At 44.6% G+C, this 896,413-nt stretch overlaps 5 protein-coding genes and 1 long non-coding RNA gene across 43 annotated transcripts; 3 read left to right on the plus strand and 3 right to left on the minus strand.

Annotated features, from left to right (window-relative positions):
* Nucleotides 1-44,540: 44,540 nt before the first annotated feature.
* LOC149857740 (uncharacterized) lies at nt 44,541-113,671 on the plus strand. The gene is made up of 5 exons (XR_016444348.1): nt 44,541-44,663; nt 61,867-62,062; nt 63,028-63,132; nt 111,812-112,009; nt 113,556-113,671. It is a non-coding gene; the product is annotated as an uncharacterized LOC149857740 (long non-coding RNA).
* A 94,881-nt stretch (nt 113,672-208,552) lies between these two features.
* Nucleotides 208,553-264,528, plus strand: TBX1 (T-box transcription factor 1). 7 transcript variants are annotated; one of them, XM_090063602.1, is made up of 11 exons: nt 208,553-208,879; nt 210,299-210,490; nt 239,380-239,460; nt 258,725-258,844; nt 259,416-259,842; nt 260,851-260,952; nt 261,829-262,000; nt 262,359-262,491; nt 262,800-262,867; nt 262,948-263,048; nt 263,140-264,528. In XM_090063602.1, the coding sequence occupies exons 3-11, from the start codon at nt 239,445-239,447 to the stop codon at nt 263,669-263,671; spliced, it is 1,671 nt and encodes a 556-aa protein (XP_089919728.1). In that variant the 5' UTR covers nt 208,553-208,879; nt 210,299-210,490; nt 239,380-239,444; the 3' UTR covers nt 263,672-264,528. The 7 variants fall into 7 exon arrangements, with proteins under 7 accessions (XP_089919728.1, XP_089919731.1, XP_089919732.1 ...); XM_090063605.1 differs by lacking the exons at nt 208,553-208,879; nt 210,299-210,490; nt 239,380-239,460 and adding an exon at nt 250,719-250,915; XM_090063606.1 differs by lacking the exons at nt 208,553-208,879; nt 210,299-210,490; nt 239,380-239,460 and adding an exon at nt 251,160-251,555.
* A 19,171-nt stretch (nt 264,529-283,699) lies between these two features.
* Nucleotides 283,700-342,703, minus strand: GNB1L (G protein subunit beta 1 like). 10 transcript variants are annotated; one of them, XM_090063612.1, is made up of 10 exons: nt 334,338-334,456; nt 326,449-326,562; nt 310,691-310,777; nt 309,641-309,745; nt 305,562-305,699; nt 305,176-305,301; nt 303,339-303,501; nt 296,425-296,523; nt 291,166-291,381; nt 283,700-285,035 (listed from the first exon to the last, which is right to left on the minus strand). In XM_090063612.1, the coding sequence occupies exons 5-10, from the start codon at nt 305,687-305,689 to the stop codon at nt 284,769-284,771; spliced, it is 999 nt and encodes a 332-aa protein (XP_089919738.1). In that variant the 5' UTR covers nt 305,690-305,699; nt 309,641-309,745; nt 310,691-310,777; nt 326,449-326,562; nt 334,338-334,456; the 3' UTR covers nt 283,700-284,768. The 10 variants fall into 10 exon arrangements, with proteins under 10 accessions (XP_089919738.1, XP_089919736.1, XP_089919741.1 ...); XM_090063610.1 differs by having other exon boundaries at nt 334,302-334,431; XM_090063615.1 differs by lacking the exon at nt 310,691-310,777.
* A 17,721-nt stretch (nt 342,704-360,424) lies between these two features.
* On the minus strand, nt 360,425-402,820 carry TXNRD2 (thioredoxin reductase 2). The gene is made up of 17 exons (XM_090062554.1): nt 402,674-402,820; nt 401,022-401,087; nt 400,395-400,451; nt 397,765-397,909; nt 397,353-397,427; nt 396,228-396,306; nt 395,054-395,116; nt 394,346-394,416; nt 389,267-389,286; nt 388,765-388,856; nt 386,000-386,174; nt 375,433-375,569; nt 369,833-369,928; nt 369,478-369,570; nt 367,811-367,882; nt 365,953-366,050; nt 360,425-363,831 (listed from the first exon to the last, which is right to left on the minus strand). Exons 1-17 carry the CDS (start codon nt 402,747-402,749, stop codon nt 363,702-363,704), a joined length of 1,545 nt encoding a protein of 514 aa, XP_089918680.1. The 5' UTR covers nt 402,750-402,820; the 3' UTR covers nt 360,425-363,701.
* Nucleotides 402,785-440,922, plus strand: COMT (catechol-O-methyltransferase). Of its 6 annotated transcripts, none has more exons than XM_090062557.1 (5): nt 402,785-402,913; nt 427,495-427,777; nt 434,350-434,543; nt 437,556-437,687; nt 440,615-440,922. In XM_090062557.1, exons 2-5 carry the CDS (start codon nt 427,495-427,497, stop codon nt 440,792-440,794), a joined length of 789 nt encoding a protein of 262 aa, XP_089918683.1. In that variant the 5' UTR covers nt 402,785-402,913; the 3' UTR covers nt 440,795-440,922. The 6 variants fall into 6 exon arrangements, with proteins under 6 accessions (XP_089918683.1, XP_089918681.1, XP_089918685.1 ...); XM_090062555.1 differs by having other exon boundaries at nt 402,884-402,903; XM_090062559.1 differs by lacking the exon at nt 402,785-402,913 and adding an exon at nt 406,877-406,963.
* A 3,780-nt stretch (nt 440,923-444,702) lies between these two features.
* Nucleotides 444,703-889,325, minus strand: ARVCF (ARVCF delta catenin family member). Of its 18 annotated transcripts, none has more exons than XM_090062534.1 (24): nt 889,005-889,325; nt 888,514-888,563; nt 887,486-887,751; nt 852,104-852,175; nt 808,965-809,021; nt 771,270-771,356; nt 708,649-708,738; nt 690,068-690,312; nt 582,882-583,040; nt 566,667-567,274; nt 552,885-553,384; nt 539,702-539,885; nt 514,447-514,564; nt 512,570-512,741; nt 505,483-505,554; nt 471,712-471,839; nt 470,093-470,243; nt 468,647-468,839; nt 467,309-467,420; nt 466,288-466,378; nt 465,009-465,062; nt 456,361-456,452; nt 453,145-453,258; nt 444,703-450,368 (listed from the first exon to the last, which is right to left on the minus strand). In XM_090062534.1, exons 5-23 carry the CDS (start codon nt 808,975-808,977, stop codon nt 453,157-453,159), a joined length of 3,171 nt encoding a protein of 1,056 aa, XP_089918660.1. In that variant the 5' UTR covers nt 808,978-809,021; nt 852,104-852,175; nt 887,486-887,751; nt 888,514-888,563; nt 889,005-889,325; the 3' UTR covers nt 444,703-450,368; nt 453,145-453,156. The 18 variants fall into 18 exon arrangements, with proteins under 18 accessions (XP_089918660.1, XP_089918661.1, XP_089918668.1 ...); XM_090062535.1 differs by having other exon boundaries at nt 889,194-889,315; XM_090062542.1 differs by lacking the exons at nt 808,965-809,021; nt 889,005-889,325 and adding exons at nt 694,554-694,653; nt 850,671-850,710 and having other exon boundaries at nt 888,514-888,908.
* Nucleotides 889,326-896,413: the final 7,088 nt, after the last annotated feature.

Consider the following 896,413-nt stretch of genomic DNA (forward strand, 5'->3'; position numbering starts at 1 on the left):
AGAACAGTCCAGGTTATGGGACACCTAGGAGGTGGCTACATTGCGCTGCTCTGCAAAGCCATGCCTGTCCTCAGAGCAGCCTTTGGCAGTGTCCAGGGATCACCATGGCCAACAAGCAGGCAGAGGAGCGGTGAGCACCTGATTACTATGAAGGGGAGGTGCAAACTGAATGGGCTCCCCTTCTCTCATCGCAGTGAGCAATAAGGGAAGGGTCCAGGAGTGGTGAGGGCACAGGATTTCTCCCTCAGGACTCTTGGATTTTAGTCCTGTCTGCCAATGACTCTGAAAGGAAATGTGTGTAAAGCCCACCCTGAATAAGAAGGGGTTAATGAGAGCCTGCAGGGCTCAGTCAGTGCTCCCTTGCTACACCTGCCCTAGGTGAATGGTAGAGCTGAAAGGAGAGACCCCGGCTCAACCTGGGGTTAACTGGGAAAGGGGGGAGTTTTCTTGTTTCCTACGTGACGCCTGGCTGGCAGGGGAGCTAGGGCAGCCTGTGGCCCGCGGGACCACTCCAGGAGCCAACTGGCAGCTGAGCTCCTTTGTGATGCCTGGCTTGTGCCGCCTGGCGAGAGCCTCCCTGAGGGGACAGCAGGCCTGAGACATGGGGCTCAGATTCGTTGCACAAGAGCCTGAGGAGAAAAGCTGGGCTCAGTCACGGACTCGGCTGTCCCTCCGTCCGTCCTTTGGTGTTTATTCCATTTGCTTTGGAGCTCTGACCCTGCAAAGCTGCCACTCGACTTGATGGCAAGGCCACCTCAGTCCTGCAGCCTGTTGGAGGTGGCTGCTGACCCCTGAAGACCTACAGGGAATCGGGGCCAGGTGCGTAGTGCCCCAGGGGCTGCGGTGGGGTGCTGCAGAGCCTGCCCCTGCCCCTGCCCCCAGGGATCTAATTTCTCCCTCCATTCTGCCTGGCCTGGGTCTGGGGGATGCTTTTCCCCTCCTTTTTAGGTAGCACCCCCAACAGCTTGGGCTGCCCACGCCCTGCGTGAATTCTGCCCTGAACAGAGCTCTCCGGAGGCTGAGAGCACGACAGCAGCTCCTGGTGCGTGACGGCTGGGGACAGAAGAGCCTCTGCACCCATGGGTCCATGGTGAAAGCCACCTGCTATGCAGGGAACTTGTGCTTTGGGGTGGGCAGGGGACAGGGGATGGCACAGCAAGGGGTTGATTGCATACAGTGCACTTCATCTTGAGCTCTTTAGACATACTCATGTAAAGGCTAAGGCAAGCCAGAGGGCAGCCTCAAGTGTTAAAAAAGCAGGAATCCTCTCAACACTATGAAGGCTTTATTTTTAAAGGGTGCATGTGTGTGTAGCACTCCCTCTGCCACCCCCAGGGTATGTGGGAACTGGTGTTGTCAACAGGTAAGTCTCTCTGGCTGCTACAGGTTCTTTCAAGCCCTCTGCCTGTCCCTGTATCCCCCTAATTCTACCCCTAATGCCCACATCTTCCCCAGCACACCCCTGCTACCCTCCCTGCCCCTTTCATCCTGCACCTCCTGAGACCTTCAGGCTCCCCATGCTACCCCTTGAGCTGGGGTGGGAGAGGGGAAGGACGCTTGGGGCAGAGAGGAGCCGTCCAGTTGCTCACAGGAAGAGTGAGGCTCGAAGGGAATAGGGCTGCTCTGGAGGCTTGTCTATGCACAGGAACAACCCAGAATAGCTATTGCTCAAGCTGCCTGTGCTGATGATCTCACTCTGTGCTGAGTGCTCCAGCGTGGTTTACTTTAATCTGTTTTGAAACCAGGTTAAGCTAAACCACAGGTAGGTATCTCAATGTGGAATATGTGTCTGCAGGGCAAGCTAGTATTTAGGGTATTTATTGCATATTGCTAGTATTTAGGGTATTTAGTGCATATTGCTCAGTTCACACCCCATTTTATTCTGCACTAATTTTGCACATAGCCCAGCCCTGAGCTGCTGCATTCTCTCTGCGTCCCTTCCCCACTCCCTCTATTTCCTCTGGGAGAAGAGAAGGAAGGGGGAAGACAGCACCACTTTCCTGTTGGAGTGGCTCCGATTGACTTCTCTAGAGGTTGGCTGCCTACTCTTTTGCTTATTGGAGGGTTTTTTTATTTCCCTACATGCCAGGGAGGGCTGCAATTGGAGCTTTTTGGCTTAACCCAGTAATGGCTTCAGCTCTGGTCAAAGACTTGAAAAGCAAGCAATGCTGGTAGTCTGAGAGACTAGTGAAGAACAGGTCTAAATTCTCTTCACTAGAAAATATGGGCTACTTGTTTGCTTATCCAGAGGGCTTGCAAATTTGTCTCTGTCTCTTATGTTATCACAGAAGTTTGTCTCAAATTCAAGTGAGAAGTTCATTATTTGTTATATTTTTAATAGCCATGTTCATGCAAAAAGCATACCATTGAAGTGTCCAATTTACAGGAGGCAGCTAGAGAAGCCCAGCAATTAAAACAGGGGTGAAAACTAAATGAGCACATCTGAGTGCTCACACTGAATATGCTCTCTGGAGCTGAGCTTAGGTAGCAAATGGCAGGTAGAAAGGGCAATATTCACAATGAAGAATAGTTTGGGCGAAGGAGAAGAAGGAATAATTTGGCTTGCTCAGAGTCTTCCAAAGCCTTGCTCCTGCTGTATCCAAAGCTCACGCTTGGAGGTGGGTAAGTGTTGGAGGTACCTCACTGGTGGAGAAGCTGAGGTATGGAGGTTGATGGTTTCTTGACCAGCTTTCATTTAGATTAAATTTATATCAAAATGTGTGGGTATTTCCACAGAAAGCTGTTGTAATAAACAATCTTCCTTTAGAAAGCATGCCTGCCTTCTACAAGAGACTTTGCCTTTTTGTAAAAAAACTCAATCAAACAAACCCCCAAAGCCCCCAAAATGCAAATGCCAGGCAAGTGAGATGGTTGAGTATTTTGCAGCACTGCCTCTGAGGAGTTCCAGTTAGGGATGCTTGCTTTTTGCTGTGTTTCCTTTTCCCCTGTGGGCTCAGCTCCCCAGCTGATCTATACTTCCTGTGATGCCCTATTGTGCCACTGTCTCCCCTTCTACCACAATCTTCTTTACTGATAACATGGGAGCTTAAGCTCAACTAAAACATGCAGTTGATACAGGAGAATGAGAGTATGAGGTGCCCCCCCCTCAGACTTGCAATGGGGTACAGGAGCAACATTTCCAAAGGGAAATAATTTGGATTTTGAGTCCTTTTGCTGACAAGATTACACTTTCCAGGGGTTGAGGAGGAGCCCAGTTTTTCTCAGGAGTCGTGTTCCCAGCCAGGAGCTGGGTACATGCCTTGCTGATGCCGCTTTCTGGAATGGGGATTCAGGGTCAGAATGGAAACGCTCTCTCCGCTGCCATCCCAGAGCGGTGAGCTTATACAGTGGTGAAATCCTTTGGGGAGATTCTCACACAAACATCTCCGACATCTGCAAGGTGCCAAAGCAGCTGCCTCGATGGGCCCAAGTCACGTCAGTGAAGTGCTCTTGTGTACAACAGCAGGGCAGCAGACTTGGAGTTTCTTCCTGAGAGAGGCTGGTTGGGAAGCACCCGTGTGACTTTGCAGGATTGTTCCCATAGCTTTGGTCTCCGCTCAGATGCCTTCCTATCAGTACTGGCCCAGGGTGCCAAAAAAGCTTTGGGACTTTGTGTGTCCAGACAGACTCGGAACAACTGCTGAGCTAGGTTTTGCTTTTCTGGGGAGGCAGGAGAGACCCAGTCCTGCTTTGCTGAGACTTGGCACCTCTTGCTCCTGTGGCAAATGCAGGCAGCCACAGGGACATGATAAGGAATCGCGCTGAGCTCAGGGTGATGTGTGCCATGACAGCATGCCTGCGCCATAAATCTGGAGCCTGTGCTGCTCGGCTCCGCCAGGCTGGTGAGTTCTCATGTCGCAGATGCTTCTCAGCTCAGCTGGCCTGTGTCAGGGGCTGCTGCTCTGGACAGGAGGACTGGCCTTCAGTCTGGTGGGAGAATTTATCCAGGGCTCTGTGGTGACCTGAGAGGAGGTGTGGGTGTTGAGGGCTCATGAAGATAGACGCGTAGCTCAGATGCAACAAAGGCACGCAATGGAGACTCCTCTCCAAACCAGTTCCCATTACCCAGGCTGTTGAAGAATAAGCATCTGCCAGCCTTATGAACCAAATAAAGGGCCTCATTGGGCCCCACACCCAATGCCAAATCCCTATATTGTGGCCCAAGCCTCTATCTCCTCTGGAAGAAAGATGGAAGGTATTTGGAGCAGGAAGTCAAACTCATGGCCTGGTGCCATCCTCCGCCATGTCCTCCTCCCTTTGTTGGAGCTGAGATTCCCAGACAGTAAGACTGGCTCAGGGAGAGCTCTGGACATAGACTCTATCCCGAGGGATCTGCAGATGAACAATCTCTGCTCCGCTTTTCGGCTCCTAAAGCTTGCAAAGTTTGTCTTGAGGTGGGACCAAGGAGCAGGTGAAGCCCATTATGGCCAACAAATTGTGTCCCGGTTCTTGCAAGGGGCACGTCTTTTATATTCACATGTAGGTCTTGTGTCACTTTCTGACCTGGGGAGGGCCCCTTGGGAACAAACGGCTAAGTAATGTGGAGCGTCTGAACCCAGGGGCTGCTGGTGGCTGGATACAACCTGCAACCCCTGCTTTTACTACTGTGCTGAATGTGGGATGCCTCGTGATCACTATCTTCTAAACTAATTTAATCTGTACAACTTCATCTCTGAATTAAGTTTACTGTGGTGATCAGGCTCAACCGAACACATTATATAAGCATAAGGGGAGGCTGGTTTTGTGCTCAGCCCTCAGGATAAGGAACTAGGAGTTTGGGATGCTATTTCTGTGCTGAGAATTTTCTGGCTGACCTGAGGGAGGTCCTTAACTGCTCCCTGCTTCTCTTTCCCTATCTGAAAAATGGCAACAACATTTTCCTTCCTGGCAGCAACCTTCTGTGGCTTAATCTCTGAACACTGCATAACATTTGGATCTGCGGAAGGAAAGTGGAATAGAAGCAGGATGCTTGGGACATATTGGTCGCTTGGTGATCATTCAAATAGGTTTTCAGGATCTACAGTTACATGCCACATTCATAACTGAATGAAGACATATGATAGGCTGCTGTCGTGTAAAGGCTTTGTCTGCTTTGAGTTTGTGCATGCTGCATGGCTCGCAAACTGCATAGCTGTGATTTAGCTTGCGCAGGGCATCCCACATGTGCCAGGAAAAATAAAGCCTTTATCTCATACCGTAAGGTGTTTTGTTTGTCCATTTTATAGAAAGGCTATTTTAAGAATATTTTACTGTGGTTTGAAACTGACTGCTTCAAATTTTGTGCCGGCACCGGCAAAACTATGACCCCATCGGTTTGTGAGGCCAGTTGTACAGGACTCAGAGAGAGCAGACTTTAACTTAATCACTTACAGAAACCTGTTAAATTACCTCCTGTGGCTCTTCATTGAATTGGCATGCGGTGATGGTTTGTGTGTATCCTAGATACTCTTGTGGGTGTGAATATGTACAGGTACAGATAGGCATTCCCTGCAAAAGCAGGATGCACGCCTGGCTAGAGGACATGAAAGTGTTACGCTGGTCTTAGCCAAAAGAAACAATATATACAAACATATGGAGCCTGATTTTGTTCACTGCTTCTTCCTTATCACTTGGTTTTGCTCAGATATATCCCTGGTTCAAGCCAGTACACTGAGAATGGAATATGCCAGGTATTTTATTAAAAAGGAGTGACAGGACACAGCAGTATTAAGAATGACATTGCAGAGAACTAATAATTTGAACTGTATATCATTTAAAACTCTGTTATAATTTGAACTGCATAGCAATTTGACCTCTCTTATTCAGTCACCTATCCAGAGTGTCTGGTCATTGCTTTTGCTGCACTTTTTGAAGAGCACCATACAGTTAGATGTGGAATATTATAATCTCTTCATTGCAATGATCGCTTGCTCAAGGATTGTATTTCAAAAGGTATTTTGTCCTTATTTGAAATGTAATCTGAGCTTGCCTAGAAGAGGGCATATGAGTGCCAGAGACCTTATCTTATTGGTAGTCCTCTTCCCTGGCAGATATGGAAACTTTCCATGCATAGTGCTGCTGAGAGTCTGGCCATTCTTTGCACGCAGTACCCCAGGAACGTGCGCTGGAGCACCTAGGGAATTCAGCTGCCTGCAGGGCTAGGCAGGAGTTGTGAAGATGTACATTTTGGGGCTTGGCTGTCCCACTCTGAAGCTGTCTCATGCTCTGGCAGGAGGGTGGGGGTTTCCAAACCTCTGTATTTGCATGTCTGCCCAATGGCCGAGAGATGGCGCAAGTGACCCGAGACCAGTAAGGCCTCTCCATTACCTGATCTTTCAACACCATGTTAGCAAACTAATTTTTTTCCCAGGATGAGACTTTAATTTCCTCCTATTGATCATGGCCAAAGAAGAAAGCTGAAATGGAGATTTTATTCCAAAGACAATGGCCCCCTTATGTTGCCCTGTCATGATCTCTTCGTATGAACCTGCCAGAGAAATGAAGGCGCTTCCCTAGGCTGTTTTGTACCTTTCTCATGATAATCTTTATATTTTATCAGCTGTCTGGATTCCTGCAGGGGGAGAGAGGGAGAGGAGACAAATCACAAAATCTTTACATTCCACCGAGGCATGAGACGAACTGACGGTTCTCGGGATCTGGGCATTAGGTGTGGTTTTAACCTCCCTTCCTTCCCCCCTTCTCCCAAATATCAGAGACACTGACAGCCTTGATTAAAACCTGGCATAAAGCAGGTAGCTTCCCAGTGCTACTCTGTATGCTTTTCCTGCTCTGCACCACCCCTGCTGTTCCAGTCCTGGCTTCTCTGTGCTGGTTTGCCAGCACATTTCACACCTCGCCCCCTGCTATGGTCATCTCCCTCTGGCTTTGCACCGCGTTCCAGCCATGCCCCCGCTTATTAAAATATAGCCTGCTATTCAGTCCCGGGCTCCTCCTGAGCTCAGGCCCTGGCCACGCCAACTAGACTGACTTCATTGCATTTTTGCCAGAGTCCACTTTGAAGGCAAGTCCTTGTCCCCTTGCAGTAATTTATCAAGCATGTCCTTCATGAGCTCTTCCTTTTTCCCTTCAGCATGAAGCTTTCAAAAATGGAAGAGGTGCCATTCTCCTCGCTGTATGCTGCACCTTTAAATGTAGAGGAATCTTCCTGTCAGCTGCAGGGTAGCTGCAATAACGTGGTGTAATTCGCAGGCAGAGGCGCTGTCCGACGGGGGCTTTACGGCAGTCTGTGCGCATGCTGGTACGCGTTCTAATTAGAACGTGTCCGAGAAGACTTGATTAATCAGGTCTGCTCCACGTTTTAATTACAGTGCTCCAGTGGGGCCTCCCTGTCATGTTTATAAGCCCCTGCACATTTTAAAATGGCTGCAGGGCACTTTATTTAAACCTTGTCAAATGAGGTTTAGATAAAACACCCTGCAGCCATTTTTAAACATGTAGGGGCTTGATAGACATGGCATTGAGGTGTTTTAATTAGTGAGTCTCCAGGAACTGGTCTAATTAAAACACTCCTCCCCGCACCCCTGAGCAGGTGTATAGGCAGCGTATGTATTTCCTCTTGGATCTGAACTAAAACCCAAAAACTAGATGGCCACTCACTGGTTTTCTGCCCTGAGTGTGGTGTAATGGTAATAGGATGGAAGATCTGGGGAGTAATAAGTAGAGGGCACGTGAGGATGGGACAGTGTATCTCCAAGAAAGGTCAAATTCAGCTCTGTATCCCAATATCATGGCCCCCACATGGGATTTGAAATGCCTGGTGACGTCTCCATCTGAGGATGCTCATCCTGGTGTTCCACGCTGGGACAGAGGGTTTGATGTTCCTAAATCCTATGGGCAAATGGTGCGGACCTGCCACCCATAAGACTGTGAGCAACCCGATGGCACTGGCAATAGAAGGACATGGATTTTGCTTCTGTGGAGTCCATGGGAGTTCTGCTGTTGACTTTTGTGGGGCCAGGATTTTGTTCACACTGATTTTATTTTGGAGATAGGCCCTTCAGATCAATCGCCTGCCTGAGTTTACACTAAACACAAGACAAGAGCCAAGGTGTGAGGGCAATGCTACAGGCTAGGAATACATCAACAAGAACATGCTTAAGTTGCTTAATGCTGTTTGCATACAATGAGTTCAGGGTTTCCGAAGGATCTGGATCCCTCTAGAACGTGTAGCTGTGCCTCCTTGGCAGCTTTGAGAAATCTGAGCCTGGGTTTTAAATAAAAGTTTCCTATAAGTTTTTTTCTTACTGACTCCAAAGAAACCCACTTCCTTGGAGACAAAGGAGAGACCATGAGTATCTGCCCAGCCTGTCTAATGCTTGTTTCAGTCTGTGGAGACTACCAATGGTGAGGATCAGCCTTTTTGGCCTGTCTATCAAGGCCTGCACTGAGACCACTGAATCTATTTCAGCCAGTTGCCTTTATACACCCATCTGGCCTGGGTTTTACGAGGTGTTCCAGAGACATCCAAGCCCACCTATGGACATCAAAATAAGCATTGAAACTACCCAATGTCATCACACTGGAAGTGAAGATTATATAATGTTAAATCTGAATGAAAGTTCATGGCCTGGACTTTGGATCTGGGTTCGAGTCTCCCAGAATCTTGAGGTTCTTGGACTTTTTTCAGTCGGATCTGATACAATGAAGTTTTATGCCATTTATTTGTGTTTGTTGGCATTTATTATTTGTACGGCAGTAACACCTGAAAAATGACAGGTGCTAAGCTTGAAAGAGGAGTCCTTATGATTGATGGCCTTGTAGTCCATGACTTGTGGCTGACCAGCACTCACATTTCAGTGTGATCCAGTCTAGATTTAAAGACTAAATTTGGGAGATTCCACCACATCCACATGACCTGGATTATCCAATTGTTAATTTCCCTCGCTGAAAAAAAATCCTAATTCTTGTAATGTTATGCTTCCATTTACTCCTGTCAGATGTCTTCAGGGCCCCAGTGTTTGAGGCACCACACACAGCTGCCACTCAAACTGGTTGAGACATGGTTTTCTCATCCCATAATGGTTTTCATGTTCTTGAACTTTTCCCACCTCAAACAGGGACAAAAAAAGTCCATTGCAAAAGTAATTCATCTGAAAAAAATCAGAGACAATATGGATAGCTGCAAAACATCTCAGTTTGACCTTTTAAATTATACATTGACTTGCATTTCAAAATCAAAACAAACTACCTACCCAAGAAGTGCCAACTAATGGCCATTCTTTGATTCTTACAGTATCAGTAGGACATGCTAAAAGTTTCTTTTTTTCAAAAATCATTTCTAAATGGCAAAATTACCTTAAACAAGCTTTCCCCCACAGTTTAATTTTGACACATGGGCATTTTTCATCAAAAATATTCTGTTGACAAATTCCTAACAGCTCAGCACACTGAAATGAAGAGGCTTTCTGCATGTAACGAGAGAGAAATGCACACTGAAATGATCCTTCTTTTGCACACAACCCAAATCATTGACACCATCCCTGCCTGGTGGTTTGTAGGCAATGTGGAAGAGGTGTGCAGTAGTCTCATCTGGAGCTGTCTCTGTGCAAGTCCCTCGAGGAAGCTCTCTGTTTGGCCTGAGTCAGGACTATTTATTTTGTTGTGCAAAGGTAGCCCCTTTTCCTCGGGAGAAAAAAGTGCACCTGGCCAGAGCTATGCAGCAGCAGGGATAACCTGGGCTGCTCCCCTAGAAGGCAAAGGCATCTTGTCACTCAGCTGCTGGGGGCTTGTTTACCGCAGGGACGTCCAGCAGCTCCCTTGGAAGAACTCCCGGCACTCCTGGAGGTGTTGAGTTGCACATGTCGACACATTGGGTGCCCGATGCCCAGCTGCATCTCTCTCATTTCAAAGGAAATGTCAGTTATGGAGGGAGCCTCTCCCCCGCCAGGAAACAGCTTGAGTGCACATCAAACAGGAGCATCCCTCTGGGATGGAGGTGGAGGCAGACACTCCCCCTCCCCCTGCGGTTTGAGTGGGTGGGCAAGGGTCTCTTCCTTTTCTCCACCCCAGGGTGGGGAGGACAGTCTGAGACAGAGGGACCAAACATTTCAGATAAAGGGGAGAGCCCCTGTGGGTGCAGGTTTGGGGCCCAGGTACTCCATGCCTTCATGAGAGTGGGGAGTGGGGTCGTGCCCAGTTGGATGAGGATGAATTGTTACTGAACGCAAGCTTTTGAGGCATGTTACCCAAATGTGATCTAGAGCTGAGGTCCTGAGTGGCTGATGGGTTTGCCTTTGCTGATAGGAAGACCCTTGGGACTTTTATTGGGGTGTTTGAATGGGAATCCACTCAGACAGGGCAAAGCACTGCTCACACCTACAGACCTCTGAAGCCGGGTGGTTGTCATGAATTGCCTTCATCCTTGTCACTAGCCAGCTCTTGGTTTTCAGGGGTTAAATTTACCAAGACATCTGTGAGCCTTCCCATTTTAAATGAGGGCTGTGAAACAGGGGGCTTTGGTGGTCACCATAGTCTTGACATCCCATTCTCCTGGCTGCACTTGTCCTGAGTCATTCATCAGAGTCTTCCTTAGTGGATGAGGCAACAGGGTATTCTCCAAATTACTGCATTTTACTGCTGCTGGGTTTGGGCAGTGACCACACTGTGTTTTAAGGTTTGCAATGGCCAGGAAACCATAGTGGTTAGTTATTTAAATATCTAGGCTAAAGCGGGAGCAAGTGTTTAGTTATTCTATCCAGGGAGTTTTTTTTCCCATGGTTGTGTGGTGGGAGAGGGCCTGCTATAGAAGAAAAGTCCACCACGACTAATATTGACCAAGTATTAGTCTGAATTCTGGACTATGGCTGGGCTTGATTGTGTTCTTGCTTGTTCACAAGTCAGTGGTGCTTGCAGGCTGACTGTACAATGACCCAAGGGGGCATCAACAAGAGTATTATCTGTATGCTGTTCATCAGTTATTAGTTGTGCCACTGTTTTTGGAAAATTTCTGCTTTCTAGCTGGGCAGATGGAACAATACCTTGGAACTCAGGGATTCAGTCCCAGACCACCAAATCAATCACAAGCATCCCGTAGGCTAAAGTCTGTGTCCATGAGTTATTGAACAAACCCTTATGGAAGATAGATGAATTTGCAGGTAGCAGTATCAGTGGCGAGCAGAAAAGCAAATGTATTTGATGGATAAATTATCCGGTGATGATGAATTTGTCTACGTTGATACTGATCCATTACTAATACAGAAGTAGTTTATATCAGTGTGGAAGTTTTTGCTATATAGTGAACAGCTCCTAGAGAAAGGAAAGGAACAGCAAGAATTACACTGTGGGAAAGGATTTAGATGCAGCCTGGAAGGAGGAATTCCAGGATAGTCTTGTCTCTACCTGTGCTGAGTCATCCTGAAGTCTGCCCCCTGTGTAGGACTGCAAGGCTTTTGTAAAGACTCACTTGCAAATTAATTGCTGCAATTATTCCAGGTGAGGGCACGGAGTCAGTTGTGGTCTCTTGCTTGCAGGTGGATGTTGCTAGCTCCCATCAGAGACAGAGTATAAAGCTGGGCTCCTTAGGGTTAGCAGCAAGAAAAGGGAACCTAATTTTGTAACCAGGTTCAGGAAGTTGGAAATATGCAGTATTTTTAATTTTAAACTCAAATACTGCTTTTCATTTCTAAGAAAAAGAAAATGAGCTCAGGAGCATCAGGGTGTTGATAATAACTTCCCTTTCTTTTACATTATATCCAGATTACTGGAGTTTTTTAATGGTACAAAACAACCTTGCCAGTGGTTAGCTGAAGGTTTACATAGCTTGGTTGAGGAGAGCTGGAAGGGAAGTCTGTTTAGGATCTAGATGAGTCCATTTGTTGGATGTTCCTGTTTATAGACAGAGGGATTTAGCTACATTAGTCTGAAGTCAGTCAGAAGGCAGGGTGGATTTGCAACTTTATATCTGCACCCGTTTATAGAAACAGTTGATGATGTTACATTTATGCTGTCTCTAGGTTTCGGTGTTGACAACCCAACAGAGATGAATGGAGGCAGTTCAGGCTTCTCAGGACTGCTCTCTCAGACTGTTTGCCAACTCAAGCAGGCACTGCTCTTCTGGTTTAAGTTGGGTTCACATTATTATGAAGCTTACCATCACAACCAAGCACTTGAAGCATAGCTCTTTAAATGAAAGCTTAGCTCCTGAAGCAGAGTTGCAGCAAGGCAGAGAGAGAAGTAAAAAATACTTAGGGACTTAGTATTCATACTTTGAGATGATGAGATGTCGGGGTTCTGGAGTCAGAGGAAGCCATGGACTAGGCCGGAGGAGGTCCTGTATGGAAGTCCTAAAGTTGTGAAGGAGAATTGAATAGCTGAGTTGGTTGGCTTTTTTGGTTGGGGAGCTCAAAACAGTGGTCTCTGGGGTACACTAAGTTTGGATAAAGCGGTTTGGGGGTGATGACCAGTGCATGATGATGATTGTAGGAGTGTTAAAAACAAGGTGGGGGATAGCAGCTGCTTACAGAGTTGCTTCTGAAGAGCAGTTTCTTGCCTTTCCTAAAGACAACTGATTGCACTAAATGGCCTGCTTTTTCAAATGTCACACTTGGACCAGCACCCTGGCCTTTCCACCCTCCCTGTTTTTTGCAGACTCCTCAGGTCAAACCCTGGCCATAGCATATTGACTTAGCTTCAGATACCTGGCACACTGAAAAATGTATCTTAATTGGTGAAATCTAATCCTTTACATTATTGTTTTGTCTTCTCATTACACAAAGGAGCCTTGTGTCGGATTCAGATCATCTGCCTGCTTTATTTATTGCTACCTAACAACCCCAGAGATGTATTTTTGTCTAATTTCTCTCTGGTATTTTTGAATACCTTTATAGGCTGTTTCTGGGCCTGAATATTAATCGCTGAGGAATGTGCCTTTAGCTGATCTGATGTGGTGTGTGGTCATGCACTGTTTATGTAGCTTGCAATGAATCTATTATTTTGGGGAGTCATGAGAATAGCCTATAACAGATATCTAGCTGAGAGAGAGTGCTCTTCATCTACAGATGCTCATGGAGGTCAGTGAAACGATTCCTGTTAGAGATGGGGAAACTGAGGCACAGAGCAGTAACATGAGGTGCTCAGGGTCACAACACACCAAGCTGGAAGTTGAGTGCTGGCATCCTGGACTCTAGTTCAGGACTTTCTCCATGAAAACCATGTGGCTTAAAGGGGAAAAGATCCTGGGAGACCCCTGTGCTCAGCTGTTTGGGTAAAATATTCCCTCTCTTCCCTGTCTTTTATAGAGCTTGCTGCTTGTCTATTCTGTAAGCTGTTGATGCCAGGCGCTGTGCTTCACCAGGACTCTTGGCTTCACTAGAAGCTGTGCCTTTGGTCCCTACCCCTCAGCATGTTTTCTTGCCCTTCATCAGCAGTATCTGTGCTCAGCCCCACATAATGTAGTAGACATGGGCACTCTGTTTCAGAGCTGCTTTGGATGCAGATGAGTTGCTGTCAGGGCAACATGGTGCCAGAGGAGTGGTCCGGCTGCAGACTTTTGGGCTGTCATCTTTGCAACACACATTACAGGTGGGTTGGTTCTTGCAGAAGCTTGTACGCTGAATGTTAATGTGGGTCACGTAACACAAGGCCACATACTCCTAGTGGCTGAAGTACTGGGCAGGGCACAGAGCTGAGCTGCCTATTGGGACAATCCCTCTCCAGTCTCAACTTTTGCATATGAAGGTTGAAATTTATTGTGGATTCTTTGCAGAATGTCTGAGAGTCTCCTCTGGCTGCTGCTTGCCAGAACTGGAGGCTTCAGCGCCGTGTGCTGCACGTGGGGAACAGGGCTCCAACCTTACGAGTGGAGCAGCATTACCCCAAGATACAGGATATAGGAGTCTCATGCTCCTCAAAGGGGTGCAAAACTAGAGGAAAGTTTCCAGGCCCTGAAATGCTTCATTCAGGTCGGTGGAGAGAGCAGAGGCCATCCCCCTGTCAAGGCGCAATAGGATGCTGGGTCCTGCTCTTTGATGCCTGGGTAACCCCTCTGCAGCGTCAGTGCCTTGCTGTCAGACACCCCACAGTACCCTGTTGACTCCTTTGTGCTGGACACTTGCTGTAGCTTTTTTATTCCTCCACTTGTTCCTTTCTGCTCTGCTTCCCTTTAGCCCTTCTCTGCTCATCTAGTGCCTCTTCTTTCTCTGCAGCCTCTGCTCTCCGCACAGGAGGCCAGGAGAGGAGGGCGCACCTAGTGCTGGGAGAAGGGAAGGGCAGAGGACAGGTGGTTTGGCTGCGGTAGCACCTCCTTGCTCGCTGTCCAGTGTGGGAAGAGTGGGTTCCCTTGCGCAGCTGCATTTTTCTAGCTGCTCTGCGGCTGTCGTTCCTTCCCAAGGGGCGCTGCCCCGGCTTGAACAATCCACTGAATCATTCTCGCGTTCCCCCCTCAGGACCCGGGCACAAGGCCAGCCGAGCCTTTCACATGTGTTTGCAGATGAACCTTGGCTCCTGTGGTCTGCCAGCCCCCCTCCTCACCCATGGACAGGGACTGCAATGCATGAAGCTGAGACCTTTCCAGCCCTCAGCTGCCAGAGTTAATTAACCTCCTGCTAGGGCTCAGCCGTTCTTTCTGGGAAACCAGATCCATTGGGCCATGCATTCCACAGGCCACTTTGTTCTTCTGGCGTCTCACATATCTGTACAGGAAAAATCCATCTCTTCCTCCATGTATTTGTATTATGGGATCAGAAGGGGCAGGGGGCCAGGGTCGGTGGCGGGCGGGGGGGGGAGGATAGGAAGGATTGAGTTCCACCAGTGCCCCCGCCTCTTCCCAACCACAGGCAGCTCACTGTGGGAGGACATACCCTCTTCTGCAGAGATCTGCTGGCTGTGTGCTCCCAGGGACCTGCATGAGCGAACCTGGAGGCACGTCGCTTCCCACTGTCATTGGATCAGCTTATCCTTGTTTGTGTGAACAAGATGCGTAACTAATTCTGCATGGTGACAGTGTTAGGGGCAATGCAGCGGAGGCCTCGCTGCCCTTTAGTAAAGGCAACTACCACCTGTGGCTGAAGTCTCTCTAGCTGCCATCTGACTTCCTTATGGTGTGGCTCATCTCTCTTCACAGGAGAGCTCTGTTTGGGAGGATAAAGATGCTATAGCAGCATGACTTCCTAGGAATCCAGGCTGTCAGTGTTTGGGGGGGTGAAAGTCTTTGAGAGGTCTCTGAATTGCCAACCACCTTTAGCTTTGTAGGGAGCTGTCTTGCAAGATGAGGCATGCACTAGGCCACCAGGTGAGTTTGCATGAGGTTTTTCTCTTGGCCCTGTTAAGTGTTTAGCAATGTCATTGCCTTTCTTTGACGGGATGCCCAATTCCCTTCCATTCCTTGAGGTGTTGGAGGTCCCCTTACAAATTGCTCCTCCCAGCCCATCTGGGCAATGACTAAGAGATTTGGGGCTCTGCCCTTGTACTCAGATAACCTAGGCAGAGCTTGTAGGCTTGAGATTTCAGGCTGTCCCGAAATGCCTCAGCCTAAAGGATGGACTGATTCCTCCTGTTCTTCCACCAGACATCATTCAAATGACAAATCTTTCATGTCGCATCAACACCTTCTTAGGTGAACAGAACAGGAGCTCCTGTGCTTGTCATGTCAGGGCACTTTTGCTGGCTCCTGGGGGTTGAAGCTCCTCCGTCTATGAGGGAACAAGTGCAGAATTGTTCTGTGGCAGACACGTGCATCCATGCCTCGTTTTTGGTGCCAGGTGGGTTTCTCTTCATCTGCATAGAACCACTTATCTCCTCTGGGGGCAAGCCTCTCCCCTCCTGAAAGGCTCTAATTGGGCAAAACATGGGCCATTACTGTTAACTGAGCTCATCTCTTGCAAAAGGAAAAAAAAAAAAAGAAAAAAAAGAAACCACTAGTCCCAAAAATAATAAATACAAAAAAATCTGCATTTATATGAAAATGGGGGGTGGAGTGTGGGAGAGCAGAGGGAGAGAGAGAGAAATGGACAGATAGACAGAGACAATTTTCTTTTTATTTTCTGACTTACAACCCTCCACCTCCCACCTCTCGTGTTTGTTTGACATGATAAAAGCCACAGTTTACCTTGATGGCCACAAGTTGGTTGGAAGGGGGAAGGGCGAGAGTTTGCAGCCTCAGTCATCCAGTGCCCATGACTGAGTTGCAGTAAATCAGGACAAGCTGAGCTGAAAAAAAATGGCTGTGGCTGTCCAGCCGTTTTTTCTCCCCTGGTGCCGCTTCACGCCACTTCTGACTTTGATTAATAGGCATCTGAATAAAATGTTAATCTAACTGAGGTTCTTTGGCCCCCCTCCTCTGCTGCCCTCCATGCCTTGCTCCAGGAATATCAGAGAAAACACACAGAGGTTTTGTCTCCCTGCAGAGCACTTGTAGCTTTTGATTAATGGGTGGAAGGGCCCAGCTCCAGCTTCGTGGCATCTCTCCCGACTGCAGAAAAATAAGCAAAAAGTCACCAAACATGACGCGGAGGAAAAAAAAAAACCATCCCAGGAGCTACGGGGAGAAGAAAGATGAGAGAGTAGCTTACCACTGGAGATCAGCTCCAGAAAAGCCACAGAGCCCGACCTCGCTGACTTCCTGGGAGCTCACCAAGCTGGATGTGAACTTCCATCTCCCTTCAGTGGCTGATTCCTGGCTTTATCATAAGCATGGGCTAGAAACCTCAGACCACAGTGGTTTGGGAAGGGCTTGGTATCTAAAACCCTGGTCCAGATCTAAATTCTTCCCCTCCAGCCCCTCTCTCAGTATCACCCAATGCCCACAGTGGTACTATGCACATGGCAGGAGGCCCAATAAATGAAGAACTGATCATGCAAACAGGACATGCTGCCAACTCACCTTTCATCCCCAAAGTTTTTATCCTCTGAATCAAACTTCACCGGGAGCTTCTGATATGAGACCCTACAGAGCTGATTGCTTCCGGCCAGTACTGGACTTAGAAATCCTGTTTCTGGAGAAGCCAGATCCACCAGAAGATCCATCCAGATGGACTGTAGTAGGACTACACTTGGTGTGTGTGGGGGAGGGGTAGGGGGAGCTACTGATATGTAGGCACGCCTTTACAGAGATGCTAACCTGGATTAAAGTTAAGGTACAAATTAAAGCAGAATAGCTGAGCTATTAAAGTGTTTTTATTCCAGAATAAGAGCATTCATCCAGGGAGTCAGTTGGACATAGTTATTTTGGAGTAACAGCCTGTGTAGACAAATCCTAAGAGATGGCTCGTAAGATGGTGGGGGAAGTGGGAGATTCTGCCTTGTGTGTCCGACCATATTTCCTTCTCCTCTTTGCATCATTTCTGTGCCATAACCAGGTCCCAGCCCCAAGCTCTGCTGTTGGGAAGGAATTAGTACCTGGGATGAATCGCAGCGATTGGGTAGTTTAATTTCTCCAGCTGCCTCATGGGGACTGAAGTTGCCTGGTGTGTGCGCCATGAAAGGTGGGGTTGCCTACAGCTGCCTGCTGTATAGACCCTCCCTGGCATGAGTGGTGAAAGCCTCACATCTTGTAAAACTAAGAGAAGTGAATACAACTTTGATCTTCCTCAAATATTTTGACCCTGGATTTTTAGTCATGCTCTGTAAAGCATTTTAATAGCAATTTGAGCAGTAGCAAACTCTTGGGCCAAGGTGAATTTCAGCATCTCTCCAAGGCAGAGGTGGCAAGTCATCATTTAACAACAAAACAATTGCCCTACCGACCCCCGACCCCCCGAAAAACCCCTCTTCTGATATAAAGAGACATTTCAGTTTCTTCTTCTTAGGGAATTTGAGAAGCAGGTCGGCCCTCCTTTGGGGTGGTTTTGGAAATGCAGGGCTCGGTCTGCCATAGCTTCTCCTTTCGTCTCGTCTTGAAAATGTATCTTCCTTGAGGCCTCCTCATCCCTTGACTGACTTGTCATCAAACTCACTCGGCAGCTGACATGCCTGGAGGATGCAGCCGTCCAGGCTGACAACTGCTTTGTTCCCACATGATGAATGGCTTTGTGGCCCAAACCCTGCCATTGTCCAATTGGCCTGTGGCCCTCACTTCAGCGATCCTTATCTCTGCCTTGGATCTTCAGTCTGTTTAGCAAAGGTGCTCATTGGCTAAGAGCCCATTACATCCAGTCCATTGTGCCTTCTCCATAGAAGATTCCCTGCACTGCGGTGGGGGAAGGACTGGCATCCACTCAAGAGGAGCGAGGCCGAGCTGCGCTGTTTACCCAGGACTGTGTGGCATTATGCTCTTATCTGCCAGGGGAAGGCAGATATGAAGGATTCCCTTCCTTAGTCAAACATTTGGCTGTATAGGCAGTGTGGAAGCACTCATGTAATTACTATTCTTTGGCTATTGCACAGCCTATCTTGTAAATCAACAATCCATCACAGTCAGCTGGGCCTCGTATTGTTCCATAATTAACTGTAACAATGCTTTTGTGGTTAGTTCAGATGCCTGTTGATAGTGGAAAAAGACTTTTTTTGGGGGGGAGGGTGTTATTTTAGACTCTCTAGTAATTCTAAGGATGTTTTGCTCGAACCTCAAAAATTATTGCTTACTCCCAAGCCTACAAGCAATGCCAGAAGGATAGTTTCAAAAGGATTCATGCTGAAAAGATGCCCCGCTGTCAACCTACCTACCTATGCTTGCTGTAGGAATAATCTTAAGATGTCCTCTCATTTTATTTCTATATATATATATGTATATATATAAATATAAAATTGGAAGTGTCAAGTCCCCTGAGAGTTAAGAGACGCAACTTCTCAGTGGGACTATGCTGCTCTACAGTGCCTGAGGGTCTGGTTCTAAGCAGGTTGGCTATCTATAGTTTTTTTCCTCCCCTAAAAAGAAAGCTGCGTGGATCTTTCTAAAAGCTGAACTATTACATGGACGTTGTTGGGAATAGTAAGGCTTTACTAATGTCTTGATGCAGTTGTTCCAGGAAGATGAGGGATATGTCAAGGTCTTTGGAGACCTGTGAGCTATGTGCTGATTTCTAGAAGTACAAGGGGCCCACAATGATTTTTGAGTATGAAGGTGGTGACACCATGGCTTTAGTCATTCTGGGCATGATCAGTTGATCTGACACCCCTCCCTGGACAGTTTGAAATATTGATTTAAGGATGATGGAGAGGAAAAAACTGGTTCCTTAATTATTGGCCATAGAGGCAAACCAATGCAGGGTGTGCAGACTCGCTTATCATCTTTATAATAGTGGCACTATAATTAATAAGTTCATAAATGTGGCAGAAATGTAAAGAAAAGGGGACCACAGAGGTATTTTTGGAGTCACTGAGAACAACAGGGGCTGGTGAGAGCAGAATAACTATTTTTCACCTGACAATAAAAAAAACGCCATTTAATTGTCGCAGCTGGAGGCTCTTTCATGGGGCTGGAGCTTTGTTTGCAGTTTTGAAGTTCAGAAGACCCTTTGTTCCTCATGACTTTTTCCTTACTTCATTTCCAAGGAAAGGCTGGAGAGATGGTGGGGCCAGGGGGAGATAAGGAGTGGCAAATCATCTGCAGTAAGGCAGGAGGGGAACAGGGCTGAAGCACTAGATATAGTTTGGAAGCAGGGCGTGTCTACACAAGACATTTACTGTGGAGTAGCTCCACAGCAATGTCTCAGCATCTACACATGATTCATGCTATTAGACAGCAGGGAATGAATACACTCTGCAGCAAGATAGTGCTTGTGAATACAAGGGTTACCCTACTGCGGAGTTTCTTCATTCACAGCAGCACATGTATAGATACCAGCCTGGCTGGCTGGGGCATGAGGGTGCCTTAGCATGGGGCTGCCTGCTGGCTAGCCCCACACTAAAGCTGCCCCAGCCAGCCCCTCTGCAGCATGTTCAGCTGGGTTGGACCCCATGGGTCCTCTGCCAGCAGGGGCTGCTCTGACCCGGCTCAGTGTGCTGTGGCCCTGGGTGCACGTTCAAACAGAGTGCCTGGGAGTAACAAACTCTGAGGCAATATGCGCCAGAGTCTATTGATTCAAATTAATTGCCCACATGAGACTTACAAAGGTTTCAGAAAAGGGTGGGGGTGCGGAGGGAAATGGGAATAATTAGATTCTCATGATGGGAGGTGGCAGAACTGGCACTGAAGAAAATGTTTTTTGGTAATGCTGTTGCAGACGGCAGTTGCTATGTTATGAAAGAAACAAGGAAATCCCTGGCGCTTGGATGCAAAGGTGAATGAGGTGATGGGGAAAGATGGAGCAGACAAATTGCAGTTTTACTGCAGTACTAACAACTGCCAGGTATTTTGGCATTTATGGGTGCCAGATTGTGGGCCATAAGCATTCTGGGATCTTAGATTCCAGCCTATTGGCATTTCTAGGTCTTGGGGATGCTCCAAACAGGCACAAGAGGCCGGAGACCATTTTAACTTGTTGGATGCTCCTCAGGGAATCTCGTTTTCCCGTTTGGAATGGGCTAAGGGAATATGCCCCTTCCTGGATAACTGCGCTCCTTCGTTTTCCGTCCTTTCCCCTTGATCCATGACCGAGGCAGTGGGGGATGTGCAGGAAGTTGCCTATAGCCACTTGCAACAGCTGAAGAGTAAAGGAGTCCATAGCTGATGCCTCGGCTCACTAGCTGGCTGCTGCTCGTGGTGGTCTTGCTGTGACGGCTTTGTCTATATCAGTGCAGTGTTTTGTATTTCCCATCAGGTGGGACCTGAAATAACCCCTGCCTGCCTTTGCAGTGGGCATTTTAACAGGATATATGATCTCTATCTGGAAGGGAACTAGCTGGTCATTGCTAAGTAAGAAAATATTTGACATAAGGACATTCCAGAGACATGGCAAACAGAGGAGAGCCTAAGAGAAAGCACTACAGGTGCCAAGTTTGAATTTGGAGAATACTTCTCTTAATCTTGGCTTAATCATGAGGCCAATGCAACCACAGCAACATTGATCATCTGTAGTGTGGTATCTAGGAGACAGAAGTCATTTATTTGTACTCAGTGGGTGCATCTACACATTGCCATATGGTGACATTGCTATGGTGCCATGCTTTAGTACTTCTTTTTGGATGGTGCAGTACGAGGTAGTTACCACACCATGTGCATGGTGCACAGGTAGATTTCACCACTATCACTGTAGCAGCACGCTATACCTAGGGACCGTGTTGCTACAGTGGCACAGCTGGTGATCACGTGTAGACACAGGCGATTGCTGTCGCCGTAGTGCGTTGCTACGTCGCCACAGGGCAATGTATAGACTCGGCCGGTTAGTCTCGTGGAGTCTGTTCCTTTTCCCAAGTTGGTGTGTAAATTAGAAGCCACTCAGAAGAATCACAGGCCATAAGACCAGTATGACCTGCAGATGAATCGGATCCTCGTGGTCTCCAGATTTGTTGAACACATCTTCCATTAAAGACCGCATAACAGCAGCTTTGTTCAGGGGCATCAGGTAGTTCTAAAGCCCCTTCTCTAATACCAGCCTTACTTTATATTGTGCACTGCTCTAGATGTATTGTGCAGCAAACAAGCCAACGCTTCCACTTAATAGGAAAATGATCTGCACTGCATCCCCAGAGCAGCTGCTTGGAGCAGAGGTGCTGGGTGGAGACACTGGCGTTTGGCACAGTTGTTTGCTGGGATGGACAACTGGGTCTGGAGCCAGGTCTTTATCACTACTCTCGGACAAACTGCTCCATCTCTCTCTGTGCCTCTGTTCTGCCAGTTGAGTTTCCTGTTTAGACTAAGGTTTGCATGGCAGGGTCTGTCTGTGGTTGTATGGGGCTTGGTATAATGGCTGCCTAATTTCGGCAAGTGTTTTGAGGTACTATTTTAAAATAAACAAGGGGTTTTTATAACCTCATTCTTCCTCCCAAGGTTATATATAAATGTGAAACTAAGCTTTCTAGTGTCACTGACACCTGGCTGGCCTGGAAGGCAGCCCTGAGAGCAAAATTTGGCTCTAACTAGAGAGCTGCTTTTCTCACTTAAGGTAAAATGCAATGTGAAGCTTGGGTTGCATTCATGCCTTTATATGCTGGAAGGCTGGGGTTAATAATAAAATAGTATTGCCTATTTAATACTCATCTCTAAAATCCTGTATGTGGCTTGATTTTTGGAGTTTTTTGCAGTCTCTTGTGAACTGTAGATCAGAGCTGCTTTCTCTATGCAGACGGCAGAGTGACCTTGGAATGACCTCTGGGCCATGGGGCACACTCCTCCAAGCCACCAGCACCCCAGTGACCTGGTCACTGGTATTCATATCTGAGCACCTTGAATTCCCTCTTGTGAGGCCAGTGAAGCACGGGGTCTCTAAACGGTGCCTAGAAAAAGGGGCTTTGCCACTTCGCTACATCTGAATGGAAAGGGGAAGTCCCGTTTGTGTTTATTTTACAGACTCTTTTATTGACTTGATTTATAGCCTGAGGCCATAAGTTAATTGAGGCCTCGTCAAGAAGGGGGCACCTGGGAAGGGGAGGTGCTGATAATGCCACCAGAGGGAAAACACATCTTCAAAATGCACTTGCATAAAGGTCAATTACTTACAATGCACAGCCCTGCTTAGCAGCATCCAGCAGACTGAAAGCTTAGGTGACTTGCCAGGGAGACCGTGGGGTGGCTACCCTACCTAGAGGAAAGGCTGTAGGTCCCCGTGTGTGGGAATGCCTAGGGGTCAGGGGTTAACCAAGAGAAGGTGCTTTTCCTTGGCATACCCAACATTAAAACGTCTTCTGTCCTTTTTCTTACAGGTGAAATTTAGTCACCTGTGTAACTTAGTGTCATCACCCTCTCTAATGTAGGCTTGACAGAATGGCTGCATAGACTGGAAACGACTCGCCTTTCAGCATGAGTATCAGCCAGGCAAAAGCCAACGTCTCCCCTCTTCCCCAGCAGCCAGGAGTCCTGGGAAGCACTGGACTAATGCTCATTTGCATCCGGGGATTAGTTCAGGGTAAGAGGCCTCTTTCACCAGCCATCATTGCAACCAGCTTTGAGAAAGGGTCTTTCAGCAGGAGGCTCTTCTCTCTAATGAACAGGGAGGAAATAACTTGGCCTTTGAATATCTAAGTGTTAGTGTTGCTCTTGCAAAATGCCTCCCTGATGGTTACAGAGCCAGGGAACCAGCTCCTTTGCTGGTGGAGAGGTAGGAAGCCTTCCCCTTTTTCCTTACCTCCATGAACATGGCTGTATTGGCAGCAGCCCAAATCCTGCACTTTGCCTTCCCTATACATGTCTGGGGGGTGAGATGAATATTTGCTCCTTGAGCCTTCCAAGCAAGCCAGTAAAAGTGGAGAGACCATGGCAGCACTGAGGGGAACATGCCCACCACAGACAACCTCCTCAGCCCCCTACCCCAGCACTCTGCTTGCCTCTGTTTCGGGTAGAGCTAGTGCCTCTGTGTCCTGCTGCAGAGGATCGGTAGCATATGATGCATGTTGAGTTGTAAGTTCTCTGTAGCTGGGACAAGTCTCTCTTGGCCATGTGAGCACTGAGTGGGGAGAATTGCTTTCTGGTTCAGAGCAGAATAGCATGAGGGATGAAGAAAAGACTTGACAGCAGGGCAACTTAGAGTGTGGAGGAGGCTGGCAAGGGGAGCTGAAGAATGCTTTTCCCTGAAGTATTTCAGCCTTGGCTAGATGAAGGGCTTGGCACTGTCTGTAGGAAGCAGTTCTCCATTGGCAGAGAGAGGGAGTGGAAGACCGAACCATTGTTTTGCCTGTCTCCATCCCATGTAGACAGAATACAGAGAGACCCTGGACAAGGAGCCACGAAAGTATAGGACACACAAGCAGTCTACCAGATAGGCACACCTAATGAGGATATACTCCGGCTTCTTCCAAAAGGCATCAGCAGGCATGGAAGAGCCTGACTTTGTGCACCATGGTCTATCCTTTATTCCTAATGAACACTGGAGGGCTTTGAGGATGTTTAGAGCCTGGTGGGGTTACGTGCAGTTCAGAAATGGCAGCAATACATCCCAGGCATGGAGGGTAGGAAGAGGTGAGCGAGTTGAATGGAGGCTTCCTTTCAGTGATGAAAGTCTTTGTACCTAGGCATTTTAGTCATGCGAGACCTGCCCTCACAATGGCTTATGTGAGCCCACGTCCTGTTGACCAGAACACAAATAGGAAGTTAGATAGTCCATAGGATGCACGATCACACTGCTGATCCACGTGAGGAGTAGCTGCTGGCTGATTTACCTCATCCTGCCTTGGTATCCATCTGCTTAGGTGGAATCCCTGTCTGCTGCATCTGCCATGCCGTGTTTGTGCTTTGTGCTTTTGGGGTCTTAGCTGCATTTATACTAAAGCCCCATTACACTGGGGTCATAAATTATTTTTCCAGCCACTCTCAGGCCTCTTTAAACTCCCAAAATTGTGTGCGGGGGACTTGCTGTAAGCAAGAATCGAGTCTTTGCTGGTCTCTGCTCCTCCTTGTAATAAAGGTCCATTTATTACAAGCTGAATTACCCCTTCAAAGAGTGCTTGCCTCTTCCTTCTCTTTTAGTTTGTCCTCCCTGATGGTGGTGGGGAACTTTCCCAACCCACCTGGCAGCTGATGGCCTGCACCCCTCTTGGCTTCCTCTGTAACTAAAAGTAAAAGGACCTGGGGGTTGCACTGAGCTCCTGCTAGGTAACACAGCCCGCTGGTCCTTGATGGAGCCAAACATCCAGCATACGGACTTGATGGAGAGATGCTTTCCAGCGATCAGCGTGCAGTTGGAATAAGGATTCCTAATTCATCATCGGCTGACATGAACAGGAAAGAAAAGAACAATTTACCCTTCATTTCTTTTCTGAAATGAGCCTCCCTTCCCTTTATCTTACCCCATCACTGCACCAGTAGCCCAGCTTGTTTTCACTTTGGGCCTGAACACGGCTTGAACTTATGGGACACTTGCTTTGTCCCCTAATCAGATAATCCCTTCTCTTCCACTCTGAACAAATAGAAAGGTCCGTGCTTGTGATGCTTCCCCCTCAGGCTCTAAGCCATCATAGATCAGTAATAAAGAGAGGCTGATACACTTCGGCATGTGCTGAAGGGGCCTGTTCTCTGCAAACAAATACACAGGGGCTGATTGTTGGTGAGGTGCCTCCGGCTGGGCCCTGTCTACCTCGTGTCCTTTGTTGTCACTAGATGGGTGTGTAGGAGCCAGGGATCTTCTGCCCGAAGACTCTTCCTCCCCGCTCCCCACCACCTTGGGTGTAGCATGTCGTTCAGTATTCATTTTCTCAGGACTGAAATTCAATGTTGCCCTGATAATCGGTGACTTAGGAGTGTTTGGACCACATTGTTGGCTTAGCTACTACTTAGAGATGTAGTTAGCCATGTTAGTTTGAAGTCAAGTAGAAATCAGTGTAGACGTGCACCTTACAGAGTAACAAGAGAGGGGGAGAGTATACACACACTTTGGTCCCTCTTCCCCTCACAAGCTTTTGTGAGCTGAAGCTCACTTCATCAGATGGTCACGAGATACTTCTTACCTATGTCTGGTCCAGAGTAGTAGGTACCTTGGAAATGCCTCAGACAGGGAGGATGAAAGAGGGATTTCATGAAATGGGGACAAGTCCCCATTCTCTACTGAACTGTCCATCTTAATGCCTGGGGAGTCCCTGTCACGGCAAAGTAGGCCAGAGGTTTATTGGATCCGCTGCTCCTGTCTCAAAAGATGTGCCATATGTTTGGATCCAAACACTGGACCCTACTTTGGATGAATCCAATCCAAATACACTCTGAGCCTGGAAAGAGGAGCTCGAGCTCACCCATCTCTGATTTTTGCTGCCTGGTCATTTTTCTCACCTCCAAGAATTTTGCTTGGCTCGTCCTGCTCCCACTGCCCAGGAGAGGGCACCGTTTGCTTAAAAAGAATGTGCTCTGAAAAATGTTTGATCTGCTTTGCTGTTTTAATTGTGGAGACAAAAAATAAAAGTCAGTGTCTCTGAGACACCTGATAATTAATCGTCTCCAGGCTGAATCTTTAATCTCCAGGTTACCCACTGAAATCCCATCAAGGTTATGATGACTGGATGTGATGAGCATTCACTGACTCCTGTGTGCGAGGAGTTTGGATCTTGGCTGTCCGTCCAGCATCTCTACTACAGCTGTAGCAGGCATCTGCATGGCAATGCAGTGAGCCTCTTATTCCTGTCACTGAGCCTCTGACTTGTAGCTGACTAGGGCTACTATTGAGAAGGCAATACTGTCCCTGACCTTGTCTCTTTGTCTGTAAAGAGTACAACAATTTATCCCGCATGAGCCCTTCTAAATTTTTCAGAATTGGACTAAGTAGCTAAATAATTTTTTCTACCTAACATTACTGGCACCTTCATGCCTCCTTTAAATTGCACAACGAATGTTAGCTCTAGCAGTTGATTTTCTCCCCACCACTCCTTTTTTTTTAGTGCTGCCTACTGCTATTTTGGCCGAAAATAGATAGCTAAACATATGACATGACGTACTTTCTCTGAAAGCTTGTGCCATCCAAAGAGGAGTCTTTCCTTTCCCTTGTTTTCGGTTTGTTGCACCTTCTCCCACGCCCTGACCTGTTCTCTCCACTTGTTGTGTAAGATCTTTAATTTATATTATAACCTCACTGGGGAGCGGATCTTGCCATCTTACTTTTCTGTGAAGCACCAGACACACCAGTGATAGTTTCATAGTTTCTAGGGTCGGAAGGGACCTGAGCAGATCATCGAGTCCAACCCCCTGCCATGGCAGGAAAGAGTACTGGGGTCAAACGACCCCAGCAAGGTCTACATCTAGCCTCCTCTTAAAGACCCCCAGGGTAGGAGCCAGCACCACTTCTCTTGGAAGTAGGTTCCAGAAGTTGGTGATGTGTTACTACTCAAAAAATACTTTATTTCTCATGCCAAAGCAGCCCTGAACTCCTGTGCCATGGCTGATGAGCCTAATTTTGATAAACTGGGATGGGACCTTGACAATACATCCCTAATCTCCACTTCATCAGCCTGATTCCAGAATAAATCCACTGATGTGTAGTAAAGTTATTCCAGATTCGCTCAGCATAACTGAAACTAGGGTCAAGCTTAATTGGCAGCTTGCTTATTTTTTAACTCCAACATTTTGTTTTATGTTTAGGGGGGTTATCCAGCAGGGCGTATCCAGGCTGATCCGTTCCCTGCCCCTTTCCCCCTATAGCTTCCAGCATCCCAGACCTTCTGCAAGGTGCCTGAAACCTCTTTGAATGCACCTCTCCATTTATCAGCTTTTTCCAGATAAGTATTGAGCCTTTATTGCTACTTTGATTTCTTTTGGCTTCCACAAAAAGTCCCCAAATGAATCCTCTTCATTGTGGAAAGCTTATTAATGACTTGGCTTATGTGCTCTGGGTATGGCTGACAGAAGAGCAGGGGAGCTCAGCACTGACTTTCCTTGCTGGCACCTGCTATTCATCAACATCAGGCCTCTTGCTGGGACTGTTACGGAGTATAGTCGTTTGTTTGCTGGGTGGGAGTCAGCGCTCAGATCCTGCTCTTTTCTTCTTCATGGAAAATCTTAGCCTATGGAGGGAAAAAGTTCCAAGAAACTGTTTCCTTAATTGTATCCCAGAAAGATTCAGTGACGTGAACATTAATGAGTCAGTCTGGTGATATGCTTGCTTTACTTTAATGATACTAACGTGGAGATCTGTTCTACAAGGGGCTTTATCCTTGAAGAGAAACTTCTTCAAGACATGGAGCTGTCAAAGACAGTCTGTTTGGAGCGCCTATAGTGGAATAGACCGAACATGTCAGCTGAAGGGTAGTTAAAGCTCGGAGTCTTCCCCTGCATCAGGTTCAAGCCGAATGATCCCTACTTTCTGTGTAATCTCACAGTGTGACTCAAGGTTATAGAGAGAGGTCAAAGGACATTTTGACTTGACCTCCGTCATTTGAGATGCCAAAGGTTATCTTGATCTCATTATAGTAGCAAAAGCACAGGGTGTTTTAGCATTTTAACTTGGCAAGCTTTGAGGAGTGCCCAGGGAATGCAGTTAGAAAGGTCTTTCTCGTGCCTAGTATTATACCACTTTTGCAGGTGACTCTAAAAGTCAGCAAACTCCCTAAAATGGAGTGATGGCAAGAATTAGGATGTTGTCCAGCTTGCAGAAACTAGAAATGAAGAATAGCAAATCCCAAGTTAGCGGGCACCATATGATGTTTCTTCCTTGTGTAAAATGTAGTGGAGAGTAGCACCTCTGAGTTGAAATCTGGTGTTCACTTTGGGGAGGCTCATAATCTTTATAAGGACTTCTCCTTTTCTTGTTTGGGAGTGAATCCTCTGCTCTAGTGCTGTCTTCTTCCTATTTCAACAGACCAAGGCAAAAGAGCAATTTTGGATGTAATAGTGTGATTGTTAATACAATTCTTACCGAGGACCTTTTTGATTTTCTCCTTCCTGTGGCTTTTTATTGTGTGGAAACAGAGCTATGTACATTCATGCCTGTTATATGCTCTTTCTTTCTGGAACTTGCATACGCATGCAGACACAAACTATGACATTTTTAAATAGTCCTGTCTTTTTAGATGTGTTGCTGTAGCTGTTAGTAATCTCCAGGTGTTTGCCTTGCCGGTCAGATAATTTTTTTTTTTTTTAAACAAAATTTAAGAATATACCTAAGTCTTTTTGGACAGATCAGCCTGAAGTGAAACCCGGGATTCAAATATCTGCAAACTGTTTGGGAGATTCAGAGCCTAGATCCTTGATCCAAATTGTATGAATTTCCCTTTCAGTATCATGGGTTTAGTTGCCTGAACATCCCTGAGCTTTGATGGAAAGAACCGTGATGGACAGACTTGGGGGGAAGCATAGGAAATGGAGAGTGTGGCAGGCGTGGTACTTGTCTCTTTGGTCCACACTGCTCTCGGGGACAGGTAAAGATCTTAGGCTTGGGATACTTTGTGGCTGGTGGCTGCTATCCCCTGCATCAGCTGGGACAGTTGCAAGCTGTTGTCCAGGGCGTACTCGCTGGGGTCCCACAGGTCTGCTTCTCCCGCTGGAATCCAATTACTGATGCTAAGGTAGAGAGAGGGTAAGGTTCATGCACCTGTTTCAAAGCTGCAACTGGGGCAGGAGCTGTGGGCAGAGGGGGGGTCTGGCTGCTGGAGAAGGTTGCAGTGTGGCAAGAGCATGTCAGCAGCACACATGGATCAATGGGAACAGGCAGAAAGGTGCGGCTTGTGGGGCCAAACAAAGGACTGGTGCAGGGAGCTGCCCTTAAAGTTTGGACGCCGCAGTTCTCCCTGCATGTTAAATCCCTGGTTGTTCTGGTAGAGGCTCAAAGGGTCTGGAGTTGTGGTTCACTTTGGGGGCTTTGTCTGCCCCTTGGCAGTGTCTCTGGAGGAGGGATTTTGGGTTCCTCTAGGGCAGTGGTCATCAGCCAGTGGATCTTGATCCACTGGTAGATCTCGGAGCCTCTTGGAGGCGATCCGAGGCTGGGGTGGGGGCTGAGTACCCGGGTGCATGCATGCACATGCTCCAGCCCAGAAGGTCAGTCCATGGGAGAGGGATGGGATGGGGGCTAGATCGAGGCCCCCGCGGTGAGGGACAATGCTGTAGCGGCAGGAACTGGGTTAAGTTGGGTGGGACTTACCTGCTGGGGAGGCGCACCCCCAAATAATTTTTTCTTCCTCTGCCATGATCTGCACCCCTCTCCCTCCCTCCCTACAGACTTACCTGCCGGGCAGGGGAAAAGTGGGGGGTGATGGTGGTGGTGTATGGTAGATCTTGGTTTGCTTTTAAATGCCAAGGGTATCCCTTACTTAAAAAGACTGGAGTCCACTGCTCTAGGGTGCTGCAGCAAGGAACGGGCTTGCTCAAATGCTTGGAAACTTCTGCTTCTGGTTGGCTCCAGGAGGCCCAAAGAGCAAGGTAAGAAGGAAGCGTGGCCTGAAGGCTGGGTGTGAAGGGAAGGCTGGTAAACATAATCGTCGCTTTAACTGGTGTGCTAGCTGGTGGCTCTGCCACAGCATCTGTAGGATAAGCTTGCTCCACAAAGCGTGTGTGGATGGGCCTGTCCTGGGGGAGCAGGGCCCTGGGTTCTAGCTTGCTCACCTCTCTACCAGAGGAAGGATGGGCAGCTTCACGGTGAGGCTCGGTAGGTACCAGGGGCTGAAATCCATGTAGAGCCTGGTGGAGCTTTTGCCTGTGGAAATGTCCTGGTCGCAGTGCTCCCAGAGGTGTGGTTTGGCACTTTGGGACTTGCTCTGGAAGGTGAGACCTGCCAAACTGTCTCCAGCGCCTTTCTCAGCTTCTGGCCTGGGTCCAGAAGCTGTTTGCCCAGCCTCACAGCACGAAAAAGCCTCACGCTGCCATAACAGATGGCGAATTGCTGCGGGGTCCTGGGATGCCAATGAGGCGCCCTGCATTCCTTGGACGAGAGTGCCGCCCTGCCATGCGCCACGACCGGTGGTTGAGTGGGGGGAGAGGGGAAGGAGAGAGAGCTGCAGCCAGAGGAACTCTTGGAAGCCGGGAGAGCTGTGTGGGCTCGGTCTCCCTGTGTCTCTAATGGGAAGAACATCCCTCCTCCTGCCAGTCACAGGTTCTGCCCATCCGTCATTCTGGCACCAACAGGATCTGGCATCAGTAGGGAATTAAATAAACTCCTCTCTCTTTAGGGACCTGCTGATAGAAACATGTCAGGGAGGAGGGCAGAGAGGAGCAGGAAAGGGGAAAAACAATCTTAGTGGCCCCCTGGGCTTGGCACAGCCTGCCTCCTTCCTCTATCTCAGCAGTGCCGAACAGCACTAGGATGCAGGGTTAAAGTGCTTCCTTTGTTATACGGGGACTTAATTAAGCGCCTAATTAAATGAGGTCGCTCAATGGGTTGTACCTTACACTGTCCACTCACATAAAGGGAGGTGGTTCTTGGTCCTGAGACAATTAGCTGGTAAACCAGGGAATATCTATCACTACCCTATTTACCAGGCAATTAGATGAAGTTAGGTTAACTACCGCACACACTCAATTAGCAATGAAACCAATAACACAGTTTCTTAACAAACAACAACAGCTAGCAACATTTAACAAGTAAAAACATCAGCAGGTAATCACAGGTTTACACTCTTAGATACTAACCACAACTAATCAACAAACATTAATCAATTAACTATAGCAGCGAGGACGGAGTGGAACATATTGCAGAGGGGCAAGAATAATTTTATTTATCTCCGCTGCCGTCTGATCGGTCACCAGCCATCCGTCCTCCAGTACAGCTTACCTCCCACCCCGCTGCCTTTCTAACAAGGGTGCTTAATGATGAAAAGGGCAGAAGAAAGAGGGAGGGATTGAGGCGATGCTTGCTAATAAAGTAAAAGGGCCACTCTATGTCAAAGACACACACACCCAGGGAGGAAAAGTCTGGGGAGTCGACTCTATTTACTCTGGTGTAGAAGTGGATCCGGAGGGGAACAACTGCAGGGAGACCTTCGAGCCTCTGGAGTATACACAGCACAGCCTCCACGGGGTGCCGATCTCCTCCTTCAGTCCGTCTCTCCCTATGCTCTCGCACCCCAGTCGATTTTCAACATGGGCCTCAATCAGTTTCACTCCCTTGACCACGCTACCCGCACACACATGCCCTCGGGCACGCACAGCCAAAACCTCACAGCCGCACATCCACCCACAGACACACCCTTAGACGCACGCTCTCGGTCCTGCACAACGACACACACACTGGGCTCTACCAACACACCCTTTATAGGCTATGTGCACACGGTACCTAGGTGGCTCTGCAGTAGGCCCCAAAATCTTCACATGACACCTCTTTTAGGGGTCTTACATCATCCTTATACCTAGACCCTGACCCAAATTTTGGCCACAACACCTTTGGCAGTTACAGCTCCCCAAAGTGTGAGACTGGGGCTTTCTCTGGCTCCTATAGGAGCCAGTTACAGATGGGCTGGGCTCACCCTTTATAAAAAGCAAACCACAACAGCAGCGTACTCTGGAAGCAGTCCCAAGTTGATACAATCTTGCTCCAGCCAGCTGATGTTTCCTCTTGCATTTTCCTCACTTCCCCACCACTGGGAAGTGCTCCCAGGAAGTCGGACTGATGTTAGATGAGAACCCACGAGTTCTGTCACTAAACTAAGTAAGGGTGCTCCCATACCAAAGACAGAGCCAGTCTGGACCAGGCAATCAGATGTATAATGCAGATCAAGAGATCCACGCATCTCCATGGCCATGTTAGTGTTGCTAGTGCTTGCACTGGGCGGGAGGGCAGGGGAAAGGGCAGCTGGCCAGCTGGGATCCATTCACAGCTCTGACAACTTCTCTAATGGACTTCCACTGAGACAGTGGCTTTGGTTTCAGGAAAGCCAAAGGGAACCCATCGCTAATTAGCTACACAGCTAATTAAGCAGAAGCAAACAAAGAGCAGCAGCTTGTGTTTTGGGAAAGCTCAGCTTTGGTAGCTGAGGATGCCTGCTCCTCCCTCTCTAACCATTTCAAAAACAAACAGAGGGGAGACTTACATTTCAAAGCAATCCAAACACCTCCAGCCCCTACAAAGCCTTGGAGGAAGAGCAGTCCAAGACTAGGATTTAGCAGAGGAAGGAAAGAGGGATGCCTATGTGTAAGGAGACCTTTCCCTAGCCCCATGCCAGGAGCTGTCTGAATCCCCAGTGTGCATCTCTTATCCATTAGCTTTTAATTTTTCTCCAAACAAATACTTTCGTTAAACTCTTCTCCAGGGGGCATCAGGTGTTGAAATATGAGCTGCCATCTTTGTACTGTAACTCACCAGGACCTGCAGAGAGCTGCAAGCTGTCGCCTTAAGGGATGTGGCCAGTAGGGCTGTACGAAATTTCACCGGCCATTTTGTTCTGATGCTGTTTCAACCAATTTTGAGGTTGAAACAGCAAAACAGTAATGAAACAAAGGCCGTTGAAATAGCCTTGAAACAAAACAAGGCTGATCGAAATGTTTTGAAAGTTGAAACATTTTGACTATAGGCTGGGGATGGGAAGTCAGGCCAGCTGGCCTGACTTCCCATCCCCAGCACAAGATCTGGCAGGGGGCAGGAGGCAGCCCAGCGGGGCTGCTTCCCCAACCCCTGTGCTTCATCTTGCCAGGGGTGGGAGGCAGCCTGGAGGGGCTGCTTCCCCGACCCCTGTGCTTCATCACGCTGGGGGTGGGAGGCAGCCCACCGGAGCTGCTTCCCTGACCCCTGCACTTGATTGTGCTGGGGGTAGGAGGCAGCCGTTGGGCTGCCTCCCACCCCGGGCACAATGAAGCACGGGAGTCGGGGAGGCAGCCCAGCTGGGTGATCTAGTGCTGGGGATGGGCAGTCAGCCCAGCTGGTCTGACTGCCCATCCCCAGTGAAACTCAAAACAGTGGCAAAATAGGCTTTCTGCTTCGACAGAATGAAACTGAATAGTGCCATTTTGCACAGCCCTAATGGCCAATGGAGTCTACGTCTTTTAAACCCCCTTCTGGCAAGAATAGAACTCGATGTATGATAATTGAAATTACCCTTCTTTTGGTTAGCCTAAGAAAGGTCTGGTTGGAGTACAGACCAGGCACCAGGAATCCCTGGATTTTACTCTCAGTTCTCATTCCCACTGTGGTCCTGAGTGAACTTGCTTAGCCCCAGATCCTGTATTGGGTTCTTGCCTACATTTAAAGTTCTGCCCTAGACAGTACTACTTTTTGCCTTGTTGGGAGAACTGGTTAGCTGAGGCTTGCAAAATTCTTTGAATACCAAGCAATATGGTGATGCCAAGTGTTGTGATCTTGTCTGGTGTTTCTCCTAAAAATCATGTTTGTAATTGAGAGAAACTCAGTTTTCCCAAAAAATAAATAAAAATAAAATAAAACAAAAGTTTGTAGCCCTCCCAGCTGCAGAAAAAGTGCTGGAAAACAAGACCCCTAAAGGCTGAAAAGCCCAAAGGAAGAGTCAATGCAACATTTATTTTATGCCTGTCTTGTGATTTTGGGGAGCCTCACTATGATACTGAATGTGTGGGGTTGACCTTAATGTACATGCATGAAATATTATAGCTTAATAATAATAATTATTATTATTCAGAGGATTTTTTGTTTTGTTTTTGTTTTTGTTTTTGCAAAAATGTTCTCTCTTGAGGCTTTTCTTTATGTACTTTCTGCCTGGCTTTCTGAGGAAGGATGGCCTTGTGGTAAAGGAGCTAAGGGGTTGGGTTCTAGTCTTGGCTCTGCCAGAGATTTCTGAATGATCTTCTTCCAGTCCTGCTCTGACTGGAGTCCATGGGAAGACTCCCACTGACACCACAGAAAGCAGGAATAAGCCTTGTGTCTTTATGTGCTGTACAAAACATGAGGCACAGACTTCTTCCCTGCTCCCTGGAATATGGTGCAGCTTCATTCATGCACATTTTTAAAGCCCTTTGAATCCCTAAGGCAGAAGGTCCTCTCCGGAGCACAAGGTGGTTACAATCCCACATGCACTTGGATTGAAACAGGGTCTTAATTTCTTAAGCGGTCACCTGGTTCTGCTGCTTTTTATCCCCTCTCAATGCTCTGCTATTGGCAGTATAACTTGTTGTGGGCAAAAAGCCTGTTCTGAAAACAGGTGAAGCCAGAGAGAACAAGAAACTTGTACTGAATTAATTGCCTTTGGGTCAGGCCTCATAGTTGCTAGTAACCAGTAGGTTAGAAAGGTGGGGAGGGGGTAGGGATGCAGGCTAAAATGACTTCAGCTGAGGCCGAGCAGCAAAAGTAAATTCTTTAAGAAGCAAAGACAGACTTTACATGGCAATTCTGTTAGCTCCTATGAAAGAAGTCTGTGATCCAGAGCAGTGGTCTCCAAACTTTTCTGATCGCGCACTCAATATATGTATATATATGTATATTTATATTCGTGCACCCCATCAGTAAAACTTTTTTGAGCATGCACTCCCAATATATGTATATTTATAGAAATATACATCTAAATAGAAGTTCTAATATTTTCTTTCCGCACCCCAATGGATCGTCTTGTGCTCCCCCTGCGGCGCGCACCCCACTTTGGAGACCACTGGTCTAGAGCATAATTGGATATGCTCCATGAAGCTCTGACTGGTCTCTTTTTGTGGCCCCTGGTAAGCATTTTGTTAACAAGTTATTGCAGAAACCCAGCAGTGCACAAAGTGGGTCTGAAGGATACTAGAATGCCAATTTTCTCTCCCATTGGCACACTCAGCCTGAAGGCCATTTCAGATGGCATCAGGTTTCCTTAACCTACTCACAGCTTGAAAATGTGTCCTTGATTTCAGCCGACAGGAACGTGGGCCTGTGCTGCTTTGCTGTCTAATGGATCTTTCACTTGATCTTCTCATCCAAACATGTTGGGCATGTGCTTGGGTCACTCAGAGAAAGCTGAACCCCACTCATGTTCTTACAGTGTAATCCCTTAATATTGATTACTGTGTTGCACAGGGGTAACAGGTAACAAAATCCATGCAGATTCAGATGGGCAGCTGATCGTCCCACACATACAGTTCAGCTGGTGAGGTCTTTATGCTGTTAGGAATCTTTTTTGCTTAATTGTTTACTGCTGATGTATGAAAGACATAAATATGTGAGAATATCAATACCGTATTGCAGCAGTTGTCAGTTGTTCATCTACAGGAAACAGATGCAATGGATATGTGGGGTATTTATCTATAGATTTAAGTTAGGAAATAAAATTTCTAGGGAAAACTTTGCTGGCTCAAGTCAGACGGTATTCAGAGTAATCTGGAAACTGGTCACTGAGTAACAGTAATTAGTAAAGGCAGGTAAGCAATTGCTAATCCAGATATGGGTTACAAAATGCTAAGATTAAACTCTTGCTGAAATCAACTTTCCACTGGATGCAACAGGACTGGAATTGGGCCCTAAACTTAGTGAAGTCCACTTCAGAGATTAACTACCTAAGATCTAATATTTTCCAAAGTTTTCTGGGGCAAGGAATGGAGGCCCAGTACCCTCTGAGGCAACTGGACTACATAATATAAAAATAATCTGTTGAAATAAATGGTGGTATAAACACAATAAATTTAGGGCAAGAGAGGAAGAAATCCAGAAAGAGTTTCAGAAATTGTTGCCGTTCTAGGTCAATCCCTAGAGGTAAGACATCCTGAAATAATCTTAAAATATTTGTGTTTCTTTCCTTAGTTTCCTGATCACTTGTGTCAACTGAATGGGAAATGAAGCGATGGACATGTTAACCCAGGAAAAATGGAGTTTCTTATTTAAATTCTACCAGCCCCTTCAATCAAGGTGAGTGGTTGGGAAGTACAAATGATGCTCTTTCTGTTGTCAATAAGTTCATTTTCTGGGAAAGATTTTTCAATTGGCTTTCTCAGCCATGCCCCAAAATAGAGCAAGTGCAGGTTCTTGCCCAGCCAAAATGGATATGGTTGCATGTACACTGTGTATACAAAGTAGACATGGAGGCAAATTATGAAGGTGCACCCAAGAGACCCATGTGTCCATTAAGATCACGGTATCATGTTACTCCCCTTCAGAAATTCAGACAGTGTCAGCTTCATCTTACGTGATGCCTATGTCAGGCAGTTCTAGAAATCTCCACCGTGTTTTGTCTAATCACAGGTTATCTCTGTGGTTAGAGTCTGTGTCAAGGGCTGATCTCTATAAAGACAGAATTCGCTGCTAAATATGCAGGGAGGAGTTTGCTTTCTCCACTGTTTACCACCAGTTCAGATACTACATGGGATTCAGGTCTAGGATTGCTTTGACTTGGATTGCAATCCTGAATGCATCAGTGTCCCCAGGATATCTTGGGGATCTGATCTCAGAGGCATCTTCACACCTCCCCTAAATGGCCTGAGAATGTTTATGCTGTTAGATCACTTAAAACATAAAGGTTTTGGGTATGCCTGCAGCTGGAAGTTGTAAAGGATCCCTTTACAGATAATGATCTCTGTGAAATATCAGATGCTGTTCAGAGCTATTATGTTCACTGCAATGTTTGATGGCTTTGACTTTCCAATTGTGGCTGCTTTTGGGCAAGATGGTCTGAGAGGTGGTTTTGAGTTGATCCAAAATGATGGTGTGTGAAGAAATCAAAATACTACTTGCTGAAAAAGCTTCCTACCAGTGGGTTTTATGCATTGGAAGACTGCTGTAAAACAATGTGTTGGTACTGAGGTATTGGTAGGTTAATTTACTGAACTGTTATTATTATAGTGTTGCAGGTGTTGTTTGCCAAATTTAGTTCCTGCTTTTGATTTTAAATTTCCTAAAAAACGTTTGAGGTGACAAGATCCGTGGTCTATCGTAGTTTGGCCATCTCTTATTACCAACTAGAAGTCTTTAAGAGCTGGCTTTTCAAACTCCCTAGGGAAAGGATTTATAGTTCTTAAGGCCAGAAGATCATCTCAGCTTACTTCCTGCATAACCCAGGGATTTCATCCAGTGATTGCTGCATCATTCTCATAATGTCAAGCTGACCTGTATCTATTAGAGAAACCCAGTCTTAATTTAAGAACTCAAGCGACAGAGAATCCATGATCTCCCTTGGCAAAAGAAGAGGATTAACATTTCCATTGTGCTGCTTCTCACAATTGGCTCCTCTAATACGATGCCAGAAATAGTAGAGCATTCCAGTTGTATTTTGTCTTGTCTGAGGTATGTTCAAGCCAGCACCTAAATTTGCATCAACCACTTTATGCAGGTGGCTTTTGCACAGAGTGTGTGGTTAGATATCTAATTTTAATAAGTGACCCAGCCTGCGACACAGTCAAGTCTTTGGACAGTCAGAGAGGCATAATAAGACTGAGCACGAGTTGCAGGCATAATTCAGAGACCAGTTTTAAACATTTTGTCTGGATTGTCCCCAAATATTTTTTCATAATATATTCTAATATCAATAGTTGGTGTTATGGATTATTGCGGTTTAAATTGCCACCTTTACAAAATGCTCTGAACGCCCCAGTGGGGTTCTTCTCACAGGAGTGAATTGGAGCCCACTGGAAACAAAATACAGTGGTTGGATTTTTCTCTCAGAGGGGTGTTAATAATTCCTAGTAAAGCTCAAAACCAAGTTCAGTTGGGTTGGTTTTGAATGGCGCGTTGCTTTGCACAAAGGAAATTTTGCTTTGGTACAGTTATAGCTTGAACTCCAAAGGCCTCCGCTTTGCATCAGGGGGCCTGTTTTCACATCTTGCTTGCATTCTCAAGAATTAATCACGGCAGGCGCATACGCTGTGTATGACATGCCACTGGGCCCAGAGAGAATTGAAACGTGCTGCCACCCAGACAATGTCTGCTGGAATTTCACACTTGGCTTTTTTACTCTTAAGGCAGGCACACCTCAAACTCCTGGGAAAAGCTGGGCTAGGTCTCGAGGGACAGTGGGAGCTTTGCAAGTGGATCTCAGAAGCATTAAAAGCTTTATCACATGGACTGGCTATAAGCCACCAGTGCTATGGTGTTAGCTGCTCTTTCAAAAAAAACAGTCACCACTTGCTAACTGGAGCAGTGTCACCCTTCCCACAGTGCCAGCAGGGCAATGATGAAGCAAGGTGCAGGTTACAAGGTTGATCTGGGTACAAAGACTTGCAAAGACTCCAGAAGTCTGTGTCGTACTGGGAGAGTGACAAAAGGCCAGGGAGAGCTGTCTTGAGGCTTTCTAAAGATGGTGAGAGGGAAGGTGGGTTGTGCGAGTTTGGCAATGGAGTATTATAGGCCGATCTGAACTCTAGGTGGGGAGCTCAGTAGGTTCATGGAGAATAAAAAAAAGAGACTGTCTTGTTGGATGCTGTATTTATGTGCCCAGTGGGGATTAAGACTGTCTCCTTAAGAAGGGCATGGACATGAACACAGACCTCCCACATGGCTGTCGTGTTGCTATGAAAGGGCACAGCCCTCTGTGAAACAGTTGTGGGACCGCTCAGACCAAGTTAATTGAACACCCTGCTTGGCAAGATGAAAGCTACATTGCCATCATATCTCTAGCAATTGAAAATTATCTAAAGAGCTGTTGTAACCACTAAGAGCAATTCACCCCACTCAGAAGGATGGGCTCTTTCAACGCTGCTGGCGCCGCTCCTGGAGTCAAAACCACCAGGTTACGTTGTGTTGATGCAGTGACTGATGACAAGTCAATGAAAAGGGAAATGAACTTTTAGGTGCCTTAAGCAATAGAAGGAACAAGTGACTGTATTCGTTCCAAGGAGTTAACATTTTCTTTCCTGCCAGTGGTGCTAACACACAGTTCATCACACACTGGCATAAATTAGCCATGTCGATCAAGATAATAAGCTTGCTGTGAATGCCAAGGATGATCAGGAACTCCTCACTGCAGGGTGCCCTCTATGAACCATGCCTGGGTGCAGGGAATAAGGTTTTGCTCATTGCCAAAGGGGCTGAGGAACCCATCTAAAGCCTAGTAGGGTTAATGGAAGTCTTGACCATAAGGTCCTGATGTTGGAGCCCATCCCTACTGAGCACAGCATGAGAGTATGTTCTTTTTGCTTTAACATTGACTTCAGTGGTAATTCACCACATGATTTTTTTAAATGGTGACCTGAACCAAGGCTCAAATGGGGACTGTATTATGACATTGCAAGTGGTTCTAAAAGTCAGAACATAAATCCACCTGCCTAATGCATGGCTACAAAGTGCATTATAATATGATAGGAATTTAGTAGTAAAGGGGAAAGTGAGCATTTGAAGTGTTATTGTTACTCGTTTAAAAGACTGTAAACCAATGTGAATTATGCAAAACCCTTGTAGTATAATAGCTGGGCTCACTGCTGCATCCCCAGCATCTGCCCAAACAGCTTCTGTGCCAGCACTGCCTCGACACAAGTGGTCAGGCTTAAGCAGGAACATACCCTACATAAATCGGACCTTGTTGCTGAGCATTTACTAAATAAATTGACTTTTACTAGTAGATGTTTTGGATGGAGAATCCAGAAAAAAGATGACAAAGCTGATATGGAAATACAACGCGCCCGAGCGAGGGAATAACAATAGAGGGATGGGGGAGAGGAGGGGAACGCGACTAGGTTACAGGCGATACAGTGTTAGCCAAGTAAGCCCTGGGGTGACCTGTGAATGAAGCCAAGTGTATGGAGAAGACGAAGGCACTCATGATTCTGCCTCCCTTGCAATGTTATGGTGACGATTCTGAACAGCACAAAAGAATGAGGATGTATGGTATCTTCTTGCTATCGAATTGCTTCCCACTGTGCATTAAACGTGAATAACTCCCCCAGTTGTAAATCATTTATCTTCCTGGCCGAGACAGAGCCTTTTCTCACGATGCAAGTAACCCAAGCTTGTGAGGGGGTGGGGTGGGGCATGGAGAACTGTGATATCCCTTTTTCTCTCCTACACACTATGTCCAGCTAGCTGCTCCTGTTCCCCTTTGCACTGGCAAACCGCACAGAGCAGTGCATGCCGGACATACTCATGCAGCTGCACTCTGTCTGCATGCATGGCAGCCCTAAGAGTCAGTGTGCTCCCTTTAAAGGCAGGGAGAGAGAATTTAGCATCCCTCAGATCTATAAAATTGTACTTGCTGTGTTATGCCACTGACTTCCTGGGTGACCCTAGGCAAGACACTTAATTTCTTGGTGCTTCTCTTTGCCATCCTTACACTTACAGCTTCCAGATGCTATTGTAAAACCAACAGTGATGCTGCTGCTGTGGTAGGGAATGACAGCAGAGTCCTTACTGTGGCAATATTAATGTGCTGTTTAAAGCACCACACTTTCCTCTTCATCAGCAGCAGGGATCCTGGTTTTCTCTGATAAAAAAAATTGCAAATTCTCTGATAAAACCCCCCAAATCCATTATTAAAATTAAAAGCCCCCTGTAGCCCCCTCTAGCCCTGTTGGTGCCCTTCACCGCTCCCAAAGACTCCCAGCTCTGCTGCTGTGCCCCCCGCCCTACTCGTGCCTCTTGTCCCCACCCACAGCCCCTGCCCCCTAGCACTGCTGGAGGGGGCCCCCAGCTGCCAGGGCTATGGGACCAGGGACCCAAGTCTGTAGCTCTCTGCCCCCAACAGCAGGCAGCTGCAGCAGAAGCAGCATGGAGCCGGCTCCCCCACTGCAACTGCCTGCTCGGGCAGGGCTGAGGCTGCCTCCTGGCTTCCCCTCAGCCATGACCCCCCAGCCCTACCAGAGGGGCCCCTAGCCCCTTGCAAGCCCCTTTGGGTAGGGCTGGGGGTTTCCTGCCCTGTTTGCAAACAGCTTTTGCAGGCTGGAGCTCAGCCAGCCTGCAGAGCTCTTTGGAAAAGCAGGGAATTCGTGGGTTTCTCTGCCAAAAGGAGAAATCCGTGTTTTCTCTGATAAAAGGTGAAATCCATGGTTTTCTCTGTTTTTCTGTGGGAAACGGAAAACCAGGATCCCTGGTCATCAGTTACAAGCTAGTTGTGGCAGAAATTTTACACCTCCCTGTCCTTTTGAAAAATTCAGTCTATTCTTCCCTGAATTGTTGCATCGTTGTCCTATATGTCGGTAAAAAGCTGCCACATTTTACCTGAGATGGGACCACTCCCACTGTGTGATGGGAGAAGTGCTAGCTTATGAGAAATGTTGTTTCTTTTGAAGCTCGATAAAATTTCATATTATGCCCAAAGATTCATCACAGAATGGCAGGGAACACTGAACACAAGAAACTTTCCCTTCTTTGCCTCCCACCCCACTTGGGTTATTTTGGGTTACAGACACTGGTCCGTAAAAGGCTTGGTAAGGGAACAAGTCTTTGCTCATAAAACTTAGATTTCCCTTTTTTTTTTGCTTCACATATTCATTGGAGGATCCCAAAGCTGTTTGCTAATGTGACTTAATGAAGCTTTGTGACAATACAGTCATGTAGCTAAGCATCATCATTGCCAGTCCTGAGTATTTATTTGACTGACATTAGCACACAGAACACCCAACTGCCCAGTTTGGAAAATGTAGGGCTAGGCAACTTCTGAGGTCTTTCCATCAGTCAGTGGCAGAGCCAAGAATAAAACTCTGTATCCCTTGCTCCCAGCTGGCTAGTTTTACTAGGAGATTACAGCTTCCCCTCTTCACCCTCCCCCTGTCCCCAAAGGTCTCCAGAAAATGACCTCCTGAAGAACTCCATCTGAAGTAAGGCCACTGTTTTTCAATCTTATCATTTGCAAATGTCCAGAAAAGTACTCTTCCAGTTTAAAAAGCAAATGAACATTATTGAAAATTCCTGATAGTTACTGGATGTTTGAGTATTTATCACTGATGTCTTCTTAACAATTAGCCGTTTTGGAAGTCTGATCATTTACATTGGGTTAGCACCCAGAAGCCCTGTCATGATCCAGACCCCTAGTATCCTGGGGACTGCACAAACTAAATTTGTTATTTCTAAAGACCTTGATATGTCTTTTGTAACTACTTGGGGAAACCTCTGATCTCTTGCTACTGAGAGGCACTCATTTTGTAACTGAAGTTAATTGTGTATTTGCCATTTCTTTTTCTTGAGAAAGAGATTAAGCCCTATGTGGTAAGTCTTTAAGCCACCACCCCCCCATCTTTAAATGTACTTCTCAAAGCAGCTTGGTATTGGAGGGAATGGAGGGATTTCATTTTCAGAAGCCAAGGCTTTTTGCCAATTCTTTAAAACCCTCTTTGCCAATTTTTAAAGCCCTTAAGAGACATCTTTGCAGGCAGATTGGTGAGAAAGTGTCCTTGTTGTTTTAACATGTCCTGGGACAAATAGTAACGGGTCCTGAGGCGAGATGGTATCAAGAATAAAATACATTCTGTTAATTATGTTCTTCCAAGATATTGTTGATATTGATGGTTCCCAGTGGATGCAGCAATGTGTTGGCTGGCTACATCTCTCTCTTTGTTATGGGCATTGCTTTATTCAGCTGAGAAAGAAACGGGATTAACTGAATCTTCCTTTAGCTGTATTCCCTTGAGGCAGAATATTGGACAGAGCGTATCGCCGAAGCTTGATCTTATTCTGTGGAGCATATTGTACAAGTCTGGAGTCAGGGTGGCTGAATTATGGCTTAAGTGCTCATCTTCCTTTCTCTGTCCCTCCACTCATGCCAGTAAATTACTCTGTGCATCACGTTACTAAATAGAGACCTAGACCAAGGCTGCTGGACTCTGCAAACATAGAAAAGAGACCACCCCTCCCCCAGCAAGTCAGAAAGGAGATTTTTTAGAAAGTATTCAGGCACTGTCCTTGTTCTGCTCCCATTGCAGCTAACAAGAGTGACTCCAGTAGGAAGTGAATTAGGACAGTACTGTGCTTTTGGAAACAAGCTATGCAGAAAGGAAGGACTATTCGAGAGGAGCTGAGGCTCAGGGAGATGCACTTGCCCAGCATCACACACCATTTCCTGAATCCTCAGCTAGAGCCTTTGCCACCAGACCATGCTGCTGCCTCAGAGCAGACTGCCTGCATAGATAAGAGGCAAGACAGGATGGAGAGAGAAAAAATGACATTCCCAAAATCACATGCCAACCCAGTGACAAAGCTAGGAACAGGATAGAGGTTTCCTGATGGCCTTCTAATGCGGGAGGCAGTGGTCTATGCACAATCTTTCCCCAAGTAGACTATGCATCAGTGTTCAATATTGGGCTGATAGCAATGCTGGTTTGCTATCTGGCAGTCTGTGCATGAAACTGGAATTGCCCCAGTGAATGGGGGAGCCAGGGCTCTTATGGCAGGGGAGAGAAGTGCACAAGCACTCCAGGGATGGGAAGGAATTACCTTAGAGGAGCAGGCCAGCTAGTGCTGAGTGCAGAAGCAGAGGAAATGGCTGGGAGCCTGCCAGGAGGCAGCTCTGGACTTGCTAACATATCAAGGCTTCCCCAAAGTGCCAAGTATCCATGTAGGATTGTGCACATTGAAGGGGCTGCTAACAGATATGGCTCATGGCTCTATTCACCTGTACTGCCTGAACGCAGAGCAAGACGACACTTCGCAAAAACTGAAAAAGCAGGAAGCTCTGCTCTTGCTCTGTTGCCAAGTTCCCAGCTTTTCCTTCCGCTGGCCTGGAGCAGGGAACCTGGTCTGTGGAGAAAGAACAAGCTGGAACTGAAGCTTAGCTTGGCACCTGCAATGCTGAACCCGGACCTAGCTGAGCACGATGACGGAAGGGAGATTCTGCTCTACGAGTCTGGTGTGGATGGATGTACTGGGTTTGTGGAAGAGCAGATTTAGGAAGACAGGTAAGATCCATGAAGATGAGTAACCATCCCACACAAGGTGAAGGGAAGGCTGTTTGGAAATGAGAGTCCTAGGGGTGGTGAAGACAGCATCTTTTGCAGCCCAGCAGGTACTTGGCAATAGTGTTGTGTTGATTAGTTGGCATTTTTGCTACAAATGCTGGCAACAAAGACAGTCTAGACTGAACTTTATGCTGGATTGCATTTTGGGCATGGAAGCTGGCCTGGACCCTGACCCAGTAAGGTCTGCCCAATTTTCCAAGGCCTCACTATTTTTATCCTCCTTCCTGACAAACTACTATGTCTGTGTTGGCAATGCTCTGTCTTGCTACAACTGAGCCCCCTGCACATGGTGATTCCCTTTTTCAGGATTATTGCTCTAATTTCCTCTTCAGACACTTCATGCATCTGCCTCTCCCAGCACGGCTTCGTTGTACCAGCCCTTCTATGAGATGGGAGACTATCGTTCCTTTCTCAAGCTGTGTTTGGAAATGAACGCCTGGTCCTGTTAATGCACCTGATGGAAATGTTGGCACCTGTTTATGATCAAGCAAATGGTCCTAAAATAGCAGAAACACTCAGACCAGCCTGGTCACACAACACATCAGTGCTAACAGTGAGTCACTTCATCCATAAGACCCTTTGTGCAGCGTTAAATTCTTTAGCAGCTGGAGGGTGGGATATGTTCTAGGCGCACATGTTAAACCCTTTCACAACCTGCGGGGTGAGATGCTCTCTCGCGGGGAGAGTTGGGAGCCTGAGAATGGAAATCAGAACAGACAGCAAGGCAAATGGGGGTTTGCCCAGGGCTAGTGGGCATACTGCAGACAGGGGTGCCTGTTCGAGCTTGCCCTCTCAAGCACGCATGAGATCTACAGCCCTGAGCCCTCTCATAAAGCAAGGCATGTACAACCCTTCCTTTAAAAAAATTGAGCAGGGCTTGCTTTTTTTCCCTGTAAAACATGGTGGTTATGGTGTGCATCTTTTTCTATGCAAGCCTCCTGGCTAGGGTGTGCCCCTGGGAGCTGGCATAGTCATGTTCAGTCTCCTTCTCTGCTGGAGGAGATTCAAACCAATTTCCTCCTCCTAGGAGCGTGCCCCAAATGCCAGGCTGCAGACACGTCCATGTGGGAGCACGCTTCACTTTCCTGTCGGAGCTCTGCCACTGCACTGGAAAGAGTTCCTGGTGGAAGAGGAGGCGTGATGCTGCAGCTTCCTAGTTAGGACACTTGGCTCTTCTTGTATTTTATATTAAACAGGCATTGGATAAATACTGAAACAAGCTCTTACACAAGGACCCAAGCCTGGGCTTTAAAAAGAAGTGGCAGCCTGACTGCATTTTGTGTAGAGCCCAGTCCAGGGAGCGAGAGCACGTGTAAAGCATCCTCAGAGCACATCTCCTGAATTGAATCACCTGAGCAATTTAGGTGGAGAAAATCCTAGTTTGCGGATGCTGACTACAATTAGACGTGAGCTTGGCATGAGACCGGGCAGGTCTGGGCACGTGGAGGCAAAACCCAAGGTAGCTGGGAACTTGAAAGTAAAAGAAGTAAGGTGTCCATGGAGTTGAAGAGCCTCCAAAGTTAGGTGGTGGCTGAATGGGGTTTTCAAGAGTATAATTCTGGATTTAAGCCTAAATTCTACTCAAATCCCACATCAGGCACCTCATCTCCTTTTTCGATCTGGTTTGAAGTCCTTATTAGAAGCTCTGCCAGTTTTTTTTCCAGGTAGACCTTCATTCCAGTGACATCCATTTAAAACCCACGGGCTGCTCCTGGGTTCGTGATAATCTGTTGATCTGACAGTGACAACAATTTCATAGAAACAATTCTCTCTGTCTTTCTTATCAAGTGTAGAGGGGTTTGATCAAGACGGCTGCGTTTTTGGAAGGTAAAAGTGTGTTCATAAAAAAAAAAAAAAAAAGCCCAAATAAACTTGGTAATGAATTATAGCCAGTGTCAGATTTCTGTGTGTAGCGTTTTGCATTCAGTCTGGAATACCTGTGGCTTTTTTAAAAAATTGCATTTGAACAAGAGTAAATACAAAAAGAAAGAAACCAGGAGAGCAAACGCCTACAGGAAATTCCTCTACTGTAAACAAAATCGCCTTATGATTGATGCGAATGTACAGCCCCTTGTAAACATGTCTGTTTACTTGCAGGAAACCAGAGAGAAACAACGCTGGGCCCTGTAGATTTTATCTAACTTTGCTTAAATGCATTTGGCTTCCAATAGTCACTCCTGAGAGAGCACAGGAGAGATGGCTGTGTGCCGGAAAACTTTAGTCTACTGTACTTTAATGTCTGTGCCAAATATGGCAGACGGGCAAGGCTGCACGGGAAAGATTGATACTGGTGTGGCGTGGCAATTCTGAGCCTTGGCAATGAAAGCTTATTAATGATGGCTGTGAAGCATTAATCCTCTGCAAAGGAGCTCTAGTTCTCAACACATCTAATGAGGGACTGTTATGCCTATAAAAAATGTAGTAATAACACTGATCCTACGCTGCTAAGTTCCAATAGGCGTCCACTGAGAATTCACCGCTGTACCAAAGGCGGCTGTTCCTGCTGATGTTGATGGATATTGTGTTGATGGAAAATTGTGTAATTTTGAGAGCTTGGTGGAGCTCTCAAAAAACTGATCCAAATCCTTTCGGCTCGAGATTGAGGGCGAAATCGTAGCCCCATTGAAGTCCATGGGAGTTTTTTCTGTTGACTTTGGTAGGGTGACGATTTCACCTGAATAACTCTGAAGTGTCTGGATGTTTATTAACTACAGGGAATTTTTCACATACCTACTAAAAAAGAAGAAGTTCATATATATGATATGGGAATGCCATATATCCGTGGACTGAATGTTTGCTAAGACTGAATGAGGTATTAACAGAGATGGGCAAAACTTGAGGCTGGTTTTGGTTTTAGTCTTACAAACCCTTTTTTCAGCTGGCTTTTTCTTTGTTGGCTGTATGCATTTTAGAGATGCAATCTATGGCCACGTCTCAAGGCCTTACTTTTACCTGAGTGAGAACAGAATATCATTGACACCAAGCAAGTTTGGCCTAAATAAGAATTGCAACACCCAAAGGTGCCTGATGCTGCAAACAAGTACTAGTGGTATAATACTTTGAAACCAAAATGGGTCTGCTTGGAAGAGGTCCCAGGACAGTTCTTAGGCTAGTCTATAAAATGTGTTGGCACAAAATGTGTTAAATAAAGTTTTACGTAGTAACAGAACCTCCTCCCTAACCCTCCCCCCGCAACACGTTGGGCAGACGCATACAGTATTTTAGAGGGATAGTGTCAGGTAGTTTACATCAACAATCAAGTTGTAAAATAAACGGTTTTTCAAAACCATTAGCAAGTAAATATTTTCATGGATCAGTTTTCACTGTGAAAATACCTACATGCTAACATTGTTGTAAAAGTGTTTATTTTACAACTTGATTGTTCTGATCCATAGAAACAACATGCTCAACCTGCGATGGCAACCCAGACGTTGCATCACTGAACTGCCAGTGCCTAAGAATCAGAACATGAAAACAATTCATTTATTTTCAGTGTCCAGTGCCAGGGACTCAGTCCAACAAGATGCTGAGGACTGTGGCCCTGATTGAGCAAAGCACACAAACACAAGAGGAGCCCCACTGACTTCACAGAGACTGCTCACCTGTAAAGTTAAGCGTGTGTATAAGTGTTTGCAAATTCAAGCCGAGGCAATCTATGCCCCATTGACAGCTCAGATGGTGGCGTAATTCTCGTATAATAATGACTTTTAGAGAGGGCAGTATTTAGCTTGATTTTTTTTTTGTCTGCCTTCTCAGTAGTGATCTATAAAGTGCTATGATGTTTTATACAAATAAGTGCTTGAGGATATTTGTTTGAGAGACCATTTCTCCCCATCTGTTGTTCTGGTAGCTGAGATGCAGTTATTATTACAGCTGGTCAAAGCCTTTCTAGTTAAAAAAAAAAAAAGAAAAGATGGGGGGATATTTCAGTCTTTTTTGCCCAGCTTAAAAAATGCAAAAGTTCAACAAACACATTTTTCAACTAGCTCCATTTATTATTAAGGTGTTACAAATTTGGGGAAAAAAAGTCAAAAATCACCTTGGAGCAAAACTTGGAGAAGCATCCAGAAACCTTGAACAGTTTTCATTCTGATACAACAAAAATGCTGGGTTTTGATAATGTCAAAACATTAAAATAGCTGAAATGAAATGCTTCAGTATTCCAGAAATGAAACGGACTTTGAAACAATTTTTATAGATGCAGAGTAATGGGATGGAATTAGAAGGGACAATTTGAGCTGAAGGAGGAAAAATGTTGGGTTGCGTTTACCGCAGCAATGGGCATGACTAAAAAAATCATTAGGCAAATTTAATTATGCAGAGGAAAAGGAGAGAAGTCTCATTTCCAAGATAGGTAAAGCAGGTTTAAATAAACTGCTTGTGATTCACGCTGTAGCAAAACACACTGTGCTGGCACAGGCAGGAACTACAGGCACTAATAACAGCACTTAGCTCTTTTATGTAGTACTTTACTTCTTCATCTCTTCTTATCTTCCAGATTAAATAATTTCAGTAATCGAGACTACTGAGGGGGATTTGATAAGTCTTCAAATACCTAAGCAGTGGTTCTAAAGAAGATGGTGTTAGACCACGTTTTATGACTGCAGGGGACAAGGAGAAAAAAAAATACAGCAGGAAAATGTAGGTTCAATATTAGAAAGAACTTTTTCTCACTATGAGGGTGGGATATATTACTACAGAGGCTGTAGAATTTCCATTGGTGGCAATTTCTAAGACTAGGTTTGACAAGTGCTTTTCTGGACTGGTTCAAACGGGAACGATTCTGCCTTGAGCAGGGGGCTGGACCAAATGATGACCTCCTGAGGTCCCTTCTAACCCTACTTTTCTATGCTTTCTATGCATTTTCCCAAACCTGCAGTCCTTTTATTAGCATCGCAATGCATCTTGTGTGATGCAAAATGCACTAGGTTGCAGCACTCGCACCAATCAATGTAATCCTCTTTCCTATTTAATTCTGTATCCTTTTTGTCTGGGAGGATCCAGGGATTGGCATGATAGCAGAGTTTGTACCAGACTGAGAACAAACATTGCCTCGTGTGGGTGGTTTTATGCCTTGGGGGCCAATACCTCAGCTTACTGACTGGCTTGCCACCGTCTTTGTTTCTGATGGGAAAACAAGCCAGCAGGATGTAAATCATGATATGAGTTTCCCCAGCCTTTCTAGGTTGGGCAAAAAGAGCTGATGCATGCAGGCAGAGAGAGAGCAAGCAGAATAAATTTCTCCTTAATAAATTTGACACGCAGACTGGGAGCATGTTTATAAAGCCCTAACAGAGAGTAGAGGAGGGTTTGTATCACTGTTTTCTTAAAGTGCAAAATCAGGACTGGCTTATTGGACCCAAGGGATTGGACACTGTGTAGAAGGCCACCCATCTGGAAACCAGCTGATCACTACTGAAGCTTTCTTCCCAGGCCCTGGTCTTTTTTTGACAGGGTGCTGGGGTTTTATAAGAGGCCAAAAACAAGCCTTTTACAGTCCATAACTCCTTGTCTCAACAAAAGTTGCTATAAATTAACAGGAGAAAGGACCTGGGGGGATTGTCCCAAACCAGCTTGTGGTCCCAAGGCCAAAATCTGCAATTTCAGCAGAATAATCCAAGGTTTCAAATCAATTTTGTCTCAAGAAAACCCTCATCGGGAGCATGGATGAATGGGAAGAGAAGAAAATAAAGGGGGTGACCTTTTCTAGATGGCAAAAATGTCGACCCTGGAAATCTCTTCTCCCCATGGAGTTTCAGGGCTTATGAAAGAAAGTAGCAACTCCATGGTTCTTCCGGTCTCTTCCTTTATTGTATGCACAAAATCTAGATGGACCTGCCTCTACAAACTTTGGTATGTCCAAAATCTCATGCTAGATCTGAATTTTGCTAAAGGCCTTCATACTTATTATGGGACAAACCCAAACCAGTGAGCCCTGGAGTGCTCCAGCCCAAACCGACATGTCTGGCTTAAGACTACCATTGTTCCAAATAACCAGTCTGATCTTGGCCTTGTACCTCAAAGGGGGTTCAGTAGACAAGCAAATGGAGAGGGTCTGGAGAAAGAGAGATCTTCCCTGTAGATTTAACCAGTAAGGAATGACTCTGTTGTCATTTAGACTTGCTAAATACAATGTGAGCAAGAAGAGACCTAGGCCTAAATGTTTTTAAGAAGAGCTGGTGGAAAGACGAGAGGAAAAATATTTGGCATTTCCACCCCCGCACGCTTTTTTTTTTGTTTCTCGGGAAAATACTGATACTGGGATTTTTGAAAAGTTCTGATTTTCAGAATAACAAGCTGAAGTAGAGAGGAAGGATGGGTTAGACATTAGGGCATTTGTCTTAACACAGAAGGCCTGGGTTCAGTTTTCGGCTCTGCCACAGACCTCCTGTGTGATCTTGTGCGAGTCTCTCCATCTTTCCGTGTCTCCTCTGTCCAACTGCCCTGTCTTTCAGAGCTGCTGTGAAGGGAAACAAATTAGCATGTGAGGTGCACAGATACTGAGTCCCTAAGACTGGGGGAGAGAAGTGGAGCATCACAAACTCCTCTGACTACTGAACAGGGTGGTAAAGTCTTTTTCCTGATACAAAACTTGGATGCTGGGGCTTGTCATAGCATCCGCAAGGAAGATTTTAATGCTGCCTTAGCTACAACAGGACAACCTCCAGTGTAGATGCTCTGTATCAGGATAAAGCAGGGCTTGCACCAGGGTTACCTACCCCCTTTTCAAACAATGATCTTTCTGCAAATCTTGCTTTACACCAGCGCACCATGCCTGCACTAGTAGAGACACCTGTACAGAAATCCCTGTTGTTGCATTACATAAACCTTGTACACAATAGCAACAGATAGCAATAGTCACTGTTTAAAAGCAGCAAAGCCTCTTAAGGGGTTGACAACCATTCCACACAAATGCATATATGTTGATAAATTTGTCAGACAATAAATCTGACCTGCTTTTTCACTTTCTAGCGTTGTAAAATATTTATATCATTGTTCCACAAAACAAACACTTCAGAGCATCCTTTTTATTTTTTGAGGAAGGGAACTTATGAGCTATGTTATTGAACATACTGCTCAATACTGTTCAAGTTATTGAACATACTAATAACATACCGTTATTAAACCAGTCTGTTTTTATATGCATGCAGGACAGTTGAGAAGGGAAGAAACAGGTGAAGTTTCAAACTTCTGAGGAAGTGTTGGGACTGGAGCAGCACCGTACCTAGACTTCTGGTGGCTCGGGGCGAACTTTTAGTGTTGTGCCCCACTTCACCAGAGACAACGATAATAATAATAATCAACAAATTACTATTCTGCCCGTGCCCTGGGAGGCTGCCCGGTTCACCCACGTTTGCGTCCATCATTTTAAAATGCCTTGACGTGGCTATTTCAAATTTCATTCTTTCACAACAGCAGTTGCATTGCAAATCCCTCAGTGTTCAAAACGAACAGATGGGCCTTCCCTTAAACAAACCTAGCATAGGTTCAGTTAAATAGTATAAACCTAGTTTAGGCAAAAGGGTATATATTTTTGTCTGTATTGTGTAGTACAGAGCAGCAGCCTCACCCAGAACTCAAATTCTGTTTCAGGAGAGAGGAGGCAACGATGATCATTTTTGTTAGTTTGTTTTAGGCCCACTTAAACAGCCATTTCTCAGCAAAATGGATTAAAACAGGTGAAAACTGGCCAGAGAAATGCTTGTGGGCAGGTGCCGGGGTTCTAGCACGTTGACAGGCGGGTGGTGCTCACCGGTCGCAGGGCGCTGGTTCTGCCCTTGGGGATGGCTGAGGTGCGTTCACAGCCTAGGGACAGAAGTTACACATGAACCGGTTTAAGTGACCAGAAACTGGTTTAAACCTGTAACAGAACAGAAGCTCAGTGCACATAAACCAGTTTCAAAATGGCTGAAAGTAGTTTACGATATATCTGGTTGAATGGAGAATCAGACTTAACTGATTTAGGTCAAACCAGTTTATGACACTTCTGTCCCAGACCCCTTCCTGGTTCAAGTTAAATCAGAGTCCTCCAGCATGCTTTGCAGCTCTGGGCTGCATGGGAATGGGTAGGGGGGTGCATGTGCACCCCCTGAGAGCACCAGTGCCCCCCTCAAGAGCAAGTACTCTCGGCTTAGGTCACGGGTGAGGGGGAGGGGATGGGGTAGGCAGAGTGCTGGTGTCCCCGCCCCCGAGAAGTGCTGCTGGCACTTCTGGGCTTGGTGTCTGGCCGTGGGGGCCGTCTCCCCTGGTTGGTGATTGGCTCTGGTGGGGCCCCCTCCCCCACTGCTGACACTGCCATGGCCATCTGCAGATGGGCCCTGCCTGGCCCACCTTCACTGCTGAGTTCTGCGTTGCCGCCTGCAGGCAGTCGCTGTGCCCCCCCCCGTGTCAGGAGGCACGTGTCGCCTACGCTGGGCTGGGCTGGGCTGGGCTGTCTGTTTCCACTCCTCTGCTCCCTAGCTGGAGCAGTGAGGGCTGGCTTACTGCCCCCCACCCCAGACAAATCCTGGCTGGATCCTGGGGCCTGGGAGGGGGTTAAACTCACCTTCCCCTGAGTATAGAGCTACTCTGTCCTGCTGGCTTATTTAGTGCTGGCTGTGACTGTGGATTACAAATCCCAGAGGTACCTGGAAGCAGGAAGAGGCAGTGATGAGCAACCCCTGCAGAGTCTTGCTGTTGTGATTGTGAACTGCAACTCCCAGAGATCTCAGAGGCAGCAGGAAGAAGAAATGAACACACAGCCCATGCTGGCTATGTGTCAGAGAGCCATGCTCTAGCGCCCCCCAACTTCTGGCTTCAGGCACGTGGCTGCATTTCCTGAGTCAAAAGTGAATGTCTGTTCATTTACTTACTGGTTCAACCTTTGCAGCTTAGACTAACCTGAGAAGACTGAATCAATTCAGCCTCAGGCTTTTTGACTGCCTGTACTTAGCCACAGAAGCCATTCTGAGGATCCCTCTTGGAGGAAGCGGTACAGCATGAGCCTGGCAGAAGCACTGGGTGTTGTAGCAGCAGGAAGTGGCTCTAAGGCAGGGCATGCAAGGGGGTCTTGCACCCTTGGTATTGAACACCACTGAGTGAGTAACAGGAGAGGACACTTCTTGGCAGCTCCACTGAGTCCCCCAGAGGGGAGATAGTACCACCTACCAAATAGGCATGATGTGAGCATGAGGCTACTGCTGCTTCTTAATAAGACAGCACCAGGTAGTCCTGAAAATGGGAGAGGTATCATGTCGGAATGGGAGAACCCATGGCTTGGCAGTACCCCGTCCAGTTGTAATTAGTATCACACTCCTGAACTTTTGAAGATGTCTCAGTCACCAGGCACAGGATTTGCTTATGCAGAAGCTGGTTTGCACAATGCTTTTCCCTGTGTCCTGGATACTCTGTGGCCAGGCCAGTGCATGTGTGTTTTTTACATGTAGCTTGAACATGGTAATGCTGGGGACTGCATGATTTAATTTGTTTCCCTTACAGCCAGACTGCATAGTTTGTGTGAACTGGGCATACTTCAAGCACAGCTTGAGATTCAGGTGGGAAACAGAATGGTTTAACTGTTGCCCGATGACCACTGCTACCACAGGCATTGTGCTCTTGGCCAAAACTTGCTTCTTTTGCCCTGAATACCCCAGATTCTGGTTTAATAGCAAAGCTTAGCTGTTGTCCAGGTTTAAAATTAGGGCTCTAATTTTAATTCTCTGCAAGTGGTGAGCACCCATGGCGGATCAACATGCTGGAACCCTGGGCAGCTGCCTACAAGCACCTTTGATTAGCTTAGGCAGGCCTGTGCTGCGTCTGAAACTGGAACTAGAGCAACTCTATCCCTGCCTAATGCTGATGTCCCCATGTCTCCTAAGCACATCTCTTGTGAGTCTTTCCTGTACTGAAATGCAGACAGTGTCCTGTAACTCACTCAAGCTACAACTGGCAGTAACCGAAAGTTAGTGCAAGGTGTAGAAATTGCAGCCCTTTGAATCTAATGAAGGCTTTTCAGGCTGTTTGTGGGAATACGCTGGGCCTTCCAAATGTCACACAAAGTGGAAATTTTGAGTATAGGAAATATCCTGGTGAAACACTTAATGTGAAATCCTAGGACGAAAAAAAGCTCACCAGCTTCCATCAGCCATAGCTTTGTCTGTAGTCCTCCTTGGAACAGAGCTCACCTCCTGCTAGCTGATCCATAGCACTGCTGCAGTTGAAAGGCAAAGTGAAAGGGAGCTGTTTTAAAATCCTCAAAACATATTATATGTGAAAACATTAAATATGTACATTCGTTTAGAAACAAAATAGTTAAGAATTATTTCCTCTGCCACTTAGCAGACATGCCAAGACTCAGCTTTTCTCCTGCAATAATTAATCATACATCTTAATAGGACTGGCACTGATCCAGCGCCTAGTAAAACCAAAGGAAAAAACTGAATATTAAAGTCAATGGAAAAACCTGCAATGGGCATTGGATTGGGTCCATGCAGAACCCCACTGTAGTCACTGCAGATCTATCTTTGCAGAAAAGCTAGAAGGCATCAGGGCCTTAGACTGGGATCTCTTTGGGGCACAGACTGCGTGTTTGGGTTCATTGTGTACCGCTGAATGCATTTGTCAACAGTTCACAAATAATGAATAACATGAAGGAGGAAATCTCTCCACTCAGCCATAGGTGTTTCTGCTGTCAAGTGTTGAAAGAGAAACACAGAGGCCTGGCAGGTGAGGAGAAGGAAAAAATCTTTTCACTTCCCCTTTAAATTCAAACTTAATCTGCATTTGTTGGGCCTGCTTGAAATATTTAAGCTTTTAATTTTACTTTATTATTTTTGGGAAACCTTCCTGAGATGCATGGCATGAAAACCTTTAGATACATGGTAAGGATTTGATTTAATTTCTGCTTTCATCTGTTTTCCATTACAAACCAGACTAATTGCAGGGTGATTCTCTGTGGCTTTTCTCTTTTTTTCTGGAGTGGAAGAATAATGCATTGGGAAGGGTGAGTTTGGAAGTTTTCTCACTTTACAGTAACTGTAAAAACAGGCGGTGAACAGTTTTTAAAGTGATATATTATGGGAACAAAGCCCAGATGTCTTCATAGAACAGGATTTAACTGGCACTATCAAATTTTCAAAGCCCTCTGGTTTTATAGGCCTGATGCTCATTCACATGGTGCAACTTTTGTACCCCTTAAGTACTATATTCACACACAATCAACAGCTCCTTTTAAGTGCCAGAGTGGTACAAAGTAGTTTTAAGGTTAGAAGAGCCTGAGTAACTCTGTTTGTCCTTTAAATGAGCAATCTAAACAAAATCTATTTCGTGCCCCCCCAACTTTAAAACATCTCTCTGACTAGCCAAGCACTCAGTAACAAAACACTGCACTGAGAGTTAACACACACCTCTAAAGCAATCAGCCTTGCTTATAGATTAATCAGAGGAAAACCACATGTTAACAAGACAGATTTCAGTTTGCGAACTTTTAGGGATAGACGTTACACATAAACCAGTTTAAGTGATCAGAAACTGGTTTAAACCTGTAACAGAACAGATGTTCAGTGCACATAAACAGGTTTGAAAATGGATGAAACTGGTTTGAGATAAACCTGGTTGAATGTAGTATCAGATTTAACTGATTTGGGTCAAACCGGTTTATGCAATGTTTGTCCCAGACCCCTTGCTGATTTAAGTTAAATCCAACCCCCCAGCATTGCGGCATGCTCTCTGGGCTGAACGGGGCTCTCTGCTCCACAGCAAGGCTGGACCCTCCCCTCTGCTCCTTGGCTGCAGCTCCGGCAGAGACTTGCAGGCACAGCAGCATCTCCCTGGCTTCGTCCTGCTCTCCTCCTCCCCTCCCTCCCCCCCCCTTCCCCTTCCCCTTCCCCTTCCCCTTCCCTCCCTGTTCCTTGCTAAGCAGGGATCCCCCATCCCCTCTGCCTTACACAGACACCTCAGCATTAGCTAGCAGACCGCTGGCTATGGTCCATGCTGTGGCAGACAGCAGCGTCCGCTTAGGGCTTTTGGGAGCTAATGAATAGCTCAGCTGGTTCTGTTCCTTCTTTGTTTAAGAAGAGCTTGAACTAATGAGAGAGGCTGTTTGTTTTCTGATGGGGTAATAAATGCTGATAACAGCTGATAAATGCTCTGTTATCAAGGAGTGGGGGAACCCCTCCCTAATCCTGCTGGGGCCTGGCCATGCGCCCTCAGCTCAGAGCTGAGGAAGGGAAGGGAAGGGAAGGGAAGGCAAGGCTGCTGTAGCACCCCCCTGGCTTCTAGCTTAAGCCACTGCATGTCTGGGATGTCTCTGCAGTTACAAAGTGATGTAGCCTAGCCAGGTTAGACTAACCTGCAAAGATTGAATTGATACAGGCTTAGGCTTTCTGAATGTCTGTCCCTAGCCTTAAGGAGTTTAAGCAGCTTTTGAGGAAAGGGTGGGGGATGGGCACTCATACATGCTTTTAACTAGAAGCAAGTGAGAAGTCCTGTCAAATTGCAGAGTTGGGGCCTAGGGGAAAAATCCCTTGGCAGAGTTCTTATGTGATATGTCCAATAGGGATTCCTTTGTTTGTCAGCCAACTTATCTTTACCCCGTGTGTGAAGGATGGGGCTGTAGTAGCATGTGTGCAGGCTTTTCATGATGTTCTCTTTTATTTAAGCTAGTTTATCTTGTTGTTATTCCCATGACTTTAAGTGCACAATCAACTAGCACATAACCTCCCTCTTTTACCCCTGCACCCCCTATACCCAAGTGAGTCTCTCCAGGCTATTGTCCAAAAGAACAGGGTGTTTTTAAATTGTATTTTTGCTTCAGTCTGAGGGGTTCTTTTTTTTTTTTTCTTGTCTCCACAAATGAAGATGGAGGAAGTAAAAGACAAGAGCTCCTTTAGGAACATGATATTTTGCTATGATTTGCCCCATGATTAATGAGTGGGGAAAATGCTTGTAACACTGAGATAAGCTATCATAATGTGCAGATTGTGTAGCATATGCATGTGTGAAACCCTGGCAGGGAATGTAAACAACACACAATGTGTGTGTTTGTACCGCTGACATGAAACAGGCCTTGATCCTGGTTCCATGGCTTGCTATTGCCTTTCTGCTACAGCCACTGGTAAAACTCCCGTTTACTTCTTCAAGGAGGAGGACTAGTATTTTTCTCTGAAAGGCTCTGCCTCTTCAGACTTTCTTTATTATAAGACTTACATTAACTATTTTAAAGCACCTCTCACAGGTTGTCTAAGAGCTGTGCAGTGAGTGAAAATAGCCCTGACCATGCCCTGAACAGCGACATTCTGTCTCCCTTACTCCCTTTGTAATTACATGCTCCCCCTTTTTTTTCTTCTTCATCGTTCTTTTCTTGGAAATGGCCTATGGATGCACGTTCCCTGGCATTTTCTGCTCATTTGTTACTGTTACGCTCTTCTCGCATATGTGTTGACATAAGTGGTGTAGCTGTTGAGCGAAGCAGGAAGGAAACCGAAATGACATGTTAATTTCAAAAGCCATTATCAGCATGTGGGAGGGGGACAGAGTTTGCCAAATGAAAAGTGACAGACGTAGCAAGGATGGATCTCTTCACTTTGAACTTCCAGGGATCCAAGAGAGAAGCAACCTTGCAGTTTAAAAAAGAAGCAGAACATAAAAGCCTTTCATACTGGCTCTTTAACTCAGATCTTGTCTGCCTGCTGGCTTTTTTTTATTGTCTGAGAAATGTAATTTCACAATTGCTCCCTTTAGACCAAGTTAGGACCCCCCACCATACTCACTGTTGGTGCATTTCTTATCTCCTTTGTATTGTATGCAAAAAATACGCTTCTCATCTCCGTAGTCTTTTTGAATGACTTTAAACCGGTGTGTTACAAGAGCGATCCCTGATGCATGGGTTTCAGAGAGAAAGATCTGGACGGGAACGTTCCTGATGTTTAGGGTGCTATGGATTTAAGGTTTGGGTTTGGGTCCGCCTCTAATTTTAACTGAATTTAAGAATTCCCACACTGTAGATTTCAGTTTCAAATTTCATCCAAAAAAAGCCACCACAACAAGCCCTAAACACTCCTTGTGACTTAAGGAAGCATTATCAGAAACTCACGGCTTTAGCGTACTATACTGTTTCCACTCAAGTGCTCTTTGCACAGAGGCCTTCCCAGTGCTAAGGGCCCTGTGCTTAGGGAGCTGATCTCTTGCTGGATGTTGCATCATTTCTTTGCTACCTGAACTAGTCATTGTACAATAGGTCATAATGCTTTGTTGGCAAGGAGCTGGAGTAAATGATCTAATTGGTCCTTTCTGCATGAATCTGTGAAATTACTGGATTGGAATTAATGGATGGAGCCCAGAACCAGTTCTGGGAGAATAAAATTGCTTTGTTTGTTCTGGAGTTATGCGGATGTAAGAAAAGTGTACAAAGAGAGCTGTGCTATATAGACTGCAAAGCGGAACAATTCTTAGAGGCATAACGCATTCAGTTACAGTCAAAATCCTGTCTGACTTTGTATTCCCTTTTTGTTTTGTCTTCAGGCTTGATTTCAAGGCAACTTCATTCAATTCATTTAACAATGCCTAATATGGTTTTATTAGAACTAACCTGAAAAGATAGTAAGTGACACATGCAGATTTTGCCTTCATAACAGAACTTTTCAACCAGTTGCTGACTGCTGATTCAGTCAAGCCTAGCTGTTTGGTGATGGTTTTATTTGTATGTCTGGTCATAGTCATTAGGATTTAAGTAGCATAATAGCATGCATTATAGTGCAAGGTAACTTTTGAGTTGACCCACCTTAACTTGAGCAATCATTAGGTCCCTGTGAATGGGAGTTACAATATGGTAAGGTTGGGAAGATTGGGCCTTAGGTTCCAAGAGCTCCATGCTGTCCTCCGTTTTTCTTCCTTTTCCCAAGCCTGCAAGAACTTCTTCAGTGATAGCGCACGGGCCTGCAACGGCAATGTGTCTGGCTGGGCTCCTGGACTCTTGTTTCTGGAGCCCTTTCGGCTGGAGCAGGGGGTTGGGCTAGGTGATCTCCAGTGGCAATCTGGAGCACGTGCAAATAAAACGCTCATCCCTGAGGATCTTGAGCAAACCATGACATGTGCTTTGGAAACACAGTGTTGCATTTTAAGAAACGTTAATTGTATGAGATCAGGCATTCTTCGAATAAAAGCAGGAACCGTCACATGGCACCAGACAGCAGCCTGAATAAACCTCTCCGAGTCAGACAACAGCTGACCGGGTCAGACTGAAGAGATGTGCAAATTGCCGGTTCCCCACTCTTTGATTCTCATGTGCCTTTCAGCTCAGCTGCTGAAAATACCACAGGGCCCTCTACCCAAGCCGGCTGTAATCAGGGGAACAACCAACATGAGAAGTGCTATTTCGCACAGGATGCACTGGAGGTTAATTAACCTGAATATGACGCTGAGGTCCTGTGCATGCTGGGATTTCTAGCTAGGGCAGCTGGGCCTGAGCAAGGCCCTTGTGCAGACCTGAATTACTCCTCTAAGTGGCTTGTACTGGTTCAACTTGCCTGGGTGTCAAGCAGGGGAAGTTGCAGTGGTGCAGACTGTGTGACCTGTCTCTGTACTTGCATCGCCACCCATTCCTGAGATCCCGGCGTATGCCAGGGCTGGCTTCTTAAAGGAACCTCCTTGCAAGGGGCTGAGCTGTGAGTTCTCCAATCCGCCTGCAATGAAAGGGAAAAGCCAGTCAGACTTAAAGGGCTCCTTGTTTATCTTAATGAGTGCCTGGTAGGTGAAGTGCAATTACAGAGGGCATTTCCATCCGCAAGGCTTGTCTCGTGGCTGAAAGGACATCAGTCTTCAGCAGCCTAGGCAGGACCCTTCCCATCCTGCTGGCAGATTGATAAGGAGGGACTTTCTTCCTTCACAGCTAAGTGCTGCTGTGATTTACTGCAGCTCCTTCTTAAGCACTTCCGGAGGTCAGAGGGCTGCAGACATTAGCCCATAATGGAAGACCCAAGGTCATTTATAACCAATATGAATAGGTGCAATGCTGTGCTGCAAAGCCATAAGTAAATAAACCTGTCCCTCCGCCTTGCTTTGTAAAACCTCTCCCAAACGTGAGGCAGAGTGGAGCAAAGGTGGAGGAATAACGGCTGGTTCCCATCAAAAGAAATACATCATCCAATTGCTTGCGAGGCAAGTGTGTTTATCTGTTATTCTTATTGTACATGGCCAAGTAATTCAAGGCCTGAATTCCCTGGGGAGGCTCTGGTGACAAGAGCAGAGCCTGAGTACTCTATCTTTGGAGTGCCCACATGGGATAGCCTTGCTTCACCTTGTTACAGAGCTGGTCTTTGCTATTTAGAAGGGAAGATGGGAATTTTTCTAAGTGCATACTTTGGCTTTAGTCCACATTTAAAAAAAAAAAGGCACGTTGGAAAAAGCAGCATGTGGCAATGATGCTAGCTTAATTTTATATTGCAATGTTAGTTATAATTCATTTAAATTTTTTTTAAATGTGGTTGCTTTCTCTGCTTGTGTTAAAGCACTGTGTGTTGTATCAGCTAGCAGCAACTGCAGGAATGGGTCCTGTCCTGCGGTCCGGCTACAGGAATACTCCCACTGGAGTCAACTGAAAGATTGCAGGAGTGACCCCATTGAGAAAGAAGCACACAGATGCCTCGTGCATGTGAACCGATAAACCTAGTCTGACTGAAGTAAATGACAGAACTCCCCAGCGAGACAGGTCGGGTTTTGGGCTCAGCAGCTGTATAGTGCCCGTATGCGTGTGTTCTGGGTTGCTGCAAGTTATGCTGGCTTTAGGTTTGTCCACCTGAACTGAGAGCAGGGGGTCTGTCTCTTCTGGGATGGCTCTAAGCAGCACTAAGGGGGAAGCTCTTTCATTCAAATGCAGAGGGGACAACAGCCCGACCTGTGACTTGATTAGGAAGAATAGCTTGGGTACAGAGAGAGGCTGGAATGGGGATTAGAGGCTGGCAGGGGGAAAGGGATGAGGAGGTGTGGCTTGAGCCTGGCAACTAGCCCTAGCTGGAGAAGTCTAGGCAGGAGACTGAGCTGGACAGGAGTGTAAAAAGCTTAGAAAGGAGGCTGGGATAGGGAGAAAATATAAGTGTAGGGAAACCAGGAGCTGGTGGGTGTTGGGAGGAGACAGGTGCCTCTCACTCCTGCTCTGCAGCCCTCTGGGCCTTGCTGCTGCCCCTCACTCCCCAGTCACAGCCCTGCCGGTAAGGACCCTCAGCTGCCCCCATCCCACCCTGGCCAGAGCGCAGTGGCTACGGCAGCTCTGGCTCGTGTGGGTGGCAGCGGGGCAAGTCCGACCCCAGCGTGGGCAGAAACATGGAGCAGAGGCTGTGATCCCGCTTGCGCTGGGTGGGGTCCCTGTGCTGCGCCAGGCTGGCTGCCTCCCCGAGCAGTGTCTCCCAGCCAGCCTGGCCATGCAGCTCCCTGCAGCCCCCAAAGGGCCCTTAGCCCCCTCCTTCCGCTGGAGGGGCAGGTGCCTCCCCCAGGCCCTCTTACCCTACCGCAGCCTCCCCCCAGCACCTGACCCCCCCCACAGTCTGGGGCTCTGGCCACACACACACACGCACACAGAGTCTGGGGCTCTGAACAGTCCGCAAGCCCCGGGCAGTCCAACCCCTGCTCCCCATAAACTTACCTGCATCCAGCTGCTCCCACTACCCCAGCCTGGCTGTATGCCATCCACTTGCATCCACGTACGTGCATGCGCGTGCAGAAGCACATGGTGCCCCGCTTCCATTTGTTGCAAGTGGTACCACAATTTCTGTGTTTTTCTGCAGGAAACAGAAAACTCAATTTCCCAACACGCTTGCCACCCGGTAAGCCGGGAAATGAACTTCTTCTACCTACCGGCATTCGTGTTGAAAAAGGACTAGCAGAAGAAATCCTGGACATTTGTTTGTATTTCAAAAAAACACCTGGATGGAGGTCAGAGGACCCAAAAGGAGGACATGTCTGGGGGAACCCAGACATATGGTAAACCTAACATAGAGAATGGGATACAGAGCCTGAGGAGAAAAAAGTGGGAATGGGTCAGGGAGCAAGGGTGGGGAATAGAGTGGATTGGAAAGAAGGGCTCATGCTTGCAGCGATGGGAGCAGAGTCTTTGTTCTTCCCTAACACATTCCCCTCTAGAGCCTGAAATGAAACCTGAGATTCCCGAGCCTTGCCATTCTTCTCTTGTCCTGTCTCTACCCCTCTTGTACCGCTCCACAGAGAGGCTAACAGCTTACTGTGCTAGTTCACATGACAGAGATCTGTGTCCTGGACTTGAAGGCCCCAACCTGGATATGTGACCCTGGTGTGGATGTCCATGTCCTTCCACCTGATGGAACTTGTGTTTTTTATAGGTTGCTTCTTTAAAAGCCTAGGAAATTACATTCAGCCTTACATGTGCAATTTAAAAAAAAAATTATTAAGGTTACAGAATCAAGCACTCAGGAATTAGGATGCGCCAGAATTGAGATTGCTTATGATTGCACTTTATTGGCTCATCTTTATGTATGCAGCCTCATGCTGGTAAGTGACAGGTCTCCCCCCAAATAACGTCTTTTGGCTCTACAGTGATGGAAAATGTGAGCACAACAAAAGAAACATTGGCAGAGAATTTAAAGCATGCATCTAATGCATTAAGTTCATATTATACCCAAAGCCTTCTCCTGGGTGCTTATGAATCCAGTAAACAATCCCTCGCCTCTTGTCCATGTCATATTTTCAGTTCTGCAAGATAAACCATCCCTGCATGAAAAATCTGGCATACCTGCATTGGTTTTATATAAATTACCCCAAACTCTAATGTTAGAGTGTTTTATTGAGTGATTGCCTTGCTACATAATGTTTAATTCATACTATAGAATTCTGTATCAAGAATATAATTTTTCATTAAATTCTGTCCAATGGTCCAAAAAACTTACAGAAAATGTATTATTCTACTCTTTTAGGTAGAACTTTTCCATCTGAAAATGGGGAGTCTGAGTGCTGGGAGCAAGTCTTACTACAGCCTGTGGTTGAAAACAGTGTTTGTGCCTGGAGTTCATCTTCACCTAGTAAGTTTGCAGCAGGAGCTGTCATCATATGATACACAAGGCCGAATTCATCTCTCTTCCAATATAATCATTAGAAATTAGGTCTATTTGTATTTCTTTGAATGCATAATGCAATGGAAGTCCTGAGAGAAAGGAAAGTTCAATAGTATGAAAACCAGTCTGTTTGCCTGGTTTTATAACTATTGCAAGTGGAAACAATTTCAACAAACAGTGGGGGAAATACAGCCCCATCCATTGCCAGGGCTGCTAGGATGGTGCCATGGCTGAAGCTGCAGCGCCCCATTGACTGGTTTGCACCTGAAGCCTGAGAGGCGCTGAGGTGATGACAACAGGCCTTTAAGATAAATAAAATAACTGAATAAAAAGTGCTGAAAGGTAGCAGCAGGTGAACTGTTAATAATAAAACCTGAGCCCCAGCCATCCCTGGCTATACAGCCAAGGTTGAATAATGACTGGGGTTAGCTTATCATTTAGTTGGATTAATACACACAGTCTCAGCCCTGTCATCCCAACACCTTCCCGCACCCTCCAGCTTTTCAACAATTATTTGATTAATCCTGTGATATTGCTGGAGAGGTAAAAAAAACATTCCTGCCTCCTCCTTTAAAAAAAAAACAAACCAGCAGATTGGCCAGCCCTTTATAAAGCTGCTGCCATAGACAGGTGCTGCTGGGGCAAGAGCCGCTGTTCATTTAAGGAAGGTAAATATTGTGCTAGAAATGATTGCAGTTTCTATGCAGAGTACCCTACACAGCACGCTGTCACCGGCAGTGTTTGTCAAAGAAACTCAGTGTTTCCACATGTGCGTGTCTGATCCAGCTCTCAAAGTTGGCAAAGACTCCCACTGCCTTTGGAAATTGGTTGTGGCCTGGGTTAAAGCATGTGTCTCTGGGTTAAAAAGATGGAGCATTGTGGAAGCTGTATGTTCTTCCTGGAAAGAACCAGTGTTTGTCTCTCTCTCTGTCCTGGCTGAAGGGTCCATGTGGGGAAGGAAGGATAAAATAATTAGCTGAGGTGGGAGGGTCTGCTTCAAAGCCCTTGGAGGTCAATGGGAGTCTTTTCATTGTCTTCTGCAAGGTTTGGATTAGTCCATTATTTGCCACAAACTGTCACTTAAAAAGTGTAGTTGCTGCAACACAGGACAAGGCTGAAACAGTTTCCCCCCTTCCTTGAAATGGAAGAAGTGATTCTTAGGGATCAAATAATATGGATTGGTAAGATCCGTCTGTATTACGGTCTCTGTATATGCATGGGGCTCTCTACCTATGCTCGCCAGCACGAGGCAGCAGGGCTGAGCAAATAAGCTATTAGTTATTTAATGTATGTCACTGTTTTTTTCCCCCTGGAGGAATAGCTGCAAGCAAGCACCTCCAGTTTAAATGTATTCAGGAAATATATTTTCATGTTTTAGAGGAACTGAAGTTCACCAAGGACAGATTCTAGATTCTTTCTTAGGGACTTATATTCTTCTCACAATCTTTAAAGCATGTTTCTTTCTGCAAGACCTCTCTGTAGGGTAGGGCAGTACTATTACCCCCATTTTCTAGATGGGAATCTGAGGCACAAACAGACCAGATCCCTTGCCTAACGTCACTCCGGAAATCTGTGGCAGTTGAGGGATCTACACCCAGGTCTCCCAGACCTGGGCCGCCTGGATCTTGGTTTAAACTGTATGAAGTGTCTTGGAATCCTTCTGCATGGAAATTGTTAAATAAAATCTTGCAAGACTAACAGATGCACAAAGTGGCTAGTCCTGCTTTCGTGCACAGCTGTCCAAATTGGGAGAAGCTCCTCTGATGCTTCCAGCTGTGTAGCTGAGCACAGAATGCCTCTCTGTCCCTCCACCTCCACAGTCCATAGTACTCCATCCGGGGACCTAAGGCAAGGCAGGCAATCCCTTGAACCTGAGTTCAGGGTAGTAGGGAGGAACCAGGGGTATCTCAAGAGATGAAGGACATTTTCTTAACTTTCAAAAGAGATAACAGGAAAATCCCCATGGAAAAGAAGAGAAACAGATATCGGTTAGCATTTCATCTACTCATATTTTACTAACACTAAGATTGGTACAACAAATTGCTGTCAGAAATATTAGCGTTACAGCGATGGCAAAAGGCCACATCAGACTCATTTGTGCTAGATTGGAGTAACAGACGGTTCCTGCCCTGGAGAGCTGACAGCATAGATGGGCAAGGCAGACAAAGTAGCAGGAGGGGAAACGGAGGCACAGAGAGGTGGTGGGATTTATTCTAGGTCATCCAGCAGGTCAGAGGTGGGAGCAGATTGCAGGTCTCCTGAGTCCCAGTCCAGTGCCCTGTCTACTGGACCAGGCAGCCTCTTGGAGAGCTGCTTTGCATCAAATGCTTACACCATCTGGGAAACATTTTTTTGTTGTTTGAACAGCTGCAGACTTTGCAGAGAATCGATTCGAATGCTAGATTGACCGCTTTTCTCCAGTCCCTTAATGGGGAAAATCACGGCTGCGCAGTGGAAACAGAATCTTTTGGAACAACTTGGAACAGTGTTAAAAGATCCTCTCCACTCCCAGGGACTCTGCTTACACAGCACAATTTCACAACCCCCCAAGCCTGGCCACCGCATCCTAAACCTTGCAGTCACTACAGCAAGAAGTGATTTAAGTCTAGGACCTATTGCTCCTGTCCCTTTAAATGCCTCTCAAAGCCTTTTTATACCCCAGTGCCAGCAGACACCTGGGTGGTATTACCCAGAAAGGGAGAGAACAGTGTGGGAGCTATTTATCATCTTCTCTGTTTTTTCTTTGTATTTATTTTTTTCTTTTAAAAAATTAATTTAGTGCTGGGGAAAGGTGACAGATTAACAGCCCGGGAGACCTCCATCCTCTGTTTATCCACTGAACAGGGAGCTGTAGTGCAAAATTCTCCATGCTGCCCTGTTCCTGTGCCCCAAAGCTGACCTAGAGGGATCACCTCCCGGGTAAGTCGCTATTCAATCTCTACAGCTCCTCCAGTCAGCGCTGCCTCTTTTGACACGTAGCAAGAAGTGTCGCTCACAGCCTTGGCTCTGCGACGGGGACACCTGATTGCAAGGAGCCGGATGAAAATCTGTCAGTTCATTTTGTGGATGCTGCTGAGCAGCCGTGGTAGTGACATTCGGTAACTGGTGAGATGGTCGAGATTTGAACCAGCAACAACAGCTGGGAGCTCCCTACAGCACAGTGCTCTGGGCTATCTATGCTCCACTGGCTTTTTATTTATTTTGATTAGTGTTACAGTCCTGGCCCACTTTTCTCTCCTTTTCTCCCAAACAGATGCAATGGGCAGTCTTGTGAGAACAGAATACAGGAAGCCTTTTGGGAGGCCCTAGCATCCAAGAGAGACTGTTTTTTATATTTACAGGTACAGGGCAACACAAGGACTAATGTTATTCTGCTCGGCAATTAAATCTACCCAGATGTGACCTGGTTTTGACAGAGGCTAAGCACCTGCAGCTTTCCTTGGTTGTCTGCAGGATTTGCGAGTGCTCAGAGCCTCTGAAAGCCAGTCACTTGGTGTTTGTTTAGTAGTTTATTCTGGGCGCTTGGGCAAGGCTTGGAGAGCTTCGCTGTAGGCACCCAGCTTTGAAAAAGCCAGTTTTGAATAGCCAGATTAAGTCTTTTTACCCTTCCAAATGGCATCCTGTTCAGCATAGGTTTTTCTGGTCTGCTCTTTCTTGTGGACCTTTCCAATCCAATGTAGGAAAGTGGCTGCAGTTTTGTCACCCTGCTGGATGTATTATTTGAAATAACCCTTGGTGTTTCAGGCCTCTCTTCCTGCCGCTCATCTGGCCCACAAGAGGGAGAGGGGTTCCCAGCAGCGCCTGTCATAGAGACGTGCAGGCAGGGACCGCTTGCGCAAAATATTTGGCCAAGGGGCAGGGAGGGGTAAGATTGCCAGAAGCAAGCTAATGAGACCTAATTTCAATTAGTAATGCTAGTGCTGGTTCTCTCTGCTCGCTCGGGACGTGACATTCCAGGGCCCGTAGTTGGGTTTTGAACTACTCGGTCTCTCGGGCCCAGGGGACGGAGGCTAGGACAGCTCCGTGGGAGGCCCTGGTGTTGAATCCATTTGGCTGGCGTGCCCAAGGGGCCTTCCATCATCACTTGCTTCCTCTGGAGCGAAGGTCCTCCATTCAGTGCATCAGGTGGCACTGAGGAATTTTACTCTGGCAAAAATAACCCTCCCCGTTCGGTTTTGTCCAAAACATTGTTGGGCCCCCTCCCCCTTTGCCTTTGGATGAAGGAGGGGCTCCAGGCTGGACATTCAAGAATGGCCATAATTAGGTCTAAGAGGTAACGAACACTAGAGAAACAGCACATCTGTATCCAACACACCCTTAATTACCAGTGATGGACATGTCTGCTTCAAAGGCCACCCAGTTATAGTTTGTGTTTATAGTAAACACAGCAGCTGTTATGGGTTGTGGGGATGGCCATTTTGCTAGGGACTGATGGACCCAACCCTGAAATCCTTACCTGAGACCAGACGACTCGCTCCAGAGGAAATGTCATGCAAGGGGGTTGGCAGGATGTTTTGTCCGGGGATTCCCTAGAGCAGGGGTGGCCAACCTGCGGCTCGGGAGCCACCTGCAGCTCTTCGCAAGTTAATATGCATCCCCTTGAATCTTTGCACAAGCACACGGTGACCAGCTTCCACGTGGGGGCTGGTCACTGCGCACTTGTGCAAAGATTTAAGGAGACGTGGAGGATGGGTGAATAGGTGATAAGGGTGCGTGTGGAACTAGTGGACTCTGATTCACAGTTAGACAGCTCCACAGCCCAACCGTGCAGAGACGGGCTGCGAGGCAGCAGTCATGGGGGCGGTGGCAGAGCTGGGACTGCTGTAGGAGTAACCAAAGGAGCAGCTTTGCAGCTGTTCTGCGGTCTGGAGACGGGGGCTTCTGTTTCGTGTTCCCTGGGCTCCACAGACCTCCTTAGAGAGGGGCCTATTTATCGTGCTGGGGGTTGGGGCCGGGAGCTGGGGCTGCGCCAAAGTTGTTAAAGGAAGAATTCCTTACACATGTGCACATGCGCGCACGTGGGAAGTGTGACACTATACTGTGAGCACAGGTGAGCAGACCGCAGTGCCTCCAAATGTAGGGTTGTGAAGAGAAATCTTGGCTTTGTGGATTTAGCAAGAGTTTTTCTTTCAGTGAAGCCAGGAATCTACTCCTGGGATTTTCTAAACCAGTTCAGTCTGCCAGTGCCGGCCTCCGGAGATTCATTTCACGACACGCAATGTAAATAAAATAAGAGCCCGCAGCTGAAGAGGAGATGCAGTATTAGATAAAATGGGGAACCAGCAGGAAACATGGGAAGATCTTTTAACCACATTAAATTTCAGATGGGTCAACTGATGAGCTGTTCCTAAATTGTGAAGGTGGGCGGGAAGATGTGGCTTAGAACAGTGTAGGTCTTGATTCCAAATCTCTGGGGTGGTTACCCCTTATATAGGTGGCTAGTCCATTGGGCTGGTAAAAGCCAGGGCTTGTAGGATCATGGTTAGCATTAGAAACTCACAGAAAGCATTTACTACCTTTTTCTGGTGAACCTAACAGAAAAAGAGATCATTCTTGCTAATGGATCAATAAGAACCAATCTGTCTCGTAGCCAGTGGGGTCTGTGTTGGTGTAAGGTTGGAGAGGATGGGTGATCTGTTTGTAATGGTGCTAGCCTGGGCCTCAGGGAACTGGAGTTTGATTCCCTATTCCACCACAGGATCCTATTGTCACCCTAGTCACTTAGCCTCACTCAGCTCCCCCTCTGTGCAATGTGGAAAACAGCACTGCCTGACCTCACAGGTGTCATGAAGGTGAATTCATTAAAGTCTGTGAAGGGTTCAAATGCTATGGTAAAAATGCTATGGTAAAGCCTAGGTCAATTGATGGCTGTATCAGGAATTACATTCCAGCCTGGAGGAGGTTTGGCTGTCTTTTTCCATTGGAGCACCAGTCTGAGTTCAGCTTAAACCTCCCCAAAGCAATTTTTGCTGTCACAGCAGCAATAATGTCTCTTTCCTTTCTGACATAGGCCTTTCTATATCTGACTCTATTTACAAAGCTCCCTCTGTGTGCAACTTTTAAAGTATAGCTTTGAAATACAGCATGCAAGGGGTGCTGCTTATACCTAAATTGCTAGAGCCAGTTTATTTCTTGGAGAAGAAACAAGTAATTCCCCTTCTCTGGGAATTATGGTATTTCTTCATAACTTGGTGAACATGAAGTCCAAGAGAAAAATGAGTGTTGTTAAAGCAATCTTAAGCAGAAGGTGGGGAATGGAAGCAGAATTAATAAAAGAGAAAAGGGGTGAGTTTGAATGATGCAAGGCTTCAGTGAGATGAAGATGCTAAGGAAAGCTACAGCCAGGAGAGAATTAAGGGCAAGCTGGCTTTCCCAATGGCATTGGCATCTACCAAATAAAATGATGAGTTGGTAAGTTGTGCCCGGTGGCAGCAGAATGTAATTTAGGAGCTGCTTTCAGCTAGTATATGGAGGAGACAGAATGCACAATTCACAATCATTCAACCAAAATAGGTCATGATAGATTTACAACTTTCTTTTTCTTAGTTTCAATGGAAGGTCTTTACTCTGGCATTTTTTCCAATAATATCACAGTAGGCTTTTTCTATGTTTTAAATAGGGGTATGTATTTTTTTCTGATTTTATTCTTGATTCCTCCTGCGGGAAAGGAGCAAAAGAAATGTGTTAATCCAGCAGTTAAGGGAGAGGGTTGGGAAAAGGGATTGGCAAAGGAGTGTTTGGCGGTGTAAGTTTATTTTATTCCACGTGGCCAGAAAGTGATGCTTTCTATACCAACAACAGACCAACAGCACAATGGCTGTTCATCAGGTATCAGGCTGAATTCAGGCTCCTCCTTTAGGGAATGGAAGACTCTTGACCTTCAGTGGATTGGTGTCCTACAGTATAACCAAACCAAACCAAACCCACCCAAAGACCTGTGATCCTTTGAAAGGGCTTGGAGATGACTTAGTAGAGAGAGTACATCTGCAAAAGTGACCTAGTAGTGATACATAACCTGTTCCATTTCAGCATCTCAAAAAGGATCTAGGACAAACTGGATTCAGAGAGGAACCTCCATCTCATCCCTCAAGGAAGGACACCAGAGGCTGGTGACTCCTGTCACTTGGGTCCTAAAGGGGAGAGAAACAACAAAATCTGATTGATCTTTTTTTATTATAAAGTCAGAGGGGGGACACTCATTTCATCCAGAGGCGAAGGAGTTCCCAGAATGGATGGCTCAAAATATTGGCCCTTTAATAATGTACAGCCAATTAACATGAGCCATTCCAGTGCTAAATGGAGATCTGAAGTGTCACCCAGCGTCAGACAATCACTGGGAAACACGAGAGCTACGCGCCCACTGTGCTGGCTTTGTGGCAGACAGCCTTTCTCAAAAACTTGCCCAACAATGATAAAAATATAGAGAAACAAACGCTTCAGGGGTACAGGAAACAGGGTGAGATAAATAAATGGGGAAAAAAGAGGAGCTCCTTAAGAGCGATAGAATGTATTTTGTGCAGAGATAATAGGAACAGTTATTCTGGAGGGAACGTTTACACTGTTTAGGAGGAAAAGATCAGAAGAGTAGGATGGATATGTCTGATGAGGAGTAGTCTCCCAAGGAGAGTAAAATTCACTCTAAAATTAGACTGAATGGGGTAATATACAATACAATACAATATTATACACCATTGGCCAGGAGATGCAATCTTTTTTTTCCTTTTTCTGCTCTTAGAGCAAAAAGTTTGGGTAAAAAACCCGAAATTCTGTTGCTCCCCTCCGAATCTAACCCAACTCCTATTTAGCCGAGTCCTTCAACCCTGTCACGCTGCAGTGGACCAGCTGGGGCAGGTGTCAGCAGAGATGTATCGGTGCAGATTTCTGCTCGGGTTTCTCAGAGCCAGCGGCAGGGCCTCTTTTATCACACTGAGCCTTCTCCTGTCAGCAAACTGGGCAGATGAAGTTTCCTTCTCTGGAGACCTCCTATCTGTTGCTGTGTCCAAAGGATTTTGTAGGCTACTTTACTGACTTCTTATCAGCTTTCAATTATTTTTTAGGCCTCCAAAAGCACAAAAGTGACTTTAACCCACACAAAAAACCCCTCCCAACTGGACACAGTCTTAGACCTCACTGAAGATCTCTTTCTGCGATGCGATTGAAGAACATTTGTGATATTAACTGTGTTGTGTCTGAGCATTTAGGAGAGGTCTGGTGTGCCGAGCTATTTTCTATTGATTTTTTTGGGTTTTTTCCCAAATGTGAAACATCTGGTCCTGCTGATGCCATCTCAAGTATTAATGCTGGGTCATTCTCAGCAGTGTGTGTTTGCTCACACTCCTGAGAGAAAAAGTGTTTTCCCTTCCTGAATAGTGACATGCTAACCTGAAAATTATTTTACCTCAATCTGGATTTTGAACACTGGATCTCATACTTCATAGGCATGTCCAGATGAGTGTGCACATGTGGTTTGCGGCACCGCAGACCCGTCTGCAGCACCACAAACCAAGTGTGCTGCATGTGCAGGTGTTTGCTGTGCTGCTAATTTGCAGTGCAGTGGCGGGGGTTTGCCACCGGGAGATCTCAGTGTTAAAAAAAAACTCTTGCCAAAGAAAAAGCAGGGCAGCGCATCAGTGAGGGCTGCCTGAAACCAAAGCCTGGCCGGCCAGAGTCACACTCCAGCTGCTGGGCAGACGCTGCGTGCCTAGGTTGCGACTGCTCGAGCCCCAGCAGGCCTCCAGGAGCCCAGATAAAGCTGCTGCAGCCTCTCCTACCCAATCCAGGGTAACTTGCTGTGTGTCAGGTGCGTGTGAATGGCCGTTCCTCTGGGGACATGTAGCAGCAGCACAACTATGTGCCACTTCTATTTGTCCCTGGAGAAATGCATGTGTGTGCTCTTCCGGACGTGCCCTGCTGGATTAATTTCCAACCTCCAGATTTTGGAGCAGATTTTGAAAGCCAGGATTTCAGTTTACTTCACTGTTGCCAAATTCTGGTCTAGATTTGGAATTGGATTTTGAGCAAGTTGTGGGGTTTTGAACCCAGTGTCTAGGTCTGGGCCTGTTTTGTTTTTTTCATTTCTTGCCGACAGTGATCAGATCTCGCCACTTATCAAAGATGTATTTAAGGCCAGAAGGAACCAGTATGGCCATCTAGTTAGACCTCCTTCGTAACAAAGGCCAGACAATCTCACACAAGGATTCCAGCACCAAGCCAAATACCTCTTACCCCTCCTTCCTTTTCTCTAGTCTAATTCCTCTTCATGTCATTTACCTGCTTGGTCTCTTCAGCACTAAACTCTGCACTGAAACACAGCATGAACTGGTTAAGGTAGGACAAGTCCAGAAGCTGGGACTGAAGTCTATTATGAGGGGCATCTCTCACCTCAACAACCATCCTTTTAAATGAGGATTGGGAAAAGAGAAACACATCTCACATCCTTTCCACCTGTTCCAAAACCTGCTAGTTTACATGGTGTGTGTCCTGGGTTTGTGGGATTGAAACATGGCTTCCCATACCACAGCATATGCACATTAAACACCTCACTGTGATGATGGTGTAATGTCCTCCAAAAGGAAAATAAGTGCAAAAGAGCTACCTTTTGCACAATGTGAGAGCTGACATTTTCCATGCATAAACATCAAGAAATCCAGTTATGATTCTCTCAGCAGTAGTAACCTGGCCATATTCCACATAATTCAGGAGGGAACAAAGCTCACCAGGCACCTGGGAAGAGGTGGGGGGCTCCCCAATGACGTACTTGCACGTTGTATAAAATCAGTGGTAAGCCGTCCCCACTCTTGTTGGCATTGGTGACTCCTGTTCTGAAATCAGTTCCTGCTGAAAGCATGACCTGCTGGTGTGTGTTTTTTGCCATGTGTCAAATCTGCACATACAACATTAAAATTAATACTGTATTCTACAGAGGAGTTCTGCACATCTTTATGTGCTGCGTATGCTACACGAGGGATGCTTGTGAGTGAGACGATTGTCACCTGAGTCCAAACTGAATTTGCCAATAGCAAGGTTTGGAAATCACCAAACATAGTGGAGCTCTAAGGCAGGGTAGATTCTCCACCCCCCCGCCTCCTTTTATTTTTAGTTTTAAGTAGTATATGCCATTAAAAAGCCATTTTATACCAGTAACAACTTATCACGGTAAAGTGAAGCTGATAGAAAGGACCAAACTGTAGAGTGCTTTTCCACATTGATTCCATGCAACAAAATTCATACTGTAAGTTCATAATGACTGACATCCAGCATAGTTTGTGTTCATTGCCCATTTCTCAGTGGCTCTGTCAGGGACCCTTTTGTGCCTGGTGTTTTATGCAGAGCCTGGTGTTGTGCCCGATGTATTATGCATAGCAAAAAAGATGGTTCAAGCCCCCTGAAGTCTGTAACATCAGTGTATCATAAGAGACAATGGAGGTGGGACTCAGGAAAGAGACAGGGCAGCTCCCCTAGTCCAAGGAGGAGGGCATGAGGCCATGATGAGGTGGTAATGATCAGCATGAGAAGCAGCTGTCATGGCAGGCCAGATGCCACTGACGTGCAGATAATAAATTCTGGTGGCTAGGAGCAAATGTGGACCTGGGTGGATGAGATGGAGCAAAAGCAAAACTTTTGGCTGCAAGGGCAGGTGGCCACCCTGGAGCACCCTGTCAGGCAGGAGAGGAGAGGAGAAGCATAGTACTGCCTATCTGCTAGTATGGGGCATGCTGCCGCACTCATAATCAACAGGCTTTGATGGCTGGTCCATCTGCAGCTGGGAGCCAGGCCCCCCCCCCCCCCCCCCCCCCCCCCCCCCCCCCCCCCATACCCTTTGGGTATGTACAGACATCCAGGAAAGTTGGGAGGTTAGATTGAGTTAAAAATGGCCACCCTGTCTAAGGTAAGTTGGGATGGAGGGGTTTGGGGAGGGGGGCAAGCAGGCTCCTAGGGTGTGATCAGGGGGGCTATCAGGGTGCACAGAGGGGATCAGAGCACTTGAGGGTCAGGAGAGGTCTGTGGGGGGACTGAGGGGGATAGTAGGAGGGACTGGGAAGGGCAACCAGGATTCATGGGGAGGTTCGTGGGATCTGGGAAGGATCAAGGGAACTAGTGGGGTCTGTGAGGGGGTTTGGCAGGATCCAGGGGCTAGTGGGGTCTGGTCCCCCAGGACCAGAATCGCTTGGGCTATTTTTAGCCCCCTGACCCCACTACCTGCAGAAGTAAACCAAATCCCTCCACCCCAACTTATTTCCATTGGCTCCCGGCACTAGTGAACACTAGTAACACCAGCACTGGGAGCAGCTTGTGGGACTGGGGGGTTTGGTGGGCTCGGGTTGGAGGGTGCTGGCTGGTTTGTGGGGGTGGAGGAGAGGCTGGGGGGCTAAAGATAGCCCAGTGCCAAGTGCGGGGTAGGAAAAGTACAGCCCCTGGACTGGGGTCAGCGGCTGGGCTTTCCCAGCCCTGGAGCTGTGCTGGGAACTGTGCGGAGGTTCAGTTGGATCAGTCTCATTGGATCCGATCAATGTTAGCCTACCTTGGAGATATACTTTACCTAGATTGGCTCAGCCACATTTTCAGGCTGATCTAACTGTCCTGAACTTCTATACAGTTCACACTTAGATCAACCTAATTAGGGGTCTAAGTGTAAGGTCCACACCTGGGTGACTAAGTTAGATTTGGTGGCCATTTTTAACTCTATCTAACCTCCCCCTTACTGCCCTGAATGTCTGCATGTACCCTTTGTGGAACATTACATACCCTACGGAGAGGAGGGAAGGAGTATATTTGCTCCTTCCATGCGCTGCATGGGGGTATCAAGAGGCTTCTGACCCTTTTCCTTTCCTCTGTGCGTTCACCGAAGTTCAGGCCGAATCTGTCTCTAAAACCATTGCTGTTTTGCACTTATTACTATGCCAACAGATGAAAAAGTTGTTCTTATAATGCTGTTGCATAAGGAGTAAGATTGAGAATAAGACGACCCTGAAGCAAAGATGGACATACAGTGAAGTGGCAGCATTGCTCATGGCAGAAGAGAACTGACTGGGTAAACCACTGAAGCACTTTAACGTGCATGAGAGAGAGTTGGAAATGTGTTTGTTATAGACATAGTTAAGTGAAAGTGTAGAGAGAGAGAAAGGTCACAGATCAGAAAGGAAAACATCCTTGAGGCTACATTGTAATTAGGTAGGGTACCCGCCTCTCCTTCAAGGATATAAAAATAACCCTGTACTACATACAGGACAGAGCTTGTCTTTAAGGGTTTCAGCTCTATGGCATTTTATTTAGGATATAGAATCGTGCACCATTATTTACCTGCGTCTAATCTTTGCTAAAATGTATGGCAAAATGCGTCTGCTACTAGCAGAGTATTAGGCATCAGCAAGGAAGGTCTCCAAAGAAGGTGTTTCCTCTTACAATAAGGGACAGGTGGTCAAGTCTGGTAAGTACTGAGAAATATAAATATTGCAAAGCCTCTGGAAACTGCTTGTAGCAGCCTACACAGCCTTCTGGCATGATCTGCTCTAATACCAGGGCTACAGTGCATGTGGGTTTGCAGGCTGCGACCATTGCTTGGTCAGGAAGCATTGGTGCATTAACATCTGAACCACATTCCTGGGTACACCCCTGAAATATCACTCAGTCCATGGAGGCCAGGTACATCTTATGAAAATGATAATGCTGGGGAACAGGCAGGGGCAGCAGGGAGACGCACGTCCTCCTACTGGCCTCTGGCATACACCTGCCTGTTCTGTGTACCAGGATTTCTCCCGTTTACTGTATTTAGTCATTTGTTTGCCATACATACATATTAAAAAAATAGTAAACTGTCTTAGAAAAATGTCTGCTTCTCTCACCCCACCTGCCAGTGAGCATGGGACATTCAGTGGGTGGTCCCACTTCAAGACACACATTTTCAAAGAAGAAATCAGAATGACCCCTCCATCAGCTGGGGGAGATTGGGCCAACCCAGCACTATGAAGTCTTTTCAAAGATTCACAGACTTTATGGGCTGCAGAGGCCAATAGATCATTTACGCTACCTTTGTCTGCCACAAGCCATTAAACTGCACCAAGTCTCCCTGAGCCCAGTAACTGATAGTTTAGCTTATGGTTGAGAAAAGCAGAGATCTTGATTTGAAGATATCCAGAGATGGAGAATCCACGATTGGCCTTAGTACAGGGGTGAGCAATTATTTGGGCCAGAGAACCACTTACCAAAACTCCCTAAGTGGTCCTCCAGCCCCAGGAATTGCCCATCCCCGATCTAAAGGCAGAGAGGATAAAGATTAGGGGAATCTAACCTTTGTTAACTCCTTCTCCCTGCACCCCCTCCCCTGTCCTGGGTCTCCGGCACTCCTTCTCCTGTCCTGGGTCAGTCAGGAGCTGTGCCACCTGCACCCATATGACCCAAAGTGGTGCACGAGAACACAGTGTGGCATCAGTCTGGTCCGACCTTCTGCCAGGAGCCTGGGACCCGTGGGTTATCCGGACCCAGCCAGGCCAGTGCCATGCTGCATTTTGTGACCCTCAGGTCCCATTCAGATGCTGTGCCAGCCAGTGGACTACTGCCTATCCTATAGTTGTGGTGAAGGTTTTTCCTGCCTAGATGAAGGACCCGGCACTTTTCCCTGTTGAACCTCATGTGATTCTGATCAGCCCGTAGGACCTGAGGTTGTCCTGGATCTTTACCCTGCTGAGGTTGTCCTGGATCTTTACCCTGTCCTCTGGTGTGCCCGCATTTCCCCACAGCTTGGTGTCATCCACAAATTTAATCATAGACCATTTCACCCTCTCATCCAAGTCATTAATAAATATGTTAAAAAGCATGGGTCCAAGCACTGATCCTTGTGGGACACCACTGGAGACAGTCCTCAGGGATGAGGACACCCCATTGATTACAACTCTCGGGGGATGGCCTCTAAGCCAGTTATCCACCCACCTCACTATAGGCTTGTCCAGGCCAGTACCTTCCAGTTTGACTGAGATAATTTCATGGGAGACAGAATCAAAGGCCTTACTGAAATCTAAGTAAATGATGTCTACCTCGTGACCCTTGTCCAGTTGGTTAGTTACCTGGTCATGAAAGGACACCAGGTTTGTCAGGCATGATCTATCCTCCACAAAGCTGTGCTGGTTGTTTCTTAATCCCCTGTCAAATACAAGCTTGTGTTTGATGGCCTCTTCAACAATTTTTTCAAAAGTTTTTCCAAGGGCTGAAGTCAAACTGACCAGTCTGTAGTTTGTCATCCCTCCTCCCTTTCTCAAAGATGGGCACCACATTGTCCCTCTTCCAGTCATCAGGGACCCCAAATTCCATGACTTTTCAAATATCATCACCAAGGGCCCTGCCATGAGTTCAGCCAGTTCTTTCAGGACTCTTGGATGTAGGTCATCTGGCCCAGCGGACTTGAAAATGTCCAGTTGTTCTAAGAGGGCTCTCTCCTGTTTGGGGCTGATTTCATGTTGTCTATAGGCTTCCCCGTGTCCCCGGGGGACATATTCAGAGCTGGCATATTCAGAGCTGTAGATATATGAAGGTGGAGATATGCAGAGCTGGAGATTTATAGACAGGAAGATATAGAAAGCTGGAGATATTCAGAGCTGAAGATATACAGAGGGGTAGATAAATAGAGCTGCAGATATACGAAGGTTTAGATATCCAGAGCTGAAGATATATAGAAAGGGAGACATCCGCTCTGGGCGGATGCACAGCTCCTATTAGCCTTTTGGATGTGAAGTATTTATTTAGGAGCTCAGCCTTTTCTTGGGGGTCAGCTGTGGGCTGTCCCTCCGTATTCAGTAGGGGTCTCACAGTGGAGCTTGATTTTTTTTTCTTGCTCCCCATGTACCTGTAGAAGGACTTCTGGTGGTCCTTTATTTTGGATGCCAGCTTGATCTCCATGCCTGCCTTGGCTTTCTGTATCTCATACCTGCAGATCCTAGTTATACAAGTGAACTCTTCTCTGGTTGCTGAACCTTTTTTCCATTGAGTATATGCGTCTTTTTTTCTTTTTCAGAAGTTCTCTAATGTCCCTGTTGAGCCAAGCAGGTTTATTGGCTCCTTTCCCACTCTTCGATCGTGTGGAAATGGCCTCTTTTTGGGCAGTGAGAATTGCTCCCTTGAAGAAGGACCATTGCTCCTGAACTCCCAAATTATCCAGTCACTAGTTGCAGAAGGCCTTTCTAACTAGCCTCCTGAGTTTGTTGAAGTCTGCCCTTCTGAAATCTAGGACTTCTGTTCTACTAATTGGGATCCTAGCCTTCCGGTGAATGCTGAACCTAATCAGATCATGATCACTATCACCCAAAGTACCTCCAATCTTCAGATCCCCTACCATGTCCTCCCCTTTGGTAAGCACTAAGTTTAGAATGGCCGTTCCCCATGTCAGTCCTTCAACAACCTGCGACAGAAAGAGGTCATTAATATTTGCCAAGAAATTAGCTGACTTGCTGGAGCTGACTGAATGGTCTTCCCGATAGATGTCAGGGTAGTTGACGTCACCCATAACAATGAGGTCTTTAGTTCTGGCTGCCTCAGTCAATGCCCTGGAGAAAGCCTGATTGTTCTCTTCTTCTTGGGCGGGAGGTCTGTAGTAGACTCCCACCATCAGGTCTCTCTCTCCTGAACCCGCTTGTATCTTGACCCAGAGGGTCTCAAGAAGAGGTGACCCCAGCAGGGTGTGGGGCGCAGGGCAAATCAGCCTGTGCAGGGCCCTGCCCCTGGATGCAAGGAAGCCAGCGGTGGATTTGGTGGCACTGAAGTGCAATGTGGCCTGAAGTGACCAACTTCCACCCACCATTGGTTGGGTCATCTTTCTCAAGCCCGTCCTTCTGCCTGGTTTCCATGGTGTCCTTCTTTGGGTGCAGGGCCCGGCAGTAAGTGTTGATCTTTGCATCCTGTTTCCTGATAACACACAACCTGTTCACCTCCTCTTGGAGCACCCTCACCTGGCTCTCCAGAACAGGGGAGACACATAGGGGGTACACATCAGTGCACATGCACCCCCTGAGCATGGCAGTGCACCCCCTGCAAAAAGGGGGACCCCTGCACCCCCTGAGTGTGGCACTGCACCCCCTGCAATCCCCACTGGCTGCCGTTGCCACTGCTGGCAGTGCCTGTGGTTGGTTGCCGACCCCTGGTTGGCGCTTGCCACCCCTTCCCTCCTGCTGCTGACAGCGCCGGTGGCATCTGAAGGAGCACTCTGCTCACCACTGCCAGGCTCCTGCTGCCGTGCTCCCGTCGCTGCCAGCACAGTCGTGCTCCCCCTGCCACCAGCCATGCACCATTCATACTCTAGAGCAGGGGTGGGCAAAATGCGACCTGGGGGCCACTCTATCTGGCCTGCGGGCCCCTAAAACTTTTAGAAAATTAATATTAATCTGCCCTAGGCTGCCTGTCATGCGGCCCTCGATGGCTTGCCAAAACTCAGTAAGTGGCCCTCTGCCCAAAACAATTGCCCGCCCCTGCTCCAGAGTCTCCACCAGCGAGCACATCCCACAAGTGGGGGTGCCAGTGCCCCAGCTCCCAGCCTCCAGCAGACAACGTGCCAGGCAGCCCTTGCAGCTTGGAGTCAAGGGCTCCATCTGTGTGGAGGCTGGGACCATAGGCTCTGTCTGGGTCAAGACCTCCGTGGTACCAAGGGTGGGTGGTCCATCCAGACCTGGAAGCCTTGGGTGTGGCATGTACCCATTGCCATGTCTGTGGAGCAGACCTGGGTCACACGGCTGTTAGGTGGTTGTTTAAGTAGTAGACCAGGTGGGTGTGTGGAATTACCCCCACATGGTAAGGTAATGCTGTTGCTGCGGCTTAGCAGACAGGCTCAAAACGCTGTCTGCAGTGGGATCCCTTGGTCTTCTGGGCTCCCGAGCAACCAGGGGTTTCCCTGGGTCCCTGGAACTCACCCTCGAGAGGGGAGGGTCAGTCCCTTGTCCCCTTTACCAGCGCTCTGGTGCCGGAGGAGTATCATATGGCATGTGGGGCTTCATCTGCCCGTGGGCTTCAGAGGCACAGAGTCTGCTGTATGTTGCTGCCAGGGGCATGTAGAGGTGAAAGTCCCCACCGATAGCTCCTCCCGTTTACCCTCCTGCTTGAACTCCACGTGCAAACTTGTGCACCGGGCCCAGAGCATGCAAGTTTGTGCAGCTCCCTAAGGCGCTGGGTAAATAGGAGCCATGGGGGGGTTGAGCAACCCTCCTCAGCTCCACTCAGCTGCCCCCACTGTCTAGTGCCCACCCATCGCGGGCCCCACTTACCTACAGGTCAGGTTCACTGGGGGTCAGGTCAGGGGTCTGCCAGAGGGTCTGCTGGGGTCTTAGCTCACAGGGGTGCGATGGTTTTACACCCATGCGTCTCTTGCCAGATCTGGGCCCAAACTGTTTTTTTTTTTCCAGTGGTGGGCCCTTTCAAAACCTGTGATTGCACAGATCTCCACCGGCACTGTACATATGGAGGTGCGAAAAGGGCAGCTGCAGGTCTGGGCGCCGCACTTCAGGAGGGATGTCGACAGCATGGAGAGGGTCCAGAGGAGGCCACTCGCATGATCAGGGGGCAGCAGGGCAGGCGCTACGAGGAGAGGCTACGGGACCTGAACCTGTTCAGCTTCCACAAGAGAAGGCTGAGGGGGATCTAGTGGCCTGTTATAAACTAGTCAGGGGGGATCAGCAGGCATTGGGGGAGTCACTGTTCCCCCGAGCACCGCCAGGAGTGACCAGGAATGACGGTCACAAGCTGGCAGAGGGTAGGTTTAGGTTAGATATCAGAAGGCGCTACTTCACAGTCAGGGCGGCTAGGGTCTGGAACCAGCTTCCAAGAGAAGTGGTGCAGGCTCCTACCCTGGGGGTTTTTAAGAGGAAGTTGGATGAACACCTTGCTGGGGTCATTTGACCCCAGTACTCTTTCCTGCCATGGCAGGGGGTCGGACTAGATGATATACTCAGGTCCCTTCCGACCCTAGAAACTATGAAACTATGGATACAATTTCCCTTTAGAGCAGCAGCCCCGGGATGAATAGAATCATTTGGCACGCTTTACACCAGATTGTCTCAATCCCTGCAGAACCATCCCCATTCAGTGCTGATTCCCTACTGGCAGCCTGTTTTTTGTGATCAGTCAGTTAGGAAGTTCTTAATCCATTTACCAGTAATCTTCTCTTTATTTGTATTGTATGGAGCTGATTTTTTAAATTGGAGTGTTCAATTGCATTAGGTTGCACATCTACTGAAAGTCTAAGTTTGCAATATCTTTATCAAACTTTTAATCCCCTCAAAGTATTAAGTCAGGTTTGTTTGATGAGATCTACTTTCCATGAAGTGCAGTTAACTGGCATGAATCATTCCTATCCGTTAATTCTTTATTAATGAAATCCCATATTGGTTTGACATCGGTGAGCTGATGTACAGTTACCCAAGTCAGATCAGTTGCCTTTTCTGAAGAGTGGAATGATATTAACTGTCTTCTATTAGTCTGGAGTGTTGCTGCTGCTAGATTGCTTAAAAAATTAACATCAGTAGGCTTGAGACTACCACAGCCAACTCTTTTAGTACTCTTAAGTGAAAGTTACCTGAATCTGTAGATTTATCCCTCACAGATGTTGTCTAAGATCCTCCTCAGTTACTAATGGACTGGAAAGTTACTTGTGTCATAGGAGGAGGATTCTTTCCAAGTACCAAACAGTGATTTAGTGAGCACTTTTGCCTCTTCTGCTTTGTTATTTACAATTTTAACCTTCTCACCTAATTTAAGCAGAAAGTGCCACTCTAAAATTAATGAACAATTGCATGAGATATTAACCCTACAGCCTGACTGGCAACAGCAATGGGAGCTAAATGCCTGTGCAGCCTCCTGCAAGTGCAAGGAATGTAATTTTCTCTTCTTTTTCACATTGCTTTTAAGAAATCTTATGTTACAGTTGAGACAACTGGAGCTGGGGCAGGGGAGACAAAATGCCACGTAAAAGAATAGTTAAAACGAAGCAGTGGTTTGAGGTATGTTTATTGGACTGTATGAGACCCGTCCAGCTGGGATCGGCATCAGCGATCACAGTGACGGGTGCTATTCAACTGATGTCTCTATTCATGTGGGATTAGACGGCTGTCTGGCTGCTGGCTGAAAAATCATTATTTGTAATACTCTGTCCCACTCGTTGGTTTGCAGTCTCTTTCTGACAATGTGCAGTTGGGATAAGGTTTGGTTTCCCCTTCCCCCACACCCGCTTTTGAACAAATAGACTTCTCTCTGGTTGTTAAGCAATGCTCTCTTGCCCTTTTTTTGTTCATTTGCTAACATAAAATGATGGATTTGGTCATTTCCAAGGATCTTCCCAGCTGTTTTGTACATGAAGACACAACAAGCTCAGAGCGAGATGCATTGATAATGTGGAAGATTAGCTTAGGAGATGGGGGGGGAAGTTGGGTCTTTCTTTCTTTCTTTCTTTCTTTTAAATGTTTGGCTGTTCAGGAGCAAGCATGACTAAAACAGCCCCGAACCAGGAGCCAGCGGCCTGCCTGTGACACAGAACCGAGGCTGTAAGTGAGCATCGCTCTGTTTACCTTGGTGAGAGCTGCCCCGATTGGCACCTGCTGAGAAGCTGGCCTTCCGTCTTAATACAGAAGTGTGCATGAAAAGAGCTTGTGGGCTTAGCACACTCAATACATGGAAGATCTGGCATTTTCAACTTGATTTCTTTAAGGACCTTAGATTCAGGATTCAGTACAAAAAAAGACAACCGTTCTTTTCCCTTTCGGAGGCAGGGGATCTAAGCTTGGTGGCTTATTAGTTACATTTGTTTCTCTTTCTTCTCTCCTTCCCTCCCCCTGGCTCCCCCCAGCAAAATCTCTCCCAGCAGCACCGGGACTATGGTTTGAGGGCATAGTTGTCATTCCATTAGGCTTGGCTGGGCCTGCGTTAAAGCGTGTCATACAAATTGAGGGGATCCAGCATATTGACAGACAGATATTTAGCATGTAATTGCACTGAAAGTGCAGCACAAAAGCTCTGGGAGGTAGAGGAGTGGAGGATTTTGCTTGCCTGAAATCTAGTTGGAGTGAGGTTTGGACTTTTTTTCCAAAGCTCATTTGAGCTCCATAACAACAGGTGTCATGGAAAGGCACAAATACATCATCTCGCAGCCATTGGACCAGTGCATTATTCCTCCCCCATACCGCCCTCATGCCCCCTTACGAAATACTGTGCGGTGCCGTATCTATTACAGAGCAAGCAAAGCCACTCCGTGGCGGGTGCACAGCACTCTTTCCCTCTCGCACACACACGCTCATTCTGCTTTACAGACATTTCTCAAAGGAAGCAAAGCTACAAGTATCCTGCCCTGTCAAAACATGGCCTCCTGCTCCTTTGCTTAGCCTCACCCATGCAGAGGCAAATCCCAACTTCTCCACTTGCGCTATGAGTTTTATACTGTAGTGCAGGGCACATAAATTTTAAAGTATATTTGACAGTATGGAAAATAATAGACCGTGTTAATCGCTGGTGTTACACACAAGTCACTGAGGAAGAATTCCATCTCTATGGTGAAACTCCAGCGTCTGGTTATAGGCTCATCCCAACCCTAATATATTTTGGAGACTTATGAGCTAATTAGCTCCCCAGGATCTCCCTGAAAAGGGAAAAACCCTGCTCTCCATGTACGGATAGGTAGACGGGTAAATAAAAGGTAAAAATCTGAACCTCTCAAATGGCTTTTGAATATGGCAGCTCTGTGGTTTAATGCTAGATTTGAGACTGATGTTCAGAAGGGCTGAGCATTAGTCTCAAATGCTCTTGAAAACCATGGGGGTTGTGCACAAGAGTGCCCATGTGCCTCACTAGGCACCTAGCCACCTTTTGAAAACCTGGTCCTTAGGAGCCAAAGGCAGAGCAGAGCGCACGTGGTAAACTTCCTGGCCTCAGCCATGGTGTGCTCGCACACCCTGCGCTGCTCTGGTTGGGCTGCCTCCTAAACCAGAAGCGGTGTAGCCACATCCCAGGGTGTCACCGCCAGGTATCACTGCCAAGCAGCCTGGCCCATGGTTGCTACCTTTCTGGTGGTACTGCATGGACACAGCAATGCTGCTTCTGCCTTGGGAGGTGGGCTTTCTGGAGCATCACTATGTGCTTGGAGACCTTGATGCTCCATGCGGACCGTTTTTCATGTGGACGTAATCTAAGTTTCTTGGCTGATGACTTAGATCCCCAAATGCCTAAGCCACGTATAGAAAGAGCTCCTAAATTACTTACTGCACAAACACTTTGCCCTGGGTAACTTGCTTATGGGACTACTGGGAAATGGGTCTGAAGTGCCCCGATGGTTTGTGTCCTGCTGTAGCCACTAGATGACACTCCCTTCCTGAAGGTATTCCAGAGGATTGAATATCTGCATCTGAAGATACTGGCAATTACCTCAGGCCACAGCAGAGTTAGTTATGTAAAACGGCACTGAGGGCTTGCAGGAAAACCATCTGTACTGGAACAAACCCAAGTAATCCCTTTAAACACATAACCCTTCAAGAATGAGAGAGCTGTTCAAAAGACGTTTGCTGAGCTTGGCCATGTGATGTGCCTTAAAGAAGAAGGCATTACTACAAGTAAAAACTTTTCAGGCTGTAGCATTTCAGATCAACCCTCCTGCTACATGCATTAATGGGAGGGGGTCACTTCCCAGATATAGGAAAGGGCAGAACAGGGGAGCCTCCAGAAGCCTTTGGAAGTGTGGGGTGCTTCTTTGAAGCATACCTGGGATAGATACTTTTGCCCACTTTCGACAGGTCTTCGTGGGCCTGCAGAATCTGCTTGGAAAGTTTATGAGAATAAGTTTTCTTGAAGGCGTTTGGGACATGATGCCTCTAGCCTGTGATAATTTACCTTTGGGCTTTTCTTTCTTTATGGGAGCTTAGCATCTGTGGTGGCCAGAAGGCTGCAGGGGAGCATTGGAAGGCATCAGCTGACCCAATATTTGTGATATGGGGCAATGGGCTGGGAGTGGGTGTTCTAGGTTCAATTTCTGGTCCTTCTCCATATTCCTTGTGTAATCTTAGGCAAATCTTCATTCCCTGCCCATAAAATGAAGATAAAATATCCCCAGTGCCCAAGCACTAATGCTTCAGATGGATGACGCAAATCCTGATATACACTTTAAAATGTGCGAAAGGCTGGAAAGGGGCCCAACTGTTCTACTCAACCTTGAGAAGCAGGACGATTTGTACCTGGAGTACAGACTGGGTGTCAAGAGCCCTGAATTTCATTTTTAGCTCCGACGGTTTCTTGCTCTGTGAACTCAGACGTGTCCTTTAACTTCTGTGCCTCCCTTTCCCAAACAGTAAAATGCGCTAGTAAGTCCTTTCCTACCTTGCTATTATTTGTACAGCACCAACACAGAGCAAGGTGTTAGACACAAAGAATGAAACGTGCTGGTCTTTTTATAAACTGAATAGATAATACATTAATTTAGGGAGGGTGCTGGGAGATGACAGAAAACAGTGTGCTTGACCATCCATGATAAGATTTTGTCATCTTCCTTTGATTTAAATTGTTCTGTGTTGACCTGTCTCCCCATCTCCGTGTATGTGGTAATAGGCTCCATGCCTTTTAAAGTGTCTCTGATTCTTGGGTGCCTGACTTAAGCATAAAAAGGACCAGATTTCCAGAAAATAAGGCAGCCAAAATCAATTAGGCACTTCTGAAAATCTTGGCCCATAGGCCTTCAGGAAGAAGGAAAACTGAAGAGGAAAGGGCAAAGATCCAGCAGACCAAGTCAGGGAGGGAGTGCCAGGTACCAGCGGTCAATCTGGCATCTTGCAAAGGATTGCTACGAATCTTAGTCATCTGGGACACATTCTGTTCTCTTTTTTTAAGCCATGTGAAAGTGTAGTAGCTCTCTTGGCTTGTTCGGTGTGAGTCTGCATTTTTGATAGTTTAACTGAGGTCAGAATCTGCCCTTGTAGGTTTTGAAAGTACTCTGAGGGGCTCCAAAAAGCGAAGGGCAAACACATGCAGATTTTATATTGCTAATCGTGAGACTGTGTCTCTGCACTGCACAGTCAGGCCTTAGGAGCGCTCCCCGCCCCCTTGCTGTACAATGCAGGATTAGATCTTTGTCAGTGAACATGATAAAGGAAGAAAGCTGCAGATGGGATCATGTTTCCCTCCACCCCAACTCTGTGCGTGTGTGTGCATGTGTGTGTGCATGGGGTTTTGTTTTCTCTGCACCGTAGCTCACAGGGGCTCGTAAATCTTGGAGCCGACAGCAGTTTTTTTTCTTTCTCCCCGGGTGACTGATGGTGTGAATTTATGTGTGGTATTTTTTCCTCCACTCAGTGAGGGAGAAGGCTGGCAAATTTCCACTGATAGCTGCATGGGCTGTGTGGATATTTGCTCCTCTTTACACAGCCCTAGTGAAGGCTGTTTCTACAGGATAATGATTTTGGGTTTTCAGCTGGCAGCAGGATGCCACTTGCTTAGTGTCATTAACAGGCATTTGGTGACTTAGCTTTGACCCTTCAGTACCAGTGACCCAGATACCAGTTTAACAAGCCAAAAAAAGAGATGCTGCCAGAGAAATGTCAGCTGGCATCCAACCTGGAGAAAGCATTTTTGAAGGAGGGGCAGACAATTCTGCACCAAAGTCTCTCTGATACAGCACTCCTTACCTGTGAATGTTTAGAGAGTTTTGCCTCTTAATGAGACACCCAGAGAGAGACAATGACAGACAGACAAACCCGTTGCTAAGATTTCATAGATTTCATAGACATTAGGGCTGGATGAGACCTCGGAAGATTATTGAGTCCAGCCCCCCACCCAAAGGGCAGGAAGTCAGCTGGGGTCATAGGATCCCAGCAAGATAAGCATCCAATTTGCTCTTGAAGGTGTTCAATGTAGGTGCTTGAACCACCTCCGCTGGCAGGCTGTTCCAGACCTTGGGGGCTCGGACAGTAAAGAAATTCTTCCTTATGTCCAGCCTGAAATGGTCTCACAGTAGTTTATGACCATTCGACCTTGTCATCCCTTGGGGCACTCTGGTGAACAAGATCCTGGTGGTCACCCCTGATAAACTTATAGGTGACCATCAGATCGCCCCTGAGCCTGTGCTTTTCCAGGCTAAAGAGCCCCTTGGCTCTCAGCCAGTCATCGTAAGGTCTGCTTTCCTGACCTCTGATCATGCGCGTGGCTCTTCTCTGGACTCTCTCAAGCTTCTCCACATCCTTTTTGAATTGTGGAGCCCAAAACTGGACGCAGTACTCCAGCTGCGGCCTCACCAAGGCCAAGTACAAGGGGAGAAGGACATCCTGGGATTTGCCTGAGAAGTATCTATGGATGCAAGCCAGTGTTTTAGTCACTTTACTAGCCGCAGCATCGCATTGCAGGCTTATGTTCATCTTGTGGTCAATGATGACCCCCAAGTCTCTTTCTTCTGTAGTGCTAGCCAGCGTAGCACTGCCGAGCCTATAATGATGCTGCAGGTTTTTCTTCCCAACATGGAGAACCTTGCATTTTTTTGGTGTTAAACACCATCAGGTTCTCGTCCGTCCATTTGCTGAGCCTGTCCAGGTCAGCCTGGATCACCCACCTGTCTTCTGGCGTGGCTGCTTTGCCCCAAAGTTTGGTGTCGTCGGCGAACTTGGCCAGTCTACTCCTGACTCCAATGTCTACATCATTAATGAAGACGTGAATAATGTGGGTCCAAGGACAGAGCCTTGGGGGACCCCACTGGTCACAGGGCACCATGATGAATGACTGCCATCTATTACTACCCTCTGGGTCTGACCATGGAGCCAATTTCCCAGCCAGTGGGTCATGGTGGACCCCAGGCCACAATTGTCCGGTTTCGCCAAGAGGTGATCATGGGATACCAGATCGAAGGCTTTTTTGAAGTCAAGATATATGACATCAGTCTCTTCTCCCTTGTTCAGGTGATAGGTCACCTGGTCGTAGAAGGAAATGAGATTGGTCAAGCAAGACCTACCTGCAACAAACCTGTGCTGGCTGTCCCTTAGGATGTTGGCGTTGGCCAGTCCATTAAGGATGGCCTCTTTAATAAACTTTTCTAAGATCTTCCCCAGGATAGAAGTCAGGCTGATGGGCCTATAGTAAGCCAGATCCACTTTCCTCCCTTTCTTGAAGATTGGCACCACATTGGCCTTCTTCCAGTCTTCGGGCACTACACCAGAGCGCCAGGAGTTTTCAAAGATCCATGCCAGAGGCTGGGCTATGATGCTCGCCAGCTCCTTGAGTACCCTGGGGTGTAGATTGTCAGGGCCGGCTGACCTGAAGGTATCCAGCTTCTCAAGGTGTTCCTTCATGAGATCAGCATTAATGGAGGGCAGGGGATCTCCCTGTCTCGTTGCGGGCATGGGCGTCCCATGGGACTGATGAAAGACCGACGCAAAGTACCCATTTAATAGGTTGGCTTTTTCTTGGGCGTCAGTGGTCAGTTGCCCCATCTGGTTCAGCAGGGGTCTAGTGTTGCCCTTGCTTTTCCTCCGGCTCCCCACATATCTGAAAAAGGACGTTTTATTGTCCTTGATGCTCAAAGCTGGTTGGAGTTCAGCTGCAGCCTTGGCTTTCCTGGTTTGCTTCCTGCAGGACTGGACCAGTGCAGAATAATCCTTCTTGGAGGTGAATCCCATCCTCCATCCTTTGTAGGCCTTTCTTTTTAGCCTTAGGAGGTCTGCTAGATCACTGGAGAGCCAGGGGGGCTGCTGTGCCCTCTTGCTGCCTTTCCTTCGAGATGGAATAGACTTAGCTTAGCTTGTGCATTGAGGATCGCTCCCTTGAGAAGCAACCACTCTTCCTGAACTCCCCTCTCCCTGGGGTCATGGTCCCTTAGGGCCTCACTGACAAGCCTCCTGAGCTTGTCAAAGTTGGCTTTCCTGAAGTCAAGGACTTCCGTGTTGCTGATTGACTTGCCAGCTTTATGGTGGATGGTGAAGTTGATCAGCTCATGGTCACTGTCACCCAGCTTCCCATCAATCACTAGGTCGCTGATTAGGTCATCACCAGTAGCCAGTACCAGGTCGAGCAGCACTTTGCCTCTTGTTGGCCCATAGACTTTTTGAGTCAGGTAGAGGTCATCCACGCATGAGAGGAAGCTTTGCAACCGCTCAGATTTTGCTGAGTGATCCTCCCACGAGATGTCCGGGTAATTGAAGTCACCAATGACCACCACAGTCCTGGAGCATGCAGCCTCAGCCAGTTCCCAGGTGACCTCCTGGTCAAGCTCAGGACTTTGGGTGGGAGGTCTGTAGTAGATTCCCACCATTGTGTCCCCTGTGCTGTGTTCCCCATGGATTTTAACCCAGAGGGTCTCCAATCATCCACCCTGGTCGCCAATATCAGCTTGCAGGGATGCGTAGCTTTCCTTAACATAGAGAGCTACACCCCTGCCCCTTTTATCTACTCAATCCCTCCTGTACAGGGTATAGCCCTCTATACCCGAGGTCCAGTCATGGGTGGAGTCCCACCAGGTCTCCGTTATCCCTATGACATCATAATTATTTGCATTAAGCAAAAGGACGAGCTCCTCCTGCTTATTCCCCAAGCTCCTGGCATTTGTGTATAGGCAGGCAAGTGTCCCCTTGGGGGCTCTTGCCTTGCCCACAGGAAGTACCGGGGCTGGGGCAGGGGTGGGCTCCCTTAAGTGCCTTGGCCTGCTCGCCTTGCAAGGGTTGCTCAGTGGGCCAGCAGTGGCGGTAGTTCCCCTGTCCCCCAACGGGCTTAGTTTAAAGCCCAGTGGAGCAGGTCAGCCCGTCTGGCTGAGAAGAGCCTCCTCCCCAGGGGAGAGAGGTGGAGGCCATCTCTTCCCAGCAGCTCACTGCCTCTCTTGCCAAAGAGTGGGCTGTGGTCATGGAAGCCAAAGCCTTCCCGATGACACCAGCGCTGCAGTCTTTGGTTGACTACGTGGATCCTCCTCTCCCTCCTCAGCCCATAGCCCGAGACTGTGAGGATTGACGAGAACACCACCTGTGCCCCCAGACCCTTTAGGCCTGCTCCCAAATCCCTGTAGCACCTCATGACCTGGCTGGGAGCGCTCTGAGCCGTGTTCGTTGGTGCCCACATGAATAAGGAGCATGGGGTAGTGGTCTGTGGGCTGGAGGAGCTTAGGGATCTTCTCTGCAATGTCCCGGATGTGGGCTCCCGGGAAGCAGCAGACTTCCCAGGCTAAGGGTTCGGGGCGGCAGATTGCCCCCTCAGTCCCCCTCAGGATGAAGTCTCCCACAACAAACACTTTACGTTTTGTCTTGGGGAGAGTGGGGCCAGTAGCTGTGGTTGAGCCTGTGTTGCCTGTGGGAGCTGGCAACTCAGCAGGCTCTGCTGGGGCTGCGAGAGGTGCGAACCTGTTGCTAAGCTCCAGCGGGGCAGGGACCTTGGTGCGGCAGGCCTTGGGGCCCTTGGCTACCTTGGTCCATGCCCCTGACTGGGCAGAGCGGGAGGTCCCGGGGTCCTCCTTTGTCCTGGAGGAAGACCATGGTCTACCCTCTGGCTCCTGGGGGAGAAGGGCCTGGGACTGGGACTCTATCTCCTGCTCACAGTCCCTGATGGCACGCAGTCTCTGGACTGTGGCCTGGAGCTCCTCCAGCTGGCGTGTCAGAGACCCCAAAAGGGAGCAGACCCCACATGGGGAGGTGGCCATGCTCCCGGGCCCCCGAGCCTGAAAAAGGGACAGGCAGCCCCCGCAGCCAAGAGCCAGGGGCTCCATCTGCGTGGAGCCCGGGACCATTGGCTCCGTCTGGGTGGCCGTCTCTGAGGTGCCGGGGGGGGCCGTGGAGCCTGAGGAGACCCTCGGGGTGAGGCGCGTGCCCATCTGTGTCATGCCTCTGGTAGGCTGGCTACGGCTGGGACTGTCTACCCTCCCGCGCACCCTCCTGCGCAAACTCCGCGCTAACTCCTGCACTGGCAGACAAGCGCACCTGCTTGTGCAGCCTGTTCACACGGCTCCGGTTGCATGGCTCCCTGGGGGGCTGGGCAAAGTAGGGGCCTGGGTGGGGGCTTGACCCAGCCCCGCTCCACTCAGCTGCCTCCTCCCACTCAGTGAGAGGTTAACCCCCTCCCACCATGGGCCCTGCTTGCCTCTGGCTGTGCTGGGGGTCGGCGGGGGGCTCCACAGATGTTGGGGGTCTCTGGGGGGCTTTGGGGGAGTGGGGGCGTGGCAGGCTTTCACCCACATGTCTCTCGCCACTCGGGAGCCTAACTGGGCTTTTTTCTGCTGTTGGCGGGCCCTTTGAAACTGCGCGTATGCGCAGTGGGCCCGCCATTGGGGAAAGCTGCTCTCTGTCTGGGATTTGGGGGCCCTGCCCTACTGGGAAGGTGAAGTTCATCAGCTTGTGTATCTGTAATAACTGGTCCAGTGAACAGAGTTTCAATGACGAGAGTGAAGAGAGGCTTTTAAAATGCTCCTGAAGTCCTCTTGGAAACTAAAGTGTATGTTTTATTTCTTAAATATGCAGGACCACATTTCCAAAGGGATCTCAGCCTGGGCGCGGGACACTGTTGAGCCACCTGTGTCGTCAGCTTTCTGTGGGTGGAAAGGTCCCCAGCACGGGGAGGATTCCTCACCTGCTTTCACCAGCTGGTTCAAGGTCACTTTGTTCTGTATAACCTCACAGGGCTGGAACAAGGAGCCCGGGCTCTGGAATTTGAACTGTCATAAGAATCTTTCTCTTGGATCATGGCATTTTGCACTGAAAGAGCTTTCTGATTCCTTCCAGTAAGGGACTAGCTAAGTAACGAGAGCAGGAGATGGAGCATTTTCATTGCTGGGGAGGGCCAGTTGGGAATGTTTTAACATGTATAATTATTTTCTGAATTTGGCTTCAGAAGGTTTCTTGGGTCCACTGTGAGCTACCCTGATGATCCAGGTGCATTGAGGACATCCCTTGGGAGGTGGAGACCCACCTTCAGGGATAGAGCAGGGATTTGAAGAAGGGTCTCCCACATGCCGGCTGACTGCCTTAAGCATTGGGCTGCTAGCTGTTCTGCCACTTCTCTGACTGCTTTTTTATGCAGTAGTTGAAAGGTGTCTGCTTTCTCCTTTTGCAGAATGGAAACCCCCCCTGCAAAACCTTAAAAAAATGTTGTGAGAAGGAAAATCCTTCCCTCACCCCAGCTTTAGTCCTTGGTCCTCTCCAGTCTCACATGATTCATTTGCAAAGTGCTCTGCCTTTTTCACAGAGGTTATGAGGCTTAATTGTAAGCATTTCAAGATCCTCTGATGAAAGCTGTCATACAAAGTCAGGGGCCTTGGAACGACTCTGTTCCACAGCCCAGGCCCTCGCAACTCTGCATTACTTCTGGTGATACAACTTCTGTTTTCTGCTGCTAAAGCAAAGGCCCAGCCTCTTGAGCCAAAGCTGTATCTACGGGGCCTATTAGAGGCCTTAGGATACACAGGGAAGCAGCTGTGATTCCATCTAGTAGACAGCAGTGGTGTACCCAGAGATTGGCGACTTTGTTCCAGTATTATTTTAAGGATATGGTCTAAATGTCAGTGGGGAAAAAATAAAACAGCCTGACGAATGTGGTGCATGGACATATGGAGGTGTCCACTTTGTGTGTGCAGATTGCTTTCAGATATTTTGGAAAGGGGCATGTGAGTGTCACACTATGCTTGGCCAAAGAAAAAAAGAGAGGGAAAAAAAGTCTGAGTGGGAATGTTGATTGAAATTAAACAAGTCAAGCGATCAGCAACCTTCTGGAGGCCTGTCAGATGATCACTTAGAGAACAGCACGTGTTTACCAGTAAAAAAAAAAAATCTTAAATGAAATGGGCATCAAAGAGAGTCAAGTTACAGTGTGGATTGGGGCTCACTTTACTCTCGCCCAACTATGGCGTTTGAGTGGCTAATCTCAGCCGCTCACTTCTTACATGATCCATTTGATACCAGTAACGCAAACACTTTTCCACATATGTTCTTGCCACCCGGCTGTTTCGCACCTCTCCAGCCACCCAGCAGTTACCATCCAAGCAGAGGACCTTCTCAGCCATCCAGATTTCTGCCCCAGCCTCAGAATTTTTCAGGAATCCTTTAAATTGAGATCCCCAAACATGCCTTTATTTAAACAACAAGAAAATTAAACACATTCCAGCAGATTATATACACCCTGTTTGGATTATAAGATTTTTGATGACTACAGAACTAATTTATGATTTTAATATAGCTTTGCCAATTGGGCAACCTAGGTGCTAAACCTGAAAATATGGTTTCAACGATCAATTTGTATTTTATTAATATGCAATAAATAGTTTATTAAAGCTAAATTGAAAGCATGTTGTGGAGCCTTAATTGACAGGGTTATTTAATGCCATTTTTGAATACCCTCCCTAATCCTTAGATGTATTGCTGAAGCCTGACTCAATCCAAAGTTAATACTAGTGTTATAATTTGCAGAGGACTATGTAAACATAGCTGTAGTTTGAATTTATTAGGCATGCAACAAAGGGTCTGTTCTTTTGCATGACAAAAAGGGCGGATAAAGAAAAAACCTATATAAGATAAAATATGAAGACTGTGGCAAATACTTCATCACTACAAGAAAATTAGGCACCAGCTCAGCCCCTTCTCATTGCATGGGCTGATTATCTGCATGTCAGGAACTCTGCAAAATACACCACAGTTTCCTTTGGAGGAGGAGCAGCCGCTGGAAGTGGGGAGAGCCATGTCCACCAGACAGTACCAGCCCTGGCCAACATGTATATCTTCCTGGTGGGGCTGCTCCTGGTGTGGCTGCAGCTGCCCAGGTACTGTTGGCCTCTCCCCACTTCCAGTGGCTGCTCCTCCTCCTGCCCCTGCTGTGCCACTCCAGAAAGCGGGGAAGCTGCAGTCAGACAGCTCCTGCTCCAGTGTGCAGGGCTCCAGCTCCAGCTGTAAGCCTCCTACCACCCACTCCACCTACCTAGTGCAGTGAGCATCCCCCTATGGCAGGGGTAGGGGGTGGGGAGGGGGGCGGGGGGGAGTGGTAGGCAGCTGGGAGCTAGAGCTGGAACCCCACACGCTAGGGCAAGAGCCGCCCAGCTGCAGATCCCCCCCACCCAGAGCAACACAGCAGGGGCAGGAAAAAGAAGAGCCACTGGAGGCAGGGGGAATTGAGCAGTACAGGGGTGGCTGCATCTACACTGGAAACAGCCCTGCCAGGAAGCTGTTCATGCTGGGTGGGATCAGGACTAACTGGTGGGCAGGGGTAGGAGTGCAACGCAAGCTGCCCCAGGCAGATGTGGGTGGGATTCAGCCCCATGCAGAGCGTGGTGGGTGCAGCTATGTGCCGGATCCAATCAGTTGGCAGGCGGGATCCAGCCCACAGGCCATAAATTGCCCACCCCTGGTTTAAATGGATGCAGGGCTGACGGGGAGAACAATGTTGTGATAAACCCTTGATTTTCCTTGCTGACTGCACTGGTTCCTTCCCCCCAGATTTGCTGCAAAGGGCTCTTCTACGTTCACTTCCTTCAGGATCTCAGTCTGGGCTGAGCGAAACCTCCAATTGTATGGCCAGTAGGGTGTCTTTCTCCAAAGCAGGGCCTGATTCTCCTCCTGAGAGTCACTTCATTGAAATGGAGCCAGTGGTATCTTTTGGAGCACAGATGAGGTTGTTTAAGATTGCCCTATGGGGGTGATTGGGTAAACTGTTCCGCACCCAACTAACTCATCTGTTTGTGAAAATGAGAGGATTTTTAATGTGTCTGAGTGTGGCAGGAGGTATGTAAATAGATTAAGCAGATTTAATGCAGAAACATTTAGAGCATTGTGGCATAATAAATAATAATTAAAACTGAATGGCCCCTGAAATGGTTGTCTGGGGAAGTTCTCTAAACAAGTATGGAGTGAAGTTAAAACCATAAAGTTTTTGGTCCTTACATTCCTAGAGAGGACTGGAGAGTGTTGTACAGAGAGTTAATAAAAGCCTGACCCAACAAAGTGCTTAAGCACATGTGTAAATTTAAGCATGTGGTATTTATGTGGATTATGTTGACTTGAGTGGGCTTTGGATGAGGCCCTTTGTGCTTAAATTCTTGGCTGGATTGGATCTCTTCTGGATAAGAGATTTGTCCTGCTCTCTCCTAACATCATGGCTTTTAGGCTTCATTGTTCTTGTTCCCATCACACAAGGACCCAGCGGACTCCCATCTTCTACTGCTACGTCACCTTTCTTTTCTTCTCCTTCTCTTAACTCTAACTCAACAAAGAGCCACCAACATGCCCACTGAGGGAAGCTGTCCCAGAATATTGTTTCCTTCCCCAGCGATACTGCCATGGGGACTATTATTCTTTCTAGTAATAAAATGCACAATGACCCCATTTGTCACTCATTCCTCTGGGTTAAATCCGTAACTCTCCCAAACAATGGAGAGCAAAAGTCTGCCCCAGCAAGGGCGCTTCACATACTGCTGAGAACCTGCGTGTGGCTGACAATGTCATATTCATCTGGTGTGGTCCCTTTGGCAGGTTTCCTAACATTTCTGATTGAGGTGGGTTCCTCTGATAGTCTGTGTTTAGACTGTATTGGGTGCATCTACATGTGCACTTCACTGTGGAGTTGACTAATTAGCTTTATCGCAGCTAGCTAATTAGTTTTGCAGTAAAGCGTCACTGTCGACAAGCGTGCTGGTAGTAGGGTGCAGTAAATTAATTAAGTCTGCTGTAGGATAGTACTCTTGGGGACAGTATTATCCTATGGTGGAGTAATTATGTGTGCTGAAATGCGTATGTATATGGTGACCAGGGCTGGCTAGGGCATAATGGTGCCAAAGTGTGGGGGCTGCCTGCCTCACAGCTCTACACTTTAGCACTCTTGTGCCCCAGCCAGCCCTTCTGATGCCGCTACCCAGAGTCCAGGGCTGACCCCCTGAGCCTGCTGCCAGCCCAGGGATGCTCTGCCCCAGCTCAGACTGCTGCAGTCCTGATTGCACATGCAGATGCTGCACCCCAGCAGCAGCTGACTCCAGTGAGGACTGTGCTGGAGTTCATTGCTCTGTGTTAATTGAACACATATGTGCACCCACTGTGTCCTGTTATTGCTCAGGTCAGTGGTTTTCACACTGTATTCCATGGACCCCTGCGGTTCTGGGATGGGTTATCAAAGGGTTCTGCAAAGAGACTGGGGGTAATAGCAAAGTGGGCCAGGCAGTGGTGCACTGCCATTACCAGGCCGGGTTTCCTTGGCTGAGCCTCAGCTCACAGGATAGGCATCGGGGTTCCACAGCAGAAGTGATATGGAAGGGTTCTGTGACTTCAGGAAGTCTGAAAACTACTGGCTCAGGCCATTAAATATTCAGCAAAGAACAGGAACCCTCTGTAGACAAATTTGGGGCAGCAAAAAGTTCTCAGTGCGGGATATTCTGATCAGAGACTTGGAAAATCCAGAGCATATTGGCCCTTGAGGCTCAAGCAGCCTGAATGATTTGCAGTATTATGCCAATTCCCCAGGCAGCTGCTCAGGCTTTTCTGAAAGGTGAGATTTCCTCCAAGTTCCAGAGACATGTCTCTTCCTCTGCCTTTTTGTATTACACCCCCACAGCCATCTTAAAGCATGCAAACCTTCAACAGGTCCTCTCGGGGCATAACTGCGTCACGTCCTGCAAGTAGTAAAAATGACAGAAACGTGGCATCTTACAGACCCACATGCGACTGTAATGCTACTCTCATATCCCCGCAATATCTTGATTTTTGACACAGAGTTGATGAAAGTATCCCTGAGACTGAACTACAACAACTCTGATTTAGGAAAACCTAACCTGCAGAGAGCTTTCAGTTTTGATATTTAGCTTCCTCCAAGACCATTTAAATTCTGCAGCAGCTTGGTATATGGTAGCTTCTGCCTTGAAAGTCTGAATACAGTGTGTTACTCTATTGTTAATGGAAATCATATTGCTCTGAACCCTTTATCCTTCCATCCAGCCATCATCTTGGAAGGCTGGATTCCTGATGAATGTCAAGCACTGTGGGAGGGGTACAGTAGGACCCAAGCAGCTGGCTTGGCTGATGGACAGCTGATTGTGAAGGCAAGATTACAGAGAACCAACATTGCCTTCAAACAATCCTTCCTAAGGGAAGGAGGGCTACTTGGCCTCTGTGCCGTGTTCATGACCATGCTGTTTTTGGCTATAAGGCTCCTGGATCCAATGGCCCATGTACCACCCGAGATCCCTCCAGTGCATTCCTATTAAGAAGCACGATGCCTGTCAGGCTTCATAAGATACTTTTGATCTAGCTGCAATTCATTAGGGATTTCATTACCACACATCACCTTTGATTAGTAATCTCTTGTGTCATCTAAGCAGTCTGAAAGCCTGTAACGCCTTATTGTCTTTTCCAGAGCATGTTCTCCAAACTTGGGCTTTGCAACTTTTAACAATTGTTAGGATATATATTGAACTTGACTTAAACAAACAATGCAGCTTATAATAATGCCCCAGCATGAAAGAGACCTGCAGGCTGACAGCATTAATAGATGTGCCCTCAGTGCCCTTGTGGTCAGCTCCCTGAGCTGGGCCTGGTTCTGCCCGGGGTTGTTATGTCCATTGGTGAAGTTATTTAACCCTCTAGCTGTCATTTTTAAGCCACTTCCAATTTTGAAAATTCCTATTGATTTGGAGGGCCAGTTCCCATTAAAAATGATGGGATCAGACACCCAGTTCTCAGCCTTGGTGCCTTGGTTTTCTCATCTGTAAAATGCAGATAAAGGGGGACCACTGGCAAAGTAGGTGGAAAGTGTGTGGACAGCTGTGGATGGGACATGCTGTTCTGTAACACACTGTTTATCTAATGAACCTTTTGGTCACCTGAAGTGCTATACATGCTCCTCATTCTTGACACAGATCTATTGTGTATGAGCTGTTCTGCTGAAAGAACGACCCCCTCCCATGGTATATCATACATCTAATTTGGGCCTCTGACCCCTCTCTCCCTGCTGCCTGGCTTTCACAACACATTGCTCTTCCTCTGAAGATCCTTCATCACAGGGTCTTACCAATCTTTCTGCCATGATTTTATCTCCAGATTCCCCATGAACTGGAGGCTTCCCAGTCAAGAAACATCCCAGACAGCCTCAGGAGAGAATACAGGATATTTAATTGGAGGGACCAATGGTAGCTGATTTAAACTGATACAAGCTTTACAGCCACTTTTCAGTGAAAAGCTACCAGTGAGAGCTAGAAGTATAATGGTGTGTGTGTATGAATATCTGTGTTTCTTTAAGTCACTTCCCTTGTGCAGTATGCCATGGCATATTTTTACCCTACTGTATAGCAGACCTGTCCCTCTCTATACTCTTGACTTTTGAGAGTTATGGGGTTTTTTTCCTTCGTTTTAAGAAAACTTCACTCTGGCAAAATTCCCATAGACAAACCTGCAGTTTGAAAACAACAGCCTCCCTTAGGGTTGGCTGTGTTCAGTTTTTCTACAAGCTTTAAATTTTGAAAAGATGGGGAGACTCAGAGAAAGAAAGTGCTGAGTCCCAGGCAGTCAGGCGGGCAATTCTAGGAATGAAAAAGTCAGCTGCATCTTAGTCAAGAAGTGTGAGAGGTTTAGAATAATACAGCTAGTGCTTAGTGGAATAGTTGCCTGACAGGCAGGTAGACTAATGTAATCCTCCATCATTATGTACAGCAGACACAAGGCGAGAGCACAGAAAATACAAAGGGGACTCTCTGCTTGACAGCCTAAATCCCTAGAATACAATAACCCTGTAGAATTGGAATCAAACATGTTGTAGTAGTTGCTAGAATACCCCGTGCCACGTGACAGAGGCATAATCTTTTATTTAACAATAGCCAATATTATGTGTATGGGGTCAGAACATAAAGGAACATCTTGCCAATATGCCTGTGTGTGTCACCGTCATAACTCAGTATTTTTGGCAAACATGAAGCAGATGAAACCACCAGAAAGGGTCACTGGCCCAAAACTAGAAGTCTTGTTTGCAGTAGCTCTTTTTTTTTTTGAAAGCAAGTGGCATTGCAGGGAAACCCTCCATGCTGATCCACACAGGCCTGTCACTGGGGGTGAATCTAGGTTCCTTCACATGAAACCAGATGCCAAGTGAAATCACTGACCATTATATGTTACAAAGTGGTGCAACAAAGCCACCTCACATGAAACTAAACCGTTAACAGAAAATTGACAGCCTGAATTATTTGGGGTATAACTGATAGCCAGGTCAGTGCAAGCTTATTGCGAAAAATGGATTTGACTTGGCAAAGAACAGCTCATACTTGTAGAGTTAGTGAAAACCTTGCTTCCCAAATGGATGTTTCATGGCCCTCATTAACTTACAGACTATCATGTAATTGTCTCAGATAGGATGACTTTCTGCAGCTGCCAGTCATCTTAAGCCTAACATATGGCTGGCTGCCTTTGTCTTCCAAGTGCCTGCTTGTACAATGGGAATTATCTGTTGTGTTATGACAGACAAGTGATTAACGTGAGAAAGACAAGTTTGATCTGGTACTGAGCTTCCTGAGTATCTTCCTTGCACTCCATTATAAACATATTTTGGAAGCAAGCAGTGCTGTTCTGTACAACCAGGTGCTTCCAGAAAAACATTTGAAGTGAGGCTCAGTCCTATCAAACTGCCAGATCATCAGGGCAGGCATTTTCTCTTACCATAAGTCTACCGTACATGGATACCAGGGTGATTGTGATTTCAGTTGGAGCCCTTCAATGGCACTCATACAAATGATAACACAGGCATATGAATTTGCCATGCATCCATGCTTACTTCATAGAAAACCTTTCATTTGAAAGAGGAATTTAAAGTCGTTCTTTTTTTATTCCCAGATGCTCTGCAATTGCCCCTTTAAGAGAGGGCTCACGTCTTCCTTAATTGTACTTGATTCCAATGGTGCCCTGACCTGGATGGTTAAATGAGTTTGTTAGTGGCTTAATCCCCAAAGACCATCAGGTCTGTACAGTCAAGGATGCAAACCTCTCTGACTGTCTGATGAATGGCAGTGATTTGAATGCTGTTAATCTGTGGCACGGGCAAAAACAGAGCAGCCAATAAATATGTGATTTTGGGGCTTCTCCAGCCTTTGCAGAAAAGCCAGCGTTTCCTTATCTAGCTTGAATGCAACTGCGGTCAACAATCGTGTTCTTGAGCACAGTGGTGACAGACATACCTGTTGCTGAGGATTAAGGGTACTGTTCTCGCTGAAACAATGGAGACTTCCCATAGCTAGTACTATTTAGCTGTGCTTTCATTTGACAAGTGAGCCCTTTTCTTTCCCTGGGCCCGGTGAATAAGACATTCATCTGTCTGCAGCACCACAATGAAAATGTAACCAACCAGGATTTTTTTCATGAATGAAAACAGTCTGTGATTCAGCAAAGCAAGTAAGTCCACACATTTAAAAAAAAATCATTTAAGCCACCTAGTTGAATAGGAGAACCTATCCTTTCCAGAGAGTTTCACCTTTCAGATTTTGATATAGAAGCATAAGTACAATTTTGAGAATAATTCGCAAACATTTGGAGGATCCTGGTCCTGGTCAGACCCCTCGGCATGGCTTCTCTTCTAGGCCTTGTTTGAAATTTTTTTAACGTTCTTTCTCTCGTAATGGGACTTTGCATGTCTTTCATCCAAGGCTTTCCAAGTGATTTTCAGACACTTAATTAAATAAGCCAAGTGTCAACCCTGAAGTGGATGATATTGTGCGTCTCTCTCTCTTTATTAAAGGAGATATGGGAATAGAGGCATAGCTGACTTGCCCAGGTCGGTAAGCAAGTCAGTGCCAGAAGCAGGAGAGAGATCCTGCGCCCCCTTGCCCTTGGTTTTCTGTACGCCGCCCCACCCGGTCACCCACAATGCCTTTCTGCAATGCGGTCAGGTGCATGTAATGATTTGATTGCCCTCCAGTGGTGGACCAGTTATAGTACTTTCTTCCATGCACAAAGCCTGACGAATTGCATTAGCCAGAGCCCCTAATACAAGGCTAAATGAATGTCACTCTTTTGACAGCTGAGGAAAAGAGCAAGTCGGGGAGTGGGAGGATGGTAATGGTACAGTACATGGTTTTTGGCTGTCCTTACTGGAGAGAGAGAGAGAGAGAATGAAGAAAAGAAACACAAACCATCTCCACAGTCCATTCCACACTTCTTTTGCCTGCTTCCTTGGCTTCTCTGGCTCTGATTGAGGCCTGATGTGACTCATGTGTTGAGGAGTTGCTTTGTGGTTTGGTATAGACCACAAAGCTTCATTGGTGGCCCTTGGATTTCAACCAAGTAGGAGATCCAAATTCTGGAAAATTGAAGCCTAGTATGTGCATGTGCTACCCAATGCAGTTCAGCACAGTCAGGAGAAATCCTGAAAGACACGGGCTTACTGTTGAGTCCTAGCAGCTTCTTGCTGCTGGTAGACTAATTGTATTAAATAGCTCTGAAAGGTTATCACCAAAGGTTAAAAACAGCAAGTCAACAAAGACTTAATAAAACAACTTTTAAACACTCTGGTCTCTTTAATTGGCTTTTTAAAAAAATAAGGTCAGCTTTGTCAAACTGTTTCTGATTCTAACATGTGCTCTCACAATTTTATCATCAGTTTTGCAATATTTGATGTTGTATTTAAAGACCTGGTTCTTCAAGACAAGTGATTACATGAAAATCGCAACCTTCATTTTTAAGCAGTCTCCTAACCCTCATAGTTGCAGAGAAGAGCATGCAAATTTGACAATTTGTACCTTAAGGGCTCAAAACCCAGGAGATATAGAACCGACACTATCATTTTTTGAGAGCTAATGTCTTCTAAGCCAGTTTTATCATTTTTGGAACCACACTCATAACTTTTTGCATGCTTGCACTTAGCCATTTGCTTTTAGTCATGCTGATTTGTTCTTCACTTGCTGTTTAATCTTTCTGTCATGGCTTTCCCTATAGCCGATAAAGGAACCCTACCCTCCTATAGCCTATAAAAGAACAAAGACTATTCCAATAATGTTTGGCCTGTGCTTTCTCTATAGGATAAATGCACCAGCCCTTCACCTCTGCAGACCTATTGCCTTTGTGAGATGGGTAATTTAATTTTAGCCCCTATTGCTGGCAGTGCTCTAGTATAAGCACACTGGGCTGTATCTGACGTGGGGCTGAAACAGTGCGCCGTATGTCGGGAGTTAGAGGGCATAGCAGGGAGCTAAGGAAAGCTTGTATAGCATCAGCCTTCACTGTGCCTGGCTTCACTGAACCCACTATCCTCTCATTTTCATTAGCATCTCTGTTCCTTGTAAAGTCAGAAGCTAAGCCAACAAGATGATAGGACTGCTCATGATTTTCTAGATATTCTGCTGCCATGTGCTGCCATGTGTTCCTGGTGAGATGTAGTTAGCCATGTTAGTGTAAAGTCAAGTAGAAGGCATGGTAGATTTGCACTTTATAGACTAACCTAAGTAGGTATACAGCACAAGTTTTCATGAGCTGAAGTTTACTTCATCAGATACTTTCAAAGGACACGCACAAAGGAGTGTATAAAAAGGAGAGAGGAATTAGTATATAAAAGGCAAGGGAGGGGAAGGAGGAGGGGGGGGAAGGGGGGGGTCTGGTGCGGGGAGAAGCAAACAAACAAGCAGAAACCCATAGGAATAAACGAGTCACAAACACTAATCCAGGTAATGGGATAAGAACCCACAGCCCCTGTTTAAACCATACTTAACACAATCTGTTTGTGGGTGTTTTCTTGTTCCCATTGAAAGAGAAATTACAGAACAAGAAATCAGCCACGCTGGCAATGGCAACGAGAAGGAGCTGCTGCTGAGGAGAAGCAGAGTCCAGTTGCCACGCTGCCCCAGCCCCACTGAGTGCCTGGGGACAGTAGGACGAGCCTCATGCTCCATGGCCCAGGTTGCCCCTGTGCCTGGGTTGAGTAGGGCCAAGGGACCTGCTGGGGGCCAGACAAACTCCCATGGAAGGCTAGATCCAGCCCATGGGCCATATTTTGCCCGCCCCTGTTGCAGAGCATCTGGTGAAGTGAGCTTCAGCTCACGAAAGCCACTTTGGCTAGCTTATAATAAGGTGCACCCACACCCAGCCTTCCTTCCATGTGAGCCTAGTCCCAAGGCTGCAGATTTTCTTCCCTGGGAGAGTGGTAGAAGCAGATTTGAAGCTAGCCCTGCAAGGAGCAATGGTGCCATGTGAGCAGGAAGCTTTAGGGAGTCTTCAGCTTGTCAGGAGACTCAGATCATGCTTCACGCAGAAATTGCTGACCAGCTCTGCCTTCCTCCAGGTGATCCTGAACCTCCCCAGGCCGTGGAAGAACAGAGGCTTGGAGACCCTGTGCCACCAAGCGCATTCTGCTTTAGGCTTTATTTATTTTTTCAGCAAGTGCCAACACACAAGAGACCACGTTTGCTTCCTTCTGAAGGGCAGTGTGGCACATGTGCTCTGGTATAATGAACCTGAAGTGCTGATTTTTTGTCTTAGCTTATATAAAGTGGCAGCAGCCATGGCACCTGTGCAGTGAGAAAGTCCTGAGCTTTCACCACTGTGCTGATTTCTCTGCCCTTCAGAGCACATGGGACATAGCAAGGGAGATTTCATTTGCGACTAAAAACAAACATGTGGCTGTGGGAATACTAGTAGCTTCCCTTTCCCTCCAGCCTTATGAAGCAAGTTCTGCCGCCACTGGATGTGCTGAGGGTTAGCACTGTGATCGGGCACGTCCTTCTCCAGCCACTCCCAGACACAGCATTTCCAGGCTGACAAGATCAGGAAATCGGGGCAGAAGCAACCTCACCCCTTGACCTTTGGTTCTGCAAAGAATGCAGCTTGCAGTCGGACGTTAGAGGAGACTTTTTTTTCCCCCTTTCTTCAGCTTCAGATCTACATTGTTTCTGATGGGAAGGAGTTTATGCAAGGTCTTTCAGTCTCTCACATATATTTGAAAAGGGTAAGAGCCAAGGCAGTGGTGTCATCGCCAGAGCACTGATCAGTGGGTGTGCAAGTGCAAAGCAGCATTCTGTCAACAAGCCCTGTGAGCCAGAGAGGGTCACTAACACCCTCTGTGTGCCAGGGCCACAGGCTTTTCACAAGAAAACACTTTTTAATGAAAAAACTTTATGTGACACTGTCAGCAGCATCTACATACAAAAAGCTGGATTTGCATCTTACACAATCAGACATCACTGGCATTTTGGTGCTCGTTTACATCAGAGCAAATAATGGGGGGCTGAGTCAGGCCCCAGAATGGCAAGGTTTTGCTTTAGCTGTAGTGTCCATGGCTAGTTTGCATCAGCTGATTGTTTCTTGTCCCTGGGTTCTGCCTCTGTGCCCAGAACAGGATGGATTTTAGAGGAGAGGCAGTTTCAGTGCCTTTTAATTACTACTTCTTGGGTGCAGCTACATGAGGTGCTACTGAGCAGTCTTTACTGTGCATTTATTTAGTACTTGTATTAATAGGTCCTAAATAAATGTGCAGTAACCAGTTACTGTGCAGTGGTGCCGGCAAATGTCTTTTAAGTGGCGCTACTGCACAGTAGCCTAATAATACTGCGCAGTAGTGTATTAGCACTGGCCATGCTGGGATGTGCTACTGTGCAGTACTATTCGGCTACTGCGCGGTCAGCATTTCATGTACACACGCCCTTGATCTCTTAATTCCTAGACGTCAAGAGATAAAGCAAAGCATTGTTATTCGCTTTTACATATGAGGAAACCGAGGCGCACAGAGGTTGTGAAATCACCATTACTGACAGTTTTCAGTGCAGATTAGATAGGAAGAGATCAGCAGAGTGTACGTTTCAATGAAGCTCTTAGGAGTGCTAAAGAAACAGTATATTTGCCTTTTTTCCAAGTTTGGATCTTCCTAACTTCTGCATTCAAAAGTATAGCTTCTGCATATTCCTCTTTCTACTTGATTAAAGGGCTATCCAGTAAACATCATGACTGACCACACCCCCAGTTTTTGTGTCATCTGTACATTTTGCCACTGATGATTTAATGTCCCCCCCCCAACCATTATCATTGATGCTGAGAAACATTGGCCAAAAGAGCACAGAAACAAATAAGCACCACCATTAGATGGTGACTCCCCATTTACAATTCCTTTTTGCATTCTGTCAATTTTAACCAGGTTTTGGCCATTTAATATGGATATTTGGAATTGTGTTATTTTTTCCAGCATGTTGTGAGAGACTAAGTCAAGAGGTACAGAAGTCTGGATAGTTACCTTTGCTAACAAAAGCTGAAAACCATGATAATGGCTACCAAACATGCTACCAACCTTTAAATGTTTACTGATTGCATCCAAGGATCTTTTATTGATGATGTAAAATAATAAATTTGCTGGGGACTTGCAATTAAGTGTGAGCAAATAAGTGGTAAAAAATGATTGATCGAGTTTGGCCACAAAAATTTGCAACAGAAAAGCCAGGCAAATTCAAGCCATGTCAAATAAGAAAGAAATCTACAGTAGAAAAACAGTTCCCATTCAAAAAAGGAATGCTAATATATTGGACATCACTTTCTTGACTGTTTCTGTGTTTTATAAACTATTTCATTTCTGAAATAATTGAATGTAGTACAAAATTCAGAATGTAGGATTAGGATAGTAGAGATGCTCTAGGAAAGGGCATTAGAGAAATTACTGCTCTGAAAAAAAATACAGTATTCTGCTATTTCTTTTGAGTGGAGTAACATTTGGAATATATAAAAAGTCAGGACATTTTGCTGAAATGAATCTACCTCTTGCATAAGTGATGAATGTTGTACCATAACTTTCTAATACAAGTAACTAATATAGAGCCATAAGTATTTATAAATCTAATCTAATTTTATTGTATTCAGGGTATTGTGCTTGCACTGATCACTGCAATACTGATGGACCAAGATAGCAAGGTTCCCTGTGGACTTTTAGAGTCTTTCTGACTCTTTTCCCTTTTTCAGGTTCTGGAAAACTGTGGTTGGTGAGTTGCTGGTTGTAGCAGTGGTGGTTGTACCTGTCAGCCTGGTTATGCTGGGAAAAACAGATTGATGGGCATCTGTTGGTTGGTATTTTTTGGAGGTGGATGAAGTTATGCTTCCCATAACAATGAGCATCTTTATCAATGTCTGGCTGCGTGAGTGTCTATTGAAACAGTAGTTTTACATCTCTGAGATGTCATTGTATTTATTGTACAGTTAAGGTTGTCTTAGGTATCTTAAGCTCAATATCTCAGAGGTACTTAGATGACTGTCTGCCTCCTTTGGTCAACTCTGAGTTGAGGTTCTTGAGGCCTTATACACCTAAGTCTGTAGGCACTAATTTATGCAGGACCTATATTTCTACCAATGGACATGCAAAAAGCCATTAAAGCATTGATGCAATGACTGGCTGCAAAGCTAGGCTAGTATTTTAGCCCATTTAGTTGTATTGAAAATGCTCGGTTACTTTTAATAACATTTTGTCCAAGCCAAAGCAGGACCCCCTCCACCCTGTACCCTTTGCCCTATTATAATAGCGTGGTAGTTTCTAGAGGCACCAGTAGGAATCAAGGCACTATGACACTGCACATACACACACTGAGAAGAGTCACTATGTTAAAGCATTTACTGTCTGGCTTTAAGATTAGAAACCATTATCTCTGCCCTGGGCTGAACTAGAAGCACAGACATGAATAGCACACAATTTTGGGAAGGGTTAGAGCTAAACTTTGCAACTTCACCTGATTTCTCTGGTCAAGGTATGCTGCAATAGAGTTTGTGTGGCACCCATGAAGCCTGGGTGGGGGTTGGGAGGTGGGAAGCTTTCTGAATAAAATAACAATGATCAATTATTATCACCTAAAGAGGGATTATAGCAAACTTTGTAGTTAAATAACATAGTGCTTAGCATTTCTATGCTGTACCATTTTTCATGTTCAAAGTGCTGTACAAACAGTAACTGAAATCACTGATATAAAGAGATTATAGCCCATGACCTTGTGTTTCTCAGGGCAGGGTGAAGAATGGGTAGAAGCTCAACTCTAAACACTGCAATTCAGGTATATTCCAAGATTGTGTTGCGTGCTACCAGGAATTTAGGATGTTTGTTTGGTTTTTTCTCTTTGGGAGACTTTAGGTGTTATGAAAATAAAATTAATAGCACTGGCTTAGTGTGGGCAGATGCTCTGCAAGCTTCCCCCATTCAGCTTCATGATGCATGAGCTTGATGCAGAAATTACTGGGTGAGGTTCTTTTGTCTGTGTTTCATGGGAGGTCAGCCTAGACGATCATAAAAGACTCTCTTGCTCATCCCAGCTCATGAGCCTCTCTGGCCTGTAGAAACACTTGGTGCAGCCAAATAATGTCAAATTATTTTCATGTTGAATGGGCTTCTTGCACTGTGCATTCTCTTGAGCAGGTCAAATCCTGATACATGGGTTACTTCAGGCTTCTTTACAAAATAGCAATCTCTGCAGTCAGTAGAGAAAAAAACCTGGACGCTGTCTGGTGCCTGTTTAAGGCTCAAATGCTAATGGAAACAAGCAATGAAAAGCTCTATATCCTTCAGAAAGTCCTTCTAGTGGTTTGCTTTAGTACTATACAAAAATGAAAAAGTTGACCCAGTGAGAATAAGGTCATTAGGCTGCACAAGGTATGAATGTTTTTCCCGAGTCCTGAAATATTCTGAAACATCTGTTTGGGGCATCCAGGTCATTTTGGATCCCAGTCCTACCTTCAAGAGTGTGTTCACTCAATCCCATCATCTAAATAATTAATGAAAATACTTATCAATATTGGACCATGGGGAACCCTACTTGATACTTCCTCCTAACTAGACATTAGGTCATTAATGACTACTCATTGAGCATGATGATCCAACCAGTTATGCATCCACCCAACAGTACTCTTGTCTAGTAAGTATTTCCTTAACTGGTTAGTGAGAAATGCCATGGGAGACAGTGTCAATAGCCTTTCTGAAGCCAAGGTATATCACATCCACTGCTCTTGCCCTATATACAGATCCTGTCACCTTATCAGAGAAGGAAATCAGGTGGGTCAGGCATGACTTGCTCTTGCTGAATCCATGCTGGTTGTTCCTGATCACCTTGTTTTCTTCTAGTTGCTTCACAGTAGAATCCTTGAGGGCCTGCTCTGTGATCTTTCCAGGTATGAAAATCAGACTAATTGATCTGAAATTCCCTGGATCCTCCTTCTTTCCTTTCTTAAAAATGGGCACTGTCTTTGCCCTTTTCATCTGGGGCATCACCCAATCTCCACAAGTTCTCAAACAGGGTAGCTAATGGCTCTGAAATTACTGCAGCCAATTCCTTCAGTATCGTAGGGTGCATTGCGTATGCCTCTACTGACTTGAAAACATCTAGCTTTTCTAAGTAATCCCTAACTGTGCTGCTGCTACTCTAGGCTGTTTGACTCCTTCTCTACCTTCACTGCCAGCTACACTCATCATCTGGTAACTGTCCCCATTTGTGAAGACAGAAGTAAAAGAGGCATTAAATACTTCAGCCTTTTCTACATCATCCATAACTGTTGCCTTCTGCATGCCTTAAGGGAGCTGTGGTTTCTTTGGTCTTCATCTTACTTTTGACATAATTTTATGATGTCAAATGGGAGACAATGCTGTTAATGCTACCACGTCCACCCCCATTCCCCCAGGTCCTCCCTCCTTTTCCCTACACTGTGCACAGACACTAATAGAAGTACAGTAGATTAATTCTGCTGCACATTAAGTTAGTACCTGGTATTACAGGTACTGAACTTAATGCACCGTTATTATGGTGCATTAATGCATGTAGACATGCCCACTGTAACTCTACCTCCAAATTCAAGTAAAGCTTAATTCATGGGCAGGGTTTCAAACAGCTGAATAGTGTGTTGGTTTCTTCATTCAACCCCTGCCTTCACACCAATCTGCTCCAGTTGGTTTCCTATATTTTTCCATACTCCATTAATATTTCAGACCTCATTAATATTTCAGGTGTAAACACGTGAATGCCTTACAATGGAATAAGGTGGGAGGAGGGCAGGGGTTTACAGTGCATCAACTATGCAAGGTAAGTGTGTGAATGCTCTTATCCCATGTCAAATGAAAGCTGACCCATAGTAACTTAGCTTTCAACAAAAGGGGTTGGCTTTCATTGTCTGTGGATGCATGTTGGCAGTCACCGCAGAGCAGCTGGCGCACTGTAGGTCACCACTTCCATTTACCTCATGGTAACTGCTCATGCCCTTTGAGAGGTCTTGTTCTGCTCCTCGCTCCTTCCTTCTCATCAGTGGGAATTTTGCCCGAGTAAGATCTTATGGACTCTAGGATCCTGGCCAGGGAATGTACTTGTCCCTTGTTCCTCTATATAACTTTCATGGCTTGAATTATCGTTTGCTAAAAATATTGCTACATGGTAGTTACGTTGGACTGCACCAAGTGTGAAATTCAGCCCTGTGCACAGAGCCAGCGTGAAACCTGCGTGTGTGCGGAAGGCGCTCATGCTACGCAGCACAAAGTCCTTTTGCTGGCCTTCACAGAGGGGTGAATTTCATCCTCAGCAAGACTCTCCCATCCTCCTAGAAACCTCACAAATAAATCACAGGACATGCAGGCATCTTTTCAATATTGCGCATGCCTGGATATTATACTTCTTGGCATCAAGGATCCTGAGCTGCAGAAATAAACACAAAATGATTGTTTAACTTTCCTAATAAATCCTGACATGTAAGAAACTCCAAGGATTCATCAAAAAATTACTGTTTGAATGCCCCTTTCCAGTGGGCTTTAATCACAATTACAAGTATTTTTCTCATGCAGTAAATGGTGCAGTTTAGTGCTTGTCAGGTTATACATCAGACTTCATATTGTCAGGTTCACGAGAATTGTTCTTTGGGTGCTTTTGGCAGCGAAAGCCAAGCAGAACAGCTAGTCGGATACTGCTGTCCCTGCTACCCCATTCACCTCCGCACCTGATGCATCAAGGGAGCTTTAGCCCATGAAAGCTCATGATGTGCATGCATGTGCATGTGTGTGTGAGAATAATACGCGTAACCTGCTTCGTCAATAGCCTAGCCTACTTTGTCCGTAAGGTGCAACTCTACCCCGTCTTCTACTTGTCTTCAACTGGACATGGCCGACTACTAGGTCTGTGTAAATAGGCAGTTATTCAATTCAGCTTTCGATCCAGCCAGTTCAGATGCCAGTGATTTGATTCGGAGCTCCAAATCGGTTTCCCGCTTTGATTCGGCCAAATCGGCTCCAAAGCTTAGGAGCCGCTTCAGAGACCTGGCCATAGGGTATAATGGGGAATCAATGAAATATCTATAACTTCGTTGTTTTTTGTATGATTTTGATGAAACTTGCAGGGATGGTAGCCTCTACTGAGGGCATAAAGCCTACCAGGTTTCAAGGAGATAGGTGCAGGGGGTTCTGGGAAACTGCACCCCAAATTCTTGAAAGCAAAACTCATGTCACGTGTGTGTGTTAAGCCACAGTGGAGTCAAGACTGCAGGGGTGGTGGCAAGTTTCAAGGAGGTCGGTGCAGGGGGAGTCAGCATCTGGGGCCCTGCACCTCTGGCTGCTCACAGGCACAACTTGTGACATAGATGACCTTGTGTGTGTTACGGTGCAGTGGGGTGAAAGCTGCAGGCCTGCTAGCCCCTGCTGAGGCCATGAAGCCTGCCAGCTGTCCAGGAGATAGGTGCAGGGTGGGGTCTGGGGCCCTGCACCTCTAGGCTTTGTGGCCTCAGCAGGGGCTACCATCCCTGCAGCTTTCACCCTGCTGCGCCTGAACACCCACAGTGTCACCCATGTCGTGAGTTTTGCTTTTCCACAGCTTGAGGTGCAGTTTCCCCCAAACCCTTGCACCTATCTCCTTGAAACTTGGTAGGTTTTGTGGCTTCACCAGAGGCTACCACCCCTGTAGTGTTCACCCCACTGTGGCTTAACACACATACGTGACATGAGTTTTGCTTTCAGGAATTTGAGGTGCAGTTTCCCAGAAACCACTGCACCTATCACCTTGAACCTTGGCATAGATCATGCTCTCATCAGTGGCTACCATCCCTGCAAGTTTCATCCTAATAATCTGAAAGACAACAAAGTTATAGATACTTCATTGATTCCCCATTATACTCTATGGCCAAATTGCCAAAAAGGCTCCAAATCTTTTCCAAAGTGATTCGGACGCTCTGAATCGATTTGGAAAGCCTAAAGCTTCCAGTGATTCAATTCAGATTTGTAGATTAGGCCTCCGAATCATCTCCAAATCCGAATCATGATCCAAAGCTTTGCACAGCCCTGCCGACTACACATCTCCTTCCATATGCAACCCTTCCACTTCCAGGAGTGTCGAGTCCTATCCGTTTTTCCCGTCTGCATATGCTTGATGCCCTTTGGTCACATGTGCTTTCCCTGTCGAGAAGAGTGGTGTTTCTTTCCCACAAATGTGTCCTGTCAACTTAGCTTGAGCAGGATAATGAGAAAATATGGTCCGTAAGTAGAGAGACTGGTTTATAAGCAGAAATAACTGAGCATGGTATTTCCAGAGAACCGCATGTGTACAGAGAGGACTGCCATTTTCCAGTATGTGGGAACTTTCACCCCGCTCTCCAAAAAAAGCTACTTTCCCCACTTATTTTTATGATTGCTACAGTACCTTACTGTTTCCATCACAAACCTTTCAACTTGTGGTGATAATCGTATTCAGGCTATGACAGAGTGCTCAGAGCAGCCTTGTGAGAAGCAACAGGGAAGTTTGCTGATGGACTTCTGTTTCTCCATTTTACAGGTCAGGACTGCAAACCCAGTCCTTCTCTGAAACATTGCTTTGGATAGGGATGATCCTGCCTCAGGCCGGGGGTTGGACTAGACGACTTCTGGAGGTCCCTTCCGGCCCTACTACTCTGTGACTCTACGGGGATATTTCTTCAAAAGTACCCAGAGGATCAACTGAACTGGGCTGAGAAGTAAAGGCATTAATTGCCCGGTAATGAACCTAGTTGTCTCCCACTCTTGTGTAGACTTGATAGACCAGGAAAAGCAAGAGAAAAATCTGAGAAGCATAAATATGGTGCTTTGTCTGGTGGTAATTAGTATTTTGTTCTGATTTATTGTTCACAGGAATTTTTTTTATGAGACCCTTGCAGGCATAATTCTCTTTCGTGCATATTTTATTTTTTTGCCAAAACTACAAGAGGAGAGGATACTTAGCAGAATAAATCTAATGGGTGGGTGGGGAAGAGAGAGGATTTGGACCTGAGCCAAAGGTAGGGCAGGCAAAAGGATAAAAAGAACCCAGTTTATTGCAATGCCATACAGCTGTACAGATCCATTTTGGAAAGAGGCATTTGCCTGAAGTTTCACTCACAAGTAATTCTATGTATACAGACTCCAGTTTATGCTCCCAAACTTTGCTTCTGTTTGCAAAATTGCAAGCAAGCCTTAAATGTGTTAAAAAAATCACGTCTCAGAATAAAAATCACAAGACTTAAAACGTGGAGTTAAAGAAGTAAAAAATACGAGACTTTTTCATTGGTCTTATGTTAGTAAACCTTTAGATGGCATTTGTTTCATTCTTGGCTTTTCCCAGCAGCCAAGGAGTACCAGCTTAGTCTTGTCAGGAAAGCCGAGGCTGTCATGCAGTTTGAGGAAACAACTGTGAGAGTTGAGAGCGTGGCACTTAGATACTACAACAAGTAGGCAGAACAACCAGAAAAGTTCAGCCCTTCTCTGTGTAGGTGTTATCTTCATTTGGAGATGCAGCTTTTCCACCAAGGCATTTTGGCTGCTGCTCATAGCTTGAAAAGGTTTGGATCCTGTGCATATGGCACACCAGGCAGGGATAGGAACTACGTACCTGGGAGATTTGGAAGGCAAGTCCCCACTTGCAAAGCCAGAAGATAAGCGAAGCAACCCACTCACCTGCTCTTTCCCGCTGCAGTCAGGTGTCAGGAATAGAACCTTAAATCACAGAAAAATGATCGGTTTGGTTACAACCAACAGACTCTGCGGGTCTTTTATTTTTTTTCTGAAAAAAGTGCCTGTTGGGTGTTGAGCACTTCTGAAACTGTGGGCCTGCATTATTAAAATACCCCACAAGAGTCTGTAACACCCTGAGCATTTTTATAAAGCCTTCTCACGTTGTCGGCAAATGTTCATCACACACCTGAAGACCTTACGGGGGCATTTTTTTCCCCTGGCATACGTATATATGCCAGCTAACACCCCACTCCAGGCAAGCTAGTTTTTGTTGTTGGCTTGTATAAAGAAGCTGCAAAAAACTTCCCTTCCCCTCAGCTGGCCAGAACAGCCCCTCTCTAGTTTATGAACATAGCTGCCCCCTCCAGATGCTCTGCTTCAGAGTCAGGGGGTGAATTAAGAGGGAGCTTTTGGGGGGTGGGGCTGAGCCCCCCATAAGAGACAAGAGGCCCCCTGTAAGATTTGAAAATCATAACTGGAGGGGTCTCCAATCAGATTGCCCCTTCCCTCAGGTGGACTTGTTAATCAATGAACCAATTTAATTTTTTTTGCAGACCCCTCCAAGAGTCAAAGTGAAATTCGAACCTGTTCAGAGTTTATTCCTACCAGGCACTTCTATCCTGACTGACAAATAAGGACCCAAGCCTACACAATGCCGACCACTTTCAACACCGTTTGTCTTCAAAGAGAGTTGGACATGCTTGGCACCCTGAAGGATTAGGCTGCAGGGACCAGTTTTACAAGGAGCTCAGCATGCTTGTAAAATGTTGAGCACTTGGAGAATCTCGCCCCATATGAATACTGATAAAATATCCTGCCACCGTCTACTGAATAAATAGGTTGTCAGCTAGCACTTAGCCACCTAATGTTTCCTTATCACCCCAGCCCCTCTTCTTCATATCAAGCAGCAGAGCTGCCACTGCTCCTAAGACCACTGTTTGGTTCTGCCGTCATGGCCATGAGCTTGTGGCCATCCTGTAGAGCTGTAGTGTCCATGAGCTGGGGGCCAGGTTCTCACAAAGGCTTATCACCCACAGTTTGGGCAGATTTCACAAAGCGTTCAGTTTCCACTTGGACACCTGAAACCAAATGCCTCTCAAAAGGTATCTACAGAATGGGGACGCGTATTCTGGAAAGCTGTAACTGAAAAGGACTTGGGTGTTATCGTGGACAAGCAATGCAGTATGCCCTCCGAGTCTGAAGCTGTGGGAAGAAGGAGAATGCTTGGATGTGCAGACAGGGAAGTATAAAGTCAAAGTAAGGAGGCGATTTTACTTCTGTTCACAGCATTCATAGTTTCATAGTTTCATAGTAGCTAGAGTCGGAAGGGACCTAGGTAGATCATCTAGTCCGACCCCCTGCCTTAGCAGGAAAGAGCACCGGGGTCAGATGACCCCGGCAAGGTGCTCATCTAACTTCCTTTTAAAAATCCCCAGGCTAGGAGCCTGCACCACTTCCCCTGGAAGCTGGTTCCAGGCCCTAGCCGCCCTGACTGTGAAGTAGCGCCTCCTAATATCTAATCTAAACTTACCCTCCGCCAGTTTGTGACCGTTATTCCTGGTCACTCCTGGCAGCGCACGGGGGAACAGGGACTCCCCCAATACCTGCTGATCCCCCCTGACCAGTTTGTAGCAGGCCACAAGGTCCCCCCTTAACCTTCTCTTGTGGAGGCTAAACAGGTTCAGGTCCCGTAGCCTCTCCTCATAAGGCCTGCCCTGCTGACCCCTGATCATACGAGTGGCCCTCCTCTGAACTCTTTCCATATTGTCCACGTCCCTCTTGAAGTGCGGCGCCCAGAACTGGACGCAGTACTCCAGCTGCGGCCTGACCAGTGCCGCATAGAGGGGGAGGATCACCTCCCTGGACCTGCTCGAGATGCATCTGTGGATGCATGACAGGGTACGGTTGGCCTTCTTGACTGCCTCCCCACACTGCCGGCCCATGTTCATCGTGGAGTCAATGACGACTCCAAGATCCTTTTCCGTCTCCGTGCTGGCAAGAGGGGAGTTCCCCAACCTGTAAGTGTGGTGCCGGTTCTTCCTCCCCATGTGCAACACCTTGCACTTATCAGTGTTAAACCCCATCCTATTCTCATCCGCCCACCGTTGCAACCTGTCAAGGTCAGCTTGTAGCCTATTGCACCCTTCTAGTGCACCCACATCCCCCCACATCTTAGTGTCATCAGCAAACTTGAACAGGGTGCTTTCTACCCCCTCATCCAAGTCACTGATGAAGATGTTGAACAGTGCGGGCCCGAGGACCGAGCCCTGGGGGACCCCACTGCCCACGTCCTTCCAGGTCGAGAAGAACCCATCCACTACCACCCTCTGGGTGCGGCCCTCCAACCAGTTGGCGACCCATTTGACCGTGTGGGCATCGACACCACAGTCTCCCAGCTTTTTGATGAGGACAGGGTGAGAGACAGTGTCGAAAGCCTTCCGGAAGTCCAAAAAGACTACATCCACAGCAACCCCTGCATCTAATGATTTGGTGACCTGATCGTAAAAGGCCACCAGGTTGGTCTGACAAGACCTGCCACTGATGAACCCATGTTGGTTGCCCCTGAGCATGCATTCCCCCGCAAGGCCCTCCTGGATGTGTGCCAGGATAATTTTTTCAAAGAGCTTACCCGAGATTGAGGTAAGACTAACTGGCCTGTAATTTCCCGGGTCCTCTTTTTTTCCCTTTTTGAAGATAGGGACCACATTGGCCCTCTTCCAGTCCTCCGGCACCTCGCCAGAGCACCACGAGTGCTCATAGAGCCGCGCCAGGGGTCCCGCAATGACCTCGGCCAGTTCCTGTAGAACCCTAGGGTGAAGATCGTCTGGACCAGCGGACTTGAACACGTCCAGCCTCTCCAGAAGTACCCTAACTAACTCCTCGCTAACCCCTGGCCCAGGCATGTCTCTCTCGGGGCCCGAGGGGGGCCCAGCAGGGAGGTGGCTGAACTGGTCCCTACTTAGGAAGACAGAGGCAAAGAAATCGTTAAATATGTTAGCTTTGTCATCTGGCGTGATGACTAAGTTGCCCATCGTGTCCTGCAGGGGCCCCACATTACCCGGGACCCTCTTTTTACCCCCTATGTATTTGAAGAAGGACTTCTTATTGTCCTTAATCCGGGAAGCTAGTCCTATCTCCAACTCTGCCTTGGCCCTCCTGACTGCCCCCCTACATCCTCGGGCAACTGTAACATAGTCCTTCTTGGTGATGACCCCATCTCTCCATTGGGTATATGCCTCCCTTTTAGCAAGGAGACATTCCCGGATGCTCTTAGTGAGCCATGGGGGTTTATGTGCCCTCCTGCTCCCTTTGACCCTTGTTGGGATTACCTCCCTTTGGGCATGGAGGATCGTCTCCTTAAGGAGCAACCACTCACCTTCGACATCTGATTCCCTTCCCCTCTGGGTCCTCAGCGCTTCCCCAACGATCCTCCTTAGCTTGTTGAAGTCAGCCCTCCTAAAGTCTAGGGCTGTTGCCTTGCTGCAGCCCTTTGCCACCTTACGCTGGATGGTGAATTCCAGCAAGCGATGATCACTGTCTCCCAGGTGGCCCATCACCCGCAGCCCCCTCACCAGGTCATCACCCGTGGCCAGCACCAGGTCCAACAAGGCGTCTCCCCTGGTGGGGCTGTGCACCTCCTGGGTTAGATGTCGGTCCTGCACTCTGGCTAAGAACCGACGTGAGCGATCAGACTTGGCTGACTGCTCCTCCCAGCAGATGTCTGGGAAGTTCAGGTCCCCCATGATGACCACATCCTTAGCCCTCACTGCCTCTGTGAGCTGACCTAAGAATTCCTGGTCGAGCTCTTCTCCCTGGTTGGGAGGTCTATAGTAGACTCCCACCGTTAAGTCTCTCTCCCCTGGACTGCCTTTTACTCTAACCCAGAGCACCTCAGAGTGCCCCCCCTCTACCCCCTTGCTAATTAACGAGGAAGTATATTCCTCCTTGATGTAGAGTGCTACTCCTCCACCTTTCCTTCCTATCCTGTCCCTCCTGTATAGCCTATAGCCCTTGACACTCACCGCCCAGTCATGCGATGAGTCCCACCACGTTGGTAGGATTGATACTGGAATACCATGTCCAATATGAAGGCCCACATTTTTAAAAGAATATTGGAGGGTGTGGGGAGAAGAAGAGCTATAAAAGCTATGGAAGGGCTGGCGATAGCTTAGTGAAAGGGATTGAAGGCTGAAGGGTGAGTTGATTACATCATGTAAGCAAAGCCAAAGGGGAAATATTAGTGGGTATAAAGTAGTTCTTGCATCTGGTGGGAAAAAGATGCAAAAAGGACCAAGAGCTAGAAGCTGAAGTCAAATAAATTCAAATTAGAAATCGGACACAAATTTGTAACAGATATGTGACTAACCATTGGAACACGCTACCAAGGGAAGTGGTGCGTTCTCCATGTGTTCAAGATTTCATGCTTTTTGGGAACACAAGCTATTGGGCTTGGCATAGAGGTAAATGGGGTGAAATGAAATGACCACGGGTCAGAGTAGATTGTGTGGTTGCCTCTTCTGGTTTTAAACTCTATGCATCTGTGCAGTAGCTCCATTCCAACATGGCTGCATCCCCAGCAGCTCCCTTTCAAACTAGAAACTTTCCTGTCAGATACAGTTAACTTCTCAGCAGGGCGTGCATGCTTGAGGAGCTGAAATAAAAGTGGGTACAGCTCCGCCTGGCTGAGATAGCGAGGCACTTGCACAGCTGCACAACTTCAGAAATTCCTGGTGATTCTGCAAAGGTCAGTCCTTCACTCAAAAATGTGTTTCTGATTACATTCTGCCCCCTTGCAGATAACAATGCAGTCAGTGACAAATCTAGGGAAAGATAGGCTTTCAGAGCAGCTACCATGCATTTGCCTTCCACTGGCTGACACAGCTCATCTGGTTTAACTTCTGCATGGCAACTGAATGTCAATCAAGCTTGTCACTGCCTTCCTCAGAGAGTACAGTTCCCTTTACAAACAATATGGCCACTCAGTTAGGGAAATGTTTGGCTCCCTTCTTAGAAATACAACAATTACTTATAATGACTGATGTCTAGGTAGACAGGTAGGAAAACTCCTCTACAAATAAGCAAGCCTTTTTTTTTATTTCTGGCCAGAGCATGTACTGTACTGAAAAGTGCAAAATGACATTGTTTATGTAAGATGACAAGCCATGAAGTTATCATGGCGATATCTGTCCAATTCCTTATAGAGAACGTATGAGATATCTTAAATAGGGTAGGTAGGCTTTGCAAGTCTCACAGGGTGCAGACAGATGTGACAATTTTTGCCCGATCTGGCCACCGCAAGCAGTCTATAGCGGTGACCAGGCACAAGTGCACAGCTGTAAACAGCTTAAAAAATGGCCGATGGGGTAAAAATCTGACCCTGGCATAAGGTGCAGCCAAGTCCTCCCGAGTCGCGCACCATCCCTGAAACCGAACAGATACAGTCCTGATTCTAAGTAGCCATAGCCAGGAGCACGGACGGTCCAATGGCTAGGAAACTTGCCTGCTATTTGAGAGACTTGGATTCAGTTCTGTTCTCTGCCGTGGATCCTGTGTTTGACTTTGGGCCAGACACTTTGATTCTATGTGCCTCAGTTACCCAGCCGCAAAGTAGGGAAAAAACAGCACTTCCATATCTGATAGTGATGTTGGGAGGAAAAATGATTACGCCGTGTTTTGATACTGGTGGGATGTCAGTAGCTAAGACAAGACAGGCTAAGGCACATCAGCCTGTACGAGTCCCTGAAGACACTTCAAAGGAGCACATCAAAGGAAGCTCTCATTTTAAAAGCAAAGCTGAGCTCTTTGCTCAGATGAACTGGCTAGGAAAATTCTGGTGAAACATTTTTCGCATCCAAACCTAAGCATTTCACAGTGGCTGTTCAACATTGGGAAAAGTGGGAAAGCCCCCCTGGGCAGGGCTTGGATGGCATCCAGGCAGCCAGCTTGTTTGGCAGCTCATGCCACAAGCCCCCGGGCAGTCTGCTTGGGAAGGTGATGGGGAGCTAACAGCCTGGTAGCCACAGCACCTCCGCTCACAGCTCCTCAGCAGCCTGGCCCATCTGCTCGAGAGCTTCGGCTCCCAGGGCACCCAGGGTCTGCCGCTCTGGGCTGGGCTTCCAGGATTACTGTCTCAGCGTCTGGGTCTCTACAGCTTTGAGGGGCTGTGGCTTCGGTGTATCTTGCCAGGTGGCCCGGCCTCTGAGCTGAGGCTCACTTCCCTTTCACAAGGAATTTTTAACATTGTTTGGTTTTATTCGAAATCCGAATGAAACCCAATGTGGCAATGTCTGAATCCTCCACAAATCAGTTTCCTGCCTCCACGTGGCTCCTGTGTTCCAGCCCCAGCGGGGAGGTCTTGTACACAGCATTTCCAAGTGGCTTTAGATTTATGACCATTAATTTTTTAATTTTTTTTTGGAGCTTAATTCCAGGAAGTTGTTAATTTTGTTTTAATTATGCATGGTCCTAAGCCAAAAGTCCAGGTGCAGGAGGGGTGGGAATATCAGCCTCTTGAACACTATGCATGCTTTGCTTCAGCTTGTTTCCAATGCACGAAGCAGTGGGCTGGGGAGTCAGGACATATGAGGACAGTCCTGGCTCTGCTTCTGACCTGCTGTGCACCTTTAAGTGAGAGACGTGGGAGTGGAATATTTTCTTATTTTCGGAGCCTTATTTTCATATTTCTCATCTCAACAGACTCAGGGTTTGCTCTGTATTGGTGCTGTGCAGGCCAATGGGAAGTGTGAGAGCAAAGCACTTAATGGGTAAAACAAAGCAGGTGGTGGGCGTTTTAAGTTGCATACCCAAGAATGGAGGTGTCCCAGTCCAGTGAGAAGTTTTGTACACTTTAGCGGTCTCTGGGCCTAAGTTTTTCCATCAGCAAAATGGGTATTGATGATATTTACTGGTGACTTGATGGGAATTGATGATATTTACTGGCAGGACTGTCCTGCCCTGCCTGACCCAGTTGACTTTTATGAAAGCAGTAATGGTGATATTTCCCAGTACATGAAGTGCGTCAAGTCCAGATTAGCCTGACCCAAAGCTTGTGGAGCCAAATCTCCTCTCACTTCAAGGGGAATCCATAGTGAAATCTGAAGCACTCTGGCTTGGGCCCATCTTTTCCTCTGGTGGGATCTTTTCCCCATCAGTCTTTTCCTCTTTTCCGATTAGCTGGGCAATATCTTTCATGAGGGATCAGCTAGCATAAGCCTCTGTACTGCGCAGTCATTGCAGAAATTCTCTTGCTTATTCCCCAGCTGTACAATTCCTTGGTTAATGCAACGGGAAGGCTGAGTTGTAGCTCAAGTCATTTTTCCTCTTGATGACCCCCCCCCCCCCCACCTTTTTTTTTTTGTCTTTCGGTTGAGGGTGCTGACCAAGCTCTTTGAGCCATGAAGTCCTGTCTCTCCTCCAGGCAGGATGACAAAAGAAGCTGGCTGAAAGCGCCAGGATGGCTGACACTGTTTTATTTTCAGCCCTTGTCGAAGGAAAAAAAAAGGAAAAGATCACGAAAATGCATGGAGCGTGTCTGTGGTGGTGACTAATGACGATTAGGCCCTTATTGCTGTCAGGTGAGCTGGTAGCCAAGCCTCAGACATGTGGTCATTGTCAAGAGGAATTTCTGACTCCCCTCCCAGGAGCGCCTCCTCCTCCCCTCTCCAGCCATTAATTACTTCCACCATCCTTCCAAACTGCCAAGGAGTGAGGAGCAGCAGAGCTAGAGATGAAAGGAAGCTGCGGCTGCCCTAGTTTCCAGGTCTTTCAAATAACCAGTCTGTAATAACTTCCACAGCCAAGGGAAATGGCCAAGCAGTGGGAGGAAGGTCAGCTCTGAGGGGAGGAAGGCTCTTGCGCAGCAGTGATGTAGTGGCTTCTAATGGAAGAAACCTGTGGAATTAATCAAGGGCCGTGCCTCATTTGTTAACGACAGCACGTCTGAAAAAAGCAGCCGCCTTTCTCCCCGGTTTGTGGATGGGACCCGAGACTGCAGTCAAGTGCTGGCAGGCTGGCAGGCATAGGTGCTGGATCCCCCCCCGCCTTCCCGAAGCAGACAGACAGGTTCAGGAGAGGTGGAGGGCAGGGGCTTAGTGAAGTGGCTCAAAACAGCCTGTGTGCCGCCGTCTCTCTGAGCTGGTTGCTGGGAAGCTCCAGGCTGGGCCAGTGCTGACCTCCCATGCGTGGCTTCCTGGCTGTCATGCATGAAGCCTGTCACGCTCGGTTTCACCCAGATTAGCCTGCGGTATTGAGATGACATTGTTTTGGCATGCTTGCTTCAGAAAGCAGCAGCTCTGTGGAACCAGTTAAGGCAGTCCTGGGCCCAGCTTCCATCCCTGAAGACTGGAGCGTCCTCCCTTCCAGTTTTCTCCTCCCACTCTAAAGCACGGCCTTGATTTCATGGGCCAGGGACAAGGGAGTATCAAAGTGGAATAATTATGGCTAATGCACAATGCAAACCCCCATCCCTTCTCCCGAGGCCACCTCTGCTGAGGCTAGCAAGCAGACACAATAATCGTTTGGGCATGACACGTGAATGGGTGGAAAGGACTTTCTCTGGCGTGGCTCTCTGATGTGCTGAGAAGTGCAGTTGGACAAAGGGAACCTGGACTTTCCAGATCAGGTGAGACATTCCCAATGCAAAGCAAATTCTGGTCGCACATGAGCCCCAAAGGTCCGTTCCCTGGCTGCGGCGTGGCTGCTTTGCATCATACTGCTAGTGTACAGACCAGTGTAGACTTCTGTGCCCCATTGCCTTCTCTAGCAAAGCTGGGGGCACTGATAGAAGAAAGGTGGTGCAGTTGACCCCTCCCTGTGTGCTACTGATCCCTGACTCTTGAAGCCATTAACAGTAACCCAAAAGAGCAGCAGCTAAAGCTGCTGTATTTGATGCCAGGAGAGTGCCTTGCCCATAGCATGAGTAGAGGAATACAAAGAAGAGCTTTAAGATGCCTTGATACACTGCTCCTCCCAACTTGCCTCATGTGCTTCTTGTATAGGGTCAATCTCATCTGCTTCCAAGCCTAATAAACATTGTATGTTAAGCCAATGCAAGTCTATGTAGGGTCATGGACATGAATGGAGAGAAAGAATCAAGCCTTTTCAAATATTACAGGCCACATGTATGTATAAAAAATAACATAGAGACTCATTATAGGAACCATATGTGTCCTTTCCACGTAGGCTGGACAGATTTTTGTTTGAAGGGATGACAGTCTAACCAAATTGCCAAGCTGTATACAGTATCATGTTACACCCAAGAGAATGACAGCATTTTCTAAGTGTCAGGCTCTTTCCAAGCTCCCATCCCTTCAGAGGAGTGCAGCTGTATGCTGCCTTATAGGGCAGGATCTTCAGAAATCGTGCACGGTCACTGATTGACCTTAAGCAAGTCCATAACTTTGCTGTGTCTCAGTTTCCCCAGGTGTGAAATGGAAATAACATCCACTTACCTGTATAAAGATCTTGGCAATCTTCAGGTAAACATTCTGCATGGTGTGAATGTAAAGGACTGTTATAACTGGTTGGAAAATGGTAAAGTATCTTGCAAGTTATTGGTTATTACAAGTCTTTTCGGCAAATAAAGCCTGGAGTACTGGATTAAGGGCTGACAAAATGCTAGCCATTGCCCCTTTAACAAATCAGGAAGCTATTTCTCTGAAAGATCCAATTTGAGGGCATATATTTCTTAAAAACATGGACAGAGATGAATTGCCCTAAGGTGTTTGTGACCCAAACATTACAGCATTCTGCTAGTACCAGATAACCAGAAAGTGTAATGGATCTGTCTGGTTTTTATAGTCCTCACGTGTGAGAAATGCAAAAGAGTAAGCAGACCTCCATTTGATAAGAGTAGGAAGTACCAGGTCCTAGGCTCTCTGGAAAACCCGGCCCTTAAATTGCTGAAACTATGTGTAATATTCTTACAGTCGCAACATAGTGGGGCATTACCAATAACGTTGGAGGGTTTTTTCCTAAAAGCTGAGTGGAGCGGAAGGCATCCAGGGAAGATGTGAGTTCACGCTCACACTGCTATTCTTTCTTGGAGCTTTAGGCAGGTGATGTGGAAACATGCAAACAACCACACGTTCCTCCTTGCACACAGTGTGGTTTGATTTTTAGAACCTGATACTTTCGGATTCTTTTATAATTGTTTCTGTGTGGATGTGTGTCAGAAAGGGAGAGAGCTCTCTCTATTTTTTTTTCTTGCAGTTCAATGATTAATTAAAGTCTTTAGTCCCATTAAAGTATTAAATTTTGGGTAAATCCTTAATTAAGCCCTCCCTGCTTTAATTAAGGCATTAAGCTTTAATTAAAGTCAACACACTGGCAAAGTCTCATTTCTGTCCTGCCTTAACTGGACCACGCCGGTTTGTGGCCCCAGCTATCAGCTGATGCTACAAAACCTGGCAGCACATTTTTGAAAGTGTCCCCCCCCACCCCATGTGAATGAGAACATGTCAGTGCTTGTTACCCGAGTACTGAGCCCTACCTGTGCATCTGAATCAGCTTTACAAAACATACCCAGAGCGATGTAGGCATAGACCTTACAGCCTGATACCCTGATTCCTTGCCTTTGCTACAGACAGAAAGACCCCCAGCATAAAAGGTCTCTTACCTAGCATTCTCAGCACAGGGGCCTGCTCATGGAGATGATTGTACATGGTCCCTCAGAAAGAGTTTTGTGGCTGAACGAGGAAACGTTGTTTGTGGATGTTCACCGATGATGCCTATGCTGGACCTGGTCTTTGACCTATTGCAGACCTTTGCTTCTAGGGCTCTCAACTGGGTATGTTTCATGGGCATTAAGAGCCAGAACTGAAATCTCATCCTCTCTTTTAAAGTTCACAGGAAGTTTGCAGTAGACTTGAATCCAGACAGATGCCATCTCAGACATCATAAAGAGCTCCGCTCCCAGCCAGGCCCTAAAATTAATAGCCAGATCTTTCAAAGAGGACAGTATATTTGGGGCCTGGCTCTCAGCTGTGAATTTCAGTCCAGTGGTCTAGGGCAGGGATGCTCAGCCCCTGGCCCGTGGAGTCATGCCATCCAACCCACAAGGGTCCCTATGGGTCTGAAAACTTGGCAGCAAGGGAATGGTGGCAGCAATTACTGCTCCTCTCCTGCCAAATTTCTGGACGTGTGGGGAACCTGGCAGGCTGGATAACACACTAGATCAGCACATGGAGGTGGCTTGGGGCCTGTTCTGTGTACACAGAGACCAGCTGGAGGCAGTGCGGGACACGAGTCCAGCAACACGGGTCCAAGGGAGGCAGTGTGCAGCTGAGGGAGGCAGTGAGGAGCCCCAAGCGGGGCTGAGGGACTTGGTGTGGGAGCCTGATCTGATGGCGTGGGCCAAGGAGGCATTGTGGGGGCCTGATCCAACAGCACAGATCCCTCATCCAGCTAGCAGCGGAGATCCAGCTGAGGGAGGGGTGCAGAGCCTGATCCTGGCATGCAGGACTTGCTCCGACCCACCGGCTGGCCCCATGCCACTCATCTGGCAACAAAAGGTTGAGCGCCTCTGCTCATCCCTGACAATGATGCCCTGTCTGCCAGTGCCTTTTGGAAATCTGGCTGTCCCCAAGCTGGGAAAATGGGAGCTGAGCATCGCTGAACCTTCTCCCCCTGAGTTTATCGTTTAAAAACAAAACAGCAGAAGGTTTAAAGCAAATGTAAAGAGCCTGGAATTTAGGGGCCAGATTTTCAACTGGTGGAAATACTTTGCCTTCAATAGAGCTACATCCATTTTCACCAGCTGAAAACCTTGCCCTGGCTCTTTCAGGTTTTGTGGGAGGTGCTGATCATTCCAGGCCGTGACTGTGCAGCCACTTGGGACTGCTGCGCCCCACCGAGAGTTTGTCGTCTGGGGAACAGTAGGCTCCGGAGAGCGCCCACTCGAAGTGCACCGGCTACATGTTACTGCAATTGTTCTAGGTCCAGCAGTAAACTGTGACTGAGGTTTTTGATGCTGTCTCACGAAGTTTGGCTTGGAAGGTACTGTTGGTTTCACTGGGAATTAAGGGTGCTCATTGGGCCTGAGTATGGAAAGGCAAAGGTCCCACGCCATACAATGGTTTTCCATACAATGATTTTCATTATCATTTTCTTCACATTTCACTGAAGTCTTCCATCAAAAGCTACATACCCTGACTTGTCAAAACTTGTCATTGCAACAGCGGCTTCTCTTTGGAGCAGAATAGAATTGACAAGGACAGACCTGAGTATTTAACAGTGCATTGCATTCCCAGAGCACCTCTCCTCCTGGCATCTCAAAGAGCTTTCAAATCCTACTTAATTGTTCCTCGCAGCACCCCTCTGAGTCCTGTAAAGGTCACTGCTCCATTTTCAAGATGAGGAAGCCGAGGCACACAAATTAAGCCATTTACATGGAGCAGAGTCTGCAGCAGATGTCTCTGCGCCCAGATCCCTTTTAACCATTGCGCTATGCTTACTTTGCTGGAGAGTTATGCAGCTAGTGGAAACACTCCATGCTCTGTTGTTTCTGAGCCCTGTGTGTTCAAAGGACAGGATACTTTCCACATGGATGGGATACGGAGGTCTAGTTCAGACAGAGGAGTCTGAGTGTGAAACCAGTTGCCTACACAGAGACCTTCAGGTCTAATGCAACATCCCTTGCTAGCTCTTTTCTCAGTGTTTGGAAAATAGAACAATTTTTGTACCACATCCTGACAAGCTGGAGGCAGAGTGGGAGATTGCTGGGGGGTCATCCCTCCCTGAGGCCCCCACAACCTCTTGACATCTTCTCAAAAAGCAGCCTTGTAGCCGCTCCCCTTTACCAGCAAAGCCGTGCATCAGCCTTCCTACCCCCAGCATGCCCTTTGGCCTTCTCCACAGCTTGCTCCCACAGCGGACAGGCCACGGGAGTGTTTGTATTCCTGAGATGAGCACATGTTGTGTTTACACCTGGGTTTTTTCATTAGCATCATGGAGACTGGGAATATTTAGTCTTTGAAACATTAAGGTCTCAGATCCAGTATCCCTGCGTCTGTGGTCTGACACTGACTCATGGGCTCCAAGGGATTTTGTCTGTGGGAAGACAGGCTGGCATGTTGTGTTTCTGTGACTGCCAAATCTCTGAGATGCTAGCTGTTCTCAGATGCCTGCTTTTAACATTGTCTTTCCATTTTAATTGCTTAAAATTCAGATAGAAATAATTAAAGATTGTGTGTGAACCAGAATAGGTGTTCAGTCCGGGGGGGGGGTTTACACCCCCCCCCCCGGAGGGTGGGGTGGGTGTTTTGGAGCTTCCCCCCAAAGTGTGGGGGCTTAAATTCATCCACTCCACCCTCCAGCACCAGCTGAACCAGAATAGGTGTGAAAGACCTGAAATGAGACATCTAATGGAGAAGTTCCCAGGACAATAGTTTAAGAAAATCACTGGCAGTAGCCCTACAACTAACTAGCACGTGCGTTCCAACAGACCCGGCACTCATGAGCCACCCCTGGGGGGGTTAGAAGGAATTAACCTCATTAAAAGCCCTGAAAGGCCATAGGGGTCTCTAAGCAAAATGAGGCTATCATGATTGGTGTGCATTACTTGCAGTTAACCACTTGATTAACCACTAGATATCTTTGTCTGCTTTAGAGTTCCTATACATGGCACCTGGTGAATAAGGGAGACAGAGCTGGAACTAGTACAGACAGAAGCAACAATTTTTGCCAGTTCTGGCAACAGAAAGCAGTTTATAACTGTGACCGAACACAAGTGCACAGCTGCAGACAGCTTCAGCAGTGGCCAATCTAGTGAAAATCTGATCTGTCATTGAATGAAGTTTCAGAAAAAGAGGTTTCAAAATGTAGCATCTTCTGTCACGTGTGTCTGCGGAGCCCCCAGCCTGTCACTGTTTTCAGAATTGGAGGGGGGAAAGGGAGCAGAGGGAGTTCAGTCCAGGGGTTTTTTACATGCCCCCCCCCGGGAGGGTGGGGTGGGTGTTTTGGAGCTTCCCCCCCCCCAAAGTGTGGGGGCTTAAATTCACCCACCCCACCCTCCAGCACCAGCTGGGGAGCCCCAAGAAAAAGCTCTGTCTGCTCTCTTTCCCTTCTCCCATTCTGCAAACAGGGAGCACTGGCAGAGAGCCCTGGCCGTTGCAACGGGAACCTGGCTGCAAGTGCAGCTAGATTCCCCTCCCCCTGGAGCCAATAGTGAACTGCTGTTTGGTCTGGGGTACGGCTGCAACTCAGAAGGCTTTGAGCAAAGGTTCTGCGTTACAGCTGGGAGCTGCATTTCTGTCTGCACCCTAAAGCTATGTAGCACTTGATAGTTTATATTGTTGTTTTCCTATTAATGACTGCCTTCTCTTAAGGACTGAGACTTCACATATAATAAGTGGCATAAGTTCTCTTCAGTGATCTGTGAGAACATGCTGGTTAGCAGATAGTCTGAGCAAGTCCTGCCCCTTCACCTTGCACACCAGCCCAAAATCTGACACAGAGAAAATGAAAACTTTATCTATTGCAGATCACAGGAGAGCAGGGCTGGCAGGGAACTCACAACGTCATCTAGTCCAGTCCCCTGCTCATGGCAGGATCATCCCTGACTGACACTGTTCACTGCACTTCTCTTTATGCCTTTTGGCCATCCTAACTATCTCTTCATCACTGCTGTGGTGCAACGGCTCCACAAATGCTTCCCTCTGGTGCTACTTGTAGGGACAAAGATACCATAGTATAGCCCAACATGTGCTAAGTTTGAAGTAAAAGATGTTCCAGACATAAAGGATCTGATGCTGTTACTGTATTTTATTGATATGTTTTTTTCATCTGAAGCCACTGATTAGCAGCATGAAGATCAATATTTAACATTTTAAATTGGACCAACTTCATCTTAGCTCTCCAGTGAGTTTTTCATGCTCCCTAGTCTGGATCTGGAAAGCAAATACTATGAGCCTGGAAAAATCACTGGGTGCAGTTACTTGGGACAGCAACTTGCCAAATTTGTCATGAACTTACCTCATCTTACTTTACTGGAATCTCTGTGCCCACTTATCACAGATAGACCACGGGGTCACTCCACAATAATCTCAGGCCACTTTTCTTTTGCTTGGGGAGAGAAACATTGGTCCTTTGATCAGAGTGAAATAGCTCCTTGAGCTCTTTATAGGGTGTGCAAGCAGTAATCTCCTCTCCTTTCAGCAGTGGAAAGCTAGTGTTGCATCTTCCTTCAACTGGAAACCATAAAGAAATGCCTTTAGGTGCTGACAGCTCCACTGTAACCTCGGAGGTGAGAGACAGCAATGGGAAATGTAAAAAGAATAAACAAATGGCAAGCACAGAGAGATTTTAATGAGCACAACACCTGCATGCAAAACACCTAGCAGCCAGCCAGGCAGCTTAGGTCTAAGCAGCATTTAGGATAGATTTGCACCTTATAGAGTAACAAAAATAGAGATTATATTTTATATATATATGTACACATATATATGTGATTGCTAAAATGTTATTATATATATATGTATGTATGTGTGTGTGTAAGGCAAGGTAGATTTGCACCTTATAGACTAGCCAAAGCAGATATAGATATAAAGCTATTTCTGCTTTAGCTAGTCTATAAGGTGTAAATCTACCTTGCCTTCTACTTGACTTCAGACTAACACGGTCAGCTTATGCTTAACTTACCCCTACCTCTGCAGTTTGATCACTGGAATATATGGCTTGGAAAAGGGCTGAAGGGGTCCACTCTTGTGTTTTTGCTTCCTGATCACATTGGCTCAGATCAGGGCCTTCCACGGGAAAGCCCCCGCAAGAACTGCTGAAGGAGGGAACTTTCCTTCCCATGTGTGAGGGGAAGAGGGAAAGGGGCTTGCGGGTCCCTTTTAGAAAAGGCCAGGCCAGTCCCTGCCCCGCTTCTGACTCAGGGAGGGCAGCTGCCCCCAGAGCGCTGCCGTGAGCGAGAGGAACGCTCTCTAGGAAAGACTGCACAGCTCAGGATTCTTCTCCGGGCTGGGGAGGTGATGACATGAAAAGCAGGTTTAAAATCTGTCGTGTCAGATTGGCTGAGCTTTACACCATGCTGGTGCAAGTGACAACACACAACACGAAGTGCAGGCAGTGACAAGCCAGGCCCAGGAATCAGAAGCAGTTATTCCTTAGCGCAGGCTTCCTATTTGCCGTGCTGTTACTTGTCAGTGTTGGGCCTGCCCTGGAGAAAGGTGCTGAACAGGCAAGACTCCTCCTGACACCAGCAGGGCTCGCGAGTGTTTTGCACCTCTCAGGATCAGGCCCTGTTTACATTTACCCGGTCAGTGCTGATCACTGTTGAAAATCCAGTATGTTAAATAAACAAGGGCTCTGCTAATAAAGGCGTTTTAAAACACTAAATCCTGCAAGGTACTGAGTCCCTCCTGAAAGGTGCTGACCCTTAAGTTTCTCATCGACTTTGCCAGGAGTTGCTCAGCACCCTTTCAGGGCTGTGCCATGTGTTTTGCTGTGCTTTCTATGAAGGTTGCTCCAGACAAGCCCTGCTACCATCCTATGATACACCTTAGGCTTTTCAAAGCACCTGGTCGTCATGCTGAGGTGCCTGGTAACTTTACAAGAACTGAAGTTTTCTAACAACCACTTGCTTGCCTGACCTGCCAGCATGGTTTGTGGGTGATGATAGCAAGTGGGACACTTGCCAGGATATGAGAAACTTCTCATCCTTGAGCAAATAAGTCCCTCCAGGGAGCCCATTCCTGAGGAGTGGGCAACTGGCAGCTTGGGAAGAAGCTCAGGAATGCAGTGCTGATGCTTGCCAAGGAAGCGCAGGGTCTAGGATGGCTCAAAAGGAAGAAATAGTTGGAATGTTTCTGGGAGATCCAGCCAGTGCAATGATGACAGTCACCAACTGGCTAAGGGAGGACCTCTGAATGAAGACAGATGAAAAAAAGAAAAAAGTACCACTTGTTGGACGATCATGTAAGGCACCAGATTAGCAGCCCCTGAGAAATAAGGGATGATACCCTGTCTTCAACCCTATATATAATTTAACCGTAAGTCTTCCCATTCAATTAGGCGGGGAAATCAGCTTTCCCCTCCTCAAATCTAATAATATTCTATGCTCGTATGTTATGTGTTTCTGGATAAGGTCAACTGAAAAGGAGTTTTAGATGCAATTTTCAGGGGCCTTATTATAGGTTTACCTGCATAAAAGCTGAGTGTGAGAAAACAAGGGTTGATATCATTAGAGCACTACAGTACCTTCAAGTGACTTGGGGCACGTTAACTGTTGGGTGCTCAAAAATCAAGCCCCCTTAAGACATCCAGCTCACTCTGGGGCTTTGTCTATAATAGAAAGTGTTTACTGGTATATCAGTATCAGCAAACCCTTTGAGTGGAGATGAGTTTATATTAAAAGGAGTTCTTTTTGCCATTGTCAATTATGTTTGTTCCCTGAATTAAACAAGTTATACCAGGAAAAGGGCGCTTCCTTAAGGGCTGTTGCAGACATGACTATTCATTTTGATTTCATACCCTTAATCCATACAGCTACACTGGTCAAATTTCTGAGCATAACCAGGTTTTAGGCAACCAAAATGATTAGCTGCTTTTGAAAATCTTGTCGAACCTTTCATCTCTTAGTTTAGATCAATTTTTAAAGGAAAAGTAAAAAAAAAATATTGTCCTCTGTCTGCTGCTTTGCATCGGTATACACAGTACCTGACAGGGTATAGGCCATTAGTCCTGACCCATATGGAATCTATTGCCATAATGTGATGTTGAGGCCAAGAGGATTCCATAAAGGATTGGAGATATTAATGGTTACAGTAACATTTAGAAGTATAAATTATTTTTTAAGAAGTGTTGAGTAGGATACGAACCCTCATCCTTCAGGGCATAAACCAGCCACAGATACAGGGCCTGGAACTTTTCTTAAGGGCAGTTTATCCCAGAGCTGTTTGCTGCAGGGCAGGTAGGTAAGTTGGTTGCCTGTAGCAGTGTATCATTATAACAATTTATTTATAGAATATCATTTTTTGGCTGCAATTCTTTGCAACTTCAAGCAGCGTAATGTAAAAGAAAGAGACCGAAGAGATTCACCCAAGAGGTGATGCAAAAGAGCCTATCATTGGTAAAACCATAATGTGTTAAACACCTTTCTTCTAACAATTTTCATGTTTGTAAAAGAAATTACTAGGAAAAGCGTTTTAATGCATCCACAGTAGCATTTCAGAGAAGCAGAGATGCAAGGCTAAATACGGCCGAAGTCAAGAAGACACTGAAAGTAATCAGCACAAAAATAATGTATTGGAAATCATGGGAATGAAAGAAGTCCCCCCAGTGGAGATAATATGAATAAAATGTAATAAAAGTGGGAGGCCTATTGCTCTCAATGTGGCTCTGTGTGTGAACTGTGTGCCTCTGACTGGTGTGTACATCTACACCTGGATGGTCAGAAATGCAAGGTTTTGTGCATGGAAATCCAGTCTATCTGCTTAGAAATGCAATTTGCACATGCCTGCTTTTATCCCTAAGAACAGCCCCTGCCAGACCTGGTAGTCTTAGTGATCTTTAGTGGGTATCTCTGAGAAGCGTTGGGTGCTGGTTCAAAGATGGAATGAACAGAAAGAGCAACGGTTAATGACATCTTTGACTTTGGTTAGAAACTTTTCCAAATTCTTTTTCAACAGCAGACAGTCTCTCTTTCGGAAAGGCTAGTACCCAGTGTGCCCATCAGCCACCCAAAGCAGTAGGATCAACACTGCCTCTACTTCCAAGGTGGATGACGAATCCAGTCAACAGTCCCTCCAGAGACAGAGGCTCCATCAAGGGGAACAAAGTTGTCAGTGAGAACAGGTCTTCTGACTGGAAAGCAGCTCCATTAAAGAGAACATGTACCCTGCCGAACAGGTCAATCTACTGGGGTGGAAACACACCAGATTTTTGACCCCACTTCAGGTATTTTTTGCATTGCTCAAGTGGCACAGAACAGCTGGGAGCCAGGGTTGGTGGCTATGCAGGGATTAGTTGGGGATATTTTTTAAACAAAAAGTGGTGTTTTGGGGACAGTTACATCCATTTTTGAATCTGAGTTAGATTCCAAATTGGTGTTTTGTCCAAAAAAAATTAGAAGAAAACTCAAAATATCAAAAACATTTCATCACAGTATGCTCCAAATGAAATATTTTGTTACAGAAATGTTGAAACACTTGCTCTGACAATTAAAAAAAGCCCACTGTTTTACTTCTCTTTTTAAAAAATAATGATCTGAAGTATAAAGAAGAAAAGTTAAACAAGAAGGTAAGAGAAACTGCAAACAAAACAAAACATTTAATTGTGGGTCAAATAAAATGCTTTGGAATCAAATAATAGCAAAACTATATTATTACAAATCCTGTTTATAACAGACAGACACCCGTTTTTAACAATCTCAACAGGAGGAATTGATTTTTTCATTATTATGATGCAGTAACGTGACTTACCGTATTACAGCAAATACCCTCTTTAATGTACTTTTCTCTTAGTCCCATGGGGGATCATTATAATGAGGCTGTGCTGTATTTATGTTTTGGTTTAACCAGAACCAGATTTTTTTCCTGATTATTTCGTTTCAACCGATGAACCGAAAAATCCATTATTCACCCAGCTGTACTGGGGAATTCACCTAGCGCGGAAGGAACCCCCGGGAGAAGAGTTCTGGCACCAGCAGGTCCCTGACACTCTCCTTATTTGATCCCCTGGCACCGGGCACATCGGTGGCAAGGCTGAAGGAAAGGAAGGTGGCCGCTGTGGTGGTCCTCAGCTGCCAGATCAGCTCTCCATGAACCCCTGTGGCTGGGCACCAATTAGAGCAACTATAGCTGCTCTGTGTGGCAGCATTGCCCAAACTGGTCCTAGGAGGTAGAAGGATGAAGTAAAGACACATTTACTAGGCTCCCCCCCACCCAGCTGTGTTGGGCACAGTGCCAGTGCAGCTGGAGATCTGCCTTTTGAAATGTGTATGGTTTTTGCACATGTATTAGGAGGGGCATTCAGAGGGGCCAAAAATATGGCTGGCAACACAGTACAGTGTTCTCAACAGAGCGATTACACAGCAGCCCTGTTTTATAAGTTAACTCTGGTATTTTTTCTTCAAAGGTGAAATCAGGCAGGAGAGAGTGGAGAGAAAAATGTGTGTGTGTGTGTGTGTGTGTGTAGAGAGAGAGAGAGAGAGAGCACAAGAAAGAAGACGAGATTTTTACACAAATATGAGTGAGAGTTTGCTGGACCAGAAGAATTGCATGTCAACTCCCAGGCAGTTTTGAGACAGAGTGAAATAGAGAAGGGGTAGCACCTGTTACAAGATTTGAGTGTGTTCAGTGAAGAAATATTTGTGCCTTCTCTCTTGTAGAGCTAGGTGAATTGTTCTAGCGTCCCCTCCTGTTGGAGCTGGTCACTGTCTGCTCAATTATCTCTCCCTGGCAAGATCAGTTTGGGAGAATGCTTGACTTAAAGGGCAGTTCTGCATCAGTTTAACTGCAGGGCTGGGTGCGTGAGGGGCTCTTAGATGATGAAAGTCGGAAGATGGCTGCAAAGAGATCAGTGAGGATACTCTGGAGATTTCCATTGTTATGAATTAATATATCTACCCCTAACTACTCCTGGTTGGGAGCCTTTGAAGCTGTAGTTTACTTTAAGAAGAAATTCCAGAGCTCCAGGAGGATTAGCATGATGCTAACAATTTAAAAACAATATTGGGATGAGGGTTTGGTCTCAAAGAGCTAGTCCCTTGTGTTTTGGAGTGTTAAATATCATACCTACATACAACGGCAGCTGGATCAAGAAGCCTTCTGTCTTTGGGATTTGTTCTTTGCAGCATTTTTATTTTCCAAACTGGTGGGGGTCTGGCTTAGGAACAACCTGCTGTACCGCTGGAATTTGAGTTGGCGAGCTTCAGGAGACATTGCATAGTATGGTGACAGGTGTTCATGAACCAGGGAGACATGTGCGCATGTGCGCGCGCACACGCACACAGAGAAATTTATGTTCTTCAGCTTTCAACTTATGTTTTCTTATTTCAGAGACTGTCCCATGCAATTATGAAGCCTGATGCATTGGGAGCATTAACAAAGAAAAGTTAAGAAAAACTCTGGGAACAGAAGCGAGAACGAGACAAAAAGAAGCTAACCCCCTGGGAAGTATGCATGAAAAAGAGGTGTTGGCCCAGAGTAAGAGCATGATAAAGGTAGACATGTTATGGATATGTAGGTTTTTGCAGGTTCTGTAAGCTCATCAGCACAGGGGGACTATCATTTTTGGATAGTGCCAAGCATAGCATAGACCCAGCTTGTCAAAGGCTGCTTGACAAGACCCCAAGACAAGATATAATCATTGGGCTTGGATTTACAAACCACATGGGGCAAACAGATTTAAAAAGCCATGCATAACTACATCCTGCCCAAGGACAAATAGCTAACTGAGCCCTGTTTGTGCAGAGCAGCGAGTCCTGGTTCTGTTCCACATTTTGTAGGCCAGCACCTTAGCTAGTGATTGTGGTGCCAGTTGCTTTATGTTGCCATAAATTTAAAAAAGCACCTTAAGATTACACATTACACAGCAATGGGTTAAGGACTGACAGTCCCACCAGCAAATCTGTCCAGCCATGATATTCAGGTCAGTTGTACGTGGAGAGGAAGGGCCATTTGAGTACTGTAGTAAGTTATTCATTTCTGCAGTGCTTCCCAAAGGAGCGAACATTATCCCTATTTCAGAGATGGAGAAGCTGATGAGTTGCCCAGAGTTACGCAGCAGACCAGTGGCAAAGCCAGGAATAGGACCCAAGTGTCCAACTCCAGGCTCTATCCACTTGACAACACTGCCTTCACTGGGGGTTTGGGTGGCATGGGCACGAAGGCACACAGTTGACAGCCCAGTCATCACAAGTTCAAGGTCAGAGCAGAAGTGGTTGTGGTGTGACCCTGTCAGATTCCAATGAATCTGCAAATTCTACTCAATAACTTGTTGCAAGGACATGAAAAAGGAAAGGACTGCCTCCATTGTATTTATACATGCTGTAAGATAAGGGAGTTAAGTTCTGGCTACTCTGGAAGCACTTACTTAACTACACTAATTGGTTTTGTCTCATTTGTGACTCATTGTCGGCTTTCATGCTTTACTTGATGAGCAGAGGATGTGGGCCATAGCACTTTTATTCAGTGTATCATAATGCGTTTACTCAAAGTATGTCCAAGCTGCTTGATGACTTTTGCTAGTAAGTCCCCAAGAAGATTCTCTAGCAATCCCAAAGTCTAACCAGAAGGATATGACCCCTGCTTAGGAAAGGTTCATTCAAAGACAGAAATTCTTTGAGTCATAGCTGCCTTTTATGCACATGGAAGTTGCCATCAAAATGTCCCTCACTTGTACAGAAGGCAATGGAGATTGAAAAGAAAAAGGCCATGTTTGTTAGTTTTATTTGGCTGGCATTTTAATGAAAATTCTCCCCTCTGTTCTTTCACAGAGCGATAAGAATCTCTTTTCTTCTTGATTTCTGGAGGGCACTGGAAGGCATCATGGGTCAACAAGGCTGCCCTTTATCCTCTCCCATCCATCATGGTCCTGGCTGGCGATGGGTTCAAGGTGTTGCAGCTCTGAGATCCTAAGCAGCTCCTAATGCCTCCTCTTCAAACTTGTTTTTTCAGTAACCCAACCTTTTCCCCTTCCTTCAAGAGAGGGTTTAAAGCATCTGCTGCTGCAGCTTTCTGAAGAAGGTGACAGGGGAAATGGTGGAGAGTTTTCATTGAACTTTATTTACTAGGAAAAAAATGTATCAGATAGTAACATAACTTAATATATATTTGTTAATTTTTTTCACCCATATTTTCCATTTTTATGTGGCTTGGCAATTACAGACATTGGTTGGGATCTGAAGCAAAACTAGGAGAGGAACGGGTATACTTGCAATATTTCTGGCTTGGGTGGTAGAAGGAAACACTGGAAATTCAAGAAAAATCTACTGTCACAGCTGACCTTTGTGGAGTGACACTGGTATAAAAGCCAGAAACATGCCCCCAAAGAGTTCACATCTCAGACAATATGGGCCTTGGGGCTAAATTCTACTGTATGCTTCCCTTGGCTTTAATGATTTCTATGCCTTGATATTCTTGGGCTTATGATATTGGATGAGGCAAAATTTAGCACCAGGTATTTCACATTTTAGGGCAACAGCATATTCGGTTTAGTTAAGTAGTGCTATAGGGGGGTGCGGAATTAACATATGGGCATCAAGGAAAGGGAGGGAAGGAGTTTGGCCTAATTTTGTCCTTCCTTTTGTATCACCCCTTTAAAGTTGTTTAACATTGCCTGATGTTTACCAAAGTTGCATTATATAAACCTTTGGGAACCATTGTGTACAACGTAAATCTTGACACAACCCAATGGTAGGTACGCTTTATGATCCCATAGCCACACTAGACATTTGGGATTATTGATTTTCTCCCTGGTCACAGGGCAAACATCATATATTCTGTTTGCAAGTGGTGAAACCTCCAAGAATTAGCACCTTAATCCAGGAGAAAAGAAATGCACAAGTAAGTTGGACAGTGATAAATCAGCTGAATAGATTCTTGCCAACTGTGCCAGCTTCTCCAAACCAGTGATTCCCAAAGGGTGTGCTATGGCACACTAGTGTATCATAAGAGCAGTGGAAGTGGAAGTGTGCTGCCAAAATGCTACTTATCAGTATCAGCTCTGATCTGCAGGGCTCCCCATGGGTCCATAAATTTGGCAGTGGGGAAGCACTGGCAATTAGCACATGGTAAGATTGGGCCCCAGTCACAGCAGCCCCTCATGGTGGGAATGGGTGTATGGACAGATCAGGTCTATGGATCAACCCATCCAGGCCATCAGGTTTGGCATAACAGTGTACGCTTACATATATAGTTATATACGCGCACACCATTTTGGGTGTAAGGATGAAGAATGATGCCAATTTTAATCCAGAAAAAAGTGTGCCCCAGATATCAGAAGTCTGGGAGCCAGCGTGCCAGATTAATTGCCCCAAGACCATAAATGCCAGGGATCAAATTGACCCTGGGGTAACTGCTTTTAATAATTAAAAAAATGACTTTAATATCAATTTGGCTAGAGGATTCTGTTGTTTGTTGGTAAAAGTAGGATTCAAGCTTTAAGTGTAAACCATCGCAGAGTTGGTAATGCTGAAACCCCTGCACTCCCCTTTCCCTGACAACAAAAAACCCTGGAAAGGGTCCATAAATCTCCTTTACACCTTGAGAGCAATCATCACGGTCCCAGACTGCAAAGGGAACTTTCTGTAAGATCCGCTTGTACAGAATGCCAGCTTGAGCCAGGACAGTGAAATTGTATCTTGGTTTTCATTTCATATTATTGCACCAGTTGTCCTGGCTAAGACCATAAACTTGTCCTCACTGGTAATGTGCTTTCAGAAGGCCTAGGGGGTGGTTAAAATTAATTCACCTTCTAGCATGAAATTATTCATGGCTCAATACTCACAATTACCAGGGCCAGTTTTAGGAAGCCCATAGTTATGAGGAATTTGATATTTTAAGACTTAAAACAAATGTTTCACAAGCTTTATCCTTTGCCTACTGCAGAATACATTATGCTCTGGCAAAACTGCAGCGTATGTGTATCATCTCCATCCATTCACATCAGCTGATTGCACCTGTAAGTCATTCATCACAGAGCCATCACCATTGGCCTGTTCGGTAATAAAATTCAACTGGGGAGAGGCTGCGTCAGGCCAGCCAGGATTACTTACCATTGTGCTAATTCTTTATGTAGAAAATGCAGCTCCCTCTGGCCCAAGGGATCCTGTATAAAGTTCAAAGCTTTTTGAGAAAAGTAATAAGATCAGACCAATTAGGGCCTGTCTACACTAGACTGACAACTGTGTCAGGAGACCCAGTTACTACATGCTTGTGCCATGACCACATTGCAATCCCAGGCTTCAGTCTCCTCTCACTAGTCCAAGCTTGTACTGATGCAACTGCATTTACTTTAGTGGAATTACTCCTCATTCACACTAATTTGAGAGAAGAACCTGGCTCCAGGTGCCATTTTATGGAACAGATGGGAAATGTCACAGGCTTGAGGCTGTGTAGGGGATATAGCTAAATCCAAGTTTTTAAACTATTTATCTACTTACCACCCTTCAGTTTGCTTTGTGGCTCCATGATATACCATGCTTCATGTGCCACTCGCACAAAGCTTCTAAATAAACTTGCAGCTGATTCAGAATCATTCACATGGGTCGGAGACACCAACACAACAGCCTTGCTCATGGTGCATCAGTATTCCCACACAACAGCAACACCTAGCATGTATAAGGCAGGGGCATGCCATCTTCAAAGCACTTAACCAAGGTGAGCTGCTCTGGTGGCTCTCCATTGGTTCCATTCTCCTGTCCACCTATTAAAAGGCATCCTTTCATGTAGCCACTTCCTTTCCCAACACCTAGTGCTATTCCTCTTAGCTCTCCAAATGCTTCATTCTGCAGGCCAGCAGGAAGGGCTTCCTAGTTCTCCCGGATGGGTAGATGTTTGATTTGGGTTAATTAACTTTGTGATATTCCACAGTGACCAAGGTAAATAAATACTACTGCCTCCTTTTTACCATAAAGGAACAAGAACCCCAGTGAAGCTGAACCTAAGGCAACAAAAGACAATGATACTGGAACCAGCAAGTCCTGGGTCAGTCTTCTGAGCTCACCTGCTCTTGTTGAAAACAGGAAGTGTGTAAGTGAGTCAGTTCTACTTTTAAAGGTTATTGAGCCATTTCTGAACCAAGATTTTCAGTTCACCTTGAGTTTTAGATGTAGGGTTGGCAGTAGCTCCTCATTTAATTAAGCTGGATCTCTTAGCTTTGTTTTAGGAAGGCATGTGGCACCTGGAGAAGACCTTGAGTTCGAGGCTTTTAACATTTTCACCTAGGGAGAATTCAGGAATATGTTGTTGGTATGTGTGAGGGACAGTGACCCATTGATTATCTTCTCATTTTTGTGTGAGTTAGAGTAATTTGCTTCATGGTTGTAGTTTGAATGGTAAGAGGGCTTGTTGCTTGTTCTTAAATTCTCTAGTGGTTTTAAGGAGACTCCAGGAAAGAAAGAATAGAATAGTAATGCACCAGACTTCATTAATATTGGAAATACATTTGTTACACTTTATGTTAAAGCTTTACTTAAAAATAGTCTATGAAGTGTTAATAAATTACTGATAGATATTTTAATAAATGCCCAGTCAGTCAATAACCACCTATAAAACTTTCTTCTGATGAGCTGTTATAGCCATTAATCAACATGCTACCCATGTATAGAGTTCATAACCATTTATAGCATACGCTGCTTACATACACAGCCTCCTCAGCATCTACCAATCATTTACATTCCTTTAGTAAATCACTTATAAATGAGACCTTCATATGAACTGTGGCCAAAAATTTCTAGTATTGCAGATTCATAAACCACTCAGTATTTCTGGAAAAGCCACATCAGTCAACAGCACAGGAATTTTGAGGTCATCATGGGCTTCCTGGAATAAAAAAAGGAAGCAGAACAAAATTTGGCAAGTGAGGCATAAGTGGCCGGCAAACTCTTCTGAACAATACATGGCCCCTAACCCCATGGCCCTCTTGGAAGTAACTGGAGCTTACCAAATTCATTTCCAGGCTAGAAACTTAAAAAAAAAATTCATACCTCAGAACAAAAATGATCTTTGTTGGTGTTTTTCTGGCCCTGAACAATAAATCATGTGAGTGAGACTCATCCTACGCACTATGTAATATCTGGATTGTTGTGGAAATAGCTCACCGAATCATGTACTATGGGAAACAGTGCTAGTAAGATATAACCTTAGACAGAACCAACCTTCACTGGCAAAGAGGTTTCTCTCTTTCAGTATCTGCTCTCCATCTCTGGTTTACACAGTTGTAGGAGTCTGTGCCAACCCATTATCACAGAGAGACTCAAAGTCACTAATACCTCCCATGGGAGTAATAGAAGAAAAAGATGAATTTCTACAACAGGCAGCCGAGGCAAGAGGAATAAGCTCATCCTCCCAGGCCAGCCAAACAGTATCACTATGGCTGTCATGTTATTCCTGGAAGGGCCACTCTTGGAAACAGTCCATCTGAGACTCGTGCAGGCAGACAGCACAGCTGCACCCAAATTTTTCAGTTATGTTGCAAAATATTGCTGCTCCCCATCGCTGGGTATTTGGATATTAAAATATCTCCCATAGCCGCAGACTGTCAGTTACCAGCTCCCATGTTTCTAGGAACAACGCTTGACCTTTTCGTACTGAGGGACCTAGTGTGATCTCTGCTTTTATCATCCCCAAACTGCCAGACAAGGTCAATCTATCAAACTGAGAGTAAACTTTTGAGATCACCCCTCAGTGAGGATTGCATGTAATCCCTGTGTAAAGGCCCTGTAAAGTGATCTCTTTCAAAATCATATGTATGAAATTAGGTATAATCTGCATGGTAACAACCCAGATTTTCAGCCTGACTTGCACCGCACGATAAGCGGCATATAGATGGCTCTGATGGGGTTTTCTTTTTCTTTATACCATTTAATTTGGCCATCTTGCTATCTGCGCTGCATCTGAAAAGGGCTGTCATGAACCACTACACAACAAAGCCAAGATGATTGTATGCATCCTTTGCTAGGGCCTTCTGAGAGCTCTGGTACTGAGAGGTGGCTTTTTTATCGTAATCTATTAAAAATCAGCTTCTAATTAATATCTGAAATTGTGTATAGAGTACATGTGGTATACATGATTGTTGTGTGCTTGTATGTCTGTGTGTAGGTGTCCATATTAGATAAGTTACCCTACCTTAGAGGGCCTGTATTCCAGTGCAACAGGTTGGAACAGCTTGGAACAAACAGCGCCACTCAAAAATGTAGGGGCAGATGGACACTGTTAAAGGAACGTGTCATGGAAATAGTGGACTTTAAAGGGACTGGGTGAACTCTGGGGAAGGCTGTTTGTTCCAAGCCCACAGAAAGAGTGATCTAGTGGACAGGGCAAAGACGCACATAACTCCTGGATTCCAGTTTGGCTTGGGAAGGAGATGTGTCAGCTACTCAGATTAGGGCAGTTCTGGGCAGGTCCAGAAGCAGATCTCTAAGGACCAGTGGTTCAGTTCCCTTCTAACTTTCAGGTTACTGGGTCATTTTGACTCCCTCTGGCCCAGTGAATCTTTAATTCTTTACTTCCCTGTGATGTAGCTTTGAAAGTGGAAGTGGGGAGTTCTCCCATCAGAACAGCCTGTAGCATGGTGCTCAGGCATTGTCAGAGGAGGTGACGGATGTGCTTTGAACCTTTTGAAGCAAAGGAAGGAAGTAAATCTGAGTCTTCCACTTTTTGGGTTAACACTGACCACTCTGTTGCGTTATATGCTATCATCCCCACCTTTTAAAAAGAAAGTGGCACTCACTGCTCCATGTTGTAGGGAGCTTAATCCCCTGGGAGTATGCTAGTTGTGTTCTGGAAACATCTACTTGGTCAAGCCACTGCTGGGATTTAGGCAGAAGAAGATCTAGTTAATGGATCCTAATTAGATTTAGGTATGCGTGAGATATCAACCTGCTCAGCCCTGTCCAGACTGGGGCATTTCTGAACATGGGCAAATGCAGATTTTTCAGGTATCCGAAGAACTTTTAAATCACAAAGGTGGGTGCAGCACAGTTCAGAAGGAGTCTAGAGAAGGGGTGGGGGAAGTAGGGGAAAGGCAAGGAAGACAACAGGGTACCATGGATTTAAAAAGCAAAATAAAACAAAACAACAAAAATAACGGGACAAATCCACTTTCTAGATGTGGGGGAAAACATCTGATCAAATAAAGGGTCGACAAAAAAAAGCTGAAACAAATAATCCACAGAAGATAAAATGTTATCTGTTCTGTTTATAATATTATCAGAATATTATACAGACACCGGGGGAGCCATTAGAAAAGGGCTGATAAGATAAGCAGCCTATCTCTCCTGCCATCGGCCTGGAGCACCAGGGCTATGTTACTGCTAATAACCTTATCTCTTGTGGTATAACATTTCTGATAAGAGGGAAAGCAAATGCTGAGTTTTCTCCTGTTATATTTGCAGCCAGTGAGTAGCTTGCTGAACTCTTTCCACTCTTTCTAAGAGCCACAAATGTGGGAGTCGCTAAAAGGGAGCCTGAAGCATGACTGGCAGTCAAGTGGGAGTTGGGACACGTGCGTTCTACTGCTGGTTCTGCCACTGACCTGCTAGGAAGCCTCGGGCAGCTCGGTTTCCCACTCTGGGTCTCTCTTTCCCTTCCTTTTGGTCTGTTTTGCTGAAGGGCAGGGGTGGTCTTTCATTATGTGTTCATACCGTGCCTGACATAATAGGTCCCTGTTCCAAGCTGGGGTCTCTAGATCCTTTACTGACAATAAATGACAATAAGAAGGGGACGAGGCATGCCTACACAAGATGCTTTGAGCACAGTCAACTAATTCTACTGCACGTTAGTACAGTGGGCAAAATCCATGCTAATGCAATAATGCAAAGTAGATTTAGTCTAGTGCACATTAATGTCACAAAAAGACCATTTGTGCTAATGTGCAGTAGTGCCAATTATGGTGCATTAAGTTACTACCTGTATTAAGTTAGTACCTGTAATTACAGGTACTAAACTTAACGTTCTGTAATTACTGTGCATTAATGACTGTGTAGATGTGCCCAGGGTGGATTTGCACCTTATAGACTAACTAAATCAGATATATATGGACATTTAAAAACCAGAAGAATAAATAGTGTATCTCATCTTTTCCTAAATGCTTGGATACATAAGGCCCGGTAGGCAGCAAACCCACTGCAGTTTTGTACTATAGACACAACGTAGCCTTCAGTGCATTGCCATCTCACAGCATGGAGTTCCCAGTTTAAAAGGGCCCTGAAGCACGTGGGCCAGTGTTGAAAGAAACTATGTGTGATAGGTGCCTCCACACAGGGCAAATAAAGGGAGAAACAAAGTGTGAGCATGCAGAAACACATCAACTTTCACACATGCAATTCTATGAAATGCTGAATTCCTCCACATGCCCAACTGCTTCATTTAGATAAGTTTTTGACTGCAAGGCAGCCTTCTTCAGGCCTGAGGAAGAAAGTAAGCACAGGGATTGTTAAGAACAGTGGGCAGACTTGTGAAATCCTTGCTTTCTTCCTCAGACCTGAAGAAGAATGTCTTGCATTCAAAGCTTGTCTAACTTCATCCCAACTATACAGCTGGTCCAATAAAAGATATCACCCCCCAAAACCCTTGCCCTTTGCTTAATTCCTGGACAATCACAGCTACAGCATCACTATAACACTGCCATCCACATGCCTACTCATACATGATCCTTCCGATAACCGAATGATTAAATTATTCAGTACATAGAGGCCCCCAGTCAGCACTGTACCCACAACCTACACAATCTTTAGGACTACCCTGCTCCAAATGTTCCCAGAAAGAGAACCATGGAGTTCAGGCCCCAAATTCCCAGCTCAAGCCAGTAGACATAGTTTACTTACAACCCTGTCTATGAAAACTTTGCTAGCAGACACTTGAAGTAACGAAAACTGATACGCACCTGCTAGCGCTAAACATTTTCTTCAGAGAAACTATTAGCTCAATGTATGCTAAAACCCGGCCTGCAAATGTTTTGGCCTGAGGGCTTTCCTCCTGCTACATTTGAAAAAAAATGCCAAGCTAAATCCTCCCTGTAACAGTTGGTAGTTATGGTTTATCTGATCGAAAGGACAGGACAAAGGGATTTTGCTAGGTTTATTTTTATTATCATTAAAGTAAATGGTTTTAATGGTTTTGTGTCTTTAAAAAAAAGTTATTGGGATTTTATCTTGTTATATGGAATAGCAATGACCCTTCCATGCAAATCTTGATTCAATATTATTATGCATTATTGTAAATAGCATGCTGTTGATTTAGAGAGAGATCAGTGGGAAGGGGTATTTCAGTTAGTCCATTTATTTGTTCCTGGTTCCTGCTGGGGCAGCTGAATTTCATCTGCTGGCTTTGTTGGTTGCATTATCATTTCACTAAGCCTGAAACTGTAAGGTCAAGTAGGGCTGCTGGGACATTCCAAGTTTTAGGACTGTTTTCTCCTGCCCCATGGTTTTGAATCCTATTTCCTCCCCCAGGAGGTGCAGAACAGTTAGAAAGGGGGAAACTTATCCACTGTGTGTGTGGTGGGTTGGCCAGTCAGCCAGGAAGGGGCAAAATTGAACTGGTACACTCAGATTTGTCCCACAATGAAGTTTGTGGCTACTCTGCAGCATTTTAAGGGGGTGGAACCTAAAGCAGGATGCTTTGAGCAACCCGGACAACTGTGGCGCTCTTAATTGGTTCCTGAAAGCCTGAGTGTTAAGCAAAATGAACGTCAAGCAAAGCCAAAAGTACTTGATGACACAAGATGGCAACTGCAAGTGTTTTTAATGACCCAAGATAGCAACTTCAAGCGTTACAACGAAACTCGCTGAGTGCTAAATGAAATCAGGCATCAATCTAAAATGAGCGTTACAGCAAAATAGCGCTAAGCAAAACAGCATTAAGCAGAGGCTGCCTGTAGTGTGTAAAGTAGAGCCCATGGCTGATTCTGGGATGAAACCAAACTAAAGTCTAGTGGTTCGGGACAAGTTATGTGGGTCTTGTGTCATATTGGGTCTACATATTAAAGTAAAATTCAAGGGCTGTGAATCCTAATCACCCTTGTTCTTATTAGGATAAAAGGTATGTTCTTAACTCACATTAAAAGCTTGGTAAAAATAAGGCAGAGAGAAGCTTTCATACTACTTAGAAGGTCAAGTTAAAGACTATGAGGAACTTAGTTTTGAACTGTTTTTTACCTTGACCTTGTGTGCAGGCTACACTTTTTACTGTGTTCACTGAAGTTTTATTTCTTTCATAATTAGCTTGAGTTAGCAATGCATTAAATCTGGGTGAAATGTGGAAAAAAAAGAACTTGTGTGAAACCCAGCAAAGCACAGGCATCCCCTGGAGTGCCCAGACTTCCCTTTGATAACCCTATTTCTGGGCTCCATAAAAAGGGATCATGAATTAAAGTCCCTGGGGCTCATTGGCTTATCTTTCTCTGTAGAGCTGTCTTTAGGCATAGAAATGGGAGACAGCAATTTTTAAAGATCCAGATTCCTTAATCATTCATGGTGGCAGAATGTCACTCTGTGGGGATCCCTGCATAAGCCCCAAAGATGGGAACATACAGGGAGCTTTGGGTTGCTAAGAAATAAATGAGGCTAAACAATGCCCATATCCTTTCCTAATGCAGTGCCTGTCTGGCAAGAGTGAGCAGCTCTGTGTTTGGTATGCACAGGTTTGGTGTGTCTAAAAACATCTGGATGTCAAGAAAGGGCCACATCTTTGGGTGCTCGTCTGGCCATTACTTGCTGTAAAGCCCTGCCTCCCCCTTCTCCCCACCCCATGACATAACTTTTGGGGGAGCTCCGCCCTGCTCTTTGTTCAGTGATTTATTTCATGACAACTTCCCACCTGTAAAGAGTGACACAGCTAGAATTTATGGGTACCATTATGCTCTTTATCATGGCAGCCTGCAGCACTGTGCTCCGTGCTCCAGTGAGCCATCTCACTCCCCATTTGCACTTTCTCTGGGCATTAGGCAATGACAGACTCTCCCCTCCCCTGTAAGAGAAAGAAAGAAAAGAAAAATCATTTCCTGGCTTTCAGGCCCACAGTGTATTCATCTGTTTTTCCAGCACTGCTGTGAAGATGATCTCCCTTTCCCACTCCCTCAATAATCAACTAGTATGATCACATTTGAAAGCCATGATCAAGTATTTGCATCCAGGCCTGAAATTTTCAGATGTGCCCCAAATATTTGGAAGTCATGGAGGGAGGAGAGAGGGAGAAAAGAGAACAGGAACCAGTGTCTTCTATTTCTTCTTCTTTAGAAAACTCATCCTGCTTCCATAAATGTCTTGAATTTGGATTTCAGTTATGAAATCTCCATATGCAGAGTTCAGATTTGAGTCTAGAGTTTACACATTCCCATGTCTCAGGTCTACTCTAATCCAGGGGAACAGGTCCAGAAAACTGGTGGTGAGGAGCCAGAAGCAAGCATGTTATATAATTCAGCCTTTCCCAAAGGTCTCCAGGGATGTGTCTCTTGTCTGTTTTCCTTAACTTTTTGCACCTGTGTGAATGAGTGTGTATAGGAGACCCATGATTGGTTGAGGGTAGGGAAGAGCAAGCAATTTGGGGGGGGAAGCAGCTAAGCATTCTGGGATAGATGGGCAGCTATATAAGGCCATGCAACAGGGAGGCTGTAATTTAATGAGAGCGTGGCAAGGGTAGCGTGATGAGGGTATGTATGCTTGTGTCAGCATGTTCAGTAGAAGGGAACTTTTAAGACTGTTAGCTATGTAGTGCCTTGGGCTTCTGCAGAGCCTTTCTTATTTGTGTGTATACATTCAGATTAGGGCCGGCTTTTCTTTAAAAGTAGCTGCAGGTCACACAAAGCATCCAAGCAATGCAGTGTAGGGTGTATGTTGGTCTTTCTGTACCAGCGAATGTTGATAATTAGATGGCTTTGCAGAAAAAAAGTAGAAGTAGTCTCAGTATCAGCAAGGACAGCGCATGAAAGATGGTATCTAGGCATGGGTGAAGATTTACTGCCCTCGGGATCCAAGAGACATTTTCCAGAGGTATTTTCATAAGCAGCCTCTTGCTTGGTTTTCCTCTGAATATTTCACAGAATGACAGCACCACATAACATTACTTCTCATGACATTTCAATTTCTAACCAACCATTTTGTTCCTGGCCTTTAGTACTAAGAGCAGAAGCTCATTAGGCTGCTGATGTAAAAGGAGACAGGCAGGCTCTTGGAGAATATGAAAACTTCCCTTTTAAGGCTAGTATGACTCACTGTAGATTAGAAGAAATAAGCAGGATGAAGGCTGGGCACAGTAATCCTGGTAGCAGGATGGGGAGTATATGCAAAAGAGATATTAAAGAGCATAGCACACAAAACAAAACCTGTCGTCACAAAAACAAGTACAGGATGCAGTCAATCAGTTGGAGTAAAAGGATCACCTCATGGACCTTTCAGTCTCAGATGTTGCCAAAGATATGTGTGGGTCAGGGAAGATTAGCCAGCAAAAGGTAATAGAGTCGTCACATGCTGCAATGTCAGATTCCAATCCATTGGTCTGGTAGTTTCAAATGTTTGTGGCGGTATGATTTGAATCAGACTGAGTGAATTTGTCTGCATTTCAGCATTTAACAAAATATTGTCTTTCTGCTCATGGTATCTGAAAATACCTTCAGTACTAAAGTACTCATTTTGAGTACTCCTATCTTTCAGCTGATTTCAATTCTTTTGAAAGAATTGGTACTTTATAGACAATCTGGGCTCCTGTATGCATGTAAAGATGCACCAGAACTGGTCCTGAACGCACTCACTTTGTGCATTAAGGTTAATTGCTGTATTGATAGTCGTAGTTACATTTCATCACCTATGACCATACTGAACCCAGCGTCAGGGTCATAATTGAGTAGTATCAGCAAAAGTAGTTTAATAAAAGGAAGAGAAGATGATATCCACTATAAATCAGATTCACTCGCAGTGAGAATATAACAGCCAAAGCTGGAATGGCAGCAAGCGGTCAGATGCTCTAGTACCTTGAATGACCACACATGGTCCATACTCCACATTCACATGCCACTTGGAGGACATGAGCATATTTAGCAGCACAATAACCCCAATCCTAGCTGAGGCCTCAGCTCAGTAATGAGTCAAAGGGAAGTTTTTCAGATACTGAATCTCCATCAAAACTTATGGTAGCACCATGGGCTTTCCCTGGGTGGTTTCAGGTGGTTCAAGATGTGTTTGCCTGACAAGATCCCTGCTCCAGTGCAATGTGACAGCAGAAAATGTAAAAAATAAACAGGAGACTCTAGCAGTATTATGGCACTCCAGTTAGGCCAAATGCTACAGAACAGTTGCCAAGTTGGATCGCTTCAGCAAATACTTGGAAAGGGTTTAAGAGTTAGTTTGCCATTTTCATAAAAAGAGAGGAAATTTACAGATGAAAAGAAAAAGCCAGGGGGTGGGGTTGAGATAAACTTAAACTAAAGAGGCCAGACTCATTGGGCAAAGTGGCTGTTTCCTGTCTTGTAATTCCTCACTTCCTTAAAGCTATTTGCAGAATAGACCAGGCAGTGTACTGAGTGTGTGTGTATGTGTGTATATATATATATATTTATTTATAGTGTGGCCACTGCTCAGTGTCACCTCCTTGCACAGTACACACGGACTGTAATCAGGAGGCCCGCCTCTCCTCGATGAGATAGATGGGTGAGAATGAATGTGATTCTACAGTTACATTCTTAATTGGATTAGGTGCCTTAGCACAAGGATTGGGTTTGAATATTCTCCACTCACATAAAGCATTTCTCACCTTTTGCTTCTGGAACAAGTAAGCATGGGCCTTACAGACAAGAGCAAGGTGGCAGACTCCTTCAATATTACTATGGTTTGTGGGCTGGGGATGGGAAAGCCAGCATTTCTAGAAATGGCCAGATGTGGTTAAATGCATAGTAGTATAGAGTGTCTGCAGGACATGGTGAGATCATTTTGTAAGACCCTCATACCGTGACTTTATGATCTAAGCAGTTAAGTCATTCTTTCTTGGGCCCTTGGCTGAGGTTCCCTCCATTTTCCTAACCAAGAGACTGGCAGAAATGAGACCTTATTATCAGGGTGGGGGTCTTTCGACAATTTTTTCAGAATATTCAGATTTCTGTGGGAGTCTTTCCCATGGCTTAAACTGGGTGGACCTTTCTGAGTTTGACTTTATGCCTCTACTCCTCTTTTCATATTCGCTTTGTTCCTCTGTATTTCCTGGGTCCATCTCAGGAACTGACGTAGTGAAATCCTCATGGGATTCTCAAGCCCGACTTTTAGACTAATGGGCCACATCCAGATGAGCGTGGCCATGCAGTATGTGGCATCACAAACAAATCTGCAGCGCCACATACCGCACATTTAAATGTTCTTTGTGCTGCTCAAAAGCGGAGCCAGGCTGTCCAGAGCCAGGCTGTGGCTGCCGGCCAGGCTCCGTGCGGCGGGAGGCCCCCAGGTAAGGCTGCTGGGGCCAGCCTAGTGCTGGCCGCAGCCTCCCCCACCGCCCCTGGAGTAACTTGCCTCACGCCAAAGCACACGTGGCAAGGGCATTCCCGGGGGACAGGTAGCTGCAGTGCAAGGTGTGCCACTGCTACTTGTCCCCAGGGAACCAAACATCCACACTCCTCTGGACGCACCCATGGAGAGCAACTTCCAGCTGCTCTCTGCACCCTTGGATGCTTTTAAATTCTCAGATGCAGACTGTTTCCCAGCAGTAATAATAATTTCAATTTATAATGCTCATGACACCCTTCCGCAAAGACATTTCAGCTCCATTTAAAAGTATGAATTAAACCTCCCAATGCTCCTGCTGTGATTGCCAACACCTTATTTTAGCCCAGTGTAGTTGTTAAAGCTGTTGACAATGGAAAGGAGGAATGAAAAAGGGCGGTCCCCATTTGTTTGTTCCTACCACTCTCCCCTATGTCTTGAACAGCTTTCCTGATCCAGCCCAGCAATCAGACCTCCTCCTACTTCCTCAGATTCCTCTGGAGAACTCCTTTCAAGTTTGGGAAAATTCCGTTTTCTTCCTTTCTTACCCTAATTGGTTTTCATTTTGTTGAGGCTGGAAACAGATGTCCCAGGAAGCTGTTTTCATCCTGAACAGAGGGAAAGCAGGAGATACTGGAAATCTCAGGGCACCAGCTGTTCCCCGAGGAATTTCCATCCCAGATTTGCAGACACAAAGCAGTTTAGACGAGAAGCTACAATGGTCCGTATCTCAACCTCTTCAGATAGGCCCCACTGCTAGTTCAGGATGGAGGGATGATTCAAAGCCACAGTTTGCCCTAGTTAGCTGACCTTGTGAGGTGGTCTGTACATACGGACGTTATTACAAGTTCTGTAGTCCATTTTCAAGAAAAATTGTTTCTTTTTCCCTTTGAAAATAATGAAAAAGTATATTTTCACATCAGAGCTGAGGTCACACCGTAGAGCAGCACATCCAGCTCGAGCAGAGAAAGAACACACACACGCACTCACACGTACGCCCCAAAGGCTCAGACCAAAACAATTCATTATACGGTTTCAGTGAACTTTCAAACTTTAAGCCACTTTATCTTCTGAGCATGTGTCTCCATGACAACCTCCCAACTGCCACAGGTCTGCAAATGTGCTGCATTTCACATATATTTCATCACTGCTTCCAAAGTTTGGGCTTATGACCTTTTCTGGTCTTCTCGTAACTTCTAAACAGCAGTTGACACATTTTAGTGTTTAACCAGCTGATGCTGATTTTGCTATGTGCCGATACGCAGCCACGTCAGTCTCCTCTATCCGAGTTGTGCATCAGTCAGTCATAGACTAATACTCGCTGAACACAGAAAGACTCGAAGTTGCTGGGTAAACCTCTAAATTTATCTGAGGCTGAATCGTTCTATCCCGCTTGGGCCTTCAAACTGGGTTGTTGATCTCATTAGACTTCTATTACCGCTTCCTCCTAGTTGAACCAGAAATACAACAGGATCAATCTTTCTTGCTGTATCCAATATTTCTGTTTCTGGTGTCAGAAGCTTGAAAGTTCCTAGAAATAAAAGGAGTGTGGGGAGGTGGGAACGAACTGGCTTTTTTGAATCTTCCCGGAGGTTTGGTTCAAGTTAATTTGATATTTGGCAAAAAGGTCTGGTTAGGTTTTGACATTATCACGTTGATTTTAGCTAACGCTATTGTAAAAACCTTTTGCAAATGGGAAGTATAACAAACAGGGTCTGTACAATAGAAGATGCAGCAGCTCAGGTGTTGAATTTATCTTTCTCTGTGCTCCTCCAGACCTCATCATTACCCCACCTTCCTGGTTAGGCCCATAGATAAGAATCCCCTTGAATCGCATTACCTCAGCAATGGCTAATACTGCTTTCATTCAGATGCTTTAAGCAAAGTACTAAGACACAGCTTGACATTATGAAGATGATTAATGAACTTACAAAGCTAGTGGGGGACACGGTTGCGTATTCCATCCCTTTCTGATGACAAGAAAGGAGACAAATCTCACAGTGGTGGTGCTTACTAGTATTTATTTCTATTGTAAAGACTTGACCAGGATATTCCTCAGGGCTCATGCTGTATAGCAAAGCGACCCTAAATTTTACTGCCAGATCCTTGAATTCTGCAGCACTAATGCTACAATTTGTAAATCCTGTAGTATCTTAATTCAAAGTTTAAAATAAGGTAGGTTTTTAATAGGAAGGTGCAAAAGAGAAGCATAATCAGAACAGTAACATCTTATGGTATCAATTTTAAAATGTAATTTATTTTACCATGTCCTTATCTATCTTTTCCATTTTGAATGTAGTGCAGAGTTTTGTGCTGGCATAATTAGAGAAATAGTCAAGAAAGAAACTGGAGGCTTGACAGCGGTGTGGACTTGGAGTATAGGAGGCAGCTTGAGAGAAACACTTTAGTTGGATATTTCTGCCTAAAGGGGCTGAGTGAGTTAACTCTGTAATCAAATGAGCGCAACGTTAACTCCACTTAATGAAGAAGAGAAGCCGGTTGATTTCCAAGTCATTGTTTCAGGCTATCTGTGGGCTTATCTGTAAAAATGTACAGAAGTACGATTTTCAAAGAGTGAGTGATTTCAGAAAAACTATCCTCTGCTCGCGGATATTTAATGAGCAAACAACAACAGCAAATACAAAGGAGCTGAGTGAATAATTTGTTAAAAAACACTCCCTTGCCTGTAGCTGTCATGAACCATGGGATGCATTTCATTTTTAAATCTTATTTGGCAATAATATCTTTTTAAACTACCAAGAAAATGAAATGGCAGGAAAAAAAACCCCTGTTGACAGTGTCTGAAGGAATTCAGAGCTGTGCCTGGTTCTGCAGACATCTGGCTGTGCAATTCTGTGCTCCATGCATTGCTCTATCCTTGTGGAGAGAGTGGGAAAAGGACAAAATATCACCTTTAACTCAAAATCTTCATGCCTGGGTGCATTCTAGCCAGGGCCCTGCCCCGAACTTCCCAGAATGTGTAGCTTGTTTTTTTGGTATGTGTGGGTGAATAAAAACTTTATGTACTGTAACTAAGTGTTTAACCTCTACAGCCCTTAGCTACCAGGAGACTCATTTCACATTGTATTTGTGAAATGAAGGACTTAGGCAACTGGTTTGCTGATTTTTCTGAGCGTCTCTATCCAGGCACATACATAGGCACAGGTTCTGTCAAGAGACTCACATAAGGCAGAAATGGTTTTTCAGAGGAGACTAGTACAAATGTCTCAGACCCACATATCGGAAAGACCTAGGCTATTTTTTGTGATTGTTAGGTGGGGAAAAGAGAATAGAAGTGCTACTAAATTTCTGGAGACACCTTTTAGCTTAACACTAACCCTCTGAAAAGCGGAAATGAATGAATCCAAAGTACTTTCATCCTAGGGGTAACAGGGCATAAATAAGGGGCTTCTGCTCCTCTCTCTTTCCCCACATGCCTCTGCTCCATAAGTGCTCTTGATGCCTTGGTTGCTGTCATGGGCAGCTGCTAGCATGCATCAGTAGATGAGTTCTTAATGACATGGACAGTGTGGTTTTCCTTGAAAATTAAGGGAATGGAGCAAATGATCTGCAGCTTGCATTGTCATTTCAGTGGAAGAAGAAGGTCCTTGGAATGACGTCCCTCCCTTCCCTGGGTTCTCCAGCCAATAGTGAGCTAGTAGATGAGATGGTGTCATGAATCACCCAGGAAAGAGTACAGTAACTGGCCCTTTTGGGAACGACCAAAGTGTAAATTTTGTTGCTGTTTACAAAATATGGGCCAAATTCAGCTGGCGTGCATGACTGCTTCTGCCTGCAGTGCCCTCAACGTGGATGGCGCCCGCCTTCCTGAGTGAAGGCTGTGATGGCAGGCATAGCACAACTGCAACTTTGATATCTCTTAGGAGTTCCATTGGCATCCTACCCAGCCCACAAAATGGATCATGGATTTGGGGAGAGGAGGAGAAGGAGCGGGGAGGGTGGTTGTGGGCAAATAGACCAGGACATGTGCATCCCCTCGGCAGCCTTCATCAGAGTGGCCCTTCTGGAGGCGCCAACCTGTACCTTAAGTGTCCTTCTCTCACAAAACTGAAGGAGGCAGTACCCTATCCCTTGCCCTTCCATGTTTACAAGGGAAACTGCAGCAGGGCACTGAAGTCTGCAATCTGTGCTGGGTTTGTGGACTCATAAATAGCCACCATGTCCACTAGCCACCTCTGATGAAGAGGTTGTCATCTGGGTTTACACAAGCTATACCCAAGAGCATGGGCAAAGAAGTGAAGTGCAATGTTGTTTTGACATTACAGAGGGGATTCACCCTCAGTGAAACTTGGCTGGCTCTCTAGGGATAGGTGCCCACCAGTGGGAGGGCATGGCATAGCCTAGAAATGGAGCATATGATGGCAAGTGGCTTGAGATCTGTAAAGGATTTAGTCTTTAGTTTTACATTCAGCCTCTGGCATCTTCTGAAGCAAAGTGGCCCTAGCTCCATGCTGGAGCTATGGTTCAGTAGTGACTTGAATGGAAAGTGCCTCCTTATGTCACCATCTCTTCTCATGGCCCTCCGGGTTGGGAGGAGGTCTTGTGTCCATCCTGAGGAGGTCCGGGCCCACTGCACTTTATACCTAGGTAAGTGCTGACATGGTCAGCGATGAGAACATATTCTAGATGGTGTGGCTGGAGGAAGGGGTAACCCTTTATTTCTCAAGGCCATTTCAGGCTAAGCTGAGGGACACCCTCATTGTGAAGGATCTTTTTGACTCACATCTGACACCTTTTTAAAAATGGAAAACATAAGCTTGATCTCAGATCCTTGCTTTCATGACTGTGAACTTGTTAATTGGTTGCGGGGTGAAGGGGGCCAGGAATGGTATTCATGAAGTTTGAAATGGGCACTATGTTTTGACTTTATAATGCTTATTTGCCCTACAAAAACTCAGCTGGAACACAAGGGCCTGTAATAATCTATAAATGCCAACAAGCAACGGTCTCATGGAAGAAGGTGCTGGCTTAATTAGCTAAGAAAGCTGGTGGATAAGCTGATTCAGGAGCTATCATCACCAGCAGCCACTCTCCCAGGACTGAGCGCACACGCTGCTCCACCATCTCCAGCCAGCTGAGCCTGAATAGCATTTAAACCAGATTCCCTTACAAATGGGAGAAGTCATAAAATCTAATGTGAAACCTTAGTCTTAGCTTCAGCTGTTAGTGACTCGAACTGGAACGGTGCGCTGTCTTACTTATAGCACACTCATTCCAGTGTCTAACTCTCCAGAGGAATGAGAACAGATTGATCCCACAGTAGCACTTGGACTAGTAGCAAAGCAATAAAACGCGTGCACACACACACACACACACACACATACACACACACACCGGGTGCTAAACAGCAGCAGCTCTGCTTCTGGCTTCCCATACAGGCAGATGCTTATGGAGCCTGAGGATTTCCTTTATGGGAGCACAGTAATAATACTTCTCTAGGGAGGTGTAGAAACTTCAGCCAAAGAGGGACCTGCTTTTACCTTTAGAGGGGAAAAAAATTCCTACTTCTCAGTGCACACTGCACAGGCATGCAGTGGAAATTAAAGGGTCCAGGCCTATTCACAGCCACAGATTTTCACCAGTGATTCCTTTGGCCCAAACACTGGAATAAATCAACACTTTCTGGAGTGGCTTCAGTTCATGCCAAAAGATAAAAAAGAAATCAATGTGGATAATAACACTAATAATAAAATCATCTCAATGGGCTTCTTTTCCAGCATAGGGTTCTAAATGAAGGCCTAACTCTAGCAGGAAAACATATGCCTGAATAGCTCCAGAAGTTCACAGGTAAAAAACCATGCTTCATTGATGATGAGTTAATTAAAAGAGAGAAAGAACAGGAGAAAGAGAAGAAAAAAAGAGAGGAGCCGGCAGCAGGACTAGATAAAACTTGATGCGCACACTGCAGCACAGGGAAAGAGGCAGAGCTGTTTTTAAGAAGAAACCGCATGGAGTAGCAAGGCAGAGAGAGCCCCCATGTGTGGCATATTCAGAGACAATCCTTTCATCTCCTATCAACTGTGAGACTGGGGTACCAATCACATAACCCACAGGCCAGATCCATCCCATATGATGCATTTAATGTGGCCCAGACGATATGCAAATTCTCCAAAATTTCAGCTTTCATTTTATTTTAAAAAATGTAAATGTCTAACATGAATCGTTATAAAAAGAAACTTCCAAGGTCAAGTGGAATATAACCCAGCATTGATGTCAGCCTGAGTCTGGAGATCTCAAAAAACCTTTGAGACGTATGAGATTTCTGACTCGTCACTTATCTCGTTGGAGCATCTACTCGAAATTCCAGTGAGGTCATCAGTGTCAATGTTCTGGTCTAAACAGACCCGGAGTGGGGAAGAGGCAGTCGCTGCCGGGATGGAAATGCAAAGCAAAGCAGAGGGGAGACTTGCAAAGACAGACAGAGAGACAGAGATGTGGGGAGAAGAACGGGAAGGGAAGAGGATGGGGCCAGCAGTAGCAGTGGTCTAAATATGATCAGATTCCCTCACCAAGTGATGCTGATTTTGTCAATAAGGGCCTGAGGACGTTAAAGCTCGGTGACATAAAAGCTGACTTCGGTGGGGAGGGGGTGTCCATGAGGGGTGGGGCCAGCATGCCTGAACCCCAGATGTATGCCTTGGCCCCCAAATCATAAGCAAACATGGAGTTCAAGCCTCTTCACCCAGTGAGTGAGCACCCCCAGCCTGACACAGAGCTGACCTATCTATAGCGATCGCAGTTACTGATCACAAGAAGATCACTGAGTCCTTTTACGGCATTGCTGCACTTGGCCGAGGGGAAACAATACGGCCGGCCTGGGGACTGCTTAAGTAACTGGTCCTTAGCATGTGCTCTTCACCCTGTCCTCACATCTTTTAGCTGGGCTTTCGGCTGCTCAGGGAGGGGACTGTTTTCTGTGTTCGGACAACACAGATCACAGTGGGATTACAGTCTCTAGGCTCTGCCATGACGTGTCAATATTTAGCGCAGCTTCCCCCGACGGTGGTTTTTCAATCAATGACGCAACAGCAGTGACACCATGGTGCTGACAGGCCGAAGCTGGTGTGTTCGGGACAACGTTGCATGCCCAGGGTCACACTGGGCAGAGCTGCCTGCGAAAACGAGAAGCCCAGCTATCCGCAGGGCGGGATTCGGAGTGCCCCTTCTCTGTGTCCCGGCTCCAGGAGGGCTATCTTTGCCCTGGAGCACGTGCCTCATATTAATCTTTTGGTGTTTGGAGAAGACGCTGTTCAAATATTTTGCTGGGAGCCATTTTCAGCGGAGTGGGTGTGAGAATGCACAGCATGAGCCAAGGTGTCAAGGCGCTGAAGGCTGGGAGTGACTGACTGACCTGTTGACAGGGAGCTTTGAGGAGACTGACAGGACCTGTGGACAGCAGCCGGCTCGTGGGCTGGCAGGCAGCAGTGGCGAGGGGGACCTGGACTGTGTTTGTTATAGCCGGGTTCGAGCAGGAGGAGCTCCTGTGACTCCACAGGCCCCCGCCTTGTGTGAAAGGCCCTTTCATCTAGTTAGCAAGAGAAAGCCACATCCTAAATGCTGCTTTGGCTTTGGTTCTGCCCTTTCCTTCATTTGTGGCCAGTGCATTGCACGGCTGCAGCCCACGGCTGAATGGACCCTACTGTCTGCAGCAGGGTGCGTAAGCATTGCAGAGCTATCTCCCTTTCATAAGGCTTAGCGACTGAGGGCACATCATGTGCCTTTGCACGGCTGGAGTGGTATGAAGTGACTTGAGCTGCCTAAGGGAGGCAGATGGAGATTCCCCAGGATGCAGACAGACTCTGCATGAGTGTGATGAGGGCTTGACGGCAGCTGTGCAGTGCCCTGTGCAGGTGGGATGGAGGGGCCACTGCTACCCCTTTCTTCCTCTCCCAGGATCTGAGGAAGGGTACAGGTGTCCTTGAGATGTGTCTCTTGCCTCATTCCTATGCTTGCATTCTGCAGGTGAAATCCCCAGCCCGGCCTGCCTTCCTGCTGTCAGTTGTATGCAAAGCAGCAGAGGCTCTTGCTTCTCTCTGCAGGGGTTGCCCGCCCTGCCAGCTGTGCTCCCGCTCCTGTATGAGCGATGATTGAGAAGCTGCATGAGGTGGCTCCTTTTGGTGGAGAGTTGGCGCTCTCTTGGCCAAGTCTCTTCCAACTTTGCTACTAATCGTCAGTGTATGTGGTCATAAATCACACCCTGGCCCATGGCTGCAGCTGCATGTTGTACTAGGGCTGATATTTCCAATCTCCCTTTAACGTACTGTAAGTTTGGGTAGTTTAGCTTTTGTTTATACTTTTTGTAAATCCAGGGCCAGGTGTCATATTTTATTGTCCCATGTCTCCACCCTCAATCTGCGCTGGATTCCTTCACAAGCCCGCTCTCCCCTTCACACGAAGTCAAGAGCCTTGTGAGCCCTTCCCATGCAGAGAAAATTGTACCATGGCGCACATAAAAACAGAACTTTAATGAGATAAAAGTGTTACATTGCTTTTTTTTTCCTTTTCCCCCTGCCTAAATCCTGTGAAAATCCTGTGGACAGGAGCCAGCAGTCCCTGAGAAATAGAGACGCCTCTTCTGCTTCTCTGCTTGGCTACGCACTTGCTTTTAAAAGTATTTATAAACGGGCTCCAGAATCAATTGAGTCAGCTTTCATGTGCAAAGCATTACATTATGGATTATAACCAAGACCTTAACAAAATTAATCTGCTGCCTGGATAGGGGAGGAGGAATAGGCCTGTCCCAAAGGGAGCTATTTATAAAGTGTGGTACAGTTCAAAATTAAAGTAAATAGGCCAAACAGGTTTAGGAAAGCACTTGGTACTGGGAGTATGAAAAGGTGTTTAATTCCCTGCCAGACACCAGCTTAGAAAAGCTGCAGCACGTCCTGAAATGACTGCTGTGCCAGATTCAGCTGTTACACAAGAGTGTAAATTCCCTGATGCCAATGAAGTTACACCAGTGTCAAAGCAACACAAGCCAGAGAAGCCTGGCTCTGGCCTCACATATGCCTGTGTTATCCCACAGACCTGTCTGGAGTGGCTTCACACTTGCACCCAAAAGAATGACCCTCTGGGTCAGCCTAACATTTACGTAGTGCCATGCAAATGTTTACCCAACTGAGCTCCTTGGCTAGGGACAGAAATTACACACAAACCAGTATAAGTGATTGGAAACCAATTCAATTCTGTAACACAACAGAAAGTCAATACACACAACCCACTTTCAAAATGGCTGAAACCAGTTTAAGATAAACCTGGATGGCTGGTAGTATCCAACTTAACTGATTTAGGTTGAATCGCTTTATTGAACCTGTGTCCCAGATCCTCTCAAAATTCAAGCTAACTCAATCCCCCACATCCCGGGATGTTTTACACCTCTCCTACAAACCCCCTCTTGCAGGGTGAGTGGGCTATCCTTGGCCCAAGCTGTCTCCTCCAGCCACGCAGAGAGGCATGCTCTAGTGCTCCCCAGCTTCTGACCTGGGCCACTGCAAGCACGTGACTGCATTTCTGGATTCAAAGGGCTCCTACACACATGCAGGGAGGCTGCTCTGACATGCTGTCATTACAGTGTGTTGGAGCAGTCTCGGTTAATCTTCAGTGTTACCGCAGTATCAACTGTAATGAAAGCCAAGTAAAATTCAACCAAATTTAAGCTGAAAATGTTTTCCCCTCAATTTTACATTTCTCTTCAGGGCATGCATCTCTGAAGACTTGATTAATCGAGTCTGCTGGACTGTGGTAATTACTGTGGTCCAGCAGACTCCAGCATCACGTGTATCAGCGCCCCTGTGCTGAACAATGGTGGTGGGGTGCTTTGAACTAAAGCTCGTTCAATGAACATTAGCTCAAAGTGCCCCACCGCCATTGTTCAACACAGGAATGCTGATATATATGACTCTCTGAGCACTTTTAATTAGTACTAATTAAAGTGCCCCCCCCACCTCCCAGAGCATGTCTATAAACACCCAGAAGTGAGTGTTTAATCTATGCAGCTTAGACTAACCTGTGAAGATTGAATTGATTCAGCCGCAGGCTTTTTGACTGTCAGTACTTAGCCATTGTGTCTTAATCTTGGTAGCTACAATATTTATGGAATTCAGGGGAAGTCTGCTATTTCTCTCAGTCTACTCGCACTTCCACCCTGCTCCTCCTGTCTGGCAGGCAGCAGAGCAAATTTAAGCATGGCAGTGGTAGAAATTACCCATGGGGTATAAGTTAGTGAGGAAACAGAAGCTTGAGTGGCAAATTATCAACGGTACCAGTAGTTGGGTATTTTGTGGATGTAAAATGCAAGTATAATTCATATGCCTAGGGAGCAGGAGCACTGTGGTACACAGAAAGCAATAGGGTGTAATAAATGGCAACCCTCTGTCCCCACCTCTGCCTTTAACTTTCACTTCACCCTCCTTAGAGCTCCCACAAAATATCAAGCCAGGGAAGCTGCATATGCAGCATTTATGTCCAGTTTGTTCACGTTGCACTGCTTTGCCATCTCCATCTGTTTTCTGGCCAACTTGCACCCAATGTGTAACTCACACCATGATTTACGTCACCTCCAAGTTTGGCTTGTGGTATCAAATGTGCAGTCCTCGCAGCCTTCAATTTATCACACTCTCTTTCTCTCTCTTGTTGAAGAGGAGAAGGGGGGTGTCAGGGAAAGAATCTACAACCTGCCTGCCAAAGATGGAGGAACTTCTGTTATGGTACAGAGAGAAAGGCAAAGCAGATGAGTCCAATTTGCCTCTTGTGTACACCGCTGAAGTCAATGGGGCGACACTGCTGTCAATGATGGGAGGCTCATCTGCTTGCTGACCCCACCCCACATCAAGCTAGAGCACAGGCTTCATACCTACTACTTCCAGGTTTTGAGAAAGCCTTTAAAATGCTGTTTCCATGAAAAATTGAATTAGGATGGAAATTGTTCAAAATTCTGCAGCAGTACTCATGGACACGCTCCTGGATAAAACATATCTCCATTCCCCTGAGCAAGCAAGAAGCCATGTAAAGTAGATAATGTCCCTTGCACTACATGCTGAAATTACACTAAAGCTTCTTTGAGGATACTTGGCCCATTGGGTAGACAGCTGGCATAGCCAAAATGCCTGATTTAATGAAAGCTGCTTTGAACCAAGATGAGCCTCCATCTTTTGACTATACGGTCTCTGTCCATGTCACTGCTAGATGACCATACATCCACCAATGGCATCACAACAGTGGCCTGTTTACCTCTGACAAAGTTTTTATGTCAGGCAGGAACAAAGCTGAGTAAGCAGGGGAAAGCGGTATTTTGAAGGAACAGAACTGCTGATTGTGATTTGCTGTGATCCAAAGGTCACAGTTTTACATATCTGATTATCAAGGTCTCCTGAAAATGTCTGAGAGTCCCGCATATTTTCCTAATGTTACCCCAACTATCCATTATATTATACTAGACAGTGCACAGTTCCTTCCTCAATTTTATTATTCTCCTGTTAAAAATATTTCTTATCCATCGGAAGGCAGAAATATTGCCCTGTGACTTAGCTGGCCAAGCACAGCTCCAGAATTGCAACAGCAGAGTCTAAGTGAACAGTTGATAAAATATCATAGACTGCAAAGTCTCCAACCAGGTCATGTGGACCATATTCTCCTGCCATTACTTAGCTTGAATACTGGTGGATCACTGCACAAATAGCCCTGCTGATTTCAGTGGGAGTATGGGGCTACTTACTGTGAATCTTTTTGTCTGAGGGCTGGTCCTTGTAGAAAAGAGTCAGTTTTAACCCACATCAAAAGTAGGATGAGTGTTTTCGCGACCGCAAGCCGGGAGGCCCCTGTTCACCAGGAATAATGACAGTGTTACAAGCCACCATTTTCATAACACAGTGCTTGGCCTTTCCCTTTCCCATTCTTTTGCACTGCTGCTTGCACCAGTGTAAAGCAAGTGTAAAGTGTTGCTGGATCAGAAAAACAGCATTTCATACTCCCTTTACACAGGGATCAGTGGCAAGCCAAGGTCCAGGGCAGTGCAGAATTGAGCTCAGCAGATCTTGTGCTGCTGCAAAAGATCAGGCTGACAATACCTGGAGACTGAAATCCATGCTTTGTCCACAGAACAACGAGGGCAATGCCAAATGGCAATATAACTGTTTACCCATGTATTTCAGTCAACGGAAGGGGTAAGGAGAGGGAGTAGACCTCCTCAGGGATGCAAAGCTGTCACCTTCCAAGACCTATAAAATGCTTGACTTCTTTGGTGAGGAGGGATTTAATTTTAACTGTTACTAAATGGCAGCATTCCTCAAAAACAAATACCTCTCCATGCAGGGGATCCTACTGAGGCTCTGTCTTCCTGAGCTGAATGGGATCTTAATTTTCATTGCTTTTTGTCACTTCTTCCTCCTGGGTTGTTTGCTTCTCTGGCGTGCCTTTACCTTCTGTCTGAGCAAATACCAAAGAGGAGCCTCTTGCAAACCAGGTGACTTGACATTTTTACAAGCTGGGGTTTGAGAATGCATGTTTAGCTGTTTGCTTTGGAGTTGTGACAATGCTAGACAAACAGTGAATTACACGAGCCTTTCCTCTAAATGGGAACCATGTTCTTTCCATCCCGGAGGCCTCTGCTGGGGACAAGGTAGGGTCACTAGAGATATTATGTTGGCATAGACCTTCCAGTTTTGTAGTGTGGAAAGGATCACTCTGTATATTTACCAGATTTTGTTCCTTAAATTATCTATACCTATATCACTTTCAAAAGTTGACAAACTAGTATATTGGCCTCTTGTTCATACTAGCATTTTTCTGTCCAGATACACTCTTTGCTCCTGTGCTCTGACTCAGTGTCAATTGGTACAGATGAATCAAAGATGCCACACACGATTGAATGAGCATTGATTTCAGCTGGCTGTGGAGAGAGAGTAATGTAGCACTTAGAAAATATGATGGTGAGCCAGAACTCCTGGATCTTGTTCTTTGCCAGTAGATTGCTAACAATTCCTTTGGAAATGGTTATAACAATGCTTGCCTCAGAAGTGAGGTGAAGGTTTAATTAATAATTACACCTGTAATAAACATTTAAAAACACTTTGAAGTTTTTGGACATGTGGCTGTAGAGAAAGAGACTAATATTAATTAAATGAAAGCATTTTACCTTTGTTCTGGGTTTATGCAGCAGGGAAAGGCAGTCCTGGTTCCTGAGTGGATCTCCTGAGCACTACGGTAATACGAAGCAGTAAGAATAACAGAAATAATCCTCACCCTGTGATCTTACAGGTTTCAAGACACCTTGCTTTGCTGAGTAGATGAAAATCTGATTAACTAATATAGAAACTCTGGTACAAGGTACTGATTAAAGACATTTATCATAGAGCTCTCCAAAATCCCCTGTCAGCAAGCCATGCTGTGATGTGAAACCAGGAAATACCGCATTTCAGAAGATGATACTTCCAAAGCTGCTGTCACTTTGAAGCTGAATCTGCCTTCAAGAAACTGCAGCAAGCCAAAAGGCCTCAGAGGTAGAACTACGTAGGAGGAGCAGGAAGAGACAACTAAGCACGCGGAGCGGTCCTGGAGCAGCTCCCTTGGGCATCGCTGAGAAACCTGTTCCACACACAGGCCTCTCCTCCGGTCCCTTCCCATCAGAGCGCTCAAGTCACTAGCTGCTCAGATAACCTTGCCAGGGTAGCACCAACACTGCAAATCCCCTGGGAACCCAGTTCCCAACTGAACCTGTAAATAGGAAACCAAATGGCTATGACTGCCTGCCCTAGCTTCTCGAGAAGACTACCTCATTCTCAGCTTTTCTTTTTATAACATTGGGAAATTGTGCCTTCCACCATGGAGGATGGTCAGTCATGAGGTTTAGCCCTTAAGGCAGTGCAGCCCTAAAAGAGCCTTTGTGAGCCAGTACTTTGACAGAGGCAAATCTTTTGCCTTCTTGAGAAGAGGACGACAAGACCCAGTGACCAGAGCACTCGACTGTGACCGGGCTGTAGCTCTGGTTCTGCCACTGAACTGCTGCATGGCCTTGGGAAAGTCCCTTCACCTCTTGGTGCCTCTGTTTCCCCTCCTCCCCTCTGTCTTGCCAGTTTTGACTGTAAACTCCTAGGGGAGGGACCGGCTTCTCCTACATGTCTATCCAAAATATTGGGATTTGGCTGGGGCCTTGTTGCAGAGCATGCAGGTGCCCTGCTCCTTAGAGCAGAAACAGCTAGGGAGAGAGCCCTACCAGTGAGTGGGGAGCCGGCTGCTAGTTACCAGGGCAGCCAGAGTCACAGGTGCTGGTTGCTAGGGCAACCACTGGGGAGTCAGCTGACAGGAAGGGGCAGGGCCTGGCACATATAAACCCCAGGAGTGAGGCCAGGAGGGCAGTGCTCTGCTGGCAGACAAGGGAGAGGGAGCTTTGCCAGAACAAGCAGCGTGGAGAAGCCCGACAGCTCGTGTCTGCTGTTACGGGTGGAGAATTCCCTGGTAGGGATTGAATGAGATTTTATATTGTAGCCCAGGGGCTTGAGTTTTCTATTTGTAGTTTCATAAGTCTGGGGGACTGGGTGAGGCTATTAGGGGTTGGAGGAGGCTTCATAGGGGCTCCACGGTAGTGTGGGGACCCCGGTGCCAGAGAGGGTGCTGCCTTTTGGGGTGCACTGGCCCCAGCCCCAGGGCGAGGGGGCAGCGCGAAGGCAGGCAGTTGGCCCATAACAGGAGGGTGGAGGCACCGATAGAAAGACTCTTGTGGAGGTACTCCTGTCACAGGCCTGATACTCCATTCCTTCTTTCTTTCATGTATTAATCTGTTTAATAGCACACACCCTAGAGAACTAGGTGTTTCTGAACTGTGTCCAGGAACAGTAAATGCCCATAGCTGTGTGACTACCATCCAAGGCCCCACTATACACATTAGTTACCGTAGAGTTAGTGCCTTCATCAGGATTGGCTGAAGGAGAAACCACTCCTTTGTCACCAGTGTCATAACTCAGCACAGTTGATTTATTGCTTCCTGATTCCATTTCTCTGGTTCCTCAGTGTTATCTTAAGCTGGTTCTACAGTATGCTCCCCGGCAGGGTGACTTAAACCAGGAACGGTTCCTGTCGTCTGCGTCAAAAGGAACGAGATCAGGTTTTATTAGAAACAGCATGTGGACAGCCTGAGCAAAGCCAGCATTATCAGCATGCCCCAGGCTGCTGCCAGCAGACAGGGTGATCCACTCAGCCATGCCTAGCGCGCGCTCGTGGTGTTTGACTGAGCTTGCAGGAGACAGCGTGATCCTGTGACCTTCCTGAATCACAAAGTGTGTAAAGAGACGGGGAGAACCCTGAGGAGAGTGGATCACAAATTTAGAGCTGAGAAGTTCATTTAACTGGAAAACTACTTTTTTTTTTTTTTTTTCCTGAATGAATAGAAATTTCCAGAGGAAGTATTCATTTTCCCCTACATGTTTAGGGATTTTGTGGGGAAAAAATACTGGAAAAAGTGGAAAAACTGAAAAAGAGAAAGATGCGTGTTTAGGTCTTCAGTGCAAACATTTCAAAGGAAACTTTTGACAGAAAAATTAAAAAGAATGTTTCCCGTGAAAAGTGAATTAATTTCCCAAACAGTTCTGAACCCAGTTGTATTTAATAAATCACCAAGTTTCCTCCCAAGGTCTTATTAACCCACATCTCTCCTATAGTGTTGCCTCAATGACCCAATAGGAATTGGGGTTTTAGTATTTTGAGCACATCTACACATGCATTTAAGTGTGACTAAATGTAATGCGCATTAAACAACTTTGGCAGGTGTCTACATGTGTAGAAACTTGGCACTAAAGTTAGTGCCAAGTCCCAGCAGCCCTGCCATATGCCTCTAGTGGCTGGGCCAACTTGGCACTAAAGTTAGTGCTGGGTCGCATCTATATGTGCATTAATGCGATTTAGCTATTTGTGCCAAAATTTGATACCTGCACTTACAGGTATCAAATTTAGGTATGATTAGCCGAATTTTGCTATTTTTAATGTGCATTAAGGGCATACATGTAGACGTGAGCCCATGCTGGGCGTTAAATTATGCACATTAACACATCTTGTGTAGATGCACCCTTTGTGCCATCCAAACACAAATGAAGAGACCTTCCTTGGCTTTGGAGAGCTCACAGATTAGATACTGCTTGGTTGTTCACGCATCAGGGTTTGCTTTCCTTAAAGCCGATCGTTCTCCTGACTTGTGGAATGGTTTTGCATTTGTTCGAGGAGCCCCTGTTCTTCCCGGGGGGGGGGAACAAGGAATTTTCTAAAGGTTGGAGCTCCTTTGGAACAAGCTTTCATTAGGAGTTGCAGGAGCAAATTAGTTATTTTTTAAGGAGACTGATACATTGTTGGGTTTATATGGCATGATGGCTTGTGATAGCAGGGGACTGAAGTCAAGGGCCAGTGGCTCTTTACAGTCCTATGTTCCTAACATAGGTCTTACTGAGTCAAATCATTAGCATTCCTGGTGAGAGGCCAGCATATCCTGGTAAATTGGACTGTGGCTGGGGTCCTGGACACCTGGGTTTTTGCCCGGCTGTGTGACCTTGTGCAAGTCATTCTATGTCTCTGTAGTGTCCACAGGGGAAAGCTACCTTGCATTCAGTTAAATTGATTTTTAAACCAATGCTGTGTGGATGCTTTAATTTCCCTTTAAAACAGATTAGTGTTAAACCTGTACCCAAATGGTTTGAGCTGAACTGAAATACATCACTCCCAAACTTAAATGTGTCCGTATAGGGGCTTGCACAGATTTTTCCAAACTGGTGGAAATTCACACCTTAAATTAAACTACGGCTTTCTTATGTCAGATAAACCCTTAAGGGATGAAACCGTCTCCCAGGCAGATGCTCTCACACCTCCCTGGCAAACCAAGAAGTCCAGGAGTGAGCAGCTGCAAGTGGACAGGCCTCCAGCAGTCCTCTTTCTGCGGTCTCCAGTATTGCTAGTCTCAATGTTTCTCTAAATAATTGTTTTTAGAGGAGACAGAACAAATTGTAGCCTTTCCTTCTTGCTGCTGCTTGTTATCAGCCTAAATCATGTACTGTAGCAGCAGCTGCTTGGCTCCCCAGTGTCTTCTCCTACCCAAGAAGGAACCCGCTTTTGAAAAGAAAAGCTTTTCCCTCCTTTTTGGCTGAGAAAAGCCAACAGTTCTGGGTGGATTCCAGTGATTTACACTCAGTTCCTGAGAACTCCAGGCCCCGTAGGACCCTGGACTGAAAATGAATCCGGTGGGAGATGGGGAACTGGACATATTGGCCATACACAGGGGAGACTGGTGCGTCTCTGCAATACAGTTCCATATGTTTAAGATCCCTAAGAGAGGGGAGAGCCGTGGAGCATATCCATTTACCCCCACAATGTAGTGATGAGGCTTGGTATGGTAGACGCCCTCAGTAATGGCTTTGGGGTGGCTACACACATATATAGTAAAGCACTCATTGAAGCTTAGCATTCATTCCCACAGCCATAAGGTGCTTCTCAGGCATCTGTGTGCAAGAAAATATTGTATCGTGATTGGGCCCTGAGGAAACCAGGCTGATAACTCTCTCAACCATTTCATAGGACACAGCCATTCTTCTCCTCTGCCTGGTGCCCTCATAAGCAGGGCACCATAAAAACCATAGTTTCATAGTTTCTTGGGTCGGAAGGGACCTGAATGGATCATCAAGTTTAACTCCCTGCCCTGAGCAGGAACAAGTGCTGGGATCATAATAACCCAGTCAGATATCTATCCAACCTCCCCTTGAAGGCCTCGAAGGTAGGAGAGAGCACCACATCCCTTGGGAGCCCATTCCAGAGCCTGGCAGCCCTAACTAAAGCAATGCCTCCTGATATCAAGCCTGGACCTGCTCTCAATCAATTTGTGGCTGTTATTCCTTGTTATCCCAGGTGGTGCCCAGGGGAACAGAGCCTCACCTATTTTCCACTAGTCCCTCCTGGTGAGTTTATAGACAGCCACCAGATCCCCTCTCAGTCGTCTCTTGTGGAGGCTGAATAGATTCAGGCCCCTTAGCTTATCTTCATAGGGCCTGGCCTGATGCCCCCTGAGCAGGCTAGTGGCTCTCCTCTGGACCCTCTCAAGGTTAGCCATATCCCTCTTGAAGTACGGCACCAAGAACTGGATGCAGCCTGACCAGCACTGCATAGAGGGGAAGGATCACCTCCCTGGATGTAATTGTGATGCATCTGTAGATGCACAATAAGGTGAGGTTAGCCTTACTAACCGCTTCCTCAACAATGACTCCAAGATCCCTTTCCACCACTGTACTATTGAGAAGGGTGTTCCCCAGCCTATAGGTGTCTTGCTGGTTCCTTCTCCCTAGATACAGCACCTTGCATTTCCTTTCTATTCTCATCCGCCCACCTCTGTAACCTGTCTAGATAGCTGGATTCTGTCCCTCCCCTCCAGTGTGCCCACTTCTCCCCACATCTTTGTGTCGTCAGCGAATTTGGACAGCGTGCTTTCCACACCCACCTCCAAGTTGTTGATGAAGATGTTGACCAGTGCGGGCCCGAGCCCTGGAGAACCCCACTGCCCACATCCCTCCAGGTCAAAAACAATCCATCCACCACCACTTTCTGGGTTCAACCACCAAGCCCACTGGTTGGGTATGACTCCCAGTAGTTCAATGTAGTAACTAACTGGCCAATGATGAAAGTGGTTTTATTGTTGTTTTATTTGGTAAATGGTTGGAACAATCTTCAGGGAAAGCTCTGCTGGGTAAAGACCATTGCACCATTCATTTGTTCAGGACGCTCAGGTGTTTGGAACACCCTTGCTTGTTCCTTCCTGGGTGAAATTATTTGCAATAATATGTTGCTGCTTATCTTCTTTTTTTTTTTTCTTAGAAACCCACAATTGCTACCGAGCTTGTCCTCAGCAAAAAGGAGCTGGCTAAACACCAAGGTGCCTTTCTGCTGTCTGCCAAAGATTTCCCACCTCAAGTTTGAATCAGGGTCTCTACATGGATTATATACAGGCAATCTCCTCTTGCTCACACCAGTGTCCATAAGGTGACACTGGGAGCAGCAGACTCAGCTTTTCATATAGTTACAAGTAACTGGTGCAAGTCCTCTGGCTTCAGTGGAATAACTTCCATTTTACCCTAGGGCATGAGGAGAAGAGACTCAGACCCTGTGTATCTAGGTGCACTGCTTGGAAAGGTGCTTGTATGCATGAGTATGTGTTCATGCATGTGTATGTGTGCACACAGCTAGCTTTGGGCTCAGCTCTGTATGAGGATATAGGTGCACTCCTGCTGCTTCTGTTTGCTTAGCTAACACTGTTGCTTTCATTCAGAAGTGAAGTCACAAATGAGTAATTTGCAAATAGCAACTGTATGTTAAATACTAATTTGTATGTACATGTTTGGGTTGCTCTCCAAAGTCTATTTATCATCTTCTTCCCCTTGCATCTGCTTTGACAAGGCTGTTTGCCAGCTCAGCAGAACAAGTTGCCTGCTAACCCTGTTCACACTTGTTTCCCTCCAAGCACCTCTGGATGAGAAGTGAATAGGGATGCATCTGCCTTGCGGTTTCCCTAGAATGAGATGTGCCAAGGCTTCAAGCATGTTAGGGTTTCAGTGCAATAAAAAATACCTTTCAAACAACATTAAAAGTAATAGGTGTTGGTGCCTTGCGCAGTGTCCACCCATTTCTTATTACTCCTATTTATACAACTTGCAACAGCAGTCAAGAAAACTCCTAGAAATGTATACTGCCCCAGGTAGTTCCTTTGGGATTCAGCCATTGATAACCAGCAGCCAGTTTGGCTGCACTGGTGTAAACCACAAATGTGAGTAAGGAAAGCAATGATTTGTATCAGTTCAGTTTCCTTCTGCTTAGAGCCAGGGCAAGTTTAACTGATGGAAGTGAGGCTTCCTTGTTTATACCTAGAGCTTGAACAAGTGCAACAGCTAGTTGCTGAGCTGAGGCTGATCCTTTTCATGGCAAGACATTCTCATTAACAGGCTAAGACAATACAGACTCAATGGAAGTAATCTAACATGGATTAAAAGAAAACCTAGTTAGGTCACTGTGCTCAACAAGTAGTCTTCTGTGACTCAGTGTCTAGTTGGGAGGAGATATCAAGTGAGATTTCCCATGGGTCTGTCCTGGGTCTAGTACTGTTTAATACTTTCATTTGTGATTTGGATGATGGGACTGAGTGTTTCCTTAGCAAACTTACAGACAACACTAAATTGATTGGAGTTGCGGACACCCCGGAGGACAGGGCTAGGATCCAGAAGGACCCGAATAGGCTGAAGAAATGGTCTGTCAACCAGATAAGATTCAGCAAGGAAAAGTGCAAAGTCTGGCACTTAGGACAGAACTGTTGTACACACAATTACAGACTAGGCAGCAAATGGCACAAACAAAAAGACACATCCCTGTCCCAAAGAATTTCTAAACCAAGTAAGATGAGGGCCTATTTCTAATTTGGACAGGTCACCTCAAAGCTGACCGTGAGAAATAACATCCCAATAAGCAAACAAACTGAGTTGCGATTTCTGCCACTTGCTGAAGTCATGTTGGCAGGAATCAAAATGCAGTCCCTGCAGCATGTGGTGGTATAAGTGATGAAGCCACCAACTGCTGCAGATTGCACAAAGGACATCCATGCAGGCTGCTCAGAAGCCTGGCTTCTGGAGAGACTGGCATTGTGTGCGAGCTGGAATTTCCTGTAAACCAAGTGCCCTTGCAATAAAACAGAAATGGCCCGGAAACAGCTGTGCATATGTAAAGCACTTTTATTACTTGCCCAGTGTTTTCCTCAGCATCACATTTTCTTTTTTTTCCCCCTCAAAATGCTCAGATCCTGTGCAAACAACTTTATTTTCACCAACTTCCTGCATGACAGTAGCCAAGAGAAACAGCTCCATTTGGGGTGATCAGCTAAACACACGCCATATTGTCTGAGACGAAGGGGACAGGGATTATTAGCTGGAGGTTGAAAAATGTTAATATTTTATCAGCCACAGAGTAAACAGATAAAGCGGAAACCACTCTATATTTTTCTGAAACTTTAATAATGGGCTGATAATCTCATAAACCTACATACTTCCTGTGATTCATGAGGGACTGTGTGTACTGAACATTCATACTGCAAGCACAGCACAAGTTAAACACTCTTCCAAAGCGTAGATGCCATTGGTTTGTATAGAAATTCAGTACACCCTCAAAGGTAAATGTCTATGGTTTCTGAATTCCTAACAAACAGCCAAAAGGAGCAGCTGATGTAAAACGAGAACGCGCGCGCACCCCACCCCTGTGCGTGTTTTTAATACAAGTGCCTAGACAACGAGCCAGAACCATAAGTCTAGGCTTGATGACCCTGACTCTGAACTTGGAAAAACTGGACTTCAAATTTAGGTTCATGGCGGCCCATTGCTGCCTCAAAGTAAAGAAAAGAAGGTTTTCAAAAGGGCAATGATCATGGGAAATCCTTGTTTTCTAATATAGATTTTATAGATTTCATAGACATTTGGGCTGGAAGGGATCTCGGAAGATCGAGTCTAGCCCCCTGCCCCAGGGGCAGGAAGTCAGCAGGGATCATAGGATCCCAGCAAGATAAACATCCAGATGTCTCTTGAAGGTATTCAAAGTAAGTGCTTGAACCGCCTCCGGCGGCAGGCTATTCCAGACCTTGGGGGCTCGGACAGTAAAGAAGTTCTTACTAAGAAGAACTCAAGAGCAGGGGAGCTCGGTGCCCAAGATGAGTGGTCATTCCTTAAGGAGACGATACTCAGGGCCCAAGAGGTGACCATCCCAACAAGAAGCAATGGAGACAAGAGTGCCCGAAAGCCCCCCTGGCTCACCAAGGGTGTCTGGGAATGCCTGATTGCCAAACAGGTGGCATACAACTGGTGGAAGGGGGGTGCTACCTCCAAAGAGGAGTATACCTCCTCTGCTCAGGCCTGTAGGGGGGCTGTCAGGAAAGCTAAGGCGGACATAGAGCTAGGACTAGCGTCCAAGATCAAGGATAATAAAAAGTCCTTTTTCAAATATATAGGGAGGATGAAGAAAGCACCAGGAAATGTGGGGCCCCTGCAAGATCCTCTGGGCAATCTGGTGGTTGCGCCAGAGGAGAAAGCAGACCTCTTTAACCAATTCTTCACCTCAGGTTTCTTCTGCAGGGACTGGGACTTCCCTATCGTGATGCAAGACGGACTCGAGGGGAACGCCTCCAGACCTCAGGTTGGGGCGACCGGGTTAGAGAGCGTCTGGAGGGGCTGTACATGTTCAAATCAGTGGGTCCAGATGCTCTCCACCCCAGGGTGTTGAGGGAACTAGCAGGGGTTATTGCAGGGCCCTTGGCACGGCTTTACAAGTGCTCGTGGTGCTCGGGCCAGGTGCCGGATGATTGGAAGGTAGCCAACATGGTCCCCATCTTTAAAAAAGGGGGGAGGGAGGACCCATGAAACTAGAGGCCCATCAGTCTTACCTCCATCCTAGGGAAACTCTTTGAGAAGAGCATCAAGGAGCACATCTGCGATGGGCTGGCCAGTAGTAACTGTCACAGCCTTGGCTTTCCTGGTTTGCTCTCTGCAGGTCCAGACCAGAGCAGAGTATTCCTCCTTGGAGGTGGATCCAATCCTTGATCCTTTGTAGGTTTTTCTTTTTAGATGCAGGAGGTCCGCTAGTTCCCTGGAGAGTCAAGGGGGCTGCTGTGTCCTTTTGCTGCCTTTCCTCTGAGATGGGATGGACTTTGCTTGCGCATCCAGGATCGCTCCTTTGAGAAGCAACTACTCGTCCTGAACTCCCCTCCCCTTTGGGTTGTGGCCCTTTAGGGCCTCCCTGGCAAGCCTCCTGAGCTTGTCAAAGTCAGCTTTCCTGAAGTTGAGGGCTTCTGTATTGCTGACTGACTTGCTAGCTTTATGGCGGATGGTGAACGTGATCAGCTCATGGTCACTGTCACCCAGCTTACCTTCAATCATTAGGTTGCTGATTAGATCATCCCCCATTGCCAGAATCAGGCTGAGCAATGCTTTAGCTCTCGTCGGCCTGTCAACTTCTTGCGTCAGATAGAGGTCATCCATGCACTAGCTCTGTCTGTGGCCCAGTCATGGGTGGAGTCCCACCAGGTCTCCGTTATCCCTATGACATCATAGTTATTTGTGTTAAGCAGGAGGACAAGTTCCTCCTGTTTATTCCCCAAGCTCCTTGCATTTGTGTACAGGCAAGTAAGAGTCCCTTGGGGGCCCTTGCCTTGCCCACAGTTTGCTCCAGGGCTAGAGCAGGGCCGGGTTCCCTTAAGTTCCTTGGCCTGCTGGCTTTGCAAGGGTTGCTTAGCAGGCCAGCAGTGGTGGTAGTCCCCCCCCACCCCCCCGTGGGCTTAGTTTAAAGCCCAGTGGAGCAGGTCAGCCAGTCTGGCTGAGAAGAGCCTCCTCACCAGGGGAGAGAGGTGGAAGCCATCTCTTCCCAGCAGCTCGCTGCCTCTCTCGCCAAAGAGCGGACTGTGGTCATGGAAGCCAAAGCCTTCCTGATGACACCAGCACCGCAGACTTTGGTTTACTGCCTCAATCCTCCTCTCCCTCATCAGGGAACCTGATATAAACCTCTTTATAGGCCATCCATTGCTTATGTTGGCATTTAGTGTAACTATGTGGTAATATGAGCATCAAAATGCTGGCATTTGCTCAAGGAAATGTAGTAAGCTGTGTTAGTATGAAGTCAAGTAGAAGGCAGGGTAGATTAGCACCTTATAGTCTATTCCAGGGGGAGGCAACTATTTTGGGCGGAGGGCCGCTTACTGAGTCTTTTGGCAAGCCATCGAGGGCCGCATGACAGGCAGCCCGGGGCAGATTAATATTTTCTAAATTTTTTAGGGGCCCCGCAGGCTGTATAGACTGGCTTGGTGGGCCACATCTGGCCCACAGGCCACATTTTGCCCACCCCTGGTCTATTCAAATTACCCACCCATGCACACGCACACCTTGGCTCCAGGTACAAATAATGCATTTCATTTTGCTTTATATTAACTATATAGCTGTTCCATCAGGATTATTCTAAATCTGACAGATCAGAATCACACTTCTAGTCTGAATGTGCCCTGGGGTTGGCTGGCTCAGGCTGTGGTAGCCTGGACGTCTCTGGCAGAAATCAAACGTTTCTCCCAGCTACAGGCTGTGGAAGAGGTCAGCTGGTACAAAAATCCAAGGCCTTTGTGGTGCCAACATGACATCATTTTTATTTTGCAGTCAGGAAATCAAATGATACATCCCTACCATTGCCAGTGCCTGGGAGGGTAGTGCTGCAGCCTCGTCTCTCTTTAGACTTTCATCAGGAAAATACAGTTTTTGGCAACTGATCTCCTTCTAATGAACTAGCGTGTTTCATGATACGGGGGTAACCCTTCAATCCTTACTTGGGATAGGAACTGTCTCATTGCTTTCAGGGGGCCTATTCACATGTGTCAGGACTTCAAAATTGGATTCCATGAGACGTCTATGCATGCACATCCACACATCATTATTCAGTGTACACTGGCTCCTTGTGCTTGTTAATGCAACTGGCAGTGGTAGACTGTCACTGTGGTTATAAATGGCCTTTCTCCAAATCAGAACCAGATATACACCTTGACGAGAGAGCGGATTGGCTGTCTAACACTCTGACACACAGGAAGTCATGTTCCTTGAAGAGCAAACTCAGTGCATTTTGCTTTTTCAGATCGGATATAACTCGCATAAATGTAAAAGCTTATGGGACATTCCTTTTAAAAAAAAATAGCATTTCCCCATTTTATTCTGCTTCCAGTGTGCAACAAATGGGAATGACTGGCAGTGCTTTAAATGTGAGGCCTGTTTATAAATATTAGAGAGGTTTTTAATATTTATTAGACAAAAATAGTCAATGCCATTTCACTTGATGAAGTTGCCACTTCAAGGCACATGATATAAATGGAATATCCCACAATTAAACAAAGAGTTTTAGGGACACCCCCCTTACAGTTACTTGAGTGAAAACCCATTTAAATCAAAAGAATCTGGTCCTTTCTTCAGTAGCCCACCCTTTCATAATTTTTTTTCTTAAAGGCTTAAGCCTTTCCCACTTTACACAGACATAAAAGCAGGATTGAGTGGACTGATAATGTAATAAAACAGAGAAGAATCCAGGCCTGATGTGTTTGCAGGTTTGGTCTAGTGCACTATGCTTAGGGTTGTTCACCCTAAGCCTTCCTCTAGGTTGCCAAGAGCATTTGAGAAGAAAGGAGTCTCTGGTTATCACCCTACTTGTGAGTCTTCTGGATAGCGGACAAGTCACGTTGATGGTGAGAGGAAAATTCTGTGTGTGAGGTCTAGGGCATCTTGGTCTGAGCCAGAGAAGAAAAGGAGCTTCTCTGAGCTCCAAAGAGGAGCGGCGAAGCTACCTCACCAACCAAGAAAGGGAATTAGTCATAAAAACAGCAGCCCTGTGGCAGCAGTAGCGCCGGGTGGCTCTTCTCAGGAGTCGTGCACAAATACAAAGAGCCGCTGACGGGATTCCCAGAAGTTCTGGCTCTTGTTCTTGCCCATGGTCTCATGTAAACATGTTGGTGCCACTTCCCTTTTTCAATTCCTGTTTTCCTTCAGTGTGAAGAAGCCAGACTCCAGCAAAATAAAATCACAGAAGGGAGTTAAATGTGCCAGTGCAGCCAACTGGGTTAAGCCTTAAAATAATGTTTTCTTCTATTCTTTCCTTTCTTTTTTTGCTGTTTCCACAGCAATGACTAAATATTGACACGCGCCGTTCACCAAACAAGAAAAACGAGCGCGAGAGCAAACACGAAATTAAACACGGGGCTTTCCAACAGCAGCACTTGCTCGGGGCCAAATCTTAAGATTGTCCCCACCGCACCTGCCTCTGCACTGCCTTCCACTTGAGGTCAATGGGATCGCACAGGCTGTAAATCAGCAAAGGGCTTGGCCCTTTGCACAAAACTGGGAAAGCCCTGTAGATACTACTGTTACTGGCTGGGCAAAAACACTGGAAATTTGCTGCCGGAGATCCTGCTCTCATCCCCATTGGGACAGCTCAGACATCAGGGAACAGGGGGCCCCTACACTCTAGCACTCTGCATGGCGGACTGTGAATTTCCAGGATACACACCAGTCTCTGTCCACCCCCTTTCCTACATTCCCCAGCAGGTGTTTCACTAAGTTGTTTTTTTGGAAGTGTGTGCTTAAGCAGCAAAGCCCAGCTCAGATACAACATCTGGTTTTCAGCAAGGTTTTGCTTTCTATACAATTTTGCAGCTGGGCTGAGTAAGGCACCAGGAGGTCAAGTGACTTGCTCAAGTTCAAAATGTTAGGCAGTGGTTTAAGTAGGATTAAGCCTAGGATGCTCCTGGCTCAGCCTTTTGCTTGCTTTAACCACTGCTAGACCACACAGGCCGTTCTGGGTTCAAGGTGAAACTGTTCATGACATCAGCACTGGGCAAGTAATTGTGTCCCCGCACAAACAGTGTTTAATTTGCCTAGAACAAAAGTGAATCAACTGCCAGTTAACATTCAGCTTCATGTCACCCCAGGTTTAGGATTCATACTTTTTTTTGTTTTAGGGTCAGGAGATACCAGTATGACTTAGCTTTGTTCAGAGGACAGGCACTCTGTTTGGCTACAAACAGACATTTTATTTGTCCTGGGGTAAACCATTTCAGCCTGGGACAAAGTTCAGTCCTTCAGGCATCTATGTTCGTTGTCTCAGGAAGGTTCACAAGATAAGAAGTGCTAACAGTTTATCTTGGGGCATCACTAAGTACATCTAAGGTTATCCTGGGATTGCAGCATTGAACCAGTGGTAAAAGAGCAGCAATGAATTCAGCTGTTCATTAAACTCTAATTACCGTATAAGGGTGACATGTGCACATGCCAGTTCTGGGACATTTCTGTTCTGGGACAAACATGGGCACAACTTGTCCAGGGGCAAATGCAATGTCTGTTCCTAGTCTCTGTCACAAAGGATTTGGGTTTTCAGAATTTGGTTTCATTTCCGATCATTAGTCTCAACTCAGCAGCATACAACAAGGCAGTGCTCAAGTGGGAGCAAGGTCGGACATCTCTGCTCGGTGCTTAACTGCAGAGGTTCCCAACCACCGGGCCATGTCCCAGTACCAGGTCGTGAAGGGCTGGCTGCCAGGTCATGACATGAGCTTTAACCATGCCTAGCAACAGTCCTGTGTCCAGGCCATGCCCACACCATGCTGATTGGCTAGGCGAGTGGGTTGACTAACCAAAAAGTGCACTTTTTAGCCGCCTTTGTTAAGAAACAGCGCGAAAAGGCTTTGGGCAGGCAGCTCCCTCCCCTCTGCTGCAGTCACGGAAATAATCACAGAGCCACCATCACATCCACTGAGGGGGAGGGGGAAATGCTTTTGTTACAAGTCCTGAGCTAATCTTCAAGCAAGCAATCATCCCACTAACCTGTATCATCACAACCCTCCACCCCACGTAAAAATTAAATATACATATGTAAATTAGATTGGTTCTATACCTGGTTTGCCAAAGCTCTTTGAGTGAATTTGCAGTATAAAAAAGGTTGGGAACCACTGCTTTACTGCACCATGCAGACATGTTCAGTGTGGACAGCTTTGGTGCAGGCTCCAAAGTAAGATCTTGCCTGGGAAGGCTTGTACGTGAGGCTGGGGCTGCTTTTAGGGCTGACACAAAATACCTGTGCAGACATACCCAACATCTAATGCTTGCAATTCCCTTCGTATGCAGCCAAGCATGGGGTTTGCTTTCTGAGCTACAGGTCTGGCCCTGTCGTCACTTGGCCATTGATGGTGACTACAACTCCTTTTCAATGTCATTGCATTCCAGGGATATGTCACCCATCCTGGGTGAGGCACATTTTTTACTCCCAGCATATGACCTTGCATTTGGCAGTATTAAAATACGTTACAATAAGCCTGCTTCAGCAAGAGATCCAGGTCGGACATGTCACTGTCAGTATCAGGCCACTGAGGTTCGTGTCATCAGCAGATGTTACCAGCAATGATGTTTATCTTTATGTCCATCATTGATAAAGATACTCAGTACATTTGCTCAAGAACAGATACATGTGAGACTTCATAAGAAACATCCTCATTGAAGGATGAATTGTCAGTTACAGTTACTTTGTGTGCTTTCTGTTAATTAGATTTAAGTCAGTTTAATAAATTCTACATAGATCTTGTTTAGTGCCAGTCTTTATCAGAATTTCATGAAGGATTAAGCCAAATACTGTAAAGAGGACTACATACATGTATGTCAACATGTCTTTATTAATCAACTTGTATTTCCATCAGAAAAATAGTTTGACAGAAACTCTTTTCCATATAAGCATATTGATAAACAATGCTTAATTATATTCTTAATTAAAGCATTATTACTTATGCTACCTACTTTTAATTGTTTGAAAGTATTGTCACTTTTACATTATTACCTTTAGCTTTTCTTGTCAATTGTCTGTATTTCTTAAGAGCAAACTCATCCTTTGCTATCAACTTCCCCATTTTTCTCCTTGTTATATACTGGAGGAGGGGTTATTTTTAATTGCTGTATTCACTTTCCCTGTTTGACTGGAGTTAGGAGTGGTTAACATCCCTGTCCATCTTAACATTTCAGCTGTACTGAATGAATCTGATTTGCTTACATTCCAGTTATTGCAATTATTGAATTATTACATGAATATATACTTGAATAGCTATAGATTTAAATGCATGTTTAAGTACTTTGCTAAATCAGGGCTTAAATAAACTCTTAACTCTGGAAAGGCAACCCCTGGGTGTTCTCTCTCTTACATGGACCTCCAGGATCAAACAGTTCCATCTGCACATGGACACCTACTACTGCTACAGAGCTGCGGTAAGACACAAGCACCATATGTGGTTCCTGGTATATAAGTAATTCCTAGTAGTTTCAGGATTTCTCTCCCAAATGGAAAGTCTTTTACTTTCAGCCTACTATCTGATTTGTGGGTGAGATCACATCAGTGCAGAGGTAAATGGTATCAACTGCACACACGCATGCGTGTTCTCACAAAATTGCCAGTGCAACATGGAAAGTCAATTGTCAAATGAGATCTGTGTAGTCCAGAGAACAGCTCTTCCAAATGACATGAGGGGAGGACTTACACTGGCCAAGTTGGTAGGAGCTACTCTAAAGTCTTCTCAGCTGCACATTGTTTTTCCAACTGGATAGTGTCCAGTTTTCAGAAAGAAAGTTGTCTGTAGCTATGGCAGATTTTCATCATGTGAGAAACACACACTTTTCCATCTCTGAAATCTCCAGTAGTGAGACTCATGCCATCAGCTGGTAGAGGCCTGGAGTTCCCTGCCTGTTTTCTTGTATGTGCAGACAGAAAGAAAGTATGCATCTTTACTACAAACTCTACAGTAATCTTGCATTTGTTGCATGTGTGAGGAGGGCAGTGCTGTAGACATAGATAAAAGAAAGATCAGTAGGTTAAAAGCTTGAGTCAAAGTTAAAACTGATGAGATGCACCATTGCAAATAGTAGGCCTGATTCTTCCTTGCCTTGTGGCTTACTTCATGACTTACATGTGTGTATAACGGTTGTAAAACACTAACACCAGTCTAAATGCAGAATTGTGATGAGATAATACCCTACCTTCAGTTTGATGAAGTATCCTGAACGTATACGGTCTCAGACAGAATCACACCGTGTCTTGAAAGTTTAATTTTTTTGTAGTTTTTATCCAGATCTTACGTTTGTTATTGGTGTATATTTACTGAGTAGCTTATGCAAACAAATCGCAACGTATGGATTGCTTGCTATTAGTATGTCAGTTGATCACCCAAGCCACATGGTAGTTTTTTAATTCCATAATTCAATACTTGTAACATGTCAAAGGATAATAACTAATCATGAATTTATTAATGAAAAGTTACTGATAATCATCTGTGCTACTTCAATGCCATAATATTCTTAATGCTTTCCAACATTTGCACGTGCAATCAGTGCTTCTGCAAATACCAGTAAGTAAAAAAGCACATTCTCCAAGGATTGGAACCATTTGCAGTGACAAAAACATTCACAAATTGCCATTGCTATTTTTTATCCTGCTGCAGTCAAATTCCACGCAGTTGGACAAAGGAATTCAGGCAGTGACTAAGGTGAACTGAGTTTGCTCATCAAATCTAGGCTGCCTTCCACTAGAACGAGAGCCCTCGGTCCCTTCAGGGCAGGGTGTGTACATGTGTGCTCGCGCCTGCGTGTACTTTAAAAAAAAAACAGCAGCAGGAAAATCTGACCCAGTTTTCCACACCCACCTGCAGCGGATTTGGGCTCCTCTGCTGCTTGCAAGTAGCTCTGACTGCCTGACAGTGAACAATTCATTCCTGGCTGAATTCTTGAAGTCCTTTGTGCAACTGTGTGTTCGGGCAAAGCAAACTGCTTGTTTCTCCCCACAAAACCGACTGTCACAATAAAGCTTTTAACAAGAATATTAATGTCAGTGGCTAAAAAGAAAGATGTTGTCTAAATGATTATTTTCCTTGGGTGTTTTAACAGCAGTTTTAGCTCAGCAGCTTTGCCTACTTTTACAAGAATTGGCAGGAAGAGGTAATATTTTAGCTGCAGCGTAATCCATCTTGACTCTATTGCTTTTTTATTGTTTGTCAGAAAGGGCCTGGGGGTAAACATTATTTCTTTGTCTGTTTTGGGCCCTGGCCAGGTGCCAAGAACAAATTTCTCACACCAAGCATGTTGCTGCATACCACTGGGGGATCGACTGGGTGAGGACAAATTACAGGCTCCCCCCACAGGCCTTTCCGGTGCCATGTACACTGATGCAGAGAGGTGCTGGGGGAGCGGGGGTGAAAGAAGGTGGGCGTGCAGGGAGAACTCCCTGAAAAATGTCAGCTAGTGCTTGTGTGTGGCAACTTGTGCCTCACTCCTAAAAATCACTAGCCACCCAGCTAGAGGATGGGGACGACAGAGTACAATGAGTATCGTGGTTGGCACAGGAAGCCAGCTGGTGCTTTGCCATGATTTGCAAGTTCTCACTCTCAATCAGCTGCAGTTTTCTGTAAGGTGAGAGCTGATACTGCTTCACATGAAACCTCCTGGGCTCTGTAGGCTGGAGATCTTCCTGGTGCTGTAGTTATTCCCAGATGCCCAGCAAGCAGCAGCTTCCCAGTGCATTTTTATTTTATTGTTAGTATTTGATCAGCAGATTTTTGCCTTTGCCCTGCCTTACTGAGGAACCCATGTCTCTGTCACCTCCCCCGTGGGCTGCTCTGATGCTCCACAAATGTAGATCCTGAGCTGAGCTCTCCTAAAGTTTGGGTGTCCTCGTTCCACAAATCACAAAGACAGTTTCTTACTGGCACCTGAGTGATGAATGTGGAGACGGCTATACACAAATGAAGAAATACCCCACTCCCAAAGTGTCCTAGTGCCCCTAGTGTATACTTCCACTAGGGATGGGCAAACAAGTTGGTTGTGATACAGTAAGAAAAGTCAGGAAACTTTGACCCCACAGAAATCAAATAAGTTACTAAATAACACTTTTAACAGAAGTTTTCTGGTGTTCCCCAAATGCAGGAATTCTTTCCACCAATATTTTGTTTTTCTTGCATCTGGGCGGGACATGCCCAAAACCCAGGAGCACTACAAGTCACACCAGGAGGTCTCTGCTGTGAGATTTCCTGCCCACGGTGGCAGCCCAAGAGACTCTGATAGTTCATATGAACATTTTAACTCATCACTGCTTAGTTTAGCATCCCTGAGCCCCTCTCAGTTCTCCCAGCCTTGGTTACCCCTGCTGCCCTTTAGTCCATCTTCTACTCCAGTGGGACCAGAGAGCACTTACCACAACAGAGGATGTCCTCGGTACCTCGTGAGGCCACATACTAATAAATCAGGAAATGCTGCTTTTCTCTGTGTCTGCCTGTCCATCCCTGTTGGCTCTGGATAGTTCACACACCTCCAGTTTCATGTCCTCATTTAAACTGCACCTTTGTTAACTTATAAAATAGCATCCTATTATCTTAACTGAATGCTAGCTGTGGTAAGGGAGCAAACTTAGTCGAACTGTTTCCTGTTTATCTGTTATAAGACAGCTACTGGTTTTCAATGGTCATAGTAATAAATGTTCATACACCCCCTATTTACTGGGCTGAACTGGGTTTTTTTCTCATTTGCCTTTTGACCTTGAGCTATAAAATATTGTAGATCAGGTGCTTAGCTCACAGTCCCAGGGCCAAATTTATTCCTGGTGTCTTCCAACTAGAGTTAAACGAATTAAAATTGGTCCTCATGCCTGCTACATATAATTAAGCATCTAATGCCAATAGGCACAAGTGGACGGAAGCCACTAGCGGTCCAATGTCTTAGCTGGTGTAAATCAACGTTGCTCTACTAAAGTCAATGGAGCCATACCACAAGGCAAGGACCTGGAGGAAAATCCTGGCCTTGCTGAGGTCAATGGGAACTTAGCTGTTTACTTCATCAGGGTCATAGCCCTTTACATCAAATCAGAATTTGGCCCCACGTCTCAGTGGCCTCTTTAGGCATTGCATTGAGAGTCTTTGTGTTTGAGCTCAATGGGATTTGAAGTTGAGCCAGACAAGCTTCAGGAAAACCTGGCTAGAGACACTCCTGCTATACAAAAGAAAATGAGGTCTCTTGTTAAGACTTGTGAGACAAACACAAGCGCAAGTGTCAGTGGGGAAGGAGAAAACGGAAACGCTTCCAGGTGCTGCAGAGGCGCCTGTCAAGTAGGATTCGGCCAGGATCTGCAGGGCTCGTCTCTGCACATGGTGGCTGTGGGCTTTGTCTTGCTTTGCTCAGGTCACCTCACCCTCCTTTCTGAAGCCTTAGGAAGGATGAAGTTGCTTGAAAGTGCCTGTGGGCTCTCCTGGCTTTCATCTCCCCAAAGGGACTCCAGGTGCCATTTGTGTTGCTCCCATCTGTCCCCTCACCCCACGAGGAGGGTTATCTGGCACCTTCTGAGAATAGAGGGTTTTGAGGCTCTGCCTTTACTGTCTGGCCCTACAAGGTACTGCATGAGAAGGGCAGGCTCAGCATGGACTGGTAGCAGCCCTTTGATGGTGTCCACTCCAGATCAAAGCAAGATCACATCACCTGCCACACTGAAAGATGTTTAGCACTTCCTTCCTCATCTCTGTGTCAGTGTTGTGTTACCCAATACACATCCCACAGAAATACCAGAGAGCCCTCCCCAGAGTGTTGTCTCCCTTACTACACCAAGAGCTTCCTCTCGCCAAACCAGGCACCTTTTAGCTCCTGTTCTCTAGTTCTCAGGGTGCGGAGTGGAGATTGCAATCCTCTATCAATGCCAAGCGGAAGGGGTGGGTAAAGTAGTAGCTACCACACTGCTCTCCATTCACAGCAAGCAAGTATCTGTGCTCAATTTGGAGTCATGAGCTTTTCCAGACAGCCGTCTTTCCCTTGGGCTTCAGGAACATATTCAGCACCATTCTGGCAGTCCCCACTATGCAGCTAACTGGGAAGAGAACAGCTGTCTTCTCCTCTCCAAATCCTCTGTAGCTCATATAAGAGCAGCCATAATGACTCCATGCTCCTACAGCATCTCAGCTACACTGTTAATTCTTCATTCCCCAGTGAGCTTGAAGAAATGGGAGACCTTTCTTTCCCATTTTTTTTCTTGAAATATGGCTTTTCTTATGCTGCGTTATATTGATAGAGCCCAGCGTCAGAACTGTTTCAACCAGAGCCTGAGTTTCTGAACTATTTTTGTTTCAAAATTTGACTTTGTGGGATAAAGATGTACAAGAAACAGGGAGAAAAAACTAGCCCCATTCACGAGCTCAGAATAATTTTTTTTTCCACTGTGACTCATAACGTTTAGGTCTCAATCCATGAATTTTGTTGCATTTTATATACTTGTGGGGCTTAGGGCTCTGTTTGCACAGCTAAAATTTTATCACAGGTTGCTTCCTAGATCTTTAAAACATGCTAGGAGAGAAGAACAACACAAGGGGAATTGGGTCTAAGATGTAAGGGACCATTTTTTGTTCTAGACTATGAATTTGTCTTCAGACACATTTTCAAAAGAGGCTGCTGATTTGAGATTCCTTCAGTTATTGGACTTTCAGATGTAGATGTGCCCCTCTAAGGCCTTGTGTCTTGAGTCATACGAAGCTGATGGATACTCAGAAACAGCAGCCACTTTTTGAAAATGTTGGCTCCAGAGTGTGGCTGCCATCACCTGTAGAATCGTAGAATCATAGAAGTCGGGTCGAAGGGGCCTTGTAGATCTTCAAGTCCGACCCTCTGCCTGGGCAGGAGAAAAACTGTGCTCAAATGATCCCAGCTAGGTAGGCATTAAGCCTCCTCTTAAAGGCCCCCAGGGTAGGAGCCAGCACCACTTGTCTTGGAAGTTGGGTCCAAATCTTAGCCGCCCTGTGAAGTATTTCTTACAAATATCTAATCTAAACCTATTCTCCAACAACTTGTGGCCGCTCTTCCTTGTTATGCCAGGGGGCGCTCGGGGAAACAAGGTCTCTCCCAAACCCTTCTGGTCCCCCCTAGTGAGTTTATAGACTGTCACCAGGTCCCCCCTCAGCCTTCTCTTGTGAAGGCTGAACAGGTTCAGGTCCTGCAGTCTCATTGTAGGGTCTGCCCTGTAGTCCCCGCATCATGCCGGTGGCCTCCTCTGGACCCTCTCCATGTTGTCCACATGCCTCCTGAAGTGGGGCACACAGAACTGGACACAGTACTCCAGCTGCGGCCTGACCAGTGCCGCATAGAGGGGGAGGATCACCTCCTTGGACCTGCTCGAGATGCATCTGTGGATGCAGGACAAGGTCCAGTTAGCCCTGCCAACCATGACCTCGCATTGTTGGCCCATGTTCCTCTTGGAGTCAGTAATGACTCCAAGATCCCTTTCTGCCTCTGTGCTCTCAAGAAGGGAGTTTCCCATCTTACAAGTGTGCTGCTGGTTACTACTGCCCAAGTGCAGCACCCTGCGCTTGTCAGTATTGAAATGCATCCTGTTTTTGTTAGCCCACCCCTGTAACCTACCCCAGTCTTGCTGCAGTCTTTCCCTCCCTACTAGCCTGCTCACCTCGCCCTAAATTTTGGTATCATCAGCGAATTTAAACAGGTTGCTTTTTACCCCGTCGTCCAAGTCGCTGATAAAGAAATTGAACAGCGTGGGCCTAAGGACCGAGCCCTGGGAGACTCCGCTGCCCACTTCCCCCCAGTTCGAATATGACCCATCCACCACCACCCTCTGGGTGCGGCCCTTCAGCCAATCTGCAATCCATCTGACTGTGTAGGCATCAATGCCACAGTCGCCTAGTTTTTTAATGAGAATGGGGTGGGAGATGGTGTCAAAGGCCTTGCTGAAGTCCAGAAAGACTACGTCCACGGCAACACCTGCATTCAGTGCTTTTGTGACCTGGTCATAAAAGGCAATCAGGTTGGTCTGACATGACCTGCACCTAATGAAACCATGCTGGCAGTGCTGTGAAAGTGAAGTGGAACTGATTTTATCATAAAATTGTTCATTTGGATTGCTGAGCAGGAGGAAGCTGCTAATGATCTGGCTGGATTGTTTTATGTATGGCTCAATTTCTTTCTAAGTTAAGTCTGTATATAATGTACATACATACATAAAGCATCCATGGATACTAATAAAAAGACAAGTAGTTATTCCTTTCAAAAGATGGAGGATTTGAAGCTGGATGAAAGGGGCAGGTCATTTTATTTCCATTTTGATAAAATTTCATCCCCTGAAAATCATATACTATTATAATTTACTTCCACTTGAATACTGTATCAGCACATCATTTCCAGACTACTGCCAGACCTGCTGTCTGAGAGCATCCATCTGTTATTCAGCCCCCAGGAACATATAATTCATAAGAGTAAAGAAAAGCTTGTTATTTTTTAGCTGGGTTAAAAAGCCCATCACCTTAGCAGTGAATATTATTTTCTATTTGTTCACTTATTACATTTCTTCTGATAAATTCATTAGTAGTAAGAACTGATGGGGAAATCCAAGCTGGAGAGTGGTCATTTTCGCACAGGACAGATCCTGCTGCCATTGAAGCATTTTAGTCTTGACCTCACTGGGTGCAGAAGCCATTCTATACACTGCATTAAAAATAATCACAAGATCTTTAGTCCTTGGCTTCAGTCCTGCCTCTGCCACTGACATCCTGTGTCACTGGACAAATCCCCAGATCTCTCTGTGCCTCAGTGATGCATTTCCTTTTCCCCTTCACCTGCCTTGTCTTTTTAAACCGCTGGTTCTCAACCTTTTAGGCACCCCTCAGAAAATGCCAGCTCTTAGTTTTCTCTTGTTTTTGACTACATGAGAATAATAGAGCAATTTCTCTGTTGCAAAGAACTCAACAAGCCCACAACAGGTCAGAATACTTTTAACACTGTGGATTCTTATTTGAAATCTCTGGGTTTATCTTGTTTGCACACTTAGCAGGGCTAACATTGCATAGCACCCCAATACACACTTGAAAGGATCTCAAGGCACTCCAGGGGCCTGCAGCACCCTGATTGTACATCACTGCTTTAGACCATAAGCTCTTGGTGGGAAGGAATGCCTCTTACTAGGCCTGTGGTTGGCACCCAGGACTACAGCACTCAGATCTCCATTGGCAATACGGGGGGATTAATGCACCTCAATTAATAATAATCGATTGCTTGAGAGTGGTCTTATTTTAAGAGAATTTTCTCTTTGTTGTGTGATGGCTTACTTGCCCCCAAAGATGTCTGTTTCTGCTCTGGTAGTGATCTACCATTTACTGAAAATACTGGTAGCAAGAGATAGGGAGAGGTAGTAGAGAATGAACCATATATTTTTTTAACATTTCTTTTAATGTATCGATAAATCCATCTTTCCCCGTATCTGACACACAGGATCTTTCTTGTCCTTAAACTCAACCATATCAAAAACCATTTTTAAACATGGAAATGTGCTCAAAATGCCACCTTGTTGCAGAGGTAAAAGCAAGGGGAATAACAAGGGAGCGTGTCCTAAAATGTTTGTTCTTTCTGGGATGGGGTGTTGTGAGTGCAGGGCTGCTGTTTTTATTGAAAGCTCTGGGGGCAGAAGGGGTTTTGTCAATGTTTTACAAGTCTCTGGATGACGGTTTGAAACTGCAGTAAGAAATGTGATTCCTGGCTTAGCAGACAGGTTCTGCAAGTCAAGCATTCTGTTTATTTTAATATTTCAGGGATCCTTCAGAATATGTCACATGGACAAAAAGGAGAGAAGGCAACTCCTCCCTCTGCTTGAATAGAACTGTAGAAGAGTTTTAAAGGAGCCATGTTCTTGAGTATCTTGAGCCAACACACACAGTTTACTCCCTGATGTGACTTTCCCAGCAGGGAATTCTTCTAGTTGGGCTAACTCAGCTCAATTTATAAACTTAGCCAGAAACTTAAACTAACACCAGAAAAATACTCAGGCTAAATAATAAACTAAACCTAAAGCAAAGCCAGCTGCCAGGGCTGCAAAATCATCTTCTAAGGGAACTGGGGGGGGGGCGGGGAATGCTCTTGCTTGAGCCATTTAAAGTTGAACTGGACACCACAGCAAGTACAAGGAGTAGTCCTGCACTGTCAAATGTTTAGGCCTTTTCCATCTCTAACTTTGTGATCCCGTGAGCCATCATCAGGGTTATGACTTGCCAAATGCTCTTACAGGAATTTAAAGTCTGTCTTCATAGCAACTTCTTACAGCTCTTGCTTATGCCTGCTAGCAAACGATCCCGGACTCTTTACAGAAAATATCCAACATTTCAATCTCCATCACTTTACGTAGAGTTTCATGTGACCTGGGTTCTGTTAGTTGTATTGCATTTTAATCCAACCACTAAAGAGCTGATAGTCTTCAAATATTGCACATGGGATGGAAGGCAGACAATCAGATATCTGATATGTTCCTGTGACCAGAAGTACATTGGAATAGTCAAAAGATGTTCTGTGATTACAACTAATATGTTAGGATGCACATGTGTTTATTATGTCCAGAGAAGGCTGTGTGTAGAAGGAGAGGTGATGGAGAAGCGCAGTCTGATAAATTAAATAATTTCCCACTTTTGCTGTCTAGCTTTTTGGAATATCTTCCTGATTCTAATAACACTTAATCTCTTAATCCCCTCTAAATTGTGTGATTTAACCTGCTGTATTATGTGGTTATTTGAGGTTTCTTGAGTAGCAGAGCTGTCAAAACTCGCTGGACTTCAAAATTACTCACCCTGAGCAAACAGCAGTTGGGCACCTAACTGTTGACTTTTAGCATTAACAAACTGCTGACAAAGTCCATGGCTTCTGCTCTCCTAGGGTCTCATTAGTTTTGGTATAGCAGTTCTGCCCCAGCTATTCTAAGTGTCTCATGGATTCATGCAGGTTTCCAAACGAGCTTCAAGACATCTGGAGTATATAGCTCTTCCTTCTGCTTTTGTTTCTTTCCTTCCAAAGGCACCTTTGGCACCTGCTGCTGCTTTTGCTACTGAACTGTGGGGATGTTCTGTCTAAAAGGAAATTGTTTCCTCTGAAGACTTCTCTGTGTCGCCACAGTTAGCTCAAAGGTTTGTCTGTGTAATTGCACTAAGGAATACATGCTTTTCTCACCTCCACAGGCCAGGGATGATCCTTGGCAGCAGATTATGTGCGTGGCCTGGAGTTATAGTTGGGAGCTGCACTTCTGCTCCAGAAGCCCCTTCCTTGCTAGAGTGTGCAGATCAGCTGGCAGTGGGGCAGAGGCAGCTTGGGGCCAAGTCCTTGGCAGATGAACTGCAGGATCTGTTATAATGTGAATCTTCCTTTCTTCCATCTAGGGAGCATGCTGGGGTTTCAGAAACTACTGAGGTTTCAGGCTGGTACTTACAGATGCTCTGCCTTCCAAGACAATTCCTTTTCTCTTTCTCCAGAGCATCTCTCAGGCTATGGAAATTGGGATCTCAGTAAAAGAAAAAAGATATGGTAGCAGACCTATCTGTTGTGTCCCTAATGATGTCATTTGTAAATGAAGGAAGCGTAGGTAGAGCCATATGTCATCCTCAGAGGAAATGAAGTAGGAACTAGACACTGGCACTTCCAGTAGGAAAGATGAGTCTGCAAAATAATCAGGAAGATCCCCTTCTCTTGGCAAACTTAACTGTCCACTATGAACATCTCATTTTATCCTAGTGCAGAGGAGGCTTTGCTCTTGGACTTTGACTAATGAGAGATGCTGCAATGGCTATAAATGAAAGGAAGGTAGACTCTGAGTCAAAGGAAGCACGCACGTTGTCTCTGTCCCCCAGCCAAGCCCATTCCTCCATGGCAGTGAGTGATTGAATAGCACCATGACCCGAACAAAGGGGAGTAGTTGTGTTTTGAATACTGAGCGGAAATACCTTTAGCCTTGATTAATCAGATGAAATTCCCACTTTGGAAGGGAATTGGAAGGTAGACCTGGGAATGTCAGTGAAATCAGGCAAACTGAAGCCGTTGTTCCCAATGGGTAATTAATTTAATTTAACAGGAATGTTGATATTTTGCACCTACAAGTGCTCCTTAATAGACCATAAAACTTTCCCTGATGCACAGATGGTTTACTCTTAAAAAAACAAGGAAATATGTAGCCTACTTGGCTAGAATAAGGCTCTTTACTGAAGGGAATTATATGACAATAGAGTGGAAATCTGTTAAACACATAATCCATAACCACAAAAAAATGTATTATGTTAAGAGAACTATTCCATCAGTGGCCTCTTTTTCACTTGTATTCTCCATCTTGATACATGGGCATCTGTCTTATAGAAAGCTGATGGCTTCATTGGAGGTTGAATTTGGATTGATTAAAGGCTTCTGAAATAAGATTAGTGGACATGCTGGCATTGGTATCTGGACTGTAAGCAGGAACATGGATTATCTCAGCACAGAATTGGGCATGGGGGGCTGTATTCAGATCCAAGTATCCATGAATGTCCTTCTGGGGTCTGGGTCCCTCAAAACTGAGAGTGCAGGAGATGGGCCAGTTCCCAAGCCCAGTGCAGTCTGTGGAAAGACTCCTGTCGACTTTAGTCTGTTTGGGAGCAGCACCTAAGTGAGATAAGAGTGCCCATACCTGACCTACAGGTCGTACAAGGAGCTTCATTTTCACCAGTTAGGAGATTTAACCAAAGAGCTAAGATTGAGTCTTGGAGACTTGACATTCACAAGCAGTCCTCTTGCACAGATGCATTGACAGCTTACTGTGGAAGAGTGCACGCTTGGCAGCTTCAACAGCTGGCACCCTTTGCTCACTGATTTAAACACCAGGAGTGAGAGGAGCCCAGAAGCAAACCACTTCATGTGGCCCTATATGCCAGATACTAACACAAAGGGAGTCACCAGGGTGTGTGGAAAGGCAGATGAGGGAAACATTCACAACACTGAAAACCATTACAGGCCCATTCTCTGACATCCTGAATGAAGAGACCACCAGCAACTATTTTCAGGGTTTCAGCACAGCCTCCGACCTTTCGTCAGGGAGCAGCACTACGGGGTGTCTGACTTGGGGGCTTTTGAGTAAGGTCTCACTGGAATAAATATTTCATAGCAAACATGCACAGATGAAACCTCTCTGTACCCTACTGTCCTATTTTAAATCTAAAGAAACTGGGGCAAGGACAGCTGGTCAGAGCCAGGGATAAGATGCTCTGGACCAAAGAACCCCAAACAAGGTAGAGCACAAAAGAAATTAGATGATTCTTTCCTAATGCCAGTTCTGGGCTGGTGTCATGCCCTTGATATGAATAGGGACACTCCTGGCTCACAATGACATGACTGAGACCAGAGTCAGGCCTGCAGATTTTAGCCCATGACCAGATGGCAGTGTCCGTGTTCCCACATGTGAATACAAACACATGCAAAAAACCCATGTTGACAGCAGTCTGTGTGTCTTTGGGTTTTCAAAAGCCTGTGCAGATGGAGGAACGCATCTTTGCTAGTCCATGATGTCACCCTGGGATGGGGAAGCTCAGCCAACAAAAACCAGAGCAGCTGCAGGGGGGTCCCATATTAGGGAACATTTGCAACAGCACCATTGTATCAAGAGAAGGGGAATTTGGGAGCTGGCTGGAAACAAAGGCTGTAGAGAACACAACACGAGTGGGAGTAAGTCAGGTCACACAAATATCAAGCAAAGGTGCAGTGAGACTGTCCTCTTCCTCTTGGGACCTATCTACTTTCTTGGAGAGAGAGATCCCCCGCACCCCGTTTGTTTTTTAAGCTGCACTCCGACAACCTGAGAAAGCTCTGAGGCACCATGGACTGAATTACAGGACAACTATGATTTCAACACCCCCAACAAGGGTTTTTTAAGTTTGTATGAAGGAAAATTGTGTGATTGGTACAATGACACAGGATGTGGGAAAAAATGTAGGGCAAATGTAAAGTACAGGTGCAAATAGAAGATAAATGGATGAATGAAGGAGGGGATAATCAGAAAAGCATGGCAACAGCTTCTCAGCAGAGGGAGACTTCGAAGTCATTAAGGTCTTATTCAGGGGTGTACTTGGTACCCGTGTTGTCTGAGACAAGAAGACATACAAAAAACAAGAACGCTTGGTTCCAAAATGATACCTTTTATTAGAGCAACTGGGAAATCGCAAGAAAAATGGCCTTTTCTGCAAGCTTTCAGGATTCTCAAACATTGCAGAAAAGGATATTTTTCTTGCAATTTCCCAGCTGGTCTAATAAAAGGTATCATTTTGCAACCAAGAGTTCTAGGTTTTTGTATGTCTTAAGGTCTTATTGGCATCCACATCAGGAGCATCAGCATCAGTGGCAGGTTAGATCTGGCAGTTCCATAAAATAAGAGGCAGGTTACTTCATACTTCCAGGCAGCTCCCCTCACCTCAACCCAAGTGAGTCCATACAAGATGGGATGCACTGGCTTATAGTAAATTGTTTGCTAACTTCAAAGAAAAAGTAGTTCGTGCACCAGCTTGTAGAATGGGCTGCCAAGAACAACACTCCAGCTCCGGGATTTACATAACTATCAAATAGCTTATTGCACACACCCCTGGGTGGATTCCCTCTGCACAGACATCTGAACATACACCTACAGAGCAGCCTTAGATAGATGTATGCATGGGCTTGAACTCTTGCCCTCAGCTCAGCTTCCCCCTTTTGCACTACTCAGGTGGACCTAAAAGGACAGATAGCTGACTTGGGCAGAAAGCAAGCAGTTCCTTTTGCTCTACACAGCCTGACCCAGGGGCATAAGGGACATATCAGGTTGGGAAATGTCATGTGTGCAGAGTACAATGCACACCGGTCAGGGACTTAGCACTTGCATACCTTAAAATAGTGCAGAGGTTCCTCCAGTTTGTGTCAGGAACTGTACTGGCCCCTCCAAAATGCAGAGGTGATGTAGCCATCATTACAGCCCCAACTGCCCCGGGAGATAAGCAAAGCTCAGCTGAATGGGAGGCCCAAGTCATCTGCAAAGCTTGCGGTGGTTAGGACGTCAAAATGAAAAGATGCTTTTTGTCACCACTCAAAAACAGTTGCTTACTATGGGGCTGACTCCTTCGGAGCAGCAGACCTGCATGTAGCCTTGGCGTGGCTGTGGCATTCTGGCAGCATATGGGAGCTCTGTGTGTTGAACAGAGCCATGTAACTGTAACCACAGCATGTCATTCAGCACATAGCCCCACGTGCAATTACAATGGTTTTCACCACCTTCACCCCCCTTCGTCATGTGTTTGTAATCACCATCATTAGTCTTGCGTTACAGCACAAAGCATTCTATGCAAATGTGGGGCAGGAGGGTCAGCTAATGAATTGGTTACACTGTTTTCTTCAAAAATGCCTGGTGGTTATACTCCCAATATGGAAAAGAAAATTTCAGTGGGGCTGTCTGAGGAGAGTGGAGTTGTCTTTTTTTTTTGCTTTCGTAGAACAGCTTTACCCTGAGCAACTGAAGTGCAGAATAACAGGATTATACTTTGAGCATTAAAATAATTGAGTGAAGCATCACCTGGTCTTGTGACTAAGGCTCCGGGCTGGCGCACAGCAAAGTGAGTTTTGTTCCCATCTGCACAGCACGCTTCCACTAGACAAGACCGTCAGTCTCTCTGGGCCTTGCTTTTGCCATTCTTCAACCTGCAGCTAATAATGCTGCCTCCCTCCCTGTCTTTGTCTCTCTCTTCTCTTTAAATACTAGGCTTTTGAGGCAGGAACTGTCTCTGCTTAGCACTATGGGGCCTCAGACTTTATTGAAGTTCTAGGTGCTACTATAATACCCACGATAATCTTTAAAAGGATTTTGTCTTTCACAACATACTTACAGGTTTGGTGGTGCTACACTAGCCAGTACCATAACTGAAAGAGACCTGGGGGTCATGATTGACCACAAAACAAACGTGAGCCACCAATGTGGTGCTGTAGCCGGCAAAGTGAACAACAGTCTGGCATGCATAAACTGATGCATCACAAGCTAAGGGTGTCATCCTCCCACTCTGCTCAGCAGTGGTGAGGCCACAGCTGGAGTACTGCGTCCAGTTCTGGTGCCGCACTTCAAGAAGGATGTAGAGAAGCTGGAAAGAGTCCAAAGGAGGATCACACAAATGATTAGAGGTCTGGAGAACAGACCATACGAGGAGAGGCTGAAGGACATGGGACTCTTCAGCCTGCAAAAGAGAAGACTTACAGGGCACTTGTTGGCAGCCTTTAAGTATATAAGGGGTGAACAGCAGGGGCTAGGAGAACATCTGTTCACCAAGGCACCTAAGGGGAAGACTAAGAATAATGGTCATAAACTGATAGAAGTTTGTTTCAGATTAGACATAGGGAAACACTTCTTTTTGGTTTGTGTGTCCAGAATCTGGAACAGACTCCCCCAGAGGTGGTACCATCACCTTCCCTGGAGATCTTCAGAAGACGACTGGATGCATACCTCGCAGGGCTCATCTGATGTCTGTGGCCTTTCCCGCCTTAGAGCAGGGGGGCTGGACCTGACGATCTTGTGAATAGGGGCACTCCTGACTCACACTGGCATGACTGAGACTAGTCAGGCCTGCAGATTTTAGCCCACAACCTACCCCTTCCAGCCCCTAACTTCTATGAATCTATGAAGCCAATCAGTATGGTCCTTCCTTTGACTCTGTCATGAATTACACCAAAGCCTCCCTGCTCTGCACCTGGAAACAAAATGCCTCTCCAAATATTATGTTTCCTCCCCTCACAAACCGCAGCAGTACGTGAGGTGGAACACTGGGGGCCAAACTCATCCCAAATTCACTCCCTGGCCTGTTTCATATGCAGATTAAGCAAAAGACATCAGTCCTACGTGGACTGTTGTGTTACGCTGCAAGGCAGGAGAAGTTGCTTGGGACACGTTAAACACATGATCCAGTTAATTTATGTGACCTGGTGCTCTGAGAACTAATAAAACCAGTTTACGCTTCCACTTGCATATGATTGATGAGCGAGCACTCTATCGTACACTGCAGACCGTGCCCGAGCTGGGACAAAAATATACAGATTATGGGAGAAATTTGGAATTAACAAAACATCTGTTAACTGAGCTAGAAACACTCCACCACAGTCACACCATAAATCAGAAAATCTCTCTTCAGTGGGTCTGCTTTGTGCTCTCACCAGTCACAGGGCAAGGGAGGAGGCAAAAGAGTCCCTGTCTGCTATTGGTTTTGTGGTAGTGCAGAGACACCCACCAAAATCAAAACTCTTTCGGGCTAGGCACTATATTGATGTGTTTGCACCAGATTGCCCTTTACCTAAATAATTCACCATCACAGCAGAGCAAGTCAACAGATGTGCAAACGATGTGCCCCAGGTCATCCGGGGTGTCTGGTGTCCCTGTTGAATCAAAACTGGTGTGGGCATGACGTTTGGAAGGTGACTGGCTTATAGTTGTGCCTAGGATGCGCTAGGTATTCTTGTAGGAGAGAAGCTCTGAAGGGCTCTAAGTCAAAGGGATGAGTAGACAAAGGTTTTGAAAGGTAGAGAGTTGTACATAAGACCCCCCTGAGCTTCCTCCTTAGCAGACCTGGGTGTCCAAGCAGAGAGGGCCCTGGACAGTTTGATTTAGGGACCTGGGATTGCTTTGGAAGCAAAACAGCAAGAAAAATGTGATTGCTTATACAGAGTGAGGCAGCATTGTGTCATGCCAGCCTTGTTGTGTGCATTCAGCCTGGACAGCATGATAAAAACCTGTCTTCCTGCCACTTCCCAAATAGATTTATTTCCTGACAGAGGCAGCATCAGAGGTGCTGCTAGAAAAAACACTGGAGAAGAGGGACATCCTTTTAATGACTCTCTGAGGGAAAGAGGCAGACCTTGCCTGGCAGGATGTGAGGGACCCGGGCACTTTCTGACTGGTCTCCAGCCCCCAACAAAACAAAAAAAGATGCTCCACAATAGTGAAAAATAAAATAAAGAGTCACGAGGGTACTTATGTCATTTCCTGAGGGGCGATCATATAGCATGATAACAGGATGGCTCCTATTGTCATTTCCTGGATAGCTTAGTCTATTTCCCATAACCCCAGTGACTAAATAATACCGTGGTGTGATCCTGAAAACCTTTGATGCATCCTGCTTCCCAGTGCGGATTTCCCCATACTCTTTGACTGACAACTGGTATTCGTTCCAGGAGTGAATCAACATCACAGATGTATTGCCCATGTTCTATGAGCTTTTGGACACTATCAGGCCTCCCCCTCTAAAAACCATTCTGCGCATCTTCATATTGGACCCCCTCCCAACCATGCTTGCCATAAGCACCACTTTACAGGGCCTGATGAGGCAGGGTGGTGAGTGCTGTCAGCTCCCCTAAGCTTTTCTCCCTTTCACAGGCATCCTAGAGGCTCACAAGGGTGGCTGCACACTTTGGGAGGCTTGCAGAAGGGAAACCTACTTGTCTGTACCTCACAGAGAGTCCTGGAAAGCAACATGCACAGTAGGTGTGGAGTACACATAGAGCCCTTGTCCTCCACACCCACTAGAGGGGTTTAGAAGGCAATGCTAGGAGGACAACAAGGTAAAGTAGCCCCTGCAACAAAGCCAGATGACAACCCTCAATATGGCTCATGTGTGTGCGTGCGCGTGTGTCTTTCTCCTTCATATTTCAGTAGGTAGGTGCTAAGACCCGGATACCTTATTAAAGAACAAGACATATTTCAAGCAGCAATTCCACTTAACAAAAGGTTTGAGCTGCACAATTCAGATCATGATTCAGGTTTCAAATGCTTCAGAGCCCAGGGCTACTCGTATCTGGTAGCTTGGCTTGTTACCATCTCTAACTTTTAACATGGATTTACAATCACTTGTTTATCCTTTCAATAAAGCAGGTTTGTTCATTTTTCCCCATTAGTTGGATTAGAGCAAATAGTGAGTTTTTTCTTTCCTAAAACATCCCCTGCTTTTGCTTCAGCATCAAGAACAGTCAGAAGTGAAGAAGAGGGTGATATAATGCACTGAGCTAGTAACTAGTTGCAAAGGCCCCTGTGCCTGGTTAGTACTCTGCAGGGCAAATGCTCACTTGGTGTGTAAATTGTCTTTGGCTCATATTGTGCCCTTTGATGGGATTATGCAGTGTGCACCCACTCAGGTCCTGCCCCCAGCATGTTGTATTTGGCTGCATTTGGAGAACATGCTTCAAAGAGCTATTCTGAAGTGACTCCATGCTTCCATCTCCCAAGCAATGCACTAAATGCCCAGCAAACATTATGGTGAGAAAGACACAAGATGTGAACACTACAGGGAGAAAGCAGGCATCACACAAAACTGGTGTGTTTCTCCCTAATGAGAACGCTTCCCTCCCATCTTCCTTCCTCCTCTTGAATACAAAGTGCAGCCTTTGGAGTAGCGTATGTCAGCATCCTGGAAATGTTGAAACGACCTCATAGCTAATAAGCCTGATCCTGCTTCCATCAAAACGATGGGCCTGATCCTATGCTGGTAAAAGTCTGTGACAACCTCCAGTTAACCAGGACCAGGCACCACATTCTGTCCTGAGATGTGCATTGAAGCTCCTACTGAGGTCAGTGGGAAGTGAAAAGCACATGTCCATGGAGAGAGATTTGGAATGGAAATTAAAATAGTGTAAGCTCAGCACCTGTATCTATCAGCATTGATTCAAAGGGCCAAAATGCCATTAACTTCAATGGTGAGAACAGGGTCCCAAGAGAATAAAGACACAAAAGTGTGTTACTTGTCTGAGAGAAAGCCTTGGCTAAAAAGTTGGGAGTTAGCAACTGCCAAAGAAACCTTTGTTGCCAGTTCCCAGCAGCTCTGTTCAAGAAACTCACCACTGGCAAAGTTGCAAACTCGTGTTGCGTTTTCATAAGTTTTGTTGTGTTTTGATTTGGCCCTTGTCTGAAATACTGGGACAGGAAAGGCTTGCGGGTCCATCAGAGCTTCCAAGTCCTGCTGTGTTGTGGAAGGGAAGATCCCTTGACCGGCCATTAGCACTTCTCCATGATATCTTTTGTGTGTGACAGTTCAATATGGGCCCATTTTACATGCGAATGAGAGGAATTCTGTCAATCTCCCACAAAAAAACCCCCAAAGCTTGTGGTTGCCTTCAGAAATGGAGAAATTTCTCTTTTCAGGTGGAAGTCATGTATTTCCACGTACACATAGGCAAGGATTTTCTGTGATATCTTTTACTGGGCCAACTGTTGTTGGTAGAGCTGTTGGACAGGCTTTCAGGCATCAAGTTACCCTTCTTTAGGTACTCAGAACAATTCACAGCCAGACAAACAGCCTTTTCCTGGTAACACTGTCCTTGAACTAGCCACTTTGAAATTTTAATAGCTATAGAAATACTAGTAAAAAACCTGCTACAGACATTAGAAAAAAATTGAAATAAACTATTTTCTTAAAACAGTTTTTCTAAGAGACCCACAAGTATGTGCTGAATAATGTGGCAAGGTAATTATGTCATTAATATTGCTTAGGAATACAGGACTGATTTATTATGTTATTAATTACCACTTACATATTTGAATCGTACTGAATGAATGACTGCAGGCCAAATTGACAGGTGAAGGGAAAGGTGTGGTGGAAATGCCCCAGGCCCTGTCTGAACTGGGGATAATTTTAGGGGGGTAGCTACACCAGTGTAACTAGCCTGAAGCCATACCCAAATGTTGATGTGTCATAGAGTCATAGAGAAGTAGGGTTGGAAGGGACCTCCAGAGGTCATCTTGCCCAGCCCCCTGCCTAAGGCAGGATCATCCCTATCTAAACCATCCCATACAACTATTATCTAAACTCTACATAAGACTGCCTCGGCGCTGATACAGCATAGACCTAACACCTTAACCTGTCACAGGTAAAGCAGGGATACTGCAGCAGCCAGTGTCCCGCTTCTATAAAATGTTGTCAATATACACTCAAGAGGTCCCAGGTCGTGGGCCATACTCCCCGCTACAAAGGAAGGCAAAAAACCCCACAATCCATAACAATCTGACCACGGGGTAAAATTCTTCCTGACCCCAAATATGGGGATCAGTCTGACTGTGAGCCGAGGGGCAACACCCTCTAGTCAGGAATCTCTGGTTTTCCCCTGAGCAGGAGAATCGGCACACTGCAGTTGGGTCCCCAGCTTTACTTGTAGCCAACACCCAATACCTCTGGGGAGGCTTAAAAACACCCTGACACATATAGCAGGGGGAAAAAAAGGGAGGGGGGGAGCAGTACAGGAGCAACCAGAAAAGTATAGGAAATACCCATGGTAGAAAATAGGCATACTTATGCCTAGATCATCCCTGACCAGTAGCTGTCCAACCTCTTCTTGAACACCTCCAGTGGTGGAGAGTTCACAACTTCCCTAAGCAGTCTTTATTCCTGTAATACAGGGCTTCCACCAGGGCGATTTACTCTGGTTTGAGACCAGTTCAATTATCTTCAGTATCCAGGGAGAGTCATGTTAGGAGTTACATATATGTGGGGTGCTGGCAGAAGGTGCAAATTACATCCATTTAGGTTTCCTTACTCTTGGCTCTGCTTACCAAACTTTACCCCTCTGCCCATACCCACTTTACCCATATGTAACATCAGAACACATATCAACTTCTGAGGTCAGCTCTCTTAAAACATGGACCTCCAGAGGTCATTTAGCCCAGTCCCCTGCCTAAGGCAGGGTCATCCCTATCTAAACCATCCCATACAACTATTATTTAAACTCTACATAAGACTCCCTCAGCGCTGATACAGCATAGACCTAACACCTTAACCTTAACATTGGCAAGGGGGTGCTAAAGGCAGGCAAAAAGCCTGTAATTGGACTCATCATTTCTCATGTGTCATAGTCTCATTGAATTCATGCCAGCATGTCAAATGCAGGCTGTGCTGTAACCCTGAAAAAGAAGAGAGGTGAGAGCCCTTTTTTGCCCATGATTCTTTGCTTTTGTTGCATTACTGGAGTTGGGTTGGACTTTCAGATTCCTGATGTCACATGTTGTCCAATCTCCGGCTAAGAAGGCACCTGAATCCATGGAGGTAATTCACTGAGGACAGTGGCTTCCAGACTCATGGATTCAGCGTCATTCATCTTTTTGCCTTAAAACTGAATGCCCTTTGTCACTGTTCACTAAGTGATGTTTCCTGTTGTAGGCCATGTTGCATTTCCACCAGGTCCTCAGGCAGCCCACTTTTTGGGGCACTAAGCTATGGAGCGATTCCAGAGTGAGGTGCAGATGAAGCAGTGCCAGGCACATGTGTACCTCTACAGATTATTTTTGATGCAGAGGTTGCTTAGAGTCATGCTTCCCATGCCAGGCTGCTTTTTCTGTGTGCAAGTGCATGTCTTTTGGGGACACTTCCATGTCAGGAAAGAATTTTGCTGGCCTGGGTCAGAAGTCTGGTCCATCCCATCCAGTGTCCTGGTGGTGAGACTGGCCAGCACCTGATGCTCCCAAGGACAATTGAACAAATGCAATAGAACGGCAGTTAAAAGAGAAGCGTGTTGCAGGGAAAATTCCTGCATTTGTTCAAAGTGAATAATCCCTCGAAGCATGAAAGCTTCCAGAAAAGCTGATCATTTTTAAATAATGCCTACTTACTGTAACTATTCTATTTACGTAAATTGTTTGCAATGGGTTGACAACATATTTTAGGCCAATTCTGTCTATCAAAAGCCAGCAGGCTTAGGCCATCTACTTTAAAAAGCTGTTGGGCCGACATAACCCTGTCATTTGCATGAAACAAAATAATGCCATACCTTTACCAGCAACACCTCCCCAACTCCCCACTGCGTCTAAGCACCTTTTAGCTGCAAAGGTGTCTTTCTTCATAGATTTCATAGATATTAGGATTGAAAGAGACCTTAGTAGATCATTGAGTCTGACCCCTGCCCTGGGTAGGAAAGAGCGCTGGGGTCAGATGACCAGGTGCTTGTCCAGTCCTCTCTTGAAGACCCCCAGGGTAGGGAAGAGCACCACCTCCCTTGGAAGCCCGTTCCAGATTCTGGTAACCCTCACCATAAAGAAGTTCTTCCTGATGTCTAATCTAAATCTGGTCTCTGTCAGGTTGTTGCCATTGTTTCTAGTAACTCCAAGGGGTGCCCTAGTAAACAGAGCATCTCCTATTCCTTGCTGTCCCCCACTGACGAATTTGTAGAGGGCCACTAGATCCTCTCTCAGCCTTCTCTTGCACAGGCAGAAGAGATCCAGGTCCTTCAATCTCTCCTCATTGGTCTTTACCTGCAGGCCCCCAACCATCTGAGTAGCCCTCCTCTGGACCCTCTCAAGGTTGTCCCCATCTCTCTTGAAGTGCAGCGCCCAAAACTGAATGCAGTACTCCAACTGTGGCCTGACCAGTGCTGCATAGGGGGGAAGTGTGTGTTGGTAGTGTGTGTTGTCCAGGGAAGTGGTATACTGGTGTGGTTTGGTTGGATCCCAGGCACTTCCATGTGATTGCTCACTAGTAACACCTCCCCAGCTCCCCACCGCATCTGAGGGACTTCCTTTCTTGTTGGTCATGGTTGTTGTCCAGGGAAGTGGCTTAACTGTACTAGAAACACAATTCTTTTTTGGGATTTTTGGCCAATGTAAAGTAGCATCTCCATTAGGGAGCTGGGCTGGTACCACTGGAAAACCTTAAATGAAACCAGACAAATGTGAAAACTGCACTTCTTTCAAAACAAAGGTGGGAGTAGAAAAAAACTGGTTTGGCTTCTGAAGCCATCCTATTTGCTTCCAGGCCAAAAAGACCCTCTTTTTGGCCATTTATTTGTTTCCAGGCTGCATGCTGGTGGTAAGCCGGTGCACTGAGAAAACATCCAGCTAGCATGAATTCTTCAGTGACTGCGGAGCCTGGATCAGCACATGTATGCATGAGGCTGGTGCTGCTTACAGATCTCAAGTCCTTTGAGAGGCAGATATTTTCTACTTGTATATGATGTAAAATCAGTTTCATAATACAGGGAAAATCCATCATAATCTCTTCATGCTTGGTGGTTATTTCAGAGTCAGCTGCAGCTGTCATGATTTAATACTCTCCGCTTGGAATTCTTGTGTGCACAGCTGGCTCTGGCCAGAGCACCTGCATTGTCAACAGGCCCTTGAAGTGCGTGGAGATCCCCTGTTGGGTCTGGACCCCAGTGCTTCACCCATGTTTTTGTTTTGAAAGCGTTTGCTAAAAATGTGCCAAGTGGAGCACGCCCTATTCAGGAGCAGCCTGGCTGGATTACTGAGGCTTTGAGAGCAAAGTGTATGGTTTGTGTTTAATGAATGTATCCATCAATCATTCTGGCCGCTCGTGTAATAATTATCTTGAAGAGCGCAAGTCGGCAGGTAAAGGGCTTGGCTCCATAGAGGGAGCAGGCGTTAGTAGAACTGCTCTGAGAACGCTCATTTTTGTTATCGTTTGCCTCCAATCACTTTCCTCCCTGGCACTTTGCAATAGCCAGCTGATTTATCCCTTTGCTGGGGCTGCTTTGACAGGTATGTTCAGTTCCTGCAGTCCTGCAAGTTGGCGAGCAATCACATGGAAGTGCCTGGGATCCAACCAAACCACACCAGTACTCCAAGCCATGAGTTCATTTCCCAAAGGCCTAAGTCAGCAAGCGCCCACACAGTTGCACAGCCTATACCTTAGCCTGGGCTCTTTGGTTCCACAAGTTCTGAGTCTCACATGTTGGCAGCCACATCCGTAGGCAGGTATAATATGATCTAAATGTGTTTAGAGGTGTGCAGGAAAGACAAGGCATACTAATTATATAAAGAAAATAGTAAAATTAAAGGGAGTTTGGGCAAAATCATCCCTTGTATCAATGCATTAAGGTTAACAAAGTTGTATCAAGGTGAATGTAGTCTAACGTGCCTTTGTTCTGGATGGCCAGTCATGTCGAAAAATAACATTAGGCTGAAATGCACAAGCTGTGGGCTCTAAAGGACTTTACAAGTGCAGTTTACAAGCTCTATAAAATTACAAAATTCTGCCCCCCGCTGCAAAATTGCCTTGTAAAACATGTTTTACTTTGCCTCAATAGGTCTAGAGGGCGCAGGCAGCAACAGTGAGACAGTGTTTGAGAAGCAGCAAGTGATGTAAGGGAATGAGCCTGGGCTTTGGATCTCTGAATGGGATGGTTGCTGCTGAAGGGTTGGTATGAAAGGCTGAAAAGGTGCATTTGTGTTTATGCCAGTCTAAGGCACCGTGGATGACAAGGCAAACTAAAGAGGCCTCGGCTTTTGGCTCGCACTACATTTTTCACTTGACCAGGCCATTCCCTAAGAAAAGCTCAAGGCTCCACCTTTTATCTTTCCCTGCCTGTTGAGCTATTCTGTAGCATACGCCTAAATTGCCTATAGGTCTGTTCCTGTAGGTGAGAGTGTGGCAGCCTCTAGCCGTGCCTGTACAGACGCTGGCCTAACTCATGCCCTCAGGGCTTCATCCTCTGCCTTAGAGCAGCCATTGGGCTTCTCAGCTGGCACACAAGGACTAACACTTTCACTTTGATGGAGCTATGATTTATACCATCTGAGGGGCTGGCTCTCTGCCCCTTTGTGTCGGAGGAGTGCAACAGGCACATAGCACTACGGGTGCCCACTGTAAAGGTTTATTGGCAGCTTGGCCTAAAGAACACATTCACCTGCAAAGACGCTAAGCCCCAGCTCCACTTTCTCATTATTACATGCATGGGTGAGATCTTCAGAGATTATGTGATCTGCTTTCCCGTGATTTGACCTGGGCTACCTCAAATATCACAGAAAGAGAATGAAAACAAACTGCACACCCAGAAGGCGCCTAGAAAATGCTTTAACATGTTTCACACGTGTACAAGAAGAATAATTTGGCACTGAGCTGAGCACAGTGAATCATAACTCACCTTCTCGTTGGGGATGGAAAAAATATTCTGGATTGGCTGCCAGTGTCAGCACCATCATCGGTGTTTTCAATGCCAAGGGAAAGCATTAGCCCAAGGAGAAAGAAAATAAGGTCCTTACCAATGCTGGCTGAATAATTGCCAGCAAAGGATGGAAAGAAAAATTCTGGATTCTGCTGATGCACAGTGCCAATCAATCAAGCCCCGAAAAACAGTCTGAGACATGTAGAAATGACCAGGCTGTGCCAACATGCTCTGCCAGTCAGTCAGAGGACGGGAAGGATTACAGGATGCATGCCACAACCTGCAACAAAGGGAGAAGTCAGATGTCTGGGTCAGTCCACAGAGGAGAAAGGTTCATTGAGTAAATTTAGTTCTCTTGAAAAACTACTACTTACTGCCTGATTCAAATTTGTAGCAGACTACTCAGGAGAACACCCAGCTCCAGGCACCCATGGCAAACTTTCAAGAACGTAACTCAAAATAAACCGCTAGCCCAGGCCAGGGCACCATGAATTAAATAAAGAGACAATAAACCCCATCAATCAAGTCCCCACCACAGCTTCATATTGTCTCCCAAAGGTCAGAGAGAAAAGCCAGGCCTTAGGGCAGACTGTAAACGTTAACAAATCCAGGTCAATATAGACCCTTCCAGCCACTCTTACAGCAAAGCTTTTTTATGGCAATGAGGGCACCAGCTCACATGCCTCTGCTGACCAGGCCTGCATGAGTGCAGGGAAGGGTGAGCACCGGGCTCCAAGGTGGCTTCCAAGCCAGTTGGGGCTTTACAGATCATAGCTCACATCGTACAAATAAACCTGAAAACCAATAAGCCTCCACTGAAATAATGGTAGATGGTTCTTTGTGACATAAGAGCCTCTCACAATTCTCCTTTTTAACTCAGGGCTAGCAACCACATTTTTTTAGAATCTTCTGCCTGAAAACCACAGGATAAATCGGGAAATACTCAGTAGCCATTTTTATGTGGAAGGAGCTATACTTTATTGTAGAAACCAGTATTGTGAGGAATACCACAAGGTTTGGATCTAAATTTGGCCATCCCTCAAGGTCAGGAGCACTTGGACCCAGGGCTGCAGTTCCCACACATTTCTAATTTTGCTCTGTGGTCTCCAAAAATCATGTTTTGCAGTGGGCTGTCCAGTCTTTCCAAAGGGCACTTTCCAAAGCAGCTCTCGATATCACCAGGATTACTTTGTCTTGGCTTGTCTGTTTTAAGAGCAAGCAATCAAGACAAAACCCCAGGGCTCCCCTGATTTTAAAACTGGCTCTTTCCACAGATTTGTAATAATTTCAGCCACAGGTCACGATGCTGAACAGCAGTCTTTCCATGATGCACTGTTGCTCATGAGGGACAACTGCATTTGCTGACTTTGGAGAAATGTTGAGTGTGCAAAGAGATGTGTAACCTGTCAAAAATAGTAAAGGGACCTGAAGTGTGGAGCTTCTCACACACAGTTTAGCTAATGTTTAAAGTCCAGCGTATATACCATAGTGGCTATTTTTTGGCTATGGCTCACAACGGTTTTTGTCCATGACACACTATTCAGTCAGCTCAAGCAGTGCTTGTGCACACCAGACTTATGTACATAGCAGCATGCAAACTGTCTCCCAGAACCACAAAAATCCCCAGGAACAGTGTATCCATGGATTTACTCTTCCAGCTGCAGGCGATGTGCTCTGAGCACTGGTGCTAGTAAAGGCAGGCTATATTCCCCTTTGCCATTCAGGGCTTAACCCAGGAAGTCACTTCTCCTTTCTAACCCTGGGAGTTGATGGAAGCAGAGGGGTTCCAGATGTTATATGCTCACAGCACCATCTACTCCTCCCTCTGCCAGCAGAGCCCTTTTGATCCCATGCAGGATTCAACCCGAGGGGAACAGGTGGAGATGCTGATGGTGCCATTCCTCACGACTCTTGCTAGGGAAGGCATGTTCACTCCTAATGTCAGCAGACTGGAGTCGTTGGCAGGGGGCTGCCAAGACTTTCCAAAGAGCACCCAGTCCAGCAGCTCCCACTATCACCAGGATACCCTGGCTGGTTTTTGAGTGTTTCTGACCTGTTACAGTCACTGACTCCTCCTATGGGGGGTTGGAGCATCTCTCTGCTATTACAACTTCTTCCCCCTGGAAAATGTTCATAAGCGTCAGGGTTGATGGGACCTGGCTTAGGCTTTGGGGAGGCTTTGAGGCAAAGCACAATTGCTGTAATATCTAAAAGCCTTCTATTTTGGTACGAGATACATGGCTGAATGGATGTTCTCAGGCATTCCCATTTGTCTGTTGACACAGTGATCTATTTGCTAGGAGACTATCTGACGGTTGTTGGTCTGTTCAGCTGGCTCTTTACATCTGCAACAAAAGTGCCAATGCATCTGCAACATTTTTAAGATGTTCCAGAGGGCAAATGTTGATAAATGGTTCTCCTGACCACCCCCCTGCTAATTTTGGATGGGTAGTGTTTACAAACAGCTGTTGTAACATCCCCAAGGTCCAAAGAAAAATCCACCTCTACAGAAAGAAAGATCTGACATGAAATATATCCAGGAGTGTAATGGAGCCAAGAACGTATTGAAACGGTTCCCTTCCTGAGCTTGGGTGGAGCAGATGTAAGGAGATGAGAGAGCTTGTCATTTGGAACAGCCGTGACAGTCACCATGGGGGTAACCATTATACCTTTGCTATGAGTACTAGCATCATGTGGGCTTCCAGACTGAAACATCAAGGCTGGGATGGTCTTTGTTGATCTGCTGGGTACTATTTTGATATGACCCTAATGGCCAAGATGTCAGCAGCTCTGCCCAAAGTGGTTGAGCTCTCAGGAAAGCACTTGCACACTATTTGCTAATGAATGCAGCTTTCGGCTCCCTAACAGGGCTGAGCCACTTCTAAGTGCTGCCCCACCTCTCTGCCAGTGCCAAGCCCTGGTGTTTTCAGGTTGACTGTTGCTGCCTAGGGGCTCACTGCTGCTTCTCTTGAGTTTTGAAAAGCAACAGGCAGCTCTGGTTTCTGCTGAGCTGATGGTCACGTTCTGGCTGCCCCTGGACACTGCTGACTCCCCCCCCCGCCCTTTGCCTGGTCACCTGCTAAATTCTGTCCCTTCCTCCTTCAAACATGTAATCTGACAGGTTCAAGGGCCGAGAGTTAGCCATTGGAAAGGAGAGGAGAGGCCTGCCATTAGCTGCTATGAGGTGGAGGGGGGCTGCATTAGCGCATGACTGCATTAGTCATGTAGTGCAGGAAATATTTGACATACTTCACAAGTACTGCTCGTACTTCACGAGTACTGCTCTTCTCTCCATGACATCCCCCAACTCTGGTGCTCCTGCCCTACAAGGAGAATCAGCAGCAAGATGCCTGGTGAGATAAATGGAGCCACAGGATCAAGTGGTGGCTTTGAACGAATGGAGCATTAGAGCCAGAAGGCTTGATGACAGCTACGTGCCTACATCAGCAGCAGCATTTATTTACTGTAATGGCTACAGAATGAAATGAAGATGTTACAGCCAGACCATGTGGCTGGCCTGTTGAAGCCCAGCCTCCCCACCCAGCGCTGTGCACATGCCAGTCATCGCTTAGCCACTCTTTTATAATCTCAGCTCTCAGTCAAGGACACACTGCTGAGCACAACACACAGTGTCAGAGATAGCCATTGGGAGACTCCCAAAGCCACTGGTCTCTAATAATCTGATCCTAATGTGATCTCTCCTGTGTTCCTACCTATTTCCTCATTTTAAATGGTGCCTAAAATCAGAGGGGAAAGCTGAGCATTCATACAAGGGAAGCATGATCCAGGGCAGTGGTTTTCAATTTATGGTATATGGACCCCTGGAGACCCACAGACTATGTCTAAGGGGTCTGCAAAAGATTACTATGATCATTCAAATGTATGTAAATACCCACACTTACAATTCAAAAGCATGCACACCCCCATTCAACATTTTTTAGGGGTCTGCAAATGAAAAAAAGGTTGAAAACCATTGATCTAGGGCAGAGGTAGGCAACCTCTGGCACAGGTGCCAGAGTGTGGCACTTGAAGGCATTTTGCTTGGCATGCATGCCTCTGCGTGCATGGCAGGGAAGGGGCTGGGGCTACATAGCCACAACACGGATCAGGCCCCTCATGGCTCCCCCGCCATCTGCTTTTGGCACACCAACATCTTACAAGTTGAAGTTGCAGGTGTTTTTGGCACTCTGCCCAAAATCGTTGCTGATCCCTGATCTAGGGGAAAGCATGTGGCATTGGGACTTGGACAATATCTCCAGCTCTGCCACTGACTTTCTATGGGTGGACTTGGGCAAGTTGCTTCATCTTGCTATGCTTGTTTCCCGTCCCATTCTTTGACTGTCTTGTTGTCTAAGCTGGAATCATGTCTTTCGTGTGCCTGGTATCATGTGTTTGCATTTCACCTAGCACAAAGAGTCTCTAATCTAGGCTGGGACCAGAAGTGCTACTCCGGTATAAAGGACTTCTATATTCTGCTGTGGTTCTGATGCTTACTCAGTTATCATGGTCTCACAGTTTTCAGGGTGCTCTCTGCTTTTCGGGTGGCCACTTTGACAGCCAGATGGTGAGTCTGAGTTTCTGAAGGACTGAAATCCTTAGCTCTCCTTAACCTCGCTCAGAGCTATGGGTGCTCAGTGCTTTGCACGTCATGTCCCAGGTGTATTAAAGTTCTGCACTGAAAAATCAGCACCCCGGCATAGTTTCTTCAAACCTTAAGTTTTGAAGAAAATCAGGTTACATTTTCAAAAGCATCTAAGAGCATACGAACCATTTCAAAAGGGATATAAGTACTTTGGAACCAGGTTTTTAAAGGTATGTAGGCAATCGTCTGAAAATCCTACTAGACCCCGAACCTGCTCAGCAAGGTAAAGATTAGGCCACTTTAATTCAGAAGCCTAAATACTGAGTTGATTTCAGTCACACAGCGAAAGGTAGAAGGAGAATCCGGGAGCCTGGTGCCCAGTCCACTGCTCGGCCACACTCCTAACTGCTAGTGCCTGGTCTGTAATGCATGTGCTACAGCCACAGGACACCAGCTACGTCATCCCTGCTTTTATATGTAAGCATGGATCGCTTAAATATTTGAGTTCCTCCTTTATTTAAAATAATACTTCTTCCGGCAGCCCCCGTCCTTTTGTTCCATCCATTTTCCTGCCTCCCTCTCCTTTCTCCGTGCCCGCCAGCTCCATTGCATTTGCAGAATATTCTGTCAGCAGATCCAGGCAGGGGCCGTGTTTCTCACCAGAGGGTGTATCATAGTTCAACGCCACAGCTGGTTAAAAAAAATAACACGGCAAACAGATGCAACTGAAACCATCCATTTAGAGTAACGCTTTCTTTTAAAGTGAGGACCTTTCCTTGAAACAGTTTATTGCTTGTCTAATTGGTATATTCTGAGGGACAGAATGGCTTCCCTGTTCCTAAGATATTCAGCCCTTCCAAGATGCTTTAACTAACAAAGCAAAAGATTAGAGAGCCCAGATCAGATGTTTTTCCTATCAAAGACTTTTCTTTCCTTTTTCTTTTTTCAACATGGATGTTTCAAGTCTCTATTGGGCCGAGCTTCATTAAGGCTGTTAACATCCTTGAGTTGATGTCTCTTTGCCCAGCGTACAGTTTGGGTGGCCTGAACTAAACTCTCCCAGAGGGCTCATTACAGGTGGTAGGCAGACAGGCCTGGAGCCTAGGCCATACCACATATCCCTGAGAGAAATGTGTTTCCCTGACCAAAAAAGCACAATATTATATTCTTAAAACATTCCAGCCCTGTCTGGGTGTTCTCTGCACGCATTCCTGTACGGGGGGATTATTATTGTAGAGAATTTATAAAGTCATTCATTTCTCTAGAAGTGTATGACATGGGTTTTGGTTGAATGGGCCTAGTGCAAACTCAGAGCCATGTGGTGCTGTAAAAACACAACAGTAAATAAATCAGCAGGGAGAATTTACACTTCATCCTTCTGATTGTTTTTACACTCGGCAGCTCAGACTTAGAGCCAGAGTGTAAAATAAATACCCGTAGCACTGAAAATGCAGCATCACAATCTAGCCTGTTAGCAATCAAGAATAAAGAAACAGAGCGCGGTCCCAGTCAAGCAGGTTTGCGAAGAGCTTGGATTGACTGGTTTTTTTGCCTCTTCATTTTTTTGTCAACCAGCTGAATTTTATTAGGGTGGTGTCATTCCTACTGAGCCAGTGAGTGATGGTTGCGTCAGGACTTCTCCTTCTTTGAATACATGATATCTTTTTCCTGAGGAGTTATATTTATCACAGCTATAAAAAAAAATCTACTCCAGACTGAAACTTGTCCAAATAGGTGTCAGCCCAAGAAGCAGATGTTTCTCCTTATCTTTGACAAACACGGGGGAAAGCCGTGTTGCCTAGAAGGCAGGATGCTGCGCTAAGGGCCAGGAGACTTTGGTCCTATGCCTGCCTCCTTCAGTGCATTTGGGTAAGTCATCTCACTTTTCTATGCCTCAGTTTCCTCATCTGCAAAATGTGATGGAGTTTACTGCCCTCACTTTGAAAAGTGAGCTCAGGGAAGAAAAATGAGATCAGGGAAGGAAAGCTTAAACATAGCTGGCAAATGGCTCAGTATGAGCTCCTAAAACACTTTACGTTGGGGGCGGGGGGGCGGTCTTTTTCCCCAAGGACGCAGGGTGCACCTGTGGCTTAGGGTTTATCTCTGCATCTTCAGAGGCTGTCACTCGCCTGCCGTTTCAGCCCCCTGGCAGGCAAAGGAGACCATCGTTAAATGTCATTAAATTGTTTTTGGAAAGCTGAAGCTATTCTGAGACTTCACATTTTAAACACAGTGGAACTTTCCTATGCTGAAGTCAACATTTTCCACAGAAAAATTCTAGTCCAGGATTCGTTAACAGGGCAGTAAAATAATGCATGCACCACCCTAATACCTCACTGCTTCAGGGGCTTCCCCTGTATCTGAGGTTAATACAAATCTTTCTTCCCTTGCAAAACAACACTTGGGGGACTTAGCATTCATCGCCCCAGCACCTATCCACGACAGCGGGACCATTGCTTGACCATAACTGCTCAGAGGGAGCCATGGGAATCTGTCTGAATGCCGTTTGGGTTCAAGGAGCAATCTGTAGCCACAACTGGCTTTGTCTGCTGGGTTGAAATTCACTATCCCCCCTCCCCCCCCCAAAAAAAAAAAAGCACAGGTGAAAAGGCTTTGTGCTGGGTACTCAGACAAGCTTGTGGATGGGCTCCATCTCCTCAGCCTGTGGGCGAGCTAAGCCACTGCAGGGCTGTCCTTTACAGCGCGTGGGCTGGCTTAGCATCTGCGGCCTCTCTACACCACCTGGGAAGTATGACGGGGTTAACGCAGGAGCCCCTGCAAGTCACGTTGCAGGAATCCCTCCCTCCGCTCCACCTTGTTTTTGCATTCTGTGCGCCTGGCATATTTTTGGACTCTATGCAAAATAAGACAGATAGTATATATATCTGGTAGCATAAAGGATTATGGAAATGAGCTCAGTTCACAGGAGCATATAACTGATGTTGGCATTTCCCATATTTCCTTAGCAAAACAAATCCGAGCATAATAAAAGGGAAGATACTGTGAAGGTGGGATGACTCCCTGCCATTGATAAGTGATAAATGACCGTTGATACAGACCTTCACACCCAAGTGGATGCTGTGCTCTGAATGCCGGCATGAGCCTAATGAGAGGCATTTCCAGACAGGCTGAGACCTAGGCCCTGCTCTGCAGGTGAAAACAGGTAGGAGCACAAGTGCTCAAATCTGTTCTGACAAGTCAGTTGAGTGTGCAAAAATGGGAGCACAGACTGCCCCCCACAGAAGAGATGCTCCCACCCTGCTCTGATACCATGATTTCTCTCTTCAGGTATACAAACCAGGAAAATCTGAATCAAAACATTTGGACCAAAACCCTGTTGTCCTTCTGCATCTATTACACAGGCCAAACCCTGTTTTCTTCAATCAGAATTCTTGTTCTTAGTAGGGAACAAGTGCTCTTCGTAGTCCAAGAGACGCAGTCCTGAAGATAGAGCCAGCCCTTCTGAAGCCTGCTCAAAAGGTACTGATTGTCCTTTGAGAGAGAACCTCTCTTTCCCATCATCCCCACCGGGGCTGTCCTTCACTGCACACTCCCTTTCTATGGCAGCAACAGGATTTTGTTGAGTTTTGGGGAAATGGGCCCTTCCTGCTCACTTGAGCTCTATTTGGATTGCTAAGGAACTGTGCTAGGGAAGCAGCGCACAGTGCGGTCTCTGGAGAAAGGCAATTTTTGCACTAAAAAGAAAAAAATAAAGGAAAATATCTTCCAGACTTATGTCTATTGACAGTTTGGCTCAGAAGTGGGGAGAGAATGTTGAATCTCCTCTATCATCGCAGCCTTTGGGTCCTTGGGTATTGACTTGTTTATTTAACAAGCTCCATTATTAAACTAGGCCTTGGATTTCCAGTGGAAGTTCAAGCCCCTGGAAAGCTGTGTGTATGCTTTCATTCTGCTCAAAGACATAGTGAAGGACATAGGAACTTAATAAGGCTTGGAGTTGGGGAACGCAGCCGAATCCAATTTTAAATCTGTTTGGGAGCCTGTGTCTGTTTAACCCATTGTAAACTCTTTTGTTTGGTCTTACTTGCAATAATGGATAGTCCAAGGGCGTATCATGCTTCGAGAACATACCGGAGGTTGCAGCTACTCTAGACTAGTGGGGCCCAACCTTTTTTGGCAGGCATACCACAAATTAGCCCCACCCACGTCCCTGATCCCCTTTATCTGACCAATCCCCTTTGATTCTCCTTGATCCCTTTTCTCTGCCCAATCTCGTGCTTTGCTTTTTACTTCCTGCCCTGTGTCCCCTGCCTGATCTGCTCTGCTTTCTCTTTCCTGCCCTATCTACTGCTGTGCTGCCTGTCCCCTCCCCTGTCCTCCACATGCCAGATACAAAGGCTGCCCATGTCACTTATGGCACCTGTGCTGCAGGTATGGTCACTCTGGCTCTCAACCACAGAGGCCATACTGTCACCATGCCTTTCCCACTGTCCACCTCACACTGTGGAGGGGCTGGAGACCCAGCCATAAAAAACTTCTTAGTTAAACTAGGATGGAAAATTGACAGTGGCCAGTGAATGCTCAGTCTTACAATGTGCTGAGCTGTTGGGCATGAATACAGCAAAGCCCTTGGACACATGGTTAAATTTATGCACTGAAATAGTCCCATTGGCCTCATTGAGACTATTCATGGATTTCAGTGCCTTGCAGCATCAAGGCCTAAATAAGAGTCAGACCCTATAAATGCTTTTGATGCTGCTCTTTCAACCCACGGTCCCCATGGATGCGGTCCCCAGCTGTCATCAGTCGTGAGCAGTAAGTGTTTATGTTGTGATGCCATTCTTGTGACTGGGAAACTCGAGCATTTTATAAAGGATACGCAAGGAGTCACTTGCTGCTGATGGGCAGCCTCTCTGAGAGACAGGCCTGCACCTGTTTGTTAGTATGCCTCAGTGCATCACAGCAGGTTCGGAGAGGAAGGATAAAACCTCGTGCAGATGAAATTCTTGAGACAGTTTAGGCAAGTAGAATTGAATTTATATTTGATGCCAACGTTTTGGCCTCAAGCCTGGGCCCTCTTCTTCTAGCTGCAACAATACTAATATTTAAAGTTCCAAGGGCATTTATCATGACTGTTCATCCTCTTTGGCAGTGACATATCACATGCCCCCCCAGAAGCATCGAGATGCTTGATGCACATTCATGACTTAGGTTGCATGACACCCCAGAAGTAAATGACTAGGATCCCCTTTTTGCCCATAAGGAAACTGAGGCACTGGAAAACTGAAAATCCAGTGAATTTCCAGGGAGGGGAGGAGAGAACAGAATCTGTGTCTCCTTATTCTTAGGCATGCATTGAAACTAGAAATGGACCCTTCTTCTCTACAACCCCTTGTCCCAGCGGTAGCACCCCACCACGCACTGACAGTGTACTTTGGAAGCGTGCCATTTTTTAACCTCTGCATTAATTTCTGTAGCACCTGCATCCCAGATCAAAATACTGCTCCAGCCTGAACCTGCTTAGCTTTTGAGATGTGATGAGAGCTCGGCTTGAGGTGATACAGCATAGAGGTCATCTGTTTTCTCCCTCCTCCTCAACCGGCCTTTGCTTCAAAGGCTCTCGTTACCTGGGAAATGGCAAGAACAATGCCATTAGGTCATAGGTGTGTTTGTCATGCCACTTGAGCATACATGCAATTTGTTGCAAGCTACCACCCAGGGAGTTGATGGGCCAGGCTGGAATGAGAGAGTTTGTTTCCATCCACTGTCTTTCATACCGGGTTGAAAAAGCCCATAACATGATAGGACTTTAGAGAGGAGCAGTTGTTGCTGTTAGATCCTCAACCAGATGTGGTAAACAGAGCGTTGAGCTAAAGAAAGAGGTTCCACCCATAGATAAAAGTGCATGCGTGTCTGTTAAAGACTTGGGGGTCTGGGGCAGGAAACTGAGAGGGGAGGATTAGTGCATTATAGAAAAGGATGGAAAAATAAGAAAGAGGCTATGTGATGTAAATAGACCTAAGCACTCTTCAGGCAGTCTGAGCTTTTGAGATGAAGGGTCAGTTGTATAGATATGCCACACAGACAGCTCTGATCATTCAGTACAGGGGGAGGGCCAGTAAGGTTTTGTGCACATGAGGACTTAGACTCTGTTATTTCACCATTTTGCACCTTTTCTATCCAAAACTGTGATAGGAAACCAAAGAGGATTTGATACTTGGGCAGTACTGAAATGTGTTCTGATCAGACAGAGCTTTGTCTTTGACAGCCACACGGACACTTTTAAAAGTTGCTTGGGATTTGAACCCATCACTTCAATTGTCTAAAAAATCCCTGTGCAGCTCTTGAAAAAAATAGATGTGGCCCAGGGGTAAAGCACATTATGAATTGACACTGGGCAGCATTCACCATGCACTGGACTCTGCCCCCCATAACCCCAACGAGCAGACAGTCCTGCTGCTGTCATTATTTCACTGGAGTGGCTCGTGGAGCCAGGTACAACTGAGTGTAAGGAGAGGAAGTAGAATTTAGTCGACAAGTTACCAGCAAGGTCTCCGTTTACTATGGTTGTCTGAGCAGAAAGACATACAACAGGACCCTTTCATTATGCACCAGGAACGTGTTTGAGGTCAGATGCCTTCTAGTTTTACAGAAAAATACATACAGATCCTGTAAATAAATGGAACTCTGCCAAACCTACCAAATGAAATTCTGCCCTCGGTTACAACTGCAACCCGTACAGCTCACTCTCCCTTTTCCAAGAACAGGCCATGAAATACAAACAGACGGAAACTAAGTCAGTGTCGCTAATTCTGCAGAACACTTAAGCAAAGGCTGAACTCCCGTTGACTTCAAGTGACTGGGAAAGTCGATAAAGTGGGGGCTGCTGAACTTCCTTCCCCCTGTGCCTTTTGAAAGATTCCCCCTCAATTAGTAAAAGTAATGATATATTCATAGGCCAGTTTGAGACTGGAATGAGGGCTCTGGTCCTTTTTGAGGGCTGGAGTCGCTCTACGGGCATCTCTGTTAGAACAAATCAGCTTTTGACCCACCCCTGGGACTGCCTTCATTGACTTTGTTGGCCCACTGGAGTCACTAATAAAACTTCTACTGACTTCAGTGCAGCCTGGTGTTTCTGCTAAGGCTTCCCAGTCAAAGCAGTGCAAGAGAGGCCTGCAGAGAAATCGCTCCTGCTTTTGAAAGTCTTTTGTGAACATTTGCCAGTCTATGTGCGAGAGTTGAACTGCCAGAAAACAGGCAATGTGATGCTAATGATCAAACACACCAGACAGAAGGAGAAGCAAAAGCAGGTCCAATCTGCACAGACTTTTCTAGATAATCCAAGGTTCTTGCTGCATTCTTCACTACACAGTTATTACAGCTCTGGGATGCCATGCAAAAAAACCCCTGAATTTGATTCCTGTTCCCCTGAACTGCACTCCCAATAACATTTGTTCAGTCTCTGCTGGAGAGGAGCTTCCTTGACTTCCTCTGCAGCACCTAGTTTGGCCAAAGCAGTAACAGCATTGATGATCAAGTCCAGTCCAATGCACTTTGAGCAAGGGTTGCCACTGCCATGTGGTGTAGAAAGAAGGAGCTAAAAGTAAGTTATCATAAAGACTCAACTGGCAATATGCAATTACTTGTCCTTGCAAGGAGATATACGCATTTTAGCCAAATAGCATAAGCATAAGCTCCAAGTCAGCTCCCAGTGGATAAAACATCTATAAGGACACACAAATGAGTATATGTAGGAAAGGGCAAATTCAGACTTGAGTAACTACCACCAGTCAGTAGGGCAAACTACATTCTTGCATTAAAGCTCACTGAAAAAAGTAGATGCATTTTTTGCAAAAATAAATACATAAACACACATAATATAATATAATATAATATAATATAATATAATATATGAAAATGTTATAGTAAATTCAAAATGTAGACAAAAAAGTGTTGAACTGTTTTAATTATTTATCCATTGGTCAATAGAGGATAAAATCTTCACACAATTTCTTTCTGTGCATTTTACTGTCTTTAATGCATTTAACCCTTTGGGGCCTTTCTTTGGTTGCTTGATTCTCCTGTGAGGTTTAGTAATGACAATAGCAGTTTCATAATTTCATAGTTTGTAGGGTTGGAAGGGACCTGAGCAGTTCATTGAGTCCGACCCCCTACCAGTTCCAGGTCTTTATCCTAGTTATTGACTTATATCTTATTGACTAAAACTGTATCTGAAAATGTGAGGTTGACTTATATGTAGGGTTTACTTATAATTGGAACAATAATGGTGTATTTGAATCATGGTGTACTCTTCTGGATGACTTGGCTCTTTTGTAGATCTCTCTCTGCATCTGTTGCTTTTATCATGATGGATTCAATATTGCTAGGTTTAGCATTAAACATATATTCATGCCTCTCATTATCTACAGCCCTGATTGCCCATTATGATACAACAAGCTAGGGCACGTACTGGATTTTGGGAGCCTCAACTCTGTGGCTTTCCTGAGGGTTGAACAATGGGGAAATCAATAAAAGCAAGCATTAAGAGCAGAAAGCACAGAAACCCCAATAAAAATGCCAGAAAAGCTTATTTTCCTTGGAAGAAATGCACTGATTGTTGAATATGCTGATTGTTTTAAAGTTATTTTATATTTTAAACTGCCTCTATCTAGCCAATGTATTTTTTCTGTGTTTTCAAGAAGTCTAAAATGATTATAGTGTCCTGCAACTTGGCTTAAAATGTGATATTCCCAAAGCCATTATGTAGGTTTGGATATTTTGGACTCCACTCCTGACATAAGGAACAAAAACAAACGTGGGACAGAAATGTAATTTTAACTTTACGCCAATCTAAATTTTAGGATCATAAACAGCATAATTGTTATTTATATTTGCCTAACTTGCATTGCAGTGAAACCTGAAAGTTTATGTTGTGCACTCACAAAGCTTATAATTTCAGGTTGACCACAATATGCCAATGCTAAAGAAAGTAAATGGAAAATAGAAAATCCAGGCTCCAGTAACGCAGTGAGGCTGAATAATTCAGTAGTTGCTGCAAAGGTTATGTTTACTCACTCTGAAGTCTAAGGTTAATCCTATTCAATATATCAGTTGTAATACTGGAAAGGCTCTATTGGGCAATATAGTTTATTGGATTAAATTAGTGCGTGAACAGCTACTAGTGAGATCCATTGTTTTGAATGGTTTCATATTTCCATTATACTCCATTAAATGTTTCACTTTAATGTACTGTCCATATTTCTATTTTTTGTCCTTCATGAACTGTTTTAAGTATATTCTTAACCCGTGCAGCAGCAAGTGCTTGGATCTACTCAATATTTTGTGCCTTTTGCAAATGCTTTCTATCAAGTACAAGAATTTTGAAAGGCATCTTGTGGTGGGACTATGGCAAAACATTCATATAAAAGTCTGTGCAGGTGAAAGACCCTATTGGGGAAAGGGAATCTTTTGCTGACAAAAGCATAGGATGTTTAGAAGTGACTTAGGCACTTAGGAGCTTAAATTTCACTAACCGTCAATGAGAGCTGGAATAATACTTTCAAAAGACTCTGACTGTGTGGACAGATGAAATACTTTACCATTTGGAAAGGTAGGAGAATTGCCTGTGGTTCAGCTGAGTCTGTAATAATTGTTCTGGCTACCTGCTGTGTTGCACAGGAAGGGGAAGCCAAACCATTGTGATTTACTACCTATTTCATTCAGAATTAAATCATTACATTTTAACATAATTTATTGTGAGATAGGAATGGGCAGATGACACCATTGCAGTGGACATACATGCTATAATTCTTTTCTACAGTGCCTGGGAGCCAGGTTTACCTAGGTACTTTTGTGCCCAAGGAGGTAGGTAGGTCTACTGGAATTTGTAAAAGCGACAGCAGGCTAAGCCTATAAAAGTAATGGCATTACATACTAAACTAATTACTTAATCTCCTTAGGTGCTTTTGTAAATCCCAGGAGTTGTCTATCTGTGTCTTTAGGTGCCAAAATGCCTTTGTAACTCAGACCCTTAGACACCTAGAACACTTGGTGAAAGTCAATGGGACTTAGGCTCCTAAGGGCCTAATTCACTTCTGAAATTTGAAGGCTTGAAGTCTTCTAAATCACTGAGGCCCTTCAAAAAAATTACCTAGAGATCAGAAGCAGAGGGTCAGGCTCTAAGATGCTGTAGACCAGTGTAGGCTTTAATATAGCTTTGTTGATTTAGGCCAGCTAGGAGTGGACAGCATTAAGAGCAGTAATGTAATTAGCACTGCTCCTGCTCTAACAATCTGGCTTTACCATCAGCCAAGGTTAAAAGAGTTACTTTATCACATTCATGATCTGTGTACACTACAACAGCCTACCCTGCTACAAAAGGCTGAGACATGTCCTAAAAATAAAATCCTCTTCAAAGAGCCTACAACTTACATCTGCAATATTGATAAGGGTTTGTAGCTTTTTGGTGGTGGCTGAGCTGTTAATGGGGAAATTACTTGGGCTCAACTTCACTACAGCCTGACTCACATTTCCATCAACAGATGCATTATGCTGCTAAGTCCCTGAGGCTTCGGGTAGATTTTCTGTGTGCTGCTGCTCGGCTCACACATAGCAGAGCGATGCCACACAGGGGTGCTAAAACTTCTTGTATAAAACTTCTTGCAAACCCCAGTGTTCAGTTATTGGAACTTTCTTGTGTGCTTCAAGGACAGATCCAGCATGCATCAGAGCTGCCTCCATGGGGCCAGTATGATCTGTCCCAGAGCCATCTTTCCTGGATCTTGAATACAATTTGCTTTAAAGAGCTTTTCTGCGCTCTCTGCAGACTGGGCTGCCTGATATTTCCTAGCACACAAATACAAATAGTTGTGGGGGGTGGGCGGGTCCAGATAAAAAGAAATAAGGAAAATTGCATACCCATAGGCTTAATTTGTGACAAAGTGGCAAAAATCTAACTGGTCAGAGGTCTCTGCTAGACAAGGGACAACACAAGTCATCCAAAGCACCTTTTCGAGCAAAGTTAGCCCTTCTATAATCACGTAAAGAGACAAGGTCAGGCTGAATAGGGCAAGTAAAATGCTTTTCATGCCTTGAAGTATTAATAATCAAAGAAGAAATGGATTATCATCTGGGTTGTAAATATTCCCATATGCAATATTACACAAAATATAAATAATCCCACCATTCTGTAACTAATGACTATTTAAAAAAAGATTATTATTTTTGTAGGAGTACATCTCTCTGCCCTAAACACATAACTCATCTCAATTTTAGTCATGTTACCATGCATCTGTTTCTCTAATTTGTCCAACAGCTTACATGACCTTCAACACAATAGCATCTGATCATTAGCAGCTTGTAACTGTTAACAGATTTTGGCCTTATATAATTTTGTGCTGTAAAGGAGTACTTTCTCCTTGTAACTGATAAGTGCCATTCAGAGAGATGAGGCTATTGCTGCCCGTGGTCATTAACAACATGGAGACCCAGCCTATAAATAAAAAAGAGGAATGTTCTGCATACCCCTTCCCAAACCCACAAAATGGTGCCTCCCGATTTTAAAAGATACCAAACAGGCATGGAGCAAAGTGTTATTTTTAAGCTGCTTAGACAGTAATGCAAACAGTGGCAGTGTCTAAAATCACAGACAAATAGCAATAAATAAAATCGAAAGCACTAGGACCTATCAAGGCGGGGGGCCATGTCCTCAGGGATTTGTAATGGGATACAGAGGCTTTCACCTCTTGGTCTCTCATTCACATTTCAAATCCAGCCCAGCTCAGAAGTGACCAAAGGTCGTTACCATCCAGTGGCTGTGTAGTGGCATATGTGAATGGAGACATGGTTTTATTTTAGCTCCTGGAAACAGAAATCTTTTAAAAAGACAATTTTAGCAATATAAAAACACTAATATACACAGCAATTCATTTATGCATCTTTTTTGTATTTTGTCCATTATCCTAGCATCCAGATACATTAATTTGGAGATCTGAAATACTTTGGTGAGGCACCAAGTCAGCAAAGCATACAATCATATGCTTAAGTGCTTAATATAGAGGCCCTGATTCTACAAACAGTGGTGCACATGCTGAACTTTACAGTCCCTTTGGGACCATGCGGGATGTGTGAAGTTAAGCAAGCATGGAAATCATTGCATGATTGCAGAACCAAGAATTTAAAAGTATGGAAGATTTGTAAAAGTGCAAAGTTTTATTATTTACTCTTCAAATTCTGCAAAATAAAGATTGTTTCTAAAACAAAGGATTCTATGTGGTTGTCTCCTGGTGAGCAAAACACCAAAGTCCCAGAAAATGGGGGTATTCAAATGAAACACTACTCAGAGAATAGCTAGCTATGAGGGGATGTGATAGTAATGAATGATGTGGAGAAATAAATAAGGATCTATTATTTACTGTCTCTCTCAATACTAGAAAGAGGGGACACAGTGAAATTACTAGGAAGCAAGTTTAAAACAAAAGGAAATTATTTTTCACGCCATGCATAATGAACTTGTGGAACTCATTGCCACAAGGTGCTGTAGAGGCTGATGGTTTACCCAGGTTCAAAAAAGGATTGGACATATTCATGCAGACTTGGTCCATCAGTGGGTATTAAACATGAGAGTTAGGGGACTTCCTAGCCCTCTGAATGCTGGAAGCTGTAAGGGAAGCAGGGCAGGGAACAGCTCAGTCCGGACAGCCCCTGCACATAACTCTTCCACTTAGCATCCACTCTCCCACTGTGAGATACAGGTTTATAGGACAGATGGACCTGTGGTCTGACACAGTTTGGCACTTCTTATGTTCTTAATATCACACAGATGTGATAGTCCCACTACTGTCTTACCCATTTTACCCCATGTCCTTTGAACAGTCCTTGCTCTCAGGTGACCAGTTGAGGTTGGACAGTCCCAGTTGATCCGCCATCACCTCCTGCTGTGGCCATGATGAAGCCTGGAGTCAGACTGTTTTCCTCCCTCCCCAGCAGTCGATCCCCATCCATGCCCGAGGCTTCTAGTATGTTCAGAGCAAAGCCAGTTTGACTGGATGCAGGATTTGTCTTGGGTTCCTGTCCTTAAATGATTTCATGGTGCTGTTGGGGGCTGATTTACTATGTTATAAATTGATGCATGTTTCCTTGGCCTGGAAGGTGTTATATAACTATCAGATATTATTATTGTGTCACTATTAATAGCCACCTCTGGGAAACAATAGGAGCTTGCAAATAGCTCTGGTCATCAAATGCCAACCAGACTATCCTCCAGTGAGTGAGTGAGATTCCCAGAAAGCATCTATTTGGGGAAGCATAACATTTGCAAATAGGCCTGTTGCGAGAGGCGAAGTCCTGTAGGAATATGGGGAAGCAATTCTGCCCTTGGATGCCTTCTGGCTCTGAGCCTCCATGGTTTTATATCGTGCTTTATATCAGCATACAGTGGCTATAAAATCCTACTGCATAAAGACCTCTCCATTCATTTGTACCAGTGGTAGCATTTCATAGTTACACACCACTCATTTTTACATGGGTGCACAGGTAGGGGAACAGATGCTGTTTTTCCATTTCTCTGGACATGAGCGGTTTTTACGTGTGTCGAAGAAAGGATAGTATTGTGATTAGGGCTGGTCAGTGACTCGGGGGATCAGCATGGCCAACTCTTGCAGTAGCAGGTGTTTTTTCTATGGGGCCCAACTCCTAGGATCCTGTGAGTAGGTGAGACTCTCAGGTTTTATTTTCTTTCATTCACTCTTAACTCCTGTGGAGCCCTCTCCAAGGTTGAAGGTGTAACTGGGCTGTCTCCTAAATGCCCCAAGGCAAATAAACAACATCCCAAAAGCATTAGGGCTCTTTTCTTTAATGTCAGGATTTTGAAGTCGGCTTCATAATATTTGAGGATCTGACTTCTGATTTGCAAACACTTGGCATTGACAAGGAGCTTGGGCAAATCACTTAACTTTCCCAGCTGAGATCAGGACCTCCCTGTTCTACAGATTATGTAATGAGGAAGTCCCCACCCCAAAATTCTTTCGTGCTAAATAAAGCGTGAGAAAAGGGAAAGATATCATCCCTGGTAAGAGATGGGGAACTGAGGCCCAGAAAGATTGTCTTGCTCATTCAAGCAGAAAGGCTCTAGCAGAGCCAAGTGCATGCAGGCAGGGCTGGCCCAAGCTATATCACCAGTTAGGCCAAAATAAATTTCACAGCCCTCTGCCCCAACATTTGATAGATAACTGCACTGACCAATCAGAAGTTGCCAATAACTAATCACCAGCTCCAGGCCCTTACCACCAAGCCTACCAGCAATGAGATGAGAAAAGCAAACCTTGGGCTGGAGAATTCATTAGAAACTTTTTTAACAGGAACTTTGAGGACAGTAGCAGGGCCATGTCTATTTGGGAGCCTTCTTCATTAGAGCTAGGGACAGAAGTTACACATAAAGTGATTTAAATGATCAGAAACTGGTTTAAACCTGTGACAGGACAGAAGCTCAGTAGACATAAACCAGTTTCAAAATGGCTAAAATTGGTTTAAGATAAACCTGGTTGAATGTAGTATCACTTAACTGATTTTGGTCAAACTGGTTTAATGAAACTTCTGTTCCAGACCCCTTCCTGGTTCAAGTTAAATCAGAGTCTTTCAGCATCCCAGCATTTTCCAGCCCTCCACTGGGCCATGCTGTCTGCTCCAGAGAGCAGGGCTGGCCATGCCCCCCCGGCTCCCTCGCTGGAGCAGTGAGGGCTAGCTGACAAACGGGTGAAGGGGGCAAGCCTGGCTGGGGATCCAACCCAGTCTGCGAGAGGGGGAGGAACTGCACTCCAGGCAAATGCTGGCTGGGATTTAGGGCAAGGGCAGTTAAACACTCCTCCCACTCAAACTTACTGCCAGCTGCAACTGTAGACTACAAATCCCAGAGGCACTTGGAAGCAGGAAGAGGAAGTGATGAACAACCCTGCAGAGTCCTGTTGTTGTAAGTCTAGATTGCAAATCCCAGATACCTTGGGGGCAGCAGGAAGAAGAAGTAAATACATAGCCAAATAGCTGTGCTCTTGTGCCCCCTGGCTTCTGGCCTAAGCCACTGCAGGCATATGGCTGCATTACCTGAATCAAAGGTAAATGTCTGTTTACTTCTCTTTCAATTTAATCTCTGCAGCGTAGACAAAACTGCAAAGACTGAATCAATTCAACCTTGGGCTTTTTGACTGTCTGTAACTAGCCTAGGAGCCTAACTTTTGGAACCTAGGGTTAGGAACTTTGGCTAACATTAATATTTTGGAGGGTTGTGGCAGAAAGCACTGTTCCCCATGAAGGATGCTAGGTACTGTGCAACCATATATGCATGGGGACTACTTTGTCATAGAAATGCTGGCACATCTGGGGTGAAAGGTAACAACAGTTTACCAGGGCACAGCAGTACTAAGCAGTGGCTTAGGACAGAATGGAACAAATACCTTTCCTGTATGTGACTGAAACTGCCAGAGGGATTTACATTAGTAGGACAAACTGACTCAAGTTGGAAGCTGACCTAGATGCAAAGATATACCTCATCTATTTCCCAGCAGTGTTGCTGGAGCACCAGTGATCGTAGGTGCTCAGATCTGGTGCTGACCACATACTGCAAGCAATGATTTGTTACTGAATGTTGAACACATGCCTTGTGCTCCATTTATGCATTGTAGTGATGTGAGATGTGGGATTCTGTTCGAAGTATTTCAGAGATGCTGTAGTTGTGGGAGGGGCAGTGAACAGGTCAGCAGAAGTATTTGTAGAGCAGTGCACCATAAGCATGCTATCCAGAATACTCCTGGGCAGAAAATACCCAGTTCCTATGTGTGCAGCAAGACTGATCCAAAGGCAGCTATTCCATTGACTGAACTATTCTTGCTTCTTTGTGCAGCACAGATGTGTTGCTCAGAGGCACTCTGCTAGCTATCCATTTGCCCCATGCATGTTTATTGGGAGATCTCAGAGAGGATCAAAAAACAAGGTGGTATACCTGGCATTTCGTGATCAAGTCAGACCTGACCTAGAGATATGTCGGTACCAAGAAGAATGAGGCAAGCCAATCCACCATGCCTGTCATGCCACACCATGCTCTCTTCATATTTCATAGGAACCCAGAGCAACCCTGAGTGCACCTACAGTTTCACAGGGTCTTAGCACAAGTACAGAAGTAATCTCTTCTTGCTCTCTCAGGTTATCTACTCCAGAGGCTCCTATCCCTTGCAGCACTGAGTGAGCAACCAGTACACTGACAGCTACTGGAGGTCCAGATCCTTTCTGTTCAGTTTAACAGAGCCCACTAATGCCATGCTGCTGAGATCTCTATTTCTGCAGAAGTTCTGTCTCTATAAAAGGACTGAGTGAGAGAGAAGAAAGAAGATGCACCTGAGTCAGGGTGAAAATGGGTTTCTGTACAGATTTAGAGATTTTAGAGCCAGGTGGGGCCATTCTGATCACCTGTGATCACACAGCAAGTACCTGTGCTTGTATTAGTAACTTGCATTTGTCCTTCCCCTTTCATTTGCATTTTTCCTTTCCACAGGTGACCTGCGCAGTCTCACTCTTCATTCACCCCTATAAACAGACAGTCAGCAGATATCAGTGTCTAAGATCTTTGCAATATGTGTGCACAATTTGCAGTGCAAACTAGGGTGGTTTCTTGGAGAAACTACTGTGGTGACCCAGGCAATGAAAGAGAGATGCTCCTGTCGGTCATTGCAAAATGAGAATGATTAAAACTGCAGGGCCAGATGCCAAAGCCCATTTCTGAGGTTTCACTACTGCTGAGCAGAAGCAGAGCTCCCACTGCCTTCAACCAGAGCTTGCTCCTGGGAAGGATGATATGTATGGTGTACAGCATCCTCAGTGACTACACCCTGTCTAAGGTGCCTACAAGAGACGGGCTTTAGTTTCTTCCCAGTTCTAACTGGCTGTGTATAACAGGAATAGCCTCACTTCCCTCTCCACACTCTCTGGGTATGTCTACACTGCACAGTAGGTAGGGCAAATAGCTTTGCCTGGAGACTTGCCCTCTTTCAGTGCAGCTCAGTCTGTAAAGGCAGTCACTAATACAACAGCATAAGGTATATTCCAAGTGGCTTCAGTTGTGTTGCTCCTGGAAATCTACTTAAACCAGAGATCCTTTGTGAAGGGGGAAAATAACTGCTTAGGCAAATACTACAGTTAGGTTTGCTGTGCACTAGGGAGGGTTAGAAGTAATTCTGCTAGTTTCTAGGGATAGGGGCAGATGTTCAAAAAGCCTGAGCCTGAATTGATTCAATCTTTGCAGGTTAGTCTAACCTGGCTAGGCTAAATCATTCTGTAGCTGCACAGACATCCCTGAGATGCAGGCACATGCCTGCAGTGGCTCAGGCTAGAAGCCGGGGGGTGCTGGAGCAGCCCTCCCTTCCCTTGCATAGTGCTGAGCTGAGGGGGTCATGGCCAGGCCCCAGCAGGATTAGAGAGGGGTCCCCCCCACCTCCTTGAGCATTTATCAGCTCTGTTATTAGCATTTATCATCCCATCAGAAAACAAACAGCCTCTCTTATTAGTTCAAGCTCTTCTTAAACAAAGAAGGAACAGAGGGACATTACCAGCTGAGCTGTTGATTAGCTCCGAAAAGCCCTAAGCTAGCATTGCTGTCTGCCACAGCATGGATGGTAACCAGCATGTGGTCTGCTAGCTAATGCTGAGGTGTCTGTATAAGGCAGAGGGGACAGGGGATCGTTGCTTAGCAGGGAGTGGTGAGGGGAGGGGGGGAAGCAAGAGGAAGCCGGGCAGACACTGCCTTGCCTGCAAGTCTCTGCCAGAGCTGTAGCCAAGGAGCAGAGGGGAGGGGCCAGCCTTGCTGTGGAGCAGAGAGCCCATCCAGCTCAGAGAGCATGCCAGGAAGCTGAGGAAGTCTGATTTAACATAAACTAGCAAGGGGTCTGGGACAGACATTGCATAAACTGGTTTGACCCAAATCAGTTAAGTCTGATCCTACATTCAACCAGGTTTATCTCAAACCGGTTTCAGCCATTTTCACACTGGCTTATGTGCACTGAACATCTGTTCTGTTACAGGTTTAAACCAGTTTCTGATCACTTAACCTGGTTTATGTGTAATGTCTGTCCCTAGCCTAGAAGGAGCTTAATACCTCCTCTACGCATTGCAGGTTATCAGAGCTTGTCTGCCCACAGTAAGGGCTTTGCAGCTATCTCAGCAGCTGAAAATCCCCAGTGTAGAAAAGATCTTGGCAGCAGAGAAGAGTGATCCTTCAGATAAGTGGGAAGCTTGCTCACAGCTAGATATATAGGCAAGTGAAGCTGAAGGATGCTGTGGCACAGTGCAGAGATAAGCACACTGACCCAAAAGAGAAGAGAATGAAACTCCTCAAAAGTAGGGCTGTGTGAAACTTCGGGTGTCAATCCGATTCAGAGGAGATTCGGCTCAATTCGGTGGTGGAATCTCCAGATCCAAATCGAATCAGGGGACAAATAAAAAGGTCTGAATCAACTCAAAGTTCTCTGAATCTTCAGAAAAGATTCAGAGAGCTTCAATAATTCAGGCAGTCCCTGCCCGCTGCAGCTGGACTCGGAGCTGGTAAGTAGGGGGCAGGGCAGGGGAGGCTGGGGGAGGAGGAAGGGGACCATGGGGGGACCTCTGTCAGCTTCCATCCCCTGCCTGCTCCCCCCATCCCCCAGACCTCCGTCCACTCCCCCAGAGCCTCCCCCCCATGGCTGCCCTGCCTGGCCCAGCTCCCAGCTCTCTTAAAAAAAAGCCCCACTGAATGGGTGCTGCCAGGCAGAGAGTGATCCCTGCTGCCCCCCACTGCCCCATGCTGCATGGGGGGGCTCTGCATGAACCCCCCAACCCCCCACTCCCCCAGTCTCTGCATGGCTGCCCTGTCCATCCCAGGTCCGGCCCTTCAAGACGAAGAAAAAAGAAAAAAAACCCGGGACTCACCGGCTCCTGCAGTGGCCTTGGGGCTTTGGAGGGCTCGTGCAGAGCTCCCCATGCAGTGCAGGGCAGCAGGGGGCAGTGGGGATTGCCCCCCTGCCAGGCAGGAACCAATGAGTCAGGGGGGTTGGGTTTTTTTTCTTAAAGGGCCACAGCTGGGATGGGCGGGCAGCCATGGGGAGGGGCTGGGACAGTGGGAGGGGTGTCAGGGGGCTTGTTCAGAGCGCCCCCACATGGCCCTGGGCAATGGGGGGCAGTGGGGATTGCCCCCCACCCGGCAGCACCCAGTGAGCCCGGGGCTGTTTTATTTCCAAAAAGCCGGGAGCTGGGGCAGGTGGGGCAGCCATTGCCAGGGCTGGGAGAGCGGACGGAGGATGGGCCTGGGTGATTTGGAGATTTGGAGATTCAGCAGCAGCGGAATCTCTGAATCAGATTCAGCCGAATTGATTTGGGACAGTGATTCAGATCACCAAATCAAATCACTGTCCCTTGAATCAGCTGAGTCCAAATCCGAAGTAAATACTAGCTGCTTTGCCCAGGCCTACTCAGCAGGGCATGGCTGAGTCCTGCTGCCTTCTGAACCCCTGCTTGGGACCTGGCCAGGTTCACCAGGGAAAATGGTATTGCCTTTTTTTGCATTGTTCCGGATGGCTGGGCCCTTCCTGAGCATTTCCAGCATCTCATGGAAGGGGGGAGAAAGGAAAACGGAACCTTTCTTTATTTTCCTTCCTTTTGCAATTTCTCTGCGATCACAAAAAGCCATATTGCGGCCAATTTTCCTGCCTCCATTCAAACGTACATTTCGCAAGAGGACAGGAATTCCTCTATGAGGCCCATTAGCTCTTCTGATCCCTCCTGCTATTGGTCAGGGGCTGAGCAATGCTCTCCAAATGGGCAACTTATCAGTTTCCTGCACTCAGGATCTCTGGGTCCAGCAGGCTGCCTGGCTTCTCCACCCACTTGCCCAGCCTCAAGGAAGGGAGGAAGTAGAAGCCCCCATGAGTACAGGGACCTTCAGAGGGGTATGAAAGAGCTGCCAGGGTGGGAAAAAAAGCCATGTCTAGCTCTGGGGACAGGCCTCTTACCTGTGCCCATTAGCCTGCCCCCAGCACAGGCAGGAGGCGACTGAAAAGTCCCCTTGAACATCTAATTCATCAGTGCTGTATAAGAGAAAGACACAGCTATCCTGCTGATGAGTTCAGCACCAGCTAAGGGTTCTTCTTTGCGATCAGGAACCTAAAAATTCTTTGTCTGGATCCAGCTTGAAAGAAGACTGATATTTAAAAGAGATGTAACTCGTCTTAATTTTCTGAGACCAAGGCTGAAGAGCAGAACTGAAAAGACAGGAAAGAAGGCGCAAAGCAAACTTGTATTGCAGCCTGAAGGGTCTCACTCACCTTGACATAGATGCAGAACTTTTATCCTTTTTAGTTTAAATTTTGTACAGACCAATTTTCTGTTGGTGCAAATGAAGAATGTTTTATTGAAATCAGTGGACCTGAGCCCAAGTCCACTGGCAGTCTAAAATACTGTCTTTTTTTTTCCACCCTGGATTCGCTATACATTCACAATGCCTAGTGCTGCGGTACCTCATAGATTTCATAGATTTCATAGACACTTGGGCTGGAAGGGACCCTGGAGGATCATCAAGTCCAGTCCCCTGCCCCAGGGGCAGGAAGTCAGTAGGGATAATAGGATCCCAGCAAGATAAGCATCCAAATGTGTCTTGAAGGCGTTCAAAGTAGGTGCTTGAACCACCTCCGGTGGCAGGCTATTCCAAACCTTGGGGGCTCGGACAGTGAAGAAGTTCTTTCTTATGTCCAGCCTGAATAGGTCACAGTGGAGTTTGTGACTGTTCGATCTTGTCATCCCTTGGGGGGCTATGGTGAACAGATGTTTCCCCAGATCCTGATGAGCACCCCTGATAAACTTATAAGTGGCCACCAGATCACCCCTGAGCCTGTGCTTGTCCAGGCTAAAGAGCCCCACTGCTCTCAGCCTCTCATCATAAGGTCTGTTTTCCTGACCTCTGATCATGCGATTCCTCTGCATTCTCTCAAGCTTCTCCACATCCCTTTTGAATTGTTGAGCCCAAAACTGGACGCAGTACTCCATCTGCAGCCTCACCAAGGCCGAGTACAGCAGGAGAATGACATCTCCTTGAGAAGCATCTATGGATGCGAGCCAGCGTTTTGCTTGCTTTACTAGCCGCAGCATCACACTGAAGGCTCATGTTCATCTTGTGGTCAACCATGACCCCCAAATCCCTTTCATCTGTAGTGCTAACCAGCATAGCACTGCCAAGCCTATAAGCATGGTACGGGTTTTTCCTCCCAAGGTGGAAAACCTTACATTTTTCGGTGTTGAACACCATCAGGTTGTCGTCCGCCCATTTCATGAGTCTGTCCTGATCCACCTGGATCACCCTCCTATCCTCAGGTGTGGATGCTTTACCCCAGAGTTTGGTGTCCTGTTCTAGTAGAAAGCACGGAAAGCCAGGTGTGCCAGGTCAGCACTGAAAACTGAGCAGAAAAATGTGAAGGTCTGGTCACAATGGTGGTATAGCCGTGATGGCCCAGGAATGATACAAGAGGCAAGGATTTTTTAGAGTGATAGCTTTTATTGGACCAACTTCATGGTTGGAAGAGAGTTAGACAAGCGTTTGATCGTCATCAGGTCCTGATGAAGATATCACCTTAAAAATCATCCCCTCTCTCAAGGTTTAACTAGCTAATTCTGAACCAACAAGAGAGCTCATTAAATCACCTGGCTTGCTGTAGTTCAGGGGTGACCAAGACACAGCCTGAGGTATTAGTGCTGTCATGGCTCATCTTGCCATCAAATTTCCTGACCCATGGGGAGCCCTGGGAGCTAGATGAAGTGGCTCTGCACATCACATCTGTCCTGCAGACTGAGGCTGTGCCACAGGGCCATGTATTGTGCATCACTAATCCAGTCAGTGTTATCAGAAACACGATGAATCTGAATATTGTGTTACTTGAGTATTTTGTTGCAAAATGTTTACATGCCATTAAACCCAAAGGCGCCAACCGCTGCATAGTCTCAGAAGTTGATCTTTGGATGGATTATTTCATTAATGCAGCTTCAAGCTAAAATGTTTGTTGAAACAATGAATACTCATCACTACCAAGCATTTCTACTAGTAGTAGCCCAGACTGGGATCCGCAGTTTATCATGCATATACTGTGCGCTAAGCTGGTATGTACTGGATTTACGAGACATTGTTCAAAACCCATATATAACCCTCTCAAATACCTATCCTATGGATATAAAGCCGACTAAAGGCATGGGTGGTTTAGTGCAGGAGTGGCCAATCCACAGCATGGGCAGCCTCTGGCTGTGGTACACAGCAGATCAGGGAGGGAGCAGAGAACACAGTGGCAGATAAGGAAGGGAGCAGAAAGCAGAGCAACAGATCAGGCAGGGGAAGGGGAGTAGAGTGATAATGGCACGTTTTGTGGCATGCCTGCCAAAAAAGTTGACTCATGCTGGTTTAGTGGGTTTTCAGGTTCTTACTCTCTGCAGCCGTGCCTTAGCTTGAGGCGCGTGGTGAAATGAGTTTGGAAATTTCAGAACGTGACCTCTGTAAAGAGGAACCTGCCTCACAGAAACACTGCTCCTTGTTTCCTCCCAGCCACCTCTGTCCTGTGGAGGCCAAGTGTTAAACGACGGTGCAGAATGCCTGATTTCTAAGCAGATCCAGTCCTTCTGGAGTTGAGATCTTTGGCTGGAGGCACTGATGAAATTTGCTGGAGAAGACAAATTGTATTGACTTTTATTTGCATTGGCACTACTGCTCCTGAAGTAGCCCCAAGCACAAATCACTTCCTAAAGGTAGGAAATGCAGTGAAATCCTGGCTTTTTTCCCATCACTGAACAGGTGAGAGACTTCACACGGCTATGTTTCATTTTGCCCGAGGGGATCAATAAGAGGGTATTGAGTCAAGTATTTCAAAACAGAGCCTTAAGTCCAGGTATAGGCACTGCAATAGGAGTTTGTAAACTCCTGGTCAAGCTGATTTAAGTCAAACCAGTGCAAATCCTATGTGGAAGGAGGATCGATAGCCAAATGGCCTGACCACCCCAAGGTTCCCAGATCCTTTGCCAGGGCCTTCACTCAAAGTGCAGAAACCCCTGAGTCCCCTGGAGAGGACAAAATGGTTGTTTTACAACATCCCAGGCTCAGTCATGGCCACCGAGGACAAAAGAGGAATCCAAAGCACTGAGTCCATGCAAGTTAATGCTGCCAAGTCTCAGCTTTCACTGACTTTCCCTGAGTAAGGACATTCTTCTTCTCTTTACCAACTGTAAAGCTGAGGAAACCTAATGCCAGTATTAAGAAAAATACTTTTCAAATTATCCTTTAGTTCCAACAGCTTAATGTCCTTACACACGCTTAGGGTGAAGTTTCAGCCTCATCTGTTTGCAGCAGTCCGGCGCGGCGCAGTTTGGAAGAACACCCGCCCTTTCATGTTTACGTGATTGCTTCTGCCGCGAGGGCTGTCCCTCCCTTTGCCAGCTGCTGGAGAGGGGCCGCTTGCAACCTTATTCCTTCCCAGAAGGAAGCTCTTGCCAGGATTTGTGGGCTTGCGCCTAAGTTTGTGCTGGCATCAGGAAAAACGGTGTCCCTAGGCTGCTCCATTATGGAGCTGGGCTGCACTCACTCCTTCTTGCATTCTGCCTTATTCTTTTGGCGTGACGACATTTTAGTCCTCCCGAATGAAAGCTGGAATGGGGAGGTCAGCTGTGATAAGGCAGGGCCCTAGCTTTCTGGTCTCTATTTTCCAGCACTTGGCACAGTGGAGGTTGGGTCCTAGATCAGGCCATTAACAATATTAGTATTGATAATAATCATGGGAGCTCCCAGCCAGAGTAAGAAAATCAGAATTGATTCATTCAGCCACAACTTTTACTTGCTTGTATTAACTGAATTGGATGAATGAATTGAATACATTTCTCTTGTAAGTTTTGTAAAAAAGGAACAGACATTGAGAAAACTCAGTTACCAAGGAGGCAATTTCCGTCAGTAGAAAGGCATAGCCAGGTAGCCTAGGCTAGAACTGCCTTGTTCAAGCAAACAAAATCTTTGGGGAGGGGTGATAACTTTTATTAGAACAATTAAATAGTTGCAAAAAAGTTGTTATGCAACTATTTAGTTGGACTAATAAAAGATTTTATCGGCCTCTGCTCAGACCAACGCAGTCACAGCCTAGATTCCGTGTTTAAGCAAGCCGTCTTATTTAATAAGAGCCAGTAATGTCAATGGGACTGTTTACATGGCTAAAAATTGCTTATGGGAGAAAGACTGCTGAAGAATTTGGACAGTTTTACGTATAACAATGTCATGTACATTGATGTTGCGTTGTGATTAATGGTTGGTGAGCATAGCATGTAGTATTCCTTTCCCACATGACTTGCGTAAGGGTTTGAGCTGAAGCCCACGGAAATCAGTGGGGCACTTCCCATTGACTGCAAAGGGCTATGGAGAGCAGGCCCTGAGAAGAACAGCTTGCCTTTGATTCCTACGTTGTCAGTGGTCGGTGTGGTGACCGGTGAGGTGGAGAACAATCATTTCCTAAGGGTGAGGTTCAAATCAAGCTCATTAGGTACTTTGAGATCTTTAAGACATTATTACGGCTGAGCTCTGTTAGTGCTGGCTTTATTTTATGGCTTCTTTCGTAGCTGCGTGGACAATGACATTCAACTTTCCCTGTCTTCCTGCATGCGATAGAGTACGGGTATGTTTGTGCTGTGCTTAGGGGAGACGGTGTGGTATGGAGAAAGCAGTTGGCTTGTCGTGATTTAGGGGGCTTGGTTATGCTGGTTGTTTATGACATTGCATTACATGAGCTCTGGAATTGATTTGCCCTGCCAAGTGGACAATAAGAGGTCCAGTACTAAGGCCAGGCCAGCCAGACATGCTGGGTGTTGCTCTCAGCTGACGCCCTCTGCCTGAAAGCTGGAATGGCATTGACAGCCTCTGGATGGAGCTACAGTCAGCACCATACCCCACAGCAAAACCGAGAGTGGCTGGGAAATAGTGCTGGTGAGATGGCTGGAGAAGTGGGGGAGGGAGGAAATGAGGAGACTGCCCAGGACCACCCAGAAGAAAAAAGCAGAGAGAGGAAGAAGCAGTGAAGTGGAGGCTTCGGCTCTTCCAGTTACTACGTTCCCCTCAATAACAAAGCTGGGCAAAGAGTTTCCCGTGGGAAGTGAAGACACCAGCCAAGTCAGCTTTGCCCTGGTTTGGAAAACACCTTTTCCTAGGTTTTGTTCCCTTGTCCCATAAGCAAAAAGCAGGTGTTGCCAGTGTAGCTGCATTCATGAGAGCAAAACTTCCAACACATACAGCAGGGGAGGAGGGACAGTGCATTTGGAGGCTGTGACACTTGTCTGCCAGATCTCCTCATTCACGGAGTTCCTTGGGGCAAGGGCGGGAAGGAGCTGACTCAGTAGAAATGCTGGCACCAGTTACAGCTCAGTGGAGAACGTGGCAAATATTATTGTTGGAGAAAAGATGTAGAATTTGGGACGTTGGACGCACGCCTAATTGACATCAACCACACCAAGGTAGAATGAGGTGAGGAAGTAGATTATCCCCCGCAGACGTGCACACACATGCACGTGTCCCAAATCCAGCCCCGTGCATGGTGGCCCCTCACCGGAGGTCACTGATTGCAGAGGCAGAGCAGAGCTACTTGCAGATAGCTGCGCCATCCTCCTGGTACACTACGAAAGCCCTAGAGAGGCAAGGTCAAAACTGAGCTATAGTCAGTCTTGAGATAAGTAGCTGCAACTGTTGTGCAGATCATCAGGCTACCACTTGCAGGAAGGGAAACGGCTAGTTGTTATATGATGGGTAGAAGCTGGTCAGAAAACATGTGCAGGTGGTGAAGTAGGGCAGCTTCTGCCTCTTGGGCATTCAGTGGGTGTGCAGTGTGGACTGGGCTTGTACAATGAGTGTAACGAGTGTGGATTGAGCACAGGGCTAGGAGCACCATCTTCATCGCTGACTTGTGCTGCATCAGTAGAATGCCTCCCTTTTACATCTGAGTGAGATAACCCCCCAGGCTTTGCGTTCCTGTCACTGAAATGAGGAAAGCACTCATTTCCCTGCTTGCCTCACCAGAACGAGGTGAAGAATTGCTGGTCGACGTTCGTGCAGCAGTTTGGAACAGCCCCACCACCGTGGGTGCCAACAGGCAGCTCTGTCATTTGTAGGAGAGAGGCCCACCATGGAGTGAACTGGACTCCAAAGACTGAATTATCCCCCAGCCTTGCTAATGGTGGTCGCTTCATATCATGTTTGGTTCTCTTTGTCACACCAAGACAGTACAAGGCACTCATTGCCGCAGCTTGTGCTGGGCTGAGAAAGTCAGAACGGCTGCATGGGTCACAGAAAGGATGGAGAGTTCAGACCTCAAGCTGTGGTCTTGTTGTCTGACACCGGGCAGGTCACTTAACAGCTCTCTGCCTCAGTTTCCCTTCACAAAAGCACGGATAAGACAACTCTCCCTCAGGTGGTTGATGTTTGGTTCATTAAACTTTGTCAAATGCTTGGGGATTTGGGAGTTGAAATACACTTCACAGGGCTGATTCTTGACAGCTTAGTCCCAGTTGTTAACAGAGTCAGTGGAGATGCATAGTTGTAAAACTAGCGTAACTCTGCGGGGAGTGAGACCCCATATATATAAAATGCCTCCACCGGAGACAAACTTGTTGGCTGTTGGGCTCTCACCCTTCAAAAGACTAAAGACAAACACAAATCAACAAGGACATGTTCAGGACAGCTGAGGGAAGGTTTCCTTATAGCTAGTTAATTTACCAAAAATGCCATTTGGGTTGACCAAAACTAGTCACAATTTTGGGTCAAATTTAGCAAATCATGCTGACCAAAGAAAATGAAAAGGAAATTCCTGGACATTTGCAGTGAAACGTTCTGACTTTTCGTTTCAAAACAATGTTTCTTTTCAAAATGTGTTGGGGTTTTTTTTTCCTGAAAGGGTAAAAGACACCTGAAAACAAAATGTGTTTGTTTAATTTGAGATCAAAACCCTTTCTCCAACCCAAAACAAAATGTTTTCAGTTTTTAATTTGGCACCAATAAAAAAACTGCTATTTTCATCAACCTGAAACCTTGCTTTCTCTTCTTTGGTTTAGTGGGTGACCTGAAAATCACCTATTAGCTCAGCTCACTCAGCTCAAAGCTGATGCCAAGAGCCGTTTCACTTGTGGTTTCTCTGTCTTGCAATGCACAATGTGTCATCATTGTGTCATTCTTTATTAATTAATCAAACCCTCATGCTTCATCTCAGTTCCAAACTTAAGACTCATGATCTGCACTATTTCTGTCTCTTGATTTGTGTCCAGTGCTGATCACAATGCTGAACAAAAATACTTTGATCCTGTTCTGTTTGCCTTCTTACAAGGAGCAAGGCCCATGAAATATGCTTCTCTGACCATGTTTAGATAGGACTAAGCTTCACAGATGGCCATTGTTCTCATCAAATACTGTTCAGAGGTTGTCTCAAGGGCCACCATCTTTCCAGTCACCCATCCAACCGTGCTGTGCTTCCCAAACAGAAGTCATGATGTCCTTCAAACTGGCATTTCATGCCATTGGTAGAAGTAATGATGCCATTAATTGCAGCTGCAGTCAGCAGCAAACTAATCCAGCAAGATGCCTTGCAGTGCCATCAAACAACATAATGTTCAGGGGAGCCTGATCACTGTCGTATCAGTCAGTTCCAGAGTAGGGATACTGGCCCAGTGATTTACTGAGGAAGGGAGAGAAAGGATGGAGACCTGATGCATTGGCAGGCATGAGCAGGGAAGTCCACATACACGCACTCCCTTACCTACAGGCTCACGCTCTTTATTTATGTGCTGCTTGAGCAGTGGAAGCAACTCTTGTGTATGTCCTTGCTGCAACCGGGAAATACCCAACACATCCTCCTACACAGAGCCATGGGCCACCAGTGGCACAGGGGAAGAGAAATAAGAGTTTCACTTAAAATTACAAATGGGTCCAAGTCATAGACATCAGCTGAAATTCCTAGATATCACGTCCTGTGAAGACTGGGGGGGGGCGGGATTTAGGAGCTAGTGTTTGAACTGGAGCACATCCCTATTGAAACAGAGCTAAAACTGCATGGAGCTGTGCCAGGCAACATTGGCTGGGGGGCCCTCCCTACACTAGTGCATGTTTGAACATGTGTGGCCTGCTGTTCTTAAATAGATGCAAGGAAAGGGCCTGGTTAGCCCTTGAGGCGAAGCCAAACAGCAGTTGTGGGGGGTGGACCGGAACAGGTTGAGGGCGCTTCCTCGGAGAAGAACAATATTTTCAGATGGCTGAAGAAAATACAAAGTGAAGGGGGTTGGCTTCGGGAGGAAAAAGCCTTAATTAATTTGGGAGATCGCTAGGCCCCCAGCCCATGTCATCGGTTCTTTGAGACTGGAATGCAAGTTATTTGCAGATAAGCCAATCAGAAGAGGCAGTGGGCAAGGTGATGATGTCTGTACAGGCTCTATGGGGGTGAGAAGAGAGAATCCTTTTAGAAAGCAATAGGAAAGGAAGGAGTGAGGAATATAAGGGGGACTGTTGCAAGCTAGCTACAGCCAGGCCTTTCCTTTCTCTTGGATTCAACAGTGATGAAGTAAAATGGCTTCAGTGTACAGAGGCCATTTCAGTTTGCAACCCTGAAACATATCAGGTGCTTTACCACTTACAAAACAAAGGAGAAGAGGTGATTTAAGGAACCATGTTTGCCTGGAAGAAGATGGGCAGAATGGGTCTGTCTGCTAGATGCGGCTCCATAACTGTTAGGATATTGTTTTGCCCAGATCACATCTTTGCGTTTCCGGGACTCTACTGTCAGCAGAGGCAGTTGCCGTTTTGTGTTCTGCCTGTTACTAGGGAGGCTCTCACACCACCTTCTTCTATGGAGACTTACCTGCTGTTCCTGCACTTTCAGGTGTTTTCCATTAATCTAGAGTAAAAGCCATTTCCATTGGGAGAATACGGGTGCTCTTTGTGCCCTCTCTGCCTTCATTCTGCTTCACTGCGCTGGCATGGTGCCCTTCAGCTGGAATTGCTGGCACGATCCTACGGACTAAACAAAGCTCCAAAGCAAACACCCCTCACTCCAATACATGTAAGAATTAAATAGGGCTTTTTCGAACTTTTGCTGCTATGGCACAGGGGAGTGCTTCGCTAGGCCTTGTATCTACACAATGAAAGCTTTGTGATTTAAATGTGTAGAGAGGATGCCAATGGAATTGTGTCCTCTAACTAAAACAGAGAGATGGTTTTCATATGACAAAAATGACCTTCTACCTTCAGAAAAATCATTTAAACTTTAGGCAAAAAAAAATAACTATTAATTTTGAAGAGTTTATGAATAAGGCAGAATAATGATTTTCCTCCCCCTGGTTTGATAAAAAAATACCATCTTCTGCATATGGCTAGAGCAGTCTTGGATATCTTTCAACCCCATCATTGCTCACACAATCTTATTTCAAGCCATTAGATGCAAATAAAAAGCAGACCAAATAAACCACTTTCACATAAGAAACATTTTACAACAGCTTCCAGCTTGGCATGTATTTGTTCTTGTCAGTTCTTTGTGCATTGCCTAAAGCTTTGTGAGGTGGAGCAGGGGTTTAATCCTCATACTGATTCCCTTGATTTTACAGGGCCATTGCAACACTCTGTAACTCAGTTTGTCTATCTGTTATATGGGCGCAATGTAATCATTTGACATGTATATTGTGGTGCTTAAATTATACCTATGAAGTAATTGTAGAGCAGTGAGTGTAAGGTATTGTTGCATTTTTCTTATTTTCCATGCAAGCCAAGTTGGGATGCTTTGAAAATGTCTTTGTACCCGTTAGACAGATGAAGGTTGAAAGGGAAGACACTGCGCTTGTATAATCTACCATCCAGTGTCACCAAAATAACATTGATTTAATCAATCCAGTCTGGCTGCCCTCACTGAAATCATGCTCAGGTAAAATTCTCATTAAAATGTACATACCTGATGCTACAGGCATTGAAATCAGTGTAGGTTCAGGCACTAGGGGAGCTGTTTGACTGTGTACTGCAGGATTTGCCTCCATTACATTTGCAAAATGTTTTGCAATCTTTGTTGGAAAGAATCTCTTCTGAGCTGTACTGAATACCTGACACATGGGGCACATTGCAGAACCATTGCGGTTCTAACGGCTTATTAGAATAGTCTCTTGTCCTCAGTGGAGTTACTGCAGATTTCACAGGGGTACTTGTCATCAGCGTATGTCCCCAATAACTTGCATTGAAACCTCCCTAATTTACACAATATTTAATTCACCTCTGCAACATGCAGGGTATCTTTACCTTCACTGATATCCGTCCCTGTGTCACTGCAGAGGAGTCAGCCCAGCAAACTTGAAAACACACCACCATGTATACATATCTAATCACATGTTGCAAAACTGCTTCAGAGCCCAGCCATGGATCAGGGACCCATAATGACAGTGAGCTTTGCAAAAGCACTTTGAGGTCTAGAGAGGAAAAGAGCCAGGAAGCAGCTAGTGGCATTATGTTAAGTGCTATACAAACACACAACCAAAAGGTGCCCTTTGCTGCAAAGAGCTCACAATTCAGGTTGATTTGTAAGCAAGCCCCACGGTACTGAAATTTTAGTAACATCAAATTTTACATTGATTAATGTCTATAAAAGTTTCCTGAAGTGACGCATTTATTGCCGTAACTTTTCTCTGAAGACACTCAAATTTTTTTCTAGATGCAAAAGCAGCTGAAGCCAACTGAAAGTCTGTAGCTTTTGTGTGTTCCCCCCGCCACCCCCTTTACAACAGGGACTGTCTTTTGCTGTTCTAGCAAAACTGTATTTCTGATTTAGCACCATTTTTGGCACCATCTGAACAGCACAAGGCTCCTTTTATCAAGCTGGCATGACCACTGGATGGTCATTTGTAGCTTTTCTAGCAACCAGGACTGCTAGATGCAGCTTCCCCAGCCTTCCCAGGGGATGTGTGCTCTTTATCCCATGGAAGCTCAGGTCTGCCTTCCTCCTGGGGTTTTGTTGATGAGGGGATAATTCACCCAAAATGGAGCTGCCCCTTTCCACTGCCCCATCCCTCCCCTCCCCTCCCCTCATTCCTGTTGAACAAATAAACAGTGGAGTGATGACAGCTGCCAAGCTTGGTCAGAAGACTCTTGACAGAGAATTGACGTTCCTGCTGCGAGGAGAGAGAGAGGGCTGTGTGTTTGAAGAGCCTAAATAGGAAAGGGGCTGGAGTGGGGGCGGGGGTCGACAAGGAAAGCAGTATGCACGGCCTCAGGAGCACACCCAGGGCTAATACAAAGACGCCCCCCATCTCACTGAATCGGGTAACAAAGTGGTCTCGGGGACTTCCATGTCCAGCAAGAACATGAGTGCTCCACGTCCAGTATAGACTGTGATATGGTGGGGCTGCAGCATGCTGGGGCATTATGGGCATAATTATTTCTTGATTAATTCAACTGCTAGATCCTCCACGAGTGGAAGTTGGCATGGCTCTAGCACAGTGGTTTTCAACTTGTGGTCCATTGACTCTCAGGGTCCACAGACTATGTCTAAGGGGTCCACAAAAGTTGACTATGATCAATCAGAAGTATGTGAATACCCACACTTACAATTCAAAGGCATCTGCACATCCATTTGAAATTTTTTAGGGGTCCACAAATGAAAAAATGTTCAAAACCACTGCTCTAGTGGAATCATTAGACCTATGGCCCTTATGTCAGCAGAGAGTGCTCTGTATGTACCCAGGTCTGGTCATGGATTAGTTATTAATAACAAGAGATGCCATAGTCAACAATTTATAACGGTTTGGAGCTCCAAAGGTGCTGGAAGTCACCTCCATCTAGAACCATTGTGGAGTCCGTGGTCTTTTGTGGGACAGTGCGTAGGCAAAGGGAAAGTTTCCACAGCAAAGAAATGCTTAATGGATAAAAAGTTCCATCACTTCCCCACATTTTGCAAAATATCAAGAACTTCTTGGAAACTTTTGTGAGACCCAGACTATTTCTAAGTGCTGCCCTGTCTGTTACCTCACTACCTCGACCCATTGAGAGCAAATTCTCAGCAGAGAGCCTGTTCGGTGAAAAAGAGCCAGGATAAAAATTAGAAATCATTTTTGTTCTTAGTCAGCTCCTCAAAAGCTTAGTCACAGAGGGAGAAGGAACATTTCATAAGTACAGCAACTGGGGAGAAGATACAAGTAATTAGGGTGGGATCTCATCACCCATCTCTAGGAGTAGCAGCTTTCTGGTATTTTGAAATCACAGTTAAGTTCAGAATCCATGTCTGAAGCTTACCTGAGCTGGATAGAGCCATAAGAGCCTTGTCAGCCTTTCTGTGAATAACTCCTATCTAACATCTGGGTTTCATCTTTTTTTTTCCCAGATGAACAGCAGAAACCCTGGAGTGAGTCATGTCCATTTAAATATGGAAGCACATCATAAAACCTAATGAAGAGTCGCAAAGGTGAGCTTTTTGTGGTTAAAGCTCATATAAGGGTCAAGATTGTTTGGTTTATACATGGGGGGTAATTTTGAGTAGGTAGGTGGCCTTCAAAGCCATTAAAAAGGGTTGTTTGCTCAGTGCAAGGACTCAGTTCTATCGGGAAACTACCCTACAGTCTCATGACGTGCATTACCGAGCTTCCAGGACGAGTTCCTAGAAAGACAGTGTTACCTAGAGCCACAGCTCTCAAACTTTTCCAGATTATAATGTCCAGCCACACTGGAAGGAAAATTGTGAGGCTTTTTTACACTCTAATCATAAGAACTCCCCCAAAACACCTGGGGATCACCTTGCTAGTAGAGCAGGGGACTGAGAATCAGGACAGTTAGGGATAAATTCCTGGCTCTGATACTGATGTGACATTGGCCAAGTCACGTCACCACTCTGTGCCTCAGTTTCCCCATTAGTAAAATCTGTTAAAGAATGACACTAGCTCCCATGCTAGTTTTAATGAACTCATGTCTGAAAAACTGCAAGTGTTATACAGTACAGAGTAATCCTTTTATCAGTCTCGACTTGCTTTCCAGGAGCTTAGGAGATCCCTATTAAATTCCATTTCAGTACTGGCAGTTTAAAAAAAAATAGACATCTATTTCATATCCCCTAGTCTGGGTTGATATAAAGTTGCTGGTTGGTCTCAGAAACATTTTGGTTGATTTTAATTAGCTAGAACCAACTCGCCTGATCTGATGTCTCCTCTGGACCACAACGTTGTCACTATGTTGTGGGACAGTTTCAGATGCTGGTAAGTTACTACAGCAGTACGCATTCAAAAAACTGGACTGAGAGCAGGATCTTTCTTCTAGCAATATAGGAGACCAAGACAAAACTCTGGGACTAAACATTTCCCATGCTTTCGGCGGGGTGCAATCAGGAGCCAGATTTTGTTTGGTTCAGTTGACTGCGGTAGGACTCTAGATTTACCATTCTGAAGCCAAGATCAGAACCTGGCTCATTTACCTGCTTTCTGAGTTAAATGAGCAGCCTTGGGAAATGGGTTCACTGCATTTTAACCATGCAGAGATACCTGCAACAGGCAAAGGCTGCAGATCTAAAATTACATTAAAATAATGCAAAAAGCGTAATTCATGGACTATTTGAGGCATTAAACAAATAAGGTCTCACCTCCTTTCCCCACCTGCCCTTGTTTCCATTGCTCTAACAGCATCTCTACTTACTGATCCCTAGGTTTTGTTATTGTGACTCTAATGCTGGCGCATGGAACGGGGTTCATTGATGCTAAGCCTCTTCCTCAGCTGTCTTTTACATTTTCCACTCTTTCATCTCCAGTTGTTGAATGTGTTCTGGATTAGGTGACTGCAGTTTCCTGTGCCTACTGTGGCAACCAACAAGTCAATTATCAGCACTCCACGTATTCTTCCCTTCTCCTCTGGTGCCGCCTTCATACTCAGAACTGAAACTTAAATCAGAACAGCAGCCCTATAGGTTGGGAACATTTATTTAAACCAAATCAAGGAACACCATGTACGTACAAAATCTGGAAGGCAACACAGCATATAAAGAACCACTTGTAAATAATCCTAGGGGTTCCCAGCCTGATCGTTGTTCTAGGCACATAGATCTCTTGGAGCCACCCAACACTTTCTATTAACCACGCTGAAGGGAGAGGTTTACAATATACTTCAAAGGAGATAGGAGCCAAAGTGAAGAAGGTCTTGAATAGGAGAGAGCTGTGGTGACAGGGTATGGTGCAGTGGATAAGCAGAACCTCCTCCTATGCTGAAGACATTCCCAAAATCATGGGAGAAGATGCAGCTTTATTTAAAACGATCTAATTCTGCCTTATGGTATCCCCTGCCAAGAAGCTATCAGAAGAGCTACCTGTTTGCTTGTTCTCTCCCATACTATGAAGTCTGGTGTTAAATCTGTAGTTTTCATCACTGCAAGAAAACAATTTTGTGCTCCCTTCATGGTCTGGGGCTGTGTTTGAAATGAGCTAGGCCATGGCTTTACCTCTTGGCTATTCTTTCTGGATGAAATTGTCCTTGTGTACACAAAAACAAAGAAACCAGGATCTGTTGTTATTTAATAACCAAGGTTGGGTCTTCATTTGCACACATGTAGTTGGAGACATTCTCAGCCCAGAGAACATACGATCTTCAGACTTGACCCAAAGCCCACTAAAGTCAATGGAACGCTGTTCTCGTCTGTGGACTTCAAGCCAGGACTAAGCTGGGATAGGCACCGGTGGGCGCATTTGCACATGAAATTAATGTGACGGAACAAACTTTGGCACATATCACACTGAGCACCATGTTTACACATGCGCCTGGGACTGCAGCATGTCAAGCTGGGTTGGAGCAGTGCCAGCTGCCAGAGGCCGGGGTTGGGGAGGGAACGGGAGCGTCACTGTACCAGCCTGGTGCTGCTTCAACCCAGCGCAACGTGCTGCGGAGGGGCTGTTTGGGGCACAAGGATGCTTCAGTATGGGGCTAACCACCAGGCAGCCCCCACCCTGAGGGACCCTTGTGCCCCAGCCAGCCATGTCAGCATCTACATGTGCGTTGCTGTGCACTAAAGAACACTGCCACAGGTTAGTACTTGTGTTTCCAAGTACTAACCTACAGCAGTTACTTAGTTTACTGCAGCCTAATAAGGCTGCATGTGTGGACACTGAGACTTTACCGTGGAGTTAATTAGGCAGCTCTGCAGTAAATGTCTCATGTAGATGTGCCCTTTGTGTTGTATTCCTTGAACCTGTCAAACAGGGGGTTGAGCCAGTGGATCTATGTAATGGTTTCAGTGTCCACATCCACCCAACACTGCTTAAGGCACATGCAGAAGGTATGCAGAGGCCACCCCCCAGGGCTACTCTGTCCCATCACCCCATCCTGTAAAATGCTGAAGCAGAATTTCAACCATGCACAGGGGCTTCTGATTCCCTGTGGGGTGAGTGAACTTCACTCTCAGCACATGGATACTTTGGAGCAGCAGGAGAGGAGGGATTTTATCATGCTTCCTCCCCCTTACACTTTTACATTTTCAGGTATAAGATCTGATTGTCCTTTCAAGGAATCTCCATTAGGGCCTGGCACAGAAGTTGCCTTATGGTTTTCATTTAGATAACTCCCCTTTGTGGTGTCTGTTATCACCCAAGTATCTATTAAGATTTATTCCTATTATCGTGCCATTCATTTTATCCAGCACATGTGTGTTGTATTTAAGGAGTCATAGGCACTCCCTGCTTCCAAGGACATGGTAGTCAGACTAACTTCTGCTTCCCTTAACCAGATTTTCCTACTTCCACAGGCTTGGGGCTGTAACCATCAGCCCTTGTCAGCTCTAGTACTAAGAGCTGGTGTAACAGCAAGTCAAGGGCCAGTGTTTTAATATTCCTTAAATGATGAAAAGCAGGAATACCTTTCTTGGTGCAGGTTTTGTTTCTCAGACATTTGACATGCAAGGAAGTGGATGTGGGTGATACAGGCATAATGTTCGATCAAGACACAGCAAGAGAATGGGTAATCTCTGTCTCTGTTGCCTTCCAGTTTTAATCAGTTAACCCAAAGCAACTGAACAATAATTTTAGAAGATTTTATTCCATGCTCTACAATCATCATGTTGCCTTCAGCTGATCAGGCCACTCTCTTCTTTGCCATCCCATGCAGCCTTCTGCTATGAAGCTTGTGCTGTGGTTTGGAAAAGATTGTGTCACACTTTCGACAGATGTGAACCCTAATTCATCTCTCAGTGGCATTGGTTTTACCCAGGTGAAACTCATCCATTTTAAAGACTATTTGGGCCATCCAGTGAAGAACCTACTGCAGTCTGACAGAGAAAATAGGGGTTTAGAGGAGACGAGCATCACCTACTGCTTAGAATGGGGAACCAGAATCCCCCGATCCTAATTCAGTAACCTGCTCAGCTTTTCAGCCCTAGATTCCTCATTGATAAAGCAGGCATGAGAGCACAGACCCCAATTTTTCAACACCTTTGTTGAGAGGATCAGTTACTTCATGTCTGTTATTTGTAGATCTTTGGAGATTAAATTGCTGATTAACATTCAAATGCCAGGAACCTGAACCTCTCTTTTTAAAGAGGTAATATCTATAGGAGGCAGCCTCTCAGACTCCTTCTCAGTTAAAAGGGAAAAATGCTGTGAGTGGCCAATGAAAACCACATTGTGCCATGTTTTAATTTTCCTCCTAGTATCAAAGCATGCCCGCCCCCCCTGCCCCCGCAGCCGAATAGAACTATTATGAGGAACAGCGAGTTTCACTTTACATGTGCAGCAGTCCCATCTCTCTATGGGAGAAGCCATGAGCCGACATCCAGCATGTGACATAGCCCAAGTCACAGCAACAACCATGAAGAAAAGAAAGAAGGGGCTCCAGAAACTGCGCTCTCCTGAGACTGAAAAGATGGAAACCTCCTCCCCACTCTTCCAAAAGCCCATAAGCTCCATGTATCAGCGAGGAAGCTGGGCAGGCTGTTTTATATGTTCCCTAAATGCATGCAGCAGGCGCAACATGGGGTCCTCAAAGCGAAAGCCTGTCGCAGTATGCACAGACCCTTTCAATTTGCCCCTCTTTCATCCTGTAACAATTTGGTCGGAGCCTACGGAAGGGGAGAGTTCCAAATGCTTCCCGTGCCTAATAATACCCATCAAAGCATTTCCAGGATTGAGATGAGGATACACTCTGCAGTGTGTACAACAGGAAATGGGCTAGGGCTTTCCAAAGCAGTCTCTTCCAGCCAGAGCAAACCACTAGATCATGATAGGACATCAGTTAAGAGCTCACAGCTTTGTTTGCTCCAGAAGGAATTTATTTGATGAAAGAGGAAATTTATTTTCTTTAATCTGTCCTTGTGTTACTTCTGTAGAGGAAAAAGTGAGTGGACCTGGCAAGGAAAAGAATAGCAAACTTATAAGCAGTTTCTAATTTAATTGGTGTTATTTATGGACTGCGGGACAGACAGGATCCCAATGGAAAAACTGGGGGGTTTTCTATTCAGTTCATCTGGGCTAGGACTTAGGCATAAGATCCTGGGGTAAATTCTTGGTGAATTTAGCACGTTCTAATGTATACCTTTAAATTATCTCTTTGCTGTCTCCCTATGGGGAATGTGTTTTTGGGAGCGGGGCGTTCTTGGCACATTGATCAGATGAGTTTGAATGGATTAGAGTTGACTAACATTTTTTATTCAAAATGAACAACTTTGGATTTTTTCATCCAGGTACACAGCAGGAGCAGGTGTGGGATGGGTGGATGGGGTTCTCGTCTTCGTGCCTATCATTGTTCCTCCATGATGAGTTCTTGACTCTAGGATGAGTGCTTTGTTGCTCAGAGGGTCTCTGCAGTGGCGTGGGAGTAGACACACATTAAACATGACTCAGTGTGTGATGGGGCAGAGCAGCTGCCAGCTTCCCCCCTGCTAAGCAAACTTCGATGGATCCACTATATTTGCTGGAGATGCAGAGACCGTTCTACCCCTGCCTCTGGCCTACTTGCCCCATGGGTCCAAATACAGCAGGCGAGTGAATATTCTGTACAGCAAAGTTCCACTTTTCTGCTGCAGGGCCTAAGCCATCCTAGCCCAGAAGGAAAGGATTTGAAGCATACTGGTGTGGCCCCCGGACCTGCCACTACATGCATCTACAAGCCTAAACCATCTGAACAGGGAGCGTGCAGAGGCCTTTGGCTCATGGACTATAGCTGTGGTAGCAAAACATCTGAGCAATTACACCAAGACAAGTACTGTGTGATGAGAAATTTCTGTTTCCCAGAGCCCCTGAGGGGCAGGATTCAACTCCCTAAATCATACAGATCAAAATCTGTCAGAGGGATCTGGAAATGCAGAATGAAACAGCCCCAGCTAATGATGATTGGAAGTGAGCAGTATTCTGAGTCCTGGGATGCTCACTTTTCACCTTGGCACCTGCAAAGACATAGATATACAAGAATCCAAAGTCCGTGAGTGACATACTGGCCTCAGTATCAAAATTCGTTGACCTCAGTGAAGTCAGAACTTCCCCCTGCTGTTTAACTACTTGGCCACTTACCTAATAGCAACCAGAACCCACTTCATTATAAAGCCCAAGGCAGATAAAGACTTTAGACTTTAATTAAACACTTTTGTAGAATGTCTAGTTCCAGCTATACAAAAAAGCCAGGAATACCCTTTTGTAAGGAGGAGATAATATGCCCAGTTGTTGTATAGCAGTTACACAGCAAACCTGCTCTGTGTAAGCAGTCATACATCTGCACCCTGCTTTGATATAGTCCCTAAACAGCCATGAGGTTGATAAGAATTTGTTTTTAGCCTGAAAATTAGCCCCAGTGCTTCTGAGCCTTGATCAGTAGGAAGAAATAATGAAATGATCAGTTTCCCTGCAGAGAAAACCATGTAATTATTCTGAGCAGCACCAGTCAGTAGTTCCCTACACTTTGGGTGGTGGTTGAAGGTCTAGAACCTCTTGACCCAGAGCAAAACAAGATCTGTCCATACGCTGTGAACAAATTAGAGGACGAGCCTACCGCTGTTGTTCTCAGCACACTTGAAATGCTGGCACTTTAACTGCAGCTCTGCTGCTATGGTATGTAGCATGCTGCTACTTGTGCTCTCCCACTGTGTCTGTCTCACTTCCCCGGCTTGTCCCCATGGGTTGCTGCTGCTTGCTGTGTGTTCTACGGAAAAGGAACTGCCCAGACAGAATATCCCGAGCCTTCAAACCCATGCCAGCTGGCTAAAGAAAGTAAACAATCACTGGACTGTGATCCTCTGTGAGTGTAAAAGGTTTATTTTCCCTGGTAAAGTCACTATGTGTATTTTCAAAAATGCTGGAGCAATTTTTGAAGGCATTCATTTCTCCATCCAAATGTTGTGCTTCTAGCATTCATAGGCTTTTTGTTACAGACTTTCAGCTTAATTAATTTATTTTATAAATTTACAATGCAGTCTTCACTGGATATGTGAAATGCTTTACAGCCAAGAGTGAAATTGATACATTATAAGAAACTCAAGAAACCACATTTGTCTGTATTTGTGCGTGTGTGTATATATATGTGTATATATGTTTATATGTATATATGTATATGTATATATACACGTGTACACAGAGATGTTTTTTACAGTCTGTTGTACCATTAGGTAAATGTACAAAGAGTTTTAAATACACAGATACAAACATATTAATTTGTGCCCGTGTGCTTACCTGTATATATGAATTGATATATTAGTTTTGTTTATGACAAGTCAAAACAGTGCCCCATGCTTATACATATGCATGTATTTATATACACACACACATACATACATACATATATATATACATATATATACACATATACAGATAAATATATATATATATGTATATATATATGTATACGCATGGGACACTATTTTGACCTGCCACAACAAAGTCACAAACAAAACCTATATACATATAGTATATATATATATATAGTTATATATATCTATAGTTATACACACACACATATGAAAGAAGTGACTAGTCAGAAATATATATGTGTGTGTGTGTATACATATATACACACACACACACACACACATATACATATATATTTCTGATTAAAACTTGCCTCTTCCTTTTGAGATCATCAGTAAGTAATATTATGCCCATGGCAGCAATGGGTAATGTGTGAATAGTCTGGCTTCACACACCTGCAACCTCTCCCTCACACACACTCACACCCCCAAAAAATAATCCAGCCATTTCTCCTACAGATAGAAAATGCAAAAGGACAAGATTGTTATTCTATTTTTAAATGATTGAGAGGTGCCCAGATACCAGGGGAATGGGGGTGTCATATGAGAGAGGGAGAGAGTAAATGGTAGGTAGATAGGAAAGGAAAAAAAAGGTCACACAGGCTCGGCAGAAACAAAAATAGAAATCCCAGTGTGGATTCCTCATCCTTGCTGTAACTACCAGACGATGCCTCCCTCTGGGTAAATGTCCTCTTTACTCCATGCTTTTTGCTCCTCAACTTGCATGTTTGCTTTGCTGCAAAGACCAGAAATCTTGGCGTTTTCTTTGATTAGTACCTACCAAGCAGCTGTTTATTGCCACATGGGTCACTACTGTAATTCCTCCCTGCATCAACCTGGCTCTTTTTGAAGCCAATCAGCACTTTATCTATTTGCTATTCCTTTTCTGCCAGACTCCCCAGGTCCCTGAACATCTTGAGGAGCGTGGTCCCATGACCAGGCTGCTCTCACATGTTGGGCACTAGCACTGTGCCACTATTATTTAGATCATTCTCTAAGCTCCTACAACTCGTTGGCCACAGGTGCTGAGCCTGTTAGGTACCATGTCTATCCCAGCTTAGGGAGATCTTCACCACATTTCCTAGGCATTTTTTCATTTAATGTATCTCTGAAACATCCTCCCAGCCTACAGCGATGGGGGTAGAAGAGCCCAGATATGTCAGTACAAAACTCTGAGTTATTCCTGTCCTCCGGGTTTCCAATTTTCCATGCCCTGGTTCCACCTCCCTCTGACCTCCAGTCTGCCATGGGATGGGAGGATGGAAGATGACTTCCCACTGTTCGCTCAGCTCTGTTTGTCTTTGTCTCCTCTCATACACTTATGCTGAGGGAACCCACTAAGCCAATACACTGTTCTCTTCCTTTCTAACTCACCTTTAATCCTTTCAGTTTGCTGGAGGCTTCAATTGACCCTTCCTCTAGTATTATATCTTTGCTTTCTCTTTACTATGACATGCATGCATAGTCTTCCTCCCCACTTACAGATCCCAGTTTTCTTCCTTCCCTTGCCCCTCCACTCCAGCTTCATGCACCATTTCCCCTTTCCTAGGATTATAACTTAGCTCTTAGAGGAAAGATATTGGCAGACATAGCAGTTCCTTAACGAAATATTCTTTAGGGCATAAGCAAAAACTGTTCCGGTGCAAAGGCAAGATAAAAAAAAAAGGCAGTGAGAGCCCAGCTTAGCTAAATCATGAGCTTTTCAATTACCTGAATCTCAAGAAGGAACTTTACAAGAATTAGGAACTTCAGTCAAAATGCAGGCACTGCAGAGGGCAGGACTGGAATGCAAACTGATCCTGACACTTCAGAACAATGGGCTGAAATAAAGAGGATTCAGCTCAGTGTGGACAAGTGCAAAGTCCCACGCTGAGCCATGAATAATCAACTGCACAAACACAAGGTGTGGAATGACTAGCAAGGCAGCAGTCCTGCAGCAAAGGATCTGGATAGTCAGAATGGACCATAAATTAGACATAGATCAACAATGCCATCCATACTGTGGCAAAAAAGGCAAACATCATCATACTGCGATACACCGGCAAGAGTGACCTGAAGTCACTCTTCAGAAGTAATCCCTCCACTCAGGGGAGCCCCAGCTGGAGCACTGTGCCCAGTTTTGGGCACCACACTGCAAGAAAGATATGGCCCAATTGGAAAGAAGCCAGAGGGGGGGAGAGGGGGAAATGCTCAGAGGTCTAGAGCGTATGACCAGTGAGGAAAGATGGAAAGGATTGGGTTTGTTTAGTCTAGAGAAGAGAAGTTTGAGGGCCAGCATGCAAACAGTCTTGAAGTATGTGAAAGGTTACTGCCAAAAGGAAGGTTATAAACTCTTCTTGGTGTGCACTGAGGATAGGAGAAGTAGCAGTCAACTTAAACTGCAGCCAGGGAGATTTAGGTTAGTCATTAGGAAAAACTCCCTGTGAATAGTTAAGCACTGGAATGGATTTCCTCAGAGCGGTGGGTGCAATCGCCATCACAGAAGGTGAAGAGCAGCAAGACAACCATAGGAGAGGAACAGTTTAGGTCTAGCAGCTCTGGCTTGGGACACAAGGTAACCTCTCAATGTCCCTTCCAGCCTTTCTTTCCTTAGTTGTGTAATGAATGCCTTTCTTCCAAAGCCCTTTATAATCCTCACAGCACACTGGCAATAGCTGTTGCTGTCTTCCTTTCTCTGAGGCACCAGGGGGAAGAGTGGATCGCATTAGATCCGATCCTCGCCAGAGGACAGACCTGTACTTACTTCCAGCAGCTCTTGTGCTGGGCTTATCACCTACCTTCCCCTCTAGACTCATTGGGAACATGCCCCTCATACAAAGACATACAGGCATATGTATGCATCCAGGGAGCTGTGCAAAGCCAACATATCTCTTTACTGTTTTCAGATCTGAGCGTTATCTCATCTGGATGAATGCCTGCTAGTGTTTTACTGGTGTCAGTGAAATTAGTCTTAAGTGCAGCAGGGTGGTTGGTGAGCACCGTGATCCGCCACTGACTCAGTCTTCCAAAATAACCTGATTTGCTTCCCCAACTCCAGCAGCCGCTAAACAAAAACCAACGTAGATCCCAGGTAAAGAGTCAAGGTCGCTGTTTAGTTGCAACCTACCTGCAAAGCAGAGGGTGTCCCCTGCATCTCGAATATGTATGAGCTGTCTGTGGCAAAGATGCAGTGGATGTTGGCTGAGAAATCAGTTCATTCTGGCAGTGGGGCCCTGTCTGTAGGGCTTCAGACGCGATATACCCATCAGTGCCCTCATGGGGACTATCCTGGTGGGAGCCACATAGACTCCTGTCCCTGTCCCTGTCCCTGTCACTGAGGGGGCTCAGCTGAGCTCTGCTGGTTTGCACTAATTCCACACATGACTCCACTGGCCGGGGCCTCCGTCCAGGGCCTTGTCATCAGCCAGGCAGACTTCTCAGGACAAGGTAGCAGCCCAAGGACAAATCCTGCATGTTCCCCCTGCACCGCCTCAGGTGGAGAGAAGGGGGCAACTGCCACTGAGCGCAGCCACCAAGAGACGAAAGGACCACGATTCATTTCGCCTCTGGTCCTCATTTCCCACAGCCACCTCTTCTCCTAGCAGCCGGCCCTGTCCCATCCCAGCCCGAGCCCTTGGGTGGCGGCTCCTCCAGGTCCCCGGCTGCCTGGCAGCCCCTGGGAGCGGGGACGGTCCCTTCCTCGTGAGGCCACCGCGGGCAGCAGCCCCGGATCCTCCGCCGTCTCCCCGCGGGCTGAGTGCGGCCGGGCCGGAGGGAGGCCCGGCTCGCTGCCCCGGGCGGCTGGGCCCCGGGCGCCGGGCCGGGCCGCTGCCGTGTGCCCGGGAGCCGCCGGCGGGGGCCCTGATTAGCTGCCGGGCGATCTCTGCCCCCGGCCTGTCCTGCCCTTGACCCGCCCTCTGTGGACGGCAGCCAGCGGGGCCAGCTGCGGGCGGGGAGGGGGCTCTCCCCTGCCCCGGAGCCTGCGGGGCAGGGGACAGGCGGAGGCAGACGCGGCTCCCCGCACCCTCTGCCCCAAGTCCCCGCCGGGAGCCTTCTCTGCCCCGGGGCCGGCGGGGGGGCCGGGCCGCCGTCGGGCCGCCCCGGCTCCGGCCTGCGCTGCCCGCGGGGCTGAGGCCGCCGGCGAGCCCCCGCCGCGTGGCCGCGGCGGCCGGGCCGGAGCCGGCAGGTAAGTGCTGAGGCGGCTTTGGGCGCCGCAGGCCCGACAGCGCGTCCCCTCTGCCCGCCCGGGACGGCTCCGCGCGGGGGCCCGGCCTGGCGCGGCGCCGGGGCACATCGGGCGCGGCGCGGCGCGGCGCGGGCCTGGGGAGCGGGTCCGCGGCAGCCGCCTCCGAGCCGGGGAGGAGGGGAAAGGGCTACGCGGAGCCGGCCTGGGCTCGGGGCGCTGGGCACGGGGCGGCAGGCCGTCCTTCCTCCCGGCGAGCTGCTTCCTGGGCTCGGGCGGCGGCGGCCAGGGCGGGCACCGCGGCCGTAGCGGGAGGCGTCGCGGCGCGGCGGGGACGGACGACGGCCAGCGGCCGCCGCAGCGCCCGGGGGCGGCGGGGACGATGGTCAGTGGCGGAGCGGCGACCCGCGCCGGCCGCGGCACTGATGTATCGACAGAGCCTCGTGGGACGCGCGTGTGAAGCGTGTGTCTGGGCAGGTCCGAGGGCACGGCGGGAACGCCAGGGCACCCCGAGGAGACGGGACCTCCTGCGCGAGGAGCGCGTCGCTACCGCCGAGAACAACGCCGGCAAGGAAGCGCGACTGCTGTCCTTATTGAAACAGCACCAGCTATTCCCGTCGTCGCCGCTGTCTTAATATTATCGGTATCGTTATTGCCAGTATTATTGTTACTGCTGTTTTTATTATCGTGGGGGGAAAACACCCTGGGCAAACCCAGTTCACCCTCGCTTTGCCCGTGTGACGCGGGAGCCTGGCAGCAGGGACCCGTGCTCTGATGCGGGACGTGGCAGCTCTTCTGTGCTTATTAGTAACCAGGACATTATTGTTAGTAGTCGCTGTAGTCGCAGCTTTATTTGTATGGTTGTGATTATCATCGTGGTCTTCGTCGCTAGAAGCAGGAGTGTTACCCTCTTGAGTTTGATTATCGTCGTCTTTAATTATCATTATCATCGTCGTTTTTAGTAGTAGTATCATCTTGATCATCGCTATCTTTATTCTCCTCAGTAGCGATATGGTTATTCTTCTTATCGTTGTTGTTATTAGTATTATCATAACCATTGTCGCCCTCGTCCTCGTTATTAGCAGGCGTATTATCATCAGTATCATTGTTAGTAGTGGCATTCTCATTATAGTCGTCGTCATGATTACCACCAGCAGTAGCAATACCGTTGTTATTATTTTTGTTGTCATCACCGCCGCCGCCGTCATTAGGGGCATGTTGTCGTTATCCTTGTCGCCACCACCCGCAGCAGGACGCTTGTCCTTGTTGTCCTGGGTGCAAATATTCCGGCGATGCCCCGGCTGCTGCTGCTGCTGCTCCCGCGCCGACCCTGGCTGCGGCTGCTCCCTTCCCGCTGCTGTTTCCCGGCAGGGTAACGCGGGGTAATCGGTCCCCGGCGCCTCCTGCAGCCCCCGCTGCCCGCGCTGCCGGGCCGCGCTCCCATCCCGAGATGCGGCCGCTGTGGCGGCGCCCGGGCCGCGGCGGGAGCGATCCCGGGCCCCTGGACCCGCCGCCGGCTGCCCGGGGCCGCGCTCGGGCGCGGGAGCGGCTTCGCACCGGGCTGCGCTGCGGGCGCGGCGGCTCCGGGCTCGTCCCCTTCCCCCCGTGCCCGTCCTCTGCTGCCCGCCCCGCCGGCGCCGGCGAGCGCTCCCACCCGCCCTGGCCCCGCCGCGGACGGCAGCGGGAGGGCGGCGGAAGCCGGGGCGGAGGCCGCGCCGCGTGGGAGCCGAGGGGAGCGGGCCCCGGGGGCGCCGCTGTGCAGGGGAGCCTGAAGGCGACCCAGAGGCCGAGACCCCGGCCCGGGACCTCGAGCCTTTATTGTCCCGTGCCCGGGCTTGGGGCTCGGGCAGGCGCGCCCCGCTGGAGGAAGCGGCCCGGACTCGGGCCCGAGCCCGGCGGAGGCGGCCGGCCGCTAACGCGGGGCTCCCGGACCGCGGCGAGCCGGGGCAGCTGTCGCATGTGCCCGGGTACATGTGCGTGTGCACACGGGCGTGCACATCTGCAACACAGCTCGATAGTCCGCGCGCGTGAGTGCGTGTGAACCGCCCGGGGAGGAACCACCCACGTCCCGGAGAGATGACCCTGGGTGCGCGCACCCATACGAATCGTTGTGTTGTGTGTGTGTTTATACACGCCTTAATACAGTGTAGCTATGCGTATGCACACTGCATAGGTAATATAGCCATGTACATTACGTGTGTGTAGGATACGCACACACACCACGCACCTATATACACACGCATAATATACTACATGTGTGGGGGCTTCTGTTCCATCCAGGAGAACACAAAACCACAGCGCACTCCCTATGGCTGAAGAAGGGTGTTTGTGCCCGAAAGTTTACAAAAGAACAATTTTTCCAACTATTTAGTTGGTCTAATAAAAGATACCACATTTACCCAAAGAACCTTATCATATGCTTATATCTATCTATCTATCCATATATATATATCTATTCATATATCTATCTATCCATACACACACACACACACACACACACACACACACATATATATACATGTATATGCATATACATATACACACATATATGCTTCCTCAGCCTGACGAAGGGTCTTTAAACCCGAAAGCTTGCTAAGAATTTTTTTTTTCCAGCTATTTAAGTTGATCTAAAAAAGATAGATTCACCCCAAAAAACTTGTCTGCCTACACACACCTATACACACATGTAAATAGCATATATCATTGTATGTATAACAGTAGATATTGTGCGTGTCATTGCCAGTGGGTCTCAGCCTTTTTCAGACTCGAGGCGCGGCTCGGGATGTGCCAGCTCGCGGCTCTCCCTCGTCGTTTAACGACAGAAAAAAAATTAAGCGGTTTTTCTGTTGCAGACGACTCCGCAAACCCAGAGCAGGGCAGAAGGGTTTTGATGCTGCGGAGTCAAGGTATGAAATGTCTCCTAGGTTTCTCCTGTGAAGCCCGGGGTAGGTGTTTGTTCGCCTAATAGCCCCAGTGTTGTGGCACCCGGCGGCATCCTTAAAATGACCTCAGGGCAGCCCAGGGAGACAGACTATCTTGCAGGTCCGAAGCTGAGACTCACTGGTGCATATTCTTACATTACATGGCATTACAGTACAGAATATCGATGTCTATCAATATAATATCGTGTATCCCTGTAATATAGAATAATACAGTGTCAGTATAATATAGTCTATCAGTATACTAATATAAACGAATATATTATGTAATGTCATGTAATTTATTTATGGGATTATAAATATACAATATAAAGTACAATTATATACTATTTTAATGCTTGCATAACTATTCAATTATGGCATATTATAGTCTATATTCGTTTATATCGATATGCTATATTATCTTGAAACTGTATTATTCTACACTGTATTGATATACTACATTATACACTATTATAAGATAATTTAACAGTGTAGTATAATAATGGAATAGAATACACTGTGACTATGGCGTGTGGGGGTATGGAAATTATGTGTGCGTCTGTGTGTGTGTGTACGGCAAATATCTGTATGTGTATCTAAGTATGTGTGTGTGAGTATATGTGTGTGTGTTTATCTGTATAAATATGTGTGTATATATGTGTATCTATATAGGTGTATATATATGTGTGTGTGTGTGTGTGTGCGCGCGCGCATATATGTATGTACGCGTTAGATGAATCCAAAACTAGGTACACGCGTCTCCGTATATACGGTAGTGGCACGCAGGGGCAGGCGCGTGCACAGCCCGGTATATGCGCGGACTCCCGTGCGGCTCCTGCCTCGGGCGCGGTCCCACGCATGATTACACAACCCCGCGCCCGTTTGGCCCTGGCACGCGCCGGATCCCTGCGTGTGCGTTCCCACCGTGGCGCGGGCTCCGGCTGCTCGCGGCCCCGCTCCGCCCGCCCAGGCCCAGGCCCGCGCCCTCCCCAGCGCCCGCGGCCGCCGCGCGGCTTGATCAGGGATCGCGGAGGGTTCAACCCGCGTCGGTGCGGGGCGCCGGCCCGGCCGCGGGGCCGCGGGGCGCGGGCAGGAGCAGGCCGGGGTCGGCGCCCGAGACGCTGCGGGCTGCGCTCTCCCGCCGCAGGGGTGCGGGGCAGCCCCCCAGCCGCCCTCGCCTCGGCTTCGGCCCCCCGCGCAGCCTTCCCTGCGCTGCCCCGGCGTCGCTCTCCGCTGCCGGGCCAGGGTCCCAGCAGGGGGCAGGGGGCTGCCGGGCGGCTGAGCGCGGCCCCTTGCCCTGCCCCGGCCGTGCCCGCGGGCGCTGGGCTCCGGCCCGGCGCGTGTCTCGGGGGCGTGAGCGCCGCGGGGTTGCTCTCCCCAGCGGGCCGCGGCCCGGGCGAGCCGGCGGGCCCGGCCGGGTGCGGGGCTCTGGGGCCGGAGCTGCACCCGCGCCCGGCGCGTGTGCAGGGTGCGCCCGGCGGGAAGCCCGAGGCCCGGTGCGTGGTCCTGGGCGGCAGACACGCGGGGCCGCAGCGCCCGGCCGGGGCCACACGCACGTGCTGCCCAGCCGCACCTGCGGGGCCGCCGCCCAGGTGCCGCGGCGGGGGGAGGACGCTGTGTCAGCCGAGGAGGGCAGGGGTCGCTGCGGGGGGACGGGCCCCGCAGCTAGCGGCCGGGGCCGGGCGCCCACGGGCAGCCGCTGCGTGGATCCCGTTGTGCGGGGGGACCCCGCCACCGCAGCGGGGCCCGCTCCCGGCCCGCGCAAGGAGAGGGCCAGAGCGGCCCTGGGTCTGCCCGGCCAGGGACAGCTAGGCCGGGGGAAGCCCCCGGCAGCTCGGGCATCGGCTCCCCGCACGGGAGGGTGTGGGGCGGGCTAGTCCCCGCACGGGTAAGGGGGCAGCCCGCGGCGGCTCCCGGCCCGGCCCCGCGGCCGCACAAGCCCCCTCGTCTATTTGCAACGACTCCGGGCAGCGCCGTCTGCGTGCGGCCAAACGGGGCCGGGCCCGGCGGACACGCACTCGGCCGGGTCTTTGCCTTCCCGCAGGCCCGTGGGGCGCATGGGAGCGGGGCCACCCCGCGGCGGGCCGGCTGCACACCTCGGCGCGGGCGCGGGCAGGAGCCGCCGCGCGCGGGGACGGGGCGGCGGGTGATGCGGGCGGCACGCGGGACTGGGGACGCGGTGGCGGCCCAGGGCTGCCGTCACGCCCGTGGGAGCAACCGCAGAGCGGGCAGAGGCCTGCGGCTGGCCCAGCTTCCGCTGCGGGGACACAAAGGGGCGGCCGGGGCCAGGGTCCCCGCAGCGCCCGTGTCCTCCCGTCTGGCAAGCGGGAGCGGGACGGTGCAGCTCCGGGGATGCTGTGACCGCCCTGCTCCCTTGAGCGCTGAGTCCGCAGCGGGGGCGGACCCCCCCGCAAGGCGCTGTGCGTACACCTGGGCGCGGCCGGGCGGGGGTCCCGGGGCCGCACCCCGCCTGCCCCGGCCGGGCCTGCCATTGGGCGCCGCTGCCTGACTCCTCCCGCCGCGGGAGCCGGAGGAGCAGCCCCCGCCCCGGCGCCCGCAGCCCCGGCGGCATGCCCCGAAATGGGAAAGCGCCGCGTGCGCCCCGCGCCGCCCCCCCCCGGGCCCAGCGCGGGCGGGCGGCCAGAGCCGGGCCCCGAGGGGCGCCCCGCGGCCTGCACGTCGGGCGGGGAGGGGGCGGTGGCGGCCGCCCGGGGCCGGGGGGAAGGGCTGCGGGGTCCCCGCCCCACGCTGAGCCCCCAGGTGCGGACAGGGCGGGGCGGGGGCTGGGCAGGCCGGGCCCCGCTGTCCCGCACGCAGTGCCCGGGGGGGCCGCAGCCGGGGCTGCCCGGGAGGAGCCGGTGCGGGCGGCGGGGGGCGGCCGAGCCCCGGGCCCGTGCGCCGAGCCGGGGACCGGCAATAAAAGGGCCCGGCCCGGGCGCCGCGATCAGTGCGAGGCGGCGGCGGCGGCGGGAGCGGCAGTGAGTACCGCGCCGGCGGGAGCTGCGCGGGGGTGGCGGGTGTTAACCCCTTGTGCGCTGGGCACGGCAGGGCATGGGGGCCCGGCCTGGTTGGCTGCCCCCCTCCCCCCCCGGGCTGGGTCTCTGTCTGCGGAGGAGACTCAGTCCCACTTGGCCGCGCACCCCGGGCCCCGGCCTGGCGCCTCTCCGCATCTCGGCAGGGGCAGCTTCGGGCCGGGATGCGGGGAGGTGCGGGCGCCCGGGGTCAGGGGCAGACTGCTCGCGCCTGCGATGGCCCGTGCGGGACTCGAACCCGACGGCACCGGGCAGCTGCGGGCGGGGTGCGGGGGGCTCCGAGTGCGGGCCCAGGCCCAGAAGCGGCACATCCCCCGGCATAGCTCCGCGGGACCCTCGGCTGCAGCCGGTCTCGGCGGGAGCGGAGCCGGGGCCGTGCCCAGGCGGATCTGTCCCCGGGCACCGGGGCGGGGAGATCCCCGCGGAGCGGAGGAGCAGCCCCCGCCGTGCTCGCGGGGTCAAGGGCAGACACGCAGATCCCGGCCCTGCGGCACCGGTCGCCCAGCGGGGCTGTGAGGCTGCCGCTCCGCTCCTCGCACCGCTGCGACGTGCGGGGCCCGGGGCCGCCGGAACCGCCGCTGCTCCAGGCCGGGACAAGCGGGTGCCCGCCCCGGGCCCGACCCCCGCAGCCGGTCGGGGGGGATCGGCGTCGTGCCGGGCCGAGAGCAGACCCTCACGTGCGGGTCCGGCCCGCGCCCCGGGGGTACCGCCGCGAGCTGGGCCCGGGGCGCGGGCTGCCCCTCTGTCCGTGCGGCTCGGGCCGGGGCAGCGGCCGGAGCGGCCTGTGCTAGCGCGGGGCACGGCGCGTCCCGGCTCCCGGTTCCCCGGGGCGCGTTGCCTTCTCCGCTGGCACCAGCCCGGAGCAGCGGGCGCGGAGCGAGCGGCGGGTCCCAGGTGGGGCTCGCGGGGGCACGGCGAGGCCGGGGTGTCCCGTCACCTCCGTCCCAGCCCCTTCCCTGCCCCGTCGAGCGGAGCGGGCGCCGCCTGCCTCGGAGCGGGCCGGGGAAGCTGCCCCCGGCGGCCCCGCTGCGCCCCCCTCCCCCGGCGCTGCGCCGAGGGGCCAAGGGGCAAGGGCCGGGGCGCCCCGTCCCCCGCGCTCGGCTCCTGGCCAGCCCCGCGACACGGCCAGCTGCGGGGCCTTCAGGGGCCCCCGGGCAAGCGGAGGCCTGAGCTGCGGGGACGCGGCTGCCCGGCTGGGGCGGGCTCGGAGAAGCCCCCTCGGGGCTGTCCCGGCCCAGGCTCGGGCCCCGGGTACCGTAATTGCGGCTCGAGCTGCGCGTGTACAAACGGGTCCCGGCCTGTCTCCAATGGAGCGGGCGCCGGCACAAGCGGCCCCTGCTCGCGGCAGCCAAAAGGCCCCAGCCTGCCCCCCCCGGCTGTCCCGGACATCCGCAGCGTGACGCGCCCCCCTTCTCCCCCGGCCTTGGCATTGTGATTGACAGGGGGCTATTTCAATCCCCCCCTCCCCCCCAGCGGTGCCCGGGAGGCGGGAGCTGCTGCAGCCCGGGCCGCGCTCTGGCAGTAGCTGCGCTGCCTCGGCCGCCGCCGCCGCTCGGGCGCAGCCGGCTCCCCCGGGGCTGAGCGGGGCCGGCGCCTTTAAGGGAGCCGCTTGCCTGCGCGCCGCGGGGAGCCGCGTGGGACCAGCCCCCGCCTGCAGCCTTCCCCGGCTCCTTCCTCCGGCCCCGCGGCGCAGCTCGCGGCCCGGCCCGGCCCGGCCCGGCGGCTGCGGGAGCGGGGAGCCCGGCCCGGCCCGGCCCGGCGGCTGCGGGAGCGGGGAGCCCGGCCGCGCTCCCCTATGGACGAGAGCAGCCCGCTGTCCCCCAAGGCCAACGCGTTCAGCATTGCCGCTCTCATTGCAGCCGCCGCGCACGCGGGGAGCGAGGCGCTGGAGGAGCCGGGCGCTGGCCCCGCCAAGCCGCTCAGCCCCGGCGCCGCGCCGCGGAGGATGCATTTCAGTACCGTCACCAGGGACATGGAAGGTGAGCGCGGCCCGCGGCGCGGGGGGACCCGGCCCGCTGCAGCCGGGAGCGGGACGGGCGGCGGGGGAGGGGGAGGAAGGAGGGAGCAGCCCGGCTGCGGAGGGCAGAGGCCTGCGCGGGCGGGCGGGGCGGGGCGGGGCGGCTCGCGACGGTGGGCGACGGGGCTGGTAGGACTGCGCGAGGGGCAGCGGGGCCTGGCCCAGTCCCCCCGGGCAGGCGGCGGCAGCCCCGGCCCCGGCCCCGGCCCCGGCCTCCACGTGGCCGCTTGCAGCGGCCGCCGGTGCGGAGCCGGGCCCCCCGGGGCGGGCGGGGCGGGGGTGGGGGCGAGGGGCCTGGGCGCTGCCTCCCCCGCCCCGCCGGGAGCGCAGCCCGGTGCCGCGAGGCGCCGCGCGTCAGTCGAGCCCCGCGGGCCGCAGCCGCGGGCGGGGGAGGCGCTGCCTGCCGCTCCCTGCCCAGCGCCGCAGAACCGGTCTGGCGGCGGGGCGGCCGCGGGCCGGGGCCGCCGCGGGAATGCTCTCGGCCGCCTCCAGCCCCTGGCTCACGCAGCTCTCGCACTTGTGCGATGTCGCAGCGTTCACGGCCAACAGCCTGAGCAGCCTGAGCGCGGCCGGCGGCTACCACCTCTCGCCCTCCCCGGGGGACCCGTACGGGCAGCATGAGCCGCCGCACTACGAGCCCTGCTCGGCGCAGCACCCGCTCCCGCACCCGCACCCGCACCAGCACGCCTACTCCTTCGGGCCCGGGCCCGGGCCCGGCTCGGCCGCCTCCAACCCGCCGCCGCCGCCGCCCGGCCCCGGCCCCGGCCCCGGCCCCGGCCCCGAGCCGCCCGAGAGCGGCCCCGGCGGCGCGGCCTCGTCCGGCTGCTCGTCGGCCGCGGGCAAGGCGCCCGTCAAGAAGAACCCCAAGGTGGCCAACGTGAGCGTGCAGCTGGAGATGAAGGCGCTGTGGGACGAGTTCAACCAGCTGGGCACCGAGATGATCGTCACCAAGGCCGGCAGGTCGGTGCCCGCGGGCGGCTCCTTTCCTTGCGGCCCGGGCCGAGGTCCCGGTCTCGGGGCGCGCAGGCCGCCCGGCGGGGCAGGTGCGGTGCCCGGGCGCCTCCAGGCCGCATCCGCCTCCGCCGCCTTTCGCCGGGGAAGCGGGAAGCGGCCTGGCCGCGCCGGCTCGCTCGCGGCGGGAAGGCGGCTGTCGGGCCCGGGCTGCCTGCGGCGCAGGAATGGCGTGCAGGGCCCGGGAGCGGGAGCGGGAGGGGCCGGCCCGGCCGCCTCTCCCGGCCTGGCTTCCCCCTCCTGCCCCTTCTCGTTTCTCTTCTGTGCGGGGCGGCCTCGTGCCGGGAAGGGGAGCGCACGCAGCGGCGGAGCCGGCAGAGCCCTGGGCCGATCCCGCTGCGGATCGCTCGGCCTCCTGCACGAGCGGGGCAAAATCAACCCCTCTCCCGCGCTGAGGTCGCTCCAGCCCCGCGTCTGCTGCCTCCCGCCAGGCCTGGCCGGCCGGGCCCAGGAGGGAAGCGTTGAGCGCGGGGCTTGATCTGCGGCCCGCTCGGGAAATGCCGCCTCTCGGCTTGCCCCCGGGCTGGGTTAGGGAAAGCCCCGGGCGGCTGCCGCGGCGAGAGCCGTGCCCCGCGGCGCCAGGACGGGCCGGAGCCCCCGGGTCCCCCCCGCCGCGGTCGCTGCCCCCGCTCGGCCTGCGCCCGGGCCGGGCCGCGGGAGGCAGCGATCGCAGTGCGGAGCGAGATGCCCGGAGCCCGGCCGCTTTGTCTGGTCCTTGGGGCGTTTTCCCGGGGGCTGTGGTCGCTTCGTTTCCCCCGCCGAGCGGTAGAAGCGGGGAGCGGGGGCGGATCGTCCGGAGGCTCCCCGGGCCGCTCCGGGCCCTTCCACTCGCTGCGGTGGAGCCGCAGCCGCCGGGGAACAGGGCCGGGGCCGGGGCCGGGGCCGGGGATCTCCGCTCCGGGCGACCTCCTGGGGCCCGGGCGGGGCCGCCGGGACTCACGGCTCCTTCTCCCCCAGGCGCATGTTCCCCACCTTCCAAGTGAAGATCTTCGGCATGGACCCCATGGCCGACTACATGCTGCTCATGGACTTCGTGCCCGTGGACGACAAGCGCTACCGGTGAGCTGCAGGGCGGGCGGCGCAGCGGGCCCTGGCCGGGAGGCGCGGGCAGGGAGCTGCGGCGAGTGGCGACGGGCGCGGGGGAGTCGCCCCTTCCAGGAGTAAAGCGGGGCCGCGCGGGGAGCCGGCCCCCGCGTGGCCACGGCGCCCTCTCCGAGCCTGGCTGGCCCGCCCAGGGACGGGGAAACCTGCCCCGGCGCCGGCAACGAAAGGTCCGGGCAGGATCGGTCCCGGGCAGCCCCGCTGCTGGCCGCGGCGCGGGGCACCGGGCCCGAACGAAGCGAGGCGACGCCGCCGGCCCGCGGGTCCCGTCGGCCCGGGGCAGGGGCCAGGCCCCTCGTGCGGCCGGCGGGGGAGCGGGGCGCTGTCCCGGCCCAGCCCGCGCCCCCGGGCCCAGCGCTGTGCGCCCCCGGCGCCTGCGGGGCTGGGACGCGGAGGCGCCGGGGAGGTCGGGCCGCCCCTGCCCCTGCCCCTGCCCCTGCCCGTGCCCGAGCCCGAGCCGAGCCGAGCCGCTCTCTAGCGCCAGCCTTGGGCACGGGCCGTGAGCCTCGCACCCCAGGCCGAGCCGGCGGGACAGCCAGCGGGCCGGGCCCAGCGCTAGGTCCCCACACGGCAGCCGGGGCCCTGGCGCTAGCCAGCCGGGCCGGCTGCTAGAGGCCCCCCAAGCGCCGGGTTTCACTCGGGTTAAATGGAAGCCGCAGCACAACGCATCCCTGGCCCAGCTCGGCGCTGCCCGGGTCCGGGGGAGCCGGCCTCCTCCAGCCCGGCTGCAGCGAGCCCGCCGCTGCCCCGCGGCACTTGTGGGGCGAAGGGCCCGGGCGCCGTGGCTGCCCCGTGGGAAGCCGCGGCCCGCGCCTGACGCGCTGCGTCCCGCAGATACGCCTTCCACAGCTCCTCGTGGCTGGTGGCGGGCAAGGCGGACCCCGCCACGCCGGGCAGGGTGCACTACCACCCCGACTCCCCCGCCAAGGGCGCCCAGTGGATGAAGCAGATCGTCTCCTTCGACAAGCTCAAGCTGACCAACAACCTGCTGGACGACAACGGGCACGTAAGTGCGGCGGGGGGGAGCGGGCGGGCGGCGCCGGCATAGGGATGGCGGCCGCCGGCTGCCTTCGACACACACGGCCCCTGCGGAGCTGCTCGGGGGCCGCGCGGGAAGCGCAGGGCCGGGCCAAGGGCTCCCGCAGCCCCGGGCCGGGGCCCCCGGTGCCGCAGGGCAGGGCAGGGCAGGGCTGGGCATGAGCTGCGCGGGGGCTCCCCCGTGCCCCGGAGCAGGCAGGCAGGGCAGCCGGCCGACGGACACGGGTGGGCTGATCCGCCCAGCGCGGCGGAGCGGAGCGGAGCCCGGCTGAGTGCTGATTCCTTGCTCGTTTTATCATTCAGATCATTTTGAACTCCATGCACAGATACCAGCCCCGCTTCCACGTGGTCTACGTGGACCCGCGCAAGGACAGCGAGAAGTACGCGGAGGAGAACTTCAAGACCTTCGTCTTCGAGGAGACGCGCTTCACGGCCGTCACCGCCTACCAGAACCACCGCGTGAGTCCCGCGGGTGCGCGGGCTGTCTGGGACCCCGGCCCCTGCCCCTGCCCCTCCCCCCGGGACGCGGCGCCCGAGCCCCGGAGCTGCGCCTTTAAGGGCCTCGCCTGGCACCGCCTGACGGCTCGGCACAGCTGCGCCCGCTCCGCCCTGACCTCCGCGGCCGGCGCTGCCCCGCGGGGCTGGCTCGCAGGCTCCGGCAGCCGCTTCCAGGCGGGGAACGGCCCGGGCTCCTCCCCCCGGCCGAGCTTCCCCGCGGGCATCCCGGGGCGCCCCGGCGTGCCCCTCACCCCCGCTCCTCCCCGCAGATCACGCAGCTCAAGATCGCCAGCAACCCCTTCGCCAAGGGCTTCCGCGACTGCGACCCCGAGGACTGGTAAGTGCGGCGGGCCGGGGCCGGGAGCGGGGCAGCCCCGCGCCCCCGCCCGCCCCGCGCCCACCCGCCTCCCCTTCCAGGCCCAGGAACCACCGGCCGGGCGCCCTGCCGCTCATGAGCGCCTTCGCCCGCTCCAGGAACCCCGTGTCGTCCCCCGCGCACCACAACGGCACCGAGAAAGGTGAGCGCAGGGGCGGGCGGGCCGGGGCCGGGGCCGGGGCCGGGGCCGGGCCGGGCGGGACAGGCGCGCTAACGCCGCCCCGTGCCCGCAGACGCCGCCACCGAGAGCCGCCGGGAGTACGAGCGGGACGCGGGCGGCGGGACGCCCCTGCACGCCGACGCGGCGCACCAGCAGCTGCTGTCCCGCGTGCTGAGCCCGGCGCTGCCCGTGCCCGGCGCCGGCGGGCTGGTGCCGCTGGGCAGCGCGGCGGGCGGCCGGCCCAGCCCCCCGCACCACGAACTGCGGCTGGAGCCGGCCGCCTCGGAGCCGCTGCATCACCCGCCCTACAAGTACCCGACGGCCGCCGCCTACGACCACTACCTGGGCGCCAAGAGCCGCGCCGCGCCCTACCCGCTGCCCGGCCTGCGCGGCCACGGCTACCACCACCACCACCACCACCACCACCACGTGGGCCCGGCCGCCGCCAACGTGTACGCGCCCGCCGCGCCCGCCAACTACGACTACGGCCCGCGGTAACCGCGCACGTGGCCGCCGGCGGGAACCCCCGCCTGGAACCCTCCGACGTCACGCGGGGCCCGCCTCCCTCTCTCTCCGCCCCTGCCCCCTCGCAAGGGACGAGCTGATAGGCCCGCTCGGCTCGACAGACAGGCGCGACGCCCAATCGCGAGGCCGGGATGGGGGGCCTCGAACGCGGCCGGTGGTGCTTCACCTGAACGACTGGACACGCGGGAGTGACGTGCGCCGGCTCCGCGTGAGGCAGGCGCGCCGTGATTGGCCGCTGCACTTTGATTTTTATGAATGAAGCCATATGATGTTGCGCGTGTGCGCGTGTGTGTGTCCGCGCCGCCTCCCGCGGGCCGCCCGGAGGGGCCGCCTCTGCCCCGCGGCCCGGGGGGGCCCGTGGTCACGGTCGCAGGCGGCGCGCTGGGAGCTCCCGCTCCTTCCCACTGCCCGCAGCTGCTGGCATCCCGGCCGGCCTCGCCCAGGGCCAGGGCGGCACCAGCCGCTCGACACTGCCGCGGCCCCTGGAAAGCCAAAGCTGCGGCCACCTCCTCCCCGACGGGGCTTGGGGGGAGGCCCGGCGCTCCCCGCCCCATGCCTCTGGGGCTGGCCCGGCAGCTGCAGGTCTCAAGCGCGCAGGGTGCAGTCGCCTACCTGCTGCACCTCTCCTGGTGCCTCCAGGCTGTACCTTTTAGGGTTTTTCCCTCTCTGTCTTTTCCCTTCCAGGGGAAAGGATGGCCCGTTCCTCACAGTGCCTCCACCTACCTTGCCAGTATGCAGGCCATGGGCTTTGCTCGGTGCTCTCCCAAAGGTCCTGTACTCTAGAGAAGGCTTTTACAGTGACAGGGTTATCTGATAATAGTCTCCCCCCTCTGTGCACCGTTGTATGAAAAGGGGTGGGTTGTTTTTCATAAGCCCTCTCTCTGACGCCCCGGCCAGTGCCTCCACTGCGACTCAACAATATTGCATTAACCCCCCCCCCCAACAACCCATATTCCTGACTGTTCAGGTGGCAAGTGCTACTATCGCCAGCACCCTTAAGCCAGCCTTTGACAATCAGCTGTCTGCCTCCAAAGCTTCTTGGAAGGAGCGGGAAGGGATGCAGACGAAGGTGAATATTTTCTGTCATTGTATTTTCTGTTACGAACAGCTGGAGTCACGGTAAAGACATGTGAAAGAAACGCATATTTTATTTGACATTTGCAGTGAATTGTGAATTTTTTGTTTTTTAGTGTCTGACTGAAACATAATTGCTGTTCTCCAAAAGGTTGATGTAAAATAGCCTTGTGCTTCTTTTTTAGCCAGCGGGAAGCTGTTCTCTGACACGTTCTGTTCCCTTGCCGCTGTTAGCTCAGACTTTTCAGTATGAGTTGTTACCTGTACATTGATTAGTGCCAAAGCTTTTGGTCAAATGTTTAATGAAGTTGTTGTTATATTTATTTTTTTTCTTTCTGTCAGAGACTATACAACCTGTTTCTTTTCTTGATAGTTGCAGTATAGGGGGGCGGGGGGGAAGGCAAGACAACCAAAGAGTCATATCTGCAAACAGTGTAGATACTTGTAGATATTTGTAGATATGTGTAGATAATCTTACTAGAGGTAAATTGAAAAGACATTGGACAGTGACATTTATAAACGGTTTTCTCGTTTTTTGTTTTTGAAATGGTGCGTGCGATCGGTTTGTCTGTGCTGAAGCCAAGCAGCAGCCCCTCTGCTTTAGGTGAGGACTTGAAAAAGGTCAAGTACTAGGCTGGGATCTTTTAAGTCATTCCATATGAATGAACGGAGCCTTGTCCTTTTTCAGCCCTCGTCCTGAAGTCAGTGAGGCCAACCTGAGCTGTAGAGATCCACCCACCTGGAATGATTTGCCAGATCAAGGCCCCCCATCTTTCAAGTACAACCAGATCTTTTTTGGTCTTTGTTTACACTGTTGCTTTTCTTCCCTAAATGTACACAAGCTACAGCAGGAAACGGCCAGCTCTGGGATGGAGACTGGCGGCTAATCTGTCCCTAACACTTTTTTGCTGCACAGGGTGGTGAAGGAAAAGACATTTTTGGCAAGGGAGGCCTAGATTAATCTCTGCCCTTGCAGAATGTATCACAGTATCTATAACGTCCATACAGAACAAACAGGCCCTTGATTTAACTTCATGGGATTTAATTTCTCTCTCTGAAGAAAAGAGAGACCCTTGTCAGGACTTCAGCCTCTGGCTCTAGGAAAGAGCTAAGCCTGAAATTTAGATCACTAAACTATCACCTCTGCTTTTCTAACCTATGGACCACAGATAATTGAAAGGGAGGGAATGGAGAATGCAGGTTTAGGCATGGCTAAATAAGATGCTGTTTCCACATCTTTTACACCCCTGGCTTTAGGTCACAACTGAGAACACACTGGGTCCATCTAGCCCAGTATCCTGTCTCTGACAGTAGCAGGGGTGGATGCTTGAGAGGGAAAGCATTGACTAGGATACATCCAGAGTGATCTACCTGCTATTCATGATCCTCAGTGGCATCTACCATTATTGGTGCAGAGATACCGAAGCAAGTGTCCAACTCTTTTGATTAGAGCTATTAACAGATTTATCATTTGGGAATTTGTTTAGTCCCTTTTTTAACCTGACTCTGCATCTGCCACCTCCTGTGGCAATGAATGGCATTCGTTAACTATGCATTGCCTAAAGTGCTTTCTCTTGTTAGTTTGAGATCTGTCTCCTACTAATTTGCTCCCTACTTCTAGTATTCTGGGACTTGGTGAACAACAGTTCCCCGTTCATCTGGTCTATAATTGTATAGACCTCTATTATATCCTCCTTCAGTCTTCTCCTTTCCAAACTGGAGTTGTAGCCTGTTTCATCTCTCCTGGTATAGCAACTGCTCCATATCCCTGCTCATTTTGGTTGCCCTTCTCTCTGTATTTGTTGTTCTGCTTCATCTTGCAGAGATACAGAGACCAGAAGTTCACAGTGTTCAAGATGAATCAGCAAGATATTTAAGCACATGCTTACCTTTCAGCTTGTCAGTAGTCTAGATGACATGTGCTAAGTTAGCATTAAGCTACCAAGACAGAAGGCTCAGGCACCACTTACCTCTCTGAAATGGGGCAGGGGAGCAAACGAGAGAGAGAGTTACTGATTCGCTCTGCTGGCTAGTTGGCAGCTCAGGAAATCAGGTCATTTATATCATCGGCTAAACATAGAATCAGGTTCCTAGTGTTAGGTGCCCGCTGGTGGACAGTTTGGCCTCCACACCACCTGCCTGATAACTCGGGCCAAGTGCTCAGGGCAGCCTGGATTCCTAGGAGTGCTGTTTCCTCGCTGACTAATTTGAATTCTGTCTAACAAAAGGACCATGATGATGAAAACATCACAGTCTCTGCTGGCTTTAGTCTATTTGCTGAGGGAGGGGGAAGGCAAAGGGGTGGGATCACTGTCTGCTTCTGTCCCTTACAGCTTCCTGGCTTCACCAATAAAATAGGAAGAGGATTAGATTTCTCCGATTTGGTTATTGACAAGGATGTTGCAAGTCTGGAACCGTCAAGATCTTAAAAGTCAGACATCTGACTGGTCCTTCACAGAGCTTTGATCCCAAAAGTTTGGGACTGGTTGCTCACCCTCACCCCCTTTTCACTTTTCTTGCTTTGATAACCTCAGTCTTATTTATTGATTTCATTCAAAATGAGATCTACCCCCTGAGCCATTGGAGATGACAAATAATGTCTTTATAAGCTTCAGTTTGGAACACCCAGTTCTCCGCCTGCGATAGATGCAGGGAAGGCTGAACCATGCGTACGATGGGTATGTCCGGAAACTAGGACAACAAGCATGTATTTGTTGAGGAGCTCCAGTGTGGCTTTTCAGCTGCCTGCCAGGAGTTAGAAGGTCTTGGGAAGACTGAGGACATTTATGTCACAGCTGTCTTTTCGCCACACTGTCCCTCCTTGAATGCTTTGCTGCAAACAGGGTATTGCTGTTGTACTTCTTTGTGGGGTATTTTCCATGCTTTGGAGAAATACAACGATAATGCATAGCTCACCTCACTCCTCGACGTGTAAAGATCTGTCTTCGTGCGACCGTAAGGCAATATTCCACGCAAGAGGGAGAGGACGGACTCCACAGCTCTTTTTCTGGACGAGTTAATGGTTCATCTCTGGCCTCAGACCCGATCATTCTCTCTGATTCATAATGGGTTTCTCAGGAGAAACTGGTTTGACTTCCAGCTCATCAGCCAGCTCCTAAGCATTCGTCAGGACCCTGGGAAATCTCCTCTCAGAGTGGTAGTTCACAAGGAACTGCTCTGAGGCCGATGCACAGTGTGTTTGATACCTGCTTCAGAGACATTTCACCTGCAACATTGATGTGCCATACTTTCTGGAGTCATCGATTCCACGTTGCACAAGAATTCTGCGTTGCAGGTTTCTGGGATCCAGCAATCAGGCACTGTTTTGCCGGTGGCTCCTAAGGCTTTGAACCTTTTGCAATTGAAACTACAGCATGAGAGACTCTTGAAACTTGCTACTGAAATACACAGCTCACACCACTTCAGCTCTTCCGTCTTGTGTCTGTTTTGAGGTTTTGGAAACAAACTGTTCACATATTAGCTCACTGGGTCCCAGCCGTGGGGCCAGGTTGCGTAAAAAACTATATAAGCGCTTAAAACCACGTCAGAAAATACCGGCAGCTTCACGGTAACTAATGGCAATATCATTGAGCTGAGGATTGAAGGGCTATGTTTTGCATGGGAAAACAAACCGCTCCCTTGGTAAAGTCTGGAATTCCTTTGTAAATCCACTGTGCTCACCTTTCATATTTGTCCTATTGTGGTCATCTTGACCTCTCAAGCCACCACATGTGAGCCCCTTTTCTTTTGACTGCTCAAGGAGAGCTTCTGTCATTGCAGCAGCGTTAGGCTCTGCCATGTTCAGAAGTCTCATTGTCACCGCTTCCTCCTCGCCCTTGCTGCTTCCAGCAGGACAAACTGAATACTCCTTGCTCTCTGCTCTTGTTTACTACTGTCTTGACCTCAATAAAGCTTAAGAGAATAATGCTTAGCAGATTTCAGGGCAGAAATTCTCTCGGCCCTCCCAAGAATTTGGAGTAATTTCATGTTGAGTATTCTTGCTCAAGTAACGAGCGCTGATTTCCATCCAGGTCATTGGTCGGAGATGTTCTTTTCTCCCCATGCAAGTTTATATTTCCAGGGAAACCCCTCACCAATTAAAAAAACAAAGTTCTCTTGTGGGGTGGCTGGAGCCTCTCTGTTCAACCTTGGAGAGGAATGTCTTCTCTTCTGTGCAAACTGAGCAAATCGAAACTGCTCACCAGTGTTATACCAGAGCATTTGTTTGACTGGTTTCTTTATCGGCCATATGGTTTCACTTCAGTCTGAGTTCTGAGCTTCTCCACATAGGCTGGATGAATACAAGAGCTGACAATTTCTCATGTTTCTCAAGGAAATTATTCGTGTTCCTCCGTTCCCAAACACCAGCCTGGGCTTTAGCAAGATCTCCAGTTAACTTGTCAAAACAAGAAACAGGATCAGCTGAAAAAGAGAAGCTGATCTCTCTTTATGTGTTCACTATTTGAAATATGGCAAGAAAAGAAAATGGTTAATGTTCTTGCTTTACCACCAAAAGGAAAATCGTTGCTATTTTTCTACTCGGACTTGGCATCCACAAGCGAAAGACAAACGCTGTCACTGATGACTCACCCTTGAGTGTATCCACGCTCACTTTCTTCTTCAGTCAGTTCTCCTGCATTTCCTGAATGACTGTGATTGCCTCAAGTTGCTGTTCCTTCAAGCCACTGTCCGAACTACTGACGGAGCTGCCCAGCCACTCGCAACATTGTCTTGGTCTCTTCTTCCAGACCTATCGGAAGAATCCGAACCTTTTTGTGCACGAAGCTCATTTTGAGAAGGAGGATTAGATGAACTGTCATGATTCGAACTGGGAGTCACAAAATGAAACTAGTAGATAGTAAGTTTAAAACTAGCAAAAGGAAGCTCTTTTTTCACAAGGTGTCATTAAGGCGTGCAACTCGTTGCCACCAGATGTTGTGGAAGCCGACAGGTTAGCCAGGTTCAAAAAGGGATTGGACAGATTCTTGGAGGAAAGGGCCATCAGTAGCTATTGAGCACAGGAATTAAGGGCACCGCCTCGAAATCAAAACTTCCTAGACCTTAAATGCTGGAGGCTGCAAGTGAGACAAGGACAGGGGGGAAAAAAACCCTGGTCATAATCAGTTCACCCTCCCTTTCAGCAGCCGCTCTGTGCCGCTGGCTGACCCAGTAAATGGCAGTTGATTTTAGAAATCTTACTTGATTTGGTTTTTCTTTGTTCAGATTCAGGAATCTATTGGTGTTTGCACAGCAGATATCATAGCATCTAATGAAGTAAGCTTCAGCCCACAAAAGCTTGTGCATGCACATGCTTACTCTCTATGTATATGTATATGTAGAATCTCATTTAGTTGGTCTGGAAAGGTGCATATCTACCCTTCCTTCTGACCGACTTCAGACTAACATGATGAACTATCCCCCTTTCCAAACAAGTCACTAGCAGGTTCAGTTTCGGTTATCACGAATGGATCCAGTCATTCAAGTAAAAATCACTGCTCGTCACCTGCTGTTTGCAGAACACGTCCACCATCAAGCCAGGCAAAACTGCCCGCCTTTTCTGACTGTTTTGAGACTAATACACGGCCATTCCACCCAGATGGCTAGACTCGTTCCCAGAAAAAGCAAGATTAAAACCGATAATGTTAAATACAGGCTTGACAAACAAGGTTGTTTACAACAGTCCGGTGCTTCTGGTTCTCCACGCCTCCATGGGAAGCTTTGCCATGGTGCTGCCAAGTAGGCAGCATTCAAGGCGCCAAAAGCGAGAATTGTGGCCTGTTCCTGAGGTGGTAGCTGATGGCTGCGGTGGTCTGTTGAGAGCTCTTGCAGTTGATACTTCAAGGCAAAGGCTTTGCACTCAGGAGAACAAGGCTCATTTCTGTATCTCACGGGTATGTCGCTCAAGGGAGTTCAGCTTCGAGCCAAGTATTAGTACAACAGGGTTTAGCAATGCTTCGAGGATCCATAAGGAGAAGACTTGCCCTTGCACTCGTTAGTAGCCTGGAGCTCTCTGTGGAGAGCCAGTCCTGGCGTCTCCCAGGTCTTTAGCTGGGAGGTCAAGCCAATGACCCGCTGTCCTGGTGCCTGGTGTGCCAGAGACTGGAGCAGTCCTGCGGAGCTCTGGACCTGGTGGATCTGTTGCACGTTGGAGAATGGAGCAGGACAAGCTTGAGCCCCACTCTCAGCAGCTGCCTGCAAATGCAGGGCTCCTTTTTTGATGCCGTCTGCCTCTCGGGGCCATTCCAAGCCCTGCGAAGCTGCTCTGGCTGCCATCCTGCACACCGCAGTTTGGCTGCGCCTTCTTGTTCCAGCAGCGTGAAAGGCCAAGAGTACAGCAAGGCTGGCAGAGTTGGGAGCAGAAGCGGAGGCCATGGATGAGAGGCCACAGGCCTGTGCTACAGGGGCAGGCACTCTGGGCAGTCGTTCCTCTAGACCCAAGGAACATAGCCCTCTTCTTGGAGCTGCGTCACTAGGCACCCTGGGTGGCAAAGTCCCCAGATCTAGCTGTTAGCCTGGTGGGTAGTATGCGGGCCGGAGGGGTAGGCGTTCTGGGTTTGAATTCCCCAGTGAGGTTCATAGACTTAAATAGCAGGGGTGGAAAAATGTTGCGTGCTCGCCCAATCTAGCCTCTGCCCAAGACAGGAGTGTTTCTGACCAGACTGTCCCAGTCGAACCTGCTCTGGGGAAACAAATCCATGTATGGAGAGTCCAGAGCTTCTCTGGGCAGCCCGTCCCCGTGTTGAGCCCAGCCTCAGCGGGAGCCCGTTCTTCCTGATCTCCAGCCCAAACCCTCTTTGCTGCTGCAATGTGAAGCCATTGCTCCCTGTCCTGTCCCGTGGCCTTCCTCCATACAACCGCCTTTGTGGGGGCTCTCTGTTCGCCACCTCCTGTGCGACCACACTCGCTTTCCCTTGAGGCGCTCCCCCAGCCATGGGGGACCCAGGAGAAACATTGTCAGCCTGAGGGAGTCGTATCCATGGCCCACACTGAAGGCCTAAAATACCAAGCTCTGTTCTCCAGCCTGTGCCAGAGTCACGAAGCCTGGAGGCAGGCCCCGAGCTCAGCCTGCTCTTGAACCACGGCCAGCGCACTGTCCAGGCAGGCTATGCTGAAGGGTGCAGGATGAGCAGGCTGGCCTCCAAGGCTTGCCTTTGCACTGCCAGGAGCCTAGGCTTCAGGGTGGGGATCAGGAAAGGGACCCTCCAGCTTGTCTGTTCTCCTGTGGCCTGGGGGGCTTGCTTGGTCACTTGCTCACCCCCACTTCTGTTCTTTGCTGAGAGAAAAGCTTTGCCTATGATCAGGGCTTGTGCTAGCGTGCAAGTACGGTCCATGGGAGATCCAGCGTCGCGGTCCGTGCCTCCGTAATGTGCCTGCAAAACAGTAGGCTCCTGGCAAGCTTTCCCCTTCAAGCTTTGCCCCTTTGCCAGCTGGACAGGAAGAGTCGCGGGTTCAGCGGTGAGGGGGAGCGCTGGCACTGGCCGGGGCTGTCTCCTTACATCCCAGCGTGCTGGAGGCTCTTGCACCTTTTTTTAGTAATAAGGCTGGCCAAGGGCTGGTTGTAGGCGGGGGCCACCTCATGGGCCTCAGGAAGATGGACTTGAAGATAGCCAAAGCAGAGAGGCCTCAAGCCCATCTCCCACACAAGCCTTTGACAGCAACTCAAGGCCACAAGCCCTGGCTTTGAACCAGGCTGGGCACTGCAGTTGGTTACACGGCTCTTTGGGCTGGCACCCTGAGCAGCCAGGCACAGAAAGACAGGGTGTCCTGCAGCCAGCGTAGGGGAGTGGGCAGACCTGGCACGCTGTGATGCAAGGCTTGTTGGCTCTGAGGTTTCTTGCCCCGTCCTCCACCTTTTCTTGAATGTGGATCTCAAGGCTTTTAGACTCAAATGAAGCCCCACCCCACCCCCTCATTAAAATCAAGGCACCGTTTTGGAAAGTGCCAGCTGCAGCTTTCACTCATTTTTGGGCAGGGGGCAATTCTGGTGCAAAGCACTAGGAAACCCACAGCAAGTCGGTCTTTCTGACACGCTGGATTCCCGTTTGAAATTTTGGGTCTATCTTGTGAATCATATGTACATGTTCACACCCCTAACAGTGCTGATACTGCACAGCACCCCTAAAAGGATCTCATGGCACCTCTGGGTGTCATGGTCCCCTAGCTGAGACCAGCTGATTTAACGCTGAAATAAAGCTGTGTTACAGAGTCCAGCCTCGAGCCCAGGTCTTAGCAAAGGGCATGGAGGGGACTCAAAGGAAACACGTGTGCAGTGGCGGCGCGGAGCAACGGTTCTCGCCCTCCCACCTCCCCGTGCAGCCAGAAGGGCCCAGGACGGAGCGTCTCAGCACGTCTCGTCCCATGGCGCAGGCTTTTGGGATGGCCCCAGAAACGGCCACAGGTTCTGGGCTGCAGCTGGCTGAGTCCCTCGCGTTCCACCCCACCTTTTATTTTTTTAAACCAGGGACCTGGTAATGGACAAAGCAATAGTTGTCTCTCTCCCGCTCTTGCTTTCACAGGCCTGGCTCGCCACGGGCTGGGGTATTAGCACACCCACGTGCTGAGCGAGCACCGGAGGGGGGGAGCAGCCCCCATGGAGGAAATGGGCAACCAGAGCAGGTGCTGCTCTAACAGCCGGGGTTTTGCCTGGCGCCCAGTGAGCAGCAAGGGCCCAAGTCGGGTTTGAGAATCACAGCCCTCAGGAAGCCTCCCCCACCAGGCACTAGGCTGCCACCTGGCTCAGGCCCTGGATTTCTGCAACTGTGCCCTTCAAGCCTGGCCAGCATCCCTCCTGGAAGGCACTACAAATAGACCAGGGCAGGCAGAAACCTTTCTCAGTGCCTCAGAAAGTGCCTCCCTTCTTGTTGCAGGCGGCAGGGGTAAATGCACGGTCAGGGCCATCAGCAAGCTGCCTGCCTTCTTTCTGAGGAGGCTGTAGGCCACCGAGTGGATGCCAACGGACAGTGCCCAGCCATCAGGAAAGGGCACGGTTCATTAGGCAACAGGAAAGATCAGTGGTTACTTTGCATTCCCCAACCCCTGCCCGTTTCTTGTGTTGGGTGGCCTGTGTGGGGCAGCCTGGCACGGTCGCACCTCAAGGCTGGCACGTGAGAATCCCAGAAGCTTTTAGGGCCGCAGCCTGGTGGTTGGACTCGTGTTATGACCCAGAGGACCAGGGGCCAATCTCTGCTCCCGAGCCACAAGGCTGCCCACGTCCTTCCCCCCTGGGTGCACGCCCTGCCCTTCTTCATGACTCTTCATGCAACTAGTCACCAGACACGACATACTGGGGCTGTTGCCCTTGTTCCCCTGCTTTATGTTCCTAGCCAGTGGGATTTGATTGCTTCTTTTACAGGTCATTAAACACCAAACCCTCCTTATCAATCAGGGGTGACAGGGTTTTGCTTCCACTGCTGCATGTGTCATGCTTTTCTCCTCTTGAGTCTCACTTGCCCTAAGTGGCCCTTGGTCTGAGACAGCAGCAGCTAGTTTAATGCTTTGGCACACAGAGCTCCTTCCTGCTTCCCAGCCCCCACCCCCACATGCTTGCTTGGTAGACTGCAGTATGTCCCCACGAGCTATTCTTGGCTCTGGCTGGGGCTTCCCTTTACCTCCAGCACGTTGCATCCTCTGTCAGGAAGCCCAGTGCCTCCCTGGTGGGAATGTTGCAGCCTTGGCATTCACGAATAGCTCCCCCAGCCCAGACCGTGCTGTGAACAGCTATAAATGACCTGAGGAGCAGCTGGCCTGGAGCTCAAGCCAGGGAAGTGGCACTCACACAATGAGCCGCGCAGGATGCAGAGCCACCCTCCTTGCCCAGCGGCTCTGCCCCAGTCCTGGGACTGGGATTGCCATTACTACCGCAGGGACAGGTGGGCTTTGGCGGGGGGGGGGAGGTAGGTCTGCAGGGCACAAATGACTGTGGGGCTGGGCTGGGGAAGGGGCCAGTTCCAGTTCATCACACTGCCCCCCCACCCCAGTCCCTTCTCATCTTCTTGTGTGGTCCCAACCCAAAGCTGGTGCTGGCTCAGAGGAGCAGGCTGCAGCATGGATTGCTGCACCATGGCAGCACACCATCCAAGTGTTCCTCGCACGGTAGGTACAGTGAGACGGGGCAGCGGAGGGCATGAAATGCCCATCACCGTAGACCTTTGGGGACTGTTCCCTCGCATGCTACACCATTGCTGCAGCCGCACCTGGAGGGTAAGGCCATGACCTCTCCTTCTCTTGTCTAGTCCAGGCTGCTGGGTTGGTGGGCTAGGGAAAACCAGCCTGATCTACAGCAGTCTTGAGGCTGCTCTTCTTTATAGGGCAGCCTGATGATGGGGGACAGCAAAGGGCACTATTAGCTCCCTCACTCCCAGCCCTGTGACCTGCTCTGCTGAGTCTCCGTGTAAAAGGCTGAGGGTTTTTGGGGACCATAACAAAGCCCGGTGATTTGTGAGGCTCAGCTTTGGCTTGCATGTAGCCAAAGTGTAATACTGACTGTCCCCCACCCCCTTTTTCTGGGCCGACTGAGAAGCCAGTGGGACTCGAGTCTATTCAGCCTGACTTTCTGCCAGACTAATCAGCTCCAGTGAAATGGCTAGGGAACATTTTAGTTCTTTTACATGGCTCCCAGCTGCCGGATGTGCCTCAGTGGTTAGGGACAAGGGCCTTCATGAGGACCCAGTCGGTCAGCAACAAACAGTTCAAAAGTTTGGTGGGCTGTGGCCTCTTCCAAAATGCTGGGTAAGCCATGACTTGACCCTGTCTTACCCCACATACAAGGTGAGCACCAGGGAGAGCCGTTCACTGAGGAAGCCACTAGGCTCTTCTCACATCATGACTGTGTTAGAAGTGAAAAATCAGCATGAGGGGGTTCCTGCAGCTCTTCCTTGCCCTTCTGGAGATTTCATACTGGGGTTTGCTTGATGAGCTGTTGCAAGCTTGGGTGCTGCATGTGCTCTCCTTTCCATTACATACAACTGTCCCTACAGCTCAAAGCGATTTGAATAGCGTGTGCTTTTGTCTCGAGAATTTGGGTTGAAAGAAACATGGTCTAGGCAGCCTCCATGCAGAGACCTGGCTATGAGCGAGCCAGTCCAGTCCTGGTAGCTGCGGCTAACGAGCAAATGCCCTCTAGAGAGCAAAGTGTGCATTGCGCTAGTCCAGGGTCTCGTACTCACAGAGGCTCATGCAGTTTTGGAACAAGAAACAGCCTTTGCTGGGTGCTTTCCCTTGAATGTGCAAAATTACAAACTCCAAAAAGCAGTATGCAGCCCAGAGAGATGCGATCCTTAAAACATGCTATAGGATTGGGAGGCCTACATAAGGAAATGCACTGTTGTCCTCTGTAGGACGCCAGGAAAAACAAGCAATGATTTTTTATCTTAAAGTGTTCAGGCAAACCCTACAAGCCATATCAGAGCCCATCAGCCGCTAAACTATACCCAGCATCAACTTTTTCATTTCATATGATTGTTCTGAGCTGCAAGTGTGACTTGATGGGGTAAAAGCAAATGTGTCCATGGCCTTTCAGTAACACAGCATCTGATGAACTAAGCCTGCTACTTGTGAAAGCTTGTACTATGCAACTCTGATTTAGTTCATCTGTAAGGGGTAAATCTACGCTGCCTTCTGCCTTTCAATAATAAGCATAGCTGTGAATTTAGCATGTGTTTAAATCCATCAGTCTTTATTGAAGAGTCATACACCAACTGTATTAGCCACATCATTGAACTGACCACCAAGTTGGCTTACTAACTAATCTTGAGATGCAATAAAATAAACTAGTATACTGAGGACAGCTCCTTTATTCTAACGGAACGCACATATAACTCATGTAAAGTCCTGTTACAGGCAAAAGAAACCAGATTTTTAAATGTTTTTGCAACAGGGAATACACAAGCTACAGACCCAACACCTTTGAAATTAATGCATGTGTGTGATAGCCTCTTCCACAGCTCTAAGTATAATTATTATCTATGTCTAAAATCCATATTCCTCCTAAAATAATAGAAATGACCCATTTTAAATGTGCCAAAGATGCTAGAGTTTGTAAATTAGGCACACACAGTTGTGCAATATACTTCTTATAGCACAGTTTATATCCTTTTTGTTTTATCAAATTTAGCCTTGTGTATATAATATGCTTTGCATAGATGTGCAAGAGAGTTAGCCAAATATCTCTGTGTAAAGTATGATAAATGATTTCTTTCCATGTGGGAAGTTAGATGTGTTTCCAGATTACACAAAAAAACTTTATAGAGCAGCCACAATAAAATAATTACAATACATCACTCATGCCTACTGACACTAACTGTAGCAATTTAAACTACAAAGTGAGAGGCCACAACTGAGAAAATTGCCATTTGGGGGACTCAGCCTGCCAGGGTCCTGTCTACAGCTTTTCCAGGCATGTGGAAGAGTGATTTGTATATGAAGCACTGTCAGGCTTGGATGCTGTGGGTTGGAAAGCACTTGAACTTGCCTAACGATTTGCATTCAGTACCTCTTGAAGTCGCATGTGATTAACATGTTAAGCTTCACATCACACCCATGAGATACAACTCCACCAGCCACCCTGCCTTCTAGACCACATCAGCCTGTGGGTCTGCTGTTCATTTGAGTTCAGTGCTACCCACCCTCCACCCACATTTGGTTGCCCTTGCTGTGAAAATGATCCAGGCCTCGCAGAGCTAAGGCTGGCCCCAACGCAGCAGCAGCAGCAGCAGCAGGTGCTTAATATACAGGATGGACTTGCTGTTAACTGGGGACAGCAGGCTCAGCCCCTTGCAGGACTGTGTGGGACTCAGGGACGGATCTGTTTCTGTGCATGGCATGACTCCCCTGGCAGTTTGCAGCTGCCGTGTGAAGAACGGGTCTGGGTGCTTTCTGGGAGGTTTAGGGCTCTCATTTTGGGTCCCTACCCAACATTGCACTGCAGCCCTTCTACTTTGGGCAGCAGCCAGCTGAGGGATGTGTAGCAGATGCTCATTGCTAAAACCTCATCTCAGCAGAGGCAGCTGTGATGTGGGACTGCAGCTTGCCTGGCAGGACAGCGGATTTGAGCCTCCTGCTTTATTCTACCTATCTGCAAAATGAACATTCCCACCTGCCTTGACAGCCTTGGCCTGCTTGGCTGTGAACAGCCGTCTCCAGGTAAGTTAGGACAAACCCCATATTCATTCAATGGAAAGGCCTGTACGATAGGGCTCACGCTATCGAGCTTTATGTGGGTTTAGCTGCGATGCTAAGCCTGGGTGATAATAGACAAAGCTTCTTGCCTTGCGCTGGCCTGTCCTGTGCTTATTGCCCCGCTACTGGTCAGAGCTATAGCAGCACTGCCTGCCCCCTCCCCCTGCACACCCCAGCAGTGCTCGTAGTTAAACCAAGTGAGCAAATCCTGTTGCATTTGATGGGGTCAGGAAGAGGCAGGACACACCCACCCGGTCTGCTCCCATTTAAAGGGGAGAGGAAGCCTCCAGCATGTGGCCTGGGGGAAGCCTTTCCTGCAGCCTGGTTTTTCCAGCCCAGCCTCACGCAGCTCTTATTTCAGCCAACATCACGAAGCTTTGATTCAATTCCCTTTCCTGCTTGTTGGGAGCTGCTTCCAAGCAGATGGGCTCAAGGGATAACTTGAAAGACATTGTGTCTCCATTCAACCTGATGCCATGGCATGCCATGGAAAAGACTTGGCATGCCATAAAAAAGCCAAGGTAAAACACAATCTGAAGAGGCAATGTTCACAAGAGGCAGTATGTTAAAAACAGCTTAGGTGGGAATCCAGCTGGGACTGCACACCAGCAATTGTGCTCCTTGTGCTTACTCTTGAAGGAGGCCATGTACACATCCCCTAGCAAGTTCAGTATTGTCATGTAAAACCAGCACCTTAATCTCACCTCCTACCAATGCCAGCAGAGCCCTACAGCAGATACTACCACAGATGACTGGGGATCGTTCCTATGCATGCATGAGAAAAAGCAGCATGGAGCAGAGGACTGAGCCTGGTTTGAACCTTTCAGCATGCAGTATGCTGAACTCATGGTCCCGTGGGTTACTTCTGCTTGTTGGGCTAATCTGTGCAGCTGCTGAGGCTGGCCACAAATAGTCGTCAAGGCTCTACCAGAACAGACTGTCCTACAGTGTCCATCTGCTGTTAAGAGAAAAAGATGCTGCTAATTTTGAACATCTAAGTGTGTTCCTGATTGTAAACACAAAAGCACATCATAGCTAATAACTGACTGACTGACAGTGCTTATCACCGTCGTGCAACAGACTGGATAGAGGCCTATTACCAGTTTTCTCTTGGGAGGAGCCAGAGCTTCTCAAGTATGTGTTATAGCTTCAATATGACATTGAGACTCTTTTTTAGGGCAACCAACTTGGCCTGTGCTTTTAGGGCAGGGATGTCTGAATTCTACCTCTAGCACTGCTGAGAAATTCAAAATGGCCATTGCTTCCAACACTGCAGCAATTATGGAAGTTTCTTCGGCCAGCAGAGATTTAGAATGATGACAGGATCCAGTATATTCACATGGTTTCTAAAAGCCTTTACCCAGATTGCTATTCGTGTCATATCCCCATGTTTCAAAACTTAAAAATAAAGCAAGCCTGTGGCTATGACAATGAAGAGCTTTGGTTTTAAGCGTACAGGGACAGATGCATTACTGTTTTCCAAAACCAACCCTTTGGCTGGTCATCTTCATCTCCCCACCCTTCCTCATTCCACCAGAAGTGCATGCAGAATCTGGTACCTCCTTGGACATTGTAAAATTAGTTTATTTTGGGAACCATGCCCATTTTTAGGCTTTTTATATCACCCCCCATATGCATTTTGATCTCTAATACCAATCTGCACATCAGATTCCTCTGGGCAAAGTCAGACTAAAGCATTACACATCATAATGCTGGTAACACATGCACAGATATATTTCACGCTATTAATCATATGGGCAAAGCATTCACAATTCAGAGATTATGTTGCGAAAATCCCAGCTATGTGGTTTAATAATACATTAAAGTGCCAAAGGTTCCATGACGGATGGTATTGAGGGGAAAGAACCCAATAACAGCTAAATGGTTAGCACCAAGCTACTCAGACACGTATTAAATATATAGGGGTCACTTCTTTGGGTCCAGTAGCTCCAGGTGAGATTTTTTTTTAAGCAAGCGGCGTGAATGCAACTAAACTGCAACAGCATCAACCTCTCCCTCTCCCCCTCCCTCTCCAAGAAGCAAATGCTTCAGCCCAACTAATCCTATTATCTGATAACATTATGCAAACACTTCTGCAGCAAATGAAACACAAACACCATCATGGCAACTTGGTCTGATCAGCCATAGTAATGATTTTCTGTCTTTAGGCTTTGCCTTACAGAAGAGGTGTGATCTCACGGTTAGAGCAGGGAACACAAAATCTCTTAGCCTGAGCTTTGCTGCTGATTTGCTGTGAGGCATTTACAAAGTCACTCAGCTCCCGTGCACTTCAGTTTGCTGGTGATCAAAAGGCTGCTCTTATCCTACCCTTACGGGATCTCACAAGGCAGTCCAAGTCTTCCTGAAGTTACTTGGTGTCTTGAGATCCTCAGTTAGAACATACTGCAAAAAAGTAGGAACACTGAGTCATTTCTTTTCCTTCAGCACTCACCCAGATGCCAACAGCAGCTTTCTATGACTGACATGCCACAGAACAGTTCAGGAGCTAACTTACTTAAAGACAGGCCAAACCCATCCCTGCTGCACCACCACCAACTTCAAGGACGTTATAGCAAGGATAAGTTTAGCCTGACACTTATAAATAATGGAAGGAGAGAAACACACTGGGGGCGGGGGGAGAGAGAAAGTTCATGTCATCTTCTCTTCTGTGGCTCTGTAAAGCATTTAATTGCTCCCAAAGGCCAAATTGATGCTGCCATGTGCTGTGGGAAATGAAAATGATCAGCTGGAAAAATGCCTCCAGCTCTGGGACCCAGACTGGAATTTGCAAACACTGTGTGAACAACTGAAGAGCCCTGCATTTCCTATTAGTTCATCTCCAGAACTCCCTGTACAGCCTGAACATACAATGCCTTTTGCCTGACATAACCACTTGTAACATTTCATGTCCTATTAATCCAAGCAGCAGGGACTCACTTTTTCACACTGTAGTGATGCTGCTAGCAAAGGAAAGGCAGTGACTCAGGGCTCGGCCTTCCTTGTGTTCTGTTCACCCCATTAACGTGGCAGCTGCCCTAGTCAGTGCTGTACGTGGGTGCTGAGTCAATGAAAAGGTTAATGAATTTGCAGTAGACGCAATTTAGATGAAAAACAGAAGCTGGGATGGTCCTTTTCTACTTTACACATTTAAAAAAAAACCAAAAAACCAACCTCTGCAACAATTCCCGGAGAGCTGCAGATGTAATGATGCCATAGGTCAGGGGTAGCAACTCATGCGGTGCCCCCACAAGATCTGGACTGTGGGGCTTCTTGCAAGCCAAATTTGGACTCGCTCCCAGCAGCAGGACGAGGACAAGTGTCAGGCAGCCACAGGGATTAGTGTAGCTGTCACTTGCCTCGCGCTGCCACCACTGAAACGTGTCCCTTGTGCGGCTCTGTACCCCAGAATTGGTCAGTGGCTCCCTGCCACCGCTCCCCCACCCCTGAATTCTCAGCCCCGCGGCTGACATTCCTGCTAGAGAGGATCTGATTCTGTTTCAGACTGTAGGAGGCCGTTTCACCGCTTTCTTTGTGCAGGCCCTCAGCCAATTGCCTTTCTAGCTCGCTACCAGCTCATTTCCCCTCCCTTCTCCCCCACCTTGTCTTGCACATCTCTGCCTAGGCCTGGGACACCCTCCTCACCACCTGCAGATAAGGGAAAGCACTTGGAACTAACAGACTTGTTTCCAGGAAGTGCGTGAAGGTCAGAGATCAGTATTCATTCCCGTGGTGATAAATATTCCATGTAATTGCTGTACAAATGCTAGTGTTCAGGATTTATTTCAATTAGTTCATGAATGTCGGTTGCATTATCCCCCTTTGCAGTGCCAGACACAGCTTCTTGGGAGGAAGCCTTTTCTGCAATAATTTAGCTGTCATCACCTTCACTCCTGAATCCTTCAGGCCAGGTACAGGCTCGCCCTGTTCCTCTCCAACAGGTGAGATTCCAGGTCTGACTTTACCAGCTTAAGGTGGTTCTTTGCTCTGAGAGAGCAGATGAGTCAGCTGAACTCAATGAGATAAACACAGGTATACTGTTGATTAAAAGCCATTACTGTTTTTCTGGAATTATTTGGCTCTCTAGTTGCCTAAACGTGATCAGGCAAAGGTATGTCATAGTCCCATGGTAACAGAGAGGGGCCCACAGCAACACTCAGTCCTTTGCACTGGGAAAGTTCAGCCTAAAATTCATGTCTGTATCCTGGAGCAAGCAGCCTACATAGATTCTAGCCAACCTGTGATCCAGATCCAAACTCTTCAGTTTAGATGCATGTGTAAATTAAACTAAAGGGGATTTATACACATGCTCTGAGAATAAGGGGAGCGCTTTAATTAGAGTGGCTCCCAGAGCCACTCTTATTAAAGCACCTGGAGCATCACATGTATCAATGTTCCTGTGCTGAAAAATGGCAACAGGGGCACTTAAAGCACCCCCGCTGCCATTTTTCATGCAGGGATGCTAATACATGTGGTGAAGGAGCTTGCATTGAGGGTTGGGTTTTTTTTAATAACTACCCTGTCAAAAACATGTGAACCCCTGCCCGCAACCCACAGTGGTACTCTGAACACAAAGGCAAATGTCTGTTGGGCTTCTGAGAGCTGTTTATAAATATCAGGATACCTTAAGAGCACTGCGAACATCTCCATAGTTATCATAGATGGTGAACTGGGACCACAAAGGCTCCCTTTAAGGCCAGACAGAAAGAGACCAAGAGACAGTGTCAGGAAGCTCAGATTCAGTGAGAAGCCCAGTGTGCTCTGTGAATTAAGCCTTTCTGCAGTAAGGAGGCTGTCAGTGCAGTGACTTCATGAGCAAGTGCTTTCTGAACCAAGGGAATTTATATCTCCTGGTGTGGATGTAAATCCCAGTAATTTTTATTTAAAACACTCCAGGCACATTGCAGTGGAAAGTGCGTGGCAAAAGCACTGCATGTGCCAGGCCTCACTTTTAGATTTCTGGCTCTCAGAGCAAAGCTGAGCCAGGAGCCTTGCTTCCTTATGCAAAGCATGGGGAGAGTTCGGCAGGAGGAGGTCCAAAGCAATCAGAGCAGTGAGCAAGGAGCCACCTTAGTAAACGGTGGCACGGACCCTCTGTCTTTTGATCTCCTATCACCTTGCCACAGGCAGGGGAGGAGAAGCATTTGCTCTCTCTGTGAGCATGAGAGATAAGGCAGACCTGGATTCAATTTATTCCTCTGCCTGAGAAGACCTGAATCTCTACTTCCACCCTAGAAAAGTGCCTTTCCCATGACAGAAGGATGTATTGTAGCAGAGGACATCCTTCGTCTCTCCTCTTGAAGCTGTTCCACTTTGTATGGAATGATGTAACGTTCACAGCAAGACGGAGGATGACCCTCCTCCCCTGCCTGGTGAGTAGGACACACAATTGAGAAAGGGAGGCCTGGATTTCTGTCCCTGCTCTTCTGAATACTTTTTATAAAAAGTGAAATGTTCAATACAGCACGGCTCGCACTCTGTTTTTCTCTTTCCGAAGTCAACATCCTAATCAATAGGCATGTTTCTTTAAAGATGAATGGTTAGTTTCATAGTTAATGGTGTAAGAAAGACACCAAGCACAGTCAAAAAACTCCCCCTCTGATGAAGGATAAGCTCTTAGGTTGATCCCATGTAACTGAAGTCCAGGGGAGTTTTGCCAGCATCAAGAGGAGCAGGACAGGAGTATCATATGCAAATCCAGCAGCAATTGCATTGTATTAACATTAGGGTTTATTTGAGATTGGACAGGATGCACCTCCATCTTTTTCAAACAAAATAAGCTGCACTGGTTTCCCTTCCATCCTAAATCCACACCTGTCTTTTGCTGGGGGGGGGGGGGGGGGGGGGGGGGGGGGGGGGGGCAAGTTTTTTGGTATTCCAGCAACTGCTGCTCTATGGAAGATTGTGCTGTGGAGACGACTCACAGCCCACTCCTCTCTTCTGCTCAGAAGGAAGAAGATACATAAATCCTGACATGAATATGCATCCTAGATATATACCCTATAGAAGTAATGAGCAAATGCAACTTCCCATGACTGGCACAGGATCCCTGTGGACTGGGCCTCAACCAATTCTTGCATGACAAGGAAACTTCCGTACAATTTTCTACATAGGAAGAACTACAGAAATGCATTTCAGTGGGAGACAAGGCTTCAAAACATTGTGAAAGAACACGTTTCCTAAGTAAAAGCCTTGTTGGAACATGGTTCTATGTCCTGTAATAGGAGATGGGTCTTAAGGAAAACTTCACCAATATCACCCACGCATCTGAAGAAGGGGTACTGAGATGAGGTCTCATGTTTTGTTTGTACACCAGTATTATACAAGATGGACTCTTGACATCTTGCTCTCAAGTCTTTTGGATGTTGCTATTCAATGCGCTGTCCCTAGTCTTGCCTGTTGTGTTAAGTTAGGAACTGACAAAAGAGAACAAATCAAATAGTCCTTCAGCTACGAGGAAGAAAAAGTACTGACAATAAGCACTGGGGATGGTTTAATGGGGGTCAATTCACAGGAAACAATGACACCTTGTACTTACTGAGACTCCTGGATGCACATAAGACATACAAATGGATCATTCTAGCCCCACCACACTCCTGCAAGATGGGTGCAGTATCCATTGTACGGATGGGGCAGCTGACAAAGAACGTACCAGCAGAGCTCGGTGGCATGGCCCATAGCAGAACCCTAGACTGCCACAATTCCCAGGTCAAAACTACAGGGTGATCCTTTTTTCCCCGTTTTGACATTAACTCTCCCCTCCAATTTCATTTTCCATAGCAAACAAGTGGTCGAAGAATTCACCTCCTGGGACCTTGAACTCCATGCCCACCCGCCCAGCCCCCAGTAGATTTTAGCTCCAGTTTTTCATCATATTCCAGGAACAGTTTTAATTTGTTTTTTTCAGTCCACAGGATAAGCAAGCACCTCTCATGTTGGATTGTACAGTGACCAGATACTAATGCGGTGGTCTTTGGAGCCAGCTGCCAGAAGTCTTTCACTAGGCCTGCTGTGATCTGAGAAGGACACACAGTGGACGGTTGCAGTATGGAAGTCCAGCACTGCCAATGGCTTCATTTTCTTCCAGCCAAAGATCCTGATGCGATAATCCCAACCTGCTGTTGCCAGTATCTTCCTGTCCTGGCGGATGGTAACATCAGAGATCCCAGAATTGATGAGTTCATGTGTTTTGTGAACCTAAGGGGCAGTCACAGAACAGACTAAGTTATTTAAAATGTGCTTATAAAAACAAACCCTTTGGGATTTAAAAGGTGACAAACACATGCAGGTGGCAATCTGACTACTAGCTTTTTACCCTGTGTGCGAATAGTTATGGGACGCAGTTGGATAACAGTAGGCAGATGGAAATGACCTTTTCGACCAGTAGGTGATGAGATTCCACCTCAGCACGGTCTCTAAGAAAGCACCTGGTACATTTATTAGGTGTGTTAAATGCAGTTTACATTTTGCTGTGACTGAAAAATGGATTATTATGTGTGAAAACCTGACTCTTCCACTCAGCTATTCCTGGAGCTTAGCTTGAACTGCCAGTTCAGAGCCACGGCCATTCATTTTCAGACTTCAGCAAGATTCCCATGCAGGAGTTTTGGCCTAGCATTAAACTACGTCGCTGCTCATTCCTACCGAGGAAGCTTCCCTCAAAAAACGCAGGCAGCTGTGATGCCATTCTGTGCAAAGCCTTGAGAAAGGAGTGCTTCCAGGAACTAGTTCACAGTATTAGCATATTTGTATTTCCAGCACTTGTTCTGGAAACCCTTTGTTCATGCTACACAGAGGCTGCGTCTATACATGCGCCCGACTGCAGTTGTTACTGCGCAGTCATTTAGTCCTTGCTAAATGACTGCACAGTAACTGCTGTTACTGCGCACTTCTGGCAGCGCATAGGTCATTTCCAACCCTCCTGCGCAGTAGCTTGTCGCTACTGTGCTGTAGCATTGGCTTCATGGTTCGTGCTCGCTGATGGTATGTTGCCATAGCTTGTTGCTATGGCAACATAGCATCTTGTGTAGATGCACCCAGAGAGGAGTAGATGATGAATGGATGACTGATTTTAAGCTGGGGAGCTCTTTATTATTGTTAAACAACTCTTGGATCACAACCTGCAACATGCATAGGTTGATTCAAGGATTGTTAGCACAGTTTGACCCTGGGCACCCTGCAGAATCAAACACTTAGAAAGCAAAAGAGCCTTTCAGTTAGTTACAACGAGTGCTGGGAGCTCTTCAGATTTAACCAGAACACCAAACTAATTGCTACTCTTATCACTTACTTCAGACAGTGTAATTATTTAGTCAGCAGTCCAACTCCAAAACATATATACATTGTGGTATAAGAACAGTATATTTCATAGAATCATAAAAAATTAGTGTTGGGAGGACCTCAGGAGGTCATCTAGTCCAGCCATTCTCAACCTTTTGCACCTTACATCCCACCAACCATTTTGTCAAAAAATCCTGGTCCCACCACGATAAAAACAAAACCCCACAAAATTGCACTGCTCGAGATATCTGTTGATTCAACTATTTAGCGTGCAAACAACTGATTTTTTCAATCAGGCAATGAGTCGAAGTCCCACCTACATGACTTTCGAGCTCCACCAATGGGACACACCCCACTGGTTGAGAAACACTGATCTAGTCCAACCCCCTGCTCAAAGCAGGACCATTCCCAAATAGATCATCCCACCCAAGGCTTTGTCCAGGCAGGTCATAAAAATCTCTGAGGATGAAGAGTCCACAACCTCTTCATCCTTCATACCAAGTAAGTTGGGAAATGGGGTTGTTTCTAAACAAAGACTGAAGAATAAAAGTATTGGCTCTAATGTGCCCAAAATTCAACTAGGAGAGATACAGGAGGAAAAATGGAAGTACAACTTAAGGTCAGACAAACACCTCATCCTCAACACCTTACCAACAGTAGGTGCACTTTGCTATTCCCAGTGAAAGTTCAGTTTATACCAGCAATGCTGTATTTTTGCTAGTACAGTGTATTCCAGCATCCCTGAATAAAGGAAGCTATATATCAGCAAACATAGTTTCACCAGCTTGTGTCAATGGCAGTGGGTTTTGCTGGCAAATCCATTCTGGACAGGCACAGGTATGCTGGCAAGAATGTCTAAAGTAGACGTGGCCTCTGTAGTGGAGGTTATGAGCTAGAAGACATAACCTTATAACAGTTGTGAGCGTATGTGGGCAAAACCCATGCAGGAGAAACTGAAAGCAAGGAGTAGGTGGAATTGCCTGTCTGCAGCAAGTCACAGCTTGACAGTGAGGGAATAACAGTGGGTAACAGCAACATCCATCCAGACAGGGGGAGTGTGAGGGAAGGGGAACCTCCTGTAACATCCTGAACACACACTCAGGGTATTTGTAGCCAGAGGATACTCTAGTTTTGCAGGGGGTAGGGAAGGGGAGGGTTCGTTTCCCGTAGTATTGTAGAGGCAACAACTACAGTCACCAAAGTCTTTCCTAACTAGAAAAAATAACTTCATGATTCAGAAAGGAAACAGGACAAAAGAGCTGAGATCTGGATTTTATGGTTTTGGCCAGTCAAAGATGAAGGCACTCCCACATGGATCTGTGCCAGGGCACACGGACAGTCCAACAGCCCCTTTTTCACTAAGGTGTTGCAGGCAATATTCTTGAAAATCCAACCAGTAAACATTTACCATCTCAAGGGCCATCCTTGCTGTGAAAGAAAGAGCCAAGGCAGCAGCAGCAGCAGGTTACTTTTAGAGCCTCTGTGGGCAAGAAAAACATATGTGCTTGTTTACACTGTGGTTTATCAAGTCTTCCTTTTTCTCCTTGTCTAACAAGATGAAGGTCTGTGGTGGCATTTATGCTTCGCAGAGCTTCTACAATTTCTGAATGCCTCAACTCTACATTGCTGTTTAAATCACCTGCAGAAGCTGTTTACCTTCCATGTTCCTCTGCCACAAACATTAGCCCTCAATTATACTACTTCCTTCAAAGCTTGTAACCCATCCAGTCGTTTACTGATAGCAATAACTTCAGCAATTTACTCATATGGGACAATGCACTAAGCTTCCTTTTGTGGATAAAGTAAGTAGTCACCTTCATCATCCATTCACTGCCACACTGGAACGCTGCCACACGAAACAGCACAGCGGTACCATCCCTGCATCATCATTTCTCTGAAGGCAGATACCCCTGTACCAAGTTTAGCTATTAAGACACTTTAAAGTAAAAAGTGTGCCACTGAGTGGCTTTCCAAATGCTACTATTACCTCAGGTACCTGGAATGTCAAGAAAAGTCCCCATCTGGTTTGTATTATTAATACAACAGCGGAAAAAACTTAATCTGCCTCCTTGACTACTTCTAGTGCTTGTGTGAGAGATGTTTTTTTATTTATTCTAGTTTTATTTGTGGATTTACACTATGCACCAAATAAAAATGATTATTTACACATTATAATGTCTTGTACTTAAACAGCACTTCACTTAAGGAAAACCACTGTCAGCTCAGTAATCAACCATGCCTCTGCTAGGAACACAACATTTGGGGCTGTATCTTGCATGAAAACAATACCTGCATACTCTGAAATGAAGAACTCTGGGGTTTGCTTTCATGATACTATCTCCTACTTTGGGATTTTTTTTCCTTGACACTAGCCTGACAAGTAAGATATTGTTTCTCACAATGCAGTCTCAGCTATAGGTTATCAACAGGAATCCAGGTTTTCTGTTTCCCACAGAAAAAATGCAGGTTTTCCCTTTTAACTGAGAAAAACACGGATTTCTCATTTTAATGGAGAAATACATGGATTTTCCACTTTTACAAAGAGCTCTCTGCAGGATGGCAGTGCTCAGCCTGCAAGGGGCTGGGAGGAGGGTGGTCAGGCAGGGGACTCCATGTGCATGTGCATGTACATGCCAGGCAGCTGGAAGAGCAGCTCCTGCAGGTGAGTCTGGTGGGGGAAGGGGGGATTGAGGCCCCCACAGGGGGGGAGGTAGTTGGACAGGGCTGGGGCTGCTGCCCAGCAAGGCAGTGCATGGGGCTTGGCGCCCAGGGCTGGAACGTGCAGACACAGGGTCCCAGCAAGGAGTGGGACAGGGCTGCAGGCAGCTCATCCAGGGGGTGGGGTGTGGCGGGGTTGGGCTCCCTGTTGCTGTGCACACTCCTGGGGGTGGATATGGGGACCACATGCCTCCCAGATCTGTGCACAGGGCAGGTATGGGCTGCCTGCTGCAGACTCAGACTCCCCACCCTGCTGCCCTCTCCCTGGGTCCTCCACAGCCCAGTGGGTGGGACCCGGCATGGCAGGAAAGCATGTTGCTGCTGCTGCAAGACCCATGCCACCCTGACAAGGTGCTCCCTGCCCACCCAGCAATAGGAAGGGGCACAACCCTGCGTCACCACCCCCACTGCTGCTGGGCAGGCAGGGAGCACTTTGTCAGGGTGACACAGCAAGGAGCATCCCCACCCAGTCCCGCTCTGCCCCGCTGTGCCAGGTCCCACCCACTGGGCCATAGAGATGGAGGGAGAGCAGCAGGGTGGGGACAGCAGCCGGGTGGGGAGCCCAAGCCCACAGTGGGCAGCCCTTACCAAAACCTGTGGTTGCACATCAAATTTAAACTTCCAAAGACTCTGTAAAGGCCTGTTCGTTTGCTAGGAGCCACCCAGGAATGATTCTACAAGTGCCGTCAGCGGTGAGAGACCATTAGAAAAGGGAGTTGAGGCTTGCTGACTAGAGGTGGGTTTTTTCAGGACCTTGGTGAAGATGCCAGGAAGGAACTCTGAAGAAGCCAGAGAACCATTCATTAGGGCAGTGTTTATCAACCTGTGGGTTGTAACCCAAAAGTGGGTGGCAAGAATATGTGAAAGGGTCAAAAACGGACTCTAAAAATGGATTCTCCTTTAAAGGAGGAAAAATGTGAAAAACTGTGGGTTTCCTCTTGCAGGCTGGCAGAGTTCCAGCCTACAAAGGGCTGACTGGGGCTTGGGGGAGGGCAATAAGGCAGGGGGCACCACGAGCAAGTGTGAGGGCACACATTCATGTGGCAGCCCAGCAGCATGGAGCAGCCCCCACAGCTCCCTGCAGGTAAATTTAGAGGGGAAGGTGGAATAGGCAACATGTTGGGGGCGGTGTGGGGAGGGGGGGGAGGAGCATATGACCTCCCAGATTTATGAGCCCACAGCAGGCATGGGGCTGCAGCCTGGTGGGACCTCCCACGCCAGGTCCCTCCCACTAGACTGCAGAAGCAGCTTCTGCCCATGCCAGTCTGGCCAGGCTGCGCTCACAGTGGGCACAGGGCTGCACAAATCTGGAGAGCATGTGCCCTCCCTTGCCCCACACAGGGGGAGTAGAGGGCTGGAGCCTGAGGGTGGGGCCAGTGGGTAGGGAGTGAAGGGCGCTAGCAGGGCCACAGGACAGTTTTCTATTTAAACTATTTACTGGGTTGGGACTGGCCATGGATGTTTACAAATGGGTCCTGCTACAAAAAGGTTGAGAACCACTGCATTAGGGGCTGCAGGAGGCTGAACTCCTGCAGTGGTGTCACATAAAGCAATGGCAGAGGACGCCAAACCCAGCAACCTCTCATAAGGAAGTCTAAACTGGGATCTAGAGTAAGGCCTATGTTTGCCTCTGCCAAGGGGAGGTGAATTGTACCTGAATTCATTTTTACTCTTACCATGCTCCCCTATGTAGTTGTGATAGATCCTTTCCTTCTGATACTGCTGAGATCCATAGTTCTTAATGGATTTTTAGGAATGGGCTAATCAAGCAACCATCCCATTGAAGTATTGAGAAAAGCATATAAACTGATATATTAGAAACTTGTTTTGAAATCTGAGGTTGGAATTTTCAAAGCCACCTAACCCAGATGGTCACCTACTATCTTTTATTTGTAAAGAATTTCCAAGTCACATCTGTTTTCCCTAATGTCAAAGGAAAGCTCTATACTTTCCAGCAGAGCCCTTCAGAAAACAAGCCTTTATTTTATAGTAAAACCACTTCATTTATAAAATTTGGGGTGTCCTGCACTTTCTACAAGAGGGTAATGATATATTAAGGTACAAAAGTGATGGCTCAAAGAATGCTAGCCTTATGTGCCTCTTACAGCCTTGGTAAAAAAACCAGAAACACGTGACAAGTTTAAGAAAAACCACATCACCCTTCTCTGACTAGCCATCTAGCACAGCCAGCCCCTTGCATTCTAACCAGTCTGTGATTAATTAGCTGGAGATCTGCAACAACTCCTCTTCACGACTAAATATTTTTTTAGTCTATCAAACTGTTAGTGCAAAGCGGGATAAATGACACTAAGGGGCCAACAATCCTGACCTTTAAGTTCTGCTGTTCATCGAGGCTCCAGACGCTAAGCACCTTCTCAGATGAACCCGAGACCCCCTTGGCCTTCTCCGAGTCAAAGTCAAGGCTCATCACTGGCTCCTGGTGGCAAGCAAGCCGACTCAACATTTTTCCCATTGATAAATTCCATAGGATCACGGATCCATCCTCATAGCCAGCCATAAGGAAAGGACATGCCCCAAAGCCAGGCTGTTCAGAAACAGGGAGAGGAGGGGAAAAACATGAAATGAGAATCATTATTGGTTCTTCCTTTTTCCAAATAAGACTTTAGGTCAAGTACCAGGAAAAAGTAATGAAAAAGTGACCTAGAGAATGAATAGGTGCGAGCACAAAGCTCAGAATGCTAACACTAAAGGCAACCTCTGGTACTGCCCTTTTGGGCATTTATTCTGGGTATTTATCCAGAATAATTACTGATCAATCATTTCTCAAATACTCAGCAACTGAAAAGTAATTATTTACATAACAAAAACTCCCTCAAAATTACTGGACTCAAACACATTATCCTGAAGATTTCAGAACCTTACAATTCTGACTTGGGCTTCTTACCTCCATACTATTAGAGCCAAATTTTCAGAACCATTTCTGATAGAACACCCAACGGACATGTCCAATATTGTACCAAGCCACATGCTTTACCTTCTCACAACACTTTCATGCCGTTTTCCAATTATACATAATCTCTTGGATTACTTTTGCCCCTCTATTATGCTAACGAGGTTCTACTTTTCTTTTGTTGCCAAAAAACCTGCATGACAAAAAATTCTGCACCTACACTGTGTCATTTCAGGCCCAAAAATCTCTCTCCATTTGTTAGCAAAGAGTTAATAGTGGCGTCTGAATCCCACTGTAACCAATTGAGAGATATTTTGATTAATGATGTCACAGGCCAAAGGGCATGGCACCCCGGGCAGACACCTAATTTATTTAAGCCTCTGAAATAACTCAAGGAAGGGAACGTTACTGGATTACATGTCACACTTAAGGAAAATATTCATCATGGCACTAGCCAAAAGACTAATGATCCCTTAAGTGGTAACTGGTCATGTGAGTGAGGATGCAAATCCCTAATGAAAAGCAACTGAAAAACAAGCATCTGTTAACACTGGCTACATCTTTAATAGAGAAAAATTCATTAAAAGAGACCCAGGATTTGACATCAGCATATATAGGGATGTCTTCATTTAGCAATGCACATGCAAACATATTTTATTCTTTCAAAACATACCTGCTACCACTATAATTTTCCTGGGCTTGGAGTTCTTGTATAAAATAAAAATCTAGCAAGTTTTTAAAGGATAAATTATTACTAGTATCTTATGTTCACATACAGTTTCTCTTAACTAGCCAAAGTATCATTAATATGATACAAATCTCTACTCATCAAAATCTCATCATTACATTTTCCAGATGCCTCACACACTAATTAAAACACATTTTAGGAGGAGATCAACTAATAAAAAATGGGTAGCCTGACAAGTAAGAGCTCCATTCAATAATGGAAGAGAATGAAAAGTGGACCTTCATGAATGCTGGCAGTTTAAGTGCTAAACTTCCAGAATTTAGTTCAAGGAGAATTCAGAAGCAAGGGGACAAGCTTCACAGACCATGTGGCTACATAGAGTAACCTCTTAATGCTAAAAAATAGAGGTCTCCAGCACCCCGTTATGAACAGGCACTGCCCAAGTCCCTGTGTGTGTGAACACCCCCACTGGACTTGACCCCCAATAAAGGCTGGATATGTCTCATTCCTTAATCCACAGGACCTCTTTCTTTTTTAAAAGCAAGGCTCATTTTCTGCTATGAGGCATTTATATGAACAGCCATGCCTCCTGAAGCTAGGGAGTTTGTCAGCTGAATATTTTATTGTCAAAATAATGTAGCTTGAGTTTCAGCAATAACGTATGCAAATTCATGTCAATGGCATCTGATGGATTTTGGTTGAACAAGAAGAGTTGAAAGGCACTAAGAAAAAGTCAGGATGTTTCATCTGAACATTCTCAGAATTAAAAGTTTCACTCTTTAGTTTTAGAAAGACACTTTCATCCTCAGAATTAGCCTAAATTTAAGAAAATATTTAAGAACATCTGAAAAATGAAACTAAATATGGGGTCAAATAAAATGTCTTTACAAAAAACTCAGGGCAATTTCTTTGAGTAAGAAATCAATTATTTGTACAGCTCGATTGCTGGGGCGTGATTTCATTATGGCAATGGCCCTGGGGTATATTCCACTAGCCAAGAAAACTAATTATCTTTAGGCTAGCTCAGGTTCTTTGTTGTCTTCTTAGTGGTCAGCATTTCATAGGAGTTTATCTCCCATCAGTCCCTGTTAAAAACAATCAAAACTACTGGATGCCAAGAATGTTTTGACAATGTGGCCCAAAGATTTCTTTTGAAAATAACAATAATTTGCAGACAAGAGCCCAAACTGGCTTTGTTTAAACAAAAGACATGCAATGCTTTCCATGAAGGAAAGGAACTATTTTTTTTCAGGGTAACACAAATCACAGGATGTTTATACATATTATGCAGACATATTTACTGATGTACGTGCAAAGCTATACCATATGTTTATTTAAACCAACTAGATTACTAGATTTGATCTCTACCTTGCAAAGCAGCTGGGATCACACTAGCTTATTCGCTTCAATCGCTAATAATGGACCTCATTAAAAAAAATTTTTAAAATCCCAAACCTCAAATCTTTCACTACTCATGTTCTGGTTTCAGGGGGAATTTTTTAAATAAATCATTGTTTCTCCTCAGCAGAACATTTTGTTGTTGTTGCATTGGATAACTGTCAAGGAAGGAAGAAAACGTGATTTGCTGTCAACTCTGGAAGAATAATTGCTATAGTTTATATAAAGTAATAACTCTGCATTTCCAGTTTCTACATGCATTATTCCTGTCAAATTGTTTGCAGACATTACACAACACAGTGCCTTTCCCAGGAACTGGGGAAAAAAAATCTGAAGAGACAACTATCCTACGTTTGCAAATCCTACCCAACCCAAATAGTAATGGCAGGACAGCGGGAGCCTGGAGGGACAATCAGGTATGTCTGTATATACATACATACCACATATGTTTACAAATATGATCCATCATGGGAGGTGAAGATACTATACCCAATCATATGAACTGCTTCTTTTACCAAGAGAATTAGCAAAATATGATTTTTTCAAATATAATTTTGCTTTACTCCCAAAACAACAGAATAGGCTGATGCCAGCTTTTTAATTACTCAGGAGAAGCCAATGCAGCTCAAGCCACAAGCCTAATCTAACCCCCAATTTCCTCCCACTCTACAGCTATGTTTCTAACTGAAGCTGCTGCCAGTGAAGTATATAATTTCATACACAGATCGTTTTGAAATAAGCACGCAGAAGGACACAGTGATACAGGCGATGGTGTTCATTTAGTCTGCGGTTTAATGCAGACACTGACAATGAGGAAACCACCAGGCTACTTCCCAATGAATGCAAAAACTAAAGGAAAATACTGTTTAACTGTTAGATACATTAATTTGCACTTCTGCACTAAAGGTTTCAAAACTGCTTTACAAACATCAATTCATTAACCCTAAGAGAAATCTGAAGTAAAGAAGGATTATCCACCCTATGCTACAGAATCTGTTGTGAAGTGTGAATTCCTGAAGTCACTGAGTGTGTGCAAGTGCTTGGAAAGGTGTTCACATTTTCCTATGACTAGGCCTATGCTTTTTATACATAAAATCATCCTTCCTTGAAAGCATTTATACATTTATTTTAGAATTTTACTATAATAGAGAACACACTCTAGCTAAAATGCAATCCAGTTCACATAAGGTAGAAACAGAAGATCAATGACAAGCAGCAGAAGTTGGGAAAAGATGTTATTTCTCAAAAACCAACAAGTAGCTTTAATTTTTTCCCCTCCTACGTTATATGAATACATCTAATTTACATAAGCATAGCATAACAATAATAATGACTATTACCATATAATCATAATAATGATTGTAGGTCATGCTGAATCAACAATTCTCCAACCTAGATCAGCAGCACAACTAAAACTACCTAAAATTAAGATTTTGTAACTGTGTCTAGGAAAACAGTGATATGAATACATATTAGAAAGGACAAGTTGTAGAAAATAGTTTACAAAGCCAGTAAATGCTAAATACTATGCATATTTTCTTGGTTACCTTCATGCTATTTAATTTTTTGAACACAGACATCCCCATTAATTCCCATCGAGAACTCAACATTTATTACCGTTCTTAAAGACATAATTGGCTCAGTTAAAATATAATTATTCTATTTTTATTTTTCTGATTTTATATACATCTTTAAGTCTACTATGGAGTTCAGTCTAGAGGCACATCCTACTTTGGTTAAGTCAATAGCAAAACTCCTTTGTCTGTGGAGGGAGCAAGACTGGGCCCCCAAGATGCTTGCTCCAACCCCACAACTGCTCACAAGGAGTTGCCTCACAAGTCGGTAGGAATTCTGAGTGTAAATCAATGCTAGAATCAGTGTTTAAGTATTTTTTTTATATTACAAATCATCTGCAATAATGTGGCACTAACAAACAGTAAGCAACATGGTCTAAATGGTTAGACCATGAAGTTCTCTCTCTCTCACTGCCACTGACCGCTTGTAAGATATAGGGGAAATAATTTAAACTCTATGTTTCTCAATTATTCATTTATAACCTCCACCTCAGAAGTCATTAACACCTTTTTTGGGGAAAAACAATATTCTCCTTTCTTGTTCAAAGCAGACATAAGTCTTAAACACTTCACCCATGCTGCACGTCTAGAATAAAAATGTTCAATAACCTGCTCTCCAGCTGGTGGGGTTGGAGAAAATGAGCACAACCTGCCTTTAAAATTACTATTTTTAATACCTTACTCATTTCTCAGCACCTTTTATGTGTATCAAAAGATTGGCTTCTATACATCACTCATTTCTTCTTGACTGATGCAAAAAAAAAAAAAGTATCTATCCTAAGGTTACAAAGCTTTCAGTAAGTATTTGCAGATCATGTATCTTCCATTAAAGCTTGGAAAGCCAGAAGTTACATTAAGGATGTTCACGAATCTCTCCCCCTCCTCCCACCTTTTAATAGTATAATTACTTGATTGGTTTGACAATAAATCAGAATCTGAGTGAAGAAAGATTCATATGCTTTATATGAATGAATCACAGGGAAAACATTTCACAATTAGTAAGCCTGGTTGCCTTACCTGCCATAGCTTCAGACACATGGGCATGCCCAGTTTGGCACCTGCCTCTGGCTTCAAGGTACAGACTGATGTCTTGGATGGAAGCTCCAAAACCTGAACCTGACATTAGGAAAACAAGTTTATTTGGTCAGGCTCCAGGTCACAATTTTGCTGTAAAAACATGCACGAGACTCTTAAGGCCATTAAAGCTAATGAAAACTCTTCTTGTATTTATTTTCTTTATGTACATTGTCTATGGGAAACTCAGAAAGAAGGGTTAAATCAAAACAGGCTCAAAATGGCTTGGGGAACTGCAGTATGAGAATTCAGTTTATCTACACAGACACACTGCTTTGTAAGAGAATGATGCCAGGTTGTTGGGATATGATGCGTTTTCCTCTAGTACTCTCCAGTGTTTCCTCCAGCTTTTAAAATCCTCTCTCCAGACAAGCGGCAGCTGCAGGTTAGTTTAAACATTTTTCCTCTTCTTCTGGCTTCTCCCTCCATTTCTGTTGTGGAGCCTGCCTGCTACAGTTACATAGGGAGACTTGTATTATCCCAACTCATACATCAGGGGTGGGCAAAATACGGCCCATGGGCTGCACCCAGCCCGCAGGGCCCCTAAAAAAATTAGAAAATTAATATTTATCTGTCCTTGGTTCCTGTAAAAAATGACAGGAACCAAGAGTAGCAGGACCCAGGGGAAGCCCAGCAGGCTCCCACAACAGCGAGGCCTACTCCGCCGGCAGCCCCAGCTGGGGCTTCTGGCCCGAGACCACGTGGACACGTGGCTGCCCCGCACCGGAACCGCAGGTGAAAGGGGAAGGTGGGGGGAGGGGAAGGGAGGACCATGGGCAGGGAAGGAGCCCAGGGAAAAGTGGCTCGGGGAAAAGCCAAGCGCGGGGGGGAAGCGGCCCCTTCCCCGCCCCATGCCCGACACCTCGCACTGCAGTCGCACGCAGCCCGCAGAAGGGCTGCCTGTGCCTGCTCTGGACAACCCCGCGGGCTGCGAGTGGCTGCAGCCAGGAGTGCCGGCCATGGGGCAGGGGAGGAGCTGCTGGCTCCAGGCTCGCTTGTCAGGGCCGTGCACAGCGACAGCAGCTGCAACCCCCCCGGCTTGCTGTGCCGGGCAGTGTTTGACACTCTTGCCTCTGGGCTGCCCTGCACGCAAGCTCCGGGCAGGCAGCAGCAAACACTGTCCGGCACGGCAAGCAGGGGGGCCACAGCTGCTGTCACCGCACGCAGCCCCAACAGGGGCTGTCAGCATGGGGCCCAGGCTGGCAGCAGGGCCAGGTTACAAAGTTGGTGCTGAGCACGGGGAAAAGCAACCCCTCATTTGCACTGTGGCCAGTGCCCCGCGCTGTAGCCACTTGCAGCCTGCATGGGGCTGCCTGTGCCTGCTCCAGACAGCCCCGTGTGGACTGCGGGTGGGTGCAGCAGGGAGCGCCAGGCACGGGGTGGGTGAGGGGCCGGCAGGGGGTCAGGGCTGTGCACTGCCCCCTGCCTGTACTACAGAACTGGGGGGTACTGGGAGTGAGTGAGCTGGGAGCCAGCGGGAGCACAGGGCCCGCACCGGTGTCCTGGGGCCAGTGCCAGTGGGGCCCAGAGCGGGGCATCAGGAGCGCAGGGTCCCAGCCAGCAGGAGCTCTACGGAGCCGGGCCAGCTCCCCCCTCTCTCTGCTGGTGCAGTCCAGCCCGGCTCCACAGACCCCTGCCAGCCTGTGTGCCCTGCTCTGGGCCCCACTGGTGCTGGCCCTGGGACATTGGTCCCAGGACATTGGGACACTGGTCCCAAAATGGTGACCGGGGGTGGGGCACCTGACAAGAGGCAGGGATACCCATGCGGCCCTCGACAGCCTGCCAAAATTGGGTAAGCACCCCTCTGCCCAAAATAACTGCCCACCCCTGTCATACATTGTGGCTACACAATGGTTGTGTTGGGTATATGCGTCATACTGAATTCACATAGCTATTTACTCACTGGCTGACCCCACACTACAAAAAATCCAAACCCTATAATTCTCCAATAGGGAAAACCATAGCACTGGCAGCACATTAGCAGTTTGACTACTATACTAGCTGACCCTATTTTGAACAAGGTCAAAGACCACTATGTTAAACACCTGCTTGCTGTCTACACAACAGCCTCCACCACTGCCTGCATGGATGGTAATGAGTTATTGGTCTCATTCTTCCTAAGGTGGCAAGTTAATTATGGGTCAAAGCTTGGGCCTCCTCCTTGTGCTGCCAGAGACGGAATGAATGCATTTCTTCAGCAGTATGGACAAAGGGACTTGCTGTAATCGTCATCAGGAAGCTGAACTATAGGTGTGGGCTGGAAGGTGTGTTGGGGCTGGAATCACCAGCCAGTCTCCACAAGATGCATGAGTGCTATAAAGGTAACTGCAGCCCTGAGAACATGGTCAGAAGAAACTGCTGCTGCTCCAAGTTGGGAGTTTTTCTCCCCTTAGCCCAGCTGCTCAATCTGTACCTTGGAAACACAATTCAAAGCCGTACAGTTCTCACACACTATTGTGATTTGTATGGTTTGGGTTAGTAATTCAAGGGATTTAAAAATTGGATACTATTTCAACTGTTAAAAAAAAAAACTAATCTGCGTTCAAAGAGCTAATTCAGGACACTCTGGCCAAGCATACACTTCTCAGTGAGGAATTGCAAAACAAACAACCCGTATTTCACACACAAGGTACCCCGAGCAAATCCGTGAACAGTTGTGAATTTAAGCAGAAGAAAGCTGACAACCTTATTTCAGCGTATTTGATAAGCCACTGTGATACTGTGGGTTTTTTTATGATATCACAAAAGTAGAAAGCAGGAGTAGCACTTCACTGAGTAGAAGAAATGTGAGAAGATACAAACCCCGACAACTCCGAAGAGCAGGTCTCCATTTTCTTGTCAGATCTTTCTCTAGAGACGTGTGTTAAATGCTTAATCCAAAATATTTACCTTAGAAACCTCAGTTCCCAGATTGTAATGGCACTGAGTTAATTAGCTCTATAAAACAGTTGTTCTAGACCTCATAAATACTAATTACATCCATGTGCAAAATTCTGGTCAGTTCATGAGCTTTCAGGCTTGGATGTGCCCCCAGGAGCAGAGCTCAGCAAAGCTGAGAGGAGAGGAAGGTGACTTTACAGGGGATCTTTCTACTGCCCCCGCCCAGGTCTATCAGCATCTGGAAAAGACCCCAAGTTAACTTTGGAGTAGCCTTTAAACTGCTCTAAATTATATCCACTGTGGCAGCCTACTGTGCTGGCCTAACTAAGGCAGTGCACAGCATCTGGCTCTGCTCATAGCTGCCTTTTGCTATGTAAACTGACCATGTGCCCTATGTGGATGGGCTGTGGAAGGAAATGGATGGTGTAAAGCCAATATACCTGACTCTACATTCTCTCACAACAGGGAAGATCCTTGCTAGTAGCCCTGCTAGTGTAGCTTCTTGGCCGTTTTGCACTGTATGAACACATCAGAGCAGTCTCTACAGGGGCCGACGCTCGAGTCTGTCGAACTGTCAGTTCTGTAATGCCCCATGATCGCAGCACATGGGCAGAACTGCCCGTGTCCGCTTGCGCAGACACACGTGTGTTCCTAGGTATCGAATATTTGTTGGTTGGGGACATTTATCCATATCTCCCGTTCACAAATATATGCTAACAGAATGAGGGTAGTTTCCATTTTACTGAAATAAGCCCTGGCCTACAATCTTTCCTTTCTAGACAGTAAATGGAAAGTAAAGGCTTGGCAACCCCAGAGATTGCCAGGCTGGCTCATTCTGGCGTATATCAGAATGTGACAAGCTCAATTCTGGTCTCAGATGTGAGCCCACAACTCCAACTCCAGTTAGCGTGAGGTATACACATGCACTTGAGAGGAAATATTGGTCTTATTGGGGTTTCTTTCCCAAATCAAAGGCAGAGCAGCTGTGGTCTCCTTCCAATTTCATACATTTGCTTCAGAGCCTGCCAAGACATCATCCCCAATTCTTGAGGCTGTCAGGGAGTTTACCAAAAGCCAACTGTGCTCCAGGCTTGTGGAACACAAAATGCCCTACTGAGAATATAAAAGAAAATTCAAGGCCAGTCAGTACTGGAAGAGGAGACTAGTCTCCAGACTTGAAGGGTCTGAAGCAGAGCAAGAAGCCATTACCAAGACAAGAAATTTGTTTCATAATAGTTGCACTAGAACTAAAAATTCTCCTTTTTTTCCTAGAGACCTCATTGTACATTGAGACCTATCAATAATCGCACAAGAAAAAACAAACTGAATCACACTTAGCTAGCACACCTTTTTACCACTGCACCTCAACATTTCAGGAGACTGAAATTGTAAGTTAGAAGTGCTATTGTGTTAAATGCATTTCTGCATCTTTTAAAAGTTAGCTTCCACCGTGGCATGACTCAGAAGGGAAGAGCTGGCGGTGGGGCTGCAGTTGTGCTTGCCAAGGACAAAGAGCAACAAGAAGACGAGAAGAGCTTTCTGCAGAAAGCAATGAAGCACGATCTGCCTTTAGCGGATTGACAGTTCCAAAGAAGGAGTCTGCATTAGTGGCAACCAAGCCTTAGAAATAAATACTATTTCATATATTTTGACAACTGTAACTTAAAACTTGAAGTTCTGTGTTTATATTGGTTTTCCTTAATAGGAGAAAGATTTGCCTTTGCCTGAGGTTAATAGTGTTCCTGGGTGGCTGAAGCTGGCCACAAGGAAACACACCCTTTTTCTTTTTCACATTAATAAAGCTTTTAACATGTTTCTGGCAAATTGGCAAGAGAAGTGCGTGTAACTCATAATTGGTGATTTAAATGCAATCATGAACAAATAAATGCCTGTTCAGATCTCATTATTTATGGACTGAACCTGCTTTAAGACAAAATTACTCTTTTTGGGCATCAGCCAAGCATAAACACTTATTAAGTCTTAATTTTAATCATAAGCCGCAAATGTACTGTGTCTCACACAGTGCTGCCTATTTGGAGGTACTATATATTATAGGAGCTTAAGTGAATTTATGGAATCCTGACACAGTTCTAATGTAGAGGTTCATACACAGAATGGAACTTTTTTAACCTTGGGAGACAGGCAAATCATCATCAGTTTGCAAGGCTCATGCATATAAATGAAAATAAAACAAAGAAATGAACTGTAGGAAGAAACGGGAATTTTTTCCTTTCTTTGGATTACAAGATAATTTCATTCTTCATTAACGAAGTGCTGTCTATAATCCTCCCAGAAGAACGTTCCCATCGGGTTTAAGAGGACGTTAAATATTATTGTGCTGTAGAATGGCTGCATTACTTTGAACAATTGGAACAAAGTATGGGGCGACCTCAAAACAGCTTGCCTTACTGTTTTTGGGTTCTAGCCTGCAAAATGCTAAGCATTCTGACCTTGATCCAAGAAAATACATAAGTATGGGCTTAACTTTAAAATAATAAAAGTATTTAATTTCTTACTATCTGGACACCATTTACACATATATATTTGCCTTGAAACCCAGAAAATCTAGTGCCTTTGGATGCCTAAAAAAGAATGTGCGATTAGCTACACGGTGTGCTTTTCACCTAGAGATGAACAGTTATTAAAGTGTTGTCCCTTTGTTCATTGTTTTCTAGTCTGATACCATGTTCTTTAGTATTTGCTGATTATCCTCAAATAGAAGATATAACTTGCATGTCAAACAAAACAGGAATTTAAGAGATTTCTACAAAGTTGTACTACTGTAGTAAGGTTATTTAATAAAAAGTTCCAAGTGGATTTCATGCTGTATTTAATCTATTAATGAATTTAATGGATATAAGGGTCCTATTGAGAGTACTCAAGTCCACAACAAGTACATCAGGAGCAGTGCCAGTACAACCTTCTGTGAAATGTCCTTCACCCCTGTCTGGAAAGGACTGTTTCTTTGAATGGGAGGTCCATCATCCACCCCCCTGTGGAAACTTCTAAGAAAGCTGTTAAATAATGACAACTGTGGTAATGTATTTGAGAGGCCAAGATGCCTCCAATAGAAACTGAACTGAGACCACAAATCAGATCCTACAGACCAAACTTCCACTAACATTTCAATATAAGTCTCATGTAAACCATCAACCTGGAATCAAAAGCTGTGTACCACAACACCAATCACCGGAGCCATCCAAATGTCCCAATAAAATATTGCTCTACATTTCAGATGGAAATGCCTCCATCTGACTTTTCATCCATTAGCTAACTAGTCAAGCTCTAATTCTCCCTTCCCAGTATTCAGGTAGGTGGGCCTAGCAGAAGGGATTTAAAAGTCACACACACACAAGGTTATCAGCGGCAGCAAATACTGAAGGCTGCTTGCAGACCTTAAAAAAAAAAATTTACGCCCTCCCACCCTTCAAAACAGCGCTTTACTTCAAACTTGGTGTGCTCCTACACTGAGCCCAGCACATGTCCAAAAGAGGCAGCACATTAGTTTGACCTGGCTCACCCAATGTCTGTATAAATCGGGCGCATTAGTGGTGCTTTTATCTAACAGCTGATTGAATCAGCTTTAGGTAAAAGTGCCAGAAAGCCCCGCTGAAGCGCCCGATCTATACAGACGCAGCAAAGTCGGGTTGAAGTAACACGTTGCTTCTTTCAGTAAAGCGCAGTTTTTTGGTTTGTTTGGAGTTTTTTAAAAACATCAGTAAGCAGCTTGTATGTCAGACAAAACCTAGGAGAGAAAGGTTTGTTATCGGACCGTGATTTATGGTTCAATCATATCCCTGGCAGGTCTAATTAGTAGCCACAATAGGCTCCTTGTGTCCCTCCTCAAACAGATTATTGGACACAGATTCTCCTCAAACAGATTAAGATTTTTGTCCCTTTCAGAACGTCTAACTGAAGAAACAAAGTAGGTAAGATGTACATCTTCTCTGTGCAACAGAGAGAAATACACTCCCTACCTCATCTGGGTCATCTGCTGGCATGGCTATTAGCCAACGGTCCTGCGCCATCTTCAGCAGCGAGCATCTGCAGAATCCCACACTATCCATGGAAACGGAATCTGTCACCATGCTCCTTCCTTCTGCCAAATCCCAGAGGCAGATCTTCTGATCACGACCCTGGCTTTTACCAGCAAAAACAAATACGCTGTATACAGTCACTTGCACGCAAGTTTTTGCAATAAAAACAAACATGTAAAATGTAACAATTTGGTATCAGAGACAAGCGTTAGAAGAACAAACGTACAAAAAATGACCCACCTAAAACAGTTTTCTCCAAGAAACCCAGGTGTGTCATCACATGAACCAAACAAATAGCAGTAATAAGTAAAAACCATGTAGAAGAAGGAGAAAAAAAACCCCATACAAGCTCAATGTGACAGAGGTCACAAATACAAGGAGGTAAAAGGAAGGCTATACTTCACTGTTTACCTTTGGAGGATTAACTGGAAAAAATGGTTAACTCCCCCCCCCCCAAACAAAACAAAACAAAACAAAACCAAAAAACAAAAAAACCAACAGTCCAGTTGTTTAAGTACTAGTGGAGTAGCTGTGGTTGTTCTTCCAGTCCATAAACTGACACAGGACAATACTTTTGCCTTGAACGGAAGCAATACATTTCATTACTTTCCCTTGAATTGTCACCTCATAAAGAGCCCCAAGTAATCCTCATCCATGCATTATATTTTTAACTGTATTTAATTGTTATTTATTTCACTTGTCAGAAAGAGTAAGCCAAGCAAAGTCATGTATACATCTGTTGGCTGTGGGACTACAACATTCAAGAAGCCATCTGGACAGCAATGGTCAACTTCTCTGTAGTCTGTGACAGCAAATGTCTAAAACATTTATAATACCAAAAAGATGACAGAAGAGGTGCTGGGGAAAATGGCACATTCTAGGTAACATTTAGATGCAGAAATATATAAAAAAGATACACACTAGACACTATGAGTGAAAATGTTATAAATATGCAACAGAAAAAGGGAAAGAGGGAAAACAGCCTAATTATACAAACAATTTTAGCTGAACTCTAATTTTCAGGGGGGCATTAATTATACATAAGCAGACAACAAATAAAAATGCTAATGAGTCTGACAGTACATTACAAGAGATGTCTTCTCATGATAAACATGTTAGAACACCTCGAAGTCGCACAGACGCTTTGGCATCTGCTCTGGAGAAAGCTTGATCACCCGTCTAATCCAAAGTACACAGTTCCTTTCAAACCGCCCTCGCTGAATGAGAACATAACGTGTTTTGCAACAAAATAAACATATATAACCCAAATGCTTGTTCATTTTTGGTGGATCCCAACCCACAATTCCTACTCTTTCTCTGCGTTTTCCAATCTTTTTCTATTTCCACCTCCTGAAATCACTCATAACTTTGGTTTCAACAGTTCTTCCTTGCAAGGCAGTTCATATTTTTAGCACTCTTTTAGTAAAACAGTTGTGGAATGTTTGTCAACTTGAATCCAAATTCCCTTTTTTTTTTTTTTTTTTTTACAAAGACCCCACGTCACCTCACTATCATTCACATACCAAAACACATCATGGACTCTGAATCATGATGCTTTAGTTACAGAAAAGAACTGCTTGTTCTCAAGAACTCAATCATGTTACTTTACATCTTGTGAACTTTTATTTGATTCTTTAGTTTACTTGTGATTTTAAATCGTGTCCAACTTCGTGTAGTTGGACAGAACACTTTCATTAATGCAAAAAATAAGCAACCCCTTAGTATAATATTAATGCAAATACCACAAGTTTCCTTCCTGTGCAACTGCTTCACTAACCTGAGGAGCTCATCTCTGCCACGTATCGTCTCCACCCAGTATACAGATTTTCCTCCATGACCATCCAGTGTCTTGTCCACCCTATGTGTTTTCAGGTTCCAGATTTGGACCAGACCATTGGCAGACCTGACAGAAGAAACAGATACTGTTTTCTATGACAATCATCTGAAGTCCAGAATGAAATTTTGCTTCTCTGCTGCCTTTTCTGCCTTGGAAGTAGGTGTGTGCAGACACTGCAAGAACCATTTACTAGTGGAGCATTTTGTTCCTGTTTTTCTCAGATACAATCTACTTAAATAACGTGGTATCTTCAAAGACAATGTTTGTAGGATGCCCAACTCTGCAACAGCTTCCAACAGAAGATTTACTTGACAGCTTCTACTCACCCAGAGAAGAGAATAGGAAACTCAGGTTCTTGGCTTCTGCAGGAAAAGTGTAGAGTGTGGACTGGAGCTGCAGTTCCTCGTAATACAAACTCTGGATCAGGAGGTGGAAGAGCCATAGTAGCAATCATCCAGAAATAACTATAAAAACAAAACAAAACCCCAAACCCAGAAAAACAATGAGGCAAAAGATGTTCTTAATCCTAGTATGTCAAGAAACATATTACGAACCTTCCAGTTCAAACATCTGCTTTTCTTAGAATTTACACTCTCCCCTTAGAACTCACATTATTTGGAGCTTTGGTACAATGTAAAATGTTTCCTCTGGCTCTTACCTAACAAGAATCCATCAAACGCACTTCTTGTTGTAATGCATCCCTACAAACTATGGCAAGCGCATAACTACAGCACATGATCTCATTATAGATTGGTATATATATATATAAATGTATTCATTACTCTCCATGTTGCAAAGCGAACTGACAAGGGTAAGCTTTAAAATGAAGAAACTGGATACACAGGAATTTAGTGGCGCAAGTGATTTAATAGCCCCTGGCTATTCTTTCCCCTTCCTCCTAAAACAGATCTTTCTACCTCTACACTCTACCCACCACCATTCAGAGACATGTGTGACACAGGAATTTATCTGCTGACAAGGATTTCAGATGAGATCAGAACTATAATAATTTTGGCATGAGAGTCTCATTATGCAAAAGTGCTCCAACTTTTGTTCAAAAATGGTTATATAAAAAAATTATGACAACTATGTTCAATACTGTATTTGCAGGCAACTCTATTCCTTAAAGGAAGGATAAAGGGATAGAGATCTTTCCATTTCTAGGTCTTATTCAAATATGGCCCCCTACTAGTAGAAATCAAATGTCTTTCACAGACTAATGTACTGTGAAAAACAGAGTACCCCCATTTTTCAAATTGATGGTCACAGGCCACAACTGAGCAAGAGACAAACATATGTGCATAACTTCATGCACAACTCATCATACTGGCTTTTAAAAGTGCTGCTCACGTGATCCAGATAGACACATTCTGAAATGTTTTGTTTGACTGAGGGCTCAGTGAGGCCTGTTCACTGTGTAAAGACTCCCAAACATAAAAAAAAAAAAGAGCACTTCTGTAGATAGATGGCAGGAAAACTATGTTGGAATTTGCTATAGATGAGCCTCCAGAACACTGCTAGGGGATCATAATTAATTTTTTACAAATTATAAACTCTATGCAAAATTATCTGGAAAACAGCACTGTAGTGACCATTTTTAGAAAGGCTTTCACTGCTTTTCTGTGAAATCAGTGGCAACAACCCATGACTTTATTACCTGCATTCAAAAAGTGAACAGACTGAAAAGCCAGGGGAACTCATGAGAGCTGTCATCATTTTTCTTTCAACGAGCTGTTTAGTCATGTGTTACAGCAGCTCAAAGAAGCATTTTCTAAGTTAACTGGATCACAGTAAAGGAATCAGAAAGAACTGCAACACAGAGGTACTAAAAGTTACATAGGAAATTAAATCATTTCCATTTTTCAGTAGACCTTCATCTTGTATACCTGTCAGATTCTAATTTTTTGTTTATTTGACAAGACTCAGTGATTACAGCAACCTACATGAGCTGAGATTCAGGTCTACCTTGGGTTTTTACACAGCCCTAATACCATGGTATCTATAATTCCTAATTAAGCCACACTGGGCGCGTCTACACAAGACATTTACTGTGCGGTAACCTAATAACACTGCATAGTAGTGTGTCGATCAAAAATCATGCTAATAACCTGCTGTGCAGTGTTATTTGGCTACTGCGCAGTAAGTGTCACGAAAAACCATGCGCCAGCACCACTGCGCAGTAAATGTAGTTACTTGCGCAGTCAGTTAGTATTTAATTAAGGAAGTACTAAACCAAATGCACAGTGAGTATGGCACATTCATGAATGTGTAGACTCACCCGCTATGTTTTAGGGTTGCAATGAAACAACCTTTTACAATCTAACATTACTCTGCCTCAATACTACTGTGTGATTAGCTATGAAAATTAATAAGCTCAGTGCATCACCTCCATGTTGTAATGCACTGACTCATCTGTTCTACAGTGTTGGTCTGCTGGTCGGGACTCAGGACTAGCCCGGAGAAAATTTTCAGTTGATTTTACACTTATACAAGGTTGTGCCCCATGGTAAGATCCAGCCTTGTGGTGCCTGCCTGTAACACACTTCATCCTTATTATGAGGCTCGCTGTTACAATAAGCACTTTGTCACTGAAGGTCACTTTATGTGGACTCCAGGCCTGTACCTAATACCGTTCTAATCACTCTCTAATGACAATTCAACTTTGGAGCCTTCTCAATATTCAGTGTAGCTAATGCAGAGCATGTCACAGGGAGGACTGATTCGGAGGTATGGTTCTGAGGGAGGGAGACAAAATGGAATTGAGTCAACCCAGAGGCTATCTAGGATTATGAGGCAGATTTAATAGCATTTTTCTAATTACCAACACAGAAGTTTCTGCTGACAGACAGTAAGCGTGTGCATGGATGTGGGGAGTTTTTAGTTGGCATGAAACAGACGCTCCTAATGCATGTCTTTACAAGGACAATGCTTTAGAAAAGCCTTCTGTCTGGATAGAGAAGAAAAATACTTGTAGACATACATAAGTGAATAAAGCAAGTTTTAGCTCTCCGGAAACTGTTTCTTTGCTAATGACATGTACCTATCTGGAAACCGAGTTTACTATGCCATGCCTTGCATCGACAGCCTCACATTGTGTTCTGTTGACGACACCAGGGGATTTTCTCTTATTAACTGCTGTTGGCAAGCCAGCAAAGGTGACTTTTGGTGAGATGTGGCAATGTCACAATTCAAAGTTTTCCAACTGCTGGCTGTGTGAGAGCAATTTAAGCAGATAAAAAGGTATTAAAAATCAACAGTAGTCATGCACCTCAGCAATTTCAAAAATCCCACTGGGGTCCATCTGTATCTTCAGTCACTTAAAATTCTTCTGAAAACATGGCGGCGAGCCTTTCCTGAGACTCTAGTATCCCCATTTTACAAACAGAGATAACACAAAAATGACTGATGTTTACAAAATGTTTTGCTGAGGAAAACTGCTATCTAAATCCTAAATGCTGTTATTGTGCTCAGTTGCAAGCCCAGTAGTGAAATACTCCAATGTCTCTTAAGAGTCCATGCATCTCCAGTGAGTTATCTAATTAGCACAACACTTATTTGACAACACTGGAACGCCAGGGCAACCTATTCTGATGCTGAGTAAATCTGGAGCAAGCCTGTTCATGCAAAACTGCATGAATTTACTTAGGAGCCTTGGTCTAACACCAAAACCAGGAAAAGGTTTCCATCTAGCAAAGTGAGAAGACATTTACTTTCAAAATGCCTAAAAGAATCCTCTGCCCCGGACTACCTGCTTGTCTGAGACACTCTGGTATGACCATCGGCTTATAAAGCAAGGCAACTGAAAAGTTTTGCTTATGGCACTACTGGTTTGTAAGAGATGAGCCTTGTGAGGTGCAACACCTTGCTGCTGTACATTTGGCTTGGTCATTACTATGTTGTTCCTCTTTATTTTTGTAGTTCTTCCTGAATTGATAGCACTGTTCTACTTTGGGGGTCAAAATGGGCTCCAAAATGCTTTGGACACCTATACGGTACGTTTGACAAGATGCAACTTGTGATCCTCCTGTTGGGTCACTTGCATTTGTATCCACTGGCAATAGCAGGCTGGCTGGAAAAACCCAGATGTCCAGCCTGGTGCTCTAATAAGCAAATGTCTGTGGCCCTCATATCTGTTTTATTATAAAGGGCTTTGTCCTGCAAAAGAGGTTGCTGCCAAGCATAGAGATGGTTTAATCTCCTTCGGTTACATAACTTTAAAGAACAATTCACTATTAATAATCTTTATAAAATCCCACTTTGTTTGAGATGCCATGAGAGGGACTTTTTCTTAAACAATTTGAACCTCCGCTGGATCCATCACTTCAGCATTTCGTATATTAAAAAAAAAAAGTTAAGCTTTCAATTAATAATAGTCATTTAAAAATGTAAATGTCACAAAGATTACCTTAGAAAAATCTCTCAGAGAATTAAAAACATTAACAGATTCCCACAGGAAAAATTCCAGCAGAATTCAGCAACTCTCCTGTTCCCACTCCTGTCACTTGTATTTCTATCACACATAGAAGCAAAAACAAATTGCTATTAAAATATCGTCCAAACACCGCATCCCTGTTCCCCACCCCTCACATGCACACAAACTCTCCCCATGATTTAGTCTGAGATACAGACAGCCTGAGCTAAGGCTCAAAAAACTCCTTTTTTTTTTTATTCATTCAGAATAGCAGAAACTTGGTGGTAAAGAGAGGTTTTTCAGGTACGCCAGAAATAAATCTCTCTAGGCATGTCTGGCAAACTGATACGGGACTCAAACCAGCAGGTGTGCAGACATAATTATTACTGCAAAATATTCAGCGTATCCAGGTGTGGTCGTGATCAAATATATGAAATCCCTGCTATTCTTTGGAAATTCCTAGTCTCCCAGGTGCCATCCTCCCAGAGGAAAGTAAGATTAAAGAATTAGTTAGTAAAGATATGAATAAGCTTTTTTTCTTTCCCATTCTCAAGCTGCTTCTCCCTTTTTCTCACACAAAAAGCCCCTCTTTGGGGCTTTTTGCACTCCTGTCTTTACCACGTGTTGGGTCAAAAGGTAACTTTGTTCTTTTACAAATGATTTTTAAGACACCATGTTGTATGGCATATGGCTAGTTAATTGTAGACAGAGCAATGTAGCACCTGTATTCAAATGTAAGGTCCAAGAAAATTGATGGAAAGGAACTCTTTTATGAAGCTCCAAGGATAAAACATACATCACTGACTCCACTCCCCCAATACCACTTCTAATTTTAAAATATGGTAGAGCAGACCCTGCAGTAAAAGTGTCTGAAAGGCTTCCAGGTTCAAATCTGTCCGTGTTTTCTGCCTACAAGTAACAGCTGACAGCTGGGCTGTCATGGTAGGGCCTTTACCCCTCCTTCCCACTTTTGTCCAAGAAATAATAGTATCTCAATAGCTGCACGTAACCCATTTAAATCTTCCAGACTCCCCTGACCCCTACCTTGTTGGCTGTCTGGGTGTTCCTGGAAGTAGCCACCTTGGATAAGGTGAGATCCAGTGGCCATCTGAGTGGTCTCCACTAGTTGAACTGCCAAGGATACAACAGACAAGGGTTTTTGTGACCACTTTTATTAGATTAGCTGTATAGTTGGGAGAGCTGTTGGACACGTTTCAGGCACTGAGTGCACTTCCTCAGGACAGAAGGTGAACAAGGGGACTTGAAACCCAATAGTTCTCCCAACTACACATTTGGTCCAATAAAAGATATCTTCACCTGTCTTGCATGTCCTGGACCATCATAGTGACAACACTCCAACCCTACAAGACACAGGAAGACACACAAAGACCTCAAATAACAATGGGTGGGTCAAGCGCTGTTCGTTATGAGTTTCTCCTAGCACACATTACATGTTAGCAGCATTCAGGATTACAAACACCCATTTCATCCAAAATGCTGCTATATATAACCAAAAAAGCAGCTTTCAGATGTGTCTGCACAAGTCAACTGAACTGGAATTTAAGATTATTTAAATGCAAGGAAGAGCCTTTGTAGTTTAATGCATACTAAAAAGATGTGCTCTAAAGGCAGGGAAATTGTCTGAAAAAAAAAATGCATGTATTCCCTCAAATATTTTATTTTTTGTCTCAGCCTTTGGGTTTGACACTGCAAATCCCATAACCTTTACTCAGCACACTAGTGTAAGGAAGACAGCAAGAGGAAAAAGTCGAGAAAGGCAATGATTATGCCAAAAATATAAAAGACCTTTTCCCCCTCCCCTGCTGAAGAGACTGGGGCTCAAATCCAGAATCAGGGCACACGGGAAATGATCACTGATAAATCAGCAAACCTGTCACTCCAAACTCATGTCAAATGCACGAGAGAAACAGTACCATATGTTTGAAGTCAGAACTGAGATACACGGACAGAAAAGGGGTTGCAAGGGAAGCCTGCGCAGCAACTGGCACATCAGAACACTTGCTTTAGTTTAGTAGCTCCGCACAAATGTTTGCAACAGTCAAAGCCCAACAAAATATGACATTCAACTTTCAGTCAGCTAGAATCCAGGCATGTGGCAATTAAACTTTTTATAGCTCCACTTGATATCTTTATTAGTATACATAATATCCAGCAATATGATGTTTTAGTGCATGTTGCCTCAGAGCTAATTAAGAAAATACAGCTAGATTGCAAATAGAATGACCTGACCCATAAAATGTGCAATGGAAAGATTCCTATCTTTTGGAAATATGCACATTCAGCACTGGTTAGTGACTTTGCATATTTATTCTTTATCTACCTCAGATATCAGTATCAAAGCAGAAATTAAGCACAGTGATGAACCCCGAAGGATTCATGTGAAAACCTAAACAGAAAATAAAATCATGGCAATGGATTGGAAGCATGCAGTTGTGGGATTTGGAATTTAAACAAAAACATACCCAAGGGACCTTCAAACTGAAATAATGTCGTTACTTCTGAAAGGAGATGCAACAGTGACAAACAGGATTAATTATTTATCTGACCACGGTACACCATAACGTATTAAGTGACACCATAAGCCTGCTGCCACGCATCCTGCATTGCAAGTGAGAATATACCCATTTTCTCTTTTCTTTTTTACCTTTCTTTAAAAACCAGATTGAGAACTTTAAATATTGTCAACAGCAGTAAGAGTGCCTGCTCATGAGAAAACTCTGTAAAACTCAAATCTCGGGAGAAGCTGAGTATTTCCGTCTCCCATTGACTTCAGTGGAAGGTTAGGAGATCAGCTTCTCCCAGACTCTATTCCAAACTTCACCTCTCTCCTGCCACATATACTGGAAAGATGAAGGTTTCTATATTTTCACAGTATCAGTTAATAGTTAAAGAGTGCTTACTGACCACTGGTGGTATGCCAAGAAATCTTGCAAAAGCAGAAAAAAGTGGTTCATGGTAGTAATACTGTGAGATTTTCTTAGTCATTTCCAGTTGGATAATGACTATGCCAATTTTAGGATCTCCTTTCCCGTAGCCACTGTCTAACAAAGAGATCAAACCACAATATACTTATGAATTTTAGGAATTAATTCCACAAGGAAAATACATACAAAAATCTAAGCATGCAACTTTCAGGAATACTTGGAATCTGAACTGGTACCTTGAGGATCAGGTTCAAATATTTCCATCTGCCATTTTAAAAAATTCACTTTAATTATTTTCAAAACATAGATTCAGCATGGGAACAAAACTAAGAATGATTGTAATTATTTTTAAGATACCAAGTTAGCATATGGATTTCATTGTCATTTATGCATTTTAGTCACTGAAACAAAAAGCTATTAATCAATATGTAAAAGCTATAAATGAACATAAACATTAATCATTCTAATACTCCCAAAGTGTCAGACTGATAACTTTTTTTCAGTCTTTCATTCTGACATATTCGCCTTCAGCTATCAGCTGGTTGACCTTTCTTAATATACTTCAACATTTTGGGCATTGAAAATATCACTGAAGTAAACATTTCTGAGACAGCCAAATATCATGACTACATTTATGTAAAAAATGGGGGCCCAAAACATCAGAGAGCCCTTGTATCGTATGTCATTGCACTTGCTTTTAATACATGAGACTAAAATACAGCATGAAAACACAGCTGAAACTGATGAAATGTTAGTGTTTCACAAACAGGTTCATTTTGCAGATTAAGGAAAAAGAAACCCATCTGTTTTGCTTTATGAAGCCATTAATTGCTTAGTAAAGTGCAATGATAGAGCTAAAGAAAGCCTTATTTTAAGGAAAAAGAGAGCCAGTGCAAAGCACACAGTAGTTCAGCCCCAAGACAGACTCTCCATATGGCTAATGAAAAAAGATCTGGACCACAAATGCCAAATCTCCTTGAAAAATTAAAGAATGTGAAATGCACAATATAGATGAAAAAAGGTCTTCACACAAGTGTCTCTGTACATCACAGCATTCAGGCTCAGAAATGCATTTTTGCACACTTGATAAATATTGCAATCTAGCAGAAAATCGATAAGCCAGGACCATCAAAAGGTTGTTCTGAGCAGCCTTCGAGTTCAGCCGTGCATAGCAATCTGTCAGCCACACAGCTCTGTCTGCCCAACCTCCTTAATTAGGGGTGCTGCCTAGTGCAGCATCAAGCACAAATCTCTTGCTTCTGATAGTTAATAATGTCCTCAGACAACATAAGTTTTATTAAATCCTTCAAGACATTTTAGCATGCATTTCCTGAAATAATCTCCTTTAGGAGCAAATTACAAAAAAACAAGAAAAATGGGAGAGAAGAAATGTATCAAGTTGTTACAACAACCAAAATTATTTGAGCCAAAATTATGAGCCTGCAATTAAGGATTCTGTAATTCTGAGCAATTAACATCTACACTTCACTTGAAAACTAATTAATTCAAAAGACATATTTTTCCCATGACAAACTTTTATGATTATTTTATTTATTCCCTTCTAATTACTCTTTAATTAATCTGCTCTTGTATAATATTATCCTATTGTTCTGGCACCCAACCAATAAAGACAATGAATTGATTGCAGGTCTGTTGTGCAACAGCCAACTCTGCAATGCCAGTTTCAACACCCCGTTTATTTATTCGTCTGTTCTATTACTTTTCTTTTCCTCCCACAGGGCATAGGAACGTGAAACACTATACACACCGGATAAGTTTTTGTCTTCTTTACTTTTTTTCCCTTCACAACATGGAACGTAAAGAGTTGATGGAATCCAATAAAAATTCACATACGTAACGTGATATTCCACAATAAAAACAGTAACTTGTAGGAAATGAAGCTACAAGTCTAAACTACAGTATAAAACAACTAATTGATCAACTACTGACATACAGAGCAAAGTTCTCAGGTTGGGTAAACAGAATTAGCTCTTCTGACTTCAAGCTTCACCCCAGGACCGTCGGGCTCGTAACATTTGATAAGGGAAGAGTCCAAAAACCATTCTCATGCTTATTCACATAGTAATTATATAACATTACACTCATTTTAATGCCTTCTGCCAGCTTTACCTGAAGCAACCTTTCTATTGTGGATCAAGTTACATTAAGTTTCAACTGGGGGGTGGAAGGGGGGGGGAACTCCTTCTCACACCTTGCTTTACAAATCATTATTTTTGGAGAAGTATCTGCAAGTAAACTAAGCCAAAGTAGCAATGTACACAAATAAAGGATTACATATTAAATTAAATGCCATTTGCGATACCATCTTGACTCCTTTAGAGAGAAAATTATCTACTAATAAATCCATCAACCCAACTGCTCCTTTGCTGGGAGTAGACCTTATGTTTTCTGCAGCATGAGCTGTCCTGAAATTCCTAGCACTTGCCATCTCCTCAAAGTCAGCACCTCAGGTCAGCAGCCCGTGCATTTTTTTGCAACAGGAAGAACTGAGAAATGATCCTTTTTAAACACACACAGAAGGAAAAAGCTATTTCCTATATTTTTAAATCTCCTGAACATGTAACTGCATGGATGCTATTTTCTCTGCTACAATATATACAACACAGACCACAAACCTTTTATCCAAAATACTTATAGCAGCAAACAGTTATTTCTGTATGTAAGTTGAGCTTTCTGACAAAGGCTACCAAAATATTTTCTTTCATCTTTCTTCCCTCATTTTTTGCTCCTTAAAACAACAAGAAGAAAAAAAACCACACACTGTGGTCACCAAATAAAAATGATTGGGAAAGAAAAGAGGGAAAAAAGTATTTTCACCATTAAATCATGAAAAAAAATCCTAACAGCCTTGCCACAATAGGGCAACATTTATGGGATTACTAAAATTCCCCATGTTTCACTTTGTTTCTGTTCTTTAATATTAATTTTGTAGATTGGTTTTTGTAAAGAACTTTAAAAATATCCACTTAAATAAATAAATAAACCAGTCGTAAATCAGCTGCAGGAGTTCCTCCTAGGACACACAGTTCATTTTCCTCTCCTATATCTTTGCCCCAATCCTTACTTGCACTCACAGACCGACTGAAATCAGTGCAGCTATTCACATGGGAAAGAAATTACAGGACCAGATCCTTAATGACAAGCACAAAAAAACCCCTAGCAAACAAACAAAACAAAACCCAAAAACAAGATTTACTGCATTAACTCAGTAAGTACAGTAGTATTTATTCTTTAAATGCTTTATTAATTTAAATTCTTTTTTCACTTTCCTCTTCAGAATTCTTTACAAGTAAATCACTGAACTGCTGAGAGACAGATCTCATTAAACACTTTACAGACAGAGAAACCAACTTGTATGAGGTGACCGAGTCACTGGAAGAGCCCTTTTCAGCACGCATGCTCCAACAGCCTCTTCCTATGGGCAATGGATTTACGTTAGATTTTTTCTAAGAATACCAAGTTCCTTAACATGGAAAAATAAATGTATGTAGCATTATTTTAATCTGCAGAACTTAATTAAACCAGATGCCACAGTTCTCATTCAAGCAAAACTCCTGCTGGTATCTGTAAAAACTGTGCTTTAATAATTTCATTCCATCCAGAAAGAGCACACACCAACTGCTAAAATTTCCTTAGCTTGACGAAGAGTTTTTGAACCCAAAAGCTTGCTTAATAATTGTTTTCCAACTATTTAAGTTGGTCTAATAAAAGATATCAGATTCACGCAAAGAACCTTGTGTGCTTTAATAAGGACCTTTCAATTTGCCGCACAAATTCTGACTTGTTCAGAAAATATCATTCATATTTTTCTAAAAAAGAGAGAGAGAAGGGCCACGTGTTACGTGTATCAGCCACATCAAAGTTAGGACTTGAAGCAGCAGCTTATAAAGCAGTTTTCTGAATTTATAAAATTTAAGATTAATTGGTAACAGCACCTCCTTTTTGTTCATTGCAATTCCCATCAGACAGAATATAAGCAGATGTTATTTGGACAAGCCTAGTTATCAGATGGCAAATTAGTCCAAGAAATCTAACAAGAATGACTGTAATTCCGGTGCAAACAGGAATGACATTTACAGGGTAAATATTACTTGGCTATCAAATATAACAAATGTTTGTTTTAACTGATTAGGCTAATCTTAGGTTTTAGATACAAACCCGCAATTGTTCTTTCATGTCAAACTGATCACATAATTGTAGATCCATTTTGCATGAGCATGTAAGCAAGCAGTTGTTAAATATATTAATTTCACACTCCTAGATAACAATACCGGATGTCAAAAACAAACAGGTAAACGGTAAAAATGTGAGGGACATAAAAACTAACATTTGCAGATTTGTAACTTGTCAGTGATCTTCATTCTACATTTCCCAGTTCCAATCATTATGTCTGCCACTTTTTAACTGGCAGCTCCTTGATGTGTGAGGAGAAGCATCCAAATGCTGTTTAGCAAATGGAAAAAAAAAGAAAGTTACTGTAGATGACATAGCATGTCTAACATGGTATATTTCAAGCTTCATTCCTCTCATCCAATAGGAACCACAGATGACAGGAAAAAAATGCAGTGAAATGCAAAACGGTTACACCAACTCAATTCTGAATCTTGAAGCATCCTGCAATACCTGAACTTGAACTCCCAGCCTTTGAATGTGCTCTGAACAGCCCCCTATTGTCCTGCACTTTTAGGCTGGCAGGAATTGAAGTGTCAATCTTTCATCAAATAATCAGATTATGTCATGTTCTGACCAAATTCATTAGGAAAACTTTTACCAGTATCATTATCTCAAACCAGAAAATCTAGATCAAAGTGTAACAGATTTTACAGCACAATAAAACTGGTATAAATATTTAAACAGTAATTAAAATGCCTCCATTGTTAAAAAGTAAATAAATAATTGAAAGCTGCCTTTCTTTATAAACCTGTCCAGGGGAACCATATTTATCCAATGCTTAAAAAAAAAAAAAAAAAAAAAAAGACCAAGGTAGACGAAGGGAATGGGATGCACTTAAAAAAAAACCCAGGTTATTTGAGCACAAGAGGTTGCTAGAGTTTTAAATCATCTGTCTGAAGTTGGTCACTCCAAACACTGATTCCAGTGACAAATTATTAACCCCCAAATGCCTTTACTAAACTCTTCCCAAGCAGGCACAGATCACACCAACAATTATAGCCCCATTCTGGAGTCAAAGACTCCATAAATTATAAGATGCAGGCCACCTGAGAAAGGAGACAAGGGAAGAATTTTTTTTTAATTCTATGTTAAAAAGTAATTCCAAAAAGAACAAAACATTACACCTCAAATCTGCCAAATTTTGCAAAATTTTCCACAGTCCTGTCTGTATTCATGCATAAAGATCTAGGCCATTGAACCTGATTGTTATTGTAAGCATGATTTCTTTTTCTGCTCATTCACAGCTGTGTCTACATGCTAGCAACCTTCATACTCTGAATGGGAGAGCTTCCTAAGTAATTTGCCCTCTCTTCCCCATTCCAAGTGGACATCAGGAAAGGACTGCTAGGGAAATAGAGCGCTCAGACCACTATAATGAATAGAGAAAGGACTTACGTATTGACTAAACCATGAACAACAACAACAAGACAGTCATCAATATTGCTTTGACTTCATTTTCAGTACCATAATCAGATTCTCAATCTGTAACTCAAACTTAAATACTATGATAATTTACGGAAAAGGGATTAATTTAGCCATTCTGAGTCAAAGACTTATTTCATAGCCTCATCCCAAATCCTGTATATTGTTAGGATCCCTTTCCCCTTTGAAGACTTAGTGAATGACTGAAGCTTCTAGTTTCTGAGAAACAGATAACACAAGACTCGTAATCTGACTCTAAGCCACTGGATAAAGGCAGTTTGTTTCCTCTTAGCCCATCTGTCAACACCTCCTCAGTAATTAGTCCTAATTATTACAAAGGGCTAGCCTCCCATTCCCATTATTAAATCAGAAATAGTATCATAGCCAGGTATCTTTCAACACCTACCAGACTGGCGACCTTCGATTTCATTGAATCTTCTATCAGTATCCGCCTTTGGAAGAGCCTAGGCAGTAATTTTAGCATCAGCTTCAAAGATGCAGATCCCACAGTGGAATTCCAGGGATGCATTCATATACACACCCACATCATGTGACAAGTGAGCAAGCAATACAATTGACCTTTGCATTGTTCTCCAAACTACTGTGATATAAGGCGCACATCTCTTTTTTATACATTAGGAGATATTTCTGTCTTCCTTTGAGCTAACGAGTAACAAGGAAACCATTGCCACTAGGGCTGTAAAAAAAAATGAAGATCCAATATTTTAAAGCAGAAACCATCAGATGTCTCTAGGATTTGATATAAAGAGATGTTTTCACTGTGAAAAGGAGACTGCAATAAAAATCGGTTTTGCCTCTTTTGGAGGGGGGAGGGGGGGGCTAAGTATAGAGAGGTTTAGCTTTGCTAAATTTTCCTCTATATTTAAAACTCAAGATTACAGCTGACTGAAGAGCAGACAGGTGTAGGACGTTCCAGATGGCAGAAGGCAAACTTGGTTGAGAGGCTCAATTTTTAGTCGGGCAATTTAAAACTCTATTTAACCAAAACACTTGAAAGAAAAGGGTGGCTGGGTTTTAAGCATTCAACACTCCTTCAGTTTGAGATCAGGCTTGTGATCACACTACACATCATCTACAACCACCAAACTATCCAGTGTAAACAAGTCCCCCTTGTCATGGTAGCTGCACTAGCTCAACCCCTCAGCGTAGACATGGTGTACTGATGTAAGCTGCCAGGGTGCAAGTGAGACAGGCAATTAAAAACTCCAATGCAGAAACAGCCCAGTAACAAAAATAGTGATCACAAGACAGCACAATCCTAATGCTTCTGAGGTAAAGTACGAGCAGTCAAAACACTGTGAAAGATTTTTTCTGTGTCCCATTTATATTACTGTCAATGAAGGAAATAAGCTCTTTTTACCTTCTTTGCAGGTCATTCTTAAATCCAACACAAAGCCTTCTGTGCTAAGAAAGTTATTATTAAAGTCATTATTTGGGGGGAAGTAACCACCCAGTTTCATTTAGCATGCAAGTCCACCCTCATCCCCACCAAAGAGGTCTCAAGGGCAGGGATTCATGCAGGAGCACAAAAGTGAGAGAGAGAAGGGAGGGAATCTGCCAGGATCCCACAGCTCCTCCAAAGCACACACCTGGAGTGGAAGAGTGGCAACATCGCTATGTGAGGGCTCTGCTCTGCTGGATCTGTCACTATTTATCCCATGGCTTCTTTTCTCAATCCACTAATTAGAGTCCTCTCTCAACTGATTTATCTGAAACTGGCACAGAGGCATCCTCCAAGAGAATGAAGGAATGCACCCAATTCAAATCCCCTGCACCATTTCTACCACCTCCATCACAGGAGCTGCCTGGTGCACAGACCGACTTATAGGTTAGATGTATTTCCGCTTTGTAACAGACTTAGCCTTACGGCCAAACACCCACAGCTAATATTCCAACAAATATGATTTTGCAATAAAATGTCACTTGAATTATAATTAAGAAAAGACAGGTATTAGCTCATACTGATGTGTGTATAAATATTCCTGAAAAAAATTAAACTCTAGTTAGAAATCAGTATTACCACAATTATTCTTCTAAGAGCATTTTGAACTAATCATTAGAGGTCTGTAAAGGGAAATTTGATAGTACCAGTGTAAAGCAGCATATCCTTCTCACCTCCAAAAATACTTGTTATGTTGTTAGGAAAAAACTTATAATCAGAAGCATCTTGGCAAGGAAATGTGATTTCATTACTGAATACATTTATTCAGCCCTTCACTGTTCTTTGCTCTCAGTATTCTAGGACTGAATTGTAGGACAAACCAGTGAGACAAGTGTAAATGCTGAACATAATAACTTAAGTAAGCTAAGTAGGATTGTATCATCCACAGGCTGGAAAAATGGTATAGTCGTTTAAATATCAGACTCTGGAATACCTAGACTTCCTGGAACTACTAGTTAAAATCCCAGCAGAATTGACTCAGTTCTTTTTCTTTCCAAGTTAAACAGACTGCTTCCATCTAGTGTGCATGTATCTTTCGCAGGAGACTTTTACAGGTCCTCTCTGTTCTGCATCAATGCTAAAGAACCCATGGCACTTTCAGAAGAGTAAGGGTTTGCTTTCATGTCCTGCGCCAGAATCCCTCTACAGTTCAACGTGCCAGCTGTCCATCATTCAAGCCAGGGGTAACTGCACTTCAAGATCCTGCCCTACTTTCATGTAACTTTCGTTATCTGAAGACCTGAGAGTAGCAGTGGTATTTTTCACAATTGTCTCACATCCATAGTCAAGTATAAACATATAACTCAATGCTTTGGTAAAAGTTAAAAAAAGTAAATTATTATATGAAGTGGACTGTATAGTATAGGCTGAAGAAAAAAAACAAGAGGCACAAACCTGACAAAGGAAAGGGGGGAAAAAAATCACCCTGCTACGATTTTTTTAGTGGTACAGCATGCATGGGTCTTGCAGAAGAAGCAAATCACTAGGGTACAGGGCCATGCCTCCTGCTCTCTTCTTGTGCTCCCCACTCCCCACTTCCCAGATAGGATTACAGGATTGAGCCTATCATTTTTACTTACAGCAGTTCCCCAAGAGGGGACCACAACCCCAAATGGGGTCACAGCACTTAAGAAATGGGCTCAGGAACCCAACTGAGAAAGAAACAGGGCCAACATTTAAAAATTGCTGGTGAACCACCTTTGCACTAGCTCCAAAACTGTATTTACTCACCAATGTTGTTTGTGAGGACCCTTTAAGGAAACGTACTTTTGCACTTTCTTCAGCGGTAAAAACAAATTTCTTGGAAGGACCCTGTCAACCACACCTACATATGAGTAATTTTACTCCTGTGAGTAGTCCCATTGAACTCAAATGTTACTGCACCTTTGCAGAATAGGGCTCAGACCTGAAATATTAACATGGAAGCTATTTTTAGAGGCTTTCAGAACATATGAAATTTTAGAAAGAATATATTTTGTTTAAAAGTGTATTACAATTTGACCTGCAAGGTCTTCAATATGTTGCTCTTGCAAAGTCTGCAAGTGCTGGGTTCAAGGAAGAATTCTGTGCCAAGTGTATTATAGCTGCTATTGCAATACATTCTTCAGGGATGAGGTCTGCCTTTGTTTATAGTTGCAGAATGTTCTTCTAAATTTTATTGATTGAAGTGAATTCTGACCCCCCCGTGTATTTTTGCATCTGTAATGTGAAGTACATTTCAAAAATAGGCGTACAAGATGAGAGAGCGCTGTTCTCTGAATTAAAAAAAAAAAGTCAGTGTTGTAATAAAGCAGAGAAGTCAATCAGTTGTATGAAGCACACGGCCCACTCTAGACCTGTATAGAAATATGAATTTGGTCTACCCAGTATTAAATATGAATCGCACACTTTTAAATCTGGAAAACAAAGTTTTCTCATAAAACCCTATATATTTAGATTTCCTAAAAAGTTATTGCTTTAATTCCTGGTACTTTTATGGTTTGGCAAAATAACTCTTTAAGTAAATTGGGTACTTTGTAGATTTTAAGGGTATAGTTTATATTTAAAAGAAACCGCCGAGGTAACCTTTATAAAGCCTGACTGCATTTCATTGGCTAAACTTTACCTATTTTGCTAGTTCTGCTATATTTTTAAAACCCATGAGAGCTTTGTATGGGGTATGTCTGCTCAATATTATTACCAGCCTCAAATAAATACCACTAATGACCTTCTAGAACCTCAGGTATTCTTCCCACACCCATTCAGCACTGAACAATTTTGAATCAGTTTACACAACACTTTTTTCTGGAATTAAGCTCCCGGACTCTCTAACAGCCCTGTTTTCAGGGAATCCTCAGGAATGTTCATAGTCTTACTTGTATCAGGGCCCTGGTTCTGACTGCTGCTGGCATTCACAATGCTCCATGAACTCAGTGGTTTCAAAGACATCGGTACATCTCAGAAGCAAACCCAATGGTACTTGCATGCGTCAGGGCCCCACTTCAGGGTTCCTGAATTCAGCAGCGACATTCTTGTTGATTCCCAAAGGTGTGTGCCCCCCAACTATATGGAAGATCTAAGAGCAGGAAAATTATCAACAAGACCAGACATAAGGAAAAACACTGAATCATGCTCAAGTAATTACCAGAAAATACGATTCTCTCAAACATTTGGAAAAGGCTAGATTGAGCCTTCAGGCTCAATCTCAGGCGGGGGTGGCATGTAGCTGCACCACCCCAGGAGGAGCTCCAGGTAGAAATGATGACTCAAAGCAATTCTGTCCCTCCTCCTATCCTGTTCTACAGGACAGCAAGGCATCTCAGCCCAGTTAGGCTGCAACTGACTCCTCGCTATCCTCACAGGCTAAAACGTGGAAGGAAACAATATCGTATCTGCTTGCTTAGGAAGGTGATGGGGAAGCATTCCACATTAAGCCTATGTCATCCCTTCTTTCTCCCCCCTTCCCCCCATCATTTTACAGCCACAGGAATCTAAAATAGCCGTATAAAGGCATGTTTATTACCTGACTGGGCCCTGGTGAGAGCAAGAAACAATCAAATCGAGGGGTGTTCAACAGAGACATGTCATTTGGCCTGCAGAGACCCTCAAGGGTCTGGAAATCTGGTGGCATTGTTAATTGCTGCTTCTCTGCTACCAAATTTCCAGACCTGCAAGGAGCCCCACAAGCCAGATAACATGTCCTGTGCACCAGATCATATGAGCATGCAGCTGGATCCAGATCATACCAGAGTGCACTCAAATCCAGGCATGGGTTCAGGCCAGCACATGGCTGTATCTGGGCACACAGGGTTGGGCTGGTGTGCCAAATCACATCCTGTGGACCATCCCCACACACTGAACCCATGTGGAATCCAGTCTCCAGACTGACCTGTGCCATTCATCCAGCCTGCAGGACTGGGTTGGGTGTCTCTGATCTAGTCCAAGGCTAACACTGGCATGGAACAGAAAATGCCATTCAAAATACACACTTCAGGTAGGTGGAGCTTACATCAGACTTCAAGTTATGATGGTGAAGGTCTAAAACCAGAGATTTTCCCAAGAGTTTTAAGTACAGAAGACTTTAAAAAAATTAACTACATTTTGAAGGCATGCAGTCTCTCAACATGTATGAGGTATAAACCCCCAACCACTCAGCATCAATTTCAAATACACAGTGATGGAACAGCTACGGATGAGGAAACAGTACTGGAGAAGTTAAACGACTCTCTAGGGCCTCACAACCAGCTGTGTGAGAAATGGGATTAGAAACGGGGAATTCTAGTGCCCAGTCCCCTGGTCAGACCATAAGACCATCCGTGTCTTTAGCATGCACATTTGGGGGATGGGGGAAGGCAGCGTGATCTGGTGGTTGGAAAAGAGGACGTGACAGTCAGGACCATGAGCTGCTCTATGGATTACAGCTTGTCACTTGGGGAACTAGCAAGGCACAGAGGTATTAAAGCTCTTGAAGCAACGAACCACTGCAATTACTTTAAATGAAACTTCATCTCATAAGTGGGCTCTGCACAGGCACCAGGGTCGGCCTGCACACATTATATTGAGAAATGGGACTTAGTATATTAATGTTGAAATCACTTCAAAACCTTGCATTTCTTTACTGGACAAAGCAAACTTCTATTCCAAAATACCACCCACAGCTACACACACCACTTCCTTTGGAAAAGGGTTTTAAAAAAGGGATGTCAGGGGAAAAAAGACAAGTGCTTTATCAACTAAAAGTAATGTAACTGTGGTCCCCAGCCACAGAACAGGTTAGGGGATGGTGAAAACCCACAATGAGCAGAAGCTCCCCAACAGAAGGGCATCAAGTCAATGTGCCATCTTTGGTATCTACAATGCACCCTGCATTCTCCCACACCTCTGATAAATCTTTTACTCTTTCAAGCAACAATGCCAGCTAAGCAAATTTAGGGTTGGTCTGTGGACCTTCTGAGCATCCTGTAAACTATGTGTGTTTACTTAGCCACCTTGTTTCCAGGTACTGGAAATAGGCAAACAAAATCCAGGAAGTCAAACAGCATGTTTGCAACCTTGAATGATGGTGACCATTTTTTTGGTTAATGCCAGTTACTACCAAAACAAAAATGAAGGTCTTGCATTAGCTCCACTTGTACGGAAGGAGTGGGGGGAAAATGATGTGTTCAACTGCAATCAAGGAAACACAGATGCCAACAGGAATGACTGACTATAAAAAGCTTTTCTTACATAAACACAGAAGGAAGAAATCCACACCCTCAATTGTTGAAGTGGGGGGTGGCACATGCAATGAGAACAACAAGTGGGAAAGAAACAAGCACCAAATGTCTCACAGGCTCCCATCTACCCCCAGCTTTACTCTTCTAGTTCAATATAGTGAAACTGTTATGGACAGGTGGGAGATTTTACTGTGTAAATGACTAAATTAAAGGACAACTGAAGTTTAAGGAGGCAGAACGAGCCAGGCTTAAAGAACTGCAAATTTCTCAGAGTAATGAGCTCAACTCCAGGAGGCAAGGCACATCTATGTGTGCCAGAGAGCAATGAGGCAGGGATCTGGCTACTCTGAAGTCTCACCTCCTCTACAGAAACAACTGTATAGGTCCTTTGCAAAAGTTCCATTCTGGGTAGCCTAAACACACCAGAGCCTAAGATACTACATATATGTACCTTAGGCCTGTGTAAAGCGGCTCCTATTTGCTTTGGATTTGGCCAATCACTGTCCCGAATCAATTCGGCAGCTGCCAAATCAGCCAGATATCTGAATCAGACAGACCCCATCGCCAGCCTGCTCTCCCAGACACGTCAACGCCCCAGCTCCCAGCTCTTTTGAAAAAAAAAAAAAAGGGCCCACTCACCAGGTCCTGCCAAGTGGGGGGGACGATCCCGCTGCCCCATGCTGTGTGGGGGGCTGTGCCATGAGCCCCCAGAAGCCCCGACGTCACTGCAGCAGCCAGCGAGTGCAGCAGGGCTTTTGCTTTTGTTTTGTTTTTTTTTAAAGAACCAGGAGCTGGGGTGGGTGGGGCAGCCATGGGAGGGCTGGGAGAGCGGGTGGGAGTCGGGGGGCTTATGGCAGAGCCCCCCCCACACAGCGTGGGGCAGTGGGGATTGTTTCTCCCCATCTCCCTCCGGGCAGTGGCTGGTGAATGGGGGCTTTATTATTATTTTTTTTAAGAGCCAAGAGCTGGGGCCAGGTGGGGCAACCATGGTGGGAGGGGGTGGCTGGGGGAGCAGGCAGGGGTCCCCCCCATGGTCCCCTTCCCCACCGCCTACTTACCAGCATGGAGTCTGAGTCCATCTCCCTGCGGCAAGGATTGCTCGAGTCTCTGAAGCTCTCAGAAACTTTTCTGAATCGATTAGGAGAGCTTTGAATCGATTCAACCCTTTTTATTGGTTTCCTGATTCGATTCAGATTCAGCTGCCCAATCAGGCCAAATCTCCTCTGAATCAAATCAGCACCCAAAACTTTACACAGCCTTAATGTACATAGACAAATGCAGCCATCCATAGCAAGTCCCCATGCAAGATATTATACATCTTAGCAGAGATCACCGCAGGAGCAGTCTCAAGGAAAACTAACAATGCTTTTGCCAGTTTATGCCACGTTACCTGCACAGAGCATATTTGGATTGATAGTGTTTAACTTAGTTACAATCTTCCAGGTGCAGGAATGGAATTGATCAGCCATTATTCAGAGAACTACAGGGCAAAAAACCAGAATGTGCATATTCTGCCAAACCATGATAATTACAGAACCACTCCCTCCCCAGCCATGTACCACCAAAACAGACTGTAAAGCTGACCTTGACTTGTGCAGAAGTCACTTTTTCTAAGGCCTCTGTTGCAGCAAGTTACTTTATTCTTTCAAGTTTCTTATAGGGGTTTCCACTTCATTTGCTTTCTGCATCTTCAAATCCCTGATTGAGAAGAAACAGAGATGCTGTCCGGCAATGTTCAGAAAGAAAGGGAGGACACAAAGATGTGCCAACTTGTATTTAAATTTGCAAACACAATAATTAAAAGCACATATAAGACTGAGCACTTGTAATAAATACAGCTGACAATTTGGAACTGAGCTACAGCATCCTACATCCCAGCTCACATTCAGGTAAAGAAGTCATCATGGCTACACACTGGACAATAGTGAGGACCAATTCTAACACCTGTACACCTGGTTGGCAAGTAAGGGCAAACACACCTGTGTCATCTGGCACTGCCTGATCACATGCAATATGTAATAGAACAATATAATTCTCCTATGTGTATATTTTATTTATTTTTAGAAAATAAAATATGGAATAGGCTCCAGGCAGAGGCAGCCTTGTGATGGATCTATCTCTTTCTAATTTTAATTTCAGATGCCTTATCTTTACCTTCAAAGCCCTATGCAGTCCTTGCCCACGCCTAAATCTCTTCTAGATGTCTCCTATTCTCCCACTTGGCCCTGCTCAGCCAGTTCAGCTCATTTATTGCTTACACTGGTTTTCTTTCCCCAAACGCAGCTCCATGCTTCTTTTTTTCCCCACAGTGCATTTAAAACTGATGAACCCTCACTGACCCCATATAGCATACAACTGCATTCATCTCCTACAAATCCTCCTTCACAACTAGTTGTTTGGGGCAGTCTATTAGCATTGGCCTTCTCTTTGCTTTTACTTTGATACTATCGCCCCATTTTAGTAAGTTAAAAATATATATATGCAACCAGTATGCCTCAAGTGACAAAACACTTGTCCTTTGCCGATGTCTTTCTTCCTTTACCACTAATCCTTGCTGTTTTAATTTACAATTCCACTTTCTCTCTTCTACTCAGAGAGAGTAGTACTTTATTCCACAAATAAGCTCAATATTTCAGGTAGCAATACTGGGCCATGACATTTTAAATACTTTAAGATAGGAATGTGCCTTTTTATTATCTGTAAAGATTCATGCTCCTTTGTGAGCTGGAATAAAACATATAATATTCACAGTACTGATCTCTGTTTGTGTAATTCCTCAGTCCCCAGCTCTCCAATCACCACTTTTCTATCATTCAAACTCTATTTACAATAACGAAAGCCTGTTTTTGAAGTAGAGGTAGAAATCTGTGACCAACTGAACCAGCTGTATGTGCTATATACAATATCTTTTCTACATCACACCTATTGTATGGAACTTACAAAAGTGATAGCTTTGTCAGCCACCAGCTAATCAAATGAGAAATTATTAGGCTTAGAGAAATAATGAAAGCAAAATCCAGCTGTGCATCTGTTGGACAAAAATCCCAGAATCTCCCATGTTAGCTCATGTGCATTTCAATTTCTGGGAAGAAAATAATGGGAGTGGCTCCACCCTGTCTCATGTGAGCTATAAAACAGATTTATTACCTGGGTTATATTCCGTGTTTTCTCCTGAGGAAAAGTAAAGAAAGTGGTGGAACAAGTTCATTTTTTTCCTGCAACCAGGATTTTCTTTATTATAAACAAAAAGTGAGTTTTGGACCCCATTCGTATCATATGGCCTTTTTATTTAATACTCTGGTCACACTTCCTACCTTCCTAAATCTTGTTGCACAGTCTTTTCTTTTCAGTGGGGAATCAACAGCTGTTCCAGACGTCTGAGCCTGCAAAGTCTTCCCTAGAATTCCTATCTGCTATATTTTTAAATTGAAATCCTTCCCTCTCACCGCAGTATCCAACATCATTGGCTCCCACTGGGACCTGGTAAAGTAACTCAAAAACTGCAAAATACTGGTGTGCATATCTCCTTGGTTAACTGAAGCTTAGCTTTATCTCTCTTTGTTCAGGTGCTCAAAAAAAGGAAAAGAGCAGCTAAGCAAGAAAGAGTAAGAAGAGAATATCTGGAAAGCTTGGGCTTTATACACCGGGGTCACGGGATTGGGATAAACCTCAGCAGGGGAGGTTTTCCTGTGTATCTTATTCTCTGACTGTAAAAACTCCCCTCTGACCCTCAAAAATAAATCATGAGAAAGAGTTTGATGACTAAGACTTTTTTCCCCCACTTCCAAACTTCTCTTCCAACTTACACTGTGGCATTATAATTTTATTTAGGGCTTATTGGCTGTCCGATCCACACACTGAATTTTATGCTGGGCGATTCATTTACAAAACAGATTATCCCCAACAGGTTATTCCCAACATACTGCAATAAAAAGTCTGAAATATGTTTTAAGTACATTTCTCAACCACACTGCAGCCTGGACTTTTGCAAAACTTTGGCACAGTTTGGGAACACAATTAATAAAAAGTATAGAGAGGGTCTGTTAAGTGGGTCAGTGCCCTCATGCAGTAGGATTTGCAATGTAAATAGGACCAAAATATCCACATTTTACAGCTTCAATGGTCTATCGAGCAACTACTGTGGAATAGGTCATATTTCCTCCAAATGGTATACCTACTACTTTGACAGATTTCAAAACTCTAATTACATGAAAGAATCACAAAATGCTTTAGTGCAAATCATATATAAATTACTACACAGCTAAAATAGTAAATTCTGAGTAAAGCTACAATAAGTATAATGTAATACAATGCATCAGAATACAGCTTCTCAACTAGAGCTGTGAATAACACACCGTTTATCCAGAGGAAAAACTAACTGTGCAGTACACGACTAAAGCTCAGGAGTCCACTTCTTGTCACGCACTCATGTACCAAATCTAAGCTCAAAAAGAAGGTTTTCTCAAGCCTCAGCTGGGACAAAAACTAAGCATTTTTTCATGGATTTATTTCATTCTTATTGCTTTGTGCTCATGTTTACAGCTCCACAGAGACCAATAATTTTGAAAGAGCTCAGTGGTTACAGTAGTTTTTGAGTCATTGCTAATTTGAAACCCTTTGTTTGTATAACCAAATACATTTGAATGGGTCAAACTTAAACCTTAAAAAAGAAGAAAAACAAAACAAAACAAATAACACACCTACATGCATTTTTTGGACCAGAGTGTCACTTAACTTATGCTATATCTTATTCCTTAAATATACTGTATACATTACAAATGCACGTATACAAATCTGGGAATGTTTTACAGCAAAACAACTCAAAGGAAGCTATTCTAAAGGGAAAACATCAAACTTTTGATTTATCATAATTAAATATTTCTCTAAGGCCCCAACTATGGCGGACAGTGATTGACAGAGCTACTGTTTCACTAGAGCTATACAACTAAGAGTTATTGCAGAATAGTATTTATTTACAGAATATTTATTTACAGACTAGTATTTATTTCCGTAATAATAATTACAGAATTATTACAGAATAGTAACTATTCTAGTCAATTTTCCATGAAAGTACATCTAATACCGTGCTTCTTAACTATTCCAATGAAACAGTATGTTGTTAGAGCCAGGTTTATGCAGAATTAGTACTCTAATTAAAATATGCAAACGCAGCATATGATACAGATGTGCTGACATAATTACAGCCTACAAACTGCTGGAAGTTTAAAAGCATGTGAGGAATACTAGTTAAGGGTTGGGTTCCAAAAGGTAGTCTACCATATCTTTAAATGCAGCTATAAACATGCAAAGCACCAAACACTTGCTCAATACATTTGCTTCCCAAGGATATTAAGATTCCAAGCTGCTAATTTTTACAAGATTTTCACTCTTGTTAGCAGTGCAGAGACAACACATATGTAGGATTAGAAGCTGGTATACATCAATAGAATTAATCCTGATTGCAGAATCCTTCTGATTGCAGAATCTTTATGAGGACATACAAGCAAGAAAGAATCCAGCTAGACTTTATAATCCTGGGATAATTGTATGACACCAAGAGAAACACTTGTAAACTGGGCAAAGTCGATTAAGCATAATTAAGAGACAATAAATAAAGGACCCAAAACCCTACTTTCAACAGCTGCAACTGCACAACTGCAATTAAAAAATTTACAAAAATGCCCTCTGTCATTCCAAATAACTCAGGCCCGCATACTTAATTTGCTCTGAGTGGACAAAAAGAAGGTGGACTTATGCACAGAGCAGAAGTGACTAACCAAAAAGCTTTCAGTTGTAGTCTCTCTCCAAATGCCTGATGGAAAAAGTCACCAAGACTGGGATGGAGCCAAGGGAGTTAATGATGGGCAAGTCAGGAAAAGGCAGCACTAAAAAACACAACTCTCACACAGCAGGCTGCTCCACAAGAAGCATGTCAAAGATGAAATGTTATCTGAAGATGCAAGACAACACAGGGCGGTATCCCACTGACTCTGCGTGCTTGCTGGTCTCAGGCTATGAGGCAGAGAGAGGCAGTTAGCCGTGTTAGTCCGCAACCGGTCAGAAGGCAGGTCGGGTTGCACCTTTATAGACTAACTAAATAAGATATAGAGAGAGAGCACAAGCTTTCATGGGCTAATGTTCGCTTCATCAACTGCTGTGAAAGGACATGAACAGGCAGAGTCACTAGTCAGTAGAGCCGCAGAGTTTGGATGTTCGTTTGCTTTACACTTCAAGTTTCTTGCACACAAGGCGATCATGTGGGTGCACCCACTCTCTCTCCATTTCCCTCTGTCCATCAGTCTTCTTCTCCCTCCCTCTCTTCCTCTTTCTTTCTTTTTCTCTCTTGGGTGGCTCATGTCCACCACACTTGCATCCTTGCCACTCGCCCCGACACAACATGGCGGCTACAATCAGTGGCACCAGTGCTCACACCAGCCTGCCCTGAGTGGTGCACGCTTTATAAGCTACCCATTACTAAATCGACTGGCAACTTCCAGTGGTGGTTACTGCATGGGATACTGGCCACCGGCACTCTCATCCATCACATGGACATGGCTGCATCAGCAGCCTGTCTCTTTTGCCTGGGGAGATAGAAGAGGATTTATTCCACACCTTCTGCAGGTTCCCCCAGCTGTTGCCGCTCTTTGCTGCCCTCAGCACCTTGTTTGAGGCATTAGACATGGACCTCTTGGAGGCTACCTATTTCTTTCCCATACCGGGTGGCAGAGGGGGGTGTCTTCTGCCTGGCCAACTTTCTGCTTGGTCAGGTCGAGGTGGCCATCCTCAAGAGCTGCAGGAACCAGCTCACTGTGGCTGTTTCTGATGACGCCCTGTGACTTTTTCAGTTCTTGGTCTGGGCGCTCCTGACACTGGAATTTGAACATGTGGTCAGTCCTCCAGCAGACAGGACCCACACGCCAAGCATGCAGGGCCATCCAAGGGGCGCTCTGCAGCATTGAGGGCAGCCACTTAGTTCTCACACTGTGATACTGCTCAACCCTTCCCAGGGTACGACAGGGGTCTGAGCAGGCTGATGTTGTACTAGCTGCTTTTGTTTTTAGACTGTGAGGGCAGGCCCTGTGGTCCACAGCCCCAGGCTCTGTCTATCGTACCTGGGGCCCTGCATGGGCTGTCTTGTCTTTTGTTGTGGGATTGCTACTCCCTTTTGCCCCTTAATAAATGTTTATAGAAAGTCAAACAAGTCTTTTTTTCTTTCTTTTTTCTTTCTTATGATTTCTTTCTCCTCCTTCTTTCTCTCCGAGACCACCTATTTGTTTTCTCGCCCATACTGGGCAGCAGAGGTGGGTGTCATTTGCTTGGGCGACTTTTTGCTTGGTCGGGCTAAAATGGCCATCCTCAAGAGCCACAGGAACAGCCTCGCTGAAGCTGGCTCTGATGACACCCTGAGACTCTTTCAGTTCTTGGTCTGGGCGCACCCAACACTGGACTTTGAACATGTGGTCCTCAGTAGACAGGACCTGCCTTCCTGGCACGCTGGGCCATTCAGGGGGTGCTCTGCAGCATCGAGGGCATCCGTTTACTCCTCGCGCTGTGATACTGCTTGCCCTTTCCTGGGGTACCACCAGGGGTCTGAGCAGACTGTTGTTGGACTAGCTACTTTTGGTTTTTTTAGACTGTACGGGCAGAGCTTGCAAGCCACAGCCCCAGGCTCTGTCTGTTACACCTGCGTCCCCGCATGGGCAGTGTTTTATTATATTGTTGGGTTGTTACCCCCTTTTCCCCTTAATAAACCTTAATAAAAAGTCAAAAGTCTCTTTTTCTTTCTCTTTCTCTCCTCTTACACTTTCTTTCCCTTTCTCTTTTTTTCTCCTCTTTCTCTTTTGTTCCCATTTCTTTCATTCCCTCCTTTCTCTCTTTCATTCCCTCCTTACTCTTTTTCTCCTCTTTCGTTCCCTCCTTACTCTTTCTTTCCCTTTCTCTTTCCCTTTTGTTCCCTCCTTTCTCTTTTTTCTCCTCTTTCATTCCCCCCTTTCTCTTTCGTTCCCTCCTTTCTCTTTCTCTTTTCTCCTCTTTCGTTCCCCCTTTCTCTTTCTCTTTTCTCCTCTTTCATTCCCCCCTTACTCTTTCTTTCGTTCCCTCCTTTCTCTTTCTCTTTTCTCCTCTTTCGTTCCTCCTTTCTCTTTCGTTCCCTCCTTTCTCTTTCTCTTTTCTCCTTTCGTTCCTCCTTTCTCTTTCGTTCCCTCCTTTCTCTTTCTCTTTTCTCCTCTTTCATTCCTCCTTTCTCTTTCGTTCCCTCCTTTCTCTTTCTTTTCTCCTCTTTCGTTCCTCCTCCTTTCTCTTTTCTCTTTTCTCCTCTTTCGTTCCTCCTTTCTCTTTCTCTTTTCTCCTCTTTCGTTCCTTTCTCTTTCGTTCCCTCCTTTCTCTTTCTCTTTTCTCCTCTTTCGTTCCTCCTTTCTCTTTCGTTCCCTCCTTTCTCTTTCTCTTTTCTCCTCTTTCGTTCCTCCTTTCTTTCGTTCCCTCCTTTCTTTCTTTTCTCCTCTTTCGTTCCTCCTTTCTTTCGTTCCCTCCTTTCTCTTTCTTTTCTCCTCTTTCGTTCCTCCTTTCTTTCGTTCCCTCCTTTCTCTTTCTTTTCTCCTCTTTCGTTCCTCCTTTCTCTTTCTCTTTTCTCCTCTTTCGTTCCTCCTTTCTCTTTCGTTCCCTCCTTTCTCTTTTCTCCTCTTTCGTTCCTCCTTTCTCTTTCTCTTTTCTCCTCTTTCGTTCCTCCTTTCTCTTTCGTTCCCTCCTTTCTCTTTTCTCCTCTTTCGTTCCTCCTTTCTCTTTCTCTTTTCTCCTCTTTCGTTCCTCCTTTCTCTTTCGTTCCCTCCTTTCTCTTTTCTCCTCTTTCGTTCCTCCTTTCTCTTTCGTTCCCTCCTTTCTCTTTTCTCCTCTTTCGTTCCTCCTTTCTCTTTCTCTTTTCTCCTCTTTTGTTCCCCCTTACTCTTTCTCTTTTCTCCTCTTTCATTCCCCCCTTACTCTTTCTCTTTTTTCTCCTTTTTCGTTCCCTCCTTACTCTTTCTCTTTTTTCTCCTTTTTCGTTCCCTCCTTACTCTTTCTCCTTCTCTCCTTTCTATTTCTTTTTCTCCTTTCTCTCTCTTTTTCTTCTCTCTTTCTTTTTCTCCTTTCTCTCTCTCTTTCACTCTTTCTTACGTTTACAAAAGAATAAAACAAGCCACTTTTACAGGAAAAAACAGAGGCACAACCAAAGCCTCCACATTTCCCGGGACAACCTGGCCGAGCCGCCCCCGCACGACGGCTCCCGGCCGGGGCACTGGCGGCGGAGGCGGCGGCCGGCAGAGGGAGCGCGAACCGAGCCCAGAGCTGCCAGGACCAGCCTCAGCCCCCTCCCCGCTCCCCGGCGGCTCTAACGGCTCCGCCCGCCGATGCGTGGACCCCTCCCCCCCGCAACGGGGTTCCCATGGTAACAGCGGCTGCAGCACCTCGCGGGGGCAGGACCCTGCCACTCCTCGCCTCACCGGTGTCCGGGGGAGGGTCACGCCGGCGGAGCGATGATGCTGATCAGGAAGCGGATCGGCCGCTCGGCACTCTACTGGCTGCTCCTGACAGGCCAAGACCGCGCTAGAGGAGCGCCGAGCACCGCGATCGCGTCCCGGCAGCCAGGAGCCAGTCACGTGGGCGGTGACAGGCTGCATGACGTCACGGCCTGGGGACGTGCGCGTGAGCCGTTAGGGCAGAGCTGGGCAGTGGCTGGTTCGCGCGCGGCGGTTGCTCTCGCTCTGTAAACCGGCTTCTCGGTTCCTTTTTCAAGCTCCTCTTTACCTGTCCGTTTGACTCGGGACACCATTTAACTTTTTTTATTAGCAAATACACATTTTGAATGAAATCCTAACTAGCCTGTGCAATTCATTGCTAACAACTCTGAATTGCGTAGATGTTTTTTTTAATTTTTACTGTATGCCAAGACAAATTAGCCAAAACCAATTCCAAATCCGAGAGTCGGTCCAGATCCGTGAGTGGCCCCCCAGGGAACTGACTCGAATGCTGCTCCTTACCCCAGTTCCTTGTTCCCCCTCCTGGTTCCTCTGCCAAGCTAATCCTTATCTAGCCACTTGACGCACGGTATTATTTTAATCCTTTTATTAGCAAATGCAGGGTTTTGATGAAATCTTAAGTATAGCCTGTGCATTTCATTGCTAACAACTTTGAATTGTGTAGGGTTTTGCTTGGAAAAAGAAATGGGGAATAAGGAACCAGCCTGCTGCACAAGGTTGCCCGGTTCCTGGTTCCTTTACCCCAAGCTAATCCTCACCTATTTATTTGACACGTAATATTCAAAGTTTTTATTAGTTAGTACACGTTTTGGATGAAATCCTAACTGTAGCCTGCCTAATTCATTACTAACAACCTTGAATTGTGTAAAGATTAGTGTGGAAAAAGGAGCGAACTTCAGCCTCACTGCAGTACAGGAGCCCGAGAGCAGAGAGGCTGGGTGCACCCTCTCCTCACGCTTCCCCCCCACCCCTCACCACAGCTTTCTAAAGAAACACCAGTGATGGGTAGGGGGCCTGCCCTGAGACTCCTCAAGAAACCTGGGTGCTCAGAGTTGACTTCCTCCACGTCACCACAGGCAAAGTTGGCATCCCCTGTGTCCCCCACCGCCCAAGTTGGGATCTCCAGCTGGATGACCAAAATCCCTTTTGAAAATCTGTACATTAGTTTATGGGTACAAAACAGGAACCAGCATTTTAAAATCTGGTGCTGTGGATTCCAGTGTTAATAGAGTGAATGATGCATATATGTTAAACCCAGGCACTGCCATAGTCACGGTGGTTTTCTAAATGTGTGGCTTGGTCAGGAATTGTACGAGAATAATGTTGGACACTGCTGTGATTTGTCCATATTAGTCATTAATATTGAGACTATAGTGACATCTGTGGAAATGTTAAAACAATCATGTTACACAGAGGCAGAGGGGCTAAGGGATTACAAGCAGGACTTGGAACTCAGAATTAGCCACATCCTTTTCATGTGCGTGAGATGGTGTCTGTGTTACACGGCTTAACTTCAGAGGTTATTATGAGCACTTATACATTACAGTGATAGGCACCACAGAAAACCTGTAATACATATCATTCAAAGTACTATATAGCTCCATATAAGGGAAACTGCCAAGCAGAAGGATATGCCCACCGAAACAGACTTGCACTCTGAAAAACTGTTTAAAAACCAAAGGAAGGGACTTGAAAAGATGCAAAGCTAAACAAACACTCCTGGTAAATTGGATATTATATCAGACTTTCATTAACATGGATCTTTTATATATAAAAATTGAGTTCTGGTAAACAGTGTAGGACATTATTAAAATGGCTCTTTTAACAAAATAAATCCCACCCTCAGTATGGGCCAGTTGAAAAGAAAATATACATTAGCAATCCTGACAGTAATATTTAGCTGTACATTTTAAATCTGTAAAAACCTTTTCTCCATCCATTCATGGCAACAACTGCAAAGCAGAGTTCTCTTCAGTGTTGCTCGTATCCAAACGGAGCCGTGTCATTAAATAAACCTCTTTCTTTTTAAAATGACTTTCATTGTTAAACGCTGCAGTGCCAAACCGCAGCACCACCGAACAGCAGCCTCACTTGGAGTGAAGAACAGCAATTCTTATAGAAACTAGCAGCTGGCAAAGGGCACCTTTGCTCAAGCAGGCAGTACAGACCCCTCTCTTATAACTTGCAGTGTTTCTTTCCATTCACACAAGATGCACTTGGGAGGAAAAAAGGGTGCGACAAAACAAGGATTAATTTGTTTATGTTGCCAGGTTCTAGAGATAAAAATACCACCTCATTTTTGTAGTGTTTGAGGGGTAGATTCTCAGCTGGCATAAATTGTTACAGTTCCAATAAGGTTCCACTGAGGAGCTGCCTTTATACTGTGTTTCTTAAAATAATGCTTTGTATTTCTATGCCGTTTTTATCCAAGGATCCCAGGCGGCTTTTCAAAGATAAATCAGAACACGGCTGTGCTGGCAGATAAGTGATATTCTATCCCATTTTAAAGGGTCAAACAAAGGCAAAGATATCTAAGTGACTGGTCCAACTTTACATGGTAAAAAATGATAAAGATGGTCATTTTTTCTGTTCCATTTGGGTACTTATATCGTACACATCACCCTGGTATCTGGCCCAGGAATCTTGATTCCTTGGTCCAAGTACTACATCACCCTCTCCTTGAACAGGATTACTAGTAAATGGTTATAAAAACTCACTTACACTGGTGATGTAATTCTGTACTTTTCCTTATTAATAATTTCTAAAGCACAGACAATATCCTCAGTATTGTACCCTGCACAAATGGACTTGAATTACTTTTTTCCATTTTTCCGGGAAGTGACCTGAATTAAAGAGACTTAAAATTGCAGCCTGCTGCTATAAAATTCTGGGTATTTTAAAGCCACATGTTCATTGTATCTTTAACTTTTTAATTTGCTGAGAAATAAAAGGTTTATTAGAATATGATGCAGTGAATACTCCCTGCAGTCTCCTTGAAACTGAAACACCCTCTTGTACTTTTAAGAGTACAAAGATAATGAGCTACATGGAAGATAAAGTGGTTACAAGAGCTAAGGAATAGAAGAATCCCATTAATTAACTATGAGTTAATGTGACCACAAATTTATTACACTTGAATGCAATCTGTAATTTAGAGTTCCATCACACAACAAGTTTTCACATGCTATTTATCACCAAGGGGGTCCCCAAAATGGTTGGATTTGAATTTTTGCAGAGCAAAAATCTATATATTATCACACCTGTCATATTATTAGTATTAAATATTTCTTATGAAGAACTTAAATAACTAAGGCATCAGTCCTGCACTGAGACCAATTCTGTCACTTCCTATTGAAGGGTCTTAATTTCAATTATCCTAAAAACAGGCACCTGGATACCCTTCTCTTTTACAATTTAGTCTTGGTGTCCATATAATTTTACTTTGTCATTGTTCATATAAATGTTTTAATCTTCATGGGGGAATATTGGTTCAGTTCTTTTTTTCTTTTTAGCCATCAGGCATCTAGTCAAATAAGCCATTCAACCTATTAACTTCAAAATAAACACTCTTTTTATTGTGAACAGTGCCAAGCTCCTTAGATAAAGCTTCAGGTCTCAAATCCAAAAGACACACTGTGTCCTTTTAATAATTTAATAGTAGAAAACCTTTATTTGCCCAGTCCTGTGGCATTCTGGAGGTTTTCAAGGATTCTGGTTTAGGTTTCGGGATTAGGTGAAACTAGAGTGCCTTAAACCTCTTTAGAGGTTTGGGATTAGATCTACATCAGCCTAATATAGCCTTTCTGTGCAAAGCTAAATTAAACAGCACGAATATTTGTTGCACACTGATTCACAGGTGTTTGGCAGAATACCAGAAAACATAAAGGAACCACTGGAAGAATCATGAAGGCAAAGCTGTAGAAACATGAGCATTAGCTAAGTACTGCAGTATCACTTGCAACTGTGGGGTCTTTCAGAATGTGCTTCTAAGTGATTTTAAGCATGGATATCATTTTTATGTGCGTCTCTAGCATAAATGTGAGTAAATTGAAGATCTATCGTGCAAATGGATCAAGGATTTTTATTTGGGTATCACATTTTGGTAATTGCTGCCTGTTTTATAGCAAATGTATATTAAAGATTGTCAAACAGCTGATATCACTGAAGCTCCATTGTTTTATTGTCCACATAAATTGTACTCTTTGTCTGAGGTATGCGCAGCACTGACAACATGTGCTAGTTCATAAGGAGACAAGCAAATAGATTTATATTTATTATTAAAACATCACCATGTCTGGCTCAGAAATCAGGCATATGCTTCTTTGATGACAATGGATTAATTGAAGGAGATAGGTTAGTAGTCTAAGCACTAGGCTTAATGAACCAAGATTCCCTGGCTTCGTCAACAAGGAGGATTTTAAGCAGTTTATGCACTAACCCAGGTGGCAATGGGAATATTTCTCCTCACGGACTCTACTCTGTAGTGTAGGGCTCCAGTGTTTTATGTGCTATGACTAAGATGAGTAGGATTAATTTAGATGAATAAGAGTAGCTTATATTATCTCAGAGCTATTGCTTCAGACTGCATGAAGAATCAGGCAGAAAACACTGCCCCGACTTACGTTGCATTCATAATTGAAACACAAGATTGGAAGGTTTGGCAGTCATGCACCATTGCTTTTATAATTTTGACGGTATTTTACTATCAGGTATTGTGGAGTCACTAAAATCAATTTTCTATCCTTAGAGGGTAACCACTTTTAATCATTACCCAATTTAAAGCAAAGATGAAAGGCTCTTCACCTATCTGTGAGTTAGTCAACCTCCAAAGAGAAGTCTACGTTTAATGTATGTTTTTCTAATCAGCGATATAGTGAAAATAGTGATTCTTCCATTCACATGATCTCAAAAGCTTTATCTGAAGCAACACAGCTTTTCATTGCAATCAAAATAGAAATGGAGAGGCAAGGGACAGGCAATTTTTTGGTTATTTGATTAAAGGTTTTTAGGAAGGGAGTTAAAGAGGGAGAAAGACTTCTCAGAGGATGAGGGATATTATTTTATTTTAACTAGATAGGATACCAATTCAGTAAAATGTTTAAGCACATGGATTCAGAGAGATGGAAGTAAGGGCCTAAAGTCAGGCACTAGCTTGAATACTTCGAATAGGTATGTAAATAATGCCACTTTAGTAAAGTGGGTCTGGGGTATACATACTGATCTACTTTTAAATGGCTCATTTTTCTATTATGGAAAAAACTGTCCCCAAAGTTACAGGAGTAATTAGTAACTTCTCCTAATGTACATTTACCTTCTACCTATTTTTGTGCTCCCATAGCAAGCTTCTTCAAACATAAATTATGTGATTTGACTATATGTCTTCCCAGTTTCTAAAGATGATAGATTCTCTAATGATCTGTGTTGGAGGTTAATTGGAAAGACTTAATAAGCATGGCAGCATAGCTACATAAAATGTTATGATGGCCTCAGAGTTGCATATGGTTTAATCTTTAGATGTACGTTTTGAGATAAGGAGGGATTCTTCCCCTCCACAGTAGTTTATGAAAGGAAGGACAGAGGAAATTTTTATCATCTGCCTGACCAAGGACATAATCATAAAATAATGAACATATGAATAATGAAAGTATTAAGAGCCAAGGGAGGCTGAGTGGGAGTTCTGTTTCACGCGACTGATTTACTCTCGAAAAACAGAACACCCAACAACTTCATCTGTAAATTAAATGGCTATATGAGCATGAATAATAATTGTGGCAAATACACAGCTATTTCCACTGGTGTTTTTATGTTACAAAACCACAACAGTTCTCAGCCCTAATCTCACTCAGATAAAACAATGAGGGCTAGTAGCTCTGAATTAGCACTTTGAAACCAACCTTTAAAATGTTGGTATGGGCAGTCCTCAGACTTATGACATAATCAGTTCCTGAAAAATGCCTCAAGTCAAAACGTTGTAACTTAGAACTGTTTTTCCCATAGGAAACAGTGTTATAAATGGGGACTGGTACCTGAACCAAGGCCCGATACCCTATTTTCACCAAAAACCCCCAGAATTTTGTACTCAATCAATTATAGATGAATAATATAGCTACATTAATGCATTTATATTGCAAATAGCAATCATACTGATTTGGAAGGACTTCTTTGAGGAGACTTTGATGGACTTTTTGAAAGGCTCTTGGTTGGACTTTTTGACGGGTTCTTGGCTGGAGTCTTCTCAGGAGTCTTGGCTGCAGGTTTTTCTAGAGTCTCGTCTGCTTTCTTAAAGAAAGCGTCCAAGGAAGTTTGGACAGATGTTCTCCAGGGACATGGGCGATGCAGCAAACTTGCATTGCATCAGATCAAGCGTTGTGAAGTCAAAACTGACGTCAGACAGTTGAAACAGCGTGTCAATTGATAAACGTTGTAAGTGCAAAACGTTGTAACTTGAAACATTGTAAGTCGATGACTGCCTGTACATTTAAGTTTAAAAAAACAGAAGAGACAAAGAGCTGCTGTTTGGACAGCTCTAGAAGGCAAGCCCTACTGTTCTTTGTTAGGAACATGCTGTAACATTTTGAATAGTTTCTTCTTTGCGTGGGAAGGCCCTGTGTTGGGTACTGCTACATCCAACTTAGTTGAAGTTGGTAGGGGTTTGACCTCAGACCCTAAAATGGTGTTTCAATGGGAATTAGATGCCAGAGCACCTTTGAAGAGTGAGGCCCAAAGCCTCACTCTTTGGGCATTTTCCGTGCTGTCCTTTAGAACAATAAAAACACAGAACACTGAGGTGTTCCTCATCCCCAGAGCAAGAAAAAAAAAATCAGCACCTGGAGGTTAGTACCGATTCACAATAAAGAGGAAAGTGAAAAGGGAAATTCAAAAAGTCTAAAGCAAAAATGAAGAATTAATCTGCTCCAGAGAGAAGTAAAACCCAAACACATGAATTCAGAGGTATCAAGCCAGCACAATGACATTACCATTTGGGAAACTGAGGGCCTGCTCCTTCTGCAACTGACACTGATGTAACTCAAAAAAAATCACTGCACTAATGCTATTACTCCATCTAAAGTAAAAGAAGAATCAGGTCTTTGGTTTCAGAATGACAAAGGAGCTATACAAGTGATGCTCAGACTGGAAAGGTCACACACCCATTTGCTTTCTGTAGCAGTGGGGAAGAGATCTGCTTAAAAATTAGAATGGTATCAAAGAACGAAAGAACCAGGTGCTATTCCTCTGGGAGATTCCCTGCAAATAATGCTCCGTCATTCTCAGTGAGTGCAGGCTAGGGCCCTTCTCACAGCAGCACTCAGAGAAAAACTGATAGGTTGCTTATTCATAAAAATTAGGGATGGATCCAGATACAATTCCAAACATGAATGCCAGTGGACTAAGGAGAGAAGAAGACAGCAGTCCAAACTCTTATCTGCAGTGAATTGCAAATAGCACATTTTTTTCTTATTAAGGTCTGAACAAAAACCTGAATGTAAACAGCCCCAAGTTTTAGGGAATTAAAATGTGCAGTCTGAGTGTGGTTGCTTTGTCCTATATCTACAATGTAGCTGTTTTGTCATAGATTTTTTCCTTAAGGTAAGGTGTGCAGGTGGCAATGAATGTGTGCGATTCAAAGAAAGCCAGCTAAAGGCTGAAGCAGACACACACACTGCCCAGCAGCATGAGATAGTTTAGTATAACAAAACCAAGATCCCTGCCCCACCTCCTGAGTTTATCCTTTAAAGACTGGTCCTGTGCTCACAGCTGGAGTTTATGTGAGTCCTGCCTTATTAATTAACTGTAGCCACTGTTTTCCCCCCTTGAATTCCAACAGAAGTCATTAGAAAGCAGATACCTCACTTGTAACAGCTGGCTCATTTACACCCCACCAACCAATTCATGGGATTTGTTCCCATCCTTTCTCTATTCAGAGGAAAGTGGTAAAATCAGGAGTTTGAGAAGGCAAAAAATAGGTACAATGATCTTTAAAATAGCTACAACAATCTTAATAAAGCCATTTGGTGCAATGCTGAAAACTTGGAGGTCGAATCCAGGGTGCCTGTGAACTGGGAAGTGTCAGTTTCACCTAACACATGGGGGGAAAGCCCTCCCCTGTCTCCTGTATCCTCCTTAAAATAGGATCTGTATCAAAGTAGCAGCTTATTTTCTTCACCACAGGCTGTTGCTGTCATTACAGCAAGGTCTCATTTTTATTTAATGCCAGAGTTAACAGTCACATAAAATCTGCACAGGTGAAGGGAGCAGACACCATTAAGTTGTGCAATGTGACTCTCTGGGAATTTTGTGAACGTTCACGTACCTCAGATTTATTTATTTTTGGCTGAACCAACTCCAGATCCTCTCTCCTTCACATACGGTGGTCTCAATCCAACCATCAGGTCTGCCACGAGCCCCACTGCAGCCGGTACCCCACCGTCTGCCATCACAGGTCCAGTTAGTTCTTGTTTTAAATGTGTAGCCAAGGTATAATGATACTAAAAATGCATCGCTGCTGTGCTCTAAATCAGAGATTTCAGAAGAGATGCCTCAGCAGAGAAAAGCTTTCATGAGGCTGCTCTGAGACTCCTTTCTGCTGAGAAGGGGCAGAGGTGAGCCAGTGTCAAGCAGTTCCATCATTTCCAGACCTTTTGAGACACAGGAAGTTTGACCATGTTAGCAGCAGTTCTTAAAAATTAGCGCAAACTACATGCATTAATGTGAAATGCATATTCTGGATGTGTTCGCACGGTGCCCAGCAAAATAAAACCCTGGTCCCAAATAATGACTCTGAACAGGGCCATAATAGAGATAACAGAACAGTCCTAAAGCAAAAAATCAGCATGTCCTTTTGGGGTGACATTCTTCTGCTAGGTTCTTCTTCACTAGCTACAAATCCTTTGGCTCTCTCCCCACTCTGGCTGAAATCAAGCAGTTGTTGCTAGCACATTTTCAGTGGTTGGGTGGGGAAGAGTTTTAATTCTATTATAATCACCCCATTTGTGATATGGATCATGTAACATGAAAACTCCCACCCTCCTAAAAGCCTAACTGTAAGGCTTTCAGACAGTGTGTAAGAGGGGTGATGGGCTCATAATACGTTCTGTTTGTATAGTGCCTTTTATTCAAGTGTCTCAAAGTGCTTTTACAAGTCCCAGAGCAGTCACGGGAGGTAGGTATCTCAGTCCTGGTTGAATGAGAAACCAAGGCAGAGAAAGACCAAATGATCTGCCTTACAAAAAGACAGTAGCAGAGTTGGGTATAGAAACCAGGACTCCTGAGATCCAAACCTGGATAGCAATCACTATACAGCATTTCTTCCCTAGTAAAATCACAGTCTCAGTAACTTTCAGCCATCTAAAAAAATAGTAAAGAAAATTTTAATCAAGATCCAAACCTGGATAGCAATCACTATACAGCATTTCTTCCCTAGTAAAATCACAGTCTCAGTAACTTTCAGCCATCTAAAAAAATAGTAAAGAAAATTTTATCAAATCCAAAAACCAGCATAATCTGGAATTACTATTGTAGTCGACTAATTTGGATAGACTGCAAGTTATTTTTTCTGGCTTAGAAGGGAAAAAAATTAAAAGGTAAGAACATCTCAACATAACTGCAACCTATTCAAGTTTCTCCAAATGCACAGAGTAATACTATTTTATTGTTGGAAGTCTTCAGTAAACACTTATTTAAAAAAAAGGAAAAAAATCAGCAAACATTATATGAAAATATTAGCAACTTCTAAGAATAGAATTTAAGCCTGTACTTTTATTTTGTTTTTCAAATTACAAAATTATTAATGGCCCAGTAAAAGCCTTTTTTTATTTTGGAGAAGATAAATAATAGTCTATCCAGCTATCTTTAGATATAATTTGATTATTTTACCTATTGCTGTTGGTTGTAAAAAAAGAAAAGAAAAAGATACCTTAGATTTTTGGCTCTGCCTACATAGAAGGAAAGAACAAACGCTGCTGCTAATGACAGACAGCATCATTATGAAAAAATTCCATTTGCCACCAGGCAATACAACCTAGTTCCAGCAATTATTGTATTAGTCAAGTCGTTGAGAAGTTCCATAAAAATCGAGAGAGTTTTAAAGGAGCATTCAACGTTATTTGGCAAGTCTTGTGATGTAACAATTAAAAACATGCTTCAGGCTTCAAAATATGCACGAGATTGCCAAAATCAGATAAAGCCCCAGAGGGTCCCTGACTCGCAAAGAAAGAAAATCAAACTGTTTACTTTTAGGATAAGACATTCATCAACATTTGGCTTTTGTTTCAGCCGAAGTCAGATAATAACAGCGCCACGTTCTAAATTGGTTTCCAGCATAACAAAATCCGACGAGTTTGATGTCAGGCCTTCTGAGGGTGAGCCATGGTGCTTGCTTTGGGTGTTAGCTGGAGCTAGCACTAAGATCCCTTCTGAGAAGCAAAGAGGTGATACGACCAACTTCTGCTCTGCAAATGTAAAACCAGAGGGACTCACGAGCATCCAGGAATGTGGTGTAGGGAGAAACAGGGCCTCTTCCACTAGTGAAGATCAGGAAGCCAGGGGTGGGATACAAGTAATTTCCTCCTTGTTAGCAGGGGCTGAGCCCTGTCCCATCTCAGATTTTTTTCAGGGAAGAAAACCAGAAGTTTCAATCCAAGTGCACCCACTGAAACGCTGAAGAACCATTACAAAATGTTGTCCTTTAAATGGTGAGGGGAAAATTGCTACCAAGCAGCAAGTCAGCCATACTCTACCCACATCTACAATTTGGTGATATTAAGAAATAATGATTTATAGGAACAAAAATGGAGATAAAATATCAGCTCTCTGCAGCAACCAGTGAAGAGAAACTTGATCCAAAATGCAAAGCACACGGACAAACCATTTCTTCAAGAATATGTCTGTATGTAAAGGGAGATCCAATTCTCCTCCCTCCCAACACTGGGAAGAGAACAGGAATTCCCTAGTTACCAAAAAATTCTCACCTTGATGAAGGCAACAGTTCTCAATTCATATTTTGTCTCTTCAGTGAAACTGAGCTGTAGTCTCAAGCCAGGACTGGGGGCCAGGATAATGTAATTATTAGGGAAGTGAGTTAAGTTCGTGTATTAGCAACAGCATTCTGCCAGTTTTCCATTTGCAGCATGTTGTAGCTATTAGAGCAGGTGAAAAGACAGATTAGAACAGGCTGTACTATGATCTTTCATCAGCACAGCGCTCCATCCCAGCTGGGTAAAAAGTACTTGCCATTTTTAGGTCCTGTGGGGCTCATTTTTAGTGGCGGTTAAGTACTCAGAGCTTCCATTGACTTTAGTGGGAATAGCAGTGTTTAGCAGCTCTGGAAATCAGCTTTTTAGTCTATAATGAGATCTATAGATCAGATAATGACCTACAAGAATCCAGCATAAATCTTTTGGAAAGCAGGTCTGCTTGATTTGCATTCTCTCGTTGAGCCGACTAGTCTTCTTCTGTAGAGACAAGTTTTCTCATAAATAGGTCATTTAGAGCTCTTGTCTCAAAATGATACATTTTGAGTCATTTTTGAGTAATCTCTAGAGCATACAGAGGCAATGTATCATTCTTGGCTATAAATAATTTCAGTTCTGATTTATAATATATCTCCATATGAGTTACTTCTGCCAAACCTATAACATATCCGGCTGGTACCAGGTGAGGTCTTATGGGGGCTGTTATTTTCAATATATAGTTCTTGCCAAGATTGGCAGTTGAGTATAAAGAAATTAGCTTGCATATAGAAGCACTATCTAATTAAGCCAAAACAATTACTTTCAGCATGACCTATATTTTTAATATTCTCCATTAGTACCTTTGAATTACCATATCCTAGAACCATGGAAAAGGAAGAGTGGAAAATCCAGAAAGCAGAAATATAAAATTAAATTCTAACAGAGGAAAAGTGGATCTGAATCATATGGAACAATCCTACGTATTGCTGAGATCCACTAGAAACAAGTGGTAATGTTTATAGTGAAATGGTAAGGCATGTAATACTGATAAGGGAAATGATTAGTACTGTGAAAACTGGGTCTATAACTCAGCCACTGCCTCGAGGGATACCACTACTGCAATGTGGTGGCTAGGAGGATTAATTTAAGCCCCGCAGCAGGTTGTCTCCCTGTCTGTGCAATGCAACTCCATTTTGTAGGAGGCTCCACATGCCCAGACAGTGCCTGCTGGCTGATGTAGCTATTTAGAAGTATGCCAAATGGCAAGTGTCCTTGCCAGCCAAGATCCTGGAGGACTGCTTTTCTTAGGCAGAAGTTTCATTTAAAAAAAACTCCCCAAAACAGAAGCCAGTTTGCTCTTACAGTACGATTCAACAACCTGCCAAAACAAGGTAGACAGGCATGGCTAGAAAGTCACTGTTCTATCACTGGCTCAAGCGCTCTATTGCCTGCTCTCAGTCCATCACTGTGGAATAACAAACAGCTTCAGTTTTTCTATGCCACCACCCAAAGAAAAGCAATTCCTCCATCTGGTAAAGACATCACATCAGGCCCTTGGTGCTGGGACAGACGGACTGGCATTTTTGTGCATCAGTGCCCTCTACCGAACCGAATGAGAACTACTGACTTAGGTCACATCAGGCTAATACTGCAGAAGAGGAGTGCTGGGGTTTTGGAGTAAAAGGTTCAGAAGCCTCCCTCTGCTGCCCGTCCAGCCTTCTGGGTAATCAGAAGGTGTCACACAGATGAGACCTGGAGTTGGCAGTGGCCGCAGAGATGCTATAATATCACAGAACATTTCCCCGTGTCGCTCTCTGGAACATGCGTGCAGGAGGCACGAAAGGACCTAGACAAGCGGCCTCTGATGCCTAAAGACAAACACAGTGGCACTGCTTTGCCGTAACCTTTATTTACAGTGAATGTCTCGGCTCCAGCTCCACATTTTATGGAGGAACAGACGACCATTTTTTCATGACAACGTTCCGTTTCATTGGTGCGCTGACATATTTACACACGGGCCAAGGTCTGGGCTGCAGTGAATACAGGGCAATTTATCACAGGAGAAAAAGGATGCAAAGATTAATTTTATGAAATATTTTTCCATTTTCCTTTGACTCGGTTGTGCGCTTTGCTACGGCCCATTGGATACTCAGTCAGCACCCAGTGCAGTGCCGTCTCACATATACTTAACATTGTGTCTATCTGCCAAATGCCGTGCAAGTCTCCTTGGCAGTCCTGCAGGGTATAGGGTGCATTTTTTTTTATACTTCCTGCCCTTTGATGAAGTGTGCCAGAGAATGTAAGGGTAGAGGAGTCCACACTGACCATCCAGGCTGACCTACCATATGACACAAGCCATAAATTCTAGTCTGAAATTATGCAGTGGAGGGAATAGTTCTTCCTTACTCTGCAAGGGAACGCTACTAATTCAAACTTATGCATCAAGCAGATAATATCCTATTTATTCTCCTCCTGGGGGAACCAAAGGGGTTAATGCCTACTGGCATTGGCTTTATCCCTTCATGTTTTTCCTGCAGTAGATTGAGTAATACACTGGGCATGCTGACTACATTTAAAAATAAAGAGAAGCCTTGGACATCACATTAATTATGCTGCATGTGATGTAACATTAAAAAACAAACACAAATGCACCTGGGGATTGTGAAGGCATCTTCTGGCCTCACTAGCCTGGCAGCACATTTTGGCCTTCTAACATTTCCATGTGGAAAAACATTATCTAGTGCGGAAGAGTTTACTTTGAGCGACCCTATTGCCTTTCAAACAATGAGATGTCAGGGCCATTGTGAAGCTGAAGAGATGTTTAACTTGTTTCATAAGCACAGTTCATTGCTCAAACAGCTGAAGGGGAAAAAAATATAAAGGAACCCAGAGAAACAATTGGAAAGAAAAACTGGACATTTGAATGGAATAAATGCTGGTGTCTTTCCTCTGGCATTGACGTCCTAACAAGGGCTATGGGACAATTTCCTCTATCATTTTTCTGTATGAGAAGAAGAGAACTCTTCAGGCATTTGAGAGGGGTTTTCCTTCCTTTGAACGGTAATCCAGCACAATACAATACAATCCACTGCATGCACCTAACTAGCTGGCCAGATTTACTCGCCCTTTATACAGAGTCCACGCAAGGTCTCATTTAAACCTTCAAAGGTACCTGAGTAGTAGTCAGGCTTTATGCAGAGGGTCATTTTCAATCTACAAAAGACCTTTTCTCCATTGCTCAGCAGCACAAAATAAAATAAACTGCTCAGCCAGAGACGAGCCCAAGGGCTGTAGCAAATCTCTGCTTCAATGGAACTGATTGCAGCCAGCCTCACCTTGAACCGGGAACCAGAGTCCAAGAGATGTTGGGGATGCTTGCACTGATGTAAAACCCCCAACGTAGACATATTGCATCAATGTGAGGCAGGACATGCATTGGGACAACTTCTCTTGGGGTGCAACTATCTCCTAATGTAGACAATTGACCCAGCTGATCACTTTGGAGCCCACTTCTTTGAGCAGAAGCCGATGGCTGCTGTGCAGGAACCTGGAAAAGAAAGGCAGTGCAACAAGTGAAGCAAAGGCATCAGACATGATTTTACCAAGAATGAAAATAAATAGCTAAATGTCTTGAACAGGAACTATTTTGGTACCAAGGTGGGCTTCCTCATCATGAGCTATTTGAATGTGCTTACTATATGGTTGAAACTTTTACTGTTGAATCTGCTGCTGGCAACTGATTTATAGTTTTACTTCATATCCTTCATATGCAACACTTCATATGCAATATATTCTGTGCCGACCACCGAGATGGTGCTCTTATGTACAGCAGTGTCTCGAGTCATTTAGTTTCTCGCTAAACCTGGGGAAGACTACAACACTCACTGTGCTACCACTGCTGGATTGTATCTTTTCAGGAAGAGAAGGAGGATTGCCCTCCTTTCACAGATGGGGATCTGAGCCATGAAGCTGATTAAGTGACTTGCTTAGGGTCACATAGGCAGCCTGCGGTGGAGACAGGAATTATTTTGGGTCCCCGGAGTCCCAGCCTAGCGCCTTGTATCCCCCAGACCTTCCCTCCCCATCAGCTTTTCCTTTGAGGCTCGCGCTTTATCTGGAATTCCGTTATACATCCAGCACTTGGGGTTGAGATGGGATGGTAACCAAAGGGTGAGGAGTTTGTTACATCTCTGTTCAAAGAGGGCTAATGTTTCATGTAAGGAATTACACGCTTCAGGCAGTTGCAATCATCTTTTGCACAAATAATTTAAGCTTATTTGGTATTTTTTATTCTCATTTAAATTTTTATTGGAAACATAAATAGCTATGTCGGTCACCAAACCAAATAAAACAAACATATTGAGTAGGGTCTATTATAGACTAATATGGAAACAAATAATCCACTAGTCTGGTTTTATTTATAAACTTATTTGAGCTTTTACTCTAGGCTCCTATTAATCGGGCTTGTGGTTTCCACATCTGTACTGCTCATGCCCAGCTAACATGGAGTGCCAAGTTGGGCCTGGGCATCCTCCAAGCGCTAAATGGAAAACAGACGTGTCAACTCAAGCTACTTCAGAGCAAGCAGGGCCCTGCCAATAGTCGCACTGCAGTGCAGCAGGAGCGGAGCAAAATGCAGATGAGGTTTCAAGGTGCCTGTTTGAAAGTGAATTGCTTCTTCCTCCCCACTGGGCTGTGGCTGGGCTGCCTGCCTCCTGGCTCACTGTCTCACTGCCACCAAGAGGAGGTGCTGCTTCTAGAAATGGCTCCTCTGGGAAGTTTTTTCTTTCCCCCATTACTACTTAAGAATTCCCATACTACACTGGTCCAGTGGTCCTTCTAGTCCTGACTCCATCACCTTCTCCAGCAGTGGCTACCCCCACACACTGCAGATGCAATAACCCCCTGAAGAGATAAGTATCCCTTTCAAGCATTTTGTTTAATCTTAATATTTACTTTAAAACCATTTGGATGTTCAAGCTATCCATAACTGTCCAAAAATCATGCCAATTTTCTGGGCAGAATGGATCAAGCTGTTACATACAGTTGGTCTCTGACCCTGCAGAATCCTTCTATTAATTAGATCAGGAGCATATAAAGATAGTCCCAAGTTAAAAAAATAATCCTGGCCAACGAAGCTCAGTGAGTGTCCAAATAGTGTGTAGGTTCATAGACACTAATATGGGGACCATTAATGCAGCTGAGAGCCAGTCCTGGGGCTTGTCTACATTAGGAGGTAGTTGCACCGCAAGACACGTTGTGCCAATGCATGTCCTGGCTTGATGCAAGATGTCTACGTCGGGGGTTATACATCAGTGCAAAACATCCCCAACCATGCCAAGCACAGCATGTGGGCAGCATCTGACTTCCTCATATAAACTAGCAATGTCATTCAGTCTACATCCACAACACCCTGGCCCAGGGCATCTCCTGAGCAGAAACTGCCAGGTTGTGAAATGGTTCTTTACCTACAGTTGATGATGAGGAGGAAAAGAAATGGCATTCTTTATATGAACACATGCCCACTACAAACAAGGCTGAGGTCACAAGAGTGATTTCCACATGGGCCCTAACCTGGTCATTAGAACTGAAAACCTAATACAATGACCCACTGGATCATCCATAACAGTACATTTGCTACAAAGGAAATTAATCTGGAGAAGTGAGCGATGCCATAAAACATGTTTTTTCAAGTTCTTATAACATCATTCAGATGCATTATTCATTCGTGAATGCAGTGACTCATTAAGAAATCAGAGCGTGGAAGCAGAACAAATAAAAGTGGCAAGATTTAAACAAAAAATTTGCACAACCACCATGCCCTAGCCATGTAAAAGGAAATGATTTTCATGTCATCCATCATCCTCCTTTTCAGAGAACTATTTTGCCTAAGCTTAAGTATTGCTGCTGAATTAGGGGCAGGCAGAAGCAACCATTATGAAGTTGAGCTGGCCAAAAATCCCATGCGGTAGAACAGAGGTACATGAGCAGCCCTGACGGCCACGCTCTTTTGTGGCTGTGGTCAGAGTAGAGAAAAAAGATGCAATTGCTAATTAGTTTTAGTCAGAAGAGAGAAAGGGCCCTTTAAAAATGTGGTTTCTGCTGCAACAGAGTATACCACAGGCTGTGGGGGTCATGGCTCAATGCCTTGGTACCTGCCTTAGCCAAGGCAGTAAGAACCATTAGATGAAATGGAGAGTTAATATCACCTGCCACTGTATTTTTGTGCAAGTAAGTGGGAGGTAGCTTGAGAAAATGGGCAGTGTCCAGTGTTTCCAGGAAGTTAAATGAGCTTTGTAGCAGTTATGAACAAATCCAGCACACCCTCATTTTCTGCATTTTAGGCACAGGTGAAATGGAGATGAAGTGGAAGCAAGAGAAATCCTCCTCCCTGGGGCAGTTTCAGAGGTGCCACAGTATACTCCCTACAAGACCCCTAAAAGGCCAGATGTCCATACAGTTCCTGGTAGCTAGGGTCAACTTTGCTTCCACGCATCTCATGGGCTTATTTGACCTTTAGCAACTGCAGCTTGTGGGGACACACCTACACTAGCTTTAAAACAGAGCAGGCTGATGCCCCTTCTCCTCGAGAGTGTATGGTCAGCTGCTTAAATGGATCTTGTAGCCTGGCCTGGGATCTTTGCTGCTGCTAGCGATACCAATGTTAATTTAAAACTAGCATAGGTGTGTCCCCACAAGCTGCTGTCACTGCACTGGCTGCAGTATGGACATACCCACTATCTGAATAGATACAGTCTTCTGCTTTCCCAGCACTTGTAACCAGAATAAGTGGTGCTACCCAGTGGGAGACTGAGAAGAATAATGGTCAAATAAACCCATCAGACACATGGAAGCAAAGTTGACCCAAGCTATGGGGAACTGTGTGGACATCTGGGTTTATAGGAGCCTTGCAGGGCGTATACTGTGGCACCTCTGAAACTGCCCAGGTGAGGAGGATTTCTCTTGCTTCCACTTGATTTTATGAGTATTTGATCATTTGCGTTTTTACAATGGCAATGAAGGTTGTAACAGTTAAAACTAATTTGAATTTGTTCTTTAGACCCAGATCTTTGGCTGGTGGCTGGTGCCTCTACGTTAACCAGCTGCACACTGAAGATCTGGATTCAAAGAACAAATTCAAATTAGTTATTGTCATTGTAAAAACAAAAGTGATCAAAATGAGCCATTGCATTACGGACAGGAAATGTCCCAGATCCCAAACTTCATTTCCAACCATCTGAAGTATTACTAACTCCCCGCAAACTGGTTTACAAGTCCATCTAGGCCAGAACTTGACCTGACATAATGAAACAAGGGCCACTGTGCTCTACACAGTGGGCACTGGAATAACCAGAATCTCCTGAGACTACAGCCCAAGACACTAGCAAGTCCCCTTACTCCATGTCTCCCTTGGGAACATAAATCACAATCGCAAACATGCCCCTAGCACTCCAAATTTTTCACGGTGGGAGAAGGCAAGTCTCCTGTTCTCCCTAATTTTCCATGAGAATTAATTGGATTCTGGAGCAAAAGCCAAACAACTTCCTAGTTCTAAGGAAACTCCTAGAGTTTGTGGTCCAGTCTCAAAATAGACTGCAACCTGCAGTTGTCACCAGCAGGCAGAATGCCACTGCCTCTTCATTTTCATTTTCCCTCCTGCTCTCCCACATTAGCCTTCCCTGTCAGCCTTATCCCTCCTACCCTACTGTCTTTATTTTGGCTGTCTTGCATTTAATGCAGGGTTACCCCAGAAAGCAAATCTATTTGTTATGGGAATGATTTATTTTTTGTGTGACACCTAATGTGACCCTAATAATGTTGGCTTCAAAGAAACCAATGGGACAATTCCTTGTTGATCCAGACAACTTATCATCCCCCGAACACAATAAAAGGGAGGGCTTGTTATCAGCAGGCAGATGCCCATTAGTATTTTCACAGGCAGAATAATGGAGGGAGCTCCCTTATCAAGCAAGGAGACTTGGCATGTACTCCAGGCATGTGGGGGGAGGCAGACTGTTTTTGCTGCTTTCAACTTGCAAGGCCACACAACGGGGGAAGTGGCCATTTGAAAGAGGAGTGGGGAGACTGACAGACGGTTTGTGCCTGTGTATTTTTTTGGAGGACACTGCGTTCCTGCCATGGGAACGGGGTGGACAGTAAAAGCAGTGACCAGACGTGAAGAGTGACAAAGCAAGTCAGCCACGGACGGCCCGTGGGAGGTCAGGGGAAATGCACCATTAGTCAAAGCTGGAGGAAAAATAAAACCCGATGACAACTAGGCCATTCATGTGCTTCCCCTTCAAGGAATGAGCAGGCCCTTTGCAGCTCAAAAGACTCAAGTATCAGCTTCTTTTCTCTTCAGCTGGGCTAATGTTGTATCAAGCTCTTGGACTGAGAAACTCCCTTGTCGTTTATATCCACTCTTATCTTGTTGTTCTTGGCTACACTTCAGTGAAGTGCTGAACTAGGAGAGAGCCTGGATCAATAATGCAAACTCAAGTGAACTCCCCTTTCCTATTAGGTGTTCAAGTCTATGGCTGGGAGGAAATCTTCACACACTTGTAAACTGAAAAGTATTACAGCACTTCCCCAACAAAAAGCTAGGCAACAAACCAGAGCAACAGATGCATTGATGCTTCACATGTGCAGCCCTGATGAAGCCCATGGGAGCTAGATGCTGGTTTCTGAGTTTATTACTCTGTAATCATGAAAATGCAAGAGCGGAGAAGATGCCAGGGGATAAGGGAAGGGGCCTAGGAGATGTGTGCAAGAAAGATCGAGCTTATGTTCCACGTTGCCACAGGTTAGTAGTTAAAATTGTGAGGAACTTTCATTATAACAGACCAATCAGTTATAGTAACAAACATCCTCCTTCATTAAGAAGAAAGAATACCTTAACTAAATTATGGACTAAAATAAAAAATAACCCACAGCTGCCTATACACAAAGATCTCTTATGCCCACCATGTCCAAGATTAAAATCTAGACATCCCACTTGGAGAACAGCAATTCAACTGGAGCAAGCCTCATTTAACATCCAAGATGCCTGGAAGTAAGAGTGGCTCAATTCACCCCTTAATACAGAAATAATTATTACATAGACCAGCTGGCTTTGATCTCCCTAGACATCTTTGTTCTTCTCTAAACCAAATCAGGACAGGACAGAGCAGATATGGATTTCTAATACATCGATGGGGCTAGACTAGCTCACCAAACTGACTGTACTGCCTCTTTTCAAACTTTGAACTACGTCACCTCTGGATGCCCTCTGTGTGCAGTCTGTCGGATTTGCACAATACCTGAGGCAATCAGCTGCCTGCAAAATTTGGGCATAAAATGGTAAATATGTTTTTCCTTGCTTTGTGATCATGATCACCATCATACATTAAAAAGCAGAAAGGCTCAACATGAAATCTCACTCAGATCCCTTACGCTTACAGCAAGCAAATGGCTTAAGCAAGCTGAGCAGGGAGGAAATGATGGGAGCGGTTTCCTAACTACTGGCAATGATGGGAGCTGTTTCCCCCTTGCCCCCAGTGTTGTGGCACTGCTAGACTTTGAGGGGAGTCCTGTCCAGAGCTTAAAATGGCAGGATGCAGCTACAAAAATAAGGGAAGGTGGAAGCAGAGACCCATTAAGTGCTCTGTGAGGGATACACAGGATCCTTCCACTCACAGGAGGAACTCAGGTGAGTGACACTTGCATCAGTAGGGACGAATTAACTGAATGCAACTGAGTAAATACCCTTCAAGGTGCTGGCCATGGACAGGGGAAAGAACTAAGAGAAGAAAGAGATCAATAAAAAGCTGATCCTTCTGAGAAGGTGATTCAAAAGAATGACTGGAGTACAGTCTAGTCTTAAGGTAGGACCCAAACCCTTGACCAAACACTTAGGATCAACCTGGACAAACTTAATGTGCACAAGACTAAAGAGTAAAAAAAAAGCACAGTCCAAACTTCCCAGAAAACCCTTCATCATTTTAATGCATATGAAATGAACCAGCCGGGAAGATTGTGGAGGCAAAAATCAAAAGGTCTTCAGGATCTAATTAGATTAAGCCTGGTGTAAATTGACTACTTAATAAAGAGATGTGCTTTGGCAACCTGAATAATAGCCATTTCTCATGTTTTCAAATTATACTATGCTCTTAAATTGCTTCCTGTGACACGGCTAATAATTTATACATTACCAAAATGTAGCCAAACTGAGCAGTGATTTAAAAAACACAAATGGCTTGACTTCCAAACTGCTGCATTTAAGAACAATATTTTCTGGATTATTTAGAAGACCCCTGCCAACAGAACATTAGTCTGCTACATTTCTCTGAGGAAAAAGCCTGAATTTCGTGATGTTTTCAGCTGGTTGCACAGCTTGCCTTCACATGAAGTTGCAAATTAATGCACTTCTTTCTTCGTCTTTGAAAGAGACAGAGACAATCTCGTGTTATCAAGAATGATTAAAAATGCCCAGTTCCAGTCATTTGTCCCTAAACAAAATTATTTAAACCAAGTAACCTAGATGTTTGTGCATTCTTAATAAAGACTCCAGATCAATATAAGATAGGTGAAAACAGCTGGGAAAGCCTATTATGTTGATACCATCTTGAATGGAAGCTGACCGTACTCAACTGAGATTCATTCACATTTTAATAATAAACCAAAGTAAAGTAACCAATTTTCAGTCAAGAGCTTGCAGCAGAACACAGTGGTTAATACATTCAGACTTTGTCTCTTACAGGTGGCCTGGAAAGTTGGGGAAATAGTATCCTTCATTTTTCTATGTTTAGATGTATTTTTGTAAAGCTTAATAATTTTGAAAGCTACATACCCCACTCCGCTCAGTATGGTTGCAATTTCCAAAACCTGCGCTTTAGAAGCATGAAGTCTTTATTTCCTGGCTTTGACTGGAGGTTTGGAGAACCATAGGCGTTATACAGCCCATGACAAAGACCCAAGCACTGAGTGGGGAAAAAGATCCATAGGCCTGTTTTTTTTAAAACTTTGTAGTTTTGGTTTGTCTTGTCTTGTCTTAACATAATTTAACTCAACCCCCTACTGAACTCTCCGGAAGAAAGTTCTCCCTGTAAAATATTTCAGAAACTTGCCATGTCAACTGAGAGCAAAAACCCCTTGTATTTCAAACACAAAAGACAAATTTTGAACCTCCCATTGCTGCTAAGGTGGGAAAACAAAGAAACAACAATGAAAAATAGGTAGCAATAAAACTTTTCCAGTCTGCATTACACCATAAAGGAAATGGGAGGATACTCCCATCCCTTCACCTTTAATGGAGAGTGTTTTACTGGTGGATATAATGTCAAACAATGGCAGTGCCTTGATTTTTAGTATTAGTATATTGGAGACCCTGGATTTCCCTTGCAAGGAATTTTGAAGAAACCTTTGCCTGAAACAGTTTTTCCCCTCGGAGATGCTGGTTCTGACAGGCTGCAAGCTCCCAATACCTCTATGCAGCTAACAACGCAGAGCACCTTGTTCAAACAAGACTGGTCTCCATTTCACTCTTCCCCCAGGGAGTATCCACTTGTCTCCTCATACAGTAACTTTCTGACTGACGCAATCAAATTCTGGAAACCTGCCTCATTAGTTTATATTCCAACCTCTCAGGGATGACATTAATTTTCCACTGTAGGACCAGCAGATGTTGGATGTGCAAGAGCTTGTCTAGAGGAAACAAAATAATGGCATAGAGTACTTTGATGCTACACTTAGACATGGACTGTAGGAAATAATGCTGGTGTGGAAGAGAGATGGATTAGCTAACCCAAAAGGATTTTGCATGATTGCTAAGCAGAATCTAGGGGATTCTTTAAAAAACAAACAAACAAAAAAAACCCACAATTTTTTTAAGGGAGATTTAAAATCCAGGCTCTAAACCTGAAAAATTCATCAGGTGTCTTTACTCTGTCCTTGTGCAGAAGTAGTATGACAGAAGGGAGACTTCTTTGTTATTAGATTTTTACAAAAATCTATGGTTGTTGGGAGGGTTGCAACTATAATGGAAAGCTTATAGATTAATTTGTCCAGTTTTTACTCACACTGTGCCTCTTGCTTGAGACTCGGTTCACGGTGTGGTAGCCATCCTGGTATCATAAGAAACAGACAATATACCTGCAAGTGATTTGCCCACTGCTACAAGCTGAGTTGATGCCAGAGCCTTGCCCTGACTCTTAATCCTTTACTCTGTCCACTACACAACACTGCCTCAAGTTCTGTCTGTATTGTACAGAAACACCTGACATTTCTTTAATTAAAAAAAAGCACACTAAAACACCAACAAACACTGGCCCGTGACTTGATTATACTTTTTATACTAACACTGAGAAAGTCCCCGATAAGATTAGCAGCAAGGTGCAAGATATACATAAAGTAGTCCGTTCTCCAAAGGTTTCACACTCCATGTAGACAGAGCAAAGGGTGGGGTGGGAAGTATTATTCCCCACTTTCCAAAGAAAAAATAGTGAGATTTAGGCCCAGATCCAAGTGACTTAAACTGTCATGCTTGGCACCCAACTTGCTGGCTCCTGGCCTCCCCAGCTCCCTTCATTAGGTACACGGGCTCCCTATGCAGAGAATGGGGAGAGTTAGATGTCTGCAAAAGCCAGTTTGCAACATTATTAACTCAGCTAATAGGAAATATTGAGGACATGACAGCAGCAACTACTGTTTTGTGCAGAAGTTGACCTGCTCTAGGAACACTTATGCTATTGCGCCCATCAGGTGAGGTGAGAACTGGAGAAATGCTTAGGCTGTGAATCCTGACAGGCCTTAGGAGTGACATAGGGGCCCAGCTTATGTTATGTAACTTTTTTTTTTTTTAAATTAAAAAAGGGACTCAGCACTGTCAGAACAGAAGTGCTCTGGATATGCCCAGAAACCAAACTTCAGATGTCTAAGGAACTTCAGTGTTATCACCTTATGCACCTTCTGGATTAGAAGGAGGGGAAGCTAAAGATTAGACCAAGACATCCAAGTCTTTCCCATGGATAGAGACCTAAATGACAGGCCCAAGGTCACAGTCGAGTCTGTGGAAGTCAGGAATTCAGTAGGTACCTAAGGAGCCCAATTTGTCATCTTAACTTTATAGCTAGGGAAGTTAGCAAGAGCAAAGGGACTACTTGAAATAAATGCTGGCACGCCTGCTATAGCCTTGCAACCACACACTGAACAAAGAGGGAGGCATTTGCCTTCATTTACTTACCAGCGTAGGATTCTGCACTCAGCTTTTGCATCAGTTGACCGTCCTCATTGTGGCCTCCTCCAGAGGCAGTGGAGTTCACTATACTGCCTTCATGCTGACAGGTCTTAAAAGGTTTCATTATACCCGTTAAAGACAAGATAATTTTCTTTTGCTTTTCCCAACAAGTAGGGTCTCATCCATGTCTATACAGCCCCAGTAGGTTGAACAATGTTTTCTTAAGGTGTGCAAAAGATTAAATGATGTTCAATCAGATGCATAATACCACAGCACTGCCAGGACCTTTGTAACATGCATGTTTCTCATGGCAGGATGACTGACAAGAGCTGCCATGAAGCGCTGAATGAAATATTTCACCTGGCCCATCAAACTTCAATGTAGAGGATTAGAACTAAGAATAGCTGACAATATTGACTTTGAGTGCCACAATGGAAATATAATTAGCTCCATGACATTTTGTGGATAGCAATGCTTAATTCTTTTGTAACCAATTTAAGTAATTATGCCAAATCTTTTGCATAGTGCTTTAATAGAAAGCATCCGTTTTTTTAACCTCCAGCATAATTTTTAAAGTTTGGTGCTAGAACCTCTGTGTATGTAGAAGTTGTACCTTTCTGTCTGAAGAGCTTTAGAAAAGAAAAATAAATAAATAAATAACCAACCTCACAAAAAAAACTAAATACATTTTTTTTTCTTAATGCAAAGCACAGAACAATCAATGCCAGGATGTATTTTACAAGTCATACATTCAGCTTGGAGAGAGGCATCTTATTTGGAAACACTGTTGTTTAAAATAAGACTATATGTGCATATTTAATGATTAACATTCAATGTCTATTGTGTCCTTCATATTTTGAATAACTGAAGTCTAAGTTGCTTTTTTGGCAAGACCTTTAGACATTTACTAGCACTCATTCCTATTAAAATGCTTGCTGTAATCATCAACATTAATAGAAGGAAACACATTTCAGCATTTTGATTTCACTGGGATTTAGCCATGGCAAACTATAGACACTGGCTTTGGTGCTTTACTGAAAAGAGATGGATGGTTGAAGACGCGTTCAGGCCATGGAAAATCCTAGCAGTTAGTCTAAACTTGAGTATTTCTGGTGAAATTAGGTTGGTTGAAGGTGTGTTTTTTTGTCAGCATAGATATTCCAGTAAAAACCTTAGCACAGGAGTACAGAAGTATTTCTACTAGAATGTCTTATTTTGGTTTCCAAACTGAAATAAGCTATATATTATATATATATAAGTGCTTTCATCCTGCTATAATTACATCCACACAGAAAGGGTTGCCCTTTTAAGACCATGCAAACAGTTAAAATGGCAAATTAAGCATAAACAAGTCCTTTGGGTGCATTTTTTTTTAAATTCAAATTATGCAGAATAGTGAATTACCAAGTCATATAAAGCCTGGCCTAAACAGGCATGTTTTTATTATTCTTTAATTGTTATTTAATCTGGATTAAAATAGTTTGTGAAACTATAAGGGGAAAAGTTCAAGACTGATGCCCACATGTTTGCTTTTTAATCACCGCTTGAATTCAAATAAAAGGGAGGGAGCTACTAGTTCTCTCAAAGCCACAGACTATAGTGAAACCTCCCAGGAAATTCAAAACATAGGGTCACCATGTAGGAGTTTCCATATACAATCATGACAATATGCTTCTTGGTGCCAACTCAAGAACAGAAGCCCTAGGTAGTTTTTACCTAGAAGAGCCATATATGACTCCAGGTTCAAGGCATTTACTTTGATTTTAAATTTTTGGTTTCCCTGTCACCAGAAATAGTCCCACTTTTTATTGAGATGTGAAGGAGAAAGTTGCAATAAGCACAGATCAGAAATTTAAAAGAAATTAAACAAAGACATTCTGACACATTCTAGAAAAATCATTCTTTATTAATCTTAAACGTAACAATAAATAATAGGATCAGATATATTTAATAGGCAGCCAGAATTCATCAGACTTGTTTACCCCACTGTGTGGCTTGACAAACAAGCCGTCATTAGCTGGCATCCTGAAAAGTTGCCCAACTGTATTTAAACATACTTGCAGCTCACATCTTCGATACGTTGCAGCATACATAACACTTTCAATTGGCATTAGTCAGGCTCATTTTCTTACAAAAGGCCATCCCCGGAGCACACACAAGGAGTCCATCAGGAAAATAAGAGCAATCGTGCTCATTTCAGTTATTCTACCTCACTCTTCATTCTGACATCAATGCTATGTGGGCACGAAGGTACATCAAGATTTATTTCAATGGGCAACAATGCCTTGCACTAAGTAGAGGCCCAGAGCCAGGATGCAATTCAAGAGGCAAGATCAATTTTCATGGACTCAGTTTCGTGATTCTAAAAACAAAAAGTACCCCATTAAAAGGTTACTTTAGACAGCGATGATATGGAAAAATTTCACACCCCACACAAGACATTGGAGAGTTTCCCACCAGCTCTCTTCGCTGGTTGTAGTGCAGCAAGCTACTGTTTCCATCCCAAGTCTTGTGATAGGAGTGAAGTTAACTCATCTTCCCTCTGGACCCACTTCCATTGGCATGTAATACATCCAGTCACATGCATGGGTAAAACTTGAGTAGAACAGCAACCTGCCACATGGTTAAAGGGAACAATGCTGGTGCTATGGGGGGATTCACTAGAATGGGGGGATTCACTAGAAAAATCTTCAACACACACATATCCCTTCTAATCAGCAGAGGGCTGCTATCATAGTGCAAGACATATGCAGAGTAAAATGCTCAACAGTTCAAATACATGGAAAGAATGGGTTTGCTATGTGGTCTTTTTTTCTGCCTTAAAAATAACCAGTGGTGCATTTCAGGTACACAATTATATTTCTGCACAACACCCTCGTATACTAAAGGAATGATAGAGTTTTTGACTCCACATGTGTGAACATGACACTTGCATAACATTTTTTTTTTCTGAAGGGAACAGTAACTAATAGGCAGTATTCCAAACAGATTTCCGTTTGCAAAGCATTCTTTCTACACTGAATGCCTGAAGACTTTATCTCAGGGCAGAATCAAATAAATCAACAGGTATGATGAGAAATGCCACATGCTGCATTCAATCAAACAGGATCACTCCTTGAATCACTCCTTTTATAGAGCAGAAGCAGGAGGAAACTTTGGAAACAATGCAGCTAAGATCGTGTTGTTTTTAAATGCAGTCAGCTCTTTGAAAATAACATATTTTAATACCACTTTGAAAGCACGTTGATAAGTACTGTTAAATTTGTTTTGATATTGTCTGATCAAACTCCAGAAGCTATTTTCCAATGGCTTTTGAGACAGGGACAATTCTGATGATAAGAAATATTTAAAACTTGAGACAGATCTACCATTGGTTTATAGTGTAGCCTGCTGTGAAGTAGTCAACCAAGTTGACTTTTCTCCAAGCATAAGACAAAATGCCAAAGGTATAGTGAAGTGGCAAACAGTCCTTAGGAATTATGCAGAACTGTCAAAACTGACTTGCAAAACTACTGCTCTAAATAGAGAGTAAGACTCGTTTTTATTTGGTCTTTCCTTCCAGAGAATAGTAGCTTGTGCCTCCCTTTCCAACATGCTCTATTCTATTTTAAAGGCTACTAAGTAGATAACTGATTGTGCTTATCAAAATACGAGCAACAAATTGCAACTTGGAATCCAATCCTAAGGGTTTTATTTACCTGTAGAACAGCTTCCTGCAAAAGAAGCTTTGCTATTTAATTTGTCTCGCTTTCAATTGCCACAGCTTAGCCAGCATCTCCCCCTTCTGGCCAACACAAAAATAAGCAGCAGCTCACAGTACATGAATGTTTTCTTACTTTCAGGAAGTTTGGCCAGTATCCTCAAAGACCAGCTTGCATATAGGCATCTTCAAAGTGAGCTATGAACAGGCGCACCTTTTCTCTGGTTTTGTTTTTTTTAACTTAATCCAATTCCTTTCCCTCTCCTCCCAAGTTAATTTCGTCAGAGCTTAAGGGGGCTTTGGTTTATCAATGCAAATCTATTAAAAAATGTATCATATAAACCAGATCTCTATTTATTGCTGAAAGACTAGAGCTCACTGAACAGCCAATACAACTTCATGTGTTTCTAGGTTTGAATCCAATGTTTCAACATTGCTTAGTGTTTGGCAAGGGATCAATGATGCGTGTGATGTTTCAATTCAGTTTGATCTGAAATTAATTAACAATTTAAAAACTATGCAGGAACTTAACCACCAAAACCAGCTTCTTTCTGGAAAAGCTTAATCAGCCAAGTCTCCAAACTGTTAAATAAAATCTGCCAGACTCCTCTGGGACACTCTGCCTTTGCCGACATTAAATTCATCTGACAGCATGACAGCTGAAACGGCCACTTCATATTTTCCTCTGCTACCAATTCCTATACCCGGTATGTTTCCATGAAACAATGATGACTGCTAGACATATTAGGGTTTGCTTTCTATCAGGATGTGTTAACTAGGAACTCTTGTGATCAGCACCAGTTCCGAGTCACTCTGCTAGATGCGACTGAGGAAGTGGTGGTTGTTACCTAATAAAAACTGAAAGGACCCAAGAGCCTTGGGCAGCCTGATGAACTACTGCTACTCCCCACAGATGAACCTCAGCAGTAAGGTGTTCTCTGGGGCGGACTCTGGCTGTCAAAATCCCACATCCTGTCAGACGGGCTCCTGGCACTCTTCGGAGCACACCACAAGCCGCTTCAATTTGACCGTGCACTTATCTGAGGGTTCAACATGCCCACAAGGGGGAAGTAATTTGCCAGTGGTTAGTGGTATAAACCAAGTGACATCTGTTCAAGCTGGCCTCAGATGCTGAACGATGAGCACAAAGATACATTTTTACATAAAATGCAATGATTCCCCCCCACCCCCCCCTTTTTTTTTTTTAACCTCCAGCAGGATCCAGGCACTTCAGAAATGATATGCTTCAGGGAAATAGGATTTTTGGAAGCAGTGCATTGATTGTTGTCTGGGCAGTTCTTCAGAGAGGTTCAGTCTGGCTGCAAAACTAAAGTTTCTTTCTTGCTGCCAAACTAAAGGAGTGAAGCCTGAAATGGCAGCAGCTGTCAAAGCTGTTTCTGCCAGGATGCCCTTTTTCCTTGTCAGTTCTCTTGTGTGCTCCTTTTTCTTCTCTCCAGGGATGGTACTTAACCTCAGCAGCCTGTGACTGTGGCATCCAAGCCAGAGCGCTTTGTGATATGTAACTTGGTTACCTCCTCAGCGCTGGTAGGGTGGATGCCAACTGTCTTCATCATCTGTGAATATGTAGCTCCACATCTATAAAAAATGATCATAGGAAAAGTGAAGTTGCACCATGTCTGCAACAAGTATCCAGACTGCTGCTTCAAGTGCTAGGCTGGAGTTATTTTTCCCTGTTTCCATGCAGTAAGAGCCAATGGAGGAGCTGTGTTTAGCAGGGGTGGGCAAGATGCGGCCCGCCCGGCTATTCTATCTGGCTTGTGGGGCCCCTAAAAAATTGGAAAATTAATATTTCCTGGCTGCCTGTCATGCAGCTCTCAATGGCTTGCCAAAACTCAGTAAGCGGCCCTCCGCCCAAAATAATTGCCTGCTCCTGGTTTAACGGTACTGTTCCAACAACAGCTTTTCTCATCTCAACAAAAACAAAACCATTTCTTTCAAGGTTGTTGAAAGAAGTAGGGTAAGCAGTGAAGAACTTACCTCCATAACACTTTTAGGGAAAGGAAACCTCCATAACACTTTTAGGGAAAGGAACAATTATCATTTTCATTTTGATAAATGAAAAGTTAGGACACAGAGAAATTAAGTGATTTGTCCAAGGTCACAAGTGAAATTTCTTTTAGTGTCTCACACATCCAGAAATCTCCATAGAGGGGAATCATGGCAGGTTGCATTGTGTTAACAGGGTGTAGAATGTGGAAAACAAAATCATCCTTTTAAAGAAGGATTAAGATAAGAGCTAATATTCGACAAAAGGTTCATACCTACCGTGGGTGTATTCTACATTGCAAAAAGCTATGAAATATAATAACATACCAATACTGGGGCTTGACCTTCTGAAAACCTCTTGTGGTAGCTAGCATTTTGACTCCCCTCAGGCAAGGCCGAAAAAAAAGCTCTTCATGTACTTCCTTTGCAATGGTTATTTTGGATAAAACTTCAAAACAATGATATCCTAAAAACTACAATTCTAGAATCTGTACCACTGGCAATTAATGGACAATGAACACATGCTGGAAATATGTGTACTTGGTGTGGACTGCAATCAGTGATTTCTGAGATATCCCTCACATTATGCTTGTGGTCCTCCCTTCCCAATCTTTTCTGCTTTTCATTTGTGCTAGTCACTCACAAATAAAAGCCTACAAACTCCACAATGATCTGGTAATGGCACTGAGGACAGCAAATTAATATTACCTTCACAAGTGTTTCTCAGGCCATGGAGTTTGCTTTCTTTTATAAATTAATGTGGAGTGAAGCTCTATAATAATTTAAATATATACATCAACATTTATGAAGAAGCAAATCAGTCACAAAGGGACATATGAGAATGATTTTTATCGTACATCAGAAGCCTAGAGGTAATGCTCTGTGCTATCAGAGAGGACCCTGGAACAGCTCTGATCCCTTACTCCAAAGGAGCAGAAGGGGCCAGGACCAAGGAGAAGGCAGTACACCCAGCTGGAAGGGGAAAACTGTCCCTGCTTCAATGAAAAAAAACCTCCTAATCTAGATCAGGCACTAGTTTACTTAGTCTCATGTCCTGGAAGTTACACTGGTATTAAGTGCTTTGGAAAGTGCATGATGGAAAATGATGAAGTAACTTGTTCTCTGATTCCTGCCCTACAGAATTGTCTTCCTTGCCTTCTCAATTAGTGGTCAGCTTATACCCCAAAGTATAAGAATTCATTACAGGTTGTCCTCTCCAGTTAGTTGAGGAGTTGTCATTAGTCTCATTTTAGGTTACACTTGAATCAGGCCCTTGAAGTTGGCACATCGACGAAGCAGAAAAAAGGAGTCTTGAACAGGTATAATGGAGGTCTTCTGTGCCAAATGTAACAATAGACTTAAAAAAATGGCTTGTTTATAGGACAACTTCCTCCCTAGTGAGAGAATCCTCCTTGTGAAGAAACCATAGTTAGCAGGTGGATGCACAAACTGACTTTTTAGTTTTTCTGGTCCTGCAATATTACTTTGTTTCCATTGTGCCCTAAGTATATTCAGTATTTCTGTAACTACATCCAGTATATATTAATAAAGAATGGCACTATTTTTAGTGAAAATGTGTAATGCTACACAAAAGTAATATAAAAACACTGATTCTTTATAGTGTTGCCAAAATTAAGCAGCTATCATTTATGATCTTACAGTAACCTAAAACACAAGTTTTCGAAGCGAGAGACATTCTTTTGTACTTACTTGATTCCAAGAGCAAATCCTTGAATAACTTCACCAGCATTTGGTCCAATAAAATGAAGGCCAAGAAGTCGTTGCTCTTTTTCTCGCAAGCACACCATCTGAAAACAATTCACCGCAAAGAGATCTTTTCTTAGAAAAATCTAAAGATAGGCCAAAAGACTGGGTAAAATAGAATTAGAGTACCCCAAGATCCCAATTCTACAAGCCATTCCTACTGAAAAAAGAATTTGAGCATATGTTTAATCCAACTGACATTTGAAAAATATAAGCATGTCCTTAAACCTATTTCTGAATCAACGCTTTAAGGCCACCCCATTCTAATATTTAGGCTTATCTGTATCCTATAGAGTTCATGGAGTCATTGAAGAATAATTTGAACAAAATTAAATGTGGTTTGGTTGGTTACTTGGGTAATATCCAATACATGCTGTGTGAGGTCCAATACCTGCCTCAGGATAATATCATTCTGGCTCAGAATGGGCACTGATGACCAAAAGGACATGCCATAATTAAGTCAATGAACCCTGACGGCAACCACATTTGGCAAAGTACCATAGAAACAATGCGTCTTAGAAACAATTGCGTCTAAAAGGAAGCCAAGAGTGGTAAATCTGCTGTAGGAAACAGACTCTAAAGGCTCCTGACTCACTGAACACTCACCTGTGTTCCAGAACCACATTTTGAAGTGTTTTATACAGGTCAGCCTCCCATTTTTCTCAGACTAATATCTACTGAATCTCTACTAGACCAAAAGTTTTTGCTATGCAGATCAAGCAGATTTTATTTAAGACTGCATGAGGACTGGGGATTCACTCATCACTTGAGTGATAAGAAACTTCTAAGCAATGGAGAGATTATCAAAACAACTCCTCGGAGGTTCAGATATAACAAGTTTAACATTCATTCAATTGTTTTGAGAGCAAGTTTAGAACACTATATGCTAAATGACTCAGCAGACACATTGCTGGTTTCTTGTTCTCAGATACTGGCAATGTTTATATGAGAAGCAATGGCACTTCAATTCTTTGCTGGAGGACAAACATAAAATGGGAATCTACTTAACTGTTTAAGCAGCTGCATTTGACAAAGAGCATAGATGAAAATCCCTACAGTTATAAATGCATGGGATATTCTATGTATGGTAAGCTAGGAGCATGATACTTTGAGATGGACTAGTTCGATCACGACATTCATCTCATTGCAAGGAAAAAAGTTAGTCCCCCACTATAAAATATTCCACTGATGCCATCCTTTATCTTAGTCAAGCTCCTTGATACAGTAAAGTGGGGCAGCAGAAAACTTTCTCATAATCAAATTAACTGTTAAAAAAGTAGATACATATCAGGTCTGAAGCTCTGGTCGAAAACCAAGAAACCTCTGTTTCTGCATAGCAGCTGTGGAACCACTAATCTCATTTTGTAACTCGATTTCTTTCATTAAAAAAGTATTTCCTCCAACAAACAATTCAAATGTTACATTTTGGCTGATGACAAGAAACAGCCTTCTGTGGGGATGCACAATGTCTTATGTCTTAAATATTCTGATCCAAATCGAATTCTCAATGATTCCTTAACAAGGTAGCAGCAGTCCCCAGATGCCATCTATCAAGGGGAGTTGCAGCAGCCAGCACTGCTAATTAAACATTTGTAAAGTGCTTTGAAGATGTAAAGCACAATGCGAGGAGCACTGAACTTGTGAATCAATGGTTAGGAAAAAAAGAAGTCTGTCAATTGGGAAAAGATCCCATCAGTCTTGAGACATTTTTTTTTTGGGCAATCTTTCAAATGCTCCTCCTTAAATCACACTAGAGCCTTGTTTTCTTTTGTTTCAATTAAAGCTAAATGTTCAGAACACTTACTTTTATATAACACTGAGTTGCATCTCTCTCAGCCACAGTAAACTCCAACGGCTTATAATACGCATGGTACACCTGATGGGGAAAAATTATTTTTTGGATATATGGTTATATGAAGACCAGCTATATAGCATCATCTTGACTGCCATTTCTAAACACCAGTGCTATAAAATAAAACTTTAGATGGACTTGTAACTGCATTCTTTTTTTTCAAGCTTGCCAGATACATAGTTACAGGGGAAAAATGAATACATGGAAAACACGATTAAGAGAGTGAAATGCATTCTTCTCACAGGATAAGCTTGTTTTAAAAAAAACAATCTTGCTACTCAGCTCTGGTGTTCTGAATGTATGTTTCTGTGCACACGCACACGCGTGTGCACACCCCCCCCCCCCCCAATCAGATGTCTTTCAGAGGTCTTTTGGCCATAAAGGTAAATAACAGTTTGTAGAAAATACAAAGAATGACAAGTTCTCCGTATCTATAATCATGAACTGCAGGGCTAAACCTAAGGCTAATTTCTGCAGACTACCTAGGAAACAATGTTACCTTTTCACTGTTGATTTTGCCTCAGGTTTCAATTTAAGCCTATCAATCCAACTCTTTCTTACATGCCAGTAAGTGTCAGTACCTCAGGCTCACCTATAGATAGGGCTCAATCAATCAAATGCACTATACAAGTACACTGCTTTCATGAGTCGGACAAGAACAATAGTTTTGAGACAATCTATATTGTTCCAGTTGGTGCTAGAACCTAGAAATCAATGCATTACCATCAAACACTAGAAAGTCTGATGTCAATTTTAATGCATACACTGAATTTCAGATTAGAGAGACAAAAGGCAACATAAAACAGCAACACAAGACATGGGGAAAAGGAACCGAATAGACGTAAATGAGAAAGCTGTTAATTACTGTATTTTGCATTATTGCATATTGTATGAAGTAAGATCTAGACAGCTTTCTGTGAAAGCTAAATAACAATACTCTAGCATTTATTTACAAAAATGGCTCACTGAAGACTTCATTTGTTATAACAGTGCTATAGTCAAACAGAGGCAATTAATCTGGATTCTCCCCTCACCCCCAATTCCATCCCCACCCTCAAGCAATGGTGCATCGAAGCACAACTATCCAAAGTCTATCTGCATGTGACTGTATTCTTCAAGCAGCTATACTCTTCAATCTGGAAGGCATAAATACAGCAGACCAGGGACTAGCCAAATCACTCAACTATAGCATCACTCTGTTTATCTGAGTATTTTTCAGAGGCATCAGAAAGGTAAATAAAGGTCTGGGTCAGTTAATTTGGAAGACCCAACAAGATATCACAGTTACTTAATGATGATTGTACCATTAAAAATAGCAACTAGTGCTTAAAAATACCCAGGGACTGAGTGAAAATGTTTCAAGCTACCCATGGCACCCCTGCTTTTAAAAGTCTTGGCCCTCTCTGAAATAAACACATTCCATCTTTTCAAGTACTCAGCTTCATGGCTATCATCATTTTGACTGCCTTTCCATCTTTTCAACTACTCAACTTTTCAAGCACTCAACAATTGGTCCTACTAATCAGTTTTACCAGTTATCACATCTTACAGAGGTGAAAGTTGCCATCTCCACAGTAATGCTTAGGCTCCTTCCATCCAATTAAAAATCTTTTTTGTACCTCAGTGTTATCTGCTCCATAACGTCCCACTGCCTCTTCTTCTGACAGTCCTACACAGCCATATTCCAAAGGAGTGAAAACCGTAGTGGGTACCTGCATGGCCCAAAAAACCCCATTAAATGCTTCCATTGAATTAGATGACAAAGGCTTCTGCCATCCAAGTAGCTCTAAGGAAAATTTTGGCAACAGCGAAAAGGACTCTAGTTATACTGCACAAATGCACAGTATTGTTTTCACCAATTCATCCTGGAAAGCTTGGTCCCCATATTAAAAAAGTGAATCCTACTGATTTAGAGGTGTGGCAGGCTTTGTTTTTAAGCAATAAAAAGAAAAATCAAAGGAAAAAGTAACTCACACTGTCATAATCCATCAGTTCTGAAGACTGGCCGAAGAGACGCCGAGCCAGCAGTTTTCCTGCAGCTATTGCAGTAGGTGTTAGCTCTGGGCGCCCCTGAGAAGAGATCACAAAGTCTGCTTCAGCTGGAAGGCAAATATAGATCAGGATCTTCCAAGAGGTGTTTGGTAGAGACAGAAACTTGAGGATTTCAACTAACCACTCAGAGGTCCAAGCATGGTAGTGAGCAAGCATTAGGATATGAAGATGGGCATTAGACTGGGTAGGAAGTTCTAATAACGCCCCCTCCCCGAAATCTAACCAAGACAAGCTCCAAGACCATCTGAGGCAAGGGCAAGGAGCCAGAGAAGGAACAGGCACAAGGAGGAAGTTGTCTGGGAAGGTGAAGAAATCAAGAACTTGTGGAGGGAAATGACATGGAGGGATCGAAGCAGCAGTAGCTGGAAGGGTTCTGGTGGGACAAAGCAACATTTTTAAAAATAACTCTGAAACGCTGGATGATCTGGCTGTCATTTTAGTCGAGGCTTCTCAGATTCCCACACAGCACTGTTAGGTGGCCGCTCCAAAACTTTCACAACTCAACTTGCCCGGCATCCCTGGCAACTGACAACCTTAAAAACTGGCTTCAAATACCAACAGCCAGATTCCCTGGCTGACCCACACAAACTTTTTAAGGTTATATGTATTACTCTAAAAGGTCTGCTCACCTAATAAGACTAGCTGACTGCTTCCTCCTACCCAGTTTTTGAAATTGCTGAACATGGGTAAGTAGTAGGGGTATGCAAAATGAACTGTATTCGATTGAGATTCAGCCTGAAATTGAGGACAGCAATTCAATTCATTGATTCGGATTGCTGTTCCCGATTTGATTCGGCTCAATCTGAAGATTTGACGCAGAGTCGGAGAATCAGCGATTTGCCCACAGACACCGCTTTAAATGTTTCTTCTACATACCTCAAGGTAGCAGGCGGTTCGTGAACGCAGTGATGCTGGGGCAGATGGAGCGTCCCACAGGAGTGCAGGGGGGGCCTCCAGGTGCTTGGCAGTGAACCCGGAAGTGCTTCTGGTCCACTTCCGGGTCGGTTGCTGAGCACACTGGGGACCCCCCCGCCCCCCACGCTCGCATGGGACGCTCCATCTACCCCAGCATTGCAGCATTCACAAGCTGCCTGGTACCTTGAGGTATGTAGAAGAAACATTTAAAGCTGTGTCTATGTCTGAATCTCTGAATCTTTCCGATTCAATTTAGAGAGATTAAAGGGTCTCCCGATTCGATTCGGAGATTCAGACGGTGAATTAGGCTGAATCTCTGCTGAATTGAATCAGGGACCGAAGCTTCACGCAGCCCTTGTAAGTAGATCTGGTATGCATCAGTAGCCATTTCTGTGTCCCTGCAATATCAACTGAATTGCAAGTTTTTTTCCAGTTTCCATTAATGCTCATTGTACCAACTGCCAAAAGACAAAGCCAAGAAATATGGCATTATAAGCCCTTGCACCTACCTGATGCACAAGTACTGTGTATTCTACTCATTAGTGGAGATTAACCTATTTTTCTGCACAACCCACGACAAATCATGAAACTGCAAACCTACACTTTTCTCTCCAAGAACCATCAAGTTACGGTTTTTCAAGCCTAGTATTTTGACTTTCAAGTCTGTAAATGTCATTTACCAGATGAAATTTGTCATTTGTTTTTTCTTGCACACATTTGCCTGAAACATGGCTGCCAATCACTTCTGTAGCAGGAAATACAGATGTTGTTTTGGCATTCCAGAAATGAATAGAAGATTGGAACGAAAGATAAAATTGTGAAAGCACTGCTATGCATTCCATAAAACTCAACTAATTACTAAAACATCCATGCAGATAAAGCACAACTTCTCATAATGCAATGCCTTTAAGACCTTGCCTGGTAAATATTTGGAGTGAGCATTCACTTTGCAATCATGTGTAGAGCTACACTGTTATTATTATTGCTATGAATTGTTCATAAGAATCCTTCAACGTATTAGACGTTCAAACTAGATGTCTCCTAGGAGAATTTAAAAAGCTTTGATGTATTGTATATTTGTTCTAACACGACCTCTTTTTTGGTCTAATTTCTATTCCGAACCCTCTATTAAAGCAACATACTGTACATTCCACCCCCATTACAGATCTTTGTTATAACACCCTTTGAAAGAAGACAGATGTCAAGTGACTTGAATGTATACTAGCCCTCCTTATAAGAGTACCTTCTTTTATAGCACTTAGCATGGTTCTTCAGCAAGCATGATACTGGAGAAAGGATTTTAACAAACACAGTTAATACATATATCAGCCTGACAAAATTATTGCATACATTTGCCATGCTGATTTCCCCAGTGATGATTACTGACAACAACAAAAAAAACCCTAAATGAGGAATTCACACCAGTCAAAAAAGCCATTTACTCAGGGCTAAGAAAGCTTTTCAAGAGCAACAGATGGACCCCTGAAAAAATTATTCAAGTTAGCAGTTCAAATGAATTAGGATCTAATTCTCCAAACAAGGAAACAGCAAGGCTACCTTGTGCATAGTTCCATATTAGCACCAAGTGAAACTGTCCTTGATGAATAGGCAAGTGGGGTTTTGTTTGTGGATCAACTTTCTACGATGTCCAACTGAATACTGTAGTTTAGCTTTTAGTAGATGGCAACAAGTTTATAGCTATGCAGTGTAGGATTTGGGAATGTGGGACTGATAATTACTGGGTTGGGAGAACAGCCAGGGAAAGAAAAAAAAAATAGGTAGAACATTATACAAGAACAGAGGGAGGAAAAAAGCAGATCAGGGACCTTGGGCAAACTCTACTTGTAACAACAATGATATTTGCACACAACAAGCAGGATCTTGGTGGGTTCCTCAGTCCCTTTTTGAAAAAGTCTCATTCAAACAGGCCCTCCTTCCTCCCATCAAAATTATATCGTTCAAAGATTTTTCAACCAATACACACTTGAATGCCATGTAGGCACTGCTGGTATGTGGAACTGATGATTTCAGAGTACATAGGAATTTCAGACATGCTAAAGAAATGCAACTACACCAGTTTTGCTTCATTGACAGTTCCCTAAGATGACAGCATTTCCCATTTTCTACTATGTGAATGAATTCTATTTTTTTCATAGTTAAGCACTGAAATAAAAATTTCAACATTCCTGTTGTCAAATTCCATTGTCAGTACCATGCAGGAAGTCAGACTAAATGGAGATTTCTTATGGGTTTCAGTTCTATGAATATATTACCCCATTATGTCTCATGTTATTGGGAGCCACCAAGACTCAACAATCCAATCTTCCCCGGAGGCAGCTGTGACAGTGCACGGAGCGGCCAGGGGAAGGGGTCGGTCCCCAGGCGCTGCAGAGGAGTCCTGCAAACAATGGAGGTGGGGGTGTGGAAGCAGGAGCCCTGTCAGTATTTGTGGATTTTGCCATTCATGGGGATCTCTGGAACGTATTCCCCGCAAATAGCAAGGGTCTCCTGTACTTACACATGAACTTAACCCATCATATCTGCACAGGTCTAATTAAATAGAGTTCTGCCTCTCTGTGTACTGGATACACTTCTATCCAGGAGTCCCGATAATCCAATCTAAATCTAACAAACAGCATTAGGATAGATAAAAGCAGGAAACTGAGACAGGACACATAGCATTTAAAGACAGTGCGAGTCAGTGTTACACATATGAAGCTTCTGAAGTCCCAATATTTTTCATCAGCAAGATGAAGGTTGGAGAAAGGGGAGAAGCATCCAGCCAGAAAGTTAAATTAAGTGAAATACAGAAAAAAGGGTAGGAGGAAAAAGGAAAGCATATGAGGCAAAGTGTCTCTTCATAGGGAACACTGCAGGTTAGCAGTAGACCCAGCAATAGAAGCAAGCATCATCAGGGTCCCAGAGACCTTGACGCTTACTGGTGAATTTCAAGTAAATGAGAGGGAGCAGTTAGGAAGGAAGATGACCCAACCATGGCAGGAACCAGGACTGGACAAAGGCACTGGGATACAGAGAGGAAAGAAAAGATTTCTAGAAGTGTCACAGAGACAGCATGTGTGTACGTGACAATTGAAGAAAGGAAGAAATCAATTATGAATCTGTGTGGTGGAGAAGGACAGCAAGGCTGTCAACAGTGATGAATAAAGGGGAAAAGATTTAGGAGGAAAAAGTAGTAGTTCAGTTGTGACAGTTTAAAAAAGGAAGCAGAGGGTCATCCTCAAGGAGACATCAGAGATGGATAGGAAGGGACACATGGAGCCAAGATGGAGGGGAAGGGGTCAAGGGTGGACAGGTAAATTTATGAGACATAAGCGTCTCTGGCTGTTTCAGAGCCCAGTGAGGAATGCAGAGGGCTTATCCAAGGACATTACATAACCCGTCACACCTCCTGGAAGAGTTAGAAGGAACTGCCTAGTTCCCATGTGGCAGAGTCATGAGGTACGTAACTCTTGACTTACACTGTAGGCATCCTCTAGATGTCATAATCGTATTTCTACCTACCACCTTTAAAAAAAATCTCTCTCATATATCAAAACCAATCCGGAAAAGAACCACTGCACTCAATTGTTACTAATTTCAGTGATGGTGTAACAGTGTTGGCTGTAAGAATTTTATACTTTGCAAGACTAGGACCATTATTCCAGTCAACACTGAAAGAATCTACAACTACTTGTTTTGTTCAAATTAATAACTGAATGAGCTTCAGGTCTGTTAATACCTCTTACACTCTCTTGCCATGAATTGCCAAGCAGCTAAGTTGATTTGAGCTGATCATTTGCAGAACAGCATCAATAACAGAGTCATGAGCAGAAGTGTTTGGAGCAACCAAATTTCAGGTTCAAAGATGCAAGTACTTTTGTCAGAAGCGTTTCATAGCAGGAAACTGGAAGCACTGTGTAGTTTGTCTGATTAAACACAATCAACCAACAAAACTCTAGCAACAAATATTCACAGAATTTTTCGCTATCATTCCACATCATTTTAGAGAATTACTGTCAGCTCAACTAGTTACATATATTTTAACTCAGCATTCATGGGTAACAAAGTCATTTATTTGAACAAATACAAATAAAATGAGAAAAATAATTAAAGTGTTAAAGATATTATTAGCAGCCTTTGACCTGAATTTCCTTGATAATCATCCACCATAATGTCTGGTACTGAAATACTTCATAAGATCTATCTCAAGAAAATTACTGGTTTAGGTGACTGGCATAAACACTGCAGCTTACAAAATAGAAAAGGCGTAAACACAGTTACATACACTAAAGCAGAGGTCAGCAATGTTTTTGGGCAGGGTGCCGAAAACACCATTGACCTCAACTTGTAAGACGTTGGCGTGCCTGGGGCGGATGGCAGAGGAGCCACTAGGTGCCCTATCCTTGTTGAAGCAGCACAACCCTGGCCCCTTCCCTGCCATCCGCCCTGAGGCATGCATGCCAAGCAAAATGCCTTCAAGTGCCACACTCTGGCACTCATGCCATGGGTTGCCTAAAACGTGACGCCATCAGAGATGCTAGGTTTTTTTAGTCAGGAACAAAGTTAGGCTTTCTGTTATTGTAAAATAGTTTATGTAGACATCATACCTCCGTTATGTCTCCAACTGCATAAATGTGAGGAACAGAAGTAGCTTCGCTGGCATCAACAATGATCTTTCCAGTTTCAGAATTCATTTTCACTCCAACTGTCTCCAAATTAAGAGTTTTAGCGTCAGGAACTCGACCTTAAGGAAACAAAGAAGTTTAAGTTAAAAATATCTGAAGACTTTGGCAGCTTTAAATCTACAAAACAGTCACTCTCCAGCAGAGGTTTCCAAGAACTCTGTGCAATTCAATAGCCCAACCAAAAGAAAACAAAAAATGTACTTGACAGTGGCAAAGTTTTAAATGGAAATTACTGATATGAGTCTCTTTTTGTGAAAATAAAACATTAACTTCATTACTAGTGCCTTTGCTTAAACAATTGTAAAGAAAGTTATCTATAGTACAACTTGTCAGCTGCCACCCAATTCTATAGCATGTAGAAACCAGAAGGTTGTTTATAGCGTATTATTAACTACAGTTAACAAATGTAACATCAGTGCATACTTTTGTTTATAACTGAATTGCCTCTACATTAAAGGCAGCTTAAATACTACCTTATAGAGTCAGAGTGCTGACTTAAAAGTCATATATTGTACAGATTTTTTTTATTCATTATTAACTGCAAAATATTAAAACTGATATAATTAATAAAAATCCTCATTTTTTGTGACTTGATGCTCTTTGTATACATCACATAATTCATTAAGCATGGACAACAACAACAGTCAGTAAAGTCAATCTCACTTTCAAGTTCCTAGGATTGTGATGAGAATGGGTGCATTTTAAAACAACTCTTGAACGTAGATTTTTTTTTATGTGTAGTAGTTTCCTTCGCCCCTAGGTTTTATAAAAGCTGCTTTTTACACAGTTTTTACTGTGGAATAAATTTAAGTGGATGATGTATCTTTAAATTATGCAGCCAATTAAAGAAAAAGCATAAGGACAATAACCTCAGTTGCAAAAGACCACAGGAAGCTCTCTAGGAAAAGCCTGATAACATTTTATTGGGCAGTCTGCATGGTGTCTGGCATAACAGGCCCCGATTCCCAACTGGAGTTCCAAAGTGCTACCATACTATAAATAATAAATTAACGGAAAAGCAATGAGCAGAATCACGTTATCAAGCATTAGCAAAATTTACAAGGACAAACCAGATCACACAGGAGATCAGCACAAGCAATACAAATGAGGGAAACTTCCTTATGCTATTATAGCTGCATCCATTTTTGGAGCCTCTAGAGGAAGGGAACAGGAGCATATTCCCCTTGCGTGGGACGCTGGTTTTCTGTTTGATGTTAATGTAGAGCTATAGCAAAGCAAAATAAAAAGGGAAAATTGTTTTGATTATGAAAAAAGCAAAACCTTTGATGTTAATGTAGGAAATTATTAAACAAAAGGAAAACCTGGCTTGTCACTGCAGATCTAATTATATGTAAACATATGATTCACTGCTTTATACATCTGCCATATAGCCAGGCCCCCCAAACAATGTCACATCTGAATGCCTCTGTAAAGACTTCTGTGTATTAATTTCATCTGGTGAAACCAACACTTCCTCTGGGAGTACTGACTGAAGCTTTCGGCACTTGGCTATCTGTCTGTCTTCCCTTCTGTTGTCCCCATGGGATGTTGATCTGCTGTTCCTTCTCTGCCCCCTGCTCCCCAGTCCTGATGCTATCAGGCAACAAAAATAATAAACCTCTAGGACCTTATCTTGGCTCGGATGTGAAACAACTTCCTACCGTTGTATTTCTTTGTGTATTGAGAGTAAAGCCTGGATATTCTGCAAATGGACAGCTAATGGGGTTTTCTAGTTTCCCCTTTTTCCTGCCCAGGCAGAGCCAAGAGAAAGCTTAGCACGCAATGGCAGGGCATTGGGAAAAAACCCCTACCCTGTCAATAGATTAGTTTAAAGAGCTGTGACAAAAACAACAGCTGAGTTTATCAAATCTGCAGGGTAACATTTAACCTTTCAATTCCAATCTCTGTTAACATGTGTATAGCTCGGTATTAATAGCTAAAGAATTACATAAAATACACTTTGCTGGTCAATGTGCAACTCTTATCCACCTCCAGCGTCACTGCCTAAACATTACTTATAAGAGAAGCTGAAGTTTTATTGGCTCATATTCACAAACTTGAAATATATTAATTCATCTTGCTTCAGATCAGATTTATTAGTTAATGATTTCTCCAACATGCAGTCCAAGTGGCTCAATTAATTTTAAATCCCAAATTTAGCAAATTCTGACAGTTCCCCACATTTATGCATCTGCAATATCAAGTCCGTTGCTAACATTTTTTTTTTTGCAAGGCAGGGTAGCGGGGTTAAGTGTTTCTGATAAACTGCTCTTAAGTTAACTCTTTTTTTCAACTATAATTGTAGGAAAGTATCTGTTCACAGCTTCCTCCAAGGAGGAAGCAACTTCAGCCCACACGTCAAACCACCACCTGAAGCAGAGACAGAGGCTCTTTTACAAGATCACATACATGCTTTTCAAGCACTGAAGATGACCGCCACCTTGAACTTCGAAGAACAATGAGACTTAAGGCACAGGACTGACCTTAACACTTATCAGCGATTAGGGACCTATTGAAATAGCAATTTCATGAAAGCCACGATTTTGAGCAGGCGCCACGAAAAAGTACAGGCTGCATGCTTTTGGTAGGCTCCCTGGAAAAAACAAAAATAAAATGGTGGCCTCCTCTGGGGAGTCAGCAGTGCTTGTGGCCACTGTGCCCCAAGGAGATAGGCTGCCAACATGGCAAAAAGTCTGCTGCCCCTGCCCCTCATTGGCTGCAAGGACTGTCTATCATATGGCTCTGCCCTTCCACCAATTGGTGATGAGGGGTGGGGCCACATGCAGACAGCTCTTGCAGCCAATCAGCAGCAAAGGGAGGGAATACCAGGACCCCTCGGCCAGAGGTGTAGGGGGGCCAGCTGTGCTCGGCCCACGAACATGGCTGCCAGCTCTGCAGTCTGCCCGCAAAATCAGCTGGCAGCCGACTTGATTTCAGTAGACCCCACTCATCAGCACTGCACGACACTATCCCACCCACCTGGAAAAAGATACCGACTCCCGCTTGCTGGTTCTTGTGCACTACCATACCACCCACTCTGCAGTAAACATGAACAAACACCACGATCTCACTTCTAATCAGAAATTAAATAACCCAAGCGGTGAAAACCTATATCTATATACCTATAACCTCACAGGCTGTTTCTATTCCCCTGGGGCTTTCCAGAGTCCTTTGCCCCAATCTGACAAGCCTCAGCCAAGCGGTTTCTTGAAGATGATGCCAGCCCACAGGCTGGAAAATGCACGTAAGCCCCCTCAGGCCACCATCAGGTTGGTCATATGTGGATGCGACTCTGACCTATGTGAGGTCGCCCATTGTATAGCACTTGGAGCCAGCTGTCCCCACAGCAAATCGGAGCCAAGTAGCACTGGGCTGTGACCAATTTGCTGACAGGCGCCACATGTGACATACCAAGTCAGAAGGCGTAGTAATGGGCACAACCATGTAAATACAGAACAAACACGTAGGAAAACCCACAGCCACCTGCTCCTGATAAAACAAGATTTTCCTTGAGGATAAAAGTAAAGTGAAGTTTACTTGCTCCCAGATGTCTCCCTTGCTACTCATCTATTCTGCTTTTTTACTGCATGGCCACTCACCCCCTTTACTCAGCGAGTCTGGATCCCCTGTCTTCCCCAGTCTCTGCCCTTTCTTCCACTGCGCTCAGGCAGGAGACGACTTCTCTGAACCACTCTTTGAGGCCACTATGCATTCCTCCTTCAAACCCCACTGCTACTACAATGTTTTGCTGTAGACAGCTAACTAATACGGGTTAATGAAGGTCAGCTGGGGACACCTGGCCCTCAGCGAAGGGAAAAAAAAGGAAAATACTGATTACGGGGTAGGATGTTCAGATGTTTCTAAGCAGTTTAGGATTTTGATTAAAACAGGGGTGGACAATTAATTTGGTTGAAGAGCCACTTAATGCGTTTTGGGGACCTGTCAAGGGCCACATCCGTGTCTGTCTCTTACTCTCTCGGTCTCTTCTCTCCCCCTCCCAGAACCCACTGGAGCTCTAGTCTGTTGCAGTGGGAGGGCAGCGGAGTCAGCTAAAGACGCTGCTGGCAGGTTCAGGAGCCCGGATACAGAACCTGCCAGTGACATCCACAGCTGATGCCATCACCCTCCTGCCATGGTGGAAGCTTCCTCCCAGAGCCCCAACCCGGAACCTGCCAGTGTTGTCACCTATGGACCCAAGCAGGGATTGCTGCGATGCTGGGCAGTGGCGTCAGCTGTGGGCACAGCCAGCAGGTTCCAGGCCCCTGTGCGGATCCTGTCGGTGATGTTACAGATGACGCTGCCACCTGCCCAGCGTGGCAGCAGCTCCTGCCTGGGTCCACAGCTGACACCACCAGCAGGTTCCGTGTCAGGGCTCTGGGCAGGAGCTTCCACCACTTCAGGAGGGCAGCGGTGTCAGCTGTGGATGCCACTGGCAGGTTCTGTATCCAGGCTCCTAAGCCTATTGGCAGCATCCACAGCTGAGGCCACCACCTGCCTGCTGTGGCAGAAGCCCTGCCTGGGTCCACAGCTGATGCCTGATGCTGCTAGGTGGAAACAGTGCCACCCAGCTGCCTGGCACCACCAGCCACCCACAGGACAGATCCAGTTAGTTGGTGGCTGTCCACTTGTGGGTCAAATCAAATCTGTTGGGCAACTGGATCCAGCCTGTGGGCTGTATTTTGCCCACCCCTGGATTAGAAGCACTTGCACTCCCAAGTCACAAAGGTGCTTCTGAAAATGTCACCCATTGGGTTCTCAGCACCTCTGGATTTAGGTACCTAAGTAACTTAGCAAAAGCCACAGTATGAAGTCAGTGCTAGAGTTGTGACTACCCCTTACTGAGGTTCCCAAATCAGACTGTTTCCTAAGGTGTGGAACTCCCTCTCCTTGTGGGGAAAAGTCATATCAACTATTTAACAAAGGAGCTAACACAGCAACTGCTTGTGAGTTGGGTGTCCTAGTGCCATCTGTGATGCCTTGGCCTGACTATTATAGTTGTGAAGTGACTCGGTATCTCCAAGAAACTAGAAGTCAAGGGACATATCACCTTAGTTCTGTTGGACATACAGTCCAATCACAGGATAGGTAATCTGTGATCTTTAGGGGGGGAATAATGGGGGGGGAAAAAAAGTATGTTGCAGTCCACATGATTGATTTACGTGCATTTTAAGCTTTTAAGGTCAATCAGAAGGCAAAGGGCTAGAAACACTTACAACATTCAATTTAGTGATACCGTGAAATTATCTTGGATCATTTCCTACTAAACAGTGTTTTTGCGCTGTCTTGTAGCTGGAGGCTTCATGCAGGGAATGTTCATCAACTTGCACCAGGTCTTAGCTATTTTAGTTCCACAATGCTTTCACACACATCAGAAGTATGCTCTATCACATGTCCTAGCAAGTACTGTAAATAAGGACTGTAGTAGCTACTGTACCTAGCATGTATCAAGTGTCAGAGCCATCATATTTAAACATTAAACAAAGATCAGAAGCAAAATGCAGCATCCAAGCCCCTCTCACAACAGGCATATTAAGAACAGTTCTGTGTAAAACAGTCTGGTGCCTGTCAGTAAAATGGGCTGTCTGTGATTAACACCTGATGGAAGTGATAACTTTTAGCAGGAGAATGCTGAAATCATGTCCTACTAAGATATTTATAAATTAAAATTAACAAGGAAGAGATAAAAACTATAGCGGGAATGCAGAACAAAAGACCCAAGCTCTTAGCAAACCACAGTGCCTTAATGATGAGAGCTTTCTGAGATTAACCGAGGCACATTATTTCCACTGAACGGTTCAAAGGTTAAGAATCTGATGGCAAGTTTTGTCCCTGAAGAGAATTCCTAATCCCATCCCCTTCCAACAGGGACCTGGCAAGGTTACAGCCACAGAAGTTTAGGGCAATGCTTCACCATATGGGACTTATCAAAGCAAAGCTCTGAAGCAAAATTTCTATGCCTTTTTTTTTTGGTTAATCCAAATTGATGCAATTGTAAGGTTTGGAGAAAAGTAGCACAAAAAAACCACTTAAAAGCATGGAAAAAAATAACTACCTTTCTTAATATCAAATGCCAATGATCCTTCTTCAGACATACAGGCTAGGAAAAAAACTGTTTTATGCCCACGGTCTGAAATGCAAGGCAGAGTGCTTGATAGCATATAGTATGCACCACCTGATACTTTTCAGTTTCCTGTAGAGCTTCAGGTATAACTCTTTTTTATAGCAAAGGTGATTTTATTTCAAGGGCAAAGCCCCATATGCCAGCACAGTGTAAATACAAACTCAGCAGCAAGCACAGAGGCTTGAAAAATGGTGGTTCAATGGCCCACATCTAGGAGACTTATTTTTTTTTGAGAGACTAAACATGAAATCTTCCTCTGTTTTATGCTTCTCATGTTCCCATCAACAGTGTATTAGGCACCACTGCCCTACTCAATCAAACTGATGTCATATGAAGCCCATTTCATCTTATCACAAAGTCCAAATGCAAACTTTATACTGTTTAATTTTTTGTTTGCAAGAAACTTGAAAGAGGTAATTAAAACACTACGGAACAAGTTCTACCTAAGCCAAAAGGAAACAATTTATGCAAGCCTCTTGGATAAGAAAACAGGAGTTTGGATGTATGGAAAGAATCCAATTTTTCTTCTTCTTCTTTTTTTTTTTTACAAAAGCAACACCAAACAAAACAAAAAACTTCTAGCACTTTCTCTTATGAAAACATAAACCGATTCTGGGTGATTATCATGATTTGTAGGAATAAGCCACTAGGCATCGCTTCAACAGAAGAAGTCTAGAGAGAAGATCGATGGATCTATCTATATTTTAATTATGCACTTCCTTCCTCTATCATATGAAATAAGATAGCTAATGCAGGGTGAATTTCCAAGAAGTACCTCACTGACCCTCCCACATATCCTAGCCCTGTGCATAATGGCACATGCAAGGTGAACAGGAATTTCTGTAGGGAGCAGAGGAAGTGTGGAGGGAAAAAACAAAATAAAAGACAGCAAAATCCTGTTTTGCAGCTACAAAAATGCCAGGGGACCCTATTCATTCAAGCTGACAGGCCCCTCTAAGGCTGAGACCATGCACAGCCAGGCACTGGTCACCTTCTCTCGCGCAAATGTTGCCAGTGCTGCCAGGAACACGCTGGGATTGCATTGCTTCGGCACCCCAATGGCTTCTGCAGTAGAAATGCAAGAGCAATTGGAGACAGTGCTGTTGCACTAAGTAAGGGTCTTGCAGTTACTGCTCTTCCCTCCACCAGAACCTCCCTGGCAGAGTTTGAAGGGCCAATACTGGGAAAAAATGCAGAACCCTGCTTCCTCTTCCCTTAACACTACCCAAGAAAAACCCCTAGACCTCCACCAGACAAAGGAGACCCAACCCCTCACTGAAGAGTCTTCATATACTGAAGAAATCCAAGCTATCCAAGCCCTGTGCAAGCCAGGACCTACTACCTATGTGACCAGACACCCCACAGCTAGAGGCTGGAAGGAAAATCACCCCCCATGACTGCTGCTGAAGTGCCTCACTCAAGACTCCAGGAGGTGCTGGGCAGAGGGAATCCTAGTGAGGAACACAGGTATGGGAAGTCTATAGGACTGGATTTGCACTATGGTGACGGTTACTGTGGTGGAGGAAGGATTTGCACAGAAAGTCAGCAATACAGGTGACACATTATTTTTTGAGGGAGCCATTACTTATTTTGGTATCACAACCCTGACCTGAGTAGTGAAAAAGACCCAAATACAATCTCCCCTCCATGCCTTTAAAACTGTTTAGCAGCATACAGGACACCCAGCATTTTAGAATAGGAAGCAAATACAATTATCTTCAACTAAAATTTCTAGATCTCAAACAGGAAATCCTGTCTGACAAATTGGCAAATGATATATATACTAGCAAGCTGCCTGAAAAGAATGATTGTGGGGGGGGGAGGCAGAGCACCACCACCCACCACCACTGCCACCTCCCAGGAGCAGGGGGAGGGAGGGAGCTTGCCCTGCCGTCCCCTCCACCCCCCTCATCAGCACCCCATGTCGCTGCCTCCAGTGCCACTGCCCCCCCCCACTGCCCTGCTCCTCAGAGGCAGCGGAGCGCCACCACGACAGCAGGGATGGAGCGCGGGGGGCTGAGGGAGAGGCCAGCGCCATCCCCTCCATCATAGCGGCACTCCAAGAACATTACAGACAGACAGACGGACTAAGCCCTTTATTATATAAGAATTTTAGCAAAGCAGATAAACTGCACAAATAAGGTGTTAACATTCCCCGTAAGAAACAGGTATCTAGAATTTATGTAGCAAAATAGGACTCTGTTCCACCCATCATATTTTATATATTCTATGTTTTAATATTCATAAAGTCCTAGTTTTTTGCTACGAGGTGTCTGTAAAAATTAAATAACCAAATGTTTACTCTAAATTCAGGATACAACTAGTTAACTCTAGCAACTGAGTTCTAGCTAACTCTACAAGCTGACTTTTTTCAATCAGCATTGTAACTGGCACATCTGCAGACAGGAAATCCTCAACACCACTAAGTTTCCCAGTCTATTATCTGAGACACCTGGCGTGGGTGTGTTGATACATAGAAAAACAATGAATCATATGGACTACACATCAATTAACCAGCTTTAACTGTTAATGTGTTTAATCCTTAAAAGGCAGATTGCAAACATAAACACCAAGGAGGGGAAAAATGACTAGTTTTCAGTTTCCAGAATATAACAGCATAGTTATTCTAAATCTCTCACATGTGACTACTGTTTAACACTTAGTCTTGCTTTGAACCCAAGATGTGAATTACATTTACACTGCAAATGACTTGCAGTAATAGTTAGCTCTAAGATTATATTTAAAGTTAAAGCAAGATTTATTATATCATCTGAATTTTTAATAGTGCTAAAAATAAGGAAATCCACCTGGAATTTCACAGGTGTGACCATACTCAAGGGAGGACTTTACTGGAAAGTTTGAGGAAATCAGATAAGGTATTTGGGAAACACATGGTTTTGAAAAATGGAATGATCTCATTTTTTGAATATTTTCCTGAAGGTTTTAGGCTTGTCACAACTGTTAAACGCCACAACCTTTTTGGTCTTGGCAAACACCGGCACCTTTGATGAGTATCATGCAACAGGAATTACTTATTTTGTGTGCAGTTTTCTAGGAATGTTAAAAGAACCCATCAGACTCCTGGAAGGAGTGTAAAATTGTAAACTGAACAAAAAACTGACCATGACATATATGGAATAAACTTTTTTTTTGCCTTCTGTTCCAGGGATGTAAAAGGATATAAAATGTTGATTTAACCCAGGAGAAAGAACCACATGGATGTCAGCTTTGGTCTCCTCAGCAGCACAAAGTACAGTAAATCAGGGGACCCAGTTCCTATTTCCATTCTTGCCACTGATGTACTTGATGACCTTCAGCAAGTCATTTAATTTCTATTCCTCATGTTTACTCCCATAGAACACTAACCTTTATGACGCAATATCTAAGAAAAAAGAGGGTAAGGAATTAAACACAGTACTCTGGTCTGCAAAATGTCCTATGTTAGTCAGCTTTTCATTCCTGGCTTTAGCCATTTTTTTTTTTTATATACAGCCATATATTGGCAAAGTCCTTACTAAAACAGGAGATCATACATCTCTGTTCTGATGAGCCAAAAATCTAAATAAAGCAATGCAGCAAGTGAAGACAAACTGACGACAGGGGTGGTTGTACAGATGAGGGAAGTAACATAGAAAGAATTTTTTCCCATTCTGTGCGCTGGAAACCTTGTAGTACCTACGTTACTCAATAGTTTAGGCCCAGAAAAAAGTAATATTTATCCTAATAGAGGTGGAAAAGACGCTTTATTTAATTCTTGATTAGATTTCCAGTAGATAGCCTCGGGGCTGAGAGACCACAAAGTGCTTCTGTACAGAAAGCACCCTCAAACAAGCTAAGTGATGAATGTGGAGGACAGCTAGTTGAACTCTCCACTGGGAGAATTTGCATGGACACGAGCAAAAATTTACTGCAGGGTAAAAGGGAGTAGTAGCTACCCTGCAGTAACTGCCTGCATGCACACTCTTACCCTATATTGAAATGGAAGTAAGACTGTGGTAGTTAAATCTTCTTTCATAGAAGGCTAAGATCCACAAGCACCTTTAGCTACCAGATTCCACATAATGCATTTGGGTTCTTAGAAAGAACATTTTCTCCATCACCTCCTTAGATGATGAGCACTGCAGCAGAGGTAATGTACTGGACAGAAAATGAGAAAGCAGAGTTCACAGGTACCTAAAGCAAATGGCACTTCTCTTGAAAAATACGAGAGAAGTGAAATTTTAGGTTGTATCTGATCAAGTAAAGCATAAGAGTGAGAATTAATAGTCAGGCACTTAATCATGAAAAGTGCAGGCTGTTCATCTTCCCACAACACAAAGGACAGCAACACTGCATTTTACAAACAGAAAATAAAATGATCTAATTTACCTACTGCCCATATCACTGTGTCAAAAGAATCTGTTTCTTCTTTGCCCATATCAGCATTTTTCCAGGACACTTGAAGTTTGCCACTGTCCAATTCTTCAACTTTAGTTGGGATGCATTTCTTTAAGAATCTTGTGCCATGGGATTCCATGTAATCAGCTACTAAGGAGGACATTTGCTATGAAATGAAAAAAAAAATTAAATGATTTTATATTTAAGAACAAGGCATGTTTTAATCTTCAAAAATCCATAATTCTGTTATGTTAATAAAAACCCAATAGAGAGATCCAGAGTTTCAAATGGATTTTCTTTTACAAACCGATGTGGTTTTGTAAAGAAAAATCTGATCGTATGATCTAAATACATGTCCTCTTGGGATCTTTTCCTCTTTTTTGTCTGCTGTTGCAAGGGAATATATCACTTGTATATTAGCAATCAAATTGCAAAGAAAGACCGAAGTACTGAGATATGAAGAATTCTTGGATAAAAGAAAAATCATACCATTTTAAAGGGGAGGAGAGGACATTTGCAGGCAAAATAGATGTCCCATGGTAACGGGTTCATCTATGTGCTCCTATCCAGCCGTAACTGATGCTAAACCAAAGCTAACGGATCAATTATTAAGCTAATTATCACTTATTAAATGATAATTAAGTATCACTTACCATGATGATAAATGATAATTAAGTATCACTTACCATGAAATAGGCGTACAATGACAAAACAGCTACACCAGATTTGGTAGAATCCACTAAATATAGCCTTCCCTTTAAAATAACATAATTGTTTGATCCTCCATGACCTGTGGCTCCAGAGGTTACCAGCTAGGTGGGAAACGTCACAATCGTTACTGATGAGTATTTAAATACCAATACCAGTCTTAGTCTTGCACATGTTCCCAAACTCCAATGTAATTTAATAAATGGACTCTTTATCTTAACGTGGATACAATTTGTAGTTGAGAACACAAATAGGCTGAATTATACTGGTTCTAACTTTCTGATCCACAGCATGAAGGGCATGCATGTACTGGTGCGTTGCCATTTACAACCTACTGTAAATAATCAAACTGACACTTAAAATGTGTCCAGAATGTTCTGAAAAGACGTGAACAGGTCTCTAGCACCCAACGTGAATCAAAGTTTCCATCAAACCCAAAATGTCTAGTGACCTACTCCATGGCCTTAGGAGAGTCACCTAACCTCTCTGTCTCAGTTTCATCATCTACAAGGGAATGATACTGATCTCAGGAATCACGCACAGAGTAAGGTGACTTTTGAAAGCATAAAGTAAAAGGGAGCGTTTGCCTGTTTTGTTTGTAATAACTGGCTACTCATTAATTTGACATCCAGATCACCCAATACATACAACCAATATCATCAGAATTTCATTTTTTCCTGGTAATCAGTTAAGATTTGGAAACCTTGTTCTCACCCAATTAGAGCACAGCTTTTCAGTGCCACTCAACCTGTAACATGTCTGCAATAAAGGTGAATCATTAAGAGGCTTACTATAAAAGGAAATGCTGCCTCTTCAATAGACATTTTTGATAAATGTATCTGAACTAATGCCACACTGCTGTCAAGTAGTAAACTATCCCACTGACAGGCTTATTCAAAGATGTCATGGCTCTTCATTGTAATAAGGCAAGTTGCAATTTATCAAAGTATTTATTACTTAGAGAGGATATTTTCACAAAATCACCCACACAGAACTAAGTGCTAGTTCTGGGCTTATACCTAGCATTTTATTTCCAATTCAGAATAATTCCAATAAAGCAAAAGTCCATGCTCCACTGACCAAGTTCAGTGTAGCTATGTGACAATGTCTACTTTGCCTCCACTTCTCCCTGAACTTGATCCCATTTATTATTTCCATCCACATAAGGCATACTTCCATGAGGAAAGGACTGTGTCCATGAATACCCTGGTGACTAAGATCTCACAGATCTTCAGTGTACAGCTTTTCATATAAAGATAAGAAAACTCCAAAGATGCATCCTTCTCTTTACTAGCTAATACCTTGTGCCTCAAGATATGAAAGTTATTGAGATAGAGCCATATTTTGAAATGATTTACTCCAGCTGCTCTGCAAAACATTATTTAAAAAACATCTGTCCATGCTTGTTACAAACCTAAATCATCTTTCACATGCCAATATTATGCACATCTACAGTATCATTATAATGGGAATGACTGCTATAAATAGCGTGGTGTACTGATTTCCATTCCAAGCTCCTTGTTTTCAAATGATTAACTTTCCAATAGCTTCACCCTTCAGGGTGAAATTTTCCAGCCTTGTTATCTGTCCAAGAAGGAACTTCTTGGAAAGTTTAAACAAATATAATTCATCCATTACAGAAGTAAAAAAAACCAAACAAACCCTTAACTTTTTATTAAAAAAAAAATGCTGAAACTTTTAGTTTTAAATCAGCTTTGGAATCAAACATAGGACAGGAAAATGAAAATTTGGCAAGGAAACAGCTATCACTGATGATTCATATAGTTTAAGGTTAGAAGGGACCATCCGTTCATATAGTTTGATTTCCTATATATTACAGGCAACTCTCTTTCATCTGATTACCTATGTACTCAGCCTAATAACTTATGTTAGTCTAAAGCATATCCACCAGAAAAGTACCCAGCTATGATCTGAAGACACCGAGAGATGGGTATCCACAGCTTCCAGGGTAGTGTTCCAATGGTTAAAGATCCACTGTTGACATTTTGTGCCTTATTTCAATTCGAAATAATCTGAAAAACACCTACCTGATCAAATCCTCGGAGTGGGATACTTCTTACCATGACTGTGGTATCCAGCCCAATGCCTGTGAGAAAACCAGCACACTCAAGGGAAACATCTGGTGAAGTACCGATTAAAGGACCATAGGTTACATCATTTCTGCTAAACACAACTAAAATAAAGATATTTTCAAACCTAGCGTTAGATAATTCTTATCAGTAAGGTATCACTGGCAACATTTTTAGCTCGCTTCAGCTCTCCCTCTGCACAGCCATAATGTTTGTATTACAGGGAACATTTATTTCCTCACAATGATGTTCTTAAGACCTTTATAACATATCATGACCTGATCTGTATTGTTGTGATGATACTGCTCAGTGCGCCTCTTGAGTACTTGGGAGACTACAGCTCAGAACCACTAATGCAAGTAAACAGTGCGTGAACAGTAGAATTTAGAAAACTGAGTCTTCAAAGAAAAAGACACTGTCACTTGTAGCCATAAATTACTACAGCTTTTACAAAGGATACAGCTGGCTCCAACCACCAACCTGTTAAGCAAAGGAAAGAATAAAGCAATGGATTGAGTTTGTGCATTTTTTCATGCAACTGACAAATGATTTTTTGAAGTGTCGTGTGATTACATGATTACAGGGTTGTGCAGTGCATCTGATATTTTTAGATAGGCAGAAAAAGAATGCAGCTTGCAATTTCTGATATAAAGATGATACCCTACTTGGTTTCAGGTTTCATTTGAACTTATTTTATTAATAAAAATGCATGTATAAAAGAGACAGCCAAATAGTCTGAAAGACAGAATCCATATCTCCAGCTACACACACACCTTCCTGCCCCAAACATAAGGGCCTGTCTACATTACAAAGTGCTGCCTGCGGACCTACTTCATGTTAGGGGTGTGGAAAGATCACTCTCCATAGCTGATGTTGCCTTGCTGGCAAAACTCCCAGTACAGATGCAGCATGGATGGCTGAAGAAGATTTATGTAGGCAAAGCTTCTGTCTCTTGGAGGAGTTGGTATAATTCTGGGGTCAGCAAAACCTCTGCCAATACAGCTGTGTCTACACCAGTTAATTAAACATGCAGCAGTCCCACCATATAGGCTAAGGCCAAGAGTAATTCAGGGTTAAAAGGAATGACTAAAATCATGGCTAAGTTTGCAAATTTAAACCCAACTATATCAGGTAAATGTATCCTTGATTAGGTTCCAAGACATGCTTCCAGGTTGTGAGTTTCTGAGGTAGACATTGTCACAACGTATTTGTACAGCACCTAATACCATGGATTCCTGATCCTTCTTAGGGCTGCTGGGTGCTACCATGCTACTGATAAACAGTCACAAAGTGAGACCATAAGAAAAGTAGAGGCTTTGAGGCTTTTCTAGGCAGAGACTGTTTTTTGCAGTGCTTATACAGGACCTCACTCACAGGAACCCTAATCGCATCTGGGATTTAAAAGGATTGAGGTTGTGTTCATTTCCCCTCTCCCCGGTGAACATTCAGTGGGTGGCATCTGACACCTAAAACTGAGATTTTACAATAGCAGGCAGCTAGATTCCATTATTTTAAGGGGGAAGAAAGCCCAGCCAAGTAGTTTAGGCTGCATGGTGAACACAGACTGAAAAAAACCTGTTTGACAAGCATACTATGCCCTTTGCAGTATTTCATCATCCTTAAATTATGAAAGTGCTGTTCTAAAACAATTTGGGGAGAACAAACAGCTCTGAATTAAACCCCTCTGCTACCAGGCCAGTAGCAAAATTATATGAATTCAAGCACACCTAAACTATTTAAGAGAGATCAAGCAATTTAAATCTTCTCAAATACTACTAATACTACTGCTATTAGCCACCTGCCAAATATCAGGCAAATATTATACAATAAAAGACAAGTCCAGGACAGAGAAAACCAAGATGTGTGGGTGGCCCAGCAAAAATACCTCTTGAGTTCTTCAGAAGAGGTAAGGCGATGCTAGAATGGATAATTCTAATGACAATGTTAATCCCTACAGGTACTAATAATGTAATTCCATTTCAAAAAGTGGCTTCTCTCAGAATAATACAGGGGGGCACCACGTGGAAAACAACCATTCAGCTCCATCATGAGAGCTGGGTGACAGGAATGTGCCTGGAGTTATTATCTGAAGCTACACTGATAAATCTTGTGAAGACAGTTAGAGCTTGCAACTGTCCAGTTAACATAAAGTATTACTTAGCTTTTATAATAGGTGGGCTCAGGGGATCAGACCAAGACTTGGCTAACTTAAAAAAAATGGTAGATACTTAGGGCAGGGACTCGAAGAGCATTACACTTCCTTTGGTCACCCATGTGGCACAGTATTGGGCATTTCCATACCCCATTATCAACTATGAATAATCCTAGCAACAAGTTGTTTAAACTGTCTGTAAGAATATGACTGACATTCTGATCTCCTTTGAAAACTTGCATTAGTTACACAATCTGGAATTTAAAATTCAGGCCATTATTCAAGAACAAAGGCTAAAACTGTAGAACAAGCAGAAATAAATGAAGTTTGGGTTGGGGGGGGGAAATGTTTAAAATGTCCTTAACACTTGCATTCAGACTGTAGACAGGATATAAATCCTTATATAAAATATTAGTATTGCTGAGCTTAAAAATTTAACTAAAATGATCTAGAGGTAGTTTGATTACTGGAGACAGGATTTTAATTTTTAAGGACAGTTAATCAATTTAGAAAACCGACAAAATGTAACAATGAGAAGTTAATCTCATAAATTCTTAATCTTATGCCAACAGGATCACAGTCCCACAAATTTTATAGAATCATTTGGCTTTTTCATTGCTGTCATTTTGAGTTATACAGAACTATGCTTTTGCCATCCTATTTAGGCAACAGTATTCTTATCAGTGAAAACTGTCTATATAATAAGATAAAGCAAGAATACCTAAGAACTTGGATAATCATGTCTTCATTCAGTCCATTGGCTATTTAACTATATCCTTTTTTAGAGCTCAGGATTAAAATTTGATCCTCTGTTATGCGCATGCGCGCGCTCACACACACAGGCAATTCAATCAATATGACACTTGTACAAATTTAGAAATAACTATTTAAACAACACTATTGTTTCTTTAATTAACTAATGGTGAAAATTCATAGGATAGGGTTGGAAGGGACCTCAGGAGGTCATCTAGTCAACTTCTTGCTCAAGACAGAATAGACAAATGTCCAAATAAAGTATTTGTCTAATTTTCACATATAAGCTTCTAATAATGGAAACTTCTAAATAGTTAACATCATGATCTGAAATCTAGAAAATATGTTTGTTGCCCTTCTCTGGACTCTTTCAAACTTTTCTATGTATCTGTAGAAGTAAGGCACTCCAAACTACACTCAGTACTCCAGCTGGGACCTCACCAGAGCTGAATGAAATGGAAAAATCACTTGCTGTGACTCGCATGTGACACTGCAGGATTTATTTATTTTTTTTTTTGTAACAAGGGCACACTTTTCACACATTCAGGGTCCTGGCAGACATTTTTTGTAGTGCTACTGAGTTGATGCTAAACCCACAAGAGAGTACATACCTGGTATCACCTCCCACTAATTAAAGCATACCATCCCCAAGGTAAATTTTCCCCACACTTGGACACTGATCTCTGAATAGAAAATGCTTCCCTCCTCTGACAGCAAGCCAACATTGCCTTCGGTTATTGGCAAATGCTGAACACCACAATGTCTGTAAAGAAACATCTGCAAAGTATTCACAGGGAGCAGAATAAGGATTTATACAAATGTAGGTAAATGCTTCCTCCCCTCCTACATTAGTTGAAGAGTAAACCTTGAGTCAATGCCCAGATATAACATGAGCGGTTAATCTGACTTACTACCCTTCTTCCACGCCAAAAGGTTTCTAGGCGCTTTCAGGATCAACAAAACAAGATTAGAAACCAGGACATACCTTTGACACCTATCAAATCTCACTCGGAAGGAAACACCTCCGTTCTGAAATATACTGCAAGGCAGTATTGCCAGTTCTCACTCTGGAAGTGAAGGATTTTAGTGTGTTTAAATAACAAGGGACTTTTAATGACACCTGGGTTAGGAATAGGGTTTTTGTTCTTGTTTTAAGCCTCCCTTATTGAAACAATTGCTGACCATTAGTTCTGTGATTCTCTAGGTGTGCAGTTTATACATGAGATAGGTACCTTTAGCAAAAATATCAGACTAAGCAGAGCCCAGATCAGTACAACAACAAAAGGTGTTAAACTGAACCTCGGCAATATTTACAAGGGAAACAAACCCAACAGAAACAAACCCTCCTGAATGTGAACAGCTCCCTCCTTCATCAGCTGCAACACAGGCTGATAAAGTACAGAAATGCTACTGTAGCCCCTCAAGGCTTATTTTGACTAAAGCTTAGGAATGCAACATATAAACACTAGACTCCCACATTTCACTGTTACGACTTGCATTAGCAGCGACTGGACAAAAGCCACATTTTCATAGAAACATCTTTTAGCTTTTTTAAAAAAAAAACACAACAAAAAAAACAATTTCCTCACATAAATCATGCTCTCAAAATTCAAGAGGTGACTGATATATTGCAAACAACTACAGATTTAGTTTCCTTTCAAAATGTACTAAGGAGACCTGTTTATCTATTTGATGTTTAAATGAGCACACATTTTCTATGTTCAAAGAAGCCACAACTTCGATTGGCAGCTCTATTTTGTTTCAAAATACCAATTTTAGATTGGCTACAAGTACCTTTTTCTAGCACTAACTGGTTTCCCTGTCCTGGGAGAAATTTGAAGTAAAATCACTGGTAAGTGGCTAGAGTGCTGGTGATCAATCGCACTTTATATTTCTGTTCATTGTATTGTGACACTTCCTTAGAGCTGCGGCTACTCCACAGGATGCCACAGTGTTTGGTGTTATACAAGCTGAACACCAAATACAGTTCCTCCCCCAAAGGGCTTACATTTGAATAGAGCAAAATCCTTACACTACTTACTTCACTCAAACATTGCTATGAGATGTCCACCATGAGCAACAAATTGCTATATTATAAAACTTTACTTATTTCAGCAAATTATTATTTCTTGCTTGAAACAACCAGAAAGAAGAGATGAAGAGAATGGTCCCCATAGCAACTTGAGCCATTCTCCATTTCTTGACTTGTTATCAAATAGTGGTGCCATTTAACTTAAAAAACCGCCAACCAGTTAAACCTGGACTAGTGTTTCCCCATATTCAAATCTTATTACAAATATACATACAAGAATCACAGCAGGGTACAGTGATTAAACTCAAAGCACTTGCTGCCCTCTTGTGGCTTCTATTTGTAATTGCTTTATGTGGAACGTACAATTTCGGCATAGAAGCCCTCCCCCACTCCTTTGCCCACCCCCAAGTTATATCTGCAGTAGGCAGAGAAATAAAATAAGATTGTATTACAAAATTGGTATAGCAATGATCTTGTGTATAGCAAAAAATATATCAAAAAGGAGAAACAGAAGAGAGAAAACTAGAATGTAATAGAAGTAATTTCTTAAGGGAATGCAGCAAACAGCAGGACTCTGATAGAGGGTTAGTATGGCAGCTTACGTTTTTCCAGGAGATTTTTTCAACCAGAATATATCATCACTTGTAATCCCGTACTGCAACGCACCGGCAACCTTATGAAAAAATATAGATGTACTATATTATGAAAATTGTACAACAGCCTGAAAATGAATTTATATGTTAAAGAAAACCTGATCTTAAATGTAAGGGACTATTTTTCCACTAGTACAGTTCTGATTTTCTACGAAATAAAAGGAATGCCAGTTGGACACTTTAAAGCTTCACCACAAGGCTGCAGTGGACATTTAAAAAAAAACAAACCCTTTACTATACTTGACAATTTGTCCAATGGCTGACAAAAATCAAATACTAACCTACCAAAAATTTTGAATAATTCACAAACATTCCAGGAAGATAAAGCACCAAGTTATCATCCCGTTTAGAAAGGACAAGACCCTAATCTTGAGCTATCCCCACAACACGAGGTACGATGAGATCTTGGGCAAAGCTTTTCAAGTTTAGTGTCTGAGTGGCATCTATGCTACTCAGTCTGAAACTAAATTCCTTTATTTTCTACTTGAGTGAGTTTTTGTTTTCCTAGAGTACTTACATGTTACATTAAAAGACAATTTTTCACTCTCCTAGCCACAGAAGTTCACCATGCCTTGCTTCACAAAATCCACCAACTGGTGTACACTACGACACAGACAGTAAAGCTTTTGTAGATGTCACAAGAGAGATATAACTTACATCTGTAGGATATTTTGGCCTCAATCCAGTGGCAATAACAATGTTTTCTGCAGTAAGAGTCATCTACAAACAAAGATATAAAGTCTACATCAAACAATCAACAACAAAGTTCTCTTAATGAATATACTAGTTTATTCTCCTGGTTTATCATAGTTTTTAATTATGTATGAATGAGTGATTACAGAGAAAGCTAGAATTAACATCAACTCTTTGTATATATGGCTCGTGCTCTAACCAGCAATATTTAGACATCTGCAACATTTGTTAACCCAAATGCACAAAGATAATTCCCCTATACTTGCCTCAGTACGTTGCCTTTACCTTGCTAATACCCTGAAGGTTCAATATGGATGCAGTAGCTGTGTACCACTGGCACTGTACGGAATCAATATTATTAACTTAATTTAAGTCTAGGAATATAAGTACAGACAAACAAGACTTTCAAAAGCTGACTAGCAGTGTTTGGGTGCCAAAAATCAAGACATTTCAAAAGAGGCCTGGTTTTCAGAAAAGGCTCCCTGAAAGTGTCTAGAGCTAGACACAAAAAAAGCACTAGTTATTTTGGATAATCGCAATGCACTTATTTAATTTGAGATGGTCTTCTAATGGGGCAGAAGTGCCCATCAGCTTCTCTCTCTCTCAGGAACTTAAAGGCAAACTGCAAAATATTTAGAATGCTTGTTTCTTGTGCACACATCTGTATTACAAAAAGAAAGATAGATAGCTATGTTTTTTCCAGTATTGCAAATGGAAGGAACCAAACAAGAGTCCATCTAATAGCTAGAGCACAATGGGTTGAGAAGGTCTGGGTCCTCTTTCTATATCTGCCACTGACCTTGAGCCTAACAGTGTGCACTTTGGCTTAAACACTTTGGTGACGTTTTGTAGTTTGCTTCTCATCTACAAAGTAAGGATAACTCAAACGTTGGAAACTAGTGTTATGATGCTTGAGAGTCCATATAGTAAATGCTTGAGTCCTCTGAGAACACTGAATAGATTGTGCTTTAAAACTGAGAAGTGTTATTAATCTTCCTGCCCAAGAAGGTTTCTGGCTGATGGAGCAACATTTGCTAAATAAAATATACCTGTCAGTGGTTTTGTAACTCATGACAGATGTGGGCCTAGAGTTCCTTGCCTCAAACCAAGTGCTATTGTAACCAGCCAAGCAACTCACCTCTTTTCCTGCTTTGGTTAAACCACGGATTATGTGCGCATCTGCAAAACTGCCTTTGAGGTTGAAATACTTCACTTTTCTGTTACAAAAAATTACACAGCGAACAAATGTAAAAGGGAGATTACATCCAATTGGCAAATTTTTACTTTAAGAACATAACAACCAGCATAAAAAAGCCAGTAACTAGAGCAAAACGAGCAAGCAAAAGGTCTATTTTTGGCTTCATCACCGACATATTATGTGACCTTGGGCAATTCGCTTAATTTTTGCATCACAGTTCACTCGTTTACAGAGCAAGGATAATACTGAACTCAAATAGTGCTGCAAGGTTTAATGCTTGTTAAACTTCGACCTCCTCAGATGACAGGTACAATATAATGATTTCATAATAAGGCATGCTTCAGGACTTGCACAGAAAATTAATTTTGTGATTCCTATGTTGATGGTTAGGCATCTCCTGAATTACCTATTAACTTCACCTTCACTATATGGGAAATATTGCCAGGATCTAGCTAATCATGAGAAAAGCTTGAGGACTGAAAAGTTGCTGTCTGCTTCTTCTGCACTGAAAAGCACATTAACCAGGCACTCAGCTTTTCTAGTATGTCATTCTGTATTATTTACAGGCTCACCAGTGGGTGGACAAATCTGAAATTCTCTTAAAGGAACCCTAGATATAATCTATCTAATACTAATGCGAAAGCAGACAAAGGATTCTCTGGTTACTCACTCCCACAACCCCTTAAATAACAAAGTTACTGCAATATGCCTTCCAAATATTATCAGTGCTACACTGAGTTATCACCTCAGCAGAAGGATTTCCCAATATAGTCCTAATTTAAGCACTGTGGCACTTCAAAATTTATTCTGAGACGCAGCTTCTCTGCAATACAGCTTTTGTCTAGTTGCCACACTCAACCACCTTTGCAAAGGGAAAAGCAGAACACATTTTCATTTATTTAATGTTAACTTTGGTCTCAACTATCTTAGGAAGAGGAGTTTCAGTTTTTACAAAGATATTAACTTCTACTGGTGACCCCAAAGATAAATTAACAGATCCACAAAAAAAGGGTAGAAAAGCTGCCTGATTACATGAAAGAAGACTAAATTTAGAGGTTTATTTACTTGTCCTGTAGTTGCACTCTGTGTCCCCAGTTCAAAGATTTGACATAATTTTGAACAGCTTGAGCCATTGTAGACCTATTAAGAAACAACACATCAAGCATTAAGTCATTATATGATCAATTCTGAAATCACCACTCCAGGACTCATACACAGGTTACTGATGGAAGCTAAGAGTGTTCCAACATCACTTATGTAATAAAATAAAGTGCCGAATCAAAGCCACACATACAGTATATTCCCAGTTAGACTAGGAGGTCTGACTTTTCTAAAGAACAGCCTAAGATCTGCCTGCATGAAATTCAGCAATCTTGTTCTTCAGTTCATTGCAAAGTGAAGATCAAGGGGACAACACTGGTACTTTTGCTCCACACAGTGACAGAACACAAAATGGATAGGTAGAGTATTTTTTTACCAGTCATGGTGAATGGGTTGGGATATATTCCAGCCATAGTGCCGGGCATCCTTAAGAGCACTCCCAAGAAGTGCTGCTTGATGCATAAGCTTTTTGGGAATGCAGCCAACATTGACACAAGTTCCACCAAGTCCCCATGAGGTTCCTAGAAATATACAAAAAAACCCCAAAATGTAGCAGATTTCCAAAACTAATTGCATGAGTTCAAATCCCACACACCACTTCTACTTTAACAATCTGCTGTAGACCCATTTCTAACTCTGCCCATGTTAGCCATTTTTCTTCTGAAAGAGCAAAAGTGAAAATATCTCAAGTCTTACATTTTTCTCAATGCACACAGGAGCTGGAATACAGTAATACCAATTACATACAATCACACATTCAAATGTTTGCATTTCCAGCTTTTAATTTATCATACAATGTTAAGTGCTACGTGAGCACTTAAAGCAGTGGAAACAGGGAGAGATTACTAAAGAGGAGTATACCTCCTCAGCTGGCAGATGTAGGGAGGCAGTTAGAAAGGCCAAAGCTACCATGGAGCTGAGGATGGTATCTCAAGTTAAGGATAACAAAAAATTATTTTTCAGATATATAGGGAGTAAAAGGAAGGCCCAGGGTGGAATAGGACCACTACTGAATGGGCAAAAGCAATTGGTGATAGACAGGGAGGACAAGGCTGAACTCCTCAATGAGTTCTTTGCCTCAGTGTTCCTAAACAACGGGCAAGACAAGTCTCACAATGGGATTGTAGAGGCAACAGCTGGGCGCCAGACTACCAAGCACTGACCCTGAGATGTTGCAGAGTCACTTGGAAGGACCGGATGCATTTAAGTTGGCAGGCCTGGATAAGCTCCATCCAAGGGTACTGAAGGCACTGGCTGATATCATTGCACAGCCACTGGCAAGAATATTTGAGCACTTGTGGCGCATGGGACAGGTCTTGGAGGACTAGAAAAGGGCCAACATGGTCCCTATTTTCAAGAAGGGGAGGAAGGAGGATCCAGGCAACTATAGGCCAGTCAGTCTCACCTCCATCCTTGGCAAAGTCTTTGAAAAGATTATTAAGGCTCATATATGTGGGAGCCCAGCAAGAAAAATTATGCTGAGGGGAAACCAGCACGGGTTCATAGCAGGTAGATCATGCCTGACAAATCTAATCTCTTTTTATGACCAGGTTACAAAACACCTTGACTCAGGAGTAGGGGAAGATATCGTTTACGTAGACTTCAGGAAGGCCTTTGATACGGGATCCCACCCCATACTGGTGAACAAGTTAAGAGGCTGTGACTTGCACGATTACACAGTCTGGTGGATGGCAAACTGGCTAGAGAGTTGTCATACGCAGAGAGTGGTGGTGGATGGGTCAGTATCGACCTGGAATGATGTGGGCAGTGGGGTCCTGCAGGGCTCAGTCCCTGGGCCGATACTCTTCAATGTCTTCATCAGTGACTTGGACGAGGGAGTGAAGTATACTCTGTCCAAGTTTGCGGATGATACAAAACTGCGGGGAAAAGTGGACACACCGGAGGGCAGGGAACAACTACAGGCAAACCTGGACAGGTTGGACAAATGGGCAGAAAACAATAGAATGCGATTTAACAAGGAGAAATGCAAAGTCCTGCACCTAGGGAGGAAAAATGTCCAGCACACCTACTGCCTAGGAAATGACCTGCTTGGTAGCACGGAAGCGGAAAGGGATCTCGGAGTCCTAGTGGACTCCAAGATGAACATGAGTTGTCAGTGTGATGAAGCCGTCAGCAAAGCTAACCGCACTTTATCATGCATCAGCAGATGCATGACAAACAGAACCAAGGAGGTGATACTTCCCCTCTATCGGGTGCTGGTCAGACCGCAGTTGGAATACTGTGTCCAGTTTTGGGTGCCACATTTCAAGACGGATGTGGATAACCTGGAGAGGGTCCAGAGAAGGGCCACTCGTATGGTTAAGGGCTTGCAGGCCAAGCCCTATGAGGAGAGACTAGGGCACCTGGACCTCTTCAGCCTCTGCAAGAGAAGGTTGAGAGGTGGCCTTGTGGCTGCCTATAAATTCATCATAGGGGCGCAGAAGGGAACTAGTGAGGCTCTACTCACCAAGGCACCCCTGGGGGTCACAAGAAATAATGGCCATAAGCTAGCAGAGAGCAGATTTAGACTGGACATTAGGAAGAACTTCTTCACAGTTAGTGGTCAAGGTCTGGAACAGGCTCCTAAGGGAGGTGGTGCTCTCCCCTACCCTGGGGGTCTTCAAGGGGAGGTGAGACAGACATCTGGTTGGGGTCCTCTGAACCCAGCACTCTTTCCTGTCTATGCAGGGGGTCAGACTCAACGATCTACTGAGGTCCCTTCCGACCCTAACATCTGTGTTTTATACATAAAACAAACACAAGCTAAATAATCACATATTAACTAAGCCCATCAGTATTTTTATACTCTGAGGTCCAAAGTCTGCTTTTCCTCACATCAAAGGTTTTGTTGTCAACATTTATGGGCAAAGCTACAACTGTTAAGGGTGTGTCAATAATGCTAAACACCATTTCTGAGAAGGTACAGCACTAGTTTGTTTGGATACAGATTTTTTTTTTTAATACTACTGCTATAACAAAAAAACCAAGCTTATCTGATGTTCATACCTTTAGGAGAAGGCTCCACGTAGTCTAAAACAGCCACCTTCTTTCCAAACTGGGCAGCTTCAAAACAAAAATGCACACAGGATGAGGAATTTTTAGGGAAGGGAGAAACACATGACACTAATTATCAGCTAGTGCTGTAGCACTGGGGAAAAATACCAGACTGTCCATGTCAAATATAGTTAGCAAGGAGGGTATTCCCTGATACTTCCAACAGTTGTTTGGTTTGTTTTTTAACCTCAATAACCTTTGCTTTAGTGTGTAAACCACCAAAGGGCATAATCAAAATTAAAGAAAAAGATATCTGCTGAAGTGTATAGCATAAATTCTTACTTCACAGCTGTAGTTTAAAATCCCAGATACCCTTGAAGCAAGAATATAAAGAAGGATAAGGCAAGGGTGGGGGAGAGGGAAGGAAGCAAATGTGCCCACTTTTTTTCTCCCATCTGTGAGCAGGTTCTTAGGAAATTAATTCATGATTTACCTGTAGGGAGTGAAGTGCATTAGTACACTTCATTACCTACACCCTGAAGGAAGCCAGCAGAGGTAATACTGAGATCACTAAACTTATCCTTTAAAATTAAAGACTTCTAATTTTACAGAATTTAATATCTCTTTACAGATACTAACCTTCTTTTGCACAGGCAAGACCACCAGAACCACCACCAATCACCAGAAGATCATACTCGTTCTTGTCTAGGAAAGGAACACGGACCAAAGGAGAAGAAACAAGAAAAAATGGGACAGGTACATTAAGTGATGACTTTCTGTTTGTTTGACTACACTATTGTGTTCTACAGGATAACATCTTATAGTTATACTGTACTGACCACCAGACCAAAAATAGGCTAGTGTATGAAAACTATCAAGTGAAACAAACCAAACGAAGTCTGTTTTCAGGAATGAATTGCAGGCAATAACAAGGAAGATAAAGCATGAAAAAGGTAGAATTTACACTGAGAACACCCCATCTCAAGATAAATCTCAGAGGTTAACAAAACAGCTATATTTTATCAACAGAAGCATCATAGTTCTTTTATTACAGTTTCCACAGATATATTTTTCAGTGAAAATGGCCCTGCCTAAGCCTTTGGTCGACCAACGTTGTTGCAAAGATACAGGGGGCACTTTTTAATTTCAAATATTTATTTTTTGGTCGGAAGCAAGCAAAGCGAGCAGTTTACTTCACGTCCTCCCATACATTCACAAAACTGGTTTAAAATTAGATAAATTCACAAAGGCAGAAACAACAGATTTCTACTGACAGTCACCAACAGATTTCCCCAGTCTCATCTTTCAAAGCGACTGCCATCAGTCCACGCTCAACTCCACAAGCATCAATGGCAACATGAAGAACACACAAAACCTGCTCCTAGGCTTTCGTCCTATTACACATTTCAGTCCTGAGAGTTTTCTTGGTAGGCAGGCAGACTCAGGGTTTACGCGGACACATGGATTTCGCCCGATGGTAAACGAGGGTTTACATGGACACATGGATCTCGCCCTGCCATATAGCTAGCGGCCATGCTTCACAAGGTGTGAATTATGCTACAGAGTCTTATTGTGGCCTCTGCTGTGTTCCTTAGGCAGGTCCAAATACAGATTTCTTCCTAGTCTGGGTGTCCAGATTGTGGAATAAACTCCCCCCAGAGGTGGTGCAATCGCTTACCCTCGAAATCTTCAAGAGGAGACAAGACAGTCACCTCGCTGGGGTCACCCGACCCCCAGTTATCTTCCCTGCTTGGTGCAGGGGGCCAGACCCGACAACCTCCCCTCCAGCAACCTATGAAACACCCCGAATGACTCAAAGCAGCACCGGATTGGTTTTTGGACTGGTTTTTGGTTTGTTTTGTTTCTCCCCCAAGGACACCAGCGGGCCAAAGACCTCCTGAACACAACAGCAGCCCCCATCAGGTGAGCACAGCCCTACCCAGGGCCTTTCTTGGGGACCTTCTCAAATTCACCCCGAGGGTTTTGGTGAATCTGGCTCTGCCCCGGAAGAGGCAATAAGAACAGAGCTATCTTTCCACGCGCATTTTGATGGGCAAGCGGAGGGAGAGTCGACCCAGGTCTGTCTGAGCCTCAGTTGCTCGCCTGTGAAATAGGTACAAGAGCCCTGCGCAGCATGTTCAGAGCCAGCCCGTGCACTGAACTTATTACAACCACCGAGCTATTCCCTCCTGACTCCAAAAAAGATAGGGCGGCAGGTCCGAGCGCCAGGCACAGGTACAGGCCCCCCCTCACGCAGGAGCGGGGGTATGCGGGTGCGGGGCACCCCGTACCTGACAGGGCCCGCGCCGTACGGCGGAGCCCGGCCACACGCAGGAGCTGCTTCCGCCCCCGACAGAGCGCCGCCATGTTGTACGGCACAGAGGCTCCGCCGCGCCGAGGACCCCAGCTCCCCGGGCTGCCTTACGCAGTGCCTGAGCGGGAATGCACCCCGAGGCGGCAGCTGCGAGGCACCACTCTCACCTCCCCGGCCGGGAGGAGGCAGCAGCGGCCCAGCGCGCAGGTCGCACTAGGTCAGGGGGCGGGGACCGCGGGGTCACGTGGGAGGGACGAGGAGCGGTGGGTTCGATTCCCGGCTCCACCGCGTGAGCGCCGCCGTGTTTGCCTGGGCCTCAGTTGCTCGCCTGTAAAATGGGTACACGAGCTCTGCAGAGACGAGTGCTTTACAGAGACTGTCAGGGAACAGAGGCTGCACAGTGGCTTACAGCTCTTCTCAGGCTTGTTGGGTAGGGGAGGTGTTGCAGCCTGGTGCTGCACCATTGCATACCCTTTGGGCGAGGGCATTCCCCAGTTCCATCTCACCCCTCTCCTCCCTGCAGCACCCAACAGAGTTTCGGGGGCGGGGGTGTTCACTTACATTTTGCATCGGGAGCTTCCCCCTGGAAACAAGCTTACAGCCCCCCATGCCGCTCCCCTCGCAGCTGTCCTGTGCTGCACGCTTGCAGGGAGGCAGCAGTGGCCTTTTCTCTTTCAAAACAGTCCCTTTGGCACTGTTGGGATTTGCCTGCTGGGCCTGTTGGCACCTTCTGGAAATCATCGAAATTGGCTCTGGCCTCACGGCCGCGCTCCTAATAACACAAGGGCGCAGAGCCGGAGCAGCAGGAGGAAAGAAATACTGCGGACAACGGGCATGAGCTCGGAAACCCTCTCAAGCCATTGATTGTCTCGACAATCCCGTGTCTTCATTTTGAAGTCTGGCCATTTGGGAGGACCGCGCTGTTTTAGGGGGGAGTGGAGGGCTGCGGCCTACAGCGGAGGGAGGCATCCTTCGACAGAGCTAGTTCTTCAGGTCCCCTCCCAATGGTGCCGGCAGCGTTCCCGAGGCAATAACTCACAGCCACCACGAGCTTGAGGGAGGCTGATGAAATGCTCAACCCCACTTCTCCTGAATCACACTCCTTGGCCCAGAGAGCACAACACCAGCTATGTGAATGGGTGCAGCCTCCACTGGCACTGAGGTGGGGGCGCGAGTTTGCCTTAAAGGTACTTCTGCTTTAATTCACGGCAGCGTAATGGAGAGACACCTGAGCTAGCTGTACGAGAGCTGGAAGCAGCGCGCATCCCCACACCCAGCAATTTACCCTTCTGAGCAGCAGCGATTTAACAGGTTATGAGCAGGATCTAATCTGACCTTGCTGCTTTCTCATGTGCAAACCTGGATGAGATTTCATTTATCTGTGCCTCATGTTACCTACCTGAAAATAGATTTCATACATATTAGGGCTGGAAGGGACCTCGGAAGATCATCGAGTCCAGCCCCCTCCCCCGGGGGCAGGAAGTCAGCAGGGATCATAGGATCCCAGCAAGATGAATGTCCAAATGTCTCTTAAAGGAGTCCGGAGTAGGTGCTTGCACCACCTCTGGCAGCAGTCTGTTCCAGGCCTCTGGGGCTCAGACAGTAAAGAAGTTCTTCCTTATGTCCAGCCTGAAATGAGGAAAAACAGCACTGATTTATCTCACAGAGGTATAATGAGATTTGCAAAGCCTTTTGACCATCGCTGGTGAAAGACTACAGAAACACAAAGCAGTCATGAGTCCAAATAATGCCAAAGGCAACAAAAAAACCATTTTATTCATTCAAAAAGTCTAACTATTGGCCAGTTCAGTGGTGCAACCAGAGGCTACGTGGCAACAAAGACACGGTAATAATTCACAAGTTATGTATACTCAACCAAGGTAGATGGATCTGAGTCTGGGACCTACAGCTTTAGCCTTTGCTCCTGTGAGAGCAGTCAGAGAGTGAGAGCATGGGAGCATGTGTCCTTAGTCATCGTGTCTCCTTTGGTTGCCCTGCGCATCACCGGTTAGTTCAAAAGGGGGCAGCATCCATCCTGCTGGGCCTGAGCCATCTCAGGCTTGAGATGTAATCAGTCCCATGCAGCACCAAGGAGTTCTTGGGCTGGAGAATGAAGAGGGACAGAGGGGAATTAAAAAGAGGGAAAGGAAGTTGTGAGAGTTTGAGGACACCACCAGATGTGGCTAGAAATGTTCAGTTGTGGATTAACCTTTTTTGCTCACTATTAATAATTGGTCTGAATACCCCGAATTGAAAACTGGAAACACTTGGAGAAATGATTGAGAAATCGTGTGGCATCCCTGCTGTTAAGCGTGGTTTTTTAACATTGTCACATTACTTCCTGTAGCAATAGTTTGTAAGTCACAACAAATATCCTTGCCTGCTTCAGCAATAGCACACTTAGAGAAATATAATTTAAAAGAAAAATGAATTAAAAAGACAGCATCTGAACAGAAATGCCAAAATCTAGAACTCTTGGTTCAGAGATAATACCTTTTATTAGACCAACTGTTGGTCTAATAAAAGGTATCATCTCTGAACCAAGAGTTCTACATTTTTGCTTTTTTTTTTTTTTGGACCAACACAGCTACCAAATACATCCCTGAAGCAGCCCTGAACAGAGCGTTTCTAGATGCAAAAGCTTGGGGGCATTCCCAAACCAATCATTTATGGTCCGTAGGCAGGGTGGCAGGTGACCATGAATGAAAAGTAAAATGGACTTGAACCGAGCTGTCTTGTATTCCTGCTGTATCCATCTTTTCAGGAAATAGGTGATATACACAAAGCCCAAGGTCACGGCCAGTCTACCAGAAAGATGAAGCTACTTTTCCTGCGTGGGTTTATCTTAATTGTTGTTTTACAAGCCAAAATGGTGGAGTCCTCTGGGATGCCACAGGTAGGAGCTAGGACATGGCCCTTACCTGAGGGGAAACTTAGCAACTTTCTGCCCATTCTTTCTGGTTCCCACAAGCATAAACACGATCAAAGGCCACCGCTGTGTTTCGTAGCACAAGATCAAAGGGCAGATTCTGTCTCTGGCCAAAAAATTCCACAAGACCAATCAGTACAGTCTATCCCAGATCCACACGTGAGGCCGAGGCGGAAAGGATCTGCACTAGCAGTGGAGAGGAGGTGTTGCTGCAGTTACCATAATCTGATTCAGAATTATTGGTATCAAGTGGTAGCTTTTGAGCTACTGGTTGGGCTACCTGTTTAAGATGGAACGTCAGCTTTCTCTCTCCTTTTATTTTTTACTTCGCCAATCCCTCGCAGTCAAGGGTGATAGTCTTCCATGATTATTGTATCTGTGTATCCAAAGATGGCTGGTGAAGCCTATTCAGGATCAGCAGACTCTACTGCAGTTCGGATATGTATATTTTTTCACTTACCAGTGGGCTGATTTGACATCCACGTGATTTTTGTGACAGTTTAATAAGCATTAGAAAAAACACTATCTAATGAAGAAGGGCAGCACGTGTAATGACACCCGAAGATACCACCCTGCCCTGCCTTCTTCCTGACATCAGACTAACATGGCTAACCATCTTTTGAAAACCCTTGCAGAGCCACGCTCAGAACTGTCTTGTGCTGACAAGTTGCACTGACGTCACATTTGCTCTTCCGTGGAGCTGTCTGCTTGTTATGGAAGAAGACTTTCTTTTAGAAATCTGGGCTGCAAACAAACTTCTTAAAAGACAAGCTATTGGATTCAGCTTCATATTGTCTGGGTTTTGCCAGTTGTAGCCAGGCATTTTTTTTTTTTTTAATTTTGGCCGTAATTTTCAGTTTTAGTTGTCACTGCATTTATTTGCAAGGGAGATGTTTTTTCAACATATTGTAAATAATATAGTTTGATAACACACAGGGGCCTGACAATGTAATGTGGCTATGATTTTTTTTTTTAAATAAACTCAACACATATCTGACACGTACTTAAAATCTGTGTTTTCTGAGCCAAAAACAATGCTGCCAAGAGGCAGACTCTCTTATTTTTGGATTAATCTTAAAGACAATTTTTAAGTTACTGCCTCTTTATCATGAAGGATTTTGTTGTGTGTGAGTGAAACATTAACAGTTTTCACACAGAGAGTCAGTTTGAGACATCCTGCATATAATGATTTTGCAACAGTTTAATCATTAACTCAAACTGTTTTGTCTTTCCAATTTTTTTTTTGGCTCTGTTCCCCTTATACTTGCATAGCATTTCCTATCTCCACTTGCTGCAAAGAAAAGAGGAGGAATCCAATACTTCTGGGGCGCGAGGAAGGTAGTGTCTGTCCTTGTCCCGTTATCATTGTTTGGCAGGGGTGGGAGGTGAAGTACAGAAGTCCTGCCTTACTGTACAGCCTACGCAGGGCGGTGGAACCGGTTCTTGGGTTGAGCTAAACATTCCTCCGCAGACAGGAAAGACTTCGCAATTATTTTCAGCCTCACTTGTGGTCCCAGACACGTCCTTTTCTGCGGTCGACGGCCATTGTGGAGCCTGATCTAATCTGTGGAGGTGCAGGAGAAAGTGAATCCCCTGAGAATTGCACAAAAGGTACAGGAATGGTGTAAGTGAAAGGAGTGGGCTTGTCTGTGTGGGTGTGATAGGAGAGGGCACAGAAAGTCAAGAGCAGCAGTGAGACGGGCTGGTGACAGCAGGATTGAAGTGACTGGCTCTTTAGTCATCAGTAGACGACATGGATCATAGTCAAACCAGCAGGGCTGGACACAGGCATGGGCAAACTGGGTGGCCACCTGGGGCCTGGACAGAAAGGGGGCCCGAAAATGGTGAAAATATAATTATTATTATCATTATCTCTGGTGAAGGGAGGCCTGATACTAAAAGTTCACCCAGGGCCACCAGGAGTCTAGGTACGGTGCTGCAAACCAGATAAGCGTATGGGAAACACCATAGTCTGAGAGGTTTCCTGATACATAAAGGATATCTACTCACTCCATAGAGACACAGATATGGAAAAAGCAGTCAAAATGGCTTGTGGTTGTCTGCACGAGAAATTTCAGTTGAAGAGTTGTGGATTAAGAATCCTTGAGTTCTGGTTCTTTTGCTTTGTGGTTTACAGAAATTGTAAATTATATGCAGTTTTTATAGTTGTCCTGCTGTGACATTGGCATGGAAAGAGATCTTTAGTTGAAGCTTGCAGTTTGAAAGAACGGTGAAGTATGTCAATGTTTGTAAGAGCTTAATATGTCTAAGTGGTTAAAATTCATAATCGTTGTATAGAAATACCAGAGACAGTGATTGATATTTAAAGCCCCCCACCCCCATGATGTAAAGACTCTATAGGCCCCACTGTTTTGTTAAAACCTGGGGATTTTCCCGCATTGAAAATTTGGGATTATATATGTAAAATATGAAGATACAGCTAAAAGGAACGAAGTTGTGTTTCCAAAACTAAACTAAGTCATAATGTAATTTCACTCTTATTTGTATTCATTTCAAAGAAAAGTCAGTGACACCATATTGTTTAAAATACCTCATCAAGACACGTCATCATTTTCTTTTAAAATAGTTTTCTTCTACTTTGAAATAGCTGCTGACAGTCAAAATTAAAAGGGTTCTATTTAGAAACTTTCCAGCATATTTTATATTTTTTTTCAATACTTCAGGTTCCTTAATTTAATAACAAAAACTTTTGCTGGAAATAGGCTTTTTCTGTTGTTTAGAAGATCAGCAGCTTATTCTCTTTATTCCTTCCTGAACTGAATTTTAATTTTTTTGTTTGTGGTACCTCCTCAATAGCTAATTGATTTCAAGTGAGGAAGAAACAGCAGGAGAAAATGAAATCTAAAGCAAAAAAAAAAATCTTCATTTTATGTAAATGAGTCAAGTTACATAAGAAAGGGAGGGGGGAGATAGAGAAATGTGATGATCTTAAATTGTCTCCATCCAGTCTTTTTCATGAGAAGTCAGCAAACCTTCAAAGCAAGAGGATTTTCACTCTAAAAATAACATTTTAGATGCTGCACAAAAGACAAATTCAATTCTGGGCTGCATCAACAGGAGCGTTAGATACAAGGCACAAGAAGTGATAGTGCCTCTTTACCTGGCACTGATTAGGCCTCATCTGGAGTATTGCATGCAGTTTTGGGCTCCACATTTTTAAATGATGTGGAGAAGTTAGAGGGGGCAGAGGTGAGTGACAAAAAATGATAAAGGGCTTGGAAGGCAAAAGGCAGGGCAGATTTGCACCTTGTAGACTAACTAAATCAGAGGTGTATAGCATAGCACTTCAGACTCGCATGCTAACTATGTCTCTGCTCTTGGAAGGCAAGTCATGCGAGGAGAGAAGGAAATAGACATGTTCAGATGGTGGAAAAGGCGATTAAGAAAGAACATGCTAGCAGTCTTCAGATATCTGAAGGGATGCCATAAAGATGAGGGAGTAATACCTTTTCTCTTGCTATACAGAGCAGGACAAGAACCAGTGGCTTAAAGTTTTAGCAAAGTCGGTTTAGATTGGTTATCAAGAAAAAACTTCAGTTAGAAGTGAGGCAGTGGAATAGATGGCCTAGGAAGTTGCAGAATCTCCATCACTGGAGGTATTTAAGGGGAGGATTGGTCAGGGATGATTTAGGCATAGCTATGTCTGTACTATGGGTATCTGGGTATTTCCCAAACTTCTGAGCTTTACTAGTTGCTGCATGGGGCTGGAAAGGATTTTTTTTCTCTCTCCGGTTGCTATACAATAGGGGTGTTTTTTCACTTTCCTCAAAAGTACTGGGTGTTGGCTGCAGGTAAGGCTGGGGATTTTGACTGGGGTTTGCCAGTGCTCCTGCTAGGACTAAAACTGGGAGGTTTCTGGCCAGAGGGTCTTGCCCCTCTGCTTAGGATCAGACCAATTGCTACATTTGGGGTCAGTAAGGAATTTTACCCATGGGGTCAATTTGGTACAGACTATGACTTTTTTTTTTTTGCCTTTTTCTGTAGCAGAGTGGTCTTCTTTCTTGGATCTCTAGAGCATATTTAAAAAAACCCTTGTAGCAACAGGACACTAACAGCCCTCTGATTTACCTGGGGTAGGTTATGATGCTGTGCCTTGTAGCTGTGCACGAGGGTTGATTGTAGGGTGGCCACCTTTTCCAAATTGGAAGGCGGGACACATGCCCACCTTTCCCCTCTGAAACCCTCTCCCTGAAGCACAGCTGAGCAGAGCAGAGCCCATGGGAGGCAGGAGGGGATGTGGACTGCCTGCTCCAGGCTCGGGGCTCTCCACCCTGCTGCCCTCCCCAAGGAGCCCCACGCTGGCCAAGACAGCATGGCAGGAAACCCCAAGACCACCTCCTCTTCTGCCCCACATACAAATCTGGGGGGGCATGTTCCCCCATGGCCCCTCCCTAGGAATGTGCGCAGCAGCGGGGAGTGGGCTCCATCCTGCTCCTCAGCCAGGCCCTGCAGCCACACATTCCTGCCCTGGGCCCCATGCAGTGCCCTGGCTGGGCAGTGCCCCCAACCCTGCCCCACTCCCTCCTACACCACGGGGGTCTCCATCTGTCCCCCTCCCTGCCATCAGACTTGCCTGCAGGTCTGTGTGTGCATGCACATGTGCATGTGGCACCCTCTGCGTCCCACTGTCTCCAGCCCCAAGCGGCCCCTTGCAGACTGAAACCATGCCAACCTGCAAGGGGAAACCTGTGGTTTTTGGAAAACCCAGATCACTGCACCATACTGGGGCATCTGGGACAAATGCTGTCCCGGAGCCATTCAGCCCAGGACAGGGACTTGTTCTTTAAATTTCAGGGCTGTTCCACCCAGTTAGGAATGGGTGGTCACCCTAGTGATTGCGTAGTTTTAGGAATAGGTTAGGTAAGGATTTGTGTGGGATGGTTTGGATGGGGATGTTCCTGCCTCAGGCAGGGGGTTGGATGAGACTTTCCAGGGGTCCCATCTAAGCCGTACTTCTCTGTGATTTGGACTCTGGTTGGCATGACAAGCACTGAACAGCCTCACTAAGTAGTCTATGCTGCTTCTCAGAGGTGTAACTGGGCAGCTGCACAGTGCCCAGGGTGGTGCCAGCTGCTACGGTGCCAATCACAGTGGCATGTTCAGCTGCCACTGGTTGCAGCTATTTTTGTGTACTTTCACAAAGACAGAGCCTGGGGTGGCTATCCCATTTGCCCTTCCTCCCTCCCCCTCTGGCCCCTGCATTACACTACTGTTGCTTCTCTTGTTCTGGTAAATTTTCGAGTGCAATATTGCTGGGCACCTTTCTTGTCTGTTAACTCTTCCCATCAGATATCATCCACACAGTGTCCTAGTTTGTATGAGCTACATTTTTTTTTCAAAGTTCTTTATCACATCTTTCTCAGTAAAGGAAATTAACTTGAGTTTGGAAAATAGCAAGCACACATACAGAAAAAAAAATCAAATAATATTCTGAAAGTAGAAGGCTCAAAAGGAGGAGGGAAGTGCTTCACTTGAGCTATAGGTGTCTGGTTGTCATTTCTCTCTGTATTTGCTTTGTTCAGGGTTTTAAAAATCAGGCTTTAATCTCTTGTGTTCACTGTTGACTGCCCAACTCGTTTTCCAAGACCAAATCAAAACTCAGAAGTTGTACCTCTTTAAGGTTATCCCCAACCTCCTTATTTAGAGGCAGTTAGAGTGATGTAAAGATTTTTTCTGTACGTTTCTGGGAAAATAAGTGAATTTTGCTCTAAAAGGATAGGTCAGCTTTATATATCAGTCTAGCTTCACACATCCATGCTAGATACTATATCAATGTAACGACTGGTAAAAAGTACCCCTAAGTATACATCAATACAAAAATATTACATAGAACAGATCTAAGAGCGTCTGTGCAGTCCCTCTTTAGATCAGCTCCTGGGACAGCTCTGTAGAAAGTGTGCTGCCTTCCAGACGTACTAAGATTCCCAGAGACAATAAAGAGGGGGAAACAATTCAGTCAGATCCCGGCTGTATCAGAAATGGTTTTTCATTTTTTTCTCCTGCTGTTTGGTGAGTTGCTATTCAACTGTCCTGCCGTAAAGGGAAGAGACTTGACACCCCAGTGTAATATCACACTTGGAGGAACACAATCTGCAGAATAGTTTTCTAAGTCCAACCTATAAATGTAGTATTTAATACTCTGTAATGCATGGGTAGGTGACTTATGGCCTGTGGGCCAGATTTATGCAGCCTGTGAAGGTAGCAGTGGTGGCTGTGTTGGAGTAGAAGTGGTGACCTGCTTCAGACCAAGCTGTGTTATTTCAGCCTGCTGCTCCCTGTTATAATGCATGGATCATTTTCCATTCCTTGTCTAGTTCATACTCTTAAGCAATTGGATTAAATAAGTCTCTGGCAGCACTACAGTATATCGACATGCAAGGGTCTTGTCGCTACCATTTGTGCATTAACTACGGTGTGATAAGCCTGGACTGAAAAAGAGAATTAATTCCTTTAGGCCAAATTCAACCCTGGTGTCACCCCATTGGCTTTAAACTGAGGATAAATTTGGCTCACACCTGACTTTGGCAACATTCGCTGTGCAGCAGCCAATTAAGAAGAACAGTGTCACCAGAGGATAGAGCCAAGATAAATAGTGTCTTCTGAGGTCACTCCAGGGCTGAGCACCTTTAAGAAATGGCTGCTGTAATCTGTGTAATGAAGAGTTGGGGAAAAGGATACTGCTCCTTTTAGAAGCTGTGTGTAAGAGAGCCCATAAGCTATTCCCGTGATGTGATCAAATGTGACTGAGACGACTGCAGGCTCCTGGACTCTTATTCTATAAAATCTACATCAGAGCAGCACAGGAAAAGATCAGAGGGAACAGCTTCTGCTATATTCAGAAAGGTACATATTTATATTTTCCTATGTCTTGGATCTGACATGCTTTATTATCATAGGGTAAGCCACTCTTTCAGATGGTACTGCGCATAAAGAAGCAGTTTTTGCCTTGCTTTTGACTGGCCCTCACTGTCGTGAAGCTAGTCCGTGGGCAGCTACAGCCTTCATAGAAGAAGAAAAGGACATATTTATGTGTAATGCATTTGTAGCATGCTGTAAACCCAGACAGGTGAAGGAAGCGAGATACAATAGCCCAAAGTCGAACATGTAATTTATGGCTAGCTATGCTAGAATTGAGTACTCATTTGAATTGCTTTTCAAGGCAAAGCTGAGCACAAGTCAAGGTTATGTGCAATTATATTTATGATTGTGAGGGGGAGTTTAGTAAATGTGTCTCTGTTGTCGTCTTTTCTGCTTGTTTCCATTCGGAGTAGGGAGCTACACTATAAAGCCCTCATCTTCCCTCTGAACAGGGAGAGCAGCGAGCCAGTACTTTGGTAGCAGGCACTGTTGCTGCTTATGGGATATCTCCCTAGTGCCTCAGCCCATTAAAGGCACATTTAAAAAACAACCCCATACTTCCTTGGCAGTGTTACCAGCAACACCTTGCCGCATGAAATCTAAAACAAGCTTTAAAACTCTAATTCAAGGTTTCTAGATTTGTGGTTTCTTTTCTGCACCGGCTCGGCTAGGGATCACAATAATAGGCTGCTAAGCTCCAGTTTTGGGATCTCATGCATTAGCTCAATGCTGTATTGTTTAGCATACAGCAAAAAAATCATCTGGTGCATGACTTCAGTTTGCATCTCCAAAAATGTGCTGTCATATTTGGCACAAATGCTACAAGCTGCACATGTGTGAACCGTTCTATATTTTTTATTTCATTTTTCTTCATCGGCCTGATGCTGCAGTTCTAGTTTTACTTGTTTAGCACTGCTCTAGCAGTGTTTGTTACTCTCTACGGTCTACTGCTGTTTGTTAATCTTCCAGCAGTATCTGTGGAATTAGAGCTGGCTGGGAATTTTCTTACAAAACTTCCTTTTGGACAGAACATGCCAGTTCATCAAAAATGATCTTTGTTCAGCGGGACCACATCAGTTACAGGAGGGGGAAGATCCCAAAACTTTCTTCAGAAAAGATTCCTTGGGTGTAAAATGTCTAGCTCAGTGATCACCAACCAGTGGATCTCGATCCACCGGTAGATCTCGGAGCCTCTTGGAGTCGATCCAAGGCTGGAGTGGGGTGCCCATGTGCGTGCACGCATGCACGCACCTGCCCCAGCCCAGCAGGTCAGTCCATGGGGGAGGGAGGGGGCAGGGGCTAGATCAAGGCCCCCAGGGTGAGGGATAGTGCCACAGAGGCAGGAGCAAGGATAAGTTCAGTGGGGCCCTGGCCAGGTGGTACTTACCTGCTGGGGAGGTGCACCCCCAAATAATTTTTTCTCCTTGTGCCTGAATCTGCCTCCCCTTCCCTCCCCACAGACTTATCTGCTGGGCTGGTGGTGGCACATGATAGATCTTGGGTTACTTCTAAATGCCAAAGACGATCTACTTAAAAGGGTTGGAGACCACTGGTCTAGCTAAAGCAAGAGTTGACTCTCCACCCAAGAATAACCAAGTGTTTAGGGCACTCCCCTGGAATCTGAGGCCACATTTCAAATCCCTGCTCTGCTTCAGTCACACTCCCTTTTCCCAACTGAGGGCTCTAGCCACCCGAATGACTGGCAGGCATAGGGGCGCAGGGCTGGGAAGGAGGTGGCTGCCTGGGGCAGGGGACAGTTTCCCAGATCAGGGTGCAGGGCTGAGAGGCAGCTGCCCTGGAGGTGGGACAGCTCCTCCCACCCTATAAAGCCCAGGCCTGACTCCAGTGCCTCCTTCCAGCCTGCAGCTGCTCCCAGGGGAGCCTGGAGCTCATCCTGGGTGCTGTAGGGGGGCAGAGCAGGGCAGGAATAGCACTACACTGAACTGCTCGCATGGGGAGCAAATTTGCTCCTGATGGGCATACATGTAGATGTGCTCCGGGCGGGGGGAGCTTACTGCACTTTATTTACTGTGCAGTAAGCTCAAACTGCATTAATAGGACATGTAGACATACCCAGAGGCTACTTTATCTCTCTGGCCTAATGAATATTTATTTATACAAAGCAAAAGAGCTCTGACAGGAGAGACTAAGAGAGATCCCTCAACCCCAGCCTAGCCAACCGCCTAGTGGTTAGGGAACCCTCCTAGAGCCTCGAAGATTGAGGTTTAAGCGTGGTCTGAATGTGGTAAAGCAGGGACTTGCAGGTGGGATACCACACCCCAGGACAGCAGCCCGAGCATGCACAAATGGGTATTTTGGGGCTGGGCGAGATGCAGTGCATATCTGATCTGTTTTTTCACAAACGTGTCCAAATGGAATGAGAAGAATCTTGAACTCGAGCAAACCGTTTCCTGCTCAGCTCACAAAGGTGGGTGAAGGCATGCACGGTGCATTGTGGGCCGGACCAGTATTGTCCAGCAGAGACTGGGCCTATGGATGGTTCAAAACAAGTGCGGAAAAGAGTGAATAAGTAGGAAATAGAAATAAGTTTCTCTAGAAAATGTTGTTCCCATGATAGCTACAGAATAGTAGGGCATTTTTACATGTGCTCCAGGAGGCACTTTAATTAGTGAACTGAACTAATTAAAAGCATTGAAGCATCAGGTATATTAGTGTCCCTCATGCCGAAGAATGGCAGAGGCGTGCTTTGATCTAAAACTCATCAACCAAGCTTTAGTTCAAAGCACCCTGCCAGCATTTTTCAGCACAGACACACCGATACATGTGATGCTGGGATTTGCTGGAGTACATTCATTTCTGTGCTCCATCAGACTTGATTAGTTGAGTCTGATCCAACACGCTGGATTTCCAGCAAGTCGGAACCGGCTCCCTGCACGTGCATAGGACCCCATAGGTTTCTTTCCAAATTATAGTTCTAATCCTGCAATGGGATCATGGAACAGGTCGGCAGACTGAGGAGAGGCCTCCGAGCTCTGTGGGGATCACTTTCTCCACCACTGAAAACTGTAATCCATTTTAAATAACACATGATCACTCCATCCCATTTCTAGGATAGTCAGTGCAGAAGGATGCTGTTTAGCCAACAGGAACAACAGAGGGAGTTTGAAATGGTCAGAATGTAATTATTTTAATTGGAATCTCTCCAGGGCAATGCAGTTAAACACCCCTATAAAGGCTAATTGATGGGAGTTCCTGATACATAATAGGCACTTCTTTTTGTTCTCCCCCTGTCATCCAATGAGAAGAAGCCTATATTTGTATTATTTCAATCTGGAAAGAGACGAAAATAAAAGGCAAAAGGACTAGAACAAAAATAAAATCAGCAGAAGTTTGCGGTAATGGAAGTTTGACATTTCTGTAGCCATGGTAATGAAGCTGAATTATAATACTGAAGTGTAGAGGGAGAGAGAAAATTTACATTTAGTGTGAAGAGCAGTCAATGGAAAAAGAAGGTAAAAAGTGAATCTACCTTGATTTCAAGATGGTGATGGAATATGAAATTACATTGTACTGTACAATAGCAGATAGGGCCAGGCAAGGTTTTCTTTGATACACAGTTTATTTCTATTTGGCTGTATGTTGATTTCTGCACATGAAGGAATATAAACCTCATTTCACTTTTAGTTTTATTTCTGCATTTGTCAGAAAATGAAGGAGAAAAAATATGCTCCACATTTTTAAATATTCAGTTAAGGATTTTTCCCCCCTTTTAAAGCACATCTATAAATTTGCAGTTGCTACAGCCACACCTAATGCTTGGCAGAGGTTAATGAAAACCTTTTTGTCAAATCAGTCTGCTAGCCTTCTTTCATGGAAAGATTGAAAAAGCATCTTCTGAATGCTATAGTAAGAGAGATAGTCTTAATTACGCACAACGTGGGAAACTCAAAAATTTAAATTCTAATCATGGTTTTGACACAGATTCCCCTGGCTTGCAAACACACGCAAATCTTGACTTTTCACAAGAGCATCAGGTGTTCTAATGTAGTGTGGGCTCAAGCTTTGCAAAACTTGGATATTAACCTCTTGAACCTCGGTTTTACCATCTGAGAAATGGGGATAAAAACTACTGCCCAGAAGTGATATAAGAGTTAAACAGTTATTTTGAATGGCCTCTGAAGAAGAATGTTCTATAATTGCTTATTATTACATTTTGCTCTGTGGACACTGGCTACTAGCCACCATGTTTCTGAAATGAGTTCAGACCCTGTCATCCCCAGGCACTCTTCTATTGTAGTCAGCTTCTATTACCATCAATATCATCAGACCAATGGAGAGATTCTTTTGTAAAGGAAGGGTGAATGGTATAACTTTACCAAGCACTCCCCATTCACCAGGTTATGTGAGCTAATAAAAGCTAGATTGGATTATAAACCCTCTTGTATCAAAACACTACAGTACTGACTGGCTGCTTAGAGACTCATAATAAACTCCGAACAACCAACCAGGCACTTGGCAGTTATATTAAATGCATGAAAAATGATAGCAGAATTAGATGTAATATCATCTTTCCACAAAGGGATGATTTATCAGTGGGACAAAATCGATTAAGGAAAGTGTTTAAAGTACTGTTTGTTCCCACATTTTCACCAGTTATTCATAATGTAAAGACTATTAATGTCACCTTGGTGTTTGGGATCTGTGTATCCTCAAATGGACGTCTTTAGTAAATATAGATAAGAACACTTTGTCCTTGTCAAGTGCCATGCATCCAGACATAGTGGTATGCCTTTCAGACAGAAATTAATTTAATTCAATAACATTGTGCTAATTACAAAAAATAATATTAATTATCACTTACTGGAAGGATCATTGAGGCATAGAGGCTAGGTCACTTTCCCAAGGTCATATAGGACATCTGTTGTTAAGGGGAAGATAAAAACTAGATGCCTTGACACAAAGCTGCAAAATTCTCTCATCCCTGTGACAGAAAATAGATATTCCAGTATCTACCATGCTGTTGTTATATGTTACTGCAAATTTTGTGATTATTTTCAACTATGGTTACACAACTAGGGATCAAAGCTGTGAGATTGAATCTAGGATATACTGATAAACAAGATACATTATCATTTGGTTTGCTTAGCTTGTTTGGATTTAAGTTTATGGGCATTAATTGAGAAATTAATGTTAATTATAGAAATTAGGCTTTCTAATAAGTAATCATTTTAATATGGATTTAAGTCATTCCATTTCTTAATGTCTCATTTTTAAGCATCATTAAATCCAGACTTTCTTATACCAAAGCAACTAAGACGCACATTCCTTTTTAGCCACCAAATAACGTTTTAAAACAGCTTGTTGACTTTCCTCCTTCAAGCATTTCACTTTGTTAGCAAATGGACACTTTTCCGTGTGAATGGAAAAAAACCCAGATTATTACTAGCATTCATCATTTTGTATCAAATCCCTTCAGACTATCCCATGATACGAATATGGGGAGCGTAGACATTTATTATGAAGCACTGGAACAGCGACAGCTTAAAAAAAATGAGTCTCCTCACTGGGAATTACCTTAAAATGGATGAGCCCCACTGGTAAAATCAATTAGTTTTGCACCCCAGGGAACTCTAGGTACAAGACAGGTTTTAACTGTGTTCACCAGTCTGACTGGAGAAATATCTGTAAGTGACTGGTAAATTAGATTAGTAACAAAATGCTTCACTCTATTAATACAATAGAGGAGTCCGCTGTACAGGAATAAGACCGACAGTTATGATATGTTGTTCTGACTGTTTTGACTTTACACACCACTATCTTCCTGGTAAAACACATACAAGGCTTTTTTGCATTGTTTTAAGAAAAGTGCATCTCGGGTGGTCTTTTACTAGATGCCTTGCCCTCCTCCCCCCACTTTCTTTTTGCCAGTTACTTTTCTTTAAAAATTTGGCTACTTAAAACCCAAACAGAAAATGACTCCCCCTTTCAAAATATTATTGTTTTATTGGATTTTGATTGGTTAACAGCTAAATAAAGGTACAGATGAATTTTGAGTTGTATTTTAAAGTCATGATTTGATCATTAGTTCTGACAAACGAAATGCGGTTAAACCAGTGGTTCTCATCCTTTTTTTAGTCTCAAGGTACCCCTTGATAGACTCAAGGCAACCCTTGGTAAATGACAGCTCTTCATTTGCACTTGATTTTTGACTACAGAAAAATATAGCAATTCTTCTGTTGCAGAAAGACCACAACGCTTAACAGTTTTTAAAACTATGGATTTCTGTTTGAAATATCAGGGCTTATCTTGTGAATAATGTTTGCACACCTGGCTGCAAACCCTTTTTGACTGGGTTAGATGCTTAAGAGACGCCCAAGCGCCACAAAAAGTGTCACTGATGATTCAGTGTTTGCATTCACCTGTATCTTCTTAACAAACACTGAATTAACACATTGCCACTTCCCTACCTACACTCTCTTATTATTCTCAGATCAGAGGATTCATTTCCTGTGCTAAAGTATTATGTAGTGCTGATGAGCAGTATTAAATATATTCCCTCTTTTACACTAGCAGTGGCTAAACTTGCCTGAGTTAAGTTTACTTTTTTTTTTTTTTTTTTGAGTTTAGACTCCATTGGTCAAGTCTGTGAAGTGCCTCAGGACTACAGGATTATGATAAAGAGAAAGTTCATCAGCTGTATTGCTACTTGGTTTTAGTTTCCCATTCTTTCTTGTCTAAACACCTGCTTCTTCTATTGCCAGATTGTCAAATGGCATGGTGTAATAGGTTGGAAAATTTTGCCTGAAGTAACTGGTGTGGCAAGAAAGTGTTGATCCACCACAGAAAGGTTAAATGTTTTCTACTAACTCACCTGTGTGTATGAGAGAGGACTGTGGGTTGAATAGTTTTGAGAGAAGAAATCCAGGTGTAGTTAAGATGGGAAGATGGGATAAAGATGAGCTAAACCTAACTGCTCTTTCAAAAGCCCAACCCAGAGACAGAGGTAGTTTAGACTTTATATACTGAGCAAACTAGTCAGGGAACGTCTGGAGGGACTGGATGTATTTAAACCAGCTGGTCCGGACGATCTCCACCCCGAGTGCCGAGGGAATTAGCTGAGGTGATTGCGGGACCCCTGGCACGGCTGTACGAGCACTCGTGGTGCTCTGGTGAGGTACCGGAGGACTGGAAGAGGGCCAATGTGGTTCCCACCTTCAAAAAGGGGAGGAAGGAGGACCCGGGGAACGATAGGCCAGTTAGTCTTCCCTCAATCCTGGGCAAGCTTTTTGAGAGAATTATCCTGGCACATGTCCACGAGGGGCCAGTGGGGGAGATCACGCGTAGGGGCAACCAACAAGGGTTCGTTAGAGGCAGGTCCTGTCAGACCAACCTGGTGGCCTTCTACGACCAGGTCACCAAGTCCTTAGATGCAGGGGTAGCAGTGGACAGAGTCTTCCTGGACTTTCGGAAGGCCTTCGACACTGTCTCTCACCCTGTTCTCATTAAGAAACTGGGGGGCTGTGGTGTAGACACCCACACAGTCAAATGGGTCGCCAACTGGCTGGAGGGCCGCACCCAGAGAGTGGTGGTGGATGGGTCATTTTCTACCTGAAGGGATGTGGGCAGTGGGGTCCCCCTGGGCTCGGTCCTCGGGCCCACACTGTTCAACATCTTCATCAGTGACTTGGACGAGGGGGTGAAAAGCACCCTGTTCACATTTGCTGATGACACTAAGACGTGGGGGGATGTGGGCACGTTAGAAGGGAGGAATAGGCTACAATCAGACCCAGACAGGTTACAGGGGTGGGCAGATGAGAATAGGATGGGATTCAACACTGACAAGTGCAAGGTGCTGCACCTGGGGAGGAAGAACCGCACCATACCTACAGGCTGGGGAACTCCCTTCTCGTCAGTGCAGAGGCAGAAAAGGATCTTGGAGTCATCACCGATGCCAAGATGAACATGGGCCGGCAGTGTTGGGAGGCAGTCAGGAAGGCCAACCACACCTTGTCATGCATCCACAGATGCATCTCGAGCAGGTCCAAGGAGGCGATCCTCCCCCTCTATGCGGCACTGGTCAGGCCACAGCTGGAGTACTGCGTCCAGTTCTGGGTGCCGCACTTCAGGAGGGATGTGGACAGCATGGAGAGGGTCCAGAGGAGGCCACTCGTATGATCCGGGGACAGCAGGGCAGACCCTATGAGGAGAGGCTACGGGACCTGAACCTGTTCAGCCTCCACAAGAGAAGGCTGAGGGGGATCTAGTGGCCTGTTACAAACTAGTCAGAGGGGCCAGCAGGCATTGGGGGAGTCCCTGTTCCCCCAAGCACCGCCAGGAGTGACTAGGAATAACGGTCACAAGCTGGCAGAGGGTAGATTCAGGCTAGACATCAGGAGGCGCTACTTCATGGTCAGGGCGGCTAGGGTCTGGAACCAGCTTCCAAGGGAAGTGGTGCAGGCTCCTACCCTGGGGGTCTTTAAGATAAGGCTTGACAATCACCTTGCTGGGGTCATTTGACCCCAGTACTCTTTCCTGCCATGGCAGGGGGTCAGACTTGATGATCTGCTCAGGTCCCTTCCAACCCTACCAACTATGAAACTCTATAGAGATTTTTAGAAAATACCTTTCCAAATTCACCCACATTATAAGCATTTCCTAACAGGGCTAGACTCTTGCTTTATTGGGAGCAAAATGTATTACACTGCAAAACTTGATGAGACACCAAGGACATGTTTGTACCATCAGATTTATTTAAACTGGACATGGAAACTGAGGATGTACCCAATAGGGTTTATGACTAGAAAGCTAACATATATGAGTAAAAGCACTAGTTATTTGTATAGTCCCATCTAAAAAAGCAAGGTCCTACATCTATAAGATATATAAGAAAGATTATCAGAGCTTCGACAATTTAGGACATGAAATTTTAATAGATAATAATGATTTTAACCATCTATTAAAATTTCATGTCCTAACTGTGAAGATCTTTTTGATGATTTACATGTATTCATTATTTTACGCTACATTTTCCCACTAGGGCCATTGGGAGCTTTCTGTTTATTTTCTGTTTTTACTTTTTATTTTTTAAATCCTTTTGCCAATATTTTACTGTTTGCTTATTACTTTGATTCTCTGTTTAGCTTTACATTTTTTAAGGCAGGGATCATATTTTCAAATGCATTTCTAACCCATAGAGGTTCTGATGTAGACTGGGGCCTTTGAACCTATGTCAGTACAAGTCTTAATTTAAAACTGTCTTGTGTTATTCAGTTATGGGAGGCTTACCTATGTTTGATTTATATTCTTCTGTGTGTTTAATATATTCTGTGAATCCACATTAAGCGTGGCATTATAGTTGAATTTCTAAAGCTGCCATAATGAACCCAGGAATAAGTACCCTGTTGTACACTAATGCAGTAATGTTGGTTGAATTGCATTTTTTAATTTTCATATGGTATTTAAAACCAGAGGTCAATTTTTGGTACATGCTCCCTTTCCCCTCCCTCTTCCTCCCATTTAGGTACATAATATCTACACAATGAAATATTGACAATGAGATGCTTTTATGGCTAATCTGTTCTGCAAACCTATTTTCTTCCACATTTCTGAAGAAGATGCATTACCTGTTTTCCGAGTAGAGGAGAGACTAGGGTGGAAAAAATAAAAAAGTTTTCTTTTTACTGAAAATCTGAAGCTAGAGAACAGTGACTTGCTTCTTATTAAATCCACCTCCTCTTGAAAGCGTATTTCAGGATAATAGTCTCTCAAAAGAACTCTTAATAACAACATGATATTGCTAAGATGCTTGGGTATTAGATAACATTAAAGACACCAAGTATTTTTTTAAAAATAAACTCCCGTTAGAAAAATAACCCATATTGCAAATAGCAAGTGTGCTAAGCCAAGGAAAGGATAAAAAGAGCATATTCTTTGGAGGCCCTAGCTAGCAATCTGGAAGCAGACAGATGTAGCTTAAAGCAGCCGTTACTGTTTTAACCCTTAGCTCTGGGATTTGGATGCAGGTATCCCACTGAAACACCACATGGGACTGAGCCTTTAATACCCTTCAGGATTTAAATCATATAGGTAGTCAAAACTAATTACTTGACTGAGAGTTTTTCTGGGGAGGGGCTCCACGACCCATCCCCAAAAGATAAGCAGTTTGAATTACTTGTTTATAGGGTGGATAAAAAACTGATTGAAAAAAATTGGATTTTTTATTTCAATCAGATTTTTTATTTAATTGTATTTTTATTTTTAAGATGCTTTTGTAAAAAAATGAAACATATAAAGATAGTTTTTATTTAAGATATGTTAAAGCTCCAAGAGATCATCATGGAATAGAGATTATAACTTCTAATTATATACTATTTGAGACAACATATTCATGTAACTTTTTTTAGAAGTTTTATAAATAGGTCACAACAGGCAATGGACTATATTAGGGGCCCAATCTTATGGGATTCTCAGAGGCTTTTTATGGATTAGTAAAATTAAAGAAAACCACTTGACCCAATGGGACTTAGTGCTCAGCCCAGAAGATCCCATTAAGCATCTCTGTGATGCTTTGTTTCAGTTCTCAAACTATGGATTTGTGTCTGCAGAGATCATAGAGAATATTTTTTGGGTAGCCAGATATGTTTTATTGGACCAACTAAATAGTTGGAAAAAATTGTTCTTTGCAAGCTTTTGGGCAAAAACACCCTTCTTCAGGCATAGGGAGAGTTTGTTGTCTCCAGAGATAACTTCCCTGTCAACTGCAGTACATGGAGAAGAGGGATAACAGACCTGACAACCCATCAGCCCTGTTGTCTCTCTGCAAGTTTGTGTACACACAGTCAAGCCCTCACCTCTCTCTAAAGGCGCGACGTTCCAGAAGTTACGTGCATAAAGGATATCAAACAACAAGAATGCACTTCTTGTAGAAAACAGCAATTAAATTGAGGCTTCCTGAACAGCAATTTAAATCGATTTGATACAAATCAAACCCACCCTGCATGTTTAAAATGTTCCTGTTGATCAAATCTCTGTTGATCAAGACATAAAAAATGACTAAGATTAAAAATAGCTCCTTTACCCTAATGCCGTTACGGTAATGCAGGAAAATCTAGTTTAAATTTCAGTTTCCAACAACACAGGTTCAGAGCTGAATGTGGAAGCAGAAGAAAGCTGCTCGTTCCTTGAGACAGGGGAAGTTGCTTTCCCAGTTGGTTCAAAAGAGCTGGCCTGTATTAACCTTCAGGGCAAATGGGGAAGCAGCTGTCTTTCTATTCACGTAGTTTATGGTGCAACTTGGAGGGGATTTGAGGTTGAGACATTTTGTAGTTCAGAGATTTTTTTCCCCCAAAACTCTGTTTTTTGTCAGGCAAGGTTTATTTTCTTACCTGAGGTTTTAAAATTGATATTATGCATCACCACAGCAACAGCGGGCCAGTAGAGGTCAAAGTGAAACACCGACCTCTGAAACAAAAATGTTCTCTTAGGGGGCTGGGGGGATGAGAGCTCCCGGAGGGGTTTCGTATCGCACAACCCACCACCTCAAAGCCACCGTCACCAGTCAAGCCGAGTCACGGGGGTTGTTGGTATCTGAACAGAAATAACCATCCACATCGGGGTCAAAGTGAAAGCATGCACAGACCAAGCCTCTGTGTTTAAACATTAAACAATAGCTCCCAAACAGCAGAGCTAATCTCAAATAAATCTGCCACTTGGCAGGTAAAAGGTGCGGAGAAAATATGTGGACGGTAACATGATATCACCATTAAGCAGTAGTTTTGTGGAGAAACACCGCTGGAAGACCCACTTGAAAGGTCTCGGCGGTGTGGTGTGTTTTGCCAGGTTTTGTGAAATTAAGGTTAACTGCACAGGGAAACCACACTCTGAACAACACTACTTAGCATCAGGCTCTTTCCGTGGGAAGCCACACGTTGGTCGGGGGTGAGAGGGACACTGAAGTGCTTACTTCTGCTTTCCACTTCCAAATAAGTCTTGTTTTTCCCTTTCTTTTTCTGATGCGAAATCTGTTGGCAATTGCTTCAGGGCCAAGCAATAGGATTCAGGAGCAATAAGTTATGCAATAGTCATGCATCATCAGCAGGGAGCTGCTGTTTCACCTTATATTTACGGAAAAAAACACCTCTCCACAGGATAGCACTTTGCAACAAAGAGGAGCTGTCCCTTCAAGTGATGCAAACTAACTTACCCCTGAACTGTCGTGCATCATCCAAATTTGCAAGCATGGCAAGGACCATTAAAGGTGGTGCCAGGTATATCGGCAACATCCCTTAGTTGCCAATGCAATAGCTCACAGTAATATCTTACTGTAATAATAATTTTTTAAAAAACAACCCCTCCAGCAATGGCACACAATTCAGAACCTGACAGATGCCCTCTCCAGTTTAAGACATGTCTGAATGCAGGCAGGATGCCATCCAAAATGCCACTGCTATCCAAGCAGACAGGGACCATCTTCACTAGTAACAGGAAAGGTTAAGCACTCAGTGGTAACTAGCAGGCTGTCTGCTTTCTTGGGGAGAAGCTGCATGCCCACATACAGTCAGGAATTGTTAACACCTCTCCAACATGTTCATAGTGCTGGTCCACCAATGGCAAGAGAATAAGTAGGGAGGCCTGCTGGAAAGAGGATTTTGTCAACCTCAGAGGCCAAGCCAAGCCCCACCTGTGGGAAGATTGAGACTTCTGCATTTCGAAGGGTTGGGAACACCAGCCCTGAAGAGCTCAGTCTTTTCCACAAAGAACGTGGGAAACTTGCCACAGTGGTCCATAGGATGGCTGCTGTGGGAGGGAGCAGGGTAGCCATGCCAGCCCTGTGGTCTTGCTGATGGGTGAGGGAGCTTCTTGCTACCTTGGACATGCAAAAGCCAAGAAACAGGATTTTCCTCTGAAAAATGATGGAGCTGCGACACTACAAGGAGGCAGTTCAGGGCAGGGAAGCGTAGAAGATAAACAGCAACCCAGCCGACGAATCGAGGGCCAAAGAAGCAGACTGTAAGTGCTCCAAACAAGTTCCCCTCGCTGAGCCACTAAAATAAGTGGAGGAGGAAACAAACAATAACCGTACTATGAGTTGAGCATATCCCCATGGCAACCTAACCGTCTTCTGACCTCCAAACGTGCTGCATTGGGTAATCCAAAGTTTTAAAGTGAAGGGGTTGGTTTTTCAGGCAGAAGGATCTCGGTGCAGACCCCACCGAAGAGGCACAGAGGAGCGGGTGCAACTGTGATGGAGTGGCAAGCACAAGCAGTGCTGTTGGCCCTTGATAGGAAAGAGTTTGATGGCAGGACCCAGAGGCCTTTGAGGTTGAGTCACGTGTCCTTCCCAAACTTGTGTGCCCCATAGTTTTACAAGATGCTGAGTGATGTCAAACTTCACGGAAGTGGGGAGATGCAGCATCTTGCAGGACTAGACCATTTGAAGGGAGTTTGTTGGGTAGAAAGGGTTAACTCATAAATAACAGAGAGGCACAGGGGAGGGGAAATAGCCTCCAAATTCCTAAGACCCATGTTTGATTGCAAATGAAAGTGACTCACGCATTCACTCAGCCTTGTGCTAATCCAGCCACATTCCAGCCCCTCTCCCTCCCCACCCCTGGTCGGCCCTTACCAGAGGGAAATGCCAGAGCGGGAGAGCCGAGGAGACAGGGCAGGGGGGATCATTAGAAGCGATGCTCATTGTCTTAGCTGTATGACAGCAGTGTACCCAAAGCCGCATGCAAATCATCTGTGCACTTGGAGAAAGACTGAATTAATTCTTTAAAGGCATAGTCCGGGTTGAAACTTCTGTGCGTCACCAAATACAAGCCATGGAATCACTCATTACAATAATAAGTGCATCTTCCCACATGGTGCTAAGCAAGTGGCTTTGAAGGGATTTAGGGTATGAGCTGAGCAGAATGACGTGAATCGCATCCAGTGAGGTTCATGTTCATGTTCATGTTCGAATGCCCTGAAGTCACCCCCGTGCCCAGCCTACCTGCCCACCCCTTGGACTGCAGGCACACAATCACCATCAGCAGAGAAAACAAGTTTCAGGGAAACAATAGGCACAGCCTCATTAGAGGATTCTAGCTGGCTGCAGCAACGAGCCAGTCAGCAAAATACAATGCACCCTTTTGTTACATCTCCTGAATTTCCTGTGCCTGGATTCCTCTCTACTGACACAGGGATTCAGCTTAGCAGCTTTATAACTGGCATAGGAGAGGGGGAAATCAGTGGTTTAAAAGAAATCATTAAAGGCGCTGACACAAGTGAAGGCTATTGCTGCGTTCCTGAGAAGCGCTGCACTGGGAGCTCGGATCCCTGAGCCTGTATCTGCAGGGACACTGGTGGGGCTGCAGTTTTCTTGCCCCACTCCCCATCAAGCACCCGCATTGCAAGCTCTGGATGAGAGAGGGTAACTCCGTCTCCAAGCCACATTGAGCCCCTTGCTGGAGCGCTCTGCAGAAGGGCTATGTGGTGTTTCCTGTGATGCCATTGCTTGCAACCTGCACCTACCTTTCACATGGGATTTTGCTTAGTTGTGCCTGATCTCTGCAGACCTGTGCTCGGAATCAAAGGGTGAAAGGTTCCATATTTTGTTGCTCACCTATTGTTCCGCACCCCTTTCCACATGGCCCAAATTACCCCCTTCATCCACTTCTTTAGGAACTTACATACTTTTCCATGTATAGAAGACCTTTGTAAAGGCCCTTTGAGCAAGGACCCAGTCTCTAAGCAACTGTGCACTGGAAGTTGCAGCTAAGTGGCTGTTGGGGGAAGAAAGCAGGACATTAAGACAGACGCTTGTTGACTGCTTCTGAAATTTGCTTCTAAAGGGAGTTTCCAAAGAAATGTCCATCTCTGTATAAAACAAAGGTATTTCCCTCTCTACTATACAGCACAATAATTCATCTCCATACCTTCTTGTTCAGGGCAGTGGGCACAATGTGTCTGAGCCTAATGCTTACACAGTGAATGGTCTTTTTCTGGGCCACCTTAACCAGAAGCCAATTTTGTCTCTCTCGTTGCAGATGCTGGAGAGCTCTCCCGTCCTTTTGTTCACTGTCATCAGCCTGCTTCTCATTTTACTGCTCCTTGTACTGCTCATTAGAAACAATGGCATTGCAGCCCTTACCTGGAATGAAATAATCCTGGAGAAAATAACCAATTTCATCATGGATCAGAGCAAAGAACAGAGGATTTTAAACTTTGTGCTGCAGAACGCGGTCAGAGGAGACCCCCAGAGTGTGGTGGACACCATCGATAAGTACTGTTCCCAGAAAGAGTGGGCCATGAATGTGGGGGATGAAAAAGGTAATCATAGCAGCAATAAGATTTTCAAGGCCACTATGAGTTTGAGATGAGGACAGTACAAGTTATATTATTCCAGTCCTTTGGCCCCTGCTGCTGTATGAGAAACGCAGCAACCACAAAGTCAGAAAAATATTTATATAACAATTACACTGATCTCTTTGGGAGGAGTCAGCGCATTGCACTATGGAGCTGTAGGGACGAGATTTGATATTTGTTGTGCTGTGCATGCTGTTGAATAAGGGCATAGAGTGGCTAAAGCAGGGAGCTGAGAAGAAGGGTCTTCTGAGTTGTATTCCTGAACCTGCAAGCTTTCTTTGTGTAGCCTTAGAAAAGTTACCACTTTTACCTGTCTGAGTGGATAGTATGGACCTTGTCTGCCGGGCAAGGCATAATTCACTGATGTTTGTAAAGCCCTCCAAGGCCCTGCACTGTAAGGTGCTGTATGAAGAAAAGCACACACCCTTAAAATAATATGATTTTTGCATACACATAGTTTAGTTACAGGCAATGTATTGTTAAGGGAGAAGAAATCATATACATGTAAAACACATGAGAAATAGTCCAAAAAGTAATGGGAGAATTACAGATTAGCACCAATCCAGAAGTAAATCAAGCTTGTTTTAGCTAATCTGACTCTTACAAGAAACTAAATAGACAATCCATGTCTTGCCAGACACACATTCATTGCATACATTTAGATGCAAAGCAGTAAAACTATCCATTTACACCACTGTAGCGGCAGAATTTTAATATATGCTTCCTGTGAATTCCAGGGCTGAGAGTCTCTCTGAGAACATGACCTCTCACCTTTGGAAACTGTGCAGACAGTTAAAAAGCCCAAGACTGAATCAATTCAGTCTTTGTGGCTAGGGACAGACATTCAAAAAGCCTGAGCCTGAATTGATTCAATATTTGCAGATTAGTCTAACTTGGCTAGCTTAAACTGGTTTGTAACTGTACAGACATCCCCTCTGAACTGAAGAAATGCAGGCACATGCCTGCAGTGGCTCAGACTAGAAGCCAGGGGGTGCTAGAGTAGCCCTCCTTCCATTCCACAGTGCTCAGCTGAGGGGGGCATGGCTAGACCCCAGCAGGATGCTTTGATTAGGGAGGTCTTCCCCCCACGCAAGCAGCCCAGCAGGGAGTTGATATAATACAGTGTTTAGTACCCCTAACTCAGTGTTTATCAGCCCATTAAGAAAACAGCAGCCTCTCTCCATTAGTTCATGCTCTTCTTAAACAGCTGTTTTCAAGGAAGGAAAGGAGGGAGGTTACCAGCTCCCTGATGATTAGCTCCAAAAAGCCCTAAGCCAACAGAGTCCTGTTTTCCTTTGTCCTGTTTCCTACAGCACAGACCGCAGCCATCAAGGAGAAGCAAAATGAAAGGTGTAAGGCAGAGGGGAGGGAGGGAGGGAATCCCTGCTTCAGCAAGGAGTGGTGAGGGGGCAGGAGGCAGAGGGAGAGCAGGAGGAAGCCAGGCAGACCCTGCTGTATCTACAAGTCTCTGCCAGAGCTGCAGCCAGGGAACAGAAGGGAGGGGCCAGGCCAGCCCAGCTCTGTGGAGCAGAGACCCTGCCCAGCCCAGCCCAGAGAGCATGGCAGGATGCTACAGGATTCTCATTTAACTCAAACCAGGGAGGGGTCTGAGACAGACATTGCATAAACCGGTTTGACCCAAATCAGTTAAGTCTGATACTACATTCAACCAGGTTTATCTCAAACTTGTTTCACCCATTTTCAAACTGGTTAATGTGCACTGAACTTCTGTTCTGTTGCAGGTTTAAACCAGTTTCTGATCACTTAAACTGGTTTATATGTAATGTCTGTCCCTAGCCTGTATGTTAGTCTAAACTGCACAGTTTAAATTGAAAAATAAGTGAACAGAAATTTACCTTTGATTCAGGAAATGCAGCCACATGCCTGCAGTAGCTCAGGGCAGAAGCCAGGGAACACTAGAGTACAGGTCTCTGGCTGTGTTCACTTTCTCTTCCTGCTTCCATGCATCTCTGGGATTTGTAGTCCACAGTTGCAGTCAGCAGTAAGTTTAAGCGGAGGAAGGGGTGTTTAACACCTCCCGCTTCCCCATGGTCCCAGACTCCAGGTAGGGTTTGCTTGGGTGGGCAGTCCCCTCCCCTTGCCGACTGGGCTGCATCCCCAGCTGGGCTTGCCTCCCTCACTCCCTTGTCAGCCAGCCTTCACTGCTTCAGGTAGGGAGCAGAGGGCAGGGCCAGCACTGCTCTCTGGAGCAAACAACATATCCCAGCCTAAGGCTGAAAAGCATGCTGGGATGCTGGAGGGCTGTGATTTAACTTAAACCAGGAAGGGGTCTGGGACAGAAGTTTCATAAACCAGTTTGACCCAAATCAGTGAAGTCTGATATTACATTCAACCAGGTTTATCTTAAACCAATGTCTGCCATTTTGAAACTGGCTTATGTGCACTGAACTTCTGTTCTGTTACAGGTTTAAACCAGTTTCTGATCACTTAAATGGGTTTGTGTAACTTCTGTCCCTGCCTGTGAGGTTAACTATAACCAAGCAACTGAATTTTCACAGTGGACAAAGAGAACCTTTGTGTTTTATATCCAGTTCATGGAAACATTCTGGGGTTACATGAGCAGTACATTTAGGGTAAAAATGGTAGCACCCAATAGCTAAAAAAAAATTATTAAAATTCTGACCCTGGTAATTTGGGCCAAGTGTTCAACATCTTTTGTTCAAATGAGATGTCCTTTGCACTGAGTAGAAGTTTGCTGGAGTGAGAGTTAAGGACTTTGTGACTTGGCCCATTATTTATGGAATTGTATAATGACATTGTCTTACATTATTTAGCTGCTTTCAAAACCTGAAAGAATGCCAAAGTCACACTGCTCCTCAGTAAAGTGCAGTCACATCTGTGTCTTTAAATAGCACCTAGGTGCAAAGCAATTACTGAGTATTCAAAATAAAAAGTTGGCTAAGAGACTGGGATTGAAGGTGGGAGAAACTTAGCATGTGTTAAATAGGATCTTGACACCATGTGGTCAGAACTTCCATCTTGTATCTCATTTCAAACAACAGATTTAATCTTATGACGCCAGTTTCAGACCTTCCAAAAAAATACAGTGCTACCTACTGAGTCATCAGCATTTGTGTTGGCATGGCTGCTTTTTTTGAGATTTCATACAGCTGTTCACCAGAACAGAGAACAGGAATGTGACAGGAGTATTGCTATCGGAGCCTTTCTAGGAGTGACTCCGCCCTCCTGTTATGGGCCAGCCGCCTGCTTACTCGCCTGCCATGCCTTGATCTTAATTGATCGATGTAATAAGCAGGAGGCTGCCCATTTTTATGTCCCCTGGTGCCAGGGGGCGCTACCTGCGGCTCCTTTTCCTCCCCTACACCGCAGCCCAAGCCTCGTAGATGGTACTGACATGGTTTGACCTGGATCTTGTTATGCCTTGGCCCTCTCCTTTATTTCTGGAGCTTCTCACTCCCCCCCCTTGCTCTGGGGCTCCTCACCGCCCCCCCTTGCTCTGGGGCTGGGGTCAATGCCCCCCCCCAAATGCTGCATCGTCTGGCACCAGGGTCCCCACACTACAATGGAGCTCCTATGAGGCCTCCTCCAACCCCTAATAGCCTCACCCGGTCCTCTGGTTAAAACAGTAAACACAAGAACACAAAGCCCCTGGGCTACAACATAAAAGCAAGACCATCCGGTCAAACAAGGTTCAGTCCCTACCAGAGAGAGAGCACCCCAACCCCAGCAGCAACCAGGGGATGTTCCCACCGCCAGAGTTCTCCCCTTCATCTGTACTAGCCGAGTTCCTCCTCCCTCGGCCGCCGGAGGGTAACTGCCCTCCTGGCCTCCTGCCTGGGCTTAAGAAGGGCTAAGCCCTGCCCCTTCCTGTCATTAGGTTTCACTGGTTGCCCTAGCAACCAGCACCTGCGCAGCCCTGGTGATTGGCAGCTGAGCCTCCCCCTTCCTGCCACTAGGGGTCTCTCCCAAGCTGTTTCTGCTTTCAGGTGCAGGGCACCTGAGTGCTCTGTGACAAGGAATTTCTAGTAGAAATGTTGACATGCCCTGTGCTCTGGCACGTGCCAACAGGTACTTCTACAGTAAGTTAGGCCTGTTTTTGTAGGAACTGGCTGATGTGCAACCAACCAGGCAAAATGTCAAAGTTCTCTGTCTTGCTTCATTTTTTTTGTTCCCATTATTGGAGAAAAATTAACTGATCTGACACTCAGAGTCTGAACTCAGAAAAATATCTAAGTAAATACTATAGTCACTGTATAGGAAGACAGCCCTACTCTACACTAAATCAGAACACTATTCCATGCTACATATACCCGAATGAAATAAATAATGCCATGAATAATCATGAAAACAAAGCTGTATAAAGAGACTGCTTAGAGCCTGTTGCATAGACAATACAGGGCTGTGAGTTGTACCATTACAGGCAACAATATGTGCTCAAACACAACGGTAGTTGAACAACATTGACAGAAGGTAGAACACCAATTACTACCATGGAAGTCCCCGATCAATACTGCAAGAAAAGTACAGTTGTAGCACCTGTTTAGAAATGTGCTAACAACACGTGGTGAGAAGCGAAAGTTACATTATATTTCTAAATAGGGCTAGTAGGCCAGTTAGTTGTACCCTAGGAGACTTTCCATCAACATATATCAAAGTTTTGCGCAGGAACTTTGGATGGAATATAGCAATTAAGACATTACATAACAAATCAGGCAGCTTCACATTTGCAATATTGTTAGAGTCAAAGGCATATTTCACTTGGATCAGCCCTTAAAATCTTTCTGGTTTCTTCTTGCATCTTTACCATCTTTGGGTAAGTCCTACTGTGCATTCTCCCTGGCTCTCTTCCCCATGCTCTCCTCTCTGATCTGTATTCTCTGTCTCCTGTTCTCACTGGTTTTGCCTATCTGCTGTCTCCCCATTGTTCTTCTTTTGGCACCTTTCAAGCCCCCTCTCTATTGTTGACCTCCATAGACTGCTGTATTGCTTTGCAGGTTGAAACGCTGCAGAAGGGACCTGCTATGTTGCTTTGCAGATGGAAATGCTGCAGATTTGCTTTCTTATGCATTTGTCTTCTGCAGCCTTCCCATAGCACTTGAGAAAACCAGATGGAAACTGTCTGAAGGTTCCTTGAACAGGGAGTTTATGATGCAGTGAAAGTGGCTGGATGCTGCAGTGCCAGTCCGTTCTCTTCGCACCAGTAAAACACTTGGGGGAGAAGCTGACTCTTTGAAGGCAGTTCGCACTTGGCTTGCGATGAGAAAATGACCAGAATCAGATCACTCTGAATCGTTAGGCTTTGCAACTGGCTTTGACTAAATCCCCAAAGGGCTTTTTGGCAGACCTACATAGAGGGGTGCCTGGCTCAGGCCCTTTCTGGCTGGGCACTTGACACACTTACAGAGTTTCAGAGTTCTTGCACTACAGGGCCTGTGTGGGTTTTCTTTGTATAGCCTCACCCTCCCAAGCAGCACCTGCTTCAGACAAGAAAGTAGTGCCCCTGGGAGTTTGGGATGGTGGTCACATGGAAAGGCACTGCAGAAGCAAGTCTAAAGCAGGGAGATCAGAATGGCAGTGGTCCTTGGTGGGATGCGCAGCCAACCAGGCAAAATGCTACTGTTCCCTATTGCTTCTTTATTTCATTTAGTGGAGGAAAATTAACTGAGCTGACACTTGCTTTTAATTCCTGCAGTTTGGAGACTTAACAAGCTCTTCTCAGTTACAAATGACAGTAGCCCAGGATGAGGTGTGTGCTTATACTGGGTAGATACATACATCAGGGACATGGCACAGCAGCTAATTAAAGGTTAAATGCCTTCAGTTTTCTTTTTATATTCCTAACCGTCATAGGTCACCGAGATGGAGCCTTTGACAGCTAGCTAGATCTTTCATTCATAACAACTATTTCTTCAGCTGAAAGTTTTACACTGCACATGCCCTGTCTGCAACAAGATTTGAACTCACAACATTCTCAAATTGTGCATTCATCACATATGGATAGGTTTACAATGAGCAAGTGATCTTTGGAGATGCTGCATTTGCACCCATGATTATGCTGTTCTGTTGAACTAGGCCCATCAGAATCGTTTTCTTTGGACACAAAGAACCTAGATCCTATTTGGAAGGTTTAAAATCTGAAACATAGGTCAGCAATCATTTTTCATATCAAAACACGGGGACATCGAAATTGTCACCACACGGGAGGTCAGATCACAACATTCCCTGAAGTCACCTCCCGCGTAAAAGAAATTGTGAAAGCGTTCATGAGACCACGTTGAGTCCTCACGTGCTGCTGGTGCAGTCTGCAGCATTTTTCACTTGTTGTGTTTAATTGGGTTCGTACCAAGACTTCTGGACCACTCCAGATCAACAGTGATTTATGTAGGAGCCACTCTGCAAAAGGATCCCTAGATAAAACTTGACATCGACCCCCACACATTTTGAACGCCCTGGTAGCTTTGTAAATGAACTTGTGAGTGTTTCTCTGGTAACTTCCTGCCTACGCGTGATGCTGTTTGGTTTGTCAGAAGCTCACCTGTTTCCCTTCTGCTCAGGTTTGATTCTAGATAAGATACTGGAGGAGGCCAAGCCCTCAACCTCATTGGAGCTGGGAACATACTGTGGTTATTCAGCTGTGAGGATGGCTCGGCTGTTGAAGCCCAGCGCCCGCCTGCTTACCATTGAGTTCAACCCTAAGTTTGCTGCCATTGCCAAGCAGATAATTGAGTTTGCTGGAGTACAAGAGAAGGTACCTCTGATTTGTCTGTGGCTGTTGAAAAAAAGGGCTTCAAATGGATATTATGACAGAAAAAATGGTAGTGAGGTATTTAAATTATAGCCTTTATGCTGAGATAAATATAGCTATTGCAACATCCTTGGCTATTTCAGCAGTGAACAGAGATTGACAACAAGGCTCAACTCTGTGATCAATGTATTAAGCTGAAGAATGTCTAATGGGCACCGGATCAGATCATCGCTCCTTTTCACATGCAAAATATCGAAGACAAATCAGTGTTTAGTACAGATGCTCCAGTCAGCTGTTGTTCGGTCCTAAGCTGGGGTCACAAAACTGGTGCGTGTCCAAAAATCAGAGCTGGAATTGGAATTTGGAAGTGCCAGTGACACGAACGAGTCTGGCACTTGGGCCAGAGCAAGGCTTGAGAGGGACATGTGCAGAACCAGTGGCCTGAACCTGAATGTTTGAAAACATCTTGTGAGTTTGGCCCATTCCCTAATAATTGGTTATTTCTGTAGGCAGATGACCTGGAGATGGGCCATAGGAGCATGGACCTGGAAGGGGCCTCACTGAATTCAAGTCCCCTGCCATCACACATAACTATCTCATATCATCCTTCTCATTAACTCATCAAGCTTAGTCTTAAAACTAATTAGGTTTTCACCTCTCCTGCTCCAATTCAAATGTTGCTCCAGGATTTGGCTTTTCTGATCACTAGAAACTGTTCATGTAAATCTCCAGCCTGCCTCCACCCATGGCCAGCTAATCCCCGTTTGTTCTTGTGCCAGCAATGTCCGTCAGCGTAAGCAGTTCTCTCTCTCTCTGGATTTATTTCCCTGATATGTATCTAGAGCAGTAATTCTTTACCAGGATACCTGGAGACCCTTTCAAGGGTGCTCACAAAGTTAGCACTCTCAGGTGTTCAACCACAATTCGCAAGATAAACCTAGAGGTTTCACAGAAGAATCCATAGTATTACACCTATTCTGACCTGCTGTGGTCTCTCTGACTTCTTTGCATCAGAGGAATTTCTCTACTATTTTTCTGTAGTCAAAAAACAAGTCAAAACGAAGATCTTACATTTTCTGAGGCATGCCTCAAGTCTTAAAGGTTGAGAACCACTGATCCAAAAAGCAATAGTCTCCCTTCTCATCCTTCATTTAGCAATTTTTGAACAAGTCATGATCTTTTTTTAATGCCCTCTCCATGACCCTGATCATCCCCGGAGCCCTTTTTTTATGGCCATTCTGGTTCAAATCCATCTTTCTTGAGCGTGCATAACCACAGTCTTCCAAATGAGGTGTCACCAGTACCTTGTACAACGGCATTAATACTTCCCTACTTGTACAGAAAACCCCTTACTTTATCCATCCTAAAACTGCATTTGCTTTTTTTGCAGCTGCATTGACAGTGCATAAACTTTTTTGTGATTAACAAATGCATCCGTTTCCTCCTCTCTTGTTTTCCCCTGATGAGGCCCTGTCTAACAGCAGGAATTCTTGTTGTTAGCCCCACGTACATGAGCTTACACTTTGTACTATTCCTGTGGTCGTACTCAAGGTGATCCCATTCTTCCTATCTGAGATTCCTGTTCTCTGTATTAACAACATTTCTGTATTAAATGTCATTGGCAGATTTCATTAGCAGACTCACTTTTTGTGCCAAGGTCATTAATGATATATATTAAATAAGATCCCAGATCAATTCTTGAAGAATTCTGGCAAAATTGACAGATCGGTTTCTCAAAGATCTGTTGTGGTCTCCCCATTAGCCAGTTCCTTGCCCCTCCTGCCCCATCGGACTAGCAGCTTCCCACATGGTGCCACATCAAATGTCCAGCTGATATTACCTTGTGGTTTCCTCATTGCACGGTTACCTTTCCGCCTGTCTGCATTCATTCTTGTCTGCTTCGATTGTCAGCTCCATGGGACCAGGAACATTTTGTTGTGTGAGAGTCTGGCACCTAGGACAGTGAAGTCTGTGCATGAGTAGTGCCCCTAGGGGCTACAGTAATGCAAGTAATAAATAGCAACAATCACACTGCGAATAGCTTGGGGTTTTGGCATCCAATCACAATTTTCTGATCCGTGATCGGTTATTAACTAGTGACCTCAAACAACACTGCTGAAAATGTCACTGTATTATCACAATAGTCTAAGCTAAAACATTGATTCCCTGATATAAACTAGAAGCTCCAAATCAATACTGAGGTTTCACTGACAAAAGATTTGGACTGTATCATTCAGGCTGCTGTGGGGTCAAAGGCAGCAACTTAAGTGTCCTTCCCAATCGACTCCAAACACTGTTCAGTCCTTTTCTTTTTCTTGAACAAAGGTTGAAATAACAGCTCTGCATAAAGTTGCGTTTTCCAGCTCTGAGTTAATCTACTGATCAGTTATGATCCATAAGCCAACAGCCAGACTTCTCTGACTTTGTTTTTTTATTCACACCATATGGTACCTGCTTAACGAATGCAGGTGCTTCAGTGTCGTATAGCTTGTGCCAATAAACCTCTAATCAGGATGCGATGGTTCCTACCCTGCTTGTACTCTCCGCTGACTGTGAATTAGAGCAGAGTGTTATTTTACTCAGAACTGTGTACCAGCCTAAACAATCTCAGTCTTTTTAACCTCCCCTCTGTACGACCCGTTTCCTTTGGGCTAGAAGGCGCGACTGAATGTGACTGAAATTCCAAGCTAAGTCAAACACTTTTCATCTGTGGATTCCCCTGTGGATAGCAGAGAGCCACATTACCCAACAGAGCCAAGGTCGCAGATTTCCTATAATTGCACAGAGAGAAAAAACATTTTGAAAAAAAATAATTGAGTCAATTTATCAAAAAAGCCCATGTGGCCCAAACCCAGCCAGCACAGTTCAGCTGAACTCATACACAACGGCTATTAACATGATCACTGAAGTCTGACCACAACTTAAGAAGAGCTAGGGGCATCATGCGTAAGAGAGAAAGATAAAAAAAAAAAAAAAACGGTTCACTTATTAACCAGAGATGAATTTCCTTTTCAGGTCAAAATTCTAGAAGGCCCTTCAGAGGAAATTATCCCACAGTTGAAGAAAAAGCATGAAGTGGATACACTGGATTTTGTCTTTCTCGACCATTGGAAAGAAAGATACACACCAGATACTATCCTGTTGCAGGTGAGTTGAGCCAACTTCAGTCCTAACAGTCAAGTAGTACCTGTCTAAACTTCTACAAAATCTGCACCCCCCCGCATAACATTTGCCCTCCCCATAATGTTTGCCAAGTGCCAATTTCCTATAAACGGGGAATATCACGCATCACTAGGTCTTGTAGCAAGTACATGGAGATGTGACAAAAGGAAGCAGAACCCGATTCACAGTGGTGCATGAGGCCCTCAAAATGCTGTGTATCCTCAGCTGGGCACTGAGGATACACAGTATCTTTCAGGGGTTGCTCTGCTATCTCCAGCCTCAGAGCCTTGGTTTCCTGTATGACAGACGTGAAAGAGAAATCCCAACCAGAGCTGCCCATCAAAGTCCAGGTCTGGATCTGAACTTCTTTGCTTCAGCCTCTGTGAACCAGACTAACTTAGAACACTTGACCCCAGATGTCTTGAAAAGCAGAGAAGTTCAGATGCCAAACCCTGACTTCAAATTTGGACCCTCTTCTAATATCCTGATGGGAAACTGCCCTGGCTGTGCTTTCACAGGGATGTGCTGCCACCAGCGCCTCTTGATGGGATTCTCTCCTTGTAACACACTTTGTCCCAATTTCGACACATCACTTGGGTCTTCTTGCCACCTCTTTGGCTGTGGAGCAGCCCTTAGCGCTATGCAGAATTAAACCATCCTGGGCACTCGTTGCAGTTCACATTCTTTTCCATCCACGACTTGGAGTGAGGAGTGTCAGCCAAAAATGAAGGCGATAGTGTTACGGTTCTGTCATCGCCATGATGGGATATGCAAGATTGGTTTGCTAATATCTTTTATAGGACCCACAGTGTAGTTGGGAGATATGTTAGATAAACTTTCAGACACAGTAAAAGAGAACAGCTACTGCGACTTTGTTACAAAGCTAGATGGCCACAGTAGCAACAGCAAATTGCGGGTTGGTTTGACCAACCAGTAATGACAAACTAGAACTGTTAAGGATCTTGGGGGTAATTCCAAATGGCATCAAAATAACCCAGCAATTAATCACAGCGTCTATATTTATAAAACGGCACATAAGGAGATATTATCCCAGAGAGCATCAGGAGTGCCATTAAACCTAGAGAGCTGGTGATTACCAAATAGCTAATTAGAAGGAAATGCCAGCTTCAGTTGCAGTTACATTCTCCACAAATATCTACCCGCTTGGGGCACGCTCTTACTTTCAAATCAGCCAGTACTTCACTGACAGCCTCGCAGTGCCTACATCCCCCCTTGGTCAAAGAGCATCAGCTTCAGTGCCCACTAGGATTCAACCACGGCTGTCTGGTAAACTCCCATCATTTCTCATGTTGCCCCTCTCCTTCTCCAGACAGCTGTTTAAATAGGGAAGGTTTGCTTGGGAGAGGGTTTTTTTTTTAAAGAAACTTAGCACTGAATTTTCCTTTCAGTAACTGGAAGAGAGTAACTGTTTTCCTTTCCCCTGAAATGTCTTCCTCAGCACATATCTTCCCTTTTAAGCTTGCTGTGAAACTGCTTCCAAGCTCCCTGGTATTTGGAGGGCTAGAATGTCCTTTTTCATCACCAAGCCCTCAGAAAACAGCCAAAGCAAAGTTTTGAGTCATTTAGCTCCATCCTCCTCAGCAGTTTCTGGTTGCAAACCACAGCACTGTTTTGCTTACTCTAACAAATGAATTCAGTGCAGCAGTGCTAGGGGATTTTAGCTGAGATAGCCGAAGTAAATACCCATGAGGTTTCCCCCAAGCAGAAAGAACATGTTGCTATGGCATTTCTAATGAGCATTTCAGATGGCCCATGTTGTTCCCCCTTTCCCACAGTGCTGGAGCAAGGTCCTCGACACAGGGACCAGATTTCAGTGGTGTTGCGATGATACAGCAGCTCAGGGCGGGGAAATACAGCTGGAGAAATACCATTTCCACTCCTGGGTTTCTAATCCACTTAGTGAGAATTACAGACCGGGGGACACACACTGCAGACCCATCACTTCTGTTCTGCCTTGTGCACCATTAAGGGCTCAGTGTGGTGAGCTAACAGCTTCTAGTCTATCCAGTCTGCTTAATACAGATGACCTCGTAAGGACCCAAATCATCCACAGTGTCCTGAAGCTGTTAAGGAGCACCCTAAAGAGTGTCCAGCAAGTGCTTCTTGTTACTGTAGCCAGGAAATGCTGCTGGGGCTTTTATTGCTGGTAAGCTCAGGGAGGCAATTTCTGTTCATTTGTTCAGGAAAGATACAAGTAAATACGGTCAGAGAACTGCTTCTGAACGTCACTGTGTGCGGCACGATGATAATTGTGCCGCAGGGCTCCTTGGAGCATGCCGGCCTGTCCCTTTGGGGCCCTGCCACCCAACAAAACAACAGGGCAGCTGGGCCAAGGGTCAGCAAGCCAAGGAGCTCTCAGTTTTCAGTGCACTTTTTCTCATAGTAGTGTTGGTGCCTGACTGAGGCTGTCCTCACCAGAAGGCTTCACGAACATGTGCGGGGGGCTTTTAACCTGCTTATGCTAAAATGCTTTTTCCACGCATTCATGTAACACATGAAGAAAGCCCTGAGACACTGTAGGAAAACCCTCCAAATGTTACCCAGCAAAGCGCTGTCTCCTGAACTCCCCCCAGAGACGTAGCCTTAAACCATGCTAGGCCCTTGGGCATTGCAACAGGCTGTTGAATCTGAACCCTAATGATGTCAGGCTCCCATGAGCATCATTAAGGCTTTTACTGCTGATCATGTTAGAAGAAAGATCCAGCTTTTCAGAACTTTTTTGAAGAGTGGCCCCTCCCTCCATGTCAAGCTTATATTAGAACCTGTTACTTTGGGAGCTCATTTGAGGATGAAATGTTTCTCATGAAAGCATATTGCACATGTACTAAAAAATATCTTAGCCCCTTCTACAGCAAAGAAAATCACTTAGAACAACTCTGTCTTCTTTCTAGGAATGTGGCTTGCTGAGGAAGGGCACGGTTATCCTGGCTGACAATATAATCTGTCCTGGGGCTCCTGAGTTCATTAACTACATCCGCAACAACAGTCATTTTGTGTGTTCGAACTACCCGTCTCACCTGGAGTACATGAAGGTCAAAGATGCCATGGAGAAGGCCGTGTTTCTGGGATAAAATGAAGCCCTTGGTACCCAAGTGCCGTTTCAAAAATTGTAAATGCAACTGCACAGGTTAACTGTGTTCGTGCGTCAAGTTTCGCTTTCTGTATTTCAAGGCCTGTAATTAAAGCAAATTCTAACAAATGGAGTTTGGAGGAGGGGGAAACCAAGATTTAGAGTGGGAGTAAAAACAAGGTAACTAGCCAAAGATGAGATGGAGAAGCCTGCTTTTATCTTTTCACGTGGCCTTCCCCACCCCAGATAACACTTCCCTTAAGTCAATCTCTGTGTTGCCAAACAGCAAAAATAATCTTTTTATTTTGAGTTCAACCCCCTAAGAGCCAAGAGTGAAACAGAAAAATCACAGCAGCTGCTGAGAGCTTGTGTCCCACAGCCAAACAGACTAATCGCTCTTGAGAAAGAAACACCCCGTTGGCAGGGAAGGAGTACTTCAGCAGCATTGGTTTTGCTGAATTACTGGCAAGGCGCTGCTGGGAAGAATCCTACAGTTACACCACAGATATTCGAGGGCGGCTACTGGTAAAACGACACTGTGGCCTGTGCTGGAGGAAAGGCAGACTGGGACTGCCTGCCAGCAGGGGCTGGCATTGGGAGGGAGAAAAGACTGCTGCGGGTGGTGAAACCCAGCTGGACCGTGGACAACCCGGTAGGTAGCAAGGAGGGGAAGGCTATAAGAGCTGGATGAGCCAAAGGATACGTTCGCAGAAGACAGGGAACAACTTCTTTTAACAAAGTGCTCAAACTACGTAAACTGCCAAGACCTTGTTCAAATGCCGTTTTCCAGCCCTTTGCATAGTACCTAAGAGAACTCACCTCCTTGGGGGGCAGGGCATGTTTCTTCCCCTGGGTCAAGTGCTGGGTAACCAGAAGGTGCTCTCTAATGGGACACAACAGGCTGTGCCTTTCTGTACACCCTGGGTAATATTAATGCTATGGTAAAGTGCTGTCAGTACTCAGTGTTAGTGTCATCAAGGTACGAGGCCGCGCTCCAAGTAACTTTTCTGTCCTGAATGGTGCGCTAATTCAGTGGCACGTCTCAGAGTGCCCCTTGATGTGGTAGGATAATGCAATGTTGACATTCGTAAATAAAAATAAGGGGGAAAACGACTTGTGCCGTTACTGAGCAGGAGTATGAGGCACCATTTTGCTTCATATGGACTCTGGCCAGCTTCAGGCACTTTGATCCATGGTTCAGCAGCAGAAATGAACCCTAGCGTCAGCACTCTGGAGACACACCACCCCTTTTCCTATTCTGGAGTTGGACCAGCATATCTTTGGCCATCTCCTTTTGTGGGCTACTGCACTGAGGCATTGTTGATTCTGGAGAGAGTTATGCCTCCAGGTCAGTGACAAAAATGCCCTATGGGACAGGTTGGGAGGTCAGATTGAAGGTGAACAGAGCAAACCATAATAACCCAATAAGCTTTCTTGCAAAGACCCATGATGAAGCAAAACCATGGGAGTACCTAGTTATTATAGCTCAGAAAAGCCCATGGCTTCTCAAGCTGCAGGAGACCAGTGGCCCACAGTCCAGATTGCCTCCAACCACATATACTGCGTAGGGGAAGGTGAAAACCTCAGCACCCAGAGCAACTGTTCAATGCTGTAACTGTGCATGAGTGCATGTGCAGTCCTCTTCTGAGTTTCCACCTCACACTCTGAGATTAGCACAAAGGACTTCAAGCAATGTGCATAGCTACGCATGCAGTGAGTCATCATGGGAACAACACACTATCATCAGCCCACAGTCTTTCAAATATAAATTGTTTGTAAAGCTGATTTTAAACAGTCTGCAAATATTTGCAGAGACAAGAACATTTACAAGCCCATCTACATCCTTGAGCAACTGGTCAGGGTGTGTGGGGGGGCTGGGCAATGCTCATAGGGACACAAAATATTTTTCTGTGCATCTTATAGGTTGTAACTGTGGCAGTCCTCTTCTGTTTTCAGCCTACTTGCCTGTGATTAGATTTAAGCCATGGCAGGTGGCCACTGATGACATCAAACCCATGTCCAGGGCCACATGCCCCTTCTGCTCAGAACTTGTCTGTTGGGCTAGTGCTGCATGCAAGAGGTCTGAAGCCGAACAAAATACTGGGAGATCACGTGCAGGTCAAAAGACGCAGCCCTTTTCTCTACCCACCTAGAAAGAACTAGGGAAAAGTGTTCCCATGTCTTAGCCAACAGGACTTTAGCTTGCTCGTGTGCCCATGCCCTCAGCCAAGTGAGTGACACTGGCAGGGTCTCCCTGGTCCCAGTCCTGTGTGCAATGCAGAAGAACAAGGCTAAGTTCCCCTCACAGACAGTCTGCAGCTAAGATACACCTGGAAATTTTTAACCTTGCTTGTGTCCCTCTGACTTTTCATTTCCTGGTCAACCTGTACCACAACCTCGACACTGCACAGTAACTACGAGCAAGGCTTTTACCACAAGGAGCCAAAAATCCTGGCGACCACTGCTGCAACGATGAGCTCTTCACTCAAGTTTCTCTTGAGATCTGAAACAGGTGAGGGCTGTGATATTTCATGCTCACTGTTCCCAAGTTAACCTTTCACCTCTGGGACTCGGCTCTTCAAATCTTCCCCAGCTGTGATGAGCTGGAAATTAAATTACTCTGACAGCCATAAAAGGTCACCTGTTGAAACAACATGTTTGTCTGGGCTCAATGTCTTACCTGCCATACCTACTATTTATTGCCGCATAATACATCCAAAGTACAAAAATCTCAGGTTAATCAGTGCAGCAGAAAGCTGGAGCTACCTCTGAAGAGTCAGTCTGAGCTGAGGAGTCCTGCCCCTCGCCACGTGACTTCCAGAATCAGATGCTTCCTTCTGCATAGACAAGAACAGCTGGTGATTTTACATAATTTTCGGGGATGCCTTCTGGACATCTGTGATCTAGACATTTGAAGATAAATTCCCCACTGCTGTTATTAGCAAACATCCACAGCTAAAGGCTTTTGGACCCTCAAGACAGTAACACAGGCAGTGGTACAATGAAGTTTGAACACGTATTAGATGTTTGGTCTCTGACATGTAGTAATATTTAGTGTTTAACTCCCGGAGACAACTCCATCTCCACTCATTGCCAGAACCCTGCTGCGTGCTATTACTCCTACAGCTTTTTGCTGGACTCTTGTTTTGCTTGAGTAGTGAAGGTCAGCAAGTGCGATGGCACATCAGTCTGCCTGTTGATCTTATCAACACTGACGAACTTGTTGGGGAGAGTCAGCCCCCACGGGTGTTGCTCCAGTTTGTCAGTGGTTGGCCATAATCTGTAGCATCCAATTTATCTTTTCAACATCTGGGCTAGGTCACCCTCCAACGCAGCAGCAAAGCAATTCTCCAGCATCCCCCAACAGCATGGCAAGAGAAAAGGGTAAACGAAGCTTTCAACAAAAGCTTGTGTCTCGCTCCAGCAAGTTTATGAGACCTCAGTCATCTGTGTGTGTGCATGTGTGTGTGTGCATAAATAAAATAAATAAACGCTGTGCACACATTCATACACATTCACGTGCATTTTGCAGATGTGAAGTGTAAAGGTTGTGTCAGCATAAGCTGGGAAAGGTCCATTATCTCACAAATGGGAAAGCCATCAGGAAGTTATCCTTGCCAGTTCAAATGTGCAGTCCTTCAAACAGATATTTCTTTTTGTATCTGAGTGAAACCGTGATCTACACTCAAGCCATTACATGCTTTTCTGCTGCAGCAGATGGCCTCTGCATCCCAGTTTGTAGCTGTAGCACATTACAGCATGTCTTCATTACCACAGGCCTTTTCCTACCTCACTCAGTGCTGGATTGAGCTAGGTCTCAAGGACCCCGTCGGGGTGAGTGCTGTTACAAGGCCAGGGAATATTTCGGACAGCTGATGTAATAAACAAAAATAACCAGTGGCACGTGTATTCTTTCCAGGCATGATTTATTGAAAACACACCAAATTGTTAGTTATCCTACACACCTGGTTGCTAACAAGCAGTCTACTTGTCTGTGTTACAGAAAGTTCCTATAGTAATACATTCTGTCATGGTAACATTTGTTCTATGAAAAGCATAATCCACCTTTTTTTTCCCTTCTTAACTCTTAAAATCAAACCATTCTACGTTTCAGTTTATAGTACAGTGTAAATACAATGCAAAAACCCACCAGTCTAAACTACAGAGATAATGTTGAGTAGTATTACAGAAAACACATTGGTGATTTGTTTTTTGTTGGGTTTTTTTAATTTTTTTTTTTATTTTCCTACCATGAAAATTTTAAGGCACATGATAGTTACAAACACATTAGCTACTAATTACCAGTAAGCTTCTTAGTCTAGTTTTGTTGTTGTTTTTAAGGATGATATCCTCTGCCAGGATGGCAGGCTTTGCAGTAGATGCTCCTTCCTCCTCATCACCGTGAGATCGCACTTCTGAACATCCTACCCCAATGGAAAATTTAAGATAGAAAAAAAAAAGGTTCATAATACCTTCCCTTAATACACTAGATTAGTTACTGTACCGGTAATCAGAGACAACCTCTGTGAAAGGTAGGGAAACACCAGATTTTAGGAGCATTGAAGTGAAGAGACTTTGCCAGAAACTATACATATATAAACACCGTCAGGAGTACGTGAGAGACCCAACCCCCAATGCACAAAAAAGTATGGGCTCAAGATATTGGCACATTATGGTTTTCACAGAAAGAGTGAGGACATGAGCAGTTTGACAGACAGAAGGTATTAGAACCAACTCTCATTAGTACATCCACTGGCCCTGGAAGCTTCGCCTACTCTATCTAGGGTTTTATAATGTGCTCATCTTTCATTGGTAGCTGAGCCAAAACCACACAATAAGCTGCAGGTAACTAATGAAAGGGGCTCACTTCGTCCTAAAGCTCCAGGAGTTGCAGCAGGATGAAAAAGTACTTTGCATGCCACACTTCACCTTTCTCATCAGCACTGGCAGGAGCTGACTACATTGGTGGAAGCAAACGTGCACACCACGGCTTTCAGGCATCTCCCTGTCCCGGCGCTGAACCAGGTCCTTTCACGGTGCTTCAACAGCGTTAAGGAGACACAAAGTTGCTTTGAGAAGCATTGGAGGAATCCATGGGTAGCTGCAAGACAGCACAGCTAGGTCTATGCCACATGCTGGAGGCAGTATCCCTGGGTAGACGAAGCAGAGCTGGGGCAAGCAAGTGGTGTGTCTGCAACACGATGTGCTCCATGAACCTACAGCTGGAGAAGTTGCCCCAAGGGACTGTTCCAGCCAGCGTTAGCAACAGCAGTCCTGGAAATGACCCAAATCTTGGACTCGCACATGGCTAGCCGCTTCAGGAACAGCGCACCAGAAAACCAGCTCAGAGCCTTGCCTTTGCCCACCCCTCCTGGATCCTGCACTGAGCACAGCCAGCCAGACCCGGGGACAGGAGCCTGCAAGCGCGGCAACCTTCTGGCTCTCCACAGCCACTGCTCAAACGTGCAGCGGGCAAAACTACAACCCCGGGCCACGGCAGCTCCAGCGCCGTGGTCTCTTGTCTGCTCCCCGCCTTGGAGACTCAGGACATACCCCACATTATCACAGCCTTTGCTTGGGCAGAACGGCTCCCTCCTGCTTTTGTTCAGCAAGAAACCTGCATCCAGTATTCTGCTTGCTGCTCCATACACACTCCCCGCTACAACCTGTGGTGCCTTCTCAACCCCTCACACCTCTCTCTGGTCCGATGCCCGCCGTGGACCACGGTGCCGGAGGCTGGACTGGGTGGGAAGGCAGTGAGAGGCTGCGCGCTCCGTCACAAGCCCTGGAGGAACCAAAGACCTACACCGGGGACACCAGATCTGCTGGACTTCAGGCCTGTTTCTTGCACATGCTACTCTGTAATCACATACCCTCCTTTCCATGCAAACCCAGCTAAAACATCCACTGCTGTTTTCATCCACATCCCGTCACTTCTCAAGTGTGGCCCGTCCATCCTTGGCGGGGAACAGCGAGAGTCATAACGACACACGTTCTGACAGGGCCAGTACTGTAGGGACTTACTGGCCAGCTGCTGCTGCCAAAAATCAAGCCTGCCCCAGTACATTTCTGTGAGTAAATGTCCCTGCGACCTGGCCTGGTGAGCCAGTCACTGAATGGGCATTGCCTATCTTGTGAGGCCCTGATCCAAGGTGATGACAGGGCAGAACAAGAGTCCCTCTGCCTTGGCCTCTGGCTGGTGGGAGTGCATGCGATTCAGCCCCAAGACCTGCCTCCCCACTCAGTTGTCTAAGGCAGTAGTCTCCAAACTTTTTTGATTGCGCACGCCTATCAGTAAAAAATTTTCGAGCACGCACCCCCAATCTATGTATTAACTGGGCACACGTAAACTGCAATAGAAGTTTTAATATTTTCTTCCCCCACCCCAATGGATCGTCTCGTGTGCACCCCTGGGGTGCGCACGCCCCACTTCGGAGACCACTGGTCTAAGAAACGGCTTGGGGACCAAGATTGCAATGTACACCGTTCGTTTCTTGTTATCGCTGCATGTCCCGAGTGAAGTTTTGCTGTGCCGAGCGTTGGCTGAGCCACGTGACGCCTGTGAGCAGTCCTGCCGCTCCCAGCCGACGTTTCCCCTTTGGGCAGCCGTAGCAGTGACTTCGGAAACAAACAGGAAACAAAAGGAAAGAGCAACTGGTGCTAATGGTTCTCAGAAGCTGGTCTCATCTCTTCTCATCTACGGGGGTGGATCTGATGGCAACAGAAAGGACTTTTGGAGGCTAATTCTGCTTCTCAAAGGCCCCGCAGTGGTTTTCATTTGGCCCATTGTTGAGAGAAAAGGCCAGCTGCCCAACTTGGCTTCTGATCTTGAGGCTGAATGTCCCCGTAGCGTGTGGCTGATTTCACTTTGGGACTTGCTCTGGGTAGGAGTTCATGCGAGTCTAATGGCCTCTGGGTCCCTCCCCTGGTCCAGTCCCTGCAGCCGTGGCTCTCATGCTGTTTTCTCTGCTCCCCTCTTGCTGGCTCTCGGATTATGGTACGATTAGATGCTGTAAAGTCTTATCAGAAAAGTCTTAAAAGAGTCAGCTTATGCTTTTCAATGATGTCCTGCTCAGACTCCTTTGGTAAATACCGTGATAAAAGCAACCTGGGACTTGCAGATCGCAGGGCCCCTCCGTCGACCCTCCCTTACTAATAAGCTACAAAGCAGGTTCTGTTGCTAACTGCTGGAGAAAGTGTTTAAAAAAATCCTTTGATATACAAAAAGAATACACCAAGTACAGAAACAAAAGCGTAGAAAACTCTTCTGCCTAACAGCCGTGTTAAAAGACTCTCCGCTTATCGGCAGGACAAGTATGAAAAGAGCACCATTGTTAGAATATACAGTAAAACTAGGTATCTTGTTTCACTCGCCACACTTTATACCTCGGTGTAGAAAAATGCGTCCCCAGTTCCAATCCAATGACTCTCACTTTGCTTCCCCAGACCTGCTAAGCATCTTTGGCCCAACATGAGTCTCATGAAGGTAAAAGTAACCAGTCACTGCAATCTGACTTTGCTCCCAGCAACATCACTGCCCTCAGGACCCAGGAGTCACCCTCCCATACGTAGGCTGACGATGGGGAGTCGGGGGAAAAAGTCACGTGCGGGTCATTCTAACTGCTGACAGCTTCTGGCATCGGTCTTTCCCTGAATCAACAGAAATGCTTCCTTCTCCTGCAAACTACTTTACATGGTTTTGGCAACCTATCCTCTGCACAACAATATATATATATTTATATATATTTATTTATTTATATATATGTATTCATGTCAAATTTTATTATACTCAAGAAGATACAAAGCTCTTGACGCTTGCTTTTTTTTAGTTTTTTAAATTTTTTTTTTTTTTTTTTACAAAAAATTTAGACGCTTACTATTACAGTAATATTTTTAGGGGTTTATGTCTGGGGGGGGGTTGTTCTTTTTTTTTTTTGGTTTGGTTTTTTTTTTTTATTCTTTTTTCATTTTTAAATTACAAAGGAAACAGCAGGCACTGAAAACCCCAAATTAAGTTTGCTTGATTCAAAAATGTGCTTTCCAATCACACTGGCTTTAGGAGCTTGTCAGAGTAAACGTAGCAACCGACCAACAACAGGAACTCAACAAACAAAGCAGAAAGCGTCCACTACTACTTGAAAGAGAGAATAGATTCCCGTTGTCCCCTGTCACCCTCCCTGGATCAACAACCCAAGGAGGCCAAAGATTTGCGTTTAGTACATTGCATCACCAGATACCGAACATGCAAAATGAGTTCTTGTCGGGTGAACAGTCTCCCTACGCAGACAGCCCACCGGCCTACTCGGTGCCTCGAAGCAGACTCTCTGCAGCCAGTTGAGTGTTACCCTGACCGACATGAGCACAACCTCAAAATGAAAGAAACAGTACAAAACCATGATGGTGATGATTTTTCTGGGAAAAAAATACAGTTCCCTTTGTAGCACTCTTCAAGATCTACAGCCAAAACCAAACATGGATCCCATAGCAATCATGTCTACTATTAAAATATAAAGGAAGGAACCATCTAAAGCTTCCAGCGTGTTCCCATTTCACCTCCCTAAATGAGGAAGCAAGCTTCAGTTTCTCTCCCAAGTGTTTCCAGCTATGGCAAAGAAATGATATTAAGGATTCAATCACCATTAACCCAACATTGATACACTTAAAAATAAAAACTCGTTACTGTGAACATCAGGAACAGTAAAGATAAACAGTCAGCCAGCTCCATTTCTTAGCATAGTTTTCTGAATTAGGGACAGTGAAAACTTCAATGAACTGTTTACATATGTGGAAGTAAAAACAGAGCCATTGCAGAATTCAAAAGGCAGAAGTATTGTACACCAGATAATAATGATAATATAGCACAGTGTGATATCGCTTAGTCTAATAGCAGATTATACAGCTTGCATCAATTTCTCTCCAGTTCATTCAACCAGCATTTAATAGTTTCTGTTTTATTTTTCTCTTTCATTAAAATCCAACAAACCCAACTCCACATTCCTGTACTTCTTGTGGAAAAAAACAACAAACAGAACACGACCTCAATATTAGTCAAAAACCCCTAAATAAAATTTTCAAAAATTTAAATTCACAGTTCAAAAACAAAAACCCCCAAAAGAAAAGTGCTATTGTCTTCACGGCTACACCTAAGGGAGATTTCAGATATTCTGCAGTTCCTCTTTCACTTGCAAAGTCATCCTTTTCCCCATCACATGACCTTCTCTTCTCATGCTCGGCACCACCATCAAGAGTCATCTGAGAACCTAACCAGTTAGACGTAAGCTTGTCTGTTGTCTTCGAGGGGGTGGGAGGTGGGGGCGGGGGGCGGCTATGTCTGATGGGAATATAACTGAGTTTTAAAAGAGCAAATTGTCTTGCTGTAAGGCATGGTGCTCCAGGGTTGGCTGATGGCAGTCGGCTGCGTTTTCTCCCCACACCCTCCTAGAACCTGCAGACTGTTCAACGATGCAGCGCCCTCTGAATCTGTATGGCAGTGGTGATATATGAGATCCTCTGTGTTGGTTCAAATATTTTTCCCCTCGATTGAAAAAAAAAAAAAAGGTTGTTGGACTCTAGCCCTGCAAAATAAAGGCAGAGCTGATTAATAGATGAATTTAATACACCCGTGTCTGCAAGCTCCAGCACAGGAGTATGAACAAAGGCAACACAAGGCTTGGAAGCTACAAAGGCCCATCCAATGCCAGAGATCCTTAATGGGGAGGCACTGGGGAAAAAAGGAACATTTAATCAAAAACGGCCACCCCCCACACCAATACCTTCTCTCCTTTGTGGGAACACGTGGAACCACTAGGCCTGGTCAAAGGCTTAAATCTCAGGCATTTGGAGCAAGAGAGAGTGTGATTTCCTAGTACAACATGAAGCCCTGCAAGACTGAGCCTGGCTGGAGGACCACTGCGGCAGAAATCCTGAATATTCAACAGCAACACTAGTGCTCCCTGAGCTTCACTCACTCAGCAGGGAGGCGGGGTGGATTTTCAGTGCAGCGCACAAGATGCGCAAACACCAGGAGCCGTGCGTCTGCCCTCTGCAGGGGCAATTTTCACCTCTCTGCAACGGGAACTTCTCTCGCGTAAGGCCGGAGGATTCCTAATGTGCCACATGGGGAAGTGCCACCATCCAAAACGGCTGGCCTCGGAGGACCCAAGGAGGTGGAGTGGTTTCATGCTCTGGCCTTTCACCTTGGGCGAGCTGGGCTCAAGTCAAGTGAGGAACCGCGATGGTCACACTGCAGCTCCTTCTAGCATGGGCGAGGGTGGCCCACGGGAACAGTGTCACTCCTCAGGACCGGAGCAGCAGAGGCAAAGGGCTGGGAGCGCCTTTGGAGGATGCCACAGCATTCGGTTCCCTGATGCCCATTTAACGGCAAGTCAGAGATTGCTTTTCCCCACCCGTTTCAGGTCTCAGAAGAGGAACAACATGAGCCTAAATTTGAGGCTTCAAAGATTCAGACTCCAAAGCTCCCTGCTAAAAGAGTCACCAGGAGGCTGTGACGTGCAGAGACGCACACTGTTGCTGGGGGTTATTGGTGTTACCAGGTTGCTCTATTAGCTATGCTGGAGCTCCCTGCCATTGTGCGCACCCTGGGGAGGCAGGAGGGCCACGTGCCCCCTTGGATTTGTGCGTGGGATGAAGGCGGGCTGCCCGCTGTGGGCTTAGGGTCAGGGGCTCTGCAAGCCTCTACCTGACAGGGGTGCTGGACCAGGGCCGTGCTCGGGGTGGGTGATGGCGGTTCTGGGAGGGGTAGCTATGGGGGAGAAGTGCTGGAAGCAGGAGCGGTGCTAGGGGAGTTGGGGGGGATATTTCCACCCCAAAATTCCCTGTAGCCGCCGCATAGCTACCCCTCCCAGCACCAGCACCTGCCCTGCACAGGTGAGTCCACTCTAAGCCCAGCCCTCCCACCAGGAAGAGGCCAGGACAGCCCCTGGCCCTGAGCCCATAGCAGGCAGCCCACCCTCCCCCTGCCCACAAATCTGTGGGGGCACATGCTCCCCCAGGGATGCGCAGAGCAGTGGGGAGCCAACCTCCCTCCCAACCTCCCCTCTTCCATCCCACTTCCAGCCCTGGGGGTCCTATGCACCACCTGCCCCTGCCCCACTCCCTTGCTCCCTCACCATAGCAGCCTCAATCTCCCCCTGAAAGATTTACCAGCTGGATGCTGCTCTCCAAGTGCCCTGCGGTAGTCCTGGCTGCATGTATGTGGCATTTATTGTTGACATTAATTGGCTACAGCTGCCAAAAATAGTCGATAATGTTAACTTCCCTTTTCCTGGTGCTAATCTGATATGCAACAATGGATCTGTCGCTGCTCCTCTAAAGGGGGCCCACAACTTTGATTTTGCCTGGGGCCCCAATAATCTTAATCCGCCTCCTAATGCCTCTTTCTCTGGACTGGGGTTTCCTCCCTGCTGATGAATATAATTTCCAGGTGGAATAAAAAGGCCGGACTCTGCAACGCTGGGCCTGGGAACAGCGGGTGCTCAGCATGTCTAGAAATCAGGCCTTAACGGGCTCTCCAGCATTTGATAGGAGAAGCACATGGTATATCCATCACAGTCCTCAAAGATCCTTCTTTCAGCACGGCCAGCAGCACTCTCTCTGCTGCTCTACACACAACGCTACATCTGACGGGTGACAGACTGGGTCCAGCACGGCAGCAGGAGGCACTAGCAGCAGCACAAGGGAGAAAGGTGGGCATGTTCTTAAGGAAGCTGACATATGAAGAAGACAAACAAGGGGACAAAACACTTTCTTGAGCTGCAGAGGAAGAGGAGGAGCTGGAGGTGGCTCTACTTTTAGTTGAGTGAATGAGGTCCTCCCCTTGGAGGAATTACTGTGTGCACAGCCACCGGCCTTCCTGCACACGGGCAGGGCCATGCAATTCCCAGGAGCCTCAGGGGAGAGCCAGAAATAGTCAGGATGTGCTTATCCTTGGGTCTCAGGCTAAAAGCTCATGATGATTCGCTGGGGGAGGGGGCGCAGGGAATGGAAGATAAACAGTTGGAGGCATTTTAGATCATCCAGAAAAATGCTATTCAGCTTCATTCCCATGGCCTAATAGCACAGATCCTTCACATTTCAGTTGACAGCCCATCGTTCAGGATATTAATTCGCTGTCTGGTTATTTGACAGGTTATTATTTAATCAAATGGCAGTGTTTTATTGTGTTTCATTATAAGCACACTGTGAAACAAACACCACCCTTATTCTAATGCATTTTTGTTTGCCTAAAAGGAACTAGTTAGCCGTTAGCCTTGGAGAGATTCCATAGCAATTCAGATCATGCACAATGAGACAAGTTAATCACTAGCACCAATTACCATTAAAAGGACCTACCATGCATGCAAATTAGACCCAGGAGTCAACAGGCTGGGGTTTAATGTCACGAGCATCCACCAGATTCACCGAAGCCCTGTTACTCCTGTTAATGTTTTTCCTATTTGTGTCATTCTGCAGCAAACAGGGTGAGGAGTTAAAGGCAAAACAGAGCGGATTAATCAATCAAACAAACAAACAAACAAACAAACCAACCAACCAACCAGTCAGCTCAAAAGATTGCGAGGAAGAATTAGTGGACAGAGAAAGAAACAAATTCGGCCAAGGCGTGCTGCTCCACCGGCGCTGACAGAAGCATTCGCTAGCTGCAGGTCAGCCATGCGTCACACTTCATTGCCATCATTTTTCACACGTCTTAGCCAGTCTCGCAGCTCAGAGCCACAGTTCCTGGATGGTTCACAAGCTAGAAATCGGCACGTGCATCTGACAGGACACTGCCTGCCTACACTTTGCCCAGCACCAAGGGCTGCTTTGACAACATGCCAGAAGCCTCAGGGCAGCTCCTCAGGGGGCTAGAAAAGACTCAGCCTGGCCTGTCCTCCCTCTTTAGTAGGGAGGAGGCATAGCCGGCGGAGGAGACAAGGCTTTCTGATCACGATGGAGCACGGCTTATTGGAATCGCTCGTCTCTGAGGGTTGCACTTCACTCGAGAGAGACACGACGGCAGCCCTGGGCTGCACTGCACAACTCTGTGGGCTGAGTTTGGCTGCTGCTGTGTAGGATGGAGAAGTGATAACCATCTGTTAATTCTCTCTCCCCCTGGCTAGCCTAACTGGCAGGTGGGTAATTAGCAATTACCCACCTGCCAACTTTCTTCAGAAAGAAGTGTTTTCTCTTAGCTCTGACCAAACAGCCCCCTACTCCCTGCAGCCACCTTCTTTAGGGAGCCTTGGCCACAGCAGGCGGGTAGATGCAGAGAAGCATATGCCATTATGTCGGGGTCAGGCATGGCCACCTCTCAACACCTCCAAACATGACTGGGGTGATCTGGGTTAGCTGCATATTTCCAAAGTGCAAAGTCACGATTAAAAGCCCAATTCCCGCTAGTGACAGTCAGAGCTAACCAAGCACTTTAGAAATATAAGCCTTAAATTATATGAAGTGAATTGCTCCTCAGCACTTACGCTAAAAGTCTCCCAGTCTGATCAGGGCTATGCAGGTCATTGGGAAGTACAGAGGTGAAAAACAACACAAAGGAGCACTGACCGCATTCACGGGCAAAGGTGAGAGCAACCAGAGATTGTTTCCCCTCCATCTGTACTACGGACTGTAAAAGCATTAATATAATTAGCATTTTACAGGGGCAGACCAGGAGGTGATTACTGTCAAAGTCCATTATACATGGTACCACGGGGGCAGGGTTAGAAAACGAATCGTACACAGAGCTAGCTTCCAACAACAATGGCTGTTCTCTTGTGGTCTGGCTTTAAGGGTCGCCAAGGTCTCCTAATCCATCCACAGCCATAATCTTCACCCATTTGCAGTGCCAGATAATGGACGGTCACGTTGAAATAAGAGTGGAGGCTTGGCGGACACCACAGATAAAGAAGTCCGTGTTTTTCCTCAGTGACACTGCAGCCGTATGGCTCAAGACTCCGATTTGCACTGGGCCTGCTAACGAAACAGTAAGGAAGTAGGATTTGGCACTGTGGGGTTATCACCCAACAACGGATTATATTAATGAGGTTGCCAAATGAGAAGCTTCTGACAAGAGCCTTAATAGAGCCTTAAAACTGAAAAGCAGGAATAAGCAGCGTTAAAAAAAAGCCTGAGGATTGCAGCCGTCATCCATTTTGAACATCCTGGGAAAAAGGCAGAGGGTGCTGGGAATTGTTTAATCCTGACTATTTGTGCTCAGACTCTAATACAGACAGGCCATGGGCAGAAGAATGTCCTATTGCCTCAATAGGATTTCTCTCTAAGTCTTATTTCTATGTGCCATTACTCTGCATCTCACTAATTGCAAAGAGCCTTCCCTTTTCAAGTGCCTGGCCACTGAACACAATTCATTTGAATTTTCAGTGCTGTCACAAAACACTTTGAGGTTTCCCTGTAGACGCTCCAGGCTCCCCAGCATTGAGGGTACTAGTGTCAACTTACTGAAAGCCAACAACAAGGATCCTTGTCACAAACTCGTTTCATCGTGTCTGGTTTTTCCTAGTGATGACAGACCCAGGAGAGAGTGCATGAGAGGTTGTTTTTTTTCTTTTTGAGGGAGGGAAAAAGCAATGAGCCACTGTACTATTGGGAGTACAAAGCAGCTGCTTATCAAAACTTAGCTAAAACTGTCCATGAATACAAGAAAAATTGCATGGAACAACTCAAACCAGACTTGTACACAGCTTGCTGTGCCCAACCTACTACAAGACCATTTCAGGCTGGACATAAGGAAGAATTTCTTTACTGTCCGAGCCCCCAAGGTCTGGAACAGCCTGCCGTAGGAAGTGGTTCAAGCGTCTACATTGAACACCTTCAAGAGTAAATTGGATGCTTTATCTTGCTGGGATCCAATGACCCCAGCTGACTTCCTGCCCTTTGGGCGGGGGGGTTGGACTCTATGATCTTCCAAGGTCCCTTCCAGCCCTGATGTCTATGAAATCTATGAAAACCTAATGCCTACAATAGAAAGAGAAGGGGGAGATCCATCAGATATGATTTTTCAATCAGAAACAGGCTGGAAGGAGGAGTGTTGAAAATTTGATTAAAAGAAGCACACATGGATGTATGTGCGTGCACACATGTCCTTGGTCCGTATCTAGTGGATGACCAGGGACTGAACAATGGGAAAATTATACTGTACACCACAGGTTTTACACAGACATGCAAGCTTTCACTTGCTTCTCACCATGAAAACCAAAAAGGCGTGTAACTGCTTGGAGTCACTAGTCAAAGTCTCCTGCGTCGCTATACGTGTTAGGGCTGAGGACTGTGACTAGATGCAGGAACAGAAAGCGGTAACGCAAATAATTCTGTTTCAAAACGGCATATAAACATTTGAGCACATATTTGTCTATAAAATCATCATCCGTAGTTGCTTCCTAATGGGAAAGGAACAGTTGTTTTTCACCGAAAGCTGGTTGGTGATGGGTCAGGAAATCTTATGTGATCCTTTACAACCCCTTGCTGAGCACTTGTAACATGCATTTTTTTTGCAGCATATGCTGGGCCTCCTAGCTTGTGGCACCAGCTGGCTTTGGGAATAAGCTGGCTGCTTACTTTTAAAGGTTCTTTCTCTGATGCGTCCCCAACATTATCACTGGTCTTGTACTTGCGCTCTTTGTCCCGGTGGTCGATGGTGGAGTATCCATCTGGGGAGGAATGACACGGCAGTCAGACAACAGCAGTACCAATGGCAATAACCTTTGCAGAGCAGAAACACAAGTCATCAAAACCAAAACACTGGGGGGAGCGGGGGGTGTATTCAATGTGGGCTGTGGCCCTGAAACTTTATTTGTACCAGCTTCCCTGAAAATATTAACTCCATTTTCTAATAGCACATCAACATCAAGGCCTGGTCCTGCATTAACAAGCAGCACTGTTTTCTTTCTGGTCTGCTGCAGTTCAGTAGTAGCCTGCCCAAGGAAAGCAGCAAGCTATTTCACACCCTGTAGCTGACAAGTTCCAAATCCAGAGAAAAATCTTATGTTTTTAGCTTAGTGACTTGATTAATTGGCTGTGTTCATACTCCGGAGGGTGTGAAACACGTTCCCACTCTTTCTGAACTTGACTACAAGCAAGACATGACAATAATTTAGAAAAAGTCCCCTTTGGAGCTGTGAGGAAAAGGGGCTGGTAGAGCTGCGGATCTTGACACAAACCCTGCGGGGCTGGGCTTGCCTCTTGTCACAAAGTGGTGCCTTTGAGTGATTTTTCTCCTTGGCAATCGAGCAGCAAGATGAATTCAGTATTTCAGACAGAAAGAAGGTTGGGGAGGGCTTTCCAAAGAAATATTTTAATTATTTCAGAACCTGCCTGACACCAAATAATCGTCAGGGGTTGCAAATATTAATTTGTTTTCCTGATGCATCAAGTTTCTGTCGTTATCGGTGACAAACAGATCTTCCTTCCAACTTTGACAGCATTGTAATCTGGATCAAGCGGCAGTCAGATTTATGGGCTTTTGTCTCTCTCCAGGTAATTAAGGTATCATTATTGGTTTTACTTCCTGTCAAACCATCTTCTCTGAACGCCACAAAAAAGGGTTTTTACAGAAAGTGCCAGAAGATCTCGTCTCTCAGCTTCTTGCTTCTATACAAGAAGGTCTCTAAAGATGAATCAGTCGGTAGAGCTTTCTTTTTGTGGCAATATAGAAAACGAGCCATTCTAAGCAAACAGCATGAAAAGCAAGACAAACCGAGTGACCTGCACCATGTATGTTCTGCACAGCAGTGGCCTTCAAAAAGGGTGGGAAGGGTGCAATCCAGTAAGTTCACTAGACAGCCTAAGTCTTCATATTTGGCACAGTAGATCAAAACATGCCTGGGCCTGGCAAAAGGCTTTTGAGATGGTCCATATGGTTATGAAGAGAATATAACATCAAGGAGAGAATCCATAATGATGGTGACGGAAATGACTGAAACTGTGCATCGAGGTTATGGATATAGTCGTAGCTTGAGACCTACTGCTGTATACAGCTTAGCTTCTCTACTCCCAGCTATTCGTTGACAATGAAGGTATCTATCATTCCTGACTGTCCCAGTAACACCAAAAAATAAACTGCAGACACAGACTCTCCACCCAGTCAACATTCCTGATGGCGTGTACAGTACAACATCTTTCACTTCCAAATTACATTCAAATATACTTGCCGGTAAATCATACGCTGACATTAAGACTTTATCATTCCTTTGGGACTCAAAGGCATGAACAGCTACGCAGTTAAGTGATGATAAAAGCAGGCTGCCCAGGAAAAGTCAAATCCCAATGTCAAATAAGCAACATCCATTTCCTTTTTAAAATGACTCATTTAATTGACATTTGCATAAAATAGTACATGCAGAAATGTGTATTGCCTTTCACCAGGAATGATCCCAAAGCACTTTAGAAACAAACTAACACAGAAAGGGAAGCTTATGCCTGGCCCAGAAATGCAACAAGCACTGAAGAGCTGTGCACCAACTCTAATGCGTCACAGCAGCACAGATCAGGAGGCAAAGAGTATCACTGCAAGCAACTGGAGACACAGTGATCATTTTAAATAGCTTTAACCACTGCTTACTCACCAACTTAGCAAACCTAATATTGAGCAAAGTTCCAGGAATCTCGAGTGATAAAAAACCCCAAGAACTTGGTTTTCATATCTAAGCCAGGAGGTATTTTGCAACTCCTACCATCACCCTCAGCATGATGTGGTCTGCATGCTAATGGTGCCACACACATCAGCGTTAGTGGATTGTGTGCTGCTAGACACGTTACACTGTGCTGGGCTGGTATCAAGCAAGGGCAGACTGATAGGAAGTTTGTGGCTTGAGTCACTAAAATAAGATAAATATTCTGCAGGAGGCTGTACCAGCGAAGTAAGACCTCATTAGCCAGAAGGCAATGGCTTTCTGATGGAATTTGCAAATCTGGGTCTCTTCCTGTTTCCTGTTTAATTCTAAAAATCCAATTTAATCCCTGAGAAGGAATCTGAAGTGTGCCTTAGGGCTTGTTTTTGCAAGCAAGGTAATTCAGATTAAGGCAGGATGTAAACTTAAAACCCAGTAACTATTCCCGAGTCACGCCCTAGGTGAGCCCTCTTACTTCAGAATAAAAGCATTTTATTCCAACCTAATTCAATACACTTTGGAATACACCGAGTCTTCTTGTTTCATTGCTAATCCAGCTTGCTTTACTTCTTTGTGCCTTATTACTTCCTCCCTCATGACATATATAGCTTTCTTGACTGCTTCTTACTCTGTCTGTAGTGAGATTGCTTTACCTCCACGTATTAAGCACCTGAGAGACCCTCCACCATCACCTTGCATGTCCCCACTTCCCTTATCAAATTCAGCTTGTGCATCAATTGCTCTCATCTTTTTCTTGGACATAAATTCTTTCCTTGAAGCAGGTTATTATCACATCCACATGCAGTACTTTCATAGCCTTTAGCAGCCAACATTGACTTTCCCTTTAATGGATGACAATGCAGCCAATCTGGTTCCTGCTTAGACCCCCTGGTGAAATCCATGTAAAACTGAACATACCCTTGTTCAGAGGACAGGCTCTGCACATGGGCCAATATTACTCATTTGGCTTCCACTTCGAAATCCGAACTTTGCAATCAGCTTTCTCACTGTCAAAATGACACTACAACCCAGAACCTTGTCTATAATGCCATCTAACTGAGGATAAAGCTTGTCCTTCTTTCCCCATTTATTGATGATCACAGTTATACAAGGTTTCCTCTAGGCAATAGTAAATCTTGCTGTGACAACCTGCCCAGACATCGTCTCACCGAGGTAAACTGTGTGCTTACTATAGCAATCCCATCCTTATGCTTTAGAGCAAAAAAAAAAAAAAAAAAGAGTATAATTTCCAACTATCACCTTTCTTGTGCATGGACAGCAATGTGCAATTTCCTTGGCTCCCTGGCCAACATCTGAGTCTGGCCTGGAGCAAACAGAGTCCTAACACTCCAATTCACAATAGGTGTAATATGTTCAGCTGTTACCTGAAATCAGAGACCGTTTCTATTTGTTGGGCTTGACAGGCCTGGATTGATATCTGATGAAATCAATGAAACAACAGCATAACAGGAAGACTGTGAACAAGTCAACATTGCTGACTGACTGTGAACAAGTCAAAATTCATCGAAGTGGATGAATTAGAGGCATTAAGCATAACCATAAAGAAATTATGAAGATGCGATAAGCAAACGCTTTGGAAGGAAGAGGGTCAATTAAAGGATGCATCAAGAAAGCAAATTATGGAGACAATACACCGAAAGTGAAGTTGTCTAGAAACATGCTGTGGCCAAAAACACAAGCAGGAAAAAAAAGGCTACAGGTAAACTGACAACAAATACTTAAGGATCGAGGGAAACCTGGAAGGAGTACTGTATTTTCTTGCATATAAAACACCCCCCAGACATACGCACACCCTATTTTTGGAAGGTCCCAAAAGGAAGGGAGGGGTAGCAGTGTTAATTGCCATGTTCCAGAGCCACATTAATTAATGCAGCCACTGCTCCCCCTTGAAAATTTCTGGACCTATGGGGAGCCATTTTTTTCAGATATAAGGCACATCCCTATTTTCCCCAGCTGGTTTTGGAGGGCAAAGATGTAGGTTATATGCACAAAAACATGGTAGTTTGATTGTGCAGTAAACCCGATGTGCCCTCCTAATTCAAGCATTTTTAACATGAAATATGTCAGGGGAGCTTGCAGGGTAGAATGAATATTAGCACTGACTTAAAATCACAAGAAAAAAATGGAAAGAGCAGGGAAGAAATTAAAAATAGGAGAGCTGCAGGTATAGACTACACAGGGGATGAATTGTTAAAAGTTGTCAGGACAAGGGCCAACAAGACATCACAAAAAAAATATACAAGAGGGTATGGGGCATAGGAGAAATACCACATGAGCAGTCACAGACACCAGTGGTATTAAGATTCAGAAAAGGAAATCTTTCCAACCAGAATAATTAGAGATACAAACTTACTGCAAGTATGAAGAAAAATCACGATAATGTTAACTGTCAATGGATTAAGCCGTTTTTGTGGGAAGTAGTGAATAAGGAACAATACTGGCTTCAAACCAGCCTGACACTATGAATCAGAGATCTAAGCTCTGGTGATTAATGGAAAAAAGTAAGAATGGGGATTTAAAGACGTTTGCGGGTGGGGGGGTTTCCACTGATGTGACAGAGGCATTTGAATCAGCTTGAAGGGAAGCATTATGGAAGGTAGCAAAATTATATGGCATTCAGCTAGGGTAACGGCATTTCTAAAAGTTATATAAAGGATTCTGACAATGCAGTAAAAGTTGGTGGAAAATTAACTAACAGGTTTGAGTTAAAGTTTGGTGTAAGACAGGGGGATCTAGAAGCACTCATAATATTCATCATGTTCTGAAACAGGGTATTAAAAACACAATAGTTGGAGGGAGACATCAGATGATCTAGAGATAAGCCCTTTAGCTCGTGCAGATGACATTGCACAACTGGCAGACGTGTCTGAATGAATAATGATGCTTTTCCCTACCTTGCAAAACTAATACATTTAACTTGGCCTTAATGCCAAGGCAACAAAGCAGTTGCATCTTGAAAAAAACACAACAATAGATAAAGTGTGGGAAAGCAGCAACAGTGAAGCTGCAGAATAAGCTGGATACCTGGAAAAATTGATCAGGATGGTTCTATCAAATGATAAAGTTAAAAAAGAGCTGAGCACGAGCCATGAGTGCTTTGTGAAACGGATGCAATTATGTACTGATCAAAGCGCTATATTTAGTATCAAAGGGCAAATTTAACAAGCTCATCTATTAATAGCATTACTTATGGACTCAAAGCAGCATCATTACATGAAATAGATATCAATAGCCCATAGGTAGCACAGGAGAGAGTCCTCTGAAAGATGACAGGTGTGAAGTGGAACAATTTTAAGACAAATGAATTTGAAAGGAGAAATCACATTTCAGGATCAGCTACAACTGAAACGATCATGGTGAAGACGCAGCAGATGACAAACACAGCCAAGATCAGGCTGCCCCAGAGACCAATTACATGAATAAGCATGGCATGCACAGATGTGATACAGCTGAGTTTAATGGAGAAAGCTTTGGAGACGAATACATGATGGCTCTGGAAACACTCCCAATGTCTGCCATGGTAGAAGGAGAATTAGAGGATAGAGTTGATCAAAACGGCTTTTCTTGAAGAGGCCCCTGTGTAGAAAGCCCTTAGGAATGTATAAGGAGTTCGGCTGAAAGAGCCTGAGGAAAGGCGAGTCAAACAGCCACTTGCTATGCCATTTTCATAGAGTGCAGCAGACCAAACCTGTTAGCGCGCTCCCTGTCAGCTGACCTTTTCAGGGTAGTCATGCGGAGGTACGAGAATGTCTGAGCTGTTGGCCTTTGCTCATTTAAAAATATCCAAGAGCAGGAATCTGGAAAACCTGTACCTGAGACCTAGGGCCACCTATACACGAGCAGTGAGGCCGCTTCGATGCGCTGTAATTACAGCATGTCGGACCAGACTCAGTTCATTAAATCTGCTGGAGCGTGGTAATGACCGTGCTCCAGCTGACTCCAGTGTCTCGTGTATCGATGTCCCTGCACTGAAAACTGGTGGCGGGGTGCTTTAACTAAAGCTCATTTGACCAGCTTTAGTTAAAGTGACCCCACTGTCATTTTTCAGCACAGGGACACTGATACACAAGATGCTTTGGGCGCTTTAATTAGATCAGTTCTTGGAGCTAATCTAATTAAAATGCCTTCCCCCCATTCCCAGAGCACATGTATAAATGCCCTAGTTTCCTATTGATGGTGCAAAGATTTGAAAACAGAACCTGACAGGCAAGAAACACTTGTGATACTGCCCACCAATTTCCAGTCCATCCTCCGCTGTTCCAATAACCTCTGAAATACACTAAGCTGTGATTAATATTTTTCTCCGAACACTTTACTACAATCCTGTGGCTACAGATCTGGGATCCTCACTGCTAGACTAGTTAGTACATAGCTGTCCTGTTGTGTGATGTTCTTTGATATTATTTTCTTCCATGGTGAAGACAAACATTTCTGTCTTCCCTTAAATAAGTACATACGGACAGTTTGTTTGTGCCAGCTGAGATGTTGTCAGCAGAAGACATGAAAAGTGATATCTTTCTGTTATTCCAATGCTCTGGACAAGCTTGCTTTTCAGCAGGGGCTTAATCATATTGCCATTTTTGCAGGTACAATCACAGCTAGTAAGACATCAAATGCACAGATGTGTCAGTACAAAGATTTGCAGCTGGATAAATTGAAGCAGATCCTTCTTTTACTGGCAGAGTCTTTCACTTACCAATCTCAAAGCACTGCAAAGGAACAGGTATGTGTTTATCCCTAGTATATAGCTAGGAGATGGAGGTACTGATTGGTTAACAGTAATTCAGTGGCAGAGGCAGGAATAAAACCCACTCTTCCTGACTTCCAGCCCCATCTCCTTATATGCTAGCCCAACACAGCTTTCCATACAAGCACTGCAGCCTTCATCTTGAGGACTCTTGCTTCAGGTAGGTATGTGAACAGAAAAACACATAACTATTCTTGTTCCAGGGGAAGGTCAGGAGTCACAGGGTTTAAATCCCTGCTTTCTTTCAAATTCATGATGACAAAGAAGCACCTGAGGCTCTTAATTATCCTTCCTCTCCACCAGGGCCTTAGTACCTGAATCAAATCGTTCTGACATCCATGCCAGGAAGTCTATCATCATCTGGGAAGAGATCATGTCTCACAGATTCAGCTTTGCTTCTTTCCTAAATAACATGAGTTTCTCCTGCTGCTGTTCCACATTTGAAAAATAGTGCAACTCCTGAACCACCCATCTGGTTTAAATTTATCTACCTCTTCACCCTTACAGCTTCATATGCTTGCACACAAGGGTTGTATAATTCATGAGGTTTAGAAGAAATCTGTCACTTCAGATACCGGTGTGGGAGTTCCTGGTACGTTTACCAGTATCAGGGTGGAGGGTTTCAAAGTACTGGTAAAATCCCTCCCTACAGCACTGGGTGCTACAAGCAAAGCAATTGGCTGTGCAGTTATAAATGCATGTTATACATGGATGCCTGTATTACTGAGATGGACTGCACAGGTTATGCTATGGTCTGCAGCATCTCGGTCTCCTTTAGTCTTTGCAGGTTTCAAATCCACAAGAGACCCTGGAGAAGTCTGCTGAAAGAAACCTGCTCCTGTACCTTCCTCGTAGGGGGGAAAATGAAGTTGCTTTGTTTGGCTCTTGAAAGATGCCCTTTATATTCAGCAAAGCTGAAGCATAAAGATGAGAAGTCATTGCTTCCTCATGGGCTAGGTTTTTTTAACATGCCAGGAGGAACAGAGTTTATTTGTTCTCCTAATTTTTAATGTGCATTCATACAGGGCTAAACACGTAATTCTACACCCAGGCAAAATTCCCACTGGGGCAGGAGGAAGCATCTCAAGTTCTTTGAAGACCGTGGCCACTCATTATTAAGCTGTACTTTAGACGTAGAATACTCTGGGGGGGAATTTTACTATCGTCCTACTTAAAGAAAAAAAAAATCTTTCTTTTCTTGTTCTTTGAAGGACCTATCCAAGCTGCAGAGTGACAAACTCACTGTCGGCACTGGGGGGAGAGTGAAACTAGAAAGGAAAGAAACTTAAAAATAAGCTATTCCTCTCTTCTCATTTCTTCCAGGTAGAGCCAATGTTGATGTTCCATTATCAGTCAAAGTGCGATAGTCACATGGATTTAAAGTCAGAAAATTAGTGTCCTGCTCCTACGAAAAATACATTCTGTAAATCTCAGGACTTTTGGATGTCTCACTCCAGGATGCAATCGGTGAAATTCTATACAAGGCTGTACTGCTTGTACAGAAAATTGTGTTGGGCTAGCATATAAGGAAACAGGGCTGGAAGTCAGGAGGATTGAGTTTTATTCCTGGCTTTGCCAAGATGTGAAAGAGCTGGAAATACCAGTGTATTTGCATTCTCTGGCTCAAATAGTGGAGAAACCCATGTGCGCACAATACACTCATGTTTAAGAAAAACAGACGATTGATCTTTTGGAAGGAAATGTTCTGCTTTTAAATGTCAGCTTTATCCACTTGAAAGAATATCTCCCAGAGAAGGAGCTGAACTTTCTCGTGAGTGACAGTATGCTCTATTGAAGCAGACAGAGGGTCGATCCATGACTGCATTTACCTGGACCAAGTTCATCCATAGGTATCATATCACGACTTCCAGCCTTCTCGTTATCTACAAAACAGAAGCATTGAAACTATTTGTACCATGCTTGCTGGGAGGAGTGCAGAGCAGGCTTGGATTAATCACAGGGCCAGAGGAAAGAAGGGAGCCCATAACTTACTGAATGCAAGAGGTTATAATGAAACAACTTTTAAATGGTGATCATTCAGAAAGGAAGGTCCTGATGCGAGGAGCACTCAAACTCACATGCCTTGTGCTACCGTGCCGTGACATGTACTGGGACATTCCACTATTCCAGCAGCATCGTGTCTGCTCTGGACTGGCATAAGTTTTCTGGAGTTTATTTTTATATCTGGCCAAAATGGAATGAGATTCTCTCCTCCGCCCAGAGAGAGGAGCAATCAGGAGGACATACAAGGTTTTGAGAAGATAATTTTCATATTGGTTCTTATCTCCAACACGATCAACAATACAAGGCAAAAGAGGTGAGCGCGGAAATGACCATGGCCTGCAGCCAGAACACCTTGGGAGTGGTTCTGTCAAATCTGACCACCTACGCACAGGTGAGTCTGAGCCAGTACCTGGATAAGAGACCTCCAAGGACAACTCAAGTGACAGGGGATACAGTGCTGGTGACTCAGTGAAGACTTTCTTTCAAACTCAGTACTGAACCAGTGTTTCAACTGCACTGCAGCAGTGAAGGTGATCCTTCAGCAGGAGATGTACAAGATCTAATGACTTGTGCTTATTAAACATACCACATTTATATCACAAGTGCAAGGTTGTTAGTCTCCTGGGCTAAATTCCAATGGGGTCATAGGGGAGTAGGGCTGGAAGGGGCCTCATAAGATCATCTAGTCCAGCCTCCTGCTCAAAGCAGGATCATCCCTGATTAAACCATCCCGGCCAAGTGTCTGCATAACCTGCTTTTAACAGTTTCCAAGGATGGAGATTTCACAATTTCTTTAGGCAGCCTGTTCCAATGCTTAACTGCTCTCAAAGTCAGAAAGTCTGACATCACGCCTACTTTAAATCTCCCTATAAGTTTGCAACTGAGCTTTTTACCCTGAACTACACAGCTATCAGGTATTTCATGGTAGATTCCATGTCTATGTAGTTTATAAAATTGATAGCTTTGGGATCTTTGGATGAAAGGCACCATAGAAACAAACAAATTGTTATTTTGATCCCAGCCCCACAACACTACTATTACAGAACAGCAAAACAGCCTGGGGAGGCAGAATCATTGCAACTCATATGAAAGACCAGCACTGACCTTGGCTTCTATCCACTAATGGCAGAGTGCTGTCATCATAGCCAGACTTGCCAGAAGTACCTTTGGATCCCTTTGGTGCTGCGGAAACAGTCTAAAAGACAAAACGGCAGAATAAGAAGCTGCTGTGGTTGCTGCAAACACAGCAACTGACAGATCCAATTAACAACCAAGCAAAACGCCACTTCAGAATCATGTTGTGGAGCCCTGTTCCTGTTCCATCTGCTGCTGCTTCATGGATCTTCAATCACAACCCAATTAAGGATTAGAATCATAGAAAATCGGGGTTGGAAGGGACCTCAGGAGGGCATCTAGTCCAACCCCTTCCTCAAAGCAGGACCAGGACCAGCCCCAACTAGATAATTCCAGCCAGGTTTGTCTAGCCAGGTCTTAAAAACCTCCAAGGATGGAGCTTCCATCACGTCTCTGGTAACCCATTCTGGTGCTTCACCACCCTCCTAGTGAGAAAATTTTTCCTAATATCCAACCTAAACTTCCCTTGCTGCAACTTGTGGCCATCACTCCTTGTTCTGTCATCTGCCACTACTGAGAACTAGTTTAGCTTCTGAGTATTGTCCATTTCACTGCACAGCTACTGTTGGCTTCTCCTTTCCTTGTCACTTAACTGGGCAAGCAAGTAGCCGCATTTGCAGGTGCAAAGTGACAGCCACTGCTTTTCAGACAAAGAAACCAGATGCATCTTCATAAACAGAACAGGGAGCTGCCATATGAAGTGCGTGCCTGGTAACCAGTGACCAACAATGCAATGTCTGCTTGTAGAGGGTTACATCTAACGTTACAAGCTCCCAAAGCATGAAGAACACATGCCACCAATTTTAGGCATGCAACAATAAGTATATTTATGACCTCATTAAAAAACAATTATCACCTAAAACCAGAAATTTCTCTGTCAAACTCTGCCACCGACATAGTAAGGAGTTAGGCCTGCACACTGAGGGAAGGATAACACATCTCATGGAGCTTTCTCTGAACACTGACTTGGACTAGGACTCTGCATCTTTACCTGGAAATGGGATTTGTTCCACCCATCCTTCTGCAGAACGCTTCGTAGTTCTTTGTAGCTCCAGACCATCTGAAGAACATGAGATGCTGCCTTTGTCTCCCGGGGGGACTGGCTGATTTATGAGACAAAATTAAAACCTCAAAGATTAGACGTTCATAAATTGACCCTGTAAGCTAAAATCCTAAACATTCCAGCAGACCTATCACTTCCCACAAAGCATTAAGATAGCTGCTCAGAGAATATATTTTTGGGTCAAACTTGTCTAATGAGGGTCCATCTAGTGCTTATATGAAAACACATCTGTTCATATAAAAAGCCACCTGCCATGAACAAAAGAAGTTGTGAATTATGCAGAGGTAAGATTTTCCTTTGCATTAGCATGCAGAAATAGTACACAGATCTGCTTGGTACTATTCCACCTTTTGTACTAAGCCTTTATTTAGGTCAAGACAGAAAAGTTGAGCACCCAAACTCTAACAGCAATCAGTTCTGAAGCATCTCTGGAAAACAAACTCTCAGTGCCTTAGAGTCATCTTCAACATCTTTGGCCCAGTTGTACATGTACTCCATAACATGAACTCAGCTGAGTCAACAAGTGGTTCAAACCATATGCATGAGAGCAACATGGATGAAAAAATAAACCTAGCTAATTCTTACCTGAAAAACATTTTTGCATTTATTCCTTGCAAGTCAGTACCAGTCTGCTACACACAGTGCCAGGGTGCTGGCTGATTCTTACTTGCATAAAACAATGAAGAAGAATAAAGTAACCTTCAGGTATGCTCTGAAAAGTCTGTTAAAATCATTTATAAATACACTCATTTCTGCTTCCTGGAAATAAAGAAGGCAGCTCTTCTCAAAGCTATCAAGAGTTTTTTGATAAAGTACCATGATGCAAAAGTGTTACTTTAAATTATCACCTCCCAAGCTATTAGGCAGAATGATTACTACCCTCATGAAACATTTTATTTAAAAGTAATAAAGTTTTATCACTTGCATTCCAGAAATGGAATATTGCCACTGGATGAAGGTCTCCCACTCTGCAAATAAAGGTCATGGTTTCACTGCATATGATGTCTGATAAATGCAGACACAATGCTAAGACACACCAGGCCAAGAGAGATTGCATCCTACAATGAGAGAACATTATATTCTCTTGAGCTCATCTCCGGGGTCCAGTAAACCTGTTATAGGCACTGCTATAGGATTTGTTTTTATTAAACATTTTTAGGACTTTGGTTACACAGCTGAAAGGTCAAGATGGCTGGACACCATCACAGAGCAAAACGTCGCTGTTCACAGTGGGTTTTCTGTATATTGTTTTCAGTTGGAACCTACCTTGATTTGCTGATTGTTACCAGCTTCTGAATGCCCTGGGTCTGGATCAGGGACCTTGCATTTTCTGAACTGTCAGTAATGATTTCATGGATAGTATTCAAGACTGCAACCACTGTATCCTCTTCCAGGTTTTTAGCAGATCTCTGCTGTCTACTAGGCAAATTTCTTACCAGCTCCCCCATGGCATAGCTACCTAGATAAGGGGGGGGAGACATCATTAGGCAGACCCGATAAACACTGCATCCCAGTCTGCATCCTTTGCACAGTCCAAAGGAGCTTTCAGCATCAGTTTCCTGGATCTTAAGACTGTAAGTTAACAGCGTATTCATCATTAATTATGACAAAGTGCTTGAGAATTAATAGCCGAAGCAATGTCATGCAGCACAATGGATGCTAAAGATAACAGGGAACAGAAGTTTGCAACTTTTGCTGAGAACTTCAGGGCCAACATATATCATGCCTTGCTGTGCCTGAGGCCAAAAGCATTCAGCAACTGCTGCTAATACTGAATATTAATGCTAATGTGCACACATACCATTTATTCAACTTAGCTTTGTAACAGGCCTGCTGGGGTGAGATGTGCAGCCATGCATCTATTAACCTTCCCCTGAAAAAGGTAACAACCTCCCCTCCAGGGTACATTCAGCCTTCACACTATACAGCATCGAAGAGAAACCTCAGTCTTGGGTTTATTATTCCCTGGTGCATGTTTGCACCATTTGGTAGCAACATAAACCACAACTAGTTTAGAGGTAAGAAATCTGGGTGCATTTAAGGTAGGAATTGAAGATTGTTATTTATGAGGCATCAGCTGTGTTTTCAGCTCTGCATGCCGCAGGAACATTTCCTTGCCCAACAAGGTTACAGCTGAAACCAATCATACAAATTGCTGGAAACACACCAGAAGGCTCAGAGGAAAAGTTTAATGTGGAACTGAGCCTTTGTGATTTCAGTTTAATGAAGACATGGGTGCATTTTAGCCAAGCTGGATTATTGCTGGCAAGTGTCACAGAGCAACGAAGTTTTAAGGAAGAGGTTTTGAATGGCGAGAGCATGGATGCCTGGCCTCTGGCTATAGAGGCTGGCACAGAAGCACAGAGAATCCCATAATGGGGAGACATGAAACAGTTCACTGACAGACCAAAGGAGAAAAGAGTAACAAATGCAAAAGTCAGTGTTACTTCTGTAATGTATTCCAGTATCTGCTACAAAGTAAAGTTTCATTCCCATTAAGCCATGTCACCTGCAAGAACAAAAATTAGATGGACTGAAATTAAACTTGTAGATGGTGATTCTTCACTCAGTGCATACATTGGCCTCCTATCCTTATGGGGGCTGTACGTAAAATAAACTACAGCCTCAAATATTCAACATGAGTCTGAATTATTTCTCAAGTCCATATGTGTCTCCTGGGTTGTGGCCCTGCAAGAGATGTTTGAAAGGTACCTATGAGATCCTTGTTGCGACGATCCATGGAGAGATTCCTCAGTGCAATCGACACTGCCCTCACAACCTTGTCCGAGTCAGACTGGAGAAGCTCCACGAGGACTGGCAAGCCCCTCTCCTTTCGTACTGTTGCACGGATGTATGTAGACCACTGATCATGAGCACACACAAAAGAAAAACAATACATGGGGTTGTGAATATACAGGCCTATTTACTCCCAGATGGTATTTCTTTCAGTTGAGTCAAAGGCTGTTCAAGCTGAAAAGTCCACACCTAGGATGAACCACAAATTTCTATAGCCTATATGGCTTGCATCATACCTAGCTGCCTTGACTTATCAGCTTGAATGGCCAGGTCCCCATTACCTGCAATTTTTAATACATAACTCCATTTTTAATTATACATTAAAATGTGACTCCACCTTCAGACAAGTGTTAGGAAGCACTATCTTGCTGATTCACAGACTCTGCTGCTCTGGTTGATCCAGTATTCATTAGTGAGAGCAGACAGATTATCACAGATGTTGTTGGGGAGAAGGATCTAGAAGCAGTTTTGGGATGCAACTCCCCTTTGTGATTTGAAAAGCTGATGAACTGGGACAACATCCCATCCTGGGATCAGACCAAGCTGAGCTGTCTCTAAAAGAAGCTCTTATTAAGAAACCCAAGAATGAAAAGTTCATGAAAATGTGAACTTGCTCCTGTTGACATCTGTATCCCCTTTCATCTCAGTGCCAACACTCCAGGCACTCATAAGGCACTTTCAACTGGGCAAATCCATGATATATTTGTAAAACCGGCAAGTAAAGTAGCATTCATTTTTCCCATTACCGTAAATTGTCTCAATAACGAGAGGGAGATTCAATTTTGTGCCTGAACTGGTAAATTCTCATGACAATTTTGTAGGATGGCAACATTCGCAAACGCTCTAATATTTGCAAACACTGTCTGCAAATTCTAAGCGTAAGTACCAGGCAGCTACCTTCTCTAACAGTATGAAAGAGGGAAAATGTCAGAACAGCTGGGGAACAAACAGGATTAGACAATTTTACTCCTCTTTGGTCACAGCATGCGTCTCATCTCCAGTGTTGTGTGGTGAATTTCTCTGGGACGGAGCTCTTCTTTAAGAGGCCAGTTCAGGAGGTCTGGTTGTTTGCAATTCATTCCTCCCTGTTTACAGGTAGAGGCAGAAGGTTGAATTTTCAAACCTGCTTGGGTGAAGTGTAACGGGATTTATGCACCTAAGTCACTGAGACACTTGACTGTTTTACCTCAGGTACCACAAATGGAGAGTTTTTGTCTGGTCTGGGGAGTGATGGGTTGTGCTTTAGCCCTGCCTGGCAGGCTGTAGGATCATGTCTCTGATGAATACTTTAACAAAGATATGCATGAAATAGTAATTTATTTTATTAAAAAGAAAACCACTCTAAGCAGTGCTGAAACCTTCTCTGGAAGTTAAATATTTTACACTTTGTCCAAACCAATACAAAAAACAAAAAAAAAGGAAACACAAATAAAAAGTAACAGAGAACAGAGTGTAGGTGCCATGTTATATCATACCTAGAGGGGTGAATTCAGGAGGGTTGAAAAAAGTATATGCGGGGAATGTATTGTACTCACTGTCCAGTTTCCAGCGCTGAGGTTCTGCAAAGCCCCTGCCGCAGCTTCCAAAGTGTTGAAATTCTGGCTTTCAGTGAGGATAGAGAGGTATAGTCGTACCACGTCTGGCTGGTAGAGCAATTCAAAGCCTGCAGGGAGAGAACATTGAGGAGTCAACACATAAATTGGTATTTGGTATCTCTGCACTCCTGGAGAATGTGAGAGAAGTTTGTGCTGCAGGAGCAGCACAAGGCTTGTGGTTGCACCTAGCCCACTCTGGTCTTGCCTGCTGGAAGTGGCACATGCTGGAAATCAGTAGCAGGACCTATGAACTCTCCAGCTCTGCTGTTCTGAGATACCCTGAGCACAAACTTGCTTTGCTGATTTTTAGGAAAGAGAAACCACCTCACTGCTACAGACTCAGAGATCTACTCTGTGCATTTAACTAACATGCTAAGCATGTGTGTGCACAGGTGCGTGGCACGAGGTCAGGCTTGTTGACAGTCATACCTGCATGGTTAAATGGGGAGCGAATTACACTGGTGCTGGTTTTTGCATTCAGATCAACTGAGGTAGCTTTTGCAGGCACTGTTAATAGTGCCAGTGTGAGACTGTGTAGCACGGTTACATCAAACTTCCCCTTCTGACTCCTGCCTGCTGAAAAAATATAGCATGCAAAGTCAAAAGAAGAATCAATGGGTGGGAGAGTGGAGAACGTCACCATTTTAGCTAAGGTTCAGACACTATGCAAAGACAGATAGACACTGTATTGCACCTAGAAACGGTGAAGGATGTAATATACATTAAAGAATAATTCCCAAAGGCAAGGCACCCATTCTGTAGTCCCAGATACACGACTGGAGCCAGATGGTTTAGATTCTAGTCCCAAGCTCTGCCACATATTCCCCTTTGTCATACTGGGTAAGTTACTCTTACTAACCACTGTGTTCCCTGATGTTTTTATCCAGAGGTTTGTCCTCATTTGTTATTGCCATAACCACAGTGTCTAGGAGCTTCAGGATCCCACCGTGCTAGGTGCTGCACAGTGAGACAGCAGTTGCTCGTTCTGCAGGGCGTCTGTCATGCTAATTCAGTTGGATGATGCCCCTGCTCTTTCTTTGGCGTTGGCTCTGAAACCACTGGTTGTTTATGCGGCAGTCCATGGACAGGCGTGTGCTTCTCAATTAGCATCTCGCCTGCCCGTAATCAGTTCCTTGCTTCCTGTACCAAGTGATACTGTCCTCAATGAATGCTGAGCCAAAAATGGCTATTTAAAATATGAGGAATTTTGGACTCTTTCTACTGCTCTCTGTTCTTACCAACAGCTTTGTGTTTTCTCTTAGTATCTCAATGGATTCATAGACCTCTTTCTTCTCACCTTGGATTCCTCTAGACAATAATATTTTCATTTGCTGTTTGGGCTCCCTTATTTTGCCTTTGCTTTCCTTACAGGAGTTTCCCCCCAGTCACCACTCTTTTCCACTTCGAGAGAGAGTTGCTTTTTTGTAATTCAAGTCTTTTGTTATTCTTCCTTCCAGTCACATAGCTTTTAAAACAGCCTTTGTTGCATTTTCAAATTCTATTGGTATTGTTGGTCTTTGGACTTTCAACTATTGTGCTGTAAAAATTCTCCCCTTTTCTTTTCTTTATACATTGCATAGCAAGTTTTAACTAGCTCACTATTGATCCTTATGCGCAGGTAAGGTCTAATGGCTAGAGAGACAGTCAGGATGTATGGTGCCTCCCCTTGGCTAAACTACAACAGGCCTTGTTACACTTTAATTTTGGGTGGCTTCTGCAGCTCCTGGATTGTCCACATGTTAACACCTCTAAGTTGTTTAAAGCACTTGTTATGTGGAGCAAAGTTATGCCACTCAGGGGCAGGATTATCTCTTGGTCCACATAACCCAGCTCCTGTTCCATTAAGACGTGGCCATTCTCCACAGATGTGCTGCTCAAGTTGAAGGTGTGGCCGAAGGCTAACACTAAGCTGATCAGCATTTATGCGACCCTCAGTATAGTGTGCATCAAATCATATATAACTGCTTGAAGCCTCAGTTTCCCCCAGTATAAAAGGTGCAACTCTCAGCTTGTGAGAATGCTGCAAAGCTTCCCTGGTGTTTGGTGCAATCTTCTTTAGAAGTGCAAAAGCTGTCGAATCACGTTTCCCCATAACTTTTTTTAACAAAGTTTTAATTTAAAAAAGATAAAATCTGACAAGCCAGAAGGATAACGGCAAGGTTATAAGCACTGGGAGGGGTTACTTAGAGGCTGTGGAAGCTTTGTCATTGCAAGTTTTACGCAGAGGTTAGATAAACATTTATCTCGGCTATTTTAGACAGGGACAGTCCTGCCTTGAGCAGAGGGCTGGACTAGATGACGTCCGGAGAGCCCTTCTAGCCCAATTCGCCGATGATGCTATACAGAGAAAACATTACTGTAAGACGGATGTGGGCCCATATATGAGCTCATAATTGCCTGCGGCCAAATAGCTGGCAATTCTTCAGACAATGTCCACTTACGAGCATTGCTTTAGATAGTCCTATCATAATTCTGACATCCCCGAGAACAACTCTCCCTACTCCCTAGTTACACAGCCTATAATTTACCCTCACAATCAATTTTCATATCCTTTGCCTTAAACCTGACATTTCTACCATCCTCATCTCTACACTTCATTGCTCCTACCCGTACTGTATTATTAATACGCAGTAATCACATCCCCTCCATTCTCTCCCTCCCCCACTTACCTACTGCAGACAGACCCTGCCTGTAGATCCTGGCATTCCAGTCACGTGTCTCTCACCATGTCTCTGTCATTACTTCTCTTCATGCATGACAGCCCCTCATTTTTCCTAGTTGTTTCCCATGTTTCCAGCATTACTGCAAGAGCGTCTCAGAAATGTTTCACCCCTTTTTTTCTGCTAAATACTATTATCAGCATTGCCTATTCTAGTTACTGGCACAATTCTACTTCTGGGTGCAATCTCTTAAACAGCCAATTTGGAGAATGGCACCCTCCTGTTCCTCTTGCCCCTGCCCCAAAATATTGCTGTGCCTCGGCTCCCTTCCTGCTTGTTTTAAAGCCCTCCAACACTAGTCTTGCTACCTAGCCCAGAAAGCTCAGGGCATGCTTTGCTAAACAGGCTTATAACGAACGCCCCTCATGAGTTGATGCTCATTAGTAGAGAACAGACCCTCATGGTGATAATGGTCCTGCTGTACCTGAGGGGTTTTCCTCATCGATGACAACCTGACACTTTTCATAAGCATTATATTCCCTTAAAAAAAACCACAAATAATTTTTCTCTGTTCTCCATCTGCCTTCTGTCCTAATGAATCCAGCTCTGCTATTTATAGCATAGATTTTGTGTGCATTATTGCAATTTCCTTCCAGGGTTGTGTAGAGGCCTCAGACATTTTTTCCTGAAGTACTTTAAAGCACATTCCTAGGAAGCACAGCTGGTCTCCCTTCCATTAAGCACCTGCTTCTCTTCTAAACCTATTTCCTTAATTTCAAGATCATCTTAATTATTTTTCCAGGTACTGCTACTTTTGTGTAATATATGGTTAATTGCTTTTATCCATTTTTTTAATGGAATTAAAAAGAAAGAGGGTCATCAATGACTGGTAATGAGTCAACAAGAGAAAAATGTCAACTGCTTTCCTTTTGTGTCTTAAAAGGCCATCGAAATAGCTGCACAGATTCAGGAAACACTTAAGGCCAGACTGAAACCTCACAGAGGTATGTGAGACTTCCCTGTGAACACGGTTAGCACTGAAACCGAATTTATACCCTTCTTCCCCTTGATGACTATGGATTGACGTTATCTAGAGGCTTCTTCCATTGCAGAAAATAAGGTACACAGGTTAATTAACTGTCTGTTGGGTCTTGTCTTTTAAGCAGGAAGGAAATGCAGGAGGTGATGGAGCCATTGAGATCTGGGGACATTTGCATTGTCTAGAAGGGTGCCCCAGGCAACTAGCACAAGGGAATTGGATACCTTTCCCCCTTCGAAACGTTTTTAGTCTCGCGCATCGCTTATACCAGCCCCATCTTTAAGAATCTGTTGACTGAGGGGGAGCAGATGGGCTTCTTTGTTGCCTGTCAGGGCTGTTTCTTCATGGCCCACGGGGCAAATTCTGTGTGACCCCGGCACTAACTGAGAGGTGTCACGCTGACAGCCCTCTGCTTATCCACAGAACAGAAGCAGCCTCAAGAGCAGGCAAAAAGCTTTACAAAACTACTTCACCAACACTCATCAGCTCTGCTTTGGAGGGACCACGTGGAGGGGACAGAGCGATTCAGTCACTAGGACATGGCTATTCATTCCTCAGTCTCTCTGAAGAGCCCTAATTGTGTTGGTGGGCAAAGACCACCAACAGGAATTTTCCTGCCATACACAGCCACAAAAAAGCCATCAGTTTGGACTGAATCGTGAGTCACAACCTAAAACTACCTCTACCTGCCTACTGCTCTCTGAGCCACTAGTCCCCTCTTGGGAGGGATCACTACTGGGCACCACAAAGCAGCTTCCTTCATTCACAGCTCTGAGGCACATAAGCCGCTTATACATGTGTTTGGGGGTGCGGGCACTTTAATTAAATAGTTCCCGGACAGCTGCTCTAATTAAAACACCTTACCATCATATGTATTAAGCTCCCAAGTGTTTCAAAATGGGTGTGGGAAGTTTTACCTAAAGCTCATTCAATGAGGTTTAGATAAAGTGATCCCCCGGCCATTTTGAAATGTGCAGGGGTTTAATACCTGTGCAGTGAGGCAATACTGGAGCGGTCTAATTAGGACATGAATGAGCATGTCTGTAGGCATCCATAGGCTCTGTGGGGCTTTGAACCCATTCTGCTGGCTGGAGGGAAGGAAGAAGACACCAGGAGGGCAAAAGACACCAAGTGTAGGGATTGAATTCGGGTTGAGTCAAGTCAACTTTTTTAATAAAACTGATTTTAAATTTGTGACTACTGTCCACATTGTGTCTGTATTTAGCTACATTCTGGCAACAATTCAAATGATGGTACTAGATTTATTTCCCTGGCTTGATAGGGCATCCCCAGATTAAGATGATTATCCTCAGAAGAAGGTTACCAAACTCATCTCAACCTCCCCACCATTATTCAGGGCCTTATTCCCCCCACAAGGCAGAGGAAATTATGCGCTCATATGCTGTGCTGAGCTGACAGAATGCACCCATACGAATTGTTATTGGAACAGAAAAAGATTTGCTGGTATTATCTATCCTTGCAAAAACTCATCCAAATCACCATTTCAAAGGAAAAGAGGCAAAATTCATAAAAAGCTATTATACAGGACCGTGGCAAAGCTATAAAATGAACCCATCAGTCTTTGGAGATTACTCAAATGTATCTTGATAGTGATCCATTTCTGCGGTAGTTATCCATTTTTCCAGGTATCTCTACATCAGCCACTTCAAGTGCTGCTAAACGTGACTGCTGCCACCAGATGGTGCAAGAACAATCCTGAACTGGGGCTCCCGTTCCTCTGCAAGGTCATATAAAAGTACATCTTGGAGAGTAAGCAAGCAGTTCCCTAAGCAACTATGAAACCATGAGCCAAAGGCAAAGAAACATGTCAGTAATGGAAACCAACATTGTGATTCTGCACGAAAGAGGAACTCGGCAGATCTTGGACTTCTGCCCTATTTCAGCAATGGGCTGGTAACTTCATTACAAACTGTGTAGTTCATTGTATGCAAGTTAAACAGTTGTAAACCAGAGCTCATGATTATTTTCAATAGAAACTGGGTCACTTTCAGAAGATGTGAGCAACAAAATGTTCCAGCAGTTCTGCACAATACTTTGCTTTATAGCCCCCAAGAAAAACCTCCTGTAAGGGATTTCTTTTTTTTTAAAGGACACAAAACATGATCAGTGTTTTTTCTTTACAAAACTAACATCAGGACCATTCTTCATGCTGTGCTTCAGGAAATGGTGCACAAAGCAATCTTAATGTCAAGATAAATGTGCAAGCTTCTTCAAACTGAAGCATTTAAAGGGAGCACAAATGCAGTCAGATCCGATAGTCAAATGCTTTGAACGATGGAGAATGCAGCCCAATGCTGATAACTGTAGAATGCCAAGTGCCAAATTGCAGAGGGAAGGGAGAAGAGATGCTTCCTAGATAGCAAATTGCTGCAGCAATAGGAAGGAGAAATGAGAAAAAGAAGGCTCTGAATAATCCCTATAGCCTTCGCTTCAAGGTGCAGTATAAATCAGGATGGATAGATATTCTTACGAGAGAGGGTTGTGGATAGATTTCATCAAGAGCACTACATCCATTACAAAGCATGAGCCCTCCACCTCCCCCTCTCAAAAGAGGAGAGCCTAGCCTCTGAAGAGTGCAGAAAAGAACAGCCAAATCAATGTGCAGGAAAGAACAGCCAAATCAATGCGTAGTAATACACAAGATTCAAAATAATGAGGGAAAAGTCGAATAGGAATTTTTCTACTCAGAACATGAAGACCTCAGTGCACAACCTTACTGAATACTTCAGTAAGCTGCACACAAATTCTAAAACTAAGCAAACTGGCAAACTTTCATCCCTCCCTCCACATGTGAAAGAGCCGGTAGCAAACAAGCGATGGGACACACAAAGGATGCGAGAGCAACACGTTCCCAGAGTGACTCAAGAAAGCGGAACGCAGAGACAACAGAATGAGTTGGGCTGAATATAAAGACAATAGAGAGGCACCAAGGGAAGGAAACGGGAGAGGGTGGGAGAGTGACATAAAAAGGATGCATGAGAGATCAAGGGACTTTTCTCTCTCCTAGGATGCTTTATATTTCCATGGCCATCACCAGGGGTCAGTAGAATGCCCAGTCACATACAGAGTATAAATTACTAGATAAAGAGCTGCGCAAGGCAACTCAACAAGTTGACCTTGTGTGAGATGTGGCATTTCCCCATTTTCCATGAGCGGACTTGTTATACTAGTACCGCTCCCTGTTTGCAAGTGACCTAGCAAAGCAAAATGCAAGCAGTATTCATTTTAGCAGTACTCACCGATGGTCCCCTCAGGACAGGGTGCTCAACATAATCTGCAAACCCTTTGGCTATGGGAGGAGGGAAGAAGGGTCACTGCACCACTCCTCTCTTCCCCTGCCCCATCCACTAATTGGGACTGGGAAGTGCTGGGGGACTGGGAGGGAGGGAGCGGGCCTTGACTGTTGGTGACGTACTCACTGCTCCCCAGCCTGGTGGTTCAGGAGAGCGCTCTGGTGTCTCCCTGGACCTGGTAAGCGGAAGGCAGGAAATACCCCACCAACGGGAGAGGTGTGGGGAAGGGAGAATTGTCATAGGTGCCTTTTAACTGGTTAGGAAGCATGCTGATGAAACCCAATATATTTAGCATCTGCAGGTCACCTTTAAATGAAAATGAAAAAACCAACTGTCACTTCCATCACCTTAACCTGCTCTAGAGCCAGAGTTAACTCAGAGGCCTCTGGCAGAGCGACTAAAATGCATGTCTCATGTAAATAGCTTTCTTCCCGTAACAGTCCCTGAAGATCCATATCTGACCTTGGTTTCTTTAAGTACAGTACATCAAACACCAGTTGCTTTCTTTCTTGCCAACACCCCAGCTCCTGAAGTGATTTTTATTTACTTTTCACTGGTAGCACAGTATGTTTCAGTTTAAGGGAGAGAGGAAGAGGAGAGACTGCACAAACTATTTGGAAGAGCTGTTACTATCTGAACACGAACTTGAAAAGAGTGGACACCCTGGGGTTTGCAATTGCATATCACATGTGATCTGTTAGTAAAGATTCCACACCTCCCACAAAAGATTTAGGGCTACAACAAAATCACTGCAATTTCCAAATGTAGCTGGGGTCTGTCCAGCTCCTGCCTCGTCACAAACAAAAAAAACACTAACTTGAACTTAGTAAACACTTCTTCTGATGATCCAGAAGCCAGAAGAGACTCCAGCTCCTCTCCCAGAGCTGAACTGACTGCAGCACTTCACTGTGCACAACCACTCACCCTGAAGAGTCAAAAGGTCTCCAGGTAGGAAGCCCTGGGAACCAGAATGATCTTTACGCAGAGAAAGCAAGGCATTTCTTTTGGTGCGAAGAGTTGTTCTTTTTTTCCACAGAGGGTAAGGACCAAGCATGGCTTGGTAAGCACAGACCAGGGTGGCAGGGGCATACAAAAGCAAAATCTGATTTGCAGCTCTTGGGGAGCTTCTATCGGGAGCTTTCAGTCTGGACCCGTGAACCTAGCAGCTGACAAAATGCAGCCAAGGGCCTTCCCAGAAGAGCCAGGTAACCGAGCAAGTGGTGCTCTGGCCTGTACTCAAGTTGCCATGTCTGGACATTAGTGAGTTTTCTGCTTTTCACACCACTATGAAGTAGGTCATCCTCAATTTTGTAACCCTTTTAAGCCTCAAGCCTGACAGGCAGATGATGGTCTCTCTCTTTTGGTCAAGTGGCCACACCTTTTAGCTCTATCAGCTGCCATTGGCCCTGCTTACTAAGGGCGTTTCTGATGCGTCTGCTCCCATCTCTGTTGGGGTCCATAACTGTACTTGAATGACTCTTCTTTTCTCCTGGAGAGGGCCCAACAGCTCTCAGATCCCCAGAGAGATCTCTTCTCATGTGGTATAGCACACAGCAACTTTTTATCACCCCCACCCCCTCTTCAACCTGCGAGAGCAGTCCCAGGAGCTGCAGAGACCAGGCCAGAAGCAAAAGCAACGACCTGCCTGTCTGTCTGCCTGGACTTCAGGACACTTCCACAAGCACCCAAGTTGGAAACGGTGAGGAACCATGTTAGCTGGTGAGTACAAGCCACGAGCAGCGGGGAACTCCAGGCTAACCAAAATCAATAGTGCAGACATCAAAGGAGGCTCCTTATCAGCCACGCAGAACAACGCAGCGATCGCACTGTGCTGAAGAAACCTGTCTTTGCTAGAAGCGGACCTGAAAACCATCCCCCTGATTCTTATGGTCCTGTGGTCTGGAGTTTCTTCCACCCCTCCCAGCTTAACACAGCCTGAGTCCCTTGACTTTCCGGATACATAGCAAGTCCTCTCTGCGTGGTCAGGCTTTCCAAAGGAAGGTGGGAAAGGGAGGAGAAAAGGGCACGTCGAAAGGGGTTTGGAGGGAGGAATTAATTCTTTGCTGTCAGTTGCTGACACTGTGTCCGTTTGACGCCGGTTTACAATTGCACTTGTGTGCGCTTAGGCTTGGACTTTTTTCTCTAACTGAAAAACCAAACGGAGTAAAAACTTATTTTCCTCACAGATCCCACCATGTGCACCTGAGGGCCCACACAGATTTGAGCAGAAGTGCCACTGCTCGTCTGACTATCCCAGCTCTTCGATGCCGCTGCACAGAACGGTTGTCTAAGGGTCTGTGTTTGCTGCCTTCGCTAATGGAGGTGCCTAATTGTCCACTTTAACTGTCAAAAAGGTCTGCGAGTCTGCTGTGCAAAATTCATTTCTTGGAAACGGAGGGAGAAACGGACAGACTGCAAGCTGTTGCCAGAAGGAACATAAAAACATACCACAATTATTTCCAATAACAAACTACAATATGTTGCTTTTAGTATCTCATCAGTAAGTCGTAGGGCTTTGTAGTACTAGCATTTCACAGGGCTCAAGTCAGCAGTGCAAATCAACAGCTTGAGAAGGTATCATTAAGGGACTCTTTTCCTTCACTTCACACTGCCTGGACCCATCATTTTGTTTCCTCAACTACTTTTTGCATGTTTAACTAGGGCTGGGTATTCCAAACCTCACATTTTCTTGGCCTCAAACCACTGCCAACGTGGATTTCCACCCCCCCAGCGCTGCATTTCCAGATGCAAATCAGCTGCTGTGAGTCTGAGAGGTTAATAAGCTTTTAGCTTCCTCTCCATTTCAGCTCCGTAGCCCCATCGGCAGCGAAATATTGGCTGAGAGGAAATGCACATAGTTGTTTGCTACAGATGTCACTTAAGTAAATTCATTTTGATAAAAAAGTTTTCAACGTTGTTCTCGGCTGTTTACAAATAAGACGGCTTTATAAACTTAGTTTCAAAAATCCTAGTGAACAGATAAACGTGTAGGGAAAGGGAGGGGGAGAGACCGTAGCGGGGACGCATTGAGGAAACAAGCCCGGAGAAGAGAAACTAAACAGAGCTGGACACACTTAGGGCTGTCGTCTGCAAGAGGAAAGAGAAAGTATAGGGAGCCATTTCCCATTCTTACATGCCCACGCAGGTGGGAGGCAGCAAAATCTGGCTTTCAGTCATAAAAAGGAAAAGGGACCTGTTAGCAATTTTGGCAGCCCACGGGAGACCAGAGAGGCTGATCCTGGTGAGGAGCCATAGCCTCCTTCTGCACCCGAGTGGCCATGGGCTGGGGGAGAAAGAAAAGGGGGAATCTCTAGCTACATCCCTTGAATCAAAGCTCTGCTACCTGCGCCCCGTGGGGCCTCTAGTGCCATCTTTTACAACAGACTCACGGGCTCTTCATCACGACACGTTTTTACAGCATGTTGCTTGGTCCAAACTTGTCAAAAATAAAGCACCACTTGGGAATTCGGGGGACAGGGACAGTGTGCTGCCAGGTAGGTGACTGTGGGATTTTGCTCATCCTACTTGAAATGTTGCCCTGCTGAGCACAGGCTTTCCACCTCCTTGTGCTCAGACTCCAGAGTGATGGGTATCTGCCTCTGAGCTTCAACAGATGAAGTCAGACAGACAGTATTTCTGCTAGGGCTGGCACCTGTCAGGTTCTCCCCCTCACCGCCTGGCAGCTTGAGTTTTATCTTCAGTGCCACGGGAAAAGCAGCCTTAAGAAAACAAAGCAAATCCTTCAAAATCTACACATCACACCGTGCTCACAACCACCATTTAGGTTTCAGAAACTTCTCCGTGTGTTATTCGGACCTCAGGGAGTCCAGTTCTACTCTCATTTAAAAGAAAAAATGAATTCAATGTCGGGCAACAAGAGTGAAGAGGGCTCTGTACTCCTCTGCTCACCTGTGGGAGATTTTTCTTATTTGCAGTAGAATAAATGCAGAGAGGTGCCAGTGGCCTCAGAGCAGTCTCCCCACACTCACATTGCCCTCTACAAAGGAAGCATTTAATACAGGCTGCACTGAGGATGCTTCAGAAACAACCTGGGCCTTCTGTAGTAAAGGTTGTCACGTTCTGTACTGAGGGGCAGTGACACCATCCAAGTCTTAGCCCACCGGGGTGCCCAATTCATGACTGGTCTGCTGAATCCAGCCTGTAGGGCTGGGCCGGTACAGGCACTGGATCAGCTCCATGTGCTGCTTGCAGTGCGCATGCACTACATGCAACATGAGCTGGCCCTGGCCCCACATGCAGCGTGTGGGGCCAGCCTCGCTACACAGGGACACGGGGCCAGCCTGGAGCATGCACTGCATGTGGCACCTGCACCGGACCAGCCCTGCACCCTGACGATAGCACACAGGGCTCGTTTTGGAGCCCAACTGCACTGCCCCTAGATCCAGCACACAAAACTGGTTTGATGCAGGTGCCACATACAGGGTTTGTTTCAGACCAGCCCTGTGTGCTGTATGCAGTGAGTGCCGAATCCAGCCCCCTCATGCCAGCCCCAGGGCACGTGGCACCCGCACAGGACCATCCCTCCATGCTGGCTCCAGCCTGTGGGGCTGGGCTATGGGCCCAGTCTGGACTGACCCTGGTTCTAGTGCGTAGGGCTGGTTTGCTACAGGCACCACATACAGCAAAAGCACATGCCCTAGCCCAGCCCTGTGCACTGCACACAGCGTGCCAGCTCCAGCCCCCATACTGGCTATGTGCAGCCTGTGCCAAATGGGCTCCACATGCCACACACGGCGTGCTGGTCAGTCCCCTACAGTCAGCACTTCAGCACACCACAGGCCAGATCTGGTCTGTGGGCTATATCTTGGACACCTCAAGGATACTGATGCTCCCTTGTTCGGCCTGAGGTTGGAAACTGTTACTGGGCTCATTGCTGGCAGAGTACTGCAGCCTTTTTTAGGAAAGAGGATCTAATGACAAAAGCATTACAAAGCATTTTAGTCCTCATCCCCATTAGCACTAACACCCCCCATCAATGCAATGGTATTCAAAAGTGCTTAATAAGCAGTTGCAGTTATGGGAGGCTCCTAATTTGCACAGTATTTAATGAATGCAGATCCAAATGAACCCTCCAATCCTGTTTGCTGTTTGAAATAGCTAATTAGTTCCTGCCACAACTTCCAAAGGCAAAAGTGTATTTCAATTCTTCTTTCCACGTCATGAAAGCTGTCACATGTTCCTGAAGAAACCCCAGTGCCTCTAAATCCCTCTCAATTACATTCACAGTGCTGCTGTCAGACAATTCAAACATCTCCCAAATAACTACGAAGAAATATAATATTTTCAATGTCAAGTTGCTGCTAGGTCAGAGCAGAGGCAGTGAGAATATGAGGCTGTCTTCAAGCTTCCTAAGAAGAATTAACATGTCAGGCCAGATTTTCCAAGGTATTTAGGAACCTAACCTCCACTGATTACAAGCTATCCTCACAGCACCCTGGAGAAAGCACAACATCAGTACATTGGACATAAATATGAAGGGTTACATGAAAAAGGAAGTTCAGTAGAGTTTAGAGTTAAGTCACCTGGGTAGCAACACAATCTGTGCTCTGGAGGCTGGGGGATTGTGGGGTTCAGCGGACAGAACATCAGGCTAGAAGTCAGGACCCTGGTGCCACTGACCTACTGTGTGACTTGTTTGAGTCTCTTTGCCTGGGTGTCTTCTTGCTTTCACCGGCTGTGATTTTTTAGGGCATGTTTGCACTGCACTTGGGAGGAGTGACTGCAACTCGGGCAGGCAGACCTACACCGACACTAGCAACCCAAGGTATTCAGGAAAGTACAGCTGCAGCAGCACAAGGCTCGGCAGAGGGGAACTACTCAAGCAGTCAACCTGGGTGCAAGGCAGGTGTTGCAATTGGCACTGACCCTGTGCTCAACTGCACTTTTGACTGCAGTGTAGACATACTGTTGTCCAACTAATTTCTTGGGGGAAGGACCTGTCTCAATGGGATTCCCTCATCATGCTTGGAAAACCTCTAGGCACCACAGTGACAAAACATATAATCATAATGGTGACACCTCCGAACGCTTGCCCACACCTTGATTAATGTAATGGGGTGCTCCTCAGTGTCCCTGCTTCCCGTATACAACACCAACACTGCTGGAGTTAGCCTGCCTCTCCCTGCTGCTGTTGGCTCCAGCCAAAGCCATTCAGTGCCCTCCCTGCTTCCCCTCTCTTGCAACATCAGATTCAGGATGCTTTTTCCTCCCTTGCTTCTCTCACTTTCTCCTTCTCCTCTTTCTCCCCAGTTCTGTCTCCTAAGAGGAAAGGACTCCGTCTTCTCTTGGGGTCATTTCACATAGACATTAGGGCTGGAAGGGACCTCAGAAGATCATCAAGTCCAGCCCCCTGCCCAAGGGGCAGCAAGTCAGCTGGGGTCATAGGATCCCAGCAAGATAAGCATCCAAATTTCTCTTGACGGCGTTCATTGTAGGTGCTTGAACCACCTCTGGTGGCAGTCTATTCCAGACCTTGGAGACTCGGACAGTAAAGAAATTCTTCCTTATGTCCAGACTGAAACGGTCTTGCTGGAGTTCAAAACCATTTGACCTCGTCATCCCTTGGGGCACTCTGGTGAACAATCGTTCCCCCAGATCCTGGTGAACCCCCAACAAACTTATAGGTGGCCATCAGATCGCCCCTGAGCCTGCTTGTGGTCATGATAGACCACGAGTTGAACGTGAGCCACCAATGCGATCCTGCAGCTAGCAAAGCAAATAAAACTCTGGCTTGCATCTACTGATGCATCTCAAGCAAGATGCAAGAAGTCTTCCTCTTGCTTTATTCAGCCTCGGTGAGGCCACAGCTGGCATACTACATCCAATTCTGGGCTCTGCACTTTAGAAAGGATGTGGAGAAGCTCGAGAGAGTCCAGAGGAGAGCCACGCACATGATCAGAGGTCAAGAAAACAGACCTTATGAGGAGAGGCTGTGAAGCATGGGGCTCTTCAGCCTGGAGAAGTGCAGGCTCAGGGCGGACTTGGTGGTAGCCTATAAGTACATAAGGGGTGTGCATCAGGAACTGGGAGAACATCGGTTCACCAGAGCACCCCAAGAGAAAACAAGGTCTAATGGTCACAAACTGCTGCAAGACCATTTTGGACCGGACATAAGGAAAAACTTCTTTACCGTCCAAATCTCCAGAGTCTGGAATAGATTCCCCCCAGAAGTGATGCAATCGCCTACTCTGGATACCTTTAAGAAACACTTGGATGCTTAACTTGCTGGGGTGATCTGACCCCAGCTGACTTCCTGCCCCTTGGGCAGGGGGCTGGCCCCAACGATCTCGCAAGGTCCCTTCCAGCCAGTGCCAGATTATGACATGCTGAGATCCTAATCTATGTCCATTTTAAGAGGCCTTAAAATAATACAATAAAAATAATCCATGAAATCCACCAAAATGGATTTTCATGAAATTTTAAGATGAATTATTGTTATTTCTGCACAAACTTATGAACTCAATATGAATAATAACTGTGGAGCCATTTATATGGATAGTTTTGTCAGATTAGAATGAAAATGTCCAGGGTTTTTTTCTTATTTATAGGCCCCTCATATTGTGAGGCTGTAAACTGTAGTTTAAGTAGTTTAAGTCTAAATCCAGCACTGCTTCCAGCCCTAATGTCTATGAAATCTATGCTTTGCTCCCTTCAAGCTCAGTCTCTCAAGGGTGGATTCCAAACCTCCCAGCGCTGCCACAAATTTAATTTTGTAAAACATAAGAGGAAAAAATTTTTTCAAGGAGGGGAACAGCTTGTGCAAAATGCCCCAAACAGAAAACCACAGCCTGCTGTTGGACACACAGGCCAAACACCTGAGCGGGGTAGGTCAGACCAACACAAGCAGCTTTGTCTATGAAGGTATTGCTCAGAAATAATGCTAGCTCACAGCCCACAAAAACATGGGAAGAAACAATACAATCCAAGAGAAGGGGCTACCTAATGCTAAAAACCTATAGACACACACACAAAAATGGGCTCCTGCCTAGTAGTCAGATAACCAAAGTGGGATCAGGGCCCAAATCGGGTGCATGGATGAGCTCCTCAATTTAGATGCAGGGAAGAAGCAGACATTAGTCACAAATGTAAGGAAACTGTGAAGTGTCCAAGGGCCAATTCTGGCTGCTAAGCAGGCCACAGTCTTTCTGCTGGCAGGACCTACATTCACAACGAATCAACAAAGTCATGTCAAGAGATTCCAGAGCAAAAAAGCAACAGAAAGGGAAAAAGTGAGCACGCACAGTGCAACTTCGGGAATACTGACAGGTGCTTAATCCCCTTCACTTCAACCCAGTTCAATACAGGTAATAGGGGTTCACTCTTTCTGAATGGCACATGAAGAAAGACAGGATTTTTCTTTTTTATTCAGGATTTTGTTTGAAAACCCTCTGATAAAATTATGCAGTTATAGATAGCTTTTGGAATGAAAACTATTTTTAGCTTTAGAGTTACACTGCTCAGGTTTTAGGTCAAAGTTGATCATTTCCTCTAGAAGCTGTTGGTCTCTATAAAGCCAATGCTGAGAGAAATAATGCAACAGGTCTCATCAGCTGCATGCGTTCTTCAGGGGAAGTGACTGTCCCAAAGAGGCCCCAATCATTACTTTAAGACTTAGGATCATGTTAGGAACTATATCATTTTTATTAATATTCATAAATACCCACAGGGCTAGGAAGCCCCTGACAGCTCTTCACCAACCCTTCATCAGCTCTCCTGACTGGCCAACATCTGGATTTGCAAAGCTAAACCACTGGATTTCAGATGGGCAAGGAGGGAGTCTTGTACTCAACCAAAGCTCTACAGAGGGTGGTGCCTGGCCATGTGGGTACATGACTTATGATTTCTCCTTCAGTTCTTTTTCCAGTGGAGTAGCCTGTTTGTGAGAGAGTTTTTAATGCTAAACCCAAATCTGGGAGTTAGTCTTTGCCTTTTGAGCCAATTAAATTTCATGTTTCAGCAATAACCCACAGGGAAGCTTTCTCTTCCTGAAGCAGACTGCTTCTAATAGAAAGCACAGGATTAAGTCTTGTGCTCTTCACACCCTTATGTTCTCTCCTGGAGAAATCCCAGCACATACACTGCATAAAACACCCCAGTCAGCCTTGGCACTCATCTGCTGCCTGCATTTTCATGTCCTGCAAGTAGTGCTGCTGTATTGGGATGCACAAAAGCACCTGCAAGACAGGGAGTGATAACCCTGGACTTGCTAGGAAACCTGCACTCCTAAGTGTTTAAAAATCCTCTTTGGATACTGGCTAAAGCAAACCCTGTCTCCAGATCTTTTTATGTTCTCATCCTTTCATATTTGTTGCAAGAAAACCTTTGGAAAGGCTTTCCCCCCTCATTTTCTAGGCTCAGCAGGACATGATGTAATTATCTGCTCGCTCATGATCACAGATCTTTGATGATTATGATTTCAAGGCTATTTTAGACACCTCAAAGCAGAATGTCTCTGATTAACTATTCTTTCTGACATTGCATTAGGATGCAGCACAGTCCTCAAGAAACGAAGGCGTCTCAGATGGGAGGGTTGCTTTCAGGTCTTGACAGCATGATCTAGTAGAGAAGCTTCCTGATACCCGCACCAGCGCCTCCAGTTCTTGTCTCATCTCTGCCACTGGCTTGCTGCAATAGTGCAGGCATGTCACCTTCGGCCAGGATTGACCACATTTTGAAGTTCTTTACAGACCTTACATTGGTCTATACCCGTAACAGAACAGAAGTTAGGTACAGACTGGTTTGAAAAATGGTGAAACTTGGACTAAGATTTTTCCCTTCTCCCCCCCCGGGGCAAATGTGTATCCCATTTATTACCAACCTAAACTACATGTCTGTACCTGGCCTTCACGTCTATGCCTGATTCTCCTCCGGCCTTTGTTTCTGTCTTGCCTATTTAGACTCAGCAGATCAGGGCAGGGACTGTTAATGGGTCTTAGATGCTTCCACTCAAGTTGGTCCATTGGTAACATTTGAGAAATTGGGTTTGTATAAGCCCTTCTTTGCAAATGCAATACATGCTTTCTTAGAGGTCATAAAAACTGGAAAATGTGGCCAATCCTGGCAGAGGGGAACAACATTGCTTGCACCTTCCCCATTCTGGGCAAGGGACACTTCAGAGGCAAGGGGCATTTCACATATTGCAGCTTGCCAGCTGCTCCTGGGAACAGGGCACAGAACAAGTGTTCCTCCTATAATGGCTCCAGGCCTTAAGTGAACATGTTTGCCTTCCCAGTGTGTAAGGCCCAGCATTCACGTCGACTGTCTCTAACTACACAGATGTGTGCTCACCTCTTCTTTGTCTCCAAAGCAAACAATAGTGGATTCTCACTATTTTTTTCCCTCTGAGCTGACAGATCACTTTAAATGTCTGTTTTATGATATGAAATTTCTGTTTCTCAAAGTCCAAGGTCATTGTTTCTTTAATATACACTTAGAGAGGCGTGGCACATTAAGTTATATCATTCTGTTGTCATAATGGACCATGGGAAAAAGAAAGCTTTTTCAGCCTGTCTGGAGCACTTCATTCTGGAACTGAATTTGGTTTTATATTACACCTTTCACACTCAGGCATTGCAAAGCACTTTACAAAGCAATGAGTCAGATAATAGGGACAGTAGTAGCTGTGTGGATAAATGTGATAGGTATTAGTAATGCAGGGGAAAAAAGTTTATTATTTCTTTCTATTCTGGTACATGTATGCTCTTGCAAACAAGCTTGTGTAGTTGAAGTTTGATTCCTAAGCAGCAGAACATGAAGGTTAGTTTATATTTCAATTTTCAAATTAACATTAACATTTACCATGAATCTTTGATAAAAATGGCAATGATTGTTTCTAAGAGATTGAGTGCTAAGACCTCCATGTATGCACTGTTCCTCCTTTGTCTGGATGATTGTACAGGTCCTTCCCTTGTACACTTCCTCAGACTGGGGCTTTTGTTGTTCCTGTCCTTCCCACTACAAGAGTTTCAAGCCTGCTCCTGAAAACTGATGAAAATGGCACTGAAAGGATTCCAGATTTTGCTGTGTTGGTTCCAGAGTAAATGCGTTCAGCTTACAAGTAAAGACCTCCTTCATTTTAATTAGCCGCAGTCCCCTGAAAGTTAACCTGAGATCTAAGAAGTCAAGTGGGGTTTCTGGTCATTACCACTCCACTAATAAACATTTGGCGAAATTCTGACTTCAGCTAATCCCCCGAGTTTGGCCAGACAGTCAGACCTTTATCTGAACGCTGAGGAACCAGAAGGGAACCTGGCTTGTCCCCCTCACTCTGCAGAGCTAACTGGGGTAAAACATAGCAAAAGTTTATTTTTTATTGCTGAATCAAGCCATTCACTTTGTATAACACGTGGAGCAGACCTGCTCCCTCTCCAATTTCTCTGTGTCCTCCTGGGATTAGTTACTTGCCAGCATAAAGCCTTGATTGGCGATAATCTTTTGAGAAAAAACGTTGCCCCTGGAAAACCCACGTGGCAAATTCACAGCACCGCTGTTTATTCTGGAAAGAGAACCTAGGTATTTGTCCTCATCTGTGTCCTAGCCACTGAACCACACTGTCTTTAGCAAGCAAAATCTTGCTCCTGCCAGAGTCATGCTTTAGGTAAGGGAATGGCTATTGGGACCTGCATTAGCATGCTAATAGCACGCTGCTCAGGATGGTTCTCAACAGAGAAATGTCAGGGGGTAAAATTTAAGAAAGGCTTAATCATTCAGGAGTCTTCCGTCCCATTTTCAAAAGAACCTGAGTGTGTTATGCCCTTTTGAAAATGCCCTCCAAGATGTTCGATTCCCATCTGGACAGTCACCAGCGCTCTCATTTCAGCATCCCACCCAGCACTGTAGCAGATTCTCTTGCTTGTGTGCACCGCAGTTCTGAAAGTCTGGCAGAGGATCCGAGGCTGCACTGTGCCATTTCCTCTGCCTCAGCTGTTCTGAAACTTTCTGCCATTCTCTGAACTTGACAAGTAGCCTTGTCAGCAGAATTCTGCTGCAGTATTTTTGATGGACACCAGAGACAACCCTAATTTTTGTGCAACAAGGTTTCTGTAATTGACTTGGATGTGTCAGTTTCATCTCTATACACTGACAGCAGCTCAGCACTTACTCCCTGCTCTTTGTGATCATATGGGCAAAGCAACAAGGGCAACTTCTTGATATTCGCCTTTCTTAGAAGCATCGGCTCCACTGCCTTTTAATTTTTTTCCCCTTCATACTTATGGTAAATGGAATAGTCTTCTGCAGAGCTTTTGTTGTTGTGCTTAATTGAAACTCTGAAGAAATGGCATGGCAGGAATCCTACATAATCCAACAGTCTTGGATGGATGGGCAGAGGTTTTCACTGCTGTGACTAAGTCCCAAGATTGAGGCAGCTGCAGTGATGTGGAAAATGCACCTCCCTGCAACTCCTCTGTTTTCATTCCTGGCAGACTTGCTTGGCATATTCTCATTTTATAAACAATTCTACAACAGCATCTGTATAATGAGCCAAGCTCCATAATAACAGTCATTCTATTTTAGAGTAACTATGATAATTGCTTGTAGAATAGAAGTGCTAAATGAGACATGCAAAAACATACACACAAACCAAGCAAGAGGGGGGGAAAAAACCCCATCAACCATTCTTAGCTACAGAGGAATAACAGGGTGGGTTGGGAGAAGAGGAAAAAACAGAAGGCGCTGCAGTGGCAACCTGACAGCTGTCACTTTCCAGTACTATCTATTTTATCATCAGAAATGGTAGCCAAGTAACTCATCTCAAGTGAAATGGAAATGCATATATACACATCAGTAGTTCCAGTTTTAAAATCCTGACAACTTTTCTTGGAATTGCTACGCAATACATATTGCTGTAACTAAATTAAACGCTCCACCTGGACAGTAAATCTTCTAAAGACCTAACTTGCTTATAGATTTCCACATTTATATATATTTTATACACAGAAGTAAAAAATATATAACAGAACATCATCAATAATATGGCTGTATCTACCTATAAAATATAAAACAAGTCCTCTGAAATGCCAGCAGAGTAAAAAATACTAAGCATTATACAGCATTTTTATTTTCAGAATAGACCATGTTCCATAAATACTCAATTCATCCTCCCATCACTCCAACACAGCAAACAAGTATCGTCCATGCTTGCCAAAGCATCTTCTGTGGTTGTGTGTGTATGCTGAGCTTTTTATTACAATTTCTCACCATTACAGTGCCCACTATAAATGCACTGGCGACTGCTGCTGTTTTTCCAATAGTCATCTACCATTGCTCTGAACAGGGGCACACAGCACAGTGGCAAAAATGCTAGCATGGCAGCACAGCAGCAACAAACATCATCACGGAGAAGCTCAGCACACACCCGGCCTCTGAGTTTGATTGCCTTGCCCAAGGCCACTCAGCAAGGCAGTAGCAGAGCTGGGATTTGATATCAAGAGTTCCTTGCTTCTCGCCCCTCTCCTGGCTGAATCCCCTCTCTGCTTCTCTGCCTTTCTCATAGCTACCATAATTACTCTGTGCTGCAGTGGAGTGTGCCTGCTGTTTGATTTTTCATAGGCTGTTTTATTATGGAAGTGTGTACGCATTGTTTTAGTTCTAAGATGTTCTAAGCACGTGCATTATAAATCTCATTTTCCATGCATTTATAACTGGGCCACAAAATTCACATCATGCTGGAAAGGGAAATTTACCACCTGGGATTCTTGCTTTTTGGAGGTACTGCTAGTTATTATAATAGATCTATATTCTTGGGTGTCAGCCTCAGGCATCAGGGAGTTGGGAACCAACGAGAAAAGTAAAATAAGTTATTTTATAGCCCCAAGAGAGCCACAGGTCATCAAATGTGAGGAGGCAGAAGGAATATCTAATCTCTGACTGTCAACTCCTTTTCCACTAAAGAAATCTTACCATTTAAAAATATATGAGAAGTCTAAGTTGATTGAGGATGTATGTTCACCATTACCGGTATAATCAAGAAACTGGTATTACAGGGAAGTATCACCCTTTTCTTCGAAAGGAAGTCTCTTATTAGTGTCTTATGATTTTCCAGAGTAAGTGAAAGTGGTATTTCAAAAGTGAAGAATTGCTGTGAGAGTTTCAATGGAATTATTGCACGGTGTCTCAGTAACAGTAGATCACTAAACCTTCTTTCAAGAAAGTAACTTCTGACCCCTTAAAAACTGGGAATTTGATACAGCACAAGTTCCTTTCAGTTTTTAGGATGGTATTACATTGGTGGATACAAAGAACCAATGGCAGAATTCAGAAAGGCCATCAAGGAGATGTGTTTGAACTCAAAACCCTTTACAATGGTGTTTGAACATACTCACATTCCTCCACCCCCTTTCATACATATGTCCACTCATTTTAATTATGTAAACATTCATATCCACTGATGCTCAGACACTGAGTAGCTGCAGATGTGAATAAAGCATTAAACACCATATGTGTCTCTGCTTTCTCTAGATGTTGAGGCTGTGAAGATACTTGACTTACCTGCATGTCAACGAATAATCTAAGTACATCTAAGTATAAAAGGATGTGTGAAAATAATGAGAAGTAGTGAAGAAAAAACTAACAGCCAAGAAACAGCATGGATCCCTAGTATACAACTGTATACCCAGTTAATCCTGCTGGTATGTCCCTATTTATCCATGCACCAAGTGATGGCCAAAAAGAACGTAGCGCCTTGGGAAAAAAACATGATGTATTCATAGGTCAAAGAAGCACTAGAGAAAGTCCTCAGGAGAACCTCAGGCACTCGTGAAAAATGGAAAAGGAAGAAACACTGGAGTAACATCCTAGTACTCCAGTGCACTGAACTAGCTTTTCTTTCATACAGGAACATACCTGTCATTTCAGCTCTCTCTTGGACTAAGAGATTCCCCTGCTATAGGAAAGACAGTCATGTTTAAGTTATGAACATTGTTTTGTTGAAGGGCCAAGCACTGATGCTGAAATCCTGTTCATGACTTATTTCCTGTGATTTAGGGGCTAAAGGCTGATGACGTAAGAGCTCTTTCTGAATGAGGTGACAGTCCACAGAAATGACCTCTCATGTTGGACAGCTTATGGTTTGGGATACCATGCATGCCCCATGATACTGGCTTGTTTAAATTTCTGGATATGCCACAACCATTAGAAAACAAACTCCAGCCAACCTATTCTTCTGTGGTAAGATGCTTCTCTGTAGCAAGAAAAAAGAAATTATATTTAGATACTTTTTCCCCCTTTGTTGTTTCTTTAGGGGTTTTTTTCCTTTTAAGAAAAAAAAAAAACAGTCAAAGATTCTCACAGCAAAGAGATTTTAAGAATCAGTTCAAGAAATGGGCCAAATTCATTCCTGAAAATATTCTGCATAGAGTACAATGGAAGGCCACCTGTAATCTCCATTGCAAGTCAAAGCTACAGTTAGAGAGATACACACAAACAGGATGTATCTGTTGCTATACATCAGAGGCTGTAATTGGATGCAGAAGATGGGGGCTGGCTATTTAAATCCCTTAAGGACCACTGAAAACCCCATCTCAAAGTAACTTCCTTCTCCCGAAAGCAAAAGAAAGGGAACTAGCAACTAAAATAGACCTTGCCTGTCCTGGTGATACGTTGGCTTCTCTCCAGGATTCAGAGGCATTTGAAAACTAAAATCTTCCTGTTAGCACCTGGTTCTCGCTCAGATTCTGATAAGACCCAAACCTAGAATGCAATCTTACATTGCCACTGCAGGACTAAACAATATTTTCAGCCTCTTCCATGAAGCTATTATCTATTCGAAGACACAGTATGAGGAGTATTCCACCCATCGACGGGACACAGTTTTGGAGGATGAAGGTAGAGAGGGAACCCCTAATTTTCCACATAACAGCCCTGATAACCATTTTAAACTCCTATTTCTTTCTCTAAAGGCTCACCTGTGTCCCCATTTAAAAGAAAAGCACCGTCTCTCAAAGCAATGCAATACCACAGGTAACTATGACCCTTACTTATCTGCCAAGTGCTGCTCCAACACTGAGCTAGAATTGAATCCAAGAGTTTCCATCTGCTTGCTCCTGTTTACAAGTCTGGGCAGTCTCTGTAGGTTGTTATAGACCCAACTCTCAAATTCCCTTTCTGCGACTGGAAGACTGCTGAATGGTTCAGGCTTTGCAAACCCATCAACGTTATTCCACATACAGGTGGCCACCTTCACAGCTTCCTTCCCAAAGGGTTAAACTTATCTTTCTTGAATGGAGATATTCCTTAACCTAGATCTGGGTCTAAGGCTAGATGTCTCCAGAGATATTTACAGTGCATCCCTCAAGGACAGGAGTTTGAGGACAACAGTGAAGCAACCCTGGTATCCCTTCTCAGGGGCCTGCTGGGCATGAACGACTGGTGCCTCCTGCAACTGGGGGAGCACCATGGTTGCAAGCGGGGACCGTCGGCAGTTGGCGGTGAGGTGGGGTCTGGGTGCAGGCAGCAACTGCCCACCGAAGCCAGTGGCGGCTTTGGCAGCAGCCAATCTCGGGGGGGGGGGGAGCACATGCCCCCTCTACGCGTTGCCTATGCTGCTGGGTGCCTCAGTCTGAACCATAAGCCTGTCACCTGCCGCAGGTACTGCCAGTTTCAGTAAGGATGACAGAACAAGGTGCTCGACCCCCGCAAACATAGATTCATTGTCTAAAACATGAAGATTGGTGCTAGGAGCAATTATCAGAGCCCAGCAAGCTCCTCTGCAAGGTGGGGCAGCTACACCATCTTCAGCCAATTGGAATGGACTCGTCTACAATTTGGTTGTTATTAAATGTCTGCTCAAGCTGCCTTTTTTGTAATGCAGCCACATGAGCCACATGCCCCTCCTGCTCCAGGCTTCTCAAGAGCTGTGTTAATTGGAAGTGTCAACTGGGTTTTACTTTTCTCTGAGTTTTCTGCTGGCATGCAAGGGCTGCTCTGGGTTTTCTTGCCTCATGTTAGGCTCTTGGCCTCCACTGCCGTGCTCAGCACCTCACAGGATTGGGCCCTATGGCCAGACCCCATCTTCTTTGTCCAATAGCCTATAAACAGCTGAGTTGAGGGAGAGAGAGATTGAATGCTATAGAGATGTGCAGTTTCTGTTGTGCTGAACGTCCTGGGTTTGCTTAGAAGTAAACCTGGGATCAGACACCACCTTGTGGTAAAGGAAAGAAAAGGGCCTGTGGGCTGGGGAGGCTGAAGTCAGAAAATGTTATTTAGGGAAAAAAATCACTTTGTAAGGGCAAGGAGGACCGAGAAGAGAGGCTCCAGGCAAGAGGCTGGTAACCCTCTGCGGTTTCCCTGCTAAAGAACAGAGACAGCCGGGCATGAGGTTATCCAAACACAGATGCCAGGACAGTGCGCTTTCTTGCTGAGTTGAACGGGGCCGAAACCCCAAGGGAGCTCTTTGCATGGGGATCCGGCAGCCGTGACCCTTCACACAGGGTACATCCAACCACAGAAGGAAAAACGGATTCCTATACCACTGCTGCCGCAGCAACAGCCTCGATCGCCTCTCAAAAACACTTGTGCTCCTGCCGGCCAGAAGACTCCCCTTGCTGCCTCTTCCAGCCCCCTACCCCACATGCAAGCACTCAGCCTCCTGCTTCCTTGCCCTTACAGTGAAACAAGCCACTTGGGAAACCAGCTGCTTTCCGCTAGTGAAATATATGTTTAAAACAGGCTGCTGGTTCTTTTTTTAACCTCATGCTACCGAGCTGATCTACGAGGAAAATGGAGGTCATCTCAGGGACGACACTTCAAATGCCAAGCTGTTCAATGCGTGCTACCTGAATAAAAACAACAAGCAAGGAGCAGCTCTTTGAAGAGCCATACTAATGATTTATTTTATGCAACATCTGGGAGCTCGCTGCAAGACAAGACTGTGATTTAGCAACCGGTAACATGGCTTTAATGACAAAGTCCAACAACTCCCTGTGATGAAGGGGCAGTCAGAAATCTAGCAGAGAAATCGGTGGCTGGAGATTGGCAAAGTACCAGAGAGCAATAAAGCATTCACAATAATGAACATGACAAGGGATGGCATTTCCCACCTCAAGTAACACCATCCAGACAGCCAGGAAGGTAATCCCATCAATTAGCCTAACAAAAATCACTAATTATTTTAGCACCAGCAAGTTAGAATACACCATGAACAGAACAGGAGGCAATAGTGCTGCGTACAATCATCTGGGATACACTATTAACTTGTTCCAATGGATTTCTATTAAGCAGCTCAGCCATTAGCGCCTCCGCCATCCACACTCAGGCAGCTTTTTGCATTGACTTTCTCTTTCTCTGCCCTTTTGCCAACACTTACTCAAAAGTTTCTCAAGACGGCCTTTCAAAACATTCAAATTCAGGTGTAATCCGGAATTATTTTTGGAACTAGGTGATTTGGGACACAACTAAGCCAGAAAAGAAAGAACGGTCTTCTCAGCATGCTATAGATATGATCACACCTCTAACTAACCAAATTAATAGACACGCAAGGCACTGCTATGCATCCCAGTTTACCTGGTTTTCAGTTCACAGAGCCTTTGTGCAATTAGAACAATCTTAAGCAACTCAGTTTTTAGGACACTTTTTTCAGTAACAATTCGGTATCGAGGTGACTCAACATATCGTAGCCTGAGTAACCCAGAACAGCCGAGTGCCTGTTCACTCCTCTTCCTTCTCCTGCTGCTGGGATGACATAAAAGACGTAGGAAACCTTTGCCAAGAAAGGGGGAAAGGCACACACTGTTTTAATGTGGGTTACAATCAAGTTTTGTGAGGCATTTTCAGATTTTGACCTGGGTTCTCAGTGGCAAGTCTTGCAGGTCACAAGGTTTCATTTCTGGCTCCCTGAGGGAGCCTGATGCTGAGGACAAGCAGAAGTTATTTAAGACATACTCGCTCAGTGGGAACAACTGTATTTGTATCTGCTTTAGTCAGAACTGGAGCAAGCCTCTGCTTTCTTCATGCCATATTTAGAGAAGAGTCCCAAGATCTGAAGGGAAGCTGTATCCCATCCCTTCCCGGTGGGCTCCCGAAGATCCTGGGAATGGAAGTGAACCATGCACGAGGCACTGGATGGAGAGGAGTAGCATGCCAGACCTGCAAGAACTATTTGGGAACAGCTGGCTTGGCCCTCTAGAGTGGAAAGTATTTTAGTTAAGTGTCATACTCTACTTTTTTCCCAGTTCCTTCATCATCAGTTAACATACAAAATTTAACTATGATTCAGGCAGTGGAATTAAACAGAAGTGGGATTTTGAGGAAGCAAATGTATTTTTAAAAAAATAGCAAAATGTGATTAAAAAAAAAGTTTTGCCTGCCCTGAGCATGAACAGACCTTGGCCTCTCCTCCACCATTACACTAAGTACCTGACAACAGATTGTGCACAGGTGGTCATGCCTAACTGATAATGCAGATATTGTATTCAAACCAACACAGGTTCAGATATAAATCCCACTGAATTCAATGAATTTTAAATCAGCTGTGTTATTGCTTGTTCTGAATGCAGCTCATTGAACTAGGCAACCCCTAACCAGCCTATGGTTCTCCAGACACCTTTGAGTACTCTCCATCATATATGCTTATGAGTCACGTCATGTATAATTACTTTTAAAGTTTCTTTAGTGGCTGCAAAATAATCAAAGCTTTTATCTGAGTAGCACATTTTAACCCAAGTTAAAGCAAGCCAAAAAGTAACCCACTGTCACATTTTAAGCCAGTGGTAAGCAAACAAGTGAACCAATGTGAGAATGCCAAAAGGAGATGAAAAAGTCAAACCAAGGCATTTCAGAATATTCAGCCAACTCCTAAGTTACGACCAACGGTTCAGCTGGCATGTTTGATGAAGTAGCAGCCAACTGGTGCCCACATTTCTAAATTCCTGACAGATGAGGAGAAGTGAGAATTTAAATGTATTAGACTGGAAAAAGTTTACCGAGTGAAAGCCCCCAGGGGAATTCTCCTATCTAAGGTAATAAAGTTTCTTTAACTCAAAGTACTGGAAGACAAATGAAAAATCTTTCACTGCTTTTGTAAAATATGAACAACACAGGGGACTAAAATGAATATTGTACCTGGTAAAGCAACAGAAATATGAGATACTTAATAATTCTGATGGGAATTCTTAGCATCGTGAACCAAATACTTAGAAGATGTTAATGCAATAACATGCTACATATTTTTATGCTAAGGGACTAAGAAGAACTCTCCTTACAATTTCCCCTGACAGCAGGAGGAGGGGTGTGGATGGTACTATTAATCAATCAGTCCTATTCACTTATTCACAACATTTCTGTCAAAGGTAATGATTGAAAGGAGTCAGAAAGGGCATATGAACACTTGAATCAATGTGTTAAGATTTAAAGAAAGCAAATTAAAGTGACAGTAAATGCTACAATAGCAGCTAATCTTACAAGCCACTGGACACAGTCATGCTGCTTCCAAAGTTTCTTAAATACATTGCTTAAAGTTCCTCTGCCACGACACATGCAGCATATCGCCTTCAGTCAGAGAAATAGGTTACATGTTTGTAATCTACTAACTTGAAATCATTACCTTAACGCTGCCAGAAAGTCTAATTTCAGTAGCTTAAGGCCAGCAACACAAAAGATTTATTAATGCATTTGAATGCTCACCTTCTGGAATTAAACAAAAAAAATCTATTGCTTGGATCAGACTAGATGGAAAGCAACGGCGCACTGCTAGAAAATGGAGAGAAACATCGCCTTTAACAAGTTCACTGGTTTGCTCAGCAATACCCAAAAACTTGTTGGCCAGGGTAAACGCACTTGTACAAATTCAAACTAGCCTGTGGCATTTTTACAGACTGCTTGCCACCCAGTAGCACAGAATCTTTTTATCCCTAAACAACTTTAGCATCAGATCTTGCTTTTGTCCTGATTTCAAGGCCAGGAGTTGGCAATGTTTCCCAGCAGCAGGCCAGCATGACCTAGCTCGGGTCTGAAGTGGGCCAGCACTGGGACCCAGCTGCTGCCACTGCCACTGCCACTGCCACTGCTTCTCCCTGGGAAAGCTCCCTTCCGCTTAGCCATCTGGTTGCACCACGGGTGAAGTTGGTGAGCACCACAAAAACTACAGCTCTGCAGGCTGGATCCAACGGTTGCTGAACCCTGCTCTTGGCTGATGTAGGTAGTAAGAGCAATTGAGCACAAAATAAATCAAAGTTCAGAGACAACTTATAGATTCATAGATCCTAGGGTTGGAAGGGACCTCAGTGGGCCATTTAGTCCAACCCCCTGCCCCTAGCAGGCAAGAAAAGGGTCACCAAACCATGTGATCCCAGCCAGGTGCCTGTCCAGTCTCTTTTTTGGAGACCCCCAAGGATGGGCCGAGCACCACCTCCCTTGGGAGCCCATTCCAGATCCTGGCAACCCTGACCGTGAAGAACTTTTTTCTAATGTCCAGTCTATACCTACTCTCCAGTAGCTTATGACCCTTGTTCTGGGGGTGCCCTGGTAAACAGACTGTCGCCTGCTTCATGTTGCTCTCCCCTTATGAATCTGTATGTTGCCACAATGTCCCCTCTCAGCCTCTGTTGGAGAGGCTAAAGATGTTAAAGTCCCTTAGCCTTTCCTCGTAGGGCCTTCCCTGCAGGTCTCTAATCAGGCAAGTGGCTCTTCTTTGGACCCTCTCCAGGTTGTCCACATCCCACTTGAATGGTGGCATCCAGAACTGGATGCAGTACTGACCAGTGCCGCATAGAGAGGGAGAATCACCTCCCTGGACCTGTGAAGCACCTACAGATGCATGACAAGGTGCGACTGGCTCTGCCAACTGCTTAATCACATTGGCGACTCACGTTCATCCTGGAGTCAACAGTGACTCCAAGATCTTTTTCTGCCTCAGTGGAGCTGAGAAGGTCGCCCCCCAGCCTGTAGGTATGATGGCAGCTCTTCCTCCATAGATGTAGCACCTTGCACTTGTCCTTATTAAATTGCATCCTGTTGCTCTCAGCCCACTTCCCCAACCTGTCTAGGTTGGCCTGGATCTGGTTCCTCCTCTCCAGGATGTTAGCTTCACCCCATATTTTTGTCATCTGTGAATTTGGACAGGGTGCTTCCCACCCCATCATCCAGATCACTGATGAAGATGTTGAACAGCACCAGCCCCAGAACTGAGCCCTGAGGGACTCCACTGCCCACATCTTTCCAGTTTGACACCAACCCATCCACCACCACTCTTTGAGTGCGACCCTTTAGCCTTAATAATAATAATAATGTTATGAACACATTTAAAATGGCCTACCAACAGGACAAGTTCACTCAAGTATCACGTAGAAATGAACTTGAATCAAAGTCCTTCTGTCCAAATGCATCACGGGTTGAATCAAAACCCAAACCTGGGTCTGTCTTAAGGATCTGAGACTGATTTTATGCCTGTCACTATACAACCATGCAGTAGAAGCTGAGGATTTGTTTAAGCCAAATACATTTTAGTTTTTCAGTTTAAGTAGGACCAACCAGGTCTGACTACGTATAAAAGCAAGTCAGAAACACTTAACTATCACAAAGAACGCCTTCCTCTCTGCTCCCTATCCAAGCACTGATGAACAAAGACGGACAGTCTAATACCTTAACCGCTGTAGGATCCGTAAATGTCACAACCTTTAAACCATATTTAGAGGACTTAGGCATATCAATAAGCTTCTTGAAAAGCATAAGTTATCTTGCCCATCTGCTATTTTAACTCTGAGTCTCACTTCAGTTATAACCTTCACTGAACAGATTTAATCCTGATTTTCCCCTCATGAATGCCGGTCTTGCTTCTCATCTCCTAATCAGAAATAAAGACTCTGAAACAAAGACACTGGACACATCTATATGTGCTATTAATGCTATGAAGGCTTAGTACACAGTAAAATACTGCACAGCAAGCCTTCACTGGGAGTATGTCTACAGTAAACCTACTGAGCAATAAAGCATCTTGTGTAGACAAACCCACTGTGCTGCACACAATGCTTGCTTCCTTGCTTTCCTTTTTTTTTTTTTTTTTGCACAGGAGAATCTGACCCCGCTTGACACTCCTGTTTTCCCATTAGTCCCATAGCACTCAAGCCAGCTCTCATTGTTTCCAGCTATCAAAAACCTCATGCCCGTGCCCCACCAGCCAGAAAGACAGACTATATCCTTTTGCAAAGGAAGACGCACATAAACATCTCCCTTCTGCCCTATAAGCAGAACATGCTGGAGCCTTCCAGGAGATTATATTTCTGTTAGGTGGGATACCTTATGAAAACATGTGCACAGCCCCCATACCATGTTAACCAATTTATCCACAGATAAGCAGTCTTAATTTGGAAGGGGCTCCTAGCCAGAACCTTGGCAGGGAAAGGTGTTAAAGACTCGGAAATTGTTTCAAGGCTGTTCAGACTATCTATACAGGCCAGCCTAATCTGCATTTAAAACTGACAGCTATTGGAGAAAAGCAGCTCACCATTTTTAAACCTCTGGATAATTTCTTTGAAAAGACTGTGTTGAATCACTAGCTCCCTTCCATACAGCAATGAAGTGAGGTGTCCTGGGGCAAAATGTACCAGCATATTACCAGGCAATAACCCAGAACTTTCTTTGCTCTTTTCAAGACAGTAACTTGTTTATAGGTTATCTTGACCCAAGGCTGAATAAAGGTGCTAAGCTATATCATTGTTTCCATTTAAACATGTCCAGCTGTTCATTAGGTACAGACTTTTGTGATTAAAGTCCTGTGGACAACAATTTAGCTTTCAAGAGGTACTGAGAAATAGAACTACTCCTTTCCTAGTTAGCTTCTTCAAGCCATCATAAACTTTGGATCAAATGATCATCACATATGAGAGAAGCTTATAATGGGAACTGTGACTGGCAGTTTTTAGACCTCATTCTTAATTTTACAGATTAACACCAAGGAAGTTGACTTTAAGATTACAGAAAACCTAATAACACTGCCCCCCAATGTTCTGTTAACTACCGCAATGTTCATTTGGTGCTCTACAGGAACAATTCTTATTAGCTACTGTAGTTTCATTTGCTTGCATAAAGATTCCAGCTGAAAACTCGCTTTAATATGGCTTTAATAATACATGAAAGAGATTAATCTATAATTGTTGATTTTTGAAATAGCACTTCATTGTGTCACTCAAACCAAATACATTTGATCATTAAAACTTGCATGATTTTCCAATCTTTGAAACAAGGTTCTGCCTCAGCTGAGAGCTGATCTCATCAGAGCCAATTATGTTCTGATGGCATAGGTCTGACCCAAGCTCTTAACTGTTTTGAAACTCCAATTTTCTTTTGCTTATCTTGTTGAACAATTCAAAATAGCAGCACGCTTGTAAGAACCTTTAGTACCCAGGAACTATCATGTTAACTAGCTGCTGGGCAGGAAACTTCTTGTAGAAAACAAACAAACAAACAAAAATCATAAGAGTTAATTGGTTTTCCCCTAAAATGCTCCAGTAAATGGTTTTTCATGTCCCTTCTTTCCCAAAAATGCATCATTCATGTATCAAAATGCTGATAGGATTAAACTTTTCACCTAATCTAGCATGTGATGTTATTGTCAGACTAACACCCATCCATTTACATTAAATCTGGGTTCTTGAAAATTTTCAAAGGAAGCCTCTCAAACAGCATGTGATTCCAGCAATTATAATCCAATATGGTAACGAGTTGCGTAGGCGAGACCAGACGAAGTCACAAAACTTTTGTGTCAGCAAAGTCCTACCCAAGTTTATTTAAAAGAGTAAAATGGTTATGCAAGATCTGTTTCTCTGTGGAGAGCTTTTGTATCCGTTTCTCATGTTTGGCATCCACATCTCAACCACATTTAGAAGGAAATTAAAGGTCTAAAGACTGCCTCCTACCATACATGCTAAGTTTGTTTTCCTTTCCTTTTTTACTTTGGATTTCTCAATCCTCTAACAAGTAGTTACCCGAGACCATTTGTCAAAGAAAGAAAAGTACAAGACTCATTTTTTAAGATCAAGCCTAAATTTTGTTTCCTTAAAAGGCCTTGTTACTTTGCAACCAGGCAGTGGCCCAGCTCTGAATCATGAAGGCCAGGGAGGCTTTTAGAAGATGTCTTCACGAATCGTGTATGATTGGCACCACAAAATCAAAACAGGTGTTCAAGTCACAAGACTAGTAAGCTATATGTGCAGCAAACCTGTCTGTACAGTGGGTATAGTTCATAATCACAAATAACTCGGCCTCACTGCCCATGAATTCACAAGCTGATTGTTTTGAGAGTGTCACTAAATAGGACACCATCATTGGCAATATTACAATCAGCTAGTACTCTTCACCAGCACATTGCAAGACACTTTGCAAGGGCCATCAGTGCCATCATCCTTAATTTACAGCTAAGGAAAGGGAAGCACAGAGAAATGAATAATCTTGCCTAAAGTCACTTAACAGACCTGTGGGAGAGCTGGGAAGGATTTTGGTTAAGGGGCTAGCCACTGGCTACTTGGTATATGATGTAAGTGACTTTTTTTTTCATTTCACTGCCTTAAGTTTTGAAAGGAAATAAGAGTATGGGTTTGGGTATATTTGTGTTTTCATTTAGACCCACCTAGCTGGTGGCAGTCACAGGTCATTCAGGTGAAGGGTGTCTACAGAAGAAAGTTTCCTGTTAGGATTTCACAGACATCAGGGCTGGAAGGGACCTTGGAAGATCATCGAGTCCAGCCCCCCGCCCAAAGGTCAGGAAGTCAGCTGGGATCCCAGCAAGATAAGCATCCGATTTTCTCTTGAAGGTGTTCAATGTAGATGCTTGAATCACCTCCGAGGATGGGATATCAGGATGGCATTAAATCTGTTTCCATGGAAATGGCTGGATCTTTGCTACCAAAACACCAACTTTTACTTTAAAGAAAAACTTGAGGCTTGCACAGGATTGTACGCTGTAGCAAAAATCTGAGGAGCTCCCCACATCACAGCCTACGCTGCTGCTGAAACAGGGCGCTATTCACAGCAGGTGGAAAGTGTATGTTGTTTCTAAAGATATTTCACTTCTGCCAAGAGCTGAAATACACTGCTGCAGCCAGAGAAATTACTGTACTCGGGAGAAAGTTGACCTGCAGTGGAAGATGCAAATCTAACCCACCCTCATAGGAAATCTATATCCTATGACCCCAGCTGACTTCCTGCCCTTTGGGCAGGGGGCTGGACTCGATGATCTCCCGAGGTCCCTTCCAGCCCTAATGTCTATGAAATCTAAATCTAAATCCCCAAACAACCCTATGTGCACACAGCGAGGAACCTCAGCACTTCCAGAGGTAGGCAGTTGTAAGGAAAGGGCAGAAGATCTCTCATAGAAACAGAACAGAACAAAACAATTCCTCACCTCCTGCTTTACACAAAGCCCCCTGGGAGTTTCTAGTGGGGGGAATCTACAAATTATGTTTTATGAGCTGATCCATTTTTTTTTTCTCTTTGACAGAAACACTTCAATCCAAAACTGCGTCTGATGGGCTTCCATTATCTCCTCTGGCCAGCTTAATCAATAGGATCATCCCCTGGGGACTGCACAGTGGAAGACAAGCAGCACACTGATGTTCATCTATTATTATGATTAGCTGAACATGAAATGAAGGCAGTTGTACAGGGCGTAGCTTATTTTGCAGTCTCTTGCAGAATCCCTATGTCCCCACTGATTTATTTTCAAAAGCATATGCACAAATCTGCACATTACCTTTAGCCGTTTCAGACCGTTTGGGCAAATCAAGTGTATCAAAGTTTCTGTCCAAATCTCCGTTCTTCTTTCCTGCACATAAAATAGGAAAATAAATAGTAAAGCATGTTACTGCACTGATAAATCAATCACTGTCATGTGCTTTTACAGTGCTAAAGAAAATAACAGACTCAGGCTATAAATGACTAGCTATCCCCTTTATTTGCATATATTCAACTTGCAATCTGCCTAAATGATTTAGGGACAAACCTCCACATCTTCTAGGTTAATCTCCAATGGGACTGAGCATTTCTGCTTCCCGATCAGTTTAACAGGCTCTGGGTGTGCTCTGCACCTCTAAGATTCAGGCTAGTCAACTTCAATGCTGAGTGATTTTCCTCATTTGCAAGTCCACGGCACTGTGCCCTTTGAAATAAAATGTCTCGTCTAAAATGGCTTTCAGCTGCATGAAGCTTCTTGTTTGGTTTTCAGCAGAAAATGCATCTTGACTAGTGGTTTTACCAGCAAACAGCTTTAGATTGAAGCATGTACGAGGCACAAATTACAGTGCAGAACAGAGGACAATGGGCTCCCTTTTCACTGGCTGTCTTCAAGGCAACAGTCAGGCAGGAAGGCCTGGGTTTAATATATTGCACAGAGGCCAGCAAATAACTTAACCTTAATTTGCCCTTCAATCAATAAAGTGTAATTTTGGCTGCTTATAAGAAACTAAGGGAAATGACTGTATTTTCTAATGCTTTGGTGAGGAATATGGACAGTTTCAAACCATTACATTAGCTTTAATCTAAAGGAAGTTTAATTTAAAAAAAAGAAGGTAAAGCAAAACCCATGCTGAGTGCTTGCTTGCAAGAGAAAGGTAGGCTTTGAATTCAAGGGTCTGAAAAATAGCAAAGGAGAAGGAAGGTCTAATTTTCAGACATTCTCCCTCCCTCCCCCTTGCTAAAAAGGACAGAGGAAACAAATTTGCTTGGGGTGAACTGTTTTTGGATATTGTTTGGAGTCCAGGGTGTGAACAGATGAAGACTTATAGCACGGTGGAAACTTGTGTGAGCTGATCCATTGCAACTGTTACGTCTGTTATCAACAGGACGGGAAAGAAATTATTTAAGGTGGTACAAAGAGTGTAATGAGGAACAACAGGAAAAGATTCAGCACCATACAATTAAGAATAAATTAGAAGGAAACTTCTTGACAGTAGGTCTATGGGGCTGTGGAACAATGTTCCAGCTGAAAGGCTGGAAGCTCCATCACTTGGGACATTTAAAAACATACAGGGCAAAGCACTTGAAAATGTAATGTAGTGAACAGCTAGGCTTTGTTGTAAGACCAGGTCATGAAATGGGAAAGGCCTATGGGTCTGAAATGCAAGAAGCATCACACATTTGCCTATACAAGTTTGTCCAGAATAAAGTAGCAGCTTCATTTAGGTCCTGATCCAACTCCCAGTGAGCGAACTTTTCCATTTACCCCAAGGCAGCTGTGCTAGACCCTTAGAGAATGACAACTGCTGCCAAATCCAATGCCCCATCTTGCATTTGCCCCTCCACCATGGCATGTGGCTAGCCCCTTTTGTTCAAAGGCACTACAAACATACAACTAAAGCTTCATCAAGCTTGAAGTGCCTCCTTTGTTGCGACATATGGAAAAGCCTGTTTTCTAATCTGCCAAAAGGTCACACAGGCACATTTTATTCCATTCCTCTTGAAAGATATCTTTCCTAAAATGAGAGATGGGAATAAGAGTGAGGGCTTTGGGCCACCACTAATTCTTGGGCTCTGGAAAAAACCCCGTAATCTGTTGCTTGGGGAGCTAGGGACAAGCAGAGGAAGACAAAATGTCAGGCATTGTGCAAGGAAGCTACTTTTCATGATGACAGCTGAACTGGGCTGTTTGGCTGCAAAGCCCTGTCACTGCTTAGAGCAGAGAAAAATATTCCCATGACAGAGGGAAAGAGGGGTTGTGAAAGCAGGAGTAAAATGACCATCTGGAAAAGATGAGATCTTAAGGCAGGCAGAGGAACTTGCCTCCATCTAATCTCCACGACTTGGGCCAGGGCATCATTTTTCTGCAGGCCAAAAACCTGTGCGTTTGTCACCAGGCAGTTCCAGGCTCAGGGCAGCTCTGCTGTGAAATGGTACTGTCAAAATGGCACCTTCCTCAACAGATCAGCTCCCCGTTGAAAGCCCTCTTGGCTTAAAGTTTGGCAGTGTTACTCCGGCTGGGCTGGCAGAGTTGAGTCAGCACAGCGAGAGACCGAGCTGCATGCCGTTGCTTCTCGTGCATCAGCAGTTGAATTGTTTATTCATTTCAAGTACAATGCATTTGTGCGTGACCTCTGAAAGCGCTGATATTATGCTGCATGTGACACGAAGGGAGTACGGGAGGCTGCAAAACCTTTAATACAAGAAATGCAGAATCCTTTTGCCTGCTTATTAAGCAGCATGTCACACGGGCAGTACCCTTCACCTGCGCTCTGTGATCTTTTCCAATGGCCATCTGATTTCCAGGCAAGATTTAAGTTTCAGGCTTTCCCCTCTGAAGCCCCTCCGTGGTGTGCCTCTAGGTCACAGCTTCACTTCCCATGCCATCCTGTAGCGAGCAGCTGGCAGCCCACTGGAGTCAAGTCAACTCCGGAAATCATTTCTCTCCCTTGGCCAAGCCAGACCCAGGACTGGGGACCCTTGGGTCATGCCATGAGGCATCTAAATATCCGGGGCTCTCTTTTCCTATCAGGGAGGAGTTGATTAAGAGGCAGACCTGAGATTTAAGGGAGGATTTAGGAGGAGGAGTGCATATGGGGGTGTGGAGGTCCACTGTTACACTCTGAGCTGTGTTGCTTTCAGTCGCCTTCCAACGGCAGCCACAACACCGTCAAGCAATGCGACTCACTTTGCCCATTTTGATACCCAGTCACTATTTCATGGGAAACAAAGGGTGACATGAGTCTAACTCCCAGCTGATGCTCATCTAATTTACAACGAGATGAGCTCGGTCCCAGCTCTACGCAGGGCAGCCCGAAGCCTCTCACAAATCCAGTCGAGCCTGCAGTGACATTCACAGTGGCAAGGGATAGTTAACAATCCCGCTGGCAGAGGACAACAAAAAGTTTTAAAGCAACAGTTTTGTGCTTATGGATTTTTTCCTCCTCCCACGCGCTTCCCCTCCCGGATAGCCACTAGAGGAAAGAAGAGATTGTCAGATCAGAAGCCCAACGCAGAACTTTGCCAAAAGACAGACAGTTTTGAGCATGGCTCCTGACAGGTCTGCTTTATGGGGCCTGGCTGTAGGAGCTGGCACAGTGCTCTGGTGTGGGAAAGCAGCCTGACAGGACACTTGCTTGTGTAATAAATGATTTACTATCTTGGTAACTGTTAAATTAAAGCTTCTTTAGCCCCTTCTCCTGCCACACAAGAAAAGATCAAATATACCGTCCCCGGGCTCATTTACTGTCATTGTTACTGGGTCAAAAGCCTGGGAAAGATTTCAGTATTAAATACGACTAATATTTCACAGCCCCCTGCTTTACTGCACAAGCCGAAAGGATACCTCATTTCCCCTTTCCATTTTACATCCTTCTCTTCTCAAGGGCTAAATCCCAGCCATCCTTTTTCTGGATGACAGAACTGGAAAGGAAGAAGGCCATTTAGAGGCAGTCAGTACTGTGCTGCTAATTCTTCAGCTCAAAAAGATCTCAGTTAAGCAACACGAGGCGCTAGGCTCTCCCAGGGGCTGAGCGCTGCGGGGGCAATGCTCCCCTGCCACACGGGCGGGTGGGAAGAGCCCTGCTGCTGGGCCAGCGCTGCTTGGCTTTTTGGTTTAATGGCCATCTGTCATCACACCTGCAGCGACTCCCAGAGGCCATCAGCTGGAACCCATCCATTCCCATCAATGGCATCAAAGATAATACAACTTTTCATCTTCAGGGCACTATGCAACCTAACTAATCCTCACACCTACCAGGTGAGGCGGGTAAGCACTATCCTCATTTTGCTCCTGTAAATTAAGTGACTTGCCTAGGACATCCAATGGAGAGGGTGAGGAGCTGGGATTAGAACATAATGGTTTCTGGCTCTCAGCCCAACTCTCAGACCATTAGACTATGGATATCTCCACACAGCAAAAGGAAAGTGCGACTATAGCACATGCAATATTAATCTAGTTATGCTCCATCCCACCAGCAGTAAAGATAAGGTAGCATGGACTTCACCATGTACTAAAACCCATGATCCCTACTACTCTCCCTACAAAATTTTGTACTCGGCTTGCTAGCACACTGAACGTCACGTCACCGTGTCTTCACAGCTGCTGTTAACTCAATTCAGCTAGTTTAGTCAAACATAGGTAGCACCTTTTACAATCATGATTTCATTCTCCCATATAGACATACCCTATTGCCCTCTCTTGGGCCCAATGAGGCAACCCTGGCCTTATGTAACCCCACATGAATTTTTGGCAAAGGTCCCTAGTACAGACTCCTTCACTTGGTGGGTCTGCACCCCAGGTGACCGTGGCCCTTTTTTCTTTACTGAGACCAGCCCCTCCCAAACCATGCCAGCGAAACTGGAAGAGTTCCCTGAATCAAACTAGGCCTCCAGGTGAGAGCAGTAGCAATGAGCAGCACGTAGCTGAGGTGCGCTGCGGGGTGGGGTGAACAAGGCTTCTGTGCCAGCTCTTGCCCTTTTATGTAAAAGGTGAATGAAGGAAATTATGACAATGTTAGAAAAAAAGTACTGGAAAGACTCACCTTGATTGAACCACTCCTCTAATTACCAGAAAAGCAGCAAAGAAAAAACAAAAATTTACAGGGAGGAAGAAAATACAAAGGAACAATCACAAAGAAGCAGAATTTCACAGAACTGATTCAAACCTCAGAATTACAGGAATGCAATAACTTTCACTGATAAAAACACTTCCCTCTTCTCCCTTTTGTTCCTGCTGAAAAAATATTCTTTCCCTGCAGGTTCCTTTTCTCCTGTTAGTCATTTAAAAAGATGCTGAAGGGAGTGGGGGGAAAGGAGGCCAACTAGCCCCTTGCAGGGGGTCTGAAATGCTATGATCAATGACCATGAAATAAAATAAGCAAGAAAAAACTGTAACAATTAAAAAAGGGGGGGAGAGAGAGCAAGCGAGAAGAGAGAGGAAGAAACTGAAATGATCTATTTTCAAGTGCTAGACCTAAAAAACTAAGGAAATTTCAGAGAAGCTACGCAGTAAAAAAGGGAGTTTTCTATTTATGATTTTAAAAGCAGACTTACTAATGAATTTTAATTTTTTTTTTTTTTTTAATGCTAAGCTTGCCTGTCCTTCTCAACCCTTCTGATCTGTATACCACTGGCTGGGAGCTCAGCACAGCTACCGCTCAATCCTACCCAAAAGAACAGCATGACTTTTTACAGCCGAGAGCTACAAGGAAAAAGTGTTAAAACACGCTCAGGAAAAATAATTGCTTTTTTCTGCTGGACACATAGGGCCAACAACTGAGAGGTCACCGTGCATCTGCCTTTCTCACTGAAGTCAACAGGAGTTTGTCCTCAGCATCTCACAGTTTTGACACCTGTTTGCCCACAAACACAAATGTCCCCAGAAAGTTTGGCTGATAATGCAGAAACCAGAGACCCAGTGACACTGGAGCTGGGCCCAGCAGGAAGTGGACAGACTTCTGACAAACAAGTGGAACAGCCATTTGTGAACACTCCTCCTTGGGCCTCAGCAATGGTCTGCGTTCCTGCACACCCCAGGGAATATTTTTTCACACATTGACACAAACTGCATTGCTCTCAAGTGACAGGGTAACCTGCACAAGCGATGAGAATGGACAGCCCACATCAGTATATATTATTTCCAAGGGAAAATTGCTTTACCTTTTTGGTAGACAGTCCTGGCCAGGCAGGTAAGATTTTCTGCCTTTTCAAGGGTTTTTTTTTTCCCCAGTTGCTAACGAACTATTTTTCAATGTATATAAAAGATTCAGTCGGCTTGAAAAGAGACTGTAGTTACCACAAAAGCAAATTCACATTACAGTAACTTGTATATATATTGTATGCTGATTCAGAAACGGGATACTGAAGAGGGGTAAAGACCAATTTTTAAATTTAGGATCAGTTGTTAGGGCCCAGACTGGGCCTTCAAATTTAGGCGCTTAAATTAGAGGCATTCCAAGGCTGACTAGTAATCTGCACTTCAGTACCAAATCCAATCAGTATCTGTACAGCTATATTAAGGACTGACATAAATATAAAGAAACAAGGAATTAAGTGCCCAAGTCAGAGAAATGAGTATGTTGCCTCCTAATTTGGTTGGGAAGTTGAATTTCTCTCAAGTACCAAGTAGCACATGTAAGTTGAAGTATTGAAAAGGAAGATAAAAAAGGGTTTACTGAGACACTATTCATTCCCTCTCGAGAAGCAATGTATTTGTGACATTCATACTCAAAAGGGAGAGAACAGGTCTGAAGTGACTGACAATTAAAAGCTACTAGAATCACATTTGCAATTTAAATGAATGCAAGAATGACAGCATCAAGATTTTTTTGTCTTCTTATTTTTTTGGGGGGGGGGGGGAATTGTTTTTCCTTTTTTTAAATGTGATGGCTAGAAGATGTGAAACAGGCATAGAAAGGACAACTGTGCATAGAAATTAGCATGCGTCTCTCTTGCTTCCGCATACAGCAGCAAATGCTTTGGAGCAAGATGGATGGAACTAATGTGCAATTTGGCAGGGGTTTTGATGAATGAAGGAACAACAGCCCATGAATGAGAGGCAGAATACATCAACCTTTGCCCAGCCATGGGTGTCAATGGGCCTGTTCTTACTTCAAAGTACATAACTCCACTTTAATGCTAAATGGAAGTTAAGTACATGCATCAAGAGGGGAGCAGACCCCAATATGTAGGAATGAACACATGCCCCAAGTCCACAAACATGCAATGCTGCAACTCTGCACGTGGATAGCCTCATTGAACCCCAGGAAACTGCTGGTGTAAATGAAGTTACACAAGTGTGCTGGCAGCAGCAGGACTTGAGACCACAATATAGCAGTACAACTCCAAAAACCACTCCAAATTTCAGAGACCTCTTTGAAACACACCTTTAGCTTTCTTCCCACCAAAACAGCCTGCATCATCCTTCTTCTTCTTCTGAGAGCCTCCTGTGCTCATAGGCTGATTTGCATCTTGCTCCTGGTACTTGTCAGCTCCTGGGACCTCTTTGTGGACGTGATATGAAAGGTTCCTCATGATGCACACACAGTTCTCTACAGACTGTAACAAGAAACTTAAATTAAAAAAAAAACAAAGGAAGAAAGAAACACCTGTCTATTTGCAACCTTATGTCACATGGGGGGAAATTATGAATCAAAAAATAGTAAAGCCCCCTGAGACAAGAATGTAGGGTTCAAAGAGGATTTAATCAAACAAACCTTAATTTCAGTTCTCTCTTATTAAAACTTTTTTTTTTTTATTTAATACACTTCATAAATAAGCGCCTATGCAAAAGGTAGGCTCTGTGATCAAAGATACCAACTCACCATGCTTAAAATAGGTTCCCTTAAAGATCAAACTCACTGTAAAAATACAGTGGGCAGTTATCACACCATCATAAACACACTTTTTAAAATGCAGACTTCACCTCCTCTCCCTCCACACCCGCCCCCTCACAAGACCCGTTTAACTGCAGTACCTCTGGCACAAACTTAGGACTTGCATTGATTTCAATGTGAGCGCAAGCACGTCCCATAGTAACAGCTAATCCTCAACACGTCAGGTTCTAACAAGAACAATTCTCCATAGGTTGTAATGGAAACCATCGGGTGGTTTCAAAATCCACTTACAAAATGGTCTGTATAAAAGCAGGGATCTGATTAAATGACAAAACTTCTGGGGTTGATTCTCTTGGGTAGGTCTCACACAGGCTGGGACTCATTAATTTATAGATATAGAGATATATGTATATATGTATATGTATATGTATGTATGTGTATAGCACTAAGCTAGTGTGTGCAGGAGCATACATATGTGCATTTATGTAAGGCTAAACCACAGTATAAAACTAACAAAGCTTCGTATTAAAATTCGATTGCATTCCACAATCTCTCGTGTAGATGATGAAGGCATAAGGGCTCCTTATTCATAAGTCACAATATGCTGACATGTTGTAGGAAGTGGTAAAACCAAATAGCCCTTTGAGAGCAAACAGGACTCCAACGGGCGTCACTGGGATTGATGCGTGTCTGCTTGTGGACAGGATTTGATCTCAGTACAGCATATACAGTACAGACTCAAAAAAGTTCTCGCAGGCAGGGCCTAGCTCCTTGGCTGTATTTTGTATAGAGTACAACACAATAGGATCAACAATTATAATTTAGGACTTTGAGTATAAATAGAAGTCAACTGAGGAGGAGAAGGAGGAGGATTAAAAATAATTGCCATTTCAGCTGTCTTTCCATTTGCTCTTCCTCCTTGCATATTTCCCATGTCAGAAAGACAAGCAATAAAATGGTACCATAGTAGCCACCCGGCTTACAAAATGAGGCACCCTTTCAGCATCTCTTTAGACCAGGGATGTCAAATGTACAGCCTGTGGGTCAGATTAGCTTGCAAAGTCATGTCTTCTGGTCCCTGGGGCTCCCAGAGGGGTCTGGAAGTCAAGAAGAGCAGTGGCATGGGTGCACCACCAAGACACAGGGCATGAAGCCATGTTAAGGATGAATGTCAGCAGCAGGGGACAAATAACAGCTGCATGAACCCCCACAGTGACACCCCCCCCTTCCCCCCCCGTCCTGCCACCATGTTTGGAGGTGGCTTGTGAAGATCCCCAAGATCCAGAACAGGGCTGGGAAGGCCAGGTGGGTTTGCCTATCTCAATTCATACCTTTATGTTAAGAGCAAAATACCCTCAGTGTGCAGTGAGGTCAGCAGTTGCATCTTAAGGAGCACACTCATCCAAATCAGAATACACAAGACTCACCTTGTTATCTGTATCCTTCTTGCCCACTGCAGACTGTAGAGCATGAAGGAGAGCATCCACCAAGCCATCACATTCCCTCAGTCTTCTGCGAGCTTCTGCTCCATCTGAACTTACGTTCCTAACAAAGAACAAACACAACAGAAACATTTAGCATGGAAACCTTTACATTTAGCATGGAAACCTTCACATCTACACTGCTTTCTTTTACAAAGGTTAAACACTCTGTGCTGGATTACCTGTGGTGGGTTTTTGGCAACACAAAAGGCGATCAAGCAGAGAGAAGTTCTACAAACCTGGACCTCATCTATGCCCAGTGCCTGAGGCTTGGGCCACACACCTGCAATTCATAAACTCTAAATGAAAACTGGATTAGATAATTAAAAGAAAGAGTCATTGCTCACTTGTCTGGACTTCTGATACAGCCCAACGTCATGGTATAGAGCAGGCTGACGGTTTTCCAGTGAAACAGCATTTTGTATGAAAGTGCAAACTAATTAAAACAAGAGCCTTTTTGTAGAAATGGACGTTGCATTTTTAACAATGGTGTATTTTTGGTGAAAAGAAGAGAGAAAAAAGAAACTCCTACTATATCAGAGCCAACAACTGAGAAAGCTGGACAAGGGCTTCCCATATTCCCGGGGATGCTCTCACCACCAGAATAACGGCCTGTCTGGGAAGGATCTCTCTTAACCTTCTCCCGTTGGAGCTGTCCCACCGCGTACTGATTAAATATTTACTGGAGCAGACGTTTAGACCCAAGTGTACTATATACCCAGAAGAGTGCCCTAACCATGAATGGCTATTACATATTTGTGAATACATTTATTTTTCTGTCCAATATTTCACATTGAAATGCTCATCCTAAGGTAGAGCAAGAACATTTATGAAATACCAAAAACACTTGTGGGATGGGAAATCATATCCCACCCAACTCTACTCATGACACTTGTTCCAGTTAATATCTAATATTTTGAAAATATTTTTTCTGTGAACTTTATTATCTTAAATATATGTCATTTGAGGAGATTTTTCTTAGGATTTGTATTGATTTAAATGCAAGCACGAACAGGTCCTAAAGTAATAACTAATCCCCACCGCATCTGGTTCTGACAAGAACAATTCTTCATAGGTTGCAATGGAAAACATCAGGTAGTCTGAAGTGTTAGTTATTTCCACACCAAAGACTGGCAGTACATTCCCAATGAATCCCTGGGTATTACAAAATAAGTGAGCAAGCCTCATCATATATATCCATGTTTTTAATTTCATGAGACAACAAAAAGTAGTGGAACAACACATAGAACTAGGTTTTATTTCACCAGGATCTGTATGAAGATGATGTTTTTGCTTTCATTTGCATTCAGTTGCTCCAACAGAAACCAGTGTTGAAGATATAGCACACAAACATCTCCCAATGCCTTTCCAAATTTGTCATCCCTCTTGTCCCCTGTATCATGACTAGGTATTGTCATTACCCAGTACAGATATCCACTTTGATGTTCAGACCCCACTGCCCTCTGCACTACGTAGCCCGCGGTTCCATTATACCAATTCAGTCTGATGGCATCCACAAAGAACCTGTACTCCCCGCTTGCTGACCTTAGGTTGACCCCAAATTGCTTGTATAATGATATTTTTATGCCAGCAATGCTTACGATTTCCAGTACTGCAAATCAACAAGCTCGTAATGACATATCATCCCAACAGCCTGCGGGAGGGCTTCATCTGACTGCTTACTGGTTCTGGGAGAACTTCCAGTCTGGTAAAAACCCAATATCCTTGCTACACTATGGGCAGTTTATCCAGGACCCTAATTACCAAACCCATCCGTGCCCCAGAGAGCTCAAGAGACACTGAGGAAGTTTGCAGGCAACCTAACACAAAGGATATTACAGATGACCTAGAGCTGTCATTAAATGCTGCATCTTAGAGATGTAGGCCAACATTCACTTCTGAGATCCACAGCTATTCTGCCCTTTCTCCACTCAAGGTTACTTTATGCACACTAACCCCTGTACCGGCACAGCCGAGTAATAGGTAGCCCGACCATGTGCGTTCCTCATATATCTGGCATGGTACTGCATCCCTTGTACATGCTACCCCCATGGGGCCTAACGCTCCTCAGCAAGGCAGCCGGACTGCTTGTATTGTTTGCTGCCGCAGACTACAGTGTTTAGTGGTGGACTAAACTTTCACTTTGATCAATCCCTTTGTCTGTGCAAGTACCTCGACAGCAATAGCAAGGAAGTGCACAACACAGACATTTATTGCAGCATCACCTTACCAATGCATGTGTGAGGTTCTCCTACAGGTACAATGATAAAGAGAGTGCCCGTGAAGGAGAACAGTCATCTTTCAGAGTGCTCCCCTTTCTCATATATATTGTGCAGAGCCCAGCAGATGTCTAAATACAGATGGGCAAAGATAAATTCAAAGAAGTTCTTTCTTCACTCGAAAAGCCATGGTCTCTAGAAGTCACATTTTATAGAAAAATGGGTTTGTGGTTCTAGGCCTCAACTAGTGGTCTGCACATGGATGCCACTCAGCTCTGCAAGTCTGCATAACACATCTCATTTCTTCTATCTGGTTTATGTGGTCTTCTCAAGAAAATATGTCATGCGGTTCTCGAGCCAATGAGTCACTGCCAAAAGGCCACTCCATCCTACATCCTGTACCTGCACATAGCTTCTGTGTCTGCAATGACAGTTGTTTTAATGGCAGGACTTTGCAAGGTCTGCTACTGTGCAGAGTCAGATCCTTAGCTTCCCACTAGAACACAGTAATGTGGCTGATGCGACTGCAGAGCCACGGACATCATCTTTGAAAACTCACGGCAATTGGGAGAGGTCCTGGATGACTGTAAAAGGGCAAACATAGTGCTCATATTTAAGAAAGGGAAAAAGGAGGATCCAGGCAACTATATACCAGTTATTTTCATCTCAGTCCCTGGAAAAATCATGGAGAAGATCTTCAAGGTATCCATTTCTAAGCACTTGGAGGAGCAGAAGGTGATTAGGAACAGTCAGTATGAATCCACCATGGGAAAGTCATGCCTGATTAACCTGATTGCCTTCTATGATGCAATGATTGGCTTTGTAGATGTGAGGAGTCGAGCAGATGTGGTATAACTTGACTTTAACAAGGCTTTTGATCTGGTCTCCCACAATATTCTCGCAGGCAAGGTACGGAAGTACGGGCTGGATGAATGGACTATAAGGTGGATAGAAAACTGGCTGGAGCAACAGGCTCAGAGGGTAGTAATCAATGGCTAGATGTCTAGTTGGAAGCTGGTATCAACTAGAGTGCCCCAGGAGTTGGTCCTGGGGCTGGTTTTGTTCAATATCTTCAACAATGACCTGGAAGATGGCACAGAGTGCACCCTCAGCAAGTTCACATATGACACCAAGTGAGAGGTGTAGTAGATATACTGGAGGGTAGAGCTAGGAGTCAGAGTAACCCAGAAAAATTGGTGGATTGGGCCAAAAGAAATCCCATGAGGTTCAGCAAGGACAAGTGGAAAGTCCTGCACTTAGGACAGAACAATCCCATGTACCAGTACAGGCTGGGGGCTGACTGGCTGGGCAGCAGCTCTGCAGAAAAGGACCTGGGGGTTACAGAGGACAATAAGCTGAATAAGCCTTATTGCCAAGAAGGCTAATGCCATATTGGGCTGCATTGGTAAGTGTTTTGTGAGTAGATCCAGGGAAGTGATTATTCCCCTCTATTGAGCCCTGGTGAGGCCACATCTGGAGTACTGTGTTCAGGTTTGGGCCCCCTGCTACAGAAAGGATGTGGACACATTGGAGATAGCTCAGTGAAGGGTAATTAAAATGGTGAGGGGGCTGAGGGACATGACTGATGAGGAAAGGCTGAGGGAACTGGGCTGATTTAGTCTAGAGAAGAGAAGACTTAGAGGGTATTTAATGGCAGCCTTCAGCTATTTGAAGGGGGTTCAAAAGAGGATGGAGCTGAACTATTCTCAATGGTGGCAGGTGACAGAACAAGGAGCAATGGCCTCAAGCTGCAGCAAGGGAGGTTTAGATTGGATATTAGGAAGAATTTATTTATTAGGAGGGTAGTAAAACACTGGAACAGGTTTTCCAGAGAGGTGGTAGGAGATTTCACTGCACCCAGAGAAGTTGTGGAATCTCGAGCCTCAGAGGTTTTTAAGACCCGGCTAGACAAAGCCTTGGCTGGGAGGATGTACCTGGGGATGGTCCTGCTTTGAGCAAGGGTTTGAACTAGATCAGTGGTCCTCAGCCTTTTTTGTAAAAGGACCCATCTGTAAATGTTGATGGCCAGTCCCAACCCAGTGCCTCTCACTCCCAGCCCACTGCCCCCCATCCCCAGCCCCCAGCCCCACAGCGTATGGGGCATGGGGAGGCCAAGCAGCTAGAGCTGTGTGAAGCTTCAGGTGCTGATTAGATTCAGAGGAGATCTGGCCTGATTCAGTGGCCGAATCGCCGAATCTGAATCAAATCAGGAAATCAAGAAAAAGGTCCGAATCAATTCAAAGCTCTCTGAATCAATTTGGAAAAGATTCAGAGAGCTTTGGAGATTTGGGCAGTCCCCACTCACTGCCACAGGGAGCTGGACTTGGGCTCCATGCCAGTAAGTAGGCGGTGGGGGCAGAGGCTGGAGGAGGGGGAAGAGGACTATGGGGGGGACCCCTGCCAGGCCCCATCCTCTGCCTGCTCCCCCAGCATCCTGATCACCCCTTGACCCATGCCTGCTCTCCCAGCCCCTCAGTTCTTTTAAAAAAAAAAAAAAAGAAGCTCCCACTCACCAGCTGCTGCCAGGTGGGGGAGGAATCCCCGCTGCCCCCCACTGTGTGGAGGGCTCTGCCATGAGCCTCCATCCCATGCCCGACCTCCCATCCCCCGCCATGGCTGCCCCACCCACCCCAGCTCCTGGCTCTCTGAAAAAAAAAAAGCCCCACACTCAATGGATGCTGCAGTGGCCATCGGGGCCTCTGGGGGCTCATGGCAGAGCCCCCCACACAGCACACGGAAGCAGGGGACATCAGAAATCTCCCCCCTTCCTGGCAGCAGCCAGTGAGGGTGGCACGGGTTTTTTTTGTTTTTTAAAGAGTCAGGAGCTGGGGCCAAGCAATGCAGCCTTGGGGGAGGAGGGGGCTGAGAGTGCAAGCAGGGGATGGGGGCTTGTGGCAGAGCCCCCCACACAGCATGGGGCAGTGGGGTGCAGAGGGGATCACCATACACCTGGCAGCAGCCAGTGAGTCGTGGCTTTTTTTTTAAAGAGCCAGGAGGCTGGGACCGGGGCAGGGCTGGCAGAGTAGGCAGAGCATAGGCGACTGGCAGGGGGTGCACATGCCTCCCCCCGATGGGGCCAGTGCCCCCCTGACAGCCAACACTGATTCTGTCGGTAAGGCTGGTACCCCCCTTGACAGGGTCAGCAGCTTCCGCAGGTGCCGCCCCAGATGCAGGGGGCACCAGTCACTCATGGGGTGGAGGATGGGGCCTGTTTGATTCGGAGATTCAACCGATTTGGCGGTGACCAAATCTCTGAATCAGATTAGACCAAATTGATTCAGGACAGTGATTTGAATCACTGAATCGAATCACTGTCCCCCAAATTGGCTGAATCCAAAGTGAATACTAACCACTTTGCACGGGCCTACAAGCAGCCCCTTGCAGGCTGGAACTCTGCCAGCCCACAAGGAAAAAGCCAGTTTCCCATGTTTTTCTCCTTTAAAGACAAATTAATTTTTAAAGTTTATTGATTCATTTGTTCACAACTATTTCATATATTTTTGCTACCCACTTTTGAGTCACAACCCACAGGTTGAGAAATGCTGGACTACAGGACCTCCTGAGGTCTCTTCCAACCCTAATTTTCTATGATTCTAATACAGCAAAGGCAAGAGAAAATCGTGTATGGTGGCTCGGCAAACATCACTTTCACCATTAGTGCCCACAGCTGGCAGAAAAGTTTTCCTAAAATGCCTCAAGATAGTTTGCAAAGAGCAGCTTAGTATGGCACAATTTACCCTTCAGGCTGGCTGCTCTCACTTGATCTAGGCTAGCTCCAGAGTAGACAAAATAAACCCTTAGAGTGTGGGCTCCTGCAAACATGGATCAAGAGCACAAACTTTCAAATAAATAATATTCATCTTTCAAGCATTGCAAGTGATTTTATCCCCTTTGCTTCTACTAAAATTAAAGGGAACAAAATGGAAAACGTTAAGGTGTATTCTTTGGAGACATTAACATAGAGAGGGATTTCTAAACATAGATATTTACTAACAACAGCAAGAAGAAAGGCTTCTGAGCTTCAGGGTCTTTGAAGCTCACAATCCTAAATTGCAAGATGTTAAATTGCAAAAGTACATGTTACAAAATCATTGCCCTTTTCCACTTGAAACACGCAGCCAATTTTTCTTCCTTGCAACGTACAAGGACTGACAATCTAATTCAGCATAATTAACAAATCAATCATAGCTTTTTCTCTATCTCTATGGACAGGTTGATATGTTAATTGGACAACTAGAAGAAAACATTTTCTCAGAGACCTCTCAAAATATAAATATACATTTCACTGTACGCTGCATGTCGTAATAGCATATTAACACATCCAAATTAGATTGCAAGTTAAATGGAGTGATAAGAAAATCTTTTCCCCCAATCAAAACACATCAGCTCAACTAGTCTCTGCCAAAGCGGCGCAGGCGAAGTGAAGAGCAAGGATCTGACTCCACAGGTGCACCTCAAAAGACAGAATCCTGCAGCACACTTCTTCCTCCACCTGTACTAATCCTTTCATAGCAAAGGCCCAAGAGTACATTCTAAAGCCAAATCTTTATGAAACTGAAATTAGGATTCAGATTCTCTATGGCACCTTGCAGACAGAAGCTCCACCTTCAACTACATTTATTGAAGTGGAACATTACTTATTAAGCTTGAGGGTGGCAGAAACGCACTGAGAAAGGCCCTGGAAGCTGCATGTCATATCTCTTATTCCCTCATTATATTTTCCAAAGCTTTTCATTTCTAGACTTAAGGAAAACTGACAGACTATTAATGAAAAAATGATCACGTTATTCCAAACAACTCCCTCCCTCCCTTATCCCCTCCATAATCCACTTGGAACAGAATTGTAAATGGCTCGTTTACACTACTACACATATAATGGTCGTTTTGTGCACTTTGTTCTCAGCAACCTGAAGGGATCTTGGTTTCTGCTTTCTTCTGCTTTATGCACTTCATGATTAACATGCATTGATATGTAAACATGCCAATAAGATGACAAACAGGAAAAAACACTACAAAACACGTCAATAAAGAAAAAACTCAGCTTGTCAGTTTTGGAAATCCTTGCAACACTTTAAACTAAAGGGGAAAAATGTACTGAATATTGAGGCATGAGTGCATTGAGAGAAAATTCCACTGTAAATCACAATTGTACATGAGTGTGTAATGAACCAAAAAGAATAAGACTAACAGTTTATCAATTCATCAAATGCTGAGTGTTAATGTCATTCATAAAATACATGGTTTCTATAAAGCAGTCAACCCCCATCCCATCTTCCCTGCTGGACAATCAGTATCACACTTCCTATAGGCATCTCAGGCAGGTCTGGCTTCCGTGGCAGGTACCTGCTGTTGGGGAATATGCCAGGCATTCCTGGGTCCCTGGGCTCCAGCAGACTGTGGTTTACACAACGAGGAACGACAGAGTTTTATTCCAAGCCTGCCAGAAGGTTTAACTCGCACCCTGGCTCCACCAGGGTCTGCACACCAAAAGCATCATAGTAGAACTAGCAAAAACTAGGGCGTGTAGATACTGCCCTTTGCTATCTGGTCTCTTAGCTGCCCTGGCAGTACAAAAGGATTTTAGGAAAGTAGCTAGGAACAGCTGTTTCAGAGAGGAATGCTTGGGTGACACAAAACTATCTGCATGAAGCCTGACTGCGTTCAGAAGGAAAGCCAAAGAAAATTAAGTTTTAAAAACTTGCTTCTTAGCAGTGAGTGATAAAAAAATAATGAATATACCACAAAAAGTCCAGCAGATGTAAAAGAGAATTTGCAGAATGCTCAAGCAGTTCAATGCTCCACAGAAAGAGCATGGGCTGGGTGGTTGTGGATCCAGAAACTTTCAGCAATGCACGCAACAGATCTGGATGCTCCATACGGGGACCAGATTTGTACCAGATAGTGATCGCTTCTACCCCTCATATGCAAACACATGAAAACATCTAATCAGAAGAGAAAGAAAACTCTGTGTTCAAGGTGTACAAGATAGGAAACAGTATAATACACGGGGTCAGAACCTCGGCTGGGACACATCAAAGTAAGCTCTGTTGTCTTTCATGAAGCTACGCTGAAGTTCAGCAACTGAGGATCTGGCTCCTGGTATGTGGAACCAACACGTCTCAATGACTGGCCTGCAGCAGCAGTTTGCATGTTCTAAGAAATAAAATCTGAGAAGTTTTTGTTGTTTATCAATCTGGAAAACACAGGACTCAGAGCTCTGTATGACCTTTCAAGCATCCCCAGGCAAAAGCCTGTTATGCATGCAAGAAAATCTGGCTGCTGGTCCAAAAGGATGGACAGAGGGAAAAAGGAGGAGGAGGGAGTGGAGAACCTCAAGCTTTTTTTTACATGTCAGTGTGACTAACTGCTGCTCCCAATCTGACTGACTGCACCCTTCCTCTGTTGCTAGCATCTCAGCCTGTCAAGAGTGGGCTTCTGATTTGAGCACCATTAATGCAGCAACTCTTCACCAACGTGAAAAGTGACTCTAAAAAAATGAGAAAATATATTTGGGGGGGACATGTTGCATTGGTGGAAATTCAAGTAATTAGAATCTGGAGAAAAATCTTCCTGGAATCAAGGCAGGGGTCAAAATAAAGGGACCAAGGGCCACCTGCGTTTAGTGACCATTAAGCTAGCATGGTTCAGGCATGCCAGGTCTGTAGCTAAGGGGGGTAGGGACAGAAGTTACACAGAAAGCAGTTTAGGTGATCAGATCAGAAACCTGGCTTCAACCTGTAACAGAACAGAAGTCTCATATAGTTTCATAGTTGGTAGGGTTGGAAGGGACCTGAGCAGATGATCAAGTTTGCCCCCCTGCCATGAGCAGGAAAGGATACCGGGGTCAAATGACCCCAGCTAGGTGATTGTCTAGCCTCCTTTTGAAGACCCACAGGGTAAGAGCAAGCACCACTTCCCTTGGAAGTTGGTTCCAGATCCTAGCTGCCTTGACCATGAAGTAGTGCCCCCTGATGTCCAGCCTGAACCTACTCTCAGTCAACTTATGGCTGTTATTCCTAGCTACTCCTGGTAGTGCTCGGGGGAACGGGGTCTCTCCCGTTCCCCACTGGTCCACCTTGGTAAGTTTATAGACAGCCACCAGATCCCCTCTCAGCCTTCTCTTGTGGAGGCTGAACAGGTCCAGGTCCCTTAGCCTCTCCTCATAGGGCCTGCCCTGCTGGCCCCTGATCATGCAAGTGGCCTCCTCTGGGCTCTATGTTGTCCACATCCCTCTTGAAGTGCGGCACCCAGAACTGGATACAGTACTCCAGCTGTGGCCAGACCAATGTCGCACAGAGGGGGAGGATCACCTCCTTGGACCTGTCTGTGATGCACTTGTGGATGCATGATAAGGTGCAGTTGGCCCTACTGACCGCGTCCTCACATTGGCGGCCCATGTTCATCTTGGAATCAATAATGACTCCAAGATCCTTTTCTGCCTCTGCACTGATGAGAAGGGAGTTCCCCAGCCTGTAAGTATGGTGCTGGTTCTTCCCCCCCAGGTGCATCACCTTGCACTTGTCAATATTGAAACTCATCCTATTCTCATCCGCCCACCCCGTAACCTGTCCAGGTCTAGTTGTAGCCTATCCCTCCCTTCTAATGTGCCCACTTCTCCCCATATCTTAGTGTCATTCGTGAACTTGATCCAGGTGCTTTTCACCCTCTTGTCCAAGTTGCTGATGAAGATGTTGAACAGTGTGGGCCCGAGGACCAAGCCCTGGGGGACCCCACTGCCCACATCCCTCCAGGCTGAAAACGACCTGTCCACCACCACTCCCTGGGTGCGGCCCTCCAGCCAATTTGCAACCCATCTGCCTGTGTAGGCATCAATGCCACAGCCTAATTTTTTGATGAGAATGGGGTGAGAAACAGTGTCAAAGACTTTCCTGAAGTCCAGAAAGACTATGTCCACCGTGACACCTGCATCCAAGGATTTGGTGACCTGGTCGTAGAAGGGCACCAGGTTGGTCTGACAGGACCTGCCTCTAATGAACCCAGGTTGGTTGTCCCTAAGCATAATCGCCCTGCTGGTCCTGTGTTCAGTGCACATAAACCAGCTTCAAAATGGCTGAAACTGGTTTAATATAAACCTAGTTGAATATAGTATCCGACTTAACTGATTTGGGTCAAACCTGTTTAAGGAACTTCTATCCGAGACCCCTTCCTGGTTTAAGTTAAATCAGAGTCCCCCAGCATCCCAGCACGCTTTGCAGTCCTGGGCTGGGCTGTGCTGCCTGCTCCAGAGAGCAGGACTGGCCCCGCCTCTCTGCTCTCTAGCTGGAGCAGAAGCGGGGCATGGCCAGATGTGGCCGGCATGGCCCCCTGAGGCAAAGGGAGCAGGGAGGGGGCTTGTATCCCCCTCCCCCCCCAACCCCAGCCTGGCTAGGGCACAGCAGCCCCTGTCAGGCCCCCTCCCTCCCACTGCTCCAATGGCAGGGGCGGGGGCATGGCCAGACGCATGGCAAAGGGAGCAGGGAGGGGGTTTATTTCCCCCCTGCCTGTCCCTGCCAGTTCTTTAACAGCCGCATGTCAAACCACTGCCTGCACAGCAAAGGTAAGTAACACCTTGTTAAAATGTGAATCCAAGACCCAATAGGACTGCAGTGTGGGGCTAACAGTTTAAATGTTTCTCAAGTACTGACCACCTACCTAGGAGAATGTATCTTCCGATTCAGAGACCGATTGGAAGAAGGGACAAGATAGGACCCTTCTTAAAGAGAAGACTCCATCCTCTCCCACCTCTGGCACAGACTAAAGTAAGCAGTTGATAAGGGGAGCGAGGAAGGGGTCACGATTCCCATCAGCTCGCCCAGACCATGGAGGGAGGGGGAACAGGCTGGGGAACCAGGCTGGTCCCCTGCCACTTGTGAGCACAGAGCCAAGCCCTGCAGGACCAGACTGAAAGAGGGGAGGTGTTGGCAAAGACCTGGCACAATCATCACACGTATGTGGTGGAGATGGAGCTAGGAGAACAGGAGAGGGTCCCAGACTGCTTGAGTTGGTGTGACCAAAGAGAGTAGAGAACTACCTTTACATTATAAAGCAGAACCTGTACAACGTGGGAAACTGGAATACCTAAGCAAGGTCTTTCTGAATACCTGGCAGTAAGGAGGCGCCCTGCTCTCAGGATTACGTTATAGACTTATACAAAGCTTTCTCTTGTCTTTTGTGTTTATAACGTTCCATTTTAAATTAAACTAAATTGTGTGTGCTCTCACTGTGTTTTACTGGGCTGTAATCTCTCTCTCTCTCTGTTGACTCCTGCTTTTTAATATCTCCCCAAAAGAGATCTAGAGCAGTATAAATAATGAAGAAGTTCAATAAACATCACATTTTAAAAACAGAGATAGCATTCTTGGGATACATAAATACCAATGCAAAGCTTAACAAATAAAGATTTTCTTAGGGTAAATACATCCCAGACTGTATCCAAATGAAGGATTCTGTTAGCAGTCAAATTTAAAACCACCTTCCCCAATAGTCTAAGTGCAGTGGATAGGCAAAAGACCCATCCTGTGGCTGATTTCAAATAAATAGAAAAGCACAAAAACTGTATTATATACTTGCAGATCAAAATTCAACATCCACAACCTTTCAGCTAAAGAAGAAAATGACCTGGATTTTCTCCCAAAGCCTCGAAAGTCTTGCACACCAATCTGTAGGCAGAAGTAATGAAAGAGGATTTGTGTCGCTGTTTAAATATCTGCTTTCCCTGAGAAAACAAAACGGAGGAGCACTGAGTAAATGTTAAATAAAAGTAAATACCTACCAGCATAGAAACCCTCATACTTGGAATTCGGTGGGCTGGTATTAAAGACTTGGGAAAGTAGCAGGGAAGATGTGAGAAATCCATTCTGACTTTAGATAAAGTTATAATTACAATCAAATAGGTCTCTAAATGGTATGTAAGTCTCAATGTAACATTTACGCCTGCAGTAACGGGGCTGGCATTCATCACCTCTGCGATAGGTGAGCCGTTTCTGTGAAAATTGCCCTCAAGAGAAAAGCTTTTAAAGTGATTAAATGCATGGCACTTAATTTGCATTTCTTCGATGCAAAATCAATGGTATTTAAGAGTGGCAAACTCTCTCCCTCAATTCCAGCCACTCCCCCAACCACCTGAACGCTCACAGGGAAGAAGCATTTCTTAGGGTAGATCAACAAAAACGTACGAGAATACAAGGATGACGAGGTCATGATTCCTTTTTTAACTGAAACTACAATTTCCAAGGCCACCTTGATACAAAGCAACAACGCTGTTCTACTGCAGCGATGAAAAAGCAACATGGGACACGGATGGCAGGGAACACCACAGCACCTACCACCCCATCTCAGTACTCAGATATTTTCAGAGAGCCCCCTGGACCTCTGTGAGTAGCGAATACGTTTTGTGAAAACAAAGTCATACTGGCCTTTTTTCTTTTTGTGGATGTTCCTGAATGTGACACTTTGATTTTTGTATGGCATATGACATACCCGTTTATTGAATGGTTCTTTGGGAGGCCTGGACAGGAGCAGAAACTATTGGATGCATTACAGAGACAGGGCACATGTTTTCCCAATAGCCACATAGTTTAGGTTATTGGTTTTTAGGTGCTCTCTGAATCAGTTTCCTTCAAAATAGCTTTGCAGAACTCTGTTGGCTTGACAGGCAAGAAAAGTGCCATTAGCTTCCTTTTTTTCACAGAAGTGGGTCAGTTGCATGCCTCAGCTGGGAAGCTACCATATCACGTCCTTGCAAGTCTCACCTAAACGTTTTGCCTGCCTCACTCGCTTACTCTGAGATTCAACATTAGTCTACAGCCCCTTGCTATTAAAAAGTTTTGTTTTGGACATCTGCCAAGGGAGACCTGTAAATAAGAGATGTGGTAAATGCACTGAATTTCTTAGTGTATTTTATGTGCTAAATGTCCCAAATAGCAATACCACCTTCAGCACATAACATTTTAAAAACTAACCCTTTTCTCCCCCATTTCAGGCAGGGGTATGTACGATGAATTTCACTCCTCACTGAATACAAGCAGCTTGACTTAAAAATTCAGATAATATGCATCCTAATAAGCAAGAGAAAGTGAGAAGCAGCTTGTGATGCTAAAGACAGAAGGGTCCCAGGAAGGGTGAATGGAATAGAGTTAACCCTATAGCATACAACAGAGCAGGAGTGGGCAGGATGGCAGATCTGGCCCACAACCAGACTCCACTTCCCAGCAGTCCCTACCCATGCAGCTTCTAGCTGGTCTCCCTGGGATCGCAGGACCATGCAACATGGGGCCATAAAACCAGAGCTCTGCCCTGGCCCCACAATCCTGGGGATGCTCTGGGGTCAGGGCCAGGATCTTGGGTGGTGACAGCATGGAGCTTGGGCCATGATCTGCTGCCGGCATGCCCCTGCCCGCAAAACCCGCGCTCATTGCAGGGGCATGCAGGAAGCAGAACGCAGCTCTGCCCCATACCATCACTGCCCCAAAATCCCGGGGTCCCCCTGGCCCTGCCCACCCATCTTGCTCCCTTGCTGCAGCTTCATCCCAGCCACTCAGCCATGCACCCTGCCCATGTAGGTCCTGTCCCCAGTGGCGGGTGCAGAACAGATGAGTCGGTGGTGCCCGGGCAGCAGGGCTGGGTCCGGCAGCCAGAAGGAGCTGCCACAGCACAGGCTGCTGGGCAATGGAGTCCACCATGGGCTGGATTTTGTCCACTCCTCAACAGTGTCACAGCACTTGGGATGTGACAGTAAGACTGGACCAGGCAGCTGAAATAGAGCAAAAGTGATGATAAGGAAACCGGGAGGAAGCAAGACCCAGTGGTGGGACTATGAGCAGGTCTCTGACACTGGAGAGGTTTACTAGGGTCCAGAAAGACCATGGGGAGGAGAAAGGAAAGCCGGCATGGGTAAGAGTGAAGAGGAAACAGATATTTCAGCTCTGCTTAAGCTGCATTTTGGCATGTAAGGACTGAACAGGCCCAGGAGAAAGTAACACAGCAGCACCAGCTGGCCCACACAATAGAGACCCTTTTACCTATTCAAAATGAGAATCCTTTGTTTTTAATCTAACCCAGGCAAAGGGCTGCACAAGAACCAAGTGATGGAACAAGACTTTGGGAGTTTGGCCAGTGCTCTAGAGACACCGACGCAGAGTAGAGGTGATCAATAAACCTCATTGTTACATACCTCACTACCAAGTCAGAGGTTTTTGATTTAAGAAGCAATTCATGGTAACCCAAGACACTGCAGCCAGCTTCACGGTTTAACAACAATCCGTGGCAGCTGTGGAGGTCTGCCCTTTGCTATCTGGGGTCCTTAGCACGTCGAAATCCATGCACTGCCTTTCCAGCAAAATAGCTGCTGGTCACCTTGAACATGGCCTATTTGTGAGACCCTCACTTCCCTCTCCTGCACACAGAACTGTTCAGAAACACTGCAAGAGAATACCAGGATGCCTGTCGGCTTGCTTCGCTTCAGAATTATTATTCCATTTTCTGCTCTGAGACCAGGCTAAGAGGCTTGGCCCACGCTACCACGTGTCTGGTGCCACATGAAAAGAATCTCCATGAATTGCTTCATGCAAAAATACGTCTCCTTATCCAGTAAAGGATCTGCGATGCACATATGTACCAAAGGAATCTCTGACCGGTATCTCCATTAGCCCTGTTTTAAATGCCTTTCACAGTAGCTGTAGCAAGGTTCATCTCAAATCTAACTTTTCATCGAGCCACAATGACAGACATTTTCTAAGTTCCTTTCATTGAGAGTCAAGAGGTAAAGGACCCATATTTATTCCAAGGGAATGACAGAAGGCAACAAGCAAGTGTGCAACTTAAAGTTGTGCTTTAGGTTTGGCTGTATACATTAGGGCTGTATGTAACTAGGCTATGTCTCTGCTGCTAAAATCTATGCATAATTTATTTATATTACAAGTTAAACATCAGAAACTGTCAGGAGGAACCCTAAAAGCTCTTTACTAGCACGAATTAAATGCTCTGCTCATCATATAAGCCCCAGGACAGCCATATGCTGTGATCCTGCACAATATCAGTAAGCTAATTAAGAAACTGCCTTGCCTTACTCCTCTGTATTGTGTTTTCTTAGGAGCTGAGTTCCTTGAACCTGCACTCTGCAGACAAATCTCACCCTCTTCTGCATTGCTTATTGTTTGTTATCCCCAAAGAGAAAGCTGGCTATGGAACTCCATTATTTTAATATTCCAGGGGCATTTTACAATTAGGTCCCGGAGGGAGGTCCCACTCAAATGTACCTGTACCTCAGCAAAGCCTGTATAAAATTTAAACTCCATTTTCTGCTGCAGCAACTGGACTACAAGGGCATGCAACTAGCCCACAGCCCCATGGCCACATGTAAAGTCACATGTGAAGAGAGTGCAGCCACAATGAAGAATGGGCCAGAGCCATCCTGCGCCACTTTGCTGAGACTCTTCTAGGCGAACAACGAACAAAGGGCAGTGACCTGTTCTGAAAGTAGCCCTGTGCTGTCTTTCTCAGGTAAAAGGATTCCAGCTCAGAGATACACTATCTAAAGCAGAAATGTGAATGGGATAATAGAGGGAGAAACCATCCAAAGGGCTTGATCAGAGGATCTTTTTAGAGGACTAGTAAAACCACCATAACTGCATCTCAGTCCATGTGGGAAGCCCTTATGCAATGAGAGTGTTCTGCATAAAACTTACACTACTTAAGCTTAATTATAAATTTATTGTCACTTAAAGAAAGCTTGTCCTGCCATGCAAAACAATGTCCCCCTGACACCATCCTGAGGCACTGCAGTCATCTCCCCAGGGCCTCACCTCCCACTCCCTTCCCTTCCCCAGACAAGCTGTTTAGAAGGAGCTTGCACAACCAGCTCTCTCAGATCTTAAGATTTATGCTCAGTTGCCTTCCCACTTCTGTCAGTCTGAGATCAAGGCTGCCTCATGTGGGTGGGAGGGCGGATAGGGGAAATATAATGCTACTGTTATCATGTACTATTATCATGCCTGCAGGATTGGAAGCAGATAAAGCTTGAGAGTAATTCATTTTGAAAGCTCTAATTCCCAGTCACTTTTCTTGGGAGAAAAGCTATACATTAATCATTATTAATAGGCAAGGAGGGCATAACTGGCTCATTTTGACACAGCTATTTTTTCCCTTCTTCCTTGAATTGAGCTTGCAGCTTCTGAAAAGGTAACAGAATGGGGCCATCTGGGTAACTGGGTTCCCCCAGAGACAGGAAATAGGAGCACAGCATGGCAGCCCCTGGCAAGACACAGCTCTCGTGTCATCTAAGGCCCTTAGTTGCCAGTGCCCTGGCAATGCTGCCAGACTCCAGACAGCAGGACCCAATTTTCTTTGACTGGAAAGACCAGCGCTGTGAGGCACTGGGAGGACGCCAGAGGAAGGAAGCGACCCTGGAAGACTCCAGCCCTCTTCCTTTGCCCTGGAAACAAAGATCACAGAATGATGAATGTGGGTAGACAGTCTAGACCTAGCACCTAGAAAAAGACCACCCTTACAAGTTCACAAAAGCCAAGTTATAAGGCAGAATTCACAGTATCAGAACAATACGCCAAAGCCGACCCTTCAAAATAGCTGACATGTTAACCATTTACCACACTGCTACCTCAAGCTGGACACTATGGGACAATACTATTATGCAAAACTACTCATTTAGGGTAAGCTTCCCTGTTTAGCTAAGACAATCCCCATTAGTTTTCATCACTACCAGTTGAGCAGGACTGTCTTCTGGCGGACTGGAATGGGAAGAAAACGAATTCTCACTCGTTGGCACTATCGTGACTTGTTTGCTACCTAATCACTTCTGGACTCAACTTTTTGGCAGATACACGCTGAAAATACAGCTGGCTTCATGTCTGTTGAACCCTCCATGGCGATTCAGAGCTTATCACAGAGCTTTGTAGATTGATATATTTACTGCACTGAGAAAATGATTATAAGAACAAGTTAAGGAAATGGAATTGGGTTCATAGAACATATTCATTATTATCAGTGCTGTGCACACAACCTGTCCAAAATGTAATGAATTATATCTGTGTGGCAGTCTATATCCTACAACAATTTCTGGCTTTTTCAGGAAGACAGATAAATCCTTCCTGGACTAGATTTATGTCTTGCCCTTCCTAAATCAGGGGCAGGCAAAATATGGCCCACAGGTTAAATCTGGCCCACCAGGCCATTTTACCTGGCCTACGGGGCCCCTAAAAAATTTAGAAAATTTGTATTTATCTGCTCCTGGCTGCCTGTCAAAGATGACAGGAGCCAGGGACAGTGGGACCCAGGGGAAGCCAGCAGGAGCCAGTAGCAAGGCCAAGCCAGCCCCGCCGCCCCAGATCCCTTCAACCCCTCCCCCCCGCCAAGCCTCTGCCTGCCACAGCTTTCACTGCTTCCCTGCACAGCTGTTCCAGCACCACATGGCGCCAGCTGCACCACCAGACCATGGGAACGTAGGCCCATGCCAGTACCCTGGGGCCAGGGGCGGAACGGTGTGTGTGTAGGGGTGTGTGTGTGCACAATGAGGGAGGAAGAGACAGTATATGTGTGTGTATGTGTGCGTGCATGCACAGGTGTGGGTACAGCGAGGGAGGGACAGAGTGTGTGTGTGTCTGTGTACGTGCAGTGAGGGAGAAAGGGAGAGACAGTATGCATGCGTGTGCATGTGTGTGTGTGTTCACAGGGTGAGTCCCACATGCACACCCCACCATACACATGCACCCACACCTCCCCTCACACTGCCATACACACAGACCCCCACACCCACAGCCCCTGACATACCCCAGCCACCCTTCCCGCACACAACCCCACACAAACCCTATACCCATCCACACCCCACGTATCCATACCCCCCGCATGCTCCCTCATCCCACACTCACACCCCTACCCCCACATGCACACCCTCCCCCACACCCCACAGCCCCCCACAAACCTATACTCACCCCCATGCCCCCCACCCCCCACAATATACAAGTTAGACTTCATTTTAAGCTACACGCAATCACCTCTATGTACACTACACAAACATGTAAATCAGTACAAAAATGTTTTTTGAAATCAAATTAATGAATGTTGTAGATATTTGATTTTTAGAATATAATTTGGTATTTTTCTGGTTCTGAGACAGCAAAACCCCTTGCTGAAAGGAGTACTTCAGGGACAAGGGGAGGGACTTCTCATGGCAAAGGTTGGGGGTTAGGGGGTGGGACTTCCGGTCATAAGATGGTCTCCTGGGGTGGGGCACCTGTCAAGGGGCAGGGCTACTGATGCAACCCTTGACAGCTTGCCAACACTCAGTAAGCGGCCCTCCACCAGAAATAAATCCCCGCCCCTGTTCTAAATACTAGTGATTTATTAAGCCTCTTGTGTTCTCAGCACCACCTGAAACAGTATACTAGGAGGAGAGCATATTATTTGCACACAGGAAGGCCCACAAACATATGCCAACCTTCACTGACTCACTGTGCATCTCATTCACTGTCATGTCATTCTTTTTTCTACTATTTCAAACAAGTACTCAGACTTAAGACTACTTGCTTCTTACTGTACATTTTGATGCCAGCTGATAGAGATATTAATGTCTATCTATCTGAGGTAATACTGCAGCTCCATTAACATATTATCTGAGTACTTTATAGTCTTTCATGCATATATCTGTACAACACCCCTGGGAAGCAAGTCAGTGCCATTATTCCCATTTCCTGGATGGGAACTGAAGTACAGAGGTTATACACAAGTTACAGCAGTACTTAAGTATCCTTCTGGATCTGGCCCTGAAGTGGCTTGTCCGAATCTACTGCAGAACTGGGAGTTCAACCCATGTTACCCAAGCTCATGCTACCACTCTCACCACTGGACAACAATGCTTCCTCGTGTCAGAATATCATGCTGGACAGCCAGAGGGAATAGTAATTCTGTTCCAGCTCATTTGTAAAGAATTTGTGTTTTAGTGTAAATCAACCAATTCTAGTATACTTATATATGTATTTGTACATCCAAAGCTGGCTCTTTGAACCCCGGGGCTATCTGCAACTATGACTCTCTGTGTAGTTGGAGAATTGACAGGAAAAGCTGCAACTGCAGATGGCAACCTGGAAAAAGTAGCACTTTGCATCTGTTTACTATGCAGATGAATTCACTTAACATTTGTTGACAGCGGGTCAGTTTAGCACAGAATCTGTGCTACAAAGTCAGCAATTTAAGAACTAAACTGTGCACTCTCTGTTCCCTCCGATGTAAGGTACAAGTGAGAATGAAAGGTAATTTAACCAGGGGAACAGTAATTAAGCAGAGTATTAATTTAATTTTTTAGGTAGTTAAAAACTGTGTTGTTTCTGAGAGTCATGATGAATAACTGCAGGAGGAAATGAAAAGAACACCTGATTGCAAGTGCTCTCTGACCCAAAGGACTAAAGCTTCCACTCTTGAAGAGCAAAAAGAAGTGAATTATCAGAGGAATTGAAAGAGAAATAATTCAGGACAAACATGGAGACACATTCAAGGTCCCTGGCATGAACTTAGTGTGTGCAGGCTAACCTAAGTTCAGCTGCTCTCACAGAATGATCCCATTAAGTGTACTCTCTTACTAATGAGCCTTAATGTCTTAGTCAAAGTTGCAGGAAGGGTTGTTAAATGGCCTTGTTAAGATGTGTCATGTCACTGCATTATTTAAACTACAAGAAAGTACAGTTTAAAAGGAAAATGCTTCTGGATTGGAAATCCTAGCAGGGATTTTGAAAAACAACAAATCTGCAATCAAGAGACATCTTCGCTTCTATACACCTAAAAGAATAAAACAGTGCGATGGCATTACCATCTGTACCAACTGAATTAAACAACCATCTCCATTACTGATTCTATTGGCAACTATCTGTCTTTCCTTTTGTCCTTCTCAGTCCTACTCTTCCAGCACCAGGTATCTTATCAGTTTGACCACAATTTTTGTGAAGAAAACTCTATATGGTTTATTCCTGCCCCCCCCCGGGGAAAGAACAAAAGAGGACAGTGGGGTTATATATTAGCATGTGAAGAAGCCCAGATTGAAGAAGCTCAGATGATGACACTAGTTATCACATTCAGGTGCTCTACTGCTGATAACACTACCAGATTATCTAAGAAGACTGAAGACATTAAGTCAAGCTACACTTGATAATACAGATCTGTCCTATAAATGAATCACCTCTATAGACAGCATTGCTCAGATCATTAGGACTTGGCTCACATGATTCATAGGATAATCTTTGGTTTTGCAAATGTACCATGACAGAATGGAAATACTCTCTCAAAGTCTGGCCCAACCTAATATCCAATTTTCCTCCAATTGATGTAAAACCTGTCAAGATGGAGACCCCAATGAAATCTCTCCTGTAAAAGCATTTGATGCATCCTTCATTCCCAGTTAGAATTCTTGTGGAAGAAGTGATATCTTGTATTAGACCAACTAGACCGTTGCAAAAAAATGCTTTATTTGTAAGCTTTTGGGCTCACATGTCCTTAGGCAAAGGAGAATGCAAAGATCGTAAAATTTCTCCCAGGTAGAAATGCAACTTCATATTGCTCAGGAGAGCTGAAAGATGGTATAAATTCTCCTGGATGGAAAAAGGTAATTTTATGCAAATTAAGCTTGGATAAAACTTGGAGCAGTCTATTGACCTCAAAGGTGTCTGATGGCAAGCAGGATGTTGAATTTTGCTTCTTTCTTGTTAAGTTATCCGGTGGCAATATGAAGTTTCATTTCTACCTGGAAGAAATTTTACAATCTTTGCGTTGTCCTTTGCCTGAGGAAAGGCACATGAGCCCAAAAGTTTGCAAATAAAGAAATTTTGTTTGCAACTATCTAGTTGGTCTAATACAAGATACTGCCTTTACCACAACAGCTCTGACTGTTTTTGCCTTTAGAACAACATGGCTACAACCTCCATGTCCTTCATTTCCAGATTTTCAATATACCCATCCTTGGGTATAAGTTCAACATGGTCCTTGGGACAGAGAGCTATCTTGACTTTCAGAATAGCATCATAATGCTCATAACTATTCTAAGCAGCAAAATGGAAATTCCTATCTCGGGAACCTAGTATTGTACCTGGCCATGTAAGTGAAGCTGGGTCAGAAAAGCGGCCTCATCATTGCTTATTTTCTTCTTGAGACAATCAGGCCATTCTCCACCAATTCCTAACTCTTTGATGTAGTTTATTGGTACGGCAGACTGCAAGATGAAACATGTAATGATCCTAGTTACCAGGCTACTGTCTTGCAACTGCCTTGCTGCCAAGTCTTACATCAAGTACAGTATCTAGCATTTCCACCTCACCAGTCTGAAAGACCTAGTTCTTGGCAGGTTGGATATAGAATGGAGTGGCTGGAATGGAAGTGTCATCCGGAAACTGTTGTTCATAGTTTCAGTCTAATATTGAGACACAAGAAATATTAACTTGACCCAGGGCAAGATTTTGCTCAGGATTATAAAAGCTGCTGTTCCTCCGCCCCCCTGCCAAAAAAAAAAAAACAAAACAAAAAACCCAAAGCCCAACCCAAATAAACAAAACACAGGTCTCTGGAGTTGATACAAATGCCCTATTACTTTCTGGCCCTACCTGACACTTTAAGATGCCTCGTATTCTCTAGAGGTGGTGTTCCTTCTACTGATTGTCCATGAACTGACTTCTGGCAAAGAAGAGAGGATGTGTGTAAGGAGTTTTTATTGAGGCTGATGGACAAATTTTGCAATTCTCTCTGGTCTTTAGTTCTCAGGCTGGCACACCCAGTGGTGCTTAGTGCCATCATACAGGGCTTTTATAAAACACCAGTTTAGATTTAGTGGGCATGGAATGGATTTCTAACTATAATCCCATCAAGCCACCGGGGCTAACATCAAGTTTAATTCTTGTGAGCTTGGTGAATGAGAAGCTAGAAATCAGGTCTTGTGCTAAGACACAAGGCAGCTTATCTTGTTAGGTTTTGGGGGTTTTTTGGTTTGTTTTTTTTTTTTGGAGGGGGGTTCACCTCTAGAGTTAAAGTAGTAGGTACAATGTGCTGTGAAGCCTAAATGAAGAAAAACATCTCTGGTGCAGACCTCAAAGTGATACTGCTGATGTTTCAGCTGATATACTAACCCTAAGCACTGATATTCAGCCAGTGTTCCTGCCCTGTCCACCTTCTGGGCCCTCCACATTGGGTGCAAAACAAAGAAGATCAGAAAATACTTCTGAAAAAGCAGGAACTAATTTAGCATCATTTCCCAATATGAAGCACAAGAGTTTTAAAGGAATCTGCTGCCCGTGTTGATAAATTTAATTAACATTGCTTAAAAAAGACGTTGGAATGAAAGCAACTCTGCATGTGTAATAACCAGGCAGTGCATGAGCATTGCTGAGATCCATGGAACTGTATTCACTTCTAGGAAACTAAGAGTCAAGTGGTTTCTTATATCTCCAATCCTTTCAGAAAACAACGCTGCATCCCTGTTAGAGTCACTTCCGAAGACAAGAAGGAATGTTCGGCAAGGAACAGAAGGGAATAACCTCCAAAACAAATACTGGATCAGGTATTTTTCCAAATGGTAAGTGATCTGTAGTTTGTAATTAGCTCTATTCATTAAAAAATGAATTTCCAGGACCAACAAAAGAGGAGCAGGAAAAAAAGGTTTTCACATGGGGACTTCAGTCAAACAGATGGCTGCAGCCTAAGCCAGCTAAAATGGCACACTTTATTCTCTGCTGGTTGTAGCCATCTTATCTTGGTTTTGCATTTAATGATGAGTTGCAGAGAATTTTGTTTGAGATGCCCACTGATTTGCAACAACAGTAATCACAATAATTAATTCTTATACAGCTCTCTTTCAACGTGCCTTACAAAAATAGATATCATTACCCACTCTGTACAAAAAGGGGAACCATCATAGCTTGGAATACTGCCCACATCTCTCTATTCCCAATACTCTGCCCTCTGTAGCAGAGCACTTTGGCTCACTCTAATCCTCAGATAAAAATGGTAAAATAGTATCACAACAATTTCCTGTCCACACAAGGGTTATTCATCCCAAGCCAGATTTAACTAATAAGATTGCCAAACTACTCCTGCAACTGTTGCAGACTTTCCATGCCCCCTGCCCCACTTACCTTGACCACCAGTTGCTCTGAATCACAAAGCAACTTCCCTATCTAACAAATGTGAGGTCTTTTTTCAGACAGAAAAGATACTACCCCCATACAGCAGTAATAGAAAAGGACTGCAATATATTTTTGCCCTCTTCTCTAGCTGTAAGCACCGCATATATTTATTATCGACTACTGTCAAATAGATTTCAAGTAGTTCCTTAAAGCAGAACTTCAGTTATCCAAAAGGTCAGGGAGACCTCTGTAACTAGCAGTTCTCCATACTAAAGTGGCTGTACTGATCTGCATTCATGATGCTGAAAAAAAGAGAGTCCTCCACACAACATTTTTTTTTCTCCGCCAAGAATAGTACTTTAATTAAGAAAAAATTTCAAATTTCACTGTGAAAGTAGAAGTTCAAGTAGATCACACCACTGCAGATGCTAATGAAAAATGTATGACATGGATTAGGTTAATCTATTAACGATCAATTTATTGCCTGCATTTATCAGAGATTCTAATATTCATTCAGATAATCCTTTTATCTTCACCATGACTAATTTCCTCTCACAGAACCATTAGAAAGTGAGGCACTAGTAAGGAAAAATGATGATGTCTGGATCCTACTCAAAGGACCTTCATCTCCAGTGGGACTGCAAATAATTTCAGTAATGGGCCCTTTCAGAACACTTTTCATTACTTTCTGCATTCAAAAAGTTACTCAGGGGAATAGTTAGCACAATTTAGAGACCACGAGCCCAACCAGCGGAAATGAACCAACTTTCTGAAGATATATTAATCAGTGAAAATCTGACAGAAGTACACTTGAGTGCACCAGAAGGTGCAATGCAGAATCTTTATTAGCTTTGTATGAACTATTAGATCTCGTGATAAAACTGCAGAATTTAACAGCATATTTATACCGCTTAATCTTTTATGGGCTATTTACCAAAACCTCAAGGAAAAACATAGTAAAATGAACTTAGCCACTGTGTACAGACTGGGTGTCTTAGGTCTCATAAGCTCTGCTGAGGGGTCTCTCACCTAAAGCATCCTAAAAGTTATGCACCACAGTCTTTGTTCCTGGACATACAAATACCACCTTTAACCAAGTTTTTTTCTTTGCTAGCAATACTGGAACTACAGTCTTAAATGCTCAGCAGGCAAACTGTGCCTAAGCTATCACTATATTAAATGTGCATCTTCTGTTTGACAGATTCATAACTGACAACCCCACAGTTCCTCGTTCAAAAGAGCTTGAAATGAATGCCTGTTAATACTTTCAGCTGAGGGGTATGTGGCTAAATCTGGATTAGTGTCCCAGATTTATCCATACAATTTATCCCCAGCAGCTGGGCAAAAAATACTCCATTTGTACAGAAACAGCCTCAAAAAGGTAATTTATTTAGAGAACCTGGCCTTAAGCTAAAAATTCAGGTGGACAGCTGAAGGGAGGATTCATCAAGCTATGAAAAACACTTGAAGGGTTTTAGTATACTTGAAGGATTACACTTGGAGTCCTACCACTTATGATGGTGTTTGCAATGGAAGGTTTCCTATTTGGGGTGTAACCTGGCAGTCATCCTTGTACCAAGCACCCTCTCCAGTGGGGGAAAAGGCAAACCTCTAGAGATACGTGCTCCATCTTGAATGAACGAGCAACTGCTCATGTACGTTCCTGGACTGTCAGGATTTACCAAGACTTTAATATCAGAGTATCTGTAGTGAAATCTATGCCTTTCAAACTAGGCACTTTAATTCACCCCTGCAGGACCCCTGATTTCAAACCCAATATTAAAAAAAAAAAACGAACAACAAAACCCTGCAGTTTTCAATTATGTTAAGATTCAGTGAACAACTGATACATAATCTATGCTATCATCTCACCGTAAGCAGCCAGATGTGTTCTTGAAGACTGTTGTCCATTCAGCATCCCGAGGCTTGGAGTCCTCATTTGGTTCACTCTCCCATCCAGAATGGGGGATAATCACCTCGTTTGTCAATGTCTGAAGACCATGGTTAATGATCACCATCTTTAGGGGCTCATAGGATGACAAGTTCCACAGCGTGCCTTCAGAAGGAACAGTGGTTATTAGTCTAATGAATACAGAATATTTATTTTTACTGTTCATGCAGAATAGCATTCCCCGAAGATTAAATGATACAACAGTAAGACAAGAGGAAACTTATTTGCCTGATGAAGTTTCTTAGAATTCAGCATAACCACAGGGAGTAGGAAACATTCAGCAGTTATCAACACAGAAACCTTTCCCAAGAGTCATATTTAAAACAGGTTGGGTGGCTGAAATCACTGGCCCTGGTAATATGCCTGAGGAATATGATGTGTGTTCATTAATTGCTTACCCAGAGCATGTGTGTATAGATGGAAAATGACAGGATTTGCTCTGCACAAAATGTAGATATCATTAAATTTGGAAATCTACTTATGCCCGAAGAAAACATGCACTCTACTGCCGCAAGCTGACAAAAGGCTTAATGTACCATGTAAGGCCTCCATTTAGAGAATATAGTCCAGGTGTTGGTCCTCTGCCCAGTTGAAATATCACCCACTACTTTCTGCATCCCACATTACTTTTATATGATCGCTTCGTCACAGGCCGAGAAGTGAATTGAGGGCAGGGATCCAAGCTGAGGCCGAGCACCCAGAACTACCTTTGTCTTATTGCCTCACCTCAATTATAAATCCAGAGCAACAGAAAACTCAAGAAGCTGCCTACCTAAGCAGAGCCTCAAACAGCTTTAAAACTAAACAATTCAAACCATCTGTGACCTGGGTCTATATTTAATGTGTTTACAGCGACGCAACAGCAATCCTGTCTGATACAGCCAACCCTGACATAGATGGAAGTGGGTTTTTTTTTTTTTTACTTATCTGGTTATGCTGGCACTCGTGTGTGTAAGAAAAAGGGTAGCATATAAATCAGATAAATAAATAAAATAAATAAATAAGCTATGCCAGTATAAGTATTTCTAGAACAGTATACCAGTTTGCTTAGATTTACTTATTTAAAAATAGGCAGTAATTTGGACTTCTTTCTCCAATATGTTTATATAAAGTTCAGCCAGAACTATCATTTGCTCTGATTGAACTATATAACACCATGCCATTAATTGTATATCATTTATAAAAAGCTCTAAGTGAAAACTAAACTGTACATTTAAAAATGAAATCACAGGGAGAAGTACATTCATATTAATATCAGCCTTCATAAATTCAGCCAATACTAGAAAGGACAATAAAACCTAATCCTGTTCCCTACATGTTTCTAGCAGAATCATACCCCTCAAGGACATGGTTTAACTCTAATGGGAAGGTTTTTGCTAACATTTCCATATTCCAGAAGTGGCAATTCCAGCTAACGCAGAAGAACAAACACCCTTCCCAATCTCAGTTTTCCAAAGGCCATTGGTGACTAAATCAGAACTGAAATGGGACCGTCACATCATAGATGAGATCTGTATTAGTCTTACCTCCTGACATCTGAAAACTAGATAAATTGGAGGACTGGAACAAAAGAAATCTCATGAGGTTCAATAAGGAAAAATGCAAAGTCCTGCACTTCGGACGGAAAAATCCCATGCACCAGTACAGGCTGGGGACTGACTAGTTAAGCAACAGCTCTGCAGAAAAGGACCTGGGAGTAATGAGCCAGCTGCGTGCCCTTGTTGCCAAGACGACTAACAGCATACTGGGCTGTATCAGTAGAAGTGTTGCCAGTAGATCGAGGGAAGTGATTCTTTCCCTCTATCCAGCACTGATGAGGCCACACGTGGAGTACTGTGTCCAATTTTGCCCTCCCTCCCACCTCCCTGTACATAGAGGATGTAGACAAATCAGAGAGTCCAGCAGAGAACCACAAAAATTATTAGAGGTTGGGGCACATGACTTACGAGAAGAGGCTGAGAGAACTGGGTTTATTTAGTCTGGAGAAAAGAAGACTGGGGGGGATTTAATAACAGCCTTCAGCTCCTGAAGGGTGATTCCAAAGAGAATGGAGCTAGACTGTTCTCAGTGGTGGCAGATGACAGGACAAGGAGCAATGGTCTCAAGTTGCAGCAAGAGAAGTTTCAATTGGATATTAAGAAGAATTTTCTCATTAGGAGGGTAGTAAAACACTGGAACAGGTTTTCCAGAGAGGTGGTGGAATCTCCATTCTTGGAGGTTTTTAAGACAAAGCATTGGTTGGGATAATCTAATTGGGGATGGTCCTGCTTTGAGCAGGGGTTTGGACTAGTTGACCTCCTGATGTCCCTTCCAACCCTAACTTTCTATGATTCTATCAATAAGAGCATTTGGGAAGGAAAACAAGTATGTGGTTTTCATCTCCAATGAAATGATTGAAAACGGAGAGATTTCTGGAGGTACTGACGAGGGGAAAAAAATGAAAGTTTTCCCTAAAGACACTGAAATCTTTCCTAAACAGTAGGGCTGTGCAAAGCTTCGAGTGCTGGTTCAATTTGGAGGAAATTCAGTCCGATACAGTGGCCAAATCTCCAAATCCAGATCAAATCAGGGGACCAATAACAGGTCCGAATTGATTTGAAGCTCTCCAAATCAATTCGGAAAAAATTTGGAGAGCTTTGGTGATTTGGGCAGTCCCTGCCCATTGCAGCAGGGAGCTGGGGCCAGACTCAGAGCTGGTAAGTGGTGGGCGGGGGTTCCACGAGGGGGGTGGGGACCATGGGGGGACCCCTGCCAGCCCCCAGCCCCTGCCTGCTCTCCCAGCCCCCCCCCCATGGCTGCCCTGCAAACCCCCAACTCCTGGTGCTTAAAAAAAAAAAAGCCCTTATTTCCCAGCTGCTGGCCGGTAGGTGGGAGGGGGGCAATCCCTGCTGCCCCCCACTGCCCCACACTGCATGGGAGTCTCTGCCATGTGCCCCCCCCCGACCAAACCCCGTTCGCACAGCCTCCCCCTATGGCTGCCCCGCCTTTCCAAGCTCCGGCCCTTTAAGGAAAAAAAACAAAAAAAACCAACCCTGGACTGACTCCTACAGTGGCCTCAGGGCTTCTGGGGGCTCATGCAGTGCCCCCCACACAGCACAGGACAGTGGGGCTCACCCCCGCCTTTGCTGGGCAGGATCCTGTGAGTCAGAACCCTTTTTTTTCAAAGTGCCGGGAGATGGGACAGGCAGGGCAGCCATTGAGAGTGGGCGAGGGATGGGGCCTGTGTGATTCAGAGATTCTGAAGCAGCCAAATCTCCAAATCAGATTCGGCAGAATCGATTCGGAACAGTGATTCGAATCACTGAATTGAATCACTGTTCCTTGAATCGGCCAAATCCAAATCCAAAGCAAATACTAGCCACTTCTCATGGGCCTACTAAATAGCAGGTAACCTTAGTAAGTATCAGTGTATATGAGTACGCTCACTGAACCACATGGAACAATTTAGCTTGCAATGTGCCTTTGAACAGAGGGCATTTAATAAAAAATATAGAAGACAATAAATGGTAAAAAGTGGCTTTTGTTTCAGTCACTTGTCAAGTTCCAAAGTCTTATAAACTGCAGATTTCAGCATTCCAAACCTTTTCTGACCAAATTAATACTTGTAGTTTAAAAAATCTAAAAGATATTAACTTACTGGATGCAATTCTGCTCAATTATACTGATGCTAATGAGTGGTAATTTAACCGGAGTCAATGGGTTTGCAACAGTGGGAAACTGATGTATGTGAAAGTAGGACTTTGTATACTTAGAACAAGTTTACAAGTTTATCTCTAAATCAGGGGCGACCAAGATGGGCCCATGTGGCCTGAACGAGTTGGCACCACTGATGTAAACAAACAGGAAAAAACCTGAAATACTACATCTTCCTTTAGGTGGGCAAGAAGTTGTGTTAATAATTCCACCTAAACAAGCAAGAAGTATCAAGTGCCAAATGTCCTATTTTAATATCATCCATATAGGGTCATGTTAGGTACTAGGTCGGAAAGGGAATTTTATCTCCCCTACTAGTAGTAAGTGGCACTTAAAAAATAACCTAGGAGACTGATGACTAATAGAGCCTTAAGGGCCTGACACTTTATGACACCTCCTATTCAAAGTGGCATTTACAAAATCCAGACATCCGTTAAGATTTAAACAAACTTATTAATTATTAAACAAATCCAGTAGCAGACAACACCAGATGTTACCACTCATCCTTCTTCACTAGTATCTTTCTAGATAGCTACATAAATATTATTTGTTTGGCCTTCTTCACTCACCACACATAAATGGCATTGTACAAATTAGGTGAGCTTTTAATAAAAGTTATTTGTTCTGGCTTTTTAACATGTTAACAAGAGACCATAAATGACAAATGTAAAGTAGCTTTCATTGTTATCCATTTACAAATTAAATCAACTCACCCTTTGCACTGAAGAATCTACTACACAAATGGGATTTTAAAAATGAAGAGAGAGAGAAAAACATGCTCTAAATGGCTCAACTGTGCTCCAAGAAAAGAAAGCACTCCAATGTTTCATAAATTCATAGATTAATAGTTCTTAGTCTTCCTGATCAGGAAGATATACTGTGATAGAAAGCACAGCCAACTACCTAACAGCTAAAACAAAATATTTAAAAGCAGATAATGTGGGTGCAGCTACACATGCCGATTTAAGGTGCATTAGCCATTTTTAAGGCACATTAAGGGCATGCGTACCCTTAATGCTCCTTGAAAATGGGTATTTTAACTTATTCACACCTAAATTTGATACTTGCAAAAGGAGGTATCAAATTCAGGCATGAATAGCTAATAAGCCTTAACTCACATGTAGACATGCTAAGGCGCATTAACATTGTGTATGTCAACTGTTTGGGGGCTAACTTTAGTCCCAAGTTGGTCCGCACACTGTGTTAATGTGCCTTAGTGCATGCATGTGTAGACGCACACCTAAATCGCCTTAATATGCATTAAGTTTAGGTGCATATAAAAACACGTGTAGACACACGCGTAAAACCGAACTACACTTGTTATCAGAACCTTGACTTAAACTGCCCTTCCATTAATCACAATTTGGAGACACTCTCAAGCATGTGAATAGTCCCACTATCTTCAGTGGGCCTATTAAGGTGCTTAGATTTAACTATATCCTTAAATGCCTTACTGGTGCAGAGCTCATATCATCCATTTAGAAAACAAAGCCATCTACTCCAAGACAGAATAAAAACTCATGAAAGAGACACTCCCTGGGGATTCAAGACCAAAGTCAACCTTCTGCAGATGGGAGTTAAAATTAAAGGCATTCCACTGGACAGGTTTTTTTTTTTTCATCTTTCTCTGAAACATTTGCAATCAGAAAGAGAATACCAACATGCAGTAGGGCAATTTCTATAGATTCTATATTCCTGTTGATTTGAGCTGGTAAAACATCATAAGAGAAAAGCATATGGAGATCAAAAAAAAGAATCAGCCTTTAATCAATCATAGTTGGTCAGGGGCAGTACAGATGCATGGCAGGACAAAATTTCTAAACAAACTATGAAAAACTTAGCCCCTTCAAATCTGTAGTCCAGTGGTTCTCAACCTTTTAAACTTAAAGCATCCCTTGGAAAATGGCACCTCATAGCTTTCACTTATTTTTTGATTATGGAAAAGTACTACAGCTATTCTTCTACTCTTGGAAAGAACTCAAAGCTCAAAACAGGTGAGGATGTTTTGAGACTTCTGGGTTTATCTTGCAAATCACACATAGGTGTTTGCACATCTAACAGTGCTTACAGTGCATGGCACCCTTAAAAGGATCTTGCGGCTGCCCAGGCTGAGAATCACTGCTGTAGTCAATGAATAACTGCACTCACACTCTAGTCTTATTTAAGCCAATGAGAGGACCACCTGCTCGAGTCAAGGTACTCCTGTGCACAGGTATCTGCTTTTTCTAAAGTAGCACTGGATGTAAATTGTAACTATTGAAAGCTATTTAGAAACATGGGGCCTCTTGGGCTGCCAAACAGTTGCTCTTGCAGCGGCTGCAGGACAGCAACAAGAAAATAACTTTGAAGTTAAAAAAAACCCTTTCCCCCTTCAGATTCCAGGATAGGAAACAGTTAGCAAAGTTTCCAGTGTTTCCCACTCCTGCCATCCTTTTTTCATTGTTCAGAGAAGAAATCAGTGATACAAAAAGAGAGAGGCAGAAAGGATGTTCTTCTCCCCTCCCATCCTTTAAAAAAGTCAAGAAAGCTCTATAAAATGTTCTTATAAAAATAACTAGTTAAAATAGAGAGATTTCCGTGGATGACTGCATGACAAACTGAGCAAATCCCTCAGATAAACAGTTCTCAATGAGAAAATAACTTGGAATTAACCATGGGACATACAAACACTAGCCAAGGGTAAACTGTGATAGTTGGAGCAATTTTCCCCTCAATGAGACAACTGATGGTGGGGAAAACACCTAAAATCATACTGAGTGGGGAAAAAACCACCAAAAAGTCATACAGAAAACAGCGACCTCTCTCTAGTCTCAGGGGACAAAGCTCATAGAAGAAAGCTTCTCGGTGGCAGCCTTAACAACATTTTAATCTTTAAAATTTAAGTTCAATCAAAAAATTTATATTTTTAATGTATACCAGATGTGAGAGGAAACTCGAGTTAAGGATTAAAACCACCATAACATTACCTCTGCCCTGAAAAATCATTCACTGCATGTATTAGCATAATATCTTAGCTAATAAACCAAAAGCATAATTAGCTTAAAAACCCTAATTTATCAATTCATCAAAATTATTCAACAGACAAATCAATTCATTAACAGTAGCAGCAAGACAAATGTATTTATCAACATTTTCTAGGTGCTTTCACTAAAAGAATTTACTCCTTTGAACACTGATCAGTGGATTGCATCTATTTTAAAATTAAAATAAGAGGATACCCCATTGCCTTGCAGAAGATGATGTTAAGCCAATTTGCCTTTGATAAGAGCTAGCTAGAATATACATGTGGGTTTCAAACTATAACATATTCTCCCTCCATCTAGCACATCAAGCACTGGCAGCAGCAACAAGCTTTTATTTCAGAATTATGTGGATTGCAGTAAATTGCAAGAGAAACAGCAGAGGTTATAAATACTATTGTAAATCCTCACTTTACTAAAAGCAATTAAGTCATATTTCTGATTTGCTGTGGGACTCTGCGTCCTAGGAGCTTTCTAGGATGGACGGGTTTTAAAAGAATTGTCACACCACTGACTTGCAGGTGTCTTTTGAAATCCAAATAATCTTTTTTTCCTGCTGTGCAAAGTTGCAGAATCCAGTGTTATTATTAAATTAAAACAAACCAAGAAACGGTTTGCTCTTTCATCTATGCGCCACACTGAATCATTTATCATCTTTAAAAAAAAAGCATGCATTTGCAAAGGACTTTTGGTGTAACCTGATCCTGTAGGCACCTGTCTGACACGTAAGACGCATGCAGTCTTGCTCAAATTGTTTATAAGCTGTGATGATGAGTGTTGTGCATCCCAAGCTAAAAAGAGGTCAAGCTTGAGACCTCAAGCTGAATTACTGGGTTACAGTGTATCATGAAAGGTGATATATATTCTTTTGACAGGCTTCCCACTGGAAAATGGAAGGAGTAATGGAAGGAGCCTCTGTAATTAGACAATACATTGATCACATTAGTGGATTTCCACGAGGAGGCAGCGCACATTAAAATAAATCCCAATGTGCTGCCAGACTTGTGACCATATATTGATGCTCAAAAGAAATGGATTTGAATTGGCTGCTTCACACTGCAAGTTTGCACTGTAGAAAAATCTAGGATCAAAAGATTTTCTCCTTAGAACATTTTTAAAGGTCAATCATTTTTCAATTAAAACCAATTTGCCAATACAGAGCGTCAGGAAAATCATGTTCTGCACCACTTAAAATATTGTGCGGGTGTCATTAAACAACAAAATTACATTTCAATGAGCACACAAAGAATGAAAAATTCATTAAAGCCTCTAACTTCTGATTGCTTGTCAAAAGACTGTAATAGACTTTGTGTCTTGCATATCTGATGGGAACACTTGTTCCACACCAAACCTTATCATTTAAGATAAAACCCTCTGCTGCTCTTCCAATTGGAAAAGATTTCCTCCCTTATCAGGTCAGTTCTCATTCTGCTCCATTTTTTGAAGTCAGGAAAGGATCCATTGAATCTGGAGTTCTACATAGTCCCAAGAGGAAGAGTCCAGACGGACTCAAGGAAGAGCTCCACAAACCAGAATTGTTCATGGCAGCTGCACTCATGAGCCCATGAATCCCCTAAGAAGCTGAAGTTTGTGCAATGCAGTATGTCCATAATGTTTTCCATTAACTCAACTTTGGGGATGTAGGTGGTAGGGGGAGGGGGAAATGGGATACATGACATAGCCCGAATCTGTCTGTGGGGTTCTGCAGGCACCGGTTTAAATCTAATATATCCTGAAGGGCATCTTCCTAAACTGCCACTTTTAGCTATACCGAGAGCTTCTGGTAAAAGAGCTGCAATTTAATCTGACACGATGATGGCTGAGGACAGTACTAGTCACCTAGGCGACTTTACAATCAAAATAATCAAGACTGCTTGTAGACTTCTAAATGTCACTTGCGTTTACCCAGGATTCCCCGAGCGCTGTTATCCTGCAAATTATACCGACATACCATTCTAGCTAGACTTTTAAAAAAAGAAGTTTAAGGGATTTGGGTGCCAAGACCGCTATTGAATTTGGAAGCATAACTCGTGCCCCTTTGAAATCTGAGCACTATTTTATAATACAGGTTTCCCTTGTGGCAGGGAGCCACCTTTGTTTCTCCACAAAATCTCTGCACTGCGACAGTTTGATTAGGATGGGCCCAGCAGAGGAGATGCACCTTTACTCTCTCTCTTTGGGTAACCTGAGCTGGTTACATTCCTGAGGGAGGGGGAAACCTGCTCCATGACTGGTATCACCTACCTGGGTGAGGGGCTTCTACCTGGTGGGCTAGAGTCTGCCCGGCAACTAGTGATGTATTTCAAATTGGTTGGCCGACAGCCAACAGGTGCTGGCCTCCATTGGACCAGGTGAATGAGGTCACAGGGGCTATATAAGTTAAGACTGCCCAGGAGGTGGGGGCAGCAGCCATGAAGGGGACTCAGACTTAGAGAGGAGCTTTACCATCTGAAATTGGCTCTCTCCCCCATAACTCATGAGCTAGGAACGGCCTGCCTCCAGAGGGGATCTCCACCAGCCTCAGGATGATGTTTGTCAGTAAGCTACTCGAGATCTGGTTAGATATCTAACTGGCAGTAACTCAGATGCGTGATCAAAAGGCTACCTCAGCCAGACTGTTTTGCTCTATGGGATTTCTATCTTGTACCCTATTTTCACCCTACCCCCTATAATCAATAAAGTTCTCCTTTGTGACCGGTGTAGGAGACTTATTGAGGGGTGGGTCTAAATTATGCCTAAGAGGCCCCTTAGGCAATCAGTGTGGTGGAAGCCCGCAGTCAGATACTTTGTGCAGTGTGGGAGTGACGCAGACCAAAATATAGTCCCCTGTGTGGATCTGTGCTCATCGTCTGTGACACGTGCTTCTGTAGTTGCCATCCCCATTATAGTAACATTCACCACCACTCTGTGCTTGTGTGTACTGTCTGCTGGTGGTGAGTACCAAAACTGTCTTGTAAAAGTGGTAGAAATGGGCCTGGGGGTCAGTACAGTCAAGGCTGTGGAATGCATCCCTATTTGTTACATTGTAAAGTGGGTTCCCTTTATGCAAGTTTGAGCTTTGTGCCATTTTCCAGGAATGTGTGTACAGCATAAAGCTAGGGAAACCTGTATACTGACTGACCAGCTGATAGTTGGCTACCATTGCATCTTGTGAACAGCAGTCATCAGTGTATTGCAAGAAAACCAGTCTAGAGCAGGGGTAGGCAACCCACAGTATGGGTGCCAGAGTGTGGCATGCAAAGGCATTTTGCTTAGCACACACGCCTCAGGGCAGACGGCAGGGAAAGGGCTGGGGCTGCACTGCCACAACAAGGATCAAGCCCCTGGTGGCTCCCCCACTACCGGCCCATGGCATGCTAACATCTTACAAGTTGAGGTTGTGGGTGTTTTTGGTACTCTGCCCAAAAGCATTACCGACCCCTGGTCTGGAGAATATGTAACGCTTGCAAAAAATGTATTTTTCTTAACTTTCATCTGAACCTACATCATAATTTCTACGGCTACAAAAGTCCCTAAACGTTTCATTCCAGACAGAATAAAAAGGATTCAGGGAATGCTTTGATGTACTGTCAGCCCCTGATAGGAAGTCAACCTCCTATCATAAGAATAGCACAAGACTTGTAACCATTGCGTTCAATACTTGCAACAGCGCTAGCTGAACGGTACTCTCATTGTTGTATGGACTCGACTCCTGTTCTAACAGCACTTGTGCTTTGGCATCTAGTTTCAATGGGCAGTTCATTTTCTCAGCTGAGCCTTTGGACACCAGCTGCAATTCTCCCAGCCTCCATCACAGAAACATTGTTGGAATACTGGTCTCTTCCAAAGCCCTCTATCCCCTGGTTAGGTGGAGATTAAAAGAGCATCATCTGTTGCTGAACATCTGTTTAGGTTAATGCCTTCGACATTCCTGGGGGGTTCTCCAAAGAACAAGGATCTTAAAATAGCAAGTAGGAAATGCTTACACAAGGAAGCAGAGCAAAATTAATAATTTTGACGCCCAGGTAGAATCAAATGGAACATACTTAAATTGTAAAATTAATTCATCAGGAGGGAGTCAAAGCAAACGCCATTCACAATGAAAGGGGGAAAGCGCTAGTTTGTTTTTGCCATCTTGGAGATGACTGATTACTACTTAACGTTATAATAATATTCCTTCAGAGTAAATTATAGGCTAGCTCTTCTTTTTCTGAATTTAAAGAAATAAAAGTATTCCTTGGCAGCACTCTGGAAATGAGTTTTGAATAAACTAAAATGGCAGATAAACAAATGCATTTCACTTGGAAAAAAAACTGAAGAAAAAGTAAGAGTCAACCATCGGGTTGAATTATGTTCTGTAATAAACTGAATACAAATACTGCCTAAAGAGCTCTGATGTCAAAAGACAAAGTGCAGATAATAAGCAAAGCAAAACGAATGCATGATAATTAAAGGATCTCTGACATAGCAGAAAGCTCTCCTTTCTCAGCTCTGTGGAGAAGGCCTGAGAAAATAAAGCTAGTTTCTAGGTTGCATATTTAGGTCCAGTTTGCTGAATAAATATCAACAGTTGAGAGAAGGGCAAGCCTCCAAATGCCAGTATTCATTTCAGAGGATGAGGAGCCCAGAGAGCTGTCATGTCACCAGGAGTTTTCAGGCGATTATAGCATTACAATATTTACTTCCAATATATTAATCCAAATGTGCGATACAGTTTGCTTGCCAGCTTCCAGGACTGATAACGTAGCACAACAGTTTCAGTCCTGGGTCCACTTTCACTTGTTCAGAAACATCTGAAAAACTGCACTTTTGGAATGAAATACTCTAAATTTGGCCTCCAACCAAATGCCCTTTCGCCTTCCTCTCAAGTGAGAAGGGCAATCTATGCTGCCGCTTTTGAGCTGTGGAAGGCCAAAAAACAACCCATTTCTGCTCCATGAAATAAAAGTCACCACACATTTCTCTTCTCCTCCACATACGTAACTCAACAGGTGAACTTCGAAACTTAGCCGTGTGCTTTCAGACTAATTTTGAAGTCCAGTCAAGGCTTAGTTCAAACAAACTGAACAATGAGTTACGAGCGATTGAAAAATCACTGCAAAGTATGCACAAAACTGAATTTGCTTTTATGGTCATGCCCCTTTTTCCTGACACTATAATAAACATCCCTCCTACCCCGACTGTCCCAACACCAGTCCCTGTACCCATAAACCTGAACTATCCTCTAGCTTTTAGCAGTAGTGTTAACACTGCGTTCATAGTTGCACAACCTCAGCTTTTTTTTTCTCCTTCCTGTTGGCTTAGAAATGGCATTTAAAGGTTTGCTTTTTGGGAATTGGCTTGTAGGTATAGATATATTCATTGGAAGGGTCTAAGATGGGAAGCCGGGGTAGCTTGATTTCTAAGTATCCTGGGTCTCGCACACAGAGTTTCTCACGGCCCTGGAAGCAGACCAGCTGTTTAACACAACAAGGCCAACGGATGGACACGGCCTAAGAACTGAGCGGGACATGCCATAACACGAGATGACAGCCTTCAAGGCAGGCAGGTTATCCAACACAACAAGGACATGCAATCTGGGAACCAAGGGGGTATGAACCATACTGCCCGTAACACAAGATAAAAGTGGCACCAGCTAACAAGGCCTCAGAGCAGCGGGGCCTGAGCCCCAGTTTTGGGGGAATAGACCGAATTAGGAGAAGGCCTGGAAGGCTACATGGACGCGTGACCACAGACAGACAACCAACCAGAGATAGCCACAGATGAAGAGTCATCAGGAGACAAGGCGAATACAAAAGGAGAGACTTAAAAACAACAAAGGGGCCCTCCCCATCCAGCCCAGGTCCCTTTGTCTCGTCCCTCCCTCCCTCCCATCCCTGTTCCCCAGGTAGGGTCCTGGGAACAGGGATGGGGAGGGAGATATATAGAATTGCTTGATTTGGTAGCTATATACAATTGCTTGATTGTTTGTACTGCTTCTTTTCTGTTATCACTGTGTATCAATAAATTTGCTTATAATCAAATGGAAAGGTTGTGGTCAGTGTGAGGGTGTCCCCCGCTCCCAAAAACAAGGTCTCTGGGTCCTAAATCCAGAGCCAACACTTCCCTTCCTCCCCACCTGCACTGGATGTGTTCAGTGAGTAGCTTAGTTTAGTCTCTCTGAACATCCAGGAGACCCATAAGTGCTAAATGTATGTAACATCTTGGTTTCTTCTGAACAGTATGAGCATCCAAACCACCCATAAACTTAGACTCCTGTGAGGCTGGGGTACAGCGTTTGAAACAATGCCTGCAGTCAGTGGTTTGTAACTTATATCCAAACTTAAAGCCTTCAAAAACTCCTCCTCCTGACACTACTAAAAGCTAGGCCTGAAAAAGAATCATATGGACAGGACAAATAAGAGACACTGACCTGTAATGAGCTCTCTGACCTCCATGTCATTTGTTTTTCGCAATAATCTGATCAAGGCTGGGATCCCGTCACAGTTCTTTATAGCCACCTTGTTCTCATTATCCTTCCCATAGGAGATGTTTCTCAGTGCCCCACAAGCTTTGCGATGGACTTCTGGCTTTGGGTGATCTAGCAGGCCTACCAAAATAGGGATCCCTTTGAGATGCCTCACATCCTTCTTGATTTTATCATTCTCGTAGCACAAGTGCTGCAGGTACGCTGCTGCATTGGATTTGACTGGATCAATGGGGTGACTGAGCATTGCAATCACTTCAGGGAGGTCAGGGTCTCGCCACCTGGGGTCTTTGCGGATGCTGTCAATGGAGGGGGAGCGTTTGCCCAGGCGGTCAATGCTAGCCATGCTCCCTCTCTCTGGCTGAGCTAGAGGTGCTGCATAGCCACCGTGAAGGTAGGGGATTCTCTCGTCAACCATCTCTGTCTCAATAGGATCATCGTAGCCCCTGCAAAAAACAATGGTGAAAAAATACAGCAGGCTTAACAGTCACTGCATCTAAGCCAAGATTAATGTCTGGGCAACGATCAAGCATCTTATTATTATATATGTATTAGTGGTAATATATTAACACTTTCCAATAGTCTCCTTCTGGTCATATTAAATTAGGCAGCATTAAACTCTCAGTAGTGATGGGAACATAGAACGGTAGTGGTTTGGTAAGCAGTAAAATAATGACAGGAATCGCAAGTCATCAAACACATTGCTTTCATTTAGGTCACTTAGCAAAGCAATTATGATAGAACGGGACTGCAATTAGTAGGAAACACTGAGCTTCATTAATGACACTCCTTCTGCAACAGGCTAGAAATCTAATTAACAGCATCCAAGGTCTGGTCAGCAAGTCACTCTATGCTGCAGCTTTAACTCCAACATCATGCTGCATGCACTTTAAAGGCAGGTTCAATATATTTCCAAATCACAGCACAGCGGCCCAAATAGGCCCTCTTGAGCTATTGAGAGAAGATGGAAAAGGCAAATTTTGAATTGAGCTCAGACAAATAATACACCATCTGCAGAACAGTCCAAGGTTAAAGCACTGGTTGGGGAGGATGCCGAGGTTCTGCTCCCAGGTCGGCCACAGATCAACAGAGTGACTTCAAGCAAATCACATCACTACCCCAGGCTTCTCTTTACCTCCCAGGAAACTCTAGAACGGTGATTCTCAACCAGGGTGCCAAGGCACGCAGGGTACCACTAGATCCTTTGATGTCTGAGGAGATGAGCAGGCCCTGACTGGTCATTCCCCTGCCCCCACTGTCCAGTCCCTCTGCAAGGAGACAACCACCATAATAAATAAGTTAATTTGTTTAATGGGGTGTTGCTCAAGCCACAGAAGTTATAGAGGGTGCCTTAACTCCAATGAGGATGCTTTGAGTCCAAAAAGGTTGAAGCCACTAGAAGAAAGTCCCCCTCCAGCAGTCATTTTGTCCATTAAGTTAGGGTTTTCATATCCCCCCAACAGTTATTAACCATATAAAATCTATGCAATAAGGTCAACTGCATCTGTTATTAAACAGTAGTATTCCTGGTCTCAAAAAGGGCAGAGAGATGTATAACACATTAGTTAAAATATATTCACAGTCTTCCTCAAAAAGTGCATTCCACACTATGTAAGCGCCCCAGACATCATGGGTGGTGGTGATGGAGAAGCGCTGACTTTTTAGTGACGGCCACTGCAATTCCAGTCTCCTACTCCTATAAATCATCACTCTACCCAACTGCCTGCCAAGATATGAAGCTTTGTCTGGATACTTGTATGAAAGACAGTTTCAAATTCAGGATTTGCTACTGACAGAGAAGGATACAGCTGCTGCTTTGGCTCAAAATGACTTGCTCTGAGGTGAGACTTGACATCTAACAGCCTACAGACTCCATTTTTAACAGACTTTATGTAGTTTATTACAGCACGAGAGACATGCAGCCAACAGTGGGACAATATGTAAAACCCACCCACTGCTCAAGCCATAGACAATGCTGGGGAAAGCAGGATATTTCAGACACTCTCTCAGGGATCCACTTTCTCCATCACCATGCACACAGGTAAAACCCACTAGCTCATAGGAAGTCTAGCATACAAAGGGTGTGTGTATTTGCATTTTCAGGAGTAGGACCTCCCCCTTTAAGGATGCATCCAAAAGAGCTACTACCAGCAGCGCGACTAGGAGTTGGCAGCCAGGGCACCCACCCTGGGTGCCAACTTTGAAGGGGTACAAGAATGGTAGTCGCTGCTGCTGCGGCTGCTGCTCTTGCCTAGGGCACAGAAACTGCTTGTTACATCAATGCTGCATACACTGAATTAAATTCATTTTCTTCAAAAGGCAGCTATGTCAGCCTGTCTAGGATTTCAACTTGTATTTTAAGCAACCTAGTTGTTTGAAACCTTCCACAGAACTAGGGCATTTACCTTTTCCTTCCCTCCCACCCCCGCACCTTTCTTCCTCCCTTTAAATTAACGGTCTTTTTAATGTCTGGTAAAATAAAGTAACTTCTTGGAAGTTAATTGTATTACTTTTTTCATTGCTCAGTAAAGCTGACAGATGGAATGACTATCAAGAGGAATTAAGGTTACAACTGAGGAAAGGCACACAAAATTCAAGACAACACCGCCGTTCTCATACACTGTGTGAAGTGCAGCTTTAAATTATCTGAAGAGTCACGCAGCTGCAAGTGCAGGTTTCCCAAGCCAACCACGGTTTTGCCAACCACGGTTCTGAGTATCCAGGATTAATATTCTGTATACCATTTTGGCTATCACGGTATACAGTTTTGAGTAACCATGGTTTTTCGTGATCGCACATCAGCCCGCCAACCCCCTCCCGCACAACCCTGCTCCCCCAGCCAGCGGTGGACCCCAGCCCTGCCAGAGGAGCGCACAGGGGCGGGGAGCTGCCCTACCTGCAGTGGCAGGCCGTTCCTGGCTGCCCTGCGTCCCTCCCCCACGACCCGGTGCAGCAGGGAGCAGAGAAGGCGCACAGGGATCTCCTTGCCCACTGCTGCTTGCCCCACATTGCCCTGGCGGTGGTGTGCTGCGCAGGGCTGGCTGGCACACCCCTCCCCTCCTCTCTCCTTTCTTTCCCTCCCTTCTCTCCCTCCCCCAGATAAGAGGCAAACATGCCGGGGGAGATGCACCCGCTGTGCCCTGGGCCCACTCCACCCCTGCCCACTGGCACCTGCCCCTATAACCTGTACAAGTACCCCTAGGGGTACACCTACGCCTGGCTGACTGCACCGTGTATTTAAGGTAGGTAAAAATGATTTTTATACACTATACTGTACAGTATTCAAGTCACTAACCCCATTTTTCCCATAAGCCTTTAGTTTTACCAACCCCGGGAACTATCCAGAACCTAACTCCCACCGATGGCAAGGGAAACCTGTATGCTTGTCTTTTCTTTTTCTCAGAAAGTAACATTGGTAGCTTTTTGCCTACTGCCATTTTTCTGGACAGATTAGCTACTGCTTTGGTATGATGGCTCTCTCAGTCAAGCAAGCAATTTTAATTGCAGTTACTACTTAGATTTTATATTTCTGATGTTATGCAGAAGGAACTATAGACTGTTAATACTTTGCAATCCTAAGGGACAGCTAATTAAACTGGTACGCTTGGGAGGAAGTGACTGGGGACAAGGTCTAGATGCATAGTGGTACAATTAAAATTTTTATGTTAAAAGCATCTCTTGCAACTTTCAGTAACTTTAATTGCTGATCTAAACTGTAAATGGAATGAAAGGTTATAAATGGGCAGGTATCCAAAACTCAAAAAGAAACTGCAGAAATCCTTTTACTGATGCAGTTATTTATGTATGTATAATTCATTACTTTCCTCAGGGTGCAATTTGCAATGTCTGGACAGCCATTACATTTTCCGTTATATAACAAAGCCATTTTCAGTCCTCATTGCAAGGAGAAAGTAATAACGTTAAAATTATTTCATTTAAATATAAGGCAAAAGTTGTAAAGCAAATACCAAAATACAAGTGCAGTGAACAGGATTTTGTTTTGACAAACACTCAAAACTCAGTTTAATCTGCACTAAGGCCTTATAATGGAAACATAATAGTTCCTTGCTTCAAGCTCCCTGCCAATGCTGTGTCCTTACTGTGAGCCTAAGAAAGCAGTAGAGTGATGGAGATGAATTTTAATAATTGCCTTCTACAAACCTCCTGTCATTTGTTTGGCAAGGTAACTTGCAATTCGGCAAGGCTCAGTCATATCTACTGTCTGCAAGGTAAATGTCTATCACTTCAATTAAACCTGCAAAATTAAGTTTTTCTCTCTCTTCTCCCCAACTATGCAATACAAGAAGATTATTGTTGTCTAGGAATGAGGTTTCTTTTCATTCTAAAACGAATCTTCACTTCATATTTGATCACACAATGAGTGGTTCCCTCCAGCCCAGAGCTCCCTTGATCAGACCACCTACAAGGATCAGATTTGCAAGATTTGGGCCTTAAATGGCAATGTTGCCGAATCAAAAGAAAGCACTATGCACTAGTCTATCACATGCTAGAAATGTTAAGTTCTGTTATTACTCCAGTAGAACTATTTGCAGGGTTACATTACTCACCACCCTGCAAAAAGGAAGGCTTTTGAATTAGCTGAGGATACAGAGCTGCAGCAAACAGCTACGCAAGACCACTACAGTGCTCTAGCTTTTTGGTGGGGCTTTGGTTTCAAAAGGTGCCATTTATCTGATCAGCTACGCAGAAAGGTGACGCGCTCCAGCTGATTGGAGTAGCATCACCCTTCAACTAAACACCAGAGCAAACAGCTGAACGGCTCATCCTTTATTTGACAGCTCCCTGTATTCAGTGATTGCATGGATGGTAAACTACTGGGTACAAATGTTCCCCGTTCTACTGAATGACCTTTTGATATTACTATAAGCTGATGGACAGAGCTAGGATTCAGAGTCACCTCGACACATTGGAGGACTGAACCAAAACAAACCTTATGAGGTTTAATAAGGACAAGTGCAAAGTCCTGCACTGAGGATGGAACAATCCCACGTGCTGGTATAGGCTTGGGACCCACTGCTTAAGCAGCACCTCTGCGGAAAAAGACCTGGGGGTTACACAGGATATAAGCCAGATAAGCTGGATATGAGTCAACAACGTGCCCTTGTTGTGAAGAAGGCTAACAGCATACTGGGCTGCCTTAGTAGGAGCGTTGCTAATAGGCCAAGGGAAGCGCTTCTTTCCCTCTATTTGGCACTAGTGAGGCCACATCTGGAATACTGTGCTCGGTTTTGGGCCTCTCGCTACAGAAGGGATGTGGACAAATTACATATCAGTTGAACACAATGTTTTATTGGTATATTTACAATTTTAAAGCAATTTGTAAGCCTACTAGTGCCTCAATCATTACAATAAGATAAATCTTAAATACCTATATATTTTGGCATTTGATTCTGGGGTTTTTTGTCATGGAAAAATCAGAGCTCCCCCTGCCCCCTTTACTCACCAGGATGCAGGTCCAGCTGCAGCTGTCCCCCCTGCTGTTTTGTGGTGCTGAGTAGCCTTGATATGCCAGTGCCCCTCACTCCCAAGCCACAGCCCCGTCCTTGCTGGTACCTCTAACTCCTGATCCACAGCGCCCTGGCCCTGCCAGTGCCCCGCACTCCTGATCTGCAGTACCCCATCCACACCAGTGCCCCTCAAGCTCAACCCAAAGCACCTGGGACCCTGACAGTGCCCCTCACTCCTGACCCTCAGCCCCTGTCCCCACTAGTGCCCCTTCACTCCTGAACCACTGCCCCTGCCCCAGCCCCCCCTGCCCCCAGCCCCCCAGTGTGTGGGGCAGGGTGTAGGATGTGGGGCATGGGGGGGTGCCTGACCATAGCCAATGCCATAGGTGACACATTGGTAGCAGCGATTTGTGCCCCAGATTTATCCGCCCACAGCAGGGAATGGAGCTGTAGTCTGGCTGCACTCGCACAGGCAGGAGCTGCCTCCATGGCCCAGCAGGCAGGAGCCAGCATGGGAAGGTGGAGCAGGGCAGCGAGACTCATTGCTGCGGCCACCGCCACCAGAACCCCCGTGCCGGCTGCCACCATTGCCGCTCCCCTCAGGCGGCCCACTCCCCTCCGACGACAATGAGTCTTGCCGTCCTGCTCCTCACTCCCATGCTGGGTCCCACCCACCGGGCCACAAAGGTGGTTCCTGCCTGTGCCGATCCAGCTATGATGCAGCCCTGTGCCCACTGTGGGTGCATAAATCTGGGGGGGCATGTTCCCTCCCATCCCCTCAGATGCATTGCCTATGTCCCCTGCCTCATTGTATATGCCCCTCTGCATTGCCTGTGCCCACCCCTCTGCCTTCCCTATGCCCGCCCCCCATAGACTTACCTGTAGGGAGCTGCAGGAGCTGCTTTCCACTATGCTGCCTGGCTCCCATGTACATGTGCATGCACACATGCACATGGCGCTCCCTGCCTGTGATCACTCTCCTCCTCCTTCCCCCAGCCCCAAGCAGTCCCTTGCAGGCTGGAACTCTCTATCCTTGGAGATTTTTAACACCTGGCTAGACAAAGCCTTCACTGGGATGATGTAGTTGGGGATGGCACTGCTCCAGGCAGGGGCTTGGACTAGATGACTTCCTTAGGTCCCTTCCAATCCTAAATTTCTACGGCTCTATGATTATTATTAATGATAAGTGCAATAGCAAAATCAAATGCAGTTTCACTAATTAGAAAAAGGAGTGATTCCTGTTTTGTAACTCAGTGGAACTGGGATAGGAAGAAAAGATTTGTTCCCGGAATTAGCCCCCAACAAGGAGCTAGAAATGCACCAAAAAGGCCTATTGATTCTGATGAGATCTGCTGAAAAAGGATCAACCCCAATCATTTTGGCAGCACTCTGTGTTCAGTCTGGGAAGGTGTCAAATGCCTCCAGGACAGAGGAAGCGTGTTCTGAGACCTCAAGTCCACAAAAGGTTGCGCGTGCCTCCAAGACAAGGGAAGGAGTGGAAGAAAAGGGCAACCGTACTTTGTACCCACTGGTAATTGCTCTTGACCAGTCAAGTTAAGCAGTGCCACAGGGCTCTGCTGCCAAAGAAGCTGCCTGACTATCCTTAAGCTAGAAAAAAAAATCCTAACAACAAAAATACAAAAGCCCAAACTGTGTTAGATTTTGGCAGGCAACTGGTACTACTTACTCTGGATACTTTTTATTAGGTCTGATTCTTGCTCAGGCTTTTCAGGCTTTGCTCAGGCTCTGTTTCTACCAACCACAGCCTCCTTCAATGGGACCATTATTGCAGTGAAACAAACAGGATTACAAGTCTGCTGCCATCCCTCGAGCACATAAAGGCATTTGCCTTCAAACAAGATTAACTCTTATTTTAAAGCATTTTCTGAGAAACTGTTAATATGCAGCGCACACTGTTAATAAGGACACACAAATTTAGGCCCAAAGCACCCAAAGAGGGGGTTTCGTCTTATCCAGTGCCCAGTTAACCCATCCAGAACAGTGGCAAAATCCCCTTCACTCATCAGGAACATTATCTGGAAGTTTGCCACGCAGGGCTAGGAGTAAATCTGTGAAAATTCAGAGGGCCTTGAGGTGCATTTAACCACACCTGCCCAGATTCAAAACATGAATGAAATCAAGGCAAGTCAGGAGAAGAAAAAGCCACTGTGATTAGGGAGATTCAGTGGGATTTGACAAGGAAGCTTACAAGGTCACTGATGCTTCTCCTTAAGAACGAAGAAGGTTTACAGCTGACCAGAATAGGTCATTTGGCATCTGCACAGAGAGCAGAGGAACTCCTAGGAGCACACAAATGTGGAGCCACTAAAAATAATATCACCCCTCTGCTCTTCTAACAGGTGGGAGACCTCACAGCTAGGGACCTACCGAAATCGAGGCGGCAGGTGGCCGATTTCACGGGTCAATCATGGGACCAGACACCATTTTCAAGAGCTTATAATGGCGAGAACCCCCCATGCCTCTGATTGGACAGGGGTGGCCCGACCTGATTGCTGCTAATTGGCCAAGAGAGTTGTCCATTATGTGGCCCTGCCCCTCGCAACTGATTGGCCAAGAGGGCTGTCTGTTGTGCAGCCCCACCCCTCACTGCTGATCGGCAGAGAAGGCAGGAGCCTCACAACAGGCAGCTTTCTCAACCAATCAGCAGGAGGAGAAGAAGTGGCCATCATCTTGGCTGCTCCCCTTCATGCCGGTGGCTCCTTCTGTTCAGTGGCCTTGAGGACTGTCGGCTTCTACTGGGAAGCCAGCATTTTATTTTTAGGTTTTTGGGGGTTTTTATTATTTTGCAGACAATAGCTGCATTTGGTGACAGTGCTGATTTTGCGGTTGCTGCAGAATCGCAAACTGAGTAGGTCCCTGCTCATAGTGCCGTGGGTGTAGAACCGCCCACACAACAGGCAGGAGGCCACATGATGATGAACGAATAGGACCCCTTGGAAAAGATCTTTCTCCTCCAGGGGCCAGATGGCAACCACCAGATCCTCCATCAATAATTTAAACTGGTCCGCAGGTGTAGCTCTCCATGACTGCCCCAGCCTCCTTCCCTGTATTCATAAGTATAAGATGCTATGGGTCTGACCAACTGCCTGTTTCAGGGGTTAAGATGGATCTTCCCAGTGGCAGATAAAATTGGCTTTTGGGCCTTCCTTGAAGCATCACATAGACACAGGATAGCTTAATATGCATAGGACTGAACCATTTAACATGCAGCATTTTATAGGAATATTTGGTTTGTTGCAACTGGTAGCTTTTGTCTAGCATTTGTAAAAAGGCACAGGACAAATTCCCAGAGATTAAGAAGACCAAGAATTTTGTGCTTTTTGGCACCTTCTGTCCGCCATACGGGGCAGAAACGGAAGGACTTAAGGCAGAAGCGGGCAATTATTTTGGGCAGACGGCCGCTTACTGAGTTTTGGCAAGCCATCGAGGGCCACATGACAGCCCACAGCACATTAATATTAATTTTCTAAATTTTTTAGGGGCCCCGCGGACCAGACAGAATGGCTTGGTGGGCCACATCCGGCCTCCGGGCCGCATTTTGCCCACTCCTGACTTAAGGACTGCACTGAACCTCGGTAAGGCTGAGGAGAAACTCCTCTGGATTGTGAAACCACAGCCCCGTGTTAGATCTACTTGAAAACTACCTGGTACACTACCTTACTCAAGTTGGTGCCTGCTGTTTGAAACACGTCCCTGCATCTGTCTTCACTCACCTGTGCTGTCAGAGCTAACAAAATTGCTTTGCTGAGGAAAAGCCATAAGATGAGACAATTTGAAACTAGCAGCCTCACAAAATTCTTCATTCAGCTCTTTCCTATATAGACCTGTTCGGTACATACACTTTTATCCTAAGCAGGACAGCTTTTCCATGTTAACTACATTCTCACATAATTCTTACATTTAGTTTCTTATTTAAATCAGCTGGCCTGCATGGATAGATCTTCTCGCATCCTTGAAAACTTTTGCAGAGGCACTGTTATGAAATTAAAATCTGACAGAGGTAAAGGCCATTGTAAAGTGAGAAACTAACTATCTACACAATGAGACTAACAAGTTAAGCTTTTTTGTTCTAGAGTAAAAGAAGTAATTCAACTAAGTATTACAACGTAGTTATATACATATATAATTGTAATCTGTACAGTGTTATGTATATTATTATTTTACCTTACATAATGAAGGCAAGATAAAATTTATATGGAGCAATGGCTTGAAAACACTTTTGCTACTGGTAATAACTTGGCAAAACGTAATGGTCAGACTAGATGATTTTTTTGGAACTTAAAACCAACAAATCTGTGGCCCGTCACAACATCCCTTTACAAATAAGGCCTTAGCTCAATACGTTAGTATAAGAATCGCAAACAGAAGTTTATCATTCTTGGACTTAACCTATGTTGGTGATTTTGTTTGTCTTCATATGCAATTTAGATGTAGGTGGGCATATTCAAAGGGGTTTCAACTAGGGATAAGTGATAGTTACCGTGCATGGAGAACTGCTCATTGAACTAGATGCCAGGTTTTGGAAAGTTTCCCTGGGGTACTGAACAGATTTGTGTTTTACTGGTATTATTATGGACTGAATGAAGCAGATCTGTCAGCCTTCTTGGCTCTAACTGATTAGTAAACAGTGTACCAACTGGTTTCTAACATGATGGCCTCTTGTAGGTACAGATCCCTACGACAACTTCCAAGTAAATGCAGAATAAGTTTTATCTTTTTTAAACTTCAGTGTTGGAGAAATAATGTATGGAATAATAATTGCTGATAAAGTTTGAAGAATTCTGAATTTTAGGGACTGAATGAGGGGCCTCATTCTCAGTACAGATGACAGGAACGATGGGTTGACTTTACAAAACAAGCACAGCTACATGCACTGAAGTGCAAACAGATGGAACATTTGCTTTTTAATGCTTAGCTGTATTTGAAGAATTTGCCAAAGAGGCATTTTTAATTCTCAATTTATATTCAAATGTAACTGGTTTAAAATTAGGCTGGTGATGAGAAGAGTGGGAATACTAAAGATAATTGTCTGTCGCATCAGATAGGTGAAGAAGAAGCTGTTTTAACTCACTCCCTCAGCTGGGAAGGGTACAGATGTCACCCACCTGACTAGTTTGTCCCCTACATGTAGAGACAGATTATTTCATCACAGGCAAAAGGTGAGAACTCACTACAGGTCTTGTGGGATAGAACTAAATTGAATCCAATAACTCTGGCATCAACAGTGGATCAGAATTTTATATTATTTTAATCTCTAGTACCAGCCTAACATAGCTGAGGAATAAACTGCATTTAAAAAAAAAAGTCTCACGCTTAGAATTTTGCTCTGATTTGGATAAATATCCAAAGAAAAGTTCCATTCATATCCAATTCCACATGATGATGGACCTGAAGCAACTGTGGTTTGATGCAGCATCCCATGATCTGCTTTCAGACATCCTATTGGGACATATTGGGTGCATCTACAAGTGTGCTTAACTGCACAGTAGAGTGATTTGCTGTGGTATAAAGCAGTCCACATATGTGACACTATTAGATTGCAGCAAACTAATTAACATTACCATAAGATAGGGTAGTCAGGGTCAGTACTATCTTATGGCAGTGAAAGTAACTGCACCTAAACACACTTGTAAATCCTGACCTGGACATACATTGCACCCAGCCAGGCCAGGCAGCAGGGGGGCAGACCCCTGGCTGCCGCCTATCATAGAAAGTCATAGAAAGTTAGGGTTGGAAGGGATCTCAGGAGGTCTAGTCCAACCCCCCTGCTCAAAGCAGGACCATCCCCAACTAGATCATCCCCACCTAGCCACGGGGCTCCATGCACTGGGACCAGGTTAAATATAGGATGGCTATTCAGCAGCCTGTATGAAAAGAATCTTGCTCCAATTTCTAGCAAGTGTGTACCTATCACAACTGCTACCGTGGTAAGGTTGACAACTTCAGGTAGTAACCTCAAAAAACCAAACTAAGGATTGAATGGAACACAAAAAATAAACTTCCAATGTTCCAATGTTCAAATGTAAAAAATCCCACCGGTTCATACATGAGGCACACTGGCTGAACTAGGTGGAGCAGCTTCTACTGCTACTGCCATGACTGTTCCGCACTCTGAGGATTTCATTTTTAAGCGCTATTAATTTATTGCTCTCCATGGGGTAATAACTTTAGTTTTAAAATCAAAAAACTAAACAGAGGAATTAAAAGCTGTAACCAAGCAATAATTACTCTCGTTAAACACAAAGCACTATGTGTTGTCATTATCTTCTTATAGAACAGTTGCTTGTCTGAAAAGTAGGTTCACGTAACTGTTTAAATATTTCTTGGAGTGGTTTGAAATAGTTGAGAGTAACCACTTTATGAAGTGGGCCTCATTCACTTCCCTCATGTTTATACAAGTTAAACTTTACTGCTATGCTCAGATTAATTACTTGTCAAAATCCCTTGATCATATTAAATATGAAAAAACAACAAAAGAAATGCAAAACAAAAACTGTAAATTGCTCCTATCAAGACTGCCATGGAACAATAAATCAAAGGGATGCTTCAAATCCATTAAAAATGCAAATTGATAGGTTCAGTGAGTATATATGCTTATTTATCCTACATGAAACGTTCAAAATAGTAACAAAAAATTAAAGACTGCTCTTGCCTGACAGCTTTTAACTATGGTTGTACAATATAAGTTTGCCTGGTGGGAGAGAGAGAAAGAGGAGCCACTCAAGTTTGGTAAATCAATCAATATTTCAGTACCCAACAGCTGCCAGATTAGTGTTCATTTCAGTCCCCAGTGTATGCGAGAGTGAGAGCAGGGGCTAGCCTGAGACAGCAGGCTGGGATCACAGGGAATTTCCAGAAGCTCCTGTGCAGATCTGGCGTCTCTCCCCATTTTTCTGTGTTGCTGCCAAGTTGTTGCTTTAATGTATCATTAAAAGGGCCTTCAGAAGCTGTGGAAATAGACAGAGGGTGCTGTATTCATAATTCACTATTTTAAATATGAAATAGTGGAAATTAAGCCCATACCGAAAACAGAGAGCAGGCTTGTCTTCAGACTAGACTAGCCTGGACGAGGGGTGGAGGAGAAGCACATGAAAAATGAGTCTAGTTTATAGCCAAAAATACTGTGCAGGAATGCTCAGTGTTTAATAAGATAATGAGTGACTTGCATCTCCAAAATCCCTTGCCCTCAAACTTGATTTTTCACATAAAAGCAAGAGGCTGCTGCTACAAACCCAACATGTAGAATGCCAGGTCCCGAACACCTGAAAACTGGGGCTGACACAAAGCAGAACATCTCCCAGGCAGGTGGCTTGGCAGAAGTCATTTGCAACTAGTCTCCCTAGTTGTGTTAAGTGTAATACAGGTGCTCTCTGCTTTCCTTTCCATGATTTCACAGTACTAAAGGATGACCTGATCTTACAGACGGTTGACATTTTCTGCTCAGATGCTGAGTCCTTTTATCAAGCACCTGGATTGCACCTCACCAGCGGGTTCCTTTAACAAGGTGTCCCTCGAGCCCAATGGCAGGTTAGGACTATAACCGAGCAGTTGTTAGCTTTAGCATTCCTGTTTCACAGACAAACATTCGGGCCCTGTCAAAATGTTCACACATCGCAAGTTCTTTTTCCCCCTTGTTAGTATGGGATGGGGTTTGGGAGGCAAACACAACACAATCACAGACTTTCCCTTTAAAAATAAAAATTCAGTGCGGCCTTTTACGCGAGTCAGTTTAGGAAGAGGTATGCTAAGGTGCCCTGCATTTCACACAAGAAGTCTTCCAGACAATGAGTGCACAGTGTTCACAAAGAACTGGGTGGCTGTGACAGGATGGAGGTGGTCTGTGGCGATGAGCACTCTCCCGTGTCCAAGAAATCGTTCAAAGGAGTCCATTCAGACTCCCCGGCCCTCCGTGGTCGGGGAAGGGCAGTACGAGAGTGGGTGAGAAGAGGCAACACTCAGGGAGTTCCTTTGGGAAAGCCTGGCCTCACACCCAGATTCTGAAGAGGTTGCAGTCCCAAGTTAGAAATCTTGGGTTTTTTGCTTCTGTTAGATTATTCTGATTTCTTACAATTCCAAATGGTCGTTCCCTTACAGAAGAGGACCATGCTGACTGCAAATGTAGCTGCTTTTCCTGCTAACTCATTCCAAAGGCTGACCCAAACCATTACATTTTAACCTTCTAAGTTTAATTAGGAGGAAAAAAAATTGCATTACACACATTCATCAGCAGGGAGTTTACCTTCCTTTGTGAGGCCTCCCTCTCTCAGGCACCCCTGCAGCTGTCCTTCTGTTCACAGTGGAATAATCTGGATCCAGTTCATACCCTTCGTCATCAACCCCGAGGCTGCGGTTATCATCCTCCAGTCCATAAGGCTCTGGCTGGAAACGTTCTGGCTGAGAGCGATTCAAGTCAACATTGCTGCCTGTTGGCACTTGGGGTTGGGCCACGGGACCGTAGTTATCCCGCCTACTTGGCAAAGTGAAGCTCCCATCCTCTGGTCGGTAACTGTTTCCTGGAACGTAGGCATAGCGAGGACGGTAGTTGACACCACGCGATAAACTGCCATAGTTATCAGGCAGCTCGCCATAACCATCATGGCCAACATAAGGGCGGTATTGCCCATCATGGCCGTCAGGGTAAGAATCATTGTAGCTATTATAAGATCTGGTTAATGTGGATGAAGCCTGGGGCGTGATGTACCGCTCCCCATTCTTCATATACCTCCTGTCTATTGAATCTGTGTAGCTACCCAAGGGAGATGAGCCATCCATGGTAGGCAGGCCATCAGGCCCCAGTGGAACCTGGCGCACTGTTCTAGTGGTGACAGTCTTGACCATTTTTGTGACCTAGAAAGAAGAAACCAAAATAGATATTAATATTTTCCTCCTGACTGGTGGTGGTGCTTAAGTTCTATGGGGATGTAGAGGGAAACTCCCAATGGTGAGATCTAAACTAGTCTAGAAAAGGCACTAGAAAATATTCCTGAAGAACAACAACGGCGACTCAAGATACTAAACTGGCTAAGATTTCATAAAAGCACTAATGGTTCCATTTTAACAGAAGAATCAGAGAATAAAAAGTTGTAAAAATTCTATTTATGATTAAGGATCCATCCCTCTCCAGTCTTCCCATAGCTCAGGGGTAATAAGTTATAAGTATACCCAAAAGAACATTGGTGGCTCCCTGTTACTCTCATGGCAACCCATGTAAAATGTTGGGGGCACAGTAATAATGAAAACCTTAACTGCAGAGGTAAGGCTGTACCTATCTAGACAAGCTACCACAGACCACAACTATCACTAACTACCACAAACCATACCTAACTATATGAGGCTCTGCAAAATTTCAGGCAGCACTTTGGAAAGCATATTTATGCATGACATTTATTTTTATATGATTTTGTTGTCTTATAAATCTTGCTTTATTACAACCCTAATGGCATTAAATTATGTTCCAGAATCCTTTGCTTGTGCCCTTTTAGCCAGGAGTCTGAAGCAGAGGAGACGGACAAGCACCATCTCAACCTTCAACTTCTAAAGAGAAGAGCAAGAAGGGAGGGTGGTCACCTGTCCTATTTGTGACTCCTGGCTAAAAGGACAAAGGCAAAGGATTCCCATCTCAGAAGGTGCATCACTTCCAAGAAGTGCTTCCTTTGTCATATAAGGACCAAAAGGTTAATGTGCAGTGAACCCCCTAGTTCAGGATATTTCACCAATGGTGGCCAGTAAAAGCTGCTTGAAAAGCAGTACAAGAAACCTTCTACTAGGCAGTTATTAGGCCTGTGCGAAGTGGCTAGTATTAATTTCGGATTTGTATCTGGCCGATCAGTGATTCGATTCACTGATTCAAATCACTGTTCCGATTCGATTCGGCTGAATCTCCGAATCAGCCAGGCCAGGCCCATCCTCCGCCCGCTCTCCCAGCCCAGCAACGACTGTCCTGCCTGCCGCAGCTCCTGGCTCTTTGGGGGAAAAAACCCTTGACTCAGTGGGTGCTGCCAGGCAGGGGGTGATCCCTGCTGCCCCCCACTGTATGTGGGGCTCTTCATGAGCCCCCCCACACCCCTCCCCCGTTGTCCCAGCCCCCCCACGGGTGTCCCACCCGGGCCAGCTCTGGCCCTTTAAGAAAGAAAAAAGGAGGACCCCCCCACTCACTGCTCCTGCGAGTGGGGGGGTGATCTCTGCTGCCCCTCACTGCCCCACACCACGTGGGGGCTCTGCACAAGCCCCTGAAGCCCCAAGGCCGCTGCAGGAGCGGGGAGTCCCAGGGCTTTTCTTGGCTTTTTTTTTCTTAAAGGTCTGGAGTTGGGCCGGGCCGGGAACCCATGGGGGGGCTAGGAGAGCGGGGGGGTTGGGGGGCTCACGTAGAGCCTCCCCATGGAGCATGAGGCAGTGGGGGGGCAGCGGGGATCCCCACCACCACCTGGCAGCACCCAGTGAGCACCGGGGCTTTTCTTTAAAGTACTGAGCCGGGGTGGGATAGGGGGCAGCCATGGGGTGGGGCTGGGGAAGCAGGGAGGGGGGAGGGAGGCTGGCAGGGGTCCCCCCATGGTCCCTTCCCCCTGCTCCCTACTTACCAGCTTGGAGTTGGTTGCAGCTCCCTCCTGCAGCCACCGGGGACTGCCCGAATCATCAAAGCTCTCCGAATCTTTTCCAAAGATTCACAGAGCTTTGAATCAATTCAGACAGTTTAATTGGTCCCCCGGTCCAATTCGGATTTGGAGATCCGGCCACCCAATCGAGCCAAATCTCCTCTGAACCGAATCGCCACCCGAAGCTTCGCACAGCCCTAGCAGTTACAGCTTTTCCTTGGGAATGTTTTATTCTCAATGCTGATAAAAATTGCCTTAAGGCCTGAATCATGGAAGTTTCTCTCTATCAAAACTTTTTTTTTTTAACTCACAAAAGAAACTGGAAAAAGTGAGAGACTCCTGCTAGAACTGCATTACCACTAATAAACAGCACATGCTATCAACAAAGATTCTGTTACCCATGCTGTGTTAAATAACATCGTGTTCATTTTGGCCCCATCAGAAACATTAGAGCGGGAGGGAGAATCAATACACTAGATTGGAGTAGCCACTGGAAAAGAACAGAATCATTAGAGGTATTTTTACACAAGCACTGTGAGTCATGGAGACTTTAAAGAAAGAGTGCAAGGAGCTGACACTTTTCTTAACCTAAACTGCAGTACATTGAGCAAAAGATAGCTACCACTTCTGTTTCCGGACTCAGAAGTCCAAACAGGGATTTGGACTGTAGCTTCTGATTAGGCAAGTCCATTGCTAAAACAAAATAACGAGAATAAGTTTTTTGACATAGCTTCAGCCATGTCTCCTAGCCAGACGTTTTGAACAGAAAGCATGACTAGGAATATTTCACCCAAATAGCATTTCTTTTCCCAGAGACATCTGCAAGCAAATGATACTTCAGCCTAATGAAATAATGAAGTCCTGAAAATCTGAAAACCAGCACAAATGGCTACCCACCAACAGATTAATTAAGCAGCATCATGAATGGAGTGAAGCATAGCCAGGTATCAACACAATCTTTTTGTCATTTGAGCCAGAGCTGAGGGAAATTTCCTCTTCATCCGGAGGGTTTTCCTTACTAATTAGTATCTTCCCCACAGCTTGGGCTATTTTTATGGTTTCAGCAAACTAAAAGAAAGGGAACCAGTTCAAAAAGAAAATACTCGTTTTGCAGAATTAACTGTGGCTGTTGCACTGTTTCATTGAGCTCTCACAAAACATTCAGCATCCTTTTATGTATCAACACCAATTAAAGGACCCATTACAGAAAAATAGATTATGGATTTAAAAAGCACTTGAGATAATTTATGTAGCTGTTAGTATGTGGGTATGGAAGGAGGCACAACCATTCAACGCCACCCCACAAAAAGCCTGTATTCAAAGAAATGCTTTCAGAAATGACCTCAACGAGCTGGAAAGCAGAACTACTCGGGCTGGGAGTATGTACCGACTTCCACAGCAATGGCAACACAAGACACAAGCTTTCAATTTCCCGACGTTCCTGAGCCTTGGAACTAGAATCGAGGAACAGGAAGTAATGAGAGGGGGTTAAGTGGCTTTATGAAGCTGAACTGAGAACAGAGGAAGACGGCAGAGGCAAAAGGGAGATCCGCTTTTTAGCTGCCATGAGAACTTGTGAACACTACATAGGGGCACAGGACCAGATCAGGTATCCCAGGCTATTTAATCCAATACCTTGCATTTTCAGGAAATCTTTTACACTAGGAATCCCCCCAAAAAATCTCTGCTTCCAACCCTTACACATAACTGCAAGGCACAATACCTAAAACTGAGAGCTCTCCAAAGGTAAAAGCAGGGAAAAAGAGGGCAAGCATCCTGCTACAACAACTGCAGAGAAGTATTTTTTAAATAAATGCTTAGAAGAACCTTGGGAAAAGCCCATGCCACATGCTACGGAGGAATGCAAAGCCCCATACGGTCCATGCCAAACCGGCCTCGGGGAAACATTCTTTCTTCACCCCAGACATGGCAAAGGAGTATGAACCTGAGCAAAAGAGCAAAGCCTTTTAAGCAGGAATCTCTGGGTTTTCCAAGTACTGGTAGAAGCGTCAACACACTCTAGTAAAAAACTGCCAGCCACAGCTGTGGCCAATGTCCAAGTGCTTCAGAGGAAGTTGAAAACCCACCCAAGGATCTAGCAGCATTCATGGGGGGTGGGAATTCATTCCTGGCCTCTACTGGTGATCCCATGATGCATGGGACTGTCAGACACCCACCACCCTATAAGAGCTCTCTCTATAACCCAACATGGGATTGTAAATAGACAATTCTACGTATCACACATGCTGACTGGTGGGCCAGAATTCCCTAACAAATACTCGCAAAGATTTTACCCTCTGCCCTAGTCAACAGAAGTCAGACGGCATTAAATCCAATTCTCAGTTTTAGTTCTCAAGTCTTATTGCCACTTGCATACTCTCTGTCACAACTAATTTGTTTCTAAAATTACCACCATCAAGCACAACGTCAGGCAGCCAGTACACCCATGTGTGCACTGTGTCTACAACATGAAAGATGAGAACAAACATTGATCTGCAAAAGGACCAGTCCTTGGTGCAAAACAGTAAGGAAGGGAAGGCTTTGCAGAGAGCTGAGATAACCACCGCTCACACCTGCTGAAAATGTTATTTGTCAATACTGCAAGGTTTCTTTTCCTTCCCCTCCAGGAGAAACTAAAACAGCTTTCGCTCTACAAGAAAAATTGCTTGCAAACCACCATTAAAAATAAGATCCAAAATATTTATACATTACTAATTCATTTAAAAGTAGTATGTTTTTAAAGAAATCATTTCCTTGGAAATTTGTTATTTATTACTTATTGTTTGCGTTGAGGTAGCACCAACAGCAAGGTGCTAGATTCCCTTCCAGGGGTGCCACAGTACAGGTGCCGCTGGGATTAGGTAGTACTGCTCCATTCCCCTCCTGTACAGACAAAGCAGAAAGCAGTTCTCCCTGCAGTCTTTCTTGCTCCGACCTCAAAGGCTCATTCCAGAAACAGAAGCGTGCTAGGTAGGTGGGATCATCCCACACCCCTGTTTCTGGGAGAAGCATGAGGGACAGAGCAGGAAGGGCTGTGGCAAGTCTGCACACTCCAGCTGCAGCCTTTATACTGCTCAGCTGGAGGGGCCCGGCTGGGCCGTAACAGCCTTTTTTTTGTGCAAGCTGGATGGAGGAGTAGAGTGCCCACCCATAAGGGCACAGGGGTAGGACTGCCAAGTCTCCCAGGCTGGTCGGGAGTCTGCTGGAATCGGCATTGATCTCCTGGTGACTATTGAAAGCAATCCTGGAGACTGATATTGTGAACGGCTTGAACAGTACAATTAATGACATTACATCACGTTGGAAAAAAAAAATCTCCCAGAATAGCTTCAGTCAGTTGGCAACCCTACACAGGTGAGTTCAGCCCAGGGCACACAACTTACTAGTAATGCCCTAACTCCTGCCTCTGTTAGGTTTACCGCATAACCCCAATAAAGGCAGGAGCGTGAGGCAAGGCCCTGGTTGAGAAGTACTGAGGGTAAGCTGTGGCACTACAGCAGTGGCTCTCAACTGGGAGTGTCACCAAATCCGAAGGGGCCCTGGAGGGGTGCACGAACTCTAAAAAAGCTGAGAACTAGGGCTGTGCAAAGCTATGGGTGGTGATTCAATTCGGAGGAGTCGGCCCGATTCAGTGGCCAAATCTTCGAATATAAATCGAATCAGGGGACCAATTTAAAGGTCCGAACTGATTCAAAACTCTTCGAATCTTTGGCAAAGTTTCAGAGAGCTTTGCTGATTTGGGCAGTCCCTGGTGGCTGCAGGAGGGAGCTGCAGTCCTACTGGAGCTGGTAAGTACTAGAGGTGGGGAGGGGGAACTGGGGCAGGGAGCCATGGGGGGACCCCTGCCAGCCCCTCTCCCCCAGCCCCCTCAGTCCACCCCAACCTCTGCCCACTCCCCCAGCCCCCCATGGCTGCCCCTGCCCCAGTTCCCAGTACTTAAAAAAAAAAAAAGCCCCAGTGCTCACCAGGTGCTGCTGGGCAGGGGACGATCCCTGCTGCCCCCCACTGCATGGGGGGCTCTGCTACAATCCACCCGACCCCTACTTTGCTCCCCCAGCCCCCCATGGGTGCCCCGCCTGGGCCAGCTCCAGCCCTTTAAGAAAAAAAACAAAATGAGAAAAGCCCCAGGACTGCAGGGGCTCATGCACAGGTCACCTGCCAGCAGGACTGATGAGTCCAGGGTCTTTTCTTTTTTCTTAAAGGGCCAGACCTGGGCCAGGCGGGGTGCCCATGGTGGGGGGCTGGGGAAGTGAGGGGGGTTGGGGTGCATGCAGAGCCCCCCATGCAGTGTGGGGAAGTGGGGGGCAGCAGGGATTGCCCCCCTGCCCAGCAGCACGCGGTGAGTCGGGCCTTTTTTTTCCCCCAAAAAGCCGGGAGCTGGGGTGGGCAGCGCAGCCATTGCTGGGCTGGGAGAGGGGCGGGGGATGGGCCTGGCTGATTCAGAGATTCAGCCGAACTGAATCACCAAATCGAATCACTGTCCCCCGAATCGGCTGAATCTGAAGTGAATACCAGCCGCTTCGCACAGGCCTACTGAGACCCACCGAGCTAGAGATCTGTGCCGTACCTGTATAGCGTCCACAGTGACATTCTGATCATGGATATTAGTGTTCGTACAAAATTACACATTATGCTTTTGTCCTTGGAGAACGTCAAGGATCGTATTGCTTCTCAGGACTCCCCAAGAAGAACCCTTATTTAGTCCCCCTTCTTTGGGACCCCTTGAAGCCAGCCCTCCTCAAGGGGCATGCCTCAAGAGGTCAAGACCCTGGATCTTTTTTGTCCTCATCTTCCCCAAAGATCTGTAGCACCACTCGAAGATCTCCTTTTTGGTCAGCTCTGGAGAAGCGGGGTGTTCTCTTCTTCAAAGAGGGGGGAGCCAGAGCCCTGACACCTCAAACAGCGCAACTCCAAGCAGTCTTGTATTGTGCCACTGCACTTCCCCCGTCCTTCATCGGACTTCACTCTGTCCTCCCTGGGACTATGCCTTTCTCTCTCTCTCCGTCTTCCCTAGGACGACCCTTTCCGTCTCGGCCCTGTCCTCCCTGGGAGTACCCTTTTTCTCAATAGCCTCCCTCTTTTGCCTTAGGCACAGTCAACCACGTGCTTGCAACTGAAGTTACAAAATGATAGTATTGATCTGGAGACAACACTCGCCCAATAAAATGAACCTTGAAGTCACGGGGAACTAAACAGAGAGCAGTCTCTGCAGCCTGCTGTCAGGCCTAGACTGCCATTTGCCTGGGGTGAAAAAGGCAAATAGGTATCCTGCTTATAAAACTATTCATATAAATTATTTACAACAGCACACACACACACTGAGCCATCCAAAGTGTTCCCCACCAGAACTGCAAGCTAGAACTCAGCTCACTTCACTCTTTTTCACAGATATGCAGCACAAGATGCACAGTCTCAAGAAATTTTACAACTGTCATGAGAAAAGTAATCGGTGCCTCTGCTAGTCATGGAAACCATACCAGAACTCTGATGGCAACGGTCCTGAAAAACCCTGGTTAAGCATAATTGTTGTTTGCAAAACTTTAATCCTAGTATTTCCCGAAAATTGTGCTGCCTACATCAAAATCCAAAAGAACTGAGACATCCAAAAAGACCCTTTTAATCAACCACAAAGAGCATCCCATTCATGTGTTAGGGTAAACATTTATCTTAGCCTAACAAATATCAAATAACAACAATGACATTGAAGTAATTCTCTTTATAGGAGCAATGTCCTGAAAAGGGATAAAAGGAGTTTCCACTAATGTATCTGTCACTGAGTGGTAGATGTGCCTTCTGATGGTTTTAACAACCTCTGTCACCAACTGCACCATAAAAGGAAGCTTTGAGAAACGATTAGCACACAAAGGAAGTCCCATTTATCAGGTTTCCAAGCAAGAAAAAGAAACCTCCGCTTCAGGAAATCTAATTCAATGGAATGGTTTATTCATATTTCCTAAAGGACAAAGACAGAGTTGAGGAGCTGATAACACAGCAACCTCCGCTCTTAACATGCATTTTTGTTGTTCCCCTGACACCAATAACTTGTAATAAAATGCCTAGAAGCTGTCCCAAATGGGGACTACAATATACCATGACTTTTACTCAAAAGGATGCCATATATTTGGAATGAGCTAGTGATGAGCAAGACTTAATGGAATGAGACTATTTATGTTAATAAGGCTCTCTACAATGGGCCTCAAATATATATAAAAAAAGGATACACTTATAAATTACTGTACCAACTACTGCAGAACAACTCAGGATGAGATGGAAGGTGTTAACTATTTAACAAGGCATACAGCATCCCGTCACTATACAATCAGTACCAGAGTCAGATGAAGTTACATTCTCCATTCCCTTAAGAAATACAGACGTTAGAGATGTGCAAAACAGGCCATATTCAGTTTGGATTCAGATTCAGCCTGAATCAGGGACAGTGATTTGACTCGTTGATTGGGATCACTGTCCCCAATTTGATTCGGCCAAATCCAAATCTGAAGATACAATGTTGATGTGAAGAATCAGTGATTCCGCCATAGACACCACTTTAAATGTTTTTTCTACATACCTCAAGGTACCAGGTGTGGCTCGTGAACACTGTGGTGCTGTGGTGGATGGAGCATCCCCCAGGAGCACAGGGGGACCCTCCACGTGCTCGGCGGTAAATCCAGAGTGGAACTGAAAGTACTTCCAGTCCAGTTCTGGGACTGCCAGGGCCACCCCCCAAGTTCAGCAATTGGCCACAGGGGGACCCCAGGTGCCCCCCCAGACCCAGGAAGCACCAGTCGCCAAGCCGAGGGAGCATGGGGGGGCCCCCCACACACTCCTCAACAGACCCAGAAGTGGACTGGAAGTGCTTCTGGTCCAGTTCTGGGTCTGCTGCCGAGCACGCTGGGGACCCCCCATGCTCCCATGGGACACTCCATCCACCCCAGCATCACAGCGTTCACAAGCCGCCTGGTACCTTGAGGTACGTAGAAAAAATATTTAAATTTGTATCTATGTCCGAATCTCCAAATCTTTCTGAATTGATTTAGAGGGTTCCCGATTCGATTTGGAGAGATTAAAGGGTCTCCTGATTTGATTCAGATTCGGAGATTCAGCTGCCGAATTGGGCCGAATCTCTGCTGAATCGAATCAGGGACCAAAGCTTCACATGGCCCTAACAAGCATTCTCCAAGTCTGCAAACAAAAGACGAATGGGAGAAAACAGAAGAGCACACATTGATCATGATCGCAACTGCCACAGCACTGGGCCTGTTATAGGTCACCCAACTGGGAATATGAGATGTTCATCATCATCAGCTCCTATTACCAAAAATCTAGAGATTTGTGTCACAATCATGACCAAATCAGGGATTCACTGTGCACAAGTACACAGAAAGGGATGCTCTTTGCCCAATCTAAAACTGTTCTTTTAGATAAAATACACAACGTCAACATTTCCATATCACAATCCTACTGTACATCCGAAAAAAGGGGAGAGTCTCTATGGTATACTGACCATTTTGATCCCTTGGAAATATTTGGTGAGAATTCCAGATTTAATCTAGGTTAGATTTACATTACAACACAGACAACATTTTTCAAAAGCACCTAACTCCTTCTTGCACCAGTGATTAGGCACCTTGCAACCCAAGTGTCTGGAAAGGGCCTAATTCTCTTTTAATTTAAGTATCTACGTACATTTTATCTCCAAGCTAATATTTGATTTCAAAGTATTTGTATTTTTACTCTATTTCAAAAATTTGTAAAATGATTAAAATGTCATGCTTGTCAACCTAAACAGCAACAAAGTGTTGATGTTTTTATATTTATATTATGATTCCTATCCAGCATCTACCACAAGGTCAGCTCTTGTTCCCTTCCAGGAATACATCTGTCTATAAAACCTGATGGAATCAAGCACATTTTAAAAAATCAACGTAATTTCCTTTTCCCTCCTTTTTTTAAAATGCCAGCTATCAATATACAGGAGGAACAAAACACAAAAACACACTAAAAAGAAATCCAATCATTATTTTTTACAGCAAATGGGAACTGATTAGACAGATGCATACTTTGTGTACATGTGTTCCTCAAAGCATACAAAGCACAAACATTTATACTGAGAAAGATCATATCAGGATGTTAAGTGGTTTGCCTTTGCGCAAATGAAGCTATCTGATTAAGCAGTGCTGCAATTTTTGCATTCCCGTTTTTTTTTTTTTTTAAATAACTCAGGTGAATTTTATATTAACTGACAGGACTAGGGATTTTGTTGAAAGTGTGCCATAAAACAGAAACAGGTAAAAAGGGACGCTCAAGGAGAAAAGCATTTTGACATTTCTGAGTGCTTATTTTTAAACTATACACTGTAAAATTATCAGGCCAAATGGGTTCAAGCCATTACCTCTCTATTAAATCCCATTTAAGAACTGGCCCTGTAGGTTTTCAAAACGAATGTTTGAGTTTCCTCCTTCCAATTTAAACTTAATGGTTGATATTTTCAAAGCGACGAAAGAGAGCGAGGTGCTCAAGCTCCCATTAAAATTAATTTGGACTCCAGTGCCTACCTTCCCTCAAGCCCCATTTGAAACTCCCTGCCTAAGTGAATAGCTGCACTGTGGGGCTAAACGGCCCCTCTGGAATCTAGGGCTGAAATCACAAGCACTTTCAACCACCACGGAAATTAAGAGTAGCAGGTAGCCAGCACTTTGCAGAATCAGACCCCTGGTGAACATGAGAGCATGAGGCAAAACATTCAAGTTTTCAAGAGAAGGCTATTTTTCTAAAAGCATAAAAACCAAATGGCCACACAAGATCTAAACTGTATGCACGCAGATTTATGCAAATACAGAAAAATGATCAACATCTCCTTTGGAAGGCTCTTATCAGTTCAATGCAGATAAAGACAGAGGTCGAGAAAGAGGCATATTTAAAAACACAGAAATAATCTGGCTTGTTTTATTGAGTGCTCTTCAACCACTTAAAAACAGGCTCCCTTTAATCTGCTGCAAAGTTCCTAGGCTACAAACTAAATATGGTAGTTTTCTTCCCAAGGTGACCTTCACTGGTTTAACAAGCTGGATGTTTGGCTTCCAGAAGAGATTGTAAAGTTGAGGTGGAGTATATCTGATCTACTCTTTGCGCAGTGACTGTTGTGTAGGGATTTAGGCAGCAAGGTATGTAGACTGAACAACAGGAACAATAGTTTGGGGAGGAATTACTCACAGAAACCTCACTGCAAAATTCTGCATGAAGGAGGGTTTTCTCTATCCAAAAGAAGGCAATTGCTCAGTTCTACTATCCCTTCTTCCTGGCTCCCTGCTATAGGAGGTTTCAAAGAGAAGAAAAAAGAAAATATGCAGCAACATATTTCAATGCCTCTGAGTTGAGGCTATTTAATTATACTTGGAAACGACTGCAGCAAATTCTAGCTCTGAAACAACAGGTACACAGAAAAACACAAAGGAGCAGCACTGTGCAGAAGCATGCACATTTACATCAGATACAAGGCTTCAGTTCCAGCTGAGGAATCTCAAAGGCATAATAACTGAAGTGATTTTAAAAGGAGACCTAAAATAGAGTACTACAAAAATGCCCTCTCGTTCCGTGGAGTTCAAAAGCCTGTTCCAAACAGGCTCAAAAACATGTGGATTAGTCAGCCATGCCACTCGCCTCTTCTTCCTCCCCTTCCCCTCCGCCCTCCCAAGTTGCTGCCTCTGGAAAGACTTCTTGCTGGAGGAAGGGGGCCTCTGGGGAGCTCCTCCAATACCTTTAGCTAATGGAGGAGCAGAGGCTTGCATGTCTCATCCTGTCAGAGGATGTGCTGCTGCTGCTGCACCGGGGTGCTGGTGGCGGTGGGAAAACTCAGGTGAGGTGGCTCTCCTGGGGGTTCTGGCTGTGAAGGAAGGGAAAGGGTCAGTTCCAAATCTTCTTCCACGAAAGGTGACTCAGCCTTGCGGAAAGGACAACTGCTTACAGCACGAAACCACCACTGGCCTCCGCACCGTGTTAACTACCTTGAGCTCACTCAAGGTAAAAAAAGCATAGTGTAGACACAATCTGAAGTGCCTGGCTGAGCAAGAAGAGTACTACAGCTTCCGACTGGAGACCTACATCAGAAAGGAAAGGAAACTAATTTGAACTGAAGACTATTGATTTGCCCATGGGCTTGGAGAGGAAATGTATGGAAAATGTGAAGAGGTCAGGTGTGGACTACATTGTGTAAAAAGTAAAACTCAAGCTAAGCCAGAGCAGAGTAGGAGCAAAAGTCACAAATGCCTTTTTTATTTGAGGAATGGGGTGAGAGTTAAGATAGACTGAAGCACATTTTGCATAAAGGGAAGTTGCGGGAGAAGAGAACGAGGTGCTGGCTGGGACACAGTGTACATACATGTAGATAGAAATATAGATATAAAATGGGGACCATGTCAATTTTTAATGCCACTTTTATTAAATTCATGCATTAAATATAACATAAAATAGATTTAACATCCCTGGTCCTATTCCATAAAACTCTTTCCCATTAAAAAAGGGATGAAAGAAAGCCAGTGCAAACTTAAGAGCAGGATTAGATTCACTGTTTTAATCCACAGGGGAAGAACAGCAGTTCCTGGCACTCCAGAGAAACCCTGATAGCAGTACCTGCCTGGGGGGAGGCACTGAATTCTTCTTCTTTGGCAATCCCTTGCGGTCAAGGATGGTTGTCTTCCATGATTGTCTTATCTGTGTGGCCAAAGATGGCTGATGAAGCTTACCCAGGTTCAACAGGCTCTACTGCAGCTTGGACACGTGTTTTCGTGTGAGGTGGGTGGCTCTGGATTCTTGATTTGGTCCATGATATACTGTTTCTGCCGCTCCCACTTTTTCATCTACTGTTGTTGTCATGAGGTTTCAAAGTACAGAGATCCCTGCAGTAGACTCTTCCTGCATTTGGGCTGGTCCTTGGTGATAGGTCTCCCATGAGTTGACGTTACATTAAGTTGGCCTTGAGGATGGCCCTGAAGCACTCTCTCTGCCCTCCTCTTGAGCATACACCTTTTCTGAGCTGGGGGAATAAAAATTGCTTTGGGAGCCTGGAGTTGGACATCTGGATGACACAGCCAGCCAAACGAAGTTGATATCAGATGATCATCACCTCAATACGTGGTGTTTGCTTGCATAAGGACACTAAGGTTGATGTATCTGTCTTCCCACCGGATTAGGAGGATCTTCCACAGGCAGCATTGATGGTGCATCTTTAGATGCCTCCTGTACATTGTCCATGTCTCAGCTTCATACGTCAAGGTGGGGATCATGACTGTCTGATAAACCATGAGATTGGCTTTAGATCTGATATCATGATCTTCACACACCCATTTCTTCAAGCGTCCAAAGGGTGCACTTGCACGTTTGAGGTGATGTTGGATTTTTTTTCTTGATGTCAGCCTTCTGCAAGAGATGGTTTCCAAGGTACAAAAAATACTCAGTGTTCCCCAGCGTCTCACCACGGATCTGAATTAATGAAGCTGGGGATTGTTCATTAGGAGCTTGGTGGTGGAGAATCTTAGTCTTCCCAATGTTAAGTGTCAGTCCCATTGTCTTGTATGTACCAGTAAAGACATTGACAATTGCCTGAAAGTCTGCTTCTGAGTGAGCGTACACTACAGCATCATCAGCATACTGGAGCTCAGTGACTGAGGTCAAGGTGGTCTTGGTTTTGGCTCAGAGTCAGCTGAGATTGAACAACTTACCATCTATTCAGTAGTTTAGCTCAACTCTGGCTGGAACCTTGCTGGTGGTCAGATGTAGCATCACAGCAAGAGATATTGAGAAGAGTGTTGGAGCAGTGATGCAGCCTTGTTTAACTCCTGTCCTAACCACAAAGGGATCTGTGATGGATCCATTACTGAGAACCATCTCTCACATACTGTCATGAAGAAGGCAGAAAATAGTGACAATTTTGATGGACATGCATACTTCAGAAGAATCCTCCACAACACTTCTCAGCTGACAGAGTCTTAAGCTTTCATGATATCAAAAAAGGCCACGTAGAGAGGCTTATCTTGTCCCTGGCATTTCTCTTGCAGCTGGCAAGCTCTGAAGATCATATCAGTTGTGCCTCTTGAGGCCCTAAACACACACTGAGATTCCAGGAGGGGCTCTTCAACAGGTGGAAGGAGACTGTTCAGGAGGATTCTCACAGTGATCTTTCTGTGGTGGATAGCAAGCCGATCCCGCTCTAGTTTCCAGTTGGACTTGTCTCCTTTCTTGAAGACTGTCACAACCATTGTGTCCCTGAGGTCATCTGGGATTTTCTCATCATTCCAGGTCCTTAAGATGAGAGCGTGAAGCTGTGATGTGAGCTCCTCCCCCTCCCGCTTGAACATTTCTGTAGGGATATTCCAGCCTCTCCAGATGCCTGGCCATTCTTCATCTGCTTGATGGCTTTGCTCACCTTGCAAAGATCGGAGGGATTCTGAGATCATTTCTGACTGGGTGTTGCAGGATGGAGTTGAGAACTCTCTCATCAACAACTGAGTCGTGATGGGAAGGTCTTCAAAATGCTCCTTCCAACAGGCATTGATGGCTCCTCTTTCCTTACATCTCAAAGGTGTTGGTCCCTGAGTGCTCGAACCATGGATGGCTTTGGTGGCACCAAAGAAACCACATCTTTCATGTATGTCAGTGATATGTTGACTCTCCTTAACCTTGTCTTCCCACCATTTATTATTCATAGCATGGGACCTCCTTTGGGCCTCTGCCTTGGCTCGTTGGAGATTCAGTTTCTTTTGCTTGGAGTTGATGTAATTTTGCCAAGCACAAAAGGCCTTGCACTTGTGATCAATCAACTCTTCGATCTCTCCGTTGTTCTCATCAAACCAGTCTTCATGTTTCCGGGTGGAAAATCCAAGTGTCTCTTCAGAGGCGCCGATAACAGTGGCCTCGAGGGCGCCAATCACGCCGCTAACATTATCCCGTTGTTGCTGATTGGAATTCACCAGTCTTTTGTTAAGGCACTGGTGGAAGAGGTCTCGCTCATTTGGGTCCTCGAATCCTTCGGTGTTGCTCTTCTGTTGGTATTACTTCCGCTGGAGCCGTCATTTAGTTAGTCACAAGGACTTCTGAGTCATGCCCCTTTATACCAGCCTGAAGACCTGACATACTAAACTGGTATTGTGAGGCTCTATAATTCTGGAGTGGTGGTAAGCATACCCCTGTCCATACAATGACTTATATTTGACTTTTCTTCAGTAGCTCATGTCTAGCCTAATGTGGAAAACAGCTGAACCATTCTGTTTTTACCCAATGCTGTTTAAAACTTTTAAAAATGGAAACAACCTTGACCTTGCACAAGACCAAAGCCTAATAAAGATGTCAGCGTAACTCCCAAGGTCCAGCTCTTTGGATACATTACTATGCTAATAGCATTCCAAAGCATGCCAGGCATCCCTGAACACACAACACTTGCCCTGCAGAGATTACAAATCAACTTGAGGCAAAATACAGCAAGGGGAGTAATAGAAGAACAGCAGCTAATAGGAAAAGATGGACAGAAGTAGCATCTGGATTCATAAGGAATCTGATAGGCTACCTGCCTGGTATTGACTGCAGTTTGTGAACATGCACAGACAGTCATGTGCAGTTGGAGCAGTTATTCAAGAGCTAAAACTGGAAGCCTTTTATCTGAAGAACAAAGCACTAGGAACCCCCAGCACTGCTATGGATTGTAGCCAAGCAGAGATATGCAGGCTGGTATGACTGTCATTCTACTAATCTATTTTATGCGCTGCTATTTTATCATTCCCATGACTAGAGGGAGATTCTGCCATTTCCCTCTTAAAAGCATGGCAAATTTACCTTCAAAACAACCCTTCTAATGTCCCAGAAATTCTCACCTTGGTCTCAGTCCTCCGTGTGGTTCCATCTTCAGAAGTCACAATAGACACATGGGAAGTGGGTGTGCCTGGATCTTCCTCCACCGTTACAGTCTCCTCCACCATCTCTTGAGGCTCTTGCATCATTGCTATTGAGGTCTGGTTGCTGGGGCTTTGCTCCTAGGAAGTAAATATGAAATACGTTTGTCACGTATCTGAGCACGACTTAGCAGAGATGCATTTGCATTTTTATTGTGTGTTCTAGTGTATGCAACTGGATGGGCATACAGACTCAGAAGGGGAGAGAGGTTATCGACAATCTGAGAGCATGCTGGCCAGACTAAACCCCTGGAAGCAAAGAACATCTGAAGCTGCCATCAAGGAGCCTGCATTTCCAACGGACCGTTTCTTCATATTTAAGCTTGATTTGCACTTCCCCTTCTATGCTTCGTCCAGGGGGAGAGGGGCAATATCTGCCCAGAAAAAAACATGCACCATGATCAGAGCAAACACCACCACTGGGTTTCAAAGCAGTTCATCTTGTTATTAAAAACTAACTTCCAACTGATAAAACACTTTTCACACCTCAGTAGCAGAGCATAACAAGGCCATAAATGATCCATCAAAGCCTGCTAGTTACACAGAACTATAATTGACACACATCGTCCGCAGCCAAAACGATAATTATGGATATACGATAAGCCAAAACTAACAGCCGAATTGCAGGTGGCACTAGTGGGAATTCACTCCCCTTCTCAACTCCCCCTGCAAAGTTCTGTAGCACCGTAAAGGCCTAACTAGTTACAAAATCAATTAAAAGTTTTGTTTATATACACGAAGCGCAGTGAAGTGCTGAACAGAATGAAAAATCTCCTCTAGATCAAAGGATGGCTCCCTCGGGGCCACTGTCTGAAGATAATTCTTCTGCTTCTCCCAAGCAGAAATTACTGTTTTCTTTTTTATTTTCCTCATGCAATTTTGCTTCTCACATGGCAGCAGAAATCAGAAAAGGTCCCCCACTAGGTGAATGAAATTCAGACGTTTCACAGTATGTGACCAATAAGGAGCCGATTTACAATACTGAGAAATGATACTTTTGCAAAACACTTTGAAGGCAATACAGTATGGTATAACTGCCGGCCATTCTTTTGCTCCCAAAAGCCACTGGACTTCATGAATGCATAGGGGTCCAACCCACTCAAGGCTCAGTGCAAAATTAGAGCCTATATTTACTAAGTCAAGTCCTACTAGACATAGTGCCTATGATCTTCCTGTATAATTATTTCAAAAAAGAAATGTTTGAAAAATAGGAACAGAATGCACTGCTCACTGATCCTCCTAAGAAATTATTGTGAGCAAGACGCTATGTCTTTTCACTTCACAGACAAACAAAATGATAGGGAATAAATCTGTTGCTATGCAGGTGCTGAGTCTAATTATGTCGAGACTTAAATATCCTCCACCTGTAAGTAGTCTCATCACCAGGAAACCACAGCACATTGTTTTTGTAACGTTTTATTTAGGAAATTACATTTCATCCCCATGATATGGTAGACTGCATCCTAGGCAGCGACATGCCTGCTATTGAGCTCTAAAGGAGAAAATACTTTCAAATGTCTTTATGCTGCTGAAAAGGAGCAGGGCTTTGAATTCTCTTGCTCAACTCCACAGGGAAAATATATTTCATTTAATCCTCACATGATCGGTAACCTCCTTTGAAACGAGCTGGCTAAGGTGCCCTTCTTCAAGATTTTTTATTTATTTACAGCTATACTGTGACATTATAAAGAATACCTGTTCCTTGCAATTCAGGCTTACATTTTAACTTGCAAAGAGTTTCTATATCCAGGTAGATGTTAATATTAAGCCAGCTGCAACATAGTTCAGCAGTGAGGACGTGAGCCTGAGGCAACCATCTTGATCATACTGGAGCGTGGGTAACCGCAGAAGAGCAAACAAGCTGTGCCAAATACATAGGAGGAGGTAGGCACAATGCCGTTTTTTCCCCTCTGAAACCACAGCACAGGTAAGATGGCAAATCTGTCTGCTTGAGCAAGGTTCAATAAAACCAAGAGGGAAGACTTGCTTTGGGTCACAAGCTTGTTTCTCACCCCTAAATGCCAGCCCTGTTCCCCCTCTTGCTCACTTCCGGGTGCATTTTGCAGCTCCCGGATTACTTCGTTGCTTATCCTTCCCCAAGTTCTTGTGAGGCAAGCCCTGCTTTGTGATGATAAACCTGGGGAGAGGGGAAGATGGCAAGGCATGTTTGGTTCTGCATGTTTCTGCAACATTTTCTACTTCAGGAAAAAAATTAAATCAAATCTCCCTTTGTATTCAGTCTGCCTGTGGGCAAAGCAAATCTTGAAAGTCTGGCACTTAAACACGAGCAAACTGCAAACTAGTGCATGCTGACTTTAAATGAACCCCAGAGCTTGTTTTTATCCTGTGGCTGCTGCTAAAATGACGATCCAGGGAGATTTGGTAGAGATTTGCATTCCTAAAGGACAATGCTATCAGTAGGGGAAGAGTGTCCTGAGCTTCGAAAGATTAAAAGCCTGCTGAATTTAAGGCAGATTTCCCAGTACAGGCAGCTACTGAGGCTGTCTGCCTGGATCTTCCCTCCCATGGTATGAACTATCTAGGGATGCTATAAGTGAAGGGAATAAAATGGCATCCAAACTCCTGCCCCCTGAGTTGTTTTCCAGGAGCTTGGTCTTTAATCTCTGAAGCCGTCACTTTATGTTATTAATTCACGTTTCTGATATAGTAACAACAGTATGGAAAAAAACACTCTGTCAGTTATCCTGGATTTCAAGTCTCCGTTAACGCAGAAACTGGGAGACGTTACCAATTTCAAACACTTCACAGACATCAGCAAGGAAGGACACTCTCTTGCTAAACACCGTTTTGGCCAAAGAAAAGATTCCAAATATTTTACCAGTTAAGCTTAATTATTTAATATCTTGATACAAATTGACTGGCCAAACATTTTGGTATATACTAGTCTCAACAGCTTTGAATGACATAAGCACTGCTTCCTCGACAGACCGTCTGCGTGCCAGTGCTATAGTCTGGGTTGTGAAGGAAAGAGACAGCAGTTTGGATGCACTCCACAGTCCTTTGCCTATTTTCTTTGGGCGCTAGCAAGGCAAATTTACATTGTATACCCCGACCCCCTCCACAGAGCCGCCGTGCTCATTATCACTAGTCTGGACCTCCTAAACATCATAAACTGGGATTGTGGAGACAAAAAGCAGAGAGTCCTCCCCATGAATCCCATGTTGTTAAAAGAGGAGGGTCCCCAACTGAGAGCCAGCGACTCTAAGGGGACTGCTAGAAGCAATTAAGGACCAGCTCTGAAGGAGGTTTCTCGTGGATCCGGCAGTCAAAAAGCAGGCTGGGATTCTGAAAGGTCCAACCAGAGTTGTTCACTATCTCCTTTGATCTACAGGGGCGGCTACATCTAATTTATCCAGTTACAGAGGGATGATCCATCAAGGAAAACATAATACTGTTTCCAACAAGACTGAAGCAGGATTTCCCTTCCAGTAAATCAACGTATTGCAAGGAGTTGCTCGAGCATAACATACAAATCACTGAATCTTTTACTGTCACAGAAAATCAGAAGACAATACCATGGTATTCAAAAAAGAGATCGCAATCCAGTCACTGCAAAGTGCATCAGAACTCAAGGCTTTTCCCCTTGCCTTTTGTGGGAGTATGGGATGAATTACATCTCTGTTTATCTGTATTTAAATCTCTAGCATCCTTTAAAAACAAGTTATTAAAAAAACCCCCCACACACAATCAATTTATTCCCAGCCTGTAAAAGTTTAGTGCAGATGAAATGTCTAAAAACCCACTAAAACAAGCAAGAACCATAAAATAATAGTAATTCTCTCTCTCTCTCTCTCTCTCTCTGGTTAAAAATAGAGTTATTTTCCATTTGAGGCACATATCTCCTAAGGCCTTCTTTGCATTAAAATATTGCAACCTCAACAATCATAATGATTTCCATTCCTAGGACTGTATTTCCATCGAAGCAGGTATTTTATATCTTTTAAAATAAAAGAATAACCTTCTCCAAGAGGATCACACATCCTACATCACATCAAACCAGTAAACAGAGTTGTTCATTATTCTCTGCCTATAAAACAATTTAAAGAGTCAGCAAACAATATAAAATTTTAGGAGATTGCCACCTCCCAGGAAAACAAGCCCTCTTCAGAAACTTTCTTTTAATAATCACTCTTCCCAAGGTATCTTTTGTTTAGTGGACTGCAGTAGAGACTATTCAGGTTGCTCCTTACTTCAGGTTACCATCAGGTATCAGGTTTAAAGGCTTTAGTAAAGTACAAAGGCTGTATCTACCTCAGTGGGGCATCTTTGTCCACAAAAACGTAGTATAGACAAAGGCAAAATGAATGGTTCACTGTGAAATGTACTACATATCTGGGCATAGTTAACGATCTCAGACAATATTTCAAATTGAATTAAACAAGAATATTTTATCTCTCCTGGATGGGTTACCTGCTGAAACCCTGATCCCAGCAACAATTAATTTTAATGGGTCAACTTACATGTTTGGTGTTAGGCACAATTAGCCTGTGCAGGTTCAAAACTCTGTCTATACAGTAAAGAAGAGGTATCAAAAGTACTTCTGGACCGTGGAGCCACATTGTCCAGCTCACAAGGCTCCCAAAGGGGCTGGAGCAAGCAGAGCCAGGGCCCACCACCAAAATCAGGGGTCCAGAGCCTCACTGGGCATGTGTCAGCAGCAACGCACAAGCCATGGCTGCATTAACTCCTGCACCACCAGTGCTTGCCCTGGTACCATCACATCCGGATTTGGGCCATAAGGAGTCCTGGGGTCCAGATCCAGCCTGCGAGGATGGGTGAGTTTGATAATCTTGCTGTAGAGGGTCATTTATCTGAACAACAATTTGCTGAACCATCCAGCTGTCTGAATGCAGAATGTTCTACCAACCTGCAGGCTGCGTGCTGCCAGGGAGAGCCGCGGTGACTAATGGAAGAGAGCTGTTTTAACAAACAGAATAAAACTGAAGCAATCAACAAAGTGTGTGTATATATGCTGTATATCAGAGTTCATTTAATATGTACCTGGCTATTGGTACCAAGTTGCTGTGAATCAAACCGTTCGATTTCACAAACAGGTTTCGGTGCCAGTGAACTGTGATAACTGACACTTCCATATAGTAGAAAAGTAACTTGGATTCAGGTTGGATATTTAGAGCTCAACAGCTCCTCCTGAATGAACTCATGCATAGACTTTCTTATTCTAGGGTAAATGTAGTCACACACGGACTGCACGTTCTATGGGGAAGGCACTCGTCCTACGTCTCTACAATATTTAGCACAAGGGGAGCCCAAGACTAATCAACCTAAGTTCTATCCTTTAAGTGGTCAGTGATTTTAGTCATGCAAACAAATAACTTGGTGCCCACATCAAGTGAGAGCCTGAGCCACAGTCAGCCAGCTCTGCTTCCCTAACTTTTAAAGCCCATTACTGGACACCTTGATAAGTAAACTAGAGTAGATGCAAAATACTGTAGAATGTACATTTGGAAGACTAAGAAGTAGGTGAGGAATACAGATATTGAGAAGTATCTGCCCTTTACAATAGTTGCCTGCCATGTTTTGTAGAACAAGGGAACTAGACTTCATAGATTTCATAGACATTACGCTTGTTGGGTGGACCAGAGGGATGGGTAGAAGGAGGAGGTGAACAGATTTGCTGAACATTTTGAAGAACTAGGGACAAGGTTAGGGACTTCATGAAATGCTGCAACTATTCAGGGACACATAGCCAGGTGTATATTGGGCTCCTTGTTTTAGTGTAGGGGCCACTCATGAACACTGTACATACTTGTGTATAAGGCTCGATTCAGAAACTTGGCACATGCATGCATTTTGCTGGAGTAAGTAGGGATTTTGCAATAATGAAGTTAGATGTTTTAATGATGTGTACACAAAATTCAAAATCTGGAACAACAGTTTCAAAATATTGAGTATTTTGATCATTTAAAAATAAACAACAATGCACAAGGTTAAATGTGGTAAGAACAAAAATTCAATGATCGAATGTGACCCCATGCAAAAAAGAACTGAAACGTTCTCTGGACTTTTGGGTGTTGAACCACAGTAGAAATGCCTGACTTTCTGGGTAAGGGAGTGAAAGGGACTTTCCTGTGGATTGGGCTGTCTACCAAGGAGCTCTGTCTTCGGGGGTGTGGACTGATGAGCAATTTTATACCATTTTAAAGGGAAAAGGGGCTCAGCTCAGTCTGCGACAACCATTTAAATCTACCTGCTCCTATCCCACGGTAAACTGAAGTTAAACTGGGCATCTTACTTCCAAAACAGGGTTGTTATCAAGGCTTGCTTCCTCACTGCAGGATTGGAGCAGATAGTTTAGATAGTTGCCAAGAATCAAGTGGCATACAGATGCCCCCTTTCAAATGACCTTAAGTGGTATAATGATTGCCTGTGGAGTTATTGGCAGAGATGGGACTTCCCAGAACGTGGAGATACAGGGGTAAAAGGTTGCAAGGAGCATGTAGGTGCGACACAGTGCCGGTGCTCATATTTGCCTGCAGATGCTGCAAGCTCTACCAGAGGTCTTTTATGGACCTGCACACCCTTGTGACTCACGCAGAGCTCCTTTCTCTGAGGCGGCTGCACTGGTGCCCTTCTTTTCCATCTGTTTACTTGGCCATTTGTATATCTGTGCATTTCTGGGGACACAAGTGTTTGTACAGGTTCATCTGAACTCTAGCCACCGCAGACTGAATGCAGCATGGGGCATGACTGCTCAGCGCCAGGTACGAGAACTCCCTCCAAGCTGGCATCACAAAGACCACTCACTGGCTACGTGCCACCAGGAGAAGAACATGGAAGATGCACAACAGCTGCTTCAGGATGGATTTGGATCTATACCGACGTGCTGCAGACAGTCCTCCCCGCTTTCCAACTCAGTTTAATAAACTGAGTTACAGCACTGCATGATCCGCAGCGAGAAACTATTTGTGCTACAAGTCACATCAATGCAAAACAGCGCAAGTCAATCTGCAACAAATAGCAAACACAGACAAGCCCGTATTTATGCCACTCTTTAAGAGCCCTCACAGAAGCTGTGCCCTAAAGCTGCTCGAGTCTGCACATAAGGAAAACATCCCCAACTAATCAAAAACAAGCTGGCCTGGCCTGGCATGGGATGCTGGACCAGACTCAGCTGTACTCCACAATGCAGTCACTGTTCCCTGAACAGTTACACGCTTACCTTGTCCTTCTGGAAAAAAAAAAAACACACACACGTGGCAGGTGAGTCAGAAATAATGCCAAGGGGCTTTAAAAACCAAGGTTAAAAAGGGACTTTTCAGCAACTGAAAAAAAAATTACATTTAATACAATCATTGTGGAAAGCATTTTCAGCCACAAAGAAGAACTCTGCAACAGGGCACAGCAGTCCACAATCTAAAAGGAAAGAAAGAAAAAATACAAATACGAGGGAAGCAGTAGTAATATTTATTCCTGAAGTGCAGCTAGATACACTAGGGCTCTGTTCAGTCACGCAGCAACTGCCCATCAACGTGGAAGTCTACTGTGCCTGCCCAACAGGCGACAAAGAGGGCTTTTATGCTATTTTACCAATCTGAAGTGTCTCAGTTAATGGAAGACCAGGCAATTGGCCCTCAACTATTTCTAATTGACTGGAATGATGGATGAAGCTAAAGGGGAAGCTGACCCGCTGAACTTTTCCATACAAAACTAGAAAACAGTAAGCAGAGTTTTAAGAATGAAAATGCAGAAGGCAGGGGACGGGATCCCGAGGCACTGCATCCTTCCTAACCTGGTGCAAATTGTTTTCAGAGTAAGGGAAAAAAGCCCCTGAACCCAAAGCAACAGGAAGATTATCGGGGAAGAACCAAACAGGGTATTTTTCCCATGCTCTTCCCCCTCTCTCTCCAGCAGGCAGGCAGCTCTGCCATACAAGCTGGCTCTTTGAATCAGAAAAGGCAATTTGTCATTTTGACAAGAAAGATGTCTCTCAGGGTTCTTTATTGCCTTGTCTTGCTACGGCAAGGAATTTTTTCAGATCGATTGGGTGCTAACTGAATGTGCTGAGCCATTAAATCCCAGCCAACTTCAAAGCAGAGACTATATGTAATATTATACATGTTAATCACCCCACTGCATTAAAGGTAATGCTCAATAACCATGATGAATGGTAGGTGCTGGGTGACCTTCACAACACAGTAATTACCAGTAGCTTTTAAACTGGGAAAGGGCAGCAGGCAGCCTTTGCTGGACCAATTTGCAAACCTAAATAAATCCAGTCAGTTTTGATGAACATTCAGGTTATAGACGTGGGAGCTGCATTGTGAACAAGGTGAAGCCACCAACAGGGAGGAAGATTTATGCTTCAAAACCCTTGAAGGCTCCTCTGAAACAGAGGCACTATATTTACACTGGACCTTGATTGCAGTGGAAAGCAGCTAACTGTATCAAAGGAGCCTTTCCCTTTGTGATGTGCTGCTCCGCTGACATAATACTCACTGGATCGCTTCACTGCTTTCTAGATCTTTTCACTAGTTACAAGCTTCAGGCAGTATGAGCGAGGCACTGACCGACTCAGAATATGTGATGCGTCTTTAACAAAACCTGCACAAAGTTAAATAATTACTATGAAGAACATCACTTGGCCTTTCCAGGAGCTCCTTGGATGGGAGACATAAAGGGTTTTTCCAGACCTTAATGAGTTTAGTTTAACAAGTCAAAGGGGGAAGAAAGGAGGTAAGTACTATCTTTTACAAGTGGGGCAACAAAGGCATGCTGCCCTCTGGCAACTTCCAAGATGGCTGTAGTAGATCCAGAGATTGCACCCTGGTTCCTGATGTCCAACTCCCAGTTCTCCATCCTGCTTTCTGGTATCCTCATCACGAAGTGCCTTAGCCACAAGGCCGTTCTTTCTTCTTTAAGGCCTGTCAGCTCTGCTTAGTCAAACAGATACAGGACTCTCTAATAATATCATCCTGCTATCAGAAATGAAGCAGACTGCGCACTGAGGAAACCATATTTTTTGTAGCGTAAGCTCCACAGCTAGGATTTGTCAGAAAATCTGCTCACCACAGGCTCAGATTTAATGAAGAGGAAAATACTGCTACTTTCTGTGGCTGAACACAGACTCATCACTCTGATTTGCACCACTACAGGTCTGTAGTTTGCTAGCTACACAAGATCTCCTAGGGTGCCTATACACATGCAGAGAGGCTGCCCCAATGCACTGCAATTACAGTAAGTCAGAGCAGACTTGATTAATTGAGTCTGCTGGAGCGTGGCAATTATCACACTCCAGCAGACTCCAGTGTCATGTGTATCGGTGTCTCCGCACTGAAAAATGGCAACGGGGGTGCTTTAACTAAAGCTGGTTCTACGAGCTTTTAGATGAAGTGCTTCTGCCACCAGTTTTTAGCATGGGGATGCTGATGCACATGACACTCCAGGTGCTTTAATTAGAGAGGCTTTCAGAGCCGCTCTAATTAAAGCACCCCTTGCCCCACCCCACTCCCCCACCTCCCTGAGCACATCTATAAATGCCCCTAAAGATCAGTAGATGAACACAACGTAGAGCCAGGTGTTCTGGTATCTAACCCGACTCATACTAATTGCAGAAAGAGTTTAACACAGACCATGATTGCTACTGGCTTTCTTCCTAAGGTCTTTCAATAAACCAGCAGAAGCTCAAGTGAGGGAGTTAATTTCTGTGGCAAAGGTTGTGCCACAGATTACCATCTTCCATCATGCTTTTTTCCTTCTCTTCCATCTGCTTCTGATGTAATGCTGGCAAAACGAGTTGTAGTAAGGATGACTCATTTGCATATTCCTTTCCTTGCCGGGATTTTAAGATACAGTTCTCCCTGTGCTCTGCAGGTTTTGATCAGAGATAAAGATGAGGCATGCATTAATGTATACCACATCCACAGATTTAACATATACACAGAAGCCAATTCCTTCCCTTAAAAGAAAACTTTTTAAGCTTGTCAGAAGTTACTCTAATTCATTCGAAGGGGTGGTCACTAGAGAACACAATCGTTTAACACAGGGGTAGCCAACCTGCGGCGTGGATGCCACAAGTGGCACACCCTGCCTGTGCATCTGACACACGGCATATTGGGAAGGCAACAGGCAGCAGAAAGCCAAGTAGTCAATTGGGAAGGGAACACAGGGATGGGAGCAGAAAGCAGAGCAGCAGAAGTGGATCAGAGTGACATTTGGGGAGTGTGTGGGGCTAATTTGTAGCAGGTCTGCTAAACAGGTTGGCCTCCGCTAACTTACTACATCCAATCCCAGTACCTGAGAGTCAGAGGGGGCCAACCTGTTTGGTCAATTTTAAGCTAAAACACATGTTTTAAGCCATGCACATGTTGTGTAAAATGCATTAGTGCAAGGCAAGGGTGGGCAATTATTTTGGCTGGAAGTCTGCTTAACGAGTTTTAGTGAGCTGTTGAAGGCCATAAAGGTACCCCCACCCCTTGACAGGTGCCCTGCTCCCTGGTCACCATCTTGGGACCAGAAGTCCCACCCTCTAAGGGGTGGGAGCAAAATGCCTCACTAAAGCTGAGGAAGAACTAATTCAGAAGGGTGCAAAATTGCATTATTACCAATACCTGAGCACTTTTTCGCTCTGTTTGGTGACTACATCAAACCCGAGCCTTGCATTTAACTCATCTCCCTATGCACGTGATACTTCTGCCTATGGACACCACTTGGATTATATAACTAACTAGATCAAGCCCAGCAACAACAAAGACAAGCCATCTCACAAATCCAAAGGGGACAGCAGGAACAAACAGATCACTGAGGCATTCGAAAACCGACATTCCAAGCATGGCATTTCTTAAATAAATAATTTCTTATTCCAGAGAGAACCAAGTGATTGACAATAAATCTCATCACCCATCCCATAAGGAAGCAACGTGCCAACATCCCCTGCTATTAGAGTAACAAAGCAGGTTTGTTTGGCATCGAGAAGCCAGAACAGCTTCAGTCCAAATAACTCCCTGAGAGATTATCCGTGTTAAATTACGCTCTGCTTTGCTCCTCCCTCTGAAGCAAGCCATTTTCTAAGCAGAACATAGCAGGGAATGTGTGAATGGTTCCTTAACACAAGTCTGGCTCTTAATGTTATGTAACCCCAGAGAGTAAAAATGTGACAGCAGGAAAGTAACTTCACAGGAGGTCTTTGGATGACTACAAGTCCATTTGAATGCCAAGAGACACGAACAAGTTAGCAAGCCAAGGGCCTTTCCATTCGCTGTAAATCTTCCAAATGGAAAACATTCCAGGAGAAAGAAAATTTTACAAAGTGCAGTGGCAGTTCCCATGTTATTTTAGCAGCCCAAGGGAGTTCATTAAGAATTTTTCATTTTCTTTCTTTGTAGTTAGTTTATCCCATTTACTGTCCTCCACCTCGAAGTATACAGAACAGAGTTGATCTTGTTGCCCATACTCCTACAAGCAGTCCTTGCACACACAGGAAAGATGGACGGACAGTTTGTCTGAACAGGGCTACACGATTGTGCCCTAAACTCGTACTGAAAGGAAGAGGGAAAGAAGAAAGGGGCACTCATTTACAACTAAAGCAGGATGATGAGAACAAAAATGAGGACAGCACACAAACAGAAGTTCTTTGACTGCCTCAACAGCAAGCCTAGGGCCCCAGGGAATAAACCAGGGGAACTAGATACACCTGCCTTACAAGTATAAGCTCTGCCTTGTTGGTATTACTGAAACATAGTGGGAAGATCTGCAGATCTCAAAGGTTAAAATTCAGTTGTTACAATCAATCTAAGGAGGGCTTAAGTAGGGAAAAGGTAAGAGTGACTGGCATTTTGTCAAAAATGGGCACTGCCCATTTGCAAATCATTGATAAGACAGAAGCAAATAATCTTGAATGCCTCCAGACCAGTGTCCTAACCTAATGGATAAAGCAAGAAGAGGTGATGTACTAGTAAGCACCCACTACGCACCATCAAATCAAATTTGGGAATAGGTTCCTTGCTGCATACATAGTTCCCATCTATACCGAGAAGTGAGGAGAAAAAAGCTTCATAATCACTGGAGACTAATTCCAGTGATATATGCTGCAGGTCTTATGATGGCAGGACTATAATGTTCTTGGAATTCTAAAATTAATAAATGGTTTTGACCACAAAAAAAGTGCAGTACACAAATCTGGCATTTAAATTGACCATAGAAATAGTTTATAGGTAGGTGCAAGTGACAGTGATGCGGAAGTGATTAAATCTATAGCGTCAAGAATGCTTGTGCTACACTGAAGGTCAGACCAGATATGTACAATGGCCTTGTCTAGCCTAATAAACTATGAGCATACCCTTTAAGGAGACATGAATAATTCCCATCCTTCCCCACCCCATGGCCCCTCTTCCCCCACCCACAATCTTTTCAGAACATTTACAAAAAGGGCATGGTTTTCAGTCAATGATTTCAAAAACGTTTGCCAACACAAGTAAGCGCTATTGTCCCCATTTTACAGAGTGAAGAACTGATGCCAACAAAGTGAAGTACAGTGATTCACTGGCAGAATCAAGAGCAGAATTCAAAGTTGCTCAACAGCCAGGACTAAACAGTCCACTGCACCCGGGCTGCCCCTACAAGCGGGTGCAAATCACTCACTGAGAGAGGAGATCTTTTTGCTAAAGTGGCTGCACTCAGCAGCATCACTAGCACAAAACACTGTCTTCACCAGGACAGGAAGCTTCAACAAATGTGTCACAACCTTTCAGCTAACTGCAATTCCTATCTTTGGTTTACCTTACTCTGTCTAAGTGCTTTGCGTGCTCTTGGAAAACAAATATCTATGCCTGTTCTTTTATTGGCACTGTATATGCTCAGCATTTTCTTTACAATTCAACCACTTTAATCAAAATCCAGTTGCATCTGCCGAATACTCAATCATTTACATAACATCTTATTATTTCTGTAGTACAAAAGGTTTGTTTGGCACATTTAAATATTATGAAGATAGAAGGTCCCTAGAATGATATGTTACCTCCTTCCCAAAAAGGTATTTTGGGTCTTACATTAAGCCATTTCCAAATTAATTACACAGTAGCAATAATAGCAAGAAATCTCCAGGATAAGAGTAAAATAGGGTATCTATTGACAAACAATATGCATCTCCAAACTCACTCTGAAGGACAGAGTCAGCCTAGCTGCCACAGCTGGCATACTCTTCCCCTCAGCTAGCAATACAAGCTGTAAGGCTAAATGTTCACTATTTCACCATCAACACAGGAAAACTTCCTGAAGCATTTATGCTAAAAAATATACTTCAGGAAGCCTGCCAAGCAGAGGCTACAGAAGGAATACAGAGATTTAGTATATCTTCCAACCACTGGACCAAACCCCTGCCTGGGCCAGTACCCTCCAATTTTGCATGCATTAGTCTGCTGCACGTGCCCTGGCAGAGGCCAGCCTCTAGCTACCTCATTTTGGTACCTACCACTTTGCTCTGGCAAACTCTCCTCATTATGGAGGAACTCCGCCAGCACTTTTGCAATATAGTCTATTTTTATAACAAACAAGGATGTGCTCCAGGAGAACATATGGCATCTAGCTACCAAGTGCCTTCCTTTTCTTTCCCTTCACATCTTTCCTAGAGAAAAACTGAACGCACAAGGACCACCTCCACCAGCCTCTCAGCATACCACCAGTGTTCCTTGCTCCTACAGGATAGGGGCAACCTTTTCTCAGTATTTTTAGTCCTGTGCTGTACCATAAAGATCTCTGTGCTGACCCCAAGGTCATGCAAATAGTAGCTGATGGTAAGAATTCAAATGAAAGTGGTCTGATTGTTTTTTCACAAATGAATGAAGAATAAATATATCTTTTTTAACAGAATGGCTAAAATGATCAAATCAGCAAGAATTTAGCAATAAGCTATGGAACCCAGCTGTGGAGTATGCTGCTCAGCTGCCCTACACTTTAATATACTTTCCATGGTTAATTCCATGAGCACTACCCAGATAATTTACACGGGAATCTATACAGACAGGGTTCGTTTTCATTAGGTTTTCGGCCTTCAGACTTGCTCTGTTCTCAAAACGGAACGGTGCCTTTTGATACATCTGTGGAATCCCTAGTGGGTACGTAAAAATAGCTCCTGTAAAAATGTTGCTGAACCAGAGATTCAACTCCATTGATCTTAAACTAAATCATCATTTTTAATGCTATTCCTAACAAAAGGAAACATCTTTAAAAACTGTTTGGCAGAGCACTAATAGGGTGAAATGAGGATAGACATTCACATCTACCTGAATATTTCCTTGCTACGGTGCAAGACAAGCAAATACATTAAGGTTAAAGATTTAAATTTAAATCTTAAAACATTAAGATTAAAGACTCCATTAAACAAGGCATGAGACAGAAGATTCATCTCATATTTATTTCTGGAGGACATTCCCTTCCTTTACAAATGGGAGGTCCTGCCATCCGTCATGGCAATCAAAAATCCAAAACAGCAACAGGAGTTTCACAAATCTGGCAATCCAGCTAGGGTTTACCATCAGTCCCTTGGTTTTCCTGAAAGCATCGACATGGGTCTTCCCCCATTCTTATTTACAGAAGAGACCTAGAGCCATTCTGCTTGACCTAAACATCCACGAGACAAAGCCGATCTGCAATGGTATTCTGGGAAGAATAGCTGGTCAGTGCTCCTAATGCAACTCCCCACTCTCTTCCTGCTAAATAAACCAGCTGGCCTTAGGATGTCAGAACAGGGGAAGCACAAAACCAGCTTGAATGTCTGCCATGTGGTTTTGTTTTCACTAATTCATTAACTTTCCTACACTGAGCTCATGAGCTGGCATCAGTAATAATGCTACTGCTTTATGCCATTTACTATAGCCACCAGGGTTTGTTTTTGTTTTGTTTTGGGTTGGGTTTTTGGGGGGGGGGTTGGTTTTTAATATGGTAAATGTAATCAAAGCACAGCAGCCATAAAATTCTGCTGTGTAGCCTACTAATCCAGACAAAAGAGTAATCATCAACAGATTGGAAATGGGCAGGGAAGAGAAAAATAGATGAAGGGTGTGGGGAGGGGTTGGATGAAGGAAGGAGGTACAACTAAGCAAATGACACTGGGAGATAACAGGGGAGAAGTGAGCAGTGTAAAGGATTACATATATACCTGGTGGGTGGAGGGGGAAAGGGGAGAGGTAGAGCTAGGACAGAATGAAAGAATGAAAAGCAGAAGGGAGAAGATGAAACCTGTGGATAGGAAGGTTAAAATACAAGACAGACCCCAGCTGAAAACCAGTGGGGAAGAATGCAGAGGTTAGGGGGGAAAGGTGGACATAAGCAAGTCCTTATATCTTTGATCTGATCTTGTCAACTTTGCTTTAATTTTCTTTATAAACTTGCTGCCAAACAGTAGCTTTTCTCCATTCACAACAGGATTCACAGGGGTGTTTTTAAGGGTCTCCAAGCAATAAAAAGTCCATTCCACAGCTACTGTATCTGTGTGAGTGCATATATATATAATTATTATTATTTTATTATTATTTCTTTTTGTCAGCAGTTAGTCACCAAGTGTTACTAATGCATGGGCACTCCCAGACAAAGAAGGGATTGAGCACAGGAAGCCTGAGCACAAACTCTTTTAACTTCATGCAGTCTAAGGGACAAACAAATGTGCGATAACACATGAATAAGAGTAAGACAGCATGTGCTCTGTGAGTTAGCACCTGAAGAAAAGCATCCTCAGTCCGTTCAGCCACAAGCACCTTCCTGGTCACATCCAGACAAGCATGGACATGCGGTATGTGGCCCTGCAGACCTGTCTGTAGCATCACACACCACACATGCAAGCATTCCCCATGCTGATACCTTGCAGCAGAGGTGGGGGTAGGGATTGACCCTGGGGTCAAAAAAACCGACACTAAAAATAAGTGGGGCAGCACACATGGTGGCAATGTGCGCTGCCCCAAACTGGAGCCTGGCTGGCTGGAGGCATGCTCTGGCTGCTAGCCAGGCTCCCAGCTACAGAAGCATTGTGGCTGCAGCTCCCCGAAGCCCCTAGTATCCCAGGTAAAGCTGCTGGGATCAGCACAGTTGCTGGCCCCAGCCTCCCCTACCCCACCTGGTGTAACTTGCTATGTGCCAGAGCACACGTGGCACAAGCACTCCCTAGGGACAAGGAGCAGTGGCACAAGGTGTCACTTGTGAGACACGGGGGAAACAAATGTCCACGCTCATCTGGGCACTGGGAACACAGTGGCTGGATGGACCCATGAGGAGCTGCTAGATGTGGGCACACGCTAGTGCATTTGCAGTTGTAGAGACTGTCTGCCCCCACAACTGGTTGCAGATCAGCACAAGCACTGTCTTACTTCTGGTACAGTCCAAGCTACAAGTGATATCCCACAGGAGCAAGTTAAAGCAGCTTCCTCTGTTTTGTGTAGCCAGCAACAGAGGATGGAAAGGAGAGTGCTCTGCTGACAGCCTCAAGCCCTGCAATTTTCTTGTGAACCAAGCTTTAGTGGTGTTCTGTTTGCATTAGCTGAATGTGCTGGCACGCATCCATGTCCAAAACACTTCCCAAATGCTGGAACCGAACAGATGCAGCATTCCAAAGCTCTTGTGTTACATGAAAAACAGAAATTTTGACTGGCAAACACACCCAAAAAAAACACCTCTTTCAAAAAGCATCATTTTCTTGAAATAAGGGAAAAAAAACCCCTGATATTCTCAGAAAGTCACCAAGTGATCCCAGTTTCAGCAGACGGATCGGAAACATGTTCAATAATAATGCACTCACATTTGTGGGACTGTTCTGGTAATAAACTCATGAAAGAGACTGCCAGCTGAGAAACAAGATGCATTAAGTCACATCCTCGGCTTTGCAAATCTATCTTGATCTTTGTATTCTACTCGTAAACAGGAAAGAGGCTCAGCTAAATCTGCTTGGGTGGGAGGACTCAACCAATTAGAGAATAAATTTCTAGTGTCTTTACAAATCAGAATTCAAATCCAAAGACAACTGAAGACAATCTGTCAAATACATTTTAGTATACTAAAGAGATCAAAATTATGGGATCCTTCTAAAATGAATTTGGCTCAACCATAAAGCCTTTTAAAGGAACTGTGGTGCAAAGGACTTCTGTGCTAAACACGTGTGCTGTAACTACAACTATTTCGGTGAGAAAAGACCTCACCCTCTCCAACAACCCTCCCCTTACTGAACAAAATGCTGACCTCATGAAGGAACACCTTGACAAGCTGGATACCTTCAAGTCAGCCAGCCCTGACAATCTGCACCCCAGGGTACTCAAGGAGCTGGTGAGCATCATAGCCCAGCCCCTGGGACGGATCTCTGAAAACTCCTGGCGCTCTGGTGTAGTGCCCGAAGACTGGAAGAAGGCCAACGTGGTGCCGATCTTCAAGAAAGGAAGGAGAGTGGATCCGGCTAACTACAGGCCCATTAGCCTAACTTCTATCCTGGGGAAGATCTTAGAAAATTTTATTAAGGAGGCCATCCTTGATGGACTGGCCCAGGCTAACATCCTAAGGGATAGCCAGCACGGGTTTGTTGCAGGTAGGTCTTGTTTGACCAATCTCATTTCCTTCTACGACCGGGTGACCTATCACCTGGACAAGGGAGAAGAGACTGATGTCATATATCTTGACTTCAAAAAAGCTTTTGATCTGATATCCCATGATCACCTCTTGGCCAAACTGGCCAGTTGCGGCCTTTGCTCCACCACGATCCGCTGGCTGGGACACTGGCTCTGTGGTCGGACCCAGAGAGTTGTAATCGATGGCAGTCACTCATCGTGGTGCCCTGTGACCAGTGGGGTCCCTCAAGGCTCTGTCCTGGGACCCATACTGTTCAACATCTTCATTAATGATGTGGACATTGGAGTCAGGAGTGGACTGGCCAAGTTCGCCAATGACACCAAACTTTGGGGCAAAGCATCCACGCCAGAAGATAGGCAGGTGATCCAAGCTGACCTGGACAAGCTCAGCAAATCGGCAGACGAGAACCTGATGATGTTTAACACCGAAAAATGCAAGGTTCTCCACCTTGGGAGGAAAAACCTGCAGCATCCTTATAGGCTCGGCAGTGCTACATTGGATAGCACTACAGAAGAAAGAGACTTGGGGGTCATCATTGACCACAAGATGAACATGAGCCTGCAATGCAATGCTGCGGCTGGTAAAGCAACCAAAACGCTGGCTTGCATCCATAGATGCTTCTCGAGCAAATCCCGGGACGTCATTCTCCCCTTGTACTCGGCCTTGGTGAGGCCGCAGCTGCAGTACTGCGTCCAGTTTTGGGCTCCACAATTCAAAAAGGATTGGGAAGCTTGAGAGAGTCCAGAGGAGAGCCACACGCATGATCAGAGGTCAGGAAAACAGATCTTACGATGATAGGCTGAGAGACATGGGACTCTTTAGCCTGGAAAAGGGTAGGCTCAGGGGTGATCTGATGGCCACCTATAAGTTTATCAAGGGTGACCACCAGGATCTGGGGGAACGTTTGTTCACCAGAGCGCCCCAAGGGATGACTAGGTCGAATGGTCACAAACTCCTGCAAGACCGTTTCAGGCTGGACATAAGGAAGAATTTCTTTACTGTCCGAGCCCTCAAGGTCTGGAGCAGCCTGCCAGCGGAGGTGGTTCAAGCACCTACATTGAACACCTTCAAGAGTAAATTGGATGCTTATCTTGCTGGGATCCTATGACCCCAGCTGACTTCCTGCCCTTTGGGCAGGGGGCTGGACTCGATGATCTCCCGAGGTCCCTTCCAGCCCTGATGTCTATGAAATCTATGAAATCTGGAGTTTCCCTCCACCATGCTGAATCTCTTCACTGAAACTTGCCAAACTTTGGGCCTCTGTCTCAACAGTAAGAAGACTAAAGTGCTTCTATCAGCCTGCACCCGGCCATGAATGGGATCCCCCACGCCTGCTCAATTTGTCATCAAGGGAAAGACTCTGGAGATACTTGAGCATGTCCCTTACCTTGGTAGCCACATCTCTGAGAGGAGATCCAGCACAGACTACAGTGCGCAAGCACCGCCATCAGGAAATTGCTTCAGCATGTTTTTATTGATCACGATCTCCAGAAAGACCCCAAGATCTGGGTCTACAACACAATCATCATCCCCACTCTCCTCCACGGATATGAAATGTGGGTGACGTACTGCTGTCATCTCAAAAGCAAGGAGAGGTATCACCAACAACGTCTCCAAAAAATCCTCCGCATCAAATGGGAAAATGCCAGCATCCTTGCTGATACCGATGTTACCAGCACTGAGCCGGTGATCCTCAAGCACCAACTTTGCTGGACCAGACATTGTGTGTGGATGCCCAGCTCTCAACAAAACAAGTGCTCTGCTCACAGCTTAGTTGTGGCTTGAATTCTCATGGCAACCAAAGGAAAGGTGACAAGGACATATTGAAGGCATAATTCAAGAAAACGGATGCCAAGTTTAAGAACTGGGAAGAGCTGACTGCTAACTGACTCCAACGGTGCCGTAACCTCAACCAAGCAGCAGTCTGCTTCAAGGTAAAGTGTCTTGCCCTCAAAGTAGAGAAGAGAGAGCAGAGATAGGAAAAGGAGAGAAATTCCAGCCTACAGCCTACTCTTCCCTGTAGAAAGACCTGCAACTTCTGTGGATGGATCTACGGCTCAAGGATTGGATTTTTAAGTCACCTCAAGACGCGTCAGTGAGCCATGGCTGAGATCATCCTCAGATTGAGGGATTGCTGGCAACTATGTCAATGAGTGCATCCACAAGTATTTAGTATTTACCAGCATGTATCCATTACCTACAAGCAGAAATCAAATTACCTTATTCAGAAGAAGTTGATTTAAAGTTGCTGATCACGCAAATTAGTTTGTAGACAACTGGCAAAATATTTATGTGCCAAGAGCAAGAATTTTATGCACGAATGAGCTTCATTTGCAAAATTAAAGAAAAACCATTCAATTCAGATAATATAAAAACATACTATTTTAACTCAGGATGCTTTTATAACAGCGCTTTGCAACTGGAGAATGCTAGATAACCCACTCATAACCTTAGCAGGTAGAAGTTACAGCCATTCTTAATCCTGGCTTTTTAAAGCTTGCAGACATAATTCAATGTGCTTTTGGATCCATAATATTTTGCAATGCACTGCAGTTTGCTGGCTTATAAACCTGCCCTGCCTGTTCACAGGGTGAAAAGATTTTTGCTGACTTCATGTATCATTTCAGTTGCAATCATCAGGGACTAATAATTTTCACTGCTAAGGAGATAGGCTACAAACACAACACAGAAAAGGTATGTATGTGCCTGAAAAAAGATAGGTGACATTTTGATAGTGTAAATATATTATACTGACTATTGAAGACGCTTGTAAAGGTATATATATTCTACTAATGGAAAATAGGGAACTATATTAAAAAGCAACAGCAGAGGGGAAGACGGGTGCTGGCGCGTGTGCGTGCGTGCGTGCGTGTGTGTATATGCACGTAGGTGTATGTACAGCACTAGAAGCAACTGAACTAAGTAAAATAGTGTTTTAGAAGACTCGAGATCAGCAATTCTGAAATCACTGATTTAATGGCATTCATGCCAACTCGTTTATACCTATCTAACATTTTTAGGAACAGGATTTTTTGTTTGTAGGGAAGGAATAGCTGTTCCTATCATCAAATCACACGAATACTTCTGCATGAATAAAAATATTCATTATCCTTTTGCAGAGTCTCAGTCACTCAGTCAAGGAGCAGGAACAATATCATGTCACCCATGTAACCATTTGTATTTCAGAACATGAAAAGTCTAAATAAATGGCTGATTTCATACTAATAGTCTGATTTTAGGGGGGAGGGGGCAAGCTATCAAGCAAACAGTTATGAGCAACACGTTCCCAGAAATCCATTTCAGTTTCAAGCTAGTCTCAAATACAGAAAAGGCTGGAGTCCCAGCCAGCTCTGTGTGTAGGGAAGAGGTCAGTAGGACACAAGGATTAATGGCTTTCTGAAAATCCCCTGAGAGCAGCTGACCATATGAGTACATGTAATGCACAGATACTAAAGAGTCATTTCATTATTTTCAATAAAGTCCAAATGGATATTTCCATTTTCATCCTGTGGAAGGTTTGTCTTCTTCATTTTTACAAGCTTCTATTCTATGAGCACACAATTGCTGAAAAAGGTTTATTTTCAAGTACAATGCTGCACATTCTTCTAAAGGCATTTTTTTAAAATAAAGGGAGCTGCTCACCAGATGTATTTCCAGATGAGTAGTGTAAGGGAATATATAAAGTTAATGAAGACCTCTTTTCTGTTCTCTATATGCACATGTGTAAGAAGCACATCACAAGATACAGACAAATTGTATCTAAAGAAAAGTAATGTAATTCTGAAGCAGAACTTGAGAACCCATGTATGCTAACTGAAAGCTTCCTGGTTTGATCCTGTAATCAGTGAAGCTTCCAATAGTCTTCAGGTGACACAAAGACTATCTTGGATTGTTAAAAACCACTGAAGTAGCTAACTTGAACCTGCTTATTTTTAAGGTCCCAAAAGTTTTATTTTATTGGGGGGGAGTTTTGCCAGCGCTTGGACTGAAGGGTCAGGCATTCAGTATATTAGTCATTGTGAAGGGTCCCTTTTTGGACAAAAGAAAACATCTATTTTCTTGCTTATTATAGCGATACTCTAACAGAAGCTATTTGCATTGTAATATTAGATTTGTCTTTGTACTTACCAAGAAATAAGCAAATATCAGTGCAGGGTCACATCACTGGTGAGTGGAAAGTTACAGTTTAACAAACACTCAGAACAAAGTACCGAAAAAATTACTTGGAGAACATTAACCTCCTATCAGCACTAAAGCCATAACAAACTTCTGTGATTATTTCTTCTCTTTCTTAAAGCATTCAGTGGCACCTGAGCCAATTCAAATGACCAGTCAAAATAGCTTTTGTAAGTCATTTGCATCTCATGATTACCAAAAAGCTCTCACATAGAACTATAGAACTACCATATTTACTTGAATAGAAGATGGCCCTGATTATAAAACAACTTCCCCAATAATTAGATTCTACATATGGAAAATTTATGAATTTGTTACAATTTTCCAGGTATAGAATCTAATTATTGGAGGTTTGCATTGAATTTTTACCCCTCTCACTGTTACAGCAGTGAAAATAAATCTGAGGGATAAGATCTGAGGGCTTACTCTCTGCTTCCCCCCAACTTTTTCCCCTGGCAATCCCTTCCCCTTACTGTCAGACCTTGCTCTCCCCTGAGTACATGGAAATGAGGAGCAAATTTGAAAACTATAACCTTGAAATAAATATAACTGTAGCAAATTTTGTTTAGTACCCATACTTTCTTTAAAACTACTGCAAGTTTTAGCAGAAGTACTGCATAAATACACTTTTGAGCAGCACTTTTGGCACCCACTTATTTGTATTACAAATTATGCATCATATTAGTTCAAAGGCTTGTGATTTATGATACAGTTCACTGGGCTGGGCCCCATCATTGTCAACACCATATTAAACCATGGTGACCTCACAGCTCAGCACTGCTTGGAGTGTGTGTACTGCAGACACCCCCCACAAATGATCCGGGTGCTAATTAGCCCCCACTCACAATTGGAATCAGATGTTCTTGTCACAGGTCCTGGGATGCTCCAAAAATGCATATGCAGATGAGGTGCAGGGCAACCTGGTTGGCTTCGGTTCATGGAGAACAGGGCCCCACTAATCATATGCGCCTGGCTGAGAGAGGGGCCGACAGAAGGATTCTGGGTGAACTGTTTAGGGCCCCATATTGTGATGTTTGCCAGGCATTTAAGGCTGGGAATAAACAGGAATAATTAGAATTGGGAAAGAAAGGCACAGCTTAGCTGTGGGAGTGAAAAGGAAGTCAAAATGTATACAACATCATGGCTTATTATCAGGGATCCAGGTTTTCTGTTTGCCATGGAAAAACACAGTAAAACCAGATTTTCTCATTTTAAGGGGGAAATAACCCAGATTACCTCCTTTAAAGGGAGAAAAACGTGGAAAATGGTGGGTTTCCCCTTACAGGCTGGCAGGGTTGTAGCCTGCAAGGGGCTGGGGGGCAGGTGGAGGGCAATTGGGCAGGGGGCACTATGTGAATGTGCATGTGTACACACACACACGGCAACTAGGTAGCCTGGAGAGCAGCTCCCACAGTTAAATTAAGGGGTGGGGATGGAGTCCCCTGTAGGGAGGAAGGAAGGAAAGGAGGGAGGGATGGAGTTGGGCAGGGCTGGGACTGGGGCTGTGATCTGGCCAATGTGCCGCGTGGGGCTTGGGGCCCAGGAACAGAGTGCATGGCTGCAGGACCAGGGCAGGGAGCAGGACGGGACCGTGGGCAGCTTAGTCCAGGGGCAGCAGCAGGGCTGGATCCCTGCCACTGCACACACTCCTGGGATGGGGGGGGCATGCACCCCCAGATTTATGCATGGGGAGGTGGTGGGCTCAGGATCCCTGCCCTGCTGCCCTCCCCCCAGGGCCTCTGCAGTCCAGTGTGGCAGAACAGAGTGGGGTGGGAAGCTAGGTGTCACTGCCATGAGTCCTGTGCCACTCTGGCACAGTATCTCCTGCCCATCTGGCAGCAGTGAGGGTGGAAGCATGGAGATGTGCTTCTCAATGCTGCTGGGCAGGCAGGGGATGCTTTGCCATGGTGGCATGGGGCTCCCAGTGGTGGCACCAAGCTTCCCTACCAGGCCCTGCTCTACCCTGCTACATTGGGTCTCGCCCTCTGAGCTGTGGAGGTCCCAGGAAGTAGGCAGCAGGGCAGGGAGCCCTGAGCCCACAGTGGGAAGCCCATCCCTGCCCCCCACCCCTCAGGCTCCACTCTGGCCATGCTGCCCATGGGAGATGGGTAGCCAAGCTCCATGCTCTGCTCTGCCACAGCAGCTGCCACCTCCCATGGGCAGCAGCCAGGCCTCAGACACTGCTGGGGGGGAGGACAGGGGACTGCAGACCCAGGTCCCTGGCCCCATAGCTCTGGCAGCTGGGGGCCCTTCTGGCAAGGCTGTAGGTAGGGAGTGAGGGGCACCAGCAAGGCCAGGGAGCTGTGGTTGGGGAGTGAGAAGCAGAGCTGAGGGGCTGGGAGTGGGAAGTGAGGGGTACCAGCAGGGCTGGGGGGCTGTGGCTTGTAAGTGAGGGGCAATGGCATGAGCAGAGCACCAGGAGATCACAGAAAATTATGGCTGGAAGGGACCGCAGGAGGTCATCTAGTCCAACTCCCTACTCAAAGCAGGATCATTTCCAACTAGATCATCCCAGACAAGGCTTTGTCTAACCGGGTCTTGAAAACCTCCAAGGATGGAGATCCTAAAACCTCTCTGGGTAACCTGTTCCAGTGTTTTACTACCCTCCTAGTGAGGAAATTTCTCCTAATATCTAACCTAAACTTCCCTTGCTGCAACTTGGGACCATTGCTCCTTGTTCTGTCAGCTGCCACCACTGAGAACAGTCCAGGTCCATCCTCTTTCAAACCCCACTTCAGGTAGTTGAAGGCTGCTATTAAATCCCCCCTCAGTCTTCTCTAGACTAAATAAACCCAGTTCACTCAGTCTTTCCTCATAAGTCATGTCTCCCAGCCCCCTCACCATATCTGATGCCCTCCACTGGACTCTCTCCAATTTGTCCACATCCTTTCTGTAGCGAGGGGCCCAAAACTGAGCACAGAACTGCAGATGTGGCCTCCCCAGTGCTAAATAGAGGGGAAGAATCACTTCCCTTGACCCGCTGGCAACAATTCTACTAATACACCCCAGTATGCTTAAACAGTATATCAGGACTACTTAGCCTCAGAAAGCAGGGGGGTGGGGGAGACAATGACAATGACAACTGCAGCTGGATCCATGTCCTGGTAGGCAAAGGAAGCTTGGATTTTCCATAATAAAAAAACCCCATATCAAAACCAATATGTAGAGGTTTTTATAATTTATTTATTATAGTGAATGAGGCACTGGTAGGCTTCCAAATTGCTTTAAAATTGTAAATAAATCAATAAAATATTGTGTTCAACTGATCTCTCTCTCGATATAGATATAGATATAGATATAGGTGTTTCATTTTAATCACAGAAAAAAATGCAGATTCTGGCTTTTTAAATCAGGGAATTTGTGTTTTTATCAGAGAATGTGTGATTTTTAAAACAGAGAAAATCAGGATCCCTGCTCATTGTTAGAAATGAGGGGATGGTGTTTAATGGGCACTACAATGTGCCTTATTCAAATGGGCTCAACCTATCCTTGTGTTAGGTTCCCAGTAGCACATTTGCCCAATGTGGGCCATGTGTTTTATAGTCATGCTCAGTGCTGGCTAAATTTAATCAACTTCATAGCTGGTTTCTGTTGCTGAGCACACGCTGCTTTTGGCAGCAGTTTAATGATAGACAATGTATTTAGTGAGATATCCTTGTATGTGGCTATAAGAAAAGGGTTTTTTCCCCCTATGCTAATTGTAGAAGGAACATCATCTTGTATTTGAGTAAATACGGTAATCTGTTATCAGGAACAAGCAGGGAACCATTTAGGATCTTTACTGTTAACTCCTGTACTCCAACACAAGTGTTAGTTAGTTTTTCTCCTTTTATCAGAGCCATATAATTTTGATGACAGATCAACGTACTTTTTCTTGTTGTGCAATAACAAATGAAATGGAAATTTGTAATTCAGCTTTATACCCCTGGGGTGTCTACTTTTTATCCAGCCTACAATGGCAAGGATCAATGCAGTATCAAGTATAAATGCAAACACAGCTGTCTGATACCAACAACAAGGCTGGTTGACATGATGCCATCCTGTTGTGGAACAGATTTCTTTTTTTTTTTTAAATAGACAAAATGTATAGATGACAATCCCAGCTGTATGCAATAAACAGTGATCTGAGTCCTAGAGGAAAAGCTCCTAAAAGTATCAAGATAGAGAAGTATAAGCAGTAATTTAAGAAATGCATTTTCAGTACATATATACATATACAACCTTGGGCCACATGGAAGGCATGACCATGAACTCTTCCCACAGAGAAAATGTTATGTGTTAATTAATGTAATGACTTACTGGCTTTCCCAATGCCATGCTCTGGAAGCTGTGGGTTTACTGATCATGGTGTTGCATTAGGAGGGTTGTAAGGACACTAAGTTCAACCCAAAAACTTTGCAAGGGGGGAAAATATTTCTATGATATTTCAAAGGAAAATTAAAACATCACAAAAGAAATTGAAGCAGAATGATATAAAAATAACCTGTGCTCTTATTTCAGGTACAGCCTATATTGGCAACAGAAGACGTTTTTAGGAAAGCACAAGAGACTGACTTGGATCCATTCCTTTCCACGAGTCATGGATTTATACTGAATGATAGCTTCCTTCCAAATGCTTACCTTGAAACTCCTGCTAACTTTCTATTTGTAGTAGCTTCTCCTACCGCTAACCAATTATGCTTTAAATCCAACACATCCTCTCACTCCCACTCCTTTTCATCAGCATGCAGTGTGGGAGGAGTATTTTTGGATTCTGACAGTCAACCTGGCACAAGTATATACAGTGACATCATTTTCCAATGCTATTGGTATCATTTAGAGAGTCCTTTATTCCCCTCACATATTAATAATGTCAGCTACCAGGCTCTGTGACTTCTTTCATCTACTGATGTAGCAGTTTTTGTTCATCGTCCAATCTAGGTCAGCACAGCCTGTAGGAGCAGAGAGCACAGGGGGCAATCCTACAACGGCCCTTTTGTAAACACTGTCCCAGCACAGGGAGTGGATAAGCTCACCCAAGCCTTCTCTAGGGTATTTAAGCTCTGCTCAAACACTTCTGCTTGAAATCCTTCTTCAATGCATGCAACTAAAAGCATGTCACGATCAGCTGGTTACTGACCACCCTGTTGTGGCAAGATCTTTGGTAACTTAAAAGCCTTAGCTGCTAATTTAGCTCAGCTAACCAACTCCAATTCCCCAAACCAGACACTTGAAAATCACCAACTATAATTACCACACCCAATGATGAGCTCAAACTACAATATATAGCTCAGCACTACCTATAAGCCAGACAAAGCTGGCCTCCCATCCTCTTTTCAGATATTCTAAGGTCAGTATCTCTAGAATAGAAATGTTATGCTAGCTAAATAAGCACACTGCATTCCAAGATTTCACTGTCATATTGCCACTGTAATAGCATGCTGTCAAAACAAGCTGCACAGGCCCAGGGAAGAGATGTTTGAGCATTGCTTAGATAGATAATTGCAGTGACATAACCAGGAGGATCATAAAGATAGCTACAGTATCTTACACATCTAGTTAACTTCAAGGTATATATGATCGGTAAGACAGATAGCTAATCAGACTTAGCCAGAACAACAGACGTCTTTAGAAAACCAACATAACTTTTCAATAACATGGAGTCTTTAAAAACTGGTCTCTATTAGCTGCTTGATAATATCAACAGCTGAAAGATGGATGTATTGGTAAAATAGTGTCAGGTAAAAAAATAAGGCACGTGGGTTTCTCTTTCAATTTTGCACAAGTCAACTATCTTCATAGACAATTGAAAACATAATCCTTAAGAACTCCAAGAGAGAAGGAGGAACAGTGCTGAGGACCTAATATGATTAAATTACCTCACACTGGGTGCATCTACACATGTGCTTTAATGCTCAGTAACCCATGTTACTGCACATTAGAGTGTCACATCAAAAACTGTGCTAATACACAGTAAAATTTGGCTACTGTGCGTTAAGCATCACTAGAAAAGTGTGCACTTTCACAACTGTGCATTAGGACAGTCTAATGTGCATTTATTTAATACCTCACACTGCAGGTACTAAATTTAAAGCACAGCAGCAAAAGCACATTAGTGAATGTGTAGACACACCTACTGTGATTTGCAAACCAAACTCAGGAGACTGGGAGTAAACGTTGCTGAGCAGCATACCCACTCGGGGCATGTACCAATACCCTACTCTGCTGTCACTGGTTATATAGCTCTTCAGGTGGCAAAGACCTAATTGTTCTACCCTCTGGACAGAGGTGCTTCTAGGCCGCCGTGCTCCAGGAGTCCAGTTTGGGCCTAATTTTGGCCCTCTGTTGATTCAAGGTTAGAGTATGGGCTGAGCTGGACAGGTCTCATGGCTCTTGCAAAACCTAGGAGTCTTCACAGCAATCATTGCTTATGCGTTCCAGATCATTGTGTTGTTCCATCCACTGCAAGCGACACTCCGTGGCTGCTGATGCTTCTCAAACTACAACACAATGCAAGCTTAAATGGCAATTAGCTGCTAACCAACATTTGCACAGGATTACAGGGGAAGAAAAAAAACACGTGAGAGGCATTAGGAATAACCTCATTTAAGGCTTGGGCAGAATGAAACAAACTAAAGGAGCACAGCTGTAGCACTGCAGATTGTCATTTTCCAATGAGTTTCCTTCTGCTGGCAAGGAGGTTAAAGTGCCCCAAAAACAAATCTATTTATTAATCTGGGAGGCTAGGTAATGTGTCCCAAACTAGCCTTCCTGATGAGGAGGCAGCAGTGGGGTCATGCATGCAAGAAATCAAAGCAGCTGGGGAAGATATTTAATTCACATGTCTAATCAAAGTCCTTTGCTATTCCCTCTCATGTGTTAAGCTCATTTAAAAAAATAATAAAGTAAACAGGGATTCAAGCTAGCTTCAAAAAAAAACCAAAAAAACAAAAAACATTTGCTTATCACGTGGGCTGCAAATTAGAGATGGTCAGACTTGTGCTACCTGTCTGACAAACGTATTTTCTTTTTATGATGGACATATGTCAAGCGAGACGTTAGACATTACCAGTGTGAAGTTACCAGTAATGCAGCAAATAAAAAGACAACAAGTTTTCTGTTTCATGGAATGAAAGTTTCTGAAAGATTTGCAGCGTGCCATAAGGAACCGGGTGCACCACTTTATCTTTCTGAAGGCCAGACACCTCTCAACGCTGTGAACTGCTGCTCTTCAGGTCAGAACGTCTGCTCCATTCAATGAGTAAATCCTCTGACATGTCGTTCAAGAGGAAATATGTCTTTCACACAACAGCTAAAAAGATTCAGGAACCAACTGATAAATACCTGACTTTTAGGTATGTTGTTCATAGTTGAAGACTACACAAAGGGTTTGATAGTGCTATGCAATAACCACAGGCTGCCTATACACTTGCTGGTTTGCATTCTCATTAGTGTTCAATTAATTGAGTCTGCTCCACCTAATTAGAAAGCTCCAGTGTGGCCTCACCATCACATGTATAAGCCCCCACACATTTAAAAATGGCCACTGGGGCGTTTTATCTAAACCTCATCGAATGAGGATTAGATAAAGCATCCTGTGACTGTTTTTAAACCCACGGGGACTTACTACGCATGATAATGAGCTGTGTTAATTAGAGCAGCTCTCCAGAAACCACTTTGATTAAAACATCTGTCCCCCATCCCGTCCCCCACCCTCCCCCCGCATGTGTATAGACAGCCATAGGGTCTATAATGTCATTTCAAGATGTGGTTTAGTAAGCCTTTATAGACTTGTTTCAGCCATTCATGTAGTACCTGTTATTTTCTACAACAAGCCTAATGAGCTTGATCCAAACTTTACTGAAGTCAATGGGAGTTTTTTGACTGATTTCACTGAGCTTTGGTTTGTTTCACACCTGTATGTTGACAGACACATGGTTGAGAATCCATTTGGCCTCCACCCAGAAGCCAGGAGTAATCAATCTCTGAGAAAATCAAACACAAAGAACTGTTGAGACTTCTCTCCATTTCCTAATGAAAGAAACAAGAAAAAAGGGTAAAGTCCAGGTGGAGATGCTTTCAAGGACGGGGCAAATCTTGCAGGATTTTCCAAATTCAGCACCATACCTGGAAACTCAAAAGTTCAAATGGAAAAAAAATGTTTTTTTCTCTTTTTAAGAACATTTCAAGTATACATATCACAGGCCAGATTATATCACACAAAAAATTCTTCTGGCCTTTTCTGACGCACAACATAGCCATTATACAATAAAAACACCTTGCCAACTCTCTCCAAAATTACATAAAGCAGACTGAATAAAAATACATTAACTATTACTTTGTACAAGTCACTGAGTTCTTACCGTATAGCTATCATATAAACAGCTCTGAAGTCTATACAGTGAAAGAGGTTATCCATACGTATGGATGACTGAGGAAGCAGACACAAAGAACACAGTCCCTGGAAGGGTGTCCATCATGAATGATCAAAATACACTTGGTTACTAACATGACTGATAAATTATCTCTAAAATCACCCAAATCAAAAGCTATGTTTAACAACAGGACCGTCTGAACACTTACTTCAATGAGAACCAATTCAGCACCATTCAGTCCTCATTGTGAAGTTATTTTAGTGGGAGTTACTCAAGGAGTCCACAACAAGGTAAACCATTTTGGACAGATAAAATGAGTGGAATCGAGGATGGGGGCAGGGAGTTATGAACTGGGAACTGGCAATATGGAAAAAGTAACACTTACATTTCCATTTATCTATAAACCCACAGACTGCAGAGTCAGCAACACTAAGACACTGGATATAGATTTACCGCATTTATCCGTCCCTGGGCACTTATAAAAGAAAAATGTCATATAGGTACATTAAAAGATAGGTAAAAAGAACTTCATCTAAAGGTCTTCTATGACTTCAAACCAACTAGTCATACCATTTATCCAGCTGCTTCCTTCAGGATATGTGAAATCGCAAAATCCTTAAGAAATTTCCCTACCTGATTTTTCCCGGTCATATCACAGCTTGTCTGATGAACTTCTTATTTATGTAAATCGCCCTACCATTTACACTTCAGGGCTGGTTATGTGGGAAAATTGACCATCCTGGCTATTTGGACAACACAGAGAATAACTCTCTATGTGGATCCTCTACTCTGAAATAAAAAAGCAACTTTATTTTGGAATAGTTACACCTCCTTGGAAACAGAATATGTTAGAAGAAACTATGGAATAAAAATCAATGGTCAGATTATATTAAAATGAGACAGTGGAATAGTTATTCCAGAAGAGAGATGCTGATCAGTCTCTCCCATGTGGACAAGGCTTTACTCTTTATGTGAAATGCACCTTGACAAAACCTAGGTTTAGTCTAAAGTGTTTCAGTGGAAGTTCACTGGTGCAGGGGACAACATTGTGCCCCACATAAACTGTGGTTTGACTTGAATTTTTACAGTTAATGCTGCAGATGCCAGAATCAAGTGGGGGGGGGGGTGGAATTAAGGAGCAGCATTTTCGATGCATTTAAATGTTCCCTCTCCTGTTTGAAAATAGTTTCCTGGTGGAACACTCTATGGGGACAAACAATCAACCCCTGCTCATCATCCAATTAGCAGCTGGATTTCCTAGCTGTTCTGGGAGCAGCAGGAGGTAACAGTTTTTGCAAAAATAATCAGATGATGAGGGAATCCAGAATGCCAAACGGTTGGAGTGAAGATAATGATTTTAATTAAGGAAGGCCAGGTGAGCATGTACACGTAGCACAAATGACAAATTAACCACGGCATGTTCCTTTGCTTCCGATTTAGTACTGTGTGAAAACAATTTACAGCTATGGACTTTATTAACACTCTTCTCAGGCTCAGCTTTATGTGACTGCTTGTCTTTTTATCTGTTTTTTTGAATACTTCAACAGAGCACATGCATCTGGCCCCAGGACTGGTTTATGCAGTAAGTGTCACAACTGACTTTATAAAACTTGTTTTTATAAAAAGAGGTATCACCACTGCTATATATCTTTTGAGTTATTCCAAATTCATTTGGCTTCTCCTATCGCCTGAACCCCCTTGCCTTCTTGGAAAACAAGCTGTTCTACTATTATATAACTCTCCTTTATTTCAAAGACAAAAATCCTACATAAGCAAGGTCTGTAGCTCCTGAGGTTCAGATAAACCATTAAATATACCCCACCCCAAAAGCATGTGAAAGATAAAGAAAAGCATGGCAATAAAGGGGTTCCTATGTACATTAGGCTGACTATTCTCAATTAGCCTAATATCATCCCGGGCTGAGAAAGGACAAAGATATCAAACTGTGAAAGGGGGCTGAGATTTGCCAGAGGATTTGCTCGTAAGGGTGACAGGTGAGGAAGCAAGAGTGGATGGGGGTGTGGCGTGGAGTTTTCTGCTTCTGGGGCATCACTGGGGGCATTTACTGTTGTTGTTTGTCATTTATTGTCAGCTGCTCTAAGACCTTCTGGATAGACCAGGATAATAAATAATAATAATTAAATAAGGAGGTGGAGCTATGACTTTGAACTTGTAGCTAATTAAGAACCCATCTGCACAATTTTGAGTACTCCAAACCCCTACAAATCGTCACTGGAGTATTGGATGAAGTCTATGAGAAGCAAGATGGTTAGCACCTTACAGAAGTAAACCACTAGTCAATAGCAACTGGTTTTGCTGGGCCACAAACAGTAGGTCAGAATGTGTCTGCATTGCCGACCTGGCCCGCACACACAATCTTAACGCTCCGTCTCCTTAGTTCATGCCTTCAAAAGAGTTTACCATGTAAAGCAACCAGTAAAATGTCAATGGTTAACTCTTTACCTCACTGGTTCTCCAGGCTTAAAATATAAAGGGGGAGCGTATTTTCAAAACTGTGTGCAGGAGCTGGGCACGAACCCCCACACGGGGCCTCTGAAAACGCGTTCTTTGTGGGCTGCAGTAGAGAGCGGAGGGTATTTTCTACACTGAGGTTCTGTTCATATAAAAACAATTCTGAGCTTTGCCAACATGAATTTTTACCTGACTAATGATGGCATGAACTTCCCCATTCATCTCAATAATCTCTAACACCCTGAAATGACAATCAAACTGTCAACTTTGTTAATTATTTCTCTACTTATCCCATTCAGTAAAAATAGCGAGCTAATGAGCTCATCCAACACAGGCCCACATCACAAAGGTAGAGCCACTGGAGAGACTTGTCTTGGTTATCTAATACAATATATCCCCTGCCATCACAGTGTTGTCCCTCCATAGCATCATCCAGTGCTTTATTCATTTCAATTAAAATGAATCAAGCAACTGGGCATTTCTCTAATGCAACCATTGCACAGTCTGGCAGAGCTCACCGTCACGGAGGTCATCCCCATTTTTTTTCCAGTCTAATTTTTTATTAATGCTAGTGATCTTCTTGGTTGCTTACATGGACTGTTCTTTTACTGTCACCGTAACATATGCTCACAACCTGACCATCCTCATACCACGTGTTTTACCTCAAGGCAACAACGAGCAAGCGGGAGAAAAGGGAGCAGCCAGCGCACGGGGAGTGGGACTGGACCGAACTTGAGAGGATTCTGCCACTGACTCCACTCCGACCGCCAGTTGCTTCACTGTTCTTCACGCCGTACCAAGGATGAAGGAAAACATTTTCGGTGATTACAGATGCTCTGAGAATTTGGGTTTCTGTGGTAACTAAGAAAAGCTGAAGCTCCAATGGGGAATGAGCATATAACTTCTGCTAGAACTGCAATTAGACTTCCCTCCCCCAATGAAGAACATGGCACTCACAATTACCCAAGACAAAGATGAAACTCATTTCACCTTTCTACGCTTCACTGCAGTTTTGCATTTTTACAGACTGAGAAGATAGCTACAGATTTGCTGTATAACTCTAACGTATTATTAAATGCTCAAATTGGGGCACCTTCACCTTTCTTGGAGATTGTAATTGAAGTTAGCACATGTACCGGACTGAGGTGCTGCATTAGCAGCTCAAATACTGTTCATGCAGCTATGGTGGAGAGGCTTAATCTGTAGTCACAGTGAAACAGCTGGAGCCTCAGATAAGAATAAAACACAGCAGTCTAATACCAAAAGGGAATGTAAGCACGCTATCTGGCTGATGATCCCAATAGCAACTCCGCTTCATCCGGTAAAAAACACTAAAACACCCCCCACACATGCTTCAGTCTACATGTGAGTTCTTGCTAAGGGAGCCTTGCTCACCTGGAACTTCCCGTTGTGCGAGCGGTGGGGTGGGGGCCTCAGTGCCATCAGAATAGGCTGTTTATAAAGCAGAAGAGTTGCTGAACATCATCATTCCCTCCAGAGTACTTTGAAATGATGGGATCATTAGTGCGCTGAAAACCACTGAACACCTACCTACCAACACAGTCTTCACCTAAAGCGCACAGCGACTAACACCAATAACTCCACAGAAAGACACGTAACTCTCTCTTCCTTACACCTAAGAAATAAAAGCTGCTTAAGCCAGTAATGAACTAAAGCATTAAAAAGCAATGAAGTTTATTTAAACCTCTACTTTTACTATGCAGAACTGCCAAACAATTTACTCTCTACGCTTCAAACACCTGAGATGCTGCAGATCGTTACCTCCAACATGCACCAGGGATGTTAACATCAGGATTTCCAGACAAGGTGACGGGAAGTTACTAAGCACTAGCTGCTGACAACACAGCTGAGCAAGGTACCTGGATTTCATTCACAACAATATGCTGTTGAGAGACATGACAGCAGTGAGAAGGGTGAAGGAGAGAGAACATAAAACGCAGCAAAATATTGTTAGGACTCCCATGGAGAATGTACATGCAGCAAACTCCAATGTAAAATATTTAAACAAAAGCCACTCATCTTGGTCTATAAATTTTGTATTCCAATTGTTGGTCTGGCGCATTGTTTAAAGCAGCTGTGTTATAAAAAGAGCTCTCCCTCACATGCACACAATTCCATATCATCTGTTTGAATGTGTAATGAAGCAGTTATTGTGTGTTTAGGATGTTAGAGCCAATTTGACTGATAACTCAGACCTAGTCCTGAGGGGAAAATTAATCTCTGGCATAACTCCATTGGCTCCAGTGAAGCTGCGTTCACTTCACGGCTGTATTGAGATCCTCGTATTTATTGAAGGATTAAGGGCAAAATGGCACTGGGTTGGGCAGAAGGCCCTAGACTAAACATTATTGACGTGGATGATTGCTCACATTAACAAGGTAACCCTTTACAAAGCACTTCACGCATGGGGGTACGCATCCTCCACACAAATGGTGCCCCCAGCACACAAATGCAGACGCAGACCTGGGCCTGCCGACATCATCTGCCCAAAAGAGAAAAAAGCTATGCATTTCAACTGGCTGAGAGAGATGCACATGCAGCTGCTAATTCAATTTTTGAATGAGGCCTCCTTTGACTTTTACTGTTACTGCTAATAAATAATCAGCAAGGGACTGAGTTTTCTGTTTCCCATGGGAAAAAGGAGTAAAATGCGGATTTCTCATTTCAATGGAGAAACCCGCAAATTTTGCAGTTTGCAAAGAGCCCTCTGCAGGCTGGCACACTTCCAGCCTGCAAGGGGCTGGGAGGGAGCGGGAGGAGGGTGATCAGGCAGGGGATGCCACGTGCACATACATGTATATGGTCGCCAGGCTGCCTGGAGAGTAGCACCCACAGGTAAGTGGGGAGGGGATTGAGGCCCCGTAGGGAGGGAGGGGGTTGGGCAGGGCTGGGGCTGAGGCTGCTGCCCAGCCAGAAGGTGCATGGGCCTTGGGGCCTGGGGCTGCAATGCACAGCCGTAGGGCCCTGACAGGGAGCAGGATGGGACTGTGAACAGCTCATCTGGGGGGCAGAGGAGGCTGGAGCTGGCTCCCCGCCGCTGCACACACTCCCAGGGGGTAGGGGAGACCTGTGCCCCAAGAGCTGCGTGTAACACAAGGGTGGGGGTGCGCTGCCCACTGCAGGCTTGGGATCCCACCCTGCTGCCCTCCCCTGGGGCCACCACAGCCCAGTGGGTGCAACCCAGAGCTGCAGGGCAAAGCAGGGCCATGCAGGAAAGCTGCCTGCCGCTGTGAGCTCCATCTTGCCCTGGTGAGGTGTCCCCTGTGCGTATGGGGCAAGCAGCACAGGGCTGTGCCCCTGACTGCTGCCACACACACAGGAGATGCCTTGTCAGGGCAGTGCAGAGCTTGCAGTGCCAAGCAGCTTTCCTGCCTGGCCCCAGTGTTCCCTGCAGCACCTGGTTCTGCCTGCCAGGCTCCTGAGGCCCCAGGGGAGGGCAGCAGGGAGGGGAGCCTGAGCACGCAGAGCACACCTGCCCCCACCCTGCACAAAGATCTGGGGGGGCACATGTCCCCCCTCGCCCCAGGAATGTGCGCCATGGTAGGAGCCAGCCCCTCCCCACCCAAGCCTGCAGCAGGCAGGCAGCAAGGCTGGGGGGAGCTGCAGCAGCCACTGCCGCAGCAGCCACTGCCTCCTGCTGGGGGCTGGGAACCTGGGTCCCTGAAAGCAGGTTATACCAGTGAAAACAAAAGAAGCCTAACCTGTTGTTTTAGCCAGGAAAAAAAAAACAACAAAAAACAAAGTTAAACAACGATGAGTCCAAGTGGAAGCTTTTACAATACTTTCCTGAACTTCTAAACTCTCTGCCCCCCCGCCCTTGCCACTCCCACCTCACACCCCACAGAAAAGAAGAATCAAAATAATTCCAGCATGCCCACAAGTCTCAGCCCTGGTTCAAGAAGTCACATAAACACATTCAAATCCAAATATTTGAAAAGACAGAAGCATACAACAGAGCTTGTCCTGGAGGCATAAAACTGAACTGGGTCAGAAAATTGGGTAACATTTGACTTGCTTAGGCCAACACAATCAGGCAAAAAAAAAAAATGGAGTTTTGATTGGATTATGCCCATGCTGGCTCCATGTGCCTATTTACTACCCAGACTGAAGTACTAAAATGCCCCAAGCAATGAATCCATCACACACCACATTTCGAAGAGGAAGTCTTATTCTTACCCTTTTCTGTGTTGGCAGGCATAAAGGGAAGAGAGAGTCTTTCGTAACATTTTTCTTGAACTTCACTAAAATTACTGATGCTTGCCAAAATAAGGGAACATACGTGATGAATGCATGCCACCCACATGTGGGCTGAGTCCTGGTCAGCTCATGGCTCCAAAAAAGGGAAGATTAGTTAGACAAGAAGCCTCTGTGTCTTACATGTAAAGCGTAAAATGAAAATGGTTTGGGGGCTGGAGGGCATGACTTGCGAGGAGAGGCTGTGGGGGCTGAGGAGAGTGACTTGCGAGGAAAGGCTGAGGGACCTGGGCTTATTTAGTCTGGAGAAGAGAAGACCGAGGGGGGATTGAATAGCAGCCTTCAGCTCCCTGCAGGGGCGGTGCAAAGAGGATGCACTGTGTGCCTCACTGTGCTCACGTTGCTCGGGCAGTGCTGCCACTGCAACCCACTACAGCAGCTGGTCCTGAGAATGGGGCTGAGTCCAGCACCCTCCAGGCTGGAAGTGCATTGCCAAGGCTGCTCTGGGCCTTTACCCAGACTCAGCTCTCAAGCCCTCCATGTCTCCTATCAACCACCTACTGTAATTTGCCCTGTGGTCCCTGTCTCTTAATTATTCTCTCCTGGAGATGGACTGTGGGTGGGCAATACACCATATCCCCAATAACGTGTAGCATCAGAAGAGAGGTGAGCAGCAGAGGAACAAAACAGAGGAGGATAGCACTACTGGAGAAAGGAGGAGGTGAAAACACAAGGGTGGAACCCTGCTGAGAGCCAACAGAAGAGCTATTAACGCCATGCCGTGAAAACCATATTTAGACACAGCATAAGGATTCACATCTGGAGAATATTGACAGCAATGACCCTGGCAAGGAGGAGAGAGAACAACAACCCACAGATACTGCAGGAGGTGTCCCAGACCACCTGGGACGCCCTCTTTTCATTTCGACTGTGCAACTGAGAAGAATTCAGTGTCCCTTTCAACAATGACAACAACATTTTTATAGTTACAGAGACATCTTTGCTTTCCTAAGACATCTAAGTTCAAACACTGACAAGTACAGCACTCCTACTGAGAAGATATCATCTCTCCATTTCACAGATGAGGACATTGAGGGGCAGATTGGTAAATTATCTCACAGAGTGTATCTAACTAGGAAAAGAGGTTAGATCAAACATAGCTAATCTCAGGTTTTCACTAGCCTACACAAACACCAAGTTGGTCCACCCCTGACACAACCAGGAACAGAATCCAGTGTTGCCCCTAACTCCTTGCCACATATCTTAATTTTTGGAGTAGTCTTTGATCAAATGACTTCTTCCCGGGCAGCAACTTCTGTGAAGCTTCTCAGAAAAGGGAGGTTGAAAGTTAGAACTAGTTGCTGCTGGAATTCATTTCTTAGGAATTTTAGCAATGCTGTACACAGATGTTGCACATCAGTTTATGCTTTTGTTAAAGTGTAAAAATTTTTGGCTGCAAATCTGAAGGATTAGATTGCGGAGGTTTATATGCTGAACTCCCATTCATGCCCAACATCATTCCTTCTGCACAGGGAAGAAAACAGAGAATCCCAAGGTCGGTAAACAGCGGCTCGTGCATTCATCAAGGCTAATCTGGGTGGGGTCACCCGGGCTTTCATCTTGTTCTGTTCTCTCTACTCTCCCGTGTTTATTTATCTACAGCTCAGGCTTTTACCCTGGAGCTTTCCCTAAGCATTCCTTTCCCGGCAAGCACCCACCGCCCTCGATATTCGATTCGTAAATTCTCTACATAAGCTGCCATTTCAGCAGCAACGCAGGTCTAATCTCCAGAAATATTTTCAAAAGCATTCTGTCTGCTTCTTTAGTGCCCATCCTACCTTGATCCCCAGCATCCGTCTCATTCAGTGCTTGTTCTTCAGGGATCAGCCTCCCATTGAGTGCCTCTGAAAAGCCAGCTCTTTGACCAGCACGTTCACATGAGCAGTTCTGTCCACCCTTTTCACAGCAGAATTAGAATCATCCCATACAATTCACCAGGGTTGTGCTGAAGTTTTTATTGCCTTCTTTTCAGTCTAACACGCAGGACAAAGTACTCACCTGCTGCTCCTACAACAAGCCGTTTACCACAGCTCTTCTGGCTGCACCTGTGACTTCTTTTCATCCCATCACACAGGATGCTCATTCTAAGAGACAGGGTTGCATAAAATGGACGTGACAATATTTCTCTCCATTACAAAGTACTTTGAGATCTACACTGGAAAAATTTTATAGGAAACAGGGATCATTATTTCAAAATCTACTCCACCTCTTTCATTCAGTGTTGGCCATGCCACAAAACACTGGGCTGACTTGTATGGCAGGAAAGTCACGATAGCCATCTCTTTCTCAAATTCTCCAGTACAGGCCTCACTTTATCAACACATGACAATAATGGGAGACCAAAGGATGAAAAGTAGTTTAGTCCAGCATAGCAATATTATTCTCAGTTTCATGCCTGGAGTAAAGCAATTTGTCCAATGAGCACAGAAAGCATCATTAATTAGTCCCTCCCAACAGTGGAGTGTCACTATTTGAGAAACTTTCCCGTTCCCAAATTTCTCATTTATATACGGTGAGAAAACCTAGTTCCACAAGACTAACATCCTACAGTTCACATAATAATTCACTGTGAACGAAGTGTGTTTTTAATATAATTTTTTTTTTCTAATAGGTTATTAACGTCTGTGCGGAGAACGCTTTTCTCCACAGACACAAAAGCTTTCTTCAGGTCCCCAAACAGGAGCCACCACCACACGCTCCCATGGGTCAAACCTCTATTCCTTCTATTTTTCATCATTAAAAGGCAAGAGAAAAACCGGTCTCTTGTAATGGGTACAGAATTCACCCAGACAAACGAACGTTAGAAGTTCAGTCTGAACATACAGCGCTATTTTCTACCCTATCTTCTGTAAACTCCCTTGCTTTTATGCAAGTTTTGACTAGAGACCTCACACCACACATATTTTTTCATTCCTTTTTAGTTATCTGAAATCCCCCATGTGTCTACTGCTTTTGCCTCCATCTATCTAAACCTTCTGGAACACGTCTTATTTTCTCTGAATCTCAGCTGAAGATATCTTTATTAGCTCATCAATAGACTCCGATTTGTTCACTGCGAGTGATCACTCCTGGCTACTACGCCACCCGCCAGAGCACTGGCCTTGCCATCTGGTGCACTGGTGAGGCAAGCTTGTGTGACAGTTTCTGCTGGAAGGCTAGCAGGCGCACGGCCAAATGCTTTTTGGCTCAACAATTTTATCATCAGTCTGTGTTACAAGCACCATGTCACTTCAAGAACAGCAACGATCTGAATTGAAACGGTTTCCATTTTGAAGGGCAAGTAAGGGTTACACAGAGAAACCCAACTGAAAATTACCTGGCGGGGTACAGGGCTTTCTCCGCACTTACGGCACCGCGCGGAAGCCAGACACAATATAGACTAATCCCCATCACTCTGATAGACTAATAGGCTAGCACCAGTTGTCTACAGCATAGAGCCATTTGGTCGCTCAATAGGAGAGGCTTTAAAAATAAACAAGGCATTATTTATTTAGCAGTTAATGAAGATACAAATAAGCAGTGCTCATCTGTGTACTAATTCATGATAGCAAAGCTCAGGCTTGGACTGCTCCAGTTTTACTAAACCCAGTATTTTTCCTTGCATCTGGAGTTTAATAGAGAGCATTTTTCTCCATTTGCTCACTGTCTTCTACATCCATGAGTCTAACTCAGGTCACGTCCCAATAAAAGCTGGATACTGTTGGCCAAGTTCCCAAATGACTTATAATTAGGAACCTACCTAAATTGTGGTGAGACAAAGGGATTTTTGTGTCGCACTTGTGGTGCACAAGGCCAGTTTTGCCAGCATTTTAAAACAGCCCTGCTCCTTGGCACTGATTAGCAAAGAGGACCTGCCCCCTGGCATTGATTGGTGGAGAGACCCGGTGCATACGTGGGACAAGGGGGCAGCCAGCATCTTGACAGCTACCCTTTGTGCCGCCCCACCCCTCTGCACTGATTGGTGGAGAGGCCCCAATAGGGGGAGGAGAAATGATGGAGCAGTTGCCATCTTGATTGCTGGCTCCCCCAATAGGGGGAAGGGATGAGGGGGCAGCTGCTTTCTTGTCTGTTGCCCTTTATGCTGCCCCACCAGCCAGTGCCTTCCCCATGGGGGAGCCAGCTTTTTATTTTTATTTTTTATGCTTTTTGTTGTTGATTTCATAGATTTTTGTTGAAACAGGAAATTGAGTAGATCCCTGCTTATAATAATGGAACATTTCATCCCCTATGCTCTGTAGTTAGCGATCAAACCAGGCAAACCAGCTGCAGAAGCCAGTGAAAGAAGGGCAGGAAGAGAACAGGGAACATTTCTCACCCCCTTCAAGCTGCAGGAATCCATCTGCATGACCAATGCATGGCTGGAGCTTTAATAATCGTAGGAGTGAAGATGGACAGGCTGCAAACAGAGGTATGGACAGCTGCTCTACAACACACGCCACAACCAAGCAGCTTCCCATATTCATCATCATCTCTAGCATCCTCCCACTGAATGCCCTTGACCCTGCTTCAAAGGATAAAGTAAGCTCCATCACTAAGGTGGAACAGGAAAAAAGTAAAAAGGGGACTGCTTTTGCTTGGAATAAGCCAAAATCCAGGAGACTGTCATAAATTTGAGGACATCTGTTGCAGCTGGCTAACCATCTCCACTGGACACACTGCTTTGGAGCACTTGGGAGACCGACATGTCAGGCTTTCTGCAAGTTTTGTGTTTTTCCCCTGGGGGTTTCTTCTGAGTAGTGTTTCCTTTTCCATAAGTGTTTCATGCAGAAGGAGATGCTTTAGGCTAATGCTGTTGGAGATTTCTGAGAAACCTTTTTCAAAATATTTTGTAAACTCAGACCAAAGTATACCAATATCATGGGAAAAGTGAATGGTTTAACTTCCCCTGCTCATCCAAGGCTGTATTAAGGAAGCCCTTCAATAACCTCATAAATATGTGCAAGGCAGACACAAAATAATTTAGGATGTCTTTAGAGTTTATTGACTTGGCCTGGTCACAGATTTGATAATACATCTTGCTATTGGTATGGTAAATGGGAAAATAAGATTAAGCTAGTCAGTCAAAACAGGCAGGCTTATTCTCAATAGGTCTTTTAAAAACTCAGACATCGCTTAGGGAAATGCATTTTTAAAGCCTCTTCCCTTTAGCCACCTGGGTCATAGAGGCAGTTTCTAAGACAACAAAAAGCTCAAAATTTAAGCGAGGTTTGCACCTCTCTATGGGTCTACTGTGACTGCCCTCTACTCTTTGTGGTCTACTGTGACTGCCCTCTACCCTTTGCTATGTGACTTCGTACAGCAGCTGGAAAGTAGCAATGAAAGGGGTCTATGTGTCTATCTTCACATAATGCAGTGGGGGAGATATTGGAAAGAAATGAAAAGCAAAAATTCACTCTATGTCTACACTAAGATGACCCTGGTCGGACGCCTTCTGAGCTGTCTGCACTGCTGTGGCTGCACTGTACTGTGGACGTGCTCGAACTAGCTTTAAAGTACCTAGCACGCATAGCATCTAGTAAGCTAGTTTAAAGGTAGTTTAGAGATTAGGAACAGTTTTACCATAGCAGCATGAAGCTAAGTGTGGCCAGCAAAACCAGCCCGAGAAACAGAGCAATTATATTCTAGTGCAGTCTGATCAACAATTTTGGCAGGTGTGCCACAAGATAAGGTCCACATCCCCCCCAAGTGCGACTCCAGTCCCCTTCCTGTTTCAAAGATTTCATAAGCTTCATAGACATTTGGGCTGGAAGGGACCCCAAAAGGATCACAGAGTCCAGGCCCCTGCCCCAGGGGCAGGAAATCAGCAGGGATCATAGGATCCCAGCAAGATAAGCATCCAAATATGTCTTTAAGGGGTTCAAAGTGGGTGCTTGAACCGCCTCTGGCGGCAGTCTGTTCCAAATCTTGGGGGCTCGGACAGTGAAGAAATTCTCTCTTATGTCCAGCTTGAACCAGTCACAGTGGAGTTTGTGACCGTTCAATCTTGTCATCCCTTGGGGCTCTGGTGAACAGACGCTCCCCCAGATCAGCTTATAGGTGGCCTTCAGATCACCCCAGAGCCTGCGCTCTTTCAGGCTGAATAGCCCCATAGCTCTCAGCCTCTCATCATAAGGTCTGTTTTCCTGACCTCTGATCATGCACGTGGCTCTCCTCTGCACCCTCTCAAGCTTCTCCACATCCTTTTTGAATTGTGGAGCCCAAAACTCAACGCAGTACTCCAGCTGCGGCCTCACCAAGGCCGAGTACAAGGGGAGAATGACGTCCTGGGATTTGCTTGAGAAGCATCTATGGATGCAAGCCACCATTTTGCTTGCTTTACTAGCCACAGCATCACACTGAAGGCTCATGTTCATCTACTGGTCAACCACGACCCCCAAGTCCCTTTCACCTGTAGTGCTAACCAGCGTAGCACTGCCAAGCCTATAAGCATGGTGCAGGTTTTTCCTCCCAAGGTGGAGAAACCTGCATTTTTCGGTGTTGAACACCATCAGGTTCTCGTCCGCCCATTTCCTGAGTCTGTCCAGATCCGCCTGGATCATCCTCCTGTCCTCAGGTGTGGATGCTTTACCCCAGAGTTTAGTGTTTTCGGCAAACTTGGCCAGTCCGCTTCTGATACCAATGTCCACATCATTGATGAAGATGTTAAACAGTATAGGCCCCAGGACAGAGCCTTGAGGGACCCCACTGGTCACAGCACACCAAGACGACTGGCTCCCATCGACCAGCACCCTCTGGGTCCTGCCGCACAGCCAGTTCCCCAGACAGCAGATCATGGTGATGTCATCCGTTCCTGATCTGTTGCTCTGTTGTCTGCTCCAGACCTTATCTCTTGCAGTGTTCCCTGCTCCCTCCTCGATCTGCCATAGGCCACAAACCCAGGCTGTCCGTGACACTTGTGGCATGAGTGCTACAGCTTGTCCACTCCTACTCTCGTGGTTACCCATATTGAGTTCCATGTCACTATGCCTAGGCTGCTCCCATGCCAGAACTGGCTAAGTTAGAGTTAGCTTGAATGTGTCTAAACCAGTGGTCTCCAAAGCGGGGGTGCATGCACCCCAGGGGGTGCGCAAGACGATCCACTGGGGTGCAGGAAGAAAATATTAGAACTTCTATTTATATTTATATGAATATATATATATTGGGGGGTGTGCTCAAATTTTTTTTTACTGATGGGGTGCACGAATATAAAAATACATATATTGGGAGTGCATGCTCAAAAATTTTTTACTGATAGGGGTGCGCGATCAAAAAAGTTTGGAGACCACTGGTCTAAACTACACTGTAGTCACAACAGTGGGCTAGTGATAGACCCTCAAAGTTACTACCATCTGCAGCTTTATCACCAATCCCATAGTATTTAGCTTTAATGTACACACACATGTCAAGCAATTACATGAGAAACTCAATGTTCATCTAAAACGTGTTAGTCCTGGCAGCTGTGCAGAAGAATCTGGGGGGGTGGGGGACCTCTAGCAGCTCAAAAATGAGAAGACAAGGAGATTTAGCTGTTCAATAACCATTTTTTTTAATTAGTTTGGTATTTAGGCCACTATCATTCTTTTGAGCCTGACTCATGATGTTTGAGCTCTGAGGGCTGGCAATATTTTGCTCTTGAGAAAACAAGCTCAGGGTCCAAGCAAGAGAGGAAAGGCAGAAAATACAGATGATATGCCACAAACTAGTGGGTTGCCCTGGCAGAATGCTGAAATCAGTCAGCTGATTTCAATGTATTTCAGTTAGTGTCAATGAGAGCAGAACATGAGTCGTGTTTTCTAAATACAATCTTTAGTGGTTCCATGAGAATGGAAAAACTTGTGCTGTACTAAGCAGCTTTTTGTTGCACAGCTAGAAGGGAGAGCCATTAAGCCAGTCATTTACAAGAAATAACACCAAGTGGATTACAAAAATCTGCCAAAGGTCCTTGAAATTATAGAACATGGCATTTCCTTGCACTCTAGCTCCTAATTAAGGACCTGGGCCCAGACTCTTAAGGACTGCAAACGTGCTGAAAAAGAAACTACCCTGTACACTACATTCCCACACTAGACACTTCATAGGCTTGATCCTGGAAAGTGCCAAGTATTCAAAGTCTTAGTCTTAGTCACAAAGAGGCACTATGCATTTGCCTGTTTTTACCTGATAACCATAACACTACTGAATATATATATATAGATGTATAAAGGTTATTATGGTAATTGTGATTATTGTGATACAATAAATATCTCTTTAACGAAAACTACTGACATCAACCATTTTAGCCAATGTAGTCAGGAGAAATGAATAGATCATTATAACTGGGTTGTGGACTCAGGTCCAAAAACACTTATTGATACACAGTAGTTTCATCTATAACCGATTATATGAATAATTCTCTATTTAGGAATAAATTATGGTCTCACTGAAGCATGAGGCCTTTAATAACCAAACCTAAACACAATTCAGTAACCCTTACTGGTCACATTGATTCTTACTTCAAACAGTTCCAGAGCAGTAAGTGCAAGAGAATATAAACTGAAATTCAGAAAGAAAAGATATACCATCAGTATCAGAGCACAGTTTAGGCACATGGCATGCCTCACAAAGTGAACACCAGGCTGGCTTTCAATTGAGTCAGAAGTGAAAAGCCAATTTATTGTATATACCCCACTTCAATGCCACATGCCGTGATACACTGTACCTCAACAGCAAAATAGTGCAGTGATCACTGGCCAGGTATATAGTGGTAGCTAGGTTGTTTTAAGACTACAAAACTCTGAAGTAGGATATGAGATTGCATGGCAATTTACAGATGGAAGGTTTCTGTCACATTATTGCAAGCAAATTAAATAAAGAATAGCATAGGTTACGGATGAAAACACAACACGAGAGAAATCTAATCTAGTCAAGAGTTTGTGGACTCAAAGCTTCCCCCTGCCACGTCTCTCCCAGGAGAATCGTCTGTCTGCATAAATGTCCCCAAACACAGTATTTTGCATTCAGATCTTTGTTTAGCTAAGAGATGCAAAATGCCATGCAAACAAGCAGCTCCCTATCAGCTACGCATCAGAAGTAGTTAGTGTTCCAGTACGCATATTAAATACCTTGCACATATGAAATGTGCCCCTGATACTCCGGCTTCAGACAGAGGATGCAAATACCTAGTGTTGCCTAAAGTCTCCAAGCCTTATCACTGAGCCTCGGTGCACTTAATACATATGGCCACAAAGTGCTTTTGTGAAAACTTCAGGGTGACAGGGGAAGAGCAATGTGTTAAGCTGCTATCACCCTTCACACTCCAGTTATTCCACTTTGATATTATGCATGTAGAAATACGAATCACACTGCATTTCAGCACAGGCTTCTCACTCCTTGGCCAATTAAGCTAGTTTTGGGAACAAGAACTCTAAGCAGGCCAAGGAGAGAATACTGAGCAATTGAACCGTTCAAAAAAAAAAAAGAGAACAGATGGTGCTTCCTCCAGGTGATTTCTCCACGAGCTTTAGAACGCAACACAGCAATGAATACTACATGAGAAAAAAAAAAACCCGACTAAACCCCACTCTGCATGACACCTCCACCCTGGAGTAACTGGAGGTGCAGTCCTCCGGCCCCGTGTCCCAGAAAAGCTGCTTGCTGGGCAACCTGACTCGCCTACCATCTCCAAATCTTGCCTCCTCTTCTCTCCCTAATCACCTGTGCAAAGGAAGGGAGAAGGTGTGCTAGAATTAACCTCCATTTGCCAGTGCCAAGACAGTACCTCTGCTCACTCATCTAAAATAAACTTGAAATAAATTTACAAAAATGACTAATGATCCACTTGCTATACCAGAAACAGGCTGCATTTTCAAAGGGCAGCTGCTCAGCCCCCAGACACTTGGGCCATTTAGCTGGTATGAACTGGGACCCCCGTCATGGAAAGTCAGTCGGTTCCTACTGCTACTGAGAAGAGGCCGCCAAAGAAAGAATAATTCATTTTTTCAGACTAAAAGGAAACAGAGCAGTACGGTGAATACAGCAAGCCTGATGCCTGCTCCCCGCACTAGCACAAGGTGCTGCTAACAGTGCAGCAGATTTCTTTGCTGGGAAAAGTTGGAGAAGTCAAGGACACCATGATGGCAGTTCTTTGAAAAGGAAGGTTGTCTCTTCACGTACTAGTGACCCTCCCAAAGTGTTTGGCGATTGGGTTACAGTTAACACAAATAACTTGAAACACACCCTGAGGAAAGCTCACCTTTGAGACGATGACCTCAGCACTGCTCAGCAAGAGCACACCATGGCAGAAGGAACATATTTCCCAACTTCTAACTGGAAGTACTACTGCCCACCCTGCCGCAGCCATATATCCTGGTGTCCTTTAAAGGGGGCTGCTTATGTCTGGAGAAGAACCAATGCTATGAAAACCTGTTGCGAGGATACTCGCAGATGGTTCCAATATGACAACTCCAGGAGAGCAAGAAAAAAATCCAAAAAAGAAGGGAAAATATATTTGAAAGGTGAAATTCAGCTGGTTCAGAGAGAGGGCAGAACAACAGTTTCACAAATCATGGAGCTTTTTGCTCTGGTTGATTTATTAAATGGGTCATCCTCTTTCTGCTATTACTTAAAGCAACAGTTGAATTATTCACTGAGTTGTAGTTAGTTGGCTCTGTTGCTTCTAACATACTTGGACCACCTCTGGGGGGGTAACAAAAATAGAGCAAAATATGTTTAAGTTCAAAAAGCTAACAGAAACAGGACCTGTTCATTTATGTTTAAAAAGCAGAAGTATTGACACAGGCTTTTCCTTTTTATAAACTTTTGTCACATGAAACCAGAGCACAGGCAAGACCAAGAGAAAAGAGCATGCATTTTAGTATAGAGGATGGTGAAACAGAGGGAAATAAAACCCTCTATTTCTTTTAAATTGCTTCAATGGCAGCAGTCTTTTACCTCCAATATCAAAAGGGACCTCTGTCTTTCATGGTTTGGGTGTCTCACTTTGGAGAGATGCATAAATCATTGCAGGAAGTTTTCCTCCCCTTTAAGTGACCCATCCTCTTGCACACAATATGGTAGACATTAGGGCTGTGCAAAGTTTCGGGTGGTGATTTGATTTGGAGGAGATTCAGCCCAATTCAGTGGCTGAATCTCCAAATCTCCATTGAATCGGAGTAAAAAGGCTTGAAGTTCTCTGAATCAATCTGGAAAAGATTCGGAGAACTTCGATGATTCGGGCGGTCTCCGGTGGCTGCAGCAGGGAGCTGGAGCCAGACTTGGAGCTGGTAAGTAGGGGTGGTGGGGCTGGAGGAGGGGGGAGGGGACCATGGGGGTACCCCTGCCAGGCCCCATCCCCTCTGCTCCCCCATGGCTGCCCCACCTGCCCCAGTTCCCAGTGCTTTAAAAAAAGCTCCACCCACTGGGAGCTGCCAGGAGGCAGGTGATCCCTGCTGCCCCCCACTGCATGAACCCCTGACCACCCCTGCTCCCCCAGCCCCGCCCCCCCCCCCCGGGCTGCCCCACCCATCCCAGCTCCAGCCCTTTAAGAAAAAAAGTAAAAAAAAAACCCTGAACTCACCAGCTCCTGCAGTGGCCTCGGGGGGCTCATGCGGAGCCCCCCATGTGGTGTGGGGAATCAGGTGGCAGCAGGGAATCACCCCCCACCGGGCAGGAACTGATGAGCCCAGGGGGTTTTGGTTCTTCTTTTTTTTTTCCTTAAAGGGCAAACTGATTCAGGGCAGAGATTTGAATCACCGAATCAAATCACTGTCCCCCAAATCAGCCGAATCTGAAGCGAGTACTAGCTGCTTCGCACAGGCCTAATGAATGTTCCTCTCACTATCCATCATTGTTAATGCAGGACCGTCAGGAAACAGTTTGTAACCAAGAGCTTGGCCAATCCAAACCTTTGGAGTTTAACTAAATCTCCTCCACGACATCCTCAGCCTATGGTCAGAAGCTGAACTAAAGCCAGGTCTTGAAACTGCATTTTTAGTACCCTGGTATGTAGGGTTGCCAACTCTGTCTGAATCTATTTCAGGAGGTTTCATTACATGACATAATGACATTTAATTACTTTACATCAAGAAAGCAAAGGCACATTACTATTACATTTTAAAAGCCCACTGGACTACTGTATAAATCGGATTCAACATTTAATGTTTAATTTGATGAATGCCCTATCATTTATCTCTTGGGCGATTTTCAGCAGTCTCCTGGAGACTCCAGAGCAATCCTGAAGGGTTGGCAAACATACTCGTGTGCACAGCCCACCTCAAGTTATCACCTTAATGAAAACAATGTTCCTCATAAAACCCTCAGCTTCCATCTCAGTACTAATACTCCTTCCAGCACTCAGCTTTATCTTTGCTTTGCTGCACAGCTCAGCATGCCATCTGTATTCACAATGCAATTGCACGATGCTGCTGTGATCAGTGTCTAGTTGTCAGAATTTGGCTGTGGAAGGAACCTGGTCATGAAGAAGCAAGTGAACAGGTTCACAAGCTCCTACTGGCCTAGTAAAGACAGTGTGTCTATGCAAAGAAAAGAAGCTTGCTTGCAGATTTCCAGCCAACATCAAGGCAGCTTGCTATCATTTATGCCTACTCTAAACAATTTAATAGTTTTTTTCATAGTCATTAGGGCTGGAAGGGACCTTGGAAGATCATCCAGTCCAGCCTCCTTCCCCAGTAGCAGGAAGTCAGCTGGGGTCATAGGATTCCAGCAAGGTAAGCATCCAAATTTCTCTTGAAGGCATTCAATGTAGGTGCTTGAGCCAACTCCAATGGCAGGCTGTTCTAGACCTTGGGGGCTTGGACAGTAAAGAAATTCTTTATGTCCAGCCTGAAATGGTCTTGCAGGATTTTATAATCATTCAACCTTATCATCCCTTGGGGCACTCTGGTGAACGATCGTTCTCCGAGATCCTGGTGAACACCCCTAATAAGCTTATAGGTGGCCATCAGATCACCCCTGAGCCTACGCTTTTCCAGGCTACAGAGCCCCATGGCTCTCAGCCTGTTGTTGTAAGGTCTGTTTTTCTGACCTCTGATCATGTGCATAGCTCTTCTCTGGACTCTCTCAAGCTTCTCCACATCCTTTTTGAATTGTGGAGCCCAAAACTGTAAGCAGCTGCAGCCTCACCAAGGCAGAGTACAATGGGAGAACGACGTCCCGGGATCTGCTTAAGAAGCATCTATGGATGCAAGCCACCATTTTGCTCGCTTTGCAACCTGCAGCATCACACTGAAGGCTCATGTTCATCTTGTGGTCAATGATGACCCCCAAGTCCTTTCATCCATAGTGCTAACCAGCATAGCACTACCGAGCCTATAAGGATGCTGCAGGTTTTTCCTCCCAAGGTGGAGAACCTTGCATTTTTCAGTGTTGAACACCATCAGGTTCTCGTCCGCCCATTTCCTGAGTCTGTCAAGGTCAGCCTGGATCAACCTCCTGTCCTCAGGTGTGGATGCTTTACCCCAAAGTTTGGTGTCGTCGGGGAACTTGGCCAATCCGCTTCTGACACCAATGTCCACATCATTAATGAAGATGTTGAACAATATGGGTCCAAGGACAGAGCCTTGGGGAACCCCACTGGTCACACAGCACCACAGTGATGGACTTCTGTCAACCACCACCCTCTGAGTCCGACCACAGAGCCAATTCTCCAGCCAGCAGATCATGAGCTGGTCTCAGGAAAACACAGGAATAAATCAGCATGTCAAGAGAATAGGAAATTAACCAAATTAAACCATTAAAAATGAACATCATCTAAATGGAAAGGGTCTGGCAACAACATGCTAAAGCCGGAAAAATCCTATTCTTGATCAGAACAGCATATTCTTCTATAAACCATACACTGAAGCTCTAAAACTAGAGTTACGTACGCCTGCAGAGAAACAGAAGCCCTGCGCCCATAAACTTTTTTGTGAAGTGCAAAGATGCAACTAGAAAATGTTCATCCTCTGGAAGTCAGCAGGCTTCATGTACACCCACCAACCTCCAGGTCCAGTGATAAAATGAAATGCAGCATCCTTAGTTAATGAAAACTCAAGGAGAACACAAGAAGGGCCTATGTATACAGCAAACACGAACCAAAAAAAAATGCCTAAATACTTACAGAGGGCCCAATTCTCCATTACCTATCACTCTGTATAGTCATCTACCCCATACCAAGTGACTTGACAGAGAGAGCAAGAACACTATTAATTTTAACTACATAGATACGGTATTTGACACCCATAAGTGTCATAGGTACAAGGCTGTTGGAAATCACATCTAAAGCACCTACTGTAGCAAGCAAGTGCTATACAAGGATTATAAATAGAAGTACAGTCTTGCAAGATGGCCTAACTCCACTCTTGGTTCTACTCTAGGATCAACCAAGCTGTCCAATATTGAGGGCTAAATTAGTAGTCCAACTAAAAGAATGGACTATAATTTGATTTCTCTTCCACTCTGGACCTTTGGAAGAAAGCTGTGGTGCAAAGTAGCATCTTCCAGGACGGCCTGAAAAGATGAGGGGAGATCTCTTTCTCATTTCCCTTTGTGTGGCTGGTTTGGATGTTTGATGCACAGGACTGCTTTGCAAAAGCATGAGGGGCTGATGTTTTCAGGCAAGGTCAGGCTGAGCAGGAAACCAAAACTAGTGACTCAGAACTGTAGAGAACTCTGTTCTCTAGCAACTAGTCTTCACATCAGTATGAAGGCATGTGGAAATGTACAAGACAGAAGGAAAAAGGAGGGACTTTCAGATATACAACTGATTATTCAGGGAAACTCAAACTGATTCACCTTCCTTTTCAAAACCCTCCAATTTTTCTGGGATTCGTGATTTTACGTCTTTATTTAGCAAGGGTATTTACCTTGAAGGAAAGTCCTACAAGTAGTATATAGTGCCTAGAGAAAGGGAGGAAATAGAAAGGCCATAATGAAGGGAACAAATGTTCTGACCACAGAAGGATACAAAAGAAAACACAACATTTTAAATAATGTTGGCAAAAAATAAAGTCAGGGACAATAATAAAGCTCTCTTGCTGTCTTTTAGAAGAAAGTCTGATAGCCCTACAAAGGAAGATGTGCAATCATTTCATACATAACTTAAGAGAACATCCACATCAGAAGCATTAGAGCTATATAACACCCGCAGATACTCTTGTCATATCAACGTATGCTTATACAGTGTTTGACTATTTAATATTTTAATATGAATTTTGCATAAACAATACTGCCATTTCCAAACTAGCAACCCAGCAGACATGATGGCAATTGTATTTTTGTGAAGTATATTAACATCCAGTCATCTATGAGGCTTGAACAATACTTTCCTCCATCAGTATCTCTTGGGATCCAATTTTACTTTGTTTAAATGGAAGCTGCAAATAAATGACATTAGCCTAAGTATCAATAACTACTGAAGAAGAGTACTGTGCTACAAATCAGTAAACCTCCACCAGGTCACACATTTTCCTAAATATGCTGCATCTGAAATGTCCTTCCTACAAGACAATTAGGTCAAACTATGAAATAAAGCCTTGCCAGAAGTAGAGATATTTATGCAAAGGGTCATCAGTTGTGTGAGATGATGACGACTGACTTCGAGATTTTGTGCATACATGGACTGCTAATGAGTCCGTTTCTTGATTCACAACCCTCCCCCCCTCAGGTCAGATAGGGAAACAGCGGAGGATGAGCATTGCATTTAACTCCTGTTTCATCTCTTCATGACGTGCTCCCTTCTCTTGCTGTTGACTTGAATCCTGCAACAAAACATTCTGCACCAGCTGTCATTTTGGCTTGCCCAATCCATTTGTTTGCTTATACCATTTCCTACATGTTGTTATGGATGGTGCAATGGACAGGGGCTTTTTTCTAGTCATCTTTCCGTCTCCACAGTTGCCTGCTCCTTGTTATTTCGCTCATTAAAATTTTATCATGTAACACTTTGGGGGGGGGGGGTGCATCCTATGTGTGGATGCCTTTTGCCCATTCTAGAAAATCCGTGTGTTAATCACCATTGCACCAATGATAGCTGTGGAATCTCTAGGCAAGCATAAAAATGCATTCGAGGCCTTTTTGTGCTTATCGGACTGAATATTTGTACAGGGTAAGAATAAATTATTCACCACAGTGATTCAGAAAGGATGCCATAATAGTCCTTAGGTAATAAGTTTTCCAAGCTTCTGAGTCACCTATGTGTAAAACAATTAGAGCTCATTTTTTGCCAAGAACGTTGTCTTTTTGTTGTATTCCAGTAAAGCCTTTTCAGTCTAACACACACACTTCACAATGCCAACTTTCAGGCTCTTGTGTCACTGGGAAATTCTCAGTTGATTAACTTCCATTCAACCCTAGCCAAGAGCATTAGAACGTGCATTAAGCTGACATTCCATTATCCGTGAACAGCACCCTAACTAATCAATTTCAAACAATCAATGAAGTTTATTATGAAGGCCCAGAACACAATACTGAGACCGCATCTTTGAACTAATCATGACATACAATCGCTGGGAGAAAAATATTCATGGAAATTTCATGGAAGACTACAGCTTCCTTCCAGGTGAGAACATGTTCTTTCGAAATCTTGTAGTTACTCATCAGACACAATGCTAGGGCTGAAAAAAGGGGCTTGCCATGTAAATAATGCTCTAAATTTTGCACCAAGCAGAGTGCACTTGATAGGCATTTTTCAGTATCCTTAAAAGATAATAAATCAACTTTTACATTCAATCTGCCTCTCTCCGCCTGGTCTGTTTCATACCATAGCTAAGAATGAAGTTGAGAGGAAGTGGTGCACATAGGACAAGGAGAAGCACAGGCATGGAAGGCTGCCTAAACTTGCACGCACCTTTTTACGGGATCTTTGGAGAGAGGCAGCGTGAGCTTGAAATATATTTATCTGTAAATTTACAGCTGAGCTGACAGACTTAAAAGAAAAAAAAGAATGCATTTAAATAAACCTATGTTTCTAAAGTAAGGGTGTTTTTAAGACAGAACTCCTTTGCATGGCTCTGAGATAGTCCCCAAAAGATAATGAATCATGTTAAAAATTCAGGCTTAGTAAAATCAGCTGATTATTGCCACTCTTTCGTAACAGGACATCTTAAAATTTTAAGTATCTGTTTCCCTGATGAAAAGTGCCTGAGGGGGATTCTGATCTCAGTTCAGACTGTGATGACCTGGCTAAGCAGGAAACTACTATTTTCAGCAGCTCCCTCATTACTGACTTGTCTTCTTCCAGGAAGGACACACAGGCACATCCCCTTCTCCTAGTCAGTAGTGGGATCAAGGCACCGACTCTAATGAAAGACCTTGATCCAGGAAATAACCTTACTCACAGGGAGGGGCAAGCTCATGACAAAACTGGGAACGTCAGGGAAGCCAAATACAAAGGAAACTGCTAGGGGAGTACAGCAAAGCCCTCCCAAGGGAAAAGTAGGAACTGCTATTGTTTTACACTAAAATGCAAGTGTTTTAGCCTCTGGTATTTTTGTCTTCTGCCAACGCCAGAAGAGCACTCCTTTCGTTTAGCCGCAATTCCAAGTCATTTCAGGACCCACCACAACTACTGCCTGTAGGACCTAGCCAACTGAGTGCCTCTTCTGCTTGCCTCAGAGTCATTACACTCAGAGTATTACCTTAGAGACTGGTGTACCACAGTGCTGAGTACTGTAGCAGCTACGATAGTCACTATTTGCAGAAGATTCCTCTCTACCACGATGTCCTAAGTTGCTGAGGCATGCACATAAGCTATGCACATGCAGGAGAAAAATATATCTGCAGTTATGGTCTGGAAGATGGAACAATCCAGATGGATATAAAAAGTTTGCCATTTCCCCTGAGGGAGGTTATTTCCTGGATCAAGATCTTTCATTAGAGATTGTGCCTTGTTCCCACTACTGGTCCAAAGGAGATATGCCTGTGTGTTCGTTCTGGAAGAAAACAAAACATTATATCCATCTGGATTGTTAACTTTATCTATATCTATCTCTCTCTCTCAAATTCAGTGAGAAGTTTTGAGCCAAAAGACTCATTAGCACTGTTGGGACAGCATTTTGATAGCATCTTCAACAAACTATTTTACAATAATGTTGCAAGAACAGGCAATCAGCACAATCTCATCATCTAAACTTCGGTTTGTATTAGAAAAATAAACAAGCAGCACAGCAGAAGGTGCCCTGCTTATACAAAAAGACACATGCATGTTGTATATGCCATATCCAGCCTCAACAATCAAGGTCTACCTTCAATAGGAGGGGCAGAAGTTAAAAACGGAGCCCAAGAAAAGGACAAGAATGATAGTTGCAGTAGCAGTTGCTAAGCAAGGTGACCAAGCCTAGCCTGTGCATGACGCATACAAGAGTATGAATTGATTGGGGGGAAAGTGGAAAATTAAGCAGGTAACTGGGAACTGAAGGACAAAGGAAGATATCATTAGGGGAACATGGAAGACCTGTGGACTCTGATAGACAAGGTGTGGAAAACCTGAAGTGGGGTGGGGGCAGCAATTGGATCAAGGAATTTATGTAGAAGGGTACTCCCTGTGCAAACCCTACATACACTTAATGCATTTCTGTGCATGTTGTCTACAGGTTCCCTGAAACATTTTGACTGGCCAGTGGTAGGCATGTCACACTTCAGTATGCTGGCTTCTTCCAGAAGTCTTCATCGCCTGCATTCTTTGGACAACGCTCACAAGCAACTTTTCATCTGCCACATCTCATACCATGCTGAAAACACTGTAAAGTGACTGGCGGAAGTATTGCTATCATTGCTGAAGCAACGATAATATGGAAGCAGTTGAAGCCACCTTCAGTCTCACAGCTAGGCTGCTGGGCACCCTGCCTGCTTGCACTTAAGCCCGGAGAGAACAGGCTTTGGTCAGTCTGCCATTCATGCACAGACATTTGACTGGCCCAAGCCGTACCCTTATTCACCTGCTCCCTCCATGGGGAGGAATGATTTAACTCTGACTATAGTGCCCTCTATCCATTGTAAAGAGGGAAAGAATAACCCACACAGCAGTTTCACGGACAGCAAGGGGAAGCCTTCATGGTAGTCCAGCTTCTGAGAAGCTTCCTGCCAAAGCAAATTTCACTTAGAGCAGCAATTCTCAACGGAAGAATGCCACGGTACCTTGTGAAGCCACAAGATCCTCTCGAGTGTTGTGTGGTATCACTCAATATTAACACTGTTAGATATGCAGATGCCTACATGTGATTCACAGGATAAACCCAAAGGCCGCATCCCCACAAGCAAGAACGTGCGCTTTGTGGTGCCTCAGAGGCTTTTGAGGCACTGCAAAATGCATACAGCACACGTGAAAAGGTTCTTCTCACCGAATACTTGCAGCACAGAGCCAAAATTAGATACCAAGAAATCCCAGTTTCTAAAAAACATGATTAAAAAAAACCAAAATGGGGCAGTGCATGTGGCTGCAGTATGTGCTGCTGAAACTGGAGCCTAGCCAGCCAGAGCTGTACTCGGCTGCTGCCAAGCTCCACGCACCCAGACCAATGCCGCTGCAGCCTGGGAGGCCCCAGGGCCTAGGTAAGGCTGCCCAGGTGCTGGCCCCAGCCATCCCTACCCCATGAGGCAATTTGCCAGGAGCCAGAGTGCACATGCAGGAGAGTTCCCCGGGAACATGCAGCAGTGGCACAACTATGTGCCCACTGCTTTTTGTCCCCAGGGAAGCACACGTGTGTGCTCGCTGGGACACACCCAGAGGCTTCAAATAGAAATCCAGAGCATCAAAACTATTCTGCCGTGTTGTGGTCTTCCTGAGTTCTTTGCCACAGAAGAATTGCTTCTAGTATTTTTCTGATGTTAAACAACTGGTGAAAGCTAACAGCTGGCATTTTTTGAGGGGGGCCTTGAGTCTAAAAAAAAAAAAAGAAAAATATTGAGAACCACTGCATTAGACTGAACAGAGGATAGAAGCTGAAAAAGCAGAAAAAACCATACCTAACTTCGCTGAGGGGCAAAACAATGCATTTAGAAACTGAAAGGCCAGGCATAGTTTTCCCTTTCTGGCCACTCATACAAGCAGGAAAAAAAAAACACAAAAAAGCAAACATGAGCATTTTGTACTCGCAGGGTCTGAGACTTTTCACGTAAAGCTCTGAAATGTTTCCCCGACACGGAGAATCAAAAGTTAGGACTGCTTTTCAGACCAGCAAGTGACACCTCTTCTGCTGTAGCTGCTGCGTGTTGCCTTCTTTTCCCCCCAGTGCAGTTGGTCACCAGACTTGGTGCTGTGAAGAGCATGCTACTGGATGGCTTCATCAGCAACAGGGGTAGATGTTCCTGCTGGGTAAGACTCCCAGCTCTGCAGAACTGGCACCAGGTCTTTGTGCTGCTTAAGAATTCCTCCAATATGTTTTGGGTTTTGTTGGGTTTTGTTTTTTTTAAACAAGTGTTTTAAATCTAATAAAAAAAAAAAAAACCAAGGGAAGGCACCTTAGTAAAAATGGACACAAAACTCACAGTGCAGGAGCTTCACTTTCAGACTCCTCCTTCAGAAAAAATAAACTAAAAAGCCCCATGTCAGAGAAGGATCTCAGCACTTTGTAGATATTCCAGACACAGGAGAAAGAAGAAAAATAAAGACATTAATATGAAGGCAACAACGAACTGCAGTGCAGTGCAATTAAGGTACCTTACCGTCACATCAACATGCATACTACATGCTCTTCATGTCAGATGAGAAACGTGAAGTTGGAATTATTCAGACCCACTGGAACAGAAAGCAACCATCAGTTCCAGGAACAAGCGGAAACATTTCTGCACTTGAACAGCTTCGGTCACATATAAAAAAAAATACAGAACTCTTTCTGTCCCTTTAAATGCTACAAATTTCACAGGGAGCATTTCCCAACAATGATCCTCCTACACTTGGCTAAATAATTTGTTGCCATTCCAAATGCCTCTGGAAACATCAGCAGGATCTGCATACCACAATTAAAAGCTGGCGAGTTCTCGACCACAGTGTTGAACTACCAAATGATTTTTGTCCTCCAATTATCGTAGAGCCACTACCTCCCAAAAACACTGCTCCGGCTCTCCATTCACCAACTGGCAGGGCTGGAACTTTGGAACAGTTGTAGCACATGTACTGCACTGTCTTCATGTAACACATGACATTGCAAAGTTACTGTGTGCCCTGCAAATCAAATTTAGCTCAATTTGCGGGGACAGCAAGAGTTGTCTTAAGTCATCTAGATCGTCAAGACCCTTCCCCACACAGCCACAAAAGCACCATCTCTTGCAATGTTCCTGACTCTGGCAATCAAAGGGAATGAATGAGAACATGGGCCACTAAGTGAGTTCACTCAGTGCTTTCTGTCTGCATCCGTCACCACTGCTGGGTCAGAGGCTCCCAACAAACCAGGACAGCTCTGTAATAATCTCAGCATTCAATACTGTGTTTTACATAGTTAGAAGCAGAAAAAAAAGTATGTGAAAACGATACGATATATCCATATGTGGGTATGTCAAACCTTCCTTCCCCACTCCGTGGGACATTTTTATGCTGGTATAGCATATCGCTATTTTGCACACCAGTGCCCAGGGCCAGGGCTGGCAGGGCTCAGGGTGGGGTGGCAGGAGCCCGTGGCCAGCAAGCAAGTGGGGAGGAATGGTGGCAGCAGCAAGAAGGGGCAGGTGAGCAGGGGCATGAGCATGAGGCCTGGGCTGGAGGGGTGGCGGGAGTGCAGGGCCCCGGGTGGCAGGACCCAGGCGGGTTGTCCCCTGGTCTAGGCTGCAGTGGGGCCGAGCCTGTGGAGCCCCCCCGTCCCTGGGCTGCAGCCCATGCCCAGTCCTGGTCACACACTCACCCGCAGGGCATGAAAGCCATCCTGAGCCTGTAGCAATCCGGCGGCGGCAGACAGTTCCAGTGTCAGGTACCCTGGAGGGTGCCCCCACTAAGCAGTGCAGGGTGTGGGTGGTAGTGGGTGGGTGGCCCCACTGCTTCCCACATGCCAGCCGGAGCCCTGCTGTGTGGGGTCTGGGCCGGCAAGTTGTGAAGAACCAATTATATTTATTCACATTAAATCCTATGGGGAACTAGGTTTTACTTAACGCTGTTTCATTTAGCACTCTGTTTTTCTGGGACCAATTAAGAAAGTTACGCGGGGGTTGCCTGTAACCTGTTTTCATTGAGCAGACTAACCGCCCCATGTAACTTGTAGCACTGTAAATTTACCCCAGATCTTTCCCAGGGTAACGCAACACCAGTTTTAGTAAATTAGCTGTAAATGAGTCTACTCATTTAGTAAATGAGTCTGGAGCTAAGTACACACACATTCAGGAAGTTAAACTGGGTTCAGAATGGCTGTCTGATTTAAACTTAGCACATCCCAGTGCTGACCTTACACTTACAGACCCAGTCTCAGTGACTGGCAATCAGCTGAAACTCATAACTGTACAGAAGTTGCATTCACACAAACCGGTCTAAAATTGCAGAACCTGGCTTAAGATAAACCTGGATCAGTGTAGTATCAGATTTCTTCAATATACATCAAACTGGAGCGTGGAATTTCTGCACACTTTCCTTGCACAGCCCTGGGGCTGGGAAAACCCAGCCACTGGTCCCAGCCATGGGGCTACTCTTTTCATGCCTTCCCCGCCACCCCCATGGGAGAAGGAGCAGGAGGGATGGGGGTACAGGTTTCCCATCAAGGTCAGGGGGCTAAAAGTAGCCCCTGATCTCACAAAGATCCCCGACAGACCCCATAAACCCCTCTGATCCCACCAGACACTCCTGGACTCCAGCAAACCCCACGGATTGCACCTGTTCCCTGCCCACCGGTGGGTCTCACCTGCCCCCTCCACCCCTTCTAGGTCACACCTCCCCCCCATTCCTTGGCAGGCCCCTGATCCACTCCAGCCTGCTGGATCCCCAGACCCCCTGCAAGCCCCCACATTCCAACTTACTGGATACTGGGTAGCCATTTTGAACCAATTTAACATCTGCCTAATGCCCCCAAATGTCTGTACTTGGCCCATGTGTCCTTTCCTTTACTAAAGTGTAAAGGTGGGCCATGCAGGTATAAAAGTGTTGTACATCCAGGAGTTACACCTTATCAGAGTCATTGCTCCAACATGAAGTTTGTGCCACTACTGGGACAAAGATTCACATATAATACTACTTTGAAAATAAAAGTATACTCAAACAGTACCAACTAAGCATGAAATGATACATAAATGTAGCATCCATTATGGTACAAAAAGCCCTGACCCTTGCACTTTTTCTGTCATTACAAGACTCCATAATTTTGACTTTATTATGGCTCCATTATCATATGAGTTTAACTCCATTATCATATGAGCTCTCCATTATCATATCAGCCCTACTTTTTCCCTGGGAACATCTAAATGTAAGAAATATGAACATTAGAAGGATAACAAGCAAGCCAAAAATCTGAGTTCTGTGCATCCATGGCAATTCTGATCCAATTTCAGCTTTGGATAGTGGAAGTGAAACATTTCATTTAATGAATGAAGATTGATGGATCTGTATCATTTGCACAAAATTAAAGGTTTCCATCCTGAACTCCCAATGACCTCACAACAAAAGCATCAACACTGATCTGATAGGGCCAGATATCCCAAAGGCAATCCATTAAACCCTACTGGGTTGATGGTCCATGAAATAGAGTCTCTTAAGGGGCAAAATGGCCTTGACATGACAGATACTCAAGACCATGAAGGACTCATCACGAAATCAGCATTTAGCAATTTTTTGCTTAACATAAACACCACCCTTATCTTCTTCAGAACTCTGCAGCAGCTACTGCCTGATAGAAATGAAAATGTTTTATAATATGACAAAGATATATTTTCATTGAGCGTGTTTATTCTTTTAAAAAGTTGCTGAAGGAACATAAAATGGAATACAGCTTCAAAAAATGCTTTGTCCTAATTTTTGTGGGTTAAACCACAAACCTATTTTGGGGCTGAAAAATCAAGATTAATCTCCCTTTAATTCACAGTGTCACCGAACACAAAAGTCGGACTTCTTAGCCTGAATTTTCTGGATTAGCTCTGTAAGACTTCAGCAGTTCTGTACCCTAGTTTTCTTTAGCACTGGTAAAACTAGAGCTAAAATTATCTGCATCACTCCCTACTTAAAACATTCCATTTTAATTTAAAAGGCACTTAAAACAGTCCTGAAAGATGTATACACTTTCCTTTCTAAGTTGAAGCAAAAACTATTCCCATTAGCTTCTGGGACAATGGTGACATCCAAGATTTCCACACTCATGAAAGAGAAAAAGTCACTCTTAATGGTTAAACTGGCTGATAAAGAGCCAGGCAGGAACCTTATCAAGCATAGAGTCTCATTTTATTCGCCAATCTAGATAAAGGAGGCAGAATACAAGAAGGATGTACACAATATTTCATTTTCATTCATCTGCACCTGTTCCTAGGAAGTCCAAAAGGCTGGTGTTCAAAGCATCTATTTCTTACTCTGTTGGAGTAGAAAGCTATTTCACATGCTAATAAAATCATAACCAGAAAATATACCACCTGCATTTTCCCAATTCAGCAAATGGATTTTTCCTTCCCTCTTCCACTCTTCACATACACCTTCTACATATTTTGTGCCTGCAGAACCGACAGCCTTCCTAACTACAGAAGAAACAAACTATCCTTTTAGGATTCTCAGAGCAGACTGGCTAAAGCAAACTATTATCAGCTTGAGAATCTGCAAAGTTTATTTGTAACTTATAAATGGATCAAGAGAACCATGGAACAAAAATTTAACCACCATTTCACAATCAATTAAGTCAAATTAAATTTCCCTAAGCAAAAACAAAAGCCTAGTCATGTGGAAACTGTAAATAGTCTGGTTGAAAAGACCACAAACAGGGGACTATGCCAGCTATTAAAACCTGAAAGTGGATGCGCCTTACAATTGTTTTCTTTGAAGCTGCTCACTCAAACTTCCTCCTACACCCACAAAAGAAACACAACTTTACTATTTCCCATACATCTGGGGTTTACATGGCAAAATATTTAGTAAAGCCCTAGCTAGGAAATTTATGAGTTAGGATCACCAGTAAAAGGATATAGAAAGGTTTGCCCTTATAAATCTTCTGGTGCAGAACAGAATAACCATAGCCAGCATCTTTGAGAGATTCAGATATTTATTCAAGTTACTGAAAATTAATGTTGGCACCTGACTCAACACGTTCAGGTTTGACCAGTTTGGCCTATAATTTAATTTTTATTTTTGATCTAAGCCAGGGTTTTTCAACCTTTTTTAAGAAATCCCCCTTCTGGTGGCAGCGGCCAAATGCAGAACGGGGGAGGGAGGCTTCCACGCAGCTGCTACTGCCGCCAGCCACCGCTGCCATGCTCCGCGTCCCCACGGCTGGTGGCTCCACAGGCTGCTGATGGGCCTCACACCCAGCCAATCACACGCCGCATATCAGCAGCCCGCAGAGCCACACACAGACCAGCTGTGGGAACCCCTAACCTAAGCTTTCAAAAGCTAAATATGCACATCTGTTGGAAAAAGAAGAGAGAATCATCTAAGAACAATGATGGATAACAGAGGACATATGCTCTGATTGTGTTTGTACAGTCCTTAATCACAATGGGTCAATGACAAAGACTCTTACACATCTCAATAATACACATCACAAACAATAATGCTTTTGTTAAATATAAATATGTTACAAAAAAGTCTCCTAGAAAGGATGATGTGGGGAGAGATCACACGTGGGGTTAGGTAGGTTTAAGCAGGTAAAGTTGGTAAAAGCTGAGCTGTATGTAACGACACCTTTTAATACTAAATGAAGCAGAGAGGCCTGAGAAACACAAAAATCAAAATTAATCTTAAGATCTTTTGCAGCCATGTTAACAAGGCACACTGCGAAACCTAGCACTGTGTACATTTATCTAAACAGTTAATAAATCATCCCATATAGAAAGAAAGCATGTCCTATCCTTAAGAAGACACCACCTGAATTCAGGCCCCAATCACTGGAGCTTAAGCATATTTTAAGTACTTTGCTGAACTGGTATCTCAGGCTACATGTTATATACATTATGTAAAAAATGTACACCATACATAATTGTACACTGAAACACATTTACATAATGTTACACATATTTACACATTGTCTGTCATATTTATGCTTAATCATGCAATAAATTTACACCAGCCACACGTGCAAAGTAAGGTTGGCCACAAGCACAAAGTAATTATCACAATTAACTGGTTAATCATGCAATAACTTTAGAGCAGCCACACATGCAAAGCAATTATCATACTATAAAAATTACTGTCCAGCTATACAAGAGCCAACCAGCTACAAAGCAAGTGCTTGAAAACATGTATGAACTCTATAGCTGGTTTTTATCCAGATTTCATTTGGCTGTGGCAGGGCCCTCAGAGATTTCCCTATCTTATACGCTCCACAGGCAGCACTTAGTACACAATTTACATCAGACATTCTTGGCCCAGTTTTCAAAAAGAGGGAAGCGTTACCTAGACGTAAAAATGACCAAGAGTCGATAATGGACGAGTCAAGCCAGGGACTGAGAAAGATGTGATTATATCAACTTCAGCTTAGGTCTGAAACACAGAACCGCGGGGAGGCTTTTATCTCATAGGGGGGAGAAGACAGACTTGGAAAGATAAATAAAAATCAATCTCTGTTTTGCTTCAAATCACATAAAACAAATAAGCAGCCTTCTACAGCAGCTCATAATTTGTAACACAACCTAGATAGTCTTTCAACCATCTAAATTTAGGAATAAACTCCAGATTTTCTAGGTTACGCCTAAGATTTTGCTGATTTTTTTTGGCTTGTTCAGAGCAACATTTTTCAAGGTTTCAGGCCAATGGCCATCACCTAAAAATAGCATCCAAAAATATGCTGGGAAAAATATCTTTGCCACTGAAATTGTGGAGAATAAGCTTTCTGTTTATAAGTATGAAGCATTAAGTATACATATGAATTTCTCTCACTGCACTCTTTCCACCTGATAGGCACCAACTACGAAAACCAAGGATTTTAGCATTCATACCTGCAAACAACTATGAACGCAAGAATAACTATCATCTATCTCCAGGACTTAAACAGCTACCATTATTTTCTCACAGCGGCACAAGACAATCAGTAAGAACAAAGGCAGGAATTTTCCGTTTTCCCTCAAGACGGGCAGAGGCAGATAAAAAGGACACTTTAATACAGTCCATCGACTGGATGCCTACTAATTTCACAACACAATTTCCCCCAGAAATAACGAACTGTGATTTGAAAGAAGGGAAATCCCAGTGGGATGGTACACCCACACTCTTGAACAAAACACATCTGAGGGAAATTTAGATCAGTACTTAGAAGCCTAACTTTGTGAACCAGGAGATGCAATTCTTAGCTACACTGAACACCTCGGTTAAGTACAGGTATTTGGGGAGGTGAAATTAGGGTCAAAATGGCTGCCTGATTTAAACTTAGCTCATCCCGGTGCCGACCTTACATTTACAGACCTGGTCTCAGTGACCGGCGCGCGCGTGATCAGAGGGCAGGAAAGCAGGCCTTATCATGAGAGGCTGAGAGCAATGGGGCTATTCGGCCTGGAAAAGCGCAGGCTCAGGGGCAATCTGGTGGCCACCTGTAAGTTTATCAGGAGTGCTCATCAGGATTTGGGGGAACGGCTGTTCACCAGAGCGCCCCAAGGGATGACAAGATCGAACAGTCACAAACTCCGCCACGACTGGTTCAGGCTCGATGCAAGAGAGAATTTCTTCACTGTCCGAGCCCCCAGGATTTGGGACAGACTGCCACTGGAGGCGGTTCAAGCACCTACATTGAACACCTTCAAAACACATTTGGATGTTTATCTTGCTGGGATCCTATGACCCCAGCTGACTTCCTGCCCCTGGGGCAGGGGGCTGGACTCGATGATCCTCCGGGGTCCCTTCTAGCCTAAATGTCTATGAAAAACCCATCTAAACCTGTCACTGGACATTAGTTCCAAACATACAACCCAGTTTAAGAACTGCAGATCCCAATTTAGATCAACCTGGATCTATGCAGTATCAGAATCATCCAATTTAGGTCAAACCAGCGTGTGGAACTGGTCCACTTCCCCTGCGCAGCCCCGGGGCTGGGGAAACCCAGCCACTGGCCTCAGCCCTGGGCCTGCTCTTTTCACCACCCCACTCCTGCACTGGGCTATTTTTTACTCCGCTGCCCCTTCTTTCCTTTTCCCCTCTGCCAACCAACCCTCTCAATCCCCATCCCAAAAGGCACTCCGGACAGCTGCTTTTATCAGCGTTTCCCGCTGCTGGAGCTGAGTAAGTGCTGGTGCAGGGAGCAGCAGGAGGGATGGGGGTGTAGGTTCGCTGCAAGGACCTCACCCCACCCGTGGCTCATGCTGGCTCCCCACCCCACCCTTGGGTTGTGCCTTCTCCCTATCCCACCTGCGGATCATGCCTGTCCTCCATCCCCCAGCGGGGTCTCAATCCCCTCCAGCCTGCTGGAGCCCCCAACCCCCGCCTAGTCCCCACCCTATTCTGACTTACCTGATATTGGGCAGCCATTTTGATCTGATTTAGCTGCCCCCTAATGCCGCCGAATCTCTGTACTTAGCCATATACATGGTAGTACTTTCCAGCTGTTAATAAACATAATATTCACCTGTGCCTGTTTGCTCCAAGTTTAAAGCTATAAAGTTTCCCAGGTAAATATATCCCTTCTCTTTCTGATATATCCTATGTGCTTTTAAGCAAAGGTGAAAAAAAAAAATATATCGTCTGAAAGCTCTGGTCCAACAGTCAGATTCCTCTAAAGCCTTAATAATAAGGTTGTCCCTTAGATAATCTCAAGGTTATATTCATTTCCTTCCTCATTGAAGAGCACTGTATCTAGTATATCTAGCGTATTTCTACCTTAGCTCAGTCACAATAAATTTGATAGTGTTGACAACAGACCTCACTTCTGGAGTATATTTTCACTCTGCCAAGTGAGCAGCAACTCTTTCAACAATGAATTTTAAAAGCCAGTGCATGTACACATGTGTACATACAATGGATCACAGTACTCACACTCCTATATCTCCTTCATAGTTTCATAGTTGGTAGGGTCGGAAGGAACCTGAGCAGATATCAAGCCTGACCCCCTGCCATGGGCAGGAAAAGATGCTGGGGTCAAATGATCCTGGCTAGGTGACTCTCTAGCCTCCTTCTGAAGACCCCCAGGGTAGAAGCAAGCACCACTTCCCTAGCTGCCCTGACAGTGAAGTAGCGCCTCCTGATGTCCAGCCTGAACCTACTCTCAGTCAACTTATGGCCGTTATTCCTAGCTACTCCTGGTAGTGCTTGGGGGAATAGGGTCTCTCCCGCTCCCCACTGGTCCCCCTTTGTAAGTTTATAGACAGCCACCAGATCCCCTCTCAGCTTTCTCTTGTGGACACTGAACAGGTTCAGGTCCTGTAGCCTCTCCTTGTAGGGCCTGCCCTGCTGCCCCCTGACCATGCAAGCGGCCTCCTCTGGACCCTCTCCATGTTGTCCACGTCCCCCCTGAAGTGCGGCGCCCAGAACTGGATGCAGCACTCCAGCTGCGGCCTGACCAGTGTCACAGACAGGTCAGTGTCACCTCCTTGGACCTGCTCGAGATGCACCTGTGGATGCATGACAAGGTGTGGTTGGCCTTCCTGACTGCATCCCCACGCTGCCGGCCCACGTTCATCTTGGAGTCAATGGCTACTCCGAGATCCTTTCCTGCCTCTGCACTGACGAGAAGGGAGTTCCCCAGCCTGTAGGGATGGTGCCGATTCTTCCTCCCCAGGTGCAGCACCTTGCACTTGTCGGTGCTGAATCCCATCCTGTTCTCATCTGCCCACCCCTGTAGCCTGTCCAGATCTAATTGAAGCCTGTCTCTCTCCTCCAGCATGCCCACTTCCCCCCACATCTTAGTGTCATCCGTGAATTTGAACAGGGTGCTTTTTACCCCCTCATCCAAGTTGCTGATGAAGATGTTGAACAGTGCGGGCCTGAGGACCGAGCCCTGGGGGACCCCACTGCCCACATCCCTCCAGGTCAAAAAAGACCTGTCCACCACCACTCTCTGGGTGCGGCCCTCCATCCAATTTGTGACCCATCTGACTGTGTAGGCATCAACGCCACAATCACCTAATTTTTTAATGAGAATGGGGTGAGAGACAGTGTCGAAGGCCTTTCGAAAGTCCAGAAAGACTATGTCCACAGCTACACCTGCATCTAAGGATGCATCGAAGGCCACCAGGTTGGTCTGACAGGAACTGCCTCGAATGAACCCATGTTGGTTGCCCCTAAGCATGATCTCCCCTGCTGGTCCCTCGCAGATGTGCTCCTGGAGAATTTTCTCAAAGAGCTTCCCCAGGACCGAGGTAAGACAAACAGGCCTGCAGTTTCCTGGGTCCTCCTTCCTTCCTTTTTTTGAGGAAAAACAGCTCTTCACACAGACCCTGTTCTCTTCCTTTCATCAAATATCATTCCAGGTCCACTTTGTACAAATGCAACCTGTCTTGTTTCAACCTTATGAGCTTGAGTGTACACCAGTAAAAGCCCCAATCCTCCCAATCAGATCCATGCATGCAGAAACCCAGGCTAATGCTGATCCCATGGAAGGATCAGGACCTGCATTTGCAAAGCTAGGTAATTTTCATGCCAGCTCAGTGTCAGCTGTACTTTACATCTCTGTGCATGGCTACTTTTGGTACCATTGCCTTCAATGGTTAATCCCCCCATTTTATACACATTTCTCCACAATGTTGACATGGCTTCTTGTAATGCCATCAGGCTGACATCCACAGTCACCTTATAAGAAACAGCCCCTCATTTAGACATGTGTTATGCCCTAAGGTATCTTACACTAATCCAGCCCCTGGCTGTTACTGCCAACCACGGAGACGAATCCAATACGCTGGACATCAAAATTCTTCATTCTGTACATTCCAGCTACTATGGTTTTTTGAAAAAGTGGCTGGAATTTCATACCACAAGGAAACCAATATCACTAGCTTGAGGAAGAAATTGCACGACACTAGGACAAACCAGACAAGAATTCCTATTTGATCCTGCCACAGCAATTCAATTCTGATCAGATGTGACCCTACTATGCCAGTCTCTTCTGATTAGAGACTGCCAGTGGTGCTCACTGGGTGTATCTACACAAGATGCTTTACTGAGCAGTAAACTAATCTACTGCACATTAAACCATCACTGTCTACAAGTGTGCAGCATTTACTATGCAGTACATTAGTCTACTGCACAATTGGCCACTACCTGTAGATACAGGTAGTAGATTTACTGTACCGTAACTACTGCGCAGTAACACATGCAAATTGCTCCTGATCAGGCCAGGCAGCAGAAAGCAGGGAAACTCTCCCAGCCCACCACAGCTGCCTGCTTTCCAGCCCAGCAAATCAGGGCACGGTGCTAGGAAATTGTCCCCTGCCAAAGGCAGCTGCCTGCTTCCCAACCCGGCGCCACATCTATGCATGACTGGCAAAGCATTTAGGTAGGCCATATTCTACAGCAGGGCTCAGCAGCGTACAACCCATGAGCCGAATCTGGCCCATGGAGCAGCAGGGCTCTGCCTACAACTGTGCTCACATTAGGGTTGAGCAGCAAGAAGCTATCCTAGGGCTGGGGACTTAAAAGCTGCACCCATGCTGCTGCCACTTCTCTTTGTCCTCCCTCCCTCCTCCCCTGAGGCTGCAGTGTGTGCACAGCTCTCAGCTGTAGGGGAGCAGCACGAGGGCTGGGGATCTGGAAGCTGTGCCCATGGTCCTTCCTTCCCTCTCCCCATGGCTGCAGTGCACGCACAGCTTCCAGCTGGAGAGAGCTGAGCCAGAATCAGGCTGGGTAAAAGGAAGGGAACAAGCCGCAGCAGCCGCATAGAAGCAGCTTCCAGATGCCAGGCCCAGTGCAGTTCCTCTCTGGCTGGAAGCTGTGCTTGCACTGCAGCTGGGGAGCTGGGAGAAACAGTAGCAGTACTCGCAGTTCCCAGTTGTATGGCTCCAGCGGGAGCACTACAAATGTCTTCCTACCACTGATATGCCCACCAAAGCCACCCAAACCAAACAGGGCCAGGGATGAGGTGTTCCACCCTGCGGCATGCAAACTTTCCCAACCCCTGATCTATATGATGTACAGGGTATTTCACAGTGCATGAAGAGAGACACAAGCAGGGAGGAACAGCCAGTGGTACCTACTTCCCTTGTTTCCAAGGCTCTCTGCACAGGAGCGGATATGATTTCTACACGTGCTAAATTCTGGCTGCTGGTTACAGGTGGCCCCAGTCTGACCTGAAACAGGAAGCTCCAGACATTTTAGCAGGCAGCCTAGCACCCACCTTGTGGCCCTGGAGTTCACAGGAGTTTGCCCATTCGCCACTATTGGAGCCAGACTGGCCTGCTGCTTTTCAGAAGTAAACATCTGGAAGCTGGCATCTTTGAACAGCTCTTCAAAACATCAGCATACTCTGCTATTAAGCCCTGAGAGCTAAAGCAATCCTGCTACCACTGCTGAAGCCTTCCCTATCAGAAGTCAATGCCAGACAGTGCACAACACAGCTGGCTCTCTCAATCACCACCATAAACTATACACAATATGCACAGTCCTGCAACAACCCAGGCTGCGATTGCTGCTCAAAAGGCGTTCCTACCTGTACAGCTGGAGGGAGGGTGAGCCTCCAGGGAACGATGTTGCAGTGTGCCTAAGTACCAGAGAAGGTGAGCGCCAGTGCTGGAAAGCTGTGCTGAAATACAAGCTACGTTTTTCAAAAGCACTTTGGGAGGTGCGCGCCCAACCCCTCTTAATTTCTGTTGGGATTCAGTGCCTAACTCCATGGTCTTTTGAATATCCCACCCACTGATGGCATTACAATGGCCTCAAGGAGTTTTGCTAAGACAGAGCAGAAGAGTGATGACTATCTGTGGTTTCTTTTAAGACAGAAAATCATTTTCCCCTCCAAAACAGGAGAAACTGGCCCACATAGATTCACTATCTCTAATACCAAGTTTGTTTTCATATACTGATAAATACAGCAAAAGCGTGATTATTCAGCACATCTTTGAGGCTAGAATGCTTTCCCCTGAGACCTCAGACTATCAAATCTTCCTGACATGCATTTTACATGTAAGAAGCTATGTACATCTTGTCTAAATTAAACAGCTCATTATTAGGCTGTAACCAGAGGGTCTCTTTCTTTGCACAACCCTGAAATCCACTGGACTGAATCTGTCTACGAAAGAATAAAATACGAGCTTGGAAGGCAGTGGTTTTGACTCTTCAAAGTCCAAGGTTCAAACCTGAACTGAATGCTGCACCCATTTTCTCCAGGGTAACGATACTGAGCTAATAACCACTCAATCGGTCCACATAAGAGTGAAACTCAGTGCTGCAAATGCACCAGTACAAATAAATGCCGTTCAGAGATAAGCAGCAGCAGTCGAGAAGCTCAGTCACTGCCCGAGTGTTTACTTCTGAAAAGCAGCAGGCCAGTCTGGCTCCAATATGGCAAATGGGCAAACTCCTGTGAACGCCAGGGCCACAAGTTGGGTGCTAGGCTGCCTGCTAAAATGTCTGGAGCTTCCTGCTTCATGTCAGACCAGACATGCCAAAGAAGTGCTCCAGGAATCCTGCCCAAAAGCAGAAAGTGCAAGCACATTCAAAAAGAGAAAGGTAATTTGGGGGGGGGGGGGTGAAGAAGAAGTTAACAGACCTTTCTCCACCCAGCCTCAGGAAAGGGCTGTTTCAAGTGGTTCCTTTATTTTTCTTGGAACAGCTTCATCCTTCAAGAATAACAGAGACTTCATTTAGGAACCTGATCCTGGGCAGTGCCGCAGTCTGAACTCTGGTGACTGCTGCAGGGGAGCTGTATCCCATAGCATCGGTCTCCAAAGCAGAAGAAACCTTAAAGCAACATGTGCAACTGGTAGACAGCTCATTTGCTTTCCAGAGAGAGGATCCTGTGCAGTACCCAAGGGGGCAGTAAGCGGGGTGACCACCTCGGGCGCCGAAGCAAAGGGATGCCAACAGGCACTGCCCAGCCCGGGCGGAGCGCCGGATGGAGCTGCGAGTGGCTTGTTTGGGGGGGGGGGGGGGTGGGGGGAACGACGGCTCCCACTGCTCTGCGCAAACCCGGGTAAGCCTGGGGGGGTGCACAGGGTGAGGGCAGGTTGCTGCTGCGCGCCCCAGGTGCCAAACTTCCTTCCCACAGTACTGATCCTGTGGCATTTCTCTCTCATTTCTGGAGTGGTGGTTTAGGGAAATCAGGCTCTGCAGCCATCTCCACTCTCACTACTGCTGCACCACACCAGAGGCTGGAAAGGGTTCTCCTATTACAGGCCAAGGTGGCTGTCGCTTGAGCCCGGGAAAAAAGAACATTGAGAATCGAATGCGTCTGAAACCCAAGATCTTCTGAAAATGACAAATTTCAAGCCTGTTTGAGTTACTAATGAGAGCATGTGGCAGTGCAGGATCAGCTAAGCAAGCAGCAGAGTTAGCTTGCAAGGAACACTGACCTCATAAAATATTTAAGCACATCGTGTTGACCACTGACAATACAATATTGTAAGACTGAACAATGAACTGCACGCACTCAACACGGTTCTTTCACAGCCCTTCGGCGGATATGAACCTTGTGTAGAGGAATGAAAAACAAAACACTCTGCTCAAAAATACATCCCCCAATCTTATGGCACGTGACCTTAAAGGTATACCTGTAACATTCAGTATATTTACATTAAAAACAGACCAAATTAAAATGTGTAACTGTTTAGGCAGCATACACAGCTTGTGAAGCCACCGAGCTTCTGGAAGAAATATACAGCCTGCGTAAGATGGAGACGCATGAAAAACAGACACTGAAAACAAAATGTGCGGCACCTACCTCAAACTGAGAAGGTAAGTAGTCAGGGTTCTGCTTTGAAGCTGGGCAAAACAAACAAGCCTGAACTTTAATAGCTGATAACACCTCCACCCCTGCCCAGGCATTCGATGAACACCGATATAAACAGATTAAAATACAACAAAAACAAGCTTAAATGTGCCACCTGAAAATTCAAACAGCTAAAGCCAATTATCTGACAAGATAAAAACTGGGATGAGAAGGTCTGGTCATAGGATTTCATGTATTCTTTGTCCCCATGACACATTGCTCTACCACGTTACCCAAACTAGAGACAAGGGTTTACAATCCAAGGACAAAGCTAAAGATGCAGCTTTCCTTCATCTCACCAATCACAGACAATTCCCAGTAGAAACAGGGCCAACAGTGATCTTTCCTCTTAATAAGCTATCCAAGCGAGAGAAGGGGAGGAGTATTTAGGTGCCTCAAGGTTAGGCATAAACAGGCTGCATTCAGGGAATAGCACGTTCCAGGTGGAGCCTGCCTAAATCAGCTTTGTCTCCTTACTCAAAAGACCCTGGTGGGGAACTTCCATGGTGGGTGGTGCCCTCCAGGAACATGTCCATCAACATGACTATCATGTAAGTTTTGTCATAGGCTCCGATTAAAAGATTTAACAAAGTACTGCCTGCTTGTAGAGAGCCAACCCTTTCATAGACAGCCAACAGAAAGTTTAGTCAATGGACCGTGTTCACGATGACACTACTGATCATCTTTAAAACTACCACTTGGAACATTGCATTTAATGGTTTGGGATTTTTAACATTACAGCTCACCTATCAGTTGTGTTAATGAAAGCTGAGGCCTTTGTCTTGCCTATCCCTTTTCAGAAACTCTTTCTGATCTCTATCCCACCTAGTCTACACTCTTAGTTCATTTTCTCTTAACATTGGGGCTGTCATGCTTCTTTCTGAAGACGAGCTGCTTCTTTTGTCATGAGATAACTAATTAGGGAATCCACACAAAGACTAACTCTCTGAAGCACATGCTCTATAAGATGGGCAGCTGCAGGAGGAACATGCTACTTTACTTGCTTTCCTGATCAATCTTCTTTTACCAAACCACAATATCATGATGAGCAATTTAAAACCACTTACTTCAGTTTTAAAACACAGATACGCATCTCATTTATTCCCAGGGACAAAAAATAATCACTTACTTCTACTTGGATGTCACATGTCATGACCCCTAGCTGTCATTTCCTATTTCATATACCCGTTTAACCATTGATCTATCTTTCCGGAAATGGTGGGTGGCTGAAGACAATTTATCTGAGGATGTTACAACCCTGGGAAGACTCCAATTATTGTCTTTAGTCCTAAGAATCTCTCTTTGCCAGCCACTCACACACTAGTGAAAAATGTCTAAACAAGAATACCAAAGATGACATTACAACTGGTATAACAGATTTGCGTGTCATGAGCATTAAGCTTCATGCACCATTTGAGAGTTCATTTTCCAGAGCACTGGATACTAGCATTTGGATTTTGGAAAAAATACTCTACTAAGGCAGGCAGGGAATCATTTTGAGCAGCTACAGCAGTGGAGCAGTTTTATGTTTTGAAAATCTAACCAGAGATAGGCCTGAATCAATTAAATCTCACTCTGAACTTCCTCAAATGTCTAAAGTGTTCAAATCTGGACTCCTGATTCAATGCATTATAAATATGCCTAGCTATCGAGATTGGAACTAAAACAAAACATCCCAGTTCTTTTCTTCAGTATTGAGATCTGTACGTACAAGAGTATATTCACCTATTTACAGGGTAATTAAAAAACAAACACAAGCTTTTTTAAACAACAAAAAAGTAAAAGGCTTCCAACTGCATGTGCACCTACAAATCTGTGAGAGAGAACACAGAACCTAATGTACTGTTACAGTTTATCCCTCGCAGGGCACAGAGACCTGGAACAAAAATGCACTCATAAGGCTGAAGAAGTGACTGAGACAATCCTGGTAAAGAACAATTTTGTTCCTTTGGATGATGGAATACTAAAATGGTAAACACTTAATAAAAAGGACTCCAAATGGAAATACAAATGCCTGTACCACTCCAACCTCACCTGCACTAGAACTGCCAAGCTCTGCTAGCGCTGTCCTGATTTATTTATAAACTACAATTTGATTCAAGTCCTGAAGAGGAATGAAAAATTAATGTTATTGCAGAACAGGCTGTTAAAAAAAGGTGATGCTTGGGTGCCACTTGTGCAACTCGAAATATACACTTACATTTTCTAATATTAAGCTTTCTATATGTGACGCACCTGTCACTAGGGCATGGGGCTAACAAGTCCATGTAACGTTCTGGCACCAGTTTAAAGTCAATATCCAGAGCAGAAGAAAGAGCTTCCATTAATTTAGATGGAAGCCAGCTGAAATCCCAAGAGGTAACCAACTTGCTATGAAATTTGAATGAATCTTTCCTTAAATAAGTCTACATGCTTGTAAGGTAGTTATAAAAGGACTCTGAAGTCAAAAGGAAATTAACTATGACTAGAATCTAAAAAGTGTGTGCGCGTGCGTGCGTTTGTGCGTGTCCTGAGTCACACATGCCCACTTGTCTATTTGTACTCCAAGGATTCATAAGGGAAGGCTGCATTCTGGGATATGTCAATTAAAATTAAGAATGAAATAACTCTGTGCAGTGGTGCTGAATGGCATTTTCTCTCAAGAGACCACAAGCCCAGATTGAGATTTCAGCACTGTAATCTTCCATTTACATACTTAACGCCTTACTTTTCCAACAACTTTATCACCACTAGTCACAACTGTTTCAATCCTTCACTAAATTCAAAGGCAGGTTATAACAATGTTTGCAGCTGCAAAATCCAAAGGCCTAGATTCTGACCTTACTTTGGCAGGACCGTGTCCTGTGGTATACATGGAATTATGCTAGCATGAAAATGCACAATGGCACCAGAACCACAAATCTTCACTACCCTCAGTCCTGTACATATAAAACAGCAGGCTCGTTTGTATCCTACCTCAAACCAACAAACTTCCAACAAGAGTGGTTCCAAAAAACATACCGCTGCCTAGAATGCACTGCATGAGCTACAAAATAAACTCAATTTTTGGTTATCAGAGCATGAAGCACAAAGTTAAGAGGAGGGGAAAAAGATCTTGTTTCTCCTCGTTAGTCCAAGAAAATGAACCTTGGAAGCCACTGAGGAACCAGAAACACTGAATAAGATGTTGTTTTTGAATGTCACTCTTTCATGTCTCACTATCTTTAAAATAAAAGGAAGTTCACAGCTTAATTGTCTTCAGTTTGTACCCATGATAAACCCAATTTTAGACTCTCTTGTGTTTAAATAAAGAACACCTTGGATTTCAAAGATCTCACGGAGGAATAAAATAACCCTTAAATAGTCCATCTTAAAAACAGGAAAGGGGGGGGGGAGAACCTAAGAACCTTTAGGAAATAGTTTTGAAATACCAGCTGCCAAAACAGTATCCACATAGTACACAATACATCAGCCAAGTTTCTTTGGACACAATAACACTGAAAGAGCAGTAATTTTAGAAATGCACCCACACATTTAAGTACATAATATTTATTATACACACATGGCATTTGAACCTCTATGGACTAAAGTCTTTTTTCAGCTATCTTGTTGTACATGGCAGATGTTGATTTTATCAATGTTTCTTTTTTCTGGAAAGTCCTTGGAGTGCAGCCAAACTCTGGGGGGGTTATACAATATTTGCTCTGCCTGTTGGTATAGACAGCAAAGCAGGGGGATTACATTTTATTTGGGCATTAAACTTTGTGCTGACATTATTTATAACTGGAGTTTTAAAATGTCAGCTTTGTGAAATAAGGAAAAATAAAAAAAATCTGATCTCACACAATTAAAGCAAAAAAGTCACAACTGCTATGCTAAGGCTTCTCCAATCAAGGAGGAGAAAAAAAATATCACAAGTAAAAAGTGTCTAATACCTAATATAAAGCACAAAGGAGCCAGATTTTTCCAGTTCTTACTTGTGCACAAAAAATAAGCAGCCAGATTTTGAAAAAAATTACTTGAAAATCTGTAAGCATCACATTTGGACAGAATAAAACTTTTGAAAACCAGCTCTTATTTAGTTGGCTATAAGACAGAAGCTCTTCTGAAAACTCTGGCTTGTAGAGCAATGGCCAAAAAACGCCCCCAAACAGCACTATGTTTATTTCAGGTCCTTCGTATTAAAATTACCATAACGACTTCAGCCAGAGACTAATATACAATTCCCTCTCTCCCCCTAATGTTCATGTTAAGTTAATGAAAAACATTTAAAAAATCCCACTAAACTATGGCCACTGTAACTATAAATAGGTTTAACAAACAGAATTAGCATTGCCTTGCACTTCCTTCCACTGCTTTAGTAAAGAGAGGACGGCTTAAAATGTCATCTCTTGTTTTCTTTATATTTATTATCTGTCATTCAAGAAGCCCCCTTTTATTTCCTATGGCTAAAATGATCGATGGCTGGCACTTTCAATGTAATTACAAAATGCCTCTTCCCTCCAGAAATATCCTATTAAAAAGAATATTGTACGTGAGAAATCAAGTACCACCCTTAAAACTGCCAGTGGTATGCATGCAGTAATACACAGTCCTAGTATTATCGTGCCACTAGCTGGTGTCAGGACTGTCACTGGTGGATGAAAGGTTGAACAGGAGACAGCAGAGAAATGGGCTGTGATAAGATCACATCATAAAATACAAGATAAATGTGTCGCCTGGATCACAATGTGTTCTAACCCCAGGAAATACAGCAGCATTTGGTGGAGAAAGAAGAAGAAATGACCCAGATAAAATTAAATTGCTAGGGACAAATGTGAAATGTTTATCATGTTCCTTTTGCATATATTTATATGTATTTTACCATATTTACATATGCCAATGTGAGCTTTAAGAGTAAAAACAAAAATCTCCCAGCCCCCACCCAATCTATTGTCTTTCCAACTTGCTCAGAGAAAAGAATGATCTATTGTACAGCTGTGGATGCCTGAACCATCATCCCCAAACAGAAATTCTAATGAAGTTCGAAATACAGTCCCACCGTTATGGAGCCCAACTAACATGACTGGCTTGTACGGATGCCAATCTACTAAGTTACCTGTCAGCGCTAGAAAAAAAAGAAACACATCCAACATGAAACAATTGGGCACGAGAGTTCATTTCTAAACTGCATTCAGGAAACTCCTAACGTGCTTAATTCACAAGTCAGTATTGTGTTATTCACTACTAGAAACCACCCACCATACAAATTATTTGTGTCAAAAATTGGCAACATATATGCACATGCTATTGGGCTGGAGTGGAGGTGACAAGAGACAGACTATACTCTGGCTCCTTTATTTGTGCAGCACACAAGACATCTATCTGAAGCTACCACAAAAGGACTTGGGGTTTAAGGGCATGTGTAGATGAAACAGGGGTTTTTAAAAACACCGCTTCAATTTAAGACCAATTAAACCCCCCATGTCGTGCACACATCCCACTGACTTATAGTTTCATAGTTTGTAGGGTCGGAAGGGACCTGAGCAGATCATCTAGTCCGACCCCCCGCCGTGGCAGGAAATAATACTGGGGTCAAATGACCCCAGCAAGATGTTCATCTAACCTCCTCTTAAACACCCCCAGGGTAGGAGCCTGCACCACTTCTCTTGGAAGCTGGTTGCAGACCCTAGCCGCCCTGACTGTGAAGTCGCGCCTCCTGATATCTAGCCTAAACCTGCCCTCTGCCAGCTTGTGACCGTTATTCCTGGTCACTCCTGGCAGTGCTCGGGGAAACAGTGACTTCCCCAATGCCTGCTGATCCCCCCTGACTAGTTTATAACAGGCCACAAGATCCCCCCTCAGCCTTCTCTTTTGGAGGCTGAACAGGTTCAGGTCCCATCGCCTCTCCTCGTAGGGCCTGCCCTGCTGCCCCCTGATCATGCGGGTGCCCCTCCTCTGGACCCGCTCCATGCTGTCGACATCCCTCTTGAAGTGCGGCGCCCAGAATTGGACGCAATACTCCAGCTGCGGCCTGACCAGTGCCGCATAGAGGGGGAGGATCACCTCCTTGGACCTGCTCAAGATGCATCTGTGGATGCATGACAAGGTGCGGTTGGTCTTCCTGACTGCCTCTCCACACTGCCAGCCCATGTTCATCTTGGAGTCAATGATGACCCCCAGATCCCTTTCCGCCTCCGTGCTGACAAGAGGGGAGGTTCCCCAGCCTGTAGGTATGGTGCCGGTTGTTCCTCCCCAGGTGCATCACCTTGCACTTGTCTGTGTTGAAACTCATCCTATTCTCGTCCGCCCACCCTTGTAACCTGTCTAGGTCCGATTGTAGCCTATCCCTCCCTTCTAGCGTTCCCACATCCCCCCACATCTTAGTGTCATCAGCAAATTTGAACAGGGTGCTTTTTACCCCCTCATCCAAATCACTGATGAAGATGTTGAACGGCACGGGCCCGAGGACCGAGCCCTGTGGAGCCCCACTGCCCACGTCCTTCCAGGTTGAGAAGGACCCATCCACTACCACCCTCTGGGTGCGGCCAACCAGCCAGTTGGCAACCCATTTGACTGTGTGGGTGTCTACACCACAGCCCCACAGTTTCTTGATGAGAACAGGGTGAGAGACAGTGTCAAAAGTCTTCCGGAAGTCCAGGAAGATTATATCCACTGCTACCCCTGCGTCTAATGATCTGGTGATCTGCTCGTAAAAGGCCACCAGGTTGGTCTGACAGGACCTGCCACTGATGAACCCATGTTGGTTGCCCCTAAGCATGCAGTCCCCTGCTGGCCCCTCCTGGATGTGTGCCAGCATAATTTTCTCAAACAGCTTGCCTAGGATCGACGTAATACTAACCAGCCTATAGTTTCCCGGGTCCTCCTTCCTGCCTTTTTTGAAGATGGGGACCACGTTGGCCCTCTTCCAGTCCTCCGGTACCTCACCAGAGCACCACGAGTGCTCGTAAAGTTGTGCCAGGGGACTTGCAATGACCTCGGCCAGTTCCTTTAGAACTCTAGGGCGGAGATCATCCGGGCCAGCTGACTTGAATATGTCCAACCCCTCCAGAAGCTCCCTAACTAAATCCTTGCTAACCCGTGGCCCAGGTGTGCCTCCCCCGGGGCCTGAGGGGGGCCCAGCAGGGAGGTGGCTGTTCTGGTCTCTACTTACCTGACTCTCTGGCAGCGGGGAGGGGAGGGTGAGCTGCCAGCGGGCAGAGTGGTCCCTAGGCTGCGGGAGAGGGCTGGTGCAGCCATGGAGAGGAGCACTGGGCCTCCGCACAGCTCAGGCAAGCAGGATTCAGGGGGCAGGGGTGGGGGTGGGAAATCAGGCTCACTGCTTTCCTTGAGCAGAGCCTGCTCTCCCAGGCTGCTGCCAGGCTGCCCGCAGGGCTTCCTGCACAGCCGTGGAGCTGAATGGAGTCTGGTGCTTTGCTCCGTAGCTGTAGGCTGTGCCCCACGTCATTTAAGGCACATTATACCACCCAATTTCCTACAGTGGCTGGAATTTATTCGTAATACGCCGCTAAGGCATGCAAACACCGATACTATTAAAGCAGTGCAAAAGCATCTAGCCCATTTAAAGTGTCATGTGCATGTGCCCTTGTTTCATCTACACATGGCTTAAGAGTATAATGCCCTGGCTTCCGGTGATGTTGACTACACTGATAAGTTTGGGAAGAAACATTTGAAATACTGCCATTATAAGTCCCAGTGAGGGAAGGAAGATACATTTTTTTCTGCTGATTAGGTAGAGCATATTAGAGCTATCATTTCAAGGGTGCTTTCATCCATGGTTCACATTCTTTTCACAAACACAGAAAGGTGAATAGCACCGAATAAGAAACTGAAGCACCCAATAGAGGGGAATATCTCACCCATGAAGTCCAATCATCTCTCTTCCGTGAGTGTTCAGCAATCATGCAGCGCTTGTGAGATATGAAAGCCCTTTCTTCTCGAACACTGATTTATGGCTGCATTTTATAAGAACTGGCAGCAATAAAAGAGAAAGGTGATAAGCAACTACTGGGTAAAGAATTTTTTGGCCATATGCCAGTAATTGCAAAACACTATCATCAGCTCCATAGAAAGAGCTAAGCCATGATAATCCACAAACCAATCAACATTAAAAAGAACTGATGAATCTGTGCAGGGTTTTTAAAATTATAAAATACCAAAAAAAATGTTCCATTTCATTAAAGAGAAACAGTGAAATATAATTTACTAGCATTGTTAGATATTAAAAAACAAGTGCAAAATAAGTGGGGATGGAGGAAAATTTTAGAACCAGATTCTCTGACAGCTATGAACATTAACACCATCTGATAACCTGAATTAATTAATGGACACCAGAGTAAAATTCTATCGTTAGTACGCAACATTGCCATGTCTTACTTGCATACAAAAACCCACACAAACTACTTTCTTTTGGCTACATTTAAACCTTAAAAAAGTGAAACAAAGTATTTGTTCTTGATTTACCATATTTACTCAACTATAAGATGAGGTACATGCCCTTCAATCAGCATGGGAAAAAAGCCCGTTGTCTTACACTTGCATACCAGCAAGCCACATTGTCTATCATTAAACTGCTGCTAGAAGCAGCATGTGTTCAGTCATGGAAATCACCTACAAAATTGACTGAATGCACCCCACACTGAGCATGCCCATAAAACACATGGCCCACATTGGGCAAACACACTGATGGGAACGTGGGCATGCACGCGCGTGTTAAAAAAAATAGGGGGTGGGTGCAGTTGTGTCCTCCACTGGCCTGACGATACTGCAATACCAGGCCAGCACTCCTCTTCACTACCATAGCGGAGCCATGCCTTGCTTTCCAATTTCCAGTGACTCCTGTTTCTTCACTACCCTTAAATGTCTGGCAAATATGCAGCTTCTATGTAACTGAGACACGGCTGCCCCCTCTCTCAGCCTGTTGCATGTTAATACTATTAGAGTGGCCCTGCCCTGTAGGGGGTAGAGATGAACCAGACAGCCCTGTGCTTCATCTGCATATACATTTTTGGAGGGTCCCAGGACATTTGACAAGAACACCCAATTCCAATCATGAATGGTGACCGAGCAGTGCTGAGCTGTGGGATCACTATGGCTTGAAATGTTGTTGACTTTGCTGGGGCCCAGCCCAATTAACTGTATACATATTAAGTCATGAGCCTTTTGGCTCCGTACTGATATCATGCATAGTTTGTGATATATGTACAAAGGTCCTTCTCAAAATTATGTGCATTGAGTACCTGTACTGAAACTTGCAGCAGCTTGTAACAACTGAAAATGCATCAATTCTGGAGGACCTTCCCCATAGTAGTTTTTAAATATGTGAGTCACTATGAATGTTTATTGCAATGGAACTACTTTTTGGTCCCCTGCTTTTCAAGTTAACAAGGAGGGGAAGGGAAGGGAGACATGCAACTGCTGTGGTTATGACTGTAGTCCTGAGTCTGGGTCAGGGCCAGAGTCAGACCAACAGCAGTCTTCTGCCCCCCTCTGCTGCCCTCACCCCCCCCCCCCCACACACACACACTTCTTTACTGTCATGTACAGCTCTTCCTTTCTTGCCATGTTCTGGGTGGGAACAAAGCCTGAACTGTCTGACAGTACAGGGAACAGGTAGTCTTCAAGGGGAAGAAGTTGAGAGGACAGAGGGCAATGGGACCACCTGAATAGCTCCCCCTTCCCACCACTTTCCTTGCCATCGCAGTGGGAGGGAATGAATTCAAGACAACCCTTTCATAATTAGACTCAACTCTTGGAAAATTATAACAAATTTATACATTTTCCATATATAGAATCTAATTATTGGGGGGCTGCCTTATATTTGGGGTCATCTTATAGTCAAAAGAATACAGTATTAAAATATCATGTATAGTCTGTAAAACTCTGACTTCTTAAAAGATTTAGAAATGGGGAGAAGATCACCAAAATTGCTCAGGTGGGCATGATTTTTGTCCCAAAGCCTACGGACAGTTTTTAAGAGCCATTGAGCACTACTGAAATTTAGGGCAATAACACACAGCACCTGCCAGAGTCAATTATGAAGACAGCATATTGTTTCTAATTTGAAGTATACCGAGTAGTGGTTTTCAACCTTTTTAGTCCCAAGGCACCCCTTGGGAAATGCCGGCTCTTTAATTTTTTGACTACAGAAAATAATAGAGCAATTCTTTTGTTGCAAAGAGCTCAGAAAGACCAGAACAAGTCAAGATGTTTTTAATACTATGGATTCCTATTTGAAATATCTGGGTTTACCTTGTGAATCATGTTGGCACACCTAACATTGTGTGGTACCCAGCAGCACCCTTGAAAGGGTCTCAGGGTGCTGCAGCAGCTTGGTTGAGAATCACTAATATAGAGCAGTGGTGCCCTACCTGTTTGCCCCAATGCCAGGTCCATCTGGGGGCTGGATTCAGCCAGTAGGCCTCATCTGACATGGATCTGGCCATGCTAGGGTAGGGGGTGTATCCAGTCCCACAGGAGAAGGGGCTTGAGAATTTGGCAGCAGGGGAGGGGTGGCAGTATTAATTGCCACTGCTCCCCCACTGCCAAATTTCCCAACCTGTGGGGACCCCGCGGACCAGGTGCTATGGCTCTGTGGGTCAGATCTGGCTTGTGTGCCAGGGGCTGAGCACCCCTGATGTGGAGCAATAGGTGAGTAACGCTGTGTACCAGTTTCTAGAGTTAGCAAGAAAATGTAAGAAACAGCATAACTGCATGACCAGTTGGCAAGATAATTAAACATGTTCAGCTTTGAGCACGTGAGATGTTTCACTACCTATAGCAGAACTATTACTTTGCCTGGGCTAAGCAACTATACGCGACTCAAGTTACTCAGATGAAGTTCTAACTCATAAAGAGCACCACTGTAATTCCTGAAAGTAGGATGTAACAGCTCATAAAGAGATTAATTTTAAAAAAAATCTGTACAACTGGAGTATAAACAACTCTATATGCCCTTCCATCTACAGTGAAAGATGATTTGGTTTACCTTATTGTTTAAATCAGTACATATAGCAGATGTAATTCAATATAGTGTGAAGTACAGTAGATAGTTTTTACATACTAGCTTCCCTTTCACGCTTCTTTCTAGAGCTACTTAAAATTTACATACTGTCAATAGTCCTTATTAAGCTCCTTAGCTGCAAAACCCCATTTCATTCAAGTTTGTAAAGCTCTAATCTTTGTATAACATTTCTCTGTACTTTCTGGTTTATTTCTTTGTCAAGTGTCTCCGAAAACAAACCAGCAAGGGCCTTTATACTGCTGCGGCTGAAAGCACCAAGGCCTCTATGCTGACAGAGGTGCATTCCCTTGACAATCATATCATCAAGGGAAACTTAAATGGCTGAAGATGCAAAATATGCTAAAATGATTTGTACAAGGTTTACATTTTGAATACCAGAACAATCCTGAGCATGCACAGGAATTCTGTTTGTGTCTCAGGGTTTTGCTGCTCATAAACACAGTCAGATGCCCTATCTCATGTCAGACCCCCAGAGAATTACAACCCTGCTTTCAAGCAGAGGACTAGATGGTAGGTCAGATTCTGATCTTCCTCGCAGCAGCATCAATTCAGAATAACTCCACTTAAATCCAGCCACCTGATTTGGATCTCCACTAAGCCTATATAAATTCCCCAAGTTAATGCCCACAGTGCATTCCTCTGCCATTTAAAAAACAGGCTCCACCACCATTGCTTGACATCAGCCTTTTGGTGATTCCTCAAGCCTGCAGGCAAACCTCCAACATTTCAGGATATCACAGTTGCCACAACTGTGAAAGAGTTACTAACTAAAATGAGAAGTAGAACCAAGCAATTTAGCCTGAGCAGGCAGGCTGCAATTCCTGAATCCAAATACTCTTTGGGTTATTCAATATATTTCTCAAATACCAAGGAGAAAAGCCACGATGAAAAGGGTAAAAGCATGAGATTAGCCATGAGGAAAAATCTCATAATGGTAGATTTACCATTCCTACTACTGCCTTACTGTGCCTCCACAGTGCTGTGAGGAAGCAAGATCCACTGGAGCTTTTCCAATTTGACCTAGTGGGAATAAATTCCTCCTTTAAAAAGTAAAAATGTGCAATATATTAACACTTAGGAGGACAGAGCAAGCGCCTGCGATGATACATGTCAATTATCCACTGGTTCCCTCCCATGGGCAATTTTAAATTTGCCCTCTAAGTTTTGCAAAAGTCTGTGCAAAGGCCAGAATAAATTGTTGTGGAGCACAGTAGAAGATTTCTTAGATCTCTGAAGTCAGAAGGCAGATCATCATAAAACTATTAAAAACTACTTGAAGATAAAGGCAATATGCACAATTTCGGGATGGCTTCTTTTAGGGAGAATAAGGCATTAAATATTAAGAAGGTAAAGGGAGGTTCTCTTTCACTGCCCATCCTCTGTTTTAAGCGCTTACAGAATATTTGGGACAAAGGCAGCAATATAAATTTATCATGTCATTATGAGACGCTTCCGATAGCTTTACTACATGCTTCAAATAAAGTGGCAGGTCTGTTGAAATAATTTGCCTTGAACATAGTCCCAGAATTTTGCAAATGTTATCAAGGAAAAAAATTAAACTAGCGTGTCTAAGAAAAAACGTAGGAAGCCATAAAAGGATACTGAGAACTCCTGTTAAAACCCGTGCTCAGAGAAATGCCTCATTTGCTGTAACAGGAATTATTTAACACTTAAGTGTGGAGACATTTCACACATGCCATAACTATTTTCACCTAACAAGCCCAATCCTATTCCTGCTGAAGTTAATATCATAACTCCCATTTGGCTTCAGCAGGAGCAGCATCAGATCCAAACTCCTTAACTAGAAGTGAAACCATCTAACATGTCTGAGAGCTCATGTTTTTCAATGCTGACCCCTTGTCTACAATTGTTTATACTGATACTGCTAACTGATCCCCACGATCATTTAGATGTTTGTACTCAATGTACACATCACCTTTTGCACTTAATTTTATTTCTGGCAACTGGAGAGGAACTTAAATAAAAACAGAACTATCTGTGCAGTGTGAAACGGTTCACCTTACGCCCCTTGCAACAGGTGGTTAAATGATGCACCCCCCCAAGAAGCGTAATAACCAGGCTGGAATGCTTTACTTGGCATGTCTTACTGCTGTTACGAAGCATGATTAACACACGCATATAGGTATAGGGATTGGGTGTTATAAATATTGGTATCCCATGACAACACACTTAACAGAAGACCCTTCTCAGACAACCATGTGGTTTAGAGAGCATCTCTTCCTTTGTACACCATTCGTGCTGTATTATCATGACACCTAGGAGCATCTAGGAGCCCCAATTATGGACCAGGACCCAAAAAGGGTGCATAAGCCCCTCTCTACCCTGAAAAGGTTTTTATATCAACTTGTTGGAACATGCCTAGCCCTTTCTCCAGACATGCTAACACAGTGTAAGGGCAACCGATCTGCTTTTCGCTAGGATACATAGTCCATTTACAAGTTAAACTCATGAACGTTGGTGAGGTTTTTTCCTAAGGACCTCAGGAAGGTAGTGCCCAAAACAGTCTACTCAGGGAAGGTACATTTAAGGCTACATGTTCAGTCCTATAAAACACAATAGGTTCAGCAAGTACAAAGAGATGTACGTCAACCTAAGAAAGGACCTGTGTCAGAAATCCAGCTGCTTTGGTTTTGCCCACACTAGCTAAATCATAATGGAAACAATGTTTACACTTCGTTTATAATTTTTTTTTCTAGCAACACTTTCTTCCAGTTTCCCACCATCAATGGCGCCCAAGATCTGGTAGTATGCAGACAGGCCACCAGCATTTTAACCACTTTATTATTTGGTCCTGCCCAGATCACATCTAAGAGCACACTGTGGTCAAACTGCAGAACGGCCTGTCTACACAGTCTCACGCTGCAACCACCGTCCTTCTACGGCAACAGAAAAGGAATATTTGGAAATTTGAGGGAAAAGTCTAACAACGGCCTGAGCCCAGTAAGCGTTTTTGGGCTAGCGTCAATCTCCCAGTGACATGCCATGCTCTGGTAGAAGACTTCAGACCTGCAAGCTTCCAGAAGAAGAGTCTCAGTAGGAGTGATGTCTGAGGTAGAAGTATCCACAGGAAGTATATGAACTGAGATCGATGACGGGGATCCACACCCGAGCAGTATGGTGGCAGACGCCATAACAGAATCCAAATCAATCCTCCTGCCTCTTCCTCCACACCTTCCAGCAGCAAAAAATGGAGTCCTCAGGTGACAGCAATTGTAATCAAACTGTAGATATTGATACCGGCTTAAAGATGAAACTTGAGCCACTGTTTGAAATCAGTGACAGGTTAGATGCAAAACTCAATGCCCAAAGCTCAGATCTGGACTAAAGTTCACGCTGCTTGCTGTAGTACATGGGTTTGGTTTCATCATCTGAATGTTCCCACGCTTTCGAGAATATTCAATCTAGATCCAAAAGCTTTCCTTTGTTCAGACTTTGTATTTGCATTCAGCCCATTAGAGAGCTCGTTTGAAACTGCAAATTGATCAAGACTTAAATTGGAGTTCTGACTGACAAAAAGTGACAAGATATGTCTATAGAAAAAGCCCCTAGTAACTAAGAACTGGTACTGAAATCATGCCGTGTTACCAATACGCTGCGGATCTCTACTTTGTATGTTCAGGGCTGAAATGAGACTTTCCAGTGCCTACTACTACTATCCCAAACATCAGGATAACGCTGTTGCTGCCCAACCTCTGGAAGCAGCTGACAACTCTTAATAAAAACCTGAGAGGATGGCTGAAGGTTACTGCTGGTTTCTTTAATGATGATTTAAAATCCATGAATATTTGGCATGGTTTCAGATGTTTTGTGTTGTTAAAGTGTCAGTGGTATTACTGGGCAAATATTTGTCTAAGAGCTTAGAATTAATTTTCAGCTAGCAGAAAGGCAAACAAGGTGTAACAGTATAATTTTAGAATACATCAAAATCCATTAGTTCACTCGAGGCAAAGAATCCAGTGCTGATCCAAGCTGCTCTGGTGTATGTTAGCCGTAGCTCTGCTATGCAGAGATCAGAACCAACTTTACAACCACCGCCCCTTCACAGTCCTCTCTTCATTATAGTAACTGTTGTAAGAATGTCCCATCTGACTGAATACATGTTTTACATATAAAAGGATTCTCTGTTCTTTTCACTTTACTTTGCCCCTTTTGGCCACCCCTTCTCTATTATTTTAAATTGCTCTCTGGTCTATCTCAGATTTGTTGCCTGTATTTTGTTCACAGAATGCACATCTAACTGTGAGCCACTTGGCCTAGATTTAAGCAACTGGGATTATTACAACAACAAAAAAACAAACAAAAAAAATCTTATTTCCTAAGTTTCCACATTCACAATAAATTAGTTTGACAGCACACAGTGTAAGAACCACCACTCTTTATATAATGAGCTCTCGAATATACAACCACAGGAGCAACTTGGAGAATTGTACTGCAAAACGACTCCCGTGAATCCAGCATCCATGTTTCACTGGGCAGAAATTTTGCCCCCTAATAGGCTGACTTGAAATTAAGGGCACAATTCAACTGGGTTCTGAAACTGAAAATGGATTTACATGGAGGAATTAACTGCCAGGTACAACTCCAGAGCAGTTATGGGGTAATCTTCTATTCCCTTCCATGCTCTTCCTCTTATCCAGACACTCAGGTCTGATCATATCACATGTGCCTTTTTGATAGGTAGCAGTCTATTCCTTACCTCCAGGTTTTTTCTCTCAGTGGAAAAATATCAAAGGAGACAGGTTTCTGTTGATAACTTTGTGTACATCAACAACCAACTACATGTAATTTGACAGCCACAATAGTTTGAGGGCAAAGATTATGAACAGGTAAAAAAGAAACCACTGTTTCTTCCCTGAGAAGTCCACAGGTGGTGCAAAACACAAACAATACAGACAAACATGTACCTACAAATGATAGGAATCCTTGCCATCTCGACTAGAAAGGTTAATGGTTGCAAGGACTACCTGCACATACAGGAGTATAGTGGGAATCACGCAGGGATTCTCACAAAGCCCAGGCAAGAATGTGACTTTTCTCTAAAGAGCATTAATACCAGGGTTGTTTGGAGAAATCTGTTCAACCCTCTGTCAACTAAAGTGCATGACAAGTCAACCTAATACATTCAAAGCAGGCTGAATCGTCACCAATAGGCTACCCCACATTAATGAATAGGAGCGTCATCAGCATATTTTATTCCCATTGTCCCAACACAGAAAGCATTGGAGGCACTAAAGCTAAGGTTTTAGAAACTTATATAAGTTTGTGAAGCAGCTCTCCGCTCCCCCTGCAGCTACCTGAATTTACAAGTTATCTTGCTGGCTTATAAGATGCCTTGAAGATTAACAAGAAAAGCATCTATAAATTACAGAAGTCTATATGATCTCTATTTATTCATGCCTAGCCTGCAAAAGCTTTGCCCTACAATTCCCAATGACACTCCAAGGTAAGGAGGAATATCTTAGTTTTTCCACAGAGCCCTAACACCAGCCCAATGTTTTTGACATTAAGGACAAGAGGCTTGTTTCAATCAACTTCACGGTTTCATTCTAAACATTTCCCCTGTATATTTAACAGCCAAGTAAAAGAGAAAGCAACAGAACGCTGTATGGAGAACGAACATTTAACAATAACACAATGGCAGAGCTTTTTTTTTTTTTTTAAAAAAAAAAAAGAGGCTATTTCTAGCTGTTCACTGTTAAAGAGTTCCCTGGATTTATCGAGCAGGTCTGGAAGGTCAAAGGAAACAATAGTTTGCTTTTCTTGAGGGTCTCAGCAGTTAATACAAGGGAGACAAAAGCCAAATCTCTCTGAGTCTGCTAGAAGAGAAGCTTGGATTTCTCTCCCAGCCCTCTTGATAAAAATCACCTTGGTCCCTCTCCCCCAGACAGACAACAGCAGAGCTACTGAACACAGCCATGCATAAATCAAAGCAGAGCCACAGGGGAGCCGGGTGGGAGCCACGCAAGTTCTGCACTAACCTGTTTGAGTTCTGCAGGCATTTATGCAAGGTGCCAGTTTTACAGTCCCTACTGGGCAAACTCCAGCCTAGGGCAGGCTCTTCGTGGACCCAGGTCTCCGGCTTGACAGCCCGGTTCCCTTGCCCTCCCAAGCCTCTACCCTCAATGAATCTCTCTTTGTAATCTGATCGACTGCAGTTTGAGCGCCTCTCTGCAGGGTCGATCTAGGGAAGAACCAATCCAGCGAAGAAAAATCACAATCAAAGCAGCTCAGAGGAAGAACTGCTGGTGGTAGTAAAGGAGGGGCTTCTTCACATGGCTTATTTCCTCTCCCGCTGCCCCGCTAAAAGCCACCCTGGCCTCTCGGTGCCACTGCTCCCAGTCCCCTCCGGGGCGGAAGCTGACAGACAGCCTCAGCTGGAGGCTCCAGCCAGGCGGCAGTAGCCACACCCAGTAAGCAGCAGCAGCAGCAGCAGCAGCCTGAGGGGGAGACGCAGGCTGGAGCCCATGCGAAACACCGCGGCACAAGCTTTCAGATAAAGGATCTTCCTCCTCGCTGCTGGGATCCTGCCTGCTGCTAGCTGCCCTCTGGGGGGAATAGGAGGAGACCCTCCCAACTTGGAAGTCTAGTCAGTCTCTCTTGCTGGAGGTAGTTGCCAGGTGCTGCACCTGCTTTTAGACCTCCTGGGCCAGTGCCCTGGCGCGTGCTACCACTCCCCATATTTCCACAGTTAAAGTTCCCCCCGTCTTTAGTGGAAACGACCCGTGGCAAAAACGGGAAAATAAGTGACCCCCCCCAGCAGAAGCCCTGGGCCAGGGTAAACACTATCTGGGGGTGCAAGGTCATACACTTGACTCTTTTCCATGTTAGGTACAACAGCCTATTACCTGTCACTAGCAGGCAAGTGCCCAGGTAGAAAGTTGACCATTAAGTCAACAAGATTTCCAATAACATTCACTTGAGCAGAAATTCCTCCCGAGTATCATTCTTTAACCTGAGGAGCCATAATACGTTTTTAAACTCCAGGAGGAAAATCCTCCTCCTGCCTGGTTACTTTTCGCATCTAGCTTGCTTTGGACAGTGAATAAAAACCAGCCAGGTGCCATGCACTAGCAGAAAAGAAAGAACATTCACTTTTGATGATAATCACCTCCTCTTTTAGATCACCAGCACAGAAGAATCAGGATTTACATTTCCAAATCATATTGCCCACATTTTTAGAAACTATTTAACCTGCACATGCACACTGCAAACACTTTATCAGGCACTCCCATAATACACACAAATGCACCTGTTTGGAAAAAATAATCATAATGGTGATGGTTTACATTTTTCTTTCCTGATAGTTTACCCATCAGCAAAAGAACACTTGCTTCTGCTTTGGGCTCTAGTTTTCTTAATAAAACATGAATAATGCAGACTTCACAGCTGGATATTTCATTAATTCTGATATCCATTTTAATGTAAAGAAGCTGGAGGTGCTCTAACTTTCATACCTACCTTCTAACAAACACCTCATCTGCTTAGCTGCTCAGCTCAGTTATCGTAAAGAAAAAGTGCTCTCCATGATAAGTCTAAGCTCTGACCCCCTCAAGCTCCCCTGCTTTTTGCAAAAACTGCAGCAGAGATGCATATCAATACACTGTAAGTATACTTAAGGTATATTATACATTAATTCTCCTGAGGAGGCCCCCTTCTCAGAAACCCACCTTCACTAGGTGACCGCCATTCACCTGCTGACCCAAAACAGGGGTAGGAGAGGACATTTCACTGGCACTCTTAACACTGAAACACTGCCTTTCAGATAGACGCAGTCAGCAGGATCTGAGAGTCAGCCAACTAAGGCCTGCCTCCAGCACTAAATAACTGACATTGCTCTCAATGACTAGCCAATGGGTTGAGGATATTTTTTCTTCTCTTTCATGCTAGCTTCCTGCAGCAAACCAAAGCAGTAAATAAAGAGCCAAGAGCCAGTGGCTGAACACTGGTAATTAGGGACTGACAGCTAGCTGTGCTGCTGAGACACCAAGACCCAAATTAGAGACTGTCCATGGAAAATAGGGATAGTTGAGAGCAGTCTACAGCCAGCTACCAAACACAGTCAGGAAATAAGGTCACAGTTAAATATTCTTTCATTTTCAGAGCAGATGTTTTCATACAGTGAGCTTGCTCCTTGTATCCCACAGTTCCCCACCTAACTCAGGCTCACTTGCCTTTCTCGAAACTTCTTCCAGTGTCAGTATTACTAACAGGATAATTACCGTCAATTTTAACAAAAAATGAGAAGCCATCTCCTTTAGTAATGTGTAAGAACAGGAAGGAGGTCTATTTAAGTTTAATTTCACTTTACCCTACTGGGATCAAACAGTGAGAAGTCCAGCTGGACATCAGCCCCATGAAACTTTGCATTTGAGAACACAGAGAACTAAACAGAACTACGTTACATTCACTCTTAACTGCTCAAGGCCCCTCTGGTCGACAGCAATGGGAGATATCCACCTGAAGGATTTCCTCCAATAGGCATAAAACTGTTCACAGTTCATCTAATGTGGAGTAGGTCTAGATGACAGGCAGCTGGTGATCATGGCAAGGCAAAAAGAATACTGCATCTTCCTGTGAATTCTTCCTGTGCAAACTATATTTCAGGTCCTATGAATCTTAAGCCATCTGTGATGCTTTCAAGGCCTGACTCAGAATTTTTGAATGCTTGGGGGATTGGCAGTCCTGAGTCTGATGCTGAAAACAATGGAACAACCTGAGTGAATAAGTGTTTGAAGGATTAGGTCCTTATAGAATTTGCTGAACTTCAGGTTTTGGCAGCTGGCTGCCCTTCCTTTGCCATGCAAGTATTGACTCTAGCTCATCTGTTTCATTCATTCATCTGTTTCATTGTTGTTCACCCTGATTCTTTCTACATTTTGCCTCATGTTATTTTTTTTATTTAATGTGATACATTTCTTCCAACTGTACAGCCAGAATGACAAGTTTGTGGGGGGGGGGGGTTCTCTTCTTCAAATTAGAGGCCAAGAAATAGGAGATACAAGTTCAGTCCCCTAGAAACCCATACTGGATTTTCTCAGAGTATAGTAACATTTATTTAGTTCTTTTTCCAGACTTGTTTCATCACAACCCCAGCTCACACAAGCAGAATATTTTTTCTAGTGTTTGGCCCAAGTTTTCTTCTTTTATTTCATTGCACTACTCCCGAAAAAAAAATCATTCCCCATCACCATTACAGCTCTACGGATTGATCTGCTCAGGAGGGCAGTAAAAATGAAATGGTTTACAACCCTGCCTGGAGACATAACATATGGCTTCAGTGACATGTAGCTTCCATAAACCCAGCAGAGCAAGAGCTCCCACAGAGGGTCAGAAAACCGGTTTTCCATACAGTCAGAAGCATTGTGATTCCCCATCATAGTACTGACTACTAGCCAGGCTATTTGTATTACTTCAGTGTTGTGGATAAACCCCTTCCCTTTATTCTATTTAATACACATTTCCAAATGTGCTTTAAGAATGACACAAGCTTCAGAATACAAGCTTCTGTTCCAAGGAGTATGTAGTACTGTAGTGGGACAAAGCCATTAAGATATTTTTAATACACTCTTCACCCTGGTTTGGAGCCTCTTGTCACATTCATGCCCACCTACAGGGCATTGTGACAGTCAAGCAAAGAAGTCAGAAATAAGTAAGAATCAAGTCTACATCAGCTTTAGTCAAGAACAGTTGCAACCTCCTGGCCCACAATAGGTGGATATTGTTTTTACCTGTCACTGCTATTTGTGAACCCAATGTTAAGAAGAGGGCCAGAAGGACCACAAGACTGAAGACAAAAGTGCCAATATGGAAGAGGAATCAAAACTCGTGGAAGAGGTGATATCTTTTATGAGACTAACTAGATATTTGCAAACAAATTATTTTATTTAATTGCACGTTCAGGCACACTCAGCCTTCATCAGGCACAGGAGAGAGCAGAGACTGTAAAATATTGTAAAATATGGAAGAACACTGGACAGGGAGTGGCCTCCTGCACCTTTTCGTCCAGTCCAATAGATAGAAACATTATGACAACTGGAAACTCAGTTGTGATCCCTCCGCTGACTGACACAGTTCCTGTCTTGTCTGCTTCTGCCTTCCATTAACTCCACCACATTTTTAACATGACATCAGGAGAGCTGAATAACAGCCATGACAGCATTAGAGTTCAAGGACATATGAAGGTACATGTCATTGCACACTGCTGATAGCTGAATGCATGTTGACCCACGTTCCTTCCTAGCAGCTTCACATAGATGGGGAGAGCACTACATCATCATGCAATTCAACAGGCAGATCACATGACCCAACCCTTTGTCTTAAGTAAACAAATTAATAGAGCAACAAGACAAAATGATAGAGTAAAGCAAGTCTAGGTTAAGATTAGGAATGTCACCTCAACTGTCACACTGCAGTCATGAAGAAAAGGAAATAAACAAAGAGACAGATGTATAAGAAAAATACCAAGAACTGGTCATTTTGACTTTTTTGCATTTTTTTTATACTTTTCCAAATAATTTGCAGAGAGTTGTAATCTGTACATTATTCAGTATCTTTTGAGCAGGTGGTTATAAGTGTATACCCTCCCTTCCAGGCCAAAGGCCAAGCATGTGGTTTGCCATTAAGAACTGGCTAAAGATCCTTCTGTATTCTCAATTGATTTTTGTGACAAGTACTATGTTGATATTTTTCTGAGCAGTAACTGGATACTACAAAAAGGAAGAAAACTCCTTTTTCATTATGTGGGATAGGTTTTGTGCATTATATTCTGTAATGTTCAGAGACAGACGTGCATGCTAATATTTCTATTTAAATTGCCCACTAAATTCCAGTCAAGGAAATGAGCTTCTAAATGATTTCCTCGCATGCTATTTTGGGAGCAAATTATTGGGGTTAATTTGTGTAGGGCACTATCTACGTGCTATGTCTGTGGTAGGACATCTTTAATTTGTCAGAATTCAAAGGTTCATTGGAAGAGGGTGGCTGGTTTGTTTCTTTCATTTTCAAAATGCCAAAGGCCATTAGGAGAGTTAGTGCTTCCTAATCTAGCAGTTATTCTTTTTCATTTTATATAAAAACATTATCCCCTCCCTCAAAACAGTACTTGAAACCATCTTACATTTTTTTAAAATGATGGTTGGTCAAGGTTTCTTGTATGAAGGCCATAGGTCTTCTTGTATGCTGTTTTTAGGCCCAGGCAAAATTACTGTGCTTTAAGGCTAAGTACAGACAGTCAAAAAGCCTGAGGCTGAATTGATTCAATCTTTGCAGGTTAGTCTAAGCTGCGTAGACTGATCCATTAAGCAAGTGAACAGACATTCACTTTTGATTCCAGAAATGCAGTTATATGCCTGTAGTGGACCAGGCCAGAAGCTGAGGGGTACTAGAGCACACCTCCTTGCTCAACTGGAGCAGAAAGCATGGGCCAAGGCTTGCCTGCCCACCCTGCAAAGCGGGATTTGTGAAGGAGGTGCAAAGCATCCTGGAAGGGTGGGACTGGGAGTTAACTTGACTCTGGAGGGGATCTGGGGCAGAAGTTCAATAAATCAATTTAACTTGAATCATTTAAGTCTGATACTACATCCTTCCAGGTTTATCTTAAACAAGTTTCTGCCATTTTGAAAGTGGTTATGTGCACTGAGCTTCCGTTGTGTTATAGATTTGAACTGGTTTCCAACTCACTTATACCAGTTTAGAGTAACTTCTGTCCCTAGCCTAGATGCTCACACATGAAATAAGGTTGCCAAAAGAAGAGAAGAACTTACAGAAATCCACCTTCAAGTTTGGAAGCAGGGAAAGTACAGTTATTAACTATAACTACAGGGTCCTAAAAAAACCCACAACCATATGTCTGTGGCTAACAAGACATCTTCACCATAAGTTTGCTTCCTAAAATGTATCCTGTAACATTCCCCATCACCACAGCTGTAGTTAAGACCATTTTGTTCATCCCTACAATTTGGTAGTTTGAAAGGGAAGATGCTTCTTATACCACAAATAAACTGTGACATTTATTTTAAAATAAAGGCCATAATTACACTTGGCTCTCAGCCAAAGGAGCCTGCTGATGGCTATACTGGTCCATTCTGTTTGCAGTCAAAGCAATGGGAGTTTACCAACTCTGATGAATTCATTCAATCAGAAAGAGTCAATAATTCAACAGCATCAGCTGTAATCCTAAACTTCAGTTTCAAACTCCTTTTTTTTTCATTTAGAAAGCAAATTCACTATTCAGTTCTGAGCTTCCAAACTGCAAAACTGTACCAAATGGGAGCATTTCCATTTTAGAAAAGTTTAAACAGTTTTGACTAAAAAACAGGCTCACTCCCAAAGGTTTTTGGAACAAAATTAAGAAAACAGCTCACCTCTATTTGGTTTCCAAACCTCCTTCAACAAAGATTCACTTTAAAAATTGAGAATTTGCAACAGTGAAGTCAAATTAAGCAACCAAAGATATACATGAAGAGTAGGAGAAGAATACACTCATGGGTTTGCACCATTATAATTGTCAGTGCAAGAAGCTGCTGTTCTGCTGACAAACATTAGATGGCACTTTGGAATTTTGCAGCTACTGTATAATGTTATACAGTACATACTTAAGAGATTTATTCATACATGATAGTCAGGTGCTGCTAGCTATGGAAAGAACAGCAAGGTATTCCACAGCAACAAGAGTCTTCATGCTAACATAAGAATATTTTCAACTATCTGCAGCGCCTACATAGCTAAAATACCACCACCCATATTTAGAACGTGCTCTGAAAACACTATGTAGCGTGTGTCCTTACAGAACTAAATTATGTTAGAGGAATTAAAATAATTCTTATCCGTCTCTAAAACAAAGGCCAATTTTTCAGGCATTGACTTACTAACTTTTTGGGTTTGACAGAATTCCTCCATAAGGATATTAAAATTAGGTAGCTTGGAGCAACTAGATTCAGTGTAGGCTGTGCTAGCACTCTCATCAGAAGCAGTTCTCTGCAGGTAATGCACAAGGTCTTGACTTGAGTCTGCTACGTGCTGGCACAGCAGAAGTTAGGAGTGTTCACACAATGTTAAGTCCCTGACAAAAGGCACTTTAAACCCCATATCAATAGATCCACTTTAAATCCAGCTACTACTGAACTCAAGTAATAGTATTCCTACTCACTTTTTGGATATGTACTTTGACCATCTGAGGTCTTTCCTGAAACCTGCTGTCTAATCGTGTGGGGCTATATTCTGCCTAACACCCATGTAACCATGTAACCTCTAAAGCCTCTAGGAGGAACAGCAGCTCACGCAGCCACCATTCCTTTCAGGGCCTTCCAAATATTGCACAGCAGCATACGTGGGGCACTGACTTTGGCCCTATGCTGTTCTCACCTCACTTCAGATGCTTACCATCTTTGCTGCCATAGGAGTAAGAAGATGCTACGATTCCTGTTTAAATTTTGGCCAGTCCCAGCAATGAAGCACGGAATGGGAGTGTCTTGTATACCCATGCAGGAGCAGATCAAAATCTGATTCAGGTCTTTCCCAGAAAGTCAATGGGACTCCTGTTCATTACACTGCTATGATTGGGCCCTACATATTGAGGGTCTCAGCCAAATTCTTAATAAAACTAAATCCAAACTGGAAAAATTCTAGCACCTTTAAGTCAGCTCAATATCTGCAATGATGCAATCAGTGTGGATTAAATTCCCCTTAACCCATTATAAGACAGGGGGTTATGGCACTGAAGCTGAGAAACAGAACTACGAAAGTATAGATTAGTTGGAAAGCAACACTGTTCTTGCCTGCACTGAGCTTACCTGCAAGGAAGGTGCTGTCAATCTACTAATGTGGGCACAAACATTACTCACAAGAAAAAAAAAAGACTCTACAACCGCAGGGCACCATAGACTGTAGCTAATTAAACTTGACAAACCAGGCAAAAAGGGAACTGTTTGCCCCTGCAGAAGAGCTGGAGTAGAGGAATGGAAAGACGAATAAGAGAAGCAGGAGACTTGTGTACTCAAAAAAAGCCTCAGTATAGTATTTTGACACAAGCATGCTAGCTGTAAGTGTGTGTGTGTGTGTGTGTGTGTGTGCGCGCGCGCGCGCGCATTTCTAATAAACCTGTCACTGTAATATCAAGGCACTAGAGATAATCCCAAAACTACCATCGAATTCTAAAACCCTATATTTTTAGTTTTTGGCAGAGAATCTTGGATACATTTCAGTAAGTTGATCAAAGAAATCGATTAATCTCTGTAATTTAGAAGTAAATACAAAAAATACATCCATTAGTTGCCCAAATCTATCAAGAACTCTCTTTGGGACACCAACACAAATAGGCCTGATTCTGCTGTCATTGATTTTGCACAGGTAAAACTTCATTAATTGCAACTGAACTAGCCTCCCCTTACACCAGCTTGAGAGTAGAGCTGGAACCAGATGTCTGCCCTCTGCTCTTAGACAGGGCACAGTCACACACAGAGGTACTGGTAATATAAATCCCAGGATACAAGTTAAAAGCTGGACTTGGTGGCACTTTCTCAATAAACATCTGCATTGATTTTGCCCTGTATTTTTGCATTCCTGCTGTGTGCTCTGCTGTACTTTTCAGTTTATCTTTCACTTGAACCTGAACCTCACTTCACAAAAAAGGAGTGTCACTTTTGGCAGAAACCAAAGATAGCTCAGAATTAATATGCAACACAGAAGAATACATCATACAGCAAACCTCCTTATCAAAAAAAAGGGAGTAGCGGGGTGTAGGGAGGAATCCACTGTTAATTTTTAACTGGTCTGCTGTTTCCACTGCAAACCAAACCATATGCTCCAGAGAAACAAGTGATCAGAATCTTAAACACAAAATGTTCTGTAGCTTGCTTTCCACAGGGTGGTTTCGCTTGAGCAACTAGAAGCACGTCTGCACAGTAGAAAAAGAATGAATTGGGTGTTATTGTTAACTTGGTTGATTAATGGCATTTCAAGAGGTTCTTTCAAGTTGTCTTCACAAACAGAGCCAGTTTGGGATCTCTCTCAAGGCTCTTAATTCCTCCCTCACCTTCATGTCAACTCCTACTTCTCCCTAATGTCTTGGTTAAGTTTGAGGGAAAGCAGAGCAAACATTTAAACCGTTTACTGATTTTATGTAAGACTCAATTTAAGAGCATGCCTATGCTGAGGAAAATAATAAAAAATGTTACCACCTGTTTTAAGGCATAGGAGGGCAAGATTCAGCAGTCTGAAATCACGTTGACTCCTGGGTTACACGGCAAGCCTAACTGAAATGCCAATAGAGCCTCATTCTAGAGACAAAGCAGTTGAGCTTGGGAATTTGCAGGGGGAGGGAGAGGAGTGGGGGGCAGCATGGGAAGGTAGGACATTAAGCTTGTCTAGTTTAATAACAATCTGGTCTACCCAGCATTTTTGTACTATACCACTATGAAACCAGTATAACAAGAGCATTACAAATGCCCAATGTAGACATAGTGATACTAGCATAATAGCCCTTCAGACCAATGTAACTGCATGCCCACTAGAGGCTATAATGGTTTAGCCATTTAAGAATTAAGAAAAAAAAGAGCAAAAAATTGATACCCTGAAGTAAAAGTTAAATTAGTATTAAAATATCCTAGACCTCAGTGACTCTTTAATAATCCTTTATAAATGGGATAATCACAAACCCTGCTGCAGAGAAATCCTCCATTCAATTAGTCACTTCTAAGAGAGCAAAATTACTACGCGTTGCATAACAAAAGGTACAAACAGGACACTTAATCTTGCCCCACACTGCAAAGACATGCAATATGAGCAACCATATTCTCACAGCCATTCAGAGGTGCTGGTTTTACGAGACAGACATTCACCTCACCCTTTGCTATGTATGATCAGGCCCTACATAGCTAAATGCAGGAAGAAAAAACAGATATAATTACAGTTGGAAATGTTACATCACCCCATATGGCTAATTAAGGCAATATTGTTCAAATGGCACATGAGGATTAATTTCCCAACACAGCAAGATTCACACTGTGAAACCATGAAACCAAAAACACTATGTTGACAACGTAGCTCATTGCCCCTGCTCCTCACTACACCCACCTGCACACACACAGGGTGCATCTATATGTGAAATTAAGGCAAACCAGTCAACTCTGGAGCACGTCGAGCTGGAGTAAACTGCTCCTGGGCACAGCATCTACATGTGCGCCTCGGACAACAGCAATTTGAGCTTGGATGGAGCAGTCTTGGGCTTGCAGGAGGTATGGGGTTTCAGCTCTGAGCTCTGGGTGGCAGTGTCAGGGCTGGCTGGGGCATGTGGGTACTGACCCTGTGGAGCTGTGTGGCTAGGCAGCAGGCAGGAGTCTGGCCCTTGCCCGGTCACTGTCTACATGTGCGTCTCAGCACAGTAATTGACCCCGCCATAAGATAGTACTGTCCCTGACAGTACTATCTCATGGCAGAGTTAATTAGTTTGCTGCAGCCTAATACCAGTGCACATGTAGACAGTGACACTTTACTGCAGAGCTAATTAGTCTTTGGTGTTGTTAAAAGATATTGCTAAGAATATTTTTGGAAAGTTTTCTTTTGTTACCTATTAGACTATTTACCTATGTATACACAGAATAAGAAATATAATCCAATAAACTGTAAATAGTTAAGAACACTGGCATGGAGTTGACTCTATAGAGGAAAGAGGGACCCGCGTTCAAATCACTGGTGTTCCTCTCACAGCACTGTCGCCTGCCTCATCTATCCCTTCCAACTGAAGACAGGAACATCCTTGGGTGTTCCCAGGTTACACACAGAAAAGACAGAAATCACTGCAAAGGCCTTCTAACAGATTATGCTAATTCCCTGAAGTGATGCAGAAGGAAGGAGCACTGGCCAGGGAAAAACAGGGCAATCGGTAATGGCATTCACTTGGCCTGTGCGAAATTTCGCTGGCAGTTTTGTTTCAATGCTGTTTTGACTCAATTCAAGCTCAAAACAGCAAAATCAAAACAAAACAGAGAGCTTCAAGACAGCCTCAAAACAAAACGAGGCAAGTCAAAATGCTTCAAGATTTTCAAAACGTTTTGAGTTTTGATGCTCAAGCTGGGCTTGCCTGCAGAGAAACAGAAACTAAAGTAGTGAGAGGGAGACAGGGGAAGGAGTGCTCTCATTATTGACTGTGTAGCTGGCCAGTAACTGTCATCCTTCCCTGAGGTCCCTTCCAATCCCAGCACTTTGGGGAAGGGATGGAAAAACTGCATAAAAGGCAGCATTATTTGAACTGCCCTGCTTTCTGCCTTGGTGTCAGTTGAGTAAGAGCGCACCGTAACACACACACGGTGTCACCTACCCATGTCACGAGTTTTGCCTGTCAGCAGCCAGAGGTACAGGGCCCCAGAACCCAGACTTCCCGCCCCAGAACCCAGACTTCCCCTGCACCGACCTCCTTGACAGACTCCGTGGCCTCAGCAGGGGCTAGCAGGCCTGCAGCTTTCACCCTGCTGTGCCTTAACACACACGGTGTCACTCATGAGTTTTGCTTGTCCGCAGCTTGAGGTGCAGTTTCCCCCCAACCCCTGCACCTATCTCCTTGAAACTTGGCAGGCTTTGTGGCCCCAGCAGGGGCTAACACCCCTGCAGTATTGATCCTGCTGTGGCTTAACACATACACGTGACATGAGTTTTGCCACCACGACTTTGAGGTGCAGTTTCCCCAAAACCCCTGCACCTATCTCCTTGAAACTTGCCAGGCTTCATGCCCTCAGAAGGGGCCAACATTCAAGTTTCATCCAAATCAGGCCAGAAATGACAAAAGTTATAAGCTGTTTCAAGCTTCCCCATTATAGCCTACGGGTGAAATGTTGAAACAGCACTGAAACAGCAAAACTGTTTTGACAAAACGAAACGGAACAGCAGTTTTGAATTGAAACGAAACAGTATTCTGTCGAAATGTAAAAACACAAGTTGAAACAGAACGGTGCCATTTTGCACAGCCCTAGTTCACGCCTGGGGTCCTGGAGCTATGCCAAAGCAGCAGCTCCTGATGATAAGCTCACTGCGCAGGTATAGCACAGCTGAAGCAGGGTAAAACTATACCCCTTTGGATGCCCCCCGGCCAATTCTGTGCTGTGAGGATAATATCAAACCCAGTTTTTCTTTCCACATAGGAATGACTATTCACATGGAACAGATATGAGGAAAAACTTCCTAACAGTATGAATATAAGGACAATGTGGAACAAGCTGGTTTAGGAACAGAGTTAGACTAGATGACCTCACCAGGTCCCTTCCAACCATCTCATTCATTATGTAAAATACCCTATTAAGCAAAGAGAAGATGCAAAAAGCTCCCTTCAACAACACTGTCTGTTAACAGAAGGATGGAAAATATGGATACAGAGTTAACAATCAATGAGAAATTCCTGTTAATATCAGTGTTAGTGAAGGTGTGTATGTATGTGTGTGTGTGAGAGCGAGTCTATGCACGCGTGCACATACAAAACTCTATTTTGATTTCAGCTGTCTGGTAGTGTCTATTTAGACAACTGTTAAAGAAGACTCCTAAGTTCTAGTTGGGCTAGAGAAGCCACCAAATAAAAATTAAAAGACCAGGCAATAAAGGTCAAACACACGAAATCCAGCAAACCTTTTTATCCAAGAGATAACTATAAAAAATGTTGCGTATTGTTATACTTCCTTTTAACTACCACAATTTGAAATGCCAGAGAGGAAGTCTTGTAGGTAAGGCACAGGACCAGAAGTTAAAGATCTGGAACGTACCTAATTCTGCGCAACACCTTCGTGTCACATAGCTGCTTTGTTTCTACTTTCTATCCCATAAAATAGCAATAATACCTGCTGACCTTTCAAGGGAAGGGGAAGACCGAAATTCTCATAAAATGCTGCAAATTTTTTGGAGATTAAAGTATTGTTGCATGTTTTTTATTAATGTGGTAGGCTAGTCAAATTAATATTTTAATTCTCCACCGTTAGCATGAAAAAGTTGTCTATGTGTACTGACAGAGGCAAATGTGTTTGAACGTGAACATTTTTGGTCAGAACTCTACCTGATGTGAGTTGATTGACATAGCTCCAATGAAGTCCATGGAAAGATGCCAACTTAAATCAGCTAAGGATCTGCCCCTTTATTTTAATAAGTATCACATGTATGAGATGTTTTAATAAAAAAATATTCTTTAATAATTAAAAAATGCTGTGTTATGAATAGCTGGTCATCCAATGATAACATTGTCGTTCAGGGTACTGCAGTCCAGATCCTACTCATGTACATTTTCATATCTTCCCCCCATCCCCCATCTTATTTCTCCACATCAGTAGGAATTAAGTTGAAGTTTGATTTGGACCAAAGTGAAATAAAACTGGGCAGATTAAACAAGATCTCTCACACATGATGGGTATGATGGTTTATCAAGCTTATAGAAAAAAGAAACCCCATGAACCCCAAGAAACTGTTGGAACCTTTAACATTTGTGGGGGGAAAAACATTATTCATAGGCTTCAAAAGTGACATATTTCAAAGTTTATTGTACTATACCTCCACTGGTGAAATGATAAAATGGCCAACGCCATGTACACTGCTGGCAGTCCAACAGCTTGGGACCTCAAACAACAAAGGTCCTGTCTGTGCTAGAAAGATCTATTGACAAGTTTTGTCAGCATACACCAACCACCGTTTCCAAGCCACCAAATGGTATACATATCACCATGCTTCTGCTAGCTCCACACATCCCCACCATAAGCAGCTGTGCCTGACGGATGTGAAGCACACCTTAGGAAGGCATCCCACTACCCCGTCCAGCACCTTTCAAGCCAATGCATTGTGGGATAGATGTAAATTTGGCATTGTGAGATGCCCAGATCCTCCCAATAGGATTTCCACCAACAGAATGAAAGCTGTTAAGCTACAAAATATTTAATCTTTATTTTTTTTAAATGTTGTAAGCCAGGAAAGGTTTCCACCTCCCCCCCTGCTTTTGCTACACATCCACTTTGGGTCCGAGTGGCTCCGTGTCATGTGATACTCTTGTGTGACTTCTCTTGACAACCATCACCCTTTTGGTGGCCTACCCAGGCTTGTTTTCAAATTGTATTTATGTAGGGATTTGGAGCATTTATTTTGGAACTGGACCTCAACAATGTAATCTTCCCCCTTTACAGACTTGGATAACTTCAATGCACTCTCCTCAGACACCTCTGGAGACCATCTGGAAGCTACACACTGAACTAAATGGATTTAACCATTTGTTCAACCTCGTTAACCACCTGGTACACATTATCTCTGTCCTCCAGAAACTGCACTGCCCTGAGCTAGCTGTCTACTTGGAAGTAAACATCCAACACCAAAGAAGTAAAGGTAGGGTCCATAGCCTCTCCACACCCAGGAGCTTTGGCAAGCTTGCTATTTACAGTAAAGGACTATGCAAGCATGGCACCACTTGTTTTTATCAGGCTAAACTCACACTAAAGTCAAAGGGAGTTAACTAATACAGGCAATCCCCACTTACCGCTGTTTTGCTTAGCGCTATTTCGCTATAACGCTCATTTTACATTGATACCCAATGCCACTTAGCGCTCAGCAAGTTTTGTTATAACACTCACGGGCAACGTACAGCAGGCAGCAGGGAGTATACACTAGTGCCACAGAGCATTGGTGGCACACAGCCTCGTTGCGCAATTTAGCACCAGTTTATTTGTGTTGCCATCTTGGTTCGTCAAAAAAAATTATTTTGCTTAACCCTATTCTGCTTAACACTCGGTTTTTCAGGAACCAATTAAGAGCATTAAGCAGGGGTTGCCTGTACTTGGCAAGCTTCAGGTATTCAAAGTGTAGCAATTTTTAAGCAGATCTTCCTCTCGATGGTACGAGCCTCCGATTTCAGTCCTCTGGACAAAGAGGCATTGGGCATCATCCTAGCCCTTTCCTGTTTGCATTAAAATAAACATTTAAATGTGTTACTGAGAGTGGAGGAGGTGGAAAGATGCTTTCTCTAGACATCAAAACATGTTTAAAAGGCTTTCAGAAAAGCCACCACCCTTCATGTTTTCTCCATTTAAGTATCTACTTCTGGGTAAAAATCCTTTTTGAAATTGGATCACATCCCTGATGTCATTAGCTGATCTGACATTTCCTGGTGGTGGCCGAGAGAGAATATCCCATGATTCATTGCTAAATAATGCCTGAAAACACACAGAGCAAAGACAGACAAATGGAACACAAATCTCATGTGCTGTTTGCACATTCTGAATTCACACTGAACAGACAGGATGAAATAAGATTATTTTTCCATTTAGCAAAATGAGGGAAGTGGCTAGCTGTGCTGCTAGCAGCCAGAACGAGAAGATACTGTTGAGTTAAGGAAGGAGCTTAATGTTGGCATAAAAATAAAAAAGAGAGCAGCTGGCAAAGAATCCAGAATGAATTAGAAATAATATTTGCATAAGACCTTGATTTTGTCTTTTGAGGGCTTCAGGAAACTATTACACTTCTGGCACGTTGCCTCTGTCCTCTTTTACCCCTTAAAAACATTTGGGGGCGGGGGGGTTAAAAAAAGAATATTAAGCTCAGAGTGACATCTGTAAGAAGCTTGGGAAAGGGGTATTACAAGGAAAAGCCAAGAGTGACTCTGTGAGCATACAGCAAAGCCATGGCTGCGCACACAGCGCTGACAAGTCACTTTGCGAAATTCTGCTCTTGACAGTCAGACAAGATGTAAAACTGAAGCCCTGGTCACAAGGGTCATTAAAGATCGTATGGCACGTGCTATAAGAGCAAAAGCGTTAACCTTGGTTCCTTGCCCAAATTCCAGCTCAGATAATTAGATTCTATATATAATTCTCTTTGTAGCCTCAAATGGAAAAGCTACTAATTGGATAGTTTTGTTATATTACCTACAGAGGTAAGTTACGTCATATGGAATAATACGCAGAAAATGGTGCATTTCAGCGATAAATGAGTGATCCCTACATACTGTAATATATATCTCGAGAGGGCTTTGTTACACATTACACTTTAAGCTCACAAACGCTGGTCAGTGTTAATGTTATCTCCAGTTTGGAGCAGTCATATGTGCAGGAGAGCAGGGGCCTTGATGACTCCTACCCCCTCCTCTCCTATACCAGGCTCCCCCTGTCCCCACCCCCACTCCATCCCCCCAGGTTCCCCCTGCCCTTCAGGGCTCTTCCCTCCCACCCCCAGAGCTCCCTGCCCCCCTAGACCTCATGGCTCACCCATGCCATCATGTCTCCCAGCTTACTTGTGGCTGCCAGTGCTGATCCAGAGGAGCAGACAGGGAAGGGGAACCTGCCTGCGCACCTGCTCCCAGCACTGAGCCACAGCTGCTGGGGGGTGGGGAGCAGGGATCTGGGGTACTTGGGGGGTGGGGAATGACAGGCCTGATCTGGGGGTCCAGAGGGGCAGCAGGCCAATACAGGCTGGTGGGGAACAGCAGGCTCCGTCTGGGCTGGTGGGGAAAGGGAGGCAGTAAGGGATGAAAGTCCAATCCAGGGGGGCAGGAAAGAAGACAACCGCTCCAATCCGAACCAGCACGGGGAGGTCAGGTGGGGTGTTATACTAACATGTAGCTTAGAGTGGACACACATTAAAAGCTAAGTAACATATATCACAGATAAACCTGTCCCAGAGTGGTGTAACTTTAAGCTGCCTAAAGGGTGCTTAAAAATAATTTTACGCACCATTTAGGCAATCAAGGGGTTAAGAGCTCCAAGAGACACCTGAAATGAACATGCAACAAAGCCCTAATTTGCTTTGTGTATCCTTCCTAATGAAAGGCATGATATACATGTGAAAGCTGCTGTATCTAGAATCACAATATAGTCTATGCAAGACACACGCAAGTACTAACCCAGCATTTTTAGCTCCTTAACAGGTTTATTGCAATGGCAAACTAGCTCAAAAATATGAACACCAGTAGTTTACAAACAGAAACATTTCTTGTCTAGTACCTCAATGGCTCCGGTATCCACTTTCAGCCGTGGCTCCATCAGAATGGTAATTGAGGACCTGATAACTTCAATCCTTCTATTAATGTTAATAGGGGTTGATTAGGACTTGAGCCACAGTCCTGTAGAAGAGCTCATACTTTATCTGATCTATGAATAATTTCATTTGAGAGTTATTAATCTGGCACCTGTCACATAGTTGCTGAGAAAAAAAAAGGGAAGATGTGTTTATCCTTTGCTTGTAAAATGTATGTGGCACCACACACCCCCTCTACTAGGTAATCCACTGGAAAACAACCCACAACTGCTACCAGCTACCTATATTACTCCTTCAGCCCAAGTTCTTTCCTGCTGAAGTTCCCAGATTCAAACACCAATGGCAAAGATGATTACATTGAAGCTTCACAGAGTAATATGAAAGTTGCTTTTACGTATTTCCCACAAGAAACTTCCCTCAAGTTTACCCAGAGAATTTGTAAGACCCAAAGAGAACTCTGACTTGGGCAACTTCCATGAAATGCTGTCCGTCAAGAAGAAACTGGAATAAAGTATTTTTGACATAATAAGAGCTCTGCCTATGTATGGATCAATGCAGGAAACTGGTATGGTCGGAAGGCAACCTCTAAAATCCATAATAGTATATCTGTGAACTAAAAAACAAAAGTCCTATAATGGAACAGAACCTTCAAAATGCAACTTGTTGCTACTGCATTACTCACCTCAGGTTTTGGAGTAATTTGCTGGTTTAAAAAATACATTTGAAAAGTAAGCACCTTATCACTTTACACATTTAGATAGTTAAGGAGCATGAACAAGGCAACACTACATCTGGAAATCATAAAAACCCACACAAGTTCAAATTATGTAACAATAATGGAGAATTCCTCAACTGGGTAAACACTCTGAGTCAAACCTTAAAGATCTCCTTTCGCAGGCAATGGCCCTGCAGTCCTGATTTTTCATACCACTCCTATGCAGTCAAACTCCAGTTGACCTCAAGTGGAAGTTGGGCTCAGTAAGGACATTCTGATTTTGCCCCATGTTTTAAACCACAGTGATAGTATAAACACACTGTAGCTTTACAGATTAATGTAAATACCTCCATGTGGGGCTTAATTATCAAAGACCTATCATTTTCCCAAAGTACTGCATCCCAAGAAGTAAAAGGAAGTGAGTAAAAAAACATTTTCAACAAGGTACTGAAATCTGTGCCACATCACTCAATCAGTGAAACATGCTGGGGTCGCTGTCCTTGTGTTTCACAACAAGACACATGCTATGGAATGAAATGCTGATGGGAAGTGGGGAGATGTTCTCGGCTGTCTGAAATGGGAAAATTCTGGGATGCATGGATTTTAGTGACAGGTTAAGATAAGCAGGCTGTTACCTGCAGGACAAGTTGCTGCCACGCAGTTGCCAGTGGCTGACCATTGCCAATGTTGCACATGCTCATTCGGTCTGAGGGCTGATTAGCACGTTCAAGCTGCAAGGAGACATTGCGCCGTTCTTCTTCGAGTGCGCGGGTGAGCCGCTCGAAACGAGCCTCTTGCTCTTTAACAGATGCCAAAATGCTGGCAGCAGACCTGATATCATAGTCATCCATGACTGTTTTCAAATGTTCCTGCCTGTTAACTGACCAGGGCAAATGGAAAGGGTTAGGTAAAGGGGCAATAGGGCACAGGTCAGAGGTTAAGAATAAAAATTCACATATTAATTACTCTATTATATAGCATTCATGTTAAGCAGCAAACTCCACCTGGTCTTTGAAAAGACTTAATTTCCAACCACTGATTTGATTTTAAATGAGAAGTAACTAATCCATGACTTCCCTGTTTAAAAAACTTCACATGCTCACCTTGGATAGAATTTATTTTTAATTCCTTTGAAACTAAAAAAAAAAAAGGTAGCATTTGCCCGACGAGATTTTCATGCCTCTTGCAAAGCTAATTTCACTGTGCAAATAAAAACATACTTTTCAGATGAATTTAGAGAGGATATTATTTTTCCTTTTTTTCCCCCTGCTGGAAGAGAACATTCCTTCCACCTTTATTCATGTCTGCCTTTGACGTTACAGATAATAAAAGTTAATGTTTTCACACAGCAAAGCTTCATTCTGCTGGACAACAACCTTATTGCTTGTGGCTTTTGAAACTATTTATCCTAGTAACTTGACTAACTGGGTAAATATTTTGAAGGATCCTTTTTAAGAAAAGTAGAAAGGCCCTAAGAAGTTTAGCAAGTCAAGTTTGAAATTATTTTTCATGCAATAATGATGAAGGGGAGGCAAATTATAATACAGAACATGCTGTCAAATGCAGACAGCGCAATTACAGGTAGAGCTGTTTGAACCATGATTTCAGTGCATTCTCTTAGGTTTCATTACAAGGGTATTTGTATGCATGGTAGCCAATGAGAATTTTTATACACAGCAGTCAGTCATGCAGCTGCTTGCTAGTAATGTAAAAAAGACACCTTCCATGGGAAAAATACAGGGCTGCTTGTCTCCACTTGCGCTGGAATAATACACAGCAAACCAACTGAGTTTCTTTTGAGATCTGTCTGCACTGACTATGCCCTTTTTAAGTAAGGATTATGTAGCGTTCCAGTTTAAGCCCTATCAGCATATGTGCATGATGTGTGAAGCTCCGCTCCCCACTGGCCTTGAAAACGTATCAGGTGAATGTGAAGTCAAAATATTTTGATAAAAGAATTATGAACAATATAATGCGGAGATCCCTGGTGGTTTCAATTAAATTCCTTTACTGAAACGAAACTGGAGGAATAAACTACCTAAAATACCCATTACCTGAATGCTCAGGTGACAATACTCTGTTTTCTCCATAATTCAAGAAAGTTTCCTATCTTTTGCAGGGCAACAGTTAATGAATGAGAAGTCTTAATGCATCATTTCAAAGGTCTTTCATTCTATTCATCAGCAATTCTGGAGCTGTTCTTATCTGCTGCTATCAATCCTTTTTGCTACCCATCTACAAAAAGGCACCATCGTGTACTTTTGTGGTTTTACAGATTATTCCTAATTCCTAAGGACAGCTGTTGATGGAAATAGATCAGATATGTAATAACTAGAAGCAGAAATACTGCGGGAATTGTACTGTTATTTCCTTTTCTCAGTTGTGACACTTTGGTAGAACCGAACCTCCCCCCATTGTCTGAAGCGCTCACTGCTCTAATCAGCTTCTCTTACAGTATATGTTGGTTCTCCCTCTTTATTTGGGCCTTCTCCAATTGTGGGTTAACCCACAAATTTCACTGCGGCTGAATTCTACGGCAAATGAACACCTGATCAAAACTGACACGAAGCTGAGTGCAGAGATGTGCTGCAGAGGGGGAAGAGAGGCACTTCTTTCATTAATTTAATGGATCAAAAGAGTCTTCAGAAATCTTAACTGTCTAGGACTTCACTTAGGTTGTTGCCTCCAGGGGGGAAAAAAAACACAGTTGGAAAACTGGCAGATACCTCACTCCTGTAAGCAGCTCTGCAGACCACCTAAAAGTGCTTCACAGACTGTACGGTAGTCCACAGAGTACAAGCAGAACAACTGCCATCTGCGATTTCAACAGGAGAAAAGGAGAGTTGCTGAATCCAAATGAAGCGTTCTGTCCAAGTGCTACTCTTGGTCCCTCAACTCAACAGTTGAAGCTGAATTTCTATAGAAAACTAACACTGCCAAGCTATTCCTGTTTTCTGCAACAGCCTCCAGCAGGAGGAATCCCAGCAAGCCATTCTGAGACCGGGTCTCTTGCAGATTAAAGACTTTTGCAGATTCAGAGGCTGAAGATTCAGAAAAGAACAGACCCCAGTATATGATGTGAAGGGAAGGAAACCAAAATGGGGTGCAACATACTTTAAACAAATACAAAAGGCTACTTTCCCCTCATAGCACAGATCTAACAGGGAGTGCAGGTTCTCTTTCTAAAGAGGACTGTCTGACAAGTAAGGTCTGAAAAACAGAGGGGTTACCCCTTGTTCCCATCCACTGTTGACTAAGCAGCAGTAGCATTAATAGCAAAGGAAAAGTTATAACTGAGCTAACATATACCTTGCAAGACATTTTCTGAACACATGACAACAATCTCCCCCCTTCAGAAAATTCCTGAACAAGTATAGACAGCTGTTGATGGTATGCAACCAAGAGTACCCAAAAATATTAGATTCTGTAACTGGCATGAATCTCTAGAGAATTGTAGAGACCTCCAGGCAGGAAATAAAATGTGAGTCTCCTTATGACCATAAATATCTTGTTTCTTTTCTCTGTGCAAAGAGAAACACAGGCAGAAAATAAACTGTATAAATTTTCAGATGTACAATTAGTGACCATAAAAATCCTGATTGCTATGCAGAAACAGCAGCAGGACCACTAACTGCCTTTTAAGAAAGGTTGGACAAAGACAGACTTATGCATTTCAAATAATTTATTAGCAGATAAATACTTGCTTGCTGTTGATTGCATTTCCAATTATTTACCCAGTGTTTCAACCATTTACATTACCAGCAGTCTAGACTAGGGGAAAAAAAAAGAAGTACTGACTCATGAAGTTAGTTATTCAGTCTGCCACTTGCAATTTGCTATCATTTGTAAATAAATTAAAGTGTGTCGAATACCCTAAAATAAATGAAAATATTAAAATTATAGCAGCCAGGTAAAGATTATTGCTAAGACTGCTATTCCAGGCACTTACTCTAAACATGGCAAATGCTTGCCTAAAAAGTGTCAAAGGCTGACAAAGGCAAATCTATTTTGTCCTGCCTCTTCCTGTGTTATGTTGGAACTGGGATATAGACCTGCAGGAAGAAGATTTATCTTTTTTTTGACTGGTGATATTTAGAACCAAAGTATCAGGATAAGTAAAGTGAGTTATGTGCTCACTACAAATAAACATCGCGTCTATGCAAAGAAGCCAGCAAAAAAGCCAAGGGACTACTTATAGTCAGCTCATGTATTGGATATTACTGTAAGGTAAATGCATACGACTTTTGTTGCTGTGAATACAAAGACTCAAAGTGCCAGGGCTAAGAACTAATGCTCGTTCAGGATTTGTGCAGAGGGATTCCAGATAGTAGAGTAAAACATACAAGGGGCTCGGTAATGTGAAAGAAGTCCTAATTCCCACCTGACCTCTGAATCTCAAGCACTGGTAGAGTAAAAGTATTACCTGGGGTCTTCTAGGGGACTGAGGCACCAAACTCCAATTGAAATTTGATGGGATTTAGTTATGCGAATTCTTCATTTAGTCACGTGTTCGAAATTGCAGACTGAATGTTCCAGTGAAGGCAGATTTAGGATTTTTTAATTACTTATCTGGCCAGGGAGCAGTAGGAGCTACTCGAGTAAGCTACATTTAGTTAACAGAGTAACGTCCAGCACAAGGGCTGTTCCTTTTCTCAGGAAAAGGTGCTTCTTGTAGCACGTGACACACTGCTGGTGAACCCAGCACACATTGCTCACCTCACTCAAGCACCCATATAAAAGAACTATGCACACCAGCCCCTCTGCAGTCTTGACCCAACCTGTTTTCCTGCTAGATTGTGCCCTATAAACAGGAGATAACGATGAGGGTAGTAAGAAGAATCCTTCTGCATTTGTGCAAATAAGAGAAGGAAGACAAGGCAGACCATAAAAGTGCATGAATGTGCATGGGTGTAGGTACAGCAGCCATGTGCTTCTGAAAGGGAGAAAGCACCAAAAGAAACATAATAAAAAACAGGAGTTTAAAAGTCTATAGTTCACAGTCCATGGAGCTGGACCACCGCACATAGTAATTACATTTTCATTAGAAGATGCCACATATACAAGAACGAATGCTATTTCCCATGCAATATTAGCATGCAGAGAAAAGCGAGCAATACACACCAAGTAGATTATTAGGGCCTGAATGTTAAAGATGCTGTGACATCACCCACTAAGACTAGACAACTGTAGAGTGTGGGACAGCAACCTCAAGCAGAACCAGCTACAACAGAGAGGAAGGAGAAACAAAGTTAGTTATTGTGGCATAAGTGCTTCAAGAACCTGGTCATTTCCTATATTCCCTTTTCCATACTGTATCACTGTTAAAGTTTAAAAAAAATGCCTATTTTCTGCAAACCCCCCAAAATAGCAACCACATTCAAAGAATCAAAACCTGAGGGCATTAAAGCAGCTTCAGCTAGATCAACATGTGCACTTTCTTGTTTTTGGAGAGGTTTGCTGCGAGGGGTCTACGTGAACTGAAAACTGCGAATCACGAGGAAGACTCAGAAAGGTACAAAACTGAACATTATGGTCAAAATGTTTACAATCTGGATGCCTCATGTTAGGCACTCAAATTCATATTTCAGCAGCTAAATTAAGCACCCTCATTTTCAGAGCTGTTGCGCACCTGAACTGAAGGATAAATTCAGCAGGAATTTGGATACTCAGCAACTCTAGAGAATAAAAACCAGGCCATTTATTTAAGTGTCAAACTAGGCATCTAGAGTTTGACACCATAACCCAGAAACGGCCTCAGCAAAATGTCCAGTAATAGTAACCACATCTGAAACCATGCTATAACCTACAACCAGGTTCACATTTTCCATCCAGTGTTCTGTGGGGAACTTGAATAAAGGTAGATTGATGGGAGTTACAACCTACATGCAGTTCCCATGTGCCCTTTTATAGCCAAAATTTCTCTGGGTCAAGGGTTATACATTTACTACAGTATATTCCCCAGTGAATACAGGAACAGAAAATCCATCTCGTTCCAACAGGTAGCTTTCTTTAAAACAATGGAAATACAACGCTACGATCAATATTTTATGAAAAATCACATCATTGTGCTACGATGTGGCCAAAGATGAAGGAAAGGAGGCAGTGAGAGGTAAGCAAACCCTAAGAGCAAATGGCTGAGGAACTAAATGAATTTTCTGCAAATGAAAAGAGCAACCCTTCGCAAAACAAATACGTAACATATGTAACAAACTCCAAATAAATGGATTTTCAGAACTTGGAGGGGAAGCCAGCTTCAGGCTGGCTTTGCTCGCTGTCGCCGCTCTGGTTGACCGAGTTCTAATTTGACCCTTAAGCGACAATCCTAACCAATGAATAGCAATGAGAAATTCACAAAGAAAGCTACTGCAAAATAGCTCTCTTCTAGGCATGGACTGACACTGTGTGGGTGTCAAAAGAAACAAAAAAGCTAGTTGGGGTTTTTTTTGTTACTGCAGACACAAGCGGTCTGAGAAACAAGATGTCAACCAAGGAGGGAACAAGGGTAGAGGAAATGCTAACAGGAAGACTCTTTGGGAAGGAACTTTGGATATTTCAGCCCTGTATTGCATGTATAGGTCAATAAACCTTGCAGCTCACTGCTTACGGGAAAAAAAATTTCAATACAAAATATTCAAGATTTCAAGAATCAGAAGGCTCCAAGGAACTTTCATTAATTCAATCAGCAGCAATCTAATAATCAGGTCTGAGACATAATCACTTTCCAAGTCAGTTTAAATGCATCATCTCCCTAATAAACTTCTCAATTAAAGGCAGTGAAAGCACACTGTATTAACTCATGAAAATCTGCTCTGGCTGGATAAACCAAAGTGGCGTGGCACAGATATGAATGTTTAACAGCAATCTAGTCTGTCTAGTCCTTAGAGCAGAGAGCTGAGGGCTGGCTTTCTTGTGGGGTTTTTTCCCAGGTCTGCCGCCCACGCGCCTATGCCTACTCACTCCATCTACTTATCTGTTTGTCCTAAGCCTATCATCGTATTTAACTTACTGACACTTCAGAGAGTAAGAATTTCTATTTGCAATGTACTTTGAGATCCCTGGATGAAACAGGCACTAAAAGAAAATCTCTCCTTTGATGAATTATAACAACACAGAAATTAAGATTTCATAGACATTAGACATTTCATAGACATTAGGCTGGAAGGGACCTCAGGAGATCGAGTCCAGCCCCCTGCCCAAAGGGCAGGAAGTCAGCTGGGGTCATAGGATCCCAGCAAGATAAGCATCCAATTTACTCTTGAAGGTGTTCAATGTAGGTGCTTGAACCACCTCCGCTGGCAGACTGTTCCAGACCTTGGGGGCTCGGACAGTAAAAAAATTCTTCCTTATGTCCAGCCTGAAACGGTCTTGCAGGAGTTTGTGACCATTTGACCTCGTCATCCCTTGGGGCACTCTGGTGAACAAACGTTCCCCCAGATCCTGGTGGTCACCCTTGATAAACTTACAGGTGGCCATCAGATCACCCCTGAGCCTACCCTTTTCCAGGCTAAAGAGTCCCATGGCTCTCAGCCTGTCATCGTAAGATCTGTTTTCCTGACCTCTGATCATGCGCGTGGCTCTCCTCTGGACTCTCTCAAGCTTCTCCACATCCTTTTTGAATTGTGGAGCCCAAAACTGGACGCAACTCCAGCTGCGGCCTCACCAAGGCCGAGTACAAGGGGAGAATGACGTCCCGGGATTTGCTCGAGAAGCATCTATGGATGCAAGCCAGCATTTTGGTCGCTTTACTAGCTGCAGCATCGCATTGGAGGCTCATGTTCATCTTGTGGTCAATGATGACCCCCAAGTCTCTTTCTTTTGTAGTGCTATCCAACGTAGCACTGCCGAGCCTATAAGGATGCTGCAGGTTTTTCCTCCCAAGGTGGAGAACCTTGCATTTTTCGGTGTTAAACACCATGAGGTTCTCGTCTGCCCATTTGCTGAGCTTGTCCAGGTCAGCCTGGATCACCCGCCTATCTTCTGGCGTGGATGCTTTGCCCCAAAGTTTGGTGTCATCTTCTGGCGTGGATGCTTTGCCCCAAAGTTTGGTGTCAAGAACATTAAGTTTTACCAGAACATTACTGTAATGTACTGTAATTAAGAACATTACTGTACGTTACTTAAGTCAGGTCTACACCAGAAACACTGCACTTTGGTAGGAATATGTAGACAAAGCACTCCTAGAGTTGATGCAGTCAGGCTGGTAAAACTGCACTTTCTACTGGTATAAAAACAACTGTATAAAAACACTGTAGTGCACACACTGCCTTAATGCAACACCTGCAGATACCAGATTGTCCTACATATAACATGAATTGCAATTCCATGAATTGCATTGCATTCAAAAGCTTGTCTAAGTCTATCCCAACCACGCAGGTGGTCAAAAAAAGGGATCACCCACAACAACCCCTGCCTCTTGCTTCTTCTTCCCATTTTAAGTGGCATTAGTTGTGGTTACTCTGCTGGTCCCCCTGGGACCTTATTTACCACTTCAACAGACCTCAACATTAGGGTTTTGTACATGTTTTAATTGTAAGTTTTCTTTCGTAAGATATTTCCCAGCACACTGTAGCAGCACACTGCAGATGGACAACTTCAACTACACTGTCAGGAATAAAGCAATAGACTATGCAGTTTACTGCAGCAAGGGTACGGAAATATGCTATACCAATTTAAGGCACCCATACACCATGTCACATACAGACACTCATTTCTACTGGTAAGAATTTATCTGAAATTCTTTCCAGTAGAAAAACAGCCTGGGATCTGGAGCGCATATGCCAGTCCCCTGGCTGGAAAGCTTCACGTTTTGCCATGGAAGAATGTCTCCCCTCCCTCCAAGCAGCTGACTGGTGAGAGTAGGTTAAATTTTTCAGGCAGGGTCCTCACAGGGCTCCCTGACAGCTTGCCCCTGAGGAGGCTATCAGGGAGCCAGTGATCCCTCTCCCTTCTCCTTTGGAGGGAGGAAGGCAGAGCAGAGGACTGTGGGATATCAGACATCCTTGGGATACTGGGAAGTAAATCTTCTTCATAGGTATCTGATTTAACTTCTTGAAGAAGAGCCAGTTCTCTTCTGCAAGAAATCTCTTGAACACCTACAAAGCTCTCTTTTGGTGCTGGAAGAAAAGCTTTTCTCTGAATGCAAATGTAACATATGTCCATGGCTTATGACTGCATCCGCACCAAAGTTTCTCTGGCATAACAGTTTTAGTTTTAAAAAAGAAACAAACCACACCAGCTGAAACAGTTAATCTGGTAAAACTTAGACCTAAGTCTACACTGGGCACATCTATACATGCTATCAGTGTTATAAAGGCTTCACATACTCCCTGTTGAGAGCAAATCTGCTCCCAGTACAGAACTGCTCCTACCCTGCTCTGGCCACCTGCAGCAGCCAGGGGGAGATTCAGGTTCCCCTGGGGTGCTAGCTCGGGGGCTGGCAGGGGGCATGGGGCTCATCCACATTCACACGGGGCCAGGAGAGCTCTGCCACCTGCAGCGGTAGTTGTCTTCTTGCCCCGTACACATCGGGAGGGGTCTTGATGTGCAGAGGCCTGAGAGACAGCTGCTGCTACAGAGCCCTCCTGGCCTTCTGCACATGGAGGACAAGCCTCATACCCAGCAGGACTTCTCCATTCAGCCAGGGGCCGGCTGGGAGATGTCCCGCTTCTGTAGCAGGTCCCAGCCAGCTCTGGGCTGGGTGATTTCCCCAAGCAGCCCAGGGCTGGCTGAGAGCTGTTTCGCTTCTGCTTAGTACATTTTGCAAAACCCGTTAGCATCTACACATGTGCTACTGAGCAGCATCTACTGTGCAGTTAGTTTACTAGCAGGTAGTAGATAACTGCACAGTAGACTAATTTACTGTGCAGTAAATGGTTCGCAGGTGTGGACAGTGACACTGTACTGCACAGTATATTACTGCATGGTAAAGCGTCTTATGTAGACACACCCACTTAGATTAATCTGGGAACCACATCACAACACTACTCCTCTATAACAAGGGCTTAGTGCATTTTGCTAACAAGAATTTCATTGCATTTTATTCTAGCTTTTCTAATCCTGTTGGGAGTTTTAAAACTATTTTTTTGTGACTGATACTTGCAACACTTTCCCATTTAGCACCAGCTGAGAGTTGCTTTGATTACTTCTTTCTTCCTCCCATTATTAAAGATGATAAATACAAAGACACCTAACAAATCCTGGCAGTCATCAATTAATACTCTCCCTACAGCTTGGTATTTGCTGTTCTGACTATTTGCAGTCCACATGATAATATTTACCTCTAATCCAATTTAAATCATTTTTAAAGTAGGTTGTTGTGAAAAACAGCATGTTCAGTTTACTTTAAATCAATAGTTCTCAACCATCTTAGGCTCAAGGCACCTATAGACAGACTCAAGGTGCTCTTCAGAAATGCCAATTTAGTTTTCACTCTTTTTTTTTGGTTACTATGGAAAATTACTAGAGCCATTCTTCTGTAGCAAATTACTCTAAAAGATCACAACAGGTCAGAATATATTTCACACTATGGATTCCTATTTGAAATCTCTAGGTTTACCTTGTGAACCATGTTTGCACACCTAACAGTGCTAACACTGCATGGTACCCTGTGGGGCGCTGGAAAGGATCTCAGTGGAGTCCCAACTGAGAACCACTGCTTTAAATCTGCACTGCCCAGGTCCACTAAACTTCTAATTAACTGTTCCTAGATTTTATTTTTAAATAAACATGTGATTATTATTTAAACATTCTTTATTTCCTAGCTACTTGAAAAATGTAGGGGAGGGGTTGCATTCTAAAATTAAAATTGCATTCTATTAAAATATTGTGTTCTAAAATTAAAATTATGAGGGAATTTTATACTTGCTATTGGAACTTAACTGTAAAAATGCAACTGATACAATTGCTCTTTGCTTCCCCTCTTGGGACACAGGCAGCACGTCTGCTTGTTTTTCAGTTTTCTGGTACCTTTCATTCAGTGCTCTGAAATTTGATTTCCTGTGGCTTGGCAAGTTCTTAGACCAGTTCCTTTAACATGCTGGAATTCATGTCATTCCACCCTTGGGCTGTTACATGTCATTGATTTTTAAACAGACTGCCCCACTGAAATCAATAAGGAGCTCTGCTTAAAAATGGATTCCACTTTATAGCCCCTGCTGATTCATGTATATTCAGTTTTCCAAGTATTCTCTCGCTTGCTTTTTATCAGAAGCTAGGTTTACATAGCCCTCATTACTTCCTGTGACCCCAATCTTGCTCCTATTGACATCAATAGATGGGATTCGGCCATTTTCTATAAACAGACAGCCACTTCCTCGCTATCTATGAAAGTTTTTTTCTGGTAGAAAATACCAGTACAATATAAATATTTTCCTTCAAACAGTGTTATAAAACAAAAGCAATTCAAGGAATATGAACTCTGGAAAATGAGTTAGGATATGTTAACAAATGCTCTCAACAGAGGATTATACTCCAATGGAATGTGATCTGATCATACCGTCAACGGAAATACTCATTACTTGACAGGTTTATTCCTCCAAGCAATCTCACCAAGATCAATAGGTCTATTCCTGGATTGAGGGCTACTCCAAAGAGAAAAAGCATTATAGCCTCCAGTGCACTTTCCAGTTCTCCCAAAGTTTTTTTGGCAGCAGGGATTCATCAATATTGGCATGCTTGTGGCCAAACAACTTTTTTATAAATTGAGCAAGACATGATAATATTAAAGGATGTTTCATATTTAAATACTTATAAGATTGTTTTAGATGATTATCTCAAACTGGTACCACCCATTTGTTTTGGGCCACAAAAAGTTTTGGCTTGGGTTAAAGGAGCTACAATTCCAAAAAGAAACATTATCATGGTCATCATGGTCTGAGTCTCCCTATAAACAAGAAGCTACTATTCTAACCATGCCTGAGCAGGGAGCAAATCTCAGCAGTCCTGGGTAGAGGATATCTGCTCTGCAATGAAGCAGTGTTAACAGCAGAACTGGGAGAGCCTAGAGCTGATTCACACTCAGCCTTCTGTAGAAGATGCAGCTGTGATGGAGCAGTTAAAAGAAGGCACGCCGAAAGAAGCAGGTCAGCTACTCACTTACTTTACCTAGGCCAGCACAGCCTGCTTCATGTTTTACAAACTCTGAAATTAACAGGTATATTAGCCAGAGTATTTAAAGTAATACCATATTGACCCAAATCCCAGGTGACTCTGAATTTAAGATGACCCCCAATAAGTAGATTCTATATATGGCAAATTTATAAATTTGTTATTATTTTCCATGTATAGAATATAATTATTGGAGGGTCATCTTAAATGTGTCCCTCGCCTCCACTACTGCAGCAGGGAAAGCAGCAGGGTAGAGGGGTATGTGGTAGGGGGCAGGCAGTCCCCTTGCCTACCCCCACTTGTCTCTCCTATAGCCTGCGCCCAAAGCATCTACAACAGGGGTAGGAAAAATATGGTCTGTGGGCCAGATCAGGTCCACCAACTGAATGTATGGGTGGGTGGCCACCAACTCAAGGGATCCAGCCTGTGGGTGCAGGTGACTCTGGCTGCCACGTGGTGCCAGGCAGGCAGGATGGCTTCCACCGCACAGGGTGGGTGAGTAAGACTGCTTCTGCCCAGTGCTGATGTGGTGGTATCAGCTGTGGACCCAGGCGGATGCCCCAAACCCCACCCAGAACCTGGCAGGCATGTCCACAGCTGAGGTTGGTACCCACTCAGGGCTGCTTCCGCCATGTCAGGTGGGGGGAGATGTAAACTACAGATGGGGCCAGCAGGTCGTCCAGGCAGGGATTAGGATTGGGATGTGCTACAGTTCCAGGGAGGGGGTGAGGGGAAAGGAGGGAGGGAAAGAGATAGAGGATTGGGACATGTTACAGCCCGGGGGAGGGAGAGAGAAGGAGAGGATCAGGGCATGCTACCTCCAGGGAGGGAGAGAAAAAAAATTGGAGCATGTTACAGCTCCAGGGAGGTGGGGGGGAGAGAGAAAGAGAGAGATGTGGTCCTCAAGACGACACCAAAACTAATTAAGTAGTCCTCCAGCCAAAATAACTACCCACCCCTGGTCTACAACCTCTGCCCCCACACCTGTGATCCCCAATCTCAGCCCCCCATCTCGCTTGCCATCAGGTACAGCTCTGTCTCCACTGCCTCCCAGGCATGGAGAACTGGGATCAGACCTGCCACCACTGCCGCTGCCTGGCTGGGCAGGGGCTGGAGCATCCACACCCGGGAGGGAACGGAGCTGGAGCTGGAGTCAGAGCCAGAGCCGTGACGGACAGTAAATTGGGAGTGGGGCAGAGGCTACTGGAGCAGGCAGAGGTGAAGGACATGGAGCTGCTGCAGCTCTGGCACTTAACCCTGACCTGGGCTCAGGGCTAAACCCAGGGCAGCTGCCTGCCCACTAGTCCACCTTGTACTCTAAGACAAGGGGCTTCCCCCCTTCCCCACTGAATGGGGAAAAAAGCTTGTCTTGGATTCAAGTCAATACAGGAGATATTACTTAGAAAGTGGCTATTTCACTGCTCAATTTGAGGAGAAAGGAAGAAATCAAATTGTGACCCTACAGAGCAATATGCCTGAGCTCAGCAACAGATGTGTCAAACGACTTATCTCAGTGATGAGAAGTTAATTGGTGCTATAAATAGTATTGTGCAGACAAAAATCACAAGGCTACTCAATTCTTATATCCTAAATGCGCAAGCCAGCTTTGTTTTTCAGTAAAACTATTTGGATTCAAGGGAAGTGGGTTGGGTCAGTTGTTTTACATGTAGATTAACGCAGACAGATAATTTGATTTCAAGCTATTGAGAGATTTCCTTCCTTTAATGTTTCAGAAGTGCAGGGCTGCATGCAGCTAAATGAGATCTGTAGATTACAGGGGAAGAAAGTCTAACTCCAATAAAACAGCATAGCAACAAATGTTTTGTTATTTCCAGGGCTCTTTTCTCAGTGGATTTATGAGGGCAACTCCCATTAACACTTATGGGAGTAATACAAAATAATGCATCAAAAGAAATAGATTTTTTTTTTACATATCTGAATCAAATCATTAATATCTGCTATAGTGTTTTCTTCCACTAAACACATTTGTACTGCCAGGAAAATCATTGTCCTGCAGAGTTCAGAACAAGCCTCTCCTTAGTGGTTTACTTATGGCTTAAAGGGGGAAAGATTCTTTCTCCTCTTCCTCTGAATGGGTATCTTGTTCAACCGTCTCCCTCTTGTACCCAGTGGGACGTGTGGGCGCTTTATGGCCTCATAAAGGATCTGAAAACATGCATAAGTAATACCTCAGACAGGAAAAAGCTCAATAGTCATGTGTGATTCCTGAAGCTATTAAATCAAACCCATTTTATCAACTGCTTACTAACTGGAGCATTACTCTCCCTTATTTCAGTCTCGCTAACAAGGAAAAATAGGGCCAAGTTTTTATACCCCAACTAGTGTCACCAAAGTCTGATTTACACTGGCATAGAAAGAAGGTGGGCTCAGAATAAGACCCATTACCTTCACTTCTCCCATTCTAAAGCAGCTGGCTTTTTTATCAAGCTACTCAATTTTAAGAGCCCAAGACACTACAGTGAAAATACATATTTAGAGCAGTTATATTACTTGTTTTCTTAAGGGCAAATTCAGAGTTGGGAATGGGCAAGGGGGGGTCCATGCCATTCAGTCAGTAGAATCCGTTTGCTCCAGCTCTGCTCTTGGCCCCGTAAACGCAATCCAGTGTTCCTGGGAGAAACTCACTGCAGGTTTTTAGTTTTACAAGGCAACTATACCACTGAGGACTAATAAATAGTATCTTCGGGAAGCAAATGTATTCAGCCCACTAGACGTCTCAGATAATCAGTCTGTGCATGCATACACTTATAAAAGGAAGGAAAAACAGATACATTTTAATGACAGTCTCATAGAGACCCATCATTCCATATGATGGATTCTGGCACATAAACGTCTCTGTAACATTGCCAGCAGAACAGTCTTTGTTGCAGACTACAGCAGCATCCTGCTCCAGAAGGTAGCTGCCTGTCTGAGGGGCAGAAACAATGTCATGAACTCTGCCAATTAACTTCACCGCTCACGGTGGCAAATATCTTAGCGCTTGTAAAGCAGTCTTCCAAACAGAGCCCCGTCCTGCTCTCTCACACTAGCGTATTGGCTTCAATGGAGCTGCATTGACGGCTAAATCTAGCCTTCAGAGAATAACATTATGCCTTGTTCATACAACTGGGTAAATCAAGAAGCTACAGTGACCCCATTGATCAGTCTGGGCACAAATAAAATGCCTCTTACTTCAACATGTTTCCACTAATGCAGAGTGCAACTGGGATTTGAGTGGAACAGATATACTCCAGCCTCTAGTGCTAAATAGAGTTAACCAGGAACAGTTTTTATTATAGGCTGCACAAGGAGCAACCTGAATAGTTAAACTTGCCAGGCATCTTCGTTAAAAAACCCTTCTCCAGTTGTCTCTAATTCTACTGAACTTTAAGCATTTAGGCCAGCGTTTTCCATGCTGGGTCTCTCTCTCTTGGGCTGAATTCTTTTCTTTTGCTTTTTTTTTCATTTCAGCTAAAATAGTTCAGAGTTTCTTAAATCAAGATTAAAAAAGAATAAATTGTTTTACCCAGGCTAAGCAGCTCCTGACAAATATGTTATTCTAAGAAACTCTAGTGCCTCCCTGGTTTTAGAACAGGGGCATAACAGCAGGATGACTTCTTGCCAAATGTCAAGGGTGTCTTTTTTGCTGGCTGTAAAACCCTGTGCAAATCTCTTAAGAGCCTCCAAAAATTGCCATTTACATATACACAAAGGTTATTTAGAGCTAAATTCTCCCAATATTTCAGAAGCACAGAGCATGCCTGCAGGCCAGAACTGAAGGGACTTAACAGGACTCTTTCTGCAGTTGCTTTTGCTGGCAATCACGCAGCAAAAATAAGAGGGGGTGAGGTGTAAAGGGAAAGAGAAGGGCTGGGATGAAGAAAGGCTGAATTTATTTTAGGCAAAGAAATGTATGCTTAGAACTCAGCCAGACCCCAAGGCAGATCACGCTGGAACTGATTGATAAAGTTGGAAAATCAGGCAGAACATGAAATATGTCCCTCAGCTCAGTGAGAAAGTTGACGGTGAATGGTGAGGGTATGCCTGTTACCAGAAAACTTCTGCTAACACCTCACTTGTAATTATTGTTAACTTTCCTTGACCCACAAGACTAACAGAACCCCACTCAAAAGACTGAACGTTTACAGGATGTCTCTACACAAACTTAATAAACAATGCTTGATGCTGTCTGCTGTAAACATGCAGATTACAGTGCATCTACAAATAAAGGCAGTTTCAGTCATGTATGGGATAGGGTGCATGCGACCCGGCACTGCAAGGGATAGAGTGAAGGACTTTGTGTTTAAAAGGGCTTGCTTTAGCCAGCTGTCTTGAAGACATCCGCATTGTCTGAGCCTGCAATCCCCGACAGCAGAGTAAAGACCAGGACTGGAAACTACCATTTGGCCAGTCCAGAAGATTGCTGACTCCCCTAGCAAGTGCTCTACCCTACACATCCTGAACCCTCCATTATTCTTCCTTTGATTTGTACGCTGGCACCAGGGACCACTGCTGCTGCTAGGTTCATTGCTTCTAGTGCTGAGGATCAGCCCTGCAATACTTACAGAGAAGAACTGCCCCACAGGGGAGGACAGAAGAAGGACTACTAAGCACAGCAATGGTTCTCCTTTTGACAGGACCTTTCAGCTGAAACCTACAGGATGCACTCGCTGTGCTGGGGAGAGTTACTGCCATTTGTGGTCAGAGGCTTGTAGAGGCCCCGAGAGCAAGGACAGACGTGCACTACCTGCTGGCAAGCACCCCATTTACAGGAACGCTGGCGGGGATTGACTTGAACTGTCTGATCTGAAATGCAGAGTTCAGGACCTGTTCAGGTCGCAGCTCAAACTGTTACAAACTTTGTGAGCAAGACTGGATTTGGACCTCGTCTCTTTCTTACAATAGTTTTGGAAATGGCAATTATTCCCTTCCAGGTTTAAGAAGTCAAACACTGTCCCTGCTTTCCACAGCTACCCTATTTTTGTGTCACAGTTTGTGTGTCCTTTGACTAGCTTTCCATGCCTTACACAGCCAAAGCTGCTTAGCTGAGGGTTGCTTTCCTTTCAGTTGAACATTTTTCACTAGTGTCTAACTGCAGCTGTTTGGAAGCAGAAATGTTTAGCTTCTGGATGACTACCTCAGGTCTGCTCTAAGAAACTGGCTTTGGATTTAGTTATCCTCTTTTAATAACTACTCTGTCAAAACTTATGCTGAGGAGCTGGAAAAAGAACATTTCATGTTTGCTTTTACTGTCTAGCCACTTCAAATGTTTAATAATAAATTCCATCCACTATTACACCAGAAACCTGGACTGTTTAAACAGGAACAGTTTCAGCTACAATAAACAAATCTTTTAACTCATTTTTATTAAGTTTACATAAGTAATAGAGATAAGTGGCAAACAGAATCCAAACTTTCTGCGCAAAATAAACTCAGTTAAGGATCCTTCCCATAGAGGACTTGAAAACTTTTGTATGGGCTACCATCAGCTTCGACACCTAAATCAGACACAACAGATGCATCTACATGTTGCCCTATGCCAATGTAGTAATCACTGGTGGGTCTAGACATGATTGCCAGCTGCGTTGCCTTAGCTGCACGCTTCCCCAGCATAGAGCACCACCACGGTGACATAGCTGCAAAACTTACCCTTGCACATGGCACAGTAATACCCCATACTGTGCCATGCTTTAGTACTTCCAAAAGGAAGTATTAAGCACAGCATCATAGCACGTTGCTGTACAATGACATGTAGATGCATCCAATGTTTCACAAAAATAATACTCAGATGAGAGGGAAAGGACTAAAAATAAGTAACATGATATAAAACATGTATAATATAGGGAACCAAGAGAACTATTTAACTGTCAAGTTGTTTTTAGAAGAGTGCTTGGCTAAGGTTTTAATCCTGGACTGAGACAAGGAAAGTGGTGTGTAGAACAGAGTAATAATTCAGGAAAGCAAACAACAGAAAGTACTTTAATATTTGATGCACTGTTGTGCTTCAAAAATTCCATTATTCAGCAACAAGCACCCAGATTAAAGTGACGCAGGAAGCCGCTGGGATGAAATTACAGCAGCTGGGGATGTTAGCGCTCCTACTCCAATGCATCTTTTCATCTCATTTCTAAGTGTTTCAGTGCTCATACTAATTAAATAGGACTCTTTTTTTGAGCAATCATCTTAGGATCAACTCAGCCTCAGTGTGAGGCTCCATGACCCAAAATTTAGGTAAATTCAGTTGGGGTGGGTTAGGCATACAGTGGACAAGGAGGACACAACTTTGAGGGTATGTCTATATTACAAACAAAGATATGACTGCATCATGGGTGAATGTACCCTTTGCTTTAGCTAGCTCAGGTACCAAAAGCATTGGCAGCACTGCTCTGCATTTTCAGCACTAACTACAGGTACAAGTCCAGTGAAGAGACTTTACTGAAGCCCAGGTTCCTGAAGCTTCCCTAGTACCCAAGCTGGCTACCATGGGGTGTGTTTGCACAAGCTACTGTCACACCTCCCAATCGCAGTGTAGTCTGAGACAAGGGCAGGAACAGGCCACTTGACTAAGAGACTCTGTAACCCATGCTCTGCAGGCCTTGGTGCAGGAGAAAGTCACACAAGCAGAGGACACGTGTCCAGGCCTAGCAGGGTAAAATGAAGAAGCTTCAGAAGAGATAACGGTGAGAAACTAGAACTGAAGAGAGATAGAGACTTCTGGAGAGGAATCAAACAGGGAAAAGTTGGAGTAACCTGTTTTCCAGTAAGCTGAGAGAAGGAAATAGTCCCACCTGGGACCTGAACTTCACTGTCACCTGGGGCTCAATTACCACAGATTTCTTATGCCAAAACTGGAATGACAGTCTTCTCCACTTGCTCTTCAGAGGGTGGATTTCCATCTCAACTACCTCCTCCCTTCCTCTTCTTCCACCCACTTTTACAGCACTGCACAAGGCACCATTTGAGGGCAGAGTGGGAACTAATGAATTTTAAAGGAGAGCAAGGAGGGATTAAAAATAAAAAAGGCTTAATGATTTAAGATCCTTACATAGTGTCAAAGCAGCAAATGGCATGACAGGAACAGAATATGCAATCAACCGCAGAAGTACAATACCTTTAATACTGTCCTCTTCTTGTAGTTGCTTTAAAATAGAAGCTCTCCCTTGATCTGGGACCCAGGTCCTTGGCTTGACAATAACTGTATCTGTCAGAAAAAAGAGAGACATTTGTTTTTCTGTGCCAGAGAATAAGATCATTTACATGAAGAATGGAATTCAGGTTCCCTAGATTTCTCTCCACTGCTTTTAACAGATGTGAATCTGTTGGCCCAGCAGGGAACAGCGTCTCAGCAGTCTGCTCCAGCATGACCCAAGGAAATCCAATCCATCAGAATCGCCACAGAGTATAAACTCAGTAGAAGCAGCACATCCAGGACAGTAGCTAGTGCTTTCTGAATATTTCGAATTGTTTGAATACTCTCCCAGCACTCCCATACTCCCATGTACCAGCACAGGGTAAGATGTTGCACAGTCAATCTGTTTAAGTTAGCATGTTGCCCCTTTGACTACTTGGAAACAGCTGAAAACTTCAGGAACATCTATTGCTTGGGAGCTTTGGCACCTTGACTCTTACAGAAGTGTCAAGGATCTACTGAAGCCAGGTGTCAGAACAGAGACCAGCAGCTACCATGCAGATGTTGCTTTCTTCTTGAACTTCCCCAAGACCCAGGGCTGGTTGGTGAAGTGGACATGCTGATTTCCCCATACAACAGTTGGAAAATAAATCCACCCCCAACAAAGTAAATTTGCAGCAAATCCTGTGAGTTCTGTAACTCAAGTTTTCCACCCCCATCCCAGAGTGCTTCCCACATTGGAAAAATAAGCCCCTTTTAAAAAACAAGTAGTGAATATCAGCAGCTCAATAGGGATATCAGACGATATCTGGAAAAATGTCAGCATTTTCCTACCACACACTGTGTATTAACTAGTTATGTAGCAGTAGTGCCCATAGCCCTGGTAGGGCAGCACTGAGCAAGATGCGGAAAAATTAGACAAAAATGGGTTCCTGCCCAAATCATGCTAAAATAAATATTAAAAAGAAATTATAACTGAGCAGAAAATATAAATACATTTGTTAAAAATAGTATTGTCCTCAACAAAATCTGTCAAAATTATAGAAGTGTCATTTTCCATAAAATACTGATAACAATTTAAAAAGAAAAAACAGGAAAAAAACATGAGCTCCTTCCATAACAATTTTGGGGTTCCTAACCCAAATATAGGGTTCTTCTAAATAAAAGACTTTTTGTTGCAATAAGTTTGAAACTTTGGAATATTTAACAAAAATAGATTTAATTTTCCATTTCTCCATAGGTTTAAAGGCCAGAGGGAACATTAGAACCACCTAGTCTGATTCCTGCATAACACAGGTCCATACACTTTACAACTAGTCAGGTCTAAATACAGTGTAATTATTCTTAAAATTCCAACGTACATACAGCAGTGGATGCCTTCATTCATTAATACTGGCTGATTTTTTTCTGCTATTAGCCAGGAAATAAGAGAAATTAGGATGGGAAGAATCTTAGTCTCTCTGGAAATCAATTGAAAAAGCATTGGTCTTTGAATGTTGACTTTAAGCAACTTTCAAACTTTCACCTTTTGTTTGAACTTAAGGGTATATACTACAACTCCACACTGCTATCGCTAGGCAGGAGAAGGGCAGCAGGAGGGGAGCCCTGAACCCACAGTGGGCAGCCTGCATTCTCCCTTCCCCCAAGGGGCTCTGCGCTGGCCATGCCACCCACGGGGCGGGGGGCAGGTCCTGCACTCCACTCCGGCCACAGCAGCCACCGCCTCCTATGGGTGGCAGCCAGGGCTCTGATGCTGCTGGGGGCAGAGAGGGGGAGAGGACTGTGGGCCCTGGCCCTGGTCCCATACCCCTTGTAGCTGTGGGGGGGGGGCCCTGTGGCAGGGCTGGAGGGGCAGGGAGCTGCAGGTCAGGAATGTGGGTCACTACAGAGCTGGAGCGTGGGGCTGTGGGTGGGAAGTGAGGGCCACTGGCAGGGCCCAGGGGGCTCTGGGCTGGAGTGAGGAGCACCGGCAGGGCCAGGAGGTTGTGGCTTGGGAATAAGGGGTGATGGCATGGGCAGAGGCATTGGCATATCAGGGCTGCTCAGTGCCACAAAGCTGGAGGGGCCAGGGACAGCCACAGATGAACCCATGTCCTTGTGAACAAAGGAGGCCGGGGAGCTCTGACTTTCTATGATTAAAAAAACTAAATCAAATGCCAAAATGTATAGGTATTTAGAAATAATTTTATTATAATGGTTGAGGCACTGGTAGGCTTCCAATTTGCTTTAAAATTGTAAATATATCAATAAAATATTGTATTCAACTGATACCTCTCTCTATATATGTGTGTGTGTGCGCGCGCGCGCGCGCGTGCGTATGTGTGTGTCACGAAAAAACATCGATTTGGGGTTCTCTAATTAGAGAATTTGGGACTTTTATTAGAGAATGTGTGATCTTTAAGTAGAGAAAACCAGGATCCCTGCTTATGAGCAAAAGATTATCCATGAACCATGGCCTAGAGACCATATATCTAGTGGTTGGGGCACCAGCTATGATTTGGGAGACTTTGGCTTAAGTCCCTGATCCATCACAGATTCCCTGAGGGTCTTTGGGTGATCAGGTCTCTCTGTGCCTCCATTCATTCCCTATCTATAAAATAGGGATAATACCACTGCTCTCTCTCGCAGAGGTCTTGCGAAGACAAATACATGGCAAGGTATCTGTTCCCTCACCACTGAGGCTATTGTGGTACTTCAGGAAGAAAAAAAATTAGTGACTATCATATCCTCAAGTCTGCAATGTGTCAATACTAAAAGAAAGGACATTTTATATTTTACATGCAAGTCTGGCTTATAGTTAAGTTTTATTTTTTTAAGCATAAAGGTAGGTCAATAGATCTGATAATTAGGTCTAGTAAAGGAAGGTTTTATAGGCAAAGCCCGTACCTATTCAAATATCCTTTACTGCTGAACTACTTATACTCTACATGTCTCCTGACAGCATTATATCCAAAGTAGCAATAATTATCATATTAGTGCAGCAGTAACTAATGTAGCACCAGTAGCAGCAATAGTAATTATATCCAAAGTAGATACTGCCACACTACAGGCTGCCTCCTTGTTCCTCATCCCAGCTTTGGGTGATTTACCAAACATAAGTAGCAAAGAAGACTTTTCTAAAAATTTGAAAGTAAAATCTAATGGATATACATTGGTAACTCACAGAATAAATGATCTTAACTCCCTGACTGCATAAGATGTCCAGCAAGCAAACTGTCGTCTTTGCTAGAATCCTCTCTCAAAAGTTTCTGCATAATTTCCACTTGCAGTGAGATTGAGCTCTCTGATGTTGGAATCAGTTTTGAGAGAACCCTGATTAGCTTTCAATCTCACTTACACTACTTTCTGTTCTATTCACCATCATTTAGTTCCTCCTCTTACTACTACTTTACAGTGCATGGCCTCTGTTGAATAACAACTTAGTGAGAAAAATATTCATTCTAATCTAACATGGCAAGAAAGCAAGGAAAATACTGGAGGAGATGAAGAAATAGGGCCAAATGTTGATATTGCACATCGTGAGAATAAAAATTAGTGAAAAAAATCAGCAATGTTATGCCCCCAGTATGGCAGATATTAACGTAATGTCCTGCTGCTCCCACGCCTGTCCCCAGCGATGGCAAGTGCTACCCATCTGGGCAACTGGATATTGACACCCAGGTAAAGTCAAAGATGAGACCCCCCAACACACACACACACCTTAACTCCCTCCAGGTCTCTTGTAAGGTGAGAGAAAAGCTAAGTATAAGGGGACCAAATTCACTTGGAGCTTATGAACATACCAACCTAACCAACAGTAGGAGCCCAGGACACCTGCCATAGAGTCTTTCCATTGACCTTAACAGAAAAAAGACCAGGCCCTAGAGGAGGAAGAGAGAGAAGCATGAAATGGCTTATGGGGAAGAAGAGGCTAGCTGTAATCTGAAAAGGTCAGTCACCCTCTTTACCCCTGAAGCCATCTGTTTCTCCAAACAAAGCATACACATGGAGTACGTTCTCCCACAGGTCAGATATTAGACGCAGGGGCAGAGAAAGTCTGGGGAAGGATATACTGCTAATACATATGTTGTACTCCGCCGCGCTTCGCGACTTCTTCTTTGCTGATGACTGCGCATTATACACAGGCTCACAGGCCGACATGCAACAATCTACAGACCTACTCTCATCAGCCTGCGACAGCTTCGGACTCACTGTTAACACAAAGAAGACCAAACTGATGTTTCAACCTGCACCTGGCACAACACCCCAGGAACCACACATCTCAGTTAAAGGCAACAACTGTCGATGGTCAACATGTTTGCCTATCTAGGCAGCACACTCTCCCGTGCTGTCTACATTGAGGATGAAGTCAATGCAAGATTCGTGAAAGCTAGCGTGGCCTTCGGCAAACACTAAGTCAGCACTGTAAGTCAGTCTGGGACCACAGCGGCATCAGAATGTCGACAAAAATGAAGTTTTTCATAGCCATCATCCTTCTGACCCTCCTTTATGCCTGCAAAACCTGGACCATTTACCATGCCAAAAATCTAAACCACTTCCACCTGTGCTGCCTGCAAAAGATACTGAAGATCAAGTGGCAGGGCATGATTCTGGACACCGAGGTGCTCGGAAGATCAGCTCTCCCCAGTATTCACACCCTGCTGAAACTGGCACAGCTAAGATGGACTGGCCACCTTTCAAAAATGCCTGACACTTGCCTGCCCAAGAAAGTCTTCTATGGCGAACTGTCAAATGGTGTATGCTCTTGCAGTGCACCAAAGAAGCAGGACAAGGACACCCTAAAGGTGTCCCTAAGGAGTTTTGGGATCGACCCAGAGTCATGGGAGCAAATCGCTCGTGACTGTCCATCCTGGAGGTCCCACACCCAGAATGGAGCACTGGCCTTTGAACAGCAACGCACGGCAAAAGCAAGGAAGAAACGCACAGCCAAGAAAATGAAAACCTCCCTATTCAGTTCTCATCACTCTCCTGCCCCTGCTGCAGCAGATTGTTCAAAGCAAAGATTGGACTTATAAGTCACCTACATACTCATGTGACCTGGCCTCCAGGGACCTTCGTTCTCTTCCCTTTCCCTTTTTTCTCTTTTCTCCTTCCCTTTTTCTTTCCCGCTTCTTTCTTCTCTTTTTCCCTCCCCTCCCCGCACTGGATGTGGTCGTCTTCACCCACAAAGGATAAAAGTACACTATACACTCCTCCTCTGGATGAAAAGAGATCAGTCAGTGCAACTGCTAAACCTCAAGCAAAACCTGGGCATCTTTTGGGGTCCCCCATCTTTGTATCCTGGTGGCTACCCCATCTTCCCTCCCAAGGGAAAGGTATTTCCAGACTTGCCACCCACACTGAGAACATAGCCTATTGGCTCTACAGTGCACACAATCTCATCACATTTACACTGATGTAGTGTCACTGACTTTAAGGGAGTCATCTGTGATTTATATTGGAGGACGTGAGGTAAGAAATCAAGCCCAAAGTCACTGCCAGCCCAGAGCTTGTTGAAGCTCATTACTGCAGCTAGAAGTCCCTTTTTCAACTCCTGGCTGCTGTTCATTTAGATGACATGACCTGTGCCGCAGAAAAAGAGAGAAAGGCACCAGCTTGGAGCACATGACATTTAATAAAACACAATCTGTACTTCATTATAAAAATGCTGCTCCATTCCAGTGATATACTTTTATCACAGATTTTAATCAAATCTCTTACAGCTCTCAGATGAGAAAGGTGGAGAAAAACCTGTAATGGCTTTCCTAATTGCTTGTTCTCTCTCACTTGTAACTAATTACCCCAGTCACACTGTTACAGATTCTTGGGCTTTTTACATTCTCTCAATCACAAACACCTACAGTATTAAAAGAAAGAAATTAGACAATTAAGCCATCTCATTCTAACAACTAATGTGAATAAATATTTTCAGATGAAAGGAATGGTCAGAACATCAAAATGCCTTGCACTGCAAAAAGCATAAGCAAATAAAACATCCATCAGCAAAGACATTCTTGTCACCATCAACAGACACCATAACTCCTAGTTACTCCTCCTCTTCCTCTTATTCTCTAACATGTAGGCTCTGCTGAATAGTTATAACTTAGCTAACAAAGGATTTACTCCAACCTAACAGGGCAAAGAATCAAGGAAAACACAAAAACAGAAAAAGTTCAGGACCAAATTCTGACATTGTACTTTCATGAACATAAGTAATAGTGGAAAGTCAGCATTTTTATACCGCCTGTATGACAGCAAGTAAGACTATGTCCTTCTGTATTTGTCTTCTCCTAGGACTGCTTGCTTTGCTCATGTCTGTCCCTTCTGTCCACTCTTCCCCTTGTATTATATAACACCCCAGGTACCGGGAGCAGCCTTCCAGTCTATCTATTATGTTAAGTCTTCTCCCTTTTCCCCCATATTAAAAACTTCTGAAAATTAACTTACTTCTTTTTAGCATCATGGAGTCTGACTGCGGTGGGCCAGAAAGAGCCTTGGGATATGCCTGTACACATTCAGTGAATTCAGTGGATTCTGGTCTCCTCTGCTTTGCAGTAAGCCAATTTACAGCGTCTACTGCATCACTAGTGAAATGCACCCATTCTACACTATTAAGCTGATTCTTCTTCTGTGCACGTAAGTAGCTGCAATTCTGGATCTGAGCCAGAGTCCAAAAGGGGCATACAAATACCTAAAAGGGGTGTGATTAACCCACATCTCAATGTTTTCCCCAGCAAGAATCACAATATTGCAGCAAGCAGCTGCTGCAAAAACACAATGAGAACATGACTGTGAGGTTCACCTTCTGTCACTCCAACGAGCATCTGCCTGCAATTGTGCAGTTCTGGCACAGAAGATAATGGGGAATTTGGCTGATGTATTTTACCCTGGAATCACCCAGAGAACTGAAGCTACAACCCTCCCTCCTTACACCCACAATCCAGAATCAATACTAATGGGCCAATTCTCCTCACTTACAGCAGTAAGGAGCAGGAGAAGCAACTTCAGTGAAGCCAAAGGAGTTAGACCAGTGCCAAGATGGTGAGAAAATAATTGTTGCCACTTGTATCCAAGTTCAATTCGTTTTTGTTCTATTTGTATTGATCGTAACCAACTCCTTCCCTCAAGCAATAAATCCTCTAGGCCTGGGGCTTTGTCACCAGTTTAACTCAGCTAAGTCATTACAACTGTACATGGTGCTGAATGGTGCTCTTTGTGCTGCATCTTGTGTTTTTTGTGACTTGTTTTTCTTAACAAAGAGGCAAGGAACTGAACTGAAGGAATCTTCTGTTTTCTTCAGAGCTCTGTTCTATCTTCTATTTTTTCTCCTTTGCCCCTTGTTTGCAGAATAGTTGCACAGATCCAGGCCCTTCTGGATGACAATATTAATAAATCTATCAATAAAACAAGGAAGAACAAACCAAGGGCGCAGACAGAAGTTATATTTGTTCTTTGATCGGCCCCCTGAAAGGGCTCTACAGCCACGTCCTAACAGAAGTGCATGGCTGCAGAGCACTTTAAACATCCCCAACAGCACGACAAATTAACCATCATTATATGAGGGTTCAGATGAAGGTGCTCCGAAGTGGCGTACCTTCATTAACTTGTGTCTGAGTGGGCAGTTTGGCTGATGCAGTTCAGCGCCACCCCCAGTGCTGTCTGAGAAATGGGAGTGGGTAGAAGGGAGGGGAGGGAGCTCAGGCTAGGCTTTGCACCACCTACACTAGAGGGGGGTTGGGTGGATTAGAGCCCCCCAGCTTGGGGGGGGCTCCAATCCACCTGCCCCTACTCTAACACAAGTTTGGCAAACACCAGCCTGAGCTCCCTCTCTTCCATTCTCCCCACTCCCATCATGAAGACAGCACTGGAGCTAGAAGGGAGGGAACAGGGCTAGGGGAGAGAAGCTGCAGACACACATATCCTTGGCTGCATCAGCTCCAAAACAGAGCTGAATCCCTGTTGCTCCCAACTCAACTGCAAATGTCTGTTGGGTCAGAAGGGGCAGTTTAACTCATGGCCCTTTCTGTGACATGCCATAAGTTAGACCAGTGAGCTCCACATCTGTCAGAGCCTTGAGTATACACATCTCCTGTCATTGGCTACTTTTCAGCATACAAATGGGAGTAGTAAGTAAGACCTCTCCATGTAAATGTGCAGGACACAAAAAACCTGTCACAACAGATATAAAGTATGGACCGCACAATCCAAGTTATATATTGCACTACCCTGTATATTTGTATAACACCTTCCATCCAAATAAAAGTAGAACCCAAGCTGTTTGATGGTATAATATTTAAGCTTAAATTATAATTAAAAATTAAATAAAAAAAAACACCTATTCAGTTCTATTAATGAATGTTGACCGCCTTATAAATTTCCATTACTGTTAATTATAATGTAAATTGGTGCGTTAACAGGAAGAAAAGATAAATTAAATCAACTGATACAAACCTGGGCAAAGATTAGAGAAAAAGCAGTGGCAAAATGCCTAGAATTTTACAGGAAACCCTACTAATGGTTCATTCACCAGCTAAAAGTGTTTGCTGGTTAGATACACGGGCCTTGTGGAATAGATGCTAAGGGTGAAAGCATCTACTGCCAGTAAAATGTATATAAATATTGCATAAGAAGAGAACAAAAGCACTTCAGAGCACATATATGCCATAAACAAGAGCCGTGGCTTTTTTAAATGTCAGGATTTAAAATGTACAGCGGTCTATAAAATGTCATCAAAATCATTACAAGATGGCAATGATGTAAATCATTTATTAAGGAAACAGTCTGGATTAACACTGGAAAACTGTTTCTATTTTCTACTGTATATTCCTGCAATAATTTGTTAAAATTGGAATTTTGGGTTTAGCATATTACTATGTTGCAAGAACACTTAAAATATACAACTAAAAGAGCCAATGTAGAGCTACGTTTCATTTTAAGTTACCACAACACAAGCAAGTTAACTTTAAACTAAGCCTAGAAGCTGAAGAAATTATGGACGATTTTCATGCATTTGTAAATTAATATTTATGAGAAGCCAAGACATTTTTGGGCTTTTAATACAAGGTCAAAACATACTTAAAACAGTGGATTTGCTTCTGTACATCAAACAGGAAAGCTAAATTGAAACTGAAAATTTCTGGATAGTCACATACCTAAAAGGTACTGTCACGGAGTCACAGAGGTGCTCCGGGATTGAGAGGGTGATTGGCAGAGCTGTCAATCACCCAGGCAGCTCAGGTGCCTGGTTGCCAGGGCAACCAGGCGGTCACATGGCCGGAAGAGGGCAGGGCCAGGCCTTTATAACTAGCTGAGGCCGGAGCTAGACACACAGTTCCTTTCTGGTTGCTGCAGGAGCAGGAGCTCTGTGGCTGAGCTGAGCGGTCTGAGTTAGTGCTTGCAGCTTTACCACACTAACTGGCTACAATGATGCAGGGAACAAGATCGCCCTGACTGGAGGTAGGATGGAAAGCCCTGGTGGGGCTTGGAGTTGTTAGGCGTGTGGAGCCTCTGTATTTTTGTTATAGCCAGATGGCTTGAGTGTTACGCTGCAGTTTACACCGGAGGACCGGGTGAGGCTGTAGGGGAGCAAGGAGGCCTCAGGGGAGCTCCCCAACAGCTTGGGGGTTCCCAGTGCCCAGTTGAGGCACAGTGCCAGGGGCACTAGTGTTGGTGCTGCTGGGCATTATATTGCGCCAGGGAGGCGCAGTGTGCAGGGTTACAGACCCCTGCCCATAAGGGCGGTGTTTAGCCCTGGAGCGGGGCAGAGACAGGGCGCAAGAGGCGCGGAGTCAGCCCCGAGAGGGCAAGGCCCGGGAGCGGGGCAGAGACAGGGCGCAAGGGGCGCGGAGTCAGCCCCGAGAGGGCAAGGCCCGGGAGCGGGGCAGAGACAGGGCGCAAGGGGCGCGGAGTCAGCCCCGAGAGGGCAAGGCCCGGGAGCGGGGCAGAGACAGGGCGCAAGGGGCGCGGAGTCAGCCCTAGAGAGGGCAAGGCCCCGGAGCGGGGCAAAGACGGGGTGCGTGGTGTGGTGGCCCCAGAGTGGGAAGCCCACAGGGGCAAAGCGCAGGGAGCGCTGTAGAGGCCCCTGGCGGGGCGAGGCCCCAGAGAGGGGCCGAATAGCCAGGCCTAGCTAGCCACCCAAGGGCGCCGAGACTAGGGCGGTGATAGCGCCGGCCCAAGGGCGCCGAGACTAGGGTGGCGATAGACATAAGGCTAGCGCAGTGAGAGCAGCCGAGCGAGCCGGCCCGAGGGCGCCGAGGCTAGGGCGGCGGGAGCGAGCCGGCCCGAGGGCGCCGAGGCTAGGGCGGCGGGAGCGAGCCGGCCCGAGGGCGCCGAGGCTAGGGCGGCGGGAGCGAGCCGGCCCGAGGGCGCTGAGGCTAGGGCGGCGGGAGCGAGCCGGCCCGAGGGCGCCAGCAAGTAGCTGGGCGCCAGCGTGACATGCCCAGGGCGCGGGGAACGGGCGAGAGATTGGGGCCCGACCCAAGGAGGCGCCAGGTGGGCGAAGAGCCCCGGTGCCCGGGAGTGAGAACAAGGGCACCCGAGGGGCGAGGGACCATACAAGCGTCCCCCGGAACAGCTGCGAGGCTTGGGGCGTGCTGAGGGGGAGGCTTGGAGGCACGCGTTGCCCTTAAGGCAGGAAGCGCATAGATACCCCGTCTGGAATAGGGACGAACAACTAGACCGTCCATTAGGGAAACTGGCAGCCTCCTCATTATATATTTTACCATCAAAGTCGTGGCGGGCGAGATTCTGAGGGTGCTACGTCACCCTAACGTGATGGTAGGCGGCGCTAGGGAGCTCACGGCCGCCCCTAGCCGCCGCTCCCTCACAGGTACCATTTCAAAGATTTGTTTTCCAGCATGCCATATAGATTAGCAACTGTAAACAACTGGGAGATTTGCAAAGTCCACTAAGCAGCCATGAATTATACATTTCAAACTGTTTAAAGCTAATATACAATAATCCTTCTGTGGAGATTCTGCTGAAGATTCAGATTATTACCTTTCTAATGTTTCTGATTACAAACAGCAGACATCTAGGAACTGAAAAACAAATAGGTATTTCATGCATAATGCACACAGAACACAGTAATATTTTAATAACCAGGTTCAACTAATTTTATATAAAGACAAACTTCTTTGCCAACGATTTTGCTACCCTAGGAATTTATTTGGCAATGAAACTGTAGTTCAATATCTTTTATAAAAAATGTAATTTAAATTTTACAACCTAATATACATAAAGGTTCATCAGACCCAATTAAACTAAAATGTAACACTTGATCACCTTTTATGCAAATTTTAAAAAGAAATTTTATTACATTATATGCTAATACAGCGTTCCATTTAATTTAGGTGATGAATTACCTAATTTTGGTGCCCAGTACATTAAATACATCCAAATCAAAGATAATATTTCTTCCTGGTATAACCAGACTTCTGCCCTATGCATGTAGTAGAGGGATAGGACAAATAAATTAATTTTAAATGGGAAGAAAAAGTGATGCTTACAGAAAATTTACAACCAAAGTTAACCTTGAAAATTAAAAAAGGAACATTTCAGACTCAGCTTTGCTGCCAGTATGTCCTAACAACAATGAAGTTCGTAATGAGGGTGGCAGTGATTTGTCATATTCTCCGAGAGAAAAATACTTCTTGTATTGAGAGTGAGAGGTTTGTCTGAGTGGAGAGTGAGAGTTAAGTACTGCAAGGCTGGGCCTATAATTGTTGCTTAGTAAGATCGGACAAACAACACTTAAGGCCCCTACTGAGTATCAGTGTCTTCTGTATGTAGTCCTGTTTCTCATTACCCAGAGTTGTACAGAGAGCTTCTATGTCTGTACAGGCAACATTCTGAACTCCTACCCATTCCTAAAGTCAACAGACCTTGTCCAGGGGATGTCAACCTGAAATGTGCAGTAGTACCAAGACTGGCTAAAAACACAGGATTTTTTTAAAGTAAATTTTGGGTTCCCATTATTTGATGTGGACTTTGAGTTTCTGAGCTTGAGTTCTCCAGAACGAAGTCTACAAATGGAGTTTTTCCCCACGTGAATACCAAGAGGCTTACAAAATCACATTACTCTAGAATCTGGGGTTTCTAGAATACAAAATATGCCCCAAAGTTGGTAACACAGAGTGCAGACAGTAGTTAGACTTGTCACATGATAGGCCCCTTGAAAGCCCTCTAGAGCTGCGCCCTTACAGAAGTGTACAGCTGCAGAGAGCTTTAAAAGTCCCCAATAGTTCAACAAATTAACCCACATTATATGAGTGTTCAAATGAAGGTGCTTCAAAGCAGAGTGCCTTCATTAACTTGTGTCTGATCAGGTGACTGGGGTGATGCAGCTCAGCCCCATCCCTGGTGCTGTCTGGATGATGGGGGGGACAGAAGGGAGGAGAGAGGGGCTCCAGGCTGGAGTTTGCCCAGCCTGCGCTGGAGTGGGGTTGGGTGGATTGGAGCCCCCCCATCTCAGGAACGGTCCAATCCACTTGCCCCCGCTCCAGCACAGGCTGAGCAAACCCTAGTCCAGAGCTCCCTCTCATCCCTTCTCCCTTGTTGGCACTACATTTATGACCCAGATACCTTGTTCCAGGTTCCTTTTGTATTTTTTCTCTCCTCCGATGAATGTTCATTCCTGGGCATCATTGATTGGTTTCCCTGTGGTCGTCATACTGTCCATGTCCTGTCCTGTCAGCATATTCCTTTGTTCCAACAAACCCATCACATGCACGTATCTTAATTTGATCATTTACCCGTCTCCTAACTTGGTCTGTCCACCAAAACCAGAAATCCCAAGGGTTCTGCAGTTGGACACTGTGACCTAATGCCACCTTATCTCATGTTATAAAACAGTATGGTACATGTCTTCAATTTCCCAACCTATGGGTCTGCTGGCTTCAGACACAGTGGGCCTTGAAGGAAACTTTGCCACAAACAGGCTTTTTTAAAACCAATTAACCCTTGCCATTCCCCTGGACCATTGTTCTAATGCTTATCTACTTTACCTACATGATGATTCCTAAAAGCAAATCTCTAGATATCATGTTTAGCCCCTCCCCCATCATCCAGACAGCACCAGAGCTGGGGAAGAGGAGGGGGGAGGGGGGAGGGGGCAGGCCTAGGGGAGAGAAACCTGAAGAAACACAGCTCCTCAGCTGGATTAGCTCCAGAATGGAGCTCGATCACCCACCATCCCAACCCAACAGTGAATGTCTGTTGTGTCAGGAGGGTTGGTCTAACTCATGGCACTTTCCATAGAGTGCCACGAGTTAGACCAGGGAGCTACACATCTGTCAGTGCCACTATGTACATCCCACAAAAAAGAATACTTCCTTCTTGAAGGATTTTGGAACCTTCAAGGACCTTCAGGTTTTACCTGTTCCCATCCCAAACTCGGCTCCTACTGTGGCCTACAAATTCTTATGAAGCACTGCTCTGAAGCAAACAAGGCGTGAAGAGTACATTCAACTAGCCTCGTAAAATTTGCAGTTCTGTTTGGAAAAATACTGAGACCTACCAAATTCCCTTCCCTCGGTGATCTCCAGGGAACTCCATCTCTAGCTTCCCCTTCCTCCAGCAAAGAACAACTCACTCTTTGCCTTCTTATTCCAATAAGCCTGGGCTTTTCTTGCAAATCATGACACATGTACAGTACCCCCTCTCTTTGAGGGTCCCATAATAAGGTTTAGTACTTCTAGCAGGAGCACAGAATTCTGGGCCTCACAATACAACTAAGACAAATAAAAGAGGCTCTTGGATAGCTGAGAGGAACCAATCCACGAAGACAGAAGTAGGGAAGGCATCAAGAGCTGCCTAAAGGACTCTAATGAAGAAACAGCTTTAGGACGATTCAGGGAGCTATTATGCCTATGTTTACATAAGTACACCCACTCCAGTTTCTTTTGATCTGAATTGCACTACTCATGTGCCAATATTTTATTATGAATAGAATCATCATGTGGTGGTTTTAATATGGAACAACTTCCAAACAAATTAAAAAATTATACTCACCGAGAATAAGCAGCAGTGAATATCATTCCTATTTCAAATGCACTTGCTAAAGAATGTCACATTCAATAAAGGTTTTGTCATAAACAGTTAGCCAATCAATAAGATTAATTTATCACTAGTGAGACCTGAGTATAAATGTTTAATTTTTTTCTTTTTAACAGCTTACATTTTTCGTTGCCCTTTTCAACAGAGCTTTACCACTTAAAAGGGGCTGGATCAGATCTCATTGTAGGTCTACCACTAAGGCAATAATTTCAAGTTGCAGAATAAGAATCATGATCGCATTGTACAACAAAAATAAGCACAAGACCGCAGCATTTGATTTAGAGTGCTCTGCCACAAATCTAACCATTTGTTAAATAAAATATTTAATTTCAGTAACTAACACTAGTGATATAATTTCATCTTGAGGAGAGATACATGGCCTACCTGCACATATAACTTAGTGATTTTATATGATCAAATTTAATTTTGAAAATTTCTGCTAAAGGATGCAAACTCCACTTTAAAAACATTGTTTTAAGAATTCCCTATGGAAATTGCGCACGTTTTAGATCATCCCAGCATCATACACTCATTCCAAAACAGGAAAAGCCTACTCTTCTGAAAGGCCAGTTGATTTTCTGATGAAGGCTTTTAACTCCACCTCTATTCAGCTCTTCATCCACCCCAGAAACCTACGGGAACCCTGGGACAAGGAAGTAGCTTCAGAGCCCAGCTCTCTAACTCACAGCTACTGTCCACGCACCCTGGCAGTACCATGAAAAAAATGTGAAGAATAACAGAAAGTACAAGTGGAATAAGGGGAAAAAATGCAAAGGAACAAAAGGGGGAATTAAAGGGGAAGCAGCAATATTTTTTTCTTAATTTTAAGGAGAGTTGCCAAGTGCAAGACTGAATATAAGAGGAAAAATTCCACCGATTAACATAAAATTTAGCCCAAGGCTTGTATCTGAGTTTCTTGTAGCTACCAATCCAATCCACCATTATATTTAATTTGATTTCCAGCTAAAAGGAACCAAAACATTATGAAACCTAACTTTTTTGCATGTATTTGAAAGAGCTTTAATGAAGAATAACAAGATTCCCCAAATACAAAGGGAAGTGTATATACATTTCTTTCAAAGATCCTCACAAAATTGCTTTTAATGGTGTTTACTTTATAAATCATGCAATAGAAAGTGGCCTTTGCTATATCTATGAACAGAGAAGTCTCAGAGCAATCTGAATTTTTCAGAAGTAGACTCAAAAAACGGAATCTCTGTCAATAATGTTCACTTAGCACAACGAAAACTGCTATTCCAAATTAATTCCTTACTGTATTCTTACAACAGAGATTAGCTACTATAAAATCACACAGTATGGTAACAAGTTCATTATAATTACAATAACCAGAAGCACTCTACGGTCAACATTGTCAGATGCTTCTGTGTTTATCTGACGTCCTTCTAGAATGTTAATTATGCTGGACTGGCTGCCAGTGGCTAACATCTAATGGCTTAGCAATTAAGCTGGCAAGGTCTCAACTCTGAACAAAAGGCAGCTACCAGATATCTTGTTTAGCTAGATCGTTTCTTACCTAAAATATGTATTTTAAAAAGTCGAGTTTGTTTTAGGCATGTTCTAAGCGGGCAAAAGAAAAAAAGGGCTCCCATAAATTATCCTGAAAAAAACACACGTGATGCTTCACATCATTTTGCAAGTTGAATTTATAAAGGCATACCTCAGGCACTGTACTTTGTTTCAAACATTAATAGTAAATAGGAATAATTATCATCTACAATGTAATCTCAAATGCCATTAAAAGCATTAATTAATATTACAATGACATCTAAAAGCTCCAGTAAACTTTGAAGCTTTCAAGTGCTGTATACTATAAAAACATAATAAGAAATAGTTCTTCCCCTTCCTGTTCTGTTCAAACAGACAAGAGAATGAATGCAGCTGACAACTACCAAGATGCAAAATGAGGCAGAGTGTCTGAGCAGTTTGCCAAAAGTCACAAACAGCCGTGAACTGAACCCAAATCTCCCAAGTCCCAAACCTCAGACTTAACCACAAGGCTGTGCTTTTCTCCCTTTTAAATGAAAACTGATCAAACACAACTGGCAGTGTTGTTGCCAATTTATACTTATCTATGTCAAGCAACATTTTTGAGGAAGAAAACAAGAAGCTTAACTTGAGCCAGTTGGAAAGCTCTTATCAAGGCATTTTCTCAAAGGCCAACTGGTTTCTGTTTCAGAGCAGAATGAAATGGGGGGAATGGTCAAAACCAGTGTGAGCATCATGGAGGAGGGCTGCATTTATCACAAGGGACTTTGTAAAAATGAGTCCCAGCTAGTCCAATTACCTGACATGTGCATGAGCTACAGATTATGAAGTAAAAAAAATGCATCATTGACTGTGAGGTGACTCATTTCAAGTGTCCTGTTCAAATTCCCCAGAAATATTTCCTGGGCTTCTTACTAAAATATATGCTGTCACTGAATTCTGAACAGACAAAAGCTACCAAAATGTGAATGTTGTCATCCAAGGGACTAAGAGAAGTTATAATGGATCCATTTAATTAACACAAAATGATGCAGATATTATTGAATCACAGGAATCATAGCTGCTTGCTTAAAAGAAATCTAGAATGACACATTTAGCTACACTGAACTGAAAGAAGATCTGAAATTTACCCAAAGAGCAGCAAAAGTGGCATTGCCATCACAGATTTCACTCATACATGCAGAACTGCATAACATTAGCACAGATTAAGATCACTAACACAAATCCTCCCATGGAGAAAGGTGAAAATTAAAGGTGAAATGCTATAGTGCTCCACGCTGAAAAACAATTGCCAGAGAAAGGAGATATAAATAGCATCCAACCACTAAGGCCCATGAATGTAAAAGAGATAGCCTACATACGGAAGGAAAAAAATCAATCATTTATGGTTACTGTATATCAGAGCTTAGTAAGTTTTACTAACAAACCAAAAATCACACACAGAGCAAAAGATAGCTTACTGAAAGAGAATATGCTAAACACATTTGTCTTCCAAGTCAACAGCATGTGTAAGCAATATGCTTCATTTTTAACATGATTAAACTGCTGGGCAACTGTGTGGGCTGTTTAATAGTAAGCTATCACATTAATATATTTGGTGAGACTTTGTTCATGATAGCAACAGTTATTAAAATGAATCAGGTGATATTACCTTCTAGAAGTATGCAATATTTGTAACAAGACATTAAATGGAACAATCTAAAATCTGGTATTAAACTCGTAAAAATGGTACAGGCTGAAAAAAGTGAACAAGCCTGTTTTCTAACAGATTCTCAAGTCAAAGAGTTCAATAACTATAAAATTATACCCATCTGTTGGATTGTTTATTTTACATACCAAAATACAATTTCTAACCATTACTTTAAAAAGTCAAACAATACTACTATCTGTACCATGTGCAAATGCCAGTAGGAATCCATATGCCTTGAAACAAGTCTTACACAGAGGTATCTGCCAAAGTTCTCTCCTCTAAACCAATTATTCCAGGGGTGCTAAACCTCCAACCTGCAGGCCTAATGAAACCTTTGCATCCAGGCTGCGGGGCTCGCCATGGGTAGGGAAATTTGGCAGTGAGGGAACAGCGGTAGCTGTTCCCATGCCACATGCAGTGAGACTGCATCCCCTTTACCCACATGGCCAGATTGGGGCCAGGCCATACACTCCCACCCAGTTAGATCAGAACCAAGCTATACCCCCTTCCCCCCTACAGAGCCAGATCGGGGCCAAGCCATGCCTCCTTCCTCTCCCTCCATGGGGCTGAGTTGGGTCAGGCCAAGTCCCTTCCACTGTACAGCTGGATCGGGGCTAGGCCATGCACATCAGGATCAGGACTGAGCCATGCCCCCTTCACCAGCACAGCCAGATTGGAACCAGACCATACCCCCTACCCTGCTGTGGGCCCAGGTTAGGGCTGGGCCAAGCCACCTTCCACCATGCAACTAGATCAGGGCCAGGCTGCCCCTGCTCCACTGCATGTGGGTGGATGGGGCCCCTGCTGTGCCTGTCCCAGGTGCCGGATTGGGACCACCAGTCAAATCTAGCCCATGGATTAACTGGGCACTGCGCATCCAGGCCACTGGGCACAAAGGTTGGGCGCCATTGAATTATTACGCAATACATAAACATCACTATACCATTTGGCAACTACCAGTAAATAACACATACCCAATATTCAATAACTGCACAGAAGAAAATAATAGCTCATTACTATTCTGCCTGTAGAACCTTGTCAAATTTGTGACATCCTTTTAGATGGGCACAAGCATGAAGTTCAAGGTTTGGCTTAAGTTCACAAAGTGACACAATGGCAGAGGCCACATACAGACACCTTGCAAGAATGCTGAGCAACCTATAGGATCAGGCCTGAGTGAGGCCATGTACAGACATTCAGTTTCTCCTGGGAGAGTTGCTGCTCTCCCAGGAGAAACCACGACTGTATAGATGTTCAGGATTTTTCTGCAGATTAGAAGTGGCCACTCCAGGGGAAATATAACCCAGAAACCAGAGTAAAATATCTGTACATATTCTCTTTTGAGAAGCCACAGCACAGCCCACAAGTATCCCAGTATGCTTTGCTCCTGCTCCCCACCCCCATCTCCTGGGGGACCCATGTAGTTCACTAGACTCAGCTGCTCAAGCCAAGCAGGAAGAGAACATTCCCCTTTCACAATCCCACATTGTTCTGCAGGGAAACACAGTCTACTCAGAGCAATCAGTCTCCTGGCAGACTGAGGGAGTCTGCTGAGCATGCTGAGGTGTGTACACAGGGTCACCCTGGATTTGCAACATTAGCACTGCAAGCTCTCTGCTCCTCAGGGGCTCAGCATTTGAAAATCTGTTCAGGCATCATCAGGTAAGTTTTTCTGCAAGGAGAACAAACTTAGGAAAATTCTCCTAGAATATCTGAAAGTATGTAAACAATCGGAAGTTAGAATAAAACCAAAATATCCCAATTCCCAGGCTGGTGCCCTTAACCACTAGAGCACTTAGCTATAAAAATGGATTTTACCTCTGTTTTTGGACCAATTAAAATTGTTTAAACATCCTTACAAGATTTTTCATACATCTTTTAGGCCACCAAAGGCAGAATAAATTGAATGGTATTTCTACAGCTGTGCTGACAACCATTAATCTTGTTATTTTCAAGGGGGGTTTTTAAGGGGGTGTTTTTTGGTGTGTGGGGGGGAAATCTAATCAGGAAAGGAAATGCCCAAAGTTCTGAGAGGATTCAACAGAGTGAAAAATCTGATTTATTACAATACTTGCCAATTTTCCTTTAACTACCAAGTCACAGATTATAGGAAAATTAGCAGTTATATAGGAAACTGGCTGTATCCAGTTCAACGACAGACTGATCTTATACTGTCCCTAACACTGCATTATGTTAATATGAGAGGCGGAACAAGAGATCAAAGAGTTCTTTGAAAGACCAACTCAAAATCCAACTAAATACCCAGGTGCTAGTCTGAAAAGTGCAGCACATGCCAAGAAATCCTAGCATATGAAATGTGCTGATACCAAATTCATCATGCAAGTGGGAAAAATGCAGCAAAACTGGCCAAGAAATGAGCCTAAGGGATCCACATTTTCTCTCTGCAAACAGAAGCAGCAATGCCAATTGCGAATCAGCCAATATAGATTTGGAACTAATGCAGAGATAGTGTCAATAAATGTCTGAATCGCTGTATTTATCCTTTTCACTGCATTTGGGTCATGTGGCTGCTCCAAGACCTTGCCTAGAGAGAGTGTAAATGAGGGATGAAATAGTGATGGAATTCAGACATCTTCTAAGGTAATAATTTTGGTACTTCACACAGTTACACTGGAGAACTTAGCTGGAAATAAAAATACCTGAGTATGGGAACAAGTAAAGTGAAGGGACGTGAAAAGATGCAGATGATGCCATCATATACCACTTCAATATGAAAAAAGGAGCATGAGACAAATCCAAAAAGGAAACAAACCTTTGAAAAACCTAACCCCTTTGTGGTTATAACAGTGTAACTGAAATGTTAAAAGCTACCTGGGGGACTTGGAAACTAAACTCTTAATTTTAATATGAATTGGACATTCAAATTGCTCACTTTTGAAAAATCTCAGCCATAATTATTAGGAACATTTCTGCCATCTCAGTAAGAGCTGGGTAAGGTATGTCATTTGGGAAGGAGGAGTAAAAGACAGTGTTAATACCGCACATGCCCCTTTTAATGGCCTGATGACCATATTTGAAATGCTGTGACTGCTTGAAGTATTCAGCACTATCTGGGAACTGTTTCAGCATTTAACATCCTCAGCTTCCTAGAATTCTGTACAATTTTCACCAACTGGTGACATCAAAACAAAAATCCATTTTGCCTTAGGAAAAGCAGACTTTGACTCGCTCAGGGAACTCATGGGCAGGATCCCCTGGGAAGCCAGTCTGAGGGGGAGAGGAGTCCAGGATATCTGGCTGCACTTTAAAGAAGCCTTACTGAGAGTGCAGGAACAAACCATCCTGATGTACAGCAATACTAGCAAGTATGACAGAAGACCAGCTTGGCTTAGTAGGGAACTATTTAGTAAACTAAATCACAAAATGGAAGCTTATAAGAAGTGGAAACTTGGACAAATAACTAGGTAAGAATATAAAAGTATTCCATGGGCATGCAGGGATGAAGTCAGGAAAGCCAAAGCACGATTGGAGTTGCAGCTAGCAAAGGAAGCAAAGAGTAACAAGAAGGGTTTCTACAAGTATGTTGGTAGCAAGAGGAGGATCAGGGGAAGTGTGACTCCCTTACTGAAAGGGGGAGGCAACCCCGTGACAGAGGATGCAGAAAAGGCTGAAGTGCTCAATACCTTTTCTGCCTCGTTCTTCACGGGCAAGGTCAGGCTCCCAGACTACTGCACCCAGCAGCACAGTTTGGGGAGGAGGTCAGCAGCCCTCAGTGATGAAAGAACAGGTTAGGGACTACTTAGAAAAGCTGGATGTGAACAAGTCCATTGGGCCAGATGGGATGCTCCTGAGGGTGCTGAGGGAGTTGGCTGATGTGATTGCAGAGCCATTGGCCATGATCCTTGAAAACTCGTGGCTATCAGGAGAGGTCCCAGGTGATTGGAAAAGGGCCAACATAGTGCCCATATTTATGAAAGGAAAAAAGGAGGATCCAGGGAACTACAGACCAGTCAGCCTCATCTCAATCCCAGGAAAATTCATGGAGCAGATCTTCAAGGAATCCATTTCTAAGCACTGGGAAGATAAAAAGGTGATTAGGAACAGACAGCATGGATTCAACAAGGGCAAGTCATGCCTGGACAATCTGATTGCCTTCTATGTTGAGGTGACTGGCTCTGTGGATGTGGGGAGATCAGTAGATGTGGTGTACCTTGATTTTAGCAAGGCTTTTAATATGATCTCCCACAACATCCTCTCAGGCAAGCTAAGGAAGTACAGGCTGGATGAATGGAATGTAAGGTGGATAGAAAACTGGCTGGACCATCAGGATTCAGAGAGTAGTAATCAATGTATCCATGTCTAGTTGGCAGCCAGTATCAAGTGGAGCATCCCACCAGGGTCAGTCTTGGGGCCAGTTTTGTTCAATGCCTTCATCAATGACCTGGAAGATGGCATAGAGTGCACCCTCAGCAAGTTTTCAGATGACACCAAGCTGGGGGGAGTAGTAGATACTGCTGGAGGGTAGGGCTAGGATTCAAAGTGACCTGGACAAATTGGAGGACTGGGCCAAAAAGAATCTCATGAGGTTCAGCAAGGACAACAAAGTCCTGCACTTAGGATGGAACAATCCCATGCACCACTACAGGCTGGGGGCTGACAAGCTGGGAAGCAGCTCTGCAGAAAAGGCCTGGGAGTTACAGTGGACAATAAGCTAAATATGAGCCAGCATCGTGCCTTTGTTGCCAAGAAGGCTAATGGCATACTGGGCTGCATTGGTAGGTGTGTTGCCAGTAGATCAAAGGAAGTGATTATTCCCCTATTAGCACTGGTGAGGCCACATCTCATGTTCAGGTTTGGGCCCCCCACTACAGAAAGGATGTGGACAAATTGCAGAGTCTCAGAAGACTAACAAAAATGGTGAGGGGACTGGGGCATGTGACTTGAGGAAAGACTGAGGGAACTGGGCTTATTTAGTCTAGAGTAGAGAAGACTGAGAGGGGATTTAATTGTAGCCTTCAACTATCTGAATGGGGGTTCAAAAGAGGATGGAGCTAGACTTCTCAGTGGTGGCAGATGACAGAACAAGGAGCAATGGTCTCAAGTTGCAACAAGGGAAGTTTAGGTTAGACATTAGGAAAAACTTTCTGACTGGAGGATAGTAAAACACTGGAACAGGTTACACAGAGAGGCAGTGGAATCTCTGTCCTCGGAGGCTTTCAAGACCGAGCTAGACAAAACTTTGGCTGGGATGATCCAGTTGGGGATGGTCCTGCTTTGAGCAGGGGGTTGGATTAGATGACCTCCTGAGGTCCCTTCCAACCCACATTTTCCATGGTTCTATGACCTATTTTGGGATATGTGAGCTTAGGTGCCATATATCTGATTTGCAGAGAAACTAAGCCCTTGTGGCTACTGTTGATTTCAGCTGGAGATGAAGGTGTGCAATGTTTCTGAAAAACTCAGGTCACAGAGGTGTCTCCAAATGGGCTCTCAGAAAATTAGAGATCACTTAAGAAAACTTAATGGTGTGTGGGTGGGTGTGTAGGTTGTCTCAAAACTGAAACGCCATCACCTGGAAGAAATTATTATACATGGAAGAGTTGGAGTGGGGGAGGGAGGCGAACAAGCACCGTGCCAACATCAACATTCAAAAGCTATATATAAGGAAGCTTTTTAGTACAGATGCATCAAAAACCTGCCTATGGATAAACTAGTTTGATATTCTACATGCTGTAGGTTCACACAGTTGTGTAACTAAGCAGTTCTGCACTTCAGGAGGTGGCAACCTGAGGTGCCCATGCAGTTGCCGCCAGCATGGAGCTGATGCCTGGCGCAGCTGTTTGCAGCCTGCCCGCTGCTTGGTGCAGCTACCCAGAGCCCAGGCTGGCTGCAAACAGCTGCGCCGGGCTCCACAAGCCTGCTATCACCTCTGTGCTGGGAGCAGGGGAGAGACCAGGGCTGCGCTGCCGCAGGCCCCTGCCCCACTGCCTGCTCTGATGTGCGGGTGCACGCACTGGTAGGGAGCTGATCCCGGAGCCCAGCACAGCTGTTTGGAGCCTCCCCTCCCGGCTGCAGCCAGCCCTGGCTCTGGGGAGCTGCAGCTGGGATGCTGCAAGCCCTGCTGGGGGCAGCCCGGCTCCAATAGCTACCCAGAGCCAGTGTAGCTGCTGGCAGCCACAGAGCCCGGGCTGGGGGGCAGGGGCAGCAGGGCTGGGGGGCAATGGGCACAAGCAGGGCATCCTGCCATGTACCCTTTGCCCTCATTTTGTTTTTCTGGCATGCCGGCACTCCGGCACCTTCCAAGGTAGGCATTGTGGTCTTTTTCGGCACTCCGGCCAAAAAACATTGCCTACCCCTGATCTAGAGCATCCATAAGCATTTACACCACAATCATCACTGTGGTTCCTTGAATGATTCATGCTGGCTGGATTAGTTCATGCTCCTAGCAGGATTAGCTTGTGTGAAGCTAGAGCCACCCTAAACAGATGCACATTAATGGTCCCTTTAAAACATACATGTTCATTGGTTTTAAGGACATTCTGCCTATCTGGAGGGCTCATACTTGGTGATTCTTTGCAGTCTCTTCACTTTAGGTCCTCTAATAAAATAAAATAAAAAGAACAGAGGGGTGGGGCTAACGAAGAGAAGCAGGGGATTGTGGGCTTATGGTGTACCTCGGAGCTGTCTGCTTTGATCTCAGAGGTAAGGGATATTGAGACTTAAAAAACTCTTGCCGTCTAAGAACACTGCTGATTACATTTCAAACCCACTCTTCATTCACAAGAATGGAGCAAGCAAAATGGAAAGCAGTGGGACGCTCATGCCTGCGAACCAGAAACTAAACTGGCAGATCTAATTTTAGTCCTGCCAGCTCTGACAGAGTCCCTTTATCCAGCAGCTAGGGTGATAAAAACTGATGAATAGGTCTAACTGTCAAAAATATAAAAAGCAATAACTCCACTGAACAGATACGATTTGCATCTTTAAATATTTATAACTTTCAGATTTAAGTGAGGGTAGATGGCTGCACATTTGTTCTTCTAACTGAACAAACACTTGTGAGTACAAACATCTATGCAACTGCAAATAGTAAGGCAGAGTTTGTGCAGCATTGCAAGCAGGTTTATAATCTTGCTACCAACTTCATTGTTACAAGGCCATAGCAAGCTATTAATGTTCAAATGCAAGTCTTCTCCTCTCTCAGCACCTTAATCCTCCCGCCTGATTCACTCATGTTTCTGTCTTTTGTGACATCACAAGTGATTTGCAGTGAAGAGATGATGAAGCCAGAAATGCTGGACTGGATGGCAAATGAAAAAAAAGAGATTGGTTAAAATGGAGACAATAACTTCACATAAATAGCTTGCAAGTCAGTGAGATATGTTGATTTTGATTTCCAGCTGCAATGGTGTCGCTGGGTCTCTGTGCATTAACATATTTCAAATTTTCAAAATAAAATTGAGTTTGTGAATATAATATGGCAACAACATAAGAGCCTTGCAAAATGGCCATGAAGCTTTACTTCTCCAGGCACAAAATCTATGCCAGCACTTTTCCCACAATGACTGGCAGTAATAAAAACCCCAATGATAATTTACTTGTCTGTCAAAAAACAATTGTAATTGTCCCAACTGAGCGGACAGAGAATTTTGGAGTGCTGCAACATACCGGCAGCCTCCACAGTGCCGATATCTACCCGAGGAGTAAAATAAACCATTGTCTTCTCTTCCTCTCTCTCGGCTTTGCAACTTGCCTGGTGGTCAGCCAGCTCTCAGAAAAAATGAAGGAAGCCAATCAAAAAACTCCCCGTTGAAAACACACGACCAGAATCCCCCTCCTGTTTATACCAGCTGGCTTTATGAATTGGAGCAAGTGACCATTTAACAGCGTTTGGGTAATTGTTTCCAAAAAATCAGTGATCAAAACCTTGTGTACATCAGTGCTTCTATTCCATTTTCTGTGCTTATACACTGCAGATTGCCTAAGAGCAGGGACATGCATCACCTCATAATTGTAATATCACTGAGATTGGGAACCGAACCTTACAATCCTCTCGGCAGCTCTCTGCTAGACAGAGCTCCTTCTGAAGCCAACCGGAAATTTGTCTACCTAAGAACTACATAGTTTGGCCTTCAGTGTTCATTAAAAGAGATTACCAAAAGAATTATGGCTTAAAGTAATAAGGTAAAACATTGCAGGTCTAATACAAAGACCACAATGGATCCTACCTTAATATTACTCCACTGTGCTCTGTTGCATTGAGGTATTAGAGGTTTGATCCTTGACTATGAAGTCTAGTCCCTTGGTTGGTTGGTGTCACAAGCCTACACTCCTTTAATGCAAAGTAGCTAGGTTTTTTTTTTAAACATTCACTGATTTTTCACTGAGCTTTTGAGGCAAAAGGTTCAGAGAGAAGGGTTCGTATGTCAATCACAAATGATCCTATTTTTGAGCAAATGAACCTCACTTAACTGTCATAGAAACCTACAGTCATTCAAACAGTTAAAATTAAAACTACCAACTTGCTTGCTGAGAATGAAAGTTTTATTCATGCAATTTATTGAAGCTGTCAGGTTTGCATAAATTAAACTGAACAGAATCACAGTAATGGCCTTCTTGCTTGACACAGTGTTGTGCCAAGATTTTTAATGGATTTAATATATGAATTTTTCTGAAAAGAGTAAGTGTTATTCATCTGATAGTTTCTAATCTAGCAAAAATACTAGGTTATGGTATATACTTTGATTCCATAACAAACTCACTTTTTTTTTTGCTTAATCTTCCTACTACCGGGTATCCCCGGGACACTACATTATAACTTCAGTGTGAGAACTTTAAACATTAGCAAGGCTTGTTCAATCTTGGCACATTCCTTTGCAATTAAGTATCTATGTGGAGATTGCTTAAAAAGTAATTAACACAATGTCCCTAAACCTTTGGCAGGTGAAGCAATTGGCAGTTGTTTGCCCAACAATCATTTGCTGGGTCAGGATTAGTTTTCCCTACCAGCTGATGAAGGAAACATGATTATCTATTTCTGGTACTTTTTTTGTCCTGCAACACCCTCCAATTCTGAGTACTTCACAATGTTTACTTTAACTATGCTCATAACCTACAAGGCAAGGAGTGCCATTATCCTTGTTTTACAGATGGAGATGTGAACCACAGAGACAGTAAGGCCCAGATTTTCAAAGGTATTTGGCATCTAAATCCCACTGATCCTGGAGGATTAGGACCCAAGTGATTTATCCAAGATCAAAAGGCAATCATCCCAGACCATGGGTACTCAACCCACAGCCCAGATCTGCCCCTGGCAGCATATCATGGGCTCCTCACAGGTTTGGACATCCAGGGCTGTACAGGGCCCAGGCCCAGTATGCAGGCCCAGCCAAGGCTGTGCAGGGCCTGATCCTGACACACAGGGCCTGATCCAGCCCATGGGCTGGTCCCACGCCACTCACATGGCATACAGAGCCAAAGACTGAATACCACTGTCCTAGACCATCCCATCTGGACCATCCTTCCTCCTTCCAAATGTATGAGCACAATATATAAAATAAGAATGTCTCTTGCTCTGTTAGCTGTGATTTGACTGGGTTACTATTTCCCCTATATTCTCCCTTCCCCTCTCCATTAACTCTATTACAGGGAACAATTACAGAAGTAACATGTTTTTATATATATTTTAAAAATTGTTTAGCAGTTAATGCTGCTGCAATTTCTGTTAGATCTGCTGCTATAATTTGCCTTAAGATATGGCACAATGTGTATTTGCCATGTGTACTCTCCAGCTTGCATGTAGGAAAGTGCTGAAGTATTCAGTGTGGTGACAAGCAGCTGAGTCTCCATCACCTGCCTCCTCCTCCATTTCAAACTCCCATGGTGGTCTTCACCACCATCTTCCTTAGGTCTCATCACAATAGTTTCTTTCTTTAGCGCAACCATCAGTATTGTAACTGCACACAGTTGCATGCAGCAGAGTCTGGTGAGATCAAATCACTTACACTTTTGAAAATAATTTAAGTGACACTGCTTTACAGATATTAAGGCGGGACAAATTAGGCCTACATAACACATATATTACTGGGGAAATGCATAAGGAAAGACCTCAGCCTGACTGCCACCGCCTGACTTTAGGGGCTGGGTGTTAAAAGCTTTGTGTGTGTGCACATGCTTGCGCATCCGTGTTATTAAAACACAGGACTCCAAGATTTCTTTTTAAGCCATTACTTTTCTTAGTTGAGTACATGCTCCCCACAGGTTTGGGCATCCAGGGCTGTACAGGGCCCAGTCCCAGAGGCTTCCCAGAGAGGGGGTGCTCTCACCTTCCCAGGAGATCTTCAAGAGGCGACTGGACAGGCATCTGGCTGGGGTCTTATGACCCCTGCCACCCCCAGTGCTCCTTCCTGCCCATGGCGGGGGTCGGACTAGATGATCTGTCTAGGTGCCTTCCCGCTCACTGATTCTATGATTCTATGCTTGTGAAAGACTCAGATGAGGAACACAATAGAAGTAGCGGTATTATACATTCACCCATGTCAAAGGGTGATGTCCACCCCCCCAGTCAAAATGATAAAGGATCAGATGAGTAGAAAAAGTGATGTTGTAAAGGAAATTGTGACATGGTGGTAAATAGCAGTTACAAGTTCTAGCTTTACTTTAATTAAAGGCATGAAATACAAGGATAAGATAAAGAAAGTAGTCAACCAGTTGTGAAATCTAGTATCAGTCATCCTGCATCTAGACCAAAATTAAAAAATATCTTGTGAAGTTTAACTGACATATTTGCTAATATTTAAATTGACAACCCAGGAGGATCATTAACTCACTGAATTCTAGGTCCCTCCCCTCCCTCCCTGCAACCTGCACAGGTTTCTGTCAGAAAGGTGGGTGCTAAAAATCAAATTTAAAAGCTCAAGCTTGAAAACACTGTCTGATGTAGTTGTGGCAGAGCACCTGCGGTGCCTGCCACTTTAAGGGCTTAGAACTAGAATAGCCTGCAGATGGCTGCACTCCCCAGTCAGGAGTCACATGGCTGGCAGGGGACTGCCTGATTGAGGAAGAGGGGCCTGAGCATGGGAGTCAGCAGTTTGCTGGCTGCAACTGTAGGTAGAGCATTGCCCGGCTGGAGCTGCTGCTCATAACATCTTGGCAGTAAGGGCAGGAGCTACGGGGATGGCAAGAGGCTCCTGGTCTTGGGGCATGATGTAAAACTACACCCTGCTAGGGCAGAATGGTGTGATGGGGCTGCCTGTTGGGGTGGTCCCCAGGAAACGCCACACCAGTGCCTCCCTAGGAAAAGGCAAGCATGGGGCACCTTATAGCTCCAGCCCCCACAACCTGGTGGGTAACCCAGTTGTAAGGACAGGCACGGGAGCCAGGCACACCTAGGGAGAGGCACCTGAGCTCTGTGGGGTGTAAGACCCTGGTGACCCAGTGAGAGGGGGCAGAAGAGTGGCCTCAGTGAGAGTAGTCAGAAGTACGTGTAGAGGCCTGCACAGAGTAGGCTTCATGGTGGTGGCCTGAAGGGCTGTGTGTGAGGGGTGCAGAGTAGGGTCTGCTGAGGCGGGCCTGAAGGGCTGCACTGGGGGCGTGCAGAGTAGGGATGCAGGGGTGACCTCAAGGGCTGTGCACAGGCTGGCCTCCACAAGAGTATTAATATAAATAGGAGGCCCTAGTGTGAGGGCACAAGTTGAAGCCTCCGGGGGAGGAGGGGGACAGTATGGCCAAGGTAAGTCTACATACATCTGAGGCCATGGGACCCCAGTAAGTCCTCAGATGTTTCATAGTTTCATAGTTTGTAGGGTCGGAAGGGACCTGAGCAGATCATCTAGTCCGACCCCCTGCCATGGCAGGAAAGAGTACTGGGGTCAAATGACCCCAGCAAGATGTTCATCTAACCTCCTCTTAAACACCCCCAGGGTAGGAGCCTGCACCACTTCTCTTGGAAGCTGGTTCCAGATCCTAGCCACCCTGACCGTGAAGTCGCGCCTCCTGATATCTAACCTAAACCTACCTTCTGCCAACTTGTGACCGTTATTCCTGGTCACTCCTGGCAGTGCTCGGGGAAACAGTGACTCCCCCAATGCCTGCTGATCCCCCCTGACTAGTTTATAACAGGCCACAAGATCCCCCCTCAGCCTTCTCTTGTGGAGGCTGAACAGGTTCAGGTCCTGTAGCCTCTCCTCATAGGGCCTGCCCTGCTGTCCCCTGATCATACGAGTCGCCTCCTCTGGACCCTCTCCATGCTGTCCACATCCCCCTTGAAGTGCGGCGCCCAGAACCGGACGCAGTACTCCAGCTGTGGCCTGACCAGTGCCGCATAGAGGGGGAGGATCACCTCTTTGGACCTGCTCGAGATGCATCTGTGGATGCAGGACAAGGTGTGGTTGGCCTTCCTCACTGCCGGCCCATGTTCATCTTGGAGTCAATGATGACCCCCAGATCCTTTTCCGCCTCCATGCTGACAAGAGGGGAGTTCCCTAACCTGTAGGTATGGTGCCGGTTGTTCCTCCCGAGGTGCATCACCTTGCACTTGTCTGTGTTGAAACCCATCCTATTTTCGTCCGCCCACCCTTGTAACCTGTCTAGGTCTGATTGTAGCCTGTTGCATCCTTCCAGTGTGCCCACGTCCCCCCACATCTTAGTGTCATCAGCAAATTTGAACAGGGTGCTTTTTACCCCCTCATCCAAATCACTGATGAAGATGTTGAACAGTGCGGGCCCGAGGACCGAGCCCTGCGGAACCCCACTGCCCACGTCCTTCCAGGTTGAGAAGGACCCATCCACTACCACCCTCTGGGTGAGGCCAACCAGCCAGCTGGCGACCCATTTGACTGTGTGGGTGTCTACACCACAGCCCCACAGTTTCTTAATGAGAACGGGGTGAGAGAGTGTTAAAAGCCTTCCAGAAGTCCAGGAAGACTATATCCACTGCTACCCCTGCATCTAATGATCTGGTGATCTGATCGTAAAAGGCCACCAGGCTGGTCTGACAGGACCTGCCACTGATGAACCCATGTTGGTTGCCCCTAAGCATGCAGTCCCCTGCTGGCCCCTCCTGGATGTGTGCCAGCATAATTTTCTCAAACAGCTTGCCTAGGATCGACGTAATACTAACCAGCCTATAGTTTCCCGGGTCCTCCTTCCTGCCTTTTTTGAAGATGGGGACCACGTTGGCCCTCTTCCAGTCCTCCGGTACCTCACCAGAGCACCACGAGTGCTCGTAAAGTTGTGCCAGGGGACTTGCAATGACCTCGGCCAGTTCCTTTAGAACTCTAGGGTGGAGATCATCCGGGCCGGCTGACTTGAATACGTCCAACCCCTCCAGAAGCTCCCTAACTAAATCCTTGCTAACCTGTGGCCCAGGTGTGCCTCCCCCGGGGCCCGAGAGGGGCCCAGCAGGGAAGTGGCTGTTCTGATCCCTACTTAGGAAGACGGAGGCAAAGAAATCGTTAAACATGTTAGCTTTGCTGTCTGGTGTGATGACCAAGTTTCCCATCGCATCCTGCAAGGGCCCCACATTACCCGGGACCTTCTTTTTACCCCCTACGTATTTAAGAAAGGACTTATTATTGTCCTTAATCTGGGAAGCTAGTCCCAGTTCCATCTCTGCCTTGGCCTTCCTAACTACCCCCCTACATCCCCGAGCAACTACAGAATAGTCCTCCCTGGTGATGACCCCTTCTTTCCATTGGGTGTAAGCCTCCTTTTTAGCAAGGAGACATTCCCGGATGCTTTTGGTGAGCCACGGAGGCTTGTGTGCTCTCCTGCTCCCTTTGATCCTTGTTGGGATTGCCTTCCTTTGGGCTTGGAGGATCGTCTGCTTAAGGAGCGACCACTCTCCTTGGATACCTGGCTCCCCTCCCCTCCAGGACCTCAGCGCTTCTCCAACTATCCTCCTTAGCTCATTGAAGTCCGCCCTCCTAAAATCTAGGGCCACTGCCTTACTGCATGCCTTTGCCACCTTGCGCTGGATGGTGAATCCCAGCAGGCGATGATCGCTGTCACCCAGGTGGTCAAGCACCCGCAGCCCCCTCACCAGGTCATCACCCGTGGCCAGCACTAGGTCCAACAAGGCATCTCCCCTGGTGGGGCTGTGCACCTCCTGGGTTAGATGGAGGTCCTGCACTCTGGCCAAGAACCTACGTGAGCGGTCACACCTGGCTGACTGTTCTTCCCAGCAGATGTCCGGGAAATTCAGGTCCCCCATGACTACCACATCCTTAGCCTTCACTACCTCTGTGAGCTGACCCAAGAATTCCTGGTCAAGCTCTTCTCCCTGGTTGGGAGGTCTGTACTAGACTCCCACCGTTAAGTCCCTTTCCCCTTGACTGCCTTGTACTCTAACCCAAAGCACTTCAGAGTGCCCCTCCCCAGACTCCTTGTTAATTAACGAGGATGTGTATTCCTCCTTAATATAGAGCACCACGCCCCCACCTCTCTTTCCTATCCTGTCCCTCCTGTACAGCCTATAGCCCTTGACATTCACCGCCCAATGTTGTGAGGCCAAGTTTTTGGGTCCGATGGAGACCCCCGTAAATCCTCAGACATTTTGAGGCACAGTGTGGGTCAGAGGTTAAGAACTTTGGATGCCATCTGTGAGGCATGGGACATGGTATAGGGAAGGTTGGAGCCATATATAACATCATAGACATTGGGGCATTAAATGGGTAGCCTCCCAGATTTTAACGTGCAGTTTAATACATCAAGTCGTGGCAGGAAAGACGGGGCAGGCTGCCCTAGACAGATGGGCAGGCCAAAGTTGAGACCCGGCCCTAAACTGGCCTCCTTGTCACAGTAGTAAACAAGAAACACAATGAATATATATATGAAGCAATAGGGCTCTTACTATTCCATTCATCAGGGAGAACTTAACACATAAGGACTAACAACATTATAATAAAACATTTGCATTTATAGAGCTTTTCCCATCCAAAGGTCTCAATGCACGTTACAAATGTGAAAAATATATTACCTCCATTTTACAACTGCAAGCCAATTCAGACAAATTAAACAACAGGTCTTAAGATACATATGTACCAAAGCTGAGATTAAAACAAGTCTGTGACATTCACTTCCATGTTTCTATTCTGTGCCATGCTGTTTCCCAAAGAAAGGGCCAACTGCTAATTTTTAGAATAAAAAAGGTATATCCTTAGTCCTTGCTTTAGGAATCTTTTGCATATGAGCAAAAGGAGGGTAATGTAGGTGGCAAAGGACTAAATCAGAGGAGCTGAGTTCTGTTCCTGGTTTGCTACAGTCCTTATGTGAATTGATACACCTATGTGAAATGAGAGATAGTTTCCTCTGGGGACTCTGTTAAAAATATCTAAAGAACAACCTAAAAGGCACCTGCAGAATTTGTATTAAGATTCAAACTCATGAATAGTGATATGTGCCAGTTTCCACATGCAATTGTGGTTTCTTATGCAAACAAAAGGTGTGTAAGCATGAAGATTTTGTTATCACTTTCACAGACTTCTTGGAAAATGTGATCCTTTCAGTTTTAGTTAATCACACTTCATTTCCCTATGGGTCAGAGTACAGAGGCAATGAAGTAGTGACCAATTCTGGTGCGCATACTGCTTGAACAATGAAGTGAATCTGAACAAAAGGGTCAGAAATTGTGTTGGGGAAAAAAGTACTGCATGCCAGGTAAACATGTAAGCTACCACATGTTGGTTAGTGAGCATAGTGTTACTCAAGTCATGTTTTCAGTGTGATGCAAGTCATTTACATTTTCAGGATCGTATGAGACTCAAGGTGCCCTACTTCCTGAACATCTTGCAATTTGGCTATTTTGCCCCTAACACATACAATATCCTTTTCTAATTTATATGCTAACTTGTACAACTCTCATAGCACAGAAATAAATAAGACCATATAATCTGATTCTGTTCTAAAATTAGATTTTTTTCCCTGTCTATAAACAAATCAGGCTGTAGAAACCATACATAGTAAATCTGGGGAGCTAGGAGAGAACGTAAGCTACACATGTCTTGTTTATTGGTGCAATGGAACACAAGAGCATAACTAGATAAAATACTATATCCAAAAGAGTAGCATATATTTTCTTGCTTTAAAATGAAACTATTTAATTGGGCAACAGTGAGATCGCAATCTCAGTACTATTTGGAAAGAATACTAAAGCAGTAAGGCAATTTACTGCTATGTAGTGAATACATGGTTAGTGAAAAATAGCATATTATGTTGAATTACACAATTAATTCAGTCATTATACATAACATGGATAATGATTGCAGTTAAGAAGTCAACAGCTATCACTCATATACACCACAGTATTTATAGCAGGAAAAGACGTGGTATTTCAAACCACTGTGTTGCAACTCTTGATAAAAATGGACTTGTTAATAATGTCCACTGTGCAGGCAAAGATCTGATGAAATCACTGGCGATGGTAAACAACTACAGAATTGTTTTCCAGACGTGCTTTAAAGTGACTAACAGGGAAGAAAAATGGTTGCCACTTCTCCTTCAATTATAGACTCCTGTGGAGGAAAGGAAAACGGATCAAACTAAAAAACACATTCTGTTCTATATGATGGTGATGCAATTTCCAGTCCAAGATGGAACAAGATAATGCAACTCTCTTCTGGCAAAGGGAGTCCAGAAATGGCATCGAGGTTCCTTGCATCAGACTTCATTTAGCATTGGAAAACAGTGCTTATTTTCAATAGAGACTGTTTAACTGAGCCTGCTTAGCTCAGCTGTAAACCCCACCTAACATTAAGGCTGACCACCTCATTGTTAGCCTATGCTGTCACTGTCTATACAACAGCCTCATCTACAACTGATTATGCCAAAATGCAACTCAAATGATGTTAAATGATGATGGTGGTGACAAGAGGAATGAGATTAAAATTAAGTTAGATCAACTGATGCAACTCCATTAGCACCTTTTTTTTCCAAACCTAAGCAAGGCTAACTGATAGGGCTGTGCGAAGCTTTGGGTGCAGATACGATTTGGAGGAGATTCAGCCTGATTCAGCAGCTGAATGTCCAAATCCAAATCAAGTCGGGAAACCAATAAAAAGGTCCAAATAGATTCAAATCCTCTGAATCGATTCAGAAAAGATTCAGAGAAAGATTTGGAGATTCCACAATTCAGGCAGTCCCCGCTCACTGCTGCAGGGAGCTGGACCTGGGCTCCATGCCAGTAAGTAGGGGGCAGGTGAGGGGGGCTCAAAGGGGGGGGGCAATGGGGGGAACCCCTGCTAGGTCCCATCCCCTGCCTGCTTCCCCAGCTCCCCCAAGCATCCTCGACCCCTGCCCACTCTCCCAGCCCTGTCAATGGCTTCCCTGCCTGGCCCCAGCATTCTGGTGCTTTAAAAAAAAAGAAAGAAAAAAAGCCCCACACTCACTAGATGCTGCAGCGACCATCAGGGCCTCAGGGGGCTCATGGCAGAGCACCCCATGCAGCACAGGGCAGTAGGGGACAGCAGAGATCCCCCCCCCCCCCCCGCCTGGCAGGAGCTGGTGACTGCAGAGTTTTTTAGGTTTTTTGTTTTTTTTTTTATAGGGCTGGGACACTGACACTGGGCAAGACAGCCATTTACAGGGCTGGGAGAGCAGTTGAGAGATGAGGCTAATGAACGCTGTATGCCCCTGGAGGCTGGGGGGCATGGTGAGCTCCTGCAGGCACTGGCAGCACTGTCGACAGTGGGAGCATGGTGATGGTGAGCAGTGAGCTCCCACAGGTGGCCACAGTGCTGTCGGTGGTGGGAGGATGAGTGACCACCGAGTGGCAGTTGGCAATCACCCGCAGAAGTTGCCAGCAGTGTCAGTGGCAGCCAGCAGCAATCAGTGGCTGCCAGCAGCATCAGTGATGCTTTTTGCAGGCAGTGCATCGCCAAGCTCAGGGGGTACATATACACCCCCTACACATCGCCAATGATGGGGTCTGTTTGATTTGGAAATTAGGCAGAATCAGCAGCAGCCGAATCTCTAAATCAAATTCAGCCAAATCCATTTGTGACAGTGATTTGAATCACCAAATCAAATCACTGTCCCCTGAATCGGCTAAATCCCAATCTGAAGCAAATACTAGCTGCTTCGCACAGGCCTACTAAATGACTCAAGATGAAACTTGTCCATTTTAAAACTAAAATGATGCTCTCTTTCAACCACGAAAACTCGACTTCAGATCAGAATGTCATGCTGTGTCCCCTCTAGCTTGTGATCATCAACAGTAATAAATGCTACCCAGGAGTAACTTGAGAAGCAGCAGTTCCTCCACTTACTATAGCTTTAAACTGTGAAATGCTTATCTATTCAGTATGAAGATACCAATTGTATGATGCCTCTGGTCCAAATAAAACCACACTTTCAAGAGAGGTCATTCTGCTAAACTATCTTCCATTCCAATAAACATGTGAACAAAGGTAACCTAGCATTAGTACAAAATATTTAGTAGCATGAGTACAAAATAGATACCTGAAACCTAGCAATAGTAAATTTTAATCCATTTGCCTCTCTGCATCTCGTATGAAATTATGCCATTTTATGTCATACATGCAACCCTTGAATTTTTATATTTCTCCACTCTTGTTTTGGCACTTCTGGAAAAAAATCTTAGTATGGTAGTAAATATATTACCTAGGACAAGTACTAGCTAACATTCTTATTATTCCAGGAAAAAATACTCACCTTTGTAGTGGAAAGTTACAGGGAAAGGAACAAGTTCTATCTGGATTTATTTTAAAAACTATATATTCCATGTTGTGATAAGTGTCACTGTAGCTACAATAGTCCAGGAAGTGTAGTGTACAAGAGGTCAGGGTTTTCTGTGATATCTTTATTGGACCAACTGTATATCTGGGAAAGCTGTTGGACAAGCTTTCAGACATCAAGTGCCTTCCCTCAGATCTCACTGGGTCAGGTAGGTCTCACCTGAAGAAAGGCACTTGATGACCAAAACTTGTCCACCAGCTCTTCCAAAAAAAAAAGCCTTTAAAAATGAGTTGCAAAGGTTAATACGTATTGTCAAATCATGAGAAAAAAATGCACACAATCTAAAAATCCTTACCGGTGCAACCAGCCCCATCAGTCAGAAGTGATCAGAGAAGTGCTGCTACCAGTGGCCCCAAGTTTGTGGATGTGGCTAGAAACACCCACTGAAATGAAAAACCTTTAAGTCCTGGAACAAATTCAGCTCCAGCATAACTGCACTGAAATCTGTTACTTACACCCAGGACAAACCTAGCCTACTGAGCTGCAGAATGCAAAGCACTCTATGCTATCATAGTACAGGACACCATTTGTAGCTGGGGCCAATCAGAGTAGAAACACGCAGTGAAATATTTCTGAATGCCTCACATATTGAGAAATGACCTTGCCATTTGCAGATGGACCCTTAAATGCTTAGACATCCAGGCAGAGACCTATATTTTGCCATGCACTGCAAATTATTCATTTGGGGCTCACTTTTATAAAGCTTGTAAGACACGTGAATACAGTATTAGTTTGCTGCATAGTTCCTGTAATAAAGAACACTCAGTTTTTCATGCACCCATATGTGGTTCTTTAGATTTATGTAGCACCGTCATGCTAACATGCCAACACAGCAACTTTAACTATGTAGATCTTGTCTGAAGCTTCTTTTTAACACCATGCTGTTAGGTGCACCAAGTAGGAAGTTTAGGCTTATGCAGAAAAGTTTGAGGCAGCTTTTGACAGCATCAGACAGCATTTATTTATTTTAAAATAAAATTGTACAACATAAAAGCACATTTATGAAAGCACCATTTCCTGTGATAAATAATTACACATACTAAAAGATGTTCCCTAGAAAGTACTGTGACGCAATGGTCTCAGGCCTGGGAGAAGACAGGAACATAAGAATTACAGGCTGGCAGGCCTAAACCCTGTCTTTCCCTCTGTCCCTAAAACTAAAACGACTGGAATATTTAATACAGGCTCTTGGGAAGAAACATTCACTACTGCTTTGAAGATGTCAAATACTAAGTATTATTTAATCACTGGAAATGTCTACTAATGAATAAAGCCAAAAAACTAGAGCCAAAATAAAACCTAAATAATTAGATTAATTTAATTGACATGCCAATGGGCTGTTTTAGTGAATTCTCTGCCTGTATTCAGGTTCCTCTAGTAGGTGATTACACTATGTTTAAATCCTGTTACCTACCTCTATGACTTCAAAACATATGACTGTGCAGATTATTATTTTATCCTTTATGATTTGGTAGGCTTGCTGTGTTGTGCACAACATCATCACAGAGGGATTATCTCCCCCTTCTGCAAGTCAATGCAACATGTAATTAAGAATTACTTATTAATACCAGTGTACCTGTCAAGCCATTAACTCCACACACAACACAAATGAAGCTCAACTTGCAAAGAACCAAATTAATGCAGAGGTATATAAAAAGTAAACATTCTTGCAGTTAATCTTAAAGTTTCATTGTGTGGTGACTGCTGCTGCTAATTGTTTAAGTTTCCTGATAGGTGGCCACTGGGAATGTCAGCTCCTGACAGCATGTCATTAAGCTCAGGAACTGACTAGGAAATTCCAGGCCTTCCTTTGCTCTAATGAATGAGGTTTTCTTAGCAGTAGAGCTGCAGAGTACATGAGGTGGGGAAGGGGAGCTGGAGATCACCCACACTGGATAAAAGGTGCCCTCTACTGGCAGACCCTTGTAACGTTGTAACACAGAGCCCGGAAAAATGGCTCATAGGTGTCTGGATAAAGAAAAATGGCTGACCTTTCTGCTGCTAATAATTTATACATTAGCAATAAACAGTTTTCTTTATTAAATATTTTCTATCATGGACTAACACGTAGTGAGCTGTAGCTAGAATGCTAATAAGATGACCAAACGTAAGTACCCCAAACAGCCTGGCCGAAGTGTGGCCTTACAGAGCTGGAAGGGGAAAGGTTAAGTGCAAATATTAACTTCTCAGACAAGAAAATACTCAGTTGTAATTATCAAGCAACATGTGAGAGGTTAAAAAAAAAAAAAAAGCATCAGGGAGCTTATACTCTCAAGCCAAATGGTAGGACAATGGAAAAATCCATCACTGGCTATTTTGCTGGTTTGCAGGCTATCAAGACTTCCACTGGAGGAGCAAGAGAGAAGAGATGTAAAGAGTTAGAAGACTGCCTTTGTTTTCAATTCAATATTGGAATTGTTCCATTGGGCTTGTGCACCTCCTCCTGCTAAAGAAGAAAGGCAAAACTTCCCTATTACCTAATTCTGCATGCAGCCACAGGGCTCCTCCCGACCTGAGCGGCTGTCTTGCTCTACAATTTTTGTGATACTGTGTGAGTGAACAGAATAGTAAAACCAGGTTAGGATGGAGAAATTACTGTTTAATATTAAACACTTCACGGATTTATTGATTAGTGTCTTGAAGTAGTTCTACTGAGCTGCCCAGAAAACCCTAGTGGAACTGTTTTATAACTACCTGCAATAAGATTCACATACAGAGGGCAAGAAGAATCCATGTTACCTCTGCAATTCCAGCAGCTTACAGTGAATCTCTCAAAATATTTTCTATGAATGCTTATTTAAAAAATTTAATACATCTCAGTGGTTTTCATGTTCTCCCTTTAAAAATTCAAACAGGGACTTTTACAGAACTCCCAACAATAAGGAAATATTACCAATGGGATGTGCATGGAATGTGAATTTTGAATGTGTTAACATTTTGCATCAGAAGTATAATTCTAACAGGGCTCTGCTTAACAAGTGAAACATGTGGCCTATGTGACCAATTAAAAAACTGATCAGTCTGAAATTTGAGTAACAAGACAGGTTGTAACAAGGGGTCTTTCAACTTACATTTCAAAAAAGGGAAAACAGATAAAGAGGAAAGTCCACGTTACTTCTGGTGGCAACATAAGTCATGTCAACAAGCTGCATACAACAGTTCTAGCCAAGTGTTGAAAATGGATACACAAACTAGAGGTCAATCTCCTTAGTTGGACACCAAAATGGTCTGTGAAATGCTGGACTTAGGATGATGGATGAATCTCCAGAGTATAGAAGGCAACAAAAAAATCCAGGTATGGGGCAGATTTTTGGTACTTCAGGATTAAACATTGCAAATGCTGATGTAAATTCTTAGCACCTGGAACTTAATAAGCAAATTGAGTGAAGGGATAGGACAGGGATAGGCAACTGCCAGCATGGGTGCCAGAGCATGGCACACAAAGGCATTTTGCTTGGCATCCGTGCCTGGAAGCAGACAGCAGGGCAGGGGCCAGGTCTGCACTGTGACAACAAGGATCGGGGCCCTTGCAGCTTCCCCACCATCCACCAGCATGCCAACAAGTGAGGTGGCATGTGTTTTTGGCACTCTGCCCAAAAACTTTTCTGACCTGTGGGATAGGATTTGTGGATAGAGAAAGAAACTGTTTCTCGTCTAATGACTTCCTTCTAGACATGCAGGATTCTTCTCTAACACAAACCCAAGGAGTTTTTAAAGAACCCCAGAAGTGCAAGTCACAAAAGAAATGGGCAAAACATCACATGTGCTTATTTTGTAGATGTAACAAAAAAAGTTTCATTTCTGTCTTGGTTGAACAGCCCCCACAAGACTTGAAAGTTATGCTCCTGAGTCAATTTACAACAACTGTACATCTGCATAAGCTTCAGTTTGAATACTTACTCGTCACCATCTCAAAATTTTCCATTATTGTTCCTCATACTTCTATTGTTCCCAAATTATTTCTGGAGTTTCTTAAGGAGATATTTCATAAATGCCAGGTGTCTTTATACAAGAGTGTAAATACTCTTGAATTCCATCACTAACAGAAATGACAAATGTATCCTCTCTCATAGACCGATTTGGGCAAGGACACATACTTGCTACATGGTTGAACTGGGCCTACCTAATATGTTGAAGGTACTGGTACAAAACAAAATTAACTGAGCTGTTCCTGTTTCCTACCAACACATTAATTACTTATCTCCTTACCAATTATTCCAGATTAGTACTTATTTTCTTTGCACTTCTGAACTCTGTGATCTTGAGGAAATCTCTGGTCTCCAGCTTTATTTTAAAGACTGTATTTACCATATTAAACTTTTTAAACCCCTCCAAGTCATTTCACCAAGCAGCCAAAGTTCACAAATTTGTTATTGTGATACACAGGGCCAGACACAGGCATGGGCAAACCAGGCAGCTGCCCAGGGCCCAGACAGAAAGGGGGCCTGAAAATGGTGAAAATAATAATAATTATTATTATTATCATGATCTCTGGCAAAGGGAGGCCCGATACTAAAAGTCTGCCCAGGGCCACGAGGTGTTGGTGATACAATATTTTCAGGTCTCCTGGTTTCTTGCTTCATTTGTCTTCAGTTTGTGCAGAGCTTTGCAGCCAAAATGCTCATCAGATCCAGGAGCTCTGATACATTTGAACTTTAAACAAGATCAGTATCAAGTGTTTTGATCCATAACCCCAGAAGAGTCAATCACAGAAGGCTTGGGTTAAGCTCACTTAACACTCCAGACCATCTGTAGGACATGACTAACCTTCAAAAAAAGATAAAGAAATGAACAGGAAGCAGGCTGTATAATTGCTTCCATTGGGCAAAATGGCACAAAATTCCATCTTCATAATGATCATGTATCTAACATATCCCTTGGCCCCAAGCCACAGTTCAAATCCAGGTTTCTTTCGTGTGTGTCAAATAGGAATATCTCCAGAGAGTGACTACTATTAGTCTAGAACCCTGAACACAAAACATCCTGACTTGTGCCAAATTTGTAACATCTTTATAACTGGATTCACCGTCTCTGGCATCTGTTCAGGAGGTGTAGCATAAGGCAGGTTCAACTGAAGCTTTAAAGCAGCTTCTGTAGATGCATTTCATAAGAAAAAAGCTAATAGTGTAAAATATTTGAAGACTGCATCTTGAAGCAGTTCACGTGCACACAGAATACATATATAACAATTTAAAAGATGCAGTCTTGTGTAAATTACACACAACATTTTGATTTGTATTTTATATGGCTCTGCCAAAATGGTCATTAGACACTGTAGTGGGTTAATACACTGTGCATGACTTTTCTCCAATAGAAGTGGACACCAAATTCACCGTGCCATTTAGATGAGAAGGAAAATTGAATCTGATGGTCACTTATGCATTATAGATTCAGCACACTACAGTGCAATTGGCTGTCTATAGATCAAAAAGGTTACCTACCGTCTACTCTGCAGGTCTCTGGATTTCAGCCATTTGGTACAAGACAGTTCCCAAAAAACAGGGTCTAATAACTAAATTCTGATAATTCAATATTTGCCTAATATTTAAGTACCTTGGATTATGCAATCATTGAACAACATGGACAAGAGAAGAAGCCAATTGCAAAAGGTAAAGTTCCCTTTTACACAGAAATTTCTTTGTTATCAGGGATAATGGAACCATACTGTGGGAAAATTAACGGTGAATAAGTGATAGATCAAAAAGCTAAAATCATTTACTGGAGACTCTCTAGCCTCTTTGTATGGGGAAATTTAAAAGCTTTTACCTTAGCCCTAATGCCTTTTGTAGAAACAGCATTTCCGGCTTTGAACAACTTAATATTGAATGTTGAACATTTAATTTTATATCACCGTTGTTTGCAGTAAAAGGATCGTGGCTAGACTTTAATGCTGATAGCACCGTTATATGGCTTCTGGGCCAAGACTGCCCTCTGGGTTACTAGTACAAAAACCAGAGTCTCTACACCCCAGTTGCTCATCCAATAACCAAGGAAGGGAAGAATCAAGAAAACAAACCTTCCTGCTTGCTTCTGAACACATTCTGGATGGACCCCGAACCTGCCTTTCTAGGAATTGTGTGTGAAAACCTGTGACTAAACTAAGACACTGGCAGCCATGCCTAAGATTCTCCAAAGTTAAAGCGGAATTCAGACCCATTTGAGTACCTCTTTAGTTAAAATGGTGATAAAATGTGGGTCCATCCAGGCTAGAGGAATTCAAAGCCAGCCCTATTATAGTATCTTAGTTTCTCTCTCTTGGCCTATTAGGGCCAGGGATTCTCTGCCAATCATTAAGCCCAGCTTGTGGCTGGGAAAGAATCCCAAACTGTTTTAGTTTGGAAACCCTTGGAGTAAACCATAAGACAAAACAAACTAAGTTAAATTTATACCAAATAAATTGATCTGTTTTCCTCTCACTGTTAGGGATTCCAGTATAAGAGATTTTATTTCACTCATTCAAAGCTATGTTTTTACATGTTACAATACTATAGACTCTGAAACAACTAGAATAACTGTCTCATCTTATAGAAATTAGTACCACCTATACTCTGGGAGATTTGTCAAAAGAAATCCCACCGTGGTACAGGTCATTATGAATAAGACAAATTCTTTATAGGGTGATACGATCAGAATAAATCCACTTCTTGTGAAGAGGGAGTGTGCAGGAAGAAGACAAACAAGCTTTAGTTCACACCCTCTACTCACTGCATTAGTGAATAAATTCAGGGAACCATACAATTTGACCTCCTTTCCTTTTGTTTTCAATATCATGCATTACAAGAGCCTAGCTCACTAGGACTAATCTATTGTACAGTGCAGGAAATCGCCTTTCTAACAGTGTGGAGGATGCTAACAGTAAGAGCAATAAGTCATCTGGCTGCTGTTATCATCAATCAGGCATGAAGCCTCTGCTATTCTGCAGTCTGAATTCTTTATCTAACTGATTAGTCATACCAGCCAACTGGATTACAGTACTGTTTTGCCACTCCTACTACAGGGCTACTCCATTTACAATATTAAAAACCTACTGATGAGCTCAGCTTTGCATGGAACAACTGGCTTTATTAGAAAACCCACAGACCTCTATTTAAAAGGGAAGGGAATAAAAAGCCTGCAAAATCAATTCAGGCACAAATAAAGCAACAAGCCATCAAGATGAGCACAGCAAGGATATTTTAAGATTCAGAGAGAATTATGTATGCAAAGAAATGAAGCATAACCAGAAAACAGAACATTTTATCACCAGAAACTTAGCATTTTTCTTAATCAGTAGCAGACATACCACTAACAAACTAATTGTGAATTTCCACTTTGCAATGTGCAGAGAGGTTATGCATGTTAAGGGGCCACAAAGGAAAAGGAAACAGGTGCCTTAAGAATCTGTTCCTTGTTATTTTCCATGTTACATCCCTGCCTGTTCAGAGTGGAAGTCTCTTATTGTGGCAGGTACCTGTCAACTGAGAGCTGGGCAGGACTAGGTCCAGCCCTGTGAATACGGCAGTACTGCTTCCTGACCAAGGAGGAAAGGGAGTGCTCAGTAATTCAAATAACTTCCCTTCATCCCATCACCTCAAGGTGAAGCATTGCAACACTTGCAACACTTTGCAACCTAGAAATGGGATCCAGAAACAGTTTATCTTCTCTGTTCCCATACACAGGCAGCCATGCATACTTAGTTCCCAGCACAGGATTAACTGAAAGAGATTCAAGCTCCCTTTCTACCACTATATCTTTGTTCCCCTTTTTTCCTATTTACCCTCCCAGCTAAATTCCGTAGAAGCTCACAAGGTTTCTACCACCAAATTATATCTGATTGTCACACTTTGTTCCAAAATGCTTTGAACATAATGTACAGTCTAATCATATCACAATCAACATCTGCATCTAAAGGAAGAACACTTAGCATAATAATTGACACAGCACAGCAAACAGCCATTAATCCCAGCTCTCAAATTCACAATCTCCTGTTGCTAAGAAGAGTCACTCATTGCACATCCTCACATACCATTTGTGTTTAGTATTGGACCTGCCCTGTTTGACTAGCTGAGCTACCCATCCAGGAGATCTCTCTTCTCTCCTTTCCAAAACTGTGCCCCTCAGCTGGTAACAAAGCTAGAAGTAGCATGTTCCCCGCAAGTCTTAATTATTGCTCCACATATGATAAGTGGCTCTCTGATTTTTTTTCTATTGCACCATATATAGCACCAGGTATTACAAACTGTACCAAGCTTCTTACACTCAGTTTAAAATATTCTGTCCCCACCATACCTGATGGTTTCTATATTCAGGAGTCAAAGCACTGCTGAGCTAGCACCCCGTGGGATTTGAGAGCAGAATGTAAAGAGGAATTACTCACAGAAAAACTGCATGGACAGAATCCCACAGCAAAAACTGCTGCTATCAAAACCCCCACCCCCTACCCCATACCCCTCCCACTGAATAATTCCAATATGAGAAAAGGGAAGAAAATCATAAAGCCATGCTTCTCACCCTGGGTCAGATAGTCTACATAAAGTATGCATTCAAGACCGCCTGCAGTGCATGCTTGGTAAATACAGATAAATGAGAGAACAGTCCTTTCCAAAACAGAAGGCGAAGAAAACAAACATGCTCTGTATTTTAGTATTTTGGGCGAAGTTCTGCTGTCTCCTGTCACACCTCAAAACTGACACAGAAGACAGCAGAACAGAAAGATTTTGATTTTGTATTGTGTATGATATATGACAGGTGCTGATTTTTCAGTTTAGGTATGCTTACGCAGAGGAATAATCTTTGCATCTAGATTTTCCAAAACCAAATCCTCTGGAGGAAAGACGGGTTTTATTTTACTCATTTGAACAGTACCAAGAACTCTGGGGCCCAGGTCCCCGATTAGTGCCTCTAGGCACTGTCAGTAAATATAAATAATCTGCAGACGAGTCAGGCAATGTGCCCATCATGAGATTCTTCATGTTTTTACCACAAATATCTGGAAGTATAGTTCAATCTCCTTTTTTTTAATTAAGATTTATTTTCACTGTCCTCACTCCTCCTGCCTCCCTTTGCTGTTCCCTTAAACCTCTTAACTGACTGTGACCACTTTGAGGCAGGGATTCTTTATTTTTTCATTTCTTATCTGTTCTGCAAAGTGCCTAGCACTGCTTCAGGTGCAGCAACACTAACAAGTTCACTACCACAGACTGAAAAGGCTGACACATTTTTCAGCCAGGAACATGACAGGCAAAATGTCAGATACCAGCCTCAACCCAAGAGTTCTTCAAGAGCTCTCTCTGCATTCTGTATCCCTCTCTAGATTTATTCATATTTGCTTGGCTCTTACACAACCAATTCCCCTCCTGCCTTTCAGTCTTTGTGTTAAGAATAGTGAATCATGGAACTGAAGCTACACAAGAACACATTTATTAAGAGATAATCACCCCGCATCTTTGCTAAAGTCCCCTTTCCTGCTAGTTCTGTAGTCTGCCTCCTGTTGAGTCTGGGAGATTGATGACACAGCAAAAGCAATGTGCAAATTCCTGACGCTAGCTATACAGACTTCCCATGTTCTCATCTTATACAACTGATATAGAGGAAGTAGATGGGTTATCTGTCCTGTACCTTCAAGGGTTGTATGAAGATAACACTACAGCCCAGCCAGCCAACCTAAAGTATTCTCAGTGCTACTAGCTGTCATTATTTTTTGTTTGCGTAAAAAGAGGGGCATGCCTGTGCATAGGACTGCTGGGGATCACAATATAAATGTAACAATGAAGTCACAACTTTCAATACATACTGTCTTTGTCCGCTGGCAGAACCCATTTATTAGTACAATTTATGTCATAACACCAGGACAGGGAAACTTCTAGGGCAGAGGTTCTCAAACTGTGGTCCGCAGACCACCGCTGGTGTGCGAGCAACATTCAGGTGGTCCACAGAAAGGTTATGGACCAATCAAGAATATCTGTACTTGGCCCTGCACTTGCTTTATTTTTTCTGATGATGGAGATTAAGCAATCTGTCGAGACCCTCGCAGTTTTCAAGAGGTCCGTGAAACAGAAGTTTGAGAGCCACTGTTCTAGTGGGTAAAAAATGGGACGTTGGACATAGACAATAACAAAAACTGGTCCTTCCCCCACAGAAAAGATGCGGCTTTTCTCTACCTTGAAATTCAGTCTCATATGAAATAAACAAAAAACACAAAGTGTACAATGCCTTCACCCTTTAGCTACATGATGTTATGTACAGGTTTTGGCCAGAGCCTCTAGACAGCTCAGGGGGACGTTTTAGTAACTATATCTCAATGAAACCCCTCAAAAAAGTATTCCAAGAGGACCAAGAATTCCAAGAAAAATATTCCAAGTGATGCTCTCTTTGGCTGAACGCTGTCTGTGTTTCCCCCTGCCTTTGCTGTCAGCAGGGAGACGATCCTTCGTCTGAAGATGTGTTATTCTCTCTGATTTCAAGTCTTGACTACAAGTTACGCTCCTAGCTGCCTCCCTCTATCCAAAGGCGGTGGGGCGGCTCTACAGAGGGTTTAGAGAGTGATTTGGAATCTTTCAGTGTCAAAGACCTTAACATGGACAGCTTTGAGCTTTTCATTTGCCTTTGTTACAAGTGCAGTATCCATGCTGTAGACAGCAAAACCAAAACTGGAAACTCAAGAAGGCTACCACTATATTCAAGATGTAAATTAATACTTGCTCTTACTATAACTATGCTTGAAGGGTGAAGAATTTACTTTTATATATGAAATGCCATCCCGCAGCAGTAAGCAAGATGTATACATTTAGACAACACTTATACCAGTTTAGATTATAGGATTTTTAACTCGTAAACAGGTGCACTAAGCATGACTGATGAAATGAAAAACTAAGAGACTGAAGATAAAGGTGGTTTGGACTCCAGTTCTGATCCAGAATAACTGACCTTAAAAGTCAGACAACCAAGGAATGGCATTTCATCAGATACCATGATTACCTTCTGCTCCAGACAGCAAGAGAGAATGCTTGAATCCAGAATGAGCTCCGTTATACTTTTGACATGCCTATATTTAAAAAAAAAAAAAAAAAAAAAAGCTTTTGCTATACCCCTTGCTGAGTGAACTAGACAGAGAAGGCTAGCCCTGGAGATACAGACTGATTACTATTCCTTCCATCAGAAATGCTATTACCCTAGCCATGATATTGGTTAAAACCCTGGAGGCAAAGGCCAGGCAAAGGCAGAGATTAGAGTACTGCAGATGGTTAACAATTTATGTTGAACCAGTTATTTTTGATGACTGCTGTTTATTGGTCAGTGGAGGCTTATGTCCTAGAGATTTAGAGGATGCTGAAGCTCCAGGCTGACTGCTAAAATAAGTTCTCAGTCAACTCTGCTGAAAAATCAAATCTTGCTCCTCAAACTCCCCCACTTCCGATATTTGGCTATTGAAGTCTTCCTGTATGGGTAGCACATCTATGGGTGCTACTTACGAATTTCTTAAGACTCCATTACACAAATATGAAAATAGATCTATTGCACTGGGGTTTTTTTATCAGGATTTTGAAAACTGATTAGTAATTTCTGTTGACAAACTTGAAACAGCTGAAAGTGGCTTGATACTTAGAGAGCAAGTGTCTAGCATGTTCCCAAAATCAAGTTCCTTTGTGGTATGTTACGCTAAACAATGAAATGAAGTCACCCAATATCACTCTCTCCTTGATCGTGACATAGTTCTTCTACTTGAGAACCAAAAATGATCAGTTCAGATCATCTGCAAAAAGCCAACTCTAATTGATCCCCAAAGTATTCTAGGGAAAGTCACAAATGCTCAGTTTCTTATTGCTGTGTCCAAGACCCCATCTTTCATCTTGCATGATACAGTCCACAATAAGAACACTGTAGATGCTCACCCTGTCCTAACCAACAAACGAAGAGTTATGCCACTAAACTAGCCCAAGTGCTTGGCTAAGATCAGCTCATGATCCCAGGCACTGTAAGGTTGTTTTGGTTAGCAGAGGAAATTCTTAAGAAATTTTCAGCCACCACAAAGTCTCCTCTGGCTGAAGACACACGCCCACAACTGGTGAAGTAAACCTGGGTCAACATCACTGTATAACCCAGGAGCACCACACTCCCACAGCAGAGTCCACCAATAACACAATAGCCTTTTTCAGCTGTCAGAGACCAAGACCCATCACACTGGATGATGACCCGGCCCCATTGATAAATGTATCTCACCTGGACTAAAGCAATACAATCTACCTTTCTCATGAAGCAGTCATCCCTCAAGAAATTTCAGTTGGTACAAAACACTCATGCACTTCTCTCCATCCACACAAGCCAAACCAATGTTCACTTTGTTTCCTACCCAAATTATACCTCACCGAAACTATGGGTTCTGCCATTATCTTCAAGGTACTATATAGTCTTGGCCCAAGGTACCTAAAAGTGGGGTTTAAGCTCCAAGAGAGCAACACAGTTGAAAATTCTTCTTTTAGTATAGCAGGACAGTATACCACAAAGGCAGGCCTCACTTGTACAGAAAGCCATGCTTCCTCAGAGACCTCTCTGAGAGTATAGACAAAATGAGCAAACTACAATGAGCTAAAAGGGTAGGGGCTTTACCTCACTTCAGCTGCTCTGCTGTAACTGCCTGCATGCTAGGGCCAGGGCAGCAGGCTCGCCAAGTAGATGACTCTAGTTACCGGAGTTGGCCTGGTTGCCAGTGATCTACCCACCCCTGGCTCCGGCTGCCTGCTAAGCATGACTGCCTGCTTTTAACCAGCAGTTGTTCCAACACCCATCAGGCTAAAGTCAGTCACCTCCTGTCTAGCTCTGGACATCTGACTTCCTGTTCTAGCTTGCTTGTTCCTTGTTTTCTATGCTGCAAGTTCTGCTTCCTGACGTCATACAGGCTCCTAGTCCTGGTTCCTGAAGCCAGCTGGGACCTCTTGTGCTTCTAGACTGCCCTGATGGCTCCTTGAACCCTTGTACTTCTAGACCCCTGCCTCTGATAGCCAGCTCTAGGTTTGTGACATTGCTAGGTGATCTCCCATGTTTCCGACCCGTACAGCTATAGCTGCTTGCTCCAGACCTGCCTCCTGTTCCTGATTTCCCCCCCTTAGTCTGTGATTTTACCCAAGATGACCACCAAATCACAGTCCCTGATAGACCCTGGCCCAGCTGCTCCTGGTCCCCTGACTCCTGGCTCTAGTCTGGACCCTCCTTTACCAACCTTGGCTGCTCCTGATTCCCTGAGTTGTGACCACTAGTGTCAAACCGCAACTGCCCGCACCCCTGACACTGCAGACATATATTTACCCTGCGGTAAGTGAAAGCTAAAACCATGGTCGCTTACCAGTTTAGCTTTCTCTTTCCACAGGGTAAGTTTGTGCCCACAAGCAGTTACTAGTAGGAAGCAAATGACATGTGACAATCCTCACCTCTTTTAATTTGCTGTAAACTGTTTGTTCATACTTTAAGATTATGGAGTGAACTTCCAAAAGAATACAACAAGCACTTCAAGCCTAACTATCATCTTTTCCAAGTGTAATGCTTTACCTTCACTAAAACACAGGCTGACAGACAAACGTTTACCTTTTTTTTCCCTTTAATTAGGACAAATCCCCTGGAGAGAGGCAGGAAGAGAAGGAATGTCAGATGACAAGTGTCTAATCGTGGTACCTAATACACCTCTGGAGTTGCTAAGATACTAGTGATGAACATGATGTAAGAACCTGAATAGAAGAACGTACATTTTCAGAATAGGAGTTCAGGTCTTTCATTTGGCAATATAAACATAAAGCTCTGGCATCAACCAACACAGTAGATCAGCCCTGCTGAGAAGAAAAACAGACCACTCAGCAGTTCCAGTACTAATGTTTTCTACCTACAAGGAAGGCTCAGACTCAAGAAAACATTTGAACAAACCTTCAAACATGGACCAAGATGCTTATGGTACCCCGGGGTCATATTTGAATATGGATATGTTTAAACACCATCTTTTTAAAATGGGCCCCATTATTCCCCCTGATTTTACTCACTTGACTAGTCCTACTGAAGTCCAAGAGAACAGTTTTTGTGCCTTACACTTCTTTTGTTTCTATCCACACAACCCATATAATAAAAAATTGGGTCAAATTCAGTTGCCACTTAGGCTAGTGTTAACTGCAAACAAGTTTTGACTACAGGGAAGTCATTATGAAATTACACAAGCATACGTATTAGCTGAATTTGGTTCCTTAGGTGCCTGTACACATGTGGGACACCTGCTCCAATGCATTCCAATTACAATACTCCAGCAGCCTCCCCATCACGTGTGTTCAGCATTCCTGTGTTTCAAAATGGCAGCACAGGCACGTTAGCTAAAGCTCATGAGAGCCACTCTAATTAAAATGTGTGTTGTCCCCCACCCCCGAGCATATGTATAGATGCTGGTTCTAGGTCTGCTTATGTACAAATACACACATCCTATACATCTACCTATAAATACAGTCCTATCTTTCGTTTGGCAATATGAACAAAAGCTCTGATATCATATACATACTTACGCGTGCGCACACGTGTGTGTGTGTACACATACACAGAGACACATATGTGTGTACATACACACACACACACACACACGTATATAAATAAAATCACGCACATACATATATACTAGGGCTGTGCCAAGCTTCAGGTACTGATTCAATTTGGAGGAGATTCGGCCCGATTTGGCAGCCAAATCTCCAAATCTGAGTCAAATCAGGGGACCAATTAAAAGGTCCAAATCAATTTGAAGCTCTTTGAATTGATTCAGGAAAGATTTGGAGAGCTTTGGCAATTCAGGCAGTCCCCACTGGCTGCAGCAGGGAGCTGGACCCAGACTCTGGGCTGGTAAGTAGGCGGAAGGGGAGGGGAAGCTGGAGGAGTGGGGAGGGGACCATGGGGGGACCCCTGCCAGGCCCCATCCCCTGCCTGCTCCCCCAGTGCCCCCCTCAACCCCTGCCCACTCCCCCAACCCCCCATGGCTGCCCTGTCTGACCCAGCTCCTGGTGCTTTAAAAAAAAGCCCCTACACACCGGGTGCTGCCAGGTGGGGGGAGGCAATCCCCGCCGCCCGCCACTGTGTGGGGGCCTCTGCCACAAACTCTCCAACCCCCACCTGCTCTCCCAGCCTCCCTCCATGGATGCCCTGCCCACCCCAGCTCCTGGCCCTTAAAAAAAAAAAACAAACGGAAAACCACCCCCAAACTCACTGGCTGCTGCAGTGGCCTTCGGGCTGCTGGGGGCTCGTGGAGAGCCCCCCACACAGCATGGGGCAGTAGGGGGCAGCAGGGTTCACCCCCCCCGGTAAGCTGGGGTGGGTGGGGCTGGGAGACTAGGCAGGGGATGGGGCCTGTGTGATCCAGAGATTCAGCTGATTCAGCAGCAGCCAAATCTCTGAATCAGATTTGGCCAAATAGATTCAGGACAGTGATTCGAATCACCGAATCGAATCACTGTCCCCCAAATCAGCTTAATCTGAAGCAAATACTAGCCACTTTGCACAGGCCTAATATATACACACATACATCTACACACATACACACACACACACACATACACACAATATATCTATTATATACCTACACACTTGCAATATCTTTCAGAAATATAATAGCCAGCTAATGAACTGCAAATCTAGTAATTATTCATGTCCTACAAAATAAAATAATATACCTTCCATTAAATATTTTAATGTTCTGATCAAAGGATAGCAGTTGAATTTTTACAGTAGGTGCAAATGCCCATACGGGCAGGTGGTCTTCATAAAACTGTTTATGAGGATAGCAATCCTCCAAATTGTAGACGTTTTCTTCTTTAAGCTCTTTTGTACATGAGGATTAAAGTAAGACCAGAATGATGGTCACAAGCAGAGGCCCACATGTAAATTACTGAAATTAAATTAGGATTTAATTTCATGTGTCACGCTACTCTAGCATGCACATCTAAAGCAAACACGTGAGCAGTCATAGCTCAAGTACATAATATAAGGTATCTATATTTTTCTCTTACACAAGAAAAGCTGTGCAAAATGTGTTCTCCCAAACATCAATTTGTGCTAGAATAGTGACCAAATAGAAACCTGTTCTCAAATTCACTGCCTTACACTTTAGCTAGTGACATTAAGCATGATTTTGGCATTAATTTTCCCCATTATTTTCATAGTAGGCTGGTTCTCCCTTCTCAGATTTCAAATCCTCCACCTCCAAGGAAAGCATGTATTATTCAACCTATCGGAGGGACTGAAATGTCAGTTTTCTGTAAAATGAGTGTTACAGGGGACCTCAAGGCTCAGCTAGCCCAGCCCCCTGCACAAATGAGGTATTCACTATTCTTCAGCCACCTCAGAAAGATGCATATCCAGCCTCTTCTTAAAAACATCCAATGAAGGAGATTCTACAACAGATCTATTGTAGCACCAGTTACTTCAAATTCCCCCAGGACATGTTATCTAAAGCCAGGACAAAATGTTCAGTAGTTTTCACCAATCATTTCTGGATACTACATCACTATTCATTTAGAGCATCACTTTAAGGAGGCTTAATTCGTCTTTATCCAGCTTTTATGCAACATTAACACTTTGGACCAATCTTAGCCATTGCAGATGCTGAGTGAATCTTCTGAGCCGACAGTCATAGAGTGACTGCAAAACATATCAGAAGTGTAGGTTTTTATACCCATTTTGCACTGGTGAAAGTAACAGCAAGGTGCAAAGCCACTGATAATCAGGCCTGAAATAACTGTGGCATCAGTAACTGCTGTGGTCAGGGGCTGAACACAATTAAGTTAATTCTGTCTGCTTTTAAGTTAATTCTGTCCGCTGTCCACAGAAAGCATTTCTGCTGGGTTTTGTTTGTTGCCTCTATTCTAGTTACAAGGAACTCCGGTTGGTTTTCCGGTGTGCGTGCACAGAACTCATCGGGCGTACAATTATGTTGGCCGGCTCTGTAAAATTTGAAAGAGAACTGTAGTTTGGAGTAGCTGTAACTTGACTCAATAGTGTCTAAACACAACTTCAAACCACCTACATATGCCCAGCCTTAAAAGGATGACCTAGTTGTTGCCAGAACATGAGACATCCTGTGGTTTCCAAAGACAAGCTTACTCCAGGGACTAAATTTGCAGATAACAATTCATAGTAAGGACCCAATCTTACTGTCCTTATTCTCTTATGAATTGTTATGAAGCCAGAACCTGCACTTCTAACAAAAGCCAGTGGAAGTTGCAACAGTTTGCCACTTCGGAGGATTTTGTATGTAGACTTCAGTGCGACTGCTCATGTGATTATAGACTAAAAGTTTGGAACTTAGTTTCTTTACTCTATTCCCTTCATCTATTTACATTCTCTCTTTCTCCCTCTCTCTCCACCTGCAAACCAGCCATGCCCTTTACACCCTAGTGATCCCTCACAAAGGACAACAGCTCAGCTGGAATATTCACGGCAGAGAAACAGGATAAGTATTCTCAAGGGCTGACTCAGCTGCCTTGGTACCACTCTGACCTCCTGCCCACCTGGGGAGCAAGAATTACTTTTGATAGGTAGGTTTTGAGGTATGTGCATAACTGCTATGCCTGTGTTAGCGAGAACCAGGACACACACTTGGCTACACAGCTACAAACACCCCTATGTATTCTTTTGCTTGGAGCTGGCACTAACATGGTAATCTCTTTGCCCCTCCTGGGTTGATCCAGGCAAATGAGGTGAGTTCAGGAGACAGAAGAAAGCTTTTTCCCCTTTCATTTTAAATGCCATTTATCTGAAAGGCTTTATTTTCAGAAGAGATTTATAAGAGAGGAAAATGAGATAAAACCCCCTTCAACATGGTTAATCCAAGCCTAGTTTTGCATAGACTGTAGTTGTTCATTCCAGGGCGACTCATCTGATTACAGCAGCAAGTTTATGAGACTTAGAGCAGATTCCTTCTGCCTGACGTTTTTCTTACTTGACAGCCTTTTAACTGATAGATCATTGCTTTTAATTTAGCTTGACATAAAATCTGCTTACAAATCTGGAAGGGCAGTATGCACTTCCACAGTATTTTGACAATTATAATAGAAATACACAACTTATTACAGTTCAGTTCACAAGAGCCAGTTAGAATCACAGAATCATAGGAAGTCGGACTGGAAGGGACCTGTAAGATCATCAGGTCCAGTCCTCTGTTCCCGAGTTTCTGTGGGCTAAACTCTCCCCTCTACTTTTGTGACAGGAGAGAAATTAATGAAGGGAAGAGTGCAACTTTGGCGTACAGGGGAGGGGAAGTTTTATTTTTGTGTGCCGTTTTACCCACCCTGAAAGCACTGCAGAAGCCACCCCACAGGAACACTGCCCTGAAGGAGTGTCATGGAGTTATGCAGGTGGCTCAGCTAATACCACCAACTCAGATCACAGATTTATGCATTAAAATCTCAGATGTGATATTAATTCAGCTTATATGTTTTCCTTTGGATTCCCCCTTCAAGGCTGATAATCCATGCAGCTACAGGAGTTTTAACTAGGGAAGGGGACACAAACCAAGATAGGTAGATATCTGTCTTTGCAAGATGGGTCTGACCCTACAGAGGTGCATGCCTCCTTCATTCACTAGATTTATATTACAGAGGCAACATGCTCCTTTGCAACTTCATAACTAAATCCTTCTCATAAAAGGCTGTACCTCTCCAAGAACTTCACAGGGTGAACCCAGCAGTTTTCTGGTTCCTTTCATGGACTGTGTTTATTTGTACCGTAGCCCATGAAGTTCAACCGAGGCACGATTATTGCTAGTTGAAAACTTACCTATGATGAACCTTTAAGACTTGAGAATTGTAAACAAGTCCCCACTTGGAAACATCCTACTATTCTCTTATTTGTTGAAATGTGCTTGATAGAGACCAATTTCCTTTGCTTATTATTTATGATTGTTCCATCTGTCCTGACAACAAATTTGATAAATGGACTAGAAAGTTTAATTCCACTGTCATTTCTGTAAGTGCTTCATCCTCTGTAGAAATTATGCATTACACCTGTCTACAGCTAAATTCCTCTGAATCACGAAAGAAGAATGAGGTTGATACCAAAAGACATGGGCCCCAGTGGTGGCCCTGATACTGCCCCCATTTACAACCTCATGGTTTGTTTCTGTATCCCACTCTTTTTGTTTGTACCTACTTCACAAAGAGATTGGGAGATTTAGGCTCATATTTTAAAAGGCATTTAGGCACCGAGTTCCCACTTATTTCAATTGCACAAAAGTCCCTTTAAAAACCTGTGTCTTAACCCATGTTTGTAGTTTGTTGAGATTCTTAAAATGAAAGAACTGCAAAGCTAACTTCTCTTAACAATGCTAAAGCTTTGCCTGTGTGCCAGAGCTGGAACATAACATACAGCTGATATAGCCTAACAATGTTGGGAGATATTTGTGCTATAAACCAGACCAGGGATGATAATAATGTAATCAATGGTTACATAAAAAGACACTGAATAGATTGTTTCCAAGTTAAGAGATAAATAAACATAGGAAATAATTGCAAATGATCTAATTAGTCACATTCAGTTATGGCCACTTAAATACAACTTGAACAAAACCTTACCTCAGTGGAAAATGCCTTTTAGCCCTTATGGGCGGCAAAAGGAAACTACCCTCCACCTCAAGAAAATCCTGGAAACAGTTATATCATGGTTTTTCAATCAGGAGAAATAATGAAAACAAAACCCAGTGAAACAATATGACATTGAACTGGGAAAAACTGTCAAGTGCCTTCATTATGTTTTTAGTACGTAATTAATGCTGTACAGAACTTCCTCTGCAGCTGGGATATACTGTGACATCTCCAAAGAGGTAATCATGTGAACTGAGGTTCTCATTAAGTCTGGTTAAGAAGTACTGTAATGAAACAAGGAAGTTTAGAGGTTGAAGGATCTGAAAGTGAATTAAATATTACTATTAACTCAGTTCTGTGTAAAATAAAATCATTTGTTCTTTAGGGTGATTTTAGCAGAGGATATGGAAGAAAAAAACTAAATACGTCTCCTTCTTTAATGATTTTGGCAGGAAGTATAGATACCTATATATAGTATAGACAAATACCTGCCCTGTGGGTTTATAATTAAAGCTTCACAGCCAGTTTACGTCACTTCTGCCTGGCAAATCTGTGGGCCCAACCCATAGTAAGAGATGGGGGGAGTTACCCCACTGCATGTCATCGTGTAGAGACGTGACTCTATTCCTGAATTCATCGTGTAGAGACATGACTGTGTTCCCTCATGGCCTTTAGACACAAAACTAGGCCCTACGTTTTTCCCCAGTTAAACTGTTCACATTTACAGGCACCGTAATACTGACAGTAGGTGTCTGACATCTACCCTAGAAGCCATACAGGGAATAACTCTCTTGTTCCTTGCCTGCATGGTGCCTAACCTAATATAGCTGTAACTCTTGACTGGGCTCCCAGCACAATATAATACAAATATTGCTATTACTACTACTACTGCTACTTGGGTAACCTGCCTTAACATTTGCAGAACTGTGTGTTATGCCTACGGTTCCTTTTTATTTGATTAATTTATTCCTCTTTCTACAGGTAATATATAAAAATCAGACTGTATTTTGAACACGAAGTAGTTCCTGTTCCTGCTAGTTGAAGAAAATCTCCAACAGCCCCCAAGACAGGCAGAATCAGAGAAGAAACCAGCTGTAGAACAAAGCCCAACACCAAGAAGTTGAAATGCCCTCGCCCAAACAGCCCTACAACGAAACTGGTGAAGTCCAGCTGAACCCTGAAGGCACAGCTGCAACCAGTAATTCCAAACTTTCCATGAGATGGCAATCCATCACCAGAATGTGCTGTATTTGTAAACTGAAGTATACGTGATCAAGCATTTACAACTGTACGCCTTCAAGAGTGTAGAATCATAGGGCTTGTCACAAGGAGGAAAGGCAAGGACACACACAGAGTGTGCAAATGGCAATGAAAGGATGCAAGCAATTATGCACACTGGAATTGTGATTTAAATTATAGCTAAGCCTGCAGTGCCTATAAAGGATTCTGTATTATAAATCATTAATGACACATGGGAGCAAGGAGAAGACAGCCTGGTAAAATCCTCACAGGCAACTGCCAGGAGGTACTGTAATGAAAAGGAGATATATGGTATAAACTGCCTACAGTTCTCACTGCAACAGCTTAGTTGGGGGCTTAGGGGGAAAGGCACTGACTTTTATCCTTCCTGGTTCTCTTTTCCACACCCCTGAAATGCATTCAAGCTGGAATCCAGTGCCACACAACTCCCCTACACACACTTCCCTCATCCAGGTGGTATCATATCCCTCATGTCAGACCAAAACCATTCCTGCACGGACCTGCTACTGAGGAAGGAATTGCACTCTCCAGCCTCCCCTGGGGCTAATGAATGGCTTTGCAGTAACAATACCTTCTTCTGATTATGAGAAAAAATCTCACATAGAGCTTGAATAGTTTTGATTTGTCTGTCTGGCTGAGAGTTACAGTTGAAGATGGGCAGCTATTTCAGAGAGACATAGAAGCAATCACATCTTTGCTGTGTGAATCCTAACCCCTGTCCTGCCATCCTTGTCTTTGCCACAGATCAGCTTTCACTATAATAAGGCTTCAAACTGGAGGTGGAGGTGGGGGCGCAAAAAAGAAGAATCAATAACGGTCAATTCAACTCTACCATGTCTGGGTAAAGCATCAGATTTCATCATCACTCAGTTTCAACCCGATTAATCTAAACAGTAAATTACTAACTTTTTAAATATGTTTTACCTTCAACACAGTGGCTTCATACAGCTTGGATTTTTTCCTCAATAATCACTCATTTCTGTGGGTGACCTTAAGAATACTGTTTTTATCTAAAACAGTAACATTAACAGTATTTGTACACATCAATAAGGGCTCTGCTATTGATAGTGAAGAAGAGAGCTTGAAGAGAAAGATCTATGGCCAAAACTGCAGAATAAATCTGATATGTTTCTAAGGATTATTTTCTTTGTAACATATCCTCTATATTTGTTACAGACAGAAGGATCCACCCATATTTCCCCTTTGCTTTATATCTCCATCTTAGAAAGTCACCACTTGAAACGCCACATACTTCCAATTAATGGTCCCTTGCAAGTCCAGCAAGCATATTCCCGCATCACTGAAGAAAACACAAGTGAAACTCTTCTTCTCAGAGCAGAACCTACTCTTCTACAGACCATGTAGGTTAAGTTTTTCATCCTTTAAATGATAAAATTAGGATGGGAGGACAAAATGCAGAATTACTATTACACTGAGTAACACTGCCCTAGGGCAGGGGTATCAAACACTTGGGGACATGGGGTCAGTCTGCAGATTGAATCAGGCCCACAAACTGGCCCCAGGCACTGGAACCAGTGCATATACAAGGCCAGTCTAGCATGACCACCTCATACAGTGCACACCCCAAACCAGCCTTGCACACCATGTGCCCAGGACCTACGCTGCATAAGGTACCCACACCAGATTGGCCCTGAAAGCAGGCTCTTGTATGTGGGGCCAGTCCATGGACCCAATCTGGACTGGCCCCAGAGCTAGTGCACAGGGCTGATCTGGCAGGGCACCACTTGCAGCATGCACCCCAAACCAGCCCTGTGTGGTACATGCAGTGCCATTTTTTCACGGGCTCCAGGGGTGTGGAGGTTGGCACTTTAATTATAGCAACTTCAAGAACCGCTCTAATTAAAGCACCACCATGTCTTGTATATAAGCATCCCCATGCTTAAAAATGGCACTGCATTTAGCTTTAACAAGCTTTAGTTCACGCGCCCCTGTCGCCATTTTTAAGGGAGTACTCTGATACACAAATTCAGCCCATGGGTGCATCTCTGGCACCCCTGTTCTAGGCTGCGTCTCCTGCTGGTGACTGGCTTCATGGAAGATAAAAGATTATTTCTTACACCATACTAGTGTAAATACTACACTCTGCTGATATTGAAAATTGCAAGTTTCATCCCTGCCGTGACGTGTGGGGTGACACGAATGGATTACAACTACAAGTTTTGATTTGTGAATTTCAATTAGTATTCTGGACTTCTTAACCCCACCCCCCAAAACAAAGACCTAATTTAAAACATTTGCCTCACATAAATGCTACAATCTGCTTCTGTTTTGAAAATTAACAACAAATAAAAGCTAAAGAACATAGACAAAACCAAAGTATTAGACTCCTTCCTTGCCTCTACTGGCCCTGCAATAATTAACTAAGTAGCTTATGTAACCACAGCTGAGCTGCAACAATCTTTGATCATCACTGTACACAAGACAGGCAACAAATAAAAGCCATATTAATTTCAAGCTCCGTGCTTGTTTTGGTGGATCATACAGTATACTGTTAATTTCAAGCTCTCTTGGAAATACAGGAAAAAGACAAGCTTGCTGATAACCAGAACAAGACAGAGCCCCAATCCTGCAACCATGCAAAAACACAATTTTAGGGGAATCAACACAGAGTTAAGCAGGCTGACAGCCTTTTGCAGGATCAGGGCCAAGAATGGGAAGGGAAATATGTCTAAACATTCCATTATTGGTAAAATAAGACAAATGCACCTAACATTTATTATCTTGTGTTTATACAGCAACTCCCGTTCCAAAGAATCCCAAAATAAACAGATAAAAGTAGCCTAGGCTTTGGAAGAACACAGGTTCTTTCTTTTCCCACAGTGATCACAACTCTCTTATGCTTTGGGATCTGCATTGCTTGCTTATAGATACCAAGGTGAAATTGAGGTTTGAGACTTTCCTTCTATTGACAGTCTCTCTCTCCCCATGCTGAACTGCTACATATGTGCTCAGGATGACAACTGAAAAGGAGTATCTTTGCTTGGAAAGAGAATGCTGGCAGGGCAGTTCTTGTAGAGGGGGATCTTGAGTGAAAAACTTGTACGTCTCCCCTTCATGTCAGTATCCTAACTTCAAGATGTTATGTAAGCCTTACCCATTTCCTTGTGTAACCTGAACTGAGTTTTGAGAAGCTCTCTGCTATCAATGTAGTATTTTCATTGTTTTTAGGAATCATTATTTTCAATATATGAACTCCCCCGAGCTCACAATAGGCACCCCTTTAAAAAATCTAAATAGTTTATATAAGCCATATCAGAGCAAAACATCTTTTATCCTGTATAATACTATTGAGTAGCTGAGATTGGCCTAATACCAAAGAAAAGTTAACTTCTGAAAATTAGCTTCTTGGCTCCCCCACTGATGCAAGGCAAATCAAAAGTTACCAGCTTGAGATGCTGGCTCATTAATGGCTAGTAATCCTATGATTTCAAGAGAAGAGATATTAAGATTAACAAATGATATACAATATATTAAGATATTAAGATAATATATAATATTAAGATATTAATATATTAAAACTATATCATATATTAAGATAACATCTACATTTCATCTCAGGTATACATTTCTAGGGTATAAACCGACCCTCATTAGTTTTTAGTGGGCACTGAATGTTTGATCCTCAGCATCAAAGTACAGACTTCAAATTGCTTGAGCTAAAGTAGTAGTTCCTTTAGCTGGAATCAGTAGCAGTCTCTTACTCACTATGCAGACCAGCCACCAGGGACATCACACAGTACATTAAGCCAGCATGTTATACCCCTTGTATTTTCAATTAGAAAAGGTATCCTCACTTTCTGCCTTAAGCTGCTGTGCAGCAGAGATGTGAAGCTACTCACATGTCAGCCAAGAGTGGCTATTCGGGCTGCACGAAGCTTTGCCAGCTGTTTCGTTTTGACACTGTTTTGACTCGTTTCAAGCTCGAAACAGTGAAATCGAAATGAAACAAAGGGCTTTGAAACAGCCTCAAAACGAAACGAGGCCAGTTGAAACGTTTCAAGTTTCAAAGCAGCAGCCAGGTGCTGGGAGGCGCTTTGAGCAGTTCTGCAGCCCCACGTGGCTCAGCCCGGAGGGAGGGCAGCCCTGGCTTTCCCTACCTCCCAGTACCTGAGCGGTGAGCCCAGTGGAGGGAGGCAGAACACAGTCCCAGCACTGTGCACTGCCTCCCTCCACCGGGCTGCAAGCCACTGGGCAGTGAGCCCAGTGGAGGCAGGTGGTACACAGCCCCAGCGCTGCACGCTGCCTGCCTCCACCGGGCTGCAAGCCACCTGAACTGAGCCCGGTGGGGGGAAGTGGAGTGCAGCACTGAGGCTGCGCTCTGCCTCCCTCCACCAGACTCAGCTCCCAGCGCCAGTCTCAGATGGCAGCAGCAGCATCCTGTCTGCTCCCCTGGAAGGGCTGCAGGGCTCTGCCGAACTCCTCTGGGCATGAAGGCCCCCAATCTGCCTCTGATCACAGGAGGCTGCTCCTCCTCCAGTTTTGTGCTTCCCCATTATAGCCTATGGGCGAAACTTCGAAACAGCATTGAAACAGTGAAACTGAACAGTGCTTTTGAAACTAAACTAAACTTGAAACTAAACTAAACTCGAAACAAAACACTGTTCTGTTGAAACAGAAGCTGAAGCAGAACGGTTTCTCACAGCCCTAGTGGCTATACTTCAGCTGTTGATGACTGACTGCTGTGGGCTGTTTACAAATTGAAACGATCAAGAACAGCAATCGACTCAACACTGTAGACAAATTTGCCTATTAGAAAGTGCCAACTCCCCACATCACATCTGTTCACCATGAAATACTGTAGGAAATTAATGAGTCAGCAGTGCTCAACATTTGTTACAGATTCTATGATACTGAAAGGATAGGAAAATGGGTGAGGTAGTTAGTGGCTGGAGCTAACAAAGCATGATGTTAATATATTTCTCTGTTTTATATCCAGATGAAACCCTATTAGTTAAAACAATTTCTATGTCTATTATTACACTTAGATTTTTTTTTCAATCCATGAATTCCCATGTCAAAGATCACAACCCCTCAGTAAATTGCCAGTACTTGATAATCATCTTAAGCAATTTTACCATTAATAGCAATGTCTGAATCATTCTTTAAAGGGACTGGAGAAAAATAAATCAAAATTATTATATCTGAATGCCCTCTAGCATTAAGCTAAATTGAAATGCTTTTTGAGATAGGAAGTGGTTTGCATAACCCAACTTAAAGTAAATGCAAACACTTATGTACAATGCAGGCATTACTTACTTACAAACAGAAGGCTGTGTGCAACAGTGGTAATCTGGTATCCTGGTAATCTGACAAACCAAGTTAGGCTACAAACCCCTTTAAAATTTGTAGGATTACTGATTTCAAATCAAATTGCTCATGTTCTACAAGAAGGTCTGTTTACAGAAAAAAAATGCTTATCGAGTTATTAGCTTCCTACCGGGCCTCTAAATAAATTCATTTGTTCATCCTCAAGATTGTGGATGTCAGTTTGATTTGAACAGAAAGGTTAGATCATGTTCATGCAAAAGAATGCATGTCAAAGAAATACACTGTGGGTGCATCTAGACAAGATGCTTACTGCACAGTAGTTCATTACTACTGCGCAGCAGCACTGCCCGGCACAAACCATGACACAACACTACTGCGCAGTAGTAATGAGCTACTGCACAGTAAACGTCACCAGGCAAACATGCTGAGACAGACACTACTGTGCAGTAACAACTGTGCAGCAGGCATCTTGTGTAGGTATGCCCTGTATAACCTAAGACTAATCTTTGCAGAAAGATGAAAGAACAATGATCAATACCTACCGCAACTGCTGTTTCTCTGAAGACAGTTTCCTAACAGTTTACTACTCGTGGGTCCATATATCTGCACACAGGATTGGTGGAAGTTCCCTAAAAAAGCAAGATTAGGAGCATATTAAGACAGAGGGCATTGAAGTCTTGATGCAATCCAGCAACTGATATATTGGGACTCTCTCAACACTTTGCAGATACGGAAGTAGAACTACGAGACCTGCCCCGTACCGCTGCAGAGATGGCTGAAGTCTTGACACTCAGAACCTAGGTAAGCGTGGACTGTCAAAGGGGAAAGGGGACTGCACGTTTCAGCAACCCTTACAGTACCTTTTTTCTGAAGTACAGATTTATCTTCAGCCTTTGGCCTAGCATTACTCTAAATATGTAATGATCAACTTGCATCTTTCTTTTGTCTTTTGTCACAATACCTAAAGGAATTTCTGGTGTTGCCCCACAGTACTTTTGTTCTTTAATAACTAGTTAACATATTGTTCTTCTGTTATCTCCCCAACAATTCTTGATTATATCCAGGATTCTACAATCTCAATATTATTTTTATTTCAGTTCTGAACTCCTGAAGAAATCCATTAATAACAAAATCAGCTATTGCAGCTTAACTGGCATACTAATCTGACCTGAATAAAACCTATGTTAAGAATAATTTTACACCGTCCTGAGTGGCACAATAGCAGTGTACTGTCAGTGTTCCAGGCACTCAGGTTTAGTAAGTAACAGAAAAATATAGAGCTGAGTGAGCCATTATTGGACTGCCAGAGACATCAGCAGTCTTTGAGAAGGGGCTAGATTTAGTAAGGTGTTTAGGCACCTACCCCAATTTATAAAAGATGCCTAAGAAGATTAGGTGTCTAATTCCTAATGAGTCAATGAGAATTATACACCTAACCCACTTAAGTGCTTTTGTCAATCCTCCAATATGCATATCTGCAGTTTTAGGCACTTAAACACTTTAGTAAGTATGGCCCACGAATCTTGGCTTTCCAGTGATGGTACCTTCCCAGCTATAGTGTTTCTCCAGATTACAGATGACTGGTAAATCTGTTAACAAAGGGTACCTACTACCCTACCCTCACCCCTGCCACAAAGCTTTGTTTCAAGTCTTATATTCCTAATTATAAACTCCACCATGATTATGTTAAATTTACACATGCCAAACTGCCTTACAGAGCATAGCCTCCAAATCATGGACTCAGTTACAACTGTGCTCACACAGTGCATTTAAGAGAATGATGTCAATGACATATAAATAAAATTCTGTACACCATTATCACTTTTATGCACTAATCAATAAGCTATAATGACATATGCTGCATTTGTGCACACAAACTTGAAATGGGTGAGCGTGCATGCATGCATGTATGCACATGCACACACACACACACACACGCAGAAGAGACTCTTCCAGTAAACTTAACATTACACACAAGGCTTTCATAACCAGGTTCCACATCAGGACAGTCATTTAAGGAGTAAGGACTTGTTAACACAGTTTGGATACTACTGCAGGCAGCACCACAATCAGCAGATGAAGGCTCAAGAAAATTTGAAAATTGCTGCAGGCATCACTAAGAATGAGAAGCAGCCTTTTAAATTTGAAACACTGAGACTAGGAACATAGCTTTCACCATGTGCACAGTGACACTTTAAATATGTATTGTATATTTTATGCATATGTTTGGTAGCAGTCTTACTATTGCATCTGTTTTAGTTGTAGTACACAAATGTACACATGAAAGAACAGGTAATGTTCCAGAGTTTCAGCAAACACAGATACCACATTATACCTTTATTTATTATGATTTACTATGCTGAGTGTTAGAACAGAGTTTTACCCTCCGTGTGGAAGAGGTAGTGTCTTGGTGGCTCTTTAATATAAATACTTATTTACAAAGTCGGTTCGTTGCACATCTACCCTCTGGAGTCAACATCTATGTATTCACACACAAATAACATGATGTGTTCTTGTATTAGCAGGAAGAAAAATACATCTCCAAGCAGCTTCATCTCCAGAATGTTACAGGCAATAACAACCTTATTTAACAATTATGCTGGGAAATTAGTGAGGGGAAAAAAATCCTACTGGAGCCACAAGCTCAGTAGCTATAGCAACATGCTTAACTTCTCAGTTGAAGAAATTTCTCCCACTGGTTGAAATAGGATAACCTATCCCAAAATGGATGCAAAGTAGCTGTCATTGCAGATGTGTAGTTTAAGAGAGAGAATACAATCATAAAACTGAATTCTTTGGAACATACAGTGCTTTCTCTTAAGGAAGCCAGAAAGCTACCCTACGGACAGTGGATATGAATGAGGTTTAATTCTTTTACTCTCACAGTTTTAAAAAGCTAAATCATTTATCTCTAAGTTTAACTGTGCCTTTTAACAAATTAGGCTTCACTGAAAATCATTATCTGCATTTTTCCCCCTTCTTGTTACAATTCAAAGGCAGCATCTGTTAAAAAGCAAAAGTGAACTATTTTCCCCTCATTACACAAAGAGTAAAAAGTCATCCCAAGTTCATATTCCTTCAGAAGGTAATTTTCTGTTCATCAAAACAATATGCTATGTGTTCGTGCTTTTGTGTCCAGTCTTGTAGGCTCATTTTCATAAATGGGGGCTTTGGCTTCTGGATATTGAGTCAAGTCATGCTGCAAAAGCTGCACATCTAAATGATTATTCCACGCCAGTATTGATTAAAGTATACGTTATAGTATATTTCTACTGTGTGTATACTGCACATATTAGGTTGCAAATTATAGTCCGTTGTAAATGTGTTTCATAACTCACATTATTCCTAGCACACGCTGAATGACTTCTAAAATGCATGCAGTGCATTGATGTGACCAGACACAGAGACTGCTGAACCCACGAAGGTGCTTTTCATCGTCAGTGGAAGGTCAGAGAGTCCCATCTCTGTCCTGTACCACAAAAGGCTGCTTTAGTCTATGCTTGAAGCTTCCCAGGAGAACCAACACAAAGATGCTCACGACATCAGTATGTGTCCTGACTTCCTAAGCCAGTAATCTTCAGCCTTTTTAGACTCAAGGCACCCTTTGCTACACTTGAGGCACCCCTCGGAAAACGCCAGCTCTCAGCTTTCTTTCACTTGTTTAACTACAAAAAAAATACTAAGGTAATTCTTGTGTTGCAAAGAATTCAGAAAGACCACAACAGGTCAGAATGTATTTGACACTGTAAATTCCTATTTGAAATTCCTGGGTTTATCCTGTGAATCGTGTTTGCACACCTAACACTGCTAAAACCGTGTGGCATCCACAGCCATGGCACTCTGGCTGACAATCACTGTCCTAGGCTATGGACTCTGCCTGCTTTCTGACCGCACCAGCTGCTCTGCTACACAGAAGGGGCCTGAGGTTGCTTTCTTTCACTGGCTGGCTTTAAGCTGATTTTCCACTACCGAGGGCTTGGGAGTTAATCGAGCCCAGCACATTTTAGGGAGAGCAATAGCCACAAAGGGCAAAAAAACAAAACAAAACAACAACCACCAAGAAAGTGTCCATCTTACCTTCTTTTAGGTGTCATTATTTCTCTTATCTTAATAGTTATCAGCATGCTTCAGAAAACTCCAGACTAGACAGGAACATGCATAAAATTCCATAATACTTGCACAGTAGCCTTAAAGATAAACGATACCTTGCTTTTTTCTCTTGTGTTACAATTCAGCTGCTAGCAGCTGATGGCACAGCCACTAATTTTGCAGTAGGAAGGGCAGAGCCTAGCATATTCACAAGCAATATTGGAAGCCAGTGGTTTATTTGTAGGCTGCCTTTTTTACTGGTCAAGTTTAAACAAATTGAAATTCCAGGAAGTTCAGTATAAACCAAGTCCAGCCCAGAACCTGCCAAAAATGGGATTCTACAAGAATTAACAGTAGTGTTTCCCCGATTTTTGATAAATTCTGGAGAAACAACTTTATGCAAAAAGTGCATAAACAGTTCCTCGTTGCCAAGGATTCCCTTCCTGTTCTGTTTCCTTCTTGCTTGTGGATGGGGAGAATACAGACTCTGTGGGACCTGATCTGTACCAATGTTATAGGGATAATAATATTTACCCATATTTGTAAAAACTTTAAGTTCCCAAGATTAAAGATGGTACTTATGCAAATTCATTAAATGAGCACAGAATACACATTAAACCCTACCTTCCCTGGTAAACACAAGAATTTGTTGCTTTTGTCATCTGCCAAGTGCATGCATAAATATATTGGTTAAATATATTTATTTCCTGTAAATCTCTCTTTTTTGTTAAATTGGGTTTTGACCAACTGACAGGAAAGACACCAGAGAATCCACTCCAGTCTAGAGCATACATGGGTTTGGGCTCAAAGCAAAATATCTTTGACATCTTTAGACAATTGCTCTTATTAATGCCAGTCATTTGAAAACATCTAAGTGCCACCAATTTTAAAGATAAAGCCAAAACCAATGCAGAACTGTTCTGAATGGACTGCTTCTTGCCATTCAATGCTCTGTTCGTTCTACTCATGCGCCTGACAAGCGCCCACAACTAGCATCTCCTGTATTACATTTTCAGCATGCTCTGAAATTTAGCTCTGAAATTCCCATGGCCATTAAGAGCAGTTAGATGCCTGTAAAGTTAACACCACTAAAAATGTATGACTAATCAAGCTGTGTTTTTCAGAAGTTGTACTTAAAAAAAAATGCTCCTGGATTGTGGAATTCTTTCCTCTCCTCCTCCTCTGCCCCCCCCGCCCCAAATACACCTACACAGACATTTAATCATGGGCAAGCTTTTACACTTGGATGGCAGCCCTTTAACATGGAGCTACAGCTAGCGGATAAGCCAGCTAAAACTGCTTCAGTCACTCTGATTACTTCAACATAGCTTGATACACATTTCTAAAGAGATTAAGTTTTCCCTGCACACTCAAAAAACCATTCCGCCACTCTGATGGGAGCGGACTGGCGAGTTTGTCTGGACTCGACCAGTGGATCTCAGACTATGAGGCAGGCCTCCATGGGGAGGCACAGCATCATGTCAAGGAAGGCATGAGTTGCGAGAGGTTGGGTTTTTTTGAGGAGAGGTTGGATGAGTTGGGAAAAAAAAGTTATATATTTTAAATGTATTCTATTTTTTAATAACTAAAAATAAAATAACATAAAACTGTACTAATTAATGTACTAATGTTGCTTAGCAACTGTGACACGTCGGACATACATTGCAGCGTTTTTCGTAAGGAAACTTATAAACCTCGGCAGCGCGCTTAGTGAGAAACAGCTTAAATGAGAAAAGGATCATTTTGTGACAAAGAGAAAAAAACCATACAACCCAAGCTGAAAAGAGCACAGCAGCAGAAAATGCAAAGGCTGAAAATATGACAAAGTTTATTTAAAGCTTGGTTTTACATGTAGCAGGTCCAGTGATGCACCAAGGCCTCAGTGTGTTGTATGTGCCAAAGTACTGGCAAACAGCAGCTATGCCGGTGTCTTGAAACAAGACACCCTATCTTAGTATCCAAACCCATAGACTTTTTTCAGAGGAGGTTCAATGTGCATCTTGCTGGGGTCATCTGACCATCTTTCCTGCTCAAGTGCAGGGGGCTGGACCTGATGATCTGTACATTTCCTTCCAGCCCCTAACAACTATGAAATAGGACAAAAAAAGGTGTTGGAGTGTCCAGCACTGTTCACATGAAGGCTACGGAGGCTTCTTACCGTGTAGCTTTGTGCATGCCAAAGCAAGTAAGGCTCACAACATAGGTAAGAAACTACTTCCAGCTGCAATATATGCTTGGTGGTGACAGGACAGAACGCAGCATCACAGCTAGATATGATCCTGCTTTCAAATGACAGTCTCACACTGTATTGCAGAGATAGCCACTGATGCAAAAGAGCAGCTCTTAGCAAGTGTTCGTCAGAGCCCATATTATTGCTTTCAGATGGATGACGCTGCTGATATGTCAAATGCATAGCTACTGGTGTACAGTATATTCACTTTGCTACTGCAACAGATTTAAAGGAGAAATTCTTGTTTTGCTGTCCTCTCCCCATGCAAGCAATTGGTGAAGAGCTTTTTAGACTGTTAAGTACTTTTGCTCAAGGCACACGCCTTGACTGGGGACATTGTTTTGACATTTGCAGTGATGGAGCACAATCAATGACAGGATGGCATAGCAGGCTTTTGACAACAGTACAAGAAGTGGCTCCCGCAGCAACCTAGAATCACTGCATGATCCACAGATGGGCATTGGCTGCTAAGAAGATGCCAGAGGACCTTAGCAATGCTCTTTCAGTTACAGCAAAAACTGTAAATTTTATAAAGTTGCACTCGGTTAGTTCAAGAGTTTTTGGCATTTTATGTGAAGAGACGAGGGCAAACTTCACACTGTTGTTACTACACTCAGAAGTCTGTTGGCTGTCCCGGGGCAAGGTACTGACAAGACTATGTGAACTATGTGACAAAGTTTGTATTTTTTCTTGCTGGTAGTAACTCCCCACTTCTACAGTGTTTCAGTGTTATTTGCTGGGTATCTTTGTTGTCATAGCTGGCTGACATATTTGAGCAACTGTATTGTCTCAATGTGTCACTTCAGGGACGAGATGCAAATGTGCTTGTTGCTATTGATCAGATAGCAGCATTCATTAACCAACACCAACTGTGGTCTTCATGGGTGCAGCAGGGATCTGTTTGCATCTTTGCAACACTGGAGGACATGCAACAGTGCGGTGATCTGTCAGTTGACAGTATCCAGGACATAACTGTAAAGCACTTTGGGGGTCTGCAGGAGCAGTTTTGTGAATACTTTCCTGAAGTGGACAAAACCAAATGTAAGCAGAGGATCAGAAACTCATCACCTTGAAGCAGATCCCCACAGAAGAAAGTCGTATCGACCTGTCAAGCGACCAGGAACTGCAGCACAAATTTTCACAAATGCCAGCCACAGCCTTTTGATTATCGGTGGGGTCTGACTTGCCTGAGTGAGCACACCGGACTCTTAAAGCACTAATTCCATTTTCTCCCACCTACCTATGTGAGTCATGCTCGAAGCAACCAAAACAATGTGTAGGTCCCAGCTTTCTGTCGAAGATGACTTGTGTCTCGTCCTTTCTACACTGCAACCCCAAATTCCGCTCCTTTGTGCAATGAGGAAGGAAACTCATCCCTCCCGTTGCTACAGTAGGACTGATGGATTTTATACTGAATTAACCTAGCATTGTTTGGTATCATGTTTCCTAAAACATTTAAGTGACATTTGAATTTAACTGCTTCCATTTATACTGCCCTTGAACTTAAAATGAATACTTTTGAAACTCAAACTAATCTTTATTGATCAGATCCCATCAACTTGTTTTATTCATTTTGTGCGGCATATAGGCCTACGATTTTCAGATTGTTGTTTTGCTTTAGCAAACTATGGGGAAGCATAGTCATTTTTTTCATAGCTCAGTGAGGCTCACTATGACAAAGTTTGAGATCTCCTGAGCTAGAACGATTCTTGTTGCTGTGCTCCTCACTGGAAGCCACAAGACCTTTCCGTCTGTGCCATTCACCAAGCCAGAACACCTCGCTACGCTCTGAAAGAGAACCCCAGCAAAATCCAAACCTATTTTATGCTAACTAGGAAAGAAGGGAGCCCTTCCTACATTATTGCTGCACTCCAAGTCTCCTCTGCTTTGCCAGTACTTCGGACCATATGTCCAAGGGCTCCCCTGCCAGTCTCTCTTGGGCAACATAAAGTGCTTTCATTTACTGTTCAGCCAATTCCCAGAACCACTCACCTGCAAGTTTACTGTACTTGGAATCATTTGCACAGCTCAGGAGAGCACTTTATAATATTAGAAGACAGTAGCACAAGGAAAGGATCTCCTATATACATATCCTAAGTAGTTTAACTGCCCTGTTCCAGTTAGATCAGTCAGCTATTTAGAAGCAATTTTACATGCTATAGTACAAACCCGCAGCAAGAAATACTGCTTGTTAACCATAACCATAAATTAGGCAAAGGTCTCTTTAACATCCCAGTTCATTCTAAATTAATCTTGTAATTAATCTAGACTGAAGGTATCAGTAAAGCTCACATTGTGTATCTCTCAGTTATAAAACAGCAGAAGCCAATTAAAAGCCTGATTTTGGCACAGAGGGGACCAGGTCCTTGAAGAACTCTCATTAAAGTCAATAGGTTTGGGCTTACCTAGTACAGCTGTCTCCCAGGCAAAGTTAGAGAAACCACTCTTCATAGGTTTGGGACAAAGAGCTTTTGGAGATTTGACTATTTCTCCCATTAGTAGGCCTTTAACTGTCCATCACTCATGTTTCTTGCAATAGAAATTCAGTTACCTGTAAGAGGCTCCACTTGGCCTCACTCCACAAACAGTTTAACAGACAGGCGAGGCTTTGTCTAGGGGAATCACCATTCTTTTCTCCACCCTAATCTAATTCTACCATCTTGAAATTTCAAGTGGGAAAAAGTCTGGCAGCACCCTACTGTGCTTCCATTGGTAAAAGGCTGCGAGTATGGCTGCAGAGTTGTAAGCTTAACCTCCATTTTAGAAAGCAGAGCTGTGAGCTGCTCGAGACAGAACGGACTGCGGCCGGCTGAAGCTTACAGCAGCCTCACATTGCCATGTAAAGTAACTTTCAAATCAAATTAATTAAAAGAGTTAAATACCTGTCTCTGCCTTTAAATAAGCACCACGGCTCTTCCATTAGAAGATGCTAGTTTTCATTTATAACCATAAAGGTATCACGCAGTTTTAAGGGGAAGCTCATTTAGTAGCTACACCTTTACAAGCAAGCCACAAAGAGCAGTAATTTAAAATAAGGAGTGCTACCTTCAATTTAAAACTGCAGGAGAAAAGTATGGGCAGGAAGAAAACCAAGTAGGAATGCTATCACTTTTAAACGAAAACTCACAATGCCCATTTAAGAAATAAACTAACCTTTATTTTTATTTTTATTTTTTATTTTTTTGGAACTCAAGTCATGCTGGCCATCACAGAACTTAGTTTAAAGCAAATGGCAAAAGCACCTATTTTCAGAAGCACAGTAACATTTTTGAACTACACTAATGCACAACCCAGGAAATAAGTCATATTATTTTTAAGTTTAATGTTTGTTTCCTGGTTTGTACAAAAATAATTTCAAGGTTGAAAAGGAAGCATATGACAAAAAAAAAAAAAAAAGATGTCACAAAGATATTAAGGAAATAAATGTTTTCAGATTCTCTTTTCTGTTTAGCAGAGATTTAAAAGAATGGCCCCCTGCAGCGTCTTTTGCAATGCTGAAACCTTAAACAGGGATTTGCTTTTGGACAGCCCCACACATTAAGTTTCCAGTGCTCTCCACTGCAGATCCTATATAACAAATTTAACTGCATCTGCAGCAGAGAGAATGAAAACTTATTTCCCAGTCAGAATCTAAACTGTACCTTAGGCAACTTCTGAGGCTTCTTCCTCTTTAGAAATGCATTAAAATTCAGTGACCTGCTGTCTGGGAAAATTACTGTTTTTCCCCAAGTTAAAAATGAGAAGCATAGCAAGGCATTTGCAAGTTGATTTTTGCAATTTAGATTCCATCTTTAATTGAATTTTATTTTTTAAGGGAAGAGGCACTAGTATTTCCACAGTTCCAACTCACACAGCCTGATACCGCATGGGTCCAGTTGGGGGAAATGGTCAGAAATGGGAAAAAACTAGTAATCCTGTCAGTTGTGTCTCCTGTGAAGTGCAATACAATCTGTGGGTCCAGCCTCAGATCTGATAAGCTACCTAGTCAAGCAAAAAACAATATCTGAGATCTAGGCCTATTATTATTATTGCTGCTTGAGGGAGTGTCTTCTGTGAAGAGCCGCTATCTTTGAAAAACGCTACAGTTCAAAAATACTTTGATGACATTACAATTTCTCTTCATGTTCCATGGGAAATTATTTTAACTTGAGCTGCAATTTATTACAAAATCACAATGGCCTGAAGCCAGGGTTGGCAACCTTTTATCAACACCAGGCTGAAGCAACACAACTCATCCCTGAGGCAGGCTGCTGCTTGTGACCCAGCCGCCACGGCTTCCCTTGCAGTCCCCAAGCTACCGTGTCCTGCCAAATGCTGACTGCCTCCACTGCTGAATGACTGCTGCCTGCTGGAATGACCCACTGTTATACTAGATGATGCCGAGAGCCACCAATAAATATCCCCCGCTAAATGTTACTGCAGGCTAGATCAAACCTTCATAGGTTGGCCAGAGGTTGCTAACCACTGATCTATAGGGAAGTGCAAAACGGCTGTGTTTCGTTTTGGTTTCAGATTTGGCCATTTCAGGGGACAGTGATTCATTTAGGTGTTTCAGATCACTGTTCCATTTTGATTCGGCCGAATCTGTTTTGGAGTTTCAACACTGTTTCAGAGATTCGATTGGCCAGGGAGAGACAGACGCAGCCAGGCAGCTGCAGGTTCTCCCACAGCTCCTCCAGCTGTGCCTGCCTCTGCCCTGGCAGGAAAGCTACAGGAGCAGCCATCATGGCTGCCATGTGCAGCCCCATCCACCCCGACCTGGCCCCAGCCTCCCGGCACTTTAAAATAATAAAAAAAGCCCCACACTCACCAGCTGCAGCAGCGGGGGATCAGAGCCTCTGAGAGCTCATGGCAGGGCCTCCTCGTGCAGCATGGGGCAGTGGGGATCACCCCCCCGCCTCTGCCCTTGTGTGGGGAGCCACAGGAGAAGCCCCCATGGCTCCCCCGCCTAGGCCCAGCCTCCTGGCACTTGAAAAGGAGAGCTGAGGGGCTGTGCCAGTTCTATTCCCAGGGCGGCGCCTCCGAAACTTCCAAAATGTTTCGAATTATTTTGTTTTGTTGCCTTCCATTTCATCTTGGATTCGGTGTTTCGGGTGCCAAAATGAGTCAAAATATCTCCAAAACAGAACGCCTGCCGAAATTTCGCACAGCCCTACTGGTCTAGGCCAGTGAGTACCAGAGTAAATGATGAATAACCTAATCCAGTTTTGCATTTGAGAATTTTGCCCTTTCTTACTTTTCAGCATGTATTTATTCACAAAGCTACCAACGTGTGATCAAAGACAACCGGGGGTCTGTACACGTAGTCAGAACATGCACCTCTGTGGGACCTGAATCAACCTTCCTCTACCCCACATTGAAGTGCATCATGTAATTATACATCTAAAAGAGACAGTCTAAGGAAGAAAAATTATATCAAAATACTTTAAACCTGTCACAAACTTGGAAATTGAGAATGACTCCGAAAGCTTGCTGATCTGGCTGTGTCATCTCTTCTTCCTCCCATAAGTCCCCAGTTTGACCTCCCTTCTACTAAAAGCTTTTTCATATCAGAACACAGCAAGAACAAAATAAGTTCCCTGACTACCATTTATCAGTCTATGCCACATTTATGCATGATGCCAATTTTCTATACTACACAGCTCCTTGATCTTGGGCAGCAGCAAACCATCTGAAGGAAGGCGCTAAAAATGGGGACATAGTTGCATTGCCAACATGCTCACCAAATTAAAGATTGTGCATAGCTTTATGAACAGATAAAGTATTAGTGGGCTTAATCCAAATATAAAATGAGAAATCTCTGAACCATTACACTAAATGGTTCCAAGACCCAGAACTGCACTGAAAGAGATTTCATCTGAATTTGTGATGTGGGAAGGGGGAGAAGGGCTAATCTCTTTAAAGAAATGGGCAAAATTCCAATTGATTTTAAGTAAGCCATGATTTAGCCTTTAAAATTTTACCATAAACAACTTTTCAAAAACCAAAATGAATGTCCCTGTATCTCAAAAAAATAATCTTGATTCAGTACATTTCCTTCATGACCTGTCCCATCTCAGGCACAATGAATCTCTGTGATATTCTAGTCTGGTATTATCCAAAACACCTACCTAATATTCTCAATATTTTTCCTAACTCAGAATCATGGTATAGAACAAAGGGTTTCTCCCTGATGGAAGGTGAAAAACAAAATTAGTGCTCATAATTTAATATGCCAAATGATGTCAAATACTGTGATGAATGCTGTAAAAATAAGGATAATGCAAACCTTGAGTGATGATTCAATATTCCTGAATCCCTCATAAAAAAATTATTCTTGCTTTCTAGGGGTGTTGGGACTCCTTCCCATCTGTGCCCCATTTTCAAGGGAACAAATCCAATTACAGGAATTCAAAACATGATAATGTTGTTATTAATTCCCAGTGTCCCATAAATCCCTAAGCTGTGCTCTAGCAAAGAGACATTTTTTCCAGTATAAATAAGGAAGACTCTAACCACATTCCTTCTCCAAGACCATCTTGACCTTGCCAGTGGGAGGAAGTAGTTCTTTAACTGAAAACAGCCAAAAACTAAACGTATTGAAAAGAAAAAAAAATACGTCAATGAACTAGGAGTCAACAGCTCAGAAAGCAGTGTCTCATCCTGCATAGCCTGCAAGCCCTGGTGAAAGAGGACTCTAGAATCACTGTAGCTGGCACAGATTCATAACACAACTACAGCTATATCTAGAATAGCCATACACCCACCACATTATACCAGTGCCGATGTCATGGTACTTAGGTGTCGCACCCTAGCTCATGCTATCATTGACAGCAACAGGAAGAGTTAGGTATCATATGAACTAATTTCTCTGTGCCCAGCTTTATGAGAACAGAGAGACTAACTTAAATGTCTTGAAATACTGATTAGCATACCAAAGAATCTGGAACAAGCTAATTACAAATCAATCCCAGTTAAGGAAGAAATATGAACCTTTAAAACAAGACCAATGGGTCTGCATTTAGAAGGGCACTGTTCTAATTAATAGTTTGGTTTTCAGGAATGTGAGCATCAGGGAAAGATACTGCCTTGGCATCCCAATATGATGAATAAAGTTATTTTCCTCTCTATTATTGTGTTTTTGATAAAAATCTCTAGTCCCTGAGCCAAAGTCTGGCTTCTGCTGCAAGTTTGGCATTCTTGCCATAGCTTTTAACCAAAAAGCATAGCAATTAATGCAAAATTGTCCAAGAATGACAGACTCCATATTGATGGAGGTTTAACACAGCACATTTCACAAATGTGGGGACAATATTAAGACATGTCTTTCTAAATACACAATGCAGAGAAACCCCAATATATGGTCAGGTTAATTTCTTAGGTGTTTTTCATACACAGCATCTAGACTTCACAATAAAAAAAGAAGGCTATTTTCTGCAAGATTTGGTATTATTTATCAGTTTAATTTGCCCCCTTCTCCCCACAGATTTTACAGATAACCAGGCCCTATAATTCTTCAATCTTTACAAATATATTTCACAGCCTGTTAAAGACAAATTGTCATGTGTTCTGATGTTAAAAATAGATCCATATGATGTTAATCACTGTAAGGCTAACTCCTTTTTATTGTGCTGCACTGTAAATCTTATTACTGATGTTGCCATTATTGCAGTAATATCTCAGTTCTCTGACTTTCTCCCTGCTAAAACATTCCATCTAAAATATATTGCTGAAAGAAAAATGTCACAAGGATTTTTCCCCCTCCAGCTAAGCAGCAAATATTGAAGAATAGCTACCAAAATGTCCAAGATAGTACTACTACAGTGCATATATTTTATGCAATTAAATTCTGTATCAATGAACAGCAAAAGTTACTCTTGCTCACATCAAATCTGATATGACCCTTGCCATCGCAGCAGGTGAGGGCTTAATTTGACTCAGTGTCTTATTTCCCTGGTAAGTCCTGTACCAGGCACTGGCAAATCATTTACATGTTAATTACAAAGCAACTGAATACTAAATATAGTATGCAACTAGATATGTGAACGCAGCAAGGGATCAGAGATGCTTTGTTCACCAGGATGCTTCTTGGGGTAACAAGAAACAATGGTCACAAACTGACAGAGAGCAGGCAAGATATCAGGAAAAACTTCATGGTAAGGGTGGCCAAAACTTGGAATGGGTTTCCAAGGGAGGTGGTGCTCTGTCCTACCTTGGAGATCTTTAAGAGGTTAGATAGGCATCTGGCTGGGGTCATCTGACCCCAGCACTCTTTCCTGCCCAGGCAGGGGGTCAGACTCAATGATCTGTTGAGTTCCCCTTCAGCCCTAGCATCTATGAATTTTTGAAAACCTGCAGACAGCCAAATGTTCTTGTCTCCTATGCAAAGATTATAGGTGCTTTCCTATTTGAACTGGCTTGGAGGAGGATTTCAAGATCACCATCCACATTGCTGCAATTCTACAGCCTTCTTGGAGGAGGACTGAGCTTTTATTTTCAATTAAGTTACTTACCATGAACTCTGTTTCTAGAAGATGAAGTGTAGTGCCTGGTCAGACCTTAAATGCTGACTTTGCAGATTAGTTTCTCTGTCTCAGTAGCGTTGTCAAGTTAATCAAAGAGACCACGGAGTTAGTAGCAGGGATAGGCAACCAAGTTCTGCTGCCACTTATATGGATATATTAAATCTGTAAGTCAGCTGAAACTAATGAAGCTACTTCAGATTTACACTCATGAACCAAGAGAATAACTGGCTTAGCTACTCCACAAATACATTACTCACTCAGGAACCCGGATTACCCTATGCCATTGGCACTATACAAAACGTGCTGCCTAGAATTCAATGGAGAAACAGGTAAGGTGAGACAGGAAGTATTTCCTATTGGATAGTGAACAGTGAATTTTAGTCAACTGATTGGGAGTTGGTTTCTTTAGACTCTCCTGGTCTTAACCGCATTAATTCATACCTCAATTATGTAAAGAACGTGAGAAAACACAGAGAATTTGTTGAAAGAGAAGGAAGAAAAAAGTAAGGAGCACCTATATTGGAAGACACAAAAGATTTCCATAAATGGGAATGTGTGAAGCTCTGCAATGATATTCTGATTAGGAGTAGACAATCCTACCTTAGGGTAGGTGCAGCAGGGTACTTTCCATCTCTACATTCTTATGACTGCATATTCCCCTCAGTATTTGCTGCCAAGCAAATACTTGGAGAAAGTTCAAAGAATGGTACATGAGGAAGAGAAATATCCCAGAGCTAAGAACTTCGTTATTCTGCTAAAACTGATCCCAGGGCTGCATAATCAGTGAGGTACCGCATGGAATGGGGAGACTCCTGTATTCAAAACTGTTTACAGGGAGACCATGGTCTATAGTGTGCTTGGGAACAGCCTCTCAGGATGTCCTTGCAGCAGCTTCATTGGTACGTTGCCAGGTTTCATGTAAGCAGTAGCAGAGACAGTAACACCGAGTCCCTGGGGACACCTACCTTTACAGCATCTACCCTTACTGCATTTCATTTCAAGCACTTACAACTGTAGGGAAAGGTCGCTGTTCTCCTAGATGTAAAGATTACGTATAATTTGAACTAAATTATTCTTATCAAGGCAGGCGGGAGGAGTATATCCGTACAATCCTTTTTTCTTTTTTCATCACAGTCCTAGAACCTTTTAAAACAGTAGGATTTTCCTAAAAGTGTATTTGGTCAGCCAAGCCTTAAGGGAGCAGTTTAGGTCACTCTGTGAAGAGAGGCAACTAGGGAACTTCAGCAACACTTCTTACCTGTATACAGTCAGGCATAGGTAGAACAATGACGCTGGTGCACAGTGTCTGTGCGCCATACTGCACAGGTTCCCACTACATTTAAAGGTGAGCATATATCTCAGGTTTGCAAATTGTGAGGCACACGGAGGTTAAGAGGCACAGATGCTTGGTAGAGCCTAAAACATTAGAGCCTAAAATAAAACCAACTTGTCCTGGCTCCAAGTTTCACCTTATCAAATGGACCTTGCAGTCTCCCTCATAACTAGATAGTCAGGATAAAAGGAATTCTACCTATTAATAAAAGGTTTCAATGTATCACTTAAAAGCAGATCATTAAGGGAGTGCATGAAATCACACATCTCTGTGGGCTATTTTCTGAGTAAATATGTTATACTTACCAATTATATTGTAAGTGTTGAAACACAATCTGTTTTCTAAACAAACAGCTGTTAAATGTACTAAAAATGCCTTTTTGCTGAAACCCTATTTTTCCTAATCATGTACTGTTCATCTAAAGTATATAGTCCACAGGAACAAATCCTACTTATCACTGAAATCAAAGTATTTTATCTTCAGCACAACAGTCATCTTATTTTGCTAATTCTGGAAAACTTTAAATACTTTTTTAACCATTTTGTAAACAGGACCTTGGTGTTAAATATTTCAAGTAGTTACATGAGAGGATCATACCAAGGCTTAGAGAAGATTAAAACTTCCTCCAGTGTGTTAGGGAGAATCAAGAGTTAAGTCTTCCTGGAGAAATCATGAGATGAAAATTCATCCATTTTAAATAGCCTTAATCTGTCAAGAGGTAGATACCAGCCACATTTTTTTTTCCATCTAAAAATGTCTCTTTCAGATTCTGAAGGCACCATATGTATGTACATAAGCTATAGTACCTGTCATATAAAAAGCTGATATTTTAATATTCATGGGATTCATCACTTTTATGTTCTGATGATATTACCATGAAGATTGAGGGAGTAATACACATAGATGGCTTGAGTAAAAACCTCTCCCCAGGCAGGATTTAATACTATTACTTAATGTCTAGTGCTACAGCTGTGTGCAATACCCCATGGAGTGGATAAATCCATGGAACCCATGTCAAGGATCTCTCAGTCTGAGGGCACTAACACTTCCAACTAGTGCTTACAGATGCAACTGGTACCACTGAGTTCAATTAAGCCATTCATGGTACTATGCTCAATCCACTTCATCATTCAATGAAAAAGTAAAAAGTACAAAAAGGACATGCATATAACACCCTGGTAAGAGAGCACTTGTTTTCCAAAGTACTTATGGATTGTTACTGTTACCTAAGAAATGCTGTCCTAGCAAGGGGGTGACTCACTGTCCAAAAGATAGACTCTTTACATAAACACTTAAATATTTGTTTGTGCATATATATGTAGTACTTCACAAGAGGAAAAGGAAGTTCCCAGATCTGTTTTCAATCCTGCCTCTAAACAGCATCCGTGGAATTACTGAGCAAAATCTGGTCCAGATTCCCTACGCATCAGAGGAAAATCTATAGCACTGCTGCCACACAAAAGAAGAGTAGTAAGGAATGCAGAATCCTTCATCATCCAGAAACAATGCACTAGTTTCTGGATGATGTCCTGGACCGTGGTTCCTTGTAAGCTAAGGGGGAAACAGAAAAGAGATTGAAGGCGTCATAAGAAGTCCAAATGATTCCACCAAAATTCAATCATATTTTAGCCTAACTCAGGGTCAGAATAAGGGAGAAAAGAATAATTGAGATTCATCATTTGAAAGAGCACTACTAGCTTTGTGCTTACATATCCTATTCTGAAATGCTGGTAGTGAATACTAAAATGAGAGAAAACCCTGATTCTGACTGCCAGATGGACAAAGAATACAAGTCTACTAGGGATGCCCTGGCACCAGCCACCTTTCAGCTAGTGTTCGTTTTCTGCAAGTCAGGTGCAGGAAGATATTTGAGGTTAGCTCCCTCTCAAGCAGACAATTCTGTATTGCTTCCTGGACATAATTTTAATTGCAAGGCAACAGCAAGATGCCACAAAAGAACTTCCTTGGAACAACTGGTTAAGGATATGTTCTTTTTAATTCTAATAGTCAAGGTTTAGAAGAATTCAGAACTTCATTCCAGGAGTGCTTCAATTAGAAACTAACCCTGTTACCAGCACAGAAAAAGGCAAGAGACTTACTCTGATTTCTGGTTAAGGGTGGAAAGATTTCCTATCTGCAGTTCCAGGTTTTGCCAAATCAATTGTATGCAAATCTTTGCAAAGCAGTGTTTCAAGACAAAGTTGTTTAAGGCCTTCGAACCCACTCCCTAAAGCTCAAACTATCCATTCTACACTGTCATGAGAGTGCCCTTTCATGGCTCAGCAGCTACATTACAGCACAACTCTGTAAATGGTGGTACAAACACTTTGATTAATGTTGTCCTTGGAGCAAGAGTATGATGAACTCTGCGTTTTGTTCATAGCTCGAAAACCTAACATTTGCTTAAGGAGTGGCAACACTTACGGTTACTTTATTCAGATATCCAGTCTGCAAAGTTATCACTGTTTCCCGAGATCTGACTCCCCTAAATTACTATTCTCAATATGTGGGCAACCTTTTAGAGCGAGGTCTGTAATTCAATGTCCAAACAGATGTTCTTTGAGTAACTGGTTAGAGTCAATGTTATCAAAAAAACAAAGCAAAACAAAATGCGAAGAGACTAGTAGTTTGCTCTGTACAAGGAGCTGATTTGCAATCTCCACTTAGTCGTTATCAGTTTGAATGACTTATAATGTAACTTAAATTTACTCACCATACCAAAGCATGATGGACAAGACAAATAGCCTCACTGTTATTATGCGGCTGACCACCCACAAGTCCATGCAACTTCCAGTGTTAAAAGTATTGGGTTTTGCTATCAGATTGCTCCACATGTTCTCAGGTTAAAAGTGCTGGATTTACTTTTCCAGGATCAGAAGATGTAGATAAGTAAAAAGACTATTATGCAGTAGTTTGGAGCTCCTTATCACACTTGCTTACAACTAGATACTTGCTCCCTCAGTACAAATCAAAAACTAAATAATGTCAGTACATCACTGATATGCATTGTTCTTCCTCAGCATTGTTTAACGATTCCACTTCATGTTGGCTGTCAGCCGTCAAACCAAAATGGTAAACATACTAAACATTTTTGTTCTAGCAATACTATTTTGTTCTCTTCCTATTCCGGATGCACATCAAACAAGTAAGTATTTATAGCTATAGTGAAGTACAGCAAAGAATGACAGCTTGCAGAGTTTTTGATAAACCCCAAATTCTTTAAGTATCATTGGAAGAAGCAATAGGGCACATTTCTCTCTCTCTCTCAGTAACAGCATATCCAGTATCTATAGGTTTTGCTTTAAAGAAATTAATTTTGATTGAACTTACTTTAAATTAGTTCTTAATCCAGTGGATAAAATTCTGTTTCTCATTGTAAAGCAAAACTGAATAAACACAATACAACAGATTTGATCCACGATATCAGATTTTGTTCCTTTTTGACCTCTATAACCTTCTATATTATAAAAATACATGTACTCTAAAAACCTGCAACTATTTTTAACCACACATCAGCAAAGTCATATTTTAGTGAAAGCACAAGTGTTTTGGTTCATGTTACTTACTCTATAAAATTAAATGTAATTTATAAAGAAGTTAATGTTTCTTTTCTAGCCACACTGAACAGAAGCAACAACCTGTTTGTTTCAAAGTATAAACATCTTTGTTGTTCATACCTTCAAAATATTTTCTAATTATGTGTGTATCAGACATAAAGAGAGTAATGGCAGTGTGCTAATTTAACTTTTAGACTGCGACATGAGGTGCACTGGCCCCAGTTCAACAGACCACTTAACTGTGTGCTTAACCCTTACTCAGCTGAAAGCAAGTGCGTAAGGTTTGGCAAATGTTCTTTGAGCAAGGACCCCAAAAGTCAGTTAAACATGATGGTAACTTGCCTCCGTATTTCCCAAAAGAGGGAACTGCATCCCTGTCTTAAGTTTCTTCCTATACTTAACAGATTTCCAATACATACAAGTAATACATTACCCATTGTAATTTCTTAATTCTATATGCTTTAGGTCAGAGTATCAAACTCATGTGGCCCAGCAGGCTGGATGAGTAGTGTAAAGCCAGTCCACGGGCCAAGTGAATGGTTCAGGGCTGGGCCCGTGGGCCAGACTGGCCCTCAGAGATCAGCCCTACATGCCAGATGCAGCGTGTGTCCTGAACTGGCCCTACACTAGCATCACTTGCTGTGCAGGTCCCAGATCATCCCCTTGCTCAATGTGATAAACATGGGGTCATGTAGGTCAACTCCAAAGCCATGGGCAACACTGAGCGCAAGATGACAGGGCTCCATGAGCCAGATCTGGCCTGCATGCTGCATCTTTGGCATCCCTGCTTTAGGTGAAAGAACAATCCAGACTCTTTTCAAGAGTTCATGCAATCTACAAAATAAGCCAAATATAAAGTCAGTGTAATGTAGGGGTGGGGAAAACATGGCCCATGGGCCAAATCCAGCCAACCAATTGATTTTACCTGACCTGCAGCTGGCGTAGGCAGCAGCTCTGGCTCCAGCATCTGCTGGTGCTGTGGGAGATGCTGGACAGAAGCAGCCCACCCACTTACCCAGCACTGCACAATGGCCTGGGAGATGGCCTGGCATACCCAGAGCCTATGGGGCCAACCTTCATCTCCCAGGCACTGTGGGGGATGCTGGGCGGAAGCAAACCCTACCTGCCTGGCATCGCGTGGCAGGTCCTAAGTGTATTGTACTCGGGCCCTGGCAGCTCCAAGCCATTATGCAGTGCTGGTAGGGTGGTCACGGCTGCTTCCATGAGCAGCCGCCAGGGTCCTAGCATGACTCATCCAGCCTGCCCACAGGGGATGATGGAGTCTGGCTGCAGGCCTCCACACTGTTCTGTCCTGTCCCACTAGCAGGGCTCCTGGGAGCCGAGAGGTTGGGGGCGGTGTCAGGAGCCTGGATGATGGGACAGGACAGCATGAAGCCTGCAGCCAAGCTCCATTCTCTGCCCTCCTGGCTGCACGGCCCACAGCAGCTCACCAAAACTTGTTAAGTGGCCCTCCAGCCCCAACAATTGCCTTCCCCTAGTATAATACATAATCACACCCTTTACTTCTCTTCAACATGAACCTCTTCCATACTATTATCTTAAACCCTAACAGAGGTCTAGTCCTCTGAATGGATGTTAACTAATTTGTACAATCAAATCCCCCTCCTCTTTATCCAAAGCAAGCAGCTCTTGTGTAACTGTATCTATTGTCCTCTGCATAGTTTAAATGCCTGTCCTAGTAATTAATCCTCTGAGACAGGGGTACTACTGGTGAACTAATGGAGGCACAACTACCCCAATGCTGGGTGAAAATATGGTAAGCCCAGTTTACAAACATTATCTGTTATGCTGCAAGCAAAGCAAAGTGGCCTTTATAGCATATAACTAATGGAAACCAGTGAGGCTCCAGTACAATTCATCATCTAGCTTCAGATCATCACCACTAGGTCTCTGACTGGAAACCAGCAGAGGATCAGGAGTTCAAAAGCCCCATCACACTACTCTTACATGCCACCAGTAGCAAGTTCAAAGTTTTAGTTAATTCCAGCTGCATATTTATGCCTGGCTGAACATAATTAAGAACTTAGTCCAGCTAAGCAAAAATACAGGTCCCTTAGCCAAGCCAAGATATTTTCAGCCTCAAGCTTTGTGGACCATTCTGCTCCAAAGAGCTTCCGAAACAATGAAAGGAATTTAATAAACTTGAATTAAATTTTTATAGGAAACAACAAATAACTGTCTGGCAGTGTTGCTTAGCAAAACACAGTAATATACCTTCAAGTGAGCTCCATTATATTAGCCTTTCAGCTGCAGTCTTAATAATGCAATTTAACACACACCCTGCGGCACAGGGTTTGGATGATCAAACTTTCTCCGTTCACTGCTTGTGAAACTTTATGAGAATTTTAAAACCCCAGCAAGACAAAAGCAATCCAAGTGCTTTTTTGTAGCCTCACATCTTATGCATAATGCATAAATTATGACTAGACTAAGAACTTTATTTGTGCCCTGAGACAACAAGTAGCATCGTTTAATTAGATAATTTAAACACACATGACACATGGTGTATAGTATATGGGATTACACAGGCATTCTGGGGCTGGATCTGATCCAGTAATAGTAGTAGACAACGGATTACATCTTAAATAGATGCCGGACTTACTCGTATTAAAAAAGACAAACAGAATTTGCAACCAGTTTCTGAACAACCTCTGCTTCTTACCTGCTTCTGCACTTCAAGCATAATGTAGTTTTATTATCCTAAAGTAGACTATACATTAAATTTAATCTACTGCAACCTCAAATATACAGGTTTAAAAGAGTAAAAGTACTTTCTGTATTTGGGTGGTGTGCGCGTGTGTGTGCGTGTGCACGTGTGTGTGTGTGCATGCGTGTGTGCATGTGCCCACGCAACCAAAAGGTAAGTGTATATAAATCAGTTATCTCCAAACAATCCACTAATTAGGTAATTCAGCTGTTAGACCACAATGAATTTGGAGCCTCATTCTCAGTGGCTGCAATGCATGTGCAATGATGTATGTTATTTAAAATCACCATTCTCACAGTCAAGAGCTGACCAGGTATGTCCACAAACAAATGACCAGTAACGCATGTCTATTACACACACCGTTCAGATAATTGAATATGCAATTACAATAAACTATGTGCACCATGCACAAAGTTTTTCGTGCACAGTTACACAGCGGACAGTTGAAGAGCTCATGTGCTATTCCATTTATTTCCCTAGGTCATACCCTTTTTTAAAAGAATACTTTGCTTTTAAAACACTCAGATTACTACTGTATTAGTCTTTAAAAACCATACCCTCACCCTTACCTTGCTCTGCTTCTCAGCTTCCCTATGCATAATTTAAACTAATTCCTAAATATATAGTGCATAGAATATCACACAGATATCTTTTAATCCTACAGCATCTACAAAAATGCTGATTGTTCAAAGCAAATTCTTACTAAAAATGATTTCTGAATGTCCTTGAAGACAGATCCAAGAAAGATCTTTTACTTGAAGAAAAGACACTAGTATAAATGAGGGCAAAAAATGTAAAATTAGAAAAACAAAACATTATTTGTTGGTAACAGAAGATTAGTATTAAACAGTAATGAACCTAATGGTTCTGTATTTGATTGTGATCTATATAGATCACAACTGAGCATATGTTCATAAAATCTCAAATTCCCAGGTGAGAAAGTTTTGCAAAATTTAATGTTTTAGATTACAGGCAAAAAAAAAAAAAAGGCTTTTTACACCAAGTTGTTTAAATTACAAAGTTACGTATTCTAAAGCCAGAAACTGCCACAATTACTGTCATCATTCACCTCTAATTCTATCTGTTGGTCTCCCCAGCATGCAAGCTGAAAAAGGCGGTGGTGAAAAAAGGAAAAATTACTATGTAGTCATACAGTTAAAGACTCAAATAGACAAGGTAGCATTCTTAAAACTGTCAGATTTATGACTGCTTATGCATTTCTTTAAGTTTCAGGTGCCTGACTTTACAAATTAAAATCTATGTTAAAAGAATGTTATAATGTGGAATTTTAAGTTGTGTATAATTGTTTGCTCTTAAAGGAAAAAGTTAAAAACAAACTATACATAACTGTAATGACAGCTCTCTATCATCATGAGTCATCAAGGTTTGGTTCTGAACAACCTGAGCTACAGAACTAATTACATTGGCTGATGGTAGTAGATAGCTTGCCCAGATTTGGAGAGGGGCATTAGTACTGTTTCTTAAGTGCTAAAAGTGGGGCAGCTCTACTTAGCATTCTCCCCTTCTCTCTCAGATGTGAAGGCTCCTGTCCTACCTCACTAGAGTGCTGCTGACAGCATAAGCAGAATTAAAAGGGGGGTCATCAAGGATGGGAATCCTTGACTTGCTGCAACCTCTAGCGCACTGGCTGCTGCTGCCAGCACTCAGCTCCTTATTCATAGTCAATTATTTTGGCATTGCAAGAGAAACATTGGGGGGAGGGCAGAGGGGAGAGATGTCATTCAGGAGTTTGTAACTAGACAAAAGTTGAACAGACTTACATATAGCAAGGTGCATCTCCTGCTCTGGAGCTGCATCCCTCATAAATTTCAAAGACCTGCTAGAGGTATTAGAGCAGGGGTGGGCAATTATCTGCAACGGAGGGCCACTTAAAAAGTTTTAGTAAACTGTTGTGGGCCAAGTCAGCACAGATCCACTCCCCTCCTACCCCCCCAGCAGCTCTCCAAAATGCCCTAAGTGGTTCTCTGGCCCAAATAATTTCCCACCCATGGGTCAGGAGAACACAGCACCTGCAGCTCCCAACCCACTTCTCCCTGCACCCCCCCTCCCACTTCAAGTCCCTGGCACATTGCTGGGCCAGGCTAATGCTACACTCTGTTCCCATGTACTGCTTCGAGCCATGTGGGTAGAGCTGGCTCAGCTCCTGCCCGACTCAGCCACGTGCTGGAGACTCAGGGTCAGGCAGGAGCCACACCAGCCAACCCAGCTGTGCCCACATGCTGCAGCCCAAAGCACACACTGTATATATTTCCACATACACAGGGAACACAGCACAGCACCGCATTAGCAGTGCCCACACCCATACCAGCCTTCAGCCTGGCCAAGCCCAAATAACCAGTGGCTCCTGGCCCTCTTCCCCTGCACCCCCTCCCCTGCAGCGGAGAGAACCTTACATGAGCTTCAACAAGGGGGCTTAGGTTGTCTGATCTGAAAATGGCCACAGGGTCAAAACTACGCGCAGACAGCCTTGTTGGGCAGAAGTCTGGCCAGGAGCTCACTGCCCCTGGCCTTGGAGCTTACACTGGGGGCCAGTGGTGTGGGACAGGGCAGGCCAGGGAGGTGAGTGGCTACTGCTGCTACAGCCGGTGACAGCACAGGGGAGGGAGAAGAGCGAGAGGCACTGAAAGCAAGGGCAGCTGCAGGCTGGATACAATTCTCCTTCAGAGGAGCGGCTGCAGGCTGGATAGAATTATTTGGCAGGCTGGATCCGAGAGGTAGGCTGTATGTTGCCCTCCTCTGTGTTATCGCTTCTCAGAAAAGACCACAACAGGCCCAAGACAAACTAAATATGGGAGGCCCAATCAGTTTCCCCATAATGACTTAGGATACTTGAAAAAACAGTAGTTACTAAGTTCTACAGCTTCAGACGAAGATGGACCTTAAGTATGTAGGAAGCATTTTTGAAGGACTTGAAGACTACTGACCTCTACTCTAACCAAGGTCAAATTTGGAAGAGTTGTACTTAAAGCTAAATACATCAACATAAGAAAATGTTGAGACAAATGCATGTGAAATTCTCAGACAGGGCAGAGACTCAGACATCTCCTAGGGCAGAAGCTGGCCCTTTCACTTTGACTATGGCTATTGTAAAGGAATCTAGTTTTCCTGTCCCTTCAGTTCATGCTTGCCTCTTAACGTGTGCTCATACTTTAACTCTCACTAATGTTAATAGCAGGTTTGTGCAAAACAAGAGCAGAATTGATCTTTAATCTGAAGAACACACACAGAACAAGAATAGACCAGGCTAAATAGACAGAGCCTTGCTGGTGCTCATTTAATATATAAAACCCAATAATTCTTGCAAGTAGCCTGGCAGTCTCGCCCCACTTCTCAGCAAAGATTTAATAGCTCTGCTGCAGAGAGGTCTCATATTCCTAAGACTTCATTACTTTTATGGAACATCCTAGCATAGCAGAAGAGTCATACATAATTAAAACTAAACAACATTCTCAAAATAAAGGGATTAAAGCACATTTTGTGATTCTGTCTCGTTGATTATTTTATGCTGTTAGTTCACTTTCAAGCTCTCAATGAGTCTTACTTATTAGCACGAATTACCTAGCATCTGTTGTATTATTAAAACCCACGGTAATTTGTTTCTCTCTGACAAATTACCCTGGGTTTTGATAACACAACAGACACTAGGTAATTCCACCCATCAACACACTCAGTCTGGGTTTATTACAGCTGCAGTACCCAATACCTCCTCAGCTTTGATGCCAGGCTCCTGAAAACTAAACCTCGATGTCAATTTAAGGCCAAGTTCAGACTAACAACAGAGTGGGGATAAGGGAATACTTTGGCAATATTTCAAGATTAGGACAAGCTGTTTTGGAGGTAAAGTCATACTACATAATGCCAGGACCATAATACTGGCTTTGGTAACAACATAGGCACTATAAAATTGAATCTCGTGAATGATGCTGTAGCTTACTGGATGATCATACAGTCATGCATCAAAATCATGTAATATAATAAATACCTAGGCTATAACTTAAGTACCGCAGTAGGCCTCCTGTGCCAACTGACAGTGTGACCTTCATAACAAGGTTAGAAAATCATCAGCCAGACACACAAGCCAATTTTTAAAGCAGGTCACTATAGGGAGAACTCCATAAATCTAGATAATAAAGATGGAGCTCTCACACAATTTAAAAGCCCGTTAGAAGTACATGCCTCTATTCTTAAGGACAACTTCATTTCCACAAGGCTTGTTTTAAAGAAAAGAGAGCAAAGAGATTTGGTCTAAAATATAAAATGTCTCTTGAAGGTGTCTTGGGGTGGGAAAAAACATTGACTACAATCTGACTGATTTCACCACTTGAATGAAATAGCAACGCTTCCTTACATTAACACAAATGGTGCCATGTTAATAAGCCGAATCTAAGTTTCTAAACAAAATTAGATACTAAGTACCTTTATATTTCTGGTCATAACCTTATTGACAGAAGCTTATTGTTTCTTAATGTTACAGATACCATTGTTCTGACATTTTTATATGCATGTCACTCTCTCATCCAGACCACTGAGGATCACAAGGACAAGTTGCTGAGCACCATCAGGTCCTATTCTAGTCAGTGACAACTGAGGCACTTGACACCTTGCAGAAATGAAGAACAACCTATAGGGCAGGGGTGGGTAATTATTTGGGCTGGAGGGCCACTTAATTAGTTTTGGTGAGCTGTTGAGGGCCGTGCACATATATGCACGCAAGCATTTACACGCTCCCCAAACCACCCCACTCCTCCCCCAGACCACCCTCCTACCCAGAGCCTGGAGCCAGCACCTGGAAGCCACATCCACAGCTAGGAGAGCAGAGAATGAACTCGGCTGCAGGCCTTCAAGCAGTCTTGACCCAGTGTCAGGGCTCCTGGCACACACACACACACAACCCACTTTCCCCCAAACCCATAGCTCCCAGGAGCCCTTATGGTGGGACAGGACAAGGCAGAACAGCACAGAGGACTGCAGCCAGGCTCCATCCCCAATGAGCAGGGGCTGGACAAGACCCTGGCAGCTGCTGGGTGAAAGCAGCCCTGCCCACCTGCCCAGCTTGCCCAGGACAGACAGTGCCAGGCAGACAGAGCTGCTTCTGCCCAGCATCCCCCACAGCACCAGGGAGATGGAGACAGGCCCCACAGGCCCTGGGTGGGCCAGATTTCATCTGCCAGGCTGCTGCACAGTGCCAGGCAGGCAGGTAGGGGCTGCTTCTGCCCAACGTCTCCCAGCAGAGACTGGAGTCAGAGCTGCTGCTACCTGTGCCACCCATGGGCTGGATTAAAAATTAATCAACTGGGGGACTGGATCTCATCCAAAAGCCTTATTTTGCCCACCCCACTATAGTATCAAGCCTGAATCAGAGGAGCCACAGTGCAGTCCTCTAGAATCCCAGAGTGCTTTGCTCCTACCCTTGTCCCCACCATGCACTGTTGCTAGGCAGACTGAGGGAGTCTGCCGAGCATGCTGAGATGTGTGCGCAGGAGCCCCAGACTGTGCCGCATCAGCACTGCAAGCTCTCTGCTCCTCAGGAAGCCGAGCACTTGAATGTCTGTTCACGTGTCTTCAAATAAGTTCTTCAATCAGGAGAACAAACCCAAGAGAATTCTCCCTTGTCATTTGAATGTGTGTACGCCGCCTACGTGTTCCACATCCGATAAATCTTCAGATTCTTATAGCCCCCAAAATACAAGTGCTTCTTACTGAAGACCTGCAGAAATCAGACTCACAAAATAAAGACAGAAAATACCAGCAGTTCAGTGTAGAAATAGGAATGAACCCATTAAGCTTTTATGTGATGTGACTGCAGGATTTATACTGGGAGCTGGGCCCGAATCAAAATGTTACATACAAATTTCTGTGAACTTTGGAGAAGTTGAATTGCTCACCTTGTAACTTTGGCTCATCTCTAACAACCTTAGAGTTTAAGGGTAGATTTTGAATAATAGAAAAATAGTCCTGGAAACACCCTATTTGATTCAATGCCATGTTGATTAATGACATTTCAAACCAATGTAACAGCTAGTAGCCCTGCATTAGCAATTGAAAAAAAAAGTCAAAACTTCCTTGACATCATATTTCTATATCAGTAACTGGTTGTACTGAACTGTTTGGAAGCAAACAAGGAAGAAGGAAGGTTGTATGTGCTCACAGGATTAAGACAGAGTACTTTTATAGCTATAGAGTGCTCAGAGAAGTTACAGTTTAATTGTAATTTTAATATCCCAGAAATAAGGGATGTGGAAAACCCCCACCAGGAAATAATACAGTGTTTCTAGCATGGTCCCTTCAGGGCTTACACAGTGCATTTTTATGCAGATATGGGGGAAAAGAGAAAAAAAACCCACCAGAATATATCAAAATACTATGGCAAAACTGGAAACTGTGGCAAGTCTTGCAAAGGGAGCAAAATTTTTAGTTGGCTGGGAATAAAATAAGCAAAATAATAATCAAACGTTCATTTTAAATTTGCACTGGCCATAAACATTAACATTTTCCCCAGTACTTCAGTGGCTGAATCAAAGCTGTGTTTGTTCAAACTGCATAGAGATTTTATTTCACAGTGTGCCAACTAATTGTTCTCTTCCCTATTGGCCAGGCTAGTTAAGGCAAGGTTATTATACATTATGAGGCAATTTTTAATAATGCCTCACAGTGATTTCAGCTGTACTCTTCAATTTGACTCTAAAAGCAAGCCTTTGGGGCAGGGATGTGTTTGGAATTCCTCACCAACCCTACAGCACTGTCCTACATGACTTGAAGACCTTAGTGAGAAATCAGAAAAAACTGCCTCGCCAACCATCATCCTGGGTTACACTTTAAACCACATATGGTAAAAAAAAAAAAAAAAAAAAGATGATATTACATATCATGTCTTACTGCTAAGCTACAAAGCAGTTTACAATTGATATACACTCTACTGAATATAAAAGGGCATTCATTCATTCCATCCACCTTCAAAATGCAGCCCTTTTTTCACAGCAAGAAGGAAGCAAGGTACACAAATGCAGCCAAAGAGAAGTTAAATTTTAGGGCAGAATGTAATTTGATTTCGGGTTTGGGGAAGACACTAGCTATAGTTTGAATCCAGGCAGAAGAACCACCTGAAGACTTTATATGAAATAAACATGATGTTACAATAAGGAATGATAGGAAAATATATATAGTGTGTCTATGGAGCCCTATAGCGGAAGATCTTCAACATTTTACAGAAAACTAATACACAGAGTTTCCTAGCACGTAGTGACAAAATATTACTCCCCCCACACACTCCAATCTCAGGGTTTTTTTAAGCAGATGAGAGAACTAGAGTACACCAAAAGGTCAAATAAGCTGTGCATGGCACAGGAAGTCAGCCATTGGGCCAAGAACAGAACAATCTCCTGGTATTTAATCCTATTCACTCACATTGCCTCTGCTTTCAGCAAGTTACATTTCCTAGCTATCACTATGCTCTAATTTAAAACAATGCCTGTTTATGAATTCTTTTGGCAATTTGCCTCCTCTGAGGTCTATCCCAAAGCTACTTAGTAGCCTGACAGCCAAGGATGTTCTGAAACAGGTTTTGAGATCCAGCAAGAACGCCGTCTCGGGCATCATCCAATTGCCCCAAAAAGGTGCCTTCCAATCATATCAGTTCAATCACAGTTGCTTAGCTTGCTTGAAAAGCCCCATTCAGATCTGAACTAATATGTATGAAACACTGCTACCAACACAATTGAAAGACACTGATTTTTGCTCCTCACGACATGCCCCCTAGAAGATACAGTTTCTACTTCTGCACATTGCTCATTTAGCACCAGCCCAAGGACCATATTTAAGTACTCCTAAACCAGTTTCATCAAAGCCATTTAGTGTGTTAGCACCAATAATTTCCCCTGCACTGCTTCTTCACTGAGACACAAAGCAAGGTTCGTCTACTAATGGAAGTTCTCCTGATCACTCTGGTGATTTGGAAGTGCCTGAGGTTTTATATTTTAATTGGGTAACCACTGAATATTAAAACAGACCCATCGTCCAGAGCACTCAATTTAAGATTCTAAATATGTAGCATTAAGTGAACATTACAAGGGAGTGGAACGAAGAGCTGTTCTTCACTCCTTTGTCTATTAAGTGATAAAAATAGCAAGTAGCAAAGCAAAGAGTGGGTGAACAGGGTATAAGCCCTGGGCATTGCCTAAAGGGGGGGGGGGGCACCAAAATGGAGCTGAGGGGGACCACCTCATTCTCCTGTCCCATTTCGTCCTTCCAGGACTGGACACAGGCATGGGCGAACTGGGTGACCACCTAAAAATGGTGAAAATAATCATTATTATCATCTCTGGCAAAGTGGGGCCCAATACTAAAAGTTTGCCTGGGGCCACCAGGAGTCAAGGTATGGTGCTGTGCCCTTCACCCCTCCCCACACCATGCCCCTTCCACATACCAGCTCCAGCACCAGGGAGGGCAGTGCAGCAGTGGCATGGTTGGCAGTGCCTGTGTAGAACCACTGCATGGTACAGGGGCAGTGGCCAGCAGAAATAGGATGCTGAGGGAGAGAGGTCAGAAAGGGTTAACATTCTCACCTCCGGTTTTTTTCCACAAAGAATTGGCTTTTTAATGGCTATTTGGCACATGTCAACAGCAAAAAAAAAGGAGGTGACATTCCCTCCACAGCAGCAAACTTCCAGCCGCTGACCCTGCCCCATGAGCTGCCACTGCCCAGGGCACGACACAGGACAGACAGTTATGCCTCTGAAGTAAGAAGGGTTTCTATGAATATTATAGTACACTAGCATTATAAATGACCACAGTGAGCTGGGGTCAGCAAGGCCACATCAGTACTAGGATTGAAGATAATGCTGAAGTCAAACTTCTTATGTAGACATGATTTAAATGCAATCTGTAGGAGATACAGTTACCTATGAAATCAAGGAAAACTGGGTCTGTACTAGAGGTCCGCATGGCTGAAATGGCAGTTGTAATCTTCAGGCAAATAAGGATTTCTTTCATCTCCAATCACTGAATATGTAGCTGTAGTTTACACTGACATTTATGTTACCAATAACCCTATCATTCCTGCTTTGATATCGTTGGGTTTTTATAGCTGTGTTGCAGGAGGCAGAGGTGCTTTAATTAGCACAGCTTCAAGAGCCACACTAATCAAAAGCACCCAGAGCATCACTTGTATCATTGTCCTGCTGCTGAAAATGTTGGCAAGACCCTCTGAACTAAAGCTTTAAAGTGCACTGCTGCCATTTTTCAGTGCGGGGACACTGATACATATAACGCTGGAGTCTGCTGGAACGCAGTAATTTCCATGCTCCAGCAGACTCGATTAATCAAATCTGCTCCAATGTGCTGAAATTACAGCACACCAGAGCAGCCTCCCTGCATGTGTATAGGAGCCATTAGTGTATAGGAGCCCATTCACAAAGGATGCGCTGTGTGTAATAAGCAGTCAAGACCAAGGACTTTATTCTCCTCTCAGTTACAGCAATGCAACTCCACTGATATTCAAGCTTTCCCTGGTACTAAAAAGCAAAGTTAAGCCCAAAGACATTTAAATCAAGTCACAAAAGTTTAGATCGAGTCAAAAGTAAAAATATGTACAGATTTAACTTCATCCTAAAGCACATTAAAAAGAAGACTAGCAACCTAAGAGTAAGAAAGTTAAGACTTCCTCTGTGTTTAATCTAGATTGTACTCTTTGAACAACACAGGTTGCCGCCTGTAAAACTTTGATCTTTGGACATGAAGAAGAAAATTTTATCACTGTGAAAAGATACAACAGCACCAAATTTATACAGCTTTCACCAAGTTCAGAGTGAAAGCAAGGGAAAACGAGATTGACTGACTGACAGAAACCTTCAAGGCAAGTATACATAACTTGATCTCACAAAAAAAAGGCAATCTGCACATGTAGCCTGGTAAAAAAGAACACGTTACACAAAGCAGTTGCCCAAGTTTTAGGTCAAAATGATTGTTTTTTGCCTGAAATTTAAGGATTATTCTTCCTACAAAACTGTCAATTAGCATAAGTTTGATACCAGCCCAAGTCTTTCCAATTATCAAACTGTAACCATGGCAACAAGATCCAGGCACCTACCATAAATATGATAGTGTCAATAATCCAGCCTTTTTCATGTAAATAAAGTGTAAGGCAGACTGAAGACCACTACCAGTGCTTTTGATTCTGATCTCTTCCATGCTGGGAATGTTATCTCTTCCCAACTTCTAACAGAATAACTAAAGAAGAGGGAGGCAGGAGAGAGAGAAAATAAAAACCCTCATGGAAAATTCCTTCAGAATTTAATAGATAATAAGATCCTTTTTATTTTTTTAAATAAATGTATGCAATTATATAACTTGGCTAACATCTCCATTAAATTCTGTAGGCTGGAAGTTTCTACAGAACAGATCTCATTCTCCTTTGAACTGTCTCCGTTTTCTAAAGTTGTACCCTAAATTCTAAAGAACCTAAGAAATAAAGACGGTGGTAGAGACTCCTTCCTAAGGTTTAACACTATTTCTTTTGGAGTAAAAGGAATGTTATTTTCCTATACAGCAACACTCAAGTCAGAGCAATGCAGAAGAGAGCACATGGCAATGGGACACGAAGCAGAGCCACTGCAAGACTCACTTCCCCGTGCTACAGCTCTGAATCAAGACAAAAAGCTGTTTCTGTCTGCCACATTTAGCAAGCCCCAAGCAGCCCCTTGTTGAAGTCTTGTGCTTCCCCTTTCCTTGTAATTATATTTAGGAAGTAGCTGACAGTATTGTCATCAGGTGGCGATAGCACACATATCGAGGTCACTATTACTGTAGGAAGGATGGAACAGACTGTTTACAGAAGAATGACAACACTCCTGCAACCAAACAGCCTGAAGAACTAGGTAAGAGATGAGCTTAGTAATCTTCACCTTCATGGAGCTGTCCATGGCTGCACAGACCTTAGTTCCCATGATGATAGGAGATGGTAGGTTGTAGAGTAGTGGTTCCTAACCACTTAGGAACCAGATCCAAAAACATCTGGATACTTTTTTTGCTGGGATCACTTGATCCCAGCTGACTGACTGCCTATAGCGTGGGGGTTGGACTCAATCTCACGAGGTCCCTTCCAGCCCCTAATGTCTATGAATCTATTAATCTAACCTTTTTTTTTTTTTTTTGCTGAGACCCTAAACTGGCCACCAAAAGGACCTCCTGGCCCAGCGCCACAGGGGCTGCTGAGAGCGAGTGCAGTGGCAGTGACAGCGACAGCCTGGGGGTGGGGGAGCCACCACTGCCTCCTTCGTGCAATTAAAAGCCCTTTGTGGCTTTATCTGCAGCCTTCATGGCATTTCACATTATGCCCTAGCTTGGGCTGTACAAATAATTGGATTTTTTTGGTTCTCCAAGTAAAACCAAATTTAATTTTTTTGCGTGGCCCCACCCCACATACCCGTCTGCTGCTCCCAGGCTGCGCATGTATGTGTGTGGGCCCCTCACGACCCTACTGAGGACACCCCACAACCCTGAGTTGGGTCGTGCCCCGTGGTTGGGAACCAGCGTTGTATAGAATTAAGCAGTATAAGCAGAGGAGAGGAGAAGAAGTGAATATGAAACTGAGCTAGAGAAGGGTATGAATGGAAATAAAGCTATGAAGTTGCAGCCAAAATGAACCTTATATGCCATTTCAGCTATCCAACTGTACCTAGCTCTGAACAGAAGAATCTATCTAATATAAATACCGTGGAGCCACAAGTATTAAATGGCAACTAAAGCTAGCACAACATGCACTGGCCTGGAGTAACCCAGTAAAAGCAATAAAGATGATTCCACGTTCCAGATAGACTGGGATATGAAGATAACCACTCATCATCATCTTGCTGAACTGCTGCATCTATTGAATTAAATCACAAAAACACACTAACAGTATCTCTGCAGCTATGAATGCTACAGCAGAGGACTTCAGAGTTGTGTATTGTTGCCAATTAATTGTTGCTCCATTCTCCACTTGGCTTAAATATTCCTTTAGGGCATGGATTGCTTGATGCAACTGGAAAGCGTGCAGAATATGTGCTGTTTTAGGCTCAACCATCCATTCATAATATTCGTTTTCAGGGACAGCATAAAAGGATCGGAGTTAAAAAATTAAAAACCCTGCAGCATTGTGTCAAAGTCAACCCAAGATGCGACTTAATAGTTCCATTCATTGGAATATATACAGTGAGCTACTTTAAACTTTCTTGCTCCCAAATGAGCTATTTTCAAATAAAGAAACAGTACTTCTGTCATGATGTTCTACTTAATGTACATACACCCTGCAGCTGCTTCTGTGACCTAATCAGATCTCACAATCCAAACAGTAGCAGCCCCACTCGGTACTTAAATGAACCTCCAAAAAGCATGAAGTGAGAGATATGGGAGGTCAGTAGAGCTCACTCTTCCCTTTGATAGTGATATATGCTACAACCCAGGTTACTGGGCTTTCATACAGACCTTGTGATCAGCAGAGATCCCAGTACACTCCTGGCAAGGAAATGTGTGCTAGCCCAGAATCCTATCTAATTTCTCTACATGGTTTTATCTGCAGCCTTCATGTTATTTCACATTATGCCCTAGCTTGGGCTGTACAAATAATTGGATTTTTTTGGTTCACCGAGTAAAACCAAATGTAATTTTTTTTGTTCCTATTGCCAAAACCACCCTCCTTCACCTGAAACATCCATCTCAGACCCTTGTCATAAAGGCTAGTTTTTACAGAAAAGGTGGACGAAGATGAGTTCTCTAATACGAATGTTCAGGGATTAAAGCATAGGCCCAGGGTCAATTTCTTCCTGGGTCTGAAGGGAACTGAACCTGCCCATCTCACTGCCAATCCTTCCTGCTGACCCTGTTCCCTTCATTTAAAAAAGCATTCCCAGAAGCAGACATAGAAACATAGAAATCTAGGTGCCTGACCTCCTGGGTAGGCATCCTTAAAAAAAAAAAAAAAAAAAAAAAAAAAAATCAGGTTAGTTAATGCATTTCACTGTACGCAGCTAGAGCAGAGTAACAGGAACAATACAAACTAGGATCTTACTCAGGCTTCCCTGCACTTTCCAGAATAAACTAAAGAATCACAGCTTACACTAGAGCTGCTTAGCTGGCAAAAGCCTCAGCTTTGTGCTTTTTCAGGGGGGTTTATTTTTCCCAGAAATACCAGCATAACAGTCCAGAATCTGCTTCTGTCCAACAGGGGTGCATTGAGGTGATACAATGCTCGGAGCTGCCGGTACAGCTAACAAACATCAACCCTAGGCGAAGGTACAAGGACTTCAAACATTGGTTTTTTTTTAAATTTGTGTAGGTTTCCTGGCATCTACTTCCTCTGGAGTTTCCCCACAATTTTTGTAAAACCACCTCTGTCTTATTTCAAAAACCTATGTTTCCATACTGCACTCCAGGCAAGGATTGCACTGGGGGTATATCCATAGCACACAATCAAGTTCAGAGATTTTTTGTGTGCAATACACGTATAAAGACAAGATTCCTATCTTGGGCAGTTGTAATCTCGATTCTGAAATCACTTTTATAGGCATTAAATATTTAGTACTCTAATACTTCTGAGGAATTAACCTTATTTTCTAGATGAGGAAAATGAGGACTAAAGTGGCACCCCAGTTAATATTTACCTCTCATTCAGCTATGGCAAAGCGCATCTCTGAAGAATCCCTCACTGACAACAAATGAAAAGTCTAAAAACTGTACTATATTCATATCAGTTTTCTTTCGCACAAAGATATTTAACAAGTTGATTATTTTTTCCTAGTAAGTAACAGGAAAGGATTAGAAACACTCCATTTTGGTTTTTAAAGTGCCGCTGCTACTGAATTTTAAACAAAACCAACTGTACACTATCTGGCTTATGAACAGTTGCCACTACTACTATCAAGTACTGCCAAATAAGATATTGGATTATTAATCATGTAGTGTATCACTTAGTACTATACTTAAAAATAGCTCTTCTGTGAGCACTCAGTGCATACAAAACCTTGTGGTAATTATCCTCTGTCTTCCCCACGCTATTCTCGATACTCAACATCTAAATCATTGTGATAAAAACAAAGTAATCAGATTGAACCAAGGCAAATCCACATTTTAATCTTGGCAGATAACATTCCTCACATTTGTGGAGTGCTGCTTGCTTCTGCGTGGTCGTTCAGGACGCTGGCATGCAAAGCAAAGCTACAATATCTGCGAGCCCTGGGTCCCCATAAAGAGGGTGAAAGCGAATCACCCTTGAGCCTCTTTTTTCCGCACAAGGGGTTTCAAATAACCTCCTTTGCTTTCTTCACAATCCTGCTTCTTTCCTCCCCTCCCCTGTCCCCCTCCGAGCCATGTGCCATCACTATGGAAGATAAGCTCATTACAGTGCAGCATGGGAAAGCAATCAGCAGTCAGAAATGAAACAATTGATGCAAAGCTCTGTATGACACTGCCTGCCATTCCCACCCAAAGGCGAGGGCATGGTGGCATCCCATTTAGACTGTAGTTTGTCCTGACCATAAATATTGATCCAATATCCCACCATATACTAAAGAGCAGATGAGATTATTTGCCTTCAGCTGCTTACCCCACCCAACATTTTTTTCTTTGGGGTCCTCTTATGACAGGGAATCCTAACATGATGCCTTGCTAATTCCAAAGAAAGAGCTTATTTACCATTGTAATAATGTCTTTCCTTACCAGGTTTCTAACTTGTATCTAGTTCCATGTGATGCATGGGTGAGAACTGTGTAATGACAAGTAAAAACAATATCTAGATCTACAGAGCCAGACTGAGAAATTTGTAACCAAAAAAAAAAAAAGAGATCAAATATGTTTCCCTGCGTTTCAAGCACCAAAATATTGTGATTTGTTAGCATGACGTCCTTCTTTGTGCCATTGCTCAAGTGACCTAAAAGGCCAAAAAATGCATCCTACATTTTGTTCAGTTCCACCTTCAGCAGCTCGTATTACTTCAGAACCAAAAAATGCAAACAGCAGAACAAGACCAATTTAAATGCCAGTGAAATATTATTCCCAACATCCAAGGCCTTTAAATAAAACAATGCTGGTGTCATGCCATTTAAAAAATGGCACTGAGTTTTGTAACTCTATTTCAGCTGCCTGCTTTCTTTATGTTGCAACACCAGTTCTGACTTTTGGTACGTTACAGTGGCAAATTAAGCTGATTTAACTTTTGCATCTTGAGCAGTTTTCCTCTGGGCTTAGTTTGTACAAGTTACACACCATGAATTCTTTGCCAAAGATTCGGAGAGCTTTGAATCGATTCGGACCTTTTAATTGGTCCCCTGATTTGATTTGGATTCAGAGGTTTGGCCACCGAATCGAGCCGAATCTCCTCCGAATCAAATCACCACCCTAAGCTTCGCACAGCCCCAGTGATTTGTGCTATGCAACACTACTGCACAGTAGTAACAAGCTACTGTCCAGTAGTAATGAGCTACTGCACAGTCAACGTCTCATGCAGACCAGCCACTGCAGGCAACACAACGAGCTAAAAGTGGGCCCATGTTTGTAACATGGGATTTAGGTTGCCATGGAGAAAGACTCATTCTGTAACAAAACTGAATTATTATTAAGCACAATATAATACTTCACTACAATATCAATAACAGTATAGTGTGCAGCATAGTATCAATAACAAAGTCAAAATCTTCCTGCTAACATCCTACATGGGGGAAGGGAAAAGCAATATAAACACTGGATATGTTTATATGTTCAACATTGTAATAGAATGAATGGCACTTTTGAAGCACGCCCCACCTACTTTTGTGATGCATCTGGTCCACGTTATCTCATGCAAGATCTGCTGATTTCACTGGTACTATTCAGTAGAAAAGAAGGATTTTTTTTTACTTAAGTTAAATGAGGTGATCAAACATCATGAAAAGTAAATGTAAAATATTTTGCTCTTTTAGAAGCCATAAGTGACAATGAAACTTAAGTTACATTTAGCAATTTCTCCCTATTTAAAGACTGTGCAAGAAAGTGCCTAGAAATGTAATGAGAGATCTGCTGTACATATATATTAGCATCCTGAAAGGCTCTGAAGTGCTTTACATATGTATGACTTGGAGTTCAGCTTTGCATATATACATTTTCACCAATTTTTAATTTCACCTTACAGATAGTATTGAAGTCCTGAAACAACAGGAATAAAGATACCAATCCAAAAATGCTACTGCAGTAAAATGCCAAGTATTTTTTTTAAGTATGTCTATCAAAGCTAAATAGCCACATTGTAGTTCTAATGATTACAGTAAAATGCCGAGCAATCTCAGCCCAATCAACCACACATCCAATCAACTGAGCATTGTCATGTGATATGTGGTTGGGTAATGACAAAGCAAAAAACTGTCTTCATCTACATCTCCACTCCTATCCACACCCAATTAAAATCAACAAACTTCAGCTCACTTTACAGTAACCTCATTAACAATGTATTTTAAAGTGCAATACCTTTTTCTTACATGGTGCTACACTGTCAGTCATGTTTTAGGATGTTCCCAATCTTGTCATAATGACACAAGGCTGTTCCCAACTAGTGTGGATGTTCACCACTCTGCTGCAGTTGTCCAAATAGGCCCAATGTTAATATAGTAGCTCCAGTTCCACAACTCCTGACCACCATGCAAGTACCCTAAATTTTCCAAACAGTTACATCCAAATCTTTGTGCCTCCCTCTCCCTTAAAACTGAGTTTGTGTGTTCTGCCAAAAAAAAAGTGTGTAAAGCTGGCATCCTCACTTGAATAAATGAAGGAGGAAAATTTACTTTAGCAATGGATCTTAATTTCTACCAAAAAGTATCACAAAGGCCCAGAAAAAAAAATTTTAAATATAATTGCCTTGGGCTGTCCTTAGTGGTCAAGTTCAGAAAGTGATTTCATAACAGGGTTAACCATTAAGTTAAGATCAAAGCATATTTTGCTACTATCTGGAATTAGTGAAAAGAGATTCTGGTCAGAGGGGAAGGGGATCATATTTAAAATTCCTTCCATTCCAATGAAGCAATATCCCAGCTTTTAGAAATTGTTCAGGCTCTGTCTGGAAGATGGTTCAAACTAAGATTCCCAGAGGGATTAAGAGAAATGGGAGGGGAGCCAACAAGCTGAAGACAAGCTTTACGTACTAAACAGTCTCTTCTATAATTCACAAGGCATGAAATTGCCTCATATATTATTTGGCTTTGGCCCAAGACAAGTCTAATTTGCCAGTTCAAGAGCAAAACAAATCTATGTGTACAAAAGTGACATGTGTAATGCATCCATTCCATGGAATTTAGGATTAAAATACTTATGTGCTTCCTTAAAGAAGTATAGAAAGTAACTTTCTAGCAACCCTTCCAATTTCTGACTGCACCTCAATTCATTTTCTTTCCAGCCAGCTGAACAAGATATTCCTCCAAGCTACAGGCCCAATCCTGGATGTCCTCTGTGCAGACCTCCCATTGACTTCAATATGCATTCCCTGGAGGAGCAATGACTCTCCATTACAGTGCACTGTAGTTGTGGATGCCAGCACTGCAGCATATGCTCTTCAGCTGCTTTAGAGAGTAGTTCTGCAGTCCTCACTGGGACTGAACTCATGATTCAGGGCTGACGGATCAGATCTTAGATAAGCATCCTTAAATTTAACTACTTGGCAAAAAGTATTTGTTTTTAGGGATCAATTTTCCCATCCGCATATAAAGGAAGGAAGCATTGATGTTACTTGGCAATCCAGTGAAAAAGTATCAGGTCCACTCTATATCAACTTTATAACACAGCCTCAAGCAGAGACCACTATTAAATACTAATTTAAGTGACACCTTGCATTAAAATGGGTTTCTACTCTGAAAAGTGACTAAGAAGACGGTCTTGTAGGCCTGTGCGAAGCAGCTAGTATTCACTTTGGATTCAGCTTCGGCCAATTCAGGGGACAGTGATTTGATTCAGTGATTCAAACCACGATCCTGTATCAATTTGGCCAAATCTGGTTCATAGATTCGGCCAGTGCCAAATCGGCTGAATCTCCTAATCGACCCCATCCCTCGCCCACTCTTCCAGCACCATCAATGGCTCTTTAAAAAAAAGCCCCTACTCATTGGCTGCTGACAGACAGTTGGGCAGGGAGGCAAACCTCACTGTCCCACGCTTCATGAGGGGCTCTGCCACAAGCCCCCAGAAGCCCTGATGGATGCTGCAGCAACTGGTGATTCCAGGGCTTTTTTTTTTTTTTTTTTTTTTTTTTTTTAAAGAGCCAGGAGCTGGGCCAGGCAGGGCAGCCATGGAGGAGGGCTCAGGGGAGCTGAGGGAGAAGGCAGGGAATGGGGCCTGGAAGGGGTCCCCTCATGGTCTCCTCCCCCCTCCTCCAGCCCCACCTTACCCACCCCCTACTTACCAGCATGGAGTCCAGGTCCAGCTCAGTGCGGCAGTGAGCGGGGACTGCCCGAATCTCTGAAACTCTCTGAATTTTTTCCAAATTGATTCAGACAGCTTCAAATCAATTCAGACCTTTTAATTGGTCTACTGATTCATTCAGATTTGCAGATTTGGCCACTGAATAGGGCTGAATCTTCTCCAAATTGAATCAGCACAGCACTACTGTCTTGCATTTAAAAGTTTGTTTTAACTCAATCCCAACTATCCAGCTAGTCTACTAAAAGATATCACTCAAAAATCATTGCCTTACAAAATCTGCCCATTATGGCTATATCATCACTCTACCACTACCATGAATTTTCATGTGCCTTCCCTCAAATTTCTGAAGTCCAAAGATAGGATTTTCTAGCAGATGGCCCTATTAACTCCACTTTGACTTAGTTAATTCAAATTATTTCATGCATCAACATCAGTAACCAATTTTTCTGGTTCAAATCTTCTCCCACAGGCCAGTCACCTTGTTTGACAGGAACAAATAGTACCTCTGCACCTTGTCAGATTTCAAAGCTCGGAATGAGTATGACCATTTAATCTGACATCCTTCATAAAAACTGGACATGGGAATCTCTGTATTCAGTCCAGCTGTAGTATAGTCAACCATTTGTAAAAGCACTTAAACCTTTACTACAAGTAAGGGAAAATCCATCACGTTCCTGATTATCTGTTCCAGTAATTAATTACCCTCACTGTCAAAGGTTTGTGCTTGGGTAAAAGTTCTGCTTCTAACACAGAAGAGAAAACAAGCTTATGTTCCTACTGCCCTGGCCTCTGAAGTGCTAGTGGGCATTGAAAAAGCTGTAAAAACTTACTTTAATAAGAAAAGTATGCAGATGTTACTCTGAGTACACTCAAGGGACCTAATTCTCCATAGCTTTGCATCTTTTGTAGCCACTTATAGCTACGTGAGCTTAAATACATTAGAACAAAATAGTAGCATTTTTATTCCCTCCTAAAACAGGTGCAAACAGCTACAAAAAAATACAAAGCTGTGGGAAAAAATGCTCAGCGAGCAGATCAGTGAGGACTATGATACATATATGTTGCACCAATTTAATTAAAAGTGTGATGCAGCAGCACTTTTGCTAAGATGATGTGACTATGTGAACATGTGTACACATGTGTGTACATTTGTGCCAGTGCATATGTGAACACCACAGAAGTTTAAAAAGGTACAGACAGAAGTTACAATTTTTGTCTGATCTTTTGGCCACAGAAAGCAGTCTATAGCTATGACCAAACACAAGTGCACAGTGCAGACTGCTTAAAAAATGGTCAATCAGGAAAATATCTGAACCCTCAATATAAAGATGTTTCAAAACATAGTGTCGTCTGTAACTTCTGTCTGTACTGCCTCCCAGCCTTGAACTGTTTTCAGAATGAGAGTGTAGAAAAGGAGTAGAGGGAATTTGGTCTGGGGTTTCTCTAGCCCCTGCTGGAGGGTAGGGTCAGTATAGGAGCCCCTCCTACCCTCCAAGACATAGGTCTCCAATACACTCACCCCATCCTCTAGCACCAGTTGGGGAACCCCTAGAACAGGGGCGGGCAAAGTCCAGCCTGTGGGCCAGATCAGGCTGGCAGTGAACTCCACTTCCCAGCAGCCCCTGCCTGCATGGCTGGGGTCAGTCTCCAAGACCCCAGCTGCAGCTGTGTTGTGACAGCAGAAGGCTGGCGTTGCCATGAAGACTGGCCCCAGCCGTGCTAGCAAGGTGCATGGCAAGGCAGGGAACAGCTCTGAAGTCACTGGGATCTTGTGGCGAGGGCAGCTTGGTCAGGGCCAGGGCAGAGCTTGATCTGTAGCTTGCATGCTCCGGGCAGAGGTGCATAGGCAGCAGATTGTGACTCTGCCCTGATTGGGACCACGCTGTCACTGCTGCAAGGAGCCAGGGAAAAGCTGTGATCCATTGCCTGTACACCCCTGCCTGGAGCGTGCAGGCTGAAGATCATGGCTCTGCCATGGCCCTGACTAAGCTGCCCCTGCTGCAAGATCCCAGCAGCTCCAAAGCAGCCCCCTGCCATGTGACATGCCAGCACGGCTGGGGCCAGTCTTCATGGCAACCTCAGCCTTGCTATCATAGCACAGCTGTAGCTGGGGTCTCCATGGAGACCAGCCCAAGCCATGTGGGCAGGGACTGCTGGGAAATGCAGTACGGCTGTCAGCTGGATCTGCCATTTTGCCTACCTCTGCCCTTTCCCCCATACCATTCTGAAAACAGCACTGGCTGGGAGGGTGCAGAAGCCATCGCTATGGGAAACTGGCTGCAGACTCACAGCCAGCAGGTAGATCCCCCTCCCCCCGGAACCAACAGTGAATTTCTTTTTAGTCTGGGAAATTACTGTAACTCCGAACGTTCCTGCAAAACGTTCCAAGTTACAACAGGAAACTACACCTCTGTCTGTGCCCTAAGTCTGTCTTGCATCAGTTTAGCTTGCCACATTTTAAACACGTTAATCAGGGCAAACTGAACAGAGAAGAGACATATTCAAACTTCTATGGTCTTAACGCACAAAGTCATACCAGTTTAGCCAAACTGGTGCAGCACCACACTTTAAATCAGTCAGTGCACGTTCTGTGTTTTGATCAGGACTGACACATGCCATTTTTGCTTAGTCACTTTTCAGAGTGAAACTGAATGTTAAGTACAAAGCAATTCCATTAAAACAAACTTCATAATGTGGATGTACTTTTAAAGCCATCTTTTAGAAAATAGCATTCAATCTGACAGCTGCAGACCAAGTATGATGCTATTTGAAATGCTCCAGCTATCAAAACCCAAGCTGAAAAACTTCTGCCACTAAAAGCTTATTCATCGTTAGTTCACTACGCAACCATTACAGCTATAATTATTAGGCTGAGTGCATAAGCAGACACACCATAGCATCACGCAAAGTTCATACTCAAGTCTTTTACTTTAATTAAAAAAAATTCAGAGAGTTGGCTTTTAAAAATTATACATCGCTTTTCCCAGACAAATTAGAAGGAAGGTCAGAGGAAAAAACATTTGCGTCTCAGTGTGCAACTGAATTTGTGTACCACTGACAAATGTAAATGCCTAAACCATTCAGGGATTGTTACTAGAAGTAGTCAGACAATAGCTTGCATGGTTTTGGCAATAAATGGAAACATTTTACTTTAAAAAAAAAATGCTGCCATGGTGCCTCTGGGGACTTACAGTTTGAGTGTCTTGTGGTCCCTGTACTCCTGGGTTCCCTCTCAAAACGCATCTCTTAAAATGCAGTTCGCACTGTATCATTGTGGTATATTACCAGAGAAGGTGGGGTATGAGATGCCCAAATTATGTGTCCAGTTAGGCACCATGGCAGGATTTCTTATCCAAGTATTTTCAGTTTTCAGAATTAATTGTGTTCCCCATCCAGCAGCCATGTAAAATGAAAAATGTGGACTAATGAAAAAAATTCCACCAAAATATTTTCAATGAAAATTTTCCCCTGTAGTCTCAACCAAAGCTGAATGAAAACTTTCCCCCACAGAAATGAGGTCTTTCCCTCCAAACTTCTGAATTTGGAGTTAAACAGACAACATGAAGAGAACAAAAAGATGACTCCAAGATGCTTTAACTTTACTCAGGGCACAGGGTTTGACTGCAGAAGAAGCTACTGGTCCAAAATCCTGATAATATGTTTTGCAGGGAAACCACTAGAGACACATGGACTGTACACGTGAAGAGTCTGACTACGCACTGGCTTTGTTTGTTCCTACTTCCACCCTATAGCTCCCTGAAGCTGTAATGCCAGGGTGTTCAAATGCAAGGTACATGAAGAATTTGCAGTGCTTAGGCAGGCAGATAGTCAATTAAATAGTTTTTGCCTCTCAATGCCCTCCTTCATATACTGGGTAAATAGGTTTTCTTTAATCTAGCTCGGATGCAACATTACCTGCTTGATATCTAAAGGCAAAACCCTGATCCTATTGAAGTTAATTGGATTTTTTTGCTGCTGATTTCAATGGGAGCAAGATTTAGCGCTTGCAGCGAAATTCACCTAGGTATGGAGAGTCATGGCAGTGCTCTGTGTGCTATTTAAGCCCTAAGATGAGCTGCCTAAGCTTCAGTCAGGGCTGCATGAGGATAAATACCAGCAAAGCTAGTAAACCACAGCGCCCTGGATTCTGTGTTTATGTACATCAAGTGGCCTTTGCACAAATAGGATGTAGGCATTATGCCCATTTCTTCAGGTCATAAGCCTGAAAGACACCTTGAGCAACCCTCTCTTCCAGTATGGCACCCACAAAAGTCCAATTTAATGTTCTGAAGAAGCTGATTTCATCCAAGGAAGAGATGATGGGAACTTATCAAATGACCTCAGTGCTGCCATGCATTGAAATGAAAAAAGAATGGACTTACAGAAAACCCAGAAGACACAGCTCTACACTCCTAGATAAAGAGAGGGTAAGTATTTAGAAGTCTTTACAACCCTCCTTCCCTTCCTAATATTAAGAAGTTTGCCAAGAGCCAAATAAAAGAGCCAAAAGGAGCTGTTCTATTACTTATTCTAATACTTCTGTCTGTTAGAAACTAATAGACTCTCTGCTCCATTAATTTATTAAGTTAAAAAAGGCATGCAGGCTGCTGATACTGCAAGAGAAAGGGGAAGAGTACATAGCTGAAAACTCTAGGGAGAAGGAAGAAAAGAAACCATAATGGCCACAAGCTGTGGGACCTCATTATCTATAGGTCTCTGACAGAAATAGCCCCTTGGTCCGTGGTCTTGACAAGTGCTACCTGATCATAAAAAAGATCCATATTCCCTCTTGTAAAAAACCTGCAGATTCTACAAGACTTATTTTGTGAAGAAAGGTCAGATCTTCCCTGGCTCTCCAGTATAGCACCCTGCACCCTGTGCAACCTGTTGAAAGTCGCTGTAAAAGGCTAAGTCCCGAGGGTAATGTTTCATACCCACTTTTCACTCATGTGCGTGACTGTATAAGATTAAGGGGCAGAGAATAAGCACAACTTTCCTGAATAAAGTAAATAAAGGCTTTCCCAGATTCTGGTCTCAAATACAGCAACATAAATCTGGATTAACTCATTTCAGTAGAGTAGCAGGACCTCCAGGGTGCTGCTGTAGCTCATCACCATGAATGGGATTTGGCACAATACAATTCACCTACCTCATTCTTATAAAGACAGACCAACTGAGGTTACGTATAACTGTTGCCATTTTGGCAAGTGGTGGCGTATGTCGTGGCCTTGCAATTTGGCTTTCCAGTTGAGGAGATACTGGAAACAGAGTGGTATATGTATTTTAGCGTTCCAGTTTTATCCACAGAGTCCCGGAACAGAGGTGGTTGCAAACACGTAGGTAATCTCAACTTTGAGGAATCTCAGCCCAATGCTTATGCTTGGATACAGTGGATTAATTTTGCCTCAAACGTTGATTCTAACAGATGAGCAAGGCAGAAAGCCAACTCTTTTGCTACCTGCATGACTCCCTCTACTCAGTCTTGCATAATACAAGCTATTTCCCCACTTGGCATTTCTTCCAAAGATCACTTTAAAAAAAGAACTTTCAAGAATTTATGACAGCACTCTCATGACACCTGCCCTAACATTTGTGCTGAAGTTATTTTCACCATCTTGCACATCTGGTGTTGGGACACAATACTAAAACAAAACTGAGTTTGCCGCGTTCAAATGTGTATACCCAGGCATGGTGAGTGGAAGAACCAAGGCTTGTACTGAATAGTTACTGAAAGATCACCAAGATCATTGGGTCAGCCTCTCCCTCAAGGATCTACTTTCCATTTAATGCTTAGTGAATTAATACATTAGTCTTAGTATACTTCTAAACAAAGGAACACAAGGCCAATGAATCTTAGGAACGTACAAATAGGCACATCCTTGTATGAATGAATGGTCTAGGGAATCAGTAGGTTTGTACATTTCTGTACTTAAGGTATTTTACCAGACAATGAGAGAGAAGGAGAGAAACAAACAGCTCCCACTCCTAAAAATACTACCTTTTGCCATGGTGTAAAAACAATTTGGGACAGAGTGGGGTTTTTCCTTGTGAATTCTGGACAGCCAAGGCCCTGGGAGGTTTGCAATCAACATGAGCAGACATTTCAAACATGTCTGTACCCCTCAGGCTTATCAGATAGCAAAAACTAGCAAAGTGAAAGCATAGCCCATATCATAGTATGGCAGTAATGGCATAGTTTAGGCCAAGAAAGGCATTCCACCCAAAGAGTCAAATTCTCCTTGGTTATACTGGAGAGCCTGCAAACTCCATAAACCATGGAATCATTCTGTATTTGCATCAGTGTTTGGCTCCTGGGTCTTATTATCAGTCCAAGTTTCTGAACCAATTTTTTTGAGGAGCTGAAGTTTCATCTGTGATTTTTCTGCCCAAAGATTAATATTTTTTAGGTCAGAAGTGAAGTTTAAATGCAATGTCTTCAGTCAATTGAATTATGCAAGGTTAGAATTTCCTCTCCCTTTATATGCTGCGCAGTACTTTGAAGGCTCAGGATAAATAATACCACTGGCTTGGGTCCTCAGTGTGAAGATCCTTGATCCTTCATCTCCCATTGGTACAAAAATTGTCACCCAGAAGCCCTGCTCTAAGGCTGATTTTCAGCTTCTTACCCTAATCTGGATATCTGCAATTATACCATTGACACAAGTGACTTCAGTAGGAACCCCTTTCAGCATCTGTGCATGTTGCAACACTAATCACTCGACTTATAATAGTTTCCAGTTTTTAACAGTGATGATGCCTTAGGCTTAACTAGGGCATTTTCCTGGGCCATGACACCAGATCCTGTTTTCCATACCTTGGCATGTGAATCCCCCTCCATTATCCTTGTAAAACAGGTCAAGATGGAGGAAATTTGCAGGACCTGGGAACACAAAGATTTGTACTAAGTCCTCCCAAATGTCAGTAATTTGCCGTGTTGAGAGGGGAAGTCCTCAAAATATGTGCAGATGACATTCTCTTCAATTTGCCCACTTAGTACAAATACAGTGGACATTCACTGGTGAGGAAGACAAGTCTTATCTAAACAAGACTACTTAAAGGAAGTTGTAAAAAAAGCAAGTCTGATTTTTGGGGAAGGAGGGACTGAGTAGGTGTGGCAGTTCCTGGAAGTAGTTTTTAATACAATATGATTCATCTGTTTAAGAAAGATGGGATCTGTGGATTAAGAACCAGTGGCTCATGAACTCTAATCTCAGCTCTAATAGCAGCTTCTTATGTAACAAGCTTTTTAACCCTCTCTGCTTCAGTGCCCACCTTGGTAACCTAGGGTGATAAAATGCAATTCTGTCATTAACCTGTTCCATGGATTCATTTTCAAAATGATAAAGTCAAATTTCAGTTTTTTATAATGAACACTTGTCTCCCATAAGACCTCTAGGTCAAAGGCACAGCTAAACCATATAACATTTGACCTCTCTTACTGGTTATAGTACCCTGAAAATAGAGCTAGCGTGTGTTTGATTGCTTATGGGGATTTATTTTCTAGTCACAAAAAACAAGCATACAATCCAGAGAAGGCATTTTCCATTGCCTGTGAGGGGAGCTAGCTACATCAATAGACAGGCTCTTTCAGAGATGATTACTTCATTGAATCATTTGTGAGTAACAAGTGACCTGAACAGATTATAGTTTACAAGCCTGTTCTTTATTCATACAAGTAATTTCACTGTATTCAGTGGGACTTTTCTAGTAAGAAAAAATTACATGAATGCATGCTTGTAGGATCGGGCCCTCTGCATATGTACTCCCACAATTCTGTTTCCAGCTCTGCACTGTTTTTCACAGACAGACAGACAGAAAACCAATCCATAAAATGTTTTAAGCAAAAACCTACTCTCCAGTCTCATTTTCTTGTTTTCTGCTGCCTTAAAGCCAATATTGCCTTGAGGCACACCAAACACCTTGGGAGTTGAATATCTGCTTTCTAAGTCAGAATTTCATCCTTATTTTGTAACCACACTGTACTTAATATAAGCTGGAAATTCCAGACAGTCACAGATTAAATTAAACCCCAAATACACGCTTACAGTTAACACATTGCTTGAAACCGAGTTACCCGTATCACCTGCACATTAAGCCTGACATTAAGGGCAAAATTCAGAACTGGTAAAATGAAGTGCAAACTCTATTATCTACCACTGAGCCTTCATGCTGTTAGATAAAGACAGCAACGATCATATGAAGGCAAGGCCTATCAATCCTTATTTGGGCCTTGTAAAAGAATCAGCTTTCCATCCATTACTCTGGGAAACAACAAGACCATAAAATGTTTTTGGAAGATGCAGGAGAGTACTATGTTTTCTAATACAACACGGCTTGCTCCTTTAAACATTTCTTTGCCTTGAGGGCCAGGAGGCAGCAGCCAGCAGAGACGAGTGGAAAGAACTTCCAAACTTGCTGCTCCTTCTCCCCGGAAAGGAAGCAGCTCTCAGCAGAGACCCTGCCAGCCAGCACTTCGGGAAAAGGAAGCACTGGCTATCGGAGAAGCAAAGATAGGAGTTTTCTGCTCAATCCTTCACTCCCACCTAGGGCAAGGAACAAGAGCTGCCAGAGATGCTGGGTATTTGGAAGTTTTGACCATTTTTAAAGTCCTGTGATGGGTAAGGGCAAAGATCCTGCTGCACTGGACTCACATATTCAGTTTAAAAATGACTTTTTACCAAGAAGAAGGAATCCAGACTTCTGTAGTACTCAGAACTGGGAAGGAGCGGGACACAGCAGGAACCTGAAATTTGGCAACATAAAACATGACCAATTTTTTTTTGTTGCCTTTTAAGGGCATTTGTGAAGAGATTTCATAAATAAAGGTCCAAATCTGTGCTACAAGAGCTCATTCTGCAGACTGGAGGCACAGAAAGCAGAACTGCCATTGCACACCATGCTGTTGAAGAAACACAAACATTAGACAACTCTCAAGACAGCTTGAAGCAGCTGCGTAACAGCCTCTGACCAGTAGAGAAATAATTTTCTCCATTGTAGACTCCCTATGCACCCCAAGAAGAAGAGGCTAAAAATGTAGGACCAGCGGGTTATGTGCAGTGAGTCCTCGTAATTCCCCTTAACACCGACTTGGAAACAGAAGCCTGCACACAACCTAAGCCAAAACTGCTGCCTAGCAAACAACCAAGGACATTTTATAACATACCCAGCTAAGGAGCATCCACTAACAGGAGCAAAATCAAATTTAAAATATAAACGCATTTGCAGGACCTCAAGAACATGCGTCAGTGAGTGAAGTCAGGTACATGGTAAGGCAAAGGAGCTACAATATATTACATCTCCTTTCTTTGTACCTCCCATGAGACAAAAAAAAAAAAAAGAAAGTACTAGAGCTTTTCTGCTGCTGGGAAAAGCTGCATGTTCAAGATATTGAAGAAAATATTCCCTGAAGGTACCATAGGAAGCCTAAAGGCCATTTCCACAAAAAAAATAAAAATGAACACAGATAGTTTATATTTTCCACAACCGCTGCTAGGTAAGGAGATTCTCTCAATGATTTTCTTGAGTGTCCCTTTAATTTCCTTTTCGCTGCTTTTTGGCAGTAATCCTTACAGATGTAGGACATATAGAATACATCAAAGATATAAACTTCAAAGTTAGCCACATAATTTTAAAGACTCCATCTGCCAGATTTAAACTCAATGCATAAAGACTAACCACAACATTATAAGAAAATAAAGACTAAGTGGGAAGCTGATTCCAGTCATTGAACCGACAAGGATCCATTCTAGTGCCATTTTGATTCATGTTACACTGCGCTAGAGTGTAGTTGTAAAACACACCTGCACACTCGGTATATCTTGTGTCAGTACTACAAAGAATAATTACAGTCAAGTGACCTTTCTTTGACTTGCCTGTTTGGAATCAAGTTATGTGCACTGCCTTCCGATGCAAAATATTTGCATGGCCAATACAATTAAAATAAACAGTAGTTTGTATAGATTTTTAGCCTTGAATGGACTTGTTACCAATGCCTACCAAGTGAAGCTTCATATATTTCTAACTTTATTATTCCACTCCATCCCAGGATCAGAGATTATGATACTCAGGCTTTGGGTTTTTTGATCTCTCTCCCCATAACCTTCCTGTAAGATCTCCTTGGCTGGCACTTCAAAATGCATGGGGATAAACAACTGCAATTTAAGAGGTTTTTGCTGGGAAAACTTGATATGGTTGACATTACCGCTGCAATTAGAGTTGGTAGAAAAAGCTAAAAATATTCGAGAAAATATGAGAGAAAGCAAAAAAATTCTAACTCTACTTGTTAGCTGACAAAGAAATGCTGCAAAAAGTGTGGCTCTGCAATTCAGTAAAAATTAGACTCTCTTTCTCTACAATTCTGTCACTTTTCTTATCGTCACCTCTTTGCCAGCATCTCTTTCTCTAGACTTTCCAATTTATGACAAGAACACAATTAAAATAATCCTCTCCCACCATGTATCCCCTCACTACCCTACTGAATCCCTTCACTGATTTTGTTTTTTGTTTTATAAGTTGTAAATATTAATAATTTACAAGTTGTTCACATTAATAGTATTATGTGAATGTTTAATAGAGGTGCAGTTTATAAATGGCCTTTATTATACAAGGCAGGCTTGATGTTTAAATGAGAGGGCAAAAATTTGGCACTTAGTTCTTAAATTTTTCCATGCTGCAGTCTCTCTCAGCTAGGGTGGCCATCACCGGTTTTCTGCTACTCTGTCCTCCGTCCTCTATTGATACAAAACTGGATGCCTTTATGTCCTCTTGAAGAGAAAAATAGAGGACATAAAGGCGTCTGGTTTCGTATCAATAGAGGACGGAGGACAACCGGACTGTCCTCTACGGTGGCCACCCTACTCTCGGTTAAGTTATAAAACCAGCCCACAGACTTTTACTCCAGATTCTCAAACTTCTTAAAAAGTGGTCCCTATCCCCATTGTACAGGTGGAGGACCAGAGCCGCAGGGAGATTGAACAAATATCCTAACACCACATAATGAGCTGTTGTCAGTGCCAGGAACAGTATTATAGCTCTGTTATCCTCAGGGTACTTGGTGTCCAGAATTACACTGCATACCACATTTTGCTTCAGGAATCAGCATCTAAGGACTAATTGTGAAGAACTGAGCAAATACATTTCAGAGGCAGACTGGAAGGTGTTGGAAATTGCTGGTGGAGCGCAGGAAATAGGTACAGAACTCAATATTATTTTTTCCGAGACCATCAATTCTTTTACCTCAAAGTGGTGTGGTTTCTAGCTGCAGCACATCCAAACTTGCAGTCTTTTACTAGTCCTGAGAGGATTGTGGGTCACAGAAATAAACTGCATGGTTTTAGGCACTAAGCAGGGCTGTCATTAAGGAGAAAGGCAGGGCTAGGCTTGGAGCTCTTCCTGGGTGGCTCTGCTAGATGAGGCAACATGCGGTGTTAAAAGACTACGAAGCGGCTTTGCAGGACCTTGGAGTATTGCTTCCACCCCGCAGTGGGCAGTGCTGGGCCAGCCATGGGAGCACTGGTAGGCAGCTAAAGAACTATGCAGTGTTGGGTAATGATCAAAGCTACAGCAAGATGGTGAAGAAAGTAGCTGTTTCAGTACAAATGGCTTCCCGACCTCATTCCGATTGGAGTCTGCAAGCCACTATGGTACCCAGCAGTTATATCTAGGTGAGCTTCCCCAAAAGCACAGAGATAGTGCTATATAAAAATAATAAAAGGAAGGGTGCTTGTAGTAAAATAAGCATATGTTTAAGCTGTAAGAAAGAGCTGCTGAGGAAACACAAGAACAAACTGCCCTATCATTCAATTACATTTTTTTCAATGCTATATCAGATGACTAAATGGTTACGACTGGTTAGGCACTGTGATCAAGTGGCTAAAATACCCACTGATATGATAACTTGATCATACATTTTAGTATTTGAAGCTTTTTATGGATCAATGGCCTCCTTCCCCCCACTCCCCCACACACTCTCACAAATACCCCCTTCAGGTATAAACTGACACACAGCCACGCAGGAAAGAACAGAATCCCATTAGCAATTGTTCTTTTAATTCATCCTCTACAGATCAGTCAAGGACCTGGCTCTTGAAGAAATGCTGCTAATTTAGTTTCTAGCATCACCAAAATGGCTCAGGAGAAAGGCTGCAGTTGGTAAGAATTCCTAGGGAAATATATATTTCAGGACACCCCCCTCCCCCCAACCCCAGCAAATGAACTGATTCAGAGAGAAAAAAAATTAAACATCTGTTAAGGAACCTGGTGCCCTGCTACCTCCTCCCCATGGTAACTAGTGCAGAGAGAGCTGATATTGTTTCACAGATGCCTCCAGGTCTATCCTCTGCTGTGTTGCCTTTGATTTGCTCATCGTTCTCTTCACTGTGTGCAATGAGTATGTCACTGCAAAGCACAGCAGAGAGCACAAGAGGGCTGGCTCATAGCATCAAAGGCATAGTCTCAGCCCTACAAGTAACATAAAGAGCAGCAGAAGAGAAGGCTACTATGTGCCAAGCTACCCCAAAAAATGTATTTTAATTTATTCCTGAAAGAAGACCAGAGAACAAAAAGGATGGAAGAGCTGCATGGAGGCAGGCTCAAGCACCAACAGATATCCCTGGAACATAAAATTCTTATTAATGGCTATACATGAAAGTTATGCATCTGCCATCAGCTTTACAAATAACCTTCCCTGTTAAACAAAACAATCCACAGTAATCCTTCCTTGGACGTGTCTCTAGAAGCAGACCCTGGAGAACTAGACAGCTGCATGGTGAATTCAAGATGAATTCAAAGAAGGGTTTCCTAAGGAAGTTTTCTAGTTTCCCACCTGGAAATGCTTCCCTGAGTTCACAATAACTGGAGAAAGGGCCATGTTCCAACACCTGCCCCTCCGATGAGAGATTCACCTGGGGTCGTTCCAGTAGGAAGCCAGGTTTGCTTAGCTGCTAAGACAAGCAGTCGTATAGAAACACCAGGAATAATAATTTCACAGTTAAAGATTTTGAAGGCTTTTCAGCTTATTGAAGTGAATATGGCCAGATATTTTGCTACACTTTTTTATTACAATTAAGTTTGATTGACAAGACTCCAAGATGCATTTCTTTCCGGTTGCCTATATCTTGGCCCAGGTATGAACCATGACCTGATTTACACAACTGAGCCCCAGTGGGATGGGTCTAGGAAAAAGGCAAGTGTAATCCTATGAGGTATCAGTCAACGTATCTCCAGAAGAGAATGGGAACCATTCCTATAGCAACCTATATCTCCGGATCTCAAAACACATGACAAGAAATTAGTCCTACAACAGCCATACAAAATAGATGTGAGAAGTATTTTTCTCACCTTGACAGACTGCCATTTGGTTTCCCAAAGACATGAAGAGTCTCAGCAATGCACGCTTAACTTATCAGCAGCAGGATTAAAATTAGTGCAACACGGAAAACTAAAAATTGTGGTTATGACAGTACCTAGAATTCCAGGTAGACAGTACCAGGTAGACTGGGTAAAACTGGCCTTCCAGACACTCACTTACCAGTTTCTTAGTTCACAAACATTGCATACAATATAGTGTCAATGGTGACGCTGATTCCATCATGATCGACCCTGATGACTGATATTCAAAGTGGGGGAATCCAAGGTGGCAAGATCCACCAAGCAGAAAAGCAATAAGTAGGATGAAATCTTTGCTTAAATCCTATTAACGGAATAAAATGCAAAGTGCATCAATTATATCCAAATGGGATGAATGCCATAATTAGAACTTCAGAGACAAGTGGAAATATTTTGTAAAGCAACAGGTCAACTTCAGCCACATTGAAAACATGCAAAGTTACACTGAGCCTTTACTGATCATAAAACAGTGACGCACTGAAAGGAGCCTACACATATACGTATCTTTACCTGTTTATGACTGTTTGTACTAATGGGTGTGCCCTTAGCACAAATACAGCCATCTTATACCCAGACATCACATACATCATATTAACATTTACTTCTAGGACAGCATGCACCGCTCTTGCCTCTGCATCAGGGTAAAACAGAGCCCCAGTAGGGTGTTGAGAGATATATTGCCATCTTTCACAAGAGCTTTACTATAGGTCCTACTACCTGTGGCAATTATAGATGCTTATTACATATTTTCAGCATGTCAGGCTACAAGCAGGGAAACCTCCCCAGGTAATAAAATGAATTTCCCATGTGTGGCACCGGGAGATGAAAATTAAGTTTCTATCCTCAGCTTTAGAAACAAAAGTGGGGAAAAAAGCATTTGCTGCAGAACAAAATGCCAGCATTTTGAAATCAAAGGTCTTCCTAAAAAATAACATAGAAAATTATATAACATACATAAAAATAACTGACAGAGGGATAATACTTTAATCTTCACAAGTGAGAGGAGAGAAAAAAGACACAAGAGGCCAAAGTGATTTTTCAGTCACTACTATATTTATAAGGGTAAGATTAATAGTAGGTGGTTTTGATTTGTTTTTTTAACATTTCATTGTATGGAGCTGCCTGACAGCCACATTTTGAAGGCTGCTTTTGAGCACTAACAGAAAATTCCATAACCAAGATAGCCTGCCACTGTGAAGAACAGCGACAGTATTTTTTAATATTTAGTGCCATAGGCATCTATAGAGCTTTACAAGAGTAAGCATAGAAATCCTGCCCTGAAAGGGATTTTGATCTAAGGGCCAGATGATGACAGGTTTGTTCAAGGGGGTTGAACAGGAGTCCTTTTGCTTAATTCAGAACAAAGATTGCATAAAATTAGCGTCTCTGGGGTATTAAGAAACAGGCCTATGTCTTGCTTGTTCCCTGATGACTCAAGACTGCAGTGAGGAAAGGAAGGGCTTAACACTATCTTAACAGCAGAACGCACATTCTCCCATAGGCCCAATTTAACACCATAAATTAGGCTAATCTAGAAAACAAAGAGAACCAGAAGTCATGGAAGTATGGGTTCCAGCTAGAGTAACAATGATGTGAGATGATGTAGTTTGCAGAAGCAGATACTTTAAGTAGGAGGCCATAAAACAGAGGAAGAATAAAAGTCCCTGGCAGCAGAGGCTTGAAGCAGGAAGCAAATTTGGGGGAAGGAGTAGGAACAACTAAAAGCAAGATAGTTTGGTGCAGGTATTGAAGGAGATCTTTGTGTTACGAGAAAGATACAGAAACCTGCAAGTGGGAAGAAAGCTGTAAAAAGAACAGACAAAATGGTGAAACATATAGCGGGGAAGGTAAGGGGAAAACAAGTCTTACATGGAAGAATATCAGTTGCACAAGTCTGTGAACATGAAAAAGAACAGGAATTTGAAATATGTAGAAACAAAAAACTATAAACGAACAAAGTAGAAAAGTAGCTGGTCACGTAGGTTTAATGGTAAAAAAGGAAGATCGTTTTAGCACCATCATAGACCAGAGGGGACAGAGTAAGGACTTTATAGAAATTCAGCAATGACAGAGGCCTGTACAACTGAGAGGGAGTGAAAACTCAGCATGAAAAGGAATGAAGCACTGAAGCACTGAAATACGATGAGCACCTTAAGGCTGAGAGAAGGACATGGAAGATAATATTTAAAAAACACCTATACATAAACACCTCCAAAGGGCATTAGTTAGGGGTTAGAGGGCTGACCCACAGCCCCATTTTTCTTTTCCCAGATTCAGACAAGAAACTACAGAGACTTCCAGCAGCTAGAACTGACAGTGACATTTCAAGTCAATGGGAATCTATTTTACTCCTCCTCCCACAACACAAATGAATAGTAGTGCTAATAAAATCCCACTGCTATTATAAATTGACAAACAATCCTGCATTTATGCCTTCTGGCAAAATCTACCTCTAAACAAGCTCAGAAATCATTCTGAGATACACCATGACAAAAGAAAATACCAGCCTCTTGTTACTTATATTCCCACCTTTCTAATTAGCTTTGGACATTAGTGGACATACTTTATTTTATACTTGCAGCCTCAGATGAATCACATTAAACATCTACTATTTTATTCACAGGATTTAATGTGGTATGATTACAGCTTTTATCACATTTTATCAGATGCTTCTGATCAAGATGGATTTTAAATTCATTACGTCAAAATAACTTTGTTCAAGATATAATGAAAAACCATGGCCAGTGGTTTCAAGTGCAATTTTCTTCTAACTGCCAATGATGTGCATTATAAACAGAAATTAGGCAAGTGTTTACATAACAAAAATTGATTAGATTTGGGATTTATATTTAAGGTTTAATCTGTGTACATGTTTATCTAGCAAAAGCAAGGCAAACTGTTGCCACAGTACTCTCTTTAAATGAATTTCCTCAGAAAGGATAGAGATGACTTTTTTTCCCTTTTCTTTTAAACAGCATAATGGAAAAAGAAGCCCTTTTGCCTTTCTCAATTAGAAATTCACACCAAAATAATTCTAAAATGACAAAAAATATATATAAATTGTTTACAAAGGAGAAATAAAATGTAAAGTATATGCAGTGAGCCTCTCAGATTTCCACGGATGTGCAGCTATACCTTGACTTTAGCAAGACTTTTGATGGTGTCTCCCACAATATTCTTATTCATAAGCTAAGGAAATAGAGACTAGATTAAAGTATAGTAAGGTGAACTGCTTAGATCACTGTGCTGGGAAGTAGCTGGGAAGTTGGGGTTTCCCAGGGGTCTGTTCTGGGTCTGGTATTATTTAATATCTTCATTAATGATGTGGATGATGGGATCCAGTGCACACATAGGACATTTTCCAGTGACATCAGGTGGGGTAGAGCTGAAGACACCCTGAAGGGTAGGACTAGGATCCAGAATGACCTTGACAGACTGGAAAAAATGGTCTACAATCAAACAGATGAATTCAACAAGGACAAGTGCAAAGTCCTGCACTTGGGACAAAATAATTGCATGCATAAATTCAGGCTGGGAATGTCTGGCTAGGCTGCAGTACTGCAGAGAAGGACCTGAGGGGTTACAGTGGACCATAAACTGAACATAACCCAACACTGAGTGTGCTTTTGTTGCAAAGTGGCCAACCACAACTGTATTAACAAGTGTTAGGCCTGTGCAAAGTCACTAGTGTTCACTTCGGATTTGGCCATTTCGGGGGACAATGATTTGATTTGGTGATTCAAATCACTGCCCTGAATTGATTTGGCAGAATCTGATTTGGTGATTTGGCTCCTGCTGAATCTCTGAATCACCCACGTCCATCCCCCGTCAGCTCCCCCAGCCAGGCAATCAATGGCTGTCCCACCTGCCCCAGCTCCCGGCACTGAAAAAAAAAGCCCCAACTAAATGGGTGCTGTCGAGTGGGGGGGGGGGCGATCCCCACAGCCCTCCACTGCCCCATGCTGCATGGGGCCTCTGCACAAGCCCCCCAAGCCCTTCCTGTTCCCCCAGCCACCCCATGGCTGCCCCATCCACCACAGCTCCAGCCCTTTAAAAATAAAACAAATAAAAAAACAAGAAAACCCCCTGTGCTCAACATTTGTGGTGGAAGAATATATACATATTGGAAAGAGTCCCGCACAGAGCAACAAAAATGATTAGGGACCTGGGAAGCAACACTTATGAGGAAAGGCTGAAAGAATAAGAGTTATTTAATCTGCAGAAGAGAAGACTAGAGGGATTTGATTACAGTCTTCAAATACCTGAAGGGCAATTCAGAGGGGATGCAGATACGCTTTTCTCCATGACCTCAGGGAACAGAACCAGGAGCAATGACCTCAAGCTGCAACAGGGGAAATTTAGATTGGAGATTAGGAGAAATGTTCTGACTGTGAGGATGGTCAAGCATTGGAACAGGATAGCCAGAGGAAATGTGAAATCTCCATCCCTGGAAATTCTCAGGACCAGGTTGGACAGACACTTGGCTAGGATGGTTTAGTTAGTAACAGTCCTACTTTGATCAGGGGGCTGGAGTAGATGACTTAGTGAGGTCCCTTCCAACCTGACTTTCCTGTATCTTGGATGTGTGTTGCAAGACAGAAATAATTTTAACAAAAAGCTGAAGCATTTTTCTTAGAGGTGCACCGATATATTGGTCCATATCACATTGGCATTGATAAAAGGAAAATAGACATTATTGGCAGTCAGCTTTTTTGGCTGATGTGGCTGATAATGTTGCTGATAAATGCCACATGCAGCCAGGAGTTCAGCTTGGCAGCTTAGTGAGCAGTATTAGGGTGGTAAGTCTGTCAGGGGAACAGGGCACGGGAGGGCAGAGGTGTAGGGGGCGCAGATCAAGGACCCAAAGGTGAGAGGAGGAGTGGGGCAGGAGCAGGGGCAGGCACTACCCACTCCAGCTGGTGCAGGGTGTGGGATAGAGCCCTGAGCGGGTCATCCAGGGGGCGCAGGGGTGGGCAGCTTCTGCCCCTGTGCACACCCCCAGGGGAAGGCATAGGGGGTGTGTACACCCCAGAGCTGTGCACGGGGTGAGGGCAGGCTGCCACTGTGGGCTAGGGCTGGAGGTGGTGCCGGGGGTGGGGCAGGACTGAGTTCGGGGTGGGCGGTGGCAACGGCACTCAGAGGGAGGGTTTGGGAGGGCTACGCTGAATTTTGAGTTGGATGTAGCTCCCCCCCCCGGTAACCCACCCTCCCAGTGCTGCTGCTGCCTGCCTTGAGCACAGCCCCAGCCCAAACCCCCTGCTGGGAAGAGCCTGACACCACCCCTAGCTCCAGTCCACAGCAGCAGCCCACCCTTGCCCCATGCACAGATCCAGGGAGCACATGCCCCCCCACATATGCCTCCCCTGGGGGTGTGCAAAGCGGTGGAGGCTGCCCTCCCCATGAGCCCCAGATGAACCGCTCACTGATCTGTCCCATTCTCTGCCCCACCCCAGCTGTGCAGCACATGCCCTTGCCCCAGCCCCACTGCCTCCCCACCACAGGAACCTTGATCTGCCCCTCCCATGCTTCTTCCCTCCCCCCATCCCTTCCCCTCCACATTCTTACCAGTCAGATGCTGTTCTCCAAGCTGCTGGACTGCATATCAGCAACCAAATCGGTATTGGCCAATATGGCTCATTAATAATTGGCCATCAGTATCGGCCCAAAAAATCTTTATTGGTGCACCTCTTAATTTTTCTTTGTCTTCTGTTGAGATGCCAAGTTCTCACACTACTCCACCCACTGCTTCTGCCTTCCTCCAAATAAAAACACCACTGGATAATATATATCCAAGTCCCTTTTCTAGAATTGACTTTGATTTAAAATATAAAACAACAATATAAAACAAAAGAAATATAAATATAATACAATGGAACACAAAAGAAATCTATACTTGGACACTTTAAAGAGCTACTCCAACAGGCTCCTGGTCTCTCTTTGTGGTATCTTCCTTAGAGAGCCACCCCACTTTTATACCCCTGTGTGAGGGAGAAGGTATTCCACTTGGTAGCCTGCCAAAGTGCAAATGCAAGTAACTTCATATCCCCCCCCTCCAGGGCCTGAAATTCTAACAATCCCATCATACTACAATTAATATAGATAGACCCAAATGCTCAAATTTTGCATCTGTCCAGACCCAAATCTGACTTTACATTTCAGATCACTCTCATGTATAGCAATTCTCAACCAGAATGCTATGGCACAAGATAAACCTAGAAATTTCAACTAGAAATGCATAGTTGTGGTCTTTCTGAATTCTTTGCAACAAAGAAACTGCTCTATTATTTTTCTGAAGCCAAGAAAACAGTTAAAACTAAGAGCTGGCATTTTCCAAGTGATCCCTCAAATCTAAAAAGGTTGAGAACCACTGCTCTAGTAAGTTGGTAAGTAGTAGCTTGTAACTTTGACTCTACAATCCAAGTGGTTTTTCCAGTGATAAAACCCCCAAAAGATAGAAATCACAAATCAGGGGTTCCATTGTGATTAAACAGAGCGAAGGGGTAAGACTTGGCCTGCAGCACAAACTGGACTTGTTATTCTTTGGCTTCAACATTAAGAAAATGAAGGAATTTGATATCTTAACTATTAGAGGCCAGGATCAGCCCTTGCATGACTGTACCATCTCCACTGAGGCTGATTATATCAAAGGTAGATATACTACCAAGTGCTACAACAGCTACCTGATTAAGAAAGAAACTTTCAAAATAGAAAACAGTGAAGACACAGTTAATAATACACACTTTTAGGGTGATTTGCAAATTTAAACCACAAGTCATCATATTACATTATAAATACATGTATATAGATGTTATTTTCCTTCCAGAGAGTCTGGACTACCTATGCTTCTATAAAATAAACAACTTAAAACTATTACTAACCCATGCATTTTCAGCAGCTGCAAGAAAGTCAATCTGCTACAACCATATCATCAAGATATTAGCAGAGGGAATCTGATAAAGATGCCTATTTTCTGCAAACAGCTAACTCAGTATGTGAGGGTCAATAAAAGTTAAATTCTACAATAATATTATACTGTGGAATTCTTACCTATAGCTTCAAAGCTCATCATTTCTTCTAAATTACTGATAATAGAGTCAACTTGCAGTGAAGAAAATAAGAATTAATGACAAGCTGGTTTAATGCTACCCTGGCTACCAATTTACTAAGACTAAAAGGTTGCTAGGCAGACATTAACCCTTCTCAGGTTTTCCTGTAATTAACTTAAGGACATCCTCGTTTTTTGTACCTAGGTTGGGTGTAGCAGAAAGCTCTTGCTACTTTTGTTTAGTGATTATTTTCCCCAGTGTCAACTGAGCAATAAAGACCCAGATCTTCACAGAGGGGTGAGTCTGCCCATGTGGACTAATTGAATAACTGGGACCTTAGACTATAAGCACATTGAAGGTAAAGAACTTGTTTCATTCTGTTTGAACATAAGAGCAAATGTACAGTGTTATACAAGTTGTTTTTAATAATAATATTAAACTATGTTGGCCTGTTCTTTCCCCTGCTGTTGATTTAATATATATAATATGTACATATTCCCTGAAGGAGGGCCAGTATTCAGAATGCCAATTTCAGCATGTGCGTAATAAAACAGTCTGTTCAAACAGCTTTCACTATTGTTGCTGTAACTAGCAGGAACTGTGTGACAAGCCTTTTTCATAGAAGTGTTAAATGTACACTTTGGCCTTGGCCATCCAAGGAAATTATATGCAGAGTAAGCTAGGTTGAGAATATATAGCACCCTACCTACTCCACACTAACTCCCTATGTAGATGTCCTTAGCAAAGAGTAAGTGAAAGGAAGCAATGAAAGTGGAATATGGTGCTTTGCTCTTACTGTTTGCAGGGTGTCCAACACAGAGTTGGTGCAGACTAGCTAGCATGCTATAAATTTTCATTCTAGCCTATTCTGCAATCATTTCCCTGTGCAGATGAGCCCTTACATCAGAGGTGGGCAAAATACGGCCCGCAAGGCCATTCTATCCAGCCCACGGGGCCCCTAAAAAAATTTGGAAAATTAATATTTCTCTGCACTTGGTTCCTGTCAAAAATTACAGGAACCAAGAGCAGTAGGACCCAGGGGAAGCCCAATGGGCTCCAACAACAATGGCCCAGCTGGGGCTTCTGGGCTGTGAGCACGTGGCTCCCCCAGCACAGGAAGCTCACGTAAGTGGGGGGGGGGCCTGGGCAGTGAAGGACCGCGGGGGGAGGAAGCGACTCCTCCCTGCCCCACGCCTGGTAACCCACGCTACCAGCCCACATGGGGCTGCTTGTGCCTGCTCCGGAGAGCCCCACATGTGCCGCGAGCACCTGCAGCATGGGGCACCGGGCGTGGGGTGGGGGGGGCTGCTTCCCCTCCCCACACTCAGCTTTTCCCTGGGCTCCTTCCCTGTGCAGAGAAAAGTGGCCCCTTGCCCACCCCATGGCTGGCGCCCCACGCTGCAGGTGCTCACAGCCTGCACAGGCAGGTTGCGAGCAGCTGCAGTGCAGGGTGCCAGGCATGGGGCAGGGAGGGGCTTCTTTCTCCCCCCCATGCTCAACACCACCTCATAAGCCAGCCCCACTTGCAGGCTGGCAGTGGGGTGGGTTACAAGCTGGTGCTGAGTGCGGGGAGAAGTGGCCCCTCACCCACCCCATGGTCAGCGCCCCATGCTGCAGCCACTCGCAGCCTGCCTGGGGCTGCCTCTGCCTGTTCAGGCTGCGAGCGCCTGCAATGCAGGGCACTGGCCATGGAGCAGGTGAAGGGCCGCTTTTCCCCACGCTCAGCACCAGCTTCTTCCCTGCTGGTGAGCAGGGGGTCAGGGCTGTGCACTGCCCCCTGCCTGTACCACAGGGCTGGGGGGCACTGGGTGTGAGTGGATGGGGAGCCAGTGGGAGCAAAGGGCCTGCACTAGTGTCCTGGGGCCAGTGCCAGCGGGGCCCAGAGCGGGGTAGCAGGAGCGCGGGGTCCCAGCTGGCAGGGGCTCTATGGAGCCAGACCAGCTCCCCCCTCCCTGCTGATGCAGCCCAGCCCAGCTTCATTGACCCCTGCCAGCCTCCGCCCCACTTTGGGCCCCACCGGTGCTGGCCCTGGGACATTGGCCCCAGGACATTACGACATTGGTCCCAAGATGGTGACCAGGGGGCAGGGCACCTGTCAAGTTAATCAGAAAGTTTATTTGCTTCACATTCCCACCCTGCTTGTTCTAGATTAGCTTTCATCTACAGACAAATCCTAACCAGACAACTGCTTCCAGAGTCAGGGAGAGAACAGGAAGGCTGGCCTGAATGTGGCATTCACTTGCACAAGGAAAGTTCCTTTCTGGATCTTTTCTAAAATACAATCTACTCGCTTTGTGGAATTGCAACTCCCTATGATAATAATGGTACAACAGTATTCTCCCCAGGCTTGTTTGCTCCTCAGGTTCCTATCATGGGACTCTTCAACCCAAGCACCAGAGACTCCCTCCTCCACCTTTTTTATTCCTTTAAGGTTCATTATGGCTGGCAGGTGTTACAAGGAAAGGGCAAGGGCATTTCATCCTTTTTTAATCCTCAGATTATTAATCCCTTCTTGCTTTGGAAGATGGATATTTCTCCCCCTAAGGATATTGCTATAAGATATTACTAAAAAGCTACATGAAAACCAAAACCTCTCCTTAGATTTAGCTATGTGGCCAGGCAAGTATTTCCATGACATACCACTTCACAAAAGTAATGGTATATCAACAGGCCCCAGAGCAGCTAGCCAGTTTGCAGTTTTGGTGGAGCAAGCCCCAGCATGCTACAAATGTTCAGGAGCATTTTCACAAATCAACAGATTCAATAATTGAAGGGAAGCGAATCTAACCAGCAAGACAGAAATAAACCAATGAAGCTGTTGTACATGCATTTCCACCTGTTGGCAGGAAAAGACACTTACAAGACAGTAACATGGTTATATTTACATTGGTTTGACTCTGGAATAACTCCAGTGAGTAGTGCAATACTTCTGATTTAAAACTGTAACAAAGTGGAATCTGTCCCACAGTCTCTCTGGCACAGAAAGATTATTATAGAAAGCTTGCTTATGATGAGGTTGTATACTTCCTGATCTGGATCCCCACTGCTATTCAAACTGATAAATAATGTATTTTTAGAAAATTAATAACTGAGTGGTACGAATGTACATGGCAGGCTTCCCAAAACTATGTGGAATAAGCTTAAACTCCTGAGCACCCACAGGAAAATACTGAAGGTCTTAATCAGGCACAGCTCTCACTCAAGTCAGTATTTTTCAGTCAATATTCACCTGAAGGCAGTGAGGGCTATGAAGAGGGGCCTCCCTTACTGGCCTGCAGTGTGTACTACACAATCACCATTTACATGAAGTCAGCTGTTCCAGAAGTGATTTTGTAAGAGAGAGAGAGCAATGAAGTCAGCATCACAGTTGTAAGAGGGCCTTTTCAAGAGAAACCAATTGTAACAAACTACATAAATTGCTATAAACAGTAGGGCTGTGCAAAGCTTCAGGTGCTGATCTGATTCAGAGGACATTTGGCCTGATTCAGTGGCCAAATCTCCAAACCTGAATTGAATCAGGAGACCAGTTAAAAAGTCCAAATTGATTCAAAGATCTTTGAATCGATTCGGAAAAGATTCGGAGAGCTTCAATGATTCGGGAAGTCCCTGCCTGCTACAGCAGGGAGCTGGACCTTGACTCCATGCTGGTAAATAGGGGACAGCAGAGGGGGAACTGGAGTAAGGGAGAGGGGACCTTGGGGGGATCCCTGCCAGGCCTCATCCCCTGCCTGCTCCCCCAGCCCTGCTGACCCCCACCTGCTCTCCTAGCCCCCACCCCATGGTTGCCCTGCCTGCCCCAGTTCCAGCCTTTTAAAAAAAAAAAGAAAACGAAAACCCCAGGCTCACCAGCTCCTGCAGTGGCCTCGCGGCTTCTGGAGGCTCATGCAGAGCCCCCCCCCACCAGGCAGGAGCCAGCGAGTCTGGGGTTTTTTAATTTTTTTATTTTTCTTAAAGGGCTGGGAGCTGGAGCTGGCAGGGGAAGCCATTGTGGGGAGCTGGGACAGTGGGGGAGGAAGTCTGGGGCTCATGACAGATCCCGCCATGAAGTGTGGGACAGCAGGGGGCAGTGGGGATCGTCCCCTGGCCTGGCAGCACCCAGTGAGTTGAGCCTTTTTTTTTTTTTTCCCAAAAGAGCCAGGACCTGGGGCAGGCAGGGCAGCCATTGCTGGGGCTGCGACAGCGGGTGGGGGACAGGGCCTGTGTGATTTGGAGATTCAGCTGAGTCAGCAGCAGCCGAATCTCTGAATCAGATTCAGTGAAATCGATTCGGGACAGTTATTCGAATCACCAAATTGAATCACTGTCCCCCAAATCTGCCAAATCTGAAGTGAATACTAGCCACTTTGCACAGACCTAATAAATAGAGCTCTTGGATCTATATATATCATCTCTATGTCCTGGGCTCTTCTGCTCACTTGGGGATTCTCCCATGGTCCCCTGCTCTGCGCGCTTCAAGCTATTGTCTGATCCTGTTTTGAAGGCTTTAGATTCATAATTCTTGGTCAAAATATATTCCAGACAGTGCTGACACCTAAGTCACAAATAGCCAAATGAGCTATTTATGTTTTAAGGAGAACCACAGAAGAAAGCGATCCATGTATCCTAATGCAAAATTATTTATTAAACATGCAAAAGGAGTTCTGATAAGTACTTCCACAGTAGGCTCCTTTTATAAAGTGTTTCACGATTAGTGCTTTTTTATTGAATTGTTTTTTCCTCCAATTTCCATTATGATGGCAGATGTGATAGGAATGTTTTCAAGCTTCTGTTTATTCATTTTGTAATAGGACCCAGTTAGCAAGAGTTTGTGTATGGAAATTTACATACAAAACGGTTTTCCTCCCTCCTATGCCTCCAAAGACAACTACAATAAGAGGAACACTCCTGGATATTAATGAAATATATGTTAGCCACCTCTTTTGGCAACTTTTTTATTTCAAAAGAAAAGACAGATACAGTACAGATAAGTAGATGAATATTTTGAAAAAATGTCTATAAAGCTAGCTTTGTGAAAAATATACTGCTTAAAAAAATTAATACATTAACTGATGTTGGAAATAGCCCCTCTCTCTGTTCTAACGAAAGCCTCATAGGTTGACATGCAAACGTTAAAAGCATTCTAAGTGAGAAGATGCCATATACTTTAGCAAACTGACTGCTTATAGATCATTTCCAGCTCCCTCAAGATGTATTGCCATTAAAGAATGAAATCTCCATTTTAAGCAGACATTAAAATCCAGGTCAGTTCATTCCAAACAAATAAGATTTTAAGATCAGATAAAAAGAACTTCTCATTGTGGTGATTAAGGGTTCCTTCTAAAAAATCTTCAGAATGACAGTATTCTTGCTTTGTACCAAAAGGCCACTTTTCATTAGGCTAAGATGTCAGAGAATAGATTAGGCTGATCATTTTCATAAATTTCATAGACATCAGGGCTGGAAGGGAGCACGGGAGATCATTGAGTCCAGCCCCCTGCCCAAAGGGCAGGAAGTCAGCTGGGGTCATAGGATCCCAGCAAGATAAGCATCCAATTTACTCTTGAAGGTGTTCAATGTAGGTGCTTGAACCACCTCCGCTGGCAGACTGTTCCAGACCTTGGGGGCTCGGACAGTAAAGAAATTCTTCCTTATGTCCAGCCTGAAACAGTCTTGCAGGAGTTTGTGATCGTTCAACCTCGTCATCCCTTGGGGCGCTCTGGTGAACAGATGTTCCCCCAGATCCTGGTGGTCACCCCTGAGAAACTTATAGGTGGCCATCAGATCACCCCTGAGCCTACGCTTTTCCAGGCTAAAGAGTCCCATGGCTCTCAGCCTATTATCGTAAGATCCATTTTCCTGACCTCTGATCATCCGCGTGGCTCTCCTCTGGACTCTCTCAAGCTTCTCCGCATCCTTTTTGAATTGTGGGGCCCAAAACTGGACACAGTACTCCAGCTGCAGCCTCACCAAGGCCGAGTACAAGGGGAGAATGACGTCCCGGGATTTGCTCGAGAAGCATCTATGGATGCAAGCCAGTGTTTTGGTCGCTTTACTAGCCACAGCATCACATTGCAGGCTCATGTTCATCTTGTGGTCAATGATGACCCCCAAGTCTCTTTCTTCTGTAGTGCTATCCAACGTAGCACTGCCGAGCCTATAAGGATGCTGCAGGTTTTTCCTCCAAGGTGGAGAACCTTGCATTTTTCGATGTTAAACACCATCAGATTCTCATCTGCCCATTTGCTGAGCTTGTCCAGGTCAGCCTGGATCACCCGCCTATCTTCTGGCGTGGATGCTTTGCCCCAAAGTTTGGTGTCATCGGCGAACTTGGCCAGTCCACTCCTGACTCCAATGTCCACATCATTAATGAAGATGTTGAACAGGATGGGTCCAAGGACAGAGCCTTGAGGGACCCCACTGGTCACAGAGCACCACGATGAGTGACTGCCATCAATTACAACCCTCTGGGTCCGACCACGGAGCCAATTTCCCAGCCAGCAGATCGTGGTGGAGCCAAGGCCGCAACTGGCCAGTTTGGCCAAGAGGTGATCATGGGATACCAAATCAAAAGCTTTTTTGAAGTCAAGATATATGACATCAATCTCTTCTCCCTCGTCCAGGTGATAGGTCACCTGGTCATAGAAGGAAATGAGATTGGTCAAACAAGACCTACCTACAACAAACCCGTGCTGGCTATCCCTTAGGACGTTAGCCTGGGCCAGTCCATCAAGGATGGCCTCCTTAATAAACTTTTCTAAGATCTTCCCCAGGATAGAAGTCAGGCTAATGGGCCTGTAGTTAGCCGGATCCACTCTCCTCCCTTTCTTGAAGATCAGCACCACATTGGTCTTCTTCCAGTCTTCAGGCACTACACCAGAGCGCCAGGAGTTTTCAAAGATCCGTGCCAAGGGCTGGGCTATGACGCTCGCCAGCTCCTTGAGTACCCTGGGGTGCAGATTGTCAGGGCCGGCTGACTTGAAGGTATCCAGCTTCTCAAGGTGTTCCTTCACGAGGTCAGCATTTATGGAGGGTAGGGGATCCCCATCACCCAGATCTCCCTGTCCCATAGCAGGCATGGGTGTCCCATGGGACTGATGAAAGACTGATGCAAAGTACCTATTTAGTACCATGATAAATTCTGAGGAGAGACTGCAGCTTTTTAAGACTAAATGCAAGCCCACATATTTTCCTGGACTTTTAAGGATATAATGGGTGTTACATGCTATACTGGAGTCTGTTTGTAATGTTATTGCCACTGATGTGTTGTTTGTATGGTAGTGATGTATTGTTAGACTTGTACATGGGGGGTGGGAAGGGAGGGAGCTGGAAAAATTGTTAGCTAATTGTTAGTCCTGTAAAAACCCTGGGGCTCTGAATGTTGAAGAAATGTGACAGGTTCCAGTTCAAGAGAAAGAAAGGGATCCTCAATGAAAAGGCTAGACGGTGGGTTTGTAGAATATGCAATATTACATATCTATGCACCGCATCAAGAAAGGAAACCATTCTGCTTCCATAACATGGTAATAAATGAGGACTTTATTGATACTGATGTTTTGCTTTTCTTATATGAGACCTATGGAAGCTTTCATGATGAGAAAAAGGCACCAAGAAGTCCCTTGTTAGCAGAAAGAATCATCTATGATCTATAATTGGTCCAAGAAGGACAGGTTGGATGTCAATCCCTCTCTGGAGAGCCTCAATCACATATTAAGAGTAAAGATTTCTGCTCAGTAAAATCAAAGCTAGAAAGTTAAGACTGACTGTGATGCACTGGTAGAGCTACGTAGAAAGGTTTATCCTTGAAGGAAGTCATTGGAAACCAAAAGCTGAAATACATTTTTCACATGTACAAACCTTTGCAACTGATGTACCTAAAAATGCTCTTGTTTATAATGATCTTTTAGAAAAGAAAGCACCATTTTAAAGAAAGCAAGAAAATTTTGTCAAAGGTAGCCCAAAATTAATTTCTTAAAACTCTTAGAAAAGGAAACAATCTGAGGATCATTTCAACCTGATGAGGTAAGATTTCCCCAAATACAGAGAGGGCAAATGACATCAACCTTTGTCCTAGCATACAGCCAATGTGGGGAAGAGCCAGAGATGTGGGGCAGAAATTTGCCACAGAAAATTGTCCAAAATAGAAAATTTTCCTGTGGGAAATTTTCCAGTTCTAAAAATTCATTTTTTCCATCAAATTCATTAGTAACAATGAATGGATGTCAATAGCTGTGATGACAGACATTGCCGAGTACCTTGCAAAAGACAAAATTTGGAGAAAAGACATCATTTGGCAAGCAGCAGAGGATATGTCTCCTCTTACATGGTGGAAGGGACACTGCAAAACCCAACTGTTGTCCAGGATGGCTCTAAGGATCCTAAGCACTCCACCAACAGCAGCTTCTTGTGAATGGAACTGGAAGGCTTTCAGCTCAATCAAGACAGAAAAGAGGAATAAACTAATAAATGAATGCACCGCTAAGCTTGTTTCTGTTTCAAAAAACCTCTTGCTTCCAGAGACTCAGTCAAAAGTGCAATTAGTGAAGAAGATGCAGTGTGATGAGAAGTTGCCCTTGCCCATAGACTCATTGGTAAAACCATCCTTTAGTGAAAAAGAAGGTGGTTCAAGTAGTTCTGAATCAGATTTGCCTCAATCTGATTCTGAAATGGAACTAATAAGTAGTGCAAGTGATTCTACAGATAGTGACAGTGAAACTGGAGGTGCCGCAATGACCTTGGTGCAAGAGAGTTAAACTCTGTTGAAGCAAATGAATGGACAAACACGGCATATCTTGCACAGTTCTTTGGGTGTGCTAAAATTAATGTGTCAACGGTTTTCAGTGCCTTCATGTTTTTTCTTAAACTTAAACAACCAATGTAAGGGAAGTACGTGCTATTGTGTATTGTCTTTACATGTTTACAAGTATTCCAATAAAAATAATTTCTTCCTACATAAAACTTCGAATTTGTTTGACTGTAACATGTAAACCACATTAAGCGTGCTGTATTAATTTTTTCCCCTAATCAAATAGTTCAGTTCAAATACTTGTTTGTGGCTATTGGGACATGCAGTTAACATGGGGGTACTTTTTTCGTGTTTTTTACTAAATATAAGTCAAATAAACATGCTAAATCAGATCATGCTCTATTTAAGGCATTGGAAAAATTTCCAATTCAAAATTTTCCAGAAAACCCACATATCTGGGAAGAACAAAGGAAATATCCCTTTGCATGTGCCTGAAGGTTGTCAAAATTGCACTGATTATTCCGGTCTACCTTGCATTAGATAGCTGAAAGAAGGAAAAGGGAAGAAACAGTTAAATTATGTGCTTAACTCTGGGAACATGCAGTGGTCATATTCTTTTTTGCTCCTTAGAAACACTGTATAAAATGAAGCATGGTGCTTCCAGGAGTTCCTACTCAGAAAATGCATCTCCAGACTGCCTGCCATATAGCATCCAGCAGGGCAGAACAATTTAGCTGTCCATGTGGAAGTCTCTTTTAAACATTAAAGCTAGGTGTTAAAGTTACTCTACAGTAACTTTGCTATTACTCTACAGTCAGATCTAAAAGTGGTACCAGATAGATTAATTTCTAATAAACAAAACCATAAGTTTTTTATTGGATCATTTCAGATATTAATTAAATTAAATTCAAACTAGAAGAAATTCCCACTGAAAATTTTCACCTGGTTCCTACTAATTCCAGTACCATCCAAGTTAGGGACACTGATTCCTGGGACTACCAGTTTGCTGGGTTTATTAATCATGGAACTAAATACAAGGAACACTCTTCCTTTACTGTACTTTCTTGCCCCTCCATTCATTGTCGGTAGAAAGAAATTAGGGCTTAACTTGTTATTCATCATCTGTATTTTCAGTAGACTAACATCACTCCAGTATTGCCAGAGATGCTGCCAAGAGTATTGCGAAGCTTTGCCTGGCCTGAGCTGGAGGTAGCGAGGATGTTTAGGGGCCACACTATTAACTCTCAACACTTTATACAAGGCATTTCATAAGTAAGAGCCTCCCCGCTATCGCCTGTTGGGCCAGGGGGAGGAGGTGCAGCTGGGGCCACCAGGGCTGGTGCAGGCAGGCCTGGACCCTCCCCCCCCAACTCAACAGGCAAACATCTTTTGGCTCAGGGGATGAGGGAGAAGCTGTTACTCATGAAGTGCCTCGTACAGTATAAAGTGCCATGAGTTAATAGTGCATCCCCTAAACATCTGTAGGCATCCTTAATTTGTATCCATAAAGGGGCATTCAGCATCAGTTCTAGGACCTGCCTAGGCAGCTCCATCTATAGATGTGACTTATATTTCTCTATCTATATGAGCATATTCAACTATGTAAAAATACTGGCTTGCGATTTTACTGAGACTGTTGCATGAAATTTTAAATGGCAATATAGTCTTAAACTTGGCTGGCTTTTTGACAGGTTTGACTTAGGAAATAAATTCACAAGGTACTCTTTAAATATTTATTCTAAAAGTTCTCTTCAGAAGTCAGATCTGAAAGCCAAAGTATTTTTTGAAAAAAAAACTCAGAATGTAAAAGTAAAAATTTAGAAGACTTCATAAATAAAATAACCACGCTTTCTGCATATGTGATGGAAAAACAGACTCATACTTAAAGGAGAAAGCTGAAGGTCAGGAAGTCTAGGTTTCATTCTCTGCCTCCTCTTCCCTTTGTGAGCCTAAATAAGTCATTTATCCATACAGTGTAGTTTCCTGCCTGGAAAATGGGGAAAATAACCACCACTCTTCCAGAGATGGTACCATCCCAAATCATTAATATTTGTACAGTGCAGTGAAGGCTTCATACAGAAGATGACAGATGTATAAAGTATTATTCTTAGTAATGTTTGTGTTGTGAGCTGTCTTAATTTACATAAACTTGTCAATGATTTTACAAAGAATAAGTAATTCTTTCATTAAAAATGAGTAATGAACTCACTTATCACTCTGATCATGATAGATGTGAATTTATGCCCTCACCAATAACTTCCTAGAAAGCACTGATTCCCAGAAAAGAGCAGAGCCACTCAAAAGAGTGCTGAAAGTCATTTTGGCTTGCTGGCATGCTTCCTGTATAATGTTACTTTTTTACTCCTGTCCATTTGAGTTGTAAAATACCATGAAGACTCTTACAGAGTTATATGAACCTTTTTCACTACTGCCAAAGTGGTGATCCTTTTCCTATGTGAGTTTACATTTTAAACTGCATAAGGAATGGAAATTGCATGCAAGTTTTGAAGACGAATTTGTGCATAGACCTTTGAGCCCTACATCCATTTTTGATAGGTGGGCATTAGCATGTTTCCATGCTGAAAGTGAAGGCACTTGAAGGCACAATGTAGGTCACCTTAAAATACATTTGCACATCTAGAGATGTCAGTCTTTAGGTCCAAACTCACATACACAGTTCTGAATACTGAAACATTTCAAATCAAGCAACAAAGTCCCACAGAAGGCACATAAGGCAATAACAAGCTATCCTGCTAGCAAAGAGTATGCTTTTAAAGTGAAGGTTATCTGAAAATGTCAGTAACATTTTATTTTTGACCAATTCCTATTTTTTCAAGTTGTATTGCTACCTACAGGTGAAAGGCACCATTTAACTAAATATATAAATTAAATACCTATACATAAAAAAAAATCTTCCTAACATTCCTCATTAATATTTTAGGAAGGTCTGATACCCACTGAACTCAATGCTAGTTTATGGTCTGATCAGGTTGGAGTATAAAACTAGTTTTCATTATATCTGCTGCTAGTAGTTTATTGCCTTTGATACATATCATATAGATCTACAGATCTATAAACCATAGATTTAGATGTTAGGGTCACAAGGGACCTCAGTAGGTCATCAAGTCCAACCCCCTGCCCTGGGCAGGAAAGAGCACTGGGGTCAGACGAACCCAGCTAGGTGCCTGGCCAGTCTCCTCTTGAAGACCCCCAGGGTAGGGGAGAGCACCACCTCCCTTGGGAGCCCATTCCAGATTCTCGCAACCCGTACTGTGAAGAAGTTCTTTCTGATGTCCAACCTAAATCTGCTCTCTATCAATTTGTGGCCTTTGTTCCTAGTTACTCCAGGGGGCCCTAGTAAATAGAGCATCTCCTATTCCCTGCTGCCCTCCCCTGATGAATTTATAGGCTGAAGAGATCCAGGTCCCTCAGTCTGTCTTCATAGGGCCTTGCCTGCAGGCCTCTGACCATACAAGTGGCTTGCTCTGAGCCCTCTCAAGATTCTCCACATCCCTCTTGAAGTGCGGCGCCCAAAACTGGTGCAGTACTCCAGCTGCGGCCTGACCAGTGCTGCATAGAGGGGAAGCGTCACCTCCCTGGACCTGTTTGTCATGCATCTGCTAATGCATGATATGTTTGATAAAGTGCTGTTAGCCTTGGTGATCACTTTGTCACATTGATGACTCATGTTCATGTTGGAGTCAACTTTCCACTGCTGTGCTGCTGAGAAGGGCATCCCCAAGCCTGTAAGCGTGTGGGTGGTTCTTTTTGCCCAGGTGCAGCACTTTGCACTTGTCTTTGTTGAACTGCATCCCATTTCGTTCTGCCCATTTTTCCAACCTGTCCAGATTTTTCCAACCTGGATCCATTCCCTACCCTCTGGTGTGTTAACTTTGCCACATAATTTTATCATCTGTGAACTTGGACATGGCGCTCTCCATGCCCTTGTCCAAGTCACTGATGAAGTCCTTGAATAGCACCAGTCCAAGGACCGAATCTTGTGGGACTCCACTGCCCACATCCTTCCAGGTCGACATTGACCTGTCTACCACCACTCTCTGGGTGTGACCCCTCTAAGCCAATTTGCCACCCACCTGACTCTGTAATCATCTACATCACAGCCTGTCAGTTTAAATGTCAAATCATATCACAGTTCCTCTAATCTGGTAGTTGTTTGGTGTCATGCCTTTTAAGAAGCCATGGAGACAGATACCTGTCTTGCTTTAAATCTATTTATAAAGAAAAACCATATACAGATGCTGCTCATGTTTCCCCAGACCTGTTCACAAACCCCCTCCATCTTGCTACTTAAACTGCGGACTGCTATCAGGAGGAGGGTGGGATAAAATTGATCTTTTGGTTCAGATGCCAAAGTGGAAAAAAAAAATGTTCAATTTGATCCAAATTTGCAGTATAATAATGGCAGGGCATTGGGGGCACCAACCCTGGACACTGAACCTAGGAGGGTGGGTGTTAGAGTGCAAAAGACCAGCAGCTGCACGGTAGTAATGCCAGCAGCACAGCCACTGATGCTGCCCCAGCTACAAGTGCCCAGTTACACCTCTAAAAATCTGTAAACAGTTTTGCCCCTTAAGTTTCTCATATGTCTTCTTCAAGATGCAATCAGTGTCTGCTGAGTTAATCAACTAACTATCACTGTCATGCAGTATGACCCCTTGCAGAGCACAGGCCATAGAACCACCTACATCAGTTCTTACATGCAGCACACATGCTTGCGTGCTACATGTAGGATCTGTGTATTTTTAAGCTTTCCTGAGTCTGAACAGAGTCCAGACAGTCTCAGGCTCCAGGTATCTACTAACATGTGAGAGTACAAATTTCTAGCACTGCGCTGAGAGCTAAGGGTACTTTTTACATGTGCTCCAACACGTTCTGATTAGAACAAGCTTTAATTAAAGCGCCCCTGCTGCCATTTTGAAATGCAGGACACTAAATACACGAGACACTGTGGGCATTTTAATTAGAGTGGCAAGAGCTGCTCTAACTAAAACGCCCCCATCCCCTACCCTGGAGCACCTCTATAGGCACCCTAAGATCCCGTGTGCCTAGTTCTAACTCCCCCTGTTTCTGACTCTCACAGTCTCTGTTTGCCAAAGGGCTGTACAAATACCTCATCTTATTTTCCTTTTGTCTTGTGACCATCTAGGGTGCTCACCAGTCCCCCATCCATTCCTTGGTTTCCACTGCAGTTGGTAAATTCAGCCAAGTTGATTTAACTAGCTCTTTAACCAAGAGTGCCTCTATTTGAATGAAAGGCCATCAAAGACTACTGGCCTTCCATTATTAGCCCTCTAAGTCCTAGAATTTCTCCTAACACCCCAGGTATATTTCAGCTGACCACTCAGGTGAAGTAAAAGCACAAAACAGTTTTTGTATTTGAAAGAGTACAGAGAAAACAAAATGGAGGCTATAGTTTGATATAGAAACATACAGAATTTATAATATCAAAAGAAAGCTCTAAGTTGTCTACAGATAAAATCCTCGAAGTGTCACAATATGTTATATGTTGCTGGTAGGTGTTGTAAGGCTTTGGTCCTTTTCTGGTCAGTGCCTTGCTCCCTAGCGATGTCAAGGTGAGACTGCACCTTGGGGCCACCTAGATGGTTTCGAGCGCTGCCCCTACTTGCCTGCCACATCTTTGATGTTGACTGTTGGGAAGGCAGTTCCCTGTCCGTGGTCCCAAAAGGGGTCTTGACCCTGGTCTTTCTTTGTGGGGCTCCAAACCTTCCCTTTACCACACCCTTACCACATCCACAACCTGGGAACACACTGCTCTCTGTAGTCTTCCTTTGGGATGATCTCTTTTCATCCACATTACCCACCTCAACCTGGGTCGGGTCCTTCTAGCCGTCAATCTCTCCCGAGTCGATCCCTGGTCTCCAGATCAACTTTCGGGCAACTAAGCCTGCCCTGGCCTGGGGTAATGGTAACTTAGGTCCTAGGATAATTCTCAACTGAAAAAGGTATTCGGTGTCTGCCAACAGGCACCTAAAATCCTGACTCCCAGGACACCTCTGTCCCCTGGGACGGGAGAGGGAATCTGTCCATCTCTCTGTGTGTTTTTCCTGGGGCCCTACTGACTAGGAGCCAGTCACTCCTGGTCCCACCATCTGGTGGTACGTGCCACTTCCCCATAGGGCTCTGATGCAGCCGCCACCTGCTCCTCCCTCTTCACCAGGCTGCCCACAGGGTTTAGCTGTCGCTTATTGCCCTCCCTGCCGCAGTACCTGAGTTCTCCAACGTGGCTGTGGTTTTGCCCGGACTTGTAATGGAGAACTGCTTGTCCACGCTGCGGCTCTCCAGCGATCCTTGTGTCCCAGAGCTCGGATTCCTTGCTCCTGCAGCCAGGCTTCCCTGGCTGATGCTCGGGCTTCTTTCCCCGTGATTGGGGCTGCTGGCACCTGGCTCCGCTGCCTGCATCTCCCGGCCGGCATGCCATGGCTCTCCCTCCGCCCAGATGATTCCTTTCCCAGCTGCATTTTGAGAGCCTACGCTTCTCCAAAGCCCTGCTCCTGGGGCTTGCCGATTCGCAGGCTCAGGTAGCTCCGGAACTGCCAAGCCTGTGTCACCATATTCCCACAGCTGCCACTTGTCTCCTTCCCTGCAGTAAGTATCGGGGCTTGTCGGGAGGGGTCCTGGGCCATGTTGGGGGTGCTTTTGCCTCCCCTCTCACATTATATTTTCCAGGTATATCTGATTGCTTTACATAATGCGAACTTTCTGCTTCTGGTATCTCCTTTGTTTGTATGAAATGCTGCTGACTTTGTCTTGACAGATTTCACATGAACTTCATTTTTTCTCAAGTCATTTAAAGGTTTCTTTAGCATTAACTTGAATATAATAAACCAAATTTAGACAAGTCTCTCAGCTTTTAAAAAAAGCAGCCTCACCCTTCTGCACACACACAATTAAAGATCATGATAAGACCATCACGAATACATTTATCCAAATGAGACCAATGTGTGATATACCTAAGAGACACAGGGTTCTCATTTACACCCATTCAACCATATTGAAGGCAGAATTTGGTCTCATCGGGAAGCTTTGAAAACTCATATAGCCCCAACAAGATAGTCTTGGTGAGGAGACCATTCCAGGCACAATTCACACAGAGGAAATCATGAGATTTGGACTGCAGGTAATGACATACCATAACAGCCAAAAACCACTAAATTCTGGCTCAATACATTTCAACATCACCTAAACTAGCTCTACGGAATTGTTTTAAAGAAGCTCTGGGAGCTGTACGTCAGCCGCAGTAATTCATTTATACAAATGGTGGGTGTATAGACTCAAGGGAAAGACTGCCTTTAAAAAATTACTTGGCTCAGATATAGTGTAAATGTTAGACTTGCAAGCAATCTTCATGAATCACACCTGCAAAATGCAAGATGCTATATAAACCAATGTGACATGCTTAAGACTTTTTTTTTTTTTAAACATATAACAGCCTTGCAGTTAAGGAGAATTTTTATAAATGGATCTAATCAGTTCTAAGCATGAAGCAAATCAGTTAGGAGTTGAATAATATTAAGGAATCTATTAATTACAGAAAGTAAACTTCCAGGTTTGAGCTTGCAAAAACCAAAAAAGCTAACAATGATGAAACCCAAAATAAATGGTCATTAGTTAATGAAGGGCAAGACAGAAGCACACACTGGGCACATCTACACGTGCCCCTACTATGCCATTGTTACTGTGCTGTCATTTATTACAGTGGTTCTCAACCTTTGGTAGCTTACGTACCCCTTGCCAATCAATGTGGCAAAAGCAAAACTGGAAATCCCACCATGGCACTTCTGGTTTTGCTGCCATGAGCCAAGTCCCACTTCTTCCTTGCGGACCACAGCCCAGGGCAAAGCAGCCTGCACAGGACCTCCCTCCCTGTCCCCTGGCACACTGACACTGGGGAGTGAAAGCCCAGGTGACCCAGACGCAGAGGGGTGGCAGCCGAAACTTCTGGCTCAAACAGGCAAAGACACCTCCAACTCGCCGGATGAGAGGGCAGGCCAAACTCAAAACACAGTACCTGCGTACCCCCTATCCATGTCTTATGTGCCCCCAGGGGTACACGTACCACAGGTTGAGAAACACTGATTTATTACTTCCTTTTGGAAGTATTAAATGACAGTGCAGTAACAGCCCGTACCACGCCATGCTGGCGGCGCACAGTTATTTTTAGCTGCTACATCACTATAGCAATGCGCTATACTGAGGAAGCGTGTTGCTACAGAGATGTAGTGGTGGCATCATGACTTTTGCCCACAGACGCTACATCACTGTAGCATGTTGCTACAGAGATGTAGCATCACATGTAGATACACCCACTGGGTTATGGGGACAACCATATCATGAAAAGCACATAAAACAAAAGATTAAGTCAGGCAATCTGCAAAACATTTGAAATCACATTTGGGTGAAATTTTGTATATCATGAACTTTTTACAAAAGTAGAATGAGCCCTGAATATGCCTACCAGAAACATCGGGTATTGAGTTTGCAGGTCATATAAAAATGATCATTTATATCACTCAACTGTAGTCATAATCCTGATGATCTAAATATTTTTAAACAGCAGACAAGGCAGCTACTTTTATTCTTCTGAACATCATTCCAGGACACACGGACAAGAGACTTTTAAATGAATGTTACTCATAATGATACCTTTCTTCCTTAAAAAAATATTTAGCAGAAATTCTTACTACATAGTTAACATAGTCTTACCTGTCAAAGAATGCACACCATTGAAAAATGGCCACTGATGTAAGAGTGAGGTTATAACACCCAAAACTGCTGTATATGCACTATTGGTTCCAAACGACTGAAAAGTTTAAGTAAATACAGTTCTAGGAAACACAAGACCCATAATAAAAGTCAAATAAATTCCTCTGAATTTTAGCACAGAACTGAGATTTGGAGAGCACCTTTGAAACTCTCTCACAAGCAGGGCACTGTTAAATCTAGGGCTGCAAAATTTAGCTACCATATTCAGTATGGATCTGATGCCAGTTGGTGTGCAGCACCTGCCAGTTGTATGAGGGAGAGTTTCGGGAGAGGAACTGCTGATGAAAGATGAATGGACTAAAGGAAAACTACCAGGCTGGCATGGTAAAAGCAGCTAAGATATCCTTCCTCCTACTAAATGCAGCATTTCTGAAACGAGACCTCTTTCTTCATACCAATTTAAATACAGCTACACCACTTTTTATGTTGCTCTAGCCATAGTAGAACATTATGAAACTTCTTGAAATGAGTAACATGACCAGGGCCAGCCCACAATTTTGGGGGCCCCCTGCAAGGTATAGTTTTGGGGCCCCCTGATGTGAAGAAGCCGGCATCAGTGGAGGGGTGGGGGGCACTGGTTGGCAAGCGGCAAAAGAACCCAGTGGCAGCTGTGGGGAGGGGGTAGGGAGGTAGGAAGCGGCCAGATGTGAAGCTGGTGGTGGCAGCAGGAAGAGGGGCACGTTCAGGGGGCCCCTTGGCTGCAGGCCCCCTGAGGCCACAATTTTTGCAGGATAGGACGGGCTTGCCCCGAACACAACATTGAATTTAACTGGCCTATTCCAATGAAAGCCACAGCAATTCTATCACTGACCTCAGTGGGTCTCAGAGGGTAACCAGCAAAGTTCTAGATTTGAGATATTCCAGCAGAACCTCAAAGGTTTATGGAAATTGCAATACAGTTTTAAAACTATGACCCACCCACCAATAACCAGTCAAAACTAACCTAAAATTATTTTAGAAGTAAACAGTCTGAGCCAGCAAGTTACACTTGCAGAGCAACTAGCTGACATACTCCCAGAGTTAACAAGCAATAAACTGAAAGCACCATCATTCAGAAAACATATAGCTCTCTTGATTAAAGGTGACATGTTCTTTAAAAAGAGAAAGCACATACCTAGCTCCTGAAACAAGCAAATCAGTCTTAGTCATGAACTCTATAAAAAAAAAAAAACAACTTCTGTAATGATCCTACAATTACTAGTCTTTAAGAAACACCTCTTTCCCTTTTTAAGCAGCTTTTCCATGGGTGGGTATACTAGCAAACTCATCTAGGGCTAAGATTTACAGGGCAAGATCACCTATACATTAGTTACCGTACTAAGAAGGGATAACTTCTCACCCATCTCATCATGGTTCTCTCATCGCAGTTTAAGAGTCATTTCTCCCACTTTATCCAATAATCTGATTTTTTTCTAAAGATGCTAGCAAGGGAATATTTCAGAAACAGAAAACTGAACCACTTAAAAACTCCTAGATTTGCATGACCCACTACACTATTTGTAAGTTTATATCTGTCTTTCACCTTTACCATTCCTAAAGCTAATGTTTTGAATTATCCCAGTGTGTACCTACTTTATTTACAGGGCTGTTGTATATGGCTTTTCCTTAGGTTAGCAATTCTCCATCTGGCTAGCTCTCCCTGGAGCAGCTCATCAAGTCACCAGAATTTAGGTACTTTATAAAGAGAAATACTTGGTCTTCAGCTTTGCCACCTACTCCATTCTGGTAAGAGCCCTTCACTGAACAATAGATAAAGTATCACATGGGTCAAGTACTGCAGAATGCGATAAAAGCTACTTCATCATCAAGTTGATACCTGCATGGCATGTGTGTGCTTTAGACAAACATGATTATTAAGTAAATAACATTGTTTCAAAAATGTTATTAGATCTTGATCCTTTGACTTAAAAAAAAAAAAAACCTCCACAAACCTTTTGCACTTAAGCTAAAGATATCTAGATATCGCCAGCTGGGTAGTGGTGCTAAATCCCTTTTCCTAGTGGGTCGGACCCTGGGAGACAACCTTCCACGCAACCTGTACAATTAGAGCACTGGAACTGATGACAGCTATTAAGATTATAGCCTTAACGAAGAGTCAAGAAACCAATTCACCTCTTTTCTAAAAGTGGGATACCAGCAGAAAAACATTTTGAAATGACCCATTTATGACATTTTGAAGGATATTATTACTGTTATATTACATACTGTTAATTACTCAGCACTAATTAGCTAGCCATTTGTTTTTGCATGCTATTTTGCTATGTAAGCAAGCCAATTTACTCCTGCATATGTTACGCTTACAAGTACACTCAATTTAGTGATCCTACTGTTGACAGAAAGGCCACAAAAGATTATTTCCAGAAAAGAATTTTGTCTTTCACTACTTTTTTGTGAGGCAAAGAATGACATTTGTGATACAGTCTGGAAGAGCAAAGTTCAAGGGAGAGGGAAGCAAGAGTTTTGCATTCTAGATCCCATGGCCATAACACTCCGTGTTAATATGAGAAAAATATTCTTGCGTCTGATAAAAACTCTGATAACACTTACCACTCTTCCAGCCAACTCGATAATCTTCTTCCCCTGTTCACAAAAACAAACTCAATAGGCATGTGGACATCCCTGAAAACAAAGAAGAGATAAAAAGAAAATTGTACAAGAAGCTGTGCCAGTGATCTGACTAATAACCTACAGACCAGAGCAAGGGGACGATTCAGTACACAACTTTTGAGCATAAAGAACTTTAAAAAATTGCAGTGTTGTCCCACTTTGGAGCAAACTAAAGACAGTTTTCAGGAGTGTTCAGAGTTAGTTGATAAAACAAGGTCACGGTAGACATGTCTAATTTCAGAGATGCTCCTAGGTAAGTCAGAGGATAGACCTCCACTGAGACCTCTTGACTACAAAGTCAAGTGCCCTATAACATGTGCTAAAATAGTACTGTCTTTACCAAGTAACTAAATTTGTCCATAAAAATATATGACTTTGATATTAATCCTATGAGGCTGCATGCAGCCTTTCTATTCAGATTTGTCAAAATCTGAAATGGAAGGAATAGTTTGTTTAATTGTATTAGTTAATATCAACCTATTAAGGGTAACTCACTATAGAGGAAGCCATAAATTAGTCTTTCTGAAGTAGAGAATGTGCAGTGAGAAAAAAATAGTGCTCAGTAAGTACATTAAATTAACCTCATATAGGATTAAAACCACCAGAATATTAAGAAACATGTCAACCCACATCATGCAGCTTTTCTTTATGGATCACATACATAAATTTAACACAGCATTTTAATGAAGGTGCTCTGTTCTCTCCTGCTATTTTAGGACCAGCATAAATGAGTTCACAGTGAAGTCCAGTGTGATAGGTTTAGCTATAAAACTGTCTTTCCTCAGGAACCAGACTCACTTACAGAAGCTAAGAAACGTGACAACTTCTCTAATCTATTAATTAAAACTTTTGCAGTTCTTGTTGCAAAATAAGTGAAACAATATTGCTAATTGCCCTTGCATAAGATCAAACCAACAGAATTATTGGCCAAACAACTAAATTTGGCTCATTCTTGGTCAGCTGATCATATTTGCCTGTTTTGTTTTGTTTTTTAATTCAAAGACCATATATCTCAAGTTATTCTGACTGTTTTGATATTGGTCACCTCCCAGGCCACACTTCAAAACTAGAAATATCTGTTTCTGTGACTGTTCTCCAATCTGAAACTTGTATTATCATTTGACTTAGGGCTAGGAGGTAGCAAGTTAAATTTGGGATAGTGAAAAAAAGGGATGGATTTTATTTGGACATTATTAAATATTGATCTGAAAAGATAATTTTTAATCCTTGAACTGTAACATTTTTTTAATCAAAAAAGAAAGCAGTGTGTCTGGACGTTACTGCCACAGAAATCTTAATCAATGTTAATTATTGATCAGGACACAAGGGTGAATGAAGACAGACATGGGGATGGATTTAAGCTGCAGGCCAGGCCTTTATTAATTTAGTGTACCTAGCATTGCAGTGAGCCCAGAGTGTGAGAACAGAGCTCCTGCTACACTGGTCACAACTCAAGTTAGACTCTCCTCAGCTTTTCGGTGGATTTAGCAGTCTTTCGAATCCTCTTCCACCATGAGGAATATATAGTAGCATAGAAGTCCTTGGTCTGCAAAGATACAGGTAACCCCTTCTCCCACAGGCACAAGGTCAATGTGCAAAATCCCAGGTGTCTATTTCTTCTAGGAGCTAGCCCTTTGGCCATTTACTCTCACTGGACACCACCAAAAGCTGCAATCCCTAAATATTCCTACATATTGTTAATAGTGATTTTTAGGTTTCACTCCCATTTTACCTAACTGTGCCTTCATGATGCTGTGATGGGGGTGAAAAATTGATCACACCTCTGCTAACTTAGACTAATTAGGAGAATTTTCTTCCTGACCCTCAAAGCACATAGATCTATAGCATACAAGAAACACACCTCCTCTGATACATGGACAGAGAGGGACAGCTAAAGGGAGCAAGGGGTTCCTAAAAATCTAGACAGAGATTTACATTAGTTAAGGCAGGGGCTGTCAACCAGGGGTACGTGTACCCCCGAAGATACGGCCCTAGGGGGTACACGAGGGCGGGCGGGGATGGAACACCATCACGCCCCATCCCATGGTGCCATGCAAGGGCTGCCCACCTGGCCGGACACGGGGCAGGGTGGAGGAAGCCTGCAGATAGCAGCTGCCACCGCTCCACATTCAGCCGTGCACCAACTCTCCCCCCACTCTGCATCCGGCTGCCGGAGGTACACTGATCCAAAAAAGGTTGAAAACTCTTGAGTTAAGGGAAAGGGAATAGGGGAAGATTAGATTCTTATCTCAGTTACACTAGACTTATGCTCATTCATCTCTGCAACAGCAACTTCTGCAACTGATACAAAAATCCTAACCATGTGGCTAATTTTTCTCAAGGTGCAGACAAAAGTGCAGCTCCCTGCTGTAACTCACAGCACTTTAAAAGAAGTGCTATGAGTTACAGCAATCCCCTGGACCCAACTGACATTCACCATTGGGTCCCAAGGGTTGGGGGATTCAGCTGCAATTGGACCCATACCTCCCTGCATTGAGCCACGGCTCTGACTTCAGAATGGGAAGGGGTTATGGGTGTGGAGGGAGTTTGGTCTGAAGTTTTTCAGTCAGTGCTGGAGGGTGAGCCAGGTAGACTGGAGCCACCTCCCTGCCTTGGAGGGGCTTCAGTCCACCTGTCCCACCCTCCAACGCTGGTTGGGCAACCCCCAGAATAATCTCCCTCCGCTCCTTTTCCCTCCCCCTCCCATTCTGAAAACAGCCCCGGGAGCAGGGCTGCCCAACCCTGCTCCTGGCATGCGTAGACACAAGTTAATGAAGGTGCTCTGCTTTGAAGCATCTTCATCTGAACCCTTATGTAATGCAGGTTCAGACTGTTGTGGGATGTGGCCCTTTTAAAGTGTGTTTGGTCATGGCTGTAGAACTCTTTCAGGGGCCAGATCAGGTGGAAATTGTCATTTCTATCTGTGCTGTCAGTTTGCATAGACAGTAGGTCTGAAACTTCAGTCCCTGATTCAATTTGGAGAAGATTCGGCCCGATTTGGTGGCTGAATCTCTGAATCCAAATCAAATCAGAGGACCCTTTAATCTCTACGAATCAAACCAAAACCCTCCAAATCAATTCAGAGAGATTTGGAGATTCGGAGATAGAGGCAGCTTTAAATGTTTTTTCTACATACCTCTAGGTAGCAGGTGGCGAAGTAGCAGGCAGGTGAGTGTTGTGATACTGGGGCATATGGCATGTCCCATAGAAGCATGGGGGGCTCCCCAGCATGCTCAGCAGCAGACCCAGAAGTGGACCAGAAGCAGTTCTGGTCCACTTCCAGGTCTGCCAGAGAGTGCACAGGGGCCACCCCCACAACCCCCTGGCTCAGTAACTTTTGCCTCCAGGGTTAGGGGGGGAGGCATCCGGGGTTCCCCTGAGGCAAATCACCAATCCAGGAAGATGCTTGGGGGGGAGGGAAGGGGGGGCAGTGTGCTCCTTGGCAGACCCAGAAGTGGACCAGAAGTACTTTCAGTCCACTTTTGGATTTGCCACTGAGCACATGGAGGGCCCCCCTGGACTCTTGTGGGACGCACCATGTGCCCCAGCATCACAGCATTCACGAGCAATGCCTGCTACCTCAAGGTACGTAGAAAAAACTGTTAAACCTTGGATGTCCGAATCGCTGATTCTCCAAATCAGCATCAAGTCTTCAGATTCAGATTTGGTTCAGCTGAATCAGGGACAGTGATCCCAATCAACGAATAGAATCACTGTCCCCGATTCAGGCCGAATCCGAATTGAATAGGGCCTGCTTCGCACACCCCTAATAGACAGCTATTCAGACAATATGAGACATATGCCTGAACCCACCACAATCAATAGTTAAGATATTGAGGTAAAAGAAACTAAACTGATAAAGGAAGTGTCCCCTAACTTGGATGCCAACCTCCTCCCCCCAGAACTATTAATAAACAACTCTTTTTAAAAGCAGCAGCAACAACAAACAGGTCTCTTTGCATAGCATAAAACAGAGTTTGCTCCTGGTTTTGCCTCGCAACTAAATTATAATATAGGAATAATGCAATGTTTTCCCTTATTTTTGTAGGCCAGAAGCATTTGGCTACTGTACAGAACTCAAGTGTTCCCAGCATGTGTCTTTACCCTCCCTTGAAAATTCTGTCTGGTTTGGCAATTTATAAGTACAGGGCAACATCATATGTTAATATGGCAATTCCTAATAACTGCAGGAAGCCATTTGATGCAGGTTTATTTGCTTTAATTAGCAAACAGGATGCTTTATTTATCTACAGCTCTGATAAATAAAATGCCTATAAGTACCACATCAGGTTAGCAAAAGGCGAGGAAAGAAAATCCCATCATAAACAAAAAACCATGCTAGCAAGTTAAGCACATACATGGAAATCGTTTGTCACAAAATGAAAGTGGTTTAACAGGGTCACTGTGTTCCAGAAGCAGCACTGAAGGGAGTTAGTAGAATCAGAAGAATCTGTGTTGAACCTGTACAAAACCAACCTCAGGCAAGAATCTTCCCCCAAAGTCTCATTTCTATTAGCAATTCAGACTCTACCTGCTGAGCAATTCAATCTGGAAGTCAGAAGCAGAATTCTGGCATTGCTTTAGAAAGCTTGTTCCTTGTTAACTAATTTTCCAGAAATGAGCCAGGCACACTTTAGTTCTTTCAGCCAAAGGAAAAACAAGAAGCAATGCCAATAAGACACAGTATTAAAAACCTAGGACTTAGGCAATATTGTAGCTGGGGAAATTCTTCAGTGAGAACCTCCTGAAGTTTACAAAAATATGGATAAACGCAAAATAAGTGTTTTACGTTCTAACATTTTATAGTACATCCTAATACTGTGCTCCTGCTGAAGGTGAGACCATTACCTGTGCTGGGCATTTTCAAGAGTCAGGTGTCTTGCAACTCCCTCCCTGTAGAGTTCATGTTTTCAAGATTCCCTTTACAAATATAAGGGCTAGAATTTTTTTATTATTTATTTATTTATTTATTTTTTAAACTAGAGCAAAGCTGAGATTATTGGCAACCTGGGTCCTTTTCCATGCAAGACAGTCAATTCCAGAAAGATTGAACAGGGAAAGGCATAAGGAAGCTCATGACTGTGGAATTTAGTATTGAATAATTCCCCCAGATGCTTAGATATCTTTAATGCAAGTTGGAAAGGACTCTCAATTTGTTAATGAGTTCAGGTTTCACTACTTGTTGTGCTGGTGTATGTCATGACTGGGAATGGTCAGCTAGTTTGGGGGAAAATCTCCACTGCAAAGAAAAACAAGCTTTTGATAATGTTGTCTCCTCAAATTACTGAATCTGCTCCCTTGCAGCTAAATCATCTTCTATTTTTTGCTAGCACATATGGTATTTGCAGTATTTAATCTATTCAAAGAAGTTGAGGAAGTGAATGTATTTTCATACCAACGTGGGTAGCTATCAAATGATCTTTACCAATCAGAAAAACTTCAGTCTTCAGTTTCAAATGACTGACAGCACAATACTTTCTTGAGAAGCCATATCCACCAGAAGACACTTGCCCTCTGGCAGAAAAAGGGTGACCTGGATCAATGTCTGTCTATGTCTGGAACTGAGTAGAGAATTGCAGCATACAGATAAGTCAGAAAGGAGAAAGATTTTATTTGCTTGCAACCAACAAACAGCTTTTTCCAAAATTCAGCTGCTGGAAAATCAGGGAGAACATTATAAGCAAGGAAATACAGTAAAAGTAGTTTCTGCCTCATTGGAGAGGCAAGGAGGAAAGCAAAAAGTAAAGCTGCACACGGGACAGCACAATGAGCATGAGAGGTTCCCTATCTGTTGACTGTGGACACTCTTTTCCCTGGCAGAGCCTCATGCTGCAGAAGCTGTTACTGAGTTACCATATGTTCTTACACATGATCCACATCCTTTTCATCAAAACCACCTGTGGCTCTGGCAGCTATGGCAATTAATGCTGCTCTCTCTCTTTCCTGGCCCCCTGCTCCTGTCACCAGCTTTTCAGACCCATGGGGAACCCCTCTCCCTAAACATGCTCCAGATCAAGCCAATGCATAGGGTTGGTCCTTGGCTGAAGCACCATGTCCATCCCATAACATGGCCCCAGATGCAGCATGCCAGGACCAGCCCTGCACACTGGCTCCAGATCCACATGCCGGGACAGACACATTGGACCAAGTCTGAGACCACATGCTGACACTAGGATCTTTTACTGAGTCAGACCTGGCAGTTGACTGCATAGCCAGCATGGGACCCTGGGCTCAGCAAGCAGCTCCAGTGCCAGTGAACAGGATCAGGCCCTGCCCTGCAGCCTCAGCATCAGCATGCAAGACTGGGCCTGGGCCCACCACGCAACCTCAGCACCAGTGGGCAGGATCAGGCCCGGACACAGCCCCCAGTCCCAGTGTATGGCACTCAGTACCAGAGACCTCAGACCTCAGTCACCTACCTGTACTCCAAAGTAAGGTTTTGCTTTCATTCCAGGAGCCTTCTAAAAATAGGGAGCAAAAATATATTTAAGGTTGTGCTACATGTAAGAAAATACAGTAGTCACTGCTACGTACCACTGTTTAAGGAAAGATCTTTTTTCCTTCTTTCTGCCTTTCAGAAACAAGGTATAGATCTTACTCAAGGATGTGTTGTATTGAAAAAAATATGGAAATTTAAACTGAGGGGGAAAATGGCTTAGAAATTTTCCCCTATGCAGACAGGAATAGATGATGGCCTGAAAAGACTGGATCCCATGTTTAATTTTCAACAAAAAGGTTGCCTCAATAAGATACAAGCTTACCTCACTTCTCTCGCTGCCAGTCTGATGACTATTTCTATAAGGGCATGAAAAATCTATCAGATGACAATGAGTAACCAAGAACATGATTAAAGAATATAAAATAATTAATGGTATATAGGTTGATTAGCAGCTTTTCCTGTCATATAAGAGGAGCAAGGGCACATTCATTGAGAGTGAAAGATGGCAAATTGAAAGTGGAAAAAGGGAATATTTTTTCACACAAGGTTTGAAACCATGGAAGTCCTTGTCACAGAATGTCTCTGAGGCCGAGAAGGTAGCAAGAGTCAAAGAAAAAGTGAATGCTTTTGTGGAACACAGATATCCAGATTTAATGCTAATATACTGATCCACTCTCTAATTGTTATGGGTAAGGAAGAGACCCACATGGAGGGCAGATTATCCCACATCTGCCTTTTAAGGAGACAAGATATTGAATCTGATGCACCAGAGGTCTGATTTAGTACATACAAGTATATCACTTATGTTCCAATTCTAACATGGCTTTGAATTCTTTCTTCATGTATGAAACACACACAGAGCTTACCTGTTGCAGTACAGCAAGTGAAATATTGTGCATGTGTTCAGTCTAACTGTAGGAGGGTGCAGCAGGGATCACCTCTCTTTTCTGTGTCTACGGGGTCTCAGTCTCCCCACCCTGGGGTCCACTGCCCAAGAAGCACATTGTTCCCACGTTCCATATAACACTTAATTATATATCCACCCTTTTTATGGGTCTTCCTTTCTATACCTGGAAAGAAGAGTGCCTTAATTTATTAGCTCTACCATTCGTTTGCAGAGCCACTGGGTACGTCCAGATAAGCATGACTGTGCCATCTGGTGAGCTATCTAGCCCTCACCTCTCCAGGGACTTAGCGGTCCCTTCTGCCAAGTTCCCAATAGGGCACGTCCTGGCTAATTCTCCTTTCAGGGCTGACCACTGTCAGTTCAGCAAGCCTTGCCTTGTATAACTCAATTAGTTCCTGGGTTAGCCAGGAAGGCCTGCAACCAGCTGCTTTGTTCCATCCTGCCATAGGAGATAGATCAATTATCAATTAATTCAGCAGTCTCCCTGGATTCATATAGAGTCATGTAATTATCAATTAATTCAATAGCTTCCCTTAATGCACAGAAAATCAATTACTTATCAATGAAGTCAACAGTCTCCCTTAATTAATAGAAGATCAGTTGGCTATCCCTGAATTCCTTGGTCCCAGGATGGTATGTAAACTCATATAATTTCCTCTTTTATTCAATTCAATAAATGAAGCTCCAAATTTGCAAGCTCATTCCATCAATTCCTTAGCTGAGAGGAATCACTCAAACTTAATGCATTACCTCCCTGGGAGCCTCCCTTTTTCTTCCACCAGTTGAGTTCCTCTTCACTTGCCCAGTCTCATTCATTGGTCCAATCCGTCTCCCAGCTTACCAGGCAACACCACTGTGTCCCTGAGCTGCGGCTAAGAAGTCCCAACCTCGCATCTCCATGCAGCACAGATGGTTCTCGGAGCCCGCCATGTGTGCCGACTCCTTTTTTCCTGCCTGCCAGAACTCCTGGGGACCAATGAGGGCCTGCTCTCCCTGCACATGACCATGTGTGGCCAGGATTTTACTCTCTCCATGAACCATCCATGGAGCCCTTCTCTGACCACTCTGCAAGTCACGCAATCCCACCAGCCCTCCTGGGTTAAGTTTGTTCCCTGACCCTGTCCTGCCAGTGTTCATCACTTGGAACAGGGACCAGGACCAGTTCCCTCTTACACTAACCATAAACTAGAAATAATACAAACTAGACAAAACACCACACCAGGAAAAGTCAAAGTGGATTTCTGCAAACTAAATAGTTGATCAGACTTTAGATTAAGACTGCATTTATAGTTTTCATAGGGGTTAATAAACGATTAATCAATTGTTATAGATTATGTTGAAGTTCTGCTTTTAACAGAATACTTTTAAACGGGGTTAGGTAATCACTTATTACAACTGTTACAGGGATGCTTATAATTTGCCGTAACTCACATTTCTTGTGTAATCGTTTGTCAACACTATACCAAGTTTCCATTTTAAAAGCTTATAAAGCATGACTGAATATTTCCTTCTTTGGTCTAAAGGGATCAAATTCCAAAGACTTAGCTCAAACAAAATCTCTTTCGAGTACCTGGTAATTTACACCTCAGTGAAGACTAACCATTATTCAGGATTTGGTCCAAAAACATTATGAGAATAAAGTCCCGATGTCCTACTACTGTAAAAAATCTGTTGAAAGTCTCTGGGTTATGGTCAGAGGGGAGAGCAACAAGGATGATGTCATGGTGGATGTGTGCTATAGACCACCAGATCAGAAGGGTGCGGTGAATGAGGCTTTCTTCAGACAGCTAGTGGAAATTTCCCAATCACATGGGGGACTTCAGTCCTCTTCACCTCTACTGGGAGGGCAATATAGCAGTGCACAGGCAATGCAGGCAGTTTTTGGAGAGAGCTGGGGACAACTTCCTGGTGCAAGTTTTGGAGAGGCCAACTAGGGGCCATGATCTTCTTGACCTGCTGCTCACAAACAGGGAAGAATTGGTGGCGAATATAGTAGTAGTAAATGGCAACTTGGGCAGCAGTGCTCATGAGATGACTGGAGTTCAGGATCCTGAGGAAAGGAAGGAAGGAGAAGAGCAGAGTAAGGCCCCTGGGCTTCAGAAAAGCAGACTTCGACTTGCTCAGTGGATGGGGTCATGATAAACATGCCTCCTGAGATTTCTGCATCCACAGCAGGCTGCAGGGCTGTAGCCCCACCAGATCAGCTGCCTCTGCAGCCCAGCAGCTGGAACCTATTGCGGGAGGGAGAGCCACACCACCATGGCAGCCAATGTGAAGCACGGCGGCAGCAGCAGCAGCATGGACTTGTGCCCACGCTGCTGCCAGGTGAGCAGGGGGCACCTCAGATTGCCAGCCACGGTGGTGCAGTGTAGTGCTCCCTCCCTCCCATGCTGGGTCCTGCCCACTGGGCTGCAGAGCCCCTGGGGGGAGGGCAGCAGGGCAGAGAGCCCCAAGCCTGTAGTGGGCAACCTAACTGCTCTCCTCTACCCGCCATGGGCTTCACTCCAGCAGTGTTGCCCACAAGGGGAGAGGAAGGGGCAGGGGACGAGCCAGGCTCTGCACTCTGCTCCAGCCACAGAAGCCACTGCCTCCCAAGGGTGGCAGCCAGGACTTGGGCATTTCTGGGGGGGGGAGGGAGGCAGGGGGCTGTGGGTCCTAGCCCTGGGTTGCCTGGGCATTAAGTTTAGTACCTGCATAACCAAGTACTAAATCATTGTGCAGTAACTGGCACTACTGCACAGTAGCACTGGAGCACAGCTTTTTAGTGATGCTAACTGGGCAGTAGGCCAGTGTAGGGCAATGAAAATGGTTCAGGGGCTGGGGCACATGACTTATGAGGAGAGACTGAGGGAACTGGGCTTATTTAGTATGGAGAAGAGAAGACTGAGAAGGGATTTAATAGCAGCCTTCAACTACCTGAAGGGGGTTTCCAGAGAGGATGGAGCTGGACTGTTCCCAGTGGTGGCAGATGACAGAACAAGAAGTGATGGTTTCAAGTTGCAGTAAGAGAAGTTTAGGTTAGCTATTAGGAAAAGTCTCTCTCACTAGAAGGGTAATAAAACACTGGAACAGGTTACCCAGGGAGGCTGTTGAATCTTCATCCTCGGAGGTTTTTGAGACCCAGCTAGACAAAGCACTGGCTGGGATAACAGTGTTGGGGATGGTCCTGCTTTAAGTAAGGGGTTGGACTAGATGACCTCCTGAAGTCCCTTCTGACCCTAATTTTCTATGAATATTGAGAATAGAGTCAAGACAGGCTAGTGTGAGTCTGCTTTACAAAAGGAAAAGTAAAAAATAAATTACACACGTACAAACTTTTGCTGTTTAAACTTGTCTCTCTCTCACCTTTTATCACTTTCAAAGCCTCTGGGGTTAAAGTATCAGACATGGACACTTTTGTTCTGCTATATAACACTAAGTTAAACAGCAATGCAGGGAAACAAGCCTTCCAATCTTCATTTATAACCTCATTAGAAAAGTTTAGTCTGCCAAACTCCAGGTCCCAACGGATATGGATTTCTCAGGAACCAAGCCAAAACTGCAACTACAGCAGCAATAAAAGTGGAGATGTAATTTTAACTTGCCAAATAAGTAACATGGCTTAACACTATTAATGAAAGAAAAAATGATGGAAAAGAGCACTTAATCTAGTGGTCTATCATGAGTTCTAACAAACTTCTAGCACAGCATTTATTGAAAAGTAATGAGTATATTCTCTGAACAATTGCAGTGAGAACAAGCTTAATAATTATCTTATAAATATTCAAAAGAGCCACCATATTAGCTGTTCTCAACATCCTGAAGGGTGAAGGCCTCTTAAAGAACACCTCAAGGCATGATGCAGATAATTCTCGCTGGAAGACTATGTTGAACCAATGCTGCTTGACAAGGGCATGACCTTCAATTGATGCTGAAACTGATGTCTTGGTTCCAAAAGTTTCTAACTTTACTGCCACAGATTTGATGATCAGAACCCTGCCCATGCAAGATGTTAAAATTTGCTCCGTATATAGCATCTTTCCATAGATACAGGATATTAAAAGTATCATCATTCCCATTTTTATACATGGGTCACACCATATGTGATGTGATGCAGCGGTGGACTGGAAAGCCATTGTGCTACCACCAAAAAGATCATGGTGGAGAAAGGGAGGTGATGATATTTAATTCATCAACAGGAGTTGACGAGCACACTGAAATGTAGCATCACTGAAACTCCTGGGGCATTTGGGAAAAAATATGCATAAGCAAAGGGAAGAAATTTTTATTTTGTTTTATGCACCCTAAAACACAGGAAAATTAAAAATTACTTTAGCGACTTCTTTCAGCTTATCCAAAGCATTCAGCTTAATTTTTCTCATCTTCCTCCTACTTGTTCACGTGCCAACAAAAGACAATATCCATTACAATCAACTTGGATTTGTCATTCCCAACAACTGTCTTCAGTTTAGCCTACAAAATAACACTGAGCAAAAAAGGGAAGAAGGATGGGAAGGGAATCAAAATACCACAAAGACAAGTACGCAGTTATTTCTTACTCTGAATCTAATAAAAAGAACTCCAGGGGCCAAGATGTTCCAGCTGAGCTAACTATGGGTTCCTGCTGCTGTTACTAACATAGTAATGTAGAAAAGCAATTGAAAATATTACTCACAAAGTGCAGAATTTTAAGTAGAAACAAACAAAGATTACAGAGGAAACATGTATCTACTGGTGGACCAAAACTCATTAAATGATTATATTCACTGTTCTTTGTAACCAGCTCTATAAAATGACAGCAGGAGCCACTATCTTTAAAGAAACCTTTATGAACCCTACATTTTGCTAAATGCTAATTTCTAGTTTGAGTGTTAAATAATTTCAATTGGTACAAGTTAATTGTTAAAAAAAAGTGTAACCTGCATTTAGTCTAATCTGCAAGGCTTTCCCTCCACACTTGTACAGGTACCACAATTATTCCAATACATTTCAAATGGGAAAATGGGCTCTAAGACTTTGAGCCATGGGAAGGTTGCTTTAAATTTCGCTGCAAGTCTCATGCATGAGGGATGTTCTGAGATGCACCAAAACACTGCCAATACCTGCCATAGCCGGTTACTCTACCCCACACTCACTCACTGGCTCTGCCTGTTTTGGGAGCTGTACTGGAGTATGAATCGAGGGAGTCTTACACCACTAAGAGTCTCTGCTCTGGAGAGTTTTGAACCACCAGGGGCCCTGGCCATGGAAGACAGCATAGCACACGTCTTCATATACACCTTCAGGTTACAGAGAGATTTCTCCATTTTGTGCCCATCAGCTGCTCACCAGCAGCATATTTGTCAAAGTTGCTAACTGTAGTATCCTAGGTTACCAGGAACTCATTAAATCAAAGTACTCTGACCTGAGATTGAGATACATCACCAGGAAAGTGTATTGAATATATGTTTGCAGTGAACTAGAAACTACGCAGCAGTGCTGGATGCCTTCAGCTTGCAGTGAATATCCCAAAGGATATTCAAGCAATAAATGGAACAAGTCCATAGGTCTTCTATTGTTATATTCACCTCTCAAACTTAGTCTTGTTCTTGATATACTCCATGACCATTACATTTCTTTTATTCCATAATCTCAAAAGGTATTTTAAACAGTTTCTCATGAAAACTAAAGTTCCTTCCACAAACAAATTAAATTAACAATTGCAGTATAAAACTGAAGGAGGAAAACACCCAAAAACCTAATATTTTGACTTACTAGAAATCAGTCACTCGATTTCATCTGATATGACAGGAGTGCTCAAATACATTTTTTCACTTGATTAGAAAACTCTTGGGTGACATTTGTTCCAAGAATGGACAATGCTAACAAGTAATGAAATCTCAAATATCTCTCAAGGAGAAGTGAACTCTCTGCAGGAATCTCCTCTTGAATATTTCAGTAACTCAGCCATGTTCAGTGAAGTTGTACTGTGGTAAATAAGGGGGTTAGTGAGGACAAAGGGGCTTTGAATCATTAATACAAAAATGATGGAGCTGTTTTATTCCTGCATAATTCCTCTCTCATTTTATATTTCACCAAAGGAAAATTCCTGGCTACATTTAATTTTCTCACATTAAAACCCTCCAACCTGGTGTATATATTTTATATTCTGTGCTAATACTACAGGCAGTAAAAACAATCAATTCTTTTCTCTAAAGAAAGAGCCTCCCTGTTCCAGGTTTTTTTGTTCATTTAATTATGGCCATTCTCACGCTAGACACTTAAGTGAATTCTATTCACACAAGTTTGTGCAACTAGAAGAGTCAAAATCTGTGTTGGTGTTAGCGAGCTGTTGAGTAGATTTGATTAAACTTTAGTTTTTCAGGTCAGAAATAGCTGACCTGAGAAGCCTTCCTTGTTCCTTCGAGGATGCCTTAGAGGTCAAGTGTGAGCATTTATAATGGCCTCATGATCTTTTTTTTTTTTTTCCATTGGTAGAATAAGGTTGTTCAACATCTCAGATGCTTAAAGCATATTAAAGAGAATCATATTAAACGAAGTAGATGGTACTGCACATGCACACATACATCTACAGGTAAGCAAAGTATAATCATATCAGCTGTGTCATGGGTGTATCTGCATATGCCCATGAGACTAACAGAAATAGAGACTGTAGAAAAATCCTAATATGAATTGACTCCACAGATATCACATGATATTCTGATCTTTTCAAGACTAAGTGCATGAGAAGCAAGACCACAGTCCTCTGCACTTTTTATTTTTATAAGAAAATTGACTACAGAAAGTCTTCCAACTTTAAGATATTTCTTACAGATCCTAGATCTAAAGTTTGCGCTATTTCTGATTCAATAGTTCCAAGATTAAGTTGAGAGACGCGTATAACAATGTTTTTGGAAGCTGTTTCAAAATCCAAAAGTGTAACCTTGGCTTACTGCTTCCAAAATCAATTTCTCCTTTATGAGCTTTCTTAGTCAGCTGCACAGACCAGCTGCTTTCCCCTCGAACTTGAACACCTCTGCGCTGTTTATTCTGGAACCCTTATTACTTCTGGCCTCTGTCATGGTGCCAGGGCAAACTGGGCCTTAAACATCTTTTAGGCTCTCTTGAGTATACCCCTTAATTGGTAGGCTTGGCATCCTACACTTCAAACAGCATAGGACCACTCAGACTGAATCTCGGAGCTGCAGGCCCCATTTCCCCAAGAACGTTACTATAACAGAGCCAATCACATTTAGCACCTGCAAGTTCTCTCATTCCAGGACCCAGTAACCAGCGTGCTGATTGAAGATACTCATACACAGCATCTTCAAAACAAAGCACTACTTATTCATTCCTACATAGGCATAAGTACATAACGCAAAGAGCAGAAAACAATTAAGGGTCAATACATCTGGGTTGTATTAATGCCTTCATCTTTCCTTGCCAACTTCTATAAGATTCACTCAGCCAAGCTTCATGCCCATCTCTTGCTAGAAGAAACAGTCATAGCCGCATGCTCCTCCTCACCTACCTGCACCTCTCTCCTTTTTTCCTTTGCCAGCCTGTTAGCTTTTGCTCATGCTCCCTCGGCAGCCTTTTTGCTCACATAAACCTCTTCCTCTTTTCTAAACGCAGGGTCCTGAAACAGCTTAGGGTTCCCTTTAATCTCTTCTTATCAGAGTTGGCAAAAATAGGGATGTTAGCAGCCTTGGAAAGAAAGAGATACCTTTTTGTGGCTCTAAACCCAACAATACTTTTTGAGTGTTTGTTGGGATTCTAATTCTCTAGGCCATAGTTAACCCTTCTTGCCTGGTTCCTTTAACAGCACTTTTATTTGGAGAGCAGCTGGTTAAAAAATGAGATAAAATGCAATAAAGAGTTACCAAAAGTTAGATCGTATCAGACTAACCCAGTATCTTTCTTTGATAAGTTAAATGATCTTCTTAGGCAAAGAAAATAGGGTAGTTCTAATCTGGACTTCTGTAAAACATCTGCTGTAGTACCACATGGGAAATTATTTAGTTAAGCTGGAACAGATGGGGATTAGTGTAAGAATTTTAAGGTGGGCTAGGAACAGCTAAGAAGGGAGATAACAACATTTTCCTTTTGTTTTGTGCTGAAAAGAAAGCTCTTAGGTGGAAGGAAGGTTACCAGTGGAGTTCCTCAAGGATCTTGGGACTGATTTTATTAAATATTTTCATTAATGACCTTGGCACAAAAAGATGGAATATGCTGATAGAATTTGCTGATGATGCAAAGTTGGACAGCATTAGCAGGAGAGAGGCGGATTAGCATATCAAGCTGAAAAAAACTGGGTGATCTTCAGAACTATAACAACAGAAAAGGGGTGAAGTTTAGTAGCACCAAGTACAATGAGTACTTTCATGTACCTAGAGCAGTGATGTTCAACCAGGGTGCAATGGCACCCTGGGATGTTGTAAGAAACTTTTAAGAGTGCTGCAGGATGCCACACAATGTTAACACTATCAGGTGTGCAAACACCTACATGATCCACAAGATAAATGCAGAAATTTCAAATAGGAATCCATAGTGCCAAAGACATTTTGACCTCCTGTGCTGGTATTAGAGTGATGCAGCTGTGAAGCTCCAGCAAATATGGAGGATTCTTGTGCATGCTGTCATTTATTGGACAACCTGTATGGTTGAGATAAATTTAGACAAGCTTTCAAATGCAGTGCATTCATTTGCAGGTCTTCAAGCACTGCATTTTAAAGTTTTTTCTAAGTCTTTTCCAACCAAGCAGCTGATCCAATAAAAGATATTACCCACAAAAATCCTTGCCTTTCTTACCTGTTGTGGTTTTTCTGAGTTCTTTGCAGCGGAGAAACGCCCTATTATTTTTTCTGTAGTAAAAAAAAAGAAGTGAAACTTATGAGCTGACACTTTCTGGGGGGTACTTTATGGTAAAGAGAGGTGGCTTGAGCCTAAAAGCCTGAGAACCACCTATGTAGGGAGTAGTAAGGCTTTCTTTCTGCTATGAGCTGGGCTGTCACTGGCTGCAAACAAAAGAGGAAGAGAAAAAGACTTGGGTATAGCAATAGGCCACAGGCTGAATGTGAGCCACCAGTACAATGTGTCTATGAAAAAGTAAAATGCAATGCATCAGGTGTCTACTTCCAGTAAAGACGGATAGTTATAAAAATCACTGTACCAGGTGCTTGCAAATCCTCACCTGGAATACACTGTAATATACTGGTCCATGTTCAGGAAACAGGCAGCAGAGAAGGGCTACTAGGATGATCTGGGAAATGGAAAGTCATCTTGTGAGAAACAACTAAAAGCATTTCACCCACTTAGCCTCATAAAACAAAGGGAAGTGATCTTTCTCTATAACTACATCAAAGAGGAAAAAGAACTACTACTACATAAGGGCAGTGTTAGCACAAGAATAAATGGATATGAATACAAATAGATGTAGGTTGGGAATTATCAAAAGTTTTCTAACTATCAGAGGGGGGAGATTTTGGAAGGCACAGACTGAGAAATATTTAAGAGGTGGAATGACACCAGAACTGCCTGAGCTCTGGGGAAACCCCGTGTAATGAAACCATATTAAATGCTGAGGGGGTGTACAATTCGGATCAAGGTTGTGAAAACAGTTACACAACATGCAGCTCAGGTTTCTGTACTGGTACAGCAAAGACCAAGAATGCTGGTGGAGGGAGTGTAAGAAAATACTTCTTTGATACAATCATTGGAGCAAAAATGTTGAGGCAAAATGCAACCTTTCTTTCTAAAAGGGCAGAGATCCAAAACCCGAAATGTAGCTGGAGGCTCAGCATCCATGCAAATGAAGTACCTGCCAGAGAAAAGGAAGGGAAGGGGGGGGGGGGGGTGTTAAGCTCAGCTTGTCCTCCCAGCATCTATAGACAGATCCAGGTATCAGGAGGGGGTGACAGATTTCCAGCCCCATGGCTGCCAGGGCCATTAAGTCAATCCTTGCTTTTATCAGGTACATGGAGGCAGAGCTGAATATCACCATGACTGACATTTCAGGCATCGGGGGGAATCTGAAGCAAAGCTGAGAGATGCAGTAAATCATAATCTATCCCAGAGTAGAGAAACTGAGGAAGCAAAAGGATACTGCCAACCACATAATGCCTGTCCAAGGATAGGAAAAGCCTATGAAAAATGAAAAACAGCAGCTTCAAAGATTACAGAAGTACAAGAGGAACACATTCTCCTTGTGGTTTACAAGCATCTTACTAAAGTGATAATGTGAATGGCCATGAGCAAGGTGGTAGGCAATGTCATTTATGTCTTCTCAGCACATGGGGCAACACAGTGGGCCCAGATTCAGTCTCCCACATGCTCTCTCTAGGGAAAATGGGGTGCTGTGACATGCATCCCTAAGCTCTTAGAGCCGGGTGAAACAGAGGTAGGATTTTGCACTTGAGGGAGGGGTGATGACTCTCCCTTGCCAGAGATTTAGTATCCCTCAGCAGGAAAAAGCATTGTTTGGTTAAGACCAGTATTGCAGAAAGCCAGGCCCATCTTGATCCCTCTTTCTGACCAGGATGCTCTTTCCTATAGTAGCCCATGGGAGCGAATCTTGAAGACACAGACACTTGAGAAACAAAGGCACTGTCCCCTCTGCCTAGCAGCTGGTTGAAAGTAAGGAAATGGAAGGTCCTGTCCCAAGTGCTGGCCCAAAGATTTGGAGGTGAAAGGGGTAAACTGGGATATACTCAGGGCTTTCCTTTCATATCTACTCAGGAAGTTCTAACCAGAGTAGGTAGATACATGGGGATATTTGTCAAATAGCATAAGTTCATGTTACAAACAGTATATTTTGCTTAGTTATTATGAGACAGTTAGTGAAGAAACAAGCATAGTTTGAAAATGAGATATAATAACAGCTGTTCTGTCTCGGAACAAAGCAGGTGAAGTCCTCCAGGATACCTGCTAGATATCCTTGCTACATCCTTTTGGAAAGGAAAAGCTGCAACAGATGCTACAAAATCCTTAGTGACTATCGTCTTAACTTTATGGATTTGTTGATGGATTGCTTTCCTGGATCAACAAGTTACCTAAAGGATGCTTCTTGCAAAACTAAATGCACTTGGGGATCAACAACTGTAAATCCCCCAATACTGAAATAATGCAGGTGATACGCCTTCTGAAGTTTCACATGTATCAGAAGAAAGCTCAGACTAGTTTGACCTGGATTGAAGGGACTAAAACAACAAAGACCTTGAAGCTGTAAAAAAACTACAGCTATCTCCAGTGAGGGAATAGTACTCTCCCATTCAAGAACTGACAAACATGAGACCCTGACCAACCTGCCAAGGGTTTCTTTGGTAAAACAGCCCTGCATATAATCTGCTTATTGTTTTTAAATGTTTTCTCTGATATATATTTTGCTCTGAACTGATGGTGCTTTGCTTTATAAGAGCTGGCTAGCCATTGAAAAACCCATCATTTCCTGAGAGAAAAGAAATACACCTGGTAAATGCAAACCAGAACTGGTGAGGTGAGCACAGTAAACTGCAGAAGTCTTCAGCCTTAGCTTGGAGACAATGGATACAAGATCCCACCCCCAAAAAAAGCTTGAGGCCTCGAGGTGGCCATTGGGGGTTCAAAGATGCAGTTGACTCAGAAATGGTTGCAACTACACGCTACAGTGTATGCCCCGGTGACATTTTGTCACCGCCCCACTGTGCATCTTCAGAGTCTGTCCCAAGAGTTTATAAAGGGACAAAGGGAGAGAGGGGGAATGGGTACAGAAGTGAAGACATTTCTCCTTCATCGCAGGATTCCTGTTCTTCTGAACTGGATTGTGTCAGAACCAACCGTGGAACCATTTTAATGCGTGAAACTTTCAAACTCTGCCCAGATAAAATGTCATTGTCTGTGCGATACTCCAGGCACAGCGCTGGCTTTTATCAGCTTTAAGTTCATCCAAAAGGATGAGAAGGAAATCTCTTGGGTAAGGCATGAAAAACAGACATAATTCAGGAAAAAATTGAGTACACAAGGTCAGAGTTACAAGATGAGGTAAATGTTCTTGCAGAACAGTGCTTGACATTCACAATGCCACTTGGTAATGCTACTGTTACCAAGCACACAACCCTTCTACAAGAAAGAAAATCACAAGAATTTGCTAACTGAGCGTTTTGGAATATTCTCGTGTGTATTCATCTGTTTAATTGTGGGCAAACTAGCCCACTGGGTAACCCTACACAGCTAGGTATGTTCCATATTGTATAACTAGTACAGCCGCAGCTAGAAACTGGATTTAGATAGGCAGCATCCATTAGTATAAATGAAAGTGTTACATTTTGAAGTTCTTCGCATTTATAAGAAAACTTCAAATGGATTTTATGTAAATTTGGAAATTTGCTGAGTGCCCCAAAATAATCTGGCTAAGAAAGGGATTAATTTTTTGCTTTGCAAAACTGCAGAGGCAGTTCTAAGCTATATACATGAAAGTATTCTGCTGATCCCCGAGATGTATGTTAGCTTCATATTCCCATGAGATTCCACAGATAACATCACTATGCCAACATCATGCATGCTAGGGCATCAGAGGACCAAAAACCCCAGAGCGGATCCAAGCTACTAGCATGCTGAATGTCCCTCTTAGCCTGATTGCCTGAGAACTCTGGCACATGTTTATAAAGTTAATCTGCAGATGGATTTTGAATATCTTTAAGAATTTAATTCTATTAAAATACCTTCATTCCCAAAACGTTTTAACAAACAACACCATTCTGAGGCTTATATACTGATGTCAAAACGTTCAGGCAAGCTGAAAGGAAACGAGTCATAGGGAGTCAGTGTCTAAGGCCCAAAGAGTTTTAGGCACTAAACTGCCATTGATTGTAGTGGGAAAGCTTTATGGGGTAGTATTTTAATTTTGATTTCAACAGATGCCTAAAGTTCCTTGACAATTTGGTCCTAAGCTCCTAAGAACTCTTTGAAAGTCTCAGCCAATAGACTGTTTTCTCTGTAAATCACCAAGCAGTCCTTATGTGCTCTTTTTATGTTCAGTTCATTCACCACTGATCTGCCTTCAAATAATGTCTGAACAAGCCAGGCTGCAAAACATATTACTATCCCAGACTGGAGCTGTTTATTAGTCAGAAGTTATAACAGCCAAAGAAATGCCTGAACAGATTGCTGTCTCCAGAGCTGGCTTTAGGGGTGGGCAACAAGGGCAACTGCCCAGGGGGGTGCCACACACATATGCACACACACACCTGTGAGAAGCCCATGCACACAGCAGCACTCTCCCCCTGCCCTGCCCTGCCCCAGACAGGAGGAGCAGTGCCCAGCCCAGCCAGCCCCCAACTCCAGCCACTGCTCCTGAGGAGCCGGGGCAGACGCATGCAGACAGCAGCAGTGCCTGCCCAGCCACCTGCGTGGCACACCATGCTACCTCGCCTCCCCACCGGACTGCATCTTGTGCCCCTGCCTGCCTGCCTCTATCTGCAGCAAGACTGCTGACTTGGGGGTGAGAGGAGGGTGCCAAAATACAAGTTCACCCAGGTTGCCATTTTCCCTAAGGCCAGCTCTGGCTCTCTCATCAGTGACTCGCAGCAGGAATGGATACAGATATCTAGAGAAGACACCAAGACATCTCCCAGTGTAAGACAATAAATAAATATTTTCAGCCTAGTCAGAAAACATCACATAGAAAATAGGATGTTTTTGATACTTACTGTTCAGGTTAAAGTAGCAAATGGACATATAGATTATCCTTTTTGTTTTCTTCAATGATTTTGCATTTACATTGTTATTAATAGTAAAACTTTTTTAAAACAAACAGGACCAATGATATCAACTACATATTATTTTCATCACTTCTGTTCAAACTCTTAAGACTTCATGGATGCCTCCATCCTGAGTAAAACACCACTCCAGTGTTCTGGATTCTTATCCATCTTGCTCCGGGACTGTCATCCTAACACCAGCCCATTAGGGTGAGAGGACAAAACTTACAAGAAGAGTAGGAGAAAAATTGAATTTTTCTAAAAGTCCAGTCAGATCTACTTCAGGTAACTTAGAGTCACATGGAAGGATTTGGTTAAGCAGTCTTGAAAAGACACTTATCAATAAAACACAAGTGACTTAGTTGAACCCTTGATTAACTAGAGCTTTGATGTATACTGCTGAATAGAAGACAAGTAACAAAGATCTGGAAGCTAACTGGAAATCCCTTACAGCAAATGGTTGTTGCTTCTGTTATGAAGGCTGTATTAGCATTACAAGTAGAACAATTTTAAGTCTAGGCCACTAAACTATTAAGTAGACTACTAGCAGAATAAAATATAGGTTTAAGATTTCAGACTGAAAATGATCTCAGATCAGTTTTAAATGCAAAATCTGCAAAGTACAACAGAAATCCATATGGACAATTGGATTTGCAGCTGAGGAAACCCTTCATAGGCTGAGATTATCCACGGTGTAGCATTAAAGTTTTCTTATCATTCTAAAAGTCCATTAGGTGGCTTTATTCTGTTCAACACACCTGTATGGTAAATCACTATTGCATGTATTTGGCTGCTCAGCTGACCAATAAAATAACTGGTGTAGAAAGGCATATTGCAAGGAATATTGCAGCTCCTAGCAGCCTGAATATAAACTGTATCTCCTGTTGAACTCCATCAATCTTAAGCATAAAAAAGATAAAAAGTGGTAACAATCTTTTTAAATGGTGTCCTTTTATGAAAACTTCCTCAGAGACAGGCAAAGATTTTGGGGTGATATCTTTTATTGACCCAACTGCATAGTTGGGATAAAGTTAGACAAGCTTTCAAATGCAAATCATTCTTCTTCAGATTATATTTTGCATTTGAAACCTTGTCAAACTTGATCCTAGCTATGCAGTTGATCCAATAAATGATACGACCCAAAAATCCTTGCCTCTCATATTCTTGGACCATCACGCCTACAACATCATTCTGACACTACTCAATTAGTGAGAAACTCAGAAGAAAAAGGAATGCAATTAAGAGGGATTAAATTTTAGTTTAAGGTCAGAGCTGTTACTTGTGGCAATCAGGAAATATTACCAAAGTTTTAATAGGCCACTCAGTGGTTTCCATTATCACTTCACATTTAAAGCAACTTGTCATATCATCCTTTGTGTAAGTATGGCCCCTGGACTGGGAACATGGCTTTTCACTTGCATTATCTTGCAGGCTAAGGTAAGGAGCCACCTGAGTCCAGAATGAGAGCCCACAGGAATTTAGCAAGTACTAGTTCAGGTTGCAGTGAAATCTTAATTGTGTAATCTACATCTTGATATGTCATCATTTCTTAGTATTTAACTCTGTAACCTCTTCTCTAAAGCTGAGATATTGTTATTTAAATCTTGGAAGTACCAGAGCGGGGGACCTAAAGAAGGCAAAGAGTTCTAAATCAATACAAAATATGTTCCTGGTAGTAGTTGTTATTCTGTGCAGGTGTGTTATTGATTACAGCCATAATGGTCTCACTTTAGCTGCCGTCAATAACTCACTACTTGTATTGTCACACTGAATTAAAGAAGAACTAAACTAAAAATATGTGAAGGAGTTATACCAGCATGGCATGACCCAGCCTGTGGTGCAAGGAAGCAAAACACTGCCAGTTTAAGTCAGGATTCATGTGTGATACTTCACTTGACATTTCATTGATAAAATAAAGTCAAATATGATATTTATTCAACCAGGGGAAGAAATTACACCTTAAACTTACTGGAAGCTCTTAAATTTATGGCCCTTGAATACAGTAAAATTATCTTTTTAATACCTTAGGGACATTTCTGTGTGTATTATTGACATACTTGCAAAACTAGCATAGAATAAGTTTAATCTTGGACTATAACTGTTTTATAAATTGGCATTAATAAATCTTCCTTAAAGTTTTGACAAGACTGTTGAGACTAGCATTTAATAGAAGTGTTTCCTTTTAACAAGGTTTGTTTCTAAATTGGAAGTGTGTATACCTACATGCTCATTTGAGTGAAAGAATAAGAACTACTGATCACAAGTGTATTAAATGTGATATTATGTGATATTACTACCCTTCACCATTCTGCTCCCAAGGACTTTACAACTGACCTGAACTTATAACATATAAGCAAGCATTGTGTGGTGGAGATGCACTGCACTGCCATTTCCCTACCGAAGTGGAGGGCCAGACTGAGGCATAGGAGTAAAAAGGCACACTACTTCTAGATATTTAACCTTTCAGTCCAGTGCACACAGCAGGCAAGACTTTACTAGTAGCCTGCCTCACAGTGCATAGAAGGCTGTCACTAAATCTCCCCTTCCCCGCAAAGTCTCTCCCCCACTATCTGCCCCTCAGCCCCTCTCCCCCTTACCTTTGCTCCACACTAGCAGGCTCTGTCCCTGCTGCAACCCAGTGCATGGTTGCAGCCCAGCCCCATTGCAGTGGCACGGAGCCAGCGCTGCTGTGATGGGGTCAGACTGGAGCAGTAGCGCCAACTCTGTGCCACTGCTATGGGGCCAGGCTGGAGCCATGCTCTGTGCCCCAGCCTGCGACAGACACGGAGCCTGCCAACACAAAGCAAAAGTAAAGAGGAGTGCAGCAAAGTGGAGGGAGAAAGGGAGAAGCACATTGTGGGGTGGGAGACTGGGGGTTGCAGAGGAGGAGTGGCAGTGCATGCAGAGGTGGGGCGGGGGTGGGGGGAAGGCGGGCAGGGGGAGGCAGCAGCTATGGCTCTGGCTCCAACCCCAGGTTGGGGCCAGAGCTGCAGGAGCTGCCTCCCCTTCCTCCCCCCACCTTCACCTTGTGCTGGCTTGTAAAATGAGGGGCTTTTCCCCCCTATGTTAAACAACAGGGGAACACCTCACCTTCTAATCAAGTAAATACGGTACTCTTAAAGCAACACGTATTTGAATTTCCGCAGGTAGGGACAAGTGTGATATTGTCATGCTAGTGCATGTCAGAAGCATTTAAATGACCATCAACAAAAGTGAAAAATTGAAAGTGCAAATACACAGAATAACTGAATGTTCAGTAAAACCTTTTAATATAATTAAGCTTGTAGGTAGACTTTCCATAAGGCATCATACTTTAGCATGATGTCTAATGTAAAGTCTTTTTCCTAAGGAGTCTCCTTCCTAAGATATGCCATGTATGGAGTGAAGCTGCCAGCATTTTTGGGTATTCTGGGAATCTTTGTAACTTTTTCTACTAAAACAAGTTTTTAATTTTTAAAATTTTTAAAAACACTACAAAAATGAGCAAACATAATTATCTTGTGCTTATTTAGCTGTATAACAAGTAAGCAAATTACCTCACAATGAATTGAGCAATGGAGGACACTGTTGTTTAATGAAAGTAGTTGTAGTCATTTCTGGTACCCATAGGAGTATTCCAGCTATAATCTGGATGAGAATTAATTACTATTGCTGTCCAGAAGCCAAGTCATTCAAAGTTCGAGGACTTGATTGTCAAAAATAAAGGTGATATTTTATCACTGTACAACGTTGTTCATTGTCACTAGAATGGGTTATGGAGGAAGTTCATGAATATGCTTCCAAGTCATATGCAGAAATTATCCTGCTATAACAGGAGTGGACAAAATACAGCCCGACGGCTGCATCCGGCCTGCAAGGCCATTCTATCTGGCTTGCAGGGCCCCTAAAATTTTTTTTAAAATTAAAATTTATCTGTCATAGATTTCATAGACATAGGGCTGGAAGGGACCTCGGAAGATCACTGAGTCCAGCCCACCACCCCAGGGGCAGGAAAGCACCTGTGGTCATAGGATCCCAGCAAGAAAAACACAGGTTTCTCTTAAAGGCGTTCAAAGTAGGTGCTTGAAACACTTCTGATGGCAGGCCATTCCAGACTTTGGGGGCTCAGACAGTAAATAAGTTCTTCCTGAAAATGGTCTTGCAGGAGTTCAGAACTGTTTGACCTCATCATCCCTTGGGGCACTCGGGTGAACAAACGTTCCCCCAGATCCTGGTGAACACTCCTGATAAGCTTATAGGTGGCCATCAGGTCACCCCTGAGCCTGTGCTTTTCCAGGCTGAAGAATCCCATGGCTCTCAGCCTGTTGTCATAAGATCTGTTTTCCTGACTTCTGATCATGCGCGTGGCTCTCCTCTGCACTCTCTCAAGCATCTCCACATCCTTTTTGAGTTGTGGAACCCAAAACTGGACACAGTACTCCAGCTGTGGCCTCACCAAGGCCGAGTACAATGGGAGAATGACATCCTGGGATTTGCTTGAGAAGCATCTGTAGATGCAAGCCAACATTTTGGTCACTTTACTGGCTGCAGCATCACACTGCAGGCCCATGTTCATCTTGTGGTCAATCCTGACCCCAAAGTCCCTCTCGTCCATAGTGCTAGCCAGCATAGCACTGCTGAGCCTATAGACATATTGCAGGTTTTTCCTCCCAAGGTGAAGAACCTTGCATTTTTCGGTGTTAAACACCATCAGGTTCTCATCCGCCCATTTCCTGAGCCTGTCAAGGTCAGTCTGGATTACCCCCCTGTCCTCAGGTGTGGGTGCTTTATCCCAAAGTTTGGTATCATCAGCAAACTTGGCCAGTCCACTTCTGACTCCAGTGTCCACATCATTAATGAAGAGGTGGAACAATATGGGTCCAAGGACAGAGCCTTTGGGGACCCCACTAGCCACAAGACACCATGATGATTGACTTCCATCAACCACCACCCTCTGGGTCTGACCATGGAGCCAATTCCCCAGCCAGCAGATTGTCATGGACCCGAGGCCACAGTTGGCCAGTTTTGCCAAGAGGTGATCATGGGATACCAGATCAAATGCTTTTTAAAAGTCAAGATATATGACATCAATCTCCTCCCCCTTGTCCAGGTGACAGGTCACCTGGTCATAAAAGGAAATGAGATTGATCAAGCATGACCTACCCACAACAAACCCATGCTGGCTATCCCTCAGTATGTTGCCATCAGCTAGTCCATTAAGAATGGCCTCCTTGATGATTTTTTCTAAGACCTTCCCTGGGATAGAGGTCAGGCTGATGGGCCTGTAGTTTACCGGATCCACTTTCCTCCCTTTCTTGAAGATAGGCATGATATTGGCCTTCTTCCAATCACTGGGCACTTCACCAGAGCACCAGGAGCTCTCAAAGATCTGTGCCAAGGGCTGAGCTATGATGATTGAGTACTCTGGGGTGGAAATTGTCAGGGCCAGCTGACTTGAAGGTGTCCAGCCTCTCAAACTGTTCCTTCACAGGGTCAGTATTGATGGAGGGCAAGGAACCACCCTCACTTAAGTGTCTCTGTCCCGTAATGGGCAGGGGTGTCCCATGGGACTTGTGAAAGACTGACGCAAAGTACCCATTTAGCAAGTTGGCTTTTTCCTGGGCATCGGTCATCAGTTCTCCCTTTTGGTTTAGCAGGGGTCCAATGTTGCCCTTGCTCTTCCTCTGGCTCCCCACATATCTAAAAAAGAACCTTTTATTGTCATTGATACTTGTAGCCAGTTGGAGTTTCATGGCAGCCTTGGCTTTCCTAGTTTGCTCCCTTCAGGTCTGGACCACTGCAGAGTATTCCTCCTTGGAGATGGATCCCATCCTCCGTCCTTTGTAGGTCTGTCCTTTTAGACACAGGAGAACAGCTAGTTCCCTGGAGAGCCAAGGGAGCTGCTGTGCCCTCTTGCTGCCTTTCTTCTGAGATGGAATAGACTTAGCTTGTGCATCTAGGATCATTCCCTTGAGGAGCAACCACCGTTCCTGGACTCCCCTCCCTTTGGGGTCATGGTCCCTTAGGGCCTCACCAACAAGTCTCCTGAGCTTGTCAAAGTCAGCCCTCCTGAAGTCGAGGACCTCTGTACCGCTGACTGACTTGACAGCTTTTTGGTGGATGGAGAAGGTGATCTGCTTGTGGTTGCTATCACCCAGCTTCCCTTCAATCGTTAGGTCGCTGATTAGGTCATCCCCAGTTGCCAGTACCAGGTCAAGCAGCGCTTTGCCTCTTGTTGGCCCACAGACTTCTTGAGTCAGATAGAGCTCATCCACGCACGAGGAAGCTTTGCGACCATTCAGATTTGGTCGAGTGCTCTTCCCACGAGATGTCTGTGTAGCTGAAGTCCCCCATGACAACCATGGACTGGGAGCATGCAGCCTCAGCCAATTCCCTGGCAAACTCCTGGTCAATCTCTTGATTCTGGGAAGGAGGTCTGTAGTAGACTCCCACCAGCATATCTCCTGTGCCATGTTCCCCACAGATTTTAACCCACAGGGTCTCTAGTCATCCACCCTGGGTGCCAATGCTGGCTTGTAGGGATGCGTAGCTCTGCTTGAAATAGAGAGCTACACCCCCATCCCTTTTGTCCACTCGCACAGGGTATAGCTGTCTATATCCGTGGTCAAGTCATGGGTGGAGTCCCACCAGGTCTCCGTTATCCCTATGACATTATAATTATTTGTGTTGAGCAGGAGGACAAGCTCCTCCTGCTTATTCCCCAAGCTCCTGGCATCTGTGTACAGGCAGGCAAGTGTCCCCTTGGGCGCCCTTGCCTTGCCCTGCCCGCAGCTTGCTCTAGGGCTGGGGCAGGGGCAGGGGTAGGGTCCCTTAGGCGCCTTGGCCTGCTGGCTTTGCAAGGGTTGCTCAGCGGGCCAGCAGTGGCAGTAGTCCGCCCATCCCCTAGCAGGCTTAGTTTAAAGCCTGGTGGAGCAGGTCAGGCTTAGTTCAAAAATGACAGGAACCAGGGGCAGTAGGACCCAGGGGAAACCTGGAGGGCTCATGCAAGAGCAGGGGCCCGGCCCCCCCCCCCCCCCAGCTGGAATCCCCAGCAGGGGCTTCTGGCCTGGGACCAGCCCAGAGCAGGAAGCTCAGGTAAGGGAGGGGGAGGCCAGGGAAGGAGCTGGTGCGGAGCACAGGGAAATGCGGCCCCTCCCCCATCCCATGACTGGCACTCCCTGCTGCAGCCCCTCGCAGCCTGCACAGGGCTGTCCTAAGCAGGCACAGGCAGCCCCACGTGGGCTGCGAGCGGTTGCAGTGCAGGGGGCGGGCAAGGGGCTGCTTTTCCCTGGCATTCAGCACCAGCTTGTAACCCGCCCCTGCAGCCAACCAGGGCCCTGCGCTGGCTCTGGGCTCACCCATCGGGGCTGCACTACGGCGCCGGCAGCTTTGCCCACCCCCACTCACTTGTCGCGCCGGGCAGTGTTTGCTGCTGCTGCCCACCCAGAGCTTGCGCCATGGTAGGCTGCAGTAAGGCTGCCACCACCGCCTCTGTGCTGCCCAGCGTACGAACTCTGGGTGGGCAGCAGCAGCCAACACTGCCCAGCGCAGCAAGCGAGGAAGGGGTGACAGCTGCTGCTGACACTGTGCAGCCCTGACAGGCAAGCCCAGAGCCAGCGTGGGGCTCCGGCTGGTTGCAGAGACTGGTTACAAGCTGGTACTGAGCGCAGGAAAAAGCAGCTTCTCGCCCTGTGCCAGATGCCCCACACTGCAGCCACTTCCAGCCCATGTGGGGCTGCCTATACCTGCTCAGGACAGGCCTGCGCAGGCTGTGAGTGGCTGCACCAGGGAGCACCAGCCACAGAGCAGGGGAGGGGCCGCATTTCCCCATGCTCTGCACCAGCTCCTTCCCTGCCGGCGAGCAGGGGGTCGGGGCTGTACACTACCCCCACTCCTGTACCATGGGGTTGGGGTCACTGGGAGTGAGAGGGCAGGGAGCACAGGGTTTGCACCAGTGTCCCAGGGCCAGCGCCAGCAGGGCCCAGAGCAGGGCGGCAGGGATACAGGGTCCCAGCCAGGAGGGGCTCTATGAAGCCAGGCCAGCTCCCCCTTTTCCCTGCTGGTGCAGCACAGCCCGATTCCACAGACCCCTGCCAGCCTGTGCCCTGCTCTGGGCGCCACTGGTGCTGGCTCTGGGACATTGGTCCCAAGATGGTGACCAGGGGGCAGGGCACTTGTCAAGGGGTGGGGCTACCCATGGGGCCTTAGACAGCTTGCCAAAATTGGGTAAGCGGCCCTCCACCTGAAATAATTGCCCGCCCCTGTGCTATAACAACTAAAGGGCAGCCTATTAAACTCCTACCTACACTGGCTGCAGTTTCACTAACTTGTTTAACACTGTTACAAATTTAAATAAATTAAGCAAAGTCATTATTCTAGTGATAAAAGAAGGTTGCATTTTCCCTACAAAGTACAGTTTTCATGACTGCTCTTTACTGAAAGCAAAGCAGTTTTGTTTATATTTGAATGAGGACATCAACTCAAATGAATTTCCAGAACTTAAAAAACAGCTATACAGTAGCCATTACCCACACTGAAACTAGGGCTGCTTTTGCTAAAGTAATCCATCATCTAGTTTACAAAAAAATATCTAGACTCAGCTAAATGCTGTCAACTGATTTAATATATATATTTCTGATCTTACAGTATTCCCAGAAGGTAACGTTACCAATTAGACAACTTAAAATGGATCCAATTGGGAAGTCTCTACATTTTTTAAAAGCATTGTCAAGATTTTAAATGTTTCTAATTAATTTTTTAAAGACAAAAGTCCTAAATATTTTAATGATTTTATTCTAAGTAACGTTCAGGGACCTGACACTGGCAAACTAGCAGGTGGGCATTTTATTAGGAGGTCGACAAACATACTTTTTAATGCAGACAAACACACTACAATGACACTTTACAAAACACTGCATGAAACATATGATCACCCAAGTTCTTATCATTAAGAACATGATAAGACATGCTGCACACCTATGTCACTTTAGGGTAGCCATAAGGATTTAATTTATATCAGTGGAAGCCAACCTTTTTGGTAGGGGTACCACAAGATAAGCCCCACACCCTTCTTGAGTGCCACTCTAATCCCTTTCCCCTACCTGATCTGATGCTCTGCTTTCTGCTCCCTACCCTATTTGTCTCTGTTCCCTGCTCCCTCCCTGAGCACCATGTGCTACACACACAGGTTGTCTGTGCAACTTGTGGCATGCCAAGAGTTGGCAACCTTGGTTTAGATCAGAAAGCACAAATCCAGGCACTCAGGTTACATGTGGATCTTGGATTCTGATGCCTGGAACCTTCCTGTGCTTCCTTCTGGCCTCTTCTCAAACCACCATCTAGCTCCTCACTTAACTTTTGCCTCAGATGGGCATGTAACTGAAAGGAGCAAGCTCAAGGAATTTATGAAGTTAACAAGTTCACTTCTTAAGTTGTACTTCCTCCATCTGATATTGCTTGTCCTTCGACCGTTAACTTCTGGTGGCAAGGACTACATTGTCTTTTTCAGCAGAACTAAGTTAAAGAAAATCCATTTCTGAACAACAAAGGTGCAAGGTGTAGAACAAGGACCCTGATTCTGCCAGGGAAGCTACCCCCAAAGACTCCATCTCTATGTGGAGCCAAAATGAAATCAATGGGAACTGTGTAGCTCTACAGATCTATAGGAGAACACTTGATTAAGCATCTCAAAATGCATCCAACTGAAAACAAAGTCTACTTACAAAAGGTGACAGAACATGGGAAGGAAGGGACTGCCTACTTGTATGCTCTTAAAAACTATTATGCATACATTTTTAAAGGGAAGAAAAAATAATATATGTGGTTTTTATCATCGTAAGAAATGTCAAAATTGGCTGACGGCAAACTGATCAGTGATTTACTTGTTCTCCCCTTTCCCCATCCATTTCCAGTGTCCAATCTATGAATCTTTATTATCAGCTTTCTGAATAAACTAAATGCTTCAGTACTCTTAAATAATCTATAATCAGCCATATAATAAGCCATTGTTCTGGAGGACAAAAAATCTGCCTGGAAAGCACCAGATTTCAAATTTCCAAAGGCTTATGACAGCAATAAGTTCATAAATAAAATAAATTTTAAAAAATTAAATTGTGAACGATACCTTGACAATGTCCTTTTAATCTTCAGCCAACTTGAGATGTCATGTAAGCACTGAAGCAGCAGAGATGATACTGCTTAGACAGCAAAATCTCAATTTCCTCCTGACCTACAAATCATAAGCTAATAGATCAGTGACGCACTGGCATATTTCCATATTGTAGCTCATGGAAATACTGTAGTAGTTTCTGAAATAAGATGCATGTATCCAAAGAGGCAGGAAAACCATAATTAGAACAAATGTTAACTGAAACATACATGGAAGATTTTAATGCTGCAGTCAAGCACATAACGGAATAAAAATCTTAAAGGGCCAAAGAAACTATCTTATGGGCAGCATGGTGTTTTTCTCCACGTATTCCAGCAACAGAGAATGGTTCTTCCAGTACACTATAAAATGGGGAGTGGAAGTAGAAAGACAGTCTTCTCCAGGTGTCCTTAATAAATCTTAATACCTTGTAGCTGCTACTAGGTATGTTTCACAGGCAACAGGATTAAGTAGTTTTCTGTTGCAGACACTAAACACAAATCAGTCACTTAAACCCAAAGACAGTCATCACTGATGAGGCCTTTTAATATTATTCTTGAGGATTACTGATTACAGTGAAAGCTGCACGCAATAAAGTGTTATTGCTGCTAAATGTTACAAATTTTCTTGTTAGGGGAGGGGCAACATTTTTTGTTTCAAAATCATTTATCTTAAAGCAGCATCATGCATTAGCCAATTTAAGTTTTACTTCAGTGCCTTCAAAGATAGGGTTTATCGCCTGGTTTTCATGAGCTGTAGCAATAGCGTCATTTTACACATTTCCATCCTTTTAAAGTATTATGTCACACACAATGGCATAGTTTTCCTCCATTTTATGTGAAGTGGAATTCCTAAAGTAGTGGTGCTTTTACAATACAAGGGACTGAAATCTTGTAGCCACAGAACCAAGACGCCAAGAACAGCACCACTGCAAACTTCCAACCCGATGCAGCGTCTAAAATGGAGGAACCGTCTTTTTGATGGAATCACTTATTCTTCAGGTTGGTGCAGCCTTTGGGTCTCTAAGACTACTGCAAGGTGAGAACTCATTGAGCACAAAACAGTCTAAGGCCAACTTCTCAGTGCATTGGGCCACCAAACATCTGTCAGATGGCAATTACATTTTTGTTATTGCTGAATATCATATTTGAGTCTGTGACCTGAAAAACTAGCTTTGTTTTGTAAAAATCACAAAAAATACCAGGGTCTAATCTTTTAAATCCTTACTCAACTTGTCTCACTGCAATCAATATCAGCTGATTAATCCAGGACTATATTACTAACGTAAGTAATACATCTGTAAGATCAGATGAGTAGATCCCTGGGAAAGAGATAAAGAGAGACTGCATGATTTGGAATCATACTTTCTTTCCTTACTGTAGCAACTCTTATTATTTTCTAGCCTATGCATAAGTTTAGACTTCTAAAAACATCAACACTTAAGTGCTGGTCTTCAAAAGTGCAATGATTCTCGATACCCAACACACCTCTAAAGACTGTATTGTTAGACATGTTGGTAATCTGGCAGCACCTATTGACTAGAACTGGAGGTGTAAATTCCTAGATCCTCAAAAACCACATTTTACCTTACTTAAGCTAGAAAAGCTGATATTTCCCTTAGTTTTAGAGGGCTGGTGCTCGGGTGACAGAGCATACAATTCTGTAGCCAAACATGAGGGAATAAATTTAGAGAAACAGAATACACGATATTCTTCCGAGTATAGTTCAAAAGCCTAAAATAATGAGTTCCTATGGATATGCTGGTAAGTAATTTTTAGTGGTATGCTAGTACGTTCAGTAGTCAAACTGACTGTTTTCCACAGGGACACTCTCAGTTTCAACAGTGATGCACTCCTAATAATGACAGCTCTTAGCAGAGGAAGTATTCAATCACTTTTCAGTAGGAGTAGACATTGACTGAATTTAAGTGTCCTTTACAACAGATTAAAATATTTTAGGGGCACACATTCAGTTTTAACACATGGCTCCCTACACATCCTTACTTAAGAACTCAAAAAAGTGCTGGAAGAAATGTGCATATTGGTGATTCAAAGCCGCTAACTTCAGTGAAGCACCCCAGCAGTCAATTAATGTAACTCAGGCTATATGAAAGAGATTTTATCTGATGGCAGGGGTGTGGGTTGTAGCCGTGTTGGTCTAAAGACATGGGAGACAAGGTTCTTTGGGTAAATCTTTTATTAGACCAACTCAAATAGTTGGAAAAATTCTTCTTTGCAACCTTTCAGGTGCAAATACCCTTTATCAAGCTGAGGAAGCCTCTGCAGTTGGGCTGATGTTGTGTCTGAGGTAGCATTTTTATAAGGTAATGAAGAATAATAGAGGCAGTGATTAGCTATGTATGAACACCAAAATGCTACTTCTTAAAAAAGTAATTGCTGGAGGGCTGGCTGTGAGCCTTTTAAAAGACTGGATTTTATTAAATCTTACTATGCTCCTAGAACACTGCACAGAAATAGGCATGTAAATGTATCTCATTCTATTTATATACAGTACGCTAGGAGATGTGGATCTGTGAAACAGGTGTATTCTGAGTTAGCCCGGCGGAGTTAGTCCCAAAACATCAGTCTACTCTAATGGAAGAGTTAGTCTTTCTGGTTGGCTTTTTGGGGGGTTTTTTTGGTTGCATGGGAAAGAGAAAGGGCAAACTGAAACAAAGAGCATGTACCACATTTGTCACATTTATGGTTGTTTGTTCCAAATGGAGGAGGCAAGTCAGACTGGAAATATTTCATAAGCAAGTCAAGTCCTACGTCTTCCTATGGTAGCAGAGACACCTAGCTCTGCTTATTGCTACCGAAGGTGTGGACCCCATTTAGAACTGACCTGGAGCACTTGTCCAGGCCTCTTTGTTCTAGTTTTTAATGTGACAGTAATGATTCTATACCCTTTTTGAAGAAAATATGTTTGTCTAGTGAATTTAAGTCCTAAATGTTTTCTGATAAGGAAATAAATGTTCTTTGGTCCCTCGCTCTTCCGAAGAGTAATGCGATCTGAACTAGAATAAAAACTAGGCATCACAGTCCTTTCAGTTAGAGAGGTATAAACCTAGAGTAATTTCACGGAATCTAATGAACTGTTCGCCAAATTACAATGGTGTAACAGATTTTGGCTCTTGTCCTTGTATGTAGTAGAAAGGAACACACATGCAATATTTGATCAGAGCTTCTGCTTTTGAGATGATGTTGGTAGTTATTACTAATGGAATGTATTCAGACCGTAAGAGATGCTGTCACACATGGAAGGGAATAAGCTAAATGTAGTCTCATGCTTAGCCATAAAGACATTTGTTTACAAGGTTTGTGTCAATGATTTATACCCACACAATAAAATATGAAGAACAACAAATTGTAAATCTGGTACAACAAGAGTTCTAGCAGGCTTTCTGATGGCATTCAGTTTCAGATGCAAACTTCAGGTGCAAACACAAAAACACTGCAGAAATAGTGTGTATTGCAGCAACTAAAACCAGTTACAGAAGCTTGGTGTTATGCAACTGTCCTATGCAAATACAAGAACTTCAGGATAAAATATCAGTATATGGTAACTACAGCCTATATAAAATACAGTACAAGTAAAAGGAAGAATTACAATTTGTTGCCCATGCACTGCCATAACTGTATATACTGCAAACAACCCTGCTTTTTGCTAGCTCTTATTGGTTTTTTTATTGGTCTAATGAAACAAAAATCTCTTGCAGAAATGTGGAATGAAAAGATTAAAACTACATCCGAGAGGGAATCATTTGTCATCAGTTACCTCTAAGTATCAGATCAAACCTATGGTTAAACACAGTGGATTACAGTTATTTTTACTGAGAGCAATCGCAGGATAACAAAATCAAATCAGCAAAAGGCAACTTTGTACAGATAACAGCCAACGTCAGACAGAACAGATCCTAAGCATCACTGGACAAAACACGGGGATAAACCATGCAGTGAAACTATGCAGTCAAACTGTATTGTTCCTCTAAACCTTGCCCACCAAACACATTCCTCTAGCCAGGCAAGGGAAAGATAAACCTATTTGCCTAATGGGGCATATAATTTAAATATTTTGTACAAGCATTTATAGAGATGTTGCTTAAAATAAATTTAACAGCCATCCATCTAAATATCTTACGTTAATGGGTACATACCATAGCTCACAACTTGTTTCTTTTGTTGTTGTTGTTGTCAGGTTTTTTGTCTGTAGAAACTATCCAGCCTTTCAGGTTTTTTAGACACCATACATAGGTTGTGCTAGTTTTGCAGAACACATCAGAATTTGCTCCAAAGCAGACTTAATATGAAACTGCCTTTTGTCCCCTGATTATTCCAGTCTCTTGTAACATTTTTGGAGACAGTCAAATGTCAGGCTTCGAAGCCGCACAACACAATCTTTACCGTTTGGTAAAAAGGATATCTGTTTAATTTAGAAAGGCTTTAATAAGCAATGTACTTAATGCAGACTGCAGCATTTCATCCAAAGGAAGATACAATCAGCCAGTGTCAATATTTTGTCACTGGGGATCAGGATTTTTATGTCAAAAATAAACCCCCTTGCTATATAAGGAAAAATATTGCCTTATAAACACAGATCTATCCATGCAGGCAATGTTGAAAATAGTAATAGGGGTGGAATGGGATTTGAGCAAAAATCACCATCATATTTTTAAACATACTAAAAACAAAAACTGGAGTTTTGACCCCAGCCACAGCACGGGAGCACCTTGCAGAAATGGAAACATGTTTGAGAGGACAGACATCCCCTCCGGCAAGTGCCCACACAAGACACCATGAGATGGGACCTCGCCTGATCTGAACATCTAGTAAGAGTTGCTCAAGTTTGGCAAACGTGAGCTTTCAACCATGCAAAGCAGCGCTGCAGGGACACAGGCAAAGGGAAGGGGACTAAAAAAAATCCGCCCTTGGATTTGAGGCTTGTGAAGGCATCGGGTGCTCTCAGGCTTTCAGATCCAAGGGAGAGTTTCGCTTGCTACAAAGGCAGAGGCTCATCTCTCAGGCAGCCACGAGCCACCTGAGCAATGCCTTCCCCCCGCGGCCCCGCAGGATGCGCCCCGCGTGGGCAGCACCCGCTCCCCGGCACACAAAGGCATGCGGCTGCCATCCGGATGCAAAAGCAGGCGCGGAGCTCATCCATCCCCCGGCCCCAGCATCTACTCACCGCCTTCTCCTTCTCCGTCCTCAGCTTATCCCCCCCCTCGCCTCTGCCGCCTTCCCGGGAGCGCAAGGAGGCGGGTGTGCAAGAAAAAAAACAACACACACACAAAAAAAAAAACAAAAAAAACCCTCTTCAGTAAAATACTCAGCGGCTGATCGGCAGCGCATCAACCCCCGCGTGTCTCCTTCGCCCTCTTCATCTTCCAGGAGCGCAAGCCCCCGCGGAGATCGCCGCGGCCCCCGTCCATCCCCCCGCGGTCCTCTCCCGGGAGCGCCCGGCAGCCCGGCAGGCAGCGCACGAGACGGCCTTCTCCCTCCCACCTCCCAGTGCCTGCCTCTCCTGACAAAGGGCAGCCAGGAAAAGATCTCCATCCCCGCTGGAAGGAGCCTTTTTTAACCTCTCCTCTTTTTTTTTTTTAATATTTACCTCCCCCCCGCTTGCCGCTTTTCTTTTTTTAGGACCCCCCCCCCCCCCACACACACACACACACACACTTGGGGATTTCTCCTTTTTGGAACAGATAAACTTGCTATTCTCTCTGTGATCCTCCACTCCCTCATCTCCCACACCCCATGCAAATCAAGGAGCGGGCTCAAGCCTCGTGTGTTTGCAGCACGGTGCCCTTCAGGGCTTGTATTTTTTGAAGCCCCGGTGTAAAGGTCGCCCCGGGCCTGGAGATGCACCCATTGCACTGCTGTTCGTCCTTCCAGCTCTTTGGGGAGGGCGGGGTTAATCCTCCCTCCCCGTAAAAGTTTGTGGGGGATGGGGAGGCAGGCGGGCCCCCCCGCGCCCGGCCCGCGGCTCGCAGCTGCCCGCCCGCAGCCCGCACACAAAACGACGCAGTGCTCCCAGCCCTCGTCCTCCCCATTGGCCGGCTCGGCTCGGCTAAACCAAGCAACCACAGCCTGATTGGCGTGCTCTGCTCGCTGGCTGCCAGCGCAGCTCGCCACTGGGCATCAGAGATGTCTGTCAAAACAGCATGTCCCGCCCCCCCCCCCCTCGCCCGGACAGAGACAGGGGTGGTTTCTGGCCCCGCTCGAGCCTGGACCCGGTGACTTGGGATGTCTTTCATTTGCTTCAAAGCTGCAGCCCCCCGATGGCTGGAGTGGAATCAAAAGATCTTTCTCTAGAGAGGGTGCCGCTTCCAAGCTGCACAGACGGCAAACAGCGAAGGGAAACAGGGCATCCTGAGAGCCAGAGCTGGTAGCCAACGAGTGCAACCGGCCAGAGACCCAATCTCACAGTCAGAATGTGCCAGATCTGCACTGATTTCAGAGGATTATTCGAGTGTGCGAAAGACACGGGACTGGCCACTGGCTGGGTGGGAGGAACTTACGCCGGCACGGCGGGGTTGTTGCGTGGAGCCAATGCAGTCCACAAATTCAGCATCGCCAATGCTGTAGGGCAGCGGAGACCATTAGGTTATTTATAATGGGCTCAGAGAGCACTCGATTTTACCCAGATACTGAGATATGGAGTCTAAAGACTTCAGTGAGTTTAAAGCATCTCAGTTCACAGGAGCCTATCGTATTCTGTGGCAGAGGTGCAAAGCAGGAGGGAGCAATGTGCAACCAAAACCTAATAACCCTGGAGCAGCCAGGCATTGATCAGGTGAGATTTGACCAGGGGATCATAACAGATGATCCATGACGCAGAAGGAAAAAAAACCCTGCCGAAGTCCCCACCAGTCTGACTTGGAGGAAAATTCCATTTCAGCCTCAAACCTGGAGCTTGGTTTGATGCCCAAGATATACCAGCCACCACCGAGCCACCCAATCTAGTGTCCCATACCCAAATGTGGCCTTTCTCCAAGGAAGGACAAGCAATCACAGACTATATCTGATATCCTGAAGGCCTGAGACATGACACTGGGTTAAAGTCATTGCCTTCACACAGACAGAATTTAAGAACATGATGAAAGCAATGGAGAACTTTCTGTTCTCCCCTTGGTCTATGAAGAAAGGGAGAATCATGGATCATCCCATTCAAGCAGTCCCTAATGCCATAGAAAAATACTCCATGTAGGTGCAAAACTTCAGCAGTAAAAAAGACAATGAACTTGAGTATGCATTTATCCAAACTTAATGTCACCAATGCTCAGTCACGTTTCAGTGGTATGGCACTGAGAGTCCCCAAACTGACTAGCTTACAACATTTCCAAGGTTTCTAATAGTCATTCTGGGGCTGCTAACACCAGAGCACAAACAGGACTATGTACTTAACCAGCCTTGGTTGCAGCCCTGTCAGGACTAAGCTGTTAGTAGCCCCCAAACCTCCCATCATTTTCAAGGCTTCTAGTACTCAATTTTGGTGCTATTAAAAGCCTTAATAAATATAGGAAGTCCGTGTCATTTTCATGGCTCTAGTAGTAGCTATCTGACAACTGCTCTCCCTTCCCTCTTTCTGGCCCAGTAAATGAAGCAGGACTATCATAGAATCATAGAAAATTAGGGTTGGAGGGGACCTCAGAAGGTCACCTAGTGATTCTAGTCCAACCTCCTGCCCAAAGCAGGACCACCCCCAGCTAGATCATCCCAGTCAGGGTTTTGTCCAGCCAGGTCTTACAAACCTCTAAGGATGGAGCTTCCACCACCTCTCTGGGTAATCTGTTCCAGTGCTTTACTACCCTGCTAGTGAGAAAGTTTTTTCTAATACTGAACCTAAACTTTCCCTGCTGCGACTTGAGACCACTGCTCCTTGTTTTGTCATCTGCTACCGCTGAGAACAGTCTAGCTCCATCCTCTTTAGAACCATAGGCACCGAGTACATGGGGGCCTGAGGATCCTGGCCCTTCTTGGGAAAAGGATAGGTTGACCACCCATCCCTAATTGGTCAAGACAGTCCCAAAAAGGGAACACCAAGTCCCAGTCCCAGGCTGCCTGACTCTAGGACAGCATTTGTCCCAGTTTCCTAGTACCATGCAGGGGTCTGGGTTTTCTGTTCATTGTGGACAAATGCAGGAAACAGCGGTTTCCCATTGCAGGCTGACAGAGTTCCAGCCTGCAAAGGGCTGCAGGGAGCTGGATGCAGGAGGTGCCACATGTTTGTGTATGTACACACACATGGACATGGCCAGGAATACAGCCCCAGGCAGCAATGGAGAACAATGCCCCCAGCTCCCTGCAGGTAAGTCAATGGGGGGCAAGGAGGGCCATGCATTCCCGGAGAGGGGCATACAGGGAGGCACAAGCCCCCCAGATTTGTGTGTGGGGTGGGGGTGGATGTGGGCTGCCCACTGTGGCCTTGGGGGTCCTCACCCTTCTGTCCTCCCTGAGAGCCCCACACAAGCCTTACCTCCATGGCAAGACACCCTCTGCCCGCCCAGCAGCAGCGGGGGCAGTAGCGTAGAGTTGTGTCAGTAGGCAGTCTGGGTCTGCCCCAACCCCCATGGCCTCTGTTTGGCTCTGCTCCAACCATGCCACCAAGGGTAGCATCATTTTAGACACCCCTCCAGCAAAAATAAAAGTCAGTGCCCATGTTTGGAACCCCCTTCAGGTAGCTGAAGGCTGCTATTAAATCCCCTCTCAATCTTCTCTTCTCTTCTCTAGACTAAATAAGCGCAGTTCCCCCAGCCTCTCCTCATAAATCATATTCCTCAGCCCCCTCACTATTGTCATTGCCCTCTGCTGGGCTCTCTCCAATTTGTCTACAGCCTTTCTGTAATGGGAGCCCCAGAACAGGACACAATATTCCAGATGTGCTGAGGGGAATAGTCACGTCCCTCGATTTGCTTGCAACACTCTTACTAATGCAGTCCAGTTTGTCGTTAGCCGTCTTGGCAACAAGGGCACGCTGTTGGTTCATATTGAGCTTATTGTCCACTTTAACCCTCAGGTCCTTTTCTGCAGTTAGTTACAAAGCAGGCAGTTGCAGTTATAATGGATGTGCTGGTAAGGGGAGAATAATTAAGTTACAGAGTAGACTGTGGGGCTGAAAAACGCCATGCACTTAAGCAGTTGGTGAACCTCACCAATATGCAAATAACTGGTGTTTGTTACTATGTAAGCAACAAATCCAAGCTGGCCTTGTGTTCAACAGTGAAAGAAATTATGCCTTTACCCAGAATGCAGGTCAGTGGAGGCCACCATCGCCTCATTTTAATGATTCAAAATGACTGTAAGTGCAGTATCACTCCTGGCAAGTTATTCCAATGGATAATTTCCCCCAACCATTGGACAACTGTAACTTCCTTCAAGGTTAAATTTACCTAATTTAAACTTCTAGCTGCTGGATTTTGTTATTCCACTATCAATAAGACTGAACCTCTCCTACCCCACAGTAACTCGATCAACCTTCTCTTCACTAAGCCAAAGAGGATAAAACCTGGCTTTTTTTCCAGACCCTCTTTTGAACTATCTCCAGTATTTCCACATTTTTCTCCAAATGTGGACACTGTAACTGAGCACAAGATATTGCTGTGTACAGAAACAAGATCACTTCTCTCAAGGCCCCCTTTTTCCATCCAAGGATTAAAATAACTTGTCCTCCTAATTCTCCCACCAACCTTTTGTAGTCTGCAAAATGTGCCAGTAAAGATTTTATAACATGAACCGAATCACTGATAAAGTTACTGAACAGTGCTAGCTGAAGAACTGACCCTTAGAAACAGTTTTGGTCATTGATGTCTTCCCATTAACAGCTACATGGTGAATAAAACAGTGGTTAACCCCTTTTATTTGTGCCCTGGCAGTTCCATAGGATGCAAGCATTCAACTATTTAGTTAAATTTAAAAAAATCAGCATAAAAGTATCCTTTTGTTGTTGTTTAGTTTTAATCTCATGTTTATTTCTCTTTGGGTTTTTTAGACTTTAAGTCCTCTCAGGTCATGTCTTCAAGCTTTTCACCAACTGCTAAGTTTCCTTTTCTGTTTTGCTATTGTTTTTCTCTTTTCTTGTAAAATTTCTACTCACTATCACCACTCCATTTATCAAATGTGTTCAAAACAAGCATAGGGTCACTGTCCCTATGGGAGTGGACCAGTAATGGAAGTTATCTGCAGATCCATAAAAAACAGACCTTTGAGGTTGAACAGAGAACACTATAGGCAAAGGAAACAAAAGGGAGGAGTTAAATAGTCCACAGAATCTATTTCTTAGTGGTCTGCTTTTCAGCCTCCTAAACGACGAAGTCTTAAAGTGTCACAGTACAGTTAATCTGATTCTTCAAATGTATAGAAGATCTAACAAGCAAACTATGGCTTTTCAGTGAAAGCCAATGAAGTGTATGTACTCAAGCTTACAGAGTTTCCCATTCCCCCTCCAGAGGCTGTATCTCCTGCTGAAGATATGCAGAGCCTTAACATCTGAGATTTTATAATGGATACCAAACAAAGAAGCATTTCTCATTTGGTCAAATACTTCCAGGAAGAAAGAACTAGATTCATAACTAAAGGACCACATTAGCACCTTACAGAACCCTATCTCTTTTTAAGGGGATTCCAATTTAAATGATACCGGCAGTCCTCAACTTACAACGTTTTGAGTTACAACGTTTTGCACTTACAAGGTTTATAAATCGACACCCTGTTTCAACTTTACAATGTCAGTTTCAACTTACAATGCTTGATCCAATGCAATGCCATGCCAGGGAACAAGTTTGCTGCGTCACTTCTCTCCCTGGAGAACATCTGTCCAAACTTCCCTGGACACTTTCCTTAAGAAAGCAGCCAAGACTCCTGAGAAGACTCCAGCCAAGAGCCCTTCAAAAAGTCCAGCAAAGTCACCTCAAAGAAGTCATTCCAAATCAATATGATTGGTATTTACAATATAAATATATTAATGTATCTATATTACTCATCTATAATTGATCAAGTACAAAATTCTGGGGTATTTTTGGTGAAAATAGGGTATCAGGCCTTGGTTCAGGAACCAGTCCCCCGTTTATAACATTGTTACTTACGAGAAAATTGGTTCTGAGTTACAACATTTCGACTTAAGTCGCAGTTTTCAGGAACCAATTGTGTCATAAGTCCAAGGACTGCCTGCAACAGAAAAAACATGAGCAAAATATCATAAAGTTACACTCTCAAGTTTCCATGGAACACAGTTGTTTCAAAATGCATTTAAATCCTTTAAAAGTCCTATCCTTAGTAAGCAATCCTGTTGTACAGGACCACCTTAACATATATCTGTATATTCTATTCCACCTTTATTGCAAATCCATCTCTGGTAAACAACCACTGTGCCTGGTCTCTTGAGTGATAGCTTATGACACATTTCACTGTACTCTAATCAACCACTCTAAAGCATTTTCTAATACATTTCTTCCTGATAGACTTCTGTTTAATGTCAAAATGATATGCTAGATCTCCCAAAAATGTGTTATAAACCCCAAAGGAATACAATAGCTGTTTCTAAACAGTAGTTCTTAAAGCTGCAAGGTGCTGAGTACTTCCCTTGAGGCACAGGCTGCTCTTACCTCCCCTCCTGAAAGAACTATTAATGCATTAAATAAATCAGCTGCAGAATCATGTCATAGACTTGTCTAACTTACCTTATACTGAAGTTAGAACAATTGTTTTAAGTAATGTTGTGGAAACTCAAAATTGAAATGTGCCTTTTATTTACATGTGTGCAGGTTGATGTTTTACTGAGTATATCAGCAAAACATCAACATGAACAGTCTATCGTCTTGCTTCAAAAGTAATACAACAACAAACAATTATGATACCTTGATCTTAAATACAGCACTTTTTATCAGCAGACCTCAAAAAGCTTTCCTAAGAAAGTTAATGTCATTATCCCCATTTTACAAATGAGGAAACTGAGTCATGGAGCAGGTGAGTGGCCTGAGGTTACTGAGTGGACTAGTAGTAGAGTGAGAACTGGACCTCAGGTTTCCCAGTTCCAGATCAGTTATCACATAGGTTTCAGTGCCTACTTATACTATGCTAGAAGCAATTTTTCTTTCATAGCATTTCATATAATAGATCTGTTTTCATACCTTGTACATACTGAGCTTGATTTATCCTCACAGATACTGAGGTTAGCCCCTGGAGAAGGCATTGAGGGTTTCTACCTTTCTATTAAAGGGCAGCTTTAATTTACAGCTGAGGCTCCACTGAAGCTGGCTGCTGCCACCCATGAAAAGCAGGCAGAACATAAGACTTCAAGATCTTTGAAAGCCGCATGCAGTAAATTGCTTGAGTCGATATTTCAGGCTGGGAAGGGCAAAGGGCTGAGTTGACCCTGTCCAGATTCAGATCTGGAGTTCCAGGTAGACTGTTCGAAAGCTCAATTACCCGTGCTGGCCAACGCTGTGCTTGAGTCAGGGCAAAGGAGGCCTTGTCATGTCTGCGTCTCCTCTGTTCTTGGTTAAGCTGGCCTGCCCTGAAGTCACAGCAAGTTGAGGGCTCCTTTAGCTTACATCCCGGCCCACAGGGCCTTTCTGGTAGCTGAAACTAAACTGGAGCATAAGACCCTGCAACCACCTCCCCTGCACAGTGGCATATGTGTGCATGCAGGCTGGGGAGAGCTCTTTGCACCAACCAGCCTTCTTGCTAGGAGCGATTCCTTTGTGACCAAGTCTGGACAGTGCCGTTGCGTGAAGGGGGGGTAATGGAATGGAAAATCAGACCCCGAGTGCATCCAACCTGATGCTTATTAGACCAGAAGCCCCCCTCCTCCTGCGTCAGATTAACCTTGTCGGGTCCAGCTAGGAGGTGAAGCCTGCGTGAGGAAGAAGCGTCTGCAGCCCCAGAACGATGCATGCGCCGGACACTCCCCCTGCCCCTGGAGCCACCACAGTGTGTGGGGAGATGTGGGCCTATCCCCAGCCTCTCGGGATGACTCTCCCCCCTGCCCCTGGAGCCCCCACAGTGGGTGGGAGATATGAGCCTATCCCCAGCCTCTTGGGCTGACTCTCCTCCCTGCCCCTGGAGCCCCCACAGTGGGTGGGGAGATA

Source organism: Crocodylus siamensis, chromosome 9, assembly GCF_052110815.1.
Source record: "Crocodylus siamensis isolate JL-2025a chromosome 9, ASM5211081v1, whole genome shotgun sequence".
NCBI classification, from domain to species: Eukaryota; Metazoa; Chordata; order Crocodylia; family Crocodylidae; genus Crocodylus; species Crocodylus siamensis.

Excerpts from the sequence above, each read along its gene's own strand:
- TBX1 (XM_090063600.1), top strand. The coding sequence starts at position 258,661 with ATGGACGAGAGCAGCCCGCTGTCCCCCAAGGCCAACGCGTTCAGCATT. Across the intron at positions 260,953-261,828 it reads GTGGACGACAAGCGCTACCG|ATACGCCTTCCACAGCTCCT; the intron begins GTGAGCTGCAGG and ends TGCGTCCCGCAG. Across the intron at positions 263,049-263,139 it reads CCACAACGGCACCGAGAAAG|ACGCCGCCACCGAGAGCCGC; the intron begins GTGAGCGCAGGG and ends CCGTGCCCGCAG.
- GNB1L (XM_090063613.1), bottom strand. The coding sequence starts at position 305,689 with ATGATTGCTACTATGGCTCTTCCACCTCCTGATCCAGAGTTTGTATTA. Across the intron at positions 296,524-303,338 it reads CAGCAGATGACCCAGATGAG|GTTCAGGTTTTGGAGCTTCC; the intron begins GTAGGGAGTGTA and ends TCCTAATGTCAG. Across the intron at positions 285,036-291,165 it reads ATGAACAGCAGAACTTAAAG|GTTCACAAAACACATGAACT; the intron begins GTCAGGATTGTT and ends ACTGCCCCTTAG.
- COMT (XM_090062557.1), top strand. The coding sequence starts at position 427,495 with ATGCTGGAGAGCTCTCCCGTCCTTTTGTTCACTGTCATCAGCCTGCTT. Across the intron at positions 427,778-434,349 it reads GAATGTGGGGGATGAAAAAG|GTTTGATTCTAGATAAGATA; the intron begins GTAATCATAGCA and ends CCTTCTGCTCAG. Across the intron at positions 437,688-440,614 it reads CAGATACTATCCTGTTGCAG|GAATGTGGCTTGCTGAGGAA; the intron begins GTGAGTTGAGCC and ends TCTTCTTTCTAG.
- ARVCF (XM_090062536.1), bottom strand. Across the intron at positions 708,739-771,269 it reads TCAGAGAAACAGCAGTTGCG|ATACAGTTATTGTCAAGCCA; the intron begins GTAGGTATTGAT and ends TTTTTCTGACAG. Across the intron at positions 539,886-552,884 it reads GGTCAGAGAGCTCATTACAG|GCACGCTGTGGAACTTGTCA; the intron begins GTCAGTGTCTCT and ends TTCCTTCTGAAG.